Source organism: Tiliqua scincoides, chromosome 4 (assembly GCF_035046505.1).
Source record: "Tiliqua scincoides isolate rTilSci1 chromosome 4, rTilSci1.hap2, whole genome shotgun sequence".
NCBI classification, from domain to species: Eukaryota; Metazoa; Chordata; class Lepidosauria; order Squamata; family Scincidae; genus Tiliqua; species Tiliqua scincoides.
In genome coordinates this window covers 95,570,273-96,665,755 of record NC_089824.1, presented here as the reverse complement: position 1 = coordinate 96,665,755, position 1,095,483 = coordinate 95,570,273, and the positions used below count along the sequence as shown (strand labels likewise).

The 1,095,483-nt window shown below is 42.4% G+C and overlaps 11 protein-coding genes and 2 pseudogenes across 12 annotated transcripts; 5 read left to right on the top strand and 8 right to left on the bottom strand.

Annotated features, from left to right (window-relative positions):
* Positions 1-25,702: 25,702 nt before the first annotated feature.
* On the bottom strand, positions 25,703-71,627 carry GALNT12 (polypeptide N-acetylgalactosaminyltransferase 12). The gene is made up of 10 exons (XM_066623565.1): positions 71,239-71,627; positions 60,341-60,510; positions 58,939-59,128; positions 53,612-53,797; positions 42,869-42,986; positions 40,531-40,707; positions 35,718-35,849; positions 29,299-29,412; positions 28,802-28,957; positions 25,703-27,736 (listed from the first exon to the last, which is right to left on the bottom strand). The coding sequence occupies exons 1-10, from the start codon at positions 71,625-71,627 to the stop codon at positions 27,599-27,601; spliced, it is 1,770 nt and encodes a 589-aa protein (XP_066479662.1). The 3' UTR covers positions 25,703-27,598.
* Positions 71,628-77,878: 6,251 nt separating this feature from the next.
* ANKS6 (ankyrin repeat and sterile alpha motif domain containing 6) lies at positions 77,879-110,934 on the top strand. Its single transcript, XM_066625420.1, has 16 exons — positions 77,879-78,198; positions 80,428-80,924; positions 85,338-85,382; positions 86,214-86,418; positions 87,585-87,691; positions 90,466-90,614; positions 91,463-91,667; positions 93,197-93,240; positions 94,307-94,510; positions 95,225-95,390; positions 100,377-100,546; positions 101,782-101,971; positions 103,521-103,588; positions 108,500-108,616; positions 109,567-109,660; positions 110,193-110,934. Exons 1-16 carry the CDS (start codon positions 77,879-77,881, stop codon positions 110,240-110,242), a joined length of 2,631 nt encoding a protein of 876 aa, XP_066481517.1. The 3' UTR covers positions 110,243-110,934.
* Positions 110,935-114,493: 3,559 nt separating this feature from the next.
* Positions 114,494-163,620, top strand: NFX1 (nuclear transcription factor, X-box binding 1). 2 transcript variants are annotated; one of them, XM_066625231.1, is made up of 24 exons: positions 114,496-114,671; positions 116,905-117,897; positions 121,877-122,038; positions 122,386-122,463; positions 123,490-123,595; positions 126,610-126,681; positions 129,776-129,915; positions 131,719-131,800; positions 131,897-132,114; positions 133,099-133,196; positions 134,589-134,619; positions 137,943-138,025; positions 139,131-139,239; positions 139,727-139,846; positions 140,012-140,091; positions 141,797-142,027; positions 144,711-144,784; positions 151,718-151,819; positions 153,596-153,637; positions 154,057-154,155; positions 156,799-156,865; positions 157,199-157,344; positions 157,965-158,066; positions 160,834-163,620. In XM_066625231.1, the coding sequence occupies exons 1-24, from the start codon at positions 114,644-114,646 to the stop codon at positions 160,904-160,906; spliced, it is 3,336 nt and encodes a 1,111-aa protein (XP_066481328.1). In that variant the 5' UTR covers positions 114,496-114,643; the 3' UTR covers positions 160,907-163,620. The 2 variants fall into 2 exon arrangements, with proteins under 2 accessions (XP_066481329.1, XP_066481328.1); XM_066625232.1 differs by lacking the exons at positions 156,799-156,865; positions 157,199-157,344; positions 157,965-158,066; positions 160,834-163,620 and having other exon boundaries at positions 114,494-114,671; positions 151,723-151,819; positions 154,057-154,105.
* Positions 163,621-170,534: 6,914 nt separating this feature from the next.
* On the bottom strand, positions 170,535-186,219 carry LOC136649015 (carboxymethylenebutenolidase homolog). The gene is made up of 6 exons (XM_066625389.1): positions 186,064-186,219; positions 179,377-179,591; positions 176,639-176,746; positions 175,629-175,771; positions 173,109-173,200; positions 170,535-171,777 (listed from the first exon to the last, which is right to left on the bottom strand). The coding sequence occupies exons 2-6, from the start codon at positions 179,589-179,591 to the stop codon at positions 171,592-171,594; spliced, it is 744 nt and encodes a 247-aa protein (XP_066481486.1). The 5' UTR covers positions 186,064-186,219; the 3' UTR covers positions 170,535-171,591.
* Positions 186,220-190,607: 4,388 nt separating this feature from the next.
* On the bottom strand, positions 190,608-200,965 carry LOC136649619 (carboxymethylenebutenolidase homolog). The gene is made up of 5 exons (XM_066626396.1): positions 200,748-200,965; positions 198,161-198,268; positions 195,573-195,715; positions 193,703-193,794; positions 190,608-190,793 (listed from the first exon to the last, which is right to left on the bottom strand). Exons 1-5 carry the CDS (start codon positions 200,963-200,965, stop codon positions 190,608-190,610), a joined length of 747 nt encoding a protein of 248 aa, XP_066482493.1.
* A 28,720-nt stretch (positions 200,966-229,685) lies between these two features.
* On the top strand, positions 229,686-272,679 carry MARCHF6 (membrane associated ring-CH-type finger 6). Its single transcript, XM_066625660.1, has 26 exons — positions 229,686-229,739; positions 239,736-239,832; positions 240,971-241,044; positions 242,581-242,724; positions 243,874-243,946; positions 246,516-246,684; positions 249,082-249,274; positions 250,688-250,749; positions 251,461-251,493; positions 251,921-251,972; positions 253,275-253,333; positions 254,297-254,377; positions 255,485-255,553; positions 255,647-255,721; positions 256,115-256,249; positions 257,081-257,200; positions 259,203-259,303; positions 259,750-259,887; positions 262,337-262,538; positions 263,638-263,707; positions 264,053-264,234; positions 265,947-266,081; positions 267,898-267,987; positions 268,192-268,324; positions 269,361-269,496; positions 270,357-272,679. Exons 1-26 carry the CDS (start codon positions 229,721-229,723, stop codon positions 270,445-270,447), a joined length of 2,733 nt encoding a protein of 910 aa, XP_066481757.1. The 5' UTR covers positions 229,686-229,720; the 3' UTR covers positions 270,448-272,679.
* On the bottom strand, positions 266,666-266,785 carry LOC136650052 (5S ribosomal RNA; annotated as a pseudogene).
* Positions 272,680-281,474: 8,795 nt separating the features above from the next.
* ROPN1L (rhophilin associated tail protein 1 like) lies at positions 281,475-288,062 on the top strand. The gene is made up of 5 exons (XM_066626150.1): positions 281,475-281,605; positions 285,754-285,877; positions 286,508-286,669; positions 286,956-287,131; positions 287,977-288,062. The coding sequence occupies exons 1-5, from the start codon at positions 281,475-281,477 to the stop codon at positions 288,032-288,034; spliced, it is 651 nt and encodes a 216-aa protein (XP_066482247.1). The 3' UTR covers positions 288,035-288,062.
* Positions 288,063-291,157: 3,095 nt separating this feature from the next.
* Positions 291,158-307,722, bottom strand: SNRNP48 (small nuclear ribonucleoprotein U11/U12 subunit 48). Its single transcript, XM_066624471.1, has 9 exons — positions 307,651-307,722; positions 305,841-305,954; positions 303,938-303,998; positions 298,807-298,872; positions 296,519-296,707; positions 295,765-295,886; positions 294,664-294,785; positions 293,911-294,069; positions 291,158-291,694 (listed from the first exon to the last, which is right to left on the bottom strand). Exons 1-9 carry the CDS (start codon positions 307,720-307,722, stop codon positions 291,655-291,657), a joined length of 945 nt encoding a protein of 314 aa, XP_066480568.1. The 3' UTR covers positions 291,158-291,654.
* Positions 307,723-331,349: 23,627 nt separating this feature from the next.
* On the top strand, positions 331,350-370,945 carry ANKRD33B (ankyrin repeat domain 33B). The gene is made up of 4 exons (XM_066626220.1): positions 331,350-331,781; positions 352,875-353,004; positions 365,100-365,240; positions 370,092-370,945. The coding sequence occupies exons 1-4, from the start codon at positions 331,350-331,352 to the stop codon at positions 370,943-370,945; spliced, it is 1,557 nt and encodes a 518-aa protein (XP_066482317.1).
* A 15,147-nt stretch (positions 370,946-386,092) lies between these two features.
* DAP (death associated protein) lies at positions 386,093-430,487 on the bottom strand. Its single transcript, XM_066626369.1, has 4 exons — positions 430,299-430,487; positions 423,305-423,404; positions 393,473-393,515; positions 386,093-390,845 (listed from the first exon to the last, which is right to left on the bottom strand). Exons 1-4 carry the CDS (start codon positions 430,351-430,353, stop codon positions 390,726-390,728), a joined length of 318 nt encoding a protein of 105 aa, XP_066482466.1. The 5' UTR covers positions 430,354-430,487; the 3' UTR covers positions 386,093-390,725.
* A 64,177-nt stretch (positions 430,488-494,664) lies between these two features.
* CTNND2 (catenin delta 2) lies at positions 494,665-1,070,440 on the bottom strand. Its single transcript, XM_066622958.1, has 19 exons — positions 1,070,315-1,070,440; positions 979,733-979,845; positions 868,242-868,276; positions 865,131-865,247; positions 799,249-799,443; positions 770,646-770,898; positions 675,555-675,687; positions 653,924-654,137; positions 638,420-638,603; positions 623,481-623,598; positions 613,307-613,492; positions 601,708-601,881; positions 583,629-583,779; positions 554,032-554,242; positions 550,651-550,735; positions 517,733-517,859; positions 508,330-508,461; positions 500,876-500,949; positions 494,665-494,925 (listed from the first exon to the last, which is right to left on the bottom strand). Exons 2-19 carry the CDS (start codon positions 979,744-979,746, stop codon positions 494,665-494,667), a joined length of 2,664 nt encoding a protein of 887 aa, XP_066479055.1. The 5' UTR covers positions 979,747-979,845; positions 1,070,315-1,070,440.
* LOC136649846 (5S ribosomal RNA) lies at positions 828,548-828,666 on the bottom strand (annotated as a pseudogene).
* Positions 1,070,441-1,095,483: the final 25,043 nt, after the last annotated feature.

Below are 1,095,483 nucleotides of genomic sequence, written 5' to 3'. Positions count from 1 at the left end.
TTCAGCCCACCTGTTTTGAAAAGGTACTACAACTCACTCCATACAAACACTATGTGCTGCTTCAGCAGTCCTTGATACGAATAAATATATGGCAGGCAGCCACGAAGTGCTCTGCGCCTACTCTTGCATGCCAAGCTCATCATCACAGACCCTTCAGAGGTGAAGTTCGTGGTGACTGCAGATAGGATCTTTTGCTTATGGTGCCCAGAAAGCCTTACGTGCCACTTCTTCTGATGCCCTTTTAGCACCAGGTAAAGATCTGTTTATTTTTCAAAGCTTTTAATTTGTGACTGAAGACTTTTTTGTCGTTATTTGTTCTTTTATGCTGTTGTAGTTGTATCTTTTGTATTGCTTGCTATTTTTACTGTGATTGTTTTGATTTTTATTCATTTTCAATGATTCCATGTAAGATGCCTTGTGTATCAGAGAATGAAAAGGTGGGGTATAAATGCCTAAATGAAAATTAAATAATGTTGGTCCATCGTGTCAAATTAGGAACCTTTTGTCTCCACAGAAGCATCCTTCAGGAGGAAAGTGCTTCAAGTGCTCAAATCTTCTTAGTTTAGACACGGCAAGATGTTTCCCACCCTCAGAAGGAGCAGCACTTTTTAACCCCACATAAGGATATCGCCCACTTCCCCAGGAGAGGAGAATCTTGGACTTGCCATGATACAAAATTATCTGCTGTAGATGGAAGGAATCCACCCATGTGTTGGTATGATTAGGCCTCCTACTCTCAGACTGTTCAGTCAGAATAATTTCAGTTTTGGGATTGACCTTTCCTAACATCATCTCTGTGACTTTAGTAGGGCAACATTGCCAGTCACAATGGGTTAGAGCTGAAAGCTGTAATGTTCTCTGAGTTTAATCTCCACTATGAGATGTCCTCAGAACTGAGAGAAACTCCTTCTTGAGAGGACTAAGGAAAGCTAATTAATTTAGCCTTGCCTACTGGAATGAATCAAAGGAGTATCTTACATGAGGGAGTCCTCTGCTGAAAAGAACAAATTTATGGTAAATCCAACATTCTTATGTGCTGCTATTGGACCAATTTGTAATATATGAAGAGCTCTTGGTCTACTTGAATCATAGAGTTGGAAGGGACTTTGAAGGTCATCTAGTCTTCCTTGATTATTGGTGAAGGTAAAAATGACCCCAAGTCATTTCAGGGGGAGATGTTTTCCTTGTCCCCAAAGAATCTGAACATTTGTACATAACCAGAAAATCTACACTGCATTCCCTATGATAACCAGGAGATGGCACCTTTCTGTGATGTATTCTTACCTTGGGGGTGGAACAAAAGCTCAATAAAATGAATTTCGTGCCAATGCCTCTTATTAAAATATAGGAGAATTCCCCTAATAAAGGATTTTTTTACTGTTAAAGGTTTGATGGAAAAGGATAATTCCTTATGGTTGTTGGCATCCTTCAGTCTCGGAAGACTATGGTAACGCGCTCTGAATAGTGCTCTGGAACAGAGTGTCCTCTCCAGTGCGCGAAGCATGGGTAAAGTAGGTATGGAGGATAGGCTGTTACCCATGCAGCAAATCCCCCCTCTCCACGTTGCTGAAATGGTCCAATGGAAAGGCAGAGGCCAATACAGTTGGTTCCAGCGGCGCCGCAGGAGTTGCCAGAACGTGACTGTGTTCAGCCATGAACTGCCTCAGGGACTCCGGCTCCAGATTTTGCCTCGAGGTTGACTCCTGAAGCCTTTTCCATAACTGGATGTAGCCACAAGGCAGTGGAGGTTTGGGATCAGAGTTTTCCTTCTCTCAGATGAGCTGCCTTCCCAGGTTAACGAGTCCCATCTACCCGGTGGCTGTTTAGTCGCCTCTTACGACAAGTACAGCCAAACTGAGGGCCTATTCTTATCCCCAGTCCCCAGGGGAATCCTTATGGTTATTACTATTAATAAGAACATTTATATGTGGCTTTTCAACAAGAGTAGTTCACAAAGTGATTTATGTAGCTACCCTCTTTGAAATGGCATGAAATCTAGGGGGGAGTGTGAAGATGCACCCAATCTAGAGAACGCAAATAGGATTTCTGGGATATGTCAACTTACGGTTTTCCATGGGTTGACTGCTTTCTCTGAAGTTACCTTATGCCCTCGCTCTGCTTCTACTACCTTTCCGTCTAAACCTACCTTCTGTACTGCTCAGCAAGAAGGTTTCTACTATTTATTTGAATGACTTGTATCCTACATTTCCCTCCAAAAGAAACAGCGCTCAAGGTGGTGTAAAACAAAGAAAAAAACAGTTAAATGCAAAGATTGCACCCTGCCCTTTTGTCTGTGAGCAAGCCTGAGGGAGCTTCTTGAGGCTGCCAGTGCACATAAACTAGAGCAAGTCTCTGTGCTTGTGTTGGATGAAGGAGTGTTTTGGAGGTGAGAACTTCAACTTTTCCATTCCATTTCCTGCTAATAATTTAGCCATGGCAGTAATTAAGAATTCTGAGTGGGACTGTAACAGGTCCCAGAAGGTGACTTGATGAAAATTATTTTCCCATCCTTCCTCTCTTTGGGAAACAACATGTTCATGTGCATAGTGACAGATGCTGGATTTGGGATTTCCATGGTTTCCGTTACTCATAGGAATGAAGGGCTGGTACTATTTCTCTGGTTTCCCTTGCAGGGCTCTACAACTGGACCTTGCTTTCCTTTTTTATTTTCTAAAATAAAAACAAAACAAATATAAACAAACACAAACTCAATATACAACGCAAAAACATACCGTTGGAGGCTGCAGGCAGTCATATATCAATATATCTAATCAATCAGTACGTATCTTCTAATCTTGTTCCTCTTCTAGTTTAGTCTCTTAATATCATTTGTCATATCATATCATATCATATATAATATATCATGTATACAATATATTCATCTAAACCCCCTATCTTATACATCGACAACTTTATTTTCAACCAAGCATAGAATGGTCTCCATTGCTCTTATCTGTGTTGGTTTGTGCTTTTGATCCAAAATCTCTGTAAGCCTATCCATTTCCTCCACATTCGTTATTTTCTCTATTAATTCATCTTTCATTGGAATTTTAATATCTTTCCAGTATCTAGCATATAAAATCCTCGCAGCAGTTAATATAATAGCTCAATGCACATTTTCTTTATCTATAATATCTAAGGTAATATTAAGCAGTGGGCCTTGCTTTTCCAGTGGCTCCCCACTACCAGAGCTAGTTCAACTGCAAAGTGGCTTCTTCAGGGGACAAATTCTGATAGCTATTAAGAGCAGCAGAGTTAAAGTCTCACTGGAATAAATGGGAGCTCCTGGGTATTGTGGTAAGCCTCGGGCAGGAGAATTTTCCGGCATTTGCACCCTTTGTTCATGTATCGGACAGGGTTGTACAAGGTCTCAGTGGTGTTGAGAGGGGCAAAGTCCCTGGAGTCCCCAGTGTATTTTATTCAGCCCCTCCTATCTCAGGGAACCTAAACTGCCAAGATCTATTGAGGTGCTTACTCTCTCTTCGTTTTGCGCTTCTCAATTGCTGCTTTTCCTTCCTCTCCCCCCAGTCGGCAGAGTTGAGTGGGTGAGGGGAACGTCGGCCGCACCACTTGTAATTGCTATGTCGGGAGTTCTCAGCATAATAATAATAATAATAATAATAATACAGGTATTTATATACTGCCTTTCTTGGTCGTCAGATTTCTCCTCAGACTTTAATTCAAGGCGGTTTACATAGGCAGGCTGATTCTAAATCCCTGTAGGGATTTTTACAATTGAAGAAGGTTCTGTCTTTCAAGAACCACAACATTTCAGGTGGCTCTTTTATGATCTGGTATCACATTCTGGCCTCCATTTTCCTCCCACACAGGCTGACAGTGGCCAAAGAGCAGGTGGAATAACTCAGCATAACTCGGCTAGGCTTGTCAGCTGCTTCAAGGTCTTGCCGTTCATGGTGCTGGTGGCCTCGAACTGGCGACCTTCAGGTGTTACCTTTAGGCAAACGGAGGCTCTACCCTCTAGACCAGACCTCCTGCCCATTTTGGGCGTTTTGCCCAGTAACATCTCTGGAGTACAGCAACAAATGCAAAGGAGCCCTTGCAGCCCTGTCTCTCCTTCACTGCCTCCTAGCCTGTAAGAACAACTTCTTTGTAAATGGGACTGTGAAGGGGCTGTGAAGAGTGGAATTCTATGTTTTCCGTCCTTTTTCCCCGCTCTCTCGTTTTGATGGTATTATTCACGTTACTTTGCATTGAAAAGGATGGCCATGAGGAGAACCCCCAATCACAGATGACTTCTATTTTTTCCTTCTCATGCTCCACTCCAATTTTATAAAAATCAATGTGATGTCAGTTTAAGATGGCCGACTGGATGAACTGATTGCATTCCCTTTTCTGTCAAGTCAGGTCATTTTTCTCAGCTTTCCAGCTTTAAAGAGATTAGAATACAACCATGGTGTGATGAACAAAAACCACCATCTTGAATTTGTGTGGGACAAGGTATTGTAGAATAAAATATAGCAGCAGGTGGAGTAGAACACAGAGGCATAAACAAGGGCACAAGACATGACAGTGCTTCTTTATTATATATACGTATTTTTTCTTTTTCTTTACTGTTATGAGCAATGCCTTTAAGACACAGACCAAAAGTTGACTGCAAGGCCTAAGAGTTCAGTCTTACTGCAGAGGCCTTGGTGAATGACTGAGCCAGGAGAGACCAGGGTCTCCAAACATTTTGGCCAGAGGGCAGCATCAAATATCTGGCACAGTGTTGCAGGCTGGAAAAAAAATTTAAATATAAAATGTATATAAATAAATTAGAGATGGAACTTAGATAGGTGAATGAGTGAATGGGCTCATTCATTCAAACTCTGGCCCTTAGAACACCCTCCCGATGCAACCAGAGCACAACTCCAGTTATGTTCAGCCTAGTGGGCCAGAGGCTTTCAGGGGACAAGAGGCTGGTCTCAGGCACCAGGTGAAGGGGGCTTGCCTCTCCACTGCTATTCTCCACACTTTCCTTTCCACTCTTCCCCTTTTCTAATCCAGCAGGTGGGAAGAACAGAGGCTGAAACACCACCAGGTAAGCAGGTGTGTATTTAGCAAATGCTAAAATGCTGCAAAGAGATCATCGTCACTGAGCTGCATGTAATCCTCTGTCTCTGCTGGAGAGAAGGTGGAGTACCTCAAGACATGAGGGATGCAAACATCATCACGCTGTACAAGAACAAAGGTGACAGGGGTGACTGCAACAACTACCGCGGCATCTCTCTCCTTAGCGTTGTAGGAAAGCTGTTTGCCCGAGTTGTACTAAAGAGGCTCCAGGTACTTGCAGAGAGCGTCTATCCAGAATCGCAGTGTGGATTCCGAGCCAACAGGTCCACCACTGATATGGTATTCTCCCTTAGACAACTGCAGGAGAAATGCAGGGAACAACAACACTGATATGGTATTCTCCCTTAGACAACTGCAGAAGAAATGCAGGGAACAACGACAGCCACTCTTTATAGCCTTCATAGATCTCACAAAGGCTTTCGACCTGGTCAGCAGAGACAGCCTCTTCAAGATTCTCCCCAAGATTGGATGTCCACCCAGGCTCCTCAGCATCATCAGATCTTTCCACAAGGACATGAAGGGCACTGTTGTCTTGGATGGCTCCACATCAGACCCTTTTGACATCCGAAGCGGAGTGAAGCAGGGCTGTGTTCTTGCACCAACCTTGTTTGGGATTTTCTTCGCTGTCCTGCTGAAGCAGGCCTTTAGAACTGCAACAGAAGGCATCTATCTCCGGACCAGATCAGACGGAAAGCTCTTCAACCTCACCAGACTGAGAGCAAAATCCAAAGTCCAGCTGAAATGTCTGCGTGACTTCCTCTTTGCCGACGATGCAGCTGTCACTACCCACTCTGCCAAAGATCTCCAGCAGCTCATGGATCGCTTTAGCAAGGCCTGCCAAGATTTTGGACTGACAATCAGCCTGAAGAAAACACAGGTCATGGTTCAGGATGTGGACTCACCTCCCTGCATTACAATCTCTGAGCATGAACTGGAGGTTGTCCATGACTTTGTGTACCTTGGCTCAACAATCTCCGACACTCATTCTCTCGATACCGAGCTAAACAAGCGCATCGGTAAAGCAGCTACCACGTTTTCCAGACTCACAAAGAGAGTCTGGTCCAACAAGAAGCTGACGGAACATACCAAGATCCAGGTCTACAGAGCTTGCGTCCTGAGTACACTTCTGTACTGCAGCGAGTCATGGACTCTTTGCTCACAACAGGAGAGGAAACTGAACGCTTTCCACATGCGCTGCCTCCGACGCATCCTCGGCATCACCTGGCAGGACAAAGTTCCAAACAACACAGTCCTGGAACGTGCTGGAATCCCTAGCATGTATTCACTGCTGAAACAGAGACGCCTGCGTTGGCTTGGTCATGTCGTGAGAATGGATGATGGCCGGATCCCAAAGGATCTCCTCTATGGAGAACTTGTGCAAGGAAAGCGCCCTACAGGTAGACCACAGCTGCGATACAAGGACATCTGCAAGAGGGATCTGAAGGCCTTAGGAGTGGACCTCAACAAGTGGGAAACCCTGGCCTCTGAGCGGCCCGCTTGGAGGCAGGCTGTGCAGCATGGCCTTTCCCAGTTTGAAGAGACACTTTGCCAACAGTCTGAGGCTAAGAGGCAAAGAAGGAAGGCCCATAGCCAGGGAGACAGACCAGGGACAGACTGCACTTGCTCCCAGTGTGGAAGGGATTGTCACTCCCGGATTGGCCTTTTCAGCCACACTAGACGCTGTGCCAGAACCACCTTTCAGAGCGCGATACCATAGTCTTTCGAGACTGAAGGTTGCCAATACAAATTTAGCACATGGCTTCATGTTCTAGGAAGTCTTGGCCTAGCCCTGGAGATGAACATAGTATGATGATTCCAAAAAAAAGTCCTGATATTGTGTTCCCAGAATTTATTGCTGTCTTTTCAACTCCTTATAGGAGAAGAAAACTCCTGCTATAGCCATTACTAAAGACACCTGAGGTGAAATATTACCACCTTACCTCAGTTCCATCCCTCCCTCTACTTCACTCCTACAGCTTGATTTGTGTATGAGATCCTGATTTATGTACTAATTATGATTATAAATTTTGTCATCTTTGTTTCTGTAAAACACTAGATCAGTGGTTCCCAAAATTCTCCTTGGAAATTTGGGAACCACTAAGTCCTTGCAGGGGTAGGCAGAAGGCATCAACGTGATCCCCAGGATTGTGCTGCTTCTGGAGACATGGGGGGGGGGGTGTTTTCAACTTACCTCCCCCTGTGCTTCAACTTACCACCCCCCTCCCTCCAGGAGGTGCAGGAAGCCCTACAAACGTCTCTGCAGGGCTCCCCAAGCCTTAGAAATGTTAAAAATACTGATCAGACATCACTTCCAATTTCACAATCAAAAACCAGAAGTGATTTCTGACAAGTATTTTTAACATTTCTAAGGCTTGGGGAGCTCTGCAGAGACATCAGTGGGGCTCCCCACACCTCCTGGAGGCAGACACAGGGGGAGGGAGGTTGAAACCCCCCTGTGTCTTAAGGGGTCAGTAACAAGTGCTTTCCAAGGGTGGTGGTTGTGACCCACCAGTTTGGGAACCTCTGCACTAGATGAATCATTGATCCCAGTCTAATGGAAATATCCCAATCTAATGGGGAAAAAAACACTTTGGCAACAGATGCCAAAGAGAAAACAATAGAAGTCTGTGTTGCCAACTATTTACTTGCCTTGGGTTTTGGAAAACTTGCACAACTAGTATGGTTCTACATTTCCAGGAGCAATTTCTCTCTCCCAATGCCAAAACAAAAGGGTAAAGAAGGAAGGATCTGTCTGCTGCATCTGCCATGTTCTGCATGTGACTGTGAGTGGAAAAGCAATGGCTGGCTGACACTGCAAAGACTCAGTGTTGCAGTGCCATGGTCACACAGGTGACAAAGCAAATAGCTTAGGAGATATTTTTAAGGTAAACCCAGCCTGATAGCTTGAGGTGAGAGGATTGCTGTTATTTAAACCATGCAACTTTTTATGCTCCTCATTGTAACACATTTAGCTCTGGTCTCACAGGAAACTTAATTTCTGCTAGATCAAAGATTTAATTAAACATGCAGATAGGTACAATAATGAGTATCAGACAATATGCATTTACCTTCTCCAGAGATTGTCTTCATGAATTAACAGATCAAAAGGCAATACCTGATGGGCTGTTAACATCATAGAAGAAAGCACTTAAGATTGTAACAAGCATCCTGTCAAGAGTGAGACACCTATTAGGCACCAATTTCACACAGATTGCCTTAAGAACTTGGATTTCTGTTTAGATTCATCTGGTAATAGCATGATTCAAAAGACATGGAAATTATCCCAGACACCTCTGTTGCATATGGCACACTAAATATGATCAAATAAGTCAGGTGTGAGGAGAATACTTTTCTAGGAGCCCTTGCTCCTTGTCTGTTTTTAGTGGGGTCTTAATTCTTTCTCAGCTTCAACTGTCAGACTGGGAGGAGATTCATGTAACAATTGCACTTCAGGGACACAGAGGCAATTTTGCATTAATAACAGGCTTGACCTTGATGTGCTTAGTTTTTCTTTATTCAGTTCTTTTTTTGGGCGGGAGAGAACCAGATCAGCACTATGGAGTGTTGGGAGGGAAGCTTTAATTCTTTGCACCATCCTAGCCCTGATTTCAATTGAGGTCTCATGCAGCTATTTGCATTCTATGCAGGATGGAAACTTCTATAGAAACTCTACGTTGATGGTTTTTCTGTCTTAATTAGCTCAGTAAGGCTGGAAACATAAGAGCCCTGCTGGATCAGGCCAAAGGCTGATCTCCTGCAGCTTCCTGTATCTCACAGTGGCCCACCACATGCCTTTTAAATATGTGCTCCTCAGGGAGCACATAAGACAGCAAGGTACCTACATCCTGTTGCCACTCCCTTCCGCTCAGCATTCTGCGGAAGATTTTCATCGACAGAGATTCAAACACACCTGCCAACTGAGGATGCTACCATGATCTAATGAGGTGGAATATATCCTGCAGAGGTTATATGCTTTAGTCCAGCATTTCTCAAACTGAGGGTTGGGACCCAGTAGGTGGGTCACAAGCCAATTTCAGACAATTGAAATAGCACCTAGCTCAGCCACCTTTGAAAATACAGCAGTGCAGAGCTGCTGAGGAGAGTGGGTTCTTGGTTTGAGGGAGGCAAGGTGCTTTGCCCTAAATAGGTGGGATGCTGGAAAGATGGGAGGGCTGTGGGATTGGAGAAAGATCCAAGTCTGTGTTCTGCTGTGAGCTGAAATGTTTTAATTCCGAGCTATGCAAAGTAACAGCACAAGCATGCTGTGTAATGGGATTTTCGGCTGATCATTGCTTAGGTTTGAAGCCTAAATTGATGGTGTCTCTTCTGGCCATGACATCACCTCCAGATTAATTATATCATTTCCAGTGGGTCCTGTATGATTGGTATTCTAAAAAGTGCTAAAAGGTTTAGGAACCACTAGTTCAGTTCTTTTGTGGCCAAAGATACTCTGTTGCTTTTGCTGCCACACACCATTACACAGCTGCCCCTCTAGAACAGCTTAATTCTCCTTTTCAGTCCTCCCCCACAGAAACCTCAGAATCTTTGTTCCATCTTTTGGAATGTGGGCTCTTTTCAAACCCTTATTCAAATTCTAGCTCCTTCCTTGATGCTAGTTTTTTTTTTTTTTTTGAATGGGTTTATGAGTATGACCAATTACTACAGTCAGATTATATTCAAAGGCAGACATTATGGTGAACAAGTAGTTTTTCTGTTTCAATTACTGTTATGTTTGGCTTTTGTCTTCACTAAGGGAAGTGATATTTCAATGAAGAATTCTGTTAAGTAGCCTAGAAGATACTTAAAATCTTTGCAGCTTTGGGGGGATGCTGTGGTTCTTGTCAAAATGGCTGCACTGTAGCCTAACAAATACAAATACTCAGTATCAAAAACATAATAAACCTTTTTGTCATATTAAGATACAAAGCCATGGGATTTAATAAAGACCATATAATATCCTTTTTCCAAGTGTTCAGGATATAAAGAAGCAAATAATCTTCATTTGGCTTTGTCGGAAAATCTAGTGGCTGTGCACAGTTTTGCTTTACTGTCAGGCCTATACAATATTTATGTAGTGTATTTGTACACATTTTTATCTCCTTCATGTTGGGGTCCTTTTACAAGACTTCTGACTAATGCATATGTTCTTCGATTAGACTGAAGCTATGGAGGATCTGATGATTTACACAGACATTAATATAAAACTACTAAAATGGTTGTGTTATACAAATAAGAACAGTGGCAGTTTCTTAAAAATTCAATGATGAAAGCTCAACAATTTTTATCAAAATATGGAGAAAGCCTAGGAGAACAAAACAGGGAACTCTCAGAGAGACTACATCCTCTCAAGAAGAAGAATCTTCGGATCAAACTCTAAAAGAACAGAATGGAGAAAAGAAAAAAAAAGAAAGAGATGGATCAAGATATAGAAGACAGCCAAGAAGGAGCCGTGGGAGGAAGAAGGAAAATACAAACAAGACAGAGAACAAGGAAAATATCAAGAAAGGCAAAAAAAAATTCTAAGTGAAAATGGCTGAACAACAAGTGACATTTTTTTCTGTAAATATTAATGGACTGAATTCTCCTCAGAAGCGCAGAAGAATATTCCATCAATTATACCAAACCAAAGCAGATGTAATCAATTATACCAAACCAAAGATGTAATCTGTATTCGTGAAACACATATTAGAAAAAATGATTTTAGATTTCTCAATAATAGAAAAATTGGAACTTTATTTTTTGCCTCAGACCCACACCAAAAGAAAAGGGGGGTAGCTACATATGTTAACCCCAAATTGGAACCTGAATTGAAGTGGCAATCAGAAGATTGGAGAATTTTGATTGTAGAGATTCAAGCTGAAACAAGGAAAGCATTAATTGTCAATATTTATGCACCAAACACACATCAAGATAAGTTTTACAGAAGATTATATGAGAAATTAATAATGGGAGAAGACAGGGATCTTTTTTTATTTGGAGATTTTAATGCAGTTTTTCAAGCTAAATGGGACAGAAAATTTAACAAAAGATCTGTAAAAAGAGGAGGAACCCTACCCAGACCTTTTTTGGAAATGGCAGAAGAATGACAGTTGTTTGACACATGGAGAACACAATACCCAGAGAAAAAATAGTTCACATATTATTCAAATTCACATAATTCTTGGTCTAGAATTGATATGTGCTGGGCCTCAATATCTGGTTTAGATGTAACGTTTCAGACTGAAATTTTACCTAATACATTTGCAGATCACTTGCGCTGGCCCAAGTCAAGGGCTGGATTGCACCCTTGGAGCTGGGTTAGCTTATAGTCGGATGGGCCCAGATCTGTGATGGTCTCAGTCTGCCACTGGCAAATCCAAGAAGAAGCCATAGTGAAAACATAGTGAACAGTCATGAGGAACAGCTGAAACATACTCGCTCAAGATATTCTTGGTCATTGGGATACTAGAGATGTGAAGTATGATATCCTTTTCTCTAAAAACAGAAACAACTTGTGTCAGCTTGAAGACTTACAGGATTTTTTTGGTAGCAAAAGCTTTCTTTAACCATGGCCTGCTTCTTGTGGACCCAGTGGCATCACTAGTGTTTGCATCATCCCGTGCAGGAGGCCTGCACGTCATCCCTATGATGGACCTTCTCCCATGTAGTTTGCAGGGCAATGACTCAGGCAGAGGGCATAATGATGGCCCATTGCCCTGCCTCCCACTGGTTTTTTGGCTGTAACTTTTGATAGAATAGAGATATTTCAACACTGGTAGTTGCATTGCATTCTGCATGAAATTATGCATTGATTGATATATAACATGATTGTATTATTCAAAAATACCAAGATTTTAATAGTTCAGTTCAGTTCAGTTTTATTACGGTCACCGACCAGCATAAAAATAACAATACATTCATATTATACAACCGAACATACATACAACCCATCATAGCATCCTAACATAGGCTCTTGGCAACATAAAATACTAACAATTAATAGATCTAAGTCTAGATAAGACTAAGTTTGGTCTAGGTATTGTGAATTGAATTGAGTACTGTAACTGAGGAAGGTACTTCTGAAAGTGTTCTAATCCATATAGAATTAAAAACTTATTCAGAATATAAATACTCCTCTATGAGCAACCTGGAAGGCTATAATCCACTTTCTTCCTCCTGATGCTAACTGCAGTGGCTACAAATTTAGCCACCCTCCGCGTTACCTCTGGATTTGCATCTGATAGAAGAGAATGACTATAATCCTGACCTGGGCATTTGGTGAGCTCTTCTAACAGTGGGGAGATAACCATATATCCTTATAAAAAATGCAATCCAGCAAAACATGACTGGTAGTTTCTGGTTGGTTGGTTTGCCCCACAAGGACACAGTCGCTCCAAAAATGGGACCTTCTGAAAGCATCTTTCCACTACAGCTGAGGGCAAACTATCACACCGCCCCAATGTAAACGCCCTTCTGTGGCTTGGAATTTCCAACTGGAAAAGGTAGGGAGCTAGGGCAGCTATATATCTGAGCTCCTCCTTGATACAAAACTTTCTGACATTATTAAGGTCCTCCTGGTGCTCTATGTCAAAGATCCGCTGCTTAATCCTAACTCCCGCCTGAGCCAGTCCCCTGTCAAACAAAAATGGCATGGAAGATCCCAGAGAGGACAGTTTTCGTTCCAGCCCTTTAATCCACCTGGATTTGTACTCATCTTGGAGGATTAGGGGAGCAATCCCTAATGGGTATAGGTGCAGTCTTAATCAGTAAGAGCAAATGGTTATCCAGACATGGGCCACTATCCTAATCAGGCCTGATTCCAGATGTTAAAAGGTGTTCAAGACAGTACTAGATACACTAAAGGCAGCCCTAATAAACTTAGATTGAACATGCTCCATTATTATTATGTTGGGAAAAGGTCCCAGCTGTGCTCCATACAATAATTGGGCCATCACCTTTGCCTCAAACAATTTAAGGGCTGCTGGCAGATACTGGGCTCCCTTGCTTTGCATAAATTGAAGAATAGCAGAAGAGGTTTGCTGACCACTTAACGCTACATACTCCAAGCGCTTTCCTAGAACCATTTGTGTGGAATACCACCCCCAAATATTTAAAGTGGGACACCTGCTCTATTTTATGGCCATTGATCTTCCAGCACCGAATTTTTGGTTTCCTGGAGAAGGCCAAGATCTTAGTTTTACTATGATTTATCACCAGTTGATTTTCTTTGCAATACATATTCAGAGAGTTTGGAGCTCTTTTAAGGCCAATAGGTGTTCTAGAAAGAATAACTGCATCATCTGCATAAAGTAAGATGGCAATAGGCCTCCCAGCTAATTGAGGGGAATGGAAGTTGGGATTTTGTAGATGGTCAACCATCAAATTGATATAGAAATTAAAAAGAAGTTGGGCCAGAATACAGCCCTGCTTTCACCCCCTTTTGAGTTGGTACCACTTTAGTGAGGTGACCTTGCAGACTGCATGTCACTTTTAGTGCAGTATCTCTATGCCAGGTTGAGCTGGTGCCAGTGCTTTGATCTTGGGTGTCTCCAGGAGACTCTATGTTGGGGCTTCGTGTTGAAGAATGTGTTGCTGACACAGAGACCGTGAAGACAGCAAAACTCTACCACGTTTTCCAGACTCACAAAGAGAGTCTGGTCCAACAAGAAGCTGACGGAACATACCAAGATCCAGGTCTACAGAGCTTGCGTCCTGAGTACACTTCTGTACTGCAGCGAGTCATGGACTCTTCGCTCACAACAGGAGAGAAAACTGAACGCTTTCCACATGCGCTGCCTCCGACGCATTCTCGGCATCACCTGGCAGGACAAAGTTCCAAACAACACAGTCCTGGAACATGCTGGAATCCCTAGCATGTATGCACTGCTGAAACAGAGACGCCTGCCTTGGCTCGGTCATGTCGTGAGAATGGATGATGGCCGGATCCCAAAGGATCTCCTCTATGGAGAACTCGTGCAAGGAAAGCGCCCTACGGGTAGACCACAGCTGCGATACAAGGACATCTGCAAGAGGGATCTGAAGGCCTTAGGAGTGGACCTCAACAGGTGGGAAACCCTGGCCTCTGAGCGGCCCGCTTGGAGGCAGGCTGTGCAGCATGGCCTTTCCCAGTTTGAAGAGACACTTGGCCAATAGTCTGAGGCTAAGAGGCAAAGAAGGAAGGCCCATAGCCAGGGAGACAGACCAGGGACAGACTGCACTTGCTCCCGTTGTGGAAGGGATTGTCACTCCCGAATTGGCCTTTTCAGCCACACTAGACAATGTTCCAAAACCACCTTTCAGAGTGCGATACCATAGTCTATCGAGACTGAAGGTTGCCAACAACTCTATGCCAGGACTGTATAAGAAAAAGCAGGTGCCGATCAATGTTAGTGGCCTTCAACTTCTTCCATAGTTTAGTTCTTGAGATGGAGTTGAAAGCAGTCTTTAAAGCTATAAAGGCCGCATAGAGGGAGATCGTTCTAGAGGACATATATTTCTATACTAAATGTTGAAGTACCATGCACTGGTTGATTGTGAATTGACCCTCCCTGAAACCTGCCTGCTCCTCTGCTATTATGTTCTCTTGATTTAACCAATCCTTGAACTTATTTATTTATTTATTTATTTATACAGTTATTTATATACTGCCTTTCTTTGGTCGTCAGATTTATCCTCAGACTTTAATTCAAGGCTTTACATAGGCAGGCTGTTCTAAACCCCCGTAGGGATTTTTACAATTGAATAGTTCTATCCTTGTTCCAGCTGGATTCCTTCCCAGTCTGGCCTCTCTCTGGCCCTTTGCCTCCCACGTTCCACTTGACGGCAACTCCTCTCTGCCACCGAGGGTCAGCTCATCAGTATATCAGTGTGTCGTTAGTTCTTGGGTACTTCCAGTACCCTTCTGCAAATGCAACTTCTCCTGCAAATGCTTCACATACAATTTGCTGATAATAGTGAGTAAACTGATAGGCCTAAAATTGGAGGGGTCATTTTTCTTCCCCTTTTTGAAAATAGGGACAATAATTGCCTTCCCCCAGTCTGTTGGTATGTGACCAGTTTTATCAATATAAGAAAGTAGCGAAGCCAGTACTGGTGCCCACCAATCTAGATTGTTTTAAATTAACTCCAGGGGAATAAGGACTTCTCTGGGAGCCTTTCTACCCTTCAACTGAGCAACCAAACTATGTATATCTGATATGGTGACTGGAGGTCAAGGAGCAGTCTCCTCCAGATCACTTGGAGTATCACTAGGGACAGTCTGGGTCATTATATAATTCATGGAGGTGCTTCTCCCAGATACCTGGCTATATATAGCAATCGGATAAAGCTGGCCCATAATTAGGTGCGTTCTTTATCAGTCTCCAAAACCGACCCAAATCCTTGGCTCTGGTGGCTTGTATCAATCCTGCCCACTCATTTCTCACAGCCACTTTCTTTTTGTAGGTCACCAGCCTTTTATATTGCTTTTTAAGCCGCAGAAGCTTCTGAGCAGCACCCAATATCCCCTCAGATTTGAAAGTTTGGTATGTGTTGTGTAACACATTTTTAGCAGTTATACTTTCCTTATCAAACCACTGTTTAGAGAGGGGACAGTCCCTCTGATAGCAATGAGGCAAGTCAGATGTTCTACCAGAGAGCACCTGCTTCAACTTATGCACTAGTTCATGATATGTGCCCACAACCTTAGTAGTGCTATCACTATTACATAACAACACCTGGATGTGTTTCAGGGGCTCAGAAGCAAGCAATACTTTTATCTCCTGATCAATACATAGGCTCCATCTTCGGCGGCGATATATTCCTCCTTCCGCAGATGGCATAAATTTGTAATGGCTCACACTTCTCAATTGTTGGCTACGGAATGTTAGGGTCAAAGCCACTGGGAAATGATCACTATCAAACTTAGGTATTACCTCCAATTCATCTAAAACAGGAAACAAGTTAGAAGAGATAATTAAATAATCAATCTGACTCATTTTAGGCCCTGCAAAATAGGTATAGTCACCTGGATGGTTATTTCCAAAGGCCCCATTCAAGATATGCAAATTGAGTCTTAAAGTAAGACTCAGAAGGAGACCTGCATAGTTTGACTTTTGATCCTTGGAACAGCATTTGTATAGCGGACCAGGACCTTCAGGTGAGGGCAGGTAGAATCCTTGTTGCACACAAAGAGTCTCATCATCTCGAGCCAGCCTCGCATTAAGGTCTTCAGCAAGCACCACATGGGCCCTAGGATGGTGACTGAGCAGTGTTCCTACATACTCCTCAAAGGCCACCCATAACTCCTTAGTTTGTGACTTCCTTGATAGGGGGGTAAGTAAGCATTGATTAATAATAACTCAAACTGGGGAAGCTGAACCAAGACTGACATTGCATGTTGTTTAAATGATGTAAGCGGACATGCATCAACGCACATTGAGGTGGCAATCAATACACCCAAACCACCTTTTCGACGACCCCTTCCTCTCTCCAAGCTTGCTTCCATAGAGTATTCTTGATATCCATTTAACCGTAAATTTCCAGATGTCCAAGTCTCTTGTACCATTATTATGTCCTTGCTATTTAGGAATTCGCTTAAAGTGGGGTCCCAGTGAAGGCCACACCAGCCATGCACATTCCATATTATAAGTTCAATCTTATTTTTATGCTGGTTGCCTACATGTCATTGGGAAACCACTGAGATTCTGCTTGTGTCCTGATCGCTTCCCTCCCTCTCCTCTCCTTGTACCATCAGTTTGCCTTTCAGCACAATCCTGGAAGTTGTGAGATCTATAACATCACTGCTGTTTGTTGGACTGTAGTCACATCCGAGCAGTGCACAAGTGCTTCTACACAAACAGTGTTAGGCAAACCACACTGGGAAGCAGGACAAACCTGTATGAAGATTTTAATACTTTTGGCTAGTAGTGGTGTCACATACACACCCCCGTGTGTGTCACCCAGTGTGGCCCACACACCCCAGACCTTCCTAGCGATGCCACTGTGTGGACTTGCCAGGATTTTGACAAGAGATGTCCTTGGAGCAGAATTCTGTGCCAGCCAGCAGCATAAAAGCAGACCCTGGAAACTCCATACTATACGGGAAACAGTCAGAGACTGCCTCAAGACACTCCACTTGAGAGCTCTACAGTAATAGGAAAGCAAATGCCCCTTGTTGGAACTGACATGCCAGCTCTTTACAAATCCTTGTCACCCTGGGATGCAAGAAGCAGGAGCAATTGTAGACCCAGGCTGAAGCTTATCTCCTGCTAAAGAGGGCCTATCTTAAGATCTGCCTTCATTTCTAGCCTATTCAAGAGAAAGCTGCAGTTTCCATTCATTCTCTGGAACTGGGCCTTGAGCTGTTGAAGGAAGTAGCAGGGCCATCAGTTTTTGCTGGTACTGGCGCACCATCTCCGCAAGGAATGTTTTGCAGTCACACTTCAGAGTCATGTTCTTACAGAAAATGCAAAGAAACATTCCTTGAGGGTTTTTTCTTTTTCTTTTTTGCAGTTTTTAAATATACAAATTTAAACTTTGGTCAGTTCTTCATGGATGGCTTTTAAAAAATTATTACCTTATTTAACTATAAAATCAACAGTAATGGAAGCTAATATGGTACAGTTTTGATGTCAATTTTCCATTGTTTCTGATAAACACACAAGCAGACACACACTGTGTCCTCAAGCATTGCTCTGAAGTGAGTTATTCATGCCAAATCAAATGGGCAGAGATTTTATTTCAGATAACGTTACAGAATGTTACCTCTCTTATATTCTGCTAGAATGTTTTGTCAAATTATAGAGAAGTCTGCTCAAGGGAATTGTTTGAAACCTCATCACATTTATTTTAAATCAGACAAAGAAGAAGAGGACATGAATTTTGAATTGTGGTATTTCCATTTGTCACATTTACAGTTCACACAGAAATAAAATTCTTGTCACTTCATCATTCACTCAATAAATCTGTAAGGCTATAAAATACCGTCTATGGTTAAAGGCTATTAGAGGCACCAAACACCTATAATATTAGTGGAACCATTCAATTAAACTGACAGGAGCTTACTTCTGAGTAAATGTACTTAGGATTAGAGTAACCGTGATTTTAGATTTTTTTAAAATGTCATTTCCTACAAAATCCAAAGTACACTGTGTACAATTTAAATATGTAGATAAATTTAAATGGTTCCTGGTGTAATTAATATCTTTCTCAGAGACGGGGCTGGTTTATATAATCACATGCATAACTTGGTGATGATTACCCCACAGCACATGCTCTTGGATGGGCTAGCAAGGATTAATGCCATGACCCTGATCCAGAACTTTAGTCATGCTTAAATCTAATTGAAATTAATGGAATTTACGATAACCTTGTCTTGACTAATTTATCCTACTGATTTCTGAGGAACTTGAAATCTGGACTGGGACACACAAATAGAATTTCTGTTTCATTTTGCATTACCTGCAATACTTCTAACTTCAGGGTAAACTATGCTTTTTGTTATTTTGATCCAATCCACCCATTAGGAGTAATGAGGTGGTAAAGTGGTAGAATTCTAGACTTTGGAATACAGACTTTTTTTCTTTTTTAATATACTATCATGCAAAAAAAAAATCCTGCATGTCATAAAGGAAGATTTTGTGTCACCCTCGTGATGAGCCTCTTCCCGTACCAGACAATACAGAATAAATTACAATATCATATGCACAACCTAGATGCAGTGGCATCACTAGGTTTGGTGTAACCCCCATTGACTTTATTTTAATAAATAACAGTACAGGCCCCTAACAAAAAACCAGAGGCCAACTTGATGGCACTCACACAACTGAATCAGAGTTCTAGTATTAGCTCTGATACATAGAAACGAGAGCTGACTCATACTAACATCTTATTGGTTCCCTGCTGTGTCATAATAACACCTCAGTGGCTCTCATAAGAACATAAGAAGAGCCCTGCTGGATCAGGCCAAAGGCCCATCTAGTCCCGCTTCCTATACCTCACAGTGGTCCACCAAATGCCCCAGGGAGCACACAAGACAACAGACACAACCTGTGTCCCAGTGCCCTAGCCTGCATCTGGCAATCAGAGGCAGCCTACCTCTAAAACGAAGAGCCTGCACATACCTACTATGCCTTGTAACCCGTAAGGAACTTTTCCTCCAGAAATTTGTCCATTCCCCTCTTAAAGGCATCCAGGCAAGATGCCATCACTACTTCCTGAGGCAAAGAGTTCCACAAACTAATTACATGTTGGACAAAGAAATATTTTCCTCTAACTCTCCCAACACTCAACTTTCGTGGATGTCCCCTGGTTCTGGTGTTGTGCAAGAGGGAAAAGAACATCTCTCTATCTACTCTGTCCATCCCCTGCCTGATTTTGTATGTCTCAATCATGTACCCCCTCAGGCGCCTCTTTTCTAGACTGAAGAGGCCCAAATGCTGTAGCCTTTCCTCATAGGGAAGGTGCCGCAGCCCAGTAATCATTTTGGTTGCTCTCTTTTGCACCTTTTCCATCTCCACTATATCCTTTTTGAGATGTGGCAATCAGAACTGGATGCAATACTCCATGTGTGACCTTACCTGCTCTCTGATTCCTGGAGCTCAACCTAATCCAGGAGAAGACCTGCTCTCTAATTCCCTGACTGTGGAGTTTTCTCAGAACAATCAGTTTCATTGGTCAGTTTTGAGTTATGGAAAGACATTTTTTGCTATATAAGACAATTGTGTTTTCCTTTTCTGGTTATTTGGCCATAACATTTGATGCAATACAGATATTTCAACATGGTTTGTTTCACTGCATTCTGCATTACATTAAGCATTGAATGATATACAACATGATGGTATTCAGAAACACCAAGGTTTCACAATTTTGGCCAGTAGTGGTATCACGCACCCCCTGAATGTGTCACCTAGTGTGGTCCACACACCCCACAACCCCTAGCGATGCTACTACCACTTGAAGCATGGGATAGGAGAGAATACTGTTCTTAGATCACTGTACCATTTATAGATATTGTATACTGCTTTGAACATTGGAAAAATAGTCAATTAATACTTTAAATGTATTGCTTTTTAAAAATTTAAAATGCCTTAAAAAAATATAAGAGGCTCATAGTATCTGTAGCAGGGCAAAAACAATAGTTTAAAAAAAAAATACATCAAACTGGATAGCAACAGTCTAGGTAAGATGCCAGAAAATAAAAGACCATTTTGTACAGCAGTTAAAATGCCTTTTAGACTAGGAAGATCTTTACCATACCTCTGAAGGTGGAATTAGAAGGAGCCTGTTTAATTTTTCTATGGAAACCAAAGAGGCTCTGCCAAGTGGCTCTCTTTTAGGGAATAGGACCCCTCTATTCAGGAGTGGCCAAACTGCAGCTTGTGAGCCATGTGAGGCTCTTTGACATGTTACATGCAGCTTGTGGAAATATGTTGGCTAAGCTGCTTTTTGCATCACAATTAGTATAAAAGATAAATAAAAAATGATTTACCAGGTACAAAATGAGTCTGCTGGATTAAAATGGAAGTTTAATGTTCATGGTGAGTAAATATGTTTAAGAATTTGAATGCCTCTTAAATATTGTGACTCTCAAACATCCAAAGTACGTGGCTCTTATGTTAAGCTAGAGCAGGGGTAGCCAAACTTGTTTATCTCCAAGCTTGGGCAGGCTTGTGTTAGCAGTTCTTAATGTAACTTGGTCATTTAGGGCTCTAAAGGCCAAGAAATGCACCTAAACTGAGCCTGTGAGTGAACTGATAGCCAGTGAACAAAATAGACACCATGTGGTCTGATTTTCTTTGCCCTGCCAGTGATTTGATGGCTGTGTTTTGCACTAGTGACTAGCTGATACTTCCAAACTATCTTGGAAGGTAGTCCCATGTAGAGAATAAATGAATTAGTAATTCAATCAGTGTTAAATTTGCCATCCTGTATGTCTCTCAAAGACATTGCCAAGGCAGGTGGAAGCAAGAGAGAAGAGCTGCAAGCCCTAATTTCAAGTTACTGATAGGTCTTAATGCCGCCCAAGTGCATGGATATGTGACTCAAACCTTCACGTTGAATTTTTTATGCAAAGAAAATTCATATTAGACATTTTTGTATGGAACTGGCTTGCAGTCATTCCCATGGCTGCAAGTAGTAATGCAAGAAGAGACTGTGACTTCTCCATTACAACTACATTCCATTTATTTCTATTATTTATACTAATAATAATAATTGCTCCCAAAGTGTTTGCTTCGTCTCCCTATCCCAAGGCCCAAGCCTATACAACTTTCCAGCGCCAATAAGGCCACAATGCAGCCCTGAAGTAACCAACGAATTGAGTGTTGGGCGGGTTAGGACAGACAAAAGAAAATATTTCTTTACTCAGCGTGTGGTTGGTCTGTGGAACTCCTTGCCACAGGATGTGGTGCTGGCATCTAGCCTAGACGCCTTTAAAAGGGGATTGGACAAGTTTCTGGAGGAAAAATCCATTATGGGGTACAAGCCATGATGTGTATGCGCAACCTCCTGATTTTAGAAATGGGTTATGTCAGAATGCAAGATGCAAGGGAGGGCACCAGGATGCAGGTCTCTTGTTATCTGGTGTGCTCCCTGGGGCATTTGGTGGGCCGCTGTGAGATACAGGAAGCTGGACTAGATGGGCCTATGGCCTGATCCAGTGGGGCTGTTCTTATGTTCCCTCACCTCAAGGAGGCCTCTGTCCCCCACACTGCAGAATGCAGTGCACCCAGTTGGTAGGGCTGCATTAGCTCTGGAAAGTTGGATAGGATTGGGCTCTCACTCACACACATCTTCCTGCCCTTGCCAAATCAGGTTTATCATCTGTTGTTCAGATACTGGGAACTATCTGCTTGTCAATGTATTGAAACATTATCACACATTTTGAACTTGGTTGGAGGAATATAATTGCGTGAGAATAGCCTGCAATTATAAAATCTAATGTGTACCAAAGACAGCACTATTGACCCATTTGTTCTAGTCTGGTATTTACAATTTAAAATTTAAATTTACAATTTAAAACTGTGGCCTTTACCAATTCAGCTGCAGGTTTAGTAATATGGAACTGAACTGCTGTTTTCCAGCAGGTTGTCTTTGCCTGTTTCCCTCTATCAGAAGTCCTGGCACTGAGAAACTGGGCTTCACTGTTAGGGAGCAGGTGTCTTGGTAAATACCAGACACTTTTTGCTCCCAGTGGATGTACAGATGCACCTGCCTCTTACAACGCCACCTATCACACTAATCAGGCACTTGTAATATATGATAGGGTGAATGCCAGTATATGGTAGCAATATGTTGATTGAGATGCTGAAGAAGGAGATGGGTTGCAGTGCCCTCTGCCACAGAACAGGTGGGGGGAAGTTTGAGAACCCCTGCTATAAGCTGTTAAAGGCTCAAGCCCACCAACCCCTTCTTGTAGTGCTGCTACTGTTGCTATTGTTTTTCAAACTGACAACTTTTATGTTATTTGGCTCTTGGAGGGCCACCAAGCATGCTCATTCCTCAGCAGGCTAGTTGTTGAGGTGTTTTTAATTCTTAATTGACATGCTAACTTCAGTGTAACTACAAAATCTGTGAAAAACCACTACTTTATTTGGGGTGTCCCAATTTTGTTTCCAATTTGATAGGGACTCTGCCCACAGTTCACTATTAGTAGATACAAGAGTGATCCTGCAAAGGCTCAAGCCACCAATTCATTCCTCCCACCTCCTGTGTTCTGATATTTTTCCTTTTCTTCTCCAGTTTGCTCTCTCAATGTTTTGTGGCTCCTGGGGGCCACTGAGCATGCCTGGTCTGGTAACAGCTTTGGGAGATACAAAAACCTCAAGGTAACATACACTTCCCCATGACAGGCATGATGGCAGTCTAGCAATAGGTTTAATAACTTTGAAACAGTAGTAGTAGTATCTTATTTGTAGGCCATCTGTCCATGGAATTGTGCCTAAAAAGGCTCACAGTAAATCAAGAGAGAATGTCAGAAATAAAAACTATTAATACACATCAAAAATGGTTTCAGTGTGGTCCTGTATTCTCTCACATTCTAGCTTTGTATCAAGAAACCGACGTGGGGGGGGGGTTAACAGATGAATTGGTTTAATTATCAGCGTGTCCCTTTGAATTGCATAGGACCAAAGCAATAAACTGACAAAAGAATATGACTTGAGCTTAAGGGTCCAAAATTTATCACCTGCCCTTGATCATGGGGTCATTTGGAACCAGATTTAACTCTCATTCATATTGTACCTGAGTACGCACCCCTTTACTTAATGCCATTTTGTCATATGACAAAAGGTGGTGGCCTTCTTGTGAAATAAGGCAGTTGACAAAACATCAAAACATTATAAAACAGCAGAAAAAGGTCAAAATCACATGCAATATTCAAATTAACTACACAACAGTAAAAAGTGTCAAATATGCAAGATTTGAAAGTAGTACTAAAAACGATTATACAGCAAAACAAATAAAAAAATTAACTATCCTAAAAAGCCTGAATACACAGGATAAACTTTGCCTAGCATTTAAAAGTTTTTAGTAAAGATTTTATGAGGAAGGACTGTTCTTTGGAGAAAGTTCCACACCTGGAATGCAGCCCCAGAAGTAGCCTTCACTGGAAGTTACCCACCTTTACCTCTGCAGGTTTGGCTGTCCAGAGAAGGGGGTAACTAAAGCATCTGTGGGTAAACCACAATTAGGAAGAAAATACTCCTTTGTTTATGGTCTTTCATTGACATCCAAAATTTGGCTTCTACTGCGAGTGGGTATAAGATGTAACAAAGCTGTTACCCTGTGAACAGCGTATGAAAGGTTCCATGAATGTTTATTGACCTTTTTCTACATTCACAATTGACCTAATGTCTGTCTCATAAGGTTATTTAGAATGCATAGGTCAACATTCAGCAGTTAAATAAATGGAAATGTAATGGAATCAAAAAAAGCAGGTATTTTTAAATGGTAAGGTATTGTAATTTACTGCCTTATGAGATTCTGTAGGAATGTGAATCTTGTCTGCAGACAGGGAGATGACTCACATTATCAGAAAAAGAAAGGCAAGACAAGCTTCTGTAATTTTGGTTCCAACTTGGGCAAATGAAGTCCTTAAAAGATATAAAAAATATATAAAAAGAAAATATATACACTTGAACTATAAATCAAAAAAATATTTTATTTGCTTTTGTATCTGTCAGATGAATCTGACATAGTGATTAAGGATACTTACATACCATTAAGCTTCCCACCTACACGATTGTCAACAATCCTGGAAGAATATGCATATCTAACTATTACAAGGTATGATCTACCCCAAATCACACTAATATTTACAAAATCTTATTAATTATATATTTAAAATGGTTTTAGCATTTGCAGATGTATAATGAATTGCAAAATACGATGGTTAAAAAGAACAACAAACAAGCCCTCCTAAGAATGCAAACAAAAATGAGGTGTACATGTTAAGACACTTGGGAAGAAACAACTCGAAGTACTTCAGTAATTCCATAGTGCAAGTTATCTTGCTGATACATCCATCAGCAGAACATTATAAAGGACAGAATTAAATCACCATTTGCCTGATCTGAAAAGGAACACTGGCAGAAATTCTTGGTACTGCAAAAATATTGCCACCAGTGAACCAGGCAGCCCAATCCAAAAGGTGGTGCTGCTGCCAGGCACAGTGGCACCAAAACAGCTATTGCTGCACCCTGCAGTGCCGCCGCCGGAGGTCTCCTTGGGGGAAGGGGGCTTTCGTTCTCTTCCCTTGGGGAAAATTCAGGTCCCTCAATGGGGCTTCTCAAGTCTGCACCAGCTATTTTGTTGGTGCAAATTGAGAGACTCCATGTTGGGCTGGAAGGCCTGACATGGAGTTCAGGATCTGACTGAGAGAGTTCCCCCTCTTGCCCCAGTTCCTCCCTCACCCCGAAACACCTCCCCTCACCCCTGAAACCCTCACTGCTGCCCATAGCTCTTACCTAGCTCTGGCCGGCACTGGGCAGGTGCTGACACTGACTCAGTGCAGGATGTTGTGGGCATGCCTTGCGGCACATTTGCAACACCCAGTGCCAAAGGTCAGTGTCAGCACTGGCCCAGCTCAGGATTGGGCCCTCAGTTCTGCTATCTCCCCCTTTCCAACACTGCTTCTGATGTCATCCATATATAACTTGCATCCTCTATCTGTTTCTGATCTTCCCAATGAGGACTAAGCACTACTGGCTTTTACCTAATTGGAAGTCAGCCTTGAAAGCACAAGCTACCTCCCCAGAGCAGCACAGTTAAGCAGTTTGCTGGTGCTAAAACTAAAGCTAACAATGATGTCCCTAAATGCAGAATCTGAGACCCACTTCAGAGTTCCGATCCTGGTTTAAGGGAACTTTGGCTACTCTTGACTGCAGTTAACAGTGTTGAAAAACTGCTTTACCATAATTCAGGCAGAGAGGAAAGTAAGAGCTGAGGAAGAGAGAACATGAATTCTTGAAGGTGTTCCCAATTTACCAGTCATGTTTTGCAGGGACGGCAGAATTGTGCCGCCCCAAATGTTGCAAGAGGAACACTAACATAACAGAACATCATGGTTCTGTTTATGATGAGAACAGTGACAACCTACTGCTGACATTGCTCAAGGCTAATATCTGCACTGCCATTGATCTGTTTCCCACAGATCAAGCCCTGTCACCCCACATCTGTTGTATGGTGTATTCATGTCACAAGGGATTGTGATATGGATACATTCTCTATACAACAGATGTGGGGTGACAGGGCTTGTTCTGTGGGAAACAGGTCAATGTCAGTGCAGATATTATCATTGTTTGAGACTTTATGATGGAATATTTCATCAGCAGTATTCCTTACACAGGCATCACACCTTCCTCTTTTGTCATGCAGGTGAGCAGGGTTATGAGGTCAAGGGGTGCATTGGCACCAAGTGGAGTGGAGGTCTCCTATGCGCTCAGTGAAAGGCTCAAGAACACAAATGTAGAAAATGAATGGCTCAAGCCATGGGAAAAAGCAATCTGCACAGAAGGGCCAAGCACTGCACAGTGTGTCTATCTTCCCCGTTGTAGAAAATTTTGTTCTCCAAACAGCTATCTTACCTGCTGTACTAAACCACAACTGGGTATACTGGCAACATCTGCTATACTTTATTACTGTAGTGCTTGCTTTATTGATATTCTGGCAGGGCACATGGGCACTGCCCATCTGATTCTAGAAAATTTCATATTAAAAAGCCATGTTATAGATACCAGGAGATTGGTCTCCAATATAAAATGTTTTGTTTGAGGTAGTTTTGCTTGAATCATTCTTAAATACCCTATAACTAGATCTTAAGGTTTTTTAAAATGCATTGTTTAAAAAAAATCCTTTTCCCCCCTAACCCCCCTTAGAGGCAGGCTACTAGTTACACTGTAGTTGATGTAATAAAGCTCTAACAGCTCCTTCTTCTTTGCAAAGAGTCTTGGAAGGGGATAATTGACATTTCAGAAAAAGTGGAGGGAAGGAGTGTTGAACACTTCCTCCCACCAACTGCTTGTCCCCTGAAACTTCTATTCCATTGTCACAGCTGCTATTGCACCAGTGGGGTTGCAGACCCATGTTTGCTAGGTAAATGAGGGCTAGAAGATAGGTAGGGGTAAATATAGCTTGGGAAGGGGAGTTTCAGGAAAAATGTGGCCAGTTGGAGACAGATTAAATATTCCCTTCCCTAATGATAATCTGCACACTCCAAATGTGTTTTGTCACAGAGAAGGGACTGTCAGAATTTATTATACATGACTGCAGAAGTGAATACGCATTTTTCTCCTTAGTAAGTCTTTCTTTGCTCATTTTTCCTTTTTCCAACTATAAGATTTCTGCATGTTCTTTCAGAAGTGGGGCCTCAGTAAATCTAGTTCAATATTTTCATTAAATAAAGCTTATAATTATTGCTTCATCTTTAAAGGCTAATTAAAAATCACTAAACAATTAGAATAAAATGGTTAATATGCCATGACACAGCATGATCATTTGATACTTTATTGTATTATGGTGACCTACATTCACAGTAGTTCCCCACATGAACTATCTATATGGTTCTCCAGTGTCTGTGCAAATGTACTGTTGTCTAAGCTGTCAAACAAAAATAGGTCTACATGGATTCTGTGTTGAAGTCACACATTTCATAGCAAAATCTGGCCTAATCTTATATCTTTATTTTAATCTCTCTCAGAAGGCACTGCTGTAGAATGTTTTGGATTTTAAAAATACAGTATATTTAAGTAATTGTCATATATTAATTAGCACAACAACTTGCATGTCATTACTATACTGAATAGGTTTATAAAAACACATTACCTCTTGGGGAAAAAATGGGGATACATTTGTTTTAAAGTAGTTTAGCTGCCAAATATGGAGAACGCCAAGGCACAGACTTCTGCAGAAGGGAAATCTGTACCCATGAAAATCAGGCTTCAGTGTCTGCTAGTATTCCCAGGAAAAGAAAAAAGAAAAAGTCTTCTTCATATAAACTTCATTATGGATTTTCTTGTTTTGATTCCAAAGGTTATTTTGATTGGCTACAAAACCAGGGTCTTCTAAGTCAGCTCCTTTCTTTGAAAAACCATTTCTGGAATTCTGAATTGGTGCATGGTCGTAATAAAGGTGCTGGATTACCATTGTAGGCATTTGATTCCGCTTGTACACACTTCTGGGTATGGATATGCAGTAAAGTTCCATCCTACAAAAGCACAAAATGGCACAGAATACTTATAATGTAGGTTCAGACCTGATCTTTCAATCAGAATGAAATTTGAGAATTCAGTTGGAAATGTGAGTGAAATTCACATTGTATAAATTTTTAATTAGTCTACTGCAGAGGAGAGATACTAGCAGAATGACTAAGAGGAGTGCAATTTTATCTGAATAATATTTGTACAGATTCAGAATTTGAATATCTGGCAATTGCAGTCATGCTTAATATGTTTCTCAATTTCTACAAAGTGAGCAACAATAAAGGCATTAACAGAATAGGAGTTGCTTAAAGTGCTTCATTGGTATCCCATGGAATCCTAGGAGTTGGCTGATGATGATCAGAGGTGAAAATGGAAAAACCATTTCAGCCACAATGTACGAAACAGTTGCTGAATAAGAAATCTAAAAAAAATTAATCTGAGATTAAAGTTTAACATTTGAGAGTGTGTTCATTTCTTCCCCTGCTTATTACTAAAGATAATTAGGGTATTTTAGATTGATCTTCACCAAGGGATTCAAGATGCTGATATTAGCCTAGACCCGCATGTAAAGATAGCAGGTAATGATGTGCATACTACCTGCATCACAAAACAAGAGCACATCACCATTTACATTGCAGAGTATCAATCTGAATTGTAATGACCAGGTCTTTCAGTGCTACACTATAATCTACAGTCAGGGAAAATGTGTGCTTGGCACCCTGTTATATAGATGCACCCCAATCCTTGGTGTGTACATGGCATAGCTGGTTTTAAGAGTGCAGGAACACAGTAGCTTGCAGTGTCCCGCTTCCATGACCTAATCAGCCTACGTATATATGTGTTCCTCTGCAGTAGTTTCAATAATGGAGGGGAAAACAAGATGGGAAAGGAGGGTACTGGGCACTGAGTGATTCACCCTTAGAAGCAGCAAGTCATGCAAAACCGTCACCCTAGATGGAAACTCAACCTGAAGCGTCTCTCAGAGTTAGAGCCCTACCCCTATTCAGACTGCTAATAGTTGCTGGTTGTACAATAAGAACAGAAATAACTGTACAAAGCTGCCTTCTTACCTCTCTGAGAGCAAATTTCTGGTTTTCAGGAATGTTCTGACTATTGCTTTGGCACAAATACATTTTCAAGTAATCAGTTCCCGGATCGACAGCTGCGCAGATTTCAGGTTGCCGTGTATTGTATCGTATTTCATTATGGGATGAGTATTCAAAAAACTGTAAATTCCCCAAAAGAAAGCAAACAAATTAGGGGGAAAAAACCCAACTTTTTTCAACAACTTAAAAGAAAAATTTCAACAACTACATGCAACATTCAAATCAAGTTTACAGAATAACTGCATTTAGACACGAAGGCCACAATCTAACCCACTTTCCAGCACTGACATAAGGGCAATGCAACTCCAAGATAAGGGAACAAACATTCGCTTACTTTGAGGAGGCCTCCATGAGTGTCACCCAACTGCAGGATGCAGCACATGCCCCACTGGCACAGCTATGCCAGTGCTGGAAAGTTGGTTAGGACTGCGTCCTAAGTGGCAGTGAAAATAAAATCTTACCTGATTTTGTCCCATGCCATGACAAGGATATAATATGACTGTGTGTCCTGTTACTTCATGTTCATTAGGAGGATTGTAATCAAAGCAATAATTTGTCATCCCTCTACTCTTCAGCTAAAAGGCAACAGAGGGTCATAAAAGGATATCAGTAATTGCACTTAAAAAACTATAAATTTAACTCTTATAAGGCGTAATCCTGAGAATGAATTGGGCTGGTGAGTTGGGCCAGTCCAGGAGAGTTGCAAATGTGCCGTAAAGCCCGTTTGTGCCTCCTTGGGAGTAAGCCGCGTCAGTGCACAGAGGTCCGCCAACACATGGAGGCTGAATCCAGCATTCGTGGTGGCTTACTCCATGAGCCTTGCATTGGCCTGGCTTGGGTGAAACAAGGCTCTGGGGTGGGCGGGAGGGAGGCAGGAGGGAGGTGTTCCTGGGCAGGGGAGGGTGGGGGGAGGGCAGGCAGTGGGCAGGCAGGGCTGGAATCCAGCAGTTATGCTGGATCCCAACCCCCATTACCAGGGAGGTAGGAGCAGCTTCAAGCCACTCTGCTCTCCTTGGACATGTGCCACTTCAGGAGGTGGCACAAGTCCGAGGAGACCCATAGGGGCCAGAGCACTTTACCCAGGGATGAGGGGAAAGTTTCCCCCTGCCTCTGGCTGAGCTGCCTTGGGCTCCTATCCTGCGTTGCATACAGAACAAGCTTCTTGTCTTGCCTGTTCCATTGCAGGGTAGGATTGCACCCATAGTTGAGTATTAAAACAGATGCATTAAACATTGAAACACTGAAAACAACAGTGAGACACAATCATTTTGATACAACACAACTGAGCATATAGAAAACAATTATATTTTTCCTTGGTGTTTAAGGTTGAGTTGGCAAATGCCTAGGAGACGTATGTGGTTATATTGTGACCCACTGGAAGCCAGCATGAGGCTATCTTAAGACACTTGAAGTTTTTGAAAACTTGATTTCTCCTTGTGCTAGGAAGGATTCCCAAATGTGCCCATAATTGGACATAAATAGATATAACTAGCTACTTAGGAAGACCAATTATCAACATGCATTCAGCTCAAGTGTGGACTGATTATTATCATCTAAATTTTCTATTAGCTATTTCATGATAGCATATGTCTTCTTACTCTTCATAAAGCCCCACACTCATAGATGGAGCAGCATTACTGTTGTCATTGATATTATTAACAGTATTGGTGTGGTACAATTTTTATTTGCTTTTGAAAAGCACTGAATAAATTATTGTATTTATATACTATACTATTCATCTAGTTCTGAATTTCTTTGAGCAAGGATATGACACTGTGTCCTGATATTTCAGGCTCATTCAAAGGACATTCATGACTTCTGTGTACTATGTTGCTCGGAAGTGGTCTGTGTTGTAAACATACTACTTCCCAGCGAAAACAATTGTACTATGATCTGATCCTTTCTTTATTTGTACTGAACTCAAAATGTCAGGCTCAAGAGAGCTGCACAAAAGAAAGAATAATTTTCTCTTCAAGGAAATTCACAGCAGCATCACAAACACAGGATTTCACAAAGGAGAGATCTGCCAAGAAGTAATAAAATCAGTAGAGGAGAGGAAAAATAACAAAGCAAGTGTGACTGGGCAGAATGCTTTCAACCAGAAGAAAGACAGCCCTGACAAAACTGGACAGGGAAGCAAGCAGGCAGCCACAGAAAGGATTTGTTAGCCTTTTATTTGGGATACTGTACTACTAAATCAGATTTAGTATATTTGGAATACTGTACTACTACCAAGGGCTTTGGGTAAATGTGCAAGTGTGGTCCACAATTCATGTGTTGTGGTACACAGTTTTTCCCATGCATCCACCACACATATGACATGTGTGTCATCCGCATACTGATGGCACCCAACTCATGTGAAGGGGCAATTTCCAGGAAAAAGCATGCCTAACTTTCGTGGCATAATATCTTCATGACCAGAGATTATCTGAAATGGCCCCTATATGCAGATGTGCACCTATATTTATGGAGGAAGGAAGATTACTGTGCATAGACTTCAGCATACTGCAACCATACCAGCTGCTGGGAAGCATACAGGAGGGTTCTACCTGGGAGGAAAATCACCTGGCTGATCACTGTTGGATACTTGGTTTGATTCAGTAGAGCTTTGCTCATGATCATCATGTAAAAATTAAACATGAACCTACCAACAATTTGATTTAAGAACAATATTTACTTTTCATTTATCTAATGCTTTTTGAATATTCAAAATGCTCAATTTACTTTGTCAAGAATTCCTTCAACAGTTTTATAAATAGGTAGTATTATCCCTATGTTACAAATGGGACTGAGTGCAAAAGAATGGTGGCTTGCTAAGGCTATCTAGCAAGTTCATGACTGAGAAGAGATTTGAACAGGGGACGGCACAGCCCATACACTTATAGCACAATCCTATCCCCTCCCCTAAGCTGGCACAAGTTTCTTGTAACGTTCCGGGAGGGGTGAGGGCAGTTCTGGGAGGGGTGAGGGCAGTCTCAGGGCCTAGAAGGGGGGTGGGACTGGCCACTGTGGTGCAGGCCAGATACCAATCCTTGTCCCTGGCCCAAGCAACATTATTCAGGACGCTCAGATTTGCACTCGCGAAATTGCAGGCACAGATTTGAGTAGCCCCATAGAGCAGCCCAAGACATTTCTCAGAGTAAGGGAATCCCTTTATTCTGAGTTCTGCCCCAGTCTACACTAACCTGCGCTGGATACAGTGCAGGCCAGTTGGCCTACCTGTTCCAGCGCAGGTTAGGATTGTGCCCTTAGCCACTGTGTCACACCAGCTCCCAGGGAAATTTAATCAACCAATTGTATGTTGGTTTTTGACCTATGTGGACATGAATGAGAAGGGTAAATAACGCACAAGAAACCAAACTGTGCTCCTAAAGAACTTGCAATAAAGGCTTTCCCAGACAAACAATATAGTGGAATGATAGAAACCCTTAAAATGTGCCATCCCAGGATTTCTGACTAGTCTACCTAGACTAGTCAGGGGAATAATAAAAGCTTCTTCAAATACATTAGAAGCAGGAAACCTGCCAGAGAAGTGGTTGGCCCTCTGGATGGTGAGGGAGGGAAAGGGGAGATAAAAGGAGACTTAGAGATGGCAGAAAAATTAAATGAGTTCTTTGCATCTGTCTTCATGGCAGAAGACCTCGGTCAAATACCGCCGCCGTCTGAACAGCCTCTCCTGACCAAGCAATTAAGTCAGATAGAGGTTAAAAGAGAGGATGCTTCAGACCTAATTGACACATTAAAGATCAATAAGCCACCGAGCCTTGATGGCATCCACTCAAGAGTTATTAAGGAACTAAAGAATGCTGATCTCTTGACTAAAATATGCAACTTGTCCCTTAAAACGGCCACAGTGCCAGAAGATTGGAGGATAGCAAATGTCACACCAATCTCTAAAAAGGGAAGGAGAGGGGACCCAGAAAATTATAGACTGGTCAGCCTAACATCTATTCTGGGTAAGATGGTGGAATGCCTAATCAAAGATAGAATCTCAAAATGCATAGACGAACAAGCCTTGCTGAGGGAGAATCAGCATGGCTTCTGTAAGGATAAGTTTTGCCTCACAAACCTTTTAGAATTATTTGAAAAGGTCATGTGGATGCGGGAGAATCTGTGCATATTATATATCTGAACTTTCAGAAGGCGTTTGACACGGTTCCTCACCAAAGGCTACTGAGAAAACTCCATAGACAGGGAATTAGAGGGCAGGTCCTCTCCTAGACTGACCTGGTTGAAGACCAGGAAACAGAGAGTGGGTGTCAATGGGCAATTTTCACAATGGAGAGAGGTGAAAAGCGGTGTGCCCCAAGGATCTGTCCTGGGACTGGTGCTTTTCAACCTGTTCATAAATGACCTGGAGATAGGGTTGAACAGCGAGGTGGCTACATTTGCAGATGACACCAAACTTTTCCGAGTGGTGAAGACCAGAAGCGATTGTGAGGAGCTCCAGAAGGATCTCTCCAAACTGGGAGACTGGGCAGCAAAATGGCAGATGCGCTTCAATGTAAGTAAGTGTAAAGTCATGCACATTGGGGCAAAAAAAATCAAAACTTCACATATAGGCTAATGGGTTCTGTGCTGTCTATGACAGATCAGGAGAGAGATCTTGGGGTAGTTGTGGACAGGTCGATGAAAATGTCGACCCAATGTGTGGCGGCAGTGAAGAAGGCTAATTCCGTGCTTGGGATAATTAGAAAAGGTATTGAGAACAAAACAGCTAATATTATAATGCCATTGCACACATTTAATGGTAAGGCCACACCTGGAGCACTGTGTCCAATTCTGGTCGGCACATCTCAAAAAGGACATAGTGGAAATGGAACAGGTGCACAAGAGAGTGACTAAAATGATTACTGGGCTGGGGCACCTTCCTTATGAGGAAAGGCTACAGCGTTTGGGCCTCTTCAGCCTAGAAAAGAGGTGCCTGAGGGGGGACATAATTGAAACATACAAAATTATGCACGGGAAGGATAGAGTGGATAGAGAGATGCTCCTTTCCCTCTCACACAATACCAGAACCAGGGGACATCCACTAAAATTGAGTGTTGGGAGAGTTAGGACAGACAAAAGAAAATATTTCTTTACTCAGCTTGTAGTTGATCTGTGGAACTCCTTGCCACAGCATGTGGTAATGGCATCGGGCCTACATGCCTTTAAAAAGGGATTGGACCAATTTCTGGAGGAAAAATCCATTATGGGTTACAAGCCGTGATGTGTACGTGCAGCCTCCTGATTTTAGAAATGGGCCATGTCAGAATACCAGATGCAAGGGAGGGCACCAGGATGCAGGTCTCTTGCTGTCTTGTGTGCTCCCTGGGGCATTTGGTGGGCCACTGTGAGATACAGGAAGCTGGACTAGATGGGCCTATAGCCTGATCCAATAGGGCTGTTCTTATGTACTTGTGTGTCTGAGCCATCTGTGGGAATATCCAAAGGCTGTGAAGTTTAATATTTACAAGAGGTCAACTTGCATAAAAATGGGGCTCTTATGCTGACATAACTAAACATAATCATGATTTCTGTCTTAACTAGTTTGATGTGGGAGCAGGGAGGATGTGTGAAGGGGAATATAGGGGATGAGTTATACAACCAGGGCAGGCAGAACCCACCACCTCCCCAATAAGTTAACACCCTTGCACTGTTCTTTAAACAACACCATGAGAGAATTCTAAAATCCTACCTGCTTGAATCATATGCAAGAAAATTACAGTACTTTTTAATGGGGGAGTAACATACAAAATCTTCACTCCTTTCCTTCTCACTATGGACACCATTACTAACTAACCATTGTTATCAAATACTAAAAACCTTTTCCTTGGTGTAAATGTGGAATAGATCAGACAACCTGCTATTAAATTGAATCAACAAAATTAATTTATATAAGTAATAAGCAGATTGCTTTTGTTGCTTAAATGTTTTGCTGGCTTACTTTAACTTTAATCCTAGCTCTCAAGAATGACTAGACCTTATGACTACAGATTTGTTTCTGGAGAGTAAGAGAGGTCTAAGTCTAAGGTTTCAGTCTAAGTCTTACTGAAAACAGTGGGCTTTCTTCTGAGTAAAATAAATAACACCATTTTCAAACACCTCTACCTGTGACTAGTTCAACACCTCAAGTAATTGAAAAGTCAATTACCCCTCCCAATCTGCACTCCAGTCACACACATTGAAGGCTTTGTCTGGAAACCCATTTTGCAAAGGCATTATCTAGAAGGCCTTGTCTGAAACCATTTGATACTCCAGTCAAATTCAGGATCCTGGACATTCCCAAAGTCTTCCCTCAGGTCCTCTCATCAAAGGCCTCAGAATATTCATTCTTCTGCTGAACCACCTGAAGATGCCAGCTGACTAGTCAGCTCCTGGTTCTTAGTTCAGAAGCAGCTTCTGGAAATGCTTCCTTAGTTCCCCCCCACCCCCACGCCCAGTTTCTTCAGTGATTATCAGTCACAAGTTCCAGTCTTTGTGCCTACTGGTCCACAGTTAAAAATCAATGAGAACTCTTGGAGAAAGTTTTGAAAACCAATTGGAAAGAGTCACCTGCTGACAAATCAAAACTGAAGGTTATGATGCCTTCTGGACCACTGAGATAGTTCTGGTACACTCAAACCTCCACAGTTCTGCCATCCTCAAGTAGCTGGTGTACATTATTGTGACAGATAACACTCCACTTTTTCTCCCTCAGCACAGCCTTTCTCAGTAAGGCTGATACAACATATCCATTCTTTCACAGAATCCACCAGCTATGCTTTAGGCTTTAACATGAGATTCTGCTTACAAACAAATTACCTCTGAAACCTGATTCTTTACATCCAGCTATCTGAAAGAGACAGAATGTCAGATTTGTTAAAAATTACATTTTAACAGGAAGCATTTTGCTTACCATCCCAAAGAAGCCAGGTCTATCCTCTGGCACATGGAGTTCTGGGAAAATGTTCTCCAAGTACCACTTGAAATCCTTGCATTTCAGCTTCTTTTGAAGCAGTCTTCTTTCCGTCACATCTCCATATGGCTCCTAAAAAAAAAAAAAAAAAAAGCCAGGACAAAACTTTAAACACAAGGAAAGCTGCAACAAACTTAAAAATGCCAAAGGGAAAAAGGGCCCTCTAATAATCTGAAATGTGCATGAAGTACTTAGAACATCTAAATCAGGCTTGTACAACTTGTGACCACTAGCAATGTATTATGGCTCAACAGATGCTTGATAAATCGCCTGCTTCTGCTGCCTAATTGGGATTACATAAAGAAAGAGTGTGAGTTAAAAAAATTCTCGCCTTCCTCTACTATTTTAAAGTGTGTCCAAAATAGGACATTATCATTATTACTGCTATTATATGCTATTTCTAATTCAGAGGCTGTTTTCACATTCAAAGACTGAATTAAGAACAGGTTGCTTACCTGTAACAATAGTTCTTTGAGAGGTCATCTGTGTGGAATGCAGTGAACTTCTGCATATACACAGAATCAACCTCAGAAACTTCTAGAGGTTCTAGAGAATGCTTTATCCAGCATTCTGTCCCTGCACTTGAGTGGAGAAATTCCATACACTGTGCTGTGCCTCAAGCATGGGTAGAATGCTCAGTTCCTCAGTTACCGAACTGCCCCATTGTTCAAATTAAGAGGGGTACAGAAATTTGAGTCAGATTTGCAGTATAGATGGTCATGTGCCCACACAGATAACCACTTGAAGAACTATAGTAACAGATTAGCAACTTGTCCTCCCCCTTTGCGGTCTCTGTATAGTCAACACATAGTGGGCCCAAGATAGTTTACCCCTTTACCTGGAGGAAAATGCAGGTCAGTCATGGGAATATTCTCAGTATGCCTAAACAAAGTATCAATTCAGGGCATAGTGTCCGAAGAAAATTAATGGCATAGACCACATTACTCCTCTGCAGAGCTCCAGGAGCGAGACAGTTCACAAGCTGGTGGCAGAGGATGAAATCTCTCTGGTGGAGTGACCTTCAAGGAGGCCAGAGGCCTCCTCTTAAATAAGCAGTGTTAATTCCCAATTGATGCAGAATGTTGAGACCACTCAAGGCAAAAAAGGCAGTATCTGGTCTCAACATCACTTTGTCCAGGTGGAACCTGATGAATGGCAGGTTAGAACATGCGCAGTTCACTAGACACAGGTAGCAAGGTGACAGTTGTTAAGAACACCATCTTAAAAGCTAGCAGGCAAAGGCGCACCATAGGTTCAAAAAGCTTTCCCATAAATTAGGACAAGACCAATGACAAAGTGGAAGTTTGATCAGTGGAAAAAAAGTTGGTTAGACTCTAAAAGAATCTTCTGATTAGGGGGTTAGAGTAGGAGATATTGTATACCACCACATGGTAGGCTAAGGGAGAAATCCTAACCCCTTATGTCAGTGCTTTCCAGCCAATGGGATATGTGCTGCATCCTGCTGTTAGGTGTCACTCACGGAGGCCTCCACAAAGTAAGGGAATGTTTGTTCCCTTACCTTAATAATAATAATAATAATAATAATAATAATAATAATAATAATAATAATAATAATAATAATAATAATACAGGTATTTCTATACCACCTTTCTTGGTCCTCAGATTTCTCCTCAGACTTTATTCAAGGCGGTTTACATAGGCAGGCAAATTTAAATCCCCGAAGGGATTTTTACAATTTGAAAGGTTCTATCTTTCAAGAAACCACAACATTCAGATGTTTCTTTCTTGATCTGGTCGCACATTCTGGCCTCCATCCTCCCACTCTCAGAGCAGATGGAATAGCTCGGCTCAGCCTGTCAGCTGCTTCAAGGTCGCACGGTGCAGGTGGCCTCGAACTGGCGACCTTTGGATGTTATCTTCAGGCAAATGGAGGCTCAACCCTCTAGACCAGACCTCCTTAGAGCTGCATTGCCTTTATGTTGGTGCTGGAAAGCACCGACATAAGGGGTTAGGATTGCGCCCAAAGATGGCTTGCCAAGCCAGTCAATTTGAGTTCATTGCAGTATTGCATTATGTCCTGGACAGAAGTATCTGCTGGATGCTGCATAAACCCAAAAGTATTTTCACTTTCTCAAGTAGGTTTTGTATGTCAAGGATTTTCTGGAGTGAGCTAGGATATTATTTGAGCTCATCCTTGATGTGGACTAAGGTTGGATCCTCCATTCTATCAGTTTCAGTGTCTTGATGCTGTGGTGAAGTATTCAACATCAATTCTGGGACAGGAAGTTTGGGTGATAGGGTAGACTATCGCTTAATGGAACTAGAAAGATATTCTGTATGGAACGGGGACTGCATTCAGCCTGGCCACAATGGATGGAAAGACATAACCTTAGTTGATAAGAAGAGTCCACAGTCGCAGGGAAAGTAACACTTGGTCCAGAATGATCAGCCATTTGCACTGTGAATACACCTGAGGCCTGAACACTGATAGGAACCATCTCTATAAGGGCCTCACGTACAGATGTGCCAATGAAATAACTGCTGTGCTAGATGCCACATGGCCTAGGAGCTGTTGGATATGATGTTCAGGTTGGGACAGTGATTTTTGGAATGCTGTGATGAAGGGATATTATCTTCCAATCTCTTGATTCTGGGAGGTAGGTAGTGTATAGAATTCAACAGAACTTCTATAAACTAGATCCATTGTCGCTGATGTACAGTAGGATCAGGGATGTTAGCAGGATCAGATGCTTTAAGTGTTGCTGATTGGATTCTGCCACCATGAGCCAATCATCCGGATAAAGGTGGTCCCTCAGCATGTTTATCCCTCAGCATCAAAGGCATGAGGCAACCACAGCCATACATTTTGTGAAGATCCTTGTTGCTGTGGAAACACTAAAGAGAACATTTGACATTGGAAGTGTTCAGTGCCAAATGCAAAGCACAGATACTTCTGTATCATGCTCACAATACTGGTCCAGCACTTTTTGATATGGAAAAGTGATAATCCCCTATCACTGGGCCCCCATTGTTGAACCTTTCCCAGTACTGCCTACAGTGATAACAGTTACTCAATGAATCTAGACAAGTCAGGTGGCTGACAAAAAAAATAATTGGCACAGAAAATATAAGCAGAAAGATAAGCAGAAAATAAAGTTCCCAGATGCAAACTGCTGAATACTTTTCTCTAACCTTAACTAGTTACACTGTCCAGGAAAAGGGGGTCTGATTCTTATGTTCCTTTAAAGTTTAGGTGATCCACAAAGGGGGCAATGGCCTCCAAAATATCCTGGACGCAGCAGCTTGACTTGGATTTTGGAGTCCCAATCTACATATCTCTAAATGCAGAAACAGGCTCTTCATTAGCCCTGCAAGGGTGACGGCGCATACATCCCATTCCCCATACCATCTGCCAAATATCTATTTGATCCTCTGGTGGGGGTGAAGAGATCCATTTCTAAATGTCCACATCTATGCCCTTGCCTTAGCAGAATTAAAAATACATGAAGCTTGATTGTATCTAGCTCATCAATAGATTATTTTGCATCTACTAATTTGTATGTATTTCTCAACATAGTCACTGTTAGTACCATTGTAAACTTTATCACCTGTGATTTTACTGTTCAATAATTTCACTGATAAAGATATTAAGTTGTAAACAAAAACAATGTCCTATCAAAATCTTATGGGAAGCACTCTCATGATTTAATAAAATCCCATCAGGATCTTTCTGGTGTCATTGTAATCCTTGTTCCTACAATCCTTACTAAGTTTTAGCTTTTCTAATATGAAAAGAGATTACCAGATCAAACAAGCTGCAGTTATCGAACTAAACATTTTTACAAGATTATAAACTGGGCTAAAAAAGGCTATTACCAAATTTGTTTTGTAAAATGAACCCTGAAACCAAACAGATTGGCAATTTAATTTTGCCATCAAATTCTTTACTGATAGAGTTGAGATATATATTGTAACTGTTTCATTAACCTAGTCAGAATATGTAGTTTATAATTACTAGGATTATGGCACACATTCTTTTTTTTCAAATTGGCACAACACTAGTGTTTCGGATTCTCTGGAATTTTATCAATTTTGAGGAATGGATTAAGAACCCTGTAATCAGTGCTCAATGTACTCTGTGTAGAAAAAAAATTAAGATTCTGCGCCATGACAATCCAAATTCTGTGCCAAGAAAAGCTGAATACCATGCCCTGCATAAATTATGTGAAGTAAGCAAACTTGCATACATTTTCTTTATTTTTGCAAAACGTATTCTTCCCCTTGTGCAATTTTGCATGATTTATTTTGATTTTATAGTTTACAGGCAGAACCAAATTATTTTGGGCACTGGCGCTTCTCCCCAATGCAAAGCTTTTCAATCATCACCCTGGCTTTTAAGGTTTCAGCAGGTATTACTCTGACATATACATTCACAAACTTGAGACCTAGAAATGTACTCTTTATTAAAATGAAAACTGAAGTTCTCAGGAAAATAGTGAGGTTTTCTGCGTTTCATCAGAACTGCAGCATATGAACAATTCTGTCTTCATTAGCCTTGTTTCTCCCTTCCCTCCTTTATTTCATCCAGGTTAAAAACTGAGAGCCAAAGCTTCTCAGAGCAGGGACCTGTCTTTTCTGCTATTCTGTGCTATATAAATAACCATGTTCATTTTTATGCCAGTAGAAAAAGGTATAAATTTGCACGATGGTGAATTCAGGTACTACACATGGAAAGCAACAAAACATTCTTATGGTCCATCTCACCTCCAAGTGTGACACACACAAAGCTTACCATGCGTGCATGTGGATTTCTGTGGTAATAAATCTCTTTGTAGTCATCCAGCCACACTTCTGCAGCACGGACAGAGTTAGCCAGAGCCTTTGCCCGTGAATAGGGAGCTTGCTTTGGGAAAACATGGCCTACATGAGAACAAGGATGGATCTCAAGTGTTCCTCCACACTGCCAGATCTAAATAAAGCAACAAAACACACGTATGCAAACTTGTACTCTTCTCCTATCAATTGGCTGAAATTACAACTGTCCCAGAAGCTACTCACATCACTGAAGCTCAATCCTATGTTTGGAAAGTACAGCAGAGGCACTAGCCCTGCCTGACATAAAAAAATATCTTCCCCTTTCTGGTAGCTAATTTTGGATGACACTACTTGTCCTAGCTTCTACAGATGCTTTAATCAATTATAGATGAACTGTGATTTTTTTGAAAAATCAGCAGCTTAATATACAATTAAATACAAAATTCAAATACTTACAGTGGTATCCAGCCTGATAGCATACCATACTATTTCCTTACACCTTGATTTCTTCCCCAAGAATGATAAACTTCTCAACTTTTAAGTGAGATCCAGAAATCTGCAGAATGTGTGTTCTACCTAACACTAAGTTTATGAAATATGAGCTGGTACTAACTTTCAACAGAAAGAGCATATGGGCAGAATCATTTATCTTTATATAGAATGCAATTAGCTTGCTTAGAGGAATATATCATACGAGTATATACGAGTCAGCAGGTGGCTGCAGAAGGATAAGAGCATAGAAGAAGCTGACAGGGTGTTCTTACCATTAAATAATTATTGCCTCATTTGTGCATTAGATGCATCCACTTGGATACTATCTAAAGATCAAAATGGGCAATTCAAGTTGTGCCATCTGACTGAAGAATTACAGTATGCACTACATTTCTTTGGAACAGGAAGCAAGATCTGTAGATTCAGCTTTCAAAGTGCTCCCTATTGCAAGTTCCATAAGGCCAGAATGATGAACTCCTATATTCTCAGGGACAATTCTATTCTCCTTGATCTGGGAAGCCGGAAGTATATTTTGCAATGAAACCCAATCCATTAAATCTGCACATCTGCTGCCTTTGGCTCCTTCCTCTGCCTGTGAACAGTACAACGACTTGCAGAGTAGGCAGCCAAGCACTGAGGCAACAGAATGTCCAACTGCCATCTCTCAGCAGCTTACCAGGCAAAGCTGCAGCAGTTGCTCTTGGAGAGTGAAAAGACCTGCAGTTCTTAGGGAACAGAATAAGGAGCATACAGCCAGACAACACACCACCCAATTTTTATCAGCAGCTGGGAGGTGCCATGGTATTGGAATTCCACAATGACCTGTTGAGAACTGCATTTTTGGTTGGTAGGACAACCTGATCCAAAATGATGCCATGTGTCAGAAAGAGTAGAAGCATCCCCCATGAAATTCTACTTCTACCCTTTTGTAGAAGCATTCCCAGTATATTATGGTTGATAGTATTTTACGTAAGCAACCTTGGGGGCCCTTCTGGATCAAAAAGTTAGGCAGAAAACAAACATTCTTGATAATAAAGCTGGTGCCACCTAGTAGAAAGAAAAATACAGTAACAGAAAACAGTTTTATTGGCTACATAACGCCTGCAGGCCACTAAATAGGCATGCATTTATTACCTCCAGAAACTTGTCCAATCCCCTTTTAAAGGCATCCAGGCCAGATGCTATCACTGCATTCTGCGGCAAGGAGTTCCACAGACCAACCACATGCTGAGTAAAGAAATATTTTCTTTTGTCTGTCCTAACCCTCCCAACTCTCAATTTTAGTGGATGTCCCCTGGTTCTGGTGTTATGTGAGAGTGTAAAGAGCATCTCTCTATCCACTTTATCCTTCCCATGCATAATTTTGTATGTCTCAGTCATGTCCCCCCTCAGGTGTCTCTTTTCTAGGCTGAAGAGAACAGTTCTAGCAGAACTGTTTCGATTTACCCCAGCAGAGACTCTCTCCCAGTGGCTATTTGCTAGTGCACCCCTTGTGTTTCTTTCTAGATAGTGATCCTGTTGGGACATGGCAACACTCTTGTTTGCTATGCAAATGCTCCAAAAACTTTTTTTTTTGTTGAAAGGCAGTATAGGAATATTATGAAAAGGAAAAAAAAATTTATGGCAAAAACAACTGAAGCGCTTGAAACAAAACTTTGTCCTCAATGTTAGCATAACAGCTAGGAACAGACTTATTAACATCTTAGGCAACATTAGCTCTTGTACATTTCCTTACCGAGACAATTTCTCATGCAAGAGACACAGAGACAAATGAAGCAGGAGTAGGGATGTTTTAGGGGAAAATTTCCAGTAACATCACTTACCCGGAATGAAAACTCAAGATTTTCCCCTCCCCAGACTTCCATTCCCGTGTCATAAGAGCCAAGATAGCCAAAGTAATTCTTGTTGACTGCAAACAGTCCACCAGCCATAGTTGGAGACCTATCCAAAGGAAAGTAACTCTTGCATTAGCTAGTATACAATTTCTCTGCATCAATTAGGCACCACCCTCTAGTTTTACAACTCAATGCCATACCATTAAGGATGCAAGCCTACGCACACTTCCCTGGGAGCACACTCCACAGAATTCAATGGGACTTACTCCCAAGTAGACATGAGGGTACACTAATTTTATTCTCTCCATCGCCCAGACTAAGACAACTTAGGGCGCAATCCTAACCCACTTTCCAGCACCGACATAAGGATTGGCAGCTCCTAGGTAGGGAAACAAACATTCTCTTAATTTGAGGAGGCCTCCATGAGTGCCCGCCAACTGCAGGATGCAGCACACGTCCCACTGGCACAGTTATGCCAGTGCTGGAAAGTGGGTTAGGATTTGGGCCTTTGTGATTAGTCATAGCTTACCTGAAATCAGGAAGCAGGATATTAAAATGCTACAGGCAAGACAAACGTTGGCCAAAAATGGTTTGGGCATATTATAATCCTGCCTCCATGCATGTAGAGTAACCTGTGATTAGACTGTTTCAACTGTAGTTTTCACTAGGCTTTCATATTTTTTAAAACTTTAAAAGGATAAGAGTTTAAGGAACGGTATAGAGCAGAAGTATATACAAAGAGTTGATCCTCGTATATAAATTAATATACTTAAAATCTACCCTCCAGATAATTGAGGAGGACTGAACTGGACACATTTCTAGTTCATCTACAGGTAGTACTGTGGTCTTAAAGGCTGGCAATTTTCCATGGCAGCCAAACCCGTGGAAAGAAAAGATCTAAGGGAAAAGTACAGAAATGTAAGAAAGGAAAGATCATACTGATATAGCACACATAAATCAGACATTTTTATTTACGGTTAGATTTTTTTTAAGGAACCCAGGGAGGTATGCACAGTTCCTTCCAATTTTATCCTGAGGTAGGTGAGGCTGAGAGAGCATGAACAGCCCAAGGACTGAGTAGGAGACTGAACACCTGATTTCCCCAGGTTTAGTCTAGCTAGCATTCTAAATTCCTGGCTCCTTGAAAAAAGGACAAAATTATAAGGGAAGGCACAGAATGAACTGTGGCTAGTCAAAGATGCAACAACCAACACAAAGAGATTTATATTAAATATGTTAGAAGGAACTGAAAAACAAAGAATTCACTGGATCTATTGCTCAAGCCTAAAGATGACACAGGGAAGATAAAGAAACAGCTGAACTAATCAAAGCCTATTTGTTTTGGTCTCCAAAAATGAAAGCAATTCTGGGAACATCGGTTCAAGAGGGATCTTGAAAAGCTTTCAAGTTTCAGATAGTTACAATCATGCGAGGAAAGCTGAAGGAATGGTATGTTCAGCCTTCTGTTCATTATGTTGGATTTGGCTTGTTTGTTCAGCTCATGGCGGTTTTTTTGTCTGTTAAATTGTTTTTATTTAAATTGTAAGCCACCTAGGTCAGTGTTTCTCAATCAGTGGTATGGATACCACCAGTGGTACTTGAGGTGATGTCTGGTTGTACTTGCAGGACCCCTGGACACCTGTCGCCTGACAGCAAGACTAGGAACATAGCACAACAAACAGCGGTTAGAGGCTCGGCTTGGCAGGCAGAGCTCTGAAGTATGCTTTTCAGTGCTCGAAAAAGCCCTCCCATCCACCCTGATACTCTTAGGCCCAAATCCTAACCCACTTTCCAGCACTGGCATAGCTATGTCAATAGGACATGTCCTATTTATCCTGCAGCTGGGGGGCACTCACAGAGGCCTCTTCAAAGTAAGGGAATGTTTGCTTCCATACCTAGGAGCTGCATTGCCCTTATGGCATTAAAGTAATCTGGCCTCTGGCAATAAAGTAAGCAGTGGTTCACCCCTTCCTGAAAAAGCCCTCTCTGGACCCCTCTATTTTGGATAATTATCAGACAGTTTCGAACCTCCCATTTCTGGGCAAAGTGATCGAGCAGGTGGTGGCATCTCAGCTCCAGAGGATCCTGGAAGAAGCAGATTATCTGGATCCCTTTCAATCTGGCTTCAGCCCTGGTGTTGGGACGGATACAGCCTTGGTCGATGACCTATGCCAAGGGCTGGGCGGAGGGAGTGCATCCTTGCTAGTCCTTTTGGACCTATCAGCGGCTTTCGACACCATCGACCATGGTGTCCTTCTGGGACGGTTGGCTGAGGCGGGGATCAGGGGCACTCTTTTGCAGTGGTTCCGGTCCTTCTTGGTCGAAAGATCCCAGATGGTGGTACTGGGGGACTCCTGCTCGGCACCCTGGCCCTTGAGGTGTGAGGTGCCACAGGGTTCTGTATTGTCCCCAGTGCTGTTTAATATCTACATGAAACAGCTGGGAGAGACCATCTGGGGATTTGGAGTTGGGTGCCATCAGTATGCGGATGACACCCAGCTCTATCTCTCCTTTCCACTGGACTCCAGGGTGGCTGTCTCTGTCCTGGAGCGTTGCCTGGAGGCAGTTGGGATCTGGATGAGGGTGAACAAGCTGAAATTAAATCTGGACAAGACAAAGGTCCTCTTGGTTCAGAAATCCATGATACAGGTACTGGACTATCGCCCTGCTCTGAATGGGGTTGCACTCCCCCTGAAAGAGCAGGTTCGCAGCTTGGGGGTTCTTCTGAACTCGCAGCTACTCCTGGATTTCCAGGTGCCAGCTGTGGCCAGAGGTGCCTTTGCTCAGCTTCAGCTGGTGTGCCAGCTGTGGCTGTACCTGTCTCAGGCGGATCTGGCCACGGTGGTCCATGCCATGGTGACATCAAGATTAGATTATAGTAACGGACTCTACATGGGGCTGCCCCTGAAGACAGTCCGGAAGCTACAGCTAGTGCAGAATGCGGAGGCTCGTGTAGTTGCTGGAGGTCGGTGGTTTGACTTTGTCACACCGCTACTCCGGCAGCTACACTGGCTGCCGGTTCCTTTCCAGGCTGAATTCAAGGTGCTGGTTTTGACCTTTAAAGCCCTAAACGGCTTGGGACCAGCGTATTTGAGAGATTGCCTTCCTCCGTATAGTCCGGTCCATTCTCTGAGGTCATCAGAGCGGGTCCTGTTGGTTGTGCCGCCATTAAGAGAGGTGAAGGGGATGGCGACCAGAAACAGGGCCTTCTCGGTGGTGGCACCTGCTTTATGGAATTCCCTCCCCTTTGAATTGAGGACAGCTTCCTCATTATTAGCTTTCCGGTGGGGCCTAAAGACATTTTTATTTAGAAAAGCCTTCAAGGCCTTATAAGGGTTGTTTTTATAAATTAATGTTTTCACTGTGCGTTTTTGTAATTGCTGATTGCTCTGTATTTTTTATCTTGTTTTTAATTGTTTTTCTTTTAATGTTTATTGGTTTTTTATTCTGTATTTTAATATATTGTAATGCTTTTATTGCTAGCCGCCTTGGGTGCCCTTCGGGGAGAAAGGCGGAATACAAATCAAATCGATCAATCAATAAAGTCATTGCTGGAAAGTGGGTTAAGATTGTGCCCTTAGTGCTGTTTGTCACATCGCATCTGGCCTCCCAACCCAGAAGTAACTTGTGATGATGTCATTGCCAGTTATTTCCAGTGGTGCTTTGAACAGATGGATTATGTGAAGTGGTACAGCAGAACACATTGATGTAGGTGACTTCTTTACAGGAGTAGAAAGGAAGCCAATAAACTTTTGAAGTAAAAAGAAAAATTAATTTGTGGAATTTGTTTCCTTAAGGCTGCGGTTTTCAAACTCTCAGGGAGTTTGAAACCCACAGTAAGTCTTTGCGGGAGCAGGGGGGAGGCAGCAGGATCCCCAGGATTGCGTTGCTCAGGGGGCTGCAGGGACTGGGGTGCACCCTCCACTCCCTGCAGCAGCCATCCCTGGGTGCGGGGAGCAGTGCACGAGCACCTGCAGGGCTCCCCAGGTCAGGAAAGTGAGAGTGGAGAGATTGTGCTCTGCCTCTGCTAAACCGGAAGCGGAGCGCGATCTCTCCACTCTCACTTTCCCTGACCTGGGAAGCCCTGCAGGTGCTCGTGCACTTCTCCCCGCACCCAGGGATGGCTGCTGCAGGGACTGGAGAGTGCACCCCAGTCCCTGCAGCCCCATCAGGAGGGAAAGTGGAGCAATCATGCTCTACTTTCGGTTTAGCGGAGGTGAGGCACAGTCGCCCCACTCTCACTTTCCCTGACCTGGGGAGCCCTGCCGAAGGTCGCGCAGGGCTCCCCGCACCCGCGGGAGGCTGCAGGAGGATTGGGCAAGTGTACCCAAGCCCCTGCAGCCCCCCTGAGCCTGTACCCTGAGCCCCTTAAGGGGAAAGAGACCAGGACCCTCAGGCTGGGGCATTGTGATGCCCCAGTTTGAATGTTGTGGCATTAAGGTGTGGCAATGGCCACTAGTTTGGATAGCTTTAAAAGGGGTTTAGACTTGTTTTCTATGAATTTTTTCATCCATGGGTACAAATATTTCCTTTAGAGCTTTCGAGGTCAAAACCAGCAATTTGAATTGTTCCCAGAAACAAACTGGTATCCAGCAAAGATTGTGAAGCACAGATGAGATATGATTGGGTCCCAGCCGTTCATTTCCTAGCTGCTGTGTTCTGGGTCACTAACGGTTCCAAATAGCAGCCCCACAAGCACTGCAGAACTCTACTCTGGGTATTACCACAGAATGGATGAATATGACAAGGCCATGAAGTGCTGTGTCTAGTTAAAGACACTCTGAGCCTGGAGACCCATCTTCAAGGATGAAGAACACCCTGATAAAGTGGCTGGACAGGGAGGGTAGTTGTATTTATAGGTAGTGCAAGGGGCTGCAAAACATGGCAAAACTGTGATGGAAAAGTAGAGTTCAGTACAGGGGTGGCCAAACCGCCACAATTCACATATTGCTCTTTGACATATAATGTGCGGCTCTCAGAAATACGTTGGCTGAGCTCCTTTTGCATCACTATTAATATAAAAAGGTAAATAAGTAATTTTCAAGTGTTATAATTACCAGGTATAAACTGCATTAAAACATAAGCCTAATGGTCATGGTGAGTCAATATATTTAAGAAATTAAATATTGTGGCTCTCAAGCATCTCTCTTATGGCTCTCAAACATGTGAAATTTGTCATATGCGGCCCTTACATTAAGCAAGTTTGGCCATCCCTGCTTTTGTACTTTGCTCCCACTGTGCTTTTGATACTAGATATTCCTCTGGCATGTGCTATTCTTAGTGTAAAAAAAAAATCTTCCATTGGATTTCATCTGGTTTTTAAAACATTAAAAATAAAGAAAAATTTCTAAACTAAAAAAGCAGCTCAGCAATGGATTAAGCTAAGGAGTCTGTGGGATATCCTTTCTTGGATGACTTCAGCAATGAACCAGGCATGGACAAGAATCTATTAGGAATGTTTTAAGTCATCCTATCTTGAGGAATGGGCTTATAGCCCAACCCTGAGCTTTCTCATGCCTGCTGAGAAAGGCATTGCTTTTATTGCTCATCGCTGGAGCAGCAATCCCAAAGCAGCTACTGCTGTATCCAGTGGGTGCTGGGAAGCAGTAGGAGATCTCCTCAGGGGAATCCTCAAGCCCTGCAATGGGGCTTCTCAAGTCTGCACCGGCTATTTTGCTGGGGCAGACTTGAGAGACTCCGTGTTGGGCCTTCTGGCCAGACATGGAATTCAGGATATGGCAGAACAGAGCTCCGTCAATCCCACCCCCACCTGTGCCAGTTCTACCCCAACTGTCCTCCTCCACCTCCCAGAGGCCACACCACCGCCCAGCAGTTGCACTTACGCCCAGCGGCAGCACATCCTCTTCCTGCTGGCACTGGGCCTAGTAACTGACTGGCGCGGGTCCAGCGCCAGTGCTCCTTACTTGCCAAGTGCTGTAAATGGGCTTTATGGCACCCAATGATAGCACTAGGGCCCAGTGCTGGTGCTGGGCAAGTTTAGGATTGGGCTCTTAGACCTTTATCTACTGCATCTACTCCAACTTCAGTGCTGTGCTGGAATTCTGGATTTTGTTCATCACTGTGACCCCATGTCACCGCTTCTCGTCTGTAAGACAATATAGCTACTCGCGCTTCTCTGCATCAAGGACACATTGGTGGCCAGTTCCTATTGTGGTAACAAGCAGTGCTATATAAACCACAACCAGCAAAAGTGAAATTAAAACTCATGGTTTCTTGTTTCCTAGCTCAAGGCATTTCCTTCAAGTCACAGAAGTATTTGCTGAGTGCATGTCTCTTGAGCAAGTATTGCTCAGAGCACTGTGTTTCAAAAGAGCACATAAAAGTTATTTAACATCTCTACTGCATCAAGCAAATCCTGTTTCAACAGCATCAGCCCTTCCCTGTTTTGTGAATAAATGATACTGTCAAACCACGAAGAATAAAAGTAATTTCCCATCAACCTTACTGATGTTGCACAGGAAACAAGGACTGTAGATTCATATAGACACAAGGCATACAGAAGCAAGGCAAAGAAACCAGAGTCCATCACCTGTAAGGAACAAGCTCTGAAGCAGCATTCCAATAGCAGCTATTGTATATAGCATCTATCCTAATAAGAAAGTACCACCATTAAAGGCAGAAATTGGCTAGACAAATGCTAGAAAGAGATCTAAACTTCAATTAATATTATAAAGCTATATGGATATTTCCTAGTCTGATACCTTATTGAGCTTCACTAATTTTTTCATTTATAGTAATTACGTGGAACATTATCCCCTTCTGTAAATCTATATCTATAAACTTAACTAAAGTGTTAATATGTCAATTAGTGCAACCTGCTGGGCAAAGTCACTGATTGTGGCTCTGCTTTGGATTTTGTGAGACAGTCACTCCTCAAGACGTTTGCATAAACATGGCAAGACACGTCATCTCCAAACAAGCTGCCGTCTGGATTGGTAGGCTAGGATGCTTACTCACAAGTAGATCTGGTCATGGATAACTGCCCCAGTGTACTCTTACAAGAGACTGATTGAAGTCTTTCAAGGCTGCCGTTTCAAGGTCGGAACTCTTCCTCCAAGCACTTTCTATCTTCTCCATTTCACTCTCAGAGAAACATACAACATTTCCTACTCTTGGGCGTGAAACTTGTTAGACAAAATGCCATCTCCAAGGACTGGCTTGCAAGGAAGGGATTCAGGTGTCACACCAAGCAGCATGCAAATTACCTTTCTGAGAGCAACCTATCCATATGCTCCCACCACCTTTGTGCTGTCTGAAGGAGCAGACTGGGGTACATGCTCAAAAGGAGCGAGGGCCATACTCCCCCAAAAATGCTGCCAGGGACAGACACCAAAAGTGAAGGAACTACTTTATTGTCCAATTAATTCCTGATTATTCTTTTTTTAATGCAGCAGATTTTCCTCAGGGGAAAGATAAAAATGTGCAAAGAATCTTTTGGTCTAATTTACTTCTTAGAATTCCAAAGTACATGTGTACAAGAATGCCATCCTGATCTATATGGCTGTTTACAGAGAAGCTGCTAGGGCACTCACTTGGATACAATTCCTATGGCCATCTGTGTGTGTGTGTGTGTGTGTGTGTGTGTGTGTGTGTGTGTGTACGTGCTCCTCCTTTTCCCAGAAAACATTTCTAGAGACAGAGGTGGTACAGACACAGTCTCATATTTAGACCCATCACCCATTGCTTATCGGTGTACAATCTTAAGTACTACAGCTAACACAAACTGTCACTTGCTGGAGATAGTGCTCTGCAGTAAAGGTACTGCTAGGCCTAAACTAAAGTCAGAAGAATGACAGCCAGTACTTCCAGCTTTTCCCTCAGAACCCTGATAGCGGTCTTCATTGCAATCCTTACAACTGATACTTGGGGAAGAAATTAACAGGAATGCTTGAAACCAGACACAGATCAAATTACCCCAAAACAAAATACCGCACCACAAATAAGAAATGTATTATTTCTCTGATTTCAATGAAGCTTCATATAAAAAATGAAAGACTGCCACACAGACATAGGGTTTGATGTTTGAAATATTTTATATGAAAGAAACTGGAAGATCTAACACATTTCAATCTATTTAACTTGGAGTATTCTACTTCTTGAAAAAACTGAGAAATGTTAGGTGCACTTCTAAGTTCAAATGAAACAGACTGAAGTTAAACACATATTTAAAGAGCTTAAACAGTAATCCAGTGAATATTTACTTGGAAGGGTCATTAACTCAATGAAGCTTATTTCCAAGTAAATATACAACTGTATGTCTTATTAACTTCAATGGACTGTTTCATTGCTCACATTGATATTTAACCAGTAGTTTTAACTTCATTCTTTTACTGGATGTTTTTAATAGTTTTAAAATTGATTTGTTTGTATTTTGCAATTTTACATAAGTCATTTTGGAAACCCACTTGGATTGAAAGATGAGGTACATTATTAGGTAAATAGACAAAGTGGCCTTACCAAACTGCAATCCACATAAGTCTTTGCAGAGAAACCATGACTGTTGTATTTTCAAAAAATCAAATCAGCATATAGCTAGGCCCTATGAAGCATCATCTCAGTTTCTCAGAGATAATATTTTCATGTGTTCAAACTGATTTTGAAATTTATCTGTAAAGCCAACCTACAAGAATATTACAAATACTAAATACTGATAGCACTTTAAATGAATCAGTTCCCTCACTTATGTGTGGATCATGTCCCTGCACCCATCTTGAAAAAGACTACGAAGAAGAATTGAAAACAGATGGAGCATGAGAAATCCTTTTTCCCCTGATTAGTCTCAGAATCTAATACTAATCAGTAATAGATAAAAGGTGACATAGTAAAATCAGATGTCACTATTGAGCCTGCAGCCACTATTTTAGTTATTTATGCTGATCAAACAAACCTAATATAACAGGAGTGATACTACAAGGGATCAGCTCAGCTGCATGAACCAAACAACATTCAAAAAGCAGAGTCAGGTTGGCTGTATACAAACTATTCTTAAGAAGGAGAGAACTCAAGGTTGATCAAGGACAGATGACACAATTCAGAGCATCTGATAATGGTGTATAAGTTAGAGGGACATTACAGCAGCTATGGTCATATGCAGCAGTTCCCAAACTCTCTGGAAGTTTGGGAGCTGCTGTAAATTTTTTGGGGGGAAGAGGAAACACAGCGATGTGATCAGAATGATTGTGCCACTGCCAGGGCTTTCAGGGACATTTTTACACTTACCTGAGCTTGCTCTGGCCTCTGGGGGAGTGCAGAGAGCCCTGCGGACACATCCACAGGGCTCCCCAAGCATTGAAAAACCTAAAGATAAAAATTGTGACCCACTTCCAGTTTTCAATCACAAAACTGGAAATGGGTCATGATCTTTATTTTTAGATCTTACGAGGCTTGGGGAGACCTGTGAGGGTGTCTGCAGGGCTCCCTGAACCTCCAGAGGGCAGCATGAGCTTAGGTAAGTGTGAAAATGCCCCTGAAAGCCCTAGCAGCTGTGTTATCGTCTTGACAATGTTACTTTATCCCTCCTCCCCACCCCTTAAAGAGGCACAGACAGAGCTTCCCTGGCTGGGGCTTTGTGACATCCTAGTTTGAGAACCTCTGGTCATATGAATTTCTAAGGAGTAACAAACAGAAATGGTCTGCTTTCTTTCAACAGAAAACTGCTCTATATAGAAGGAAGATCAGCTACGACATCCACAAAAAGTTCAGTTTCTCTGACAGAATGATACCAGAGGAAACAGCACTAAAGGAAAGAGCTACTACTGTGAAGTATCATCAGCTCTTTGTGGCAAAAATTTACACATGAAACTGCCTTACACTGAGTCAGACCATCTAGGTCTATACCATCTACACTGACTGGCAATGGCTTTTTATGGGTGCTCCAATTTAACCTTGGTGATAATTTAACCTGCTCCAATTTAACCTGATGGCCTCCATCTAGTCCTCAAAATGGCAGCTGGAGAGCCTAACAACAGCTTCCATTTGTAGTCTATTGGCTGCAATCCTAACCTCACTTTCCAGAGAGTAAGCTCCATTGAACAAAACAGGATTTACTTCTGAGCAGACCTGGTTAGGATTATGCCTTCTGTTCCTTACAGAAACAATAGCATTGCCTATCACCCAAGGCACACATCATTTTGTTAAAAGTCTGGCATCATGAATAGTTTGTCTTTTGTAACTACTATCACCACTTGAAATTAAAATGGGGAGAAAGCATAAATTACTGGCTTTTAGAGGAAAAAAAAAATAATGAGTTGCTATTGCTGAATGAGTTTGTTCAGCCTTATTAAAGGGCAATTTGGAGGGAACATTTGGTATTTAGTGAAGATGAATGTGAAAAACCCATTCCAGATATGCCATGACTCATTTGTAACCATTATGCCATTTGCCATGGTCCTATGAACTAGACATCAGTTGATCTTTTATCCATGCCCTATCAATATATTCTCACTTTCTTCCATCTCCAGAACCACAGGCACATCTCTCTGTGTAATGAGAAGGGTACTACACAAGAATATATTCACCACAGGAAAAAGGAAGGGTTACAGATATCATATTTGAAAGGGGAATTTGTATCAGTGATATGACAACTTAGAGATTGATATTTTATAGTGCAGCTATAACAGTCAGGGATGAGAGGTAATTTTCAGTTATTAGCCATCCAATAGGTGTATCCTATTAAAATACATTTCAAACAAAGAAAAAAAGAATCCTGACCTGATGACATCAGTCTTGGACTTTCTCCGGTTTTGCTCCCTCTGTGGGATGACATGCCAATCGAAGACTAATCTCCAGTCAAACCCACCAATCTGCGGCTCCCCAGCATTTCCCAAATATTCAAATGTGTTCCAGTCAATTACATCAATCACAGGACAGACAACTGCTGTGGGCTCTTCTTTAATTCTAAGTAAATTTATAAAGAAATACTGCATTAATTGCATGAGTAGTACATGGCAGAAATGACAAACATCAAAGAGCATTATGGAAGTAAAATAAAGCACTTACCTATTTATAGATTAAGTAATTTACTGGTGAATGTTTTCATAATGCATTTTTAAAAATAAGCAAACATAAGATGACACCTTGCCTCTAGCCCACCTTCTCTTAAACTTTCGAAGCTCACCACTCCTCAAAACCTACCGTACTATCTGCTTGCTCCCTATGATCCAGCACCAAGTTCTGTTTGGTGGGAGTGTGTATAACAAATGGCTGAGCATTTCTCCACTCATAGAACATCTGCATATGGAAGTGAAGATATATGAAAGAGTCTTATAGCAGAAGTGTTCACATTTCACCTTTGTCCCTATAAATCATATTCTCTTGTTCAGTTTCTCTAAGCCAGGGCTTCTCAAACTCTGGGTTGTGACCCACTTGGTGAGTTGCAACCGGACTGCTGGTGGGTTGCAAAGATGAAACTGACAAGCTGATAATGTGAAGGAAAATTCATGGAGCCCTATAGAAAGTTAAACAGCCACACTGCATGTTTACTCGTGACTGGACAGCCATGCCTTGGTCCATTGCAGAGTACAGGCTGAGAAGAACCCAATGCCACCAGAATGGTCCTGATCTGATTAACGTAGGCCCCCAAAAACATCCAAGAAGGAAGTCCCTCCCTCTAAGCTGACAAATGTATTGAGCACTATGGAAAGCGAAAAAAGTCAAATGTTTGCATTTACTCATGAGTAAGCAAATGTCCCTTGGCTCCTGTTGACGGTCAGGCAAAAGAGAATGCAAGGCCATCAGAATAATCCTGATTTGATGAATATATGTATTATGTATGTATTGGCAACCTTCAGTCTCGAAAGACTATGGTATCGCGCTCTGAAAGGTGGTTCTGGCACAGCGTCTAGTGTGGCTGAAAAGGCCGATTCGGGAGTGACAATCCCTTCCACACCGGGAGCAAGTGCAGTCTGTCCCTGGTCTGTCTCCCTGGCTATGGGCCTTCCTTCTTTGCCTCTTTGCCTCAGACTGTTGGCAAAGTGTCTCTTCAAACTGATGAATATGGAGCTCAACAAATGAGCCAGAAGGAAGCCTCACTAATATAAAAAGGATAAAAACAGAGGCTTCAACTGGTAAGATGAAACTTTTTACTTTTTTAGTTTCTCAAAGCTAGGTAGGTGCTAATAGTTTGCCATTTTAAAAAGTGGGTTCCCGTGGTTTAGGAACCACTGCTTTATTGGAAAGGGTTGTTGTCTTCTCCAGACTCTGCCTCCCCTCCGTGGAGCCTCATTTCCTCTCCTCATCACTCTGAAGTTTTAATGCTCTTTAGAGATAAGCTTTGAATCTCAGTCTAGCCCATACAAAAACCATGTTGGATTTAAAACTGATTTTGTCCCAAATCACACTGAACTGATTTATATATAGGAACTTAAATTGAACTTCACACTTGATAAGGCTGAAAATCTTACTGCTTGTGGGGTGAGGCAGCAGGCTACAGAGAGAATTCACATGGTGAAACAGGGCTGGCTGCACCATGTCATCTCCCCTTATTTAATTGTTTAATTTAATATTTTTAATTATTCATTTTAATTTATTTATTTATTTATAGCCAGCCTATCTAGGAAAAATGGTGCCATTTCAGTACTTTTCATGGGCAATTTCAGTGCTTGCTGCATTCTCAGGAAAACACTTCCTGCTTGATTATGTCTCTTCAGGCCATGACACCACTTCCAGGTTAATGACATCACTTCTGGTGGGTTCTGGACAGATTGTCATTCTGAAAAGTGGGTCCTGGTTCAAAAAGTTTGAGAACCACTCCTCTAAGCATTAACCTCAAAGGGCAACTGAGCAGCTACTTCCTCTAGCCACTGCTTGCAGTTTTCACAAAAACACTCAAAAAGTGAGCAAACGAGATATTTCAGCAAAAGGGAATGAGTCCCATTTGCTATTGTCTTTCAGCAGCACATCACTGTCAAAGTTCCAAGATTAACTGCCCAAATTCCGGATGTATTGCAATCCACCTGAGGAATCTCATTCCATGATCTGTGGACTAGTTCTCACCTAATGAAATGCAACTGCCCACATATCATCAGTACCACAAGCCTAATAAACTTAGCAGTCAGTCTGAACAACCAACGAACCAGCTTTGTGCACAATAATGTCTGTCAAGTGCAGATGAGGCACAAGAGCTGAGTTTAGCAATTGTGTTCAGCAGAAGTTAAGCAAACACTCCAACTGCTGGAGATTTTCAGACTGTTTAGCCAACTGGAGAGTTCTCTCCAGTTCTCCTGATTCCCATTTACAACACTCAGTGTGAAATGAGGAAATAATCTGTGGAGACTGTAGAGACAAAAATAATGGGAAATGTTATTTCTCATTGCCTTTTCCCCTTTCTCAGAGACACCATCGAGTTGGACTAAAGAGAATGAAACTTTTACTTGCAACATAATGCTGACAGGTATTGGTTAGAAATGTAAGCCATTAAATGAAGTTGCACAGTAATCTCTTCAGTAATAGGGGCAACATTTTGCATAAATGTTAAAAAGGTAAGACATTTCTATTGTTGCTATCACACCCTTCTCTTTTTGCAAAATCATTTCCAAGAACAAAAAGGAGAAGCAGTTGCAAAGGCAGAGCAGAAGGACAACAGAACATTCCCCCCTCCAACAGTCCAAAGCACAAGGAGACCCGTCTTACTCACTCTCCAGTGCAAGCAGCTTCAAGTGGCCAAGCCTTCCTGACTGAGTCGGTCAGTGAGATGGCCACACTCCAAGCAGACAGGCAAGCTACAGGCTGGTTGCGAACCAGCCAAGGAGAAGAGGAGGAAGAAAGAGAAGGAGAGAGAAGATGCTGTCAGAGAAGGTTGAAGTCCTATACACTCACTGAATTCCATTGGACTTACTCCTGAGTAGGCAATCATGGGATTAGTCTGTAAAAGAACTAGTATAGCAAGGGTGGGTTATTCACAGGCATTAAAGCAAAGCAGCCCAAGACAAAAATCTGCAACAATCCCTACAAGGGCCTGCCTTAGGAGCTGCGGGGCCCAGTTGGGAAAATTTTTTTTGCGGAGCCCCAGATTCACAGCCAAAATCTGCAAAATCTTAGTGATATAAATATAATTTAGACTTTATATCTCTATGGTAGAATGGAAAACAATATAAATGTGCACTTAAAAAGTGCATGCGAGTTAATGGATGAAATGGATCTAAGCACATTTTAATATAAAATTGCATACATGGAAGCCTACAAGTAAACAAAATGTACAGATTACCTAGGAAAAGAAAATAGTTACAAAACCACTTGTTTTAGTGACTGTGAAATGATTTACTAAAAATGTTGATTTTATTTTTTGTTTAGGAAAAAAAATATCAAAATATCCACTGCAATGTGTTGTCGTATGTATTTATCAAGGCTGGGTTACCCTAGCACAGATCCCAATTGGGAGCCATGAGTCCAATTGGCTTAAAGCCATCCCTGAGCCCTCCTCAAGAATATGTCTCCTGTTTCCCTCCCTGGCTAGCAAGACGCAGCAGAAACCACATTGAGTCCCTGCAGTGCCATATATTGGGGGGACCAGTATAGACTCAACTGCTTCATCTTATACTGCTCTAGTGCCACCACACTCCCCAGTTTCTAAATACAAGTTGCTACCTTAGTCATATCAGATGATTCTTTCAAACTTATGCAGTAACTTTTGTTTGAGATAATGGCTGTTGCTGTGACTGAAATTCAACTCACATAAGGACTTGAAAGGAAAAAAAAGCCAACTAGGGAATTCGTGAATCAGCTCCACCCAGGAAGAGGTTAGTTGAGTACAGCATGAAGAAAATAATTCATTTTTGGCCTAAATCTTACCCCACACTGCCATCTTGTGGACTGTCAACATGTTGAAAACAACAAGCACTTCTCAGATTCAAAAATGGACTACACCAGCACCTAATCCAGTTTAGGCTGTGCCGTTTATTGTCCTGACCATGTACAACAGCCTTCCCTCACCATTCTCACTCCTCCCCATTGCTATCCTCCCATGAGGGTATCTCGGTTCTACAACAATCTGAAACGAGCTCACAATGTTAACAGTCACAGCCCCAATTACCTAATTTCAGCATAACATAGGAAAGGGTATTTTGAAAAAGAGGGGATGAATATCATATCAACAAGCGAGATTTTAATGACAAAAGAATACTGTCAATTTAAATTTGGTACCATGAACATTTGGAAAATACAGAGGCCAGAATCTGAAGACCAGTGCCCCTAGGTCCATGCATTCAAGGGGCCTGGAACTTGAACAGCCCTCTCTCAACACATGGCAGCCACTTCTTGAACTGTGAGAATTTTAAAACTTTGTAATATAGCATGGCAATCTACTGTTGAAAGAAAATTTAAAAATTTCAGTGGGCAGACCTAAGCAGTTTTTTTGATACCAGCGTCTTTCCTCAATCTACTTTTTTTTACCACTCATTGTTTCAACACCCCCTTGTTTCATATGTTGATTCTAACTGAAAACATGCTTGTTTGTTGCTGCCTTTACAGGAGAATGAAAATATTATGAACTTTTTAAAATTTTGTTTTAAAAACAGTACCATGCATGATAAAACCTAGGGACATGAAGCATCACAGTTCTTGCTCTCTATCATTTTCTGCTTAGATCAGGGGTCTCCAAACTTTTTGTCCAGAGGTCCACATCAAATATCTGGCGTGGTGTGGAGAGCTGGAAAAAAAATTTAAATATAAAATTTAAATAAATAAATTAGAGATGGAACTTAGATGAGTAATAAATGAATGAATGGGCTCATTCATTCAACCTCTCTGGCCCTCAGAACACCCTCCAGACACAATCAGAGCACGGTTCTGGTTATGTTCAGTTGAGTGGGCCAGAGGCTTTCAGGGGACAAGAGGTTGGACATGGGCCAGAAAGAGGCTTGCTGCATCTGGCCCCCGGGCTGGGGTTTGGAGACCCCTGGCTTAGATGATTTTAAAAAAGTACTAGAAAAACAAAATTTTTGGAATGCAAGACAAATACTTGTCACTGCCTACAAATTACGCATAGTATCAAATAACTCTTACTTTCAAATGTATATGAAAGAGGTTTGGTTGAACATTACCTTTGCAATAATGGCTCAAGCCAACCTTCATGGCATTCACAGTGGCAATCCAGAAATGTTAAAACTTCCCCTTTTGCTATAGTAGCTCCCAGAAGCCTTGCTCGAACCAGGCCTTCTCTCTTATTTGCTCGGATAAGCCGTACCTTGCGCAAGTCAGCCACATAGTTTTCCAAGGGCTCCTTTAAGTGTTCTGTTACAAAAAGATAATTGCTGGTTTACTGTTGCACACAGCAGTTGACTAGCTTTGCATCAAAATGCTTCCAATCACGTTAAATATAATTTTCATCACCTGCCAAATACCAAGCAGCAACTGAGCCAGGCAGACATTCCTAAGGAAGGCATTCCAGATTTTGGTGACACAACCAAAAACACCTTGTTTCATGTGCTAATCTGTCCCACTGATGACAGCAAAAGAACATGGAGCAGAGGCTCAGATATTCATCTGAGGATGAAGACAGGCACACATTTCAACTTGTCTATCAGTAGTTTCTGTGTACTTTAGTCATTTTTTCAAGGTATGTTGCTAATTTCATAGCAAGGTGTAGGATCAGGAAATTTGAAGACCACCTACTTCTAAATAAACCTGTTTGGTCAACAAGATTGTTCTTAAGAGACCAAACTGCATGCCTCCATCTTCCAAGGTGAGGTGGGTAGCTACTTAAGATGGGGCCTTCTCAGTACTGATGCTGCAACTATAGGACTCCCTGACCTTGTCCACTTGCCTGGCACCAAAAGTTATGTCTTCTAAATGCTAGATAAAGACTATTCAAACTTTTAATTGGCTTTTCACTTTTTTAACGCAATTCAGCAATTGTAAACTGCTCTTGAGGACTCTACTGCTGTTGAAAAACTATTTTTTTCTCATTTTAATTGTTTTGGTTTTTAAAATATTACATAAGCCAGTGGTTCCTAAACTGTATGCTGTGGCACCTTAGGACACCTAGGTGCACTCACAGGAGCACTGCAAGATGTCCCTGGTTGACTCTCCTACCGACTCAGCCAGGTGCCACCATCTTGGATCTCACTAAATATCTCAAGATCCAAGATGGTGGCACCCAAATATCACAAGATTTTGGTGTCATCACCTTGGAACTCACAAGATTTGGGTGCCACCACCTTGGATCTTTCAGATTTTATGAGATCCAAGGTGACGTAATTTTATATTAAAATTCAAAATATTTGTCTTATGTAACAAAAAGGTACATTTCCTTAATTCAAAATGGACCAATGAGACTGATTGTTCGAACAGTCAATGAGATGTTGTTATGACACAGCATGGAACATCTCATTGACTGTTCGAACTGTTGCCCCCAGGAGCACAGTAGCTACCATAAGCTGCATGCCTCTCAGAGGAAATCTTGTACCAACAAAGTTCTCTATGGAGAAATCCCAAATGTCTTACCTTTGTCACTGTAATCATCAACAAGGATGACTTCTTCCAGGAGGATGTCAGGAGAAGTCTCAAGAACACTATGAACTGTTCTCAGAAGAGTTGACCAAGCCTCATTATAAAAAGCAATGATAACTGAAGTCTTTGGCAGATTATGATAATCAAATTTCTCTTCTCTGCATCTGTAAGGAAGGCACACATGAATAATTGTGAAATTATATACAACTAAGAACAACTTAAACACTACCATTCCAGGCAACTTATGCAGAACTAAGGCAAATGAGCAAAGACAAATGACAGCGAAGTTTAGGTCCTGTGGAAAGAAAAAAGTTTCCCCTTGGACTTCATATGTATTTACAAACTAAGCAACACCTCAGTATCTTTCAGTTTGTGAGATATGTCCAGCAATTCACATATTAGAAAGTATAAGCTCACAGGTTTCACTGTGTTGTCTGGGTTTGTCCTGTAGTATTTGTTTGGCTTTATCACATTATTTTTTGCTTTAAATTTTGTAAATTGCACTGGCATGGTTCTTATTTTACAAAATGGTATATAAAAATAAATATTTTTAAAACCTAGAAATTTGTATGCCAGATCAAGATTTTAAAACTGCCTGAATGAAAGCTAGTAACATACACAAAAAATAGATGCTCATTAGAATAGAAAGTTAAGCAGTCAACCAGTTAAAGATTTTATAGCCAATTAACTGTATAGCTTTGGCCACATAATCAGTTAAGTAAATTTTTAGATGTCAGATAAAACTAACCTTAGAGTCACTATTAAAATACTAGTTTCTGTTAAGTAACAAGGTAAGTTAAAAACTAAATGCCTATCATTCATTATTGAAAAAATGTACTATTGGCATCAAATCTATGTAGCCACAGATGTTCTCCTAGGTCTGAACAAGGCTGTTTTCCACTTACTGTTTCCACTTACTGTTTTCTGAGATAATAATCTTCAGCCAATGTTGTTTGACTACAATCTTAAACACAGCTGCCCTAATCCAGCTAAGGAGTTTCATGTACATAAGCAGGCTTCTGCATGTGTATCGCTTGTTGGATCAGGAACCACAGATTATAAATCTGATGAGCATGGCAATGTGCATTTGTATGCCCAATGGCATCTATCCATACCCCATTGCTTTTAAACGTGCACCCCATACGCATTCTGGTGCAACTAGTCATGCATAAATAGATTTCTAAAGCATGACTAGAATCTGATCAGGGTGAATACACTGTTGACACTGACAGAGTTTAGATATATAGTTTACTCATAATCATAATATGAAACATTTGCATAGAGTACTCCTAAGGGCTGGAATACACACTGCCAGTACTTCTTAAGCATGTTTACTCATAAGTAAATTCCACTGTATTAAAGGGGCTTACTCCCAGACAAACATGTTTAGAATTGCAACCTTATTTTTCATTTGAACTTCATGCTTCTTTATTCAAAGGGGTATTGTTGGAACACATCATTTTTCAATATCTGCCCAACAGCTATTTTTAATAACTACTTTCTAAAATCTGTGCTAAATTTAACTGACTTCACTAATGAATAGATCAAAACCTTACAATCAATAACTGAGGCAATAGCCACTCACCTCTCTCTCCCTCTCCTTTGGCTCTCCAGCAAAATGCCAAGCATGGGGACCCACTGAACGTAAGAACTCAAGGGCATGAGCAAGGAACCAACTGGCAAACAGGCATCCCTACATTGTCAATATGCCAAGCTATGATCTATGCTCTGTCTTCATTCTGCTCTAAAGATCCAACCTGGTCCACATTTTATGGGAGAAGAGATCCTGGAAGCTCCTGAAGCTTTCCTTCCCACTTCCCTAAAGGTCAGTGTAGAATCTCAGTGTAGAATCAGGTGCTCAATACGTCGATCGTAATCGACTGGTCGATCGTGAGGCAAAATGAGTAGATCACAGGCTTCTCTCCCGTCCACGCATCCCTAGGAGTGAGCCCCTGGCAGGCTTGTGAGCCCAGAGAGTGAGCCCAGGGAGTGAGACCCTGGCACGCTCCTCCCTGGGAGAGGAGCCGCTGGCAGGCTTCTCTCCTGTCCACGCATCCCTGGGAGTGAGCCCCGTTGACTCTACTGGGGCTGACTTACCTTTCCCCTGTTTTTGCACTGGTATGTATGGAGATCTGCCCCCAACTTCCATCTGTTGGTTCTGTGTGCAAGGGGTTTTGCACTGGTCTTGCTGTGATGTCTATATAGAGATCTTCCCTCCCCCACACCTTTCCCCTGTTTTTGCACTGGTATGTATGGAGATCTGCCCCCCCAACTTCCATCTGTTGGTTCTGTGTGCAAGGGGTTTTGCACTGGTCTTGCTGTAATGTCTATATAGAGATCTTCCCTCCCCTACACCTTTCCCCTGTTTTTGCACTGGTATGTATGGAGATCTGACCCCCCCCCCCAACTTCCATCTGTTGGTTCTGTGTGCAAGGGGTTTTGCACTGGTCTTGCTGTGATGTCTATATAGAGATCTTCCCTCCCCCACAACTTTCCCCTGTTTTTGCACTGGTATGTATGGAGATCTGCCCCACCCCAACTTCCATCCGTTGGTTCTGTGTGCAAGGGGTTTTGCACTGGTCTTGTGTGATGTCTATATAGAGATCTTTCCTCCCCCACACCTTTCCCCTGTTTTTGCACTGGTATGTATGGAGATCTGCCCCCCCAACTTCCATCTGTTGGTTCTGTGTGCAAGGGGTTTTGCACTGGTCTTGCTGTGATGTGTGATGTCTATATAGAGATCTTCCCTCCCCCACACCTTTCCCCTGTTTTTGCACTGGTATGTATGGAGATCTGCCCCCCCCCCACTTCCATCTGTTGGTTCTGTGTGCAAGGGGTTTTGCACTGGTCTTGCTGTGATGTCTATATAGAGATCTTCCCTCCCCCACACCTTTCCCCTGTTTTTGCACTGGTCTGTATAGAGATCTGCTCCCCCCCCCCACTTGTATTGGAATCCAGGAAGATCTGGTGAGGAGGTAGATGTGGTGTCAGCAGTGGCCCCTTTAAGGGTAAGGCCTGGGCATCCAGCAGAGTGTGCTGCACAGCTGCAGCCACTTGAAGGCAATAGGGCCCTCAGGGATATAAGAGCACCTGAGGCAGGAAGGGCTCCACTTATTTATGTGAGTCAGCCTTTTCCTACATGAAGATCATTAAGTCCAAGTACCGTTCCACCATGACTGATGAACATTTGGAAGTGTGCTTGAGGCTGGCTGTCAGCAGCTACTGTCCGGACTATGCATCCTTGGCTGATTCACTTCAGTGCAAGTCATCAAAGTAAACTCAAGTAATTACAAAAAATGTTTATAGTTAATTATGTTGTGTTGTGCAATATTGGCTCATGCGGTTATGCAAGGTATACCAACATACATTGTACACATAAATGTTATATGTTATGATGGTGTGAACATTGTAAAAAAACTCTGGTAGATCTCTGGGCCTTGCTGGGTTTCAAAGTAGCTCTCGAGCCAAAAAAGTGTGAGCATCCCTGGTGTAGATGAAATAGCTGCTTCTCCAGTTTTTGGGGTTCGCTAGCAGATAAAGTTCATCAGATCATCCATGGATTACCACCTCTCCCATGATTTTTCCCCATTTTACTTAGTTATGGATCTACTGTTCTCTACTAGGGCAAAATAACAACAACCAATTTTTAAGGAATAAATTTCATCATGGTAAATTCTTCTCAATTTTCGCTAGATGGTCTTGTGAAAATGTCCTGAAAATAGTAGAATTGCAAAGTCCTGCATCTAATGCCTGAAAAATTACTAATAAGGACTTATAGTTCATTTATAAATAAATCAAAGGCTGATTTCTGCCTGTGTGGTGGAAAAACTCACTACTCAGCTATATTGCACTTCCTGTATTGCATACACATTCTCCTCTCATCAAAACTTGTAAACTGATAGCCAGTTCCTTCTCCATGATCAATTGTGGATCATGTAGTCAGAAACTTTGAAATCAAGGACTGTTTCAGTTAACAAACAGAGCTGAACAGGACAAAGGAACTGCTGGCAAGCCCATGTGTACGGTGCAGGGTACTTTCTGGCACAGGTTGGGACTGTGGTAACAGAGTAACAAAAGGGTAACAAACAGCTAGCACAGCAAGTGGTAGCAGCTACATCCGGTTTCATCCATTAAAGACAGCATGCTTGGAAAATGTCCAGCTAGAAAATATTGTCAAAAGCCACTACTGTGACAGTGGCTGATTAAGAGTAGGCAAAATTGAGAAGGAAACAAGTAACAATGTCATCCAAAGAACTTTCCTCAGAAACAAGTCCTAATAAATTTACTGGGACTTATAGAGCAAGCTTAGGCATGTCTACTCAGAAGTAAGTCCTACTGTGGTCAACGGGGCCTATTCCCAGGTAAATACGGTAAATCACAACTTCCCAAGCGAAGGACTGCAGCTCAGTGACAACTTTGAGGAATAGTTTTTAGAGGACTGCATTTCCCTGCCCCCAGGGCCATCTGAAACACACATACATGGATGTCCATGGCTGCCCCAAGTGGCTTACTGGCTCATTATGACAGCAGAGCTGTGGAGGTTGTGCTGTTAATGGTGGAGGTTTCCGGCCCTCTATCTTGATTCCCCAGCTGGTTTATTGGTTATAAAGGGCCTACATATTTTACATACACAAACTCTGAAATACAAGGAAAAAATCATTTGCCTGAGGAATAATCACAGGAAAAAAATGTCTTGAAATGAGCGACATCAAACTTTCTACAAAGAATGAAAAATGGCCAAGTGGACTCATCATGGACAATTGTGTTGAGCCAATTTTGTGTATGTGAGGGAAGGTGCTCCCTTAGAAATATGGTAAGGGAGGAATTAAAAAAAACTGAAACATTATTATAAGCTGCCATTTCACCTTGTTAAACAGAAAAGGCAGCTAAGAAAATTCTGTTAGGCTGGTGGCCTTCTCACTCACATGTACACTTTGTTACTTCATACAATGTTCATGTGGGAGTGCTTTCGAACAGTTAATCCCCATGTGAAAACCAACATTAACACAGGATCCACCGCCACTTCTGCTATAGGCAACTGGTCAATGACAAACACATAATAATACAACAATGACTGTGTGGAAGCAGATGCTATGCATAGATTTCTGTATGAATCAGCTTTTCACATATTGCTCCAAGAGTTCAAAAAGCCAGTCTTGCAGCAGTACAGATTGACCCATCTTATCTGTGGATTTGGGGACCCACAGAGTAGACTTACCGCAGACATGTATGGAGGGCCTCACCAAACCTCCCAGACATAACCAGAAGTGCCTTGTGGTCGCGCCTGGGAGGTGTTCTGAGGTGCAGGGAGGCCATGCGCCCTCCCTGCACCTCAGAGCACCTCCCAGAGGCTTCTGAGACGCACTTCCAGTTTGACCCCAAAAAAACCCCAGAAGTGCCTCTTAGAAGGCTCTTGGAGGTCTTCTGAGCTAGAGAGAGACCGTGTGCGGCATCACCAGGACTCAGAACACTTCCAATCGTGATCAGAAGATACTTATGGTTGCATCCAGAGGTCCTCTGAGAGCCTCCTGTGGCTCTCAATATCTGCAGGTTCAGTATCTGTGGGGGATCTGGGAACACAACACCTGTGGATACTAAGGGCCAACCTGTATATGAAAGTCAATCCATGCAGACTTCTGTATGTGCCATCAAACTTCATGTAATCATCTCAGCATACAAAACCAGTACAGATGTGCGTTGCTTGACAGGGATGCATTCCTGCACTTCCATTGTCATGTGATGCTAGAAGCTAAATGAAGCCTCCAAAGCCAAGGGGAGCTATGCTAACCTTGCCTTTGGGAGCTTTTCTGAACCCCACTGAGGCAGCGCACATCCGTACATTGCCTCTGCAAGGTACAGAATGGCAAAAAGAATGAAAAATCACAACTTCTGGTTTCTGGAGGGAAACCGGAAGTGACTGTTTTTGCCTTATTGGAGGTCCGGGGAAGCCCTCATCGGCTTTGGAGGCTTGGGGGGGCATGCCTAGGTTGGGCTGTAAATTTTATAGGATACTAAAAACAAAACTGGATCCAAACATGCCCCAAAAGGGTTCACAATCTAAAAAGATGCAGAAAAACAATAGCCTCTCAAAAAACAACCACTAGAAAAAGACCTTGTGCCAGGGTGAAAAGGGACAATTACTCTCCCCCTGCTAAATATAAGGAGAGTACCACTTGAAAAAGTGACTCTTGTCCAGTTAGTGGGGGATTATATGCTCACAACAATCTTGTAATGTAAATTGGGCTGAAACCAATCCAAGTCACACCCAGTAAACTTCATGGCTGAGCAGAAATTTGAACCCGTGTCTCCCTGGTTCAAGTTCAACCACTATACGATCTCATACTAGCTGACAGAAAAGGTGACAAGGAGTGTCTTTTTCTCCTCCGAGGTTGGCTCTGACTAACCTGACAAGATTGTAATTTCAGAGATGTGGGTAGAAAAGAAAACAGCGAGTGGTAGCAGCAGATGAAAGACAAGATAGTGCATAGAGCGGGGTTCACTGAAATGCCCCATGTATATCAAGTATCTGGTGAATAAGCACTAGCAGAAGGGATTGCTCCTGACCCATTTCACTACTGTACATATGTAAAATGAAAAACTTTTCATCTATATGAATAAATAAAACCACCCCACTTCAATATTCCTAATCATCAATATAGACTAGTGAAAATTGAGATTGGAGAGCTAGTGCTTAACCACTTTGGTTACAAGTACTAATGAGTACGGTAAGTGAATTGTGTTACAGAGTAGTTGATCTACCAAACAAACCTGTATATGAAGTATGTTTACTGTAACAAGCCGTGAAAAGCTACACTGTACCTGTAGCAAGCTAACAGCTGTACCTATACCTTGTGCGAATACAGCCTATTATTGGGTCCAATTCTATCCAACTTTCCAGCAGTGATGCAGCCATGCCAACAGGGCATGCATTGCATCCTGTGGTGGTGGGACAGTCCAGAAGGCCTCCTCATGGTAAGGGAACATTTGTTCTCTTACCTTGGGGCTACATCGGTGCTAGAAAGTTGGATAGGATTGGGCCCATTGCTGGCCAACTGGTGACCTTCTTGATCCCAGAGCAAAGACACCCAAGTTCCTGTCAAGTCATAAAGAGGAAAAATCAACAGTAGCAGATGAGCAACACAGTGAAAGAGAGAGTAGGCGTGTGAGTTTGCCACTGTTTCTACATGTGACATCAGCTCTACCGATATATATTCTGAAGAACTTTCCCTTTTCTAAAATTGCATGGTTTTATAAAATTAGTAATATTGAGAAAATACCAGTCAAACTGGGCAGGCTCAAATTTGCAATAATGTTCTTTGGTGATGATCCCTCACTAGAGTGTGTATATGCAATTATTTCAGCATATTGAGATTAGTATGTTAACAGCTTTCAGTGTTTTCAGTTTCTCTTCTTGACATTTAATCAATGCAAAGAAAAGTATTCTACTGAGCTGTCATTTCTTAAAATATTTACAAGTATTCCAATATAAAAATTACCAAATAAAGCTTTGAATATAACCACATTAGGCTCTTTATTTAATCCCCCACCCCTAAAATATTTCACTTCAACTACTTTGACTGCTGGGAAAACTTATGAGCTATTTATACAGCACATAAAAATCCACATGGTGTACTTTTTAAGCTTTGTTTACTAAATATAAATCGCACATTAAATCAAATCCCAACTGACTGATAGAATCAAAAAAATTTTGCGTACCAGGAAACCTGCATCACAGAGAGGCACTTTAAGGGCAGAACTAGAGAGAAACCAAGAGCTGCTACTAAAAACAACAGTTATGTGTCAGAGTCCTTCACCAAAGTGGATAATGAAGTAACAGCCCAATCCTATGCGTGTCTACTCAGAAGTAAGTTCCACTGTGTTCAATGAGACTTACTCCCAAGAAAGTATGGATAGGATTACAGCCTGAGATGAACTACAATGGTTGAGAATAAAGGGCAAACTCAATATATGCCTGCTCTGCTGTTCTGGTGGTCTCCCCATGCTTTGTGTGACATCAGCCCCACTCTAAAAAGTTGAGCCATTTGTGCCATATGCGACTGTTGTTGCTATTGTGTTTTACACACAAGAAAGTTTTCTTATAGGAGACTTAAGTTCGCAATTTATATGAACTCATTGTTGTGAGTTTGGAAGAGGTACTTGTAATACAAATGAGCATTTCAATCAGCACTGTATAAATTTTGGATTTACAAAATGATCCACAATCAAGACTATGGTGTGTGTGTGGGGGGGGGGGAATTTAACTCTTTCCTGGGGTGCTGATCCACAAGGCAGCTTCCCATGTGGATCCAGACTGGTGACTGCAGAGGGGACTAAAAATTTAAGAACATAAGAACAGTCCCACTGGATCAGGCCATAGGCCCATCTACTCCAGCTTCCTGTATCTCACAGCGGCCCACCAAAAGACCCAGGAAGCACACCAGATAACAAGAGACCTCATCCTGGTGCCCTCCCATGCATCTGGCATTCTGACATAGCCCATTTCTAAAATCAGGAGGTTGCACATGGGACTCATGCATGATTCACAATGCATCTGGCCTTCTGACATAACCCATTTCTAAAATCAGGAGGTTGCACATACACATCATGACTTGTAACCCATAATGGATTTTTCCTCCAGAAACTTGTCCAATCCCCTTTTAAAGGCATCCAGGCCAGATGCCTTCACCACATCCTGCAGCAAGGAGTTCCACAGACCAACCACACGCTGAGTAAAGAAATATTTTCTTTTGTCTGTTCTAACCCTCCTAACACTCAATTTTAGTGGATGTCCCCTGGTTCTGGTGTTATGTGAGAGTGTAAAGAGCATCTCTCTATCCACTCTGTCCATCCCCTGCATAATTTTGTATGTCTCAATCATGTCCCTCCTCAGACGCCTCTTTTCTAGGCTGAAGAGGCCCAAATGCCGTAGCCTTTCCTCATAAGGAAGGTGCCCCAGCCAAGTAATCATCTTAGTCGCTCTCTTTTGCACCTTTTCCATTTCCACTATGTCCTTTTTGAAATGTGGCGACCAGAACTGGACATAATACTCCAGGTGCGGCCTTACCATAGATTTGTACAATGGCATTATAATATTAGCCGTTGTGGTCTCAATAACTTTTCTAATTATCCCAAGCATAGAATTGGCCTTCTTTACTGCCGCTGCACATTGAGTCGACACTTTCATCAACCTGTCCACCACCACCACCCCAAGATCTTTCGTGATCTGTCACAGACAGCTCAGAACCCATTAGCCTATACGTGAAGTTTTGATTTTTTGCCCCAATCTGCATGACTTTACACTTACTTACATTGAAACATTTAATCCTTCACCCCAGAAATTGTAGTTCCTATATGTATCAGGGCTCCTGCAACTACAATATTTACTCCTCTCAAAAAACAAACCCAGGCAGGATCAAAGTCACATCTAGTTTTCCCTTAAGTTCCTACTCCTGCCCTTTTCCAAATACATACTGTCGGAAGATCATTATACTCACAGAGATAAGAATTTCCTTTCTGAAACAAACTTCCTCAGAGTTTTATGTGAAGATAATAAGAGTGGGCACTAAACTAGACCAGTTGCTTCAGGTCAACCATACTATGACTGCAATCCTATGTGCATTTCCCTGGAAGTGAGGCTACAATCCTATCCACACTTTCCTGGGAGTAAGCCCCATTGACTAGAATGGGATTTACTTCTGAGTAGACACACCTAGGCTTGGACTTGAAGTTCCACTCCACTGAATTTAATGGGGCCTTACTTCCAAGTAGACATTCATTGGATTGCGTTGTAAGAGCACATCTCCTCATCCTTCCAGGAGGAAACCTCTCTGTATGTGAACTGAGCAGCCTCAAGGCAAGACAGGTGTGCAAGGTGCGAATGAGAGAGATGAGAAGCCTAGGCTCTGAAAGCAGCCAGTGCAATGTTCCAGGAAGGAAGCAGGTGGGTTGGCAATGACATGACAGCCCACTGGCAGAGAACTTTCACTGATGCACGTTGTACTGGGGGTGTTTTGTGTGCCAGTTCTCCCATTGCCCAGTCATCCCATTCTGACTTCAAAAGCTCAGGAAAGCCTGCACTTTCATGTTCCCCTGTCTCCAGAAGATCAGATGTTCTGTGTCTCTTCTACTGGAGGGGAGGGGTTCAGATTAGCACCCCAATCTTTGTAGCACAGCCTTTGTAGCACTGGATATACAGTACTCCAGAAAGTAAGTGTACCTCTTTAGGCATTCATGTGTACACAATAAACGTCCTTTGCCAACTCATCGCCACTGCGGAGTGGGTCCCACCCACTTCAAGAAGGGCGGCTACTCCTTTGCCTGGATCAGTTTCCCACCATGGGCGGATCCAAGGGGGGGCCATGGTGTGTTCCCCCCCCCCAATTGTTGCACCTCGAAGGAGCCAGAGGAACGTCCACTGGGCAGGGTACTGGTGGCCAACGGAGCTTGGAATGGGTCTACTTGGCAGGTAGATCTGGGCTCTATGTCCAGGAGGAAGCCCAGGTCTACCCCCCCCCCCAGCAAACAGCCACAGAGTACATAAGCAGGAGCCCAGGTCTACCTGGAAGGTAGATTCAGGCTCCACGTCCAGGCAGAGCCCAGGTCTACCTGCCCAGCAAACAGCCACGGAGGCTACAAGCTCAGTGGGGAGCCCAGGTGTACCCAGAAGGTAGAGCCAGGCTCCGAGCCCAGGCTGAATGGAGCCCAGGTCTACCCACCCGGGCTCTGGGGCGGAGGCTCATGGCCCCCCAGCACAAACCTGGCTCCGCCCCTGCACCCGAGCAGGCGTGCCTCCCTGAGCCGCGAAGCGCCCAGGCACAGCCAGCCTTTCCAGGCGGCGCCCCGAAGCCTCCCCAGCCCGCCAGGCGCAGCGTCGCCGCTGCCTGCTCACTCACTGCGGGTGGCGGCGCTCGGGCAGGCGGCGGTGCAGGGAGATGCGGTCGCTGAGGTAGATGTTGATCTGGTGCCGCTGGACGCTCTCCTCCTGGCGGCGCCGCTCGGCCTCGCTCAGCTCCAGCCGCGCGGGCCGGCCCAGCTCGCCCAGCTCCGTCTCCCGGCCCAGGGGCGGCTTGTCGTAGACGGGTCTGCGGAGCCGCCGCAGGGCCAGCTCGGGGGGCAGCGAGGGCTCCTCCGCGGCTCCCCCCGCCTGGCCGGGCTCCGGAGGGCCCGGCGGCCACAGCAGCAGCAAGCCCAGCGCCCCCGCCCCGGCCGCCAGCGCCGCCGCCGCCGCCACCAGCAGCCGCCCTCCTCCGCGGGGGACGCGCGCTCGCCGGCCCCGCCGCATCGCCGCCGAGGCCCCTCCGAGAGACCTGCGCTGCCCGGGCAGGACCTGAGGCGGGGCCGCGGGGAGAACCGCCCCGCCTAGCCGGGAGGTCTGTTGCGGAAGTCGCTCTCCGGCCGGCCGGCCGGCGGGCTGGGCCCTTCGGAGCTGGGGCTGGGCCCTGAGGCACGGCGGGGCAGGGCAGGAACTGCTGCACTGCACCCTGCTTGCCTTACCTGCCCTGCTCGGGAGTTAGGGCCCAATCCTGTGCACGTCTACTCAGAAGTAAGTCCCATTAGAGTCAATGGGGCTTACTCCTGGGAAATGTGGATAGCCTTAGAGCCCAGTCCTATGCATGTCTACTCTGAAGTAAGTCCCATTAGTCAGTGGGGCTTACTCCCTGGAAAGTGCCTATAGGATTGTAGCCTATGGGCCCGATCCTATCCAATTTTCCAGGGTCGGTGCAGCTGTGCCAATGGGGCCTGCGCTGCATCCTGTGGTGGGGAGGCAGTCACAGAAGCCTCCTCAAGGTATGGGAACATTTGTTCCCTTTCCTCGGGGCTGCACCAGTGCTGGAAATTTGGATAGGATTGGGCCCTAAGTTTTCCCTCCTAGAAGGGAAGATTTCAAAGAAGGGATGATGATGACAGGTTGTAGGTCAATGCTTTTGTCCACTCAAGCCATGATACTAACACTTTATCTGCAAGTAACTCCAACCGAACACAGCCAGGCTGCCTTCTGAGTAACAAGTAAACATCAGATTGTGCTGTATCCATCACTGCAAGCTTTGGGTCCAATCTTGTTCAAATTTCCAGTACTAATGTAGCTGCAATGCAGCCCCAAGATAAAGGAACAAACCTTCCTTTTCTTGTGGAGGCCTTCATGACTGCCCCTCCCACTCATCTGCATACCTGAGGGTCAGTGGCTGCAAGTGCTCCCAGGCAGCATGGCTCCCCCCCCCCTACACAACCCCTACAAGTTGTGTCCACAAGCAGCCTCTCTGGTTCTCAGAAGGCCTTAGAAAGGTACCTTCTGGAGATCTTCTGACGGCTGGAGAGGCTACAGACGGCTTCTCCAGCCCTCGGAACACTCTGGACATTACCAGAGGGCATCTTTGGTCATGTCCAGAGGTGTGGCAGGCCCCTGACTTGCAGATTTGTTTATCCATGAGTTTTAGCATTATTGGGGGACACAGCAATTACTTCTGGGTTGGGAGGCAGCATTTACTGGGATGGCCACAAGGCAGCAGAAGCCCCAGAACTTCCACTGCAGGATACAGTGCACACCCTGTTGGCACAGCTGCATCAGAGCTGGGAAGTTGGATAGAATTAAGTTGTTGAGTCTTCAGTCTCGAAAGACTATGGTATCGCGCTCTGAATGGTGGTTCTGGAACAGCATCTAGTGTGGCTGAAAGGGCCAATTCGGGAGTGACAATCCCTTCCACACTGGGAGCAAGTGCAGTCTGTCCCTGGTCTTTCTCCCTGGCTATGGGCCTTCCTTCTTTGCCTCTTTGCCTCAGCCTGTTGGCCAAGTGTCTCTTCAAACTGGGAGAGGCCATGCTGCACAGCCTGCCTCCAAGTGGGCCACTCAGAGGCCAGGGTTTCCCACTTGTTGAGTTCCACTCCTAATGCCTTCAGATCCCTCTTGCAGATGTCCTTGTATCGCAGCTGTGGTCTACCTGTAGGGCGCTTTCCTTGCACGAGTTCTCCATAAAGGAGATCCTTTGGGATCCGGCCATCATCCATTCTCACGACATGACCGAGCCAACGCAGGCGTCTCTGTTTCAGCAGTGCATACATGCTAGGGATAGCATATAATTGGATAGAATTGGGCCCTTAGATACTGTCCTACCTCAGAGGGAATTGTCCCTCACCTTTGATACACTGGGTATTAGTGACTTTTCCATCACCTTAAGAAATTAAAGTGATGTAACTAAATGCTAATGGTTCTACTGTGGTCCCAATACTCTCTTGAAGTTGTCATCCTTTGCACACTTTCCTGGGAGTAAGCTCCATTGGATACAGTGGAACCTACAGCTGAATAAGCATAGGCTTCTGCTGCAGGCATCCTCATTTTGTCCTACTGATGAGGTGGAAGGAATTATTTATATTTCTATAGGCTGCTTTAATTTTAATTTTATTAGTATTTTGCTATTTAAATAAACAAAACTACAAGAGAAGGGAGAACACTTAGGAAAAAGGATACAAAAAGGGAGGCAGGGAATACAGGTAAAAATTCTAGGGGAAAGAATTAAAATAAGTAGAGATAAATACTCCACAAATTATATTTTTGGGTTGTCTGTGTGATCTGCAATTGTTAGCTTTATGTTTTTAAACTTGTTCATGATTGTTTCACACCTGCTTTTCATTGAATTATGGCCCAGTCCTATCGGGCGTCTGCACCACCAGAACTCGTGTTAGCCACCTAGGGTTGAGAAGTAAACATGGTTTGCAAGAACTAGAACAGGGCTGGCCCAGCTATAAGGCTGATTGAAGCAGCCACTTTAAGAGGCAGGCTAAGGGGAGGAGTGGTGACTGCTGTGCACTGCACCCTACATCTGCCTGCTGTCTGTCCAAACACTTCAATCACCTCTTCCCACTTTCTTAAAATGAGTGGGAAGAGGATCATGGCAGAGACAGCCCCTCTCTCCTCCAGCACCACTGCTGCAAGTGATCATGGTGCAGGGAAGCAGCAGCAAGGTTCTGGTTGTTCCTGTGTACAAGAATTCAGAACAGAATAGCTTGGCTCCACCTTCTTCTCCCTCTTGTCTGCCCAGCAAGAAGGCAAGAAGGAGCCCCTCTCATGCTTTCTTACCTTGAAGTCTTCCATCTGTCACTGCCTTCTCCCACTTGCTCTCCAGCTGGCCTTGTTGAAATTTGAAGGAAATGGCAACAGATGGAGGATTTCAAGGTAAAATTAGGTGTAAGGGGAATCTGGATAGCTGCACTACACTTTGCCCCCCTCTCCTGGGTCATTCAGCTGCTTTCCTTGGTGAGAAGACAGCATTAGCAGTGGCAGTAGGGTGCCTGTGCTAACATGCATACAAGGGTTTTTGTTTTTTTAAGAAGGGGGGTCAAGCTGGCAGGAGATTTGCCCCAGTATAGGCAACAGATAAATAAAAAGATGACTGCACTAATGAAGTAGGTATATGCCATGTAAGCATTATTGTTTGGAGCAACCCCCTGTGTGTGCATCACCTGGTGAGGCATGCACTCCCCTGCACCCCCTAGCAGCACGACTGCCTAAGATGCACTGTACATTGCTTTGAGGTAGGAGATGCTTGAGCATTATTGTTTGAGAGACATTTTGGGCCACTGGCTCACAGGCTCCCGCTCCTCACCTTCAACAGGCAGTTACTGACCAAGTTCCCACTATAGAAATGGTGCCTCCTAGGGCTTGTCAGTCTAGAAGAGTGCAATGACCTGCTCCTACTGAAAATGTTCTCTGCTCGAGGGACAAGAAACTATAACCTCTTTCGTTGCAAAATCAGGGCAGTGATCCATGCAGTTTAAATTCCAGAAGAGCAGCCATGTAGCAAAGACTACAAAGAGCCCATGATACCCCAAAGGCTTAATACACTGAGGAAACTGAAATCAAAATTAAGAGTGGTTTCATATGGGGCTTTACATAGCAGTACATTATCCACCAATGCCTTTCTCCTTGGGGCAAGATTCGACAATGTTTACTCAGAAGTAAATCCTATTCAGTATTTTAGTTGTACATTTAAGAGAAGTGCCCGCTTTGTGGCTTCTTCCCAGTAATTGGGTCCTTCCTGTCCATTTCCTAGCCCTTTTTGAACCTGATACACAATGGAGGGGGTAGACAGAGTCCCTTCTTTTGCCGGAGCAGCAGCAAAGGCAGGGGGAGTTGGAGGTGGGTGGAAGGCACCCAGGAAGATAGAAGGTCTTCTAGATTTCAGATTAAAATCTAAACCAGAAAATATTTGTATCTTTAATCTAGCCTTGTATTCAGGCAGACACTATAAACATCCCAAACTCAAGCCTGGAAATATTAATTTGGCACAGTTACTTGTGAAACAATTTTATGTATCATTTGAAGGAATCCTTTTAGAACTGCCAACAGATTCAGATGTTGGGAGAGTACATATGCAATTTGAAGGTTCCAGTTTTGTGCCACCACACTGATACAATTGGAGTCTCCTGTCTGCTTTCAGAATTATTGCCTCTCTTTGCTTTTCAGCTCCTTTCTTCTTGCACATATTCTAAAGGTTTTCAGCTTGCTAATGTTTATGCCATAATAGAAACTCATTATTGGTAGATGGCTCTTACATCTCTATTTTGCACCTGGTATAATTTTGCTCTCCTACTCTTATACCTTTATCAGGTCAGAGGGTACTTTGTCAGTAATGGTTGATTATTATTATCTTGATTATTTTCACTGTGAAGATACTATCATGTGTCCATGCAAAGGGGATGACCCAGCTTTGAACCTGATTCACAACTGATGATATTGCATTCTCATCTTTTTCTAGCTCTTGGATTGTGAAGTTCTGTATTATTACGATCTACACAGTAATATGGTCTCTTACACCATTTCTCTTATCTGATCAAGGAAGGCACTTCTTCACAGCACCTGATTTCAGGTTCAGGCTTGATATATCATACTATACATCACTATAGTGTCCAGAGACTGTGTGTCTGTGTTTACTATGTCCAGGTTTGGTTAAGTCGATTGCATCTAACAGAATTGCAGCTTACTAGCTGAAATGAAAGAATCCCTCCATGAAACTCAAATACTCCTCTACGATTTTCCACTGCAAGCATTGTCACCTGGGCACTGTAAGCTGGCAAGTGCCTAGCATAATTCACTTTGTCGTAAGTAATAAACCAGGGGATTGTGGTTCATATGGCAAAAGAGGTGTAGCCGCTGGTTGGCTGCCTCTTGGGCAGCACACAGCAAAACGTGTTCAACCACATCTACATATAACATTCAAAATGATGGCAGTTCTCCGTTATCAGGGCAAAGATGCTCCAAAAATCTGCTACAAAGGCCCTATATACATCTACTGAAGTTGGGTTCTGCAACAGGTTTTCAAGGCCTTGAGATCTAGTCTTTTATAACTTATGCCCCAATCCTATCCCCCACCAGTTTACATGATGCAGCTGTGCTGCTATAGCACACACTATACCACAACTGTCCAGAAAATGGAATTAAGATAAGGTAAAATGGAGAGGCTGTCAAATTATGTTAAATTGGTGAACATAACTGAATGACCGTTTGTTACAGTAACAAGTGCAGCTTTTTGATTATTTTTGTTCTTAAGATGAATGTTCTGATTAAATGATTAAAGATTTTGTAGGAAACTGATATTGAACGCCCCACCTTGGCATCATTGTATCGGCAAATTCAGGAAGGTGGTCATGGACCCAATCCCATCCAACTTTCCAGCACTGATGCAGCTGTGTCAATGGGGCATGTGCTGCATCTTTCAGTGGGGAGGCAGTCACTGAGGCCTTCTCAAGGTAAAGGAACATTTGTTCACTTACCTCAGGGATGCATTGCGGCTGGACCGGTGCTGGAAAGTTGGCTAGGATTGGGCTACAAGTCACGCAAGGTTATCATCTTTATCACTGGAGGCCACTGAATTTGTAAAAGACTCAGCTTTCCCTCCCATGGGAGCTAGGGAGGAGCTCAGTGGCAGGTCCAGAAAAAAATACTTGAGAGCACCGAACCCAGAAAGGGCTGTTTTGCTGAGTGGACTTTTCTCCCCATGGAAGATTTCTGAAAGAAAAATAAAAGTATATTTTTCATATTAATGTTCCCATTCCAAACTTAGAGAGAAGTTGGCCCATGGGGAATTTTACTTGATGTGTACGAATGCATTTTATGCTATGGATTGACGGCCCAATCCTATTCAATTTTCCAGTTGTGCGAGTGAGCTGAGCTCTGCATCCTTCGGTGGGGAGGCAGTCCAGAGGGAATGTTTGTTCCCTTGCACTGTGGCTGCACCGGTGCTGGAGAACTGGACAGGCCTGGGCCCTGAGAAAAGCATTCTGAGCATGCACAAAGTCCTTTCTCTCCCTGAGGTTCCCGCTGGAGCCTAGCAAGGGGGCGGCCGGGGGACGAGCTCCGCCGCCAGAAGAGGGAGCGAGCCTTCGAGGCGGCTCCCCTTCCCCGCTCCTCCTCCCCTGCTGGCGAGGCCTCAGCAGCGCGGCCGTCCCTCTCTCCTCCCTCTCTCCCAGTGCCCGGAGAACTGGAGCTCCGGCCGGACCCTCCCTCCTCCTGCAGGCGGAGCGGAGGACGGCCGGCGGAGCATGGGGGAATGCGGGGTGCCCGCGGGAGCCCAGCTGCTCCTCCGCGCCTGCGACCAGGGCGACTGCGAGAGCGCGCGGCGCCTGCTGCTGGGGCCGCCGACCTCCGGAGCGGCGGAGCAGGCGGCGGCAGAGCCCGGCGGCGGGGCCGGCGTCCCTCCCGGCTCCGTGCCCGTGGACTGCTCAGACGAGGCGGGCAACACGGGACTGCAGTTCGCGGCCGCCGGCGGCCACGAAGAGCTGGTGGGCTTCCTGCTGCGAAGGGGCGCCTCGGTGCAGAGCCGGAACCACTGCGGCTGGACCCCGCTCATGCAGGCTGCCAGGTGAGCAGCGCGGCGGGCGGGCAGGCGGAGACAGCCGGGCGGGGCGAGGGAGGAGCAGAGCTGAGACGGGCGGCTCGGAGAGGAACGTCTCTAGCGCGCCACCTGCGGGCCAAGGTCGGGATGCTCCGGCTAGCAGGACGGCTGGGACGTCCCGAACGTCGACCGCCTCCCTTCCCACCCCCTCACCAGCCGCGAAGGGCACGTGGCACGTTGAGAGCAGTTGCATTGGGCCCTCTGGAGTATTGGAAACAGTACTGGAAACTAGGGGCTCCTCATGGACCGGATTGGAGGTCCTCAAGGGCCACAAGTGGCTGCAGGGTCGGGGTTTGGGCACCCCTGATCTAGGGGTACTTTTAGGAGACCATATAACATCACACTTTAGGTGTTCAGATGGTCTTTTCTTTTTCTTTTTTTAAGTGTGGAGATAAATAGGAAATTGTATGAATGAAATAAGTACATGTTTATGTACATCAGTGTTTCTCAACCAGTGGTATGGGTACCACCAGTGGTACTTGAGGTGGTGTCTGGTGGTACTTGCAGGACCCTGGAACACCTGGTGCCCAACAGTGAGATCAAGAATGTGACACAAGAAACAGCAGTATGGGGCTCAGCTTGGCTGGCAGAGCTCCAAAGCATGCTTTTCTATGCTTGAAAAAATCCTCCTGTTCACCCTGAGCCTTTTATTGGTGTTTGTCGTGTTATATCTGGCCTCCCAACCCAGTAGTAACTGGCAATGTCAGAACTGGGGTGGGAGGGGTGGGCAGAGTCCTGCTCCGCTGGATCCTATGCTCTATGTTAGGCTGAAAAGCCCAACATAGAGCTTCTCCAGTCTGTGCTGGCAAAATAGCTGGAGGGGACCCATCACAGCCCCTGCATGCTTACTCAGGGGCCTCCTTTTCCCGTGGAGACCTCTGGCAGTCCCAGCAAGACCACTTGATACAGCGGTTGCTATTTTGGTGCCACTACACCCAGTGCTGCTGCCACCATTAGGATTGGGCTGTTGGACAGCAATCTCCCTTTTAATGGAGAGTTAATGAATACAGTCTTCTCCTTGGATCATCCTTCTACAGACTCATGCGATTTCTCAGTTTGTCTTCCAGAGTCTTTTTGGATGTCCTCAAGATCTTTCTGTTTTTCCTCATCCTCTTTCTTTTAAGAACATAAGAAGAGCCCTGCTGAATCAGGCCCAGGGCCCATCTAGTCTAGCTTCCTGTATTTCACAGTGGCCCACCAGATACCTCAGGGAACACACAAGACCACAAGATACTTGCATCTCCCTGCCACTCCCCTGCATCTGGCATTCTGTGTACCCTCACAACCTCAGTGAAGACACCAGACTTCACTTGGGTTTAACTTGGGCCACTTTTAACATAAGTGGCCAATTTTAACACATGAAACCTACTGAACACACCTCCACTCCCTTGCCAGTCTGGAGTAGGTGAAAAAACCGCCATCTAAGGCCAATTTGGGTGACAAAAAAAAAAAAAAATTCCCACCCAGACCTCATGATGAGCAACCAGATTATCTCAGACTGTACATACTCATTATGGCTTGTGACCTGTGATGGGGTTTTCCTCCAGAGATCTGTCCAACCTCCTTTTAAAGGCATCTAGGCCAGATGCCATCATCACATCCTGCAGCAAGGAGTTCCACAGACAGATTACATGCTGGGTAAAGAAATATTTTCTTTTGTCTGTTCTAACTCTTCCAACACTCAATTTTAGTGGCTGTTCTCTAGTTCTGGTGTTGTGTGAGAGGGAAAAGAGCATCCCTGTATCCACTCTATCCATCCCTTGCATAATTTCATCTCTCAGTCCAACCCCATCTGCCATTCTCTGCCTTTCATCACCATGTAAAACGGCAGTTATTACTAGATCCACCTCCCAACTTGTCAAAAGATACTAGATACATTACAAGGTGCTACTTTCACCAGCCCATGTAGTGCTTTGTATGCCATTGAGAAAGACCTGTAATTAAAGAAAAACATTTTTCTGAGTGAGGGGGAAAGCTAAAACCAAGAGGCAGTGGCTTGCTTCACTCAGATAATTTATCGGTAGACATATAAACTGGGAGATTTTTGCTCACAGCCCGTTCTCCTAACCCCTATACTACACTATGTCTTTACACTGCTAGGGCAAGACTGTATTAAACCCAGAGAATGCACTTTCAATGTGCTAGGAGACTATTACATGTGATAACCTTTTTCTCTCTCATTTTTCCTAATCAAAGGTTTGGACATCTAACTGTGGCTCATATCTTGCTGGAGAATGGTGCAGATCTTAATGCACAGAATAAACTGGGAGCCAGTGTACTTACCATGGCCTGTAGGGGAGGCCATATCAGTGTGGTCAAGTTGTTGCTGGAATCTGGAGCTTACGTTGACAATTATGATCATCTGAGTTCCAGTTTGGACTATAGTAAAGAGGAACTGCCAGCTATCACCCCTCTCATGGCAGCTGTCCAGCATGGGCATGATGCAGTGGTTCATCTTCTGTTGGACTGGGGAGCTGATTGTAATTACACTGTGAAGACCATGGGTTGGACTCCCTTGATGTTAGCAGCTGTTAGTGGAAGAGTGAGTTTGGCCCAACAGCTTATGAACAAAGGAGCCTATCCTGATCAACTGAATGTATTGCACAAAACACCATATGAAATATCGGTAGACTTCAAACATGAAGATATGAAGAATTATCTGGAGCCTTTAACAACTGTAAGACCCCAGGCAGGTATGAGCTCCTTGTTCTCTTTCTGTCTCTTTGAAAGCAGGGCTTCTCAAAGTAAATAATTATCTGGATAACCCTAATAATCCATTATCTGGATATCCAAAGAAACCCGGATTTTGACAACACCAGAATGTGGATCTTCTGGTCCCTGCCTCAGAGTGGCAGAGGAGATGAATGTTCAGCCCTAGAAACAAAAACTTTCTGGGTTAAAGAAGTATCCACTGCAAGGCAAGGTGCAGGCAAGAACTAAAAGGATGAGAGGAACTAAAAGGTAGAGCCCTGCTGCATCAGACCAAAGACTCACATCCTCTAGTATCCTATTTCCCACAGAGTCCAATCAGATGCCTCTGGGAAGCTCACAAGCAGGAAATGAAGGCAACAGCCCTCTCCCACACTTGCTCCCCTGCACCTGGTATTCTGAGGACACATGCACATATGTGTGAGTGAGTGTAAAAACTCAAAATCCATTATTACTAGTTCTGACTGGTAAAAACTGGATGGCATCAGAGGTTTCTGGTTTTGCCTAGGAAGAACTAGAAAATACTGCCCCAATTCCCTTTTAAAGCCATCTAAGTTTGTGGCCATCTCCACATCTTGTAGCAAATTCCACAGATTAATTATGTGCTATGTGAGGAGGTACTTCCCTGTGTCTGCTATAAATCTCCTGCCAATCAGTTTCATTGGATGTTCTAGTATGTGTAAGAGAGCAATATCTCTCTTTCTCCACTTTCTCTGCACCTGAATTCATAGTTTTATAAGCCTCAATCATGTCTCCTTTTCATTGTCTTTTTCCTGAAATTATAAAGCCCCAGTCATTGTAGCCTTTTCCTAAAGAAAGTGCTTCAGCCTTCTGATAATTTTAGCCGTCCTATTCTGCACTTGTCTAGCTCTCCAGGACTGTATCTTTTCTGAGATGTGACAACCAGAATTGTACACAGTATTCCTACACTGAAGAGCCACAAATCATCCTTTGCCTCAGGCTCACAAAAACCTTGAATGTACTTTAGCAGGACTGGTACACAATGCAGCAGTTATTGTTGCCATATTGTTCTAAGGAAAATATTTTTAGCAACATTTTCTCCAAATAACATACACAAGTCTAGTGACAGACCTAATAGTACTGTTGCCTTAGGAGGGCAATTAACAGTTAATTATAATTTAATTATGGCACAGTTAATTTTAGCATACAATAAATTTAACGAAACTATAGTTAACTAGAGACTGCAGCCTCAAATCAGTGTTGACATCTGTAGCTCCTGACCATGTGAAACTCTCCTCCTTGCCCATTCTCTTTCCTCTCTGAGGGGCTGCCCTCTGGCCTCTTTTTTTCCTTATCCCTTAAACCACTGCCTCTCTCAAGTCTTGGCTCCTACATTTGAAACCTCCTAGCTTCCCTTGGCACTCTTGAACCCATCATTTCTTAGGTTCATGCATCTTTTTACCACCTTCCTTTCCTAGACCCTTCAATCTGCCCTGCTTCATTCTAAGATCTGAACTACTCAGCCACAGCTTCAGGCACTTGCTGCAATAGTAGCAGCTAACTCATGGCTGCTGTATAAAATAGATTTATAAAGAGACTGTGGCTGCAATCCTAACCACACATTCCTGAGAGTAAGCCGCATTGAACAAAATGGGACTTACTTCTGAGTAGACCTGGTTAGGATTGTGCCCAGTGCATCCTTAGAGAAGATAATCAAACGGCATCTGGCAAGTTGAATAAGCAACGCCCTCTGGTTTTTCTCTTTCTAACTTAGCAAGGATGTTGATAGCTGATAAGTATTCTAACCTTTATTTCTTTTTCTCTTTCAGCTATACTCTTTTTTCCTTTTCATCTCTACAGTCAGAATTTCTGCATTCCTCCAAATTGGTTCTTCCTCTCCTTTCTTCTACCTTTTCCCTGATCCAGCAAGGCTGACATGTCATTGGCTTCATTAGTACAAAGATGGTTCTCAGGAGCGTAGGGCCAAAATTCTACATGGGCTGCAACAATATGCTGGATTCTGGTAAGGCTTGCTAATGCCTTGGGAAATGCATGTCCCAGATAAACCCAGGTGTCTCTACATAGTCTGCATCCTGCAGCCTGGCATCCAAGGCATCCATGACTAGTGCTTTTGGGTGGAAGAAGGAACTGGCTGAAGTCATGTTCTGAGCACCTGGGGTCCTACAGTTGCTGACTCGGGTAACCAGAGCATGCCAGTCTGGCTAGCTTTTCCTTCCCAGCTGCATAAATACAAGACACTCAGTACATCCCATGATCTGGTATGGCATGGAGTCTGGAACACAGGAACATGCCTGTACTGTGTGACTCCAGCTTGTAAGGGATGGATCATGCCCTAACATTCAAGTCCTCATGGCTGGCTGCAGAGATGTTTGAAAATGTGATAAGTAGAGGTGTTTGAAAATGGTGTAATTTATTTTACTAGAAGTAAGCCCGTTGTGTTCAGTAGGCTGAAATTCTATCTTACTCACGGAAACAAACACTTCTAATAATAAGAGTGCATTCCTTATCTCTTCCTTTTTCTTCTTTGATTTACTCCTTTTTCTCATTTAATTCTGGGCCCCCTCATACATTACTGCAGTGTCATAAGAGCTGTTTTCTTTGTGGCTTCAACCCTAATCTGTCTGGTAATGTTTGAACCCTGGCATGACATAACACCTGCTGTGTAAGTATTTCTACTCAGTTATTGCCCAGCTGGATAAAGTCATAAGTGGCTCCCACATTCATGTATTTTGCTGTGCAAATTGTTTTGTGAACTTATGTTGAAAAGCTACACACACACACAGTTGTGTGTCGCTTAGTGACAGGGATGCAGACCAGCACCCCTGTTGCCAAGCTAGGCTTGATACTAGTTGTATCAAGAGCTGTAATGGAAATGCACAAACCAGGGCCTTAGATTACAGTTAGTGTGCTTCACAGCTGCAGCCACTTGTAGGCAACAAGGCCTTCAGGGTTAAAAGCAGCACCTGGAGGAAGGAAAAGTGGGTGGGTGTAGAAGGAAAGAGGTTGGAGAGACTGAACTTGGAGGAAAGAGAATGGATGGGTTAACTGACTGACTGGAACATAGACTGCTAGAGGTGTGTGTTTGTGGTTGCCAAGAGCTGCTGAGGATCAAGGTGTTGCTGTGGTGGCGAGAGAGGGAAGGAAGGAGGACCTCTGCAGGTTGAATAGGCGAGCCACCCTGGTGGTGGGGCAATACTCAGCAGTGCTTTCTGCAGAATTAGGGCTATTTTGAGTGAAGAGGGGAACTAATTAGCTTAAAGTGGGCATAAAATCTCTAGGCCAAGTTTGGAAAGGGAATTTGGCAAAACAGAAGCCTCTGAAATGTGAGGGGAGCCGTGCCCCCCCTTGTCTCCAGAGTCTTTTCTGAGCCTTGGAGAGGCAGTGTGCCTCCATGTGCTGCCTCTACAAGACTCAGAATGACCATTTTGGGTGAAAAGACACTACTTTCAGTTTCCCGGGAAACTGGAAGTCTTGTGTTTTTTGGCCAAAATGGCCAGTCTGAGCCTTTTTGAGGCAATGTGTGGTTGTGCACTATCTCGGGGAGCTTGGAAAAGCCTCCAGAGGCAAGGTGAGCACGTTTCTCCTTGGCTTCGGCGGCTGGGGTGAACAGGGACCAGTGGTGGCCATTGCATATGTGGACCATTGCTGGCTGGAGTGTTGCTAAGTGGTGCTCACCTGTGTGAGTGTGTGTGCATGCAGTAGCATAGCTAGGGGGTGCAGGGGGTAGCAGGTTGTACAGATTGTGCTGTAAAAGTGCAATAAGTACTTTCCACAAGTGTTTGCTATTTCAAAATATTAGCTAACATTTCTCACTCACTTTAACAAATAAAAAGACCCAATGTAATTAAATTTGATGTCATTGTCAGGAGGGGGGGCTACAGAAATTTTTTTGCATTAGGCAGCAACTTGATTAGCTACACCTGTGTGTATGTGTAAACAAATGTCCTACAAGTTTATCCACATTTAGCATAAATTATTCCAGAATGAATATATTGTAAAATAATCACAACAAATCCACCTGTTCTGTCTTAAACACGTTCTTTACAATAATGCCTGAATGGAACTAGTTCAGCCTTGTAAATAAATTCTGAATATACACCTAACTTTATGTCTTGGAAAGATGGTGCTTGAATATTCCTTCTTGCCAGAGAAAAAACACTACAGCCTTTTCATATCCATCTCCCCCAGTTCTTAAAGCCAGGAGAGGGAAAGGGCAGTGTCCCAAAGTGGTCATTCTGTGAAATGAGCATCATAACAGAAGAGCATCCAGTCTTTTATTTTTTTTAATTCTGTCTTTGGTGGCCAAGCACAAATATTTAAGTGAAATGGACAACTTAAAGTATTTCACATGAAATAGTTGCTGTTGTGCATATTATAGAGATATTATAAATTATGTATTTTTTCTCCTCCCCCAGATAAACAGAAGAGGCAACCTGATGTATTCCATGCTTTGAAAATGGGTAAGACCCTTTTCCCCCTAATTATTCAGCTGATGCATTCCAGAAATGATTAGTAGAGTTATACTAAAGGCCCTCAGCCAAAGATTTGGCTGATTATTTCAAATCAGCATTGGTCATCTAAATTTATGCAGTTTTTCAAGTCATATGCAGCTCTAATCTCTGCCCATGCCTTCCCCTCTCAGACTTCTCCTTCTGTTCCTCTCCTTTTCATTCATATGCACCATTCCTCTTCCAACTAATTTCATAGCCCCACCTAATGACTCCTGCCTTCTCTTTTCTTAGGTCCCTGCAACCTCTACCCCTTTTTCCTGGGCTCCTCTGTCTGCCTGTAGAATTTGAACAGGTCAACCAATGACATCAATACTGCAATTCTAGGCATGTCTACTCAGAAGTAAGCCCCATTGAGTTCAATTGGACTTACCTCCAGTTAAGTCTGTATAGGATTGTAGCCCAAGAGAGCTTTAAATTTGAGGATCTCACAGGAGTAATGCTTGCAATACTTACTGGGATACATTACTGACCCCTTCAGAACCCCTATTCTATGTAACTATAAATTTCAAGAAGTAATTAGCTTCCTACTCAGTAGTAAAGATTAGTAACCACAGAAAATCAGCATTTAAAATTGTCTGGCCAAAATAATTATAGGATTCTTGTGCTTAAAGAACACTTGCAAAGCAAATCTGTCTTTTCTGTACCCTTTTCTTGCGTACTTGTGTTTTTCCCTCTCTTAAATAATTATTTTTAACAGCTCACCACTAGAACTAAAAATAGATCTTCTTTCCACTGCCTGAACTCTTTATTTGTCACTGAAGGATGTTACTGTTTCCATAGGCAACTTTCAGCTGGTGAAAGAGATTACTGATGAAGATGCAGCACAAGTCAATGTCTTTAATGATGATGGTGCTTCCCCACTGATGATTGCAGCTGTAACTGGGCAGTTGTCACTTGTACAGCTGCTTGTTTCAAGAAATGCTGCTATTGACAAACAGGATAATGTCCATGGCTGGACAGCACTAATGCAGGCCACATATCATGGGTTGGTATCTTTATTTTCCTGGTTTGGGGAAAGAAAATGTTTATTCTTATCATTGTCACCTTCATCATCATCCCTTTAAAAATCTGTGAGAATTCTTCCCCCCTCCTCACCCCCTGCATTTGAAGCTCCATTCTTTTTCATTCATGCATACTCTGGAGAAGATCTTCAAACCCTTCTGTGCTCTGTATTTTTTTCCTATCTGGAGAGGCTTTTAATTTTATTTATTAAAAAAATTAATTCCTCCTTTCCCCTTGTAGGGACTCAAGATGTGTTATGATAGATCTGCAACTATAATACATCATAACAAACCAGCAGCAATAATAAAAACAAATAAAACAGGAAGAATTCAAGACACAATAAATAATTTAGAAAATGCCTGCAATAAGAGCCAGATCTTCAACCTCTTACAAATCACTGGCATGGAAAAAGAAAGATGCACAATACAGGGCAGGGAATTCCACATAGTAGAAGACTCCCTTGTGGCTGCCACTCATCAAACTTCAGAAGGCAATTGAACACATAAGAGAGTCTTCCAGATCTTAAGAGACAGGTAGAGAAGCAGGCAGTCCTTCAGATTGGCCCTCAGTTGTTTAGCTCTTTAAAGGGCATGACCAGCACCTTGAATCATCCCCAGAAATTCACTAGTAGCCAGTGCAGCTGAAACAACAAAGGCAAGACATCATAACACTGTCTCATGCCAATCAGTTCCTAGGTACTTACATTTGCACCAGCTGGAAGTTTCCATGGTCTTCAGGGGTAGCCCTGCACAAAGCATGTTGCAGTAATCCAATCAAAGGAATGGACAAAGGAATGGATCACCCTAGCCAGGTTCACCTAAGACAGAAATGGGTGCTGTTGGTGTACCAGCTGAAGCTAGGCCACAGCTGCCACCTGGACATCCAGGAGCAAGCCCAAACTGCTCCTTCAAATTGTATACTGACTGGTATTTGGCCAACATGGTGGGATCAAGGGAGGGCTTCTTCAGTAAAGGAAGTGTGACTACCATTTTTAGGCAGGATGGTACACTGCCCTCCACCAACAAAGCTTTGATTACCCTCCCAGCTCATTTGGCCAATCTACCTCTGGCCTTCCATTAGCTAGGCACTACTAGTATAATGCTGATATTATGGCCTTTAATATGTGTGACCCACATTTTGTTTTTGTAGAAATAAAGAAGTTGTTAAGTATTTATTACATCAAGGAGCTGATGTGAATCTGCGTGCTAAAAATGGGTACACAGCCTTTGACCTGATAATGCTGTTGAACGATCCAGGTATTTTTGTGTGTTTCTTTTGTGTGCAATATTTCTCATACATTAACAGCCCAATCCTATTCAGATGCTGCTCTGATGACACAGTGACACTGGCACGACATCCATCATATCTTAAGCTCATCTAGGCAATGCTACGCCAGTGCGGTCTTCCCAGTAATACTGACAGCAACCATGGAAACCCTGACACTGCCCATCATCCATGTAGCAGCATACAAACATTGGTGCACCATCAGTGTCATTTCTGAAGAGTCAATCCCTACATCCACCCAGCCCTGATGCTAACACCCAGAGAAGTGCCACCAGGGTGTAAGCAGGGGGTGAGGGCTGGCACAGGGCCAAAGAGCAGCCAGTGCTGGAGGGACTCCCTCCCCGACAGCCATTAGGCATGAGCAACACAGTAACAGGCACCCCCACTGACTATGGGGAGATAGGGAAATAGATACCCCAAAGACAGCAAACACAAACAATGTGATGCAAGGATGCCACAGTATCCTACCTCCTTTGGGAGTTATTGTGGTGTCAGCAGCAAAGGGGCAAAAGTAAAGAACAGCTAGGAATCCTTGCACTCAGGTTTCAAATCCCTGATCTCCAAAACACACATCTAAGAACTATCTTTCAGACAACAGCAGAGCAAGGGTAGAAAGACAGCACTCTCAGAAAAAGGCAGCTATGTGAAAGAAAGTGGGGGGGAGGCAGATGGACTGAGATGAATCTCAAGGGGTTCATCTCAAGATGAATCTTAACAGCACTTGGGCAAAACAAGATGCTGGTAGCTCACGGCATAAAGATGCAGATTAGAAACCAGATAAGGGTTTGAGCCCAGACTTGTCCTAAGCAGCAAGGCACTAACTTTTTGTATGACTGGCTAGAAACACCCAGGAGAGGGACAAAAGAGGAGGCAGGCCTACTGTACAACCCACACCAGGTTCACCATAAAGCTGCTCTTTAACCACTTAGCCACAGAGGAGATCCACAAAGAGCACCTCATCTGGCATTTAACATCTTGAATTGCCACAAATAGGTATACCTGACTGGGAGGCTGTGGCACATGGGCCTATCAGAGAGATACTGCATGGGCCAATCACTGGGCTGGTATGTAACACAAAGCACCTACTGCCCATCCACTTAGCCACACCTTCACGCACACCATACCATTTGCTTCATCGCTGATACCTACCAGAATGGCTGTCTTTCCTGTCCCCTTGCAATTGCCTGCTACACACCACTGCAGCAGGAAACAGTGGGCTGATGATCACTGAGGAGCATCCCCCCTCAACAAGAAATCATGAAGTAATGCTGCAGGCCCTGGAACCAGAGTTCCTGAGACCAGTTGAGCTAAGAAATAACTAGGGTGGGAAGAGGGGAACTCTGTCTGCTAACAAAGAAACAACGTGGTCCAGTAAATGTTTTATTAACTGTATCAGTGATAAAGTAGCATCTGAAAGTGAAACATACCAGGGGGTTGCCAACCATCTTCTAGCAGAGCTATTATGCCATTGCAGGTTATCCAACAGATAGCCAAGTAAGAGGTTCCAGTGAGGTCTGGCTGCATCATTTGATTCACTGTCTACCATGGAGTTTGTCTACCATGGAGCAGACACTCCCTGCTTTTGCAAAAGGAAGGAATGGTTAGGCAACACAATCAATCACAGAGACACGTGATAATGCTGAAGTATGGGGGTGGGTTTATAGAGGCATGAAACAAAGATCCAGTATCATTGTGGGACAGCATGAAATTCCTCCTTCCCCCCCCCCCCGGTTACCTATAAGTGGTGCACTGTACTCGCTTCTCCTGTGGAGGCTGTGAGGTAGAGGTATGTGTGTGCATGATATCTTCTGGGGTAGAATACCTGCAATAAGAATTCTGGGAATTCAAGAGTATACGTGGGAAGGACAAGTTGGTGCAAGTGCTCCGTTTGTGTACCAAGTGCTCTTTCACCCTGACTCCCATCACCAAAGTTCCCTTTGAGAGACCAGAGGGAAATAGCCCAATGCCATGTACCTTCTCATCTAAGCTGTAGTCTCTCTGGTAGGGGCAAAGCAAGTATACTGGGTCGATATACTATGATTGGCTGCCAGATATAGTCTGCAGTGGATGCTCCATTGTAGAAAAATTGGTGGGGTGGAAGGTAACAGGAGATGAGAGAGATCTTCTGGTGTTTTCCCCTTTTCCATTGTTCTTTATAACATTACTTCTACCAGCACCAGCTCTGTCATTGGCATACCGTTTTTGTGAATATCGGGGGCACATCCATCATCTGAATGGGCATTGGGATACAATACAGCATACATTGACCCCCTCCTTGTCTCATCCATTACTGTCTGATATCCTATCCATTTTGGCCTCCTCTGGTGGACTTATGCCAGCGTCCCAGTTATATTGGTGTGCTAATGTTATACCAGTGTCCATGATGCACCCATCAGTGGGCAGACATACATTAGCAGGGCTGTCATTGGGCTGGTATACAAGGAGATTTGCCAACATGTCTTCACATATGCCAGAATATCTCAAGGATATGACTGGCTGTAAGAGTCTTAGGGCGCAATCCTAACCAACTTTCCAGCACTAACATTGCTGTGCCAATGTGGCTTGCACTGCATCCTGCAGCGGGGAGGCAGTCAAGGAGGCCTCCTCAAGGTAAGGGCATGTTTACCTTGGGTCTGCATTGAGGCTAAGTCAGTGCTGGAAAGTTGGTCAGGATTGTGCCCTTATTGTTACTGGAAAGTTGAGGTGGGCAATTCTTTCCAACATAAATTGTTTGTGAATTTTTCAGATGCAGAACTTGTACGGCTGCTTGCATCAGCTTGCATGCAAATAGACAAAGAAAAGAGTAAGCAGAACAGCAAAACAACGGCACCTTTTTCCAGAAATAAGCAATCTTTTGATGTCCCAGTGCTGCCAGATGACAAGGGAGGACTAAAGGTATGCATATTTCATATTCTTTATTTGAATAAGACATCAGTGCATGGTGAATGTATGAGTTTCTGCTGCACACTTGTTAAAGCTAGAAACCTCATGTCTGCACCCGCTCAAAAGAGGGCAGAGATCAGAGGAGACCCATTGACGCCGTGGCTGCATTACCTGGGGTAAGAAGCAAATGCTCCTTTACTCTAAGGAGACCTCTGGCACCCACTGGATGCAATGGTTGCCATTTTGGTGCTTTTGAAGCCAGGGGCCCCAGGATGCTTGACATTGGGCTGCTCAGTTGTACTCTCTCCCCTTTTGTCAGTTATTGCAACACCTGTGTAAAGAATTAGAACTTTTGAACAGGGGAATTTAGCAGCAGGACCAGAAAACTTACATCTACTCCACTGTGGCAGTTTGTTGGATAAGAGAGTTCCTGACTGTATCACTAAAGCTATGAACTCTGCAGATGTTAGTTAACACAATGGGCCAGTATGGTTCTACTTGGACCTTGAGCACTTGGTCCACTTAAGTGACTTCTTCAGGCACAAACTAAGCTGCTCTTGGATTTTCGTTAACACCCCCTCCTTAATAACATTCTGCTTCTATGTTGTTGTGATGGTTCATCCTTTCTGCTTCCTGGCTCTTTCTCCATTTGATTATTGGTCCTAGGAAGAGACTGGCCTTATTAACTCTGACGTTAGATTTACAAAACAGGAAAAAGTGATGTCCAGAGGTTCTTGGAAGGTGATGGTTTTTAAAATTATATTATTTGTATAAATTATGTTCAAGTCATTCTGCCAGTTATTTATCATTGTGCATAATTATCTGTCATTAAAAAACCATAATTATGCATTCTTTTCTAGTCATGGTGGAGCAGGATGTCCAACAGATTTCGAAAGCTGAAGCTGACCCAAACTTTAAATCATGGATTTTCCATTAACCCATCTGTGTCTTTTCCGGAAGAGTCAACATCACTATTTGACTGTACAATGAAGGCCACTTTACAAAGTGAAAACTCTGGAAATCATGACGCCACAACAGCGTGGGCAACAAAGAACAAGGCTAATGGTAAAAACGATCAAATGTACACACATATGCAGTCACACCTACCATGCAGAGGGTATTCAGTACATGGAGGTACAGATGTACGAACATATAAACATTTAGGAAGATTCCACAATCTTTTTAAAACTGTCCATATTGATATTTACGTGAAAAGCTAATAAAAGGATGAGATTGAATGATAACCAAAGAAAAAAACCCCATCAGTTTTGGGGTGGCTAAATGTAATGATGTTACCTAGTCTGATAGCATCCTGGTTTCTACAGACAGATAATTATATGGAAATATGGAAAACCTTAGCATTTATCATTTTAAAACCATAGATTTCTAGCTATAAGTGAGAGCAATGAAAAATGGGAAACTGTAAATGAGGGAAGGCTGCTTCAGACAATGCACGTTTCCAATGTGGAATACACGTCTGTCTAAATAAAAGCATGAAACTGTGTGTAGTGATTTGGTGATTTTAGATACCCTGTCACAGAGGTAAGAAGGGCAGCAGCTCAAAACAGGGCCTTCTTGGTAGTGGCACCTTCTCTATGAAATTCCTTCCCCTTTGGTTTGAGTATAGCTCCTTCTTTAGCAGCCGTCTGGCAAGATCTGAAAGCATTCCTTTTTCAGCAAGCCTTCTGATTTTAGCCTTTAGTGCCTGGCACCTGTGGGTTTTACTGGTGCTTTTATTAGGTGATTGATTATGATATTTTATTTGTCTTCTGCTGGCTGTTTTTATTATTTAAATGTTTGAATAGCGTATTTATTTTGTATTGTATAGTTTGATTTTTAGTTGTTTGTATTTTTAAAATATTTTTTGTGAGCTGCTTTGGATGCTTTTGGGAGAAAAGTGGGATAAACACTGAATAAATAAATAAATAAAATATAGCCCAAATAGAGTTTTGCTCAGGGTGACCAGATGTCCTCTTTTTTCCACATGTCCTCTTTTTTAGCATCATGTCCTGGAAAAAAACTTAAATGTCCTACTTTTCCTTGTGAGTTGCCCTGTAGGTAGCACATAACCCTCTTGTAATTAATAAATTATATGTAATACAGTATATATAATATTATTAAATTTAAAGCTATAAGTAATGCAGTGTTTAACCACATGAAATCAAAATATACGAATGTTTTTAGCTTTTATCTTGTCATGTCCTACATTTTTCTTGGATGTCCTACATTTTGGGGTGCCTTGTTCTCTTCTGCAGTTATGACATCTGGTCACCTTGGTTTTGCTGCCTCAGGGAGACCTGAGAGAGGGAGATAAATCTATCATGACTTTAGAAGTTATATTAGCAGGAACTGATTTTGGATGAGCAGTAGAATCTAGATTTCTGATGTTGGCCTACTTTTATAACTTTTTCCCCCACACAATAATGCTAATGAATTCTCAAGAAGCAATAGATGTATGGGAGGGGCAAATCTGGGAAACTGGGGAGTTGCATATTGTATCCTGGGAAAAATTATGGCACCATATAATCAGGATAAATTTTGCATGGATTATTTGATAGGTTTAAAATAACGTAGTTGCTTTTTTCCAGTTGTAGGCAGCACAAAGGCAAGAAAGGATAACGAATTATTGACAACAGTGGTAAGTTAAAACTACCAAGTGGGAAGCTGGTGTACCAAGTGATTTGTAGATCGTACTGTAACTTTTGCCCAAAAAACTTTTATCTAAAAGAAATTGGAGTATTATTCAGCCCTGTTATTATTACAATAACTTCACCATGCATACAATGCAGTGAATGTCCTGAATTGATAAGTATTTGTTGATCAATATTTGTTAAGCAGCCTTATAAGATGTAGTATTTTTCCTATAATGAACAAAATTTGCATGGTCAAGATAGTTTGGAATGGAAGGTAGTGGCAAAGCCAGCCAAGGAAAAGTTCCATTTTGACAGGATAATATGCTCCTCTGATCAGTGCAGAGCAGGTCAAAAACAGAGTGCCAGAGAGTCAAATGTCCCTTTCAGCCTGATACGTGTCCTTCCCACTGGGAACTGAGCAGTTGCAGGAGGCATTCTAATGAGGATGCTCACCAGATGTTTCACCTAAGGAGGCTGGACTTTCACCAGTCAAGCTATTGGGAGTGGATAGCATCATGGCAGGAGAGCTTCTCTGTGACTTGGAAGGATCCTATTCCTTGGTACACAGTGGCGTAGAGAATACCCTGCAACTGGTGAGTTTGTGGAACAGAATGAATGTAGATGGGATAACTGAATGCTGGCCGTGTGAGAGTCAGTAGGACAATCTTGAGACTGATAAAATTGATGGGATGGTGGAGCTTGGTGGAAATGTACTTGGGTTGGGAGAAGTGCCAGAAACCACCTTCATCCCTGAGGCATTTATAGGCAAGTTCTGCTTTACTGGATAAAAGGTGCAGTGTATCTCCACCCAGCCTTGATTAAATTTTATTTTTGCATGTTTCAAAGCTCTCTTTCTGTGCTTCTGTCATAAATAACCACATACATAATTTTCATTTTGTAATTAATTGCCTTATTTTCCAGATGATCTGTGCAAGAATATCTATTAACAGCCCAGTCTTATCCACACTTGCCTGAGAGTAAGCCCCATTGACTCTAATAGGACTTACTTCTGAGTAGACATGCAAAAGATTGGGCTATAAGTCTTCCTTCCTTTTTTTTTTTCCTGGTCAGCTGCGAAGTGGAGCTCCATTCACAAGGCTGCCTAGTGACAAACTGAAAGCTGTGATTCCACCTTTCTTGCCTCCTTCAAGTTTTGAGCTGTGGAATTCTGACAGGACACAAACAAGCAAAGATGGCAGTGGAGAGCAAACTAGGCTTGGCCTTCCACATAGAGCTACCAGTCATGATTGCAATGGCAGTGGTAATTCTGACAAAGTAAGAGACTAATAATAAAATTGTACTATGTGGGGTTCAATTTAATCTTTACTAGTTTATAAATCTGGGTTGTTGACATTGGGTTGTACCCTAACGTTTCCTCTCCAGAAGAAAGAAACCTTAAAGTGCAACCCATAATGTTTAGGTGATGCTATGCTGTAGAAAGTGATGCTGCTGTTGATGTCCCTTTCTAATGCCTATTGCTGCTTCGTCCCTTAACTATAATTTCCAAGGGATGGTGTGAAAAAGTGTACAAAATTGCATGTGTACAAAATTGTAAGCTGATTGAGAACTCTCGGGGGAGGGGAACACTTTTGTTAAACACTCACAGATTATGCTTGCAGTTGGCAATCCAAGTACAATTAAGATGGGGGGAGGGATTCATTCAGTGATTGACCAGGGATCTGAACCCAAATCTCTAAGGTCTCAGTTCAAAACTCAGTCCACTGGCTCTCAACTGTTCTCCAAGATAAGGAAATTGAAGTACTGGATTTAAATGTTACATGCATGAACTTTGACTCATTTATTTGCACATCACAACTCTTGATAAAGACATGCATACTGGGTGTACATGGAAGTGCATTTTGAGCCAAGAGCATCATTTTGACAATATAGGCAACAAGTGTGTTTTTTTAAAGTAGTACAGAAAGTAAAAACATTCTGAGAAACTAACAAATGTCTCTCTCTCTCTCTCTCTCTCTCTCTCTCTCTCAGTCATCCTTAAGTAGAGGAACTAGACCCATTAAATTGTCAGCCTTTGGAAGAAGACCTCCAACTCCTTCCAACTCAAGCAATTTCAACCATTCTCCACACTCTTCTGGTGGATCAAATAGTATAGCAGGAGTTAACAGGCATGGTGGAGAAATTCATAATAAATCAGGTACTTATATATTTTTTTGCTTTTGAATGCTTTCCACATGCGCTGCCTCCGACGTATTCTCGGCATCACCTGGCAGGACAAAGTTCCAAACAACACAGTCCTGGAACGTGCTGGAATCCCTAGCATGTATGCACTACTGAAACAGAGACACCTGCGTTGGCTCGGTCATGTCGTGAGAATGGATGATGGCCGGATACCAAAGGATCTCCTCTATGGAGAACTCGTGCAAGGAAAGCGCCCTACAGGTAGACCACAGCTGCGATACAAGGACATCTGCAAGAGGGATCTGAAGGCCTTAGGAGTGGACCTCAACAAGTGGGAAACCCTGGCCTCTGAGCGGCCCGCTTGGAGGCAGGCTGTGCAACATGGCCTTTCCCAGTTTGAAGAGACACTTGGCCAACAGTCTGAGGCTAAGAGGCAAAGAAGGAAGGCCCATAGCCAGGGAGACAGGCCAGGGACAGACTGCACTTGCTCCCAGTGTGGAAGGGATTGTCACTCCTGAATCGGCCTTTTCAGCCACACTAGACACTGTTCCAGAACCACCTTTCAGAGCGCGATACCATAGTCTTTCGAGACTGAAGGTTGCCAACTACTATATATTTTTAATTTAAATGTTTAAAATGTTGTCATTAGACAGCTACTCAAGAACAGTCTATATTAAAGGTCCAACCAGTAAGTTGTTTTTAAAATACTAAGACCATTCCTCAAGTATAGGTCACCTGCTTTGGCTCCCCTTATTTAGAAGAAGGGCCACTAGTCCCTTTACTGTACTAGTTGTTTTAACAGATTTGAAGTTGGGGGCTGAACATATGTTTATGTCTTATTTATTTCAAGTGGATCTGTGGCTGACTGATGGACTGTACTCAGAGAGTACTAGTCAACAGCTCTTTTTCAACCTGGAGCGAAGTGGTGAGGTGGGACTCTGTCTTGGACCCAGTGTTGTTAAAAAAATCTTTATAAATTACTTGGATGAAGGTGTAGAGGAAATGCTTATCAAACGTGAAGATGACACCAAACTGAGGGGAGTAGCTAGTACCCTAGATCAGTGGTTCTCACACATTTAGCACTGAGACCCACTTTTTAGAATGAGAATCTTGTCAGGACCTGCCGGAAGCGATGTCATGGCCGGAAGTGGCATCATCAAGCAGGAACATTTTTAACAATCCTAGGCTGCAATCCTACCCACACTTACCCAGGAGTAAGTTCTATTTACTAGCATTGTTAAAAGAATATACATAGTAGCTTGTTAAAAGTACAGGTCTGTAACATTTCCCCAAATACAGTCACACAGCATGGTAGCATCAAGTCTAATATATTAAAAATAAAATATTGAAATGAATGGATAAAATTCAACCTGAAATTGGCCCAACCCACAGTTTGAGAAACACTGCCCTAGATAGGAACAGGACCCAAAGCTATGTTGACAGGTTGGAAAACAGTGGAAATGCAAACAAAATGAACTTCAGCGGGATCAATGCAAAGTTCTGCATTTGGTTAGGAAAAATCAGAAGCATATATAGAAGATAGAAGATATTTGCCTGTGTAGCATTGTTCTCTGTATGAATGAATGTTGTCATCCTTCAGTCTTGGAAGACTATGGTGTCACGCTCTGAATGGTGGTTCTGGAACAGAGTGTCCTCTCCAGTGTGCGAAGCCTGGGTAAAGTAGGTATGGAGGATAGGCTGTTACCCATGCAGCAAATCCCCCCTCTCCACATCGCTGAGATGGTCCAATGGAAAGGCAGAGGCCAATACGGTTGGTTCCAGCGGCGTCGCAGGAGTTGCCAGAACGTGACTGTGTTCAACCATGAACTGCCTCAGGGACTCCAGCTCCGGATTTTGCCTCGAGGTTGACTCCTGAAGCCTTTTCCATAACTGGATGTAGCCACAAGGCAGTGGAGGTTTGGGAATGAATGAATGAATGAATAAACCTTTGGGTATGAATGAATGAATAAACCTTTATTAGGCATAGATAGGGAAATCATAAAAGCAAACATAATTAGTCCTAATCCCGTTTATCAAAAACGGAGTTAAGATACTAAATTACTAATAAAACATTTACAGTTCAACATAAAATATCAACATTTTTGACAAATTACATTAAGAAGGCTTAGAAATCACCAAAAGTAAAAATTTAGAAATTCCCTCTAGCACATCTGGTGAGCAGTCATTTAGGAGACACTTCAGTTTTGCCTCATCCAAAAGCTCATTCATTTTGCCGAGAAGTGGAGTCATTTAAGTGTGGCGGGATCTAGTGTGCCGAGGACAATAAAAAAGAATGTGTATAATTGATTCAACATTTCCCAAATTACAAGGGCAGAGGCGGTCTTTATATGGTATTTGCCTATATCTGCATTCTGTGACCTTGGATGGAAACACATTGAATCTTGCCAAGGAGATTGCACGACGTTCAGAAGGGTTGATCAGAATACTCAGATAAGGAACCATTTGCCCATAGTTTAGCAGGATAGAGAAATTCTCTGTAATTTTCAAAGGGAATGCACAGAGACCTACCAGAGCTGCAGAGGGGCACCTCTGGAACACTTGTCAATGACACCATTGTCATCGCTGAGCTCCATAGCACACTATTGGGGCTCTAGTTTCAGCTGCACAACCACACAGCTTAAAGGGAACACTGCTGAGCTGTACTGTGTGTGAAAATGTGATCTGGACATTTTAGTAGATGACAATGTAAACATCAGCTGGCAGCATGACATGGTGGCAAAGAAGGCAAATGCAATTCTAGGCTGCATCAACTGAGATTGTGAGATGCAATAGTAATGCTGTATTCTGCTTTAGTTCTACCCTATGTGGAAAACTATATCCAGTTTTGGGTGGTACGGTTTAAGAGGGTTAAAGGCGTGCCCCCAGTATCCATGGATTCGGTAACCGCTGTTTAAGTTACCTGCGGATACCATGGATACTGGGGATGTCTTTTTGAAAGACAGGGGAGTCTTGCTTAACCTTACTGCAGTGAAACAGCTGTGTTTCCAGGGCTGCAGACTGCCTTCCAAGCCACCTGTAGACTCTTCCTGGTCGCTCTGAGGCTCCTCTATTTCTCCAATGTAGTTCCAGAATGCAGCATGACCAGGAAGAGAAGGCATTGCATTCCATTTTGGGACTCATAGGAGAAATGGAGGAGCCTTGGGGTGACCAGAAAGAGGCTGCAGATGGCTTGAAGGCTGCCTGCAGGCTTGGAAACTCAGCAATTTCGGTGTGATAAAGGAACATTTTAAAAATCTTTTTTTAATCTTATCACAGCAATAAGGTTTTGCTTATAAGCAAATAAAGCAATAAAGTTTTGCTGCAATAAGGTAAAGCAAGATTCCCCAATCTTTCAAAAAGGCACCCCCTGTATATGCGGGGGCGCGGGGTGTGTCCAGAATGGAACCCTTGCAGATACTGGGGCATGCCAGTATTGATTAACTGAACTCTGTCCAGAGGAGGGTGAGTTGGGATGGTGAGGGGGTTGGAGACCATGTCTTGTGAGGACAGATTGAAGGAGTTGGGCATGTTTAGTTTGGAGAAGAGACAGTTAAGAGATGACATCGCTATCACAGCTATCTATAAATATCTGAGGGGCTATCATATGGAAGACTGAGCAGATTTGTTCTCGGTTACTCAGGAGGGTAGAACCAGGATGTATTGGTTTTGTCAGGAAAGGCAGCCAGAGAGCCAAGAGAAGTAGCACCTAGGGGTTTGCACTTACACCCCCCGCCCCCCACTCTCCCATTTCCTGTTTTACTGAGTCAGCAACTGAATGGGAGAAACCTTTGAAGATGTTTTCAAAAATCAAGCTGAGATGACTTTGAAAGGCAATTGTTGAAAAGAAATGTAGAGTGAAAGTGAATTGATACATGGTATGTTATTCAATTTATATGGTGATATATAGCCCCTGCTAACTGGTTAAGAGGTACTGCTTCAAGTGGGTGCGCCTCTTTTATTTAGCAGGGGGAGAGTAACTGGCCCCCCTCATCCCAGCAGTGTCTTTTCTAGTGGCTGTCTGCTGGTGTTGCATCTTTTTAGATTGTGAGCTCTTTTGGGACAGGGAGCCATTAGTTATTTGTTTTTCTCTGTAAACCACTTTGTGAACTTTTTGTTGAAAAGCGGTATGTAAATACTGTTGATGTTGTTGTTGTTAATTATATTAATAATATATTAATAATAATAATAATGTCATTAAAATACTTGATTAATACTTGATTAATATTTGGATATATATTCAAATATTGAATATTTGAATTGAATATTCAATATTGAATATATATATATGAATATATTAAATATATATATGTATATGAATGTTGAATATATATATTTATATATATATATTTCATATATATTTCATAACACAGAGTAAAAACTTTTGTTTCAATAACTGTCAGGTTTGTGTAATCAATACTGAGCTGAATGCAGCCGAAGTTTTCCAGCACCTCTGTAGGAGGAAGCAAGTGGTCAACCATTTTCTTTAGATCAACTTTCCTCAGAGCAACCAGCATGAATCTGATTTCTCTGCTCCTTTTTGGAGTTCTTTCTGTTCTGGTATCTTCTGTAAACTTTTCCTTGACACTGGCTTCTTGTCCTTGATTTTTCCCCACTTTTACCTCTTGTGAGTCTTATATCAACCAACCTTGATATTCTTAGTCCTTTTCCTTTTACACCTCTGTCCTGGATCTGATTCGACCTTATGCTGGATACTGCAAACATTGCTTAAGACAGACATGCATAACACAATTATAGACCCCCCCACGCACACCTGAGTTCATGATTTATTTCCTCTCCCCTTATCAGCCAAACGTACAAAATTCTATTATATAAGAAAAGTTTCTGCCTTAAATTTAAAATATCTAGACTTCTAGATATCTAGTGCAGGTTTTAATATTGCTTGAAAACATTGAAATGTGGTTGGATTCTTTTTTAATTTAGAAAAATAGCATTGTTTCATTTTTAAAATTTTGTATCTTAATTTTTATGTATTTCTTTTAAGGTGGCAGTGCAGATAGTGTTTTGTCACAAATGGCAGCGCAAAGGAAAAAAGCAGCGGGCCTACCTGAACAGAAACCCAGCCAACAGCAAATTCCAGTAGGCTCAGCTCCTTCTTCCTCTCTTCCTGATGGAGAAAGTGCATCACCTATTGGCAATGGACACATCCTAAAGGTTTTTGAGTTTGTTAATCTTGTTAGCTAGAAGCTGACAAAGGAATTCATGAAGTATGCGGCTTCATTGGTACTATTCTCAGTTGTACAACATGGAAATATATTGCTGAGACACTTAAGTAGTTATTAAGCTCAAAACTAATATCTGTTTTTCATGATTTCCTCAGAAAGGTTCTAGGAAATGGGTGGGATTGGACTAAAATTATGGAATCCCAACTCCTCAAGCGGTGATGCGGTCATGCTAACATAGTGTCCACTGCATCTTGCAGGGTAGTTTTGGCCTCTGGTCTCCCACTCCTCAGGGTAGGGAACATATGTCTGCTTTCCCTGGGGTAAGCCCCTGCTGGCCTGTGGGTCAACTTGGACCTGTCACAGCAATGTCATTGGCACAAGTCCACCTGGACCCTTGAAGGTGGATTGGGCCCAAGAAGGGGTTAGAATTTGATGGACACTGCTGCTGCTGATCCTGCACTCTTCCCAGGCCTAATCCACTCTTCTTTCTGCTTGTCACCTTCTCATTTTGCCACCCCCTGCCCCATTCCAACCCCTGTGCTGACTTACCTTGGCCAGCAGGTGTCTGGTGCCTGCTGCTGTACAGACCTTGCCCACTCACCACTTAATTAGCAACTAATTCACCATGTTATTTCAGAAATTGCCAGCGTAAGTTAGACTTTTGGTATTTATTTGCAAATTGCATTATTTTGAAAACAGGCAAATTGTGAAACTATGTTACTTGAGAGCTGCTTGTACACATTTTCCTGGGAGTAAACTATATTAAAACACAGTGGGATTTACTTCTGAGTAAGCATGACAAAATCCTTGGGCTCTTAAGAGCAATTGATAAGGGAGGTCTAACATTTGTTCATAATGGAAGTTGGGCTGTTAGCTGAAAGAAAACATCAGATCCCTCCACAACAAAGTGTTTGTTGTAGAACATAGTCCCAGCCCTTTAGCCCACGTAGCTTTCCTTTCAAATGTTGTAGCCAGAAGCTTTTGTATTCCAGCCATGTGAATCACCCCAATAATCCTGCAGTATAGCTAGCTGACAAATATATTTTCATCAGTAAGAACATTTTAATTACTATTGAGCCTACTTATACAGGGAGATAAAAATATCAAAGATACAGATGTGCTAAAGTTCTCCAATTCACAAATGTTAAAAACAACAGAGTTAAGAGCCATATGTCAGGTTTTAATAACAGAAACATTTTTTATGTTTGTTGTTTACAAAAACAGAAGTTGGATGTAAACAAAAAGCCTCCATCAGAGAATTCGTCTACTTCTAAAAGCACATCGCCAACGCTCACACCCTCGCCATCCCCCTCACCATCCCCCAAAGTTCAAAGTTCAGAGCCCTCTCTCTCCTCTTCTCACAGGCAAGGGAAAAGTAGTGGTGACTCCAGCAGTGGAACTCTGACTGATGAAGGTGAGTAGTGCTGGTCTACATAACTAGCAGGATCACATAGCTCTTGCTGGACTGTACCACTTCAGATTACTGACTGCTTTTGGATTATCTCCCATATTTAAAGAAATAAAATCCCTCTCTGTACTTACAAATTAGCTATTGTTGTTTATGAAAGAATCTTGACAGAATCAAGACTTGAATATGCAAGTTTTCTATTCACAAGGACATGCTTTATATTGGGCTGCACCAAAATGTGCAATCTAAAATGGCACAGCACAGCTGCAGTACATAATTTTACCAAAAGTTCAGTTCTTGGCTGCCATAAAATGTCAAGATTTTTCAAGCAGTCCAGGACATAATAATATACTACTCCAACAATTTAGTTCTCCTTTCTGGAGTGGAAAGGCAGGATATAAATTCTACTAATAAATAAATAACAATTAGGGTATGTCATTTCCTTGGATTGTCAAAAAGAGGAGCAATTACTGATTAGTGTCTTGGTATATTCTGATTTCCTGCACTGTCCATGGTTTGCTCATGCAACTAGGGATTCTGAACCAGACTGACAGGACCTCTCCATCCAGCTAAAGGAAGGCAAAAGGGACAACTTTACACCAAGTACTACATATTCCATCCTTTTTCTCTCAAAAAGACCTGTAGTGGTTCAGAAGCAACTGAAGTTGCGCTACTAAGGGTTTGGGGGAATCTCTGTCACTAGCCACTAGAAATTGAACCCAAACATGTGCATATAGTATTCTGAAGAGCTGGGGGTGGGTGGGATGTTTTGGTGCTGAAACTGTAGTAATTCCTGGGCTTCCCTAAAACCTCATCTGAATGGCTGTACTGTAGATACTATTGGTTGCAAATGCATGCAAGATAAAGAACCAGCTCAAGACCCCATTTTACTCTGCATTGCACAGTTAGTTTTGCTTGTGTATGGTTGAATATTCCCACAGTTAATGTGGTGTGGTCAATTCACTTATCCATATCAATAAAAGTGTTATCTATGTCCCCACACACAAGCTCATGCCCATTCGTGGCTAAAAAATTCTGAGAGGGACTTTATGCTTATCTTGTAATTGTGGCTTAACAAGTCTCCACATGTGCTTAGTCATTTTCAACAGCTTAACAAGTCTTCATGTGCTCTTGCAGTTAAGTGCATGATATGATGCCTGAGCTCAGCAAGTTTATGTGCAAAATTTAAATTAATGAAATAGAGGTGAAATCAGAACTAGGTTTTTTATTACTATATTTGAAAGTTTTTTTTACAAAAAGTGTATAGTTAAGAAGTCTGCAAGAACCTAACCCCATTTTTACCATAGGATCCGTGATTTAGTAACCACGGTTTCTGTAACAGCAGGGTTGTCTAGGAACATAATCCCAGCAGTTAACGAAAATTGACTGGGATGCCTTGAGATATAGACTTGGGCATCATGAGTTGAGCTTCTTTTCTGTGTGTTCTTGTCTCTTTGCAAGATTAGCTCAAAATTGTTCTTGTCAATACAGTATGTAAGTTTTCCAGTCATTCATAAAAACAAAATGTTTCACTTTTTTTCTTTTTTCTTTAAAGATGAACTCACAGGCATCCTTAAAAAACTCTCCCTTGAGAAGTATCAACCTATTTTTGAAGAACAGGAGGTACAGTTTTATTTTAACATTTGCTTTGCTATCTGTTCTCTCTGTGAGTCTGGATGAAACTTGGATTGTGTACAGTCACTGAGGGCCAAACTACATCTTATGATAAATGCATCATTTGGCCTGGTGTGTTTGTGTTTTTTAGAAGCACACCAGTATTGGGGGGAGTGAAATGGGGCAAAATTACAGCCAGGAAAGAGGTTTTAGCACTTTGGTCCCACCATGGCTCCAATCACACTCCCCATATGCTATTTTTTGTTGCAAAAAAAAAGCTACCATCAAAAGCTGGTGTGTCCAGTGAAGCACCTACCTGGGCGGCTGGTGCAGGCCAGTCATGAGCCCTCCAGAGCTTCAAGACCTGCCTGCTTGGGATAGGGGCCAGCTTGCTGGAGTGTGGGAAGGGTGGCATGTAACAATGGCTGCAGCACCCAGCCGGCAGCACCCAAGATGGGCGCAACACAGGCCATGGCTGGGAAGGCTGTGGAGTGCCCTAAACTGGTACTGATGCTGCTGCCATAGCAAGGCATTAGCAGGACATGCCACTGTCAGTGGACACTGCCCTCTGGCCATCTTGAGCTACAATTGGGTCAAGGAGCAGAGGGATGGGGAGAACCTGCCCCAGCCGCCTTAAGGTCAACCACTGGGCTAGAAGTGGCAGGCCCAGACACAGTCCTAGGGGATATAGCCAGGCCAAGGAAAGACAGTGAGGAGTTGAGTGGCCTGGAGAGCTGGCTCCTTTAGCTAGAGACCAACACAACACCCTCTGAAAGACCAGGAGGGGCGGGTGGCCCCAAACCTTGTCTGAGGCCTCCTTGCTGCCAGGCCCAAGGTTCCTCCCTCTTCCTACCTCCTCCTTCCTACCATGATGACCTAGGAACAGCTACAAGCCCCACAACCAACCTGCAAACCTGGGGGAGCCAGCCACTGCATTCCCGGGAGGGACTGGCCAGGGACGTGATGCTGCTCCTGCTAGAAAGAGCAGACACAGTGACAGCAAGGCATCTGTCCAATGACTATGAAGTCACTTCTTTTTTTTTAAACCATTGCTTTGGAAGAATTATGATCTCAAATTTTAATATCTGACTTTTCAAAAATGTTTTCACATGTGAACGCAGAATAACGTTAGATAGAAGGATGGTTGCCCATGTATGCAGACAATTTTTCTGAATAGCAATCATCTTCCTATTCACAACACTTGGGATTCTTAATTTTTATTCTTCAACTGTGGGAGTTGTCTAGTCAGATGATAAAAATCCATGATTTTTTGTGCTATTTGGCCTTTCCAGATTTTTCCTCAAAAGAAATAAAATCAGGGATAGCCAACTTTATTGTTCTTCTTTGTAGTCTTTGTGCAATTCCAAATATGGGACCTTTGCCAATGCAGAGCTAGATTCCAAACATTGTACAGCTGCAGCTAAGCTGGCACTCTCACTATTCCTTTCAAAGAGGACATTCTAGCACGCGCCAGACTCTAGGTCATTGAGACAGCATATATACCTTCCTACTCAATTCTCTCTTTTTAAAATTATAAATTGCTTACTTACAGTACATCTATTATATGCAATCGTTATACATAATATAAATCAAGTCTCATAGAAAACATGTTTGACTGTCCACCACTGATTTAATAAAGTGGTTTTAATAAAGTGGTTTTAATAAAGTGCAGTACAGTATATTGAATATTATAGTGGCACTTCTTACCCAAAAGATGATGAAAAGACTCCATTTCTGAATGGAAGCAAGTCCCTTGCTTTACTTTCTCATGCTCCAACAAATTTTGTTAATTATATTATGGAATCCCAGGTCCTTAAAGGCCATTCATGATTTTTATTTTTCCATCTGGCTTGTATCACCTTCAGTATGTACAGAGGAAGATCTTATGAAGGCAAGGGGGAATGCTGTTGGTGGCCTGGTATTGGACGAATGATATCTACTTTAAACCTTTTTATGTATATTGTTATTTTATATGTATAAAATATACTTTGTAGTGCTTCTGACACAAATAAAGAAATAATCTGGCATGTATCACCATTCTAGCCATTGTTAGTAATTATATTACCATTTGTGCATACTTGGCAAACACAAGGGATTTTAAACAATAACAAAAAGAGTACCACAAATGGATCCCTTTCTATATATTACAAAAGTACCAGACCAGGCAGTACTCTTCTAATTGCTGTGTTGACTTCAGTTACTAACATTCTTCGTGATAGCTTTTTTTCTTCCATAGCTTTAGTATACATCTAGTTATTTTGGGATACGTCTATACGTCTAGTTATTTTGGGAAATGCCATGATTTTAACTCATAGCAAGAAAGGAACTTTTCCCAAGACCAGCCTCTTAAGAATGTAATTGATATCACATTCCATGAAGAGGAATATACTGAGGTTTTTATTTTCCAGGTCATTGCACCTAAAGTACAAGTATAAAAGCTTTGGGCATGTTGCTTTGTGCTTTTCAGCCCAAATAGAAATAATGGTTTTGTGTACAATGAGTTTTATTCTCCTGTAACATAAACCTTTTAAAGTACATAAGAAAATATTTGTGTTCTATTACTTTGTCAGTGGGCAGCTCAATCCTATCCCCCACCAGCCCTTAGCATGCAGCACCACTGACAGAGCACATACTGTGGGGGGGGAGGGGGGAACCAGATAGCCTGGAAGAGTACCACCCCACAAGCAGCCTGGCTGCCAATGGGTCTCCTCAGGCCTATGCCAGCTATTTACCGAGAGTTAGTTCAAGGAGCCTTGGGGCATGTCAGGCCAGGAAGAGGGGGATAGGATCTTAGCATGCATGGCTGCCGCCAAGATCCACCCCCTTCCACCCCAGTTTGGCCCACTTCCTGCCCTAATCCACCGCACCCCACTGCCACCTTACCTGCTCTGGCATGGGCTAGGTGAGCTGCTGGAACATGGGTAGGGCCTCAAGCCATTTGTGCTGGCGGTCCTACAGCATGTGACAGCAGCACAGCTTTTACAATAGCACAGGGTATACAGCCATGGATAGAGAGATCTGCTACCATAGACTTAAAGAAGATTGGCCCGTAAGTGTGTGAAAATTGTGATCTTTTTCTGTACAAATCTTGAAAATTATTCAAAAATAGAAACAGTTGTCTAATGCTGCAATCCTATAGGCACTTTCCAAGGAGTAGTTTCTATTGCCTTAATGGGGCTTCCTTCTCAGTAGAAATGCATAGGATTGGGTTGTAACTGCTGTAAAGGCCCACAAGGACATCTAAACAGTCTTTAAATGTAATTTTTAAAAATGTATTTATCTAATTTTGAAGCATTTGTTTTACAACAAATTAAAGATAACAACATATTGATCTACATAAGAACATAAGAACAGCCCCACTGGATCAGGCCATAGGCCCATCTAGTCCAGCTTCCTGTATCTCACAGCGGCCCACCAAATGCCCCAGGGAGCACACCAGATAACAAGAGACCTCATCCTGGTGCCCTCCCCTGCATCTGGCATTCTGACATAACCCATTTCTAAAATCAGGAGGTTGCGCATACACATCATGGCTTGTACCCCATAATGGATTTTTCCTCCAGAAACTTGTCCAATCCCCTTTTAAAGGCGTCTAGGCTAGACGCCAGCACCACATCCTGTGGCAAGGAGTTCCACAGACTGACCACACGTTGAGTAAAGAAATATTTTCTTTTGTCTGTCCTAACCCGCCCAACACTCAATTTTAGTGGATGTCCCCTGGTTCTCGTATTATGTGAGAGTGTAAAGAGCATCTCCCTATCCACTCTGTCCATTCCCTGCATAATTTTGTATGTCTCAATCATGTCCCCCCTCAAGCGTCTCTTTTCTAGGCTGAAGAGGCCCAAACGCCGTAGCCTTTCCTCATAAGGAAGGTGCCCCAGCCCCGTAATCATCTTAGTCGCTCTCTTTTGCACCTTTTCCATTTCCACTATGTCTTTTTTGAGATGCGGCGACCAGAACTGGACACAATACTCCAGGTGTGGCCTTACCATAGATTTGTACAACGGCATTATAATATTAGCCGTTTTGTTCTCAATACCCTTCCTAATGATCCCACGCATAGAATTGGCCTTCTTCACTGCCGCCGCACATTGGGTCGACACTTTCATCAACCTGTCCACCACCACCCCAAGATCTCTCTCCTGATCTGTCACAGATCTGCGTATGTGTGACCAAATTTGGAACTCTTAGAAGCTGAGGCATGGATAATAATACTTCGCATTTATATCTGAGGTTTGGTTGGTGTCAACAAATAGGGGCCTCTCTCCTTAGTAATTCCTGTTTAGTGGAACTCCATCCCATGTGAGATATCACCAGCTCCCTCCCTGACAGTTTTTCTAATTAAAACACTCTTGTTTCAGCTGACATCCTCCAATTTTAGTTTATTTGTTGTGATCTCCTGCTGTTAGTTTTGATGATTGTCTCACTTGTTTTATGCTGCTTTTATTTTATTGTATTTATTTTTAATGCTACTGTATTATATTATTGTAAGCCAGGATACACATTTTCAAAAATATTTATATATAGTACTTTAAATTGTTCAGAGCACATATAGTACCTCTCTTATTAGATAACAGAATTGTTAGCAACTCTCTTATAAGTTAAGTATTATCTTAATATTGCATTATTACATTATCTTAATATTGCAAAGAGAGAATTGCTTGCCTGAATCCACATACCAAATTAATGGCAGAGACAAGTTTAGAATGAGAAATGTTTTACACTTGGATTTCAGCCTTTCAGACAGTGGGGAAACTGGCAGCAGTGATAGACCCTAAAAGAGAATGAACAATACAACAATTATAGGCATCTGAGACTTGTTACAGCCAAACTGGGGGGCAAACAGTCCTTTCTCATTTTCCACACTCTCTCGCATAATTTAGAAGAGAAACAATATATTCCTGGATTTCTATTTCACAGGTGGATATGGAAGCTTTTCTCACCCTTACTGATGGTGATTTGAAGGAACTGGGAATTAAAACGGATGGATCTAGACAACAAATTCTGGCAGCCATTTCTGAGCTGAATGCAGGAAAGGTATTTCTGAATATTTTACACTTTAGAAACAAACACCAAGTGCTATTTTTTCTCTGTGCTTCAAAAGAGAGAACATCTTTTTCAACATATGATGGAGAGAATACTATAATAAGATAATGAGGTTCAGAAATTGCATAGCTCTGTTGTTCCCATAAATGGGGTTTGTCAGAAATTTGCAGGCTTCAGTAGGCTAGCCAACTATTTCTGATGCTAGCTAGTCTGATGCTGGGAATGCCAGTTTACAGTCATGGGTACCCAGTTTAGACATCACAGCTGTGACCTGGAAGCCCCTTTTCCATGGGTTCAAGTTCCAGTTTCAACTGGGCAACAGTTGTGTGCAAGCACAGATCTCTTCAAAAGCTTGCTACCCTACTTTGCTAAGCTAGCTGGTTCAGTAAGTATCATCTGAGCCATTTGAGATTCAGTCTTCAGCTATTTGTGAAAATAATGTTATTTTGTAAGTATTTGCCTTTTATGTTGTCAGAGCTAAGTTGTACCAATATTCTGTATTGTCAAACAGCCAACACATAATAATCTTGTCAAAACAGTTGTATTATCAAAATAGTAGTATTAGATACAGTACTTTGGACATAGAAGCTGAACCCAGGATAAGCCACACCATGGTGGTTCATCCATATGAGTCTGGGAATTGTACCACCATCTCAACACCATTTTAAGAGTGACCTGTGTTTGGTTTGGTGGGTCACAATGTTGTTCTGCCTAGATCTGGAGTAGAACATACAACTAACATACCTGAGTAGAACATATAACAATATGCTTACTCTATTGGCACCAATATCAGTCACATTGACCCTTCTTTCTTTGTATCATAGCACATCAGGGTACATTCTTAAAATGCAAGCTGAAGTGTGTTTCTCATTAATTACTGTATTAATAGATTTAAATGCTGACTATGCATTTGCTTCTTGTTTAACTATGTTTTTCAACAGGGACGAGAGAGGAAAATTTTACAGGAGACAATACACAACTTCCACTCTTCCTTTGAAAGCAGCGTGAGCAATACCAGCCCTGGAAAACCTCAGTGTAAGGCCTTCTGAGATGCAGGAAGACTGCATGCTACCTCCCCATGCCTCAGAACACCTCCGGATGCGACTGGAAGGTGCTGAGGGCCTTCCCATGGGTCTCAGCGTCCACAGGGATGCTGGTAATAGGTCTAGGAAGTCTTTTTGCCCACCACCACCACTGTCTGCTATAGAGAGCAGAACTCCAGGTATTCAATACAGCAGGCAGTAAATGAAAGAAAACGTTGGGATCAGTGAGATAAGATGTGACTACTGCATCTCCATCCTCTGGGAGGCACTTCTAGTACTGATACACAAACAGTTTAAAAGTACAAAGGAAATCTCTGGTGACCCTACTCTACAGTGTGAGGAGCAAAGAACAATCAGCCAGGTTTCTCCTCTCTTTTATTTGGTGGAACAACAGGTTGTATGATTAGATTGGTTTCTTATTGGCTACATTTGTTAGCCACGTAAAAGAATAGTTTTGAATTGCCCTAACACTTTATGCTTTGTACAGCAAAATAAATAATAACAAATGCTTTTTCTGTTTGTAGCACTTGGATGCTGGGTGAGGCCACAAGAACCTTCTTCCACCAAGAGGTAGTTTTTGAACCAAGATGTCTGACTATTCTGAAGTCTGGGGCATAGATGATTGAATCCAGATGTCCTGAAGAAAAGACATGAAGCAAGCATTTGCACAGTGGACTCTTACAGCTTTGTTTGCAGGAAAAATGCAGGAAAAATGCTACATTCCTTCTGTGTAGCTGTTCACAGAGCTGAAGTCACCTACACATTTAGGCTGCAATCCTATGCATACTTTCCTGGGAGTAAGCCCCACTGAACCCAATGCATAGAATTGTACTGTTAGATAGTTTGATGGTTTGAAGGCTTGGATACAGACAAGAGCACTGTTCCCTGTAAATTTACAGGGAGCATATGGAGATGTATGGAGGCTGTGCAGAAGACCTGGCAATGATGTCCTTCTCAAGCTTTAAAGCACCCTGACAAGCCATGTGGGGTCCAATTTCAGCTGCATGGTTGCATATCTTAGAGAATTGTGGTCAAGAGTGAAGTTGAATACTAGGTGTCAGTCATTTAATAAAAGTGTAGGAATAAAGATCTCAGAGTACCTGCACTAGCACAGCCCAGAAACATTATTTTGAAGAAAAAGGTACAAAGCTTCTACAAATTATTGGAGCCTGTGTATAGTTAATTTGTGGACCAATTGTGCATGCTGTGATAATAGAACAAATGAACAATTCTAAATTAAAAAAAACAAAACTGTTCTGGTTTTGTGAGGAGTCAAGTGCATCATCATATTATCATGCTACTAAACTGTACCTAAGACATGTTGTATATTAAGTAGCAAATACAATTTGTACCGATGAAAATATTCATATAAGATATTTCTGACTTGAAGAAACCTAGTAATTTGTAACACATATTTGTGTTAATATTTGGAAAGCTAATGTTTGAGTATGCAAAGCTCACATGGACTTTCATTAGCCAGTCTCTGGTACCTTACCTCCTGTATCAGTTATGCTCTGTCCTTCATTAAGCCAGGGAGATGGAGTCATAGGAGTTAACTAGTCTGCCAATGCTGGTCTGAACTCTGTCAGGTGGTCAGCTGACTCTACAAGCCAATGAGGATACACCATCTTTGCCTTCAGGCTAGCTTCCCAGTCTGAGCAACACCTTGCTTTCTCTTCTCTCATGGTACCCAACTTCAATTGCATCTGTTTCTTGTCTGCCTAGTGTGGTTCCCAGTCTTGGTCCATCCTGAAAACCCAGATTTTCATCCTTCTTATCTGCTACCTGGCCCCACTCTATGACTTTGCAAGCCGCAGTAGAACTGGATTCCCCAGCTGCAGTATGTCTCAAAGCTTTGCCAAGAATGGCAGAATCTGATCATTCACGAAGAGCACAATCCCAACCAGAAGAGACAAAATTCCAATTTCTGAACAGCTGTGTTCTCTTCTGGGAGGAAGGCAGGAAAAAAATACTGGACTGTAACTCTAGCCCAGTGGTTTTCAATCTTTTTTGTTTCATGGCACACTGACAAGGTACTAAAATTGTCAAGGCACACCATCAATCTTTTGACAATTGACAGGGCACACTGTACTGCCAGCAGGGGTTTCACATCCCCCAATGGCCCTACTAATAATAAATGACCCTCTCCCAAACTCCCACAGCACACCTGTAGACCATTTGCAGTGCACTAGTGTGCCAGGGCACAGTGGTTGAAAATGGCTGCTCTAGCCTGTTGTAATTCCAACATCCTATCTACTCACATTTGACCTCGGCCCTCACTTTCAACTTGCTTTTTAATCATCCTTTCATTCTGTAGATACAGTAAGTTCTGGGCCTTTTTTAAGCTATTACAGGTAATAAGAACCACAATGTGATGGTTATGTTGTACCTAGCATAGGAGAGGAGGGTGCCAAAAGGCATGCAGAGTGGACATTCATTGGTGTGCCTTGCTCCTAAATGTGCCCCAGATGACACTGACATGGTTTCTATGGCACTCTTCCTGAGGAGCTTGAGATGGTACCTGAAGAGAAACTGCATCCCTCCAGTTTGATCCCAATGCATCAAAAGGAAGAGGAGCCCAAAGCCCATTATTGCACAAGGTTCTTTGAGTTATGTTTGAAAACTGTACAACTGTGTCCTGCCATTTTCTCCCAGACTCCACTTATCATCTCCCAGGTAGTGACCCAACCTGGGGAGGGACCTGTCTTTTTGCTCTGTGTGTAGAGCACCATGCACCTGGATGGCTCTGCCTCTCTCTATCTCACTCTAGGCATATTCCTGCCAAAGTCCATCTTGAGTCTGCCCCAAACCTGTCAAAGTCCAGCCTATACTGCAAGGCATTGCCTGGAGAAGGGGTTATATGTTGGCAACTCAAGTAATAGGAGTCCAGAGGTTGCCAGAACATGAATGACAATAGGAAGTTACCAGTCAGGACATGAATGCCAGGAGCTAGATCCCTGCTTTCAAGGAAGGTGCTCCTAAAAGGCCTAGGCTGCTGCTCAAGCTTCAAGAAACAATTGCAACTCCAGGAATGCTCCCAAAAAGTGGATTTGCTCCTTCAGTGTGAGTGAGATCCTGTCAAGAAGTAACACACCAAGCTACTGAAACCATATGGACGTCTTCACATCACAAATTCCATTATGCTTGGATTTAGTTTTAAACTTGTACATATCCATGGTTCCTGCCTCTTTTTTTCTGTGATGAAAATGTACTGACATCCTGATACAATTAGGGAAGAAGAAAATCTGTGAAAAGGAGGCTGCTATTGCTGTTAGTGCCATCTTGGAGACAATCTGCTTCTAATTCTGTAGACAGAATACAGAATCTGTCTTGGCTGGATGCAGCCCCAGCTCCTGTCCTGATATGCCTTTATTAAAACACAAACCTTTCTATTTGGAAGGCCAGAAATTTTTCACTCAAAACAAGTCATTTTGTGTGGGTGAGTGCAGCATTTAGGATATATTACCATGGTAGTTTTTAGGAAGCCAGCTATTTGGACTTTTGATTACTGTGTCTTAAGGCTGCAGTCCTACACATGCTTACCTGATAGTTGATTCCATCCGTGGCACCCCTGAGCAGACACTGACAGGATTGCGCTGATAGGTTATTAGTGTGATATGAGAACTGAAGAGTCAGCTATTGTGTGCAATAGGGAAAATCCAGCTTTGCTAATTTGTGAGGTTGATTTATTTGTCCTGACATTATTTTGAATAGGCGTATTTGTTTCTACTGGAACTTTACAAGTTGGAGTGAACTGACATTAGGGTTGTTTGGGGTTAACATTAGGTTGTGGTGGATAATGCATACATCCAAAAATACTAAGAGAAAATGGCTGCATGTGGTGCTCAAAATGGTTAGCTTCCAAAAAGAAAAGCGCTGGGGCTTGAGTTTGTCTGGATGTCAACTCTGTAGCCCATTTGTCTGGATTGACAACTCTGTAGTCAACCTCCTAATTCTAGCTGTGGGAGTATTTTGAACTGGACTTCTGAGATCTACTTGTTCAGAATGATCAGGTTGTAAAAATCTTGCGTTACAATTTATTTATATAATTTATTTATATAATTTACACAGTGCTTTTCTTGCACTCAAGGCAGCACATAACACTTTAAAGCACAACGATTTAAAAAAATCACTCAAAACAAATACATATGAACCACTGTGACAGCTACAGCAAAGGAAAAAAAATACCACTGCACCAAATGCCAAGTGGAAGAGGTGAGTTTTCCACCCCTTTGGAATAACCACCAAAGATCACCAAAGGTTATTCCATTGGAAGTCATTCCACATTCCTGGGGCTACACACAGAGGATTACTTGCTGCTACTCAATTATGTATCAGTAGTAATGCATGCAAGGGCAAAAGGTGAGGGGAGGGCTGGGCTGAACCAGCCTTCTCTACTTTCATGGCATGAGGCTTCAGTCCTCCCCACACTTTCCTGGGAGTAAGGCCATTGACTAGAATGGGGCTTACTTCTGAGTAGACAGGCAGAGGCTTGGGATCTGAGTCTGCGATCCTCCCCACACTTTCCTGGGAGTAAGGCCATTGACTAGAATGGGGCTTACTTCTGAGTAGACAGGCAGAGGCTTGGGATCTGAGGCTGCACTCCTCCCCACACTTTCCTGGGAGTAAGGCCATTGACTAGAATGGGGCTTACTTCTGAGTAGACAGGCAGAGGCTTGGGATCTGAGTCTGCGATTCTCCCCACACTTTCCTGGGAGTAAGGCCATTGACTAGAATGGGGCTTACTTTTGAGTAGACCTGCCCAGGCTTGGGCGCTGTTCCTCCCCCCCCCCCAGCCTGTCGGGCAGGAGCGCGGCCAGACCCAGCCTGAGGGGGCGCTCCGGCTGGCAGGGCGGGCGGCGCCTGCGCGTCTCCGCGGGGAGGCAGGAGCTCTTCGGGCTGCCTGGCGGAAGGACGGGAGCCCCGTGGCCGAGGTGGCCGGTCGGTGGGCTGCCTGCGTGGCCCGGCGCGGGGCATGGCGGAGGCGGCGCTGCCAAGCTCAGGTAGGCGCTGTTTGGGCGCGAGAGCCGGGCGCGGGGCCTGGCGAGGCGGACGGGACGGGACAGGGAGGTCGGTGCGGGAGGAAGGTGCGATCCCGCCTCGCCTCGCCTCGGCCCCCAACTGGACTAGGCAGCCGGCTGGCGGATTCCGCCCCTCCAGCCTTTTCCCGCCAGGCGCTGCCTCCCGCTCCACCCCGGGCACCCTTCCCGGCAGGCTGGGGCCGTCCCAGGCCTTGAGGCCGACGGGCTGTCGGCGGCAGACGCGGGAGCCAAGCCCTGCCTCGCTCTCGGGGCTGTGAGCCCAGCCTCTGCGTGTCTACTCAGGAGTAGGTCCATTGTAGTCAGTGGGGCTTCTCCCAGGTCAGTGTGGATAGGGCTGTGCCGTAACAGCACAATCCTCAGCATGTCTACTCAGGAGTAAGCCCCATTAGAGCCAGTGGGGCTTACTCCCTGGTAAGTGAGGATAGGATTGCAGCCTGTAACCAGCAGCAGGAGCAGCATCAGCATCATTTGCTTCAACATTACGAGTAGGTCTTCCAGGGTTTGTATGCTGTATTTTAGCAACCACAAAACCCTCAGGTGATTGGAAGACATGCAGTGGTAGGTGAGAGACATTGAGAATCTGCAACTGAAAATAACCCACTGGGGGAATAAAACCATTCCACAGCATGTGGTGGTGCTGCTGCTGCTGCTGCAGTGCCTCTTGCATCAACAGATGTGACGCTCATGCAAAAGGGGGAAAGGTGTATCTTGAACCACCAGGGCAAGCTGCAGCCTTCGCCTCAGATGCAAACTGGGATGGAAAGCAAGAGAGATGTCACATGATAAAAAAAAATCTATCAAATCTCAGATTATCCCAGAGTGCCCGACATCAGTTAGCTGATCCTTGGATCCATAGTTGCAATGCAGCATTAAGGCAATGCTTTATCTTGTCTTTTAGCACCAGAGATTGCAGTTGGAATAGGTGCCAACTATAGATCCTGTTAAATGTATTGTTTTGTGAAGAGGTGCTTTGAGAATCATTAAAACATAATCTTTCTTGACTCAATTGTGAGGTGACTTGATATGGGTTGTTTTTTTTTAATAAATAGAATTGTTTTATAGTTCTGCACCATCTTTTGCAACTTAATCCTATGCATGTTTACTTGGGTAATTCCCACTTTTTAATGGAGCTTACTCCTGGGAATGTGTGCATAGGATTGTAGCTCTTGTGGTGTAATTTGGCAACTGGTTCTTTTTACAAAGAAAAGTGCCCCCCCTATCTCTTAGGCAATTTACTTTTAATCATTGGTTATTTTCTGAGAAATTCCAGGTAGGGGCTGCTGATTTGGGCAGTCCTCCCCCAGGAGTTGCCTATTTAAAATAGCAGCCGGATGTATTTTTGACAGTTTGAAGCTACACAATAAGTAAACTAAACAATATACATTCAATGAAGGTTATTTGTTTATATAATGTATCTGATACACTTTGAAATATACTAAATTACAGTATACTGTATAGAAAAAAATGTTCCCGCTGCTTGGGGTTATTAAATGTAAGGTTGCATCTTAACTGTATCTGCTGATTGTGATAATGGTATGCTGTTGATCTTTTTACCAAGGGGATCCATCAGCATAACTGTTTTTGGAGCTAGAAACCATGCCAGCATGTTGTTTTGCATTGTCTCTCAACATTTTTCCCCACAAAGCTAGAATCCTACCCAGAAGAGCCTGGGCAGCCCATCAATTAGGCGAGGTGATGCAGGTTGCATCAGCAGAAGATTGCAGGGAGGTGAGAGGGTGACAGACTGGGAGTGCTCTTTCCTTTGCTTTTTGCGAGCTATATCCATGGCAGGTTGGAGGGAGGCTATGGTGATAGCACATAAGCTCTTTCCAGCTTGCCATGGATATAGCTCACTAAAAGCAAATGAAAAGTGGATTACCTGCTTCATTACCTTGCTCTTCACACAGTTTCTTCAAACATGGAAGTACACAAATTCTGGTTTGATTTACAGGGACTGTGTGAACGAAGGTGCTCCTTCATTCCTGTGGTCGTTTTCGATCAAACCAGAAGTTGTGCACTTCTGCAGATGAGGAACATGGTAAGCAGCTGCTTTTTTTACTGTGCAAAAGCCTCAGACCCAAGGTGGTATTGGGCAGAATTCTGGGTTAAGCTGACATCAGTGCTCCAGTTAGTGTGTTCTGGGTTCTGCTAAATCATAAAAGGCTTATTTGGTGTATGTTCTCCTTTTTTCTAGGGGTGTTAAATCCAAATGCAATTGATTTCATTCCAAGGCAAAGGCAAACATGCAGTCTAAACTGGAGCAGTCAGTCCAGAGTTGAATTGGATCAAGATTCAAGCAGAAACTTTATACCACCTCCTGTTCAACCTAGGCATAGTAAACATGAAGACCCTTCTGTGGGTCAGCATAATTTTCATAGCCCAGAGAACCAGCGTAGGTGTCAGCCAGATTCTTCGCCATTCAGTAGCATGGGTAAAACTAAGGGCCGTAACTTTCACAGTCAGCGATGGCAGAGATCAAGGAATGATAGATCACATGGCAAAAATCAAGTAAAACAAACACCTGCTGGAAGTTCAGAAGATCCATTGTGTTTAGAGACCAGATTAGTTCCAGGACGGAGGATGAATCCACGAGAGTACAGTGATTTCTCTTCAGACAGTGAAAAGGAGGCTGCTCTTGCTGATAACAGAGGTGCAAAACCAAAGAAAACATATTTGATGCATTCACGTGGAAGAGGGTTAAAAGAAAGAGAGAAACATCCTCCTGAACGGGATAAAAGAATATTCTCCAAATGGAAGGATGATTCCTTTGAATACATACCAGCAGTAGATCTAACTCAGTCAGACTCATCTGAAGCATCTCTTGGAAAAGCAGTGTCTGATGGCTTTTCTGACAATAGTATTGCACAGAAAAGGAACCCTTTTGCAAACAGATATTTTAGGGAGCCTATGCGGAATAAAGAGGCCAGCAAAAGGCAAGATGTGTCCCGGAGCAAGAATGTGAAATACAGTAAGAATGCATCACTTCCACACCCTCCCAAAGAGCGAATCAGTGAGAAAAGAAAAGAATCTGTGCTGCATGAAAGAGGTTCAAACTGTGTGAGTGTGGCACAGTCACTACCACCAGGTAAAGCAGCTACGCTTGGTGGAAGAAAGCCCCTCCTTCAAGATGGATATAAAAGTAGGCGCTGGAAAAAGGATGCAGCAAAGCATAAGGAAAGTCATACAGGTGAACTTTTGAGTTCTTGATCTACCTTGAAAGCCTGGAAGTCTATTAATACGCTCAGCCTTTGCTTTTGTAAAATGCTTTTTCCTAGTCCTTTGTTGCTTTCCTAGTCCTGTAGTGTACAAAATGTCCAAAACCAGTTGTACTGATAAGTAGCTTTGGATGGATTGATTTATGGTAAAGGTACAATTAAGCAGAAAAGGTGTATTATCGTTCATGACTTATAGTAACAAGGATGGTAGAACAATCACCCTAGGGTGAAGGAGCATAAGAACATAAGAACAGCCCCACTGGATCAGGCCATAGGCCCATCTAGTCCAGCTTCCTGTATCTCACAATGGCCCACCAAATGCCCCAGGGAGCACACAAGACAGCAAGAGACCTCATTCTGTTGCCCTCCCTTGCATCTGGCATTCTGACATAGCCCATTTCTAAAATCAGGAGGTTGTACATGCACATCATGGCTTGTAACCCATAATGGATTTTTCCTCCAGAAACTTTTCCAATCAATAGGTTGTTAGGTAGCTAAGCTTTCGATTTCCTGGTTTTTGAATGGGTTTAATAGTGGCCTTAATTGTTTTCTAAGTAGCATATTGGTGGTTTTCAAAGTAAGTTCTGGGAAACCCTGTGGTTCCTTGGAAGATTATTGACTGTTCATCAATGAAAAGGTCAATAATGACTAAGAAGTTTCTTTGAAAGGCAACTTACCCCAGGGCACAACAAATTTTCTTTGAATCAAGGAACTAACCCAAGAATTTAGAGCCAGATGAATTTTTCAGTTTTCAGGGTGTTATGATTTCATGCCTGTCAACAAAACCAGCAACAACAATAAAATTTCATGTGCCACAAGTGAACGGTATAAATTTTATTTTATATATAAACAAGTATTTAAAAGAGCATTTCTACCCCTTGCTCTAACAAGCAACACCTGCCTCCTGGCTATAACCTTGCACCCATTCCCTGAGCACCACAATGAAATTTCTAGACACTATGGCATCCTGACTCCTGGGATTCTCAAGCACTTACCTTCAACAACCAATCTTTCCTTTGCAATGTCCCGCTGCAGGGAAGTTTGGAGTTCATTCTAGGTTGCAGTTTCAGTTTATATGGGACAATGGTGAGGGCTAGTAGAATAAAACATACTCCAAATACTCTACAGTGTTCACAAGTTTTCTGAGAGGCATACAATGGTTTCTTGGCAGATGAGTCAGCATGCAATGGTTCCTGCTGGGTGGAGTGTTTTAAAACCAATGTAAAATGAAAAAAATTATGGTTTGTTTATATAAACAGTCTCCTAAAATGCAATGTGATGTTGCTTCAGAAGATACTGCACTAAGACTATAATGTCAACAGTGCTGCTGTACAAAGTCTGGTTTCTTTGTAGTACTGCTGAGCAGACTGGTGTATTGGTGCTGCCTGCTGTTTGATGGTAGTTACAGTCACACTGTGTATCTGAAATAGTAATTACAGTAAGCAAGTACACCTGCAGTGATGATATTAAGGAAAAAGGTGCCATTGTATCCATGAAAGATCAGTGTCCTTATTTGTGATTGCAGTACTTTTGGCTACTTGTGATGTAGCCCGATGCCCTGTTTTGAAAAACATCAGGAGGATTTAGGCTAAACCTAGGCCAGATCCACTGTCTGAGGCAGTACCTAGCTGAGATCTACCACCATTCACTTCGTTGCCTGTGTTCTGCTGTATGATGAACCAATTCCTTAGGGCCCTAGTTGTCAATCTTTTGCTCTCCAGCAAAACTGGTTGCCAAATATGGGGGTTGGGTCAAGCCTTTATCTCTCCTTTTCCAGTGGTCTACCACTGAGTCTCACCACAGAGGTTCTTGAACAGGAGATGACCTCAGGAGTCCAGGTTTGGTTTGTCAATTGCTGACCCTTTCCATAAGGATTCCTATGGTGTACTGTTTTCTGAATAAATTCCCTTGATAGGAGTGTGTTTGTATGTTGAAGATATTTACATGTCTTGGTGGAGCATAATACATTTTTTCTTTTAGTATTAAAATAGAAGTGGAAGTACAGACTTCTTGTAGAGGGGAGGGGGTTATACTATTTTTGTTGCTTGGAGCTAAAAGTTGATCTTATTTATATATCTTATCAACTTATCACTGCTAAGGAAACCAGAGGAGACCACTTAGTAATGTTTTTAATGTTGTCTTTTATAAGATGGCAGTCCAATCCTAACCCACACTGGGATGGGGCTAAGCAAGAGAGATGTCATGATAAAAAAAAAAAATCTATCAAATCTCAGATTATCCCAGAGTGCCCGACATCACACCGGCTAGCCTGCCCCATATCCAGAGCGGGGTTGGGGCCGCCTGCGGCTCAGCCCGGGGAAAGGGGAATGCATTCCTCTTACCCTTGTAATGCTGCAGCAGCCCCAATGGAACTACTTGGATCTGTGCCACCTAAAGAGGTGGCACAGATCCAAGCATCCTGGAGTTGCCCTGGATCACCCAGGAGTAGAGCTGGGTACCACTAAAATGTGAATGACAACCAATTGTATATATTTCCATTCCAGTCTGGGCTAGGGGTGTTGTGGATGTTCTGAACTGGTGCTTAGAAATGGTCGGGGGTGGTTGGTAGATGTTGATGAATAAGCTGCAGTTTAAATTTGAATAAAACAGAGGTGCTCCTGATCAGAAGGCCTGTTGACTCTGAGATGGTGTGTCAGTCTGTTCTGAGTGGGATTACACTCCCCTTGACAGCACAGATATGCATTTTGTGTTGACTCCTAGATCTGCTTTGCTGATGAATGTGCATATGGCAGAAGTGGTCAGTGTCTGTGATCGGAGACATCAGACCTTGGTTACTTCTAAGGTGGATTACTGCTAAGTCCTCTTATGTGGGGCTATGTCTCAAAACTACCTGGAATCTTCAACTAATGCAAACTGCTACTATTGGGATGCTGACCAGTGCCAGGTATCGGGACCATGTCAACCTGTTGCTGGATCAACTACACTGGTCGCCAGTTCATTTTTGGGCATAATTCAAAGGGTTGGTTATTACCCTTAAAGCCCTTAATAGCTTAGAACCAGAGTTACTTAAGAACAGTCTCCTATCATATGCACCCAATTCCTAAGGTCATCTGCTGAGGCTCTTTTGCATGTCATGCCATTTTCAGCAGCACATTTGGTAATGACATGGGAAGGTCTCATAGTGGTGTATAGCCTGTGGAAATCACTGTTTTGTGAGATCAGACAAGCTTTGTCCAACACACTGGACTTGCTGAAGACTTTACTCTTTCAGCAGGCTTTAATTTTTTGTGGAATTAAGCTATATTTGTGTTTTCTGTATTGGCTGTATAGTTCGTTGTATTTTAATGTTTCATTTGATTGTAACTTCTTTGTATGATAGCTGTATTAACAGAAAAACATGGAATACAGGCAGAAAAAATGAATATAATTTTTTTTTAAATAATGTAATTCAATCCTAAATACATAACTACTTTGAAGGATTTAGAATTCTTTCTTATTAAAACCAAAAGTACCTGTACAGAAAATGTTTGGAGGAGAGAGGGAGAAGGTTTTGTAATGTGAAATGTACATAATCATACCTGTCCTAGTAATAAATACAGTAACAGTTCAATTCTATGCAGAGTTAGAAACAACTAGCTCTCTCCTTTTCAGTGGGTTCTGATGTATCAAGCTCTAGAATGAAGCTGTGAGAATAACAACAGTAAGTCCTGTTTCTCAGATGAATGGGCACTGAAGGTGTTTGTTCAATACCTGTGGGGGTGGTAGTTACACAGGATAAGAGTAATAGATTAAGGAACATACCCTGAGAGTAGAGACACCATAAATTAATGGGTATCTGAAGTCAGCAGCCTTGTTATACAACAATGAATTTGTTAGTCTTTAATGTGCCACACAACTTGTTTTTAACAAAGATGTCTTTAACAAAAATGTCTTCTGACTTTAATCTTAAGAGTAATGTTTGTGTATGTGTACTGAAATATCTTTTTTTAGGGTCTCTGATAGAGCAACTTACGTCAGAAAAATATGAATGTATGGTGTGTTGTGAGGTGATCCGTATGGTGGCCCCAGTATGGAGCTGTCAGAATTGCTATCATGTATTCCACTTGAGCTGCATTAAGAAATGGGCAAGATCACCAGCAGCACAGGCTGAAGGTCAGTATTTCCTTTTAGCTGCTAAATTAGCTCCTGTAAACAGAAGGTCATAATGGTAGAATATCTGGAAGAAGGCAGAATATTTGGTTCTATTTGGTTACCTTGTGTAAATGCCTTTAGAGTTATGTACAGCTAATCTGTTGGTGTGGTACATGAGACTTTTGTTTTTTAAAGTCAGGTGTATTATTTCCTAGCTTCACATGGAACACAGCTCCTGCTTGCAGAAGGAGTGTTGCACTTGTTACACAAGATTTAGTTCTGCTCATTGCATGAGTGCACTGTTCCTGCTACTTGTGCTGTCTTGAAACAAGTCTAAAACGGTGGTGGTTTTTTTTGTGTGTGTGTAGATGGCAACCGTGGTTGGCGATGCCCAGCTTGTCAAAATGTTTCATCACAAGTTCCGAATATTTACACCTGTTTCTGTGGTGAGTGACTTTCACATTTAGAATAGAAGTGTTGAAAATTTAGAATTTCATCATTTTAGCAAGTCCTATAGTCAGGGAAATCACATTTTCCCTGCTTAGCAGTGTGAGCCTTCTCTTGTACTACTTATTCTATATTCTATCTGTGTTTGTGTTCACTTACACATAATATAAAAAATATATATTCCAGGTCCATGCCTTTGTATTTATCATTAGTGAAATTTACCTACTATATTCATTGACTTTGAACATCATTTCACTTTAGTGCCTTTTAATTTTATGTTCTGAACAAATGTGAGCTTCATGGTTTCCTCAGCAAAGATCACAGGTCATTTCAAACACCCATTGAAGCTCTTCTGAACATTTTTGGGGAAATGTTTATTTACTACTTTTAATTTCAACTAGAAAACCAAATGGATGAAATTTGCACAAGGACATCTGCCTCACATAGAATATATATGATGATTTTTCTCTTAGTAAAGATCTTTATGAAATATGCTTGCATCATGTGGCATGAATGCTGCCATCTTGCCTACTGCTTTTCATATTGCTGTCACTATGGAAACATTCTGTTTTTAAAGTATACTCTGCTTGAATGACATATGTTTAGAGCTATAAGAAGTAAGGTAGCAATTTACATAGCTGGCTGTTTCCAGTTCTTTAATTGTTGTAATGTGTTGCAGTAGTCTGTAGTGGAGGGGTAAAGGAGAGTAGTAGGCTAGCTAGATAAGCATAGAAATCTGAATTTTTTGTAAGTAGGTGAAAGTGTTTTGTATCCTCTTTGAATTAGGGATATATATAAACGCATGCAATAAATGGGCAGGGAAGAGAAGAACAGGGATATAAACTATGAATAGTGCAAGTACATTGACTAGGATATTGTTCAGAGTGTATGCCAATAAAGGTACTGAAACTGATATTGTTCAGGGTGATTAAACTTCACAGTATCATTGAGGGAAAAACATCTGGCACCTATGAGTTTTAATGGTGCTGTATGTTAAATATTGTCTGTATTTGATTCCTTGGCAGGTAGGGTTAAAAACCCGGAATGGAATAGAAACGAAATTCCACATAGCTGTGGCGAGCTCTGTAGAAAGAAAAGATCTGCTCAAGACTGCCCTCATTTATGTAACATGTAAGGATGTGTAATAAAGTAGATGACATGCTGAACTATTGAAAAATAAGGAACTTGAGGGCATAATCCTATCCAATTTTTCAGCACTGATGCAGGTGTGCCAACGGGGCACATACTGCATCCTGCAGTGAGCGGCCAGTCACAGACACCTCCTCAAGGTAAAGGAACATTTGTTCCCTTACCTTGGGGCTGAATTGTGGCTGTATTGGCTCTGGAAAGTTGGATTGGAATTGGCCCTAAGTGTTATAACATTGATTGTTGGTCTATTTATCTCTAGGCATCTCTTTACAATTTTGACAGAAAACAGCAGAACTCTCTTTGACCTGGTGCAGACAGCGAAGGTGGGGGGACCTTAATTTTGTTGTAGAGTTGAGCACCAGGTACAAGGTCACAGCGCCTTCCTATTGGAATATGAATTTCTTCTGAGAGCTTTAGCATGGCTAAGGCTACTCTCCTAAAGAGCTTGCTAGGAAGTAAGTCTCACTGGATATGGGGACGACGACTTCTGAGTAAACATGTTGGAGGATTTCTCTGCTAATGTTATGGAAACACCAACATTAACCGTGGTTAAGGCTGGCTATGAAATACCAGATAATTACAAAATAAGGAACCGTGAAGGAGTATGTAGTTCTGCTTCCAAACTATTAACCATAGTTAAAGTGTTTATGTGTGCTTCACCACTTCTCTGGTTTTGTTCAGCATGGCAGAATGGAAGGGGGGATGCAAGTAGTCATATTGCATATGGCATCTTAGGAATCTGTGCTTTCATTTGGAAGGAAAAAGTCCCTGCCATTATGAAAAGGTCCCTGCAGTGAAAATGCATATATTGTGTGGAAAAAGCTGTAGACTGAAAGGTAAACTGTCCAGTGATTAGGCAAAGCAATTTTAGTGCCCTGTGAAATTTTTGGTTTCTCCCTAACTACTGTTATGGTCTTGTCTTGTTGGCCTTTCCATGCACTTTAACACTCTGCAACTGGAGTTGTACCAGAAAATAATAATAATAAAAATAATAATAATAATAATAATTCATTGAACACCTGAATCTTAGCAGCAGAATTTATTCCAAAAAAATTTACATACATGCATATTCAGCTGATAGCTTTTTCATATTTGTATGAAATATGGCAAGTTCAGACCCTGGCCTGATTCACATGTCGCATAGAACCATAGTTTAATCCTGGTTGCAGCTTGCAGCATAAAAATGTTAAACTGGTTAACAATTTTAAAAAATGAGCCAGTGCACTAGCTATAACCAGGAAAGCCACATTTCAGAAGATACATACCCTCTGAAACTGCAGGAAAGTGAGAGCCAGGTGCACTTCTCATGGAAGGGACTATTGTGGAGAAGGTTCTTCTGTCCCCACAAGTCACTCCTAAGAGGGCAGAGAAACGTGCAGGAAAGCCTCCAAAGGTTTTTGGAGCACTGGCAGCTTCATATGGGAGGAGGCTGTGCATCTGTTTTACCAGCAATAACTTTTTCACAAAACAAAAAGGGGGATAGAACTGAATTAGCTTACACGCACTTAGTCTAGATCAGTGTTTCTTAAATTTCAAGTGGGTCCCCATTCACTTCAATATTTTATTTTTAATATATTAGACTTGATGCTACCATGGGATGTAATTGCATTTGGGAAAATGTTACACATCTGTACTTTCAACAGGCTACTAGGTATATGCTTTTAACAATGATAGTCAATGGGACTGACTCCTGAGTGAGGATAGGATTGCAACTCAGGATTCTTAAAAATTTTCCTGCTTGTGATGTCACTTCTGGTCACAACATCACTTCTGTTGCATCCTGACAGATTCTCTTTCTAAAAAGTGGGTCCTGGTGCTAAACGTTTGAGAACCACTGGTCTAGATGGAAAATTCTACAGCTAACAGTTGCATGCAGTCGAGTTGTGAGGAAAGTGATCAGAAGGAAATGGAAGAGAGAAATTCCTTAGAAGGGGCAGAGCAAAGAGTGGGAAAACATGGGGGGAGGGGAGAAGGGACTTCTTAGGGACTGCCCAGCCCACAGGTGTACACGGTTGATCCCTGTTGCATATATGCAACGCTGGATCAAACGTGTACACTTGTGGGCTTGGCAGATATGGGTTAAGGAGAGTAGATGGGTTTCCCATAGGATCCCGGCAGATGGAAGGGTGGGTTTTTGTGGTGTAAAGAAAAAGAGGTGAGAAGGAAAATTGGGGAAGCTAATAGAAGAGAAAGACTTTGGTGGTTCAGGCTGCTGGGAATTCCTACACGCAAGGGCCATGCTTCCTAGAAGCAGGCCATGAATGCACTTCAAGTTACAGTGGCAAAGGGCTCACCAAGAAATTAAATATAACACTGTATTAGAATTTTAAAAGACAGTGTTCCAAATAGGAAGTACATAATATTCCAAAAGAATACATACGTGTTCACAAAATGTGTAATTAATCCCTCTCAGAAAATTCACTAAATATTATTCTCCAGTTACAGACTCCAGTCTAATACTAGAATATGTCAATAAACTAAAAAACACATTGACACTAATAATAGAGGTCCAATAAAATCTGATTTCAGATTAACATCTCCAATGTTTATATATTCTAATCTTATTCAGGTTTTTATTTCTAATCATGGCAACTTCTGACTTGTTTGAAACCATGAAGTTCAAACACAACAGATCCTGACAGGATATGAAACAGGGTTTAATCACTTGTTCACATTCATGATCAGAAATAGAAATGTCTCCCCTTGCATGTCAGCACAAGTCTTGGGAGATTTGTAAGGAATGAGGATTAAACTATGATTCTGATTGATGTCTGAACTGGGTTGCTGTTGGATATCAGATGTATTTGAAGGTGAGACTTTTGTTTCACGTCAAGAACACTGTATCGTTTAATATCTAAATCTTGTTGCATATATTAAAATTCTAATGTACATTAATTTTAGTGCGTAAGCTATCTGGGTCAGGTCCATTGCTACTAGCTTTTGTGAATAAGATTGAAATGGAAATATTGTAAAACTTAAATGCTTTTATCTTTAAGTCTCTGTCATCCAGGACCTTGCCCATCATGCCCTGCTTTTATGACCAGGAAATGTGAATGTGGAAGGACAAGGTGAGCTCATTTTTAGATACTTGAATTTAACCAGAGAAAGGCTTAAATTATTCAGAAGCAATTTCTATAATATCCTTGCAGAATTCAAAAAACTTACTGATTTTTCAAATGGATCATGGTCTGTATTTTTAGAAAACAGACGCTTTCTAATGATAAGGGTTCATTAGATGGCACTATACCAGGGGTGCCCAAACCCTGGCCCTAGGGCCACTCGTGGCCCTCAAGGACTCCCAGTCTGGCCCACGGGGAGCCCCCAGTCTCCAATGAACCTCTGGCCCTCCAGAGACTTGCTGGAGCCCGCGCCCAATGCAACTGCTCTCAGCGTGATGGCCAACCTCTTGAGTGAGCTGTGGGACGAGGGCTCCCTCCACTGCTTGCTGTTTCACGTTTGTGATGCAGCAGTGGCAGCAAAGGAAAGGCTGGCCTTGCTTTGTGCAAGGCCTTTTATAGGACTTGAGCTATTGCAAGACCTTCATACATTCATATAAGTTCCTTCTCTAATATATTCATTTATGTAAATTTATTCAAATTTGAAATGTAAATTCTTTTTTCCCGGCCCCCGACACAGTGTCAGAGGGATGATATGGCCCTCCTGCCAAAAAGTTTGGACACCCCTGCTCTATACCATCCTCATGCAGATGTGCAATACATACCATAGATTCTCACCTATAGATTGAGAAATTTCTGCCAATAAATCAAGCTTAAATAATCACTTAGCCTTATCTCTGAGGTTGTTCAGGGGTCAGGGCTTTTCAAGCAACTTGCATGGCAGCAGAGAAGCAATGCAGAGATAATTAGAGGGCTGTTAATCTCCATGGTAACTTTCCTGGCAAGCTTCAATGAAAGTTAACCTTTTATTCTCCTTCTGAGGAAAGGACTCATGGCTTCCATTGAAATCAAGCAGGCCTCATTTTCTTTAGCAGACCCTGCTGCAGCCTCCTTCCATTTTGCAAATGATTGGCAGAGGTCTGTTTCCTCATTTCCATTTGAAACAGTGCCAGACTACAATTCAGTGCGTCATTACTTAAGTACACCAGTAACACTCATGGAAAGCAGTGGGTCTATTTCTGAGTAAGTAGGGTTGCCACTGTGTGCAGCTGCAGTTGCTCATAGTCATTCCTTGTCGTTTGTGCTGTGAATTGAATTGCACACTCCCAGTTATGTGTTATAAGTTGTATGTTATATGTAGAGCCTCTGGCTTAAAACACCAGGCACCTTAAATAAGGTTTTGATTAATGGTTCTCTTGCAGTGGTTCCCAACCTTTTTTCACTTGCATACCCCTTGGCAGCCCATTTCCATAAATTGTACTCATATTAGCTAAATGTTTGTAATTAATAATATAAGCCCTCATCTTCTCTATATGAAAACCCATACTTCATGTATTCATCACAGTATTTTCTCTTTTTATCTGTTTGAAAAACTGAAAACTATGCCTTTTCATTGTTTTGCGCCAGAAGTGTCTTGAGAAATTCTGAATTATTGATCACTTTCCATATTAAGTTTCAGCTTTTTATTTTCAATCACTGATTCATAGATAACCAAAACCTAGCCATTGGTGGGGCTTTCACAGCCAGTGAGCTACCTCCCTTTCTGCCTTGCTGGCACTGCAAAGCATTCTGGAGCACTACCTGCTTTTTTCTGCCATTATTCAATTCTTTTTCAAGTACCCATAAAGGTCGTGTTGAGTGCCCCTGGGGGTACATGTACCCCAAGTTGGGAACTACTATTCTACTGGTATGCTGTTTACGGTGCACTTACTCTTATAGTGTTTACAAAAAGGTTATGAAGATCAGAATTAGAAAGTTAGAGAATAAAAATGTATCTTATGATCTTTTACTATATTTTACTAAATTAGAGACTGTACAGGTCTTAGATAACAATTACTGGTAGGTTGTTTTTCAGATTCTGGTCTTGGGTAAAATCAGACAAAACTATAGGCAGACACCCCCCTAAGTTTACCCCCCCCCCCACTTATCCGAGGGTCATAGAGAATTCCATGATTTTTTGCTCGAAACCTGCCCTCGACTTATCTGTGAGACTGACTTATAGGCGAGTGTCTGTTATGTGTGTTCTGAGCAGGCGAATGCTATTTGTAGTGGAGAGCAGCAGATTGTAGATAAGAGCTGAGAATTGCTGTTGGGATAAAGGAATGACGCACAATAACTGCCTATGCCAGGGGTTCTTAGGGTGTCATGGCATGCTCACAGGGGTGTGTGGGATGTCCCTGGTTGCATCTCCTACCTGTCCCAGGAGTCACCATCTTGGATCTCATGAAATCTTGCCAAGTTAAGGTTTGCTCCCAGTTTTCTTCAAATCATGATTTCACGTCCTGGTTGGTGACCAATCTTTAGATAGCCTGATGTAACTGGTTCCATGATATCAGGCTTATAACCTCCTTTTGGAGACTGTCATGAATCTCTTTGTTGTAGGCACAGAAATACTGCTTTCAAAAACGCCGCATTAACTCTTGTTATTTGCTTAAATGCCATTTGGTGTACTTCACAAGATGACAAATGGAAACCAAATAGAAAATGATTTTATTCCAAGTGTTTTCTCTTGGGTAGCATATGTCCAGTTGTGTTAGCAGATGAAGGCTTATTTCCAGACATAAAAAACTCAGACTAATTGTAACTCATTTGTATTTGAGAAGAGGTGGATGGGTTTTTTCCCCAAACAAATTAACTGCTATTTTTGAAGTTACATTATTGTATCACCTGCTGTGGAATACTACAACTGTGTAATTGTAAAGAATGGCTTTTAAATTTTCAAATGGTGGAAAAGTATGTGTTTTGAACACACATTAATGCTATGGTGCTAGAAGCATTTTTCCTGTTTAAGTAAAGATCCCTGTAGTTTGCACTATTATGAAATTATACTCCCTTTAATTTAGCAGCACCCTCTAAGGAGGATATATAAAAATCCTTAAGAGAGAATGTCTTGCCTGCTAATGTTAAACAGCCCTTTGCTAAATATATGCAAAACACTTGAGGGGAGTGTGGGTGATGGGCTAAATGATGAATGGAATTTCTAATCTGGTCAAGGGTCGCTAATTCTCTCTCTTTCTCTGTGGTTGTATGTTTTTTATTGTTATAGTCATTCAGTTCGCTGTGGACATTCTGCTGCAATTCAGTGTACTAATATATGTGGGAATATTTTGAATTGTGGTAAGCATAACTGTACCCAAATATGCCATTCTGGAAAATGTCAGCCATGTGAATTGACTATAAAACAAGGTGAGTAAGAGTTATATGGAGGCTCTTTTTAAAAGTCTTTTGTCAAAAATTAAATACCAAATACAATAATAATTTACAGCAGGGGTGTCCAAACGTTTTGGCAGGAGGGCCACATCATCTCTCTGACACTGTGTTGGGGGCCGGAAAAAAAAGAAGAATTAATTTACATTTCAAATTTGAATAAATTTACATAAATGAATGTATTAGAGGTGGAATTTGTGTGAATAAATAAAGGTCTTGCAATAACTCAAGGTCTTGTAAAAGGCCTTGCACAAAGCAAGGTTAGCCTTTCCTTTGCTGCTGCTGCTGCATCACAGATGTGAAACAGCAAGCAGTGGAGGGAGCCCTCATCCCGTAGCTCACACAAGAGGTTGAACAGTTGACCGTTACGGTGAGAGCAATTGTGTCTGGCCGGCGCAGGCTCCAGCAAGTCTCTGGAGGGCCAAAGACTCATTGGAGACTGGGGGCTCCTGCAGGTTGGATTGGGAGTCCTCGAGGGCTGCAGGTGGCCCCAGGGCCAGGGTTTGGGCACCCCTGGTTTACAGGAACCGCTGATTAGTTAAAGTCTTTTTAGAATTATGTTCTTACAGCAGGACTTTGAGCCCTGATTTGCAGGAATTTGAGGTTTAGAGACTCTCCTGCATCCTTGTTGCCCATTGACTATTGTAAGTAAGGTGGAATGGAACAAATGTAGCAGCATCCAATCTCAAGATTCCATTCCTGCATTGTAAGAGTAGAAAATATCTGGTGGGTAGGGGAGAGCAAATGTCAGCTGATGATGGACTAACCATCAGCTTTTCTCTGATCTCATTTTTGGCAGTGACAAAATTCTAGCCACTATTAAGGCTGCCCAGAAAGAAGTGTCACCTGACCACTTAATTTGGAATCTTGTTTCTCATACACTTGCCCCTTAGTGCATATTGGTTCTGTATTGAAGTTGAAACATGTGTAGGTCAAAACAACCAACTCTTGCAGACTCTTTCTATCTGTGACATCTGTAACTTGGGGAGCCAGTAGCTGCTTTCTGCAATAACTACATACAGCTAAATTCCAAGCTTTTTGTACAGCCCTACAGTGTAATTCTGTCTATTCACAAGCAAATTCCACTGTGTTTGGTGGGGCTTACTTCCAGAAAAGTGTGTTATAGTAAGGCAGTTCTACTATAATGCAGTTCTTTATGGTTGAAGCCAGGGATGGAGTTGCATTAATCTGTTCCTTAATCTATTCTCAAAAATTCCAGGATCTTTTTGGTGGTGTAGTCCAAAGACCACATTTTAGCAGCAACATGCATTACTGAAACAAATGTTTAAACCATTTCTGTCCAATATTGCATATATGCACCAGGGACCAAATGTGTATACCTGTGGGCTGGGCAAAAATGGATTAAGCACCATTTTGGCAACTTTTTAGTAACTTTCTGTGATGGCACTTTGTCTAACTTTATATAAATCCTTGTCATGTTTCACTGCTAAAGTAGAAAGAATTAACTGATTTAAATCTTACCTATTTGTGTGATGATCTTGGCAGGAACAGGACTTGAAGGTTCTTAAAAACCTAGATTCAGTGAAAGCCAATCTACAATCTATACAAAGAATATGTATGGCCAGGTCAATTCTTTGTAATTTACTGTACAAATGCAGATTGGTTAACTACTTTTGAAATGTAAAGCTATGATATGGTTAATCTTAATTTCTGTTCATATAACTATTGCCTTTCAAGAAGATATTCCTTCACTTATGCCTTCTTCCTCTTCTTTACAATAATCTTTTCTGTTTCTTCTTCTGCATGCTATTTTGTACATAGTGTGTTACTGTGGGAGAACCACTCGAGAAGCATTCTGTGGAGCATGTGAAGAACACTTCTCATGCCTTAGGACTTGTGACAAGTAAGGTCTAATTTCTTTTAGAATGTGATCTTGATCCTGTCAACACTCATGGACTAATATAGCCTTACATGGGAAAAACCATGTTTCTCATTTCAGAAAATTATCCTGCGGAATGCACAACTGTGCACAAGTGTGTCACCCCCAGTCATGCCAACCCTGTCCTCGTCTTCCACAAATAGTGCACTGCTGTCCCTGTGGTCAGACGCCGCTTAGTAAATTATTGGAACTGGGCTGTCCAGAACGTAAACTCTGCATGGATCCCATCCCGTCATGTGGAAGAACGTGTGGCAAACCTCTACCTTGCAGTAGCTATGGTAATTAAAGATGGTAATTGCTTGCTTACATATTTAACATGCCTTTAGGTTACATTTTGCAATTTTCAAAAATAAATGTATTTTAAAAGAAAAATTACTTTGAATGAAAATGCATTTACTTCCATGGTAGCAAGTCGAATTTAGACATAAGAACTTTCATAGTTGGAGAGGAAAATGGAAAAGAGGTGGACCTCCCCAGGCCCCTACTAGATATTTGTACATCCTTCTTTCTTCTGGTCACCAGAAAGGAATATTGTAAGCAGTGGGTCAAGCATAATTTTTTCAAGCTGGTTAATTCAGATCAAGAACTCATTAAACAGAGCATTGTCCTGTTGCAATGCAGAAAGCAAGTGTGAAGTGCTAGTTAGAGTATTGGATCTAGGCTAGATAGAACTGAATTTAAATCTTTGTTCCATGATGAAGCTTGTTGGGTGACTAGACTAGTCACTTTCACTCAGGATTATTGTGGGAAGTAAAACAAATAATCCTATTGAACACTTCTTTGAGGAAGCTATAAATGTGATAAAGAAATGAACTACTTGTTTTTGAAAAGCACTTATAAATCCTCAACTGGAATTACTTGGAGACCACACTAACTCCTGTGAGTTATATGCTACCCAATACTATACATGAGAAATAGTGAAAGGGTGTATTTGAAAGTAATGTCCTGTACAGGGTGCTAGCACCAGGTTGCTGGGTGTCCTGGGTCAAAGCTTGCACTGGGCTTCAACTGCAACAACCACTTGCCCCTTTATGGTGCAGTGAATGGTCCTGCTGCAGCTGAAGGTTTAAGGGTAGACCTGGCCAGCAGGGTTCTCTGATGGGCATAGGCCTTTGGCTAGCACGAAGCCTGGCCAACCTGCCTGTATATTTAGGAGCATCCTTATCTCTAAAACCTGAAATCCATGATTTATGTTTGTCAGTAAATGTATAGTTGCAGTATATTAAAGCATCAGTTAAAAACACTCTTCTAATTATGCATAGATGCTGTTCATGTATGTGAAAACCTCTGCCATGAAGGAGAATGTGGGCAATGTTCTCGCACATCAAAGGTTTACTGCAGATGTGCCTTAAAAACAAAGGTAATTCGTGGAAATATAAGGAGCAGAATACATTGTAAAAAACATTATCTGCTGCTTGGTAGGAGCTTCCGTGATAAATTCTTATCATCTCCTCTGCTCTTCATCTGTATCTGCACCATGGCTGAAAGTAAATGGTTGGATGTTGAGTCCTGTGGCACATTTAAAGACTAACCAATATATATATTAACTCTGCTTTTTATGTATGTGGTCATCTTTTGATTTCACTTTGCAGAACGGTCTCTTTTCTTCTTTCCTGTATGGCATGCGTTCTCCAGTGTAAAAACATGTGTGCTGCTTTCATTGAATTTCCAATTACTTATTGTAGTCCTGCATACTATTTTCACAAGAGGGATGTATTTTGAGAAAAGGTCTGTTGTAATACTTAGCCACAGCCCATTTGGCATTTTCTTCCTTCAGATTTACAAATGCTTTTAGTAAAAATACTAAGGAGTTTTGTCATTCAAATTGGGCTTAAACAAATGAATTAATAATATGCCTTTAAGAGCTTCGCTCACTCTAAAACTAGGTGATCTTTCAATGTGAGCTCCCAGTTTTGTTTTTAAAGTTAAATATCTTGAAGCCTGGTACCTTTTGGGCATCTAATCAGTGATTGATTTTGCTTACTAGGATGACTCCAGTTCTTGCTCATAAACTAATTTTCATATTAATATATAGGAATTATCAACTTGTGTTGGAGAATCCTGCAGGAATACTTCCTGTATTTTTTCAAACAGAGATTTTGCAGCTGCTAATGAACCTGCATAGAGGACACTTAAAGCAATAAAAACAACAACAACCAAGACCTCCTGACCCCTGGGGCTGAGAAGCCTATGGTGCGGCTTGTTTCTGATATATTTGATGCTTTACCTGGAAAAAGTTGCTGTCTCTATGAACTCCTTTGAGGTCTTGTGTATTGGAATTCTCAGCTGGTATTTGCTGTAGGCTGGTATTTGCAGGTTGCTTGTCGACAGTGAAATGCATATTGTTATCTTGAACTGCTCTCCCCTTATGTTGTAACCTGACTCGTTTTATGCATTTCTGGTGTCATTCTCGCTCTCCTCGCAACCCACTGAACCTATTGATCAAATTGTTCAATTTTTAAACAAGAACTGTTGCAAAGCTGAAAATCTTGGCACAGTAAGAATTTGTAATGTACAGGACTCTTGTAGTGATTAAAATATAATATTTCAGCTACCATGCCATACCATGAAATATGGTACATTTCAGGTACCATACCATACCAATGGTATGGTAATGGTACCATACCATTACCATATGGTAATATTTCAGGTACCATACCATGTACCATACCATACCATACATTAAGCTTCCATTAATGTCTATCTAATTATACATACTTTAGCAACAACCCAGTTTTATTTTGTTTTTTAGGAAGTTCCCTGTGCCTCTCTGAAAAATCAAGGTAAATAATTTTAACCTAATCTTTCATTGTATGCTAGTATCCTTATGAGGCAGAAGCATGTATGATATCTAAATTTACTATCTTGGATACAAAGGTGCACTGTGTGAATGGAAGGATATTTCTCATAAAAGAGTGGACCCTCCCAATTCCCCCCCCCCCCCGCTACATGCTATACTCTTCTAGCACAGTGATTTTCAATCATTTTCATTCCATGAGTCACTGAGAAAGTGCTAAAATTGTTCAGACACACCATTGGATCTTTCACAGTTGACAAGGCACACCACACTGCCAGCTGGGGGCTCCCACCTCCTAATATATGTCCCTCTCCTAAACTCCTGCAGCACACTTGCAGATTTGCTACACAACAATGTGCCATGGCACAGTGGTTGAAAATCTCTGTTCTAGAGGGTATCTTAAGCATTAAGAGCAGCTTTTCAGGTGGTACAGGGGGCTGTAGTGAGAGGAGGAGGCCTGGGGGCATTTCTGCTCACAGTGCTTTGAATCCCAGGCATTGGTTGCAATCCACAGTGTCCATTCTCTACACTCTGCCAGGGCTTTCAGTTGCTGGCTGTTAAAAGGGAAGGCATCACCTTTACTTGCAAAATTTTGTGTATCATAGCCAGCACTGGGATCCCTATGTGTATAAAGAACTCTGGATCAAGGCCTCTGTGCTTGTTCTTCTTGGTTGCGAAAAAGTGTTGCAGAGGGGGGGAAATAGGTGCTACTGTGTTATGTCCAAAAGATACTGATAACATTAAGTCAGTTTCCCTTTGGTTATTTGAAAGCATAGAGTCATGATATTTTTCAAGGATTGCCCATATCTGTCTTATAATAATTTTATATCCTAGTGAGTTTCATTTATTTATTTGAAGTATTTTATATTCTACTTTTCTTATCCCTGATAGGTAACCCAAGACAGCTTACAGAATAGAAGTTAAAAAATTAATATGTATTACAATATACAGTTGGTCCACATTTTATGAGAGGGATACATTCCAAAGTTGGCATGTGAAACCAAAATAACATATAGTTGAAACTCCATCAAATGTCCTGTCTCTTTAAGAACTAAAAACACAGTTCAAGAGACACATGGGAACTGAAATGACTGAGGGAAGCAACTTCATTTTCTCATTTTAGGTTCACCTTAGAGCAGGGGTTCTCAAACTTGGAATTTGAGAACCCTGTTAAGACTTGCATGGGGAGGGGCAGCAACTCAATTGCATTAAGTAAGTTAAACTTTCTTACTTAAGTTTTCTAACTTACCTGGGGGTTACTGTGGTTCTCTGGAAGCCTGTGGACCTCCTCTGCAACTTTCTCTGCACCTCCAGATTCCTATTAAAAAGGGGAAAAACTGCTTCCTGTTTGTATTGCAAAACCGGAAGTGGGTTTTTTTTCCTTTTTACAGGATTTTGGAGATATGAGGAGTGCTGCAGAGGGGGTCACAAGCTCCCCAGACCTTCTGGAGAGCCATAGCGACCCCCAAGTAAGTTAGAAGAACACTTGTTTTCCCAGCAGTATGATTGCATTGCTGCCAATTTCTTGTCCACTCCCATTAAGGGTGAATGGTCTTTTTCCGGTTCCCTTGGTGGATTGTAATCCACCAGTTTGGGAACCACTGCCTTAGAACATAAATGGATCAAATGACAAGCAGAATCACTTGCGCTATTTAAACTGTTGTTTTTCTCTGCCTTTTGTTTTGGGAGGGGTTGTATACTTGAATTCATGCAAGTCAATTGTGTGTAAGATGCAGGCCAGCTGTAACTTTAGAACAGTAATGTTTCTATTCCATGACTGATAGCACTTTAAAAGCAAGGGTAAAAACAACCAATAGAGGAGGCAGCCAGTTATAGCTTAAAACAACCTGGGGGAAGGCTATAAAATCTAAAACACAGAGATGTAATTCAAAGCTAATGGGAATAAATACAGTGGGTCCTTCTTATCCACGGAATCAACTACTGTGGGGTAACAGGTAGGAGACGTGACCAGGGACATCCCTGGGAGTGTGCTGCAAAGCCTTAAGGCATCCTGAGACACACTTTGGGAATCCCTGGGTTATCTTCTCCAGGTGTATGATTTGAAATGCAAAACCTATGTAAACTGCTTTGTGAACTATTGCTGTTGAAAAGTGGTTTATATATATTCTTAATAATAAGGATGGGATTTGGGGCTTAACTTGAGTTTCAAGAAAAGTGGCGTCCAGAGTTTATATTATTCATTTGGGGATATATATCTAGCCCATCCCCTTAGGTCAGTGGTGTCTAAACTGCAGACTGCTATGTAATGAAAAGCCTTCACTGTCATGTATGGCGCTTACCATTCTGTGCTGCTGCCTGTTGTCTTTTGCTACCCATTGATTTTGGGGCAGAAGTGGCTGCCTCGTGCGACTTTCTGATGAGATCAGCTAGAGTAGCACAGAATGGTACGCATTGCGCACAATGGTGAAGGCTTTCTCCAGGCGCTGGATCTGGCCCATAGGCCTGGGTTTGGCACCTGCTATTTTAGGTTATCTGGCAGGTTATCCTGCTGCCTTAGGTTATCTGGCAGGACCCTACTAAGAGTTCTGCTGCCATCTGAAGTAAAAGGGATGGTATCGGGAAACAGGGCCTTCTCTGTTGTTGCACTGTACCTTTGGAACATGCTTCCAGAGGATCTTCAATCCTCTTCTGTGAAGTAGTTCCCGTGAAAGTTTTTTCAAAATTTACAGTGGTTTTGTATGAATTTGGGATGCTGATTCCAAATATGGCATCGGTTTTGCCCTATCTTGTCTAATTTTGGAGATATGGCATAGCCTCATTAGTGAATGGTTCAAGCAACTTCCTTGTGTGGTAGTCTACACCATGGCTTCTTCACAAGGAAGCTGCTTGAACCATTCATTAATGAAGCTAGGCCATATCTCCATAACTAGATAAGATAGGGCAAACTGATGCCAATTTTGGAATGAGTGCCCCAGATATACCCAGGAATGGGTCTTAAGACAGCAAAATGTGTGTTTCATATGTATTTTGGTATTGCTGTGAGCTGCCTTGGGTGCTCTTTGGGGGAAAGGTGGGATATAAATCAGCATAAATATATCAATTTATAAATATGGATCTATAGTACAAGAGTCCTTGAAGCGCTGACAGGTTGGCAGTATTGCTTATGGGCACACAAGATTGACTTGAGTGGTGCTTCCTGACATCATTTATATTGTCCATGATTACGATACAAGGGCATAATACAAGAGAAAATGAAATTGAAATAATGAAAAAAACTGTTGCCATACTTGCCACAAAATGTGCATAGGATTGTATCCAAGGTCATTTAACTACTTCTTTTTTTTGTAGCTAAAGCTGCGTTTTTGTGTGACAAACGATGCAACAAGAAACTGTCATGTGGACGACACAAGTGTAACGAAGTTTGTTGTGTGGTAAGTTTATGTATGTGGTATGAGGAATTTATTGGTGCGTAATGAATTTATTTCTTTCAATTGTTTGGATTTTTTATTAGCATTAGAAAATCTGGCCAATAGCTTCTGTGAATTGTTTGCTTCTATTCTTCCCCTGAGGTTTACCTACCATTCAACTTTTTTGTTTGAAAAATGAAATAGAGTGGACCTGCATTTTACGTGACTGACTCACAGTAATTCAATTATATGAACTTGACCTCCTGAAAAAAAGATAGAGAAAAACAATAGTTTAAATCTGCTAAAGATTGAACCTGAAATTAGAGAATGAAGCTGCTGTGTCGTTGGTCTCTGTGTTTCTTGCACTGTACATTTAGTTCTTAAAGAGACTGTATGTATTTGTCTTTAACCCATTTTTGCCCGACCCACAGGTGTACACATTGTCTCTGTTGCGGAAACGGCGATTTTGGTGTAACACCCCATCGTAGCTCTTGCGTAAGATGCAGGCTGACTGTATTATGTGGTTTATACTATTGGTTTTGATTTGTTAACCACCTTGAAGTGCCTGTTTTGCAACACAAATTGCAGGATATAAATGTATTAATTAAAATAGTACTAAGAAGATCACCCTAGTTTTAGACAAGAGGTCTGTCAGGGAGACATTTTAGTGACTCTGTTCCTTAGCAGTTAAGAGTGGGTTGGCATAAGACTTTGCTAAATATCAAATTTCACGGATTACCAAATGTGCAAGTAAACATTGTTTGTCACTCTAATCATAAAACAGATGTCCTTATTGAGCCTTTGGAGGTCTAGAATACACGTACGAAAACCTGTTGTGTGCTTGGCATTAGTGCTATAATTTTGGAACACTCATATTGGCAGGAAGACTTTGTAGTTGATATAAAAGGGGTTGTTGAGACTTTTTATTATATTTAAGGTTATCTTGTGTGATTTAGGTACCATCTGTCAACCCAGTCTTGACTAGTGATTTCCTACTGCATTAATGTTGATAGAACGTTCCTTTCACTGTTAGTATTGTAGAAAACCAAATCTTTCTATATATCTTTGATCAGGAGTGATTTGATATTTTTGTCATTTGTAGTTGCTCATCACTTGACTTTTTTGGCAGGATAAGGAACACAAATGCTCTCTTATCTGTGGACGCAAACTCAATTGTGATATCCACAGATGTGAAGAACCTTGTCACCGTGGCAACTGTCAGAAGTGTTGGCAGACAAGTGAGTACCTATCAGGATTGTATGTCCTCCAAGTGTCAATGTTAACATTGCAGGGCATAATTCAGCAAAGGTTAGCTGCAGCAAAGTCCTATGGCATTTGCTTTCCTTTCACCTAGTTGGGACTAGCTTATGTTAAATAAGTGCTTGTTGTCTATAGACATAGTTATCTGTAGACCGGTCTGTTGGGTTTTTCAGATAATAGGTCTACAAGTTTTTTCCTACCTTACATAAAATTTATTTTATTTCAATTTAGAGTCTTCTGACCTCCCCCATTATACATGCACTTATTTTTAAAATCCTGCACACAATTATGCATATGCACTGAAGATTGTGTGTGTACAGAACCTTAAACTCCAACGTATTGATGTCACTCCTGATGTGTGTGGATTTCCTTACTCATAGCTATGATGAGAGCAACTCCATACATATGATGTATGCAGAGCTGATCCTGATCATGCAGTGACTAGTCTGATTTTATTCATTTCAGGTTTTGAGGAATTGACTTGTTATTGTGGTGAATCAGTGATTTACCCTCCAATACCTTGTGGTACTCGACCACCAGAATGTAAAAAATCATGTACCAGACCTCATGAATGTGATCATCCAGGTAAGACCTAGATAAAAACTGTGTTGTATGTTTTGCTTTTTTAAATTGTCAAACAATTTCTGCTAAAATCTGAGGATATATTTGAATTTGTTTTAATGAAGATATGCCATCTTGAAGCCTTTCTTTATATTACTAAAAGACATTTTTAAATGTTCTCTTGTGTAGTGTATCATTCCTGTCACAGTGAAGAGAAGTGTCCACCATGTACATACCTCGTTCAGAAATGGTGTATGGGAAGGCATGAAGTAAGTGTGTGGGTTCAACCATTGTTCCATAAAGCTATCTTGTTTCTAAGGTTCACACTATTTTTTAAAAAACTGAAAATGTATTTCTGCAATGAACTGCTGAACTGGGGTGGTTTATCACCTTGTAGGAGATACATTTTATAACTGAGAATGAAGGGAATTAGGAGGAAGGATACATTTCAGTTCAAAGTTAAGGGTCATAAACTTGTTGTGATTAGTTTCACTCATGTAAATCTATGGCGGGGGTATCCCAACTTTTTGGCACAAGAGCCACATCTTCTCTCTGACACTGTGTTGGGGACCAGGAAAAAAATTTACATTTCAAATTTGAATAAATTTACATAAATGACTATATTTGAGATGGAACTTATATGAGTGAATGAAGGTCTTACAATAGCTAAGGCCTATAAAAGGTGAAGGAAAGGCCAACCTTGCAGTGAAAGAAAGGCTGGCCTTGCTTTTCCTTCACTGCCACTGCTGCATCACTGATGTGAAACAGCAAGCAGAGGAGGGAGCCCTTGACCCACAGCTCACATGAGAGGTGGAACATTCGCCCTCACATTGAGAGCAATGGCGTCAGGCCAGCATGGACTCCAGCAAGTCTCCGGAGGACCAGAGGCTCATTGGAGACTGGGGGCTCCCTGCGGGCCTGATTAGGAGCCCCTAAGGGCTGTAAATGGCCCCTAGGCTGGGGTTTGGGCACCCCAATCTATGGTATTGTGAAGGGAGATAATAATCAGACTTAGTGAAGATAGTTTCATTTTTGACTGCAGTCCAGTAGGTGACCAGTAGGCGATTACTTTTATTAGTTTAGATCAAGGTCTCCAAACCCCAGCCCGGGGGCTAGATGCAACCTGTAGAGTGCCTCTGTCCGGCCCGCGGCCAGCCTCTGGTCCCCTGAGAGCCTCTGGCCCAGTTGACCAAACACAATCAGAGTTGTGCTTGTTGGGTGGGGCAATGGGGGTCCATTTAAGTGTTTGTGCTTTATTTCTTGGGCTGTGTTGGTGTTTGGAGAAATCCTGGACATCTGAGCCCATTTATTCATTCATTTCAGTCATTCATCTAAGTTTCATCTCTAATATATTTATTTAAATTTTACATTTAATTTTTTTCCCCGGCCCTCAACACCGTGCCAGATATTTGATGCAGCCCTTCGGCCGAAAAGTTTAGGGACCCCTGGTTTAGATACAGCCATCCATGTTCATGACTCTTTATTATAGAGTTTAAAAAAAAACAGGTCCCTGTCTTGAAGGCTTACAATCCAAAAGAGTCACAAGAAAGTGTTGGGGCACTAGGGAAGAATGTGCTGCTATTTTATTATGTGCACTTATTAAGGGGAGAGTTCCTGTGGTTCCTGAGGGCAGAACTAGAACCAGTGAGCTGAAACTATAGGGAGACATGAGAAAAAAATTTAATAACTCTGTCCAGCACTGGAACAGCCTGCCTCATGCAGTTGTGGGCATCTCCTCCTTGGAGGTTTTCTTACAGATCGACACCTGTCAGGGATATGGGTCCCAGGGATATGTAGTCACCTGTGCTGAGAAGGGGGTTGGACTAAGTGATTTCCACAGTAAGAAACAGGCCTTTTGATTTCATGTTATAAATGTCATATATGTCGTTTTAAATATTCCAGTAATGATATTCTTAAATAACCTCTTCCAGTATTGTTCAGTATCAATTTCTTTGTGTTTTCTTCCTGACTCAGTTGCGGAACAATATTCCCTGTTACCTCACTGACATCTCCTGTGGTCTTCCCTGCGATCGAATGTTAAAATGTGGAATGCACAAATGTAAGAGGATCTGCCACAAAGGGGAATGCCTCATAGACGAAGAGTGCAGACAACCATGTACTATTCTTAGACTTCACTGTAATCATCCATGTACGTCTCCCTGTCATCCATCTTTACCTTGTCCGACAACATCTTGCAGCGCAAAGGTAGGTGGTGTAGAAATTATTTTGAAACTCTCACATGGGCGAGAAACTAAATTTGATTAGTAGCAAAATATTTATTAAAATACGGTTTTAAATTCCATAATGATGGCTTGGGATATTTTGCTGAAATGGTATGCTTCCCTTATGACCTAGTCTACAAACTATAAAAGCTGAAATATTTGTATTTTGTCGCAGGGATATATGGAGGTTCTGTGTACCTGAACTGTTCTGCTTGCTAGTGATTTGTACTGATCGCTTCTTTATTTTCTAAGGGAGGCATTAAAATATCAGCCTAAATCTTGTTTGTGTGATTGTTCTACTTGCTCCCAATATTCTTGTGGTATCGTTTTCCAGTTGACGGATTGAGAGGTGTCATACTGAAAAGCATTTATCTTTGCTTTGAGTGACTTAGGGCCCAATGCTAATCAAATTTCCAGCACTGGTGCAGCTGCAATGCAACCCTAAGGTAACAAATGTTCCCTTACCTTGAGAAGTCCTCTGTGACTGCCTCCCCACCACAGGATGCAGCGCATGCCTCAGTGGCATGGTTGCACTGGCATGGGAAAATTTGATAGGATTGGGCCCTTAGAGCCGAATCCTGAGCTCTTACCACTGACCCTCTGCCGGCGCTGAGTGTTGCAAACATGCCGTAAGTCACGTTTGCAGCTCTCAGCACCAGTACTAGCTCAGTGTTGGCCAGTACTGGGCTAACTCTGGTGGATCTCTGCCATTCCATAGCCGCCCAAACCAGTGGGTGGTATAGGTGGGGGTGTAGGGGGGAGGCGGAGAGGAGGCATTCTGGGATGGGGGAGGTGGACGGAGGGTGAGGGAGGGTCGGGATGAGCTGTGTTGGGGAGGGAGGAGCTCCCCAAGGAGCTCTGCTCCTCTGCATCCAGAGTCTCGGCCCAACACGGAGGCTCTTGATTCTACAGCAGCCTAAGAGTTGCCGCAGACTCAAGGAGCCCCATTATGGGGCTACTTGCCTTACCCGGCGGAGGGGGACAAAAGTCCCCTTCCCCCGAGGAACTGCCGGCAGGTGCCTTGTTGCATGTAGGATGCCACGGCAGCTGTTTCGATGCTGCAGCAGTCCCGAAACAATGGGCAGCTCAGGATTGCACTGTTAGACATTAATCCATATAAACCTATTTGAGAATATGTCCCATTGAGCTCACCATGGTGTACTTCTGAGTAGATATGCATAGGACTTACTCTTCTAGGAGCTTTAAATTGGGCATGATAATACAGTGCAAAATTTGGGTTTTTTGACTGTCTCTTTTATAGATATGCTCCATTTTGTCATTCCCTAGACAAGAATGGTAAACTATATATTTTATCATAGTGGATCCTAATATTTTGGGTTGCTTCTTATTATATTAGTGGTTTCCAACCAGTGGTCTATGGACCACAAATGGTTCACAAGAATTTGAAAAGTGGTCCCAGAGATCTCACCCCCCCCAAAATCTTAATTTTAATAACTGCCTCTAGAGGCATCCTCAGGAGCCATGGCAGCTGGTGCAGCCGTCACCCCTATGGCATAGTGTCACGCCAATCTTACCCTCTCTGGGTTGCGCCTGCACACCAATCACTTCCAGGGCTGCCCCACTCTTGTGTGAGCTCCAGTATGATCTTGGGTGGCCTGGAGGTGGATGGGGACTCAGTTGGTGTGCTGCAGAAGAGCCAGCTGTCAGCTGTAGGAGCTAAGAACTTTGCTGACACATTCCCTCACCAAGAGAGGCATGCTCCTGCAGCAACTGGCCAGCTCTTCTGGGCTCATTTAGCCACGTAGCCAGCCGCTGCACTGGACCTTGCAGCACTGCTTGGGGTCCACGCATGACCATCAAGGGGGGACGAGGGACCTCCCTGGGCAGTCATGGGCAGACCCCGAGCAGCATGGAAGCTGGACAAGCCCAGAAGAGCTGGCTGGCAACTGCAGGAATATGCACTCCCTCACTAGCGGCCTCTGTCCAGCGCTCAGTCTGCTCAGCCTGTGGTACATGAATATTCCAAATTTTTTTGCCTCCAAGGTCTACAGTCTCCTAAAAGTTGGAAAAGATATACAGGTTGAGACTAATTATTCACAGTGGGTTCCATTCTAAGCACTCATGTGGATAACAAAAAACGTACTATAGCAAATCAATTTAAAAAACAAAGTTCCTTTGCTCCAGTGATTGGAAAAACAGCTTTGCTGACCTTTTGACTCTAAGATAAGAGTCATTAAGAAGACAATCCATCAGCACTTCACTCAGCCCCTCCCTTCACCAATGCAAAATGATCACCTTTCTTTCACTCGGGAAGGAAGGGGTCTGCAGGCAAGAGAAGGATTGATGGATTGTCAGCCATCTGCCCTCTCTCTCTCATTAAGGAGGACTGTTCAGTTTTTAAAACTGATTTTAAAGGGATGCATTTTTCCCCTTCTCCAGGGGTCAGCACATTCCTTATCATTTGCAGGGGCCATTCGTGTTGAGTCAAATCCATGTATAAAAAATCTCTGTATAAATAGGCTGGACCTGTAGTATGATGGTTAAATTTTTTATACATTTCTATCTTTAAAAGGGCAAATTAATTAATTGCATTTTTGGCATTCCAGGCATACTTAGTTGTGGATTTCAGTCAGCATGTATTTTGGAATTTTAAATTCCTGGCATTAAGGGAAATGTTTAATTACTGTTTTTTTGTAATATAATAGGTGGAACTTCAGTGCGAATGTGGAAGACGAAAGGAGACTATGATATGTTCAGAAGCATCCAGTACTTATCAAAGGTACATTTATACTATATTTTTTTCTTGACAATCTTCCTGCAATAATTCTTTTTCTAAAGAAAAACACATGAAAGTATCTCATCCAGCTGTCAGGAGTGTACACTGCATTTTATTGTTTTACTTTAGCAGGCTGGAGATTTTTAATGGTGGTGATAGTTTTGACTTGGTTTCTTGTTAATATGGTGTTTGTTTCATAAACAAGTGCAAAAGGTAGCAATATATAAATGTTAAATAAGTTAAAAAATGTATGGCTAACAAATGTGAAATACAGTGTCTCCCAAACTGTGGGTCACCTTTAGCTTGTGACCTGACTGTTGGTGGGTTGCGAAACTGAAACTGACAAGGAAAATGTATTGAGCCCTGTGGAAAGTGACTGAACCGCTTGTGCATGTTAATTTGAGAGTAGGCAAACTTGCCTCAGTCCACTTTGAAAGGCAGGCCAAGAGGAATGCAGTAACACCAGAATGGTCCCAATCTGATTAGTGCCAAAAACATTTGAGAAGGAAGCCTCCCTTCTCCAAGCTGACAAGGAAAATGTATTGGGCCCTATGGAAACAGAAACAAAGCAGCATGAGTAGGCAAGTATGCCTCTGCTCTTATCGAAGGCCAGGGGAAAGGGGAACGTAAGACCACCAGTGTGGTCCTGATCCCCCTACCATAATAAAAAGGATAAAAACAGTGGCTTGAGTGACTGATGAAGTAAAACTTTTTTAGTCTCATAAAGCTAGTTGGGTACTATTAGAGTGTCATTTTAAAAAATGGGTCCCAATGCTAAAAAGTTTGGGAATCACTGGTTTAATATTAAGAATATATTAGTATGGTTTTGTTGGTGTGCAGTTATATTTTTCACAACTATATAGTGTATCATTTTATTTATCCCCAAACTCATCTATTCAGTACAGTGGGCCCCCCTTATCTGTGGGCTCGGCATCCGCAGATTTGAATATGCGTGTATGCTGAGGCCATTGCTGAAGAGACTCAAAGACCTCCCAGATGCAACCAGAAGTCCCAGTTGCGTCTGGGAACAGATCCCCCTCAGGTACAGAGGGACCACTGTCCAGATCTTTTTGTCCAGATCTTGTCCATTGGCAGGAGGTCTGGCTCAGTTGATAGAGCTGCCGCCTTGTATGCCTGAAGATCTGAGGCTGCCAGTTCGAAACAACTGGAAGCACCCGCCAACTGACGACACGCTGATATACTGATCAGCTGACCCTCAGTGGCAGAGAGGAGTTGCCGTCAAGTGGAGCGTGGGAGGCGAAGGGCCAGAGAGAGGCCAGACCGGAAAGGAATCCAGCTGGAAGGAGGAGTTCTATGAAAGACTAGAACTATTCAATTGTAAAAATCCCTACGGGGGTTTAGAACAGCCTGCCTATGTAAACCGCCTTGGATTAAAGTCTGAGGAGAAATCTGACCACCAAAGAAAGGCAGTATATAAATACCTGTATAAATATAAATAAATCTTTCTTTACTAACTGTGAGCAGTTAATAGCAAGAGAATGAATAAATTGAACATAAATCCAAACCCTGGTTTAGAATTTCTTTTTGTCAACTGTATGTTCTGCAAGAGAATATATTTTATGTTCTGCAAGAATTAGAAAAATTATTTTAAATTTGTAGTAATTTTAAAAACCTAATTACTTTTGCCAAATCTGGTCAGGAAAACTAGGATGTCCTTTTACTTATGTTACAGTTTGGTGTCCCAGGGTCCAATCGTATCCAACTTCCTGGCACTGATGCATCTGCACTGCAGATCCAAATAAGAGAGCAAATTTTCCTTACCTTGAGGAGGCCTCAGTGACCCCCCCCCCCCAGGATGCAGCACACACCCTGCTGGCACTGCTGCATCAATACTGGAAAGTTGGATAGTATTGGACCCTCAGACCATTAATGTCTGAACTATGGATGGTACTTTAAGTTCTTTGGATAGCTGAATTCATACCAAAGGTTGATTTAGGGCAATTATGGAAGAAATCTCTTATGGAAATCTTAGTTTATTTTCTAACGTCTTTGATGGTGGAAAATATTTCATTCAGGAAAGGCGGTGTTTTCAGAGGGTAATGTTCCCCTCATTCAGGTTGTACATACATAGTCACTGTTTTATTTGTTTGTTTGTTTGTTTGTTTGTTTGTTTGTTTGTTTGTTTGTTTGTTTGTTTGTTTGTTTATACAGGTATTTATATACCGCCTTTCTTTGGTCGTCAGATTTCTCCTCGGACTTTAATCCAAGGCGGTTACATAAGAACAGCCCCACTGGATCAGGCCATAGGCCCATCTAGTCCAGCTTCCTGTATCTCACAGTGGCCCACCAAATGCCCCATGGAGCACACGATATAACGAGACCTCATTCTGGCGCCCTCCCTTGCCTCTGGCATTCTGACATAGCCCATTTCTAAAATCAGGAGGTTGCACATGCACATCATGGCTTGTAACCCGTAATGGATTTTTCCTCCAGAAACTTGTCCAATCCCCTTTTAAAGGCGTCCAGGCCAGACGCCATCACCACATCTTGTGGCAAGGAGTTCCTCAGACCAACCACACGCTGAGTAAAGAAATATTTTCTTTTGTCTGTTCTAACTCTCCCAACACTCAATTTTAGTGGATGTCCCCTGGTTCTGGTGTTATGTGAGATTGTAAAGAGCATCTCTCTATCCACTCTGTCCATCCCCTGCATAATTTTGTATGTCTCAATCATGTCCCCCCTGTGGCGCCTTTTTTTCTAGGCTGAAGAGGCCCAAACGCCGTAGCCTTTCCTCGTAAGGAAGGTGCCCCAGCCCAGTAATCATCTTATTCGCTCTCTTTTGCACCTTTTCCATTTCCACTATGTCTTTTTTGAGATGCGGCAACCAGAACTGGACACAATACTCCAGGTGTGGCCTTACCATAGATTTGTACAACGTCATTATAATATTAGCTGTTTTGTTCTCAATACCTTTTCTAATGATCCCAAGCATAGAATTGGCCTTCTTTATTGCCGCCGCACATTGGGTCGAAACTTTCATCAACCTGTTCATCACCACCCCAAGATCTCTCTCCTGATCTGTCACAGACAGCTCAGAACCTATCACCCTATATGTGAAGTTTTGATTTTTTGCCCCAATGTGCATGACCTTAAACTTACTGACATTGAAGCGCATCTGCCATTTTGCTGCCCATTCTGGCAGTCTGGAGCTCCGCACAATCACTTCTGGTCTTCATCACTCGGAAAAGTTTGATGTCATCTGCAAACTTTGCCACCTCACTGCTCACCCCTGTCTCCAGGTCATTTATGAAGAGGTTGAGAAGCACTGGTCCCAGGACAGATCCTTGGGGCACACCGCTTTTCACTTCTCTCCATTGTGAAAATTGCCCATTGACACCCACTCTGTGATTCCTGGTCTTCAACCAGTTCTCAATCCATGAGAGGACCTGTCCTCTAATTCCCTGACTGGAGTTTTTTTAGTAGCCTTTGGTGAGGGTCTGTGTCGAACGCCTTCTGAAAGTCCAGATATATAATGTCTGTGGGTTCTCCCGCATCTACATGCCTGTTGACCTTTTCAAAGAATTCTATAAGGTTTGTGAGGCAAGACTTACCCTTACAGAAGCCATGCTGATTCTCCCTCAGCAAGGCCTGTTCGTCTATGTGTTTTGAGATCCTGTCTTTGATGAGGCATTCCACCATCTTACCCGGTATAGATGTTAGGCTGACCGGCCTATAGTTTCCCGGGTCCCCCCTCTTTCCCTTTTTAAAGATCAGCATGACATTTGCTATCCTCCAGTCTTCTGGCACCGTGGCCGTTTTGAGGGACAAGTTGCATATCTTAGTCACGAGATCAGCAACTTCATTCTTCAATTCCTTAATAACTCTTGGGTGGATGCCATCAGCGCCCGGTCACTTATTGATCTTTAATTTATCAATGAGGTCTGAAACATCTTCTCTTTTAACTTCTATCTGACTTAATTCCTCGGTCAGGAGGGGCCGTTCGGGCAGCGCTATCTGCCTGAGGTCTTCTGCCGTGAAGACAGATGCAAAGAACTCATTTAATTTCTCTGCCATCTCTAAGTCTCCTTTTATCTCCCCTTTCCCTCCCTCACCATCCAGAGGGCCAACCGCTTCTCTGGCGGGTTTCCTGCTTCTAACATATTTGAAGAAGCTTTTATTATTCCCCTTAATGTTGCTGGCCATGCGTTCCTCATAGTCTCGCTTGGCCTCCTATATCACCTTCTTACATTTCTTTTGCCACAGTTTATGTTCCTTTTTATTCTCCTCATTAGGGCAAGACTTCCATTTACGGAAGGAAGCTTCCTTGCCCTTCACAGCCTCTCTAACTTGCCTCGTTAGCGGGCACCCTTCTGGATTTAGTGGAACCCTTCTTTCTTTGTGGTATACACCTCTTGGGCCTCTATTACTGTTGTTTTAAGCAGCCTCCATGCACTCTGGACTCTTTTTACCTTCCCTTTCAACCTCCTTCTAACCAGCCTCCTCATTTGAGGGAAGTCCGCCCGTCGGAAGTCAGGGGTTTTTGTGAGAGATTTGCCTGGTATTCTTCCCCCGACGTGCACGTCGAAACGGATCGCAGCATGATCACAGTTCCCCAACGGCTCCATAACATTGACATGTGTACCGCACAATATTAAATCCAGAGTCACCTGTCCTCTGGTGGGCTCCATGACTAGCTGCTCTAAGGCACAGTCATTTAGCATGTCAAGGAATCCGGTCTCCTTTTCGTGACCAGAACACAAATTGACCCAGTCAGTATGAGGATAATTGAAGTCCCCCATGATTACAACCCTGTCCCTCCTTGTTACCTCCCTGATCTGTTTCCTCATTTCAAGGTCCCCTTCCGATTTCTGGTCTGGAGGACGATAGTACGCCCCCAGTATTACATTGCTCCACAGGCCTGGTAATTTAACCCACACAGATTCTACGGTGGAGTCGGACCCACCTTCAAGCTCTACTTTGCTGGATTCTATGCCTTCCTTAACATAAACGGCCACCCCATCTCCAACACGCCCCTGCCTGTCCCTCCTGTAGAGTTTGTTAGCCCAGGATTGCGGTATCCCACTGATTCTCCGCATTCCACCAGGTTTCCGTTATGCCCACTATGTCAGTGTTTTCCTTTGTCACCAGACATTCCAGTTCTCCCATCTTTGCTCGTAGACCTCAGGCATTCGCAAAAAAGCATTTGTACATGGAATGCCCCAGGACTAGCTGCTTATTCGCTCCTTTGTCCCCGCATCCTCTCACTGTGCCAAACCGTCTATCACATCCCATCACGCTACCATTCCCAATTTCTTCTCCTACTCTGCCTTTGTCTTGTTGTTCTCTAACCTCCCCATCCTCATCCCATAGGGATGAGGAGTCCGGAACCGGATGCCCCTTGGCTCCTGTCGGCCTTCCCCCAGGGATCAGTTTAAAAGCTGCTCTGCCACCTTTTTAATGTTATGCGCCAGCAGTCTGGTTCCATTTTGGTTCAAGTAAAGCCCATCCCTCTTGTACAGGCCCCGCTTGTCTCAAAATGTTCCCCAGTGCCTAACGAATCTAAACCCCTCCTCCCTGCACCACCGTCTCATCCACGCATTGAGACCCCTGATCTCCACCTGCCTAGCTGGCCCTGCGCGTGGAACAGGTAGCACTTCAGAGAACACTACCTTTGAGGTCCTGGCTTTCAGCTTCCTTCCTAATAGCCTAAATTTGGCCTCCAGGACCTCCTGGCTATACTTGCCCATGTCGTTGGTGCTGACATGCACCACAACCACTACCTCCTCCCCAGCACTGTCTACCAGCCTGTCTAGACGAGAAGTGATGTCTGCAACCTTCGCACTAGACAGGCAAGTCGCCATGCGGTGCTCACATCCGTCGCAAACCCCCCTCTCTGTGTTTCTAATAATCGAATCCCCCACTACAAGAAGCCCCCAACCCCCCTCCCTCCGAGGAGTATTCTGAGTGTGTTCAGATACGGGCCCATCCCCTGGAGAAGGGGTCCCCCCTAGGGGATTGTTTCCCTCCTCTCCAGGATGACGTCCTCCAGCCCCGAGACTTCCCACCCAGGCAGGCAACCCACCTGGTTTACATAGGCAGGCTGTTCTAAACCCCCGTAGGGATTTTTACAATTGAATAGTCCTAGCCTTTCATAGAACTCCTCTTTCCAGTTGGATTCCTTCCTGGTCTGGTCTCTCTCTGGCCCTTTACCTCCCACACTCCACTTGACGGCAACTCCTCTCTGCCACTGAGGGTCAGCTCATCAGTATATCAGCATGTCGTCAGTTGGCGGGTACTTCCAGTTGTTTCGAACTGGCAGCCTCAGATCTTCAAGCATACAAGGCGGCAGCTCTACCAACTGAGCCAGACCTCCTGCCCATTTTCATCTGATGTACCCCGTAATGTTCTTGTAGCGTTCTCAGCAGGGCCTCTGTACCCAAGGTGCTCTAGATGTGACCCAAGGTGACCCCTTGTCTGGACACCTCCTGATATGAGCCCTCAAGGGTGCAGCCCACTGCCCATCCCAAAAGGAGTCCTTGTTGTGTGGGTGGCTTCCCCTTCCCCCGCTCCCTGGTCTTTACCTAGTCTGGCTGGGGTTCCTCATGCTGTTTGCCTTCCTTGTCACTCAGCCTTTTCTGGGACTTCCTGGTAGGTCAGATGGGGCCTCCATCCTTGTCCTGCAGCACACGACATCAACGCTACTCACTGGCACCCAGTCCCTGGTCATTCAGGGCCTTGGTGCATTAGGGCATGTCTGGCAGCCGAGCACTGTTGTTGGCGGCTCCCACTCTTGGCCGCAGGCCTCTCCAACAGCCAGTGCAATTCTGGGTGCTACTGCAATGCTGGCAGCCATGTTGCCAGCTCCATGGGGGTATTGTGGCCCACCAGTCACACCAGGTGAGTCAGGCCCTGGACAGTTCTATAATTGCATTTAAAAGACCTTTTGATGTTTCATGTTGTATCATTCTCTTCCAGAATAGCTGCTATTTCCATAGCTTCCAAGTTAGCAGATCCACAGCTTGGAGATTCAGTGGAGATAAGCAGATTGATTACCAAAAAGGAAATGAAGCAAACCAGGTAATTGAATTATGAAACAAATTCTTAAATAGAATCTGATCACTGGTTAAAAAATTTAACTCTGGATTGAACAGCAACTTTACTGTATCAGGTTAAACATCCTCCAAGACAGTCATAAAAATGAAGCACTTGAAGAATTGTTTCATTTTTATGATTTTCTTGAAGTATGAAAAACCCCAGCTTTTACTTCTTGCAGTTCATAATTCATTTTTGACACAGTTAATCACATAGTTCATTGGTCTTCAAAAAGGAGAACTAATGTGTTAGTCTACTCATCAATTGTTTTCTTTGATAACAAAACACTGGATGCACTGTTAAGTACTTGACTGCTTTTTATAATTTCAGGGTTAAGCTAACATTCCAAATATCTATTACTAAAGTGAGTCCCGTCAGCAGTGTTAAATTATGAATATCCAGCTCCCTTGCAGACAAGGTTAATAAGAGATTCTCCTCTTTCTTGTCTGATAATAATGAGGCCTTTTCAGCCCTTGTTCCTTACTGGAGCAACACAACAGAACAGCAAGCTCTTCTAGCTGTACCGTTTTGGGAGACAGCACTTTGTAGCTACTCAGATCTTATAGGGGCTTGCCAGGAAAAATATGTCCCAGCCTGGGGAAAACCAGGCTACCACAGCTCTTATTCCAGGAAGGTAGAGCCTGCCTTATTATGTCAACTTTGGAGGGAAGCAAAGTGTCTGCTAGGGAGAAGGCTCAATATTGCTTAGTTCTCTCCTCTGTTGTTGGCTTGCCTTCTCTAGCAGTGGCAGCACAATCCAGAACACTGCCCAATGCTGCCTCAAGTTCACTGCTGCTGCCTCTGCACTATTTATTAAAAAATAGGCCTCTTACCATGCTACTCATGTGTTTTTTTACAGTTGCGGAAGTGCAGGACTACTGGTTCAAGGGACTGTGTGGGTGAAGGAGCTCCTTTGTTTGTATGGTCCTTGTAAATCAAACCAGAAGTTACAAACTTCTGCATTTGAAGAAACCACACAAAGTGTGTGATAAGAAGCCAGTCGATCAGCTTACTTTTAGTGAGGCAGCTCACATCCATAGTAAACTAGAGGGAGGCAGCATCAGCAGATTCGGGGTGAAGGCCTTCCCGAATCTGCTGCTGTCTCGCTTTTACTGCAATCCACTGATGATGCAGTCTACATCACCTCACCTCATGATGTTTCAGTAGGGGCAGAAAAAATAAACACATCAGTTGTTTCAGTAGATTAAGGGAGAGAGGCCTGGAATACCTCGCAGCCATTCAGATTACATCATAATTGAGAGTAGAATTGCAGAAGACTTACAAAACAGTTTTATGATTTCCACACACGCACCCTGCAGCTTTATCAGAATATATTTGACCCCAATTACTGACTCGGGTTTAGAGAGTTATTAAGAGTTACCCATTAAAAACTGTTTTGCATTGCCTATGGAATTCATGATGCAGAAGCTGTTCATTTTAATTCATCACCGTTGTGATAATTCTAGTGGCTGTGTTCTGAAAACTTTTCAGTAGTCTATAAGTGGTGAGAGGGGAAGTTCCTCCACCAGAATGAGGGCACAATCCTAACCAGGTCTACTCAGAAGTAAGCCCGATTGTGTTCAGTGGGACTTACTCCCAGAAAAGTGAGGTTAGGATTGCAGCCTTAATCTTGTCCAGCAACAAGTCTGGGACATGCCAAGTTACTGATAAGACACTGTTTGCTTAAAAAAAATTAACTATGGGAATGATGAAACAATTTTTGAAGCAACACCATTACTAGCTGCATTATTTCTCATCTAGACTGCAGTGTGATGAAGAATGTTTGGCTCTTGAAAGGAACAGGTAGGCAATGATTTTAAATTTTAATAGAGCTGCTGATCAACTCAGTTATTTTTATCTAAGTAAGATATATCAGAAATACAATGTTCTATGAAAACTAACAAGAGGATGCAACTGGAATATCCTGGAATTGCCTGCTTGTGTAAATGACCAATTGTTTGTTTGGCATATAATGGCTAAAATAACCTTAAGCATCCAAATCATGCGAAACAATAGGAAAAAGGCCCACAACTCAATCGGGGCTTAATGTCATGGATATGTAAGATAGTATGGGAAAACGGACTATGATTATTGGGCAGAGAATTGATTGCTCTCATAGGTTATATAAAATACCAGAAATTATTTGAATCATTCAGGGTGATGTGCCATGTCAAGTGTTTGAATAAAATATAATTTTTAAATATTCGATAATTTTTAATTAGGCGGTTTGCTGAGGCTCTTCATATCGATGACAGTTCTGACCCCTTTAATGTTCGTGCTTCTGCACCCAAATACAGTGATACCTTGAAAGAAGATGGAAGGTATGCATTCTTACTTTTAGGGGTATGTATGTCCCAGTGATTACGAGTTATTCCCACCCAAGCAGGTTGTCCCACTGACTTCAGTGCCAAGCAGTTATAGTTGGAAATTTATTTGGATTTTTGCTTTCTAGTCATTAAGCAATTCTTTTTAAAGTTTTTCCTCTCCATCATCATTGAGGTGGCTGGGCCCAAAGCAAGCCCAGATTGGTGGACTGATCAAACTCCTCTTTAAGGGGAGATGATAAAGTGGAATCTTTTCCATTGTGTGGGAGAAAAAGCCAACTCCAAAGAGAGCAGTATCAATTAAATTAACTTTATTGATTACAATAAGATATGCAAATACTATGAAATTGTCAAGCTTCTTGACACACACCAGTCAATTCCCATGCATTCACACCCAGCCATTTCCTTTCTTACCAGATACACAATAGTTGAGGATTACATTCTCTCATACAGACTGGGGCAGAAAATATGTCACACCTGGGCTGGAAAAACACATGGTGACAGTTCTTGCTTCTCTCTTTCAGCTGGCCAAAATTGATAGATATTACCCAGTCCATACTGAGGAGCAATGTTACCTGTATATTTTTCAGGGAGTGTGTGGAGCCCTACAGTGGCTGCTCAGAGGCGACTCTGGAGCACTCAGCAGTGACTTCATCCATCACTGAGCTCTGGAGTGCTGAAGCATGAGGCTTCAATTCCAGCTGCGTGGCCTTGCAACATACGGGGAGGCTTCTGGGGAGAAGTTTAGTGGTGCAAACTTTTGCCTTCTGCCCATTTTGGCTTCATCTCTATCCTCTTGGGGCAGTTACTCCTGAAGGGGTCATATATGACACTCATTCTTTGTCCCTAAGGCTGGAAATTGCCACTCCTGAGTAGGCACACTCTTAGGAAAGATACACAGACTGTTTACATACCTGCAACTTTCCCTGTCTCAGTGTTCTTGGGCCTTGAAGAAAGTCCATCTGGTTTGAGAGGCTTCCCTGCTAATAGGTCAGAATGTTGTACCATTATCTTCTGCTGGACACTGTCTGTGCTCACATTCAAGGAGTGCTTTTCTTCTTAAAGTACCTGACCTAACAGATTTACAACTTGTATACCTAAACTCTGTTGATTCCTTCTTTGTTATCTCTCTCCATGCCACTCCTTTATTTAACTTGGCATTTTAGTATGGCCAGCTCCTAATTCACACCGTTCTATAGCCTTAGCATTCAAAGGGAAGGGAGAGGTAAGAACGTGAAAGGAATAATAGTACAGAATTCTTTTCTAACAATTACCAATATTCACTAATTACAGCACAATAAAAATATGTGCATCACAACAACCCCAGATTTCATCTTGACATCATAACAGGTTGGGGGAAAGCGTCTTAACAAGCTGCCAGGCTTTAAAGGAAGAGTTTTAAGACTGAATGATGCTTTTCAAGGCTTTGTTCTGGCTCTGTCCAAGTAAACTGCCAGTGCACAAAAAACCACTGAAACTTTTGAGCACTCGCTTTTCTTCCCTTATCCTTTCCTTTATATTGCTGAGGTATTAGAAGATGGCATCTGCAGTCTCAAAGAGGCATATTTTAAAATAAGGAACATCAGTACAGAGAGAAAGCAAAAGATGTCATCTTCATAAGGCAGTGTACTAGCTTATGTACCTACTATTAGCTATTTCACCCAAATGTCAGTTTTTACTAAGCTTAATGCTTAAAGCCATGCCGTAGAAGGAGGGCATCCTTTCCTTTGTGCCTGTTTCTCTAACAGTTTTTCCTCCTTGTAGAAACAGCTCTGGAATAATATGCTTGAAACAATTACATCAGAATAGAAAAACTGTTTGAACTTTGCATTCCAGAACAATACGCGACTAAGATGATTACGGGGCTGGGGCACCTTCCTTATGAGGAAAGGCTACGGCGTTTGGGCCTCTTCAGCCTAGAAAAGAGACGCTTGAGGGGGGACATGATTGAGACATACAAAATTATGCAGGGGATGGACAGAGTGGATAGGGAGATGCTCTTTACACTCTCACATAATACCAGAACCAGGGGACATCCACTAAAATTGAGTGTTGGGCGGGTTAGGACAGACAAAAGAAAATATTTCTTTACTCAGCGCGTGGTCGGTCTGTGGAACTCCTTGCCACAGGATGTGGTGCTGGCGTCTAGCCTAGACGCCTTTAAAAGGGGATTGGACGAGTTTCTGGAGGAAAAATCCATTATGGGGTACAAGCCATGATGTGTATGCGCAACCTCCTGATTTTAGGAATGGGTTAAGTCAGAATGCCAGATGTAGGGGAGAGCACCAGGATGAGGTCTCTTGTTATCTGGTGTGCTCCCTGGGTCATTTGGTGGGCCGCTGTGAGATACAGGAAGCTGGACTAGATGGGCCTATGGCCTGATCCAGTGGGGCTGTTCTTATGTTCTTATGTTCTTAATACGTTTGTTGCACAGAGGAAAGTAGCTTTCAGCTTTGAAATAAAGCTCAATTAAGATGAAGAAAACTTTTTCTCAAAAGTGTACCATAGTGAAATGAGATTTACTGTCAAAGTCTTGACATTGTTCCCTGATTGAGTCATGCTGGAAAATTGTGTATCAGTATGTTTTAAATGTTGTAGATAACTGTATTTCTAGTCAATGATAATTTTCTACTATTACAGAAAAGATTTGAAGTTTGTCAGTGAAATTGAGAAAGAAATGAAAACTCTTGTAGAAGCAGTAAATAAGGTTAGTAATGGGGTGTGTGTTATTTTTCAGTATATCCATTTTAAACATTGCCCACACATGTTGGTTGTGCTCCAGAATAGTACTGGGTTTTGTATGATTGTAATTAAGGGGAAAGAGTGACATAAATGTGGCTATTTTAAATAAAGCCTTGCATGAACTTTAGGATCATAAATAATTTTAACGTCGCTTTTGTTAGAAAAACGACATTTGCTCATAGATTAACTGCCTCTCTATTGCTAAGTAGACTTTTGTGTAAAGGAAGCTGATGCTAGAGACTACATATTTCAGTCTTCCCCACCTTTCATAGCAATAACTCATCTTTCTCTTATTCAGAGCAAGCATTCAAAGAAAAGTCACTGCTTTCCACCTATGAACAGAGAACACCGCAGAATAATCCATGAGCTTGCTCAGGCTTACGGTATAGAGAGTGTGAGCTATGATAACGAACCAAAGCGCAATGTTGTTATCAGTGCGGTGAAGTATGTTGTTCCATTTTCTTGTTATAAGTGGAAAAATAATCATAATAAATGCTGCAATATTTGTCTTTGCCATATATAAACGAATTTGATTTTTACGTGTGCACTGTACAAATGTCCTATGCATTTGTTCTCTGTGTTAGGTATCTTATAAAGAAATATGTTTTCATAAGCACGTCCATTTGAACATGTTGCCCATTTGATTTGGTTCATAAATTAATGTTAACTGAACGTTATAATTGGTGGCATCAATTTACACTTTCATGATCAGCAAGGAAGGTCACCCCCTCACCATTTCCTGTTTATGGGCTCTGTATAATTGTCTCTCATTTTATCAGGAAGAAAACCTCTGTTTATGTGAACTTTACAAAGTTTTTCACTATCAAATTCTCTCTCTGACCAGTGCCCCTTTGTATTTCCAAAAATGTGTCGTATTAAATTAAAACATTATCTTGAATAGTGAAGAGAGAATCATGATAAGAAAACACCTTTTTCTCGTACCTTTTAAAAAAGTTTTATTTCAAAATCAGAATACCAATGAGAATGTGAGATGAAATGTTATCTTCCTCAGTCATTAGAAACATTCTGTGAAGAAGCTCATTGATATGATTTGCTTTCTACAGAGGGAAATCAGTTTGTCCGACAGTAACTCTGACATCGCTTCTTACCAAGGAGAGGCAGACAAGGCCTCCCCCACCTATTCCACATCACAAACAATCAGAGAAGTGAGTATTACTTTATTCAAATCTATTTGTTTACTTAGACTCCAATCCTGTGCAGTGTGTGCTGGCTCATTGCTGATGAGCTGTCATAAATGTGCCATAAGGCGTATTTGTGACCTTCAGCGCCATTAGAGCACCGAAGTGCCGCTGCTCAGCCGTCACACAACTGTGGTGGGGGCATGGGGAGAGGTGGGGAGGAGGCATTCCAGGGCCGATGGAGCGTTGTTAGACACAGAGGCTCTAAATTGTACACCAACGCTTGGGTCACTGTAGAATCTAGTTGCCCCATTACGGGGCTACTTGCCTTACCTGGGGGAAGGGGAAAAAAGTCCCCTTCTTCCGAGGAGGTAGCAGTGGCTGCTTGGGGTGTGCTGGATGCAGCGGCAGCCATTTTTTGTGCCGCTGCAGCCCTGTGCACTGGGCAACTCAGGATTGGGTTGCTAGTAGCTTACCCTGACAGCTTGCTTTGTATTTTTATTAATGGCTTTTAACAATGCATTCATGTGCAAGTTGCTTAGGCGGTAACATGACACAGGCTGTCTCTATTGCGTGTCTGACCACTGCTCCCTAATATGGTACCTTATTCAACAGAACAGCCGCCATGTGACCCAGTTTAATACCAGGTTTCTTAGTAACAGCAATAGTCAATAGAAGGCAATGTTATACAGGTTTTAATGCAAGTTGTAGAATTTGTACATAATTTTATCTTCAGTTTTGTTAGTTTTAGTTATGCATATTTTCTCCGTTTACCAAATGGTTGTATAATATATAGTGCTTCATTTTAAATGCATGCGCAGACTTTTACTACATAGTGGCAAGCTGCCGTACAAACTTTGGTTTGCTTTTTTCGCACTGGGGTAGAGACTAAAAGTTAGAAACTTTTCTGCTGTTTGCTGAAGACTACTGATTCACAGCCCAATCCTGAGCTGCCTGGGCGCCCAGGCTCGGCATCGCCAAGAAGGACTGCCACCGGATCCTGCACCTCCCGGATTACCACAGGAGGTGCCTTGGGAGAAGGGGACTTTCGTCCTGTTCTCCCGGGTAAGGTAAGCAGCCCCGCAATGGGGCTACTCACTTTACCCTTTTGGTCGGCAGTAAGGTAATGGCGCTCATGTAGGGCTCCACGCCCTACATGAGTGCCTTGGATCCTGTGGAGCGGAGCACCGCGGACCCACCTCCTATCCCTCCCCTGGCACACCGCCAACCCGCCCCCCTCCCCAAGTCACACCTCCCTGTTATGCCTCCTCCCCACCCTCCCTTTGCCCCTGCCGGTCTCCACCCTCCCTGCCCCCGCACCTGCTTGCCGGGAGACTGCCAAGCCACAGAAGCTGGGCAACTGCCCCATGCTAGCCCAGACCGGCCCGGCGCCGGGCTAGCACCAGTGGGAGCCCAGCGGTGAGGCTGGCAAACGTGCCTTACGGCACGTTTGTGACAGTGCTCAGCAGCACGGAGCCATGCCGCAGAGCACAGGATTGGGCTCTCATTTGTTTACATCAGGGGCGGGCAAGCATATTGGCAGGAAGGGCACATCATCTCTCTGACTATCGGGGGCCAGGAAAAAAATGTATATTTCAAATTTGCATAAATTTACATAAATGAATACATTACAGACGAAACTTATATGAATGAATGAATTTTTACTGATCTTATTTATAATACACATGAGAACTCTAATACAGACATGTTGAACCATATGAGAACTGTGAACTGTTTGCACAATGAAAACATCCAATCCAAGCCAGAAACACCTGGCAACACAAGTTGCTCAGATGCAGTTTGGGGGGGGGGGGAGGCTAAAATAATGCCCAGGAAAAAGCAGAAAACACATGGAGACTATAAAAGGCCTTGCTCTAACTGCGAGCCAGCGCAGGCCCCAACAGTCTCCAGTGGACCAGAGGCTTATTGAAGACTGGGGGCTCCCTGCAGGCTGGATTGGGGGGTTCCTGAGGGCTGCAAATAGCCCGCAGGCCAGGGTTTGGCCACCTCTGACTTACATCATTTTATGTCAACATCCATTTTCTCCCGTTACCGGAAGTGTGATATAATCTGTTTTATACTTTTACGTGCTTAGACAGAACTTTTTTGTGCATGAAGTATGCTTAATTATGAGAGCAACAACTGGATATATGGAATAGCAGCAAATAGCTGTGAAACTATGCAGATGTACAAGTTTTCCAGCATGCTTTGAACTCAGGAGAGCTGCTGATCTTCAGGAGGAAAGCTCTTGTAAAAACGAGCATGTCTGTGAGTACGCTGCCTACCTGACAGACTATGCTATGGTAGCACCTCAAGGTCATGTTGCAAATTACGCCAAGAGGAGGGGCTTTCTGTCAGCTTGTTTAGCAGGGCACAGGCAAAGTTAGCTGCTAACATCAACAGCACCAGTTCCTTAAGTCAGCTCCTTCACCCCTTTCATAACCAGGCATTTGGGTGCATAGGAGACATTTCAGCCCAGAAGTCTGAACTTCAGATGTGTCTGTGTCCTCTTCCCATGTCTTGTCACCTTCGCAGTCTGTCCCCCATGGTTGGGGAAGGCCTCTCATTATGCACTTCTTGCTGAGAGAGAGAGAGAGAGAGAATGAACTGATGCAGCGCCTTTGCCTCATGTCTGGCTAGAAAGAGGTCAGCAAACTCTCTAACAGAATATCCTGACCTCTGCACTGTAGCAAATTCATAAGCAAGACCACATTTCCCTCTTTAGACAAAATGATGGCTGCTTTATTTTTCTATGTTTTTATTTTTCTCAATTATTTCACTGTTTTAATTTCAGACATGGGAATAGCAGCACGGAGAAAGGGTTCAAAGAGGAGCCAGCAATTGATTACTTTGATGTACAGGACTGAAGAGATGAATGTGTGCTTATGCTGATGAAAAGGAGAAGTGAAGCTTCCTGTGTGTCCAGGGCCATTTTTGTCACAACTCAATCTGTTTAAGATATTCAAAGTTCATCATGCAAACAGTAGAGTTAAAGCGTTCATCAAACTTTGACTCTTCATCAAATTGTGTAACCAGTTTTTGGTGAATGAGCCTATTTAATGGACTGTGGGGAAAATTGTATATGTACATTCATGATCGGCATCTAAAACTTTGAGTAGTTCAAAACTACAAGAAATAACAAATGGTATGTAAGGCATTCTGCTGCACAACAGAATTGGTTCTTGGTTTGGTTCTTACTCATCTGGTTCCCATACTTTTTCTCTCATTGCAAAACTGAATGAAATGTCATTAATTCTTTCAACAGAAAATTATTTCTAGTAAGGTGGGAATGAAAAGTTAAGATTATACAATTAGATTCATATGAATTGATCAAAATCTACTTTTAACTCATAACATGTTGTAAAAATTATCCCATGGAAGTTTCAACTTCATGCAGCTTGTCAACGAAAGAATTGGTGCAACTGCTTGTACTTGCAATTAGTTTCTAATGTTTAGTTGTCTCTGCCATAGGTCCCTCTTCCCAATGTTACGTATGTTCAGGTAGTGAATATATAAGTTGTATATTCATAAATGTATGTTTGGATGTATATTCAGTTTGTTTACCTGCAAACTTTTTTTAAATGGCAAATGGTTTTCTTTGGTTATGCTAATATGTAGCATTAAGGATGTGCTTGGTTTGTGATAGTGAAATCGCTTTTCAATTGCATTTGTAGCAGTTCTTTCTACTGCCGGAAGAAATTGTGGTCAGGCAGCCTTTGAATAGATCTGTTTCGCTTGAAAAGGAATATAACTTTTGGGGAGGGGGAAACATGATATCCTGTTCTTCAGACCTGTCCATTTTTTAATCTCCTTTCCTAATGTAAAAATCAAATCATACCCTTCCTTAATCACCTTTTTCATTGCAAGCTGATCTCGATATTCCAATTTACAGTTACAGGAGTTGTTTGCACAGTTGCTCATTGCTGAAAATGTAGTGTGATAAGGGTGTTACACAAGTGTAGTGTTGAGTCAATCATGTTTGGTTTGTTATATCTGTATCTTGCCTTTCTAAGGCAGCATTTTATCAATATACAGGAAATTCAAGAGTCTTGGCCTATTTGTATCTGACTTATACAAGGACACGGTCAGCACATAGCACCCTCAAGCAGTTGCCAGTGCCCAAGAAGCTCAGTTTCTCAAATCTGGTGCCACACTTGAACTTTTGAGTGCATGCAGGTATAAATTCTTGGTGCGTCATGACTTGGATAAGAAGAGTGACTTTACAGGCTTTCTTATGCAAGGAAAGTGGGCAGATCTTAGACCTAGTTGAATTATTAAGGCTCTCCATGCAGGCACTCAAGGTTAGATAATGTATTCTGAAATATATTTAAACCTTAATAGTTCGTACTCTTCCAAAATTGATTTGTTTATACACAGATTTTTTTTAACTATCCCGTGATTGTATCACATACACTTATTCATGAAGAAATTTTTTTTCCATTTAAAACAATGCTGGTAATTTGTCTAATCAAAGGGATGAGAGAATTTTTACTATATACATGTTTATCAAGGTACCTAAGAATATAGCACACTCGTACCTTTTCCAAATTAATTTCAAAGGACAAATGCATGCAGTGAAGTTACACTCTAGTCATATCTAAAGGTTGACTGCCTGCATAGTACAGATTCTATGTATGCAAAGGACTCTGTGTACATATGTTCCTACTCACACACACAAAGGTTTCTATCCACAAGAAAGCCAACAGATACACATGAAAGCATAGTGGATCAGTTAGAGCCCATCTGTATTCGGAGTCCTGTGCTTGTGCAAACCTGCAACAGCTAAACATGGTAAACACAGGAAGGCTGAGGGTGCACATTTCCATTCATCCCTTGATTTGGACTGGGTTTCCACATCTGCTTACTGGTGCTGCCGCAAGTGGTACTAGTTCATATACAAGGTATTATTTATGGTATCATTAAAAGGGCTCATTAAAAGCACAAAAACAGTTATTCATCTTTGGTGCATAGCAGTTTTCATTTTTGTGGATAGGGGTTTTTAAGTGATTTATCTTACTGTTTCTTGGTGAAAAGTGCCACATCAACATTAAGGGGCTAAATTGGTTTTCCTTTGCTATTTTTGCAACTCCTTGATATGTCTTATTTAGAGCTGAACTCTCAGCTGTTGTTTTGAAATTATCCTTTCCTTTGTTTCTGATTATTTTTGGTAACCTAATGGAGAGAAAGAGGTTGTCTAGACCTTAGAGCAAGCTTTGTAAAGTTTCACAGTTAAGAATAAAGCAACGGAGCACATGGAATTTCAGGTCTGGGGCTTAGTAATGCAGTAGTTCTATATTCAAAACTGCTCTGGTTACTCAGTGCTGTGTATGCATTGATTCATGTGTATTCTAAAGTTTAAGTTGTGAAAATTGCTGTGGCGACCATTCCTTATGCCATTTCTCATGATGTAATTCATGATGAAGTGAAAGAATACTGGTTTAAGATTCGTTTGTCATGTTTATTTGCAGAGCCTTATATAAGCACACACAACCTGCTTGCTTTCAAGTTCAATGGTATAATAAATGATGTACTTTATAAATCTGTAATATAAATATGTAATAAAATTCAGAGTTCAAGTGGATGTCCTTTTGATTTACTTGACAAATGTTTGTGAGACATAAACTGACAGGCTACTGACAGGAAGTCAATCGTGCAATAAATGGAGAAAAGCCACTTTTGAAGGTAACGCCAGAAGAGGACCAAAGGCACTGTTGCTTGTTTGTAGTACTAGCAAAATGTGTGTCATGATAAGCTTAGTGCATGTGTACAGGGAAGATGTGTTGATAGGATCCTGTAGTGGGATGTAGGAGTGGAGGGCTCCTTTCACTACTCCAGTGCTAATGAGAAGGAAAATTAAGGAGAATTAAATTGGAGGTAAAGCAGCAGAGGGTTTTCAATGCCAACTCTTTCAAGATTATTATTAATAAAGCTTACATATAAAATGGAAAAGAGGATATGTTTTCTAGTTATATAGGAGGTATCCAACCTTTATTTTGACCACTCCCAAGAACGTATAAATAGCCAGTAAGCAAGCTTATTCACTAGATTGACTTAAAACTGCTTATTTTTCACATTATTTGAGGAATTTATACCGTGCCTTTCCACCCTGCTTAAGGGCCCTCAATGCAGCTTACAACATATTTCAATACAATAAAAGCAATGCTAAAAACATTAATATAAAACAAAATGATAAAAACAATGAGACAGTTGGATCACGGTTAAAAGGTGTTTCATGAAACTCCCCCATGTCAACATTTGAAAGCTTTCCTGAGTAAAAAGGTCTTGAGACCCTCCCGAAAGACTCCAAAGAGGGAGCTGTTCTCAATTCCAGAGGGAGGGAATTTCACAGATGGGGTGCCACCACGGAGAAGGGCCTATTTCTTGCCACCATCCCCCTCATTTCTACTGGTGGTGTCACAGTTAGAAGGGCCCCCTCTGATGACCTGAGAGGACAGGCAGGATTATATGAAAGGAAGCAGTCCCTCAAATACCCAGGACCTGAGTCATAAAGGGCTTTAAAAGTCAAAACTAGCACTTTGAATTGAGCCCAGAAACAAACTGACAGTGTAGTTGCTGAAGCTACTACCTGACAGAGTGGAACCAGCGAGTCCCAGCAACCACATGGGTAGCCGCATTCTGCACTTACTGTTTTCAAACCATTTTCAGAGGCAGTCCCGTGTAGGGTGCATTGCAGTAATCTAATCTAGATCTAGTAATCTAATCTAGGTGAGCTAGAATATGGGTCGCTAGGATATGGGTCACCATGGCCCAGGTCTGAGCGACCCAGATATGGTCACAGCTGGCGAATCAGCCGAGGCTGAGTAAAGGCTCACCTGGTGACATCTGCCACCTGGGAATCCAGGAGCAGCTGCAGATCCAGGAGCAGTCCTAAGCTGCAGACCTGCTCCTTCAGAAGGAGTGCAACTCCATTCAGAGCAGGCTGATAGTCCAATACCCAAGTCGTGGACTTCCAGATCAGGGGAACCTCTGACTTATCAGGATTTAATTTCAGCTTGTACACCCACATCCAGCTCCCAACTGCCTCCAGACAGCGATCCAGAACTTTGACTCCCTCTCAGAATCAGGATGAGAGAAAGAACCCTACCCCAAACCTCTGGATGACCTCTCCCAGTGGTTTCATGTAGATGTTGAACAGCATGGGAGAATAGAATGGAACTTTGCGGCACCCCACATCTAAGAGGCCAGAGTGCCAAACAAGCATCTCCTAGCGCCACCTTCTGGGACCTTCCAGCCAGGAAGAAATGGAACCACTGCAAAACAGGGCCTCCAAGCCCCAACTCAACCAACTGACCAGAAGGACACCATGGTCGATGGTGTTGAAGGCTGCTGAAAGGTCCAGCAGAACGAACAGGGACGCACTCCCACTGTCCATTCCCTGGCACAGGTCATCCACCAAGGTGACCAATGCAGTCTCTGTCCCAAAACCCGGCCTGAAGCCAGACTGGAACAGATCCAGGTAATCAGCGTCCTCCAGGACCCTCTGGAACTGGGACACCACCACCCGCTTGATCACCTTGCCCAAAAAAGGAATATTTGAGACTGGCTGAAAGTTGTTCAAATTAGTGGGATCCAAAAATAAAAAATAATCCAGGGAGGGTTCCTTCAGGCGAACTACTGCCTACTTCAAGGTTGACAGCAACACCCCCTCCCTCAGAGATGAACTCACTACCCTCTCTGTCCACTCGGCCAGCTCTTCCTGGGTGGTTACAATTAGCCATACTGGACAAGAGTCAAGTGTGCAAGATGATGGCTTCACGCTCCAGAGAATCCTGTACAAAGCATCAGGTTCTACAAGCTGAAAAATATAAACAACTATTCTTTCTTCAAGGAACTTCGGATGGCCTACATTATTCTTCCTTTTATGCTCACAGCAACCTTGGAGGTAGGTTAGGCTAAGACAGTTGTTCCCAACCTGGAGGTCATGAAGCAATTTTCACAGGGTCACAGAGAGCTGGATGCCACCATCTCGGAACAAGGCTGGAAGTTCCTGCCTCAGCCCCTCACTCTGCAGCAGCAAAACACAGAACTGGCCACAGTGACAGGCCCAGGAAAAGACAAATTGGACTGCATCACTTGCTGCGGCTCCTGCATTTCCCAATGGTCAAGGGTTGCCTTGCCCAAGTGCTAGGCCAGGGTTTCTCTCCCAGCAGCTGATGCCAGGGCTCCACCAAGCAGGCACATTGCATAAGAACATAAGAACAGCCCCACTGGATCAGGCCATAGGCCCATCTAGTCCAGCTTCCTGTATCTCACAGCGGCCCACCAAATGCCCCAGGGAGCACACCAGATAACAAGAGACCTCATCCTGGTGCCCTCCCCTACATCTGGCATTCTGACTTAACCCATTGCACTTTAACATGGCCTGGCATGTGAAGATGTCAGCAGGCTGTGCATACCTGTTTTGCCAGATTCCAAGGCCAAGCTCTGCCAGGAGAATTATGCCCACTTTAAGCAAATTAGCTCCCTTTCTTTCCCCCCAAAAATGACCCTGGTTCTGCCCTGCTAGACTCCACCACCAGGGTAGCTTGCCTGTTTAAACTGCAGGGACCCAGTTCCTAAGGCAGCAGTCCTTCCCAGTATAGCAGCACACCTCAGCTCTCCAGCTCTCCTGTTTGAGTTAGTCACAAAGTCAGTCAGTTTCCAGGGCAAAGTCCATAAGCCAAGTCACAGTCGGAGGTCAGATTCCAAAGTCAATAAGCCAAGTCAGTCAGTCTCCTTCTACAACCCACACCCCCCTTCCTGCCTCAGGTGCTCCTTATATCCCTGAGGGCCCTATTGCCTTCAAGTGGCTGCAGCTGTGCAGCACACTCTGCTGGATGCCCAGACCTTACCCTTAAAGGGGCCACTGCTGACACCACATCTACTTCCTCGACAAATCTTCGGCGATTCCAATACAATACCCACGTCTCAGCACATAGGGAAGAGAATGGGATTGGGCATGCATCCTCATCAAAGTTGGGGAGAAAGACATTGTCCTCACTGCACCTGCTTGGGACCCCTTTGCTCCTGGGGATAGGTGAAGGAAAACTGCCCCTTTGCCCCCATCCCCATCCAAAAAAATAGGGCAAAGGAAAGAAAATGTTCTAGATCGCACCATGCAGGACACACAGAAATGGAACACTAGCTTCATGCCATCTAATCTTGTCTTGAATTGTCTAGGTCAGTGGTTCTCACACATTTAGCACTGGGACCCACCTGGACAGAATGAGAATCTGTTGGGACCCACCGGAAGTGATGTCATGACCAGAAGTGACATCATCAAGCAGGAAAATTTTTAACTATCCTAGGCTGCAATCCTACCTGCACTTACCCGGGAGTAAGTTTCCTTTACTATCCTTGTTAAAAGAATATACATAGCAGTTTGTTAAAAGTACAGGTCTATAACATATCCCCAAATGCAGTCACATATCATGGTAGCATCAAGTCTAATATATTAAAAATAAAATATTGACATGAATGGGGACCCACCTGAAATTGTCTCATGACCCACCCAACCCACAGTTTGAGAAACACTGGTCTAGGTGTATGTATGTACGTGAAGTGGAGTGATTCACAGTCTCTCCTCTTCCTCAGGCTGTGAGGCTGTGGCAAAGCTGCTCCCTCTGAACCTCCACTCTGCAATATGGGGACATAATAATACTGACCTACACAGCTTTTCAGTCTCCCTTCTTCCTCTACTCCCTCCTTTGTGGGACCACATAAATAACAAAAGTACAAGAACAAAAATTTTTTCTCAAAGGTTTAATTTTTATTTCTCTTCAGAAATCTGAACCCATAAATAATGTAATTATTCAGAAAACTTTCTTAAATTTCGCTTCACCACCTTGATCCGAAATGCCACAGAAAAGCCACACTGCATTTTGTGAAATGTTGTTCCCAGCCTGTGGGTTGGTCGCATGAAGCTAGGCGCCATCCATCTATTTCTTGAAATGGGGATATTCATGAGTAGAACTTTTAAATGTGATTTATTTAAAAAATGTGATTTATTAAAAACAATGACTTCCTCCTTAACCCAGTTTCGCCCAGCCCATAGGTGTACAGATTTGATCCCAGTTGCATATATGCAATGCTGGGCAGAAATGGCTTTTAATGTCTTCACTTCTGGCCCTGCCAGCACAATTATGTCACTTCCTGTTTCATGACATCACTTCCAGCCCTAGATCTTTGGGGGATCCTGTCAGGTTGGTCTCAGTTCTTAAAAGGTTGGGAACCACTGGGCTAAGAGATAGTGATTGGCTCAAGGTTACCCAGGAAACTGCTATAATGTCTATCAGATTCAGGCTTTTTTTACCACTACATTTGGTACCCAACACTGGTGTCGCTAAGGGGGTGCAGGGGTGTGTGGGCCGCACCAGGTGACATGCTGGGGGGGTGACACGCCCTGAGGGGAGGACGCGCTAACATTGCAGGGTTAGGAGCTACCCCATCATGCCATACACCGTTGGATGGGAAATGGCCAGCGGAGTGCAGTGCAGAATTGAAACAGCTCCTTTCGTTCAATTGTTATGGCCAAAAGACCAGGAAGAAAAAATGCATGGAGCCCAATGGAAAATGAAAGTGAGCTGTATCACACATTTACTCATGAGTAGGCATACTCGTCATAGTCCGTCAGAAAGGGCAGGCCGAGAGGAATCCAACAACACCAGAATGGTCCCAATCCAATGAATGCAGCCCCCCCAAAAACCTGAGAGGCTCCCCCCTCCCAACTGTGAGTCTAAGCCCGAAACAAAGACACGTGGCCATGTTTACTCACAAGTAGGCAGACTTGCCTTAGTCGAGGCAGGCTGAGAGGCTCCAAGGATGTCAGAATGGTCCTCATCCAATGAGTGCAGCCCCCAAAAACACCGGAGAAGGAGGTTCCTCCCTCCCAGCTGCCTCCCTCCCAGTCTATGGAGCCCTATGGAAAGCAAAGCATCCTCACAGTCACATTTACTTGCGAGTAGGCATACGTGCCTTGGCTGGTGCTCAGGCCAGGCAAAGGGGAATGTGAGGACATCAGAAGGGTCCTGATCCGATGGAGCTGCTCCAGAAGGCAGCCTCCCCCCCCCTTAAAAAGAACAAAAAGGAGGTTTGAATGGTAAGGAGAAAGTTTTCTATTTTGCACTTGTGAAGCCAGGTGGGTCTTTATTCTGATGTGCCTGAAATAGAAGAACTTTAAACTGGGCACTGTGGAGGGCTGAAGAGCTCACTGATTTTTTTTTTTTTGGGGGGGGGGTTGTTATTGCAAGAAGACTACAGAGTAAGCTCCATTGACCACTATGGGACTTACTTCAGAGTAGACATGCATAGGATTGGGCTCACAGGTTGCAATCCTACCCACACTTTCCTGAGAGTAAGCCCATTGACCACAATAGGACTTACTTCAGAGTAGATTGACTTGGTGGAACAGGACTGGCTCCCCCTTATTTAACTATTTTATTTTAATTTAATTATTTATAATTCTTTATTTTAATTTGCTTGATGATGTAACTTCTGGCCATGACATCACTTCCAATGGGTCCTGGACAGATTGTCGTTCTAATCTAAAAAGTGGGTCCCAGTGCTAAAAGTTTGAGAACTGCTACAATAAGGTGTTAGTAAGTTGACATGGGTGTGTGTGTGTGTGAGTGAGTGAGTGACACTACAAGTTTTCAAAATCACTAAAATCAGAATTTGGGGGAATAAGACCATCATGTTATATATCAATCAATGTGTGTCAAGGTTATGCCTTCTGTTGCGTGGGAAAGAGGTGTTGGAATATTGGTGTGAGCAGGAACACAAAACAGCATACACAGCAGAGCACTTTAAATGCAGCAGTTGTATTTTAGAGCAAGGGTTATCACAAGTAGAGTAGTCAGTAAACAGTCCAAGTCAGCACGATGAGCAGTCAGTCCAGTAATAACAAATCCAAGTCAGCTTTCCACAATACACAGTCAAAGTTCAGTCCACGGTCAGTAACAACATATACATACATAAATCCAGCCTCCAAAGTCTCTGGCAGCAGTTCAACAGTTATCTCCTACTACACTCCTACTACTGCACTGGAGGTTTGTCAGACTAGCCCTTAAGTAGTCCGATTGGCCTATCTGGGTAGACTTGGTTACACCCAGGGTGTGGCTGTCGCAGGTGCTTGCTGATTCTGCTGACTCCAGCAATCTGCACCTGTCCCTGAACCAATTAGTTAGCTGTGTTTCTGGCTTCCCCTGAACACAGACTTAACAATGTGTAATTTCATGCAGAATGCAATGAAACAAACCACATTGAAATATTTGTGTTATAACACAAGTTGTCCCGCCCACTACATGGGGTGATGCACAGGCCTCCCACACCGGGTGACGCGAATCCTACTGACACCACTGGTGCCCAATAAACTTACGTAGCTCAAAAACAACATTTCTAACAATTTACTAAAATAATCAGAGAAAAAAACAGATAGTAGAAGATAATGATTAAATACTATGGCATACAAGAAATACATTTTAAGAAATAACTTGCTTCTAGCAACCTCATGGAAAGTTTATTCATTCAAGTCCTATAGTACAGAAGATAACTCCACAGCCTTCCCAGGAGGCAGCTACAATTGGGAAACTGCTCTTATGGCAAAAAGTTAATAATATCCTCCCTTTTTCTTCTTAGTTACAGGAAAAAAAGTTCACTTGGAAGATATTTGGCATGTGGAAAGGTCTTAGAAGAACCTGGTGAAGATAAATGCTACATTGATATGTATTGCTTAGTCCAGGTGTAGAAGGGCTTACACAAATGATATACAAATGAGAGATTGGAAAATATGTCTAAAAAGTACTGAATAATATAAAACCACTATTATGCTTGATCATAAATGGGAAATAAGGAGAAAGCAGATCTGGACATGTACCCCTTGTAGTATGTCCACAATTGGTGAGTTACGATGAAAAGCCATAATAAAATGGATATATGTCAGTTTCTGGATTCCTGGTGATGACACTGAGAACCTCTTGGCTTCAATATCATTTGGTAGCAAGGTCTGCTCTTCCTAAAACATGAGTAACTGATGTTCACAGAAAGGGTAGTTTTTTCAATTTATAAATAAAATTATCAGGATCTGTAGAAAAATTCGGTGACCCTTGCACTAAACTTGTCTGGACAGGTATGTATGTATTTCTTCTGTGTAGAAAATACTTTTCTCAGACAAAAATCTCTTGTAGTTTATCACACAGTATGTAGAGAGAACTGAGAGTTGCTTTTAGATAACTCCAAAATAATCAAGTTAGAAGTTATTGATAACTATTATACAAAAATCTGACTGTTTTTAATAACAATGTGTCTATGACTAGTGAATGGAGAAATAAATGTTTTATATCATTTTAATAGTCCTGATTTCCCCCAAAGAATCCTGGGAACTATAGTTAAGAGAGGGTGCTGCTAATTTTTCTTATCTTTACAACCACTACATTTCTCAGGGTTTTAAAAAAGTTTAAATTGTGATATTGATATGCTTAATCTTTCCTTAATGCAAATTTTTAAAAACTGCACTTAGTATGAGGTTCTCCCTTAGGTACTATGGAGATGGATTCTACAGACAAACATATTTATTCAACCAATTCAGCATGTCCTTCCGTGCTTCTTGAATGTAAGGTTGATCTTGAGGGTTACACTCTTCTCTTTTGCGATGCACAAAACCATGGGTTTGTCCAGGATAAATTTTAACTTCAAAATCAACTTTGCACTCCTCTTTCAGTTTCTTTTCCAATGTAGAAACCTATAACAGAAAAATATCTCTCATTACTGGTGCTGAATTAATTTCATTTTTTAAAAATTTTCTGCTGTTACCAGATCTCATTTGTCCTGTATTCAGCCTGAAGGAGATATCTACAGTATAACTCAATCAGCCTCTTGGTTTTCATGCATTCATGAAGGAAACATTTCTTCCTAAAACTTCCTATATTCCCCATTGCCAGTGACCCCCCCAACAATCAATTACAGGCAGCTCAGAGTCTCACAAAGATGCCATAAGGCATGTCTGAGCCAACTCAAAAGCCAGCAGTGCTGACACAGACATGCACTGGCCTGCCAGCGCCAGATCCAGTCCCCACACAAGCCTGCACAGGTATGTACTGGGTGGCACAGGGGTGGAAGAGGGTGGCAGGAGGGTGGTATAGAGGTGGGGAGCAGTATTTCTGGGTGGGAGGAGGGTGGAATGAGGAGAGGATCAGGCCTGGGAGGGATGGGATCAGCGGCAGCTACACACACTGTATTCTGACCCCCGCTTCTGGAGTAGGAAGCCCTCTATGCGCTTCTTGGATGTGCACCAGCTGAGAAATTGCTCATGGTAAGGGGAAAAGAAGGAGCAACCTTCTGACATAGCCGCAGGCCATTTTCTGTCACTTATACACTAGAAACTTAAGCTGCAATCCTATATACATTTGGGGTAAGTCCAATTGAGTTCATTAGACCTTCCTTCTGATTAGACAAGCATAGGATTTTGCTGTTAGGCTGTTTTTACATGTTTAGCTGAAGGGGCTATAGTTTAGGGAACAAGCCTCTAGGCCAGACCAGATCCCAGAAGATCCCAGGTTCATACCCACCCTGCAAGTGTATGGCAAAACAACTGCAAGATCACTTCCAGATGTGCCACACATCTGCTCACCTACATGCACAAGTCAGTGGTCATGTGAACTGGCCCATCATTTTTGTGATTCATGATACTATTTACATGTATGCAATAGACTTACAAGAACCAGTTTACTGTATCGCCCACAAACATTGTTTATAAATCTCTTCATACACACAAACACAGGCATTAGTTCTCTCATTATAAAGATGATTCTTATAGCATTACAGTGGAGCTTAATTACTAAACTGATGAGGAGAAGGAAACTGCAACACTGCTTGAAAAGAGAAAATGAGATAAATACACCACAAGGAGCAATGCATTTTTCACATGACCTTCAAATCTCTGAAAGTTGCATTCAGGTACAAGCTACTTTGAAATTTCAAGAAAAGGGTGAATCATGGGCAATTTCCCACCCACACAATCTATTTTCCACAGGAAATTTTCTGTGTCTGGAACACTGATCATTCCTTACTTACTTGGTCAAGAGGAATGATATCATCTTTCTCTCCAAAAATGAAAAATGTGGGGTTCAACAAGTTGCAACTTTTCTCGAAAAACTTGATAACACCTAGAATACATTTTACAAAAGAGTTAGATTAACTGCAGCAATTTCCAAAATGAATTTTAAAAATCAAACACAACGCTACTACTGAGTGAGCAATATCATATATTTATCATCACACCTCTTTGTTGTGCCAGAGCTTCAGAACCAGTGAATGCTCTGAAAAGTGACCCGCTTTTATTCTTCAAGTAACTCTGATAGTTAAGTAGGACTTGAAGAGTAACAGAATAAGGAAAAATATCTCGATGCTGACGAACTTGACTTACAGGTAAATTCTTGGTCAAAAGTCTCAAGGAATATTGTGACCTGGTTATTAGCAACACATCCTAGCACCCATCCTAGCACTTAAGTGGTTCATAAGTGTCAGGTTCTTAAGTGAAACCAGACATTTGTGACTGATTTATATATGATGTACCACCCAATGCCCTTCATGATGCCCTTAATGATATACACAAAACACAGGAGTTGTTCATTAGGAATTACTATTGTACAACATAGTCCAAAGACAGTCAATGTAACATGGTTAAATATAATAACATTTGACCATTGATCATAGAAAGTCTCTAGTTTTACAGATGGAAACCAGGTCCACAGAGGTATTGAACTAGTATACTTTCCCCTTCTCCTTTGTTAGTGAATTTTTTAAAAAGAAAAAAGGGAGAAATACATCAAATATATAGCAGTTACAGAGATTGTAAGTACTCTATACATAAATCTCTTAAAAAGGTTTCTAAATATCCAAATAATTATCTATACATAGTTGCTATGGTTGCTATGCATAGATAAGCCATAAGTTGAAATGTGGATAAAGTCCAGAGGTCTTCAGTCCATTGAGTAATGGTAGAGAGGCACTTATCCTTCCAGTGTTTTAGCATAAAAATAGCAGTCCCCTATGCTTGATGGCCAACTGCTTTTGAAACAAAGCGTATTCATAAGCAATTTCAAAAAGCTTCTGCTCCAAGAAAAACGTTCTTAAAATTCCACTGACCATGACTGAGCCCCTCGGTGCACCTCAAGTAGCAATTTGGATCCTGACTGTGATTTTTTAAAAATAAAAAATAAATTGAAATAAATAATAAATTAAAGTTTAAAGAAAAATGCACAAAATTCTATAGCAATAGTAATTCAGGCATGTAGATTACTTATACAAAGTGTTAAAAGCCTAATAGGTTTTCTATATCAGCTAGCTTACTTAAATATGTCATTACTTATTCCACATTGCATTCCCTTCTTATGGCTCCCTTGTGATAAGATAGTGGCAACATTTTAAACACTGTATCATTACACACCACCTGTCTGAAGTGGTTTTCAGAATAATTGTAAACAGCAAAACAAATGCAAACATAAAGCAATTTATAAAGCATGACTTTCTAGAACAGGGGTCTCCAAACCCTGGCCCAGGGGCCAGATGCGGCCCATGGTGAGCTTCTATCTGGCGCGCAGCCAGCCTCTTGTCCCCTGAAAGCCTCTGGCCCACTTGGCCAAACATGACTGAAACTGTGCTCTGGTTGCATCTGGAGGGTGTTCTAAGGGCCAGAGAGGTTGAATGAATGAGCCCATTCATTCATTTATTCACTCATCTAAGTTCTGTCTCTAATTTATTTAAATAAATTTTATATTTAAATTTTTTTTCCAGCCCCCAACACTGTGCCAGATATTTGATGCGGCCCTCTGGCCAAAAAGTTTGGAGACCCCTGTTCTAGAAGATAGATGGGCAGATGGATTTTTAACCATTCTCTTTGTTGAGCTAGTTTTTGCCTTCCGGTGTCTAGTGAAAACTATCTATTACGAACACGTGCAAATAACCTGGGGTGACTTTCACATGCTGAATCTTTAATATCATTTAAGAGAAAGATTATATGGTAAACCAAAGACCTGTGATTTCATCAATTGTCTCAATAACCACATTAAAACTTTTCTAGAGCATTTGCTCTGGAGATGTAATGTAATCTCTGTACAATCTAATACTTAATTTATATCTAAGACAAAAAAACCCCATCTATATTATGAAATACAAGCTAGGTGATAAGGATTGCATAAGAACTGCTTATGTATAAAGAGAAAACACAAGTAAGAAAATATGTCTTCGGACATGTAATATTGAACATGGGGAGCCCTGGCACATTTGGAGGGGGCCACAGACTAAAAAAAACTGTGAGAAGGGGAGCCTTAGAGGAAATATCGGTTAAAATATTGTTTGACGGGGGGGTACCCTGGAAGCTTAGAAGAGCTTTTAAGGGGCTAAAGGGAAAAAGGTTGACAATGGCTACACAACTGAGAATGAGGGAGTCATGAGGGTGTCACAAACCTCAATAGCTGCATCCTGTCACAGGCCAAAGTAGGCCTAGAAGATATGACCTTCCTCCCTCAGTTTCTTTAAGTAACACACACAGAGGTACACATTAGCATGTCCTCTGTGGTAACCAACACATACCATAAATTGACACGCCTGCCTTAAATTCAGAGTTTGTCAACATGAGGTGATGCACAGCAGCTCCACCCCAACAAAATCCAATGGCACCTATCTTCTTGACATTGCAGTTTTTCTTCAGGTACTTCAAAACAACTTCTGTTTCCCTACAATAGAAAATATGTCAGTCAAGAAAATATGAATAAGAAAGCTATTAAGGAAGGGGGGACCCACAAATATATAAAACATTTCCTCTTCTCTTTTCTGTGCACCATTACATTTTGTGAAGTTAGTGCCTTTCAGGCGTACAGTGAGAGAAGGAGTTTGTGTAAGGCATAGCATCCAAAAACAAATGAGAAGAAACTGCAGGCCAAGGGAATGCCCAGTTTACTTGCACTTATAAAGTTCTTCACCTACAAATCTCCCTTGATGCTTACACCTTAAACCTGTGGTTTTCAAACTCTCAGGGAGTTTGAGGACCACAGTAAGCAGGGGAGGGGAGGGGAGGGAGGCAGTGGGGGCGGGGGAAGGAAGTGACACGATCCCCAGGATCCGTTGCTAAGGGGGGCTGCAGGGACTGGGATGCACTTACCAGTCCCTGCAGCAGCCTCCCAGGGGTGCGGGGAGCCCTGTGCAAGCATCTGCAGGGCTCCCCCACCTAACAGTGAAAATGGAGCAATCGTGCTCCACTTCCAATTTTGCGGAAGTGGAGCGCGATCGCTCAACTTTCACTTTTGGAACGTCGGGGAGCCCTGCAGACACTTGCGCAGGACTCCTCGCACCCCCAGGAGGCTGCTACAGGGACTGGTGAGTTCATCCCAGTCCCTGCAGCCCCCTTACCAACACGATCCTGGGGATCGCGTCACTGTCTCCTACCTGCCCCTGCCCCTTAAGGGGGCAGAGGCCAGGGCTGTCAGGCTGGGGCATCGCGACACCCCATTTTGAATAGCTCTGCCTTAAATGAATCAATCAATCAGTTCTAGCTGGAATAGCCACGTTTGGAAGAGTAAGTGCTTTTTATGCTGAACTCTTACTTATTAATATTCTTGGCATCTCGCGTTTTTAGCCATTCATCAAATGTAGACCAGTCATCGGATGGTTTCCAGGGTGCTTGCCCCTTATAAAAGTCTGGGCAGACAGCTCTGTACGGGGGAAAAAAAGTAAGTTCAGTTATCAAATATCAAGATTACTTTGAAATCACTGCATATTTACCTCTCATACCTAACACTCCCCCCCCCCCATTCTTACAAAACTCATTAAAATAAGTTAAGAGAAATAGCAGAGTTTGCATGTAACAAACAGCCCAGTCCTACCCACCTCCCCATGGGGTGATGCAAGGGCACCAATGCAACATCTGCCAAATCGTGCAGAAGAGCTTCAACCTTGGGAGGCCTCTTTAGTATAAGGGAACATTAATTCCCTTCCCTGGGAAAAGCCCCTGCCAGCTTGGTGGGTCAACTCAGACCTGTGCCAATGATATCCAAGTCCATGCTGGACCACAAAAATGGATCAGGCCTGGGAAAGGTGTTAGGATTCAGCAGGCACTGCTATTGCCAAACCTCGCCCTTTCTGGACCTGATCCCCATTCCACCTGCTCCCATTCCACCTGCTCCCCATCTCCCTCCAACTCCTTACACAGTCTAACAGTAACAGTGTAACAGTGGGTTTCCCTGGTCCATATTGCACAGATCTGGTTGCTCACCACTTCTGCTGGTGACCAGGTCATGCTCTCTGGTGTTGTTATGTTTGTTTCATACTATTTGTTTGTTACTACTATTTCAGGTAGTACATACTGGGAAAACACTATTTACAATATGCTAGAGGCAGGAGCAGTTTTTTTCTAGAACAGGTTTAAGACGTTTGCCTTCATGAAATAACTGGATTCTATGAATGCACAGGTATTTTTTGCTTACCTGCTTGATGTGCTTAAGTCCACCCTTGAAGCCACTACATGTGGCCACTGCATGCATTGTCACAAGATTTCTCCTGTGTAAAGCAATGCAGGTTGCTGGAAAGATCCCCTACTAAACAGGGTAATCCATAAAGAGACAGACCAGGTCAGCTGTAAATAGCTATCACTCCTGAGTGTTTATGTGAATTCGCATCCCCATAAAATTACTATGCATGGTATCTAATACACTTTTCCATTTAAGTTTTTTGGGGGATGGAGAGAGAGAAAACAGGGTAGGTGAAAAATTGGTCTGCCCAGGTTATAGTACTCTGGAGGGTAGAGATTGGGAGTGTAGGGTGTACACCATGAGAGGAATAGCCTCCAACCCGAATCTCTCCCAAACCAATATTCAGGGCTCTAACCTCTTCACAGCCAGAAGACAACAATATATTCATCACCTCCCCTCAAACTGTTTCTGCTACAAAGGGAACAGAATCCCAAGGGGTGCTTTCAAGTGTCCTAGAATGGGGGGGAATGAATAGACTTGGAAAGGAGTGCTGCAAAGCAGCCACCCCCAATTTCAGTTCTGCTCCATTTCTCTTCCACACAGCACAGGGAGGAAGAGATGAAATGCCCTTCTCCCATTCTGCTCCACTCAAGCTTGTAGCTAAGTGAGTAGCTTCCTGCTCACTGGTCCCAAATGCAGCAGTCAGAGCCATAGGACCACTGTACTTTAGTGCTAGACCAGGGGTGTCCAAAGTTTTTGGCAGGAGGGCCATATCATCTCTCTGACACTGTCGGGGGCCAGGGGAAAAATAATTAATTTACATTTAATATTTGAATAAATTTACATAAGTTTACATAAGTTAATATACTAGAGGTGGAACTTATATGAATGAATGAAGGTCTTGCAATAGCTCAAGGCCTATAAAAGGCCTTGCACAAAGCAAGGCTGGTCTTTTCTTTGCTGCCGGTACTGCATCACAGATGTGAAACAGCAAGCAGTGGAGGGAGCCCTCATCCCACAGCTAATGTGAGAGGTCAAACAGTCACCCTCACGCTGAGAGCAGTTGCGTCAGGCCAGTGCCGGCTCCAGCAAGTTTCTGAAGGGCCAGAGGCTCATTGGAGGCTGGGGTCTCCTTGAGGGCCGCATTGGGAGTCTTCAAGGGCCGCAAGTGGCCCCAGGGCCAGGGTTTGGGCACCCCTGTGCTAGACTACTGAGGCTCAGGGCAAGGTAAGTAGGAAGCCACCCACCTAGTAACACCCATGTGTTCCTGTGTTGGGGGAGGTTGGATTTCCCAACTGTTTATCTTCTCTGTAATTCCTTGTGGGCCTCAGTTTATATGCACTACTCAGAATGTATGGTTTTGCATATTTCACTGTTCAGCTAAGTGTATAACCACAGTCTCAAATATAGAGCATGGTTAAACAAATACACTAGTGGGTTAGGTTGGATGACATTCCTGATCCCATAGTATCTCATGAAATTATGGTTCTGTGCGATCACACTACAAGCATTTCTCCTCCCCAGTTACAGCACAAGCCTAAGCATCTACTCAGAAGTAAGTTAAATGGGGCTTACACCAAGGAAAGTGTTATAGGATTACTGCCTTACAGCCCAATCCTATGCATGTCTACTCAGAAGTAAGTCCCATTAGAGTCAATGGGGCTTACTCCCAGGAAAGTTTGGATAGGATTGGGCTGTTAGTTCTCTAAATCAAGGGAAGGCGAAGTTCATCTGTCCATACTAGCATGGGGTCATTTCAGGATTGGGAGAATCATTTAAACTGGCCCAAAGCTGCACTTTGTGGTCAAAACATGAAGTATAAAACAGACTACTTGGACAAGAAGAGACGGAGAAAAATAAGGAAAATGTCTTACATGTATCCCTTGTCTGCAAGCATATCAGCTATATATCTGGTATTTGGTAGCTCCCACCCAAATATGTCATGAATTACAATCACAGCTTTGTCAGTGCTGAGGGAAGGTTTGGCGATGTAGGCCTTGATGTGCTCAATAGTAACTTCATGTCCAAGATCTTCATGTTCAAACTTGTCTCCAATGTTGCAGGGGCACGGGTTAGCTTCATTAGCCATCTGCAATATTTAAAATAAGATGCACACAGTTGGTTTGTTGAAATAATCCCAACACTGAGTTATTGTTCCAGGGAAAAGGAAAAGAGGTTGTTGTTGCCCAGCAACCATCATGTGCTCAAATCCTCTCTCCACCTAGCAAAAGGGTCAGCCTGGTTGGCAATACATCCAAAATAGAAATTTCCACGTACAGCAGTTTCCATGGAAAGCAGACCTGGCCCAAGATTACCTCCATATGAAGTGGTACTATATGGTGAGCTCTCTCCTCCCAGCATACAAAGTCAACAATGATTCAATGCCGCCCCCATGACTTTGCCTCCACCTCTCATTCTGTTTAACTTGTGTGACTCAACAAATGCCAATTTCCCCTCCCCCCTCCAGCAACTGGGCCAAAAGAGTTCTCTCAGGGCCCAATCCTAACCAACTTTTCAGCACTATGCCAATGGGCAGTGCACTGCATCCTGTGATGGAGGGTCAGTCACAGAGGCGTCCTCAAGGTAAGAGAAATGTTTGTTCCTTTACCTTGGGACAGCATTGCAGCTGCATCAGCACTTGAAAGTTGGATAGGATTGAGTGCAAAGCCTCTATCTCACTCCATGACTTGCCATGGTTGGCCAAAAGGCCCAGCAAGCAGCTGGGTGGAAGTGGTCAACTGGAGGGGTAGGGTGGAGCAGAGGAGTCACCTTCACCAGTCTGCTGGCCACACTGCCTAAGGAAGCTTTTTCACTCCATAAAGAAGCCAGCCTGAAGGGAGAGGGAGGCAGTACTGTATAGTCCAGCAGTTCTCACACTTTTAGCACCAGGACCCACTTTTTAGAATGTCAGGACTCACCGGAAGTGATGTGATGACTGGAAGTGACATCATCAAGCAGGAAAATTTTTAACAATCTCAGGCTGCAATCCTACCCACACTTACCCAGGAGTAAGAACCATTGACTGTCATTGTTAAAAGCATATACTGAGTAGCCTATTAACAGCACAGATCTGTAACATTTCCCCAATGCAGTCACATGCCATGGTAGCATCAAGTCTAATATATTAAAAATAAAATATTGAAATGATGGGGACCCACCTGAAATCAGCTCGCAACCCACCTAGTGGCTCCCAACCCATGGTTTGAGCAGCACTGGTATATTCTGTTTCCAGAGGGAGAGCACTAAAGGACAGAGTCGGGAGAGGGAGAAAGCATGCCCAGGTTGGAGGGAATGGCAAAGGAACAGAATGGAACAGGGGCCTGGATGAACACATGAGGGGAGAGTACAAGGCCCAATCCCCTAATTGTTCACATGATAAGGTGAACCATGTCAGTGGGCACTGATGGCATTAATTGGTCTGAAGAAACAACAGCAGTGGCACATGATTTGTTATTTTGAGACCCTAGCAATTTTTAAAATTTTACCACAGTACTTTGACAAAATGAAGAATATCAATAAAAGAAAGTTTTAACTCAGCAGGCCTTGCATAAAATGTGCAGAATCTTATCTTTGCAATCTGTTAGCACAACTCAGGGAAGCTTTAGTTAATCAGTAACATAAAAGGTAAACGTTTCTCCTGCACAGTTGTGTCTGACTCTAGGGAGCGGTGCTCATCTCTGTTTCCAAGTCGAGAGAGCCAGTGTTGTCCAAAGGCATCATCCGTGGCCATGTGGCCAGCATGACTAAATGCCGAAGTGCACAGAATGCCATTACCGTCCTACCAAAGTGGTACCCATTTACCTACTTGCATTTACATGCTTTCAAACTGCTAGGTTGGCAGGAGCTGAGGCAAATAGCAGGAGCTCACCCTGTTCCGAAACACTGGGGTCTCGAACTTCCTAGGCTGCCAACCGTCTGGTGTCTTTAATCGCACCTCAATCAGTAACATAGGCCTCAAATATTGTCAGACAAGATCAAGGCCATTGTGAGATACAGGAAGTTGGACTTGAAGGGCCTTTGGCCTGATCTAGCAGGGCTCTTCTTATGTAGGTTCCCATACAGGTGCTATTGACCCCAGGAAGAAGCTTCTACTGTGAGGCAGTGTCTCAAATGCTGCTCCTCCCTTACATGATGCCATGCCCGTCTCTACTCCTCCCAAGCTTCTCTTCTCCACATTGCCTCTTCTGTTCCATTCCTTTTGCAATCCAGCAACTGGGAGGAGCAGGAGAAGCTGAGGTGAGTGGACAGATGAAGGTCGGCACTCCCTGCTAATCAGCTGCCTGAGACAATCACCACAATCAGTCTCATGGATGGGCTGACCCTCATAGCATGTGTGGGAATTCCCAATCCAGCCCAAGAACATGGCAGAAGGAAAAACTTGTAACCCTTTTCCCCGCGCTGCAGTCTTGATCCAGGCTGAGAGTACCAATTTTTATAACAAAAAAAAAAAAAACAAGCACCAAAGTCTCAAACTACATGTTTAATCTTGAGCTAATAACAAAGCAATATCATTTTTCATCCAATAGCAGCTATGGACCTCTCATACACTTTACATTTACAAACAATACAACAACAGAAGCAGCGATAGGTTTCAGAGATTCTCTGTAGTGTTAATCAATCCTGGAGCTGGCACTGCCACTCTACCACACACTTTGAGATACAATGAACCTATGAAAAAACTCTTATTGTTAACTGAAGAGAAATATATTCTCACATTGCTAGTTCAGTCAACAGTCGACAAAACCTTTATTAGGCATAAACATTTGATAGGTGAAGACTCTGTACAGAGACCATAGAGAGAATATAAACCTAAGCAGTACACAAATATATGTATATGTGCGCACCTACGTGTACACACAGATACGAATGTACATTACATTTTACATACAAACATGAATTATTTAAAAGACAGAAAACAATCAGTTTGCAGATATTGCCAAGATGTAATCTACTCAGTGATTACTTGGTACAGAAAGCTTGGCTTGATTCAGATTACTCAAATTTAGGAACTGTGCGACTGAGAGGGTTGTATGCTCTACATCACCTGCTAGAAGGAATTGAATTATAGCTTTCTCAGAATGCCCTGTTTTAGCATGGAGCAAGGGAGAGAGAAATTGCTGTCTTAGCGCTTGATATCTGGGACAGTGCAACATAACGTGTGTGGTTGATTCTATTTCGCCTAAATTGCAGCTACACAAACGATCTTCCCAGGAGGCGCTGCTAGTTCACAGCTGCTGGGTTAAAAATATCCTGAGCCCGGCTCAGGTATCTTATTGGCACTGACCCACATGAGTGAGGTGCTAGATACTTATCATTTTCCCTTTGTCTAGTGTTTCTCAAACTGTGGGTTGGGTCCCACTAGGTGGGTCGCATGCTAATTTCAGGTGGGTCCCCATTCATTTCAATACATATTTTATTTTTAATATATTAGACTTGATGCTACCCTGGTATGTGACAGCATTTGAGGAAATGTTACAGATCTGCACTTTTAACAGGCTGCTATGTACAGTATATGCTTTTAACAGTTATAATCAATGGAACTTACTCCTGGGTAAGTGTGGGTAGGATTCAGCCTGGGATTGTTAAAAATTTTCCTGCTTGATGATATCACTTCTGGTCATGACATCACTTCCGGTGGGTCCTGACAGATTCTCATTCTAAAAAGTGGGTCCCTGTGCTAAAAGTTTGAGAACCACTCGTCTAGGGATTCCCCCAACAGCAGCGATCAATTCAATTCCATTGGGATACACAGTGAAATGCACTCACTATGTGCCATGCAGCTCACTTGACTATTGGATTGGGTTTATGTGGCATCCAGCACTCCACAATAGCTAATGAGATGTGACTGTCAACTGCTCTGGAATTCCAGTAGCAGGCCTGTGATTGCTGTGTTTGCCTGATTTAGCTGATAACCATATCAATTGTTTGTCCTGCAGTGTTTCGCATATGCCTACTCAGACACCTGCGTTCTACATTCCTTCAAGTATCATATCTTAGAAACAGCTCACAGTAACAAGACTTTGGTTCTTCCCTTTGCAAAACAGCTTTGGCTGCAGTTTGGGAGAGGGTCAGATATAAGGCCAATTATTTATCAAGGCACAGAGGGCAAGATGGGCATAGAGCCTACTGGTTAGTGACTTGTACTCACGTCCAAGCTCTCTGCTTCACCATTTTTACTGGAAAGCCTGGGAATGCAATGGGGAAAGGTAGTTTTCACTTATTATTGTTGGCAACCTTCAGTCTCGAAAGACTATGGTATCGTGCTCTGAATGGTGGTTCTGGAACAGCGTCTAGTGTGGCTGAAAAGGCTGATTCAGGAGTGACAATCCCTTCCACACTGGGAGCAAGTGCAGTCTGTCCCTGGTCTGTCTCCCTGGCTATGGGCCTTCCTTCTTTGCCTCTTTGCCTCAGTCTGTTGGCCAAGTGTCTCTTCAAACTGGGAGAGGCCATGCTGCACAGCCTGCCTCCAATCGGGCCGCTCAGAGGCCAGGGTTTCCCACCTGTTGCCCACCTGTTGAGGTTTCCCACCTGTTTCCCACCAACAGGTTTCCCACCTGTTGAGATCCATTCCTAAGGCCTTCAGATCCCTCTTGCAGATGTTCTTGTATCGCAGCTGTGGTCTACCTGTAGGGCACTTTCCTTGCACGAGTTCTCCATAGAGGAGATCCTTTGGGATCTGGCCATCACCCATTCTCACGACATGACCGAGCCAACACAGGCGTCTGTTTCAGCAGTGCATACATGCTAGGGATTCCAGCTTGTTCCAGGACTGTGTTGTATGGAACTTTGTCCTGCCAGGTGATGCCGAGGATGTGTCGAAGGCAGCGCATGTGGAAAGCGTTCAGTTTTCTCTCCTGTTGTGAGCAAAGAGTCCATGACTCGCTGTGGTACAGAAGTGTACTCAGGACGCAAGCTCTGTAGACCTGGATCTTGGTATGTTCTGTCAGCTTCTTGTTGGACCAGACTCTCTTTGTGAGCCTGGAAAACGTGGTAGCTGCTTTACCGATGTGTTTGCTTAGCTCGATATCGAGAGAAAGAGTGTCAGAGATAGTTGAGCCAAGGCACACAAAGTCATGGACAACCTCCAGTTCATGCGCAGAGACTGTAATGCAGGGAGGTGAGTCCACATCCTGAACCATGACCTGTGTTTTCTTATCTGATCGTCAGTCCAAAATCTTGGCAGGCCTTGCTAAAATTATCCATGAGCTGCTGGAGATCTTTGGCAGAGTGGGTAGTGCCAGCTACATCGTCGGCAAAGTCACGCAGACATTTCAGCTGGACTTTGGACTTTGCTCTCAGTCTGGAGAGGTTGAAGAGCTTTCCGTCTGATCTGGTCTGGAGATGGATGCCTTCTGTTGCAGTTCCAAAGGCATGCTTCAGCAGGACAGCTAAGAAAATCCCAAACAAGGTTGGCGCAAGAACACAGCCCTGCTTCACTCTGCTTCAGATGTCAAAGGGTTTCTGGTACTTGGATAGATCTTCATCATCATGTCTGATCTTAGAAGCTAAGCAGCATCAGGCCTGGTTATTACTTGGATGGGAGACCACCTGAGAATACCGGGTGCTATAGGCTTATACCATAGTCTTTCGAGACTGAAGGTCGCTAACCAACCATTATTAGTTTTCACTACTGCCTCCCACAGCTAGAAAGCCTTGAGAAAGGAGATCACATTGAGGAAATCTCCCTCCTTGGTTATCAGGGAGCCCCAAGGTCTGGAGAGTCCCCTAAAAATCAAAAGTAGTGGAACATGGGCAGTCTGGAAGACAGGGCAACCCACTCCCTCATGAGTAAACTGAGACCAGGATGTACAAACACAGTATACATAACTGTACATACATAAATGACAAATATAAAATAACTGCACAAATATAAGAAGTGTATTAAAGGCTGGAAAAGATATCAAAATAATTGAAAGAAATTGCAAAGATAAAAAAGACAGTTAAATAAAAGGAGAAAATGGGGGGAGGTTGCAAAAGTTGGCAAGGATGCTGAAGCAAGTGGAAAATTAACAAATTCTGAAGGAATGAACTGGATATGATTCCTAACCTACTTACTTACACTGTTCCAAGGTTCTGGTCCTGGCATCCCCACCTGCAGCCAGGTGAATGCTTTTAACATCAGACATTGGCAAATGCAAAAAGGATGTGTGTGACCCCACTTTTTCAATAGCCTGTGGGTATTAACCCAGCTTTACCTGGAAGATTGGGTGTGTCACCCGAGTTCCTGACTGTCCTGCTCCTGGAAATCAGGTGTGTTTCATAGTACAACAAGCTGTCTCAAAGCCAGGTTTGTTTATAGGTTGTTGGGGAAGAAGAAGATGCCCAAACAATAAATAGCACAACAGGGTAAATGTAGCTATTATTTTCAAATGACTGCAGCCCCTTCCAGATACTGAGGCTTCATAGATATCTCCAAGCTACCAGAAAGGCCAAAAAAAAAAAATGGGCCAAAAAGAAGAGAAAATCAGGAATTTTCACCACACAAACTCATTTGGCCTTTGTGTTTCCCAAGCACTTTCCTAAAGAGAACCGTTCTGCAATCATGCTGTATCCCTACATACCTGGAAAGAAGAGTCTTAAGGATTTAGTTTTCTTTCCCTCTCAGGGTTGGAAAGGCTGGTTTTTCTGCACTTAGGAAGATAGAAAAGGAGGAAAAATCAGTGTGGTTTCCAAAGCAGTATTTTAGCTTCTCACAGAGTGGCCTTGACAATGCTCTTTGCTCTTGCTGCAGTTTGCAAACTGAGTTTGCACAAGAGGCTGACACAGAATAACCCCACTAAGAGGTAGGAGGAGACTTCTCCCTGGTTTAATAACCAAGCTACTTCCGCATACAGTATCTCTCTCAGTATTTTATTTAACTGTTTCATCAATTTCTCTTTTACAAGGAGTGGCACAGTTTTGGCACATACCAAGCTCTGTGCACTAAACACATGATCTGACTTCTCATAACTGAGCATAGTGCTTGGCTGCGCTGTATTTTGCATTTGCCAAATGCTTAAGTAAAACACCATTCTATTTTTTTTATGTTGTACTTTATTATATAGTAATTAGCATAAATGCACAGTATAGTCACTTCAAGTCAGCCTTCATTACATAAGATCTACAATTTTTGACCCAATTTTAATGAATTTTGGCCCACACTGGCAGACATCAGCAGGCCTACCAGAGCAGGTGAGCCCAGCACAAGGGGTGGAATGGGCTGGGGAGGGACAGGGAGGAGATGGGGTGGGAATGGGTTGACTGGCCCTGGGAGGGGGGCAGCTTTGGCAGCAGTAGTGTGTGCCAAATCCAAACCCCCTTTCCTAGCCTGATCCACCTGCACAGAACAACGTGAATTTGTGCTGGCGATATTTCTGGCACAGGTCTGAGTTGCCCCATAGTAGCTGCAAAGGAACAAATGCCCGTTACCCCAAGTAGAGCTCCAGTAGCCAAAAATTCCCCATGGGATGCAGCAAAAACCACAGCAGCACTGCTGCTTCGCTGCACAGGGATTTATGTAGGATTGGGCTGTTAATCTCTGCTAACTAGATGGGAATCCCAATCCTATTTAACTCCCCATGTGGTGATGCAACGATGCCAACATGGCATTTGTTCTCTTGCCACAGGGTACACCCCAGTAGCTGCCATGTGTCAGCTTGGACCTGTACCAGCTCTATAGCTGGCACAAACCTGCACTGAACTGTGAAGCCAGATCAGGCTTGAGAATGGAGTTAGAATTTGGTGGGCACTGCTGCAGTCAAAACCGCCCCCTCCCAGGCCTGATCCACCCTCCTCCCTGCCCCATCTCCTCCCCTTTCCATCCACCCCCCCACCCGCCCAATAGGATTGGGCTGCCCATTTGCTTTAAGTTAGAAAGTTCTGAGAATGTGGCTTTTTAAAAAAAGTTTACATTTGTTATGCAAAGTGTGGCCAGTCATGGGATTTTTTCAAAGAAGTATAAGAAAGGCAAGTCTTCCTGCCCAGGGTCCCCTGGCTTACCTGGGTTAGAGGAGGAGGAGGCAGGTGGCAGAAGGTCCCCCGTGTCGGGTGGCCACAGCAGCTGTAAGGGAGTGGGGGCAGAGCAGGCTGAAGCTTTGCCCCTCCTGGTGTTGGGATGGGCAGGGTTGGCACTGCACTCACCTGGGCCACAGGTCTGCTGCCGGGCCTGCTGCCATAGCAGACCACACCTTGGTGCCATCACCCTGGTGGCCTGCCTGCAAGTGGCCAGGCCAGAGTCCCCTGAGGATCTGACAATGGGCGGGTGCTCATGCCAGGGAGAGCTAGGAGGGCCTCTGGCAGCCATCCAAATCCCCCAGGTGACTGGCCTGGGGAGGCAGCACCCACCAGGGGCTTGGTTCGAGGGCGGCACTTCTCTTAAGCCAGCAAGCTAGTGTGGGAGAGAGGGTGATTGGTCTGAAGAACCAAAGTTATGGCCTTCCTTGAGCATCTTGAGTCCAGTTCTAGTGTCAGACAACTGAACTAGGTCACACCTGTTAAGGTTCTTTGTAGTCAGGTCCCTGTGTTCTGCCCAAGTTGAGCAGGTTGCAAGAAACAGCATACACAGCAGAGTACTTTCAAGCAGCAGTTGTATTTTGAGCATGGGATAGCACAAGCAGAGTAGTCAATAAACAGTCCAAGTCAGCATGAAGAGCAGTCAGTCCAATGTTAACACATCCAAATCAGTTTCCCACAATACACAGTCAAGGTTCAGTCCAAGGTCAGTAATAACATATACATACATATTTATCCAGCCTCCACAGTCACTGGCAGCAGTCCCTCAGTTGTCTCCAACCACTCCCCTACTGCTGCACTGGAGGTTCAGCATACTAGCCCTTAAGTGGTGTGGTCAGCCAATCTGGGTAGGCTTGGTTACACCCAGGGTGTGGCTGTTACAGGTGTGTGCTGATTTTACTGACGCCTGCACCTGCTCCTGGACCAATTCGTTAGCTGTGTTTCTGTCTTACTCAGAACTCAGAGCTAACAACACCCTCCTAGCATGCACCCAGCACCATGTACACACCCAAACAAACATGTCATGCATCAGTAAAAAGGGCATGTCAGACAACACAGTACTTGTGTATTTATGGTACCCCTGTAGATTTATGCCACAAGTGGATCTGTATCATCCTTAGAAGCAGTAGTAGTAAGGAAAATATTGCTGCACATCAGGTGCCAATGTTAAAATGATCCAATGACAGCACAACTTCCACTAGCCCCATTCTCCAACAGTTAATGACATAGGTCTATGGCTGAACAGTGATGCAAACCCAGGTCTCCGCAATCCAGGCCCAACACTCCAGAAACCACACTAGGCTGCTCCCAAAATGATCTCTAACCTGGTATTTTATGCTATAGCTTAGATGAATGATGAAGCTTTCAGCAGGACATTCACTTGGAGCTTTTTGGAAACAACTGCATATATGTCATTCTTTAATAGGTTTTCATGAACATCCTCAAGTATGATTTACTAATCAACTTGCAGTCCAAGCCTGGGCTCCCAGGTCCTGATGTAGACCCAGAGGCACAACGAAAAGCCCTGGTGCCTGTCACTTCTGGGCTCGCCCAGAGGAGAAGGCACTGGCAGCACCCATGATCCGGCTGCTGCTCCCATCTCTTCTCTTGTGAGGTCTCTCACTTGAAGGGGAAACCCCTTCAAGGGGATTTTCCACAGGAAAAGGAACAGGGTTGCAGCCAGATCGTGAAGCGGTCACCACCTCTTCTTTCTCCAGGCAAACCCAAAAGTCACAGGAGGCACTGGGGAAGAAAAAAATTATGCCTTGGTGTAGTGCCCAGGACAGGGGCCCCTCGGACTCTGTTATGCCTCTGTGTACACCCATTCCCCTCCCTCCCTCCCCCCAATCTTGGGGCACGTTTGAGGGAACAGTTCACTTAAACCATACAAAGAACTGAAGAAGGAAAGTACAGTTTCTGCTCAGGTACCATTCTGCCATCTTCACTGTATGCAAAGCTAAAGTGAAAACAACCAGGTTAGAGATAATTGCCCAAGCAGTTCCTCAGTGCTTTTGCATATTCCCAGGGAAAACTGTTCAAGAAAGCATGTTAGGGTCAGGTACTGTCCACAAGTATTAGTTCACCTTTAATTTGACATATTTTAAATGGATCAAGCCAGCAGGGGTCATGTTATGTGCATTTTTCGAAGATTAAGGCTGCAATCCTATCCAATGTTCCAGTGCCAGTGCAGTCATGCCAATGGGGCATGCCCTGCTTCCTGTGGTGGGGAGGCAGTCACAGAGGTCTGCCAGAGTCACATGTGTTCCCTTACCTAGAGGCGCACTGTGGCTGCACTAGTGTTGGGAAGTTGGATAGGATTGGGCCCTAAGGCTGCAATCCTTACCACACTTTCCTGAAAGTAAGCCCCATTGAACAAAATAGGACTTACTTCTGAGTAGATCTGGTAAGGCTTGTGCCCTAAGTCACTAAAAGTAAAAATAAAATAGAACATCCCAAAATGGCGGCCTTCCTTACTTTGATTTTGGTAAATTTTTGGATATGTTGATCAAGATAGCCTTCTGTATATAAAAACCTACATTTTTTTTGTTGCTGTTAGTTTGGGTTTGCCATTTTTCCATACAGCGTGACCAAATGAAGTAAATAGATGGACAGTGTGCTAAAACAGTAATTTGTACCCACCCAATCTAATGATAGCATAATTGTTTCTATGTTTCTAAAGTATGACTCTAAGGCACATTTGAGCCCTGGCATCTTTATTTCAAGAAATTAACAGTTGGAACTGATATCTACAACTCTGATAGCGTGCAATAAATTTTGAGATTCTGAACATTTTAATATACTGAGGGCAAGCTAATGTTTCATGTAAATGAGGGGAACCAAGAATTGAGAAACCCTCAGAAGATCAAATATGTTTTATGGCACACTGTCAAAACATATTTTCAATACATAGTGAATGTTTGACCATTCTAAGATAGTTTCCAAGAGTATTTGAGAACAACGAATTATCAATAATCCAGCATTTATTACTGCAAGTTCTCTAAAACATTAATTTTATTCAGAATCTGCGAGATAACACAACAATTTACAGAAATTTGTGTTTGAGAAAAAAAGTGCATTTTGGGAGGGGAAAAAGTGCTATATGAGGTTTCAACTATCAATATATAATGTATTTATTCAGCCAATCAAGCATATCCATTCTTGCTTCCTCCATGTAAGGCACATCTTTAGGCCATGAGTCCTCAGGCTTACCCTGAGCAAAACCATGATGTTGTCCAGGATACACTTTGATTTTGTAGGGCACTGTACAGTATTCTTTCAGCTTCTGCTCCAGTAAAGTGACCTGCAACACAAGATGAATTAATCATTTACTATAAGTTAAAAATTAAACATTGTTACTTGAATTCCTTGGCAATTTTCCAGAGGATTCCTCTACTTCAGAATGTACATTAAAAAAAATGTTTTTTACAGATACTCTAAGACTTGTAGCCCCAGAACCAGACTTGGACTTTTAGTCAGTCCCCTTAGACACATTTCAGCAATACACTTTCCCAGTTATGGCCGTGTCCCTTCTTCATAGAAACAGATGCAAAATAATATTATATATGAAAAATGTCTCTAAGCATTCACAGAGTACCTCTTCCTCACCATGGAGCAGCTGGAGTCTGTACTCAAAACACTTCAGATGGGAACGTCAAGGCAGATACCATGCCATGGCTGCCATGCAAATCTGAGTCACAATCATCATTGCCATCATCTAATGTTTTGGAGTCACACCTATTGCTCCTATGGGAATTTCCCACTAGAATGCCTTTCAGGTAATTTTCCATGTCTGTCACCAGAGGGCCACGTAGAACGTCTGCAGATAGGACTAGTCTGACCCAGAATTTAAGCAAAACCCATTGGACAACATTCTTGCTGGACAAAATTCCTGCTGGGGTTTCACCCTTAGTCTGTGTTCCCTTAAGTGTGAACTTGAATCTATGTGTTTCTCTAACCATCAGAAGCTGTACCAGTACCTTTGAAATGCAACGTGTTAAATTCCTGTTTAGTACTGTATGATCCGGTTTTAAACTCCATGTGCCTTTTATGGGTAGAACTTTTGCTTCCTTTCTTGATTTCTCTCAGGATCATATGCCTGAATTGTTCAAGGCTGTAAACCTGCAACTCCTGAATAAATTTATGGTTTTGTCTAATGCCTTTTGAATCTGTTTTGAATTGCATTTGCCCACGGAACTCCTTGCTACATGCCTGTTATTTTGCAATGTGTCTTTTTTCTGTATGGTCTCTGTATTGCCTTTGAACTTATGTAAGCATATTGCTTGCTTGAACAGCTTGCTTGAACAAAGGACCCATTGTTTTGGGTTTTTTTTTGTTGGCATCCTTCAGTCTCAGAAGACTATGGTGTTACGCTCTGAATGGTGGTTCTGGAACAGAGTGTCCTCTCCAGTGCGCGAAGCCTGGGTAAAGTAGGTATGGAGGATAGGCTGTTACCCATGCAGCAAATCCCCCCTCTCCACGTCGCTGAAATGGTCCAATGGAAAGGCAGAGGCCAATACTAAAGACTTGCTTTGGTAAAGCAGTCTTTAGTAGTCTAAGGGGCCAATCCTATCCAACTTTCCAGCTCCGATGTAGCCACAATGCACCTGTGTGTTAAGGGAACATGTTTCCATACCTTGAGAAGGCCCCAGTGACTGCCCCCACCACAGGATAAAGCGCACCCCTCACTGGCACAACTGTACCAGCACTGGAAAATTGGATAGAATTGGGCCCTAAAGCAGTTGGGTAAAGTAGTCCCCTTGCTTTAGGTAAAGCAGTTGGGTGGGATGACTGCTCATGCAATCAGATGACTCTATGACATCAGCAGATAGATTTAACACACAGGAATGCTCTTGGTTGTTGCCGCTGGTCTGATGCGCCATGTTGGTGTGTTAACAAAAGCTCAGCCACCTCTGGCTGGGATGCAGAAACTAGAACACCACCTCTTGAACAGTATGAGTAGCAAAGGATAGGGTAAAATCTAGCAAGCCACATATGGAGATTTATTTTCTTTTTTCACTTGTCTTTTAAGCTCTGTGCTTATTTACAGGCAACCTCCTAGGTTTCGAACAGCCACAGACTGCGGCCTCCAGAAGCACTTTGCTGGTCACTGCCAAATCACTTCTGGGTGCCACACATCGCTTCCGGTGAGTAAGGGGTGTTGTGTGGCATGGGGGGATTATGCACACCCTGGATGGTGCCCACACTGGCAACGCTACTGCCTTGTGAACATTGTGGGTCCTCTTCCCTCAATAAGTCACTTCGCAACATATAGATTTTGAATGCACAGTTGGTTGTACTGATAGTCTCCAGGTTTGACCTGCACTTGATTCTCAAATAAGAATTCTTAATCTTAGCCACCTGATCCAGCTTACCATGTGAATTATATACACTAACAGCACCGCAATGAATCTCAAGTCAAGTCCTGAGTATCTGCCCCCACAACTCAACTCATGCATGTCCAAACTTGAGTTAGTGCCCAAGTCAGTGACATGCCTGATTCCAGTGTATGCAAGTCAGCAAAACACACATATTTTTGTGATCTGGATTCAAGTCATGTGACTTGAGTTCCCATCCCTGCTAATGGCCCAATCCTATGCATGTCTACTCAGAAATAAGTCTCATTGCATTAAATGAAGCTTACTCCCATGAAAGTGTGTATAAGATTGCAGCCTAAAGTGCCAATCCTATCCAACTTTCCAGTGCTGATGCAGCCATGCTAACAAGGTGCATGCTGCATTCTGTGGTGGTGGGGCAGTCACAGAGACCTTCTCAAGGTAATGGAACATTTGTTCCCTGACCTTTGGGCTGGATTGTGACTGCATCAATGTTGGAAAGTTGGACAGGACTGAGCCCAAGTCTCTGACACTTGTACTGGTTCCATTCCTGAGGTCTGTTCCAAAGTCAGAAAGTACGTACTTCCCCTGACTGTTCCTGATTCGCAGTTGGTGGTTCCAGCTAGTAAACTATTTCACCAGGTGCTGCTGGCTGGCTTACTCCTCCCACCTGCATCACGTGGGTAAAATCATTCACGTGATTTTTCAAAATACATAGGGACATGGTTTGATTCTTTTACTCCATTCTCTGTCTTTTCTATTTTAATTTTTAAAATGCCACACTTATGTACATCAGGTATTTCAAGCTTCAAGGAAACTAGAATTTTTCTTTTGAAAAAAATATATGCAGGATGCCAGTTTACAAATGACAGCTCACCTGATCAAGAGAAATGGTGTGATCTTTTTCTGCAAAAGCGAAAAATGTAGGATTCAGCAAATTGTACCTGTCCTCAGAGTTCCTGATGATTCCTGAAACATATTTAAGGGCAGTGCTTTAATCAAGCAGTATGCTCTACAAGCTGAATTGCAAATTCAAAGAACAATGGCTTCTGTTTATTTCAGCAGTATGTCTCTGGGTTCACAAGGGTATTTTAACACTATACAAATGCAAACATAAAAGTCATTTGAGATTTAGGCCATTTGATTTGTGCTGTTGTGGGTGAAATGCACTCCAATACCAGGGAAATCCTACATTCCTTCATCATACTGGACAATGCACAATTTGCCTCTGAAATGAAAATAGCTAATCTTTAAGAATATTGAGGTTCTAAGCATATAAATGACAATGAAATCTGTTGATTGACTTTAGTTTAAGAGAAACTAAATGCATTATGTACATAGTGGGGGGGAAGAGGAATGGACATTTACCAGTACATGTCTATGGAACTGTGGATAAATATTTTTTATGAACCACTTGCTGATTTATGCATTGTCTGCCTGCCCACAATGAATGAGCACTGGTTCTATCAAGGTCAACTAGGAATGTGGATCACAGAATCCTTGGAAGGTGAACAATAATGGGTTAAATAGTGTTTCTCAAACTGTGGGTCGTGAGCCAATTTCAGGTGGGTCTCCATTCATTTCAATATTTATTTTTAATATATTAAGACTTGATGCTACCATGATATGTGACTGCATTTGGGGAAATGTTACAGACCTGTCCTTTTAACAGGCTACTATGCTTTTAACAATGACAGTCAATGGGGCTTACTCCTGGGTAAATGTGGGTAGGATTGCAGCCTAGGATTGTTAAAAATGTTCCTGCTTGATGATGTCACTTCTAGTCATGACATCACTTCCGGTGGGTCCTGACATTCTCATTCTAAAAAGTGGGTCCCAGTGCTAAATGTGTGAGCACCACTGGGTTTAAAAAAAAAGTACAGTAGTAGTATTTTTTTGGTCAGAGAAAGAATAACTATCTTGAGTATTGGGAGCTGATTGTCAAAATGCAAACTAAGGGGAAGAGCTGGGGTTTTTTTGGTTTTTTTTTTTGTAGGACAGGTGCTACTTTAAGACTGCCATTCCCAGGGTATGTGCCTGCCTGCTGTATCCCCATATGCTCTGTCCATATTTAAACAGTCAATGCAGAAACAGTAACACCATACACTTCCAGTCCAGACTCCCTGTTTAAAAACCAACCCTGTAAAGTTTTCCACAGACCTTTTGGAAAACTGGAGAGGGCAAAATAATATCATGATATATCAGCCTTGCAGATAAACACACAGAAGTTACCAGTTCCAAGGTCTTTTTATTAGCCAACTCATCCACAGATACTTGTTAGTCATACGTGACCTAATGAGGAAAATAACCAACTTGAGCAAAGTTTTCCTGTCTAGTCATTTGGAGATAATTCTTACAACAGATGACCAGTAATGGCTGATTACGAATCTGAGACACATAGTTTGTATAGCAATTGGGTGGAACACACTGCTAGTCAAAAAGCTATTCAGATGGCATCAATCTTGATTAAACTAATAGGTTATTTCATTCCTAAGATGAGAGGGGAAATGACCAAGGCCTCATGCCTTTCCATTATTTTCATTTTATTCCTGCAATGTTTAGGAAATTTTAGCAGCTGGGAAAATATCTATTTTTATTTTCATATTACCTAGATACTCATTTCCCTTGTCATCTGGTCAGTTGATGAACTGACCATATATTGCTGAAATAAATAGTCATATTGAAAGAAGGGTTTAAATATACAAAAGCATATGAGCTTGCTGGACTTAACAAGCATTTTTCACTACCGTAGAAAGACACTCCAGCCTTTAATTCAGGGTTTTTCAGCATCAAGTGATGTACGGCCATTCCACCCCAGGAAAAGCCGACAATACCAATCTTCGTTGCTTTGTACTTCTCCTTTAGACACTTGATGATAATGTCAGTTGTCCTAAGACACAGAAACAAGAACTGAGACATCTGTGGAAAAAGCTAAAAAAAGCTGCAGTATTAGAAAAAGTTTATTCCCCACCTTCCCTTGTTGCTAAAAAAGCATTTTAAAATGCTCTTTAAAAAAAAACACTGGCCAGTTAAATGCTGCATTTTGTAAGTGTGGCATCTCTAGCTGTCTTAGGGCCCAATCCTTTGCTCAGCGGCACGGGTCCATGCCAGCCTCACTGCCGGGCTCCCGCCAGTGCTAGCCCAGCGCCGGCCAGCACGGGGCAGTCGCCCAGCTTCTGCAGCCCGGTGGTCTCCTGGACTGCGGAGCTGCAGAACGGTAGGCAGGGGTGGAGACAGGGGTGGGGAGGAGGCGTTCCAGGGAGGGGGGGAGGCTGGCAGGAGCAGAGAGAGGGGGGAAGAGGCATCACGTGGAGGTGTGATGTGGGGAGAGGGGCAGACTGGAGGCGTGCCTTGGGGGAGGGATGGGAGGTGGGTCTGTGGAGCTCTGCTCCGCAGGATCCAGGGCACTCGCGCAGGGATGCACGCCCTACACGAGTGCCTTTACCTTACCGCTGACATTTTGGTGCCAACCAATGGGACTACTTGGTGGTAAAGTGAGTAGCCCCCTTGCGGGGCTGCTTACCTTACTTGGAGGAAGGGGACAAAAGTCCCCTTCTCCCGAGGCACCTCCCACGGTAGCTCAGGAGGTGCAGGATCCGATGGCAGCCCTTCTTGGTGCCGCTGAGCCTGGGTGCCCCAGGCAGCTCAGGATTGGGCTGTCCAAGTGCAATCCAAATCAGGTGCTCAGCCTGGGAGGGTCGCAAACGTGCTGTAAATGCATGCCTCTTCGGGTGTCAGCTGGGCCGGCACAAGTATGTGCACTGGCCTGTGGAGGTTGGCTTTTGGTTGGCAACCTTCAGTCTCGAAAGACTATGGTATAAGCCTACAGCACCCGGTATTCCCAAGCGGTCTCCCATCCAAGTACTAACCAGGCCTGACCCTGCTTAGCTTCCGAGATCAGACCAGATCAGGCATGTGCTGAGCTTGGCTGACATGAGGGTCTGTGGAGGGCGTGGGGGGGGGGAGTGAGGGAGGATGGGGAGCAGGCAGGAAGGAGGCATTTTGGCCTTCCCATTCCAGTGCAAGTTAAGATTGTTCTGCCCAACTTCACTCTAGTAGTCTTGAACTTTGGAATTCAGGAACTGATTTTAAATGGCAAAATGCACATGCAGTATCTCCTGTGGTTTCCCCCACAAAAAACATGGATGTGACAATCAAGACATCATCAAGGCCCCATTTCTGTACTTATTTCTGTAATTATATACTGTATGTACAAACATAGAGAAAGGGACACTTATTTTTTCAAGAGGGAAATCTAGTTATATTTTTCCATTTGAATATTTGAAAGAACAAGTGAAGGAAGAAGAATGACAAGGATTGACCATGTTGTAATGAAGCAATGCATAAAGCTAACTTTAAAGAGCAGCTAAGAGATAATTAATCCATATTAAGCAATTTTGTGCATGCATCTTAACCTGCATCATATTTTAAGACAGACCTGTACAGTTTGTGATCCACCAAATCAAATTCTACTCTCATTCACCATGTAATGAGAGCACCATGACTCATTCTTTTTATAATCCTAGGCCAGAAAATTCATCCAGTGCTCAGTGGATCAATGTACATAGCTGATATGGTGCATCAAAAGTTGTGTAGGCCTCTTTTAGAACATCTTAGCCCATGTAGATAGAACATTCCCAAACTGAAAACGTAATGATGAGAATACAGATATGTTCTTGGCATAGCACATTGAAGATGCCACCCTATGCAAAGTCCTATTCATGCTTTGAGCCCTTTGAACAAAATGCAGCTTGCTTCTGCAGGCTTCTGAGATATGCATTAGATTGCATGGTAAGCAATCTAACACTGCATGATATGTACATGGAAGGGCCTTGTTTTAAAATTCCAGTAATACCCCTCCTCCTTGGTAAAATCCTTGATTTTCCCTATCTGTTGCCTATTTTTCCTTATCTGTGGACCCTCCCAATCCCTCAGATATTTCTGTTAAGTGTCAGCCTCCTAAAAAACCAGTGCAGTAGCTAAGATCCTGAAACTCTCTGAATCCAATGCTATTGCAGGGAGGCCACTTCTTCGCTCCTTCACCTCACTGAATTAACTGCATGTTTCTTTATTAAACAGAAATAAATGTAATAAATAAAAACAATAATTTAATTAATAATTTAATAAATCAATCATTGAACAAATAAATAATAATGTAATAATAATTAAACTAATAAACCAATTATTTAATATCTAATAAACAAATTATTAATTAATTATTATTAATTGTCAATAATCATAATGATAATAATTAATTTAATTAATTCAAGGTTAGTAATTTAATTAATATTTAATAATAATTAAATAAATCAGCTGAAGTAAATATTCATCTTACTTGTCCACTTTCGTGGGTTCGTGGTGTTTTAACCAATCTGCAAAATGCTCCCAATGATCACTCGTTGTCCAAGGTGGTTTTCCAAGAAAAAAGTCTGGGCAGATAGTTCTGTGTGGAATAGCAGTAAAATGTTTCTTGGAGAGTCTGTTGAACCCAGTTTAATTTCCCATCCTCTTACAAACATTTTAATAAAAAGAATAAGTCATTATACTGTACTAACGTTACACAATCAGAAACTTAGGCAAGAGTAAAACACTGTTCCTCTCATTTTTCAGACTCAATGGACATATTTGTAACTATGTATTGTCAGAAACAAAAAGGTAGAGCTAGACCAAAGTGGCCTACCTCACAGGGAGGCAGGACCAGGAAAGTGTTCTGGCTTTCCCAATCTAACTACTACAGCAAAAACATTTTTTTTAAAGAGACAGTCAGTAAAATAATCTAACAAAAGAGAGCTGTGTTGATTATAATATGTTAGAACAGGGGTGTCTAAACTTTGCAGTAGGAAGGCCACATAATCTCTCTGACACTGTGTTGGGGCCAGGAAAAAAAGAATTAATTTCCATTTTAAATTTGAATAAATTTTCTGTTATCCCGGGTTTTCTGCTTCCTCCCTCTAATTGCCCAAGCCCTGTTCAATAACTCATTCGTGTCTTTTTTCATTATTCATGCCCAATTGCTATCTCTGCAAAGTTTAGCCAAAACCTTAAAAAGAAGGAAGCTTAAGAACAGTAATCTGAAATGGCGGCTGTTTCTGAAAATATGGCTAGCCTACACTAAATAACAGAACGCCAGAGATGGGGTGACCAAATGTCATAACCGCAAAAAGAGGACAAGGCATCCCAAAATGTAGGACAGCCAAGAAAAATGTAGGCCATGACAAATAAAAGGCAAAAACACTCATGCAGTTAATTTAAACACTATATAACCTATTATTTCATGCAGTTAATTTAAACACTATATAACCTATTATTAAACTTAAAACTATATTACATATAATTTATTACATTTAATTTATTAATTACAAGAAGGTTATGCGCCGCGTCCGCACAGGGAAAAGGAGGATATTTAAGTTCTTTTCCAAGACACAAGGCTAAAAAAGAGGACATGTCCTGGAAAAAGAGGACATCTGGTCACCTTGACCAGAGATATATGTTGGCCTACCAAAGGAATTGAATAACCTCCTGTTCTGCTGCCTGCCTGGGATTGCAAAAAATAACAAGAGGAGAAAGTTACTTGGGGTCTTCTCAATGGTCAGGCTCAGCTTGACACTCCCTGCCAAGAGAGGCCCACCATGGCTCCTCTCCAGATTTTACTCTTCTTTTTAAAGAGGACTTTGCCACACAGGGTCTTTCTTGGTGAAGTCCATGGGATTTAAAAGTGCTTAACTCTGGCTGAATTCTGTTCTTGTACAGTATACAAATTGCAAGTCAAATATTTATGTTAGTCAAAGATTTTAGTGCTTTTTTCTTTAAAAAAATTTGAACACCTCTCTACCTTAAAAAAGAGGGGCAAACTAAATGCAATGCTAAACAAATTAAAAATCACTCTCATGCCCCCCCCCTTAAAATAGCAGCTATGCAGCAGGGATCTGTACTGGGACATAGCAGGTGAGCAGGGGATCAAACCCCCCATGTGTCAAAAATTTCTGCCAGAAAATTTCAGGGGAGTGATTAAAAATGGTGCAGGAAAGAGGGTTCGCATTGTTTCCAGACTGTGATTCCAACTAGCTTTGTGACCTCCCATGGCTGCTATTTTAAAGGGAAAATAATGCAACAGTGATGATAACATAACATCTTGCCTAGTTTGGTTCTAAATGAAACAACAATTGTACAACCACATATAATTTTATATATGAAAAACTATGTACTTATAGTTATGTACGTAACTAAACAGGCATTTTTAAACAAAAAAGATTGCATACAGATGCCATTCTCTTTAGAAATGAGCTATATAACATTATATGCTGTTCCAGTCAGGAGTTCCTTTATTGTACCTTGAAAACTTTCCAAGGCCCCTCTGGATGCATAATGTATTCCAATGTGCTGCCTGATCATTTCCAGTGGGCTGGATTATAGTGAATCAGGGAGGCAACTTAAAAGTAGTGCACATATCACAGTTACCATAAGAATGCTGCCAATCTCATCTTGGCTGCAATGTTTTCAAGCATTCACCATCAACATGCTCACCATAGTTGTGTAATGAGTCTCTGTGGCTCCTTTGCAGATTCTTGGTGGCTGTTGGGATTGTGGGCTGAGTGACATGCAGACTGTTTGCAAGTCAGCCCAGCCCAGATGAGGCTGTAGCTGACCATGGAGAGGTTGTTTTTACCAACATGGTACCAGTAGCATGTGCTTTGGCCCCCAAGAACAATCCATGTGTGCTCATTAAGGCATATTGTGACTTTGATATGTGCATTACCTTTAAGTGGCCTCCTTGATTCACTAAAGTTTGGTTCATTGGAAATGAACAAAGTTCACAAATGATCCTTCTGTATGAAAACTACCATAATAATGAAGCATTGTCAAATTCTGGCCTAACAACTTTAAAAGAATGTGAAGAAAATAGGAAAGAACAGATTGCTTACAGGAATCCATTAGCTGCAACTATATCAGCAACGAATCTGGTATCTGGAAATTGCCATCCATATATGTCATGCACCATGATCACAGCTTTGTCCGTGTTGTAAGGGGCTTGGCAAACATATGCATTGACATTCTCAACTTTTATTTCATTACCACGCGCCACATAATTGCTTCTTCTTCCGACTTCATACTGAAAAGGTAAAGCTTCTTTACTAGCCATGAAAAAACTGAAATGGAAACAAACAAGAATTAAATATGATTAATTGTAAACATTTCTAAACAATAAACATTGGAAAAAATACCATACAAATCAACAGAAAAATAAGATAAATATTAAACCTGGATGATCAGAATTGCTAGATTCTTGTCCTTGTCTAGACCTTGTCTAGAATTGACTAGACCTTGTTCTTCTCCCTATAAAGTTGCACAAAAAGGAACACGTTTCCACGTGCATCTTATATATATTTGTTGATGGATCTACTGTATATATTAAAATGGAGACTATGAGTAATTACAGTGATGGTTATAATAATAGTAGTGATTATGGAATGCCCTTCAAGATCCTTGAAGAAGCAGTAAGCACTGTAAACCAGGAACAGAAAAAATGAATTGCAACAAGCTATAATTACTGATCCACATGCAAATCATAACCCTGTTGCCTTATCTTGAAAGGCTGGCTAGAGGGCAGGGAGCATCAAAGCGACAATGGCTGAAAAGCCTTACATTTTGAGTCAGGAAGGTGAAGCCCTGTTCAAAGGCAAAGGAGAAATATTGAGCAAATGATGACTAACATAAGGACTATTCACTTGCCTCCAGGCAAACGGTTTGTCTAATGAAAGCGGTTTCAATGAACATTTTGATGTAATCAACTCTAACAATATATTGGACAAGAAATACCATGGAGTTCATCCAAACTGCTGGTGAGGAATAAGGGGCAAAGCATGTATTTGCAACTGGCTGAGGTTGGCCTATTCAGACATTATTTAGGGTTAGTTACTGCCTTGTTTCATGGAGGTTAGCACTCTTATAATGCATTTCATCTTGCTTGTCATTCTGAACTGCCTCAGGCATTGTGGAGCAGTGGAGAAGGGCATAAGTGTTTTAAACAAATCACATGTAAAATGAATGAATGAATGAATGAATGAATGAATAAATAAAGGACAAACCCTTTATCAGTGCATTCAGTATATAATCCGTATAATCAGGGCATTCAAAATAACACTTCCATGAACGGATCTGTACATTGTGAATGCACACTCCCTCTGAAAACAGCCCTTGCATATGGCCCTTTGTGTGAGTAGAATGCCCCTTCTGTTCTTGCAAGAAGCTTGCTATCACCAAGTGCATTTTCATTCACTGACGCATACTGGCATTCCTGGAGGGAGGGCAAAACGCACCTGAATGCTGGTGTAAAGTGCCTCCCCTCCTGCAGAGCAGGGAGAGTGAAGTGGAGGAGACCCCTCCACTTTGCTCTTGCTGCTCTGAATGGCTTTGCAAGTGAGGGGGAGGGACTACTTTACACTGGTGTTCCGGTGCCTGAAAAACTTAGCATTTTGCCCCCCCCCCCCCGCCCACTCCAGGAACAACAGTGTGGACACATGGAAACCAGCACACAGTGGAGCTGCAGAATCATGTCCCATCACCTCTGAATATATTACGTGCATATATAATATGCATAAGATAAGATATGATAGAATGTCTTAAAGCCTGATCCATGCTGACTCAGCGCTGGTGTGGGTGTCACAAATCTGCCAAAAGGCATGTTTGTGCCACCCAGGGAGTTAACAGTGCCAGCAAGGAGGTCTGCACTGCCCCCCAAAGAGCCCTGTCTGCCAGCAGAGAGCAGGTAAGTGCTGAGTGGCATGGGGGTAATGTTCCTGGGAAGAGGAAGAGTGGAGAGAGGGCAGAATGGGGGAAGGACAGGCCAGAGAGAGGATGGGACTGCCAGAAGCCTCCTCTGCCAAATCCTATCCCTCATGTCAGGCTCAACCAACATGGGGACTCTCAAGTCTGTGCCAGCAAAATAGCTGACGCAAACTCAAAAAGCCCCATTGAGCAGGCTAAGGCTTTACTCAGGGGAAGGGGACAAAAATCCCCTTACCCCAAGAAGACCTCCAGTCTGCTCAATCCCAGCACAAGATGCAGTGGTAGCCATTTGGAATTGCTGCTCCAGTGCTGGATAGGATTGGGCTGTTAATATGCATAGATTATGTGCATATATAATGTGCATTATGTAATATCTTATAAAATGATGTTATGATCATGTATGTATGCACAGTAATATGTGGTGTTTTTAAGTGCTTAAGCAGAAGCACACAGAAAGCCTTGGTGCGATGGCAATTGCGGGCAAACCCTCCCTTGTTGGCAAACCGACAGGGATGCTAGTTCCCAGGCTGAAGTGTGACAATAGCTGATACAGCACTCTGTGAAGAAGCACCCATTGTTCTCACCCCTGTATGAGATTCTAATGTGGCTTTATCTGAGAACTGAATGTAGCTGTTAATGTTGCAAGTACAATAAAAATGCAGGAGGAGGCTAGTAGAATCAGCTTTTCTCTCTCTCTGCTTTGAATCTAAAAGTCTGTCTCTTGTCTCTTCCTTGGCTCCTTGATTCTTTCCTGCACTTATCCAGCAGCCTAGCCCGGGGGCTTGGTTGCTCCCCCAAGGGTCACTGCAACAGTAATATGCATTAATGTGCACATATATGTGATGTAAAGTCTTGATGTGTGTAGATTATGTGCACATATAATATGCATAAATGTGCGTTATACATGTGATTATAATGTACATAGATTCTGAAGAGCAGATTTGCTCATGGTAGCAATAGTTATGGTATCCAGGGGAGGGAAGAAAAGTCCCATTGTCCTAAGTACAACATTTCTGCATGTCAATGCTTTGCAAATGTGATGTCCCCACAATACAGACACAACTCCCAGAAAAGACAACTGGCCTGTGTAGAACAAATGAATACCAACAACTGAGTGAGTATTCTGTTTAAAACAGATTGTCTAGAAAGGCCTTTATAGAAATGGCAAATTCCTGACTTATCAAGATAAGGCTGATAGCACAATCATCCTCTATTTCCCCTACTAATATGTATTTTTTCATAGACTGAGCTGCAAAGCAGGACTTCCTCAGGTGAAATCTAATCTCTACCATAATTACTCACTAGGTAGCAGGGATGGGCAAATTCAGCACAGTTTGACTCAAGTCGAGTCACGAGTCTCCACTCCCCCTGCGACTCAACTTGAAAACAAGTCATAACGGGGGCACTTTTCGAGTCGCCCAGTTGCCCTTTCATGCCCAGCATGGAAAAAAACAGGGCTGCCTCAGTTGCAAGGTGCAAAAACCAAGATGTTACAAGGGATCCTAGATGTTACAAGAGATCTCAGACGTTGCATTGTAATCCCAGGTACCAAAGCAAACTCAGTAGATGGTGGTGATCAAATCCAGGCCTTTATTGTAAATCCATCAGCAAAAGGTGGTAAATCCATCCACATCTCCAAAGGAGACTACGTGCATCAGAAACGGAGAGAAGAGAAGCCCAGAACACCCCCTTCAGCTGACTTTACAATCTGGGGTTCCCTCCTTGAGACACATACATAGAGACAATTCATTGGTTCGTTCAAAACATCTGTTGTTCCATCTTATACATACATCATACAGATTTGTGCAGGCCATCAATGGGTACTGCACTTGCAATCCTGCTCAAAATGACCTCACCCCTAACCATTGCATGACTTTACTTCTGGCCTTCGTTTGTAGCCCGTGAAATGCAACATAATTGCCTTTGGAAACAAAAACTGCTGTCTTTTGCTTTTCTGTGGGAACTTGACCTATGAACCTGGAAATAGTTTGATCTTATATCTCTTTAAACCCTAGACTGCTGTTAGACTACTAAAACTCACTTAAAACACTGTTATGTGTTAGGTACATGTGTTTATGTACCAAACTGGTTCTAAAATGAAAAACAAAAATATAAAAACTAGGCTTAAAGCTTTGATCCTCTATAATATGTCTGGGGGATCTGGTGTCTTCCAGCGTGTGTGTGTGCAGCCTGTTGCTCTAATAATATTATATAGTTACCCTTATAAACCTACATATGCGATCTCTGAGCTTAAAGCCCTCAAACCGAATTTTAAAATGCAACCCATTTTTTTTCCTTCCTTCGGAGAACAAAGACCTATTGAGTCTTATCAGAATGTTCTGTTATGGAAAGAACATTGACAAGCCAATGTCCCCGCCAAACAAGTCCCAGCCAAACGTTTGAGTTAAAAAAATGAAAACTATACTCTGACTTACCATTCAAAGAGAGATAGACCAAAAGATACTGCAAAAGCATCAGGTGAGCATTCCTGTTAAACTATACATATAGCATACCTTCTAACACCTCCAGGGTCGGTGTGTGTGTGTGTGTGTGAGTCAGAGTTCTCTTTAACCACTTCCCTCATGTTCCTGCCCATCTATAAACAAGGTAGGGGGTGGGATGGACTGCAAGAGAGTGGAGAAGAAAGTAGCAAGAGGGAGGAGGGTCACACAAAGCAGCTGTGAGGCTTACCAGGACAACCCAATCCTTGGCTGCCCTGCTCAGAAGTAGTTCCACTGTAGCCGGTCATTCAATGAGGGTTCCTCCCTACAAGTAACAATGGAACTCATAGCAGCCATGGGGAAGGAAGCGTGCTTGCTATGAACTGCTCCCCTCCCCCCTTTTTCCCTGCCTGCTCCCCCACCCTGGGCTTCTCCAGCCAATCGTAAGGCAAGAACCCCGTGGGGCTCCTCCTTCTGCCCTACCTCAGCCAAAGAAAATATCAAACCTCCCATCCTTCATCCAATGATCATTGGTTCTTTCAGAGATGGGCAACAGCCTGCTTCCACCTCCTTCCCCCTCCCTGGGCTTCTCCAGCCAATCATAAGGCAAGAACCTCCTTGGCTCCTCCTTCTGCCTTATGTCAGCCAAAGAAAATATCAGAACACCCATCCTTTGTCCAGTGACGATTGGTTCCTTCCTTCCTATCAGAGATGGGCAAAAGAACCTGCTCCCACTTCAACCCCTTCCCTGCCTCCTGGCTGGAACTTCCCTGCTGCTTGCCCCGTCTGAATGATGGCCCCATGAGGTTTTTCATGTTGTGAAAACAGTAAGCAAGCACACTCAGGCACAGGCAGACTTGAGTCTGCATGCGTGGGGACAAGTACCAAGTCAAGGGGCCCTTGACTAGAGTGTTTTCCCGAGTCTTCCATGTGCGCGACTCAAGTGTAAACGAGCCAGCAAAAAACATGCATTTTCACAACTTGGACTCGAATCACCTGATTTCAAATTCCTGTTAGCTAGCCTTTGGCAAACCACTTCCTCTCAGCTGCAATATGGGGATGATAATACTTACAGCCCAATCTTGAGCTTCCCAGCGCCCAAATGTTCAATATGTTGGCACACCAGTCTTTACTATTTGCTGCAGTGTATTTATCTGAAAATCTCACATGACATCAATGTTCTAACTATCTTGCTGAGCTGGTGCATTCCTTTATAGGCACTCATTTGCTGATTCAGTGTACTTTAATTGGTAATAATTTCTACAAAAGGTTTCAGTATACAAAATCCTTAACAACATGTATCCTCACTACAGTCAGAAGTAGGAATGGTAAAAAACAAAAAACAAAACCATCCCTCACAGAGAGACCATGAGCCACTCGTTCTCTCCTAGCCTCATGTATCTCAAAGGCTTATTTTGAGGATAAAACTGGAGAACGGGGCATCATGTATGCCACCCTGAGTTCCCTGAAGAATGGGGAGGGTAAAAAAGTCAATAAAAACAAAAGCCACCCAATGAACTTAGTAAGACTTCAGCCACTCATATGCAACAGTACCACACAGTGTCTCTGTGTTCCTCTCAGGGATGTCCTTCTTATATCAACATTACATTTGCTGTGGTTCCAAAGATAAGATATATTACCAGCAAGTAATTTTGAAAGCATTTTGTAGTGCTTTCAAACACATAAAACAAACATAAAATTGGTTATACCTGATGAGGCACCTTGCATAATATAACACTATGCATATAACACTGTGCATATTTATCATCATCATTAATAACAATAACCATAACAATAGTTTCTTTATTTCTATTGACTGACAGCCCAATCCTATGCATGTCAATCAATCAAACCTTTATTAGGCATAAATCCTATGCATGTCTACTCAGAAATCAGTCCCATTTGAGTGGATGGGGCTTACTCCCAGGAAAGTGTGGATAGGATTGGGCTGTCTATCTACATATTTTGGGGATGAGATAAACCAATGAAAACAAAGATTTATTTATCTGATCTTACTGTCTATTTCTATAACTTTCTATTTTTATTACTAATTTTTTTCTATTACCTACTAGAAATACTATTTGAAACTAGTAGCTTCATCCTATGCATTATTATTATTATTATTAATAAGAGTATTTATATACTACTTTTCAGTAAAACAAACTCCCAAAGCAGTTCACATAGCAAAATATATGAAAGGAAGATTCTCTGAGTCAAAGGGATCACAACCTAGAAAAACACACACACAGGGTCACCAGCAAAGAGCCACCAGAAAAATTCGATGCTGGAATGAATAGGGACATTTGCTCTCCCCCTGCTAAATCCAAGAAGTGCACCATTAAAAAAAAATGTTCTCAGAAGTAACTCCAACCAGTTTTAATAATAATTATAATAGCTAGCATTTATATGGCATTTATACATCCAAAGTGCTTCATATACATTATCTGGTAAACCTTACAAAAACCTTGAAGACTGTATTTTTTAATCCCAGTATTGCAGATGGGGGTTGAGACTTTGAAAGAGTGACCTACCTAAGTCACCACCTAGTAAGCTTGTTGCAGAGGTAAGACTATATGCAGAGACTTCCTGTTGGGCAGCTTCCCTCATGGACACCACACTACATCAGCCTTGACTACCACATATGTCACTGCTTCAAGCTGCCTCCTTCCAATGCACACAGTTTTATAGAACTTCCACTTCTCTGCCCTTAGGAAAGAAGAGATGTCGAGGAGTTTGCCTTCCTTGTACATACCTGAACTGACCCCAAACAGATTCCTTTTGTGAAGTATCAGTGGATGTCAAAAGCAGTGATCCCAGCTCTACAGTTGCTTAGTGCTCAGCTCCAACTTCACTACTGTTTGTTTCAGATGTTCTTGGAGATACCTGGCTGTGAGGAGGAGTACGCTTTAAAGCCAGATGCCTGATCCAGAAAGACAGGAAAGGGGAGGAGACATGAGCGTATGAGAAAGGCAAGCTTCTCAGGCTCCCTGCGTTGTGCTAGGATTCTTTTTTCTTTTTGTGGCAAAGTCAGGGAATGATCTACAGACCTAAAGTTGCAGAGAGGAACACAGCCCTGAGCAGGTTTTTTTCCTCCTTTCCTACAGTCGCCTTTCCTTTGTTCCTGATTAAGTAAAGAAGACAGCCTCGTGACAGGATCTCTGGAACCATGCACATAGTAATTAAGATTTACACATACAGCTTCAGTGTGTTGTTGCTGTGACAGCAATTTAAAGAGACTTGAAACTGGACCTAGAAACAGCTTAAGTTTTGGGGGACTCTGGGCAAGAGACCTGCAGAGGGGGCCCAACCTTGCCTTACACCTGGACCTCCCCCCTCCCCTGTGGAAGCATCTTTCACCTCCCAGCTGGTAGCACCATGGCCTGAAAGCAAATGATTGGGGCTTAGTAAACAGCAGCAACTGGTAGATGACTTTCTACATTTTACATACAACACGCTCCCTGCACTGTAATACTCACTGGAGCCTCACAGTTGCAAGGACCTCTTCTTGCCTAATATGTGTTGGCATCCTTCAGTCTCGGAAGACTATGGTGTCACGCTCTGAATGGTGGTTCTGGAACAGAGTGTCCTCTCCAGTGCGCGAAGCCTGGGTAAAGTAGGTATGGAGGATAGGCTGTTTCCCATGCAGCAAATCCCCCCTCTCCATGTCGCTGAAATGGTCCAATGGAAAGGCAGATGCCAATACGGTTGGTTCCAGCGGCGTCGCAGGAGTTGCCAGAACATGACTGTGTTCAGCCATGAACTGCCTCAGGGACTCCAGCTCCGGATTTTGCCTCGAGGTTGACTCCTGAAGCCTTTTCCATAACTGGATGTAGCCACAAGGCAGTGGAGGTTTGGGATCAGAGTTTTCCTTCTCTCAGATGAGCTGCCTTCCCAGGCTGACGGGTCCCATGTACTCGGTGGCTGTTTAGTCGCCTCTTACGACAAGTACAGCCAAACAGAGGGCCTATTCTTATCCCCAGCCCCCAGGGGAATTGCCTAATGTGCATGTCCAATTGTATGTGCAGGCAGAACAGATATGGCAGTATGTGGCAATCCAGTGTCTTCAATCACACATACCAGACCGAACCCTGGCAGCTTCCTGATTCTGCCAACAGCTGCCAGCTGTTGACACATCAGGATGACTTTCATCACAGTTTTTGAAAACCACCAAGATGTGAATAAACCCAGAACAAATCCCTAATGGCTCTCCTACTCATAGGGAAAAAAAAATCTGCTCAACTGCTAAGGAGCAGCACAAACAAAAAAAAATTGATTAACCAAGTTCACAGGGCTTCAGGTAAGTTTCACGCCCTCAAGAATTTGAACAGAGTAGAATTTTAATCATGATGTGTTTGGCTCCAAAGGCAAACAATTAAAACCCTACATTTATTGTGTCTCTGGGCTTAACTTCTGATAACATTAAGGGCACAATCCTAACCCACTTTCCAGCACCAACATAAGGGTAATGCAGTTCCAAGGTAAGGAACAAACATTCCCTTACCTTGAGGAGGCCTCCATGAGTGCCACCCAACTGCAGGATGCAGCACACACCCCATTGGCACCACTATGCCAGTGCGGAAAGTTGGTTAGGATTGGGCCTCAGCCTGTTATTTACAAATGGATTTAAAGCAGGAAGTACCCTGGAGGTGTCCGTTTTATGTTTTAAAAAACCCCAAAAACCAACAGTCTTATGGGGGCTGATCAAGATTGAGACTGTGGCATGTGAGGGAACTTTTCCCTCATGCCATTTTCTCACTAAATACCCCTCCAAAGCAGCTATTTTCCCCCAAAGTGACTAGTGGTTGAAGATGCTCTGTTTGCAAAATGTGAGTGACCTATTAGGCCTAGTAGGCCTATTGCAATCAGCAGAAATACCAGACTACTCAGCATCTGCAATATTTGCTGTTGCTCTTTGCCATATTCTCTATGTTGACATCAAAGTAACTGCAAAGAACTAGCAGTCAACATGGAAATGTTTTTCTGTTTATTTGTAGAGAAACAACAATTACAAGTTGTTTGTCCTGTTTAGCTATTATGAATGCCAATTATTCATTTCTCATTACTTTAATGACACTGATGGAGGCAGTGGGGCTCTGGGACTTCTCCTATAGCAGAAGTTGTGACATCATCATCAGGGGTGCTCAGGTGCTCCCTCTGAAACGTTTTTCAAAGAATCTGAGTTGAAAGGAGCATCAGGCTCAGCAGGAGGTAAACTGAGAAATTTGCCTAGGGGCACATGTTAAATGCCTAGGCCAGCCATTCTTGAACTTTCTGATCTCCAGAGCCTTTCTGCTCCAAACAATGGGGAACTCCAGGGATCTCAGGAGCACACACTGACATACTGGTCTAGACTATCACCTGCCTGGCAGACAGTATGCCCGGCAGGCTGCCTGGCAGTCAGTATGTAACACATTATGTTATATTGCTACACTCCTATGCAAATTTGCCTGGGAGTTCTATCTAAAACAGTGATATTTTCTTCTGTGCTTGGGCTAGTATGCCAACAGTGCAATCCTATGCCTGTGTACTCAAAAGTAAGTCCCATTGCCTTCAGTGGGGCTTTACTCCTAGGAAAGTGTGTATAGGATTGCAGCTTTATATACAATTGTATTTATTTGGGATTTTTTTTTAATTCCATGTTTCAATTTTCATGTTTGTTGTAAAACTATTGCAACATACTTCAAGACTTTGAGATGAAAGGAGTTAGAGCTTTAAATGAAGTATAAGTTTCAAAACAGAAATAAGGAGCAAGAGAAGAAAGCATTGTAGTAAGAAAGTTAGAATGTGTGTGAGTGTGTGTGAGAGAGAGTCTTAATGCAGCATGACCATGCTGTGACTGTAGCATGAAGAGGTGTCATGATTAGCTCCTCCACTGTAAATATAACACTACAACATTGGCTGCAGAACAGACAAGAAGTGCAACAGTAGTCGGACCTGTATGTGTGTTCAACTTCTGTTGGATGGGAGAGAGCACCAAAACATATGTAATGTTAAATACTGTACATGTTTGTTCCCTTCCTTCATTTGCTTTTTTCAACCTCACAAGCCCCTTTTCCCTCTTTACATAATGTCTGTTTTGACCCAGAGAATAGTGGCAGTGGAATTTTTTTCATCAGTGGCAACTGCATTCTGAAGAAGGCAATATCCAAAGGTAGTTTCTTCCTGGGTGCCCCTTACCCCTTAGTTGCTTCTGTCCAGGGGCAAACTGAGGCAGTGATCTGCCTGCTACCCTGCCTTTTGAATGGTGCATTCAATGAATTCTACCCTCTTACCACTGGCTTTTAAGAAATGCAAGAAGAATGGGGGTGGGTGGGTCACAAAATAGCTTGCTGACAGCAGTACATGGCTGGTGGACAGCATTTAGCTCCATGGGTCACAAGTTGTACAGACCCGTAATAGGAGGTCACATTTTAATTAACTAACTGCCCAATCCTATCTCCCGCCACTCTGTAACATGCAGCTGTGCCAACAGAGCATGTGCTGCATGTGCTGTGGTAGGGGAAGAATCAAAGAGCCAGCAAGAGGAAAATAAAATCATTTTTACGTACCTCCCAGAAAGCCACCTAAACACCTATGGCTCTCTTTGGACTTGTATATACTTGTATATCCATATATACTTGTATTTACAAGCAACCTGAGCTGGAATCTGTTCTGCAGCATCTTTCTCTGACGTATATATTCACAGGGCAATGCCCATGTCTGAAGTATTTGGTATTGGACAACTTGCAACTCAAGCATTACCAAATGCAACTCAAGCATTTGATAACATAATTCTTAGCAAACTTGATTTTTCAAATGGCACTGCTTTTTTCCCATCCACAACCTTGTGATGTTTTTCTTTTTTCTGAAGGCACACCTCAGTAGGTTTAGTATATATTGTACTTTCCCAGAACAAAGTATCCTTGGGTGTGGTTTGCCCAAATTTACTCTTGGATGTAATTCTCAGATGCACTGACTCATTTGAGTGTCCATTCCATACTTAATTGAATCACCGATTTAACTTACCCGACATCCAGGAGTCTTTCTACCTCCCTTGAGTTGTCATCAAGTTGAAATCTGATGCCATTACAGCCACTATAAATAACCCACCATCAACTGCCTACCTCTGCTTCCTTCCCCCACCTGAGGATACTCCCATTCATCTGCCCAGTTGCCTCATTGTGGAAATATACTTACAGATCTGAATTTGATCCCAAATAAAATACATCCCTTCTGATGGTCTTATAAAATTACCCTTAATTTTTTTTGTATCTTTCTCATTCGGGGCTTCCTGCAGTCATCCCTGTTGCTGATCAAATCTGCACAAACTTCAACACGCAATTGCACAGAATTCAACAATCCTGCAGTTTTGGATGCTCCCAAACCACTCACTGAAACTGTGTTAAGTGACTTGGTTAGCATGCTTCTATGGTTCTTATTTTATTCATAGCATCTGCTGTGTTTCTGATACGTCCCCAGTTCATAAGGAATGGTAGACTGATAGTGTCAACATCTAGACTCCACGCTAAAATACCTAAAATTGCACAATAATGCTCTTCAGAAACAGTAGCTTCTAGTTTGGTCTGTGAGAGGTGCCCAATATGGCACCCCCAGCCAAACAATTTAGCCCACTTTCCCCCAGAAATCCATATTAATACCTTTACAAAGCAAATTGATATGGAACATCCTTTAACAAGGTGTCAAAGAAGGGAATATAGATATGTTTATGGATTTAGGCTCCAGTCCGATAACACTTTCCTGGGCGTAAGCCTCTTTGAACAAATTGGGTGGTGGATTGTGCTCCATTGACTGGTTGCACAGTCCTAAGCAGCATGGGCTGCACCGGTGCTAGCCATTGTGAAACTGCCATAAAGCATGTCATGACAGCATAGTAGTTGCCTGTGCTGGGACAAAAGCCCTCTCATGCCCATGTTTGTTGGCGGAAGTCCCCGTGCATGCCAGATATGGTAAGTGCCATGTGGTGTGGGGACGGAGGAAATGTGGGAGAACATAAGAACAGCCCCACTGGATCAGGCCACAGGCCCATCTAGTCCAGCTTCCTGTATCTCACAGCGGCCCACCAAATGGCCCAGGAAGCACACCAGATAACAAGAGACCTCATCCTGGTGCCCTCCCTTGCATTGGCATTCTGACATAGCCCATTTCTAAAATCAGGAGGTTGCACATACACATCATGGCTTGTAACCCATAATGGATTTTTCCTCAAGAAACTTGTCCAATCCCCTTTTAAAGGCGTCCAGGCTAGACGCCATCACCACATCCTGTGGTAAAGAGTTCCACAGACCAACCACACGCTGAGTAAAGAAATAGTTTCTTTTGTCTGTTCTAACTCTCCCAACACTCAATTTTAGTGGATGTCCCCTGGTTCTGGTGTTATGTGAGAGTGTAAATAGCATCTCTCTATCCACTCTGTCCATCCCCTGCATAATTTTGTATGTCTCAATCATTTCCCCCCTGAGGCGCCTTTTTTCTAGGCTGAAGAGGCCCAAACGCCATAGCCTTTCCTCATAAGGAAGGTGCCCCAGCCCCATAATCATCTTAGTCGCTCTCTTTTGCACCTTTTCCATTTCCACTATGTCTTTTTTGAGATGCGGTGACCAGAACTGGACACAATACTCCAAGTGTGGCATTACTATCAATTTGTACAATGGCATTATAATATTAGCCGTTTTGCTCTCAATACCTTTTCTAATGATCCCAAGCATAGAATTGGCCTTCTTCACTGCCACCACACATTGGGTCGACACTTTCATCGACCTGTCCTCCACCACCCCAAGAGGGGTGTAAAGGGTGGAGGGGTGCAATAGGGAGGGTGAGGGTGATGGGGCAGGGGGGTGGCAGAGCCTAGGAGGGAGGGCAGGATCAGCGGCAGCTGTGCATGCTGTATCGTATCCCCCTTCCTGGGCCTGATTCTCCATCATGGATCGACTTGGACTTGTACCAGATATTTAGCTCACACAGATCCAAGTAGACCCATTGTGGCTGCTGGGGCTTACTCTGGGGCAAGGGAACAAATGTCTCCTTACCTCCAAGAGCCTGCCAGGCTTCCAACTTTCCCCATAGGATACAGCAGAATCTGTGGTGGCTCCTGCACATGGGGGGGGGGTTTGAATAGGCTTGGGCTATGGGTCTGTAGATTTAAACTCTGATGGCCTCGGGATGCAATCTTATGTAAACGTTCCTGGAAGTAAGGCTACTGAACACAGTGAGACTTACTTCTAAGTAGTCATGTATATAGGTTTGTTCCGTCCTTGATACCACACTCTGCCATTTAAGGCAGCTACTACATTTTGTCTTGTGGAAAGTCCAGTGAGAGATTCATCCCACCACTGCTCAACTGTGGGCACAGGTCCTTCAGGGGTCACTTAGGTCAGCCTTTTGATGGCCCTGAGCTCCCAGGTCAGTGCCAGAGCTGCTGTCGGAAAAGTTGGGGATTAAAAGGTACATATTATTTATACATGTGGTTGGGTTATCTGCAAATCATATATTTTTGGTACAGTATATATGATATATCAAATGTTATTTTTACTAGAATGCCTAATTATTTGCTAACACTGAAGGCTGAAGTAATTTTGATAGGGAATATAAAATGTTCAGTTCAATAAAAGTATTGTAAATTACCTTTATATCCATGAGTGTTTGGTCTAATATGTATTGCAAGGGTCTAGCTCTGGAAACAATCAGCATTTCCCAATGTTTCAGGGTGCTTTTTTTATTTATACGATACTATATAAGCTACCTAAAGAGCCCTCAAAGTGGCTTTACTGTTCCCTATGTCCCAGAATTTCTGCTCAATGTAGCATATACGCAACAGGGACCAAATGTGTACACCTGTGGACTGGGGAAAAATGGGTTAAAATGGAACTTTGCATTAGAGACACCTGCTCAGTTTTTTCCTCTACATATAACATTGAAGAATTCTGCCCATGTCCCTCACTACAAAATAGAACAGTGTTTTTTGCTGCCATGCTCAACTACATTCATAGCATTGAAAGGGGGACAGTACTGGAAGTAAAATTGCATCAGACCTTGATTTACATTAATTGGCACGCTAGTTTTATTCCTCCTCCTAGTATAATAATGAAACACGCTTTAGATATTAGCACATTTATCTATGACTTTGTAGAATGGAATTGAATGCAATAGCCTAATCACTAGCAGGAAGCTAATGGAAATAAATGAGGACACAATGTTTATCCCATTTGTCTGGAAGATATATTTGTGGTATATGATGATGGAAAAAAATTGTTGGCTAGGTGGAACAGACACTCCCAACCCCTGCCAATTCAATTATAACAGGTCTGTACAAACAGCTCTCCAGATCTGGTCTTATCACGCATCAATCTAAGACAGGGGTGTCTAAAGTTTTTGGCAGGAGGGCCACATCATCTCTCTGACACTGTGCCAGGGGCCGGGGGAAAAAAAAGAATTAATTTACATTTCAAATTTGAGAAAAATTTACATACATTTACATAAATGATATATTAAAGATGAACTTAAATGAATGAATGAAGGTCTTGCAATAGCTCAAGGCCTATATAAAAGGCCTTGCACAAAGCAAGACTGGCCTTTCCTTTTCTGCTGCTACTGCATCACGGATGTGAAACAGCAAGCAGTGGAGGGAGCCCTCATCCCACAGCTCACGTGAGAGGTCAAACAGTTGCCCTCATGCTGAGAGCAGTTGCGTTGGGCCAGTGTGGGCTCCAACAAATCACTGAAGGGCCAGAAACTCATTGGAGACTGGGAGCTCCCTGAGGGCCGCATTGAGAGGCCTTGAGGGCCGCAAGTGGCCCCAGGGCCGGGGTCTGGGCACCCCTGATCTAAGATCATCTTCATATTGAAACACTTAAATCAATTTTGCATTTCTTTAGTTTGTAATTAGGAGCTGCTCCCCCCTTTTGATTTTTACTCTTTGTATTTAAAATGCAAATCCAAAGCATAAAGCATATTCTAAAACCATGCTCAAATTTGGTTTCAGATTCTGGTTTGTGAAGTAACTGTGTTTAGAATAATATCTTCAGTTCAGATGTACAAGAAACTGTAGTGTCTTCTAAATGAGAAGTGAAAGCTTTATTCCCGCCCTCCTGTGCTAGTACAAAACATGGCATTCCTCATGCATATAATACTTTTTTAATCCAGTTCAATTTCTTTTGCGAAACTATTTTTTGAATTTTTTAAAGTGATATATAAATATTCCTAATAATAATAATAGCAACCATGGATAGTATTATTGTCTGCATGTAGAAGATATTGGAAAAGGATATATGTTCCACTCTTTTAAAACATGAACTTTATTGGAAAAAAATTTTTTTCTGAGATCGGGATACAAAAGTTTGAGGAGGAAACACACACACACACACAACACGTAATAAATACTGTACAAAGATAATGGCTACATAATGAGAATTGTATTTTTTGCATTGCAATATTATCAGGCAAATGCTACTGCTAATGATCTTATTGATAAATGGGAACTATCCTCACTGATCTTTAGTGTTTTTGTATTTGTATATATTTTTTAAAATACTAAATTATAAATGAAGGACTGACATCTGATGTCTTTCAGTGGAAAGAGTTTACCAATGAGGTCACCATTATAACAAATGGAAAGATTCTGGAAGTGATTTCCCTACTCAGGGTAAGCCCAAGACCTCCTAATACCTGAGGCAATGTGCCAGGTTCTACCTCTCATAACTCAGGATGTGGCAGCCTTTGCCCCTTTGCTTCCTGGACTGGAAAAAGTATAAGGGAATTGAGTGAAAGAGGATGTATGGAGGAGAGTGGGTAGTGTTGGAGACACTCTAGCCCACTACTGTCTTCTCTCTATTCACTCTCTTTTGCTCAATCCCTCTCTGCCTTTTCTAGTCCATGGACTAGGAGGAGGAGACAACAGGCAAGTGAGTGGAGCTGGGTGCTTCCTACCACTCTGCTGCCTGAGGCAACCATCTCAGTCAGCCTCATGTACGTGCCGGCCCTGTCTCAATGGGGTTGGAGATGGTATTCCTTGCATTCCATTTAATTAAAAAAAAATTGCTTTATCAGCTAAAATGTGATATAAAAATGAACAACTTACAGCCCAATCCTGGGCTGCCCGGGACACCCAGGCTCAGTGACACCAAGAAGGGCTGCCGCCGGATCCTGCACCTCCTGAGCTACTGCAGGAGGCACCTCGGGAGAAGGAGACTTTCGTCCCCTTCCCCCGAGTAAGGTAAGCAGCCCTGCAATGGGGCTACTCACTTTACCACCGACCAAAAGGTTGGCGGTAAGGTAAAGCCACTCGTGTAGGGTGCACAGCCCAACACGAGCGCCTCGGATCCTGCGGAGCAGAGCTCCACGGAGCCACCTCCCTCCCTCCCCCTGGCACGCCTCCAGCCTGCCCCCAGCACACCTCCCCCTGCCCTCTCTCCACCCCCTGCCAGCCTCCCCCCTCCCCGAAATGCCTCCTCCCTGCCCTTGTCCCTGCCCCTGCTTGCTGTGCCACAGTCCGGGAGACTGCCGAGCTGTGGAAGCTGGGCAACCACCCCTTGCTAGTCCAGCACTGGCTGGTGTTGGGCTAGCACAGGTGGAAGCCTGGCAGTGAGGCTGGCAAACATGCCTTACGGCATGTTTGTGACAGTGCTCAGCGGCACGGAGCCGTGCCACCAAGCACAGGATTGGGCTCCCAGTTGAAAGGTCATTGATTGATCCACAGCTCTGAATGAAGTTTTTGCACTTTTGATTATGAAGGTATCTGCTGTAATGTTACTACTGGATGCTGAAGAAAATCTTACAGTCAAAATGCATTTTGCATTTCTCTTTAGCCGTTTCCAAGATCAGCTATTCTAGGGCACAGTCATTTAGGCGTCTGCATTCTCATTTGCAACCAAGCTCTCCAGCTCCCCCATCTAGGCAGAGTCTTCTGGCATTTGCCTATACACACCTATACATTGTGTCCTCTTTTTCCTGGAAGCCTTTTGATTTCTCTGGTGTATGTACAACATGCTTATTTTCAAGTTGTACACTCCCTTCGTCTCAATGATCTGTAAGTTACACCTATTCCCTTCAGGATGCCTTGGTCCAAACTGGTTGCTGCCCTGCTCTTGTCAGCTTTCTCCTGGAGGTTAGTTTAAAGCTACTCTGCCACCTCATTTATATTAAGCACCAGTAATCTGTTTACATTTCAGTGGAAGTGAAAGCTATCCTGTTGTATAGGCTTGGCTTAGAACATTCCCCGGGCAAACATATGTTGCATCCCTAACAAATGCAAACTGCTCTTTTCAACATCACCTTCTCATCACTGTATTAAGACCACTCAACTTTGCCCCTGGTGAGACCCTCCTGGTGACTGACCTGGTGGTCAGCTGGTGAGGCCCTCCTGCGGATGCCACCATTATCAGTTGGTTATCAACTGTTATCAAGCTCAGTTGGTGGCAATACAAAGAAGGGCCTTCTTCGTGGTGGTGCTGCATATATGGAATTTCCTCCCAGTTCTGAGCTGCCTGGGGCACACCAAAAATGGCTGCTGCCGCATCCTGTGTGCCCAAGGCAGCTGTGGGCGGCACCTCGGGAGAAGGGGACTTTCATCCCTTTCCCCCAGGTAAAGGGAGTAGCCCAGCAATGGGGCTATTCAATTCACCAACTATAAAAAGGTTGGTGGTGAGGTAAAAGCCTCCATGTCAGGCACCTCCCTCCCTCCCACTCCCTCCCCCAGCACACCTCCCCCTGCCTTTCACCTGCCTCCCCCCTCCCCGGAACGCCTCCTCCCCACCTCCCCCCACGCCCCTGCTTTCCTCTCCACTGCTCGGTGGTCCGTGCAACCGCTGAGTGGTGGAGGCTGGGCGCCTACCCAGTGCTAGCCCAGCACCAGCCAACGCTGGGCTAGCATGGGTGCTCATTCAGTGTTAGGGCTTGCAAACGTGGCTTATGGCACATTTGTGACTGTGTGTGCTGGTGGTAAACCAGCACACAGAGCTCAGGATTGGGCTCTCAGATGGCTCCTTCTCTGCTAGCTCTGTGGCTGGATGGCCTTCTTACTGCTTTATGTGGATATGTTTGAATTAATCAGTTATTACTAAGGATTATTTATTTATTTAGTACAGTCTTCATATACTGCCTTTCTCGAAGACTCAAGTCTTGTAAAATCAAGGCAATTTACATAGGTAGTCCATACCCCTCTTTTTAAAAATGAGGTTTTTACAAGTGTTATTCTGTGAAAGAAACTCATAGAATCCTTCATTTCTCCAGATGTTTCCCTTAATGGTTCAATTGTCATCCTGGCTGCACAGCTCTTGTGCTTCCCAAGCTTCCACAGGCCTTAGTCTGGTTATCTATTTCTTGCCAGTTGACTCCTCTGCACTCCATACTTCTCCACATTCCTTCGTCTCTAGCCAGCAGCTTCTGGTCACCATCCAAGGTAAGGCACAAGCTCATCCTGCTTAGCTTTTTCATCCTCCAGCTTTTTATTATTAATTTAGACTGTAAGTAAACCACCTGGAATATCTCAATTCAGGCGGGGAAAAGTGGGGTATAAATGCAGTATGTCAAATAAATAAATAAATAAATAAATAAATAAATAATCCCTACTCTGGTATTTCCAAGACATCTGGATTTTCCCTCCAGAAATTTGTCCAATCCCCTTTTAAAGGCATCTAGGCCAGATGCCATTGCCAATTGGCACACTTGTTTGTAAAGTATGAATCAGCTGCTAGTCCTTGTCAAGACCTATGTATATTTAGCATAAGTTTTAATAAACCACCCTCAATCCACTTCACCTGCATCACGGCCACTAGATTCTTTCCTAACTTCTCTTTGCACTTGTCAGTCAGTTGGGATCAGCATATGGGAACTGCTGGATCCCAGCCCCACTGGATCCCAGCCCCACCTCCACTCCGCACCCACCCACCCACCGTCCGCACTCCCCCCACCCCAGAATGCCTCCCTTGTGTCTCCTCCCTGCCACCCCTGAGTCTTGTGTTGGCTGACATCGGCGGACGCAAGACTTGATGCCTCCGTCAGCATGGAGGCTTGTGGCAGCCTCTGCAGGCTGGTGCTCCTCCACTCACCAGCCTTGCTGACTCACAAGGAGGTGCAAACGTGCCTCATGGCACATTTGCAACCCTCCTGGGCCTGTACAAGAGACTTGCGCCAGCCCAAGTACTTTTCTGGATTGCGACCTTAGTGTTCTGTGCATGACCTAACCCATGGTGCTAAATAAATGTGAAATCAATATTGTAGCTGGAGAGCTGAGGCTGAGGAGTGGCTTGCCCAAGGCCATCTAGTAAGTTCATGGCAGAGGAGATGCTGAAGCTGGGGAAGACCATTCATAGCTCAGTTGCTTAACCTTTAAACTACGTACACCAGCTTGATATATTAGAAAATGAGTCACCCATTATAACTTTACAGAGTTACAGTGTGACTATAATTATTACCAGAGTGATGACATAAGGATGTCTATTTGTTACTCAAAGTTTTGAAAGAGCTTTCCATGTTTTTAAAATCTGTATTGTCCTGCAGTCATGGCAGCAGTGCATCTGGCACCAATTGGTTGACCTAGTGTGATGCAAAGGACTATCTGCAAACATTCCAACTACTCAATGACTAAGGTGACAATCCTGAGCACACTCACTAGAGAGTAAGCCCATTTAACATAATGAGCAAATGCTGAGTAAACATGTTTAGGATTATGCTATAAAGCTGAAAATGGAAATGTTCACAGTCCAGCTTCTACAATAAGAGGTAGTTGACACTTTGGATATGATAAATATCTCAGGATCAAAATACTTGCGATATTAAATTTGTGCTTCTGGTGTCTTACATTAAGGGCACAATCCTAACCAGGTCTACTCAGAAGTCAGTTCTATTTTGTTCAATGGAAACAGGAAAGTGTGGTTAGAATTGCAGCCTAAAACAGCAGCCTTGGGGGGATCAGAATCAGGACTGCACAAGGAGAAAGTGTAATATTTTCAATGGAAATTGCCTCCCCCTCCCCAGCTCGAGGAAAGAAGTTTCTATTGGTGTTCTCTGTGGACCACAGTCTCAATCCTGATCGGCCCACCTCCCCACCTTAGTGGCTATTGTTTTAATTTTTAAAAATGAAAGCACAAAAGATGTGTTTAGCTCAAATTTGGTTTGACGATTACACAAGGAGTTGTGTAAGGAGGAGTTGCTCCTCCTTGAAGGAGTTGCTATGTGAGATTGACTAAGGCCTGGAAAACAGAATGGGAATTGGGGGAGGTTCTAGAAGATGTGGGGCTTGAGGGGAACTGAGTCCAGCAATAGGTACCCTGAAGGAAAGGGGCAGAGTGATACATTCAGTAAAAGGAAGCTGAGGGAAAGGCCCGTGGAAAAGACAAAGAACCAAGGAAAGGGCTTAAGAGTCAAGGGGGCATATGGTTGTCAAGTCCAGGGCTGGCTCAGTCTATGAGGCCATCACCTCAGGCAACAGATTGGTATGGGGGCACAAACCTCCATCCACTTACTTTCCTCCATTAGACCTCCTCCTCCAACCAACTTGCTGGATTGGAAAAGAAAGTGGGGGATGGAACAGAAGAGGAAGCATGGAGGCATGCCTCAAGGTTAAGGAGGCACATTTGGTGTGCCATCTCAAACACTGAGAGGTCTTGGGCCAACCCTGATCAGGTCTAGACATTCTGCACCTCTGCAAGTTCCAAAGAAGGGAGAACCCTGTCAGTTGGATCTTCTGTCATCACTACAACATTGTGACCTGGAACGACTCAGAGGGCAACAAAGAAATTGTGGTGGGCGAGGTGCTGAATTTAATTGTAACCTTCTATAATGGGTATAGCTTCCTGTTGTTCAACTGAATTGGGGCAATCTTTTTTTGATCCTGATTGGTTGCCATAAGGGAGCTGCTTCCCTGAATTCTCAGACAACTGAAGAAAGTTTGGAGAGGACTGAGGGAAGGAGCAGACAGAAAGAGAGAGAGAGAGAGAGAGAGAAAGCTGGCAGATTGAAAGACCAAACTATTCTGGAGCAGCAGCCTTCATCTGTGATATACCACTCAATAAGCAACAGTGTCAGCCCCAGTACTAGCAAGAGAGACTTAAAGCCTAGGAATGAATCACTGTAGCAAAGCATAACAAACCTGGACAATCATTGGGTCCAGCATGAGAATAAACACAGTTGCATAAAGTTGTTCGGTATTGGAGTCTTTGTTTCCCTCCCTGTGAAATAAATTCCCTTTGTTGTTTCCATTCTTTGTGTTGACTTGCCTACAAATGAACTAATTGCCCACTATGTTCCCCAATATCCTTGCAGGAAGCGTGGGGGGTTGTGGGCTGGAGACGTTGCCACTAATTTGGGCCCTAGTACCATTCGATCCATCGCAATCTAAGGAATTCAGGTTCCACAGTTTCTACCTCCTACAACCAGAGGTGGAGGAGTGGGGTTGTGTAATAAGTTGTTTAGAGTGAACCAGCTTTTGCTTGCAGGATTCTAATTGCTGATGGTACTGCCCATAAAAGGTTACATTAAATGGGTGAAATGGGCTACGAATCTAAATATAGCCTCTTTTTCAGACACCAAAAGCATAAAAATGAGTATGGCTGGGTTTAAATGTAACTAGTGGAGGAAAATACAGTAGTTCTGTTAAGTGAGTTCATATCTGGCACCACTTTTTCAACAGTTTTACAAGCCGGAATAACAATCTGACTTGATTTCATAAAAATATTGCCTTGCAGCCAAATTCCAAGTGTTGTTGCACCAGCAGACAAGAATTTAGCAGCTTGCAGTTATTTGTCAGCTGTGGAGGGGAAATATCACACGGTCTGTTTCCTACAAACTTGTGATACCTGTGGGTCAAACTAGTAAGGCCATCTCAGCCTGTTTGCCTGAACTTTGCAATGTAAAGGTACTTTTTAGTTTAGTTTAGACCTCTGCCAAAGCGGGCAGGGAGAAAATGGGTGGATTTTATGTTCTTCAAATGTTTCAAACAAAAATGTGGTGTGTGTGCATGCATGCTTTGTAGCATAGAATTGTTAAAATTTCATTTTTGACTTTCTTTTTGTATTATCAGTGGGACATGGCTGTGGGATGAGGATTTATGTCTTCACCCCAGCTGCTAGGAGAAAGGCAACTAGGTGAGAGCAATTTTGAGTAGAAAATGTCAGAAGGCAAAGGTTACTATGATGTTTTTTAAAAAATATAATATTAAAAATTTTTTCCTCGTTTACGTATGTGTACAGCATAAATGGAGGCCAATTGTCTGCACACTCTTCTCAGGCAGCAGATTCAGTATCCCATATCAAATCTCCCCAGAGAGACTTGTCCACCCAAAATGCTTCAGCCAACTTTCTCTGTACTAAAATCTGCGTTGGTGTTTCTTCAGCAGACACCTTACATGAACATATGAAGTTGCCTTATCAGACCATCTAGGTCAGTTTTGGCTATGTGAAATTTCCAGTTTCAAACCAGGGTCTTTTCTATCTGGATATTCCAAGGATCTAGCCACCTTGTGCCAGCAAGCTATGGGCTCTATCACTGAGCTACAATCCCATGGCCTTATTTGCGGCAAAACGTGTCTCATCTTTCTAAATTTGGATGACTGGCAGCCCAATCCTATCGCCCGCTACCAGCACAAATGCAGCTGTGCCAAAAAGGCATGTGCTGCATCCTGTGATGGTGGGTTTGGATACCCTGCAGAAGGTACGCGAAAACATTTTGCACTTACCTCATGGTAGACTACCCAACTGCCAATAAGTCTCCTCAGACATGCCACCTATTTCAGTATGTCCAAGAAGAGAACAAGGGCAAGGAAATTTTAAAAAGAGGGGATAAGATCTGGCATGCACCAGTGCTACTGGATCCACCTCCTCCTGCTTCCTTCCCATCCCTGGTTCCTCCCACTCCCCACCCAGAAATGCTCCTAGTCCTCCCACTCCCTCTCCCTCCCCACCCGCAGCCCACCCCTACGTACCAGCACCGGAAAGCTCCAGGGAGGCTGCTGTTGGCTGGCTGATGCTGCTCACTGTTACGTGAACTTATGTATTGGCAACCTTCAGTCTCGAAAGACTATGGTATCGCGCTCTGAAAGGTGGTTCTGGCACAGCGTCTAGTGTGGCTGAAAAGGCCAATCCGGGAGTGACAATCCCTTCCACACCGGGAGCAAGTGCAGTCTGTCCCTGGTCTGTCTCCCTGGCTATGGGCCTTCCTTCTTTGCCTCTTAGCCTCAGACTGTTGGCAAAGTGTCTCTTCAAACTGGGAAAGGCCATGCTGCACAGCTACACATAATGTTAAGCATGTAATTTGACCCTGCACATTTGTTTTTTGCTTATATAGCAGCCTGAAGGGGAGCATCATGACTGGAATTCCTGCTCATGGGGTACAGTTATTTAGCCTTTTCCTGCCACACCTGTCCCAATGACAATCACACACCTGAAGCTACCATTAGCCCCAGAAGGGAAACTTTCATTAATACCAATAGAAGACTTCCTCCCTGGGCTAACATTACATTTAGGGCACTGGTTCCCAACCTGTGGTCCATGAGATCACAGGTGGTTCAAAGGACCCTGAGAAGTGGTTCACGAAGTCACGGGGAATAAAAGATTGCCTTTGATCACTTCCAGCATGCTTCCCTACAGACCACCAGAGAGGGTGGAGAATGAACTGCCCACTGCCAGCAACAAACGCAGCAACCCGCAAATCTTCACTATAAATAATACATCTAATAAATCTCTAATTATTACAAATTTAATTGTATGTTTTGTGTATGTTTTGTGTGAACGGGTGAGGGTTGCATGCAGGGTCCATGACAGGGGGTACAGGGGGTAATTTGTACCTGCGTCCAAGGTCAAAAAGGGGGCCCAGGAGCCAAAGGAAGGCCCCCAGAAATGTCCTGGGATCTTATATTTTCCAATCTCACCTGGACTTGCTGCCTGCATGGGATGTTGGGTGCACAGCGACTGTGGCTGCCACAGGCCATATGTGCTGGGCCAAGGAATGCATACATGGCACTCCTGAACACTGTCAAATTTGGGAGGAAACTGGTCTGCTACACTAGTTCTTTGGCTTGTGGATCTACTTACCAAGAAGGAGTGTATCAAGGACACAGCTGTAGAACTACAGCTGCTGCAGAAATACATTTTGGTACACACAGGACACTTTCCATTCTAGTGTGATCTAATTTTCTGCAATGATTTTCTATATTTAAAAAATTTTAGAGATTAAGGGCACAATCCTAACACCTAAGCACTGACATAAGGGCAATGAAGCTCTGAAGTAAGGGAACAAACATTCCCTTCCTTTGAGGAGGCCTCCATGAGTGCCACCCAACTGCAGGATGCAGCACATATCCCATTGGTACCGCTTGTCAATGCTGGAAAGCACTGACATTAGGGGTTAGGATTGCGCCCCAAGGCTCCAAAGATTCTTCCTGCTGTTGTAATCCTCCTCCTACCCTGTTTCATCCCATCCCCATCCCGGTTCTGTCCACCCCTGTTACCACCCTCCCCAACTCTGTTTCACTGCTTCCTGTCCCCCTTTGGGGAAGGGACCAAAAAGAAGTATCCCCTGTTAAAATTCCACTTGGAGTCTCTGGTTGCATGTGGCCCCTGCCAATTCCAATTTTGTCTCAGTGGTCCACAGGCTCCTAAAGGTTGGGAACCACTGTTGAGGGGTACAATTTTCACTGGGATTGTTGCACAGTGGGAAGTTAAACATCTACTCTTCATGCACTGCAACTCCAAACCTCCCTTTACCCCCCTGCCAAATATTTAAGCAAAAACAAAAATGCAGGGTCAATCTATGCATTTAACATAATGTATACTTTGGCTTTAGGTGACTGATATTTTGCAATCTTCCACTTTAGACTGCTGATGGCATATTTTTGAGGGCTGGCCCATACGAAAAAACATCTCTGCATGTAGCAAAGTTGCACGTAGGAAAGAAAGGAGGACTGCCATCTGTATTTCTCAATTTGTTTTTGTTGGGATATATGTCACATCCCTTATCATTGGGTAGGGACAATCTCATATCCAGCAAAGCCTGCCACCAGAGCTGGAAAGGTGCAGATGAGAGCTGAGTCATCTCTAGGATGTGCTCATGTCATCTACTCTAGCAACTAACTGTTAGCTTCCCACTAGTCTGTCAATCCCTTATAGATGCTGCAGTATTTGGCAAAGTTACTGTCATCTTGATGAAATACTAAAGTTGTGTGACCTTCTGCAGTCATCAGAATACTGACTGAGGCTTGTCTGAAGAGTCAGCAATTGACTGGAAAAAAAAATGCACAGAAGGAATGGACTAGCCAAGAAGGCTATGGCAAGAGCAGCTCAAAATGCAAGAAAAGAATGTGAAACTGGAATTCTGGTATGCAAATATTACACCTCCTGCTCCTCTTTTCACCAAATTCGCAGCAATTTACTTCTACTGCATTTTTTATGGACTTTCATTGTAAATCATTTTGGGTGCCAATTTTGGCTGCAAAGTGGGGTAAAAATATGATAAATACATTTTGCTTCTTTTGTTGTTAACTGATTAACATGTAATTACATGCATTGAACTTTTTGTGTGGGGAAGCATTCAGAAATATTATCCACCCATCTACCTGCAATGTGAAGTGGCACAATCTTAAATTCTGCTACTTTTCCTGCTACTGTATTCAAAGTACTGTACAGTAATATGTAGAATCACTGTCATTCCTGTAAGTCAGGGGTGCTCAATAGGTGGATCGCGATCTACCGGTAGATCGCGAGGCAAAATGAGTAGATCGCGGAGTGCCGACCCCCCCCTTCAGGTGCCTCTGGGAGGAAACGCCGGGAGTAAGGCCCATTGTACTCAATGGGGCTTACTCCCAGGTACGTGTGGCTAGGATTGCAGCCTCACAGCCTAATCCTAGGCATGTCTACTCAGGAGTAAGTCCTGTTATACTCAGTGAGGCTCAAGGTACACCAACATACATTGTACACATAAATGTTATATGTTATGATGGCGCGAAAATTGTAAAAAAAACTCTGGTAGATCTCCGGGCCTTGCTGGGTTTCAAAGTAGCTCTCGAGCCAAAAAAGTGTGAGCACCCCTGCTGTAAGTCTTCCCTGGATCTCTGAGCTCTCTGACATATGTCTCTTGATATCGTTGGCTAGTCTGTTCTACTGTCACATCATGGATCATGGTCCCCTCAATTGCTATTAGTTTAACAGCCCAAATGCTATGGAGAGCTTTGACTTCCTGGAGCCAGACAGTTGAATGCTGAGAGAGGGTCCAATCCTATCCAAATTTCCAGCATTGATGCAGCCGCAATGCAGCCCCAAAGGAACAAATGTTCACTTACTTTGTGGAGGCCTCCACAACTGTTCCCCTACCACAGGATGTAGTGCATGCCCCATGGCATGGTTGCATCAGTGCTGGAAAATTGGATAGGACTGGGCCCAGAGTCTTTGGAGATGTGAGGAACTAAATTCCAAGGTCTGCAAGTAGGCTACTCAATGGAACCATCACCTCATGGGTTTTTGAATGATGCTTTATGGGTGCAGATTTCCTGATTGGCTCCTTCACTGGAAAGTGATATGCAGCACTTTAAGCACTTGCTGCTTTTGAATGGTCCCAGTGTTTGCAGAATGTTTGTGCATTTCAGTTTTCTTTTCTCTGTTCTTATCCAGAGTGATCTTCCAGTTGTTGAGAGGATAGAACAAAATATTATATGAAGGTATACCTAAAAGAGACTTGTGTCTAATGTATATGCCTGTATTATTTGTGTAATGCCTAAATGTATGCAGTATGTTTCATTGTGTATGAACTGAATGTGTATACCGCTTGTGTGCATGGTGTGTGGGAATTTTATATATTTAAAATATTTCTATGCAGTAAATGTACAGGAGTGCGGCATACAACATGTTGTGCCATATGAATTAAGGTGGGTATTTTGGCTTTTAGATGTGTAGGCATTGTATGAATGTGTGATTGTGTGAGCTGACTTTTCTTGTGTATGTGGTTAATATATGTCTAGCATTATGTGTATATGTCATGGTAAACTACATGTTTCATGGAGTTCCATGAGGTTTTTTTGTTTTTGTTTTTAAATCCAAAGCAGCATGTTCAGGTTGCATGTCTGAATGGAAGAAGACTGCACAGGTTAACTTCTAAACCACCTCTCCTGACTGCTCTTAGGCTCAAAATTGCCTTCCCCCAAGTTGCTTTTTCACCCATGGTGGGAGGGGGAGATAATTTTCCTTCAGTGGGTGAAAAAGCATCTTGGAAAGGGCAATTCTGAACAAACAAACAAGCAGAAGGGAAAGTTAAGCAGCATCACTTCTACTTACCTACTGAGGTTTTAAAATAAACTGTGTGAAGGATAGACTTATTAAATTCAGTGCCAAGTGCAGTGGATGAACGTAGCTGTCCCAGGGCCCAATCCTATGCTTGTCTACTCAGTAGTAAATCCCAATATAATCAACGCAGCTTACTTCCAGTTAAGTGTGGATAGGATTCCAGCCCCAGATATGCTTGCCACCATTTAAACTTGCAAACTATGCCCAGTCTAGCCAGTAGTGTACCTGAGGGGGGGAAAGGGGGACAGATACCCTGGGTGCTAGGCTGGTGGGATGGTGCCACAATGACATCCACCCTCCCCTGTGGCACCCCCCATCCAGTCATTCACTGTGTCAATGAGATAGGGCAAATAGGACATCAAACATACAATCCTATGCATGTCTTCTCAGAAGTAAGTCCAAATTTGTTCAATGAGGCTGAGGTGCAATCCTAACCAACTTCCCAACACCAAGGTAAGGGCAATGCAGCTCTGAGAGGTAAGGGAACAAACATTCCCTTACCTTGAGGAGTCCTCTGTGACTGCCACCCAACTGCAGGGTGCAGCACATGCCCCATTGGCACAGCTATGCCAGTGCTGGAAAGTTGGTTGGGATTTGGGCCTTCATCACACAGGAAAGTGCACATAGGATTGCAGCCCAATAGGCTTACAGCTGCTAGAGCATCTATTTTCAACCACTGTGCTGTGCTGTGGCGCATCAGTGTGCCACGAATGGTCCAAGTGTGTGTTGCAGGCGTTCGGGGGAAGGTCGTTTATCAGTAGGGTTGTTGGGGGCCGTGAGCCCCCCCCAACAGCATGGTGTGCCTTGCCAAAAAAAAGTCAGGTGAGGTGCCTTGAGAGCCTGAGCACCTGGTCAGTGTGCCCTGAGGTGGAGAAGGTGGGAGAGCATAGTCCATGGACAGCAACACACAGCCCAGTCTTATCCACATTTTCCTGGGAGTAAGCCCCATTGGCTCTAATGGGGCTCACTTCCGAGTAGACATGCATGGGATTGGGCTTCAACCCTGTCCACACTTTCCTGGGAGTAAGCCCCACTGACTCTAATGGGGCTTACTTCTGAGTAGACATGCATAGGACATGGCTGCCAGACTCCTGTTTGCACTAACGAGGCTCTCGGCGCCTGCCCGCACTGCCACTGCACCAGCCCCTCTGGCCGCGTCATCCTTACAACGTCTCAGAAGTCTCTTGTGACGTCTCACCGCTCGGCGGCGGGCAGAGGCAGTGACGCGCCACACCTCCAGGGGGAGCCCGCGGCGAGGCCGCCAAGGGCCTGGCTACCCGAGCCGGCCGGCCCGCTCCGTGCCGCTCCCTCCTTCTCCTCTCTATGGTCTGCTCTCCGCGCCTTCGGCACTTCCCACTCGCTCTCGCTCGTTCGCAGCTCACCTCCGGCCTGCGTCATCCGGACAAGATGGAGACCGCCGAGGAAGGTAACGGCCTGAGCCGCGCGCCGGGGGAGGGGGCTCTCGCCTCCTCTGCCCCTCACGAGGCAGCCTCGAGCGCCTCCTGGTGTCCTGGGTCGCCGCAGCCCCCAGTGTGTGTGGGGGGGAGAGGCTGCCTGTGGGGCTCGGGGTCTCCCCCTGTCTGTGTGCCCCTGTGTTGTGGTGCCTCCTCAAGGGTGCTGCTCCCAACCTGGAGCTGTGTGTGTGTGTGTGCTTGTGTTGATGTGCGTGTGGGTTGTGGTTGTGGTTGTGGTTGACCCTGACCCAGCAACCCCACGACCCACACAAGTAGTGGTGTGAAAGAGTTGCCTTGTTTTAAAGAACAACAGCCCCAGGTGTGTATAATCAGGTGCTCCTTGTTGGGGTGCCCTGCTAGGTCACAGCTTCAACGGGGAGGGGTGTGTCGCCCTAGATCAAAATGTGGCAGTACTATAGGGATATGTGTTTACTCTTAAACTAACACAAACCCCTGTAGTAGTGCCACATTTTGAGTAAAGTAAGAGGAAACCCACACCCCTATAGTAGAGCCATATTTTGATCTACTATAGCACTCCCCTCCCCCCCTTTTTTTTTTACCCCATTTAAGTTTTAAAGTTTGACTGTATGGGGATTGCTAATTCAAAATTTAAAAACAATATGGGGGTTGTGTGGTTCCCCCCCAGATGTTGTGTAATGTTTCCAAGAAAGACCATGTTTTGGGGTAGGCTCAAATGGTGTGCCCCATGCAGTGCGCCAGTGGGCTTGGCCTTAGTGGCAGGAGTGAGCTTGTTACCAGGCTGGTGTTTTCTGCACTGAAATCCAACATCCTGTCCACTACACATTCAGTAGTTATGCATCCTTTCAGAGTAATGAGGCTATAGGAAGAAGCAGCTGCACCTTGGGGGAGTGTATGGGATGGCCTCTTGATTTTGGTTCCTTTCTGCTGAAATTATAGGGAGCCTGTGAGAATACATTTTTCAAAAGCTGTTGGGGCAGATTCTAAACAGCAGGTGGATTAGGGCCTTGTAGTAAAAGCAACAGAGTCTTGTGATAGCTTAAAGATGAATGTGTTGCGATATGAATGTTAATAGATAAAAGCCTATTTCATCACACAGCTTATGGTGTAATAAAGAAAGTGATCTTTAAGGTGCCAACTGGAGACTCTAAAACTTGAAGCTGCTTAAGGAGATGCATGTCTAGGAGAGGCTTCAGAACAATTTGAATTTTTTTTTTCCTGAAGAGTTCCTTTTGTTACAGAATCTGAAAACCCAAAGAGCAGTGGCATTCAGAGCACATTGACTCGACATCCTGAAGGAGGATATTGTCTTAAAAAAAAAAAAAAAAGAAAGCTGCAGTGATGTAACTACTGAATGCATATTGGACAGAATGTTGGATTTGGGTGCGGAAAACTCTGATTTAAATTTCTGTTCAAGCTTGCTGGTCTTAGGCAAGTCATAATTCTCAACAGGTTTTTGCTAAAAATGCTGGTGTGTTATTCTGAGCTCCATGGGGGGAGATCTGAATATTTGTATAAAAAACAAATGTATACATTTTATTAATTTATCAAAATGATCAATAGTAATATCTTAATTCAGGGCTTGGCAAATTTGCTTTGGATCTAGTAGCCTTTCCCAAAACTTGCGAGCCAAACATTCTCACCCACCTCTGCCTGTTGCTTTCTATGATATGCAGTCAACCCACAATCCCCCTCCCAAGAGTGGCATAGGACCAAAATGAAAAGGCAAAGAGAAATGAAAGTGTTTGTCTCTGGAAAATAAAAGGGAATATTTAGAGAGGAGAACAGGGTAGCTTAGAGACCTAGGTAGGAGTTATGAAATATGAAGAGGAATAAGAGATTGATGAGAAGGGGTGGAAACACTGAACAATACAAAGAAAATGATCTTGAAGAATTAAAAAGGGGTAGAGGGGCAGAAAGGTAGAAAAGGGTTTTGAGGAGATAAAAGAAAAAGAAAGGGGGGGAGGCAATCAAGTGGATTTTCTGACAAGTGTCTGTGTACACCCACCACCACCTCTTCTCTCTGATGTTAGAAAGGATTTCCTGGAAATAATCACTTCATGTCCTCTCCAGCCACTTACCAGTTAGCCACCACCTAGTTCCTTTCCCAGTGGATAACCATACTCATGGAATGGGGTGAGGGAGGTAAGCACCCTGTTCCTTTGGCTCTGTGTCTGCTACTCACTGTGCTGGTGAGCTGAAGTCTAGTTCAGAAAGTGTGGACAGTGTGCACAGTGGGCAAAGAGAGGAAGGAGAGAAGAATTCAATATGCAATTGTATACTGTACTTAGCTGGGAGTAAGCCCCACTGGACATAGATCTGACTAGATATGCACAAGGGTGTGTTGTAGCTGGAGGGGTAAAGAGAGAGTTTAAGAAATCTGCTTACAGGAGCAGACAGATGAGGTGAGAGCACAGAGAGAGATTCAGTGAGATGCAAGTGAAGTGACCAGACCTCTGGGGAGAAGAAAGGAAGGAGAAATTGGAGAGAGAGACTGAAGGAGCTGGCAACAGAATGGACAGATGTTGGGACTGGGGAAGAGAGAGATGAATGAAGTCATGAGTCTGTGAATGGAATGGATAGATGTTGTCCGGAGAGAGGAAGACTGCAGGAGATAATTTAAGAACACACATGAATAGAGTTGGAAAGGGAGACACAGAAACACTGAGGGAGACATAAGAATATACCCTTAAATTAATTTTCCCCTCTCCCAAAGAAGAAAGACTGTATGAGCAGTGAGTAGGGAGAGTCTACAGAGCAAGAGTAGCAGAACACATCATTATTGACAGGCTGCAGTAGCAGCCACCTTCACATATTCCCTCTCATCATACTGCTGCTGTTGTGACCTCCACAAGAGACGAGTGTGTAGTCTGCTGCTGGACTTGGGGCAGCAATTCTAAGTTTGCAACAGACCTCTGAGAGTCAGAGTAAATACTAGGCATAATAGATGCATTTTCTAGTCTCCATGGTGGCATGGCACGCACGGTCTGTTGAGCCCAGTCTTAATTTACAATCATGATAATCTTTGGTCATCTCTGAGAAAAGGCACTGGTGTAGTTATATATAGGAGTAACTCTCAAGGCCACGGACAGCCCAATCCTGAACTGGTTAGTGCTGCCCGCTCCTGTATTATGCCCAGGTAACTACTGTTGCGAAAGTACCATTGCAAAAGTGAGCCCGCAGTGTGGCCAGTGTGACTTTCTGTATAAGCATGTTTGTAAGGATGAAGTTCAACAACTTTCATACCACTATAACATTTTGATTTTTGTACGTGGTGCTGACTGGAACTGTACAACATTGCAAAGCAGAACACTGCAAAGTACAGTGAAGACATTATCTAAAAGGTAGTGGGAGTTATGGGACTAGAACAGTGACCTTGAATACCAGGGCTACTGGCTTAGTTTGTACTTTGACTTTTCCTGGTCAACAGGAGGGGCATAGTCCTGAGATGTATTTGCAAAATGCATGCCTGGAGACATCCCTGACCCAGGTACCAAGCTTAACAGTCCAGTCCTAAGCTACCCTGGTGCCTAGTGGAGCAGTTGTATCAAAATGGCCACCACTGCATCCCATGGGGCTGAAGCAGCTGCTGGAGTCTCCTCAGGGTAAGGGAACATTTGTTCCCTTCCCGCAGGTAAAGCCCTGGCAGCTCTTCTGGGTCTCATTGGAGCTGTGCCAGCTATTTTGCAGGTGCAGAACCAAGGAGGTCTCTGTCAGGCTTTCCAGCTTGGGAGGGGGCTCAGGATACAGTGGCAGAGTCTGCTGTCCCCTGCCCCTCCAGGCCTGATCCTTCACCTGGCCAACCCTCCCCCTGCCCAGTTCTGCCCCACCCCTGCCTCCCCCACCCCAAAAACCTCACCACCAGCCAGCGGGAGGACATTGCTGGAGCTGCTCCAGTGTTGTCTTCTTGGTGTTGGGGCCAGTGCTGACTAGTGCTGGCCTTGGGGCTGGCTCAGACGGCTTACCACCGCTGTGGAAGTGCCTTACAGCACTTTTGTGACGGCGATTGCTGGGACAGCATGGCAGCTGCCGCTGCTGGCCTAGCATAGAATTGAGCCCATAATACTCTGAGCAATTTGTTGCTTCTGGAAAGTGTGGTGGGTTGTAGCAGTTATGTTTGCAGTCTCTTAGATTTCACCTCCAAATACAGGCTATTTTATCTTCCTTAAGAATTTGTGACTTTAAAATAGAAATTACCACACAAGGCATGGTAATTTTTTCAACAAATATTTCTGAAATTGGAGACCTTCTGGAAATGTGGTAAAACTCTTGCTGGAATTGTAATACTGTTTTAGATCCTTCCAAAGACAGAATTCATGCAGGCATGCAGACCTGGTAGCCTCTTGGCATGCCACATATTCAGAGGCAGCAGAATTAACATTTTGTTTTTGCATCCAGAAATCTTGAGTATGATCCTTTTTTACCTTACTTCTTACCTTAACACTGGTCTCCTGAGAGAACCTCCTGAGAGACCAGTGTTACTGGGACCAGATAAATAAACTGCACATGTGTGAACAAGCTTCTTTTGTAGAACAAAGTTGTAGTAGTAGTAGTAGTAGTAGTAGTAGTAGTAGTAACTTTATTGTCATTGTGCTACAGCACAATGAAATTTATGCACCTTAGAGATACAAGCATAAATATATACTACAATTCCAACAATCACACTCTACACACTCACCCACACATTCTATACAACATGCATCATAATATAAAAACAGATTATATATTATGTTATAAATGTTATAAAAACATTATATAAAAATATTTTTATATAAAAATATAAAATTACATAAACACATGCATTTTAGAAGCATTTAAATGCCCAGACTGATATGTCCTTGTGGCAGTTTGGGATGCTTTTAAACCTGTGCCTGTAGAGTGGTTCTTACAGCTCCATTCATAGTGAAAAAGATGCAAGTGCACACTGAGTTTTCCAGGATGCTGTAGTGGCTGGAACAGAATCACCAAAGAAACTGTCCAAATAGGATTGATGCCAACTTAATAACAATTTGACATAATGTTGAGCAAGTTCACCATATTTGGAAGGGCCTCCAAATCTAGAGTAAAAATATTTTTAATGGAACAATAAACTAGGTAGAATGCTATCATGGAACCTAAGTGGTATGTAAACATAGAGACAGGTGATGCATATTAGGACTTCAGCAAATACTCTTACTGCTTAAGCTCAATGTAATCTCCTCTTTATTTGTTGCATACTCTGAAGTCACATAAACTTCTTTAATCAAATATCAGCCAAGACAGAATAGTGGTGAGGTGTGAAAATCATTCTTGGTCTTTTTCTGGTTTTCAAACTAGTATGTTCTTTCTCAAATCTCTAATCGATAAAGATGTAAAACATTCCACAAATACCTTCACTGACTGAACACTGTTACTGCTCATTACGTCCATATGATCAAATGGGATTTTGAATGCAGAGATATTTAGTTGAAAATGTATGCTGCACATGGAGTCTCATATACAAGGCGAAATTCTCCTTCACTGTTCTGACATCTTATGCTGCAAAAGCCTACAGACACATTGAGTGGCTGTATTGTAAATATCTACTCCTTAAGATAAACTTGGAATCCAATTTCTTTAGAACTGTTAAAACCTATTGCAATCCCTGTGCAGTCACTTCAGTACTTAACTTTGACTTGAAACTTTTTCACTGACAGAAGCACTGGATAGGGATGCCCGCTCTTCCCATTTCCCTGTGCCCTATGGTGAGATCTCTGTATCCCAGGTGACCTCTGGAGCTGACAGAACTTGCTAGAGCTGAAGTATTTATACTAGAGGGTCTTGGCTCACATTTGTGTTCTGTTCTCCACTTCATAACAAAACCAGTCCTTAGCTTAAATATCCACTGGTACAGCTACTCAAGCAAAATGTTCATTTCTGGAGGGAGAGAACGGCAACTCCATCTCTTATTTTATTCATTATTATGTGGCCCCATGTGGCTATAGCACCTCCTGTGTTTTTCTTAACATCCATTAACACTAATGAAACATCTTCACATAGCAAAAGGGGGCTTGATAAGCCATTTTAATAACATAAATTTCTGAATCACCTTTTTAAGACTGTTGCTTATATAGATGGGGTTTCCACTATGCCCTTTTCCTGCAACTTCTTTTACTCCCTCTGCTAATGTTTCTGTTTAACATCCAGCCTGGGAAAGAGTTCTGTAAAACTAGAGAGCTCGTTTGCCACTTCGTTTAACGTCCAGCCTGGGAAAGAATTATGTTAAATTAATGAGTTAATTTGCTACTTTGTAATTTTCTCTTGGCCCTAATAAAACTTACAAAGGAGGCCCGGAAAAATGCACAACATAGTGGGTTGAGTGGATGCCTTGCATGGGGAGATGGGATCTGGGTTCAAGTGTGTGTCCCATAAGTCAAGTCAACCTTTATTAGGCATAAACATTAGGTAGGTGAAGACTCTGTACGGAAACCGTAGAGATGTGTCCCATAATGAAAGTCGCTTAGACTGCAAACATATACACACTTACTAGGAATAAGTTCCATTTAACCTTGCTGCTTGCCCCCTAGCCCTTACTTGCCCCCAATTACTTACTTGCCCCCAGCCCTTACTTGCCCCCAGCCCTTACTTGCCCCCAACCTTACTTGCTGCTTGCCCCCTAGCCTGAAAATAATAGCAACACAAGATTATCGTGGTCCAGGCAAAGAAGTAACTGCAGATAGTGTTCTCTGTGTGCAGTGGTAAATAAATGATTTGAAGAGTATTATGTGTAACACATTATTTTGCTTGTGTCTTCACTCTGGGATAATCTGGATTCCTTTCCTATTGTAGAGGTTGAACATGCTGCTCCTTCCTGGAGAGGACACTCTGTCATGTCCAGAGTTCAGGCAATAAATTGAGATGGACTTGAATCACTTCTGTACAGGAATGTACATGTGCTGGGGTCCTAGTCCTCAGTAACCCCGTCTGTGTGTCCTGACCCTTTTTTTTTTTAATGTTGAGTCAGGCAGTGCTTTATTTCTTGAAACAGAGATTCTGCAGAAAGTCCTCTGAAAGGTCAGACTACCTAGATGAAGTAGTAATTTGCATTTAATTCAGGGAGTTGTAATAGCATTGTTTGAGTTCAGAATAGTTCCATCTCTGTTGGTTGAATAGTTGAATCTCTGTTGGTTTTTTGCATTTGACACAAAGATTCTAGCTCCTGCTTTCTTCTAACTTGCATCTCAAAATTACAGGTGTGCCCCCTTGTCCATTGGAAAAAAATAGTTTAAACAGATACCAAAATGTTATCCTTTGAAGTTGATGTTAGCATCATGTCTTTTCCCTCTCTGTTTTACATCATTGAATTGCTCATGCTTTGAAACTTCATGCCTTTTCAGTCTCCAGATGAATCATACATACAAACATGTGCTATTTGATCAGCTTAAAATAACTGTCTTCAGTGTCTAACTCTAGTATCTTGTGTATTAAAATGTCAAAATCTTTCAATTTTCAGTTTTTTATAGATGGAATTTTCCATCAGTTTTAGGTTGTGTAGTGTAACAGCATAATTGCTGTGCACCTTTGTTTCTGTAAATACCTTTCCTTCCCATCATAGAATACTGAAGATTTGCAAATAGTGTAAATACTTAACAGAGATTTTTTACAATGCAGTAGGCTAGTTCATTAATTAAATTCTACCCTTCTTTCTTAGTCAGAGGAATTGCTATACTCTATTCACTCTGTGTATTGTATCCAGTACAGTATCAAGTTCATATACTTTATTTTTTTGCAAAGCACAAAAGTTGCCTGGGCAGGCTGCTGGCTGTTGAAACTATGTATGCTTGCATCTTGAAATGTGGAAGGATGGAGGAGCATCTTTGTCCACTGTGGCAGTTTTAATGATCGAGAGTACTTTGTTATGTATTTGTTTATTTCCTTTAGCATTAATGTGGTCATTTAAAAAGAATCAACCTGGCAATCAAAATGTATCATTTTTATATGAATCGTATGGAAACTTCTTGATATTTGGGGTGTCTGTTGACCATGTTAATAGATTAAAAAACTCACAAAATATTTATACATTACCCTGTACATTTTAAATTACTTTCTTCCCTGTGGTGTTGTCTTGAACATTCTATCCTTGAACATGTTATGTGAGCAAAAATTATGCTAGTTTAGTCAAGGAGAAAGCTACATTTAAAATACAGGCAGTAGTCTTACTCTAAAGATAGGAGTATATTGATTACGTTCAAGAAGCAGAATTGGTTGGACACACTGTCATTGTTGCAGGTCAGTTTTAAGTTTCCTAACATCTAATGTTTTGAAGATATATAATGTAGCAGATATGCTGAAGCTAAGCAGGTCTGGCCTGGCCAGTGCTTAGATATGAGACCCCTATGCATGTGATCTTGTATTCCATTATGGAAGAATACAAAATCAGTGTATAGAATTTTTGTTTCGGTACAATAATCTTTGAAAGGAAGGGACAATAGTTCAACAATAGAATACATATGTTGCATACAGAAGGTCGATCTCCATCATTTTTAGGTAGGAGAAATTCCTCTGCAAAGCCCTAGGGAGCTGCTGCGAGTCAATGTCGACAGTACTGAGGAAGGTGGACTGAAGGTCTGATTGACAACAAGACAACTTGCTGTGTTCCTAAGGAACCTCCCAGCGTCATTTAAAAACTGTTTTGCCAAAATAGATTTGCAAATTTAGCCAGCTAGCGAAAGTCTTAAGTGGCAGCTGTTCCTTTTAGAGGACTCAGCCCACACAGTCGTGTGTAAATAGCGGATAAATGCAACTGAGATCTTATTTCCAACGCTGCATTTTGAGGAAGTCTCTTGATCTGAGCTTGCAACTTTTAAAAAAATCTATCTTCATTACTAAAGCAAACAAAGATACAGTATACTTTACACAAAATGGGTATCTTGGTTGTTTAGCATGGTGTACATACAGGGATCTTGCCAAACAGAGTTAAAGCATTGTTCTTCATCAGCTATTCCTAAAGCTTTGTAAAGTATGGTTTTCCTCTAACATGTTGACGTACCCATATCTATCCACATCAAAGAAGTAGTGTATCTGGGGAGTTTCAGCTGTTACAAGCACCATGGGACTCTAGTCCATCTACATGGCACTGCAATGCCACTATTTCATACAGAATGATGGGGCTTGCTGCAGTATGAGGTGGGATGTTATGGTGCAGTGTGAGTGAGGTTACAGGGTGGTTGCTGTGGTGCAGCCTTGCTTTGGTCTCTCCTACAGTCCCTCTGCCCCTTTCTCAAACCTCAGTCCATGCGCCACTATTTAGAAATTAATTTTTGAAGTCACCATGATTGGTACTGTAAAGTGGGTACAATGCACTTCAAAATGCGGAAGGAGGTGGAAAGTACAAGTGGTTTGGGTTTTCTCTGAACACTCTTTCCTCTGGATCTGGCAGATCTTGCCATGAAGTTTCTTGGTTATCCACATTTGATACTAAAAACATGAGGCAATGGAATGTGAGGTGCTCACACTTCTGTCGTCCCCATTTTGTAAGGCACAAAACTGCTCAAATGGAGCTGGATGTACTTTGTATTTGGACAGTATGAACCTCTGTGCATTGTGAATTGAATAGCTGCAATAGTTTCGGATTACAGGAAAAATATGGAATGAAGTTTCTTATTTTAACTTGGATCAATAGAAGAGCCAGGAGTGGAACTCACTATTGTTCTTTCTTTTAGGACTCATTATTACTTCTTCCATGTAACAGATACTCTTGCAAATATCCTGTTCAAGGCGGCCATCTAGCAAAAAGCATTTCTGAATGCTGCTGCTATAAATATAGTCTTTCAGGAATCTTGGAGATTTAAAATAAAACAATACAAAGTAGACTCTGTAAGGGATAAAAGCTAATATTGATTTTGTTCTCTCTTTTGCTTCTAGTGTGCAGCAAAACTTGATACCTCTAATAGTCTCCTGTTATATCTCATTGTAATTAAAATGTTTGTTGTTTTATTCAGCATTGTTTGAACTCTGTTTGTGTTCCACAGACATATGCAGGGTATGTCGATCAGAAGGAACTCCTGAGAAACCTCTCTATCATCCGTGTGTGTGCACTGGCAGTATTAAATTCATTCATCAAGAATGGTAAATGTATTTTCCTCCCAAATATGTTGAAGCTTGTTCTGAAAGTAGTACGTCACAATTACTAGTGGTGTCACTACAAGCTTTAAAGCGTTTTTGTAGAGAGAAACAGTACTTCATACAATCTCACAAATCTTTTTTTTAAATTTGGGAATACATGTCAAATGAGCATAGAGCCCATATGCTCCCGTCTCCTTTTTAATTTGGTTCAGATGCAGAGTCTTGATGGAGAAATCCTGCTTTGTGAAACCCCAGCTCTATGTGTCATCCTAAACTGGGAGCTGTGATTTAACTATAGCTTACAAACCAAGATTTGTTTCAGGAGAACAGGAAAGTCAGTGTTAATCTTCCAATCCAAAAAGTCACAGTATGCTAGATGGTCTGAATTAGGCTGTTGATTTTTAGACAACTTTGCATGTTAGTTTCATGTTCTGAGAATCACTCTATACTCTGGTAGACTAGAAGGTAAACTAGAAAAAACAATACTTGAGAGTTCACATTTTAATAAGCTTTCCTGTGAATATATGCTTAAGTATCAAGGAAGTCCCCAAATGTGAAGTGAAAACTGCTGATACTAGCCAAATCCCAGCCTAGTAAATGAGATTACACAAGCATTCTGTGAGAATTCTTAAGCCTCTGTAATTGCTAGATATGAGTGAGTTTAATGTGTATTCTTCCAAGGTTATGTTTGTGTATTAATGTTGGGTTTTTAATGCTAATTTTATTAGGACCACTGCATGTTTACCTTGACTGAGATCCAAAGATGTTTTTGTGCATGCTAATTTTCCTCAGGTAGCATCAGCCCCTTGTGATTTATGAAATGCTGCCCAGAAAGTACTTATACCTTTGGGGCAACTTTTCAGGAAGTGTGGGCCTGGAGTCTGCTATTGAGAGAGAGAGAGAGAGAGAGACTGAACAAGCCGCTGCATATTTGGTGTATATTGCTTAGCCCTTTGAATCCTGGTTTTTCCATTTGCTCTTATTTGAAAAATTACTTGAAAATTGTATGCTATTTTCTGTTGGAGTTGGCATTTTAAGAAAACATTTTAAAATATATTTTAATGTTTTAATTTGACAAACTTTGTCTTTGAGTTAAACTCTATGAGCATTACAATCATATGTTGTTTGGTTTTTACTGCAGCTTAGTTCAGTGGCTCAAGCACAGCAGAAAAGAATACTGTGAATTATGTAAACACAGATTTGCTTTTACACCAAGTAAGTATATAGCTTATGTATTGTATCTAAGTGAAAGTATTTTCCTTTTTTATTTTATTTTGTAGTATACAGATGAATTTGTATGTTCATTGGTGTCCTGCTTGCCTCCAGAAAACATAGATACTACACTATGTAGCAAGCCATTTATCTGAAGTGGGTTTCCATGCTATATTTTCATCGCGCTCCACTTCTGGTTTAGCGGAGGCAGGGTGCGATTGCTCTGCTTTCGCTTTCAAAGCAAAAGGTTGCACAGGGCTCCCTGCATACCCTGGAGGCCACAGGAGGCTCTGGTAAGTGCAGCCAAACCCCTGCAGCCCCCTGAGCGGCACAGTCCTGGGGATCATGTCGCTGCCTTTCCCCTGCCCCCGCTGCCTCGCCCCTGCGATGACTTAGAGAGGCTCGTACTCTCCAAGAGAGTTTGAAAACTGCTAACTTGGGCTGTCATCCTGTCTCACTCACTGGAAACAAACACACCTATCTACTTTCTTATTCCATGTAAAGAGTGATTTTTTGCAACAATTCTTGTAGTTTCCTTAAAAATCTAAGAAGAGCTTTGCTGGATCAGACAGTTCAGCATCCTGATCCACAGCAACCTTCTGAGAACTGGTTGTTAAGGATCTTTGTAGTCAGGTCCCTGTGTTCTGCCCAAGTTGAGCAGGTTGCAAGAAACAGCATACACAGTAGAGTACTTTCAAGCAGCAGTTGTATTTTGAGCATGGGATAGCACAAGCAGAGTAGTCAATAAACAGTCCAAGTCAGCATGAAGAGCAGTCAGTCCAATGTTAACACATCCAAATCAGTTTCCCACAATACACAGTCAAGGTTCAGTCCAAGGTCAGTAATAACATAGACATACATATTTATCCAGCCTCCACAGTCACTGGCAGCAGTCCCTCAGTTGTCTCCAACCACTCCCCTACTGCTGCACTGGAGGTTCAGCATACTAGCCCTTAAGTGGTGTGGTCAGCCAATCTGGGTAGGCTTGGTTACACCCAGGGTGTGGCTGTTACAGGTGTGTGCTGATTTTTCTGACTCAGCAGCCTGCACCTGCTCCTGGACCAATTTGTTAGCTGTGTTTCTGTCTTACTCAGAGCTAACACTGGTCCCCTCTCTTAACTTTGAGGACTCACAAGAGGAGCTGAAACAATGAGACTGCATTCAGATGTGATACAGACCCATGGTTTGGGCCTGGACGCTGCCTTGTCCCCTTTGTTTGCATGCAAGGGACTAGGAGAGGACATCAGATGTTTTTGCTTGTGAATTGTGGCAATCCAAAGACAGAAATTCTAAACTACTTCCCATTCATGCAGGGGAAGAGAAAATGTACAGACTTAAGACTGCTTGTCCCCATACTGTTATGTCTGGGCAGGGATCCATCTCTGCCTTTTCTTCAATTTTTGACTGAGATGGTTGAGGGGCTGTAGCATTAAATTCAAGCAGAAAAGAGCAAACAAACAAAAATCCGCTTAGTGACTTCTCATATGTTTTTAGAATTGTTAAATTTATTATCTTTTGGAATGTTCTTCCTTTTCTTAGTTTATTCCCCAGATATGCCTTCTCGGCTTCCAATCCAAGATATATTTGCTGGACTGGTTACAAGTATTGGCACAGCAATACGATACTGGTTTCACTATACGCTTGTGGCCTTTGCGTGGTTGGGAGTTGTACCTCTTACAGCATGTAAGTATATAACTTTATGTACATATGACTGGGAAATAAAAGGGGACAGGGAGAGCAATAATTGTCAGTGGGCTCTGAGACGGGTTATTAGGAAGACAGGACTGCTCATTGCAGAATAAATATTTGTATAAATCTATGGACACAGGTGATGTGGTCTCATACAAGCTTACAGTTGGCAAGAGTGGAATTTTTTAACCCAACAGAAATTTTGACAAAGGTATAAGTCTAACATTAGATTTTAAATGCTAAAAAATGATGAGTGTTGTGTTCTGGCTTATGTGTTGATTCTCATATCTCTACTACTTTCCTATTCTATAGAATGTTTACTGCCATCTTGTATTTTATTGCATTTTGTATTGTATAATGCCCTTGTATGTGTTGCACAAGAAACATCTGCCATTGGATGGAGCTTCTCCACCTTGGCCAGTGTAGCTTTGGGGTGCCCCAGTTTGACAACCTGGTTTGGGCTGTATCTTTTTTTGCTCTTCTCACCCCTGGATGTTTTCCTTCGCCTACTTCACATCCTCTTCCATCTCTTTCACTCTACCTTCTCCTCTTGCCCTCTGTCTCTCTCTCCTCCATCTCACCCCTTTCTCTCTTTTCACCTTCTGCCTTGCTCTCCTCTCTCTCTTTCTCTTCCACCTCTTGATCCTCTTTCCACTTGGTCCTTGCATTCTCAACCCATCCCCTGTGGAGGCCTACAAACTTCTCTGGCCCAGCCTTTGTTTGGTGGCAGACAGGTTTGACACTCGTTGTGATCCTTGCTCCATGAAATCACACACAGATATAATTTTTAACAGGTTAAAAGATAAAAGGGATCTTCAGTTTGATACAATGAGGGTCAGAGCATTTAATACCCTAAAAACGTGTTCTAAAAGTGTCATTTGGAACAGAGGCTTGTTGCAGATGTAGCATTACCAGATTTAGGGGAATGAAGATTGGGCCACAAGAGTGCACACTCCCTTCACTCCTTTTCACCTGCCTCCCTTTCTTTTTGTCTGAATTCCCTTTCCTCTTCCCAGGGTTATTTATTACATTGTTCTGTTAGACCTGGATAAAAGTGAGTTTGGAGGGTTTTAAATATTTTTTTAAACTTAGGCTTAATTGGCAGAAATTGTAGATTTTACTGTCTCTGACTTTACTCTTTAGGCCGTATCTACAAGTGCTTGTTTACAGGCTCTGTGAGCTCACTACTGACACTGCCATTAGATATGCTGTCAACGTAAGTATTAGCCAGCTGATAACATTTTATGCCATGCTTCTTAAATATGTTCATTTTTCTTTTACATTGACAGTGATGACACATTTCCTCATAATGAGAGTGAATATCATTTGTGTTGATTTCATTTATTTTAATAGTTTACTTAGTAGTGTGTATGCTTTTATGTACAGGTGCATGCCCCTTAACGAGCTTCTGGCCAGTGACAGGGTGCATATGCGGACAGCCACTGCTGGTCACGTGGTTGGACCTGGGTGTACCTCCCAAGCTTCCAAAAGTGAGAGGAGCTCTGCTCCCTTGCCTCCGAAGGCCTTACTGAGCCTCCTAGAGGCAGCATGCATCTGTGTACTGCCTCTGTGAGGCTCAGAATGCCCGAATTGCATGAGAGGTGCAATTTCTGGTTTCCTCTGGGAAACTGTAAGTCGCATCTCTCACGTGATTCTGGCATTCTGAGCCTCGCAAAGATGGCATTCTGAGCCTCACAAAGATGTGAGTACGTGGATGTATGCTGCCTCTTGAAGGCTCAGAAAAGCCTCCGGAGGCAAGGGGAACAGAATCCTCCGCAGGCTTCACATTACAGGTGCAGCCTATTTATCCACGGATTTTTTATCTGTTAATTTGTCTCAGTGCAAATGGGGTGGGGGAACCAAAAGTCACACACACCTTTGCCCTGCGCTGGCGTCTCGATCCATTTCCAGGCAGCCCAAAACACCGCAAAAAGGCTCTGCCTCACCCAGGAAGGGAAATAGCCCTGGAAGAGGTTCCCCTTGCGAAGGAACAGTAACAGTCCTGGAGACTCTGAGCCAGCAAAGAGGCTGAAGAGGGGAAGGGGGGTCCAAAAATCTCTGTAACCAGAACACGTGCAGCAAGGTGGAGCTCGCTTGCTCGCTCGCTCGTACGCGCGCGCGCACGGGCAGGTGTGGTAGCAACAGAGGGGATTGCTTTAAAAAACCCAGGGAGTGTTTGCCGAATTCCCCCCCAGTGGTGCAGGCAATCACCGACACAAGCAAGCCTTCCCATCAAGCAAAGCATGAGATTTAGCCTGCAATCCTCTCCACACTTCCTTGGGAGTAAGCCCCATTGACTGGAATGGGGCTTACTTCTGAGTAGAAACGCATAGGGCTGGACTCTTAAAAGATCAGCATCCCAACTGTGAAAGAAGCCCGGCAGCTGGCAATGGGAGGACTGAGTACGGAGGGGAGGGAATTGATAACAGCTGCCTTAGTTTCCTTCCATCTGGAAGTGTCAGGCTGCAGCATATTTGCGTAACTCTATGGAATTTAGCACAACACGTTTTTTGTTAATCGCGCCAAGTCACGGAATGGAACTAACACAGATAAATAGGCTCCACCTGTACATCAACCCACTTGACGACAGAGATGCTTATCTGCATCCCTGTCGTTAAGCGGCACATAATTGTATTTCTGTGCAGCGATATATCTATTGCATTGTTTAACTGTTAATAGAGAAGCATATGTACATAGAATTTCAGTCCAACTTGCTTAAAGATAAGGCAGTAGGCTTCAGTCTCGCAAGGGGGATGCAGTTTTCTAACCATATCAGACTTGGCTTTTAACCATTTACCTAATCGCCATTGGCAACCTTGAATTCGTCTCTGGGCAAGTCTATTTTGACAGTATTCTTTTTTTAAAACATTTTTGCTATACCTGTGCAAGAAGCAGCAACTTTAGAAAAGCACTACTAGTATCCTCATTAGCTGGCTCCAGCTGGTCACCAATATTTTTCCTTAGAAAGTAAAAAAAATGGCCACTGGCAGGATGCACCTGCCAAGAATGTTGTCAGTGCTGTTAAAATGTGGCAAAAAAGCTTTTTTATGATACTCTGCCATCCCTCCAATAGGCAACTGTTTTTGTGGGCAAATACTTTTCCAATGGTTGTATATTTTAATTATACTGTTTAATTATATTTGCTTTAATTATGTAAGCTATTTTGAGAGCCTGTGGCAGAAAAGACTTGATAATTTTTTAAAAATTATTAAATTATTATCAATTATTAAAATTGATAATTTTTAATAATAAATAAATAGGTATATTGGGGTCATAATGAACCCTGTTTAACCCTAAGTTGAATTAACAATTAACTTAACGTAAAACATAAAAATGTTGTTAGCAGTTATTGTTTCAAAGTACAGGGGTACAACTATCTAGAGAAGCTATATGGGTCTGTAATTATCCTTGGTGTTAATTCCTGTGGTGTTCTGCACTTTTTCCTTCAACTCAAAACCTCCAGGTGTCAATTAAAACTTTAGTAAATGGATAAAATGTCCTTATTTGTAACCACTACATCAATATAATAAAACTAACAAATGAAGACATTGAACAGAAACTTGAAAGCAGTTGTTTTTGTGCAGTTTGCAAGCAGTTCAAGATACCCTGCAGATCAAATAGCCTTTACAAATTTAAATCTTCCACAGTATCAGTTCTACTGGTGAACTTGCCTTCTTCCTTTTGTGGGTTGTACCCAAGTGAGGTGGCTGCCTGATTTAAGAGTGATGCTGAAGTGGGACGGGAACAAATTAACACACTACTTACAATGATTTTCTCTTTAATAGAGAGAATTTACTGGCAGATTGTTTGCAAGGTTGTTTCGTGGTGACATGCACACTCTGTGCATTTATCAGCCTGGTATGGTTACGTGAACAAATAGTCCATGGAGGAGCACCGCAGTGGCTGGAACAAAATCAGCAGCAAGCCATCAATGGAGTTGGGCAACAAAATGAGGTAATATGTCCTTCAGTTTATCAGCTTTAACTTTCAGCAAGAATTCTTCTTTGTTGCACGTTAGCTAACCATTCTCGCGGCCCCTTCTAAAATTTATAACTGTCTGTAAAACAGTTAATTGGATTAATTAATATACCCAGTTATACCACACATCTTTCTGGTGAAAGGTCCATACGGATGACTTGGGTTTGGCCCAAGAGATTGCTACCCCACCAGCTGCTTTTCTTCATGTTTTGCTCTGTACCATTACCAAGTATCTTTTTAGGTGTCTTACATTGTGTTAGTGCTTGTGAAATTGACATAGTGGTTTTGGTACCATAGCTCTCAGTGGAATGTTCTCAAGGTAAGCTTTAAGATAGAATATTCTTTTTAATTTCACGTGAAAAGCCATGATTACACTAGATAGGCACCTCAGAGTTGATCTGTGGGTAGCTGTCTCCATGGTTTTCATTATTAAACATGATGCCTTCATGTGTCGGTATCTTCAGATTTTCTGTTAAATACTCATTCTTAACACTTGAGGCCACTGTGGATAGTAATATGTTAAAACTAATCTAAATTATATTAGAAGTGTTTCCTTCCATATCTGTGGCCACAGTGCAGTTGACTGACTGTCTTTCTCCCCTGCCCAGCTAAGTCTGCATTTCCCCACTTGAACATCAGCGAACAGTTCCCCTGTCCGAGCTGTAATATGCCCACACTTGGTCAATTTGAAGAGACTGATGTCTTGCTCTTTCTGGGTTTATTCCGGCTTCCTTCAGTTCTCACTTTAGGATATTATTCCTCAGGGAAGTCTACAATTCATTACTTGAGAGTTGGGTTCTGATATGTTCGGTAGCTAGAAAAATAGAGCATAAAGTGCAGGTGGAACTGTTGAGTATCTGGTATCGGAGAGTTTCCTGAAGAATAAAAGACATCAGAATGTATTGAACTTTTTAAGAATTTTCTTCTGTGCCAATGTGCACTGGTCTCCGTTTTTCATCAGATAAATTCTTCTGTGGGATTTTTTTTCTTTTCTGATTTTCCTGCTAGATTCTTGTTTCCTTATGTTTCTAAATTTCTAGAAATAGGAAGGAAGTTGCATACAAAAGAAGTCATGATTCATATTGAGATTTGATTTCATTCTGTGGCAGGGGTGTCCAAAGTTTTTGGCAGGAGGGCCACATCATCTCTCTGACACTGTGTTGGGGGCCGGGGGAAAAAAGAATGACTTTACATTTAAAATTTGAATAAATTTACATAAGTTTACATAAATGAATATATTAAAGATGAACTTATATGAATGAATGAAGGTCTTGCAATAGCTCAAGGCCTATAAAAGGCCTTTCACAAAGAAAGACTGGCCTTTCCTTCGCTGCCGCTACTGCATCACAGGTGTGAAACAGAAAGCAGTGGAGGGAGCCCTCATCCCACAGCTCATGTGACAGGTCAAACAGTTGCCCTCACGCTGAGAGCAGTTGCATCAGGCCAGTGTGGGCTGCAGCAAGTCTCCGGAGGGCCAAAGGCTCATTGGGGACTGGGGACTCCCTGAGGGCCACATTGGGAGTCCTCAAGGGCTGCAAGTGGCCCCAGGGCCGGGGTTTGGGCACCCCTGTTCTGTGGCAACAGAGCCTTGCAACATTCTTAAAACCACCTTGGGAGAAAGGTTCAATAAAAATGCAGTAAATAAATAAAATAAAGCAATCTTTCTTTTACAAAATGCTTGTGAATTTGAAGTTAACAGTTTGGAGAGTTGTTGCACTTGTATGCAATAAACTATGTCTTTTGACTTCCAGAGACTTGGATATTCAAAAATATTTAATGGTAAAAAGATCTAGACCAGTGCTTCCCAAACTCCTAAAAGGGAGGTGGAGGCACTGGAAGTATGTGTATGGGAGGGGAAAAGCAGTAATGCAGTCCCCAGGATTGCGCTGCTGCTGGGGATGGGAGGGGACTTTTTACTTACCTGCAGCCAGAGCTGAAGCCCTGGGGGGTCTTGGGGGGGGGTCTGGGGAGCAGCTCCCAGTGCCTGCAAAAGTCTTTTTAAAAGGCAAAAAAGGGCACTTCCTCTTTCATAGTGAAAACTGGATGTTCCCTTTTTAATTTTTTTAAACATTTGTAGGCAAGGGGAGCCCTGTGGAGGGCTCCCGAGACCCCCCCCCCAAGACCACCAGGACTGTACCATCAGGACTGTAGCACTGGCTGCAGATAAGTGTTTAAAAAAAAAAAACCCATCCCCAGCAGCAGCACAATCCTGGGTATCACGTTGCTGCTTTCCCCCTCCCCTTAAATGGGCATGGACAAATGCTTCCCTGGCTGGTGGCTCACAATCCACCAGTTTGGGAACCACGGATCTAGACAGAATTCCAAATGGTTACCTGAATGTTTAGATTAAAAATTGCTGATTTTTCTCTGTAGGTTCAGGGCGTAGGAAATGGTGGAGCTGAAAATGTTGCGCTTGATCAACCTGCAGACCAGCCTGCTGAGAATGCAGTTGTAGGTGAAAATCCAGAAATCCAAGAAGAACAACCAGATGAAGAAGAGGAAGACAATGAAGATGAAGAAGATGTTGTAGTAGAAGATGCAGCAGATGCAAACAATGGAGCACAAGGTATATTAGTTGCTTTTAAACATGACTCCATGTTCTAAAATAGTAGATTTGTAATTTGGCCTGCTTAATTTTAGGTCTTCTGTCCAGTCAGCAGAAATAAGTTTCCTTAATATTCTTAAATACTGATTGTCACCTAAGGGGAAGCAAAAGCTTTAGTGGCCATACGTTTTTAAGATGCTTATAAGAAGCCCAAAACAATTGTAATGGGGGGAGGGATTTTGTAAGAACAAGACACTTCAGGTTTCCTGGTTGGTTAAATGTTTAACATTTGTTCTTGTGGAAGCATCAGATCATGTAGCCATCTGTCTGAACAAGCAGAACTTATTTAAATTGTTGTGGTTTTTTTTAACCCAGCTGCTGAAAATGGCCATTCCTGGAATCCACGCAAATACCGAATTTTGCAAGAAACAAAGTCATACAAAGTTCGGGGTCCACCCAGCTCCAAAAGTGACCAGAGTTGTTCTGAGCCCTGTGGATACCATGCGCAACCTCCACAGACTTCAAAATGGCCTCCAGAGGTCCTAGAAGGACACTTGCAGTTTTTGCCCAAAAACTAGAAATGCCTCTCTGGGACCTCTGGAGGCCTTTCTGAGGCCCATGGAGGCTACGCGTAGCCTCCAAAGGCCTCAGATAAACCTCTGGAGAAATGGCCTCTCTCTGCAGCCTCCACGAGCCTCAGAAAGGCCTCTGGAGGTCCTAGAGAGGCACTTGTGGTTTTTGTGCAAAAACTGGAAGTGCCTTTCCTGGAATTCCGGAGGCCATTTCTACGACCTGTGTGTGGCCTCCATTGGCCTCAGAAGAGCCTCCAGAGGGCTCAGGTGGGGCCATGTCTGGCCATGCAGGTCCTGGAGACTCATGTTGAGCCAGATTCACGAATAGAAATTTTGTGAATAAAGAGAACATAAGAACAGCCCTGCTGGATTAGGCCATAGGCCCATCTAGTCCAACTTCCTGTATCTCACAGCGGCCCACCAAATGCCCCAGGGAGCACACCAGATAACAAGAAACCTGCATCCTGGTGCTCTCCCTTGCATCTGACATAGCCAATTTCTAAAATCACATCATGGCTTGTAACCCGTAATGAATTTTTCCTCCAGAAATTTGTCCAATCCCATTTTAAAGGCATCTAGGCCAGATGCCATCACCACATCCTGTGGCAAGGAGTTCCACAGACCAACCACACACTGAGTAAAGAAATATTTTCTTTTGTCTGTCCTAATCCTCCCAACACTCAATTTTAGTGGATGTCCCCTAGTTCTGGTGTTATGTGAGAGTCTAAAGAGCATCTCTCTATCCAGTTTATCCTTCCTGTGCATAATTTTGTATGGCTCCACCTATATTTTCTTTTGCACTGTTAATCTCCTGATAAAGCCTTGCCTCTAGCATTCATAAAATTTTTAATATTCTATTTAGATGATATGAACTGGAATGCTTTGGAATGGGATCGAGCAGCAGAAGAGCTTACTTGGGAGAGGGTGAGTAAGACTTGCATATTTCAGAAATCCTGTTTGCTTTTAGGCATGCTATTGTATCCGCATTCTTCAAGGGGCAGCTCCACTTGGGAGAGTTCTGGAAAGGCCAGGTGGGTTCCTGGGTCTGACTGGTCTAGGGTTTTTAGTCTAACAACAGAGTAACAAATGAAACAAAAGAATCAAGGTCCCTTTATGCTTCTTGGCTGGGTTACTACTCTCATTCTTCTGGCTAATATTGCAGTGCCCTGATGTTAGGTGGACACTCTTCAGCCAAGATACTGTCCTGGGAAAGGCCTGCTGGGCTATCACAGTGCCAAGGATACATGTTGACTTATTGTTTTTGTGAGGTCAAGTGTTAAGCGGTTTGAAAATCCCTTTGAGGCTGCCCTCTGGCCTTGCCTTGACTGGGGAGCAGTCCAGGTTGGCAACTTCCTGTGACCCTGCTGGCAACGAATTTCCAGGGAGTTAAGAGGTCTTGGGATTGGACTACTGGTTCAGTGCTACCTTCTCTTGGAAGGTGGTTTTCCTTCTTCCTTGAATTGGTTCTTCCTGCACCTTTCTCTGGCCTCTTCATGCTCCTCCATTATGGTTGCTTATTGTACCAGGGAGGCTTGATGCCTTAACTTTTTCTTCTGTCCCTTGTCTTGACTGTGAAACCTACTCTGAATACAGATAATGTTGGCTACTGACAGTGAAATTATCTCTTGTTTCTAGATGCTTGGGCTGGATGGATCCCTGGTTTTTTTAGTAAGTTAAATCTTACTGTATTGAGTGTTCTTTGAGACTAGATTATGTTTTGTTTTGCCTTTAGGTCTAAGAAGTAGAACCAAATATATGTTGCCCCTGGAAAAGTTTAACACATTTTCTAATTAAATCATTTGAATACATTACACACTTCGGTGTAGCTATGTTAGCTAATTTGAGGTTTTTTTAATATGACAGCTTAAACTCACACTAGTCTTTGCCCTACTGTGAGCAATGATGATGTAAATATGCAGGTCCTTTCAGCAAAAGCTTTTCACTAATTTTTGTTCCAGCAAAGTCAAGATTTCATTGCAAACTGGCTAGGAGAGGAGGAAAGAAATGTAGAGATATTGATGAGGACACTATAGAAGATATTCAGGTTGCTTGTCAAGCACTTCTGATTTTCTTTTTCCCTATCGCTCTCTTTTAGGAGCATGTATTCTGGGTGGTGTCACTAAACACACTATTCATACTTGTCTTTGGTAAGTGACTATATTTTCAACTCTTTTAAATGTTTGATTGCAGACAAAAAATCTTGTTTAAAAAAAAAGCACAGAAATACTTCAGATGTACAAACTTTTAATGTGTGTAAGTCTTAAATATATTGCCATACTTAATTGTATTATTTGACACCCTAGCTCAAAGCTCTTATTTTCCAATTGTCTTCTTCCATTATCATCATCCCAGACCCACAGCAGTGAAGCATGTGAATGCCTCTGTAGTCTTTTACAAAGAGAGATAATGGCCAAACACCCACAAGACTACCTTTCTTCTACCGTTTTTTTTAAACTTTCCTCAAATGGCATACAATCCCCCCTTCCTGCACATTCCTACCTCTAGATCAGCAGTCTCTAAACGGGAGACCACTTGTGCTGCAAACAGCCTCCCTGGTGCGACTGAGGCTTGGCATTCTGCCAGGGAGGCTTCCATTGTTGCCGCTAATTACCCCCCATGTTCACTGTGTCCCACTGCGTCTACCAGGAAATCCTAGCACAGAACCTTCTGGGGAAGTAGAAAGCAGAAGTGGCGGGGTGGAGCGAACATGGGAGGTGATCAGCGGCGACAATGGAAGCCTCCCTGGCAGAATGCCAAGCCTCAGTCGTTTAAACATTAAACTTCACTATTTGATTTTTAAATCATATTTGCTAAATGAAAGAGAAGAAATTAAAGGAATTAGTGTTAATTGTCCATTAGAATGCTTTGGTGGGGAGGGGCAGTACAATAACCACAGTGTATATCGCACTTACTATGTCAAATGATTTTAAACAATTAATTTACTCTAGAAGTGGGCTTCTGATGTTGTCTGAACTTCCATTTTCATACCAATACATGAATGTATAGGAATGCACTTGGAGCAAAGTCAGTTCAAATTTAAAGGTACAAAAACAATTTTTATTGGATTCTAGGCTTTGTGGGGTCCTTATACTATGTCAAGTGCAGTAAAATCCACACAACAGTACTTATTGTGTGAATGTTGCAGTATTTCTTGTTCATGTACTGACCAAGCAGAATGAATACACAAATATTTGTATCTTTCGCTAGCTGATGAAAAATTTCAGCTGGCCTGCCCATGATGCAATCAATGACATTCACATTGAATGGTGGATTGGGGGAACAGCAAACAGCCACCTCCTCCTAGTAAACCACCAATGGAGCCAGCTTCCTTACCCTACTCCATTCAGGCCCTTTAAACAAAAGCACAAAATGTGGAGCATGCTGGGAGCATATTAGAGACTTGTCAAAATGAGTCATTTCCATTCATATTTTGTCTTTTTTCCCCCTAGCATTTTGTCCTTATCACATTGGTCACTTCTCTATCGTTGGGCTGGGGTTTGAAGAATATGTAAGTATTTTCATTTGTTTCTAGTGAAAATGTGAATTTTTTAGTGAAACCATAGAATAGGGTTCCATAAACCTGCTTGTCAGTGAGTACCCCCTCCTCAGTTGGCATGTGCCCCTGTACTTTCTACAAAAGTATTGTTCATTGGAGAGAAATTACCCCTCATTTTCTCCAGTGAGAACTTAAGGGGAGGAGAGGAGAGGTTATTTCTTTTCCTTCTTGCAAAGGAAGAGGTGTTTTCCCTTCTTAAAAGCAGGTGAGATAGTTGTCACAGGATTTGAGAAAGAAATGGGTCAGTGGCTAGTAAGACAAGCCAAAATTTGTGTATCCTTCTTTTTAAAAGTCAAATGAATAATATCTTTTGTACCTAATAACTGTATTACTGTAATTTGACTTTTGGTATTAAGATTACCTGTATATGTAATTTTTAGATGTATGCTACCTAGCCCAGGAGCGTCAAACATAAGTCCTGTGGGCTTCATGCAGCCCCTGGAAGCAATTTCTTCTGCCCCTATTATAAATAGAATCTCCCAGCTTAATAATTGGGATCTCTTGTATCTTGAAAATATGAGCAACATTTACACATCTTCTCTTCTGTCATTTGCAACTAATGAGTTTCTATGTGAAAACAGAGTGCTTATTTCTGGCCATCATCTGCTTAATGATATCACTTCCTGCTTAACGATGTCACTTCTGGCCTTCAGAAGGCAGCATGAATGCTAACTTCAGCCCTCTGTACAAAAGGAGTTTGACACCCCTGATCTAGTCATTTTTGTAGCTGTATTCTGTGCCTATGGCAATTGTAAATGGTATCGAAATGTTTAAGAATAACATAAAAATTTAATAGAAATATTTAGTATTCTTGATTGATTCTACTCCATTGATTTGTGGGATGCTTTAAAAGCCTTCATTCTCTAAAAATACAGGTTTTTTATCTCAAGGAATCTGTGTTTTTGTTTCCTTCAGGTTCAAGCATCTCATTTTGAAGGCCTAATCACAACAATCGTTGGCTATGTGCTGCTGGCAATCTCATTAATTGTTTGTCATGTATCCTTCCAAAAGTGTCATTGTGCCCATCTATGCAATATTTGATCTATGGATGATTACTATAAATAAATTACTCTAAGAACTGAAAGGAATTTTCTTTTTCTGCCTCTGTTAAGGTACTAGCCTAGGATAGATGCATAGCTGAGATCTCCTAATTGCATTTAAAAGATTAGGATTAGGTCACAGGATTGTCCTAATCCTGTTGTAGCATGAAATCCTACTGCCTTTCCCCATGTGCCTTAATTGCAGTTAAACATTGCATCAGCACCAGTGTTACACGCTGTTAAGCAAACTAGGCTTGCTTCTTAGCAAGGGTTTGATACTGGCTTCAAAATCTGGTTTCAAGTCCAATGTGTGCATATTACTTTTTTTAAGGAACCAACCTCAAGAGGTATCTGATATGAATATTGATGCTGATGTACCAATTAAAGGTATGAATTTGCGGTAGGGGTTGACAGAGAGTCTGCAATTCTGTGACCCATTTCTAATCTTTTCCTTGTAGCTAAGAAATATCTAATGTTAGGTCTACGCTGGCTTTATGTCGTCTTTGTAAATATCTGCATTTGTTAAACTCTGCTTAAATCTGTATCCCTGGTTGTATAATGAAAAATTAGCTGCTTGTGGAGAAGGATATTTGTACCAATACTATAGTTCTGTGTGCGTGCTCTTGAACTCCATGGGACTTGTCTCTAAGTTAACACACACTCAATCGAGTATGTGTTCTCACACCAATCATTTTTTATTTAACAAACCAGTTTCTAGGCAAGAGATTGGAGGATTCCCTGCCCACGTTTTACCCCATCTCTCTATTTTGGGGTTTCGTGTCTAACTTGCAGCTAAAGTTCCTGTATAGATTTCTGTTTCTTACTTCTGATGCAGATTTTGAAATTAAATGTGGCTTAGTTAGGAAAAGTCATGACATCATTGCCAATTTGTGAAGCATCACACAAGAAAGCATCACATTATCCCACTGTTGTTGAATACTTCAGCTTGTTTCCGACTTCAGCACATTTTGTTGCCCAACAGTCTTTCACTTGAACTTCTTCCCTCTCCCCCATAAACAGCATATACCTGAGAGCTTTATGTTTCTTAACTGTTGTTATATAGGGCTTGGCTGCACTTGTAAAATTCCAGAGATCACGTCGTTTGCTTGGGGTATGCTATATAGTTGTCAAGGTAAGTTTTTAATGGAAGATGCTTTTGTTTGATGAAATAAATTGATACACAGTAATTGAACTAATTTTTTAGCTTTGCCTTTTTTCTCTGAAGGTGTCCTTATTAGTGGTAGTCGAAATTGGAGTTTTCCCCCTCATCTGTGGCTGGTGGCTAGACATCTGTTCTCTGGTAAGACTAGTGGGGGGCTGCTATTTTGCACTATATTTTAAAGGGGAAGTCATACTCAAAGAATAGGATTATGCAGATATTGTGGCTGCAATCCTATACATACTTTCTTGGGAATAAACTCCGCAGAACATAGTGAGACTTATTTCTGAGTAATAATGCATAAGGCCTTAGCGACTATTAAACCCTTTTAAACCACTTGTAAACCTTTTAAGTAAATATTAGTTGAATTTGCTGAAAAAATGGTTGCATATCTTGCCTGAAATTTAGCAGTTGTAATTCTTTCTTTTATATAAAGCAATGCATTTTGAAGTTCATGTTTTATGATAAAACATAGTTCAATTCTGTTAGATTGAAAAATTGTACCCAAGTTTTACTTTGTTACCTTTTTCATAGGAAATGTTTGATGCTACTTTGAAGGATAGAGAGTTAAGCTTTCAGTCTGCTCCTGGCACTACAATGTTCCTACACTGGTTAGTAGGAATGGTTTATGTCTTCTACTTTGCATCATTCATCCTTTTACTGAGAGAGGTAAGTTCTAATTTGCATGTTCAGGGTCAGATTTCCTGAACACACACTCAGGAAAAGTTAAAAAGTTGATGATTTTTTCATTTGTATATTTTCATAAAGCCTTTTGATATTTAACTTAATTTGAAAATAACGTTTTAGAAGAAACATTTTAGAAATAACTGAAGAAAAAAAGATGTCTGATGGCACTGCCACTTGGTTTAATGGTTGGTCATGTAGAATGACTGTGTTGAACTCAGTAAAGTAATTCTGATTTTTACTTATGAAACACAGTAATTCCTGGTTCCATATTGCTCTGGTTTCTTATTGTACTTTGAAGCAATAATACCTTTTATTTGATACTACACAACCCATATTTGGTGTGACTTTAGCAAAATAAAACATGTCATTAACTTAATCACTGAGCATCATTTTGCTTTTTAATTAATCAGTCTGTGAGGATGAGTCTGCCACTGTAAAAATTTGTAGACTGCACAACCTGATTAATAGATTGATACTACTGAGGTGTTTGTTTCAGTAATAGTCCCATGAAGGTATGTTTGCTGGCAAGGTAATACTCTTGTCTACTCGTCTTTCACACCCCTGTCATGCATGTGTGGTGTCTCTAGTTCCATCACTTGAGCTGTTAATAAGTAATTTCCCTCCCTACTCTAACAGTGTATATTTAGTTGGGGTCTATAATGGCTTGTTTTAAAAATGGTTGAATGGAGGTAATGAGTCCTGTGGTTTGCCTCAGGCCATATTAAAAATTAACCTTTTAATGTGGGGAGTTCTTCAGCTTCTAAATATCAGCCTGCCTGCACTTTCCTTTCAAATTTTAATTTTTCTTCTCAGGTTTTGAGACCAGGAGTCCTTTGGTTTCTGAGGAATTTAAATGATCCAGACTTTAACCCAGTGCAAGAAATGATTCACTTGCCTATTTATAGACATCTCAGGAGGTTTATTTTATCAGTGGTAAGGTCATCTTCCTAGTATGTCTCTTTAATATATTAATATTGCAATTGATTTTATAGTCAAATACTGTGGTGTGTAGGTGAGGAAATGTAGGTTGCATCAGCAGCAGATTAAAGGGGAGCAAGAGGGTGAAGGATTTGAGGTGCACTTCACCCAAGTCTGCTACTGCCTCCCTCCAGCCTGCCAAGGAAGCACCCTACTGATCCAATTTCAGCCTCTAAAAACAAGTGGAAGGTGGATCACTTGCCTCCTTACTTTGCTCCTGGCATGGTTTCTTCAGGTGGAAGCACAGGACTTCCAATTTGATTTACAGGGACCATATGAACAAAGAAGCTCCTTCACACTTCTGCAGTTGATGAAACTGCTCCTCGAGCTTGGTAAGTGGCTGCTTTAAAATAAAAAAAATTGAGCACAGCCAGCAAACCAGAGATGGCATTGGTTATTGTTCTGGGTTGCACCACTGCTGAGATTCTGCCTAGGAAGTACCCCCGTGTCTGCGTATCTCGCATCCATAGGTTCACTTATCTGCGGATCAGGTCCTGGTGCCCCCCCACGCGCGTACCTTCTCCAGAGGTGAGGAGAGCTTTGCTTCTCTTGCCTCTGGAGGGGCTTCTGAGCTCAGCAGAGGCCGAGGACATCACTCTGCTGAGCTCAGGCTGAAATGGAACCACCACAGATAAAGGGGCATGCCTGTAAATGCTTTCTTTGTTTTACAAGATGAGTTTGCATACTGTACCTGCTTCAGTGTTTTGGATGCCACTGACACTAATGGTATCCAAGCTTGGTTCCAGAAGCACATCATTATTCATAAGTGGAGAGTGGATAGTCCTGGTGGGCTTGTAAAATAATGCTTTTTGCTGTAAACAGAAGTGGTGTTACTGAAGCAAGAAAGGTACGAACAAATTATGCTCCCCCTGTATTACACGCAATAGAAATCAGTTGTAATGGTTATGAATGAAGATGTGAAGTGCGTCTGGCAATTGTTACTGTTTGGTTTTTTTATAATGTGCAGTATTTTGTGAACCATCTTTTAATATACAGATCTCAGATGTAACTGTCAATTTTGTCACCTGTTTTAAGTTTAGAGCTTTTGGTATCCAAGAAAACGTTATCCTGCTTCAATAATATATTTTCTCTTTTCATTTTTAAACGTTATGTAAACAGATTTTAAAACACTCTTGGTGCATCTTATACCTGATTTTTCTCTATGTGGGTCATGACTGCAGATAATTTATCCAAGTGCCAATTCACTCTATGACACTTGTCTGTTTGTATTTCTCTTTGCATCTCATGCTACTGGCCTGTTTTCAGTGGGACTTGTGAACTATCAAATTGGGATTACACTGCAGCAATCTCTTTGATCAAGGAAGTTCCAAAGTGTGCCTTGAGGTTGTTGCTGCTGAACTCTGATTTGCTGATTCACAAGTGGTTGTGTTTATGTGAGTAGATGACTTGGCATGCTGAAAAGGTAAATAAATATTCAAAATAATATTGCCTTTCAGACAGTTCTCAAAATTGTGGTTTGAAGGACTAAAAACAAGCTCTGGGCTCCTATTCTCCTCTCATTCGCTGCACTGGTTCCTGTTTAGTGCTATCCATGGTGACAGCTGACAGTCCAATCCTATGCATGTCTACTCAGAAGCAAGTCCCATTAGAATCAGTGAAGCTTACTCCCGGGAAAGTGTGAATAGGATTGTAGCCTGAGTTGGCAAACTATAGCTAGCATTTGCTCTGCAACACAGAAGCAGAAACTGTTATTCAAAGTGGATTACTGATTCCGTTTGGGAGCCAATCTCTCACTTGTGCAGCTTGATTGAAATGTCATAGTGAGCTGTGGTTAGCACGAAACAGGAACCACAGCAGGACATGTAGGAGAACCAAGTGTCCAAGCCTGTGACTTGCTTCTTCAAACTGGTTTATACGAGTTTTACTAGGTTTTGAACAGACCTTAAAATAAGACTTTGTGTACAACACAAACTACACTGTGTGTTTCTTGTTGCAGATTGTCTTCGGATCAATTGTCTTGCTCATGCTCTGGCTTCCTATACGAATTATTAAATATCTGCTACCCAATTTTCTTCCATATAATGTAATGCTCTACAGGTAAGATGACTTAGATTCTGAAATAGCTTTTAGTCTTCTGCTAACTCTGACTCTATGATTATAAATACATTTTTATATGCCAAATGAACTGCTGGTTGTGTAGTTGTTACTTATGGGCCAGATAAACAGTATGTTCTGATAAAAAAGCTTATTTTTTTCAACCAAAGGCTTTTCTCAGGTTTTTTCCTCCTGTGAAGATCGAACATCATTTATGTGACTACTACATGTGCTATCTATGTCTAGTTTGAGTCATTCTGACAATGGGAAACTTAATTTTCAAATTTTATTTTTGAAGGAATTCCCCTTTGCATTCACAAGCCACAAAATGATTTAGCAGTGTATTTAAAAAATCTTAATTTATTAATATATAATTGCCAAATATAATTCATGTGACAGAGTTAGTTGTTGCTTATATTGGTTCTACTACTTTTCTTTTATTCACACAGTGATGCTCCTGTGAGTGAACTTTCCCTTGAACTACTTTTGCTTCAAGTAGTACTTCCAGCTTTGCTGGAACAAGGACATACAAGGCAGTGGTTAAAGGGTCTTGTACGAGCATGGACTGTTACTGCTGGGTACTTACTGTAAGTGTAATAATAATGTAATAATACCAGTATTATTTACCAGTGTAAATAACTCCACCCAAATTAGCTTTCTAAATGGAGTGTTAGGTAGTAAGCATTTATAGTAGAATGCAGATGTTTGTAGTGATTATTCATGGTATAAAAGTCAGTCTGTAAATATCACAATGGCAAGCATAGAAAGTAGCCTTATACCAAGTGAAGCCATTGGTCCATCTAGCTCAGTTTTGTTGATACTGACTGGCAGCCACTGTCCAGGTTTCAGACAGGAATTATTCTCTTCCATACCTGGAAGTGCCAGGGATTGAACTGGGGACATTCAAGCAAAGCAGTTGTTCTGTCACTGAATTAGCTAATAGGTGTGCAGCAATACTAATATGTTATCTGTGGTGTGGTTGGGCAGGAGGGAAAATCATGTTAATTAAAAAAAATAAACAGCATTCTTTGTTTCTTTTGTAGTCTTACTATAAAACCTTGAGCTTGTTGGGGTTAATATATCCTCCTGGGTGATCTTCCATGACTATTATATATTAGTAAGGCAAAAAATCTTACTCCAGGTATTTTGTTCTCTGAAGGCCTGTTTGATGGATACTCAGAACAGGGCCATCTCAGTAGTGACTCCTGTGGAACTTGCTCTCCTGGAAGGGTTGCCAAGGACCTTCACATTCTTTCAAGGCCATAGTATATAAGATATTTAAAATATGAAAATTGTATTTTGAGCATTTGAAAGCTTGATATACAGCCTTTGAGGGTTGGCATGACAATTTCTTTATTAATTAATTAGTGCTTCCTAAACTTAATGGGCTTGTGATGCCCTTCGCTTGGAACCTGGAAGTAAGTAATGATATGAAACATGATGATACTGCCACCTCTGGGTTCAGAGACCAACTATGACCTTATAAACAGTGGTAGAAGGCTCAAGGTGGGCAGGCGGGCCTTTTCAAGCGTGAAAACTGCCCACTGTGCCACTACTCTGCTACTGCTTGTAGGGTTGCAGTGTAGTCTTGCTGCTGGGCAGCAGGCATCCTACAATGCTGCTGTGATTGCCTCGTGATGCCCCAGGGCATCGCAGTATACACTTTGGAAAGCTCTGGTATAGGACATTGGAGTTCAGTGGCCTAGGATGTGCTAACCAATTTGAATATAATGCATATATTGTTCTGGTCAAATATATTTAATGTATCATTTGCTCGTTCTGTGTGTATTCTTTCTGTGCTTTAGTTTGTAAATCTTTCTTTTACTTCTCAAAAATACCACAGTAATGATGATTTTGCCTTCCCTTGTAGCCGGTTTGAATTATAGTCCTTGAGGCTTGTGAACTTCATCTCTGTTTTGAATCTGTTATTCTGTTTGTTTTGGAGGGAAGTTTCATTTAGTTGATGTGAGGTCTTTGATGCCAGGCTTTATATGTATGTCAAACTGAGAAAGCAAAACAACAAGTTCATCACTGTATATACTCATGTATAAATTGAAAAATTTATGCCTTAAAATTAACCCTAAAAACATGGGTTGATTTATACACTGATCAATACGGCAAATAAAGCATCTAAGTGCAGGTGCCTGTTGATGGGACTGGGCTGCGAAGCAGGATTCGGGGCGGTGGTGAAAAAAGGAACAATTTTTCTTATCAGTATTTGCTCTGAGGTAGCAACAGAATGCAAACAAAAAAAAAGTAGCTATTTTAGCTTCTTCACCAAACAGGAAAAAAAGTGAAGGCGTTTATGGAAATTGTAGTATGTATGAGGCCTGCTACTATGGAAGCACAGCACTGTACTCCTCAAGAAGCCTAGAACATCCATAAGCACCTTCATCTCCCTTCCTGTTAGGAGAAGAATGTAAAATGGCTCCTTTTTTTCTTTTTGCTGCTGCCTCAGAACAGTTCCTGGCAAGTCATTTTCAAAGCATTTTCATGCACCCCTCAGTTTTACCCCTGGCATCTGGGGGTCATAGAAAATTCAACTATTTTTGACTCAAAACCTGCCCTTGACTTATCTGTGAGATGGACTTATACTCGAGAGTCTGCGGTATATTATATACACAGTCTATTCTTGGTGTCCATGCACTCCATTCCTGCGTCTTTATCTGCAGGAACAAAGAGTGACTTACCTTGCACCATTTGTGGTCTTTTCTCACCAATCCATGGCCATTCTGAAGCGATCCCAGCATCCGCGGCAGCCATTCTGAAGCCATCTGCACTGGCTGCTGTGAAGGCATTTGTGCCAATTTGGTTTTCCCAATCCCATTGATCCCATAGGATCAGTGATTCCATAACTGTGGATTCAGTATCTGCTGGGTTTTCCATGGAACCTTGCTTCCACAGATACCAAAAAATGACTGTAGTTTTATGTTTATGGTGATAATTTGTTTACATGCATTGAACATTATTTATGTGATGATGATTCCCAACTCTAGATTATAATGTCTAACCCAATTTTCTTACGTCTTTTTCCAGGGATCTACATTCTTACTTACTTGGGGATCAGGAGGAGAATGAAAACAATGCAAACCAACAGCCTAATAACCAACCGGCTCGCAATAATAATGCCATTCCAGTTGTGGGAGAAGGTCTTCATGCAGCCCACCAAGCCATACTACAACAAGGAGGACCTGTTGGTTTCCAGCCTTACCGTAGGCCTTTAAAATTTCCACTCAGGGTAGGTTGTATTAAAATATCTCTGTAAAGCATAGCACAATTCATTAGGATCCTTTTGTTTCTAGTATCCGTAAGAGATAGTTACTAACTCTGTGTTTTTTTGTGAAAGTTTAGTAATTTATTCTTTCTACTTTCCCATATCCACATCCATGTTTGCCGAGCCCTAAAAGGACATTCTTACCAGTTTGGGATATATTGGCATAAAGCTTGTTTGTGTGCGCTCGCACTGGGGTAAACAGCGAAAGGCATGTGCATTTAAGGATGCTAGAGTTAGGAATATTTACTAACTATGAAGACTGTTATCTCAGGAAATACATTGTAGGAAATAGGCTTTACGTGATTTAAAAAGGAAAATGTGTAAATGTAGGTGTTGGGTAAGAACCTTTAGTGCATGGTACTGCATCCTGGTGCAAAACTTGAGCCTTGTTTGCAGATCTTTTCCTCCTGCTGCAACTTAGTGCATGCTCATAAGCATAGGTACGGGTTTTTGTGGCACAGTGGGCCACTACTGGAAGTGAGAGGTTCTCCCCTTTCACTCAATCAAATTATGCTTGCACAAGGAAAAATCATACTTGTTCATGAATAAAGATTCAAGCCTGAACATACTGTGTTAGAAACTGTGCAACATATTCGCATTCTATATTAATCCTGCAACTACAGACAGTATTTTGGTAGTTTTTGGTCTGTACTTCAAGGTGTGTCGGACTATCTGAGTGGATGCTTGAAAATTGATATTAACTTTGGGTATGAAGCTAGCTCAATTCTCAGAAGGTGACAGCATTTGTTCCTTAGAAACTGAGTGCTCTGATAACAGTATCCATGTTTCAGAACTGATATTAAATCAATTCTGCCTTCAGATAACCAGAAATTTTGACACTTGTTCAGATACAGAGTTTGCTACTTAGTCATAAGACATTCGTTTTAAATTATTTTTAAACATGTTAGTTGTATTCCATGAGCGCTGCTACTTTGGACTGGTCAGGCTCCCAAGTAACTAAAATATAATAGGGCTTTTCTAGATGTTATCTTACTGCATTTTTCTTTGTAAATAGGTTAAATTCCTCTGTTCGCAAATCCCCACTTTTTTGCCTTTATTTCAGATATTTCTGTTGGTCGTTTTCATGTGTATAACACTACTCATTGCAAGTCTTATCTGCCTTACATTACCAGGTATGTATTTCACCACATACTTTTAATTTGTCCTAAAGTATCGTCTTGCTTTGAACTGTGAATATTTCTTCTTATGGACGAACACAGTAGCCTACAAATTTATGTTGTTGGTTTTGTGCCATGAAGAGAGGAGTCACCACCTCATCCTTCACTTCAGGCAGCAGAATATCTTGGGTCCATCATGGTGGTGCACCATGGAAAACTGCTGTTGAAGGAAAAGAAGTTTGAAATCCCCTTTGAATTATGGATTAAGTTTCACAGTTGTTTGAATTGTGGTTCTTGTCCTTCTGTGATGATATAGTAGAGTATGTTTCATTCAGTATTTGCTTATTTTGTTGTTGTTAGTGTTTGCTGGTCGCTGGTTGATGTCCTTCTGGACAGGGACTGCCAAAATCCATGAACTGTACACAGCTGCTTGTGGGCTCTATGTCTGCTGGCTAACCATTCGAGCAGTGACTGTGCTTGTTGCGTGGATGCCACAAGGCCGCCAAGTGATTTTTCAGAAAGTGAAGGAATGGTCCCTCATGGTAAGTTGTTGGACAAATTATATTTCTTTAAAATTTGGGTAAGCACTGAGGGAAACAATGCTTGTCAGGTACCACATGCTGTAACTGAGACCAGTATGTCTTAGGTTTGAGAGGGTCTTCAACACAGTGCTCTCTTGTGGGTCTTCCGTAATGTTTGTGGAAGGCCTGCCTTTGTAGTAGCAGCAGCACAAGCTCTATTTACTTTTTCTCTAGAGCTGCTCTTGGTGGTCTGTCTCCATTTCCTTTCCACACACACAATGCCTCTGGTGTAGTGTTATTCTAGGGCAGTGGTGGCGAACCTATGGCACGCATGCCAGAGGGGGCACTCCGCGCCGTCTTGGTGGGCACCTGGAGGCAGGCAGTCTGGAGAGGGGCACTGAAGCTGCATGTCACTTTAAAGAAAACAGAGACTTTTTCTGAGCCTCCATAGGTAGGAAAGGGCGGGCTGCTTCCCTCCCCCCTGAGCTCACTGCCTTCCTCTCCCATTGCCCCACCTGTCTCAAGTTTGTTTCCCTTTTCAGTTTCGACCACTCTGCAGGCTTAGTCCCTGTTCTCCAGCAGGCTTAGCCAATCAGCATCCAGCAGGCTCCTGGCTTTTTCTGTTAGAATGGCTCAGGGCCCTTCACTTGCTGACCGCCAGCCAATCCTGAGCCGCCCTCCTCAGCCATTGCAAGCCTTTGCAGCCCGCCTTTCCGTGAGCAGCTCCCCATTCAGCGCCAGGAGAGGCTTTTCCTCCACAGGAAAGGCGCAGCTGGGGGTGAACAGCGCAGGCAGAGACAAGTCCTGCGTGTCTACTCATAAGTAAGCCCCATTACAGTGGATGAGGCTTACTCCCAGGAAAGAGTGGCTGGGATTGGAGCCTTGGAGCCCACTCTTGTGCATGTCTACTCAGAAGTAAACCCCATTAGAATCAATGAGGCTTACTCCTAGGAAAAAGTGGCTGGGATTGCAGCCTTAGAGCCCACTTCTGTGGGTGGGGCTTTTTTTAAAAAAAAAAATTTCTTGTTTGTTTGTGAAAATGAGCAGTGGCAAGGTCTTGCAGCCACCCTCTCCCTGCCAATATTTGTTTACCCAGCATGTAATTAGTCTGTGGAACTCTTTGCCACAGGAAACAGTGGTGACAACTCGCCTAGAAGCCTTTAAGAAGGGATTGGACAATTCTAGAGGAAAAGTTCATTAAGGGTTACAAGTAATAGTGGGTAAAAGATGTTAAAGTATGAGTTGTTTTTTCTAAACTAAAACCTCAGTATTCAGGTTAAATTGCTGTGTTGGCACTTCATGATAAATAAGTGGGTTTTGGGTTGCAGTTTGGGCACTCGGTCGCTAAAAGGTTCACCATCACTGTTCTAGGGCATTGGGGGGGCGACAGTGGGAGCTATTTTGTTTTTTCTCCACAATGCAAAATTACATGGGGGGGGGGGGATGGCAGCTACCAGCTGAATTGTGGCTGGGCTTAATCCTCACAATGCATTGGCAGTGGTACAGAGGCTCCAGCAACAGTGGCTGTTGTTACAAGGTCTGTACTGTACTGCTCCCTCAAAAAGATGAAAGCAGTAAAAGAAAAAATAGTGCAGTCGTTTTAAAAAAAAAAAAAAAAAGATAAACACTTTCCCCAAGACTTGGTGCTTCTCTTACAACATTTAAAAGTACAAATTAAAAATGGTTTAATACGACATTGTCAATAAATGCAACTCTCTTTACTCCCTTTTCAGATAATGAAGACTTTGATAGTTGCTATATTGCTGGCTGGCGTAGTTCCACTTTTGCTCGGACTTTTATTTGAGCTGGTTATTGTTGCCCCTTTGAGAGTTCCCTTGGATCAGACACCTTTATTCTATCCATGGCAGGTCAGCTCTGTACTATTATTATTACTGTTATTAATAAAAATACCTTTAAGGGTACTTATACTGTTAATATGGTTCACCATGGTTGGCTTTTAAGCTCTAGAGCAGTGGTTCCCAATCTGTGGTTGTGACACTACCCCCCTTAAGGAAGGTAGTGACCCAACTGTGGACCTGTAGGGACAGTTAGTATGGCACTTCTGGGTTCTGCTGCTGCCAAAAGCACATGAGGTAAAAAAAAACAAAAAACACCTTTTTACTCAAAATGCATCTGGCAGTGGCAGCAGCGAAACTCAGAAGTGCTGTACTAATGGTGCCTGGGATCCCTGGTCAGGTTGCTACTCCTTAAGGGGGTAGGTATCCCCCCCCAAAAAAGCGCGTGCCTGCTGAGGGGGGTCAAACCCCAGGTTGGGAAACACTAGAGCATTGCCCTTTGCAATGTATTAAACCACTGGTTCTCATACTGTGGGTTGGACCCAGTGGGACATAAGCTGAATTTTGGTGGGTTGCAAACCTGACAAGCTGATAGCTGACAAGAAAATGTGTTTAGTCCTGGTTGGCAACCTTCAGTCTCGAAAGACTATGGTATAAGCCTACAGCACCCGGTATTCCCAGGTGGTCTCCCATCCAAGTACTAACCAGGCCTGACCCTGCTTAGCTTCTGAGATCAGATGAGAACGGGCAGGTGCAGGGTAACAGTTGCTGCACCCTATGGTAATCAAAACAGAGCAGCACATGTGCATTTACCCGTGAGTAGGTAAATGTGCCCTGGTCCACTTTGAAGGGCAGGTCAAGGGAATGCAGCACCTCCAGAATGTGGTGTTCCAATCCAATTAATGCAGGCCCAACAAACTCTTGAGAAGGAAGTCCCCCTCCCCCACTCCAAGCTGACAAAATGTATTGAGCCCTATAGAAAGATACAGAGCCACACTGGTGCATTTACTTGCAAGTGGGTGATTATGCGTTGACTCTTATTGAAGGCCAAGTGAAGGGGAACACAAGTTCATCAGAATGGTCCTAATCGGATGAATGTGGAGCTCAGCAAATGCTCCAGAAGGCAGCACCCCATGGTCAAAAGGATTAAAAACAGAAGCTTGAGCTGCTGTTAAAGTGAAACTTTCTTAGTCTCATAAAGCTAGGTGGGTTCTGATAGAATATCATTTTAAAAAATGGGTCCCGGTGCTAAAACGTTAGGGAACTACTGCATTAAACTGAACAATGTGGCCTTATTGCTGTGGACATATTTTAAATAAAACCAATGTAATGTAAAATTGTACACATGTGCCTATAAACTGAGAATATAAACAGCAGTTTATTATTGTGTGGTGTTCTAAATCGGCATTCACCAAACCACAGCCTTCGGGCTGCATCCGGCACAATGCTGAATCCCTCCCCACTGTGAGCAGCGCTTATTGTTCCACTGCAGTGCTCACTTAGAAGCCCCTCTGACTGCCATTGCACAACCCTCTCTGCAGACACATCTGCCCGGAAATCCAGGTGCAAAGCCTGCTGGGACAGTGGGCTACAGATGCGACTTCCAAGAGTGCAATGGCAGTCAGAGGGACTTCTAGTCAGCTGCGCAGCAGAATGTTAAGTGCTGGTCCAGCTGACAACCATTTTTGCACTATGCAGTGGGCGCGAGTTTGAACAACTGCTGTTCTAAATGATGGTAATTGGCATAACCCTATCTGAAGTGACAGATTTTTGAATTATGCAAATACTTTGTTTTATAGATGAAAATAAATGTTTTTCTAGTTTATGATAAAGTTTTCATATGTAGACACTTTTAATGTTTGGGATTCGTTCTTTTGTTTTGAACTAGGACTGGGCACTTGGTGTTCTGCATGCCAAAATAATTGCTGCCATAACTTTAATGGGTCCGCAGTGGTGGCTGAAAACAGTCATTGAACAGGTAAGGAAATATTTTCTTTGCTGGTGTAGGGTTCTCCAACCAGGGCATCATGACACCCCAGCCTGAGAAGCCCTGACTCTGACCCCTTAGGGGGTGGGGGAAGACAGCAACGCAATCCCCAGCATATGCTTATATGCTCATTCCCTTATAAGTACTTTTAGAATATATTATTCTTCATACATTCTGGGTTTTGTTTTATTTCAGGTTTACGCAAATGGAATTCGGAATATTGACTTATACTTTATAATACAGAAACTTGCAGCACCTGTTATCTCGGTCTTGTTACTTTCTCTTTGTGTACCTTACATCATAGCTTCTGGTGCTGTTCCTTTACTAGGTGAGTGCAGATAAGCATTTAGATTTTATCACCTGTTATCTGAACTTGCTTATGGTGAAAAAGTAGCAATAACAAAATTGTCAATATATTGTTAAGAACGCCAAGTGTTGCCCTTGCAATTCAAACTAGTATTCCATCAAATATGTCTTCAGGTATCTACCTATGCATGGATAGCTTCACTTTGTGTATTATGTTTTATGTGTAAACATCTTTGTAAAGGTGTATACAGCAGAGTATTTCATCTGTTGACTTATAGTATATTTTCACTTATCACAGGCAGTACATTCCTTGGCATGCATGTAGTCCTTGAAGTTCTGTTCAGCTGCTGGTGGGCTTTTGGTGAAATTTAGAGAGTCCTAGACTTCCTTTTCAAATAATATACTTCTAATTCTCATAGCTGCAGACAGAAGTTTGTCAGATGCAATGGGAATATGTGCTACATTTGATGACCACAGATAAAAGATGATTCTGAAAAGAGTGCTTCTGGGTTAGCAAAAACAGCTTGTTAAACATGCAAATGGTCATGTGTCAAAAGCTGTGTAAACAAGACATTGGAGAACATTATATTGGGGGAAACTATCTTAAAGAAAATTATCAAGTTACGTTGCAGTAAAAGTTTCTAAAATAGCTACTGTTGAAAATGTCAGGAATCCAATAACACTTTTAGTGCACAATTATTCTAAGGAAAGCATGGCTGCAAACATAAAACATTGAAGATGAACTGATTAACCTGAGATACTTTGCATTTGGGTTTAACTATTACAGCTCAGGAGAATATGGAAGTCATATATCACGTGATTATGGGCAGCTTTAAAATACGCAGCCTGCCAACACACACTGTAGGCTTGTATGCTGTAAAAGCAAGAATATTTTCGCAGTGTAAAGTTCTAAACAATGTTAATGGGTATCTGGGGCCCCCCAATCAGCGGATAACAGAATTCACAGATACCAGATCCATGGATATGGAGACCTGTCTGTATTTGAAATACAAATTCTTAATTCTAACAAATACATCATTTCCTCTTCTGATTAACAGGTGTCACTCCTGAAATGCAAAACCTAGTGCAGCGTCGGATTTATCCTTTTCTGCTCATGGTAGTTGTTTTGATGGGAATTCTATCCTTCCAGATTCGTCAGTTCAAGCGCCTTTATGAACATATTAAAAATGACAAGTGAGTAGTATCGCACCTACATTTAGTAAGATTCATCTGTGTTCGGATGTCTCAGTACGCATTCTTCCTTCTAGTCTTCTAAAGTCTTGTGAAACGATGCACTGAAAATGATGGCCGGGATTCAGAGCACTCTGGAAGTGATTGGTGGCTTTTTCTAAAGCATTGAACTAGTCACTGGGTGACAGGCTGCAGGGTTAAAAGTCAGATTCGGTAAAGATAACTGTTTTCTTGCTTCTCCTAAATCACTGAGAGTGCATTCCTAAGATTGTGCTGGGCCTGTGACAACTCAGGAGCAGGCCATGTTGGCGGAAGGACGCGCTGGCCTGCTCCTGCCAGATTCAGCAGCGGAGGTTGTAAGGAAGTGCCACCTTGGGGATGCCAGTGAGGGGGGATGGAGAGGGCTGGGGAAGGGTATTTACATGGTGGGTGGTGAGCGGGGCAGATCCGGGATACAGCACAGGCTAGGATAGGACTGTGAATACTGTTATTGAAAATGTTAGTAAAATTATAATTTTTATGAACAGATGCATGCAGAAATTATGATGGACAGTGTGCTATGTTGATATACCTATGTCTAGGCACCCTACATTTAAAATTTGGAAAGAGGACTAAGATGTTATAAATATTTGCTACTAACCAAACTTTCAACATGAAATTTTTCTATAGAAGAATTTTTAAAATGTTAACTATATAGTTGCTATTAGGATCTTAACTACTATAAATATGCTTAGCACCAATGAAGTTGTTTTAAAACTGACTAAAGAGAAAACTTTTCAATTTGATCTAGCCATTGTATTAAAAGAATGAAGTTCGTACTATGGAAGTGATGATGGGTATTTTTTTTAACTGTTAAATCCTAGGTACCTTGTTGGTCAACGACTTGTGAATTATGAACGAAAAACTGGTAAACAAGGGACATCGTCACCGCCACCTCAGTCTTCACAAGAATAGAAATGGTCATATGGAATTACTTGATCTTCCCTTGCCTTTGTGTCCTTTTTCATAGACTGGTCTTCATTCTTTGGGTGTCTTTCCCAACAAGCCTTTCAGCAGGGTTTTTATCTTTTAATTTTTGGCTTATTTTCTCATCACATTCAGATAGCAGTCAGAGCTGTGCACCTTTTTATCTGAATTTTCTGAAGTTATCATTGCTGAGATTTGTAAATGTGTAAATAGCAATACCCCAATACCCGAAAAACTTGGATTAAAAATGAATGTTCATTGTACATCTTTAAAAAGAATATTAATTTATTAAATCTAGTTGTCACTTTATTTTGGACTGCTGTTCTATTGACAGATGTGCCACAAAGCAATATTGCAAAAAGGCAAGATGCTTACAAAAAAGAAAAGTTTGATTGCATTTTTATGGTGGCCATGGCCACTGCTAAAATGTAATTTTTGCAATGCGGGGTGGGGGGGCTCCTCAAGCATATAAAATTGAAATGACCATTTCAGTCAGCAGTGAAGTGGCTGTGGCAAGAATACATAAGCTCCATCTTGATTTTTTTTATCATTTTATATAACATAAAATTAGTTGTATATTTTCTATTGCCTGATTATTTTTCTGTGTGTATAAGTTTATAATATTGTACAGTCACTGGTTAATCAAGACAAATGTTTCTCCTGCAGACAACTTTGGCATTGCTTGTACAGCTCTAAGGCATTAATTCCTTGGTACTGGAAGACAGGATTTTGGTGAATTTCTAAGCACTATGGCAGGAATACTTAACACGTACAGTATTTAAAAAGTTTGTGAGAGGAATGTGTTTCCAATGCATAAGATGATATTTCCTTTATATCTTTTGAAGTTATACAGTTTAAATGCTTTCAAGGATTTATTTACTCTGAACAGCAACAGAGAAAGGTAACTGACATATCTGTTCAAGAGCACAGAAAACATAAAGAAAGGAACATGCCACAAAAGACCCTTTTTTCTGAATGATCTGAAACTTTCTTACAACCAAAGCTGCAGATTGTACTATAGACTTTATACCATATTGCATTAAAAATGAACTCCTGTAATTCTGAAAATAGTCAGCATTAATTCTGCATGGCAGTAATGCTAGAGGTTTGTAATGAATTAGTAAATTGTCTGTGGGGAAAGAACCTATATAGTATTAACAGCAGGAAGAGAGAACCAAAAAAAAGAAAAATCAATTTTACAGTGATAGCACCAAACAGAAACCCCTGAATAAAGTTCACTGATTTGATATTTTTGTATATAGAATTATTCCCTGTAAGTAGTAATGCATTTTTAATGTAAGTAATTCTAAGATACAGATATGGAACACTGCTAAAGCTTTAAGTACAGTTCAGTTGTGTGCTTAAAACATGTGATATCCTTTCAAAACCGTGAGAGATTTTTTTCAGGTTTATTGTGAAGAAACACTAATGCTATGCAGTTGTGCGGCCACTCAGGACCGTGTCCCTGAACATAATGTGTAGTTAATTATATATGTGTATTGAATAGAATACCATGGAGTTGTCTGGTGTTTTCAGGGTATGTCTTTGTGCGTTTAAAAAAAAAAAAAAGCAGAGGATTATTGAGAGGAATTTTGTTTCTGCATTTTGTTTTATAATTGTATGTTTTGGAAAGGCAATTGAAGTCTAGATTCCTGACAATCTACACTCATGCCCAATGCTTGGTGTATAATAGAGATGGGACCGGGCTGTCTTGCAAGAGGTCCATCACTGGTATTTTGCAGCATTACCTCATTTTTGGCATTCTGGGCTATAAATGTGTTGATACACTTAAGGTTTTATTTTTGACGTAGTTTTCATTTTTTAAAAGCATAGAAATAAGAAGGTGGCCAAAAACTCTGATTTCTAACTTGCTGTATGCAGGTTTTAATTTTTAGTCTTTCATGCCTCTGATTTTTGGGACATGCAAATGTTAACACATTTCAATATTTATGATGGTGTACTTTTCTGTATGAGAGCATTTTCCTCCCCAATACTGTATTTTCCAGTACCAAATGTGTTCAGTTGCACAAAAATGCGTCCTTGACATTCTTTGGTTTTAAAACAAAAAATTTCAAGCAGTCTTACCACTGGGATATTGCCACCACTGCTGCGCTTCTTCCTGTAGCATTTTGCAGTAATGCAGTATCTTGTAATGTTATGTTTTTATCCCAGACAACCTGGTCTTCAAAGAATATTAAAGTTTATTAAGAAAAAGCCTTAGCACATTCTTTCTTATTGCTGCTGTTTTAAGGTAACTGTGATGAGGAATGCTTAATTGTATTTTATTCTTAAGGGAACTGCAAAACTGTTGAACTCATTCATCATAGTTTAAATGTGGTAGCCCAAGGGTAGGGCTATATGTATTCTCTGTTTATGGATAGAGGTGTTTGTTTCCAGTGAGTAAGATAGGATTGCAGCCTAAGTTTTACTGAACACAAGGAGATTAGTTCTGAGTAAAATAACAGTTTTCGAACACTTCTGCCTATGGAAAAAAATCCAAATTCTTTGCAAAACAACTCTGAATTCTATGATCTGAATTACCAGTTACACAAACTAAACTATTCTGAGCCAGTTTGTTGTGCTTCTGGGGAAGCCCCATCCTATCTTATGCGGGTGCAGCCCACCCTATATCCAGTGTTGGATTTGAGCAGGTGGAGTTTCCCTTACTCCATGTAGTGGCCCAGTCTGCTCAATGGAGCTACTTGGGACTGTGTCGGCTATTCAGCTGGTGCAAAACTGAGTAGCCCTGTGTAGGGCTTTTAGGCCTGGAACAGGTATGCGGTGGAGGCCTCTTTTGCTCTCCCTGCCCACTCCTGGGCCTGAACTGCCACCTCCCTGCCCTCCCCACCCCAAAACATGCTCTCCCCACCTCCAGAACGCCATCCCACCTCCCTTCCCCCTGTCCCTATGCTGCATGGCACAACACCTGCCCCTGTAGCCATTGTGCAGGTACATTGCCCGTGAGGTGGCACTGACCTTCCTGCAAAGCACTTTACAGCACTTTTTTGACAATCGGTGTTGGTGCTGTCTGATCATAGGATTGGTCATTTAAAAGGAGGGAAAAAACCATGCTGTATAACTGATATCTGGCACAAAACCTGAGTACTATTACAGAACAGAGTGTGTGCACAGAACATTCCAGGTCTTAGTTGTAGGATTAGTTTGGGAACATGGTTAGATATTTATGTTTTGTGCAAGAAAGCATCCCCATTCTGTTGAGGTACCTCCATCCTGTTGGGGGGGGGGGATGGCATCCATGTATGCACACATCCCTTTCTACGCATCTCAATTTCCCATCCATGAAAGCCAGTGTTCCTTCTGGCCAGGTGAGTATTGTGACCATATCAGAGACTTCTATACTTTGAAGTAGTTGCTATATGGGAAAGTGACTTTTGTAAAAGGTTTCAATACTTTATATTTGTCTCCAGAACAACTGTGACTAGGTCCAAAGCTCCCAAGTGACCTTTAGACTGATTCTTCTCGAACAGTAGCCTCATGGCAACTGCTTTTGAAACACTGGAGTCATTCGTACAATGGAGGAAAAAATTTGTAAATGATACAGGGGTTCTGTGAGCCTAAACAGATTTTAAGTCACAGAATTGAAGCGGAGAAAGTGTTGCATGAAGTGACTTGAACCCAAGTTTCCTAGACCCAGTTGCACAACACCCTGTACAACCTGCCTTGGGTTTACCTTGGCCAGTTGATGCCTACTGCTGTACCTGCTTGTGGGGCAGACTACAGTGTGTAGGACTGCTGCTGAAGTGTTACCATGTTTGCTCAGGAGCAGCGATTTTCAACCTTTTTAATCTCACAGCACACCAATAAGGAGCTAAAATTGTCAAGGCACACCATCAGTTTTTTGACAATTGACAAGGCACACTGCACTGCTGGTGGGGTGCTCACACACCCCCAACTGACCTATTAATAAATGACCTTCCCGAAACTCCTACGGCACACCTGTGGACCATTCACCGGCACATCAGTGTGCCATGGCACAGTGTTTGAAAAATAGCTGGTTTAGGGATTGCTTACCATTTACAGGAGGGGGATCAAAATAAATGCAGTACAAGAGGCAAAGCGGTAATGAAATGAGGCAAAATGACAATACACAAACATCCCACTTAGAACTAGCTGTGTGTGTTTGCATTTCAGTGCAGATAATTGTCTAAAGGCTGTTTAATGCTTAGAGTGGAAGAGAGAGACACACAAAGGAGAAGACAGGTATGTACTTGGTTTCTATAGAATCCAGAGGTGGGAGATGTCAGATCACATTGAGAGCGAGAGATGCTAGTGTGTAGGGTTATTAGGTGGTTTACATGAGATTTTTGGGGGGAAATGAGGCACAATGGAATGCAGAGCTTGGATAAGGAGCAAAGGCAGACTGATGAATCACTGCCTGCAATGAATTGGAGAGACAAACAGGGAAGATATTAGATTGTAATGGCCTTGCTTATTCCCTCAGAGTGAGGAAGCTTTCTCTCACTACAAGGACTTCTATATGTCTCCCTCTGAGATTATTTTTGCTCCTTGGCAGACAAACCTTTTATGTTCAGGGGTCTTTCTAGTTGGGTTTAGGAGTCCCTGTTGCTAGATCCCTCCAGACCAGTGGTATCCAAAGTTTTCAGCAGGAGGGCCACATCATCTCTCTGACACTGTGTCGGGGGCGGAGGAAAAAAAGAATTTACACTTGAAATTTGAATTTACATAAATTAATATACTAGAGGTGGAACTTATATGAATGAATGAAGGTCTTGCAATAGCTCAAGGCCTATAAAAGGCCTTGCACAAAGCAAGGCTGGTCTTTCCTTTGCTGCCGTTACTGCATCACAGAAGTGAAACAGCAAGCAGTGGAGAGAGCCCTCATCCCACAGCTAACGCGAGAAGTCAAACAGTCGCCCTCACGCTGAGAGCAGCTGTTTCGGGCCATTGTGGGCTCCAGCAAGTACCTGGAGGGCTAGAGGTTCATTGGAGACTGGGGTCTCCCTGAGGGCCGCATTGGGAGTCCTTGAGGGCCGCAAGTGGCCCCAGGGCCGGGGTTTGGGCACTCCTGCTCCAGACTCTAACCCCAGGGTGTCCAAACTTTTTGGCAGGAGGGCCACATCATCTCTCTGACACTGTGTCAGGGCTGAGGAAAATTTACATTACAAATTTGAATAAATTTACATAAATGTATATTTTAGAGATGGCACTTATATGAATGAATGAATTTTACTGAGCTTTTTTGTAATACACATGAGATCCAGAAAAGGGGTGTTGTTAAAATAATTCCTGACACATATAACACACCTCTTCCCTGGGAAAAGTACAGAACAAACTTAAGAGGAGTCAGAGTGGGCTTCTCTCCCCCTCCCCATGCAGGAGCATGTTTTTACTCTCACTCTCGCGCCCCCCCCCCAATCCTGGCAACAAGCAGCAGCAAAGGAACACAATCAGTCAGGGAGCTGGTGGGCACCTACCCCCTCAGGACAGGAGTTTGTTTCTCCTCATTCCCACAGAGAAGGGAGCTGCTTGTCTCCCTCTCCCAGTCCCTGCCCCAGCCTGCACCCAGCACCAAACAAACTTAGAAGCAGGCAGAGAGCTGTGTGCATTTCCCCATTCACAAATGGACCTCTACCTTCCTCCCTCTCTCCCAGCAACCCCAACAAGCAAAAGCAGTAGGTTTCCTCCCCATTCAAACATCCCATGAGTTCTTCCCTGCAGCGTCCATCTCCACCAAGCACACACAGCTCACTTGGATCCACACTTTCTTGGGAGTAAGCCCCACTGACTATGGGACTTACTGCTGAGTAGACATGCTCTCCAGCTGCATTCAAACATCCCCACAAATTCTTCCCTGCAGCGTCCAACACCAAACACACACAGCTCATTTGGATCCACGCTTTTTTGGGAGTAAGCCCCACTATGGGACTTACTGCTGAGTAGACATGCTCTCTAGTTGCATTCAAACATCCCTGGGACTTCTCCCCTGCAGTGCCAGCCCCCCAGCACACTCACAGCCCAATCAGATCCACACTTTCCTGGGAGTGAACCCCACTGAGTCTGATGGGATTTACTGCTGAGTAGACATGCTCTCCAGCAGCATTCAAACATCCCTCGATTTCTCCCTTGCAAGCAGCACAAATAGACTCACAGTTTCCTCTCCCTCCTCAGTGCCTGCCCCCCCAAGCCAAACTCAAGCAGCACAAACAGACCCAAGACTTCTCACCCCCATCCGAAGCCTGCACTCAGCTGCAGCCTCCCCAACCTAATGGGAGGGATGCGGATGGGCGGGGCTCCTGCTCTTAGCCTTTTCCTTGCTATTGCTGCAAAGAGCAGTTGCGTTAGGCAACGAGGGCTCTGGCGGATTTCCAGCGGGCCGAGTGCCCATTGGAGATGGGGGCTCCCTGGGGGGCCAGATTGGGGCCCTCTGCGGGCTGCAAGTGGCCCGGGGGCCGGGGTTTGGGCAGCCCTGCTCTAACCTAAGAGGCTTGAAAAATATTTTTAAAAGGCACATTGAATGAGGTGTGGGAGAGAGAAAGAAAAAACCACTCGGTCAACATGGGCTGCATACAGGAAAGAGGAAAATAGTGGGGGGGGGGGAGTTGCTCCACTGGCCAAGATTACGCATTGTAATCCGCTGAGACAAATTTGGTATCTGGATGCCAAGTTGTTTTATTCAGGCTTTTTCATCCAAGTTATACTCTGGGTTAATGACCAGAAATACACTGCTCAAAACAATAAAGGGAACACTTAAACAACACAATGTCACTTCAAGTCAATCACACTTCTGTGAAATCAAACTGTCCACCTAGGAAGCCATACAGATTGACAATCAAGTTCACATGCTGTTGCACAAATGCAGTAGACAACAGGTGGAAATCATAGGCAAGTAACAAGACACCCCCAGTAAAGGAGTGGTTCTGCAGGTGGTGACCACAGACCACTTCGCAGTCCCTATGCTTTCTGGCTGATGTTTGGGTGACCTTTGAATGCTGGCGGTGCTGTCACTCTAGTGGTAGCATGAGGCGGAGTCTGCAACCCACACAAGTGGCTCAGGTAGTGCAGCTCATCCAGGATGGCACATCAATGCGAGCTGTGGCAAGAAAGTTTGCTGTGTCTGTCAGTGTAGTGTCCAGAGCATGAAGGCGCTACCAGGAGACAGGACAGTACACCAGGAGACGTGGAGGAGGCCGTAGGAGGGCAACAACCCAGCATCAGGACTGCTACCTCTGCCTTCCTGCCAGGAGGAACAGGAGGAGCACTGCCAGAGCCCTGCAAAATGATCTCCATCAGGCCACAAATGTGCATGTGTCTGCTCAAACGGTCAGAAACAGACTCCACGAGGGTGGTATGAGGGCCCGACGTCCACAGGTGGGGGTTGTGCTGACAGCCCGACACTGTGCAGGACGTTTGGCATTTGCCAGAGAACACCAAGATTGGCAACCTCGCCACTGGCGCCCTGTGTTCTTCACAGATGAAAGCAGGTTCACACTGAGCACATGTGACAGACATGACAAAGTCTGGAGACGGCAGGGAGAATGTTCTGCTGCCTGCAACATCCTCCAGCATGACCAGTTTGGCAGTGGGTCAGTAATGGTGTGGGGTGGCATTTCTTTGGGGGGCCGCACAGCCCTCCATGTGCTCGCCAGAGGTAGCCTGACTGCCATTAGGTACCGACATGAGATCCTCAGACCCCTTGTGAGACCATATGCTGGCGCGGTTGGCCCTGGGTTCCTCCTAATGCAGGACAATGCTAGACCTCATGTGCCTGGAGTGTGTCAGCAGTTCCTGCAAGATGAAGGCATTGATGCTATGGACTGGCCCGCCCGTTCCCCAGACCTGAATCCAATTGAGCACATCTGGGACATCATGTCTCGCTCCATCCACCAGTGCCACGTTGCACCACATACTGTCCAGGAGTTGGCTGATGCTTTAGTCCAGGTCTGGGAGGCGATCTCTCAGGAGACTATCTGCCACCTCATCAGGAGCATGCCCAGGCATTGTAGGAAGGTCATACAGGCACGTGGAGGCCACACACACTACTGAGCCTCATTTTGACTTGCTTTATGGATATTACATCGAAGTTGGATCAGCCTGTAGTGTGTTTTTCCACTTCAATTTTGAGTATGACACCAAAACCCAGACCTCCATGGGTTGATAAATGTGATTTCCATTGATGATTGTTGTGTGATTTTGTTGTCAGCACATTCAACTATGTCAGGAACAAAGTATTTAATAGGCATATTTCGTTCATTCAGATCTTGGATGTGTTGTTTAAGTGTTCCCTTTATTATTTTGAGCAGTGTATTTAAAGGAAGCAGGAGACAGTGTAGACAAGAAGCGGTCCAGCCAAGCATGTGCGAGTTACAACTTTTGTGTGATCTCAGTTTTGGTAACTTTTTGGGGAAATGGGGGTACTCTGCGGGCTTCACAAGTGAATTACCCTTTGTCAGAGGGGGAAGAGAGCAAGAGTTGTAGGGGGTTTTGTTATGAGGCAGTAAGGTTTGACTCTTCAAGGGAGAGGACAACAGATTGGGAGGTGGAAGAAAGGAAAAAGAATAAGAGGGGAAGTCAAACAGGTGAAGAGGCAGTAGTTACCTTTTTAAGTTTTTGGGAACATACCATGTTATAGACGAGGTGGGGTGCTGTAACATAGCATGGTAGGGCAGTCCTATTACAGGTTTCAATTCCAAATTGTGGCTCTCTGACCAGATTTTTTACCCAACAGGTAGGCCTTTGTTTTCCTGAGGCACTTTCTGACTTCTGTTTTTTGAGGTGTGATCTCAGTCTGTGTCTCTTGTTTACTCCGAGTTCTTGAGGTTTAGGCATGCTGGGAATTCTGGAGATAATTGGGTTAAGGCAGGAACAGCAGTCATTTCTGCCTTGTAGCACAAGGCTTTGGGCCATGACCTTGTTCAAGGAGAGGGCAAAATAGCATTTCAGGGGTTTGGTCAAGATATCATTGTTCTGAGCCCATTGTTCTACTGTGGTATCAAAATGCTTTATTTTTCACTTCCCATACTGTTTTTCCAATATCTGAAAAAACAACCAGGCACTCTGGATGCAGTTTGAAAGAAGAGTTGCTTTGGGGATACAGGTATTCAGGATTTACTCTCATGGGGTGGGGGGATATTGAAGGCCACAGGAAAAGAACATTTTTAGTTTGGCCCACAGGCTCTAGGTTGTCCCTGGTTTTGACGAAAAGTTATGAACAAAGGCCATCTCACCACTGTGGGTGCTGGATGCCAATTCATAACAGAAGAGACCCATGCTGTCTACAGATGTTAAAACAACTTTAAGAGTCTTAGGACCTGATCCTGTCCAATTTTCCAGTGCTGGTGCTGCTGTGTCCATGAGGTGTGCACTGCTTCCTGTGTTGGGGAGGCAGTCCCAGAGGCCTCCTCAAGGTATGGAAACATTTGTTCCCTTACCTCGGGGCTGCATTGTGGTTGTGCAGGTGCTGGAAATTTGGATAGGACTGGGCCCTAAAGCTGCAATCCTCTGCATGCTTACCTAGGAGCCCCATTTGCTATAATGGGTCTGACTTCTGAGTAGACATGGATAGGATTGGACTGTTAAAATCTAAAAGTTTCACCCAAGTCTTTCTGACTGCTCCTCAAAGCCTGTTTCTGCATAGTCCACCTTTATTTTCCACTGGCAAGACCCAGTTCCTACTAGTTCTTGTCCTTGGTTTCATACACTTGTATATTAAAATGTTTGCATCTTGAGGCCTAATTCCTTGGTGGGTGTTTTGAACTATATACGTAGTTGCTTTTTCTTCTGTGTCCAGAGAGGCTCTGCCCATGGGGGTTGTGGGTGCCTCACACGACTGCGGCGTTTTTGAAGGACTCCAGTGGGGAGGCTCTGCCTCACCTGCCCCCCCACCACGCATCCCTGGTCAGGACCACTCCTCCTCTCCAGCTCTGCAGGTGTTGAAAAACCCCATCACATTTTCGTACACCCCAAGGCTCAAGGGGGGAAGGAGGCAGCAGCTCTTGTGCTTGTGGGGACACACACAGCCTGGCTGTCCACCGGGGGGGGGGGGAGGCTGGAGGAACGGCAAGGGGACCGCCTTTGCGTCACGCTCGGCTTTGCCTGGCTGGAGCCCTGCCCGAGGGAGGCGGTCTATTTATAGCAACGGCTCAGCGCTCGCGTCACTAGTCCTTTTCTCTGTGTGAGAGATGTTACGGTTGCTAGGAGACGGCGAGGCAGGCAGGCCGGCCGGCCGGCCCGCGCGCGTTGCCATAGAAACGCAACGGTCAAGGCTGCCACAACGGTGGCGAGGTAACCGGTACGCCCGCCCGCAGCCCCCCCCCTCCGCTGCCTGTTGCTCCTTTGGCTGTGGTTGTGGGCGGAAGAGCCGGCGCTTGAGGACGCGGGGCGGGCTCTGACTTCATCCGCTCCCCACAGCTCTCTCTGCTGGGCTCGGGGAAGCTTCTTTGCCCCCCACTGCAGCCACCCCCAACACGTGCGCGCCTTGTCTGGGCTGGGACGTTGGCTGCCCGGCACTGAAGTGCAGCCCTGAGGCAGGACCCTTCTGCTGGCTGCAGGCTTTTCCAGGTGGCTCCTGGCACTGATCAATGCCTGCCTTCCTTTCAGGCCATTGATCAATACCTGTGGATCAATGCTATTGGTTAACCATTGATTATACTACTGATCTATACTATTGATCCATTGTTCAATACCGTTGATCAATACCTGTCTTTTATGCCCAGCCAAGGATGGAGTGCTCTGCAGAGACCCACATTTAGCCACACTGAGCAGTTTTGGGTGGCCTACGGAAAATTGCGCTCTCTCTCAGCCCAGCCCACTGGTGTAGGGTGATTGAAGGGGATAAAGGGGTTATGTATCATCTGTAGTTTGTCCTGAGCTCCTGGGAGGAAACGTGGGAGACCTCCTGTTGCTGATATTCAGAGTGCCTGCCTGCTGCTTTTTCTCATTTTTAGTTCTTTGTATGCAGAGAGATGATAAAATGAAGATTTTTTGTTTGTTTTTTTAAGTTTTCTTAGGTTCAGGCTTTTGGTCCTTGAAGAATCATGCCTGTTCCAGATGTTATGTTCTGCGCGCAGCAGATTCATGTTCCCCCTGAATTGCCAGATATCATGAAGCAATTCACAAAGGCTGCCATCAGGACCCAACCACGTGATGTACTCCAGTGGTCCTATGGGTGAGTAGAAAACAAAAGCCAATGGCCAGGGCCATGGAAGAGTGCTGGGGGGGGCCATATATGAGTGAGTGAGTGAGTGAGTGTGTGTGTAAAATAAGGCATAAAAAACTAGCTGAAATTAATATGCTGTACTGTATACTCCAAAATTCAAAGTAACTTGAGCTCATTAATTCCCTAATAATAAAAACACTCTTTTATTTAAATTTTAAAAATATTCATAACTAACCAAGCTAATAAAAACATACAAAATGACTACCAAAAATTGAAATATAAAATATCAGATAAAGCACTCTAAATTTAACTCAACTTACTCCCAAAAGGTGGGAATCTCTCCCCCCCTCTCTCTAATATCAAATATACAGCTTTGCCTTTATTGCCAGTCAAATATGAGGCAGATAGCAAGCACCAAGGAGAGAAAGAAGGAAGAAAAAAGTGGGAACAAATTACAAACTAGGAAGCAAAGTAGAAAAAAATAGAGGAGAACCAGAGATGGCTTGTAATATGGGTAGTTTCTGAGGCATCCACATGATGTATAAAAATACTATTTTAAAGCAATAATTTTAATAAATCTCTGTGACAGCCAGGATATTGAAATATTCTGCACCCCTTTCCCCATGCACAACCTTGTGTTTAGCCTCTTAGGAGAGATTTATCTCTCATTTGATAAATAAGTGATTAGAGGAGGCTGCATGTAACAAGATTTCAGTCTGTGGGAGCCTTTGATGTGTACTGTAAGAGGTGGCAGATTACAAGATCATTAATTTTTAACATAGGGCAAAACTCTGTTGCCTTTCTTGCCTAAAGGCTTAATCCTATAAGCACCTACCCAGGAGTAAGTCCCACTGAAATAAGTGGGACTTACTTCTGAGTAGGCATGTGTAGGATTGTTCCTCCTCCTCTCTTTCTCCAATTTGCTTCTGATGTGGGTGCAGACCAGTCTCAGCCTTCCCTTGTGCATCTAACTATTGCTGCTTTTGAAGTTGTTTCTCATCACAGTGCTTGCTTGCAGCAGTGACATGGAGAGACAAGAAATTAGGTACAGCACTTCGGGGGGGGGGGGCCCAAGTGCGGGACCCAGAGTGGCTGCTCCAGTTGCCCTCCCTAAGGTATGGGCCTGCCAATGGCCCTGATCCAGAATTATTTGCCTAACATAAAATCTGTATTGTTTGCACTGAGAACTCTGAGATTATAATATACTGTATTTGTGGGGATAGATGTAGCTGGATTTAGTTCCTCAAACCTGTGATCAGTGCTGGCCCAACCATGAGGTGAGGTGAATTGCATCAGCAACAGTTTGTAAGAAGTCAAAAGTTTGACAGAATCATGTTTGACAAAAGTCTGTGGTTTGACAAAACCATGCAAGAAATATGGTAAAGAACTTTTTAAAATTTTCTATAGCTCTGCTGCTGAGATTTGGAGCAAGCCTCCAGATCAGTGTTTCTCAAGCTCTGGGTCCAGACCCACTAGGTGGGTCGTGAGCCAATTTCAGGTGGGTCCCCATTTACTTCAATATTTTATTTTTAATATATTAGACTTGATGCTCCCATGGGATGTGACTGTGTATGGGGAAATGTTACAGACTTGTACTTTTAACAACATACTATATATATTCTTTTAACCATGACAGTAAATGGGACTTAATCCTGGATAGGATTGCAGCCTAGGATTGTTAAGAATTTTCCTGCTTGATTATGTCACTTCCAGTCATGACATCACTTCCGGTGGGTCCTGATAGTTTCTAATTCTAAAAAGTGGGTCCCAGTGCTAAATGTGTGAGAACCACTGCTCCAGATCATGCTGCCCCTGCCTATGATCAATACTTTTGTAAAGGACTGCAGTGGTAGCTGGACACAGGTTTATTCTGATGAGGAAGAGAATATTTATATACTGAGTTTCAGTAAAAAAAGTTCACAAAATTGCTTACATGGCAAAAGGAATAAAAATATTATTCCCTGTCCCTAAAGGGCTTACCACCTTAAAGTTCCCCATCCCAACAATATTTAATACAGATTCAGAAAAGTGATTCTTCACATGTTGCTTCTCTGCATGTATAGCCTTTACTGGGTCAAGCAAAGTCAGTACATTACAAAATATTTTACCTCATTTGTGTACAATTTTTAGGCTGGAATCCTGTGCACAGTTACCTGGGACTAGACCCATCAGCATAATGGGACTTATTTCCCAATGAACATGCATATGATAACTTTGGTTCAGTATATAAATATTGCCCTAGGAACTGTAGACCAGAAGTGAAGCAAATTTTGGCCTCTGCCATCAGTGATAAGATCCCTGGGAGGTTGCAGCCCTTTCTCCCAGGAAGAACATCAGGGCAAGGGGATAAACCCATTTGGCTCTCATTGTTGGCTAGAGAAGTTGCTGTTGCAGGGAATTTGTTTCCCCCTCCCTGCTTAGAAAGTGCTCTACTAATTGCCTGGTGCTTTTTCACCAGAAGAAAAGCATATTCTGGCCTCTACAATCAGCCAGACATCTATGGAATGCTGGCTTCTGGGTCTATGTGAAGTTTTTATGGTATTATTGCAATTTATTGTAAGCTGCCTTGATAATTTTTTTAATAGAAAGACATGGTACACATCTTTAGAATAAATAATAGATTTAATCTTTGTGTACACAAGTACAGGTGCAGCCTATTTATCCACGGATTTTTTATCTGCGGATTTGTCTGAATGCGAATGGGGTGGGAGAGCCGAAAGTCACACACACCTTTGCCTCCTTTGCCCTGCACTGGCGTCTCCATCCATTTCCAGGTAGCCCAAAACACTGCAAAAGGCTCTGCCTTGCCCAGGCAGGGAAATAGTCCTGGAGCTCTGGAAGAGGTTCCCCTTGCAAAGGAACAGTAACAGTCCTGGAGCCCCTGAGCCAGCAAAGAGGCTGAAGGGGGGGCGGCAAAAATCTCTGTAGCCAGAACACATGCAGCAAGGTGGAGCTCTCTCACTCTCTCTCTCTCTCTCTCTCACTCACTCACTCACACACACACACACACACACAGGGACAGGTGTGGTAGCAACAGAGGGGATTGCTTTAAAAAACCCAGGGAGTGTTTGCCAAATCCCCCCCCCATTGAGATGGTGCAGGCAATCACTGACACAAGCAACCCCCATGGTGCAGGCAATCACGACACAAGCAAGCCTTCCCACCAAGCAAAGCAAGAGACATAGCCTACAATCCTCTCCACACTTTCCTGGGAGTAAGCCCCATGGACTGGAATGAGTAGAAACGCATAGGACTGGACTCTTAAAAGATCAGCATCCCAACTGTGAAAGAAGCCGGGCAGCTGGCAACAGGGAGGGCTGAGTACAGAGCAGAGGGGAGGGGATTGATAACAGCTGCCTTAGTTTCCTTCCATCCGGAAGTGTCAGGCTGCAGCATATTTGCGTAACTCTATGGAATTTAGCACAACATGTTTTTTGTTAATTGCGCCGAGTCATGGAACGGAACTAACGCAGATAAATAGGCTCCACCTGTAACATCAGTTAATACAAACATCTTTAACTAAGATGTGCAGCCTTCTGCCTTGATCTGCTAAGGAGACTGAGCATTTGTACATACTGTATATTTTTAATTGTCATGAAAGGTATTGTTGTTACTTTAAGATAAAATAATGAAAAAATAAGAAAACACTAGTTTGAACTGAAGTGATGATGGCTAGAGAGGTGGAAGAGTCAACCAGAATGGAATAAATATTTAGGCCCAAGCAACAAATCACACTCATTTGTGTGTAATGGTAGCCCTTGAGGTAAAGAAAAGATATTTCTCATAGGGACAATTGGAGAGAAGGGTCGCAGGGGGAGGGGATGCATAACTCTTAAACCATAGTTTTCCCTTGTCCAAATTGCCCCCCAACGTTCCCCTCCCATGGGTTTAAAATGTGAGTTTTCATGTGCTAAAAACAATGGGAAGAGAAGGCTGCTTGGTGGGGAAAGGTGTGAGTGTCCCCTGCTCTGTTGCCTCTGCTCCCAGTCACCTCTGTAGGAAATAGCTCTCCCTCGTGGAAAGGGACTGTTGGACTACCTTTATGCACATTTGTGTGCTACATGTAGTTTGGATCTTTTCAGGTACTGATTTGGAAAAGCTTTCATTTTCTATATCTCTTACTAGTAATTGTAATCATATTTTTGTATTTGCCATAGGTATTTCTATGCTTTGTCAAGAGGGGAGCCTCTTCCTGTGAAGGAACGTGTTGAAATACCAGTAGCCACACAAAAAAATGACACTGGTCTGACACCAGGTCTTCTTAAAATTTTGCATAAACAGGTAAATGATATAGAAAGTGCCTTTCCTGTGGAGCGTTTTAAATTTTTTAGAACAGTTGGAACCTGAAAGAGCAATCTGTTTAAATGCCATCTGTCTTCACTGTGGATGTCTTCACTGTCTTCACAGTGCAGATACCCATGCGTGATCTGACCTTCTCAGGGAGGGAATCTGAAGAACTGATAGAAATGGCTAGGGATGGAGTTCTTGAGTATATTGACAAATTAACATTTAATCACTGGGTCTAGATGGCATCTAGAAGAGCAAGAAAATTGAGTTCATTTATGAATGTTAAAAAGTACAGTCCCAAGACCAATCCTTAACAAATGATCTGAAGTTAAAGGTAAACAGAAAGGTGGTCAAGTTTGCAGGTGACACCAAATTATTCTTGATTGTAAAAACCAAGTCCATTGTTAAGTGCTCCAAAGTGGATAATTGAGCAATGAGTTGGCAATTGTGGATTACTATGGGAGCACTATGGTCTGACTCACCAGGGCTTTTCTTGTATTTTGTTAAATGACTCAAGCTATCTAAAATGAATGAATGTTCCTTTTCATTTTGGGGGGGGGGGACAAGCTAACTTTTCATGCTTTTCTCTTGTGTTTCATTGATGATGGACATGGGTTTTTAAAGCTAAGTGAAAAGGAAACTGTGGATATGCCTGACCTCCAGAGAAAATGGAAAAACTTGTGCTTGCCACTGGAACAACTGCACAACATTTTGCGACTGGATAACTTTGTAGAAGGCGTGGATTGGATGAAATTTTTTGCACTTGCATGTAGTGCTCTTGGTGGGGTATGTAGACTAGTTAAAGCCTCTCATACGCAACGTTAAATTCATTAAACTGAAACTGAATCGCAGATGAGCGTTAAAACTAGGCATTCCTGATAGTAATATGTTTGTGCTTATTTTGATTTTTACTAAGTAGGGAATGAAGAATAAAATAGTTACAACAGTGTAAAGTTCATAAGATAGGATCCAGAATGCCATGTTGTTTATGCGCTTAATATACAGGTGTGTATTGCTTAACAATGGACTGGTATTAATGTTTAATTTTTTCCATTGTTTCCAATCTTCTTAGTCCCTACTCAGTTCTATGAGGCATGCCTGTCAAATTCTTACAGAAGATCCGGAAGGTGGAGCAGCTCGCATTCCATATGACATATTTGCATTTCTCTACTCCTACCTGGCCAGCTTGGATGAGGAAATAACGGAGGAAGCAACGGAGTCTTTTCTCAATGCTCTAAAAGAACAAGTGTAAGTATAATTGGATGTGTGTGTTTAATATAGTCCAGCTCTGCCCCAGGATCATGCTTGCTTTGTAAAACTTACATTTTTGTAGGGCAGTCTCTCTTTCCTATTTTACTTGTTCTTTTGAAATTGTCATTTCACAAGCAGATGAAGCAAGTCTGGGTTTTTCATCTGAAGAAGAATTGCTCCTGCAGTTCTTGGGAGCAGCCAATGCACCCATGGCAGTATTCCTCCATAGCTTTTGTATTTGACTTTATGTATTGCTTTGCTTCATGCATTAGGCTGAGCATGATCAAAAGGAAATATAAGCAGCCTAGATAAGTCAGAGTATTAGTAAATACTTTAGCCTCTCATAATTTTAACAGTAGTTGAACTAGAGAACTGAACTCTGCTTGTGCTCTGCAAGTAAGCCTTGCTGCTTTTCTTCTCCACTTATGTACATAGCATTCAAGGCTGGTGATATATTCTTCTGAATAGCTCTAGTCATTATAATCTAAATTAGCTATCTTATTAATAATCAGGCCACATGATACAAACATTAACATACTGCCAATTTTGCCTGTTGTTTTAAGGCGACATCCTTTGCCTCTGGTATCTCAGCCCACTTCAGTATTTGCATTAAATAGATCATTTCAGTCACAAACACCATCCATTTTTTTTTACGATCTCTCTTGTAATACAGAAAAAAATTCTGCAAATATAGTTCAAAATATTTGTGGAAATATTCCTTTGTGCAGGTTCTTTTGCACCAGAATGGCAACCACATGGGATAGGAGAAGGTGCAATGGAATTAGTATAGAGTAAACTGAAATTATGTTACTTGATAACTAATATACGTTCTTGTAATTTAGGGCAAGAAAGGAATATATGGTCGGAGTTGCAGATTTCGGCGTTGTAAAAAAGTCTTAAAAGAAAAGGATGACAATTTCGTGCAGCAGAATTTAATAGTGAAACAGCACATAACATTATATAACATTAAAAAAAAACAATTTCAGTGTAGTAATATACAAAGTGCAATGTGTGTTTTTTTGTTCACGAATTGCTTATAAGAAATTAGAAAGTAAAGCCCTAACATTTGATTCACTACAGTCTGAACATGATCCTTTATGGGGTATTGGTAGCTAGTTTCTCAAAAAGAAATGTCCACAATAGATGGATCTCATAAGTAAACAATTATCTGTTGATGGAGACCTTTGAATGACAGCCAAATTTAACAATTCCATTTGACCATATTTCCTCCATATCTTGCAATATAAATATTTCAGCACTCTCAGCTAGAAAGTTGCTGGATCCCCGTGCTAGTTTGAGGAGGACAGTTGCAACAGGGTTCTGCTCTTTTCATAAAATGTTATTTTGTCTGGATGCTACCACCAGCACCCTGGATTATTATATTAGATATTGACATTCACTTTAAAACTGTGGTTCCAAACCTTTAGGAGCCCATGGACCACTGAGGCAAAAATTGGAAATAGTCCTGGGCCACATGCAATGCCAGGCATAGGCTTCTTGATTTGGAGGTGGGCTTCCTGCTTTGCTTTTGTTTGTGCCTGTAAAGACAGGCACTTTGTTTTCTTTGCTTCCCCCCCCCCCCTTAATTATTCAGGGCAGCTGAGCTGGACCTTCCCTGGTTCCTTTCAACTCCCTTCCAAGTCAGTGCAGGGAGGCAGTCAGATCCTGCTTCTGTTATTACTTGCAGCAGTCCTTGGGAGTCCTTGGGAGTGGCAATTCTCTTTTTGAATGGCTAATCCCCCCTCCTTAATTATTCAAGATGGCTGAGGGACCTGCCCTTGCTCCTTTCACCCCTCTGCTTCCTTCCAAAGCAGTGCAGAGAAGCAGCTGAATCCCACTGCCAGGCAGCACTGCCTGCCTTCGTCATTACTTGTAGCAATTACTTGCTTCCAAGTGTTCTCCTTGGTCATTGCAGGAGTGGGGTGGAGGCCTCTTTCAGTACCAGAGCCATTTCTCTGCAGGTTTCCCTGCTCGTTGGAATAACAAAGGGAGGCCCCTGCCACCACCCCTCCAGCCACAAAGAGCTTCCTGATTAACTTCCAATTGAGCCACTACAAATCCTATGCAGATCTACTCAGAAGTAAGTCCTACTCTGAGTTCAGTGGGACTTACTCCCAAGTAAGGAGGATCACACAGATACAAAATACTGGTGAAGAAAATGTTCAGTGTGGGTATGCATAGAGGTGGATTCTGCAAGTGATATGATGGCCGGAGGATATTGTAATATCATGATGCACATGGAGAACCTCCCAGCAGGTCCCTGCCCCAAGGAGCTTATAAATAATTGTCATAGCAGAGACAACAGAGGAAGGCAGGGGACTTCCTGAGTCTATAATCTTATGCACACTTGCTTTTGTATAAACCCCATTTATCTTTGTGAGACTTACAAGTGAATTTGCACACAACTGGGCTGCATTAACACCCATGGCAAAACTCCAGCTTTTTTTTTTAATACCTGAGAGTTAAATTTAGGAATTTAACTATTAGTATAGTTTCATCTAATCTTTCCTCCACTTAGGTGAAGTGTAAATAGCCTACTGTGGATTCAAATGTTGCTTGACTGCTTTTTCATTTGGCTTCTGGAATAGGAACAATAGACTGATTCACTTCAAATGGGGCAGTCAGACTGCAGGTTGATCTTTTTTCTTAAGCAAATTAATGGGGGGAGGAGAATATCCACTCACACAAGTTGGAGCTGCAGTGTGATGCTGAGTGGTCCATGTTGTGACACTACCCCCTTTATCTGCCCACCCCTTTGCCTCCTCTCTCTCTCTCTCTTTCTGGTTCTTTCAAACCCCCCCCCCAACCTCTGCAATGACTGAACCCTGTCCTCCAGCCCTTCTCATCCCTCTGTCCCCATACCCTTACACTGCAATCCTATACACACTTTCCTGGGGGTAAGGAGTAAGCCCAACTTAGCACAATGGAGCTTACTTTTGAGTAGACATGCCTAGGATTGTCCTGTTAATACAACATGTGCATAGTATGCAATTCAACCCTAAGAGACTGCTTGATGACATTGTTAAGAGATATAAGTGGAAAGATGCATCTGTTGCAAAGAATGGTCTCTGAAATGCAAGGCAGGCAACAGTCCTTCCTTGGGCTCTCTTTGCAGCCTGCTGTTTGTTTGGCTTTTTTAGTTGTACTAAGCAAGACAGTTTTCTGAGCCTGACCTTCAATTTGTGGCTTACTGTGCTCTGAGAAGCCACTAGTAGTGGGGGGGGGGGGGAGAATTGGACATAGCTTCTGAGCTGCAATATTTTATTTTATCATTTGCAATTTGAGTTCCTAGGTGAGAACAGTGGTGTCACTTCCTGCTTGAGGACCTCATTTCAGGCTCTGGCACAACAATGATGGCACTTCCTGTTTGATGATTTCACTTCCGGTCATGACATCACTTCCAGTGGGTCCCGGCCAGGTTGTCATTCTCAGAAGTGGGTCCCGGCCTAAAACATGTGAGAACCACTGCTCTAGGCTACTAAGTCTTGAGTAAAGTAGAAGGTTTCATTATTGAAACTGCTTTACTGTTTCTACTTCTCCCTCAACAGATTTGAACACATTTTGCTCACAATAGGTTCTAATAATGGGTTCTTATTTGTTTCAAACAACAAAACTGCACAGTATAGAGGTACATCAAACAAAATGGTGTCAGAAGTTGAATAATTTGTGCACATTATGCAAAGCCAGTCAGTACAAAATAATAATTACAGCCTTGCTCATTATGAGTACCTGCCAACTTTATCCATTTGATGTATTTGGTTACCATCTTTGATACATTTGATATATATACAGCAAGTAGTCGGCTGGAAAAAAGATATTTCATTTACCTGCTTTTTATCAGTCATCACCACCCCTTGCACTTTGCTTTCAATTTTTGCATACTGCTCTCATCATCCCCACACCCCTAAGGCAGTCCACTTGCTGGACTACAACCAGCAGCTGGAGATACAGATTAAGTGGCAGTAATCCTAAGGAGACTTAAGTGTATGGGGGACAGGGATGACAGCAACACAGAAGAGGATGTTTTACTGTAGGCAGATTTTCCACTTTAATAATCCCTATTCTTTTACATTACTTTTCTACCATGTTGAAACAAGCAGCTGCAGCAGCAGGCAAATGTGAACACCAAAGTCACTTTGAAGCAAGATTAGCTAGTTTGATGCTCTGGCTGGTGGTAGCTCATGCAGAAATGCAGACTCAGGGTTGATCTCAGACCATCCAACTTGCATAGATTGGTGCATAATGTAGAGAGCTGTCTCCTCGGGTCTTTAACTACTACATTTTATGTGTGGGGCACTGATAAAAAGAACTGCAAACAGTAGCAAGGAGGTTGGAATGCCTGCCCAACTTGAGAACCTCACTCCTACTGCTCCACACAGCATCAAACTTCTTTGGGGTAGATATTGTAGGACATTAAATGATGAAACCATTGCTGCAGTCTACCTTGGTTGTTGATGCTGTTGGGAGAATGCAAATACACCTCGGCTCCTGTTCCCAACACTGTCCATATAATTGTATTCTTATTTTCTCCTTTTGTGACTATGATGCCTGTCTTCATCTCTGAAATAAGTCAGAAACACCATTATTAAAGATATTGAGATCTGAAGGAAAAACAAGACAGTCTTTCAAAAGCCATTTTTGCTACTATGCTTTTGGCTTAACCCTTTAATCCTCATTGCTAAGATGAGGTCTGAGCATGCATAGCAGCATTTACTCACAATAACCACCTTAAAATATACAGGTATTCCCCACTTTCTGATGGTTTGTTTTTCAACTATCCGCTATTTCAACACCTTTCAGTTATACTTTAGTTATATGAAGTCATATGAAGTCATTCATTCAATGCATGCTCTGCTCTTTGAACCTCTCTGCTGTTCTAAAGGCTAAAATCACCCTCCCTGTGTTGATTTGCATATGATAAGGTGATTCAAACTGTTTTGGGGTGTGAGAGAGAGAGACAGACAGACAAAGCACCATCTTTAGCTCTGGGTCTATTTCCATTCCCAAAGGTGTTAATGAGAGTCCATTTGCAGAAATCTTCATGTGACAGCAGAAGATAAAATAAAAAGCATTTGCAAAATAAAAGCATTTGCAATTTGCTAGCTAGAAAAAGCATTGGAAGCAAGGATTGTAAACTAAAAAAAAGACTGGGTTCCACTTTTCACCACTGCTCTGGTCCCTAACCTGTCAAATGGGCAGGGAAGGCCTGTACTGTTTTAACAAAGAGTGCAAAGTGGTTTACATAACAATGCTACCATTGCATTTCCTTCTCTTCAATTGCCAGGTTGGGTTAGATTCCAATATCTTTCAGGAAAGCCCTTGCCTCATCTTCTAATCTTAGGAGCAGTCCATACATTTAACTGGATTGCAGCCATGTGACTAATTTGCTTGGGACACAGAAGGGGATTCAAAACCTTCCCCACATTTTCCCATATTCCTCCATATACCACACAAACTGGTGGAGGGAAGATATAGTATTCTTTCCACAGAAACTGGAGTGCATGGTTGGGTTTTGTTTTTGTATTTAAAAAAGTCATCAGGAGATTCCATTCCAGATCTCCTGTAAAACATTTAGTTTGGACTTCATTAGCAATGTTGTTATTCTGTAAGAGCAAGCTCTTCATTCCATATTCCCTATCCTTCTCCTTTCCGAATAGAGATTTTAAAATAAGAGACTGGCTATTAAAAGCTGGTAAAACTAATTCTAAACCTTGCCTTGACATTTGCACAACTGTTTTGTGCATATAATTTATGAATGTTTTATTCTTTATAAGGCCTAGTATATACCCAAGCACAGGAAATTACATGGATAGCTCACAAAAGGGGTGGGGGGATTCTGAAAGCTAGTGAATAACTTCTAGTTCTCCAAATGCTAATCTGCAATAAATTGCCTCCTGGCAAAAATTGTAAGCAAGCTTTGCCTACACTAAGAGGAAGCACTCTGAATGCCTCTGCTGAGCACAGTCAGTCAGGTCTGCAAAGCAGGAGAGAGAGCCTGGGGAAGGAGGTTGCATTTTTTAAAAGTTTCATACCTCCAGAAAGTGTTTAGATTTTAAAAAATGCACAAACAAAGTTATTAGGCGGCAACATCTCACAGGAATTAACTGAGGAGTCATTCCAAATTCTATCCCTATATGCACCCTTACATGATAAAACAGGAATTTGAGATTCTATTAACCTGCGGCTAAAAACATTGATTTTCTCAACAGTATGACTTCAGGCCTCATTTGACTCCAGGATCAGATCAGTAAGTGTAGAAGTAATACTCGAGTAACTAAATGAAAAATGCATGTTCTGTTTTTTGGAACAGAACCGAACCAACTATGGAGTACAGACTAAGCAGCATGTCGCATTATTTCTAGCCCCATTGCTCCCTTGCTATTTTCACTGAAAACTTTATAAAGTTGCAACTGTGCCTATTCCACAGTGGGCGCAATCCTACCCTGAGCTGGAACAGGCAAGCCAAGAGGCTTGCACTGTATCCAGCACAGGATAGGGGCCCAAGGTGGCGCAACCAGAGGCAAAGGGAAATAAGTTGACACAAGCCTTGCGGAGGAAGTTGGCATGAAGGCTTGTGTCAGCCTATGCAGACCAGCGCTCCTCTGAGTACTGGCCCCGCTTCCTCCTGAGGAAGCGCAAACGTGCCTTACAGCATGTTTGCGACCCTCCTGGGGCGGCACAAGGGACTTGCGTCAGCCCATGGACACCTCAGGATTGCATCCAGTGGGCATAACAACCATAGTGCTTCATTAAGAGTCAAGAAAAGACCAAATAACCTCTCTTTTTTCCTTCGGCAATCCCTGTCTCTTCCCCGACTTCTTTTTTGTTTGCCTGGACTTCTGCTGGAATTCCTCCTGTGTCTAGTATGATCAGCATCCTTTGAACTTCCAAAAGAATGCCTTGAGTCAGCTGATGCAGATCTTTGTTCTTCCTTTCTAAAGAAACAGAGTAACTGCCTTTAATCTAGGAACAATTGCTTTTTAAAATTACAGAACACATATTTCATATAAGACACAAGCAGGTGAGCAAGGCCACACACTGCTGGGATTTAACCATCACAGCCTGAAGCAATTTATCCCTGATTTGAGTTGCATACCATTCAGCGTTTTGTTGAATATCCACTTCTGTTCCAGATTCTTTGTATGTTAAGAAACCAAACCAATTGTTTTCTGTTCTACTTTTTTATCCACCCAAAGAAACTGAATAAACTTCTTCCTTCCCACACACAGCCTAGTTTTGTTTTTGTCCAACAGTATGTACAGTACAAGAGCCGTCTTGTCAAGTTTACAAAGCAAGCAGTTCCTTAAATTTATTTTTATTCTGCAGATAAATGCATACAAAATTGCGTGCAAAGATATTTAAGCTAACCAAGCAGCAAAAAAACAAGGTCACAAGTCAAATACCTATCTGAATGGGAAAAAGTTTTCACAGGCCATTTGAAAAGCAGAAAGAGAGCCTGTTCCAACACTGATTTGCAAGGTGCTGGTATACTAGCAGGAGGGGGAGCATTTGGGGTTGTTAATGTATACCTTCCTGAAGACGTTGCAGAAAAAGAGGATTTCTCATCTTCATATGCCTCTCCAGTCCTACTGTCCTCCTGCCAATGAGTGGCAAGTTCTTCCATGTGCACCCCAATAACATCCCGGATCACCTGGGCAGAAATTGCAGATATTACAGTTAAACAATATAAGAAAGCTATAAAAGGACAGGCAAGGCTACTAGACCAGTGGCTCTCAATTTGGGGTATGTGTACCTCTGGGGTACTTGCCAGGATATTTTGGGGGACTTGAAAAAGAATTGAATAATGATGGGAAAAGGTAAGTCTGTATTCAAATGCCATGCATGGCTGGCAAGGCAGGAAGGAAGACAGCTAGTTGGCTGCAAAATCCCCAGCAACTGCTAGTTTCTGGTCATCAATTAATGTATTATCAGACATGGATCAGTAGTTGAAAACATAAATTTTCAGTGCAGCTTAGGAACAGGCTGGAGGTCTCCTCAGGGTAACAGGATATTTTTTTATCTTATCCCAAGTAACGCCCCAGCCTGCCCTCACATCTCTGCCAGCTATTTAGATGGCAGAAGTCTGAGCAGCCCGATACGGCTACCATGCCCGGGAGGGAAGATATGGCCTCCACCGATCCCACCCCACATCCTCGGCCTGATTCACCCCTGTTCTGCCCTCCATGAAATGCTCCCCCACTTTCAAACCACCCTCCCACCACCTGGCATGATCTTACCTGTGCCATTCAGCAGAATGCCTAGATGCAGTGTTGGTGGGGAGGCACAAGCCTCCCTGCTGGTGCTGCTTATGTACCAGGTGCGCAAACATGCATTATGGCACATTTGCAACCCACTCCGCTGGCATAGGGACCACTGTGCCAGCAGACCATGCAGTTTCGATTGCACTCTCAGTTGTTTGTTTTGAAGACAACTGATGCTTGCTCCAGATGAGCAGGCAAGTGACAAAAAGTGACAAACATTTTTCCAACTAGATTATATTAAAATTTAAAATCCATGGAGGAAGTTCAAGTATTCTGACTAATCTGAACGGACTAACATGTTACACTAGCAAAAAAGTGCTTTGAGCCATGCAAGAATTCGCAGAATCTTCCAGACTAACCAATACTCACTTCTGTATAGGATTTCTTCGTTATGTGAACATTCTTAGCTCTGTAGGACTGTCGCCGCCTTTTATAGTCCCGCATCTCCGCAAGAATTTCAAGATGGGATTTCGGACCTTTCTGACCATCATCTAATGGATATTAGTGAAGCAAAACAAAACAAATTACTTTGTTAAACACATTAGCTTTACTTCATGTGTTAATCATTACTCAAGATCAGTGCATGGTTGCAGTTTCAACTGCAGAAGTAGAACAGTTTTGCAGATAGTGGAACATTCCCTGCTCCATTTCCCAGGAACACACACATCACAACATTGTGGCTGCAGCATCTGCCATCTCTGTCCTTCACCAAAGCCAACCCTAGGTCACAACACCTTCTACTTGCAGCTTCATTGTAACTACTGTTGGCCACAATCTAGCCCAGAAAAGCACCTGTTCAAGTTTCAGTTTTAACAGGTCTTGAAACGTGTGCAAATGTGGACTGCAGCCTTTTTGATGATTATATTATTATTATTAACAATATTTATATATCGCTTTTCAACAAAAAATTCACAAAGCGGTTTACAAAGAAAATGAAATGACTAATGGCATAAGCCAAGAGTGCAAACTTGCACGGGAAATGCAGAAGAGAAGAAACCCAAACAACCCAAGAGTAAAGAATAAGAACATCCAGCAAGGGAACATTAAATCCCACTCTTCATGTTTTACCATTTTCATTTACAGCATATTTCAAGAGTACAACAGTAACATTTTCCCCACAGACCTTGGTTAACTTTTGCTGCCAAATCAACAAAGAGATCGCTGTCATTTTCTGTCAGCTGGGATCTTGACCTCTGGTTCTTTGTTTCTGCAAGGACATAGTCATAGATAGCAAGACGGTCTGCTTGGGTCAGATCACAGATGTAACGCTTGTGGTTTTGTGGAACTTCAACAGGCAGAGAAGAAAAAGCACCTAGAGTATAAAAAACAAGTCTATTATTGCAAACAAACAAGTGCTCCAAGCCAGAAGGGCACAAAGATCACAAGTAATTTACATTGTTCAACCTACTAATGTAGTACTGAAAACTTAAATCTTTCTAGAAATCTAGATCTCAAGGAAAGGAGATGTGGTGCAATGGTTTTCCCACAGGGCAAACAAAATTTTGTACAAGTCAAACTTTGTATCAGTCACTCAATGCAGACCAATGCTTGGGTTGCTTCAGATATCTTCAACAAATGATGGGTTTTGTCCAGGATTTGACTAATTACCCTCTGGGATGGGCTTACAACACATTCTGGATGGGGCTGCACTTCCTTTGGAGAATTGGGTTTGCAGTGGGGAGTGCTTCGGATCCAGACTTGCCCCTGGCTGTGCAGAGGTGCTTTTGCCCAGATGCACTGGTACACCAACTGCAGCCCTTTGTGAAGAAGGAAGCTCTAGCTACAGATGCCTTCATCCCATCAGCGAAAAGGACAATTAACAGCCCTAAATTTCCTGGCGCTCACTGAACAGCAGTGCCAAAGCAGCTACTGCTATAGCTGGTGCTAGGGCTCAGTGCTGGGGCTGGGTGACTTTAGGATTGGGTCCTAAGTCCTCTCACGCTCACCAATTTTCCTGTATGTGCAAAAAGTCACATGCACAGGTCACATCTCCTTTTGGAGAACAGCTGGGAAAAAACAGCAGCACAACTTACAGTTGACTGAGCAAGGAGTAGGTGAGGGACTTGAGGTAGAATTGATGGGCAAGAAAAAAGTTAAGGCAGCACCCCATTTATTAAGCATCTTGTGAGAATCAGGAGGCTGGGAACCCTACACTCCCCTTATTTCATCAAGTTCTACCCACTGCTTCTTGCACACTATGGTCTGAACTGCATAGGTTAATCTGAGGGATTGGTTTGGTAGTTTGTAGCAGAGACTGTACTAACTGGCCTTCAGATCTCACAAATATTCTAGACTAGAGGATCACAGTTTCTATGTGGCAAGTAGTGCCTGACTGAAGCACCTCAGTATATTTTACTGATTCATCTGCCAGTCACTCACAGTACTGGGTTTATTGCTCATTCTGCTTTGACCACTACCACCCAAGTGAAAGTTTGTTTGCCAAGGATAGAGAGCATGGAGGACCCACAATGTGTGCCTAACAGGACATCATGGAAAGCAAGCATGAAAAGTCAGTTAAGGTGTAAGTGCTGTGGGATTACAATTTACCGTTCTCTAGTTTTGCTTAAAAAAACCCAAGGAAGTCTTGCAATGTTACACTACTGTCTCACTGGGAAAAAGCTACTGATTTTTTATTATGCTTGAGCCCTGCCTTTTCTTCAAAGAAGCTCAGAATGATGATATTTGAGCTTTAGAACCACTCTGGTATGAAAGTTAGAGAGATAATTCTCATAAACACCCAATTATTACCCAGTCATGGCGCAGGGATTTTACATTGGATTCCCATAACTGAAACCAAACACTGGCTGGTGATATCCTTGTTCCAGCCTTCTTTTTTCCCTAACCAATAAAATAACAAGGCTTATACTTGGTGACAGCAGCATACAGTGAGAACGCTAGCAGCTGGGTTTGATTCCCACCTCAATCATGATTCCACTGGTTGGCTTTGAGCCATCCCAGTTCATCTATAAAACAGAGACTACTTGCCTCACATGTTTGTGATGAAAATGATCACAAAAGCACTTTTAAACATGCTGCATGAACACTTAGCAAAAATAATGGTTCAGAGTCTGGCTCTTCTGCCATGGGGTAGGCTGCTTTGGAAGTAAAACAGAAAAATTAAATGGAAACCTCAAAGATTCAAGTATTTTTAGGAAACTTGAGAGGAAACAGGGCTCCTCTCAAGGGCCCTCCCCTTTGTTTCCTCTCAAGCTTCCTAAAAAATACTTGAATTTCAACAAAAAGAAATCTGTATCAAAACATTTTCCAGCACAAAAAACACTAGATGGGCACCATGGATAGGGCTCCACAATTGTCTTCAACACAGCACAGATGCCATGTTTGGAGAACGTTGACTGTCACAGGTTGCTTTGTTCTCTGGACAAGCTGGTCAAGCCTCTGAGCTCTGCTCACCTGGACAATAACTTCCACTTTCTCTTGCAGCAGCTTGTTTAATAATGTGAAACTGTAAGTTCTTGTCTACAGTAAAACAAAAGAACACAACAGTATTAACCTTTGATGTTAATTATTGAAAACAGATTATTGAACTTTCAATGGCCAACTTATGCAAACACTTTTGTTACAGAAGAAGAGTTATCTGTCATGGTTAACAGCAATCCACATTATGAAGATCCAAATTCTTACATGCTGAGTAATACTAAAAGAGAATAACAGGTTCTCAGAATTCATGTGGCCTACATTCCTTATGGACAGTCTCGTAGTATATGCCCATGTCCCACACAGTCATCATTTCAGCTACTCCTGCTATGGGCAGGAGGTCTGGTCTAGAGGGTAGAGCCTCCGTTAGCCCAAAGATAACATCTGAATATCACCAGTTTGAGGCCACTGGCAGCTCTGTGAATGGTGAGACTTTGAAGCAGCTGACAAGCTGAGCTGAGTTATTCCACCTGCTCTTTGGTGTGAGTGAAGATCTTGGCTGCCCTTCAAGTGAGAGATGAAGGAGCTGCTTGTCAGCCAGCATGGGAGGCAACTGGGGACAAGAAGTGATACCAGACTGTGAAAGGTCCATCTGCAATGTGTGGTTCTTGAAAGATAGAACCTCTCTGTTATTGTAAAAAACCCCTCGGGGGTTTAGAGATAGCCTGCCTATGCGAACCGCCTTGAATAAAGTCAAAGGAGTAATCCAATGACCAGAAAGGTGGTATATAAATACCAGTATTATTATTATTATTACTACTACTACTCCTGGATTATCTCAACAAGGAATGATGAGAGAGATGCAGACCCAGCCCAATCAGGCATTCTCAGGTCCCACAGCAGGCTGGAGCACTAGGCCTGAGAGCTGTGCACATTACCATGGTGATGTCATCTTCCTTGCTCACTGAGGGAGGAATCCCATGAGAAGCTGGAAGTGTTTTAGGGACATGCAGTGCGGGTGTGGCAGGTGAGGCAGAACCACCCCACTGTAGTCCATGGAAAAACACTGCACCTACCCTGCCTGCTTACTCCTGAGGAGGCTTTCCTTACACCACAGACTACAATGGGGTGGTTCTGCCTCACCTGCCACACCACATGTAGGCCTTAAAGGTAGGAGTGATGCAACCAAGGAGGAAAAAAGTCAGAGGGGCTTACAGCTCAGATCCCCTAGTGAGGAATAAGCTGCAGAATGCACCTGGCCAGGAGAAGGAAAAGGGTGACATATAATCTCTTTCCAATTTTGAGGCCCAAGAAGGGATGGCTTATAAATCCCTTAGATAGCACCATCCCAGCCCCCATAATATTGGAGGAGGATTTTGCATAATTATTCTTCAAAACATCAAGGGGATGTATGATGGTATCAAGCAGGCCCTAGGTCCAACACAGAGGAAAATTGCCCCTCTGAAGTCTGCCACAGGCGAGGTCATCCAGGATCGGGCGCAGCAGATGGAACGCTGGGTGCAGCACTACTCTGAGCTATATTCCAGAGAAAATGTAGTCACCGAAGAAACACTGAACAACATTGAGTGCCTGCATGTGCTGGAAGAGCTTGACAGTGAACCAACCCTAGAAGAACTTCACGTGGCCCTGGACTCCCTTGCCTTTGGCAAGGCACCTGGAAAAGACAGCATCCCTGCTGAAGTCCTAAAATGCTGCAAAGAGATCATCGTCACTGAGCTGCATGAAATCCTCTGTCTCTGCTGGAGAGAAGGTGGAGTACCTCAAGACATGAGGGATGCAAACATCATCATGCTGTACAAGAACAAAGGTGACAAGGGTGACTGCAACAACTACCGCGGCATCTCTCTCCTTAGCGTTGTAGGAAAGCTGTTTGCCCGAGTTGTACTAAAGAGGCTCCAGGTACTTGCAGAGAGCGTCTATCCAGAATCGCAGTGTGGATTCCGAGCCAACAGGTCCACCACTGATATGGTATTCTCCGTTAGACAACTGCAGGAGAAATGCAGGGAACAACGACAGCCACTCTTTATAGCCTTCATAGATCTCACAAAGGCTTTCGACCTGTCAGCAGAGACGGCCTCTTCAAGATTCTCCCCAAGATTGGATGTCCACCCAGGCTCCTCAGCATCATCAGATCTTTCCACAAGGACATGAAAGGCACTGTTGTCTTCGATGGCTCCACATCAGACCCTTTTGACATCCGAAGCGGAGTGAAGCAGGGCTGTGTTCTTGCACCAACCTGTTTGGGATTTTCTTCGCTGTCCTGCTGAAGCAGGCCTTTGGAACTGCAACAGAAGGCATCTATCTCCGGACCAGATCAGACGGAAAGCTCTTCAACCTCTCCAGACTGAGAGCAAAGTCCAAAGTCCAGCTGAAATGTCTGCGTGACTTCCTCTTTGCCGACGATGCAGCTGTCACTACCCACTCTGCCAAAGATCTCCAGCAGCTCATGGATCATTTTAGCAAGGCCTGCCAAGATTTTGGACTGACAATCAGCCTGAAGAAAACACAGGTCATGGTTCAGGATGTGGACTCACCTCCCTGCATTACAATCTCTGCACTTGAACTGGAGGTTGTCCATGACTTTGTGTACCTTGGCTCAACGATCTCCGACACTCTTTCTCTCGATACCGAGCTAAACAAGCGCATCGGTAAAGCAGCTACCACGTTTTCCAGACTCACAAAGAGAGTCTGGTCCAACAAGAAGCTGACGGAACAAACCAAGATCCAGGTCTACAGAGCTTGCGTCCTGAGTACACTTCTGTACTGCAGCGAGTCGTGGACTCTTCGCTCACAACAGGAGAGGAAACTGAGCGCTTTCCACATGCGCTGCCTCCGACGCATCCTCGACATCACCTGGCAGGACAAAGTTCCAAACAACACAGTCCTGGAACGTGCTGGAATCCCTAGCATGTATTCACTACTGAAACAGAGACGCCTGCGTTGGCTTGGTCATGTCGTGAGAATGGATGATGGCCAGATCCCAAAGGATCTCCTCTATGGAGAACTCGTGCAAGGAAAGCGCCCTACAGGTAGACCACAGCTGCGATACAAGGACATCTGCAAGAGGGATCTGAAGGCCTTAGCGATGGACCTCAACAAGTGGGAAACCCTGGCCTCTGAGCGGCCCGCTTGGAGGCAGGCTGTGCAGCATGGCCTTTCCCAGTTTGAAGAGACACTTTGCCAACAGTCTGAGGCTAAGAGGCAAAGAAGGAAGGCCCATAGCCAGGGAGACAGACCAGGGACAGTCTGCACTTGCTCCCGGTGTGGAAGGGATTGTCACTCCCGGATTGGCCTTTTCAGCCACACTAGACGCTGTGCCAGAACCACCTTTCAGAGCGCGTTACCATAGTCTTTCGAGACTGAAGGTTGCCAATACGGATTCTTCAAAAATAACAGACTCCTTGGATTGAATCAGCACAGACTTTGAATGTTCCTGAAGATGCAATCTATAACACTTTCATGAGAGTAGGCCAGATTGAACACAATGAGATTTACTTCTGACTAGACATGTATAGGATTGTGCTGCAAGTGAATATTTGTTAGGTTTCACTTAGTAATGGGTCATGTCAAATACACTTGATTCTGTTGTATATTAGTTTCACTTACTATATTTGTTACTCAATAGTATAACCAAGTTATGAATGCAGCCTTGTGTGTGTCCTTGAGTTGCTGAGGGGATTCAGGAAATGTTTGAGTGGTACAGAACAGTAGGTCCCTGGAAGCTGTGTGAGATGGCAGGCTATAGTGGACAAAAAGAAGCCTTAGGCAATGCTGTGGAAGATTAGACTATTTATGTAGTAAGGTGGAGCAGTATCTTGAAGTCAGTGAGATTTCCACTAGAAAAATATGTGGCAGCATTGTTGCATATCATGGAAGGAAACATCTGTAATCTTATAGACAACTTGATTGCTCCAGAGAAGCCTGCAAGCCCATCTTTAAAGAAAGACATTGGGTGCAATCCTAACCAATTTCCAGCACTGGCACAGCTGTGCCAGTGCGGCATGTGCTGCATCCTGCAGTTGGAGGGCAATAAAGGAGGCTTCCTCAAGGTAAGGCAATGTTTGTTCCCTTACCTCTGAGTTGCATTGCCCTTATTTCAGCACTGGAGAGTTGGTTAGGATTGTGGCCATTGATGGATAATTGCACTCTACAACCAAAATTCCTGGTCGTAGCAATAAGGTGCAGATTTTACAAAGGCACTAGTGTGAAGGCACGCATGTTCCTTTATTTGCAGCAGAATTAAAATAGCTTCCAGAACACTGACTTAATGGTTGCCTTAATGATGCTCTATGAATAAGTCTGTATGTGGATTGCACGGCAAATAGTATCCAAAAGAGGTACATAATAATGGCAGATGTCTTCTGGAATTGAATGTGGCTGTGTAAGGGTTGGTTTGTTTGCAAGATATCTGTTGGAATTTGATACTCTGCTTGGTACATGTGTATTGAGTGGAAAGCCTTTTGTTCATTATGAATACGTGCCTGGGTGACATACGTGCCAACATATTTTACTTCAGGTTTCCGAATTCATGGATATAGAGAAAACTGTCTCTTTTGTAAAAAGCTCATTGTGCATCTGAGCAATCCCAGCTGTTCAAAGTTGAGGAGCAGGAGCTGCTGAAACTAACCTTCCTCCAGCACTATGAACACATGAATGAGTGAAGAAATTGCCCCTTTGCGCACTTTGGGGGGCATTTTAGGTGGGAAGACAATTAAGACAAGCTTGGGCACTTCTGGGACAAGTTGTGAATTGTGTTTCTCTTGCAGGACTACCAGTCCTTATTTTCAGAATTTACATCCATTAATTTCCACAATTTCAGAGTGACAAATTGAAGATCTGGATATTGAAAATGAAATTAGAACTTAAGAGCACACACCATGTTCCGTTCACAAATGGAAACTACCTCCTAACTGCCATTAAGGCAGGCAGTTGGAACAAAGCCAACATCTGCTCCTGAAAAGTTTTGCAGAATTAAGGTAGAAATCTATATGATCAAAGCTTTGTTCCAAAATATCTTTATGATGAAAGTACTACATTTTCTCTTTTGTTCTCTCTCTTTTGCATTAACAATCAAGATAGTAAGAATATGTGATTCCTCAGCATACAATATATTACTATATTTTCCCATCACCACATTCATACTCACCCATAAGAACAGTAGGTATCTTTGCTTGCTCATAGAAAAAAGTAGAATCATACATTTCAGTCTATAAGAAAAAATACATCAAATCAAGCCATAGAATCAAATGAATATGCTCTCTCTACCTCAAATACACAAGCTGCCCTGCAGATTCTCAGTCAGCTATAAAAGACTTCTGAGAACATAATACCATATGGCTAATCCAGTTTCTACAACTCTGTGATTATATGAACCAGGGTGATCATTTAGAAGCAGGACAGATCTATTTAAATCATGACTTAAAACCATGAGAAAATAAGACCAATTTAAACTTTGATTTAAGTAATCTTCCAGTTTTTAAATGTATATATTTCCTGATCATCAAGCATGCATGTTACTGGTTTGTCAAAACTGGGTAACAACTAAACTGAACCTTTGTAAACCAAGAAGCATAATCCAAATCTTAGGCACAGTTATTTGTAAGTAAGCCCACACAGGGCCGATCCTGAATATGGCACACTGGCTCAGCGCTGGCACACAGTGTTGCAAATGTTCCATAAGGTATGCCTATGACACATACTGCCTGGCCAGTGTGGGCTCAGTGTGGGCTCAGTTGCTCTGCAAGCAACAGGCAGAGGACAGGCAACTGATGCTCGGAGCTCCAGGCAAGTGCCTGATGACGGAGAGGTAAGTGGGAGTGTGGGGGGAGGTGGGGGAAGGCATTCTGGGGTGAGAGGAGGGTGGGGAGAAGGTGTGGCGGGGAGGGAGTGTAGCAGGACCGATCCGAAACCCTGCATTGGGCCTCCTGGTCCAACACAGGGGTCCCTTAGTCTGAGCTGGCTAAATAGCTGGTGCAGAGTTGAGTAGCCCCACTGTGGGGATAATTTTCCTTACCCAGGGGAAGGGGACAGATGTCCCCCCCAAGGAGTCACTGGTGGCTGCCCGGTGCACTCGGGATTCCATAGCAGCCATTTTGGCACCGCAGCAGCCCTGTGCACCAGGCAGCTGAGGATTGGGCTATCAATCACATGACTTGCTTTCAAAATAAATATGAATACCTATTTAAAATATCTATACCCCACTTTCCCCCTTCCTATTTTCAAGTGTTCAAGGAAGCTTACAGTATTTGTTTCCTATACATTCAGTAGAATATAAAAGTTACAGGAGGGGGGAATAGCAGTCTGCCTCTTTATCTTCTTCTTCTCTGCCTCACAGGGCAGTTGGTATTTCTCTGTGAGGGGATAGTCACAGTTCAGCCTTAAATATGATCAGGCTACACACGTCAAGAAAATCTGAAAAGTGAAACCTGTTAGTTATTGAGAAAAAATAGTCTCCCTTAATGAGATGGAAAGTAAATCCATGTTGTTTGGTTGGTAGAGTCATAAATATTCAGAAACCAAAAACAGTGCAGTGCTCAGGTAGCTTGAGGGCATAAAATAAGGAATACAACATCTCTCAGATGGGCTTAGCAAATGATCCTGGCAAGAAACAGGATGGCATCTCCTGGATCATAGTGCCTGTATAGATATTTGAGTCTAGTAAGTCAGTCTAGAAGACAGATAAATCCAGCACATATAATGCTGACCTTAATGCCTAACCTCAGAAGCTTGGGTATTCTTCCCCCATAGTCCTTTCTGATGTAGCAAAATAGCTGTTAATTCAATATGTCTGATGGATGGTCACAATTCCGTTTTAAAAGATCATAGGCCATTATAAAGATTTAATGTTAGTCTTAAACCACATTAAGAAACACCAAAGTGGATCCAATTTGATATTTTTAAATCTGAACATTTTCACCCATATGTTAACATAACATATTTTAGAAGAACATAATCTTGAGGTACATTTCAAAAGTATAAAGCAGAATAAGTGAAAACATTTCACTGTTCACAATATGAATAACCAAAGAGGGAATAAGCAAAAACATTACCTCCTCATCTCTGGAATACTCTAGTTTCCTCAGCCTACATGACATTAAGTGTTTCTCCAGGGAAGATTTAGGCATTTGATGGTTAGCATCATATGGACATGACACTTTATCACACTGCAGATAAAGCACAAGAAACTTTCAGTGCAAAAACACAGCAGCAACACTCCTTCAGAATAGAGGATAAGTTTGGTAATACAAAGAGATCCCAAAGGTAGCTCTTTTTTCTCACCCATCACAACCATATTAAAACTAGTAGACCAGTGGTTCCCAAACTGTAGGTTGCGACACAATTCTTGGTGGGTCATGAAACTGGCAAGGCAGATTAGGCTAGGTGCATCATTAAACAAGTTGCTACTTGGGGGGCAGCACTGCTGCCCAATCACCATTATAACCACACCCCTTGGCATTCATAAATGCAGTCCTTTAGAGCTGCAGCTGATCTGATGAATGTGGAGCTCAACAAACACTCCACAATAAAAAGGATAAAAACAGAGGCTTGTGTGCCCAATCCTAACCAATTTTCCAGCACTAGTGCAGCCATGAGATAAACGAACAAATGTTCCCATACTTGAGGAGGCCTCTATGACTGTCTCCCCAACACAGGATGCAGTGCATGCCCCAGTGGCACTGTTGCACCAGCACTGAAAAACTGGATAGGATTTGGGTCTGAGTCTCTGGTAAAGTGAAACTTTTTGGAGGCTCCTAAAGCTAGGTGGGTTCTGACAGAGTGTCATTTTAAAAAGTGGGTCCTGGTGCTAGAAAGTTTGGGAACCACTGTAGTAGATAAATGGAGTCGCCCATTGGCTAAAAGGTAGTCTCCCAGATCCAGAAAAATTTAGGGGGAAATGACTATTTAGAGAGAAAAAGGATTATGTAGATTCCTTTTGATTTATAAACTGCTGCCTCCTTGGAGACTTTCAAGTGAGGCCTGAAGATGTGTCTTTTCAGACAAGCCTTCTGCAAGGCTTCTTGGCCTTTTAAATGACTTCTGACTTTTACAGGCTTGGTGTAAGTTGACTGCTGCTGCTGCTTTTGTTGTTTTATTGTTTATGATATTCTTAATTATGGGTTTTAATGTACGTTTGTGTTTTAATTGTGATTGTATGCTCTCTGATTATTACATTGGTTTGGGGGGAAAGGCAGGGTTAAAATACAATCGATGCTCTACCGCAGCATTTTTCAATGCTTGTCCTCTGCTGTACCACATCACATGGTCCACCTATTCAAAGTGCCACTGGAAGTAAATGGTGATGACATCACCACCAGCTGCTTCTGGGTTGGGAGGCCAGATGTGGCAAGCACCAGTTTGAGGCTCAGGGTGGCCTGGAGGCGCAGAAAAATCATGCTTTGGAGCGCTGCCCACCACGCTGAGCCTCCACTGCAGTTTGTTGTGTCGGGTCCTGGTCTCACTGCCGGGCGGCAGGTGTCTGGGGGTCCTGCGTGTACCACCAGCCACCACCTCAAGTACCACTGGCGGTATCTGTGCCACTGGTGGAGAAGCACTGCTCTACCCAGCCCTAAGAGGGACCTTGTTTTCAGGGAGGGAGCCAAGCAAAGCTGTCACAGGTGGGCTTGAGCATCACCTACAGCGCCAGCCCAGCCAGGTGTGCTGCCTGACCCTGACCCTGCCTCACACCTGACCCACAGGCTGCTTCTCAGAGGGCTCCTGTCCCGCTAGCAGAGCTGCAGGGAAGAGCGGACGATGGGGCTGCTGACCACGCAGGGCTGAGACAAGCAAGCACCGCGGCCAGGACCACTGCAGCCTCCTTCTCCCGCTCCCGCTCCTCCTCCTCCTCCCCGGGGGACTCACCGGGGGACTCCCAAACCACACAGCCGAGGGCAGCCGCCTCTTCCCTAATGGAGCCTCTCCACCGGCAGCCATCTTCAGAAAGGGCAACCTCACTTCCACTCGCGGGCTTTAAAGCGAAACGACGCCATCTTTGCTCCTGGCAAAACTACAGCGGTGGGCTACGAAGATGGAAACGCTCTTTCCTCCTTCAGCACCATAGAGAGAGGGGGAGAGAGCGGCCGTGCGCGCAGACTGGAGATTGAGTCGCGTCTAAAGAGCAGCCCCTGTTGGCGAAAGGGGGGTACTGCGCGTATGCAAGCGCTGCACATTCTAAAGCGGTGCTTGGCAGCTGTGGTGCTGGGCTTAGAGAGTGGCGTCTTCTTTGGGGCTCCTGGGATTAGAAACCAGCCTCCACAGCAGGAAGAAGCTTTGTTTCCTGAAGCGCAGAAGCAGAGCAGACACACCTCTGTGTGTGGATGGAAAGAGAGGTGTAGATATCTGCTTGCAGATAATTTCCCTTCATGCATCTGATGAAGTGCCCCGCAAGCCATGCAAGAGCGCATGCCAAAACAGATTTTCTAGTCTTTAAGATGCAACAGCACGCTTGGTTACTTTTTGCTGCAAGAGGATAAGACAGCTTCCCATCTGGAACTTAATACACACCCCTCACACCCAGTTTTGCCTGAGGGCCCAATCCAGTTTTCCTATGCCAATGGAAATAGGCATAAGCCAATTGGATTTACTCCTGGGTAAGTGTGAGTAGGATTGCAGCCTAGGATTGTTCAAAATGTTCTTACTTGATGATGTCACTTCCAGTCACAATATATCACATCCAATGGGTCCTGACAGATTCTCATTCTAAAAAGTGGGTCCCAGTGCTAAATGTGTGAGAACCACTCAGCTAGACCACACAGAGACAGCCACTACTTGGCAGACTATATGCTGCAAGTCTTGAGTCTTAACCTATCACTCGCTTTGTCACTTTGTTCACCATGTACTTTAGTTTACATTGCACATTTCCCTCAGTTGTGGAGCTCTTGAACCATGAATACCAGCAACAGGCACCTTACTAATATTGCAGCTCCCAGGGAGTTGTTAGCCTAATCTCTGCTGCACAGTCATGTAATGGCAGAGAAGGTACTGCTGTCCTTCAGTTCAGGTGACCTGTCTGGCCCTCCACAAGTTACTCCAGTCTTGGTTCCTCAGCTGAACATCTTACCTCACCTTACCAATCTAGTACTGGGTCATCAGTCTAAGGATGTTCTCTAGAAAGGAGAAAGTAAGCCCCACTGAAAGCAGTGGGACTTGCCTGTGTGTAATCCAACCAAAATTAAACACTTAAAATTTCAATTGATTTCAGTGTTAGAGATAAGCATGAACTTAAATCTCTCGAGCTGAAATCAATGAGATTTAAACTTTGGCTGGATCATGCCCATAATCAGGATCAACCTGTGGGTCTTCAGGCTTAGGAGTAGTTGTAGATTCATACTTCTATTGTACAAGTTATAAAGTGAGTAAACACTGAGGGATATGTGCAAACATGTTGAGGTCAGGAGAGCTGAAAGTGAGAAAAATAAAATATGCCTACAGCACAACTGATATAGATTTTATATGTTTTTACTTTCTATTTAATGTTCAGATGAGTAGCAAAAACAGTCCTGAAGGTGATTTCAGGAATGGTAGGTGTAGCTTACAAAAGGAATCTCACACACTGTACTTGCTTTGGTTAATAAATAAGAGCAACAATTCTTCTTACACAGTGAATATGAACCCAGCTGGGATTTCTGACCATTGACTGGAGAGTATAATCTACCAGTTTGCCCATAGTCTTCAGCTTATTTTATATTATTAAAAAGTTCAATCTTGCTGTTTCCTTTTAAGACAAAAGGCCCAAGGTATTAGTGATTCTGTTGCTTAAAGTAGAAACAGATGAAAAAGAAACCGTTTGCAGGCTGTTTATTTTCTTGCCCTGTAAAGACAAAGAAGCTGCACAACTAGCAAGAATGTATTCAAAGAATCCCAGAGTTTTTGTTTGCTACTGCTTGCTTCTTCATTATCCTTTAGGGCTATAATGCCAAAAAGGAAACATAATAAAATAAAACATGTATCCTTGTTTGTCTGTGTGATACATGTACCACTGCTTTCTTCTCTGGTGAGAAGAGTTGTGCCATGAGGACATTGTGTATTTAGCATGTTTTCAAGCACATACCAGATGCTGGGAGTCTATGGTGCCTGGAAGAGAAGTCCTTACTCTGTGAATATTCTTAGACTGCAAACAGTTTATAGGAGCAAGAAATGCATATTTCTCACACTCCTTATTTTTGGCTATTATAAAAGAGGAGTAAAAGTGTCCATAAGAACATAGTCTCAGAAACAGTTATTGGTTCTTGTGTGAAATGTTTCTCACCCATATTTATGTTTCATCTAGCAGTCAATGAGAGAAAACCACAAAAATGAATGTGCAATACAATCTTATTTGTTTACTCAGAAGTTCCACTATGTTTAGCATGACTTACAGCCCAATCCTTTTTTAATTTTATTTTAAACCAATAAAATTAACAAATACAAACTCAGAAAATTAGAAATAGAAATAAAATTAAAGCAGATATTAAAAGTTGTGTAGCAAGTGCAGAGTTCTAAATCTACATATCTTTGTTCTACTACAAAATCATATTAGAAATCATACATTTTCAACAAAAACAAAAAAATTACATATCAATTATCTACTCATCAAATCCATAATTCATTAGCTTAGACCATTTCCCCCTTTGCACGTAGGAAGGCCATGAATGGTTTCCAATTGTCCATAAAATTCTTTATTGACTTCTCTTTATAAGAAAAATCCTAAGTTTGTCCATTTGAGCTGAGTTCAATATCTTTACCCACCATTCTTCAACTGAAGGTATCTCTGGAACCTTCTAATACTTAGCATACAATATTCTTGCTACAGTTGTCATATGTAAAAATACAGTTTCAAAATTTTTCTGAATCCAATCATTGAATATTCCCAACAGAAAAGCTTCTGGTTTCATTTGCAGATTTACTTTAAGTATCAATTACATTTGCTGGTGTAAAAGTCTGATATTTCTTCACTTTGGTACATGTTCACCACATATGATAAAACTATCTTTTTTGTTTACATTTCTTGCATCTATTAGGTACATTTTCATTCATTTTTGCTAATTTAACTAGTGTCATATACCATCTATACATCATTTTGTAAAAATTCTTTTTAAGATTCACATTTAATGTAAATTTTAATCTTTTGGTCCACAAGTTCTCCCAATGCTCCATTGATATCTCATGGGCAACATTTCTCACCCATTATATCATTTCCTTAACCTGTTCCTCTTCTGTCTCATATTTTAACAATAACTAATACATTTTAGTAATAGCTTGTTCTTCTTCTAAACAGAGTTGACTCTCTAATAGAGACATATGGTCTTCAAAGCCATATATTTTCTTATACATTTTGAATCTCTCCAAAAGTTGTATGTACTGAAACCACTGGCAACTAAATCCTTCCTCTAATAGCTCCTCTCTTGTCTTCATCCTGTATTCCACTTGTGTAAAAATTATTAAATTTCTGTATAATAACCAAGTTTCTGTCGATTCTCTACAATGACTTAAAAAAGTTTCTTGTTTTTTATGAGACCCACAACAGTATTTTTGTATAAAACCTATTTTTATATTACTTACAGCCCAGTCTTATCCAATGCTGGCGCAGCGGGGCTGCCAGGCCCATACTGTATCCAGCATTGGCTTATAGCAGGCAGGAGTCTTACCCTGTGTAGCACTCCAACCTGCTCAATGGGGCTATTTGGATCTGCTCCAGCTATTTAGCTGCTGCAGAACCAAGTAGCCCTGTGTAATGCTGGTAGCCCCCAGACAGTGGTTAGGATGCAGTGGAGGCTGTCCCCACTCCCTCCTAGGCCCAATCCGCCCCATTCCACCCTCCTCCACCCAAAAACACTCCTCCCTGCCTCCTCCATCACCCTCTCTCACCCCTTTGGCATCAGGGATAAGACCTATCTACCCTAGCAGCCATCAGGTAGCATGCAATGGTGGAATGGTGCAGGTCTTCCCACCAGCACTGCTTACTCACTGGGTGCCAAAAAGCACTTTATGGCACTTTTCTGACACCCAGTGCTGGTGCTGTGGCTCCAGCACTGGCAGAAACTGATTGAGCTCTTATTTTCAAAAACTAAGTTTCCAATCATATTCAATTTTCCAGTGTCAGTTCAGCCGCAATGAAGCTCCAAGATAAGGGAACAAATGTTCTCTTACCTTGAAGAGGCCTTCATAACTGCCCAACCACCACAGGATGCAGCACATGCCCCATTGGTACAGCTGTATTAGTACTGTAAAGTTGGATATGATTGGTCCCTCAAACACAATTTTGCTGAATTTTGTCCTTTTTAGAGCCTGAAGATAGATGAGGGTAAAAGCTCTGGTTCAATTTAGATGTACATAGGACATAAGTGCTCTCTGCTCTTCTCTTACGCAATGGTCCTTCCTCTGGTTTTTGGTTTTCACTAACCATAGTTTACTATGACATCCAAATTAGCAATTGTCAGCACGTTTCCTTTAAACCATAACTGAAACCACAATCTGAAGTGGGTTTGCAAAACATGGTTTGCAGGCAAGGATTTGGAGACATAGCTCACCATGGAGACTTGCACATGAGGAGGAAGGAGCACATGAACCTGCAGTGGCCCTTTTGATTGCCAAACCATTGTTTGGTGTTATTTCTGAAGTAAGCCTCTGTGTTGATACTTATACAGCAACCCTTTATTAAACCATAACTCTGATTTGGCACCAGATGGAGCTACGTATTTCAGTTTACATTTCTTTTGCATGCGCATGCTAGTTGTCTAGGGATGATATTAAAAAAGAAGAAGAAGATTGTCCTACTTACATAATTGTCCAAGTGTAAATGGTGTCATTTAGGTATCCTTATAAAACATTTTAAATTGCCATAAATGGGGTATCTTTGTGAATTTGGAGTTTAATTTTTAAGGTTAAAAAAATAATACTACAACATTTGACCGAAGAAAAATCTGCTATTTTTCTCTTGAAAGTAAAATCAGTATGGAAGTATTAGTAGTAAGATATATACGTTACAGGGAACTGCCATGCATAATAAAAACAATGCATCAGGTGCCATTCTTGGGTAGGTCTTAATAAGGTCATGAACTACTGCTGAAAGGTAGTAGCATCTGGTACTGATCCTCTTGCTTTCTTCATGTACTTCCATGCATGCCAAAGGGCATCTGTTTAACCCCTAACTTAAGCCAAGAGACTGCACTCAGCTAAGGTATAGCCTACAAAAACATTTGGATTTGACAGATTAATCTATTGAGAGCCATTTATTCAAGCATGTTGAAAGTCCAAAATTTAAGTATTTTAAATATATTTGGACCAATCTATACAATTCATTTTGTACTTTATAAAACTACTTTTGTATGGAAAACTACTTTAGTATACTACTTTAGTATGTATGTTGTTTAAGCATAATGTTAACCCTTCTGCTTGAAAAATTATATTTTTAGGTATTATATACTTGTTGTTTCAGGAGTAATTACTCTTGAGGCTGTTCTGCTTTTATTTAATTTTATTACGGTAGCCAATATGAAATATATTAAGGATGTCTCACTATTTCAGCATAATGTTTTCAGTCTTGTAATTTCCCAGATGGGGCTGTAGCAGATGTAGGCAAAGACGGTTGGTGGATGAACGGATTCAACCATGTCTGGAAATGTTACATCCACACCTGACAGGGGATTTATTTCCTCAAAGCAAAGCAGTGATCTGCATAAGGGCTCTTGCTGGCACCAATCCAGACCCAGGTAAGGTTCCAAATGCTGAAGGAATTGAGTAGAAAAAGAGCTGAAGAACTCATTGTCAATTTGTTGTTGTTTTTTTAATAAAACACTTCTGCCTCACTTTTCCTCCCTAAAGAAAAGGAGCTCAATGTGGCTGACAATTCAAAAATTATTTTTCTGCAGGAAGTTCTGCACCATCCCAGTTAATATATGGGATTGTGGTCAGTATACTGTATGATGAAACAGCAAATTGTTAAATAAAAAAACTACCTTTCTGCTAACAAACTTTATTGAGCAATCCGTTTAAAGAGAAGAAAACCAGAAGACAAAAAGGAAGCAATAATAGTCCTTCAAGTTCAAATTTTATTCTTAAAAACAGTATATAGTTATTAGACAAATGCATACACATTAAATCACAGCTGTCAGCTGAATCCTAAATTCTGTGAGCAAAACTCTATGCATGAAATGGGGCTTTCCTGCCTCTCCCCACCTGCAAAATCCCTCTTTGTTTCTCAAGCTATTTGAGGCTTGAGCAGTCCTCCGCAGCATATATGTACAAAAGGAGGCAACAATAGGAAGAGTAAATTAGGGCGCAATCCTAACCAACTTTCCAGCACTGACATAGCTATGCCAATGTGGCGTGCATTGCATCCTGCAGTGAGGAGGCACTCAAGGGGGCCTCCTCAAGGTAAGGGTATGTCTGTCACCTTACCTTACGGCTGCATTGCAGTGCTGGAAAGTTGGTTAGGATTGCGTCCTTAATGAAGATCAGGGATCTTCCTTACACAGTGGATATACTGTCCACTTGCACAACAGTAACTTTGGATCCAAGCTCTCAATAGTGAAATTGAGTCTCTGTGTGTGGGAAAATATCTGAGTACCAAATACTAGGTGCAAACATGTTGCATCGTGCTCTACTTGTAAGATTAGACACCTTCTTGGTTGCTGTTGGAAACAGTGAAGGACTACATGGACGTTTGTTCTGGTCCAGCGAGACTGTACTTACATTTATTTTTCCTAGCATGCAGCACAACAGCATAGACATAAAAGGCTGCAGGGATGTGAATTCAGGTAGAAATACAGTTTGTTGAGGCAAAAGAAATTAGAAGACCATAGTTTAGGTCTTCTAGTGAGTTCTTTTTGTATACTTTGAAGATTTCAGCCATAGATGAACCTCGAAGGATAAATCTACTTTCCCTCCCTCCCACCAAAATACTGCAAGACCCTTCTAGGAGAATTCTGCTGGCCAGTGGTGTCACTAGGGTTTATGTCACCTGGTACAGGAGGCCATCATGTCACCCATATGATGGACCTCCTCCCATGCAGTGGGTGAGGCAACGCCCTGGGCAGTGGATGTGGTGATGAACCATTGCCCCCGCCCCCACTGATTTTTTGGCTATAACTTTTGATAAAGATATTTCAACACAGTTAGTTTCATGCATTCTGCTGTAAATTATACATCAATTGATATATAACATGATGGTATTATTCAAAAATACCAAGATTTTGATCAGTAGTGGTATCACACACACACACCCCCGTGAGCATCAGCCGGTGCAACCCACACCCCTCACACCCTCCTAGCAACACCACTGCTCCTGGCTGCACTTTCTGAACCAAACAACGAGAGCCTGATTGTGAAACAAGGCAATACCTCCATGTAAAAGTTCTACAATCCGATTTGGCCTTAGAGTCATGGCCTTAGCAGCTATGGGGCCCAATTGGAAACATTTGAGGGCTGATTCACAGCCAAAGTCTGAGAATGTTGAGATATAAATAAAATTTATTATAGACTTTATATGTCTGTGATAGAACGGAAAGCAATCAAAATGTGTGCTTAAAAAGTGCAGGTGAGTTAATGGACCAAGGCTCAAATCCTAACCAACTTTCCCACACTGAGATAGCTGCACCAATGGGGCATGTGCTGCATCCTGCAGTTGGATGGCAGTCACGGGTGCTGAAAAGTGGGTTAGGACTGCACCCCAAATGGATCAACACATTTTGACATAAAATTGCATACAAGACTAGAGGAGGTTACCCTTGCATGGGGCCCCCTTGGGAGCAATTGGTCCAACTGGCTTAAAGCAGCCCTGCTTACAGTTTCACAGTTGCCATCCTGATTGAGCTGATATTACTCTGCTCTCATTCTGAATGTTGATTGGACATTTTAAAATTCGGTGTGCCCAGCAATGAGAACTACCTGTCCTCTCACAGCCACTCTCCACTGTCATCATTTTCACAGGGAATGTGTCTGCCCCCCTCCTTTCCTGTTGAGTTAGAGGTGGCAAGCAAGTTGACACACACAATCTTTAAATTCTTTAGAAGTGCATGCTTATCATATCCACTCAGTGCTTAAAGCTGTTGTCGAGAGAATGGATTTTGGGGTGGAAAAATTGGGTTTGTTCCACACTGTCCACTATGGTGCCAGGGGACAGTGGGGAACAGCACTGATGTTGGAAGCAAGAAAAAGATGAGAGGAACAGGAAGAACTTTGTGTAGTGGAAAGTGGCAGTGGGGGAAAAACAGTTGAAATGGTAGTTAGAATACCAGAAAATAACAGTTAAAAGAGGTAGTTGGAAAAGTATGTGGGGGAGAGGGACTGTGGCTCTGAGGAAAAAGCTACTGAGCATTTGGTTGAGAAGGGCTGAAGTATATGAGAAGCATTCCCTGAAGACTGTCTGGAAAATCCCACTGAGGAACAAACGTCGACTTTCTGGTAGAGAAAGTGTTAATACTTACCTCACTGTTTTAAAGTTATAGTAACTTTTTTTTAAAGAATTCCTGCTGTGTCAGTGTTGTTTGATGGGGACCAAGTGCTAACCCAGGGTGATCACCAAGGTGATGTCATTAGGCAGGAAGTGATGTCATTAAACAGGTTATAACCAAAAAGAAGCACTTTTTCTCACTTAGGAACTCATTAGCTGCAAATGACAGAAGAGAACATATGCAAATCTTGATCATATTTCAAGATACAGGAGAGCCCAATTTTCATGTGGGCTGCCCTTTCAGCAGTAACACCTCAGCACTGCTTAGCAGCTGAGGGCCTGAGGGCCAGACAAAAAGATTCTGTGGGCTGTATCGAGCCCCTAGGCCTTATGTTTGACACCCCTGTGTAACCTAACAAATCCAGTGTTATAGAAAGTGGCCATGGTAATGTTACCAAGCAACAAAAAGGTTTCAGGATCCTTTCACATGACATTTTGGTGATGGAAGGTGGTAGGCAGGATAACCAGGGTGACATAGCATTTGGGTAAAAGCAAAAGCCACACTGCAAAAGTATAGAAACACACAGAATAGTAAAAGCTGTTTGACTTCATTTAAAGGCAAAATTGTATTCTCACAGAGCTGCTTAGGCGTAAACACCTTGGAATGCAAATAGATAAAATTGCTAGGTAACGAGCAGATAGGCCCCATTTTGGCAGAAGTATACACCTCTTAGCAAGGACAGTCTGCCTGTGTTTATTTATAGTTTTAAATTGTTATTCTTTCATGCTTTCAGAGGAAAAGGCACATACAGGCAAAATAGTCTTTGCCCTAAAGTGTAACCAACATATATGGGGACATAGTAGTCATTAGAAGTAAGTCTTAAGGAACCAAAAGGTTGCTTGATTTTAGAAAAGTCTTAAGAACAGACAAAGCTTTAACACTGCAGGAAGGCTTCACAGGTGTTCTCTATGTTGACATTAGCATAAGAGAAAGGCATGCAGATAAGGGGTACCAGTCAAAGTACATTGTGTCATCTCTTTTAATGAGGATGGTAAGGAGACCTGTCAAGGAAGTCCTAATTGGATTGATGGATGTAAGTAAGGGTCAGCACTGGGTCAATACTGGATAAAAGATATTATAAGCACCCCCTGCTGGTTGGTGAAAACTTTGTAATTCAATATGTTTAATTTCACCTTTTTTGGAAACCTGTAACTTGAAACTCATCTATGAGGTGTCTCTAAGGTTATTTTTAGCCTATTAAGAGTTAGCCCCATCTATGATGTCAAATCTTCAGTGAATGAGAAGTCTAGATTGAGGACAAAGAGCTGTGAGAGGTATAAAGGTTAAGGACCAGCATTCAGATGGGGCTCCATGCTTTGTGACATGAATCCCTTGGGCCAACTGCATGCAATTCAATAAAAGCTTGTAAGCCTTCACTCCTGAGTACTGAGTTGTTCTTCTGCTGTTGCATCCCTCAACCTTGCAACAGTGGCAGTGTTAGAATTGTGTGGGGGTGCTTTTTCCCATCAATTTCATGGGCATCCTTGGTGTTGAAGTCTAGTGCACAGTAAAATTAGTGAGGGCTACAGTATTGGATATGGAGGCTCCTGGATCATTGAATTTGATTGCTGAGGCTGCAGTAGCAACATCTGAAGATGTAAGAGATGGAGTAGAGAATGCTGTGGGGGCCACGGACTGTGTCACCACATTATCTTTTTATGAGGAAATGAAGCATTGGTATTGGGAGACTATGGAAAAATGGTGGAAGGAGGTTGTAGCGAAGAAAAAGAAGCAGATGTTATTAGAGATGGAGGCTCTGATGAATTTTCCAAGTGCAAAAGAGGACAGGAAATAAGGAATAAAGCAACAGCTAGTGGTGCAATGGAAGCAGCCATTCAGGTCCATGGGAAGAAGTTGTGATGGAGGACAGGACAGACAAAAGGCAGGGATGAGTCCCTTCGGGGAGAAAGGCGGGGTAGAAATAAAGTTATTATTTATTATTATTATGAGAAGGAAGTGGAGACACTGAACAATTTTATTCAAGGGAGAGAGCAGACCTGTTGTGACCAGAGTTGCAGGAACTTTGTAGACAGCTGGAATCTCTGAGGAAAGAGTGGGAATCTGAGCAACAAGAAGACAATTGAAATGATGATAGAAATTGGGAGAGAGGTGAGAGAGTGAAGTACTTTCTACAGCGAATACAAGTAATGTAGCAATGAATTGATGAGTCAGGGAGAGAGAGTTGAAATGGATGCAGGTAGAGAAACGAGAGAAAACCCCAAAGTTCCAAGAGGAAGAGTGGAAATAAGATTACTTAGAACTCAAGGAGAGAAAGAGTTGTATTGGTTTACAAAGAAACCCAGGTGAAGAATATGGATTTAGAAATGTGATTACAAAGGGGGCAGAGTGGACTGGAGATATTTACCAAAGATGGCAGCCCCAACATCTTCAGGAAAGGTGTATCCAATGAAATGGAAGAGAGAATTTGAGTAGTCAATGATTGATAATTTTGGAAGGCTGCCTAGGACAACTGTAAGCCTATCCCATGTGTAAGGATGGGCTATAGTAGAGCAGAAGGAAATATGGGAAGATGGTGAATGAGAATTCTATGTCCCAAGTTGGAGTAAAATGTCTCGGAAAGGAAAATGGGGCTGGATTAATTCTCCCAAAGAGGGTGACATATGCTAGTAAGAGAAACAGAATTAATTTTTCCAGAACAATCTCGCTGGAAACAAAGGCAGCAAGTGTCAGACACAGCAGGTCTGTTGCAGGTGAAACAAATTCAGCCAGAATTGGAGACAATGAATAAGTTTCATGCCAGGGAATTGGTAAACAAGATGATGTGTAAGCCTGGTGGAGAATACACCAAATGGAGGAAGTGGGTAGAGTGCCTATGGAAGAGAAGGCAGGTATAGCTGAGATGCAATCAGAATTTTATTATGAGAACATTTCCAGGAATAGAACTGTTGCTGCTAAGACATAAGTTGTGGCCCAGGAAAATGTGAGTAAAGCTGGAAAAGAATGTGGGGGAAGAGAGACTGTGGGCACAATCCTAACCAGGTCTACTCAGAAGTAAGTTCTATTTTGTTCAATGGAGCTTACTCTCAGGAAAGTGTGGTTAGGATTGCAGCCTGTGGCTCTGAGGAAAAAGCAGCTGAGCAGTTGGTTGGAAAGGGCTGAGGTATAGGAGAAGCATTCCCTGGAGACCAGCTGAAAAGTCCCACTGAGGAGCAAATCTCCTATAGAGAAAGTATTAGTACTTACCTCACTGTTCTGAAGTTTTTAGTAAAATTTGTTTAAGAAATCCTGCAGTGTCAGTGTTTGATGGGCCAAGTGCAAACCTGACAAATTCAGTATTATAGAAAGTCACCACAGTAATGTCACCTAGTGATAAAAAAGGGGGTTTCAGGATCCCTTTTGCTTAACATCTGTGTATATGCAGTTTGTATAAAGCTGTTGTATAAAGATTGTTGAAGGGAGTCATGTTTTCTTATGGAATTTTCACTCTTAAAGCTTTGAAACAGAAGCAGCTTCTCAAGTGTTGCAGTGGCTGTTTTTGTTGTGTTGTCAAAGGTAGAATGTTAGCACTTTAATGGTATAGACCTTCACGTCTGTTGTAAACACGGGGAACTAATTTAAATACTGTATATGATCCTGCACCTACAACATGGTTTTCTGATACCCCTGAAATAGAATGCCTTGTCTCCTCATGGAATACTATAGTATTTGGTAGCAGTGGTTAATTTGTTTTTCTTTTGGTTCTGATCCTAAGCATGTTTACTTGGAAGTAAACTCCACCAAAATTAATGTGACTTGGGATACAATCCTATACCCACTTACCTGGGAGCAAGTCCCATTTATATAAAGCAGACTTATTTCTGAGTAGATATGCATAGGATTGCACTATTACTGCTGAGTAAATGTGTTTATGATTTCTTTTTTTCTTAGATCTCTGATTTATCCTGTTCACAGACTCAAGAAATAGTACTTTAAAACAAGAAGAAATACTGAAACTATAGAAAGCAAGCTATACGTATTTTGTGTACTGTACCCCCAATTCAAAATGCTTGTTTATAGCTGGAATATTTTAGAAGTTAATCACAATATTGTGAATGATAAGAATCAGCATAGCATTTATTTCCAAAGACAAAACAACCTCAGTGGTAGTTTAACAACTTATGTGACATGCAATATTTCACACCCATGTTTAGCTGGGATCAGTTGCCTCTGCTATTACAGGATTAACAGCCATGGGGCATGTGGCTGTGGTGGCACCGAAAATGGCTGCCGTCGCATCCTGTGCCCTTGGGTAGCCGCCGCTGCCTCCACAGGAGAAGAGGACTTTTGTCCCCTTGCCCCAGGTAAAGAGAGTCACCCTGCAGTGGGGCTACTCAATTCACCGCCAACCTAAAGGTCGGTGGTGAATCAAGAGCCTCCATGTAAGGTGGCGAACCCAACATAGAGGCTCTGGATCCGGTGGAGCGTCACTCCACCGGTCCCGCCTCCCTCCCTCCCCATGTCTCCCCCTGCCCTCTCCCTGCCTTCCACCTCCCTATAATACCTCCTCCCCGCCCGCCTCCCCGGAATGCCTCCTCACTGCCTCCCCCATGCCCCCGCTTACCTCTCCACTGCTTGGCGGTCTGCACGACTCCTGAGCGGCGGATGTTGGGGGCCCACCCAGTGCCGGTCAGCGCTGGGCTACCACTGGCGCTCACCTGGCAGTAGGGCATGCGACAGTGTGCGCTGGCGATGAGCCAGTGCGCTAAGTCCAGGATTGGGCTCATAGGGGACTACACCAGTGCAGCAGAATGCTTTCATAGATTGTGTCTCTCCAATTCATTTATTAAATATGTGCAAAGCACATTTTACTTTTACTTTTTATATTTTTACAATAATATTTTCAATATGTATATAGTTATGAAATTAATTGAAGCAAAGTATAATTTGTATTACAGTATCACTTTCATGAATGATAAACACTTAAAAAGCCCCATGTTTCACTGGTTGTTGACGAGATGAATTTTTTGTCATTGATTGTTCAGATCAATTTTACAGGAAAATAAAAAAAAAGTTTTCAGAAGCAGTTGAAGGTTCATTAAAAAAACATATTCCACAGTAATTTTTAAAACTAATGTTAGACTTTGCCTTAGTGCTTAATCTCTTTGATGTTATTCAATACCCCTTGAAGTTCCATGGTGGAGTACATCCAAGATTACTTCTCTGGGGCACATGCTTGCCACATTGTCTTGGACTTAAAGAACAATGCTTTGTTTACTTTAGGGATGATTTTGTGCAGATAATGAACTCTGTCGGCTCCAACTGCATTGGATATATTCTCTATAAAATTGTCTGATAACAAAACTGGGCAAGGGAGTAACAGGTACCTCATGAATGAGAGATGGGATTTATGCTTCCAAGAGCTCTCACATTGAATCAATTTCAGGTCTGATCCTTTGCAGGACTGAGGAGGAAAGTAGAATATTCCTATCAATTTCATTCCACTTACTGCTGTTACTGCTTTGCCACCTTCATGAACTTTCCCTAAAGTAGTTCAGGGACATACCTCAGATGGTATGCCCATGTGATGCTGGTTATGGTACACCATTTAAGATGCCCTCAAAACAACAAATAAACCAACTATATAAGATAATCACACTACTGACATTACCCAATGTTAGATGTATCTAAAGGGAAAGAAGAAAGCTTTTCCCAACTCAGATTTCAGCTGCTTACATAGATGCATTTATCTGTGACTAAGGCACTGTGACCATTCAACTTGTTACTCAAATTTTCTTCCTCCAAACATCTCATATTTTTCCTATGTGACACAAATTATCTAAACTCTCGACTAGACTCCCTTGTGGCTTCATTAGAATTCATCATGCCTATGTCTACTTATCATGGTAGTTCTTAATTATTCTCCATATGTGCTTTTGCGGCTAAGGAGCTCAGAGGTTCATGGTAGGTGACTTTCCCTACTTTGGCTCTTCTGTCTACCAATCAGGTTGTCAACATTTTTTTAAATTGGTCCATCTCCTCTGCTTTTAATAGTAATGTGAAACATAGAAATTAATAGCCTAATCCTATTCTGTCGAAACACCACTCTGAGCAGTATAGGATATGGCAGTGTTTCTTCAAACGGTGGGTTGGGACACATTGGGTGGGCCGTGAGCCAATTTCAGGTGGGTTCCTATCTTTTCAATATATATTTTATTTTTTGATATATGACACTTGATGCTATCATGGTATGTGACTGTATTTGGGAAAATGTTACAGATCTGTGCTTTGAACAGGTTACAATGTATATTTTTTTTAACAATGAGAGTCAATGGGGCTTACTCCTGGGTCAGTGTGGATAGGATTGCAGTCTATGGGATATTTGGGGAATTTTTTTAAACGGATCAGCAACTGCTTGGGAGGGTTAAAAGGGTTCTTCTGTATTTTAAATAAATGTTTAAACGTACTTATTGTAGACTTTTAATTTGCTTACTTAATTAGATTTGATTTTGTCATATGGGAGTGTTAAAAATTTTCCTGCTTGATGATGTCACTTACGTCCATGACATTACTTCTGGTGGGTCCTGACAGATTGTCATTCTAAAAAGTGTGTCCCAGTGCAAAAAAAGTGAGAACCACTGGGATATGGCATATGTCTTTGGATGTCAAGGCAACTAGAGCTGTGCTGGAGGTAATGTAACTGGGCTGATGCTATGCCAACATACCTTCACTGCTCCTGCAACTGTAGCCAGTATAAATCTCCAGATGGGATGGGGATATAAGTGGGACACCGGTGGGATAGGGAGGAATAACTCCCCAGACCCAAGACATGCCCAAATATCAATGGAATGCTATACCAGTCTTGAACCTGAATGTAGGAACCAAAAACCCATAGAAATCAAAAACCCATTAAAAAAAACAAACAATGAGGCGGGGGAAAACAAGACCAGGGTGCATGACATAGGGCTAAATATCTCTGGCCTCATGCCATGTACATTTAGAGCACACACTCACTGAAACTGTGATGATGGCCACCACAGAGAAAGTGCACTTTGTAGACAAAGGAAGTGAATATATTGCACAGTCTATTGTCATCATAACAGGACTGGTAAGGTATTTTGTTAAAACTTCACTGCTAACTGGGCAAAGAGGCACTTTTACAAGTGGTGCTCCTCTTATATTTAGCAGGGGGGGAGTAACTGTTTCTTTTCACCTTAGCACAATGTCTTTTCTAGTGGCTGTTTGCAGGCTGTTTGCTTCTTCTAAATCTTTCAAGTCTGTGAGTCCTTTTGGGAGGACTTTAATGATTTGATTTTGTCTGTAAACCACTTTGTGAACTTTTTTTGTTGAAAAGTGGTAGTGCATATGAATATTCCTAATAATAATAATAATAATAATAATACTTTCTCTGAATTTTTATTGCATGAATTGTGCCCTTGAAAGACTCTACATACACACATCTAAGTAGAACCTCCACTCTACCACCTCAGCAGCAAGAGCAAGGACAATGCACCCACACAGGAAAGCAAGGGAGGAGACACCAGGAGCAAGGGAACATACTGATGCTGCATCTGTGTCATGTGCAGTGTGGGAGCAGCAGGTGAAGCAGAATCGCCCCATTGTTGTCCCTGGAAAAGTACTGCAGCTGCCCCGCCTGCTTACACCTGAGGAGGCTTTCCTTATATACCCTCTTTTCCAGGTGCTTATCTGGCAGAAATTACCTGTGTCTCCCAGCTGTTCCTCTGTTGGGCTGTTAACCTACCTGGTCTAGGCAGTCCCTGTTGGTTTGCAAACTTCATGCCAGTGATGTGACTGGTGCAGGGCCTCTGAGAGGAATTTTATTAGGGGGTACAAAGTTTCTTTTGGGTCTCTTGCTGAAAGGGGCGGGGGCAATAGAGACAGGCAGAACAGGAGGCAATATAGGGCAGAGGGCAGGTGCTGACAGTCTTCTGTCTTTGGAGCCCAGGTCTACCAGGCTTCTTGATGTGGAGCACAGGTCTACCCAATCATGTGGCATGGGTAGCTAGCTACAGTAATATGGAAAACCAAACACACACTAAGTCTCTCTAAAACATTTCAAATATAGAAAATCATTGCTGGAGAATAGTATCATTGTATTTAGGGTCATACCAGAATGGAAAGTGTCCTGTATACACCAAAACTGACCTCTGTAGCAGCTGCAGTGCCACAGCTGTGTCCCCGAGCAACTCTACACTCCTTCGTGGTTAGGGATCCACAAGCCAAAGAGCTACTGTAGCAGGCCAGCTTCCTCCCAGATTTGACACTGTGTTCAGGAAGGTCATGGATGCATTCCTGGGCCTTGTGTGTATGGCTTGTAGCAGCAGTTGCCACTGAATGCATGTGGTTGTGCCCCCAGCATCATGCACAGGCAGCAAGTTCAGGTGATATATGAAAATGTCAGATTCCAGGAACTTTCTGGGCCCCCTCCTTTGACTCCTGGGCCCCCTTTCTGACTCTGGGCCTGGGTACAAATTACCCCCTTAACCCCCATCTCTTAGGCCCTGGACTGGTGCAGTCAGACTTTATTGACACTTTGCCTGTCTCTCAGATAATTCCTAGAATTATAGGAGCTCTGGTAGAATGAAATATTTGGCAACCCAATTTGTCTATTTCTCTTTCAGAGACTATGCCATCTTTGTCAATGACAACTTTAACCTTGAGGCTGCATTGTAGCTGCATCAGCGCTACAAAGTTGAATAGGATTGGGCCCTCAGTGTTCCCTTTAAGATGTGTGGCAGGGCATCTGCACAGCTCAAAGTCTTGGGAAGCTGAGCTCCATGCAACTTGGAATTTTCCATGCAGTTTTGCCTTTTTAGCTGTATCCTAACCCCCACTGGTAGGCTGGACAGCCCTACATAGGTTTCCCAGATTTGCGCCAGCTATATAGCTAGTGCTGATCTGAGAAGCCCAATAGGTGTGGCTGGGGCTTTACTTGAGTTAAGAGGAAATATATCCCTTCCAGCCAGCTCTTACGTTGCCTGTTTGTTTGTTTTGTGATATCAGTATATAATTTGTATTAAATCATATTGACATAAATAATATTCAGTAGTGGATCAGTGTTTGTATCTTCATCAAATGATCATTTTTAAGGGTCCAGGCATTCTCACATCCAATTACTGGTCACTAAGAGATGCATCTAGATTCAGCAAGGAAACTACAGCAGGTGTCTTCAGTCTAGTAGTATCAGACTAGCTAGAAGCTGCAGTAATAGTCACCCTACCTTCTTATCTTGAGCTTCAAATAAAGTGGGAATTTCACTATGCTGGACTAGACACATTGAAAATGGAAGATCCTGACTAGAGTAATTATGTAGCTTGACAAGTCAGATAAGATAGTGCTGTTGGCTCAGTCAATATTAATGCTATTTTACAGCAGGTAGAGTTAAGAAAGGTAACTTATCCAGGGCCAAACTAGAAGTGAATGACAAAAGTAGTGAATTACAACTGTTCTCTGTGCACCCAATATTTTAGCTGCAAATGAACTAAGATTATTGCTATTATTTCTCCTGACATTAAAAACCTACCTGTTAAGTAGATAAGTCATTTACAAATACTGTTGACTTTCAAAAGTACTGCTGTGTTTGTGGTTTCTAACTCAAAAAGAGTGTGCCATAATTTATAGCACATGATGCAGTTAAATAACCTGGGCACTTGGCTGTGTCAGAGGAAAGGCAAAATTGAGTAACTTCAAAGGGTCTTTTAGGAGGACAGTAATTAGCTGCACTTGGAGCTCCATGCAGGTAGTTGCCATGACACATCCAAACTCATAACAGGGCTGAAGAGTAAGACCCCCTTGTTAGCAAATATACTGCACAATGCCTAGGAATTCTGCATATTCTGTTGGTTTTTCAAACCTCATTGAAAATGAATGCAGTGTACTCCAGAAGTATGACAAGCGGCCCAATCCTAATGGGCAGCCCTCTCCTGAGCTGCCCAGAGCGTGGGGCTGCAGCAGCAGCAAAAAGCAGCTGTTGCGGCATCCAGCACCCCCCAGGCAGCTGCTGCCACCTCCTTGGGAGAAGGTGATGTTCATCCCCTTCCCCCAAGTAAAGGACGTAGCCCCACAATGGGGTTACTCGATTCTATGGTAGTTCTGGAGCTGCTGCATAATTGGAGAACTCCGTGTTGGGCCAGGGGGCTCAGGATGTGGTAGAGCTGAGCTCCGCCAGTCCCGCCTTCCTTCCACCCTCCCCCTGGCATGCCTCCTCCCCACCATCTTCCTACCCTCCCCCCATTCCAGAACATCTCCTCCTTGCCTCTCCCCACCTACCTCTCTGCCACCTGGTGGTTTGGGTGACAGCCGAATGGTGTAGCACTGGCTTTCCACCCTGTAACTCTTGGGAACCTGGGATAAAATTCTTGTGTATTGTGTATAAATCATTAAAGATTATGGAAGAAACTATCTAGGCCTCACTGAAAATCTAGGCTTCACTTAAAATTCCAGAAATATTTAATGATGCTTGGCATTACATTGTTGGAAGCACATGTGAGTTTTGGAATGGAAAAATCCCTTCAGGGCCCAAACATTCCCTTACCTTAAAGAGACTCCCGCCCCCCCCCCCCCAAACTGCAGTATGCAGCATGTGCCATTGGCACAGCTGGATCATATCTGAAATGTTGGATAGGGTTACACCCTCAGTTAAACACCTGATGTTGTCTCAGACTTTATTGTCTCTTCATCATCCTGTTTCATATTTAGCAGTTCGGATAAAACACCATGAGATTTGTTTCAATAATGCATTACAATAATATGTCCTTGAAATGTCAGCAGACTTCTAAAACATAACCTGTTATTTTTTTTAAAGTATCAATTATGATCCTAAAACAAGCTGATCATTTGGAATCAGGCCATAGTAAGAGCTGGAGCTCACAAGGGCTTAGCTTCAGAACTTGCATTCAGTTTCAGGGCTTGGAACATATGAATTATAATGAAGACAATGCCATTCAGCATGTTCAAAATGATTCACCCCAAGCAAGCACAGTGACTGCATCTACATCATGGCAAAGAAGAAAGGACTTTCATGCCAAAGATCTTGAACTCAATGTCAGGACTGAGCTCAAGTGGATCTCATATTAGAAACTAAACATTAACTGGAACTGTTGAACAGAAACAGAGGATGGTGAGATAACTCCTTCCCTCTATTACTGTATGTTGCTGCTGCCACTGCAAAATGCTTGTAATTTGCTGAACCTTTTTCTCTGGTCTTGGAGAAGGAGGAGAAACACAGACATACCTTTCTTCTGAGTTCCAGCAAAGCGGCTAAAGCAGAGCTGATGGTATTTATAAGAGCAGCAGTGACAATTGCAGAAAGGTAATATGCAAAACAAAGAACAAAGCATGTATGTGTGGAGAGCTGTCCAAATCCCTCCCCACACTTCCAAAAGCCTAGGATGCACTGAGTGCTTAGCTATTGAGAATACCGGTTTTTATTTATTTATATAGTTTTTTCTTTTTTTATGCAGTTTTATGCAGTTTTAGTATAAATATTGTTTGTTTTCTTTTTAATATTATAAATAAAACAAATATAACACAAAAAAGAGAATACCAGTTTTTATTTAGACACGCTGTTTAAAAAAAATTGCTATTTACTCACAAGTAAATCACACTGAGTTCAGTGGGACTTGGAACCCAAAGCTACTCAACTTTCCAGCCATAATGCAGCCCTGAGGCAACAAATGTCCCCATACTTTGAGGAGGCCTCTGTGACTGCCCCACCACCACAGGATGCAGCACACGCCCCATTGGCATGGCTGCATTGGCACAAAAAAGTGGAAAGGACTGGGCCCTTATTCCCTAATCAATCTAACAAAGAATCTTGTAGCACCATTGTTGTTGCTATTCAGTCGTTAAGTTGTGTCTGACTCTTCGTGACTCCATGGACCATAGCACACCAAGCCTCCCTGTCTACCACTAATTACTGGAGTTTATCCAAATTCATGTTCATTGCCTCGGTGACACTATCTAACCATCTCTGCCTCCCCCTTCTCCTTTTGCCTTCAATTTTTCCAAGCATCAGGGTCTTTTCTAAAGAGTCCTCCCATCTCATGAGATGACCAAAATATTTAAGCTTCGGCTTCAGTCCCAATGAATAGTAAGGGTTGATTTCTTGTAGGATTGACTGATTTGATCTCCTTGCAGTCCAGGGGACTGCACCATACTAACAAATTTATTTCAGCATAATCTTTCATGGTTTTATCTTTAGTTGTGCGGGTGTGCGCGCGCGCATGCGCGCACGCGCACACACACACACACACACACACACACAGAGGAACATACAAAGAAACAAATTGTAAAGGGCTTGGCCTATGGGCTAGTAGAGGTACAAACAGTGATAATTATGTGAATTTAAAATGTATCATAGTTATCGCTTAAATTTTAACTTCACATAATGATTGCTGACCTCTTTCATCCTTGGATTATACCTTTTACAATGTTTTTTGTTCTGTCTCTCACTCACTCACTCACACTTACACACACACACACAACATCCCATGCATCTGATGAAGTACGCTGTAGTCCACAAAGCTTATGATGAAATGAATTTGTTAATCTTTAAGGTGCTATAGAATCTTTGTTGTTTTTGCAGGCAAGTTATTTGTCAATAAGAAATTATTACTTGTCCTGAACAAGCAGACAATCAATTAAGGATGATTTAAAGTTTTCCTAGAAATCCATCCATAGCATTCTGATATGCTACAAATTTAGTATCTGTTTTCCCACCCCACATGTTTAGACAACACGCTGACAAAGGCAGGCAACTGGGTTAGCAAAGCACACAGACCTCTAACTAGATCTCACTCAAAGGCAAGATGAATAGAATTGATCATAGGAATTTAAAACTATAACCTATTAAATAGATTTTTAAAAAACTGATAGATACCTTGCAACCAAACAAAACCAGTCTTAATTGCTTTTTACACTGATATATTTCTTTTACACTGGTCCATTTGAGGAAGATTCCATATACCTATAGCTCCCTCACTTCTGTATTGCTTTAACCGTACAGAAGAGAGACGGAATCAATGCCAACTTCTAATGACAGAGTAGTGACCAATTATTTCAGCACTATGTTCTGATTTAAATCAATGTATTAATTTAAAGTTGAACACTTATTTTAATTCCAATGTGCAGATCTGCAATAATTTTGAACACATTTTTCATTCTTACAGTATGTAAATCCTGTTTTTAATAAATCAATGAAAATGTATATAATGTGTATACATATTCATATATTAAACACATTTGTATGTATTTGCAAAGATGTTAACTAGCATTTATTAAAGGTTCTTCTGTGCAGGACTTATGAGTTCCTGGGGAAAAAAAGTTTAGTTTAGTAGCTCAATTTGTGTTTAATTTAATCCTTCCTGGATTTTTTTCACACTCTTGCGCCCAGAAGATAAATGTTCATGATGAATTGGAGGAACACTGGAGAGAGAGAGAGAGAGTGCAAAATATAACCAAAGCCATAAATGTCAGCAAATTACTGTACTTAGCTGAGAAGAACAGAAGAAAGCCTAAGAGGAGGTAAAGAAGTTGGAGGTGCTCAAATTACTCACCTGTCAATGGTAATTTCTTCTCTGATGCATAAAAACCAACATGGACAGCTGCATGTAAATCGCTTTGCAAATGTGTCCCTGATGTCAACACGCTAAGCTGGAGCCTCAATCTTCTGGTGATCGGCTTAGGACTCACTGCCAGGAGTTTTCTAAACGTGTCAGTTGCTCTGTTCCTCCTCCTCCTCCTCCTCGCAGCCTTTTGCAGACCATTAATATGGAAAAGGATTGATCGCTGGCAGTCTTCGTATTCTGGAGCGCTCTTTTTCCTTCCAGAGCGACAAGGGACTGCAAAGCAAAGGGTGACCTTCCAAATGGAAGCAACACTGTAGAGAATGTTTTCACTTTGCTCCTCTGATCACTTCCATAAGGCTGCAAGCTGTTTGGACTCCTTCAGCGAGATCGGATTTCACCTGCTCCCAGTCTGGTGTGTCAGTGTGGTGGGGGAAAACCCTAACAAGCTGGTTTCTCTGTCTTGGCGGGAAAAGCATGTGATCCAGCCTCCTGACTGCAAAGTCATATAGTTCTAGGAAGAAGAAAGCGAGGAGATTTGAGAAACTTTTCAAAGTACCATGCCCAAGACCTGGATCAATACTGGAAATTGGATAGCTTGAGACGCTGGTTTTTCTCTCAGGAAGAGGGAGCGTCCCAAAAACCAGAGGAAGAGGTTGCTGCTGCTTATGCCTGCCACCAGATCGCTTGCTTGGGCGTTTTTCGACTGGGAAGAAGCTGGTTTGGATTTCCCCCTCCTGTTCCTGGATTGCAAAAGCACGCTGGCAGGGAGTTCTCTCTCGGGTTTCCCTAAACTCCCCAGCTCCATGCACCCTGCAGACATGACCGGGAACGAAGAGGTGGGGTGACACTGAATGCTGGAGCAATGCCGCATGCAGGCCGCTTGCAAACACTTGATTTCTCTACGCCTGGCTTCCAGTAAATGCGGGAAAGAAACTCCCCCCTCCTAAATTTACCGGAATAGAAGTTGGAGGGGACAGTTGACAGTTGCACTGGGAAGGATGAGTGATGCTTCTGCTATTCATGCCCATTGGGGTGGGTAGGAAGGGTGCCTTCCTTGCAAGCTGGAGCAGTTGATGTGTTGGGAGTACTGAACGCGACTCTTGACAGACGAGGATAACTTCTTTGTCCTGCCCATGTAGCTGGAACTGAGGGGGAAACTTCTGAGTACCTTTGGGATAGGGAGCCATTTTTCCCCTCCCGTACTTCTGAAGTGGCTGCTGTTGGGTGCCAGTGCATTGGAAGCCCCCTTTCCACCTCAGATCAGTGCCTGTGCTTTGTGGGTGGGTGTGTGTCTCCAGCTCTGAGCTTTGTGTGTGTGTGTCTCCAGGTCTGGACTTTGTGTGTGTGTGTGCGCGCGCGCCTCCCGCTGAACTTTGCGCGTGTGAGGGAGGCAAGGCTGCCCTGAATGCTGCAGGACCCTCGCCCCCTTCAGCCCTGAGCTCCGCAGTGTGGGTCTGTGCCTGTGCTGTGGCGAACAGGCTGAGGCGGGGGCCGCTGGGAGTTCAGCGGGGCTTGCAGGCGTCCCGCCGCCTGAGCTGGGCTCCCCGAGGGAAAGCGCGCCACAGCCTGGGCAGGGCAAAGCAAAGCGCGCAGGGAGGCGACGATGGTGCTCCTGACCGGGGACGCGAAGGGGAGCGGGGAGTGCCGGGGCCCCGCGGCGGGCAGGCTGCTGCTGCTGCTGCCGCCGGGGGCGCTGCCCGGGGGTCCGGGCGCGGAGGCGAAGGGCGGCGACTGCAGCAGCCCCTCGGCGGAGGGAGCGGGCGCGGCCGGCGACGACGACGACTACGAGGAGTACGAGGACTTCTCGGAGCTGCCGGACACGCGCAGCATCGCCTCGGACGACTCCTTCTACCCGCCGCTGAGCGACGACGACGAGGGCGACGACTGGTCGCTGGGGGAGTCGGACCCCGCCGACAGCCCGCAGCCGCTCACGCTCTTCCGCGCCTGCTGCACCAACAACGTCCTCGTCGTGCGGGCGCTCATCCGCCAGGGGCTGGAGGAGGACGCCGTCCGGGAGACCGACCGCAACAAGCGGGTGAGGGAGAGAGGCCCGCGCGGCGGGCAGGTGGGGGGAAGGCGGGAAGGCGAGCCGGGCAGGCGGGCTGCTTGCACGCGCGCCTTGTAGTGGCTGAGCCCGGTCCTAGGTATGTCTACTCAGAAGTAGGTCCCATTGTAGTCTATGGGGCTTACTCCCAGGGAAGTGGGGATAGGATCGCAGCCTGAAAGCCCAATCCTATGCCTGTCTACTCAGAAGTAAGTCCTATTATAGTCTATGGAGCTTACTTCCAGGAAAGTGTGGATAGGATCGCAGTCTGAGAGTCCACGCCTAGGCATGTCTACTCAGAAGTAGGTCCCACTGTACTCAATGGGGCTTACTCCCAGGAAAGTGTGGATGGATTGCAGCCTGTCAGCCCAATCTTATGATGTCTACTCAGAAGTAAGTTCCATTGTAGTCTATGGGGCTTATTCTGGTAAGTGTGGATAGGATTGCAGCCTGAGGCAGCAGTGCTATGCATACTTTCCTGGAACTAAGCCCCTTTGAACTCAGTGGGGCTTACTTACAGCCAGTCACCACACTTGCAATCCCACTTGTCCACTTGCACTCACAGATGGAATTGCAAAAGTTCCTTCCATACTGCAGTGGTTTTGGGGCGCTTGCATTGCAGTGCACTGTTAAGTTCACACTAGCAGACGATGAAAGGTGCTAAGGGCCCAGTCCTGTCCAGTTTTCCGGTGCTGGTGTAGCTGCACCAATGGGGAGTGCGCGGCACACTGCAGTGGAGAGGCAGTCACAGAGTCCTCAAGGTATGGGAACACCCCTTACCTTTGGGGCTGCATTGTGGCTTCGTTGGTGCTGGAAAGTCCAATAGGGTTGGGCCATAACTGGTCTCTCCCTCAAAAAGAAAGATGAAACAGTAGCTTCGACAGCCGATCACACTGTGGTCACTGTGCTGCTCTTTCTGTACCCGTTCTCAAAAAAAGTTGGATTTTCTGCAATAATAAATGTAGTAATTTAAGTGTAGGGGAAATGTCGGTTAACCCCCTGTAAACAGTGAATGGAGGAGGTGAAACAATCCCAGACTAAGCACTACATCTGGAAATGCCCTGTTCGCTGTTCCTGGAGGACAGAACCTTTCCTTGCTGTTGTTAGGCAAGCCCTACTGCCCCATTTCAGAGTTTATTGCACATACACAGGGCCAGGCACCACATAGGCCAGTAGTCTGCCTTCATCAGTCCAGAATCACAGTCATTCTTAGGTTGTGACAGAATAGGGACTGGGTATTGGAGCTGGAACAAAACATGCAACTATAGTGTGAAAATGTACCCACTTGGGAGTTGTTCTCTCCATTTTTCACTTGAAAATGCAGTCAAACAGAGAATGTTCTCCTGTGGGAAATCCCAGTTGGGCTTCCGTCCCCTCATCTGTGTCAGTTGTCTTGTGATGGTATTCAGGTTTACTTCTGAGCAGACACGCAAAACACTTTACCATGTAAATTTCTAGTTGAATCTTACTTGAACCAAGTGGAAAAGGCAGCAGTCTCTGTGTAAAATGAACCCTGTCAACCGCATGGAAAAACAAACCAAGTGTGAAAATATCCACAATCAGACAACTGTACAAACTGTAACTGGAATTGCAATCAGACAACTGTAAAACTCACATGAAGATATCAACATCAGAAAGTAGCATTTGTTCTACTTCTTAGTCAAAATGTTAATTGGGAAAAGATTTTTTCAAGTGTGCTGTACACTACAAATAATTCCAGTGAGCAGTGTAAACACAGTCTGTGTATGCTTCTCTATTCGCTATCATACACGTGCAATCCATGCATCTTTTTTTTACTAGAAACCTGTAGCCAAGGAACTGGCTGATTAGTTCAATGTATTATTTTTGTTATTGCTATACTTTGCAGTCATGTTTTTGATTGGATTTTGTTTATATCCACCTATCGAGTCCTTCCCAAGGACCTAGGATAGGTAGCTGATTTCCTTGGGAAGGACTACCTTCTATAATAATAATAATAATAATAATAATAATAATAATAGACCAGCCAAGCACCCACTTTTTGGCCCTTGTTGCCCTTTAGGATTGTCAGAGTATAGTGCTGTAGTGACCATAGAAATCACAACTGGCAGAATTTCCTTGGCAGAGTCTAGACCAGAGGCATCAAACATACAGCCCTGTGGAAGCCATTTATCTGTCCCCTATGGTGATTTGATGATCCTCTGATTGATTATGATTTCCAGTTTGGCTGCTGCATGCTCATGCTGAGTCCCCTCCTTCCGTTTCTTGCCTCACCTCCCCAGCCAGCAGCAGTAGCAGCAGCAATCTTCTCTGCTTGTATGCAATGACAACAGTACAGAGCAGCCTCTGCCTTGTTCACTCTGCCTGCCTGTGTGTCTGTATGCACCTTCCCTTGTGCTTGGCAGCTGCTGGCAGCTTCACCTTCTTGCCTTCTCCCTGGCTGTTTCTGCCACATGGTCAATGGGAAGCAACCACATTCAGCTCAGACCTTGCCCAGACCAACCAGCTGCCTACAGCAAAGAATTGGTGTTTTGCTACTGTACCTGCAGCCAGACAGATGCTGTGGGGCACCTCAGTCCTCAGGACAAACCAGAGATGGGCAGGTGAAAGGAACACAACCACACAACATGCATCTGAGAGGACTGAGGGTGGGTGAAAAAGAGAGGGATAATCAACAATATGAGAAAGCTTTTGCTATTTTTATGGGGTGAGAATCTCTTGCAGATCTGAGAAATTCTTATGTAAGAAGGGAGCCTGCAAAGACCAGTGACACTTGGGAAAGCTGTTCTAGCCCCTGTTGTCTGAGGCACTGTGCAATGAGCCACTGCCAGGAAAAGAAGCTTAAGTTGTTCAGGTGGCTGATCTGGGTTTTGTTTTTACTTTTTCCCCACCCTCAGTGAATATCCTTGAATTTGACAAGCCAAGAAGTTTCAAGTTCCTGCAGTTATTGGATTCACAGTCCCAGTGGCGTAGCTATGGGGGTGTGGGGGTAGCTGTCACATTGGGCAACAAGCTTTAGGGGGCAACAAGCTGAGCTTGACACTAGTGGCCAAAATTGTGAAAAAATTTGGTCTCTACAAATAATACCATCATGTTATATATCATTGGAAAGGTAATTTAATGCAGAATGCAATGAAACAAACCCCATTGGAATATTCTATCAAAAGTCATGGCCAATTAACCAGAAAATGAAAACGCAACTGCCTTATGGAACAAAAAGTGGATTTTTTAAACTCAAAACTGACCCATGAGACTGATTATTCTGAGAGCCAATGAGATGTTGTTATGCTACAACATGGAACCAATAAGGTGTTAATATGAGTCAGCTCTCATTTCCATATATTATAACACAGCTACTCCTGCTAACTGGTAAACAGGCACTTTTTCAAATGGTGCTCCTCTTATATTTAGCAGGGAAAGAATAACCATCCCTCTTCACCCCAGCGCAGTGTCTCTAACCACTAAGGGGCACATTTTTTATTTATTTAATTAAATTTGATTTTGTCATGGAGGGGGGCTACAAAATCTTCTTTGATCCCAGGTAGCATATAGATGCCTTAGCTATGCCACTGGCTGGGGGAGAGGTCACAGATCAAGTGGATGGTGAACTGCTGGGGGGAGGAAGCAGGTGTCCCCCAATTTGCACTTTTTAAAAAGCCCGGCTGTGATGTCACTTCCGGTCGTGACATCACTTCAGGGGCATCATTTTGAGCTCTGCACCAGGCTACACGTTCATTAGCTACGCCATTGCACAGGCCTGTTGTCTTCTGCCTCTCCCTCTATCTCATGATTGGTGTTTTGTGGACACAGACCAAAGCAGGGTTATGAATGCTTAATCCCATTTATTTCAGTGGCTTAACTCTGTGTAGACTGTGACCATAGTTGCACACACACACTGTCTCCTATTCCTATTCTGTATCAGTATTCCTATTTCTAATATTCCTATTCTTTATCAGTGAGACTGCTGTAGAGCAAGTCAGTCAAACTAAAAAATGTTTCCAACATAAATTGTTCTTTTAAAAATGTAATATCATTGGTTTAGCTCAGTGGTTCTCAAACGGGTGGGTCATGACCCACCAGCTCGAGGAGCACTGTCCAGGAGTGGGGAAATGTTGGCAACAAGATCCCCAGGATCGCATTGCTGCTGGGGACTTAAGGGCTTACCTGTGTCCTTACCTGACATCTTACCTGTGTCCCTGCCATCCTCCTTGGGGTACGAGGAACCCTGCAGAGCCCCCTGCAGGGCTCCCCATGGCTTGTAAAAAGTAAAAAAAGGTATTGCGACCCACTTCTGGGTTGTGATTGCGGAACCGGAAGTGGATCACAATCACTTTAAAAAAAACACTTTTTACAAGCCATGGAGAGGCAGGGCTCCCCACACCCCCCCCCCCCCGATGCCAGCAGGGACTAGGCTGAGTTACAAAAAGCCCCCATGTCCCTCACAGCTGTCTGTCTGCTTTTCACCCCGTCCCTGCAAAGGTTTATTCTGGTCCTTGAACTCTCAGAGAATTTAGTAACCAGTGATTTAGTTTATTCTTGTGCTTATAGTGAGTAAGAACAGTGCTGAGTAAATCCACTATAACCACTACTTCAGCTATGCATGACATTCTCTCTCTCTCTCTATGTGCCACATGCTATAGAGCAGGAATTTCAAACATACAGTCTAACAAATGAACAATATTGAATCAATATATAATACGTTCGGATCATAGGTAGATATAACCTTAATAACTCACAGTGCCTATGAATAGTACTTACCCACCCTGCTAGACATCGTCTCTGTTGTACAAATATAACGTATAAAATTGGCCCACAGGAGATGCCATGAATCCTTTCCAGGGGCCTTCCTGGATGGCTGCGTGTGAATCCTGAGTGGCGCTGCATGGTCTGATGCAGCAAGGCATCTGGTTGAACCCAGAAGAGCTGCCCACAGCTGCAGGAGCTCAAAGCCTGCTTTGAGGACTGGTGGGCCTGGGTGGTGGTGTGGGATCCAGACTGGTGGGTCTGTGGGAGCTTGCCAAGTGAGATGCGCATTGCAGTGCTCCTGTTCAGGTGGAGGTGGGAAGCAGGCAGGAGGTGGGAAGCAGCCAGAAGGAGTGGGCTGACCCCAATAGTGCTTTTTTAAACTTCAAACATTACAGCAGAAGTGGACTTGAACTGTAATATTAATACATAGACTAGTAGCCCACCAAATGGTGTGTGTGGAGGGAGGAGGTGAAGATAATGGGGGACCTCAGCATGTGCCGCTTTTTAAAGGGGACTCGGCACCCTTGGTAACTGGAGAAGCCTGGTTGCACGTGGGCCATGTGTGTATATAGAGATAGCATTATTGTGCATATATAGTGTTTCTAGAGTTAGCAGAAGCTTCTGTGGCAGAAAGCTCAGCAACCTGGAAGTTTGGCAGTGACATCATTGTGTCACTGCCAAACTTCTGGATTGCCAAACTCTGCACCACATGACATCAACTCTAATAACGCTTCTGATTCTGTAATGTTTGCTGTGCAGTTCTGTACCTGCAAAAGTTATCCTCAATTAGTAAAAGCTATTTTAAAGCTTTTATGGTTTTATTGCTGATAAAATGATTGTAGCACTCGTGGTTAAGAAACAAAAATACAGCGTGAACTGAGTGGATGAGGGTGTGAGCTTGCAACTGAAGTCAAAACCAAGCAAAACAGTGGAGCTATCAGTTTGAAAATTGTAATCCAGTATGTGGATTGTCAACCTGCTCAGGAAGGGATTGCCTTCCCCTTGAAAGAGAAGGTTTGCTTCTGTATCCAACCTTGTACCTGAATGTCCAGGTGTTAGCTGTGGCCAAGTGCTTTGGCCCAGCTTAGTTTGGTGTACCAGCTGCATTCTTTCCTGGGCTAATCAAACCTAACCATTGTTGTCCTTGTATTTGTTACATATTGTTTGGACTAATACAGTGTTCTTCAGCCTTGGGATTGGTACCCAATGGGGTCATGAAGGCTCGGTTGTGGGGTCGTGGCAACTCACAGGAATGAAAAAGGTTGAAGACCACTGGATTAGAGCACCACCAGGTAAAGGGGTAGACATCTGGTGTGCCCCTTCATGTACCAGGAGATTGTATCCTAGTCCTGGTCAGATTCTTAGCAGTGGTGCTGAAACAGTTTTCACTAGCACTAGTAGTGAAGCGGTAACTTCATGGTTACTTTTTCTGCTCTATCTAATAAGAATATTTGGTTACAATAAACAGTGCTGGGAAGGCATTACGGAGACAGGTAGTGAGTGGCAACAGGGGCAGGGTTGGGTGGATAGAGTCCCTGGAGGGTGGCAGGATCAACAATGGGTCGTCTGTCTGTCTGTCTGGGTCGTGGCATGAAAAAGGTTGAAGACCACTGGACTATTGTAATGCACTTGACATAAGGCTGCCCTAGAAGACCATTTGGAAATTTCAGCTCATGCAGAATGCTGCTGCTTGATGGTTGACTGGCAGGAAGCATGAAGAGCATATCTCACATGTGCTATGCTATCTGCACTGATTGCCTGTTTATTTCTGTGTGCAAATTAAGGTAATGATCTTCACCTTTTAAGGCACTCGACCAGAGTGTCTGAAGGACCATCCCACCGCATGAAACTTACCATCCCAATTACCTGGCAGCAATAAGGAGATCTCTCTGACAGTCTCTTTAAAAGGTTCCCTTTGTCCCTCCTTGAATGCTGTAACAGTAGTGTCCTAGCTTTACTTGAGACCCTTGAGGACCCTTGAGCATGGGACCCTTGAGCATGTAGTTTTCTGGGCATCTACGCTCATACTGAGGAGGCCTCCATCTAGGCCTACCTACTGCTACTGTTGGGTAAATGAAAAGGAAAAAAAAACAGTGGGCCAGGATTCAATGGATTGTGGGGAAGGGGGGCTCATAGAAGGAGACTTTAGACCTTATTTATGTAATCAAGAACTCAGTAGGATCCAAATTTTAGAACTGGGCTGGGGGGAAATATGAGCTATATTCAGGTTTTTCAGGAACAGCTCTGCTTGCTAAGCCCAATTCTCAGCTGAACCAAGTGGAAAGATTTGTATGGGCAGAGTTCTACAAAACGTTGCACCACTTGCCTTATTGACTTTTATGTTGTCCTTTATGAATGCTTATGTTTGTCTGAGGAAACAACTAATTTCCTATTCATATAATCAAAGCTCCACCTAGAAATCTAGTTGCCCTACTAGCAGAGAAAACTGGCTTCAGCCTTTCTTATAATGCTTACTCTTTTTGTTGCATGATTGAATTTGTAAGCATCTTAATTCTTCTATTAAACATGTTTTATTTTTTTTATTATAGTACTATATGTCCTTGTTTTTGAAAAGGAAATTAACTTAATTACATGAACTCTCTTGAAAACGGGGCACAAATTAATTTTGCAGTGGCTCTCTAATACTTAGCATTCATATTGAGCTTTCAGGAATTGAAAGCACTTCACATATATTATTTTAGTAATCTTTACATTAATCCTGTAAGGTAGGCCATTTTATTATTATTAATCTTTGCCTAATGTGAATGCTCTGAAGTTTGCATATGTTGATCACATTTATGGGAATGTAACTGTCTGTAATACCAGGGTGATGTCACTGTTCTGGTGTAACATGGTTTGTGATATTGTGCAGCTACAATCCTAAACAGTTTGTTAAGGGTCCAGATTTACAGTTGAATACTGGCAGCACATCCAGAGTACTGCATCCAATGTGATGTTTGCCAGAAGGACCTCTACCCAAAACATTACTATCAGGAAAACTGGGTGTGGTGTTATGCCAATATTATTTATCCTAGTAGCTGCTTCATCTACCTAGCATATCATATTGTGCAGTGCAGCATTACTAGTCCCACTCCTTGTAATACTTGCTGAAGCAGTGTCCAGCATTGTTGTACAGTGAAAGAGAAAAACTGCTTTCACAGTGTGATTTGGATTAACATTGGGATCTTAGAGTCTGATCCTATGCACAGTAACTGAAAGTAAGTAGCATGTCAAATTTAGTACAAATAAAAGCATTTTTGCATCATATCCATAAAGACAGACCTTTACTAGTGTATTGGTGTGAATTGCTTCTGAATGACATGTGGCCTGTAGAGTAATGGCGACTGTGCCATCCTGGGAGTAAAGATGTGCAAGAAAATTCTCAGGCTTCGACAGGAACTCCAACTATATATAGTACAGTATATCCAGAGAGAATGGCAGCATCACATTGTACTCACTTCTATGACTGGATCACCTGAGCTCTTAATAGTTTTATTCAGAGGTTCTACCCACATCACGGGCAGCCCAATCCTAAGCTTCACTAGCACTCAAGGATCCAGTGGCACCGAAATGGCCTGCTATTGAGCAGGTGCAGATTTGAGGAGACCTTTGTTGGGTTTTGCAGCCCGGGAGGGGGGTTAAGATATGGCGGCAGAGCCCATACTGACTGCTGGGAGCCCTTGCCGCATGTCCTTCGGCGCTATGGCCCTGCAACTACTGTCTCTGGGCCAGACCAGAGTGCTGGTGCCAGACCCAATAGGATCGGGCCCTTAGACTCTTGAGTGGCATTATCTTAGAGAAGTGCTGCTGATGTTGTCTGATACATCATTCTTTTTGGTGGTTGATTTGTATTTGCACCAACATAATGTATTATTTAAAATAGCTAGCATCAATTTTTATTTTTTTGTGTTTGTGGAAAAGCTGACCTATTTTTGTAGAATAGTCTAGAGATGATTACATGTTCTTCATTCTGGAAGTTTTCTTTCTCAAAAAAAACCCTCCATGTATTATGCGCTGTGAATCCAGACTTTTGCATTTAAATTGATATTGTCTTTAAAAAGCAAACTGTTCTCTACAAGTTACAATAGGAAATAATTGAGAACTGTGTAACCATGTGAAAATTAAAGCTATGCAGTCCACACTGGCACATCTGGGTAAATTACACCAATTGTTAAAATACAATGTGGAAAATACCAAATTTTTCAAGTTTTTTGGTTTTGTTTTATTTCTCGGGGGAACAGTTCAGAACTATTTTATGAAAATAAGACATTCAATTTTCTGTATATATTCCCATTCTTTCCCCTATTTTTTGGGAGTTTATGTAATTTTTAATAGGGAATCAAAAAGTGTATCATGTTCATACAAAATTTGCACCTTCATTGTGACATTCTTTGTTGTCTGCTTTGTTTACATAGCATACAATACCTTTTGTCTAATTATACCCAGGAGTCAAGTCTCTGAGGTTTCCATGTGTTTGGAAAGCTGAAACCAGTTCAGAATGACAGAGCTAAGCCTCTTGAGGGATTTAAGATATACAGTATATGAGTAAACTTGTGTTGAAATCAATAGCAGTTATGTGTGTTCAGAATTTGGCCTTTAAAGTTTAGTCTGAAGTAGAATTGTAGTAAGTACTTCAGTATGAGTCAATTAGATTGCACATCATGTTTTGATGAGATAGTTGGTAGATGACACAGAAATTTGTGTTAAAACAATGAACTGTGTTTTGTATTAAAATAAACTGACAAAAACCTCAGCAATATAAAATTGACAATTAAGTACTTAATAACCTGATCCTATAAATCTGCATTAACAGTTTGGTGCTACAGGAGTGCAAGCAGCATCCTATACTTAGTGAATGACATAGTTCAGTGTTTCTCAAACTGTGGATTGGGACCCACTAGGTAGATCGTAGGGCAATTTCAGGTGGGTCCCCATTCATATCAGTGTATACTTTATTTTTCAGTGTATACTATGTATTAGACTTGATACTCCCATGGGATATGACTGCATTTGGGGAAATGTGACAGATCTGTACTTTTAACAGGCTGCAATGTATATGCTTTTAACAATGATAGTCAATGGGGCTTACTCCTGGGTAAGTGTGGATAGGATTGCAGCCTTTGCAATGTTTGGGGAATTTTTTTAAAACAGGTCAGCAACTTCTTGGAAGGGTTAGAAGGGCTCTTCTTTATTTAAATTAAATTTGTAAACTTTTAACTTCCTTAATTTGACTTTATCATAAGTGGTGGTGTCAAAAGTTTTCTTGCTTGATGTAATTTCTGGCTATGACATTGCTTCTAGGTTAATGACATCACTCCTGGTAGGTTCCAACAGATTGTCATTCTAAAAAGTGGGTCCCGCTGCTAAAAAGTTTGAACCACTGACATAGTTGATAGAAAAATATCACTATATTTGAAAGAATTATCTCCATTTTAAATGCATGTTTGAAGAGACACTTGCCCAACAGACAGGCAAAGAAGGAAGGCCCATAGCCAGGGAGACAGACCAGGGACAGACTACATTTGCTGTCAGTGTGAAAGGGATTGTCACTCCTGAATTGGCCTTCTCAGCTACACTAGATGCTTTTCCAGAACCACCATTCAGAGTGCAATACCACAGTCTTCTGAGACTGGAGGATGCCAACTAAACTAGTGGTATTGTGTTCCCCTGATATAACAAAAGAAATATTTGAGGAATAACAGTCCAGTATGGACATACAAGATTTTAAAATGTCTTTCTGTGTAAAATTGCAGAAAACAGTTTGTTGTTTTGGTTCAGGAACAGTCAAAGTGTGCTTAAGGTCCTATACATTTACCTGGGAGTAAACCTCACTGAAATAAGAAGAAACCACACATAGAAAATTATATAACAAAATTCATCGCTGCTCTTTCCCCAGCTATATGCTGGGACCAAGAAAACTTGACAGCAAGAAATAGTGGGGGAAGAAAAAATGTCTGAGAATTGAAGAGCTGGTAGCAAAGAGCAGCAGCAGCAGCATGCTAAGTAGTGGTAGGGAGAAAAGGTAGCTGTGGGACTGGGGACACTGTGAGTACCAACAAATTCAGAAGTGGAAAAACAGGTAGCTGCTATAGTGGCAACTGAGGAGATGTGGCAACAGAGGATATGGGGTAGAAGTTAGTTGGGTGGAGGCAGATGCAATGGCAGCAGGGTCTGTAGTTCTTGACTTTAAGATAATTTTTGTATGGGTAGGTTCCATTAATTTCATTAAGTTTGGAAATATATCCCTATAGTTGAACATTTCAAGGTGCAATCCTAACCCCTTATGTCCATGCTTTCCAGCACAGACATAAGGGCAATGCAGCTCCTAGGTAAGGGATCAAACATTCCCTTACTTTGAGGAGGCCTCCATGAGTGAAACCCAACTGCAGGATGCAGCATACGTCCCATTGGCTGGAAAGCACTAACATAAGGGGTTAGGACTGCACCCTAAATCAATAATCTAAATCAGGGGTGCCCAAACCCCGGCCCGGGGGCCACTTGCCCTCAGGGACCCACAATCTGGCCCGCAGGGAGCCCCCAATCTCCAATGAGCATCTGGCGCTCCATGCTGGCCTGACACAATTGCTCTCAATGTGAAGATGACTGACCTCTCGCATGAGCTGTGGGACAAGGGTTTCCTCCACTGCTTGCTGTTTCACATCTGTGATGTAGCAATGGCAGTGAAGGAAAGGCTAGCCTTGCTTTGTGCAAGGATTTTTATAGGCCTTGAGCTATTGCAAGACCTTCATTCATTTATACAAGTTCCATCTCTAATATATTCATTTATGTAAATTTATTCAAATTTGAAATGTAAATTAATTCGGCCCCCGACACAGTGTCAGAGAGATGATGTGGCCCTCCTGCCAATAAGTTTGGACACCCCTGATCTAAATCATTTGAATGTTTAAATCACATTATTTATTGCTTAGGAAACATATTTTGCATTACATCAGCAAGTTATATATCATGAAAGTGCCCTGAGTTTACTGGACTATATTTCCTCCAGCAGCCATTTTAACTAATATATATTTTTGATTCAGATGATCCGGCAGATAATGAACATAGTAGAGATGAACATCAAGTTCATGCATGCACTTCCCTTTCCTCCTTACCTTTCATGTAAAGAAATCTTGATTAGATAACAATCCTGGTTTCATATTCTAGTTCAGGGGTGCCCAAACAGCCTGGCATTGGCCTCTCAAGTCTGTGCCTGCTCAGAAGAGGGCGCAGATCCAAGGAGACTGTTATATAGTGGGTCCATGCAAATAAAGGAAGGCATAGTGATAACGGGTCAATATGTTTACTCCATCTTCAGAACAGAACCTAGCAAAAAACAAGGCAAACTCCTGGCTTTTTATAGCCTTTAACTCCGCCCAGAATTCCCATGATTGGTGCAATTGAAACCTTAACTAGAGGGCCAATTGGATGGTAGGATTTCGATCCATCACATGATTGGCCAGAGCTTTCATTAATAGAGGGCCAATCGGATGGTAGGATTTCGATCCATCACCCGATTGGCCAGCCATAAATCTGGGTCAATCAGACCCAGACTGGGTTACATACATAACAGAGACCCATTGGTGTTGCGGCTGCATTTGCTCCCTTACCCCAAGAAGACTTCTGATGTTAGCCCAGCATCCATTGGATCCATCGGCAGCCATGTTAGTGCTGCTGGAGCCTTGGGCGCCACTGGGTTTAGGATTGGGCTGCCCGTTGACAGTTCCTGGTTTGAATAACACATGGTGAAGTGGTTTAGCTAACCAGTTTCGTTTAATTAGCTGTCGTAATTACAACTTCAGTCTGGAGGGGAAGAAGGAGCCTGTAGGCTCAGAGTCCATTCATGCCACATTTGCAATCCATAAATCACGGATTATCTGATTGTCCATTTGGATTATCTGAATTGCCCCTTGTGGATCTAACATAGATGCTCATTGTTGGATCTCAATCATATTTGGAAAAGTCCTTGAAAAAAATACTGATATGAGAAATAAAAATCATGAGTTGAAAAGTGGTCTTCCTTTTACCAAAAAGAAGATGAATTATTTTTTAAGAAGTGAATTTTAAAAATTATTTTTATCTCTAATATAATAAATACTTCTGTTAATCTTAAAATTGCATTTTTTGCAGTCTCACTGGAGTATTTGAAGTGTTTTATGCTTTAATACATTTTATTTTAATTTTTTTTAATATAAAATACAGAAAAGTGTTTTGTGTAATAATATGTCGTATTTTTCCTTTCTCCAGTTACACTGATGTCTATGGCTACCATACGTGTTATTAACAAAGTTGAATATTATGTATTGAGGGAAGAGGTTCAGATGAATAATTTTAATAAGATTGACATATATTATGTTCAAAAAATTAAGTTTGCAGTAATAGAAGCAGTATGCCTTCCAAGAAATACTGAATATTAATTAATATTAGCATTTTCTCTTCGAATATGTCTTCCTACATCATCACTTTCTTTTCAAAATGGGGAATTTCCTGACATTTCAGGATTTCTTAAAGGTCTGACAGTAGAGTTTTGCCATTTGTGTCACTGCAATAGAAATTGCAAGCTGCTAATTAATATGATGTCAAAAATAACTGTGCTGTATTAAAGAGCAGCTACATTTTGAGTTGCTCCCATGTAGCATTTAGTGTACATGGGTTAATTAAAAAATGCTCTGAGGAAACACAGAGGGGAAGGCACATATATTTCAGAGGAAATGTTCTAACTCTTTATAACAGTGGTTCTCTAACTTTCAGGGAGTCTGAGAACCTGGAGAAAGTGCTTGTGGGGGCACGGACTGGGGTGGGGGATGTCCCAATGGTGCCACAGCAGTCACAGTGCTGTGGGCACCCAGGCGCATTTACACATACCCAGGGGGGCTGTGGAGCCCCCTGGAGTATCCTGGAAGCTCACAGCCCTCTTTGTGAACCTCTCCTCTGCTACAATGGGCTCCAATCTGCACTCAGAGCCCACTTCTGGTTTGCGGTTGGAGCTGCAGGGCGTGGAACTTCCAAAACTGGAAGTGGGCTCCAACTGCAAATCGGAGTCCACTGCAGCAGAGGGGAGGCTTGCGAAGAAGGCTGCAAGCCTTCAGGACCCCCAGGAGGCTGCACTGTGCCCCCAGGTATGTGCAAATGCACCTGGGTGCCTGTGGCGCCACAATCACTTTAGCGCCATTCGGGCACCCATTTACAGGTCACTCCCCTTAAGAATGACCCATTTTGGTTCCAATGGTGGGTCGCATCCCACCACTTTGTAAACCACTTCTTTATAATCTTCTGTTTAAAGTTGTTGATTAAAGCCTAACTAATCAAAACATAATTTTAGAGTAGTTCACAAAAAGTCAGTGGAGGAATTACGGAAGTAGTACAAAATGTTAATGTGCATTAGTATCTGATTTGTGGAGACCCAAATTTCGTTGTATAAATAGACAACAGCAATATGTGATGATGGCTTGTAATCCTATTTGTATGATCCATTTTGCTGATTAGATCGGAAGTAGATGAGATAAAGTAGTTATTTAGACAGCCCATTCCATGCCAGTGACTATTTGGTTAACATGCATAGAGCATTGATTTCATTTATAAAAGTGAAACAAGAATGAGAGAAAGTATGTTCAGAAAAAGACCTGAAACAAAATTTGTGTGTTCACATGTACACTATAAACTAATTTTAAAAGAATGAACAACTAATGAAGAAAATTAGTGAACTTAAATGAAAAAATATGGGTGCCTAAATGAAGATGTTTATACCTCCGTGAGACAAATGCAAGAAAGGATATTTCACTGTGGTGTTAAATGGGTGTGTACAACTTGGTGATTCTACATCATGCAAAACAGAATTTTCAACAGGAAAACATCATATACACACTAATCTTTGAGTAAGAAAGTCAAATATTTTTCTAGTCTTTAAGCATAATATTTAATTCTCACTGTTTTTAATGAATGAATGACCTGCATTCGATCTTTAAGTTTTCTGTTACACTGCCTTCCTTCTAGGTTAGTGGGCCTGCACAGGTGTAACTAAAGCTAGATTTGGCCTGTGTGCTGTCTCTGCTAAAATCTCTTACTTAATCCACTGTAATCTAAATCTACCATGATCTTTGCTAAAAATAGACTATAGAAGACCATTTTTTTTCTCAGCTTAGTAAAGCTTATAATTCACAGTGAATAGAGCAGTGGTTGCTTGTGAAAATGACAGAGAATGTTATCTGCAAAAAAAGCTAATATAGTACAGGTGGAGCCTTTTTACCCATGGATTTTTCATCCATGGATCTGGCTCAACGCAAGTCCCTTGGACTTGCGTTGAGCCAGACTCAGCTCCACCTGAGCTCTCCAAAGGGGACCGGAGCTGAGCCAGCATACGTGAACATGCACTGGTTTATCTTAAGGATAGGTTTAGGCCTTAAGTCACCTGACTATAACTGATGAAAAGTTTTCCGCTTCATCTTGAGCAGCTTTTTTAATGCTAACTGTTTTGAGTAAATGTCTATGAGAGTCAAAAATGAACTTGTCCTTCTACATAATTTTTGTAATATATATTCTCAGGAATAGGCTGATTGATCTTGTAGACCAAAAGTTTCTACCAAACTTCTTTTCATTCCTCTATGTTTTTGAATAGACTTCTGCAGGAATAATGTAAACATATGTGAATACCAAAGCTAATTACAGGTGAGACTGGGCAGCAAAATGGCACATGCGTTTCAATGTAAGTAAGTGTAAAGTCATGCACATTGGGCAAAGAATCAAAACTTTACATATAGCCTAATGGGTTCTGAGCTGTCTGAGACAGATCAGGAGAGAGCTCTTGAGGTGCTGGTGGACAGCCCAATGAAAGTGTCAATCCAATGTGCAAGCGCAGTGAAGAGAGCTAATTCCATGCTTGGGATCATTAGGAAAGGCACTGAGAATAAAAGAGCTAATATTATAATGCTGTTGTACAAATCAATGGTAAGGCCACACCTGGAGTATTGTGTCCAGTTCTGGTCGCCACATCTCAAAAAGGATATGGTAGAGATGGAAAAGGTGCAAAAGAGAGCAACCAAAATGGTTACTGGGCTGGGGCACCTTCCCTATGAGGAACAGCTACAACGTTTGGGCCTCTTCAGTCTAGAAAAGGGGTGCCTGAGGGGGGACATGATTGAGACATACAAAATCATGCAGGGGATGGACAGAGTGGATAGAGAGATGCTCTTTTCCCTCTCGCATATCACCAGAACCAAGGGACATCCATGAAAGTTGAGTGTTGGGATGTTGCACGGTGTCTTTAGGGTTCAAAACAAACTCAGCAGACTGAAATTGTGGTGATTTCCAAGTCTTTATTCATTGCCAGCAATGGGCTTCTCTCGGTGGTTCAAAATGGGGAACACAGAGAGCTGTGGTCTCTCAGTGTCCCAGAGAAAAGGCAACATTCCCTTCTGGGTGTGACCATTTATACCTGTAGGTTCTTTGTCTCGAGAAAACTCCAATCATATTTGTTAGAGCCTGTGATGTCGGATATGGGGATTTTTCCATTGGCTATTGCCATATCTGGAGCATACATTAAACATCTCAGGTTACTGTATTCGCCATTTTGGAGAACTCCTCCCCTTTCTGTAATGTCAATACTATTTCAAAAGGGGGCAGTGTGCCTCTATCTTAATTTTCCCAATTACACTAATCTTGTAATAATCCATTTATTTTAATCCGTGTTTATACTTATTTTAATCACCTTTTTATCCTCTCTTCTAATCTAATTTTAATTATTTTGTAACTTTTTCCTACAAGAAGTTATATAGAAATCTCTGATTTCTATAAAATCTCTCTTCTCTGATATAAACTGCATTTTCAAGAGAAATCTCTTGCTGGAGGCCTCTCTCTCCCACATTCCTGAGGCTTCTTCCTTATTGGATTCTGCCAACTTTGATATGTAGTTCATATCTGTTCTGTCAACTTTGAGTTTGAACAGACTCCCTGTTAATGAGTCTGTGCCTACCAAGATTAATTATTCTCATTACTAGTAATATTCTTAAATTCACTATCTATTCTGGCGCCTAGGAAAGTCTGGGCATTTTAGTTAGTTGTCAGGTTTGAAATATTCCTGCTTAGATAAGAATTTCACATTCCACATTAGCTGTACAGCATCTAATTTTGCAAGCCTCACTCTAAGGCAGACTCAAATCTTTTTAACTTAGGTTTTCCATTATTAATTTAACTAATATTCAGCAAAGAATATACTTGCTAACTTCTGAGTTTACAAACAATAAATTTTGTAACATTATATGTGCTACCTTCCCTTTAAATGACTTTAGAACAGCTTTTAAAGTCCCTATTTGGTGCTTGAGCTACAGAATCAAACTGTTCAGAAGCTGCATTTTCACTTGTGGACTTCATGTGGCTTCTGTTGACCTCTAATCTCTCCCTACTAATTATTTTACAACTTTTACCCAAACAAAACACTTCTGCTGGCAGTTTGCTTCTGTTTACGACTTCATCAGTTAACCCTCATTACCCCCATTAGGGTTCATAATCTTGCTACTGTCTTAGAGATCATAGAAGGCTCCCTCTTGTCTAAATGTAAGCTTTTCTTCTGCAGCCTAACTCTTAGATGTTACACTGTTTCTCTGTAAATACATTATTTTAAACTTTATTTTGGTTTAACAATGTCTTTTGGCTTTTAAAATAATCCAATGTGCTCTTCTGTGTGTTTTTCCCTTCTCTGCTCAATTCTGTCTTGGAATTGCAAATGAAGAAGGGGGGATTCCAGCAGCAAGCAGTTAGTCAAGGGAATTCTTTGAAGCTTCAGCTTGAATCTATAAATCTTACCTAGTTAGCTTGACAACTAATTGCTGTTATCTTGATTGTGTCAAATTGGTTTATTGCTTAAGCAATTAACTACCTCTGTTTATCTATCTGGGACCTCTCTGTGTTAGGCTAGCTCTGACTCTGAAGGGTGACACAGAGTTCATTTGATTTTCCCTATTCTCTATTTCCAAACTTATTTACTAACTTATTTACCCATTTCCTCTACTTATACTTTTCTTTTAATTTTTGTTCTTATAAAAGACCAATTAGGATGTATCCTTGGTTCCTTCCCAACAGACTTTTCCTTGAGGACTCCCAGCTTGTAGTCCTTCCTCTAAGGCTTCTGGGTAAAATGGATCTAAACTCTTCTTGGCAACTGTGCTTGTGAACATGCTAACATACATATTTCTCTCTAACATAACATAACATTTGGCTCATACATACATTTGAACAACATTAGCACATGAACATGTATACAGTTTGGATTACCTCTGCCAGCTTGCCTCAGGGAGAGTTAGGACAGACAAGAAAATATTTCTTTACCCAGCGCATAATTAGTTTGTGGAACTCCTTGCCACAGGATGTAGTGATGGCATCATGCCTCGATGCCTTTAAGAGGGGATTGGACAAATTTCTGGAGGAGAAGTTCATTATGGTTTACAAGTCATAGTAGGTATGTGTAAGTTCTTAGTTTTAGAGGCAAGCTGCCTCTGATTGCCAGATGCAGGGGAGGGCACCAGGATGCAGATTGTGTCTGTTGTCTTGTGTGCTCCCTCAGGCATTTGGTGGGCCACTGTGAGATGCAGGATGCTGGACTAGGTGGGCCTTTGGCCTTTGGGACTCTTATGTTCTTAAATATTATTATTATTATTATTATTATTATTATTATTAATAATAATAATAATAATAATAATAATAATAATATTATTATTATCATCCACGAGGGATCCATTCTTGAACCCCCTCGCTGATACAGAAAATTGCGAATGATCAAATCTACGATTTTCCACCCTTCTGGAGGGCTTTCTGAAGCCCACAGAGGCAGTGTGTGTCCTCCTTCTGCCTTTCCTCTTGCTGCCTCCCCTCTGCTGGCTTCTGAATGGCCCGGAGAGGTGAAAAAAGCCACTTCTGGTTTCCCCAGGAAACCAGAAGTGACATTTCTTCACCATATAAGGCATTCCGAAGCCTGGGGAAGCCATCCAGCCGCTTCCCTGGGCCTCAGAATGCCTTATATGTTTATTTACTGCTTGGATAAAAATCATTTTTATACAGCATATTTAATACATTGTGCTGTGTAGCAACTTTGCATTTCCTGCTACTGTGTGATGTAGTGCTTCATTCTATCAATAAAAGCATTTCATTTGTCTTATTTCTGAAATATTTGGATTTAAGTCATAAACAGATTGCTTTATTCACAATAATAATAATAATATACAGTATTTATATACCGCCTTTCTTGGTCTTTATTCAAGACTTTATTCAAGGTGGTTTACATAGGCAGGCTTATTAAATCTACGCAGGGATTTTTACAAATTGAAAGAAGGTTCTTTCTTTCAAGAACCACTACATTCAAGGTGTTACACTCCGATCTGGTTTAACATTCTGGCCTCCATCCTCCCACACTCCGAGCAGATGGAACAGCTCAGCTGCAGCTTGCCAGCTGCTTCAAGGTCGCACGGTGCCGGTGGCCTTGAACTGGCGACCTTGTGGATGTTAATCTTCAGGCAAATGGAGGCACTACCCTCTAGACCAGACCTCCTGCCCATAATCCTACAAGTTTGCTATAATCCTAAAACTGACCATTCTGGTCTTATGCAAACATTTTTTATTATGCAGACATTAATTTTTGGTAGACTATTGTTTAATGAATACTTTTAATCCCACATTGCTGTACAGAATGAGGGCACCACTTCTTTTGGACCGCTATTGTTTCATTTCTGAGTGAGCAGCAATCTGCTGGGAAGGATTAGAATTCCATGTCTTAAAAAAGATTAAGTTCTCAGTAATGAGAAACTATAGTGCTTAGCTAAACTACCATAAATTACTAACTGTGCTAACTCATAAATGGTGTCTAATGGGCACTGTGGATTAAATGTCCCATATCAATTAAAACTGTATGGCCACATATTTAAGCATTTTTGAGAGATTTATAACAAGTTAGCATATTTAGAGTTTCGTGCATATGCAAATAATCAGGTGGAACAGAACTGAAATGCCACATAACTAGAATAGTTTACATTTGTTGCAGTCTCCTTTTCTTGGTTCTGGATGATGGGTCAAGCAGGGCAGAGCAGTGAATTCTGCTTCCTTTATGTGAGGGAAGGATAAATTCAGCGGATCATGCTTTGTTTGGGACAGGACTAAAGTGAGCTACTGCTGTTGCACCTTTCATCCAGTATCCAGGAGGAATATGGGGAATAGTACTACTGTATTATGTTCTGTTCATTTCAGTAGGGATCATGTAGGATACTTTCCCCTTGGTTTTGCCCTCCATCTTATCTGGTGGCTTGCCTAAGGCTATGAACTCATTAGGATTGTGATAATAGACACAATACAAGCCTATGCATGTCTACTCGGAAGTAAGTCCCATTGATTTCAGTGGGAATTACTCCCAGGTAAATGTGTACAGTATAGGACTGCAGCCTTACTTAAGAGTGAGTCTCATTGAACTCATTAGGATTTAATTCTTATACATGTATATAGTTATGCTGCAAGTGGTCTTAGGCAAGCCACTATTCTCTCAGCATTAACTCCAATCTACAATACAAGTGGCAGTGCCGCTGGATGTAGCAGTAGCTATTTTGGCGCTGCTGCACCCAGGATTGGGTGCACCTAGGATTGGGCTGTAAAGCATTGTGTAAGCCTCCTGATATTGCTTTCTGATGCTCTTAGTTCAGTGGTTCTCACACATTTAGCACCAGGACCCATTTTTTAGAATGAGAATCTGTCAGGACCCACCAAAATGATGTCATGACCAGAAGTGATATAATCAAACAGGAAAAATTTTTAACCATCCTAGGCTGCAATCCTACCCACACTTATCCTGGAGTAAGTCCCATTTACTTTCATTGTTAAAAGAATATAAATAGTAGCTTGTTAAAAGTACAGATCTGTAACATTTCCCCAAATGCAGTCACATACCATGGTAGCATCAATATATTAAAAATAAAATATTGAAATGAGTGGGGACCCACCTGAAATTGGCTTGCAACTCACCTAGTGGGTCCTGACCCACAGTTTGAGAAACACTGCCTCAGTTGAGTCAGAATTTTGTTTTCATTCTATTATATTTTATTGTTTGCTTAATTGATTCCCTACAGTTCTTTTATTAAATTGATTTTATATACTGTATTTGTATTCTTGTTAGCTATTTTGGGCTTCTGTAAAAATGGAAAGTCAGGTAATACATTTTAGAAATTAGAAGTAATAAAAAATGCATTCTGATTTGGCACTTCCACTTGGGTCCATGCCTAGCTGTCACATATTAATTCCCTCTGAAAAAATAATGCAAACTGAAAAATGATATGAGGTTCAGTGTGCCTGAATTTGCTTCCCTGTAACCACCGTCTTATTTTTTATTTATAGACTGGCCTTATTGTTGCATGTTACCAGGGTTTTGTGGATATTGTAATAGCCTTAGCACAATGCCCTCATATTGATGTTAACTGGCAGGACAACGAAGGAAACACAGCTCTAATTACAGCTGCCCAGGCAGGTAAGGAGGTTTGATCCTCATTACATTTCAGCATCCAACCATGTATATGTTTGCAGTGATCAATATATTGTTGTCATTGTGATGAACCAGTGAATGTCAGGGGCTTTCCTTAATGATTGACTCTAGTCTATCAAATAGTCTTTGCTGTATACCCTTCCATTCATTTCAGAGCAGCTTGTCCTTGTAGTGCAGCCCAGCATTATGTAAGCAAGGTTAACATGAATGTAACGCACACTACGCTCCATCTTCTGAAATAGATCTACTGAAAATGACTAACTGCACAGTCTTATGCATACTCCAAATATTAGGCTGCAATATTTAGGCTGCAAACCTAAACACGCTTACCTGGAAATAAGGCCCCTTAGACTCAGTGAAACTTACTTTTGAGCGGACATGCATATGATTGCACCAAAATGTTTTCTAAGTTAGGAGAAGAAGATGCACTCTATTTTGTTTTAATAGTAAAATAGCATTTTTTAAAAAGTGACATCTTTTTCTTTTTACTCAAGTAACTATAATATGGCTTGTGATGTGGCATGAGCGCCCTGCCCTCCATTGTAAAAAATGGAGCAACAATCTCCTGAACCGTTTACTAGTTTATGTGGAACAGACAAAAAAAACCTCCACAAAACAATTTTAAAAAATCCAGAAGTAACAATTATTCATATTTCCTCTCCACAGTATTAAATAAAAATAAATAAAAAACCCATTCTCATAAAAAGAATTGAAGAGGGGGGAAGTGTATAGAAGGGACTAAGTTTCAATGAATGGGCATGCACTATATTTTTAATATGATAGTTGTGAAGTTGTGTAGCCACTCTGTTGTGTCTGTCATTATCACAGTTATCCTTCTAAAAACTGAAGTTTTGCCCAGATTGAAACAAGCTTCTCTACCCTTTCACATGTCAGTTTATTTCTTGATTTAGTGTGAGTGTTTCCAAACATAGACCAGATTCTTTCACATGCTGCAGAAGATGGAGGAATCTGAAGAAGGCGAGAAGCAAGAGGAGTCAGAGGCTGTGTTGTGCATAGACCTTGCCACCATGTTACAGGATACTTTATAATTATTAAGGTATCACCAAGCCAGCCAGTTTAGGCTCACATGGCTTGTGCTTTCCCAAGGGGGATTTTTGGACTTCTCCCCACTTGGAACAGCAGGCCCTCATGCCACACCTCTGCGCTGTGGAGGCTTACTCAGAGGAGACTTCAGTCATATGTTTGTTAAGGTAAACTGCAAATGGAAAAAGTAACTTCTCTCTCAAAAACACTGTATTTTGTTATAGAAAATACAAATGCTGATGCACTCAATAATTTTCTCCCATCCCAATCACCTCAGTGTTTGTGTTGTGTCTAAGTGGGAATCAGAAATATTTTCAACACAAAAGCATTAGTACTCTATGATCTTTTACCTTGTCCAATTGGCTGTTTACACCAGCAGAACACATGTTCTGCTGGTATAAATAGCGTTATGGCAAGCATGACGTGCCAGAGTGTGCAACTTGGCCACCACTGCAAGCAGTAAACACCCAAGTCCATGAGAAGACAGGTGCTGGACACCTGCCAGAGCAAGTAAGACAGTACAGGGCTCATGAAGGAGATGAGGAAGGGGTGAACCAGGGCGGGTGGGATGGGGAGGAGATGGGGTGTGGAGGAGGTAGGATTGGGCCTGGGTTGGGGATGAGTTCAGCAGCAGCAGCACCTTTCGAATCCTACCCTCTTCCTGGGACAGATCTGCTTTCATGGGTGAATGTGGACTTGCACCAGTTACAAAGCTGGCAAAGGTTGACCCATGGCACCTGCTGGACCTTACCCTGGGCAAAGGAACAAATGTTCCCTTACCCCAAGGAGGCCTCAGCATGCCATAATTCCCCCACAGGTTACAGCAGAAGCTGCATTGTTGCCTCTGCATCACCCTGCAGGGAAGTAGGTAGGACTGAGCTGCCTGTCTAACAATTTTATCTTATATCATTTTGAAGAACAATTCTCTGTAACTCATTTCTGTAAAAATATTTGTGTATTTTCCTGGTTACTTTCATTAAAAATAACCTTTTAACTAGAATTAAGTACTCTTGGGTACTCAGTAACCTGCTTTGATTGTGTCCAGTCAGGATATATAACTGGACAGTAAAAGGATTACAATTAAGTCTGCCTCTTTCTGACCTTTATACTTAATTTTAATGAGCTCAGCATTAATCCACAGTGCTGACATTGACTTGGTATCACCTGTCAGTACTCGTTACCGATCTCCAAAGAAACCAAGGCTTACTTCTACAGGATACATAGAAATTTTCTTCATTGTAATGGGATGTTATTTTTTTTTTGTTTTGTAGACCTGAATATTAGTGCTGACAACCTTTATTTCATTCAATATCTTATTAAATTATTTTAGTATTACTACATGTAGATTATGGTGTAGGGGTGGAATTATGGTTTCAAAGCTGTGAAAGACTTACTTTAAAATTAGTAGGAATACACTAGAAACAGCTTTACAAGGAATTTGTATGCCTTTTTAATTAAAAGTATATTTCTTGATAGATTTTTATGGTCCTGATTCCTTTTCAGTGCATTCTTTTTAACTTTTCAAAACTGCCATGTATTTACTTCACTTATTTTTTTTCAAATGGATTGTTTCCCTCTCCATCAGACTCTGCAATTGATATTTTCTGAAAACTTTGTTCCAATAACTTTCTCATAATACATTTGGATGTTGTTAAGCTATCTTAAGGGCAGGAGGTCTGGTCTAGAGGGTAGAGCCTCCGTCTGCCTGAAGATAACATCCACAAGGTCGCCAGTTCGAGACCACTGGCACCGTGCGACCTTGGAGCAGCTGACAAGCTGAAGCCGAGCCATCTGCTCGGAGCGTGGGAGGATGGAGGCCAGAATGTGAAGCCAGATCAGAATGAAACACCTTGAATGTAATAGTTCTTGAAAGAAAGAACCTTCTTTGAAATTGTAAAAATCCCTATTTAAATAGGGATTTAGATAAAGCCTGCCTATGTAAACCGCCTTGAATAAAGTCTTGAATAAAGACTAAGAAAGGCGGTATATAAATACCTGTTGTTGTTGTTGTTGTTGTTAAGAATTGAAGTTTGTTGATTTCGTGGCAGTTCAGAAGAATGTAATTGCACACAGTGTTGGAGCAGGCAACCTTTCAATTAGGTCCAATCCCAGATCTATCCTTCTACATCATATCTCTTGATGAGTTACGAATGCATAAAGGGACTCATTACTTTATACGAGGGGTCCCCAAACCATGGCCTGTGGGTCAAATTTGGCCCACAGTGAGCGCCACCCAACCCGTGAGAAGCTTCTGTTCCCTTGCAAGTCTCTGGTCCCACACACCTCAGGCAGCCACAGGCAGCATCTCAGGAGAAGGGGACTTTTGTCCCCTTCCCCCAGGTAAGGGAAGTAGCCCTGCAATGGGAAGAGCATTCATGTCGGGCGGCGAGCCCCACACGAACGCTCAGGATCCCGCCTCCCTCCCCCCAACACTGCCAGCACACATTGTCACAAATGTGCCATAAGCTACCTGGGCTACTGCCAGGCAAGCACCAGATTATATTTCTCTCCCCTCTCTTATATTCATATAAGTTCCATCTCTAGTGTATTCATTTATGTAAGAAGTTTATTCATATTTTAAATGTAAATTAATTCTTTTTTTCCCCTGGCACCTGACACAGTGTCAGAGAGATGATGTGGCCCTCCTGCCAAAAAGTTTGGACACCCCGTTTTATATCATTGTTGCTGTGCTCAAGACTCTCTTGCTTTTGGCAGTTTTCAAGCATCTATAACTGCTCCCAAACCGAGGAAGCAGCTTAATTTAAGTTTTTTTATGGGGTATTAGCATTATGAATTAATTGTGCATTCTACTGGCAATAATTTTTCGTAGCCTTGTTAGTTTATGTTACAAGAGCTCATAAAACCAGAGGTTCTGATTAGCATCCTCCCTTTCTCCTGCTACTTCAACTGTGAGCAGATATTAAGACTATGTTTTAATATTAGAGCTTTTAAATGGGTTAATTAACTGATTGCCATTAATTGAATTAGCAACTACAGCTAGGTATCACCAGTATTTTTATCTGAATTTAAATTGAAGCATAGATGTTCATATACTACTATGTTCACAGTATACAAATATGCTCACTAATTTAAATGATGCGAAAAAGAATCTTGTGACACCTTGTTTACTTACTATTATGGATCTTTCTTGTCTTTTCCATGTTAATCTCTCTCTCTCTCTCTCTCTCTGTTCAGGTTCTGTCCCTCCTTTTTTCTTTATAAATATGTCAGTGTTTCTTCTATTCTTAAAGAAATGTCATTCTGTTCCCCACATAGCCAAGCTGATGACTCTGGGAAGCCTACAAGCAGGACTGGAATGCAATAGCCCAGCGTTTCCCAAACTGTGGGTCTATGACCAACCAGTCATGACTCAGTTTTTGGTGGGTTGTGAAACTTACAGGGCAGATTAGGATATGTGCATCAAGGGTTAAACAACCTCCTACTGGGGTAGCACTGCTGCCTAATCAATGTTAGGCCACAGAGGCTTGAGTGGCTGGTAAAGTGAAACTTTTTTTAAAAATCTGGATCCCGATGCTAAATAGTTTGAGAACCACTGCAATAACCACTTCCTGCTATGACCCCCCAATAATGGTTGTATAGTGCCATGTGACCTTTTGAATCTGGAGGTTCCATATAGCCATCATGGCTAGTAGCCACTGATAACCTTTTTCTTCAAAAATTTATTTCATCCACTAAATAAAACTGCATAAACTAGTGGCTGTTTCCATGCCTTGTGGCAGTGAATTCCATTAATTGTCTGTAGAGTGAACAACTAGTTTCTCTGGTTTGTCTCTGTTGTCCTGCCAATCAATTTCGTTGAATGTCCCCAAGTTCCAGAATTGAGAGTGAGAAAAATGGCATTTTCTTCACATCATACATGATTTTATGAAGGCGCAATCCTAACCCACTGACATAAGGGCACTGCAGCTCTGAGGTAAGGGAACAAACATTCCCTTACCGTGAGAAGGTCTCCATCAGTGCCACTCAACTGCAGGATGCAGCACACTTCCCAATGGCACAGCTATGCCAGTGCAGGAAAGTTGGTTAGGACCTAAATCTCTATTATGTCCCCCCGCCCTTTGTTGCCTTTCTGCCAAACTAAGAGCTGTTCTTTCTCCTGCCGATGCAGTGGCACCAAAATGGCTACCACTGCATTCTGCAGGAGGGGCAGTTGCAGAAATCTCCTCTGGGTAAGAGAACAATCATTCCTTTACCCAGGGGAAAGTGTCTGTGGCACAGGGAGGTCTTGGATCTGTGCTAGCTAAATAGCTGATTCAGGTCTGTGTGGAGCTGTGCTGCAGGATCAGACCCAGGAAGGTGGTTAGGATTTGGCAGCAGCTGCCGCTGCCAAACCCATCCCTTCCAGACCCGATCCACCCAACCCCTGTCCCATTGCTGCCCTTTTCTGCCCTCCCCGCCCCCTTGCTGCATTGTTTTGTACTCCCCATCCCGTCCTGTCCTCTCACCCCCCCACCTCCCATGCCATCTTACCTGGATCGGCAGGCAGTGTCTGCATGCAACTAATGTCACATGTGCCATGGGTTGGTACCCCTGTTTTACATCATCTTTTAGAGGCAGAAATAGCTTAGTTCTGTGGTAGAAACTTCCAAGGTCTTGAAATGAATTACCAAAAAATAATGTGTTATTGGTTCATAGTACAATTTTTTTTCACAATATAGTGGTGTCTCTAGCACAGGTAATAAACCTGTATGTGGATCATTGGGGGAGTTGAGAGTATGGAGGAGACAGGCTGCCCTCAACAAATATGGCTGCTACTTTCTTTATTGAGAGCAGCCCAAGTTAAAACTTCTTTTGTTTGTAAAATTAGTGGTTTTTCTAATCTTCCAGAAATTTGTACCAGACAGGCAGCCCAATCCTAAAGGTGACTTAAGCCAGCGCAGGTCCCCTGTGCCAGCTTCTGAGTGTTGCAAGCATGCTGTCAAGCATGTTTGTACCGGGAGTTGGCTGGCCCAGCATGGAGGCATGTTCTGCTTCAGCAAAGCCGCATCCAGACCCTGTGCTGGCTAGAGAAGGTGAGTTTGTGCCAGGCGGTACAGGGGGTGGAAGATGGTGGCGGGAGGGTGTTCCGGGGGTGGTTGGAGGGTGGAATGAGCCTGGGAAGGGGTGGAATCAGTGGTGGTAGTGTACGCCAAATCCTAACCCCCACTCTCATCCCAGGCAGCCTTATACAGGCTGCTCAGATTCACACCAGCTTCATAGCTGGCACAGATCCAAATAGCCCTATAGGGCAGGCTGGGGCTTGACCCGGGGTATGGGGAAAAATATCCCCTTACCCTGAGGTGACCTCCAGCAGCCTCTCAGCCTGCACTGGATACAGCACAGGCCACTGCGGCACAGGTTAGGAGTGCATCCTAAGTAGAATTCAAGCTCCCCCATCTCCCCAACTTTGGTTCAGATCCATTGCAAAGTAAATGAAATACAGCAACGAATACCCAAAAAGGCACTTTTAGTGGAGACTGTGACCTGATTGTTCTGTGCCAAATTTCAAGAGAATTGAATGGAGGGGTCAGATTTTATGACTAATACAATGTTCACAGTTCATACTGGCAGAATGTTGTTGTTCGGCCTGCCATAGTTTATAAAAGAGGCTTCAGAAAATTGATCCTTGAAAAGTGAGTGATAACGGCATGTGTGGTGGCTTTCTGATTTGTTGCCTTGGTTTCACTCATTGTGTTGTGGCTGGGCTCAGCTGTTACAGTAATTTGCTTGGCATAGACTTTGAATTCTACTAATTGTTCCCTTTATGTGAAAAAATGAGTTAGCTCACTTTTTTCCTCAGGTTTCCTAAATTTGAAAAATGTGAACTCGTGAGACTTGATACATACCATAAACTTCAAAGTATATCAGTTAATTAAGTGATCATCCTGGTGGACATTATGACCCATAATTTGGAATAGTTTTAATTAGAATACTAGACCAACACCCCAATTCTACCCTTTCTCCTGCCCCAATTAGGCTGCACTGCATTCTGTGGTAGCGGTGGTGGTGGGGGGTCAGTCAGGGGGCTTGGGAGAAATAAGGAAAAATATTTTCCCTTACCCCTCCATAAGCATTTTGATTGCCAATGTGTCTCCTCAGACCTGTGCCAGTTATATAGGTGATCCAAATCCAAGGAGACAAAAGGGTTATGTTGGGAGGCTTTGGACAAGATGGCAAATCACTTGTGCTAGGATACAGTCCCTTCTGCCCCCAGCATTCCCCGATCCACCCCATTCTGCACAACCCCCACTCCATGCCACCCACCCTGCCAACTTACTACAACAGTAGGCCTCTCCTTGTTGTCATGCGCATGGGGTGCTCCTTGGCACGTGCAGCAGTGGCAGTCTAAAAGCACGTGGTTACGTGCGCTTCTGTCACATCACTTATGATGCCATAAAGCATGTCATAAAGCATGCTCCAGCCGCAGAGCCCAAGCATAGGATTGGACTATATGATCATTAAGATCTGAGTACAAAACTGCATTCAGCATGAAGCTCACTGAGTAATTAGGTCCGTCACTGCCCTATTTAACATACCTCACATGGCTGTTATGATGATAAATGGAAAGGGTAAAGAGCTACGTATGCCTTTCTGTCGACTTTTGAAGCCTCTGGACACTTACGGTATTTTGGAAAGAGGTTTGACAGGTCCTATTACAAAATGGCTACTGAGTGGGTGTGACCAGTCACAAATATATTTAGAGCACAATCTCAAGCACTCTCTTGGCCGTTGCAGATCCCTTCTGCAGGCCAAGTAGTGTCACAAATGTGCCATAAGGCACATCTGTGATGACTAAGAGTTGGGGAGGCCGGCACAAGGACACATGCCAGCCTCCCTGCACCAGAGCAAGCCCCAGGACAGGTGCGTTTGCTCCTGTGATGGGCTGCCAGTATGGGGGTCTGGGGAGGGCAGGGTGGGTGGAAATTGGGTGTTCCAGGGAGGAGGACACATGAGCCCATGAGCGGGCCGGCTGGGCCCAGGAGAGGATGGAGCCAAGATCCAGCACTTAGGCTGGATCCTAACACCCTTCCCTAGAGGCCTGGCCTAGTACCAGGTTGCTTGGATCTGCGCCACCTCTTTAGGTGGTGCAGATCCAAGTAGTCCCATTTGGGCCATTGCTGTTTTATGTGGGGAAAGGGGAATCAATTTCCCTAGCTCCGGGTTGTGCCACACCCTGCCCCAACCCTGCACTAAATACAGTGCAGGCCAGCTGGCCTGCCTGCTCCAGCACGGGTTAGGATTGAGCAGCCTATCAAATAATAATAATTAAAATCCTTGCAGGATGGCATTAAATAACTTAATTTTAACCTACCCTCATTAATTTTAATTTTTAAAATTAAAAATGGTGTTGTTTTTTGGGGGGGCATGAGGCATTCTGGGCCAGGGGACTGGCCCGGGTGGGACTCCGCTGTATCCTATCTCCAGTCTGTGTCTCCAGTCTGTGTCAGCAAAATAGCCAGCACAGACTCGAGTAGTCCCATTGTAGAGTCTGCACCCTTACTCGGTAGCAATAGCCCTTTTGGCACTGCTGCACCTGGTAGCACAGTGGCAGTCAGGATTGGGCTGTTAGTAAGGTTCAGTCAGGGTTGTCCCTTAAAATGAAGCATCCATAGACACTTGGTCTGCATGCCTGACATTTATACTGCCTTTCATGTTTTTGAAACCTTATTAATGCCCTGCAGAAATTAGGTTACTCTGCTAGTTCTTAAGGATACTGACTGCAGGAAGCGGCTGCAAAAAAGCACAGCTGCCCATAAAGTACCTGAGCATAATCAAAGCTGCTTAATAGATAAATGAGTAGGCGTCCTCCTCCTAGAAGTGTGGGTTTGTTTGGGTGCTATGAAGCCACTGATCATTAAAGCTGCACCAGATGTTCTACTATAGATTTTGTTTAATAGCTCATATGAAACTTTTTCATAAACATTCTTGGATAAATTTAACTGGCTGACATGTATTGCAGAATATTTATCTGGACTGCAAAGTAAGATGAGAGAGCATTTTTTACAGCTTACAGTAATTAAGTTGTTGTTGTTGCAGCTGCCTGACAGACTGCATTATTACACAAACTATCAACCCATCATACAACAAATGACAAGTGGGAGAAAACTGTTTTGAACAAGTAATAATGGCACTAGATATTTGTCTTGTTCTGTCAGTCCAATTACAAGAGTTTGATGGTTTAATTGGTCTTCAGACTGTTAGCTTCCTAACATCTATAATTTTACCCTGTGATAGATTTTCTCTTTCTGCATTTTTCAGTGATGCTAGTATATAGAGGAGAACAAACAAGAGGCAAGTTAACCTATTGGAGACTATGCCTGATATGGTCTGCTGAAAGTATTTCTAAGAATAAATATATTGAGTGTCTTTGTTTACTTATTCAGTCATTAAAATTTCTGCTCTGTCTTCTATCTTAAATTCAGGACAGTAGATGCTTGTTAAGCTGTTTTATTAGCAGTTACTAGAAAGTGTGCTCAGTGTGGTCAGCAAAGCTATGGAAGAAAGGGCTTATTGAGAGCATTTAAAATATTTGTTTGGTTTATTATGTAACACACCAAATTACTGTTCATATAATCACTTTTGAGGTCAATCCTAAGGCACTCTATGTAGCCTTGCCATTGAGACAATGGCAAGACAATTGGTGGTTCATAAACAAAAGCCAAAGTAACTTCCTCTGCCAACTACCAAATTTCCATTGTGATACCACAAATGGGTTTGCCCAATTTAACTTGTAAGAAAAAAGCAACCAATCTGTGTTTGTACAGGTATAACCTAATTATCCATGGATTTTTATCTCAATGCTATGAGAAGGGCCCTTTAAATTAAAGGAAACAAGTCGTTTAACAGTAGCCTTGTTAATGTGAGAGAGGGCAGTCAACTGATAATCCATCAATCATTCTCTCTCCAGGCACTTAGAACAGCTCCACTCCAAGGCAAGCGACCCCTCCCTTCCCCCTGAACTTGTGAAAGAAAGATAATCACTTTGCATTTTTCCCCAGCACTGGCTCTGGGTGAAGGGAGGGGGTCGCTGGCTCGGCGTTAAGCCTTTTTAAGCGCCTGGAGAGAGACTGATTGATAGATAGTCTGCCTAATGAATGTCTTACATCAGAAAGGTCAGCAAGGCTGTTTTTAAGGGACATAGGGCGCAATCCTAACTGCGCCTTATGCCGGCCCAAGTCCCTTGGGCCGACATAGGAGGGTCGCAAACATGCCGTAAAGCACGTTTGCGCCTCCGTGGGAGGAAGCTGCGTCAGCCGCTTGTGTTGGTGTGCCCTGGGCGGGGGAGGACGGGTGAAGGGCAGCCCCGGGGGTGGGGCTGGGACCCAGCAGTTATGCTGGATCCCAACCCCTGTCCCTGCGGAGAACGGAGCGGCTTGAAGCTGCTCCGCTCTCCTCAGACTTGCGCTACCTCCAGAGGTGGCGCAGGTCCAAGGAGACCCATTGGGGCCAGCAGCCCTTACTCAGGGGTAAGGGGGAGAGCTTCCCCTTGCCCCTGGCTGAGCCGCTGCAGCCAACGAACCTGCATTGGATGCAGTGCAAGCCTCTGGCTTGCCTGCTCCAGCGCAGGTTTGGATTGCACCCATTGTTTTTTTAAATGGATTTGCTTTAATGCGATTTTTACCATCCACGTAAGTTCTGGGAATGGAACCCTCGCAAATAAGGGGATTCAGCCTATATTTCTCTAAATTTGCCTCCTGAAGGATCTTTCAGGAAACTCCTTGCTTCTCAGCCCCCAATTCAATGACACTATACCAGTGGTTCTCACACTGTTAGCACCAGGACCCACTTTTTAGAATGAGAATCTGTCAGGACCCACCGGAAGTGATGTCATGACCAGAAGTGACATCATCAAGCAGTGAAATTTTTAACAATCCTAGGCTGTAATCTTACCTACACTTACCCAGGAGTAAAAAGCATAAACATAGTAGCCTGTTCAAAGTACAGATCAGTCACATACCATGGCAGCATCAAGTCTAATGTATTAAAAATAAATTATTGAAATGAATGGGGACCCACCTGAAATTGGCTTGCGACCCACCTAGTGGGTCCTTACCCACAGTTTGAGAAACACTGTACTATACTATCCATTCAGTAGTTGTCTATTTCAGTAGCATCTTCTAGAGAGAAAATCGCAGTGGCTGCACTGTAGCTGACTTCAATGTTGGCTTGACAGCACAGATGGTTTGTTGTGTTCATCAGTGGGCTGCAGGGTGCGACAAACAGGTGCAGAGTGCCTTTCATCCTGAGTATGTTTTTGCCTCTCCCCGCCCTTCACTGATGAAGTCACTCCAGTTTCTTCCCTACTCACTCACCTTGCTCCTTTCTTTCACAATCACTTTCAACAAAACATAAATTGTGAGAAATGATGGAAACTTATTTGTTTAAAGGGATGACATGAAGTGGATCACCACAGCAGCCCCCTTCCCCCAAAAAATCCACATGAAAGGTAGTAGATCCACTCATTCATCTTACTCCTTCTTCATCTTACTTCTTCTTCTATGGTCTATTTAAATAAAGCAGGAAGTATTGAATGTACTGGTAGCACTCCCAGAGTGTCTGACACTTCCTGTTTTGTTTCAGGGGACCAAGTGAGGAAAAAGTGATATGAGGAGGTAGCTACCTGATTGCTACCTTCCATGTAGTTTTTTTAAGGGGGAGTGTGCACAAGGGTGGCATTTGCACCTGCTTCCAGTGATGCATTGGCTCAGACCAGTCCTGATTGGCAGAATGTGATTGTAAACTTTTTGCTAAAACTAGGAGAATTTTTTGTTTGCTTCTGATTTTAGTGGCCATGGTTATGCTTATATGCAGTCATAATAACTGGAGTATATAATATACCATTTTGTACTGAGTGGGCATTTTATGCTGAAGACTCTTTTCGCTTGTTTGTTTTCTGCTATCTGTCCTGAAGTCTTAGGATTGCTTAAAAACTCACTAAATTACTAAAAGAAAGAACCAACAAAAACAGTATACAAAGGTCATATTGATTTGCAACTAAAATTATTTTGTATTGATAACTTTCACTTTTTTTGTAGGTCATATTACTATTACTCAGTATTTACTCAACTATTATCCTGGCCTTGATATTGAGAAAAGGAATGTCTTTGGATTTACTGCACTCATGAAGTCTGCAATTCAAGGCCGAACGGAATGTGTCAGAGCCTTAATGCTGGCAGGTATATAGAGTTCTCTATTCTATTATCCACAATTACTGAATCATTGTAAAAACTAATCTTCAGTAAAGAGCTACCCTTCTTAGTGCTTGTTCTGTTGGTATATTCTGTTTGCTGTTTGCTAATATGATGTTTTCTATTACTGAATTATTATAGGTGGGTTTCCTTCAGAAAACTCAAAGCCCAATCCTGAGCCACCCAGTGCCAAAATGGCTAATGTTGCATCCTGTGGGCTTTGGGCAGCTGCTGGAGGCTTCTTGGGGGAAGGGGACTACTCAAGTCTGGGGCTACTCAAGTCTGCACTGGCTATTTAGCTGGTGCAGAGTTGAGAGGCCTCGTTCTGGATCTGGTGGAGCAGGGCTCCACTGGTCCTGCTCCCCTCCTGCCCTGCTTCCTCCCCTGCCCCGCCCCCTGTCATAGAAAGCCTCCCTCCTGCCCCGTCTAACTTCTCTGTTGTCAGGAGTTCATCCCTTGCTCTGGGTGACATGTGGCAGGCTTCCGGCTGGTGCTGGCTTAGTGCAGACTTGTGCTGATCCAGCATTGGTGCTGAGTGTCATGGGCTTGCCATACGACACGTTTGTGATACTCAGCGCTGGCAGAAGGCTGGCACTAAGGGTTCAGGATCAGGCCCTAAATCTACTAATTCTAGGTGTAACACTCATAAGCATTTTGCTAAAGAATTTAAATACCCATTTCAGGTGAGAGTTAAAGGCATGATCCACTAAACCTATACTTACCACTGCATAAAAATATACTGGGGGCATGTATATGCTTGTGTGTGCATACAATGGTAGAAATTACTCTTATGTTGCCATAGAAAATAGTGGTGCAGTAATGATGCTGGGACTGGAGCAAACACTGTGTACTGGATGAACACTTATTATTGAACCCAATTACCACTGCTAAAAATAATGGGAATTCCCTGGAATAAAAAGTTTCAGGATTCTTTCTCAAGAAATCAAATCCATAACCATTTCTAATTTAACTTCCAGCCTAATCCTCAGAAATAGCGGTTGAATTAATGGGGTATCTTATTGCTGTGTCTGGGAGTTGAGGGGTGTGTCAGGAGGTGGAATATACCCTTAGTTTGGTCAAAACTCTCTGTTTGAGAAACATGACCTCACAGAGAATATTGTCATGGTCACTGCAAGACAGGGCATGTTTGTAAAGCTTCCTAAAGTGCAACTAAGGCCCCTAAGGGCCTACTTTTGATAAAGCCCTTGTGGTGATGGGAACATGGATTTTGTTCAGTTTTATTGCAATACTCTTATAGGCTAGAGCCTATTTTCAGTGTATTTCAGGTCACCACAGAACCCAGGTTAATGGCAGAGTGATGTGGAGATGGATCATTAGCACTGCTCTTTTTAGGGAAGCTGTAGGATGAGAGTTGCTGGCCAGATATTATATTTAGAAATAATTCATGGATTAAGGGATGTTCAGCAAGTGCTAGAAATAATGGAGTTTCTAGTGTACTAAAGAGGATGAAGCAGGGATTTATTACTGAAAGGTTCAGAAGAAAAAGAACTAAGCCCTTGTGGCCTTATTTTGAGAGAGGTGAGAATAAACCTTACCCAGCTCAAATATTATCAATTACTTGTTGTTTTAGCACATATGAGGTCTACAGATACATGAGCATATACAATAAGATATAGGTATCTTCTTTCATTCAGATACCCAGAAGCTCCTGCTCATAAAAAATGTTTAAAACATGAACAAAATGTAAAATTTGCAATTTCAAAGATCTAAAGACAACCATAAATATTCCTGGACACAAACATTTACAAAACTTTTAAAAAATTTATTAACATATATCACTAATGTCCATAACTCATTGGTGAAATCTTTTTAAAACTCTCATGACACATTCCAAATAAACATACTTTGGCAAAGACAAAAACTCTAAATATAATAAAAATATGAAAACACATAGACATAGTACAGTTTGAGACTCGTTATTCTCAAGGGTTCCATTTCAAGAACTCATGTGGGTGGCAAAGGCACTATAGCAAATCAATTTAAAAAACAAAGTTTCTTTGTTCTGGTGATTTAAAAACAGCCTTGATGACCTTTGTAATGCATACAGAGTCAATCAGTCTCTCTAGGAGCTTAGGCTTCAATCCCTCCCTTCACCAGGAGCCCGAGCAAGGGGGAAAGAATGGAGAAGGTGATAATAGCTGCCATTTAGCCTTCTTTCAGGTACTCAGGGAGAAGCCTGCAGAGTGAATGATTGATGGATTGTCAGCTGCCCTCAGATTGCAGCTGCCCTCTCTGGCATTATTAAACGACTGTTTTCCTTCAATTTAAAGGGCCCTTCCCATCAGCTTTGAGATAGAAAAATATGTGGATACTTAGGTTATACCTGTAATCACTTGCATGACTGTCTCTTTGCAACAGTAAAAAGCAGTGTTTTAAACTGTGATTTTAAAGTGGTGCCGTTTTTCCCTTTTCCAGGGATCAGCACATTCCTTTTCATTTGCAGTGCCCATTCGTGTCGAGTCAAATCCATGTATAAAAAATCCATGTATAACAAGGCTGGACCTGTACTTACAAACAACCTTTGTTGTTTTCGCCTCTAGTCATCTTCTGTGTCTTGTTTATAAAGACATTCTTCCTAATTCAGAGGTGTGTTTGGGGCTCATATGGGCAAAAAGTCCATTGGGACTTGAAATCCATGCCCATGCCTCCTGCCTTGCAAGATCAGACTAGTAGCCCAGAGGAAGAACTTTCTGCAAGAGTGCTGACTCCCAAACTGGTGCTAGAGTAGAGTTGGCTTTGAGAGCCAATGTGACAGGAAAGACTGGAAGATATTTAGAAGTCTGGAACAAGTCTAATTGTCTAATTTCCAACAGTACATTTTATCCAAGCTGGTGGGATCTAACAAAACAGTGATTTATTTATTTTTGTTTTGTTAAGAAGTGTGAAGTTCTGATTTTCATAGGCATCTTTTGATGCTTTTTCTGGAAGCCCAGCTCACATTTCAAACATGGAACATTTGCAAATAAACTTGCAGGATATGTAGTTTAATTAATCTTAATATTCTGAACTGACTAGCCTGCTCACTTCAGTTATTCTGGGAAAATAATTTTGTAACATTATATTTATCTTAGGAAAATCATTTTGAAGTGCAGGGAGACATTTTATAAGAAATGACTCATTTTATGAGTCATAGACCTACAGCTCAATCCTATGGTTTGAGGATTGACACCATAGTATGCAACCATGAACAAACAGACTGCACTGCATGGTGCAGTGCATGGTGGTGGTGGTGGTGGTGGTGGGTGATTGGAAGAAGGGGAAAGGGAAAATATTTTCCCTTACACCTCCATAAGCCTCTCAACTGCCAGTGAACAGAAGCAGTCTAAAACGGTTCTATTTTTTTCATGGATGGCAGTGTTATCCTAAAAAAAAGGGCTGAAAATGGTGTTATGTGTTTTTATTCCAAATTAATATTTTAATCAAATTTAAAGCATTTTTCTCAAGTGTAATCACTGTTATGTAGGTAGTATATATGTGTTTTATGTTTGTGGCTGTCAGCAGACATTGCCACAGGAATAAAACCGGAGGACAGGAGGTCCTCCAGGGCAGGGGGTCTGGTCTAGAGGGTAGAGCCTCCGTTAGCCCAAAGATAACATCTGAAGGTTGCCAGTTCGAGGCCACTGGCAGCTCCATGAATGGCGAGACCTTGAAGCAGCTGACAAGCTGTGCTGAGCTATACCACTTGCTCGTTGGTGTGAGCGAAGAAGTGTTTTGGCTGCCCTTCAATTGAGAGATGAAGGAGCTGTTTGTCAGCCAGCATGGGAGGCAACTGGGGGCCAGAAGTGATACCAGACTGTGAAAAATCCATCTGAAATGTTTTGTGGTTCTTGAAAGTTAGAACATTTCTCTTATTGTAAAAATCCCATCGGGGGTTTAAAGATAGCCTGCCTACGTGAACCGCCTTGAATAAAGTCAGAGGAGTAATCCGATGACCAGAAAGGCGGTACATAAATACCAGTATTATTATTATTAAAACATACACACACACACTGCTTTCAGCCAACACACACTCACATCCAGAGAGCACAACTACAAAGTCAACTACTAGAATTAAACTTACAGGAGCTATTTAAAATTTGCATTAAATGCAAGTAATTTCTGTAAATTGACTCAACATAAATCAGCACAATATAACTTGAGAATAAAGAAATATAGGATAATAAATGCCCTAGGTTTAGAACACAGCTCAGCTAAGCCAACATATTGAATTTAGCATAGGATAAAGCAGTGTTCCTTTCTGCAGAGTTTTGCCACTATGCACAAGGCACAAAGATGAGGAGAGAAAAGTGAGCCATTGTATCTGCCAATCACCCTTCTTCCTGTTTGGTATGAGCTTGTTTCAAATATGAGGTGGTTGCACTCTCACTCACCTTTATAATAGTCAGATGTAGCCTCATATTAACCCCTTAAGACTCCTTCTGACTGTACCATCTGCTGTACTGGTGTTGCCAGAAAATACATTCAGAACACTGAAAGACCTACTGCAGGCAGAACATTCCCATGTTGGGGGGGGAGGGGCAGATTTACCCCTTTTCTGGAGCTAAGCATGATGAAGTGTTGATGATGAAGCTAACCATGACGAAGCCCATCTGCTGGCTCTTTTGTGCTGACCATCAAATCTTTAAATATTTGGAGTTGCTCAAAATTGGTGTAATACAGGGCTATCTTATCAAAATATTAATTAAAACAGAGCTCACATTGAGGGGTTTGGCAACTCAGCATCTTTGTAAGCATCTTACAAAATTTAGGATGTTGCTAGGCTTAACAAATACAGAATGGTCCTATGTACTGCTTTCAAAACTAACTTTCTCTTTTCAGGTGCTGATGTTCATGCAACAGACCCAGGCCGAGGTTTTACTTCTTGGGAATGGGCATGTTTTACAGGAAGAATAGAATCTGCCTATTTTATGCAGAGACTTATGGACAAGCCTTGCGCTGAGCAATTTTGTGACCACTATAACCTAGAATGGCCAAAGATGAATGAACTTCTTGCCAAGGCCTCAGAACCAAAAACCTGTTTGCAGAGGATCTCAGAAAGTGTGAGATCAGCAGTGACTTTCAAAAGCTCCGATGGCCCAGAAGAAGATGGTGTTCTTGATCACATGGTTAAAGTAACAACAAGTCTAAGGAGCAATTTTGTTGGCATAGCTTGTAGGACTGTGTGCCCCGGAAGTCCCCCTGGCATAGGAAAACGCAGGCCTGCTGTTCAGGAAATCCTTAGGAAACAAAGGGCCCAGGAAATTCGATCTTTAGAGGACAAAGATCATTTTAATAGCTATGAGAAGCTGTTTAAGAACTCCAGAGTTACATTAGTCTCCAAAAAGAAGGAGCGGCGAGCCAGCCTACAACCTTTTAGCCTAAATGTACCTCAGGTGAACATCGTGGTTCAAAGGAAAACCAGCCTATTGCCTCTGCACTTGCTGAGAAGGAGTAGTGTACGCCCAGGGTTTGTCATTCCCAAAGTCCGTGTCAACAAGGCACCTCCACCTACCTTCCAGCCAGAGAAAGTGAGGCGGAAAAGTAGTGCCGTTGATGGGAACTATCTGCAGGTTCCCAAGTGGCGGTATAAAGAGCTGAAGGAGGAAAGGAAGAAGGCAGAGGAAGAAGAAAAGAAAAAAGCAGAAGAAGCTCAGAAACAGAAGCTGGGATCTCCCCAGAGGAGCAGGACTTGAACAGAATGGGAATCATGGCACTGGTGTCACTACTGAAATCAACCTGCTGACATAATTGAAGAAAGAGATAACAGAACTGAAGACAATTTTCAAGAAAACAACTGATGTAGCAAACAAGCATACACTATAAGGGAAGACTTGGATTTCAAAATACAGAAAAGTTTGTTTCTTAGAGCAAAAACTGTCTTTATGAAGGTGGGAGAAGAGCTGATAGAATTAAGCTACAAGAATTGAGAGGTCTAAATATCAGGGACATTTTTCTAATCATAAAAGAGTAATTAGGTGATGGAATACGTTTGCAATTGAATATATACTGTCACCATAACAGGAAGAATTTTTAAAAATGGATACATAAACACTTATTTCAGGACTTGTGAAAAGGATCCTACATATTTTGTATACGCTGTGCTTTTTTTCCTACTGAGTTAAGATAAAGGGCTTCAACTTGCTGCCTGCACATAAGAAAATATGAACATAATAATAATGAATGTTACAAAAAAAAACAAATTTCAGAAACAGCAAATTTATGAATAAGAACTTTATGAATAATAGTTTAATTCTGAGAAATTGAGTTAATGGAAAGAAAAGAGAACTGATCTGTCTCATGGAGGAATGAGATATTACTGTTAACTGAAAAACAAAATGCAAAGGTGCAGATTGAGCTGATTTCTCAACAAGCTGCAACATTTCAATACATCCTATCCATTTTTCCCCCAGAGCTGTGCTATACTCAGCTTTTGGCATTGGTATCCAATCCATCTCCAAGAAACTCAGGGCAGTGTACATGAGGTTCTCATTTTATCCTTATAACCTACAGCCCAATCCTATGCACATCTACTCAGAGGTAAGTCCCATTAGATTCAATGGGGCTTACTCCCAGGAAAGTGTGGATAGGATTGGGCTGCTAGTGAGGTAAGCAATTGAACTGTGAATTGTCTAAGTCTTCTTGGTTATTGCCATGGTTAAGTGGGAATTTGACCTGAACTCTTCTACATCCCCAGTTCACCTTTGTATCCACTACACCAGTGGTTCTCAAACTGGTGGGTTGTGACCCACCAGTTTGTGTAAAGCTTCTCCCGTCCCTTTAAGGGGTGGGGGAGGGGCAAGGGCAACAACGTGATCCCCAGGATGGCAAGTGGGGCAGGGGGTACTTTTACTTATTGTGGGCTTGGGCAAGCAGCAGGATGTGTGGGGAGCCCCGTTAAGTCCTCTGCAGGGCTCCCTGAGGCTTGGAATGTTGAGAAACTGTGCACAAACCACTTCCAGTTTTGCGTCACAACCAGGAGGTGGTTTATGTGTTTCCCAGCATTCCAAGTCTGGGAGAGCCCTGTGGAGGGCTGCGTGGGGCTCTCCATACCTCCTGCTGCTGGCCCAAGCCCACTGTAAAAGCACCCCCCTTAGCGATGAGTTGCTACCCTCACCCCTCCCCTGCAAAGACTTACTTAGGAAATAAATCTTCTAAAAGTTTGAGAAACACTGCAGTACACCATCTGTAGATGGCTTTAGGCTTCCAGAAGCTTTTTTCATTTTTGATCAGAGTCTTGGTCAAATGTCTACCAATGCAAAATGGTAGCTTGGGAAGGTGGAACCAGTTGCAAAATATCTTGAGCAATAATTCACATTTAGGGTTGTTTACAGTACACACACGTAACTCATTAGAGCAGTGTTTCTCAAACTGTGGGTCAGGATCCACTAGGTGGGTTGCGAACCAATTTCAGGTGGGTCCCCATTCACTTCAATATTTTATTTTTAATATATTAGACTTGATACTCCCATTGTATGTGGCTGCATTTGGGAAAATATTACAGACCTGTACTTCTAATAAGCTACTATGTATATTCTTTTAACAATGATAGTCAATGGGACTTACACCTGGGCAAGTGTGGGTAGGATTCAGCCTAAGATTGTTAAAAATGTTCCTGCTTTATGATATCACTTCCAGTGATGTCACTTCCGGTGGGTCCTGACAGATTCTCATTCTAAAACGTGGGTCCCAGTGCTAAATATGTGAGAACCACTGCCTTAGAGCATTCTGCTCAATATTTCTGCCCAAGCTCCAAAAAAGGCTAGACTGAGATTTGTATCTGGGTAGCTAGGAGCCAGGGAGAAAAACATTCCAACCAGCAAGGCCAGAGGTGGAGGGAGGAAAAGAGGGTTCAGGAATGACTTTAGATCCCTGTTGGAGTTACCAGTAGCTTCAGAGTGACCTTTTGCTGGGACCTTGCACTATACTATACCTGCTCTCTCTATTTACCTTCTTACACTTTGGGGCTGTTTTTTGCTGATTTATCTCAGGGAAAAGAATACTCTTCAGTATATTTACTTAACAAATAAGCATACAATTCAATTGTTTAAAAGTATTTCTCTTACTTTCAAAGTCCCTTTGTTTTCAGTTGGAGAGAAAAAGTTAAGCATGGCCAAATCATGCCCTATATTAAAAATGCAATCAATTTATACCACTGTATGGTCTGATGATGCTTTACAAAAATCTCAAAAATACTGCAGTAGAATAGAAGATGGGTAACCCAACCCTGAGCTGACCATTGGGCTGGGACTGCTGTGGTGCTGAAATGGCTGCTGCGGTATCCTATGTGAAGCAGGGCAGCCACCACCGGTTCCTTGGGGGAAGGGAACTTTTATCCCCTTCCCCTGGGTAAGGCAAGTAGCCCCACAATGGGGCTACTCAATTCTACAGCAACCCTGGGGTCGTCATTGAATCAAGACCCTCCGTGTCAGGCTAGCAGCCCGACACAGATACTCTGGATGCAGAGGAGCGGAACTCCTCCAGTGTCACCTCCCTCCTGCCCCACTTCCTCCCCCCAGCATGCCTCTTCCCTGCCTTCTCCCCACCTCCACCCACATCCCCTGCCCCGGAATGCTTCCTCCCTGCCTCCCCCTCAGCTCCGCCCACCTCCCATGCCCCAGAACACCTCCTCCCTGCCTCCCCCCAAGCCCCCTCCTACCTCTCCACCACCCAGCGGTTTGGGCAACCATGGAGCTGTGGACCAGTGGTGGTCCATCAGCGCTAGCCCAGCACTGGCCGGCACTGAGCTAGCACTGGCACTGGACCAGTGCTGACAGCAGCAGACATGCCTTTCAGCATGTTTGCAACACTCAGTGCCAGCAGTGAACCAGTGCTAAGAGCTCAGGATTGGGCTCATCCAGTTTCTCAAGGTTTTAGACAACATAATGTCTGCTTCACATTTCTTATCTTTGTTTAAGCCAGGGGTCTCCAAACGTTGTGGCCAGAGGGCCACATCAAATATCTGGCATGGTGTTGAGGGCCAGAAAAAAAATTTAAATGTAAAATTTAAATAAATAAATTAGAGATGGAACTTAGGTGAGTGAATAAATGGGCTCATTCATTCAACCTCTCTGGCCCTCAGAACACTCACCAGACACAAACAGAGCATAGCTCTGGTCATGTTCAGTTGAGTGGGCCAGAGGCTTTCAGGAGAAAAGAGCCTGGCTATGGACCGGATAGAGGCTTGCTGCGGGCCACAACTGGCCCCCAGGCCGGGTTTGGAGACCCCTGGTTTAAGCTATAACATATTTAACAGTGAAAATGGGGGGAAGGCCAAGTACATATATTGCACTAAGCCCAGAAAATCATGTTGGCAGCTATGCTTACCTTATAAAAGAAGAGAATAAATTTTATTTATTTTGTTCAATCTTACACCCAATTTTTCTCCAATGTGGGTAGACTGAAGGCAAGCTATAAATAGAGGTAAAAATAACAAAATTACAGTAAATCTATGGAAAGCTGTATTTGCATTGCACCTATATTTTCTTGCATGTTGGGTAACACAATGGAAAAGATATGATTGAATATGACATCTCGCACAGCAGAATGGCAAAGATGACATCACTTAGTTTGGCTGGCAAGGGGATACATAAGCATAAACAAGCAAACAAAAGGTTTGTCCTGTCAGCAGTTAAAGTGCCACTTCACTTTCACAAGCCAAAGACAGAGTGCAGGACTGTCAAGATGGAGGTTCAATCGCACAATCCACTGCACTACTAGTCCCTTAGCTAATATATACACGTTGCAGAAATGCAAGACTATCATCAATGTAAGTACTTGCACTATTGCCCCTTCCATAACAATATCTACAAAACAACAAAGATCTTAAGCAATATTCAGTTCTAGTCTTAGTAAAGTACCTTAAGAAAAATAATCGCAGCCTCAAATGGAATAGGCAATATTTTCAAACGGCCCTGTTTTTGTGATTGGAGAACAAGCTTTTAGCTGCCCATGGCAAAACTGTCTACCTGTATATATCAGAAAAGCTCTGACACAGATGGTATATTTTTGTTCACAGCCAGCACAGTGGATTTACATATCAAATCATAGAGTCAGTTTCTAAAAAGCAATCAGTTCTGACAAGCAAGTACATGGATTTGCACTCAGATTGTCATCCATAGGACAGATTCTGTTGAAATGCACTATTGAACTCTCTCAGGGATTAATTTAAATAGCAATGTTCCAAGGATGTAACCAGTTTGTATGTGTACATGTATGTCATATTTTCAATTAAGAGACAATAAATGCTGTTTAAATTATGGCTTGCCTTATTCTTCAGTTTGGTTTGTGTTCCCCTGTGGCTTATCAATTTCAGTTTAGTCTGAATTTAAGTAGTTATTTCCACCTAAAACTATTCACATTCTGAGAATGTGCACTTCAGGATTATTTGGAAGACAGGAAACATACACCACAGTTTTAAAACAACCACAGAACCTCAGTGATATTAGAGGATAGTGCAATGGAAATGGACTCACACATACCATTTTCTGCAGCGCAATTTTGGCAAAAGTGGAAAGCATTATGTTTCAAAATCATAAATATAATTATGAAGGCAGCCCTTGTTTGCGGCAGTAAAAATGTCAGGCAGGTGCAGTAAATGTTAAGTACTTAACAAGGCCCAATCCTATTCATGAGATACACCACTGTAACAGCAGCCCTGCTGGCGCAGAAGTCTCCCCACCAATCGGTGCACCACAGATGCTGGTGCAACACCAGAAAAACACCACACCATTGTAATGGACTCAGCTCAGACACCAGCACAATCTTGCCCACAGAGGGGCCCACAGAGGGGCCAAAATGGGAATGGGACAGGATGTGGAGGGGACAAGGAAAACTCAACAGATGCCAGCTCATATCCATCCTTGAGGCAATGGATGTGCCCCTCAACACCAGAAAAACACTATGCTTACTGACCTGGTGTAGGTAGGAGGAACTCCATAAGGAATAATGGGGAGGCAAAAAGCAGAGGAAAAGTGCAATTCCTGTCACCCCCAACCCACCCACATCTCCAAGATGGAGCATACAATACAGACAATATTTTGAAACCAATCACAATGCACCCACACCAGGATATAAGTCCCTGTTGGGTAGATCCTAGTTCAGATCACAAGGTGCACAGCATAGGTACAGGTGGGAGAAAACTTTTTTTTTTTTTTGCAGATGTCAATGTTTTACAGTGTTAGAAGTGCAGAACATGGTATTATGTGTTTTTATTCAAAATTTACATTATTATTGTAAATTATAATCACTTTAAAAGTGTAGTAGGTAGATGATATAGGTGGTACAGTTTCAGCAGATGCAGCCACAGTCATTACCCATACACCCCTTAAACTATAAATAAAAACCAAATAAAATAGTTTTAATTTTTTGCAGATTTGGGGTTTTTTTGTTTTACAAAAATGAGAAGTGCAGAAAGCAGTGTTAGGTGTTTTCATTTCATTATCACCATTTTCTCCCACATCTAGGCATGGGGCTATACTGCTTTGACCTCCCAAAGGAGAACTCTGGTGACCGGAACTATGGTGAAAAGGCATGAGGTGCACAAAAGGAGTACTTTGCACAAAAATATCCTCTTGGCCCTCACAGATATTTGTTGACTGCTGTCTCCTTAGAATTCTTACTGAAGGTGTTCTGCCCCAGGAAGACTCCACACACAAACATCCAACTAGACCCTCTACTTCAGTGGGGGGTCCCCAGTAGGGGTAGGTCAATGCACCCCATTCAGATAAGCAAGGGGGGAAGGGAGTCCAAGTTGCCATCCAACCAGGTTGGATCCTCATCCTACAGCCCCTTGGCCTAGACCATTCAGCATTGCCCAATGGTCCCCACCACAAGCACAGCAGTCCAGTCACCTTTCCATGCCCCAACAGCCAAGAACAGGAAATAGCCTGGGGCACCAATCATTGCTCATACTGGCCAGATGCTCACCTGGCTCGAACATAAGAACAGCCCCACTGGGTCAGGCCATAGGCCCATCTAGTCCAGCTTCCTGTATCTCACAGCGGCCCACCAGATGCCCCAGGGAGCACACCAGATAACAAGAGACCTCATCCTGGTGCCTTCCCTTGCATCTGGCATTCTGACATAGCCAATTTCTAAAATCAGGAGGTTGCACATACACATACACATCATGGCTTGTAACACATCATGGCTTGTAGAGACATGGCTCTCTCTTGCTTTGCAGGACAGCAGCTTTGCTATAGGAGGCCTGAACAGTGATCCTCTTCAGAGGACCACTGCAGCCCCCAGAAAACAAGAGGAAGTGTTCCAAGCCACTATATCCTGCCATCCATAAGACCCCACTGCATGTACACTTGAGTGATACTACTTTCATGAATACAAAGTATACATCTCAAGGTTTCTCAAGGGGTAACTGATGCTGTTGGGGCATACAAGTTCACTTGTGGGTCACCAGGGTGGCCTTCAGCACCATATAGCTCTGCTTATATGCTAATAAAGGTTACATCATCATATAACTCTGGATGGTCACCTTCGCAAGCCACTAGGTTCGGGAATGTGCATAGCCCTTGGATGCCTACTGGGGGTCCCCCAGGAGTTGAAGCAAGACTGTTAGGGTGTGTTCTTGGTTAGCCAGTGCTCCTCCACCATTGATAGCTGGCATTGGATGCTGTCCTGCTGGGTTGCAGGGCGCTAGTCCTGGTCACAGATGTAGGCCAGCAGAGCACATGTTCATAGCACAGATTCTGGATGGGAGGTGGCTCAAATGTCAGGTCAGGTAGTGCAGGGCAGCTGTGGCACATTAGCCATAGGTGTGGCACTTGGCCATAGGTGTAGCACATGCCACTACCCCAGGAACCCATGTGGCATGGTTGTACTAATGGCAGTATTGTGCCCTGGGCCTCCTCCTCCACCATGGTGCCTTGTGGGCTGCTGCTATTCTCGTGGCACTGGTTGCTGTCCTTACCTGGGTCCTGAAGTAAAGGATAGGGAAACATGGTCAGTTCTTGCAGCAGTGCAGCCCCTGGACTGGCACCCTAGCATTGACCCAGTGGCCCTGGGCCTGCTCCACACTCACTGTCAGAGGCTGAAGCCCTGTGCTGTGCCCATCACGGTCCTTCGCTGGTTGCTGCGCTGGCTCCTCATCAGCAAATAGGATCTCTAGAATGCTCCCTCCTCCCCTGCCCTTGCTCTTGTGTCCATGCAACATCAGTGCAATGTCCAAATAAAGTTGGCCCTTAGGATTCCTTTGCTTGTAATGAGAGACTGTGCAGTGCTCTCCTACTGAAAATAGTAATTCATCAAATAAACTTTGGCTAGATTGTGTCATTTTTCTGAGAATGAGAGGCATGGAGTCGATATTCATTTAGGTATGAAATGATAGGAAAGACAAACTTTACTTTTCTGATATTGCTCCTTGAGTATCAGGCTCATCTGCTTTATTGTTGACGCTACGCTACTACATATAACATCAATATTTGGACTCCTTTTTATGAAAAGAAAACTAATATTAAACAGAATATTGCAAACACAAGTCTGCTTTATCAGACAGCTGTATGACTGACCACTACTGAAAGGTTTTGACCTTTTTATTTGTCATACGGCTTTGTAAAATGCTAGAGTGATCTTTGCACAAAGCACTATGTAGACATTTTGTACTGTCTAGGTCAGGGGTCGGCAACCTTAAACACTCAAAGAGCCATTTGGACCCATTTTCGGGAGGAAAAAAAACCTCAGGAGCCACAAAACCCTTTTGATATCTAAAATGAAGATAACACTGCATATATAGTGTGTTTTTTTTTTACTTTTATGCTCTTATAGGTCCCGTTTTTATAATGTAGCCCCCTCTTGTAGCTTTTAGTTAGTTTTGTCATACATTCTTGTCCTGTGTTTTCAGACGCCTGGTCCTCTATGGTGTTTTGCCCGATTCCAAGGCCATTCTCTGCCTGGAGAATTATGCCCACTTTAAGCAAATTAGCTCCCCTTCTTTCCCCCAACAAATGACCCTGGTTCTGCCCTGCACTCCTGCTGGACCCCACCTCCAGGGTAGCTCGCCTGTTCAACCTGCAGAAGTCCTCTCTCCTGCCAGCAGCCTCTTGCCACTACAGCAGACCCTTGGTCCTCAGCAGGTCTTGGGCATAGCAGCCACACTTCAAACTCCAGTGTCTCCAGCAGTCCATTAGTCAGAAATGGAGTCAGAGTATCCAGGGCAGAGTCCAAAGTCAATAAGCCAAGTCAGATTCCAAAGTAAGTCAGTCAGAGTATTCAAGTCAAAGTCAATAAGCCCAGTCAGTCTCCCCCTCCAACCTGCACTCCTTTTCCAACCCACACCCCCTTCCTGCCTCAGGTGCTCCTTATATCCCTGAGGGCCCTATTGCCTTCAAGTGGCTTCAGCTGTGCAGCACACTCTGCTGGATGCCCAGGCCTTACCCTTAAAGGGGCCACTGCTGACACCACATCTACCTCCTCACCAGATCTTCCAGGATTCCAATACATATGTCAGTTATGACATCTGCTTATCTTACATGGATACTAAACAACTCCCCCCACCTTCCAGAGGCACCCTGCTGGAAGGAAAAAAAGGACACAGGCTCCAGATGTGGGGAAGAGAAGAAGCCAGAGCTGGGGGGGGGAAAGGTGGGGGGGCAGCCACAGGCCAGCTTCTGCCCTGCCTGCCTGCCCTCCCTCACTCAGGCTGCAACCCTCTCCACACTTTCCTGGGAGTAAGCCCCATTGACTACAATGGGACTTCTGAGCAGACAAGTTGGTTGGAGCTCTCAGGTTGCAGTCCTCTCCACACTTTCCTGGGAGGAAGCCTCACTGACTACTTGTGAGTAGACCTGCATAGGAGGGGGCTGAGGCTGCAGCCCTCCACACCTTCCTGGGAGGAAGCCCCACTGACTACAGCGGGGCTTACTTGTGAGTAGACTTGCCCAGGAGGAGGCTGAGGCTACAGCACTCCACACCTTCCTGGGAGGAAGCCCCACTGACTACAGCTTACTTGTGAGTAGACCTGCACAGGAGGGGGCTGAGGCTACAGCCCTCCACACCTTCGTGGGAGTAGCCCAGGGACTACATTGGGCCTTGCTCTCCAACAGACCTGCACAGGCTCCCACTCACCCATCCTTGTGCTTGGCTTTGAGCAGGCTCCAAGGCTGCCATCCCAGGCATCCTTTCCTGGGAGTAAGCTTCATCTGCTGTAGTGGGGCTTACTACTGAGTAGACACACAGGATGTCTCCTCTGCTGTGGAGGAAAAGCCTCTCCTTGCACTGAGTGGGGACCTGCAAGGGCTCTCAAGGGCTGAGGAGGAGGGCGTCGTGCTGGAGAGCTGGGGAAGGGAAAAACGGAGCTTAAGCCTGCAGAGCGGCAAAATTGAAAAGGGAAACCAATGCAGGGCAGGTGGGGGTGAAGGGAGAGGAGGGCAGTGAGCTCAGGGGTGGAGGGAAGCAGCCTGCCCTCCCAACACAGGTGCCTCCTGTTACCCCCTTTGCCACTTTCACCTGGAGGAGCCGCAGCAGACAGCTGAAAGAGCCCCTGGTCTAGGTGTACACACACACACTCTTTTCCTGAAATTACTCTATTATTTGAGAACCCTTTACAATTGGCTACACAACTTCTTAATCTAAACTTTCCTAAAATGAAAGTCATTAAAAACCCAATTCATTCATTTTTGTCACTGTGGCTTTTGCTAGGTAGCATTTGCAGTGGTGTCTTATTTTTTTAAAGCAGCAATTTCACTGTTTGCCAAAACTCAAATGGTTTGAGAAAAACATAAAACCAATTTCACTGGAGTCTAGCTTTATATTTTGTGTTCTTCTATTGCCTACAAAATATCTCTCCATTTTTGTCCTCCCCAATTTATATTTGGTTTTCAACTTTAAAGCTTGAAAGCAACCGGGGTAATAAACTGAGCACCCAGTTAATCACAGATTAAAAATAGAACCAGCCATTAATTGCATCCAGTCAGCTAGGTTGTCCCACTACTAAGAATAATTGGAATACCTTTCTCTGTTCCTTGCAGTTCTCTTGATCCTTTTTTTTGCATAAATCTCAATCCCCCTCTGCTCTTGTAAGAGCAGTGCATACCCAAGTCTGTACGTATCCAAGGCTGTATGTGGTCTGCCCTTAATAGAATAAAAGAATTCTACATTTAAACAACCCAGAAAAATGTAGAATTCTGCAGCTGGTATAAATTATTTATATTGAGCAAGTTGGAGTTCAATCTTTGCTGTCTTAACTTATCCTGGAGTGATTACTGTTTTGCACAAGTGATTCTGGTTTTGTCTTTCATGGTGATGGGCAAAAGTCTACAGAGCACTGAAACTGTATACACAAATGTTCCCTTAGCTTGAGAAGGGTCCCTGTGACTGCCTCCCCCCACAGCATGCAGCGCATGCCCTTTGGCATGACTGCATCAAGCTCATAAAGTTAGATAGGATTAGGCTGTGAGGGTATAATCCTATACATGCTTACCTGGGAGCAAGTCCCATTGAATTCAGTGAGACTTACCTCTGAGTAGACATCCATAGGATTGGGCTGCAAGAATTGCAAAAGATTTGTGGGCCATCATACTAACATGAAAGACCAGCTGATTCAGTATTGATAATCATAATTCCATATCCATAACAGTATCATTCATTCACTAGAGGAACACAATGAATTAAGATATTTATATTTGTAATTTTGCTAGTTTCTGGACTGTCCAGTTGACCTCAAATCCAGCATCACTATAGACCATTCACCACACACTTCCACTTTCACAAGGATGTTCTATTATGACTTTGTGATTAATGCCTTTGGAGAATTAGCCTCAACTCAAAAACAATATTCCACAATGAAATATTGATGTAATATTGATGTACATTTCTGCACTGTACTGAATGGATTACACCAATTTAATGTGTAATGCTCTTTTTACAGAATGCAATTTATATGGAATTAAATAGAGTTTAAACATGCAGCAAACAGCATTTACACTTGGTCAGAACAACAGCTTTTCAATTGAAAATTAATTGTAACTTACTCATGAGGTTAATTCGAAGTTAGCATTTATCATTTATTATTACTATCCTAATTATCTGTAGATAATGTAGAGACCTATGAGCATATGGCTATGTAAAGCTATGTCATACCTTGCCTAGATGCCTTTAAGAGGGGATTGGACAAATTTCTGGAGGAAAAGTTCATCACGGGTTACAAGTCATGGCAGGTATGTACAAACTCCTGGTTTTAGAGGTAGGTTACCTCTGATTTCCAGATGCAAGGGAGAGCACCAGAATGCAGATTGTGTCTGTTGTCTGCTCCCTGAAGCATTTGGTGGACCACTGTGAGATACAGGAAGCTGGACTAGATGGGCCTTTGGCCTGATCCAGTGGGCTCTTCTTATGTTCTTATTGGTACTCTGTACTGTGTCCTTGTCACTATGAGGCTTCTCTAATGCTTTCAACTGATCGGTGACCCCAGATTTAAAAATGCCCTGGTTCAAAAAGTACTAGTTTTGCCTATGAAAAGCAACAAACACATGCATGAATAGAAAATCCACATATTAATTTTGAAGCTAGTCATGTTCATGGTTTCCTGCAACCAGTCTCCCCGTCATGGTCTCCATTACCCAGTTTGGGATTTTTTCCTTTGTCCTTTTAAAAGCAAGCAAAAGATGGCTTGCTTTTGTTTTTGAAGTGTCTGTGAATTTAGTGGCAGAAATACATAAACAATATGCTATTTTTTTTTAAGTTCAGGCACTTTTGTCTGCTCACAGTGAATATTTTCTCATAATACATTTTCTTTAATGTCAAGCTGAGGACCACACTAAGTCAAATTTTCATAGTAGTGGTATCCTCTTTATAGATCGCTTGCCAGGAAAACTCTCTTCTCTTTCTTCTTTTTGATAGGTAAGTTGCAAAAGAAAAAAAAAATCTTGTTTTTAATCCAGTGTTGCATATCAGGTTTTTACACATAGTTTTTATAATGTATATAGTTTGTTTGAATGCAGTTCATTGTTGTAAGCTGCCGAGGTTTGATTTGGGCAAAAATAAATAAATATACAACTCACCATATGCATGATATGAAACATGATATGATCATTATGTTCCATCTTCCCATTCAATATTTGGTGCATTAATGCTGTGCAATGCAGCAACTTTTTTCTGCAGTGCAGCCAAGGCCTTTATCACTTGATCAGGTTTAGCTTCCACCCAGTGAGAAGATGACAAAGCCATTGTCATAGTGGGATTCCTCCCTCAACAAGACTCATGCTATTAATTAACTATCATCCAAACATTTGTAGCACAATCCCGCAACAAATTATTACTTTGGCAAAATCTGGAGCCATTGCTAGAACCTGGCGTCCTGCTCAAGGTCCTATAGTTCCCATCACAATTCCTTTTATATCTGGATATCGTCGTTTTGCTTATTTGTATCAAAGATTTGAGTGTTCAGAGTACTTCACATATATTATCTTCATGTAATTCAGGGATTCTTAAACAGGGGTATCCATACCCCTTAGGGCAGGGCTTTTCAAACTGGGGCATTGTGACACCCCAGCCTGAGGGCCCTGGCCTCTTTCCCCTTAAGAGGCAGGCACAGGGGAAGGCAGCGAAGTGATCCCCAGGTTCGTGTCGCTCAGGGGGCTGCAGGGACTGTCATGTACTCACCACTCCCTGCAGCAGCCTTCCTGGGGTGTGGGGAGCCCTGTGCGAGCGTCTGCAAGGTTCCCTGGGCTTCCAAAAATGAAAGTGGAGCGGTCGTGCTCCGCAAAGTGGAGCATGATCACTCCACTTTCACTTTCAGAAGGCTGGGGATCCCTGAAGACGCTTGCACAGGGCTTTCCGCACCTTGGGAAGGCTGCTGCAGAGTGATCACACTCCACTTTGCAGAGCACGATCGCTCGCAGTATCTGTCATGAGGAATGGTAACCAGAACTGTACCCAGTATTCCACATGTGGCTGCATCACTGACTTGTACAGAGGCAATATAATGTTAATAGTCTTGAATGTGTTTGAAATTGCAAAAGGAGACAAGTGCATTTAACAAATGTTCCCCTAATGAGTTCAACTGAAGAGTTTACATAAGGTTGGTGTGTGTGAGTTCCAGTCGCCTCCAGGGGTCACATTTGTCACGTAAGATCTGTGCTTATGTTCCCTCTGCTTGATAAACCATCACTCGCAGGTGTTGGTTGTGACAACTGGTCTTACTATCGCAATCTCATGGTAGGCAGCTCAGGCTCATTTTTCCTCCACTGAGAAAGCAACTGAGGTTTAAAATGCAGTTTTTCATCATGGCAAATTTTTTACAGACAGGGATGCCAGAAGCTGTTCAATGAATATGGTTTCACTGAAAACTGATCTCGCATTAACTCTTATCTGCAAGATAAATAAAAATACAAGATCTTACATTGAAAAGCTGACAGCTTCCTGGCTCAAAAGCAAGCAAGATGTGGTGGGCTTCATGGTTCCTTAATTCTGCCGAAATGGACAATTTCTCAAGGTGTCAAAACAGATTTCTACTGTTAACACCTATTTCCCTGAGTTTAACACTAATGACACCTGTGGTAGCAAACCGCCAATGGTGATAAGTTTAAACATTTCCATCATGAACAAGCATGACTGCCCTCCCCTCAAATACATTAGACAATTTTATTTGTAATGTGCTAATGCACAAAGATAATGTTTAGGATAAACTTTACATTAGGTCCTTTTAATTTATTATATATGGACCCTTCTCAGTATCAGTATGGACCCTGTGGTATCAGTAGTGTCTCCAGCATCCCATACGTGCAACAAATCTGAGTAGATAGGAAAATGTTAGATCCCAGGAAATTCCTGGCCCCCTCCTTTGGCTCCTGGGCCCCCCTTTTGCCCTGGGCCTGGGTATAAATTACCCCTTTATCCCCCTCTCCTAGGCCCTGCTTGTAGGAATGAGAGGTTGTCTAGTCACATTACGGTTTCTTATTTTTTCCCTTATAAGAGTCTGAAAATCTTTATATTCTGTAGAGAAATGTCTGACACAAATGTCCAACCAGCATTCATTTTCATATTTTTTGTTGTTTTCTAAAGTACAACCCAAACCCTGATAGTAAAATTCATAATGTGATGTCTTATCATCAGGATTTTCATACAGATCAAAGTAATGCTTAACATTATCCAAGGTATTCACCAGATACACAAATGGTAGGGACACAAACGAATAAAATCAAACTGATGATGATGAGCTATAACTCTTCAGATCTTTGCATCCAGACACGGCATGAAGAAGTTGCAAAACACAGTAGGGTGACTAAACAGTTAACATAAGGGAGACTTGTAACAATGGGAAAAGTGCTTTATGCATAATGTATCCATTAGTTAACAATGATTTACATATGTAAATGAACAGTCACAGATACCACCACCAGAGACTGAACTTCACCTCACCTCACCAGCACAATGCTTTTCAATGTGGCAGCTCACGGCATATAGTAATTAAAGTGTAGAGAAAATCAGGGTTGTCATATGCACATGTGATTCAGGCCTTACTGAATTTGATTTCAGATAAATAGAAGCTTCCTGCTTTATCCTGAACTATTCTACCCTTGTTCCATACTTCCTGAAGAATTGCAAGTGTTCTTTTACTGATGTACTTAACAACCTCTTTGATCGACCTCCAAAAAAGACATCACATGTAGAGTTATTCAGAGGAACAAACCTTCAGAGGTGGTTGTAATGCACCACATGCCCAGAAAGGCATCAAAATATAGGAAATATACTATATCTATTAAAATGGGTTTTTTTTAGCACTATGACATTTTCATTCACCATATGACAGATTGTAACTGGACTTTAGGACAGAATAATCTCTCTCTCTGTCTCTCTCTCTCTCTCTCACACACAGAGAGAGAGAGAGAGAGAGAGAGAGAGAGAGAGAGAGAGAGCTAAAGAACTCCTGTGAAATTTGTAAAAACATTAAAATTGTGCAGAAATTTTTCCAGAATGAGGCAGTTATAAATGATCCAGGTTTCTTCCTTGCATTTCATTCTACATTCAGCTGTAATCAGACAGAAGTCTTTGACTTGCTCCAGCCAAGTGCCTCTAGATTTGCAGCTATTTTATTCACTACTTGATATTATACTATTTTCTATCTGGTCTGCAAATACGTGTATGAAAACACAGAGGAGGAACTAAGAGAGAGGGGTGGATGTTTGGTGGGATAGAGTAAGGATCAGGAGAAAAGTGTGGGGACTGGGGGTTCTGTGTGTTGAAGGGTGTGTGTTGAAGATTGGTGTGGTAGTGTTATTGTATTGGTCAGGCCCCTGCTGAGATAGGCTGCAGAGGGTGTGTGGGGAAGATATGGTGTCACCATCAAGATGGTTATGGGCCAAAGGTGATATGATGGTGGAGATTGGGCTAGCCGTTACAAGGGAAAAAAGGTGGGTCACAGAAAAACTATTCCTTTTTCCTGGTCCTTCCTCCATGCCAGATCAGGGGTGTCCAAACTTTTTGGAAGGAGGGCCACTTCATCTCTCTGATGCTGTGTTGGGGGCTGAGGAAAAAAAGAATTAATTTACATTTCAAATTTGAATAAATTTCCATAAATGAATATATTAGAGATGGAACTTACATGAATGTATGAAGGTCTTGCAATAGCTCAAGGCCTATAAGAGGCCTTGCACAAAGCAAGGCCAGCCTTTCCTTTGCTGCCACTGCTGCATTACAGATGTGAAACAGCAAGCAGTGGAGGGAGCCTTGATATTATGCTCACACAGCTCACATAATATCAGATATTATGCTTCCACAGCTCATGTGAGAGGTCAAACAGTTGGCTGTCATGCCGAGAGCACTTGCATCAGGCCAGCGCAGGCTCCAGCAAGTCTCTGGAGGGCCAGAGTCTCATTGGAGACTAGGGGCTCCCTGAGGTCCGGATTGGGAGACCTTGTGGGCCACGTGGTCCCAGGGCTGGGGTTTGGGCACCCCAAGTTGGGCTTTAGATCATCAGTGGCTTGGGCACCGACCCCTTGGTGCTGCTGCAAAATGCCAGGTCAGTACATAATAAAAGCAGCCAGGTACAGGATTCGATCCTGTAGGTGAGTACCTGGCATGTATTACAGCGACCTGGCTGAATGAGGCAGGTGGTATTGGTCTTTTTCAGCTTTGTCCACCAGGTTTCTGGGTGCTGCAGCAGCTACAGAGGTGGGAAGGTGACATAACAATGGCCTATTGTGAGAACATCGCCTTTACCAGGTACCCTGGTGAGCATATGCTGGGTTCGTGTGCCTTTGTGCCATGCTGAATGGGCGAGTCAAGATAGGGATTCTGTTGCCTACTTTGCTGCCCCCTTGCTTGAGCTGGCTAGGGTGATCTTGGAAGTGGCATTGGAATGGCCCTGGCCAGTGCTGCTGGGGGGGGGGGTTCACTTCCATGCTGCAGTCCCCAGGGTAGGAGCGGTTTTGGATTTCATGGTTGCCATGGCAACCACGGGCCTGTCTCAGTTGATTTCTGCCCTGACTCATGTTGCTGGGCATACATGGGACCTCATATTTACTGGGACAAGTGGATGGTGATCTGAGAGTGTAGGAGATTAACACTACTTCTTTGTCATGGACAGATCATTTCCTGGTGCAGTTCAGACTTATCAGGACTCCCCACCTCTGCAGAGGTGGGATCACCCCAGAGGCTGTTAGATCCAGATGGATTCCTGAGTGCTCTGGAGGACTTTCCTGTTGCCAGAGTAGGTAGTGCTGCCACGAAAGCTGCACCTGGGGCTGAGGAATTAAAAAGGATATGCTAGGAGAAATAAAGAGCCCAGACTAAGGCAACATCAAAAGCAAACCAAACTTTCCTATGACAAAAAGGCACAGAAACGGAAACAGCATCTAAGAACATAAGCCACATATCTGACATAACAAAACCCTCTGGGTTTCCATTTGGGACCAACACCTAAACTGGCCTCCTTAGATGAATACTCCTGAGATTTCCTCAGATCAGACTCTACCTGTGGACCTTCTGTCAGTTGGGTAAATTGTTGATGGAATGCTCAGGCCAAACAACTAACTACTAAGTAGCTGCCACCTGATCAGTTCTCATTCTGGTCATTATAACAGTTAACCTTTTAATCTCTGAACTTTATAACAGTTGTAGGTGGATGTGTAGGTAGGCAAACTAGGGCTTTTATCACAGAGCAGCTGCCATGTTACACAAGAAAGCAATGGAACATGTTTCAGGCAGTCGTCTCTCATTTTCCTTTTTGCTCTGGAATCCTTTCCTTATGTGAGCTGGCAATCAGGTTTCATTAATTCCAAGTCCTTAAAACATGAAGAACTAGCCAATCATTAAAAAAAAAATTGTGAGCAGATTAAATGTCTTCAAAAAGAAACAAAGGGATCCACATGCTGCAGATCAGGTGGCTGAAACATCTGAAATGCTGCACTTATATAGAAGGTGACACTTGAGCAACTTAGGGCACAAGCCTAACCAGGTCTACTCAGAAGTAAGTCCTATTTAGTTCAATGGGGTTACTCTCAGGAAAGTGTGGTTAGGACTGCAGCCTTAACAGGTTTAATAGAGAGAACAATCCAGCACAAGTGGGTATTGGTGCCTGTGGATCCCAACTGTTGGTCAAGGACAATTTTCTACCTGCAGTGCTTGAGAGATACATCTGACCATGATGGAAAATTTGAACTCAAATAAGGGGTTGCTGATCTGGTTTCCCAACAGCTGTTCTATTAATCTGAAGAGGAGGGTAAAATCACTAAATAGGATTCCTGTTTCCGCTAATGACAAGGTGGAAAGATGTGGAAAAGTGCAGTCAGTGCATGTGTACACACACACACACACACACATACACACACACAGACAGAACCTGAGGAAGCTAACAGTGTGATTCAAGCCTGTGTGAAGCTTCTGGGCAAAGCAATTTGTGTTTTACACACAACCAACTAGGCTGAAAAAATGACGGTTTTGTTTCAAAATAATCAGTCAGTGATAAAATAATTACACATTTATTTAGCAATATTTCAAGATTTTTTTATTATTAAAACTCTCTCCTTTTGCCTCTCTCTCATGTTGTCATTAAAAATAAGTGATACTCCAAAGCCCAAAGGGGGTGGAAATTCTCCATGGTTTGTCAGAAGAGCAGCTGCAACAATGATTTGTTAGCTGCCAACTTTTCTGAAGTTATGAAATGCTCTGTGGTTTATAGGTTGAAAAAAGCCAGGAGTGTACCTTAATTGTTGAAAAATTAAAGTACCTATAAAAATGCAAGTTAAACTCCAGTATACAGAACAGAGCAATTCTAAATGATGCAGCTGTGTAATAAAAGTTTTGTATGCATGACCAGACCTACTTTACTAAATAGACTGCCTTTGTTAAATAGCATCTTCGATCCAATCCATCAAGTGAGATCCTCATATGTAGCTGATACAGATATGCATCCTGATGTGCCTGGTCCCCACTGAATTTACTAGATACATCTGATGCATACAGGAATGTCTATCTCCATCTTGGGTTACCAGTCACACATAACAAAGCATGACTAAGAGCTGGCCCTTCCCTGAAATTGACTCTACTTGTGAGTAAAAGGGTAAGAACAAATTATTGGCAATGGGTACACATTACCCAATACTATGCTGCATGAACATAATACAGAACTTGTGTTAATAATCCAGCTTATCTGCCAATGTTAATTCAAACTCACTGTAACCATTTATTTAAATTGTGACTTATTACTTAGTTCCTCAAAACAAGATGCGGTCAATCTTATGCACAACTCTGTTTAAACCTTGAGCCAAATGGCTGGGAAAATCTTTGGGTAGGATGAAAAAACTACAAAAAATCCACATGCTTGCAAGAGAGCTCGACCCATCTGAGAAATATTTATAGTCTTTTAATATTCTTGACTGAAGAAAAAACTTAAGGTGGCCCTTCTTCAGGGCCCAATCCTATCCAACTTTCCAGTGCCGATGCAGCCACCTTTCAGATTCAAGGTAAGGGGACAAATGTTCTCTGTCCTTAAGGAGGCCTCCATGTCTGCACCCTCCCCACCAGAGGACACAGTGCATGCCCTGTTGTCATGGCTGCATCAGTGCTAGAAAGCTGGACAGGGTTGGACCCTTAGACATATTTAAGAAGAACACAGCAATAACAAAATTGTAAAAGCCAGAAAAATCTGACTCATGAATATTAAAAAACCTCTCATGAGAAAAGGTCTGGAGAAAACCCCCCCCCCATCGAATTTAATGCATTCTTATAGCCCAACATCCAAGAACAAAATTCACAATAATTATCAAAGAAATTGTTTGATCTAGACTATTCTCCACCCAGTTACATTTCTATGACCATAACAATTTTGATTGGCAGTAGAGAGAGGCATGTTTTTGAGCTGGGGTCATGAAATATTACATTCTCTCCCCCTTTTTTTACCCTCCCCCCATTAAACCATAGGCAATTAAGGCAAAAGCATGAGATACCACTGTTAAAGGATCGGGTAACACAAATCTCTTTGTCTTTCCATCTTCCAACACTCTAGCTGGGTCTCGAAATGATGATTCATTTGCGAGGCTGGTGGATGTACTGGTTGACATGTTGTGGTGGAGGAAGCTTTTCCACAGAGGGATGTGGTTTTTGGTGAGCTACCTGGGCTGCAGCTGGAGGGAAGTCTTTATCACCCTGATTAAAGAATTTAACACCAAAAGAATTACAACACCAAAAAACAGAATTACCATCTCACCTGCAAGTTGTACAAATCAAACAGGTACAATGTGGTTGCACTAGTTCAGGGTTTCCCAACATGGGGGTTGAAACCCCCCCCCCCAGAACAGCAGTGCACGTTTTCGGTTGGGACATTTACCCCCTTAAGGAGGGTAGTGACTGACCAGGGACCCAAAGGCACCATTATTATGGCACTTCCAGGCACCACTGCTCATGTGTGTGAGTAGAAAAGGGTTTTTTTTACTCACGTTTGCAGTGGCAAAACCTGGAAGTGCCATACAAATGACGCCTACAGGGTCCAGTTGGGTTGCTACCCTCCTTAAGGGGGTAGTATCTCAAGCAAAGGTTGAGAACTACTGCTCTAGCTTGACATACCAGAATGCTGAAAAATCAGATCCCTACCTAGTACTGTAACAGCCGAGATGTGTCATCCTGTCATTTCACAATACGAAGTTGACCTGCTGCTGACATGACTTTATATACATTACAGCTGACTTTGGATGAGTGAAAATTAGCCGCCTGATAGGAAATCGAGACACCCAGAATCTAGGTGCCTATAGTGTCTGTTGTAACTATATCTCAAATAAAAAAGTGGTGTTATACATTTTTAATCTTTTGGATCAAAAGATGGTTGCTACACATTTTATTACCTGTGAAACAAACCAAGGCATACTCAGGTATACATGTCTAATCAGATGTGATTCTAAATATACAACATGGTCCAGTGGGTTGTTAATATTTAAAATGGTGGCGCACAGGGGCCATGAAAAAGCAGAATCATGATGGGGGACTGGGAGGGCTTTAGGAGTTTGCCTCCCCCAATTTTGCTCCCAATTGTGGCCCACTGTGTGTTATTTTAACAGACAAAAAACCCATTGAGAAAGGTATTTTTCAGTTTAAAATACCATGGGGGTGCTTGTGGAGGCAAAACTATGATGGGGACAATTCCCCTACCATAGATCTGCTCTGTTTTGTGGCTCTCCCTGCATTGCTATTCAAAAAATTCCCACTCACCAGGCCATGTTGCATGCTGAGAGACACATCTAAATTGTGCCCTTAGAAAGCTGATGTATGATTTTGTGATAACCTGGGATATGTATGTCTGTAAGAAATGGCTAATATTAATTTCATCTTCATTTTCTGTAAGAGATTGTTCTGGCAATGGACTTGATTCAGGCAACAGTGATTATAAAACAGATACTGACAGACACCGAACAACGTCAGCAGATCTCCAGATTTTCTTGCTTCTGACGACACAAGATATATCGCTGCCCCGGCCACTTATCTTTACAGATTCCTAGGTAGAGGAGAGCTTTCTTCCTAGCTAGATGGAGAGCACTTCCTTTGGCATTTGTTGAGGGTTGTTTTAGAAAGATCCCTATCTCCGAAAGACTGTGTCCCTGTGGTTCAGGGGAGGTTGAGACAATCGAGCATGTCATGTTCTGTTGCCCATTTTATCAGGGGATGCGAGATAAGTTTATTATTCCCTTGAGCAGAAAATTCTTGGGTTTGTCACAAACAGAAATGGCCAAGACACTTCTTTCAGGTGCTAATTCTCAGCTTATAAGACCAACTGCAAGTTTTTGGGCTGCTGCTTACAAAACCGTATGGGCATTATTAATAAAGAGAGGAAATTTTAATTGCTACTCCTTCTTATTTGTTTGTAGTACTATGATGGCTATTTTATTGGATTATAATGTTGCATTTTAATGTTGAATGTATTTTAATGTTGAAATTTTAAATTCTGCATGCTGTAGGGCGGTATTGTGTGTTTGTTTTTGCTGGTCTTTGACTGTAACAATAAATACATATATACCTCAGGAGGTGGCGCATGACCAAAGAGACCCATAGGGGCGAGGAAACCTTACCCAGAGGTAAGGGGAAAAGTTTCCCCTTGCCTCTAGCTGAGCTGATTCTTGCCCGTATCCTGTGCTGGATACAGCACTAGCCTCTTGGCTTGCCTGTTCCAGCGAAGGACAGGATTGCGCCCTTATACCCTGAAGCTGCTTTAGGGGATCTACCACTGGTTGCTTGCTCTTTTCCTTCCCTATCCTGGATTTTAGTTCATGTTACTGCATTTTAATGGTACAATTTGCCATCTTGAGAGGCAGCAGTGTGGCGAATGTGTGTAAATATACACTCCACCTAATCATTCCTACTGCAGTTACAAAAAACACAATTTTTCTCAGAATAGTAATTTAAATAGTGGGAATTCTACAGTATACCTATTAGTCTTTCTCTACTTGTGAGTGTTTGAGCAGATTGGGGTGACCTGGTTACTCCTGGAGTGCCTTGCTGGGGCTATCCAGAAGCCGCCCGTTCACACACTAGCAAGCTAGTGCGCTACTGAACTGCGTGGCCATTTGTGTCATTAGCCACTTCAAGGGATGAGTCCCTGTCCACATTGCCACCCCTTCTCCACATTAATCAGACACCTTAGTAAGGCCCTGAGTATAGGGTCCATTCAGATTATTGAAAGTGAGCAAAAGAGAGATGTCAAATCACAACTAACAATTGTTACAATTAATATCAGATAGGGCATTCTATTATTTTAAAAGGCATGAAAGAATCAAGATGAAACTCACCCTTGCAACGACTCCAGAAATGAACACAGTTGGTTTAGGTGGACTGGAAAATAAAAAAGTATCTCATTATATAGTTGACAAGTTCCATTTTGTACAGCCAAAAAGGCAAAATAAATAAAACAATTCCCCAGGAAGAGTTCATCATCAATTCAAAATAACATTGACATTTTTGGACACAGATTCTCAAGAACAGCCATAACGAAGTCTCTATTCACAGCCTCACTTGGCTGTACCAATTAGTGCACTAGAGATGAAAATACTTGAGCAAGTTTGAATGGTTTCTTCTTAGTTGTCCCAGATTCAAAAATCAAACAATGGAGGAAGACTAAACACGAGAGTTCACTCACAACAAAGCCTCAAACTTGTACTTCGAAGTAGCAAATTATTATTGTTGCTTTGTACAGGTATATATGCTCTTGATTTGCTGTGTCCCTGAGGAAGACACTTATTGAAATACATGAGACAACTTTCATGCAATAGTGAATTACTATTTTTGAGCCCCAGTTGGAGGTTTTGCTTCTCTTTTTGCCTTTTTCCTCCTGTGAATATATTTTGAACTAATTTCTCATATTGATTCCCTGTCACATTACTTAATAAAAATATTCTAAGCTTTAATGGAATACTGCAACCTGCTTTGTCACTGATTAATAAAGGAACTGTTATCCAACATTTTGTCATAGCGTGACATGCTCATCAACCTTTAGTAGAATTTCCATTGTTCTCTGAAGTGTGCCTTACAAGCCTGGTGAACTTTTTAAGGACACAATGCTGTTCAAGTATAATCTTTCCAAAACTCTATACAGTATCTTTTTTTTAATAATGCTTTATGAGATAAGAACATGGTAAAAAGAAACACCCAAAAACCCATTCTAAATTCCACAAGAGAGAAAAGAAACATACATAGCAGAAAAAAATAAAAAATCCAGTTGGGTCCTCTGCTGAAAGTAGAGTCCCAGTGGCTGAAAAGGCTAAAGACTGGGAAAAGGATGTGAAAATTTAGATTCATTGGATTTAAATTTAATAAATAAGGGTATGCTGCAGACCCATTCTTACACAGATACACCACCACATTGAGGTCCAGCCAAGGTGATCTGCTGCCTGACTTGAAACTCCTGCTGACATTGCCTCTGACCCACCGTGCCCATGTGCCACCAAACCATGCGGAAGGCAGTGATCCAGCCCCCCTACCTCCTCACATTGTTCCTCCCTTACACCTTTTAAAGGGACTGTGAGAATGAGAGGAGGTAGGGGGCTGGACTGCTTCCCTGCACTTTTGGTGAGCAGGAAGCCAGTCAGAGTGGCTTTGTCCATGGTGTGGGTGGCGGTGGCAGACTCCATGTTAAAGGCACCCCAAGACTTTTCCAGTTCCCACAACTGCTGCTTGATGTGAGCCATATCAGTCGCATCATGGACGGGTCAATCATGACCACGTTAGCAACTTGCACTCTGGAACCTTGTACCCTGGAACAACAGAACCAGCTAGAGTGTCATCCACATCTTTCTTTTGCCTGCTGCATATATACCTGAAGTCCTGATTGCCTTAACAAGTATTGGAGGGGAGCAGGTGAGATGAATAAGAAGGACTGAAGAGAGAGAAGGTCTGGCTGCCTTGTCACCCACTTTAGTGAAAGATCTGTGTCCAGTGCCAAGGTTGCCAAGTGGTAACTGAACCTCCCAGGGAACAAAGTTTGAGGAGTAAACAGGCAATCAACAGTAAAATAGCTTTTAAAAATAACCCTACAATAGAATATCAAGGAAAATGAAAGGAGCACATTTGATTGACAAATAGTTTGAATTTGTGTTAAGCACTTAACACATATGAAAAGGAGGAAAAAATGAATAGCAAAACAACCTGTTAATAAAACATGAAATCTCATTTTCACTACAGTGTTTGCTTGCCACAACATTTTCTGAAAGGCTTCATAATGGCAAATCTGAATGTAAATGATTTCCTCACATATTTTCACTGATCTTTCTTTCACTGGTCTATGTAATCAGAACACTGCACTTTCCAAAAATTACACCACTTCGTTCACCTGCACCACCCAGGACAATGTTTGCAATCATGCTTCTGAACAGAAAAAACAAACAAACACTGGTTTAGTTTCTTCCTGCTGAGGTTCCAGAAGCCAGAACCATTTCAGTCAAACGGATGCCCACCTGAAAATGAGAGACTGTGGGGAAGCCTCAAAACGCTCCTCCAGTCAGACTAGAGGTCATGTGAGGCTCCCTCACGCTTAAAAGGTAGGGGGGCGGTTTCGCGTGCGGGGGGTGGCATCGCAGACCTTTGCTGGGAGCAGGGGGAGGTAAGCCCGCCACTGAACCATAGGCATGTGAAGGCAGGCAGGCAGGCAGGCAGGCAGGCAAAGTGTGTGTAGACAATATTTGTAAGCTGGGAAAAAAAGGGAACAAAGAACCAAGATCCTGCCTGCAAAGGGTAATTTTCTCAAAACTTTTACTTTCTAAATGTTATGGCATCTGGCCTAGATGCCTTTAAAAAGGGATTGGACATATTTCAGGAAGAAAAGTCCATCACAGGTTACAAACTGTGATGGGTATGTGCAACCTCCTAGTTTTAGAAGTAGGCTACCTCAGAATGCCAAGTGCAAGGGAGTGGCAACAGGAAACAGATGTCTTGTTGTCTTGAGTGCTCCCTGAGGCATCTGGTGAGCCACTGTTAGGTACAGGAAGCTGGACTAGATGGGCCTTTGGCCTCATCCAGTGGGACTCTTGTATGTTCTTATGGTTAGGCTGGGACTACAAGAGGTTTTATCTGAACACATATCTGGCATGCATCCCCTACAGTCCACAGACCCTGACATGAATTCCAGGAGCTGGAACCTGCTCAAAGTCTTGCTACAAAACCAGACCTTGTATTTATACCAGGCATAGCCAATCAAGAAAGCTTCATACTGCCTTCCAATTACAAGGACCAATGTTACTCATCTCTTCCCTGCTGTTCCTAGAGGGATCTCTGAGATTTGTTATGCCACACTTTTAGATCAGGAGGTTCTTGGTGCAAGAACATGAGTGTCTTTACCGAGTGAGTAAACACAACTCAGCTGCTCACAAATAGTAGCTAAAAATAGAAAAGGACAGAAAAATCCTGTCTGCAGTCACACACAGAAGCAGGAGAGGGGAGGAAGCCGGTGTACACTTTTGCAAGTGCTTTACATTCTGCTGGTGTTTTCATGGAAAGTATAACTTACATTACTACTGTTCTTATAATGGCTGCTTTGAGGACATATTTAATCTGATGAAAATCTGTTTGACAGATGTTGTTTTGAAGATAGAACATACCTTTTTCTCTAGGCTTTAGTAAATAAAAGTTAAAAAAAACAATCTCCCTTATTATCATGGAATGTTTTCTTTTAGCAACCGCATTAACCAAATATAAGTAGGTTTAGTTAAAAAGAAAAAAGGCAAAAATGCCATCACAGAACTTAAATTTTTGAGAAAATATTCTCATCTATTTTAAAACCATGAATTTTCAATTCTCTACACTGCACAGTTTCTCAAACTATGGGTCGGGACCCCCTAGGGGGGTCGCAAGCCAATTTCAGGTGGGTCCCCATTCATTTTATTTTTAATATATGAGACGATGCTCATATGAGACTTGATGCCCATGGTATGTAGCATTTCAAAAGTTTGAAAACCACTGATCTACAGCAGTGGCTCTCACACATTTAGTCCCGACCCACCATTTGAGAAACACTGATCTACAGCAAATGAAGAAAAAACTCAAAACCTGCTTTTGTTTAAATGTCCAAAGCACTTATTCTCATGTCACACAGGTTGCTATTAAGAAATGTACCTGCTGAAAGTCACTATTTATAAGTCTTATGCTTATGAATCCTAGAAAATGGAACCTTGATACTTCATAATGCTGAAATTTAAATAAAGAAATCATACAGGAGACTGAAGGCCCAATCCTGACCTGGGCCTGCATCAGCAGTAACCACCAGCGCTGGTGCTGGGTGTTGCAAGCATGCTGTAAGAGGCACGCTTGTAACACCCTGCGCTAGGTCAGCACCGGCCCAGCGCCACTTGGCGCTGAGCCTAGCACTGGCTGGACGCCACCCAGAGCTAGGTAAGAGCTCCTGGTGGTGGTGAGAGCCTTGGGGGCGGGAGGAGGAACTGGCGGAGCAGAGTTCAGAAACTGAACTCTGTGTTGGGCCAGAAGCAGACTTGAGAAGCCTCACTGCAGGACTTGGTGCTTCCCCCGAAAAGACCTCTGGCAGCTGCCATGGGGCTGCAGGATGCAATAGTAGCCGCTTTGGTGCTGCTGCATTCGGCAGCGGCGCCACCTTTAAGATTGGGCTGCCCGTCATTGAAAAGACCATTATGCTAATGTAATGAGATCTGATGAATGCCAAACATGTTTTTGCCTTCATCCTGTAGAAGATTCAGGTCTTTTGTTTTTTATGTAATCATTGTTTTTACTCTTTTATATATGAACACAAAATTCTGTACTAATACATAATATATTGTAAATTGAATACACATAGACACAAACAAATGTTGCATTATATATGTATATCTTGTACTATGATGTGTACAAGATGTTTGTATAGCATTTAATTTGTATATGCGTTCAAAGCATACATCCTTACAACAATCTTTTAAGATGGTGCTTTTGAAAAATATTAGAGGGAAGGGTGGGTAAATAAATAAATGGCCTCCTGTTCCTCCCCCAACGGGGTAGCTCAACATCAATAGTGTTGGGTTACAACATACTTGCCCCTAGAGACCACCTATCAGGCTGCTGTTGCTTTGAAGGGGTTTAACTGGCAGATATCATCTGCCAATATCAGTAGAAGGGGGGGGGGGAATCCAACAGAAACACTCAACCAATGTTCTTTTATAAGGAAATTTGGAGCTTTCAAAGAGTTCACCACATACATCCTGGGTGCATTTTATGTATCATGATATTGTATACTTTGCTTTTTACTTTTTTATTGCATTTTTATAAATACTGTAAGCCACATTGGATGTCCTGTTCTTGTAGGGAGGGTATAAATTTTTTAAAATGAACAAATACAAGCAAGTGACCAATTTCAAATAATAATGCAACATTATTACAATACCCAAAAGAACAATTTTAAGGTCATTCAGAATCCCAAACTCCATTATTACTTCAATCTTCAACAGGATCTACTGACAGAATCTGACAATTTGAGGAAAGACATAACCCAAATTTATGAAGAATATTTACCAACTCCATGACTGTTGCATACACAGATTATAGAGATGTATTATGTGCTTCAACATTCTCTTTGTATGCACCATTATTCTTACCTGGAAATATAGTGACAGGGAACACAAGAGGGGGAGGGGAGGCATTATCTCATCATCATCACCATCAACGAAGATATTTATATAATGCTTTTCAACCAAAAAAATTAATAGTGGTTTACAAAGCAAAATAAATAAATGAGTTCCAAGTCATTAAGAACTTTAGAGGCAAAACCAATATTTTGGATCATACTAAGCATAAAAAGGTATATAGGAAGCCATTGCAGATGCTGAAGACTTGGTACCAATGTGCTCCCAACATCACCACATGTGCCCATCCCATTCTACACTAATTTAAGTCATCAATAATCACAAATGAAAGGGATGGATGGACGTCTTATTAACATACTAACAGTAACTCAATCTTCACATTATTTTAAAAAAATTCAGCCTATTTGCTGTGAAAAATGAACACCTGTGTTGTATACACCTGGTACATCTAGGCAGAAAAATACTCTCTTGGGTACTTAATAACTTCTGATTTCTGCCTCTCTGAATTCTATGCATCTGGAATGTGATGTTCCAAAAGGCTGTGAAATATAGGTTCCCAGATCTCCATGGAATACAGAGTTAATTTTGTGCTAATTGCTTGGGGAAATAACCCACAGTTGCAATTTTTACTTGATGGCAGTTGCAAACTTGATGGCAGAGAAACTTTGGGTTAAGCCACAAGTGTACAAATATCCCAAGACAAAATAAATGAATATCATGTCCTCTGTTATGTTCAAAGCACAGCAGTACTGTGAACAGAAGTTTAAAAATAGGTTTTCCCTGAGTGAATACCTGGTGTTGAACTGGTGTTTTGATACAGCTGTAGGGGGGGGGGGTCTCAATCCTGAGGGGTTCTAGTATGTTTGACAGGGGTTTCCTATGCTTCTACCACCTCCTGGACCTTCCCACAATTGTTTTCAGCATTTTGCTTGATCAATGCAATTCTTTTAATGGATATTCCAGCATCTAAAGTCGTTTTGAAATGTTTTACCATTATTTGCTGATAGTTTCTGTCTCAGAGTTAATGTTTTTCTAGCTCTTTGTCACAGGATCAGGCATTCTACAATACTTCAGGCAAGGGAGAGTTTTGCCAGTCAACCCACGACCTGCTGAGAATATTCCACAGGATGGCACTGCTGAGCCTCCAAGTTTTGTGAAACTATAAACAACAAGGCAACTTCAGACAGACTGACAATTCTTCAAATACTACAAAGCAGTACACAAAATTGCAAATAGTATTTTCCTATGAAGAATTATAATACATTTGCATTCATATACATACAGGCACAGAGACACACAAACGAAATGCTGGACCGGTGGTTCTCAAACTTTTTAGCAACAGGACCCACTTTTAAAAATGACACTCTATCTGGATCTACCCAGCTTTACAAGAGATTTATTGGATTGGGACCATTCTGGTGGTCTTGCACTCCCCTTCACCTGTCCTTCGCTAAGATCCAAGCCACCTACTCACGAGTCACTGCACATGTATGCCGTTTCACTTTCCATAGGGCTCAATACATTTTTCTTGTGAAAAGAAGATACATTTTCTTCAGGTGGGGGGGGGGGGGAGACACCCTTCAAGAGTCTTTTGGGGCCTGCATTCATCACACTTGAACCATTCTGGTGGCGTTGCATTCCCCTAGATCTGCCTTTCAAAGTGAACTAAGGCACAGTGACATACTCATAAGAAAACAAGCACATGCTATTCTGTTTCAATTTCCATAGGGCTTAATACATTTTCCTTGTCAGCTATCAGTGTATCAGTTTCATGACCCACCAAAAATCAAGTAGGGACCCACTGGTGGGTCCCAACCTACAGTTTGGGAATGTCTGTGCTGGACTGTTTAGCATGTTGTTTCCCACTGCCGTCCCTACCATACCAGATTCCCATTAAATACCTGCCACACCAGATTCCCATCACAGGGAGGAGGAATGACTCAAGAATAACTTCTCATCTGAAGTTAAAACTATCTCAAACAACCCTTTCAGCATAACACATCACAATTCTATCTTGCACTTCCTCCAAGGAGAACAGGAACACATTCATTTTCTATTTTAAAAAGTCATATATAATGGACCATTGCTTTATGATGGTAATCTGGAGATGCTCTCATACTGAGAAAATATTACCATTTGAACTTGGAAGTTAATACTGCCACAGAACTAAGCTATTTCCTTCTCTAAAAGATGATTTAAAAGATGACTACTGTGCTGCTTAGGGGCCACAATTATCAGTTTGCACAATGTTGCAGTTATAAAACAAATTACAAGGTTGTATCCTTTCCTCAATACACACAGCCATGATGTTAAAAATGGTGCTACCAGCTGAAATGCTAACAAAAAGGCTTGAGTTTGCACCTGCATTTGCATATCCTTCTCTCTAGACCAGGGATGTCAAACATAAGGCCCATGGGTCGAATGTGGCCCTCTGAAGCAATTTATCCAGCCCCTGTTATAATTGGCTTCTCCCAGCTTGATAATTGGGCTCTTTCATATCTTGAAAATATGAACAAGATTTACACAGTTTCTCTTCTATCATTTGCAGCTAATATGTTTCTGTGTGTGTTATTTCTGGCCATCATCTGCTTAATGATGTCACTTTCTAGCATACTGGCCCCGAGGTTTATAAAAACTACCAATGAAGAAGATACATTCTGGTAGGCAAAATTAAACTACATGTATCTTTATATGCACTAGCCTATTCATCCTCAAGTAGCTAAGATCTTAACCTTCTATTTCACTGAATCAGCCTTACCATAAGTGTTAGACCTCACACTGTGCTATTTTCTATTCTGCACCTGTTCAGGTTCTGCCCAGAGCTTCCATAGAAGCAGTGAACGGACACCAAGTCTGCAGGGGCACCAGTGCTTGCTGAAAACTGAACTTGATGCATCTGCTTTTGCATCATCAATACATCCCACAATCTGCTGTAATGTTGGTTTCACTGCTGATTGTTGTGGCTTTGTATTATGCGCAATACTACTGCTATTATTAGATGACTGATTCACAAATGAACACAGAGTACATCACTTATTGCACTTGATGACTTGGATGTCCCTGAAAAACACATTGGAGGTGGCATGGGATGCCCATGATGCCAACTGAAAGGTTCATGTTAAGTTGGGAGCTAGGAGGAATGGTGAACTGAGGAGAGGTTCACCATGGTGCCTCCTGCCTACCCATTGACCCACTGCCAACAAAGCTTCATTTGTCACTCCAAACCCCTTCCTACTTGCTGAGTGAGTGGGGATTAGGGCTGCAGCAGCCCACCTCTTCCTTCAGAACAGTTGAAGGGAAAAGGGGACAAAAAAGAGAGAGAAAGAAAAAGCTACTGTTGCTTTCTCACTTTCCCCTACCATTCAGCTGTTTAGGAGACTAGCCAAGTGGCAGGGTGGGTTCCAGAATGCTGTGGCCCACCTCTCCTTGTCTATCAGGCAATGGCAGCAGTAGCAGATGATTTGGGTGGTGGTGGAAAAATGAGCCTATCCCTCATTCTCACTGACTTCATCCAGGCTCCTTTACAGAAGTGGGAACATACCAGTCCTAGACTTCCCCTGTGCTTCTAACTATTGCAGCTTCTGAAGCGGTTTCTTACTGCAGTGCTTGCCTGCAGCAGCAACATTCGGAGACAAGTGAGGTGGTGCACTTCACAGGTCCTTCCCCAAGTGCAGGGCCCAGGGTGACCAAACTAGTTGCTTTTCTTAAGGGATGGGTCTGTAAGTGTTTGAGGGGTAGAAGTTCTGTGCTTAAAAGTGTTGGAAGTAGCCTTAGAAGAAGCAACTACTCATATGGCTTAAGTACAGAAGACGTAAGAAAGAAAACTCAAGTATCATCAGATAGAATTTCCACAAAACCTATACTTGTATTTTGCCTGGAATCCTGTTTTTCAAAAGGTAATTTGTCACCATTCCACAGAAGCAACAGACTAAGTTGAGAAAAATTTCCATAACTGTTCTGAAAACTGAAGAAGGTTCCACATGTTTCTGACTTGTAATGATACACACACACCCCCACACCCCCCCCCCCCAAGAGAATACACAAAAACAATGCAACAGTCCCTCAGGGGGCTTTCCCACTTATTTACAATTTTCCCCTACACATGCCAGAATGTAGAGCTATTTGATGTGCAATGACTGAACAAACAGAGCAGGAATAAGAAAAATGTTTAAAAATTTTATGTGCAAAAGAGCCACTGGCTTGGTTTGCTGAATCCAAGTTAACCACCCGCCTCTAATCCATACCTGGGACAGTGGTTCTAAGTAGACAGGCCCAGGCACTAGCTTTTAAAAACAGCATGTCATTTCTGTTGGATCAAAAGATTTGTGTTTACAAGGCATTTGTGAAGCACTATCTGAAGCCATGGGTTATCTCCTTTTAGCAAGAGATGGTATTTATGAGGCATGTTGAGTTTCTTCATCGCAAGTATATACCTACTGGTAATACAGGTAATATCCTCTTTTTATATTATGTTAGCCTTATGGGTATCTGTCAGAGGTAAGAATTTTTTCCTCCACATACAGTTTTGCCAGGGTACAACTCCTCTCCGCCTATTAATGATTATTTATAAGCCCCTCTATAGCCAGCTTTCTGCTCACAAACCCATTTCCTCTGAAGAAGGGAAGACTTCTAATCTTTTTCTAATCTCTAATCCAAGCTTCTCATCTTTTTCAGGATGACAACTTGTGAAAGGTAGAAAGGTAATGTTTCTTTGGAAAGCCACCAATCATCTAATGGGGGAATAAAAGGGGTGCCACTAAAGTTTTCAACTCAGATACTACAATCAGATCAAGGGCATGATAAGGGTCAGGGCCATGAGTGGCAGTATCCACATGTAGATCTAGAAGATGCATTCTCCAGATTTTCCAGATCTCTTGCATGAAAGCTGGAGAAAGTAGAAAAGCTGCTGCCTGAAATACAGTAAGCTGCAGCCATTGCTGTTCTATGGGCTGGACAAAGGCATAAGGCTGGGTTGCTAGTACTTATACCTGGATAGCGAATCCAGAGGCTTCTTGATGCCTGTCAGTTGCAGGGCCTATGCCCAGGTTCAGACTTTGAGGTCCTCATTAAAGCCCTTTTGTCCCTAGTTGGCACTATACTTCTGTGCTTAAAAGTGAGTAGTTCACTAATTTGAGCAAGGAGCTCAAATTAGACCTCACATTTCAATGTTCACAAAAAGTCTCAAAAATATTTACCCCCCCCCCCCAAATTGTAGAAAACACATACCAAACTCCGTAAAATCTACTCATAAAACTATATGTTGAAAACAAACAAGAGGGTCATAATTTCAGTTTGTCAGAAGCCACTGGAGTATGATTTTATTGGTTCATAAAGATTTGAATATTCCTTGGATAAAGCTTTATATAAACACACACTAGGAATACCAGCCCTAGCATCTTGTCTATGCATCTGGATATATGTCCCATCTCTCCTGTATGATCAGGGAAACATAAGCAGATTGCACATATAACGTTACAGCATCCTTCCATAAGGTTGCAAGGATTTACGTAAGGCAGTTTCATAGGATGAAAGCACTAGAAGGGACCCAAATAATCCAGCTCAATTTATGTTACCCTAAAGCAAATTACAACAATGGAAATGAACGGAACATGATTGCATGACAGTGTGGCAATGACCCACCAACATGCAAACAATTGGTGATCATGCTTTTTACAGAGTCTGCACAGGAACAGTTTGTATGAGAGTAGGACCTATACAGATGGTTAAGTGAACGCACACAGGTGTGGGGGAAGTTGCCCACCAAGTTTCAGCTCCTCCCTATAGGTATTCATTGTGAAAATACAGGTGTGCACCACTTAACGATGGGGATACTGTTCTCCAATCCCCACTGTTATGCGATTACATTGTTAAGCGAACATTCACCCCAGTCTAGTGCCTTTGTTGTGTAAACAGACACTCCCTGCCAGACACTAGCTGGCTGCACAGGGTACTAGAGACAGATTGCCTTTTCTCTGCATTAAGAGCCTCTTTGTTGTGTAAACAGACAATCTGCTGCAAGCTATGGGAGACCTGATTGCCTCATTAAGAGCCTCTTTGTTGCGCTTTGGCCACCACTGTATAAGCGGTTTGTTGTTAAGTGGAAGGTTGTTAAGCGGCGTACACCTGTATACCACTATCCTTGTTCTCTAACCAAGATGTGGACCACATATTACATGACTTACAGATTCTCTCACACATATACACTGTCCAGCACCCATTGCATAGTGCCTCATCACCATGCGTGAACAAGTTGTCACGCCTTGTTTCTAAGTGCTTGTTGTACATCTCGCCCTCATCCATAATATCCTGTTGGAACAAGTGGAATGGAAAATGACTGAATAGAACAACCATCACTAAAATGCCCCCTCAACATGCCAGCATACTACTGAGTCATTCGGAAGAGTATCTGGAAAACAAGTCACACAATCTTAATTAAGCCATGAAGAACACTGGTGATATAGTCAGCAGCTGCAAGTTACCTCCTTGCACATTCCTGTAACCTGTGATTCATTCAGTTACCACCAGAAATATTTAAAAGGAAACTTCTTTTTTTGAATTAAAAGAATGGGGGGGGGGGTTTTTTAGAAAGAATCAAACTATACACTGAGAACAGGAAAGGATGCAGTCGTTTCAATGTTCTCCCACCATGTAAATTCCCTGTGTATTTCCCATTCATCTTTTGAATACATAGATTGGTTGCTTCTTTATTTTTCTAGCATATCTAGCACTTACATTTTCTATGCACAGAGATCTTTGCTTCATCCATGAAGGCACATTACAACTAATGAACCCCAACGACACAACCTGATGTGGTAGTCCCAGGAGTTGTAGTTCTCACTGTGGTTTTACACTATCCAAGTTTTCTATCCGTTAATTAGGCCAGTAAAAAAATAAGACAGCTAAGGAACAAAGATGTGCTTTCTCTTTCCAGGCTTAACTATCCTTTTGGTGGAGAGTTATCCAATTTTTCTTACAAATCCTAAATACTCTGTCCTCACAACAGCTCCTTCAACACAGTATTGCCTCTCTAATAAACAATAAGCCTGTTTCTCAGTGATCTTATTTTTTTTCTAATATTATAGAACTACCTAGTTAAACCATGAAGCATGGGATGTGGATTTCCAATCCCAGATAGAAAATAGTACTCTTAGGAAAAGAGGCATGCTTGTCTTAATTTATATTAACTGGGGGGAAAAATCAGGAGAATTATCTGTCACGTTATACAGATTACAAGAAGATTACAGTATTGCTCAAAAACACATACATTTGGCTCCTGTTTCCAAAGCAGAACATCATTTGGCATTACATAAATGGCTGACAACAGCAATAATCTGCAGAGAGTCATCCAAGGGCTGAATGTCATCCCTTGCTAAAATGTCTCGCTCCCACAAAGTTATGTAAATTTGGCCACTATTTAAACTCTAAAATGCACGATCAAAGCAAATATACAACTCTGCCACTCTTTCTATTCATTGCAGTGGACTTTATTTGCCTGGAAGATTAGAGAAAGAAAGAATAATGACATGAACCATTTTCTTTAGCCTGCGGAATAATTCCAAAACCAATTTTTTTCCTTTGAATTGATTAATCTCCAATATCTGTTTCCCCTGGTTCCATACATACCATTGATAATCCTTCTTAGAATCCCATACAAACTATAAGCATGCGCTGAAACAGTAGGTAAAACCCATTAATTAGCCACCCCAGTTGTCAGTATTAAAAGTGGTTAATGGCACAATCCTATGCTGGCCTCCGCTGGGCATGCATGATATCACAAATGTGCTGTAAGGACCACAACTGGCCCACGGTGCAGGTGCAAAAGGCTTCACCAGATTGCCAGTGCCAGTCGAAGCCCTGCACCCACTGGAGAAGGTAAGGTCTCTGCAGGCCGGCGGGGGGGAGGGGAGGGTTGAATGGAGGAGGGGAGGGGGGTGGGAATGGCAGCAGAGGCCTCTGCTGAATCCTACCCCCTTCTCTGGCCTGATTTCCTGACATGGGGGTGCTCGGATTTGCGCCAGCTATTTTGCTGGAACAAGCCTGAGTAACCCCATTGTGGGTTTTGGGGCTTACCCAGGGCAAAGGAATAAATATTCCCTTACCCCTGCCAGCGGTGCCCTTGCCAGCAGTGCCAGGTGCCTGCTAGTAGCTTCTTTCTCGTATAGGATGCAGTGGTTGCCATTTGAGGCAGAGGATAGAATTGAGCTGTAAGTAGTATTAAGGGGTAATAATCCCAGGTTAAGTCTGCTTCAGTATGGAACATAAGAAGAGCCCCGCTGGATCAGGCCAAAGGCCCATCTAGTCCAGTTTCCTGTATCTCACAGTGGCCCACCAGATGCCTCAGGGAGCACACAAGACAACAAGGGACTTGCATCCTGGTGCCATGTCCTTGCATCTGGCAAATAGGAAATGCCTTGAGGCAACCAATAACCAGAGAAGTCTAAGACCGTTCTTCTACAGCGCTCCAGCAAACCAAAACAAACCAATTCTGTAAATATAGCGGAAAATTTGCACAGGTTGTAGGCCAGGTTCTACTATCTTTGGAAAAGACTTTAGAGGGTCAATAAAACTATTTCTTCAGTGTGAGGTTTTGAAAACAAATCCATCCTTTCCTCAACTGAAACATCACCCTAACAACTGTGGACTTATCATAATCCTTCATTATGCCTAACCTTATTTTGAACTCTGCTAAGCCTTTAACCTCATTGACATCTTGTGGAAAAAATAAAAATAAAAAACCCACTTGCTTGGACACTGCATGCCCAAATTAAACTGCTTTATCAGTATTTCTTCAGCTTAATAGGACGACTCTGCCGGTGTAGAATGAAGTGTATTGTAGAGCCTGGTCTTCAGATTTAAAAAAAACAACAACTGCTTTGCATGTTACATTAGGGTTGCCAGGTCACAACCCAGAGAACCTGCCTGTCTCATTAAACAACCTCATAGTGTGATAGAGGGTGAACCTCACCCTCTTTCTCTCCTAGACTCATCACACACATTCTCCCAGCTGCCAGCTGAAACAAGCAGTTGTTTTGATTTGTCCCATAGTAGGAGGGGCATAGTGTGGGTGGTAAGATCAGTGGAAGTAGAGGACAGGCAGAACAACAACAACAACAACAACTTTATTTTTACCCCGCCTTTCTCCCTGAAGGGACTCAAGGCGGCTTACAACATATTAAAAACATAATTTAAAAACAAATAAAAACATATTAACACATCATAAAAAACAGCAGTCAGAGTAAAAAAAAATAGGTAAAAAGAGCATAGAGCAGCAGCAAGTCATAAAAGAATCAGGCCTGTAAAAAATATTAAAAGATGTTAAAAAGATGTTAAAAGGCCAAGAACTCAGAAGGCCTGTTTAAACAGAAAGGTCTTCAGGCCTCGCCGAAAGGTCTCAAGAGAGGGAGCCATCCTTAAGTCAAGGGGAAGGGAGTTCCATAGCGTTGGTGCCACTACTGAGAAGGCCCTATTTCTTGCAGCCGCCCCATGTACCTCCCTAGGCGGTGGCACTTGTAGAAAGGCCTTCTCTGATGACCTAAGAGGACGAGCCGGATTGTACCAAATCTGCTTCCTCTCTTGAGGCTGCAGCTGGTTAGTTATGAAGTCCCAGGTGAATTCTTGAGATTCACATTTGAGCTGGAGCAATATGAAAATGTAAATGTGCTGATAAACATATGCCTCATGAGCTCCAGGAGAGGACAGTAGTGAAAACTCTGGAAGCAACACATAAATGTGCAGATCTTTCTCCAAAGTAGCTATGTATAGAGATATTTTGCAAGGTTTGATCATTGGATAATGGTGAGTCTCACAAATATAATTCCTTTATGATCAGATACTTCATTTTTAAAACTATACAGGTGCATTTATGCCAGCAAATTTTTCACTGACTAGCTATGTTGTCAGTCTAAAAATCCCCCCCCATTCTATGTACAAATGCATTTCTTAAAATGATTCTGGCATAGAGAAGAATGTAGAGGGTGGCCATCTGTAAACTCATCCACACTACACTTCAAGGGAATTCTTGTCGTTAAAATGTGAATGAAAATCACCTAAATTCTCTGCTTCTATGACTAAAACATTCATTTTCCAGCCACCTCATATACTGGTGGTATATATCTACTAGCTATTTTATAACACTATGTGTGCTCTTGCTGCCATTTATCTTAGGAGAGAAATGAATAAATAAAATCATACCAGTGCACATATTGGCTTTTTAAAGTAGCAGGACTAAATATTAGCCTTGACTGAAAAGGAGTGGAAGGAATATATGCTTTACTTTGGGGCAATGGTTTCAGACTGGGGTGTCATGATGCCCCAGCCTGAGAGCCCTGGCCTCTGCTCACTTAAGGATCCTCAGGATCACCCCACTGCGGGGGGCAGGGAGGCTTTTTAAAAACACATCTTCCAGAGTTCAGGGGGTACAGGGAGCCCCAAGGAGTGCCCTGCAGGGCTCCCCACAGCTGGTAAAAAGTGAGAGTTGCAATCGCAACCCACTTCTGGTTTAGCAATCACAACCTTGAAGAGGGTCACGATCACTACTTTCACTTTTTACAAGCTGCGGGGGAGTGCTCTGCCAAGACTCCCTGCACTCCCAGGCAGAAGGTAAGTATTTGAAAAGCCTCACACTGGTGTGATCCTGGGGGTTGTGTCACTGCCTTTTTCCCTGCCCCCGCAAAGATTTATCTCAGGAAGTTTACTCCCAAGAAGTTTGAGAACCCCTGCATTGAGGGAACATAAATTATTTTTAAAAAGTTTTTCCAAGTATTGCACAGATGTTAAGACCTCTACATTCTCCCTTGATGATTTGCAGTTGAATGTATAAAGTTGTTCCTTAGAAAAGGACCATGTTAAATAATGATACTGGAAGATATAAATGTTATAGCCATAATAATTAAGATGCAATACAATATAACACATAGTTATGAATCTTTTATTTCACATTAGGAAAAATTAGCCAATTAGGAAAAAAACATTTTCTTGGAGACTGTTATCACAAGCTCTTGTCACCAAACACGAATGTTTTTAACCCACATTAGAGACTGATATTCTACACTGAACAGTTTGAAAAAAGTATTTGGAAGACCATTCATACAACTCTTTTGGTTAATAACTGAAGTTATTTCTTGAGTGCTTAGCCACAAGCCTGCCATACTAGATTCTACCTGCTTATTTTAGCCATGAGGTGTTCTGCCCAGTTTCTCCTTTGTCTAATCGATTCTGAACATTTTCATTTCTTTCCATGAGAAAACAGTGGCAAAATATACACATACTGTTCCACTTGGTACTATCTGCAAAATGTAAAGTATACTTGGAACAGAAGGAAATGAGTAACTTCCAAATCTTGCCTCTTGGGCATAAATAGCCAAGTTTGGTTTGGCAACACTCATCTGCAGACATGCTGCTATGTCAAGATGGGTGGATCAAGGAGGAAAGGAAATTATAGAGAAGTGCTGTGGTTATTGTGAGCAAAGACTGCTCTCAGTGCTTCATAAGTTTAGAACACATCTGGGAAGTCAAATTTAGTTTTAGGTTTATAAACTATAAAAGAGCACCTGTGTATTTGTTTAGATAGTGATATTATAATTTGTGTCTATGCATTTTTATTTGGCAGTAAATCCCATAAGCTTAATGGCACTTCTTCTCAAGCAAGTGTACATAGGATTGCAGCTTTCAGTTCAACATTTCATTGAGAAGACATTAACTGGATAGCTTTCTTGACTGACAGTTGCTAAAAGTATTCAAATATTTCCAAAGCCCTGATAGTTTATAAATTAAGTTAAACTGTAAGTTATCAGTACAGTATTGCAAAGCTTTTAGTAGAAAGGAAGCTGATAGTCAGATTGTCAGTTGCACCAATCTTCTGAAATGCACCACTATGAAAACAAAGTGACTCCAAATTTACTCTGTAAAACACACACACAGGTAAAAGGCTACCTTAATTGTATTGTTTTCCTAGCACTATGGAGTTGCTGTAGAATACATGGAGCTACCACAATGAACACACCCAGATGCGGTAACTTATGCAAGTACAGTCAATTCTCATTAGCTGCTGGGGTGAGATTCCTGGAAAACACAGCAGATGGGAATATGGGGTTGGGGGGAAATCAAATTGGCACCCTTTTTGTCATGAAAACCCAAGCCTTAAGAAACAATCAAGACTCTGATACTTAAGCTAATTTAATTTGGCTAATTTCTAAGTTCTAAACTAATTCGGCCAGACTCTGATACTTAAGCTAACTTGGTCAGATAGCTTAAGATGGCTTCAGACTCCGAATGGCCGCCATGGATAGCTTCAGAACCAATAGCTGAGAACAGCCAGTGAATGATCAAATGTAAGTTACAGTTGTGTCACGACGAATCAATGAATCTGCAGGAACAGACTGTGCCTGATTTTACTGGCACAGAAGGATTTACTGTATTGAGGATTAATCTCTTACAACGACTGAATGGTGGGGTTATGAAAATGTATTGAAATAGGAGGATAGAAGTGGATCACTTGGATAGAAGTGATACTATCCCAATTATTGCTGATGTAGATGATCAACATTCTGTAGGATGCACAGTTTGTAAGTAACTTCTACAATATCATCCAATGTCCCATGAAATCCAGCCCCTGTTACTCAGTCTTGCTATGTGCTGGGTGGGAGAGATCTCGCCCCTACAGGCACATATAGGACTTTGGGTATAGGTCTACTCACTATGGGTAGAACACTGGGGGTTATCAGGAGAAGTAAAAAGGTTCTCACCTCTTCTGAGCATCTCTCAGCCTGGATCAAAGTAAAGATTAACCCTCTTGTCCCCACAGGATTCAGAGACAGAAAGAAGGGAGATGATGACAATGAATGGCTACCAAGATCCAGCAAAAACACCTGCACCTCTGGGCAAACATAAATATACACATATAGCAACTGATTGAAATGTCAAATTCTGCCCAAATCACAAAATTATGTAGCTAAAATCTTAACTGATTCACATTCAGGCACTTTGAGTATACGGCAGCAGGACACATGCCTTCTACAAGGCAGATTTTTCACCTTTGTGCCAATTTCTGCGACCCCTGATAGTGGATAAGAGCAAACCCAGTAGGATGAGAGATTGTAAATTGGCAGTGGCAGCCAGGCAATTGTCTACCTAGCCAACACTTAATCCAGGTTGATGCCTGAAATCCTATTCTTATTAGCAGCAATTATATTTTTTCATTTCAAAGCCAATATCACTGTGGTACCCTGTCAGTTTTCATCTTATCCTGGACAGGGCCTCAGAGCATTCTCCAACTGTTGAAGAGACGATTTTAATTACCTTGGTTTGGAAACTAACAATACCTTACAGAGCTGACCCCTATTTATACAGGTTTCAACCAATTCTTTTGAACCTCTGCTTTGATCAAAGCAAGCAAGCTCAATGCCCTTTTAAGACTCAATGGAGGCGTATCATAAGGCCAGAAATTTAGACGAAATTGTAACACAACTGCTGTTTTTTTAAAAAAAGTGTCAGAAGTGGAGCAGTGCAAACCTGACATGCTTTTGTGACATCGCCTACTTCAGAGGAACATGCCCTGGAAAAGCGTTTTATAATCAGTCTTCAAAATTTGTAACTTTCTGGCTTACAACTTTAACATTCCCCCCTCAGTCATAAGGTTCTGCCCCCATGAGCTATCTGCAACAGGATCTGTCCAGTTAAGAATCAAAACTCCCTGCCTGTGGAAGCTACAAAGACCAAAACTGCACATTACACTGACCATGTGATGCTATAGTTAAAGGCTTCCCTTTACTCATGCGTAGAAGCCACTTGGGGCTGATTTGGGCCACAGCACAGAGGTAGAGGGTATTTAACCCTTTTCCTACTCCCAAAGCAACAACATAACCTTTAAAGTACCATTGAAAAAGATGGCACTTTCAGAGGTAAGTAGTCACTACAGGGGCTCATTCTGATAGGAAAGCTGTGCAGAGAAAAAGGTTAAATGTAAAATACTCTCTGCCTCCACACCATGGCTTTAATCTAAACCAGCCATTCTTGACCTTTTTTTGGTTGTAGCCCCTTAGAAGTTCTTTTCAGGTTCAAGGCCCCCCTGTCAAACAAGGATACAATGCAAACAGGTAAACAAAATCCCCTTCGCTGTTTTCAGTCTATGGCCCCTTTCAAATATGCCAGAGCTCCCCAGGAGGTCATATGGCTCCTGTTAAAAATGGTTGACTCTAAACCACAGCCCCCTGCTACTCCTATGCATTAGTAAAGGTAAGCCTTTTACCACATAATCACATGGTCAAAATAACATGTGGACTTGTTCTACATCTTGGAGAACAGTAACCTCCCTGATGTGCTATTTTCATCGACAGCCTTAGTTTTTCATATGCATGATCATTCAAACCTGCAATCTCCACCTGCATTAAGGGCCTAATTGTGGTTACCATTATGTTGGCACTGGCCTTAACTGTTTAGCAGTGTCTGATTTCATCAAGGATCTGAACCAACAGGGACGGAAGTTGGCAACAGATGTAATGGTAGGAATTCATGCCCCATCACAAACGGTGAGACAGTACCATGGTTAAGCGATCACCACTATTACATCTGAACCAACTGTCAGAGATACTTGATGACTTGCCGATACAAAGTGCAAGTGAATTTGCTTCAACCAACACATTCAAAAACAGTTATACAAAACTAATGCTCTCCCTTCCAGCTGAGTACCCACAATCTTTATTTTTTCTTCACACTTTATTGCTCGAAGCACAATACTTGAATTTAATTTAAATATTTAATCACAATTAAATATTTAAAGATAGATTAATAGAGGACTAAATTTGTTCATTATCTTTAACTCAGTACTAAAAGAACTGAAGTGGTAATTCATATACTAATACTTGTTCCAAAGTGAGGAAAGACTATAAACATAAAAATTTAATAGGATATACTGATTTCAATAATAGGAAAATTCATATACTTTTTAAATTCTCTTTCATTAAGTAACTTAACATCAGGAAATTAAATAGTTTTAGCTTGGAGATTCATTATCCATTTGTTCAATGACTGTTGGAAGTGCACAAAGCACCTCTGCAGTTTAGCTGTCTTTTGTTTTAGAAAAGTGGTTCTCAGCCTGGGGGTTGCAAACTGTTTTCTGTGGGGTTGTGTCAAGTTCTTTTGCCACTCTTTCTCCTCCATACCCAAGGCTTCCCTCACCTCTTCTCTTTCCTTCTGTGACATTCTCTTCCAGCTTCCAGTATCTTTCCTTTCTCTTGTCCTGTTTCTTTCTCTTTAGGCTCTTTCCCTGTCTGGTCTTTCCTCCTCTGTCATCTCCATCTCCTCCTCACTTTCCTCTTCTTCCTCCAGCCTTCTCTTCCCTTTCTCCCATCTGCATCTCCCATTTCAAGGGTTGAAGCAGCCTCAGATCTCCCTGGCCAGATGCTCCTTGTCCAGAGCAGGCGACAGCCAATGAGATCACTGTCACTCCGCTGCACAGCTGATCAGTGGGGCCTCATTTCCAACCAACCAGCTAGCTGTGCCTATCCAGGGCTTACAGGTGCATACAGTACATGTGCATATATTGCAAATTGCAAGAGGCTGGTTCAGGCGCTAAAGTGTTATCTGAACCAACCCAATGTTGGTTGGTTCTCTACATGCCTCCCTTGTGTTCTTCTTAAACAGACTTTAAGCCTTTTAAGTAGAGATCATCATTTCTAAACAGTATACCATTAACAGAAAATCAGTATCATTCAATAGTAGACTCCCATGTTTTCAATTTTAAGAAGCTGAACTTTCATTTCAATCCAGTGATTCATACACTGTGGTCCAGGAGAGAGTGGATGAAACAATGTTGAAAGCATTTTCTAGAGCAAACAGTGATGAACATGGAACTTCTTCTATATTCACCCATGTCTGTTCCCCCAGCCACTGCAGTGCTTAGTGTCTTGGTGACAGAAGGAGTACATGCTTTCCCACCTGAAATGGAGCACTTCCTCTCACTATGTGTGCTCAATACAGTTTCACTGGAGCACAGAAGCAATGGAGTTTTCAGTTAGAAGCCTTTCAACTAGCCACCAACATGGCAGTCATCAGAAAACTCATTCTACACAAAAAGCATACGATCCAGAGCAATGGAGCCAAAACAGCCAAATTTAAAAACTGCTGGTTTGACTGAACTGCCACTATAACCTAAATACAGAGAAGGCAGTAAAGTGATTGTGCTGAGCCAACAGCATCCCAAAGTCAGGGTAGTTTGTTTATTTATTTAAGGGAACATGAGGCAAGAGGTCATAAGATTGAGCATATAAGGGATTTGTCTTATTAAACGGATGTTTCACAGGCTGCACAGTCTGTTTTTCTGGCTGTGAAATACAGAGATAAGAAAGAGACACCACCTTGGTTATAAATCATATGCTTGGGTAGCTGAAAAGCTTTGAAAAGCTTGCAGAAAACTTTACGTGAAAGCTGTACATTCACAAAAATTTACTTCTAAGCACTACCGTTTCTGAACTGCTACTGGAATCATTTAGTACTGTATGTCAAAATTGTCATAAATAGTGACACCCTTCATCCTTTTCAATGAATGAAATTGATATACAATTAGGATGTCATACTTTGCCCAGTTGTACTCTGTTAAAGCACCCTGGATAAAAACCATTAAGAAGCTCCTCTCTGTAACTCCCACTGAAATGAACAAAAGATGCTCAGGAGCACGGCAGTGCTCTTCTAAAACTCCCATTCATTTCAATGCAGCATACACAGAGAATTTTCCCAGTGGATTGTGCCCACTGAATCATGTAGAAATAACTGCAAAACAAGAACTTACTATGATTTTTTAAATACAACAATACCATAAATACAATCAAAGCTGGATTTCTTTCAGTCTGGGTTTGTTAAATATTGAAACAAACATTCCAGACTTTCACTAATGCTGTTTGATCTCCTGAAGATAATAGTGACCTGTTACATACAAAACATATGTGAATCTCAGGGCAAATAGTAGCTAAGAAAAAAATCTGGATGCAGGATATTTACTCTCACCTCTCAAATGGTATTTTCATTTTCATCTTCTCAGCTGGCAAAATGTGGAACTAGGAGCAATGACGCTCTTTAAAATGAAGACAATATGAAATGCTTTCACCTTAAAATATAGATCTCCTGTTTGTGCTGCAGTACGAAACTGTACAAGGAAACCTAGGCCAATGTTTATTACTGGTAACTTGCAGTTCACAAACCAAAGAGGGAATACTTAGGAAGGGGACCCTCAATCCAAATGCCTTCTGAACTAAAGTTTTTTTCTAGGTTGAGTAAAAGTCACAAAGAGCTGCAAGTGGAAAGTGCAAGTGAGCTACAGGAGAACTTAAACAACAGAAAGCAGAAAGAAAACTGATCTGTTTATTAAGAGAGCTCTTGGACAGAGTTCCCCTGTGAGTGGAAAGTCTGACAACTACATGTACAAAAGACCCCTTTTATAGCATTTAGGGATGGGATCATATGGTCTCTTATTATATACAAAATCAACATATAGAAATGTTACTCCCACACAAATCTAATTGGCATCTCTGCAATACAAGAAACACACAAGAAATAGCAAAGGTGAACATAATTTAGCTATAATGATAACAGGAAGATAATCAAAGTTATTGGTAATGGCAACAATATAGGGAAGAAACATCTGGATAGATAGCTAAAGAGCATAAAAAGAAGAGCAGGATGTATCAATTAATACTAAAATGTAGTCCCTTGTCCAAGGCCTAACCCCAACAGTAGACTTTTATGAGGTCATTTGCTGACACTCATTGTTCCTAACTCTCAACATAGCAGTCTGAGCTTGCAACACACAGTGAAATAAGAAATCAAGATTTTTCTCCCACAAAACTGACCTACTGTATGCAGAGACAGGTGCAGTCCAACTTTCTGGATAACCAACAGAGAAAGCTGCCTAGGAATAGAAGGGCTCCTGTTATTTACTTGGCCAGCAACTGCTGAATCCCAAAGCACTTCAGCGCTGCATCTCACAGCAGCCAAACAGGTGGGTATGCAAAAAGAGGAAGCAGTGGGTTAAGTGAATGTCAGGGTTCTCTGCTCCTTCCAGACAGTTTCTTTTATGTTTGATCTGGGGAGCTGGAACAGAAGTGCTCATGTCAAGATGGGTGTACAAAATGTCCCCAGGTACAGTTAACTGTGCTAATGCCCCTGTCATCCTTGCTGATTTCAACATCACTATACACTAGAAAGGGTTGGAATCTGACCTAGGAGAAATTCCTAAACAATTAAACATTTTCCTACCTCCATCAACCAAAAGCAATAATCAAATGTCCCCTTTTCTGAGATACAGATAGAATACAACACAGTGATGGAGAGCTATACTTTGGAAAGTAGAGTAAGTACAGACAGCTCATGCCCTTGAATAAAGCAGCATTACAGAAAACTGAGCCAAAGTTTTAAGCCTGCAAAATGCAGTGACCTTCACAGGTAAGATAACAGAAAGGTCATTCTGAAACGCACCAACCCAGAACCAAGACAGAAACTGGAACAATCTGTACTACAGTACCTTCAGAAGCTGGGAGTACACAGTACACCTTGACTATTTGTACTGCTTATCAACATGCCTAGAGGCTGAGAACAGGTGTCTGTAAAACACAGTTAGCATTAAGGAGGATAATTCATCTGAATAATTTGGCATAATTTCTCCTTATATTCCAACAGTGTAAACCAGAGTGTGAACTTCTTCAGGTTTGGACTCTGATCTGCAACAAGGCAATGGGTCAAAGGCCTTGACATGAGAGATTTTAAAAACACTTCAGAGTACCTAAAATAAGACTGGTGGAAAAAACAACAGGAAGACAAGAAATGTACAATTTCTTGTACTAGACAATTCTAGTACAAACTAGAAATGCCAACAGCAAACCATTTGTTTAAAACTGGGCCAGCCCTAATCACATATGAAATAGGACGTGCAGGTCTAATTTATAGAGCAAAAGGATTGTGTGGGGGATTCCACACACTTACCCTACCCAAGGCATATCTTCCCACAGACTGTTGTCCCACCTTCCCCACAGGTTCTTTTCTCCTCTGCCTAATACCAGTTCTAATACCAAAGTGAGACTGAAGTGGCTTATGCTGGGTAGCTATGAGTTGTGGAAACTTCTGGCATATCTTTTCAATGGAATCTAGGTAATTAGAAGCTTGAAGATGGGTAGTCCAATCCCAACCTGCATAGCCCGGAGGGATAAGGGGATATATCTACTTACCCCTTCCAGGTCAAATATGCCCCCATGCCGCTCCCCCCTGCCCAGAAATGTCACCTCCCCGTCACCATCCTCATGCGCCTGTGCTGGTCAACGTGAGCCTATCTGTGTCTAGCCGGCACTGCTCCTGGATGCAGTGCTGGGGTGCAGGCCTCTGAGCCAGCTATGCTGGCTCACGAGTAGTCACAAATGTGCTTTACAGCACCTTTGCGGCACTCTGAGCCGGTGCAGGAATGGCTGTGCCGGTTCAGCAAGACATTTCAATTGCGCAGCCAGTTATGAATTGGGAATTCCCTAGTTCAAAACTTGCCTTTGCCAGGAAGTCCCCACAATACAACAATGACCTATTAGGTTAGGATGAAGAATAAAAGCAGCTACCAGGGGGTTTTGGAGATCTGGGAACATGAGTAAATAACCTCACCTGTCAACTTCTTAAATTTGGTGAAGGACATACCCTCCATCTTCCATTCATTCATACCCATGCTTTGACAGATGACAGAATAGCTTGAGTTTAAGTCCCTTTAAGGGGCGGGGGAAAGGGCGAAGGCAGCGACACAATCCTCAGGATCGCATTGCTAAGGGGGGGTGAAGGGGGGGTGCTTGTACTTACTCTTCTGCAAACAGCAGGAGGTGCGGGAAGCCCCGCCCTCTGCAGGGTTCCCAATGCTTAGAATGTTCAGTAACAGTGAGTGCAAACCACCTCCTGGTTGTGCTTGCAAACCAGAAGTGGTTTGCACTAGCTGTTTCTGAACATTCCAAGCACTGGGAGGCCCTGTAGAGGGCTGCATGGGGCTCCCCACACCTCCTGCTGCTTGCAGAAGCCTTGAGTAAGTACAAACAACCCCCTTTACCCCCTTACCCTTGCTCCCTTCCCCGCAAAGACTTACCTCGGGAGTAAATTTCCTGAAAAGTTTGAGAAACACTGCTCTTTATCACATATTTTAGTTTTTTAAAAAAGAGCCCTGAATAAGGGTATTTTCATGCATGGCTATCTACATGTTTCAAAGTTATTTGGTTATAATGCATTTCATGAACATTCAGTGCTTGATACATTCTGTGGAGTAACTTTGCAAGGTGGAAAGAACTGATCAAAGAATTTAACTTGGACTAAAATAAATTCTATGCAATGTATATGGTCAGGGACAACTCTTACCTGGCACTGGTTTCAAATGTACTCCTGAAAGTAAACTGTTCATTCACAACCCGCTCTATATACAGTATTATGGATAGTTGTGAAATGCCTGCATCTGATTTTTGGCAATCCCCCCACCCTCCACCCACCATGCTCTATCCTACCCTATTTTTGAGAGTACTCAACCCTCAAGAACATCTTTTAGAGGTTAATGCCGATGCTCTTGGTAGAAGGGGGAGGAAAGTATCCTTGTGCAAGCTTCCTTTCTCTCCTGCAAGGACTGCATGCAACCTCACAGAACATAGTTATAAACACCAATTGCAATTGCAATGATTGCTGCAAAAATCACATCTGCCTCATCTTGGAAATTAATGAATAATCAGACTGTATAGGAATAGCTGTTTAAAGTTCTTGAAGTTGCGCAGATGGTTGTTATATCTATTAGTTTATCAGATAATCTGACAATCAGGTTCTGTCAAATCTTGCTCAGAAATGGTTCTCTTTGGTCATTTTTTGGAATCCAAATTACCATTAAGAAAGCTAAGTTTTTTCTGAATTTTAAAATGTATTTTTTCATAGCTGCATTTTTGTTCTTTTTTTAAAATGTGCTGTATCCAAATCTTCTAGTTGACAAAAAAGCAAACAATTCTGGAATATTGAGAGACACAAAATAATCTTCACTGGTCAAAGAATGAAATTACCCATCAGTTCCCCAATATTACTTTGCTGAACTAATTGATGCCTACATTTCTTAGAAACCATAAACAGATGCTAATGAACTCTTCAATAATTATACTGAACTGTTGCCTATTTGTCCTTCACGTGTCTCTCCTGCATTAAAATTCTAGACGCTCACTGACACGTTCATATTAAACTCTTTGTCTCACTCATGCATATAACTTTGGAGGCCCAATCCAACAGCTATGCTCGTTTCAATCTAAATAGCTTGAAATATTCCACCCTCCTGTCACAGTCTGTGACAACAAATGATCTTGCAAAATGATGTATTGTCCTCTCAGGAATTCCTAATCTAAGGTTTAATTAAAGTTCTTCATCTTAATAAATATGACATGGCCAAGCAACAGCAGAGTACATATGACTGCCAATCAAAACCACAGCCAGGCATTTATGGAATGTATAAACTACGCTAAGTACTGGATGTTGTTATTTTTGTGAGAAATGTGACAACTGGAAACCTATACTGAGCCATTAGGGATCTTAAAAAAAAAATTAAGCTTTTGGCTTTGCCCCCTAGGGTTAAAAATTAAGCATGCTCAAGGCAAAGTTCACAGATGACTCCATTGGGGTTTCATTATAAACATCAATTTACGATGCTAGGTTAGAACATTTGCAGATTCTTTGTATGGAGTCCAAAGCACATACAGTAGTCTAATTCTTCCCTTCTCAAATCTGCCTTTCTACATAACTCATTGTTCCGAATCTACCCACCTCTTCCCAATGAGTTGTTCCTTTTTTAACGTGAGGGTTTTTACAAAAAGTGAAGTTGTACAATAAAGTGTACATGGGGGAAATGAAACTGTATCCCCAAAGAACTGGGGTTCTAAATGACCCCAACATGGCATAAACCCTCATGTAATACTATGCTGTTTTTAGGGTGGTGCAGCAATTAAAACAAGGACGTACTGATCGTTTTTTGAAATATTAATTCACTCCAAGAGTTTGTTGTGAGTTGAAGGAAATGAGTACAATACTAAGGTACTGATTGATTTGCAAGATCCCATGGGAATTAACATTAAACACTGCTACTGGCTCAAAATTATGAGTGGCTTAAAAAATGAAATTTTATTTAAGGATTATACGTGCACATTTGGCCACTCAAATTTCAGGCACACTTGGACACTACTGGCTTCCTGTCAGTCTGGCTTTCAAGTATGGAACTGAGACTGTGCTTGTGGCTTTGTCTAATGATCTTTACTTAGAAACTGAAAGGAGTAACTGTACCCTAATGGCTATTACATCTTCTTGCAGCATTTCATGCCGTTATCCATTATGGATTGGCAATTCAAGGGCAAAACACAGAAAGCACTCGGAAGACTATAATTCCACTTGAAACAGCCTGACCAGTGGACAGAACACGGGCATCCCATCTTAAATAATTATACTTGGTAAACTGTTGGTATAGCACATATTTTTTCGAAATGCTTAAAGTCCTTCATGTACATTATCCCAGTAATGTTTCCAACAGCTGTGTAAGGCAGTCCAGCATTATTACCTCCATATTGTACATGGGAAACTTGAGGCTGAGAGAAGCTGGTTTGCCTGAGCCATCCACTGAGGTTTTTGATATAGCAAAATTTGAACTGAGAACTCAGTTTGTAAATTATATTCTTAACCACTATAATATTACTGATAGAGTAATGCTATTACAGGGTTAGTATAACATTGTGCTGTTGACATTACAAATGGCATAAGTATGCACTGGCACAAAACGTCATGGGTTGTAAACCCTTTCTTCCCAATGCCAAAAGCTTCCCAATAATTACTCCTCCTTTTTCTAGAAAGTGAATACAGCTAAATGACCAGGATCCCATGAATAGTTAGACATGAATTCTGTAGACACAGAGATAGTATAAACTCTGACGATCTAAGGCCTAGAGACAGTGTTGGCTACCTTCTTCGCATTTTGTTTGTAAGCTCCCTTGAATGCTGCATCATAAAAAAACAGCAGTTCAGAGTAAGTTGACCACTGGATAAAGGGGTGAAATAGGAAAAGAGCTACAGGTTGAGTCCTGTTATTCACGAGGGTTCCATTCCCAGAACTCAGATGGATAGCAAAAATCACATTAAAGCAAATCCATTTAAAAAACAATGTCCTTTTGTTAGGTGATTTAAAAACAGCCTTGGTGATTTTTGTGATATAAGACAGAGTCATTAGGCAGACAATCCATCAATCAGTCTCTCTCCATGTGCTTAGAAAGGCTTTACTCCAAGCCAGCACCCTTCCCTTCACCCAGAGTTCAGTGCTAGGAAAGAATGCAAAGTGATTATCTTTCTTTCAGGTACTCAGAGGGAAGGGAGGGGTTGCTAGCCTTGGAGTGAAGCTGTTCTAAGTGCTTGGAGAGAGAATGATTGATGGATTGTCAGCCGGTTGCCCTCTCTCACATTAATGAGGCTATTGTTAAATGACTTTTTTTCTTAAAGGGCCCTTCTCATCGTGTTGTGGTAAAACTGCAAGTGAAAAATCTGTGGATAATTAGGTTATACCTGTACTGCCTTCATCTCCCAAGTACCTTCCAGAGGTACTTGGCTGGTCTCTGTAGGACAAATAATGCTGGTTAGATGAACCTTTGGCTCAACCCAGCAGAATCTCTACATCTTTAAGAAAAGACTAAAAGTCTAAATGGGAAGGAATGTTAAGCCTGCCTATTTAGCAAAATGTTTAATAACCTCTTCCTGTGATTATGTTCAAGTTCCATCAGTTTACTTTGTAAAATATACAATTTCAGATTTTAAGAAATATAAAGGCCCTAAAACGCAAAACACTTTTGCTACAATACTCTGAAGTTTAATTTGCTTTGCAGACATCTTTGCTCCCCCCCCAATACCTACCTGACCTTTGAATATGATTCTAGGGCAGTGAAAAGTGAGTAAATCGAGCCAAATGTAATTCCTACCGAATTAATAGCAGAGGATCTCTCCGAAAATGTTTCAGAACCAGGGAAAATTCCAGAGTTTTCTGAGTAGGTACTGGCCTCAATTCTTCCTTTCTTACATATTCTCCCCTAAAGCCTACTTTGGGATGCTTCAGAAAATAGTTCTATGCTCATAATCGACCTATCTAATATTTTCACACACCTGTCTTACATCTCTTAAAGGAAACAAAAATTGGGTTCCAGGCACTGTGGAATAACAACAACAGTAATATCAATAACAATATCAAAACAATGTTTAGACACTCAGCTCTCTGATTAACACATTTCTCAAAAGATCTCACTATTTCAGACAACCCTACCTCATCGTTCTTTTCAGGCTTTGTCCAATTCTCTATCCCATCACTTCCCAATTCAGCCCCAAACAGTTAATTGTAACACAAACATGTCAAGGGCCAGCAAAATCAATGTGATTTATCGAAACTGTCACTCTAATCACCCTGGCAACTGGACAGTGGCAACTGTTGATTTTCACATGCGCATGCTTAGCTGCAACTTTATCTCTTAGGTGAATACATTACAGAAGTTCCTTTACCTGCTGCCGCTTTCCCATTCCTCATCATCCTTATCTTTGTCCTCTTTGGTATCTACAGCATGTGGATGTTTCTGCACAATTCTCATTCCACCAGCTTTGACTGCAATGAAAGAAGATTGGCAATCAGATATACTGGGTGATAAACAGATTTAAGATTAAAAACACATGAAACATTAAACAAAAGCATTGGGTCATCTGATAAATGAGTCTAAGGAAATCTACACAGGAATACTCACAGCTTGGCATACTTTCATTTTGAATGGGTCACTAAGGCTATGAGTTCAAATCCCACAGGCTAGTACTAAGGGGGAACCTGGGTGATATATCTTTAAAATGTGGAGGAAGATTCAGTGATAGCAAAGGATTCAAATTCAGTCTTCAGCTGAAAATATCTTGGGGGTATTGCCGAAAAAGAATTCCTATTGAAATCTTAAATAAACATTGCCAGTTGGCAGCAACTACCATGGTACAACCATTTTACGAGTCATGTGACAGCTTCAAATGTGACAGCTTGTTCACAGAACTTGGAAAATTCATTTGTACTCTTCTTCCAATTTCTGACCCCATTAAAATCCTCCACCCACCCACCCCCAAAAATCCACACCCAGGCTTCTTTATAGGATACTGTATTTGGAAAGCTCCCCTAAATATGGGAACAGTTAGTGTTGTGAATGATTGCCCGAATCCATCCTTGCTTATCCAAACTTCCAATCATCTAAATGTTCTGAATACCACATTAACGATTATATAAATGTGATTTTTTTTTGCTTATTTTAAGAAAATATACATTTTTTATGAATGGTAGAACTGCAGGCAAAAGTGAAATAGAAACCATGTTCATCAAGCTCCTGAAAAGAATACTAACTAAAGACAAGATAAGAGCTGCAACAATAGCTTTCATTTCTTAAAAGTTGCATTTCAGAAGCATACAGTAACCAAACCGTACCTAGACAGACCAATGGTAGGAGTAACGTGACAGCTTTAAGTAGTCACAGAACAACATTACAGTCTACATTATACATCCCCAAACCTTTTCATCTGCTATCAGGGCTGAGCCCAGTACCAAGCCTCCTAGGAAGAGCACCAAAATGAAAAACTTTACTTTAAAGCCGCGCTACTATCTCACTTTATTTCTTCACAGTTTCCAATAACAGAATTTGGGCTTTCAGTTCTACTCAGTTTCACTCCTACTAAGTCAAATTGCTACAATGAGTTTAACAGATAAGGACAGTGGCAACCTAGTTTAGCAAAAATCAAATTCTTAAAGCTATCACAGAGAAAGTTCTTCCTTGTGAAACAAATCAAGACACTTAAAAATTCATGTCAGAAACATTTTCCCACTGAGCCTTGTGAACTATATTTTAGGTGGCAATAATATTGTCTGGATTTAGAACGAAAAACTCCCAATCCACAGATTCATCTCCCAGGGAGCAGGGGTGGGTGGGAGGGCAATCAAATGACATGGAAGCCAACATTAATCTGCAATGCACGCACAGACCTGAAATGCACTTGTGAAGTAGCAAACAATTCCCCTGTGGGGGTCTGTGAAACATCCCTCAATACAGATTCCTGAACTCATAAGTTCATAAAATGCTCATCATCCCGAATAACAATAGCTTCATAGAACAAGCTCCCTCTTTTCTCAAAGATTGAGACGCATCAAAAACTCTTCAACAATAACTCCCTTCAGAGTTACTATGAAAAAATAAAGGGAAGGGGGAGATTCTGCAGATCTGCCAGAGAAATGCACGTCTTGTCTGAGCACCTGCGGGTTGACTTCGAACAGGAACAAACATGCTTGCAATAGCTTAGAGCCAACATGGGGCAGATTTGGCCTACCCATAGCCTGGGTCATACATCACAGCAAACAAGATTTCTTGTGATGATACTGAGTTGCAACAAGCCCGGGTTGTGTTATTCATAAGGCTGACTAGGCTGAAGCCTAGGGGCCCTGCAGGGACTAGGGGTCTGTCATTTTTTTTTTTGCTGAGGCAATAAAATAAAATAAATAAATATTTAAAAATTGTGAATAGAATTCATCGAGAGACCCTCAAAATGGATACAGGGCTATGTACTGCAGTCTAGTACCTACCGAACCAGGGTCAGGCTGCCAGTGGTAGTGGGGTGGAAGACTGAAGTGCTGGAGGGGACCCAGAATACCTGAAAGCCTAGGGGCCTGGCCATGGGTTAATACAGCCCAGTCCCCCATTTGTTTATTTTGGAAGTTTCCATTAGTGGAAAGGATTTTGGAAGTTTCCATTAGTGGTTCGTAACAAGCCATGATTTTCCCATTACGTCCAAACTAAGGAACTGTGATTTGTATAAACTCTTGTTAATTAACAACCAACCATCCAGTTTCAATTCCAAATCACATTAAATAGGAACAATAACAGTCTACTTCATACACAGAATGAACAAGACAATGTAAAGCTCTCTAGACATGAGACAGGCTTGTCTTCAGGACTTAGTGTGAGAAACCTTCACATTGCTTTTTGAAAGTGCCTATCTGGTGCTCAAGAACTTGTTTACCAGGCTTACACAATCAACATGCTCCACTGAACTGTCTGGAAACACATTAGCTATCTTCTTCAGGCTGCCTGGATATGCACTTGTTTATTTCTATATATTTTTCTAGAGGGACTTGTGATTGTTCATCTATGAGGACTTATGATTGCAACAGGCGACTATTACCATTAGTATGTTAACAAAAACCCATTACTCCCTTGAATTGATTGGAAATTCTATTCAGGCTGTGGTCTTTTGTTATTTTCAAACTGCACATGAACATCACAATCCTGTACAAAATTATGTGCACTTAAATACCACTAAGATTAATGGAGCTGAAGCCTACTTAACAGTGTGCTAGACTGTGACCTGCAAGTGCTGCATACAATTGCTGGGATTATAGACAGTCACAGCAGCCACTTGAAAAGGGCAAGTGAACAGAAAAAGGATGGTAGGGGTGTTTGTTTCTGGTAAAATAGGATTACAGCTGGGTAGCCCAATCCTATTTTCGCCAGTGCCCAGGCCTGCAGTGGCACCAAAATGGTGACTGATGTATCCTATCTGCACTGGGCTAGCACTGGGAGTCTCCACTGGGTAAGGGAGCATTTACTGCCTTACCTCAAGTAAGTGCAAATGGATCTCCTTTTGTATCCCTTTACAGACACTTGCAAATCCTTTTTAAAATTGTTTTTTTTTAAAAACCTGTTTAGAACTAGTGCATTACTGAAGTCTGCCATAGCTTCTCCCTGCAGAAATTTATAAAAACTTTTAACTAAAAAGTTTTAAAAAGACCTTTTTGAAAAATATTTTCATAGAGAGATATTTTTAGCTGAGAATTTATAATCTCTTATAAATCACTTATAATTGTTATTCTTCCTATGTTGTTTTATGTTTTTTTTTTTTTACTAAAAGCTGTCTATAATTATCTGAAGGACTTTAAATTTCTTGCTTTTAAATTGTACCTAAAAAACTAAAGCGAACATTTGCAGAGAAAATGTGCCAAGGGAATGATTCACATGAGTTATGTAGTTAGGTACAAAAGGGTATGAGGTGTTGGCGTATAAGTCCTGTAAATGCAATTTCACAATAATTTTACATACTCAAGGAAATATCTAAAGTATTGCTTAAAAAAAAACACATTTGCTGCCACCCCTTCATTTATGATTCTCATTAAAGATAGAAGAGCACTACAACAAGGCAAAATGCCAAGAGTTCATTCCCTCTTCTCATTCTCACAGAGTTTGGAAGATTTTTTTTTCCAAATATCTAAAGCAGATATTTTTTCAGTCAATCTACCCACTGGGCATAGGAGATGCCATTTTGTGTCCAACTGCTAAACACTAATCCAAGACATCAGACATTGTGGGCCAATTTACATCTGAAAGGAGGTAAAACCAGACAAAAGTATATTGGCAAATATTCAACAACTACAGTGTGCTTCCCCTCTCCTCCCCGGCAGCCAAAAGTTGAAAGCCAACTCAAACGTTTCTCGGTTTTTTGAATTTGTCCCCCCTCTAAGTTTATCCTACCATGCAGCTTGCCCATTTGCCCCTCACTGCCAATCAACAGCCCAATATGGGGCATGCAGGTGTGGGCAGGACAAAAGATGATTAAAAATATTATTTAAGCAAGAGAGCTTTAGTCCTATTGGCTCAGTGGTTGATAGAGAGCCCAGGGTCCACAAATTCTGGTAACCAGAATCCACCTTAGGAAGGGGGGGGCAGTTCAGAAGCTCCCTCTTGTACAAATACTCAGGAAGGAGGAAAGAGCTTGATTACCCTTGTGGTTTGTGTTGGATATTAATTGAGCATCTCTACTTTCCACTTGCTGTTGGGGGGGGAGTGTGTATGTATACCATGCTCCCTGGGAGCAGTGATTTTCAGTCGCTGCTTGACTTCCGCAGCAGGTGCAGATTCTTGTTTGTTGCTGATGATTTCTTAAGTCGAAAGGTTAACAAGTTTGACAGCTTGAACAGAGCTCTATATTCACTGACAGCACACACTGTTGTGGAAATTACCTAGTTTTTGCTTTGAACGACTGTTGAAGGATGAATCAATATGTGAATATAAAACCATTACAGTCTTGTAGCTCTGATTGTTGCCCAACTTTCGGAAACAGAATTTCCAACAGTAAAATGTGAAAGAAAAAAACAACACTAACTTGCCATGTTCCAATACAGCAACAAAATAAGAAAAAACTGCTGAAATTCTGCTTTTACTTTAATCTTTACCATTAAGACATGGTAAATTCTTTTTGAGGAATATTATTTAATGTTTTACTAATGTCACTTCACATACTGCTACTGCAGAGAATGCAACTGACAGCCTAATCCTATTCCAATTTCTAGCACTGATGCAACTGTGCCAACAGAGTGTGTACTGCATTTTGTGGGGAGGGGGGCAGTCACAGAGGCCTCTTCAAGGCAAGGGAACATTTGTCCACTTACCTTAGGGCTGGATTGCAGCTGCATCAGAGCTGGAAAGTTGGTTAGAACTGGGCTGTAAAAAGGGCACAGAATTGCATTCTACTAGAGAAAGTTTCCCCCTGAAACTGATGCAACTTATTTCTGAGTAAAAATGCATGACTGCAGTCTTATGCACACTAATTTGGAAGTAAACCATATTGAACCCATTGGGATTTTCTTACAAGTCAAACAGGGATAGGATTGGGATCTAAGTTTTAGAAATAAAGCACATATGATCATAGCCAATGCTATATTAAACAACACACTTGGGGAAGATCTGAAGTACGTACTATACAATGACATCTGGGGAGCTTCTAAACTGAATGACAGAATGCCTACTGAAATGCATTTGCTGCAACCCGATTTAGGATGTCCCAGCATCTGGTTATTCTGCAGTGTTTCTGAGATTAGAAAAACTGGGCTGGACCTCCTCACACAGGAACAAACCCAACACCAGGATCTGTTATCACTTTGCTGGCCCTTTTCCAGACAAGGAGAGATCTGTTTTCTTGGTTGGCGTGCCCAACTTTGTTCTAACACCAAACCAATCACAACGTGGCACGGGAGGGGCAGAGTCCCATTTTTCCAAGGACGTCTCAACATGTCCATGCACCGTCTACAGAAAGTCACTTTTAGCTCAGAAGAAAAGTTTGTTCTTTTAAAGCGAGGAGGTAGGCTGCTATTACCACCAACACAAAGAAGTCAGATGAGGTTTTGCCTATTGGGGAATAAATGACAGCTGAATTATGCGGCCTGACCAGAAGCATGTTTGCTTGATAGTAAAGCCACCCTGTGTTCAATTAGACTTACTCCCAAGTAAACACACACAAGATTACAGCCGAATCTTATGCATTTTTCCTCAAAAGGAAGCCCCATTCTGTTCAAAGAAAGAAGGAAGTGTACACAGGATTACAGCCTTAAAATACAGCCTTTAAAAGACTTGAGCTGCAATCTTATCCACACTTTCCTGAGAGCAAGCCCCACTGAACTCAATGGGATTCACTTCCAAGTAGACATGTATAGGATTGAGCAGTTGGGCTGCAATCCTATGCACACTTTCCTGGAACTAAGCCCCATTCAACACAATGCAACTTACTTCTGGGTAGACACGCACAGGACTGTGCTGTTGGGCTGCACTCAGATGCACATCTTCCTGGGAGCAAGCCCCACTGAACACAGTGGGATTTACTTCTAAGTAGACATGCACAGGACTTTGCTGTTGGGCTGCAAGCCTATTGCACATCTTGCTGGGAGCAAGCCCCACTGAACTCAATGAGATTTACTTCTAAGTAGACATGTATAGGATTGACCTGTTGGGCTGCAATCCTATGCACACTTTCGTGGGAGCAAGTCCCACTGAATTCAATAGGATTTACTTCTAAGTAGACATGCATAGGATTAACCTGTTGGGCTGCAATCCTATGCACACTTTCCTGGGAGCAAGTCCCACTGAACTCAACAGGATTTACTTCTAAGTAGACATGCATAGGATTGACCTGTTGGGCTGCAATTCTATGCACACTTTCCTGGGAGCAAGTCCCACTGAACTCAACAGGATTTACTTCTAAGTAGACATGCATAGGATTGACCTGTTGGGCTGCAATCCTATGCACACTTTCCTGAGAGCAAGTCCCACTGAACTCAACAGGATTTACTTCTAAGTAGACATGCATAGGATTGACCTGTTGTGCTGCAATTCTATGCACACTTTCCTGGGAGCAAGTCCCACTGAACTCAACAGGATTTACTTCTAAGTAGACATGCATAGGATTGATCTGTTGGGCTGCAATTCTATGCACACTTTCCTAGGAGTAAGCCCCCTTCAACACAGTGGGACTTACTCCTGAGTAGACACGCACAGGACTGTGCTGTTGGCCGGCTGACAAACACATTCCTGGCTCCCAAAGGGTCCACTCTGAAAGTGGCACTCCCCCCTTCCTGCCCCCCATTCATCCTCCCCCCACGACAAAGAGCAGCTTGGCAGAAAAGAAGCGGCGAGGTGTGGAGAGGAAAGATCGGCGGTACCAGCGGGAGGGTGTCCGGCCCGAGTCTCTGCTTTCACTTTAGGCGGCGAAGACATTTTGCGCGCGCGCCGGAACGCCTGTCCGCAGAGCCCTCCGTCCTGGAACGCAGAGCCCTGCACGATTCGCGGCGCTCCTCCCGCTCCGGGCTTGTCAACGTGGCTTCTCGCTGCGGCGCAGCGCAGCGCACGGCTCTGTCGTCAGCCCGAACGGGGCGGGGAGAGGCAGTCGCTTCCTCCTTCCTCTTCCTGGAGTAGCAGCCAGAGCGAGCGAGCGGGCGGCAGGCAGGCTTGCTTGCTTGCGTGGCCGCCTGCTCTTCCCACTGCTGGGCGGCTTGCAAAGGAGTGACAGCCCAATCCCAGCCACACTTTCCTGGGAGTAAGCCCCACTGACTCTAATGGGACTTACTTCTGAGTAGACACGCATAGGAAAGGGCTGAGGACAAGTCAGGGAGGACTGGCCTCTCAGCGGTGCTTACTGGCAGAGCCTCCAGCTTCAGGGGTAGTCTACCACTCAACCCCAGATGGTGGACTGCTGCAGCGTCTGTAAACATTCCAGAGGCATCTGGCTTGGCTTGCCAGAGTTGGAAATAGGATGCTGCCTTGGGTCTGATCCTACAGGGCTCTCAGACCATCGAAGGCACTGTAGGGTGCTGATAGAGGACCTGAAGTGGGCCTTGAGGAGCACATCTGCCTTTCTTTGCCTGCTGCTTCATTGATCCTCCACGCTCTGCTGATATGTGGGAGTGAGCAGATGCAGTGGGCTTGAATGATGGACTATCCCTGAGTTTGAGTGTAATTAATTGGGCTCAAGGACAGGGTGACCAGATATCCCCTTTTCTAGGACATCTCCTGTTTGTTAGCCTCATTTAAATTAAAAAGAATTTAAATGACCTCCTTTTCCCTGTGAGTAGGCAGCACAGAGCCTTCTTGTAACACAGGCCAACACACATTTTGCTCCCTTAAACATTACACCAATTCCTGGGTATATTTGGGGTGCTGATTCCAAAAATGGCATCCGTTTTGCCCTATCACGTCTAGTTTTGGAGACACGGCATAGCCTCTTTAGTGAATGGTTCAAGCAGCTTGAGGAAGCCTACACCATGGCTACCTCATGAGGAAGCTGCTTGAACCATTCACTAATGAGGCTATACTATATCTCCAAAACTAGACATGATAGGGCAAAATGGATGCCATTTTTGGAATCAGCACCCCAAATTCATATCAAACCACCATAAAGTTTGGGAAAAACTTTTCTGACCCTCAGTTTTGTAGGCCTGTGTAATTAATAAATTGTATGTAATAAATCATAAGTAATAAAGTTTTTGATTTAATACATAATAGTGTTTAACCACATGAAATCAATATACAAGGGTTTTTAGCTTTTATTTTGTCATGGCCTACAATTTTTGTTTGGCTGTCCTACATTTTGGGGTGCCTTATCCTCTTTTGCATTTATGACACCTGATCACCCTGGCTCAAGGAGGGTATTTGTCCATTGCTGTGGGAGATGCTAAGAAAAGATGCATGGTATTATTTCTTGAGTACCCTTGTTGTTTATCTCCAGTTTTGATCCAGCAAAATAGTGTGCCTAGGTAACACTGGGCTGTAGCTCAGTGGCAGAGCCCATGCTTTGCACGCAGGAGATCCAGGGTTCCATCTCTGGCATCTGGCATTTAATCATCATCATCTTAAGATGCAGCTGGAAAAGACCCCTGGTTGAAATCTTGCAGAGCTGCTGCCACTCACTACTGACAATACTGGGCCAAAGTTCTGACTCTGCAGAAGGTAACTTCATTTAGGCCCAAATCCTAACCAACTTTCCAGCACTGGCATAGCTGTGCCAATGGGGCATGTGCTGCATCCTGCTGTTGGGTCACAGAGGCCTCCTCAAGATAAGGGAATGTTTGTTCCCTTACCTCAGAGCTGCATTGCCCTTACTTCAGTGCTGGAAAGTTGGTTAGGATTATTCAAACAAAGTTTACAAAACAGTGGCTCTATGATGTATCTGAAAGGAAGGTTCATTTCTAGTCACAATATTTTACTTTTTCTTTCACAGACACTGGATGGATATGTTCACCTCAGACTGAAATTCAGTTCTGCTAGAACTGCAAGCAAATGGGCTTAGCTGTTGATCTATGGTGAAACTGAACTGATCATAACAACACAGGAGCCATGTTGAATCAATTCAGAAGTCCTGCAAATGCAGCATTCTGCTTCTCACAGTGGAAAACAAAATATCCACAAGCAGGGCATAAGGGCAAAGCTATTCGGCTGCAGTTATTTTACCCAGCAGCTGTTATTCAGTGGTACACTGTCTCTGACCACAACTTCTGCATAGCCATCCTTAATAAAGGCAGTGATTTCTAAACCCCAGAAACAGTGTGCATTGAAAACGTAAAATGAAATTTTAGAAAAATTAGTTTTACCTGGCATTTGAAAGGGGCACAAACAAATATAAAAATGATAAATTAGTGAAATATAAGATTTCTTAGGTAAAAAGTCTGTTTATACAGCATAATCTTATGAAGCAAGAGCCAGGATGGTGTGGTGGCTTGGGAGTTGGACTTAGACCTGGAAGATCCAGGTTCTGATCCCAGTTTAGGCACAAAACTTCCTGGGTGACTTTGAGCCAGTCACTATTTCTCAGTCTCACCTACCTATTGTGAGGATAAAAGGAAGGAAGGAACCATGTACACCACACCCTAAACTCCTTGGAGGAAGAGTAGTATAAAAATGTAAAAAATAATAATGTTTTGCCTAGCAGTCACCACCCTAAAATTATAGGATTCCTCGGGTGTCCTTATGTTCAAACTTTTTAAAAATGGAGCCACTTATTGTTCCCTACAGTGCAATCCTATCTTGCGCTGGAACAAGCAGGACAGGAGGCTTGCACTGTATCCAATGCAAGATAGGGCCCTGAAATACCTCAGCCAGAGGTAAGGGGAAACTCTTCCCCTTACCCCAGGTAAGCCCCAATGGGTCTCCTCAGGCTTGTGACACCTGCTGAGGCTTGGAGCTGCTCCATGCTGCTCAGGAACGGAGGTTGGGATCCAGCATAAGAGCTGGGTCCCAGTCCCACCTCCTTCTCCCCTCCTGTCTGACCCTGGGACCACCCCCCACCGCCCGCCCCAGAATGCCTCACCTCCCACCTCCTCCCCGTCCACCCCAGAGCCTTGTGTCGGCCAAGCTCGGCCAACGCAAGGCTTCCTCCCCTGAGTTGGCACGGAGGCTGGATTCAGTCTCCACAGGCTGGTGCACGTTCATGTGCTGACCCAGCCGACTCACTAGGAGGCGCAAACGTGCTTTATGGCATGCTTGCGCCTCCTGGGCCAGCACAGCTAGCCCAACCCTAGAGATTGCGCCCCTAGACAGATAAGGAGAACAAGAAGACTACTCCATGGTCGAACAAACATTGGGAATCACTCTGGCCAAAGGAGAATATCTGTGAATCTTTTGGTAGACAGAAGTGATCTGATGGAGACTGATCAATCTGAGGGTATTGCCAAACCCACTTTTGGAATTTGGCTATTTTGTGTTAGACACAGCTATGTGGAGCCAGGCTTATAAAAGTCAGGCAGAGAAGATTATTTAATTGTAAGGTATCTGCACTTTATAGAAGTCAGAAGGGAATTAGAACTACAGCATTGTGCCATTAGAAAGACAGAGGAAATGTATGGAAACACTTCAGACACCTCAGAGTCTGGCAGGAAATAAGAAATCCCTCTAAAGCAGTCACCAGAGACTCAGAACTAAGTTAGCATCACTGACTAATATCACAAGGACAACGAGGGAAATTCTCTCTCTCTCTCTCTCTCTCTCTCTCTCTCTCTCTCTCTCTCTCTCTCTCTCATATGGAGCTTATCTGGTTAGGCTTGCAATCCTACACACTTACCTGGGAGTAAACCTCATTGGCTATAATAGTACTGACTTCTGAGCAGACTTGCATAGGATTGGGCTCTAAATTACTAAATTATAAAATGCAACTAATGTAGGTTATTTCCATCACAATTGCCATGAAAAATAGGTACCAAACCTACTAAATAGGTTCAGTCAGAAGTAATGTGGGTAATGTAATCAGACCCTCATGAGCATGCACAATAATCCCTTGTACAAGGGAACTACTCCTGCTAAGGTGGCATTGGTCATTTTGGCTGTCTCACAGCCCAATCCTCTCCACACTTTCCTGGGAGTTAGCCCCATTGACTCTAATGGGACTTACTTCTGAGTAGATATGCCTAGGATTGGGTTGTCAGTAGCCCAGTCTGCTGACATGATGGAAGTAATTGGGCTAAAGATGTCACAGTGACTTTGGACGTTTATATCAGTTGTGCAAGCTGGCTGCGGATTGGAGCTTTTCTTGTTTGTGGAGACACTTTGTAAAGTCTATTGGTCAATAAAATAAATAAATGTGGAAACTCTTGGAACTCATTCCTCATTCCACCCAAACTCCAACTACAAGAAACTCCAAGTTACAAGAAACTAGTAGGAAGATATTTATTATGGGCTTGTTCCATAGCAGCCCAAAACAGCACATTGCCTCCAAAACAGAAGTACAGACCAAGGTCCAACCAGTGAAGCTGGCTCTATATTAAGCTTTCTGCATTCACAGTCTCTGTCAGCAGCTTTGATTCCCTGTTTATATATTTTCAGTGTAGTCTGCTGGGTACATGCTGCAATATGAGCTTTACCTTCAGGTCTTTGGTAGATGATTGAAGATTTCTGTTAACTTTGTTCCATACTTTATCAATCACAAGGTTCAGGGCTCTGCTCTGTACATTTTTCTCCCAAAGAATATGAACTGGTAGTCAGCTATAAATTATGCATTGCGAAGGCCTTACATTCTGTCTCAGCTATGGCTGGATATAATATAACCTCATCTTTTTCATATAGAGAACTTGGTGAAGTATATATGTCTAGACTTTTGGCATTACTAAAAATAGGGTATGGTTCTTTTAAGAGAGAAATAGTTGATTTTGAGAGGACAATGTATTTACATCTCATCTTTAAGTACCAGATAATTCTCTAATTAGGACTGTTGTATTCTTAATGAAACAAGTCTGGTGCTTCAGAATTGATAACCATTTTTTTCCTGGACACTTCATGCCTAGAAACTGAAGACAATTAATACTACTGGATTGGCAATCCATCATAGTTAAGCACCTTGTGGGGAGCCCATCCTTCTTCCAAACTGATGCATTCTAGGCTTCCTCTGTTCCTGCAGAGTTAGAATGCTTTTAGCATGAGGTGGCATTGATAATGTAAGATTTGGAAACATGTTTATGACCTACCGCAAAAAAATTTCCCATACAGTAGGCATTCAGGTATCCTGATAATAGCAACCATAATAAGAGTCCAGTCCTATCCTCTGGGAGTGCCAGCATCATGGCTGCTGTGCCAGCACAGGGTGTCATAAATGTGTCATAAAGCGTCTATTGACACCCCACAAATAAGCAGCACTAGTGAGAAGGTCTTGCTGTACTGCCAGCACCAAATCCTGAGGAACAGTGAGTATGGCAACGAGTAGCACAGGGGCAGGAGGAGGGTGAAGGGAGGGCAGAACGGAGATGGGAAGGATACAGGGGGCTGTTCAGGCTGAGGAGGGGGCAGGGACAATGGAGTAGGCCTCCACTGTCTCCTAATCCCTGCCCTGGGCCTGAAAGCCCTACACGGGGCTTGTGCCAACAATTTTTCTGGCGCAGATCCAAGTAGCCCAATTGGACAGACTGGGGCTCAACATGGGGTAAAGGAACAAATATTTCCTTGCTCCTCCAGCCCGCTCACTTTCAACCCTGCAGCCCTGCTGTGCCAGCACTGAATAGGATTGGGCTGCCCAAGTCCTTTTTCCAGGGCACTTGATAACAATGCATAAGAACCTAAGGCAGCAGTTCTCAAACTCTCTAGGATCAAACTCTGTCTAGCAATTGCGCCCCGCCTCCATAAAACCGGAAGTGGAGCGCAATCGCTCTGCTTTCACTTTTTAAACCCCGGGGAGCTTTGCAGAAAGTCGTGCAGGGCTTCCTGCACCCCCAGGAGGCTGCTGTAGGGACTGGTAAGTGAATACCAGTCTCCCCCTCCCCCCCCACCCCTTAGTGGCCAGGGCTCTCTTGCTGGGGCGTCATGACGCCCCAGTCTGAAAACCACTGATCTAACGGTATGCTGCATTTTACTAAGATCAGTGGGAAGTGTGTGCAAAAGATGCTTTCAAGAAGCATATGGGGTCAGGATTACTATATATCCTGTTTAAGAAAGGAAATAAAAACACCAGAGGCCCATGTAAGAGTTAGATATTCTTCTGCCAACTTTGGCTGCAATTGTGATTTCTGTATTTACTAATAGAAACATGTCCTTTGTCACATTCTTACACCTCATGTTTTAGATAAAAATAGACTCTAGCAATCTGATCTTATGCATGTTTTCTCAAAAGTCAGTCCCATCTGACTCAGTAGGCATAGACTGAGCTGCTTTGGTCAGTTTTAGCATTACACTCTGCCTCTTCAGCATACCTGAAGAGTTATACCAGCATAGATTTTAAAAATCAGCTATGAAAAACACTTTGTGAACTTTTTTCCTGAAAAAATGGCACAGAAATATTCTGAGTAATAATGGGAAAAGATCCTGGAGGGGCTATTCTGGGAGTGCCTTCCTTGTTGTGATTGTGACAGAGTGTGGAAATACTCTCCAATCCATGTGGAGGCAGCCATATGGTATAATTTAAAGTAGCATCTGCAATGCATGGTACCTTTTATGTGTAACCAGCTCTAAGGAACATTTTAACAAAACTCTTAAGATTAGTTGGGAATAAAGTACTGTATTTTGTTTCTTGAAGCATCTTTTGAAAGGATAGGACAGCTGTTGTATAAGAGTGATTTTGTAGTAAAAAATATGAATAGGTTATTTCAAACCAGTGTGTGAACTTCAGCTGAACCATCAAACAGCTCAGCAACTTCTGGTCATGTGCAACTCTCCCTGCTTTCCTTCTCCTTCTTAACTTCCCCTTAATGTTATCATTTTTTCTCCCTCTTTCAACCCTCCTTTGCTAGCCCTGCTGCCTGCCAGTGGCATAGCTAGCTCATTTGACATCCAGGGCCCATAAATTTTTGTAAACCCCATATGACTTAATTAATTAATTAATTATAACCATTTTTATAGCACCTTTCCTCTAAGGAGCTCAGGGTGCTATAGCTCTAAGGAACTAAGGAGCTCTAAGGAGCTCAGGATTCTTCCCCTTATTTTTTCCTCACAACAACCCTGAGATAGTAATAGTCATGACATGAAATGAATAATAATAATGGCTAGAAAATAAATACAGTGAATATTTCCCCACAAATTTGATGAAATTCTGCATCAAATGGTATATAGGGCTACATGCATTTTTTTGTTTTCTGGTTTTTCAGCCTTGATAGAAAGGAGATATTTTACTCCAGTTTTTTTCATTGCATTCTGCTGTAAATTCCACATCCAACGGTATATAGCATGATGGTGTTATTCCTAACCACCGTGATGTTAGTGATTTTGGTCTCTTGTGGTGTCACACCCCCTAAGGCAGACCACCCCGGCCCCTTGCTAGCTACGCCACTGCTGCCTTCTTAAGCTCCTCTTGACACTTCTGCCACAATACCTTCCCTAAGCTCATCTGCTTTCCCTGCTACTCTGCGGGATCATTGTAGTTCAGTCAATGGGCGGCTCAGATAATACCTTCGTTATCCAGTTGGCCTCACACTTCAAATGTTCTTGTGTCCTGACCCCTCCCCTCACATCCAGTGGAGAAGCAAACCGTCCCTTCCATGCAATTGTTAAATAACTGGGAAACAAGCAGAGGGGCCAGGACATGTATGTGGTGCAAGCATTCATATCAGTAATCGTGTGGGGCTTATTTAGTGTTGAAGGTATCTCCTGAACCAGCTTAATAACGAGACAGACTTCTGCCTGCCTTCACCTTTGTGATTTTAGGGAAGTACAACCAGTCATTGCCTGAGGCTTCATCACCACCATATAATCTCTTCTATGCAGAACCCTATGCATATCTACTCTCAAATAAGCCCCACTGTGTTCAGTGGGGCTTTCTCCCAGGAAAGTGTGCAGAGGGTTGCAGCATTAGCAGAATTTACAATTTATCTGGCTCTGGGGGACTAAGTCAATAACAGTCTGGTTTTTTAGCTGTTCAGTTGAGAAGTCATACTCAAATTTTGTATTTGTTTTCCATCTATTGTTACCAACTGTGAATCTACAGGAAGGGATGGCTTGTGCATTTGTAAACAGCCAACAGATTTTCGTCAATCATCCTTTCCATGTTATATAGCCTCCAACAGAGGCTCATGGGATTCTTAGGTGTGTGGTAAGGTGTGAGGGTTATTTTTATTGAACGTCATACAGCGTCGCGTAGCAAGACATGAAATATTTTGACAGTGCTGGGCCAGCCAACGCTCTAAAATGGGATAACATATGCTCACTGACTAAAGAGACCTATAAAAAGAAACACTTTTGTTTCATTGCTGGTTTTTGCAGACAAAGCGGCCAAGCATGGCATGTTGCAGAACACATGGGGCACATTCTCATGTAGCTTGCTTCCATTGTGCAGTGATGTTTGAACACTGGTCTGCCCTTATCTAGAATTTCTTTTTCCTCAGTGGGGCCAGTTGAGATTAGTGCTAAATGCGTTTCAGAATTGATTAGCTAAAATCAACCAGGATTTGGCCTTCTTTCCAACTCAGGCAGGGTTCACATGGCACAAAGCAATGGCAGGCAATGAAAGCAATCTCAGTTTCACATTCTAAACTGCAGAGGTTCAAAAAAAGATTAAAGGAATGCAATAAAGCTTTTGGCAATCTTATTGTGCCTATCATTTATACCCATATTTGGTTAAAATTAACCCACAATTGATGTGCACTTTTGCAGATGCAGTGTAAGACACATGTGCCTGTCCTGGCACGCATGGGTAGCTATTTTATATTTCTCTATTTTACTCCTTTTATTCTTCTTTTAAATATGTTATTGATCCTCAAGACAGAATGGGGCACAAATGTGGATGAATATATTTTTCACAGCTTTTAATAAGCAATGCAATGCTGAGAATGGTTTGACTGGGATTCCCAGTCCATTATAGTTCATGGTGAAGAGCTGAGTCATACATCCATGGGCATCACTTGAATTCACTGAACTATTTTTACTACATGATAGCTAGGGATGTTTGAAATTTTTTTTTCCAGATTTCATGATTTGAAAGGCAGGAAGTGATGTTCTGTGATTTTATTTCAAGTTCTCATTTTTATTAATTTTAAACATTTTAAAAATGTTCTAGGTAGGTGATATAGTATCAGCAGATGCAACCACAGTATTATTTCTAACTGGAAAAGTAATCTATTTTAATTTCTGGAAAATATCTGAAACCAGTGGTTCTCAAAGTTTTTGAAAGATTTACTCCCAAAGTAAGTCTTTGTGGGGGAGGGACAAGGGCAGCAGTGTGATTCTCAGGATTGAGTTGCTAAGGGGCGTGAGGTGGGGTGCTTGTATTTACCAAGTGCATCTCTGCCCTTGCCCCTTAAAGGGACAGGGGAATCTTTACACGAACTGGTGGGTCGCGACTCACCAGTTTGAGTACCACTGTCTTAAACACCCAAATGTGGTGTTTTGTGTTTTTATTTGAATATTTAAAACACAAAATGCAGTGTTTTAATGTGTTTTTAACAAAAAACAAAGCAAACAAACAAAAACCTCTATCAATGTCTGAATGTGTTAACAATCCATTTAAAACCATTGAGTTTAAGGTGATGTGGTGTGAAAATTCTGTCTAGTTGTATCTGTAACAGCCCATTCACACCTGCAGGTCATCTTTATCTCGCAGTCAGTGATCAAGTGGTGAACATACATGTATGAACCAACTCAGAGCATTCAGTGTCTCTAACACTGCAATCCTAATGTTAGTGAATCCCTCTGAAATTGGAGTTATTTCTAAGTAGATGTTGGGATTAGAATGAAAATGACTTAAACACAAGAACTTCTGCTGACCTGGATCATGAAGCATGCTGAAAAATCAAGAAAAGAAGCTCCCCTATTCTAAAAATTATGAAGTCAGAATCCACGGGCAAAGAACTCTTTAGTGGCACTTGTAGGAGATTATTATGCGGCTGACTGCAGGCTAATTGCATTTGTTCAGTGACTGAGAAAATGGGATACAGATGGGAAGTAAGTGGCAGGAAATACCCTGCTGAGGGAGACCAAAACAAAGCAACTGTTATGTAGTATAGCAATACCTAGCTAAGGTTGTAAGCAAAAGAGGGTGAGATGACCTATCTAGAGTAGGGGTTTTTCCTCTGCGTAAATAGCTCTTTTAATTTTTAGCCAAGTATTGTAGCAAAACAAATGTGGTGATGGCTAGGGATGGCTAGTCATCTGAAGGTGTTCAGTATCTAGTCAATTACATCTCCTGCAAAGCAGTGGAATAAGTATTAGTCTCTGCTTCACATTCACAAACAGAGGTGTAACTAGGGCAGAACCTGAGGGGCACCTGCTCCAGATGCTATGCCAATGGGGGGCACATTACTGGAGGAGGTGGTAGTGGCTTCGCGCCCCCATTCCTTCTCCTTTGATGGCTCTCCTTCAAGGGGAACCGGCACGAGAAAGAACGGAGAGCAGAAAGCTGCTGCAGCGAGTGCTCCTCCTCCAGGGAGAACTTGGAAGTGATGTCACATGACACAATGTCATGTGAAATTGTGATGTCACTGCCCTGGGTGCCGGGGCAGCGCATTACACCTCTGTTCACAAATGTTGATCAAATGGTCCTGATGGCATTTCTTATTCATTCTTAGGACGCAATCCTAACAGTTATTTAGGCTGGCACAAGTCCCTTGCGCCAGCCCAGGAGGGTCGCAAACGTGCCGTAAAGCACGTTTGTGCCTCCTTGGGAGTCGGCTGGGCCAGTGCAGGGATACACACGAACCACAGAGGCTGGATCCAGGCTCCATGCCAACTTAGGCAGGGTTGCGTTGGCTAAGTTTGACTGACACAGGGATCTGAGGAGGGTGGGAAGGAGGCAGGGAGGAGTCAGGAGGGAGGCGTTCTAGGGTGGGGGGAGGGCAGGTGGAGGGTGGTCTTGGTGGTGGGCGGGCAGGGAGCAGGAGGCAGGGCTGGGACCCAGCTGTTATGCTGGATCCCAACCCTGTTCCTTGAGAAGCAAGGAGCAGCTCAAAGCCGCTCCATTCTCTTTGGACTTGTGCCACCTCTGGGGATAAGGGGGAAAGAGGAAGAGTTTTTCCTTGCCTCCAGCTGAGCCACTTCTGGCCCCACTCTTGTGCTGGATAAAGCGCAGGCCTCCTAGCCTTGGCTGTTTCAGCACAAGATAGGATTGCTCTGTTAGTGTCATTAACTCACAGTGGGGTGCCTCATCCTACAAAATCGATTGTTGTTGACAGTAGAAGTTAAGAATGAGAGATAGAGGAGATATGGAACAGTTTGGCAATGTGAAAAGCTTTCTAGAGGAGATTGGTTTTCTCACTGGTTCTTCAGATGTCCATTCTTTGCATTTTTGCATTCATACCCTTTTGTGCCAATAACTCTTGCTGACATCTGAAAGATTAGCAAATCAAATGGGTTGGGATTGCCGATTTACTGATTGCTTCTAGGATGGCACCAAATATTCTCTAATTTGGATATTCACTTCAAAAGTGACACATTTGATGAAGTGGAACAAATTACTGAAGAAAATATCTCAAACATTTATGTTGATTCAGTGCGTCTGGCACTGCATACGGACAACTCTCGCCTAGTCAAGCAAGTGTATAATGTCAAAGTACTGGAAAAAGACCAAGAGGACGACCAAAGAAAGGATGGTTTAATAACATCCTAGAGCAGCGGTCTTCAAACTGGAAACTGCTGTGTCCCGAAAATGCCCTCCCTGACCTGAGTGGCACTCTCCATTTTGCTGTGGTGCTGCATTTTTTTCAAGCTGATCTGGACACAGGGATGCAGAACGGTAAGCACTGCTCATGGGGGGGGGGGCTTTTTCTAAACCCCGGATCTGGCCTGTGGGCCAGGTTTTAAAGAACCTTGTCCTAGAGGATTTGAAATTTGCAAAATGTGGTTTACCAACTATCACGTGACTTTGTCAAGATCACACAGGATGGCTTAATATCATTGAGGATGCTGCTATGTTGTCTCAATGCGAGAGAGAGAGAGAGAGAGAGAGAGAGAGAGAGAGAGAGCGCAAGTGGCTGGCATCTATTTGTTCTCCTGGCTGTTGCTCCTCAGAACTGTTTTTCTTCTTTCTTTACTTTCATTGTCTTTGGGTTCATTTGCCAACACTGCTATGTAAAATTGGGGGAGGGGGAGATTACCATTCCTATTGTGCTGGACAGGTTTTGATTACAAAGTCTATCTAAGCAGCAAGGGCAAGGCTGCACAATTTCAGGCTCCAGGGAAAAAAATAAAAGAAAAAGGACCTTTGAGCTAGGAAGGTAGCTCCTCTGAGGACAATGACAGCTACCAGAGCAAGAGGGCTCAGCAAGAAGCTTCCTGACCACAGGACAGTGTCGCCAAACGAAACTGCAGAGGCTTTGAGTAGGGGAAATAGTGCCACCAAATGGAGCAGGGTATCTAGGGGGAAGAGACTCTCAAAACACACAGAGAAATGACACCTTGGCAAATGGCAAGATGAAGAAAAACATTCAGCAGCATGTTAACTTTCCTAAGAAAAGTGACCTAAAATGGAGGAGTTTTTTGTTGGTAAAGAAACCTCAAAGAGCACAGTGTGGACAATTCTGGAGGGTTTTGAAGTGACAAAAAAGCTCAGTGTGGACACCTCCAAGGAATGGAGAAGTGATAAAGTTCTGCTTCCAGAGCAGGGGCAGTTATAGGACTTTGAGTGATATGACCCTTCACTATTTATCCCTTATAATAATATAAATAAATAAATAAATAAATAAATAAATAAATAAATATAATATAATATAATATAATATAATATAATATAATATAATATAATAGTGTGTGTCTTGAAAACCTATGATCTAAATTTCAGAGTTGTGGTATTATGTCTTAAGGGAGAAGAACACTTAGGCATGACATTTTTCCACAAATTGGCAAGAGTGTAAGAGAGAAAGGGAAGTGCCTCCAAAGTGTTGAGAAATGTGTGACAGAGTGAACTGTAAACTTGTCACATTTATTTTTTAAAAGTGTTTGCCTCCTCCATGTGCGTGGGTTTGTATGTGCGTATCACATCCCTTCATATGTTGCCATTTTAATTCTTCTGTTTGCAGTAATTCTACTATAACGTTGCTGAGACAGTGCCACAGGTCATTTCCCATCTTGACAGCAGCATTAAAGATGGCAAAACTTGCCAGCCTGCAAGGAGTGAAGGACTGTGGGCATAGTTTCAAACTGAGGCCGCCAGATAGGAAGTCAGTTAATATATTACTAACTATGACAAGAAATCCACAGCCAAAGATCCTGCAGCTGCCCCCACCTCAGACCCCTACCGCTGCCACATTTTCCTTAGCTTCCTTTGCTCCCTCCATTCCCACCCATTGATCCTTGTTTTCTTGTAGAAGCGCTTGCAGCACAGGTGCTTATTGTTTAACCGTCTTGTTTAACTGGAGAGCCAAACATGCAGTCAATCAGCCTGCACACTACAATACACGGCAACTAACAGGAAACAGGAACTCTGCAGATAGGGGGGGCCTGCCCGTGTTCTTTAGTAAACTCTATCTTCTTTTGAAAAGCTCAGTTTCATGGCTACTGGTAGCCGAATCAGAGGCACTTTGAGGTTGTTTGCACCGCTCATCCATGTCAATGATCACAAAACTGTCAGACACTGCTAAATTGCACCTCTAGCTCTACAAGTATTGCTAATTCCCCCCATTTGAGTCAACAAGAGTTTGTGTGTGTGTGTGTGAACTGAGAGAGAGAGAACGTAGGAAGGCACATATGCATGTGAATGAGCAGTGTTAGCAATGCCAGGAATCAGTGCCATAATATTGTTTCCTAGAAATTCACCATGGACTGGCAGCCAATGGTTTCTGAAACTGCTTTAGTGGTTCATTTGCAAAAGGTTTGAACTCTTAGGAGCCCCTACAGACCACTTCATCTTGGGACTTTGGCATAGTTTATATAAGACACCATAAAGATGGCACCTTGTCACCATCCCTTTGAAAGACAATTGTAATCTTTTAATTGGTTGAAGCAAAGTGTCCAAAGCCGCTTCTGTACCAGCAAATAGTGGAGATTTCAATGTCAGCAGTTAGCTGCCCTCTGACATTTGAATTGTCTGCACTCTACTGGGAAGAAAAACAGAAGTTGTTCTTGGTTGTGCTTATTTCGCACCTATAGTCCTAATCCTCTGTTTGGGGGGGAAAAAAAGATTTACTTGGTTGCTGAGGCAGTGAATAGTGTCACAAACAAAAGATTAGGATGTCCACAGAGGGACTGAGCAGCAGGTGCAAATACGAAATAAAGATCCCCTTTTCATCAGAATGCTGTTAAAAATGGAAAATAGATAGAAAGTTTAATGTAAAGACACAAGGTTGTTCATTTTAAAACTTAACAACAATGCTTTTCTGAAGATTTGTTCATAGCTGTACAACAGGCTATCATGATATCCCTGTTAACTGTGAACACCTAGGAATGCATGAACCTTTATAAATGTTACCCATTATCAGAGTTCCTGTGTTGAGGTAAGAAATGATGTGGAAAATTACCATCCATGTTCACCACGAACCTTTCACTAGTGTAATGCGTAACATTCATAAGGACCATACATGCCTGATAACCAAGATGTGATGATAATGAATCCTGAAGGGCACCATGCAGTCTGACAACCTTTTAGTGGTATTCATACTTAACCCTAAACTCACTTGCTTAACAACATCATATTGAGGAACAAGGTAATCTTGAAATGGGGTTTAACTCTTAGTAGGCATTTTTTCAAAATGCTGTAGTAATTTAGAAACAATGCAGTTGGGAAAAACTAGCCCTTCTAAATACCTTGTACACTGCAGACCTCTTCACCTTTTTATTCCAATTGATGACAACACAAAGCACTGTGGACATTACTAAATGGCTAGGAGGAGAGGGTGTTTTCATGTTAACACATCCGACTAATTTATAGTTTTCAGTTTTCTCTAAGTGCAAGTCAGTCAAATTCTTTGTCATGCTAAGATCTTGGTACAGAGTGCAAAATGCTTGAGTAGGACTTAAATCACTAATGATGTATGATCAATTTGGGTTGGGTTTCCTGGTAATAAACATGGATTTGGGAGCCTGATTCTTTCCCTGCTGCAAAATCATAAAGAGTTAATTGGACTTGGGATAGCATTTGCACGAGAGTTTCTCCTGCTTGCAGTCAGACACTCCTAAAAGACACAAAGAACAACCCCATGCCGATAATATATCATAGATTGGGGCAGGCTGGAAACCCCAGAGAGAGAGAGAGAGAGAGAGAGAGAGAGAGAGAGAGAGAGAGAGAGAGAGAGAGAGAGTATAAAGAAAGGCGAGGAGATTTGAGCAGTGGCACTGCCTGGAACCGTCTGGAAGCTCCCTGCTGCTCTCCCGGTTGGAAGACTGGTCCCACGAGGTTTTCTGTGCTGCAGAAATAGTTAGGAAGCACACCCAGACACAGGCAGACTTGAGTTTGCACATGTAGGGACAAGTGCAGAGTCAGGGGAGCCCTGACTCAAGTGTTTTTCAGAGACTTCCACATGTGACTCACAAGTCAATGAGTCACCCAAAATCACGCATTTTCACAGCTTGAGTCCAAGTTACTGACTCAAGTTCCCAGGAAAGGTACAGCTGCACTCAAGGAGTCCAAGGGAAATTCTCAGTAATGAGGTGGGGGACCCCAATAGACAGAGGAGAGGAAGTGGCCAGGGCTGCACCCAAGTACGACCTCGGGCTACTGCCACATTGAAATTGTGTTGCCCACCAGATGGTCCCAGCTGGGTCTAGGTAATTGTCCCTGGTGGCATCAGGACCAAGAATTGTAGAGTCTTGGCTTGATATCTGAAGAAACTCTCCCCCAGTGAAGTTAACTGGGGGAAGTGGTCAGCAGAAAGAGGAACTGCTTTGCTGTCTTCGTTGTTCTCTCTTCCCCATCATTATAAAATCATCATCATACATTACATTTTGCGCATCTTGTTGTTCCAGCCACTTCCTGCCCAACTGCCTTTGATGCCTTGACACCATGGGATAAAGTGGAAGGGGTTGGGTGACTACATGCCCACACAGATATGTGCTGTTATGGTTACAATCAAAAGAGCAAACAACTAACATAATTAAACATCAAATGCTCACCAGGGCTTTGGACACTCTACCCCATTGACCCCAAACCAATGCTCCCCCACACTACCAGGCAAATCTGATGCTTGAAAGTTTCAAAACAGCTTGTTGTGGTACAAAGGATTCCTGATGAAAGATACAGACAGCATTCTCATAGGACCTGCGCGATCCCATTGGTGTGCCAGAACAAGCTCCCTGGATTGCAGCTGGGATGGGAGGTCTCTGCTGTTAGAATTTAGAGCTAATTTTTCAAGAATACCAACTCCAAAAGCCATGCGAATAATATTCAAACAGATAATTATAATTCTCTATGATTATCCTGATACACTGCCAAGATACTCGTACTTTTGATAACTTGTCCAAGAGCATACTGTGCATAGGAAAAAATCCAGAGAAAATATAAACAACAGATGAACTTCTTTGTCTCAATCTACTGTTGTTGGTGGATGACAAAGTACAGGGCAAAAGAAATTATCACAAGTCTGTATGTTATCATCTCCCCATTTTCTTGGTACTTGGAACAGCCAGTCTTAAATAACGTGTATGTAATGCTCTTATTTAGGCTTATTAAATGTGTGTGTGGGGGGGGGGGGGGGAGGAAAGTACAGATCAACACTGTTTGCAGAATCAAAAAATTTTTGCATTGCTGGGAGTTTATAATTCAGAACTTCTCAGTTTTAGAGCAGTAATAATGCCACAGAGGGGCTCATTTCATGGCATGCAATGACAGCAGATTGAACCTAGACCATGAGAGAAACCTGAAAAAGTACTGAGTAGCCCAAATATTGAAACTCTCTAGAAAATGTACTATGTCTGACATGTTTCAAGTATAATATATGACTCTTCATCACAAGCAATGGTCATTGCACATCTTGAAAGAGTGCTTATTTCAAAAACTTGAAATGCATCAGGCATAGCACATAAAGTAATAATAGTAAAGGTTTCTTGATTGCTTTTTGGGTTTGCCTCATTTTATTCTGGTGGATTTGGAATAGAGCTCTTTCATCTTCCTTTTTTATACCATGACCTTATATGCCAGTTGCCACGATTCCATGAACAAGTGTCACTAAGAGTCTAAATTTGTGAGTCTACGAATTTAGTCTATGAATTACATGAGTCTACGTGAGTCTACAAATTACGAGAGTCTAAATCAGGGGTCAGCAACCTTAAACATTCAAAGAGCCATTTAGACCCGTTTTCCAGGGAAAAGAAAACCTTGGGAGCCACAAAAGCCTCTTGACATCTAAAATGAAGATAACACTGCATATATAGTTTTTTTACCTTTATGCTACGTATAAAAAAACTATAGTGTGTTAAAGTCAATGGGATTTCATTTGACTCCAAAGTGGAGTCAGGGGAGGGAAAAAAAACTGACAGATGCTGCTTTGCACTGAATCGAAGCAATGGGAAGACTTATGCAGGCTTACTCAGAAGTAAGCGCCTCTCTGATTTCCATGAGGCTTCCTCCTTAGTCAGTGTGTGTAGTATTAGGATCGCATCCTCCACCCTCAGACTTCTTTTGGGAAGTCTGCCTTGTCGGTTTCAGAGGGACTGACATCCATGCTCAGGCGCACTGACCAGGAGAGAAATCGCACAAAGGCCAGAGGGGCTGATTCCAGAGTCGGCTCCCAAGCCTAAGCATGCCTACTCAGAAGTAAGTCCCATTCAGTTCAATGGGGTTTACTCCCAGGAAAGTGTGCACTCCCTGCAGGCACACTCCAGGGAGCTCCAGGGTCGGTCACCCCATCTCTTCTGCAGTGGGGGGGGGCAACATTAAGGCAAAGGGTGTCACGAAGCCTGCCAGACTCAGAGGGATGGAGCCGAAGGTTCCCCCTGCCTGCTCTGTGCCGGGGGGCGGAATGGTGCCAGGGTGAGAAGAGCCCAGCCTGGGCGCAGGGGAGGCACACGTGCACCTCGGGCTGAGCACTCCAAGTTGCAGGGAGGGGTCGGAGGAGGCTTCGGAGCACACTTATCTGCCTCGGAAATGCCTTTGTATTTTTACATAGTAATTAGTTTAGCAAAGGGGGTGACAGAGAGGCACTCTGTCACCCCCTTTGCCACTTTCACCCACTTTCACCCACCCTTCCCCGCTGAGCCAATTGCGCCACCAGCTCTCCCTGCCCGGCCACAGGGGTCCCTGCAAAGCGCCCCCCGCACCTGCCACCAGCGGCCCTGTCCCGTGGTTCAGCCCCCTGCCCACTGCAGGGAGAAGGAAGGAAGGGTGCAGGGAAGAGGTGCCCGGCTGCCCCCCGCACCTGCTCGCAGAGCCTATGCGCGGCCGCGCCAGCGCTGCCAGCTCTCCCTGCCCAGCCACAGGGGTCCCTGCAAAGCGCCCCCCGCGCCCGCCACCAGCGGCCCTGTCCAGCACCGTTGCCCCTGCCTGCCGAAGGAGCTGCTGTGGGCGAGGGAAGCGCCCCGACCCCGCACTCACCAGCAGCCAGCGCCCGCAACACATCGCGCCAGAGAGAGGTGCCCTCGGGGCTGGGCTGGCTGGGCGGCGGCCGCGGGGAAGGCACCCCACTTCCAGCACCCACTTGGGAGCCGCAGTAGACTGCTGAAAGAGCCGCATGCGGCTCTAAAAACACAGGTTGCAGACCCCAGGTCTAAATTCATCAGGTCTGGTTGTATGGAAGTAAGTATATGCAGTCCAAGACAGTGCTAACAAATGGACAGTTTCCATCTAAACTACATTGGGGGTCATGGTGCTTTCCCTGGTCTTTTTATCCCTTTTATTTTCTTTTGATACTTGTAGGAACACATGCAACTAAACTGGTGCTGGGTGTCTGCTAGAGGAGTGCCATGCAGACTATTAATGTTACTATGTTCTGGACTGATTGTAAGATCAACAGGACAAGAAGAAAGCCATGCTTCTGATTAACAGAGCAATAACACTCTCTCCCATTCAATTAGGCTTTCAAGGAGTTTGCCTGCTCCAGAATTTAAATGGAGCAATTGCATGCTGCTGGAGCAGCAAATTTTACCTTGTGACCAGAACCACCTCCAAAGGACTTTGGGAAAGGCAAGTTTTAACATATTTTTTTAACAAGTTTAAAAAAACAAACCCAGAAGTCTAACAGAGGTCTAAATATGTTACTGTAGATACTTGTCTATAAATTTCCGCCAATAAATCAAGTATAAATAATCTCTTCGATTTATCTGCTGGTCACAAAGGTCCAGGCTATTCAGGCAGCCCAGAGAAGCCCAGAGGAAAGCAAGAGGACAATGCAAAGATAATTAAGAGCTATTAGTCTCCAAGGCAACCAGGACACAAGCTGTAGCAAAGTTAACCCTTTCACTCCTTCCTCCTGAAAAAAAGTAAGCCAGGACTCAATACTTCCATTTAAATCAAGCAAGCCTTGTTCTCTTTAGTAGGATCACACCCAACCCTTCAGCACCCTCCTTCCATTTTGCAAACGTTTAGTAGAGGTCTGGTTTTTAAAAAATCAGAATGTAATCTTCATTTCCATCTGAAACAAAGTCCCAGGCTTCAGTCCCAATTCAGTGCACTATTACTCAAGAATAACACCCATGGAAAGCAATGGATCTACTTCTGAGTAAATAGGGTTGCAACTATGTGTAGCTATGCTTGCTCATGCTCAGCCCTTGTTGCTTGTCTCTGTACTGTGAATTAAATTGCACACTCTCAGTTATGTGTTATCTGTTGTATGTTATATGTAGAGCCTTTAGCTTAACACAGCAAACAGCTTAAAGAAGGATTTGATTAATGGTTCTACCAGCATGTTGTTTGCAGTGCACTTACTCCAATAGTATTTACAAAAAGGCTGTGAAGATCAGAATTTAAAAAAATTAATGAATAAAAATGCATCTTATGATCTTTTATTAAATTTTTAATAAATTAGAGAATGTACAGTTCTTAGGTTAAGTACTGGCAGATTATTTTTCAGTATCTGACCTTGGGTAAAATCAGACAAAATTATAGTCAGACACTCCTCTAAGTTTGAATACACCCCCCCCCCCGACTTATCTGAGGGTCACAGAAAATGCCATGATTTTTGGCTCAAGGCTTGCCCTTGACTTATCTGTGAGATTGACTTATTCACAAGTATCTACAGTAGGCAGTTCTCAGTGGTTCAAGTGGATGCCAAAGAATGAAACTGGGTACGGTTCGTTTTGCAGAACTTTTGTTCTTGCAGTTCTGATATACTCAAGTTGATTTCCTCAACAAATACCACAAAGCAAAATTCAATAATTGGATAGGTTTTATTCAGCTTCTGTGTTTGTATATTGATACCATATTAAAGAGAGTGTTTTGAATAAAAATTTCTTTTCAGATCAACCCTTAGTGAGCCAAGTACTGAGTTGAGGGATTAGATTTTTAGTTTGCAGTGGAGCTAATTTTTAGACTAACAGCAGCACTTGAGCTTTAGCTTATTTGTATGAGACTTTGGTTTAAACAGGGATAAGAACTTGAGTCAGGTGACTTGAGTATGAGTTGCAAAAATGCATGTTTTTCTCTGACTCGTGTACTCAGGTCATGCATGTGACTTGGCAAAACACTCAAGTCAAGGGGCCCTTGACTCGGCATTCATCACCCCACATGCATATTCAAGTCTGTCTGAGCCTGGGTGTCCTTGCTTACTGTTTTTGCACCGTGAAAAACCTTGTGGGGCCGTCATTTGGACTGGGCGAGTAGCAGGGAAGTTCCAGTCAGGAGGCAGGGAAAGGCTGATGTTTGCTTTTGCAACAAATAGTATGCGGGAGGCAGGAGTGGGCTCTCTTGCCCATCTCTGAAAGAACCAATGATCATTGAATGAAGGATGGGAGGTTTGATATTTTCTTTGGCTGAGGAAGGGCAGGAGGAGGAGCCCAAGGGGGTTCTTGCCTTACAATTGGCTGGAGAAGCCAAGGGAGGAGGAGGAGGCAGGGAAGCCAGGGGAGAGGTGGTTCGTAGTAATCATGCCAGTCGCATGGCTCCATTGTTACTTAGGAGGAGGGAGCCTCATTGAACAACTGGCGTAATTGGAATTACTTCTGAGTAGAGCTGCTAAGGATTGGGTCGCCCTGGTAAGCCTTGCACCTGCTGCGCATGACCCTCCTGCCTCTTGCCACTACTGTCCCTGCTCTCTTCCTAGTCCACCCCCCTGCCTTGTTTACAGATGAGCAGAGAGAGCCGGGGAGTGATTAAAGAGGACTCCGACACAGACACAGCCCGGCAGCCCTGTTTTATTCCTGCACTTGATGTGTGTACTAAAAAGACTTGTGACTCGAGTCTTTTTGAATTGCAAAAAGATGACTTGGCAACTCAGAAAGTGCCCTGTTATGACTCGTTTTTGAGTCGAGTCCCAGGGGGCAGAGACTCGTGATTCGACTCAAGTCAATCTGTGCTGGATTTGCCTGGTGTTTTTAATATTATTTCTGAACTGAATGTGGACATCTGTTTCATCTCTAGGTGGTAAAGAGAGCTGAAGTGGCAGCAGCGACTTGCTGAAAAACCAGACTCTTTTGTTTAAAGCAGGGGCGTCCAAACATTTTGGCAGGAGGGCCACATCATCTCTCTGACACTGTGTCGGGGGGGGGCCGGGGGGGAAAAAGAATTAATTTACATTTCAAATTTGAATAAATTTATATAAATGAATATATTAGAGATGGAACTTATATGAATGAATGAAGGTCTTGCAGAGCTCAAGGCCTATAAAAGGCCTTGCACAAAGCAAGGCTAGCCTTTCCTTCACTGCCACTGCTGCATCACAGACATGAAACAGCAAATAGTGGAGGGAGCCCTCGTCCCACAGCTCAGGTGAGAGGTCAAACAGTCGTCCTCATGCTGAGAACAGTTGCGTCAGGCCAGCATGGGCTCCAGCAAGTCTCCAGAGGGCTAGAGACTCACTGGAGACTGGGGGCTCCCCGAGGGCCTGATTGGGAGCCCCTGAGGGCCGCAAGTGGCCCCTGGGCTGGGGTTTGGGCACCCCTGGTTTAAAGTGAACAGATATGAAGTATAGCAAGTGTCTTGTATTTTGAATGGCGTGAGGAAAATCCTGCTGGCTGTAGAAGCAAAACCCATTAGCTGATATCACACAACACAGCAGAGCTTATTGTTCTTTTTAGTTTATGCCTCCAGCGCTCAGATGGAGTCTGCTCATCACCATTCTCAGGTTCTCTGCACCTTTGTGCTTTCCTATGACTGGAGGCCAATGACTTGCAATGACTTTCCTATCTTTTCATCAATCTTTTATTGACATATCACAAGAAAACCTGTTGCTCTGAAAAGCAAGTTCTATACCAAATGCAAATGCCGGGAACCTAGCCTGAGTGCTTTCCCCTTCTCATCCTATGTGTCCCAAACAAAGCAAAGCTATATAAAATTGATGTTTTGAATACATAGAGGAGGTTGTGCTAATATGCCTTTGTTTCCTTGTATGAAAGAGTCCTGCATTTCCCCTCTGCTCCCTATTTTTATTTCTGTAAGAAATGCAAGTTTCCTGTGAACGAGGTATCACAACTATAATACTGGTAGCAAACAGCAGTGCACTTTGGAAAGAAAACAGCAGATGCAATGTAAAAGAAAGTAGCTTGTCATTTATGGTGCAGAAAAGGATCTGCAAGTTATCGCTGTGGATGAAACATTTACAGCACAAGCCTAGCTCCCATCCTGAGCTGGCACAAGCCATGTCCTGAGTATTGCAAATGTGCCATAAAACACATTCATGGCTACTCAGGAGCAGGTGGGGCCAGCGCATGCAACAGAAATATTGCAGAAGTCTGAGGGCCCAATCCTATCCAACTTTCCAGCCCTGGTGTAGCCGTGCCAGTGGGTTGTGCCCTGTATCTTGTGGTGGGAAGGTAGTTATGGAGGACTCCACAAGGTAAGGAAACATTTGTGCCCTTGCCTCAGGGGTGCATTGCAGCTGCACCAGGGCTAGAAAGTTGGATAGGATTGTGCCCTTAGAAGGTAATTAAGCCAGAGTTCTGCAGTGGTTATAGTGCTGGGCATAGATCAGAGAATGCCAGGTTGACTCCCATTCAATCATAAAACTCATTGAGTGACCAGGGGTTGGTTATTCTTTCTTAGCTTTACATATCACAGAGATGCTGCAAAGATGAAACTGGATGGGTGGCTATGTACAATCACCCTGAGCTTCTTGGAGGAATTATTTTTTTTAATGTTGCTTTTGATCCCATAACAACAACAACAACAACAACAACAATATCCTAGGTCCTGGGGAAGGACTTGATATTCAACAATCGAAAACCAGACACCAGCATCCAGAGATTGTGCACAAGAACCAGAATACAGCAAGAATCCGACAGCAAGAATCTCTGTGATTTCCAAGATCTTTTCTAGATCTTCAGGCATTCCTGGCTGCCCCTCCACATCACCCAGAAGTAGTTAAAGTGATGTGATGACGTCACTGCAAATACTTCCAGATGCCTGTTCCAGTGCAAGATAGGATTGTGCTGTTATTCTGCATTGGAACCATTATTAAAGGATGATGGGTTATTTCTGTTTTAAACCCCACACCAATTTTTCATTAGAGATTCTAGGAATTTCATCAAGAAACAAAAGGATTAGCAGATTTTATGGATTATGACTTTTTGGTGTCTCCTCATGGAAACTCTGTTCCGGAATCCCACAACGCAAAGCTTTACAGATTATAAAAAATGTCTTATGAGAGGATCAATGGAGTCAGCCTATGCATTTAATTTTGTCTTTAGCTAATGCTGCATAATGCAAAAATAGTTTCTCATTTAATTTTTTTACTAGCAAGGGAAAAGTATGGCGATGGGATCATCCAAGCATAGGAATATGGTATGTTTGCTCAGACCTAAAAATTCGTAGAAATCCACAGAAACCCAGTACAGGCTGCAACCTCTTTACCAATTAGGAAAAAAAGTGGAGATCAGATTGGAGATCATGTTTGAGAATATTTATGGAAACATATTTACCTATATTTATTGTCTAGGGCAGTGGTTCTCAAACTTTTAGGGAGGTTTACTCCCTAAGTAAGTCTTTGCAATCACATACCAAGGTAGCATCAAGTCTAATATATTAAAAATAAAATATTGAAATGAATGGGGGCCTACCTGAAATTGGCTTGTGACCCAAGGCTAAGGCATTAAAAATGTCACTTCTGGTTTTTCAAAACTGGAAGTAACTTTTTTTTTACTCCAAGGCTCAGTTTGAGCATGGCAGAGCATGGCAGAGGCCACAGACAGACGTGCACAGCTTCTGTTGAGCTCTCCTCACCTCCAGAGGGTCGGGGGGTGGTGGTATTTTTTGATATCTGCAGTTTCACTTAACCACAGCATGTGTGTGTATGTATGTGTCCCAGAACAGAACCCCCACAGATACTGTAGTGGTGGTAGCAGTTGCATCTAATGAGACATCAGGGGATGCATGGGGGTACCATGATGGGTCCTGTACAGAGCTTTGCCCCAGGATCCATTGTGCTATTTTACCTTATTGCTGAATCAGTCATTATCCAGAACTGTAAACTATTTTTTTCTTTGATATTTAGCTTTCTTGTTGATAACTTCTTGTTTTTCAGTCCCTTTTTTGTGAACAATCCAGTCACAGATGGTTCTTAGAATATTTTAAGCCAAATGTCTTCTTGACTCACAAGGATAAATTTTCTTCCAAGATGCTTTACATACCAATTTCAGCTAGACTGCAGCAGAGACTGGCAAAGCACTGTAATGGTTAGATCTGACTGGTAGATTTTTCTTTTGACTCCTTGTGTTTGGAACCTCAGTGAAAACGTGTTCATGAATACCAGAGCCAGAGGCAAGGCAGTAAAATGCATAATACGTGAAAGAATAAAGCCAAGGCCGTTTGATTAGATGTGCGATTTGAAGGATAGCTTTGGCAATAGCATTGAAGTAACAAAAATAAGAACTCTGCCCTTCAAATTTGTACAATACAGGGTTGCAGTTCCCTTTCATACTCTCCAAACAGTATTTCATGTTTATGTTGTTGTTGACTTCTCAGATGTGCCCCAACTTGCTAATCTGCTCCACAGCTGTGTAGTTAAAAGAGACATCAGATGGGCTCATAACTGTATAACTGGAAACCTAAATCATATTAGTAGGTGTCATAAAGGGCTGACAAACACAACAGTTGATTGGCTCTGCTATGATTTCAGTACAAAGAGGGACTAATGAACGCCTCATTTGCGATCCAAAGCTGTGTGAGGTTCTAATGTTTCAAACAATGATCCATGTCAGTGGGGTACTAACTAAAGCCCGTAGGTGGAGCACATGCCTTGCATGCAGGAGGCCTCAGGTTCAATCTTTGGTATTACCAATCAAAGATTGGTAGAGGAGGAGGAGGAGGTGTCTTTGACTTACCACTGGTCCTGCCTATTGGAGTGGGAGGGCATACCCATGTGTCTCAAATGCCCCCTTCTTCTTCCCAGAATGGGAATTCACAGGTAAGACATTCCTGTTTTTATTTTGTTATAATCTTGCCTTTGGCAAGGCACCTGGAAAAGACAGCATCCCTGCTGAAGTCCTAAAGTGCTGCAAAGAGATCATCGTCACTGAGCTGCATGAAATCCTCTGTCTCTGCTGGAGAGAAGGTAGAGTACCTCAAGACATGAGGGATGCAAACATCATCACACTGTACAAGAACAAAGGCGATAGGGGTGACTGCAATAACTACCGTGGCATCTCTCTCCTTAGCATTGTAGGAAAGTTGTTTGCCCGAGTTGCACTAAAGAGGCTCCAGGTACTTGCAGAGAGCATTTATCCAGAATCACAGTGCGGATTCCAAGCCAACAGGTCCACCACTGATATGGTATTCTCCCTTAGACAACTGCAGGAGAAATGCAGGGAACAGCGACAGCCACTCTTTATAGCCTTCATAGATCTCACGAAGGCCTTCGACTTGGTCAGCAGGGATGGCCTCTTCAAGATTCTCCCCAAGATTGGATGTCCACCCAGGCTCCTCAGCATCATCAGATCCTTCCACAAGGACATGAAGGGCACTGTTGTCTTCGATGGCTCCACATCAGACCCCTTTGACATCCGAAGCGGCGTGAAGCAGGGCTGTGTTCTTGCACCAACCTTGTTTGGGATTTTCTTCGCTGTTCTGCTGAAGCAGGCCTTTGGAACCGCAACAGAAGGCATCTATCTCTGGACCAGATCAAACGGAAAGCTCTTCAACCTCTCCAGACTGAGAGCAAAGTCCAAAGTCCAGCTGAAATGTCTGCGTGACTTCCTCTTTGCCGACGATGCAGCTGTCACTACCCACTCTGCCAAAGATCTCCAGCAGCTCATGGATTGTTTTAGCAAGGCCTGCCAAGATTTTGGACTGACGATCAGCCTGAAGAAAACACAGGTCATGGTTCAAGATGTGGACTCACCTCCCTGCATTACAATCTCTGTGCATGAACTGGAGGTTGTCCATGACTTTGTGTACCTTGGCTCAACGATCTCTGACACTCTTTCTCTCGATACCGAACTAAACAAACGCATCGGTAAAGCAGCTACCACGTTTTCCAGACTCACAAAGAGAGTCTGGTCCAACAAGAAGCTGACGGAACATACCAAGATCCAGGTCTACAGAGCTTGCGTCCTGAGTACACTTCTGTACTGCAGCGAGTCATGGACTCTTCGCTCACAACAGGAGAGGAAACTGAACGCTTTCCACATGCGCTGCCTCCGACGCATTCTCGGCATCACCTGGCAGGACAAAGTTCCAAACAACACAGTCCTGGAACGTGCTGGAATCCCTAGCATGTATGCACTGCTGAAACAGAGACGCCTGCGTTGGCTCGGTCATGTTGTGAGAATGGATGATGGCCGGATCCCAAAGGATCTCCTCTATGGAGAATTCGTGCAAGGAAAGCGCCCTACAGGTAGACCACAGCTGCGACACAAGGACATCTGCAAGAGGGATCTGAAGGCCTTAGGAGTGGACCTCATCAAGTGGGAAACCCTGGCCTCTGAGCGGCCCGCTTTGAGGCAGGCTGTGCAGCATGGCCTTTCCCAGTTTGAAGAGACACTTGGCCAACAGTCTGAGGCTAAGAGGCAAAGAAGGAAGGCCCATCGCCAGGGAGACAGACCAGGGTCAGACTGCACTTGCTCCCAGTGTGGAAGGGATTGTCACTCCCAAATTGGCCTTTTCAGCCACACTAGAAAATGTTCCAAAACCACCTTTCAGAGCGCGATACCATAGTCTCTTGAGACTGAAGGTTGCCAACATAATCTTGAGGCTTGGCTATGGGGATGTGGTTATGGGAGGTGTCATAGCAAGACCCCACATGTCAGAATTTACCAGGACACTTAAGTTAGCCCCTGCAGGTTACCTGGTGTTTTACTTTTCTAAGCAAAAAGAACATCTTGTAGCATCTTCAAGATTGACAGCCCAATCCTGAGCTGCCTGGGGTGAGGGGTTGCAGCAATGCTGAAAATGGCTGCCACCGCATCCTGCACACTTCGGGAAGCTGCTGGCAGCTCCTCGGGAGAAGCAAGCAGGCCTGCAATGGGGTTACTTGATTCACCACCAAATGTCAGCGGTGAATCAAGAACTTCCATGTAGGGCGGCAAGCCCAACATGGAAGCTCTGGATTTGGTGGAACAAAGCTCCACCAGTCCTGCCTCCCTCCCTCTCTGCTCCCTCCCATTGGCATGCCTCCTCCCTCCCTTCTCCCCAACTCCTGCCTCCCTGGAAAGCCTCCTCCCCCGCCCTCCTCCTGCCTTCTTGGAACACCTCCTCCCCGCCTTCCCCTATGCCCCCACTTACCTCTCTGCTGCTTGGTGATCTGCGTGAGAGCTCCTGTGGTCCCCCGGCGCTAGCCCAGCACCAGTCAGCACTGGACTACTACTGGCACTTGCCCAGCGGTAGGGCCCGCAAACATGCCTTACAGCACAATTGCAACAGCATGCACTGGCAGTAAGCCGGCGTGTGTTGTTCAGGATTGGGTCCTCACTCATTTATTGCAGCATAAACTTTGTGAGACTACAGTCCATCAGATGTCACAAGGCTCTTTGTTCTTTTCATTGACTATAGACCAGGGGTGCCCAAACCCTGGCCCGGGGGCTGTTTGCGGCCCTCGGGGACTCCCAATCTGGCCTGCGGGGAACCCCCAGCCTCCAATGAGCTTCTGGTCCTCTAAGGACTTGCTGGAGCTTGTGCTGGCCCAACGCAACTGCTCTCATGAGGGCGACTATTTGACCTCTCTTATGAGCTGTGGGATGAAGGCTCCCTCCATTGCTTGCTGTTTCATGTCTGTGATGCAGCACTGGCAGTGAAGGAAAGGTCAGCCTTGCTTTGTGAAAGGCCTTTTATAGCCATTCATTCATATGTTCCATCTCTAATATATTCGTTTATGTAAATTTATTCAAATTTGAGATGTAAATTAATTCTCCCCCCCCCCCCGGCCCCTGACACAATGTCAGAGAGATGATGTCGCCCCCCTGCCAAAAAGTTTGGACACCCCTGCTATAGACCAACACGGCTACTCCTCTGGATTTTTCACATCAGGTAACTGAGACACAGGTGACAAACTGAGGCAAGATATACAAATAATTTTGTGTAGTTCTGAATTCTTTTCTAGTCCAAATCAGTTATCCTTCTTCCTGCCCTTCTGTGTATCCTCTCAAATGACTGCTTCTACTCCAACAGTTCATTCATTCATTGAAATGAATGAATGAATGAACTGTAAAACTTTTGGCATCTAGGCAGGGAATGGTGAGATGTGCAACCCAGTTATAAATGAGATTTGTGAATATAAATTGCACTGACTCTCTCCAGGTAGCCAGAAAGAGAGATGTTCCTGAGGAATAATTATGTGTGTCTAATTGCAATTGAATAATTTGTGACTTGTAACATGAGGGATTTTGTGTAGTGGAGCCTGAAGTGGAGTGTAGTTTTCTGTTGGTTTTCTCCCGTGTGAAATGTTTCTCCTCCTCTAACTGCTACAGCTGGTGTTGGCCATAGTAAGAAGTCAGAATGTTGCTATGTTTACCACAGGTGAAGAAATTTGCTCCATTGAAAAAGGTACTAGCAGTGGTTCCCAAACTGGTGGGTTTCCAAACTTTAAGGGGTGGAGGAGGCAAGGCAGTATCCACAGGTCTGCTCTTAACAGTACAACCAGCAGCCATAGGTCTCTGGTCCAAAAGTACATATAGGGAAGATACAGTTAGTGAGGAAGAAGTTGGAGTGGAAAGCAATATTGAATTGCCAGAAAGGATGAAGCAAGGATCATGATGAATGGCATGATTTCTGGAGCCCTGTGATAGGGGAAGAAGGAGTTGTGGTGGTAGCAAGAGCTGGTTTTGGCACAGGGATTAAATGTGACTATAATTTAAATATTAATATATTACTTTATAAGTATATAGCTACAAAAATATAATGTATAATATTATATTCACAATAATGGTTTCTGTTGTTTTGGTGGATTACAGCCTTACAGTGTAGTTCCTATGAATCTACCTGAAAGTACGTCCAACAGAGTTTAATGAAACTTCCAAGGAAGCGTGTGTGCGATTGCAGCTTCACTTTCCAATGTAAGTCTTTTCTGCCACTCAAGTATAAATAGTGATCTGTTCAATGCTTGCGTTTGCTGTTTAAACCTCTTCCTCAAGTTGTAAAACCTGCCAGCTTTGTTTCCTGAGCAATCTTCAGATGTAATTTTTCATGTCTACTGAACTGTCTTATAAAAAAAAATAGGTTGACTTATAATTTTAAAGAATTCAGCATTGACTTGTGTTGCTTTCTGAAACTGTTACCATTGACTTCATTTTGTACATTCTTTGCAAATCCTTATGTTGTTTCCCCCTTAAGATTATTTGTAAGCTTCCTGGTGCAATTCACATTCCCATCTCGGCTTGCTACTGTTCATGGAATAGTGTTGGCTGAAATGAAAATTTTGTAATAGATCATACCACAAGACTGCTGCTGTTTAAAGTTGGATGTGGAGTAATTAAAAAAAGGCACCACATTATCTATCTTCAGCTGAGTGATTGTGACCGTTCCCTTACTTAGTCATGCTTTTACAAAGTACTTCTCAGTGGACTGAATGCTGAACCCTAACCTTGATCATGGTTTTGCAGGGCCTAAACTACACTTTGTTCACTAGATCTATGGTGAACAGTTACAAGGTGATGGAGGGTGGGTGCTATTTGAGGGCATAAACAACAGGTGGGGGAAGAGAGGCTTAACATTTCTCTTTCCCCTCTCCCAAGCAAACTGCTGTTCCTCCACAACTGCTTGTGGTACAGCAATTTTACTTCTGGAACTCCAGCTGGAGAAAAAGCTGGTGAGAGAGGATTGTAGGGTGTTTTCCCCCATCGGCTGCTTCTCAGCTTCAAATTGCACCTTTCCTGGGCTGCTTCATAATGATGTAGTCCTCAGAAGTAAGTCCTGCTAAGATTCAATAAATGTATTTAGAATACATTTAGGATTTAGAAACGTATTTAGGATTTGTTGCCTTAGAAAGACAAGCAAGCTTCTTGCCACAATTCCAGTTTCTCAAACTTCTGATGGGTTCATGCTGATGCTTTACTAGCCCAGTTGTTCCATTTGGAGGATGGTGTGCTGGCATGACTTGGGATTACTAATAACACCGTCAAAATTCTAGTAAATGTTAATAATGCACCCCAGACCTTAATGCAGCGGTTCTCAAACTCTCTAGGAGAGTTTGAGCCCCAGTAAGTCCTTGCAGGGGTGGGGGAGGCAGCTATGCGATCCCCAGGATCGTGTTGCTAAGGGGGCTGCAGGGACTGGCATTTACTTACCATGACCATCCGCAGGGCCCCCCAGGTCCACTGGAAGTGGAGTGTGATTGCTCTGCTTTCACTTTTTAAGCCCCAGGGAGCCCTGTAGAAGGTCGCGCAGGGCTCCCCGCACCCCCAGGAGGCTGCTACAGGGACTGGTAAGTAAATGCCAGTCCCCCTTAGCAATGCGATCCTGGGGATCGTATCGCTGCCTCCCCCTGCCCCTTAAGGGGAAAGTGGCCAGGGCTCTCTGACTGGGGTGTCACGATGCTCCAGTTTGAAATCCACTGCCTTAATGGATGGCATATGGAAACAATCTGATACATGCAGTACAATAAAGGGAGCTAAGACCAACACAAGCATTAAGAGATGATAATACTCTCAAGTACTGATCACCTTTGCTACCCTCCTTTTGGTCTTAGGAAAGAAGTAAAAAAAAACTCCTCTAGTGGGGATTGCCTCTTGTGCTGTAATTGCAGGTAGATACATGTAGGGCAAGGAAGAATAAATGACAGACAACCTGGAAAAGGGAAGAAGGTGAAGATATGACTTCACTGGGATGCAGTATGTTTAGATATCTTTTTTTCTTTTTGTCAGCCTGGCAAGTGACTAGCCTCTAGCTAGTATGTTTTTGAAATGAAGTTCTCCGCTTTTGGAATACATCACCCATTAGGAGCTCTAGCGGCAGATCTATCATTCATTTCAGTGAGAGGCCCTCCAAGTGCAGTGTCCTGGAAACATTTAGTTTGAAATACATCTTTTTCTTCCCCTCTCAGTGAGGCTGTTTAATCTGGTGAACAAAGCTGCCACAGAGTGAGATCCAGCATCTCTTTCCCCTTGGCAATTACTCCCTGTGCAGCTAGTTTGCTTAATAAATAAATAGAGGTAGGCAAATGTGGTGGTGTTGGAAGGAATTCCACAGGAAGCCCATTCTTAGCAGATAAATGTTGTGCCATATTATTGCTCATGCGGGGACAAAAATGGCACCTTGGGACCTGATGTGTTTGAGGGGGAAATGGTAATAAAAGCCCTGGAAATTATCATAAATTATAAAAATGTATTTTAATCCTCTGTTTTCTAAGATGACACTTTCCATAAGGGATAACACCTCCTTTGATTTACTGTGTGCCTTCGGTCTGCTTGCCTGGAATGTTAATAAGGTGTGTGTATGCTGGCCAATTTTGACAAATTTTCCTCTCGCTTGGGAGGTATTGCTCGTAGCTTATGCCTGTCCCATTGTGCTGTTTTTCCAGATTTTATTTTAGTGTTAGCATTACTGTTCATTAAAATTAGTCATTTCCTTTTGTTAGATATTCAAGGCAGTTTTTAATTGTAAGAAACAGTATAAGGCTAAATGACACACATAAATGCAACAGCAAGGAGGGCAGCAGCAGCATCCAATCAGTCAAAACCCAGTTTTGGCCATACACTAAAAGGCAGGCAGTGAATGACCCAGGCTTCCCAGAGTGCAGCTGGGCTGCAATGACCAAAAAGTCACTTTTAATGAGCAGGACCTCTGATGTTGATCTCAATATGCAGGCTGATCTTAGGAAGTTTAGTGCTATAAAGGTAAGGTGCAACATTCTGAATTTGGCTTGGAATAGATTGGCAAACAGTGTGCATGGAACAATACTGGAGTTAAATGCTCCACCTGTCTGACTCCAGTCAGCATTCTGATAGCTGCAATTTGGATCATTGTCTACAAGCACTCTTAAGGGCAGCCCCATACTGAGTGCATCACAGTGGTCTAATCTGGATGTTGCTTATGAATGACTCTGACCTATCCAGGAAGGGGCACCGCTAAACTCCCTTGTTTTCTGCTAGCTGAGCCTGTATGCAAGCTCAGAAGTACAGGTATGGCTCCTAAGAGAGCTGGCCTAGAGTAAGCTAGAGTGAACTCCTCCCATGTTAGGAATATGACTCCTCCCCTAAGATCAGTGACTTCATGGACTTGTTTTAGCAGCAAGTGTCAACCACTCTGCATCATGTGATTAGCAAAACGATGTGGGAAAAATAGGGGCGGGGAATGGCCACTGTCTCAGTCAAAAGCCATCTACAGCCCCCCAAACATGCAACTGATAGACCCACAGCCCCCCACAAACCAAGCACCAGGCTTTCCCATATTCACCTCCTTTCCCCTCCCCAATATGTACCTACCTGTTCACTAGTATTTACAAAGAGTGATTATTTTTGAACTCTTTGCCCCCTTCTTTTGTGTGCGCGCGTACATACACATATCTACAGATGGGCTTTTAAAAGTTCTGCCTCTACTCTTCTTTTCAGTTTTTCACATCCTGTAAAATTGGCAGCGTAGAAAAAATGTTTAAAATTCTGTTAGAAAATTTTGCATGGAAAAAATGGGTAAACCAGAAATGGAAAAATCCAGCTATTACAGGAAGAAGAAATGATTATTGTTAAGCATGTGCAAAGCTCTCAAAGTACTGTGTTTCACAAAACAGCAATATGTAAGAAAAAGGTTAATGATTTTAATAGAGGTGATCTGTTAGGCTGTCTTCTAAGAACTTTTCCTCATTTTATATAGGACAAATGCAAGTTTGCCACATGATGCACATTTGACAAAGATTTGCAGCCAGTCCTGCTTGTCTGTTAATCATGTTTGTCACATTCACACTTGTGTTTTAAGTGCACTACAGAATGTGTGAAGAGGCCTAAGGTCAGGAAGTAGTGATGGCATCTTGCCTAGATGCCTTTAAGAGGGGATTGGACAAATTTCTGGAGGAAAAGTTCATTATGGTGTTGCAAGGTGTAAAAACCAAGATGTTACAAGAGATCCTAGATGTTGCATGGTAATCCCAGGTTCCAAAGCAAAGTCAATAGACAGTGGTGATCAAATCCAGGCCTTTATTGTAATCCATCAGCAAAAGATTGTAAATCCATCCACGTCTCCAGAAGGAGACTACGTGCATCAGAAATGGGAAGGAAAAAGCCTCAAAGGAGACTGCCTGCACCAGAAGTGGGGAGAAGAGAAGCTTGTAACTGACTCTTATTACAATCTGGGGTTCCCTCCTTGAGACACAAACATGGAGACAATTTATTGGTTCGTTACCCATCACCAGTTGTTCACTTCATACATCTCATTTATACATTATACAGATTTGAGCAGGCCGTAGGTGGTACTGCAACCCCTTAGTTCAAAAGCTGACCTCATCTCATCATCATATGATTTTCTGGCCTTCGAAATGCAACTTACTTTGCCATTGACGTCACGGTGTGTGTGCTCATCTAAAAACTGCTGCGAAATGGTTTTCTGTGGGAATCTGACCTCTTGATGTTAACCTGGAAATGATTTTGGTGTGTTCTCTTTTAAACCTTAGAATGTAGTTAGACCTTTAAATCTTACTTAAAAGACTGTTATGTGTTAGTTACATGTGTTAATGCACCAAAACTGGTTTCAAAATGAAGAGCAAAAACAATAAAAAACCAAGCTGACTAGTGTTCTTTTATAATATAACTTATACTATAAATATTAGCCCCCTATGCATATAAGGCTTTCCAGCATATATATTAAAAAGCCTATTGCTCCTTCAAACCGCATTTTAAAAAACACTAAGGAAGATTTTTCCTTCCTTCGGAGACGACATCCTTATCTGTTGCACACAAAGGCCTGTTCATTCAAATGCCTTTGTTCAAATGTATCAACATTGTTCTGCAGAGAACTTGGCAGGTCTTTCAGCTCTTGCCTTCGGCCTGACTTTCAAAAGGAAACCATTTGAACCATTTTTTTTTACTCAGGTTGAACATTCAAAGATGGACCATGCTGTTTACATTTCAGGTAAGCATTCTATACCATAACTACCAGGTTCGCATCAATGTGTTACAAGTCATAGTAGGTATGTGCAAGCTCTTGGTTTTAGAGGCAGGCTGCCTCTGATTGCCAGATGCCGGGGAGGGAACCTGAACGCAGGTTGTGTCTGTTGTCTTGTGTGCTCCCTGGGGCATTTGGTGGGCCACTCTGAGATACAGGACACTGGACTAGATGGGCCTTTGGCCTGATCCAGCAGAGCTCTTCTTATGTTCTTATTTATACATGCAATCCCTCACCTCCAGTCTGAAGTAGAACGCTGGAAGCTGCCTCCTACCAAGTCAGACCATTGGTCTGTTTAGCTTAGTATTTTCAACAGTGACTGGCAGTGGCTCTCAGCTGTTTCCCATGGGAATCTTTTTCTTGGGGCCATCTCCATGCAAAGCTTCTACTGTCCCGCTGAGCTAAGGTGGTACAGTATTCCAAAAGGTTCATTAATGCAATTCAGCTGCAGATTTTTCTTCATATTCAATAGGCAGGTTTGATGCTTGGGAGTGAGAGTGCTCCCCTGTTTGTGCATGTGTGTCATGTTGGCCTCAGCGTTTTGTGGGTTTTGATTGCTGAAAGTGTCTAATAGTGTATTCTTCCTGCTGTGATGGAACAAGAGGAGTGGTACAGGCACAGCTTAATGAAAATTCTACTCTCAAAATAAACAGTCCTGGCTTGTTGTTCAGGTTGCTGAATGGCTGTATATATATTGTACCTTGTTGTCATTTATGCTGCTTGAGTTGATGAGCAGCCTTGAAATTTAGTAGTTCATCAGCTGCTTGAAATAATTGTTGAGGCCTTTGGCAAGGACAGCAGTTTAGCTACATGCTCTGCCTATTGATTCATGAATTGCTATATTGCTTTGGCTTTCTGGGGACTTTCTGTTTGTATTCTGGTCTGTTGTAGCTCTATATTCCTAATGGTAGGAACTGTGTTTACATTGGTTCAGGTTCATGTTTTCAGTGTCGGTTGTTCCCTCTGGTTCTCATTCTTGTATGTTGCTGTTGCCATTATGCTGCTGTGATATTATATGGTCAATATAGAGTGATGGTTGGTGGGTTAGGGTGACAAGCATAAAGCATCCCGCAGGGAGATGGTTGTGCTTAGTCTTGTGTTCTCATTTATCCTTCAGGAGCAGGGATAGGCTGGATCTGTAGGCCTGCCATGATGTCCAGCAAGAATTCAGAGTGAATACCAGATATACCTAGAGCAGGGGTGTCAAACTTGTTTCATACCAAGGGTTGAAGTTCGCATTCATGGTGCCTGCTGAGGGCTGGAAGTGACATCATTAAGCAGATGATGGCAAGAAAAAAAGCATTTCATTCTTTCTATGTAAGAACAAAGTGCTTATTTCTGACCATCTACTTAATGATGCTACTTTCTGCTTAATGATGTCACTTCTGGCCTTCAGCAGGCACCATAAATGCTAACTTCAGCCCTCAGTTAATTTATTAACTACAAATGACACAAGGGAAAATGTGCAAATCTTGTTCATATTTCCAAGATATGTGAGAGCCCAGTTATAACAGTGGCCAGATAAACTGCTTCTGGGGGCTGCATTTGGCACAAGGGCCTAATGTTTCACACCCCTGACCTAGAGGGTCTTGGATCATATTCCAACAAACATGATAACCTCTAATCAGCTTGGCCAGTTACTGATAATCTTTCATAACATTATAAAGAGCACATGAAGCTGCTTTATATTGACTCTGACCATTGAGCCATCATCTTGGCCAGCATTGTGATGGCAATGGCGCTTTAGAGCCTTGGGCAAGAGTCTTTTTTTCAAATCTCCTACCTGAGATCCTTTAACCGCAAATGCAATTGATTGAACAGAAGACTTCCTGCATGCACAGCATGTGCTCTGTTATGGTAGCTGTGGTCCCTCTGGGATGATCTTAACCTACCATCTTATGCGGGGTCTGAGGCTTGTTTGAAATTGATTGGACTATGGCAGCAGTGATTTGCGAGATGGGAAGTGGGGGAATTTATTCTCTCCCCCCCCATTTCCTTGTTTTATAACCTTCATTAGAAATATTCAAAGAGAACATTTTCTTTATTCAAAGCGTGTAAGGCCTCTGCTGACGTAAGCTGGATGTCATGGAAACCAGGTACACATTCATCTTATTTGAGAGGTGCATCTGCCGTAGATGTCAAAAGGGGAAGGAGAGAGGATTGGTTTGCAGACCTATGAGAAACTTTTGCATAGTAGCAGCCATGGTAGTAGAAGACTTTAACAAAGCAGAACAACATACCAAGACATTTGCAGTAAGAGTCTCTTCCTCTCGTGTGGTGCAGATGACCACCAAGTTCCTAGAAGATGACCTTGAGAAGAATGAACTGAAGACATCTAGATGTTCAAAAACAAACTAAATTATTTGGAGGGAGAAGGAGAGTTCTGTCATCCTTGCTTCTATGGGCCATCAATAACTGCGCTTGCTTAACAATAAATATTATAATTACTTGTATAGTGAGCTCATCTACTGGGCAGACTTCACAGGTTTTTATCATACATCATAAAAAAACCCCCCACAAATCTTTGAATAAAACTGTTAATTTTAATTTTTCTTTTTCTTTCAGGGTATACAAGTTGACTTTGTGCATGAAATATTGGAACAATAATCTTCCCCAATATGTCTTGGTCAACCAAGGAAAAGACATTTTGAAATTTACTGGACCTTTGTAGGATTTAATAAAATTTTTATGGGTTCTGGTTTTTTTGGGTCACCCTGTATTATCACCCCAGCATTTGTTAAATAAACAAATCCTTATAAGATCGGGTCCCTATTGTTCCTCTGCAGATGCAGAGCAGCTAAGAGATAGTGATAGCTAAGGCTACTTGCTGAGCTTGCATCCCAGGTGTGGTTTCTGGACCCAAGCTTATTACTGTGCCCAGTGGATCATAGTGATCCCAATTCTTTATCTTGCTGGCACCCCAGCCCTAAAGGCAAAATCTGCTGGCTTTCTGAGCTGTTTCCGAAAGCTTTTGTATGCCCAGTCAAGGATGGGCAAACCCCAGCCTGCAGACCGTTTGCAGCCCTCAGGGGCCCCCAGCATCCAATGAGCCTCTGGTCTATCGGAGCCTGTGCTGGCCCATGACTGCTGGTCGTGACTGCCAGACATGAGCTGTGGGCCGAGTTAGAGCAAGGCCTTTTATAGTCTCCATATGTTTTCTGCTTTTTCCCTGGGCATTATTTCAACAACAACCCCCCCCCCCACTGCCTCTGGATAACTTATGTCTCCATGAGTTTCTGGCTCTGTCTGTATATTTTTACTGTGCAAGAGGTTCTACATGCCTGTATTAAAGTTCTCATGTGTATTCTAAAAAACCCAGTAAAATCCAGTCATTCATATAAGTTCCGACTCTAATGTATTCATTTATGTAAGCTTCTGTAAATTTATTCAAATTTGAAATAACACAGTGTTATTTGACACAGTGTCAGAGGGATGATGTGGCCCTCCTGCCAAAATGTTTGCCCACTCCTGACCCAGTCCAACCCCCTGGCCCAGGCACAACCACTCAGTTCTTACTCTCGATCTGCAGCAGCCTTCTTGTATTCCTAGGCAGCAGAAACCTTTTGAGCAAGTGTATCCCATTATGGGCACAATCCTAACTAGGTCTACTCAGAAGTAAGTCCTATTTTGTTCAATGGAGCTTACACTCAGGAAAGTGTGGTTAGCTAGCATTGCAGCTGACATATAAGATATGAGAGAGCACTTCAGTGTATGTTGCATAACAAGCATTCTTATTTTATCTTACACTCATGGAAGAGGCAGAGACACTGGATAAGAAATAGTTCTATTAAACAGTTTCCTTAGTTAAAACTGTTTTGAAAATTATTGCTTCCTCCCTAGAAATCTGGAGGCTATATACAATAGGAAATTGGGATCCCTAATGATCTATATTGGGGCTGATGCCTCTTGGTTTACTCCTAGTTCAAGATTATTCATAAACAGTGAGGTGGCCAAGTTTGCAGATGACACCAAATTGTCCATGTACAGTAGATACAAACCATAGCAGATTTTGTAGTGCTCCAAAAGGACCTCTTCAAATGGCAAATTTGGTTCAATATAAACCAAATTTGGTTCAGTGTAAAGTGATGCACATTGGGGCACCAAAAAAAATAAATAAATTCCCACTTCATATATACACTTAATGGGATCTAAGCTGTTGGTCATGAATCACGAAAGCGAACTTGGGGTCATGGTTGATAATTCAGTGAAAGCAGAGACTTGGTGTGCAGTAGCTGTGAAGTAGAAAAATTATGTGCTAAGAGTCATTAGGAAATAGATCTGTATAGGAGTATTATAATCAGAATAAGGCTACTAATATTATAATGCTCCTATATGAATCCATTGGACCATTTCAGCGACGTGGAGAGGGGGGATTTGCTGCATGGGTAACAGCCTATCCTCCATACCTACTCTACCCAGGCTTCACGCACTGGAGAGGACACTCTGTTCCAGAACCACCATTCAGAGCGTGACACCATAGTCTTCCGAGACTGAAGGATGCCAACAACAACAATATGAATCTATGGTGTGGTCACATTTGGGATACTGTGTACTGTTCCAGTTGCCACAGCTCGAGAAGGATATTGTAGAACTGGAAAAGATGTAAAAGAGGGCAACAAGGATAATCAGAGAGCTGGCACACCTTCCTTATTGAGGAAAGGTTGCATCATTTGATGCTTTTTATTTTAGAAAAAAGCAATTAAAATGACTGAAGCATAAAATTATCTATGCTGAAGAGAGAGATTTTCCCCGCTTTCATACAACACTAGAAACAAGGATCCTTCAATGATTAGAGGGAGATTAGTGGATAAAAGGAGATACCTCTTTACAGAGTGCATACTTAGTCTGTGGAATTTGTTGATGCAAAATGTTATGATGGCCACTAGCTTGGATGGTTCTAAAAAGAGGGTTGTACAAATTCATCAATGGTTTCTAGTTACAATGACTATATGTTTCCTCCAGGGTGGGTGGCAGTATGCTACCCCAAAACAAGTTGTTGGGGAGCAGTCATGGGACAGAGATATACTTTCTCGTCTGCTCATGGGCTTCACAGAGGCAGTAATGGGCCTCAAGATGAAGAGAAACAAGATGCTGGACCAGATGAGCCTTTGCCCTGATTCAGCAGGAATTTTCCTCTAAGAACATAAGAACAGCCCCACTGGATCAGGCCATAGGCCCATCTAGTCCAGCTTCCTGTATCTCACAGCGGCCCACCAAATGCCCCAGGGAGCACACCAGATAAGGAGACCTCATCCTGGTGCCCTCCCTTGCTTCTGGCCTTCTGACATAGCCCATTTCTAAAATCAGGAGGTTGCACATACACATCATGGCTTGTACCCCGTAATGGATTTTTCCTCCAGAAACCTGTCCAATCCCCTTGTAAAGGCATCCAGGCCAGATGCCGTCACCACATCCTGCGGCAAGGAGTTCCACAGACCGACCACACGCTGAGTAAAGAAATATTTTCTTTTGTCTGTCCTAACCCCCCCAACACTCAATTTTAGTGGATGACCCCTGGTTCTGGTGTTATGTGAGAGTGTAAAGAGCATCTCCCTATCCACTCTGTCCATCCCCTGCATAATTTTGTATGTCTCAATCATGTCCCCCCTCAGGCACCTCCTTTCTAGGATGAAGAGGCCCAAATGCCGTAGCCTTTCCTCATAAGGAAGGTGCCCCAGCCCCGTAATCATCTTAGTCGCTCTCTTTTGCACCTTTTCCATTTCCACTATGTCCTTGTCGAGATGTGGTGACCAGAACTGGACACAATACTCCAGGTGTGGCCTTACCATTGATTTGTACAACGGCATTATAATATTAGCAGTTTTGTTCTCAATACCTTTTCTAATGATCCCAAGCATAGAATTGGCCTTCTTTACTGCTGCCGCACATTGGGTTGACACTTTCATTGACCTGTCCACCACCACCCCAAGATCTCTCTCCTGACCTGTCACAGACAGTTCAGAACCCATCAGCCTATATGTGAAGTTTTGATTTTTTGCCCCAATGTGCATGACTTTACACTTACTGACATTGAAGCGCATCTGCCATTTTGCTGCCCATTCTGCCAGTTTGGAGAGGTCCTTCTGGAGCTCCTCACAATCACGTCTGGTCTTCACCACTCCGAAAAGTTTGGTGTCTGCAAACTTTGCCAACTCACTGCTCACCCCTGTCTCCAGGTCATTTATGAAGAGGTTGAAAAGCACTGGTCCCAGGACAGATCCTTGGGGCACACTGCTTTTCACCTCTCTTCATTGTGAAAATTGCCCATTGACACCCACTCTCTGATTCCTGGTCTTCAACCAGGCCTCATTCCAAGCGAGGACCTGCTCTCTAATTCCCTGACTGTGGAGTTTTTTCAGTAGCCTTTGGTGAGGGACCATGTCGAATGCCTTCTGAAAGTCCAGATATATAATGTCCACGGGTTCTCCCGCATCTACATGCCTGTTGACCTTTTCAAAGATTTCTAAAAGGTTTGTGAGGCAAGACTTACCCTTACAGAAGCCATGCTGATTCTCCCTCAGCAAGGCCTGTTCGTCTATGTGTTTTGAGATTCTATCTTTGATGAGGCATTCCACCATCTTGCCTGGTATAGATCTTAGGCTGACCAGCCTATAGTTTTCTGGGTCCCCCCTCTTTAATAATAATAATAATATAATAATAATAATAATAACTTTATTTTTACCCCGCCTTTCTCCCCGAAGGGACTCAAGGCGGCTTACAACATATTAAAAACATAATTTAAAAAACAAATAAAAACATATTAACACATCATAAAAAAAACAGCAGTCAGAGTAAAAATAGGTAAAAAGAGCATAGAGCAGCAGCAAGTCATAAAAGAATCAGGCCTGTAAAAAATATTAAAAGATGTTAAAAAGATGTTAAAAGGCCGAGAACTCAGAAGGCTTGTTTAAACAGAAGGGTCTTCAGGCCTCGCCGAAAGGTCTCAAGAGAGGGAGCCATTCTTAAGTCAAGGGGAAGGGAGTTCCATAGCGTTGGTGCCACTACTGAGAAGGCCCTATTTCTTGCAGCCGCCCCACGTACCTCCTTAGGCGGCAGCACTTGTAAAAAGGCCTTCTCTGATGACCTAAGAGGACGAGCCGGATTGTACGGGAGTAGGCGATCTCTAAGATGCCCTGGCCCTGAGCAGTATAGGGCTTTAAAGGTCAATACCAGCACCTTGAATTGGGCCCGGAAACGAATGGGCAGCCAATGCAGCCGCTGGAGAAGCGGACTGACAGAGTCGAACCGCCTACCTCCAGTAACCACATGGGCCGCCGCATTCTGCACTAGTTGCAGTTTCCGAACCGTCTTCAAGGGCAGCCCCACATACAGCGCATTACAGTAATCTAATCTCGATGTCACTGAGGCATGGATCACCGTGGCCAGGTCAGCACGATCCAAGTACGGCCGCAGCTGGCGCACCAGCCGAAGCTGAGCGAAGGCCCCCCTAGCCACAGCCGCCACCTGGGAATCCAGGAGCAGCTGCGAGTCCAGGTGGACCCCCAAGCTGCGGACCTGCTCCTTCAGAGGGAGTGCAACCCCATTCAGCGCAAGCCGATAGTCCAGCACCTGCATCGAGGATTTCCCTTTTTAAAGATTGGTATGACATTTGCTATCCTCCAATCCTCTGGTATTGTGGCTGTTTTGAGAGACAAGTTGCATATTTTAGTCAAGAGATCAGCAGCTTCATTCTTTAATTCCTTAATAACCCTTGGGTGGATGCCATCAGGGCCCGGTGACTTATTGATCTTTAATTTATCAATGAGGTCTGAAACATCTTCTCTTTCAACCTCTATCTGACTTAATTCCTTGGTCAGGAGGGGCCATTCGGGCAGCGGTATCTGCCCGAGGTCTTCTGCCGTGAAGACAGATGCAAAGAACTCATTTAATTTTTCTGCCATCTCTAAGTCTCCTTTTATTTCCCCTTTCCCTCCCTCACCATCCAGAGGGCCAACTGCTTCTCTGGCGGGTTTCCTGCTTCTAACATATTTGAAGAAGCTCTGATCTTTCTCCTCTTTTGCCTTACCCTGACCATTTTTTTCTTTTTCATTCACACATTTCTAATGGATACTAACAACCCTGGGATGTTCCGGTCAATCACATGCAGCTTCTCACACTATCATTCCCAAAGGGCATTACACATGCATGTCAAAATTTTTGATGCCAGTGCTCCAATTTGGCCACCCATGTGCTATCTACCCCCTCCCTCCCCTGCAGAAAGAAACACTGACCTTAATTTTTTTTCCTTTTTGCACCTGTAAGGTACCACACCTTTTACAGGAAGTGTGTCTGTTATCATTTGAATACTTGCAGACAAAGAAGAAAAATTGTCCTTATAGGAATCTGGAGTTTACAGAGTAATGATCCCAAACCGTTAAGCAGATTGGAAACTGTTCTTCTATTTAAACTGCAAATATGTTGATTGCTGTGTTGAAAGACTGCTTAATAATGTCAATTTCCAAGTCGATTACATTAAATTTCCTTCTCCAGCAATCTGTCATGCCTTATGTCCTAGAAACACAGCAGCTACAAGCCTAAAGGGGAAGCGATAGCCTTTGTACTATCACCATCTTTCCACAGCTGGAGCTACCACCCTGTGCTCACCAGGGTTCTCAAGCAGATGCTCTCACTAATGTCAACACTCCACACACTACATCCAAATAAACAGAAGGGTTATTAAGCTGCAATGCTGGAATGTGAAATACTGTATACTGTTGTAATAACTATCTGGATTTACTTCATGTTAGTGCCCCACAGTCAATCCTAAACTAGAGACTTGCAACCTACTAGGATGGGACTCAATCATCTTTATCCAGCATCTTTGCCTGGATAACTGGAAACTGATCAGGCTCAGCAAGGTACTGTGAAACCATCCTGAATGGCAGAGATCACTGCAGCTTGTTGAGCTTATTGGCTTCTGTTCTTCAGTTAGTGCTACCAAAGTCTACCACTGCTTATGGTGTGCCTTGTTGGATTTAGTGCCCAGAAGAAGGGTGCCACAATGTGAACTGGGAATCTTTGTTTCAGCCATGAACTCATTATGAGAGCCAGGACGGTGTCGTGGTTTGGGCGGTGGACTTAGACCTGGAAGATCCAGGTTTGAATCCCCCCTCAGCCACAAAGCTTCCTGGGTGACCTTGGGCCAGACACTTTCTCTCAGCCTCACCTTCCTCACAGGGTTGTTGTGAGGACAAAAAGAGGGGAACAGCTGTGCACACCGCTCTGAGCTCTTTGGAGGAAGGACAGTATAAAAATGTGAAATAAAAGGTTGAAAATCACTGCCTTAGGGTGAGACAGCATTAGAGACTTATAGTGTCTTATAATATTAGTCTTATTTACAAATATACAAGCAAAACAATTTGGATTGGAAATGAGCATGTTCTTTTCAGCAGTCTTCCTCCCTTCCCCAAGACTACACTTCCAGTTCCAGCAGACTTTGAGCTAATGTGCACTCTCTCTCTCTCTCTCTCTCTCTCTCTCTCTCGCTCTCTCTCTCTCTCTGTCAGTTCAATTTGCAGGCTGCATTTTGTCATCTGACTGCCCCCTCCTGTAAGCTAGATCACTTCCAAGCTCTGTTAGGTATTGCAAGCCAAAACCTGGAAAGAGATTCCTGAATATCCGGAGACCATCTTTCTGTCATTGGCTCCCACTGATGAAGCATTTTTACTGATCATCCTGGGCTGTTAGCCAGCAACATCTAACAAATAAATAGTTAACCAGCAATTATAACAATGGCATAAACCATTAGTAGTTTCAATACATATAACTCATTTCTGCCTAGCCCACAGGTATACATATTTGATCCCTGTTGTGTCTATGCAACGTTGGGCAGAAATGGCTTAAATTAATACTACGTAGCTGAAGCTGGAAACCTGCTACAAATACGTATTTGTGTAACCACAAACATAAATTCATTTTTGGTGCTACAGAGTTTATATTGGTACTTATGCTTTCTTTCTTTTGAGAGAGCAATCTAATTCTTTCTTTGTACCTGTATAGAATTTTAGTAAAATGTATGGTTCACTACACTTTTCCTCCACAATGCTCATTAATAAAGTATGGCAATGATGCTCTTATTTGAATCTCTGACCTTATTATAAATCTGTGAGAACATTAGAATTTGAAGGGAAAAGTAATGACCTTCAACTTAGTATCTTAAGGGAAAATCAAAATTGACTGCTCATAAATTCAGACCAAACATGCTATCAGTGTGTACGATTATAGACGACTGTTGAATGGTCTAATGCCTCTAGGCGAGACCAGGGTAATCTGCTTTAAGAACGATTTAAAGATGTAAGTTTAGATTCAGCTTAATTGTTTTGACTCTTATAAAAGCTAAAGACCTATAGTTTTTACTTTCATTTTTGATTAAAATGTTTGCTGAGAGATATTTACTAGGTGCTCATAGAGCCTCTGCTGGCAGAGGCCCTGATTGAAATATCCTTGAACCATTGCAAAACCTTTGCTAACTGGGCAAAGAAGCTTCTTTTAAAGTGGTACTCCTCTTATATTTTGCCAGGGGAATACAACTGACCCTTTTCACTGAAGCATGGTGTCTTCTCAGTGGCTGTCGCTGGTGTCTCTTCCTCATCCTTTTTTTTTTTTCTTTTTTTTTTACTGTTAGCCCTTTAGGGTCTAGAACCATTTATTTGTTTAGCAATGTAAACCACTTTGCAAGCTCCTTTTTGTTGAAAAGCTGTCAATATTCATAATAATGAAGGATGTGTGCATGGATGGTGGGTTCCATCAGTTTTGATAGCCCTGATCACCTGCTGAGAAGGCAGCCTGGGTTCTGTTTTCCTCTGAAGTTGGTGAGTACTGTCAGAGCTGATAGTGCTGTTCAGTGCAGCACGAGCAGTTCTGATTTAGCAAGGGGTCTAGATGCAGGGTTTCAGTTACGGGAACTGTTTTATGTAAGAAAATGTGCAAAAGTCTCCTTGAAAAAAGTGTTTCCTGTCACTGGAGTGGGCTTAATGCCCTTCCAAGCTCCAGTGCTTGGTATTTTTGCAGTGAGACAGTCGCACAGTTATTTCTGTATGCACCAAACCTGAATCTCAACATATTTTTGGACTTATGGCTGCATTTTCATCAAGGGCTCAATCCTACCTAACTTTCCAGTGCCGATGGAGTATGCACTGCATCCTGCAGTGGGGAGGCAGTTGAAGAGGCTTCCTCAAGGTAAGGGAATGCTTGTTGGGCTTCATTGTTGAAGAGGCTTTTTCAAGGTAAGGGAAACCTTGGGGCTTCATTGTGGTTGCTTTGGCTCCAGAAAGTTGGATAGGACTGGGCCCTTCATGTAGTGGTCACATAGATGTGGTCTTTTGCTTTTGTGTGCAACTCTCACAACAGCTTCAGCAGTATACCACCAGTTGACTATGTGTGAATTACCCCTCAGAAAGTGGACACAAAAGCAAGACTCGCAGTCAAATATGATAGTCTCTCTTTGCTCCAAATGATGATTGCGCACTATGATATAGTGAGGGCGATCTCTTTGTGCTTTCTTTTCATCTGCACAGATGGCTGCTGAAGGGGGATCCCTATATTCAGTACTTAGGGTAGGCTATGCAATGCTCTTGCATTGCATGTGAACATAAGGAGCTGCCTTACAGCGAGTCAGATCTCGGGGCCACCTTGCTCAGTAGTTCTGGCACCAGCTATCCAGAGTTTTTTCAGGAATCTTGCCTTGCCTAGCTTGGAGATGTCAGGGATGGAAACTGAAACCTTCGCCAGCTGAAGCAGGTGCTCTATGGCAAGTGACAGCCCTCCTTTCAGCATGCATACTGCTGAATCAGTTATTTGGGCTGTCAGACCTGACATCATTCATCACCTGTGAGGCAGTGGTGGAGCTAAGTCCAGGTTGTCTTTTAGGCTTTCCCTCTTAAGATATATGATTTGTACTGACCATTTGCTTGCTTGGGGGAATTTTAAAAACTCCATACAAGGAAAGGCTCCAACATGTGGAACTTTTTTAGCTTGGAGGAAAAGGTGATTAAGGAATGAAACGATAGCGATTTTAAAAATTATGTGCCGAGAGACAGGTTTTTCTTGATCTCTCTTTTACAACACTGCTGTCACAGGTCATTCTGGTAGGAGATTCAGGACAGACAAAAGGAAGTAGTTCTTCACACAGTGCATCATTAGCCGATGGGATTCATTGCCACAAGATCTAGTGATACCCCCTAGCTTTAGATGGGATTGGGAACAGTCATGGAAGACAGGTCTGTCAGTGGCTATTAGTCATGACTGCTCTGTGATGCCTCAGGTTCAACAACAGTATACCTCTGCATATCAGTTGCAGGGAAACAAAAGTAGAAGTATGCCTTTCTTTCTTGCTTGTGGGGTTTCTGGAGGCAACTGGTGGGCCACTCTGGACTAAATGGACCTTGGGCCTGATCTAGCAAGGCTTTTTTTTTATATGCAATATTCTGGATGATAATCCTTCTGGATTGGTCCAGGCTGGGAAGGATAAGATCCAGCTTGTGCAGCTGCTCCTAAGATTCACCCCCTTGCACCCCAACCCTTACCCTTATCAATTCTGGATCCATCTGCACTGTCACCTTATCTGCTCTGACAGAGGTTCTGTAGCCCCTGCTGCCAGCTCAGAGCTTACCAGCTCCTGCACTTTCACTCGCAGATTGCAGAATGACAGTGCAACTGCAGTGCCAGCAGCGCTGGCTTTCCACTGCTTGATCATGAGATTGGCCTGGGTAGGATTGGGCCATTAATTGTCTTACTCCCACTATGGTAGAAATTTCAGTAACTATGAAAGGGTTCAATCCTATCCAACTTTCCAGAGCTGATGCAGGTACAATGCAACCCCAGTGCAAGGGAACAAATAGTCGCCCGAGTGAGGCCTCTGTGACTGCCCCCACCACCACAGGATGCAGCGTGTGCCCCATTGGCACGACTGCATCAGCACTGGGAAGTTGGATAGGACTGGGCCCTAAATATGATTATAATCGTACGTATAAGAGGACTTGCGATGACTATGTGCCTAATGCAGAACTACCCCAGATAGTTTAATGTGGCTTTAAGTGTGTGGTGAGAAGAATTTAGTTGCCCATGGAAGTTGTTTAAATCTGGTTCCTGTGTGTAAAGCATTGTGCTTGGATTTAGCCCGAGTGCGACAATTGTGTTGGCTCAGGAGCAGCCACCCTTTGGCCTACCACAGTAATGAAGAGCTTGTAGCATCTGAGTATGTTAAACAAGTTCAGCTAAAGCATGTTATTGAACACTCATAAGCATTAACATCTTACCTCTTAATTAATCCTTCTGAAATGGACATGAGTAGTGCTGACTGACTCACAAAGAATGTAGTGGATCAATCTCATACCACGTAATCCTTCATGAGGTCAAATGCCTTTTGGCACTTATCAGACAGGATTGACATTTGAGGGTTGAGTTATAAAGCCCTGATAATAGAAGCATATAATGGGAAAACTGGCAGACTCTTAGCTAGAGCTGAATGAATAGCACTGTAGTCATATGTATAGAGAAAGGAAGGATTCCCACAGGGCCAAAGTAGATAATATGGTAGCATATAAAGTAATAAATGGTGAGTTATTGAAGCAAAAGTCCATTTTTTTCCTAAAATGGAGGGTAACAAATCCTCAGCCTGTGGTCGAAAGACTAAGATTTTCTAAAATTGCTGGTGAAAATTGATTGCAGCAGAAGTATGTTTCTGAGTGTCAGTACAATACACTTGGGTTGTCACAGAAAAGTATTACTTGGTTAGCTTGGAAGCTCTGGATGTCTTGGAGAAATGATAAGCTGCTTTCATGGCCTGGGTTTCTAATAGAGTTAAGGTAGCTTAAAAAAAAAAGTTCTCAAGTTGAAAAGGTAGAGGATATTGCTTGCTTCTGATTGGATTTTGTGAGTACTGTCAACCTGTACAGAATCCTTTGTAACTTATGACTGTTTCAACCCACACAGAGAGGAGGGTTTAAATGAGGAAGTGTCATGCAGCAGTTTTGATAGTCTGAAGGATAAAATAAAACAAATAGTTGGGTTGGGGGAGGTAATGAAGGATTCCAGAATAGGGTAGGCAGTAAACACGTATGCAAAGGCCCAAGGCATCTGTCTAATAATCCATAATGAAGGGCAGCCCAATCCTGAGCTGCCCGTTGCGCCAGGACTGCCGTGGCACCGAATTGGCTGCCACGGAATCATGTGCGCAACTGGGCAGCCACTGGTGGCTCCTCAGGGGAAGAGGACCCTTGGGTTGCTGTAGAATTAAGAGCCTCCATGTTGGGCCAGTGGCCTGATACAGCAGCTCTGGATGTGGAGAAGTGGAGCTTCTCTAGTCCAGCCTCCCTCCAGCCCCGCTCCCTCCCACTGGCATGCCTCCTCCCTGCCCATCCCCCAACCCAGAATTCCTCCTCCCCACCTCCTCCTACGCCCCCACCTACCTCTCTGCTGCCCGCGTTTGGGTGACCGCAGAGTACTGGAGCAGCAGCAGTCCGCCAGTGCTGAGAAAGCAGTGGTGCTGAGGGCTGCAGACATGCCTTACGGCACATATGCAACACTCAGCACCAGCGGTGGACTGGCGTTAAGAGCTCAGGATTGGGCTCTAAGTCTCCCATAGGTAGAAAAACTTCTGCAAATGTTCTTGTTGTCATCCATGTGCCACAAATGACCCAAATGTATTGGCTAGTGCAGATTCTTTTGCATCTTTTGAGACTGTGAGCCTTTTTGGGACAGGGAGCCATTAGTTATTTGATTTTTCTCTGTAAACCACTTGTGAACTTTCTGTTGAAAAGCGGTATATAAATACTAATAATACTAATACTAATACTAATAATAATAATATGTCAAATTTGTTTCATACAGCATTCATGATGTCTGCTGAGGGCTGGGAGTGATGTCATTAAACAGGTCAAGACACAAAATAAGCACTTTTTCTTACTTGGGAGCTCATTAGCTGCAAGTGACAGAAGAGAAAATATGCAAATCTTGATCATATTTTAAAGATGATGATGATGATAATAATAATAATACAGGTATTTATATACTGCCTTTCTTGGTCAGATTTCTCCTCAGACTTTAATCCAAGGCGGTTTACATAGGCAGGCTGTTCTAAACCCCTGTAGGGATTTTTACAATTGAATAGTTCTAGTCTTTCATAGAACTCCTCCTTCCAGCTGGATTCCTTCCCGGTCTGGCCTCTCTCTGGCCCTTTGCCTCCCACGCTCCACTTGATGGGAACTCCTCTCTGCCCCCGAGGGTCAGCTCATCAGTATATCAGCGTGTTGTCAGTTCTCGGGTACTTCCAGTTGTTTCGAACTGGCTGCCTCAGATCTTCAGGCATACAAGGCGGCAGCTCTAGCAACTGAGCCAGACCTCCTGCCCATTTCTCCTGCCCATATATGGGAGAGCCCATTTATCACACAGGCTGCCCTTTCAGCAGTGACAGCTCAGCAGCTGAGAGCAGCTGATGGTGGTGCTAGAATTGCTCAAAGGCCAGATAAAAAGCTTCTGTGGACCGCATTCAGCCCATGGGCCTTATGTTTGACACCCCTGGGCTAGTGAGTGGTGCATGTGTGCTTGTATGCACTGATTTCAAAGGCTGATGTATGCAACACTTCATTGATAACAGACTCACCACCTTTAGCATATATTGGCCATGGGCTGGCACCTCCCACTATCAGTCACTTCATGATTAGGTGCTAGCATTCCAGTAGTACAGTTGGTAATAAATGTTATGCCTGGGAAAAGGGTTCCGTGGCCAAGGATGCTGAAAGATCAGCTCTAGTGATTTCCTTCCCGCTTTTATGAGCCCACTTTTATGTGCCTAACAAGACTTAATTATGACCAGTATTTCTTCAATGACAGCTGTAATTCCTATAATTCTGAAGTAGTTATCATCATGGTTGAAAGAAGATAATAAATACTCTGTGAGGATTATGTGACCAGCACAAAACCATTTTGCTGCTGTAATATTTGGGGGGGCCTTTGACAAAATGTAGTTGTTATGCTGTTGTAAGAACTTCATTATCACAATCATTTTTTTAAATTGTTGCTTATTTATTGCTGCTGCTGCTATGACTACTTGAGAAATGTATTTTGGGTTAACCAACCACACTGCCACATACTGCTTGTTTCCTAAAACAGGAAATATGTCACCAACCTTGACCACAGTTTTCCATATAGAAGGAGGAGGTTTTTTCCCTCTAAATCTCTAGAATATGCAGGAGATTCTTCCTCCAGGATCTTAACGGGACATTCACATGGAGGCAAATGCCCCTTTAGGTATTCTGGCCCTACATCACCAAAGGATTTAAGACTAATGACCAAATGTAACATCTGGCAACCATCTTCCCTGCCTGGCAGCCATCTTCTGTGTGTCTCCCATCCCCTGAGAACTGTCTGTTTTTCCAATGAACTGTTCACCTAAGAAGCTGAGAATATGGACTCAAAACAATTGGCAGCTGCACCTGCTTGGTGTTAAACCTGGGGTTATATCAATGCATTTCTGTGTTTACCCCAGAGGCTCAAGGCTGTGTTTATGAGCTTACCTGCACTTGCTTGATCGCCCTTCCCCCAAGTGATAGAGATGTGCCTTGTTGTACCGCTTTAGCAGTAAACATGCAAGACTCTATCATTGTTTTTGTTGGCAACCTTCAGTCTCGAAAGACTCTGGTATCGCGCTCTGAATGGTGGTTCTGGAACAGCGTCTAGTGTGGCTGAAAAGGCCGATTCGGGAGTGACAATCCCTTCCGCACTGGGAGCAAGTGTAGTGTGTCCCTGGTCTGTCCCCCTGGCTATGGGCCTTCCTTCTTTGCCTCTTAGCCTCAGACTGTTGGCCAAGTGTCTCTTCAAACTGGGAGAGGCCATGCTGCACAGCCTGCCTCCAAGCGGGCCGCTCAGAGGCCAGGGTTTCCCACCTGTTGAGGTCCACTCCTAAGGCCTTCAGATCCCTCTTGCAGATGTCCTTGTATCGCAGCTGTGGTCTACCTGTAGGGTGCTTTCCTTGCACGAGTTCTCCATAGAGGAGATCCTTTGGGATCCGGCCATCATCCATTCTCACAACATGACCGAGCCAATGCAGGTGTCTCTGTTTCAGCAGTGCATACATGCTAGGGATTCCAGCACGTTCCAGGGCTGTGTTGTTAGGAACTTTGTCCTGCCAGGTGATGCCGAGGATGCATCAGAGGCAGCGCATGTGGAAAGCGTTCAGTTTCCTCTCCTGTTGTGAGCGAAGAGTCCATGACTCGCTGCAGTACAGAAGTGTACTCAGGACGCAAGCTCTGTAGACCTGGATCTTGGTATGTTCCATCAGCTTCTTTCTGTCAGAAGCTGAAAGAAGCAAGACTAAATAAGCCCCTGTGTTCAGCCATTGCTTTGCTCTCGGACCCTGCTGGATGCAGACAGGCTGCATCGCCCATTGAGTCACCTTGAAATGTTTCTGTCAGCCTTAAACCTGGAGGGCTCAGTAAATCTTATGCCTGGAGATTCTGTATTATGCCTGGAGGTACTCCTGTAAGCTTGATGCTCCTAAATTTTACACAAATAAAGCCCTTTTATGACTACCTTGGACTAGACTTGGTTCTTCCTCAGAACCCAAAGAATCTCTAGCCTGCAGCCAGAGCTAGGGCCCAGAACAAAAACATCTTGAATCATGCCCACAAACACACTGGTAGCTCGCGCAGCTGAAACAGCAAGGTGATACATGATTGCGTATGTTGGTCAAAACCTGGGCAGCTGCATTTTTGCACCAGCTGACAAGGGCAGCCCCACATAAAGCATATTGCACTAATCCAGTCATGAGGCCACTAGGGCATGGTTCACTATAGGGTCTACTAGAGACAGGAATGGACACAATTGGTACACCAGCTGAAGCTGAACCAAAGCATTTTGGGCTATAGCTACTGCTTGGACATTCAAGAGCAAAACTGGATGCAGGAGTACTCCTAAACTACACACCTGCACCTACAAAAGTAGTGCAACCCTGTCCAGAACAGTCTTACAACTGTTGTTGTATCAGTGGACTTCCTGTCTAGGAGAAATTCTGCCTTGGTTGCATTTAATTTCAGTTTGTAATCTCTTTTTGTAGTTAACATTTAATATAGCAACCTTCTGTGCTGACTTTTAGTTCCCTGGACGTTCGTGCTATAGTATCTGTATACTGTACTATACTATAGTATAGTACTATACTGTACTATAGTATAGTATCCAAAGAGACGTTTGGAGTTCTGCCCACTCAGCCAAGCCTCTTCTGCTGTTTGTTGCATCATGTTCCTGGTCTTGTTGCTGAGCGGCAGGTGTCCAAGGGTTCCATGAGTACCACCAGACACCACCTTATGTACCACTGGTGGTGAAACCACTGATTGAGAAACACTGCCTTAAAGTTATCCCTTATTCCCCCTCCCCCACATTGCTACCTTTGTCTCCAGATCACTTCCTGTTTTGTTTTCTAGTTGAAATTTTGTCCATTTAATTTATTCATTTCAGTGCCCCATCACTGAATTCCCAAAGGATGGGAGCTTCTGCATACTGACTGCTTCTTGCACTGTGCAAGTGAGTTTGGAAGCTCTGGGTCACCTGAATGGAAACTGGGGTAATGCAAACATAAGGATAAGGAATTGTGACCTTGGACTTCTGACATGACCTTTGCAGTGTGGGAAAGAACTATATTCCAACAGCCCGCATGCCAAAAAAGCACTGTGAGAGAGCCCCTAAGTAAGAAAGCTGAATGCCACTGTTGAATCATGGAAAACTTTGCTTGCTCCGTTCCTTCATATACTCTGGTCTCTGAATTATGTCTTCATGTGGGTTTGTTGAGGCCTGTGACACGACTTCTGTTATGTTGTGACATAAAAGTGTATCATGCTGTGGAAGTGCTTTTGGTCTGTTTCCTCTTTATTATTTCTGACTGACAGGAATGTGGTTAGCAACAGAGGAGGATTGCCTGGAATTTTTATTGTTTCTGGGTTACATTTGAACAGAACAGTGGTAGATGATATGGACAGTTTTGTCTAGCAAATGTTTTAAAACTAGATGTGAACCTCATTTGGGGGACTTTCAGTTTTCATACTGAAATTGGCACTTTAGAGGGGTTAGGAAATGTGTATGGAATTGGTAGCAGTTCTGTTTTCCCCAAAATGGTTTGAAATCACTGGGTGCCACTTTCTTCACAGCAGTTCCCATCACTCTCTGTTCTGTTTCTTGCACAATGATATTTTATCTTGTGACAGTCCAGGTTTGTTGAGGGCTGCAAGACAGTCAGTTTTCATGTGGAAATGGGATGATGTTACCGGTTGATGTGTGATAATGGCTGAGCTGGAGTAAAGAATGCTGCAGTCTGATACCACATTACAAACAGGATGATACTGAGGACCAAATGACACAAGCACGTAAACACATGGTCTGGGATGACATTCCAATAATAACTCCACCCTCTGTCTTTAAAAGAGAGGGGTGTTGATCTTAGTTGGAATTAGGACACTTGGAGTGGAGGGGGAAGTTCATTCTCCCCCTTTGCACTGTGTTGATCCTGAAAATTGCTTGGCTGAAGATTTGCCCCTGGAGTGGTCATTTTATGTTGAAAACAGCACAGTGTGAACTTGCCCCTCCCTGCACGCTCTGGTTGCAGTCCGAATGTTTAAAAGAAAAAAGAGAGGTGCTCCTGGTGCAGAATGTAATGAAGTCACTCAGCCTGAGTGCAAAGCTCTGCAATCCAAATTTTGCTTTGAAAAGCACAAATATTTTATGGGAGTCTTCAGAAAAGCTGCCAAGTGGAGATGCTTGGTAGGTGGATATTTTGAAGGTGGGAAAGGGCAAAAAAAAACATGCCCAGAAAACAGGAGAAATTCCAGCTCATTCCTACTTAAAACCTTGGAAAGACATTATCAGCTATGCATGTATCCTGTGTGCTAGGCTCTCTTTGGGACTAGAATGCACAATAAAGTGAAATACAGGGTGAACCAAAAGTAGGTGGAATAGGGTTTGTGTTAGGGTTATGCTATAATGATGGTGCTCATTCTAACTATGGCGTTTGTGTTATATTATATTTAATTATATTTAATTGTATTAGTAAATATAACTGTATACGTAATCTCAAAATAAATGTTATCATTTACTGTCCACCTACTTTTGGTTCACCCTGTATGCAATGCCATCATTTAAAGAGGGACAGAATGCCATCTCACTCCTTTTCAAGAGAACAAAAATCACCCCACTTCTTTTTAACAATCATAATAGAGTCCTGGACTAGTATGAAACAAAAAGCAGCCTGAAGCACAGGTGCCATTATATAAATCCATGGTATGACCATGCTTAGAATATTACGTGCAGTTGTGATCATTCTGTTTCAAGAAGGATGTAACAAAGCTGGAAAAGCTACCAAAAAGGGCAGTGAAGATTGCCCAAGACAGAGGGTGGAGTTGGAGCTTCTTCTGTATGAGGAAAGTCATAAATATTTGTAACTTTTTACTTTAGAAAAATGACTGACCGGGGGGGGGGGGGGGGATGAACAGCGATGGAAGGAGAACATGATGGCAGCTTATCAAGTTATAAACAGTGTAGAAATAGTTAATATATTGTGTAAAAGGGAAAACAATGTCCAATGAAATTGATTGGCATTTTTTTAAGCATTAACGGTAAATAATACTTCACCCAATGCACACCGTTTGAAATCCATTGTCATAAGATGTGGTGATGGCCATTATTTTGATTGATGTTAAGAAAAAAAATTGTTATTTTCCCCCCTAACCCCCAATCATTAATTATGATAAACCAAAGCAGTTGTTAGAGGTACTGAGCCAATGATTGCTGGATGCCAGGGGCTAACAAACCTTGGTAGATGTGCCATGCTCCTGAGCTTTCCTGTGGCATCTGGCTAGAATAAGGCAATACTTATGGCAGGTGCTCATACTTAGTGGTGATGATACGTCGTACCTTGGGAGTGTGTGGGTGCAGTTAGGTGAAATCTCGGATTAGGACTTCAGTTCTTCATGTTCTTGTTTATATCCCACAGCTATCAACTGTAGAATTATGTGTATTTGTACTAAATTTTTCTAAGCTAGTGATTCTCACGTTTGCCCTCTGCTATACCATATCACATGCTCTACCTATTCAAAATACTCGTACATTGCCAGTTACTTCTGTGTTGGGAGGTGAGATGTGACATGACAAACACTGGTAAGAGGCTTAGGGTAGACAGGAGGACTTTTTTGAGCATGAAAAAGTATGCTTTGGAGCTCTGCCCACCAAACTTATCAAGCTCCTACTGCTGTTTGTTGCATCACAACAAACAAATCTTGGTCTTGGTGCTAGGTGGCAAGGGCCCAGGGGTCCTGTAAGTACCATCAGATACTATCTCAAGTACAGGTACTGGTGGTAGGTGTACCACAGGTTGAGAAACACTGTTGTAAGCCATTCAAGCTTGACACTATATTTGGTTTTTAGTGGCCAACTGTACGTACATTTCTGCTTATAGTGCCATATTAGCTGGATCTGGAGAAACCAGTATTTTTGTAACGCTTCAGCAAGCCTGTGCTTTGGCTGACTACCACATGTGGTTTCGTGAGTGGCTGTGATGAATTCCAAGACCTCTGAATATATTTGCATATTTTCAACTCAAAACAGGAGACTTTTAGCGCACTGTTTATTTTAGAAAAACAAAAGGAGGCTCTCAGCTCATGACGTTTTCTACACAGAGACAATTATGTTACTGCTTCCCTTACACAAAATGTATCTGAGGTGGTTTAAATGATTTTTTCCTGACTTTCTTTTATGATTTAGTATCAAGTATATTCCTTTGTTTCGGTCACCACATATTTCAACATAAAGAACCTATCTTTTAATATGCAAATCCAGGTGACAATTTGTATTTTTCCTGCCTAACATGTCCTTAGAAACCAAAGGCATTAATAAAAACATTCAAGATCTTATAGCTTAGTTTCCAAATATAATCATTAAAATTCTGACTAGTTTGTTAACTGAGAGATAGCTGGGAGTATTATGTTTTCACACTGGACATTTAAGCTTTCATGTAATCTAATAGATGTCACCAAAAACTGACTATTATGGGAACATTATACAGAGAGCTGCAGTAAAATTGCAGGATATGATGACATTGTATCAGCTCCTTATGTTCCCCTGAAGGTGGTATTAGCAGAACATGTCAAATACTGGATCCTTGGGCAGCCAGCAGTGTCCTGTATATTCATTTCTTAGTGTAAGCAAAAAAGTGCCTTGTCACATCGTAAAGGCTATCCAATTTCATTTAACATAAACTTTTGTAAGCACAAAAATTTGTGCTGAAATAAATTGGTGGGTGTTTCAAGACATTTTGTGTTTGCTGCAACAGACACACACTGCTACCCCTCTGGAAGTTTTTAGCTTGTATCTTGTTAAAAAAAAAAGTGACTATAACAACTTCATGTCAGTGACGTCATTAGGGTTTGTGTCACCGGTGCAGGAGGCCTGCATGTCACCCCCATGAAGTGGGCGGGGCAACACCCCAGATGGTGGGCGTGGTGATGTATCATCGCCCTGCCCCCACTGGTTTTTTGGATGTGCCTTTTGATAGAACACAGATACCCAAAAAACCCCCACCCAAAAAACTCCGAAGCAGAGAACCACAGTACATTAGTCCAAAGCTGGAGGCAGGCCCTGTGACTCAAACCTGAAAAGGGGCCTCTGACCATCAGCTTAGGACAGCATGTTTGTTATACAAAGATAAGCAATACTGACCCCAAGGAAGTCCAAGAGATGAACAAAATAATGCCACTATCTACAGAGCTAGCAGAAGAAACTTTGCATAACCGCCTCTATAGAACAAGTTGCTCTAACCTTGCACATAAAGAATTGAAACATTTGACCATAGAATGTACTTTAGAAAACACCAAGTTCATTATGTAAGCATGATGCAAGTTCCTATAGATAATTTACTAAGTTCCCCTCTCCCCTCCCCTGTTGAAACAATGCTATAAAGATGTAGCCAATTCTGGTCTTAGTTGTCCATCATGCCTTTCTGATGAACCTGTTTGCAAACTAGTAAAAGCTTTTTCCAAAGCCCTTTGAATTCTCCTGTCCTGTTTGTTTGCCTTTCCGCTATCCAATGTATACTGCGCCCATTCGGGAACAGTACACAGGTACATGGGTTCATCTTGTATTTCTGCTTGCCTTTTAATCTCTGGGTCTTCCACTTTGTTGCCAAATATAGCTGCTGTCTCCTTGCACCTTGTTTCTTTTCTTTTGTTCCCCTTCTATTTTGGTATATTTTCAACCCCCTGAAAGCACAGTTACTTTTTGTACTGTTTTTACTTGCCTGGCTTTGGTTCCCTGAGGAGGGAGCTGGTTGCTCTGACTTCCCAGACCAGCTGCTTTTAGCTACTGCCTGGTTTTAAGGGAGCCCCTCAATTTTGGGGCTCTCAGCTAACCTGGGTGGGAGATTTTGAACACCATGGCTTTGGGTGATGACAGCAACAACTGACCCAGTTTATCTTCATTTCCCCAAGTGAGACAGAGGTTGCAGGGTGGGCTACTTGCTACACCATTGTTTCTCAAACTGTGGGCTGGGAACCACTAGGTGGGTTGCGAGCCAATTTCAGTTGGGTCCCCATTCATTTAAATATATTTTATATGTAATATATTAGACTTGATGCTACCATGGTATGTGACTGCATTTCAGGAAATGTTACAGATATGTACTTTTAATAGGCTACTATATATATGTTTTTAACAATGATAGTCAATGGGACTTACTCCTGGGTAAGTGTGGGTAAGCTCACAGCCTAGGATTGTTAATAATGTTCTTGCTTGATGATGTCACTTCTGGTCATGACATCACTTCCAGTGAGTCCTGACAGATTCACTTTCTAAGAAGTGGGTCCTGGTGCTAAAAGTTTGAGAACCACTGTGCTAGACTATAAGCTCTGTGCTTTTGTTTTCCACTGCAAGCTTTCAACATCAACTATTTGAAAAATCAATCAATTGAAAATAGTAATTTACCTAATCACTAATGGTGGAATTGCCTACACGTGACCAGCTAGGGAAATGTTTGTATTGGCAGAGAGTTTACTTTCTTTTCATTTCATGTTTTTGGTTTGCGAAAGTTCTCAAGCTGTTACTAAAGTCTGAAATTCAGAATACACACCTTGGTTTATTATTATGTTTGCCTTCAATATGAAGCAAACATTAAGACCCTCCAGAGGTCTTCCCTGGCTTGGATTGTAATCTGAGTTGGAGCAATACTCCTCTTCCATCCCCAGCTCACTTACCTCCCTCTCCCTCCCATTACTTCACCACTGATGTTCTGGCAGTAGCAGAGAAAGACAGTAGGCTTTGTCCTTCCTCCTTTGATGTATGTGATGCTGTTACAGCAGCAAACCGTATGTCAGAGATTGTGGAAGATAACATAAGACAACCCCTGCTGGTTCAGGCTGAGGACCCTCTAGTCCAGCTTCCTCTATTTCACAGTGGCCCACCAGATGCCTCAGGGCACACACAAGAAGATACCTGTATCCTGTTGCCAACCCCTTGCAGCTGGCATTCAGAGCTAGGCTGCTTCTAAAACCCAGATGTTGCAGACTTGTAATCTGTGTATCATGACTTGTAACATGTGATGGACTGTTCCCCATAAATCTGTCCAATCCCAATTTAAAGGCATCTCGTGCTACAGATTAATTATGCACTAGGTAAATAAACATTTTTCTTGGTCCGTTCTGACTGTCCTGCCAGTCAATGTGGATGTCCCCTGATTTTGGAGTTGCGCAAGAGAGAAGAGGATTTCATTCCATCCCCATGCATAATTTTACGTGTGTCAATCATGCCCCCACTCGGGCACCTTCTTTCCAGATTGAAGAACCCCAAATGTTGTAGCCTTTCCTCATAAGGGAGGTGCCCCAGCCCATTAATCACTTCGGTCGCTCTCTTCTGTACCTTTTCCAGTTCCACTATCCCCTTTTAGAGATCTGGTGACCAGAACTAGACTCAGTACTCCAGATGTGACCTTACCATTGATTTGTACAATGGCATTATAATATTGGCCATTTTATTCTGTCCCTTTTCTAATGATCCCAAGCATGTGAATTGGCTTTCACAGCTGCTGCACACTGGGCAGCACACTTTAATGGAGCTGTCCACCAGCAGCCCAAAATCTCCTGATGTGTCACATCTCGGAACCCATCAGTGTGTGTGTGTGGGCTCTAGGAAAATAGGGAAGGACAGCCCTTTTGCTTCTGACACTGCCAGGTAAGGAAAGGCCTCTTGCTGCAGCCCCTTCTGCCGAATGAAGCAAGGTGTAAAGGGGGAACATTAGGATTCTTTTGCATTGCCAGTCATAACTGTACTGCAAACTGATAAGGGGTGTGATACAAACAAGCTTTTTTTTTGTTTTTCGGAAAAGTCCTGGGCACTTGGCTGTCACTACTGCAAATGACTAATAAGTATGTATATACAAGTGGATCAGTGACTTTTAGGAACTTATTTGCGAAGTTCAGTTAATTAACAGGTGCTTTCACAAGTGACTATTCATTTGCTTTGCAGGATGAAAGTCCTGGGCACTTGGCTGTCACTACTGCAAATGACTAATAAGTATGTATATACAAGTGGATCAGTGACTTTTAGGAACTTATTTGCGAAGTTCAGTTAATTAACAGGTGCTTTCACAAGTGACTATTCATTTGCTTTGTCCTACCAGTAGAGGTACTTGAAAACAGTGTTATTTATTTTACTCAGAAGTTAGCCCATTGCTGTATTCCCATCTTACTCAACAGGAACAAACACCTCTACCTATCAGGTCACCCCACCCCCTTAGCGGAGGTGGTCTTTTTTTTTCAAATTTCCCATGCTTAGGAAAGCTTTTTGTAATTGATTTGATTGGAGAGAATCTTTGAGCATTGTCTGTAGAATTGCAGAAGTTCTGGGAAACATTCATGGGCGTGTGCTCGATTTCACCTGAGGTGCTAGTCCAATGTGTTGAATCTAGCTGTCGTCCCTGTTACACTAAGAGTGTACCCTTGATTGTGTGCAGTGCTCTCCTACAGCTGGCAATAGCAGACATGCTACTTACAAGCAGTTTGTCTGCTGAGTTGATTACGAACTACATGGGAAGGCTCTCTCAGGGCCATAATGCCTGTAGAGATATTGAAACAGAGACAATAAAACTCAATTTGAAGTGTGTGTTTTGGGCCATAAATCCAATCAAAATGTGCTTCTTGGGCCAGCGTGTGGAAACACTACCAGACAGTAGTATGCCAAGGATCCATTTTAATTGACTTAAAGTGACATTTTGTTTAATTTTTAAAAATTCTTGATAATCCTCATAATACATGTACTCTTTTGTTTAAATAAGTGCACATTTAGTTTCAGTTCAGTTAATAAAGAAAATATGAACAACCTGTGTCTAAAACCATGATGTGTATATATATATATATATTGGCCTCCATATACACATGTCCATCTGTGCCCTTCTCTTCAATTTGATTTTTAATGTGTTTGCTTTGTTTGCTACAGGAAGAGAGAAGGGTACATATACATTTGGAACAGTGTGCCTGAAAGAGTTAACTACAGCGTTAGATCACTATGTCTACGTTACAATATATACCTCTGTGTCCATTTATTTCTGTTCTAATACAGATAATAGCTCTGAAATATTTTCTTATTCCTGTGATAAAGATCAGGTAAAGCTGACACTATCATCAATGATTAAAAAATACATTTGTTTCTCAAAACAACATTTAGCCTCAAGCCTAGGTATTTGACAAACTTGGGAGAATCCTCTCTTGCAAATCCCTTTATCTGACCATCAGTTACTAGAAATCCAGACTATCTATCATCCATGTAGCTGCATGTCTCCATAACCTGTAGTAATTAGTTGCATAACCTATACATTTTCTGTCTGTCTCAAGCTATTCAGCTAAATAACTGTATTTCAGTTCTCTGGGCAAAGATCATGTTCCGTCTACATTATGTGCAACATCCAGGACACTGCTGGTGTTATATGTTAAATTGCAGTTGTTGTGGTCTGATTGTTTGAAGGCTGTGCACTGCATCATTAGAGAGTGATAATGAATATAATACAATGTGAAACCATAATAGTGATATTTTTATACTTACCAATAATCAAAGGAAAAGAGTCTTCTCCTTCTGTTGTACATTTACAAAGTTTTATTTTTCATTAGTTATATTATACTCAGTTTTTAAAATGTATCAAAGGGATTGATGTTTACTACAGTTTGGGATGGAGGTGGGGAATAGAATACCAGTTAAAAGCCAATTTACTGTTGATCATTCAGTAAAATTTTATGTACTGTGTTTCCTCTCTAGCCAAAAGAGTCTAGTGAATAGATTGGCTTGCTGTGATATTACATTCTGCCATCCTCTAGGGAGGAGGCATGAACACAGGACCATGGCTAGCAGATGACTTAAGAATGTTAACTTGCATTTATGGCAGTTGCCTTAATAATGCAAAACTTTATATATTTAAATATCTGCACAAGTATATTTTGGAAAATGTTAAGACTTTCCGGCCATTGACATAAATGGGGAAGCAGTTCCTCACCCCAGAGCTCCTTGCGTGGAGACTGCTTATAGATTGGAACTAGGCTTCCTTGTCTTTCATTGACAAATTAGTGGAAGTAAAGAGAATGTCAAGTCAAGAATGAAAAATGAAGGTTACTATATTTTAATCCTGTTTAGGACTGGATAATCATGTGAGTCACTAATGGTCAGCTCTCAGTAAGGGAAGGCAAGTACATAATGGAGTTTCCACTGTAGAAAAAATTTAAAAAAATCAAGTTTGAACAAAGGTGATTGTGAATGAAACAGTGTTGCCAGATTATCAGTTTGGAATCCTCATATCAGAGCCTCAGCATTGGGTTTTTAAACAGAAATTTCCTATGGAGTGGGAGATAAAAGGAGGGGGAAGAATTCCTGTCTTTGGGTACTCTTTACTTCACAGGAACACAATAAATGACTTTGGAGGAACAGAACTGCCACACTGATCAAAGTTTTCTCACTTTAGGCAGCAGTGACCCAAGGAATATCTGTTGGACTTTCACATCAAATCTGATCTAAGGCATTGGAGGGTCTCCTCTTTTCTGGTCCCTTGAAGTCTTTTCAGTCCCTCGACCTCAGGAGTGCTACCAGAGGGAAGCAGCACCCAATTTGCATAGCGAGTGGGAGAGAAGCCTTCTTCCCCATGTTTTCCTGCTGTTGCTATAGCAGGAGGGAAATGCATACCACTCCACACACAACAACTTTACTAGAGGAGAAATTACCACCACAGCTCTCCAGCCATCCAGCACACTCTCCCACCCATACTTTTGTTTGAGGCATTAGGAACTGCCACTGTGTTCCTTTCCAGCCCCAACATGGTAGTACCAAAATAGTGCTGCATTGAGAAGTTTGAGTTCTTGTGCACTTAGTGCAAAAGTACACATGGCTGCAAAAGGCCTTGTACAGAGCCCACCCGATTCTCATAAATATGAGAATTCTCACATGTCTGGCAACACTGAGATGAAACACTGTATGTTGTACAAACACACACACAGAATATTATGCATACATGGGGACATACACACACACACATACACACACAAGCAAGAATGTGTATTTTGATGGGAGGATTCTTGGATATAGACATTCTTAGCAAATATGGATGACAGATCAATTGTAATTTATTTTCTTTTAACACTGTTTCATCATAAAGAAAACTGGTATAAATGAAAAAATCTATTTCAAATATCTACATCTAAAATTTTAGGCAGTGAAAAAGCACTTCGTTGACAAGGAGTGTGGAATGATGAATGTTAATTGTCAGAAACTGCTGAATGCCTTTTTTTTAGTTGCCACAAACAAATTCACATATCAGAACGAACAATACTGCTAAATATTCCGTTTTTTGTTTTCTCTTGTTAGAATGCACTGGGGAAAAGAAAAAGAAAAAGAAAAGAGAAAAAACAACCCATCTCCCCCCCTGGAAATTCATACATATTTCAAAGTTTTGAAATTGAAGCAATATTTAGAACCATAGATGAAGAAACACTGTGGCATTGGTGTAATATACACAATGCACTTCTCTCTCTCTCTCTCTTTAAATCTGTAATGTACATCAAATACTTTACAACAATGCATTAACAAAAGGCAAGAAACATCTTGCTGTACAGAGGAAACCCCAAATGCAACTTGAAGCCTAGATTCACAATGGATGAGGAGAGTAAACAAAGTGTGAGAAGCTGTCCCCCCCTAAGGTATGTAAACTGTTCATTTTCTTGTGCTTAACTCTGGACCCACATCAGCTGTTGCACCTCCCCATATTTCCTTCAGCCACATTCAGTGTACAGTACTATTTGTTTTAAACTCTACAAACAAGGTCAACGGTAAAGCTGCCCCCACACCATATATTTCTATATCTATATATAGAGAGACAGGATCATATAGATACAGAAATAGATATACATTTTTCCCTTTCTAATGACTCCCGTGTTTAACTCCCAATTCTTTTAGCCGTCTAAAAGTATCTTAAATTTTCCATACTGGTTAACAGGGCCTTCCTACGGAACAGGCTTTAACAAACTAAATTTGCAGGAAAGAATGTCTCGTGGTATGCATGCACATGCACAGTTCCTGGAGCTTTTTTTCTTGCCCAAATCTCAAACCCAGGAATCTGGAGATGCTGGATAGTGGCTTGTTTCATAATTGAGTTCACTGTAGGGCCGAGCAGCTGAATAGAAGTCGACGTAATTGCCGGTGGACTTGAGTCCCAGATGCATATTGTACTCGCTTGCAGGTGGGCGATGATGCACTTGGTCCTCAAAGAAGGACTCGTCATAGTTTCTTGTTGAATTCTGAAATGGCTGATATGGTTCGTAATCTTTTCTATTGGGCTCCTGTGGAACTGGCTGTGTTGAAACCTGTCAACAGAACAATACCCTCAGCTTGTTAGGTAAGGCTGTTATGACTGCTGTTTAAAGTGTCAATATTACAGTTCCACTTCAGTGCTGCGTATTAGACTGGCAATATAAATGCTTCCAGAAACTTAGCAGCTGCAAAAAACATCACATAATCCTTCTGAACTTTGCTGCTTTGCCTGATCTGTCCAAAATGATTGCTTTGCACTTATTATTGCTCCTAAGAGATGTGTTTTGCTTAAAGAGATGGTTAAGAGAGAAAAAGTGAAGACAACATATGGCTATGATCGTCAAAATACTAGTAGTGAGAGCCTCAGATACCAAAATCTGATATAACAGGTCTGAGAAATGCCTTGTACCATTTGTATAAATAGCCTGTATTCAAACTGCAGTTAAAGCAGCATGCCGTATAACCTACTTTTCAAAATATTAAATGGGCTGAAATACCAAAAGCCCAAGGACACTCAGAGTGTAATACTTACTTATACTTCAGCTGGTGGCAAGTTCCCTACACCAGACCAGGAGTGTTGCATAATGTGCCATAAAGCACGTTTGTGCCTCCTTAAGAGCAAGCTAGGCTGGTGCAAGGATGTGTGCTGGCCCCTCCCCCCCAATCTGGACTGGGTATGGATAAGTTTGCGTTAGCCTGGGCGGGCCGGTGCAGGAGGTTGGAGAGGGTGGCGGGAGAGTGTTCTGGGATGGGAAGTGGGCATTTTTGGGCAGGGAGTGGGCAGACCGGGAGGTGGAGTAGGCCCAGGAGTGAGGTGGAATTTGCTATTGCAGTGCAGGCCACTCCCTTTGGATTTGCACCAGTGAATTCACTGGCGCAGATCCAAGTAGCCCCAGAGTGGTGGCTGGCACATGACATGGGGTAAGGGAAAAAAATATCCCTTTGCCCAAGTTGCGTTTCAACCAGCACCTACCTTGTGCTGAATACAACGCAGGCTACTTGGCCTGCCTGTTTCAGCACAAGTTAGGATTGGGTTGCCCACCACCTAATGCCTTTTGATATACATGTGGGGACTCCATATTCACAGATCTGGGGGGTCCCCTGGACCCGCCTTGAGCCAGACTTGACCCCTCCTGAGGTAACCAAAGCTGTGCTCTGTGGGCTTTCTGAAGCTCACAGAGGCTGTGCTGTGCACATCTGCTTGTGGCCTCTGCGGACTTCAGGACTGCCTTTTCAGTCGAAAAACACTACTTCTGGTTTCCCTCTGGCCTCTGCAGCCTTCAGAGGCTGAATGCGTGGCCTCTGCGGAGCCTGTACAGCCTCTGTGGGCTTCAGAAAGCCCTCAGGAGCACTCCGGTCCCCTTCAGAGGACTTAAAGGGCCAAAGATCATGGATTTGATTATCCACGATTTTTGGTGTCCGCAGGGATACAGATCCCCTGCAGATATCAAGGTCCCACCTCATATTGTTTGCATTGAATTAAGGGGTTGTAATCTTTAAGGAACTGGCTTTGGAAATTCCTCCAACCTTGCTCATTCAGGCAGCAAACTAAAAACAATGATTGGATTTGAAGTTTCTGAATAGTTACTAAAGATGTCCAGAAACCATGCATAACATAGCCATGATTTGGCTCAGGGTTCTTAACAGTTGGAAGCCTAGCATCAGACATGCACAGTTTTGGCCTAAGAACCCGATTTGTTATAAACCAGAGGTGAGAAGACCTTGAGGTATACATTCCCAATTCTACACCATCTGGTATAGCGGTTCCCAACCCATGGTCTCTGAGCAGGTGGGACCCAGCAGTTAGCAGGTGAGTGGAGCATGTGCACTTGTTGCATTGCTGGGGCTTATGTGGCACTCCTGTGCAGGGCCTCTGAGAGGAATTTTATCAGGGGGTACAAAGTTTCCTTTGGGCCCCTTCCCAAAGGGGGAGGGGGTGAAACAGAGTGGGGGCAGAATGGGGTGGGCAGAATCGGGGAAGAACAGGCAGGGGGAATGTGGCAATGACTAGAATAGTCTTTGGAGCCCAGGTCTACCAGCCTTTCCAATGCAGAGCTCAGGTCTATCTGCCTATTTGGCATTGGCAGCTAGATACAGTAATATGGAAAACCAACCACACTCCTAAGCCCCCCTAAAATCTTTCAAATATAGAAAATCATTGCATGAGATTAGCATCATTGTATTTAGGCTCACTCTAGAATGGAAAGTGTCATGTGTACACCAAAATGGATTTCTGCAGCAGCTGCAGTTCCGCAGGTGTGTCACTGATCTCCTCTGCACTCCTTTATGGTAAGCAGATCCACAAGCCAAAGAGCTACTATAGCAGGTCAGTTTCCTCCCAGATGTGACACTGTTAAGGAATGTATGCATTCCTGAGTCTGGTGTGTACGGCTTATGGCAGTAGTCACTGCCATGTGCCCACGGTAATGCCCCCAGCATCCTATGTGGGCAGTGAGTCTGGGTGCGACTGGAAAATGGAAGATTCCAGAAAATTTCTGGGCCCCCTCCTTTAGCTCCTGGGCCCCCTTTTTGACCCTGGGCCTGGGTACAAATTACCCCCTTTACCCCCCTCTCCTAGGCCCTGCTCCTGCGGCTTGGACTGGCCAGAAATTGGGGCAGTCCAGCAGCCATTGGTGGTGGCACAATTACGCCATCACCATGTACTCCCATGGCTGCGTACCCAGTGGTCCACAACAGACCTGAGTGCGTGTGCGGTGATCTGTGGTCCCTGAGAGATGGGGAATCGCTGGCCTAGTAGATTGCATTAAAAAACAAAACTGCAACCACAAAACATGAATGCTGTCTCACGAAGACAAGGACACATACAGAATTAGTGTATACATATTTTCATCCTCTCGCACAATCTTCTCTCTTTTTTCATATACTTAAGTTACAGAATATCAGAAATTCATTAGCCACAAATTGTTAATAGCATGGCAGTAAATGTCAAATTCTGTCATTTTCAGATAGCTTTCCAAACCAAGTATCTTTTGGCATATGGCTAAATTTCATTCTCCTTTTCATCCTTTAGCAGTATAAGCTATCATTTATTAATCTACCATTTACCATGACAGCTCGGTAGACTTTTAAAATGAGCATCATTTCACATGTATTTTGTACACCTACTGATGCAACTCAAGAACAATAAATGGCTGAATTTTACCCTCATTTCCAAAATTTTGTGATAACTATTGCTACAGTTGGCCCACATCTTTGATGCACTTTACTTGCACAATTTGGCCCCCAGGCCAGTGCCCCTGCCCCATCGTACGTATAGCACTAATTTTTAGATCTGTATAGCACTAATAGTTAGAGGTGGGAGAAAACAGTGATAACAAAATAAAAATACATAAAAGTGCTTTCTGCACTTTTCATTTTTGTAACCCTCCCCCACCGAAATCTGTGAAAAATAAAACCATTTTTTTCTTTATTTAATGGGGTGGTGCATGGATTATGACTATGGCTGCGTCTGGTGACACTATACCACCTATATCACCTATCTACTACACTTTTAACGCAATTATAATTACCGTAGATACTCGCCTATAAGGCAAAAAATTTCTTCCCAGAAAAGCAGCCTGAATCATTGCCCCACCTTATCTCTGGGGCAGGCAAGCAGCGAGGGTGGGGGACGGCAGCGAGTGAACCAGCCAATCACTATTGTGAGAGGGAGGGAGGGAGAGAGCGAGGGAGCAAGTGATCTTCTGCTGAGAGGAGGCTGTGCAGGCTGGGGTTGCTGCTGAGCATTCGAAGCTGCCTGTGGGTGTGGTTCAGGTGTGCTACACATGCTCCTTCAGGCTGTTGCCCAGCTGCAGAAGCTCCAAGCGCAGGGCAGGGCAATTGCCACCGCATCAGCAGCCCCCCTCACTCAGCACCATCACCCACTGAGGCATCTCTGGAGCAGCACCCAAGACAGAGCAGGAGACAATGAGCTGTGTGTGGGAGGGGGCGTCAGAGTGAGGGAGAAGCAGTCATTTGAAACAGCTGAGCCCATCTCCTCTTTCCTTCTTGTTCCCCCTTCCTACTGTATTTAAACTTCAAGCACTCCATTGGAAAGCCCAACTTGCTAACCCCCTTTGCATCTCCCCACAGATGAAGTTGGACAGGGTGGGGAAGGGGGGAGAGTGATCTTTTTAAAGAGAGAGAGAGAGAGAGAGGCAGTCTGCAGAAGGCTGTACCTTTGTTTCTCAAGCCATTGAAAGGGTTAAGTCCCTCTCCTCTTTCCTTCTTGTTTTTGCCCCCTCCCCCTTATTGAATCCAAACTTTAAACTCTCTGTTGCGAAGCTGAGGCTTGCTAGCCCCTCTCCCCATAATCATTCACCACTGATGAAGTTGTACTGGGAGGAAAAGGAAGAGTTAACTTTTATAAAAGGAAAAGTTTGTGTGTGTGTGAGAGGGAGCACTTAAAACAGTTAAGGCTACAATCCTAGCCTCACTTTCATGGGAGTAAGCCCCACTAACTACTAAGGGACTTGCTTCTGAGTAGGCATGCCTAGGATTGGGCTCCCAGTCTATTCCCTCCTCTTGCTTTCCTCTCCACCTCTCCCCTTACTGTATACAGTCACACTTCAGTCTCTCCTTTGCAAAACTTTTTGCAAACCTCCTTACTAATCTCATTTCCCCCATCCTCACCAATGAAGTTGGACTGGAGGGGAAAAGTCCCTGCATTTGTGTATGGGGGGGGAGCATCTGTGAGAGAAGCAATCTCCCTATGTGTGTGTCCTTTTCACTGGAAGAGTCCTGGAGACCTTGCAAAGATGCAAAACACAGGAAAAGCAGAGAGTAGAATTTAAAGTAGAATTATTCTGCAGCAACAGGTATTTTAGCCAGAGATCTTAGCTGCATGCTGGCAGGAGCTAGGAAGCACATGCAACAGCTGCTTATGTAGTAAGCTTTTAGGAGAGCATGCTTGCTTCTGCAGTATCCCCCTGCCAGGACCTCCACAAGAGGCCCGGAGGCGCCACTGCCCTTCCTCCACAGAGGATCTACTTCCAAGTAAATCAGGTGCAACTATGTGCAGCTGCACTTGCTCAGTTACTCCTTGTTGCCTGTCTCTCTACTGTGAACTGAATTGCACACTCCCAGTTGTGTGTTCTATTGAGAGCCTTTGGCTTAAGGCACTAGGCACTTTAAAGGAGGATTTCATTAATGGTTCTACTGGTATGCTGTTTCCAGTGAGAGCCCAATCCTAGGCTTGTCTACTCAGAAGTAAGTCCCATTAAAGTCAATGAGGCTTACTCCCAGGAAAGTGTGGATGGGATTGTGGCCTTACTCTGATAGTGTTTACAAATGGTTGTTGAGAGAACAATTAAAAAAATTAGTGAATAAAAATGTATCTTATGATCTATGAGATAGATCATAGTTTTTAATAAATTAGAGACTATTTTTAATACTGTTTTTGCTATACTATGTATACATACTATGTATACATAGTATAGCAAAAACAGTATTAAAAATTGTGTACGTATGTATGTATAGATGTATACATACTATGTACAGACACTGTGTTTTTAATAAATTAGTGACTGTACAGTTCTTAGGTAACAATTACTGGGAGGTTTTTTTTCAGGATCTGGCCTGAAAAAAATCAGACAAAATTATAGTCAGGCACCTCCCTAAGTTAAATCCCCGACTTATCCGAGGGTCATAGCAAATTCCATGATCTTGCACTCAAAACCTGCCCTTATCTTATCTGTGAGATTGACTTATAGACGAGTACCTGCGGTATAATATAAATTTGGAATAAAGACACATAACACTGCTTTCTGCACTTCTAACTTTGGAAAGCACCAAAATCTGTGAAAAAATAAAACTGTTTTCTCCAAACCTCTATCCATAGTATTTTCATGATGGTAAATGTGAAGACCATGGGCATTTTGCATCTGCAGAAAAGTGCTGTACACATAATTCACACAGGAGTAAATACTCCTATATGTATTACATTACTCCTAGGAGTAAGTGTTTAGTTCTAGTTGAAGTAATGAAGTTGCTATGGTCACATACCTGGTTGTGTTTAATATCCTCAGCCGGCGCACCATAAGAATTTCTGTACAAAGTAGAGATTCCAGTGTTCTGAGCTGAAAGTGGGAGAAAAACAGAAATTGTGTTACCAAACAGAATTATGGAGTACTGCAACAGTGAGGGGGAAAAAAGTAAATTTGGTGTTAAGAACATAAGAACATAAGAACAGCCGCACTGGATCAGGCCATAGGCCCATCTAGTCCAGCTTCCTGTATCTCACAGCGGCCCACCAAATGCCCCAGGGAGCACACCAGATAACAAGAGACCTCATCCTGGTGCCCTCCCTTGCATCTGGCATTCTGACATAACCCATTTCTAAAATCAGGAGGTTGCGCATACACATCATGGCTTGTACCCCATAATGGATTTTTCCTCCAGAAACTTGTCCAATTCCCTTTTAAAGGCGTCCAGGCCAGACGCCAGCACCACATCCTGTGGCAAGGAGTTCCACAGCACCACAGCACCACATCCTGTGGCAAGGAGTTCCACAGTGTTAAATCAGCAAGTGCCTTTGTTAATAATCTGCGATGCACCCACAGTTTGAATGTGGTGAACTGTTCTGGTAGCTCCACCTTAAAAAGGATATTGCAGAATTGGAAAAAGACACCTGAAATAAAGAGTTGAATCTATGAGGAATGGTTAAGTGGTTTGTAGTGGTGGAGCATAGGGTAGAAAGTGCAAGGTCTTGTTCACTGACGTTGGAAAAAAAAACAAACTCTGATTTACAGAGTTCTGGTCACATGCTTAACATATTCTATTATAAAACCACAACATTTGAACCATATTGAACTAATATTAAATTGTACATGCAAATATACTGTGTCCCACAGATGTGTAGCTAGACCACAAGGCATTCTATTGATTGCTTTCTGGATTTGATGGAAAACAGGTGCTAGGTCTTCCTTTCGTAGACAGGCCTTAAAGTGCTACATTCCACTGAAGTTTTTCATTATTAGTCTCTTGGCCAAACCCTGAAAAAACCATTAAAACAAGCACCATAATTACAATGACTTTTACACTTCCATGTGAAAATCGCATCAAATAAGCACTAGCTGTGTCTGAAAAATATTACACTGAGTTATGGTTCACACCACCACTGAAGAGGATCAAGCAAACATCACCATCAGACTTTACTATCTGCCAACTAGTTGTTTGATACACAAGTTCATACTTTTTGTATTGTTAGGAATGCGGTGAAATAAATAAATGATTTGATTATTGTAGATACAAATAAAGACTGTCCAGAACAATCGCGACCAGTGAAGAACTGTATCAACTGTTAGTGAAAGAAAGGCTGGTGGACTGTATCATACAATTGTTGGCTCCCAACTCCCAACTTGCTTGCCCTGGGAATGATTATGCCCTATTTTCTCAGCAGCATCACAGGTCAGGAAACTTGGATAACCTTTTTTTTGCATATAAAATCCAGTGATTCCACCATCCGTTGCAGACAACAGAAAAATCTGATTTGAAACAATGCACATGCCTGATCTCATCTGATCTCAGAAGCTAAGCAGGGTCAGGCCTGGTTAGTACTTGGATGGGAGACCGCCTGGCAATACTGGGTGCTGTAGGCTTATACCATAGTCTTTCGAGACTGAAGGTTGCCAACCATTTATCTCCTTGGCTGCATCAAAAGTGCCTCTATGATGGATCATGGTGGTTCCAGTTTTGAAATGTGGAATACATCCAACAGTATGGTCAAAATAGTTTTGTACCATATGTTGAAAGACAACTTGAAATGGTTAGATGAATGTAACATGGGACCATTCCAATCTAGACACATTAAACAAGAGGAAAGTTGTCAGGTGCCAGGTTCTTTCATCCAGTGCTGTCCTACACAACTGGCAGGATTTTCTCCAAGTGGATAAAAACAAGGAGGAGTGTTATCACTGTATGTCAAGGAAATTAGTATGATAGGTGGCTCTAGTCATAATGAACAAGGAGGTTGTTGCTACCTCAGCAACAGCAGTGTGCTGACAGCCAACTGAATTAATACAGCACTGTTTGACATTTGTCCTCATGAGGAGACTTATACAAGGTTGTTTTCTGCATCTGTTGATGCTAGTTGTCTAGGAATGAGCCACCTGCTCATATGGAAAGCTGATACTGATGCTTTGGTTATAGCATCCACCGCATGCCATTCATTGTGAGTCATGATGGCGGTGGGAAAAAATACTGAAAGAATTCCTGTTCATGAATTGGCAGACACTCCTTGCATTGAGAAGCCAGAGGTGCTTAGATTCTTCCAGGTGGCACAGATTACCATCATTTCTTGGTCTCTGAAAGACATCTATGGAATGCCTGGAAGGTTTTCTCAAGTGTAAGAGCTGTATTTTCTGAGAACTTGAGACATTCTTACTAACGTGGGCAGCAACCAAATGAAAATGACACAATGCTTTGTGACACTGTGAAATGTCTTATGACACTGCTTTATGCTCAAACAAACAGGCACACCACTGTCAAGGAAACAAGCCAACACCTGTTTACTAAGAAGGGACAAATGATGGAGAGGATTCCTCCTACTGTGTTTTGCTTCAATGCCAAGAACAAAGCATTGGCTGCTGGTCATAGGCGGGGACAAGCATTGGACACACACCATCAACTGTCTTCCCCTAGGGATTGCGTTCTTTCAATTGATAAGCAGTGGTAGCCATTCTGGATTATGTAGTCAGAAATCATGTTGCGAGCATACCCATTGCATTTGCAAGGGATGTAGGAAACCAAAACACACAGCACAAGTGGATTTGCTTTGAATAGCCTTGTACAGGATTGTGTGTACATTACAGGAAATGGTAATCTGCACTCTTTCAATGTTACTTAATTATTTTTCTCCACTTTCTAAATCATTTAATGTAGCATATATTCAGTATGGTAATATGCTTCTGTTATGTAGAGATGGATATGAGGATAAACTATAGTGGTATCTCTTTCATAGCTGTTTAGGTATTCATATATTAACATTTTCATAGTAAATTGGTTTTTATGCATTGAACAGACCCTCCTTTACTGCAAGGAATAGGTATTTTGTACTTCTCGGACACAAATATGCAACAGACATGAGCACTTATGACACTGTCATACTAATTAGAGAACACTGCATTATTGAGCAAACACTTGTACAAACCCTACTGTTTGACTATTTTTCACTGCTTGAATGATCTTTGGTGTATAGTTTCCTTTTTGGGCTATTGTTAGTTTAGAAAAATGACAACTAAACAGAGACACGAAAGAGCTTTACCAAATTGTATTCTGATAGATCATCTTTTTCTCCCTGTTCCCAGCCAGCACTTGATGTCACCCAATGAAATGGACTGGCAGAAATTACCGAATGGAAAAACAGGAAATACTTCTTCACACTACACATAATTTGATGCATGGAATTCATTACCACAAAATACATTAACATCTCCTGTGGAGTCAGGAGCATTAGAGTCATGTTAAAGTCTAAATTATAAATTCAGCACTGTAATTTGTAAAGCAAAGCATTGTAATTCAAATGTCAAGGTTATCGTCCTTCCTTGCATGGGCACAGCATCCAGATGGGGAAGAATCAGGGCCAGTAATAAAGGTGGGAGAATGTGTCTTTGAAAGTCAGGCTACTCTTTTTTTCCCATCATGGGAGCTCATGTGAAAAATAAGTATGCTGGATCAAGAAAGCAAACTAAAATAAATTGGGAAGGACCTGGTCTCTCTTTTCTCACAATACCTTTTTTCCCCTAAAACCAGGTAGTAAGTTTTTCAGTTCCTTTCCCCAAAGAGGGAAGTTCTGTGTTAACTTTTAGTTTAAAAATGTTCCCAGCAAGGCAGTGTCATTCTGTACTCCCTGACCCTACATCTGGTTTTGTTGAGTGGAGATGAGCTGTGTGGCCTTGACTGTAGCACATTGCTATAATTGTGTAGTACATTTCCCCCGCCAATATTAGGCTCTATGAGTTTTACTGAAGCCTGGAAAAGCTGTGCCAAACTGCTTTACTCAGCTCTACATTCTACACTCTTGTTTACAGTATTTTTTTTAATGGCTGCATACAAGCTCATGTTTCTGACACAAACGTGGATTCAGAGAACGAGTGGTGTTCCACTCATGGAACAGTTCTTTTCATCCATGCTGTAGCCCCCAGTACTCCCTAAACAACCAGTTCTGAGGGTTGAGGGACCCTCAGGAATAGCATGAGGTATGACACAGGGAGCTAATGGTAGAAGGGGGGAGCCAGCAGAAATTCTCTTTTATGCACACCCTGTGGATGGAAGTGTCTTTCTAGAACCTTCCTCTGGATCCTAGACACAGCTCTAGAAACATCAAATGCATCTCACCTGAGTGCAAGTGATCTATCTCAGAGGGGTAAAAAAAAATTCACAAAAGTGAGATTTGATATTAAGCTTTATTGAACCATTTCTGTTTGTCTAATTGTATTTCCTCTTCATGCTTGTTGTGGCTCTTTTTTCAAGGTGATGTATACATTTCAAACTCAAACATCATAATTTCTTTTTCATTTTTTCTTGCCCTTCAGTTGATGCTGCATTCCATACGGTAACAACTTGCCCTGAGCTCAGCTGAGGTAACCTGAAAAAGCAAATAAGAGTTGTGAACTCTTGTCCTCAATCAGACAGTACAAACTATTGCAAATCACGTTACTTTTGGCTTGGTTGCTTAGCTCAACACTCATAGAGAGCTGAACATCTGGTAGGGTGACAATGAGGCTAATGCTTGCCTATCAATGATCGTGCCCAGCTAAAAAACTAAATATGGAGGAGGTACAGAGAAAAAAAGAAACTTGGGCAAAATAATGAAAAAGAGAGGGAGTGCAGGGAATAAGATTTGGGCAAATAAGTGCTGGAATAACAACGAAGAGTCCATTGTGATGTGAGACAATGTTTAAAGTGAAAATAAACTTGTAAAAATCTGGTTTTTAAAAAAAGAAAAGAAAGTACCTCTGCCAGTCATTACGTAATAAATTTCTTTATTTTGCAACTCCTACAAAATATCTGTATGGCCTTCTATGTCTTCCATCATCCCAGCATAATTTCAGAGGCACTGAGTGACACAAAAGCATGAATGTCATCAGAGTGCAACTTGAGCAGAATTAACTTTAAAGGCTGCTCCATGCTCCATAGTTTTCTGAGAATTCTTAAATTTGTTCTATGCATGCCAAAAAAATGTTAGGTGAGAATGTGACAAGTATAGGAAGTGCCTTATACTGAGTCAGACCATTGGTTCACTTTGGTCAGTCTTGTCTATTGTCTACTATGGCATCAGCTATCTAGAGTTTCAAGATGTAGGTCTTTCTGAGTCCTACCTGAAGATGACAGGACTGAACCTGGGGCTTTTTGCATGCATGACATGTCCTCTACTACAGTGCTAAGCCTTTCCCATGCATCATGTGAGTGTGGTCTAGTCAAAGAACTGAAATTAGCTATGCTTCCAGTTGAGTATATGCTTTGAAATGAACCTGGGTTTCCCTCTATGTAATGTGTGAACCGATTCTCAAAAAATGAAACTCAAGTACAATACCTTCTCAGAATGTAAAGGCTGTCTTTTATGGTGGGTTCTTCAAATTCTTCCATTTCTGCTTAATTAAAATCTAACAAGGAGTGAAGGAAAGATGTGTTCCACAGTGGCTTATGATCTAATTCACTGTTCTTCTATAAATTGTTTCATCTTTAGTTCCAAATAGATGAAACCTGGGGAAAATCTGAAGGGTTTAGTTAGGCGTAATCCAGAGAAGATTGTTATTAATCTGTAGGTTATTGTGCTACAGCCTAAATATAACAGCTACTGAATGGGAAACTTCCGAAGACAGCTCTTGAGAGAATGGACACCTGGGACTATGCAGAGCAGGTGTTGCACTGTGAAAAAAACAACAGTTAGGCAATTCACAACTCTTCAGATTCATATGGATTAGACAGACTTAGATGTTACAAACAGTTATTACTTCTTCTGTTATGCTTCTGTCCTTGGATCTATTTTTATATGTACCCATATTCAGGTGGAAGAGAAGTTCTCATTATTTCTTAAATGAACAAAATGTTGCCACTTTCACAGTAATTCCTCCATCTAGCACAGGGGTGTCAAACCATTTCAAATAGAGGGCCAAATAGCATTCACGATGCCTGCTGAGGGCAGGAAGTTATGTCATTAGGCAGGAAGTGATGTCGTTAAATAGGTCATAATCAAAAATAAACACTTTTTCTCACTTAGGAACTCATTAGCTGCAAATGACAGAAGAGAAAATACGCAAATCTTGATTATATTTCAAGTTATGGGAGAGTCCAATTTCACATGGGCTGCCCTTACAGCTGTAACACCTCAGCACTGTTCAGCAGCTGAGAGCCTGAGGGCCGGATAAAAAGCTTCCATGGGCCGCATTCGGCCCCTGGGCCTTATGTTTGACACCCCTGATCTTGCATTTTTGGTTGGCTCCTTGACAAATCTGTTTGTATGAAGGGGGAGAGCACATACTTCAAAAGTATTTCAATGAACTCACAAATGAATTGCTATTATACACAACCAAAAAGTCTAAACAAATTTGAGCAATATGGTCTAGCTCTCTGCTGTTTTCTTCCACTTGACACATTACAGTGGGCTAAATTACACGTTACACTGAGCATGTAAACGTGGCCATGTGTTTTTTTTAATGGATTAAGTGGTTTCAGGGAGTGTGTGGGATGCAGACAAGATGTGGACTAATCCTGAAATATTTTGTAAGGCAGACTGCTTTCAGTTAAGGTGTGCTAGTTGAGAGAAGTTAAAAATTATACTGTCTGAGGATGAAGTACACTAGTATTATTAGTTAGTATGATAGTTACAAAAATACATTGTCGATGTGGACACACCGTGCTTGGAGGACCTACTTTTCCAATTCCTGCCCAACCATATGATATATATGCAAAAGCACTAGACAGAGATCACTGTACATGCTCACATCCAAGATGGTACTTATTAAAGTATGCCCAGAATAAGCCTTGCTCACACGCTTCTGTTTGGAAAAAAAGGATGACATAAAAACTTATGTTTTAAAAACATAAAAACTCTCCATAGAGGAAAAATATCATTAGGATGCAAACCTACATGAAACTTTATCACTCACTTAAACATGCTGTAGGAATTGAATTCAAAATTTTCTCTCTCTTCCAGGAATGCTTTATAGCATGCAGCTCCAATACAGACCTGTTTAAATTTATGATACATATAAAACATACAGGCTGAATTTATGGCTAGTTGTAATATTGCAAATATAAGGAATGCCTGTAGTAACATCAGATGCAGCTCAAATAGCACTACTGTGATAAACAACACCTCTGTGTGTGAGAGACAGGCTTGCAAGATCTTTTACAAATTGAGCACTTATCCACATGCTTCACAATGTGTCCTACTGCCAGGTATTGTCAAAATGTTATCATTTTAAAAAATGTATGATGTGCAGCAACTGCCTCACCTGTCATTGCGTCTTTCCTAGAAGTGTGTTCTCCTTTATTTCCATGGTAAGTAGCATTTGTTCCAGTTGATTCGTAGTCTGTTTTTCTTTCTTTTAAGCTGATCATTTCCCGAGGTGAGGCTGGGGCACTTGCTAGAAAACAAAAAGAAATTCACTTAAAAAAAAAAATTTTCCCCATCACATTAACAGGAAGTTGCCTTATCTGGTCCACCTAGGTTAGTACTGTCAGCAGGGTTTCAGACAGGAATCACTCTCTCTTACCTGGCAATGCCAGAGATGGCACAGGGGATCTTCTGCAAGCAAAGTGTATGCTCTGCCAGAGCCACAGCTCTGCCCTTAGCACACACAAAGCTTGCCTCTGATGAAGGGGGGACTTGTGTGTGTGCGTACAAGTACACACAAATTCTAAGAAAAGCTGTTATGTTGAATAGTTAATGTTCATCATTTGCAGCAGCATCAATTTTCAGAGACGGAAACCGCTCAGCTGATTTGCAGCAACCAGATGTCATTCAAACACCCCTTATGAGATAGAAATTAGTTGCAAGATAGCAGAGGGGTGCTCTACTATAAGGAAAGATTCCAAAGGTGCTCCAATGTGAGTCCACTATGATCTGTCAGTATGAACGACTGTACACATTGCTCATGTGTTTGCATGGAATGAGTTTTATGACTCACAGCCTGTGGCATGTGACCATTCTAGCGCTCCAATAATTTCTTACCTTACGGTATGTAACATGTGCATGAAGCTACAGAAATAGTCTAGGAAGTGGTTATTTAATGTCATTCCAGCAAATGGCATTTTAAAGGTTAAATAGCCCCATTGCAGGCAGTTTTCGGTGAGAAAACAATACATGGGAAAAAACATTATCTCAAGTCAAATTACAGCCCTGTGGCCCCTACACCAGCTCATAACTACACACTGATGGGCTTAGCATCATGCCCATTTTGGCTCTTAGGTTCTCTGGGCCAGAGGGTTAAAACTATCATAATAAATATATGTTTTTGTGGAAATAACCATCTAATCAGATGTCAGAAAAAAGAAACACAAACTCACTCTTAGGTGGCCTGTCACTTTAGGATATGGCAATTAGTCAGGAGGCAAGTGGCTAACAGCCCAATCCTGAGCTGTCTAGTGTGCGGGGCTGCAGCGGCACAGAAAATGGCTGCTGCCACATCCAGCACACTCCAGGCAGCTGCTGCCTTCTCCTTGTCCCCTTCCCCTGGGTAAACAGAGTAGTCCCACAATGGGGGTTACTCGATTCTATGGTGACCCAAAGGTAGGTGTAGAATCAAGAGCCTTTGTGTTGGGCGGCCACTAGTCCTGTCTCCCTCCCGCCCTGCTCCCTCCCCTGGATCAAGAATCAAGAGCCTTTGTGTCGGGCAGCCACCAGTCCTATTTCCCTGCCACCCCGCTCCCTCCCCTGGAACACCTCCTCCCTACTCTTTCCCAGTCCTCCTTCACCTTCCTGCTCCCCGAATCGCCACTTTCCCCCACCTATCTTTCTACTGTTTGGTGGTTCGCACGATTGCCAAGTAGCGGAGCTCCAGTGCTCTACCGGCGCTAGCCCAGTGCTGGGCTAGCACCGGCAGAGCAGTGGTGCTAGGGCCTGCAAATATGCCTTATGGCACGCTTGCAACAGTGTGTACCAGTGGTTTGCCAGCATGCGAAGTTTAGGATTGGGCCCTAACTCACCAATGGATTTTCCCCCATCACTTCCTGTGATTTCTCTTTCCAGGGTCTGCCATCCACACCACAATCAATGCATTTTCACTTATCTCTCTGGGTTAGGAAACATGGGGAACTGCAACTAGCCAAGCATTTGGGATTTATCCCTTTCTCTCAAATAGGGAGGTGAAACTGTGCAAATCTCAGATTCTTAGTAAGCCTTTAGCAACATTCATTTTCTTTCCTTGGCCATGGTGGAGGTCAGTGCTCTGATATTGCAACATCTGCACACAAGCCAAAACGACGTTCTGAGTTTTAATCAAAAACACTAACTCTTCCAAGAGAAAAGAACACAAATATAAATTTATGTTTATAATAATAATAATAATAATAATAATAATAATAATAATAATAATAATAATAATAATAATAATAATAATAATAATAAAAGAAATCTTTCTGTTATGGTACAGCAGAGATTATTTCAAAAATTGGTATGATGGTATGATTGGTATAATAATACCAAAAATTGGTATTATTTATAGTATTTGTAATCCTCCAGGTTAAAAACCTCTCGTGGCAGCTAAGAATTGACTTGCTGCAGTTTGGTTCTCCCTGTTCCAGGAGTTGTCCTTAAGAACAATCAAAACATTTCCCCCCTTTGCTCTGCCAGAAGACCTGGAAGAAATTCTTAAGAACAACAAATAAAACTGCCTGGAACTGGGAAATACTGTCACAAATGTGCATCACATTTTATGTGGCATCAAATTTGACCAAAATACGGCAGACAGCTGGTCAGTAAGGGAAGGACCCTCAAGGTCAGGACTTTATTCAAGATGCCAATAGCATTTTTTCTTCACTGATCCTGCTAACAAGGTAGAGCTGCTCAATTATCATGGTGGCCTTGCTAATGTCTCCACTGATAAAGGCTTTTGTGACTGTGAATGAATTCATGGCAAAGTTGTCAGGACAGTAGTCTGTATGACTCCAGCTAGAAGTGAATTATTACTGAGCAAAAGACCTTCTGCTGTAACAAGGAATGTGAATATCTATGGGCTCTGCAAGACAAATTTTCCAACCTGCTGCATGCGAACAGAGAGACAGATGGACAGGCACATGTCCCTCTTTCTCATCCTGGCAGATCCAAGTAGGCAAGAGGCCTGCAAGAATGGAGCCTCCCTCCTGTGATCAAAGGAGGCCACACACTCACCTCCTGTGCTCCTGGAGGCCAGGGACCCATGCAAAGCATCTCACAGCTGCCACCATGCACATCTGGAGCAAAGTTGCAAGTCTCCAAATGGAGCCTCCCTCACTGTGATATCAGCACAGACCTGCCTACATACTGGTGCCCAGGTAGGATGCCTTGCACTTGTTCCTGGGTATGGGAGCTCAAGAGGGGATGATTGTGTGCTGGGATCACAGGAGGGAGGCTCTGCTCTTGCAAGGTGCCAGGAGGAAGAGAGGAACGTGTGCACCCCTCTCTCTGCTGTTTTTTGTTCATATATGGCCAGCTGGAAAATTTATATCCCATGGTGACTGCCAGTAATGTCTGGAGCGAAGTTGCAAGCCCGCAAGTGAAGCCTCCCTCCTGGGATCCCGCCCCCCCCCACACACAAATACACACCACATGCTCCTGCGCCCAGGAAACATGTCCTGTCCAGCCCCCAGTGTAGGTCATCCACCAAGGCAATCAAGGTTATTTCTGATAATTAGTTTCCTCCAAGAAACCCTGGAGTAGATCACCACTATATGCCTGATCACCTGACCTGAATGAAAAACTGGAGACTGACTAGTGGTCTGAAGGCAAGGGAGGGATCCCCTCCCCCATCAACAGAGGTGAACTGTGAAATTAAGGCAGGCTGGTAAAGTCTCCTCACTCAGCGATGGATTGATTACTTCCCCTCTCTTGACTCTCAGCTTAATGCTTTGAGCTGTTGTGGCTGTTTGTAATGGGACAACTGCATAGAGAAGCTGCTGAGGATAATGTGTCAATGATATTATTGAAGAAATTGGTTGGATTCATCTTTTGTCTTTTTTACTTTTTTTCCTTCCAAATTGGTTCTCTTCCTGTTAATATAACAAAGGGCAGAATCCTAACCCCTTATGTCAGGGCTTTCCAACACTGGCATATCGGTGCCAATGGGACGTGTGCTGCATCCTGCAGTTGGGCATCACTCACGGAGGCCTCCTCAAAGTAAGGGAATGTTTGTTCCCTTACCTCGGAGCTGCACTGCATTGCTGGGAAGCACCAACATAAGGGGTTAGGATTGCACCCAAAGTCGATGACCACTTGCTAGAAAAAGAAGTTCAGATGTCCCTTGTATCCTAGCGGGATTAAACAGGAGGAACAATGTTTGAAAATAGATGGGGTCAGGAAGAGACGTCATGTAGTGATTATTTTGTTGGGGGAAAAAACAAGTCTTGTTTGAATATAATGGATATGAGAGAAATTATAAACCTGATTCAAGGTCTTTATAGATTAAAAGCTAGGACAAAGCTATTACATTTGGCCTTGAACAGTTAATGAAATAACTAATCTATTGTTAAAAATAAATGTGTATATTTTTTCAATGTAATAACAAGAAATAGAGTATAAACCAATTGCTTGCCTTCAGTTGGACAATGGCTACAGCAAGGAAAATCTCACCCTGCATTTAACGTCAAAGCTGGCTCTGGGCAGCTTGTACCAGCTGTGGCAAAGATCAGGATTAAGGTCCTTTAGCATTCTAGCATTTTTGTGATTGTTGTTTTTTTTTTTGGTATTCTGTTTTATTTATACTTGCTTTTATGCCTGAAAGTAATGTTTAGAATCTCTGTCAAGTCATGGTAGCAAGCTTATTTTCCTCATAGCGACATTTTCTTGAGCAACCCAAGGTCAATCTAAATACTGGAGGTATGAAAAACTTATCTATAGGAAGCAATAAGAGAGTTGGAATAGTTATGAGCACCATTAGGCAGTGGCTGAAGGGATTGGGATGGATGCAAGAAACTTTCACTGAAACAGTTTTATCAGGTTATTGGTATTGGTGAATTCAATCCAGGACATAAGAACATACTATAACAAGAGCCCTGCTGGGTCCATCTAGACCAACTTCCTGTATCTCACAGTGGTCCACCAGATGCCTCAAGGAGCACACAAGACAAGATACCTGTATCCTGTTGCCACTCTCTTGCAACTGGCATTCAGAGATAGCCTACTTCTCATGGCTTTTAACCTGTGATGGACTTTTCATCCATAAATCTGTCCAATCCTCTTTTAAAAGCATCTAGGCCAAATGCAATCACCATATCCTATGGGAAGGAGTTCCACAGATTACTTACATGCTGGGTGAAGAGATATTTGTTTCATTTCCTTTTGTCCTAATTCAGGAATTCAATCAGAACCTGAGAGTATAAGGCAAGAGTACTGAAACTATCTTACAACATTACTAGGGCAATATGAAACAAATCCCATAATGCCTTGGAGACCACTCCATGCTTTTAGAGAAAGAAGGACTCTATGTTCTTGAATAGAAGCAAACAGGAAGCAAGCAGGAATAGAAGCAAACAGCTTCTTTGTATATGCTGTTGCAGCCAGAACGCTGTTGCAGTCAACAGAAAGATCTCACTGCTGTTCCCTTCCTTCCTGCTGGCTGCAAACGCTTCCTGTTTAAGCAAGAACGCACGCCCAATAAGTTTAAAAAATAGTCTAATGGGCGTGGGGATACGCGGGGAGTAGGGGGTTGCCCCCACCCCATTACATCATTTTTAAAAGTTATAGGGGCAAAAATTGGCTTGTTTAAGCAAGCTGATTTTTGCCCCAATAAGTTTTAAAAATGATTTAATGGGCACGTGGGGGGTGGTGGTGCATGTAGGGTCCCCACATCCGTGGATACCTGAAACAGCAATTACAGGATTCGTGGATATGGGGGCCCCTATACATCAACTTAGCAAAGTGAAATCCTCATGAGGCAGGTGTACAGCAATACCTTGCACTTTCATCTGGTTAGGGACCACCAGAGCATGGATGAATGTCAAAGCATAGTTTTATTTAGCTTGCAAATGTATTTTGGCCAGTGAAAAACACAAATAACTATATATACACATGCAAATGTGTACAAATCCCAACAGAAATAAAATATAAATAAACATAAGAATACCGATGAACACCCTGGGAGGTTGGATAAAATCATACAAAAGACAAAATTTGACAATGAGATTATAACTGAAAGTGTTTGAAAGAGCAAAATGATGAAAGTCAAATGGATGAAAATCAAGCTATACTGTACGTAGAATAAATGGGGTGGGGAGAAACTGTAGGCAGCAGAGTGAATTAGGAAGAGAAAATAAAATAAGGCTGATCTGCAGGGATGGGGAGTCGGGTGAGTCAGAGTTGCAGAAACACGTGTTTTTTGTTGACTTGTGTACCCTTGAGTCACTTGCATCAATGACTTCAGCACTGACTCGAGTCTGAGGCCACTGACTCGGCACTCGGTCTACATGCATGTAGTCATGCACCTGTCTGTGTCTGGGTGTGCTTACTTACTTTCTTTGCAGTGTGAAAGACCTTGAGGAGCCATCATTCAGACTAGGTGAGCAGGAGGGAAGTTTCAGCCAGGAGGCAGGGAAGAGTTAATGTTTTGCTTTTGCATCAAGTGGGGGGGGGGGGAGGTGGGAGCAGATTTTTAAAGCAGAGGTATCAAAAATAAGGCCCAGGGGCTGGATGCAGCCTGTGGAAGCTTTTTATCTGGCCCTCAGGCTCTCAGCTTCTGAGCAGTGCTGAGGTGTTACAGCTGTAAGGGCAGCCCACATGAAAATTGGACTCTCCCATAACTTGAAATATGATCAAGGTTTGCATATTTGGTTTTCAGTCATTTGCAGCTAATGAGTTCCCAAGTGAGAAAAAGCGCTTATTTTTGGTTGGCTTGGCCTATTTAATGACATCACTTCTGGCCCTCAGCAGGCATCATGAATGATATTCGGCCCACTGTATGAAATGAGTTTGACACCCCTGTTTTAATGGAAAGACTTGTGACTCTAGACTTTTTAAGTCTCGAAAATGCTCTGGGCTACTCAGAAAGTCCGCCTGTTAGGACTTGTTTTTGAGTCATGGGGGGTGGAGACTTGTGACTCAACTTGAGTCAAGCCATGCTGGATTTACTTATTCCGGCAAATCTGTAACAGGCTTAAAATTATGCAAGGTAAACACAGTGACAATCACAGTTAGCAATAACAGCCTCATGACAATTCTTGGCTGATTTAGAAAGATACTCCCTCAAGATACTGTCTTGTATCTTGATACAAGAAAGATACTGTCCCACAGAACCTCTCTTCCTCTTGAAGTATACTTTTGCATCTGGGCACATAGGTGAGATGCCCTTGAGAAATTCTACAAGGACATTAACAGCTTTCACCATACCATCAACTTGTGCCTGAACCAGTCCATGGAGCAGGCGAGGCAATAAAATCAGTTAAATCCTAAAAATGCCCCTTCCATCCTGAGCTGCACTTACCATTCTGCTGCGTTGCTGCTTTCTTTCAAGTTGTTCTGTGCACAGGGACACTCTGGGTAGTCACGCCTATTGCCCAGAAACCCAGCAGGTTGTGCAGCAGGATGTCCGGGCAGATGCAACTGTCCACAGCGTTACTGTGGTACAGATCAGCTTGAACGTAAAGCGATGATGCAGCAGAATGATAAGTGCCACTCACGGAGGGGTGGGCTTTTTCTAAAAGTAGTCCGGATCTTGGGGTTTGGAGAGCCCTGAATTAAATTACAGGTTGAGCCTCATTATTCACGTGGGTTCCGTTCCAAGCACTCACGTGGATGGCAAAAAATGCACTATAGCAAATCAATTTAAAAAACAAAGTTTCTTTGCTCTGGTGATTTAAAAATAGCCTTGCTGACCTTTGTGATTTTAGATAAGAGTCATTAAGAAGACAATCCATCAATCAGTCCTCCTCCAAGTGCTTACAAAGGCGCTTCACTCAGTCCCTCCCTTCACCATTGCAAAGCGATCACCTTTGTTTCACGTGCTCAGGGGGAAGGGAGGGGTCCGCTGGAGAGAGAAGGATTGATGGATTGTCAGCCAGCTGCGCGCTCTCTCTCTCTTTCATTAAGGAGGCTATTGTTAAATGACTGCTCAGTTTTTTTAAACTGATTTTAAAGGGATGCACTTTTCCCCTTCTTCAGGGATCAGCACATTCCTTCTCATTTGCAGAGGCCATTCGTGTTGAGTCAAATCCGTGTATAAAAAATCTGTGTATAACAAGGCTGGACCTGTATAGACTTATAAGCTTCATACTATAACAGAAACTCACTGAACACTATACACAGGCTTCCAGCTTTCACCCACCATACACCTCACAATTGATGGTCCATAGCAAAACGCTATGACACAAGCACATTTATTCTAGTTGATCTGTCAGGAACTCAGGTCTGAAGAATTTATGACAAACATTCCTAAAAAATTAGAATAGTCACCCAGTGAGGAACAGGCTGACAGGGGCAGACACAATTTACTATAAGACAGACCCAGAGGGGAAAACAACAGAACACCAGCAGTTGTCACAATGACTGGTTATCTCAGCTGAAACTACTCCAGTGTATCACCAATGACCTACAGTCCATTCTGGACAATGACGCTTCTCTCTCTCTCTCTCTCTCTCTCTCTCTCTCTCTCTCTGTCCTTGCTTACAGGCAGCTCTCCTAATGGAGGGCTCACCAGCAACAACCAACTATGTAATGAAGACAAAAATAGCAATCTCTTCTATAGAGCTGCTTCTCCCAATAGTGTTTCCTTATAGCACTCTTCGTCATGAGTGTAATTTTTACAGTATCACAAAAGTTAAAAACCTATAAAACTATTCAAAAGTTTGGTGTAGAAAAGTAGAAAGTCTGGACTGTGGTTTCAGCCAATAGAAGCTGCATGCTCTGACTAGAATGCTTCTGCACCAATGAGACCAACATATTCTGGCCAGCATGCAGCCAATCATTTGCTTCCAGGACATGGTTAGGAAGAGGAAAGAGCAGACAATTAAATCCTCTATCGGCCTCAGAAAGCCCCTCCAAAGGGTATGTCTGGTTTTTGTTTTTTTTAAACACCTCCACAGCTTCCGTGGGTCTCAGAAAGGTTCCTAAATACGACCAGAGAGTACCTCTGGTTGTGTGTGGGAACTCAGGTCTGGTCTTCCACTGTGGGTTCTGAACCTGCAGTGAGTTAAATCCACAGGTTCCGAATCTGCGGGTTGCGAGGTCAGACTTATAATAAAAACACTGTAGCAATTATTGGTAATTATATATAAGTGCTTTGCACACCTTCCCTGCAAAATAGTCCACCATCACTTACATTTTAAAATACAAATCAATTACATGGCTCAAGTAGGGGGGTTTGACTCCATGTCAAATTTCCCAAGAGTGTAAACGTATATAGTTGTAGATTTGTTTGTTTTATATGCCAATAAAGGATTCAGTTCTATACCAAAACTGTGTGTGTGCTGGATACCAAAAAACCCACTCTCATTTCCAGTCTTAAAAATTGATATCTGGTCTGTAGTTTACCTTGAATATTTAACTTAGTAAAAAGTAGCAATAAAGGGTATCAGATGAGACATTCCTATAGTGAACAGATAAACACTGAACAGAATGAAATGTATTTTTCTCATGCGACACTATGGTTAAAAATGATGCTAAGATCATTTCACTCGCATAACACTGGCAGATTACTTTCCTATTTTTTAAGTCTGAAATCCTGCTCTTACCTGAACGATTGTTGGGAGACATACGCACGGGAGAGATGGAAGGCGTGCGTGATGAAGAATACGGTCTTTGCCGATCCCTCTCTATTGTTGAAGATGAGGCTACAAAGTGATACTGTGACCATCCATCCTGCATGTGTAAAACAAAGAACAGTGAGAAAGAAAATTCAGTGAATCAGAAAGATACAGGTGTAGAAATACATGTTATTTCAAGAACATTCTTATGCAATTCAAATTCATTGTTATATAAGCCATTTAATACACTTTTTTGCAGATTAACAACCCAATCCCGAGCTGCCTGGCATGTGGGGCTGCAAAAGAGCTGAAAATGGCTGCTGCTGCAACCAGTGCACTCTAGGCAGCCGCTGCCTCCTCCTTGAGAGAAGGGGACTTTTGTCTTCTTCCCCTAGGCAAACTGAATAGCCCTGCAATGTGGCTACTCAATTCTACAATGACCTGAAGGTCAGCATAGAATGAAGAGCCTCTATTTCTGGTGGCCAACCCAACATGGAAGCTCTGGATCCGGTGACGTTCCACAGGTCCCACCTCCCTCTCACACCGCTCACTCCCCTGGCACGCCTCCTCCCCACATTTCCTCCGCCTTTCCTGCCCTGGAACTCCTCCTCTACACCCCCACCTACATCTCCACTGCCTGGTGGTCCATGTGACCACTGAGCGACGGCGCTCCGGTGCTCCACCAGTGCTAGTGCAGCAGTAACCAGCACTGGGGCCAGCAAACGTGCCTTCCGGCATGTTTGTGACAGTGTGTGCCAGTGGTGAGCCAGTGCGCACTGCATAAGATTAGGCTCTAATTCACTTTTCATTTATTTTTCGCATTTTTATACCACCCTTTCTTCAAGGAGCTCAGGGTGGTGTACATGGTTCCTTCCCTCCTTTTGTCCTCACAACAACCCTGTAAGGTAGGTTAGGCTGAGAGATAGTGACTGGCCCAAGGTCACCCAAGAAGCTTTGTGGCTGAGCGGGGATTTGAACCTGGCTCTTCCAGGTCTAACACCAACATCACTACACCATCCTGGCTGCATAAATCTCCTACATTATCTCACTATCCCTTGTATACACTGTCTCTTATCTTTAAAAAAGTTCAATTTCTTGTATTTATGACTGCATTCTTACAAATTAAGTGACTGCTGTGAATATAGGCATCTGATGTTGCATCTCCAAATTCAAAGTATACACACACAAATGAACATGCACAATCAGGTTTGTTTGGGAGGCCTGTCTCTCTAAGAATCCAAGAGCCCACACTGATTTAAAAAAATATTTGAATAACCAGACTGTTTCTCATATATCATCACTGAACATGAACATAAGATTCCAGTATCTCTTCATTGCTATATGCAATAAATACTTTTATTGGGGGGGGGGGGGTTGGGTTCAGACCAGCTTGAGTTCTTGATAATAAAACAAAAATAGAAAATAGAATAACAAATGAATATAGATTCATTATTAATTTTAACAATCTTTTAGGCATAAATGCAGTATTTAGTTTGTTTTAGAGATATGTATGTAACACTGAATCAAAGGCAGCTCTTAGATTGATGAAGGCTCCATATAAAGTGTCAGGCATGTCTAATACATATTTGCTTATCAGCAATGCCAAGGTGAAACAATGGTCTATATAGGAGTGACCCTTTCTTAAACCCTGCTTGTTCATCTCCTAATATCTTTTCCTGTTCTATCCAATGGAGCAGTTTTTCCTGCAGCTGAGATGCATGAAGCTTGTCGGTCACTACTAGAAAACATTGGTCAGTAATTGCTTGGATCAGCCTTATCCCCTTTTTTGTAGATGGGGATGGAGGCAATCAATGATTTCTTAGTCTAAAATGATGGTTTTCACAAGGTCAACAAGGAAGACAAATAAAATAAGGAGAATCAGCATGTACAAGCTACAGCAGGTCAATGAATTTAGCTACCTGGGAACTGTATTTCAGCCAAATCTAGCATGATCAAAACATATTCAACATCTCAAGAATAAAACTGAACTAGCCTTATTAGCAGCGAATAAATTTTTCTATATTAAAAGGAGGACAATATGTACCGGCACTTATAAAAACATATACAGCTACAGTATTACTATGCTTATTATATGGCTCTCAAATCTGGTTCCTGGGCCTGACAGAGCAACTCAAGAGACTCCAACAAGCTTTCTTTTAGAAAATGCTAGCCTTACCTCCATATATAGCCTCCAAGGTAATACAGCTTGAATTAGGACTCCCAAAGATCCTAATTCTGATACGGAAAGTGATTACAGGTTAACAGCCCAATCCTATCCACACTTTCCTGGGAGTAAGTCCCATTGACTGTAATGGAACTTACTTCTGAGTAGACATGCCTAGAATTGGGCTGTGAGTCTCATTATTTGTGAGGGTTCTGTTCCCAGAACTCACATGGATGGCAATAACTGCACTAAAGCAAATCCATTTAAAAAACAAAGTCCTTTTGCTCAGTGATTTAAAAACAGCCTTGCTGACTTTTGTGAAGTAAGATGGAGTATTAAGAAGTCAATCCATCAATCGGTCTCTCTCCAGAGCTTAGAAAAGCTTCACTCCAAGTGCTCCCTTCAACCAAGCTCCAAGAGCTTATTTTTCTTTCACATGTTCAGGGGGAAGGGAGGGGTTGCTTGCCTAAGTGCCCGGTGAGAGAATGATTGATGGATTGTCAGTTGACTGCCCTTTGGCTGCCCAGGCAAAGCTCTAACAAAAACCCTTGACTTCCGACGGGCGGACTTCCCTCAAATGAGGAGGCTGGTTAGAAGGAGGTTGAAAGGGAGGGTAAAAAGAGTCCAATCTCTCCAGAGTGCATGGAGGCTGCTTAAAACAACAGTAATAGAGGCCCAGCAGAGGTGTATACCGCAAAGAAAGAAGGGTTCCACTAAATCCAGGAGGGTGCCTGCATGGCTAACCAGCCAAGTTAGAGAGGCTGTGAAGGGCAAGGAAGCTTCCTTCCGTAAATGGAAGTCTTGCCCCAATGAGGAGAATAAAAAGGAACATAAACTGTGGCAAAAGAAATGTAAGAAGGTGATACAGGAGGCCAAGCGAGCCTATGAGGAACGCATGGCCAGCAACATTAAGGGGAATAATAAAAGCTTCTTCAAATATGTTAGAAACAGGAAACCCGCCAGAGAAGCGGTTGGCCCTCTGGATGGTGAGGGAGGGAAAGGGGAGATAAAAGGAGACTTAGAGATGGCAGAGAAATTAAATGAGTTCTTTGCATCTGTCTTCACGGCAGAAGATCTCGGGCAGATACCGCTGCCCGAACGGCCCCTCCTAACCGAGGAGTTGTCAGATAGAGGTTAAAAGAGAAGATGTTTCAGACCTCATTGATAAATTAAAGATCAATAAGTCACCGGGCCCTGATGGCATCCACCCAAGGGTTATTAAGGAATTGAAGAATGAAGTTGCAGATCTCTTGACTAAGGTATGCAACTTGCCCCTCAAAACGGCCACGGTGCCAGAAGATTGGAGGATAGCAAATGTCACGCCTATTTTTAAAAAGGGAAAGAGGGGGGACCCGGGAAATTATAGGCCGGTCAGCCTAACATCCATACCGGGTAAGATGGTGGAATGCCTCATCAAAGATAGGATCTCAAAACACATAGATGAACAGGCCTTGCTGAGGGAGAGTCAGCATGGCTTCTGTAAGGGTAAGTCTTGCCTCATGAACCTTATAGAATTCTTTGAAAAGGTCAACAGGCATGTGGGTGCGGGAGAACCCGTGGACATTATATATCTGGACTTTCAGAAGGCGTTTGACACGGTCCCTCACCAAAGGCTACTGAAAAAACTCCACAGTCAGGGAATTAGAGGACAGGTCCTCTCGTGGATTGAGAACTGGTTGGAGGCCAGGAAGCAGAGAGTGGGTGTCAATGGGCAATTCTCACAATGCAGAGAGGTGAAAAGCGGTGTGCCCCAAGGATCTGTCCTGGGACCGGTGCTTTTCAACCTCTTCATAAATGACCTGGAGACAGGGTTGAGCAGTGAAGTGGCTAAGTTTGCAGATGACACCAAACTTTTCCGAGTGGTGAAGACCAGAAGTGCTTGTGAGAAGCTCCAGAAGGATCTCTCCAGACTGGCAGAATGGGCAGCAAAATGGAAGATGCGCTTCAATGTCAGTAAGTGTAAAGTCATGCACATTGGGGCAAAAAATCAAAACTTTAGATATAGACTGATGGGTTCTGAGCTGTCTGTGACAGATCAGGAGAGAGATCTTGGGGTGGTGGTGGACAGGTCGATGAAAGTGTCGACCCAATGTGCAGCAGCAGTGAAGAAGGCCAATTTTATGCTTGGGATCATTAGGAAGGGTATTGAGAACAAAACGGCTAGTATTATAATGCCGTTGTACAAATCGATGGTAAGGCCACACCTGGAGTATTGTGTCCAGTTCTGGTCGCCGCATCTCAAAAAAGACATAGTGGAAATGGAAAAGGTGCAAAAGAGAGTGACTAAGATGATTTCGGGGCTGGGGCACCTTCCTTATGAGGAAAGGCTAAGGCGTTTGGGCCTCTTCAGCCTAGAAAAGAGACGCTTGAGGGGGGACATGATTGAGACATACAAAATTATGCAGGGGATGGACAGAGTGGATAGGGAGATGCTCTTTACACTCTCACATAACACCAGAACCAGGGGACATCCACTAAAATTGAGTGTTGGGCGGGTTAGGACAGACAAAAGAAAATATTTCTTTACTCAGCGTGTGGTCGGTCTGTGGAACTCCTTGCCACAGGATGTGGTGCTGGCATCTAGCCTAGACGCCTTTAAAAGGGGATTGGACAAGTTTCTGGAGGAAAAATCCATTATGGGGTACAAGCCATGATGTGTATGCGCAACCTCCTGATTTTAGAAATGGGTTATGTCAGAATGCCAGATGCAGGGGAGGGCACCAGGATGAGGTCTCTTGTTATCTGGTGTGCTCCCTGGGGCATTTGGTGGGCCGCTGTGAGATACAGGAAGCTGGACTAGATGGGCCTATGGCCTGATCCAGTGGGGCTGTTCTTATGTTCTTATGTTCTTTCTCACATTAACTATTGTTAAACAACTGTTTTCCATTAATTTAAAGGACCCTTCTCATCGTCAAAACAAAACAGTTGGGCCGACACAAAGTTCTAGGGTGAGTGGAGAAGAGGTGGGAGGTGGGAGGGAGGCGTTCCTGGGCAGGGGAGGGCGGGTGTTGGGTGGCCCTGGGGGTGGGCGGGGGGAGCAGGAGGTGGGGCTGGGATCCAGCACTTATTCAGGATCCCAGCCCCATTCATTCACTCATTCACATTCATTCATTCATGTCACTGTCCCAGGACCCAACCCACCATGGTGCCAGCCCTGCTTGACATCCAGCTTGACCTAAGAGTTCTGGAGAATTCAAAAGCTACCAGCACAAAACCATGCACTGTTTATGTTAGTTCTCATAAAAGCATTGCTCTATTGTAGTGTTTGGATTTTGTTCCAATTCAAGGAATCCAGTTCTCCAGCAAGCTAGACAAAATTTCCCCAGCCTCAATCTGTTTTTTGGCTACAATGTTTGCACATCTATTCTAGACAAAGCCTATTAATAGATTGAAGGAGAAGTTTCTTGAATATTGAAGTGGAAAACAGCAAGATTTGTGTGAGATTAACATATGAAGACTTAGGGCCCAATCCTATCCAACTTTCCAGCCCTGGTGCAGCTGCAGTGCAGTCCCTAGTTGTGGAGGATTCCATAACTACCCGCCCACCAATGGATGCAGCACAAACCCCATTGGCACGGCTACACCAGGGCTAGAAAGTTGGATAGGATCTGGCCCTTAGGCATCTCAAATGACTGCCATTGAATGAAATGGAGATTTTGCACAGCCTATGTCTAAATATAATAGCATCAGCCATCTTTCAGTCACACAAATCAACTATTTTCCAGAACTTCAGAGATCAACCAGTGCTACTCAGATGACAGTGGGGCATAAGCACAAAGCTTTCTCTATGCTGGAACATGAAATAATTCTAAGATTTTAGCTTTCCCTGCCTCAGAAGTCAGTAGGTACACAAGGCAGAATTAGGGAGCTCTTTCTTGAGAGATATATTGAAAGTGATCTAATATTTCTCTTCTGTGCATGTGTGCTCTTGTGCAACTTCCAATAATTTCATGAGCTTGTGTAGGAGAGATGCTGGATTGAATAAACCCTAAAATTTGGATGAAATTAAGCTGAGAAATACACCTATAACAGCTGGCATTTATAAATGTGTTTTGATAAACAGCAATTTTACTGGGCCAGATATAAAACACGAAGTATAAAACAGTACGAAGCTGTTTCAGTGACAGAAGTAATTAATATTTTAAAAATTAAAAAGGTGTGCATTTTTAATTGCACATAGTAATATGTATCATTTAGTTGAAATTAGTACTGCTGCAGTCCTCCAACTGCCAAAACAGTACAACTGAACTCAGTGGGGACTGTTCCTGAGTTAATGGTTGGAGAAGTGAAGCTTTAATAGCACTAGAACTTTATGCTGCTAAAGTCATCACTTTGAAGCCAATGGAATTTTTTCTATGAATCTAGGATTGCCCCAAAGGACTCTTAAAAGCCTAGAGTCAGTTGAAAGCAGCTTGCTTTGTTTAATGCTTATCTCAAAACAGCTTTCCACAAGGCATGATGGAGGTAGTTGCCACATGATCAGAAAAAGGTATTATTTTCCCACTCTGCTAAGTAGGTCACTCACTTTGATCTTCTTTCATGAATTATCGGAAAGGAATCCTACCTCTGACTATCACTAGATTGGTCAAGATTTCAGAAAACAGCAAATATATATTATTATTATTATTATTATTATTATTATTATTATTATTATTATTATTATTTTATTCATTTATATCCCGCCTTTTTGCCCCATGGGCACACAAGGCGACCCACAACAATTAAAATACAAAAATAGCAATTAAAAACAATAATTAAAACAGTTGCACATAATTAAAAAATCATAATATAATCATGTTCTATAAGGAGATAGCTTAACTTTAAACTGATTTGCTTTACAAATCCGTTTAGCTGTGCTGAGAGCAACTGAAACACCAAGGGCTTACAGCTGATATGGAAGGAGAAATATTCATGTGGGACTTCACTGAGCAGTAAAAACTTCAGAAAAAACAGAGTGGCAAAACACTGATAGGACGGTAAGATCTCAACAGCAAGCAACCCAATACAATTGAACAAGGAAAGGTAAGATATCTGTGAGCATTGTCAAATTATTATGTTGTTCTGCATTAATTAATTCTGAAAAATATCATCTTCTGTTGCAGTTCTCAGAAAGTTACTTAATTGTGGTAACCTTACCACAAAAGCTTCTAATTACACACAAGGGAAAGTGCAGGCAGTTGGGGATCATTATTTACTGCTGTTTCCACTTATGTGAGAGTAGAGACTAGGGAATGATGATCTGTATTTCTGTCCAGTGCAGAGAGCTTTTAATGTTTCAACACATGTTGAAATCTTCAGATAAAAGATATTGAAATCACAGCTCTCAGCAAGGAACTCTGTCCACAGAGGTAGTGGCTGGCTTGGATCACAATGGCTAGAGATGCTAGAACCATAGTTAGCCTCTTATCTATTTATTTTCTCCCATGGGAATGAATAGCTGCAATTAACTCCAATGGGGAAAAATAAACTAGTGACTTTGGGGACACTGTTGAAAAAACCTGCAACCTCACTAAGACATGGGACCTTGCATGGGATCACAATATCACACAGCACACCACAGGGGCAGCCTTGCAATATACAGTACAAGGCTACTCTCCACATACACATGCAGCAACCACCAAAACAACAGGGGGGTTGAAGAACTGTAAAAACTGTGCAAGGCAGAACCTCTGCTGAAGTAAATTTGTTTTGTTTTGTTGGAAATACCAAAGAAGATTTATTTGGAGGAAAACTGAGGCATCACTAACTTCTCTATAGTTGTACAGGTGAAGCAGGTGGTATGGATATCAACAAGTAGTGCAGTCAGTGTTAACCCTAAAGCAAAATCAATTCTGACTACCCCCCAAACTCAACAAAACTTCTGCACAGAAAAACAAACTGCCACATAAATTTCTGACCATTTAGCAGACTCCAAATTAATACTATCTTGATATTTCAAGCAAACTGTCTTGACATACATGATCAGAGCTGATTGAGATAAACAGAACACCACAAAACAATACCCCAAGTGTTATGTAAAACCCTTCAAAAGCCTGTTGGGCAAAAGAATGTTGCCTAGTTGGTCGATGACACGTTAATTTGTGTGAAGTTTCTTTTCCTTTCCTGGACGGCCAGCAAATGAAAATTAAACTTTCAATCAAGAAAATATTAATGTTAAATAGCCATCCTCAGAAAAAAAAGGAGGGCATAATTACAATTCTTGTGTTCTGCCTGGATCGTGGGAAGCAACTACTATTGACTGGCTGGTTGCTAGTCTATGTTTTCAGCCTCAGAGTATTGGACATTTTTATTATTGAAATTTGGTTCTAAGAGACTGGAGAAGGCTATCTGTTATAACTCGTCTTATTAACTGTCACAATAAAATATCAGAGAAATGCTGGCAGCAGGCAGACAGTGAGCCTGGCAGTCCTATGCCCTAAATGCTGGCTACATAATTGTACATGGTATGATACAGACTTTTCAAACTCTGCAGGGTAATTTAATAGGCTACAAACTCAGTTAAATAGTACAGGAGTCTAGCACAGGAAACTGCAGGTCTCTCTTACTTTGGTTTCTCTTTATTATATTTTCTTCTGATCTTCATAATAAACTTGTGTTTTAATTACTATTTGATTTTGCTCCACCTTCTAGCTATCTTGTCCCATGCTGAGTAGTCACAGTATGAACCTTGAAAAGTTCCCTTGGGGTCAGTCTGCAGTTCTATTTTGTAATGGATGAAGTGCAACTTGAATGAAATAGCGTTTTGTCAGTTCAAAGCAGATGTCACTGCCAATGTGTAATTAATTTCAAATAGTGTTTTCTGATTTTTTGTGTGTGTCAGACAGACCCTCACAATATTTTTAATGCTATTAATAACAAACCTAACAATAGCCTTCCTCCACTTCAGGAAAACAAGTGCTGTTTCATTTTAAAGGTAAACTGCTAGCAACAAATTCATTAGACCTACTTCATCAACAATTCTAAAAGCTATTAGTGTTAAATATTTAAACTAATTTTTAGAAGCCAAAAGGGAGTATTTCTAATTTAATGCAGAAATAAATACCACCTGATGTGCTGGCTGCCTTCATTAGTTTGTTTCAGCTCTAGTGCTTCTAATGAAATTTAATTAAAATGATTTGGATACTTAAAAAGGTACAATATATACGAGTTTCCTGCAGAGAACCAGTAATCTCTCCAGAAGCAAAAGCTATGCAAGTACATTTGTGAAGCCAGTTTCTTACTCCATCCTACTCAAGGCAGGGCTGGCCCTACCATGAAGTAGTGGAAAGCCCCAAATAACAGATTATGGGTCAGTTCTCAGGGGTAGTTCAGTTATCTCACTCAGCATCATTCTCATGACTGGCCAGAAGAGAAAGGAAGGGAATGTTTTTCTTCCCTTCCCAACAGGAAAGGCAGAAAGAGAGTTTTGGAAGGAAGAAAGGAAGGAATTGAGGGTGTAATATTAGTTAAAAGTGACTGTGTGAAAAGCAGCGTATAAATATTTGTTGTTATAATATCATCATCATCAACCCAAAACTAAAATACAGATCCTCAAAACAATTGGAAAAGCATTCATATTAAGGGGAAAGGATGGCAATATTGCTGAACAGTTCCTGTTAACAGGTAATAACTGTGTACTACAAGCGGGGGAGAATAAGCTCGTTTCATTTTAGTGCCAGTTTTTATACTGATTATTTAAAGAAATTATATTATTGACTATATCAGAAATAGGCTTTGATTACTTAGATTACGGGGGGGGGGGGGGTTGTGGCATAAACAATTCTGTGTTATAAAGGAACAAAGAGGTGCATATATAGACTGTTACAGGCACATCCTTCCTAACAGATAGGAAGTGGCGAACAGTTCTGAGATGCAGAGATATACAAATGATATTGGAGGAAAAAAATTAGCCTTTCAGTGTTGTACATTTCAGTCACAACTTCACTCCCCTCTTTAGCCCGGAGTTAAGCTAACATTCTAGCGCTATCTGAATTGTGGCTAGAGATTTCAGATTTCAGGTAGATCTGTAAACTCTTAAGAAAGGTTCAGTCCCACTGAGTCAAATACTGGTTGCAACTCTTACCATTCTTATTTACAGATTGTTCACAGCTGCTCTTTTAAAATACTGAAAGAGATTGAACTATTTGTAAACTACTGTGGTGTGTCCTGACATTCCAGCAGCCCTATCCTGCTTTTTAGGAGTAGTTTTGGGAAATTACACCTCAAGGCCACTGCAAACGCTATTGTTATGAACAGGCTAGTTAATTTACAGTTGTGCCTGCAAGTACTAACCCAGACAAGAATCCCTCTGAAGCATACACTGAGTAACCATGGTAAAAGGCAGGCCCCTTTTCAACATATTGCAAAACCATAAATCACACTAACAGTAGGAAGTTGTTGGTGCAGCCTGCAATCCATGAACAAGAGACACACAAGACCAACAAAAGGGAGAGAGAGAAAGAGAATATGAGTCCTTTACAATCAAGGTCACATAGTAGGCATAAGCAGGATGCAGAATCCCTGAATAGTTTTATACACATTCTGTGCATGTGCTGTGCACATGCACATGCACATGCTGTGCACATGCACAGGATGAGAGGCTGTGCCAGGCACAGGATGCTAAATGGCTCGCTTCTTTAATCTTTCTGGACACGACTGAACTAAGTTAATAAGATTTCCAAGGTGCTGGTGATTCCTGATGGTTAAATTGTCTTGTTTCCCCTGTTATGTTACACCACACCTTTGGTTTTCTTAACATGTTTGCTCACCTCTGCTAACTAACAAGTACCGAATGATTAACTGTGCTGTCACATAATTAGAAACCTATGGTTTTGACTGACAGAGTGAATGGTGAACATTTTAAATATTATGGACACTTAAGATTTAAGACATTTAAAATATTATGGACACTTAAAGGACACTTAAGAATATTAGGCCTCAAGGAGTTAGCGCAAGAGCAAAGACATTTACATTAGAATTAGATTAGAGATGCTTGGTGTAATTACTCAACAGCTAAACTATCTTCCAGCTAATTTTGTCTTCAACAAAAAGCTAGAGCAAAGTATGCATCAAACAAAATGACTCCTGGAACATTATACTCAAAAGTAGGTTCCTATGATCAACTGCTGGCAAACAATTGACAATGTAAGCGGTTGACTCATATAAGCAGTGTACCACCAGAACTTATATATTTGGCCTACTCACAGGAGCAGTGTAATGTCAGAGCCTCAAACAAGATTGTGACCTTAAACCTTAAACAAAATTGTGAACTAAAAAATCACAAGTTGTGTTTTTAGGAACTGAGATCTTATGTGAGCTTGAGACTGACATTATACTGCTCACATGAATTGCCTACTTGCATAAGCAGTTTTGAGAAAGGCATGAGCCAGTGTGGGATCATTGCAATCAACTCTAATAGTCTGGAGAAGGTAGTATGAAATAAAAAGGAAAAGGGTATTAATAGAATACAGTGTAGATTTAAGGAATTAAGATACATTTTTTTTTAAATCAAGCTTTGTAAAGTTAACTGAACTTTTAGTGGTTCATGTGAGAGAGTAAGAAGTGCCAGGAAAGAAGCTTGAAATGAATGATGTCAAGTCACATTAAAGTCACACAGTACTAGGCACTTCTTCATTTGGAATTTGTTGTCCTAGTGAAATTAGCAAGACTCAAAAGAAATTAGAGGTATACTAAATTATCTGAAGAGCAGCAAATTGTAGCAAAGCATATGAACTGATTCTAGTGAACAGCATGACCTTGCTATGAAGGAATTCATGACCAAGTTCTTCAAAATGTACAGGTGGAACCTTTTTATCCACGCATTTTTCATCCACGGATCTGGCTCAATGTGGGTGCCCTGGACCCGCATTGAGCCAGGCTGGGCTCCACCTGAGCCCTCTGAAGAGGACCGGAGCTGTGGTCCAGTCCCCTTCAGAGGGCTTCCTGAAGCCCACAGAGGCAGTGCGCATCCGTCCACTGTGGACTTCAGAATGGCCCAGAAAAGTTTTAAAACGTCACTTCCCGTTTCCCTAGGGAAACGGGAAGTGTCTTTTTTCACTGTATTAGGCATTCTGAAGCCCAGAAAAGCCCTCTAGGGGTGCGCTGCGTCTGTGGGCTTCAGAAAGCCCTCTGGAGGGGACTGGACCACAGCTCCGGTCCCCTTTGGAGGGGGAATGGGGAGGGGGAAACTTTGATTTGATTATTCGCAATTTTCTGTATCAGCGAGGGGTCTGAGAATGGATCCCTCGCAGATACAGAGGCCCACCTCTGTAGGGCAAAATCAGCAATGCTTTCCATAAAACTTCAGGTTCTCAGACAAACTTTGTTTTTGTGGCGACTATACTGCAAGATACATTGCACAAAAGTAAAGGCTCTTCTTACTGCCTCTCAGTCATAGAATACTGTGAAGAGTTAGGGTGCACTGTGACTTTTGTTCCCAAAATAGTTCAATGGCTCTTACATATTTCTGACCAGATGCAAGGGAGGGCACCAGGATGAGGTCTCTTGTTATCTGGTGTGCTCCCTGGGGCATTTGATGGGCTGCTGTGAGATACAGGAAGCTGGACTAGATGGGCCTATGGCCTGATCCAGTGGGGCTGTTCTTATGTTCTTATGAACCAGTTCCTGAGCATTGCTAATTATTAAATCCAAGTTGCCATCCCCTCTTCTCAGCAGAAAACATTTCTCATATCTCGAAGTGCCGTGTCTTTGTCGTGATATGAATGTACAATGCGAGGAAAATTGAAATTACCTATTGTAACAACATTTTCTCTTTTGGCTGTCTCTCCAATTACTTTCTCCATCTCAAAATCACCATCAGAGCTTTCTATTTTATCAGATACAGCTTCTCACTAGCTTGTTTATTTTTAAAAAGTGTTCTTTCTACATCCTCATACAAAAATTGACTTAGTGTTAAAACAGACATCATAACATCATCCAGGCCTTTTGGAATTTAAACAAAAAGTGTTCACTAATTTAAAACATATAACCTATAGTAAAGCAAAATGCATTTTTTTAAACCACCACTGAATTTGTGGAAGAGTGCATAGGTCACTCCATCATGGATTGTGGTAGAAGCATCTGGCACTGAGTTAAGATTGATCAATATTGTAAAGCCCATTTTTTGATAAAATGACATTTTCAAAATCAGTTTGATTCTTTAACCTCTATAGAAAATTTAGAGACTCTCTAAAATACTCTGAAAACCAAAGACCTATTAATTCTCAGGCAACATGCTAGACTCAAAGAATTATTTAAGCATTATCTCTCTCTCTGCTTAAAGTTATTATTGCAAACCTATTTATTATTAAGAAAGATTTCCATACTGGAAAAGATGCAATTTCTTCATTTCAAAACCTGCTTTTTCAAAAGTATCACTGATGCAAGTCATAAGGAAGTGGCAACCTTTTCTGATGATGAATGAACTTTTGGTTTCAGGCAGACACATTCATGGCCATCCTGAGGCATATGTTGAGCTGCTTTGTCTTGACAAGGTCTGTAGACTGGTTCTTCAGCAAAGCAATTGTATGACCACAAGGAGCAATTCAGTGTGTTACTGGAAACAGCCCCAAAGCCATAGTTTAAAAATAAAAACAAGTCATAAGTGATTTGCCATAGACACACAAGTCCCAACTTTGTATGCATTTAAACTACACACACAGCTGTGTGTAGTATAGTGGCTGAGAGACTGAGCTGCGAATCAAGACTTCCCCAGTGCAGACCTCATCTCTACCATGACCTGCAAGGTGGCGTCAGACAAGCCACTCTTAGCCTCAGTTCCCCACTGCAATATGGGGATAAAAATACTCACAGGTATAAGGACTATATCAAAATCATACAAGTGAATTGCATTGCACATTCGGACAGTACAATACTAACGTTAAGTACAGTGGTGTAGCTAGCGGGGGCAGTTCACCCTGGGTGCCACCCTGGGGGGGGGTGACACCATTAGTGACCAAAACCACTAAAATCGTGGTTGTTAGGAATAATACCATCATGTTATATACCATTTGATGCATGCTTTACATCAGAATGCAATGAAACAAACCAGAGTGAAGTATCTCCATTCTATCAAAAGTTATGGCCAAAAAACCAGAAAACTAAAATACAACTGTCTTATGTAACAAAAAAGTATAATTTCCTTAACTCAAAATGGAGACTGATTGTTGAAAGAGCCAATGAGATGTTATTATGAGACAGCATGTAACCAATAAGTTATTAGCAAGGTGACACGCTAGGAAGTGACACCAGGGGTGGATCTAGTGTTTGCGCTGGGAAGGCATGAGCACTACCTTAACCGCAGAGTCCAGGTCAACCAGGCAGGTAGACCTGGGCTCCTGGTTGAACTGTGCCCAAGGTTTGCTGGGTGGGTAGACCTGGTCTCCCATCTGGACTTGGAGCCCAGATCTACTTGCCAGGTAGACCTGGGCTTCCATTTCAACTGCCCTCAGGAGCCACCTTCCAAGTGGGTAGACCTGGGCTCCTGCCCAGATTTGGAGCCCAGATCTACCTGCTGGGTACACCTGGGCTTCAATCCTGACTGCCCTCTGGAGCTACCTCTTCTAGGCAGGTAGACCTTGGCTCCTGTATGAACTTGGAGCCTAGATCTACCTGCTTGGTAGACTTGGGCTCCCATTCCAACTAGCACCTAATTTCACTCCCCATCTTGGCAGGCACCCTTACCTACTGACAAATTAATGTCATATGGAGAGTGACAAAAATGTATGGGCCCAGGGTGTCAAATATCTAGCTATGCCACTGGTTAAGTATTAAGGTTTATGTGAAATTGGCTCTTGGCCACCAGCAGGGCAGAATTTCTTAGGATTTGCAGTACCCAGTGTAAAGTGAAAGAAAGATTTCCTGGTCATGTGTGTCTGTATACCTCTCATTGAGGTATCGGAATTCAAGGTTAAGCATGGCTATTATGGCCACATAATTAGAGAATGCCTTAAATGCTATGGAAAAATCAGCAGTAAGTTGATGGAATTCTTTTTATTCAGGCTTGGTTGACAGCTGGGATGGATTACAGGATATACACAGCACTCAGGACAATAGCAGACTAACCTTTGATCATGAGCTGTTCAGAAATCTAATGGAAGGTCAAGAGAAAAACAGGATTTGGTATTGGGAGACACCTATGTTGAGTGTTCTTGCTGTATGAACTATGGCCACTGGTGGACTTCCATAATTCAATTAAGTGGAAACTCCTAAAAAGCCAATAAAGTCTTTCTAATGCATAGCTGGGGGTGGGGGTGGGGTTCAAAAACAAGCCAGGCATTGCGGTACCTATTCATAATTAATTATCGATTTCCTGTGCTGTAAATACAAGGATGACAAGATCGAATATAATGAATAACATAGCTGTAAGAAAAGGAAGAGCATGTAAGGCAAAGCATGAAGGACAGAGCCTCAGACATAACAGGGCTCATTATTCACATTGTTGATGTTATATAGGGAACTAAATAATAAGCTCTTTAAAAGCACTGCCATCAAATTATGTAGGCATTTTTCAAAATATTTCACTTCCTGCAGGTTGATTGTAAACCCACTGAGGAAATTTGCAGCCTTTTTCATGCCATTTTGAAAAACTAAAGAAAAATGTGGATGAAGCAACAGGTGGAAGGCTTGCGGTTTTATTGTAATTGTCGAATTATTATATGTAATATAACTGTATAGTGCAAAATATGCTGTTGCACATTATTTACAAGCCTGACATCCCATCTGCAAGCAGGAACACCACTGATGTCTAGCAGCTGACTATGCACAGTGACTCCATTAAAAGGCCTTGTGTTTCAGGCGATAGGGAAGCTCTATTGGAGCTGTGATCTCTCAGTTCTGTATTCAAGCCATCTATCAATACTGCAGTCATCAAGTGCTGGACAAGTTGGCCTTTTCACATCAAAACATAACTTTTTTTTTGCATCCACTATGTTTTAACATTTGCATTTTGAAGGTGGGACTGGTGAAAATAAAACATTTTAATTCAAACACAATTCAATTAGAACAATAAGAATGTACAATTTGGAGTAATGTCAACATGATAAAAATTGAAGCTTGTTTATCAAAATTGAGAATATTACTAGTTTGGCTTAAGCTAGGATTATTATGTGTTTTGCTTTTAAAGAAAAAGGATTCTGGTTCAATTTAAAAGAGACTCTGGGCATATAAAAGAAATTTACTCATGTTATTTGAGTCAGTGTCAATTTGTATCAAGTTGCAGTTCCAAGACCTACATTGCTTGCATGCCAGGAATCAGTGGCCCATGGTTTTAAAATGAGACACCAAACTACAGGATGCATTAAATGTTTCAAACTAGGGATGGTAAATTTTGGTACTAACAGAATCACTAAAAGGGTGACTTTTTACATTTTTGTTGGCCTATAAACACAGATCAAAACTTCTATAACATGTTAATTAGTACTTTAAATTAGATTTTTGAATTATATTTGAATCCAGAGCCAAAATTTTGTTTGCTGAATTAAGTAAAGGACATGTCAAATAAATGTTCTAAACCAATACTTATTAAGAGCTCCAAGATTAGTTGTCCCAGAACATTGGAAAACTCAGCAATAAAACTGACTGAGTTGGAATGGCTAAAATAGATACAGGATATGGCCAAACTAGCTAAATTAACAAAGTATTTAAAATCTAACAAGGAGTTTGAATGTATGTATAATGTGGAAATGAGTAGTTAATTACATCTAGTAATACCTGTACCGTTGATTGTCATGAACATGCATATTTTAACTTACAACTTGTACCATAAGAAAGTTGGTCATGATTATCCATTGTTTACACACGACTAACTTAAACACTATTAACTGCAATAAGAATTCATTCTGACTTCATTCCATCATACTGAATCCATTAAAACCATTACATTTGAACTTTAATGTATATCACAGGGCTGTCAACTAGTTAACAGCTTTTAGATGGTCAACACTCAATTATCACTATCAATTTAACTGATTAATTTAAATCTAACACATTGGAATATTCTTAAACCATAGATGAAGGTGCCTCTTTTCAGGATCTAAAAGGAAGTCATTTTCTTCTAAATGTGAGATGGCTCACATTTATTAAGTAGGTTACTGCTTATTGTTAAAATGCAAGGCCAAATTTCTTTTTTATTAACTTTGATAGAGAGAACAAGCAAATATACACAACCTGTTTAGCAGTATACAAATCCGGTTTCCCACCACTTAATTTGAAGGGGAAAATTTTAAACTGTGATTAACATTTTAGTTGATTCATCTACTGATTAAGTCAATTAAAGCCTGCAGTCATATACAGTAAATAGGCCCACAAAAAGCCTTGATATCTGTATGCAGATAACAGCAGCCAGCTCTTTCCTCCTCCCAACATTTTGAGCAAGAAAACCAATAAGCCATTATTCCCACAGCTCTTTCTGAACAAGTGTGCAACTAGATTACACTGAATATAAAAGAGCTGAAACCACTAGCTTATCATTGGCTCAGATGTTTCTGGCAGAATTTATGTTCTCTAGCTGTATGCACTGGTCACTTTGTTTAATTTCCCTTAAGAACAGAGAATAACTAGGCATTATGCCTGGCTTTATTGTAGCACAGTAGGAGGAATATTAGCAAAGGGAGCTAGCTGGAAATGATATCATAACAGCAATACTGTTTCATTTCTCTGAATAAAGAGTATGACTAGAATGTGGAAATGATATCCTTTTCCCCTACTACAAGACAGCCTTGCACCAGATATGGATGTAGCAGTGTTTTTCGTGTATACTTTGGCCTGGTGCAAACACAGTCAACATAAGCAAAATCTTCAATGAAAACTGGGAACTGAGTGCTTAAGTAGGCCCGATTTGGGTGATCCAATCTTTGTGAAAAAGTGGAAGGCAGACTGCTTGGACTGCCCTTTGCTAGTCAGCTGTGCACCTCCAGAGTGAAGCACTGCATTGCAAGACTCCAAAATCTATTTCTGTAGAATGGATTGGGCTGGCTGGAGAAAGCCTAATACTGTGAAGCTCATGCCTGATGCATACTAGCAACCTTTACAGAGGCGTATCTGATGCTGTACTATGAGTAGGCTAAAATGTTACGGCAGCCTTGACATACACAAGCCCTTCAGACACCTCTGACTCTCTCTCTAGCCTTGAGCAAGTTTTGAGACCTCCTTAAATAACTAACTTCAAAAGGAAGGGTGTCAGTCAATTTCTCAGACCGTGGTGCCATACTCCACAGAGAATCTTTCTGCTTTTCTTTACTGAAAGATCAAAAGAAAGTACTCTACTGTATATTGGTATAGGACCCTTTAATAACCAAAGCTGGGAAAAGCTCCCTAGAATTTGTTGTGCCACTAAATCCACCTGTAAGCAGGCAGAATAAATGCTGTGACTTTCAGAAATATGCATTCTGTATTGGAAGGGATTATTCCATTTTCACTTGCACCAAGATTGGTGTATGAAAGCAAGACACAGGGCTAATTCTCCCTAGCACCTGCATAATTTTCTCATCATTTGATTACCTAATGCAGTGATTTTCAACCTTTTCCATCTCATGGCACACTAACAAGGTACTAAAATGGTCAAGGCACACCATCAGTTTTTTAACCATTGTCAAGGCACCCCATGCTGCTGGTAGGGGACTCACACACCCCAATTGCCCTACTAATAAATGACCCTCCCCAAACTCCTATGGCACACCTGCAGACCATCCACGGCACACCAGTGTGCCAGGCACAGTGGTTGAAAATCACTAACCTTATGCCTGATGACTGACAGCTGAAACCGTGGAACCAGTTTTGGCATCTTTTTAGATTGTGAGCCCTTTTGGGACAGGGAGCCATTTAGTTATTTGATTTTTCTCTGTAAACCGCTTTGTGAACGTTCAGTTGAAAAGCGGTATATAAATACTGTTAATTAATTAAATTAAATTAAACCAACTCCTATGAAAAGCACTGTGTTTGCGGTAGAATGAAAGTTTATTTGATGGTGTTTCTTCTGTGATGGCTCATTCACACATGCAGATTTTTACCTGATAGTGCAGTAATTAAGTGATAAAGCTGCCCATAAAGAATGAGGGTCAGATGTTAGTGACTCCATATATCAGGCTCCACATGTAGGCAGGTGTGCCATAAATCAGAACAAATGAGGATGCAGCTGTGATGCATTCTATCATATGTATACAGCTCTCTCCCCTCTGCTTGCTATAACTCTAGCCTACCTAGTAATGCAGTACTCAATATAGGAGGGCCCTTGTATCCAGAGATCCCCTATCTGCAGATTCACTTATCTTCACTGAAAGATCAAAAGAAAGTACTCTACTGTATGTTAGTATAGGACCCTTTAATAACCGAAGTTGGGAAAAGCTCCCTGGTCCACGCTGCCCCCTGTGTGTGCCTCCAGTGGAGGGTTCAGAGGGTTGTCTGAGTCCAGCAGAGGATGTGGATATCTGTGCAGTCTCCACTGGCTCAGACGGAGCCTTAGAGGCAAAAACACGTGACTTCCGATTTTCCCCAAAAACCGGAAATGACTTTTTAATGCCTTATAAGGCAATTGAAAGCTAGGGCATGTTTCTTCTGAGGGCTTCCCTGGCCCTCCTAATGCCTCATAAAGTATTAAAAATGTCACTTCTGCTTTTTCAGAAAAACAGGAAGTCATGTGTTTTTGCCTCTAAGGTTCAGTCTGAACCCGGAGGAGGCTGCACATGGACGTCTGCGCCTCTGCTGGACTCAGATGACCCTCTGAGGCAAGCGGAGCTCCTCTCGCCTCTGGTGGGGGAGGGGTGTTTGCCCATATCCACAGCTTCACTTAACTGCAGGGGGTTCCCAGAATCCCAGAATGTGGATATGGGGGCACACCTGTACTGGAAAGGTAGGTAGACGTGTAGGATTGGCTCACTAACATAACTAGCGCCATGATCTCTTCTACTCTAGTCCAGGTATGTACCAAAACACTACTGCCTGGGCCTGCAGCAGTCAAACTACAGGCTGGCCACCCATAGCATGATATCTCTTTGTAATTCACCCACAGAAGTTGAATCATGCTTCAGAAAACCTATCAGAAGAAACAGAGCAATACAAAGGAAACCCACAGCAACATACTGATTAGTTTATGCTTGTAATCCTTAAGCCTGGCTAAACATCAAAAAGTGATAACATGGTAATATTTTTTATTCCTTTGTAGGAGCATTATTCGAAATAATAAAGATTCAGGAGGACTGGCAGGAATATTGTTTGAAATGATTTCTCATTTCACATTTTAACATTCCTGTGCAAGGTTTAGAGAAATTATCAGCCCAAATCATAACCTAATTAAACTGAAATCTGAATTTAAATGGATTCAGGCCCAATGAAGTTCAAGGCAATGAATTGGGGCTATTTTTAAAAGAAAGGAAACCTCCGGAATATTTCCTTGGGCATTCACTGTCAGACCATTTGTCTAGGAGCTTCCTAGAAAACCCTCTCTGCCAATGCCAAAACCAAGTTGCTGCAGACCCTGGGGCAGAGCTCTGCACCATGCCCCACCCACCCTCTGAAGACACACTAGGTACTACCACCAATACTGAGGGTTCAAGGAGCAGCCTCTCCAGGCAGGCCCTCTGAAGGGCATGAGTTTTCTGTCAGTGCCCACCCTCAGATGCCACCTTTGCTCTCTACAGCAGAGATTTTCAACCTTTTTCATCTCATGGCACACTGACAAGGCGCTAAAATTATTAAGGCACACTATCGGTTTTTTGACAATTGACAAGGTACATTATACTGCTGGTGGGCGGCTCACATCCCTCAATGGTCCTACTAATAAATGACCCTCCCCCAAACTCCCATGGCACACTTGCAGACCACTGCTTACAGAAAATGAGGTACCAATTACCATATAATACTTCTCATATTCATAGTCATGCAGAATTGACATCTCAACAGTCATCTACATTCAATGTTTGGAATATGTTTGCATTAATCAGCTATTTATGTTGCAAGCTTTATGATTTTCTGCATCCTGATGCATATGTATAGACAACTCATGTTTAACCCTGTACCATACTAGAGTCACAACTGTAAATTATGTTATACAAGAAAGAGAAACTAAGATGACCATATTTTCCACTGCTGTACTATAATATAGTACACTTAATAGTGCTCTAGTAGAATGTAGCCCCAGCAAACAAAAGAAATAATTAAACAGAGGAAAATGACAATATAAGCATAGGTTTTGTATCTCTACACTTAAAAGGCAGATCAATACACAGTTAATACTCTTTGTACTTCGATATCTTTTTGTTGAAATGCAGAAATTCACAGTGTACTTATGGCATTGTTCCATTCTGAATACATTACGTGCACTATAATGTAGATTGTATATCTGATAATTTAAAACAAAATCACTGAGAGCTGTTCTCATTACAACCAAATCAATGGAAACATTCTTTGGTGAGGGCTAAATGCAACTCACAATGAAGAAAATATATCAGACTTACAACTTATTTTGAGAACTAAAGTACTAATTAGAAAGACTCAATAGGAGATTTAAGTTTCTTAAAAAGTAAAAAAACGGCAAAAACCTATAGTTTTTTAAAAAATGGGCAAACATGTCAATGTGATATTATTTAATATGGTTTAGGTAGGAGATGGGTAGCTTAATCCTATACTTTGGAAACGCATAGGCCTTTGGCATCCCAGGCCCTGAATTGTTGTAAGCCAGGATATGGCAGGAGGGGCCCTGATGTCCAGGCCTGGTATGAAATGTAATTAAAGGAACAGCTGCACTGTACATGTATGCTGATGCAATCAGCTGCACCTGTTGCAGGTGGGAGTCATGTGACTTGGAGAGAGATGTGTGGAGTGGTGCAATGCACCACTGGACAGCCAATCAGAAAGGGCCACAAGACTGTCTTGTGACTATGAGGTTGCTCTATTCTGATTGGATGGCCGCGGTATATATGGGGGCAAGAGCAGACTCCAAATGTGGGTTGCTGTGGTGGAGTTTCTGCGTATCGTGCTGCTGGTTTGTGTACTGACTTGGACTGTGCTTATTGTGACTGTGCCTCTCTTCTGGACCGTTTGACTGACTACTCTTCTGCCTGCTTCTTTTACCAATACATGCTTCTGCAACAAACAAGCCTGTGTCTGCTCCTTTGGCTCTGTTTGGGATCGCCTGCTTCTTGTGCTGTCTCCCTATGCTCCCGTGCCACCCTGCTATCGGAAAAGAAAGGGCTATCCTCCCCTGCTGCCCTGACAGAAACGCTGTTCTAAGCGGTATAAGATATTGCATACACCTGCGCAAGTACAGCTGTGCTGGTGGTGAGTAGCCCCTGCTATCTCCTGGCAATACAGCATGGACACCTGTGCTATCTTATGCAGACATATGTTCACTGCCCCTGCTAGAGGTGGCATAAACCCCCAAATGAGGTGGAGACACAGGCAAGATTAGGAGGAGCTGATTTATGCCATATCCTAAACCTCCTCTAGGTGATAGATTACCCCAAACATCAGTGGAATCCTACTCCAATATTGGAATTGGGGTAGAAATGTTCAGTCATGGAGCCCAGGGTACAGACAACACTCTGCAGCCAATCACAGCCCACCAAACCCAGCAGTAAAACCTCTGTCAGGGAGACCAGCACTCAGATGATGTGCCTGGTGCTGCCCTCACTGATACCTGTTATTTTGCTCTCAGTCAGACAGCTTGCAAAAGAAAAACAGCACTGCTTGGACAAGATGATTGGCAACCTGGTGCTGCTCCACCCTTGGGACTGTGCAATAAAAACTTTGACTTGATCACATCTTTTGCCACCTTGTTAACAGATAGGATTCCCTCTCCCCACCCTAGTTATTTCTTACCTCAACTGGTCTCAGGGTGGGACTCTTCAGGGGAGAGAAAAGGAGCCTCTCTACTACCAGGACTGAGGGTCTACATCATCGTCATTCTCAGTCATGTTGTCTAATGGAAGTAGAAAAAGCCCCTTGTTGGTCATGATCCACCTATTCTCTGCTGCCATGGTACACAAGGCAGATAGTTGGGGGAAAAGGAGAGCAGCATAACAGATGCACTGGGAATACTGTATAGCAGGTGCCAGCAAAAATGCAAATGGCATGGGGTGTGTGCTACACTGGTGAGCTTCTGTAATAGGGAACCACATGCAAACCCAATGATTGGCCCATGTAATGCTCATCTAACAGGTGCTATAGTCACTAATCCAGCACCACTTGTGGTGCTGTGGGTTCTAAATGCCCCAGGAAGTGCTCTTTGTATGTTTCCTGCTGTGGTTGAGTGGTGTTAGACAGTATCCTTGTGGACTGCCCAGTGTGAGTTCCAGTCCCACATTCACCTTCTCTGTTGTTCCTGTCATAGGAATTTCTGAACAGTCAAACAAAAGGTGCACACCCCTGGCTGAGTGCAAGTCTTTCATGTCTGGCTCCTTGTCTGAGCCCCTATACAGTGGATAGCAGTATCTTGGCTTGTCTGAGTGCTGGTGGAACTCCCCTTGTGAGTCAACCCCCTTCCTCCTCTAGCAAAAGGGTTCCTTCCAGCAGCTGCTATCTTCCACAGGGACGTGACTTTTTGCCCTGAAGAGGCTTGTGCATTTATTTTACATGCTCATCCTCTCTCACCTTCCTTCCCTTGCTCAGCTGCACTCTGCTTTTGCCTTCGTTCCATCTGTGTCACAGTTGGTCCTGCAGTGGGACATACTGTGGCATGCGTGTGTGTCGTGTCATGGGGCAACTGCCATGGTGTTACTAATTCCTGGCGCCACTGGGAGGCAGCTGGCCCAATGGTGTCACTCATGGGTGATGTAGACCTGGGCTCCAAGACTTTTCCAGCTGTCTCTACCTTCTCCCTATCTTTCGCCCCTCCCTGCCCCTATTCTGCTCATCCGTCACTACCCACCCCCGCTCTTTCACCCCTTCCCCTTTGCAAAGGCCCCCCCAAAACTTTATACCTTGCTCTTGCATTTTCTCCTGCTAGATATTTTTATAATATTGTTATTCCTAAATTTAGGATTGCTTTTACTAAAGCTAGGTGTAATGCACTTTTATCAGCAGTTCTTTTGGGGCGTTATGCAAGGTGTCCCTATTCAGAGAGACTGTGCCCCTGCCCTCAAAATGTGGTGGAGACAACTGCCCACATTGTTTTGTCATGTCCATACTATGACAATCTGAGATCTAAATTTATCTCCCCGATCTTTGGTATTGAAACGGGGATGCCGATGGAGGAGCAGCTTGCTTTTCTGCTTTCTGATGTATACTCGAATATATCACTCAGGGTTGCCCGCTTCTGTTATGCTGCACAGTTGGTAAGGAAGAAAATTGAGAGTGTAAATCTCTGATTTTATGATTTTACATATGTGTAACGGGGTGTTGGTTTTAATTCTGTGTATTTTGTTTTGTTGTTTGTGACTAGCTGGTCGGATGACCGTAAATAAAGTATCTTATCTATCTTATCTAATTATGATGAACATCCGGTTTGTGATCATGAAACAGGAAGTGGGTCATGATTGTTATTTTCAGACTTGCAGTGGAATGGGAAGCCCAGCAGAGGGAAGCCCTGCATCAGGTAAATTCAAAACTCCCTGGCCCCAGCAGTGGTGTGATCCTGGTGATTGTGTTGTTGCCTTCCCCCTCCCCTGAAAGCACTTATGTCTGTTCCCAAACTCCTTGAGAGTTATTTGTCACCCTATGATGAGAGTTTGGGAACGGCTGGGTTAACTGCTCCCCGTGTGAAACAGTCAGTTGGTTTTGGGTGCTTTATTTTAGAAAGGTGCTTGCATGCCTCTTTAAAACGCATTCCTGCCAATGTTTAGTTTGACCCTTGGATCACCAAGTTTGTTTGTGACTAAGATGAGATTCACTTTCTGGCTCACAGCTAGCTCTGTTAGCCACTATATTACAGTACACCACATACTGTCTTTGCTATAGAATGTGAACCTAGTCAATATTTGTTTTCATTTTTCATAAAAGGGATAGTTTACCAAGCAGGTATAAATGCACAGCATTTCATCAAGTGAAAAAGAAGAAACTGATCCACAAAACCAACCACTTGACTAAAATAATGTATTTGCCAGCATAAAGTGTATAATAATGAGAATACTCCTGAAGACAGCAATCTACACAGAAATAATGTGGGAAAATGTAAGACAGAGCTACATAAACAAAGTGTATCCCACCCCCTTTTGCATTCCCTGCAAAGTGCTCACATGAACATTGAGAGAAAGATTTGGCTGCTGATGAAACAAATATTAAGATATCCTCTAAGCATTACACTTTGTACTTTGATTAATATGTACATTTAAACAAAAATGCTTAAATGCTTTTGCAGATGGAAAAACTGGATGCATTCAACACCATATTTTAAATGTGCTCATGTTTTGTTTGTCAGTCGCTACTGTGAGGCACTGTTGACTAGTTGGCGGCACATAAATTTCAGAATAAGTATGTATGCAAATAAATAAAAGGAAAATTACAAATCAAAACTGGTCAGCTGACAGCCAGAATACCTGGGTTTGGGAATAGATTCTGGTTTCTTGGTTCTGGGAGAGGGTATGCTGAGCGTGCCATGACTCAGAATGATGGGTAGGTGAAATTCCTCTGTCCTCAGCCACTCTGAAGTCTGGGGCCACCCGCTGCCATAAATCAATCAGTCAGTCAATCAATCATTTATTTCAATGAGTCTTTTTCACAGTTACAGAAAGATGGGAACTAAGCCACATATTCTTTGTACAACTATAACAGCTTTAAATTACAAACAAAAATAGATCACATTGCTACAGATTCACCCCTATTCTAAAGCAGAAAAAAATAATTATTTCAGCTTGCTTTCAGCCCTATGAATCCCAAAATGCAAAATAAAAATAATATATGCCTGAGCAATATTTAAAATTAGTATGTGCAGACTGACTGGAATAAAATTGTTCTCAGCTGGATTTAGGCTCCCTTTACATCTAAGCAGCAGATTTGCTGGTAGATCTGTGGTCCCCCCCATGCTATTAGAGATTCTATATTTATTTATAACATTCCTATCCTAGTCTTTCTCAAGGCAGCTTTCAAAATTAAAAACCAAACATAATAAATAAAGCAATTATAAAAACAGAGTCATCAGTCTAAGAACACAGTAGGCTCATCCAGACCTTGGTGGGATCCAAAGATGTGCTTGGGCATATCCAGTGGAAACTTTTACTTTTTGAGTGACAGATTCCCCATGCCATATCAGAAACTGCTTTTGAAACTTTCAGTTTATGAGATGGCATATGGATCAAATCAGATTTCACTGGTCATATCCAAGCACATCTTTGAAGCCAAGCCATCAAACCAGTGAAACCACATACACCAAAAGCCTGAACAAATAAAAATGATTTTACTGTATGAACAAAGAATTGGCAACAGGCATACAACCAGAAGAAGGGTGTTCTGCAAGCAGAGTACCACCACAGGGAAAGCTGTCTCATGAATTATGCAATGTTTCTTCCCATGTGACTCTTCAGTGGACCTAGTTACTATATCATACAAGTTATATGCCAGCCAGGTATCTATTGAGTGACATGGTAAGCATATCCAATAAGAAATCATGTGCACTGAAGATTTTACGCAAGGCTCTAGAAGTGGGGGACAACCACAGAGGCAATCACATCACTAACAGTAAAGGAGTCTCAGTATTACACATCTGAATCATTGCTTCACCATACCCCAAAATTCTTAGTATAAAACTTAAAGGATACAAATAGATCGGCACCAAAGACAATTTTGCCTACAAAAAGAAGTGCTTCTCAAAGAAGTAAGATTAATTGCAGCCATGCTGGAAAGAAAGAATCAAATTTCAACTATGCCATTTGTGAGCAAGGTGACCGTGGGCTGCCATTCCAACTAAAGACCTTTAAACTTCTGTGTTATCAGAAACTGATTATACTATGCATTTGGCATCAGGACCTATTTTGGAACTGAAACTGTCTTGGCTGCCCCAGTGGACAGCCTATTCTGAAAGGTAGGAGAATGCCCTACTAATACTCTCCATTACTTTCCTTTAAAGCAGAGATTCTCAAACTTTGTGAGAGCTTTATTCCCTCAGTAAGTTCTTGCGGGGCAGGGGCTAGGGCAACGATGCAATCCCCAGGATCATGAGGGGGTGATGCTTTGGGAGGCAAGGGGGGGTGCTTTGCACTCACATTATGTAGGCAGGGCTGCAGCAGGTGCAGGAGGTGCGGGGAGCCCTGCACAGCGCTCCCTGAGGCTTGGAATATTTGCTAAAAGCAGGCGCAAAGCACCTCCTGCAAAATGGGAGTGCTTTGCGCCCACTTTTAGTGAACATTCCAAGCCTCGGGGAGCGCTGTGCAGGGCTGTACAGGGCTCCCCATACCTCCTACAGGCTGCTGCAGCCGTCTTCTTGAAGTAAGTGCAAAGCACCCCCACTAGCCCCCCTTTGCGATGTGATCCTGGGGATTGTGTCACTGCCTCCCTCCCCTTCCACTGCCCCTTAAAGGGACGGGGGAAGGGTTACACAACTGGTGGGTCATGACCCACCAGTTTGAGAACCACTGCTTTATAGTAATTAACAATATCAGAGTTTCCCAAGGTGTGGGCCAGGAGCCCAAGCGTAGTGGGATGTTATCTGGGTCCTCCCAACCATTCAGGAGCTTGTTTGGCTCCCAATAGGAGCCATTACAGTAGTCTCATTACTTACTGAGGCCTCTCCTGGCCCGCTGATCCACCCTACATGCCTTTGCAGGCCTCAGAATGGCTCTCAGCAGCCTCAATAAGCCACTTACAGTTTTCAGAAGCCACTTTCTGTTTGCTTCCAAAAACCAAAGTGGCTTATGGAAGCTTTAAGGACCATTCTGAGTTGGTCACTGGGCTGGGAGAGGCTTCCAGCACCACCAGAAGCATTGTGACCCACCACAGAGGATGTGGTGGGTCACAGTGCTGCAAAGTTTGGGAACCCCTGAACTATATTTTTAAAAGTGGTAAATTAGAGAAGTTCAACTTTACTAATGTTATATATAGAAATCAGTGTCTTTTTTGCTTTGTTACTACAGCCTGACATTCCAAACATTTGTGTATGTCTTATAGACAGCCAAAACCTGTGATTGCCACAAGCCTGCCTCTCCCAACCTGGCTGAAAAGAAGGAATCTAGTTTCTGATCCTACCTCTCAAGAGTACTTCTGAAGCACAGGGTGAGGTAAGAGATGATCCTCTGTCCCATCATTCCAGATGAGAGGTGCATGCATTTCCGCCACATGGAGCTTCAAAGGAGCTTCATGGAGGATCATCATGTTTGCCCAAAACAGAAGGGATGGTGTGCCATAGTGAGAAATTGTGGATGTCTGGCAAGCACACAACCAGGGTCCAAAAGAATCAGTTTAATACTGATGTCCATCCCACAAATTTTAAATAGCTGCATTTTGTTTTTTTATTATACAGGGTGAAGAGCAAATCTGCCTGTTAGACAATTCAGAAGATAAGCAGTGACTATAAACAGCAGCAATTTCTTCTTTTCACCATTTCCCCTCTGCATATAGCTGAGAGAATCAAAATAAAATTGAAGGGGATAAACTGAGAATTAAAAAAAAAGTTTTTTTTAAGTTGAATCTACTTTCTGTTACGCAAAATTGCATAAGGGCAAAAAATTACTTCAAAGTATGACCCTCCCCCCAATGCAATAATATTAAAAAAACGCAAGCTATCACCTACAACAGGGTGTTTTGGGCTGTACTGACAATATTTGCTCAGTTTCTCTTACCCACAGTTACAGTACACAGAGTAAGTGTTTTCACATCGTTTTTTACAATGATCTCCTTCCTGAGCAACAAAAGCTAATTTAGATCTCAAATTTGTCCACGTGAAGTTTGGATTCTTTTTAACCCTGACTGCACTATTTTGCATTTATAACCTCATCCAGACTATATCCAATCTGTTGCTCAGTAATTCACTTGGACAAGATTTTTTTCCCCGAATTAGAATCCTTGAAAATTGTTTTAGCTGACCAGTGGGATACATTTTTTAAATAAATAAGTAGAATAATCATGCCACCACTTGTCCCTCCCTCCCCATTTCTCAGCTTTCCTAATCTCAAGTAGTATTTAGTTTCTGTCTCTTCCTGCCTCTTCCTGATGCAATCCAATCCCACTTTGGAGGATGTACAGTATGAGTGAGTACAGAGAGCTTCCCCTCTGGTACCAGTGTTTAGGTGGTGAAAAATATGCTCTTGCTTAACTAAATCCAAGATAATATTTATGTAAGAAATAGAGTCTGGATTACAGTTCAGCATTTTAGCAATGTCCTAATGTAAACAGTAGCAAAATCTCTCTTTAAGTGAAAAAGTAATATTTCAAACTGTGGATCTTTATTCCTTAAACGTTAAAAAATCCCTGCTTATTTACAGACACTATTGCTACACATATTTTACTAACGATCAACAATACTTCCTTATGAATATTATTATACAATTACTTCTGAGTAGACACACCTAGGATTGCACTATTAGTTAAATCCCCACAAACAGATATGCTTGCTTAATCTTACAGTTGTCAATGTAGGTGACGCTTTAATGTTTAATAGGTCATCAACTAAAGCAGGGGTGCCCCAACCCTGGCCCGGGGGCCACTTGCAGCTCTCAGGGGCTCCCAATCTGGCCCACGGGGAGTCCCCAGTCTCCAATGAGCCTCTGGCCCTCCAGAGACTTGCTGGAGCCCGTGCTGGCCCGACGCAACTGCTCTCAGCATGTGGATGACTCTTTGACCTCTCACCTGAGCTGTGGGATGAGGGCTCCCTCCACTGCTTGCTGTTTCACATATGTGATGCAGCAGTGGCAGTGAAGGAAAGGTTGGCCTTGCTTTGTGCAAGACCTTTTATTGGCTTTGAGCTACTGCAAGACCTTCATTCATTCATATAAGTTCCATCTCTAATAAATTCATTTATGTAAATTTATTCAAATTTTAAATGTAAATTAATACTTTCTTTTTCCCAGCCCCCGACACAGTGTCAAAGAGATGATGTGGCCCTCCTACCAAAATGTTTGGACACCCCTGAACTAAAGGCTTTAAGTTTATTGGTGAAGCTGAAGCGAAGACCACAGTTGTTCCCTTCTTGCCAGTTGCGGACCTCCCATTATGTCCGATGTGGCAAATGCCCCAGCGTGAGCCTCTCTGAGGCTCCCAATAGTGTTGGGGAAGCTTCAGGGAGTTTCCCCGACACAGGCATGGGTTGTGCAAGGCTCCGTGAGTATCAGGTGAGGGGGGGCGGATTTCAGCATGGGGGGCAGTGACAGCCCGTGGGTAGCACCATCGTGGACCTTTGCCCCGGGGTGCGGGGTGGGGAGTTTCGCCACTGCTTCTTACAGTTATTCTAATTCTGGTATGTATCAAATAGGAAATGAAAAAGAAGGATTTTCTTCCAATGATGAGTGTTTGTGTGTACTGGATCTGTTCCAAGACATAGGAAGGGCTATGGATTGGGATCATCGAGTGGGGAGACTTTAAAACTACTCCCCCCATTTTAGTCCCACAGATAAGCCCCCCAACTTGATTGCTATTCACCCTTGAAAAAATAGCTGAATATTGTTAATGAGAGTTTTTAAGGTTAAATAGCAACCAGATCCCCTCTCCACAGACACTGAACATGAAGGTGGGGGAGAAGGGTTAAAAACCTGTTCCCTTCACCATGATCATGATTCTTAGGAAACCTCAATGCAGCTGCTACTGACTAAAGAAAAGGCAAGCCTGTCAAGGTTAGTAGCAGAGCCCAATCCTGGGCTTGGCGTGTGGGCTCACTGTCGCAAACGTGCCTTAAGGCATGCTTGCAGACCCTACCGCTGGGCAAGCGTCAGTGGTAGCCCAGCACTGGCCAGTGCTGGGCTATTGCCGGGCAGGCACCCAACCTCCGCTGCTCGGTGATCGTATGGACTGTTGAGCAGCAGAGCGGTAAGTGGGGGCATGGGGGGAGGCGGGAGCAAGCTTTCTGGGGAGGGGGAGGCAGGCGGAGGGTGGGCAGAGGGCATGGAGGAGGCATTACGGAGAGGTGGGGAGTCACTCTAAAAGTAAGGAAGCTGAAACAAATGCCTGTCAAAAGTTGCAGAGTAGGTTCTACAGATTCATGTGAGCAAATAAGGGTGCACAATTCTTTCACTCTATTCCTAGATACATGTCTTTCCAGATACGGTGGTGCCTCGCATAACGAAATTAATCCGTTCCGCGAGTCCTTTCGTTATGCGAGTTTTTTGTTTTGTGAAGCGCGTTTTCCCATAGGAATGCATTGAAATTTAATTAATGTGTTCCTATGGGCAAGAAAAGTCAGAACAAAGTCAAATTTGGTTTACAAAGTGTTTATTAAGTGCTCTTTAAAGGCATACATACTGTACAGAGGATTTCAAAAACGGGGGGAGGATGCTGAGTGGGGAGCTTGAAGGCTGTAATACTGTGCACACTTTCCTGGGAGCAAGCACAATGGGACTTACTTCTGAGGAGACACGCACAGGATTGTGCTCTAAGCTGGGGAGGACACAGCAGCTGCACTCAATTGCTTGCTTTTGCCGTGATCATGGGGAGGGAAACAAGGAAGCACAATGGGACTTACTTCTGAGGAGATACGCACAGGATTGTGCTCTAAGCTGGGGAGGACAGAGCAGCTGCACTCAATTGCTTGCTTTTGCCGTGATCATGGGGGAAACGTGAAGGAAATGGGGCAGTGAGAGGGTGAATGAGCGATGGGGGGGATGCTGAGTGGGGAGTTTGAAAGCTGTAATCCTGTGCACACTTTCCTGGGAGCAAGCACAATGGGACTTACTTACATAAACTGACATGAAGATCCTCCCCTTACTAGGGTGGACGGGATCATAAACTGACATGAAGATCCCCCCCTTAAGACAAACCAAAGCAAAACAAAAAAAAAATTCATCTTGCGAAGCACGGGTCATAAAAATTCGTTCTGCAAGTTACCAAACTTCGCAAAACGCTTTCGTTCTGTGAGTTTTTTGGTGCGCGAGGCATTCGTTATGCGAGGTACCACTGTAATGATTTTATCATGTGTGCCTTCGTGCGTACTTCTGCCTATTAATCAGAAGAAGAGGCCCTGATGATGTTTTGAACGAAAACTAAAATTATTCTTATTTTATGTGGTTTATTTTTAACCTTTAAATGCCTTTCAAATCCCTAAACTCATGACAACACTTTGGATGATGTAAATTCTTTCATCAGTAAATACTAAAAAGTATATATATACTATCACCCCTTTGTATTCCTTTTTACAGATATTCTGCAAAGCAGTGTTACAGTTCAGCCAGGAGCTAAAAGGGAGGATTTCTGGTGGGCTAAAGTCACTATCCATTATGTACCTGGTTTCCTAAACTATCTCATTCCATATTTATCACTACATTTCATGAAGTACATGCTGAGAACTACAAAATAATGACATTTTAACCCTACTTCATTTCATCAATACAGATACTGCCTCACTTCCAGCAGAGAAGGAATACTGATATCGCAGAAGAAATCTTACTTCATTTTCTGGGTAAGCATAAGGGTAAGAAAATATTCTTTAATTGTACAGTATTAACATGTACAGCATTATTTCTATATTTTACTTTGACAACATTAGACAACATCCAGGAATAGAAGTGGGTTACACTGACATTCATTACCACTTCTGAATTCATATCATGTTTCTAATTCCCAAAAGCTAATAGTCACATCTATGTAAAAAGAAAAGATTTAATTCCATTTCTGAATATCTATTTTAAAGAGTCTGTATCCCCAACACATGAAAAAATTAAGATATCCATTTCTTAGGATTCTCTAATTTAAATCTTACCTTTTTGTAGAGACTTCTCAGATCTCTGTACTGCCACATGCTATTTAAGACCTGAGATGCTGCTTTCACTACTTTGGGTGAGTGCCTATTTATGAAAAAACAAACAAACAAACAAAAAGAGACACTAATTAGTATTTATTTAAATGATTTCTATCCTCCCTTTCCCCCTGAATAAATGGAGCGTTCAGGGAGCAACAGAATGCTCAAAACTTTGAATAAGGAAACTGAAGGAAGCTTTTGAAGAGCAGAATCTAGAATCATAGAAGAAATAATCTCTGAAAGCCCCAATTTTATGAATATCTTCAGAAAGAATAGAAATAAAAAATCATTTTTACAGTTTAAAGCACTATATCATTTTAAGTAACATGAATGATTGATATGATTCTGTTCCTTACTGTTTCAAAACATTATAAACATAGTCCATTTCTGAATAGTCTGCTCCTTTAACTCAATATTACTCAATTCAGGGCACAATCCTAACCAGGTCTACTTAGGTCCTATTTTGTTCAATGGGGCTTACTCTCAGGAAAGTGCAGTTAGGATTGCCACCTCAGTCACACTGTTTCTTAAACTCTCACTAACTGTTTTTCCCCCCATTTAGAGTTTCTAGCTATTCTGGCTGCCATTAAGAGATATATTATAATCACTAAAGCATTCCAAATGACTATGTGTTTTAAGTAGAATATAGCCTGTATTGGATCTAGTGTGAGCTTATAATCCATAATTTTTGTTTTTTATGTGACTCAAAACTAGATGTGTGATTTTATACATGAGTTAGATTTAATAACATCTTTCATGTTGAAGATCTGTCATATTGCAGGACCAAAGAACTATATATTCTTCAGAAGAATATAAACTCCTTTGAGTTCTAGTGTCAACAACTTTTGTTGGTAATACCATATCTTCAGATGCACTTGCTGCTCTCTCTTTTACAAAAAGGAGGACAATTCCTCTAATACTGTTACTTTGTATAAAAGTGGCAGTTAATGCAGGGTACTTCCCATCCAAACAAATATTAACTTTCTGCCATCTTGCTAGTCATTAAATCCCATTCCATTGAGATATTCAATAATAATGAAATAATAAAATTATAAGTATTGTATTCATTTTTATAGCAAAAGCACTGAGAAAAACTCAGGGGAGGAGCTACAGCCCTCCTGTAATATGTAGCTGTAATATGTAGCTAATATTTGTTAAGTATGGAAATGGAAGATGAATCGTTAAAAGAGGTGATGATTATATGGGCAAAGAATATTGGACACAACATAATAATGAATAATTGGGATCAGCTATGGAAAAGAAATATGAGGATAATTAAAGCAGCAACAATGAAAGAAAACATATATAAAAATTTTTATAGATGGTACCTATCTCCAGATAGGTTGGCAAAAATGTATCCCGGCACAAGTAACAAATGTTGGAAATGTAAAGAGGTGAAAGGATCTTTTTACCACATGTGGTGGCTTTGCCCTAAGGCAAAAGAGTTTTGGAAAAAAATTCATATATTTTTTCAAGTTATTTTCAATTGTGTAATACCCTTACAACCAGAATTGTTTCTATTGAATATCTTCCCTGAAGGATATAACAATGATTTCAAACACACTTTGTTATATGTGATCACTGCAGCAAGATTGGTCTATGCCAGGTTATGGAAGAATCCAGAAATTCCTGGTGTAGGGATGTGGATTGAGAAACTATACAAGATTGTCAAAATGGAAGTGTTGACGGAAAGATTGAGGGATGGCGAGATGGAGAGAATACAGAGATTGTGGAACCCATTATATGAATGGTTAGATAAACGATTATGAAATATTGATTGAAGAGATGATAATTATAGAAATAAGACAGTATTGGCTGCTGTTCTGTGATTCCCTAGTGTTTTTCCCTTTGTATTATCCTGAATATATATGTGATTTTCCCTGTACCCATGCCTTAAATCAAATAAAATATTTTAAAAAAACAAAACAAAACTGTATGGGTCATGCTTAATTTGTCTCATTAATTTCAGTGGTTCTTTGTAATTACTAAGGGCCTAATCCTATCCAACTTTCCAGCTCCAGTATAGCTGCAATGCAGCCCTGTAGTATGGGAATACATGTTCCCATACCTTGAGAAGCCCCCAGCAACCGTCCCTCCACCACAGCATGCAGTGCACACCCCACTGACACATCAGCATTAGCACTGGAAAACTGAATAGGACTGGGCCCCAACAGCACAATCCTGTGCATAGTTCAATGGGGTTTACTCCTAGGAAAGTACTATATGATTATAGCTTAACTTTCTTTAGCAATAATAATTTATGAAATTATTTGTGAAGGTTTACTTTTGGGAGACTGGGGCACAGTGCATATTATTTCTTGAGCATTTCATTTATATCTTGCCCTCACAAAAGTCAAAGCAGCTCACAATGACTTAAATAAGTCAATAATTTAAAAATGCATCCAAAATACAGATCAGAATCCTAAAAATCTAAAATCTAGTACTCCATAGGAAGTAGTATCCAACAATTTTACCAAACAAATATTTCATTAGAAATCTTGATTGTTTTAAGCACATTCTTGCTAAAAATATCTTAGATTGCCAGAAAAATCTGTTTCAAGTTCTGGTTGTTGTTACATGGGCAGGAGATTTATAACCAAAGGGCCAGAAGATGCCTCATTGCCTAACTCCATGAATATGCCTAACACAGTAGCAGCAATGTTGCTGAGACATGCCTAGATGATCTTAAGAATCAGATAGAAAGAGTATGCAAAACCAAAGCCATCTAAGATCTTACCTATAAATAGCACAGCCCAAATTGTGCCCAGAAGCATGCTAATAGTCAGTGCAACTGCAGAAGAAGAGGCCCCCCTCTACTCTCTACAACCCATCCCCATCACAAAAAGCAGACCAAGCGTTCTGTACCAGCTGAGGCCCCCAGACCAACAGTCAGTCCTTAAGACTACTGGAGCATGGATGGTGACAGCTAGGACCTATCCAGACAGAACGGACCATCAGAATATATAAATTTGTAGAATCTCTGGCTAATATACCACCTGCAAATGGAAAGACATATTTGTAAATAAGCATTATAAACATTTTCTTGAAGCACTGTGCTGGATAATTCTACTAGGAATAATCATTATCAGCTCCAGCAACATTGGCCACTGTCATTGAAGAAAGCATAGCCACTCCCAATTAATAAATATCATGGGTTCAATGTCAACGGTGACTGTAAATGTCAGACACTTTTGGCATGAGATTATCCACCTCCCACCCTTTCCCCATCGTCTGCCAAGCTTACTAATACATGATAAATGACAGTATTCCAGGAAACCATTAGAGCTGACAAGCGCTAATTAAATTATAGCTAATAAGCATGAGATGACTTGCAAAACATACTTGTCTCCTTTACTCTTGGAAATGCCAACAAGCTTCTCAATTCCTCCTGCATCCCGTAAGGCCTTGGCATTCTCCATGTTTTTTGTGATGACTTCATGCAAGGTGCAACAAATGGCAGTAACGGTATCGTCAGACATGGCCTTGCTTGCCGAACTGTTACTGTTGTTTCCTCCAGGAAGCCGGTGAACCAGGTCCCGCATCGCATATTTGCCTTTTGGAAAGAAAAAAGAGGTAGTCACATTATACAGCCAAAGAGCAGGAGCAGAAGACGGATACAGAGCTATATAAGCCACCACCCTATGCTAGCATTGACAGTTCTATGGTAGCATGGAATACTTGTCTAGCAAGTTAGGTCCTATTTTGTTCAATGGGGCTTACTCTCAGGAAAGTGCGGTTAGGATTGCCACCTCAGTCACACTGTTTCTTAAACTCTCACTAACTGTTTTCCCCCCCATTTAGAGTTTCTAGCTATTCTGGCTGCCATTAAGAGATATATAACTAACTGTACCGAATAACTACATAACTGCCGAATTCCAGCCCAGCCTCCCTTTCCCTGCCTGCCCGCCACTGGGGCCGCCCACTGCCCACCCTCTCCTCGCCCAGGAACGCCCTCCTCCCCGCCTCCTCCAAGCCTACCTTTGTTCCTTGCATCGGTTCATCCGAGCTGACGCAAGGAGTTGGGAGAAAGCCAGTGCCATGGCTTCCGTCAAGCCTCCGTAGGCCGGCGCTTCTGGGAACACCAGCCTGGCTTCCTCCCGAGGAGGCGCAGATGTGCCTTATGGCACGTTTTCGACCCTCCCTGGCCAGCCAAGACTCCCAGGCCAGCCAAGCCAAGGCCAGCCAGGACCCTCCCAAGTCCCTTGGGCTGGCATAAGGCGCAGTTAGGATTGCTCCCTATCTGAAATATTTTCTGTGGTAAGAATGTGCAGTTGCTTGCCCCCTCCCCCACTCCTCACTGTTTTATGACTTTAATCTTATATACCTGGTTTTTATGCTTTACTGGCACTCCTTTATGTCTCTCCAGCATAGAAGCACCCATTTAGTTTCTTCTACAAACAACAATATGGCTAATCATCCTCTTCCCTATGCGTTATATATGGACATAGTATTAACCATCTTCAGATACTGATAACTATGGACACCATCCACAATTAGCAGGGCATCTGTTAATGCCTGGGAGCATATCATCATGTCCTACTTTTTCTAAGAACAGTGTTGTTCTGAAGAGGTACACATTTGCACTGAGGATAAATCTGTCCCTGTGATTTAGAACACTGAAACCTCAGTTTTTGAAATAAAGGGGGCAACTTCTCCTTGGGAACAGTGTTTGCTTTTTCAGAAAACACTGTCCATGGGAAGAATAGGGGTCATAGCTAGGGAGGGCTGTGCTGTGGGGTGGAATATGCCAGCTCCTAGCATGTTCCTGTAATCACATTGGAACACTCTGTAACCACATTTGAGGAGGCCGTTAACATATGAGTAGGATTTTTAGGATTAATGAACAAATATTAAATTGCGGTTGGTTGTCACTGCTAATGTGGACAAACCTTGACAAAAATCACTGTACAGGAAAAATGGTCACCTAAGCTGCTTGTGGCCACAATCCTGCGCTGGATACAACGCAAGCCTCCTGGCTTGCCTGTTCCAGCGCAGGATAGGATTGCATCCTCAGTCACTGTGATAGCAATGAATGTTCTATCTAGAAAAGGGGTGTCCAAAGTTTTTGGCAGGAGGGCCACATCATCTCTCTGACACTGTGTCGGGGGCCAGGGGAAAAAAGAATTAATTTACATTTAAAATTTGAATAAATTTACATAAGTTTAATATAAATTACTATACTAGAGGTGGAACTTATATGATTGAATGAAGGTCTTGCAATAGCTCAAGGCCTACAAAAGGCCATACACAAAGCAAGTCTGGCCTTTCCTTTACTGCCACTACTGCATCACAGATGTGAAACAGCAAGCAGTGGAGGGAGCCCTTATCCCACAGCTCATGTGAGAGGTCAAACAGTCACCCTCACACTGAAAGCAGTTGTGTCGGGCCAGTGCAGGCTCCAGCAAATCACCAGAGAAGTCCTCAAGGGCCGCAAGTGGCCCCAGGGCCGGGGTTTGGGCACCCCTGATCTAGACAAAGAATAGTAATTTTCTTGCAATGAAATAGAAAATACAGGCTGTTGGGAAAACATATCCATTATGATTCTCTTTTGCAAGCATTCAGTGTTGTACAAAACTATCCCTGCAGCAGAAGGAAATACCTCTGCAGTGTATGCAACAGATAAGTGAATCAATGTGCAATTTTCTCAAAATAAGTAATATGTTAAACCCTGAAAATCTGTTCAAAGTCATTGTTGAGACAAATAAGATTTATTAATGTGCTTACTAAATTTAAATACTGCCTTCCTGCCAATACATTCAAGATGGTTTGAATGCCATTAAACGTTATGACATTAAAACAAAAGTATTAAAAGAACACTTTAAGAAGTAAAATTTTCTCCAGCCACTCAGCATTCTTCTCTCTTGTTTTCCTTTTAAGGCATACAGATCTTAAAACAGGTCCTGGAAAGGTAAAACGAACTGCCTCAAGTTGGATTTTCACGATACCAATATCCCTAGTCCTTTTTTTAGTAATAAAGTAATCATTTTTTATTTTTTAAATATTATGGCCTTGATACAATCAATCATATGCAACAACCAGAAGTTCCAAGTGGAGATGTGCATCCCTACAGCAATGCCTTCGAAAACTGCAAACAGCAGCCATCTAATAGAAACCAATATTGCACAAAGGAAGCCAAGATATCTTGCTCATAAGGGATCTTATCCACATATAATAATAACTAGGTATTTATATACCGCCTTTCTGGTCATTAGATTACTCCTCTGACTTTATTCAAGGCGGTTTACATAGGCAGGAGTTTCTAAATCCCTCAAGTGGATTTTTACAATCACAGAGGTTCTCTCTTTCAAGAACCAACAACATTTCAGAATGGATCTTCCTGGTTTGGTCTCACTTCTGGCCTCCAGTTCTCCCACGCAGGCTGGCAAGCAGCTCCATCTCTCACATGGAGGGCAGCCAAGCTGCTTCTTGCTCACACCAAGAGCAGGTGGAATCACTCAGCTCAGCTTGTCAGCTGCTTCAAGGTCTCACCATTCTCAGCCGTTCAGGGAGCTGCCCTGAACAGTGTCCTCAAACTGGCGACCTTCTGATGTTATCTTTGGGCTAACGGAGGCTCTACCCACTAGACCAGACCTCCTTCCCATCTGCATATGGTAGCAGTTCTCAAACTTTATATGTATTTCCAAAGCACCCCTAGGCTAGTTTTTTTCCACAGCACTCCTCACAGTGTTTCCCTTTAAATATCCCATGGCGCCTTTGAGCTATCTTATGGCACCCCTTTGAGTTCGCAGCAGCACACCTGCAAAGAGACCATCTTTATTGTTGAATCTGATCCTCTGTGAATAAATGGGGTGAGACAGTGAATACCATGGCATCTCCTTCACTCATTCTTCCCCAAATGGGACATTTTTGATGTCAGAACTAAGAGCACTGATCATCTGTTTGGTCAGGGATGGATGGGCATTGTGCTTTGCATGAATCAGAGCCACAGTGAATTTTCAAGGAAGCATTTGAACTGAAACCCTTTGATCTGCAAACAAATGTATAGATTTCAAGAACGCAACTCCTGCTGACTCAACACATTTTAAAAGAATTTCCATAACTTGATTACATTTAAGTCTGTATGACATAACAGAAAGCAACTGTATATGCTTAGTTCTACAGGCAAAGCAAGAATAAAGGAAATTAGAGATCCAACTTCAGGATAGCATTCACAGGAAAGAATGTGGTTGTAGAGATGGAATTTTCAAATGATGAAAAATTGAGGAAGTTATCAGATAACACAACAATTTCAATGTATTTGTAAAGTGTTGGGATCAGTCTTGTACTATCTCTCTATTCTTGTTTCATAAATGATTAAAATCTATTGCACCTTCAATGAAGTTAACAAAAAGAAATGTGTTTCTGGATTAGAATTTACAATATATTTTCCAACACATGTCTCTCCAACGATTGTCTAGTTTTTCCAGATAGAAAAGCAATAACTGGAGGTGACACTATTCAAGTGAAGGGCAACTGTAAATTAAAAAGTTTAGAGGAAAAAATACTTGCTAGCAGAATCTATCTTAAACATGAAATTTTTCACAAATTAGGGTCAAACTTTAAAATAAATTGCCTTACCGTTGCTTAGGGATAAACTAGATGTGGTAAACTGCATGTCTAACAATAGACCTGGTCCAGTTATATAGACTGAGTGGTCTGATGTTAGCATCAGAAAAGATGTACAGGTGAAGAGATGCTGCATCTTCCTCACAGCCCCTCTCTCCCCAAGGATCTTTTCTCCCATCTAAGGTCACTTCTGGTATTGGTTGAGTAGAAAAACACTCTGGGAAAGATGCTCCAGGGAGCTAAGTTATGAGCAAGGAAAGGTTCTGGTTGCCTCACCTCTGAGTCCTTTTTGCTGTTAAAATCACCCTCACCTCCCCCAGTGATGGGTGGGACTGTGGAAAGGGAGCGCATCTCCTTGTGGCTGGCTCTGAATTTGTTTTTCATGGCATCAGGTGCCTGTACTAGTTATTTCAGTGTGTGCATTCACATGAGAAAGAAAAAGAATCGAAAAGCCTGCCTTTCTTGCTAGTCATCTGATAATTTAAATCAAAACCTTATTTAAACTTGAGAAACCTCAAGTTTTACTAACCTCATACATGTTCTTTCTATTAAAGGAAATGTTCCATTTCAAATGTGCAAAGTCATCTCAGCTCTATGTAATTTTTAAAGGCATTTAACATGGATGTAGGGAGACAATGGAAGCACCAAAATGAAGCATATAACATATAAATTTGTAGAACAGCAGCAATTCCAGCAGTGAGAGACATGCACCAAATGGGAAAACCTCCCCCTCCAAGTAAGCTGAGACAGCATTTCCATAACTTTTTGAAATCTCCATAACTACCGGCTGTATAAACATTGGATTCAGTTGGTTGAAATGATCCCTCCATTGCTTCAGCTGTTGAAGCAATATAGAATATTTATGAACATTTCAGTGTTTAAGAAACTGTTATCACACAAGACCTAGCAACAGATGGGTCTGTGTGCTGTTGGTGGGAAAGAGTCCAACAGAGAAGGGAGTAGGTAGTGCTATAACAATGTTGGTCAATTGTTAAATTGTGTGGGTGAATGTTATACACATGTGAGAGCAATACAGTGTATGTGAGCGAGAGAAAAAACAGAGATTGTGTGAAGGGGCAATGAACACAGAGAATACAGAAGTTATTACATACAAAGACTCCCATGCCTGTGAATTTACAGGAGTTGCCATTTGCATCAGTAGGATGTCTAGCAATGTTCTCCTAGGTAAGTTGGCCATATTGCTAATGCTATGAAATCTATGCACAACTGTTCTAAAATCTAGCATTATCTTGCAGAATGATTCGAGCTCATTTTTTCAGAATGCTTCTTTACATTTCAATTTGATTGGAAAATGCTTAAATGAGGCCTTCATTTTTAAATATTGGGTAACTATAATGTAGGAACACAAGTTTTAAAAAGTCACTTAATTGGAAGACATTTAATTTCATTGAAATGTCAGTGTATCAACAATTGTTTGAATGTATTATAGTTTTCAACTAGTTTCTTCCCTGTTCTATGTTGGCTGTTAAGAACTCACAAAAAAGTACAACAGAGAAGGCCATTATTATCTCTCCTGACGTTTCACTTTTTCTTTTTCGATATTATCTTTACTAAAAAATGGAGGCTGCGAACAGCGATCAAAGACCCATTGTGGCTCTTCAGACATGTACTATAAAGATAGCTCACACGTCTGAAAAGCTTAATACTGTGACAGTCAATAGTTGGGAAGAAAAAGGTATCAAAAAATGATTGTGTTCCATATCATGGAGATATTTAATCAACCTGCTAGTGCTGAATGGTTTCATGGGCTAATTATTATAGGTCATTATACTTCGAAGAACAACAAGATTTGCAGTATAGAATTCAGAACTCCTCTAATAATGGACAGGACTGGCCTCCAGTCTCTCCTAATGAAATTCTAGAGTTAATAGCCCAACTTAAATCTGGGAAGGCGGCCGGCCTTTATTCCATTTTTCCTGAATTTCTTAAGGCGCACCCAGATTGGTGGGCCCCTGCTCTTGCCAACCTTTTTACTGCGGTTGACACTACTGGCAAAATACCTGATGCCTGGAAGAAATCTATAAGAATCCCTATCTTTAAAAAAAGGTAATACAAATACCCCAAATTGTTATCGGCCAATCAGCCTACTTTTGATCCCGGGGAAAATGTATGCCATGCATCTCCACCAGAAATTGCTTTCTTGGCTAACTTACAATGATATATTGGGTCTTGAACAAACTGGCTTTAGGACCAGGCGATCCAGTGTTGATAAATGCACTGTCCCTTCACACTTAATAGCAAAGTACACAACTCAACACAATTCTGCCTATATGCTGCTTTCTTGGACTTAAAGGGAGCATTTGATTGAATTAATAGAGATATTCTTTGGTCCAAATTGGGAGCCTTGGGAATAGACACAAGACTGCTCTTCTTAATCAGGAGCCTCTACTCAGACACCTCCTGCCAAATCAGGCTTCACCCAGTGGCAATTTGACAGACATAGTATTGGTAAACAAAGGTGTCAAGCAAGGCTGTTTGTTGGCCCCGACCCTTTTTAATCTGTTTTTAAATGACTTGGCCCCTTTATTACGCTCAGTAGACGCCCACCATCTTAAAATTGGTCAATTAGTTCTACCACTAGTTCTATATGCAGATGACATGCTTCTGATAGCACGCACAAAAATTGGTCTAAAGCGGCTAATCTTGGAATGCCTAAAATATTTTGAATAAAATAAACTGATCCTTAACTTTGATAAATCAAAAATAATGGTATTCAGTCATTCCTGGAAACCAACAACATGGATCTTTGATGGGCATTCCATTTGACAAGTGAAAATGTTCAAATACCTAGGAGTCCTATTCTATTTTAGGCATTCGTGGACTGTGCATCACCCATCAGCAATCCATTAAAGCAGTATAGCAGCTCAAGCAATCAGTTGTTTTTTATGCTTGGGGGAATTCCTTCATACCTGCAGCACTCCAGACCTTTAATACTAAGGTAATAGCACAGCTCTTATATGGCATCCCCATCTGGATCTCTGCTTTTTGTATCATGGTTTAGAGGATTCAGTCTCTCTTCCTATACAAGATCTTTGCAGTACCTCGATGTGTACCTTATGCTGTTTTAAGTCTGGAAGTCGGCCAAAATAATGTGGAGTCTTTAGCTTGGCTTCTCTTTTTCAAACACTGGTTTAGAATTGGCTCTGCTGCAACCAAGGACCTCCTACTGAAAAGTATTTTAGAAGACTCTTTCTGTTCCCCAGGACTTGCTTTACTTAGTAAAAAAGTCCAATCTTTAGGGCTTTCCCTGGATTTGCTGGCCATGATGCCATGGGCAATTGCATCTAATACCTTATGTAACCGGCTAAGGGACATTGAAAAACAAGAGCTTTTAGCCGAGGCCAAAAAAACCTGCTCCCCACTTCACTTCGGCTTATCCTGGGCAGTTGATTTGGGCAGCAATTAAATTTTCTAACAAAACTGCAGGAGCAAAGAGTGTTTTCCCTAGCCAGATACAATGCTTTCTCCTAGAATGAGATGAAAGCCAGGTTCAATGCTCAACAGTCCAAAGTATGTCGTTGTGGTTCAGGTTCTATTGAGACACTCCCTCATATTTTATTAAACTGTGATTACTATTCTGATCTACGGAGCCAGTATTTATAGCCTTTTTAAAAGTCTTTTAGTGGATCTGAAAATGACGTGGTTAGACATTTACTAACTGGCAGAAACAAGAGTTTAACGACTATCATGGCAAAGTACTTTTATTGTACGCGTATATACTCAAGAATTGTCTCAAGAAGTTGAGTCGAATGTACATGGTAAATTCTCTGTTTAACATCCTGGTTTTATTGTTAATGCCAATAAAGGTTTTGATTTGAATTTGATTTTGCTGAATGGTTTGTAGGAATCAGGGCAGAGGAGGTTCCTGCTGTGTGGTTGGAAAAAGAATAATGTATTTCTACAGAACTGCAAAGATCTCTTTAGCTATATATGAGGGAACCTGGGAGAATTCACAGAGATTTGAGGTGTGAGCTATAGGGAGAGAACTGTGGATAATTATCAACAGTAGCAGCAATAGCAGTATTTATATACTGCTTTTCAACAAAAAAGTTCACAAAGCGGTATACAGAAAAAGTTTATACAAAAAATCATAGTAACCAAATAATTAATGGCTTCCTGTCACAAAAGGTCTCACAACTGAAAAAGATGCAGACAAACACCAGCAAACAGCCACTAGAAAAGACCTAGTGCTGGGGTGAAAAAGGACTCTCCCTCTGCTAAATATAAGAGTGAAAAATGAGTGAAATAAGTGAAACGAGTGAAAAATAAGAGTGAAAAATAACCATGTGAAAAAATGATTCTTGCCCAGTTAGCTAGGTATTAAGAATGCATTCAAAATATGATTGGTTGATCATCACATGCGTTCATTAGAAGTCTTTCTTTCACTTGTTTAGAAGTCTAAAAATGTTTCAAAGTTTAAGGATTAGACATGCAAAGTTAGTTGAATAACTGCATTGAAAGGATTTCAGGGTTGGCAATTAGTAATTATTCTGACACTACTGTAAATCAAGGGGAGCTCCAGGTCTGAGGAGTCTCTTAGCAAAATAATCTCAGTTGGCCTTCACCTATGCTGGAACCCCCCTCTATTACAGAAGGTCTTACCTTGGTAGCCTCTGGCAGGGGCAACCTCCCATTTGTGGGTGAGGAGATGATGATGTCATTTGCCTCCTCCTCTTCCAGATTTACAATCCTGCCTTCAATAAGGAATCTCTAAGGGACACATCCCAGCTGCAGATGGGATAGCTTAGAGGAAGTTGCCCTGGTTTTGTTATCACAGGACACCTCAGGAATTCGAGATGGGTTCTCTGAGATCCCTTCCTTGGTAACTGCCTAAGGGTGATGATACTGGACACTAAACCTGACTCTAACAAAAGGTCTGGATAAAGAATATTGTTGCAAGGTCATACTCATATAGACACACACAAGTCTCAGGTACCACCCCCATTTTTGGAAATAAGATCCAAGTATGTTTCATTTTCACCCTAGGGCTGCATCGGTAAGCAAGCATACTTGGAAACAAATTCTATTGAAATAAATGTGACATTTCCAAGCTAATCTACTTAGGATCATGAAGTTTCAAAACACCAGGTCACTGCATATCTTTCTGGTGCCTCAATCTGGCACAAATCCAAAGGTGTTTCAAAACAGGCCTGTGAACTGTAGCATGCTTGCAGAAGTACTCTCAAACATTATATTTCATTACCTGATTGTTTCTTTTTAAAATAAAAAATAAATGCATTCCCTGAAGCATACGAAAGGTACAGTTGCATAGGAAAGCTTCACTCTAGGCTAGTTTCTGTAGAAATATCTCTGAGGGCCAGTTATCTCATGACCCTTTTGGCATCAGGCAGCTGCAGATTTAGTCAATGCATGCCGATTTTCAGCTAATTTCACATTTGTGATGTGTTGAGTTGGTCGTGTGCATGCTGATACCAAAGACAACTCTCTAGGCATGATTTTTTTGCATGACACTATTCCAAAAACTACTTTTTCAGCAACATGAAAAAAGCCAATTGGCATGAGTTTGTCACATGGTACTGGTGTGTGCAAGGTGCCACATTAGCCTTATGGCAGCTGCAGTTTCAAGCTCATACAAAGGAACTCAAATGTACATGTATTTATTTAATTAATTAAAAGATTGCCATTCTATGAAAAGGTTATGAGAAGATGATCCCGTGTCTGGCTCTGGAACATTCACAGAAGAATGAAAGGCACCCAAACAGTAAAACTATATTTGTAGTATTATTTAGGTATGTCAAAAAACTCAGGGACCTAAAGTTGCTTACTAATCCACAAACTAGCAGAGAGAAAGGAGTTTATTTTATATCAGTTTCAGAAAAATGACACAATAGTTGTGACATGGCTAACAAGAATGATGAATTTGCTGATCAATGATCTGTTGTTTCTTTGATTAACTGTTACTTTATTACATTTTGTTATTGATTTTATTGTACTTTTTAACTTGCAGTGAGTCTACTTATACCCTTTCTTTTGGCCCATGAAGGTATCAGACAAATCAACAAACAAAATAAATGTTGAAGCTTACTGGGATGCTACACAGAGTAGGCAGAAACCCTATGTATTCAATTTAATGACTCATGTGGAAATCAGGTATGCTTAAATTTTATACAGGGTAAGTTTTTGAAATATCCTCAACTGAAGACAGGTGGCATGCTTGTCCCTACATGTCCCAACAACTGCAGCAATGTTTGTCCTTGCACTGTTGGCACAATGGTATGTTTTAGAACACTGCAACCAGTGTAGGATTTGTTATGTTTCATTCCAGGGATATGTTCACACCATATGTCTTAATATTGTATTACAAATTCAGTCTTGATTGTTCTGGAATGAATTAAGCCACCACCCAAATGCTACCTTGCCTGCATTCACTAATTTTACACCTTAAAAGAAAACCAGCATAGGTTTTCCTATGTTCAGTCAATTTGTAAGACACCTCTGTGATGTGCTTAAGAATCTAATGGCCCTTCACTATCAATTCTGTGTCTTATCTCCTCTTAACAATGTAATCCACAGTATGCAATTTTCACACTAAGGAAGCACTTGTTTAGCTTAGCTAATAATACGAACTTTTCTGAAACAGTTTTATCTTGGAAACCAAATTCAAGTAGCTGAGGAACCCAAACTTTAATATCAATGGATGGGGCAATTTGTTATTCCTTAATTTTAGCCTTATCTTTGTTTATTTTTTCATGAAATGCCAACAGTAATCATTTGATTACCTCACTAGTATATGCTGAGTGGAATCTTACTCAGAATAAGGCATTTTACTCTTAAAGGCAGCCTTGATGTTATAACAGGAGAAACAAGCCTCCTGAAGTTTAAAACACACCTAGAGGTGTACAGATTTCCAATTCACAAAGGAACATACATTTTTAAAAAGGCTTGTAATAGACTGGTGTAATAAAAATTGATTTTAAATTCACTATGAATTGATGAAAATGTTAGCTGATAAAAAGCAAATCTCAGCACAGTAATATTTTTTTTAAACCAAGCCTCTTAAGACTGGAGAGAAAAGATAAGGCCATGGTATGTGAGCACACCTTTCCTAATTAGCTTCAATGGAAGTTCTGTATGGAGCCATTAGCATGATTAATCTGCTTTTAGTGGAAAAACAACTCTGCACAGAGACCATGTTGCAGTTTTATGTTGCTTGGCTACCTTACATAAATTAAAATCATTTAGATATCAAGTCAGTCCTACTGCAGGTACAGCGTCCATGAAGTTTTACACGGTATCAGCAGAGCCCAGCTTTATTTATTCTCTTTGCCAATATCCAAAATTGTGCATGGATCGATCTTACCCAGCCTCGCCAAGCTGCAAGACACAAGCCTACGTAGGAAGTAGCTGAGCATTTGGGTAGGGGGTGCAGCCTGAACAGCTGAGAGCAGGTGCTTTGGGAACTGCAAAGCAGTCCTGTTCTGTCTCATGACCCGTCTTCTTTATTTTTCTCCCCAATATGCACGGATGAAGACACAAATAGTGGAAGGGGGCACTGCTAGAAATAAGATGTCTGTGCACACCTCCCACATTCTCATCAAGTCTTGCTTCCCTGCACATGCAACAAACTACCAGCTGAACCAGTTAAAACAGGCAACCCTAGAAATAAAGGTGTATCCTGAAAACGTAAAAGGTCTTGGCAGACCAATGTAGCAATATCTGAGGCTAGTATTTTTCTGTTGACAGTTTGCTAAAGGGAGAAAATCTCAAAATGATAGTGTCTCTCTCTCTCTCTTTCTCTCGGGACTGGATCTGTTGGAAGAAGATTTCAGGAATCAGAATCTGAAAATCTCAAAATGATAGAGCTCCCTTTTTGAGATTTGTTGTTTGAAAGGCAGTTTGAGGAATCAGATGCTGAGCCACAAACTCCATTTGATCCAAGATCTCTGCTTGTACTGTATAACAGCTTGATGCAGTCCAACATGACTGCAGTGTACCTACATAGAAGAGTCCACATGAAGGTGTGTTAAAGTTTTCTGACGACAACTTCTAGCTTGAATATGGGGAAAGGTAAAAGGGGGAATTAAACTTTTTTCAGTTTTAAAAAAAATCATTGCCAGTTTTTAACATATCCCTGGTGGTCTAGTGGTGGTCCTCAGAAGTCCCTGTTATTATAGGACATGATAAGAACAGGAGGTGTGGTCTGGAGGTTTAGCATTGCCTGACTGAAAAACCTATGTTAGAGGACCACTGGCTAGAGGACAAAGGAATGTGAGCTTGCAAGAAATGGATAACATCCTAAGAACCAGCCTGAGGCATGTTTTGTAGCTGCCTGTGGGAGATTGGAAAGTACAAGAGCTATGCAGCCAGGAAGATGATTGCACCATGAAGGGAAACATCTGGAGAAATGGAGGATCATATGAGTTTCTCTCAGAATAAAAGTTGTAAAATTCCATTTGACAAAAATTGGGGGAAAATGGGTTTTATGGTCAGCCAGCCTGTGTAAACTGCTTTGATTCAAGTCTATGAGTCTTCAAGAAAGGCAGTATATAAACACTGTAATAAATAATGTAGCAGCATTCCCAGGGAACTTCTGAAAAATAAGCCCCAGAAAAGAGGCAAAAAGTTTTTCCATTTTAACTGCCTATAAATAGCTTGGTAGATTAGGGAATGGAGGTTGAATGAGCCATAGTCCCACAGGGTTCAATAAAGCCAATAAAATAAGTAAGTAAGTAAGTAAATAATAATAATAATGATAAAGCCCTGCTTTTCTTATTCCCCTGCCAATATGAGCACATGAGCATATGCAAAGACAGTGAAAGAGAATGGGAGATAAACTAGCTTCAGTTCAAAGTAAATAAATGGAAAGCACTACAGACGTGTGCCGCTTAACAACATTCCACTTAATGGATCTAATATATGATGGTGGTCAAACACAATAAAGGTGCTCTTAATGAGGCAATCACATCTCCCATAGCCTGAAGCAGAGTGTCTGTTTACACAACAAAGAGATCTTAATGCAAAGAAGAGGCAATCTGTCTCCAGCAGCTTGTATAGCCAGCTAGTGTCTGGCAGAGAGTGTTTGTTACATATCAAAGGCACTAGATTGGGCTGAATGTTCACTTAACAACCTAAAAGCATAACAACAGCAATTGGAGAACGTATCCCCGTTGTTAAGTGGCACACACCTGTATTAAAACTACAATTATAAAACCTGTAAAAGAACAAGCCATAGCTATTAAATGTTTCAATAAAATAGCACTTCCTTATGGAGTTTAGGAACTCCTGTAATTATTTAGGATTCAGCCCTGTGCATTTAAGATTGCGCTATTTTAAGGAATTGTCTGGTTTCATGTTTTCCACATTACTGAAGCTAAAGGAAGGGTCTGCTTGACTCCTGCTTCACTGACCTTTTAGAATTCTTTGAGAGTACTGTATCGACAGCAGAGAAACAGGAGCAATCCTGTAGACATGGTATACAAGGTCTTTCATAAGTCTATGGACAAAATCCTCACCCCTAAGATAAATTTAGCACTTAGAAGACAGTTCATTTTATGAGTCACATCTTGTTAAAGAACAGAAAGCAGAGGGAAGAAATAAATTGATGGTTTTCACCATGAAAAGAAGGAAACAGTAGGGTACCTCAAGGATTTATTTGGACCGTTGCAATTTAACTTATTCACAAACAGGGATGGAAACTTGACACGTATTGACTCAACTCAAGTTGTGGATGTCACTGAACCCAACTTGACTCACAACCTGGGGCCAATGACTTGAAAAAAGAGTTGGGACTTGAAATGACTTGAGTCCTGACTCTCTTTAGTGTGTGTCCTTGCTTTTTCTCAATCTAAAATTGGGAAAGGTCCCTGGTCTAGATGGAATACCTCCAGAGCCTCTCAAAAGTGATTCTGACTGGTGGGCTCAGCTTCTTGTGTCTCTTTTCTCAAAGACTGATAGGATACATACCCAAAGACTGTCTTACAGTGGTGATTGAACCAATTTGTAAAAAGGGTGACCCTGAGTCCCTAGTCAGTTATTGGCTTATTAGCTTATTGTCAGTAGTTGGTAAGGTAATCCAAGGCACCTACACAATAAGCCCCTGGCTTGGATAACATCTTGCAATATACTTGGGCCTGAGCAGATGGGTTTCTGCCAAGGCAGGTCTATAATTGAAAATTGTCCGATTCTCTCTCACATCATTCACAAGCAAGTTAAAGTATCCAGATCAATATATGGTTTTTTTAACCTCAAGGGGGTGTTTGATTCAGTCAGTCGTTTTCTTTCTATCCCAACACGTCATGTAAGGTGCGGTGTTCCAGGTCAGGGAATTTGCCCCATCTGATAGCCACCAACAAATCAGTCTAACAGGGCTGTATTTTGGCACCTCTACTGTTCAACCTGTTTGTGAACAATTTAGCTTATCCTTGAAGAGTGTGAACAGTCACTGTCCCAAGCTTGGCAACCACTGGGTCCTAATGCTATTATAAGCGGACGATATGGTTCTCCTTTCGTGCTCCCATGTGGGCCTTCTGAGATTGCTTAATAAAAGTCAAGATTGCTGAACAAAACTGAGATTGCTTGACTGAGATCATCTGTGGGCAAATAAGCTTGAGATCAATTATGCTAAATTCAAAATCATGATTTTTGCCAACTGGTAGAAAATACATGGTCTTGTAAGGGTAATAGGATTCAGCAATTCTGGCAGTTTAGATACTTAGGCAGACTAGTTCACATAGTGCATGATGGAATTCAGTCCCAGAAATCATGATGACATCTAGCATAGATAGCTTTTTAAAGGCCATCTAAATGAACTGTTGATCAGAAGCAGCAGAAGAAGCAGTTTATGCAAGAACTTCTAGTAACTTCTGGTAGATACCCACTTGGATACTAGTGACTTATGACTGGACATTAAAATATATTTTATAATATAAGAAAGACAGAATTGTAAAGTAGAACAGGCCCAAACCCAAGGTACTCTTCAGTTCTCAATCAGTTTTTCTTCTCATTTGAAGTGTGAACTCAAGGTACTGGTTCCCCCCTTTTCTCTAATTTTTTTTCTTGGCTTTGAAGTTTCTGTAAGCCGAGGATAGCTTATCAGAGAAGTCCTGGAAAATAAAATATGCTTAAACAGAAGGAAGAGTGAATAAGAGGAATTTCAATATCCCAAGGAAGAAGTTGAGCCGTTTTGGTATAAGGTTAATAGATATTCAGTCCCATAGCAGCAGAAAGCATTTTACTACACTGGATAAAATACCAAAATCCATCCTTAGAATCATCATCTCAAAAGGCTTTGCTCAAGATGTACTTTGTACTTTGGATTGCTAGTGACTCACAAGAGAGACTGAGAGAGTCCCCCCTCCCCCTTTGGAGCTAACAGAGGATAATAGCCTTAACTTTGAGAGACTTAATACCTATAGAGGGTTTATACACGCTGGCTCAACAACCCATTTGATCTTATTATAGAACAAGATGGTGTGCTTTGAATCACAGGACACTTCAAACAGCTGTTCTAACCTACAGTTTGTATTGGTATGGAATGCCATTTAATGTAAAGGGCTGGCAGTCTAGTGGCTTCAATAATGCACAAGCATTAAACTAGAAAATTTCTCAAAGCCATACAACCTTAAATGTACTCAAGGCTTTACTCAAAGTAATTACAGTAGCTACAAAACTTTGTAAAGAAGAGTAGTCTCAATGGAACAGTAAATAGCTAAGGCAGTTGCAAAATTACAGAGTTGCTTATTTATCTTCACTTCTTTGTACTTTTAGAACATCTTTTTGAGAGGTTTGGCTAAGCCTGAGACAGTGTTTCTCAAACTGTGGGTCGGGACCCACTAGCTGGGTTGTCAGTCAATTTCAGGTGGGTCCCCATTCATTTCAATATTTTATTTTTAATATAGTAGACTTGATGCCATCATATGTGACTGCATTTGGACAAATGTTACAGATCTATACTTCTGACAGGCTATTGTGTATATGCTTTTAACAATGATAGTAAATGGGGCTTATTCCTGGGTAAGTGTGGGTAGGATTGCAGCCTAGGATTGTTAAAAATTTTTCTTGCTTGATGATGTCAATTCCAGTCATGACATTACTTCTGGTGGGTCCTGACAGATTCTTGGTGCTAAATAATAATAATAATAATACAGGTATTTGTTTGAGAACCATTGGTCTAAGGTGTTCCAGCTGGCTGTACACCTAAGCAGGAACCTGAAACTGGTGCTCAAACTCAACACTAGTACACACATAAAAAACAGAGGATATGTCACATAACGGGGCATACAGATGTATATTAAGATATTAAGAAGAGGCTCATGGTAATGTAATTTTGAGCTTTCTTTTCAATTTACATGTCACTGCAGTAGATCAGTGAATTGAATGCTACAGCTAGGGACAGCTTGAGACCTCTTGTTACCTGCCAAATGCTGCCCTTAGCAGCAAATGTGCCAGCCTCTGCCCCTTCCAGCAGAGGCAAGTAGGGGGGGGCAGAGGTGGGTACCGCTGCCAATCTTCTGCCTGAGGTGACTCCTTCATCTGACCTCATAGGTGGGCCGGCCACAGCTATCAGCTGGTTGCTCCATTTATTTTATTTTTTGAGAAATTTATATCCCGTCTTTCCCATGCCAAAGTAAATGCCCAAGATGGCTTACAAAGTTCCATAGTAATGTACAAATGAGTTTTTAAAATAATTGTTCTATGGGCAGCTCGTAGAGCCATTCTCTTCCAGATGGAATCCTTCACAGTGTGGTCATTACATCTGGCATCTGAGTATGCCTTCCAGCAGGAGCAGTTTCAGGTTGGCCAAGCTGTAAACAGAGACTCCTCCTGTCTCTGTCATCTCATGACAGCTTTCAGTCTGCCATCCAAAATTCAACCAGGACCACTCCTGCTTAGCATTCTTCCAACAGTCTTCTGCTTAACCACCAGACCACACCTGCTTCCTTTATTTATTTACTTATTTTAATTATTATATTTATACTCTATTTTTCTTCCATCATGGACCTCAAAAGTGGGACACATGAGATTTCCAGTCACCCAATCAAGCCATGATGAATGCTCTGTGACCCCCCTTCCCCATTTCCCTTATTTTTGTACACTTCTAGCCCCTTAAAGGACTTCAGGATGCTGTAACACCCTAAAAAGATTGCCTGGCATGCTAGATGCAGGATACATTACCTAGGGGTGCTCCTCTGAAGTTCTTTGTTTGAAAAACCATTACCAAAGAAGCCACATGTGGATTGCTATGTCTTCATGTTTGGGACAAGCTGAAGACAATACAGGTGGAGCCTGTTTATCCACGGATTTTATATCTGGCTCAACGCGGGTTCCCAAGACCTGTGTTGAGCCAGACTTGGCCCAACCTGAACTCTCCAAAGGTGGCTGGAGCTGTGCTCTTTTTGCCTCAGGTGGGCTTTCTGGAGCCCACAGAGGCCGCATGCATCTGCCTGCAGCTTCTGTGGGCTTCAGAATGGCCATTACAACTGAAAAACGCTACTTCCGGTTTCTGGAGAAAAACTAAAAGCAACATTTTCAAGCCTTATAAGGCATTGTGAGGCAAGGAAAAGTTCATAGAGGGCTTCCAGAAACTGGAAGCAGCACTTTTTTGACCATTAAAGGCCATTCTGAAGCCCACAGAGGCCACGGGTGGATGCATGCAGCCTCTGTGGGCTCCAGAAAGCCCACCTGAGGCAAAAAGAGCACAGCTCCAGCCACCTTTGGAGAGTTCAGGTTGGGCCAAGTCTGGCTCTGCGGGCTTCAAAAAGCCCTGTGGAGGTGACAATATCCCCCAAACATAACAGTATCCCCCAAACTAAAATTCATTAGCTTAGCCCTGCTGACTTTCATTTCTCTACCCCACCAGGTTTCTTCAGCACAGCCACACCTTTATGTTCAAATAGTACTCCAAATGGCTCCTGAGTGAACTTTTTTTCCAAATACAAATAATGAGAAAGGATGACTTAAAGTGCTTTGTGTAAAGAGAGTGAGTAGCTTTACGAGTAGTTTTCAGACCACGTAGTTTTCAGACCTCACTGAACTTACCTTAACCAATTCTACATACACTTACTTGCCTGAGTATAATTGTGTTTGTAACTGGATCCAGAAACTATTTCATTACTGTCTTATCTTTGAGTGCAAAATTCTGGACAAAAGTGGGTAACATTAGAATATCCACAGAAATTAAAGGATCTCAAGAAGAAACACAGCTTTAATATCCCATCCTTGAAAATCCCTTGTTCTGTGATCACTGTCTCTCCCTTGACCTACAACCTCATCTTGTTCCTGCCATGCATCAACTTTCCTTCTCACCCTCCAAATTTCTTTTCAATAGAGTCCAAGATATTTTTACACCTTCTGTTCTACTGACAGCTGACACTACCATTCCCAGCACCAAAAAATAATCCACCAAGGTTATTGATGGGCTCCCATTGGCTCTAAGTGTTAGAAGAGCAAATAATCTAGACTGTTATTATTTAAGCAGATTTCACAACTAATTCATGTAGCTCCTTCTCAATTTCATATATTTCAAAGATTTCCAACTATTCACAATAAAATTTGTGCTTTTATAACATACTCTATTCTGCCATTTGACAAATTATTTCAGGAAAATATTCTATGCCTGAGATGAATTAAATCCTTCTTATCTCCCTGATGTGGAACTAATAAAGAACTGCTATGAATCTTCAGTCTCCTAATGTTTATTCCTTAATATCATGATGCTGTTCAAACTGATTTTTTCAAGGGTGATTTACGTGGATTTAACAGTTTAAGACAATTGTAGTACTGTTTAATCTGCACATGAAAAACTGCTTTGACACTTAACACATAAACACTCTTTTGAGACTTCAGTTGTATTCAATTTTTGGTTGAACAGGACCCTGCCTTTTATTTTTTTAATTTTAAAGATAAGTAATAAGAAGCTCAATCATTTGATCTAGAAACAGAAAATTTCCTAAGGACTACTCAGTGCCATCAAGTTTGAATACTGAGAACCTCCCTGGTCAGTACTGACTATACGTGCAAACCATATTTTTTAAGGTTGTTCACAAATATTTAAGAAGGTGGAACCTCTTTATGTGCAGGGGTTTCATTCCCTGAACTTCTGCCATTGGGAAAAAACACGTTGTACCAAATCAACCAGAAACACGTGATTTTACACAAATTGCATACAGTTAGGCAAACAGCACTACAGTCTGACACTTGGGGCTGGAAGAAAAGTAAGGCAGCTGTTCTCAAATGCCTCCCCCCTCACTACAGCCTGTTCCCGTACTCAGCCTTCCCCTGTTGCCAGCTGTCTCCGCTTGTTTCAAAGTCAGGATGCTGAGCTTTTAAGAGTCCAGTCCTATGCATTCTACTTAGAAGTAAGTCCCATTCTAGTCAATGGGGCTTATTCCCAGCAAAGTGTGGGGAGGATTGCAGCCTGAGAGACCAGTTCTATGCCTACCTACTCAGAAGTAAGCCCCATTCTAGTCAATGGGGCTTACTCCCAGGAAAGTGTGGATAGGGTTGTAGCCTAAATCTCATGCTTGAGATTGCTGGGAAGACTTGCTTGCTGGGCTGTTTTGCTTGTGTAGGCTGGAGCAGGGAGAGCCTGCAGCATCTCAGTCTGAATTCGGGGGGAATTTCTTCTCATTTTCTGCTTTGAGAAAGAGAAACCAAACAAGCTGGAGGAAAACGCTCCATGGGATTTTTAAAGCAATCCCCCTCTGTTACAACCATCTGTGTGTGTGTGAAAGAGAGAGAGAGAATGAGTGAGTGAGTGCAGCGCTTCTCTTTAGTGCACCCGTTCTGGCTACAGAGGTTTTTCCCCTGGCTTCCCCTCTCCCCACAAGATTCTCATGGATTCTTGCAGATTCTTGTTTTGGGCTGCATTGAAACAGAGCAAGACACCAGTGTGGGGCAAAGGAGTGTTCGACTTTGAATTCCTCCCCCCATTTGAGACAAATCCTCAGATAAAACTCCGTGGATAAATAGCTTGTGCAACCTATCTGGCAGTCCAATAAGTCCGACCTCAAATTCTGATAATGACAACTCAATCTCAACACAATAGAAAAAACAGCCAGCATTTTGTAGCTTATTACCATGATCCTAAACACATTTATTATGAGGTAAGTACCACTGAAATTCAATAGAAATATATGTTCCAAGGTGAGGCCTAAACTGATGAATGAGAACCTGTTTGCTTAGTTTACCTAAGGTCTAGTAAACGGGACCTTAGTCTTACTAAGACCTTACTAGAGTTTACTAGAGTCTTACTTACTTACTTACTAAGTACTCACTAAGTACTAAGTACAAGTACTTACTAAGTACTAAGTACTAGTAAGACTTACTTACTAAGTCTTACTAGACCCAGTCTAGTAAACTGGACCTTAAACAAAGTCCAGCTGAAATGTCTTCGTGACTTCCTCTTTGCCGATGATGCAGCTGTCACTACCCACTCTGCCAAAGATCTCCAGCAGCTCATGGATTGTTTTAGCAAGGTCTGCCAAGATTTTGGACTGACGATCAGCCTGAAGAAAACACAGGTCTTGGTTCAGGATGCGGACTCACCTCCCTGCATTACAATCTCTGAGCATGAACTGGAGGTTGTCCATGACTTTGTGTACCTTGGCTCAACGATCTCTGACACTCTTTCTCTCGATACCGAACTAAACAAACGCATCGGTAAAGCAGCTACTGCGTTTTCCAGACTCACAAAGAGAGTCTGGTCCAACAAGAAGCTGACGGAACATACCAAGATCCAGGTCTACAGAGCTTGCGTCCTGAGTACACTCCTGTACTGCAGCGAGTCATGGACTCTTCGCTCACAACAGGAGAGGAAACTGAACACTTTCCACATGCGCTGCCTCCGACGCATTCTCGGCATCACCTGGCAGGACAAAGTTCCAAACAACACAGTCCTGGAACGTGCTGGAATCCCTAGCATGTATTCACTGCTGAAACAGAGACGCCTGCGTTGGCTTGGTCATGTCGTGAGAATGGATGATGGCCGGATCCCAAAGGATCTCTTCTGTGGAGAACTCGTGCAAGGAAAGCGCCCTACAGGTAGACCACAGCTGCGATACAAGGACGTCTGCAAGAGGGATCTGAAGGCCTTAGGAGTGGACCTCAACAAGTGGGAAACCCTGGCCTCTGAGCGGCCCGCTTGGAGGCAGGCTGTGCAGCATGGCCTTTCCCAGTTTGAAGAGACACTTGGCCAACAGTCTGAGGCTAAGAGGCAAAGAAGGAAGGCCCATAGCCAGGGAGACAGACCAGGGACAAACTGCACTTGCTCCCGTTGTGGAAGGGATTGTCACTCCCGAATTGGCCTTTTCAGCCACACTAGACGCTGTTCCAAAACCACCTTTCAGAGCGCGATACCATAGTCTCTCGAGACTGAAGGTTGCCAACAACAAGTAAACTGGATTTTCTTTTCAAAACTTAACCCAGGTTTTCTCAGTCCCATGGTGGCATCGCTTGACTATTTACTCATGAAGAGCCAGTTTTATTTGAGGGGTGAGTGGGTTGCTTTTCCAAAGGGAAGTCTTGGTAAGTTCTATAAAGGCCACAGGTTTCCATGTTACCTATGATTTATTATACCTATTTAATAGACATCTTTCCTTCATATGCTCAAGGCAATGTTGCTACAACAACTGAGTAATCCTCATTTTGTCTTCCACCTGAAGTAGGTAGCTATGAAACCTCATTTTGTACCTTGTTCTGGGTTAACTGATCTGAGTTCTTGTAATGTGCTACAAGTGAGCAGATGGCCACAAACAATTAGGTGAAAGTTCATGTTGTTATGGATCATCTCTGAACTTTATAAGAAATGTTCTGAAGGGTCAGTTCGCTCCTGCATTCATCACTTGATGATGACTGATGCATCAAGCAGTGACTTGCACATACATAAGGATGAACAGTCACAGAGTGCAACTGAAAAGAAGCTGAATAAGTTATCACAGATCAAATCCCAAATCTTTCTTACCACCTCAAACCCAATGCTTTTCAATGGAGTCATTTCAAACATTCAGTAGTGAGTCATCAAGAGGTGAGTAGTCAAGAAAATGTATGAGTGAACCAATCTTTTATTTTTTTTACACCACTTCTCTGTTTCTGCTTCCATCACCTTTAGTGACCTGGGAACATGGTCTTTTTCATGCACATGGTATAGGGTAGGAGAAAGAATAGGAACATTCTCTCTGTTTTTAAAAGCCCTCCCAGAATAATTTTAACTAGTACCATCTAATTGGCAGCAACCTTTAAAGAAGATTAGCACTACTTTTATCTGTTTATTTGTAGGTTAGCTGCATTAATTTCAATGGAACTTCCTTATGACATGATTCTTACCTTTGGAAGGTAAGAATGTGACGAATTTCCTTCCCCATTGGAGCATGTGGGAGGGCAGGGGTGGCATCAGAATAGCTTGCACTGTCCCTGATGGGGATGGCTTTCAAACCCAATTTTAACACTTTCAAGTAGGCACTTTTATTTTGTAATCCTGAATATCTTTTTGAAGAAGCATCCCTCCCGTTCAATAATTCTCAGCACTGCACCATGTTATGTGGAGCCTGACAGTGAACGCAGTAGCAGAAAAGCAATAGATACTGACTTAAATTAAACCCAAGACTGCATTGACTAATATAATCTGAACTTCCTTCTCACAAACATCTACAAATCATATGTTTCAATGCTAATAGTTTTGGGCATCCCTGCACACTGTAAATTTGTATCAATTTAACAATCCAAAGATTAAGCTACTTTGCCAGTCTGTTATATCCCAATAAAAATACGCTGTTGTCTTCAAATTAATGCAGTATGCACAGAAAATATTATGAACTGATTGATGCAAAACAAACAGGGACTTCATGTAACACAAGCTTTGACTTCCAAACTTATGAGTCTGTAATTGTTGAAGATGCTGTATTGTTTGTTGAATGAAAGTGCCCATTACTTTCCATATGCTCCTCACATCAGTCAGAATGGTTTTGAATTAAACATAAACAGTTTTCAGCAGCTTTCTAGACCTGCACTGAATAGCAGAATACGCTGTATTCTAGGCACATTAAAAAAAATGTAATTTCTTCCCCACAATTATTGTGATTCTTATGAGCATTCTATTTTAAACAGAGGGCAGTGGGAAGGAAGCCTAAACATTGAGAGAGAGAGAGAGAGAGAGAGAGAGAGAGAGAGAGAGAGAGAGAGCTACGCTGGGCTTCCTCTATCTGTCAGAGTGCAAAACCTAGACTTTTAGTGTACTTCTAGGCATGTTTACTCAGAAGTAAGTTCCATTATGCTCAGTGGCAGGGCCTAGGAGAGGGGGGTAAAGGGGATAATTTGTACCCAGGCCCAGGGTCAAAAAGCGAGCCCAGGAGCCAAAGGAGGGGGCCCAGAAATTTCCTGGGATCTTCCATTTTCTGATCTCACCCAGATCCACTGCCCACATGGGATGTTGGGGGCATTATCATGGGTATATTTATTTATTTAAGAGATTTATACCTTTCTGTCCAATGAAGGACACTCAAGGCGGCTTACAATTAAGAACACATAAAACATAAAATATACATATATAGAAAGACATTAAAAACAATAAAACACAATAAAAAATCTGGACTCCAAATTAAAATACATTAAAAAATGCCATGCCCCCTGGTGTCAGCCTAAAAGGTGGCAACTACTGCCACAAGTCAAACACACCAGGCCCAGGAATGCATACATTCTTTAACTGTGTCACATCTGGAAAGAAACTGACCTGCTACAGTAGCTCTTTCGCTAGTGGATCTGCTTACCATGAAGGAGTGTAGAGGAGCTCAGCGACACAGCTGCGGGACTGCAGCTGCTGCAGAAGTCAGTTTTGGTGTACACAGGACACTTTCTATTCTAGTGTGAGCCTAAATACAATGACACTAATCTCCTGCAATGATTTTCTATATTTGAAAATTTTTTGAGAGACTTAGGAATGTGTTTGGTTTTCCGTATTACTGTATCTAGCTACCAAAGCCAAGCAAGCAGGTAGACTTGAGCTCTGCATTGGGAAGACTGGTAGACCTGGGCTCCAAAGACTGTTACCACTTTCCCTCTGCTTGTTTTACCCCCTTCTGCCCACCCCGATTGCCACCCCCCCCCACTCTGTTTCACCCCCTCCTACTTTGCGAAGGGGCCCAAAAGAAACTTTGTACCCCCTGATAAAATTCCTCTCAGAGGCCCTGCTCAGTGGGGCTTACTCCCAGGAAAGTGTGCATAGAATTGAAGCCTCAGTAAATTCTAATCTCAAGAGTTGTCATAGGATACAGAAACATCTTCAGCAGAGATCTTTATAGATTAGAAGAAAGAACCATTAGGAGGAAGGGACCATTCTTATTCTTTTAACTCTTGAGAATGTCCTCTGCAGGGCCTCTGAGAGGAATTTTATCAGGGGGTACAAAGTTTTTTGGGGGCCCCTTCCCAAAGAGGGAGGGGATGAAACAGAGTGGGGAGGGGTGGCAACGGGGGCAAAACAGGCAGGGGGAAAGTGGCAACAGCTGGAATAGTCTTTGGAGACCAGTTCTACCAGTCTCCCAATGTAGAGCTCAGGTCTACGCACCTGCCTGTTGCTGGAAGCTAGGCACAGTAATACAGAAAACCAAATCTAAGTCTCTCTAAAATCTTTCAAATATACAAATCATTGCAGGAGATTAGTATCATTGTAGTTAGGCTCACACTAGAATGGAGAGTGTTATATGTACACCAAAACTGACTTCTGCAGCAGCTGCAGTCCCACAGCTGTGTCACTGAGCTCCTCTACACTTCTTCATGGTAAGTGGATCAACAAGCCAAAGAGCTACTGTAGCAGGTCAGTTTCCTCCCAGTTGTGACACTGTTAAGGAATGCATGCATTTCTGGGTCTTGTGGCAGTAGTTGCTGCCATGTCCAGCATTCCGCATGAGCAGTGAGTCTGGGTGCTATAGGAAAATGTAAGATCCCAGGAAATTTCTGGGCCCCCTCCTTTGGCTCCTGGGCCCCCTTCCTGACCCTGAGCCCGGGTACAAATTACCCCCTTTACCCCCCTCTCCTAGGCCCTGGTCCTCTGATATCAAGGGTTCCTTTGCCCAAACTCCTCACTACTAAACCCTCAGTAAGCAGCACAGATGTAATGTGACTTGTCTATCTTGCCAAAATGCATGCCTCAGAAAAAAAGTGCTAGCCCTTTGACTGGATGCCAATCTTTTCCAAGATACTTAGGGCAAAAAGTTTGAGGTACACTAGAGGCAGTGGCTGCTGTGCAGGCTCTGGCCTCGAACAGCTGAGTATCATAAGTTTTATTTTTGTGCTGGATCTGAATAAAGACAAGAAGAATTTCTTTAAACTGTTCCTTTGCACTCTTTGGCCAGGACTGTAAGTACTGTGCAACTACTTTTGCATGCCCCAGGTGGACTTTAAACTTGTTTGTCACAAACACCAGGCCCTTTTGAAACTTAGGGGAGTTTTGAAAGTAGTGTTCGATTTGACATGGAAGTCTGTTGTTCAAAGGGAAAATGTTGAAATTCCATCAGGTGTATCCAAGGCTTGGAGCATACATGAAGTAGTGTTCTGGATCCCAGCATCAGCTTTTAGCACCAAAGTCTAAGTGTGAGTGAGGATTTGGGGGGGGGGGGGCTGATTACACTGAAGTACTACATGTTTATTCCTGATTGCCTTCTTACAATTTATAGAGATGCAGTGCTGGGACTGGAGAGAGAAAAGAAAAAATACTTCTCAGTACATGTCTTCACAACAACCAAAAGATCTTATGGATGTTGCTCAAGAAATCTACAGGCTGTAAGTGCCTCATGGCACTGGCCCCTTGAATTAGTGGGTTTCTCCACTTCCTTATTGCCTTTTCAGACTCATTTACACAGGTATGATCACCACTTAATAACTAAATCATATGACAACTTTTTACTGAGAGATGGTTTAGAGCAGTGGCACTCAAAGTTGCACTCACTGCACACCAGGAATGAGGTCCCCTGTGCGACCAGTATCTTTAGCTCTGGAGTGCTGCAGGATTTCCTGTCCCCAGATCAGGACGACACGAAGCTCCAGCCAGTCTTGTTTGTGGTGCAGCGCCCCAGTGGGCATTGCACCCGAATTTGTGTGAAGATGCAACTGCCTGGAGCATCACGTTTCCCGATTGGGGACAGGAAGTCCTGTGGTGCTCTGGAACTAAAGGTACTAGTCATGGGAGGGAAGGATTCAGCCGAACCCCAGACCTAGCCCCTGGGCCAGGTTCGGCCAGCCCTGGTTTAGAGAAAAAGCTTATCAAAAAAGCATGTCACAGAGGAGACTAGACTCTATCACTCTGACATCTAGTTGTGCAGGTATGCAGAGTTTAAAAAACTAGGAAACAGTATTCAAACATGCAATTCTCCACATGTAGCCTGTATGACACAGGAATATTTTGTAACAAAATGAGCTGTTTGTGTAGATCAAATCTCAACCTGTCAACTACGTCCATTGCAAAGCATTGCATATGGTGTGATGTGAGGTTACAAAGAAGTACTATAAGTGATCTATGGCAGACTTTTCTACAAATGAAAGTCCTAGCTGATGTCACAGTCGTTAATGTGCATGTGTGAATCCTTTTAAGTTGCAGATCTTTCAGATATGAGAAGGGTAAAGAAGCATCCAAAGCAAACCTAAAAACATCCTACGTAGAAACCAATTGCTTTTGGTGAACTTCTTCACTTTTTGTTTAATATTTTTTTCCTTTTCAAAATATATGTGTATTTGAAGACAACAGAATGACAGCTTTCTGAATTTCTATACTTAACCACAGGGAACTAAAACCAGGCACCCAGCAGTTAGAGAAAAGCTTTCATGCATTAAATGTGATGTCAAAAGATCTACCAACGAAGAATTCACTCACAGAAAGCATTCTACCTTTTGTTGTGACTACCAAGGAAAAGTGCTTTTAAACAACAAACTCTGACAAAGACTTAGAAAGCAGACATGGATCTAAAGCAGGGGTGCCCAAACCCCGGCCCTGGGGCCACTTGCGGCCCTCGAGGACTCCCAATCTGGCCCTCAGGGAGCCCCCAGTCTCCTATGAGTCTCTGGCCCTCCGGACACTTGCTGGAGCCCATGCTGGCCTGATGCAACTGCTCTCAACGTGATGACCAACTGTGCAACCTCTCACATGAGCTGTGAGATGAGGGCTTCCTCCACTGCTTGCTGTTTCACATCTGTGATGTAGCAGCAGCAGCAAAGGAAAGGTTGGCCTTGCTTTGTGCAAGGCCTTTTATAGGCCTTAAGCTATTGCAAGACCTTCATTCATTCATATAAGTTCCATCTCTAATATAGTCATTTATGTAAATTTATTCAAATTTGAAATGTAAATTTATTCTTTTTTCCCCCGGCCCCCAACACAGTGTCAGAGAGATGATGTGGCCCTCCTGCCAAAATGTTTGGACACCCCTGATCTAAAGGAAGACGACTGAAACTAGACTTTTGTGTTACTCTGAAACTTTAGTCTCATGTTGAAGCAGGTCACTACTGGCTAGATGATGAGGCACTTACATGTGAATCAAAAGATGCCTATTGGGCAGGAATGTCACCTTGCACACCAGAAGGCTTTAATAAACTTCTAACAAAGAATTTATTGCTGTTAATTGAATTTAGTCAGTTATCACTGCATTGGCTTTATAATTCTTACTGACATTAAGCACAAAAGACAGAATGTAGATAGTTTCTTTGGGCTGGGCACGTATCTACCTATTTTGTCACTTATTTCCATCCCACTGATTTCAATAAAATACAATGGGCCTGCCGTATCTGTGGGGTTCAGTTCTAGGACACCAAGCGGACAGTAAAATCTGTAGATGCTCAAGTCTGCTTATAAAATAGCACAAAATTGAAAAAAATTGCATAAATTTGCGAGAATTGTGTAAATTGCCTAAACTTAAGTAAATAGTGCAGGCAAATAAGGTGAGCACTGCAGAGAGAGCTGTGAAATGGTGGAAGGTTACAGCAGGGTATGAGGAATTTTTTTAAAAATACATTTTTCGATCCATGGTTAGTCAAATTTGTGGGTGCAGAGCCCACAGATATGGCAGACCCACTGTTCACACTAATGTGCATGGGTCTTCCACACAGAATAAACGTGTAATAAGGTCACTGCACACAATTTTCGGGCCCCAGATTCTCCTTGAATTTTCTTTAGTCTCTTCTCAGCTGTTGTGAACAGCAGGTGAGCCAAAAACGCATGTATGTGTGCTCACAGTACCAAACCATGTCCAAATTATATTTGTCAGGATGTAATATATACAAAAAAGCAACAATAGGCATTTTATTAGGTTAGTACTTAACCCGTGTGTTAAGAAGCAACTCCACAGTATTATGTGCACGACCGTCCACAGGGCTATCCAAAGCTTAGAAAGTGAAAGTGGAGCGATCAAGCCCTGCCTCTGCAAAACTGGAAGCGGAGGAAAATCACTCTGCTTTCACTTTCTAAGCTTCAGGAAGCCCTGCGGAGGGTCGCACAGGGCTCCCCACACCCCCAAGAGGCTGCTGCAGGGACTGGTAAGTAAATGTCAGTCCTTGCAGCCCCCTCAGCAATAGGTTCCTGGGGATCACGTTGCTGTCTCCCTCCCTGCCCCTTAAGGGGGCAGAGGCCAGGGCCCTCAGGCTGGGGCATCGTGACACCCTAATTTGAGAAGCCCTGCCTTATGCTTTTTTAATGAACTGACCCAAAAACACTCACTGAAGAGCAGCATACAGTTTTTGCAAAATAATAAATAGCTTAGAAGCTATTTATTATCTTTAGCATTTGGAGATATACTTTCCTTGCTGGTTTTTGGTTCTGTTTGTTTCTCTTCTGCCTTATTATGCTGTGTTTATTAGTAAAAAAAAAACTATATGCGGTTATGTAACAAACAAGTCCATAAAGCAGTTTACATAGCAAAATAAATGAATAAATGACTCCCTGTCTCAAAAGACTCTCAAATAAAAAAAACAAAAACACACACACCAGCAAACAACCTTGGGAAAAGATGCTATGCTGGGTTAAACACAGACAGCTGCTTTCTCCCTACTGAACAGAACAGAAACACCACTTAAACAGTACTTCAACTCAGTTAGTGGTTTATTGCTCTTGTCTAGTTTTATTATATTGTTTTTAAAACTTTTTTTGCTGTTTTATATTCTGCAAGCTACCTTAAATAACTCTCTTAAGAGAAGGGAAAGGTGGGGTATACGGTGATTCTTTGAACAAACTGACTAAAAAGTATTTAAAGCACAACTGGATAAAGAAGCTAACAATTTACAGAATATCCTAATTCTAATGAATAACAGCTATTTCTCATGGAGTAGCATTTAAAAACCACATACCTAGGGGTTCAATTGTAGCATGCTGTGATGGAGACAAAATAGCATTTTCAGATAAGATAGGGCATATAAGCACTTACCTATTAGCTCTTTATTTCGGACGTCTAAGGCCATGTTCCGTAAAGCTGTTGCAACCGCACATACTACCCGGTCATTGTCTATTCGAAGTAGCTCTACCAGTATTGGCAGACCTTTCTCTTTCCGGACTGCAGCACGAATATATACTGACCACTGCAAAGAATGAAAAAGACCGAAAATGTTTTATTGAGTCTTGGATTGTGAGCTCCTCTGGGCATGGCACCTTCTTTTTACTTAATATAAAGAGCCATACAAACAGATAGTGCTATGCAAATAAATGAACAGTAGTATAAATCAAAACACTTGGGTGTTATTATTAAGTTTGTAATTCAGAAGAAGAAGACAACTGCACTTCCTTGATTTCAAGACATGCAAAAAAGATTAATAATTCTCAAGAGTAATTTTCAATAACCCCCTTGACCTTTGAGCCTTCTGTCTATTAGATAACATGGAGGGTTTTGAAATGGTTGAGGAAAGGTGGTACCAGTGAAAATACTTACTTTGCGATATCTGATTTGCCTCAATATTTTCTTGCCTTCTGAGAACTGGTGCAGGCAGAATATTTACTGTATCTTATTATTAAAAATACTGATATACTTCTTTTCAGCAAAGAAGTTCACAAAGCAGCCTACATAGCTAAATAATTGTTTAATTATTAATTAAATAATTAATTAATTAACAATAACAATTATTTAATAATTGTTCCCTTCTCCCAAGAGTGCTCACAATTTAAAACAAAGAGAAAGATCAGCAGCCAGCCACTGAAAAAGACATGGTGATGCGGTAAGTAGGGGCAGTTTCATTCCCCCTGCTAAATAAGTAAAAACATTTTTTAAGTAAAAATATTTAAATGCTGCCCCTCTCTGTCAAGGGGACTCACAAAATTCAATAAAATGATTAAACAGTGACATCAAACACAACATATAAAGTATCTAATAATCAGAAACAGAAACACAGCACCAACCAAAGCAAACAGCAAAGCAACTAAATTTAATTCAAATGCTTCACAAAACCTGGTAGCCACCTGGCAGGGAGTTCCACAAGCTTAGTGACATAACAGGGAAAAACCCCCTCCTGTGCATCATCACTAGTCACGTATCCACAAATGATGGTGTACACAGGAGCACCTCCCCAAATGATCCCAAAGGGTAAGCAGCTTCATGCAGTGAGAGAAAGTTCTTCAAAAGTCAGGATCTCAAGCTGTATAGGGCTTTAAATGCAATCATCACCACCTTAAATTGTGCCTAGAAACAAACTGGTAGCTAGTGCAGATGAAACTACAGGAGTGTGACATGATAGCTCCCATGGACAACCTGGCTGATGCATTCTGAACCAACTTTTGTAGCAGTCAGAGAAGCCCAAGGTGACCATCACCTGAACTCACTCTCCAATTCTGCTGCACACTCCCAAACTGCACTACCAATCCCCCTACCTTTGCCGGTGCACAACATATTGTATACCCATGCACACTCAGCATGCACCCTCAAAGCATGCAGCATCAATGATGCACACTGGAGCGTGTACATCCAACTGCTGCTTGCCTGGTGCCCCCATCTTCTTTTCACATGTTTGGAAAATACAGGACAGGAGGATGGAGAGGGTTTATCTCTCCCAACAGCTCCACCGCCACTTCTTATAAAGTGACCAATGGGCAGAACGCAGGGAGTGGTGAATGCTTCCACTCCCAAATTCTCTCTGCCAAACAATGTATGATAAACAGTAGAGGAGCTGCATAAAGTAAGGCCTCCCTAACTTTTGAGTGCATGAAAGGAGGACGGAGCTGACCCCTAGGTAAGTAGTGGGCTGAGGGACGTGACAGGCAGGCGTAGGGTCAGGGCACATCCCCTGACAGCTTTCTGCCCCGCTCAGTCCAACATCTAAGGTGAAGTTTTCAACCAGCCTTGTGGTCTTGCTAGCAGCCTTCACGGGCAGTCCTCATATGACATGCATTACAGTAATTCAATCTATACACTACCAATTCATGACTCCCTACAGCCAGTTCTGACTGATCCAGGACTGGATGCAATAAGCATACCAGTCTCTGTTTAGATAAAGGCTCCTCTGCCTTCTACTGACACCTGGACATCAACATGCAACATTGTCAAAACAAAAAACCCCAAGCTGCAGATCTGGTCTTTCAAGGGGAGTGCATCAAGAACACCCCTAACACTCCACCTCAGCTCCCCTCACCAACATCACTTCCAACTTGCTTGGATTTAATTTCAGCTTGTTCACTCTCACCCAGTCCATTAAGGACTCTAGACATGGATCCAGAACATCCAATTCTTGCCCAGCTGAAGGTTGAAAAGGAGAGGTACAACTGGGTATCATTTGCATATTGTTACCACTCAACTCCAAACCCGCATATGTCCTCCCCTAGCATTTTAAAGTGGGTGTTTAAAAACAGGGGGAGGGGGAACTGAACCTTGAAGGACTATATAGGGCAAGGGTGCTCACACTTTTTTGGCTCGAGAGCTACTTTGAAACCCAGCAAGGCCCGGAGATCTACCAGAGTTTTTTTTACAATGTTCGCGCCATCATAACATATAACATTTATGTGTACAATGTATGTTGTTGTACCTTGAGCCCCACTGAGTATAACAGGACTTACTCCTGAGTAGACATGCCTAGGATTAGGCTGTGGGGCTGCAATCCTAGCCACACTTACCTGGGAGTAAGCCCCATTGAGTACAATGGGCCTTACTCCCGGCGTTTCCTCCCAGAGGCACCTGAAGGGGGGGGTCGGCACTCCGCGATCTACTCATTTTGCCTCGCGATCTACCGGTAGATCGCGATCCACCTATTGAGCACCCCTGATATAGGGCAATGATCAAGGGCCTGAACAAGAGTCCCTCAAAACCAGCTTCTGGAATCTACTTTGCAGGAAGGAGTGAAGCCAGCTGAAAGTCATTCCCCTTAGTATCATCCCTGCAAGTTGTTTCAGAAGGATAGTAGGGAGTTGAAGGTATCAAAAGCCACTGAAATGCTGAGTAGTACCAACAGTAATGAATGCATCCTTGTTGGTACTATTGGACATTTCAGTGGCATCTAATTCCCAGCACAGATCACCAACAAGAGAACTTTCAGTCCTGAATTCATGTCAGAAGTCAGGCTAAAATTGGTTGAGGTAACAGAATTCAGCCAGGAATTCCTGTAGCTGAGTTGTTACTCTATGCTTGAGCATCTTGCCCAAAAATATAAGAGAATCATTATATTAAAAGATGCCTCTATGCCCAGTTACTAGGTTATTCCTAACTGTGGCTGAGAGTTTGGAATTGTACAGCGGCTTGAATACAGCCCCTTAATACAATCTCCCCCACTTATTCCAGTGGTTAAAGATTTTGATGCCACTGATGTTATTAACCAGTGTTAATGCTAACCTACCTTAACTAGGATTTGAAATATCACAATACCACAGGTCTACCTTTTACAGTCTCCTTGTAAGGAGCAATGAAGTTCTTTCAACAAGTGCTATTACAGTGAACCCTCAATTTAAGGGACTAACAGGGGGTAGAGTTTCTGTTAATGGTACAAGTCTGTTAAAACCAAATGCACTGACGTCCACTTGGACATGCAAAATGTATATGATTAGTTTTTAATGACATAGAATATATTCACTGTTTCCAAAGTCCATTAAATCAAGTGTTATATTAAATATGCCCAATATTCTTAAAGGCTTTTTCAATTGTTCCTTATTTTCAGTGGCAGCTTAAAGTGAAATAGATATTAGTCTTTTTTTTCTCCTGAAAAGCAAATATAAAATTAACATTACACAAAATCAATTAAATTGTGATGCCACAGAGATTTTCTTCAGCAACCTCACAAGGCAACTACTGCTCTTTTCTAACCAACAGTCATTAGGAATAAGCTCACAAGTCCTTTAAATATACTGAACAATAGTGATTCAGAAAGAGTATGAAAACATTTTTCTAAAATGTGCATATCCCAGAGCCATTAGCAAAAAGACAACCTACAAAGCATTATGGGAACAACATGAAATGTGATGACAGCCTTTGTGAAAGTGAATGACTACAGCATGAGACAATTTGGAAGAAAAATTTTTTGGCCTCACCAGAGCATGGAACCAGTGGTGTAGCTAAGGAGGTGCAGGGGGTAGCAGTTGCACCGGGCATCAAGCTTTAGCGGGGCAACAAGCTCAGCTTGACACTAGTGACCAAAATTATGAAAAACTTGGTATGTATGAATAATACCATCATGTTATATATCATTGGAAAGGTAATTTAATTCGGAATATAATGAAACAAACTGTATTGGAATATCTGTATTCTATCAAAAATTATAACCAATTAACCAGAAAATAAAAATGCCACTGCCTTAAGGAACAAAAAGTGGATTTTCTTAACTCAAAATTGACCTATGAGACTGATTATTCTGAGAGCCAACGACATATTATTATGTTATTAACATGTTGCAATGACATGTTATCATGATACAGCATGAAACCAATAAGGTATTAATATGAGTCAGTTCTAATTTCCATGCATCAGAATACAGTTGCCCCTGCTAACTAGGTAAAAAGGCACTTTTTCAAGTGGTGCCTCTCTTATATTTAGCAGGGGGAGAATAACCATCCCTCTTCACCCCAGCACAGTGTCTTGAACCAATCAGAGGCACACTTTTTATTTATTTACTTAAATTTGATTTTGTCGGGGGGGGGGGCTACAATTCTTCTTTGACCCCAGGTAGCAGATAGATGCCTTAGCTATGTTACTGACTATGGGGAGATAATGGAGTAAGTGGGTGGCAAGCAAGTGGGTGGGGAGGAGGTGGTTCCTCCCAACTGTCACTTTTTTAAAAGCCTGGGCATGACGTTACTTCCAGTTGTGACATCACTTCTGGGGCAACATTTTGAGCTTGTCACTGGGCTACATGATCATTAGCTACGCCACTGCATGGAACGATAGGGCACAATACTTGGAGATCTAAATCTGTTGCCCATGAGAGTCACAGTTCAGTTATCACTGACCTGCCAAGTGTAATCACCACCAAAATATGAGAGCTTGTTCCATAAAGTGCATTCAACAACTGACACTTTGCATTTTACCCAAACCTAGAATGGTATTTTTCACTAATGGGTTTATATGAGTCCACTATGAAGAGGACTATAGTAAATAGTACTTCCATCCACAGCAATCATTTACGTCATTACTCTATTGATATTTTTGTGAAATCAGTGAAGAGAAGCAATATTCCTTTAATGAATGCAAACCAAACAAAGATAAGTTAAACCTCTTTTGGTTGGAATATGGTTCCAACCAATTTTGGTTCACTACTTATTGTGAAGGGTTTTTAATGTTTCTATTTGTCTTAATTGTGTTTTTAATTGTGATTTTATGTTTTTGTATTTTTTTAATTTATTGTTGTAAGCCGCCTTGGGTCTCTTTAGGGAGAAAGGCAGGATAGAAATGCAGTAAATAAATAAATGGAAAGAAATTTGTTCAATATGCTACTGCTAGTATACGGTAGTTCAGGAACAAAAATTTATGGCTTTTGGTCCCCCTGGAGTATCAGCAGAGTTATGCTTTCTTCTTTCACAAGATTCTGCAACAAAGCCATAAACTCAAACCACAGAAGTACCAAAAGATGCAAAAAAGTAGCAGTGATTGTTAACAACCAACACTGGGCGTGAAGAGGCTCTTAGCACTGTAGCTCTAAGAAATTTGGGACGCAAAGCTCCAGATCTAAAAAAACTACACAAACAGTTGTGTAGAGCAAGGGTCTCCAAATATTTTGGCACAAGGGCCACATTGTCCATTTGACACTGTATCAAGGGCTGGAAAACAAACAAACAAATAAATGACAGAAGGGGGAATGGATTTTGAAAAAGGATTTGGGACAGCAGAGGGCAAAATTGACTTGCACAGGAAGAGGGGAATGGATTTTGAAAAAAAAATTAATTTTGGAGAATGAATTTTTGAAAGGAGGAATATGGTAGAAAATCAAAATTTTGGGGGAAAAAAACATTTTTTTGAAGGGAAATTATTTGGAGGGATTGGGGAGAGAATTAATGTATTGGAGTTCCCTCCTGCTCCTGGGTTGCTTGGGGTCCAGGTTTGTCAAGCTGAAATTTTTCTTTGCTGTCCCATGGTGCCTGCAGAGCACTGAATATGTTCAGTCTGTGCTGGACTACAGTTAGAACTGTTCCTTCTGTGTTACTTTTCCTTTGGGTTTCTAAGCTGTGCTCTTCTGTAAACCTAGGAAATTCTCCAAAAATCCAGTAGCTAAGATGCTACTTTGTTTCCCAACTGACACTCTTTGCCACTGTGGAACCTGCTGCCACCAAATGTGTCCCACCTGATGGGTGCACCTCTAGTGCTCCAGCCAGCCTGGAAGAAAAGCGCTGTAGTGCAATTCAGACCTTACAGGGAGGGGGGAAGGACATTTTGTTTTCTTACCTAGTGCCTTGCAGCTTTTCCCTACTACGATTGTCTTGTGTCAATACATACTTGGTCAACAGTGGTCAATACATACTTGGTCAATAGTGGTCAATACATACTTGGTCAATAGTGGTCAACACATACTTGGTCAATACATACTTGGGGGACTCTCAGGATGCACAGAAGGAAATGAGATTGTTAAGTGAAAGAAAAGTGTTTAAAATGTCCAAAATGGCGGTGTTGGGAAAACCCAGTGGGGCTTGACTCATTAGGTCACAGAGTCACCACCCCCCATGACTTGAACTCAAAAAAGAGTCCTAACAGGGGCACTTTCCGAGTCTCTGAATCACTCTTTAGTGACTCTAATGGACTTTAGTTGAGTTGTCATCCCCCCATTAAAAAGCCAGTCGTGGAAAAAATGGGGCTGCGGCCAGAGAGTGTGTGCATTGGAGCTCTCTTTGAACATGCCCCTGCAGTACCCGACCATCTGTAAAGAGGGCGGGAGGGGTGGAAGGTGTGAGAGGTTAAACCTAATCTAAGTTAGAACATAACCTAAACAGGTCAGTAAATTGGGACACAGGATCTAGAGAGCAATAAATAATTAAACAAACCCAAATAAAAACTAGCTTGAGGTTACAAAAACAGTCCAGCCTAAGAGAACAGAACTAGGAGGGAAAGGACCTAGGAAGGGCCAATTCCCAACCCATTAAGAGTCCCATTAGGCTAATCCAAGCAGTCCATTCAGGAGCCTGCAGAGTAGGTCACGCCCATCAGCAGCCATTTGCCTTCCTGAGCTTTTGTAAACTCACCTGGGAAGGCCAGCCCCCTTTCAATCAGGAAAGAAGGAGGGGGGAGGAGCCAGCCAGGAGTATAAAGCTAGGCAGGCCATCGCGTGAGGCTCTCTGCAGACGCGTGTGGCCTCTGGGAACCCAGTGCCTCTGGGAACTAAGTGCCAGGTAAGGCACAAGAGTTTAGCATCTGGGCGAGTTCAGCAGCAGGGCGAGGAGGCCAGGGCCCCATACGCTGCCCTTCCTCTTCCCTTGAGAAGAGGGCTGCTATCCAGTGTACGGTTTTTAAAAGGACCCCTAAATAAAACAACAACAACAACAACAAAAAAGCTATGCAGTCAGACAGCCAGCAGCAGGGTGGGGGCTATCCAGTGTTCTGCATCGAGTGCCACATGTATGATTATATGCCTCTGGGGCATAAGTCATGGGTGTGTCCTCGGTGCAAGGAGCTCCAGGCTCTCAGGGAACGCGTCCGCTCCCTTGAAGCCTTGGTGGCCGACCTGGAGAAGCGCAGGCAGCCAGAGGAGGACCGTGGGGAGACTTCTGGGGACGATCAGGCTTCGTCCCAACCTCAGGCGTGCAGCTCCTCGGCTGCCCGGGTGGGAAGTCTCGGGACTGGAGGACGTCATCCTGGAGAGGAGGGAAACAATCCCCTAGGGGGGATCCCTTCTCCAGGGGATGGGCCCGTATCCGAGCGCACTCGGGTTACTCCTCGGCGGGAGGGGGGTCGGGGGCTTCTTGTAGTGGGGGATTCGATTATTAGAAACATAGAGAGGGGGGTTTGCGACGGATGTGAGGACCGCATGGTGACTTGCCTGCCTGGTGCGAAGGTTGCGGACATCACTTCTCGTCTAGACAGGCTGGTAGACAGTGCTGGGGGAGAGGTAGCGGCTGTGGTGCATGTCGGCACCAACGACGTGGGCAAGTGTAGCTGGGAGGTCCTGGAGGCCAAATTTAGGCTTTTAGGCAGGAAGCTGAAAGCCAGGACCTCAAAGGTAGCGTTCTCTGAAGTGCTACCTGTTCCACGCGCAGGGCCAGCTAGGCAGGCGGAGATCAGGGGTCTCAATGCGTGGATGAGACGGTGGTGTAGGGAGGAGGGGTTTAGATTCGTTAGGCACTGGGGAACGTTTTGGGACAAGCGGGGCCTGTACAAGAGGGACGGGCTCCATTTGAACCAGAATGGAACCAGACTGCTGGCGCATAACATTAAAAAGGTGGCAGAGCAGCTTTTAAACTGATCCCTGGGGGAAGGCCGACAGGAGCCGAGGGGCATCCGGTTCGGGACTCCTCATCCCTATGGGATGAGGATGGGGAGGTTAGAGAACAACAAGACAAAGGCAGGGTAGGAGAAGAAATTGGGAAAGGTAGGGAGATGGGATGTGATAGACAGTTTGGCACAATGAGAGGATGCGGGGACAAAGGAGCGAATAAGCAGCCCATCCTGGGGCATTCCGTGTATAAATGCTTTTATGTGAATGCCCGAAGTCTACGAGCAAAGGTGGGAGAACTGGAATGTCTGGTGACAAGGGAAAATATTGACATAGTGGGCATAACGGAAACCTGGTGGAATGCGGAGAATCAGTGGGATACCGCAATCCCGGGCTATAAACTCTACAGGAGGGACAGGCAGGGGCGTGTTGGAGGTGGGGTGGCCCTTTATGTTAAGGAAGGGATAGAATCCAGCAAAGTAGAGATTGAAGGTGGGTCCGACTCCACCGTAGAATCTCTGTGGGTTAAATTACCAGGCTTGAGCAGCGATGTAATACTGGGGGTGTGCTATCGTCCTCCAGACCAGAAATCTGATGGGGACCTTGAAATGAGGAAACAGATCAGGGAGGTGACAAGGAAGGACAGGGTTGTAATCATGGGGGACTTCAATTATCCTCATATTGACTGGGTCAATTTGTGTTCTGGTCACGATAAGGAAACCGGATTTCTTGACGTGCTAAATGACTGTGGCTTAGATCAGCTAGTCACGGAGCCCACCAGAGGACAGGTGACTCTGGATTTAATTTTGTGCGGTACGCAGGACCTGGTTAGAGATGTAAACGTTACTGAGCCATTGGGGAACAGTGATCATGCTGCGATCCGTTTTGACGTGCACGTTGGGGGAAGAATACCAGGCAAATCTCTAACAAAAACCCTTGACTTCCGACGGGCCGACTTCCCTCAAATGAGGAGGCTGGTTAGGAGGTTGAAAGGGAGGGTAAAAAGAGTCCAGTCTCTCCAGAGTGCATGGAGGCTGCTTAAAACAACAGTAATAGAGGCCCAGCAGAGGTGTATACCGCAAAGAAAGAAGGGTTCCACTAAATCCAGGAGAGTGCCCGCATGGCTAACCAGCCAAGTTAGAGAGGCTGTGAAGGGCAAGGAAGCTTCCTTCCGTAAATGGAAGTCTTGCCCTAATGAAGAGAATAAAAAGGAACATAAACTGTGGCAAAAGAAATGTAAGAAGGTGATAGGGGAGGCCAAGCGAGACTATGAGGAACGCATGGCCAGCAACATTAAGGGGAATAATAAAAGCTTCTTCAAATATGTTAGAAGCAGGAAACCCGCCAGAGAAGCGGTTGGCCCTCTGGATGGTGAAGGAGGGAAAGGGGAGATAAAAGGAGACTTAGAGATGGCAGAGAAATTAAATGAGTTCTTTGCATCTGTCTTCACGGCAGAAGACCTCGGGCAGATACCGCTGCCCGAACGGCCCCTCCTAACCGAGGAGTTAAGTCAGATAGAGGTTAAAAGAGAAGATGTTTCAGACCTCATTGATAAATTAAAGATCAATAAGTCACCGGGCCCTGATGGCATCCACCCAAGGGTTATTAAGGAATTGAAGAATGAAGTTGCAGATCTCTTGACTAAGGTATGCAACTTGTCCCTCAAAACGGCCACGGTACCAGAAGATTGGAGGATAGCAAATGTCACGCCTATTTTTAAAAAGGGAAAGAGGGGGGACCCGGGAAACTATAGGCCGGTCAGCCTAACATCTATACCGGGTAAGATGGTGGAATGCCTCATCAAAGATAGGATCTCAAAACACATAGACGAACAGGCCTTGCTGAGGGAGAGTCAGCATGGCTTCTGTAAGGGTAAGTCTTGCCTCACAAACCTTATAGAATTCTTTGAAAAGGTCAACAGGCATGTGGATGCGGGAGAACCCGTGGACATTATATATCTGGACTTTCAGAAGGCGTTTGACACGGTCCCTCACCAAAGGCTACTGAAAAAACTCCACAGTCAGGGAATTAGAGGACAGGTCCTCTCCTGGATTGAGAACTGGTTGGAGGCCAGGAAGCAGAGAGTGGGTGTCAATGGGCAATTTTCACAATGGAGAGAGGTGAAAAGCGGTGTGCCCCAAGGATCTGTCCTGGGACCGGTGCTTTTCAACCTCTTCATAAATGACCTGGAGACAGGGTTGAGCAGTGAAGTGGCTAAGTTTGCAGATGACACCAAACTTTTCCGAGTGGTAAAGACCAGAAGTGATTGTGAGGAGCTCCAGAAGGATCTCTCCAGACTGGCAGAATGGGCAGCAAAATGGCAGATGCGCTTCAATGTCAGTAAGTGTAAAGTCATGCACATTGGGGCAAAAAATCAAAACTTTAGATATAGGCTGATGGGTTCTGAGCTGTCTGTGACAGATCAGGAGAGAGATCTTGGGGTGGTGGTGGACAGGTCGATGAAAGTGTCGACCCAATGTGCGGCAGCAGTGAAGAAGGCCAATTCTATGCTTGGGATCATTAGGAAGGGTATTGAGAACAAAACGGTTAGTATTATAATGCCGTTGTACAAATCTATGGTAAGGCCACACCTGGAGTATTGTGTCCAGTTCTGGTCGCCGCATCTCAAAAAAGACATAGTGGAAATGGAAAAGGTGCAAAAGAGAGCGACTAAGATGATTACGGGGCTGGGGCACCTTCCTTATGAGGAAAGGCTACGGCGTTTGGGCCTCTTCAGCCTAGAAAAGAGACGCTTGAGGGGGGACATGATTGAGACATACAAAATTATGCAGGGGATGGACAGAGTGGATAGGGAGATGCTCTTTACACTCTCACATAATACCAGAACCAGGGGACATCCACTAAAATTGAGTGTTGGGCGGGTTAGGACAGACAAAAGAAAATATTTCTTTACTCAGCGCGTGGTCGGTCTGTGGAACTCCTTGCCACAGGATGTGGTGCTGGCGTCTAGCCTAGACGCCTTTAAAAGGGGATTGGACGAGTTTCTGGAGGAAAAATCCATTATGGGGTACTAGCCATGATGTGTATGCGCAACCTCCTGATTTTAGGAATGGGTTAAGTCAGAATGCCAGATGTAGGGGAGAGCACCAGGATGAGGTCTCTTGTTATCTGGTGTGCTCCCTGGGGCATTTGGTGGGCCGCTGTGAGATACAGGAAGCTGGACTAGATGGGCCTATGGCCTGATCCAGTGGGGCTGTTCTTATGTTCTTATGTTCTTATGAGAGCCAGAACAGAATCACCAAGAGGAGGAGGGTCACAAGCAGCAGCTGGGAGGCTTACCAGGATGACCTAAACCTTGGGAGCTCTACTCAGAAGCAGCCCCACTGAGCTTGTCATTCAGTGAGGCTCCCTGCCCCAAGTAACAATGGAGTCAAAAAGTCGCCACAAGGTTGGAAAGCAGAATTGTGCAAAATAGTTTTCTCACATCTTCCTGGGATTCTGTCAAGAAATCCCTTGGACTCCTCCTCCTGCTCTCCCTCAGCCAAAAAGAAAAAATATCCAAATGCCCATCCTTTGTCCAATGATCATCCGTTCCTTCCTTCCTATCAGAGATAAGGAAAAAGAGCTCATTCCCCCCTCCCACCTGATTCATCAACCCTTCACTACCTCATGGGTGAAACTCCCTGCTGCTTGCTGTTGGAATGCTCACCCCACAAGATTTTCCATACTGCAAAAACAGTAAGCAAGCAACCCCAGACACAGGCAGACTCGAGTCAGCACACAAGGGGATGAGTGCCAAATCAGGGAGTCCTGACCTGAGTCTTTTTCAGAGTCTTCCACAGGTGCAACTCATGAGTTGCCAAGTCACCAAAAAAACACACATTTTCATGACTCGAGTCCAAGTCACCTGACTTGAGTTCCCAACCCTGCAAAATGGTACTGTGATCATCCAGAAAATGAGGAATGTGGAGAGTTGGGTTGATGAAGAAAGGGAAAAAGAGAAAACAGAAAAGGGGAGGGGGAGAGTGATCTGATATTTGCCTGCTGAAGCCTCTATGGGGGGGATGCTTGCTGTGAAGATAAAATGGCACTAGAGAGGTACATTCTCAGAGGAAAAGAGGGTAGGTTTTTGTTTTGCTGCTTTCTGGGCTCTTCTGCCCTGTCCCAGCTATACAGCAACCCCTCCTCCTCCTCACTCTACTCCTGAGCTTAATCTGAACCCCATTTAGATTCTCTCTCTCTCTCACACACACACACCTGCCCGCACACACTTCTTTCACTCCCATCCCACCATGGTAAGTCAGCAAAGGAATGGCAGCTGCTGCTACTCTCCCCTCCCCCCCCACTTGAAGTTGTTGAGCAGTCCAGGAGCCAGCAAGCCTTCCCTCCTGCTGGTCTCTCCTCCTGACTCCACACCTGATCAAGGTCTGAACCCCACTTGGCTTTCCCTCTACTCACCCTCCATGTTCGTTCGTTCGTTCGTTCGTTCGCTCGCTCGCTCACTCACTCACTCACTCACTCCACCAAAAGAACAAAGCGAGCAGCAATTGCTGCTATTGTTTTTTTCTTCTTATCTGCAGTATGAAGTTGCCTAGGAGGCCTCCTCTCCAGCTGGCTGACCACATTTCAGGCCCATGCCAGCTGCCGAAGCCCTGCCCCTCCTGGGTCCTGCAAGAGAGATGGCCAATGCAAGCCTGGCAGTCACTCTCAGCCATGCCTTGCACTGCAGCACAGCTCCAGCTGCCAAGCATTCCTGGTCTGGCTGCAGAGATCCTCTGGGAGCCACTGTGGGTCGCCCCATTGTTCTGGTGGCAGGGAACACATGGGCCAGATAAAATCATTCAATGGGCTGGATGTGGCCTGAGGGCCAGGGTTTCAAGGTCCCTGGTGTTGAGGGGTGGAGCTCCATAGAGGAGTAGAGCTTGTGCTTCCTCAACAGCAGCTCTCCATTCTGCATGGCAAACTACCTGAAACTGAGCAAGTTCCACTGGTCTTATTCAAAACCTTGGACACATCTAAAGTAGTTCTTCTGAGTCCTAGCTACTATGTTTAATGCAATCATTTTGTCTATGTGAATTTATTTTCCTTAACAACAAGGAGCAACAACAAGGAAGTCAGACAGCACAACCTAATTAATATTTTCATGCTTGTTGGTAACAAAATCTGGGCACCCTTATTAATCATGGGAAAAATCTCTGGGCACATAAACTGTCAATTAGACTACTTAAGTCAATTATCCTGTTACAATACAGGAACAGTCAGCCCAAGATGCCACAAGACAGTTTCTTCATTCTTTCCCAAGAATAGAGAAATGGATTCACTCTTGTGTGTCCTAATTATTCTTTCACAGTTTGCCTAAAGCCATTGAGAAACATGCTTGCGTTTCTAGATTGCAGGTCAATAAGCTTGCAGAAGTCTACTGAAGGATAAGAAAATATAAAAATGGACGGAAAAGACAAAGGAGTGTTTGGCTTATTTCTTTTTTTGCTTCTTTTAAAATGAGATAGTTTGCCAATATACTTAATCATCCAGTTACTCCATAAATCAGTCTGACATAAGCGTTCAAATAATTGCTCAGCATGAAAAGGGGAGAGATTCTTTTGGGAATATACTGGTCCAATTCTGAATGAGACAAAGCAGGAAACAAAATCTATTTCTTTTGCATTCAATTGCTGTTAAATTGGCAAAGACATGCATGGAAGCTGCATTAAATTCTCTAAGACTCTTAACAGATAATAGAATTTGTGGGGCATAACTACCAGGCATCGCTCTGAAGATTCAGAGCTCATCACAGCATCCCTTCTCAAAGTAGTCATGGTAATTAAGGAAGAAAACATGGGAATATAATGTTATCCTTACTTTGCCAGTGTTGTTGTTATAAAACATCCTTTCCAAGGCACTATTTTTCAGTGGAGGTAGTCTAATGAGCCCTATGTGGTCAACTACAAATTACACACAGCACAAATAACAAAACCCTATGGCTATTCTCTTAAAAGGCAAAAGCAGCTATGGGGATTGGATAGGAGGAGGTAAAACAGGTGGCAGGAAAAGCATGCCCTCCCCTGGCTATCTTTTTTTTTACAAAGTCCCAGTTCTTTATTGGGACTTTGGCATATGTCTTAGTTTGTCCTAAAAAACCAATTAAATTGAATCTATTCAGGTGCAGAAGTTATAACTGTACAACTCTTCTGTCCTTCAGAAAATTTTCTAAAATTTACAGTTGATCACAATTTAAAAAGAATTGTTTTCCTTTCAACACACCTATACCGTGATAAAAATAAAGAAACCATCAATTGCTTCCTCTCCTGTATTTATTCTGGGAACAAAGATAATATAATAGATCTTCAGATATCAGCATGTGGGGCAGACAACAAATAGGTGCTCCGAGTACGAAATTCCAAAATTCCATTGTTATATTCCCATATATATTATACTCCCATATATATATGGGAATAGGGGTGGACAATGCTCCCTATTATCTTGCATCAGCAAGGGGGATTTAAGTAGGATTGGGCTGTGTTTCTTTTAAGCACAAAATCACAAATTTTAATGCTCTGACTCTTTTCAAATTATACATAAAGCAACTGTGGCTGATTTTCTGATATGGAATGCTGCTTTTTTCAGTAATTTGAAATTTGTTTTCTTTGTTGCTGTTACAGGCAGCCCTCGGTATCTGTACATTTGGTAACCTTGGATTTGAATAACCATGAGTTCCAAATCCACAGGGTTGGCCACATGTTGCCCTCCAAACCTGACTGGAGCTGTGCTCCAGTCAGGTCTGGAGGGCCTTTAGAGGCCTGGGGGAGGTTGTGTACATGGCCTCCCTTACCCTCACAAGGCTTTCGGTGAGCTGAAAAGCACAATTTCCGGTTTTCGGTCAAAAACCTGAAGTTGGGCTTTTTGACGCTCCAAAGGCTTCCAAGTATTGAAGAGGCTGCATACAAACTCCCTGACCCTCTGGACCCAGCTGTGGAGCTCCAATTGGTTTTTTAAACTTTAGTCAGGTTCAGAGGGCCCCCCAAATCTGCGGATTCAATCATCTGTGGATTTTGGTAGCTATGGGAATTCCCGGAATGGAAACTTCGTGGGTACAGAAAGCCACCCTGTATTGTTAAGTCTATTTGACCTCCTTGTGGCTCCCATACAGGCAGTAAAATGGACTTCAAGTACATAGGTTACATATTGCTACAGTATCTGGTTCATCCAGTGTGTTGTATTGTCAGACATGCGCCAGTTTATCTAAATACAGGGCAGTGGGCAATGCAGGTCTGCCTAGTGAGATTTCAATGGATAAACAGTTCTAGTAGGTATTCCATATATATGGATTTCCCTCTTTTCAAGAACAGTCACCAAAATCTAAATGTGAACATCTTTAAAAGCACTGTAAGACTCAATCTGGTAGAGCAAGATTGTCTTAGCCTATAGTTTTTCATATTTCTGTAGACTTAAACACTTCCTTAAGTAAACTCTACAGCAAACTAACAGATATTGTGGGTTTCACTTTTGCAATTATGACCCCTTGTGGGTAACCTCTCATTATACTAAATTAATTTTTTTTTTTGCCAGAAATACATATGGTATATTGCTCTAGAAACATCTCAAATTTTCTTCAATTCAGAGAGGCAACACATTATGCACGGAAGCTGAGGCAGTCTCTTCCCAACCTTTGACACCACTTCACATGACAGTGTTTATGCTGCTTTGGCTTCATTCATAATTATGCCACCCAAGTGTAAGGAGCAGTCAAAAGTGATCATAGTGCTAAAAGGCATGGAAAGGTCATGACCTTGAATTACATACTTAATACAAATCAATTGTCTAGGAAAGATTTTTGAATAGGTTTCTTATATGTGTGTTTCAATTATTTTGTTTTCTCTATTGTTAATTTATTTCAATTCTGAATGCATCTATTTTGGGTTACCATCTAGCTTTACATTTTTTCTAAACTTGGGAAATCTAACCTTATTAATTTATTTTTATTATAACGCAAAGCCTCAATATTCAAGGGTCTCCAGTATATTGCAAACTTTTGCTGGCTGCCATCAAAACATATTATCTAGAAGATATTTGCTGATTAGTGTGAAGAAAGCTCTGTTTGCAGTGAGATTCTTGCGAATACTTTCCACATTATAAAAAGGAATCACAATTTGCAAGTAGCAGACTAAGAGCCCAATCCTGAGTTTGGCGCTCTGGCTTTTTGGTGGAGCACACTGTCGCAAACATGCTGTAAGGCATGTCTGCGAGGCTTACCGCCAGGCTAGTGCCTGTGCTAGCCCAGCGCTGGCTGGCGCTGGGTTAGTGTCGGGCGGGCACCAGTCCTCCACTGATCGGCAGTCTCATGGACCACCGAGCCGTGGCACAGTAAGTGGGGGTGGGGAGGGGGTGTTCCAGGGAGGGGGGAGACATAGGGAGGGCGGAGAGAGGGAGAGGGGGAAGCGGGGAGCGGGAAGAGGGCAGGTGGGAGGCGTGACAGGGGAGGGAGCGGGAGGCAGAAGGTGGGTCCAGTGGAGCTCAGCTCCTGTCCTGCAGGCTTGGCGCCCTACACGAATGCCTTTACTTTAAAGTGAGTAGCCCCATTGTGAGTGGGGGCTACTTTACTTTAAAGTGAGTAGTAGCCCATTGTGGGGCTGCTTCCCTTACCCGGGAGAAGGGTAAGAAGAAGTCCCCTTCTCCTGAGGTGCTGCCCACAGCAGGCTGAGGCACGCAGGATGTGGCAGCAGCCGTTCTTGGCGTCGCTGCAGCCGCGTGCCCTGGGTAGCTCAGGATTGGGCTGTAAATGACACTGCTTAACCAAAGGATATATAAGGAGGATTAGTCATTTTCTTTTTTCTTGGAAATTGTCTCCTCCAGGGTCAAACACATTTGAGGCAAATTGACAGGGCAGAATGAAGAAGCTTAAAGACACGCTGCTATTCTATACATGTTTCCTAGGTAAGCAGATTATTTCATTCACTGCTCAGCTGTACCAATTTTGTTTGCTGACCTCCCATTTCAAAGAGTGATTGTTTGGTCAAACATGCTTACCTTGGACATGACAAACCATGCATCTTATTGATATATGGGCTATTTTTAGCAAGCTCTGGCAAGATAAATCATGTGTTCTACTGTCTGGTCTATACAGATTACTATGCTGAATTAACTGCTTCATAGCATAAATAAAACATGTTGGTATAATACGGAAACAAATGTATTAAATCACGTCAGTGCTACACTATCTGAGCCCATGAATCTTGGAGTGTGACTAATTAAGTTCTAAGGAAGGATTTTCTGCAGAATCAATCTTTGTCTCATAGCAAGTCAATGGCTCTGCTTCAGGTTGTTCCCCAACCCCACAAAAGGAGCCCATATTCTGTGTCTTCTCATTTATCCTTGCCTATTCTATTGAAGCTGTCAGCAAGCATGGTAATTAGTGCCAAGCACTGCATGTCTCCGAAATGGGATCTCTTTCATTTAACTCAAGCCAGTGAGCAGAGTCAACTAAAGGACTTTGGCCAGCACTTTGCTAATGTGAAGCTTTAACACAGAAATCTAAAGGGTCAGTTGCTAGACTCTTCAACTGAGCAGAGAGCCAACTGTTCTCTATCATGTCCATCTTGGGACAAGGAGAGCCCTTTCTTTACCTTATATTATAAAAAGCATATCATAGACATTGTATTTGGGGCCTGTTTTCAACACAGTGTGATAAGTTTCAAAGAGTTGGACCAAGTGGATATGTACGTTTCATACCTTCCAGCTACCTGCAGCTAGATTCTGTAGAGCACCTGCTGCCCCTTCCAACGTATCTGGATTTGAGCACTCGGAGAGAAGTGTGAGGTAGGGTTTGACTATGGATGGGTGCCACAGCATCTGGATTCCTTTTGGTGGTTCTGCACAATCAGGAAGAGGTCCCACTCCATCCCACTGGAAAAAGGGAGGGGAAAAAGGTGAATTATGGCAATATACAAGAAAAAAAATTAAACCTACAGACATATGTGCTAAAGAACCTGCACTTTTAACAAATAATACATGAGATTTAGATAATAGGAAATGCTTGTTTCCCGCTTTAAAAAGTGTTTGTCATTTTACTTTACAGTATCCTATTTTACCCAGATGATGTTTAAGAGGTGAACACTAGCTAGGGCTGATGCTACAAAACACCACATTAAATGATCTTCTAGTTTTTTCAAATGATGATCAATATATTTATTGTGAAATTGGATACGACGGTATACATTCACTCCCTCTGAATAATAAAACATTCAACTCTCAAACCATCTTTCATGAGGACTTGCAGTAACCACAGTAGCACAACTTCACATTCAATGGCTTGAAAAATGGAACTCTGAAAAACAGAGTGGCTTCAGTAGATTGATTTGCAATGTTTTTTTCTGTTGCAGAGAACCACCAATATCCATTGGGGGTTTGTTCTGGAACCCCCCTGTGGTTAAATGACACCACGGATATGGGCAAACGCCTCTCCCCACCCTCCGAAGGACTTCCCCGGTCCTCCCCATCCCTTAAAAGGAATTAAAAATGTCACTTATGGTTTCATGAAGAAACCACAATTTTTTCACTGTCAAGTTCAGTCTGAGTCCCTTAACTTAGGGATGCATTGCAGTTGCACTGATGCTGCAAAATTGGATAGGAGTGGGTCCTGTGCCATTTAGTATATTCTTTTTTTTTAAGAAATGCATCCGAGGTTGTGCTTTAGTTCATTAGTGTGACAAGAAAAGGGGTAGCTTCATATTTTAGCATTTTAAAGAGGTAACTTACTAAAATATGCAATTAATACAAAATCCTCAGTTGTTCAAAATGAAAAAAATGCATATTCACACTAGATGCAAGGTCCTAGATGCAAGGTTTGCACTGCTTCCTAGACTGAGCTAAAGAGGTATGGCTGTGAGCTAAAAGTGTAGGGGCAAAGAATTATTGAATGTTACTCAATAGCCATTATTCTCAGGAATCATCAACTCAGTCTGCTTTAACTGGCTTAAGGACAGTGACAGAACAAATGTTGGCTTTATTGCATTGTTTAGCTAATGTTAAAGTGATAGAACTACAAGGTTCCTTTAATGCTCAGGTCTGACTAAGTTGTAATTTTCAATTCCCCAGCACAGTTGAGAAACAAAGGAAAATAAAGGAGGAACAGACAATAGCAAGAGACAAATACATTTAAGAACAGTGTGTTGCAGATAAGAAATCTGCATTTCTAAAGGCAAATTTATGTATGAATGCACATCAGAATGATTGCACTAGCTGTCAGTTCTGCTCTGATTCTTTGCCCAGAATATCTTAAAATATCTTTTAACAGTTTTAATATACAAAAATGAGAAAAACATCTATACAATAACTATGAATTATGTCAGTGAACTGATTCTTCTGTGCAAAACTTCTCATGTTTCTTACAGGGGTAAGATGAGTAATAGAAAGGGCTTGAACTATAGGTGAGAAAAGAGGCAAAGAGACAGAAAGGTGAAAAAGAACATGATGGAGGCTGAATATTACATACTGATTTAAAACAGTTTGCTGAGTCTTTGGCTAAGGCTCACGAAGGAGAACACAAATTGGAAAGCCTGCCATATAAACATTCTTCCATAAATACAAGGAGGTTCTATGCTTATTGTCATCCAATTATAAGCATCACAACACAACTAACTTGCTTTTGGTGAAACATGTTTATGAAATAATATCCTGTATTATTTTATCAGCAAAAATAAAAACTCCCATTTTTTGGCTCTCCCCATTTTTTGGCTCTCCCCATTGTTTTCTTCAGTGTCCTATTCAGTTATTTGTTATAGCCCTGCATCTGTTCAAAAAAACTTTATTGTAATAACCATGTCTGGGGCTAGAGGTGTTTGAAAACAGTGTTATTTTACTCAGAAGTTAGCCCATTGTGTACATTAAGACTTGGGGCACAATCCTAACTTGCACCAGGGACATTATGCAAGGGGGGGGGCAAGGAGCTAGATAAGTCTGTTTGGACAACACTTAAAACCCAAAGTAATCTCTGGAAGTCCTATTGGTATGACCGAATACTTTCTGAACTAGATTAGAGTACAAACTTTAAGTCTCTTTCACTGGATAGATGACAGCATGACAGAAGCCCAAACAATTAATGTTGTTTTGTTTAACAATGATTTAAAAACCAATCCTACATGGATAATGGTTTGTGTGCTGTTATATTAAAGTTATGATGAGTGAAGTGGAACAGAGGGGGTTAAAGACACTAAATTTTTTTTGTCTCTTCAATGCTGTCGCTCTGTAAATGTCAGAGAAAGTTCGGCTTCAAGACATCATTAACAGCCTGGAAATGTTCAAACTAGTATAGGCACGCAGTAAAAGAGAAAAACAACAACACAAGCCTGATGCCTATGTAGTGTTTTATGGTTCAGTTTGTTGTTCTCTGACATACAAAAAAGCCAAGTCTCTCAAGAAGGGTCACACAGTAGGTATTCTTCCTGAAACTCTCATCTCAAGATGTTACTTGGAAAAACGAGTGTTCTTTTAAAAAAGTCACACACACACCCGCTCTCTCTTCTGTTCTTTTGCTCATTTCTTCCCTTTAGATGCATTTTGAAGAAAACTGCTCTGAAGAGCAAGCTATCCACTACATCCACTACTATGTAAAGGTTTGCTCAAGTATTTTAGAGCAAAACCTCATCTAGGTTTCTCATGTTGTCCACCCTGATTAGCGAAGAGAATGAATCACTTGGAACCTGGGAGGAAAAACACATTACAGAAGGGGAGGGGCTGATTTGCTTGGTCTCCTTATTAGCAATCAAAGAAAGAAGTGAATCCTCCTACGTTTCTGCTATCTTAAGCAGAAGCAGGTATGCCCAGTGGAAAACATCAGGCTTTTTCCCCCCCTACTGAAGAAAAGACTCTCATGTCCTATTAAAAACTGCTTTTGAAACTCCTCTCATTTTCAAAAGTGGCTTGAAATGCAGAACGGGGCCACTGACTTTAGGGCATGAACTACTTGTGCAATGCATTAGAACCTTTGGACAGTGCCTTTTCTATACTCTGTAACATGTGAGAAGCAACTATGCATCTTAAAACAATTTTTTTTTTAAATCTTACAATTTGATACTGAAAAAAGCATGGGAAAGTTAAATGGGTTGTTTTTCTATAAATACCATACACACATACATACAGGTGGTTATAAAAAAAAGTCAAGCTCACAACAGGCAAGTATAATGCTACCCTTTTAGTATGAACTCACTAATAGAGTCAGATTAGTATGGAACCTGGGGAACCAAGAGAGAATGTGAACCCCCTGAGGGGCCAAGGCTGTTCCTTCCCACACTGGCAATCTTGTGCTCCCTTGTGCCTACATGCCAGCAAGGAGTGTGAGGCACCAGGACAGAGGGATGCTGCTTCAAGATACTCTACTCTCCAAACAGAGGGAAGAGTCAGGAGGTGTGCTCTGGGTCTGCTGGCATTTAAGTCAAGCTCTGGAGCTTGTTAAAGTGAGGGTGGAATCCTAACCCCTTATGTCAGTGCTTTCCAGCACTGGCATAGCAGTGCCATTGGGACATGTGCTGCATCCTGCAGTTGGGTGTCACTCATGGAGGCCTCCTCAAAGTAAGGGAATGTTTGTTTCCTTACCTCAGAGCTGCATTGCCCTTTATGTCAATGCTGGAAAGCACTGACATAAGGGGTTAGGATTGCGCCCTAAGTTGTTCTCTTGGAACTATCCAAGATCCCTCTAAGATCGATTTGCTTGCTGTCTTGCTTCTATCCTGGATATGCCTTCATGCCTCATTAGTTTCTGCCTGTTGCCAAGACAGGACAATATGTAGAGTACAAAGCCAGTTGCAGTTGAACATGCAAAGAATATACTCAGACAGGCTTTTTTTACATTGTAAACTGCTTTGACTAGTGACCTCATCCTTTTCCAATGAAGAAATTCTTCTCTTAAGCAACTTGAACCTTGCCCCCTAGTGTGCTGGGATTTAAATCCTGTCTACCAAGCATGCTCAAGCATGATTTGTCTATCAGCAATGGTACACAAAGTGAAAAGTTGCTATTATAGGTCACGATTCATTGCAGATGAGAAAACAGAGGGTCAAAATTTCAGGAGGGGCACGGAATCAAAAAACTATTTTGGATTTCCTTCAATTCACACATATATTCAGGAACAACAATAAATTTGGAGAGAGCCAATAAATCTTGAAACAGGCATTTACTGGTTACGCCTATCTTTAAAAAGATACGCCTATCTTATTGGTTACGCCTATCTTTAAAAAGGGAAAGAGGGGGAACCCGGGAAACTATAGGCCGGTCAGCCTAACATCTATACTGGGTAAGATGGTGGAATGCCTCATCAAAGATAGGATCTCAAAACACACAGACGAACAGGCCTTGCTGAGGGAAAGTCAGCATGGCTTCTGTAAGGGTAAGTCTTGCCTCACGAACCTTATAGAATTCTTTGAAAAGGTCAACAGGCATGTGGAAGCGGGAGAACCCGTGGACATTATATATCTGGACTTTCAGAAGGCGTTCGACACAGTCCCTCACCAAAGGCTACTGAAAAAACTCCACAGTCAGGGAATTAGAGGACAGGTCCTCTCGTGGATTGAGAACTGGTTGGAGGCCAGGAAACAGAGAGTGGGTGTCAATGGGCAATTTTCACAATGGAGAGAAGTGAAAAGTGGTGTGCCCCAAGGATCTGTCCTGGGACCGGTGCTTTTCAACCTCTTCATAAATGACCTGGAGACAGGGTTGAGCAGTGAGGTTGCAAAGTTTGCAGATGACACCAAACTTTTCCGAGTGGTGAAGACCAGAAGTGATTGTGAGGAGCTCCAGAAGGATCTCTCCAGACTGGCAGAATGGGCAGCAAAATGGCAGATGCGCTTCAATGTCAGTAAGTGTAAAGTCATGCACATTGGGGCAAAAAATCAAAACTTTAGATATAGGCTGATGGGTTCTGAGCGGTCTGTGACAGATCAGGAGAGAGATCTTGGGGTGGTGGTGGACAGGTCGATGAAAGTGTCGACCCAATGTGCGGCGGCAGTGAAGAAGGCCAATTCTATGCTTGGGATCATTAGGAAGGGTATTGAGAACAAAACGCCTAAAATTATAATGCCGTTGTACAAATCTATGGTAAGCCCACACCTGGAGTATTGTGTCCAGTTCTGGTCGCCGCATCTCAAAAAAGACATAGTGGAAATGGAAAAGGTGCAAAAGAGAGCGACTAAGATGATTACAGGGCTGGGGCACCTTTCTTATGAGGAAAGGCTACAGCGTTTGGGCCTCTTCAGCCTAGAAAAGAGATGCCTGAGGGGGGACATGATTGAGACATACAAAATTATGCAGGGGATGGACAGAGTGGATAGGGAGATGCTCTTTACACTCTCACATAATACCAGAACCAGGGGACATCCACTAAAATTGAGTGTTGGGAAAGTTAGAATAGACAAAAGAAAATATTTCTTTACTCAGCATGTGGCTGGTCTGTGGAACTCCTTGCCACAGGATGTGGTGATGGCGTCTAGCCTGGATGCCTTTAAAAGGGGATTGGACAAGTTTCTGGAGGAAAAATCCATTACGGGGTACAAGCCATGATGTGTATGCGCAACCTCCTGATTTTAGAAATGGGTTATGTCAGAATGCCAGATGCAAGGGAGGGCACCAGGATGCAGGTCTCTTGTTATCTGGTGTGCTCCCTGGGGCATTTGGTGGGCAGCTGTGAGATACAGGAAGTTGGACTAGATGGGTCTATGGCCTGATCCAGTGGGGCTGTTCTTATGTTCTTATGGTTTTATTAGACAGAAAAAGGGTGACTGAATTGTAAATATGCGTGTAGCATCTGAAGTAACAAATATATATGAAAGAACAATTAAGACATAACTGAAGATCCTTGCAATTTATTAAAATGCACATTGAACTCTGGCATGAATAAGAAATCCTTTGTATTGCAATTTTTCATGGAGATGTTTGGTGAATTCAACACTGAGGAGTTTTCCATGGGATTTCCAGTTATTGATGCTGCATCACCTGTCAGTATCATGACCCAAAACCTAGTTCCTGAAGGTACTTGGAATACTCAACAGAAGAAAAGTTCATCATGTCTACATTCGCTAAATACCAAATCCACAGTGACTACACCATATAAACCACTACACCAGTTATCTTCACTAGCTCCCAACTAACCAACGTGTTTCTGAAAGCTTCCTAATTAAGGAATTTTGCCTGAATCATACGGTTTTGACCCAGTTTCCAATGATGAGGTGGGAAACTTATGTCTGTACCACTAGACTGCATGGGGGAAGGGTGGATTCACAAGCAGAATTAGATTTTTAAAGAAACAAAAAAACAAAAACAAAAAAGGTTAAGTGCATATATAACTCATACACATGTATACATGTGTGCGGCACAAATAGAAGAAATCACATGAATGCATAATTGCTGGATTGTGCATCTTTTACCACACACAATATGCCAATTTATGAGATAGTAGAGAATATCAGTGATTTTACAACACTGTGAACAAGCTGACAAGCCCTGCCCCAGACTTTTCCCTGCCCAGGGCCAGCTCTGTCTTTGCTGCCCCCCACCCTGATCCAGAAATAATTGCTGTGACATCATCATCATCACATTTACTACCATGTGGCTGCCTTCTCCGTTCCCCCTTAGAGAAAAAGGGGGAAGGAAGGAGGCAGCCCAAGCTCTAATAGAGCCTTTTGCACCACTTCCAAGCGGTGCAAAAGGCTCCATTGAAGCTTTTGGGGCTGCGGGAAGCAGCACCCAGGACAGAGGCGAGTGCCACTCCCAGAAGGCAGATGGTACATGCCTCCTGGGCACCGTTTCCAGTGGTTCCAAAGCACTCTGATGGAGCCTTTCGCACTGCTTAGAAGCAGTGTGAAAGGCTCCATTGGAGCCAGAGAGGAGGTGTGCATCTCCTCTGAATTCAGAAGAGGCTACTTCTTACTCCTCTGAGGGCCGCTCCTCTTCTCTCCACTTTCTTTAAAGGGGCTGCAGGAGTGTAGCCACTCTTGGTGCGGTTCTCAGCTGATCAGAGGGCTGCTCCCCCTTCCTCCCTTTCAAAGAAAGGGGAGAGAGGGAGCCCTCAGGTTGGTAAGGAACCACACTGACAGTGGCTGCACTCCTGCAGCCATTCTCAGTACGGTTCTCAGTGTACCTGGGGAGGTGAGAGGGTTGCAGCGCTGCCCCCCAAGTGCAGCACCCAGGGTTTTGCCCTTTTGCACCCCTCTGGGAACACCACTGCCCTGCCCCCATGGAGCAGTGCTTTTGTTTGCAGCAGTGCTTGCCAACAAGCTCATAGTGTGAAACTGTGAAGGCTCTCCACAATTTGCATAGGGTACACAGCACAGATGAGTAGTTTTGAAATGTTCTGTTTTGAGGAAATCCTTTCCCATTAATTTCTCTGCCAAATAACTCCTGAATGTTACCAAAGAACAGGTAGAAACATTCTAGAGTGAATGCTCATGAGGAGAAAAAAGAATGGATGCCTAAATATTGCTATGTAAAAGGGGTTTACATGGGAATTTTTGGTACTCTACAGCATCTTTGATAGAAGCTTTGTGAGATGTTATGTTCTGATTCTGGTCGCCACATCTCAAAAAGGACATAGTGGAAATGGAAAAGGAGCAAAAGAGAGCGACTAAGATGATTACGGGGCTGGGGCACCTTCCTTAGGAGGAAAGGCTAAGGCATTTGGGTCTCTTCAGCCTAGAAAAGAGATGCCTGAGGGGGGACATGATTGAGACATACAAAATTATGCAGGGGATGGACAGAGTGGATAGGGAGATGCTCTTTACACTATCACATAACACCAGAACCAGGGGACATCCACTAAAATTGAGTGTTGGGAGAGTTAGAATAGACAAAAGAAAATATTTCTTTACTCAGGGTGTTGTCGGTCTGTGGAACTCCTTGCCGCAGGATGTGCTGACGGCATCTGGCCTGGATGCTTTTAAAAAGGGAATTGGACAAGTTTCTGGAGGAAAATCCATTATGGGTTACAAGCCATGATGTGTATGTGCAACCTCCTGATTTTAGAAATGGGTTATGTGAGAATGCCAGTGCAAGGGAAGGCACCAGGATGCAGGTCTCTTATTATCTGGTGTGCTCCCTGGGGCATTTGGTGGGCCGCTGTGAAATACAGGAAGCTGGACTAGATGGGCCTATGGCCTGATCCAGTGGGGCTGTTCTTATGGTTAAACCAAAAACACATTAAATATATGCCTGCTGCAGTCAACAAGAATCAAAGGGATTATTGGAGTCTGTTTCTGTACAACATACTTTGGGACCCTACAGTGCCTTGTGGATTACTGTCAAACATCAGGCTGTGCCCATAGAAATGAATACAAAAATATTACCACGGTTAAGATTCCCCGAGAAAATCTGTCACATTAGAAATACTGAATTCTTAGGGATTTGGGTTTTTTTTTAACACTACAGTAATCTATGCTCTGAGGATAGTAGAATTTATTTTCACGCTAAACAACAGCCCAGTGAGCATGAATTTGAAATAACATGCACAGTTCCATGCACACCTTATTTTAAGAGAAAGATAATAATGCTTTATATTGCCAGACATGAACAGCTCTGCAAATGCCTCCACTCTGTAGTGTTCTGATAGGTAACTAGATTGGTACAATTGAGCTCCTCCATAGGGGCAAATGGGGCTTGGCAGAAGAAAGAAAGGAAAAACATGCATTTAAAGACTTAGGGCACAATCCTAACCCCTAATGTCAGTGCTTTCCAGCACTGACATAAGGGCAATGCAACTCTGAGTTAAGGGAACAAACATTCCCTTACTTTGAGGAGGCCTCTAAGAACATAAGAACAGCCCCACTGGATCAGGCCATAGGCCCATTTAGTCCAGCTTCCTGTATCTCACAGCGGCCCACCAAATGCCCCAGGGAGCACAGCAGGTAACAAGAGACCTGCATTCTGGTGCCCTCCCTTGCATTGGCGTTCTGACATAGTCCATTTCTAAAATCAGGAGGTTGTACAAACACATCATGGCTTGTAACCCATAATGGATTTTTCCTCCAGAAACTTGTCCAATCCCCTTTTAAAGGGGTTCAGGCCAGATGCCGTCACCACATCCTGCGGCAAGGAGTTCCACAGACCAACCACACACTGAGTAAAGAAATATTTTCTTTTGTCTGTCCTAACCCTCCCAACACTCAATTTTAGTGGATGTCCCCTGGTTCTGGTGTTATGTGAGAGTGTAAAGAGCATCTCTCTATCCACTTTATCCTTCCCATGCATAATTTTGTATGTCTCAATCATGTCCCCTCAATCATGTCTGTGGGTGACACCCAACGGAAGGATGCAGCACATTGGCACCGCTATCCCAGTGCTGGAAAGCACTGACATAAGGGGTTAGGATTGTGCCCTTAGGCTGCAATCCTAACCTCACTTTCCGGGGAGTAAGTTTCATTGAACACAGTAGGACTTACTTCTGAGTAGACCATTAGGATTGTGCCCTTCATCGCATTAAACTAAATATTTCTGTGTGACCTGGGCTGATGATAATCCTGATTTTCTTCTTGTTGTGCAATCCCATTGCTTCTTTCTCTTGTCTGACAACCCAGTCCTAAATGCCGGTGCAGGGTTTCACAAACATGCTGTAAATGTGCAAACATGCTGTGCTGTGTATTGGGCACTACAGCTACCACCAGGATTGAGCGTTCAGAAGCCAGATGAACTGTGTGGGTCCTCTGATGGGCATGGACCCTCAGTCGATGTGCAATCTGGCCGATCCCTAATGCAAACCTTATTTACATCTTATACATGCACAGGAAATGTTCATTACTGAAGGTCAGAGGATGTAAGCAATCTCCCGTGTGTAGAACATGATATAGAACTACAACAGATGCATCATGTGGTTGCTTCTATTTGCTTGATCTCTGAGTTACACTACACTTCAGGATAGGGAAACCTTTACTTTCAAACAGAGGAGCAACGCGATAAGAGCAAGGAATTGACAGCTCAATTCCAGTTTGCCTGTTACTTAGCTGACAAGAAGAAAGGAAATAGATGGGCTTTCCAATTCAAACTGGCCATTGTTCAAACTTTCATTCAATTCATTCATTCAAGAACCTTTATTAGGTGTTGGAATTGTTCAAACTCAACAAGTCCTGGGGCACCAATATTTGACAAAGTGTTAGGCCTTGTGAAAAGTTACAGCAATCTCCAAACTGATTTCATTAATACACAGGTATTAAGTGTCTTTATGGAGAATAGATGATGGCTAAAACTTCACTTGGTAATACCTGTATTTTTCCCCAAATACAATTTCAAAAGAATGTGCACAAAATCTTACAGAAACATTTGTTCTGAATAATTTTCTCAACAGGAATCAACCCAGCATGCCATAATGTTCCTTTGTAAGCTATTACAGGCAGATGTGTCAGTGACTCACAAATTATGGGTGAAGCAAAGTTTTCTGAACCATTTGATTCACACAGCCCATGCAATGTGCTTGGCCCCTGAACATCCTTTAAAAAGTATTCTTAAAGGACCTTGGAATCTTGTGAGTTTATAGCAAGATGTCTGAAGAGTCAGTGTGTCAGAGCCTTGCAGAAACAGGGTACAAAGGGTACACAAGGGGAAAGTGGGGAAATGGAAGCATCACTTTCATCATCCACAGTGCATAAACTAAAAACTTGCAGCCGTCATGCTATGCAACAAATATATTTTAAAGTATAAGGAAGGAAACTTCAGAAACAAATTGCAAGAAATAATTTAATTGTGGGTAGATTAATTTTGTAATTTTAATCACATAAAAGATCAATCTGCAAAATAGAAAAATAATTCAATCATGACAACATTAATTCCACTAGCAAAAGAGATCGTAGAAACTAGTGTCAGATATTGGTAAAAAGTAACTCTGTTAAAATGCCCCTATTTCTAAGGCTATTCAGACATGCTTTGATCAAGATAATTTCAACTGTCCAGGTGGATTTACGAGTACTTCATAAGGAAACTACATTGTACTGGAAGCAATGCATTGCACTGGAAAGCTGCAAATTGTTTCTGACTTGGCTGTTAAAAGTAGATTGCCCATACACACAAATTATGTATCTGTAGGTGCTGTGAATGACTCCTGAAAGTCTTCCTGAGTGACAGTGCCCAAATCTAACATGTTCCAAATAACGTACTTAAGCAACATTTTCCCTACATCGAAAGAAAAAATTATATTCCATGATGACAATGTTTGATAAAAATCTCGTTTCCGCACTTTTCTTGACCATATTTCTTAAAAAGTTTCATTTTCTATTGAAGTGCATTAATGCATCAAGTGCATTAATGTTATTAGTGCGTAAACCAATGCTAAACATTTGATGCAGCAAGTAACCTTCAGTACCTGATCTTGAGATTTCTTTTTCTTCTTCTTCTTGCCCCAGCATCCTGAACTTTCTGCATCTTTTCCATTGGCATCACCACAAAGTAAACCATCAAGCTCATCAGTCCCCATTTGCTGACCCTGAGATGTTTCTGCAGCAAGTCTATATGAGAGGTTCCTTAAAATGCACACACAGTTTTCAACGGTCTAAAAGGAAAGACAAATCAAAAGAAGAAAAATATTAAAGGAAAACTCTTTTGAGATTTCATATTGTAATTAGGAGTTATCATGCTTGATGTACAATCATTTTATGACATCATTTTTGTTCCAAAATGCTCCCTAAAGTAGGCAACTGTAGTTTACGGAACCCAGATAAATCTGTCAGCCAGATTGTTAAAATAGATACAGTATTTAGGATGTCTATTATGAATTTAGTACTCATATGAGAGAAGACTTGATCACCTGCCTACTTTCAACATGCTATATTTTTCATGTGGGAAGTAGTAAGGGAAACTGGAAGGCAGACCAAGGCTCAGGGTCTAATGCTTAGTGTCTAGTCTGTAGTTCCTTGCCCTCCATTTCTCTCCCTTTATTAGAATATCCCACCTGTGTGCAGTGGTCTAACATTGGATGCTCCATGTGGGTTCTGCCCATCACTGGTAGTTCTGGGGGTGGCAAGACTGGAAGCCTGGGACGGTAAACTGAAATAGAGACCATATCTAGCTTAGCTATAGTAGGAGGGAGCAGGATTGCTGCACTGTAACTTTTTGCTACAATTTGCATTTTGGAATTTTAAGAGGAATCGCCAGGATTATTTGGGGGAGAGGGTGGTCTCTCATCACTTGGGAGAAGAGCTTTTCCAAGGTGCCATCTTTCTGTTTGGGCACCCTAACTTTGGATTGTAGCGGTGACTGAGGTACTAGTTTATTATTGCTCTTCTATGCGGAATCATATTAACATCTAGAAGTATATTTAAAGGGCAAAGAGGAATCAATAGTATTAATGAAAAATTTAACACAACTTCTTTAAAATACATTTGATTTTCAGTTTAAAATAAAACCTGATTTGGTCTGAAATGGTGAGGCTTTCTAAACACAATAATGAGTTTGTGCAGCTGAAACTTTCCCCTCAGGGTTACTGCTAGGGGACAGAGAGCTTTGTGCTCACCTACTCCTAATTCACTCCCTAAACTATAGAAAGAACTAAATAAATGTATCAGGAGACTCATGTTTATTTGAATGGGAACTCCTCAGTCTTGAGAGATAAAACCCACCAGGGGCTCATTCCCCACAGATACTATCCAGAGAGAAAGTATATCTGAACAAAACTATAATCTGAACAAGTTTATAGTGATCTTGACCTTTCACCTAGTTGATATGTAAAATATTAACTTTGCTCAGAAAACAAAAAGGTTCTATCTTTTTCAATAAACACATGGTTAACAGGATGGTAACTATATCCCCAGGTTTGTCAAATTTTTGGAATTACTCACTGGTGGCAATTTACCTTAGATCAGGGGTGCTCAATAGGTGGATCGCAATCTACCAGAAGATCGCGAGGCAAAATGAGTAGATCGCGGAGTGCCGACCCCCTCCCCTTTCAGGTGCCTCTGGGAGGAAACGCCGGGAGTAAGGCCCATTGTACTCAATGGGGCTTACTCCCAGGTAAGTGTGGCTAGGATTGCAGCCTCACAGCCTAATCCTAGGCATGTCTACTCAGGAGTAAGTCCTGTTATACTCAGTGGGGCTCAAGGTACACCAACATACATTGTACACATAAAAATGTTATATGTTATGATGGCGCGAACATTGTAAAAAAAATTCTGGTAGATCTCCGGGCCTTGCTGGGTTTCAAAGTAGCTCTCGAGCCAAAAAAGTGTGAGCACCCCTGCCTTAGATCATCACCACTTCAGGCAAAACACTTTCAACTCAAAGTCAAGCAGGAAGGCTAAGCTATGATCTCTGTTGAATCAATATATGCTGGTGAATACTACCAGCATATAATAGTATACTTCGTCTCAGGTAGTAGTTCAAAATGGAACTTGCCATTATTTTGGCACTATTTCAGGATACCAGGTAACTGAAGCAATGCATATCCTTGAATTCTTAAAAGAAGGTTGGAGAATTCACTCCAGTGAAGTGCAAAATTGCACTTTAGGCTCAGTAAGGTAGAAACATTAATGAATCTTCAGCATGTACTCTAATCCAGAGATACTGATATACAAGACAGGAGTTCCAATGTGCACAAAGGAAACACTCTGGGAACTCATATGGAGCATTCTCTGCTGTTGAGGAATACCCCATGCTCGTACTGAGCATTCTCCAAGGCTCTAGGACTTGCATAAGCTCTGTATCAGCATTGGAATCATACAGAGCTTTGGACTATAACCAAAGACTATACATAAATGTAAAATAATATAGTCTATGTCTTTAAGAGTCTACAGCCTACATTCCAATTAGCACATGAGGCCATCAAATAAATATGATGAGCAAAAAGAAAGAGAAGCTAAACCAGACTACCAAAAAGTGCTGAAATTGTCACAATTGCCCAGTATCCACTGCAAGTACTGTATATGGGATGTTCAGGCTGAGCCATTCTGAATGCTGATGACACAAATAATTAAAATGTTGTTGGCATCCTTCAGTCTCAGAAGACTATGGTATTGCACTCTGAATGGTGGTTCTGGAACAGTGTCCTTTCCAATGCACGAAGCCTGGGTAAAGTAAGTATGGAGGATAGGCTGTTACCCATGCAGCAAATCCCCCCTCTCCATGTCGCTGAAATGGTCCAATGGAAAGGCAGAGGCCAATACAGTTGGTTCCAGCGGCATCGCAGGAGTTGCCAGAACGTGACTGTGTTCAGCCACGAACTGCCTCAGGGACCCCGGTTCCGGATTTTGCCTCGAGGTTGACTCCTGAAGTCTTTTCCAAAACTTGATGTAGCCACAAGGCAGTGGAGGTTTGGAATCAGAGTTTTCCTTCTCTCAGATGAGCTGCCTTCCCAGGCTAACGAGTCCCATCTACCCGGTAGATGGTAGATGGTAATTAAAATACGTATGAGAATAGTCTCTTTAACCGTCAGTGATCAGAGTTCAGGTGGTATATTGCTCCTGAAATAGTATGCCACAATCACCAACAAACAAAAGTGCAAAAGCACATGTGCCAAGCTTCACATCTGACACAAGTAGGCCAGTGCATACTTCGTCTCAGCAAAATTGCAACTGTTCACATTGGGGATAATAATAATAACTAGGTATTTATCTAGGATGAATCTATTCCTACATGCCTGAGATAACATCAGCTTACAGGAAGAAAAAAGGCACCTTTTCTTGACTTTATAAAAAAAAAGAAACCCTCTTACTATAGACTTGTATAAAAAAACCTCACTGAAATATACTTGATCCTTTATAGAAATTATGATTTTTTTTTATATAGTAGTTGAAAAAGTCAATACCATATTTCAGTATGCCAGGCTGTAGTTACTCTTTCTGAGGTTGCATGAGGCATTTAAAAGTTGACATTAAAGAAAATTTAAGTTTAAAAGTCACAGAAAATGTATGTAGTTAACCAAAACGAATTCAGAGATGCAACTCCCTTCCAGTTATTCCAAACACTGTAAATTAATGTGCCAGGTATTCTCTTCTTTCATGAGAACAGTTAAAATTTGGAATCTGTTTACCTTTTTAGAGTATTAAGCAGTTAAAGAAAGTTTAGTTGGACAGGTATCTTTCAAGGAACCTGTAAAAGCAGAAGCCTCTGCTAAAGAAATTGTCTAGAAATGGTTGAATTTTCCCAGCCTTGGTGAGAAGGAAATGGTATGGATTGTTCAGAAGACTCAGTTCCCAAATAGTCCAGTGTCTTAGCTGCTGTTCTATTATTATTATTATTATTATTATTCAAAAAGCTCTGAAAGACGACTACTGATTCAGCTTTTCTGCAGCAAATGAAGTTAAAAATGCCCCCACTGTCTTTCTGAAGGTGTGTATGTGTGTGTGTGTGTGTGTGTGCGCGCGCGCGCGCGCGCGCTCAGTGCAAGCAGAATTATTGCAATCTGTATGCAGAATTATTCCTGATTACAATAATAACCTGGCATATCAGACTATTTTTCTACCCACTAATTGATTCAACACTCTATGAGCTATTGTAATTTGCAAACAAATCAATTACCAGGCACATGTATGACATGTTGCCAAACAATGTATCTTCTATAATGATGTTCTGCTTCTTTCCATCAAATGTATGCAACACAAGTCAGTTCTGCTTTTCTCACAAATCTGAAAAGTTACGTGCAGAGAAGTAAAGGATTCACAATAGCCAAAAGGGGGTTAGAAGAGAATTAGGGCAAAAGAGCACTTCCTTTCCTCACTAACCATTGTCGGTCCCTCAAGTGAACACCCCATGTTTCCACCCCACAACCACTATTGTCCACTTAGCTGCATGCGCTTCCGAACAGCTCCTGTAACCCAGCTAAGCGCACCACTCCTTTCAACCACTGTGCCTCCAGGAAACTGAAGTGATCCTGGCTGCACTTGCTTGGGAACACTCCACCCAACTGAACAATGGCAGCCCTGCACAGTGGGACCGTAGAACAGACTAAGGGTGCAATCCCAACTTGAGCTGAAGCTGGCAGGCTGGTGGGCCCACGCTGTATCCAGTGCATGTTTGAGGCCAGAATTGGCACAATCTGAGGCAAGGAGAAAACTCCCCCCTTACCCTGTGTTGCGCAGCACTGGCCCCAATGGGTCTACTTGGATCTGAGCCACCAGGTATAACTGCTGGATCCTGGCCCTGCCTCCTGCTCTCCCCACCTGCCTCCTGCCAGCCGAGCTAGGCCAATGCAAATGTACCCTGCCAGGTCTGAATCCCGACTATAAAGTCAGTGCAAACACCCCTGGGTCGGCACAAGTGACTTGTGCCGGCCTAATCCGGGGGTTAGGATTGCACTGTAAAGCACTTAGCCTATATAAACCCATGTATGTACCCACTGCATTGCTCTCAGACCTTGCTGTGGACACTAACAGTCTGCATCAGTCCATTGAGTCGCCTAGAAATATTTTAAGTCTTATGCCTGGGGACTTCACCTCCCAAGCTAGATTCAGCATAGGTTGCTTCCAGGTATCAGCAACCTGGAAGTTTGGCAATGACATGATGATATCACCACCTAATGTCTGGTCCTTTTAAAGAAAAAGGCTGCTGATCCCTGTCCTAGAGGCAACAGTTTGTTCTCCTAGAGCAGGGGTCGCCAAACATTTTGGCTAGAGGGACGCATGAAAAATCTGGCGCAGTGCTGAGGGCCAGAAAAAAATTTAAATATAAAATTTAAATAAATAAATTAGAGATTGAACTTAGATGAATGAATAAATGAATGAGTGGGTTCATTCACTCAGCCTCTCTGGCCCTCAGAACACCCTCCAGATGCAATCAGAGCACAACGCTGGTCATGTTCAGTTGAGTGGGCCAGAGGCTTTCAGGGGACAAGAGGCTGGCTGCGGGCCATATAGAGGCTTGCTGCGGGCTGCATCTGGTCCCCGGGCTGGGGTTTGGAGACCCTTGTCCTAGAGAAGCGATTTTCAACCACAGTGCCATGGCACAATGGTGTGCCATGAATGTTCTGCATGTGTGTGCAGGAATTTGGGGGAAGGTCATTCATTAGTAGGGCCACTGGGGTATGGGAGCCACCTGCTGGCAGTGTGGTGTGTCTTATCAATTGCCAAAAACTGATGGTGTGCCTTGACAACTGTAGTGCTCTGTCAGGGTACTGTGAGGGGAAAAGGTTGAATATAGCTATCCTAGAGAGGCTTGTGAGTTTGTTTGTAATTATACCGTAGTGCCAGTAGGGGTCATTATTTTTAAGCTTTTGTGGGTGACTGCACTGAACATGCCAAAAGACTGCTTAGCACCTTAGAGACAGTTCCACTTTGCCTCATTTGGTGCTGTGAAAGCAGGGCTGTTGTATGCAACTTTCTCCCCAGGAATAGCAATGTCCTGCCCCACCGTTATCCTCTGATGTTGTTGTTGTTGTTGTTGTTGTTTAATAAAATCAGCTTACTTTACACAAGATGAGCCTGCCCAACTCAGAGATGATCACATAGCAAAAGAGCAAGTCACTGCAATCAGAGATGGTTAGTAGCCTCCCTCAACCTGTGTTCCCCCTTTCCCCTCTACAACCATTCCAGGCCTTTTGGGTGAACTCTGGCACTCCAGAACAGCAATTTTCCACTGGGGATTTGAGCTTCCTACAAGCAGCATAGTGTGCCTTGTCAATGGTCAAAAAACTAATGGTGTGCCTTGATAATTTTAGCACTTTGTCAGTGTGCTGAGAGATGAAAAAGGTTGAAAATCACCGCTCTAGAGGTAAGCAGCAGATACAAGACAACCTCTAGTGCTTATTAAAGAATGCAGTAAGTCTGTGAGTGGCCTTGGCTGTTATAAGAAATTTTATCAGGTGAACACAGAACAAATTTATTTCTTGAAGTTCATAGTGAACTTATCAGAGAACATCCACATTCTAAAAGTGGGAAATGCTAACATGGATATATTCAAAATATTCAGAACAGAGAACTTCATCAGAACATTTGCTGAAAGTATAAAATAAGGAGAATTTTATCAATTCATCAATGGCAATGCCCTCATCCCGCTCTGCCTTGGGAGACCAAAAACAAATAAACAAAAAAACTTTCCCAACCTCCACCTGAGACATTCTCCAGAACCTAAGCTGATCGAGGTATTCATTTTTCATTTCCACATTTTCCATAGTAGGTAGTGGTTCAGTTTTGTATAGGTCTTGCTGTCATATTGCCTACTCTCTCATGGCAGAACAGTATCTAGTGACTATAACCGGATGGTTAAATTATTCATTTGCATCACTCTCATTCAGTCTCTTCCTATTCAAACTCCATGTGCAGCTGCTATTTATGGGAAATGCCTGTCAGGACTAAATTCACTGCCCCTCCCTTGCTGCCTTCCCAGCTTCTTCTGTAATTAAATTCCACAGTGCACATAACAGATATGCCAGGCATCCATCACATATTTATTTATTCATTCAGAGCCCAATCCTGTGGTCAGTGGCACAGAGCCATGCCGCCGACCATAGTTGCAAACATGCCGTAAGGCTCACCGCCAGGCTCCCACCACTGCTAGCCCAGTGAGGTGTTCCAGGGAGGAGGCATTCTGGGGAGGGGGGAGGCCGGTGTGGGGTGGAGATAGGGTGCAGGGAGGTGTGCCAGGGGGCAGGCGGGACGCATGTCAGGGGGAGGGAGAGAGGAGGATCCGCGGAGCTCTGCTCCACGGGATCCAAGGTGCTCGTGTAGGGCTGCGCGCCCTACACAACACCTTTTCCTTACTGCCAACCTTTTGGTCAGCAGAAAAAAATAGAGTAGCCCCACTGCGGGGCTACATGCCTTACATGGGGGAAGGGGATGAACATACCCTTCTCCTGAGGCATCTCCCGCGGTAGCGCGGGAGGTGCAGGATTCAGCGGCAGCCCTTCTTGGTGCCGCCGAGCCTGGGTGCTCCGGGCAGCTCAGGATTGGGCTGCCCGTCATCTAAGGATTTATATACCACCTTTTCCCTCAAGTATTCAAGGCAGCTAACAACCACTTAAAACGGAAACAATTTATATCACTGATAAAAAATTTAAATGTATAAATTAAAACAAAAATAAATCTGAATCACACAAGAGTGTGCAGAACTGTCAGAAAGTATGATGGTATGCATATAGCTGTACAAAATTTCTTGCCCAGAAGTGATATATTTGTAGAAAATGTATCATTTGTGAAATGGTCCTGAAGCTGAACTACTTTAAAAAAAGGCATTTTGAAAAAGGGGAGAACAGTGTTTGTATACCAAAAAACAATTTCAACTGAGAACAATTTAAAAAAATCTTCTAGGTCAATATTATTTTCTGTTAAGGTTGCAAAATTTGTTTTAAAACTTTTAGGTATGTGGACATTTTGGAGTTCATTACAAAAACTCTAGCTTTAACTAAAGAATGGCTACTACCACTAAACAGTAAAAATAAGTCAAGAGGTTGGTAGATATGTAACAGCACATGAACACACAGTATGAGGTTTTGAGTAAAGACCCTAAGGTTTATTTAAAACATTTACATTCTGCATTTCAGTTTCAAACCAAAGCAGGTGGCTAACATCAACAATTAATAAACTCACAACCCAATCATATCACCTGCCATGTTATAGAATGCAGCTGCATCAATGGAGAGCATGCAGCATATGGCAGTGGAGAGGGGTGACTGGACAGCCTGCAGGAAGTATTTTTTTTACTTACCTCCTGATAGGTTCCCTAATTGTCTATGAGTCTCCTCAGACCTACAACAGCCATTTTACTGACATAAGGAGAGCCAGGGACAAGTTGGAAGATGTGGGTTAGGGTTTGGTGAAAGTTCCTGCTGCTGGACCCATTCCCTCCCACCCTTGACATGGCCCCCAGTTCCTCTCCCTCTCCACTCATTACTCCCCCTGTCCCCACTAATGAACCAACCCCTATTCCAGTCTATATGCCCTGGTGTCATCTGGGGTTTGCAGCATCATGGAACATGCAGCATCATGGAATCTTCGCGCCCTTGCAGAGCCTTTTACACCAGTGGGACACTAGTCTTCTGGAATAAAAGGCCCATAGGTTTGGGCCGACCATCATACAGTGGCGTAGCTAGTGGGGGGTGGCGGGGGTGGTCCGCCCCAGGTACCACCCTTGGGGGGGTGTAACACCACAAATGCCCCAACATTGCTAACATCACGAAGGACAGGAGTAACCCCATCATGCTATATGCCGTTGGATGTGGAATTTCCAGCAGAATGCAATGCAAAAAACCAGATTGAAATATCTCCTTTCCATCAAAAGTTATAGCCAAAAAACCAGAAACCAAAAAATGCATGGAACCCTATGGAAAATGAAACTGAGCCATATTGCATGTTTACTCGTGAGTAGGCAAACGTGCCATAGTTCGTTGGAAAAGGCAGGCTGAGAGGAATCCAATGACACTGGAATGGTTCCTATCCAATAAAAGCAGCCCCCAAAAAACACCCAAGAAGGAAGTCCCTCCCTCCAAGCAGATGAATGTATTGAGCCCTATGGAAAGTGAAACTAAGCCACACTGTCACGTTTACTTGCGAGTAAGCAAATGTGCCTTGGCTCCTGGCCAAGTCAGGCAAAGGGGAATGCAAGGATAGCTGCATGGTCCCAATCTGATGAAAGCAGAGCTCAACAAATGCTCCAGAAGGCAGCCCCCCGGCAAAGAATAAACCAGAGGCTTGAGTTGGTAAGGTGGGCACTGGGGAGGGCTGAAAATCTCACTGCTTTATTCGTGGAGGGAGGTATTATTGCAGGCAGCAACCCCCCACAAAAGAATAAAACAGTTGCTTGAGCTGGTAAGATGGGCACTGGGGAGGACCGAAAATCTCACTGCTTTATCTGTGTGTGGGTGGGGGGGTGTTATTGCAGGCAGGCTACAGAGAAAATTCACTTGGTGAAACAGGGCTGGCTTCCCCTTATTTATCTGTTTTTCTTTAATTTAATTATTTATAATTATTTTATTTTGCTTGATGATGTCACTTCTAGCCATGACATCACTTCCGGTGGGTCCTGGACAGATTATCATTCTAAAAAGTGGGTCCCAGTGTTAAAAGTTTGAGAACCACTGCCTTAACTCAAAACAGTCCAATGAGACATCTGGGGGGGGGACACCCTAGTGACCAAAATTCTGGAAATCGTGGCTTTAGGAATAATACCATCATGTTATATACCATTTGATGCAGAATTTCATCCATTGCTTGTGGGGAAATACTCACTGCATTTATTTTTCTGGCCATTATTATTATTCATTCCATGTCATGACTATTACTATCTTTGTCTCACCTACCTCACAGGGTTGTTGTGAGAACAAAATAAGGGGAGGAACCATGTATACCACCCTGAGCTGCTTAGAGGAAGGGTGGTATAAAAAGTGAATTAATTAATTAAACAATATAATTAATAATTAAGTAATAATTATTAATAATTACTTAATTAAGTCATATGGGATGACAAAAATTTATGGGCCCTGGGTGTCACATGATCTAGCTACGCCTCTGTCATCATATTTTAACAAAGCACTAACACACGCATGGAGGAGTCAATGTGACCACTATACAATGTTCCCCCATTAATGTATTGTTTCTATAAAGACAAAGGTAACAAACCTTGCTATCAATTTCACTGCTTCCTAGAGCAGACTGAATCACATACAGCAATGCATCAGTAAGTCCATCACACTCTCTCATTCTTCTGCGGGCTTCTTCTCCAGCAGAGCTGACATTCCTAGAAGAAAACAACAGGGGTCAATTTTTTCTCAGCTATACTTTTCATTTCTGATAACAGACCTTCTGTAGGTTATTTTAAACTGTTTCCCCTCCACTCCAGTGTGTGATTGGCTTATCTGTGTATGAAAAAGTACCACAAGCTTTTTTCCAAAAGATTAAGATGAGAATTAGAAAATCGTGATCCTAAAATATTTAAAAATCAACAAGGTAGCGTGGGGAAGGCAAAACAAGCATTTCTGCAGTTCTTTGGTCAAAGTCATGCATTTCCCCATGCAAACAACACATTACGGAAAACACTATTCAAGGACTGTGATAATTGCTCAGCATCTCCTCAATTTTTCCTCATTTTACAAGAAGTTTGGACATCTCAATGCAATGACTGACCTAAACTTGTTTTGCATTAAAATGCTAAGGATACCATTTACTCCAAAAGAATTATCAGGTTTTATGCTTAAAAATTAGTGCAGATTGATGTCATTTCAAAATCTCTTAAAACCAAGCAGACCCAAATTGGCATTAAATGACAACAGCAATAGTGATCCCAAATAAGTCTAATAATGCCATTATTTGAGTATATAAAAGCATTCACTGTTTAAGTAGTCTGTGGCATGCTAGTCTCAAAATAAATTATCAGAGGGATTTAGCAGGCTTCTGAACAAAAAGCAGTACACTGAAGTCTAGCTATAAAAACAGTAATACAAAAATAATAGAATCACTGGTCTCAAAACTACAGATGAACAACAAAAGAGATCCAAGTCACTCATTCAAATTAGTAAGAATAAAGTTGGTGGCAGGTTATGAGGTGGTGTGGAGCAAAGCCTTGCACTGGGTCCCCTGTGCACCCCATTCAGCCCAATGACACACTGTGCACTACTGCACCTTTAGGGGTCTGTCCATGCAAGTGGTCTCTCTGAAAGGTGTGGGCACTCAGCCAATGGTAAACCCCTATGCCACCTGAATAGAAACCCATGAATTTACTAAATCATATAAAATTAAAGCAACTATGCACATACACCAAATCTATATTACCAAACTTATCAAGAATTAACTCTGGAATAAAAGTGAAGAATCTTCATATGGACATCTTCTCAATACATTTCGACCAGGTCTTAGTCAGTGGTTTAAATGATATAACAATCTAACTGCTCCAGAACCCAGGGAAGTTTGGCAGGTTTGCATTCTTTTACAGATAACATTATAAATTTGGGTTGGAACTTGGTTGTGTGCAATGTTATTTTACTTGCACATGGTTTTAATAAATTTGGGCTGCCTGCAAGAGGATGCTGCATGAGGTGGGGGGCAAGTTAAATGCTCCCATGCCCTTCCCATCTTGCAGTGTCCAACAATCTATGAAGTAGGGGTCCCATATGCACGAGTGGACTGGGCAACTTACGATCCCAGTGTGATTGCATGGGATCAGTATTTTGCTAAAGCCAAGATCTTTATGATGCACTCATATGCATACTTACTTGGAATTAAGCCCCACTGAACACAGAACGACATCATATAAAGTAGTGTGCTTATAGTTACATTTTAAGTCCCAGTGTTGCTGTGGAAAGTGAATGTTCAATTCTCACACAAAATTACATGTTATACCAAACCATGACTGGATCAGGTCCTGTGTATATATTTTTACTTAATGGCCAACATACTTTGAATAGGTCTTTGTAGATTGACTAGACTGATCTGTCTCTCAGCATTTTTCAACTTCAGGTCGACAGGACAAAATGCAACCTAAACTTCCACTTTGTTAAAATATATTATGGGCACAACTGATCAAAATTAAATACTTAGCTGCAACTAATTGGTAAGAGATTGTGCTTAATTAAAAAAGAGTTTACAACAATTCACATTTCCCAATGACATTCCAAATTCGCTCTCTCTCTCTCATACTGCAGGAATGGAATTAACATAATCTAAGGTATGGCTGACTTATCAAGCATACATTCCTCTGGGCCTGCGTGTTCTCCTGGGATGCAAAATGTAAGCCTAAACATTATGATTGATTTTTTCCCCCAGTAAATTGGTGTGACTTTTCTTGATACCTGCACCAGGTGAAGACAACACATCTCTAAAACTATCAGCTGCTGTGCTCTGTGAAAAGGCAGACTAACATTATAAACCACTATGAATGTGCATGTTTGGGTTCTTTCAGTCAAACTGGCTGAAAAATTACTTAGTTTCCATTTATTCAGCAACCCTATTCATTCTGTAAGCATCAGGGCAATTAGCTACCTAGTCAAGGACCCAGCAGGTAGCTTTTATCCTTGTGCTCCTGTGTGTCCAGCCTTCCAGCTAAACGTGGTGCCTTTAATGACTGTGCTATGCGATTTGCAAGCTTATCAAATATCAACATCTGAGGTTTTTTTTTTTCCTATCCCAATTAAAACAGACCTTTAGGAGTGACACACATAGCTAGATCATAAAGGAATCTAAATCTGCCATAATGCCAAGCCCTGAGGCAGGGGTTAATTGTATCAATGTAGCAATATATTATAATATTAATGCAGGCTAATTGGAAAGACCCCTTAGATTATCTTAATGATGTCTGGACTCCATCTATAACATAAGATATAGCAGCTCCCATTAATGGCATGCAAACTTCCTTGTAATGCCCCATTTTCCTCCCTGCAGCTTCTACCAATGAAAGGCAGAGATGTGCTGGAGTCACTGTGCCTGAATTGCTGACCCCCTGGCTCAACTGTACTTGCGGGTCATACGTGGCTGTTGCAACTTGGCATGAGTCTTTTAAAATCATTTTGACATTCGAGTCTTTACAAGAAACAAGTTGCGGTGCAAGTCAGGTGCGACTGCAGAAAACACAGAGGTGCTGGGGTGTGTGTGTGTGAGTTCTCATTTAACACTGCCCTGATGTTCCCATTCCATCTGTAGTCAATGATGTATTGAAATCCTTCACTTCAACCAACATTTTCATTTCATTTATGTAAACAAAGGACGTGCTGTTATTCGAAAGAGTGTAGCAGTGCAGAAAAGTGATCGGTTCCTTACGAACCCCAGCAATGTCCTGTTCCCCCCCATTCACATCATGACTCCCGATTCCGTCTTCAGGAGGAGTGCCAAGCAGCAGGCCACAGACTAACAAGAAGGTGGTCAAGCTCGGCAAGGCGAGAGGGGATGACATTATGAGGGGACAGAAGCAGCAGGCGGGATGGCGGGTCACCCACAGCAGCCAGAAGGCTTACAACCCAATCTTTTGCAGCAGCTCTACTTAAGTCCCACTGCAGTCAATCAATAAGGATTCCTTCCAAGTAAGTGTGGAAGAGGAGGTATGTTGCTCCTGCTGCGCCAGAATGGAAAATGAGCAATGAGGTTTGGAGATGTTCCTCTTCTATTGCAAGACAACACCTCTCCCTAGCTTTGCCCGTATACTTTGCCTCCTCCCTGGGCTTGTATCCAGACACTAGGTTCCCTATCACAAATGGTTGGTTGGCAACCTTCAGTCTCGAAAGACTATGGTATAAGCCTACAGCACCCGGTATTCCCAAGAGGTCTCCCATCCAAGTACTAACCAGGCCTGATCCTGCTTAGCTTCCAAGATCAGACAAGATCAGGGATGTGCAGGGTAAGAGTCCCTATCACAACTCCCCTCCATTGGGCTCCTCCTTCTCCTCTCCCTTGTCCAGAAAAAAAAAAAAATCAGGCCACCCATAATTTGTCCAAACATCTGTTCTGAGATGGCCAAGAACCCCCACCCCCCAGGCTGTCCTGCCTTCTTTCCCCCAGTCTTATTCAGCCTTCTTTCCCACTTCATCTGCTGCTGCCGTGCTTCTGAATACAGACTTCTGGATCGGTGATGAGGGCTTTCAGGACAACACAGAAGCAGTGAAAAAAAGGAAGCAAGTACACACAGGCGCAAAACTGAGTGGCAGGCACAAAAATCATGAGGCTTCATAATTCTAATATATATGAGTCATGACTCATTTCCAAGTCATTGTCACAAGTCACGTTCATGACTTGCTCCGGTGATTGAAAAACAGCCTTGCTGACCTTTGTGATGTGAGATAAGAGTCCTTAAGAAGACAATCCATCAATCAGTCGTCCTCCAAGCTTAGAAAGGTGCTTCACTCAGCCCCTCCCTTCACCAATGCAAAGGGATCACCTTTCTTTCTCCTGCTCAGGGGGAAGGGAGGGGTCCACTGGAGAGAGAAGGATTGATGGATTGTTAGCCAGCTGCCTGCTCTCTCTCATTAACGAGGTTATTGTTAAAGGACTGTTCAGTATGTATATATATACATACAGGTCCAGCCTATTTATACATGGATTTTTTATACACAGATTTGTGTGTGTGTGTGTGTGTGTGTGTGTGTAAGCCTACACCTCACCTTATATATGTATAAGCTTACACCTTTCTTTTCTTAACCTCTGCTAACTGGGCAAGAGGCACTTTTTCAAGTGGGTGCTCCTCTTTTTAGCAGGGGGAGAGTAACTGGCCCTCCTCACCCCAGCAGTGTCTTTTCTAGTGGCTGCCTACTGGTGTTCTTTTGCATCTTTTTAGATTGTGAGCCCTTTTGGGACAGGGAGCCATTAGTCCTTTGATTTTTCTCTGTAAACCGCTTTGTGAACTTTTTGTTGAAAAGCGGAATATAAATACTGTTAATAATAACAGTTAATAATAATAATAACAACAACAGTTGCTTCATAAAGCAACATTTTCAAATCAGTTTTTTTTTGTTTTAAAGATCCATCTTGAAGAGATCCAAAAACAGAAAAACAAAGGATAAGAGGTAAAGCATGCAGAGAAGACTAACAGACTAGTATCAGGAGATAATTTAAAGCAGCGGTAGGCAACCTACAGCCCGTGGGCCAGATTTCGCCCACCACCGGAAAATATCCAGCTCGTAGTCCCCCAAAAATATATCTACCTGGCTCATGCTGCTCCTAAAAAAAAAATTCAGGCTTGTAATTCTATCTTTGTAAGGCTTACAGTGTAAGCTGACCAAGGGCAGAAGCTTCTTTTGAGTCTGATTCTGTCTCGGCATGTGTCTCTCTGCACTGAGCCCACTTCTTTTTTATTGCTGTATGGCCTAACTGGGAGTTTTGCACATGCATATGAAATGTTCTTAAGTATAGATGGTCTAGATGCCTGACCGCTTTGTGGAAGAAGGTTGCTGACTCCTGATTTAAAGCCTAAGGAAAAGTGGTAATAGTAAGGGTGGATGTGTGGTGAATTAAATATGTGCCAAATACCACAAATATGCATACATATAGATAATGAAATTCATGGACCAACACCTATAGGACCTCCAAACGCTACCAGAGGTGCCCTTCCATCAAGTCCAGAAGTGTTCTGAGATGTGGGAAGGCCATGTGCAGCCTCCCTGCATCTTAGAAGACTTGTCTAAGGCCTCTGAGATGCACTTCCAGTTTTTCTGAAAACCAGAAGTGCAACTCAGACGGGCCTTCTGAGATGCAGGTGGCCTCCCTGTGAAGCTCCCTGGATGAGCTTGGAGGAAACCTCTGGTCAGGTCTGGAAAGTACAGGTTGGTCTGACACAGCAGGTTCAGAACCTGCGGAAACCGTATCTGTGGATAAAGAGGACTGACCTATACTTGTGAGTATGCATACATACTTGAGAGCCAAGATGTTGTAGTGGTTTGGGACTTAGACTTAGAAGACCCAGGTTCAAATCCCTGCCTAGCCAAGAAGCTTCCTGAGTGACCTTGGGCCAGTCACTGTCTCTTAGTCTCACCTACCTCACAGGATTGTTGTGAGGACAGAAAGAGGGGAGGAATTATGAACACCACCTTGAGCTCCTCGGAGGAAGGGCAGTATAAAAATGTGCAGCTAACACATGCTTCAACTGGAAACACCTTTTTTTCCTTAAAAACAGAAAGGATGGCAATCCATCCTGGCTGATGTCAAGGCACATGAGGAGGGGAAAGTTCCCTCTTTCTCCATACATTGTTTTTATCCTGAAAAAGTATCCATCTGAAGCAGAAATTTGCTCCAGAAGTGAAATTGCTGCTTCAGGGGCAAGTTCCTACTTTAGTAAATAAATATATAAACAAATGTGTCATCCTGTTTCCCAACATCAGCCCATTATGTGGTGTCTTCACTAGCTAATAAAATAGACTGATGAGGCCCACACATTCACATGGTTTTAAAGAAACTGCTTTCTGGTCAAATCCTCAGGCTTTGTGTCTTATTCAATGTCAGCTGGCATCAAAGATGATGGAAATCTGGTGCTGCATTTCAGCACTAGACTGGAATACGTTATATTCCTGAATACATACAAATGTGGCAAATTAGCAGATCTGCATACACCATTCAATTAATAGCAGGAGTCAGAAATCACGCATTATAATGAGCCAGAAATGTCTGAGGATCGGTTTCAGTGGAATACAGAAGCCCCTTAAGGAAATGGTTTGGGAAAATAATTCTTGTGAGCCACACCAGTTGTGAACCTGGCTCCTGTGCCACCCAGGGCAAAGGACTGCAACATGCTGCCCCCCCCCCAAACACGCTGTACCCTCCCAGGGAATACTTAACCAGTCTAGCCTATGGAGCCTTGTATGATGTTCCTGGGCGCTCCAAAAGCCTTCCAAGGCCTCCGGAGCACTGTAAGACAATACTTCTGGTTTCCCAATGAAAACCGGACGTATGGTTTAAGGGTCTTCTGGAGGCCTCAGAAGGCTGTCAGAGTGTCCGTGGACACAGCGCAGGGGTTTGCCTGCCCCTGGAACAGCTCCAGAGGGCAGGAAGAGGTGGCAGCAGTGGGCAAAGAGGCGGCGCTGCAGTGGGTGCAGCGGTGCCACCCCCACAGGGCCCAGAGGCATGGAGTCTGGGGCTTTTACCCCCCCCCAGGACTGCCACTGAGACACACTAGCAAGATTAATAGATTTCCAACAAATATCAGTGGTTTTCTGGGGAACATCCCCCCTTGCAACTTCAAATATTCACACCCTCAAAGTATCAGATTTCCTAACAATCACTGCATATCTGAGGGGAAAAAAACTACAGGATAAATTTGACAGGATACTATAGGATAAGCCAGTCACGCTTATGAAATCCTTCCCACCTAGATTTTGGGGTTCTGAATTACCTGCTGCTCTTTGAAAAGGAGCACCAATGCTTCAGGAATCTTTGATTTTTGGACTTATAGAAACCATTGCACAAATGCGGTCTGCCACAGATTTAATGTCTTTACATTCTCATTCCCTCCTTCTACCTTACTGATCTGAACAAATACTTGTATGGATTGATTAAAAAAATGAAAAAGAACTCCTTATGAAACAAGTTCATGAGTACATAAGGAGTTCTTTTTCATTTTTTAAAATCTTTTTCATTTCATTTTTTCCATTAAGCTGCACTTCAGCAATGATTGCTTATGCAAGTCAGTAAGTAGAGCAGGGAAAAGGGAAAAATGGAAGGAAACAAAAGCTGCAGCAAACTGTGCATGCACCAGTTCCAGAAATAATTTTGTACATGCTCTCTGCTAAATCAGGAGGAAGGTGGAGCAGGATCTAGGCAGAGAGATTTCACTGAACAGTGTAGAAGAACCAGAGAGGTCTGCTTATTTCTAGTAATAATAATAACTTTATTTTTACCCCGCCTTTCTCCCTGAAGGGATTCTAGCAGGGGTAGCAGGGGTATTTGTCCAAAATATTCCATAATTAAGCTATTTACACGGACCAGGTAAGTAAGTGATGCAGCTCTGCCTACTGAATAGGTCAATAGCCATGGAAGGAGGCTATGGGGGCTCATCCTCCTCCTCAGGGATATTCAAAAGCCTGGGGTTAGCATCCTGACTAGTGTTTCTGTCATTGGAAAATCCCTCTGTGAACACAAGGAGTAATTGTTTGCACAAGGGCTACTTGCACAGGTACAACATTCCTTTTATTTACAGAGGAAGCTTCTGATAATGGAAGCATTGCCACAATGCTATCAAGTATTTTCAACTTACACTTTACAAAATATGGCTTCTATTTTTGAAGATATAAGAAGTATTCCATCCAGAGTATGTGTCTGCCTTCCAGTGTACAAGGACAGTGAGATAACTGATGGGCCCTAAGCACATATTCAAAAATAACTCCTAAAATTTATTTTATTAATATTTAATACAATTAAATAACGTATTTAGAGCCCAATCCTGTGGTTGGCGGCACGGCTCCATGCTGCTGAGAACAGTCAGCTCCCGCTGGGGCTGGGCTAGCATGTGGAGGTCGCCCGGGTTCGCCTTTCGGTTGGCGCTAAAGAGAGTAGTCCCATTGCGGGGCTGCTTACCTTACTCAGGGGAAGGGGATGAGCGTCCCCTTCTCCCGAGGTGCCTGCCGTGGTAGTGCGGAAGGCACAGGAATCGGCAGCAGCCCTCCTCGGAGCCGCTGAGCCTGGGCACTGCGGGCAGCTCAGGATTGGGCTGTTAATTTCTGTACCATCTTGCCTGGTATGTTTTTCAGCCCACTTAAGTCGGAAACGTTTCTGAACATGGAACAATACATGCTCATGCAAGGCAGTGAAGTAACAATTAGAAAAATTCTGCACTCCCAAAAAGCTTGCATCTGCTTTTTTGGATGTGTATTCTGAACATGCAGTTTCACATTTATTAGATTTTTTTTTCTATTGCCATAGCTTTTGCTAAAGCCCACGAGCAAATAGTTAAAAATGAATTTAAAATACAATACAGTAAAATGAAATCCATTTCCTGTTTTGGAAAGCTATGGTCCTCAGGCAGATTCTTGACACAGTTCATGTAAATTTCAGGAATTTACTTAGCTTCTGTCCCTGCATTGTCAGAAATATTCAGCATGCTATATTTGATTAAATTAAAAGTATGCCACCAAAACTTCAAATGGGATAAAAAATCATGCCCACCCTGGGCCCAAGTCTTACTGCAGAGTATGTAATGCTAGCAGACATGCCCTAGTTACAGAAGAAAATATCCATCTTGCAACTAATGCAAAATGACCAGAGCATCATCTAAAATTATCAGTTAAACAAAATATCTGACAAAGTGCAGTTTCAAGTACTTTTCATTTATCAGAAAATAAAAAGAGCCAAATAAGCCATTTTCAGTTTCTCAATTGCTTGGATGTAGTTTTGTTTGGCAATAACTAGTATCATGTTAGAGATATAAAAGACTTTCACTTAAAATGTCATTCTGTATTTGCTCAGCACTAACAGTGCAATCCTATGTCTGTATACTCAGAAGCAAGCTCCACTGGGTTTAATGGAACTTACCCAGGTGAGTGTGTGTAGGATTGCTCCCTTTCAATTTTAACTGATTGTTTATGTTTTGATCTTGTGTTATATATTGTACTTCAACCTACTGCATCTTAAGGGCTTAGCATAAGAACATGAATTCATTGTTCAATTTATTTTATCCTCAATAGTTTAAAATGGTTTTCTTTTTGCAAAATTAAATCTTTGCACCATGGCAGTTTTCTCTCCCCCCACCCCGTATTTTCTCCCCAAGAAATTTTTCATCCCACGAGATTGTCTGAGAGAAACAAAATTATAGAATATAGTAAGACATGTGAAGCTTTGAGTTGGACTTTTCCTTTTTAGCCACATGATGTCAAATGTCAGAGTGACATTTCTAGGAAAGCAACATGCTACAAGCACAGAGGAAAATCATTTTGATATGAAACCGAAATCACTCATCCAAAAATTGTCTTTACTTCTTTAAGTTAAGCAGATGATGATGGCAGAATGGAAATCAAGTGCATGATCATTTGTCTTACTCTTATAAACTAAGAAAATGATTATTTTGAAGAGTAAAGTTTAAGGAAAGCACACTGGGTGAAGCGTTGAGTTTTTATAAAAGAATATGTACGCTGCTGAATCCAGATAAATTCATTCAGACACATCACTGTGATAGAATACATTAGTTTGGATTCAAAGACCTGTGCCCACAGTTTGCATGCACAATGGTATTTCCTATACTCTTCCCAGCCCCTTGTGTATCCCAAAACTTACAGGTTTAAGAAGAGCGTTATTACTCTATGATGAGTAACAGTTTGAGGGTTTAGAAGAAGAACAAGAATAGATGGAGTCCAGCAAGATCTTCAATTGAAGCAATAATAAAGGATGCAGATTTTTATCCACAGTGGGTTATGCAGATATCAATTTTTAATTGACAATGGGAAAGTTTTAGCACTTGATGAAGTCACTCTTTTAAATTATCATAATAAACCAGAGAGGTATGAGTACCTTCAATTAAACAGTTATTCAGTGAGACTGAACTGGTGTAGTTTAATAGAATAATACAGTGGTTCTCAACCTTTGAAGGAGCTTTACTCCCACAGTAAGTTCTTGCGGGGGAGGGGCAAGGGTAGGGACACAATCCCCAGGATCACTTGTGACTTTCGTTAGGTTGGCAGGGCTGCAGCAGGCTGCAGGAGGTGTGGGGAGCCCTCCGCAGCGCTTCCCGAGGCTTGGAATGTTCAGAAAAAGCAGGTGCAAAGCACTTCCGTTTTGCAGGAATTGACTCAAAAGAGAGTCATAATGGGGACACTTTCAAAGTTGCTGAGTCACCCCTTTGCAGCTCTTAAGGACTCGAGTTGCCCCTCCACCTTAAAAATCTGGCTGCAGAAAAAATGTGACTGATGCCGGGCTCTGTGTGTGTGTGTGAGAGAGTTCACTTTAAAGACTCTTTTGCTGCCCCATCCCATCTGTAAAGAGTGCAGGAGGGGGTGGGAGGGAGTGTGAGAGAGCAGGCAAGAAGCGGCAAGAGGGAGGAGGGTCACAAGCAGCAGCTGCAAGGCTCACCAGGATGACCCAATCCTTGGCAGTTGTACTCAGAAGTAGTCCAACTTCAGCTGGTCATTCAATGAGGCTTCCTCTGCCCAAGTAACAACAGAGTGTCTCACAGCAGCCATGCGGTGAAAAGCGTGATCACTGCCTCCCCCCCCCCTTCCCTGGGCTTCTACAGCCAGTTGTAAGGCACGAATGCCCTTGGCTCCTCCTGCCCTACCTCAGACAAAAGAAAATGCCCTTCTGCCCATCCTTTGACCAATGACCATCAAAGAAAAAGAGAGTTCCCAACGCTGCTATCTCAACATGTATGTGCTTCCCCACAAAAATCTCCTTAAAACACAGGAAAAATAAGACAAGAGTAAAGTTATGTTGAACCTCTCTCTCTCTGCCATGCTGGTTTTTCACATTAAGTTCTTTTCACGGGATGCATTCAGTTGGAAAAACCATCCCATAAGCAGTCTAAAGGGGTAGAGGTACCTGATTTTACAAAATGGTCCTCAGATAGGATTGGGAAGACAAAAACTACATGGAAGAATATAGGTAATCATTAATCACTACTAATGAGCAATAAGCTTGTCTACCTGTTCTCCACCAATTTGATTTTGGACCAACTATACAATACCACACAGTTCAAACTTCAATCCGTCTAGTTCTGTTGGGCAAATTCTGTGGAATAATAAGAATATTATTGATGCAGTCATTTGATGAGGAGCGTGCCTCTTAAGCCATAAATTAGAGTGTTCTGTGAGGTGCAGCTAAGGGCAAGAGCATTCCTAGCAGGACGTCCCCCATTTTATTCTTTGAACACCACCAGCCCTGGGCACAACAAACTGCTGGTGAATTTTCTGCAGCTGTTTTGGAATTTCAAAAGGTTTTTGCTACAAACAACTGGGGAGGTGCTGCTCTTAAAACAAACAAAAACTTTAAAAAAAACAGTGGGAGTTAGTCCCACTGTTTTTGGATTATCGCCCAACGCTTGAAATGTATTCAAATGAAGTGACATAACTCCATGGAGAAAAATGCTCTGTACTGTTTGGAAAGCACACACAATCTGAGGTTATGAAATGCATCTACAGCAGTGCTTCCCAAAGGTTTTAGCACCTGGACCCACTTTTAAAAATGACCATCTATTGTGACTCACTAGACCAAAAAAAAAGAGATCTACAAAGTAATAATATTCTATTTATTATTAATAAATCATTAATAATGGGGTCCTGTGCTCTTGAGGCTGCTAGAGATCTTACATATGGTTTGTTTGTGTGGAGATTTGCTAGACTCTTCCTAAAAATGGAATTCAAGTACTGTTCCCCCAAACCTTTCCAGCAATTTCAGGGTATCCAGAAGGCTGAACTGCAAGCAAGATGTGAAGTTAGGGACTTCCAGGTCAGACAAAAGTCTGAAACTGGGTTCACACATGACCTAAAGCATGACAGTTACTGGCGAAAATAGCAAAATGTGAACATTTGAATGGGGGGGGGGTATGAAGATGACCTCATACCACAGGTTAGAATTCCAGCTAATGATTTTTGTCTGCAAACTGGCCAAGGGTACTCGGCAAAGGTTTTGTTTGTTTGACAACTTTTCACAACCCACCAAAAATAGGCTCACGACCCACTGGTGGGTCCCAACCAAGTCTACAAAGTTAACATTTTTTAATACAGTAAGAATCCAGTCCTCCAGATATTGCTGCAAACACTTAAAACAGGAAAACAAAAATGACCACTAATTGTTTTTGATGAGGACAGAAATCTTTTATGCATGCTCTCCATTATGGTCTTTTATTTCCATATTACTAAGAAAATATACACAACTTCAAGAAAATAAAAAATTTGATTTGATAGTTTTATCTGTTTAAATAAATATTTACGAATATAAAATAAGTATCCCTGTACTGCTAATTGATATAGGTACACTCTTCCCTCTCTATCCAGATGTTTACTATATGGATTTTTATTTATCAGTACTGTGCATATTAAGACCTTCATCCATACCAAGTTTTTCAATATAAGGTCAGGGAATGGGGTGGGGGACATCAACAAGGTCTATCTCCCATGTTACCCAAAGGACAGACCTCTCTGCTTTGAGCTCTGGAAATAGTGACAGGGATGAATTGGCCTCATATTCCCAGGAAGAAGGGTCAGGAGACTGGATCAAATTTTAGATTCTTGCCTCTGGTAGGACAGAAGTCCAGAAAGGACTCCTTTCTTGGGTGTGGTCCTGCAGGCTTTAGGAGAAGTGCTCTTCAGGACTCTCGGAAGATGGAATGCAGCTGGGAAAGGGGTGCACTGCTTTGTGTGACGCACTGCTCAATGATCAGAACATCCCCACGTTTTAAAGGCATGTGCTTCATGCACTACCTTTTAGAGTGTATCTGTTTTTATGCTGTGGTTCTACAAACTACTGTGAATATTATTCCTAAAGAATAGAAGAAGAAGAAAAAAACACATGATAAACTTTTCCGATGAAAAACCCATGGGAAAAGTGGGGAAAAAAACAGGTGAAATGGAAGAGAGTTGCTCACAATTTGCAACTAAAACTTGAGGTGCTAAACCTCATAATGTGATGCTCAAACTTCTGAAGCATTTTAATTTGTTGACTTTAGCACTTTATTGATTCTGCATAATGTTATTAATTGTAATTTATTCTATTTTATCATGCCACAAAACCTTTTCCTTATGGTATTAGACATTTAGAGTGGTTTGGGGGGTGAACTTGGTATGGATTTGGAATGAGTTAGGATTTTTCCCATTGAAATTGTGTTTAGGCTACCTGAAAACCACCTCCTACCATACATTCGAGCCCACCCTCTCAGGTTAGCTGAAGGGGATCTCTTACATGTGCAGCCTTTGTCCCAAGTGAGGTGGTGGCAGCTTGGGGGAAAGCTTTCTCTGTAGTGGTGCCACTAGCATTTGGCTGCTGAGTGGATATTTGCCCTCTGTGTTTCTGATATACTGTTGTGACTTGACTGCGTCCCTGGACTTATCTGTTCCCCATTGGCTCAATGAATTTTTTTCTTTTTCCCTGAAATTTTGCTCTGTTTTGATATTCATTTTTCCAACATGTCATGTTAAAATTAATGTTTTAACATCTTGTTTGATGTTTTTACTTGTTGTGATACTTTGTACTTGACTATAAAGCTTTGTTAGCCACCTTGGGCATTTGCTTCAACACGGGAAAGGCGGGGTATACATTTCTAGAAATAAATTAATAAAATAAAATTGATGCAATAATTATATTCTTTATCTGGATTTTCACTATAAGGGCAATTTTCAGGAACAAATTAAGTCTGAACAACAACGGAAGAGTGCAGTTTGCCATGAAGAATGGAGAGTTGTAACTGGAGCAACATAAGTTCCACCCCTCTATACACAGAACTAGTTGGTTTTGTTTTTTCCCCCCCAGATCTTGGGCTTTGCATTGGATAATGAAGAAAAAGTATATCTTGTTGATTTTAAGAACAATATACAAGAAATCACATTTCTTGTATATTTCTCCTGCATTGATTCACATCTGTACCACTTGTTTCCTCTTTTTCTCTTGCTCACTCGCTCGGAGATTATTGATATTTGTTATTTGCAAGGGTGGAGGGACAACAACAACACAACTGTGTTTAAATCTCCCAACAGCCATGAAACTCAAAGAGTTGGGAGCACACTGATATCTGTCATCTTTGTGTCACTGTTGCCCTCCACTCACCTGGTATGGAGAGAGGGAAGAACTGAGGCAGGAGACAAGGTAGGCTGCCAGGGAGTGCCTGTGCTGCCGCCACAGGCAACTTGCGTCTGCTCCTCACCCCCAACTTGGGCACCTTTTGCTCTTGGATGCCCCCTTGTGGTTGCTACCTGGGGCAGGCTGCCCCTCCACACCTCTGACCACTGGCCCAACAGAGAAAGATACAAGTAACATATTTTGTAGGTACTGGTGAAGAATACTGCTAAAAACTCCTGGAGGGCTTTTGCAATTACAGTGTTAATATATGAAAACTTCTCACACTTTTGTGAGTAAGCAAGAAAAAAGTTTCAGTTCAATATCTCTTAGAGGTTGGGTTTGAAAGGAGAATTTAGCATGGGAAGATAGTATAAGCATTAGGTATAAGAACTCACCTTAGGCACCCAGTGGCATTGCGCAGCACCTGTGATGAATGAAGCTGTATTTTATGGTCATCCTGAAGTGGGGAGTTTTCCCATCCTGAATGAGGAATGATCACTGCATTGGTCAACACTGCAAGGGCATCCTGGATAATTGGCATTTTTAGTGCATCGCAAGAGGACAGATTCCAGAGAACTCCTAAAAGTAAGCAAGCAAGCAATAGTTGGCATTACACAGAGAAAGAGAAAGGAATGCTGGTGCACAAGAAAAACAGCAGCAACAAAATTAGCATAAAGGTTTAAGAGGAGCCTTGCTTAATCAGATGAAGGGTTCATCTAGTCCAGGGGTGTCCAAACTTTTTGCCAGGTGGGCCACATCAGCTCTCTGACACTGTGTCAGGGGCCAGGAAAAAAATAATTGATTTACATTTAAAATTTGAATAAATTTACATAAATGAAAGAGATGGAACTTATATGAATGAATGAAGGTCTCGCAATAGCTCAAGGCCGATAAAAGACCTTGTATAAAGTAAGGCTGGCCTTTCCTTCACTGCTGCTGCTGCTTCACAGATGTGAAACAGTAAGCAGCAGAGGGAGCCCGCAGCTCACACAAGAGGTCAGTCACCCTCATGCTGAGAGCAGTTGCATTGGGCCAGCATGGGCTCTAGCAAGTCTCCAGAAGGCCAGAGGCTCATTGGAGACTGGAGGCTCCCTGTGGGCTGGATTGGGGGTCCCCGTGGGCCGCAAATGGCCTGCGGGCTGGGGTTTGGGCAACAATCTAGTCCAACAATCTGTTTCCAAAAGGTGTGAACCAGGTGCCTCTGGGAAACATACAAATAGCGCACCAGGCCCTCTAGGGCCAGTCCAAGATCTCCCAATCCAAGCATGCAAAATGCTGTCTCATCCTTATTTGGCGATGTGCCAGCCTCCTTTATTTTGCAACAAAAGAAAAGAACATACATAAATGTGATAACTATAAAGTTACCAGTTACCCCTCCCCCCAAAAGGGATATATCAACAGTCTGCAATATTAAATAAATGTCTCTATATGCAGTTTTAAGTGCTTTGTCAAGGCATGGCTTCCAGGTAGTTTCAAATTTATCCATACACAACTGCCTTCTATAAGACAATTGCTCAAAAACTGATAGGCAGGAATGATCATCCATCCATTGAGCACAAGGCGGTGGGCTACATTCCTTCCAATTAAGTACTATGAGTCTTTTTGCCATTGTAAGGGCACAGAGAGTCCACTTTCATTGACCCGTTGTTAATCTCCAAATCTCAGGTAAGTAATTTAGAATTACATACATATCTGTAAATATCACTGATTGTTTTAACACTATTTGAATAATATAAAGAATTTCTCCCCAGAAGTTTACAATAACTGGACATGACTATATTTGAAAGAAAAGCATTCATACTCCAACATCTGGATTCATTGCTAAGTCCTTTTGTATATAGTCTCTGTGGTGTCCAGTATACCCTAAAAATAATATTTTGCTGTATTAAACGTAATTGAAGATCCATAGATATTGCAGGCACACTTTTGAGTAGCACATCCCATTGATAACTCAGGATAGGGCAATCCAATTCCAAATTTCATTTATCTTGAAGTCCATGTGTATCATACTTATTACATGACAGTCAGTGTTTATAAAGAAAAATTACTGGCTTTGTCCTTTCAGAGGACTGCATAAGTATATCTAAGAGTGCATGGACCTGTGAGGCAGAAAATGCTGAACGACCAAACTTAGAAACTAATAGGTACCACAATTGTAAATATTGCCAGGATGCAGTCACTGGGAGACCATATACCTCTTGTAGTTTCTCAAAAGGAAAAAACTCCTGGTCTTGATCAGTAAGTTGACCCAATGTAAAAATTGCTCTATCAGACCAGGTTCATCACAGAAAAGGTTGCCTAGAGATCTTTAAGACTGGATTAACCCAGGGGTGTTCAAACTTTTTGGCAGGAGGGCCACATCATCTGACACTGTATTGGGGGCCAAGAAGAAAGAATTAATTTACATTTAAAATTTGCCTAAATTTACATAAATGAATATATTAGAGTCCAGCTGAAGTCCAGCTGAAATGTCTGCGTGACTTCCTCTTTGCCGACGATGCAGCTGTCACTACCCACTCTGCCAAAGATCTCCAGCAGCTCATGGATCGTTTTAGCAAGGCCTGCCAAGATTTTGGACTGACAATCAGCCTGAAGAAAACACAGGTCATGGTTCAGGATGTGGACTCACCTCCCTGCATTACAATCTCTGAGCATGAACTGGAGGTTGTCCATGACTTTGTGTACCTTGGCTCAACGATCTCCGACACTCATTCTCTCGATACCGAGCTAAACAAGCGCATCGGTAAAGCAGCTACCACGTTTTCCAGACTCACAAAGAGAGTCTGGTCCAACAAGAAGCTGACGGAACATTCCAAGATCCAGGTCTACAGAGCTTGCGTCCTGAGTACACTTCTGTACTGCAGCGAGTCATGGACTCTTCGCTCACAACAGGAGAGGAAACTGAGCGCGTTCCACATGCGCTGCCTCCGATGCATCCTCGGCATCACCTGGCAGGACAAAGTTCCAAACAACACAGTCCTGGAACGTGCTGGAATCCCTAGCATGTATTCACTGCTGAAACAGAGACGCCTGCGTTGGCTTGGTCATGTCGTGAGAATGGATGATGGCCGGATCCCAAAGGATCTCCTCTATGGAGAACTCGTGCAAGGAAAGCGCCCTACAGGTAGACCACAGCTGCGATACAAGGACATCTGCAAGAGGGATCTGAAGGCCTTAGGGATGGACCTCAACAAGTGGGAAACCCTGGCCTCTGAGCGGCCCGCTTGGAGGCAGGCTGTGCAGCATGGCCTTTCCCAGTTTGAAGAGACACTTTGCCAACAGTCTGAGGCTAAGAGGCAAAGAAGGAAGGCCCATAGCCAGGGAGACAGACCAGGGACAGACTGCACTTGCTCCCGGTGTGGAAGGGATTGTCACTCCCGGATTGGCCTTTTCAGCCACACTAGACGCTGTGCCAGAACCACCTTTCAGAGCGCGATACCATAGTCTTTCGAGACTGAAGGTTGCCAATACTGTCTCTGAATGTACAGATCTGTATAGCTATTCCAGCCAATAACAGTGGCTAATCATCATAATCAGAATTGCTCTATATAACAGGCACAAGTGTCTGGGAAGATATAGCCTCCATGCTCATAAGAACCAGATGTGCAGGTACTATGAGAATTTGAGTTAAGTAGGGTACACACCATCTTTTATAGTATTTTTGGCCCTCTTGACAAAAACATTGATACAGATATTTTTGCAACAGTGAACTCTGTAAGTGTAGCACTGAAACTGTCAAATTTCAGCCCAACTTTGGCAACTATTTTACTCCCCATTTGCCATTCATTTTTTAATACTTAAGAACATAAGAACAGCCCCACTGGATCAGGCCATAGGCCCATCTAGTCCAGCTTCCTGTATCTCACAGAGGCCCACCAAATGCCCCAGGGAGCACACCAGATAACAAGAGACCTTATCCTGGTGCCCTCCCTTGCATTGGCATTCTGACATAGCCCATTTCTAAAATCAGGAGGTTGCACATACACATCATGGCTTGTAACCCATAATGGATTTTTCCTCCAGAAACTTGTCCAATCCCCTTTTAAAGGCACCCAGGCCAGATGCCATCACCACATCCTGCAGCAAGGAGTTCCACAGACCAACCACACGCTGAGTAAAAAAATATTTTCTTTTGTCTGTTCTAACTCTCCTAACACTCAATTTTAGTGGATGTCCCCTGGTTCTGGTGTTATGTGATAGTGTAAAGAGCATCTCTCTATCCACTCTGTCCATCTCCTGCATAATTTTGTATGTCTCAATCATGTCCCCCCTCAGGCATCTCTTTTCTAGGCTGAAGAGGCCCAAACGCCGTAGCCTTTCCTCATAAGGAAGGTGCCCCAGCCCCGTAATCATCTTAGTCGCTCTCTTTTGCACCTTTTCCATTTCCACTATGCCTTTTTTGAGATGTGGTGACCAGAACTGGACACAGTACTCCAGGTGTGGTCTCACCATTGATTTGTACAACAGCATTATAATATTAGCCGTTTTGTTCTCAATACCTTTTCTAATGATCCCAAGCATAGAATTATGCTTATGTCTATATTATTTAAATATTTTAATGCCAATGCTAGACCCAGTAAGTGCCTAAGGAATCTTAAAATAATAGAATCCATGATTCAATGCCATCATATCATATAATTTTATAAAATTAAAATACCCAAAATAATTTGAATAAATACTGTATACAAAGAATCAGAAAATGCTACAGAACAGGTTTTCTAAAGGTGACTACCAAACAGCTGGGTTTAATATCACGAGCTGAGGGAGACTACTTAAGTAGGAAAGAGCCTGCAGCCACACACTCCTCAAGAGTGCTTTAGCTCAGGGGTGTCAAACTCGTTTCATACAACGGGCACCTGTCATTTCATCCATGGCACCTGCCAAGGGTCAGAAATAACACCATTAAGCAAGAAGAGATGTCATTAAGCTGATGATGGCCAGAAATAAGTGCTTTGTCTCACACAGAAATTCATTAGCTGCAAATGACAGAAGAGAAATCTTGATCATATTTTCAGGATACGGGAGAGCCCACTATTCACACTAAACAAGCCCAACTATCACATGGGCCGCCCTTCAGCAGCACTGCTTCTGCTGGGACCTCACATAGCAGCTCAGCAAAGTGATGTCCTTGGGTGGATTGTGAAATGAAGCCTCCGCAGAGCCATACTACTGAAAGGGCAGACTGTATGACAATTGGGCTCTCCCAGTGCCTCGGCATTGTCTCCCTCTGTCACTGGTCTTAGTATCACCTTTCCCCCATAGCATTACTTGCCTTCTGAGGCCTCCTTCCAGCTCTCCCTCTCAGAACCTTGGCAGAACTGGTGCTGCTGAAAGGGTGATACTAATTATCAGGGGGCTGGATAAAGAGCTACTGAGGGCCACATCTGGCCCATGGGCCTTATGTTTGACATCTGTGCTTTAGCTGTTGTCCTCTTTTCACAGCAGTGACAAAATCAACTCTTTCCCCAAGAATCATCATCACACAACAAACTGATTTACAAGAGGACATGTAAGATTTGGGCCCTTGTTGGAACGGCAACTTCAATCATCTGGCAGCTCTGAAAGTTGAAATGACTTTTAAATCATAATTTTATGATGCAGCTCTGAAGAATAAGATTAAATAGATGCAGAGATGCAACCAACTATTCATTTTGCCTAAATAAATTATATTCGAAGTGTGGTCATACAGGTGTTGCCTCAGTATCTGTGGGGGATCAATTCCCAGACCCCCCCCTTGCGGGTACAGAAATCTGCAAATCTCCCAACCCACTGCCCTCCGAATGCGACTGGAGCTGTGCGTGTTCAGAGGCCCTTCTGAGGGTTGGGGAGGCTGTGCACAGCTCCAGTTGTGTTTGGAGGACAGCAGGTGGAATGATCTGTGGGTTCAGGACTCACGGTGAGGTAAAACCAATAGTCCTGAATCTGTAGATAAAGAGGCCTGACCTATACATATGTATCAAAGAAAAGTTCTATGTCTTAAATTACAATACAGCCATTTGCTACAGGCAAATTACATTCACCTTCTACTTCCTTGTCTCCTCTGCCCTAAACCTTTGTGCTCATCTCTCTGAGATGATGCAACAGCAGCTCTCAATACCATGATAAAATAAAGTTTACTGACTTTATGCAGGCATAATGTTTGGAACTGTAGGTGCTTACATGTTGGTGATGTTTACGACCGAGTCATAAGTCAACCAATAAAACTATTACATTTTTAGAAGATGTTTTGTTATATATTGCTCTCCCTTCCAATCAAAGTTTTAAGGCTACTATTAATAGCTGTGCCATCTCTACTTGAACAGTTGATGTCACAATAAATATTACACATCTGTGTTTATTCACTTTAGTAACTCTGTTAATGTCAAGGGTACTTCGCAGAAAATTATTAACTGATTAAAAAATCCTACATATGAGTCATTCTCCATCCACCCATAATTCTATTCAATATATCTGAATACACATCTTGCAACTAAATGTCAAAATACTTTACAAAAGAGTGCTTAGCACAGATGAAAACATTACATCATTTTAATTGCACAAATACCCTACTTAACAACCACTGGATTTAATTATTTTTTCCTGCACTTTTCTATATCCTGAAAGCTTTAATTGAATGAACAGTACAGTTTTTGTAAGGAAATGCAGTTGTAACATTGTGCAGAATTTCAGTCATATTTGCAGTAACTATTGCTGATGGGTGTGAATTTAGAACTAGAGTTTAGAAATCTACACCCCAAGCTGTATTGGGCTCCAACCCCTATTAATTCAGATCCTAATGGACACTGCCCACATTGCCAGTTAAGCCAGTCCAGTTTGACAGTTTAACAGTTTCCCCACTCTTTCAAGCAAACACTATTATGAAGGGGTGGGGTGGGGAAGAAAGTCTGTCTGCACATGGCTATATCAATCAGTTGAAGCAGTTTAAGAGGACAAACTTTTCCAATAACTAAATTTTCTAAACCCGTAGTCTCCTTGCAAATCTTCACCTGAATATATGGAGTTAAGGAACAATAGACACAATCTTGTTTCCCCTTTCTTTGTGTTCAATAAATGCATCAAGGGAATGTGTGAACAGACTTTAAGATGGCAGGATGTAGATTTTTAGTCTAGCTGCCTCTCTAGTATGATAGATTTCTACTTTTAGAAAACATACGGAATATTATACTGAGTCAGATCATTGAACTGAATACCAATAGATGGCATAGCCTGGAGCAGTGGCTCTCAAACTTCTTAGCACTGGGACCCACTTTTTCAAATGACAATCTGTCAGAACCCACTGGAAGTGATGTCATGGCCAGAAGTGACATTATCAAGCAGGAAAATTTTTAACAATCCCAGCCTGCAATCCTAAGCATACTTAACCAAGAGAAAGCCCAATTGATTATCATTGTTAAAAACATACACATAGTAGCCTGTTAAATGTACAGATCTGTAACATTTCCCCAAATGCAGTCTCATTCCACAGCAGCATCAAGTCTAACATATTGAAAATAAAATATTGTTATGAATGGGGACCCACCTGAAATTGGCTCGCGGCCCACCTAGTGGGTCCTGACCCACAGTTTGAGAAACACTGGCCTAGAGTAAACTTTTTGAAAGCAGCTCTCTAGGGTTTCAGGCTGAGTCTCACCCAGACCTACTGGGAATCTCCAGGGATTGAACCTGGAACCTTGTGCAGGAAAGCATGTGGTCTACCCCTGAGCTATGTCCTCTCATGCGAGTCTCCGACAGTGGAACAGCCCAGGCACAGACTTTGTTGCTGGTGGGAACTAGACCTGTGTTACTCCTGATTTCAAATATGAGTATAGAAAATAAATGTTTCTAGGTCCATCAGTCTTTGAGAATGTGGGCATTATATGTTTTGTCATTTAGTGAGATACTGGACACAACAAATGTTCTATTTAGAATACTATCTAACCCAGTGTGTAGCTAGGCAAGCACTGAAGCAGAAACTGAGACTGGAACTGATAAGGAAACTACTTGATTCCAAATCAATACTGTCACATAGTTCAATCACTTTAATTTCTCAACACGTTCTCCACACTTCTTTCCTTCTTCCTTTTATGCCATTCTCTGGTTAGCAATCAGTATGCCTTGTTTGAAGATGAAACACATGATGCTGCTGTAATTCTTTCCCTCTTTCAAAACCGACACACTAACCACAGTCTTATAAACAATGACCATTTGAATTTCAGCTGTAGGGAGGATTTCCTTATACTAAAATATATGTAAACAGAAACTTCATTCTCAAGTCCACTAATTTGTGAGCTGCTGTTCTAATCTACATTTATCAGCAACAGAAGCCAACTCTACCTCTATTGTACAACCACTAAAGGTTGACCTACTCTCAAGGTCTTGGGGTCATCTCATGATGCTTTAGCAGGGTTTCTCAAACTGTGGGTTGGGACCCACTAGGTGGGTTGCAAGCTAATTTCAGGTGGCTCCCCATTCATTTCAATATTTTATTTTTAATATATCAGACTTGACACTACCATCGTATGTGATTACATCTGGGAAAATTACAGACCTTTATTTTTAACAAGCTACTACATATATTCTTTTAATGATGATAGTAAATGCGACTTAATCCTAGGTAGGATTGCAGTCTAGAATTGTTAAAAAAATTTCCCTGCTTGATGATGTCACTTCCGGTCATGACATCACTTCTGGTGGGTCCCGATAGATTCTCATTCTAAAAAGTGGGTCCTGGTGCAAAATGTGTGAGAACCACTGTGCTATAGTTTACTTGCGGCCTCTGTGGCTCAGGATTGCACTCTAAGTATTCCACTCACTTGGGGCAGCTAGCCAATGTATGGTATTGTTAAGTTAATTATACAATTGCCTTTGATAAGAAACATGAGATTCTAGCCAGATTTAGTTTTGTGAGAAGGGACGTAAAATTTAAACCCACTGTGTAGTGGATAAATGATAAAATGGAAAAAAAACATCTGCTGAGGATAAGTTTTCCTTTTCATTCAAATCCAAAAGCCTTCTTGCAATGGAGGGTATTTCAGGTTATTTTGCTATTTTAGATTAATTTTTTGCACCCCCTAACAATTAAAAAAAACCCTAAAATCTAAAAAGAATGTGAAAGAGGCACTTGGAATGGATGAACTGGTATCTCCGTATTCTTAAATACATACTGTAGTTTATTCTGCTGTCTACAAATGTGTACAATTTTAAGCATAGCAGCACAATTTTGATTTCAGCAAAGGGAAGGTTTTTATGGAAAGGGGTTAGATTCATTTAAGGTCAAAAACCTGCTTTTGGATATATTAAAGGAATAATTATAAAGACAGTGTATGAATTATAAAGACAACCTATATAATTTTTATGCTCATAATTTCTATGCTATTTACCCATATTAACAGTCATACTATTTTTTTTTTAATGAAAAGGATGATGCCCTTTTGGCATGTGTGCCTAGTTTACAGGTCCATTTAATTTTCTAACCACGGTAATAGGAGGCAGGGGGATCATGTCAACCTAAAGACTGTTGGCTTGAGGATTTTTCTCCCTCCAGTCTGGGGAATAATGCTGTCACTGCTGCTGATAAAAGACTTCAAAGCATAATCCTAAAATGTTTCAACTCCAGGGATGCCTTTTAATAAGGGGAAAAAAACCCTAAAAGGGTTTTTTCCTGTACTGAATGTGGAAAACAGCCAGCAGCATACAACACCAATATATGGCCAAAATCACATCAATCTTGTAGTAATGAGATGCTGTTTAAAAAATGAGCAGACTCACAATACAAGGGCTCTCAAATGTCCTCCTTCTACGCATGAATAGCAATAAAGTCTCTGTCAGGGTTTGTACACCTTAGTTGCATGTTAGCCAAGACCTAGGCAAAACGGACTGAGCAACAGCATCAACGGAAGACTACCAAAGTCTCTATATTTATACAGGTATTTATATACCGCCTTTCTTTGGTCCTCAGATTTCTCCTCAGACTTTAATCCAAGGCGGTTTACATAGACAGGCTGTTCTAAACCCCCGTAGGAATTTTTACAATTGAATAGTTCTAGTCTTTCATAGATTCCTTGCCGGTCTGGTCTTGCTCTGGCCCTTCACCTCCCACACTCCACTTGACGGCAACTCCTCTCTGCCACCGAGGGTCAGCTCATCAGTATATCAGCGTGTCGTCAGTTCTCGGGTACTTCCGGTTGTTTCGAACTGGCAGCCTCAGATCTTCAGGCATACAAGGCGGCAGCTCTACCAACTGAGCCAGACCTCCTGCTCTATCTATTGCTCTTAACACTGGGGTCATTTATGATACAATAGGTGAAATCAAATGATGTTGTCCCTTCAGGTCTTGCTCTGTCCAAAATACAGACCCTATTAATAATTAGGTGCTGACTATAAAAACAGAATGCCAATAGACTACTAATCTATCACAGTCCCCAAAGAAGGTCTGTTTGGATCCCAGTTGCATAGTACATATTCCTCCATATATATAGCTCAAGGTAGCTGAAAGCCCACAGGAACCACTAACTTGAACTGGTTTTCAGACTTTGTTCGAAGAATCAGAAAGGTAGCAAATCAGATCATTCAGGCAGTGGCAACAAGAGAAAGTGGCAAAAGCAGCTCTGTAAGACATAAACTAACCACTCACCACAATATTACACTATCAAGGTGAGTGATCAGCTTATGGCTTCCACTGCTGTTTTTGCCCCCTTTCCCTGTGGCATCTGCCTGGAGTATATGAATTGCCACTCCTCTCACTCTGTGATCTAAGCAATCAGAAAATCTGAACAAAGGCCACCTGGCTACAGGTTTGTCGGTGGAGCTCTTATGCACAAATCTCAGATGCATTTCTGTCAACACTAATTATTCTGAGCAAAATAGTCTTCATGCCCATTAATGTTAATATGAAATATTTTAATGATAGTATAATTGCCGTAACCTGGTTAGGCATTTGCTCAGAATTTACATGTGAGTTCTGGGGACCAGAGGGAAAGTCAATCACCTGAGTGCTAAACTGCTCACTGCATTCTTATGTGATATTCACAAATAGCAGCAAACATATACAAAATTAATGCTAACTTTTATAAAAAAATTTTAATTGCCTAAATAGCAAGGAACCCGTACAAATATTTAATATTAACATCTTCAAAAATCACCTGCCACATAGAGATCCAGAGAATAGCCTGAGCTCATCTAACACTGTAAAATTGTTGAAGCCAAGAGAAAATGAACCTATTCAGTGCCTGGATGGAAGATGGCTAGGAGCCTCATGTAAGCTGCCCTGAGCTTTTCCAAGGAAGAATGGGATTTCAATGTAATAAATAAAGTTTTGCTACAGGACAATATCACCTTTTTTTTTTTTTTTAAGCTAACAAAAATCTTAAGAATAGAATTCGCTATTCTAGGGAAAGAAAAATGAAGACTGCAACTGCACACCTATTATGCTGTCAGAAATTATTTTTGAGGATCTGGGAGACTGACACCTGAACCTTTGTATTAAAGGATTCAGCAACATCCTCTGTTTTCACCCGAGGTCTGGTTTTCTGAGGGACTTTCTGAGGAAGGAAGCTATCAATGAGGCCTTTCCTGAAAATGCAATTATACCCTGGGAGCTTAGCATAAAATCAGATAAACAGGGTGTTCCTATGTAAATTGCCACCCAGCTGAAAAAAAAGAAGAAAAAAAAGTGTTTTATGAAAATTCAAATAAATCTGGGATTGAGAGAGAGAGAGAGAGAGAGAGAGAGAGAGAGAGAGAGAGAGAGAGAGAGAGAGAGAGAGAGAGAGAGAGAGAGGTGAAAAGTATCATGGTGCTTCTGAAATACTTTTAAGGAGACCATACAAAAGCAGGACAACACTTTCCCTTATGCTTTCTCCACGCAAACCTTCAGATGTCACTGTATTCTTTTTGCAGATCCAGCTTTGGTTTCACATAACTCTGCTGGAATCCTTCAGATACCTAAACTCATTGCTCTTGTTTCTTTTTTAAACAGGCCTCATTATTTCTTTCCATACATCATTTATGCACTGTTTCTTTAAACGTCGTCTACTGGTGAATACTACCTCATAGGGATAACCCAGTGCCCCAAGTTCACATATTAGAGACATCAGATTTGGAATTTACTTTGCAAATCTTTGCAAGCATCTCCCTTTTAGCATAACTATAGGCTTGCACTTAATATCCAGGGCTAGAACTCCTTCCTGACCCCACTGACCCCAACCTTTGGGGTTCAATACAGCACTACCAAAATAATTTGATAGCATTCCCTCTTAGAAAGCAGTATACAATTTATCCCATGTCCATTTTATACTCACCAGAGTCAGCTGACTACAGGGAAGTGACATGCGGTGAGGTGAATGGCTGGAGAGGCACTTGCTGTGGTGCTTCAAGGCATTCTGGAGGCTACCCAGAAGCCACAGAGCTTGTACAATTACAACGGAGGCAGAGCTCTCACTGCCGCAGCTCTAGTCTCTCCCCATATAGTTACAAGCACATGCCTGTTCCTATATAGGGAGAGACTAGAGTTGTGGCAGATGGTTCAGACTCCCCTGTGATCGCATAACAACCTAGAAACTGGGAATCACATTGCGCACATGCTCCACCCAGCTTCTGAGTGGTTGCATGATCACAGTGGAGGGCAGAGCTCTCTCCCTATATAGAGACTAGAGCTGTGCAGATGCAAGTTCAGCTTCCCCTAGGATTGTGCAACCCCTCAGAAAGTGAGTGGAGCATGCATACAGTCACATGGGAGGCTGAGGCTACTTTCCATGGAGTATGAAAGGTGAGGCTCTGCCTCCCTTGATTGCACATCCCTTCTACAAGGCCATGTCATTTCCAATTGGGCAGACTGTTAATCCAGACAGGCATGAAGTGCTTCTTCAAACTCCTTTAAGCCTTTCCAGTTTGGGCACCTGGCCACATCTGGTAAGGTCCACAAGCATAGCACCAGTCAGTGGCGTCACTAGGGGGGTGCGGGGTCGCACTGGGTGATGCGCTAAACTCATGGTGGTTAGGAATAATACAATCATGTTATATACCGGTGGATGCGGAATTTACAGCAGAATGCAATGAAGAAAACCGGAGTTAAATATCTCCTTTCTATCAAAAGTTATTGACAAAAAAAATCAGAGCCGTATTGCGTGTTTACTCACAAGTAGGCAAACTTGCCTTAGTCCGTTGGAAAGGGCAGACTGAGAGGAATTTAAAGACACCAGAATGGTCTTGATCCAATGAACACAGCCCCCCAAAAACACCAGAAAGGAGGTCCCTCCCTCTAAGCTGCCGACTGAGCCTTATGGAAAGTGAAACTAAGCCACATGGTCGCGTTTACTTGCGAGTAAGCAAATGTGACCTGGCTCGTGGTCAGACCAGGCAAGGGGGAATGTGATGCTACCAGACTGATCCTGATCTGATGGAATTGGAGCTCAACAAATGCTCCAGAATGCAGGCTCCCCCCCCCCCCCATAAAAGGAATAAAAACAGAGGCTTCAACTCATAAGGTGAACTTTTTTCTTTTTCAGATTTGCAAACCCAGGTGGATCCTAACAGTGATACAATTTAAACAGAAATGAAACTGAACTGGGCACTGGGTAGGGCTGAAAACTTTACTGATTTGGGGGGGGGGGTGGTATTGCAGGTAGGCTACAGAGAAAATTCACTTTGCTGAAACAGGGCTGGCTTCCCCTTATATTTGTTTTACTTTAATTTAATTATTTATAATTATTTATTTTTAATTTGTTTGATGATGTCATGTCTGGCCATGACATCACTTCCAGTGGGTCCTGAACAGACTGTCATTGTAAAAAGTGGGTCCCTGTCCTAAAAGACTGAGAACTGCTGCAATAAGGTGTTAGTAAGCTGACACCCTGGGGGTGTGTGACACCACTAGTGACCAAAATCACTCTTTAAGAATAATACCATCATGATATATATCAATCAATGTGTAATTTCATGCAGAATGAAATGAAACAAACCACATTGAAATATCTTTGTTCTACCAAAAGGTACAGCCAAAAAACTACTGGGGGCAGGGTGATGGTACATCACCATGCCTACCACCTAGGGTGTTGCCCCATTCACTGCATGGGGTGACGCGCTGGCCTCCTGCACTGAGTGATGTGAACCCTAGTGATGTCACTGGCACCAGTCTAACTAGGAAGCAGCATCAGCACCCAAACAAAAGATGGCATCCACACAATAATATTTCTTTGTTCATTGAAAAAATACATTATACAACATAAAGGTGGTGCTTCCTTATTCGCAGGAGTTCTGTTCCCAGAACTGAGCTCCAAATACGATCAGAGCCTTGCTCTGGTCGTGTCCAGAGCCATTCTGAGCATCAGAGTGGCTGTGTGCAGCCTCTCCAAGGCTCAGAAAGCTGCCCGGAGCCTTTTCCAGGTTTTTGTGAAAACTGGAAGTTGCTGCAAAAAAGACTCCAGGTGGCATTCTGAGCCTCAGAGAGGCAGCGCGCAATAGTGCACGGCTTCTCCAAGGCTCAGAAACCTCTCAGATGCAACCAGAACTTGTGTCTGGGAGATGTTCAATGGGGCAATCTGAGGGTTCAGCATCTGCAGTGAGGCAAATCTGTGGATGCAGAATCCACGGATAAAGAGGCCCACCTGTATTCAAAACTGAAATGCCAAGGCATTGAGGTATGTTTTATTTATCTTTGGTGAACCAACAGTGAATATGCTTAACAGACCTGTTTGTTATGTTTCAACAGCTAAATATTGTATATTGTACTTTGTTCTGTGAACAAAAGTCTATTACAGCTATAAAAACAATAGCAATATTATTTAAAGGCAGTCAGTCAGTCAAAAACCCTATTGGCTCCTGCTTTTCATGTTAATAAGAATATAACCTATTGAGTTATAGGTTAGGGAGGAAATCAAGTACAAGTTACTTTGAAAAAAGTAAAAGATCCTAGCTAATTTATGTCTACTTGTTTTATACGCATAAATCTCTCCCTTGGATAATTCACAGCAGCATATGACTTAGAGACACTCATTGTGAATGCTGACTAGAATGGATTAAGATGATTAGCAGCTTGCTTCTCATTTGTTCAAAGTGAACTTGTAGACTGCTTCCTGGAGGCAGAACAGGCAACACAGCCAAGAGCTGGAGTAGTGTACTTCAACTAAAGTAGCAGCTATCACTTTATTGGGTCTGTCAGTAATCCTGTCACTCAGTATGATGCAGATCCAGAACACCATGCAGCACAGCAGCCTTGGAACAAAAAGAACCTAATTAATCCTGCCTAATAGTAAGAGATGAAAGGTGGGATGATTAAGACATGGAATTAATTTTTATATATGAGAACAAGCTACACTTAGAATCCATCACTGGAACCGAGTCCCACATCCTAAAGTGAGGAAAACGTAAGCAACATCTGATTATTTTCTTAGGAAGTAGGTCTAGGGATGAGGCACTGTGTCTGAGACATTTTTATAAAAGCAAGTATTTACAAAATATCTTAAAATAAGTTTTTAATATCATCAATCTCATTAACAATGATGGGAAAATTAATCTCCTCACCCTAGTATCTCAGTTTTAGAATGAATTTGAAATAGCAACAGCAGCCTGAAAAACACCTGCAATCAAATTGCACGTTAGTGCAATGAAGGTTGCCTTTCTATGTGTCACTCAGTACCCATCCTGCAACTCCTTCTGAAAATACTCAGTAGGAAGCCCCAGTAAAATCTGACCTCCTAATGAACTAATACATACAATATACAGTACATGTTCGCAAACACAGGCCTGTCTCCACTCACTTTTCAAGTGTATACTTAAAATATCATGGCCATCAATTCAGCACAGCAATGCTTAAAAGTATAATTGAACCCACTGAAATGTCTTGTTCACCTATCCAAAGTGCACTGAACGCCCAGTTTATTCTTAGCTAATCTTAGGCAGACAACAACAAAATATATTCAAACCTGTGACCAGCTCCCTGATTTCCAAATCTGTAGTCTTGCGGAGTAATCGTACTAATGCTGGAATGCCCCCACAGTTTTTCAAAGCAATTTTGTTGTCATCATTGGCCTTCCCATACACCAAGTTCCTTAGAGCTCCACAGGCACTGCGGTGGACTTCAGTCATTCGATGGTCCAGTAAGTCCACCAGTAACTGTATGCCTCCTTGTCTTCTTATCTGAGAGAAAAAAATTAACACAAAACCAATGGCTTATGCCATATTCCCAATGTAATGTAACATATTAATGCTTTTCATACAACAATATAAAAACAGTGCAGACATGCATACTGACAAAGCGCTATATCAACTTTCTTTGCTTTTGATGGTACCACAGAAACAAAGCTCTTTACCTGGAAAGAGACACCCATGAAAACGGCTGAACAGGTGATGAAAGAGCTGCTTTGAAATAATTATTTTCTCACTTGGATAAGAAAAAACAAGCCGCATTCCAGGACAGGAGATGCCAGGAGGGCTTAGGATTTGATATTAAGGTGCCTGGTGACAGCTATCATCAAAATTATTGTAAGAAACAATGAAAGGGACACAAGTTGCTAACCACATAAAATAATTGTTTTCCTATGCTGTAGCTGCTGCAAGTTTTAAAAACAGTACAGGGGACCCCCATATCAGCAGATTCACTTATCCGCAGACCATGTCCGGCACCCTCCAGAGGCCATGCGCATCCATTTGCTGCCTCTGCCAGGCTCAGACTGAACCTTAGAATGAAAAAAGTCACTTCTGGATTTTTTGTAAAACCAAAAGGGATGTTTTTAATGCCTTATAAGGCATTAGGAGGCCTGGGGAAGCTCCCCTTGCCTTTGGAGGGTGGGGGAGGGCATCCCTAGTATCCACCATTTCTGATAACCATGGGGATTTCCAGAACAGAACCCCCTTGGACACCGGCGCATGTCTGTACTGTGTGTAAAGTTGTAAGCAAACCTCTAGTTTTTAAAAAGCACAACTCAGCTGTAGCACAGAACAGAGACTTTTTGATGCATTTCTAGATTTTCTTAACAGAAAGGTATAGATGTCAATTCAAGATATTTACAGTTACAGGGAGATCCATGAGCAACTGTATAAGACTTATGGAACCTCTGTCTGACAATATTCTACTATACTGTGTACACACAAATGTAAATAAATATACATTCATTTATGCATTACAAATACAGATGTATCCCTATTATAAATACAGGTGTAACCCTGTGTACAGAGGGAACCCTATCTCTGTGGTCCCCATGCACCCATTAACACTATTTAAACACTTATTAATATGCTTAAACATTATCTAAATGCTTATTTAAATGCATACAAGGTCATCGAAATGCTCAGGCTGCCTGCCGTCAGCCTAAATACTTGAAAAGACTAGATCGAGGTGAAGCAGAAATTAACTGCTTCCTATTAACCTCAATCTAGAACCTTTAAGTACAGTTATCACTCATTTAAAGAAATCCTAGCTGGCTTAACTGTATGACTTTCAGGGTGCAATCCTGCCCTTCACTTGGGTTGATGCAAGTCCCTTGTGCCTGTGGAGGCTGACACAAGCCTCTGTGCTGGCTTCCTCGGCGAGCCTTGCATCGGCCCGGCTGGGCTAACACAAGGCTCTGGGGTGGGCAGGAAGTAGGTGGGAGGGAGGTGTCCCTGGGCAGAGGGAGGGCAGGTGGTTGGTGGCCCTGGGAGCGGACAGGCGGGTGGGTGGGCGTGCGGGGAGTGGGAGGCAGGCTGGGATCCAGCACTTATGCTGGATTCCAACCCCTGATCTAGGGAGCTCGGAATGGCTTCAAGCCGCTCCACTCTCCTGACTTGTGCCACTTCAGGAGGTGGCAGAGGTCCAAGGAGACCCCTGGGGCCAGTGTTGTTTACCCAGAGGTAAGGGGAAAAGTTTCCCCTTACCTCTGGCTGAGCCACTTTGGGTTCCTATCCTGCGCTGGATACAACGCAAGCCTCTTGGCTTGCCTGTTCCAAGGCAGGGTAGGATTGCGCCCTTAGACAATTAATCACCTATTAACAGCAGTGCTCAAACTTTTTAGCACCAGGACCCACTTTTTAGAATGACAATCTGTCGGGATCCACCGAATGTGATGTTATTAACCTGGAAGTGATGACATCACCGGAAGTGACATCATCAAGCAGGAAAAATTTTAACACTTCCATACGACAAAATCAAATCAAAAAATTAAGTAAGTAAATTAGAAGTTTACAATAAGTTTAAAAATTTATTTAAAGAAGAATCATCCTAATGCTTCCAAGCATAGTTGCTGATTTGTTTAAAAAAAAGACAAATTAAGCACTGATGCAGTTCTGTAAACATTAAAGATCACAGAAACAACACACTTGATGCCTTTTCATTTGATACATAGATTTTCTAATAAAGATTTTCCCATATATTGCTTTTCTAGCAAATACTCTACGGATGTTAATTAGCATTTTGCATCAGGGATACGCTTCAGTAAGTAGTAAATGAAATTAGTAATGAAGATGAACAGTATAGTGTTCTACTTGTTAAGCAGAGATGTGTGAAGACACTGTAGTACAATCTGAAGAACAGGCAACAAGGTCCAAATCTGAACAGCTACATTAGAAATTGGGGTTCCAGTTGGATCTGCAGTGCAGCTTACTGAATGTAGTTGCTAGTACAGCTCACTGTCTTATTTAAGGGACTGAGGCCCAAATCCTAACCAACTTTCTAGCACTTCCACAGCGGTGCCAATTGTGCTGCATTCTGCAGTTGGGAGGCACTCAAGAGAGGCCTCCTTAAAGTAAGGGAATGCTTGTTCCCTTACTTCGGAGCTGCTTGCTCTTATGTTGGTGCTGAAAAGTGGGTTAGAATTGTGCCTTTTCAAGCTAAAAGGTGGCAAACAATACTAAATGATTCTTAGTGCTAAAATAGACAAGCAGAAGTTTCACACTATCTCTCTCTTGCTGAGCAGGACCATCTTACATTGCAGGTGGATCAAATATCTGAAAGTCTTCTCCATATACAATATTTTCTACAAATGCAAACATATCAGGGACAAGGTCTAGACCAGCATTTTCACTGATATGTTGAAACTGCTTCTGAAACTGTTTTTCTGGGGCTCAGATTATGAGAATGCATATTTCATTATTTCCTTTCTAACCAAGACTCATTTACGGCCAGCAGGCGAGTGCAGCTTTACTTCTACATTGAAAAAAGAACCAGGTGCAAGGCCTACACACTGATCATCCACAGCTGCTGGCTGATGAGTGGGAATGTGAGACAAGCCTAAGCCAAGTGGGGGTAGATGGCGAATGCTCAAGTCCTGCTCCTCTTGGCTTCTCCTTACTGCTACTCATAAGTGGTGTGCTAACAACAAGGCATGTAACTTCATACAGACCACAAGAATAAAACACTAAAAGGATATCTAAAGATTAAATAAATGTAGGTAAAATAAAGTCACTGGAATTCTAACTTTTCCACTAGCTGAGAAGTTTAGAAATATTACAATATTTCACAAGTGACAGCAACATGACTATGGGGGTAGAGCATCCTTGCATTTTCTTAGACAGCATAAGAAAGATTTAGGCAGAAAGCTACTATCTGTGATATCTGGAAAAATGATCTGGTGAAATTATGACTTTTCCCCTCACTGTTCTCAGAAATTAGAAGAGGAATCTACCACAAATTACAGCACATCATAGAGAATGTGTTGTCTATTAACAGAAGATTTGGACTGCATAATACATAGAGGTACACCACATTTGGAGTCTTGGGCAGGTCAACAGTCTTTTGAAGTGTATCCCTCCCAGTTTTTGTTTGGGTCTCCTTTCTATAAGAGCAAGTGGGGACCAAGGAGAAATATACAGGTGGGACCCCGGTATTCACTGATTTGGTATTCACTGACTTGGACTTACCACAGAAACCAAAGCCTGTCTTTAAATGCCTTGTAACAAGGGAAAAAAAGCAACAAAATCCAATTTTACTAGCTTCACGCTGCTAAATAATTATAATTAGATTCCATTATTCACCCCATCTAGTGGCTGAATGCAGTATATTGTCTATACTAATGCATTCTGGGGCAAAAAGAGAGGAATAAGAAACCTGGAAGTGGGTCTTTTAAGTTGCTTTTCCACTGGTTTGGTATCTGCTGATTTTTTTATCCACTGAGGGTTCCAGAACAAAACCCCAGTGGATAACGAGGCACGACCTGTATTGTCCACTGTTGCAAAAGTACTGGTCAGGTGAGAGTTATATTTAGTTCCTAGAAACTGTAAGTGCAAATATTGTCCAGCTAAATCAAATTCTTATTGAAATGTTCTGGGATTGGTGAACTACAACTAAAAGGTTTTGTCTTGAATCAGACTGTTGATTCATCAGACTTGATACTGTCTACACTGCAGCAGCTATTCAAGGTTTCAAAATGAGGCCCCACCAAGTGAAGTCATAGACTGAAGCTGAGACCTTCTGTATGCAAAGAATATTCTAACACTGAAGCATCATTGAGGAAAAAATCTTTCTAAGATCACTCACCATGTTTTATTTTCCAGACAGACAAAACTTGATACTGAAACCAAATCTAGGCTTGATACCAATTCTTGAGTATACCTTTCTGTGCCTAAAGAAAAAAGTGACTCATAACAGCCTGCAAAGAAACACTAGCAAACACTCTAAAGGAAAGGATATACTGAGAAGCACATTGATAACATTGTGAAAGATGACTGAGGCAAAAAAGTCAAAACGCTACTAAGGTTACAGCACTATGAATACTTAACTGGAAGTAAGCCCTGCTGAAAAGGACTTACTGCTGAGTAAACATGTTAGGAATATTGGCTTGCTTTCATGACAAATGTTTCATTGCTTTCCAACAACACTTCAAAGTGGTGGAAGTCTATGCATGTAAAGGACTAATTTTACACTGCAAGTGGTAAACAAATTGCATTCACCTTCCTCAGCCTTCTCACTTTCACCTTTTACTGCCTGTGATAAGTACCAGCCAAGGCATTTACTCATCCTAACTGCCTAAGAATGAATTACAGCCAAGCATGTTAGTGGTTGAGCAGACTGCAAACCTCTAGCTTCCATTACTGCCCAGTTTCCTGTCTCTGAGTGAACATCAAGGTCATTCGCTCCTGCATTCTTCTCATTTAGAAACATAAGAGGGCTTGAAGAAATGTCTATTAGTTCATGCTTCCCGTCTGCCAAAGTCAGGTACCAAGAATATATGACACCAACTGTTGCAGGTCATAGCATTTGTGCTTCTGAAAAATATTCAAATGTGAGCCAAGTATAAACTAAACAATGGCCAATTTTGGATCCACAGTAAATGAATTCTAAGCAAATAGTTGCTTTTTCATATGATTTAATCACCCATTCATATACTTATTTAATCATTCACCCACTTACCAGGTTACCCTGAGTGTACAAAGGATGGATTTTTTTTTTTCATTCTGTCATTGCAAGTTAATGAGCAGACTGGCAGTTCTAATCTACAGCAATTCTGTGTATAAGATCAGAGCATGGCAATTCTTCCATAAATATTAATTTGGAATATAATAGTACAGACTGACTTTCTTGGAAATTATTGAAATGTTGTATTCATATACTGTTTTTTGTTTCTGTCTGTCAACTTGAATTAAATAAAGTGGTCAGAACAGTGAAAGCTTATCAGAGCATTTGAAATATTTTTCACTATGCGTCCATTAGTACACTAATGCTTAGGAAAAAGACACAATAATAATTGGTTTTGGTGCTAGCAGAATCAAGAAAATCTTCCTTAATTGCTCTGATCTTTGCAATCCTGCTTCTACAGAAGTTTCAAGATATAAAAGCAAACACGTCTCTATGAGATACTGATTATGCTCATATAAACAGGTTACACTTGTTCAGATGTATGTTTGTCGGGTGGGTCTCTGTAAACATGGACAATTGCTCATCTTTTCCTGCACAATCTAATTAGAGGTTGAAGGGAAAATGCTGTCTTCAACCCAAAGTATCAGTAAGTAGGCTGTACCTTCTTCCAGTGATGTTAAAGGACAATGCAAGAGAAGTAGTGGGTGACTTTGATCTGTTTTGTGGGCTTTTTCCTTCCTGAAAGCCACTTTCTTTGAAACCTTAATTACACCACAGGCCTTCATGACTTCCTGCCTTTTCCTTTCCTTTAAACTTAAGCTGTTTATTTTAAAAAAATACCCTTGGGAAAGGTCTCATATCTTTTATCCTGCTAGGGAGAAAGAGCTTGGAAAGGAGGGTCAATTTGAGTAACCTGCTAGGAAGGGATAACAACACTCCCCCAGCCTTCCATTGAACTCAAAACTAACACCATCCTGCAAAAAACCAAACAACTCCACTCTAATCTCAGAACTAATCTAAACTATAGTTTTCCTCCTGGGTTAATTGGTGAACACCCTAATTTGGATAGCTAAACCCAGAGGAAAAACTGATAATATGAGTGTTTTCCCTTAAAATAAAAATGTTAGGCCTGACAGAGAATACCAACAAGAGAGCTCCTCCTAATTTCCTTTAAAAAATTTCTGTAGATATCTTGAAATGAGTAGACAGAAAATAATGGCACATAATGTAAAGTCTTTGAGAGGAAAATGTTAGGTGAGATTTATTGGAAACCAATTTATCCGCAACATCATGGCTTAATTTAGCCTCATTACTGCAGTAATTTGTTGCAGGTTACAAAAAGTGCTGGATCAATTTCAGCTCAAAATAGACTGCTATGGTATGCAAATTACTGCATTAGTTCAAAATGTCTAATTTGTTTAGGAAATCTAAATTAGGATTTGAAACCTAGGTCCCATTTAAGAACAGATGCACAAAACTGTAATTAAGAAAGAAGATCAGGTAACCACTATATCATTTAAAACAATTAATACACTTTATTTAAATAGTCTCAGCTACTACTTATCAATGTAAATTAAGAACAACTGAACTGTGTCAACTTTTCCAGGATTACACAGTGAACAATTTGTTCTTTAATGTGTATATTATTCAAATGTTTATTACACTTTGTTGTAATCTCCACACCTAATACAGATGAGTGAACTGGACCAATGACCACGTGTGAGCTATAATTTTTGCCAAGGCTCTTGTTTTCTGTGGATACCAGACAGTCACAGCACTCCAGTTTACATTTGAAGGAGGAAGGCTGTGCATATGTGTCCAGAGTGTTGATCAATACAAAGGATGTGACAGGCTGCTTTCTAGGTCAGCCTCGGTATACACAGAGATTTGTCTTGGGGGGGAGGGGGATTGACTCAGGGGAAGGGTGCTTGCTTATGACAGTCTGCATTCCACCTCTCCTCCAGGGGCTTCAGATAACTATAGATACTGTCCCCCAGGAAAGTAGCCTCCTATTAGGGACTGATGAGACTCAAAGCTTCAGCAACATACGAGCATCATGTGCTTTCAGACCAGGCCCTAGACCACAGTGACTGAATTCGTCTTTTAGTTCAAAGTCAGCATATGTTTTATAAATAATTTGCATGCATAAAAATACATCTTAGAAATGACTGAGATGGATTCAAATTGAGATGGATTCAAATTTATCAGATCTGTTATTGTGGAACTCTCCCTCCCTCTGCCCTCCCAGATTGTGTTGAGGGAATCTGTCTCCAAACAATTGTTAGTAGTTCTGACAGACCATGAATTACAGGTATCACTTCATAATACTTTATCTATGTATCTGCTTGATTGCAGATCAGAGTGCTAAATGTGAAGTTAAGCTTCCATGGCATAGAAAAAGAATCCCTGGCACTGAGAACAATCAAAACAACTTGAAGAAAAATGGAATAGAACAAAAATTACAATAACCGGTAAAGCACAACAGAAAATTGAGCTGCTGATCTGAAAAAAATGGCATGCACCTGCTATTACTATATCATCATGAGAGACATCGGCATTAACAAGAGACTGGTACCAAATGTTATTCTACTTAATGTTTATTTTCATCTTGTCTATATTACAGAAGCAGCAACTCTATTAATGCTAAATTGGTTTAAGGATTTTTAAATTGTTTTTAATTAGGTAAGCCATTTTGATTATTTCTTTAATGAGATAAAAAGATGGAAATAAATACTTTAATAAATAAAATTAAAGTTGGAATAAGAAGCAGTTTTGGACAGATACCTGAAAAAACCTTAATTTAAAACATCTTCCCCTTTGTCTTAAGACTACGAGACTGCAATCCTATGCACACTTTCCTAAGAGTAAGACCCACTGGATACAATGGGATTTACTTCTGAGTAGACAGGCATAGGACTGTGCTCTGAGTCTTGTGGAGTGTGTTTTTGGAACCTAGTATACTAATTAATATGCCCCCACCCTCTAATCCACATACCCAAATCACACCTCAACACCAGAACTTGAAAGTCAAATTAAAATTCTACAGCTCCCTTGCTGCTATCTATTGAAAGTCAGCCCTCGACACAAGCAAATCATTCCTAGAAGACCTGATTCTGGGTCAGGGTTTCGTACATAGCAGAGCAGCTCCCTCGCTGCAATCTATTGAAAGTCAGCCCTCGACACAAGCAATTAAAATTCTACGTTTGATGGTGTTTTATTTGTAGTATTATATGATTTTTTGAGTTAAGTCTTGAATTAAAACTGTTACAAGAATTAATAGTATAAAAAGAAAAAATCATTTGGTTGAGGTTGGAGTTCTGAGCATATTTACTTAAGGGCAAGTCCATTAAATACAATAGGATCTCTGAGAAAATCTGTATAGGATTTTACTGTAAGTACCTATACAGGTCCAACCTTGTTATACACGGATTTTTTATATACAGATTTGACTCAACACAAATGGCCACTGCAAATGAGAAGGGATGTGCTAATCCCTGGAGAAGGGGAAAAATGCATCCCTTTAAAATCACAGTTTAAAAAACTGCTTTTCTTACTACTGTAGAGAGAGACAGTCATGGAAGGGATTACTGGTATAACCTAATTATTCACAGATTTTTCATTGGGGGGGGGGGGAATCCACAGATTTTTTCTATCTCAAGGCTGATGAGAAGTACTCTTTAAATTAAAGGAAAACAGTCCTTTAACAATAGCCTCCTTAATGGGAGAGAGGGCAGCTGACAATCCATCAATCATTCTCTTTGCAGGCTTCACTCCTCCCTTCCCCCTGAGCACGTGAAAGAAGGCTAAATGGCAGTGATTATCACCCATTCTTTCCCCCTTGCTGGGGTTCCTGGTAAAGGGAGGGATTGCTGTCTCCTAGTGAAGCCTAAGCTCTAGGAGAGAGACTGATTGTATCTGTGAGCATTTCAAAAGGTCAGTAAGGCTGTTTTTAAATCACTGGAGGGAAGGAACTTTGTTTTTTAAATTGATTTGCTTTTTTTTTTGCCATTCACGTGAATTCTGGGATCGGAACACTTGTAAATAATGAGACTCAACCTGTACAGTGTAACACCGGTATCCACAGATCTGGCATTCATGGATTTGACTCACTGCAGATGCCATGGATATAAGGGGAAAACCACTTTCAGTTTGCTTTTCAAACCAGAAGTAGTTGCGGATTCATATATCCATGGGGGACCTAGAATGGATCTCCGCAGATAAAAAGGGCAAACTGTAACTGCTAAGAAAATGTAAAGCATGCTTCCTCTTTTCTTTCTTGTGGATACTTTACAACAGTTATATGTCAACCATACAAAGCATTAGTTACATGGATACTATTGTCAATGAATCTGTTTCCTATTTGAGTTTTCCTGTTTCTTTTTATTATAAAATAGCTTAGTATAAACAGCCTAACATCTATTAGCTAGGTTATATATCTGTAACCTTACTATCACCACATAATTCCTCAAGGATGCTTCTCAATTTAAATAATTCACAATTCTAGACCTAGAGTATAAATGGTTATAATTCTGATGGTTTTATACATTCTTAATTGACAAAATGCTGATCACTGATGTGGCACAGAGAATAAAATATCCCTTCCCTTGAGACACAAAATGTTTAGATTTAGTCTACACTACATTGCACTTGATGACATTTATTAGTTCTCAAAGTTGAAAAATGTAAAGGTCGCACATGAAATGAAGTATGCACTTTATCATCATCTAAGGAACCAAATGTCACATAATCATGCTGCATGAACTAATTCACTAAGATTAATGGGGAATTATATAAATTATTTTCAAGCTTCCTGGAAGTGCTGATAAATGGCATGCTTCAAGGTGCCCTGTTTCAAAGTGAATTCCACAACAATTGCTTTGTCTTGGAACAATATTGGCCAGTGGTACAAGCGAATATTTGCTAATCTGATAAATATAGCCAATAACTATGGTGAAAATGAAGGTGCATTTTAAATTTGAAAAGATACTAGAAAGTGAAGTTAGAATTCTTAATAAAGTGAATTTTTAATAGCATGTTTTCTAATGCAGAAAAAAAAATACTTAGGTGGAAACTGAATGAGGCTGCAATCCTAACCACACTTTCCTGAGAGTAAGTTCCATTGAACAAAATAGGACTTACTTCTGAGTAGATCTGGTTAGGATTGTACCCTGAGTGTTGTAAAATGTGTGGTTCAATTCATTTCCTGCTCGAGATAGTTCAAAATTTCAACTTTTTTTTTTAAATATGAGCTGCATTGTCTTTGCTTTTAAAATTCAATTCATATCAGTTAACTTCTTTTGAAATATATTCTGCAGTTTCTTTTGTACTGTATTTTAGCAAATTCCCAATACCATAGAAATAAACAGACAAAACTGGAAATGCAAGTCAATTAAGAATGATACAAAGTGATACCTATACATTCTCAGCAACAACCCCCTGAAGTGAATGAGTAATATACTATACTGTACTATACTGTAAACCACTATATAGTACTATACTGTACTATATATAGTACTATATAACCAATATACTGTACTATAGTATACTGTAAACCACGTTTGGTAATGTTTTCCTGACAGCTGGTATAAGAATTGTGTGACACATGAATTAATTCTACTCTCTCTCTCAAACACAGAGACACTGTGCCTAGTGAGCTAAGAGAATAATTGCTTACCTAAAACCAGTTGTTCAATTAACAGTGGGATTTTTGCTGAAAAGTGGTATACAGATATTCTTAACAACAACAACAACAACTATTTGAAACAGGGACTTCTGAGTCACCTTTATAGCTGGGTCTTATGTATGTTAACTCAGAAGCAAGTTGCACAGAATTCTTAACCATATGCATAGGCCTCATCCTCCGTCATTCACTATCTTGCATCAACTAACATGCATCCTCTGCCCATCCCTTTCATTATATGTCTGATGGCTTTGCCGGGCTGTCACTACAGTTTCCCCACAGGAGTTAATGCCTGCTCAGGAGTAAAAAGAAAATGTACTGCAAAAAAGATTTGCAAATTCATGCACAAATTCATGCAAACAGGACGTATCGGGTCTATACTTCAGGACCCACACAGTAAGGAATGCTTGCCTGTGTTTCTTAATGCCATTTCAAATTTCCTAATATTCACTCATATGATTCACAGTCAGTCTTTTACCCTAAATGCAAAAGGCAAAGGAAGGGATGACAACACTGTTAACTTCCTTTCAGGATTCAGGAAGACCGAACTGGCAAACACGAGAAGGAAAAGGTTTCAATACCTATTATTCTGACCACATAGATGCAGCTTTACTTTTCACGAGGCAGTCAGTTTTGCCTTCCATTTCAACTTAACTATCATGGGTCATTTCTTGTTGTGTATCTTCAACACAGAACCAAAAGAACTATCCCAATACCTTAATACTTCCATAGAACTGAAAAACAGGGCCACAGTTTAACAAAAAATCTCCAGAAAGAACTTCAGCACACAGATGAAAAACCAATTAAAAGCTAAAGTTCGGGGAAGGAAAACAAAAGGTTATAAAAATCCAGTACGGACACATGGAAAATCTCTGCAGCATAAGTCAGTCAACTGGAAGCCAGAAGTTTGTACGAAAGGGAGAGCCCAAGGGTGGAATAAAAAGGTGGCTCATCAGAAAATTTAATTAAAAAAAGTGTTGTACTGAAATTAGATGCAGTGTAGTTAAGAAACGTGAAAAATCAAATATGGTGTAGATGTAACCAGTTATTAGTTATACCATCATTAATACTGACAATGAAAGGGGTTCAACATTTAAGGGAATGTACAAGCCTGTAAGGTGATGCAGAATGGGAAACATTTGCAACAAGTATACATAAAGATTGTTTCAGTCAGAAGGCCAAGACCAAGGCTGAATAGTCTGCTTTTATTAAAATAAGCAGTTAATTTATCTAAAAGAAATACATAAAAACAATTGTAGAAAGGGAGAAAAGATTACTCCAGCTTCAAGAGACTCTGCAAACGGACAACAAAATACATATATTAAAACATTTTCTCAATTAAGAGGAAATAAAAACCTCAGTAGAAATGCTAATGATATAATTAAAAATGAGCCTGCTCCATGGCCAACTTTTTCAGAGAGTGACTCTGGGAGAATATTATAGACAAACTGGAGAATGAAAACCCTGCAAATTCAGCAAATTTTGTAATGAGATTGTTTAATATTGCAATTTTATCACAGTTTTCTGGGGAACAGATAAGTCTCACTCAGTGAAGAAAATAAAAAACAAAAACAAAAGCTCCTCAGTCATGCTTCTGAGAAACCAATGGTAGGAGGCAGGAAAAAATAAGCACAGGATGGATGTGTATTTTGCTTATACAGACAGGCCACTGTATCTGCAGACACAGCCCCCACCCCATTAGTGTTATTTAAAAGCTTTCTGCGGCTTCCCTGAAGTCTTAAAATGTGCTTCCGGAAAACTAGAAGCAGTTTTCAACAGCGTCGGGAGCCTCAGAGAGACTTCCATGAGGTCCAAGAGGCATGTGAGGCTCTGCACCCGGGGCATTCGCCCCTTAATTAATGGCAGGTCTGCTACTGGTTTCAAAGTTTACTGGCAAAGTGTTTCTTGCTTTAACAAGTCGCCAGAAGCATTCAAGCTTATGGTGTAATGTGAGCAGGCAGCCTGAATGCCTAAAAATCCTTAACTGATACTAAAAATGCTTAACTGATACTAACAGGAAGCAGTTAACTTCCTACTTCCTGCAAGTGTTGATCTAGTTTTTTCAAGCATTCAGCCTGCCAGTACCCTGCTCACCTTACACTATAAGCTTGAATGCTTGTAGCCACCTGCTAAAGCAAGAAACACTTTGCCAGTAAGCTTTTTAACAATGCTAATGAGCACAGGATCCAGATATTAATACAGATGTCCTCCTTACCTGCAGCTTCTATATCTGCGGGGGATCCCTGGAACAGATCCCCTGTGGATACAGGGGTATGCCTGTATTCCTGGCAAAAGTCACTTATAAAAGCAATTATGAAAGAGCAAGCAAGTTAGCTGTCCAAGGTTTAGAAAGAGTTCCAGGATGGTGAAGTGGAAAGCTGTATAACTTAACAGTGGGTTGGGTAAAGAAGGGGAAGTCTCTTGCTGTGTAAAACTGTTATGCGGAAAACAAAGAAGGCAGCTATGCAACTGACAGGAGGAGGGCAGGATGGGTTACTTGCCCTGCAAGGTCTCTTGCAGTTGTGATGATGCCTCCAACAAGGATAGAAGATAAAATATCTCCTTGGGAGCTACAGGAGCTTAAGATCAGGCAACAGATGCATGGCCTTTCCCACCCATTCCTCAAACAGGGCTTCTAAAGTGCACGCACCTGCTAAAAAAAGGAACACAGAGGGAACACAAGCACAAACAAGGATATGCAATATAATAATGAAGCAATTAACTGAATTAGGGTGCAATCCTAACTTGTGCTGGAACACAAGCCAGGAGGCTTGCACTGTATTCAGCTCAGGATTGTGGCCAGCAGCTGCTTAGCTAGAGGCAAGGGGAAACTTTTCCCCTTACCCTGGGGTAAGGGCTGCTGGTGCTTATGGGTCTCCTCGGACTCCTGAGATGGCGCAAGTCCGAGGAGAGCGGAGCAGCTTGAAGTCGCTCTGTTCTTCCCGGAAACGGGAGTTGGGATCTGGCACAGCTGCCAGATCCCAGCCCTGCCTCCTGCTCTCCGCCTGCCCACCCATGGGGCCGCCCATCGCCCTCCCTGGAATGCCTCCCTCCCTCCTCCTTTCCACCCCCACATGCCTGCCTTTTGTCCTTGTGTCAGCTTGGAGCTGGGGGGAAGCTGGCGCAGAGGCTTCTGTCAGCCTCCGCAGGCTGGCACTTCCCAGAGCGCTGACCTGGCTTCCTCCCAAGGAGACGCAAACATGCTTTACAGCACGTTTGCGACCCTCCCAGGCCGGCCTAACGGACTTGGGCAGGCATGGGGCGCAGTTAGGATTGTGCCCTTAGTTCCATTGATTTCACTGGGACTAAATTAGTTGGGTGATTGTTTTGTTCAGAGTATTATTTATTTTATACAAACAAACCCGCCCCACCTTAACTCCCTTATGGCATTCAAAGCGGCTTCCAAACATGATAAAAACATATGCATTGTACATTTTTTTAAAAAATGTAAATATTTAAAAACTCCTAAACCCTATGAGCAACTTAAAAGTCTCATTAAAAGCCAAGAGTGATAAAAAGCAGATAAAGCCAGCAGAAGACAATTAAAAATTGCAGCATAAAAATCAGCATAAAAACCCTCAAATGTCAATATAGTGCCAGCTCAGAGGTTTCTAGGAGCAATTAAGCCTGTTTTAATCTTGTCAGGTTTCCCAGAGCACTGAGTCCTTCAAGGACAGGCTGAAGGCAACTTGTGCCACTTCAAGTTGATTGGGAACCACACATGAGTAGTTTAGAAGTTTGCCACATGGCTGCTGGAACTGCACAGAAAGAGACATTTCAAACCTATGGCCACAGTGTAAGTCCAGTGTAACTGTCTCCTTGCAGCTGTTTGGAAATCTAGGGAAGAAATGGCCATGGTAATTCTGTTCTTACAATGTGGGGTCATTGGTTGTCTATTCCAGCCTAGGTGATCCCAGACATGCCTTCCAACTCCTGAATTCAAAACATATCTCTATATAACAAGAAAAAAGCAGCTTGTGCAAATGCCCTTTTGCATCTGTATTATGTCATATTAATAGTGAAAATGGAACTCATGCATGTTGCTGGCCATCAGTCTGTGTTTCCCAAATGTTGGTATCCTTCAGTCTCGGAAGACTATGGTGTCACACTCTGAATGGTGGTTCTGGAACAGAGTGTCCTCTCCAGTGCGTGAAGCCTGGGTAAAGTAGGTATGGAGGATAGGCTGTTACCCATGCAGCAAATCCCCCCTCTCCACGTCGCTGAAATGGTCCAATGGAAAGGCAGAGGCCAATACGGTTGGTTCCAGCAGCGTCGCAGGAGTTGCCAGAACGTGACTGTGTTCAGCCATGAACTGCCTCAGGGACTCCGGCTCCGGATTTTGCCTCGAGGTTGACTCCTGAAGCCTTTTCCATAACTGGATGTAGCCACAAGGCAGTGGAGGTTTGGGATCAGAGTTTTCCTTCTCTCAGATGAGCTGCCTTCCCAGGCTAGCGAGTCCCATCTACCCGGTGGCTGTTTAGTCGCCTCTTATGACAAGTACAGCCAAACTGAGGGCCTATTCTTATCACCAGCCCCCAGGGGACGTTTCCCAAATAAACCTCTGCATAAGATGAGAAATGATGATGAGTTTGGGTACAGACACAAACTACTCAAGTGCTGCTGGGGTCACAGACCAGATAAGTCTTCTCTCTTTCATATGGAATCTAGCTTGGGAAATCAGTAATTCTGCAGAAAACTGCAATCAAAAGAACTACACTGGGCTGCATTCTTCTTCAAAACTATTTCATGAGAAAACACAGAAAACTCCCTGGTGTTACCTACCAACTCCACAGAATGCCTGAACCACCTGCAAGCCCCCAAGTCAAACACAGTCCATCAGGAATTTGAGAAATTTATTTTATTTGGCTGTCTGCCTGTGAGTACAAAACATGTGGGTTGCTAAACACTCAGCAAGGGGCATTTGGCTTGCTGAACCACAAGTTGTGTCAGTAACAATTGTTTTAGACAGAAAAGGGATAGTAGAAACAGTGTTTCCATCATACATTCAGTCTGAATTTTGTACATTCAGTATATATTCTGTTGCTTATGATTGCTAGAATAATATCATGAATAATATCATGTGCATGATATTGAGATTTCACATAAAGAAGTGCTTGTTAAGGATGCAAGGCAGAGGGACAGCCCACTTGCCAATGCTCCTTTATTTCACATCCTTACAAAATCTGCTGGTACTATGGGTTTCATGGATGAAATTAATTTCCCACATACAGGAATAAATCATTGGTACTAGACCCCTTTGTGACCTGTTATATCATTGCTCCTGATGGCTGGCTGCCACTTTCCATCAGAACAAAATGATGGTGGCATGTAGAACTGCACAATTCAATCCTTTTGTAGGCTGACCTTATACAAAAGAGTTAGATGGCTTTAAAATCACAAGGAATTGCTTCAGAAGAATGAACACCTGTGTTTAACAGAATTCACTTTAAAAAAGGTCTCTGGATTCTCTAAAATACTTTTTTCTCCCCTTGTCTCCCCTTGCAGGGTAGGACAAGAACCATTCCTCAAATAACCTCAACTTTTGTTAGTTTAAGAGACTTCTCCTATGTACCATCCATCTTCTTGAAGAGTCTATTGTTCCACCACACCAAATTCTGCTAGTTTTCAAATCCTTAGCTGAAAGATCTCTTGCCTTACCCATGCTGTGTGTGTATGTGTGTGGGCTTCTTGCCTCAATGTTAGTGCTTCAGTTTGCAACTTCCTTCTCCAAACCATGACACTTTTGAGGGGCCAGACAGCTGCACTGCCTCAATGGTACATGACCATCCAAGCTATTGCCATTTGCAGTGACATCAAGCCAGCTTGGGCAGTTCCATGTGATGCAGATTTGGCTGACAGGTGGTGACTGGTTCAAGGTCAGTAAGCTTCACAGGTGAGTGAGAATTTGAACTCTAATACTCTGTCTATTATATCACACTAGTTGCCTTATATAAGGAAAGATTAATTATACAATACTGATGTTGAGATCTAACTAAGCTGCTTCAGGTGAGATATGAAATCAAAAGTTGGTGAAATCATGAAAGTTTAAACAACAAAGAGTTAAAGCTCATTGAACTCTTTTCTTTTTACTGGGATAATAAGGTTGAGGAAAACACCCTTTATGAACAGATGAAAAACATCCAATACTTGGGTCATTTTGGCAGCCTTCACCTCTACTTATCCAGCCAGATAAGCCACTGCAATGCAAGCTGGGTTGCAATCCTATCCACCCTTTCCTGAGAGTAAACCCCACTGAACACAATAGACTTACTTCTGAGTAGCCATGCATAGGATTATGCCTTTGACTCACCATCAGTTCTTTAGGATTTCATGAACTTCAATATTCAGGGAACAAATCACTGCATGTATGACAGTTTTAGGTTCTTCATGAGCCACAAATAATAGGTAAATGGCACTCATATGGCCATCATAAACTTCCATCTGGAATTTGGGCTGCTAAATAGTTTCAGCTGGTAGGTAATTTGCTTTTTTGTTTTGTTTTAAATTTTTTAAGACTGGAAGTTTGCTTTGGGTCACAAAGCAGGAAAAGAAGAATTAAAATAGAAAAATGAATGACTAAGTAAATATGATGCTTATTATCCACTATTTAAAATATCATACAAATGTGGCTTGTCTTTGTCCATATGATTTTAGGGTCAGAGTACTACATGTACTAGTAACTAAAATTATATGTCATTAGTTGGGTGGGCTGTGTGTGTATGTCCAGTTTCCTATGGTCCCCAGTCAATCTGGACCTTGAAAAATTAGGCACATGTGGGGAAATGAGACTGTCTAAGCACAATTCATGCTTAGTTTTGAATCTTTCAGAACTGTAAGCTGTATACCTTCAGCTCCTATGCATCATGAATGAAAGTGGGCAGATCTGCAAATGCATCTGAAGTAGGGTGTGGGACCAAGTCTTTCCAGATATTAGGAAAAAGCATGCAACCCAGTCTGTACATATTCTTTTTTTTTTTTTTAAAGCTACTGAAAATGTTTAAACATAGCAAAGAAAATAAAAAAAATTGTCTGGATTTTCCTAACAAAGCCTACCAAAATTGTAATCATTTAGTTCACTTAAATTATTCATGCATCATTACATGAGCTGGAAAGGAAAAAGTAAAATTCTTCCAGATAAAATCAACAAAAGCAAACACAAGGCATGTTTTGTGAATATGTAAATGGTTTTTGACACCTAAGCAAGCAGCTTGAGGCTCCTGCCCAGGAAACAATCATCATCTCTGCCAAATGTCCTTTTAATATATTAGTATCCAGGAATCTAACCAGACAGCAAAGAAGCCACTAAAATAGGGACAATGTATTTAAAACTATAAACTTCCTCTTGTTCTTGGGAGGGGAGGGACTAGGAATGTGGTGTTACTATGTTAAAGAGAAACCAGCAATTTAAAAATCGTACTAAAGTGCAAAAGAGCTTCTATTACTTATTACAGTTGCACATAACACCTTGAATCATTGTTTCTGATTACCGAGAAAGAAATTGATTTTGTTCTTATTTTTTCCTCTAAATGGTGATTCTAGTGTAGCAATTTACTGCAAATTGCACATATCAACTGAGCAGAGAAAAACATTTAAAAAATTAGGAAATATAGGTTCAGACAAAAGTCTGCAAACCACATACGAATTGAACTGAGCATTAGGATTACAGTCAATTTAGTGCCATTGATTTCAAATGGAACTAAAGTGGTACTAAACTAAAGCAGCCCAGGTTATCTGGGTTGTGGATGGGAAGGCACGCAATGGTGTCAAAGAATGACAGAGGGCTCAAGTTCACACTTAACTGCTGAAAAGAGTGCACAGCTGCTATTTGTGATTAGTGGAAAATATATTGTATTGGCAGATTAAACATGCTCTCCAATATTTTGCTCAGTCTCAAAAGTACCGACAAAAAAAGGCTTCAAAAATTTTTTGGTTTATTGTAGCACTACAAAATTCAAACAGTTAATTTTTTGACAGTACCTTACTAACAATGCACATTGTGTCATTGTCTCTGCACACAAGTCTAATTGTTCTGAAGAATCTGTAATAAAAAAACTGATACGCAGCCTGCACATGTTAATTCATCAAGTCCTATGGGACTTTTTGCAGTTAATTTGCAAAAGAATAACTTGCCTGATACCCAAACACTTTACTCCTACTCTAATGGGAAGGAACTACAAACGTATAGTGAATAAGTGGCAGTAATTGTTTTAACTATTTTTCCTGAAAAAATCAACAGATGAATCAATGATTTTAATGAAAGCCCAAGTAGAAATTGATAGGATTAAGTGTGGGATGAAGTGAGAGAATAGAAATAAGAAGTACTTTAACAGAGCACCAAAAAGTCCTTCAGGCAAAAGTTAGAATTTGATATTCTACTTTTTCAGCTTTCAATACACTGGCTCAATTTTCCTGGGATAGCTCACAGCAATAAATGCCTTTAACCAAATGATTTAGAATTATCGGTGGGTACAGGGATCACATGAAGAAGTACAAGTACATGAATTATGTGATCATAGAGGCTCTTTTAGGAGCTCGTCCTTAGTGGAAAGATACTGCGAAGTTTGGTTAGGGACTGAAATTTCTCCAAGCACTTCAATGGAGTAAGCATTTTGAATGAGGCCTTAATCATGTTGCATACTGAGACACCTGACTTTAAGTTGATTCTTTGTTAATTGGGCATGCTAAAGATTGGTTAAATAATGTAGAAATATAATTGATTCTGGTGCTTAGAAATAAATTTGAATCTGGTGCTAAACAGCTTTCAAAAGATCCCTTTCACATATTATTGTTAATGAGCTGATATCTCAGTGAGTGTGTGGGAGGGTGTGTGAAGGCCAGCCAGTAAGAACAAAAACAACCTTGAGGACTGTCCAGGCTTCTGATTTCTATTTCTGCTGAAGCACAATGCCATGCAGCCAGAAAAGATAACCACACTGTGAAGGCAACATCTGGTGACTGAGGGGTCTGTGAATCTTCACAGAATTGAAGAATGGTGGTTTACACTAGCCTGCCCATGTGAATCGCCTTGAAAACAGAGAAAGGTGGTATGCATGTATCACTTATAATAGTATTATCCTGAAAGGAATACTTAAAGCCTATGGCCCAAGGTCTCCTTCTAATTTCACTGTTGAAAGTAATGGGTACATTTCCAGGAGGCACATTTATGCCTGACAATCTCAGAAAATATATTGAAATTACAATACAAACATCTATTGTAGGGAGAAAACAAACACAATTCAGAAGCATTATTTGCTCCACTCAACTTTTTTCTGAAACAGATGGACAGGTCAGACTTTGCTATCTGTGGATTTTGCATCTGCACATTTGACTCAATGTGGATCCCCTGACCCACACGGAGTCCTAGCCTCTACCATGTTTCTGGAGGCCTCAAAAGGTCTTCTAATGCCTCCGGAAGACCTCAGAAGATCACTACTGGTTTTTTGGGAAAGACCGGAAGTGACGTTCTAAGGCTTTCCAGAGGCCTTATAAGGCCCTCTTAGGCCCAGGGAGGCCACACGTGGTTGCATGTAAACTGACATGCCCTGGCCCACTGATTTGTTTATTCAGATTTTGGCATCTATGGAAGTTCTGGAAACAGAACTCCACAGATGCCGAGGCATGACTGTATACATTATAGCAGGGGTATCAAACATAAGGCCTGGGGGCCGGATGTGGCCCATGGAAGCTTTTTATCTGGCCCTCAGGCTCTCAGCTGCTGAGCAGTGCTGAGATGTTACTGCAGTAAGGGTAGCCCACATGAAAATTGGGCCCTCCCATATCTTGAAATATGATCAATATTTGTGTATTTTCTCTTCTGTCATTTGCAACTACTGAGTTCCTAAGTGAGAAAAAGTGCTTATTTTTGGTTATGATCTGTTTAATGACATCACTTCCTGCCTAATGACATCACTTTGGGCCCTCAGCAAGCATCATGAATGCTGTTTGGCCCTTAGTATGAAACGGGTTTGAAACCCCTGCATTATAGCGGTGATATTACATTTTCATTTATCTTCACAGTCAAGCTAAACTAGTTTTATTTTTAAAAGATACTTCTCTCTCTCTCTCTCTCTCTCTCTCTCTCTCTCTCTCTCACGCACGCACGCACACACACACACACACACACACACACACACACACACACACAGTTTTTATAAAAATGTTTTGGCATTACTTACAAGTGAAGGACATATCCAAATGGTTCAGGTACTTCCATAACACATGGGTAGATGTGTTTGTTTCTGGTGAGTAAGATAGGATTACAACCTAAGTCTTACCTAAACCTATGGGCTTATGTCTGAGTAAAATAAACACCATTTTCAAACACCTCTACACATAGAGTTGTATCATAAATTCCTCTTTCACAAATTGAAGCCATTTTTGTTAAGGAAGAAAGAATGCCGAATTTTGTTCACATTCAGCAAACAGCAAGTCAAAGCATGGTTAGGAAGGAATGTTCAAGCTATGTTCTTCATAAACCCGAGGCAATCTCAGACAGGACAGGAGAATTTTGGTAGAAGCATGGCAAGCATATATGCTTGCAACACATATACATGCACACGCATGCATGCAGCTATTTTTTGGTTTGTTTTTAAGAAAATGTTCTTACCTCAGCTTTTATTTTATTGTCTCCAAAACAGAGATGTTGTAAATAGGCAGCAGCATTGGACTGTACGGAGGGGAATTGATGCTGTAACATTTGTATAACCTCTGGTAGCTCAGGATCTCTCCATCCAAACTCTCTATACACAAAGAAACAAGAAAAGATTCAATAAAAGTCATAAGAATCAGAGAAGCATCTATTATTGATGTGCCAACTAGGATTTTGCACCAACAAGAGGGGGCATTTTATTGGTGTCACTGCCAGAATGAACTTAAGCTGACCACTACCATTACTACCTATAGTTTTAAAAATACTTAATCATTATAGAAAGGTAGCTTTCATTGGATTAGTTTTCTCAAAGTTCTATTATTCTAGAATAATAGAAATCAAATGCACTATAGGAAGCCCTGATAAAGATGAAGAAAACAAAATATACAAACACAGCCAAAATGTACAGACATGCTTTCTCATTGAGGCTGAACAGAGACAGTCCCAAATACCAGATTAAGGGAGCAAGAGGGAAGGAAGCAATCTGACCAAAGCAGCCTCAAAGGAGAAGAAACACAACCTGATGTGCTCCACCAAGCTGCAGCAAAGGGAACCTATTTCTTTTTTAAGACCAGTACAGTCTACAAGTATGCAAAATTCTTATCCTTGTTATCTCAACTGAATTGGATCAAGGCAATTCAATGGCACTGAAATCTCCTATAGTTGACCTGAGTTGAGCAATTAATCCCTGTACAATTGTTTCGCATCACATTATTTGGGTCTGAACATACCATGAACATTTTGTATAATTTAGACTTGTCTTATGTCCATTCCTGATAGATGCTACACTTCAGAGTTTTCATTGTGAACACTAGTAAGATGAAGAGCCCTGCAGGATCATGCAGCTTCCTGTAACCAGTGGCCCACCAGATGTCTCAGGGAGCACATAAGCCAACAAGATACCCATATCCTGTTATCACTCCCTTGCATCAGGCATTCAGACATAGGCTACCTTTAAAACCTGGTGGTTCCTATAGTATTCATCTCTTGTAACCTGTGATGGACTTTTCATCCATAAATCTGTCCAATTCCTTTTTAAAAGGCTTTTAGGCCAGGTGCCATCACAACCTCCTGTGGCAAGGAGTTCCACAATTTAATTACTCACTGGGTGAAGAAATATATCCTTTCGTCTGTTCTAACTCTCCTACCATTCAATTTTAGCGGTTCCGGTGTTGTGCAAGACAGAAAAGAACTATCCTATCTTCCATTCCATTTTATAGTCTCCCCTCCCCAAAGGACTCTTCTCTCTAGATGGAAGAGTCCCAAATACCCTTCCCTAGCTCACTAATCATTTTGGTCACTCTCTTCTGCATCTTTTCCAGCTCCATTACAGGTTGAGTATTTATCTGCAGATTTTCTATCTGCAGATCTGGCTCAACGTGGGTTCCCTAAACCAGTGGCGTAGCTAAGGGAGTGCAGGGGGTAGCAGTTGTACCGGGCATCAGGCTTTAGGGGGGGGCAACAAGCTGAGCTCGACACTAGTGACCAAAATTGTGAAAATCTTGGTATTTATGAATAATACCATGAAGTTATATAACATTGGAAAGATAATTTAATGCAGAATGCATTAAACATGCATTAAACAGAAACAAACTGCATTGGAATATCTGTATTCTATCAAAAGTTATGGCCAATTAAGCAGAAAATGAAAACACAATTGCTTTATGGAACAAAAAAGTGGGTTTTCTTAACTCAAAACAGACCTATGAGACTGCTTGTTTTGAGAGCCAGTGACATATTATCATGTTATTGACAAGTTGCAATAACATGTTATCATGATACAGCATGAAACCAATAAAGTGTTAATATGAATCAGTTCTCATTTCCATGTATCATAATACAGTTACCCTACTAACTGGGTTAAAGGCACTTTTTCAAGTGGTTCCCCTCTTATATTTAGCAATGGGAGAATAACCATCCCTCTTCACCCCAGCACAGTGTCTCAAACCTATCAGGGGCACACTTTATTTATTTACTTAATTAATTTGATTTTGTCTGGGTGGGGTTACAAATCTTCTTTGATCCCAGGTAGCAGATAGATGCCTTAGCTATGCCACTGCCCTGAACCCTCTGAAAGTGACCAGAGCTGAGCTCCAATCACCTCTGGACAATTTTCTGAAGCCCACAGAGGCTGTGCACATCCACCCATGGTCTGCGGGCTTTGGAATGCATCCGGGGACGACGACACTACTTTGGAGGAAAGTCCGATGTGTGTAAGTCTGTTGTCTTGTTTCCCTGTTCCCTTTTTCTTATAGCATTAAACTTCTATTTGTTTTACTCTGCCTCATTTTGAGAATCAGTGAGGGTGACAACACCCTTTTGTAAGCACAATTATAAGGGTAACCTTATAAAAGTTCTTAAAGGACTTCATGATTCTCTAAGAAGAGAGGCCTACTAAGCGAGCCTCTCTGGAAATTCTAAAAGACATGGGCTGGTGGTAGCAGAGTACTACCAAGTTTTTTATACTTGGCTATGAAGTTACTAAGAAAAAAAAACAAAATTGAGATAATGTACAGCCTATAATGAGAGGAGAAAGTTCATGTGGACAGGAATTTATCTGTAAAGAGCAGAAGAGGGCCAGTAAGCTTAACAGACACTGGGGGACAATACAAAAACAAAGGAAAACTAAAACCACAACAGACGGTATGGAGCAATCATACCCTTATACTGTATATACAGCAGTGTTTTTCCAATGGAAATAAACGGTTCCCTGAAATGAAGTCATCCATATGTTTACTACCTAATAAGATTGATCATATAAAAATGAGTAGTCTTGAGGTATTAGAGAAGATAAAATGGTAATCCAAAACAGGCCAGTCAGGCTGATAGGTGTTGTTCTATTTTTATACATATATCAGAGAAGAAATTTAAGCAAGGTTTCAGATTCTGACTAAACTGCTTTGATGTAGTTGCTAACTTGGATTTTATTGTCTCACTATTAAACATCAGGAATGTGCTGGAGCCATACTCCGGAGTCCCAAGTTGAATCTCGAGTCTCTACCCCCCTTGACTTGAATCACCCATGAGTAGTAATAGTGGCTGTGGTGACTCATCCAGAGTCATTTTCTTGAGACATTTTGACTCAAGTTTTTGCTGCTTCCATGACTCAACTTGTTTCTTTAAAAGACTTGTTTTATAGAAACAAGTTGAGTCATGGAAGCAGCAAAAAAAAAAAAAAAAAAAAGACAAGCACACACATACAAAAGCAAGTCTTGACTTGAGTGTTTTCATTTTTAGGGTAAAACCCCAGAAACCAGAGTTAGTGCCCAAGTTTTTGACACATGTGACTTGAGTCAGTACGAGTTGTGAAAAGCGTGTGCTTTTGCGACTCGAGTCAGAGTAATCTGAGTTGTGGCTCATCTGGATTCCACCTACAAGCCAACATTATCAAAGATTCACAAGGGCAATAAGTGCCACAGCAAATAGAAACATCCCCTGAGGATTTAGACAAGAATACATCCCAGGATGGACTGAAGAGACCAAAGAACTTTACCAGACCTTCCTACACAGCGGTGACCCAGAGATTGCTGATGACCTTCTACATAGTCTGGATGCAGCCATACGCAAGAAATGGGAACAACTTACTTCATCATTAAATTTCAGCAAATCAAGCAGGAAAGCTTGGAGCCTTTTAAGGAAACATGGTGGTGCCAGTCAATCTGCATGACAAATACCCAGTGTAACCCCTGATCAAGTAGCCTCTTGAGCTGTATCCCTTTCCAAAGCCCCAAGGGGGAAAGAGCACTCTACAACCATCAAGATAGCCCTTACAGTTTTTTGGTGGTCATCCCAAACGCATCCCAAATTTTCCCACCCATTTTCAATGGACAAAATCAATGCAGCTATCAGCAGTCTGAAGTGTGGCAAAGCCCATGGCTTTGACTGCATCCATCCTGTTTTTCATAAATTCTGGGAGACACACAAGGAAGTGGCTTGGCAAATTTTTCTTGGACATACTTTCTAGTGGACATTTTCCACCGGAATTTAAAAAAACTAATGTAATATCAGTTCTGGTAAACCGCAAGACAGAGTAGACAGTTATCGCCCAATTACACTTCTGAGCTCATGTTACAAACTTTTGGAGAAACTAATCATAAACAGAATTGGCCCTATAATAGAAGAATATCTGCCTGTAGAACTTAGAAAGCGAGCTTTCAACAAAATCATAGCTGAGCTGATCAGGTGTTGAGCTTGACAAGCTATATCGAGGCTGGCTTTCAACGACGTTTTAAAACTACAGTTGTATTTATCAACCTAACTGCGGCATATGACACTATGTGGAGGGAAATTGTGTCACATCATCCCATGTAAAAAACTGTATCGATTAGTCAACAATATGCTAAGTGACAGATCTTTCCAGATCATAATGGGGGACAATGCAACGAAGGTAAGAAGGCTAAACAATGGCCTCCCACAAGGTTCTGTAATGGCACCCACACTGTTTAACCTGTACATCTCAGACTTGCCAGTAACAAGGGGACGTAAATTTGGATATGCCAATGACTTGGCTCTAGCAGTGTAACCCCTGATCAAGTGTTACTCTAGCAGTGCAGGGAAAAAACATGAAGGTGCTGGATGGCCTCCTCTCAGAAGACCTCAAGATCCTGGGAAAATATTTTGCTGACTGGAGGTTAATACCCAGTATCAGCAGAACGGTGACTACATGCTTCCACCTTAATAATAAATTAGCTAATGCAGCCCCGAAGTTCTGTCTAAATAATAATCTACTCCCTTACAACCCTCATCCAAAAAATCTTGGGAGTAACTTTGGACTGGACTCTCTCTTATAAGTCACACCTCGAGAACACGTCCACAAAAATCAATACCAGGAACAACATACTCCAGAAATTAATAGGAACAAGATGGGGAGCTTCAGTCACTACTCTCAGAACATCAGCATTAGGATTGATCTACTCTGCAGCAGAATACTGTGCTCCAGTATGGCTTAACAGCTGTCATACCAGCATGATCGATGCCAGATTAAATGAAACCATGAGGATCATAAGCGGCTGTACAAGACCCACTCCTGTCTGTTGGCTCCCCCGTTTTGAGCCACATAGCACCACCAGCCCTACAGAGACAAGAGGTTTTAGTGAAAGAATATAGAAAAATCACCAACAACCCACTTTTACCAGTGCATGCCAATCTTCCTCATCTATCAATTGGTAGGCTTAAATCCAGGAAGCCTTCTTTGGCATTCGCACAACATCTGCACAACAATTTTAACATCAATGCCCAATGGAAAGCTAAATGGGCAATCAAATGCCCAGAAACGGGTACTTATGTAGACGATTCTACACTTAAGTTGCCAGGTTTTGACTTACCTCACCAGCACTGGAAAACTTTGAACAGGATCCGTACCCTACATGGTGTTAGTCAGGTCTCAATGTTTAAATGGGGACTAGTATCTACCTCACATTGTGATTGCGGGTTCTCCTGCCAAACCATATACCACATTGTGTCTGGCTGCAAACTGAGGGCATATACTGGCCCATGGTCTGACTTTTCAATGAAGGTAACTCTGTCCTTAAATGGCTGGACGAACTGGACATTGACATTTGATCTAATCTAATTGATATATGTCCATGTATTATATGCCATATGCCAAATAAATAAATGAAATGGCAGTAACAGCTGACATACTGAGTGTTTCAATACAAGCTTAGTCTAAATTTATTACTAATTTAGTAATAAATAATTTATTTATTTAAATTTATTTAAATAATAAATGGATAATTTATTACTTCACTGCATGAGTGACTTACTTATGTGTACTCCTCTCAATCAAAGAAAATAAAGTGGTAATTTGAGCTAGGAACATTGATGGCATTATAACTGGGGAGTGAAACCAATGCTACACATACATGGTGCTAGTGTTTTACATTCCATTTTATTTTGAAGCAAACTGTGCATTTCAATTTATCACATTTGTATCCCACCCTTCCTCTAAGCCAGTGCTTTTCAACTGGTGTGCCATGAATGGTCCACATGTGTCCTGTGGGAGTTTGGGGGAGAGTAATTTATCAGAGGGCTTTTGTGGATATGAGCCCCCACCATAACCACTGGCACCACTGTGCCTTGTCAACTGCCAAAAAACCGATCACGTGTCCTGAATATTCTAGCACCTTGTCAGAGTGCCATGAGATGAAAAATGTTGAAAATAGCTGTCCTAAGCAGTACAGTACTACATTTTAACCTCAGTACAACTCTGCAAGAAAGCAGAGTGAATGCACTTCAAGGAGATAAGTGGCATATGAATAAATGAATGAATAAATAAATAAATAGTTGCTCTAGTTCATATACCAACTGAAAAAAGCCATGAATGCAAGATCACGGCAAGCTGGAAAACTCCAAGATTTCCTATATCGATTCATCATGCTAGCTAGGTCTGATTATAATTATATTGCTATAAGGCTCCCCAGGAATGTTGGGAGTTGGTTCAGTTGCAGTTTAAAAAGTCATTTCATAGGTTCAATGTTTTCAGTGGAAATAAGTAGAATCAAGCAGCTTAAGTTTTAAAAAAGAATTTTGATTGCACACATTTACAAGCCTATAACTTACACAAACTACATATAAACTGCACTCTAACTTTGTTTAGATAACTAGAAGACAACCTATACTGTAGTCAAGCACGATGATGAGTTGCTTGAGTCAAGCACGATGCATGCAAGCATGATGAGTCAAGCATGATGAGATGATGATTAGTTGAAAAGCGGTATATAAATACTGTTAATAATAATAATGAGGACATAAGATAGGCATTTCCATTTATTTTTTCTAGGTTGCAATAAATAACATCATTAAATGAACAAAAATCAAGATACTATCATTTTTATCAGGTTATTTATACAGTTCAATTCAAAAAGAGGAAAGCAAATCTTTTCACAGAACAGTTGTTTCTAGACAGTAAAAGGAGGTCAATGACAGGCATGGTTAGACAAAAGGCCAATTTGATATTGTTTTATATGAAATAATGAATGCTGGCAAACTTTTGCAAAATAGATAGCACAGTGGTTCTCACACATTTAGCACTAGTACCCACTTTTTAGAATGAGAATCTGTCAGGACCCACCAGAAGTGATGTCATGACCGGAAGTGACATCATTAAGCAGGAAAATTTTTGACAATCCTAGGCTACAATCCTACCCACACTCAGGAGTAAGTTCCTTTGACTATCATTGTTAAAAGCATATACAGAGTAGCCTGTTAAAAGTACAGGTCTGTAACATTCCCCAAATGAAGTCACATACCATGGTAGCATCAAATTTAATATATTAAAAATAAAATATTGAAATGAATGGGGACCCACCTGAAATTGGCTTGTGACCCACCTAGTGGGTCACGACCTACAGTCTGAGAAACACTGAATAGCAGCCACTTACATTTTACCTTCGCTCTGTTATTATGAGATGAATTTAATAAAAAATGTTTATACTTGCAGTAATGAATTTGTTTCATAATAAAACCATAAAAGCAGAAGAGAATTCTAATTTAATCTCCATATGTGATGGCCATTTCAAAGGCAGATGGTCTCTAAAACTGTTAAGTTATTTTTAGCCTGTTCTACATATGCATCTAAACAAATATGTTGAATTTGTGAATTCCTTCCTTCACCAGGAACACAAGATCCTTACTAGTTTTAACTACCATAATTATATATGCACAAACATAGGCGGTAAAGTTGGTGTGCAAGAGAACTGCATTTAAGAATTTTTTTCTCTATCAAGGATATAGCACCAATTACTAGTTCAAGCACTGAATATTGATACCGATTAGTTTCTGTTTTACACAAAAAATGCTTTATGAGAACATGCTTTTGCAGACAAAGATTTGTCTCAGATGAGAACCATTTGAACTTTACACAGGAGGCTGTTAATGAGTCAAATATGTTTTCACATTTCAGCAACCAACAGTTGCAGATACCTTAGTTACTGAATGTAGATTTAGGGCCCAATCCTATCCAATTTTCCAGTGCCGGTGCTGCCATGCCAATGGAGTATGCACTGCTTCCTGTGTTGGGGAGGTAGTCGTAGAGGACTCCTCAAGGTATGGGAACATTTGTTCCCTTACCTTGGAGCTGCATTGCAGTTGCACCGGTGCTGGAAGGTTGGATAGGATTGGGCCCTTAGTTGACTACAGATGTCTCCACTTAGTATAACTTCAGAGTGCTTTAATCTGCATTACTCCCTTGAGCTCAAAATGATGGCAGATTGTCACAACTGCAGTTCTTTCTTCCACGCTGCATAGCAGCTCTTTCTGTTCCATACTGCCAATGGGCAGGCCCAACCCACCGCATTTTGACACTCATTGAGAAAATCCAGTTTGGACTCTGCCCCACGAACCGGTAGTTTGCTGCTCAAAAAGTACAAATGAACAAACCACCACTCCATCTCCTAGTTCAGCCAGCCCAAGCTTCTCCAAGTGGCTGTGCTCAATTCTGTTATGGTTCCCCATGTGCAAAATACCCACAGAAGCATTATACTGTATTAACCACTAACCACTTTACTGCCCACATCTTATGCACACTTTAATTCAACTACACGTGCTTTGCAAACAAACACCAGATAAAAACAACCATTTAAATTGTGAAGACAATTCTACTTGCTATTCCACTTACTTGAATACATGCCTGAGAGAAAGTGGGAAATGAAGACATGAGGGAACTGCTGTTCCTTCAGCCATTCCTGCCTGCCTCTCATAATTTGTAAATTATGTAAAGACAGTAAAGTTTTTTTTATGTAAGGGATTTTCAAGGTAATTTTGAGTATATGTGATTGCAGCTTTATGCACTGATTCTGGAACAAGCCCTCGCATAAAATGCAGGTCAAATGTACTCCTATAATTTTTTAAAAATGTGTCTTAATATTAACAGAACTTCTCTCTTCTCTTCTTCATTTACTACATAAAAGAATTATATAAAATGAACTGTAAATAGAAATAAATAGTACAGAAAATAGCTGTACACTTAGCTTGCAACACTGATTGGAAGACTGCTGCCTCCTCCCTGCTTCAGTAGGTTAGAGATGAAAGGACAGAAAATGACGGGAAAGTTGCATATGATCTGTAGTGTGTATTAGTTTGGCCCTGATACTGTAGACTTGCCAGAAAAGCTCACCACTGCTGGCATAAGCTAAGGCAGTGATTTTCAACCAGTGTGCTGTGGCACATTGGTGTGCCATGAATGGTCTGCAGGTGTGCCATGGGAGTTTGGGGAGGGTCATTTATTAGTAGAGTCATTGGAGGAATGTGAGCCTCCCACTGGCAATGTGGTGTGCCTTGACCATTTTAGTGCTTTGTCAGTGTGCCATGAGATGAATAAGGTTGAAAATCAGTGAACTATCGACTAAGATTACAATACTATAGTACTGCAAAAATTAAAGTAAATAATGTATTCACAACCTAACTTGAATGCAGCATGTCTTTTACATTTTTGGTAGGAGGGTGGATAATACAAAAAATTACAAAACATAAAAGCTCCTTTTATGGATAATACAAAAAAAGAATATGTACAGACTGGGTTGTACAGTTAAGCTTTTCATAACAAAACATAAAAGCTCCTTGTTCCCTAGTCAAATCACCAATAATCTTTTTGTTGCCTGCTATGCTGTGGAACAGCATTTGTCTTCATTTGCACAGGTCTGTACAGTCATCTGCTTGAAAAACAAACAAACAATTACCAACAAACATGTGCATGCTGACTATGGCAATACTAAAAATACAGCTAGTTTTAAGAGCATATGTTTCACCATTTGACTTCCTGGGGACACATTCCCAATACCAGTTTTGCACCAAAACGGTGGCACAGGTATTAACAAACACCCCATATTTGCAGCAAATTTTCAGGGGTATATGTGCTAATGTTTAGGTCTAATTTATGTTATTAGAGCAGAACATTCACATCTGATCAAGCAGTTGGCACATAGAAACACAGACACTAATATCCATTTCTTTCCAGGGAATATATGCTGCAGGCAGAATTGTAGAGATTTCTTCAGGAACCATATGCTGAAAAATGACACCAAACACTCATCATAAAATGAATAACGAAGGGGAAAAAACAAGCAAAACTGTAGTTCTCATAGCCATGTGATTATCATGAGGATACAGAAAGCTCTTGAAACATGTTTAAAAACTGACATTGTCTTTGCACACTGGTGCTTCCCTTCAGACCAAAACAGAAAAGTGTCCTGCAAGATTACATGGCATAGGAAGAGGGAAAGAACCACATATCAACATGAACCTTTATCCCACATATCCAGAGGATTTTAGTCTCATCCAGTGACCTCAGATGCACAAAAATGGAAGGAAAACAAGATGGAAGCTCTGCATCAAAACCTAAGAAAAGGTTGCCAAAGGATGACTATACGACGATTGCTGCTGAATCAGACCAGAGGCCCATCAAGTCCAGCATCCTGTTTCCCACAGTGGTCTACCAGATCTTCCAGGAAGTGAACAAGCAGGACATATGGGTAAACAGTCTTCTCCCACGTTCCCCAGCAACTAAAATTCAAATAATATTGCATCTGTAAATCCTACCCTGGGAAATGTACGCAGCCAAAGACCCCTTGATTACATACCTAAGTCCCCATGGGAGAAAGCAGCATGTCATAACTTCCATGGACAAAAGCAGAAAGGTGACTTATTTTTAACTTTTTAGGGTCCTTTTTGTCTATGGAACCCCCAGAGTGGTTTACAATCTAAAATATAAATAACATTTAGAAGTCAATAAGAAACTAAGACAGAATAAAAAAACCAAACCAAAACAAACAAAAACGTCCAAACACAACCTCTAACCAGCAAGGCGAGGACCAGCATTATACCCCTTATCTTCCAAAAGGTCTGCACAAAAAGAATAACTTTCAATAGCATTCAAAAAGCCAGTAGGGTGGGGATGATACATACCTCCCTAAGTGAGTCTGGGAGTAACCATCAGAAGGTTCCATTCCACATATATGACAACCAAGTTTTTATTGGCAGTGGCATTGACAGGAATATCTTGTCAGGTGGGTAAACTCACATGGAAGCAGACAGTCCTACAGATACCTCTGTTTGTGGGGGTAGGGGAATGGTGGTGATGAGATCAGAATGCAATCAGAACAACTGTGCCACTGATGGGGACACAGGGACTTGGTTTTTATTTACCCGTCTGCTGCAGCAACCAGGGAGTATAGGGAGCCCTGCGGATGCTCACTGCACTTCAAAATGCTGAAGAAATACAAACATGACCCACTTCCAAGCTGCAATCGCAAAACTGGAAGTGGGTCCCGACTGCATTTCTTCAATGTTTTGAGGTGCGGGGAGCCTTGTAGAAGACTCTGTAAGGCTCCCCACACCCCCTGGACACTGCAGTAGACAGGGTTCAGTTATAAACCAAGCCCCTGGGTCCCTGTTGGCAGCGCAGTTGTTCCGATCGCATTGCCGCCATCCCCCAGCCCCTTAAATGGGCAAAGGCAGGGCTTCTCAGGCTGGGGAGTCGCAATGCCCAGTTTAAGAGCCTCTAAGACCCAAGCTATTCAGAGTTTGGAACATAATGACCACTGCCCTGAATCGCATCCAGAAGCTCTTTCAAGATCAAAGTGATATGATGGCTCTGAGTAACTCCCAATACCAGCATTCTGCAGCATTGAAGTTTCCTAATGCATTTCAACAGCAGCCCCCACGTTACAGTACCCAAATGCAACATAACCAAGGTCTGGTGAATAGATTTGTCTTCTCAAGGAAAATTTACAGCTGATACACCAGCCGAAGCTTGCAATTGCACTCCAGGCCATGGTAATCGCTTCACTATACAAGAGTAAGACTAGTTCTAAGAGTACCCCAAATGCTACATCCTTCCTTCTTCAAAGGGAAAACAACCACATCCAAAACAGGTTGAACCCGGTCTTTGTTGATCAGCTCTCATACTCACTCACAATATGTCTATCTTGTCTAGATTATTCTCCACTTGTTTGTCCCATGTCTAGTCCATTTACACCTCCAAACACTGGTTCAGAACATCTACACATTCTCTGAGATTAAATGTCATAGTGAGATAGAACTGGATGTCATCTAGACAATGATGACATCTCCACCCAAATCTCCAGACAAACTCATATGTCTGTTTCATGTAGATAATGAACATAGGAGACAAGACTAAATGACAAGGTACCCCAAAGACCATAGCGTTAAGCAGTAGTCGTCATCCCCATCCCTCCCTTACCACCTTCTGGACACCTCTCAAGTAGGACAGTAATCAGTTCAAAACCAAACGGCCCTATTCAAAGAGGAAACTCATGTACTCTCCCATATACTTCCCAGGATGAGTTATTTACCAGGGAAAACAAGGTGCTTTTAGTTCCAAAACCAGGCCTGAACTCAGATTTAAACAGGTCAAGATAATCAGGTTCACACAAGACCTTCTGAAGCTGAGATAGCACTGCATATTCAATTATCTAGCTCAGAAGTGGGAGTTTCGGAACCATCCTAAAGTTGCTACGGACAATCGGAAGGGATCCAGAGAGACCCTCTTCAACTTGCTGACACCTTCCCCTCTCTCTATGAAGTATAACACTTTCTTGGCTCTCCCTTCCTTTGGCAGGTTTTACAAGATAAGACAGGCAAGAGTCAAAAGCACAGGTGGACTATTGCACACTATGAGGATTCTGTTCACATCCTCAAGCTGCACAAGCAAAAAAATATTCAAAACAATTGAATAAGTCAGCATTTGAGATACATCAACAATCTAAGGGCGCAATCCAAACAGTGCTGGAACAGGCAAGCCAGGAGGCTTGTGCTGCATCCAACGCAGGTTCATTGGCTGCAGCGGCTCAGCCAGAGGCAAGGGGAAGCTCTTCCCCTTACCCCTGGGTAAGGGCTGCTCGCCCCAATGGGCCTCCAAGTGAGAGGAGAGCGGAGCGGCTTGAAGTTCTCCCTGGGGATGGGGGTTGGAATCTGGTACAACCGCCAGGTCCCAGACCCACCCCTGGCTCCCCGTGCGCGCCCACCCCTAGGGCCGTCCATCGCCCAGAAACGCCTCCCCCCGCCTCCTCCATGCCTACCTTCACCACTTGCGTCAGTGTGGGTGTGCTGACAAAAGTGATGGCGCAGAAGCTGCCGTGGAGGCTTCTGCTGGCCTCCGTGTGTCAGCGCATCTAGATGCGCCAACGCAGCTTCCTCCCACGGAGGCACAAACGTGCTTTACAGCATGTTTGCAACCCTCCTGGGGCACCTATGCCAGCCTAAGTGCCAGTTAGGATTGTGCCCTTAGTTGGAACAGATATCAGTCATTCTAAGAAGTAAAGTGACATACAAACATGTTGTGAGGCTGGTGGCTGTCCAGCCTGCACTTATGCTTCAAGAAAGAAGCAGGGGAAACTTATGTTGTGCTCCAGGAAAGAAGCAGGAGAAAAGCTTAGAAACAAGAAGGGAGTGGGGGTTACTGATATGAGGTGCAAGATTGGAAGGATGGCCCTTGGATTGTGGCTGGAATGGGATGCAGAAAAAGTGGGTCAATGAACAACAAAACAGATTGTAAGCCAGCAACAAGAGGAATGAAGGACGAAGACAAGTGGATACCTGTGACCAAGCTTTATAATATACCGTATTTTTCGCTCTATAAGACGCACTTTTTCCCCCCCAAAAAGTGGGGGGAAAAGTGTGTGCGTCTTATGGAGCGAATACTGAAAAAAAAAAAAACCTCCGCCCCTGGCCCCGCCCCCTGCCGGCTCTGCTCGGCTCCGCTTCCCAGGAAAGCGTGGGTGGGGTGGCAGTCTTGCTGAGCAAGCCCGCGTGTCTACTCAGAAGTAAGTCTTAGAGTCACTGGGGCTCACTCCCAGGAAAGCGTGGGTGGGATGGCAGGCAGGGGTGCTCATTATGTCGATCCTCGAGCTACCAGTCCATCTCCAGGCGAAATGAGTCAATCGCCGGCTTCTCTCCTGTCCATGTCTCTTTCGCATCCCTAGGAGTGAGCCCCTGGCAGGCTTGTGAGCCCAGGGAGCGAGCCTAGGGCGTGAGTCCAGGGAGCCCAGGGATTGAGACAGGCTCCTCCCTGGGAGAGGAGGCGCTGGCAGGCTTTTCTCCCGTCCACTCATCCCTGGGAGTGAGCCCCATTGGCTCTACTGGGGCTGACTTACCTTTCCCCTGCTTTTGCACTGGTATGTATGGAGATCTGCACCCCCCCCCACTTCCATCTGTTGGTTCTGTGTGCAAAGGGTTTTGCAATGGTCTTGCTGTGATGCCTATACAGAGATCTTACCTGCCCCACACTTTTCCCCTGCTTTTGCACTGCTATGTATGGAGATCTGCGCCCCCCCCCCCACTTCCATCTGTTGGTTCTGTGTGCAAAGGGTTTTGCAATGGTCTTGCTGTGATGCCTATACAGAGATCTTACCTGCCCCACACTTTTCCCCTGCTTTTGCACTGCCATGTATGGAGATCTGCGCCCCCCCCCCACTTCCATGTGTTGGTTCTGTGTGCAAAGGGTTTTGCAATGGTCTTGCTGTGATGCCTATACAGAGATCTTACCTGCCCCACACTTTTCCCCTGCTTTTGCACTGCCATGTATGGAGATCTGCGCCCCCCCCCCCCACTTCCATGTGTTGGTTCTGTGTGCAAAGGGTTTTGCAATGGTCTTGCTGTGATGCCTATACAGAGATCTTACCTGCCCCACACTTTTCCCCTGCTTTTGCACTGGTATGTATGGAGATCTGCACCCCCCCAACTTCCATCTGTTGGTTCTGTGTGCAAGGGGTTTTGCAATGGTCTTGCTGTGATGCCTATACAGAGATCTTACCTGCCCCACACTTTTCCCCTGCTTTTGCACTGCCATGTATGGAGATCTGCGCCCCCCCCCACTTCCATGTGTTGGTTCTGTGTGCAAAGGGTTTTGCAATGGTCTTGCTGTGATGCCTGTACAGAGATCTTACCTGCCCCACACTTTTCCCCTGCTTTTGCACTGCCATGTATGGAGATCTGCGCCCCCCCCCCACTTCCATGTGTTGGTTCTGTGTGCAAAGGGTTTTGCAATGGTCTTGCTGTGATGCCTATACAGAGATCTTACCTGCCCCACACTTTTCCCCTGCTTTTGCACTGGTATGTATGGAGATCTGCACCCCCCCAACTTCCATCTGTTGGTTCTGTGTGCAAGGGGTTTTGCAATGGTCTTGCTGTGATGCCTATACAGAGATCTTACCTGCCCCACACTTTTCCCCTGCTTTTGCACTGCCATGTATGGAGATCTGCGCCCCCCCCCCACTTCCATGTGTTGGTTCTGTGTGCAAAGGGTTTTGCAATGGTCTTGCTGTGATGCCTATACAGAGATCTTACCTGCCCCACACTTTTCCCCTGCTTTTGCACTGCCATGTATGGAGATCTGCGCCCCCCCCCCACTTCCATGTGTTGGTTCTGTGTGCAAAGGGTTCTGCACTGGTCTTGCTGTGATGCCTATACAGAGATCTTACGTCCTCCACGCTTTTCCCCTGCTTTTGCACTGGCATGTATGGAGATCTGCACCCCCCCCTTCCATCTGTTGGTTCTGTGTGCAAGGGGTTTTGCACTGGTCTTGCTGTGATGCCTATACAAAGATCTTACCTCCCCCACACCTTTCCCCTGTTTTTGCACTGGTCTGTATAGAGATCTGCTCCCCCCCCCCTTATATTGGAATCCAGGAAGATCTGGTGAGGATGTAGATGTGGTGTCAGCAGTGGCCCCTTTAAGGGTAAGGCCTGGGCATCCAGCAGAGAGTGCTGCACAGCTGCAGCCACTGGAAGGCAATAGGGCCCTCAGGGATATAAGGAGTACCAGAGGCAGAAAGGGTTTGTGGGTTTTGAAGAAGTGCAGGTTGGAGGTAGGGGAGGAGACTGACTGGGTTTATTGAATTTGGAATCTGACTGTTGATTGTGACTGGACTTGGATACCCTGATGGATTTAACTGACCTACCTGGAACCTGACCTTGGACTGTAATTTGGCTTATTGGCTCTGGACTCTGATTTGGTAACTCTGAATGATGGGACTGATTTACTTGGCATCTGTGGACTGGAACTGGACTCATTTTTGCTTGCTGCACTGGTGAATTGCACAAGGGGGACTGATCAGCCTTAAGCGGGCACGAGGCCTAGTGGATTGGAATTTGGCAGAACATCATTGTAGTAGAAAGATAATGTGATCCCCTATTTGTGTGCACCTACTTTTGTGAGCTTCATAAATTCTGACTCTAGCGATGATGAGTTCTTGGTGTTTCCAGAAAACTAGAGTGCTCAAACCTTTAAGTCTCTCCATTTGTTAATGACAGTGATAATGGCTCTTAATGCCACTGTTGACTGCTGTTCACTTTACATGGTTCAAATGTTATTCTGTTATAGTTTATTAAATATTTTATTACACTATTTGGTTCAGAATATTTTTTTCCTTGTTTTTCTCCTCTAAAAACTAGGTGCGTCTTATGGTCAGGTGCGTCTTATGGAGCGAAAAATACGGTATTTTTCTCCCATAGAATTCTACAGGATGTTTTGTGGGGTGAGCTCATCAAGGAACCTTCCTTTCTTAGTGAATTGATGTCCCTTGATGGCTTATCCCTGGTCCTAAATGGCTTCATGAGGCTCAGGCGCAATCCTAACCCCTTATGTCAATACTTCCCAGCACTGGCATAGCTGTGCCAATGGGACGTGTTCTGCATCCTGCAGCTGGGTGTCACTCACAGAGACCTCCTCAAAGTAAGGGAATGTTTGTTCCCTTACCTCAGAGCTGCATTGCCCTTAAGTCAGTGCTGGAAAGCACTGACATAAGGGGTTAGGATTGTGCCCTAATACAGCTAACTCAGGAAGTCAGTTGTTCCAATAGTTTGGCTGCCTTGATTGAATTTGGCCATGGGGTTAGTTGAGGGAACTTCATTTGTTTTGTTAACAACTTGTTTGCTCCAAGTCAGGAAGATCCAAGGAGGTGGTGCTAGTGGAAATCTGTTCCTGTATATCTTCTCTCTCTTAATACATTGATACATGATAAGTTGGTTTGCATGTGTATGTGGCACTAGGTGCATGATAGAAGTGCAGGACTCAGGCCAGTCTCATAGGACTGTTTATGGCAAGATGCCCCCAGTCCCACAGGCCTCAAGGAAGGCTACAGCTTTGGTTTGTCAGAGCAATCAATGCCCTCGCCCCCTCCCGGCTGGCTGGCTTGAGAGAGGCCTTGCTTTTCCTTCATTTTGGGGGGAAAATTCCATGAACAATTGCACCTTGCTTGCACAGCACATTACCCTATGAACAAAAGTCACATTCTGGGAGCTTGCTGACTTGGAATTAACAAAGTTGTTAGCAATATAAAACAGGGTCCACAACTCTAGCTTCCGTCGCCAACTCCAAGGCCAAACCTAATCCAACACTGTATATTAATTGTAGCCCTGGCAGCTAGTGCAAGTCAAGTGTTGCTGCACCTTTGGCAGGGAGTAAACCAACAGAAGCATCAATTCTGAGATAGGGATGGATGATCAAGGACCATCAAGACCCTTTATGGCTTTGGAGAAGGGTATCTGAAGGACTGTCTTCTCCTGTATGAGGTGCCCCACACTGTAAGATCATCTGGGAGACACTCCTACATGTATTGCCACCAGATGAAGCTAGATTGGTAGTGACATAGCACAGAGACATTTCCATGACAGTGCCACTGTTGCAGAATTCCCTGCCTTTATTGCTGAGAAATGTGCCCTTCTGTTAACTTTCCTGGCAGGAGTTAAAAAACTTTTTGTTTCAAATCGCCTTTTTGATTCAGGTTCCTCTGTTATTGTTGGTTTAACTGATTATTATTGCATGCTGCTCCTGTTGTAATGTTGCTATTTTGCTGTGGCTCATTGCTTACTAGGCTTTAATTGCACTTTATGTTTTTAAATCTGTTGTAAGCCACTTTGGTTACAAGACAAAAGGTGGGGTAAAAATATTTTAAATAATGGAGGAGAGCAGGAAGGGGCTGTGGGCAGCCTGACCCTGGTGGGGCAGTGCCCTACTTTCCCAAATAGGGCAGCCTCCCTGATCAAAGTGTGGCTATTCCTTTTGCCTACAGCCTGCAATGTAATACAGAGAAGTAGTGGTCTATGTGTCTCCCTCCACCAAACAGCTGTTTTTATCTAGCTCAAGTCTCCTCTCTCCCATGCTCCTTTTTGCAAGGCACAGCTCTAGATTAAAATGATGTAGGGCAACCCTCTCTTTACCAAATTGTATAAAGTCTGTCATATAGAGCAGGGGTGTGCAAAGTTTTTGGCAGGAGGGCCACATCGTCTCTCTGACACTGTGTCGGGGGGCCGGGGGGGGGAAAAAAAGAATTAATTTACATTTAAATTTGAATAAATTTACATAAATTTACATAAATGAATATATTAAAGATGAACTTATATGAATGAATGAAGGTCTTGAAATAGCTCAAGGCCTATAAAAGGCCTTGCACAAAGCATGGCTGGCCTTTCCTTTGCTGCTGCTACTGCATCACAGACAGGAAACAACAAGCAGTGGAGGGAGCCCTCATCCCACAGCCCACGTGAGAGGTCGAACAGTCGCCCTCACGCTGAGAGCAGTTGCGTTGGGCCAGTGTGGGCTCCAACAAATCTCCGGAGGGCCAGAGGTCACTGGAGACTGGGGGCTTCCTGAGGGCCGCATTGAGAGGCCTCGAGGGCCGCAAGTGGCCCCAGGGCCGGGGTTTGGGCACCCGATATAGTGTTAAGATACTTTTAGATGCAGCAACAGTAATCTAAATATTATTTTAAAGTACTGCATCTAGAGCATGGCTACTTAGCCCATATACTGCTGGGAAGCTCATATACAAAGACTGTCTAACTTTCCAACACTTGATTTTCTTTTTTAAAAAATGTATTTATGCAATCTTCACTTTCAGTTTATTGCACTCTTTTCCCTTCCTGAAAGCAAGTGCAATGGTCTTGGGCAGCATAGCCTTGTCATGTGCAGCATTATAGTGCTCTCCTTCTGATCATTTGTCTTCCCAAAAGGAAATTAAATTGCTGTGAAATGTGGCCTTTCAGTAATTGCTATCCCATTAGTTTGAATTTAGTAGAGAACAGTGATTGCTCTCACCTTCTTGCTTACTGCATTATAGCTTTGTGAGAAAAGGAACAGTTCTGAAGTGCAAAAGGGAGCTGGACAGAGGTCAAACATGTGGTGAACAGACTGGAAAGTTGGCGAAGAAGTGACCTTCATAGAAGGTTAAGATCCTCAAGCTGAGAGGTGCAATATTTAGACATGTTTTGAATCCAGCATTTTCTTGCCCAGACTAAGTGTACTCAGATCCATCAAAGTTTCTTTTTAGATCCTGTATTGCAAATTCTTGTTCAGTTTCAGCTTCTCCTATAATAAGCTGCCCTATGGCTTATTTCTGTTATCAATGCAGCAAAAATTGCTCTCCGCTTTCATAGTTTCTTATATGAATTTCACATGTTCTGAAAACATACATGTATCCCTCTACTTCTGCACACCACTATATAGATGGTGTAGATAGGTGAATGGTATGAAGAGAATGATATTGGTTTCCCTCTCTCCCTCCTATATCCACTCCCCCCAACACATCCATACCCACCCCAACCAAAACATCTGTCTTGTAGCACAGATACCTTTCAGAAACATACTTATAAACAAGTCAAGGAGCACAGGTATATAGTTGGCCATGGTGGCTGAAGATGGTACTTTTACATTCAGAGGTATTACAGACAAGATTATCAGAAGCCTTGGAGAAACAACAAGGGGGCTCATGTCTTGTCTATAAGCTTTCTAGGTACATCTCAAAAGCTGGTACTGGAAACAATGTGAAGGACTAAACAGATCTGTGGTCATGTCAGACACTTCTTTAAAATCAAAAGGTTTCTTTCTTGATCCAACTGAATAAACTTACTCAGAAGTCCTTACCAAAGAATAGGCTCAGGAGAACTCACAGCACATGTCAAATTACACTGAAAACCAAACTTGGACACGTTCCCACTAAATCGCCTTTCCAAGATTAGGCATGAGAACTGAAAGACAAGGCATAGACGATAGCTTCTGATCAGCTGTTCAAATTAATTTTTGGATCTCTGAGCAAGCAAAATTAATCTTTGGACATTTTTGAAAAACAGTCTGGCGATAAATTGCTGTGTTTGCTGCAGTAGGAACAAAGGATTTCTAAAAGCTAGCTAATAAAATCTTGGCATTTGTAACACTAGACAACTTTGTTTGCTGTAGATCTGAGCCTAAAAGGAGAATTGTAGAGAATTATATTTGCCCAAGACAAGATGATCACACCAATGCAATCCTACACAACATATATTCTGGTATTAATAATTTTACGATTTATATAATAGAAACTTGACTGTGTTAACGAGTACATGTGGATAGTTCATAGAGACATACATAAAGAATAAATCTGCCTACACACACACAGAAAAAATACACTGTTTCTCACTGTAGTAGAAGCAACAGTGTGCAGTGATTTCTTAAATTAAAACAGATTTATTGTAGTAAGAGCTTCAGTAAGTAAGGGTCTGTTTTGTCAGATACATGGGCAGCAAAGACACTTGCTAAATATATTCATGAGTCCAATTTTACAGTGCAGGGGAGGAATCTGATCTACAAGGTTGCATTTAAAAAAATGCAACACTTGCACACCTTGCCTGTACACAGGGATGTGATACATTAAGCAACTATTTAAAATTAAAAAATCATTAGGAGACAACAAGTTCATGGTTGCTGGAGGACCCAAGCACATCAAGACCAAACTGATTAATCACTTTGGGAAGTGCTCTGCCTTGTTCCAAATCACATGGTTGCAAATGAAATTATTTGACCATTAAACTTCAGGAGTTAGCAATTCCCTTTACATTTAGGAATCAAATGGAAATATATCATCTTTCTTCAAAATTCCAAAACTGCAGTTCATGCAGCAAGCAACTGAATTAAAGAAGCTTTGTAACTAGCAGTACATGAATATATTTGCCGGGGGTGGGGGGGAGTGCACAGAGTAAAATGCCAACAATGTCTGATCAGTTTGTAGAAGTTACCATACCCAATCCTATACAGTGCACACTGGCTTAACCGCTAGCGCGCACAGTTGCAAACATGCCATAAGGCACATCTGCTGACCTCAGCATCAGTCCAATGCCAGTGCTTGCCAGCACTGGGCTAGTGCTAGTGGACCACTGCTGCTCTGCTGTCGTGTGGACCACTGGGTGGCAGAGAGGTTGGTGGGGGTGTGGGGGAAGGCAGGGAGGAGGTGTTCCGGGGCAGGGGGAGGTGCAGGAAGGGTGGAGAGGAGGCATGTCGGGGGAGGGAGTGGGGTGGGAAGGAGGTGGGACCGGTAAAGCAGAGCTCCATCGGATTCTGAGCCTCTGTGCTGGGTCACTGGCCCAACATGGAAGCTCTTGATTTTACGATGACCCTTTGTTCATTGCAGAATTGAGTAGCCCCATTGCGGGGCTATTTACCTTATCCAGGAGAAGGGGAAGAAAGTCCCCTTCTCCAGAGGAGCCACCGGTGCTGTCCAGGTTATGCTTAGGATGCAGCAGCAGCCATGTTTAGCGCTGCTGCAGCCCCACACACTGGACAGCTCAGGATTGAGCTGTAAAACTCTAAGCACGTTTTCTGAGAGGTCCCACTGGATTTCAGTGCTACTCTCCAATAAGAATGTTTAGGAGTGCAGCCTAAAAGTGCATTTTAGTATACTATAAGGCAGAATTGAGGCATTACTGTGAACTACAGAAGTCTGATTACTAAGGCTTGGCATGAGCAGGCAACCATACCTTTAAGGGAGGGGCCAAAGCTCAGTGGAAGAGCATCTGCTTTGCACGAAGATGGTCCCAGGCTCAGTCCCTGGCATCTCCAGGTAGGACAGAGAATAATCCTTGTTTGAAACTTTGGAGAGCCACTGCCAGTCAGTGTAGAAAATACTGAGACAGAGGATGCAGTGTTCCTATTCCATTCAAAAGCAAACTAAAAATATGAGCACCATGTGCATAGCTGGCATACCAGATGATTTTATGTGCACAAATGATTCTATCAAGCTGTATGTTGTGCACATTTTTACTTAAAACCAAGCAGTGCTCCAATGCACACTTGAAGCATGAATGGATAGCAACCAATCATGAAATACCAAACAAAAAACACATAGCACGCATGATTTCATAGGCTTTCCACTGAACTTGCACCTGGATTCAGGGACAACTCTGAAACATCAGTTTCTCAAGCCTGAACCAGAATTGCACTGGGTAAGCAAGATAATCAGGTGTATGATACGGAAAACATAAATATCAAGGAACAACCTAAAGACAAATATCCATGGACACTGTATTCCACCCCCCTCTTGAAAATACATTAAGCTTACACCATATTTCAGTACAACAGGATTTCATGAAGTATAAGATACAAGACAAGGCAAGATCTTCAGCATTAAGTCATGTTTTCTGGACAATGAACTCTGAAATATTTCATATTAAAGTCACTTCCCCCTCAGTAGGAAACAAAACAAAAAGGCAGACAGACATCTGGTGATACTGTAAATTTCAGCTATTTACCTAAAAGTGCATCTATTTATATCAAATTAGGGATATAATTGCAAATGCTTCTTCTGAGCCACATTTAACTCTCCTGTACAAAAATGTCATAAATGGAAATAAAGTTAAATAGGTTAATTAGTCACTATTGACCATTTTAATTACAGGATAGAAAAAAAAACTGTAGACAGATGTCAGGAAAATACTCATTACTGAATTCTGATAGAATACACTTTCAGTTGGCTGAGCAAGCTTTGTGTAACTGATTACATCTTTTTTTCTACCTTCCCTGAGTAAATAAAAAAACTAATTATCTGCACACTATTAAGTTAATGCACATTTATCTACAACAATTCAATTCTGACTGCGAAATAATCTTTCTAGTCTATAATTACACTCCAGCTTAATTAGCATAATTTCCACAGCACACACTTTAATAAAGAAGCTGATACTAGGGTTGCTTTTAAATGCCAAGGATATTTTAGGCAAAGAGAACAATGTAGAAAGGGGTGGGGGGGGGGAGAATAAGATTGTATCAAACTCCACTTGTACTACATGGATACATTCTTAAGACCCAAGTAGAAAACGTTGTGCAAACCTGAGATGAAACATACATATACATGAGGATGGACTTAAAGATTATACACAAAGCAGCAAAATCTCCAGATTTTAAGGGAGTTGGAGGAAATACAAGCTCTGAGGATTCCTCAGATTCCTGCACTCTTAAGAAACTTTTACACCACTTTCTTTTTGTTATCAATACGAGAGGGTCAAGCTCACATCACAACTATCCCAATGCTTGCTTATTCTAAATTAGATAGCATTTGAAAAAGAACCAAAAACCCACAACTATTAAAATTCAATTGAGGTTTTACTACTGACCTCATTGGAATATGGACTACACTTGGGAGAAAACTACAAGTAAACTGGACCAAGTATGACTATTTCTAGTATGTTTGAAACCATGTATATTCCAGGTCACTTGGTTCAAGTTCAGATTGGTTGACCCACCTGCCTTGCTGTATTGCTTCTGAAGAGAGAAATCTCTGTTGAAACAGCAGGCTGCAGATTAGGCTTTTAGCTATTGTTGCAGAAACACAGCCTTCTCCAACGCCTTTGTCTCAGTGAGAATTAAGTGTGAATTTGCAATGGCTGCACCAAATAATGTTCCTGCTTGTAAGTAAAAGATACAGATTTGCTGCAGTTGCAAGGAACTTGCACCATTATGAAACATATTAGTATATACGATATAAAGTCCCGTAACTGGTGATGGCAAGGTAAATTCAGTGACAATTCAAGGATGTAAAGCTGGAGCCCTGCAACTTCCATTTGTGACACAACATTATCCTTTTTGGATATAAGCAAAGAATAACATTCAATCACAAGTGAACTAATACCAAAGCATTCCATTATTGCACCTCGACTCATCCATTTCTTCCCATGCTTTATTCTTCTGAAGTTATGTGATGTAACTCCTTTCAACATAAGAAAATCAGTCTCCCAAAGGTTTCATGCAGCTAAACTGAAAATGTTTGCTTATTGCATGGCTAAATGTTCTTAAGTATTGAACACTTTAAGCAGTGTTTCTCAAACTGTGGGTTAAGACCCACTAGGTGGGTCGCGAGTCAATTTCAGGTGGGTCCCCATTCATTTCAAGGCGTATTTTATTTTTGATATATTAGACTTGATGCTACTATGGTATGTGACTGCATGTGGGGAAATATTTCAGATCAGTACTTTTAACAGGCTACTATGTATATGCTTTTAACAATGATAGTCAATGGGGCTTACTCCTATAGTGTGAATAGGATTGCAGTCTTTGGGATGTTGGGGAATTTTTTAAAAACAGATCAGCAAATGCTTGGGAAGGTTAGGAGGAATTATCTTTATTTTGAATTAATTTTTAAATGGATACTTTACTTACAATTCGATTTAATTTTGTCGTGCGGAGGTGTTAACAATTTTCCTGCTTAATGATGTCACTTCTGCCCGACAGATTGTCATTCTAAGAAGTGGATTCCAGTGCTAAAACGTTTGAGAACAACTGCTTTAAAGGAAGTTGTCCTTGGAATACAGTCAAAGGTTGTAATGAAAGCACATTTAGAGAGCATGTGTGTGGAACGTGTATGTTGAGAATGGAAGGGTAAATTCTTGCAGCATGGGGAATATAAACAGACATATGCCTCAACTCAGCTAAAATCAGCTGTGGGACATAATCAAAATTTAAAGGTTAGTTCATGTATGCATGTACCTCACTAGATGACTCAATGAATGTGTGCAGTCAGCTGACTGCATTCAAATGCATTGTTGGAAATGATGTGAGGTGATTAAAAACTATTAAATTTTGTTTGTGAAAAATTGTTTGGTTGATCAAACACATTCATTCATCATACTTCACAAGAAGATACAATTTACATCAGAATCTGAACATATTTTGATCCACATATACACCTTAAATATTCTGATCTAATATAGGCATTTGTTTTAGAGTCTGTGGATTTAGTTATAGGGATGAGATATATTCCTCATTTAAGTTATTTAAGAGCTATCAGGTCCAATTTAATAGAGGTGTGGCCTCTTTATTCCCAGATTCAGGACCCACAGTTCCAGTTTTCAGTCCCAAACCAGAAGTGCCGATTTTTGGCCTTACAGACACCTCGAAAGGCCTCCTGGGGCCTTCTATACACGCCTCCCCAGCCCTCAGAAGGGCCTCTGAACTCTGGTCGTGATAGCATAGGTGCCCAATCTGCAAATTTGATTATCCACAGATTAGGTAACTGTGGGGGGCAGATCCCCCGTGGATACCAAGGCATCATCTGTAGTGTGTCTAGTAATAAGTCTTTATAAGCTTGATTTGAAATTATTTTAGGAGGACAAGACCATCATCATGTACATCATCTTGAGTCTACAGCCCCACAGGTTGGCCAGCACTATTAAGAAAAATCTGATTTAAACTTGTTCAAGGAGGCAGGGGCTTTATACCATCTTGTGTGAATTTAACTTTGTTGATGCAGAAGGGCATAAAAAGATATTTGAGTTCTAAATGTCAGATCTTTAGTGGTTCATTTACACATGCAAGCTGTCACTTGATGCTTCAACAATTGAGCAATTAACATGCATGAGTGAATCAGCTCTGACAGTAAAGCAAAAGGAAACCTCAGGTTGGGGTAGCAAGCCAAGGTTCATAGAGTAAAATTTCTAGGAGAGGCATATTCTACCTCATGTTAAGTCAGAAAATGAGTTCATGTAAAGCACTACATCCGAGATTTCTTGGTAGCAGAGCTGCCCAATTCAAAACAGAATGCTTAACAGCTGGAGCAGAAAATTCAGCTTCTTATACTTCTGCAGCACAGTGATAGTCACTTTTGCCAAAATCTCTTTATTTTCTAGGCAATAACTAAAGCTCTGATTGGTATTGAGACTAGTGATTGCAGATGATGGAGGTGGGATGTACAAATTTGCAGGACTGAACTAAAACCACTCATAGACAATTGTTACATTTGACAAACATATTAAAGATGCAAGCTGTTCCACCAACCAGTTTTCACATCAAGACAGATAATTTCGTCAGTATATATTACCATCTGCATTACAGGTAATGAAAGCAGGTAGAACTGGCATCAACTTGCTATGTGAAAGCTTATACACAGCTGTATGGGAGTAAATAGCTAAAAGAAACTCTTCTAAATACCTGCAGGACACAGAACTTGTGAGGCTCTAGTTAATTCTATTAAGTGTTGCAAAAGATTAATAGAAATCCAGGTCAAAGAAAATTAAACTGTCAGCCAGGTTCAAGTTGGATTCTGACTGCTTTATAAATACACATAAGTTGACACATTCAAACTGCATTTTTTCAATCTGGTTGGCAAATGACAATTTTTATTTAGGTATATAAAATACTATAGCCTGTGGATGCATGCACATCTATTTTAAAACATCACAAAAGAAAAAGTTAACTAATTGGACAGAAAGTCAACACAAAGACAGCTCCCTATGGATATTTTTAACCCTTAACTGGTTATTAAGAGTCAGATGCTTAAGTAACTATGGGCAGAAGTCTAACCAGGTCTACTCAGAAATAAGTCCCATTTTGTTCAATGGGGCTTACTCTCAGGAAAGTGTGGTCCTGAGAGCCCAAGCTTATGCATATCTACTCAGAAGTAAGTCCCATTGTAGTCAATGAGGTTTATTCCTGGGAAAGTTTGGAAAGAATTGCAGCCTAAAAAGGTTAATCATATAGCTATGTCCAGCAAAATGTAAGTATCTTCCCTTTGGGATATTCCAAATGAGTTCCATGCAAGTACTGAATTCCATTTTAAATATGGAGCTTTTAAAATAAATCTGGGAAGGGGATCCTGACAATTTCAGGAAATTGCTGGGCCAAGATACCCTCTCCTATGTCATGCCCTGGCCACACCTACAAATATTCCAACATTTAGCAAGTTCAGAAATCCAACCACAACTGAAAGGAAGTTTCAGGCTGATCCAACAGGCCTGCCTTTGCTGTCGGTCAAACCAGGAGCCTAGTGAGTCAGGCATCAATTCCATTCTCCCTTTGCCAATGGGCCAATAATTTAAAGTTCCCTACTTAGACACATGACTCCATTCATGCTTTACCCTTTCCAAACTGGTTTTTCACAAGCAATATTTTTTGTAGTTCTCTTTGTAAGATAGTTTTGAGGTGTGTACGGTTGTGGTGGCCAGTCACAACCTACTACAGATTTTATGAAGTTCTGGATCCTTTAGGGAAAACCAGCTGAGTGAAAGGCAAGGAGGGTGAAATAAAACTGCTTGAATAAATAAATCTGCACAATGATGGGGTAGCTTTCCACACATTTTTGTGCCTTCTTTATTCAAAAGAAAGAAAATTGACTCAATTTATGAATTGTCAGAAACCATATCACATGTAGTTAAAGCTTCCCTGCCCTACCTCTTCCAATGGTGTCATGGTCTGTCACTCTAGACAAAATTTAAAACTCGAATGTGTAATTTTTGCATTTATACTACAGTCCGTGCCATTTCTATATTTCAGTTAGTAATTTGACATGTAGTACAAGAAGACAGAGAGAGGACCTCTGTCATCCTAAGATATTAGTTAATGGCTATCAAGATTAGTTTTCATCCAATTGAGATATCAAAGGTTAGCCCATAGTCTGAAATTCCTGAACTGCAGGCTCTACCAGGGCGACCAACAAAAATCAGCAAGACAGAGGAAATAAAACATTCAGCCCCAATGTTTGGTAACACAACACTAATAGTGTCTCTTGAATGTATCAGTTTTTAGAACAAGTCCAAAAGGATTAAGGAGCGAAATCCCAAAAATTTTTAGTTGCATGCTAGCTAAGTCAGAAAGTATTTTGGCACACATTCTTTGGGATCTACACATGAACTTCTATCCTTTCAGCACCAGAGAAGCAAAGGCATACAAATTGTTCCAATCCTCCCATTTAATATTTCCAACAGCTGCTACAATTAGCCTGTGGCTGATAAAAAATGAATCTCTCTGAATTTAAATTCCACCTATATTTTACACCCAGCCCTGCAACAATTCCAACAAATCTTTGACAATGGGAACAAGTATAAACATACCAACTATTATAGACTAAAAACAAGAAGTTTCCTTCTCTCACAAGCAGAGATTTGGAGCCCAATCATATCCAACTTTCTAGCACCAATGCAGCTGCAATGCAGCCCCTAGGGAAGGGAACACTCCCTTCCCTTAGGGGAGGCCTCCATGACTGCCTCCCCCAACACAGGATGCAGCACATGCCCCATTTGTAGAGCTGCATTGGGGCTGGAAAGCTGGATAGGATTGGGCCCTTAGTCACCTCAGTGCCACTGCTAGAGCTTCCCAGCTTTAGATCCCTGTCATCTTACAATCACAAAAGAAAATACAGTGTCTGGCTTCAGACTTGCCTTACTCTGGGCCAGTTCACAGCAGTGCTGGCACCATATACAGATAACAGTCAAATAGAATGACAGATGCATGCTCTCTCGCTCTCTCTCTCTCAGGGCCAGACCACACATTTCAGCAAACAAACATGTTACTGGCCCTGGACAGCATGGTTTCTCCCCCCCCCCCGCTTTGGTTTTCTCCCCCCCCCCCCAGTTTTGGATTGGTACCATGGTGGGATGATTTTAATCATTTCCCCTGCTGCGGTGCAGATCCATACTGGCCTTCCCGGAGCTGCTATCTGCTCTAGGATGGGAGCTGCCATTGCAGCCAATGGAAGCTTAACTCTCAGGCTTAAAAGCGTCTTCAAGAACATGATTTTCATTTAAAACATAGTGTAGTAGGAAATGCCTATTATGCGCAAGACATGGGAGACTACAGGCATACAGAATATCAGCAATTCAGATAATCAAGATTGATGTGTCCATATGTTTACAACAGCACGAGCTACTCACAGCCCAATCTTGCCTAACACCCCGTGTGGTGATGCTGCAGCACCTGGATGGCATCTGCTGCATCCTGGGGGGAGGGGAGAGGTTTTGGCCTCAGGAGGCCTCTTTGGGGTAAAGCAACATTTGTTCCCTTGCTCCAGGATAAGCCCATGCCCAGCTGCCCAGTCTATTAGGACCAGCACCAATGATACAGCAAGTGTAAGTTCATGTGGACTGGAAAAGGTGAATCAGGCTCAGGAAGGGGGTCAGAATTTGGCGGGCACTGCTGCCGCCAAACACTTCCGCTTCCCAGAGGTGATCTGCCCCCCTCTCTACGCCATCACCTCCCCATTCCACTCTACCCTGCCTCCCTCCTGCACCCTGCACAGCCTTATCTCAGGCTACAAGTGTCCTTGATTCATCCTTGAGTGGACTGAACTGCTCACCACTTGCAGTGGCAGCCAGGCCATGCTCTCCAGCACTGTTGCCTTTGCAACAACTGGAAAGTGTGTTCCGGCGGCATAATGGCCCAATAGGATTGGGCCATCAAGATTCTAGTATCAGTAAATAAACTCACACTGCCTATTAATTGTAAGGATTGCATATTCTGGATCAAAGTAAAGAAGCTCTGAATTGCACTCAGCTCTGTCTCTAACTCTAGCTAAAGTTCCTGGTGCTTAATCAGGTGTAATCTTCTTTGACATACAACGAATAAACAAACATCGATTCTAGAAGCAACAACCAGAAAGAAGGGATGGCTAGTGCCACAGAGAAGGGGAAAATACATACTGATGAAAATAAACCAAGTCACTGAATAGCAATATATACTATCATGTAATTTCAAAAGTGTCAATTTGTTTGTATCGTAACAGAATTTCAACTGGCCCCTGAAGGGCTAAAATTTGATATTGATACTCTTAATTCACCATCTGCGCTTTCAAGAGAAAAGGTTTATTATGTCTATAAAAGGTTTATTATACCCAGAAGTTATGCATTTACTTTATTAAACTACTTAGAAGTAACACGGTGCGTCAAAAATAACCTATTTGGGTGGAAGGATCAAGTAAGGCTTCTATCCCCAGGGTTGACACCCTCTTGTCCAATTACTTTTCAAATTTCTTCAGAGAGCTTAAGAGCTCTAAATGAGATATGAAGGCCATAAAGTAATGTGCAGACAGACATTACTGTTTATAGTTTTCAAACAGATAATGGATTCAGACACACTTTGCATTGAAAAACATTTTAGTAATAAATTGTAATGGACAAGCATACTATATTTTCAGCAAATGTAGACTATAGGTGTTACTTCTGGGACTGTTGCCTAAGTACTCTGTGTCCAGGATCAGGAACCAATTTTGGAAATTCTAATTTTCCCCACAAAAGAGACAAATTCCCAAAACTCAGCTTCCAAAACCAGAGCTTGAAGAATCTCAATCCTACCTCATTAGACCTCCCCAACAGACTTCAACCCTCCTCCCAATACATCTTTTAATAATAATAATAATAATAATAGTACAGGTATTTATATACCGCCTTTCTTGGTTGTCAGATTTCTCCTCAGACTTTAATTCAAGGCGGTTTACATAGGCAGGCTATACTAAATCCCAATAGGGATTTTTATAAGTGAAGAAGGTTCTGTCTTTCAAGAACCACAACATTTCAGATGGATCCTTTTATGATCTGGTATCACATTCTGGCCTCCATTTTCCTCCCACACAGGCTGACAGCGGCCAAAGAGCAGGTGGAATAACTTGGCTAGGCTTGTCAGCTGCTTCAAGGTCTCGCCGTTCACGGTGCTGGTGGCCTCAAACTGGCGACCTTTGGATGTTATCTTCAGGCAAACAGAGGCTCTACCATCTAGACCAGACCTCCTACCCAATCCTTTTACTTGTCCAATCAGTAGAGGGGACTTATGCAAGGATCATTTCAGTTTGTAGCTGCTACTCCTGCCACCCCTACCCCCCCATAAGCTTTCTTAAGGTAATGAAAGTTTACCTTGATGATGGATCTGGGTCAGAGTATGTCATGTCAGGTGCACTAGTGTCCACCATCTTTTTTTTCAACAACAATACCAAGTACCCTTTATCACAGTCTCAGTGTGATGTGATGGGTGCACTGTACTATTGTTGATAATCAACATGGCAGCCATTGTTGCAGCTGCTGTTTCACCACCACCCTGTCACAAAACTAGCCCCTACTAGGAAGTGGGGAGGCACCAAGGCATAGTCTAACAGCTCCTAGAACCTTGAGCTAGCCCTGTTTAACTGTAGAAAAAAAATATGTACATGTACTCAATTTCCAGGTAACATTAGACACCGTTACCTGAAATCTTTACATATGCAAATACACACTTGCCTGTGCCTTGTTCAAAGCCAAGACAATTTTGTAGTTAGACTATTCTTAGATTGTCATCATTCTGCTTAGAAGCATCATAAGTTTCAATTTCAGTTTGAGGTGGGCTGTTTTTGAAATAGAATACAGCTTTTTCACTTCTCCACTGCTACCAGCAAAGTCTGCAATCGGCAGCAATTCAGGGTGGGGTTTGACTCTTTGGCTAACAAAAAGGATTTGTTAAACCAACAGAATTCAGAACACACACTGTTTGTGTGCAGGGACATGATGTTAACCAACTGCACTCTGAGCAATCCTGTCTTTATTAGATTTTTGAAAATCCTAATTTACTTTAGGTTAACATGACATAGGATGCTTCACCCTTGCTGTGAGCAATAATATCTTCCACAAAAAAAACCCTGCTCAAATGCAATCCTTGCACATAGTAGAGCAAGTAAGGCTTATTTCTAATAATGGATTTTGGCGCTCACAGTGTGAAGACATTAGTGTTTATCTCTGACTCAAAACACAGCTTGACTAAGTGTTTGCATTTGCCATCAGATTACTACAGCTTTTTAATGCAACAAACAGAATTGTATTTATAGCTTTTCAACCCACCCCACCCCACCCCCATGTGCCAACTCTTAGTGAGTAATCCAAAGATGAACAGGCTACAGGGGAGCTTACATTATAGCACAAGGAATGTTTGCAGCAGAGTGAACTTTATTGTACTGATTTTATTTATTAAATATGAACAATAATATTTTATGAAGGAAAAATCCTATATACAATTCTACGTCTCAAATAGGTAGACGGGCAGCCCAGTCCTGAGCTGCCTGGGGCGTCCAGGCTCGGCGACACCAAGAAGGGCTGCCGCCAGATCCTGTGCCTCCTGAGCTACTGTGGGAGGTGCCTCAGGAGAAGGAGACTTTCGTCCCCTTCCCCCGAGTAAGGTAAGCAGCCCTGCAATGGGGCAACTCAATTTACCGCCGACCAAATTGGTTGGCAACCTTCAGTCTCAAAAGACTATGGTATAAGCCTACAGCACCCTGGCGGTAAGGTAAAGGCACTCGTGTGGGGCGCACAGCCCTAGACAAGTGCCCTGGATCCTGCGGAGCAGAGCTCTGAGGACCCGCCTCCTATCCCTCCCCCAGGCATGCCTCCAGCCCGCCTCCTCCCCGCATCACACCTCCCCATCACGCCTCCTCCCCGCTTTCTCTCCGCCCCCGCTGGCCTCCCCCCTCCCTGCCCCTGTCCCTGTCCCCTGGGCTAGCACTGCGACAGCCCGGCAGTGAGGCTGGCAAACGTGCCTTACGGCACGGAGCCATGCCGCCGAGCACAGGATTGGGCCCACAGGCTGCAAACCTATACACACTTACGTGGGAGTAAACTCCACTAAACACAATTGAGTTCATTTCTGAGTAGACATGTATAGGAATACACTGAAAATAAGGTAGACATTATTTGTGCCCCGCTTTGTCATTCAGCACCAGGCCCTGAAAGATGGACGGTACAGTTTATTATAAAAGATCTTGGAACTCATTCTTACTGAGATACATGGAACACTATGCAAGTACATTTAAACTCACCTGAATGCACAATAAGGGCATGTTTATGAGAGATGCAAAAATTATATTTCAGTTTTTCAAATATGCAAATTGGTTGAAAAACCATGCTGATCACACTAAAGTTTTCTGCTTCTCAGATTATACTAATAAAAGATGAATAAAACAATAAATAAAACATATTAATAAATACTCATAAAAGATCCATGACAGCTGTTCCCTACATCTGTACCCCAACAGAGTGTTCTTTAGTAGTGGAAGTTGGGCCACCATAACATCAAGTACTGTTGGCTAGTTTTGCTCTGAACTCCTAATTTTGCTAGCTGCACTTAACGTTATTACTTGAAGGTATAAAACTGCTATCATCTTAAGCAATTGCCCAACAATATAAGGCAAGCTGTGATAAGCATATCATGTAACACTGGACAGTGTTACACTTACACTGAAGAGGTGACTGTGCCGAAGAGTTGAAACTAGAGGCCTATCAGAGTCACATCTTTGCACTAATGTGTTATGTTCCACGTATAAGATAAGACTAAATTAAGGGGGGGGGGGGGAGGAGAAGTGCAAGTGACACTATTCCCTTTCCAGAGGACAATTTCACTGGTTCACGGTATAATCCTAAGTATCCTTGAGGCTGGGCTACCCAGCTGGTACAAATGATCCAGGGAGTATTGCATTTGACTGTGGGAGACCAAGTATTATGAAATACAGGCGTGCGCCACTTAAAAACTGTTCACTTAACGACATACCGCATATATGACGGTGGTCAAAGCACAATAAAGATGCTCTTAATGGGGCAATTGCGTCTCCCATAGCCTGCAGCAGAGTGTTCACACAGCAGAGAGGCTCTTAATGCAAAGAAGAGGCAATTTATCTCCAGTAGCTTGTGCAGCCAGCAAGTGACTAGCAGGGAATGTCTGTTTACACAACAAAGGGAATAGATTGGACTGAATGCTCACTTAGGGCACAAGCCTAACCAGGTCTACTCAGAAGTAAGTTCTATTTTGTTCACTGGGGCTTACTCTCAGGAAAGAGTGGTTAGGATTGCAGCCTTAGGTCGAAATCCTATCCAATTTTCCAGTGCTGGTGCAGTTGTGCCAGTGAGATGTGCACTGCTTCCTGTGGTGGAGAAGCAGTCACTGGGGCCTTCTCAAGATATAGGAACATGTGTTCCCTTACCACAGGGCTGCATTGTGGCTACACCGGAGCTCAAAAGTTGGATAGGATTGGGCCCTTAATGACCTAATTGCATAACAACAGGGATTGGAGAACATATCCCCATTATTAAGCAGTGCACATTTATATGTGGTGCATGCTATATCAGTGTTTCTCCCATTGTATCACTTTGCATGGTCCACCTACTGGAAGTACAGCTGGGGCCTCAATATCCGTGAGGGATCCATTCTCAGACCCCTCCACGGATACCAAGAATCACCAGTAAGCAAATTCATGACTTTCAGCCCCTTAAGTCATCTGAAGGGGACTGAAGCTGTGCACACACATCTGCCAGTGGCCTCAGGAAACCAGAAGGCACTTTTTTCGTCCCTACGGGCCATTCTGAAGCCTGCAGAGGCTGGGGCAGACATGCGCGGCCTCTGCAAGTTTCAGCAGCCACAGACCTCCGCAGCCCAGCACCCGGGGCAACACTCCGCGATGGCGCCCCCGTGGGCTATCGCTGCCCCTCCGCACAGATATCTGCCCCCCCCTCACCAGAGGCTCAAGGAGCCTAGTGCAACTACAGCCCACACCAGAGAAACCTCTGTGAGGTTCCCCGGTGCTATAAACTGTGCTTCAGGCAAACCAGAAGCACAGTTTCTGCCCCCATTGGGAGCCTCAGAGAGGCTTCTCCGGGGTCCTAGTGGCCGGCTCCTGGGGCATTTGCCACAGAGAAGTCTATGGTAGGCACACAACTGAGTTTCAGAAAGCCCTCTAGAGAGGACCAGAGCACAGCATCCAGCCAGATCCATGGATGTAAAATCTGCGGCTACATATGCCCCACTTGTACCACTGGAAATAATTGGTGATGATGTCATCGCCAGTTACTTCCACATTGTTGTGTCCCATTTGGCCTCCTGAACACTGGCAAGAGGTTCAGAGAGGATGGGAGCTCTTTTTTGAGCGTACAAAACCTGTATGCTGGAGCTCTGCCCACCAAGCCTAGCCTCCTACTACTGCTTGTTTAGTTGCATTGCTGATCTCATTGCCAGGTGCTGGCGGTCTGGGGGTTCTAAGCATACCACTGGTTAAGAGACGCTGTGCTATATAAACCAGATTTGGGGATCATCATATATCCAAGTTAACATTATAGATAATTTTTTTAAAAGATCCTTTAACAAACACCACTGCCTGATAAAATAAACTATTTTAAGAAAGTCCAACTCTGTGCTAAATATATGTGCTAAAGATCCTCCCATTGGATCTTTTATCTGAGCATTCCTACAACAGCTGTCAGGTTCAGCCATTTGAAGCAGAACATGTCCCTTGATGTTACAGTAAGACAACAGACAAAACTACTATCACGACTATTGTTCAGGTTGGCTATATTTATTTCTGTTTGAAGAAGGGATCAGAGCAGTAAGCTCTTCTTACTTGTAGAAGAGCTTGTAGGAAATAACTCAGAAAAGCAATTTATGCTGTATTACAACAAAAGGTTGGGTTAGTTTTCTAGAAGATTAAATACCTTGGAAAACAGATATAACTTTGTTGGCAGTATAATTATTTTTGTAATTTCCCTATCAATTAAAAGCAGTCAAAGCAGGCTGAAATACTATGATGAAAGGCATTTTTCTTCTCTTACTAAACTTCCTTGAGAATTGTGATGCTAAAGGTGACTTTGTTGATTGAAAACTAAGGTTTTTAACCTGCCTGACCATGAAAGCTCAAGGCTAAAGTGTTCCATATTAGCAACAAAGAAAAACAAAGCAGCTTTTGCCTCAATAGCCCGTACAATTGCCTTCATACTTCACTACAATATGAAATAAAACTTTACACATGTTTGTGGTAACATCCTTAAGTCGAAGGAGCTAATTATTTTATATGATTATAACAGCTAGAATAATTTTATAAGTACTGGAAAGCAGTTACTATCCATAATCCAGAGAATGGCTGCTGGATATTTTCGGCTAAGATGCATAAATTAGCCTGTTGTTTAAAAACTAAATATAATCCAATGATAAGCAATAAACTTTTTTTAATCTAGTAAGATTTCAGGAAGTATTGCAATGCAAAATAACAATTAATCACAGGGAAAAATTTTATTATGATGATTGAAGATTTACAATATGAATAGTGTGAATTTTAGAGGACTACAGGAGTTTTATCAAAGCTACATGAACACATTAAACTATTTTTATAATAGCTTTAAAATCACACATGGTTCTGCTCAGCTATTTATATGTTTATGTTAGTAAAAATGATGGTGAATGTTTACAGTGGCAATGATTATGACTGTTCAGCACCGAAAACAGTAACTTTCCTTCAATTGTACTTAGATGAGTGTGAAACGCTATTTTAATGAATAAAGTTAGGATGTACAATTGAGAATGCTGGATTATAGTCTGAAATCAGATTTTGTTAAATTTGAACTTTAATGGAAGCAATTCGTGTCTGTTTTAGGTCATCAAGATATCTTGGTATTAATATGGAGTTTGAAATTGGAGTGCAATTTTCAGTAAATTTTCTGGATTTCCATACTTTGTGGAAAGGATATACATATTCTGTGGAAAGGTTGTGCTTCATTATTCACTGGGGTTCCATTCTGGAACCCCCAGTGGATTAAAAAAAAAATAAATGGATACCAAATCAGTGGAAAAATAGTTTTAAAGACCAACTTCCGGGTTTCTTGCTCCTTCATTGACTACAATGGGGCTTACTTCTAAGTAGAAATGCATAGGGCTGGACTCTGAAAAGCTCAGCATCCCACCTGTGAAAGAAGCAGGACAGCTGGCAATGGGAAGGACTCAGGAGGAGGAAGCAGGAGGGGGAGGAGAGGGGATTTTTTAAAAAAACCCAGGGAGTGTTTGCCGAATTCCACCCCCCCCCAATGATGCAGGCTCTCCTGCTCCAGCAAGCCTTCCCAAGCAAACCTTGGGAAGCCTTGGAGAGACAGGTGAGGGTGAGCAGAGAGCCGAACTACCTCCGGGGCAGAGGAGCTTCCATGATGGTGGCCAGGGAGGGCTGCAGGAGCGGCAGCAGCAAAGAGGAGGAGGAGAACCTGCAGCACTGTTGGGAGGCCACCTGGGACACAGAGGACAAGGCTTCCCAAGCAAGCCCAGCATCCCACCTGTGAAAGAAGCAGGACAGCTGGCAACAGGAGGGCTGAGTAGGAGGGGAGGAGAGGGGAGGGGATTGAGAACAGCTGCCTTAGTTTCCTTCCATCCGGAAGTGTCAGGCTGCAGCGAATTTGCATAACTCTATGGCATTTAGCACAACGTGTTTTTTGTTAATCGTGCCGAGTCACAGAATGTAACTAACGTGGATAAATATGCTCCACCTGTACTTCACTTTGTTTTGCCATTTTCTTGCTTTCTAAAACCATGGGTAACAGTGGAATGAGAGAAAAACAAAAGTTCTTTATCATTTGTGAATCCTCCAGTCCAGTGGTTCTCAAACTTGTTAGAGGTTCTAGAACAGGGGTGTCAAACTCATTTCATACAGGGAGCCAAATAACATTCATGAGGCTGCTGAGGGCCAGAAGTGATGTCATGAAAGAGGAAGTAACATCTTTATGCAGACGAAGACCTGAAATAAGCACTTTTTCTCAGGAACTCACTGACTGCAAGTGACAGAAGGGAAAATATGCAAATCTTGATCATATTGTCAAGATATGGGAGAGCCTAAATATCTTGTTGGCTTCCTTTTTAGCAGTGACACCTTGGCATAGCTCAGCTGTTGAGAGTAGCTGGGAGAGCCGGAACGCCAGATAAAGAGCTTCCAGGGGCTGCAACCGGCCCATGGGCTTTATGTTTGACACCCCTGCTCTAGAGATTGCTGTCTGATTTTTAAATGCCAAGGGGTGTGGCTATAATGGTGATTGGGCAGAAGTGCTCCTCCAATAGCAGATTGTTTAACTCTTGATGAGAAAAGCCTAATCTACACTGTCAGTTTTGCAAACCACCAAAAATTGGGACACAAATCATTGGTGGGTCCCTGAACCACAATTTGAGAACTGCAGCGCAAGTCTCTTGAGAAGGGCATTTAAGCAGGCTAGTTAGTGACATCTGAACATTGCTGCAGTAAATGGACATTAATAATTTTCATTACTGACATTACCAACTATAACCTTTAGATAACTATAAATCACTATTAACAGTGGCTTTCAATTTGAATGCTATGCAACTAATGATATCTACCAAGAAGTGAGACAAATAACCACAAAGAAGAACCATACCACCATATGACCAGCTGATGTGTTTTCTTAATGTCTCGCTTTCAACTGTTTGCAGAGGGGGAGGGGGAGAGGGAGGGATTGCAGAGGCTGAGCAGGAAGGAGGCAAACGGAAGTTTGCAGAGGGACAGGGGAGAGGGAGGGATCGCAGAGGCAGAGCAGGAAGGAGGCAAACGGAAGTTTGCAGAGGGGGAGGGGGAGAGGGAGGGATCGCAGAGGCTGAGCAGGGAGGAGGCAAACGGAAGTTTGCAGAGGGACAGGGGAGAGGGAGGGATCGCAGAGGCAGAGCAGGGAGGAGGCAAACGGAAGTTTGCAGAGGGGGAGGGGGAGAGGGAGGGATCGCAGAGGCAGAGCAGGAAGGAGGCAAACGGAAGTTTGCAGAGGGGGAGGGGGAGAGGGAGGGATCGCAGAGGCAGAGCAGGAAGGAGGCAATCGGAAGTTTGCAGAGGGGGAGGGGGAGAGGGAGGGATCGCAGAGGAAGAGCAGGAAGGAGGCAATCGGAAGTTTGCAGAGGGGGAGGGGGAGAGGGAGGGATCGCAGAGGCTGAGCAGGGAGGAGGCAAACGGAAGTTTGCAGAGGGACAGGGGAGAGGGAGGGATCGCAGAGGCAGAGCAGGAAGGAGGCAAACGGAAGTTTGCAGAGGGGGAGGGGGAGAGGGAGGGATCGCAGAGGCAGAGCAGGAAGGAGGCAATCGGAAGTTTGCAGAGGGGGAGGGGGAGAGGGAGGGATCGCAGAGGCAGAGCAGGAAGGAGGCAATCGGAAGTTTGCAGAGGGACAGGGGAGAGGGAGGGATCGCAGAGGCAGAGCAGGAAGGAGGCAATCGGAAGTTTGCAGAGGGGGAGGGGGAGAGGGAGGGATCGCAGAGGAAGAGCAGGGAGGAGGCAAAGGGAAGTTTGCAGAGGGGGAGGGGGAGAGGGAGGGATCGCAGAGGCTGAGCAGGGAGGAGGCAAAGGGAAGTTTGCAGAGGGGGAGGGGGAGAGGGAGGGATCGCAGAGGCTGAGCAGGAAGGAGGCAATCGGAAGTTTGCAGAGGGGGAGGGGGAGGGATCGCAGAGGCTGAGCAGGGAGGAGGCAAAGGGAAGTTTGCAGAGGGGGAGGGGAGAGGGAGGGATCGCAGAGGCTGAACAGGAAGGAGGCAATCGGAAGTTTGCAGAGGGGGAGGGGGAGAGGGAGGGATCGCAGAGGATGAGCAGGAAGGAGGGAATCGGAAGTTTGCAGAGGGGGAGGGGGAGGGATCGCAGAGGCTGAACAGGAAGGAGGCAATCGGAAGTTTGCAGAGGGGGAGGAGGAGAGGGAGGGATCGCAGAGGATGAGCAGGAAGGAGGGAATCGGAAGTTTGCAGAGGGGGAGGGGGAGGGGGAGGGATCGCAGAGGCTGAACAGGAAGGAGGCAATCGGAAGTTTGCAGAGGGGGAGGGGGAGGGATCGCAGAGGCTGAGCAGGGAGGAGGCAAAGGGAAGTTTGCAGAGGGGGAGGGGAGAGGGAGGGATCGCAGAGGCTGAACAGGAAGGAGGCAATCGGAAGTTTGCAGAGGGGGAGGAGGAGAGGGAGGGATCGCAGAGGATGAGCAGGAAGGAGGCAATCGGAAGTTTGCAGAGGAGGAGGGGGAGAGGGAGGGATCGCAGAGGCTGAACAGGAAGGAGGCAATCGGAAGTTTGCAGAGGGGGAGGAGGAGAGGGAGGGATCGCAGAGGATGAGCAGGAAGGAGGCAATCGGAAGTCTGCAGAGGAGGAGGGGGAGAGGGAGGGATTGCAGAGGCTGAACAGGAAGGAGGCAATCGGAAGTTTGCAGAGGGGGAGGGGGAGAGGGAGGGATTGCAGAGGCTGAACAGGAAGGAGGCAATCGGAAGTTTGCAGAGGGGGAGGGGGAGGGGGAGGGATGGCAGAGTCTGAGCAGGGAGGAGGCAAAGGGAAGTTTGCAGAGGGGGAGGGGGAGAGGGAGGGATCGCAGAGGCTGAACAGGAAGGAGGCAATCGGAAGTGTGCAGAGGGGGAGGGGGAGGGATCGCAGAGGCTGAGCAGGAAGGAGGCAATCGGAAGTGTGCAGAGGGGGAGGGGGAGAGGGAGGGATCGCAGAGGCTGAGCAAGAAGGAGGAAAACGGAAGTTTGCAGAGGAGGAGGGGGAGAGGGAGGGATCGCAGAGGCTGAGCAGGAAGGAGGCAATCGGAAGTGTGCAGAGGGGGAGGAGGAGAGGGAGGGATCGCAGAGTCTGAGCAAGGAGGAGGAAAAGGGAAGTTTGCAGAGGGGGAGGAGGAGAGGGAGGGATCGCAGAGGCTGAGCAGGGAGGAGGCAAAGGGAAGTTTGCAGAGGGGGAGGGGAGAGGGAGGGATCGCAGAGGCTGAACAGGAAGGAGGCAATCGGAAGTGTGCAGAGGGAGAGAGGGAGAGGGAGGGATCGCAGAGGCTGAGCAGGAAGGAGGCAATCGGAAGTGTGCAGAGGGGGAGGGGGAGAGGGAGGGATCGCAGAGGCTGAGCAAGGAGGAGGAAAAGGGAAGTTTGCAGAGGGGGAGGGGGAGAGGGAGGGATCGCAGAGGCTGAACAGGAAGGAGGCAATCGGAAGTTTGCAGAGGGGGAGGGGGAGGGGGAGGGATCGCAGAGGCTGAGCAGGGAGGAGGCAAAGGGAAGTTTGCAGAGGGGGAGGGGGAGAGGGAGGGATCGCAGAGGCTGAGCAAGAAGGAGGAAAACGGAAGTTTGCAGAGGGGGAGGGGGAGGGGGAGGGATCGCAGAGTCTGAGCAGGGAGGAGGCAAAGGGAAGTTTGCAGAGGGGGAGGGGAGAGGGAGGGATCGCAGAGGCTGAGCAGGAAGGAGGAAAACGGAAGTTTGCAGAGAGGGAGGGGGAGAGGGAGGGATTGCAGAGGCCGAGCAGGGAGGAGGCAAATGGAAGTTTGCAGAGGGGGAGGGGGAGAGGGAGGGATTGCAGAGGCCGAGCAGGGAGGAGGCAAAAGGAAGTTTGCAGAGGGGGAGGGGGAGAGGGAGGGATTGCAGAGGCCGAGCAGGGAGGAGGCAAATGGAAGTTTGCAGAGGGGGAGGGGGAGAGGGAGGGATTGCAGAGATCGAGCAGGGAGGAGGCAAATGGAAGTTTGCAGAGGGGGAGGGGGAGAGGGAGGGATTGCAGAGGCCGAGCAGGGAGGAGGCAAAGGGAAGTTTTCAGAGGGGGAGGAGGAGAGGGAGGGATCGCAGAGGATGAGCAGGAAGGAGGCAATCGGAAGTTTGCAGAGGGGGAGGAGGAGAGGGAGGGATCGCAGAGGATGAGCAGGAAGGAGGCAATCGGAAGTTTGCAGAGGGGGAGGAGGAGAGGGAGGGATCGCAGAGGCCGAACAGGAAGGAGGCAATCGGAAGTTTGCAGAGGGGGAGGGGGAGAGGGAGGGATTGCAGAGGCTGAGCAGGAAGGAGGAAAATGGAAGTTTGCAGAGGGGGAGGAGGAGAGGGAGGGATCGCAGAGGCTGAGCCTGGAGGAGGCAAAGGGAAGTCTGCAGAGGGGGAGGAGGAGAGGGAGGGATCGCAGAGGCTGAGCAAGGAGGAGGCAAAGGGAAGTCTGCAGAGGGGAAGGAGGAGAGAGAGGGATTGCAGAGGCCGAGCAGGGAGGAGGCAAAGGGAAGTTTGCAGAGGGGGAGGGGGAGAGGGAGGGATTGCAGAGGCTGAGCAAGGAGGAGGCAAAGGGAAGTTTGCAGAGGGTGAGGAGGAGAGGGAGGGATCGCAGAGGCTGAGCAGGGAGGAGGCAAAGGGAAGTTTGCAGAGGGTGAGGAGGAGAGGGAGGGATCGCAGAGGCTGAGCAAGGAGGAGGCAAAGGGAAGTTTGCAGATGGTGAGGAGGAGAGGGAGGGATCGCAGAGGCTGAGCAGGGAGGAGGCAAAGGGAAGTTTGCAGAGAGGGAGGGGGAAAGGGAGGGATTGCAGAGGCTGAGCAGGGAGGAGGCAAAGGAAAGTTTGCAGAGGGGGAGGGGGAGAGGGAGGGATCGCAGAGGCTGAGCAAGGAGGAGGCAAAGGGAAGTTTGCAGAGGGTGAGGAGGAGAGGGAGGGATCGCAGAGGCTGAGCAGGGAGGAGGCAAAGGGAAGTTTGCAGAGAGGGAGGGGGAAAGGGAGTGATTGCAGAGGCTGAGCAGGGAGGAGGCAAAGGGAAGTTTGCAGAGGGGGAGGGGGAGAGGGAGGGATTGCAGAGGCCGAGTAGGGAGGAGGCAAAGGGAAGTTTGCAGAGGGGGAGGGGGAGAGGGAGGGATCGCAGAGGATGAGCAGGAAGGAGGCAATCGGAAGTTTGCAGAGGGGGAGGAGGAGAGGGAGGGATCGCAGAGGCTGAGCAGGGAGGAGGCAATCAGAAGTTTGCAGAGGGGGAGGGGAGAGGGAGGGATCGCAGAGGCCAAGCAGGGAGGAGGCAAAGGGAAGTTTGCAGAGGGGGAGGGGGAGAGGGAGGGATTGCAGAGGCCGAGCAGGGAGGAGGCAAATGGAAGTTTGCAGAGGCGGAGGGGGAGAGGGAGGGATCGCAGAGGATGAGCAGGAAGGAGGCAATCGGAAGTTTGCAGAGGGGGAGGGGGAGAGGGAGGGATTGCAGAGGCTGAGCAGGAAGGAGGAAAATGGAAGTTTGCAGAGGAGGAGGGGGAGAGGGAGGGATCGCAGAGGCTGAGCAGGAAGGAGGCAATCGGAAGTGTGCAGAGGGGGAGGAGGAGAGGGAGGGATCGCAGAGTCTGAGCAAGGAGGAGGAAAAGGGAAGTTTGCAGAGGGGGAGGAGGAGAGGGAGGGATCGCAGAGGCTGAGCAGGGAGGAGGCAAAGGGAAGTTTGCAGAGGGGTAGGGGAGAGGGAGGGATCGCAGAGGCTGAACAGGAAGGAGGCAATCGGAAGTGTGCAGAGGGGGAGGGGGAGAGGGAGGGATCGCAGAGGCTGAGCAAGGAGGAGGAAAAGGGAAGTTTGCAGAGGGGGAGGGGGAGAGGGAGGGATCGCAGAGGCTGAACAGGAAGGAGGCAATCGGAAGTTTGCAGAGGGGGAGGGGGAGGGGGAGGGATCGCAGAGGCTGAGCAGGGAGGAGGCAAAGGGAAGTTTGCAGAGGGGGAGGGGGAGAGGGAGGGATTGCAGAGGCTGAGCAAGAAGGAGGAAAACGGAAGTTTGCAGAGGGGGAGGGGGAGGGGGAGGGATCGCAGAGTCTGAGCAGGGAGGAGGCAAAGGGAAGTTTGCAGAGGGGAAGGGGAGAGGGAGGGATCGCAGAGGCTGAGCAGGAAGGAGGAAAACGGAAGTTTGCAGAGAGGGAGGGGGAGAGGGAGGGATTGCAGAGGCCGAGCAGGGAGGAGGCAAATGGAAGTTTGCAGAGGGGGAGGGGGAGAGGGAGGGATTGCAGAGGCCGAGCAGGGAGGAGGCAAATGGAAGTTTGCAGAGGGGGAGGGGGAGAGGGAGGGATTGCAGAGGTCGAGCAGGGAGGAGGCAAAGGGAAGTTTTCAGAGGGGGAGGAGGAGAGGGAGGGATCGCAGAGGATGAGCAGGAAGGAGGCAATCGGAAGTTTGCAGAGGGGGAGGAGGAGAGGGAGGGATCGCAGAGGCCGAACAGGAAGGAGGCAATCGGAAGTTTGCAGAGGGGGAGGGGGAGAGGGAGGGATTGCAGAGGCTGAGCAGGAAGGAGGAAAATGGAAGTTTGCAGAGGGGGAGGAGGAGAGGGAGGGATCGCAGAGGCTGAGCAAGGAGGAGGCAAAGGGAAGTCTGCAGAGGGGGAGGAGGAGAGGGAGGGATTGCAGAGGCCGAGCAGGGAGGAGGCAATGGGAAGTTTGCAGAGGGGGAGGGGGAGAGGGAGGGATTGCAGAGGCTGAGCAAGGAGGAGGCAAAGGGAAGTTTGCAGAGGGTGAGGAGGAGAGGGAGGGATCGCAGAGGCTGAGCAGGGAGGAGGCAAAGGGAAGTTTGCAGAGGGTGAGGAGGAGAGGGAGGGATCGCAGAGGCTGAGCAGGGAGGAGGCAAAGGGAAGTTTGCAGAGGGTGAGGAGGAGAGGGAGGGATCGCAGAGGCTGAGCAAGGAGGAGGCAAAGGGAAGTTTGCAGAGGGTGAGGAGGAGAGGGAGGGATCGCAGAGGCTGAGCAAGGAGGAGGCAAAGGGAAGTTTGCAGATGGTGAGGAGGAGAGGGAGGGATCGCAGAGGCTGAGCAGGGAGGAGGCAAAGGGAAGTTTGCAGAGAGGGAGGGGGAAAGGGAGGGATTGCAGAGGCTGAGCAGGGAGGAGGCAAAGGGAAGTTTGCAGAGGGGGAGGGGGAGAGGGAGGGATTGCAGAGGTCGAGCAGGGAGGAGGCAAAGGGAAGTTTTCAGAGGGGGAGGAGGAGAGGGAGGGATCGCAGAGGATGAGCAGGAAGGAGGCAATCGGAAGTTTGCAGAGGGGGAGGAGGAGAGGGAGGGATCGCAGAGGCCGAACAGGAAGGAGGCAATCGGAAGTTTGCAGAGGGGGAGGGGGAGAGGGAGGGATTGCAGAGGCTGAGCAGGAAGGAGGAAAATGGAAGTTTGCAGAGGGGGAGGAGGAGAGGGAGGGATCGCAGAGGCTGAGCAAGGAGGAGGCAAAGGGAAGTTTGCAGAGGGTGAGGAGGAGAGGGAGGGATCGCAGAGGCTGAGCAGGGAGGAGGCAAAGGGAAGTTTGCAGAGAGGGAGGGGGAAAGGGAGGGATTGCAGAGGCTGAGCAGGGAGGAGGCAAAGGGAAGTTTGCAGAGGGGGAGGGGGAGAGGGAGGGATCGCAGAGGCTGAGCAGGGAGGAGGCAAAGGGAAGTTTGCAGAGGGGGAGGGGGAGAGGGAGGGATCGCAGAGGCTGAGCAGGGAGGAGGCAAAGGGAAGTTTGCAGAGAGGGAGGGGGAGAGGGAGGGATTGCAGAGGCTGAGCAGGGAGGAGGCAAAGGGAAGTTTGCAGAGGGGGAGGGGGAGAGGGAGGGATCGCAGAAGCTGAGCAGGGAGGAGGCAAAGGGAAGTTTGCAGAGGGGGAGGGGGAGAGGGAGGGATCGCAGAGGCTGAGCAGGGAGGAGGCAAAGGGAAGTTTGCAGAGAGGGAGGGGGAGAGGGAGGGATTGCAGAGGCCGAGCAGGGAGGAGGCAAATGGAAGTTTGCAGAGGGGGAGGGGGAGAGGGAGGGATTGCAGAGGTCGAGCAGGGAGGAGGCAAAGGGAAGTTTTCAGAGGGGGAGGAGGAGAGGGAGGGATCGCAGAGGCTGAGCAGGAAGGAGGCAAAGGGAAGTTTGCAGAGGGGGAGGGGAGAGGGAGGGATCGCAGAGGCTGAGCAGGGAGGAGGCAAAGGGAAGTTTGCAGAGAGGGAGGGGGAGAGGGAGGGATCGCAGAGGCTGAGCAGGGAGGAGGCAAAGGGAAGTTTGCAGAGAGGGAGGGGAGAGGGAGGGATCGCAGAGGCTGAGCAGGGAGGAGGCAAAGGGAAGTTTGCAGAGGGGGAGGGGAGAGGGAGGGATCGCAGAGGCTGAGCAGGGAGGAGGCAAAGGGAAGTTTGCAGAGGGGGAGGGGGAGAGGGAGGGATTGCAGAGGCCGAGCAGGGAGGAGGCAAAGGGAAGTTTGCAGAGAGGGAGGGGGAGAGGGAGGGATCGCAGAGGCTGAGCAGGGAGGAGGCAAAGGGAAGTTTGCAGAGAGGGAGGGGGAGAGGGAGGGATCGCAGAGGCTGAGCAGGGAGGAGGCAAAGGGAAGTTTGCAGAGAGGGAGGGGGAGAGGGAGGGATCGCAGAGGCTGAGCAGGGAGGAGGCAAAGGGAAGTTTGCAGAGGGGGAGGGGGAGAGGGAGGGATTGCAGAGGCTGAGCAGGGAGGAGGCAAAGGGAAGTTTGCAGAGAGGGAGGGGGAGAGGGAGGGATCGCAGAGGCTGAGCAGGGAGGAGGCAAAGGGAAGTTTTCAGAGGGGGAGGGTTTGCAGAGGGCGAGCGGGGAGGAGGCAAACGGAAGTATTGCTCTCCCTTGCAATACCGGGTAGATGGGACTAGTCAGCCTAGGAAGGCAGCTCATCTAAGAGAAGGAAACTCTGACTTCAAACCTCCACTGCCTTGTGGCTACATCCAGTTGTGGAAAAGGCTTCAGGAGTCAACCTTGAGGCAAAATCCGGAGCCAGAATCCCTGAGGCAGTTCATGGCTGAACACAGTCACATTCTGGCAACTCCTGCGACGCCGCTGGAACCAAATGTATTGGCTTCTGCCTTTCCATTGGACCATTCCAGTGACGTGGAGAGGGGGGATTTGCTGCATTGGTAACAACCTATCCTCCATACCATCTTTACCCAGGCTTTGCGCACTGGAGAGGACACTCCAACTTCGCCATACGGCGTTGGCACATCAAGGGAAGCAGCAGTTTACCGGTTATAAGTCTTTGCTCGATTGGTGTAGAGCATGACACCAGGGGCTGCTTCCGACGGTGGGAGAGATCATTGCATCTCATTGGGCAGCTACCGCCCGCCTTAAGCTGGGCAGTCCCCAGCCAGTAAGGTGTTGCCTCGCCACGGTCCGTTAACCTCATGGGGTGCGTGGGGTTTAGGGTGAAAACCGACAAGCGGATTGACAACTCTGCACCATGCAACAGAAAACAGAACTACTGCCCTAAAGCTGGGCACCTGGAACATTAGGACAATGACACCTGGCTTCTCTGATGACCTGCAAGAAATAAACGACGCACGCAAAACAGCTGTCATCGACATGGAGCTGAGCATACTGCAGATGGACATCGTCGCCCTTCAAGAGACTAGGCTGCCAGATTCCGGATCTGTCAAGGAGAGAAATTTCTCATTTTTCTGGCAGGGAAAACCACCAAACGAAACCAGGGAACATGGCGTTGGCTTTGCGGTCAGAAATACCCTGCTGAAATCCATCATCCCACCTACTGTGGGAAGTGAAAGAATTTTGTCCCTGCAGCTCCAGTCATCAGCAGGACCTGTCACTCTCATCAGTGCTTATGCACCGACTCTGTCGTCTCCAGCAGAAGCCAAAGACAAATTCTATGATGACCTGGCCACCACTGTCAAGAAAATCCCTGTAAAAGAGCCATTGTTCATCCTCGGCGATTTCAATGCTAGAGTTGGTGCTGATAACAGTTCATGGCCCACTTGCTTAGGTCAGTTTGGCACTGGGAGGATGAACGAAAATGGCCAACGCCTGCTAGAGTTTTGCTGTCATCACGGTCTCTGTGTCAGCAATACGTTCTTCAACACAAAGCCCCAACATAGAGTCTCTTGGAGACATCCAAGATCAAAGCACTGGCACCAGCTCGACCTGATCCTCACCAGACGCTCCAGCCTTCCCAGCATCAAGATCACACGCAGTTATCATGGTGCTGCCTGCGACACTGACCACTCCCTGGTGTGCAGCAGAGTGAAACTGCGAACAAAGCGACTGTATCACACGAAAAAGGAAGGAAGACCTTGCATTGATACCAGCAAGACCCGGGATCAGAGAAAAGTGGAGGAATTTGCACAAGCGCTTGAGGAATCTCTTCCAGGACTGGCCGACGCAAACGCAACCAACAGATGGGAACATTTCAAGAATACCGTTTACAACACCGCCTTGTCCATATTCGGCAAGAAGACCAACAAGGCGGCAGACTGGTTTGAAGCCCACTCTGAGGAGTTGACACCAGTCATTGAGGAAAAGAGGAGAGCTCAAGCAGCATACAAGGCCTGTCCCAGTGAGTGCAACCTGCAGGTCCTCCGAACTGCTCGCAGCAAAGTCCAACAGACTGCCAGGAGATGTGCTAATGACTACTGGCTCCAGCTCTGTTCCGAGATACAGATAGCAGCTGACACGGGCAACATCAAGGGGATGTATGATGGTATCAAGCAGGCCCTAGGTCCAACACAGAGGAAAATTGCCCCTCTGAAGTCTGCCACAGGCGAGGTCATCCAGGATCGGGCGCAGCAGATGGAACGCTGGGTGCAGCACTACTCTGAGCTATATTCCAGAGAAAATGTAGTCACCGAAGAAGCACTGAACAACATTGAGTGCCTGCCTGTGCTGGAAGAGCTTGACAGTGAACCAACCCTAGAAGAACTTCAGGTGGCCCTGGACTCCCTTGCCTTTGGCAAGGCACCTGGAAAAGATAGCATCCCTGCTGAAGTCCTAAAATGCTGCAAAGAGATCATCGTCACTGAGCTGCATGAAATCCTCTGTCTCTGCCGGAGAGAAGGTGGAGTACCTCAAGACATGAGGGATGCAAACATCATCACGCTGTACAAGAACAAAGGTGATAGGGGTGACTGCAACAACTACCGCAGCATCTCTCTCCTTAGCGTTGTAGGAAAGCTGTTTGCCCGAGTTGCACTAAAGAGGCTCCAGGTACTTGCAGAGAGCGTCCATCCAGAATCGCAGTGTGGATTCCGAGCCAACAGGTCCACCACTGATATGGTATTCTCCCTTAGACAACTGCAGGAGAAATGCAGGGAACAACGACAGCCACTCTTTATAGCCTTCATAGAAAGGCTTTCGACCTGGCCAGCAGAAACGGCCTCTTCAAGATTCTCCCCAAGATCGGATGTCCACCCAGGTTCCTCAGCATCATCAGATCTTTCCACAAGGACATGAAGGGCACTGTTGTCTTCGATGGCTCCACATCAGACCCTTTTGACATCTGAAGTGGAGTGAAGCAGGGCTGTGTTCTTGCGCCAACCTTGTTTGGGATTTTCTTCGCTGTCCTGCTGAAGCAGGCCTTTGGAACTGCAACAGAAGGCATCTATCTCCGGACCAGATCAGAAGGGAAGCTCTTCAACCTCTCCAGACTGAGAGCAAAATCCAAAGTCCAGCTGAAATGTCTGCGTGACTTCCTCTTTGCCGACGATGCAGCTGTCACTACCCACTCTGCCAAAGATCTCCAGCAGCTCATGGATCGTTTTAGCAAGGCCTGCCAAAATTTTGGACTGACAATCGGCCTGAAGAAAACACAGGTCATGGTTCAGGATGTGGACTCACCTCCCTGCATTACAATCTCTGCGCATGAACTGGAGGTTGTCCATGACTTTGTGTACCTTGGCTCAATGATCTCCGACACTCTCTCGATACCGAGCTAAACAAGCGCATCGGTAAAGCAGGTACCACGTTTTCCAGACTCACAAAGAGAGTCTGGTCCAACAAGAAGCTGACGGAACATACCAAGATCCAGGTCTACGGAGCTTGCGTCCTGAGTACACTTCTGTACTGCAGCGAGTCATGGACTCTTCGCTCACAACAGGAGAGGAAACTGAGCGCTTTCCACATGCGCTGCCTCCGACGCATCCTCGGCATCACCTGGCAGGACAAAGTTCCAAACAACACAGTCCTGGAACGTGCTGGAATCCCTAGCATGTATTCACTGCTGAAACAGAGACGCCTGCGTTGGCTCGGTCATGTTGTGAGAATGGATGATGGCCGGATCCCAAAGGATCTCCTCTATGGAGAACTCGTGCAAGGAAAGCGCCCTACAGGTAGACCACAGCTGCGATACAAGGACATCTGCAAGAGGGATCTGAAGGCCTTAGGGATGGACCTCAACAAGTGGGAAACCCTGGCCTCTGAGCGGCCCGCTTGGAGGCAGGCTGTGCAGCATGGCCTTTCCCAGTTTGAAGAGACACTTGGCCAACAGTCTGAGGCTAAGAGGCAAAGAAGGAAGGCCCATAGCCAGGGAGACAGACCAGGGACAGACTGCACTTGCTCCCGGTGTGGAAGGGATTGTTACTCCCGGATTGGCCTTTTCAGCCACACTAGACGCTGTGCCAGAACCACCTTTCAGAGCGTGATACCATAGTCTTTCGAGACTGAAGGTTGCCAATACAAAGCTTTCAACTACTGTTAACACACACATACACACACACACTAACCAGTTGTAAAATTAGCATTTTTTATTCACGCTGACAAGTGATACGTACAGTGAAATATCACAAGAGAGAGACAGAAGTTGAATACTCTTTAGCTAAATAATAGGCTACATTGGGTTGCACTCAATGTTTAATTTCCTATGCAGGAAGGAGTCCCTTCATTGGTGGAAGTGAACCTTTGATCATAATCCCTTATGCTTTAACAAAGTAGTTCAGAACAGAATTTGAATGGTCCTTTGTAAAATATTTTCCCCACTTATAGTATTCATAAATGTTTTCGCCTATACCTAACAATAAGGGGAATGATTTTTTTTTTAAATCAGCATATCTAGGGTTTGAGATCATGTAGTTCTCACAGAAACAATGTAGGTTGCATTCAAAAGTGTTCTTCAGGGCAAATGCAACAGTCTTGCTTCTTACTATGAAAATCAGTAAGGGCGCAATCCTAACCCCTTATGTCAGTACTTTCCAGCACTAGCATAGTGGTGCCAATGGGACATGTGCTGCATCCTGCAGTTGGGTGTCACTCACAACGGCCTCCTCAAAGTAAGAGAATGTTGGTCCCTTACCTCAGAGCTGCATTGCCCTTAAGTCAGTGCTGGAAAGCACTGACATAAAGGGTTAGGATTGCGCCCTAAATAGTATACATAGAATGTTGTATTATAACTTGAAAAAGAAACAAATAGTGCACTGTGCCAGTTCATTCCACCTCAGATTAGCCTTCATCAAGGAAAACATAGTTAATTTTGCTTTACAGATGGGGAAACTGGAATTACATATACACAACTTTATTACTTGACTAAAATTAGCAGCAGAAACCAGAATCACTCTGGTTTATCAAACATGGCATTGGACGACAGATATAAATGACTCATACTCATATTTATACCCCACCCATCCTCCTCACAATTTAGTTTGGTGTACAAGGGTTGTCCCATTTCATCCTAACTACCATCCTGTGTGTTCGGTTACGTTCAAAGATAGCAACTGGAACTCAATTACTCAATAAGTTTTATAGATGAGTGGGGACTGAAATCCAGGTCTCTACAGTCCAAGTTCAACACTCTAACCACTACAGATGCCACTGAAAGGACAAGTATTGCTGATGCAGAAGTTTTTGACTCCAAGGTCAATAGGAATGACCTTGCTGTAGAAAGTATTAATCAAAGGCCCTGTGCTGACATACAATTAACTAGGGTGTAAAGTCCAGTATTGGACTATAGAATTTTGCCCAAGTTCCCCACTTGTGCACTATTTTCCATTTTCATGGGAAGGGGTTACAGCTCAGTAGCAGAGCATATGCTTCATATGCAGAAGGTTCCAGATTCAGTCCCTCACATCTCCAGGTAGGATTGAGAAAGATGCCTGCCTGAAATCCTGGAGAGCTGCAGTCACACCATATAGACAATACTGAACAGAAGATCCAATGATCCAACCCAGTGTAAGGTAGTGTAACACATATGTAGGTGTTAAACCTGTGTCTCAATTATACCACTTCAGCCTGCAGGTGGGAACTCTCTGGATGAAATGAGATCTCATGAAAAAAAAATTCCTTATACAAAAGAACACTAATATTGCTGGAAGAGCTAGGCTAGAATACTTCTCCTTGACATCTAATTTTTTTTATATGCAGGAAAGTGGTGTGTGCACTTGTTTTAAAGAAATGGTCAATGATTACACAGTTCCCCATCCCCTCCCCCCAAGCAGCAGTCTGAATTGGTACAATCTGGGCAGGTTTATGGCATCAGTGAGGACTAGGACTTAATCTCTCTGGACAACATAGGATGACACAAGATTATCACCTATCCAGGTTAAAATGAGAATATGAGCTTTAATTCAACTGGTTAAAATCAAGGTTAGCAACATACTTCAGTCCATTTACACCTGGGTGGCAACAACTGCATTTAACAACAAACCCAGCTAAAATAGAGCAGTAAAATCTGCATGCAGATGGGAAGGTGGGGGAAGATGTATGTAATTCTCGGACTTGCTACCAATCCTTAAATCTTGGTTATGCTTGTTAAACATCAGGCCAACATTTTGGGTTTAAGAAGGAACACAAAAATATCACAGTTTTTAGTTGGTGCCCTGGAAATTTATCAGTGGTTTTATATCCTAGCCAGATGTCACACTCAAAACTGAATTATAGTAGAATAAGGTTCCTGTCTCTATCATCTGTCTCTCTCTGCAGTAGCATGCAATATTAATCTGTTTCGCAATCTGACAGGACTAAGGAATCACTGAATTTTTCTCTTTGAATAAAAGCCAATGTTATTATATTACTGTCTCACAGAATATTTTGAGCATTACTCAGTCATGACAACTAATTCTGTATATTTTAATACACTGTGCTAGGCAATTTACAAGCAAGATAGTAACTTTTTCTGGTGAAATATTACCAAGTTTCTTTTGTTTAAAAACTGGGTAAGATTATGCAAAGAAGGATTATGTTTTTAGAACTCCTGATTAAAGTCATAAGCAACTAGATTTGTAAATGGTTGAAAAAACCTGCAGTATTCTGTGCTAAATTAATGAAGTCATCTGTTCTTTCATGGTCAAACTACTTCCTAGACAACCTTATACAAAGCTTCTTTGCTTTAGCTCAGGGGTCTCCAAACCCCAGCCCACAGGCCACATCCAGCCCAAATCCAGAAAGATTTTATCCAGCCTGTGAGGTTCTCCAGATTCTGAGAGCTAAAAATAGCTCAAAAGACACATTTCTGTGTTTCCCAGCCTGGGTATATACCACATTCAGCCACAAGAGGTGCTCAATGTAATGCAATGGAAAGAAATTATTTTATTACATTGCATTACATTCAGCACCTCTAGTGGCTGAATGAGATATATACCAATGCTGGGAGACCTGGAATATAAACATAAATATAAAGTTAATGTCTATGTTGCTTATGCTTTTTCAAAATTCATCCCCCTTTTCCTGTGCAAGTCCATTTTTCCCTCTGCTCCCCTCCTCCTTCCACCCCCATCCACTTATTGTACTCAGTCAAACTCTCAGCACATTGGCTCTCCAAATATTTATTTATTTTCCAGTCCTCAACATTGTGTCAGGTATAAAATGTGGCCCTCGTGCCAAAAAGTTTGGAGACCCCCACTCTAGCTCATTATATAGGCATGCTCATTAATAGTGCCAAGTAAAAAGATATTGCCAACAATATAACTCAAGTGCGCCTTCAAAAAAAAAAAAAATGCTTCATATCACATCCTTAAATTTAACACGAAGAACTGAACACCACTGATTCCTGGAATACAACATACACAGTTGTGAAAAGCACAAAAATAGTTGTAAAAGTTTACAAGCATAGACACAAATAAATTAAAAAAAAATCAGTGCTCCATATAGTGCCAAATGATGATTCGAGTTAAAGAGGAAAGTACCTTAATTACCAAATGCCAAATTACCAAATGCTTTATATACCAATAGACTAGCTTTTAAATCCCAAAGGTTTGCAAACCACAAAGTCAGAGTGTCTATTAAAATAGCAGCTGTCGCAAGAGACAGAGCTACTCCTGTTTCTGGAGGCAAGCAAAAACTCCACAAATTACAAGGGTGTTTGGCTAGGGACAGATGAGACTGGCTGAGTGGAGACACTTTTTTTGTATTTGTTTTTTGACTCTATTGTTTTTAAAAAGCTGAAACTTGTTTTAATAAGCTGCAACCCTTCTGGTTGCAGTATCCTGTCAAATACTACCCCAGAGTATCCATGAACTTCAGAGGCACGTTTCAGAGAGCAAGAGAAAGAAATAGGCTGCCATAAGAAGGAAGGTGGGGGATGGGTGGAAAGTGCTCAAAAGCTTTTGTTGTATTCACAATTATCCCTAAATCCCACTAAAATTAATTAAATTTCAGATTAATTTGTCTTCACTGATTTTTGATGGTGCTCAGTTATAGTTAAATTTATTGACTACAATCCACTGAGTACACAGACCACAACCTGGAGCTCAGAAATTCTGGAGGGCTTTAGGTATTTTTATTCTATACCACCTCGAGCTTTTTGAAAAAGAAGCATATCAATATCGTACATCAATAGATGGCAGGAAGTAAATAAAATAGGAAGAAAGTGTGCCTACATGTGTACATCAGCTATGATATGATGCACTGTACAAATGGGATTCTATTACACCTTCTCTCTTAAAATGTGCTAGAAATGAATCATTCAAGTACATACACATTTGAATGGATATTTGAAATCTTATTGGAGGCAACCTTCATCCAGGAAAAAGGGTTCATGAAAGATCTGGAGAGGAACAGAATTGTGGACGTTAGCAGAAAAAACACATACACATCAGTCAGTCAGAAAAGTAAGAACGTGCACTTCTAAGATAGGAGTTGCAATTAAAATTAACTGTAACAAGATCAAAATACAACAAAGTACTTTTTAACCCATCTGAGCACATGTCTGATAATCCAAATATGGTGTTCCTATCTTCCTATTAAGAGGCACTATCAGAAAAAGTCTTAATTACAAATTAAGATAAAATCTATAATTTCATCAATGCTGTGTGTTCAGTATCAGAGAATTATCTGGATTGTAACGTTGATAGAATGAAGAAAAAAGTACAACATATATTCGAGGCTCCTTTTATCCAGTTCAAACAAGAGCAGCAGAACTAGACACTTACTGTAAGGGAAGAATTTGAATATACCTAACAGAATGCAATAAAAATGAATTGGTATGTACTGCATTGTAACAAGTGCTCATTTTATGCATACTTCTGAACTTTCTAACCAACTGAACCACAACAAAGCTCCAGACTCACAATCCAAATTCTAAAAGCATTCTAATGTGTACAAGACATTTTCAACAAGCACAAAGCAATTCTGTGCAACACTGAAGAAAACCCCACAAGCCCAGTGAAATCATGCAAAGCTGTCTCAGCATACATGCTGGAGTTTTATTGTTTATGTATACCTACAGAGCCTATAGATTTGTACAGATAGCATTCTGGTATTCTCACATACAGGTGGAGCCTCTTTATCCGTGGATCTGGCTCAACGCGGGTCTACTGGACCCACACTGAGCCAGACTCAGCTCCACCTGGTCCCTCCAAACGGAACTGAAGCTGTGCTCCAGTCCTGCCTGGAGGGCTTTCTAATGCCCAGAGAGGCAGCACACATCTGGCCGCTGCCTCTGCAGGCTTCAGAATGGCTCTTAGAAGCTTCCTGGAATGGCTTCCTGGAGAGCTTCCCCAGGCCTCAGAATGCCTTAAAAGGCATAAAAAGTCACTTCCAGTTTCCTGAAGTAGAATTTTTTTCAGCTCAAAGAGCCATTCTGAAGCCTGCAGAGGCAGTGGCCAGATGTGTGCTGTCTCTCAGGGCTTCAGAAAACCCTCTGGTCCCCTACGGAGGGCTTAAGGAGTGAAGATTATGGATTTAATTATCCACAATTTTCTGTTTCAGCAAGGGGTCAGAGAACAGATCCCTTGCAGCTACCAAGGCCCCACCATCAAAACATCTCAATTCGATGTCAATACAAGAGGTGATGTTAAGAAGGTAAGTTGGATAACCAACAAGTAAGTTACAAAATCATTCTGTATACAGAGGCCTCCACATCTGTGAATCCTGTATCCATGGTTTCACTTATCTGTAGTTCCATGAATGTGACCCCTGCATCCCCTTCAGAGCTGTGCTCCCCTTGCCTCCAGAGGCTCTTCTAAGCCCCACAGAGTCTGTGCGTATCTGCCCAAGAATGGTTGTTTAGGCCAAAAAACCCTGCAACTTCTGGTTTTACAATAGAACTGAAACTGATATTTTTATACTTTTAAAAAGGCATTATGAGGGCCTTTTAATGCTTCATAATGCCTTTTAAAAGTATAAAAAGTCACTTCCAGTTTTACCAGAAGTGTTTTTTTCTGCCTAAATGGCCATTCCAAGGCCCGCAGAGGCCGTGGGCATCCCTCGTATCTGCGGTTTCTGGTATCTGCGGGGGGTTCTGGAATGGAACCCTTGCAGATAACAGGTCCCCCTGAATATATATATTTTTTTGGTTTAAAAATTCAGGAACCAATCCCACCAGCAACTTTCATACTATGCCAATATGAGATGTCCACATCCACAAGGTGCCCTGCACCATGCCAGAATTCATATATGTGATATAGCACCTAATGAAATTTCAATTCTTCATTCCAGGCCCAGCTCACCTGCAAACATTGAGAAATCATTTTTCTTGGAGATTCTGTGTTTAAATATTTAAGTGGAATATTAACTGAATTGAATTATTACATTAGAATATTATATACTACTTATTCACAGTTGATAGTCTTCTTGGTTTATTTTTTTAAAGACATCAATACAGCAAAGCACAGCACAATTCAGTAAATTCAGAAATTAAGGAAGATTTTTATGCTGGTACTTGTCCTCTCTGTGATCGACACCCAGTCTTATCCCCCCCACCCCATCACAGCGATGCCAAACAGGCGAATTCTGCATCCTAGGCCAGGGATGCCCAAACCCCGGCCTGGGGGCCACTTGCGGCCCTCAGGGACTCCCAATCCGGCCCACAGACTCCAGACTCCAATGCGCCTCTGGCCCTCCGGAGACTTGCTGGAGCCCTTGCTGGCCCAATGCTACTGCTCTCAGTGTGAGGGCGACTGTTTAACCTCTCGCATGAGCTGTGAATGAGGGCTCCCTCCACCGCTTGCTGTTTCACATCTATGATGCAGCAGCAAAGGAAATCTAGTCTTGCTTTGTGTAAGGCCTTTTATAGGCCTTGAGCTATTGCAAGACCTTTGTTCATTCATATATCTCTAATATATTCATTTTTGTAAATATATGTAAATGTATTCAAATTTGAAATGCAAATTAATTCTTTTTTTTTTCCTGGCCCCTGACACTGTCAGAGAAATGATGTGGCCCTCCTGCCAAAAATTTTGGACATCCCTGACCTAGGGAGGGGGTGGGCCAGGAGGCTTCAGCAGAGAAAGAGGATTTTATATCCTCTTATCCATGCATAAGCCACCTGACCTGCAATGGGTCTCCCTGGACGTAACCTGGTGATATGCTGGCACATCTTAGGAGAGAAAGAGAGAAAGGGATGCTGCCTCCAAAGGAGATAGGATCCCACATTGGCCTTCTGCAATGGATGCTTCCCCTTCCCACAGCCTCCCTACCTGCCTCCATTTCACTCACCAACCACAGAAATTAATATTTTGTATAGTTTCATCAGATGTTAAAGTTTTTTTAACAGAAAGTTTTTTTTAACAGAACTTTAACAGATGTCAAAGTTTTTTTTAAGCTGAAGTTACAGTTTTAAAAGGAAGACTTGCATTGGGGAAGGTTTCTTTCCCCTTTTTCCTTGTGCTGTTTTGATTTTGAAAATCATACTCCCAAAGCCACTCTTTAAGTACATAAACAAAATCAAAGTGACATTAGTAATTCAGTACATCAGTTTTTCTCAAACTATGGGTTGGGACCCACTAGGAGGGTTGTGAGCCAATTTCAGGTGGGTCCCCATTCATTTCAATGTGTATTTTATTTTTAATATACTAGACCTGATGCTACCATGGAATGTGATTACATTTGGGAAAATGTTACACATATCTACTTTTAACAGGCTACTATGTATATGCTTTTAACGATGATAGTCAATGGGGCTTACTTCACAATAGTGATGTGACTGCAGCCTTTGAGCTGTTTTGGGAATTAAAAAAAAAAAAAGATCAGCAACTTGTAAACTTTTATTTTACTTATTTAATTAAATTTGCTTTTGTCTTGTGGGGGGGGGATATTAAAATTTTTACTACTTCTGGCCATGATATCACTTTCAGGTTAATGATATCACTTCCAGTGGGTCCCAACAGATTGTCATTCTAAAAAGTGGGTCCTGGTGCTAAAAAGTTTGAGAAGCACTGGATTACATAGTTTAGCATATATTAACTTTATATTACCAAACAAACAAACAAACAAACAAAACAACACAACACCAGTGGGTCATGACCCAATTTTTGGTGGTTCGCAAAACTGACAGGGCAGGTTAAACTATGTGCATCAAGGGTTAAACAAGCTGCTACAGAGGAAGCACTGCTGCCTAATTACCATTATAGTCTGGACATTTATAAATCAGGCAGCAGCCTCTAGGGACTCTAAAACGGTGTGTCCCAAACTGTTGGTTGTGAGCTTATTTTTGGTGGGTGGCAAAAAGTGTTTGAAACATAAAAAAAAGAAAAACCTTTTTAAGCATCCTTGCCCAGTTTACAGAAAAACATTATTAGCTGAAATGCTAACCTGTGGTATGAAGCAATCTCCATAACCCCAAATCCAAATAACATTTTCTGATTTTCTCTAGTAATTGGCATGCTGCACATCACAAAATAAATGGGCAGTTTCAATCCTCTGTCTGGCCTGGAAGTCCATAATTGCACATCTTGCTCTCCAATGCAGCTTTTTGGGTACCCTGGAATTACTGCAATGGTCTGGAATAGGGGTACCCAAACCCCGGCCCTGGGGCCACTTGCAGCTCTCGAGGCCTCTCAATGCGGCCCTCAGGGAGCCCCCAGTCTCCAATGAGACTCTGGCCCTCCAGAGATTTGTTGGAGCCCACACTGGCCCGACACAGCTGCTCTCAGCATGAGGGCAACTGTTTGACCTCTCACATGAGCTGTGGGATGAGGGCTCTTTCCACTGCTTCTTCTTTCACGTCTGTGATGCAGTAGCAGCAGCAAAGGAAAGGCCAACCTTGCTTTGTGCAAGGCCTTTTATAGGCCTTGAGCTATAGCAAGACCATCATTCATTCATATAAGTTCATCTTTAATATATTCATTTATGTAAACTTATGTAAATTTATTCAAATTTTAAATGTAAATTAATTCTTTTTTTCCCCCCCGGCCCCCAACACAGTGTCAGAGAGATGATGTGGCCCTCCTGCCAAAAACTTTGGACACCTCTGGTCTGGAAGAAACAGTTCTTGAACTCCATTTCTAGGGAGAGTTTAGCAAATGTCTACACATTCATGCTATATGTAAGGTCTCCAAAAACCTCAGGAGAACATGACCCACATTATTATTAAATTAATATTATTATGAAATAAATAAAAATATTATTTCTTTCTAAATCTCTTTCTTTTTGGGGGAGGGGGTCTGGTGTGTTGCAAAAGATGGTAATGCCTGCTAACTGGGTAAGAGGCACTTTTTCAAGTGGGAGCTCCTCTTTTTAGCAGGGGGAGAGTAACTGGGCCACCTCACCCCAGCAGTGTCTTTTCTCATGGCTGTCGGTGTTTTTTGGCATCTTTTTAGATTGTGAGCCCTTTTGGGACAGGGAGCCATTAGTTATTTGATTTTTCTCTGTAAACCGCGTTGTGAACTTTAGTTGAAAAGCGGTATATAAATACTGTTAATAATAATAATAATAATAATAATAATAATAATAGATGGTTGGTTTAAAAGTGGATCCTGGTGCTCAAAAGTTGGGAAACCACTGCATTAGATCTATCACTTGGATGATTGCAAGATCAGACATTTGGTTGTGGGTGGGGACACAAAAGGGGATACAAAAGTGTAGTTAGCACTTCAGAATTATTGCATTTGATCTGCATTTTTGTTTGTAGAATAAAGTTAATATGTGCCAGAAATATTCATACAATCAGTTACTAATTTCTCAAAAATCTTAACAAAAAGAAAAACGTGCCACTTTATTTTATTTTACATTTAAAATAATTACTCATCAGTCATTGTTCTCTACTCAAAAAGACAAACTTCCAAGTTCATCAGCCTACTGTGATAAAAATATTTTATATCTTCAGGAATATGGATTTTTTAATGGCTCCACTGGATTCCAGCTGAACCTTGCTAGCTCCTCCCTGCCTCTCACATGTCCTGTCCTTGAGTTGCCTCCTTTATCGCCCCTAAGAAATGACTAGTACTATCTAAGAAACAAGCACCTAGAGTGAGTCTCACAAATAGCAACTCCAAATTTTGTATTCACAGTGAATTTGCACTCATCAACCTACTAAAAATTTAAATCCTTGGATAGGTAACTGAAAAAGCACTTGGCTGCAGAATTGAGAGTTGCCTATCTCAGAATATTTACCTTTGTGCTCAGTGTTTATTTCATATTGCTCAAAGGTAATGTGACCTTTCCAACAAAAGAGTTCTTTTTTCTATTGACATTTACGCTTGAGCACCTTAAGCTTCCTATGTCAATTTATGTTTGGAAGACCACACACAGAGTGCTGATCAGCTCCTCCTAATCTCTAGTAATGGACTTAGAAAAGGGGCAATATATCAACAACCTCTTTAATATATCTTCTGTAGAGAGGATTTTCTTTTTTAAAAGGAAAACTACTGGGAAGATGAGAGCACCCAAGATGCTGTAAGGAAGAATGCAGAGATTCAGAGACTCTGTTAGCTTTCTCTGGTGCACGTATCCTAGAATGATGTCATTGAAATGTAGGAAGCATCTTTCTTATTTGATCAATGGCTGGAAGCAGGTTTTGTTACAGAATCTTGACTACTGGGTTGAAAAGCAAGAAATGGAGTTATTTCATCTACTAATTCCTGTAAGATAATGCTTCCTTAGAAAGTTGTGGTAGTGGGCAAAAAAGAGGAATTAGATTACAGAGACTTCCTTTCTACTCTTTTGCCCATCATCAGGGTGTGCAATGAAGTACTTCAGCTTGTCAACATTATCTGCAATTGCATTATTGATCTCATCCTCAGGCAGATCTCTCAAGAGAATTTAATGGATTTCTGACTCAGTCCTTCTTCACAACATAACTAGAGTTGGGTTTTGGCTATCTGCAGTTGCTTTGACTGCCAGAATCATAGACTTAATGGAGCTGATGATTTGCTTTGCTTGACAAGGGGAACAATAAGAAAGGCTTTCTGGTGGCTTACTAGTGCAAAAATCTATTAAAAGAGTTGTGGTAGTTACCCAGGAAAGTTTAACGTATTTTGCAAGGATTCCACTGTTTTCCTGCAGCAGGAAACCTTTGAAAAATCATTTTTCATGGTGGAAATCAACACATTCTCTTCTAGCGTTCTTCATCACTGTAACTAATTCATGGTTTCAGACAAGCGATGTGAGCCACTAGGCTCACATTAAAAATTTGCATAGGTAAAAATACAAACATTTGAGGAAAACATAACTACATGAATATTTTATACTGAAAAGAATAGCTAAAATTTATTTGGCTGGTGCTCATGTTTTCATTAATGCTGCCCTTTTTATACTCAAGACAGATTCTCAAAACTAACCCACCCAACTTTTGAACTCTATTCTACATAAATATATTATTAAAAGTTGAACCACAGCACAAAATGTCAAGGCCAAAAAATATGCAAGTATTTGCTACCTTTAGCAAAAAAAGCACAGGAGCCCTGCATCCAAAACACATAATTTAGGGCCCAATCCTATCCAAATTTCCAGTTCCGGTGCAGCTGTGCCAATGGGGCATGCACTGCATCCTGTGGTGGGGAGGCAGTCGCAGACACCTCCTCAAGGTATGGGAACATTTGTTCCCTTACCTGAGGGCTGCATTGCAGCTGCACTGGTGGTGGAAAGTTGGATTGACTTGGGCCCTTAGTTCTCTTCTATTGCTGCAACTTGGTTAGAGTTTCAGACAAGAAAAATGAGCAGCCAGAAAATACAGTGAAGGTTTGCATAGCAAACACACACGCGTTTAGGGAAAACTATATGTTGCAAAAGTAATGCAAAAGGTTTTAAAAACTGGAAGTTGCCGCTATCAGAGTAGTGCCACCAAGAAATACAACACAAGACAAAACAATGAACCCCCATGATCAGACACCAGCATAGCAGAAACTTCTTGTGCAAGTCAAACACTGGCACTCTTCCATGTCATGGACCATTTTTAACGAATTCTACCAAATTTTAATTAAGATACTGTAAAACTTTTTCCTATTTTCACTAATAAAGAAAATGAGCTGTTTTCAAAAGTTGTACATTTGTAAGATACTACGCTTTACATCTCCGATTGAGGTTACATCTCTGGTTTTTGTATGCAATGCCCTGGTAAGTATAGAGAACATACTTTTGTGTACTGAAGCTAATCACCTCTGCAGTCATCTGAAAGGTTGGCAAAATTTTCTTCTGTGCATCAGAATGTCACATCTTCTCCTCCCATGTTGTGGTCTTAATCGTGATATCACACAAAAACCCTGGCTGCTATTTTAAAAAGGAAAAACAAACGAAAATGTGCTTAAAATCATAACTAGTCTGGTTCACAACTTACAACTACTGGTATTCCAGAGTTGTTAATGGCAGCACTATGGCTATAATTAAGGTGGTTACAAACTGTAAGAAAATCTTTAAAAGAATGATGAGAGCAACTGTGCACACATTGCTACTCAGTAGTAAGTCCTACTATATTCAATGGGGCTTATTCTCAGGCACATGGGCATAGGATTGCAGCCCTGCCTAATTTGGGACATGAATTGGATACCTTAGCGGCAACAAATCAGAGAGAATACTGAGCAGTTGAGCAAACTGGAAAAGTAAAGCACCAGAAGCATTGTTTTTACAAAATTGTTCTTCAAATTGTTCATTCACAAAATGTTCTGACAATCTTGCCACAAGAAATATTGCTACCAGCCAGTCATCTTCTCAGCAAAGTAATGCCATTAAGGGAGTTTATGAGCTCATTAAATATTTATTTGCTCATAAGAGGTCTTTCCTAGAAGTACAATACTGGCAGTGCCCACTAACAGCTGACTGAACATTCACAATCTGAGAGTAGAGACAGCTTACTAGAGGATGAAGTGCACCTGCTCTTGTAGTGCGAGCCATTTCCTGTGGGGAAAAACAGATTCATGCAGAGCACTGGTAAATTCCATTTATACAGACTTTTGCAGCTCAAATAAAAAACAAAAGGTACATAGATATTCCAGGAACTAGTGGTGCAATTGTAATGCATTAGGGCCAAACTTACCATTACCACAAACTAGTGTAACAACATTCTAACAATCCTTTTTAAAGTGGCAATCTGGAATGGAGAAGTGGTAGGCAGGAGATTTGGTTCTTAACACTTTCTCCACCTCCTGTTTTCCCCATACGTGGCTTCCCCCCACACATGTGTTTGGATTTGAGATTTGGGACAAAGAATGGCAGACAAGGAAAAGATTAAGAACACTTTACCCTGCCTGCCACTTCTTTGACCCTGATGATTTTTCTGCAAGTGGCTTTTCCAGTTTACATATGCATGCATGTAATTTCCTAGTTTGAGCCTCCATGGCCAGGCAGCCAGGAAATTTTAAATTTTCTATTACAATACGAAGCACTTCTAATGGAAAAAGGGATAAAAAAAAACAACACTTCATGGTTTTGTTTTATGCTTTGAAGTGATTTCATTTTGCTTTTTCTAGTACTTTGGAGGCACGGGGAGGGCTGAAGAGAGGATCACAAGCTCCCTGGACCCTCTGGAGAGCCATAGAGACCCCCAGATAAGTTGAAAAACCCCTTTCCTATCCAGCAGCCCTGTGATTGTAGTGATCGCATTGCTGCCTTGCCTCCCTGCCCCTGCAAACACCAGTTCTCAAACTCCCTGAGAGGCATGCACATTAACAAAGTAGCAGAAAGCCTGCTAGATTTTCCTAGGATGACCCAGACAGTAGCAGCAAAGTAGTATTTAAAGGTTCTCATGTAGGGATAAGTGTTACATGGAAATCTGCCCCAAGAGACTCCAGTACCAAAGACAACTTATTCCAAATAGAATGTCACTTACACAGCCTGGGGCCAATGATAATATGCAAACTAAACAACATTCAAGAGACTACTTGTATGTGTTTAAGTAACAGACCACTACTCGAATTTCATTAGGAATGGTGTCTCATCAAATAAGGAACTTCCCCTCTACACTGTTCTTTCATTCCCTGTACATGCATACAACCCCAACCGGGATTACAAGATATATCTAGTGATGTCTAACAGCACAAAAAAATTTTCTAAACTATATTGGAAGGTGTGTAATTTAGCTTGGAATCTCCTTTTTTCTGAAAACACATTTCTATGGACGAGCATCAGGCCAGCAATAAAAGTGTTGCATTAAGACTGGCTTATATAAGAACAATAAATCAACTAAGTAGAAAAATCATAAAAGTTTCTTCAAATTCAGCTCCCCAGCTGTTACATGGATATTTCAACAATATTATCAACTAAGATTTTGTTACTACATCTAAAGAAATTGGAGAGGGACTCTCTAATCTACAGTTAATAGAAATGTTATGGGTAAATGACAGCACACTGTCTGCCAAGAACTCAGATAAATGAGCAACAATAATGTTTTGGGGAGTTATTATTGCAAGAATATCAAACAATATTTAGGAATATATACATTTAAGATTTGGAAGGTAACCAATAATGCATTATATTGGGTATATTGAAGGGGTTCATCACCACTATCACCAGCCTTCTCAAAATAGTAGTACAAACCATGGACATTTGGTATTAGACCAGGGTGGTCCAACACATGGCCCATGATGCCCTGCAGCCCCGGTTGTAGCCCCCTCTCACCTCTTCCAGAAGCTTTTCGGCCACACTGCCACACTGTTCCAGCTTCTCTTTTGGAAAAAGAGAATCCGGAGTGGTGTGGCAGGAAGATAAAAAAAACCCTGCTGCATCTGGCTCTGGCTCTGCTGCCTCCATTCTGTGCTTGTTGAATGACTTCAGCAGACTCAGAACACAGAAGCAATTGGCAGTGACATCATCACAGCACTTCCAATTACTTTGGGGTTGGCCCAGCCAGGGGCCACACAAGGGTCATGCAGCCCCCCCCCCTCGCTGCTAAAAGTTAGACCAAGAACCCTACATCTCTCCTACAAGGTTTCAAAATCATCATGAGGAAAGGAAAAAGAAAAGAACAAAAACCATAGGCCTCAAATAAGCAAAAAGCAGCTTTTGCTTCTTCAACAATCCACCTTATGTTTGAACACTGCACTGACTGCCATGCATTTCTTTTTATCCTTCTCTGTTTCCTCTCTGCTGTTAGACATTACATTATAAACTCCTTGGGGGAGGTACTTCTTTACTTTTTATTTTTGGCTTAAACTACAAGCATCATATTCATTGACGACAGCGTAAACCACCAATCAACCAATCTTGTACCTCAGGAAAAGTAAATTGTGGGATAACTGGTAAGATATATGGATGAAATCCAAAAGAAGAGGAGACGTTTTGGAAGGAAAAAGAATGGAGATCACACTATGGCATCATATCCACAATAAAAAGGTAAGTAATAGAGTTCAGACTTAACTGATCACTTTTTCATTTCACAGACAAATTGCACATAAAATTCTAGTGGTGTATCTATGATGTACGTATGAATTAACTATGACAGACTAGAATATCTTTTCTGCACATGTGTATTAAAAGAGTGAGTTGTAGAAACAGCTGCCAGCCAGGGTATTATAACAAATTGTGTTACACAGATTAGTTATCTTCTAAGCCAGAGGTCTTCACCAGGCAAATAAGACCTCAAAGTGAATCACAACCCAACTTCAGGTGGGTAGCAACAATTCTTCTGTCACCATATTCTGTTTTGAGGCTTAGGCCTGCACAATTTTAACAGTAGCCAGGACTAGGGGACCTAGCTGAAAGAAATCCTGCCTGATACTGGCTTTGTGGGACTGTTTTGGTCAAGTCATACTGGGACCCCTCAGTTCCCCATATCACATCCTCTATTCTGCCTTGTTTCTCTGGGCTTCCTCTTGCTCTCCCTTTGCCTTCCAAAACTGAGTGTACACTATTACTATGCCATTTTTTACTCTTCCTCTCCTTTCAACTGGCTTGGAGGAAAGAATGAGCAAAATTACCCAGTAGCAGTGCATAATGATTGATCACCACTGGGTGGGAAAAGATGTGATGAATCTCAAGATACAAATAAGCATCTTGCAATGTACCTGCCAGGATTGGAGCCTACATGCATACTTGGTAACACCTCAAATGGTCAATCAGGATGGCTCACATGATGCAATAGACAGGAGGCAGATGGAAAACAGGCATCCAAGAGGCAGGGAATCAGGTCCATAGACAGTAGGAAGGGCTGCAGTATCTGAACAGCTTCCTGTCTGGCACTAATATTGTTTCAACAAGGCTGGGTCTTAAGTAAGCTCTTAAATATCTTCAATAAGCCCAATGACTGCTAAAGGGCAAACCTCCAAGATAAATGTGTCAAAAATTTAAGGATGTAGAGTCTGCAATTGGACCTGCCTGTCTTGGCACAATTGGAGGGCCTCAGTTTGTGCCTCTTCAACTAGAGACCTCTAGGGAAATTTATAGATTTAGAACACAATCCTAAGGTTGAGGCTGATGCAGGCCCCCAGTGCTAGCTCCCAAGCATCGCAAATGTGCCATAAAGCACATTTGTGGCAACTTGGTAGAAGGCTGTGCTGGCGCAAGAATCTGCACTGACCTGTTCCTGCCAGGTCCTATCCCTTCATCAGCCTGAAGCGGTATGTTTGTGCTGACGCAGGCAGAGAGGATGGCGGGGAGGGGTCATTTGGGATGGAGAGGGCAGACTGGGAGGTGGATTGAGTTCAGAAAGGGGGTAGGACTGGTTATGGCAGCCTGTGCTGAATCCTAACCCCTGTTCCTGGCCCAAGCAGCCTTATATGGGTTGCTTGGATTTGCACCAGCAGAATCACTGGTGCAGATCCTACCATACAGGTAGGCTGGGGTTTGACACAGAGTACGGGGGAAAAATGTCCCCTTACCCAGAGTTGCCCTCCAGCTACCTCCTAACATGTTCTGGATACAGTGCAGGCCAGTTGACTTGCTGTAATGGAAATGCGCAAGATACCTCAAGGAGATAGGATGTGCTGTCAGCAGTGGCCCCTTTAACGGTTCAGGCCTGGGCATTAAGCAGCTAGTGTGCAGCACAGCTGCAGCCACTTGAGGGCAATAGGGTCCTCAGGCATAAAAGCACCTGATGAAGGAGAGTTGGGTGTGGGTAGCAGAAGGAGGAAAGCTTGAGGAAGGACAGACTGGGCTACTGTGTTACATGAAAATCCCCTTTTCCCTTCCAAGTTGTGATTTTGTATATATACTATGGACTAAGATATCATACAGGCCAAGAAAATAAGCCCAATTTCCAAAAACCTGGTGAAGGTCGCAAGTTGTGATTACATCCCCTCCTCCAGTCTAGGAATGTCTCCTGATTATGCAAAACAAGCATGCACCTCCGGAGGAAGTCTATTGTTCTTTTGTTGTAGCTTTAACACTCTTAAGCACCTTATGCAAATTGCCTCCCTCCCCCAGAAGGTCAGCCTGGCTGGTAAGCTGACTTCCTTCTGGTTCATCACATACTCCACGTGTACCATTGTGAGTATACTGAGCATGTGCACAGCTCTGGGATACTTCCGGTCATTCTAGGTCAGCTTCCAGGTCACACACAATCCCTTAAGAGGAAGCTCCGAGCACATGTCTCTCTCTCTCTCTCTGATTGCCCTCCTGCGGGAGTGGTCCTACACGGGACTCTTCCTCCAACTGCCCCCCCCCCACAGGTAAATATATCTTGCATCTAAGCTCCCTCCCTTCTTCCCTATCTATTCCTCCCTTCTCCCCCATCTTTAGTCAGCAACTGGGTTTAGCAGATTAAGGAACCCCTAAAATACTTCCCTACACCCTATCTGTTTCTGATTCCTTTTCGGATGCACCCAAATACATAACACATGCAGCCACCACTAGCTAGGTACACTATACACAAGTACTAGAAATCTATACTTATCAATTCTCCATGTGTATTATGTTTACCTTTGTGTGTTTTTGCAATTAAAATATAATCCTTTGATTGAAAGTTACCTTTCTCCCAGTCTCCTCATTAAGCTAGGCAAGGGCTCTCTTTGCTTTACGCTGTCTTGTTATCCAGCCTATGGTCCCAAAAGTTTCCAAAAGGCTAATATATTAATTCCCCTAAACAAAGTAGCCTTTTTGGTAACAACTGGAACTGCAGCTGGACTGATTGGTGAATGAACTTTGGAGACTGCTGGAGACACTGAGATTGGTGTTTGGCTGCCACACCCAAGACCTGCAGAGGACCAACTGTGCTGCTGTAGTGGTGGGAGGAGCTGCTTGCAGGAGAGGGGAGGAATGAGGACCTCTGAAGGTGGAACAGGCGAGCTACCCTGGTTGTGGGGTCCAGCAGTGCTGCAGGACAGAACTAGGGTCATTCTTGGGGAAAGAAGGGGAGCTCATTAGCTCAAAATGGGCATAATTTTCCAGGTGGACCTTGGACTAGGAATCTGGCAAAACACTTGCCTGTTCCAGCAAAGGCTAGGAGTTGACTGGATGGGCCAATGGAGAAAGGCTGTAGACTCCTTGCTTGAATAATGTGCATCACAAATGTCTGGTTCAGATTTTTCAAATGAAAGGAATCTAAAATCCTTTAACTATGTAAAAATAAAAATGTACAGGAATGTCTGTCACATTCCCTAGTACCCTTTGGATGTTAATTTTCACTTTCACTCATTTCACTTTGAGGTGTGAGTAGAGAACATTGGAAAAACATGTTGACATATGCATCTTCTCATGAAAACGGTTCATTATATGTCTGATATGACAACTTGTGGAACTTTGAGATATATATGGAAAAGTACTAGCCTATAGTAGTATAAAAACACGCACAGGCAATCATGCATGTTTGCACACAAGAGCAAGCTATGAACAATCTTTTAATGGCTGAATATTTTTCCAAAATGTTCTGTGTCGGGGATTAGCATGCACATCTCAATATTGCTGTTGAGAACAAAAATATTCTGTCAAGAAAATTAATTGCCCAATACCTGAAAATAACCATTACACTGCAGATGTACAATAAAAATTTTGATAGAAGATTTCTATACAGGCATCCCCTGACAAGTTAAAGACTGGAGCAATGGTGAAAAATGGGAAAAACTGTTGAAAAGTGGAACCCAGTTTTTTTAGTTTACAAATATTGCTCCCAATGTTTTTTAGCTAGCAAATTGCAAATGTCTTTTTTTATCTTGCAAATTCCTGCTGTCACACAAATGAACTCTCATTAAAGCCTTCAGGAATGGGAATAGACCCAGAGATAAAGTTGGTGCAGTCTCTCTCTCTCACATCCACACACCCTGAAAACAGTTTGAATCACAATGTCATATGCAAATTAACATAGGGGAGGGAAATTTTAGCCTTTAGAACAGCAGAGAGAGGTTGAAAGAGTAGAGTATGCATATAATTGGAAATGTACTGGAATAGCTGATTGTCGAAAAAGGAACCTTCAGAAAGCAGGAGATATCTGTATTTGACATGGCCTGCAGTTTTCCCAATTTGTTCAAAACATGCAAAGTGTGTACAGGAAAAGCAGTTTCTGTATTCTCCTGTTTGTTTCCGACAGGTTCTTATTACTCTTTCATGTACAAGTTTTTCAAAAGACTTTCAAAATTAACGAGACATGAGATTTCATATAACCTGAAGCAAACACCTTGAGTATCAAGTCAATCGGAATTCTGAAAACATCTATTAACCTTCTATGCTGGCAGAAATTTCAGAAGCATGTTTTTTCTGATGCTATTCTATAGAAAGCAAAAGTAGAAGATGACTGAAATAAAAGGATATCGACCCATGCTGTACTCTCCTAAATTTAATCTTTTTTTTTTTTTAACCCACGGTTACACTGTTAGAAAGTTCACAAGGACATTTTCTCACAAGTGTTGTATGATTTCATGACTGTTAGGCAAAATGTATCTCTTTCTTTCTTTGCTCTTCTTCTAAGATACTATCCATAACGTTTGTCACCTACCAAGGTGGATGGAGGTTGAGCAACAAAATTGTGGCAAAAGAGGAATAGGGTACCCATTCAAACAGGGAAATTAGTAACAAATACAATGGTGGTAAAACAAAAACCCGAAACAAAATAACAGGACTTTATTGCAATTCCAAAATCAGTCTAATAGTTATAATGAAGAAAGAGATACATTCAATCTTTTATGTTACCAATAAAAACTGTAGAAGAACAAATGAAACAGAACCACCTCTATCAATCAGAAGATACACTTTCTAGAATCTAGAGCATTGGAGTAGGTTCTAACATAGCCTGATGACTGCTTGATATTTTACCACTTTATATACAGAGATTTATTTTATTGTCATATATCATTGCATGTCAACTGTTGTGTGAACCTTTTTGTTGCTGTTGAAAAGCAGTATATAAATATTCCAAATAATAACACCGCCACATTTTATATGTATATTATTCATAATAAATTGACAAGGAGCCCTCACATGTAATAGTATGCATACACAAAGAGCAGAAACAAAGTCTTCCTCCCCATCACCTGAGTATGGATTCAGCCTTCATAATGTTTAATGTCCTAAGATAAATGCAGCCCACTAGCTGTGACAAATCTCCGGCTTTTGCTGCCTACTTGGGACTGCACACATGTCAGAATACAAGGCTGGTGGGCATGGTATTGCTAATATAGCTGATGGTCATGTAAGCAGCCACGTCTGTGGACCTGGCTCTGGGGAAACCTTAGATCACAGCCCATACTTCACAGTACTTTGGAAAACAGGTTCATAAAAATACTAAACTAAAAATATTTGTACTGGCCATCTCATCACACATATTCACGCTAATAATATGTGGCATAAAAAGTGGTGGAGAAAGCATCAACAAATCTTTACTGCTCATTTGTTAAGAGGTGACTTTTACTGTCAGAGACTATTATCAAACCTGCATTACAGTATAAAGATATGGGCAGCCCAATCCTATCCATTACTGGAGCAACAGGGCCAAATGGCTTGTGCAGTGTCTAGCATTGGAACTGAGCAGTCTGGAGGCCTCCTTGGGGTAAGGCAACATTTGTTAGCTGCAGGAAACCCCATGCAGGGCTTCCAGGCCTGGGCAGGGGGTTAGAATATGGCGGGGGCCTCCTCCATTGAGCCCACCCCTTCCCAGGCCTGATCCATCCCCGTTCCACCCTCCCCCACCTTGTGACACCCCTCTCCGCTTTCATTTCACTCCCACCCTCCCCCTGCCCCTGAGCCATTCAGCACCAAACTCATCAGCACCTTTGGTGTAGATTCAGAGCTGGTGGGAAGGCACAAGCTTTCTTGCTGGTGCTGCCTACTCATTAGTCACTAGCTGTCCATAGGACTGGGTCCTAACTTACATGTCACACAATGTAACATATGAAGAAACTGTAACAAAAGCCAATTAGAGAAAGGACACGTTTTTAAAGTGTTTAAACTAACTGTTCTACAAAAAGTAGAATTATTTCAACATTCTAAACCATGTTCTAAATGCTGAAATAATGAAAGAACTGCAAACTGGTAGGTGATAATTCCCATGAAATGAGGAATAGGTATAAATTTTAACCACCATGAAATGTGCCCAGAAACTTAAAGGAAGTCAAATATCTTCCTCTTTTTCTTTAGAAATATACGTATTTCACATCACTCTCTCAACTAGTTTAATTCATCTTAGATTGAACATAACTGCCATTCTTGCTATACTTTTTTTTTTACTTAATGCAACTGTGGAATGCTAAAGTAAAAAAAAATGAAATGACAAGTGCAGCCTCTATGATAAGGGATTAATCAAAGTGAAAGCTCAGTTCTATGGAGGTGTCATACAAATGAATAAAATACAATCTTGCATCTATGGAATCTCATGGTGATCCATGATTTTCAATATTTTGCAGCAATGTTTTATGTGGAAAAAGTATTATGTATAGTTTAGAAACTTCTACTAAGAAAATGAGATATCATGTGACAAAATTATCATAATTGCAAATGTGCTTCCTGAGTATGCAAAGTAGTTCACATGTATTATGCTGATGTACTCCTTAAAACAACCACGTAAGAAAAGCCAGTATCTTTATCCCCATTTAGCAGCTGGGAAGCAGAGCCTGAGAGGGAGTGGCTTGCTTAGGGTCACACAGTGAGTTCATGGCAGAGGACAGATTCAAACTGGAAAAGTCGTGATTCACAGTTCAGTCTCTCTGCTAACTGCACTCAGGACTGGGCACCAATCAGGCTGTGTGAAGTGCCTGCTTTGAATTGTGCTGAAGATATCCTCACACTGTCTTCTTGTTCCCTCTCTTGGATGCTCCACCCTTTTGTTCCCTCTGAGGATGCACCATGGATGGATGCTCCATCCTCAGAGAATGGCCAGGCAGACTTCCATTCCACCTGCTTCCACTAGCAGTCCTGCCAAAACTTCAGGAGTGACTTAAAGGCTCCCCGATGTCTCTGCCTATCTCTACTTCCTCTATTATTCACCACCTCCCACTCTCAACATCCTCCCTATCTAAGTCAGTTTTGAAGTGATGGTTAGCAGAGGTGGTGCAGGAGATAACTATGGAGATGGGAAAGTTGTGCGTGTGAATTAAAAGGAGGTATGGAATTTAGGTACAGGCTCAGGTTGGGATGGGCCCCATTATACTACATAAGCTTTAAAGTCAACTCAAAATGTGAACCCCATGAAACATTTTCTAAGTGCCCCAGTATGAAGGGTTAAACCAATAATTAAAATTAAAATAAATTAACAGTGTAATTCCTGAAAAGGCCTTGCACTGCCTCTTTAAAAAGTTTGGAAGGGGATGAACTTAATCTTCCTGGAAAAAGCAACTACTATGCCCCCTTCTTTCAATTCCCTTTCTGGATGAAACAGACTTCTACCAGACTTCATTTTTCAAAATAGAGGAAGGCTTGGAATTTCACCTATATGATTTTATCCTCTCATCTCCCGTACACGGCCACAGCCATTATTCAATACATTTAAGGCTCTATTTCAGAAAACCATGATCTGTGAATAAGTGTAATAAAGAAGTCAGTGGTCACATTGCTTCACACTTCTACATTTCAAAGACTGATTATTTTCTACAGTCTGCTCAAAACTAGATTACAGTCAGTTCTTGTTATCTGCTAGGGTTCGGTTCCTGGAAAACCTGGTGGATACCGAATTAGCAGGTACTGAATCTTTGCCCCTATGAAAAATGGGGTTAGGTTCCAGGGGAACCTCTTCATTATATACCCTATGAACTTTATAAACTTTGAATCTTAACTTGAAATCTGTGGGGCTGGGTGATCAACATCTCTAACATCTGATGCTTCCTCCTCCATGCTGGATATCCCTTGACTCACTGAAGGTTGAGCCCAACAATGAGGCTCAGAATTCAACAATGGGGAGGGGGTTGCTTCACCCATCCTTCACCTGGCTCCTTCCCAGCCCCAGATCAGCAGTCAAGTAGCCTTCCACTCATCATTGGCCCCTCATCATCGCCAGGGTAGTGAAGGTTTAGCTGGAGTCCCTGAGAAGGTGCCCATGATGGTGGAGCAAGTCTGGATACGGACACAAATGTGTCTGACAATTCTCCACAGGCCAATACCAATGCCCATTTGATGTGAAAAATTGACCTAATCTAGATAACTTTTTTAAAAATCAGGAGTACAATTGACTAGAACTCCAACACCACCACCACCATCACCCCCCCCCGTGCACCAGCACAGTACTTGTGGATAATGAGAACATAGAAAATGAGAGGTAGGTGGCAATTCTGACCCTCATGGATAAGCAAATTTGCATATAAAGAGAACTATTATTCTGAAATGTGCCCCCCCTGCAGTGCCTCAACTAGGCACCATTCCCTAAATCAGCAGCACTCAAACTCGCAACCACTGTGCACTGGGAATGCGGTTTCTATTTGGACTGCATCCAAGTATTTAGCCCAGGCACCGCACGAAATCCTCCTTGTTCGGAGGACAGGGATGCTCTGGGTAGTCGTGTCTACTGCCTGGTGTCCCAGAAGGCCATGCAACAGGACGTCCGGGCAGATGCAACCGCCCAGAGTGGTCCCTGTCCTCCAAATGAGGAGGACTTTTCATGTATCCCAGGTGGAACTGAAAGGTCTGCTCAATGGACGAATGGATCTGCCTGAACCCCGGATCCAGCCCACAGGATGGATTTTGAGCAGCCCTGCCCTAAATAATCTCCAGGGATGTTATCTTCTGGCCAGGTAATTAACAGCAGTCTCAGAACTTCAGTCATTCAGAAACTGATCTAACAGCCAGATACTGAGAAAATAGGAATATTCATTTAACAAAGCTTATAAATAAATAATAATAATAATGATAATAATAAACTTTATTTATACCCTGCCCTTCTCCCCAAAGGGACCCAGAGCTTACAGCTCTGAGGTTCCTTTGTTTTAATTTACATTATTTGTGTATGGCAAAGAACTGTTAGAGTAGTAATCACAAGAAAAGGAGACAGTGGATTGAGAAATTCCAATTAATTTAGCTGAAACAAATTACTGTTTGATGGGAGAAACATTTGTCAGTAAACTGGAGTTAGTGTGCGGACCAATGGATAGACAGCTGTTGGACATGAGAACAATGGGTACAATCAGTCTTACTGTGTGGCCTGTGGCTCTTATCATTTGTCACATACAGTTTGTTAACAATTACTTAAGCATTGTTGTGAGGACAACTCAATAAAGACTGTAAAACACTTTAATCAGAATGTTAATATATGAGAAATAGTGGAAGAATTTTTGAATTCGTGGTTTCACTGACATGCAGTCAACACACCATGATAATGTATGGTTTTTATACATGCTGTTTTGTTAGCAAAGTGCTGTAATGTATTGGGGTTGTGTTACATATGAGAAACACGGTGAATAAGAATATGAACTACTGTGGACCATAAAAAGTTCTTGAAAAGAACATCTACAAAGGTCTGCACTGTAGCATTCTTTAGACTGAAGCCTCAAAGTTCAAAATAATCTTTAATAGTAAAGTATAAGTTGAGTCTCAGTATCCATGAGGGTTCCATTCCCAGAACCCATGTGGATGTCAAAAATCGTGTTAAAGGAAATTCATTTAAAAAACAATGTCCCTTTGCTCAGTGATTTAAGAACAGCCTTGCTGACCTTTGTAATGCAGGACAGAGGCATCAGGCAGGCAATCATTCTCCCTCCAGATGCTTAGAAAGGGATCACTCTGAGGCAGCGACCCCTCCCCTCACCCAGTGCACAGTGCCATAGAAAGAATGCAAGAGGAAATGATAATCACTAAGATTCTTTCAAGTGCTGGGGGGGAGGGACGGGTCACTTTCCTAGGAGTGAAGCTGTTCTAAGCACCTGGAGAGAGAATGATTGATGGATTGTCTGCTGGTTGCCCTCTTCTGCATTAACAAGGCTATTGTTAAATGACTTTTTTCCTTTAATTTAAAGGGCCCTTCACATCCTGTTGAGATAAAACCGCAGGTGAAAAATCCATGGATAAATAGGTTATATGTTATCTATTTGCAATGTATGGATTTTTGGAGTGAACTCATTCAGCCAAAAGAATTTTTGGAGCGAACTCATGCAGCCAAAAGAAAACTGAAAGCATCTATGAATATTTTACTCACAGCTTATAAAGATTTCCCATTTCTTTTAAAAACCTGATGACAGACAAACTTGGCACAACACAAGAGGTTGTCATGCTGTGATATAAGACAACATATGATGCGCAAAAGATCATTCCAACACATGCACACAAAAATCAGTGACGCAACTACAGCAATTCCTTGTACTTTCAAGTGGTATGGATGAAAGTAAAAATGGACAAATGCCAAAGTATAGCCTTATTTAGCTTACAAATTTTATTTTGCCAGTGAGAAACGTAAAAAAACGTAACTATATAACACATGCAAATATGTGTAAAACCTAAACAAACAGAAATAAAATGAAAATATAAGAACATCGATGAACGTCATGGAAGGTTGGATGAGACTGAATGAAAGAGGAAAGCATGTGGACAAGATTTGAAATACAGGTTGAGTCTCGTTATTCAAGAGGGTTCCCAGAACTCATGTGGATGGCACTAAAGTAAATCCATTTAAAAAACAATATCCTTTTGCTCGCAATTTAAAATCAGCCTTGCTGACCTTTTGTAATGCACACAGAGGCAATCAGTCTCTCTCCAGGAGCTTAAAAAAACTTTACTCCAAGGTACTGAACCCTCCCTTCCCTAGGAGCCCAGTGCAGGGAAAGCATGGAGGAGGTGATAATGACTTGTATTCTTTCACGTGCTAGGGGGAAGGGAGGGGTCGCTTGCCTAGGAGCCAGGCTGTTCTAAGTGCCTGGAGAGAGAAGGATTGATGGATTGTCTGCTGGTTGCCCTTTCCCTCATTAACGAGGCTATTGTTAGAAACATCTTTTTTCCTTTGATTTAAAGGGCCCTTGTCATCACCTTGAGATAAAACCCCGGGTGAAAAACCCATGGATAATTAGGTTACACCAGTATAGTTATAATTGAAAGTGGTTGAAAGAGCCAAGTGATGAAAGTCAAGTGGATGAAAGTCAAGGTATGCCTGTACATTTCACTGCCATCCCAGCACAAACTTGCATCATAACTTAAGTTATGATAACATGTTAGAGGTATCAGCTTTAAAATGGTGTGATAATAAAAGTGGTAATGCCTCTCCTTATGGAAAACAGAAACTAGCTGCACACACTCAGAGGTAAATTTGCAGTTTACAGCAATCTCCAGAGACACAAGCAAATCGACTGATAAAGATATTTATGTCAAGTTCAGTGAAAGGGAAAGAAATTAATTCCATTTAGGAAATTGCTTAGAGCCTCCGTTTTAGATCTTTTAAAACTAATGCCAGCTTGGCAATTACACAAAGAACTGAAAAGTAGAATTGCAAGTGGCTTCGAATCACCATTTTGCCCATTCATTCGCAGAGGTGCATCTTCAGCGTTTCTTTGTGAGGAAATGCACGAATGCCAAATGGTTTGCACATCTCCCCATGCGGAAAGATGCACCCGTTCCCTGTTAACACATGACCCCAGAAGCACAGAAAGTAGACTGATTTATTGCATTTGTAGCTTGCCCTTTCTCCAAAGAGCTCAAGTAGGTGCACATAATTCTCTCCCCATTTTTATCCTATCTAGTCAGACATTCGAACTACTACACCACAGCGATTCTCTGTGGATCTGTGATTAGCATATCTGCAGTTCAGAGCTTCCGATAAATGAGTGAAACTACCCTAAAAATAACTAGGAATTGAGAAATTTTTTCCTATCATTAAAACCCTTCTGAGATGGTTTTCCAACACATCTGAAGGGAAGAGAAGCAGGATCACATGTACAGTCCCAGCTCCCAAACTGAACACATAAGGCTTTGTTCATGCACTTGTCTCTACAGTTCAGATCTTTCTTTTTCACACATGCTCACTCCGCTTGAATCAGATGTCTGAACAAGTTTCTGGTGCTTCTTGTTTCTCTAATTACAGATCCACCTCACTAGTTCTGCAGGAGTTCATTCTTGTTATACAGAATCAAGCTACTGCTTTCTGAATATATTTTTGCAAAGTCTGGTCCTATTTGGGGAAATCTCCCTTTATCCACTTTCCAGACCCAATCTATAAACTGGGTTACTTTGGCTCATTTCCTCAGATGTAAGCAGAACTCCTCCTCTGTTGGCTTGCCTATTGCCATCTTCAGAACCTTCACCAAAATTTTGGGGAAAGCTGATAGTTAAATTGATATAACACCAATATAAGTGTTTTGTGTAGTATATTCAAAAAATGTGTAGCATGGATTGGTTCCAAGACTCAGGCCCAAACCAAACATGCGAAAATCCACAGGAAATAACTGTTCCCCAAGGAATAAGTGCATATTTGGATGCATAGCTTACATGGATTTCATTGTCTAAGGTTGCAATCCTATCCACGCTTACATGGGAGTAAGCACAGTTGACTATAATGGGACTTACTTCTGAGTAGACATACATAAGATTGGGCTTTTTTTTTTTTTTACATAAGAGACCTTTTTTTTGCCACATAACATCCAAGTATCTCTTTCCAATTTGTTCATCTCTTAATCCTGAGTTTGGAGTCTCATGCATATGTGTTTGAATATAAGGCTGCAACACCCAGGTGATTATCAATATCTGTTTGATAGGTCCTAGATTATATAACTTAGTAAAACCAACATTGGAGTATCATCTCTCATGCTTCCATCCGATTCTATTTCAGCTTCTCCCTAATACTTTATATATTAGTTTAGCTTTCAAGGCCCTTCAGTTTTGTCCTTCTACATAAGAACATAAGAACAGCCCCACTGGATCAGGCCATAGGCCCATCTAGTCCAGCTTCCTATATCTCACAGCTGCCCACCAAATGCCGCAGGGAGCACACCAGATAACAAGAGACCTCATCCTGGTGCCCTCCCTTGCATCTGGCATTCTGACATAACCCATTTCTAAAATCAGGAGGTTGCGCATACACATTATGGCTTGTACCCCATAATGGATTTTTCCTCCAGAAACTTGTCCAATCCCCTTTTAAAGGCGTCTAGGCTAGATGCCAGCACCACATCCTGTGGCAAGGAGTTCCACAGACCAACCACACGCTGAGTAAAGAAATATTTTCTTTTGTCTGTCCTAACCCGCCCAACACTCAATTTTAGTGGATGTCCCCTGGTTCTGGTATTATGTGAGAGTGTAAAGAGCATCTCCCTATCCACTCTGTTCATCCCCTGCATAATTTTGTATGTCTCAATCATGTCCCCCCTCAGGCATCTCTTTTCTAGGCTGAAGAGGCCCAAATGCCATAGCCTTTCCTCATAAGGAAGGTGCCCCAGCCCCGAAATCATCTTAGTCGCTCTCTTTTGCACCTTTTCCATTTCCACTATGTCTTTTTTGAGATGCGGCGACCAGAACTGGACACAATACTCCAGGTGTGGCCTTACCATCGATTTGTACAACGGCATTATAATACTAGCCGTTTTGTTCTCAATACCCTTCCTAATGATCCCAAGCATAGAATTGGCCTTCTTCACTGCCGCCGCACATCGGGTCGACACTTTCATCGACCTGTCCACCACCACCCCAAGATCTCTCTCCTGATCTGTCACAGACAGCTCAGAACCCATCAGCCTATATCTAAAGTTTTGATTTTTTGCCCCAATGTGCATGACTTTACACTTACTGACATTGAAGCGCATTTGCCATTTTGCTGCCCATTCTGCCAGTCTGGAGAGATCCTTCTGGAACTCCTCACAATCACTTCTGGTCTTCAACACTCGGAAAAGTTTGGTGTCGTCTGCAAACTTAGCCACTTCACTGCTCAACCCTGTCTCCAGGTCATTTATGAAGAGGTTAAAAAGCACCGGTCCCAGGACAGATCCTTGGGGCACACCGCTTTTCACCTCTCTCCATTGTGAAAATTGCCCATTGACACCCACTCTCTGCTTCCTGGCCTCCTACCAGTTCTCAATCCATGAGAGGACCTGTCCTCTAATTCCCTGACTGTGGAGTTTTTTCAGTAGCCTTTGGTGAGGGACCGTGTCAAACGCCTTCTACTCGCATCTGTCCACTGCTAACAACTAGGTTGTTCAACACTCATATGTTGAGTTATTTTCTGAACACATCTTTCTACTATTGTACAGTAAAATGCTCACAGAACCATCTCCTCTGTTAGATAGCAGCAGTGATTAAATTTTAAATACCAACATTAAATCTGTCCTCCTCCCCCCCCCCCAACTGACTGTTAAACGATTGCTGGAGATTCTTACATATAACTTTAAGATCTTGGCCTTCTCCAGGAAACCAAAAATTTGGTGCTGGAAGATCGATGGCCATAAAATAGAGCAGGTGTCCCACTTTAAATATTTGGTGGTGGTATTCCATACAAATGGTTCTAGGAAAGCACATGGAGAATATGTAGCGTTAAGCGGTCAGCAAACCTCTTCTGCTATTCTCCAATTTATGCGAAGTAAAGGAGCCCAGTATCTGCCAGCAGCTCTTAAATTGTTTGAGGCAAAGGTGATGGCCCAATTATTATAAGGAGCGCAGTTGGGGCCTTTTCCCAACATCATGATAATGGAGCATGTCCAGTCTAAGTTTATTAGGGCCGCCTTTAGTGTATCCAGTACTGTCTCGAACACTTTTTTACGTCTGGAATCAGGCCTGATTAGGATAGAGGCCCATGTCTGGATAGCCATTTGCTCTTACTGGTTAAGATTGCACCTATACCCATTAGGGATTGCTCCCCTAATCCTCCAAGATGAGTATAAATTCAGGTGGATTAAAGGGCTGGAACGAAAACTGTCCTCTCTGGGATCTTCCATGCCATTTTTGTTTGACATGGGACTGGCTCAGGTGGGAGTTAGGATCAAGCAGTGGATCTTTGACATAGAGCACCAGGAAGACCTTAATAATGTCAGAAAGTTGAAAGTTTACCTGGAGCCCCTGAGGCTGAAGAGGGGAAGGGGGGGGCAGAAAACCTCTGTAGCCAGAGCACGTGCAGCAAGGCGGAGTGCACTCACTCACTCACTCACTCACTCTCTCTCTCTCTCTCTCTCTCTCTCTCTCTCTCACACACACACACACACACACACACACACACACACACAGGGGCAACTGCAGTAGCAACGGAGGGGATTGCTTTAAAAAAACCAGGGAGTGTTTGCCGAATTCCCCCCCCCCCAGATGGTGCAGCAATCACTGACACAAGCATGCCTTACCAGGGAGCAAAGTATGAGATTTAGGCTACAATCCTCTCCACATTTTCCTGGGAGTAAGACCCAATGACTACAATGGGACTTGCTTCTGAGTAGAAATGCACAGGACTGGACTCTTAAAAGCTCAGCATCCCACCTGTGAAAGGGGAAGGAGGGGGAGGCAAAGGAGCGGAGCAGAGGGGATTGATAACAGCTGCCTTAGTTTCCTTCCAGCCCCAAGTGTCAGGCTGCAGCATATTTGCGTAACTCTATGGAATTTAGCACAAGGATTTTTGTTAATCCTGCTGGGTCAGGACTAACTAGAACAGAACTAACATGGATAAATAGTCATCACAATACAGGTGGAGCCTATCAGGTAAACAGATGATGCATCCAAGAACCCAGTGGCCACACATGCAGGCAGATCTCTCTTGCTAGTTCAGGCTATTGGAACACTCTATTGTACAAACAGAGCAGCAGACTACTCCAAACAATCCTGATTCAATTCAGAAGACTAGGGAGGGGCATACAAGGATAGCGGACGTGTGACACTTTAGTCACACCACTAATGTTTGAAAAATATATCCTACAATTATTTGGTCCACAAAATGTTTCAATCTCAACTAAAGCAAACCTATTGCTCATCCCTAAGAATTCCTGAAGATTAAAAGAGGTTTTAAATTTCCAGAAAAAAAATAGAGACCATGTTTGAAAAATCAGGCCTGAAATCTGAAAAGAACAAACAGGCATAAAGATTGCTGTGAAAAAAGCAAGTTTCTAACCAAATATCAAAGGAATGAGCAAAGAACTAACACTACATATAAATGGACTTGAAGAAATAATCAATCCACTCTAGTACCTCTGAGAAATGAGCTCAAAGTTCAAGCTTAAAGGGAAGGAGAAGCCTTCAGAAGTTAAGGATTACATTCTCTGTATTGGCTTAATTAAAAAATATTTTTATAAAAAGCCTAATGAAGACTTCCTACCAGGAAAAGCAACATATTTTGCTTTTCAATGCCAAATAAATCAATGTCAAATATGTTTTGACGTTGCTACAAAAAGCATTTTTATCCAAGCTGAAAGAGAATTACTTATGCTTAGCCATTGCTAAAGGTCAGTCCAAAAACAAAACATGGCTTCATTTTGTAGATCAACAGAGAGGCTGCTTCTGTGGGTTGGGATCTTTAACACTAGCCCACCCCTTAGTCCACGTGTAGTTACTTCTGCCCCTTCCCTCTGGAGGACAAAGCCTGTAATATGACATCAAAGTTCCAGGGATCAGAAGATATTAGAAGTTAACAGAGGGGCAGCTTCGGAGGGCTGGATTTTACCATCAGCCAGTTCCTGAGTTCATCTGCACCTTCTTCTGCCTCTTACATCTGAAAAGAATTGCCTGGAATGCTCTTTGGCTGTTTTGACCTTCAAAAGGTTTTGACCTTTAAAAGATAAAGTTTTTTATCTTTTGTTTTTATTCTGTCAATTCTGTTCTATTGTGGCATTTCTATTATGAACCACCTGAAAAAATTCCTTGATGAGGCAGAGCAAATATCTACAATAAAAATAAACAAAACTGCAGGAGTTCAAAATGAATTTATTCTCAGGTACAATCAGCAAATTTGAAATGTAAGCTTTCCCACCAACAAGATGGTTGATGCCAAAATTTACTCTAAAATAGAAAGAATGCTCGTAACTGTTATCTAGCCACTCTCCCATTTCAAAGTCCTTACAGTTGTTCATGACTCCAGATACAGAACCCCTTCAATTCAAGGATGAGGTGGAAGACCCAGAGAAGGAGACAGACTGGGGGAGAGAAATTACTTTGGCATGACTCATCAAGCCCGCCAGATTCTTCTGCATTAGAGCAGCCCCAGGACTTGAACTCCTCCCCATCAAAGGGTGGTATTCTGCCTCTCTCTTCAGATTTAAAGGACTGTCCTGAAGGCTAGCTAAGGAGTAAAAAACCCCTTCCAATGCTGATGCCTACTAAATCAGGCAAGGATCCTCTAAGACAAGTGTAGTTCTCTGAAAGAAGTAGAAACTCTAAATAGATGGAATACACAGTATTTATAACTCCTCAGCGAATTCTGAATTCTGCGTTTACTCGCAAGTAAGCAAATATGCCTTGGTCGGTGGTCAGGGCAGGCAAAGGGGAATGTGAAGCCACCAGAATGGTCCTGATCTGATGGAACTGGAGCTCAACAAATGCTCCAGAAGGCAGCCTCCCCCCCCCCCACCACTAAAAATGATCAAAACAAAGGCTTCAGCTGATAAGGTGAACTTTTTTTGAGACTTGCAAAGCCAGGTGGATCCTGACAGTGGGCACTGGGTAGGGCTGAAAACCTTACTGTTTTTGGAGGGGGGTGTTATTGCAGGCAGGCTACAGAGGAAATTCACGTGGTGGACCAGGGCTGGCTTCTGCTTATTTATTTGTTTTACTGTAATTATTTATACTTATTAATTTTAATTTGCCTGATGATGTCACTTCCACCATGACATCACTTCTGGTAGGTCTCGGACAGATTGTCATTCTAAACAGTGGGTCCCAGTGCTAAAAGTCTGAGAACTGCTGCAACAAGGTGTTAGTAAGTTGACACCCTGGGGGTGTGTGTGTGTGACACCACTAGTGACCAAAATCACTAAAATCACAGTTTGGAAGAATGATACCAGCATGTTATATATCAATGTGTAATTTCATGCAGAATGTGTTCTATCTTTGTTCTATCAAAAAGTACAGCCAAGAAACCGGTGGGGGCGGAGTGATGGTACATCACCACACCTACCACCTGGGGTGTTGCCCCGCCCACAGCATGGGGGGGGTGATGCTCTGGCATCCCACACTGGGTGATGCAAACCCTAGTGACACCACTATCAACAATTTTGTCTCCCCTCAAAGCTATCTGAAGTACAAAGCCTCTGTCAAGATCCTTGTCCCCTCCCCTCTGAGTTGTTCAGAACATGGCAGATAGTTTATTACATAAGAACATAAGAACAGCCCCAATGGATCAGGCCATAGGCCCATCTAGTCCAGCTTCCTGGATCTCACAGTGGCCCACCAAATGCCGCAGGGAGCACACCAGATAACAAGAGACCTCATCCTGGTGCCCTCCCTTGCATCTGGCATTCTGACATAACCCATTTCTAAAATCAGGAGGTTGCGCATACGCATCATGGCTTGTACCCCATAATGGATTTTTCCTCCAGAAACTTGTCCAATCCCCTTTTAAAGGCGTCTAGGCTAGATGCCAGCACCACATCCTGTGGCAAGGAGTTCCACAGACCAACCACACGCTGAGTAAAGAAATATTTTCTTTTGTCTGTCCTAACCCGCCCAACACTCAATTTTAGTGGATGTCCCCTGGTCCTGGTATTATGTGAGAGTGTAAAGAGCATCTCCCTATCCACTCTGTCCATCCCCTGCATAATTTTGTATGTCTCAATCATGTTCCCCCTCAGGCGTCTCTTTTCTAGGCTGAAGAGGCCCAAACGCTGTAGCCTTTCCTCATAAGGAAGGTGCCCCAGCCCCGAAATCATCTTAGCCGCTCTCTTTTGCACCTTTTCCATTTCCACTATGTCTTTTTTGAGATGCGGCGACCAGAACTGGACACAATACTCCAGGTGTGGCCTTACCATCGATTTGTACAACGGCATTATAATACTAGCCGTTTTGTTCTCAATACCCTTCCTAATGATCCCAAGCATAGAATTGGCCTTCTTCACTGCCGCCGCAAATTGGGTCGACACTTTCATCGACCTGTCCACCACCACCCCAAGATCTCTCTCCTGATCTGTCACAGACAGCTCAGAACCCATCAGCCTATATCTAAAGTTTTGATTTTTTGCCCCAATGTGCATGACTTTACACTTACTGACATTGAAGCGCATTTGCCATTTTGCTGCCCATTCTGCCAGTCTGGAGAGATCCTTCTGGAGCTCCTCACAATCACTTCTGGTCTTCACCACTCGGAAAAGTTTGGTGTCGTCTGCAAACTTAGCCACTTCACTGCTCAACCCTGTCTCCAGGTCATTTATGAAGAGGTTGAAAAGCACCGGTCCCAGGACAGATCCTTGGGGCACACCGCTTTTCACCTCTCTCCGTTGTGAAAATTGCCCATTGACACCCACTCTCTGCTTCCTGGCCTCCAACCAGTTCTCAATCCATGAGAGGACCTGTCCTCTAATTCCCTGACTGTGGAGTTTTTTCAGTAGCCTTTGGTGAGGGACCGTGTCAAACGCCTTCTGAAAGTCCAGATATATAATGTCCACGGGTTCTCCCGCTTCCACATGCCTGTTGACCTTTTCAAAGAATTCTATAAGGTTCGTGAGGCAAGACTTACCCTTACAGAAGCCATGCTGACTCTCCCTCAGCAAGGCCTGTTCGTCTATGTGTTTTGAGTTCCTATCTTTGATGAGGTATTCCACCATCTTACCCGGTATGGATGTTAGGCTGACCGGCCTATAGTTTCCCGGGTCCCCCCTCTTTCCCTTTTTAAAAATAGGCGTGGCATTTGCTATCCTCCAATCTTCTGGCACCGTGGCCATTTTGAGGGACAAGTTGCATACCTTATTCAAGAGATCTGCAACTTCATTCTTCAATTCCTTAATAACTCTTGGGTGGATGCCATCAGGGCCCGGTGACTTATTGATCTTTAATCTATCAATGAGGTCTGAAACATCTTCTCTTTTAACCTCTATCTGATTTAACTCCTCGGTCAGGAGGGGCCGTTCGGGCAGCGGTATCTGCCCGAGGTCTTCTGCCGTGAAGACAGATGCAAAGAACTCATTTAATTTCTCTGTCATCTCTAAGTCTCCTTTTATCTCCCCTTTCCCTCCCTCACCATCCAGAGGGCCAACCGCTTCTCTGGCGGGTTTCCTGCTTCTAACATATTTGAAGAAGCTTTTATTATTCCCCTTAATGTTGCTGGCCATGCGTTCCTCATAGTCTCGCTTGGCCTCCCATATCACCTTCTTACATTTCTTTTGCCACAGTTTATGTTCCTTTTTATTCTCCTCATTAGGGCAAGACTTCCATTTATGGAAGGAAGCTTCCTTGCCCTTCACAGCCTCTCTAACTTGGCTGGTTAGCCATGCAGGCACCCTCCTGGATTTAGTGGAACCCTTCTTTCTTTGCGGTATACACCTCTGCTGGGCCTCTATTACTGTTGTTTTAAGCAGCCTCCATGCACTCTGGAGAGACTGGACTCTTTTTACCCTCCCTTTCAACCTCCTTCTAACCAGCCTCCTCATTTGAGGGAAGTCCGCCCGTCGGAAGTAAAGGGTTTTTGTTAGAGATTTGCCTGGTATTCTTCCCCCAACGTGCACGTCAAAACGGATCGCAGCATGATCACTGTTCCCCAATGGCTCAGTAACGTTTACATCTCTAACCAGGTCCTGCGTACCGCACAATATTAAATCCAGAGTCACCTGTCCTCTGGTGGGCTCCGTGACTAGCTGCTCTAAGTCACAGTCATTTAGCACGTCAAGAAATCTGGTTTCCTTATCGTGACCAGAACACAAATTGACCCAGTCAATATGAGGATAATTGAAGTCCCCCATGATTACAACCCTGTCCCTCCTTGTCACCTCCCTGATCTGTTTCCTCATTTCAAGGTCCCCATCCGATTTCTGGTCTGGAGGACGATAGCACACCCCCAGTATTACATCGCTGCACAAGCCTGGTAATTTAACCCACAGAGATTCTACGGTGGAGTCGGACCCACCTTCAATCTCTACTTTGCTGGATTCTATCCCTTCCTTAACATAAATGGCCACCCCACCTCCAACATGCCCCTGCCTGTCCCTCCTGTAGAGTTTATAGCCCGGGATTGCGGTATCCCACTGATTCTCCGCATTCCACCAGGTTTCCGTTATGCCCACTATGTCAATATTTTCCCTTGTCACCAGACATTCCAGTTCTCCCACCTTTGCTCGTAGACTTCGGGCATTCGCATAAAAGCATTTGTACATGGAATGCCCCAGGATGCGCTGCTTATTCGCTCCTTTGTCCCCACATCCTCTCATTGTGCCAAACTGTCTATCACATCCCATCACGCTACCTTTCCCAATTTCTTCTCCTACTCTGCCTTTGTCTTGTTGTTCTCTAACCTCCCCATCCGCATCCCATAGGGATGAGGAGTCCCGAACCGGATGCCCCTCAGCTCCTGTCGGCCTTCCCCCAGGGATCAGTTTAAAAGGGATCAGTCTTCCCAGGGATCAGTTTATTCTCTTCTGATCAGACAGCAGTCCCCAGCTGCAGAATCCTTTAAAACTGCAGTCACCTGCATACAAAAGCTCCCCTTCTTATGAACATTCAACTTATAAAGGAACACTTTCAAGCCCCAACTTCTGGTTTTCAGCCAACACCTGCTGATTGCGAAAGCCATTCGTGACCATTCCAAGTAGCTCTGCAGGGAAACTGACAACATTCACACAGCACTGTCTTATGTTCTTAGAAATATTTCTTTACTTTGCCAGTAATTTAATCTGTGAAAATCCTTGACACAGGATATTGTGATGGTGTCTGGCCTAGATATCTTTAAAAGGGGATTAGATAGATTTATGGAGGAAAAGTCCATCACAGATTACAAGCTCTGAGGACTGTATGCAACATCCATGTTTTAGACACATCCTAACTCGGAATGCCAGAAGTAAGGGAGTGGCAACAAGATACAGGTATCTTGTTGTATTGAGTGCTCCCTGAGGCATCAGGTGAGACACGATGAGATACAGGAAGCTGGACTAGACGGTCACTTGACCTAATCTAGCAGAACTCTTTTTATGCTGCTAGCAAAACCAACAACTACAGAAACTACAGTTACTGTACTTACTGTACCTACATACAAACTTTGTATGTAGGAACAAAGCAAGGCCAGCCTTTCCTTTGCTGCTGCATCACAGATGTGAAACAGCAAGCAGTGGAGGGAACCCTCATCCCACAGCTCATGCAAGAGGTCGAACAGTTGGCCGTCACGCTGAGAGCAGTTACAGTGGCCCAGTGTGGGCTCCAGCAAGTCTCCAGAGGGCCAGAGGCTCATTGGAAACTGGAGGCTCTTTGCGGGCCAGACTGGGAGTTCTTGAGGGCCGCGAGTGGCCCCAGGGCCGGGGTTTGGGCACCCTGTTCTATAACAAAATAAACATCAGCTGTGGAATATAGCAATGAGGGCCTTCACCTCTGTACAATTGTTTCTATGTGAATGCTGGTAAAAAGAGAGAATAAAAGACATCTGAGGTCCCAGATTTCTGGCCTTCTAGAGGCCTCAGAAGGCTGAGGGTCAGGGAGGCCAAACACAGCCTCTTCAGCTCTCAGAAGGGTCTCAGAATGCAACCGGAGCACAGCTCTAATTGCGATTGGAGGATCTAGGTGCCACAGTCCACGGATTTGATTATCTGCAGATTTTGGTATGGGGGGGGGCTGGGGATCCCCTGGGGGCTGGGGATAAGAATAGGCCCTCAGTTTGGTGGTACGTGTCCTAAGAGGCGACTAAACAGCCACCGGGTAGATGGGACTCATCAGCCTGGGAAGGCAGCTCATCTGAGAGAAGGAAAACTCTGACCCCAAACCTCCACTGCCTTGTGGCTACATCCAGTTATGGAAAAGGCTTCAGGAGTCAACCTCGAGGCAAAATCCAGAGCCAGAGTCCCTGAGGCAGTTCGTGGCTGAACACAGACACGTCCTGGCAACTCCTGCGACGCCGCTGGAACCAACCGTATTGGCCTCTGTCCTTCCATTGGACCATTTCAGCGACATGGAGAGGGGGGATTTGCTGCATGGGAAACAGTCTATCCTCCATATCTACTTTACCCAGGCTTCGCGCACTGGAGAGGACACTCTGTTCCAGAACCACCATTCAGAGCACTATACCATAGTCTTCCGAGACTGAAGGATGCCAACAAGGGGGGGGGGTGTTCAGGAACTGATTCCCCCTTGAATATCAAGGCGCCACCTATATGATTGGTTATGTATCACCATGTATGTTTAACAATTATATGGTCAGTAATGAACATGTTGTTTTGTAGTGACTACTTAAAAACCTATAGCATTCATCACAAGTATATCTGTGAATTATTTTCTCTTATTGGGTGGTACATTTTAAGTATTCAATGTGATGCTGCCGTTTCACTGTATCCCTTATTAGCAGGTATTGGTAGGTCCTGTGATCTTTCTTTGTAACCAAGGACAGGTGCTAAACCTACATATTCAAGGACCCAGAAAATAGAAGATAGGTTAGAACATAATGACTTTTTAAAGAAATTCTTTGAGGAAGATGGGTTCCACACTGTTTTTTTGCCATGGAAACTGGAGTGATTGCAATATACAATACTTCTACCCAAGGATAGGAAGGTCCAGTACAGTTTTATTCACACCGAGTTTAGAATCACTGCCCCCCTGCAACTCGACTTGAAAACGAGTCATAAAGGGGGCACTTTCCGAGTTGCTAAGTCACCCTTTTGCAACTTGATAGGACTCAAGTCACCCCGTCCCCTTTAAAAAGCCCGTCATGGAAAAAAAACGAGGCTGCTGCCAGGGTGTGTATATACTGCAGTTCTCCTTTAATACTTCCCTGCTGTCCCCGCCCATCTGTAAACAGGGTGGGACAGACTGTGGGAGAATGGGGACAGAAGCGGCAAGAGGGAGGAGGGTCATGCGCAGCAGCTGCAAAGCTTACCAGGACAACCCTATCTATTGCAGCTCTACTCAAAAGTAGTTCCACTGCAGCCGGGCATTCAATGAGACTTCTCCCTTGCAAGTAACAACGGAGCCCACAGAACCCATGAGGTTGGAAAGCGTGATTGCTACGAACCGCCTCCCCTCTACTTCACCACATCATTTTTCCCCTCCAGCCAATCCTAAGACAAGCACCCCCTTGGGCTCATCCTCCCGCCTTCTCTCAGCCAAAGAAAATATCAAACCTCTGTATCCAATGATCATGGGTTCCTTCCTTCCTTTCAGAGATGGGCAAAACAGCTCACTCTCACCTCTCTCCTGCTGCTCGGATGCATTACCCTTCCCTACCTCCCAGCTGGAACTTCCCTGCTGCTCACTCAGTTTGAATGATAGCCCCATGAGGCTTTTCATGCTGCAAAAATAGTAAGCAAGCACACCAGACACAGACTTGAGTCTGCACGCATGGGAAAAAGTGCCAAATCAGGGGGCCCCTGATTTCAGTATTTTTCGGAGTCTTCCATGTGTGTGACTCACAAGTCCACGAGTCAGCTGAAAATGTGCATTTTCACGATTCAAGTCCAAGTCATCCAACTCAAGTTCCCAAGCCTGCTTCTACACAAACGCATTGTTTATATGAAATTATTTTAACACAATAACAATAAAACACTAAGTGGTAATGCCACATACATTATGTTTCATAGAAAGATTGATTCATTTCTTTTGCATTCATCTAAAAAGATACATTCTCTACAAGGTCATGGCTAGTGACATTCCTGTTTTGTTGACAATATGACCACCCAAGAGCAAGGTTGAACTTTTGCAAGATGGTCATGTTGTCATCAAAACAAGAGGGCCACTGGCTGTGGACTCACATAGTACAGCATTTGTTTGCTAGAACTTCCAGTAGGGTAACTACTGCTATAAAGCTGTGGCACAAAACAAGATATTACATGTTGCAAAGATGTTGCCCTGGCACAAGTGTTAGGATTAATGTGCCAAATTACTTTTAGTATTCAGTGCCTGGAAAATTACTAGTAGATGCCTGTGAGCCTGAATAGTCTCTACAGCAGCGATTTTCAACCACTGTGATGCAGCACACCTGCCTCAGGTGTGCCGCAGGCTCAGAGGAGGCAGGCAGCAGCTGTGTGCCCGCGTGCAGGAGAAGCAGCTGCTTTGAGCCTCCTGTGGCAGGCAACACAAGCAATCGAGCAGCCAGGGAAGGGGCTGGTCGAGGCTGCTTTGCATCCCACGCAGCAGCTGAAGAGTCACTTGGAGCTTGCTCCTGCTACTGAGCAAGACTCAGCCTGCAACCTGATCCTCACTTTCCTGGGAGTAAGCCCTGTTGGCTACTATGGGGCTTACTTCTGAGTAGACATGCATAGGGTTGGGCACAAAGGAGGTTGTTGCCTGCCTGCATGCTGATTGGCCAACAAGAGAAGCCTGGAGGAGCCAGGAGGTGGGAGCTGCGGAGTGAGTGAGAAGAGGGAGCCAGAAGCAGGCAAGCAGGTACATAGCAAGCGAGTCTGCTGAGGCCCCCAACCTAAGGTTTCAGGATCCCTGGAAGTCCCTTTTCCTTGCCAGTTTGCCTGCAACTCCCCAAAGCGACCCTCCCTGCACTTTGGGGCTTTTAGAGGAAGGGCGCTGGGCCACAATCCTATCTACACTTTCCTGGGAGTAGACTATAATGACTATAATGGGGCTTACTTCTGAGCAGGCATGCACAGGATTGGGCTTTTGGTTGCACTCTTTTTTCTCAAATACACAAGCAGGTAACTGGCACTTCTCTCTCCTCTTCTCCCCCACCCCCTTCCCCAGGAATATTCCCCCCCCCAAATCTCGCAATCACAGTTAGCAGCTCTCTTACTGTCCCACCCCTCACTTGTCAGCACCTTCCAAAGATACAGAATCACTGCCTCTCATTCTCTCTCTCTCTCCTCACTGCCCCTCACCCACATTCTCCACTATGTGATCCACCTGCCCTGTATTTGCCAACACTTTCTGGCACTTTTGATAAGAATTTGAACATAGAATTTTTCCTTCTTTTCAGAAACTGCATATACTTCCCTCTCCATGCTTCTTGTCAATTTTTTTTTGTCATGTAATGATTTAATTGTATTAATTTTATTAATTCAAGATTAACTGTAATGTAGTAATTTAACGTAAGTAAAAAACTGGTAGTGTGCCTTGACAATTTTAGTGCCTTGTCAGTGTGCCTCAAGCTGAAAAAGGTTGCAAATGGCTGCTCTACAGCATAAGAACAAGAGGCAGCATAAGAACTATAAAGGATATTTAGCTTTTTTCTTTTCCTTCAAACTCAAACAACATAGAAACAACAAAAAGTTAAGACTGAGAAGTTTTGGCAGTATTAGGGCTGCAATCCTTTACACACTTACTTGGGAATAAGTCCCACTGAATTCAATGAGATTTACTTCTGAGTAGGTATGCATAGGATTGCACTGTAAATCAGTGATTTCATTCTCTTATGATGGGAGATTAATCCAAGTAGAGAGAGTAAAACAGAACTTTACTTCCAAAGCAAGAGCTAATAGAGGATTAGCTCACAAAATATTAACATTAAAGTTCCCATTAGGTCGGAACTCTTTCTGCACAATTCCTAACAGCTCAAACACTGCATTAGTTTTCAGCCAGTGGTACTTCACAATAAGGCAGGTGGCTCTTGGCCTAACTGCAATGGTGACCATGTGACATCATCCTGGCTGGCCCAATCCTGCTTAAATTGGATACAGCTGCAGCAATGGTGGCGCACCAGGGGGCAAGATGTGACTGCAGCTGCTTGGACTTTCAAAAGAGGCACATTTCAGCAAAAAGAGGGTGTGGAACAAAGCTCCACTCCTGTGCACAGCAGCCATCCATGGTGGTGGTGGTGGTGGGACTTGCAAAAGTGGTACCTGCAAGACATGTTTGGAAAAGTGTAACCTAAAAAAGTCCTGCTATATTATCATGACCAATATTCTTTCATTGTACTTTACATTTAACTTTCTAAGGCCCAAATCCTAACCAACTTTCCAGCACTGGCATAGCTGTGCCAATGGGACGTGTGTTGCATCCTGCCGTGGGGTGGCACTAATGGAGGCCTCCTCAAAGTAAGATAATGCTTATTCCCTTACCTCGGAGCTGTAATGTCCTTACCTCGGTGCTGGAAAGTGGGTTGGGATTGTGCCCTTAGTTTATTTTAGTACAACAAAGTCAGCCCAAAAGAAAGTCTTGCCCATTGTTTTTCAGATATTCTGCACTGAGGTACTGAACCTTTCAATTTCACAAATGAGATATGTAACTGGTTCTCATGTTCTAGAAACAAGAAAAGCAGAATGGAAGGCAACAGCTTTTCCTGCTTCTTCTGAATTAGCTCACTGAATTTTCCAAACTGGTCCAACACATAAGCCACAGTTCAGGGAGCAAGTATTATAAGAGCAGCTGGATCTTCTCTGAAATGGTTCTTTGCCGTACATGGCCAACATCTGGATCCATCTCTGTGCAGGGTTCTGATGACCACAACCATAATTTTTCTCAATAAATGGATTTGCTCATTACAAATGTTATTTACTGGGTTATTTTATCCTGCTTTTCCTTTAATTCTGCAATTTGCTTTTTAAAAAAGATCTGCCCACCAATGTGTTGACTTGTTTCATACGGTTTATACGGTTGGTCAGAATAAAAGAGATGCTCAGGTCCAGTCAGGCAAATGTTCTTCTACTCTCTAAATCCATAAGAATGTAGTTTTACTTCTCATATCCTCTTGCTAGGAAATAAATTTTCAGAATTTGATTTCCACATTTGTGGTGGCCATTTTACATAATTGATGTTAGAACTCAATGGTGTACTCATAAGCAAGTCTCATAAGCAAATATTCATAAGTAAGTCTCAATGTGTTCCAAGACCATTTGAGTCTTTGTTGCACTTTCTGCAACAAATGATTTCTTTCTGCAACCAATGATTCTAAGCATGTCCAGACTCTCATTGCTGGTAGGAATTTGAGCCGGAGTCCCTGAAGCAGTTCATGGCTGAACACAGTCACGTTCTGGCAACTCCTGCGACACTGCTGGAACCAACCGTATTGGCCTCTGCCTTTCCATTGGACCATTTCAGCGACGTGGAGAGGGGGGATTTGCTGCATGGGTAACAGCCTATCCTCCATACCTACTTTACCCAGGCTTCGCGCACTGGAGAGGACACTCTGTTCCAGAACCACCATTCAGAGCGTAACACCATAGTCTTCCGAGACTGAAGGATGCCAACTCAAAATTGGTAGGAGCAGATCTGCCACTTAAATTGAGGCAAATTTGCTGAGCCTGCTAGTATGTACCCTGTATTTTTTAAAAAAATCCTCCTGCATATGCCTCACTATCACTGTCACCTCTCACCGCTGCTTCCAGCAGCAGTTTCCTCCCCCTTCCTTCTGGAGAACGAAGTGGGCTACTGCTACCCCAATCCTCTTCCCATTTGCCCTCAGTAAGCAAGTGAGTTGACTTTAGTGGCATGGTACAAGGCACCCCTCATCAGTTCACCACTCCTCCCTAACTCTCCACTTGAAACTATTGCTTCAGTTGGCCTTATTGACAGGCCAGCTGTATTTGTTATAACAAATGTTTCTATAAGTGCCATAGAATTTTGCCCATTCTATTATTAATGACAGAAACTCCAGTTTATTGAAATATTTTAAGCACAATATTCAAAGCTGTGCTATCTTCTGATGTAAAACGCCCAACATCACATGAAATTCAAAGAGGAAAAAGTATATTGTAAAAACTTTTTTATATTCACATTTCTCTTATATATTCCTGTTATACTGATAGCATACAATATATGGATAGTGACCACAGAAACCTTGCTTTAAAAGAAAACTTGTAACTTTTGATGAAGGGAGACTTCTCTCCTGTATTGAAGATATTACTCTCTTGCAATGCAGCCAAGTTGTTACTGATGAACAGAATTTTACTGCATGCAAACATGGCTTACATAAAATTACGTCGAGAATTATGCACCCTAGAACCATTAACTCTGAATGGACAACCATGTGAATATTATTTTATATTTTATCCTTGCTAACAGTGGAGGGAGACAAATAAACCAGAGTGCCTTTATCTCTCATGCTAAAACAAGAGACACCAGAAGCCTATAAGAAATGTTTGCTTCTGGATAAGAAGTGGAATTCTATCACAGGCCAAAACTAACTTTAAAAAAAAACTTCAAAGTATGAACACAAGCGTCTATCCCTATGTTCCCAAACTTTTTTGACTGCAACCCTAAACACAATTTTTCTCTCACTCCAATGACCCACAGAGTTAGTACATGTTAATGATAACAAGGAATGCTTCCTTCCTGCAACCCTCAGGAACATCCACTTGACCCTCATTTGGTCACAACCCCTGGTTTGGGAACCACTGGTTTACCCTATTGAATGAGTTATATATGTTTAAGGTTTGGGGTTTATAGGACCTGTTGTGGATGAACTTTTTCTACTTTTAGTGTCAAACCTTTGAAGGCTTACCAGGTTGAAACAACATGCAATCACCTGCCACTGAAAGTCATCTTTTGAATAAAGCTTATTTGCATATTTTTTCTGTAATCCCAACTCAACTTCAACCCAACCCTGTCAACATACCTGGATACATTTTCTTTTTTAATTCCAGCCCTCTTTCCTATCAGAACTGGAAGTATTTTACAATCTATTAATCTGAACAAACAATAAACATCACATTCTTCATTGATAAGAAACCCACAGAACAATTTTAAAATACCAATACTGTACAATCTCCTTCACTTATTAGATTGATACTTGCAATTCTTCACAGAAGAATTTTCATAGAATATTTAACCATAGAACACAATAGGCATTCATGTGACTTTCTCATTTTTGTTGTTAAAAGTGTCTGGAAAGAGAGCTAATAAAACAGTGGACAAATTAAACCATTAATCTCACTGGCCAGTTAGCTTGGCCTGTTAAATAACACACCATATTTGTAAAAAAGGAAGTTGACTGCAACTGTAAACTTTGTTATGAGTTCATAACTGTAGATAGAAGTAAGGTTTCACCCACCTGGGATCTTTCTGAATGCTATCAATGGAAGGTGACCTAGCCAAGGTTCCCTCAGGTGGGATGGCTGGTCCAGATTTGCTGTATGGTGATTCAACAGAAGGACAATACTGCAGCTGTCGGTAGGGGTCTGCGTAATTGGAGACTGGGCCTGCTGCATAGCTGGCCCTCTGGAAGGTCGCTGTTGAGTTCTGTGTGCCGTGTTGACTGCCTGTGCGCTGTAAGGGTACGGAGTCGACACCAGGGGAAGATGGGGCTACGACAGGAAAGTAGGGACAAAGTAAAAAATTGAGGACCTGTTCACAGAAATGGTTAACCAGGTCTAGGCAGAGGAAAAAATACACACATATAAACAGGGGTTCGAAAAGAATGAGGGGGGAAAAAAAGAACATTGTCATACCCAAAACCATAATGAAATACACTTCAAATGAAATTCTTAAACAAAAGTATCCTGTTTAACTTGAGGAATATTCTCCTAATTGCTAATTCCATATTCAGAAAGACAAACAACAGAAAAGCATACAAACATACAAAATCCCCAGGCAGATTTCATGGCTTCACATCAGAGCATTGCTTCACACCCTATCATGTACTCAATTCTGGGGTCTTTAAAAGAGCAAAGGTGCTGCCTTGTCATGCAGTCCTGCTCTAGGAGGAGAGACTGTGAACAAATCTTTTTCCATACTAAACCTTTAAGTATCCAACAACATACTGAGAATAACTGCCCGTAGAAGTGAAAAGCAGTTCATGGTGCAGCAATAATAGCAGTAGTGTAAAGATTTTTACATTTTTCACTTTAAAAAAAAATACTTGGCATTTTTTTTAATTGCAGGTACTTACAAGCAGATGCTCAACTTGAAGTGCAATCTTATTTCAAATAGTAGCTAGTTCACACAACTTAGCCATGTATTCCTTCTTAGACTGTGGTGACAGACGTTGCTATCACCAAAGATGGATAACATTTGTGGTGACATAATCAGCATGGATCTAATTCCTGATTTAGTATTCCATTCCTGATCTTTACAAAAAAACATTTGATAGTATACTAAATCAGAAACATTTTCATTGCATATAATTTGCAATCTATAGTGGGGGAAAAAGTCATCATTGATTGAAGAAAAAGTTGAAGAGTTCATTGTTCTTAGTGGGTTAAGATTCTATTCTCAAATGGATTCTACAATCCATTCCACTGGTTTTAATTTAAATTTTTCCTGGGTTTTAACTGTTTTGAAATGGTAATAACTTAGATTGCAGTCCACTGCAGGCATATGGGGAGTAAATACCATATAATCTACTTCTGAGTAAACAAGCCTGGAATTGGGTTGCAATATAATGAGATTAAGTAAATATAAATGAGATATAAAATATATCTAGTAAATATAATGAGATTCCCACAATCCTCTTGATTTTGAATGAATCAATGAACGAATCAATCTGCCTATCCTCCATAAGGTATCGTAGTGAGCCCCTCTTGTGGGTCTCACTGCCTTCTGAGGATTTTGGGGTGGTGACTTGCAAGAGGGCTCTCTCAGTGGAGGCCCTCAAAAATGTGGAACTTCCTCTTTCACAACAAGTGACTGGTGCCTGATCTGTTAGAATGTCTATGCCAGCTGAAGGCCTACATTTTTTAGCATCAGTTTTTTCTGGTACTCTTCATTAGTATTGATGGGTTATTGCTCACTCTCTGTTTTTTTCAGTTGGTTTGCTTTTTTATTATTTTATTTTCTGCCTTCAGTTTTGATGGTTGTGAACCACCTTGGATCATATGAGAAAGTGGGGAGGGGTCTACATCTTCAGAGTAAATAAGTAACTAAGTAAATACTGACATTTTTATCACTTCATAGCAAGGTTATTTGAGTGGCGGAATCAAAAGCGAAAGGAGGTCCATGGAATAGCATGCACGCTATCTCTCCTATAACTGAATTTTGATCAAATCTCAACAGGTTTTTCCAATGTTTCTCTTCTGTACACATTACAATTTTTCCTTCCTGGTCAAACCTTTTTGAAAAGAAGTCGGGAGCCCAGGTCTCTGATGAACACTGCACATGTGATGAGGAAGGACATGGTATGGAGGAAAGGGGTGGTGGACAGGAAGGGATGTTTTAAAACTTTCTTTGTCTAACATTTTCCCCATATTATCCTGTCCCTCAGATATTTTTCCCCAGTAAATCAAGATATATATGTGCCACAGCTAAAAGAAGATCAACTGAAGGACAGGAGTGCAGTGTTAAGAAGCGCGGGGGGGGGGGAACCCTACTTTCCAACAAATAATGACCATCTATCACTGCTATATAGATATTCAGTAGTGTCCAAGGTCTCAGCGGGCTTCTAGTTTTTCCCTTAATGAACAGTCATCCCAAATTAAGTAATCAAGATAACACCATCAATAATCCTTCCTTTAAATTAAAATTACAGGAACAGATGACTTGAAGACATAGGAATTGTAAGAAATTATGAAGCTATTTACAAGAAAAATTTGATAATTATGAGATAATTAAGAATGAAAGTACATGCCCTGTCTTGTTACTGTCAGTGAAACAGTGGGAGATTAAAGTCCTCTTTCTTCAGTGGTTTTCATATCGTCCTTTTTATAACGTGTCTGTCAATCGTCTCCAAACAATAGATACACAAGATCTAGCTTTTATCTGTCCATGAGCGTTGGAACTTCATTTTACAGTTTTAATGACCTGAAGAATCTTCAGCAAGCACTGCAGTAAGCTGAAGTGTACTTTTGTCTCTTTCCTAAATCCCCTCTGTGACCTTTAAAAACATTGCACGCTAATTAGAATATAAGCACATATGCAAAGTTCTTGACTGTTAAGATTTCATTCATTCCAGTTTGAGTTGATGCCTTTTTGATGCCTTTTGAGTTGATGCCATTCATTCATGCCTTTTCTTCATGTAATTTTCACTTTGATGTATATGGAACAGCAAGCTGAACTACAGAATGTACTTGTTAATTATGGCAATGATTATGAAGGTGCAATACTGAAAATCTGTTGGTTAGTAGACATTCAAGAAGAATGCAATGATATAAAGCTATATTGGTCTACATGCGTGAAAATGGATTTTTAGTCTCAATTTAACCATCATATATACCAGTGGTCTCCAAACATTTTGGCCAGAGGGTCACCTCAAATGGCGAGGTGTTGAGGGTTGGAAAAATAATTTAAATATAACATTTAAATAAATAAATTTGAGATGGAACTTAGATGAGTGAATAAGTGAATGAATGGGCTCATTCATTCAACCTCTCTGGCCCTCAGAACACCCTCCAGACACAATCAGAGCACAGTTCTGGTCATGTTCAGTTGAGTGGGCCAGAGGCCTTCAGGGGACAAGAGGTTGGCCACGGGCCAGATAGAGGCTTGCCACGGGCCACATCTGGCCCCCGGGCCGGGGTTTGGAGACCCCTGATATATACTAACAGCAAACTTGGTGGTGTTGTGCCTATCAGTAGGACAATGAAATTGGATCACCCACAGGTATACTGCAAATATTTGTTTGCAAATTCAAGAAAAAGAAATCCAAAGTGGCTCACAAAAGACTGAGTGTATACTTTACTCAGCTGGAGAACACAATGTTCAGAGTGGTTGGGAGCTAGCAAAGAAAAGAAGAAGAAAAAAACACTGCAAGGGAGGAGCGATCTTAACTACTTGAACCTCTAATATTTTATAGTGTCCTGGAGGTTGCATGCTTTAAACCATTTACACACCTATGCTGACATTCCCCCAGGGACAGAATGACGTCCATTTTTGGAGACCCATATCCTGATGACAGAAGTCCTTTGCTGGAGGGGGGGCTTTTTTAAAAAAAAAAGAGAGAGAAAAAGGTTTTGTCCTATCATAAGCCAATTTTCCTACAAGGATTCTTGCAGTTTGAAAGGAACAGAGCCCTTAAATCCTAATGTATCCTATAATGTGAAAAGGGGGTGGGAGCAGGATAAAGCATCGTTATGTGCATCTCTTCATCACAATTTTCCCCTTGCAAATGCCCAAACACAGAACTAAGACTTTAGGAACCATATATAGTAGCTGCATTTGGTGTACACTTGAGTACATTTAAGCCCAACATTTAAATAAGGCATAAAGCACACACATCTGCATTCTAAATAAACAGAACTAGTCAGAAACACACCTGGGCATCACCAACTGAGGAGGTTTCAAGGGTCAACCAGATCAGGCACAGGTGGAGGACCAGCTGTGGAAGGTCCACACCCATCCAAGGGCCTACCTGGCTACAATGAACTCTGAATGATCAGTACCAGTGACAATTCACCATCAGAGAGCTGATGTCAGTACCTTGGGGCCCCCACAGCACAGCTTTGTCCTAGGACCCCCCCCCCCCAAAAAAAATCTGGAATCAGCTATGATCACAGAAGAAAGCATACCCCAAGGTGGAATAGGTTCATTAAAGTGTTAAAAACTTGCAAAAGTTGCTATCAAAATTCACATCATCAGGAGACAGTTTGTGGACTTGGGGGACTAAGGGCCCAGTCCTATCCAACTTTCTAGCACTGGTGCAGCTGCAATGCAGTCCTGAGATAAGGGTACAAATATTCCCAGACCTTGAGGAGGTCTCTGTGACTGCCTCCCCACCACAGGAGGGCACACCCCATTGGCACAGTACAGTTGCACTGGCACTGGAAAATTGGATAGGACTGGGCCCTTAGTTACCCTAAGTAATAATACAATGATTGCAATGTACTTGAGAGTTTAGAAATAGAGTATTAACAAATGCGCACTCATAGAATTTCACAGAAATTCTGTGCTGCTTATACATCTACTTATTTTCATTAATTTAACATTTCATTAGGATGAAAACATTAGCTTAGAGACACTGCATTTGGAAAATTGGTGCACTGTGATTCTATTCAGACAGCTTGCATGAGATGTTAAGATGGTAATGGTTCCTGAAACTGTGAAGGATTCAGCAATTTCTGAACCATTTACTGTTCTTCCCAACACTAATCTTCAACAATGGGAAGGAAAACACAATCCTGTGGATACAGCCACAGTATTTGTGGCTTCACAAATCCTGTGAAGGATTCAGCAATTTCTGAACCATTTACTGTTCTTCCCAACACTGATCTTCAACCATGGGAAGGAAAACACAATCCCATTTCTGGCACGTTTTCCAGTCTGCTTAAAAACATAATTTGACTAATGTACACTTTTGCAGTTTTCTTTCCTGAACACTATTCAAAAACAAAATCACCAGGCAACATTACTAGTGATCCCAACTCAGGTGCTCAATTAGCACTAGATTTGGGGTGATTTGGTTATTTCTTACACTTACTGGATTATTGCCTTCAGATTCCAAAGTATGGAAAGCATGTATCTGGTCATGGGAACAAGAGTTCAAACTGTACTCAATATATGGCTCCACTGGACAGAAAGAATGTGTAGACCAGTGGTTCTCAAACCTTTAGCACTGGGACCCAATTTTTAGAATGAGAATCAGTCAGGGCCCAGCAGAAGTGATATCATCAAGCAGGAAAATTTTTAACATTCTAGGCTGCGATCCTACCCACACTTACCAGGGAGTAAGCCTCATTGTCTATCATTGTTCAAAGCATATACATACTAGCCTATACAAATGCAGTCATATACCATGGTGGCATCAAGTCTATTAAAAATAAAATATTGAAATGAATGGTAACCCACCTGAAATTGGCTCACAACTCACCTAGTGAGTCCCGACCCACAGGCTGAGAAACACTGGTATAGATAATGTATTAGGAATTGCAACTGTATTTCTATTTGTTATCAACCATTGTTCATATTTCCATCTCTCTCCCCCAATGAAAATTACATGAACCTAGGGTGTGTTTTTTTTGCTGCCACCTCAGCAAATTTTTGGACAGTGGCAATTACATATCCAGTCATAATTTCTTCCACTATAGCTTGCCTTAAAAATTTACTTATACTATGCACAATTTCTTTTCTGTGGCTAATGGCAAATAAAAAATGCCAAGATACTGTCAGTCCATAGTCCTATGAATGCAGGACTGATGAAAAAAATCCCACTGTTTAAACTGGGGTGCTGCTCCATTGCTGAAAACTATCACCACCTCAAGGTTTAGATTGCTGCGCCTCAGTTCAAGAAAAAGAACTTGCTGTTCTTCAACTTGTCTCTTATGGCTGCATATCCATATTCAGTTTGTCCCATCCCACAAACAGTCTGACAGACTGTATACTGTGGCTGTATTTGGGGTACACTGGCGCACATTTAAGTCCTACTGATTTAAAGGAGGCAAAAAACACACACCCCTGTATACTAGATAGTCACTAGTCATAAGCTTTCTGAAAGCAATCATCCGCTGATCTGAACAGTCTGTACACTAAACCTCACACTGGTTATTTTAGAAAAATAGTTGGAAAGGCAGACAAACAAAAAACTAATATTTTCATGATAAATAAGCACACAGACACTGTCTGGTGAAGTTGACTTGTTAACCACACAGATACAGATCTAAATTCACAAAGCTAATAAAAGATAACTTTCAAGCCAGGGCTTTCCTCAGGGGTCAACAGGACAGAAAGACAGAAAGAAAGACAGGACAGAACAAAACAATAACATGGTCTTCTTTCCTCTGAAGTGTCCCATTCAGTCTTTGGAAAATTTATCTCTCTCTTTTTTTAAATCTATGCTTTTATTTTACTATATTAAAAACAAATACAAACAGAAAAAATTAAAAAATAAAGATATTACAGGTTGTGTGCCAAATGCGGAAATCTCAACTTCATTTCTTTGTTCTACTATAAAATCATAAAAAGTTATTAATTCTTAAACAATCTACACTTATTAAAAAATACATTTTCAACACATAAAAAAGAAAAAAATAAGTTAAATCTCCTATCTATTCATCAAATCCATAGATTATTTGACCCATTATATCAGACTACATTTCTTTATTCTACTATAAAATCATATGAAAAAATTAATTATCAGATCTTAAAACAGTCTAAACTAACTAAAAATTACATTATCCACACAAAAAGAAAAATGAGAAACATGAAAATTAACTCCCCTATCTACTCATCAAATTCATAGGTTATTTAGCCCATTTTCCCCTCGGTGCACAGTTAGTCCATGAATGGTTTCCAATAATCCATAAAAATTTTTACTGGCTAAATAATTGCAAGTTTATCCATTATCCATCAAAATGTCTTCCTCCTGACATTGATCCTGTTGTATATCTTCTAATCTTCCCTCTTGTCCTCCTAAATCCTCCTGTTCTTTAAATTTCTGCATAAAGTCTCTTGCCTTTTGCACCATATTTAGTCAGTAGTTTTGTCTATAAACCTGACCAACTTCTGAGCAGTCTTTGGAATATTTCTCAATTGTTGTTACAATTATTTGTGGAACCTGGTCAGGGTTAATGTCTTGTTTTCATGCACTGCAATATCAGATGGCAAATTATCTTAGCCAGAATTCTTAACAATTTTCTTTCATCAGGCAGCTGGACATGAATGCTGCTGCATGGTTCACTGCTTTGTTAAGCAAATGATGTGACTTAAATGGGCTTTCCAATTGACCAATGATGGTCATTCTCTGAAGAGGGACTTTTGTTTTATGTTTGATCATGCATCTTCTCTAAGAGAGTGATTCTATCCAAGTTTTCAGCACTGATGCAACAGTGGCAAAAGGACTTGGGCTGAATCCTGTGGTAAAGGAGCCAGTCACAGAGGCCTCTTCAACGTTAAGGAATTTTGTTCTCTTACCTTAGGGCTGCTTTGTAGTCCTATTAGTGCTGGCAAGTTGGATAGGATTGGGTTCCGAGTCTGTCTATGCAACTAAGGGCACAATCCTAACCAGGTCTACTCAGAGATAAGACCTATTTTGTTCAATGGGGCTTACTCTCAGGAAAGTGTGGTTAGGACTGCAGCCTAAGAAGGCCTTGCTGGGTTTCAAAGTAGCTCTCGAGCCAAAAAAGTGTGAGCACCCCTGGGTTAGGGGGTATTGTGTCAGCATTAGGGTTTGTGTGAGACTGAACGCAGGATTGTTAGTGGGTGGTTGAGGAGGTGTCATGTGAGTGAGTTTTGGTTGTGATTCAGGAGTGTTAACCTTTAGTCTTGGATTAAGGTACTCAAGGAGAAGCTGGTGTCCTCTGTCTTGGTGAGAGAGGAACAGGGGAGAAGGTGGGGACCTCTGGCTCCATGAGAGGGGGATAGGGGGCGAGAGAGTTCAGTGAGAGGGGGTGTTGTATGTAGTAATAATTTCATAGTGAAGTGAGAGTGACTGAATGCTGAGTGTGTGGTTGAGGCTGTGTGGTTTATGGGTCAATGGTAACGTGTTTGACATCTCAAGGGAGTTGGGGGGTGGGAGTGCAGTCACCATTAATAGAGTGAGTGGATTTTTTTAAATCTTTATTTATTTATTTATTTATTTATTTTAATTTTGGTTTTCAAGTTTTATTGTGTTTTAATGTTTTTTAAATGTTTTATTTTTATGCATGTTTTTATATTTTATGTTTTTATATGATTTCTTTTGTAAGCCACCTTGTGTGCCCTTTACTGGGACAGAAAGGTGGAATATAAATTCTATAAATAAAAATAAATAAATAAATAAATAAATAAAATCACAACCTGGGGTAATAACTTCCACAAGAATACCTGTATTGCTTTTGCTACAATAGATTACACCCTGCACATTTCCGATTCCCCATTACAGCAACCAAGACTGATTTCTGTTGTTAAGTGTCATGATCTTTTTCAGCTGCCTAACTAATCACCTGAGCTCTGTTTGATCCAAGTTCTGGAAACAGCAATTAGGCCAATCAACAGTTTTCATGCCAAAATGTTGCAATCACTTGTGATTCTTCTAAAATGGTTACATTCCTCCTGCTAGGGTAAAGGTTGGCAAATACAGCCCTCAGGCCAGATCTAGCTTACCACCCACCCAATCTGCAATGTCACAGGGACTCTACAAGCCTAAGTAGGTAGCTCTGCCTTTCCCTATCCAGTGTGTGGCAAATTGGGCAGGAGGCTTTGCCTCCCAAGGCAAGTTCCAGACACTTCCAGGAGTTCAGTAAAGACGTTATCGCTGAACGTCTGGTCCCTTTGCCCAAAAAGGTTGCCAACCCCTGCTAGGGCCTCTTAATATTTCAATTATCCCTATTCACAACTATATCATGAAATGTGCATCACGTTTATTCATTCCTACCCATACAGAATAATGGTTTTTACATATACATAAATTACATTCATCACACACCAAAACTTCTAAGAAACACAAGATTATTATTCCACAAAAAAACTATAATGCATACTTAAATAGGACTACTACAGCTCAATGAAGAATAGCAGCTATGGTCTTCTAACAGGCAGTCAAATAGGAGAAAGTGACCACTTTCTGTTGGACTCTGCATGAAGAAATCTCAAGCCAAACAAAACGTGGATTTCGTTACTGTGGCTGTGGTGTTTCTGTTGGGCTATATGTTGGAGACACATTTTAAAAATAATAAATGCAAATATTGTGGCAATTTGAATAATAAACATTGCTTACAATGATTTCTCCTTACACTGGTCATCCTATTAAAAAAAACTTTAGACTTGCTTTATGGTAACACAATCACCATTAATTTCTTGTGCTGTACTTCATGCACAATCCTCCTTGACCATTTTTTAAAAAATTAAATAGAGAAAATAACACAGTAACCAGCCTATGATATGTTGTGCAAAATTAGTGTAACTTGTTTCTCTCTGCTATCTATACAGGTTGAACCTATTTATCCACAGATTTGGCTCCTTGGGACATCCTTGGAACATCCGTTGAGCCAGATTCAGCTGAAGTTGAAGCCTCCGGATGTGACAGAAGCTGTGCTCCAGTTGCCTCTGGAGGCTCTTCTGAGGTCTGTGGAAGCTGAGTGCAGCCTCCACGGGCCTTAGAATGGTCTCCAGAGGTCCTAGAAGGGCACAAAAACCGGAAATACCATTTTTTGGCTTCTAGGACCTCTGGAGGCCATTCTGAGGAGCCTCAGACCAGCTCCAAACACAACCAGAGCAAGGCTAAATAGAAGGTATTATTCACCAGTTCATGTCAAAAGGTATTAAGTGGTTGTCCTCCGCTCCATGGTGATATCATGGGAAACTCAAGCCTTACAGACCCACATCCATCAGCATACCAAAATATACATGTTTCCTTTGAAACTACTAAACTGCAAGGTTTCTCAATTCTGCCAATGATTTACAATTATTACAATGTGTTACAATTAGGTCCTTTGACCTTAGTATCTCCAAGCTCGCTTCCTTCCTCTCCAAATCCTACTGAACCACAAGGCTATTTCATCATAAGTTAGATGTGAAGATACACACAGTTTTGATTGATTCACTTCTTATAATTGTAGCTCTATCTAATTCCCTCTTCAAAGCAACTAAAATGAAATGCTACCAGTCCTTTGGGACATCAATCCTGTATTAAGTTCCTTCTCCCTCAACTTATCACTTGTATTGTTCCCTCTGAGTGGTAGGGCATTCTAAGCTTCTTTTTATTTTTCCCAAGCATAAACAGCATTTACTGTCCACATATCCCTTAACTGATAACCGAGGCTGCAATCCTAACCACACTTTCCTGAGAATAATCCCGATTGAACAAAATAGGACTTACTTCTGAGTAGACCTGGTTAGGATTGTGCCCTAGGATAGTTTGTCCAGTCATAGGAGGAAGCACCATGACAGATAGAAGAATGGAGGTGCAAAACATCACTCATACAGTTGTGTGTTGCTTAACTACAGGGATGTGTTCCCGCACCCTCATCATCAAGTGAGACTTGAGGTTAATTGAAGTCTCCAAAGCTGAGGGGAGCTGTGCTCCCCTTGCTTCTAGAGCAGCTATTTTCAACCACAAAACCACAAGTGGGTGATCAGAAATTTGAACATTTCCCCTTGCCAAAGCCTACCAATAACTTGTTTATGCATAGAGTACTAGAGGTCTCCTTCAAATGTGAAACCTCCCACCTGACATCTGAATGGTATAGTTCAGTGGTCTATGTTCTGGATAAGACAGAAACACAGCCAACTAGGTGGTTCAGGAACAGGTGCAGATTGCTGGAGTCAGCAGGATCAGCAAACACCTGTGACTGCCTCACCCTGGGTGTGGCTTAGCCTACACTGATTGGCCACTCCAACTACTTAATGTTTGGTCTGTTGAGCTTCCAGTGCAGCAGTAGGAGACTACTGAACTGCTGCCAGTAACTTGGGAGGCTGGATGTGAGTATATACATGTTGTTACTGACCATGGAATGAACTTTGACTGTGTATCTTGGAAAACTGATTTGGATTTGTTGTTTATGGACTGGCTGCTCATTGTGCTGACTAGGACTGTTTACTGGTTACTCTACCTGTGATAACCCTTGCTCTGAAATATAACCACTGCATTCAAAGAACTCTGCTGGTGTATGCTGTTTTGTGTGCCTGCTCATCCAAGGTTCCATACAACTCTTTACCAGACAAAGGGTTGCAACTCTAACACAGGTTATGGGCCCAGCAAGTGCTGAATTGGTGGGCTGGTGAGCTACAAGAGCTACTGTTGCTGTTAAAGCTACAGGAGGCTACAACTCAAGAGAGCATGGAGATGAGTGCAGTCACAGCCTCTGGGTTCCTGATGACCCGGTTAAATGGACATAACTATCCCACTTGGTCTCGCAAGGTTACATTGCTACTGAAGTGTGAGGCCCTGTGGAATGTGGTAGTTGCTCCACCAGATTTGGGAGCCCTTGATGAGGAAGATGATGCAGAACTTATAGAGGCCTACCACAGGGACAATGAAAAGGCTCTGTGTATTATTGGCCTGACTTTGGAGGATCAGCAGCTGGTCCATATAGATGGACTAACCTCAGCAAAAGACTGCTGGGATGCCCTTCAAGCTATTTATGTAAGGGACAGTGTCTGTGCACAGATACACCTAATGCAAAAACTGCTCAGGGCTCGCCTCCAAACAGGAGGAAACATGCTTAATCACCTGGAGTTTATGAAATGGACTCTAAGGGAACTCCAAGAACACGAGCTAATATTTACTGACCTTCAGCAAGTGTACATCATTCTGTGCTCACTAGATGAAAGCTATGACCAATTTGTAGCAAACTTGGAAGTGATACCACGAGCAGAATTGACAATACCCAGCCTCACCAGTCGACTCCTTGATGAGGAAAGGAGGAGACAAGACAACAGAGTGCTTCCAGATAACAAGCAGCATTCCTCAGCTCAGCACAAAGTGAAAGCAGCTGTGGAATGTGACCTTGACCCTGTTGAGTCTGCAAAGGCTTATGCTGTGAAAAGATGTTTTCGATGCCAAAGCACGTCTCACTTAATTAAGGAATGTCTTTCCAAGAAAAGCAAGAAACCCCTGTGTTCAGGCAAGGGAGGAGGGGTAAATTTGACAGTCACCAAAGAAACAAAGGACTGTATTGATTGCTTTGTAATTGATAGTGGGGCCACAGCAAACATTTGCAACAGCAAGGGACTGTTTAAAACGTTTGAGGCAGTGAACAACCAGTGTGTCACGCTTGCTGATGGAGTCACTGCTATTGTATGTGGGAAAGGAAAGGTCTTTCTACCTATACTGAACCCTTGAAATGGTTTATGTGCCTAACCTCACTTATAAACTCCTGTCTGTTGCTGCATTGACAAGGCAAGGATACACTCTGACATTCACTGAGAAGGAGTGTGTGATAAAGGAGGATGCTAGGCATGTGGCCACTGCTGAACTGCGTGATGAGTTGTATCTGTTAAGCACCACTTCAAAGGCAACTGTGGGGTCTGTGTTTACTCATGAGCCAGCGCATAAAGACTGTATTCATAAGTTACATCGTCAACTTGGTCATGCATGTTTCCCAGCCCTCAGAAAGACTGTTGAACATTCTGAAGGGATAAAATTAAAACCCTGTGGCCTATACCTGGACTGTGAGGTGTGCAAAGCTGTGAAGTCCAAGGCTGCACACACCAGGAAGCCTGGTAATTATGAAACTAAAGAGGTCCTGGACCTAATCTTCATGGACTTAATTGGGCCATTCTCTCCCAGCATGGGGGGAGCAAGATTTGTATTGTCCATTGAGGATCATTTTTCTTGTTATGCTTTCTGTTATCTGATGCAAACAAAGGCAGAGACAAGCCAGACTGTAGAGTACTGGCTTAAGTTTGTGAAAAGAAAGACAGGCAAGCTGCCAAAAACAATCATTACTGATTGGGAGGAGAATTTGTTAATCTGAAGTTTGAAAGGTTACTAAAAGACAATGGCATTGAACATCGCTTGACAGCCCCGTACCGACCGCAGCACAATGCATATTGTGAAAGGCGGGGCCAGACATTACAAAATATGGCTTTCCGTATGATAAAGGACAGTGGGTTACCCTTTAAGTATTGGGGCGAAGCAATGATGTGTGCTTCACATACTTTAAACGCAATCTGGCATTCTGGTACTGGACAGATACCGTACAAGCTCTGGCATGGGAGGACACCCTCTCTGGACTATTTACATGTCGCATATGTCCATATCCCTAAAGCACTGAGACGCAAAGGGCAACAAAAGAGCAGGAAAATGTATTTCCTTGGTTATGATGCAAACCATAAGGCTTACAGGTTTGGGTATTTGCACTCTAAGGCCATTGTGATCAGTGCGAGTGCAAAGTTCTTGGAAGATACTACGGGGTGGGAATGTTTAGGCCCCTGTGTCACCACTTCCTACCCGATAGGGGACCATAATGGAGCGCTACAACAGAAAACTGCTCCTGTTAAAGGAAAATCACCTAAAAGGCAACTTCCAACACTGAAGGAGGAGCCTATGGAAAGCAAGACATCCCTTGATATGGATGTAAGTAGACCCCAACCTGAGCTTGAGCCTGAAACACCAGCTACACAACCTGAGGAGGAGGAAATCACTATACCCCCTAGATCAACTAGGGAAAGGAAGGAACCTGACCGGTTTAAACCAGGGACTGTTTGTCAGGCATTCATTGAACCTTCCTCCTATGACTCCATAAAGGACATGCCCGTAGAAGAAAAAGCAACCTGGAAAGATGCCATGAACTCTGAATTAAAATCCATGTCTGAATTGGATGTATATGAAGAGACTGATCTCCCACTTGGGGAAAAGGCAATTGGGTGTAAATGGGTTTTCAAAGTAAAAAGGGATGCAAATGGTCAAACCAAGTGCAAGGCTAGGTTAGTTGCGCAAGGGTTTGGGCAAGATGCAACTGACTATGACGAACTGTTTGCACCTACCCTTTGAAACAGTTCACTGTATAGTGCTCTGGTGATAGCGGCAAAAGAGGATTATGTGATCAGACATCTTGATATAAAAACCGCTTATTTGCATGCACCTCTAAGACATACCATTTACATGCGAAAACCTACAGGAACTCCTGAAAATAAGAAATTCTGGTTACTTAAGAAGAGTCTATATGGGCTCAAGCAATCAGGGTTTGAATGGAACCAATGCCTTTCTAAGACACTGAAAGACGAAGGTTTCCACCAAGGTATAGCTGACCCATGTGTGTTTACCAGGGGTAAAGGCCAGCGAAAATGCATAGTGCTATGTTTCGTGGATGATTTAGCTATACTGTGCAAAACAACAGAACAAGCAAATGAACTAGTTGAGGTATTGAAAAAAAGGTTTACATTACGGGACATGGGTAAGATACGCAAATATGTTGGGGTGGAAATTACAGAGGTGTCTAATGGCTATAAGATCTCGCAAAGAGAAAAAATAGCCCTATTGCTAAAGAAATTCAACATGGAGCAATGTAATGGGGTGAAGACTCCTATGGTGACTGGTTTTGATAAAGATAATACACCCAGTCCCATGTTCGATACCACAATGTACAAGTCATTACTGGGAAGTCTGATGTACCTTAGCCAATGGACGAGGCCCGACATCGCTATGGCGTGCAATTTGTTAGCCAGAGCATCGAACCAACCCACGCAGAGACATTGGCTAGCAGCAAAGCATATATTAAGGTACCTGAAACAGACAGTAGGCATGTCCTTGTACCTAGAACCTAAGGGTGATCTGAGACTCACCGCATATGTAGATGCAAGCTTTGCCACAGACACTGAAACTAGGCAATCTACCTCGGGAATGGCACTGTTTCTAGCTGGAGCCTTAATCGGGTGGAAAACTATGAAACAAAGACATGTGTCTTTGTCAACATGTGAGTCTGAATTTGCTGCACTGAGTCTAATGTGCACCGAGCTTATTTGGCACAACCAACTGCTAATGGATCTTGGCATACAAGTGCCAAAACCCATTAATGTGATGGAAGACAATCAGGCAGCCATACAGATGGCTACGACACCTGGCGTAAGGGGGAGATCAAAACACACTGATGTGCGCTTCCATAACGTAAAGCAATGTGTTTCCGATGGTCTTATCTCCCTGACCTACTGCGAGTCCAGCCAAAACGTGGCGGATGCACTAACGAAAGTGCAATCCACAATTAAGCATCAAGAAAACTGTGTGATGCTGGGGCTAAGGGTCTGAGCAGGATAAACTGTCCTGAACCAAGGAGGAGGATGTCAGGTCTATGTTCTGGATAAGACAGAAACAGCCAACTAGGTGGTTCAGGAACAGGTGCAGATTGCTGGAGTCAGCAGGATCAGCAAACACCTGTGACTGCCTCACCCTGGGTGTGGCTTAGCCTACACTGATTGGCCACTCCAACTACTTAATGTTTGGTCTGTTGAGCTTCCAGTGCAGCAGTAGGAGACTACTGAACTGCTGCCAGTAACTTGGGAGGCTGGATGTGAGTATATACATGTTGTTACTGACCATGGAATGAACTTTGACTGTGTATCTTGGAAAACTGATTTGGATTTGTTGTTTATGGACTGACTGCTCATCGTGCTGACTAGGACTGTTTACTGTTTACTCTACCTGTGATAACCCTTGCTCTGAAATATAACCACTGCATTCAAAGAACTCTGCTGGTGTATGCTGTTTTGTGTGCCTGCTCATCCAAGGTTCCATACAACTCTTTACCAGACAAAGGGTTGCAACTCTAACATGAATGGTATAGTCCAGTGGTTCCCAAACTTACTGTGATCATGGAGTCTTTCTTCTGCAGTGTACTCTTCTTCCCAACTCTCCTGGGCACTACCATCTTGTCTTGAAACACACTAGATCTCACACAACTCAAGATGGCAGCGCCCGGGACAGCTGGGAAGAACAGGATGCCAGGGGCATCCTGTGGTAATCTTGTCTGCTCTTCACGGTGCCTGAGAGCACAGCTTGAGAACCAGTTCAACATAAAACTGCACCAAGTGATTCTCCTGAATGTGTGTTACAGCTTTCAGTCTTCAGAGAAGTGCTAATCTGAGTAACTTGAGTGTGGAAGTGGTATTGAGAGTTGAAACCTGTTAATATTCCTGGTTACTTCTTCCTTTAGCATTAAAGCCCAATATCTTACCATTATCTGCAGCATCAGTGGGATTAATCTATGATTAAACCTCTTTCTGCTGCAAATCAGCAGTAAAGCTCCATTCAATTACAGTGGAATTACAATGGCGTAAAATCACTTGTTGAATCATAATCACCATCACTTGAACTGAATTACAAAAGAAATAGAATACCCCCCTCCCAAAAGCCTACATACAATTATCGGGGGGGGGGGGGAGCACAAGAACACAAAAGCCTTGGGAGCTGTCAGTTTCAATAAGAATAAGAATTCCTATTGCTTTAATGAGAGTCATTATTCATAATTCTTAGTTTGCAAAAGTATTCCATGCTTAATTTATTTACTAGGAAAGATACTGATGCCTCACTTGTTCCTTTTAAAATTATCTTGCTATGTTAAAATGATAAAATCAGGTGTCTTTGCCAGCTCCAGCTTAGTAGGCTTTCAGAGATGTGGAGAAAGAGCTCATTCTCCCGCTACATGTAGTCCCAGAGTAAGAAAGCAATGCTGGGTTTACCCAGCATATTCTTATGTGCTCCAACATCACAATATGACACTGCAGAATAATACAATTCATAATAAAAGGGGGACAGAGAGAGAGAGAGATTTATATATACAACTCATACAGTTGTATATATAAGTCCCTGCTCCACTGTTAGAGCAACAGAGAACAGTTGTGTATGTATAAAGGTACCCCAAATATAGCACAGATTAGAGGAAACATTAAAGGCACAACACAAAGAAATGCTTGCATACTTAAGCCAATAAAATGAGATTGTATTTGTAGACTTTTCCCCCTTTAATTTCAGTGGGTTTTAGTTCTCTGGAAGATGTTGTAAGGCTGGAGTTCAAACTACACCTTTACGTATACCCAAGGGTTTACTTGCACACGTCTAAGTGTCTTGTTTCCCACAGGCCCTCCTATCAGAAACTGCTCTTGAAACTCCCTCAAGCTTCAAAGGCCACTTGTCAAGAAAAATTAAGCAGCCCCACTGGATGCATGATAACTCAAGACTCAATGAAAGGGCACTCCTCAATTTTGAAGTGATTCAGATACAGCTCTGATTCCTTCTGAAATATGGTTAAGCAAAGATATACTTTTTCCTATCTGGGAAGTAAACCAACAGTAAATTTTAATGAAAACATTGACAGTTACCTTCATGTTAACCACGTTTCTCATTTAACCAACTACAGTTAAATGAAACTACAGTTTAAATGTTGATTTGAGATTTTGGATAAACAGAAAACAGATGTCCTTCTGTATCCTTAGGGGTTTCTTTCCAGGGGTCCCTGTGGATACAAAAACCACGGATATGGGGGAACCCTATTCAAATGGCAGCCCTGAGCGCATTACCTTAGTTTTCGTTTAGAAGCATTAGAAGCACCAGTGTTTCTGCTTTAACAAAGCATCAGTCTTGCTTCACTGAAGAGCGACTACAGCCACAAGACTAACTGAATATTAACAGGAAGCACTTCAGCAAGTATGTTGCTGTATTAGAGCAAGAAACACCAGTATTTCCAGTGCTACTAAACAAAAAAAAGGTATTATAATGGGCACTGGGGGGGCAGATCTGCATATAACTGAATCCGCTGATATGGGATCTGTGGATATGGGGAGGGGCACACGCTTGTACTTTAGTTAGCATTAACCATTATTAAGGGCACTGCCTGAGAACGGTGAGATGGAAGAAGCAGGCATAAATTCCATAGCTGGCCCATGACCTCCTAAGTAGGATTAAACATTAATTGTTTCATCTTATTTTCATTAAAAAAAGGACCGTGGGCTATAGCTGCATTCCTAAATACAGGACAGCTGTGTGAAACCAATTCTCAAATGTCATACATACATAAGAAGAAGCAAGTCCATCCTATTGACCTCTATAGGACTTACTTCTGATTAGAATTGGGTTGTGAATTCCTTAGAAATCTAAAGGAACAAGAGCCATATCTCACAAGGTTTTTCATAAATATGACAAGCAGAGATGGATTCATTTATCATACCAAAATATGCAAAGAGATAGCACTTTCTTGAAGAAGATCAGTGTACTTACTGAGGAGCAAGAACAATCCCATCCATAAATTAAAAATACATAATAATTTAGTGCAACAAAAGTATAGGACCTGTCCTGAGAATGGAATTTTTTACTTTCAAAAGTAGAAAGTTGTACAAAGTTGTACTTTCATAAAGAAAAATAAATCCTTGTAGAAGAAATAGTTATATGTATGAGACATCTCATTTTAACAAAAAAAAAAATGCTTTTTTCTTCTACTTGTGCATTTTGAACAATACTGCTACCAAAACTGTATGACTATTAGATATATCTATAGCCTTAAAGACAACATTGCAATATGTGAGCACACACATTATTAGTTTTGTACATAGGAAATGATACGGTAGTTAACAGTCACATTTTATGACTCATGATATGAGTTCACTCATAATTTAAATGGAATCCAAAGTGCAATTTTAATTGCAAACTGGCCATATACGATGTGTAAATTGTTGACACTCCGAAAAAGCACTTGTTAATGTTAGTTTTCAGAGCTGATTCACAATCAGAATTACGTATTAAAATTTCATCAGCAAGTGGAAATTTAAATAAGATTGGGTGCTTGAAATTGTTATCTTGTTAAACACATAAAATGACATAAGACGAACTGAACAAAGGGAGAGTAAAAACAAGGCTATAAGTGACACTTAAATGCGTGAGTGAATGTAAAATACAAATCTTTCATAGTACAGCATAGATAATCTTATTTTGTTTTAAGTTTTGAATTAATTTTCTTTCATATCAAATTTTAGTCTAAAACTATCCTTTCCTACATTTTAGCATTTTAAATTGGGCTGCAGTAGGGCTGCCATAGAATGAAGAGCCTCCATGTCGATCTGCGCAGCTGGTCCCTCCTCTCACCTGCCCTGCTCCCTCCCTCAGCAGTCTCTTCCCCACCTTCTCCTCGCCCCAGAACACCTCCTCCCTGCCTCCCCCACGCCCCCACCTACCTCTCCGCTGCCCAGCGGTTCAGGCAACTGCAGAGTGGTGGAGCACTGGTGTTCCACCTGGCCAGCACTGGCACTCAGCCAGTGCTAAGGGCTTGCAAACATACTTTACAGCTCATTTGTGACAGTGCGCGCCAGCAGTAAGCCAACATGCACTGTTTAGGATTGGGCCCTAATACAGTACTGCAATCCTTCATACCTGCAGTTTTCAAACTCTCAGGAAGTTTGAAGACCTCAGTTAGTCCTTGCAGAGGAGGGGAGGGAAGCAGCGGGGGCTGGGGGAAGGCAGCGGTGTGATCCCCAGGATCGCGTCACTAAAGGAGGCTGCAGGGACTGGGATGTACTCACCAGTCCCTGCAGCAGCCACCCTGGGGTGTGGGGAGCCCTGTGTGAGCATCTGCAGGGCTCCCCAGCCTTCCAAAAGTGAAAGTGGAGTGATTGCGCTCCACCTCCACAAAACCGGAAGTGGAGTATGATCACTCCACTTTCACTTTTACTTTCGCTTTCGCTCCGCTTTCACTTTTCACTGGGCAGGGGGTCTGGTCTAGAGGGTAGAGCCTCCGTTTGCCTGAAGATAACATCCAAAGGTCGCCAGTTCGAGGCCACTGGCACCGTGCGACCTTGAAGCAGCTGACAAGCTGAGCCGAGTTATTCCATCTGCTCTGAGCATGGGAGGATGGAGGCCAGAATGTGAAACCAGATCAGAAAGAAACATCTGAAATGTTGTGGTTCTTGAAAGATAGAAACTTCTTTCAATTGTAAAAATCCCTACGGGGATTTAAATAGCCTGCCTATGTAAACCGCCTTGAATAAAGTCTGAGGAGAAATCTGTCAACCAAGAAAGGCGGTATATAAATACCTGTATTATTATTTATTATTATTATTGATGGGCCCTGAATCCCCTGAGATGCCCAGTGGGTTACCAAGGTAAGAAATTCCCAGGCTGGGAACTAGGAACCAATCAGACAAGGATCAAGGAGGGTTTCTTTCTGAAGGTCAGCAAGGACAAGGACTGCAAAATGTGCATGCTTGGTACTTGCCAGATGGCAATTGGAGTCGAAGAGCTTTGGAAACAACATGCAGCGAACACAGAAGGCGGCAGCCTCGGAGTGGAGGGAGAAGAGGGTAGGGCAGCAGTAGCCACTCTCGCAGTCACTCTCGAAGAGAGCAGCTGAGCAACTCCTGTTTCTTCTGCTTTAAAAAAAAGCGCAGAAGAGGGCAGAAGATGGGCTTGTATCCTGCCCAGGGGTGTGACTGTATTGCTGTGAGAGGGCATCTCGCGCCTCCCCTTTGAATTCCTAAGGCACATTCTCAGCTCCCCAAGGAGCCGCCCCTCACAGTTTGAATAACACTGCACTACACCTATGTATGAAGGTAAGCTGGGCCTGTGGTGAATGGTTACAATCCCACTGCTATGGTACAAGTTAATTTTAGACAGTTTGTCAAAAATGTGAATCAGGCCAAATTTTTTACTGGTTGGAAAACATTTGAGCCCTGCAACCCTGAAACATTTTGGCTGTTGATAGTTTTTTTCTTTTTAAAAGATTTTTTCCCCTAAAATGTGAGCAGGTTTTTAATATCCACACTCAATTTTTTTAAAGAAAATTTAATGGAGACTGTGAAAATGTGCAAAGTGTAGTATTGTTTTCACACAAAAGAAATGAAGTAGGTGTCCATTATACATAGAAAACTACTGCACATAATTTATATTGTTTCTAGACTGAATTTTGCTTGTTTTCCCATCTCAATGTGCTTCTCAGTTTGCTTGATTACAACAAATCTTTTACAATTTCTGCTACAGATACGTCAAAAATCTGTTTAACCTACATCAACTATCCACTATTGAGCACTTTGCTAAACCACAAAGTGTTCCCGAACAAATTACGTATGAAATATTTGCTATAAACATTCTAGGTCAGGGATGTCAAACGCACTTCATACATTGGCCGGAATAACATTCATAGTGACTTCTGAGGGCAGGAAGTGATGTTACTAAGCAGGTGATGATCAGTAATAAGAAAGTTTTTCGCACTTAAGTACTCATTGGCTGCCAATGACAGAAAATATGAGAATGATTGTATTTTCAAGATATAGGAGAATCCAATTATCACGCAAACGGACCTTTCAGCAGCATCACTTTGCAGCTCAGCTGAGAGGTGCTCTGCAAAGTGACACTTTGGCAGAAGCGACACTGCTGAAAGGGTGTCCTGCCTGATAATTAGACTCTTCCCAGTACCTTGGCAACTTCTCCCTTTCTCACCCCTCTTGCTCAGCTTCTTCCCCCATACTATTCCTCACATTCTGAAGCCTTCTACCATTCCTCCCTCCCAGTGCCTCAGCAGAAGTAGTGCTGTTGAAAGAGTGGTCTTGTTAGAACCCAATTATCACGCAGGCTGCACTTTCAACACTGACAGCTCAGCAGAAGCAGTGCTGCTGCATGATAATTGGGCTCTCCCAGTTTTGCCCTTTCACAGCAGTGCCACATCTACCAATGTGTCACTTCACAGCTCAGCAGCTGAGAGAAACCAATGGTGGTGCTGGAAGAGCCCAATTATCATGTGAGCTGGATAAAAAGCTTCTAAGGGCCATATCTGGCTCATATGCCTTATGTATCACACTCCTGCAGTTCTTAAATCGAGTTCCCAATGAAAGAGTAAAAAGTGTGTTTTCAATGGTTTATGACAACACTTTTAAAAAATAGTTAAAAAGGCCACTGACACAGTGAAATGTTAATTTGAATTGGCCTGATAGTGCTGCAACAATTCTGGTGATTTGAAAAAGTGGGTCAAATCCTTTGGGTCAAATCCTACCAACTTTCCAGCTCTGGTGTAGCAGTGCCAATGGGATGTGTGCTGCATCCTGTGGTGGGAGGGTAGTTATGAAGGCCTCTTCAAAGTAAGGAAACATTTGTTCCCTTATTTTCAGGCTGCACTGCAGCTGCAGTGGCACTAGAAGGTTCAATAGGATTGGGCCCTTAGGTGTAGTTTACAGTCCCTTTCTTGCTTATGTTTCCTGCATGTGATAACAGGTACCCACAGGGTCAAGGTCAGTTTGGCTCTGTTCATGTCTGATGGAAAGTAATACACTCCTTGGTTTTATGCCACATTTTCTGGTGCCATAGGTTACATAAAGGCAGTAAATCAAATTATTTCAAATCCATGCTAAATTATTGTAAACTGATTATTGTAAATTCCAAAATTGTTTAGAAGTAGCAGCTGTTAGCTTTTTAATCCAAAGTACTATGCTTGGTAGTCCCATCATCTCCTCTAATATCAGCACTAAGGAGAACATGGCGGAGAGAGCAAATAAAATAAATTGTCATTTGAAGATTCACATGGGAGAAGAAACTTAGCATTTAGTATCTATAGCAAGGTTATCAGTAACTGAACACAAGTAGCATGGCATATGAATGATCAAGACTAGGTTGTCTACCTATGCCTTTCTCAGAAAACAACCTTTTTCCTATCTTCCATCCCTCCCCGCACCCTCCAGAAGCTACTGCCCTATCTAATAACAAGAATACTATGTGCACACCACTCCCAAGGATTCTTTATGTTGCCAGGGAATGTGTCTTCCTGGAAATCACAGCTTTGGGCAGGGCTTTTCAAACTGGGGCTGAGAGCCCTGGCCTCTGCCCCCTTAAGGGGTGGGGGCAGCGAGGAGGCAGGGAGGAGGCAGCGATGCAATCTGCAGAATTGCATTGCTCAGGGGGCTGCAGGGGCTTGGCTGTACTTACCAGAGCCTCCTGCAGCCTCCCAGGAGCACGGGGAGCCCTGCACAACCAACTGCAGGGCTCCCTGAAGCTCAAGAAGTGGAAGTGGAGCAATCGCGCCCTCCCTCCGCAAAACTGGCACCCTGAGCAACAGATGCTTGCTGCTCCACCAGAGAGCCGTCCTTCCTTGCTGCAGATCTCCAGCCTGCAACGCCGCCCAGAAATCCGGGTGCAGTAGCTGTTGGGGTGATGGAACCCAGAAGCGGCAGGTGAGAGAGTATGCAAGACTACAGCCACAGAAATTTTTTTCACTACTGCAAAGAAATGGCAGTATTCAACTTGAAACCAAGAGCATAAGGTTTTAGGTGTCTTGAACCTGGAAATGGGGCAGTGGAACCCTCAGACCTTACTCTTAGAATCATCATGGAAACTTGCCAGAGGACAGTGTAGCTCACCTGACTTCTGCTCTGTCTGCTTCAGCACTACCACCATAGCCAACTAAGGAACAGAAAATACTGTAGCTACTACTTCAGTAACAATCAGATGACACTAACTAATAGGCTTCCAGCTGGTTCTATTTAAAAAAAAGATTTTGGCATGGATTTCCAGTTTGAGCAACATTGCTCAGCTCAGACTGAGCTCTCTTGAAAAATCATTTTCTTCCTGCCTTCGACCCACGAGAACAGCAGTCACCAAACTCGCAACTGCTGCATTACAAAAATGCGGTCTCTGTTCAGACAGCATCTTACTGTTCTGCTGGGTTGCCACATGTCTGCCTCCTTGTTAGGGGGACATGAACACTCTGGGCTGTCGTGTCTGCTGCCTGGTGTCCTAGAAGCCTGCAAGATAGGACGTCCAGGCAGATGCAACTGCCCAGAGCATCCCTGTCATCCAAATGAGGAGGCAGACATGAAATGACCCTGTGGAATGGTAAAGTTCATTCATGGTGCAGACGGGTTTGTCCAAACTCTGGATCCAGCCCCTGGGCCAAGGTTTGGAAAGCCCTGCACTAGAATTATCACTGTCAGCACAACCCAAACTGTGCCGTGCACCTCTTCGCAAGTCGGCTAAGCCAATGTGTGAAGGCGCACTAGCCTGCGGAAGCTGACATAAGCCTCCGCACCGATGGAGGAACCAAGCCTTGTGTCGGCCGAGCTCGGGGTGGGTGGGATGGGTGGGGAGGATGTGTTCTGGGGCGGGGAGAGGGTGGGCGGTGGGCAGCTTTGGGGGTGGGTGGGTGGGGACCGGGAAGTGGGGCTGGGATACAGTAATTATGCCAGATCCCAACCCAAGGAGCATGCTCCCGAGGACCGTGCTCTCCTCGGACTTGTGCCACTCAGGAGGTGGCACAAGTCCAACGAGACCCAGTGGGGTCTGGGTGGCTTACCCTGAGGTAAGGGGAACAGTTTCCACTTACCTCTGACTGAGCCACTTTGGGCACCTATCTTGTGCTGGATATAGCACAAGCCTCTTGGCTTGCCTGTTTCAGTGCAAGATAGGATTGCGCCCTAAATCACACACAACTGGCCTTTTTCATGGAATTGGTCTCAAGATCACCACATACTTTCCTCAAACCTAAAAACAGCTCATTGTGTTTAACTCATTTACAAGACCAGTTTTCACGTAAACCTTACACGGTACCAAGACTGAAAATTGTTACCCTGTAGCAAAAGTCACTTGGATTCATCCTGAAGGCTTCTCTCCGTAGTTATCTACTGGAAACATTTTGCCTTCATGAATTTCCACCCATGTCAGCCTATGTTGAACCAATCTGTATCATCTAAAGCCACATGCAGAAACCAGTTTTTTGCATGCCACTGGATGTTATATTACAAAATATTAAGAAAAATGATGTATCCAAGAATTTAAAAATTGTATAGAAGCTTGAGAATGAGGTTGTCTTTGTCCAAATTGAAATGAAGGTTCATCTTTACAATCCTTTTGCTATTTCTATAGAATATTGCATATTTTCTGGAATCGCTGTGTGGGAGTAGTAAAGGAGCATATATCGTATTTATATCGGAAAGTATGATTAATCAGGTCTGAGAAAGGTAGCTAATACAGCAGATTTGCCTACAATCATCATCAATCTGCTCAAATGGATTCCAAAACTTTAGTATGTGACATTTTGCAGTTTTTTTACCCATAGTATTACAGTTAACTATTTAAAGATAGAGTGTAGCCACATAAAAATCACAATAGTTTGACATTATAACTTAAAGCCCATTTTCTCTCTGCAAATAAAATCATTTGCTGCAGCAGAAAATAATTTTAAAAAGGTTTTGAACTATTCAGTATCACAAAATTCATTTTGAACCCATGGGACAGATTAATTTTGTTATAGACTAAAAGCAGCCTCTCATCTACCTAAGCATCATAATCAGACCCCGGGTTCAAATAAGGCTGGGAAGGACCGTTCTCAGAATCTGCTGCTGCCCATCAACAAAGACAATACTAAGCAACATGAACCTATAGTCTGACTTCTTCCTATGTTCAGCTTATGAGTCAAGAGGAAAATTTGGATGGGAAGGTGGAAGAGGAGACCAAAACCAGGAAGCCAATCCCTTTCAAGGATTCCATTTGAATTTGCCTTAATGATAAAGACTGCAACAGTGAAATTCTGCCTCAACACCTCCAAAATTCATCCACCAAATTATACCGTTTCATCCATAATATTTATTTATTTATTTATACCCCGACCATGTTGTTGCTTTTTAATGGTTTCAAAACTGGTTAAATTTAGAGAAGATAACTGTTCTTTTAAGCGTAAAGGTAAAATTAAAGAGATTTCAGTACATAGTGCAAACTTCTAAATTCTACACATGAGAATTGCCACATATTCATTCATAATAGTGACCTAGAACAGAGTGCTGCATCTAGCATCCTGATATCGTACAAATTACTTCTGAGGTACATATAAACAGTAGGCTTATGTAATAAGAAGAGCAAAATGTGAGAAGTAGACAATAATGAGAACAGGTGACCCTCAACTCCAACAGTGGTTTGCATTTGAAAATCACATTAGGACAATTCCATCCCACACACTTACAATGAATGCTTTTATGTGAAGCGGCAATTCTAATCAGTTAATGATGGGGAATATAGGATAAGAACATTATATTGCAAACTAACCTGGATAATTATAATTTTTTTTTAAGGAGCATTGAGTATCTTGACTTAGTTTTGGGTAATACTTGAGTAGTTGTTACTCTGCTAATAATCCACTTGTATAAGTTTTCAGTTGGTTTTAAAGTACCTATTATTGTATTTTGATTGTTTTAAATCACTGCTGTCTTGGTGGCAGAAATTTAGGGACAATATTCCAAGGCTGACTACGATGCAAGTTTCATTCATTGCATCAGAATTTTGAAGGTGACTATGGCCAGGATCAATGCTAAGACCATCGAAGCAGGAAGGCAGGTATCAGGCAGGCAGGACAGGGAGGAAATTCAGATAGATACCAAAAATGTGTGTTGGGGGGAGGGGTGGTGTTTCACAAAAGAACGGACAAAGCACTAACAATCCAGGAGAAACATAATAGGTTATAACCAAATTTGCCAGCAGTGTTTTCCTACTTCCTATTATAGGTCTTCATGATGGGTTCAATGAAGGCATGCTGTGTATAATTTACTAGTCAACAGGGCAGGACAATTTTTGACAAGGCATGATCACAGCATACGTTTGACAAAGGACATACAGTAAGACAGAGTTTCACAGAACTGGTATTTTTGCCCCCAAATCTGTATTCTTGTAGAGCATTTATTTGCTTTTTTTCTTTCTCTTGTGGAGATTATGCTAAAGTATCAATGGCAGGAGATGTAGCTTGTTGATCAAATGTTGACTGCAATAATTTGAAGTAAAATATGTATGTGGTAACAGTTTGCTTATGATCTATTAGTCTACAGAAGTGCTTTGTTCTCCAAATTCAGCATATTTACAGCAAGGTAGGGATGCTGCTTAGCTTGTTTATAGCGCTACAATGCTACAATGTAGAGAATGTAGTGTCTAGTAAATTAGATATGCTGATTTTTCAACTCACAGTTGTGAAACACCATACAACGTTACTATCCCATAGAAATACCCTCTTTCAAAATCCTACATTGCTGTTACTTAATTTTTCAGTGTTAACATTTTCCAATGTTGCATAACAGCTTTTTTCCCCCTTAGCTGTTTTAACTAAACATTTTAGATGTTTCTACACATATTTTAAATCACCACATACAAGAAATCTCTAGACTGAAACTTAAATCTCCAGTTTCACTCAGTCAAGCTTAATACAGCAATCATGAGGGCATCCTTACTGATCATGCTATCTCCTTATTCATTTTACAATTTTAATTATTGCCATAACATATTTGCTCATAATGCATGTAAGCATGACTTCTTTCCAAACACTGGGTTCCTATTATATGTTTCATTGATGGTCATTACTACCAGGTCCTTAGTGGTTTTTTTAATTATCTTGTTTTGTATCAGGTAATGAAGAGCATGGTATTTATAAATCAAATCAAACAGCTTGATCTTTCACACCTTAGGATAGTTCTAACAGCTCTGGATGCACAAAGAATACAAAATTAGTCACCACAATGCTTAAAAAATACTTCGGCAATCTCATGATTTAAAATATGACTCTAAACAACTGAAATCAGAATGAATCATTTTCTGATAATGCATGTGGCCTTTCTTGATGGGGGGATGGGACCAAACTCCTCCTCTATATGAGATCAACCAAGGGGAAAAAATATTTTGTAAACATAACAATGCCACGATAATGCCTAATGTTAGTTCTCTATTTGTCTGTTCACAAGTTATTTTAGCTCCAAGTACACTGGGTGTAGAGTCCTTCGTTTGGGTGTTGTTTGCAGGTTTCCAAATACAGAGCTATGTTGCAGAGCTGAGAGAATACTCCACAACTAGGACTTGTACATCAACACATGTGATGTATGTTTATGCATTGTTACATGATGGTTGAATCAATGGAACTGAGAACTTGACTGAATCGCAGCCACTTACATGATTGTTTTACAAGGGATGACTGAAAGAATTAATGAATGAGCGAGCATGTATGCACAAATATGAGGGGGAGGGAAAAAAATGTTCTTTGTCCAACTCCCTTTTCCTCCTGAATTAACAATCATTCAGTTGGAAATGTCCCACTGATCATATGAGAAAGTCACCCTGCCCCTTGCAAATGAGCAATGTAATTTAGTCAGATGTGTTTTCTGACATCTATTATATATTTGTTTAAATCAAAAGATATATTTAAGTATGTAAAAAGTAACTACACAAATAATAATAATAAGAAAAACTTGCCTCTCTTTCTGAATTTCTTCTCTAGTCGTAACTTCCAGTAGTAGCTACTGAAAGCTTCCAGGAATAGCTTTCCCAATTATGAATTCAGTTATGGTTCCAACAAAGAAAAATTCAGAAATTTGTAACTGAAGAAAAACGTACCTACCCAAGCAGGAAAAAAAAGACAGTGTGCAGATTTATTTCCACCTACCTGTGCTAGTGCGATATGTGCCTGTATGTGCTGGTTGAAGAGGGTCTCCCTGACTCTGGCTAAGACTCCTCATAGGGGGCTTCTGATATACTCTGTCTTCGTAAATAGGATCTATGTGGTGCTCTGGAGATTGCAGTGCCCTTAGCTCAGAGCCCAGGTGGCTATGCTGGCTGGTATAAGAAGCCCGGGATCCAGCTGAAAAACAGATTTATACCAAAAGTTTAGGAAAAAGAACAAATCTTAAAAAAAAAACACGTAAGGAAATAAAGTATTTTCCCCCCAACTGTTGTTTTAAATACAAGAAAAATAATGTTAAGGCAACAGTGGCTCAAGTTAATCATTTCCAGCATCATCACTTCCACCCCCAAGTATTGCTGTAGCACAATCTGATTTTCTCAAAAGTGAGGAAGGGTTTTCAGCAACATCAGCCACACAAATATATTTATTTTGCTCTAACTAAGTCTGCTTACAGTCAAGGAAGCAAAAACCAAATGAGTACAATATTTTGTACCCTTACCTGAAATCTAATACTGACAAAAATTTGTTAAAAATTGTGGTGTTATCAGAGTTGTCCTAGCATACCCTTGCCTTCAAGCATGACAAGGCCTGTTAGCCATTTTGTCATGGGTTGAGTAGGTAACAGCTTGCTAGGAAACAGCTTGTAAGGAAACAAACATTTCCTTGCCTTGCAGAGGTCTCCATGAGCATCCCCACCAACACAGTACATGTCTCGTTGGCATAGCTGCACTGGAAAGTTGGATAGGATTGGGCCCTAAAGTATGGATTAAAGTTGAGCACTTCTTTCACTAACATAGCAATAACAAGGTAATAATGAGTACTTAACCTTTAGCTCACCAAACTATTTCATAGCTGTATTTTCTTAATGTCATTATTGAAGCAAATGATACAATAAGGTCTGCAACAAGATGACATCCTGTGGAGTCAAAACATGGGGAAGAGTCTATACTAAACCAAACATTAAAAAATGTATTCTGATTGTAAACATTTATTTAGCACCGCGGCCTCTAGACCCCGGCCCGGGGGCAAGATGCAGCCCGCAGCAGTCCTCTATCCAGCCTGCAGCAAGCCTCTGGTCCCCAGCAAGCCTCTAGCCCACTCAACCGAATGTGACCAGAGCTGTGCTACACTTGTGTCCAGAGGGTGTTCTGAGGGATGGGGAGGAAAAGTGCAGCCTCCCTGGTCCCCAGAACACCTTCTAAAAGCCTCAAAACATCATTTCCCATTTTTATCAAAAAAAACTGGAAGTGACGTTTGGGCCCTCCGAAGGCCTTAGGCTTTTTGAGAGTCGGGGAGGCCTCCACGGCCCTCAGAACATGCTCCGGGTATTTCCTGTGATGTGCTAGTTCTGAGTTATTTACTCCTGTACATGTAAGTAAGCTGCTTGTGGGGTGGGGGAAAGGGAGTCCATTTGAGTGTGTGCTTTATTTTGTGCTGTGTGTTACTGCTTGGCGAAATCCTGGAACTCTGAAGAAATGAGTGAATGGGCTCATTCATCCAGGTTGCCTCTAGTGTATACATTATACATTTAAATTTTATATTTAAGCCATTTCTGCCCAACGTTGCATATATGCAACAGGGGCAAAACGTGTACACCTGTGGGCCGGGTAGAAATTGGTTAAAATTTATTTATTTTGCTGGCCCTCAACACTGTGTCTGATATTTGATGTGGCCCTCTGGCCAAAAAGTTTAGAGATCCCCGATTTAACAGATGGCCAATTTACTCATAAAGGAAGCTAAAAGATGTGGCAGACCATATGGCAGAACCAGTACACACCTTTAGTGTTGACACCTCTTACTCTCAAACCCCACCATCTGAGTTAATCAAATGTTAATCATACAGTCTGAAGCATCTTGTTAAAATATCACATTATGCATTTCAAAAGTAAAAGAGAGACACACTTCTAAAAATGACATCCAAAATATTTGACTGTATTTCATACTTTATAGACCATTATTTCCATAAATTAGGGCAAACTCTGGAAAAAGCACTTCTGATTTGGAAAATGAGTTTCTGTAACACAGCTTGCACAGGGAATATTCCATTGGCTTAGGAACTTTACCAGCTCCTTAGGAACTTCACCAGAAGCAGTGGAGCCATGAATCCAGCTCTCCTACATGACAGTTCCACGATTTCTTCTTCTGTAGCTGTAGATATGTCAAGAACTGGAAAAGGCCTATCCAACTTGCAAGGGGGTCCCTTCTACTTACAGTTTCTGACCAGGCAAAGGGTAGACCAACATTAGAAAATGTACTGGCATGCTTTCGCATAGAGATACTATGAGAACCTCCCTCTGCAATGTCTTTCCATCTTAAAAAAAATTTAAAAAGTAGAAAAGATTTCTGCACTCCTTGGGAAATACCTCCAAAGCTATTGTTCCAAAGAATGGAGTCAGCAACACCTTCTGAAGTAAAATGCTGCAGATGTCTCCTGGGAACATACCACTGCATCTCATGTTTTGTTGTCTGATTTACAGAATGCTAGGCCTTATCCACAAATGCACACACTGTGGGGGCTAACTGAGACCATGCTGCCCTTACTGATCATTCAACTATGATATCCATATCCAGTCAACTATCTCCTTAATCCTGCTAACAGCAAGTCCTTACAAAATCTCAGATAAAACCCAACTACAAATAGAGCAAAGTATGATTTTATTTATTGTACACATTGTATTGTATTTAGTGTACACATTGCACACTTTGGTCTGCAGTGACAACTACCAGTGTCCTGGTTAAAAGTTGTCAAGAATCTTCCCAGCTCGTGCCAGTACCTTTGAAGAACAGAGAAGAATTCTTCAGTGCTTTTTGTCCTCTGTTGGATGGACTTCTGCTTAATAATACTTGACATCTGCACTGCAATATGAGGGTGCAAAACACCTCACAGGTATTATCAAAATGTAATCTGTAGAACAACCCAGCAAGGCAGGGCTTCTCAAACTAGGGTGTCATGACCCCTAGTCATGAGCTGGAGGGCCCTGGCCTCTGCCCCCTTAAAGGGCGGTGGCAGGGTGGAAGCAGTGACGCAATCCCCAGGATCGCGTCGCTAAGGGGGACACAGGGGCTGGCATGTACTTACCAGTCCCTGCAGCAGCCTCCCGGAGGTGCGGGAAGCCCTACGCGACTCTCCACTGGACCCCATAACCTTCAGAAAGTGAAAGTGCAGCAATAGCACTACACTTCCAGTTTTGTGGAGGCGGGGTGCAATCACTCTGCTTTCACTTTTTAAGCTTTGGGGAGCCCTGCGGAGGGCGGCGCAGGGCTCCCCGCACCCCCACAAGGCTGCTGCAGGGACTGGTAGGTGCATGCTAGTCCCTGCAGTCCCCTTAGTGACGTGATCCCGGGGATCACACTGCTGCTTTCCCTCTGCCCCCACTGCCTGCTTCACTCCCCTGCAAGGACTTATTGCAGTCTTCAAACTCCTTGAGAGTCTGAGAACCACAGCAGTAAGGTGAGCAAATACTACTATCTCTATATTGCAACTGGGGCTGAAAGGGAGCAGCTCACCCAAGGCCAGTAACTGAGTTCACAACAAAGGCGAGAATGAAACCAGGAGAGTCCTGATTCACAGTTTGGTCTCTTAGGGCGCAATCATATCTTGCGCTAGAACAGGCGCCCAAAGTGGCTCAGCCCAAAGTGGAACAGGCGCTCAAAGTGGTAAGGGGGAAACTTAAGCTACCCTGGCCCTAATGGGTCCCTTCGGACTTGCGCCACCTCCTGAGGTGGTGCAATTCCAGGGAGAGCAGAGCGGCTTGAAGCCACTCCTCCGGAATAGGGGTTGGGATCTGGCATAACTGCTTCCACTCTCCACTCACCTGCCCCCCACCCTAGAATGCCTCCCTTCTGTCTCCTCCCCACCCATCCCAGAGTCTTGCATCACCCAAGCTCAGCCAATGCAAGGCTCGGTGCCTCCGTCGGCGTGGAGGTTAAAATCAGGAAAAAAAGAAACAGGGATACAAGTAAGACATAAACAAGACTTACAGCGCAATCCTGACTTTCATTTAAGCTGGCGCAATTCTCTTGTGCTGGCCTAGGAGGGTCGTAAATGTGTCTTATAGCATGTTTGTGCCTCCTCGTGAGTCGGCTAAGCGCGTCAGCCTAGCCAGCTCATGAGGATGTGCAAGCGTGCCTTATGTCCTATGCCAGTGTTTCTCGAACTGTGGGTCGGGACCCATTAGGTGGGTCACAAGCCAATTTCAGGTGGGTCCCCATTCATTTCAATATTTTTTTAATATATTAGACTTGATGCTACCATGTTATGACTGCGTTTGGGGAAATGTTACACATCTGTACTTTTAACAGGCTACTATGTATATTCTTTTAACAATGACAGTAAACGGGACTTACTCCTGGGTAAGTGTGGGTAGGATTGCAGCCTAGGATTGCTCAAAATTTTCCTGCTTAATGATGTCCCTTCCAGTCATAACATCACTTCTGGTGGGTCCTGACAGATTCTCATTCTAATAAGTGGGTCCTGATGCTAAAAGTGTGAGAACCACTGGCCTAAACGAAAGTCAGGATTGCGCTGTAAGTCTTGTTTATGTCTTACTGGTATCCCTGTTTCTTTTTTAAAAAAATTGCTGTTACCTGTGGTTTGATACCAGGCCTGATGATAGATCATATAGAGTGTTTTTTGACCTAACTCAATTAGCAAGGGGCTTTGAAGTGCAATTCTCCCCTTCTTCCTTCCTCTCAAATTTGAGTCTCTCAAATTTGTTAAAGCTTTATCTGTATTAACACTGTATATTGATAACAATCCTCTGTCAATAATCCTTGACTAATTACAGGTATGCACCATTTGCCAACACAAATCTGTTTTGCAAACCCTGTCATTAAGTGTGCCAGTAGTTGTCTGGACAGCTGCTAATGGCTGCCGGCTCGTATCCCAGAATACTTTGCAGTAGCCCTTTAATACCCCAGAATGCTTTATGGAGCCAGAAGCCCAATGCTGGTCTGGGCTAGGCAAAAAAAACTGCAAGCCCAAGGCTAATCCAACTAACAGCAAAAAAATCCTACCCGATTCCCAAAAGGGCAACCAGCTAAACTCAGACTGCACAAATGGAAAGGGAGGGGGTTGCCAAAATAAGTGGAACCAAGGTTAGATTGAAGGAACACTGCAAATCACGAAGAACTCACTCTGGGTCCAATCCTATGCAGTGTGTGCCGGCTCACTGCTGGCACACACTGTCGCAAATGTGCCATAAGGCATGTTTGCAGTCCTCAGCACTGGTGGAGTGACAGTGCTAACTTAGCGGCGGGCTAGTGCTGGTGGAGCACTGGAGCTCCACCACTCAGCAGTTGCGCGAACTACCGGGCAGTGGAGAGGTAGGTGGGGGCATCGGAGAGGTGGGGAGGAGGCGTCCCAGAGTGGGGGGAGGCAGAGTTTGGGTGGGGAGAAGATGGGAAGGAGGCATGCCAGGCGTAGGGAGCAGGGCGGGAAGAAGGCGAGCTTTGCTTCACCTGAACCTCTGTATCAGGCTACCCGCCTGACACAGAGACTTTTAATTCAACGCCAACCCTTGGGTCACTGTAGAATCGAGTAGCCCCATTGTGGGATTACTTACCCGGGGAAAGGGGACAAAAGTTCCCTTTTTCTGAGGAGGCAGCAGCAGCTACCTGGGGAGTGCTGGATGCAACAGTAGCCATTTTCGGTGCCGCTGCAGCCCCACACACCAGGCTGCTCAGGATTGGGGAATAGCCTGAGTGTGCAATGGGACTGCATGTATGGAGTATCCTCCAGCACTGCAGAAAGTTGAGCAGTAACAGCTCAAAATTCCAAAGGATTGGGTCAAAAGTTACTTCACAGGAGCCAGGCTGTTTTCACAGCTTCATTTAGAAAAAAAACAACTCCTCTAAATAATTTGAATTGATTATAAAAACACAGTTCTGAAGCATTTTTACATCTCCAGAGTGCAAGTTAAACTTTAGAACCTTCTATTCCCTCTGGGATTTTCTGCCAGGAGGAGGTGGTGGTACAACTTCTTTCTGAAACATCTTTACTATGCAAGCTGCATCTTATTAGATGTTACAAATTCAAAGTGTTTTAGAGGGGGGGGGGAGAAAGCCTAATCTACTTGAATTTACATGTTATCAAGAGTGTGAATGCAAAATCAGATAAGCGTAACTTACATTAAAGTAATTTTTCAGGCAATGTAAAATTCCAACTCTATTTTGTACTATATAAAGGCTTCCAGCCACCAAACACTCAGATGACATTTCCGATTTCTGTTTCACTAAAACTGTAGCTTATGCCTTTCCTACTTTCTAGGGAAAGAGAGGTTTCATTAATTTTCAAGACCATGTTTAGTGCACAGAAAGCAACATTTTCTTTAGAGATCCACTAATTATGTCAATCATGCTAATACTGGTTAATAAATTGAGCAGAGGCTTGTTTGGTTCATTTAAAATATAATGGTCATGATCAGCACATTGTTAGAAGCATTGTTGTATTTCAGTGCACAGAACTGCATCCAGCTAAGATAGGGAAAACCTAATTTTATAGGTCTTCTAAAATATTACCCATGAGACATTATTTTGCTAGCCTTTTAAGAATGAGAAGAAGAGATTTAGGCACACATTTAGTTCTCTCGCAGATCTATGGGACTTACCATATGTACACGTGTGCAAGCTGATCTCATGGATAAGTCAAGGGCAAGTTTTAAGCAAAAGTAATGGAATTTGCTATGATTTGTGATTAATTCAAGAGGCATATGAAAGTCTTTGAATTAGATAATTTTGTCTGATTTTACCCAAGGCCAGATCCTGAAAAGCAACTTACCAGTAATTGTTCTGAAGCAGCTCTTCTCCAAACTGGGAGAAAGGTGAAGGAGTTGTAGGCTTTGTGAGGACTACAGTACTTCCATACCAGCAGCTCTCACAAAAACTAAAACCCCCACAAGCTCCTTCACCTTCCTTCCATTTGAATAGCTCCATTTTTGTGCAGAACAAGGTAAAATAGCTCCATTTTTTTCCTTTTTCCCTAAGTCTTGCTTCTCAGTTTGGTCTCCCACCATGCCCATCTCACCAAGCAGCTGTTCTTAGAAGTTGAGGAGGCCTAACCATGTTGACCCATGTATAAATTGACCCAGGTTTTCAATTTTTAAGGCATAATTTTATTGACTTATACAGAAGTATGTACAGACATTCTCTTAAGGCTGTCATCTAACTGAAAAAAATCTTAGGGCCCAACTATAATTGTCCATTCCACCAGCATAAGTGCCAGTCTGCTGGGATAAATGATGTGCTGCCAGTCACCAGTTCATATGGCTGGTAGCTGTGTATATAGGCCAGTAAAGAGGCCTCCCACCTCCAGCGCTGGTAAGCTGCCAGCAGGGGTGGAAAGAATGTGGCAGGGAGGTGGGGGAATGGGTGAGTGTTTGGGCAAGGAAGGGATGGGCAGGAGGCGGTGGATTCCAGTGACACCAGTATGTGCCAGGATCCTATCCCTGTCCCCTCTACTTTAATTTTCGTGGTTCTTCAAAATGGCTTGTGCAGATCAGAGGAGGTCCACTGTGGCAACAGAGGCTTGCCCCAGGATAAATACACTTTTGTTCCCTTACCTTGAAGAGGCCTCTGGGAGTGCCCCTTGCAGGATGCAGGGTATATTCCATTGGTGTGGCTGAATCAGTTGGGGTGGGGTCATTGATAAGGATTGGATGTTAATTACTAATTTGAGTTTTAGTAAACCATATAGCCACATGAGCAAAAGAAATACTTTGAAGCAAAAAGTATACTTATTCTGTTTTCAGATGCTACATCCCTTATGTGACAGAGGAGGAGGGAACGCCTCTTAAGGGTGGCACTTTCTTGTATTCATAACACCACTCTGCTGTCTGATTAATCAGGGCACCTTTTCAGTCAATTAGAAGTTTTAAATTGATTTGTTGAACAGATCAATTAGGTGTTGCAGCTCTGTTTAAAAGTGATCAGCTTTAGCCAGACTTTACCATGATGTTTGAGTGTCACAATTGAGTCCTTTCCATACATGGCTTTGGTGACCAAATAGTATGCGGTACACCTTGTGATCAGTGGATTTGCCCTCATGGGAATTACCTGTATTAAAAATGTGTTGGGAATCTGGAAATCTTCTATTCAAGGTATCATTAGGAAGTTGATAGCTGAGGTTATGCTGGCAGTTGGAATTATGTGGACAACATGATGCAAAGCTGCTGTGTTTGCACTGGGACCTTTGCAGTCAACAGCCCATTCCCACTGGGCTAAGCCACTAGTGGAACGTGTGTTCCACAGGTGGCAGCTGCTTAAAACAGCCAGAAAGAATGCTCTAGCAGCACACTAAGTATTGCACTGCCCGAGTGCCAGTGGGAAGGCCAGAGCATTCCCGTCTGCGTCAGTGGACCCAGAAGGAACAGCTGAGGCAGGTAAGATGGTGGGAGAGGACGAGGGCACATGCCAGATTCTATCGCATCCAGTGGCAGCCTCCCTGTGCTCTTTACTTGTGAAATTGCTGGTGCAGGTCCAAGGAAACCCATTGTGGAGCAGAGGCTTATGGAGGCGCAAGGGGATTTAAATCACTTTCCCCTCCAAAGCCTCTCACTCTGAGCACCACCATCCCCTGGATACAGCATGCACCTTTTCAGCACAGCTGCACTACTGGGGGGCGGAAGTATAGGATTGGACTGTAAAATCACACTAATCTCCTTCATTAAGCATGTGTAAGACTGCAGCCTCTAAGGCACTTTGCCAATATAGAGGCTCAAGAAACGGACTAGCAAGTAACTTGCCCCAGTATGCAAGGAGTCAGCAGTTCATAAATAACTGAAGCCCTACAGACTGAACTGCATGTAGTGCAGCCTGTGTCTCAAAGTGCTTCCCAGTAATACTTGTAAGACAGTAAATTCCAGTTTAATGCTATTCTTTTCTGGGATTTGTTGTTCTGGTTAACTGTCAGATAATGCTCTCTTGACACAAATTATTAGCCTCCATACTATAGGTTGCCATGCCTTTTGCTCCTCTCTTGTAGCTGAAGCTGTATAGATCTTACTAAACAAGTTCAGCAGCATCTAACTCAGTTTTCCAGGTACTTGGTCATTTTTTATAAATGAGGTCCACATTGGTTACAATTTCCCACTGGCTTTTTGACAACTGACATGTGTGACTCAGCTGCTGACACAATGAAGAGTACAACAAGACTCATATGTTCCTTTATAAGACATGCGTAAATCCTGCAATGTGAGCTGGTTGCAAAACCCAATAGTTACCAAATGTTCTCTGCAACACTTTTGTTGAATCAACTGCCACTGTCATCTTCATTCATTTCTACAATATTCTCCTTAAACATAGGATTATGAGGTTGCTAAATGCTGAAGGAGTTAACCAGTCAAATCCTCCATGTGCTCTGAAGAGATATTCACCCAACATTAAAAACAAAATCAATATTCAAACATACCTCTACTACAGAGGATCCCAAGCTGGGGCATTGAGATGCCACAGCCAGGGAAGCTAATAATTTAATTTATAATTGCATAATAGTCTAATAATTTCTTTCTAGGATTTCCCTACAAATACTTTCAGTTGCCATACATGACTTATAGCAGGCTCTTATAAAGTTGAATAGTGCTTTCATGGTGTCTAGAAATCATTCTCTCATCTACAAAGCAAATATGGCTGATGCCTTTTAGGGAGCATCAAACCCCTTAAATTCCCATAGTGGGATATATGGGTCCCTAACCTCTTGATCCAAGCAATGGCTGATAATACCCTTTGAGACTGATCCCGTAAGCACAGTGCTTGAATGCAGAAGGATCTTCATAGAACTTGCATTCTTTGAGTGAATAGAGGGGTAGCTGAAAAAGGGAACTGTGCACAGCGCCCCCCCCCATTTCTTGTAAAAGTCTGGAATGCTGGATCTCTGTTTAAATATACACCATGTAAAGGAGGGGGCGACAACATAGATGCTAAATCAGCAGTGAATCGAATAGAGTTCATCATATGTATGCACATATATCACACATATCCAAGAAGCCCTCCACTTCCTGCTTCCTCCCAAGATTAGAAAGAGGAGATGATGGGTACTCTATTTGGCTGCTGCTATACTTAGGAGCTCAGGAACACCACAGCCAAGTGTACCTCTTGTTTCCTGCTCAAGAGAAAAAGGGGATATATCGGTGAAGGGCATTCTGCCTGGTGCTTGACCAAGACACTCTAGAGCACCATGACTAGACAGTGGCCAAGCACCTTCAGCCTCCCACTGCTGATCAGGAGCAGGAAGCGAAGACACAGTCCTTCCTTGTTTGGCCCTGGGTAATCAAGCAATGCAGCAATGCATTCTAGCAATGCAGCAGATAAGCAGAAAATTATTTTTTAGTTTTTTGTTATAAATATGTATGGTCTACTCTAAATTAACTGTTTATACAGTGAAAAATCCTTATTTGATAAGGATCGAATAAAAATGTTTTAGCTTCCCCCTAAAAACTGCAAGGGTAGGAACTGTTTGGGTTGTCACCAAAAAGGCCATCTTTTGTGCCCCCTAACTGGAAATCTATCATGCTGTAAATCTTTTAATAATTAGATTGACTCATATAAAGAATATCCACAGTACTGAAATAAGACACCCCATAACCACATTTATCATCATATAGGCAAGCATAAAAGTGAGGATGCAATACATATTTCATGTCATTTATATGAGGTGTGTCCAGAAAGTAATGAGAATGAAGTTCATATGCTCAATCAAGAAGGGCTCTGTGAAGGGAGAAGCTGGCCAAGGTCACTTGGGGTGGAGTGCCAGGTATATGTTAGAGCGCTGATCAGTTGCATTCCAGCCCTGTCAGTCGAGACATTCTTTTTTGTGACACCCTGTTCAAGTGCCTCGTATTAAGAAAAATGCAAGTGAGTTTGTAACAGTGGTATGCAATAAAATTTTGTGTGGCATTGGGAAAAACTGCATCAGAAACTTTGGAAATGGTGAGGAAAGCTTATGGAGAAGCTGCGTTGCCATTTGCACAAGCATACTGATGGCACAAGGCCTTCAAGGAAGGATGAGAAGGTGTTGAAGATGAACAACCATCAGGACGCTTCTCTTCATCAAAAAAGGAACAGAATGTGGATGCAGTGAGGTCTGTTCTCAGTCGTTCATTATCAGAATGATTGCAGAAGAAATAGGAATTCCCAAGTCAATTGCTTATGAAATCACGACTCATGATTTGTCAGTGCTTTGGCTGAAAAGCACATCAAGGTGCTTTCCCATCCACCCTACAGCCCGACTTAGCTCCTTGCAACTTTTTTATATTCCCAAAGATGAAGAATAGTTTGAAGGACACCATTCTGGTAGTGTGGATCACATCCAAAGAGCTACTACGCAGGTTCTGAAAGCCATCCCACTTGAAGACTTCCAGGGATGCTATGAAGAATGGAAAAATCGCTCGGAGCGATTTTGTATACACTCACAAGGTGCATACTTTGAAGGAGACAATGTTCAATTGTAAAATTTTTCAATAAAAGAATTCTTAAACATCATTCTCATTGCTTTCTGGACACACCTCGTATACTTCAGATTATTTATACAACAAAACCCTGCCACAACGTAGTAAGCGGGATCCAAAAAATTCAATAGCATAAAATGCACGGTCGTGTTATTGTGAGATTTTTAAATTATATATATATATATATATATATATATATATATATATATATATATATATATTAGTAGATGAGTGGAGAGGTACAGTCTGCTCTTCCTCCCCATTCTGATATGATCAGAGTGGGGGTATCAAAGCCCCTCATTTCCCCAATACTGTGACTCTTTCACTCAACCCTCTTTTCCTATCCTAGCCCCTGCAGTTGGATTATCCTCTGTCATGCTGGCTTCTTTAGCCATTCCCCTTGTACTACAGTGCAAACCCGGTTCCTCCTCTTCCCCATCACCAAAGTGCAATGGTTCCGAACTTACTACTACTACTACTACTTCTGCTGCTACACCCTGAAAAACTGGGAGTGACAGTGATGCAAAACGTGTCACATGGTGTTGTCACCGCCATTCACATCCAGGTTTGGAGGCCTAATGCAAGCCTCCAAAAGGCAGTAAGAAGGTCAAGGCATGCAGGAAAGTTTTTCACTGTGCCTGCTGTGCTGAGCCTCCTGCTGCTACCTGGAGGTTTTCACCACAGTATCACTGTCCAGGCAATGGGCAGCTCACAGTGCCACAGGGCATTGTGATGGACAGCCTGGGAAGCAAAGTGGCTGGGATGGCTGCATATAACCAATGGCTGAGAGTTGCTGGGGCTGTTACTGCCCTCATGTTAGGCAAGTCAGAAGCTCCTTTGAATCCTGATAGCTCTTTCTTTTAATTGGCCATGAGTTTTGCATTCCCTTTCTCATATTAGTCTGCTTGGGTGTGAGGGGGATACCACATGGCTGGGTTCTCCTCCTGCACAGGTGAACATCAAAGTCCTGAGGGATGTGCATTTGGGGGGACAGAGGAGAGGTTGGAGTAACTATGTTAGGGGTCAGGAATGGCAGTGCGGTGCAGGACGGGAGCCACTTTGCCAATTGTGTTTTATGTGAATTCACGTCCTCACATTATGGAGGAGTTTTATTTTATGTTTAACTTTGGAAGTGAGGCATAAATTTATTCTTAGTCCTTAAATATCATCAACCTTTATCTTTAGATAAACTTTTTGCAATAACAGACTCCAAGATATCAACATATCAGGCCCCAATCCTAACCAACTTTCCAGCACTGACATAAGGGCAATGCAACTCTCAGATAAGGGAACAAACATTGCCTTACCTTGAGGAGGCCTCCATGACTGTTCCCCAACTGCAGGATGCAGCATATGTCCCACTGCACAGTTATGCCAGTGCTGGAAAGTTGGTTAAGATTGCGCCCTTAGTCAATCAAAGGATCAAAGAGGAGAAAATTCTCATTTCAGTATTTTCACATTAGCAATTGATTCAGAAACGGGACCTCATACGTTTCTTTGACAACTTAGAAAGAAAACAAAGAGACAAACATATTGTGTAGTAAATACTTTTATTATTATTCCAGTTTTATTGAAGATGTTGGCAAAGTAGTGAAATGTTAGCATCTGACATTTCCCCACTTGCATCTGTATTAAGAGATGGAGATTTTAACCTGGCTCAGCATTTAGGTAACCTTGATTTATAAGGGAAAATAAACTGTACTGATATAAATATCTTTTTAATGATTTCATGGTATAGTTTTGACTACGAAAGGAAGGGAACATATACCGTTATTAGTGCTTTCTAGTTAGCTCTTTCCTGTAGATGCAGAAAGACAAAAATACAAAATCAGAAGAGAACCAACAGCTAAAGAGATTTTTCAGTATCACAATCTCTCACTGAAAATTGGATTCTGAATACTATGCACTACTTAGGTTTGCTCAAGGCCTTGGTCATGCCCAGTGAACATTTTTAAAATACAGGTGAGCCTGTTTATCTGCAGATTTTTCATCCACGGATCTGACAATGCAGATCCCCTGGACCCACATTGAGCCAGGCTTGGTTTCACCTGAGCTCTCCAAAGGGGACAGCTCTGGTCTCCTCTGGAGGGCTTTCTGAAGCCCAGAGAAGCAGTGCGCATCTGCCCACTGGTCCCCTCTGGAGGGCTTTCTGAAGCCCAGAGAAGCAGTGCGCATCTGCCCACTGTCTCAGCAGGCTTCAGAATGGCCTGGAGAGGCGAAAAAATGCCACTTTTGGTTTCCTGACATTTTTTCTCCATATAAGGCATTCTGAGACCTGGGGAAGTCCTCTAGGTGCTCTCGGGAAACTGGAAGTGGCTTATTTTTACCTCTCCTGGCCATTATGAAGCCCTCAGAGGCAGTGGGTGGATGCGTGCTGCCTCTCTGGGCTTCAGAAAGCCCTCCGGAGGGAACTGGAATGTAGCTCCAGGTCCCTTCAGGAGATAGGGGCAGAAAATCATGGATTTGATTATCAGCTATTTTTTATATCAGTGAGGGGTCCGAAAACGAATCCCTCATGGATACTGAGGCCCCACCTGTACTTCTTTTTTGATTAGCAGTATCCAGTGCCACATCACAACTGGCTTTTTCAGCATCTTCATGTTCAGTAGTGGTCTGACCTGTGGAATAGTGGGCTACTGCTTAATAAACGTTAGTCCAAAGTTCCATTGAACATATAGTACTAGTTGTGCAGTCATTTGGACACCAGCCTATGAATAGGTTCTAAATATTATATTAAGAAATGGGGGAAAATATGGAGCATGATATTTCCAATTCATTTTGGTCCTTTATTCCTTTTATCAAAAAAGATTTCGGTTTACAATTAGTCTAAAGAGAAAGTTAGTTAAAAATGATCATGCAGTGGTATTTTACAGTTGGTAAAATAACTTGGTATAAGAAACTTGTAATGGAAAGGCCAACCTTTCACATATATACGTTTAATACAAAAGCTAGTAACTTATGGAAAATAGCAAACTGAATTTCTGCTAGGAATGTTAGGTATACAACTGCCATTTGTTTGTTAAAATTCACACAAATCACCTCAAATTCAGAACTAAATCTTGCAAACTGGTAGCAGCTACAAGGATAACTTTAACAAAACACTGAAAAGCTCAAACACCTCTCTCCAATTCAGGTTATGAAAAATAGGGAAGTTAATGCATCTTGTCAAGTTAACGGCTTATCAAAGGCCTCTGACCAAATTTTGAACATTAAGAGAACTCTGGAGTCCACTTGCATTGTATATAATGAATCAGCTCTCAATCACTGACCTACTTTTGAATGGCACAATTTGATTTAACAATATATTATGCTTTGTACTGACATTTTTTATGTATCTCTCTGTATGTTGTATGATTTACTCTGTTATAACCACAATATTTTGAACATATTTTAAACTATACAATGTGCACGTGACTAAAGAAATTGCATGGAAATAGTTCTAATGTCACCCCACATCCCGTCTCTTATACTAGTATGTTTCATCCTACATGATTGTGTCCTTCACAAAGTATGGGAGAATAAGGAGGGGCCCTTCTTTAAACACAACCTCCGCCCTCAGATTCCCCTGTATGAACCATATCCTGCCATCCCATAGTCTTCTAAAAACAGTAGTTTGGACAAAAGGGAAGAGGGAGGGCACAGAAACACCCATAATTCAAGGATTTCCCCAAGTCAGCCTCTGTCTCAGAGGGGCCACTTTTCCAAAGTGACTAACAACCCAATCCTAATGGGACTGCCTGTGCCACTCTGCAGCAATGCTAAAATAGCCGCCAGTATATCCAGCATGGGCAAAGAGGCAGCTGGAAGTCACCTCGAGGTTAGGAAACACTTGTTCCTTTATCAAATGTCAAGCCCCAGCAGCCACAATGGGTCTACCAGAATCCGCACTAGCTAAATCCTTGGCACAGAACCGGATAGCTCCATGTAGGGCTTTCAGGTCTGGGGGCGGGGGGGGGGTAGGATCAGCAGCAGCCTTCTGGACGCAGTCTGCTCACCTCTCTCCCCTGCCCAGTTTCACCCCCTCCCACCTTTCCCTTGCCCCGGAACATCTCCATGCCACTCAGCAGCTGAGTTACTGCTTATGGTTCCCAGGGACTATTTGACTGGCATCCAGCTCAGTTCCCACCTGCAGTGGCCTCCTCTAACTTCCTGGCTGCTGCAAAGTGCTTTACGGCACTTTCGTGATGACCGTTTCGTAGTGTGTGCAAGACTGGAGCCGTAGAGCGGGCCCTTAACACTACATTCATAGAACTTTATTTTGGCTACCTGTGCAGCAACACAGAAACAACTGAACTAAATGCATCAGGATTAATTAATTAGGGTGAAAGCTGAAACAATGGCTCACTCAGGGCTGAGGTAAGTCTATCACTTAGATATCACTTAAGAAATAAAAAAGCACAATTACTGGTCTTAGCTGTTGTCTTCCAGTCTTCTTAACCAATCTGCAACACTGTCATTTCCTTACACAGGAATTTAAATACATGGATCCAAAGAACCATGAGCAGAAAAAAAAAGCTATTTATTTTGATTTGATTTTAAATTATAAAATGCACATGTGACTAAAGAGATTGTGTGGAAAGAACTAGTTCTAATGTCATCCCCTATTCAGCCTCTAACACTAGTATATGTAAAGAAAAGATGCTGTTCTACAATCACTGGTACAAGTACTCAAGGAAGATCTATCTTGCAGATATACCTGTCTGGACTGCACCTTTTTAGTGCAATGTAAAAGCAGATATCCTATTTGTGTACTTACTTGGGAGTAGGCCCTATTGAATTCAATGGGATTTACTTCTAAGTAGAAATTACTAGGATTGCAACTGTAAGACACTTTCTGCCGGTGGAAGAGCACCTTTGGAATCAACCCCATTAGTCCGGCACCTGAAAACTAGGAGATTTACAAAACGCTGCTCAACTGAGTTATTTTTGTCTTTCATTTCCAAGTCCATTTCCCCCATCTCGGTATCACCCACAAATCTGATTATATTCTACTCCTTGGCTAAAAGCAAAACTTTATTCTCAGCAGTGTAAAGTCACTGTCTATTTGCTTTTCAAATCTTCATTTTCTACTGAGAAAACCAAGTCTAACTTTAATTAAAGCAATCCATCAGCAGTATAGAGTAAACTGGGATTTAAATGACTTGGTGACAGTTTGTAGGAGCTCAGCAACAATTGAGATGAAATGAGCCCCAGGAGAGGTAGAGTCCACAAAACGCAGTCTTCATAAAGGCTATATAAACAATCTAGCACAGATGTCTTGGATTGGAAAGAGAGACCATATCACTTCCTTCCAAGTTTTGCCCCATGATGATATGAATAAATAATTTCAAGGCTATTGACTGAGTTGGCAAATAGACAAATTGCATTTTACATGCCATTCACCACTTCCATTGATACAGAGACCATACTGGCAGTAATGGTTGCTTCCCTGTTTTCTGGCAGAGATCCTTTTCATCCTCAACTGTATGACAGGCAGAGAAATTCAACAGCTGTTCTTTTCCCCCAGTAAGATGGAAGGCACAAAGTGGGGGGGAGAGAATTTCACCTGCTGAAATGTCACAATTTGGCAGGTGCTAAAGGAGTTTGTCAGGGAGAAAAAAAGGTGACAACTCATTTGGGAGTTCATTCCATACTTGTATAAAAAGAAATTAAGGAGAATGGATGAACACATATAAAGAAGCAACACCACAATGCAGACCTGCTTAAAATTTCAGCAGAAAGGTCTAACATTAATTTTTTCCCCTTCACAAATTACATTTTAGTTTCAAAGATAACAGTATACACATTAACACACAAAAGATTGCTTGTTGCCATTTACAGTTGCTTCTCTAATTTATGACCACCCAATGTTCTAAACTCTCTTTGGGAGGACAGCACCCAACTACAATAAATCACAGGGGACAGAGGAGCGGATTTGTCAGATAAGGAGAAATCAGATCCCTAGGCCTGAAGACATTTGCTAAAATGCTCAGCTTAATACTTGGGACGTTCCATTAATAAATTCATGCCATTACAGTTATATACAAATGTGGATAGCAGCCAGTAACAAACTGCTCTTGCATAATGAATCACGTGAACAGTAAATGCCAGAAAAAAATAGACTAATATATTACACATAAAATACCATGTATGTACGAAGGTCTCTTGGTGCCCTTATTTTCACTTTGATGCAGACAGCAATACCTGTCAATTGGAAATTTATTATTATAAGAATAAGCTCAGCCCAGAATTTTGTAACAGAACGCATATCTCAAATACCATGGAAACCAAGATGCTGGCATGTCACAACAATAAAGTCATCATATCAACAGAAATTCGATGACTTTTTGGATAATCATAATTAGAGATATTGGCAAAGTTGGCAATTTTCTGATTCGAATAACATTTGTGCAGCTCATAATGCCAGGCTGTTTTACAAACTGCGTGTTATTTCCCACATAAGTTCTTACTAGGTTTGAAATGTAAAACAAGACTTTGCACGTATGCAGTCAGAATTCAGGCTACATAGGCTGTTTTGTAAGTTATGCAAAACTTGTTTATTCTTATTGCCATAGTCCTAATGAAACTCTTGTTGATTACTGTGACTCTTGTGATCAGACAACCTAACTAAGCAATTTTTTGATCAATGAGTATTTTTTCATTACTTGGGTCAATTAGCTTGACTGTTTACAGCAAACATTTTATGTGGCTGCTCTCCCCCTACAGATAAAGTCCTGTCTTGCTCCTGAATGTGTTTCAGGGGAGGGGGCAACTGTGCTTCTCAGCACCAGCCATGGTTAAGAGCTGCTTGTAACTACAGTCCCCAGGGGCAAATACTATAAGGTATTTACATGCATATGGAACTATCAGAACTTATAAGGAAGTGACTGAAAAAGGTATTATTTATTTTACTCATTGTATGCAGTAAGACTTAGGCCAGAGGTTCTCAAACAGAGGCATTGCAATGTCCCAGCCAGGGAATCTCCATCTCTGTCTTCTTAAGGGGTGGGGCACCACTGACATGATCACACTGCTGCTAGGGACAAACAGTTTTTTTTCTACTTACTTGGGGGTCGCTATGGTTCCCTGGACCCTCCAGAGCCACAGTGGTCCCCAGGTATGTAAAAAAAAAAAATCATGCCAGAGAGAGTTTGGGAACCGCTGACTTAGGCTGTAATCCTAGCTTACTCACCAGAAACAAACACCTCTACAAGTTATGCATAAACATTTCATTTTAAGAACATAAGAACAGCCCCACTGGATCAGGCCATAGGCCCATCTAGTCCAGCTTCCTGTATCTCACAGCGGCCCATCAAATGCCCCAAGAGACCTGCATCCTGGCGCCCTCCCTTGCATTGGCATTCTGACATAGCCCATTTCTAAAATCAGGAGGTTGCACATATACATCATGGCTTTTAACCCATAATGGATTTTTCCTCCAGAAACTTGTCCAATCCCCTTTTAAAGGCATCCAGGCCAGATGCTGTCACCACATCCTGCGGCAAGGAGTTCCACAGACTGACCACATGCTGAGTAAAGAAATATTTTCTTTTGTCTGTCCTAACCCTCCCAGCACTCAATTTTAGTGGATGTCCCCTGGTTCTGGTGTTATGTGAGAGTGTAAAGAGCATCTCTCTATCCACTCTATCCTTCTCATACATAATTTTGTATGCCTCACTCATGTCCCCCCTCAGGCACCTCTTTTCTAGGCTGAAGAGGCCCAAACGCTGTGGCCTTTCCTCATAAGACAGGTACCCCAGCCCCGTAATCATCTTAGTCGCTCTCTTTTGCACCTTTTCCATTTCCACTATGTCCTTTTCGAGATGTGGCGGCCAGAACTGGACACAATACTCCAGGTGTGGCCTTACCATTGATTTGTACAACGGCATTATAATATTTGCTGTTTTGTTCTCAACACCTTTTCTAACGATCCCAAGCATAGAATTGGCCTTCTTTACTACCGCCGCACATTGGGTTGACACTTTCATCGACCTGTCCACCACCACCCCAAGATCTCTCTCCTGATCTGTCACAGACAGTTCAGAACCCATTAGCCTATATGTGAAGTTTTGAATTTTTGCCCCAATGTGCATGACTTTACACTTACTTACACTGAAATGCATCTGCCATTTTGCTGCCCATTCTGCCACTGTGGAGAGATCCTTCTGGAGCTCCGCACAATTACTTCTGGTCTTCACCACTCGGAAAAGTTTGGTGTCATCTGCAAACTTTGCCACCTCACTGCTCAACCCTGTCTCCAGGTCATTTATGAAGAGGTTGAAAAGCACCGGTCCCAGGACAGATACTTGGGGCACACCACTTTTCACCTCTCCACACTGTGAAAATTGCCCATTGACACCCACTCTCTGATTCCTGGTCTTCAACCAGGTCTCAATCCATGAGAGGACCTGTCCTCTAATTTCCTGACTGTGGAGTTTTTTCAAGTAGTCTTTGGTTGAGGGACCATGTTGAACGCCTTCTGAAAGTCCAGATATATAATGTCCACGGGTTCTCCCGCATCCACATGCCTGTTGACCTTTTCAAAAGATTCTAAAAGGTTTGTGAGGCAAGACTTACCTTTACAGAAGCCATGCTGATTCTCTCTCAGCAAGGCCTGTTCGTCTATGTGTTTTGAGATTCTATCTTTGATGAGGTATTCCACCATCTTACCTTATATATAACTATATAGTTAACTATATAGTAACTATAGTTACTATGTTATTATAGTTACATTAGTAAAAGACAATGTTTTCTTGAATTCTTGTCAAGAATGCGCATAAATACCTAGCTCATTTTGAAGTGAGACAAGGAGGGTTTGTCATTAAATGTATCTGAAGGACATATAAAAAGCATATTCCTTGTTATTGTCTGGGTATCCTAAACATATCTGCTCCAGATATGTTTGGATATATATGAGTGATATGGTTAAGCTTACAGAAAATACCACCAAAAATGGTCATTACCTCAATTAATAATTTTAAAAAACCAGATCACCCAAGTATAACATATCATAGGATCTTATACTAGTTCTGTACTTGTGTTTCTTGAACAGTATTGGACAAGATGAATGGCAAACTATTTCTGAAATAGAAGATCATTGCAAAAAAAATTTGTGCTTTGAAATGGGGTGGGAGTGTGCACATGAGAGAGACAGTTCAAGGGGGGAGGGGAGCTCCCACCACAGAAGCAATGGGCTTGTTAAAGTAATTATTTGGCCAAGAAGCACAAGTTAGCTATTTGATGCTTGCAAAGTGTGGAGCATACCATCTGTATTGGAATCGCGGAAGATCTGGTGAGGAGGTAGATGTGGTATCAACAGTGGCCCCTTTAAGGGTAAGGCCTGGGCATCCAGCAGAGTGTGCTGCACAGCTGCAGCCACTTGAAGGCAATAGGGCCCTCTGGCATAAAAGCACCTGCTGAAGGGAGAGTTTGGTGGGGGGGGGGTAGCAGAAGGAGGAAAGCTTGAGGACAGGCTGGATTAGGGGACTGCTTATGGATTGATGGGTGAATGGACTTGAGACTGCTGGAGACACTGGAGTTTGGTGTGTGGCTGCTGTGCCCAAGACCTCCTGAGGACTAAGGGGCTGCTGTAGTGGTGGGAGGCTGCTGGTAAGAGAGAGGACCTCTGCAGGCTGAACAGGTGAGCTACTCTGTAGGTGAGGTCCAGCAGGACTGCAGGGCAGAACCAGGGTCATTTCTGAGGAAAGAAGGGGAGCTAATTAGCTAAATGTGGGCATAATTCTCCAGGCAGTGCTTGGATTGGGATTTGGCAGAACACCATCCATTTCACCTGAAATGATATCCTTTAAAATACACAATATTCCCAAACTTAAGGAAAGTGTGTACTAAAATGGGAACAAAGATTAATAATTTCTTCCCAGCCCAGGGGTGTACACAATTGATCCCTGTTGCATATATGCAACATTGGGCAGAAATGGCTATAGAAAGGTTGTTCACAGTGGAAGAATATTACGATAATGTATATCTGAAAGCCAAATTATACACTAACATTGTCAAGTCTAGAGCAGTTTCAATACTAAAGTATAACCTAGCAGTATCAAATATCTTAAAAGCCATCCCAGATTATAAAAAAATTATTGTAATAAATACTATGACACAAATGTCAAATTTTAAAAAGGATTTCCTAGCCTCATAATGATAGAAATAACTTTTTGAAGATATACTTTCAAATCTCTTCTTGACAGATATTTGAAATCACTAATAATAATAATGATAATAACTGTAAATAGAACAGGGAAAAGTGGGAATGAACTTCTTGCATTCATTTTGGGAAATGGAATATAATGGAGAGAGGGTTGTACCGTGTAAACGAAAGAAAAAAGTTATTCTTACAGATTGTGGGAGAGCAGAAGCAACACTAGCGTGATGAAAAGCTATTTTGGGGAGCCGGTGTGATACAAGGAATAGAGTGGACCTGGTAGACTCAGGGTTCATATCCTTGCACAGCCTTGAAACTCTCAGAATATCTAATCTACCTTACTGGGTTATTATGAGGACAAGGCAAGAATCCCATGCATCCAGTCTTGAGTTACCTGAATTCCATTTTTCATCAAGTGTTACTTTCTCATCAAGTGATGGATGTCACAGTAAGCACAGAACAAATATAACTTTCACTACTACATAATAGATGTATCTTTTCTTGATACTACTAAACTCCACTCCATAGATAAGTATTCATGAATTTAATTTCCAACGCTGACAGAATTTGTTCACCAGGTACAAATTCAGACAAATGCTTCAGCGTTAAAGTACCAACAAAGGGCCTTACTCCCTCCAAATACAACAAGCAAATGCCTAACCAGGCAGAGTATCCAAAGAGTGACACACACCTCCTATTAAACACACACACTCCACTCAGCAAGGAAACCTGACTATGTTACAAGCCAAAAGGATGTGTCCAAAGTAACTGGCAAGAACTCTCTCATTAATGTCAAAAATCCTCAGAAGAAGCTACAACGCCAAGATCTGTCACTGAAATCAGGGTACAAGAAACAGAGACTTAATTCTTCAAATTAAAAGCAACACCACCAGCTTTAAAGGTGTGCTGTAAAAAACCTGTTCCTATTTGTTAAAGGCAGCGTAACATTTTCATCAATACTCCCCTTAAAAGAGACATCCCCTCCATGGTTTGGGTACCATGATTCCAAAGAGTTTAACTGAAGAGATCTGGCAGTGTTTTATATTTAACAAAGACATCCTTTGATTCAAGAGTTCATTAGTCAGTGGAGTTAAACAAGTGCTAAGAAACAAAAAACAAAGACTTGTTCAGTTTCCCTCTCTTGAGATGTCATAATCTATCATGAGCCGACAAGACCTGCATTTTTAACTTGTATACATAAAGCAGAAAACCACCTTTGACAAAAACAAAGAAGCCAAACAAACAAACAACAAAAAAAAAGCCTATTTATTTTCTCCTTTCAAAAAGTTACTTTCTTGTAAAAGGTTGCTGTCACCTCTTCCTCCCCCTCCCAGCTGCAGGCCCAGGATTTCAATGCTGATCACGATTTTGGAAACAAGCAACTTCAAAATAGCTTATAACATATACCCATTTTTTAGCTCAGACACTGAGTGTAGGGCATTTCAATGCCACAAGGCAGCACAACAAAACAAAATTAAGTTGATGCACCGAAGTACCTCAGGATCAGGGTTCGAAACATATGATGGAATCATGACTACAGTTAAGTTGATGGCAACTAGGACAATAGGGCTGTTCTACACATTATAAAGCAGCAACAAACCTCAGTTTGTACATCCAGGACTTAAAGTAGGTGCAAACAATCCTTGCTCTCTGATGAGAGTGCCTATATGTATAAAGAATGCCCATAGGATGAGTATGCCTGCATACATATTTTGAAACACTATTTGTCACATTCATTTTTTAGGTGTAAACCTAAAAAGAAGTGATGTGTGAAGAATCCCTAGTCACTGATTTCAGAAGGTTCAGGGCTGCATTTTGTTAAGAATGAGAAATGTCTGCTGTTGCAAGCCTCTGATAGACCTCAGGGAACTCTGGAGCAATCCAGCAAGCCATCTCTGTGAAAGAGATGATATGGGGAAATAGGCAAGCTGTCTCTTCAGTCTTCCTAAACTGGTATCTTGGGCCAAGACGTTTAGAAATATACTGCTTTGCAAAGATTTGCTTGAGATAATAAATTATAATAAACAAATTCTCAACTATCAGACAACTAGATTAAATATTTTTGATTTAAAGTTTTGTATTTCCTATTGGGTTCACAATTATTCTGTACTTCATTGAGCCCAGGGAACCCTATTTTGCAACAGAAATTAAAAAAAATGTGGTGGTAGGATTTGGAAGGTTTTATATTATTTGTAATCAATGAAGTCCATTAGTCTGCTTAGATCATCTTCAATTCGGCTCTCTCAATGAACAGATTCCATCAGCAACCAGCCACTCTGCAACTGACAGCAGCAGGAAAAGACAGTGGGCCTAATCCTATCCAATATTCCAATGTCAGTGCAGCCATGCCAATGGGGCATGTGCTACATCCTGTGGTGGGGAGGCAGTCGCAGAGGCCTCCTCAAGGTATGGGAACATTTGTTCCCTTACCTTGGGGCTGCATTGTAGCTACACCAGTGTGGTAAAGTTGGATAGGATTGGGCCCAGTGAGACTCCATTAACCGGCCAAACGCCATGCAGTTCCTTCATTTCCAAGCACACTCTATCTTTCCTGTTGGACCACCACCCAAAAGGTGATTGTAGCATCACTTGCTTACAAGATCATTTAAAGAAAATGCTCATCTATATTTCTTTCATATATTTCAACTGAACTGGCAAACAACCCCCTTCCAAGAAAAATTTTAAATTGTGTTATATTGGCACAAGATTCAATTATGAAATCATTTTCCATCTACTGGATCTAAGTAGATTTAACTTATTATTATTATTAAAGTTGGGGATCTCTATGGAAATAATTTCCTTTAAAGGTTATAGCATTCAATTAAATTGCTCAGTTGTATATATTATACAGTTATTTTTCTAAGGGCACAGTCCTAACTAGCTCTACTCAGAAGTAAGTTCTATTTTGTTCAATGGGGCTTACTCTCAGGAAAGTGTGGTTAGGATTGCAGCCTGAACCACTTAACTTGAACATATTTTCACAATGTACACTTCTAAGTATGTGTGGTATCCTGACTCCTGTGGCTAAGGCATAATAAAAATCCAAATAACATTTTTCGCTCATTTTTTTCCTAATTCAGCAGTGCAGTAACTTTTTCCAGAGTTGTACAAATGCTGAAATACACAAGTGTATGCAAATTGGGTCATGTATATAGCTGAATATTCACACTGATCTGAATAACCCAAGTTAAGGAAGAAAGTGATTTCACATTTGTAGGTCTATGGATATTGGCTCAAAATGTCTGTACAAAATAACCAAACTACAACTAATGTACGACATAGTCTGCAATCCTAACTACACTTTCCTGAGAGTAAGCCCCATTGAACAAAATAGGACTTACTTCTGAGTAGACCTGGTTAGGATTGTGCCCATAATCCTACAACCATAGTGCTAAGATAGCACCTTACTGGACCTGGAACATCACAGTTTCTCTACACATCTGCAATATAATGCATTACAGGATTTTGTCACAGCAGTGAAGCCTCTGGTACCAACTGACTGAGCAACAATATCACATCTAGACAGATTAAATAGTAAAGGGAACCCAATCAGGGATTGTTGAAGTAAGGAACTAATAACACTGTCAATTAAGAAATAAAAACCTGAGGAAAGGTTGTAGAGTGATGGAGACTTTAAAAGAAAGGCATGCATCAAAGAAAAGCCAAAAGAGAGAAGGAATATTGGGGGGGGGAAAGGATAAGCCTTGAGAAGATAATGAGAAAGAAAGTGTAGAGATGATGACAGAAGGAATCTTACAGGAAGTGTGACTTGTTGGATTTACAGCATTAGGTCTCTCATTTAATTAGTCAACCTTATCATGTGATCAAGTCACATGCTGCCAAGTCCTACCAATCAGAAAGCAAACCAAGAACAAACAAAAACCACAAATGAATTCTTCAGGAGATGGTGCATAAGACCAAAAATTCAGATTAAATAAAAATAAGGATTAAAATGCGACTAATATAAAGGGAGCTGGGGGAGAAAACTGAATTTGTCAAAGGAAGTATGGGTATGTGAGAACAGTGGCAAAGGAAATGGCTTGCAATTTTCCCCAAATAATCCACAGGAAATGCCAATTCTAAAATGTTGAGAATCCTCTGCCATGGCACCCTCTGAGTACACTGGTGTAGGAGCAGATTCAGTGTTTGTGTTAGGGGGGCCATGAGCACTGCCAATTCCAGAGCTCAGGTCAACCAGGCAGGTAGACCTGGCCTCTGGGATGAACTTGATGGCCTCTGTGGCCAAGGTTTGATGGGTGGGTAGACTTGGGCTCCCACCTGGCCTTGGAGCCCAGGTCTACTGGCTGGGTAGACCTGGGCTCCCATTCCAGTCAATCTCTCCATGCCCATCCAGTGGGTATTCGCCTGGCACCCGATTTTGCTCCCCAGCCCAGTGGGCACCCTTGCCTGCTGGCAGACAGTTGGGGGGGAGCATGCACCCACGGCCCCCCCTTGGATCTGCCCCTGCACTGATGGCCTCAAGTGCCCTATGGAAAGTGAAAATGGTACCAGTGTTGGACAGTAGGCCCTCTGATCATCTTGGGGCCTCAGCAAATGCTAGTTTTCACAACACTCATAGCCACACTTTTAGCCATCAGCAAATCAATTTTATATCAACCAAATGAGGTCACATCTAAATAAGTGTACATAAGTTTGTGGCCTACTAAATCTAGAGAATTCATAAATTCTTATTCTGCAAATATATCTTTGCCAACTTTTTTGAAAGATTATAAAAAAATATGCTTAAAGAACAAGAACACTTGCTGCTGAAATTAATCTACTACTGAACTGACTCTAATGTGCATGTGTGTGGGGGGGGGCTACCAGTTCAGCTCTTTAGTCAGTCATAAACAACAATGTTCAAAGAGGGTCAACTACCAATTCAATATTTTTTTAAAGGAGAAGTACTTGGATACTTGTCAGATATTAACAAAAAATGCCTCATATGAATTCTCTTTATTGTCATATCTAGCCATGTAAATCAGACAACTGAACATATGAGCATGATAACTGTTGCTATAGCAATATATCTCAAATGACTTTTTATAAAGAAAGACAAAAATTCTCCATTGAAAAGTATATAGCTTAATTGTCAAATTATCAGGAGGATCAATACTGCATTTTCAGATACAGAATATAATTTTAAAAAATATAGATGGTTTTGAGCTATGGTGGGAAATAACACATACCAAGCTCATACACAGAATTGGCCAAAATAAGAAAATTCTGACATTTCTGTTACTAACACACCTAAATATGGTAAACTTATCTTTACTAAAGGAAGAGACAACTGCATCCATTTGAGGGTTCTAAGCAGTCTTTACTTAAGGTTGGATGATTTTTCTTTTAAAAAAAATTCATGTTCTATGTTAGAAAAATGCTTGAGAATAAGTAAAAAAACATAACTGGATCAATGTTAGAACTGAAGTAAGATTTCTTTAGATAAGAGACCAAGCTATATTAGGTTAACTTTTTATCAGATGGGGGAAGGCAGTGCAAGATCCTTTTAGAGACCAATCTTATGCCTGTCTACTCAGAAGTCAATTCCATTATAGTCAAAGGGGATTCCTCTCAGGAAAGTGTCCATAGGACTGCAGCCTTAATTATCAACATCAAAATGTGTTTACAATATACTTGTGAGCAAATTCCACTGGACTGAGTAGTGACTTACTCCTAAGTAAACACAGCTGGGGCTGGGCTATTCCTTATACAGGGATTATGGCTGCAAAGACACACCTGAGGCTTCCCGACATAACACAACAGGCGAGCAGGGGGCCCTTTCCTGTCCCAGGAATCCCTTGCAGGCGGACTCACCTGCGAGGCTGCCGGGTCTCTGCAGCGTGGCGGTGGCATACAGCTCCTGGGAGTGCTTGCCGTACTGCTCGGAAGGGTGCACCAGCCTCTTGGTGGGCGAGAGCGTCGCGTAGGTGCCGATGGTGGAGCTGAGCTGGTGGATGGGCGAGGAGGAGATGGTGGGCGGGGAGGTGACGCGGATCGGGGACGGAGAGAGCCCCGCTGAGGAGACGACGATGTTGATGGGCGAGCTGGTGCTGTAGGACTTGGCGAGGCGGCTGGGCGACTGCTTGGGAGAGGAGACGCGCTGCGTGGTGCTGTAGCCGGCGGCGCTCTCCGAGACGGAGCCCGCCCGCTGGAACTTGGTCGGTGAGCCCACCTGCTGCATGGACAGAGGCGAGCTCACTCTCTGCGCCGGCAGCGTGGAGCTGGAGTAGTAGAGGGCTGGCGAGTGCTGCTGCTGCTGCGAGGAAGAGGAGGAGTCCGGCAAGTGGAAGGCGCTCCCATGGCTCGGCGCGAAGGTCTCTCTGGGCAGTGGCTGCGACTGGGACGGCAGCTCCGAAGCGGCGAGCTGGGCTGCCCGGCCGGTGGTGCCCTGAGGAGGAGGAGGCGGCGAGGGGAGGGGCGGGGAGAGAAAGCAGGCAAGAGGCGGTCAAGAGAAGAAAGCGGCAGCCCGTCTACAGCACAGCCCTTCACTCTCTCCTCCTCCGCCCGCAGGAGCACTGGGGAGGGGGAAATGAAACGCATCCCACAGCGCGACTGGGACCTTTAGGGCAAAGCCACCAACGTCCACTGACCTGCAGCTCAAATATTCTTGGGCAGCAAACTGATTTCCAATCCTGTGCTTGCTTACTCAGAAGCAAATCCTACCGGATTCAGTGGGGCTTACTCCCAGCCAGGTAAGTGCAGAAGGAGCCACCAACACCCTTGGCTGAATGCGGTTTAAACAGCAACCCCCCAGTTCCTCACTTGAAATCAAAGGAGCAGGTAAAAACGATTTGTGGAAAACAGTCAACTTCTTTGGAGTAAGAGACATTTACACAAGGGAATATCAATGCCATAGCCAGTGTTTCTCAAACTGTGGGTCAGGACCCACTAGGTGGGTTGTGAACCAATTTCAGGTGGGTCCCCATTCATTTCAATATTTTGTTTTTAGTATATTAGACTTGATGCTAACATGGGATGTGACTGCATTTGGGAAAATGTTACAGACCTGTACTTTTAACAGGTTACTATGTATATTCTTTTAACAATGATAGTCAATGTGGATAGGATTGCAGTCTAGGATTGTTAAAAAATTTACTGCTTGATGATGTCACTACCTGTCATGACATCACTCATGGTGGGTCCTGACAGATTCTCATTCTAAAAAGTGGGTCCGGGCACTAAAAGTTTGAGAACCACTGCATACAATAAAATAATTCTGTCTTCCAAAGAATCTTGGGAACTGTAGTTCTCTGAGAGGAGACTAAGAACTGGGGGGAGGGACTGAGTACAGCACAGTATCTTCAAGAAACTACATTTATTCCCAGGATATCCTTGGGATACTCCCAGTGATCTCCAGATTAAGAAAATGGAAGAACTGTAGTCATTTAAGCATCTCTTTTGAAAAGCACCATCTTTTTGTGTTTCATAAGTGGATAGTGCAGTTTGCATTTCATTATAACTGTTATTTTGTTACAGATAGTTTAGTACCTTTAAAAATATAAGAAGTGTTCCTGCAGTGTATGTTGTGGTATCCAGAAAAGAATCAGTGGACAGTGTCTGCACAAGCCTGCTGCTAGAAGCTGCAGGCTTGGATGCTTAGTCATTTGTAGATCAGCTCATGAAATGGCAGACTGAAGTGTCTACCTATGAAAGGTCTGTGCATAGGTTGGCAACCTTCAGTCTCAAAAGACTATATGGTATAAGCCTACAGCACCCGGTATTCCCAAGCGGTCTCCCATCCAAGTACTAACCAGGCCTGACCCTGCTTAGCTTCTGAGATCAGACGAGATCGGGCATGTGCAGGGTAACAGTTCTGTGCATAGGAACTCAGACCTACTTCTTAAAATGGTCAGCCTACTGAACTGGCCAGTAAACTTATGAAACAAGCCTGTCTTTCAGTCTAACCTACCTCACAGGGTTGTTGTGAGGATAAAATGAGGAAAGGAACCCCACCCTGAGCTAAAAAATGTCAAAAATATTTTCTTCTTGCACCAGTGCACGGGAAAGCCTGCGCAATCTTGCCTGTGCCAGTGGAAGCCTCAACGCAGCCTGGAGCAGGTTAAGTTCCATGCAGGGCAGTGGAGGGTGGAGACAAGGTGGGTGGGTGTATCGGACCTGGGAGGGGACAGGATCAGTGGTGTTGGCATGCATCATATTCTATCCCCCTTCACATGTCAGATCTGGCAACATGGCTCTACTTTCACTGGGGAATTAGCAGGCACAGTTCCGAGTAGACCAGCTGCTGTGGCTGGGTCTTTTCTCCAGAGATGCCCTCTTATCAAATGTCCCCTTACCGCAAGGAAACCTCCGGTCTGATCAGTTCTTGCACAGGATGAAGCGTGGCTGTAAGTGCTGCATTGGTGCTGGATAGGATTGGGCTGCCTAGCTGCAATTCTATACACATTTTCTTGGAAGTAACAGTCATTGAACACAGCTGAGTAGATATGTATAGGATTGCTTTGGTAATCACTAAAGAAAACTGTTGCTGTCTTAGATGTGAAATTTACTAGACTCTGTGAGTGTTCTACCACCCCTTTTAAGGTCAAAGTGTCTTGGGCCTAGGGGGAGAAGTAAGAAGCATATCCCTAAGTATTTGTGTGTTAATACTGTGTTGATGTATGTCAGTACATAACCAACATGAATAATTCACACTGTCACAGAATGTTATGATGGCCACTGTATTGGAAAGCATTAGTAAACCTTAGATAAATTAATGCAAGGTTGGTTTGTTGATGGTTATTAGCCATGATAGTTATAATGGAACTTCCATTGTCAGAGGCAGTATCTCTGAGTACAGGATAGGTTGTAGAGTGACTCTATCACTGCCCATTACATGGCAGGCTGCAATTTGAAATAGACCACAGAATGAGAAAAACCTTAGTTTGATCCTGCAGTGGATTTATTGTTTTCATTGCTCTTACCAATGTACACCCTTCTTTGGCAGAAAATGTGACTCAGGGCACAATCCTAACCAAGTCTACTCAGAAGTAAGTCCTATTTTGTTCAATAGGGCTTACTCTCAGGAAAGTGTGGTTAGGATTGCTCATACATTCAAAAAACAAATAAGGTGAAAGTTATGGACTGTAACTATCCAAAGAACATCACAGGAATATGCCAGAGAAACCAAAAATAAATGAGGTGGAGAGAGCTGATATAGATGTAAATCTAACCATTCCTCATTTCCTGGAACTATGGTTATCACCACTTTTAAAAAGAGGACTGGTCAGTGGGTTTAAATGCAATTGTAAAGTATTTTGTTTCTGCTTCAAAGAAATAATATAGGAAAAATGGTCAGGTATGAGAAGGGGGGGAAATCCTTCAAATAGTAAATTTTCTTTGACCATCCAGTTTGCATCTCTTTTTGTTGTATGTATGTACCAGACTCCTGCCCTTTGCTTGCTCTGTGGCACTTTCCCATTTCTGAGAACACTTACAGCTGTCTTTTCTGGAATAAAAATAAATTTCTGCTTATTTATTTGCAAGGCTTACAAAAAATGAGGGCAGGGTTGGGGAGCAAGGAGGTAGGGGACCTTTTTAGTCCAGACAGAAATTTGCATTTCATTGAAAACAGTACATTGCTGGGCATATTTGCACAGGAGGGCCTCAGATCTTCCTGCCAGTCATGCAGTGCTGGTGCAAAGTTTTCCCTAAATCTTGTAATTTAAAATAAAAAAGAGGGGAGAGAGAGAGAGAAAATCCTCAGCAGATGCTCCCTATTAAAATTTTCAATTATGTGCCTGAGCCCCTTCTGGAACAGCAAAGAATAGAATGTACCTCTTATCTCCAAACATAGACTGCATTCCAGTTTTTATCAGGGATCTTAGGCTCAAGAGATCATCTGTGGCTGTTAATCTGGTAACATTAAAATCCTCTAATAACAGCATGCTAGAGTGAGAGATAGCTAAGCATTCTGTTGAAAGGCACACTCTGATTTCAGATACATTTCTCCCTTCCTGGCCCCTTGCTGTTTTCCTTCATGATCATGCAGAGGATTTATTTGAAACATTAAAGAATGCCCCAAATGTTGGAAGTTGACAATGCTTTGTCAGCACTAGCCACAACTGAAGAAGTAGCACCATGAGACACAATGAAGACAGACAAAAAGTTATGTCTAGTAACATAAACTAGTTTATGCAGATAAGCACACGTATTAACATATTTAGAGCTCTAATAGCACTTCATAGGGAGCATTCATTCACTGCATCAGTTTTTGCTTTCTTATCCACCCATCCATATGGAATTGTTGACAATCTGTCTTCTGCAAGAGGTTGCAAGGATCTTAAAACAAACTTATTCAGAAGAAAATCTCATGTATCAGTGCAATTTACTTCTGAGTAAAGACACTTAGGATTGGGGATTTTTTTAAACATACATGTGTATTTGAACACATCCAAGTTTAAAGTTTGATTATTATGCACATATCACATAAGATACTTTGTTTCCATGTTCTTGACTATATTGTTTTATAATTATGGTCAGATGTCTTTATGTACTGTCTCTTTAAAAATTAAAGCTAGACAAGTGGGAACTGAGGCAACAGCAGCTTCATGTTTCCTCACTCTCACTCCTGGGCACATACTAGATGAGTGGAAGGTGGGGCACCACTGAAACTGTTGTTCTTCCTCTCTTTTTTTTTTGCTGTTATTGCCAAGTACATATACTTGAATTCACACAAGTATATTGACCTGACTATTTATCGTGAGGAGGGATTGCTATTTGATTTTGGAAAACATTAGCAGAGCTGAGGGAATCAATCAGCTGAGTTTTGTTAAGAACTTTGTTGCAACAAGGAAAAGACTGCAGCCATTGTTATACAGGCAAAATAAGACAGGTAAAAGAAATGAATAAACAGTCTCATAATTGTACAGGGGTGTCAAATACAAGGTCCAGGGGCTGGATGAAGCCCATGGAAGCTCTTCATATGGCCCAGCACCACCACCACCTGCTCTCAGCTGTGCTAAGGTGTCACTGCTGAAAGGGTAGTCAGCATGATAATTGAGTTTCTGATATTTTGAAAATACAACCAAGATTTGCATATTTTTCTCTTCTTTCATTTACAGCTGATGAGTTCCTATGAGGAAAAAAGTGCTTATTTCTGGTCATGACCTGCTTAAGCCATTTCTGTCTATGTTGCATATACACAACAGGGATCAAATGTGTACACCTGTGGGCTGGGCAGAAAGGGGATTAATGAAATCACTTCTGGCCTTCAGCAGGTGCCATGAATGCTGTTTGGCCCTCTCTTTGACACCCCTGTCATAGTAGGAAAGTGCAACCCACAATCCTTTAGACCAGGGGTCCCTAAACTTTTCAGCTGAAGGCCGCATCAAGCATCTGGCACAGTGTCAAGGGTCGGGGAAAAAAATTAAATATAAAATTAAATAAATACATTAGAGATGGAACTTAGATGAATGAATAAATGGGCACAAATGTCCAGGACTTTTCCAAACACCAACACAGCCCAAAGCACACACTTAAACGAACCCCCATTCTCCCACCTCACAAGCACAACTCCAGTTGTGTTTGGTCAACTGGGCCAGAGGCTCTCAGGGGATCAGAGGCTGGCCATGGGCCGGACAGAGGCTCGCTGTGGGCCGCATCTGGCCCCCGGGCCAGGGTTTGGAGACCCCTGCTTTAGACTAGCAACAAAATAGGTTGCAGCACCCCCCCCCTATTGGTGAGGATTAATATATACACCACTGACTATATACTTGGTGACTCTACTCATATACAGTCACTCTTCCAACAGGAAGAATTTGGAATTTAATTTGGTGGTGGATTTTGGGCTCTGGTTGAATGCAGAATTTGGAGAACTCATTACATTTGGTAATGGATATCATCTTGGATCCAAAGTGGAACTACTTGTTCTGCCCAGGGGCAGTAAAACCTGGTGTGAATCAATGATGTCATCAAACCTATTAATCTCTGCTAGGAGAGTTCTGTTCACACCATGTTGTCTACAGCAGTGGTTCCCAAACTTTTTAGCATCAGGACCCACTTTTTTAAATGACAATATCTATCTAATCTATCCAGACTTTTTCAAAAAGGAAATCTAGAAAGAAATATTTTATAAGTAATAATAATCAGAAAAAGACCCTCAAACATTTATCTCCCTATATGTACAAATGCTTGCGAACTGCAGAAGCTGAGCTCTTTGCAGGGTAATTAGCAGCTACAGTTTTTGATTTTTGAATAGGCTCATGGCTTCAGGCAATCTGATCTCCGTCATCCTTTGGTGGCCCACCAAAAATCAGGTCGCAACCCACCAGTGGGTCCCAACCCACAGTTTGGGAACCACTGGTTTGCAGCATATATGGGAACACTAGGTCCTGCTGTTCACTAATATCATTAGCACATACCAGGGTTTAGAGACTTCCCTCCAAATAATCCCATTTATTAAATCACCTTAAAATACAGATGGAATTCTCTTAGTTCACTTATCCCTAATGTAATTATTGAGAAGCATATATGCACATGGCTTTGTATGAAATGAAAGGAAAAGGAAATAAGATGGTTGTATCTATATAGCATTAAATCCCATGCACAATGCTTTCATGTTAATATGCCACATAACTTATTTTAAAAATGTCTGTTTCAATTAAACATGGTACCTTTATTTAAAATTGTGACGTGAAGGAGCCGGGAAAGAAGGAAGCTCAGTGGACCACCCTGACTGCCAGTTGAGAATAGGCAACCAAAGATTTTATATAGTGAGTTACCTAGTAGATAAGAGGTTCTCACAGCTTCCTCCTGAGTGAATAAGATTTCTTTCTTCGTTATAAGCTAGCCGCAAAATATGAAGGAGAAAAATAGCCTACTCACCTTAGTCAGGACAATAAAGTTAGAACATTACAGAGATATGTCTTATGAGTCTCCCACAAATCCACCCAATCCCAGGGCCCAATCCTATCCAACTTTCCAGAGCTGATGCAACCATGCCAACGGGGTGTGCACTGTATCCTGCAGTGAGGTGGCAGTCATGGAGGTCTCCTCAAGGTAGGGGAACAGAGCTGCATTTTGGCTGCATCAGCACTGGAAATCTGAATAGAATTGGGCCCTTAGATCTTTTGCATTTTTTCCTACCTGGGAGATGCGTACGCTTCCTCTCCAGAACGGGAAATGCAAGATTTCTATGTTGGCACTGACACTTTTTGGTCCTCTGCAACACTATGAGTTCCAGAGCTGCCCTTAAGATTGTATAGGGCATATATTCTAGGTGTTATAGCTCTTTTAACTGCTCCTAGTGGTCTTATCAGCTACCTTCATTGCAGCAAGGTAGGGGGTGTGTGTTCCCTTGTATCCACGGATTCAGCTAATGCAGGGTTTTGGAACCCCTGCAGATACGGGCCATGCCTGTACGTATTTATTCAACAGTAAGGCCCAATGTGTCCAATTGTGCTTATTCTCAGAAAAGCTGGTGAATCTACCCCTATTCCAGAGCTGACTTTTGATTTCTTGTAAAGCTCATTCAAGGCATATTCAGATTAATTTCTGAAAAGCAGGAGGCTGATTTGTAGATGCAAGATCAAGACAAAAACCAGGGACAAGCTGGGGAATGCAGCTTCCTCTGAATTGGTTGCATTTGTATCATTCATGCCAACACATATCCCAATCTGATTGGCTCTACAGTGTTGGGAGATTCTTCCATAAATTACAGGTGGAATCTTTTTAAGTGCGGGGGTTTCGTTCCCTGAACTTCTGCGTTTGGAAAAATCCGCATTGTGCCAAATCAACCAGAAACACACAAATTTTACACAATTTGTGATTTTACACAAATTGCATGGCGTTACGCAAACTGTGTACAGTTAAGCAAACAGTGTTACAGCTGGACACTGGGGGATGGAAGAAAAGTAAGGCAGTGGTTCTCAATCGCCTCCCCCCTCACTACATCCCCACTCCCGTACTCAGCCCTCCCGTTGCTAGCTTTCCCCACTTGTTTTGCAGGCGAGATGCTGAGCTTTTAAGAGTCCAATCCTATGAATTCTACTTAGAAGTCCCATTGTAGTCAATGGAGCTTACTCCCAGGAAAGTGTGGAGAGGATTGTAGCTGAAATCTAATGCTTGGGATTGTTCAGAAGACTTGCTTGTTGCTGGAATACAGAGAGCCTGCAGCATCTCAGTCTGAAGGAGGGGGGAGTTTGGCAGAGAGTGCCTGGCTTTCCTTATCATTTTCAACTCTGAGAAAGGCAAACCAAACAAGCTGGAAGAAAATGCTCTGTGAGTTTTTTTAAAGCAATCCCCCTCTGTTACTACTTTGTGTGTGTGTGCGTGTGTGTGAGTGAGAGAGAGAGAGAGAGAGAGAGAGCGCTCCTCTTTGCTGCACTGGTTCTGGCTACAGAGGTTTTTCCGTTGGCTTCCCCTCTCCCCACAAGATTCTCATGGATTCTTGCAGTGTTCCTCTGCACTTGCCTCTTTGATGGCTCAGGGGCTCCAAGGAGTCTTACTGTCCATTATATATCTGGACTTTCAGAAGGCGTTTGACACGGTCCCTCACCAAAGGCTACTGAAAAAACTCCACAGTCAGGGAATTAGAGGACAGGTCCTCTCATGGATTGAGAATTGGTTGGAGGCCAGGAAGCAGAGAGTGGGTGTCAAAGGGCAATTTTCACAATGGAGAGAGGTGAAAAGCGGTGTGCCCCAAGGATCTGTCCTAGGACCGGTGCTTTTCAACCTCTTCATAAATGACCTGGAGACAGGGTTGAGCAGTGAAGTGGCTAAGTTTGCAGACGACACCAAACTTTTCTGAGTGGTGAAGACCAGACATGATTGTGCGGAGCTCCAGAAGGATCTCTCCAGACTGGCAGAATGGGCAGCAAAATGCGCTTCAATGTCAGTAAGTGTAAAGTCATGCACATTGGGGCAAAAAATAAAAACTTTAGATATAGGCTGATGGGTTCTGAGCTGTCTGTGACAGATCAGGAGAGAGATCTTGAGGTGGTGGTGGACAGGTCGATGAAAGTGTCGACCCAATGTGCGGCGGCAGTGAAGAAGGCCAATTCTATGCTTGGGATCATTAGGAAGGGTATTGAGAACAAAACGGCTAGTATTATAATGCCGTTGTACAAATCTATGGTAAGGCCACACCTGGAGTATTATGTCCAGTTCTGGTCGCCACATCTCAAAAAAGACATAGTGGAAATGGAAAAGGTGCAAAAGAGAGGGACTAAGATGATTACAGGGCTGGGGCACCTTCCTTATGAGGAAAGGCTACGGCGTTTGGGCCTCTTCAGCCTAGAAAAGAGATGCCTGAGGGGGGACATGATTGAGACATACAAAATTATGCAGGGGATGGACAGAGTGGATAGGGAGATGCTCTTTACACTCTCACATAATACCAGAACCAGGGGACATCCACTAAAATTGAGTGTTGGGCGGGTTAAGACAGACAAAAGAAAATATTTCTTTACTCAGCGTGTGGTCGGTCTGTGGAACTCCTTGCCACAGGATGTGGTGCTGGCGTCTAGCCTAGATGCCTTTAAAAGGGGATTGGACAAGTTTCTGGAGGAAAAATCCATTATGGGGTACAAGCCATGATGTGTATGCGCAACCTCCTGATTTTAGAAATGGGTTATGTCAGAATGCCAGATGCAAGGGAGGGCACCAGGATGAGGTCTCTTGTTATCTGGTGTGCTCCCTGGGGCATTTGGTGGGCCGCTGTGAGATACAGGAAGCTGGACTAGATGGGCCTATGGCCTGATCCAGTGGGGCTGTTCTTATGTTCTTATGTCCCTGTACAAGGTGCACAATCTTCCAGAGCCTCTTCCATGGCTCCAGGGCTACTTCTGTGCCTTTGCAAGGTAGAGCTTCTTTGTAATGTTTTGGGCTGCCTTGAAAGGGAGCAAGACGCCAGTGCGAGGCTAAGGTGTGTGCGACTTTGAAATCCCCCCTATTTGCGTTGAGATAAATCCGCAGATAAAAAATCTGTGTATTAAAAGGTTGCACCTGTGGCTTTAAAAGTATGTATTTCCCTGTACTCTGAAACAACTACTTTTGACCTGATAATTCAAAATGAGTGATATCTATGCAGAACATGCTGGATATTAACCTATGTGAAACTACCAAATTCAGTTTCCTCTAATTCCTTTTCTAAAAAGCTGAGTCACTTTGGCAAGAGTTGACTTGAGGCCATTCACTGATGTTAAATTGCAGTTGATTCAGGATAGAACAAAGTATTTCTTCCCTCAGCACAAAATTACCTTATGGAACTCTCTACCACAGGATGTGCAAATAGCTATGACCTTCAATGGGCTTTAAAATGATTAGAAAAATTCATATAAGATATATCTGTCAGCAATGGTTAGGCATTATAATGGTTAGGCAAAGTAAGAGAACCTCCATGAACAGAGGTAGCACACCTCAGATATGCTGTAAGAGTGAAAGACTGAGTGGAGCCACCCAAGCCACAGTGTGGAAATGTTGGCCTCCACCAGTGGGGGTGGGGGTTATTGCTCATTAAAAGTGTGTGGATTTGCTCTTTCCTACTTGTACTAGACCTCTCATTTAATTTCTTGTCTTGTTCTTTTCTACCTTTTTGCAAGGATGGCTGCAGTGCTCTCTCTTTGTTTCAGTGAAGCTCTTAACTAAAGTCAATTTTGCTTAATTCCTTCAGCTATACTAAAAAGATAACCAGTTAAGGGACAAACACTGGGGAATGACTATTACCTCCATACCCTTGCTTGTGAGCTTCCAGAGGCATCTGCTGTTGACAACAACTGCTAGACTAGATGGATGTTGGTCTGATTTAGCAAAATAATTCTTCTCTCTGTATTTGTATAACTTAAAAAATGTGCCTCAGGTAAATAGAAAATGTTTCTCCAAGTAGTTAAAAGTTCATTTAAAAAAAAACACATTATAATATTGCAACTGAAAATAGCTTTGTATAATGGAAAGTGTTAAGCAGCCTTAACTGGAGATTTCAGTCTTCTCTGCCTGTAATAAAATCACTTGGCAACACAGCGTGAGCCTTGATGTAGATAACTGGATCAGTCTACCAGTGATAAAATGTGTCAGTCATTTAATTCCTCAGGAGCAAAATAAATGAGCGATTTCAGATGTGCTGTGGACATACAAATACTACTCAGGTTGCCAGCCTTTCTATAATAAACTGCATTATGCCCTATGAATTGATATGGTCCCTCACAGTATCTGTTAACAGTGTGAAGGAGATAAGCTGCAGGCATGTTTAAAACATTTGTGTGTGTTCTACTTCACACATATTGTACTTTTCCCCATGCCATTCTATAGGATACAACTGTGCTTTAAGAAAGATGACAAAACCACTGTGTAAATCAAGTTATATATGTATACACACACACACACTTTACGAAAGGGCTAATCCTATTTCTATTTAGGTCAAAAGTAAAATTCCTATGATCTTTAGCAGAAGCAGAAAAGGACACAGGGACTCCTTATCAGAAGCAGTTTGTATGTTTGAAGCATCTCTGATTTGCTGGGGCACAGGAGAAGCCTGGCAATGAGAAGATACAGTTTTGTACACTTGTGCCAAGCAAGAGATACTGTCATAACTTGATGCAATTTTCAAAAATGCAAGCAATTTATACTTCAAAGTATAAATCAATTGTACAAATTAAATGTCTTCAAAGATACTTGGCAATTTATACAATGATATTCCATATCCTCCATATTCCTAGCTAGCACAGTTTTATTATAGTTCATGGCTTGGCTTCTGTAGTGAGATGGTTAAGTAGAAATCTGAAGTTATCTTTCAAAAATTCTATTCTACTCACAGCTACAAGGAACACTTCAGAAAAAAAAAAACTGAAACAAATAGTTTTTATTTTACAAAATGAGAAGGCACATAAGAAGCAAGTTCTTCAAACCTGTTTATTTTTAAGACTAATATTTGGCCTAGGTAAATCTCATTCAAAAGGAGCTAAATCAAAAGAAAATAATTTTCTATAATTTGATTTTATCATCTGCTGGATGCTGGACTTGAATCAAGATTCAAGTTGAAGTGTATATATAATATATACTTCAGGATCAGGATAATCAGGAATAGGTAAGACCACATTGGCCAAGTAGATAGCCAAGTACCTGCACAAAGATGTTAAGAATGCTTCTTTTTGTTTTCTGGGTGGCACAGCCTGGTTCCCTACACCATCAGTATTTGTAAGACCAAGGGGTCTAGGAAGCATAGGATGGATTCCCAGGTAACATTTCAGTCCTTGGAACTGCTTTTGGGATGATCTCCTGACAAGATCATAGAGAGAACTAGAGTGTTGGATATGGTTTGCCTGAGAATGTATCCCTTTTTGTTCCTGAGCAAAATCAAACCCTCAGAATAGGGCTTACAGTGTCAGGGCAGGAGGTCTTGCTGAGTGGTAGAGCTGCCACCTATAAAGCCCGAAGAACAGCTGGGAATGCAGTTGGAAACAAGTGAAGTATCTGAGAGCTGCAGAAAACGCTGACGAGATGAGTCATCCCAGCTGGTGAGAGATGCAAAAGATGACCCACCTTCAGTGAGAGCAAAGGAATACTGTCAGCTATGTAGGGGAAGCAAATGCAGCCAGAAAGAGACCAGATGTGAAGGACTCCACCTAGAGGTGTACTTGAAAGATTGAACTTGGAACTGTAAAAAACCTTACGGGGATTTAGTAAAGCCTGCCTATGTAAACCACCTTGAATAAAGTCGTGGGAGCAATTCAGTGACAAGCAAGGCAATGTATAATTTATGTATGTATTGTTACAATGTAGTAACAAGTTATACTGTTGTTGTTGTTGTTAATAACAATATACTATAATATAGTATATAATAATATACTATATTATTAATAATAATAATAATATACAACAATAATATACTGAGGCGGCCAAAAATGCTGCTCCTCTCTTCGGGACCACCCTTAGGAGTGGCACCCCCCGTCACCAGACAGCCACAGTGGCTGCAGCCACAGCGAGCCAAGTGATAGTTTGTGCTGTACAGGAACCCAGAAATAGTTTGTGGTGTTGTGCTGATGTCACTGCCAACTGCTTCTGGGAAGCCCAGTACAAGCCGCTCGGAAGTGAGGGCAGTGGGGCCCACATTAGTCATTCCGCTCACCACACTGCCTTCTAAAACAACCCAGTTCTGCGCACTGGCCTCACACGCCCAAAGTGCAGGGCCCAATTTCATCCAATTGGACAAATCACTTAAAGGTCAGTCCTGCCTCCCTTACTCAATGATGTGCCAGCCTCTGCGCCTCCTATTCTTGGTTTTAGCCTACCACTCTCCTTCCCTCCACATTTCCTCTTCCTCTCTGTCTCTCTTTGTTCTCATCCTCTCTGTCTCAAGAAGGATGAGGAGGAGCAGAGAAGGCAAGTAGGTAGACAGAGATGGGTGCCCACTCCACCAATCTGCTACCTGAGGCCAGTGGTGTTCCTGGGGGTGCCCACACCTGGGGCAACCCCCGGTATTGCACCCCCAAGCCCCATTTCGCCCCTCCTTCTTTGTCTCCCCACGCATCTGACCCGGAAGTAATTGTGGTTATGTCATCACCGCAATTACTTCCACGCAGCTGTCTCCTCCGTTCCCCCTTTGAAAACAAGGGGGAATGGAGGAGGCAGCTAAGGCCCACATGGAGCCTTTCGCGCCATGGGGGTCTCCATGGCAGCGGTCTGGAGACCGCTGCAGTGGAGACGTCCACGCAGCTTGTAAGCTGTGTGGAAGGTTCCGTGGGGGCTGGGAAGTGGCACGCGTCTCCTCCGAAGTCGGAGGAGGTGCGTGCCGCTTCTGCTCCACCTCTGAGGGACACCTCAGGACACCAGAAGTGCTCCTGGGAGGCAGTGGGAAGCTGCCTCCCAGGCAACATCTTGGCACTGAATGGGCCGCCCCCCTCCATTGTAGGAGGAGACGAGATGAGCGCCCTAGAGCGTCAGTGCCTCTCTAGGGTGGCTGTCTCCTATCCTCCTATATAGGAGGAGGTGGCTCAATCGGCGCCAAGGTGCTGACGGAGAGGCAGCAAGTTGCCTCTCCACATTGCTCTTGGGCGCTGGGAGAGGGGGCGAGACTCCAAGAGGCGCCCCTGGATGGTCGGTGCTTGGGGCTTTTGCCCCGCCTGCCCCCCCTTAGGTACACCAGTGCCTGAGGCATCTGTTTCAGTTGGCTTCATTCATGGGGTAGCCCTCACTGTAGTAAGTATAAATGCATGTGATGCTGCATTTGAAATACTGTATACAGTTCTGGTCACCCCATATCAAAAAAAAGATATTATAGAATGGGGAAAGGTGCGGAAAAGGGAAACCAACATTGTTTGAGGGTTGGAGCATATTTTCTGTGAGGGAAGACTAAACATTTGGGACATTTTAGTTTAGAAAAGACACTTAGTGGTAGAAAAAGAACAGCAATTTCTAAAATTATGTATTTTGCAGGGACCATATATATAGATAAATTTCTATTCCTCTCATAATACTCAAACGTAGAGGTGTTTTAAAATGGTGTTATTTACAGCATTTTACTCAGAAGTAAGCCCATTGTGTTCAGTAAGATTTAGGCTGTAATCCTTTTGTACTCACTGGAAAGAAACACCTCTACTCCAGTTTGCCTTTGGATCCCACCACCAGCACAGAATGCAGCGGGAACCCTTTTGACACAGCTACATCAGAACTGGTGGCAGGGGATAGGATTGGGGTTCTCCGCCAGTGCTAGCATAGCAGTGGCCCGTGCTGGGCTAGCGCTGGTGGCACACCAGAGCTCTGCCACTCAGTGGTTGCATGGACCACCGAATAGCAGAGAGGTAGGTGGGGACATGGGGGGAGGTGGGGAGGAGGCGTTCTGGGGTCGGGGAGGGAGAGCGGGGAGGAGGTGTGCCAGGGGGAGGGAGCAGGAAAGGAGAGGTGGAACCAGAAGAGCTTTGCTCCTCTGGATCCAAGCCTCTCTGTTGGACAGGCTGCAGAACACGGAGACTCTGAATTCTACGTTGACCTTCAGGTCAACATAGAATCAAGTAGCCCCACTGTGGGGCTACTCAGTTTACCTGGGGGAAGGGGATGAAAATCCTCTTCTCCCAAGGAGGAGGTGGCAGCTGCCTGGAAAGCGCTGGATGGAGTGGCAGCCATTTTCATTGCTGCTGCAGCCCCATGCACTGGGCAGCTCAGGATTGGGCTACCAGGCTGCAATCCTATACACACTTTCCTGAGAGTACACAATGGGACTTAATTCTGAGTAGATATGCAAAGGATTGTGTGCAAAATTCTTTCAATAAAATAATGGAAGATAGGTCTATCATTGGCTAGTACCTATGATGGCTATGGACCCCTCATGTTTACAGACAATATGCTACTTGAAAATCAGTTGCAGGGGGAGTGTGACAGTACAGGAGGGCTATTACCTTCATCTTCTGGGCTGTGGGCTTTCTAGAGGCAACTAGAAGGCTGCTGTGGGAAGCAGTATGATGGTCTGATCCATCAGAGGTCTGCTTATGTTCCTATCACTTTTTGTTCCCATAAGAACATAGTCTTTGTTCACTAGGTCTATGGTTTTCACTACCTTCCTGGAACAGTCTCTGTTCATCTTATTTCATTTCAATAACAGAAATTATGCTCCCTATGGAACAAAAGAGACCATGCAGCACTGATACATCCATAACGAACCTTGTTGAACTGAAACCCAAGAAAAAAGAAGAGACACAAGTATAATTCTGCTTTATGTTGTGTTTTACTCATGAATGGTGGAACTTTTCTATTTAAATCTCTGAATGAACTGAATATTGTATGTCTCATTACACCACACACAGCTGTTCATACCATTTGATTAACTGTGCCTTGTGTGTTCTCATTGTAAGCTTCAGTATAATTTGTTCCATCTGTAGGGGGGCCCATAAATGTATCCCTGCCCTCTCTCTCTCTCTCTCTCTCTCTCTTATTTAAAAGCAAAATTAAGGGCACAATCCTATACATGTTTACATGGAAGTAAATCCTACTATATTCATTGATGTTTACTCCCACTTAGGGCGCAATTCTATACTGCGCTATAACAGGCAAGCCAAGAGGCTCGAGCTGTATCCAGAGCAGGATAGGTGCCAGAATCGGTTCAGCCAGAGTCAAGGGAAACCTTTCCCGCTTACCCCGGGTAAGGCACCCTGGCCCCAATGGGTCTCCTCGGACCTGCGCCACCTCCTGAGATAGCACAAGTCCTAGGATAACGGAGCGGCTTCAAAGCACTCCACCTCCCCAGGAATAGGAGCTGGGATCCAGCATAACTGCTGGGTCTCAGTCCCATCTCCCGCTCCCCACCCATGAGCCCTTGGGGCCGCCCACCACCCTCCCCCCCCGCCCAGGAACGCCTCCCTCCCGCCTCCTCCCCGCCCACCCCAGAGCCTTGTATCAGCCCAGCTGGGAAAGCACTGACATAAGGAGTTAAGATTGCGCTCTATGTTATTCATTTTAAAAATAAACCTAACCTTAAAGGAAAACCTAAAATTATACCAAACCAAATGAATTTTTTTCTCAAATTTCAACACAAAGTATTCTGCATTCTGGTTTGACTGAAGAACAAAAGAGATAAGAAACTTTGCACCAACACCATGCCATGACAAAATGTAGGGTGATGGGTATGAATGAGAAAACTAATGGTTCACAAACCATCTCTACTTTTGTAAGCATTCTTTACAAATATTCAAAAACCTTTGAATGACTTTTGTGAGTACTGGTAAGAAATGCTTGTAAAATTAAGGTAGTTTTTACATACAATACAAGCAAGCCAGCGGTGGACTTTCCCCGCCCCACTCCTGGGGCAAAGGTCCACGAAGTCACCACTCTGCAAAAGATGCCACCCTCCCCGAACACAAAGCCACCCCTACCTCTGAAGCGCAACCAAACTTTGTGTGACCTCAGAACTGGGTGGGGAAGCCTTGTGAGGCTTCTCTGCAGTCTTAAACTGCATTTCCGGAAAAGTGAGTAAAATGCAAGGATTGACTATGCATGGATCACATTTGAAGCCCCTACAATTTGTGCATTCACCCAATCTTTGGTAATGGGGGGGGGGGAGTTCACAGAAGTTTCAGTCAAATGTATTCCATGTGAACAAGGGTTGCTCAATTCACTCTAAGGTTGGAGAAAGTTCCCTATGAGCAAACCCACTGAGAGGTTTCCTCAAAACTGAAGACGGACAGGGCAATCCCTGCTTATGAAGAGCTGCATATTTATGCAAAAAACTCTTGGGATATTATAGTATTTAGGAAAATACAAACACTTTAATTCACATTTGTTATTTGAATTGGATTCCAGCACAAAACTGTGTGAAGGCTCTATTTTTAGTTTAGATTATTAGCATAAAACATTAACACGTCTGCAAGATGTGAACAGCTTTGAATGCTCTGAGCTGGGGGAAGGGGCAGATCAGGTTTCTTGGTTTCTAGGTAATCTGAGAGCTCCCAGTTAAAGGATCATGGAATGAGAAAAAAGTGTCTTTCTTTCCTGTGTGCTTTCAACCAGGATGGCAGGGAGAGCCCACTCACTTGGGATCAGAGAGGAAGACTGTTGGGGAAGTCCAGCAGTTCAGGTTCATAGTTAGAAACAATTTTACTACCTCGAACTGACAGATAACCTTTTCTTTTGTCTGGTTATTCTCCTATCATATGATATTGCAGGCCTCATGTTAGAACGGATTTCTAATCTTCCCAGCTTTAATGCGTGGGACTAGCACAACCTGCACAGTGCCAGCTCCATCCATTGGTCAATTATATGTGTAAATCCTTTTGAATTAACCAAGCCTTTTAAGATTGCTTGCCTTTGCTCAATTGGATTGTGTTATTCCCTTTCCCACTCTATCAATTCTTTAATAAAACCTTTTTGTATATAAATCAACCTGCCTTGTTCTGGGATAACAGTGGATTGTCACTCCCTTCGCTCTGCAAGTGTTACTGTAAGAGTGGTTGCTGGTCAGGGCCTCTGAGAGGAATTTTATCAGGGGGTACAAAGTTTCTTTTGGGTCCCTTTCCAAAGGGGGAGGGGTGAAACAGCGGGGCAGGGTGTGACAAATGAGCAGAATGAGGGCAGGGAGGGTGGAGACAGCTGAAGCCCAGGTCCATCCACCTGTGTGAACATCAGCAGCTAGGTATGGTAATGATACCAATATGCCCAGCTCACAATATGGAAATATCCCAAGATGCCCAGTTCACCCTTAAGGCTCTTCTCTGACCAAAAGCCAGCATCTAAAATTCCTCTTAGAGAACAGGCTAACTGTGGTATAGGTTCACAAGGGTAAACAGAAAGTCATAAACAAGAGCCATAAACAAATAAAAGGGATGCATAGAGTACCAGATCCTTTGTAATGGATATCTCTGTAAACAAATTGCCCTCCTGAACATCCTGAATTGCCCTCCTGAATTGCCCTGAATTGCCCTCCTGAATCCTGAATTGCCCTCCTGAACATCCTGAATTGCCCTCCTGAACATCCTGAGGATCAAGATGTTGATCTGATAACAATGCCAAATGTCTGTGATGTGTTTTGCTCTCTTTGTGTGCTCTTGTCCCCACTCCCCTACTTAGACTACCCTATAAAACCTGGATCATTGGAATCCTTCGGGGTCCCTCCACGTGTGTTTGTGGGGGGTCCCGTTTGCAAACGAGTAAACGTAAGAAGTCCTTTGAATTCTCCTGTCGCCTGTTTGATTGCCTCTCCAATATCCAAAGAATCGTGTGTGTGTGTGTTCATTCAGGAACAGTTTATGGTGCCTTGTGACTCGGATTGGAAGGCAAGGCTCTGCGAGGATCGAGACGAAGTCACTCCAGGGGACAGCGCACCGCCAGAAGGTAAAGTGAGTCGGCTCCCGCACCCCTTGTGTGTGTCCTGGCGCTGGGTTGTCTCTGAATCTGACCGTCTCCTTCTGCGCAAGAAAGAGCCCAGGAGAACGGAACTTCGCCCGCGGGAAGGTACAGCGCCCTTAGGTGAGAATTCTCTGTGGGAACCGGGGGGGGGGGGGACGACGACCCTGAAGTTTGAAGGGAAGTTCTAGTGTGGAGCTTCAGTGGGGAGGGTGATTATGTTTGTATTACTGTACATACATATTGCTGATTGTGTTTGAATTACTGTACATATTGTTTGTATATTATTGTACATTTTGCTGTGTTGTGTGTGCACGCCCATCTCCGTGGCTTCAGAGCAAGGCCATGTGGTTCTCTGCCTGACTGAGTGTTGTGTGACTGAGATACGAATGGGAATATGAATGTGTGTGTGTGTCAAGGCAGCAAACCCCGAGGTTTTGAAGGACTGGCTATGAGTGAGTCACTGTTTTGGGCAGCCGGTCCAGCTGAGACCCGCTCCCAGCTCCCAGCCGGACCCAGCTGAGGCAGGAGGCCAGCCTGTGTGACAATTAAGATGAGACACTCAGAGCCTGAGCCTGAAGGAAAAAACCCTTTGAAATGCATATTGGATAACTTTGAGTCTCTGGGAAGGGGAAACCCCACCCTTCTGAATGGGCGCATTACTGGCCAGCTCAGAATTTCAATAGCCAGCAGAAGGTACTCTTAATTTCCATATGTTGTTAACCAGGTCTCAGTAGTTTCAGGAAGGCATTAGACATTGGATCTTTCCTGAGTTTCAACAAGGCCCCCTTCCCTTCTCTCCTCCAAAGTACTCAGTATTCTGCTTGCCTGCCCCTTCCCCTCAGTGTTCCTGACCTCCCTCTCTTCTATCTGCTTGGCAATTTCATATGATGTGTTCTGTCTTCCCTTGTCTGAGAGACAAGATACAATTCGCTGTCTTGTTCATGGGTGCTCAGGATCAGGCTCATTTGAACTTAGTGTTTTTTTAATGCACTTACTACTAAGTGCATTGAAAAAGCAAACTTCTAAGCAAACTACACTGCGTGTTTGCTTAGAAACACAGCCTGCAAAACAATACATGTGCCCATTACATAGATCAGCAAAACTGAGTCAGTGAGATCCTAGGGGCCAGAATACAAGCTAAAAATGCTCAGAGTGATTTAGAGAAACCCCAAAGTAAAGTTTCCAGCTACAATAATAACCATGATTTGCTTCCTGCCTATTTAGGTAACTAAAAAAGACTAATTGCAGCTGCAACCAACCTAGACAGTTGTCAAAAGTGTGTTTCTCTTTAAATACAACCTTTAATCATTCTTAATAACTTTTGGATTTCACAGATATGCAATGCAGGAAGTCTGTGTGTTCCCGAAAGCCGGAGAACCCCTCCTAGCCTTTGTGCCTCAAGGCATGCACAGAGTGCAAAATAGTAGCCAACAAAGAAAAGCCTCTAATGCCTATCTTTTTTTTTTAACCCTTTTTGTTTCAGCAACAAGTAAAGACAAAGAAAACAGCATTTGCCCTCCAGAGGACAAATTTACTTAATCTCATTTCCTTTACAGGATCTAAGCCCTGACACCTATATCTGTATATATTTTAGTTTGGTTTAATACTAATGAAGTATTTCTTTTTCTAATGGAAAGATTGTCATGACAAATTCTTTTAATTCTACTTATGTTCTCTGCTTATATACATATAAATACTAAAATGTTCTATGTTGGATGTGTGTGTGTGGAATGAAAGAAGCGCTTTGTCTGTCTTTGTTCTTGTTTGTTTTTAACTTACAGTGAAGTCTATCTGAAGCCCATATGGCTGTCAACTTCCTTTCTGTAATAGGCCTGATATTCGTTGCAACAATTTTTATTATTTTTGTATATTGAGCTCATTACCATTTTTGGTACCATGGTTCCTTTTTTCTGTTTTTAAACATGTAAGCATATCAAATGTGCTTTCTTTTCACACAACCCCCCATCCAAGAGGGAGGGAACATGAAGAATAACCCTAAGGTAATTGGACAAAACGTTTTGTTCCATCAATGATGAATATTTTCAAGGGTTACAGTCCCTCAGCAAATAATCTCTTAATATTAAGATTTCACCCCATTGTAAAAACTATTGTGGTGCAATTAATATTTTGCATTCTCTTAATTCTACTTATATTTTAAGAAAAAAGAAAAAAAAAGGAAGGAGTGAAGAGGAATGAGCTGCGCAGGTATTTGCAGGACCAACTTGAGTCCTCCTTGAAGGAAAAACCCAGGTTCTCTCCAGCTCCCAGGGAATCAAAAGAGTTGTGAATAAGAAAAGAAACAAAAGCAAAAGTTGAAAAAAAAAATCAGATTTGGCTGACTGTAGTGTGTAAAGCTCATGATGTATTCCAGTTTTCCTCTGTCTTAATGGTAAGAAATTGCACTCAATCAGAGGTAGCCCTGGACAACTGGTTTACTTTCTCTGTGGAGAATGTGTTAAAACACCTAACCTTTTGTGCTCAACAAGAATGTAAGCAAAGTCAGCACAGTGTCTTTCTGCTACTATATTTGTATTGTATTTGTATTTCTGTACTGTTATTACCTCTTCTCTAGTTCCTACAGCAAACCAACCAACAAGCAGGCCATGTACAGAGTTCTGTAACAACACCAGCCCTTTAAGGTTGAACAGTCCAAGGAAAAAGAGAGAGAGAGAGAAAATGGAATCAAGAGCCACATGGCCTGACCAAAGGAACTTTGAGCTAAGAGAAACTGACTAAAGGAAAAGTACCAGACATAGCCAATAGTGGGAGGGGCCAAATCATGCAATTGTATTTCGAGGAGGTTAGATAAAAATACAGGAAGCCCCCTTCCCCAAAAATATGTATTGTTGTTTATTGTCTGTTGTAAATCAATGTCTGTGTGCAGGTTTAAAGCTAGCAAATTGCCTCTATTCGAATATTGCACTCCCTGAACTGCTATTCTCACAATGTTTTAAGTTTCTTATGTTTAGTAAATTGTTGCAACTTATCTTTGTTTGAGACTAAAGCAGCTAAAAGAGTTTGAAGTATGTGCAGTATCTGAACGTTTGATATCAACAGGAGTGTTTAGATAAACGAGAGTGAGAAAACAAAGAAAGGACCTGAACATCTAAGATCAAGTTAACTAAAAAGTTGTGGTAACAAGTATTGAAAATAACTTTAACCTTTAATTTATTCCAAGTGCTAATAGCTATGCTGGTTATGTTTAACTGTTTGAATGTAGGGACACAACTAAATAAGCCTCTGTCACTAATCTGTATTATGTTCCAACAAAATGTCCAGCATTGTGTCTGTGACCACATGAGAAACAGCCCCCCTGGATCAGGCCGTGGGCCCATCTGGTCCAGCTTCTTGTATCTCACAGCGGCTCCGCTGGATGCCCCAAGGAGCACACCTAGTGGCAGGAGACTTGCATTCTGGTGCCCTCCCTTGCATCTGACATCGCCCATTTCTAAAATCAGGAGGGTGCACATACACATGATGGCTTGTGGCCCGTGATGGATTTTTCCTCCAGAAACTTGTCCAGTCCCCTTTTGAAGGCATCCAGGCCGGATGCCGTCACCACATCCCGTGGCGGGGAGTTCCACAGACCTACCACACACAGAGTGAAGAAATATTTTCTTTTGTCTGTCCTAACTCATTTCTCCCCACACTCAATTTTGAATGGATGTCCCCTGGTTCTGGTGTTATGTGAGAGTGCACGGAGAGCATCTCTCTGTCCACTTTGTCCTCCCCATGCATGATTTTGTATGTCTCAATCATGTTCCACCTCAGGTATCTCTTTTCTGGGCTAAGGGAGCTCAGGCGCTGTGGCCTTTCCTCATAGGGGAGGTGCCCCAGCCCAGCAATCACCTTAGTCGCTCTCTTTTGTACCTTTTCCATTTCCAATATCTCCTTCTGAGATGTCTCAAATGTGTTCCAATGCAGAGAAAGTGTACCCTGAAATGCACTGCTTAAGAAACCACACCGACCCCTTGAGTATGTGTTTTGCTTTGCTAACTTTTCTTTTCTGCTTTATACTCAGAAATCATGAGTGCTTTAGCATTATCATCTGCAGTGAGCTCCAAAGCAGGGTCAGTGCAGCTAACTCCAACCAACACATCCACTGGACAAGCTCACGCAAGTCCAGCGCTACATGGACCTAACTTCCAACCAATGCTGGTTCAGACCTGAAGATGGTTCCTGCCTGTGCTCCTCTGAACTGAGACAAATGGTGGAGGCAACTTGGCTGCGAAGGAGACCAGACCTCTTTTCCTCAACCTGTGTACACTCACTGAAGAAAGAAGCGAGGGCAAGATCGAAGATACACCGGTCCCTCGCCATACACCCCCAGAACGAGATTCAACACGGGAGGTACAAACTTGTCAGGTCCCTGACTACACACAACGTCACCTAGAAGACAGCTGCTGGAAGATGAAGAACACCTTGCTCACCTGATGCTGAAAGATATGTTGGAGTTGGACCTGCTGAAGGGACTCACGGCAGATAAATAATGAGCTGTTATAAGCATGTATGATTTCTTTGGATGAAGCTGTTTTAATATAGTATTTTTATTTTCTATTCATTCTATTATTTTCCATTGTATCTTCAGTTTGTGTTTGCTGTCCTGAATGCAATTTCAGTAATTTCTGTATTTTGTACCAAAACATTGGATTATACCTGTATTTCACATTAACTTAAGTAGACCTCACTTGCTACACAGGCTCTGGCACCAAAGAGCTAATATGCATTTTAGCTGACACTACTGGCCCTGTTTACCTACATCCTAAGTGATGAAGAGAATTCCCTCTATTCATACCCTGACTTATCTCAAGAACCTTGCTCGCTCATGTCACCCATGGTGTTACTCCCAACTAGTTAGATTGGCTTGTAAATTTGCTAAAATTCCATCTACTTTCTGTTTACCTTGTTGTCTATCAGGAGGGAAAACTGTTACCAGTATGCCCAGCTCACAATATGGAAATATCCCAAGATGCCCAGTTCACCCTTAAGGCTCTTCTCTGACCAAAAGCCAGCATCTAAAATTCCTCTTAGAAAACAGGCTAACTGTGGTATAGGTTCACAAGGGTAAACAGAAAGTCATAAACAAGAGCCATAAACAAATAAAAGGGATGCATAGAGTACCAGATCCTTTGTAATGGATATCTCTGTAAACAAATTGCCGATGCGTATCGAATTGCCCTCCTGAACATCCTGAGGATCAAGATGTTGATCTGATAACAATGCCAAATGTCTGTGATGTGTTTTGCTCTCTTTGTGTGCTCTTGTCCCCCCTCCCCTACTTAGACTACCCTATAAAACCTGGATCATTGGAATCCTTCGGGGTCCCTCCACGTGTGTGTGTTTGTGGGGGGTCCCGTTTGCAAACGAATAAACATAAGAAGTCCTTTGAATTCTCCTGTCGCCTGTTTGATTGCCTCTCCAAAATCCAAAGAATCGTGTGTGTGTTCATTCAGGAACAGTAATATGGAAAACACTCCCAAGTTTTTCTAAAAATTTTAAAATATAGAACATCATGCAGAAAATTAGCATAATCACATTTTCCAGTACTGACTTAAGGGCAATGCAGTTCTGAGGTAAGGGAACAAACATTCCCTTACTTTGAGGAGGCCCCGTGAGTACCACCCAACTGCAGGAAGCTGCACATGTCCCATCAGAACCGCTATGCCAGTGCTGGAAAGCACTGACATAAGGGGTTAGGATTGCACCCTGTGTTAAGGAGTGTCATGTATGCATTCCCCTGCCCAGCATATATGGCTTGCCATAACTGCAGCCGCATGCTCGTGGTAGTGTCACCAGTATCCTGTGTGGGCAACAAGTCTGAGTAGATAGAAAAATATAAGATCCCAGGACATTTCTGGGCCCCCTTTTTGGCAATGGGCCCGGGTACAAATTACCTCCTTTCCCCCCCTCTCCTAGGCCCTGTTGCTGGTAGTCCCCCTCTTTCATAGCAACTGGTTTGTGAGTTGATGGGATAGCCATAAAAATAAAAGTGACAGACTTACTACATCCCTAAAGTCAAAGTGTTTGGCTATTACTCTGCAACATACTGAAAAACATACAGAAAATCAACCCTAACCTGCGCTGGAGCAGGCAAGCCAGGAGGCTTGCGCTGCATCCAATGCGGGATTGCAGCGAGCAGCGGCTCAGCCACGGGCAAGGGGAAGCTCTTCCCCTTACCCATGGGTAAGGGCTACGCGCCCCTATGGGTCACCTCGGACCTGCGCCATCTCCGGAGGTGGCACAATTCTGAGGAGAGCGGAGCGGCATGTGGCTGCTCCGCTTGCCCGGGGACAGGGGTTGGGATCTGGCATAACGGCCGGGTCCCAGCCCCACCCCCGGCTCCCCGCACGCCCACCCCTGGGCCCGCCCTCCCCCGCCCAGTAACACCTCTTCCCCACGCCTACCGTTGCCGCTTATGTTGGCACGCTCGTGCCAACACAAGCAGCAGCGCGGGAGCCGCAGTGGAGGCTTCTGCCTCTGTCTGCGTGTCGGCGCATCTGAATGCACCAGCGCAGTTCCCACCTAAGGGGGCGCAAATGTGCTTTACAGCACGTTTGCAACCCTCCAGGGCCACCTATACTGGCATAACTGCGCCCTAAGTGGATTAAAACAACTTGTGAAAGTTAAATATAAATCATAACATTAAACATTAACAAACTAATGCATTATTCCTTTAATTCTTGAATTATTTCTTTAATATTGCCTTGCCTTTATTAATTGTATTTTGCACAGGCACATACTCCTCCCCCTCATGCTCTTATGTCAACAATCAAGAAGAAGAACATGTCCACAAAGATTTGTTAAATCTATAAGAAAAGCTTCTTATGTGTGTGCACTCACAAATGTGTACTTTTATTCTCAAACGGAATATCCCTCAAAATGGTATTTGCTATATATGAATGAGGCTTCTTCTGAAAACATACCTGGTTATAGTTCTGTATAGCAGTTCTGACTTGGTTGCTGCGGGCTGGGAGCTGTGATGTTGATGTTTCACCAAGGGTAAGGGTCTGGTTGCTATGGTAGCTAGATGAATACTGGAAAGACCCTTCAGGTTTGGAATTAAGCTGAAGTGCACTCTGGGATAGAAGGTTGGGCCCTGTGTTGGAAGTAATATAGAGCAGTCAGTGAGTGCCACATCACAGGAGGAAATACATGTATTCTCATGAGTTATCAACTACATATAATTCCCACTTTTTATGGAACATTCTATTCCTAAAATCAGTAATTTTGTGGAATTTTATTGTTTAACCAGCAATAGTTCAACATTCTTGAGAAGAGATCTCTTGAGAAGAGATTAGACCTGGTTAGGATTGTGCCCTAAAGAAATCTTATTTCTTTCTAGATCACCTTTTTAAAGTTTTGTAAAGCTAAGTGTGTCCCAACAGAGTGTCATTTTAAAAAGTGGGTCCTGGTGCTAAAAAGTTTGAGAACCACTGTTTTAACAAGGATATGAGGTATGTATGGAAGGCAGAGAAAGTTAGACATGGAGTAGCACAGTGTTTTCTTCAGTTCCACCATGTTGAGTTGGTCAAAGAAGAGATTAAAAATTCCTTTATAAAAATTACCTTTAAGAAAAAAAAAAACTCATCCTTTTAGTGATACATTGATTCATAAAACCAACAGTTGGGTAAAATGCTGAAAGTTCTTTTCAAGTTCAACACATTAGGGATGGAATGCAAAGAACCCGACTGTTTATTCAAGCCATTTGTGCATACACTGAGATTTCTGTGCCATTTCCTTTTCCAGTTATAATTGCTCACACTGCATCTGATGCAGCCTGAAACGGTTTTCTTTAACTTAGTGGCTGTAGTAGAAAGAAGGACTCAGACGTTTCCTGCACAGACCCTGGAACCACAAAAGTTCTTAAACCTATTGATCACTAACCATTTATGTAGATGGTGATTTAATAACTTTGATACATGTAGTGCAGTGTTTCTTAAACTATGGGTCGGGACCCACTAGGTGGGTTGCAAACCAATTTTAGGTGGGTCCCCATTCATTTCAATATTTAATTTTTAATATATAAGACTTGATCCTACCATGGCATGTGACTGCATTTGGGGAAATGTCACAGATCTATACTTCTAACAGGCATCTATGTACAGTATATGCTTTTAACAAAGATAGTAAATGGGACTTACTCCTGGGTAAGTGTTAGTAGAATTGCAGCCTAGGATTGTTAAAAAATTTTCTGCTTGAGGATGTCACTTCCAATCATGACATCACTTGCGGTGGGTCCGGATAGATTCTCATTCTAAAAAGTGGATCCGGGTGCTAAAAGTTTGAGAACCACTGATTGTAAAGGCTAAAAAGGAAGGCCTTCAAACATAATCGCAACTTGGAAAGATTTCAGCTTGATCTCAGTAAACCTCCAATAACTAGCTTGTCAGCTTATTTTTTCCATCTCAACAGAATTCAGCAATCAAGCAACATGGAAATACAGTAGTTTCTTGAAAATGGCAGTACAAAAATGGGCAAATGAGCACTGAACTCTTTTTGCAACTGCAATGTTTTGTGCAAAACTAAAACAGTTAAAATCCACTATGTCTATGCATAAGCGTTCTAAGTATAAGGGTGGAATCACAGGATATGCTGTCACCAAAAATGGCACCCTGTGTCAAGTTCCCCCATCATAATGTATAGGTGTATGTGTCACAATAACAGAATAACAGTGTGCATTTCTCAGTCCTATCATTGACTGCTGCTAGCAAGTATGGGGAAGTGCGCAACTCAGTGACTTCACAATTAGGGGTAGGGAATTCTGCATGTGTGAGAGAGGTCAATTTAAACAAGCCATTTTAGGCAGCAGTCCTGTGTCAAGTGAGATGTGGAGTTCTGAGCAATACAAACACCACAGTTCAGAGAGTTATATGTATTTGAATGCTCAAGAAGATTATCTGTATGCATAGTTTTCTCCATTCACATCAAAGGATAGGCTAAATCTGTATGCATAAAAGTGCACACAAATGTAGCTTGGTTCCTCAGAGAAAGCCTTGTGGGCAGGGCCAGCCTAGACATGAGGCTGACTGAAGTGACTGCTTTGAGTGGTGAATTGTGGGGGAACAGCAAATTGTTGAGTGGGGCCTTGCATCCCACATCTTCCAGCCACCTCCCTCTCCTAAGCCTGCCACCTGTCAAGCCATTTCAAATGGGCTCTCTGATCCTCTTCTCAAATTGCTCAGAGTAAGTGGGAAGAAGATCAGGGCAATGGCAGCCCAGCTCTTCTTCTAGTGCTGCCACCGCAAGCAACCTCAGCAGCAGAGCTTCAAGAAGCAGCAGAACAGCTATCCTGTTTTGATTGCTTACTTTCATGGATTATCAGAATAGGAATGTTTGGTTCCACCTTCTTCTCAAGTGTTTGGCAAGAAGTCCAGGCAATTGAGGAGGAGGTAGAGCCCTTGAATGCCTCCTCTTTCTTACCCTCAGGTCTGTCACTGCTTCCTTCCTCCTTGCTCTATCTGGTCATGTTGAAACAAATAGGATAAACAGAACTTGTTGGGAGCACTTTAGATAGGGAAAGGGGACTCTGAATCATCCTGTCTTGATGCATTCTACCTTCCTGTCTTCCCTTCTCTTTGCCCACGTGGCTGCTTCCCTGAACAGCTGGGCAACTGATGAGGGCAAGGAGTGGGAGGACAGAGCAACAGAGCATGCAGAGAGATTTTTTTTTTAAAAGAGAGATTTATAGGGGTGGTCGATCTGCCCTAATTCGAGTGGCAGAGCCACTCAGGTCACTCCTGCTTGTGTGTACGGAGCTCTGTGAGTGCTCCTGAGCCATTCAGAGTCCACAAATTTGGCAACCTTCTGAAATGTCAAGGCTTTTGAAATGTGGTTTATCTACAGCACTGGCAGAAGTCTTTTTTCATTTTGATCTTAAATTGTCATTTATTCAACTTTATTTGTAAGGTTAGGGGAAATAAAACATTTTTCTCCCATGCAATGAGAGTATTATGCAGTAATATGAAAGAACAAACTTGTGTAAACAGCGTATTACCAATTATTATGACATATTTATACATTTGACAATAAAGTGAATGTAGCTATCCAGAGTTAGCAAGAAAGTCAGTCCTAGGTAAAAAAAACAATAACAAAAAACCTGAATAGCAACCTGAAGAAAATTTAAATACAGTTTGAACACGAATAAGCAGTTATGAAAACATTAGTCTACTTTTATTCCCTAGCAAATGTTTGTTGGCATAAAAGCATGATGTTTGAGAATGCCACTGAATCTTTCACCCCAAATAAAAATTTTATAAAGTTCACCCTTCTTGCTGAACCCTCATACAATGTCCTTGGTCCGATTCTCCGGACATCAAGCAGAGAAGTTTGGCAGCAGAAACTTCATATTAAGAAAGATACTTGAAACTGAAGTAAACAGTAAGATACTCCCTTTCTTAGTAGGCAGATGGAGATCAGATCCTTTGTAAATTATCCTGATTTTAGAAAGGAATCACTGCACTCCCATTCTATATATCAGTGCAAATGGAAATCAATACAATATAAAGAATTTGTGATGTCACAAATAATAGATAATAGTCATGATATTAGATAAAAATGATACTAGTATGAGATCATATATACTTCAATTATACTTATTTTGGAAAAGAAATACGGGAGATTTCAGATGCTTGCTTTGACTACCAATACAGGGATGTTAAAACCCACATCTTAAACTGTTTTTAAGACAAGATTTATGACAAATCCATATTATTTTCATTCCCATGAGAAGTCTTTCACTTTCAGGTTTTTTCTGAATGAGTCTCTCAGGAGAGAAATTGATGTGAAATCTATGCTTAATAATCATGCAAAAATGACAGTGATGCAGTTCTCTAAACACAGGGAGTAAGGTCCCTTATGATAAAAAAAAATGGCAGAGATTGAAAGATGACTGAGAGCCCAATCCTGAGCTCAGCGCTGCAGCTTTGTGCTGCAATGCACTGTTGCAAACGTGCCGTAAGGCACATTTGCGACACCGCCGGGCTACGTGGACTGCTGAGCCGCGGCACGGTAACTGGGGGTGTGGAGGAGGGCGGGAAGGAGGCGTTCCGGGAAGGAGGGAGGCTGGCGGAGGGTGGGGAGAGGGCGAGGGGATGCATGACGGAGGCGGGGATGGGGAGAGGATGGGCGGGAAGTGTGCCGGGGAGGGAGCGGGGAGGCGAGTCCAGTGGAGCAGAGCTGATACTGTCCGTTCGTGGAGGGCTCGGTGCCCTACACAAACTTTACCTTACCGACAACCTTTTGGTCGGCAGTAAAGTGAGTAGCCCCATTGCAGGGCTGCTTCCCTTACCCAGGAGAAGAGGACGAAAGTCCCCTTCTCCCGAGGCATCACCTGCGGTAGCCCAAGGCATGGGCGCCCTGGGCAGCTCAGGATTGGGCTGTGAGGCTGCAATCCTAACCACACTTTCCTGAGAGTAGGCCCCACTGAACAAAATAGGACTAACTTCTGAATAGACCTGGTTAGGATTGTGCCCTAGGCCTACACAAGCATTGCTTTTTAATTTCAACAGCTGATTCTCCACACACTGCTTTTTGAAAACTCCTTTTAACAAAAAAAATTGCAACTAGACTGCTAGGAATGATATTTGAGCTAGTGTCGCGCCCAATGGAGTAAGACACAGGTGCCCATACTCCGGCCTGCGGGCCACTTGCGGCCCGCTGCAGGTCCCCATCCAGCTCCCAGGGGGTCCCCCCACCTCCAATGGGCACTCAGCCCTCACCTCAGCCCGCGCTGGCCCACCACGCAAGCTCCGCGCCTTGCTTTCCCTCGCTGCCGCTGAGCTCAGTGGCAGCGAAAGAAAGACAAGCCCAGCTGGCTTGCAGGGCCTTTTATAGTGGGAAGGTAACATGAGACTTGCAGGTCTCGCATTACTTCCCACTATAAAAGACCCTGCACCTTTTAGAGAACTAGAGAACTTTGCTTCTAAATGTCCTTAAGCAAGTCACTGACAGCTCAATCTTATCCAGGGCTTATAGTAGCAGCTCTTGCAATCTTACACTTAAGCCTGGACCAGTGGCATGAAAGCCATGCCACTGCCATGCACTTTGGGGCCACTAGTGCAAACTGCTAGATGCCCCATATGTACAACAGCAGCTCCCTAATGCTATGCCAGAGTAGATAGGCTGGGGGGTTGAGCAGTTCAAGAGGGGATCATGGGTTTGGGAGAGGCAGAATCTCAGCAACAGCAGTGCATGCCAATATTCTATCCTCCTTTCCCCATCTTGAAATACCTCCTGAGTCTTCTTGGACTTATGCCAACAAAAATACCTAGTGTAGACCCAAGGAGACCCATCAGAGGCTAGGTGGCCTACAGTGAGATAATAAAAAGTTGCACTTACCTCTCCTGGGCCATCTGGCTGTCCCCCCATAGTTTGGTGCATATGTTCTGTCGGAAGTGCTGCATGCTATCAGCTGGCAAGGGATAGAATTAGGCCCTAAGACTCCCATCTGCACAGGAGGCTCCATAGTTGGAACTTGGCAGAACCCATGCCAGAGCTCATGCCTGGCCACCTCAACCAAGGGAGCAAGTCTACTGCTGCCACTGTTCTCCACCGTTGCCAAAAAAGCCAGCCAGCCAATGGAGAGGTTTACAAGGAGGCAGTGGGGAGTGGGAGATAGCATCCTCATTTGTACAGCCACCCCTAACTATAGCAGTCTTGTGAAGTTGAACTGTTGCTCATTCACTGCCTGGTTAGCTTTCCCAGTTGATTAATAATGCCCAGTTGACAAAGTCAACTGGGAACCTAGAAGTGAAAAGGCAAGAGTCTTCCTTCAATTGCTGCTGCTGTGGTCATAGGTGGTGGCAGGAATGAGGACTTGTGTCAGCCTAGCACCTGGTTCTCAGGCAACAGGGATGCACATGTAATTTGTAAAGCATGAGCACTGGGGGTCCCTCACAGGTCTTTGCCCCAAAGTCTCCCAAAACCTGAAACACTGCTCATATGAGGTCATGTGAAAACAAAAGTATTTTATTTATTAGTACTTTTAAAATATTTAAAAGAGAAATTTTTGTTGCAAGGCCTACTAAGATAATGTGTGTGCAATGCTTTGAACATTCCAGAGTGGTACATAAATGGAAATTATTATCATCATCCTCTCTTGATTCTCCTTCAGAAACTGGGTTTGACTATTCACTTCATCTCAGGAATGAGATCATGTTTGCCACATCAGAATTAATTGGCCCTGTTCTCTTCCTTTCTTCAGTGCAGGCATTTTTCTTTTAGCTAAGCTTTGTCCTTTCTTCCTTTTCTATTCCTTTTTTTAAACCAGGCTATTTACTTAGATGGTAATTACAATGTAATGTCAGGTTATTTACATGGTACTATATCATTACCAGATAAATGCATGATTAATTCGGTCTTCTAAATTGCACTGACTCTTATGCAGTAATTACTTTTAGATCTACTAAGCCTAATTACACAATAATCTACTGAAGCTTGTAGCACATCCCAGCACTCTATGCTACTGGATAGTTACAGGGCACCTGTCATGAAGAGCAAGGAGGGTTTCCAGCGACCACCCGCTGATGTAGGGCAGCAGCGCATAATGCCAGGCACTTACTCCCTTCCCATTCCCCATTCTTCCACTAGGTTTGGACATGCAGATTAGTAGGACAAGACTTGGTAGATTTAGGGCCCAATCCTATCCAATTTTCCAATGCCGGTGCAGATGGGTCTATGGGGAATACACTGCATCCTATGGTGGGGAGGGCAGTCATAGAGGCCTCCTCAAGGTATGGGAACATTTGTTCCCTTATCTTGGAGCTGTACTGTGGCTGCACCAGAGCTGGTATGTTGGATAGGGTTGGACCCTTAGTCCACCGCCACTAGCCCAAGTGATCAGATTCCCAGAGGGGTTCCTTGGACAAAACCTTCCCCAATAATTGTTTTCAGGGTTTTTAATTGCACAGTAGTGCCTGCAGAGCACGGAGGCTGACAATTCCACTGAGCCTAGAACACGACAGAAGTTTTAAGCAAAGAGATTTTATGAGGGTCGCCCAGAAAGTAATGCACCACATTTTTTTTCTCAGCCTACAGTAATGGTACGAATGCAAAACTTTAGATATACATTATTTGAATATTCAGGAGTGCGCAAACAAATTTTTGGTTTCTTCAGACAGATAGCGTAGCTGCAGCAGTGTTTCGAAATGGCGTCTGTAAGTGATGTACGTTACAAGCAGCGTGTCGTCACTGAATTTCTCACTGCGGAGAAAGAAACTGTTGGGAACATTCACAAACGTTTGTGTACAGTTTATGGAGAATCTGCAGTCGACAGAAGTACGGTTAGTCGCTGGGCACAGAGGGTGAGCCCATTAGAATGCGGTTCGGCAGAGCTGCAAGATTTGCAGCGTTCGGGGCGGCCATCCACGGCTGTCACACCTGACAAGACGCAGCTTGCTGATGTGCTCATTCGCGAGGACCGATGCATAACGACTAGGCAGTTGGCGCTGAAGCTGTCAATCAGCAAAGGAAGTGTGGATGCAATCATCCATGCTCTTGATTGCTCAAAAGTGTGTGCACGATGGGTTCCGCGCTGTCTTACAGTGGACCACAAATCTCTCAGAAAAAAACATTTCTTCTGAGTTGCTGAAACGTTTTGAAGATGAGGGGGAAGCGTTCTTGCCCAGGATTGTGACAGGTGATGAAACCTGGCTTCACCATTTTGAGCCCGAAACAAAACGACAGTGGATGGAATGGCGTCATCCTCAATCTCCACAGAAGAAAAAATTCAAAGCAACTGCTTCCGCCGGTAAGGTCATGATCATGTGTTTTGGGACTGTGAGGGCGTCATACTCATTGATGTGATGCCAAGAGGCAGCACCATTAATTCTGAAGCTTATGTGAAGACATTAACCAAACTCAAGAAGCGCTTCCAGCGACTTCGGCGCCATAACAACCCAGGTGAATGTTTGATTCAACATGATAACGCTCGGCCTCACACAAGTTTGAGGACTTTGGAACACATCACTAAACAGGGTTGGGCTGTGTTACCCCATCCACCCTACAGCCCTGACCTAGCTCCCTCAGACTTCCACTTGTTTGGGCCATTAAAGGATGCTATTCGCGGAAGACATTTTGAGGATGACGAAGAGGTGATTTGCACAGTGCAGAAATGGCTTCGTGACCAGAACAAGGAGTGGTACCGACAGGGCATACATGCCCTTGTGTCTTGCTGGAGGAAGGCCATAGAACTGGATGGAGATTACGTGGAAAAATAGGGAGTGTAGAAGAAACATCATTCTTTCCTGTGTGTAAGTTTCATTGTGTTCAATAAATAATTGTTGAAGAAAAAAAATGTGGTGCATTACTTTCTGGGCAACCCTCGTATTAATGGATGGGGTACCAGTAGGCTTACCAGATGTCCGGGTTTGACAGAAATTGTCTTGGTTTGGTAATGGTGCCCCAACATCCTGGCTGGTTGGAAATTCTATCCCTTTTTCAGCTGAAACCATTCTCCTAGCTCAGTGTTCCCAACCTGGATCCTCAGGGGGTCGCAGAGAGTTGGGCACTGCCATCTTGAATAACTGGGCACCTGAATCCGCCATCTTGAAGGCAGAGAGTGTGAGAAAGTGAGGTGGGAGAGAACTTGTGGTTTTTGTAGTGATTGTGTGGCACTGTGTGTGTTCTCCCATATTGGGGGCGGGGTGCAGAGCGATCCTCATTGTTGTGTGTGAGTGCATTGGACTCCTGTTTCCCAGAGCGTCATTTAAACCCCATTTTTCTGGAACCTGCTTCCATGCCCAGAAGCAAGTGGCAGGAAAAAAGGGGTTTTAAACCAGCGCTCCATTCCCCAGAGCAATAATCTTTGCTGTGCACAGTATTGGGAGGGGGGAGAGAAAGGCATAATCACATAACAACGGGGATTGGAAAACATACCTTCGTCGTTAAGTGATGCACACCAGTACTTGGTCTCTTTCTACGTACCTGTGGGACTCTCCCCAGCAGCCTTCCACTCTGATCCCGAGAGTGGGCTCTCCCCGTCTTGCTCAGTCAGAAGTGCACAGCAAAGAGAAAGAGAGTCTCTTCAGGCCTGTTGATCTTTTTCTGGTCCCACTGCCCTGGCTCTCTAATTGGATAGCTCCCTTGTAACATGAAGCATCCCTATGTTGCTCTCTAGCCAGAGACAGAAAATCCCCCATAATAAAATACAACTGTACAACTGTTTCATCACAGCATCTATTACCAAGACAGAGGAGAGGGCAAAAGTGGTCCTGCTACCTTCCAGATAACATCTTGTTCTTCTGAGTTACCTCAGCCAGTGGAAATCTGTATAAACAGTTAAAGCCTTTTTGTGCCCCTGAAGAAAATATTGTCAAAATGTGTTTGGCATTTAGACTTTTCTTGCTATATTCCAGCATTTATACACCTGTTAAGAAATTTTGCTTCTCTTTCTTGTCCCCTCTGTTAGGAACAGGATTGGGGGATCAGAATGTTTTGGAAGATAGTATCTGTACAGTTACAAGATGGTAAGCACCAAACAGCTGGTTGGTAGGACACTGGTTCACCATTTTTGATTTTGAAGATAATTTGTCAGGAAGGATTCATTATTCAAATAAACATGGGGCCCTTTCTCCTGTTGGGAAGAGGCAGAGAGGAATTGGAAAGGAATTCTGCAACCTAAAATCTGCTCCTGAGCCCCCTGAAATGGATACAACTTATATGAGAAAACTTCATCTGAAGAGCTCTTTAGTCAGACTGATATTTGAATTTTCCAGGTTTGGTTTTATGAAGGCTCTAGAAATTGAGGTTTACATTAATATTCCATTTACAAGGCTGACTCTGATTTCGACGCTGTAAAATTGCTATTTATTCTGGTTCTCTATGTAGAGAATGTTTATTTGCATTTTTTTCATGTGAAAAAGTGTAACTTTTCATAAGGCAAATTGGCAAATATCACAGAATAACTTGAGATCTCATAAACAGCATTCCCACAGACCCAACAAGAGTACTTTTACAAAAGTGATGGAATTATCATAACATACTGTATCTAAACAGAGAAAAAAGAAAAGAAAAAAAAAACATTTCTTCTCACTTTTGGCTTGCAGAAATTCATCACGAATGCTTCTAAGAATGAAAATACTACTTGTGAATAAATCAAATTTAAAACATTCATTATACCACAGGAGAGTAGATGCTGTGGACACAAGACAATAATGAAATGATCATAATGAAAAGAGGGTCTTTGAACTTGTGCAGAATTCTTTTCTGTCATCATGGAAACCATAACCAGGATCTCCAGGCAAAACTGGCTGCTAAACCATAACTGGCAGGATTAGACCACTCCTCTTTTTTCTAATATGTATTAAAACCAAGTTTTAGAAAACATAAGAAGAGATTGACTACATGAAGGCAGACAAACAAACATACTACGTATATTCTATGTGACTTTAATGAGAACACTGTGGGTGCAATCCTAACCCCTTACGCCAGTGCTTTCCAACACTGACATAAGGGCAATGCTGCTCTGAGGTAACAAACATTCCCTTACTTTGAGGAGGCCTCTGTGAGTGACACCCAACTGCGGAATGCAACACACGTCCCATTGGCACCACTACGCCAATGCTGGAAAGCACTGACATTAGGGGTTAGGATTGCGCCCTGTGTGTTGTACGAATAGCATACAGCATTCTTAAGAACACCTCTTTCATATCTGTCAAAATCAACAGTACTAGATTACCCTGAAACCTTTGCTAGATATTGAGAATTAAATAACTCTAACTGATTAACAGATTGCTTGCTCAAAAGATGGCAGATTTAATCTTCTTCTACCCTTTCAACCATCTGACAGGTGGTTATTTAAAAAATTGGAGTACCTGGACTGAAATGGCTTTTTACACATTTAACAATACAGATGTAGGCCTTTTGTTGTACTCCCTTTTTAATTCTTTCAGAGGAAGTGACAGGTAGATGAAAAACATAGTAAAAATCAAGGACCAAATGCTTTTCAGAACCAAACATCTGCTTTGTTAGGGATTTTACAATAAGGATGATTTTTGCACTGTATTCATTGGGGAAGATCTGAAAGCAGACTATTAACAAAGAGTCAAGTCAAAACGGCTTACTAAAGTTTTGTATTGTATGTATGCAGATTCCCCTCATTAAAATCAAATATGCCAGACATCTGTTATAACATTGATAGCTTTAGAGCAGGGGTGCTCACACTTTTTTTGGCTCAAGAGCTACTTTGAGCCCCACTGAGTATAACAGGACTTACTCCTGAGTAGACATGCCTAGGATTAGGCTGTGAGGCTGCAATCCTAGCCACACTTACCTGGGAGTAAGCCCCATTGAGTACAATGGGCCTTACTCCTGGCATTTCCTCCCAGAGGCACCTGAAGGGGGGGGGTCGGCACTCCGCGATCTACTCATTTTGCCTCGCGATCTACCGGTAGATCGCGATCCACCTATTGAGCACCCCTGCTTTAGAGAATCACTTATTCCCATATAATGGCTCCAGTGCAGGAACTGGACCCTGAAGCTTTTTTTCCTATATCATGCATTTACTTAGACAGTTCTTCTCCATGTTATTACAACTAACAAAAGCTCCCAAGACTACACCCTATCTAAAAGATCCTTTACAGTCTTTGAAGGAAAATAAGGGTACAATCCAGAGTGGCAGGTGGGCTGGCGCAAGTCCCTTGCTCCGGACCATTATCATCGTGAAAGTGCTGTAAAGTACTTTCACACTGACATAAGGGGAGATAGGCTAGCGCATGGACATGCACCAGCCTCCTTGCACTGACGCAAGTCCCTGGCAGGGCTAGTTTGCACCAGCCGGGCTTGGTTGGCATGGAGGTTTGGGGGGGCTTGGGGAGGGCAGGAGAGAGGCATTTCAGGGTGGGGGAGGGCAGGCAGCGGGCATTCCTAGGGGCAGGCGAGAAGTGCGGGGGGGCAGGGAGTGAGAGATTGGGTCAGAATCTGACACTTATGCCAGATGCTAACCCCATTTCTGGGCAGCGCAGGGCAGTCCCAGGCTGCTCAGATTGTGTTGCTGATTTAGGTGGTGGAGATCTGAACAGATCCATTGGGGCTGCTGTGGCTCTCTCCCCAGAGTAAGGGGAAAAGGTTCCCCTTGCCTCAGGCTGAGCCTCAGACACCCCCAAACTTGTGCTGTATACAACGCTGGCCTGTCAGCCTACCTGTTCCAGTTCAGGATAGGACTGGGCTGTCCACTTCATATTATCCTGCTGTTATCCTGCTCTAGCACGGCTGTGAGCTAGGTTGCTGATCTATCCAGAGCAGCGGCTCACTCTGAGGTGGGAATCCTGGTAGCTGAATGTTGTTTTCTGATTCAGATGTTGCTCTAGCAAGGATGTGGTACTCACTGAGGTTCCACATATGTGTGTGCATTTCCACTGTTTCTGCTCCAAAAAAACTTTTTGGCTTAAGTGACTCTTGACTGATTTTGAAAGTGTCAGTTCTGATGGTGCTGGGGGTGTGTGTGTGTGTTTTTGCATAGAAATGGGCTATAAGTCTTCTTCATACACTGGATACAAAGAAAGACAAATTCTTCAGAAACTTACTTTCACTCGTTGAATAGTCCTGTGGATCAAGAATTCCTGACTCCTGCAGCGATCTAATACAAGAGTCCACCAGTTCAAGACCAGTTGTGAGTTCATCTTCTATATCCTTCTGACCATCTATCAGAAAAGATAATTTTAAATGTTTAGAACAATCCAAAATAAAAAGAGAAGATTTCAAAATTTAAGGTGGGACATTTACAAAACAAATAAGCAAACAAAAAGAACTAGTGAACAGATTATGAAATGATTGGCTATGAAATGATTGGCTATGGATAAAATATGCAGAATAATATCAAAGCAATCCTATATATAAAATACACTTCAAAGTAATAATTCAAAAAATATGTCAAATGAAACAAGAAATTTAACCATGAAGGTTATTTAGCTTACACAACAATTATATTTGGTGGTACTTACTCCCAGGAAAATATATATAGGATTGCAGCCTTAGCTTAACAATGACTGACCAAATGTTTAGCTAGATTAGACTATGAATTCTTATCAACCCACATCTACCTGTCCAATGTTGTTTATAGTTACTAATGCATAAGTGGTGGTGGTGAATGGTCACCTTTTAGTTGCTTCAGAATTGACTGCTTAACCATTCCCTAGTCCATTCTTTTACTTGATAAGCTGGATTCAAAAATTTGCATAGATGTCATTTGATTTAGAAAGTGTAACCTTCCTAACTGGCCCAAATTAGTTTTATAGGTTTGGTGGCACCTTCAGCTTAACCCATGAATCATACGCCCCCCCCCCCAAAAAAAGCTTGGAGTTGTATCCTGCTTCCCTTCAGTCTCCTTACGGTTTCGGTTCTCAAACTCTCAGGGAGTCTGAGGACCACAATAAGTGCCTGCATGGGAGCAGGAAAAGTAGCAGGAGCAGTGACGCAATCTCCAGGATTGCGTCGATAAGGGGGCTGCAGGGACGCATGCACTTACCAGTCCCTGCTGCAGCCTCCTGGGGGTGTGGGGAGCCGTGTTTGACCCTCTGCACAACTCCCCAAAGCTTAAAAAGTAAAAGCACAGCGATCACGCTCCTCCTCCACAAAACCAGAAGAGGAGCTTGATAACTCTGCTTTCACTTTTTTGAAGGCTGGAGAGCCCCGTGGAGTGTCACACAGGACTCCCGGGAGGCTGCAGCAGGGACTGGTAAGTGCATGCCAGTCCCTGCAGCCCCCTTAGCAATGCAATCTTGGGGATCACGTCACTGCCTCCCCCCCTGCTCCTTAAGGGAAAAGAGTTCAGGGCCCTCAGGCTGGGGCATTGCGACACTAGTTTGAGAAGCCCTGCCTTATGGCAAACCTTGGTCACTGATGCCTACGATATGATTCATCCTTTTGTCTTGTACCTGGTGCTTCATACATCAAAATGCTGTACTGTTTTGGGTAATATGTAAAGATGAATGGTGTGGTTTAGCTTCACTTTGGAAAAAAAAAATTCCTTTTTCTCACCCCATTAGCAAAAGAATTATTTACTGAGCATTTAAAGGTGTTGTGAATGTCCACTTAAGTACCTTCCTGCTAACTGCTACCCTCAAGTGGCACTTTCCCCTTCTCTGTACTTACCCCAGAGCAGCAGTGGGATAGATGGCAGCAGAAGCCACATAGATGAGAGGGGGGAAAGTCTTCTTCTCTCCCCTCTTCATATGAAGAGGGGAGAGAAGTCCCTGGGGCACTGTAAAACTGCAGTAGTTACTTAAGGGCCAAGAGGGTTTCCGCTTCCTCTCTCTACCTCTTAGTTGTCCTGGTATGCTGCTCTTTAGCATATCTAAAGGAAATCTACAATGTTCTTTGAAAGTGAAGGGGGTGAGAAAAGGGGGGACACACTCCTGACCACAACTTCACTGCCACAAGTTTTTCTAGTGTGCTACTTGCAGAACATCAAAGAAATAAGGGGGAGAGAAGAAAAACTGCCCCTTCCCCACTGGTGCTGCTGTCCTCTATTTCACAGCTGCCTCAGGCTGCAATCCTATCCACACTTACCTGGGAGTAAGCCCCACTGAATATAATGGACCTTACTTCTAAGTAAAAATGCATAGGATTGAGTTCTCAGTCCAGTAAGGAAGAGATCCAGCAAACTTCTTCAAGCAGTGCAAAATTTCAGAGGGTTAAAGAGCTCACCTTCCATTTGCAATGGATTTTCTGAATCTCTGAAATTCTTCCCTAAATCTGCATTTAGCAAAGTTTGCCAGCAACCCTAAACCAGCTGCACTCAGTGATGTTTCTAGCAAGCCTCAAGCATGCTTCTAGTACAGTTCATTTAAAAAACGACAAAATGGCATCCAGTCATATAGGAGTCATTGAAATCAAATGCATGGAGGTCACCATGTTGTAACCATAATGTGTGGAGGCCACCAGGTTCCTGCCAGTAGAAATAAATGCATGGAGGCGGTAATCTTTTCTAGCTCTGAGCTTGCATTTCAAATTGCTAGCGTGGCTAGCATGCTAGAATGTGAAGAACAAATACATTCTGAGTGTGCTGGAATGGGGGGGGGGCTCTCTAGCATTTCTAGAACTAGAAGCTGAAAAATGAATGCAGCCTAAGGATACGCCTTCCAGCACCTGATATGTCCATCCACTTCCATATTAGGCCACCTTCTTTTCACAAAACAAATGTAACATACAGAATAACAGCAGTCTTTGGAATGGCTGAAATATGTGCCAAAGGCAACAAATTTCTGATAAGCAACACATCTCCCTCCATCCTTCTCAATTACATGCCAGTTGCTTAAACACCATTTTGCAAACCATTCATTCATAATGGTTATTACAGTTATAAGTGTATTTTTCAGGGGGCTTTATTTAGGGGTTTGGACATTGCACACACTTTTACTGCTCAACATGTGTGGAGAAGTAACATCTAGCTTTAGGCAATGAGAAGGATAAGGGAACAGTCCATTAACTGCCCTTACAGCTAATAAATGTGAATGACTGTCATGCTATAATGCAGTTGGGAACATCCTGGAGCAATCATGCAGGAAGGGCATTGGTGTTTTACTAGAAGGTAGAGTATAAATTAATACTCCCACTCTCTAAACCCTCCTTAGAGATGACAGAATATATTTAGTGAAAAAAATTTCAGTATAGAATTCCACAAAATTCTATTTTACCTTGTGTTTGCCAGTGAAACTGTTCTTCAGTTGAACTGTAAAAAAAAATTCCATACAAAAAATGCATTAGAACAGAGACCAGCTTTGGAGAAATTATTAGAAATAAACGAATTTGGAACAACTAATAATAATAATAATAATAATAATAATAATAATAATAATAATAATAATAATAATAACTTTATTTCTACCCCGCCTTTCTCCCCGAAGGGACTCAAGGCGGCTTACAACATATTAAAAACAATTTAAAAAACAAATAAAAACATATTAACACATACTAAAAACAGCAGTCAGAGTAAAAAAAAATAGGTAAAAAGAGCATAGAGCAGCAGCAAGTCATAAAAGAATCAGGCCTGTAAAAAAATATTAAAAGATGTTAAAAAGATGTTAAAAGGCCAAGAACTCAGAAGGCCTGTTTAAACAGAAGGGTCTTCAGGCCTTGCCGAAAGGTCTCAAGAGAGGGAGCCATTCTTAAGTCAAGGGGAAGGGAGTTCCATAGCGTTGGTGCCACTACTGAGAAGGCCCTACATCTTTTATAACATTTGATGCTACTTCAATGGAAACCAATTCAAAAGCACACAATATAGATAATGAATTAATGAAAAGCTTGGCTAGAACTAAATTTAAGAAAAATTGCACTTTAACTCCTATTATTGTGTTGTTGATAGCCCCAAAATATACCTGGAATATCTAAATGCTCTATTTTGTTAATGAAAAACATAGTGTGCTTTTCTTTTTACATTGAACAACAGCATAACATTATCTTTAAAATGCATGGAATCGATGTATTTCTGAACACGTAGGTTTGGAAACTCTTTCCCTCACTTTTCATGTTACGTTCAAATTATAATAGCTATCAAAACTCTGTGAAAGAAGGTCTGTGCATGATATTCAAACTAGTTCCAGCAAAAATGGTACTCTATGTACACTAGTAGCAGGATATAAAAAATACAAATCACTATCCAGCAAGGTTTGGTTTGGTTTTGTAGTGTGGGAGTGTCAGTGCAAGGCTGGCTTCATAATGAGACAAACTGAGGTGGGTTGCCCCACGTGATGAATTATCATGGTGTAGTGGAGAAATAAGTAACCATCTGCCTGCCACCTGGTAGCATGAAAGTGTCTGCCCATTGCCACTTCGCTCAAAGATTTGAAAAGTAGGATGGCACTTGTGGACAAGAAAAGTGGGCAACATTCTGGCCAACAGAGAGGTAGGTATTTTTCTTTACTCCTTACTCCACTTCTTCGTTTGCTGTGCTCCTCTTCTTTTTCAAATCAGGTGTACTCTTGGTCAGTAAGGAGACCAAACGCCTGAGCAGCATTTGGCAGATCAGGCACTGATGAAATTTGGCTGCCCCATGCAGAAAGATCTCAGAATTTTTCCACTCACTACTAGTACTGGAGCTCTATATACTCATCAGAAGTTCTGGATTCTAAACTGCAAATGTTAAAAATTAAAACAAATATCTATATTTGTGTGCCATGAAAAGCCTGCAGATATGCCACAGGAGTTTGGTATATAGCAGCTGAAAATTGCTGGTCTACAGAGAAAGGAAATAAAGGCTAGAGAGACTGGAGGTCAGAACTCCCTGTCTAAAAGGGCCACCCTATGAAGATTCTGAAAGGAAGGGGGGAAGCAAATGCTCCCCTTACTCAAGGTGACCTCCAGCCTGCACCTAACCTGCACTGGATACAGTGCAGGTTAGGAATGGGCTGCCCGAGGCATAACAGTACAGAAATGAATGAAGCCTTCTTTAAGCAAGGAAAGAAACTATTAATGCTTGATCTCGTTCAAGTGCATTACTTATCCATGGCATATATGGCACACCATGCCACATATATGGCAAATATGGCACATTTTAAAAAAATTCTCACTCAATCCACTAATCAGTTTTTTTGTAATTCATGTAATCTACAACAGTTGAAAAGAGAAGCTGAGTACTGGGATGGGTCTGGTACTTTGAGGTAGAAAACCATGAACTACACCAAAGTGAAATCAGGACATAGATGTTGCCCTTTCAGGAAATGAAAACAGAAACAAACAAGATACAGGGCCCCCCCTGTATCCATGGATCCCATATCCACAGATTCACATCTGCGGATTGGTTCCGTGCCCCTTCATATGTGCCTCTTCCACTCCCCTTGCCTCTACAGGGTCCTCTGAGTTCAGCTGAGGCTGTGGACATGTGTCTGTGGCCTCTGCTAGGTTTAGACTGAGCCTTGGAACAAAAAAAATTCACTTCCGTTTTCTTTCGAAAAACTGAAAAACAGAAGCAATATTTTTAATGCCTTATAACTATCAGAAGTAGTTTTTTTTTTCTTTTTTACTGTTGGGTTTAGTCTGAGCCTGACAGAGGGTAAAGATGGACATCTGTGGCCTCTGCTGGACTCAGAGGACCCTCCAGAGGCAAGGGGAGCAGAGCTCTCCTTGGCTCCAGAGGTTGGGGGGAAGCCATTCATCCATATCCGCGGTTTTACATAACTGTGGGGGGTTCTGGAATGGAACCCCTGTGGATACTGGGGCACACCTGTAATTGACACATGTTCGTATTAGATAGTAAAAAGAAACCTGAAAACATGTCTAAAAAACAATTACAGTGAATTCCACAAGTATAATAACTTTCTAATAACAACTTTCTAATAACTTTCTCTATAGGACACTGTGGGAGTGGTTGTCACTGTGATGTTAACTTGTTTAAACAAATTACAGTATTTTTAACTTGCTGCTGGATATTGTCAACTTAGCTGTTTCATCTTTTTCTGCTTAAAAAAGAAAATGACTTGGTTTCAACACGTATAAATACAGGGGGCCCCGTATCTGCGGATCCCGTATCTGCGGATCCCGTATCTGCAGATTCAGCTATCCACAGATCAGGTTCACTGGCCCCTCCCACACATGCCCCCATTAGGGCCTCCTAATGCCTTAAAAGACATTAAAAATGTCACTTCCAGTTTCTCCACGAAACAGGAGGTCGTAAGTTTTGAACTGCCAAGCTCAGTCCGAGCCTGGCAGAAGCTATGAATGGACAGACATGGCCTCTGCTGAAGTCACAAGCCTCTCTGGAGGTGAGGGGAGCTGAGCTCCTCTCACCTCCAGAGGGCCCATACTATGGGGATGGGCATTTGCCCGTATCCGCAGTTTCATCTATCCATAGGGGATTCCGGAACAGAACCCCCATAAATAAGGGGGCACACCTGTACGCACCTTTTAAACAAGAGCAAAAAGAATTTACAAGTAATTTTAATCTTATCAATAGTGTGATATAATTCACTATTAAGAGAACCACTCTTAACCACTATTTCAATTCAAACAGGTTTACTTTCTATTTTAAAAATTTATGTTTTGCTACCTCTTTCAATTAACTAATGTTACATAACAAATTATGTATTATATTTTTTTCCTAAACATCTTCTGCCTTGTTTTTCTCTTATAAATTTCACACAGTTTGTCCATTCACAGAAAGGGATAAAGTACATACACTTATTCAAGATATTCACACCATTTTATAAACCCACTTGTTCAGAGACAATTCTGTACCTAGCTTGCACATCCAGTTATAAATTTTTACAGTTTTAGTAATAACTTCACTGTAATAACAAAATACATGAGGGCTGAAGTCAATAGAGCTACTTTAACTATAGCCATGGGCTCAATGTTCTCCACAGAATTTTTTTTTATTGATTTCTTTCAGCAACAGACTCCCATGTCATGCCATAATATGATTTTGAAACTCAGCTCAGTTTCAAAAGGGGGTTGCCTTACAGTGTTGCAGTTACCCTTTGGGGAGCAACCAAAGCCCAGGGGTCAGGTTGCTGGATATAGGTGCGAGAGCAGAAGCAATGAATGGTCAGACAGAAAATCAAGAGACAGCAGACATATTGAGGGTTGAGAGTGCAGAGAGAGAGAGAGAAGCTGATTCTACTAGCCTCCTCCTGCGTTTTTATTGTACTTGCAACATTAACAGCTACATTCAGTTCTCAGATAAAGCCACATTAGAATCTCATACAGGGGTGAGAACAATGGGTGCTTCTTCACAGAGTGCTGTATCAGCTATTGTCACACTTCAGCCTGGGAACTAGCATTCCTGTCGGTTTGCCAACAAGGGAGGGTTTGCCCGCAATTGCCATCGCACCAAGGCTTTCTGTGTGCTTCTGCTTAAGCACTTAAAAACACCACATTACAGTTCAGGAGAGATCTGCTATTTTGAGAGATATTATACTGAAGTCCTCTTCACATGGGATTCTCTCCAACTTGCCGTAACAACAGGTAACTTTTTTATGAAGCGGTTTTACTCATTATCTTACAGATACTGTTGCTATCAAAGATGCCATCCAGAAGTATTAAAAGTCATCCAAATGATCAGTATCCCCATTTTGGCTTTCCTTTCTGATACTATGACTTTTATTTAATTACAGTATTTATATACCACGTTTCTCATATACTCAAGGCCGTTTACATAGGCAGACGGAACATAAACTCCATGTTTTCAAATGGGATTTTTACAAGTATTATCTATCACACACACACTCGCAGAGAGAGAGAGACTCATAAAACTCTCCAGTTCTCCTGATGTTTCCCTTCATAGTGCAATTCTCATCCTGGATGCACAGTTCTTGCCTCCCATGTTAGCCAAATTTATCATGCCCACCCCCCCTCAGTCACTGGCCACTGCACTCAGCCCCACCAGCAAGAGCGACCTTCAAATGAGCATTAGCGATGGAAAGGCACAGACTATATACGGACACTAGGGTGAAGTTGAACAAGATTTTTGTTGAGAAAGAGATACAAGGTAAAGTTTTATTATACAGAACAAAGATCCCTAGAGCTTATACCTAGCTATTCCCTTTCCTAAACCTTCTGCTGGGCAGGTTACTGGAAGGGAAGGATAAGCATGGTTTTCCCCTTTGGCTGGTAGTCAGCTACTGGAATGCGGGATCTTTGGGTAGAACAGTCTCTGGTAGGTAGCTTGGACCACAGGTGGACGTTTGGGTCTTGGCTGGAGCTCAAGCAGATCCTCAAAACAGGTAAGAGTCTCCCTGCGAGCCCTTCTCCTGAAGACTCTTTGTCAGCCACCCTCCTCGCCCACAGAGAACTGTGTGCCCCAAGCTGTAGTTTGTTCTTCTTTTTATAAGCTGGTCTCATGGAACCTTCCAGCCATGCAGCCAATCAGAACCCTCCTCTGCCTGCTTATTTGCATAACTGTCACTAACTGTCTACAGCTGTCAACTGGGTGGGGCTGAGGAGGAGAGTTTAACTCTGTATTGACCAATTACCCCCCTTACATTGGTTTTCTGACTTTAGTCTTCCAAGAGAAAGACTTTTTCTACTTTGTAATCCCTTCCTTTAACCAGTGGCCTACACAAACGCTCTTCCCTCATGGCTGATCTTTTGGTCGGTGGTGAATCGAGTAGCCCCATTGCGGGGCTACTTCCCTTACCTGAGAGAAGGGGACTAAAGTGCAGTAGTGCACTAAAGTGCACTCCGAAGGTGCCGCCTGCCGCTGCTGTGGGCGAGCTGGATGAGGCGGCAGCTGTTTTTGTTGCCACCACAGCTGTGTGCCACAGAAGCACAGGATTGGGCTGCCTGTCACCAGCATCTTGCTTTGCCTGGGTGCTGTTGAGGCTCCTCAGACTCATCCCAGTGCCTCCCCTTGCAAAAGGGTTCCTTCCTGCTGGCGGATGCGCCCACATGGACAAAAGCCCTTGCCAGGGACAGACTTGTCTGCATGTTCCACCTGTTCCCTTTTCCAAAGGAGCTCTCCTCCTACCCTTTCTCTGCTCTGCTCTGCTCAAAAAGGTATTTCTTGGAAATATGTCTTTATATGGGTAAGATATGAGGATTTAAAAAAAAATTATTTTTAATTTTGAACAATACATAATATACACTAACAGTATGTTGCATAAACCAATGGTCAAATACAAAAAAAATTACACATACCCATCAAGAAAAGACTTTAAAATCTCAACAAATTTATCCATATACAACTGACTTCAAGGGGACTTGAACCCAGCATTCAGGGATTCCTAGCAGGTGTTTCTATTTGCCCCTTTATTCTGGCACTGTTGCAGCTCCTGTAGGGAGTGAGGGTGTTGTGGCATCTTTGTGTATGTGTGTGTGTGTGGGGGTGTCCTTGGGGCAGCTGCGGGATTGTCTGTTGCTCATTCCTAGTGACTAGCAGGGGGCAGTCCCTCCAGTGCTGGCTGCTCACTGGCCCTGGGTCTGCCCACACCCACTGCCCAGTTCATCCTAGTGGCACTTCTCTGGCCACCAGGAATTGGGGAGGGGGATGCAGTGATTGGCTCCTTGAACCCCATACCAACAACTCACCGATGTTAGGATGCCAGGGTGACAGGCTGTGTTGGGGTTTCCATGGATGCTAGAGGAATTACTAAGAGGACTGCACTAGTGTGGCATTGCTTGGACAGACTTAGGATATGACATCATGCTGGTATCCTTGTGCTGTTGGTACACTGTCTGAATAGAACTGGGCTGTAATTTTTGTTATTAACCGACCAAGTTTTTTTCTTTTTATTTGGTATCTGTTTCTACTCTCTCAAGGTCATAATGGACAGAAAGTCAAATTGCTATATCTGCCATCATTTGCCTGACAGTTCTAACCTTTCAAGCATCTTTCTAAAAAAAGTTAATCCTCTTATTTTTAATGGTCCCTAACACTGTTTCTTGCAGGAATATAATCTGACAATCTTGAATAAAAATGCCACCTTGAGGGATTTAGCACTTTATTCTTTAAACTCTCAACATTCTAGCTTAATAGACTTTTTCGTCTGATTGCAAACTTGTTGCCCAGTAACTAATAGCCAAACATTTATTTGTTTCAGTCATGCTTGCAGAGGGCTTAAAAGTAATATTTCTAATGATTTGTTAGCATAAATATATTTTCACTGACCTGTAAGGATAAGTAGTCCTTTTTGATTTCAACATAGCTTTTTCTAAGCCTCTACCAACAGCGGTTTTCAACCGCTGTGACACAGTACACTGGTGTGCCGTGAGGCTGCGTCAGGTGTGCCGCAGGCTCAGAGGAGGCAGGCAGCAGCTGCGTGCCCGCGTGCAGGAGAAGCGGCTGCTTTGAGCCTCCTGTGGCAGGCAAGGGAGCAGCCAGGGAAGGGGCTGGTCGGGCTGCTTTGCATCCCACGAAGCAGCTTGCTCCTGCTACTGAGCAAGACTCAGCCTGCAACCTGATCCTCACTTTTCTGGGAGTAAGCCCCGTTGGCTACTATGGGGCTTACTTCTGAGTAGACATGCATAGGGTTGGGTTCAAAGAAGGTTGTTGCCTGCCTGCATGCTGATTGGCCAACAAGAGAAGCCTGGAGGAGCCAGGAGGTGGGAGCTGCGGAGTGAGTGAGAAGAGGGAGCCAGAAGCAGGCAAGCAGGTACAAAGCAAGCGAGTCTGCTGAGGCCCCCAACCTAAGGTTTCAGGGTCCCTGAAAGTCTCTTTTCCTTGCCAGTTTGCCTGCAACTCCCCAAAGCGACCCTCCCTGCACTTTGTGGCTTTTAGAGGATGGGCACTGGGCCACAATCCTATCTACACTTTCCTGGGAGTCAGCTCCATTGACTATAATGGGGCTTATTTCTGAGCAGGCATGCATAGGATTGGGCTCTGGGGGTGCTATCCCATTCACACTTTCCTGGCAGTAAGCTCCACTGATTATAATGGGGCTTACTTCTGAGCAAGCATGCATAGGATTAGGCTTTTGGTTGCACTCTTTTATTAATTTTATTAATTCAAGATTAACTGTAATGTAGTAATTTAATGTAAGTAAAAAACTGGTAGTGTGCCCTGACAATTTTAGTGCCTTGTCAGTGTGCAGCGAGTTGAAAAAGGTTGAAAATGGCTGCTCTACGAACTGGACAAAAGTCACTTTTGATAGTGGCTCTCATATTTAGCAGGAGGAGAGCAATGGTTTCTATTCACCTGAAAATAGTGTCTTTTCTAGAGGCTGGTAGGTGTTTCTACTGTATCATTTGCAATTGTAAGCCCTTTTGGGATAGGGAAATTATTATTATATAATATAGAATATAATATGATGATATTATATTAATAATAATTTTATAATAAAAATTATTACTTTACTCTGTAAAGTGCTTTGTAAATTCTTCTGTGGAAAAGCACTATATAAATATTCTTAATAACAATTTTAAAATAACCAAGAAGTTTCTAAAGTCTCATAAAACAACCCATGAAGCTAGATTCAAGTTGCTGCCATTATATCAATTATCAGTTGAAAGATTTATATTTTTTAAACTTCTCTTAGCAATCAGATAATTACACAGACCTACACACATTTTGCTGTCTTAAAAATTAGATTTATTCGGGGATATTTGGGGTGCTGAACCTAGAAGTGGCATGCTGTATCCCAAAACTAGAGACAATCAGGCAAAATTGATGCCATTTTTTGATTCAACACCTCCAAAATATCCTAAATTTGTTCAAACATCCTTGGCAATTAAAAAAAAAAGTTTTTTTAGGTCTGTGATATTTTTAGTTGTGCAATAACATTCATATAAATTTTAATAATTCTGTAGCTTCTAGATGTTAGGCACTTTAGAAATAATAATATTTAGTATTATGTTTCAGTTTATAATGCATTTTATGATTTATATTACCTACCTCAAAATAATCCCCCAAACACACTACAGGTTGAGTCTCATTATTTGTGAGGGTTCTGTTCCCAGAAATTGCATTAAAGCAAATCCATTTAAAAAACAATGTTCCTTTGCTAGGATGTTTAAAAACAACCTTTGTGATGCAACACAGAGTCATTAGGCAGACAATCCATCAATTGGTCTCTCTCCAGGTACTTAGAAACACTTTACTCTGAGCCAGCGACCCCTCCCTTCACACTGAGCTGGGAAAGAATGCACAGTGTTGAAATCCTATCCAAGTTTCTAGCACTGATGCAACAGTGCCATTGGGGTGTGTGCTGAATCCTGTGGTATTGGGGGCAGTCATAGAGGCCTCTTCAAGGTAAGGAAACATTTGTTCTCTTACCTTGGGGTTGCATAGCAGCCGCATTGGCGCTGGAAAGTTGGATAGAATTGGGCCCATAGTTAAAATAAGATTTATTAGAAATACTAAACCAACCAGGGAATGGTCAAATAGATGCCTGTCAATTTAACAAAAGCACAAAGTTAAAACAAAAATCTGTATCTATACAGTAGTTTTCTGAAGAGGTGTATGGTAAAGGTGGTGCAAAAGTACCAAAGAGATAGTTACATTATTGGGGAATCACAAGTGATTGGCTCATCAATGGCCAACTACAGCTTAAAGAACAAACAAAACAGCTGAGACTTCTCTACCATCTCCCCAACCTGCACTGAATTATCTGGCTTTCGTTCAAAACAGTTGATGGAGTAAGCTTACTCCAGTGAACACCAGTGAGACTGGGCTTATTCCAACCCTAGTGAGATTATCTCCCCCCCCCCCCCCCCGGTTAACAGCAGAGATCCAACCCCAGAAAAATGGTTGTATCTTCTGGCCAAAAGGAAATCAGGAAGAGCCTCTGTTGGCTCAGAGGATCAGCCCTTTCTGTGCAGCATAGAACTCCTATAAAGAGTCAGGCTAGAAAAGTCCAAATGGTTCCTTCCTTTTACTCCAATTGTTAGGTCCCTGCTGTGCTGTGTTATCGCATTTCCACCTGACTTAGTTCCAAGAAGATTGTTGTGCCATTCAGCGAGGCATTAAGGAGATAAATTGCCATTCATCCATCTTATTTCCCACTATCTCCTAATCTTACTTTCCTACTATCTTTCCTAGTCTTCTCTGCCAGCAATTGTGCTGGCAGTCTGGTTCTTCAGGCAGCCTTCTATTTCCACCAGTATCGGGGTGGGGGATTGGGCTGTTAGTCACCCCACTTCACACAAGGATCATTATGTGCATTTGACTGGCTAGCACTCTGGTTGGTTGGTAACAATTCTGGACAATTCTTGAGTACTTGGTCTCCTGATCTCAAGACATCCTTCCCTGCCTTTATCCCATCCAGCTTCTTAAGAAGCCAACTCAACAGATTGCTCGGCCGCTGGCCCCTTCTCTCTACCTTTGTTATTTCTTGCATAATGCCTATGTGTGCTGTGATTTGCTGTTCTCTTCCTGCCTTCCTAGTCCTACATAAATAGTTGACTCTATCTTTTATTAAATTCATTATTGTAGGTCAAGTCACAACTGGTCTTACACCCTGATTAGCTTCCCCATTATCTCTTTGCACACATCTGCATGACCTCTTGTCACTCAACTGCCCTACAGACTGTATTCTTGCTAAACCCCATGCACCTCATGGGTAAACAAGCTCATTTCCATAGCATTTTAGTGTTTCTCTTGTCTAGTTTTCAATCTCTTCTCTATCCTTTGCCTTCATAGAGTAAAGCAATCTTCCAGTTTTTCTACCTCAAATGTCAAATTTCAGGGAAACTCTCTCTTGCTTCTTCCTCAGTCTTCCTCCCTCTGTTACCCGTGACCCTGTATCTCTCTCTCTCTCTCATCAGCTCCCCCCCCCTTTCTCTTCTTCTGCCTCTCTCGTCCCACTGGAACTAAAGGCTAGTTTAGTAAAGGCACAGTGCTGCCTCAGAAGCAATTCTTCTACAGAAAATAATCTGTTTCACTTACCATTGCTCGCATATTGATTTGGTTGCATTTTCCACTCCTATTATTGTAATTTATCCCTTTGATAAATAGTATTGTACTTTGTGATTACAGGGAGGCCCCTATATCCACAGATCCTGTACCTGCTGTTTCAGGTATCCATGGGTGTGGGGACCCCCCTTCCTCCCTACACTCCTTCCACACACCCATTAAATCATTTTTAAACATTATTGGGGCAAAAATCGACTTGCTTAAACAAGCCAATTCCCCCCCCCCCGTAACTTTATAAAATGATTTAAGGGGCTCGTGCGGTGGCATGCGGGGTGGAGTGCTTTATTCTCCTTAAGCAGCCAGAACAGTTGTAGAGAACACTAGTGAGGTCAACAGGAATACCTCACTGCTGTTCCTTCCTTCCTCCCTGCTGCAAAGGCAACCTGTTTAAACAAGAATGCGTGCCCAGTAAGTTTTTTTAAATATCTTAATAGGTGTGCAGGGGTGGGCTTCACAGGGAGTGGGGGGTTGCCCCCACTCCCGGTGCACCTCCCCACGAGCCCATTATATAATTTTAAACACTTAACGGGTGAAAATTGGTTTCATTTTTGCCCTGATAAGTGTTTAAAATGCTGCAATGAATGTGTGTGTGTGTGGGGGGGGGGGTGAAACAGAGGTGTCCATGGTATTCGCCGACTCCTGGTATCCATGGATGGGTCCAGAATGGGGGGGAGGCAGGGAGGAGGCGTGCTGGGCCTCTGTATCAAGTTTGGCGCCTGACACAAAGGCTCTTACCTTTGCGGGGCTTACCCATTTCTTACCCATTGAGGGGCTACTCCCTTTATCTGGGGGAAGGGGACAAAGAGGACCAAGGTGTGCCAAGAAGACCAAGAGGACCAAGGCCTTGGATGTGCAGTGTGTGGTGGCAGCTGTTTTCGGTGCCGCCATAGCCGCGTGCCCCGGGAGCTCAGGATTGGGCTCTTAATCTCTTGAATACCAACCTTCCTTTGGGGTGAGCCACAAGCCAATGGTCAATATTTTTTTGCACATGTGTGAGACCACTTACACATGCTGAGCCAGAGTGGCAACAAGGACTTTTTACAACTCAGGAGCCACTAGCTGAACATTGTTTGCTATTTAAGTTTGTCAGGCCCTTAACAACTGTCTCTGGTTTTGATTTTTCCCCCCCAATAATAGGCAAATAACAAAACAAGAAGCTTTTGGAATGCCATACATGACTAGTGAGATGCATTATTTATGGGTCATAAGTTGTGCCAGCTGCACAAAAGTCTGAATATGCCACATGGGAAAATTCCAAAGAAGCCAAAGCCTATAGATCAACACTTTCGAATTCCAAGAACCTGTTGGGAGGACTAGCCTTGCAACAAGGCCAACAAAACTGCTAGTTTCATGTGGTTTGGTTGGGAGATAGCAGCAAACTGATATGGTGTATTCTGCACTCTGCATCTGTCCACCACCAACCCTCTGGCCCACCACCTGCCCATCTGCTTCAATTGGCTGTCCAATCCTCCTCCTGCTCACTGAACAAGCAAGGAGAGGTAGCCACACTCTTTGTCTTGTTCCAGTGCTGCTGAAAGGCAAGAAGTTGCCACTGTCATCACCAGCACATCCTCATTTTCCTTACTGAAACCAGCTGCTTAGGAGAGCGGGGGGGGGGGGGAATGAGGTGGCATGCTCTGTTCATCTTGATTCAAACAAACAGGCCCATGTGGAGTCAGAGTGAGAAGGCAGCACCAGAGCAAAAGATAAGGGGGCTGGCTTCGCCTCCCCTCCCTTTTCAAACCTGGCTGCTTTCCTAAGCAGCTGATTAGGACGAGGAGGAGGAGGAAGCAGGCCATGTGCACTCAAGGTGTTTAAATTGGGGATAGCAGGGGTGATACCTCCCCTCAGATCACGTGTAGTGTGCTTAATTTGTACATTTTTAGGTGTATTATATTAATTGCTTTTACACAGCCCAATGCATTAGATAGAGCTATCACAAAGCTTCACCATCAATGGTTAATGTGGGTACTGAAATATGTTTTTCTGTCTCATCTATTCTGATGGTATTATACTTAATCCTAGCCTATGTGTTGGCATTGCATTCTGTCTTGTAAATTATAAACAAACTGACAAGAGGGAGTACACTCAAGTGACTTTCTGACATAGTTATAGAAGTGCAGTTTTTAATTATGGTGATGTTAATGTCTTGTAGCTATGTACAATGATTCATCATAAAAATCAACATAATTAAACTGTAAGGACAACATGGGGGTTGCACAGGAGTGCTGAATAAATGAGCCTTCCATTGTCTCATTGCTTAATTCATCTTTCTTTGTCACTAACTTATCAACAAACATCTATCCCTGCATATTTTTCTTAGCGTTAACATATCATGTCAGTTGAAACGAAGTTTCTGACATTACAGACCTTTTCCTCTATGTATGGTTCCATCTCATATACACAAAATGTTATCAAATACACCCCTGGTCTTCAGCTCATGACTCAAAGATTTGTCATGCCCTGACCTGCATCATACCTGGGTTGCAGAGTACTATCACTACCATTTTTAAATTTTATTTTATTTTTTTAAGAAAGAAAAAGATGGAGAAAGAAGAAAATAAACAAGTTGAAAAGGAAACACACACATGCGCACAGAGAGAGAGAGAGAGAGAGAGAGAGAGAGAGAGAGAGAGAGAGAGAGAGATGTAAAATGTGGGTTCCATGTAACCAATTTTCAGTTAAATGTGTTCTAGGTTTCAAAAGATGGAAGACACAAAATATAAAACAATTCATCATTTTGTTAAACATGTAGGACAAAAATATGCAAATGAAGATGGCATCACTTCTATACCTTCAGTATTATAATCAGGATCCCTGTCTTCCTTTGCATCTGGACATTCTTGGTTGAAGAATAGGGTAAATAAAACTCATTTCATGACTCAAAGCAATATTAAAGGAGAATGTAGGAGGCAATGACATTATGATGATAATCCATGTATGTCATAGGAGAAAAGACAATGGAGTAGACATTATTCAGGATTGGTCGGGAAAAGATCCCTTTTGTGCACATAACATGGTGGTCATAAAATGGCATTTCAAAATTACCAAGAAGCATGCAGGAGAGAGTAAAAGGAAAGGCAGAAATTGATGTGTCCAGAAGTAGTGCTGCCTCCCCCAGACCTGAACTCATCAAGGCTCCTGGAGAGTTGGCCATCCCCTGTGCCTGGCTACTAAGCTTACAACGAGGGTCACCCGGACAACCAAGTATGTAGCACACTGCTAACAAGCTGGCTGCCAACTCCACAGCTAACACTGAAGCTAGTGAACTAGCTACAGGGCCCAATCCTATCTGATTTTTCAGCACAAATGCAGTCGCAATGCAGCCTCGAGGTAAGGGAATAAATGTTCCTTTACCTCAAGGAGACCTCTGTGACTGTTCCTTCACCACAGAAATTTTCTTTCTTCACCTCTTTAAGCCAAAAAAAGTCATTTCCGGGGTGTGTGTGTGTGTGTGTGTTTTGTAAAACGGAAGTGACATTTTTATTCCTTTATAAGGCATGAGGAGGGGCGGGGAAGGCTTGGATAAATGAATCCATGAATATAGGATCCACAGATACTGGGGCCCCTCTTTAGTCACTGGGCATGACCCTGATTCTTTTGGCAGCCTTTTCACATGCTCTGGATGGGGGCAGCAGAGGTCATTCATCCTCTCTGCTGAGGATAGTTCCTGCTCCAGCAGAACTTTGCCTTGAGAAAGTCAGAAATTGTGCAAGAAACAGCAAGTCATCTCCATCACTGGGACCAGCTGCTTGTTGCACTCTAGTCTTTTAAGCAGAATCCTCCACCATCCCTTCAACTGCCCAAAGGAACTCTCCACCAACATTCTGCAGTAGCTGAGGATCTCATTAAAAGTGCTCCCCCTCCAAGAGGGAGGAGGAAGGGTAGGGCTTCATCCCGCCTTAGGTGCAGTGGATATTAATTTATTTTATTTAATACCTTTTTACTCTATCTTTCCCCCCACTGCCATGGATGCCCAAGGCAACTTATATAAAAACAATGCAGCAATAAAACATCAAAAAGACCAGAGGCAGCAGTACAAAAGTTGTAAAAGCATCAGCTGTATATGAAATATAGGGACATAAAAATGTAAAAATTTTATATCAGGTAGATAGCATTCCTGAGCCCTTGGTGTAACGAAAAAGACCTACAGCACAATCCTAACTAGGGCTAGGCCAGCTTTAATGATAGTGGAACATGGTTCCGCTGTTGAAAAATGGCCTCTGGAGGTGAATGTTGCTGGTGGCCATTTTAGAAGTAACAGCGCAAACATCAGTAGTGCCAGAGGCTCACTGCCAGACACAACTACCCCTGCCACCAATGCTAAGCCAGTGAAGTGGGCGGAATAGGGTAGGGATCAGGGCCTAAGGGGGTATGATGGGGTGGAAAGAGTTTGGATAATGGTGGCAATGGTTCCATTGTTATCCCTTGCTCTGCTTTGGCCCCAACATGCCCCCTTGCCTCTACTTGGACTTGCACCAGCTAAAGAGCTGACACAGGTCTGAGTAGACCCATGAGGTCCATGAAGGAACAAAGTAAGGTAGGTAAAAGAGGCATTTATTTACCACTCCACCTTCCACTTGGACTCTGGCTACCTGCAGGACCCTTTAGTTAGGACTGGGTCTCTAGTCAACTACAGCATCAATTCATTATCCAAGGGATAGATGAGCATTGGTTGTTCTGAACAAGGTAAAGGATGTGCATGAGGTCTAATTTATCATGTTCAAATGCTAGAGGGAGTGGTTTGTTAGTGATTTACATGAATACTGGCGAACTTCTTGCACACACTATTGCCTTCCTTTTTCCACTACTCCAAGACTCCCCAAAAACATACTTTGGGGTAGGAGGTATACAAAGATAGTGGTGACAGCCATGAGCATTCCAGGCCCTGGCAGGAAACCAGACTGGGGTTATAAGTCCCAGCATCCTTCACAGGGAATATGATACTCTGTTGATCAGTCCTACACCCAGGTGAACATAACCCTGATTGTCCAGATTATGTGTGCAAGCATTCATGGATGTCTGAATACTCATAAACAAGGGCATTCACTTTTTTCAGCAACCCTCCTCAACAGTTCACAGTATGCCTAACTCAAATGTTGAAATAATGTCAAATAATGGTCTGGTGATAAAAATAGCATGGATATGGCCCACTGCAAATTATTAGTTATCATTATTTATAACTAAAAAGTTATGCAGATAATACAAATATGAATTGGTAACATTCAGGAAACAAATTAAGAGATCTTGGCTTCTTATTTAAAATCAAAACATTTCTTCAACATAAAAGTTAGCACTCCTAGTTTTGTGTGGAAACCACATCCTGGGAGTTTCTTAACTTGGAGTAAACAAAGTTTTTAGTGGCATAAAAGAAAGCATCCCAAGCTTAGCTGTCCTCACAAACTCCATGGCTAAATTCAACTAAAGAGTCCATGCTAATTCTGACACTGGCTTCTAGAACTAGTCAAACGTCTATTGCTGCACCCTTGACCGGTTTCAAAACAATAAAAGCAACCAATCAGAGCCATGGATGAACAATTAAGAGCCATCGAGCCACAAAGAAGGGCGTTTGATAAGCTCATCCCACAAAAGATCCCATAGGATTCTGTGGGAAGTATAAAAAACAGGGTCACCAGACTCTGGTGTCCTTTGCCCCCTTCTTATCTATCTACCGAACACTGTACCAGATCCAGGACTGGTAAGCACTCACTCCCCTTTTCCTTTCAAGCTTCTTCTCTGCTTTCCTTCTCAAGTGCAACCTAAAGCCACTGTTCCAGGCTAGACAGCCATACTTTGTGGGCCACCTTGAAATGTACCCCCTTCCCCTGCTTCCTTCCTCCAATCATCTACAGCTACTGCCTAGTCCAGGGGTGTCAAAGATAAGGCCTGCGGGCCGCATTCGGCCCGCAGAGCCATTCTGGATGGGCCCCCGGGCTTTGGGGGAGTTTGGGGCTGCCCCACCCCTGCTCGCTCCAAATGTGAGCACAGGGCTGGAGCAGCCATGTCTCTGGCCCTCCCTCCGGGTGTGAGCGGGCCTCGCCCTCGGCTGGAAGGGGCAACTGAGGGCTGGAGCAGCCACATGCGGCGTCCCCAGCCCTCGGTCCTCCCTCCAGGCGCAAGCAGGGCTTGCTCGCAGCCGGAGAGAGTTCAAGGGCTGGAGCAGCCTCCAGCCACGGACAGAGCTCTCCCAGGCTTCGGTCGTGGCCAGAAGGGGCCTGGGAGCCGGAGCCGCTGTGCATGGCTTCCCTGGCCCTGACGAAGTGGCAGGTAGGTGGGGGTGGGGCAACTGGGAGTCTGGGCTGGCGAGCAGGCAGGGGATGCTTTGTGGTAGAATGGGGGGTGAGGGGCTGGGGTGACTGGTTGGCTGGCAGCCAGGGGATGCTTTGTGGTAGAATGGGGTTTGGGGTGGACTGAGGCAGAGGATGCTTGGTGGCAGAATGGGGTCTGGGGTGGAGTGAGGTAGCAGAGCGAGGGAGAAGCTTCAACTTTTTAAAAGTGACATCACTTTTAAGTGACATCACATCACTTCCTGTGTTCAGGTCACTTCCAGGTGCCACATTTGGAGTTCGGCCCTCAGTAGGTGCCCTGAATCCAATGTGGCCCCCAGGATGAAATGAGTTTGACACCCCTGGCCTAGTCCCCTGCACTTACTTCAAATCTCTTTCAACGCTTTATTTTCTGCTCTTCAACAGGAGAACTAGTTGGTCTCAGTATTCTAGCCCCACAACTCCTGCAACACAGAACATGCCAAATAGCAAAAAAACAGACTGGTAAACCTTGGTTGCTGACACATTCTCACCATCAAACCCCCCTATCTTTCCTTGTCTCATGTGCAGTTAAATTGATGATACACTTAGTACCTCTATCTTTTCTCCCTTTGCCTGTGTGATTGTAAGAGCTATACTTCACTGTTTCAGGAGAAGCCTGAAAACAGCTTCAGGCCTCCTTTCTAGATGGATTCCCTTAACCATGATGGCAACCACTCAAACCCAGTCCCCTAAGTCCCCTCTTTGAGCAACAGCTGTGCCACTTAAGAGAGATTATTCAGAGACTAAGGGCACAATCCTAACCAGTTCTACTGGTAAATCCTATTTTGTTCAATGAGGCTTACTCTCAGGAAAGTGTGGTTAGGACTGCAGCCTAAGTCGCCCACTTCAAGGAAGTGAATTGACTTCATGCTCCACCACTCATTGCCTGTAGTCTGGTTCATGCTACAGAGAAGCATAATTCTCTGTTTAAAAAAAAAGTCATAGTCTTTTGCCATGGGGGAATTTTCAGCTGTTGGAGATCTCCTTGGGTTAAGGGGACATTTGCCCTCTTGTCCCAAGATAAGCTTCAACAGCTTCTAAGGGGCAGCTCAATTGCTGGCACAAGTTTACATTGCTCCATGCAGAAGGATCAGGACAAAGGATCTTGGGATTCGCAGTGCACTGCCACCAGTAATCGCACTCTCTTGTAGGTCCAATCTGCCCACCCCCACCCATCTCTCCCCATTTGGTCCCTCCCCACCCTCCCCCCACACCAGCTGTGCCACTTGCTGCAGCCTCCTGACATCTGCTGGTACACAGGGAAAGGCTCCAGCCTTCCCACTGGTGAGCCAGCAACTTGCACTGCCACAAAGCATTTTACGGCTGCTTGCTGGTGGCTTTAAAATTACAGAATTAAAAGTATAGATTCGTAACATCTCCCCAAATGCAGTTCCATACCATGGCAGCATCAAGTCTAACATATTAAAAATAAAATATTGAAATGAATGGGAACCCACCTGAAATTGGCTCGCGACCCACCTAGTGGGTCCAGATTCACAGTTTGAGAAACACTGCTCTAGGCAATTAGATGTGTAAAAAGGTTTAAAAATAATTGAAAAAAACAGGGCATTTATAAACATCTTTTGAAGGTTCCATGATTCAAGATTTTTAAAAATATTTTTCCTGTAGCTCTAGTTACTGTCAATACATTGGAGACAACAATCCATAAAATGCCATAGTTCTTTCTACCTAAAGGGATATAGTAGGTATCTGCACAGAAACAACCAGCTGTTAGCACCATAACAGATAATTGAGTCATTTGCTTTTGCACAGCTACAAAATAATATTCCAAGTTTTTTAATTTATATCTCTGTCAAGGGACAGAAGCTAGTTGCTAGAAGAGCTTTAAGCGTATGTGTCTCCATAAAGTTGTACTCTCAAATGGTACCTACAACAAAGCTAGCCTTATGGAAGAAGTGCCAAGTCCCATTGGGACACTTCTGCTCAGGAAATCTGATTAAAAATGAGACAAGTCTTAGTGAATGGCAGATTCACAATTTACACATAGCCTGTGATGCGCATAATGAGCAACCTCATTTTTAGTACTTGAACTAAAGCAGAGAAATAAGTCTCTTAACTTGACCTATGGCTCAAGTCTGAATATCCAGGCTGTAAGACATTCATACCTATATATTGTGAGATGAGCACTGTTACTGGGCATGCTCAAAGACACATATAACATGCACATCTTCTGACCAAGCGTGGTGTGGCTAGTCATGAGATTTTCCAAAAAAATAAGGCTTAGTCTAAGCCAGTCAATGAGAGAGGGGGGAGGGATTACTCTTCCCCCCTGATGAACCAAAGTTTGGTCTTCTCTCTAAAGGCCCTTAGGACCTCATGCTTCCATCAGACCAAGCAAAATTCCTCAATCTTGATCTGGGCCTTGCTTGCTGGGCATATACTCAGCCTCATGAACATGTGTATAACACGATGGGCAACAAAGAAGACTACATAAATTCCACTTTCCCAGCGGGTTACACAAAGCATCCAAGGACACATGAAGTTCATTTGTTTCTGAGTATAAATAATGCAAACCTTTAAAGTTACTGTTGTTGCACAATTGAGTGATGCTGCATTACAACACAAAAACTGTACAATTCTATATGCACAGCAATACCTTGCACTTTTGTCTGGGTAGGGACCAGAGCGTGGATGAAAGTAAAAAATGAATGATTGTCAAAGCATAGCTTTATTTAGCTTGCAAATTTATTTTGGCTGGTGAAAAACATAAATAACTATATAAACATGCAAATGTGTGCAAAACCTAAATAAACAGAAACAAAAGAAAAATAAACCTAATGACATTGACAAATGTCATGGAAGGTAGGATGAAATCAGATGAAAGAGGAAAACGCATGGATGAAATTTGAAACGTACCGCAGACACTCGCCCATAAGTTGACGCACAGATAAGTCGAGGGCAGGTCTTAAGCCAACAACCATGGAATTTTCTATGACCCTTGGATAAGTCGGGGGTTAAACTTAGAGGGGTGTCTGATTATAGTTTTGTCTGATTTTACCCCAGGCCAGATTCTGAAAAAAACCTACCACTTATTATTACCTAAGAACTGTAGCCTCTAATTTATTAAAAACATAGTAAAAGATCATAAGATACATTTTTATTCTTTTTAAATTCTGGTCTTCACCACCTTTTTGTAAACACTATCAGAGTAAGTGCACTGTAAACAACATACCAGTAAATCGGTGGTTCCCAACCTGGTATTCATGTACTCCCAGGGACACTCAACAGGACCTTTAGGGGTACTTGAAAAAGAATGGAATAACGGTAAAAAAAGGCAGGTCATGCTCCAGAATACCTTGCAAGGACCAGCAAGGCAGGAAGGGAGGTAGCTAGCTGGCTTCGAAAGCCCTACCAACAGCTAGTTTTGGGTCATCAATTCATGTATGAACCAGTGATTGAAAACCAGCACAGTAAAAAAGCTGAAACATAATATGGAAAGTGATCAATCACCCAGAATTTCTCAGCACATTTCTGGTGCAAAACAGTGCAAAGGCAGAGTCTTCTGTTCCTCAAACAGATAAAAAGAGAAAACACTGTGATGATTACATGAAGTCTGGGTTTTCATAGAGAGGGGATGAGGGCTTGTATTATTACAAACATTTTGCTAATATGAAGGGTACAATTTATTATTGCCAAGGGATATGCAAATGAAAAAGGTTGGGAACCACTGCAGGAGAACCATGAATCAAATCCACCTTTAAGGTGACTGGTGTGTTAAGCCAGAAGCTCTACATACAACATACAACCCATAACACATAACTGAGAGTGTGCAATTCAATTCACAGCAGACAGATGCAGCTGCATATATTTGCAATCCTTTCTACTCAGAAGTAGACCCACTGCTTTCCATGGGTGTTATTCTTAAGTAATGCTGCATTGAATGCTGCCTGGGAATTGTTGCTTCAAATGGAAAGGGGATCCCATCCTGGTGTTGAAAAAAAAAAAAGACCTCTGCCAAATGCAAAGCCTTTGCAAAAGGGAATCAGGTTGCAGCAGCAGAAGGGAACAGAGGGGAATAAAAGGTTAACTTTGGCTGGAACGTCCCTGGAAAGTAACTATAGCAACTAACCAGTTGCCTGCCTAAGCTTAGCTGAGAAACAAAACTGTTCAGAGTTGAAAGACTCTGCCCTCTGATTGAGATAAGGTGAAGTGAGAATTGGAGCTTGATTTACTTGGCAAAAATTTCACGTACTATACCTGAGTATCTACAGTAGTTATAATTGGAAATGGTTGAAAGAGCAAAGTGATGAAAGTCCAGGTATTGCTGTATATAATTCTTCCCTTTCACTTTATATTATTATTATTATTTATTATTATTATTTACAGTATTTATGTACCGCTTTTCAACAAAAAGTTCACAAAGCGGTTTACAGAGAAAAATCAAATAACTAATGGCTTCCTGTACCAAAAGGGCTCACAATCTAAAAAGATGCAAAAGAACACCAGCAGACAGCCACTAGAAAAGACACTGCTGGGGTGAGGAGGGCCAGTTACTCTCCTCCTGCTCAATAAAAGAGGAGCACCCACTTGAAAAAAGTGCCTTTTACTCAGTTAGCAGAGGTTTATATTCTCTGAAATGCTGAATATTTCTAAAATCTAGAAGTATACATTAACTATATTTATTGATAATCATGTCAACAAAGAATTTCAGGGTTGAACAAAATACACATACGTATGTCCAGGGTTGAAGCAGTCAGTCCTGGATGACAAGGGCAATTGCACTCCAATTACCTTGCAGGAGCATCAGGAAACTACAACCCTATGAAGTGGCTCACAGATACCTCTATGCTAGAAAGGAGGAAGAGATAGACAGTGCTGGGAACTGGGTGCCTGTCTGGAAGATGATGTCAACGCCACCAAGACCCAATGGCCAGATGTCTTGCAAGACTAGGGGAGGGGGAAAGGAAATTTGTGCACCACGCTACCATACTTAGTCAGTATCAGGAGAGGGTTGGTGATGGTATCAGCATTGCTCCCAGGACAGGAGGTGGCTGAAGGTGGAGCCATGTACAAGAGAGAAGGAACTAGGTAAAAAACAACAACAAAGCCCTTCCTCCCCAGAGCAGGGATCAGAAACAGAGGTCACCCTAAAGGACTTGACCAGTGGTTCCTAAACTGTGAGCCATGGCTCCCCAGGAAGCCGTGGATACCAAACAGGGGAGCAGCAGACTCCACACAAAAGACCTGCTGCCCTGTACAATGTATAGGAGTATAGCCTTAATGGGAGCCATGGTCAATGACCCAGTAGGTCAAGTCACCAGTTGAAAATGCTTGGGAACCACTAGCCTTGACTCTTTCTTGATGTGGAAATTACTCAGCTATAATGAAAATACTGACCTGTGTAAGCATTAAAAATGGGCAGCATTTCATTGTGACACAGATACAAATAATAGATAAAAGGTAGTAAATATATCAATTTTCACAGAATGAGGATGAATTCAGTTATTCTGCTTCAGTTACTCAACCCTACGAAAGTCAAAGCAACTTCAATACTGGTGAACATAGAATTTTCACAGTACTTGATTATGCCACAGCATTCAGGCGGCAATCATATGCATACTTACCTAGGAATAAGTCCCATTGAAAACAGTAACTTTACTTCCAAATAAACATGAATAGGATTATCTGTTAATCTCCTCTTATAATGGGTTGAAATTTATTGAGGAGATAGAGATACAGGATGGACTAAATGAAAATGTGTCATTGATGGTTTCAGTGTGGACATGTAATTGCCTTGGTATGAGGCAATGGGATAACCCATTTGATATAAGACTTTCAGTTCCTCACTGGGGAGGGGCACCCCGAACATGGACGTAACAGGTCCACACCCCTGTACTACCCTAGTGAAGCCACTGACTGCTCCAGCACAGATGTGCGTAAGAAAGCTACTGCTATCTCCCCAAATAACTATTCAGCCTAGAATAACTTGCACTAGTTGGTTTGAGCTACTTAGGCCACATTCACAACTGAGATTATGGCACAGTTAAAACAAAGGAACAAAAAACCCTCTACCACATTTACGCATACAACTGTTTGTGGATTAGTATTATAAAAATGGACTGACAAGAAGGTGAAGGCTAAGTGACCCAGTTCTATCCTTAGTTTCATCACAATATCCAGAGAAGCACTGCTGGGATTACAATGTGGCCCCCCTAAACTGAAAGTTGTGATAGATTCCTTTACCACTTATACCTGAACCATGCCAGAGGCATGTTTTCTAAAGAGAGTTAACAGCAGTGCTTGCAGTTTCTCTAGGATTTCACCTCAGCATCTCTCAAAGCTTCCTACTTTTTTAGTTGCTGCCCATCTTCCTAGCAGCTTCTATGTGTGCTGCGTTCTGATCTTTATAAAACTGGATTGATGGATCCACATCTGTCACTGCAATTACAGTCTAATCCTTTTTAGGTTTAGTACAGTCTACTTAAATGAATAACCACTTAATGAAAAGACTTGTTCAAAACATGATGACAGATCCAAGCAAACATTTATCAGGTTTCTGCTGCAAAGAGAAACTGCATTCTGCACACTTTGAAATCTGTGATGTTTTGCAGAAACCACTAAAGTGGAAATTAATATTTTCCCATATTTCTTCTGTAAAAAACATGGAATGATGGAGGTACATGTGTGTTCATTGTGAACAACTGCTTAAGGGCAGACAAAACCTTTGTCACATTCAACAAAGTGTTTGTTTTTTTTGTGTGTGTATATATATATATATATATATATATATATATATATATATATATATATATATATGGTGTGTTGGCAACCTTCAGTCTCAAAAGACTATGGTATCGCGCTCTGAAAGGTGGTTCTGGAACAGCATCTAGTGTGGCTGAAAAGGCCAATTCGGGAGTGACAATCCCTTCCACACTGGGAGCAAGTGCAGTCTGTCCCTGGTCTGTCTCCCTGGCTATGGGCCTTCCTTCTTTGCCTCTCTGCCTCAGACTATTGGCCAAGTGTCTCTTCAAACTGGGAAAGGCCATGCTGCACAGCCTGCCTCCAAGCGGGCCGCTCAGAGGCCAGGGTTTCCCACTTGTTGAGGTCCACTCCTAAGGCCTTCAGATCCCTCTTGCAGATGTCCTTGTATCGTAGCTGCGGTCTACCTGTAGGGCGCTTTCCTTGCAAGAGTTCTCCATAGAGGAGATCCTTTGGGATCCGGCCATCATCCATTCTCACGACATGACCGAGCCAAGGCAGATACAGGATATATATAAAATTTGATATCAAACACATTTTCATCAACCCTATTGCTCAACAATACAATACTGAAGGGTTTCCCAACTAGGGGTCACAACCCAATGGGCCCTCGCACCCACCCTTTCCTATATCTGGCTCCAAATTAGAGCCATTCCAGAAGCGTGGGGAGGCCCCAGAGGCCGACAACTCACTCTACAGGCCTCTGCAGGCCTCAGAAAGCTACCTCCAGCTTTCAGAAGGCAACTTCCAGTTTGCCTCTGGAAACTGGAAGTAGCTTTCAGAGGCTTCTGCAGGCCATTTTGAGGCCTGCAGAGTGGGTAGCTGGCCTGACACAACCCAGAAGAGGCTCTGGAGCCTCCCCCAGCAGCATCAGGATAATCAATCAGATGAGGTTTGTCACAGGGTGGGAAAGATTGGGAACTGCTGAACGACTGTATTTCTGCTGCAGTTTACACAGGGGGCCCAGGAAATCTCATATGCATTAAATATATAAGAATAATATACTTTGTGGGCTCCAGTTATACAATTTGGAAAGAGGATTAAGTGTGGCAGCTCCTCAACCTGATTCCTCCTCCTCCTGCCTCACTTCTGCTGCTACGGAAGTGCCTACCCTGTCACCCACACTGGTGAGAACCACACCACCCCTGAGCCAGGAGATGGTGATGATGATGATTTATATACCACTTTTCATTTTTAAAAAATTCACAAAGCTATTTACAGAGAAAATCTAACAACTAAATGGATTTGTGTTCCCACCAGCACTGGAAAAGACACTGTGCTTTGGTGAAACAGGACAGTTACTTTCCCCCCTGCTAAATACAGGTGTGTGCCAAGTTGCGACGTTCCGGCTTACACCAGGATCGTATAATCGAAAATGCCCCAATGTTAGCCTGTGAATTGGCAGATGGATCTGCAGAGGGAGATGGGATAATATTTCAACAATCAACTCCATTCATGTGAGTTTACAAAAAAATTTCTTGAGACATTTAAGAATTATTATTAGTGATAGTGGTATTCTGGATAGTATATATTTATTCTGAACACAAGAACAGACTTGGGGGGAGAGAGAGAGACAGCGCACACGTATGCATGTGTGGGTATGATGATGACTCAGTTAAGTCAATCATTTAGAATTTGGGTTCATTATTGGTCACAATTCAAGTTGTGTATTGGGTTGATACCTGACTGCATACAAAGTACGAATTTCAAATGCATTTATTTCTGGCAGATGAAATGTCTATGAAAGGATGTGTTGAAGCTACAAATAATTACAGTAGCTACTTTACAAAAAACATTATACAACAGATGGTCGCCTATTCTTCTCCACACTGAAAAAGTTTAAAAATGGTGAAGAATCCATTATTTGAGCAGAAACCTCTTTTGTTAATTCCTAAGGGAACTTCACAGAGCTGAAAATTTAATCATTTCCCAGCTGCTTGGCAAAATCACATACAATACATATGTACACTATATGCAAAAATGCTTCAAGGAATGAATACCCTGGAAGTATTTCTCCAAATCAAAGCCGCTCTTCACTGATTCTCCTGTATTCAAGACTCCTTTGAGTGAGAATGCCACTTGTGATATAGCTTCTTCCTCAAGTAGACTATAAACACTTCTCCAGAAAAGTGTGACTACACGTGTGAGTAGCTGCAAAAGGATACTATAACCTTGGTACCTTTACTGTTACAAACAATTCAACAACTTATTCCTGCTTAGCATCCTGAGGCCTTATAGCACTTTTGGGAAAAACTCATGCTCAGACTTGGATTACTCTATCACCACTAAGAGGTCTCAAAATGGCATCCTTAACACCCAACAGCTGGCTGTTTACTCCTGAGCCACCTGGCCAAGGGGTTTTTAAAAACAAGCGTGCCATGCAAAAACAAGTTCCGCCTTCCCCTGAGCTAGAATACTTTGGGTAGAGGCTATATGCTGCATTTGCTATTTGGTTCAGAATCTGACATGGATATTGCCTTCTACAATAATCTGGTTGACAGAGAGAAAGAGAGCTAGAAAAAACAGGCACACACATAGGCATCATGCATAGATGCTTGCAGGGCTGGCTGAAAACTTCTTGACACTGGAGGCGGCATGTCAAATTCTGCTCCCCCTTAGCCAATGATGTGGCAATCTCTGCTTCTTGCAATCTCCTCCCCTCCACATTTACCCTTTCTCTTAGTCCCCCCATTCCTCTTCCAACCCAGGAGTGGAAGGAGAAGGAAGAGTAGAGGCAAATTGGCATGGAGACATGGGCACTTTAGAGCCCAATCCTATGCGTGTCTACTCAGAAGTCAGTCCCATTGTAGTCAATGGGGCTCACACCCAGGAAAATGTGGACAGGATTGCAGCCTAAGTTGACCTCATGGACGGGCCAATCCTGGGTATTTGGCTACTAATTGTTCAAGTTACTTCCTGAACAATTAAGTTAATATATATGTTAATATATATGAACATTAAATATGCAGTTCCAGCCTTGTTATACACGGATTTTTTTATACATGGATTTGGGTCCAGCCTTGTAATACACGGACTTTTTATACACGGATTTGACTCAACACGAATGGCCATTGCAAATGAGAAGAAATGTGCTGATCCCTGGAGAAGGGGAAAAATGCATCTCTTTAAAAGCAGTGTAAAAAACTGAACAGTCCTTTAACAATAGCCTCCTTAATGAGAGGGGTGGGCAGCTGGCTGACAATCCATCAATCCTTCTCTCTCCAGGTGACCCCTCCCTTCCCCCTGAGCATGTGAAAGAAAAGTGATCACTTTGCATTGGTGAAAGGAGGGGCTGAGTGAAGCACCTTTCTAAGCTCTTGGAGGACGACTGATTGATGGATTGTCTTCTTAATGACTCTTATCTTACATCACAAAGGTGAGCAAGGCTGCTTTTAAATCACCGAGCAAAGAAACTTTGTTTTTTAAATTGATTTGCTATAGTGCGTTTTTTGCCATCCAGTGAGTGCTTGAAACGGAACCCACGTGAATAATGAGGCTCAACCTGTATATGAATAAAGTAGTTTGATACTTTCTGGTAGATAATATGTCAGCTACAAAGCAAACACACTATCCAACACATCGTTAAAAAAAATAAACAATGTTCCATCTATTAGGGTAGCTGAAGTAAGTAAAGCATTAGTTTTAGCCTTGGTTCTAAAAACTTCTTGTGGCGATGGCAGTTTTAATTAATCACCATTATCTGAATGTATTCTTTGAAAAGCTCTCAAGGCTAAACTGCTACATTATTTGATGTACAAAAGGAAGAATGAATCGACATAAGCTAAAAAAAATCTATTTTGTGTATTCATTGTTTCTTTCTGTAAGCTCTGCATTCTCAGTAATACAACTTGATGTGGGAATAACATGAATTACATACCCCATGATCTTATCTCCAAAATATTATGCATTGGAACAGCAACCATTATGTACACTTTGCATTTTGTAATTATGGGCATTAATGCAACCTATAGGCTGTCATGAGTCTGCTGAAGCCAATGATGGAGCAGACTGACTTGGGTCTTGGCTTCCAGCATGTGCCACTGTAGAACTGCCTCTAAAGCCAACCACAGCAGACAAAACTACAAAATAAAACTGCAGTGACTTGAGGAATAAGCAGCTGGTGATTTGGGTACCCAAGTCAATCTGCTCCTCCAGAGGTTTCCCACTTCCATTTCCAAGAACCTAACTCCATACTCAGCACCTCTGTTACCTTCTCTCTCAAGAGACAAAATGCAGGCAAAGGAAGACTGCTAAACCCACCATATTCCTGTTATACACCTCATCCAGTCAGTACTGTTTGCTTGTGCCTTGGCCTAGTGATCTAGTCACAGTCCAACCGAAAGTGGGTCATGAGACTGCTGCAACCGCCATTTTGTCCTGGGAGACCGTAATTCAGACATCTAGCAGTGCCTTCTCACTACAAGTGTTCTGCCCCACTACTGTTAGTAGTTGCAACTTCCATTGCCTCTCTTCCTCTCGACTGCCTCCACTCTTGCTCTCAAAGTAAATTGCTCAGAAAGAAACCCCACTGATGCTGCCTGGTCTTTCTGCACATGACACACATAGCACGTGTGATATGTAGCACATGCCAGCAGCATCAGCAGTGTACTATGCTCACTTGACAGACAGGGATGACAAAAAACACATGTGTTGCATTTAAGATGTCTAGCCAATAAGGCCACTGATGATCAGTTGATTCATCAGAGTTAGAATTACAGGTCACACTTCTCTGTCAAGTTGAAAGTAACAGTTTTATAGTTTGGAATGAAGCTAGTTAGCAAGAAACAGCCTTGGGGAGCTGCAAGTGCATGCTGATGCTTGGGGCAGGGGTGTGTCTGTATTAATGATGTTGAGTGCATGATATACAAATAGTCAGCCGATTCAATCCTGATGGGAAACAAAAAGGAAATTAACTACTGTAACCTGAAGTTACCACTATGTAGAAACAATATACTTTAAAAAAATTCATTTTCCATAGTTCGGTTTATAAAATTGGCCTGATGATTATAAAAAAGATGAATTCTGTATACCAAAGACAGATTATTTTGACACTGGATTGGTTTCAGCGGCAAGGTTTTAGCTACTGGAGTTTGACAGATGTGTTTCCTTATCTAACACCATTTCCCTGCAAGAAATCTATTTCTGGACACAGTGATTTTTCATATAGAATATATGATTGCCCTCTGTAGCTAAGAAGCATAAATGGGGAGAAGACTCTTGTAAGCGTTACACAGAAGAGAGAGTTTTGACAGGTGAAACTTGTCCTGCAAGGGCATGATAAAAGCTGCATGTTCGTGGAATTCCCTCTTCAGTCCAATTGCTAAAGGTACAGGAGCCCCATTTTCCTTTGTATCTGGATGTATCACCCCCATCTGATCTTCCATTACTATTTTGTGGCCTTGTAATTTCATGGTTCCAAGGACAGCTACTTCAGAGTGGTTCTGAAACTGAAAAACATGAGGGACTTCGAAACAAAGTTTTCTTCCAGATGGTTTTTGCGATACCCTGCAGTGCAACATCTGAATGAATGAATTCAAATATAAATATGATTTGTCACATTTGTTATAACTGACTCATTAGCTAAGATTATGTCTGGATTCTGAAGATCAAAGACAGAACAGGCAATTATTGAAGTTCCAACTAATTCCATAAACTTTTGAGCTTATTACTGTGAGAATATGTCTAAAGAAAATAATCCTTCTTGAATCAACTCCAGCTAGAATTTATAGGATGTTAACCAGAACCACAGAGCAGTTTTCTATTATATTAAGTTCTTTTTGATATGGAAAAGAGACCCACCAAGAATTTTATATAATAATAAAAACAATCTTTAAGGTGACCAGATGTAACAAAGGTCAAAGTGTATCAAAAGATACAGTATGTTCTTTCTACCATCTTTTTTTCTATTTACCTTGAATTAATTCCTTTTAAGTAGCTATGAGGTAGAAGACAACAAAAACAGGTTAATAATTTTTATGGTATGCTGATGGATTCATTTGCATTTCTGCTGAGGAAATAATGTTGGCAGATTAGCACAAACCTGTTCTAGTTCTCTGAATTTAAAAAAAAGTTTGAAAAGATAAAAGGCAAGCTGTGACACACAAGAAACTAAGATGAGTCCATCATCTCCTCCTTTTACTTCCCCCCTCTACATTTTCTTAGACTAGTGTTTCCCAAACTGTAGGTCCTGACCCACCAGTAGGTTGTGGCCTGATCCTTCATGGGTTGTGAAACTGACAAGGTGATAGCTGACAAGGAAAATATATTAAGCCCCATGGAAAGTGAAACTGAACTGCAAGCTCATGTTGCCTCAGGAATAGGCAAATGTACCTCAGTTCATTTTGAAGGGCAGACTAAACACCACCAGAATGGCCCTGGTCTGATGAACACAGGCCCCCCAAAAACACTTGAGAAGAAAGTCCCCCTCCTCCCTTCTGGCAAGGAAAATCTATTGAGCTCTATGGAAAGCAAAACTGAGGGCCCAATGTTATCCGACTTTCCGGCACTGATGCAGCCATGCCAATGAGAACTTCATCCTGTCATGGGAGGGCAGTCACAGAAGCCTCCTCAAATTAAAGGGAACATTTGTTCCCTTACCTCAGGGTTGCATCGGTGTTGTAAAGCTGGATAGGATGGGGCCCTGAGCTGCACTTTTATTTGCAAGTTGGCAAACCTGCCTTAGCTCTTATTATAGGCCAGGCAAAGAAGAATGCAAGACCACTAGCATGGTTCCAATTCCATGAATGAGGAGCTCAACAAACGTGCCAGAAGGCAGCCCCACCCCAACATAGTAAAAAGGATAGAACAGAAGCTTGAGCTTTAGGTGAAACTTTTTTTAAAAGTCTGGTAAACCTAAGTGGATCCTGATAGAGTGTCATTTTCAAAAGTGGGTCCTGGTGCTAAAATGTTCTGGAACCATGGTCTTATAGACTGTCTTCATTTTCCCTCCCATTCATCATTCTCTCCTAATTTATTCACATATATATTTGGTCTCCAGATTTCTTGATCTACACCTGCTCTTACAATCACACAGAGACTCTCACACTTCATCTCTCATGTAGCCAAACACAGAATCACATATGAGCACACATACCCATGCTCACAAGCATAGACAAATTTTCCCAGCTTACACACAGCATAGTGAAGGGGTCTGTCAAAGAATGCTCAACATTTTTGTCTTAGGAAGTTGGCATGAGAATCAGAAAAGGAGAAAAAAAAGAGACTGTTTGCTCATCACTCCTGGCTTGACTCTTGCCAACTGCTCAGGGACAAAGAAAAAATACCCTGTACTTTCTCAGGAGCAGTCTTTATATCACCTCAAATGTTCTGGATCTAAGCTCTGGCTGCAGATAAGTCCTGCATACTAGAAAGGAAAGCTGCAAGAAATACAAAAGATACCCATAAAGATCAGTGAGCTTTGATGCAGCTCCTCAGTTTTTGCTTCTTACTGTAGACTGCTACATCACTGCATCTAATGATGGTCATAAACAGCCTGGTATAAAAGTGTACGCTATTGCTAACTGAAGCTGCTCATCTCAACAGTTTCTACACTAGCTTAATGGAGACTATTAATGAACTCCCTTCCACTACCTTTTTTCATCAGGCTCAAAGCAATTAAGACATCACACAGTATTTCAGAATAATATATTTTTTTTAACCACAGGAGCTTGAGAGTGAACATCAATGTGTTACTAGAGCTCACAGAAAAGGCTCTTTTGTCAATTGTTTTTAAGTGTTAATACCATAGGACTGTGTGCGTGTGTGTTAGGTCCACAATAGTTAGCCAATGGAAAGAGAACGTGGGATTTGCTGGTTCTTGCTCTGACACAAGATGCCTTTTTTAAGATTGTGAACCCTCTGGGAACAGGAGACTGTTTATTTAGTTATGTAAACCACTTTGTAAACTGTTTTATTTAGAAGTGGTTTATAAATACTCTTAATAATAATAAATTGGAAGTGAAAGAAATGAGAGCACACAAGGGGAGTGGGAGGAGGGAGCATATGAGCAATGGCTCATTCATCCAGAGCCAAGAGTGATCATCAATGGGCCTGTATAAATATCTGAATAATTAGTTCTTGAGTTGCTCAGAGTCAGCCCACTGACCATACGCATTCACAATAATTCAGACCAATAACATTCATATCTGTAGTAGTTTATCATAATATCTAGTGATTGCTTATAAAGTGACCAATATAAAAGTGCTCATTAACAGTCAAAGGGTGAGAAAGAAAAACTAATATATTTCAAGTCACAAATGGCAACCAGGCTTTCAAAATCACACTTAAGTAATAAGAGCCAAGAAATGACATTTGATGCTGGAGTGCAAATTTTCAGGAAACACAATGAAAGGGACCTGCAACAAGGCAAAAAATGAACCATCTGCAAACCTGTCTTTTTTTTTTAATTTGCCACCTGAACTTTCCATGGTATTTGCATACATCACCCATCTTGCATGCTTCTCTGCATTGAGTATTAAAAAGAAGAAGCGTCATCAATCTTAGCCTCACATTTAGAACTCATTAATCCCCTTGCCATCTTTATTGAAGATTAATAACATGAGACCAATGTAACAGTTTTGCCAATTTAAATGTTTCCATTTTAACACTCTATTTCAAGAATGCACTAATTACATTATCTTGCTTCTGGGCCAGCTTTAAAATGTACTCTGATAACTATCCTCTCTACGGCATATGGCATGATACTGGGGTAATCCCTCACTATAATTATCTGCAGCAAATGAGAAGTGCCTATTTTGAAACAAACAACCTAGAAGTTTTTAATGATAATTTAAAATCCTGAAATTACACACATTACACTATGTTTTAATAATTCACTTCTGTATGGAGAACACCATGGGTTCAGGTTGGAACAAGACTTCAGTTTTTGCTACCATCACCATTATAAAGCAGCATAATTCAAATTTTAAATATGCATTGATTTAAGTGGGAGAGATCTAAGCATTAAAATGGCACTATGACATATCACAACACTCAGCTTGCAATTACAGCCTCAGAAGCTTATCAAAGGCAGTAAAGATATCTAACTGTTGCATGCATTATTTTATATGGAAATACACACTCACCCTCCATATGCCTATCTGTAAATACCAATTTTGAATAGTTTGTAGGAAACTTATTATCATCATAGAGAGATGAATGAGGTATCAGAGAAAGGCATATGGGACAGTTCAAAGACGTGTCCACTGATCACATCATGCTGGGAAGGGTTATGCGTGTGCAAGACTTTGCCCCACCCTTCTGCTACCTAACCTCATGTAGGGAGGGTTCACCTGAACTGCCCTTCAGTGTGTAAATTAAACACTACTTTAATGTAGTATTTTATTTGTGCATTGAGGGGTGGTTTGGATGCCCCCTCTGTTCAATTATATGGCAGTAGGACAGCACGCCAGGTGGGGGGGGAATACAGGTGTTCACATTTGAACACCTCCTCCCTATGATTATGATGGACTCATGAACATATATTCAGAACCAGCTCACAGTGTTGCAGAAAAAGTGCTTTTGCCAATATATTCCTAGATCAAATAAATTTGACAAGATTTTTTAGAAAGTTAAACGCAAGTTGCGGTCTTTGAAATTTCTGTGGCTACTGGGTATAAAGTCTCAGGATGCAGTCTGTGAAATATTTTGCAGCTATTGGCTTTACACTTAAATTAGACTTCCACAGTCACCAGCTGGATGTCATGTGGATGCCTAGGTACATGTCCATTGGACTGTGGTCATAAAGTATTTTCCTCAAAAATGTAGCAGAATAGCTCTACATTTTGGTAATTTTGATGACAAAATTCCTGACAAACATCTAAAAAGGCTCTCAATTCCTCCTCACCCCACAAAGGATTTCTCAGATGGCAAGGAAACCCCTCACTGTTGCCAGGATTCACTTTGAGCATTTGGAATACTGCTTTCCTGCATCATTAGTTAATCCACATTTCGAACACATGCTGCTTTTGTACCTCTCTCTCCTACTTGCCACACAAGCAGAGAAGACTGCTGCCTTTGAAAGTCGAAATGAAGGAGAGGACAAGCTGTGGTGAAGGAGGGCCCTACCAGGAGCCAATCTAGGGCACAGTCTCACCTCCTCCAAGGTCTCAGGACTCACAGATATTTAAAAAAACCATGTGAATGTTCAAAATCCACATGGAAAATTCAGAACTCACAGAATAAACTGACCTCAAAATATTGTCCGGATTAGCTTGGAAAGCATAAGCGTATCAAAGCTCATTTGAAAGTTCAATCAGAGCCTGTGCACGTACAAATGCATGCAGGTAGTGAAACCAATGAAATCAGGAAACTTGCTTTTCCAGGGTTCTCAGTCATACAGAGAAAGCCATGTGCATGTACAGTGGCAAAGTGTAGACTCTATTCCAATCTTCAAATGAATATGTAGAATTCGTGTTTGGAGACACAGCACATGATTTCCACTCCACCTCCCATCAAAATAACACATAAAAAGGGCTTTAGACTGGTCCCAACAATTCTCATTCTATTGCTTTCAATAAGACTTATGGTCCAATCCTACTGAAGAGCAGCGCAGTGGAATGTGTGTTCCGCTGGCACTGGTTGCTGCAAAAGCTCCATAAAGTGCTTTGCAGCAATGCAGTGAGCCGACACACCAGCAGGAAGGCTAGAGCCTTCCCCTGCATGCTGACTGAACAACAGAGGCCTACCAGAGCAAGTAAGCCCTCTGCAGGGGGAGGATAGAACAGGGAGAAGCAGGGGTTGGGCGGATAGAACAGGGGGAGGATAGAACAGGGAGAAGCAGGGGTCTGGTTTAGCAGCAGTAGTATGCACTGAATCCAAACCCCCTTCTCAGGCCTGATTTACCTGCACGGATCAATCTGGACTAATGCACAATATTACTAGTGCAGGTCCTCACTGTAGCTGCTAGGGCTTACTTCTGACTTGTTGTGGCTGCTGCGGCTTACCCCGGGGCAAGGGGACAAATGTACCTTTACCCCAAGGAGACCTCCAGCAACCAAAAATCCCCCATGGGATGTAGTGTAGCCTGTGCCAGTATTGCTGCATCACTACCTGGGGATTTAGTAAGGATTTGGCTGCTCCTCATGACCATATTTTGCTGAATTATGCAAAATAAAATTTAGGAGGGTTATTTTGCGTTCTGAAATGGGAAAAGACACCATTACAATACAGTTTATATTTTCTCTAGGGTCCAGATTTTTGTTTTTAATCTATTATTCTTATAGTACAATTTAAAATGCCATTTGGTAGTCCTTTCTGTTATTACAATCCCCATTTTAAAAAATTTAATTAGCTTTTGGAAGCACTTATTAAATATTACTTTGGATTTGTATGTTTTTGCTGCCAGTAAACAGGAACTATTCTGTGGTAGCATTTGGGAATCGCTGCTTTGTCTACTTTATGCCTAGTTTCCAGTCATTTGCCGATTTAGCTACTTAAAGACATCTTCAATTATTTAAAATGATTACATTTTCTGCTTTGTTAGCAATCAAGGGTGGCCCTGATAGGATATATAATGTATAATAAATAATGACTACAGTCTTAACTATCATCATTGTTTTCTTTCTGCAATTCAGCTCTAGGACCCATTTCCTCACAGAGACTGTGGAATCTGAAGATTGTGAAGAAGCCAGCAGACTGGGTGGTTAAAACTAGGGAGAACATAAGAACATAAGAACAGCCCCACTGGATCAGGCCATAGGCCCATCTAGTCCAGCTTCCTGTATCTCACAGTGGCCCACCAGATGCCCCAGGGAGCACACCAGATAACAAGAGACCTCATCCTGGTGCCCTCCCTTACATCTGGCATTCTGACATAACCCATTTCTAAAATCAGGAGGTTGTGCATACACATCATGGCTTGTACCCCATAATGGATTTTTCCTCCAGAAACTTGTCCAATCCCCTTTTAAAGGCATCTAGGCTAGACGCCAGCACCACATCCTGTGGCAAGGAGTTCTACAGACCGACCACATGCTGAGTAAAGAAATATTTTCTTTTGTCTGTCCTAACCCGCCCAACACTCAATTTTAGTGGATGTCCCCTGGTTCTGGTATTATGTGAGAGTGTAAAGAGCATCTCCCTATCCACTCTGTCCATCCCCTGCATAATTTTGTATGTCTCAATCATGTCCCCCCTCAGGCGTCTCTTTTCTAGGCTGAAGAGGCCCAAACGCCGTAGCCTTTCCTCATAAGGAAGGTGCCCCAGCCCCGTAATCATCTTAGTCGCTCTCTTTTGCACCTTTTCCATTTCCACTATGTCTTTTTTAAGATGCGACGACCAGAACTGGACACAATACTCCAGGTGTGGCCTTACCATCGATTTGTACAACGGCATTATAATACTAGCCGTTTTGTTCTCAATACCCTTCCTATTGATCCCAAGCATAGAATTGGCCTTCTTCACTGCCGCCGCACATTGGGTCGACACTTTCATCAACCTGTCCACCACCACCCCAAGATCTCTCTCCTGATCTGTCACAGACAGCTCAGAACCCATCAGCCTATATCTAAAGTTTTGATTTTTTGCCCCAATGTGCATGACTTTACACTTACTGACATTGAAGCGCATCTGCCATTTTGCTGCCCATTCTGCCAACCTGGAGAGATCCTTCTGGAGCTCCTCACAATCACTTCTGGTCTTCACCACTTGGAAAAGTTTGGTGTCGTCTGCAAACTTAGCCACTTCACTGCTCAACCCTGTCTCCAGGTCATTTATGAAGAGGTTGAAAAGCACCGGTCCCAGGACAGATCCTTGGGGCACACCGCTTTTCACCTCTCTCCATTGTGAAAATTGCCCATTGACACCCACTCTCTGCTTCCTGGCCTCCAACCAGGAAGGAGGACTGAGAGATTTTCAGTTTCATGGCAAATTTTAAATCCAATATTGCTTACTGTCACAAAGTTCTTGTTATTGTAAGAGCTGATTATTTTTCGAAAGCAGCTGCTAATGAGATTAACCTCTTGGACTCTTGTCTGAACTGTGTATATGTCAGTAAACCTCAGGTAAACCTCTTTGTGGCTGGCAACTTATTCTCCAAGTTGATGGTTTCCTAGAAGTCATTTATATGAGGCCAATTCACCGTGATTCATTCCAACTTTTAAAATACAAATAGTTATTCAAAACTGCAAGTTGTAACCTTAGTTTTCCTAAGAGTTGCATCACATATTATGTCTTAATATGTACATGGAAAACATTTTAGGTATCTTTTCCACTGTATGGATGTTGCAGTTTCACACTCCTGGAAGCTTTTGCAGGGGGAAAAGAGTGCTCTGAATGGGATTTAACATTGCAAAGGAAATGAGAACCAGTAGTTCAACAAGACCATCAGCATTGGTCAGTGGAACTCCTGCACCCTTGAGGCCTATCTGGTCCCCTACTTAAGAGTCTACTACCTTGTTTTAAAAAAAATTGTTTCAGAAGGCCATTTAGGTTATTCTTTGCTGTTTTTCTTCTAATTCCAATCTCAGTTGTTGATTAGTTTGGTTTTGACTGTTGTGTTTTAGAGACATTATACATTCAATATTTTATCACATTGTTTTTGTTGAATGTGTTGTGAGCACTGATGGGGTCTATATGGAGGATGAAATTCTGAGATGGATAGATGGATACACCAGGACTGAGTCCCAGAAGTTACTCTGAGCGTGTGTAAAGCTCCTCCACCTCATCACTCCATAATTCATACCCCAATGGTACTCAAACTCTCAGGGAGCCTTCCAGAAGGCGATCGCAACCACTTCCTGTTTCTTGATTGCAAAACTAGAAGTGCTAGCGATCACCTTCTGGAGGGCTCTGCGCTGTGTGGGGAGCCCTGCTAGGCTGGCACTGGACTCCCCCGACCTCCAGGAGGCTCCTGCAGGTGGCGGTGTGTGGCAGCGTGTCCCTGCACCCTGATCAGAGGCGCGATGCTGGGCATCACGTCTCTGCCTTCCCCCCTCCCCACCCCTTAAAGGAAAACAGCACAGGGCTCTCAGGCTGGGGCATCGCGACACCCCAGTTTGAAAACCACTGCCATAACCTGTTCCTTTACACTAAAGATTGAATAAGATGACATCCAGGATAGGCAGCATGGATTCCAGGTACATTTTTGAAAAACAGATCAAGACATGCTTTCTTTGATTGCCTGGCTCATATCTTACAGGCATATGTTTTTGAAATAGTGGGTTTAGATATAGATGAGTGGGTTTAGATATAGAAATAGTGGGTTTAGAAATAGATTCTTTAAGCCAGGCCTTATTATTTAAGCCAGTATCCCAGAGTTTCTTAAGCCCAAATTAGATGTGATAGCAGGACATCCATGATTAGTTGTCTATTGTGTGTATGTGTGTGTGTGTGTGTTTCTTTTAAAGTTTAACAGTAGTAGCTGATGGGACAAAGCTATTGAGAACCACAGCACTAAGGTGGGGTATTAACCCTTCCTCCCTGCATCATTTTTGTTCTGTCTGGAGCTTCTACAGTTTTCCCACAGGGGAAAACATATAGATAGTATTGTAGCAAACAGGAACTTGGATTCCAGGATAAGCTCAGCAAGTGCTAAGCAACATTCCACTGCATGGTAGCAGCATGGGGCTATGCCTTAAGTCAGCCATTCTCAACAGAGATACATCCAGTCAACTACCATTTTTTCTCCTTGCAATGAATGGCTTATGAGTGAGCCACCACACAGTGACAGCTTGGGGCTATGCTGTAAGTCAGCCATTTCAACAGGAGCCATATGGTCCCTTTGGGAGCCCTGGCACATTTGAATGAGACCACAACTTTAGTTTATTTGTTTGTGTTGTATCCTTGTTTCAGGAGGGCCCTACTACCTAGGAAGAGATCCTTTGTGGCTACAGCCAAAAAAAAGTTGATAATGGCTGCCATAGTAATGCAATTGTCTTCACTAGGGGAAAATCATTACTTCTTCATTATTACAATGTTGGCGACCATCCATCTTCACAGAATGGCAGTGTCTCACCTGGCTTTTTCATGGTCTGCTAAAAAAACTGAAAGGTGTTGTGAAAGATTCAACCTTCCTTAGCAGCTGAGGCCTCCTCTTGACCTCATACATTGAATGTGAAGAAACGGCAGCTGCCAGTATTTTGGGAGCCAGCTTGACTGCAAAGAGTTGTCAGAAAATGTGTGGGTTGCCTATATGAAACTTATTGTTTCATGGGTTCCCACTGCAGGCTTTTTTTAGGGCATGGCAGACTGCTTCTTAAGCCATAACCTTCCTGAGAACAATCCACAGGGCACACACAGCCAACACTACCCTGCTTTTGTCCCACAATGTAAACTTATTCTGTGTGATAAATACTGCTAATACCTGTTACCTAAGAAAGGTTTGATTATCAGTGCATAGGATCTTCAACTGCAAAAGTATGGGAACATCTGAGACAAGCAGCAGTTATTGTCTAAACCATAGACCCCTTTCCTTGTTCCCCATAGGAGGATGTAATTTCATTACATTGCATTACATTCAGCCCCATCTAGTGGCTGAATGCAATACAGACCCAGAAATAGGTCTTTAGAGATGAGGTAGCCCTGAGAGCCTTGGAAATGGTGTTGCAGTGCCAAGGTAGGAAACCAAATTTTTGTGTGGTTTTTTGGTTTTTTACTGTGGACCTGTATCTTTTTGTACAGGTAGGAACTACTGAGAAGGCTCTGGGTACACCCAAAGAGCTACTGCCAAAAATTTGTCAAGCATAAGGAGCCAGTAAACATTTCAACCTCTACGCTGGTCTTTCTTTTGCCCCACTACTGACATGTTTGCTTATCCTTTTCTTTCTCTTATCATACACAGAAAGAGAATCCTCAGAGAGAAATCTAAGTCCAATCTATTGCCTTTGTTGTGTAAACAGACACTCCCTGCCAGACACTAGCTGGCTGCACAGGCAACTGGAGATAGATTGCCTCTTCTTTGTATTAAGAGCCTCTTTGTTGTGTAAACAGACACTCTGCTGCAGGCTATGGGAGACATGATTGCCTCATTAAGAGCATATTTATTGTGCTTTGACTACTGACATAAGCACAATAACAATCCATCGTTAAGCGAACAGTTGTTAAGCAGCGCACCCTTGTAATTGGATTCATAAAAAGTGGCTACTTTAGAGAAATATTGATCAAGTACAGAATTGAAATTCTTCAAAACAAACATTTTTCATGGAAATAAATAGGATTATACTAACTACCTGGATTTAGCCTTAATAAGGGGAAACAAAGAAAATCTATGTATTTATGTGATCCTCTTTGTATTTCTTCTGACACCTACTTTGCTGACAATTGTGATGTTACGGGTGAGATTTCTAATTAAGACAGCAGCTCCACATCCAGCTGTTTTTAGATCACAGATATTAAATTCAGAGGTGTTATAGGGAAGAAATAAGAGAGTGTAGGTATACAAGTTAAGAACATAAGAACATAAGAACAGCCCCACTGGATCAGGCCATAGGCCCATCTAGTCCAGCTTCCTGTATCTCACAGCGGCCCACCAAATGCCCCAGGGAGCACACCAGATAACAAGAGACCTCATCCTGGTGCTCTCCCCTACATCTGGCATTCTGACTTAACCCATTCCTAAAATCAGGAGGTTGCGCATACACATCATGGCTTGTACCCCATAATGGATTTTTCCTCCAGAAACTCGTCCAATCCCCTTTTAAAGGCGTCTAGGCTAGACGCCAGCACCACATCCTGTGGCAAGGAGTTCCACAGACCGACCACTCACTGAGTAAAGAAATATTTTCTTTTGTCTGTCCTAACCCGCCCAACACTCAATTTTAGTGGATGTCCCCTGGTTCTGGTATTATGTGAGAGTGTAAAGAGCATCTCCCTATCCACTCTGTCCATCCCCTGCATAATTTTGTATGTCTCAATCATGTCCCCCCTCAGGCGTCTCTTTTCTAGGCTGAAGAGGCCCAAACGCCGTAGCCTTTCCTCATAAGGAAGGTGCCCCAGCCCCGTAATCATCTTAGTCGCTCTCTAAGTTATAGCAGGAAGATATAACTTATATCTAAGATATAAGAAGTCGCTCTCTAAGTTATAGCAGGAAGATAAATCTTGTGAATAATTATCATCCAGACCCTTGCCACCTGATGGGTAGGGGTAAATAGATTTAGACTGGCCTTCATACCCACTTGAAAAATTTGTAGATATCTGGCCACTGTCCCTTACACAGAGTAGACCCATTTTATCCTGTTTATATTCTACTATTGGAGGTGGGAGAAAACAGTTTTATTTTTTCATGGATTTTGGTGTTTTCCAAAAGTTAAAAATTCAGAAAGTGGTGTTAGGTGTTTTTATTCAAAATGTACATTATAATTACAATCAATTTAAACATGTACTGGGTATGTACATGTGGAATGTACAGGTGGAATAGTGTCAGCAAATACAGCCAGTCATTATCCATACATCTCCCCCCATTAAATAGTAACTGTTACCCTGCACATGCCCAATCTTGTCTGATCTCAGAAGCTAAGCAGGGTCAGGCCTGGTTAGTACTTGGATGGGAGACCTCCTGGGATACCAGGTGCTGTAGGCTTATACCATAGTCTTTCAAGACTGAAGGTTGCCAACCAAAATCGGGGGGGGGACGACACGATTCCGGGGTTTGTTTTACAAAAATGAGAAGTGCAGAAAGTAGTGTCACATGTTTTTATGTTGTTATCAGTGTCTTCTCTCACTATCTATCTATTGTGGAGTCACTATAAAAATATTTTGATTCTTTTTTTCAACCTTTTTATTTCTTTGTATCTCAATCCTGCTCCAACAACAGAAACAATTTTATTCCTAAGACTGAAGGGTCATATAACAGATTCAAATATGGAATTGACTGTAACATGTGTTTATATTTCTCCTTATGAGACTCACAGCCCCATTGTATCAGGGTCGGCCAGCAGAATAAAGCATGTTCTGCTGCCAGTTACACCTAAAAAGCAACGTAAAGCGCTTTCCAGCAACACGCTAAGTAGTATGCTGCTGGGATGCTGGCAGGAAGGTGAGCACGCCCTGCCAATCTGCTCCCTGAGCAGACTACCTCAGTTGGCATTAGGGATAGGATGGCCCTGAATATCCTGATCTAGTAAAGGACAGCTTCAAATGTGCTGCCTGTGTCCCAGTAGCTGCTGCGGCACTGTTGTGTCAAGCAGGCTGTATGTGTAAGTCATGGGGTGCTTCTTCATTTCCATGGGTGAACTGATTCCTTCCATGCCTGGCCCAGATGGGGGCATTGTCAGCATGTTCCCTCAAGGCTGGTGTATCTTGGCAGTATGGCCATGGACACTGGGGGCATAATGAGAGGGCTTGCTATAATTTTTTTCTTCCTAAATGTTCTACTGGGCAAGTTTAGGATCCAGTTTAGTTATGCTAGCAACCACACAACTGACTGATAAACCACTTATTTAAACCACCTTGATTTAAACAACTAAGCAACTTCCAGTTTTGCAAAAATTGCACATATGATATTCACATGACTACATAGTATCAGAATTGCTATTAACCCCTGTATTGATCCATATTGATCCATCTACCCCTGTACTCTCTACTCTGGCTTATACTGCAATTCTATATACACTTTCCTGGGAGTAAGCCCCATTGAACACAATAGGAATTACTTCTGAGTAAACATGCAAGATTGCACTGTTAAAGCAGCCAGTTACTCAAATCCAGGCAGCCCCAAATAAGGGAAATTGCTTGCTAATTATTTAAATCAACCACATTAACTTGGACACAGTCTACTAATTGCTTTGTTTGTTCCCAGCATGTACCAGAACAGTTGAGAAAGGAGCAGAAGAAAAGTATACAAGTATATGCTCATTATATGAAAACATGGTACCTCTCATGAATTCTGCCTGCCTTTCTTTTCAGTCAGGCAGACCAATCCTAACTTGTGCTGGAACAGGCTGGCCAGTGGACCTGCGCTGTATCCAGCGCAAGTTTCAGGCCATCTGAGGTTTGGCCTGAGGCAAGGGGAAACTTTTTCCATTACCCCAGGGAGAGTTACAGCAGCCTCAATGGGCCTACTCTGATCTGTGGCACCTCAAGAGGTGGCACAAATCCAAGCAGTCCAGAACTACCCTGGGCCACTTGGGAATGGGGCTAAGATCTGGTATACGTTCTGGATCCTGACCCCATCTCCCATTCCCTGCCTGCCTCTGGGAATACCTGCTGCCCGCCCCGAAATGGCTCCCTCCTGCCTCCTCCCCACCCGCCCCAACCCCCAGGCCCCTGTGCCAGCCATGCTCTGCTGAGGCAAACTCACTAGGCCCAGGGTTCACATAGACACAGGGAGGCCAGTGCACATCTGTGTGCCAGCCTATCACCCCGAAAAGTGGTGCAAAAGTGCTTTATGGTGACACTCTTCAGTCGGGGCAAGGTACTTATGCTGGCCGAAGAGGTACTGAGGATTGCGCCCAAAGAGAACAGCAAAGCACATTTGGCAAAGAAGTTACAAGTAGCAGTGTTTTACTGTCCTGGCTTCTGCTACTCCAACCAGACATGACTCTGCACCTGTTCCTCAATTATGTGAAAGCCGAAATTCCAGTGATGAGAGGGGAGCTCCATATTTTACTCACAAATCAAATATTTGGCAATTTTGTTCTGAAAACAACACACCCTCCTTTAGCATGTAAAGCTTAGTTTTAGCTGTCAGAGAACAGAATGGCCTCAACAATCAGCACAATTTAAACCACAATCTTACGCACACCTACTTGGAAGTAAGTTATTCTGATTAAATATGGTTTTAATAGTTATAAACCACTCGATACAGATTTTTAAATAAGCCAAGTCTCTCATTGTCCAAGTTCAACTCAGATTGAAGCAGTTCCAGACTAAGCTGGCAAACAAAAATGCATATTGTCTTAATTACCCATATAACAGGTGACTACCCTAAACACAGTACAGCTGCAAAACAAACATAACGACGGACAAGCTCCACTGACCATCTATATCCTAATAATTCTTCCACTCATACACACTTTTGACTCAATATACATCATATTTTTCTTTCATTTTACTCTTTAAGATTGTGGTTTGGATTCTTTAAACTTTAATGCTCTTGCACCAATATGCTGGCACAAGAGCACAAAAGCTGACTGGCATGAGCAACATCTAATTGCAACTTGGCTGTCCCATCTAGACAGCACAACATTTTAAATCTTGTGCACTCTAGATCCTGGCTCTGTCAGCTGGTGGCAGGGGAATGGGCTTCTATTAATATTAGGCTGCACTGAAGAACAAGTATGAGCAGGCATGAGAGACACAAAAAATGGTACCTTTCTATGGTGGTATAGGCAAAAGGGAAAATAACAGAAAAGGCTAAATTAACTGAAAGGTAATAGTTTGGGAGGTTTGAATAGAAAATGAGCATTTTAAGGACAACATGCTGATATGAGGCAGGTTTGTATTTGGGACTCATACCCAACTGCTGATACATACTGAGTTCAATTTGTGTTCCTCTAGTTCAGCACTCTGTTTCCAATGGGGGCTAGCCAAATGCCTCTGAAAAGCTTAGAAGCAGGGCACGAACATAACAGTGGTACTCTGCCAGAGTCACCAGCTGCCCTTTCTCCAATGCTGTGTTGTTCCTGGGGGTGAGATGAAGTTCTAGAGGAGCAGACCTAACCAATAAGAGGGGGAAAAGGGTATTAGAGTTCAGGCAGTCAAAGGAGATGGGAGAAGCTGGCTGGACATAAGCGTCAGGATCTTGCAGTGCCAAGACGGACAATATCCTCCAACAATGGTTACAAAGAAGGAGCTCTCATATATTCATGCAGATCCTGAAGACTTAAAGCCAGGATCTGCTTTCCCACGACTGGGTGTGTTTCCCCAAAGGGTCCATGCTTTTAACTTGAAGTCATGTACTGTTGCAATCCTTGGAGGTCTCTTGGGAGACCTTCTTGCAGGATGGAACTAGATGATTGTGACTTCCAAGGCAATATTCCTGCTAAGGGGTCTGTGCCACTAAGCGGACCCCCTTGGTTGCTGTGCAGCAGCTCAGTTGTGTTTCCACTAGTTGCTGTTTAATCTCTGTGAAGCAGCAGCAAAGGAAAGACCGAACTTGCTTTTATAGGCCTTTTGTCTTTTATCGGCCTTGAGCTATCGTGAGACTTTCATTCATTCATATAGATTCCCTCTCTAATATATTTATGTATATAAACTTATGTAAATTTATTCAAATTTTAAATGTAAATTAATTATTTTTTCCTGGCCCCAACACAGAGAGATGATGTGGCCCTCTTGCCAAAAAGTTTGAATACCCCCGGTCTAGACTGTTCCTCCCTAAATTTGGCTACTGGTTCAGTTCAGCTACATTGGTCCTCCATGGCTGTCGTATCATAATCAAAATCAGGTTCCGTATTAAGGTTTAAGACATAGCCTCAGTCTGTGTCTAGATCACCAAGTAGTTTTTGGATAGCTGACAACTCATTTCACAAATAACTGATTAGTAATTCGCAGAGAAACACACATCGTACATAGAAGAAAAGGGAACTTAAAGACTTTAAATCCTCCTAACCACAGTAATCTGTACATGAACCTCAATTTAAAAGATCTGCAGATGTCAATGGGGATTACATGGTAGATTTTTATACGCATGTGAAACACTGGAAATGCTACACTTACATCTGCAAAGGGCATGAATTATTTATTATTATTATTATTATTATTATTAACAGTATTTATATACCGCTTTTCAACTAAAAGTTCACAAAGCGGTTTACAGAGAAAAATCAAATAACTAAATGGCTCCCTGTCCCAAAAGGGCTCACAATCTAAAAAGATGCAAAAGAATACCAGCAGACAGCCACTAGAACAAACACTACTGGGGTGAGAAGGGCCAGTTACTCTCCCCCTGCTAAAAAAAGGCGCACCCACTTGAAAAAGTGCCTCTTACACAATTAGCAGGGGTTAAGAAGCTTCATCCATTGGTCTAATTACCTGCCAGAAATACTGAACCACAATAAATAAGTTAAGATCAAGTCCGCAGAGTTGTCTCATTATATTTCTTTAGTCATGGACCATATATTTAGAGAGTATCATCTTTAGACAGAAAGTCAACCTTGTACAGACCTGGGAATCCGGGGTTGCAAACTTTTTTTTCACGGAGCTCCTGTGCCTTCTAGAAGTTGCCTGACTTTATAGAAATTGAGTAAGGCATGGAGATGCTGTGGAAAGCCTCAGCAACTATTTTTTGCACATCAGTCAATTGCTAAATGGAGAACAAGTATGAAGAGCAACAGCTGGGCTGCAAATAAGAGTGCTAAAAACACACGACTATAAATGTCAAAAAACCAGAACACTTTAGGGCATAATCCTAACCCCTTATGTCAGGGCTTTGCAATGAAGCTCCGAGGTAAGGGAACAAACATTTCCTTACTTTGAGGAAGCCTCTGTGAGTGACACCCAACTGCAGGATGCAATGTCCCATTGGCACTGCTATGCCAGTGCTAGGAAGCACTGACATAAGGGATTAGGATTGTGCCCTTAATCATAATTAATATTTATATATGTCTTTCCAAGTGTGCAAAGCATTTCACAACATGCGCTATTCTTGATGTTGTCCTTATAACAAAACTGTAAGAAAAGTATTGACCCTATGTTGCAGTTGGGAAGCTGCTAAGAGAAAGTGGCTTGCTTAAGACCACCCAGTGAGAATTCATGACAGAGGTGAGATTCAAATGGGGGAAGTCCTGATTATCAGCTCGTTCTCTTGGCCAGCGCACCAATAGAGTATAAAACACATTTAATATAAAATCTGAATTTCTGAAGTATTCAAGATATGTACAGGTTAAGTCTCATTATTCGAGAGGGTTCCCTTCCAAGAACTCACGTGGATGGCAAAAAATGCACTATTGCAAAACAATTTAAAAAACAAAGTCCCTCTGCTCTCTTTTGTGATTTAAAAACAGCCTTGCTGACCTTTGTGATGTTAAGACAGAGTAATTAAGCAGACAATCCTTCAATCAATCTCTCCCCAGGCACTTAGAAAGGCCATCTGAGTTAGCCCCTCCCTTCACCCAGAGCAGGGGTGCTCAAAGTTTTTGGCAGGAGGGCCACAACATCTCTCTGACACTGTGTCGGGGGGCCAGAAGAAAAAAAAGAACTAATTTACATTTCAAAATTGAATAAATTTACATAAATGAATACATTAGAGACGGAAAATGAATAAATGAATTCAATCCAGTTTATGATTACATTCACCCTAAGAAGGGGGGGATCTTCATGCCAGTTTATGATCACATTCAGCCTAAGACGGGGGGGGGGGAATCTTCATGCCAGTTTATGATCCCATTCACCCTAAGAAGGGGGGGATCTTCATGCCAGATTATGATCCCATTCACTCACACACACACACACACACACACACACACAAATGGAGGGGGGATCTTCCACACTTTCACAGGCCTGCTCACCTGCCCCCTTGCCCTCCCTCCTTCATTTGCCTGGGCTGCCTGCCTGCTTGCCCAGCTGCATGACTACCTGCCTGCCCATGTGCTGCTGCTGCTGCCTGCCTGCCTGGCCTGGCCCGCTGGCCAGCCAACCAGCCCTCAGGAGGGAGATGCACTGCAAGCTGGGCTGGGCTCCCCTCCCTGGTGATCTCTCTCTCTCTCTCTCTCCCCCTCCCGCAACCTGAGCCAGGGGGAGTGGAGGGGAGCCAAACGGAGCGGAGCCCAGCCCAGCCCATGGGCAAGGATGAACAGACTAGCAGGCAAGCGTGCAGGGTCTTTTATAGTGGGAAGTAACGCGAGTTCTGCAAGTCTCACGTTACTTTCCCACTATAAAAGGCCCTGTACGCCGGCTGTTTTTTCCCCATCATCCAAACAAGTGGGTGGGGAGACTTTGCACCTGGCCCTGGATATGAGGTGAGCACACACACAAACCAGTAAAATGGCCTGCAGCAGACTGGCCAACGGAAGGTGAGCTGCCAGATGGATATGTAAGGCCAGTTTTTTGGCACCTACTTCTTGGTACAGTTCAGCACCTGCCTGTCTCCCGTTTGGAGCAGTGTGACCTTAGTTGGCTGACAGTAGTAGAGTTGAGTAAGATGTTCTCTATCTCTTTAATGGACCCGACCTGACTGCATTTTGTCTTTGCCAATTTTCACTGCTCTCTGGAGTAATGAAATAGAAAGGAGGTTGATCTAGCACTTAAAAGTGACATTAATGCTTAAGTAGGCCACACTGTTTTTTTTTTAAATTTTTTTATTATTTTCCAAAATAAAAACAAACAACAAATATAAACAAACATATAACAAACACGAACTCAATACACAACACACACACACAAAAACACTGTTGGAGGGTGCAAGCAATCATATATCAATATATCTAATCAATCAATACATATCTTCTAATCTTGTTCCTCTTCTAATTTAGCCTCTTAATATCATTTATCTACCATATCATATCCTGTATAATATATCATGTATACAATATATTCATCTAAATGCCTTATCTTATACATCTACAACTTCATTTTCAACCAAGCATAAAATTATCTCCATTGCTCTATCTGTGTCAGTTTGCTCTATTGATCCAAAATCTCTGTAAGCCTATCCATTTCCGCCATATTCATTATTTTCTCTATTAATTCATCTTTCATTGGAATTTTAATATCTTTCCAGTATCTAACATATAAAATCCTTGCAGCAGTTAATATCATAATAACTAAATACACATCATTTTCTTTATCTATAATATCTAAGGTAATATTAAGCAAAAATAACTCTGGTTTCAGCGATATCGTAAATCCAACGATCTCTTGTATTGGATTCCTTACCATTTTCCAGTATACTTGCATTTTTTTTACATGTCCACCACATATGATAAAACATCCCTTCTTCACATTTACACTTCCAACAATTTTTTGATATGTTCTGATTCATTTTTACCAGTTTTACTGGTGTCATGTACCATCTATAAAACATTTTATATACATTTTCTTTAAAATTTGTTGCTCTAGTAAATTTTATAATATATTTCCAAATCTATTCCCATTGTTCTAATGTAATATTATGACCTATCCATATTTAACTTTTAGAATTGAAGTTAGACTTTCTTTCGTTTTTGAGGTGAATTTAAGCCATTTATGTTGACAGAGTAAATACTCCATCCTGCCTTAACCATAATGTTTCTTTTTACTATTCACCTTTTCTTTTTGTCTTCCTCTTGTTGCTATCAGTGAATGCCTCCTTGCCCCTCTAGTTTCTTCCTTTTTCGATTCCTCAGTTATCTCTGAATCATCTGATTTCTTCCAGCTCCATTTCTACACTTTCTAGTTCTTTTCTTCTCAATTCCTCTTCCTCGTTTTCTTCATTTCTCGTCTCACCTTTCATCACTTAACTCAAAAAGTTTTCTGCTTTCATTGTTGAATTTATATTATATCTCTGTGACTGGAATTGACAAAACATACCTTCTGGGAGAAGCCATCTATATGGTATTTGCTTTCCTCTTAAAAATTTTACTAGCTCTTCATATTCTTTTCTCTTCTTTCTCATTCTCCATGGGACATGTCTCAGAATTTTCACTTTATTACCCTCCACCATCCATTCCTTTTCCTGTGAGATCTTCAATATTTTATCTCTGTAAAAAGTTCTGATGAATTTCACATGGATTTCTCTTGGTAGTTCATGTTTTCTTAGATAAAAAGTGCTCACTCTTCTAGCTGAATCCCGATCCATGAGTATCTCCTCTGTTGGCGTGTCGATCCACTCTGATATTAAATCACCAATCAGACGTTGTGTATCTTCCCCTTTCTGTTCTGGTATGTTTTGTATTCTCACCACTTGAGCTGCACTCTCCATCTGAATTTCCATTAAAGTTGCCTCTCCATCATATTGGTTTTGTTCTATCTCCAGTTTTCTAGATTGATCTTTTGTTATCTTTTCTTCTAATTTTCTAATCTTTTATGTATTCTCATCTGCTTGGTCTTTAACAGCTTTCAGTTGCACACTGAGATCATTTAGCTGTGTAGTTAAAACATCCAGACTAACTTGAACCTGCAGAAATTGATTTGTGTGCTGCTGTCCCATCATCACTAATTTTTCTATATTGTCTTGTAATGTCTGCTTCCAATCTTTCCCTTTGTTCCAATCTTTCCTCTTGTGTTAGTTTTCCCAAGCTTGACTCCAGGGCGGGAGAGCCCCTAACTTTCGCTCCTTTTCCTATCATCCTTTTTCTTCCTTCTTATGTCTTCTTTCCTGTAAAACTCAAATATCTATTATTACATATATCACTATCAGTTACCCATATAAGGAGAGAGATGCCACGGTAGTTGTTGCAGTCACCCCTGTCGCCTTTGTTCTTGTACAGCGTGATGATGTTTGCATCCCTCATGTCTTGAGGTACTCCACCTTCTCTCCCGCAGAGACAAAGGATTTCATGCAGCTCAGTGATGATGATCTCTTTGCAGCACTTTAGGACTTCAGCAGGGATGCTGTCTTTTCCAGGTGCCTTGCCAAAGGCAAGAGAGTCCAGGGCAACGTGAAGTTCTTCTAGGGTTGGTTCACTGTCAAGCTAAAGAGGCTCCAGGTACTTGCAGAGAGCGTTTATCCAGAATCACAGTGTGGATTCCGAGCCAACAGGTCCACCACTGATATGGTATTCTCCCTTAGACAACTGCAGGAGAAATGCAGGGAACAACGACAGCCACTCTTTATAGCCTTCATAGATCTCACGAAGGCTTTCGACCTGGTCAGCAGGGATGGCCTCTTCAAGATTCTCCCCAAGATTGGATGTCCACCCAGGCTCCTCAGCATCATCAGATCCTTCCACAAGGACATGAAGGGCACTGTTGTCTTTGATGGCTCCACATCAGACCCCTTTGACATCCGAAGCGGCATGAAGCAGGGCTGTGTTCTTGCACCAACCTTGTTTGGGATCTTCTTCGCTGTCCTGCTGAAGCAGGCCTTTGGAACTACAACAGAAAGCATCTATCTCCGGACCAGATCAGATGGAAAGCTCTTCAACCTCTCCAGACTGAGAGCAAAGTTCAAAGTCCAGCTGAAATGTCTGCGTGACTTCCTCTTTGCCGACGATGCAGCTATCACTACCCACTCTGCCAAAGATCTCCAGCAGCTCATGGATCGTTTTAGCAAGGCCTGCCAAGATTTTGGACTGACGATCAGCCTGAAGAAAACACAGGTCATGGTTCAGGATGTGGACTCACCTCCCTGCATTACAATCTCTGCGCATGAACTGGAGGTTGTCCATGACTTTGTGTACCTTGGCTCAACGATCTCCGACACTCTTTCTCTCGATACCGAGCTAAACAAACGCATCGGTAAAGCAGCTACCACGTTTTCCAGACTCACAAAGAGAGTCTGGTCCAACAAGAAGCTGACGGAACATACCAAGATCCAGGTCTACAGAGCTTGCGTCCTGAGTACACTTCTGTACTGCAGCGAGTCATGGACTCTTCACTCACAACAGGAGAGGAAACTGAATGCTTTCCACATGCGCTGCCTCCAACGTATTCTCGGCATCACCTGGCAGGACAAAGTTCCAAACAACACAGTCCTGGAACGTGCTGGAATCCCTAGCATATATGCACTACTGAAACAGAGACGCCTGCGTTGGCTTGGTCATGTTGTGAGAATGGATGATGGCCGGATCCCAAAGGATCTCCTCTATGGAGAACTCGTGCAAGGAAAGCGCCCTACAGGTAGACCACAGCTGCGATACAAGGACATCTGCAAGAGGGATCTGAAGGCCTTAGGAGTGGACCTCAACAAGTGGGAAACCCTGGCCTCTGAGCGGCCCGCTTGGAGGCAGGCTGTGCAGCATGGCCTTTCCCAGTTTGAAGAGACACTTGGCCAACAGTCTGAGGCTAAGAGGCAAAGAAGGAAGGCCCATAGCCAGGGAGACAGGCCAGGGACAGACTGCACTTGCTCCCGGTGTGGAAGGGATTGTCACTCCCGGATTGGCCTTTTCAGCCACACTAGACGCTGTTCCAGAATCACCTTTCAGAGCGCGATACCAGAGTCTTTCGAGACTGAAGGTTGCCAACTAGCTACCCATATATCACATGACATGATAGGAACTGAGGGCTGTAAAACTTTATCCCTGCCACAGTTTCACTCCCACTTGTACCCCATGTGCATTTTTCCATTTGATGTCAATCAAATCTTTTTTTCCTCTCGGCAATAGTGTGGTGGGCATGATGGGGAGCACAATTCTGGTAGGAGAAAGTGATTCACTCCTTTTAGCGCTCACTCCTAGTCACTACTTTTTTATAAAACAAAACCAAACCAACAGAACAATAATTTAACATCTGATTTGCCCTTATGAGAGTAATAGGAGAATTTGCCCTTATGAGAGTAATAAGGGAATTTACTACACTTGACTCAGAGCCCAATCCTGAGATCCGTGGCACGGCTCTGCGCTGCAGACCTCAGTCGCAAATGTGCCATAAGGCACATTTGTCGGGCTCACCGCCGGACTCCCACCGGAGCTAGCCCAGTACCGGCTGGCGCTGGGCTAGCGCCTGGTGGTCGCCCGGGTTCCACAGCTCTGCGGTCTTCCGGACTGCTGGGCTGTGGAACGGGAGGTGGGGGCGTGGCCGGGGGTGTGGGGGAGGCGTTTCGGGGAGGGGGGAGGCGTGGTGGGGGGCGTGGGGGGGACACATGTCGGGGGGAGGGAAAGAGGCAGATTCACAGAGCCAAGCTCCGCAGCATCCAAGGCGCTTGTGCAGGTCTGCTTGCCCTACACAAGCGCCTTTACTTTAGCACCAACCTTTTGGTTGCCGCTAAAGTGAGTAGCCTCATTGTGGAGCTGCTTACCTCACTGTGCAGGAGGCGCAGGATCCGACGGCAGTCCTCTGTGGAGCCGTCGGGTCTGGGATCTCCAAGCAGCTCAGGATTGGGCTGCCCCAAGGCTACTCAGGTCAGGGAAAACTGGGCCTAGAATCCTCCTTGGTGCATCATTAATATGCTGACTGTGAAAAGGTACAACAGCTGAGTGGCCCATGTAGGGCTCACCCAAACACAGGAAGAGATGGGTTTCACCACGACAAGCCTGAGTGTTCATACCTGCATTTTGAGGAAGAATTAGTTAAAAAGAATAATAGCATGTCTACTTGTAGATCCCTATTAATAAGTGTGCAAAGACTGATATTGCCATGCATCATTGACATGACAACTGCAATTCCCAGTTTGATTACCTGAAGTATCAAATATGTAAACCAACATATTTTAAGGCAGCAAACCTATGCCCAATTACATGGAACACAGTGAGAATTAATTCTGAGTAAGCATGCCTAGGATTACACTGTAAGTTCTTTTACTTTCTCTGTGGATACTTATGTTTTGTTTGGACAGTTCAACTAGCAACATATGCACAGTACCTCGCTAGTGATGGGATGCAGGAAGTCACAGATTCAAAAAAATGGCCTAGAATTATACAGATGTGATAGAATCAGAAGCATGAGTCATTCATGCTTCTTCCCACCTCATTTCTGCATTTTGTTTGGCGCTTGGAGATGTATATTCTCCAGATGCATCCCAAGACAACCACTCAGGGTAGCATAGGGATCATACTCTCATCAGAAAATATATCTGTGAATGTTTGCTAGTGTTGAAGATGCCCAAATCAACCCTGCAATCTTTACAACTTAATAGAGGTCAGAGTTGGGAATCATATTTCTGCTTGCATCAGCCTACAGACAAGCAGTACTGCACAATAAGCTCTCCTACACTGCTACAGTTTGCAGATTTATGCAGCATGAGCAGTTATCGCAACTCATCCTCGTTCAAGTGTTTGGACAAGATAAGAACACATTTGCATTTTTAATCAGTGTTTGAGTGTCTTGACTCCTTTTGCAGATGCTACACTGACAAATACAAATTAGTGCTACAAATTTTCACTTCCTCAAGGCTTAAAGCAAATAACTGCTTGAAGAAGATATTCTCAGGGTAGAGATCAAGTACCTACATGACCCAGCTACATAGGTGACTAATTACAGATTATTAAAGAAATTAAATTGCACTGCTGACATGGGTATTTTGAAATGATTTGCAAACTCCTGTGACATCAGAGCCATGTAAGCATGCAAATGCCATTTCCATTAGAGGCAACCTTCAGCATTTCTTAACTGATCTGGACATTCACTATAAACACTGATAAAAGTTCCCAATTTCCTTCCACCATCTGGTAAAGCCATTTTGATTCCAGACAGTGAGCTGGGGGAGGAGGGAAGCAGGGAATGTTAAAGTGCCTGTTTCAGTGTGATCCAAGTGTTAGACCAGTAGTCTTCAACCTTTTTCATGCCATGACCCAAATAAATAAAGTATGAGATTGAGGACCCACTGCTGATCCTGTCCCCCCGGGACCCAATCTAACTGCCTCTGTCCCCATTGCCGCCCAGCCCCCTCCCTGTCTCCCCCATTTCCCCCCACCTTTTGTGACTTCGCAACAATCCTGTAAGATAGCAGCCTGAGAAGGGCCAGTCTTAGGAGCTGTGGAGCAAGATAGTGAGAAGAGGCTGTCAAGAACTCAGTTTTGATAGGACTGGATCCAAGCCCTCTCTTGCACAGGTTTTGAAAGGTTGCCATGACCCCCCAATTGAGACCCCATTAGGGTCGCAATCCACAGGTTGAAGAATACTGGTCTAGACAGTTAACACATCACAGCAGCATTTATAAACAACTAGCTCAGCCTGGAATAAAAGGCTGTGGCACTTATAAGAAATAATCAATTTTTTTTGACCATGTCCATTTTCATGAGGGTTCTAAATGCTGTCTACTGTAACACACAGCTCTATGTAAATTAAGGGCGCAATCCAGACCTGGGAATAGGCTGGCACAAGTCCCTTGCGCCAGACCAGGAGGATCGCAAATGAGCCATAAGGAAGCCTTCTTGAGAGGAAGCCGAGCCGGCACTCCAAGAAGTGCTGGCCTGCAGGGGTTGACAGAGGCTGACTTGACTGGGCCAATGCAAGCAGAAAAGGTAGGTGGGGGGGAGGCGGGGAGGGAGGTGTTCCTGGGTGGGTGGAGGGCGGGTGGTGGGCAACCCCTGGGGCTGGTGAGCAGGGAGTGGGAGGCGGGGCTGGGATCCAGCAGTTATGCTGGATCCCAACCCCTATTGCCAGGGAGAACTGAGTGGCTTCAAGCTGCTTCAAGCTTCAAGAGGTGGTGCAAGTCCAAGGAGATCTATAGGGGCCAGCAGCCTTCTCCCAGAGGTAAGGAGAAATGTTTCCCTTTACCTCTGGTTGAGCTGCTTATGGCCACTATCCTGTGCTGGATACAGCGCAAGCCTCCTGGCTTGCTTGTTCCAGCACAGGATAGGATTGCGCCCTAATAATGATAATATAGGGATTGCAATCATTAGGAGCTAGTGGTTTTGTGTTAAAAGGGAATAGAGTAGCATGTTCTTGGAAGTAGTTCTCTATCCAAAATCCACTGATGTCTGTTTATTATTGTTGAAGTTTTGTCTTTAGTATAGTGGTTCTCAAACATTTCAGCATCAGGACCCACCTAAAAAAAGTTATATTTTACCAGTCATTCAAGCTTCTGTGGCTATAATGGTGATTGAGCATCAAGATATTCCAATTACTGGAAAAATCTAAAAACAATACATTTACACACACTTTCTCTTTCCCTCTCTCTCTCTCTCACTCCACAAAATGGACTAGCTGCCCAAACCTGAACATTGCACGCTGGCTTACCGCTGGCATGCACTGTTGCAAACATGCCATAAAATACGTTTGCAGGCCCTAGCACTTAGTGAGTGCTGGTTGGCGCTGGGCTAGTGCCAGGCGGCAGTCGCATGGACCTCCAAGCAGTGAAGAGGTAGGTGGGGGCATGGGGGGAGGCAGGGACGAGGTGTTCCGGAGAGGGGGGGAGGAGGCGTTCCAGGTGGGAGTGGGGAGGAAGAGCAGCAGGACCAGTGGAGCAAAGCACCAGATCCAGAGCTTCCATGTAGGGCAGTGAGCCTGACACAGAGGCTCTTGATTCTCTGCTGACCTTTTGGTTGGTGGTGAATTGAGTAACCCCCATTGTGGGGCTACTCTCTTCACCCGGGGGAAGGGGATGAAAGTCCCCTTCTCCTGAGGAGCCACTGGTGGCTGCCTGGAGTGCGTAGGATGCAGTGGCAGCCAAGTCTTTTATGACTTGCTGCTGCTCTATGCTCTTTTTACCTATTTTTTTATTCTGACTGCTGTTTTTATGATATGTGTTAATATGTTTTTATTTGTTTTAAATTATGTTTTTTAATCTGTTGTAAGCCACCTTGAGTCCCTTCGGGGAGAAAGGCGGGGTAAAAATAAAGTTGCTGTTGTTATTATTACTATTATTTTCGGCGCCGCTACAGCCCCGCACCCCAGGCAGCTCAGGATTGGGATGTAGGGCAATACCACTCAAAGTAGTTAAAGTATTTCCATATCATCCAAAAAAAAAGAGAAATTTGGTATATCTGATATTCAAGATAGCCTGTTTATTGAAGAAGTTTGAAAGGGGGAGATCTCACTCAAGAAGCTGAGTGAAGAGTCACCTGCCCCCTTGCTCACTTCCCAGGTGGGAGCTCAGCATCATACAGTGAGAGGAAAAACATGGAGTCTACTCACATGTGTCCTGCATATGGTCAGAGAGGTGGGAAATGGTGATGCAATTGTCAGTTATTGTTTTTTTGAATGCTTACACCAGGAACTTGGGAGTAGGACCCCAGGCACTTGGGAGTAGGACTTTATTTATTTAGCATATGGCATAAAATACATGGACTTATATAACAAACTAGATCAAATTTCAATGTCCAGTTCGTCCAGCCATTCAAGAACACAGTTACCTTCATTGAAAAAGTCAGACCATGGACCAGTATATGCCCTCAGTTTGCAGCCAGACAGAATGTGGTATATGGTTGGGCAGGAAGACCCGCAATCACACTGAGGGGTAGATACTAGCCCCCATTTAAACACTGAGTCCTGGCAAACACCATGTAGGCTACAGATCCTGTTTAAAGTTTTCCAGTGCTGGTGAGGCAAGTCGAAACCTGGCACCTTAAATGTAGGATTGTCTATAAATCTACCTGTTTTTGGGTGTTCGACTGCCTATTTAACCTTCCATTCGGCATTGATGTTGAAATTATTGTGCAGATGTTGTGCGAGTGCCAGAGAAGGTTTCCTGGATTTAAGCCTACCAATTGATAGATGAGGAAGATCGGCATGCACTGGTAAAAGGGGGTTGTTGGGGATTTTTCTATATTCTTTCACTAAAGCCTCTTGTCTCCCTAGGGCTGGTAGTGCTATGTGGCTCAAAACAGGGAGCCAACAGACAGGAATGAGTCTTATACAGCCGCTTATGATCCTTATGGTTTCATTTAATCTGGCATCAGTTTTACTAGTATGACAACTGTTAAGCCATACTGGAGCACAGCATTCTGCTACAGAGTAGATCAATCCTAATGCTGATGTTCTGAGAGTAGTGGCTGAAGTTCCCCATCTTGTTCCTCATCTTGTTCCTATTAATTTCTGGAGTATGTTGTGAGCCTTGTCTCTCATCCCCATTGGCCTGGCTCAGGGAATTTCTCCTCTTTCCTCACTGTACCTCTAATCATTCCTCCTTTTATTTTCTCTTCACCTCCCTTTTCAATGAGCCCCTTATTGTTTTGACCTTTTGACTGTCTTCCTCTTTCCTTGCTTCTTATCTTCTTCACAACCTCTTCACTTCGTCTGCCTCCTCCCTTCTTTGGCTCTCCTTCCTGTGTCATTGCTTCCCATTTCACTCTCTTTTGCTCCCCTCTCACTCACTCGATCTTCCCCTTTCTCCTCTTCTCCTTAAGTCCCCTGCTCCCTCAAGCCTCCACCCCCCTCCAACTAAAGAGACCAATAAGCACCCCTCCTTCTGTGGTGCCCAGCAGTGAAGTGATATCACTACCAGATGCCTCAGACTGTGGGGGCTCATGAGAGAGTATACCCTGGATTCTGTGGGTACGCCACAGGATATTACAGTAGGATATGAAATGTACTGCTAAATGGTTACGGTATTTTCATAATACAACACAGAAAATTAACATTTTAAAATTGGGTAAACATATGTATAGACCAGGCAACTTACTATTACAAGTCATCTAGCTGTCATACTACTATCAGAAAAGAAGTCTGAAACAGGAGAATCTTACATCTGCAACTTTGGAAGGAACACCCTGAAATGCATCTCAAATAGTTAACACACTATTACAATAAAGTTAAAAGCCAAAAATTTATACAGGTGTAGCCGGACACCCCAATGATAACTAAAACCTGAAAATAGGACATGTTTACACAGAGATCAGAAATCAAGGTGGGGCTTAGCTCACAAGAGACACTAGCATTCTGAAACAGAACAAGCTAAGCCACACATAGGATAGAATTCTGTGCTGCAAGTGTTTATTTCCAGAATTTTTAACTCAACTTGACACAGTTCATATTCTGCTATTGAAGGGTCTGCATTGTCAACACTCTGCATTTATTTCTAAGTTAATTACAAGTGCAGACAACCCTGTCTGTCGGCAAACAACATTAGCTAAGATTGCAAGGCTTGTAAGAGTAATGTCAATCTTAAACATGTTTGGTCAAAAGTAAACACCATTGATTTCAACACAAATTACTTCTAAGTAGAGGTGTTTGTTTCCCATGAGTAAAACAGGATTACAGACTAAGGGCACAATCCTAACCCCTTATGCCAGTGCCTTCCAGCACTGACTTAAAGGCAATACAGCTCTTAGTTAAGGGAACCAACATTCTCTTACTTTGAGGAGGCCGCTGTGAGTGACACCCAACTGCAGGATGCAGCTCAGGTCCCATTGGCACCGCTATGCCAGGGCTGGAAAGCACTGACCTAAGGGGTTAGGATTGCGCCCTAAGTTTTACAATAGGCTTACTTCTGTGTAAAAAAACCCCTTTTCATACTCAAAGAAGTGCAAGGTTGGTGTTTCACTGTATTATTTGTTATTTATTTAACAGTATTTTTATCCTGTCTTTCTCACCGAAGGGACCCACTGTACTGAGCGCTCTGTATGCAATATACAGTACAGACAAATTACACTTTAGCCTTCTAGACTTTTGCCATGACTTTTCTCTCATGGAGTTGTTATCCACTACACATTAACTCACCTACAAGTTGCACTAATCATTTGCCTTAAAATCCCATATTCTGCTATTAGACCCTACAATGTAAACTAGTGGCCTAGTCATCATAAACTATCAAAACAGCTAACAAATCAAGCAGAGGTAGGATTTTAAAAAAACAACATATGGCTAGAGATGGGTGAAAACAGTTTTATTTTTTCACTGATTTTGGTGTTTTCCAAAGTCAGAAGTGCAGAAACTGGTGTTATTTTTTTTACTCCAAGGGCACATTTTTATAAATTATAATAACTTCAAAAGTGTACTAGTTAGGTGATATAGGTGGTATAGGGTCAGCAGATGTGGTTACATGCATGTAGAGGCATTAGAGAATGGTTTCATTTTTCACATATTTTTTTTCCCAAAAATGAGAAGCGCAGAAAGTAGTGTTATGTGCTTTTATTACATTATCACTGAAAAACCCACCTCTACATACGGCTATTGTAAAACAATGTTTAAATAATTTTAAAAGGTTTAAGATGCTTCTCATCATAGATTACGAGATTACAGGCAAACACCAGAATAAAACATTTGCAAAAGTCATAACTTTATTATTATGGGCATAGGCACTGCAATGGAAATCAAAAGCTCCACCGCTCTTCATAAGAACATGAGAACAGCCCCGATCAGGTCATAGGCCCATCTAGTCCAGCTTCCTGTATCTCACAGCGGCCCCACCAAATGCACCAAAAGACAACAGGAGACCTGCATCTTGGTGCCCTCCCTTGCATCTGGCATTCTGATGTAGCCCATTTCTAAAATCAGGAGGTGGCACATACCTATTATGGCTTGTAACCTGTAATGGATTTTTCCTCCAGAAACTTGTCCAATCCCCTTTAAAGGCATCAAGGCCAGAAGCCATCACCACATGCTGTGGCAAGGAGTTCCACCATGGAGCTTCCTCCATGGAGCTCAGGGTAGTGCGCATTGTTCCTCCCTTCAAGGCCGGCCTTATGGTGATTTGGTCAATTGGACTGAATCAGGTCCTGTGGTTGCCCCACCCCTTGTGCTGGGGTAGCAAGTGGCGTGCCTGCAGTCACCACCTCACTCTGTGGCTGATGGTCTAGCATGGAATCTTTCATGCCAAGGCATCACAAGGAGAGCATGATGAGCAGAGCACTGCTGCTAGGTAGTCCTCCTGTCCACCCCTGGATCTGATTGGCCCACAATCAGGCACCCAGAAGCAATTGGCAGTGATGTCATCATGTCACCGCTGTCTACTTCTGAGTGCCGTGCATAGCTCATGGCACCATCATTCCTGGGCTCACTGCTGCTGCTTATCCTGATGAAAAGGTTCATGGGGGTGGGGGCCCCACAAGAATGTTTTGCATTGGGTCCCACAGCTCCCAAGGCCAACCCTGCCTCCCCTCCTTTTGTCCTCACAACAACCTTGTTAGGTAGGTGAGACTGAGATACAGTGATCGGTCCAAAGTCACCCAGGAAGCTTCATGGCTGAGCAGGGATTTGAACCTAGATTGATAAATAGCTGCTACTTTGGCTTTTCCAGGCTCTAGATCTCAAAACTGTGTCATGTTCCTTTTTAGAACTACCTAAAGCATGACAGTTCGGCATTTGCTATTTCCAACCTTGTCAGAAAATAAAAACCTCAACAAAACACCTTGTCTTCAGTTATGCTCAGTGAACACCCTCTGTGGTTCTGGAATGAGTATTCTCTCACCTGACATGTGTAACTTGGGGAATGATGCTGCAGAGCCTTTACCGCCTCTTTTGTCTGCAGACTGTGGTTTTATAGATGGCTCTTCCAGAAGATAAACCAGCCTCACTGAAAACAGCGTAGGAGGTGAACTGCAATTACTCAGCTGTTAAAGAATGTGTCTTTTCCATCAACTTCTTGTAGGACACACTTTCTCTTCGGCATACCAGCATGTCAGCCTCACTGTGCTGTTTACTGTCACCTCATTAATTTGAAAAGAACCAGCAAAGTGAATGATCTCTCTTTGGCATGCTGAATTACCTGCCCTCAGAGTTCAGCCTTTTCTTACCATAATATTGCTTGCCATGTGCCTACATTATGTATAATTTTGCTCCACCAACAGTACACAGCAGCACACCAATGTTTAGTTCTACAAACAAACAAATAAAATTTACTTGGAAGGAGAAATTATCTGGAGCATTTAATACCAGTGAGGAAAGTTTAGAAATGACTCATTTGAAAAGTGCTTTCAAAGGAAGACCTGCCTCTAGCTTTTCATTTCCATATCAAGAAAGAGCCAGATCAGCTACACACTCTGCATTTCAAAGCAGGATCCCCTACAATTTGAACACTATGATAAAATATGGCTATGGACTTTGATTGCCCACTGGCATAGAAGAAGAAAAAATACTCACTAAAGCTGTTCAAATTGGAGGTTCTCTATCATTTCTAGAACATTATTATTTCCATCACTTGTTATAGAATTCCCTGTGTCAAACAAATAATTCTCCCTCGTGTTTCTTGGAAAATTAAATGCACAGCGTTCTGATTTGTTTACAACTTTGCATTGTCATTATTGAGGTTGAAAAAATATGCACTATTCTAATTCTGGCACTTTCTAGGTAGCTGCAGCCTAATCTGAGGGTGTATCTATCAGCCTATTACATGAATTTAGCAGCTGTGGCTTCCCCCAAAGGGCCCTAGAAACTGTATTTTGATGAAGGTGCTGAGAATTCTCAGGTACAGACCCCAACTCCTTCATAGAACTACAGCTCCCAGGGAATGAAGTTCAGGTGAGCTTGCTCAGCTGCACTACATTGGTAAGCAGGTTGGCTTCCCCATGGGAGGCCTAATGACTGGTGGGCAGCTGACTGCTGCCCTCTATTGTTTCTAGCTCCCAAATGCTTTGTAAATATGTGGACAAAGAGCTAGCACTCCCTCTTATGGTTGGTACCTGGGATAGGCCACTCCTTCCACCACCACCAGGTTCATACACTACTACCATTCAGTGGTCACAGCACCCTTTAGCTGAGATTCAGAAAAAAGTTCCTCAAGACAGCCTGAAACTGAAGGATTCTTCTCCACTCTCCAAATGGATAACCAGCATATTCCCACCTTTCCAGTAACCGAAGCAGCATTTTGGAGTTTTTTCTTTAACTTTAAAAAGGAATGAGCAACCACTGAGGGGTTCATATGAGATGGTAGACTCTTTCCCTGCCCCACTCCAAATCCAGTAGGAAATCAGAGAGGACAGAGAGCTGTTTCCAAATGGAATGCCATCACAGAAAAGAAGACAAAGCCCAGTCTTCCTAATTGTTAAAATATGTATGACATAATACAGTAAAACCCCCAACATAATGTGCCTCGCAATGACATGAATTGGGATAAAATGCAATTGACTGCAGTCCTCTGCCTCATCCCCATTCCTAATTAGTTTGTAAGAATTGACCTAGTTTCATGTCTAATAAAAGAAAATATTTTCTCGAGTCACCTACTAAATCAGGGGTGTCAAACACGTTTCATACCGAGGGCCTAACAGCATTCATGATACCTGCTGAGGACCAGAAGTGATGTCATTAGGCAGGAAGTGATGTCATTAAACTGTTCATAACCAAAAATAAGCACTTTTTCTCACTTAGGAACTCATTAGCTGCAAATGAAAGAAGAGAAAATACACAAATCTTGATCATATTTCAAGATATAAGACAGCCCAATTTTCAAGTGGGCTGCCCTTACAGCAGTAACACCTCAGCATTGCTCAGCAGCTGAGAGCATGAGGGCCAGATAAAAAGCTTCCGCGGGACACATCCAGCCTCCAGGCCTTATGTTTGACACCCCTGTACTAAATATTGTTTTGAATAACATGACCCTGCAATAATGAAACCCCATCTTTTATGTGATTGAATTTTTTTGACCCCACATTGTGTTATGCCAGGGTTCTACTATACCTGCAAATAAAGTGAAATATTTTGGACTCAACCATTCACTTTCAAAAGTCCCTATCAATGTTTCAAACTCTTGCTTTGCCTCATTCAACACAGAGAGTTCATTATTTTACATTTATCCTTGAGCCATTGTGCATCCTTGAGGAATGAAGCAAAGCATTGCACTGAAGAAGCCATTTCTGTTTTTTTGTGATACATATTCTTAGCACAAGAAACAATATAATCCCCCCTCAAATTCTAGAACATTCATTTCCCTCATGTAATAAAAGTGACACTGCAAGGTTAACGATATGAAACCCTGCACACAAAATGAAGCTGCTACAATCTCTCCTGACAAGCCCATTGCAAAACAGTATGAAAAATGGAAAAAGACCTATAGTGAGGTTTAGAAGGAAGTGCAGTTCACAAAGAATTTCTACCAGACAAGTAGAAGCTCTGAAAAAATGCATTGTTTACTAAATAACAGGGAGGAGCAATTGGTCTTACTCAACTTATACAGAAGCATGACAGTTTCAGAATAAAAGAGTAGCTCTATAAGAGCTGAAGCAAGCAGAGCATAAAATGTACTTCACGACTTCATCTGCGGCAAGGTGACACCTGTAGAAAAGGTCTAATGCAAACCATTTTACAGCACACCAGAGAGTTCTCTTGTATTGGCAACCTTCAGTCTCGAAAGACTATGGTATCGCGCTCTGAAAGGTGGTTCTGGCACAGCGTCTAGTGTGGCTGAAAAGGCCAATCCGGGAGTGACAATCCCTTCCGCACCGGGAGCAAGTGCAGTCTGTCCCTGGTCTGTCTCCCTGGCTATGGGCCTTCCTTCTTTGCCTCTTAGCCTCAGACTGTTGGCAAAGAGTTCTCTAATGTTGAGCTATACTGACTGTGTAGTTCTCGAGCCTGTCACAATCACTGCCACAATCACAATCACTGCAATTCCCAAACTGTGGGTTCGTGGCCCACCAGTGGGTCACAATCCAATTTTTGGTGGTTCATGAAACTGAGAAGGCAGATTGGACTATGTGCATCAAGAGTTAAACAATATGCTACTTGGGGGGGAGCACAGGTGCCCAATCACCATCACAGAAGCTTGAGCAGCTGGTTAAGTGAAACTTTTTTTTAGGTGAATCCTGATGCTAAACAACCACTGCAACAAGCAGAACTTTATATCCAGTCACAGCTGGATATTTCTATAAAATTGGAGTATAAGTCAGAAGTGGTGTAATTTCCAATGTATTAATTTCATTTTGCTCCTATCATTGCTCTTATCAGCATTTTGAATTTTTACCTCTCCCTCTCTCTCTCTCTCTCTTATTTTAATTAGGTAATGATGAGGGTCCTATTGTATCCTGGGAAAGGAAATGTGGAATATTTTTAAAGTCATTTACTTGTTCAGTTCACCAGGGTCAGCATCAGGTTGCTGAGTACTCTGGGACAAACTCCTACACTGCATTCCCTACGGCCTGCTGTGCTGTTGATGGCACACAGGGCACTATGACTGCCACTAGTTCACCCAGCCACACCCACCTCTTCTAGATGTGGTCCCTCAGCCAGGGTCCAAAACAGGTCAGCCCTAACACCACCCTTGTGGCCCACAAGGAGACCTCATGAAAGCACAAGTCTCTACTTTATAACGTAACACTTTCCTGTACAGACTGAGACTTGGAGACTGGGTTTAGGATGGTGCCAGGAAGTTAGCCTTGAGTTTTGGGGACTGAGAGTTAGATATGATAGGCTTTCTAAAAAATAAAAATAAAAACTCCCACCTAAGATGGCTTATAACTGTTTGATTTTTAAATTGTAGTGACTTTATCAAGACCTTTATAGAATGGATCCAAACAAACATTTAAACATATTTATTTTAAGCAAATGGACTGCATGGGGGGAACCAAGGGATACCACGTATTGTAAAGACATTGTAAGTAAAGCAACAGATATCAATCACATTATGTATCGTACATAATTCTACGATACAAACTTTAGAATACTGTAGATTTCTTGTGGCTCCGCTATAAAAATGATAAGAGATCTGGAAAAAGTATACAAAAAAGTTGTTTAAATGATCAAAGGGTTTGTGTACCTACCTTTCCTAAAGAAAGGCCAAGACATTTGTGCATTTTCAGTTTAGAAAAACATAAAGTAGGGAATATAAGTCTATAAAATTATTAATCTGATGGATCTCTTCCTCCCCTTCCCCTATAATATTACTAGAATTCAGTCCTCAGTCAAATTGAATAGCAGCAAATACTTTTTCATCCAAGAGATAACTGACTTGGGGCACAATCCTAACCGGGTCTACTCAGAAGTAACTCCTATTTTGTTTCATGGGGCTTACACTCAGGAAAGTGTGGTTAGGACTGCAGCCTTGGAGAATTCCCCACTGTAAGATATGGTGATTGGCACTAGTTAGATGACTTTCAGCACAATTCTATGCTAGTCTACTCAGAAAAAAAGCTGCAGTGTATTCAGTGGGATTTGCTCCCAGGAAAGTATGCATAGGATTTTTATAAGATCCGAACTTTTAAAAGAATGTATAGGATCAAGACTTTTAAAAGAACTGGACAAATTCATACAGAAAAGGCATATCAGCTGCTTTCATCTCAGAGTACATGTGTGATGAATGCCCTGTTTCTTTCTCTCTTCCTTTATTTTTTTTTTTAATTTTTAATCCCCTTTCCTGAAGACACTTCTGTGCTGGTTAGGCAGCCTGAACTTGCTGGGACATGTTCCTGCAGCAGTCTTAGCTTTTGTTCATGCCTGGACTAGCCAAGTTTTCCATCAAGATTGGTAGACACCTACTGATTGGGTAGCCAAACCTGTTTGTCTCAGTAAACTGGGGATGGGATGGAGTGGGTATGTTCTATTCCTCCAATCAGGTAACTTTATGACATAGTCAAACCTAGGTTAAAGGTTCTAGACAGGGACATTCAAGTGTGTTTTCTGCCAGGTTTGCCATGAAACATAGCGCTATTGCACAGAAGGGACACCCCCTTATTCTCCTGTAAGTGCAGAAACTGAGATTCTTGGGACAACATAGGTAGCTAGTGACAGGGTCTGTAATTCTAGCTATAAGCATTCAGGGAATTGATTTTGTTGTTACATTTTGTTGTTACATACATTTAGGGCACAATCCTAATCAGGTCTACTCAGAAGTAAGTCCTATTTTGTTCAATGGGGCTTACTCTCAGGAAAGTGTGGTTAATAATAATAATAATAATAATAATAATAATAATAATAATAATAATAATAATAATAAAGGTATTTCTATACCGCCTTTCTTGGTCCTCAGATTTCTCCTCAGACTTTATTCAAGGCAGTTTACATAGGCAGGCTAATCAAATCCCCGTAGGGATTTTTACAATTTGAAAGAAGGTTCTATCTTTCAAGAAACCACAACATTCAGATGTTTCTTTCTTGATCTGGTTGCACATTCTGGCCTCCATCCTCCCACGCTCAGAGCAGATGGAATAACTCAGCTCAGCTTGTCAGCTGCTTCAAGGTTGCACGGTGCCAGTGGCCTCGAACTGGCAACCTGAAGATGTTATCTTCAGGCAAATGGAGGCTCTACCCTCTAGACCAGACCTCCTGCCCTGGTTAGGATTGCAGCCTTACTCTGTTCCCAACTTAGGGACAGGTTGTGTGCCTGGTCTTGCTATGAGGGTCGCCCAGAAAGTAATGCACCACATTTTTTTTCTTCAACAATTATTTATTGAACACAATGAAACTTACACACAAGAAAGAATGATGTTTCTTCTACACTCCCTATTTTTCCACGTAATCTCCGTCCAGTTCTATGGCCCTCCTCCAGCGAGACACAAGGGCATGTATGCCCTGTCGGTACCACTCCTTGTTCTGGTCACGAAGCCATTTCTGCACTGTGCGAATCACCTCTTTGTCATCCTCAAAATGTCTTCTACGAATGGCATCCTTTAATGGCCCAAACAAGTGGAAGTCTGAGGGAGCTAGGTCAGGGCTGTAGGGTGGATGGGGTAACACAGTCCAACCCTGTTTAGTGATGTGTTCCAAAGTCCTCAAACTTGTGTGAGGCCAAGCGTTATCATGTTGAATCAAACAATCACCTGGGTTGTTATGGCGCCGAAGTCGCTGGAAGCGCTTCTTGAGTTTGGTTAATGTCTTCACATAAGCTTCAGAATTAATGGTGCTGCCTCTTGGCATCACATCAATGAGTATGACACCCTCACACTCCCAAAACACAGTGATCATGACCTTACCGGCGGAAGCAGTTGCTTTGAATTTTTTCTTCTGTGGAGATTGAGGATGACGCCATTCCATCGACTGTCGTTTTGTTTCGGGCTCAAAATGGTGAACCCAGGTTTCATCACCTGTCACAATCCTGGACCAGAATGCTTCCCCCTCATCTTCAAAACGTTTCAGCAACTCAGAAGAAATGTTTTTTCTGAGAGATTTGTGGTCCACCGTAAGACAGCGTGGAACCCATCGTGCACACACTTTTGAGTAATCAAGAGCACGGATGATTGCATCCACACTTCCTTTGCTGATTGACAGCTTCAGCGCCAACTGCCTAGTCGTTATGCGTCGGTCCTCGCGAATGAGCACATCAGCAAGCTGCATCTTGTCAGGTGTGACAGCCGTGGATGGCCGCCCCGAACGCTGCAAATCTTGCAGCTCTGCCGAACCGCCTTCTAATGGCCTCACCCTCTGTGCCCAGCGACTAACCGTACTGCTGTCGACTGCAGATTCTCCATAAACTGTACAAAAACGTTTGTGAATGTTCCCAACAGTTTCTTTCTCCGCAGTGAGAAATTCAATGACGACACGCTGCTTGTAACGTACATCACTTACAGACGCCATTTCGAAACACTGCTGCAGCTACGCTACCTGTCTGAAGAAACCAAAAATTTGTGTGTGCACTCCTGAAAATTCAAATAATGTATATCTAAAGTTTCGCATTCGTACCATTACTGTAGGCTGAGAAAAAAAGTGGTGCATTACTTTCTGGGCGACCCTCGTAACTTCCTAGCTGTTGGGCATTTACAGCCATTGTATGTGACCCCATGTATACTTTGATATGCTGCCTTTCATGATGGAAGAAAGTCACCATATCAATGAAAGAAATACGATATATTTTGTATATAAGCCACTATATTCTCGTATATAAACAACTATTAGGCATGATAGCTGAATTAAACCACCATGATCAAAGACAAAATACCTGTACAGCACGGGTTCTCAAACTTCTTGGGAGAAAAACTCCTGAGATAAGTCTTAGCAGGGGAGGGATGAAGGCAGCAATGTGATTCCCAGGATTGTGCCACTGCTGGCAGCCAAGTGGTTTATATATTTCTTATAGGGGGACGCAGCAGGCTCCAGAACATGCAGGGAGCCCTGCACAGCCCTCTGCAAGGCTCCCCAAGTCTTAGAATACTAAAAATAAGCAACGGAAACCACTTCCAATGTGGAATTTCATGCAGAATGCAATGAAACGAGCCACGCTGAAATATCTATATTCCATCAAAAGTTATAGCAAAAAATACTATAAAAGGTAAACACAACTGCCTTATGTAACAAAAAGTAGAATTTCATAACTCAAAACTGACCTATGAGACTGATTGTTCAAAGAGCCAATGAGGTATTTCTATGACACAGCAGGGAACCAATAAGGTGTTAGCATTAGTCAGCCCTCATTTCAGCTCTTATCACCAATCCGAGTGATGCGACTGCATTTAGGCTGTGCAGATTTATTTATTTAAAAGATTTTTATATCACTTTGCTAAAAGCCCAAAGTGGTGCAATACAGTAATTTATTCTGTATGGTCTGGTACAGGAGAAGGTCCATCATGGGAGTGATGCAATCAACTCTCACACTGGGTGACCAAACCCTAGTGATGCCTCTGGAGCTGTTCAACAAGCCCATGGAGCTGTTACACTGTTTATGTATTTTATTTGCTCCTCCTCATTTTTAAAGAAATAAGATGTTCATTAAGTGTTACACTATTTCTGTATTTGTTTGTATTGTTTAGCCGCCCTGGGTCCCTTTTTGGGAGAAGGGCGGGATAAAAATAAAGTTTTATTATTTATTATTATTATTATTATTCCTGTTCCGTTTTACAGAAATAAATACATAAGCACATACATTTAGGTTGTGTGTATGATATTGTAATGTTAAGGTGCAATTTTAATGATTCGAGGGTGAGGTGATGATCCATCACAATGCCCACCACCAGGGGGTGTGCCCTCCCAAGTGCATGGGAGGAGGTCCATTATGGGGGTGATGGGCTGGCCTCACATACCACATGATGCGAATGCCAGTGACACCAGGGGCACCCTTTAAAAAGATAGGGAATGTGAGGGAAAAGACCAAAATAGCTGTGCCTACCACAGCAAAGTGAAACAGCTGTGTTTTCAGAGCTGCAGGCAGTTTTCTGAGCTGCCTGCAGCCTCTTCCTGGTTGCATTAAGGCTCCTTCACTCAGTGTCGCACCAGAATACATTACGATGCTGTTTCACTGTGCTACAGTAGGCACAGCTATTTCTGGCTTTTTCCTTCACTTTCCCTACCTTTTAAAAGGACGTCCCTGTTATCCTCCAGATCTGTGGATAACTGAAACCGCAGATACCAGATCCGCAGATACCGGGACCCACATGTATACATATTTTTGCAAAAACAAGAAATGTTCTCTCATAAAACCCAACCAGACTAATTCTAATTTTGGTACTGAAGGCACTGGAATGACTTGTTACGTATCAACTATTACTTTGGCAGAGAAAGAAGATATAATAGTAAGCTATTCGTATACACAGAATAAGATTCCTCTACTTTCATTAAACTGGTAATACACAGAAGAAGATGCACAAAGTGAATGAATGTAGACTTGGCACCTCCTTAAAACCCCTGTTGGGCTGGAAGGCAGTCCTAAAGGCAACTCCTAAGAAACGCTGTTCTTTAGCTAAACAGCAGTGTCTTTGTGAAGGATGCTGGCAAAGTGAATGTGGCTGGATAATGACCCCAAAAACAGGATTTACACCTCTCCTGCTTTATGCTAAGTCAAAATAGAAGACTACACTTAGCCCAGGAACCAAATGGGAAGTGTTTGGGAAAGAAAGAAAGAAAGAAAGAAAGAAAGAAAGAAAGAAAGAAAGAAAGAAAGAAAGAAAGAAAGAAAGAAAGAAAGAAAGAAAGAAAGAAAGAAAGAAAGAAAGAAAGAAAGAAAGAAAGAAAGAAAGAAAGAAAATTCCCAAAGCATGTAGCTAATAGTATCAATCCAAGTCTAGAGCTCTTTTTGATGTAAGTGCTTTGAAGATGAAAGGCGTAACTTGGGAGGTCAGACAGTCAGTATGCAGAGACTCATACTCTAGAAAGAGTCAACAATTTTTAAATAGCAAAGGAATTAGGGTTTTAGCAGGATTTAAAGATATTATACGAGAAAAGGAGATTGACAGTGCAGTCCTATGCACTTTTACTTGGGATTAGACCCTAATACACACAGCGGGATTTACAGGTCCAGCCTATTTATACACTGATTTTTTATACACGGATTTGACTCAACACGAATGGCCCCTGCATATGAGAAAGAATGTGCTGATCCCTGGAGAAGGGGAAAAATGCATCCTTTTAAAATCAGTTTTAAAAACTGAACAGTCCTTTAACAACAGCCTCCTTAATGAGAGAGAGGGCAGCAAGCTAACAATCCATCAAACCTTATCTCTCCTTTGGACCCCTCCCTTCATGAAAGAAATGTGATCATTTTGCATTGGTGAAGGGAGGGGCTGAGTGAAGTGCTGATGGATTGTCTTCTTAATAACTCTTATCTTAGAGTCAAAAGGTCAGCAAGGCTGTTTTCAATCACTGGAGCAAAGAAACTTTGTTTTTTAAATTGATTTGCTATAGTGCATTTTTTTTTAATCCATGTGAGTGCTTGGAACAGAACCCACACAAATAATTAGTCTCAACCTGTACTTTCGAATAAACCTATATTGGATTGTGCTGTTAGGCCACAATCCTATACTGTACACACTTATCTGAGAGGAAGCATGAATGAGATTGAGCTGTAAATATACAATTACATGGAAAGCATTATCTTACTCATGGCCAATATGAAATCACATTGAAGAAGACAATGTTGTTTGGATGAATGTGAACAAATATTCGAATAGTGTCATTTCTCATGGTGCATTGGGCATCATTTCTAAAAATAATCCTGCATTTTTGCACTAGATCAAAAGCAGATAGTAAAACGTTTTTCCACCAATTTTAAAAAGACTTTGGGATTCCCTTGAACATCCATCTACAGGTAGAGCCTCTTTATTCGTGGAATTCCTATCCGCGAATCTGGCTCAATGCGAGTCCCCAAACTTGGTCCCACCTGAGTCCACTGTCACCTCCAGAGGCTCTTCTGAGGCCTGTGGAGGCTGCGCACAGCCTCCACGAGCCTCACAATGGCCTCTGGAGGTCCTAGAGAGGGGCCGAAAACTGGACGTGCCTCTGTAGAACTTCCAGAGGCCATACTGAGGCCTGTTGAGACTGTATGCAGGCTCCACAGGGTTCAAAAGAGCCTCTCAAGGCTTTCAGGGGCCTTTCCGAGGCCCATGGAAGCTGCATGCAGCCTCAATGGGCCTCAAAAAGGCCTCCAGAGCTCCTTAAAGGGCAGTCAAAAACTGGAAGTGCCCTTCTAGGACCTCCAGAGGCCAATTTGAGGCCTGTTGAGGCTGCATGCGGTCTCCATGGGTCTCAGAACAGGACACGAACGGTCACGTTCGAAGCTCGGGGGATTCCAAATTTCATGTGACGGTTTCATGCGAAATTTGGTATTCGAGTGGGTTCCAGGAATGGAACCCTCACAAATAACGAGGCTCCACCTCTATATCCAGCCCACAGGTTTAACTAAGGATCAACCTTTATACTTCAGGCCAACCAGCAATACACTTGCCAAGGTAAAGCTGGCAGGTTCCTATCTGTCAGTTTTGTCTAGTTCCTGAGCATTACAATCAAAGCACCAATACACCTGTTTTTAAAAAGTTCTGTCCAGTGCAAATTTACTTATTTATTTGATTTATACCATGCCTTTCTCCTCAAAGGGACCCAAGGTGACTTACAACAATAATAAAACACAATTAAAAACATGGTTTAAAAGCAAGATAAAAACACAATTCATAATAAGACATCTTAAAAATAGTGATCCGACAAAAAGGTATAAAAAGAACAAACAGCAGCAGTTTATAGAAAGGTCCCAAGCCTTTAACGGATGTTAAAAGGTGTAAAATGTTAAAAGATTCCATTCCATTCAAGTATCCATCTTCCTGAGATACTTGTATCTCTTGCTGAAAAATCTAAAGAACTCATCATGATGGTAGTTAAACACAGTACTTTTAATAGCTGAATACCAAAATGAGCCTGTCAAAAGAAAAGCAGCAGGGGATGGTCAATCTTACTTCAGTTCTGTACTTTTATAATGGAGCCAAAATTACCTGCATCAGGTTACTTAATGACTAAATCCAATTCGTTTTTCAAAAAGTCAATCAAAAATGGGTTCGTTCATGAAAATATAAAATGTTTTTAAAGGATTTTGCAAGTCTTCAGATCCATTTTCTGAGACCTGAAAGTCTATCCTTTAAGCAAATAAATACCACAAACTCTTAATTTACTGCACCAACAATGTCTATCAAGAAGATTATTAAATCTATATCAGTCACTTAATATAATAGAAATAAAACCACTGTCACAGAAACTTGTCTTGGGATCAATTCCTCCTGCTGGGAAAATATACTTACAGCTTCACTTCAATCAGTATTTTCCCCTCATTTATTATAAATACTGTGGATTGGCAATGTGACATTTATGTAACAGTAGGATACTATTGTCATAAGATAAATGGTGCATTTCACTGACTTCTCTTACACATTTCTAAAGCATGTACGAAACATACTAGTCAAATAAAGCTTTTTACTGTTTTCATCTTAAACACCCTGGTATAGGGGAGAAAAGGACAATTTTCAGAATCAGCATGCGTGGCACAATGCCACAGTTTGATACTGGATCTAGTTACCCTTGCTGTACCGGGGTACATACTTGCCCTCTCAAAGATAAAAGGATTTCCATATATTATAAAGGTGTGCCCCACTTTGTGATCTTCTGGCTTATGCTGGGATCACATAACTGACGACCACATGTTTTCACGTGGTCGTCAATGGTGCACATCCCAACCCTCTGTAAGAGAGGGGAGCTCTGCTCTCCTCCCCTCCGGAGGGTTGTCTGAACCCCCCAGAGGCAGCGCACATTCATGTGCTGCCTCTGCAAGACTCAAACTGAGGGAAAATGGTCTCTCATGCAATTTCCAGGTTCCTCCATGAAACTGGAAGTCACACATAGACACAATTTCCCTCAGTCTGAGCTCTGCTGAGGCATGCTGCCTCTGGGAAGCTCAGACAACCCTCTGGAGGAGAGGGGAATGAAACATCCCCTTCCCTGTGGAGGGACTGGATTTCGTCAAGCCCTGCTTGACAACGGGGATCGCGGTCCTGATCAACTTAAACTGTGAAGGGCTTTAAAGGTTAATACCAGCATCTTGAATTGGGCCTGGGAATGAATGGGCAAACAGAGTCAAACTGCTTAGCTCCAGTAACCACCCTGGCTGCCGCATTCTGTCCTATTTGCAGTTTCTGAACTGTCTTCAAGGGCAACCCCACGTAGAGCATTTTACAGTACTTTATATTATACTTATACTTTAGCTAATATAAGTTTTACATTTGGTTGTAGTCAGTGTCACAAATAAAAATACTGTTTTACTCTAAAATGGTGCTTTATACAGAGCTGTTGGTCTCTGAGATGGAGGTCTTTGGGAAATCTAGGAATTTGCAAAGGTTCATGTCTGATTCATAAAAAATGATGATGCGAATAATGTCTGTTTTAAAAGCAAGTGGGTTTTTGTTTATGTTAAGCCATTTCTGCCCAACATTGCATTTACACAACAGGGATCAAATGTGTACACCTGTAGGCTGGGCAGAAATGATAATAAGGGACACTTCACAACAGTTGTGACATCCCTGAAAAATACTGGTACGACACTGGTAGGCAGATTTCTAATTGCTCAAGGGAAAGGGGGTGGCGGGGTGGCAAGGACGTCTTTTGAATTGTGAGAACGGTAATACTGGAAGAAAAGGTGGCTGCTTGGAAATAAGTGAATTATTATTTCAAACAAACCTCCAAACAAAACTACTGCTTCTTCTCACTGCATTTATCCAACTGGATCTTCTGAACAGAGGCAGCTCCGTGTAGAGAAGACTGCAGAAGTAAAAGCCAATAGTGTGCAGATAAATACTGTAACACACTTAAAACAGAGGGCAAAGAAGGCCCCATGTAATAGCTAGGTCAAGGAAGATAAGCAAAATGCTTCCCTATAACTCAGAAAAGCAAGTCATGCCACATTCTCTTCCCTCTTCAGAATCTAGGATTGTTTTGCAAAATTCCAGAGCCCTCAGTTAATGGTGGTGTCATGGTAACCATCTAACACTACAAGTAAGAAGCTTTATAGAGTGGAACAAAAGATGGGAGCAACATCCTCCTGTGAATTTCTGGGGAGAGTTTCACAGTCATTATATAGCGCCAGAAATTAAACAAGTGCAACTGTGTACCGAATAAACCACAAATATGCAATACATGCAGAAGACGCAAGTATCTTACTCATATTCATACATGTTAAGACTTACTTCTTAAAATTTAAAGTAACTTTGGGAGAAGTGAAGGCAGTGAAGTAAGTAATCAAACTGTAGTGTTTGAATCAATTTGGAAGCACATACAAGAGACCATTTGAGATTAGAAAAAGCCTGCGGAAAGAGATGTCTATATCTTCATTCATTTCAGTTGCAAGGCAAGTCATGTGAAGTGTAAATCCCTTTTGTAGCAGTTAACTGGTCACAGCTAGAAGAAGAAAAGATACTTGAATTGGCCCATCATCCATAGGAAGGGGGGGATACAACTAATAGAGACAGATAAAAGAGAACATAGTGAACCATACCTGTAACTATTCTATATTTCAGGTTGCTTTGTGCCTTCAGAAGTTTAAACATGAAAAATGGTATCCTAGAAATACTAAGGTACTGTTTTTAATTATTTTTCACTTATATAATTTAAACGGGACATAGTTTTTCAAAATATTAAATGATTCTCATTTTATCACTTATTTTAGCATCTCTCCTGCTCTGAAGAATCCTGCGTTAGATTTTCCTGTGCAATGTTGCTGCTGTCATTTTGGTTCCATTTTTTACTGGCTCATATAAAATCAACATTGATGCTTTCCCTTTCCCCTTTATTACTATTATAACTACTATGTTACTGTTTTAGAAGAACTTGGAGCAAGTTGTGATACACTGTTCTTTTATTATGCAGCTTTGTAAGCTGCCTTGAACATTTGCCTGGCATGGGAAAGGAGGGATATAAATTTTTCAAAAAAATAAATAAAGTTACAAATAAAATAAAGGTGGAAAAGGAAATTATCCTAGCAATTCCTCACAATGATATTTTGTTGTAAGTTGTTTTGTTCTAAAGTTGTTGAGGGGAAAAAAATCAACTTCTGGCCAGGGCCACGGTCTGTTTGGAGTTTGCACATTCTTCCCATGTCTGTGTGGGTTCTCTCAGGCCGGGAAAGCTCACAATTATTTCAGTGTTTAATGCGAGATGTGTTTTGGGTCTTTATTAAGAAGTTTGGTGATTTTTTTGTGACCAGAAATAATCTGTAGGAACTTAACTCTTGTTTACATATACCAGCCTATGGTAAAATTGGTTTCATTATGTAATATTCCTTAAAGCTGCAGTTTCCGAGAATCTAATGACAACTTTAAGTGTGGACTTGCAGTAGTTTCCTTGTGCAAAGAAAGAGGGAGTCAGATTTTGGTAAGGAATTATTCAAGTATTTTGAAGCTTGAAGATTTTGTTCACTCTTATCTCCTTAGATTAGATTGCTATCAGTGATGTAGCTAAGAGGGTGCAGGGGGTAGCAGTTGCACCAGGCAACAAGCTTTAGGGGGGCAACAAACTGATCTTGATACTAGTGACCAAAATTGTGAAAAAATTGTTATGTGTGAATAATACCACCATGTTATATATCATTGGAAAGGTAATTTAATGCAGAATGCAATGAAACAAATCTCATTGGAATATCTGTATTCTATCAAAGGTTATGGCCAATTAATCAGAAAATGAAAACAACTGTTTTATGGAACAAAAAGTGGATTTCTTTAACTCAAAACTGACCTATGAGACTGATTGTTCTGAGAGTCAATGAGATGTTATTGTGATACAGCATGGAACCAATAAGGTGTTAATAAGATTCAGCTCTCATTTCCATGTATCATAATACAGTTACCCCTGCTAACTGGGTAAAGAGGTACTTTCAAGTGGTGCTCTTTCTTATAGTTAGCAGGGGAGAATAACTGTCCTCTTCACCCCAGCATAGTGTCTCTAACCAATAAGGGGCACACTTGTTATTTATTTACTTAATTAAATAATTTTGATTTTGTTGTGAGGGGGTTACAAAATCTTCTTTGACCTCAGGTACAGATAGATGACTTAACTATGCCACTGGCTGGGGGGAGGCAGCAGAGCAAGTGGGTGGTGAGCTCCTGGGGGAGGAGGCAGGTTTTTTCCAGTTTTCACTTTTTTAAAGCCTGGGCATGACATCACTTCCGGTTGTGACATCATATCCAGGGTATCATTTTGAGCTTAGCACTGGGCTACACAATCATTAGCTACGCGACTGATTGCTATAAATTGTGTCTCTCCATATTGGGATAGATCAGCGGTTCTCAAACTTGCAGGGAGTTTGAGGACTGCAATAAGTCTTTGTGGGGAAGCAGGAAAGACAGCAGGGGTGTGGGGAAGGCACCTACATGATCCCCAGGATCGCATCACTAGGGGGGTGCAGGGACAGGCATGCACTTACCAATCCCTGCTGCAGTTTCCCGGGGGTGCGGGGAGCCCTACGCGACCCTCCACAGGCCTCCCCAGCCTTCAGAAAGTGAAAGGGGTGTGGAGATGGATTGGTGGACTCGCTTGCAACTTGATTCAAAATTTGGGAAAGATAAACAAGAAGGATTCTATTCAGAACAGACACCATTTGATAGAATACTCTTAGAAACAAAAGAAAAATATATCAAAAGAATGTATACATTCCTATTAGATTTTGAGATGAAAGAAGAAACAATAAAAGAATGTATGATAAAATGGGTGCAAAATATAGGCCATAATATTACAATAGAACAATGGGAACAGATTTGGTAAATTAATATAAAATTTACTAGAGCAACAAATTTTAAAGAAAATATATAAAAATGTTTTATAGATGCTACATGGCACCAGTAAAACTGGTAAAAATGAATCAGAATATATCAAAAAATTGTTGGAAGTATAAATGTGAAGAAGGGACGTTTTATCGTATGTGGTGGACATGTAAAAAAATGCAAGTATATTGGAAAATGGTAAGGGATTGTTATACAAGAGATCGTTGGATTTACGATACCGCTGAAACCAGAGTTATTTTTGCTTAATATTACCTTAGATATTATAGATAAAGAAAATGATGTGTATTTAGTTATTATGATATTAACTGCTGCGAGGATTTTATATGCTAGATACTGGAAAGATATTAAAATTCCAACGAAAGATGAATTAATAGAGGAAATAATGAATGTGGCGGAAATGGATAGACTTACAGAGATTTTGGATCAACAGCGCAAACCGACACAGACAGAGCAATGGAAACCATTTTATGCTTGGTTGAAAATGAAGTTATAGATGTATAAGACAGGGCATTTAGATGAATATATTGTATACATGATATATTATATATGATATGATAGACAAATGATATTAAGAGGTTAAACTAGAAGAGGAACAAGATTAGAAGATATGCATTGATTGATTAGATGAATTGATATATGACTGCCTGCACCCTCCAACAGTGTGTTTTTGTGTTGTATACTGAGTTTGTGTTTGTTATGTGTTTGTTTTATATTTGTTGTTTTGTTTTTATTTTGGAAAATAATTAAATAAAAAAAAGGGAAAGCAGAGCGATCACGCTCCGCTTCTGGTTTGCAATTGTAAACCATAAGTGGAGCACGATCGCTTTGCTTTCACTTTCTATAGTATGGGGAGCCCTGTGGAGGATCGTGCAGGGCTCCCTCCCTGCACCCCTGGGAGGCTGCAGCAAGGACAGGTAAGTCCTTGCTCCGGATGCCTTAGTGATGTGATTCTAGGGATCATGTTGCTGCCTTCCCCCCGCTTCTGTCTCTTAAGAAGGCAGAGTCCAGGGCCCACAGGCTGGGGTGTCACAATGCCCCAGTTTGAGAAATGCTGGGATAGATTATTAAAATATGCTGGTCCTCATTCCTGAGTTGTGGAGAGAGACAAAGAAATCTAGTCTTTGCAATAATATACCCCACTAACAGTAGACAACAAGTGAAGCTTGCAACATGTTAATTTTTCACAACTCTAACACATATCCAATTGGCTAAACAGACCAATTCCTGCTTTCTGGCCCCACCACTGATAATCAGTTGCTCCTGTTTTTCCAAACTGTGTCTGTCAGAAACACATATAAAATGCATGGTCAATGGATGCACTTTTTCTGAGAAACAAATCGAAGTCATGCTTAGAGAAAAATGTTGGTTTGAAAGTCTGTGATCAAAGGGCCAGCCTGAAACAGTAACAGAGTGTAAGCAACTAGACAACCGGAGTCATCTCAAGAACTAAACCAAATGAGACACAAACAGAACACGTGTGGGAGCAGAAACCTGGACAAAAAGAGGTTTTGGAAGCAGGTTAGAGGAAAGAGGGTCATTTCACACGCAAAGCAGTTGTGTGCTACCATCAAGTAAAGACTCACCAGGGAGCTACAGTCAATCCCAGCTGCTTAGTGTTGCCAAAGTGTACCGTCAGCTCCCTCTATAACACATCAGTTACAAACTAGCTACTATGCTGTCAGCATTCAATATTAAAAATTAAAGAGGCGTGTTTTCAACTGATGTGGGAAAATGCTATTTACTGATTTTTTACACAAATTCATCTTTAAAGTAAAACCTGATATCAAATTCATAAAAATGAGTACTAAAAACTAGTAGTGCCAAGATCTCATAATGATTCCTCTATGGCAGTGGTTTAGCACCGAGACCCATTTTTTAGAGTGAGAATGTGTCAGGACCCACCAGAAGTGATGTAATGACTGGAAGTGACACCATCAAGCAGGAAAATTTTTAACAATCCTAGGCTGCAATCCTACCCACACTTACCCAGGAGTAAGTTCCATTGACTATCATTGTTATAAGCATATACAGAGTAGACTGTTAAAAGTACAGGTCTGTAACATTTCCCCAAATGCAATCACATACCATGGGAGCACCAAGTCTAATATATTAAAAATAAAATATTGAAATGAATGGGGACCCATCTGAAATTGGTTTGCGACCCACCTAGTGGGTCCCGACCCACAGTTTGAGAAACACTGCTCTATGGTGCTACTTACCTATTAGATCTGCAAGGCAATAGGCTGCTTGCCTATTAGATCTGGGCAATTTAAAAATTGCTAGTTTTAAATGTTCACAATTTGTGTATGTTTCTAATCTAATTGTTTGCAGCAGCATTTGGAAACTTTGCCTTTCATGAGTCAACAATACTAATAATAGGTTTGAAAGCTTCCCTGAAGTTTCTTTTCCTTTCATACCTACCTACCTTTCCAAAAGAACATACAGAGGAGAAATGCCAAAGAAAGGTTGAAAAAAAAAATGAGCTGAGGCTACTAATTAATACTGAATTTAATAAGAATTATCTGCTTCATTTTCCCATTGAAAGAATCTGCTAAAAACCTTGGAACTGATTTTTCCTATATCGCAAAGAACTCCCTCACCCATCCTTTGCCTCCTCTTTGTTCGTCCCTCTCTGCAGCAAAAAAAAAAAATATTTAGCTGTTAATTTTTTATATATTGCAGAGGTGAAACCCCTTCTGCCCCCACCTTCTGGTCCCTCCCACAGCCTTGTAGAATAAAAAACCAAAACAAAACCCTGCAGCCTTCCCAGTGGTGGCCCTGGAGGGGTAGGAAGCAACAGGCGCCATGTCCATGGGCCCTATGGGGGCAGCAAACTCATGCCTACTGCACCGCCTCCACCTACGTGCTGCCGCCGCCACTTCTGCCTGCCCTCCAGAGCCATTCTGAGGGGCAGGCAAAGCCCAGCACGACCTTCCCCTCAGTGCTCCAAAAGCCGTCTGAGGCTTCTGGAGCATCTTTAACAGTACTTTTATTTTTTCACTGGAAGAGCTTTTAACGGCGCTCCAGAAGCCTCAGACAGCTTTTGAAGCACTGAGGGGAAGGTTGCACGAGGCTCCTTGTGGCTGGGTAAGCATGGGAGTGGGTCACGATCTCTGAGAGGAACTTTAACAGGGTGTACAAAGTTTCTTATCAGTCCCTTCCCAAAGGGAGAGGGGAGGGGTGAAACACAGCAAGGGGAGAGTGGTGATGGGTAGATGGAATTGGGGTGGGGGAGGTGGCAAAATAGGATTGGAAGTGGCAACAACTGGTCTACTGGGCTTCCCAATGCGGAGCCCAGGTCGACCTGCCCATGCAGTATTACAGTTAGATACTGTAATATGGAAAACCAAACACACTCCTAAGTCTCTCTAAAATCTTTGAAATACAGAAAATCATTGCATAAAATTAGCATCATTGTATTTAGGCTCATGCTAGAATGAAAAGTGATCTGTGGGCATCAAACTTACTTTTGCAGCAGCATTAGAGGCCAATCCTGAGCTTGGCACGCTGGCTTTGTGCCGGAGCACACTGTTGCAAACGTGCCATAAAGCATGTCTGCGAGGTTTACCACCGAGCCAGCGCCTGTGCTAGCCCAGCGCTGGCCGGTGCTAGGCTAGCACTGGGCGGGTGCACGTTTCCTGCTGCTCGTCGGTCTCACAGACTGCAGAGCCGTGGCATGGTAAGTGGGAGCAGAGAAGGGGGCAGGGAGGAGGCATTCCGGGGAGGGGGAGGCAGGGGCGGAGAGAGGGCAGACGGGAGGTGTGCTGGGGGAGGGAGCGGGGAGAAAGGAGGCGGATCTGGTGGAGCTCAACTCCACCGTATCCTGTCCGTTCTTGTAGGGCTCGGCACCCTACACAAATGCTTTTACCTTACCACTGATAAAAGGTTGGCAGTAAAGTGAGTAGCCCCACTGTGGAGCTGCTTCCCTTACCTGGGGGAAGGGGACAAAAGTCCCCTTCTCCTGAGGTGCCGCCCGCGGCAGGCTGAGGCATGTAAGATGTGGAGGCAACCTTTGTTGGCGCCGCTGCAGCCGCGCGCCCCAGGCAGCTCGGGATTGTGCTGTTAGTTCTGCAGTTGAGCTCCGATACACTTCTTCATGGTAAGTGGATCCACAAGCCAAAGAGCTACTGTGGCAGGCCAGTTTCTTCCTAGATTTGACACCATGTTATGGAGTGTCAGGTATGCAGTCCTCAACCCTGTGCATATGTCTTGCAGAAGCAGCCACCAAAGCATGCCCTCAGTAGTGCCCCCAGCATCCCATGCAAGCAGTAAGTGTGGGTGAGATAAGAAAAAGTAAGATCCCAGGAAATGTCTGGGCCCCCTCCTTTGGCTCCTGGGCCCTCTTTTTGACTCTAGGCCTGGATCAAATCACCCTCGTTACCTCCCTCTTGTGGACCTGGGGGACAGTATGTTGCGGGGTGGTGGTGGCGTGTTGCAGACCTGGTCCCAGGCCAGGCCAGGTCCGTAACTGAACCTTCCTCCTCCAGTCATTGCACAACCTGCACTGTCTGCTCCCACTTCCAGGAACCCACCCTTCCACCACCTCTGCTGCAGTCCTGATTGCCTGCTTCCAGATCACCCATGAGATCTTGCAGTGTGATGCAGAAGCAGCAAATTAAAAAATAAAAAAGCAAGCAGAAGACACACACTATAAAGCAGTATTTCTCAAACTGTGGGTCGGGACCCACTAGGTGGGTCATGAGCCAATTTGAGGTGGGTCCCCATTCGTTTCAATATTTTATTTTTTAACAGATTAGACTTGAAATTACCATGCTATGTGACTGCATTTGGGAAAATGTTACAGACCTGTACTTTTAACATGTTACTATGTATATTCTTTTAACAAGAGTAGTCAATGGGACTTACTCCTGGGTAAGTGTGGGTAGATTGCAGCCTAAGATAATTAAACATTTTCCTGCTTGATGATGTCACTTCCGGTCATGACATCATTTCCGGTGGGTTCTGATAGATTCTCATTCTAAAAATTGGGTCCCGGAGCTAAATGTGTGAGAAACACTTCTATAAAGATAGGGATTCAATAGGGACTCAGAGTGAAAATGCCCCCAGTCACAAGTCAAGTCCCGTTTTACCTTCTCTACTGACAGTAGAGAAGGGAGAAACTCTTATCAACATCTCTTGTTTTGTCGCCACAGTCATAAGTACGCGGGAAATGAGACTGGAAGCTTAGCCCTGTATGAGATCAGCTGATGGGGACACTATTGACTATTGGATTTTTCCTGTGTGTGACATGCATTTATGGATTATGGAGCCATCTTCTGATCTTATATAAATTTTGAATTTTATTCGTATATTGTTTTAATGTATATGTACATGCCAATAAAGGTTAAAAAAAAAAAAGTCAAGTCCCGAGTCACAAGTGTGAGTTGAATATGAGTTGAATGTGACATAAGGGCACAATTCTAACCCCTTATGTCAGTGCTTTCCAGCACTGGCATAGCGGTGCCAATGGAACATGTGCTGCATTCTGCAGTTGGGTGTCACTCACGGAGGCCTCCTCAAAGTAAGGGAATGTTTGTTCCCTTACCTCAGAGCTGCGCTGCCTTTATGTCAGTGCTAGAAAGCACTGACATAAGGGGTTAGGATTGCACCCAAATTGACTTAAGTACAACTTACAGATGAGTCACTCAAGTGCCCATCCCAGATAGGGCACTGAAAATTCTCTGAAGGGATGAGCCCATTCTGAATTGACTGAAGTTATCAGACAGGCAGCCTGATCCAAACCTTGACTTGTGCTAGCACAACCCCCTTGTGCTGGCTCCTGAGTCGTAAAGCATGTTAGCACTGACTTGTGAGAAGGCCATGCAGCAGAAAGATATGCAAAGTCCTGCCACTGTCAGATCCTGTGCCAGCCAAGCACAGGTTTGCTCCGGGCAGCAGAGGGGGTGGGAGAGAGTGGCAGGAGGGCATTCTGTGGGTGGGGAAGGGATGTTTCTTGGTGGGGGGAGGGCGGAACGGAAAGTAGACTGTACCCAGGAAGGGGGTGAGTCAGTGGCAGTAGTGCAGGCTGTATCATAACCCCTGGCCCCAGCCTGGGCAGCTTTAAACAGGCTGTTCAGATTTGTGCCAGTTAGTTATATGGCACAGATCTGAGTAGCCTAATAGGGCAGGCTGGGGTTCAGCAAAGGGTAAGAGGGAAAACATACTCTGAGATGACCTCCAGCAGCCTCCCAACCTGTGCTGGATACAGTGCAAGCCATGCAGCCTGGCTGTGCCAGCAGAGGTTATGATTGCACCCTAAGGCGCATTAGACAAAGGTTGAATATGGAATGAAGCTCTAGTTGTAATGCTCCATTTAATAACAGCAACATTGTATAGAAGGAAAAGAACACAAACTCCACCTTAGTTGCCCACTTATAAATGCTGAATACCACAAATGCACCATGCTAGCAGCTGAAAAAATGCCGTAACAAGTGACCTAAATTGCTTTGAATGAAACGAAAATGACATTAAAAGTTACCGACACAGCCCAGTGCAATGTTAACACACTCATTCTAAACACAGCCTTGCACATTTGCAAAGTAACAAGAGAAAGCTCAAATGCAGGTTTTCAATCACTGTCACTTTTAACAATTGCTCTTCAAACATAGTCTCCACTAAGCAAGAATCTCAGGGAATGAATATCATGTTGCTCTGGCTACAGCACTTGTTATCAGATGATAATGTCATTCATCAGGTAGGCAATACATGCTTTCTTCAGGTAAAACCCTGGATTACATCTAATGAAGTTTGTTTAACTTATTTCAGAAGACACATAAAACCAGAGCCTTGAACCAATTGCACTGATGGCCCATTTGTTTGATGCACTTTTCTTAATGCAATTCTGCCAGGGTCACACTGATATAACTGATGGTTTTATTAATATTTTAGTTTTATTTTTTCACATGTTTATACCACCCTTCCTCCAAAGAGCTCAGGGTGGTGCTATACATGGCTCTTTCTCTCCTTTCGTCCTCAACACAATCCTCTGAGTTTGGTTATGCTAAGAGATAGTGACTTGCCCAAGGTCACCCAGGAAGCTTCATGGTTGAGCAAGGATTTGAACCTGGATCTTCCAGGTCTAAGTCCAACTCCTGAACCATTACACCATCCTGGCTCTTAAAATCTCAAACTAGGGGTGCAATATTGACATTTGAACACAAACCCATTGTCTCTTCTCACTCACTGGGTCTTCTAGAAGTTCTTACGAATTTTCTTACAGTGAAATCCTAGGCATGTCTACTCAGCCTTACTGAGTTTAATGGGACTTACTCCTGGGTAAGCATTTACAGCAGCAATTTTCAATCTTTTTCATCTCAAGGCACACTGACAAGGCACTAAAATTAAGAAGGCACACCATCAGTTTTCTGACAATTGACAAGGCACACCATGCTGCTGGTGGGGGGCTCACATTCCCAAATGCCCCTACTAATAAATGACACTGCCCCAAATCCCCACGGCATACGTATGGATCATGTGTGGCTCACTGGTTGAAAATGTACAGAATTTCAAACTTATTATCCTTTGGAAGATAATGGTTCTCCACTTCTATGGAAAACATTTATGAGTAGAGGTGTGTGAAAATGGCGTTTTTTCACAAATTTCAATAAATAAAAAAACTGAAAAGACAAAAAGCAGTGTTATGTGTTTTTATTCCAAGTTATCATTTTTAAAATTTTTTTTACTTGATGTTAAAATATTCAGATATGTGTGTGCACTAGGAAAGTGATATAGATGATACAGTAAAAGTAGGTGCAGTCTGCAGGCATTCCAGAGTTCCAGGTAGGGTGATGGAGGAAGCAAGGGGGCATGGAAAACAGCACAGAAAAAATGCAAACTGCATTTTTCAATACGGGGTGGGGATCGAAAATAACAAAACAAAAATTTTATACGTATAATAATATACAGTATTTATATACCGCCTTTCTTGGTCTTTATTCAAGACTTTATTCAAGGCGGTTTACACAGGCAGGCTTATTAAATCCACGCAGGGATTTTTACAAATTGAAAGAAGGTTCTCTCTTTCAAGAACCACCACATTCAAGGTGTTACACTCCGATCTGGTTTTAACATTCTGGCCTCCATCCTCCCACGCTCTGAGCAGATGGAACAACTCAGCTGCAGCTTGTCAGCTGCTTCAAGGTCGCACGGTGCCGGTGGCCTCGAACTGGCGACCTTGTGGATGTTAATCTTCAGGCAAATGGAGGCTCTACCCTCTAGACCAGACCTCCTGCCCATACGTATCTGGAATATCTAGACAGGAATATCCAGGCAGGGTATAGCATGGTCCAATATTCCAATATTTACAGAGGGAAAATCCACAGCATGCAAATATAGGCAATTTTACCTGGCCAGCCCAAAATTCTTTCAGCACAAAGTGGTAGGATCAACCTTTCATCACATAACCACAACTTGTGTGCCTGCTTGCAATGTCTAGCACCTCAAAATCTTGCAGTTCGATAATGGGATTATGAGAAGGGCAGCCCAATCCTGAGCTGCCTGGGGTGCCCAGCTTCGGCGGCAACGAAAAAGGCTGCCGCCGGATCCTGTGCACCTCGGGCTACCGTGGGCGGCACCTCGGGAGAAAGGGACTTTTGTTTCCTTCTCCTGGGTAAGAGAAGCAGCCCCGCAATGGGGCTACTCAGTTTACTGCTAACCAAAAGGTCGACGGTAAAGTAAAAGCGTTCGTGTAGAGTGCCGAGCCCTACACGAATGGACAGGATCCGGTGGAGTGGAACTCCAACGGACCCGCCTCTCTGCCTCCTCGCCCCTCCCTGGCATGCCTCCCGCCCGCCCTTTCCCTGCCTCCCCATCACGCCTCCTTCCCGCCCTTTCTCCGCCCTCTGCCTGCCTCCCCCCTCCCCAGAACACCCCCTCCCCATCTCTACTTACTGTGCCGTGGCTTGGCGGTCTGTAAGACCGCTGAGCAGTGGAGGAAGGGCACCTGCCCGGCGCTAGCCCTGCAACAGGCTAGCACAGGTGCTGGCCCTGTGGTAAGCCTCGCAGATGTGCCTTACGGCACGTTTGCAACAGTACACACCAGTGGGAAGCTGGTGGGCCAAGCTCAGGATTGAGCTCTCAGGACCACATCTCACATTTAAGATATGAGACAGAGTGCTGAGAGGGGTAAAATTGGAGTTATTTTGTTTTATTAGTAAAAATCATGATATCATGTTATTTCGCATTTATAAAAACAAAAAAACCTCTACTTATTTATGACATTTACCTCCCCCCCCCCCACATAGAAGATCAGGTTGTAAATGGTTCTTATTCCCCCCACTGATTTGTCATCACAAGATATAGTGGCAACCTGTACATCTCCCTATGGCAGTGTTTCTCAAACTGTGGGTCGGGACCCACTAGGTGGGTCGCGAGCCAATTTCAGGTGGGTCCCCATTCATTTCAGTATTTTATTTTTAATATATTAGACTTGCTGCTCTCATGGTATGTGACTGCATTTGGGAAAATGTTACAGACCTGTACGTTTAACAAGCCACTATGTATATTATTTTAACAATGATAGTAAATGGGACTTACTCCTGGGTAAGTGTGGGTTGCAGCCTAGGTTTGTTAAAAACTTTCCTGCTTGATGATGTCACTTCCGGTCATGACATCACTTCTGGTGGGTCCTGACAGATTCTCATTCTTAAAAGTGGGTCCCAGTGCTAAATGTGTGCAAACCACTGCCCTATGGGACGCCTGTGAGACAGTTCCACTTCAGGAGTAATTGAGACACTTGTGCTTCCTTCTCTCACCCTCCTATACCCCCATCCCATCTTTGTCATGAAGCAACCCTTATTCTATTTAGTTATTTTATTCTCACAACCCTGACCAAGACAGGCTACACATGCTGAACATCTAGGTGGAAGGGGAAGATACAAATGTGGTTAATAAAGAAATTATAATCTGTTTAAAGCAATTAGAAGTTGTATGCAGTTTGAATTTGGATGCAATGGCCATTTCGGTCACTAAACAGTACTCATCAGGAGGATGGCTGCTTTGAGAAAGGAGGCTTGGCAATGTCTGCTACATTATTAATAATGTAATATTTCAAGTGGGGCTCACAGTTCAGACTTTAGTATAAGAGTTCATTAATGGAACCTGAGGGGAAAAGCTGTCAGTTAAATTTGTCTGTGGCAATCAGCAAGTGCACCTGTTTAATGCAAAAGGTGCTGTAGAAAGCATCTGCTAGGAGTAGCACATTTTAAGGTGTGAGACAGAGAGCTCATTTCAGCATTAGGCTCTCAAGTGACTGCTCTTGAAAAATGATTCTGAATGGTCGAACTCCATATGGAAGCTATAAGTTCTGTAAATTTTTTGGCTGGTGCTAATCAAACAAATGGCTCCAAAAGAGTCCCAATCTTCATGGATGGCCGCTGATGCTGGCTTGGGATGCTTCAGAGGATCAGCCCAAATCATGCAGCAACTTGGTTAGAAGTGTTAAAGCATCAAACCCTTTAAATACAAAGGGCTGAATAGCATTCATGATGCCTGCTGAGGGCCAGAAGTGTCAGCATTAAGGAGACAGTAGCCAGAAACAAACACCTTGTTATCATGTAGGAACTCGTTAATTGCAAATGGTAGAAGAGAAAATCGGCAAATCTTGTATTTTCAAGATATAGGACACCCCAATTATAATGTGGGCCACTTTTTCACCTGTGCCTCTTCTGCCAAGGTATCACTTCACAGCTCAGTCTGCTCTGCAAAGTGACTCCCCGGCAAAAGCAGCATTGATGAAAGGGCAGCCTGCCTGATAATTGGGCTCTCTCAATGCTTTGGTAGCATCTTGCATCCCTCTTGGTCTGCCCCTTCCCTCTCTTATTCCATGCCTTCTGAGGCCTCCTGGCATCTCTCTCTCCCAAAGTTTCAACAGAAGCAACACTGCTGAAAGGGTAGCGCTGGGAGAGCCCAATAAGGAGCTTCTGCGGGCCATATCCAGGCTATGGGCCATATGTTTAATACCCCTGTGATAAAACTTCTGCCAGAATGCCACCACATGGAAGTGTTTTTGTTAGCACTCATGGAGTGAAGTCTGAATATCAAAATAGAAATAAGTTGGCTCATAAAACCCCATACATGAGCAGCATAAAATTTGTGCCTGGTGCCCAGAAGTTTCAAGGATAATTATGCTGTCAAGGTAATTCAAAGGGGAGTTCCAACATGGTCTCTCCATACCACAAGATCCTCTTTTAAACTGACATCCTGACATTAAGCTGGCTTCCCTTTTGCCACTTTCCATGCCCCAGTGCTCTGTACAGGTGGAAAGAAAATTAGTTAAGAAGATGTTACTTGTTTGCATACATCCATTCACTGCTGTGTACTCCACCACCTCACCATACCATAATATTTTGTATTAATAGGGTCCAGTCTATTTATACACCGATTTGACTCAACACGAATGGCCACTGCAAATGAGAAAGAATGTGCTGATCCCTGAAGAAGGGGGAAAATGCACCCCTTTAAAATCACAGTTTAAAACACTGAACAGTCCTTTAGCAATAGCCTCCTTAATAAGAGAGAGGGCAGCTGGCCGACAATCCATCAATCCCTCTCTCTCCCTTCCTCCTGAGCAGGAAAGAAAAGTGATCCCTTTGCATTGGTGAAGGGAGGGGCTGAGTGAAGCTGATTGATGGATTGTCTTCTTAACGACTCTTATCATAGAGTCAAAAGGTCAGCAAGGGTGTTTTTAAATCAAAGAAACTTTGTTTTTTAAATTGATTTGCTATGGTGCATTTTTTGCCATCCAGGCCAGTGCTTGGAAGGAACCCACTCGAATAATTAGTCTCAACCTGTATAGTCTCAACCTGTGCTGCTTAACTACTGTTCACTTAACTACAGACAGCATTTATGACAGTGGTCAAAGCACAATAAAGTTGGTCTTAATGAAGCAATTGCATCTCCCATAGTCAACAGCAGAGGGTCTGTTAACACAACAGAGAGGCTCTTAATGCAAAGAAGAGGCAATCTATCTCTAGTGTCTGGCAGGGAGTATCTATTACACAACAAAGGCACTGAATGCTCCCTTAATGACCTAATCACATAAAGAAGAGGATTGCAGAACATATCTCCCTCATTAAATGGTGCACAACCCCCAATCCAGCCTGTGGGGAGCCCCCAGTCTCCAAGGAGCCTCTGGCCCACCAGAGACTTACTGGAGCTGGAAGAAAAGAAATCAGATGATTCAGAGATAACTGAGGAATCAGAAAAGGAAGAAACTAGAGGGGCAAGGAGGCATTCACTGATAGCAACAAGAGGAAGACAAAAAGAGAAGGTGAATAGTAAAAAGAAACATGATGGTTAAAGCAGGATGGAGTATTTACTCTGTCAACATAAATGGCTTAAATTCACCTCAAAAACAAAAGAAAGTCAATTCTAAAAGTTAAATATTCTATTAACTCTTCAATTCTAAAAGTTGAATTGAATTGAAATTTAACTTTTCAATTCTATTTCAATTGAATTGTAAATTAACTTTTCAATTCTAAAAGTTAAATATGGATAGGTCATAATATTACTTTAGAACAATGGGAACAGATTTGGAAATATATTATAAAATTTACTAGAGCAACAAATTTTAAAGAAAATGTATATAAAATGTTTTATAGATGGTATATGACACCAGTAAAACTGGTAAAAATGAATCAGAACATATAAAAAAATTGTTGGAAGTGTAAATGTGAAGAAGGGATGTTTTATCATATGTGGTGGACATGTAAAAAATGCAAGTACAGTGGTGCCTCGCATAACGAAATTAATTCGTTCCGCGAGTCCTTTCGTTATGCGAGTTTTTCGTTTTGCGAAGCGCGTTTTCCCATAGGAATGCACTGAAATTTAATTAATGCGTTCCTATGGGCAAAAAAAGTCAGAACAAAGTCAAATTTGGTTTACAAAGTGTTTATTAAGTGCTCTTTAAAGACATACCGTATTTTTTGCTCCATGTAAAGTGAACAGCAGTCAACAGTGGCATTAAGAACCATTATCACTGTCTTTAACAAATGGAGAGACTTAAAGGTTTGAGTACTCTAGTTTTCTGGAAACCCCAAGAACTCATCATCACTAGAGTCAGAATTTATGAAGCTCATTTGCTCACAATCACTGACATCACTTTCTTTGCTGTCTTCCTCCCGCTTCCTTAGGGTGAATGTGAGCATAAACCGGCATGAAGATCCCCCGCTCCCAGGGTGAATGTGATCATAAACTGGCATGAAGATCCCCCCCCTTCCTAAGGGTGAATGTGAGCATAAACTGGCATGAAGATCCCCCCCTTAAAACAAAAAAAAAAAAAATTCGTCTTGCGAAGCACGGGTCATAAAAATTCGTTGTGCGAGTCACCAAAAATCGCAAAACGCTTTCGTTCTGCAAGTTTTTCGGTGCGCGAGGCATCCGTTATGCGAGGCACCACTGTATATTGGAAAATGGTAAGAAATCTAATACAAGAGATCATTGGATTTATGATATTGCTGAAAAGAAAAGAAGAAAAGCACTAGAAAGTGTAGAAATGGAGCTCGAAGAAAAGAAATCAGATGATTCAGAGACAATTGAGGAATTAGAGAAAGAAGAAACTAGAGGGGCAAGGAGGCACTCACTGATAGCAACAAGAAGAAGACAAAAAGAGAAGGTGAATAGTAAAAAGAAACATGATGGTTAAGGCAGGATGGAGTATTTACTCTGTCAACATAAATGGCTTAAATTTAACTCAAAAACAAAATAAAGTTTTCCTTCAATTGCAAAAGTTATTTGCTTAATATTATCTTAAATATTATAGATAAAGAAAATGATGTGTATTTAATTATGATATTAACTGCTGTAAGAATTTTATATGCTAGATACTGGAAAGTTATTAAAATTCCAACGAAAGATGAATTAAAGAGAAAATAATGAATGTGGCGGAGATGGATAGGCTTACAGAGACTTCGAATCAACAGCATAAACCAACACAGATAGAGCAATGGAGATCGTTTTATGCCTGGTTGAAAATGGAGTTGTAGATGTATAAGATACGGCATTTAGATGAATATATTGTATACATGATATATTATATAAGATATATGATAGATAAATGGTATTAAGAAGCTAAGCTAGAAGAACAAGATTAGAAGATATGTACTGATTGATTAGATATATTGATATATGATTGCCTGCACCCTCCAAAGGTGTGTTTTTGTGTGTTTTTTGTATATGTGTTGTGTATTGAGTTTGTGTTTGTTATGTGTTTGTTTATATTTGTTTTTATTTTGGAAAATAATAAAAAAATAAAAAATAAAAAGCAATGAGTGTACAAACCTTATCACGGTTGTTAAATTAGTAGTTTGCAGGCTTTTCAAAAGATTACTAAGAAAAGGTACCCTAGAATTTGATGCAGCTTTATTAGAGGTTATCCCAAAATTATCATATATTTGAAGAAAATAATTTCTGCTTTTACAATCTTTCTGACTGTTTATCATCATAGGTCTGACCAGGGCTTTTTTTGTAATGGAACGCACCGGAACGGTGTTCCGGCACCTTTTTTCCCCCCTCCTCTCTGCCCCCCCTCCCCCCTGCCTGCACCACCCTGCCCCCTTTTTTTTTCCTCCTCCTTGCCCCCACTTTTTTTCCCCTGCCTGCACCACCCCTCTCTTCACTGCTGGCTAGGGAGGGATTCGAACCTCCAACCTTGTGCTCCACAGCCCAGCACTCTCTCCATTGGGCTATAGGAAAGCCTATTGTCAAAGTGTTCAGAACTAATATATAAGGTCTTCAGCCCAGCTGGTGGCTATCAGTGCCTCAAGTGTTAGTTCCAAACACTTTGAGCCTAAGAGCTCTGGTGGCTCAGTGGTTAAACTGTAGGTCTGTGGAGCCAGAGGCTAGGGGTTCAAATCCCACTGAGGAGAATATATATATATATATATTTTTTTTTTAGGTGGGAAGGTGCTCCATGGCTGCAAAATATAAAGGTTGGTTGCTAGTTGCCAAAAGGGGGGCCAGTTGAGGCTGCAAAACTCCTCAAAGTTCAGTCCCAGGCAGGCTCTTTTTTGACCTTTTTTTTTTTAAAGTTCCAGTTAGGACTTAACCCACAGTTAAGCTCCTGGAGTGAGCCCCCTGCTGGAGGCTGTGGGTTAAGTCCTACCTGGGACTTAAAAAAAAAAAGGTTCAAAAAAGAGCCTGCCTGGGACTGAACTTTGAGGAGTTTTGAACTACTGTATAGACTTTCCTATAGCCCAATGGAGAGAGTTTCCTATAGCCCAATGGAGCACCTCCCCACCTAAAAAAAATGGAGTGTTTCACTCCAGCTGTGGCAGGAGTGCTTTTGCTAACAGGGAGCTCACACGGGATGGACGTGTGTGTGTGTGTGTGTGTGTGTGTGTGTGTGTGTGTGTGTGCGCGCGCACATGTATAAAAAATGGTTTAAAAATAAATAAATAAATAAATAAATATATAAAAGTTGTGAGTTCCTGCACCTATTTTTTTTACAAAAAAAGCACTGGGTGTGAGCATTCTATTATGAGATATCCTTGCAATGGACGTTGCAAGAAGTTCACTATGTCTTGCTTGTTCTTTTACAGTTACTATTTTCCAGTGCCACAATGCAATTCCCGTGCAAATGCTTACATAATTGCCTCACCCTCCTCATTATTTATCATGCTCTCCATCTTTGTCTGCAATCTTATCTGCAATGATTGTTATATCTTTCTGTAGATCACTATGTTGGTGTATAACCTTCCTTGCCATAGGCGCACATTCAAACAGGCTGAGTGAAAGTAAAACAAGATGATATATCTCTCAACCTTCACTGGAGAACATCCTATTAGTAACAACCCAGAGAAGGTGCCACCTTTCATCTGAAATCATCAAATGCCAGAGCAAGAATGGTAGACGCTAACATTAGCACAACATCTTTCAGAGGAATTACTGTATGCACTTAAAACTGTTGACATTTACAGCTGTCCAAATTGTATATTGTTCTTCACTACAGTTAACCAAATGTCAGCTGTGATGCCCCAGCTAAAGTTAAGAGCTGAAAAACCTGGATAGCAGTGGCACAGAAACTGACACTGAGTAATAGCTGATTAAAAAAAACAAAACCTTCATTTATTAGGCCATAGCTCCACACCAAGTTCATATGAACACCACAGTTGATAAAGTATTGTCAACAAATCTAAAGGCGGGTTTTAAAAGAAAGTTTTCTCTTCAAAAAGAAACTGAACAAAGAAGAATGGAAACGGCGGAAAGCAAGATAATGGGCGTGTGTCATACACATGTACATGCAGTCTATTACCTTGATTTAGAATGAAGGAGGGGTTGCCAATAAGCAGACACAGTATGGATTTTGGTTTAGGCAGGGAATCAATTTGCAGTGATTACACACCAATTAGCTAGCCAGATTTTTTCTTCAGAATCAGACTCAGTGGTCAAACTTCAGAAACATACCATATAATCAGATTTCAGTCTTGAAAGAGCAGAGTATACTTTCAAATAAAGTCCAAGAATAAATCTAAGGAGTAATCTCTTATTCATCATAATGAAGAGATTATATATAGCAGGGGAATGGTATCACAATACAATTCCACAAATATTTATAATGCCTTTTGTTAAGACAAATGAGAGATTATTCCTTAGATTTATTCATCCATCCCCACCAGCAGATCTAAAAAGACATGAAGCAAAAGAAAGGTTTCACCATTGTCATAGAATGCTCTACGTGAGTAGTTTTGGCATCCTTCAGTCTCAGAAGATTATGGTATCCCGCTCTGAATAGTGGTTCTGGAACAGAGTGTCTCCAGTGTGCGAAGCCTGGGTAAGGTAGATATGGAGGACAGACTGTTACCCATGCAGCAAATCTCCCCTCTCCACGTCGCTGAAATGGTCCAATGGAAAGGCAGAAGCCAATACGGTTGGTTCCAGCTGTGTCATAGAAGTTGCCAGAACGTGACTGTGTTCAGCCATGAACTGCCTCAGGGACTCCGGCTCCGGATTTTGCCTTGAGGTTGACTCCTGAAGCCTTTTCCATAACTGGATGTAGCCACAAGGCAGTGGAGGTTTGGGATCAGAGTTTTCCTTCTCTCAGATAAGCTGCCTTCCCAGGCTGATGAGTCCCATCTACCCGGTGGCTGTTTAGTCGCCTCTTACAACAAGTACAGCCAAACTGAGGGCTTCTTCTTATCCCCAGCCCCCAGGGGAACGTGAGTAGAATCAACTGACATTTTCTGCACTCTGTTCTTGACATGCAGATAAATTCCTTGTGCCAGACAACCAAAGCTTGGCCTATATATATACATCTTGGTTCACTTGAGATGGCTGATTAAGAAAAAGATTTATAATGCTGTTTTGTAATGTAGCTTGGTAAACAAGAATATCCAGAGTTATTATAAACATTCTGAAGTAGACATTTCCCCCCAAACCCACAGGACCCTCTCTCAGAGTCAAACCTATCCCTTCCAACTGTGCTAATGCAGCTGTGCCAAGAAGGTGCACACTGCATCTGGCGGGCGGGGGGGGGGGGGAGACACACACACACGACCCAAAGGCAAACAAGCAAAAACATTTTTACTTATCTCCATGTAAACCCTGGGGCCACCTATGGGCCTCCTTGGACATACGTGACCTCTTTCAACAGTGTATATCTGAGGAAGAGATACTAAAGATTGGGGTAGGGAGGTTTGTAACAAAGGGGATAGGATCAAGTGCATGCCTTTGCCTCTTCTCCAACACGGATTCCCTCTTCCTTCCCCTTCTCACCAAGTTAAGCCCCCAGTCCTCCCACTCCTTTCTTCTCCCTGCCCCACTGCTGATTTACTGCATCTGGTGGCGAAGCTGCAGCACTGGTGGCAGCACTCACAGAATGAACGCCAATGGAGCACTGTCATTTTACAGCAGCAAAAGACTCTTCCATTTCCCACATTTTTTGAAAGCACTTTGGAGACTGGCTAAAGATCTTCAAAGGGGTACCAGTTACTCCAGACTTTCCCAAAACTTGTGTCCAAATGGCTCCAAAAAGGAGTCATTCTGGAGGCACTGGATGGCCCTGGACGTTTCTTCCAGATTGCACTGAACCGGCAACCCACTCTGCAGGTCTCAGAATGACCTGCAGAATCCTTCAAAAGCCACTTCCAGTTTTTGGAGACAACTTCCGGGCACGACTCAGAAGAAGCCTCTCCAGTACCACCAGGAGTATTGTGACCCAGCATGGAAGATGAGGTGAATTACGACATTGGTAACATAGGGAACAGCTGAGTTACTCACCAGCTCTTGCCCCAACCTCCAAGTGTTACTTTAACGCAGTGATATTCAAACTTTTTTGACTGGTTGCTCCCTTGACCTGCAGGACCATTGGCCGTGGCCATTAGGACTACAATCCTATACACTGTATAGGTAGGTGGGTTTTTTGTGAGGATTCTGTGGCTCCACTGTCTGCTTGCCACGGCTCACAGTTTGGGAACCACTGGTTTAATGGAAGAAGTTACTAATCAGGAAACAAAGAAAAACCACAACATTTGTGCAGGAAGTACAACATTTGAACTAGAGATTACGTGCTGCTGAAATGTCAAATATGCTGTACAGGAAATCATGCTGACTAACAAGAGTAAAATGTTTTTATTTTCAGAATGAACTCTTTGGTGACCAATTTTATTAAATTTATCAAAGAAAGCAATAAAGATGTTTTTGTAGTTTGGTCTTTCTTTGCAAAGTTTAAGTAAACATAGGGAACAGAACTAAGGAAATTAATGTAACCAGAATTCTGATTAATCTTTTCTGTTACAAATGAAAATGAAGCCTCAGTTACAGATGACATTACTGCAGGCAATGACTTATTTAGAAGTATCTTTTTAAAAAATGCATTCAGCTGCTGATCTTAACTGAGGGCCTGTTGGAAAACCTAGAGAAAAGGACAAATGTACAGTTTAAAGTGAATATTTACAGGATACAGTTCAAATGTTGCAGATAACTGATTACTACATTTGTTAATACAAATCTTTTGACAGGCAGAACCTTTAAGAAAATTGCCAAAAAAGTGTCAGTGTTTTAAAACTAAAGAAATACATAAGCCAAACATAAAGAAGTGAAACAAAAATAATGAATGCTAAAGTTCCACTTGAAGCACTAAATGGAGACTAAATACATCTACAGCAATGGCTTCCAAATGTACCAGGTTCACAGCACCTCCTGCATTTTCCTGGCTCAGCAGGGTGCCACCATCTTGGATTGCATGAGCTCTCACATGATCCAAGATACCCAAATTTCACGAGATTTTGTGTGATCCTAGATGGCAGTGTCCAGGAGAGCTGGGAGGCACTGGGGATATCCTGTGGGGCCTCTGTGAGTTCACCACAGCACCCAAAGGTGCGGTAGTGCACAGTTTGGGAACCCCTGATCTACAGTATTAAAGTGAGGGGAAAGGCATTCTGCCACTAGCTGGATGGAGAAGGATGTCTCTCTTCTAGGAATGACAGTACAGCAAAGGGAGAACCTTGGTCCCAGTTATTGACCAGAGAAAAATAAGTTGCAGGGTGCTTACTTCCTCCCTCTTTGCCGGAATGCACTCTCCTACATTCCAGTTACCCTAAAACTGTGGGGAACAGCCATCTCTGTTACAGGCTAGGGTAACAAAGGAGCACTGAGCAGTTCTTTAAACAAAATTAACTGTAATCCACAAAACACTTAAAATAATATAGTGGCATTTAAGCTTGTTTGGTCCCATTAATTTCTATGGGACCAAAATGATTTAAATCCACACACATCCCAATGCACAAGTCAATTAACTCAAAGTAAATGCTGCACTGCTTATTTTTGTTTAAAGTTCTCATATGTATTTAAAGAAAAAAGACTACAGCATCTAAATCTTGCAGCAAAAGTCTAATTATAGACTCTAGGTTCTATCTCCTGCCTCAAAATAGCAAAGTAACACATGCAATGAATTAGGAGTCACATATAATCATACAGACTATAGCAAATATTTTCCCACTTCTAACACATTTCAAATATATATTTTTAAAAGTACTAACATGCTGATAATAATTCATGAAGGAGGAGGAGGTGTACTTGCACATGGCAAGCTATAAATCTAACCACGTCATGATCAGTATATGTTTTGCAACTTCTTCAGATTAAAAAAGTTCATGTAACCAGCAGTTTGTAATAAAGATCATTCCCTAAGCATTTCATGTATTGATTTGCACACACTACTACTTGTTGATGAATTATATAGCAATGAATTTCCAGGTGCTATTTTCTACTTTTTCCTAGTAATCAAGTAGAGGGAAAAAAACTGGATGAGTAAATGATAATGTACTAAGCCTAAGAACACAACCTGCATCCTGGTGCCCTCCCCTGCATCTGGCAATCAGAGGCAGCCTACCTCTAAAACCAGGAGTTTGCACATACCTACCATGTCTTGTCACCCATGATGAACTTTTTCTCCAGAAATTTGTCCCATTTCCTCTTAAAGGCATCTAGGCAAGATGCCATTACTATTTCCTGTGGCAAGGAGTTCCACATGCTAATTACACGCTGGGTAAAGAAATATTTTATTTTGTCTGTCCTAACTCTCCCAACACTCAACTTAGTGGATGTCCGCTGGTTCTGGTGTTATCTGAGAGGGAAAAGAGCATCTCTCTATCCATCCCCTGGATAATTTTGTATGTCTCAATCATGTCCCCCCCTCAGGCACCTCTTTTCTAGGCTGAAGAGGCCCAAACACTGTAGACTTTCCTCATAACGAAGGTGCCCCAGCCCAGTAATCATTTTGGTTGCTTTCTTTTACACCTTTTCCATTTCCACTATATCCTTTTTGGGATGTGGTGACCAGGACACAATACTCCAGGTGTGGCCTTACCATTGATTTGTACAACGGCATTATAATATCAGCCGTCTTAATACCTTTTCTAATGATCCCAAGCATGATCCCCTCTAATGATCCCCTCCTCCTACATTTAATGCAATTGTCCTGGGAGGTACCCTAGGCTACAGGTTCCTGAACTGGGGCGTCATGACGCCCCAACCCAGGGAATCTCTGTTGCTGCCACCTTAAGAGATGGGTCAACCGCGGCAACACAATTACTATGATCATGCTGCCACCGGGGACAAAAGGGTTTTTTTTAACTTACCTGGAGTCACTATGGCTCTACAAAGGGTCAGGGGAGCCCACAACTCCCTCTGTAGGCCTCCCTGCACCTCCAATCTGCTGTAAACAGTGAATAAAGACAATTTGCAGTTTTGTGATAAAAACCTGAAGTGGCCTTTTTCACTGCTTACAGCAGTTTGTTGTCACGGGGAGGCCTGCAGATGGGGTCTCGAGCTCCCTGGACCTTCCAGAGAGCCACAGCAACCCCCCAGGTAAGTAAAAACAAACCCTTTTGTCCCTGGTGAAAGTGCCATCATGGTAATATCACTGTCCCTCCCCTCCACAAGCTTACAACATCTCAAACTCTCCCAAAGTCTCTCAAGGAGAGTTTGGGAACCACTGCCCTAGGCTACCATTTGCCTCTGCTTTCTCTTCTTTAATCTTTCCCTCTTCCTTTACAAATCCAGGGAGCATGGTAGGAGTGCAAACAATGGCAGTGAAGGAAGAGGTGTGCCTTCACTAATCAGCCACCTGATGCAACTTCCTCAGTCTGCTTTCTGCATAGGGTGCACCTGTTGAAAGATATAGGTACATATCCCACTTGATAGGGGGTATTTCAGCTAACTGAGACAACAAATGATAATATGAATTTTCTTAGTATGGCAGATCTTATTTTTATTTTGCATAGGGAATGAAAAATAAACATTCCCTTTTCACAATAAAAGATTTAGAAAGCATCAGATGCAATTAGAACACATATGGGGTGGCCTTTAGTGGAGGGTGTGCAGTCATTTTTCTCATTCTTTCAGAACAAATTTGATTATTCCTCATGATCACCTGTATCCTAGTGAACTCGCTGTTGTACATAGTGACTGCTGTTCTGAACAAATAAATGGACCTATGCACTCAGTGTGCATGAGAAAAATCCCTTGCTTAAAAGACAAAGGAAGAATTTCATATTTGCATAGAGAGCGATACATCACAGAGCAAAACACTCTTTTATTAACAAAGGCTTTAAGACGTAAGGTCAGATGGGACTATAATTATACCATTACACGTGTAGACTCACCAGTAATAATTATACATCAAAGGTTTTACACTGAATCTTTAGCCTAAAAATCTCTGACTATAAATATTATCAGAACATAATTCTATATTGCACAAAAATAGATTTTAAAAAATTATATTCAGGGCAACTTTTTAAGCGATTTGAACTGCTTAAAACACGACGCATATGTGTTTACTGCATTAGAAAAAAGATCACAGAACAGAATAGGCACCACACTTGAACACCTGAGGACATCGCATTTCTGAAAAGAAAATTAAGATTTTAAAATGATATTGGATAAACAGGTCATTTCTGTAATGCTTTAAGTGACTTCCTCTGCCATTTACTTACATTATAGATCTGAGCCTCCTGCTCATTTCAAAATGCTTTGGCATAATTTTGAGGAGTATAAGATTCTAGGTCTCATAAGAAGCTGCCTTATATTGTTAGACTGCTGACCTATTTAGTCCAATATTGTCTGTTTTGGCAGGAAATGGTTCTCCAACATAATTGCCTGACTGAAGTTTTTCCTGGAGATGAGTCAATACAATCACCAAGAACTCAATATAATGTAGGGTCATTAACTCAGGAAAATCCTGTTAAGCTCTCCAGCATTGCTTTCAGTAGTCACCAGGAGATCAGTGTTGAATTCTGTAGGCTCCAGATCAATTCTGTAGGGTTGGAGACCCTGTTCAACATAATCTGAAGCAGGAACCTTTCCCTCAGCTATATGTAGTTGTTTTACCTGGAATGGTACCTGGGACTTTCTGCATTCAAAGTATATGCTTCATTGCTGACCTCTTAAATAGTACTTCCTCTTAAATAGTGAGTTCCAGAAGTTCAAGAACAGTTTTTGGATCTGTTAGATGAGTGTGTCTGAATTCCTGTATTTGAGGTTTTGGCATCTGTAGCCATCCAGCCCATAACAGAATTCACAACCTCACTTATTTTTACTTTTTAAAATGTTGTGGGGTAACTTTTTTGAATCCTGCCCTATCAGTTTTAGAATCACCTTGAGTGGGGGACAAAAATGTCCAGAAAACTCTTCTGTGTTCCCAAATTGCTACAGTAGTCCATAAGCAGAGCAATGACCTTGTGATGGTCCCTCCTTTACCCTCCTGTTCCTTCTCAGTAAGGAACTCACTGTTCATCATATTTCTTGAGGCCTGATCTAGTTCCCCAATATATTCCTACCATGAGCACTGCTTTGCATGCAGGAGCTTCCTAAAACCACCCCCCTTCCCCAGTGGAAGTCTTGTTATGAGGGGACATGCTATGAGAAACAGTCAGTGGCAAAGCTAGTGAGGGGTTGGGGGCGGTCTGCCCTAGGTACCAGCCTGGGGGAGGTGACACCACAAGGGACAAAAATCACGAACATCGTGGTGGTTAGGAATAACCCAATCATGATATATACCGTTGGATGTGGAATTTACAGCAGAATGCAATGAAAAACACCGGAGTGAAATATCTCCATTCTATCAAAAGTTATGGCCAAACAACCAGAAAACCAAAAAATGCATGGAACCCTATAGAAAGTGAAACAGCCATATTGCACGTTTACTCATTAGTAGGTGAACTTGCCTTAGTCTATAAGAAAGGGCAGGCAGAGAGGAATCCAACAACACCAGAATGGTCATGATCCAATGAACGCAGCCCCCCCAAAACACCTGAAAAGGAGGTCTCTCCCTCCCAGCTGATGACTATGTTGAGCCCTATGGAAAGCAAAACTAAGCGTTTACTCACAAGTAAGCATACATGTCTTGGCTCATGGGCAAGTAAGGTAAAGGGGAATGTGAGGCCACCAGAATGGTCCCGATGGAACTGGAGCTCAACAGATGCTCCAGAAGGCAGCTTCCCCCAATAAAAGAGTAATACATAGGCTTCTGCTGGTATGGTGAGTTTTTTTCTATTTTAGACATGTAAAGTTAGGTGGGTCCTGATAGTACTATGCTTGAAATATAAGAACTTAAATTGAATTGGCACTGGGTAGGGCTGAAAATCTCACTTTTTTGTGGGGGGCAGGTGTTATTGCAGGCAGGCTACGCAGAAAATTCACTTGGTGGAACAGGGCTGGCTTCCCCTTATTTATTTGTTCTTCTTTAATTTAATTATTTACAATTATTTCTTTTAATGTGCTTGATGATGTCACTTCTGGCCATGACATCACTTGAAAAATTAATTAATTATGTCGTATGTGTGACAAAAAAGTATGGGCCTTGGGTGTCAAAAGACCTAGCTACACCTAGGCTACAGTAACAGAATAGCTGCTTGCATTTAATGGTATGTGTAACATTGAACTAGACCAGGTCCTTGATATTTATAAATTTATTAAATATTTGGAAAACAAATACCATTCCCTACATATAAATGTGAAAAGATTTGCCTTCATATAGAGAACTGTATTTTTGATTGCCCTTGTCCGTTAATATAGATTTTATTCACCTAGTCATATTATTGCTTTATTAGATTTACATTTCACTTTTTATTATCAAATCATTAAAATTGCTTGAAACATTTTAAAATAGCATTTTAGTTATTTTTTACATCTCTCCCCCTGCCTTTCCAGGATTTGTCCTCAGTGTGGGGAATAGTTCTGCTGTAGCTTATCCTTCCCAAACATCTGATAATAATCCACCTCCCACTGTGTAATTGTCTGAAGGAAAAACACATACTATTATCCTCTCAGCCTCAAAGTTCTCAGTCACAATTCCCAAGCATAGCTGCCTGTTCCCCATGGGTTCACACCTCTAGGCATCACGTGTAGCAGCTGCCTGAAGATTATTGTTCCCCAGAGATCCTTTAATGTCCCAAGAGCCAAAGCAGGGAGGAACCAGATGCTGTTCTGTTTCAGGTGTCTTCTGTGAGTACCTATGAAGTGGCAGATAATTTGATGGTGCACTCCCTCTTGGGACTAGAGGTTATTTAATATCCCAGGAGCCAAAGCAGAGAGGAGTCAGGTGCTATCCTGCTTGAATCATCTTCCACTGGTAGGTGCACCCAAACCCAAATTCTCAAGCTTGTTAATTTGTTCATAGTTTTAATTTCATTCATACAATAATATTTCCCTTTTTATGTCCTCACTTTTAAATAAATGCATTCAGTGTTTTAACTGCAACTTATCCTTCACTTTTATGATAGAATAATCAGCCTCACAGTTTCCAATCCACCCTTGTCTAGAAAAATAACCAGATCTCTTTTTAAATTTCAGTAGAGCTCTTCATAATAGCTTTTTTTTATGCCTTTGTTCCAATTCACAAAGAGTCTCTGAATCCCATGGTAACTGATTTTCCTCATGAGTAGGGTTGTAGCAGAATACAAATGGATAAGCCTTATTATGACACTCGGTCCATCTCCTTTCTAGTGCCAGATCTAGTCCCACTGTGCATTTCACATCTTGCCAAAGTCAAGAAGGCAGGAAAAGTACTTGCCAAAAGTAAAGAGATGTGAAAAAGTTCAGTTCCAGGTTACAAAGCAAACACTCATCTCCACATTCATGTGTTCCATTCCAAAACTGCTAAGAAAGTAGGTCAGGTTGCTTCACTTTGATACTATATAATCAATTGAGTGTGGAGAGTTAACTGCTGTGAACAGAACTGCAAAATAATGAAATGAACATATAATGCAGTGAGAAATGAAACTCAGGAATTTTAATCTTTATTCCAGTTTGATTTATACTGCATCAAAATTTATAAAACATTTCTCAGGTGTATCAAAGCTTAGTATCTCCATTCTTCCAATGGTTACACACACTGCATAAATATCCAAACTGAAATGAATGTGTCACCTGCAAACTGCCTTGAAATCCCTCTGGGTCAAAAAATGGGTTATATACATTTTTTCAAATGAATAAAATGGGAGTGGTCGAATTACAGTATAGCTTTCTATTTTATTAGCTGTGTTTATTCTGCATATTCTCCTATTATGTATCCCACCCAGTAGGATTTCATAATTATAAAATCTTTACACAGTTGGAGCTGCATGAGGAAAGCCATGTATTAAAAATAAATAAATGCAAGTTCCTTGACTTGAATTAGGTGTGACTAATTCCGCAGTAGGTTCATTTATTGCTTTATAGTGCCCAGTGCTGGTACCAGATTGCCCAGGGGCCTCTGTGGAAATGCTGCTGTCACAAGAAGGGACAGCAGTGACATAAATATAAGAAAAATGTATCATTTGAGCTACCCTATGGTGTTTTTAAATGCAAATATTTTTCTTCAGGATATTCATGAATTAAAATTCATATTTTGCATTGTGTTGATTGCAGGGCAATATTCTGTCTGCCCTGCTTAGCACAATGTATAGTCAATTCTCATTAACTGCAGAGGTTATACTCCTGGAAAACCCCATGGTAACACGCAGGGATGGGTCCGCTTTGTGGTCTCCAGAGTATATGGCGTTGCGGCTTAAGAAAGGGTGAGAACCGGTAGAGACAAGTGGAAAAAATGGTGGGAGTGGTTAGATGGGGTGAATCCACCTATAACATGATGTATCTGTGTTCTAGTTAAACAGTTGATGTAATGTGACTGTAGTTGAAAATGTAAAATGTGATTTCTTTGTATTATTTATTGTAGTATGAAACTGTTTAAATAAAAATCTATGTTTCCCATGGTAACGGAAACTGTGGTTACTGAAGCATTGATCCTGTGGGAACAATAGCGTTAGATTCCTGCAACCCTCTTCACTATACACTTTTACTACCCATTATCATAAACACATCATTTTGTGTACCATTTTTGTATAGGACACTTTCCATACTACAGTACATATAGCACTTTCAGGAGCAGAGTCATTAATATTGTAAGTTCTCTTAGTGGAGCTCATGCAATGCTCTGTGATAGGTCTCTCAGAATTGTTTCAACACTATGCATGGTCATGAATAAGTGCAAAGAGAATATGTGTGCAGCAAAATGGGTTATACTTTTATGGAAGCTGATAAGGGAATCCATGGGATCAGTATCAGTGGATAATAAGGATTTACAGGTTCCTTGGTAGGAATAATGTTACTTTACCAAAACGAAAGATCTACACTGTATAGGTTATTTTCGATTGTTGCGATTTTTCTTTTATGATTTTGTGAACTTCTACAGAATAAAACAGAATTCAATCAAACCTCTTCCACAGAACAAAATAGAATTTAACTTGTATAAAATTCTATTCTGTTCTGTGGAAGAGGCTTGATTGAATTCTGTTTTATTCTGTAGAAGTTCACAAAATCATAAAAGAACAATCACAACAATCAAAATTAACCTACACAATCATGATGAAAATCCTACTAATCATTTTCTTGTAATCCAAAGTATACATACAACATTTCTTAACCAATCAGCTTCCAATACAGCTTAACCTGTTCAATTCTAAACTTTCAAAATAACAGATGCTCTCTCTTTTCAGAAAAGTAACCCTCCTCTTTCCCTTCCTAAAAGCTTTCCAACATTTTGGCCAATATAAGTCCGGTGTTGTAAGAGTTATTAACATAGGCAATATTAATTCATGATAATGTCTCTGTCAAACATAAAAATTCTATTTTTTGACCTTTTGACCTCCAATCAATCTTATAATGGGCGTAATGCTTATGTAACATTTTTGTACTATTTATTGCTACTTTTTTTTGTTTGTTTGTATGTCTCATATGCCAATAAAGGTGAATGAATGAATTTTGGCCAATAAAACAGGAAACTACAGAAGTGCATGCATTTCTTAGGACCGAGCCATTATGTGTGAATGTGTGTGGTGAGAGCATGAGCACACTTTTGCTACTGCGGCAAGTGCAGAGCAAGCAAGTTTTGACTCCACTCCTAAATAATTTTGATGCTGGACTACTGGGAGTGCCCGACAATTGGATCACAGATTACTAAAGAGTTTACTTTAGTTGCAACTGGATACATGCATCTTGGAAGCAACACTGTGTGGCAAAAACAGTGTTTGTCAGCCTCAGTGTATGCTGTAAGCAATGGGAGTAAACAAAGATTTGAATGAATGGTCTATATACCACTGCTCAATAAATTTCATTGTTCTCAGCCATTCCATTTAGCACCTTTTTCTATTAAACGGGAAGAAGCACAGCCTTCACATGATTCAACAATATAACATCTTAAGTACTGAGTTTCCTTCAGACACTCATTCTATAAAATGTCAAAATGAATGAAGTACTATTCAGGATTTTTACAAAGTTTGAGAAGCAACACAACAACATGAGTTTTGGCAGCAACATACAAACTAATGTCAATGACCAGAAGGAATAAATGTCATAAATCTTTTACCAGTATAAGCAAGTTCTGATTACTGAAGATCAAGTTATAGAATTTCAACTGAAATATGCTTAAATTTGGGTACTGAATCTAGGCAGCAACCAATAATACATACAGATGCTAAATCTCCAGATGTAAATCTTCCTTACAACCTTATTACAAATAATTGCACAGAAACTACAAGCCCAGCAAGATCACCAGCTCATCTCCCCGCACACATCTGTGTCAGACATTTGTGGCACACTGATCACCGAACACAACCCATACTGTAAACTCTCAACTCTCCTGTTTACAAAACCTTTCCAATCAGTTCATCCCTGTAACTGCAGGAATCGCTCCAACATGGTTGCCTCTCAACCTACTGCACTAATTTTAAGAAGCCCAAGGTTAGGGGTGGGGAGAGTCAACAATCAAATATTTCCAGAGTCAGCACCCCCAAGCATATGGGAGGGCAATGCTGGTGTGGAGAGTTGCTGCCTTTGCTATGACCTTGGGATTCCAGAATATCTTATATAGAAATGGTGGGGGAAGAAGATGCACTGCAAAGGCTGAGGTAACACAAGAACAGACATTTTACTATCACAACTGACCAAGTTTGAGACTATTCACAAGTCTAGACAGTTGGCTATAATGTGCTCAGTAAATTCAGGTCTTTAAATCTATGATCTGTGAAAAAATACTGGGTTGGGCAGCACTCATATCCTCAGAGTAAAAAAAATTAAAGACTGAAAACCTTATTTTTTATCTGAAGGATGTTGGCGATCACTTCCGGTGTTCAGGTAAAATCACCTAAGGTGCAGACAGTAAACAGCCCAAAACACTTCTCTGAACATCTGAATCAGAAATAAAAGACCATCATGCCAAGCTTCTGGGACCTTAGTCACAGTTTATGTATCTCATACTTGGATCTGACAAAGAGAGTCTGGTCCAACAAGAAGCTGACGGAACATACCAAGATCCAGGTCTACAGAGCTTGCGTCCTGAGTACACTTCTCTACTGCAGCGAGTCATGGACTCTTCGCTCACAACAGGAGAGGAAACTGAACGCTTTCCACATGCGCTGCCTCCAACGCATTCTCGGCATCACCTGGCAGGACAAAGTTCCAAACAACACAGTCCTGGAACGTGCTGGAATCCCTAGCATGTATGCACTGCTGAAACAGAGACGCCTGCGTTGGCTCGGTCATGTCGTGAGAATGGATGATGGCTGGATCCCAAAGGATCTCCTCTATGGAGAACTCGTGCAAGGAAAGCGCCCTACAGGTAGACCACAGCTGCGATACAAGGACATCTGCAAGAGGGATCTGAAGGCCTTAGGAGTGGACCTCAACAAGTAGGAAACCTTGGCCTCTAAGTGGCCTGCTTGGAGGCAGGCTGTGCAGCATGGCCTTTCCCAGTTTGAAGAGACACTTGGCCAACAGTCTGAGGCTAAGAGGCAAAGAAGGAAGGCCCATAGCCAGGGAGACAGACCAGGGTCAGACTGCACTTGCTCCCGTTGTGGAAGGGAGTCACTCCCGAATTGGCCTTTTCAGCCACACTAGACGATGTTCCAAAATCACCTTTCAGAGCGCGATACCATAGTCTCTTGAGACTGAAGGTTGCCAACAACTTGGATCTGACTGTTCTGACTCTAAAAAATACTTGCTTCATTTGCTATCTATAGTCTGTTCTCTACACAGTTCTTAAAACTGTAAGTAGAAAAAAAATGCAATACTAGTCAAAAAATTGACACAGCTTTCTGCATTCATTCCCAGTTGCTAGAACATGCATGACACAGGGAATGGGCTTGAAAGGGAGAGCTCATATTTTTTCATCATTATCTCCAGCTGTTTGATATATTTGGTTCTCTACGCAGATAGCACTTCTGCCCTATTCAACACTGTTCCATCCTTTCTGGTAATTCTTTCTAGCAATATGTGAAAATATCCAAATCCACAAATATGCTTACTGATAGGAGCCTTGCAAATATAGATTTCATGTAACATTCTCACTATGCTGCTTGAATTAAGTAAAACATATCATCATAAGTAGCATCCTGTTGACAGTTGCAGTAGGTTAATATTGAACTGATTGGACTTCTATTCCCTCTTGCAGTACATCAGTAAACTCTAGCAGCTTCTCTAATTTCAATTGGTAAAGGAAACCAATGTAGACACTTGACGTTTGGGATAAATTATTCACGCAAATGGCAGATCTAGATCTAGTTATCTAGATCTCTTTCAATTTACCTTCTGGCCTGGGCTTGGACAGAAAACTGCCTTGATTGCCCAGATGGATGGCATATGCTGGAAGGAGAACTGGGGTAGTGTGGCTTGCTAATTGTCTGTGACCTCTTGGCAGCTTTCAGCAGCACTGTATTGGCGATGGAACTCTTTTGGATTGACTGTCTGAAATGGGCATCACTAAGGGTCTTCTGCTTTGCCACATAGCTTTTATTTTGCGGTGTTTTAGAGGACACTGTTTTGTCCTTCATGCTATTGCTATTTGACACCCAACTGCAGAACATACTTGAATGTTATTCAGCAGTTACACAATTGCTTAAAATAATTACTTTTAAAGCATTTCCACTGTTTAGGAATGATTATGAAATTTCATTTTTGATCCCCAGGTCTCAAATATCTAGCATTTCATTCCATCTACCAGGACCATGAATTGCCATATTAGTCTGCTGCAGTAGAAACAAAGTCTAGCACCCTAAGGATTAACCAGTTTATTTCAGCATAAGCTTTCATGCACAACAGTCTACTTCTTCAGATGCAAGAAGTGAAACCCTCCTGCCCTTGAGACTAAACCACAAATTATAATAAAAGCATAATATAGCCTAGTACTTTTTTCTTTCTTTTTCTAAATAGTATGGGAGGGGGGGCTTCATGGAGGACCCATAATAAGTTGGAGTGCTTGCCTTCACCCAATTCCAGTTCTGAGCAAACTCACTCCACCAGTAAAAGAAGAACACACGTGTTACGTGAAAATCCCCTTTTGCCTTTTTAGTTGTGATTTTATATCTGGTTATGTTATTATGGACTAAAATAACATGCAGGCCAAAAACCTCTCACACAGGCCAAATTTCCAAAAAAAACACTGGTCAAACCACAAGCTCATGGTTACAACATCCATCTCTCCAGGAACAAGTCTGGAAGAGTAAATCATTGTCTAAGTGTCTCCTATTGTTTTAAGAACTGTATGCAAAAGTGTCTCCTAATCCCAACACTGTTTATGCAAACACACTTAAACTTCTCACACAGGCCAAATTCAGGTAAAGTCACAAGCTCATGGTGACAACATTCTCCTCCCTAGGGTCAAGGAGTCTGGCATAGCTAATTAAATGTCTCTATTGTTTTACTCAATCACTGCTTAAGTACTGTATGCAGATTTGAACGGCCTTCCTGGTTTACTGCATGTTGTAAGTTCCCCCCCCACCCCCAGGAAGCCAGCCATTGCTGATAACTGACTTCCTGGTCATTCATTGTTTTACCTACTCCAGGTACCCCACTGTGTGTAGTAAGCAAGTACATCCAGGTCAGCTCCAGGTCAGTTCCAGGTCAGCAAAAACCCTTTTAAGAGAGAGGGCTGGCACATGCTCTCTCTCTCTGGCTCTCCCTCCAAGGCAGAGGGTCCTGCACACAGGACTCTCCCCCCCCCCCATCCAGCTGCTCCACAAGACAGGTAAATATATCACGTCTGGAACTCTTTCCCTTCTCTCGCCCCCTCTTTTCCTCCCCTTCTCTCCCCATCTTTAGTTAGCAACTGGGATTGGCAGATCAGGGACCCCTAAAATCCTTCCCGACAACCTATCCTTTTCTAATTTTCTCGGATGCACCAAATACTTTTCACATGCAACCACCATAAGCTAGGTACACTAGATGCAAGTACTAGAAATATATACTTATCATTTTTCCATGTGTATTATGTTTACCTGTGTGCTTTTGTAATAAAAATATAATCTTTTATTGAAAGTTATCTTTCTCTCAGTCTCCTCATAACCTAAAGGGAATTTCTCTGCATTACGCCATCTTGTTATCCAGCCTGTGATCCTGAAGTTCCAAAAAGGGTAGTATACTAATTCCCCTAAACAAAACAGCCCTTTTGGTAACACACGGGCAAAGTAGTAAAGCCCAGAACTCCTCACTATGAGCCCAATCCTGAGCTCCCAGGGCGTGTGGCTTCAGAGGCACCGAAAATGGCTGCTGCTGCATCCTACGCCCCCGTGGAAGCCGCAGGCAGCACCTTGGGCGAAAGGGACATGCGTCCCCTTCCCTTGGGTAAGGGAAGTAGCTCTGCAATGGGTAAGGTAAAAGCATTTGTGTTGGGTGGTGAGCCCCACACAAACACTCAGAATCTGGTGGAGCGGAGCTCCACTGATCCTGCCTCCCTCCCGCTCCCTCTCCCGGCATGCCTCCCCCTGCCCTCTCCCCGCCTCCCTGACACGCCTCCTCCCCACCCTCTCCCTGCCCTTCCCCCTCCCCAGAACACCTCTACTTACCTTACCGCAGCTCGGAGGTCTGTGCGACCACCGAGCGGCGGAGCTCGGGTGCCCACGCAGCGCTAGCCCCGCGTCGGGAGGCACTGGGCTACCACTGGTGCTCGCCCAGCGGTAAGCCTTGCAAACGTTTGCAACAATGCATGCTGCCATTGAGCCAGCACACCGAGCCCAGGATTGGGCTCTGAGATTTCAGCACATTTCATGCTCCCTTCAGTTACTATTGATAAAATAAAAATAAAAAACCATCAGGTTATAATATAAATAGTATGCATTTAACATAATATGCAGTTTCACCCTGAAGATTTTCCTTCCTGAAACAAATAGTCTACAGTTTGTGCTGCTGAAATAGAATGGTTAGTGTTCGCTGTTTTCTTTAAAATATTCTCTGTTCTTGCAAAGAACTTGGATAGCTTTCTTGAATATTTACAGCTGGGTTTCTCAAAATGTAGGGCCTGTTACTATATTACCCAACAAATGAACGATTCTCCTTTGTCACCTTTCTTATTAACATTACATAATTCTTCAGTCCTGAAGAAATGTTTACAGGATCATCTAGTGCAGCCATTCAGCTCTTCTGTACGAGAATGTTCTTTTATTACAAATTCACTTTTCAAGCCTAATGAAGCTTTCAGCCAAGCAACCAAAGAAACTAACTTAAATTTAGTATTCCATGCAGGGCTCTACTTCGACTGCAACTTTTAAAAGTGAGATCTAATAGCAGCATTATAATTCTGAATATGGAATCAGGCTACTCATTTGAAAAAAAAAAAGTTTTTTTCCCCTATTGTGAAGCACAGATGCTAAAAGCACCAAATTTCAGAATATTGCCGTTAAAACCACACACATTTTAAAGGGACATAAATAACTTCTCTACTCAAATGAGCCAACTGGAAAAATGACCAAAAGGTTATCCAATAAATATGCTTCCACATAATTATGTTTGTGTGACAGTAAATGACCTGAAGCAGTCTCTGCATTTCTGTACTCCACAGAGTACAGTGCTGAAACAGAGACGCCTGCGTTGGCTTGGTCATGTCGTGAGAATGGATGATGGCCGGATCCCAAAGGATCTCCTCTATGGAGAACTCGTGCAAGGAAAGCGCCCTACAGGTAGACCACAGCTGCGATACAAGGACATCTGCAAGAGGGATCTGAAGGCCTTAGGGATAGACCTCAACAAGTGGGAAACCCTGGCCTCTGAGCGGCCCGCTTGGAGGCAGGCTGTGCAGCATGGCCTTTCCCAGTTTGAAGAGACACTTTGCCAACAGTCTGAGGCAAAGAGGCAAAGAAGGAAGGCCCATAGCCAGGGAGACATACCAGGGACAGACTGCACTTGCTCCCGGTGTGGAAGGGATTGTCACTCCCGGATTGGCCTTTTCAGCCACACTAGACGCTGTGCCAGAACCACCTTTCAGAGCGCGATACCATAGTCTTTCGAGACTGAAGATTGCCAATATAAATGACCTGAAGCAGTCTCTGCATTTCTGTACTCCACAGAACTGAATTCATGTTTCCTTCAGAAAAAAGGAGCTAACTCTAGCAGATTCGTAAGTCATGTTATTTTATCACCTCCACAGTTTTTACAGTTAGTATTTTTGCTATTAGGTTTTGCCAAAGATTCATTATCAGGTAACACATACCAGGCAATATCAAGGTCACTTAAAAATAATATTGTCTCTCTACTAAAAATATCAGATCCCCTTGTATGCAATATGCCACAGAAAGATGATCAATAAAGTCCATTACCAATGCCAATCAATTACATAGAGAAACAACAAAGCAACTTTAATGTAGTACCTAATGCTGTTCATGCTTCCAGTCTCAGATCCAAGTTTACATCTCTCCAGCTGGCTGGCTACAATTTGGCGTTCAGCCTCAAGTTCCCGTGTAAGCCTTTCAAACTGCAACTCCTGAAACACAAAATGCATACATACATGTTTAGAGTCCTGGAGACAAACCAATGATAAACTGATTTACTTGTTGCAAATATTAGGATGCCCCAGACTCTTTCCTTCCACTGGCAAGGTTGCCAACTTTTACTGATAGTAAATACAAGAAAATAGAGTGCAGTTGCGTAGGTAAAGAGGGCCACACCATTGCAGACTAGGTGGTAAACACAGGTGGTTAATAGGTGAATCCTGTGGAATCTCACAACCTTAAGAGAGAGTCTTTGATAGTGGGTGGTTGCAGAGTGGAATGTGGCAGATACCGGGGGGGGGGATCGAACAACAACAGAAAAAAACCCTTCTCTTGAGTCAGAAACCACTAACCTAACAGATCTAGAAAGCTGTTTCCTTCTACAATGTAGCTGCCTTGACTCCCTAATGTGAGGGGAAAGTGCAGAATACAATTTTTAAATAAATAAAATAAATACAGTGTGATTTATTAGTCAGAATAATCAGACCACTGATTCTCAAACTCTCTGAGAGTTCAAGAACTAGGATAAGTCTCTGCGAGGGCGGGGTGGAACAGTGATGTGATCCCCGGAAAGTGCCACTGCGGGAGAAGGGGAGTTTTTAAATTAACTTACGTGCTGCCAGGGTCTGGAGGTGCAGGGAGCCCTGTGGAGAGCTTTGCAGGACGCCCGTGGTTTGTAGAATGAAAAAAAAAAATTGTGACCCACTTCTGGGTTTTGCGATTACAACCCGGAAGTGGGTCATGATCAGGTTTTTTTTTTACATTCTACGAGCTGTGGGGAGCCCTGCAGAGGGCTCCACAGGGCTTCCTGCACCCTTCTCAGACCCTGGCAGCAGGTAAGTTAAAAACAGCCCCCCATCCCCTGCAGAAGCACAATCCTGGGGATTGCATCGCTGCTTCCCCCCTGCCCTTGCCCCATAAAGGGAAAGGGGCAGTGGTTCTCAGACTGGTGGGTTGCAACACACCAGTTTGGGAAACACTGAAATAGACAATTAGCAAAGGTTCCCACAAGGGAGGCTAAAGGGGGGGAAGACTATGGTAGTAATTTCAACTTCAACAAAGCAGCAAGAGAAAATCTCACAAAATATACCAACATTTTGTGAGTGCAAAAAAAGGGTACTGTATCTTATGTAGGTTGCACTGGATTCCAAAAGATAGTCAATATGCATCTAATTATTCCATCTTTTAGAGGACCATCATAGGCAAATGGTTGCTATTTTAGGAGGTGATTAAAGAGAATTTTTTTCAACATTGCTGATACTGGATGGATTTCCTTTCATGTAGGGTCTTTTGTCTTTCCTTAGCTCCATAACTTCTGGTGCATGGACTTCTTAGTTGGGTATCATTTAATCAGTTGCTGTATCACTTAATTTTAAAAAGGTCCCTCGCTCAACAGCCAGTCCTGGCATTCCAACTACATGCAATAATTAGAGAAATTTCAATTACTATGACTTCAGCCAATGTCTGGGTTTTATATCTTGTTACTTAGTAGATATGTCATTCTACACATTAACTTACCAACTCATAGCAATGAATTTTGCATAACACTGTCTTATCTTTTCCAGTCAACTATAACATCTGAGCTGTGTATTTTTACAAAGCAATCATGAGTATAAACAGTATCAAAAAGCACCTGTTCATAAACTTAAGGGGGTTTGAAGAAGATGATCCAAGGGAATAAGTATTCCCACAGTCAGATATTCATGAAAGTAGCAAAAATAATGCAGAGCCAACATATCAATGAACTGTGCAAAAAAAAAAAAAAAAAATGCCCTTATTGACTATGTACAGTTTATACCCAACAATTCAATGATCTGTAATAATCTTCTACTGCTTGACTTGGGATAATCATGAAAATAAAAACGTGTTGACACTGCCACTCCTTAATGCCCAGAAACTGCAAGGGTAACAATCATGTATGAAAGGCAAGCTTGGGAAAATAGGACTTCTAAAAAATAATCCTCCCAATAATTTCCTAGCAATTGACCTGACTGAAATAAGTGTCAGGCTTTCAAACACAATTGCAAGGGAAATTTAACATAGTCACAAGTATAAAATCTTCACAATCAACCTGTGTTCTCTATATATTTTTCTATGTACACGTTTCAGTAAAAGACATATTCTGAATGTGCCAAGTTGTGGAGGATCCATGTCCAGTTCAAATGAGAGACGCAAGGAAACGCTTGGTCCAGAATACAAAACAAACCATACTCCAGCTCCACAATCTTCTGAGGCTTTGAGGGTTATGACATCTGCAAATAAGCACCCACTCATTGCATTCTCTTTCATATGTTGTCAGGGTGTCTCTTCTCCTTATGACCTAATTGTTGAGACTAGATTCGTGGATGGAGGTGTTAACGGGTTTAATTCCAGTAAATTGTGGAGACGACCCATTCCAATGACGTATTTCTGTGTATAAACATCTATATTCCCAAGAACCCCAAAAGAAAGATTAAAGTGAAGTGGCTTTGGCACATCCCTGGAAGCAACCCACATATATTAACAATTTGCTGCGTACTGTGTTATCTGCTAGTTACCTTTGGCACAATCTCCCTCAACTAGTTTCGCTCTACAAAACAAAATGTACTGCACTGGTTAAATTTAAAATAGGCAACTCTACTTTCCATTCACCACTAAACTCTTCACCTGAGCCAATCCAGAATTAAAATGGTGGCCAATGTGTGAGCAAATCCTGTATCCCTTCTCACAACTGCTGGTGTGGAGATTCAACTCGAAGAAGTGGCTCTGGCACATCTCTGGAAGCAACCCACATATATTAACAATTTGCTGCATGCTGTGAAACTGCTGGAAGAAGTCAAGTATCAGAGCCCACGGCAGAACAAAATACTTTTAAAAGCAATGTTTCTTGGGCCTTCACAGTTACTATTATTGTATCTTTTTCATCCCTTTTTCCTACTTCTTACTTTCCATTTCTCTATAAAATTTTGGTACAGTAATGCCTCCTACAATGCTGTGGATATGTTCTTGAGAAAGAGTGCTGTGTGAATGCTAAAAGAGGTAACACTGTTCTAATGTAGATGCGTTCACAGTTCTATACTCACCAATGCAGTGGGTCAGAGACTGCTGCATGCTATGGTTGCTGTTACTCCTCCTACATGGCAATAGTGGAAGGTGAGGATAGGATGAGCCAGGATATGAGTCATCCTTGGGAACAACAGACTTCTTGTTGTAAAAAAACCATCTAGGGTAGGTTGCCTTACTTGTTGTTTCCTCTCCTGAAGCATTTCTTGGTAGCAACCAATTAGCACCGTGCTAGCCAGAATACACTGATCTCATTGGCACAGAATTAGCCAGAATATGCAGCTTCTGCTGGGTGAAAGTATTTTCTGCCAGTATTTTTCTGTACTAAACTTTTGAATGATTTTAAGGATGTTAACCTTTTTCTTTTCATAATATCATAAAAATTACACTTGGGACAAAGTGCTATAATGAAACAGTGTTATAGGAGGTATTACTGTACTTCTCATTTAAGGACAGCAACTATGACCACTTGCATTTGAGAAAATTGGACTGTAGCCCATTGGCTTATGTCTGAAACCCTCAAATTATTAATTGCTCTACCACACTGCCATTGATATTAGTTTTCAATGTAAGCTCTCTCTCTCTCTCTCTCTCTCTCTCTCTCTCTGTAGCATTTTACCTGCTCCCCCAAGCAATATACCTTTTTGTTACTTATTTATTTATTTAAGACAAAATAGGGTAGAGATTTTCCCCTGCTGGCTGGGCAAAGAGACACTTTTCCTAATGGTTCTCCTCTTATATTGAGCAGGGGGAGAGTACCTGTCCCTATTAATCCCAGTGCAGCATAACTTCTAGTGGCTGTTTGATGGTTTTTCTTCTTAATCTTTTTAGACTGTCAGCCCCTTTGGGACAAGGAACCATTTAGTGATTTTTACTATAACAGGGTTTCTCAAACTGTGGGTCACAACCCACTTGGTGGATCACAACCTGATTGTTGGTGGGTCACAAAAGCTGACAATCTGACAAGCAGATAGCTGAGAAGGAAAATGCATGGAGCTCTATGAAAAGTGAAACTAAGCCCCATCATGCATTTACTCATGAGCAGGAAAACTGGCCTTAGTCCATTTCAAAGGGAAGGCAGAGGGGAATCAAATCTTATGAGAATGGTTCCGATGTGATGCATGCAGGCCCCCCAAAACACCCAAGAAGGAAGTCCGCTCCTCCAAGCTGACAAATGTATTAAGTCCTATGGAAAGCAAAACTAAGCTACACATTCACATTTACTCATGAGTAAGCAAATGTGCCTTGGCTCATGTTGAAGGTCAGGCAAAAGGTCAGGCTAAGCTACCAGAGTGGTCCCAATCTCATGAAAGTGGAGCTGAACAAGTGCCCCTCCACCATAAAGGGAGGAGTCTGAGGAGAAATCTGACGACCAAAGAAAGGCGGTATATAAATACCTGTATAAATAAATAAATAAATAAATAAATAAATAAGGGATAAAAACAGAGGCTTGAGCTGGTAAGGTGCTTCCCCCCCCCCTTCACACTTCTAAACTAGGTTGGTCCTGATAGTGGGTCATTTTAAACATGGGTTTTGGTGCTAATAGGTTTGGGAACATTGCTTTATTGGAAAGCGTTGTTGTCTTTTCCAGACTCCTTCCTCCCCTCCCAGTGGAGCCTCATTACCTCTCCTCATCACTCTGGGGTTTTAATGCTGTTTAGTGGGAAGCTTTGAATCTCCGCCCAAACAAAAAACATGTTGGATTCAAAAATGATTTCATCCCAAACACTGAACTGGCTTTAAATATAAGAAAAATTGAACCGGGCACTCGGTAGGGCTGAAAACCTTACTGATTTTTTTTTGGGGGGGGGGGGATTACAGTTATTTCAGGCAGGCTAAGGTTATTTCCACCATTCACTGTGGAAAAAGGATGGTTTTCCCATCTCATCTAGTCCTATTTAATTATTTGTTTTACTTTATTTTAATTTGCTAGATGATGTCACTTCTGGCCATGGCATCAATTCTGGTGAGTCTGGACAGACTGTCATTCTAAAAAGTGGGTCCTGGTGCTAAAAACTTTGAGAACTACTGCTCTATAAACTAATGTGACCTTTTTGTTGTATTTGAAACCTTGACACTTAATCCAATTAGGTCCATTGTCCAGCAAATTATTGGGAGGATTAGTTTTTAGGAGTTCCATTTTCCCAGGGTTGCCTTTCGCATGGCAGTGTCACTCTTGAAGTATTCTGGGCATTTTCTGGCCAATTACTAAACTTCTGTGATCTTCATAAATGTGTAGTTTGCCCCTTAGATAATTATCTGTAGCGACACTGTACCTTGTCAGTTTTGTATTAGATTGGTGTATGCTTTTACAAACGTTTGCATAGTTTTTACTGATTTTCTATAAACTGTCTTGGACATTAATTTAGTTGGAAAGGTGAGATGTACATTCTAAAGAAATAAATGTGGAGAGATAAAGGATGACAAAACTCCTTTCCCCTGAATATTCATTCTGCACTTCTGTTTTGTTCAAAGGAACCACAGAGAAGAAGGGTAAAGGGGTAGGAAGCAGGTTCACTGTCTTCTGTGAGGCAGAAGGTTCACTGTTTTCACAGAGCAGAGGTGGTGTTGGATCACCTTTCACTGCTTCTGATCAAATGTACCTGTATTTCACAAACAAGCCCATTCAAAACACTGCTTTCTCCCCCTTTTCTGTTCCTACCCTAATGTGAAATCTCTAGCAGGGTTGGATTGTTCAAACTATCTACAAGGAAGAATGAACAATGCAACAGCATGCCCTCAGCAGCGGACTTTCTATACACAAGTGAATGATCAGTAAGTACAGTAGCAATGCTTTCCGTTCCTGATCAAACACAAGTCTGTTTTTTTTTGTTCGTGCAAAAGCCTCCATTTGTTTTGACCATCAGCTGGCAATGAAGCACTCTAGCACCAAAACTGCTGTCTGCACTGCACCTCCCAGTACCTGGATTCAAAGTACAAGGCCTTATAAGAAATTTTTATTTCAGACGACCTTTGGTGGCGAATGCTGACTCTTGCACATGACCCTCTGACATGATCTGATTGGGGTTTTAACTGCTTAACCAGCAGATCCATTGGGGTATTTTACAATTTTTATTGTATTACTGTTTTATTATTATTATTACTGCTTTGAAATGATTGTAAGCTGCCTTGAATGTCCTACTGGGAGAAACGCAGGGTAAAAATCTATTAAATAAGTATTCAAATTATCTTTTTGATCAAAAGCACCCCCCCTTTCAAGCTTAATCACTATGTATAAGGGAAACCCTATTGCTTAAATTAAAGAAGGCCTACCTCATGTTTAGGTCACAGAAACCACATTTTATAAACAGCACAATTCTTGCAATAATCTATTCTGAGGTTGCCATATATTTTTCATTCTTCTGGAACAGCACTACCTCATTAAAGTCACAATTTGATCTTACAGTCCCTAAGCAATAGTGAACAAACAGCAAGCTCCTCAAATGAACAGAAAGTCATCTGTAATTAAAAATCATAACAGTACCACTATACAAATTAGGAGAATGAAGAGATGGGGAAAAAATCAGTCTCAGAACTTGAGATAAGCAGTTTGAAGTAATTTCCCAAATGTAAAATTGAGGATGGTCATTGCAATTGTGCAATCTCTGCCTCGGGACAATGACATAGCTGTAAAGTTAATACAAAACCAAAGGTGTTCCTGTGAACAAAGGAGTGTTCTGACTACAATATGCAACAAAGCATTGTTTGGAAATACAGATGGAGTATACACTGGTCTCTGAATTTAAACATACTCTGGTCCTCACTTCCTGGTTTTCATTTCCTTACAGCTCCGATCCATCTTCTCTTGTTGAGCAAAACAGCATTGGAGATATTTTCTAAGAAGCTGCATGCTTCATCTGACAGATATTAAAGGGTCTGGCAACCTCTCTATCACTACCTCATAAATGTCAGAAAAATTACAACCAATGAGAACCAATCCAAAAAAGCATCTCACAGTAGCAAAGGAGATACACTTAAACCTCTAGAAAGACAAAACACAGTTGTGTCAAAAGCAGTCCAAAAAGTAGACACTGGAAAGACCTGTGCGTCCAGCTCTCTTCTAAGTAGAGGATGACAGAAGACACTCACACCAATAAATATTAAGCTTAGATTTATATTTTCCTAGCCCAGAAGTCGCATCATTGTCAAATATACAGTGGAAACTGCATTACAAACACACAAAATGATACATATTGATAATGGAACAAAGGATCATTATATGTTAGCTTCACATACTTTAGTTCTTCAATCCTACATAACTTCCCATGTGGCAATGCAGCTGTGCCATCCGGATGCATGCTGCATCCTGGCGGAGGGGAGGCGTTTCCGGCCCTGAAGGCCCCCTTGAGGCAGGGGAACTTTTGTTCCCTTGCCCTGGGGTAAGCTCCCACTACCCCACAGGGTCTACTTGGTCCTGTTCCAGCTATATAGCTGGCATAAGTTCGAGTCAACTTGGAAAGGCAGATTTGAGGACAGGAATGGGGATAGGATATCTACAGTGCTGCTGCTTCCAATACAGCCTCCTTCATGGCCTCAATCTGTCCTTGTCCCTGCCCTGTTTCTTCCCTTCCACCTCCCACTGCACTGACTTACTGGCACTGGCTCCTTCCTTATTCATTAGCACATGGACCCTGCCTGCTCAGTGCTTGTGATAGAGCCAGACTGTGCTGTTGTGCTTTATGACAGCCATAAAGTTCCAGCAGCCTAAGGCCCTAGCAGGATTGGACCATAGGGAGTATTTTTTATAATACGTTTATCTAAAAATATCTTAAAATATGCTTATCTGCGTCCTGGGCACCAGGGCGCAAGTTGTGTCTGTTGTCTTGTATGCTCCCTTGGGCATTTGGTGGGCCACTGAGAGATACAGGAAGCTGGACTAGATAGCCCTTGGCCTGAACCAGTGGGGCTCTTCTTATGTTCTCAAAAGAATCTAAGCTGTGAGTGTTTGATTTCACATGCCATTTTGATTTCCACAACTACCTGATGAACAGACAACATAGTTCTTGTAGGGTGAAACAGCTGAGCAAGAACTGTATTTACTGGCCATCCCCTTGGCAATTGGTGAACCACAGGTGGTTACAAAGTATTTTATCTTTTCTGCTGCATTAGGTCTTAGAGAGCAGTTCTATAATAATCTTAGAGCCATTGGACAAGTAGCCTAGTTAGTAGTTCCCAAGCTTAATTTGTTCATGGCACCCTTCACGTTGGAGTAATTGCTTCAAGGCACCTCTACAGTTCTGTTGCTTGAGACATGCAGCTGAAGTTCCAAGAAAATATTTTATGGGGTGTGTAGTGCCTGTGTAAGTTCACTGTGGTGTACCGGGGCATCAGGATGCATAGTTTGGGAACTGCTTGCTTAGCTGCTAGCTTCACTACCAAAACTCTGCATTTATCATATTAAGAGATTAATGAGCTTTCATGTAATCATAGGCAATGGATGACTTTGTGCTAAAATCATGCAACAGACTGGTACCCAATTCTAACTAGAAACCAGGTAGATCTAGAGACAGTGTAGTAGTCCTTCAAAAAATATCTAGAAAATAAAACAGTGAAGGCATTGAGTGGCTCCAGCTATATGACAATTTTTAGATTATGAAAAAGCTTCCATAATTTTTACACTTTTTGTGAATTATAAATACAAATGTGGATATTTTTCTTTATAAAGATTTTGCTCTAATAAATAGTCACCCAGACCCAAACTAAAATATCTGTTTATTAGGTAGAATTATTTGTGACTGTACATAACAGCAGCAGACCTTTACCATAATAAAGGTAACTGCCAGATACTGTAAAGCAAGGGAATGCACTTTCAAGTAGAAAAGAAGCAGGTAAGAAGGATGTGATGTACTATTTCTCCATCTGATTCTTTTTTCGTGCAGCCACTCTCCCATAATGCTTTTTGTCATATTTCTTTCTGGTAGGACAGCTAGAAGAAAAGCAGCTGTAGTAAGGGGTTCACAGAGAAAAGGAGAAAGGTGTATTCAGCATGCCCATTCCATTTTTTCATGGAAAATTGTTCCCTTCCCTGTTCCACACAGACAGGTATTGGAAGATGTGTAGTTCTGTCCTTAGGTATCAATGCAGAAGAATCTTCATGCTCTAAAATCTTGTTTATCTTCATTTTGTTAACTGAGAGCCCAATCCTATCCAATTTTCCAGAGCCGGTGCTGCTGTGCCTATGGGGTATGCACTGCTTCTTGTGTTGGGGAGGCAGTCTTGGAGGCCTCCTCAAGGTAAGGGAACATTTATTCTCTTACCTTTGGGCTGCATTGCAGCCGTCCCGGTGCTGGAAAGTTGGATAGGATTGGGCCTTGAATTTCCTACAATCTGCTTTACTGTTGTATTAACCATACCCACTTGATCACTTGTGCTGAGCAAGAATCGCCTTCAACCAACTAGCCAGGAAAACTTTTGTAAACTGAAAGACACTTGGTTCTCTTTTTCTTTCAAGCTTTTGCTGCATCCCAATCACTATGTTAGGCAAGCAAACCAATTTTGTAAACTGACTTGCAAGGCTGTTCTGTGTCAATTCTATCCCATTATATTAAGGTAACATCATAGATAGCCTTGAAGTACATCTTCTAAATCTTTCCATTTCCAAATCCTACCCACTTACACTGCTTCTCTACTTTTGAAGTTTGTCCTTTGAGACTACTTTCTTTTGTGCACTTCCATGTTGCTCTTATATAATACCTTCAGAATTTCTCTCAAATTTCACTACTTGCCAAACTAACTAATCTTTTCTCCCAAGCCCTCCTTTCCTTAGAATTTCATGTACTGTCAACAAAGTCTAGCACTCTGGACAAAACCACAAAGTTTGGAAAAAATGAGAATTTAAAGTCATACCATGCAATTAACATAACAGGACTCAAAATACTAAAATTTCTAGACAGCTGTTTTCTCTAGCTCAGCAGTTCCCAAACTGTAGATCCATGGCCCACTAGTGCATCATGACCCAATTTTTGGTGGGTCATGAAACTGACAGAGTAGGCTATGTATATCAAGGGTTAAACAATCTGCTACTTGAGGGGAGCACTGCTACCCAATCACCATTATAATCAGGGATGTGCTGAAGTTACTGAGCCCAAGTCGTGAGTCAAGTGAGTCATAGTAAGCAGCCATCGCAACTTGACTTGAGAAAAATTTAGAGTCCTGAGTCAGAGTCAGTTCAAGAAATGAGCCGAGTCACAAGTTTCCTTAGCAAAACTTCACAGCCTAAAAAAGACTCTTAAGCCTTCCTCTTCCTCTCAACCCCCCAGTTCCCACCTCCTAGAACCAATCTACCCTCTCACCATGTCTGCTGTTGCTGTTCTTCTGAATGCCGGATTCCGGATTGCCCACAAGGTCTTTTGGCGCAACACAGAAGCCGTGAAAGCAAGCAAGAACACACAAACACTAAAGAGATAGGGATGAGTTATTTCAAGTCCAGACCACTTTTTTTAAATCATTGGCCCTGAACTGTGAGTCGGGTCGAGGTCAGTGAGTGACATCCACTACTCAAGTCAACTCCAGTCATCAAAAACAGAAGCTTAGCATGACTTGAGTCGAATCAACCTGAGTTGAGTGCCCATCCCTGATTATAGCCACAGAAGCTTGAGCAGCCGGTTAAAGTAAAACTTTTTTTAGGTACGTTCCAATGCTAGAGTTTGGGAACCACTGCTCTAGCTAACCATGGCAAAAACAATAATGTATGGCTAGATAAGGGCCCTGCCGGCAAACTGGAAGCGCCTTCCTGTCACATCTGGGAGGCACAGGGAGGCCTTCCAGAAGTGCCCAGGAAGTCTTTTGAGGCATGGGGAAACCACACATGATCTTGCTGCACTCAGAAGGTCGTCCAGAAGGTCGTCTGGTTTTTCAACAAACCAGAAGTGTTTCTCAGTAGCATCAGATACCTCCCAAAAAGAGGACCACTTCCAGTCACATCTGGGAAGTCTTGTGAGACCCTCCTGCTGCAGGGTCAAATCTGCATTGAGTCAAATCTGTGGATCCTGAGCCAGCAGATAAGGAGGGCCCAACATATACAGATTTAAACAATGGTCCTCTTTTTCTGCAAGAAAAATGCAATTTCACTTCATTCATTTTGGGATCATAAGTGATGTAATTTGTTACAGGATGGTAAAACTTATTTTCAGACCTAAAAGAGCAAAAACATGATTATGGCAATATCTGCAAACCTGAATGAAATTTTCTGGCACTAGATCCACACAGACTATTCATGACAGCACCTTATTTCCTTGCTCTGTTTTTCTCTCTCTGTAGCAGGGAGCAAGATAATGGTATGACTATAGGGCTAGTGACTGAAGCAGCTCAGATTTTATAGCCTTAACCCCATTTAGTTCATAGCATTTGTACAGCATTTTGAGTATACATAGCATTTTACATATACTATTTTGATGTAATTGTTCATGCACTCCCCTGCTGCAACTGTTACCCTGCAGATGCCCAATCTCGTCTGATCTCAGAAGCTAAGCAGGGTCAGGCCTGGTTAGTACTTGGATGGGAGGCCGCCTGGGAATACCGGGTGCTGTAGGCTTATACCATAGTCTTTCGAGACTGAAGGTTGCCAACCAACCATGCACTCCCCCAATAAACAAGTGAGTCAGAGGCCTGGGTTAAACTGGTTCACTTCATTAAAATAACCAAATAGGGAACCTGCAGCAAGGAAATATTCAACTCCACTGCATGCAGGCTACTAATGGTAGAGACCATATATTCCTCCAAACAATCATGGGCAAGACTATCCTGATTCCAAGCTGCAGTCTGTCAAGAATCGAAGCAAACTTATGATAGCCAACCCCCAAGAGTTGAGGAAACTGTACTGCACAGATTCCCACAGGTAAGAAAGCACTTGAGGTTGCCTTTGCAAATTCAAGTCGGAGAGCTTGCCAGCCAGCTTCGTTGCATCATCTGAGCAGTACTGGATCACTCTCTGACCTTGTTTACCTCAGGATGCACGTCAGATTGCCAACTCCTGCCTTCCTGGCCTGCACAAGACTGAAGTAAAAAATTTAAAAAAAACAACAACACTGAAATTAGTGTGCACTCACTCCACCCCCATTCAGTCACCGATAAGGTGCTAGAATTTTCCGGCATCTGCTCAATGTGAAGGAGGGGACTGGGCAAGAGTGGCTGACGCACAAGAGACAGGGGCCACCACAATTTTTACAACCCTATAAGATGATTATTATTCTCATATTGCAGCAGGGGAGTTGAGGCTGAGAAGGGGCGGCTTCCCCAAAGTCACCTGGTGAGAATTCATGGCAGAGAGAGTTCTGAACTGGAGAAGCCTTGATTTGCAACTCTTTATCTTAGCCACTGAGGGACACTAGGAGGCTCATCATTCTAACAATAGGGAGAGAACAATCAATTCTAAATGGACAAAAGATGAGCTTCAGACCCCAAAACAATGGATCAATTACTTTAATTACCCTCAGGAAAAGTGTACCAGTATTTAGAAGGCAGGCTTGCTATAGAAAAACTATAACTTGATTATCATTAATGAAAGGTTCATATTAACAAGTCTTTTATACAGTCAACCATCATCCATATCTCGATATTCACAACAAAGAGACAATCAAAGAATTATGAAAGCCCCAATGAGAGAGCAAAAAAAGATTTAAAAAGGAGAGGGGGAGAGAGAGAGATGTAACACACAAAGAACAAAGGATTCCTAACAGTCTTTCAGGTGGGGGGGGCAGCAAAATCCCCAGGGCCCAGGCTTCCCCAGGGGAACCTAGTCATGACAAAACAAAACTATTTAGTATAAAACAAGTTTATTACAAAATAAATTTAGGTACTTCCGTCTCCATGATTATGTTTCCACTACAGCTTTAATTCACTTTTCAATACACCTCTATTACCCAATGTATTCTGGAGGCAGTAGTTTTTTAAGAATAGCTCCAATAGCTCTCAGTTTCTTTAACAAACTACAGTCCATCCAGAACACATTGAGGGAATAGAAATGTATTGAAAATGGATTAAAGATGCAGTAGAAATGCAGCCCAGATTTTCTCCATAAGCACCAATAGGTACTAGTATAAGTCAAACATAGGAAAGTAAAACACCTTCATACCAGAACTATTAGGCCCCAGCCAGTAGGTCACTCAGTTCAGTTCACAGAATTCCTAGCCTGCCCACCCCCAGATGCCAATGGTACTCAGGGTACAGGGGCTAATCTGGCTAGGTGGGACCTCTGATGGGCATGAGTCCTCAATCGGTGCACAACCTGGTCAAATTCTGCCACCACTCCTGACCAGGAGCATGGCCTTTTTGGTGGTGGTGCTAATGTTGTGGAATGCCCTGCCATGAAGGTTCAGTTGGTCCCTCTCCTACACTTCTTCAAAAGATCTGAAAAGAAACTTGACTTTGTCATTTGGTTTTTGGACAGGGTGGTGGTGGTGGCTACAATGGTGGTAAGACTATTTAGTCTGGCCTCTCAGTTGCAGATTTTGGTTCCATTAAAGATGCTTTTAATTCCTGCTTTTGTTTTATCTGATACTTTACTTCCATTTATGTTGTAAGCTATCTTGGGTTGCCTCAGTGACAAGAAGGAAGGAGTATTTAAATAAATAATTGATGAGAAATTTGATAAATATTGTATGTAAATCTCTGTGACTTCAAAATCTGGCAGAATTATACATCTTTACTAATTACTTGATTCAATTATCTAATACAGATTGGGGTTAATAGATCAAACACCACATTAAGATCAAAAGCACCATGAAATGCTGAAGTGCCTCTAAAATTTAGGGTATTACATATGTTGTTACTTGCAAAGAGTCCTCTGGGCAGTGGAAGGGGTGCAGAGGAGAACTCGGGAGAGTGGACTGCGGGGAGCCAAGGTAGTAAGAGACAGAAAGGAAGGATGAAGGGACTGCCAGGAGACAAAGCCTGTAAAAAGCAAGGCAATAGAATGGGAGAAGGGCCACTGAAATTGTTGATTTAATTTTAATGTAATTGGAAACACGTCCAAATGGTAGTTTACCCCTTATCCATCTGAAATCCATTCCTGACTATTCCGAAATCCAGACATTTTTGTCGAAGACTTAAATGTGAACAGTAGAAGGTCATGTGCTCGTTCCCAGGAACAGTGCAGGTAAGGCTGTAAATTCTAATCTCTGCTCTGTGGTGTGTACCTCTACAGCAATGATTTTCAAACTTTTTCATCTCATGGCACACTGACAAGGCACTAAAATTCTCAATTCTCATCAGATTTTTGACAATTGACAAGGCACACCATGCTGCCAGTGGGGGGCTCACATTCCCATTAGGCCCTACTAATAAATGACCTTCCCCCAAATTCCTGTGGCACAACTGTGGACCACTCAAAGCACACCAGTGTGCCATGGCACAGTGGTTGAAAATGGCTGCTCTACAGGAATTGTTGACAAATGTCAGAAGTCAGCAGATACCCTTAGGATAACGTGGAAAAGAGCAAGAGCAAGCGTTTCTCATTATATTTATGCACTTATGCCAAAATCGAGACTAATCTGAAATCCAGACTCCTTCCCATCCCAAGCAGTTCGGATAAGGGATAATCAATCTGTATAAGCCTGAGTTTCTGAAGTAATGGTTCACTGAACTCACTCACAAAATGAAGCAGTATCATGGTAGCAGCTGAAAGAGCTTGGTAATTTTACTTAATGAGTTACCTGAATTAATTTTTTTTTAATTATTAATATGTACCAACTCTGTGGGTCACTGAACTTGGAGAAAAACTGTCTTTAGGATTACAGTCAAAAAAGTGTGGAAACACTGACCTACACTTACTTTTCAGTTTCATGAAAAAAAGAAATCTCTTTAAGTGGAAAAAAAGAAAAAAGAAAAGGGCCACACACCTCCACACACTGGAGCTCCAGTTGCCTCCGGAGGCTCTTTTGAGATTCATGGAGACCGTGCACAGCCTCCACAGGCCTTAGTATGGTCTCCAGAAACTTCTGGGTTTCGGCCGAAAACCGGCCGCCACGGGCCTCAGAAGAGCCTTTGAACATGAGCTTGGTGAAGCCCAAATTTCTCTTGACAGTTTCACTTGCAATTTGGTATTCACATGGGTTCCAGGTACAGAACTCTCATAAATAATGAGGCTCCACCTGTAGTTCAGTAACGCAATTCAGCAGTGATACAGTTCAGTGAATTTAGCTCAGTGCTTCAGCTCCAGCTACACCTTCCCACACTGAGGAGGTGTTTCTGGGCAGTGGCGTTCCTGGGGGTCCCTGCACCCGGGGCAACCTCCAGGATTCAGCCACGCCACACCCCATTTCGCCCCCCTTCTCCACCCCCCATTCACCTGACCCGGAAGTAATTGCGTGACACCACCGTAACCGCAATTAATTCCGTGCAGCTGCCTCATCCTTTCTCATGACCATAGAGGATTGTCTCTCCCCCCATAAGAGCCCAAGGAGTCACAAAATGAGATTGCTGCAGGCAGCATAGTGGGGAGGGGATATTTTGAGGCGGCGCATGGTAGAAGGGGGGCAGATCAGGCCTGGGATTGGATGAGGAAGCCTCCGCTGTATCCTATCCTCACTCAAGGGCCTAAACACCCTACAAAGTACTGCTCAGACTTACACCAGCAATTTAGCTGGGGCAGATCCAAGTAGTCTCATTGGGCAGGCTGTCACTTTATTCGGGTTAAAGGAAAAAATATCCCCTTACCCCAAAAATAGGCAGCGCAGGTTAGGATTGGGCTGTCCACGTTCTTTGCAACATTGCTAGTGATAGAAATTTTAAATTCAGGGCCTTTCAACCCATTATCTCAGAATCCACACCAACCAACCCATCGTCATTTAAAACTAAATGTGAATGAAGTTTTACATTAGGACATCGATGCTTATAAACAGTCAACTGTTGCATGCCAAGAAACAGTAAGTATACCACATGAGCAACACAATCCATTTTCTATTTTCATTAACATCAGTCAAATGTGTTCATAGGAAGCCAAAACTAGCACATTGGCCCTAAAGCAGATTTAGCAGTACCTAAAGCTTGGGACTAAAGACACAATTCTAAAATATGAGGCACTTAATGATTTCAATTATATTCTCCACAGATAAAGAGATTTTCCTATAGTAATATGATTAATGCTACTTCATTGTAGTTGTAAGAACTAGAAAAGCTAACATTATTTTTTAAATGTAGATTGTCCAAATGCAAATAAAATTTAGCATAGGATTAAGGAGCTAAGCTTCACTGGTGTAAGAGCAAAAAAAATTATCTCTGAATTCAGGCATAAGGAAAGAAGAATGAATGTATCATATGTATCAGTCATAGGCACATTAAAAATACTATTTCCTTACATTTCCTGACTGCCTGCTTGACCACAGCAGCTGATGCTCAAGTTCCATTGATTTTTTTTTAATGAGTATCATCCAAGCAATAGCATGTATAGGATTACAGGCCAGATGCTTTATTCAGCATGAACAATGTTGTGAAGCAATCTATTATTAGCCTAATCAAAGACTTTCTTCTTGAATGCATTGTTAACAACACGTTATGGATGTCCAAAATAATGCAAGAGATCACCATGTTTTGTCAGAAAATATTTTGTGGAGGGCACTACCAGGCTTTGCTGTTAAGTCCTTTGCTATATAATCAAGAATGTCGAAAGGTCTGACGGAGCTTTGTTTGCTCACTTGGCACTGAAATCCAGACATCAGTAAGAGGCCACTGAATTAAATCCCTCCTTTAAAAAGGGTATATAGATCAGAATTCTGAGTAAAACTTGAAAAGAAAGGAAGCTATGAGAGTTTCAGACACATACAGCTACTGACATCAGTTCATTTATTTGATTAGTTGAGCAGTCACTCACAGTTTTGATTGGCTCTGGCACTACATAGCAGTTAATCCATGAGGTTATAATCATATGCTGTTGTCAGTAATGGTCTATAATGCATTTTACATTAGCTGAGTTCAAACTGCCAACAAAGTCAATAATTTCAGGGCTTTCTTTTATTATGTAAAGTGTATATTTCACTTCTACTATATAATGCCTACCACAAAAATTAGGAAAACATTTGTTACTACAAAACCTTAATTGAAAATCAAGATTTCCTTCAGTGAAACACAAAGCAACAGGTTTGTAACTCAAAATATTAATAGGATCAATTATTTTCAGAGAGCAACTGTGGAAATATTTTGAACATGTAAGGTAGGTCATCTGAATTAAGACATATACAAGACCTTTCTCTAGGGTTATTACAGGTATTTGGAATATCTAAAACAAATAAAACAGCCACCAAATAAAACAAATAAAATAGCAGAACATTATTGCTGAAATGGATATGGTGATCTTTTGAAAGAAGAGATTTCAGTTCCTAGCAAAAAACCAAAACTTGGCAAAGATTTATTTCAAGTCTCTTTAAGCAACTATTAATTTTTCCTCCTTCAGTTAACTTACACTATGAACAATGGAATCTTATACACATTTATTTACCTGAGACTAAACCCCACTAGACAAAGTAGTACTTACTTCCAAGTAAACATGCATAGGATTGCACTAAAAATGTAACAAATTACAGATGTTAAATGTTTTTATTTCAGCTTTTCTAATCTAAAACTCTACTAAATTTTCAGTTATCCAACAGAGCTGGTTGATTTGTTCTTAACACATTGAAGCTACATAACTTTCAGAAAGCTAGGTTATTAAACTTTAATTAAAATCATAAAAAGAAGATAATGCTGCTAAAAATAAGAAGAGGCTTAGCTTTAATTTCTTTACCTTTGTTGCACACCTTGGAAACTAGTGTTTCCTGGTAACTTCCAAAAAAAAACACCACACTGCAGTTTACATACACAAGCCCAGTCAACAAAGCTGAAGAGTGAGTTTTCCCTCCTTCTGAGGCTACAGTACTTCAAGTAGGTCTAGTTATTGCCTTGCCTTTCTTTCATCACATATATAAAAGTAAAGGTATAGGATTTTAAATCACAAATGCCAGCAACCATCTTGACTATCCAAGTAAAACAAGTGAGCAACCTTCGCTTTTGCTTTTTAAACATGCAAGCATTTGCAGAAAAACATTAAACAAAAATTATGTAAAATACAAAGATACTCCAAGCCTCAGTGGCTGCAGCCTTAAAGCAGAAAAGAATAGAATTCAGTCAGGCACAAAGGTCTCCATGGCAACCGTGAATGGAGCCCTCCCCTCTGTTATTTATTTATGCAACATTTCATCACAAAAGGACACTCCCATTAACCTAACTAGAACTTCCAAGTTTTCCCCCCAACACTTCGTAATCATGCCTCTCAACTTATTTAGCAATCCCAAATAAAAATTAGATGACATTTCTTTAGAGCAATATACACTGTTAATGCTCACTTCATACTCTATCTCGCAGAACAGCAAGTACACTTTGGACACTGCAGACAGTTTATGTTTAATGCCATTTCTGGCATTTAATCTAAACAAAGCTTAGATTTTAAAGTAGTTCTTTCTATTGCATTGCAACTGCATGTGGTTAGAAAGCAAACCCTGCAGAAAAATGCAGAAGTAATTTTACTAAAGAAAGCCAAGATTATAGAAGAGACTGCCAGATACTTTGCCTACATATCAAGTACTGATCAGATAAGAATAGATGGTTATGAAATATGTTTAACATATAAAACAAAGGGTTTAATAATAATAAGCTTAGGCATATAAAACAAAGGGTAGTTAATTATGTTAATACTACTAACAACAAGTGGGAACTACACAAAATCTTGCATTATCTCAACCCTGAAGGCCAAGTCCTTGCACTGCTCCACCCCTCTGGTATTCTGCCATTATTTTCCTATTCTCCAGGACAGAGCAGCCAGTCAATGTAGACACATGATTTTAACAACACCTGAACAAGCAGAACAGGTACAAATTCACTGTAAATAGCACAAGCCTGTAACACCAAATACTGGCAAGATATCTTTCAAAGTAAGAAAAATGGAGGCATGATAAAGCACAAGGAAGTAAAAACAGCACTGCGGATGGGACCATATCTTATGGTTTTCAACCACATAACAATGTGAATTTGTATGTATCCTATGCTCCAGTGACCACAGTAGCACTACTGCTGAGTCAACCTGCAGAGGATTGCATTATGAACTTTGAGCTTAAACTACCTTTGTTATTTTTATTGGTTTTATTTAGCCCAACGCTGGCTGGCACTGGGGTAGTGCCAGGCGGGCGCCCAGCCTATGCCACTCGGCGGTCTCACAGACCGCTGAGCTGCAGCACGGTAAGGAGGGGTGGGGAGGGGGGTGGGAAGGAGGCATTCCAGGGAGGAGGGAGGCCGGTGGAGGGCGGAGAGAGGGCAGGGGGAGACGTGATGGAGAGGGCGGGCGGGAGGTGTGCTGTGGGAGGAAGGAGGTGGGTCCAGTTGCGCTCCGCTCCACCAGATCCTGTCTGTTCGTGGAGGGCTCGGTGCCCTACATGAATGGCTTTACCTTACCGCTGACCTTTTGGTGGTAGTAAAGTGAGTAGCCCCATTGTGGGGCTGCTTCCCTTACCCAGGAGAAGGGGACGAAAGTCCCCTTCTCCCAAGGCACCACCTGCGGTAGCCCGAGGCAAGCAGGGTCCGGTGGCAGCCATTCTTGGTGCCACTGAGGTTGGGTGCCCCAGGCAGCTCAGAATTGGGCTGTTAACATAATACAAATTCTTCTTTAAAAATATATATATTATAATATTACGGTATCATACTTGCACTTTGGCATAAAAATATTTGCATTGTTTGTATGAAGGGCAAGGTATTTTTTACAGGCGCACCCTGATTTACATAAGCCTCAACTAGTGTAATTGTGACTATACATAAATGTTTTGCCACCTCTGCTGGGAGAAGCAAGAAGACCCACTTGCACTTGCTGCTTTGTAAACAAAGATCACATGGGTTCCCAGTGCACTCAGTATTTCTTCTTTCATTTAAAAAGTTCACATGGATGAAGGGAGCCTATGTGATTCTCAGAACACAGCTGTTTGGCCACTTGCCAGCAGAGGAGAGAGTAAGGTGAGAAGCCAAGGAGCCAGATCACTGTGCTCCCAGGACTGTACCACAGCATTTTGTCCTTTTTGAAAGGCAAGAAGACAATATTTCTTCTATGAAAGGAAGAAAGCAAAAGCAATCACCTGAGCAATGGAATTTGCCTTTGCATTCAGTGATTCTCCCCCATTCCCACCTTGTAGTACCTTTAAAGCTGGTTCACTGTTGTTCAGGGAGGGAGGTGCATTACGCCCTCCAGCAGCACCTTGTGTGTGTGCATGGGGGGGGGGGTGGAGTCAGCTGTCCTTTTACCTATACTTTCTTGCCCTGCTTAGTTTTATAGAATGGCAAGCACAGCCTCGTGTCAATATTCTGACTTTGCCCACCTGTCTTCTCTTTGTGCAGCTCTTTCCCCCACTCATCCCAACCCTTCCATGGAGCTGCACATGAACAGAAAAAGATCAAATTTAGTAAAAATTGATGTGAAGATGTCTGGAATAGAACTCTTGTGCAAATTGGGGGTGCTTGTATTAGGGTAACACCTAATCCATCTGTACCTAGGACTATCTTATTTCATTTATTTATCTATTTATTTCTTATTTATCCTATCTTATTTCATGCAACTTCATGTGAACTTCATGGGATGCAAAATGTGTATTTGAAGAATCAGGCCTCAACAATATTTTGGTGTCTTGATGAGGTTCTGGACAGTGCACTGCTGCTGAATAGTACATTTGTACCAAACAGCTCATGACACAGAGAGTATTTAATAATCTCCATGTATTTGAGGTAATGTTTTCAGCAGCCTGTTTGAAATTACATGAAGTTTCATGCATCCTGATATCCTATTAAAGATACCTTGTACAAGTAAGGATTTTTCTTGAGTCTCGATCAGTAATTCCCAAACTGGTGGGTCACACTCCACCAGGGGAACTGGAAGCAGGCATTCCCCTTTAAGGGGAGTGCCATGCAGCAATGGCAGCAACTCATTCCCCAGGATCATAGCACTACCAGGGACAAAGTTGGGTTTTCCTACTCAGCCGCTGCAGCACCACCTCCGGGGGGGGGGGTGTAGGGAGCCTGCAAATGCCTCCTCAGGGCTCCCCAAACAGTGGAATGCTTAAAAATCATGTTTGGAACCCTGCTATTGAAAACCGCAAGTGGGTTCCGATCAAGCGTTTTAAGCATTCTGGGGATTGCATCGCTGCCTTTGCTCCACCCCTGCAAAGGCTTAGGTGGTTCCCAACTTCCCTGTAGAAGTTTAGGAACCACAGGTCTAGATCCAAGTAATTGTTAACATTCACTAAAATGTGGACAACAGTATCATTCACTAATAATACTTGCCTTAGATTGAAAACCTGACGGCAGGGTCTCTTTTATTTTTAATGCTTGTACAATGCATGATGATTTTAGGTGTTTTATAAATAAATGCACTGTATAGCCTGAATTCTATGTAAGATATTACAGGCCTCAAAGTGTTCAGTGGAGTCAGGTCCTAGATGAGAGTACAGTGGTGCCTCGCAAGACGAATGCCTCGCACAACGAAAAACTCACAAGACAAAAGCGTTTTTGCGATTTTTTGGCGACTCGCAAGACAAATTTTTCTATGGCCGTGCTTCGCAAGACAAATTTTGTTTTGTTTTTGTTTTGGTTTGTTTTAAATCGTCATGTCATGTTGGTCATGTTTAAAAAGTTGAAGTTTTGTGCTTGAAATTTTTGAAACAGTACAGTAACAGTGAATTTTTGTACAGTATGTATGCCTTTAAAGAGCACTTAATAAACACTTTGTAAACCAAATTGGACTTTGTTCTGATTGTTTTTGCCCATAGGAACGCATTAATTAAATTTCAGTGCATTCCTATGGGAAACCGCGCTTCGCAAGACGAAATTTTTGTAATACGAAACGACTCGCGGAACGAATTAATTTTGTCTTGTGAGGCGCCACTGTACTTAGGATTGTTGTCTTAGGCTACAATCCAGTGTACAGTTTTACACATTTAAAACCCATTGAAATCACCAAATGTTTGTATTATATACAAGTTAACTGACTGCTTTCGTCAATGAGAAACTGAGCTGATACCATGTTGCTGTTAAAATTATGACCTATAAGCTGAATTGTGACCTATGAACTGAAATTCCCTAGGTCAAAATTCAGTAATGACCATACAAGATAATTTTAGTAAAGTAACTGTTTCCCTCTCCCCCATTCTCATACCTCATATCAGCATAAACAATTCTTGCATAACTTACTGAGGTGTTAATGTTATAGCAATACTACATGTAAAGTATCAAGTCTACAGGGAAAAGCTCCACACTGGTTCTCCTACATGGTTATGGTAACAATTCAAACTGTTTAACCCAGTGATTTTCAACCTTTTTCATCTCACGGCACACTGACAAGGCACTAAAATGGTCAAGGCACTCCACCAGGTTTTTGACATCTGAAAAGGCACACCATGCTGCCAGTGGGGGCTCACATCTCCCATTGGCCCTATTAATAAATGACCTTCTCCCAAATTCCTGTGGCACACCTGTGGATCACTTGCGGCACACCAGTGTGCCACAGCACAATAGTTGAAAATGGCTGGTCTAACCTGATGAATTAATTACACTTACACCCCACTTTTCTTCTAGGAGGAAACTCAGTGTGGCATTCATAAGGGTTGGTCACATTTGTTCTTCCATTGTGCCATTGACCAGATCAAGACCAGCTTAGCTTCAAGCAAGGTTGCTTTGTTCTGTGCATTCAGAAAATGCATTAGGATCCAAATTAAGCCCATCCTCCTATAGCAAGCCTCTGTACCCTACTATTTCTGTTAATGTCTGGAAGCTATTAAATTGAAGAAAAAGGCAACTGATATTTGTTTCTAAATTCTAACAATATTAATACAATGATTTTGCAGCACCTGGCACACATGAAAACTGCAAGAGAAAATGCAACAAAAATGCTGACTCGGTCTTTAGCGGCCAGTTCATTCACACACTTTGTGGGAGACAAAGGGCAGTCATAACAGTTGCCTCCTAGAAAGAGGAAATACACATGCATAGTTTATAAATACTTAAGTGCAAGATACAGATATGTACCTTCATGTCTCTTAGTACAGTATAAATCATAAAAAGATTGACATCTGTTATTGCCATATTTTCAAAGAAAAAATAAACAACTTAATTTTCATTACAATCTTACCTTATAGAAAGGAGAAAGGTTGTGTTTCCTGACATTAAATGATATACATAGTTTTCTATGTGACCACAGCTAAGCTAATGACTTGCTGCAAAGATTGACAGTTTCACCTTTAATACACTGGCGATATACTGCTACTGTATTTAATCTGAAAAACAAACAAACTGTGACGAAGTTTGAAAAATGTACTTCAGATGAATTGTTATCTATGTGCACCAGTTTCCTGAACATATCTTTGCCCTCAAAATTCATGACACCCTGAGCTGGCCTGCAGGTATTCTTCAAGATTCCCCTATCAGCCACAACCAGCATTCATCAAAACTTTCTCTGAATTCCTCTATAAACCCCCATCATGGTGCTCGGCTACAGAAGGTTAAGCCAGTGGTTCCCAAACTTACTGCAGTCACAGCACCCTTCTTTTGTGGTGGCCTCTTCTTTCCAGCTCTCCTGGGCACCGCTAACTAATCAATAGATTAGTTAACAGGATATTTATGCCTGTAGACCCCAATTTATATCCAGGAAATTATGCTGGCTGAACTATGGTTTCTGTCTTAAAATGTGAGGGAGATGAGGTATGGATTATTAGCCAAAGATGTTACAGCTTAAGAATTTCAAACGTAACAACAGTGCCTTGAAATTGATGACCCAATCCTAACTCACTCCCTATGTAGAGATGCAGCAGTGGTGGAGGTACTTCCCCATTCAATCCTCCCTCGCCTTCTACACCATCCTACCCACCTCAGCAGGTCCTCTGGAATTCATTAGTGCATGTGGGAAGGCTCCAGCCTTCCTACCGGCACTCTGGTAGTGCTGCCAGAGCACATTTTATGGCTGCTTTGCAGCAATCAGCATCAGTGGAACATACAGATTATGTATGTCATAATCAGTGGAGCATACAGATTATGAGTATGCTCATAAGCATGTTCTGCTCATAAGCATGTTCTGGAGCATACAGAACATCAGTGGAGCATATGGGATTATGGGATAATGGGGTTGAATTTCTTATTAGTGTTTACGTTTACTTATCTATTTGCTCTTTTAAGCTATTTTTGTTATGTACGAAAATGTTCAATGTTTTTTGTAATTGTATGCCAATAAAAGTACTGAAACTGAAACTACTTATCTTCAGAATAATTTTTTTAAATGAATCACCACCATCTGGATTCTGAGATATAAGGCTGCTCAGACTGTACATTGCATGTACAGCAATCACAGGAATTAGCAAACATCAATGCTATAATGTGGAGATGTATTTTGGTGGCATCAATGGCATGTTGTCACTCACTGCAGGACTATCAAAATTGTTAAGTAATTCCACATCACTTACAAAGCTGATACTAGGCATACATGTAGTTTTACACACCCTGATTACTTGAGAATATTAGATATATTTGTCCTCTTCCACTCAAAACTCAGGACATAATTTCTGCATCGTAACAGTGAGCAGCACATCAACACAAAGCAAACCAGAGCATAGATAGAACAAAATGTCCTCTGGGGGAGTTTCTCCCTCACGCAAAGCACTTCAAATGGGAAGAAAGAAGATTTGTAGTGAAATCTTGGAATGCAAGTCTGAAAATGAGAAATGCCACACAAGCCTTGAGACATAACTTCTCATACTTGTACAAATTACTGATTGGAGAAGGATTTCCAGGGCTTCCAGGAAATCTATGGTTTCAAAATGCAAACTGTACTCACTCGTGTCAATTGACACTATATGCCTCAACACATGCTTCTACGAAACACCATGTGTAAGGTTTTCAGGTGTACACTTAAAATGTTTTAAATATGTCTAAAATGTAAGGATGCAACCACCATGAGCATCATAGGTACAATCACCAGTAAACCTTCACTGACAGCAGCTCCTCATTGAATATACTGTGCATTCTGTGGCAAACCCAGTTTGCCTTTAGGTAAGCAGCATCGTCCTGGATAAACGTGTAAATTATGCACATTTTAAAATGTGGTTATTTGTTTCAGCAGCACTAAATAGCTGGTTTTGGGACCACCTGAAATTGCAAAACAAAATATTTCAATGACTGTTTTGTAACTGATATACATGTCTTAACTCTTAATTATGAATAATTAAAATGAAAATAGACAAGAATTTTTTTAAAAAAATCAGAATTATCTGAAATTGTTGCTTGAAAAATTAAGGAAACACTGCTGCTGGCTGCCTAGTGGGGGTGTTGGAGGAAAGATACACTTACAATAAAACCCACTGTCCTCAATAAACCTCAGTGAATTTTTCAACTGCAAGTGAATCTAGCAGGAAGACAGACACTAATGAGGTTATAGGGCCTAAATAAGTGAACTCACTGGTTTTCATACTGTGGATTCCATGAACTGCATGGGGTCAGTACTGGGGAAGTTGTGCTTGATCCCATTCCTTGTCACTAAGCTTTCAGGATTTTGAAGATATTTTACGGCAGCTGCCCTTAATATTTGGCACCAAAACAGCTAGTGAAGAATACAGTACAGTAAGGATAATTAAAAAAAAAATTCTAACTAATGGAAATTGACTAACTCATTTATCATTTGCTGTGACAAGGCCTTACGCATGGTTATAAAAATCTCACCTGAGTGAGGTATCCATAGAGAAAAAACTTTATGGAAAATTCTGTGGATCAGATTTTCACAATATTCTTAGCTTTAAAAAAAAAAATTATTTGGTGCCACATATATGATGTCAAATGATAACATTATAGAGCAGTGGTTCTCACACATTTAGCACCAGGACCCACTTTTTAGAATGAGAATCTGTCAGGACCCACTGGAAGTGATGTCATAACTGGAAGCGACATCATTAAAAAGGAAAATGTTTAACAATCCTACCCACGCTTAGCTAGGAGTAAGTCCCATTGACTATCATGGTTAAAAGGATATACATACTAGCCTATTAAAAGTACAGATGTGTAACATTTCTCCAAATGCAGTCATATCCCAGGGTAGCACCAAGTCTAATACATTAAAAATATTGAAATGAATGGGGACCCACCTGAAATTGGTTCGCTAGTGGGTCCCGACCCACAGTTTGAGAAACACTGTTATAGAGCATATGTTTATATAGGAACATGATACTGTCAGCCTGATCCTAAAGGCTGGTATTACATGCCCAGAGCATCACAACCAAATTAGATAAGTTACTATGCCTCTTGTGTTTAAAATCTACCCAATTATTAAGTAACTGTGTAATGTTAGGGTCTTTGTGATATGAGCTATGGGTGTGGGGATGGGACTGGCCATGTCGCTCTCCAAGCTCTTTCTCTGCAATTCATCAAAGCTTAGAGCCAAGTCAGGAACCATCACATGGAGTATGTTAAACTATCTTTATGCATACCATTTAATAGTGCTCCAAGAACATTTCAATCAACTCAAAACCTGACATCTAAATAAATTATGACACTGACTTCAGTTGGTTAATAAAAAACAAGAAAGGGATATAATGAAGAACATAATTCAGAAACTACTTATTCAGGAACAGTCAAACTGATATCTTATTCTACATTTTAATATAGTATGATATTCTGTAGCTGATGGATTTCCCCCAGTGAAAACAGTGTAAATTTAGTCATAGTGCCATCTATAGGTGATAAAAGATATGCTAGCATCAGTCATAGACTAGGACAATTTTCAGAAAATTTGAATGTATGAGGAAAAATGGGCAAACCACTTTCTCCAAGGGACACTGATACGATAAAACCTCATCTGTTCCTTACCAAGTTCAGAAGTTAAACCTCTCAAAGCACAAAATAGGTTAAAAAAAGCTGATGACCATAACATAAAGGGTTTTTTTTTTGCCTCTATTACTGTGTTTTTGATACCCACTAACACAATTAAAGTGCCAGAAAAAGGATTTATTTTGTGAGCACAAACCTTTTGAACAAAATTTTACTTTGCAAGTGTTGGAAAAATTATGGGTTTTATTAAAATCTATTTTAAAAGGATGTTAAGAAATTTAATATTTAAAATTATTAATATTTAAAAATATTAGGTTTCAGCATATCAGAATTCTATAGAAAATGTGATTTCCAAGAACTATACAATGTTTTAAAATGTGAAGAACAAACATTTTGTGGAAGACAACTATAAACCAAAACTCAGAGAATTGAAAACAGAATCAAAAATTTTCAATTTTCAGTACTTGGTTACATTTAGAGATAATGTTGCTACTGCTGCAATCTCAATAATTTATGCTTTATTAAATTTCTAGTTAATAATGTTCCTTTCACTTCATCTATTATAAAGGTAGCATTTAGTTATATTAATTCTGATAAGTGGTTTCAGAAACAATTGATACATAATGCATTTAAAATTAGTGTGTACAGAAAGTCAAAATGAAAACATTGAGATTAAAAGATTGTATTTTTTTAGCACGAAAAAGACCAGATTCAGACACTTTGAACTTGAAGTATTGCATGCAACAAAGGGAAAGCCATGATTAAGCATAGTGTAAATCAACGAGTTGTCATGCTTAATTCCAATAATTTCTTTGGGAATTAGACATATCTAACTCTTTGGAGACAACTCAATAGTGCTATTAGTTTGATCACTAAAGAGTAATGTTGGGGGAATGAAAAGCAAAGGAAGAATGTGAACATGAATATCAAGATGAAGAAAGGAATGGTCACATATCTTTTCAAATAGAAGTTGGACATCTGTATCCACTGATTCAACATCTACTGATTTGACTCACCACTGATGCCAGGTTCTACCTTGTTATGACTTGTAACAAGGGAAAAAAGTGCCAAAATTCCATTTCCTACTTTCACACTGTTAAACCACACCAGATGCAAGCTTTTCAGGGTTGGCTTTAAAGACTCACTTCCAGGTTTCTTGCTTCTCCATTAACACCAAAGAATACATTCGTATAGATGCTATACTGCATTCAGCCACGAATAATGGCTGAATAATTCAGCCACGAATAATATTCATGCATTCAGCCATGAATAATAATCTAACGGAATTATTCACCCGCATCTAGTGGTTGAATGAGGTATAGGGTCTGTACCTTGTTACAAGGCATTTAAAGATGGACCTTGGTATCCACTGATTTTGGTATCCCCTGAGGGTTCTGGAAAGGGGGTCCCATCTATATCTCAATTCTGTGTACTTATCTTTCTGGAAGTACATTAACCATTTCTAGTTAAGGTGTTCAAAGATGTGGTGGTGTACTAGGTTTTTCAGAATATTATCCTTCCTATTCTGGCTTTTGAACAGGTTTTGGAACTGAGACTGCCTTTATCTCCCGAATGCAGCAGTTCCCAAACTCCTTGGGAGGAGAGCTCCACAGGGCTCCCCAAGCCTCTGTAACATTTAAAAAAAAAAACATACAATTAGACACTGCTGCCTTCCCCCAGCCCTTAAGGAACCAGAGGCAAGGCTTCTCAGATTGGGATATTGTGATGCCCCATTTTGAGAATCTCAGCCCTAATTGATGATTTACACTGGGAGATGAACTGGGGAAGAGTGACCCTGTTAATTCTCATAGACATTTCAGTGGTCATCAATACCATTGACCACAGTGTCCTTCTAGAAGTCCCAAAGGAAAAGGTATGGGGGGCACCATGTATAAGTGACTGCGTTCCTGGAGGACAGGTTGCAGAAGGTGGTGCTGAGGGACTTCTGCATTGTCCCTTGGCCATGGAGTGCTGCAAAGACACATTATTTCCCTGCATAAACACATAAATATGTGCATGAAACCACTAAACAAAGTCATTTGTGGGGTTCAGCCAAAGTAGCACCAGAATGACACACAGCTCTCTCTCATTTTCTGCAGCTCCAACAGGACCAGGAGGATACCTTGTTTGCAACTGTGAAGTACTATGTATCTGTAAATAAACTGAAGCCTAATCCAGACAAGACAAAGATGCTGTGGATTGTGGGTTCAACCAACTGAGCATTAGGTTTACAATCTGTCTTTGAGAGGTTTAAACTTCCCCTGAAAGGGCAGATTGGGGGTGGTGCTCCTTAATTCAGCCCTCCTTATGGAGGGCCAAGCAGCCAGCACCAAGGAGTTGATTTTATTAACAGTGATATCAGGCTTATAGTATCTATTTTTGTTGCATCCTACCCTGGGTCCTACCAGAGACAGGTAGTATAAAAGCTTTAAGTTTTTAATAAAAAAAATAGATAAAATGACAACCAAGGTACAAAGCCATGTATGAGACAGAAGCAGTATAATCAGAATCAGTTCTGCATGAAGATTCTTTAGGGACACAGCAAAAATTTTGGAACTTTCCTTTCTTCCTTATTTTAGAATTGATCTTTTATAACACAGGCCTATACACATTTTGTTGTCTTAAAAGTTAGACAACATATTCTTGAGTATATTTGGGGTGCTGAATCAAAAAACGGAATTGGTTTTGCTCGATTGGCTCTAGTTTGCGGAGTACGGCATAACTACTTTATTTGCCGATTCAAGCAGTTTCCTCATGAGGAAGCCATGGCATATTGAGGATGCCATTTTTTGATTCAGCACCCCAAAAATATCCTAAATTTGTCCAAACACCCTTGGAAACTAAAACAAACAAACAAACAAATTTGTAGGCCTGCGTAATGCATCTTCTAGGAATTTTCTGTATTCCTTGTCATGACCAGCAGTACTAGTGCCCTCTCCAGTACAGGCCCAGCCTATACACGGATTTTTTATACACGGATTTGACTCAACACGAATGGCCCCTGCAAATGAGGAGGAATGTGCTGATCCCTGAAGAAGGGGGAAAATGCACCCCTTTAAAATGTGTTTAAAAAACTGAACAATCCTTTAACAATAGCCTCCTTAATGAGAGAGGGCAGCTGGCTGACAATCCATCAATCCTTCTCTCTCCAGGCGATCCCTCCCTTCCCACGTGAAAGAAAGATACTTTGCATTGGTGAAGGGAGCATGCATCTTACATCACAAAGGTCAGCATGGCTGTTTTAAAACACCTTAGCAAAGAAACTTTGTTTTTTAAATTGATTTGCTATAATTTGTTTTTTGCCATCCATGTGAGTGCTTGGAACAGAACCCACATGAATAATGAGGCTCAACCTGTACCTGTATTCTAAACAGATCTAAATTATAAACTCAAGCTGACCATCTACACAGATATTTATAGTAACTTAACCTTTTAAAATTGCTAGCAGGCTTAGTAGCAGTTGAAAGAGTCATATCCCCCCCCCCACAGGCATATCAAAGCAGAAGAGCTACATGCAAAAAGAAATTAAACATGTACATATAGGCATGAATAAATGTAAATATAAATAATTGCTGGTAGTTGCTACATTGTGTTGCAAAAGTAAAGAGAAGGGCATTTTTATCTAATAAGAGAGGGGAAAGATAAGCACAGGGAAAGGGAGCATAGGAGAAGAGACAGTGACACAAAATAGGATAGTACAGGTTGTTATCCACTGGGGTTAATTCAGGAATCCCTAGTGGATTTTTAAAATCTGTGGATAAAAAATCCATGGAAAAATAGATTTAAAGATCCACTACCAGGTTTCTTGGCCATCCATTGCTCCTAATGGAATAAGGTTGTGCCTTGACATCCACAGGGGTTTGATTCTGGGATTCCCTGCTGATACCATAAAATGTGTTAAATAAAAGCAGTTTAAAAAAATTAAGAAGTGCGTCCCTTTACAATTGTGTTTTAAAAACAGATTTGACTACTGTTGCAGAGAGGCAGGCAGCAATTAGAAATGCAAAGGAGCCCCTGCCTTTGCCTGACTCAGCTGAAGAAAGGAATGATTGCTTGCATGACTGTATCCGTACAACTGTAAGAAAAGCAGTTTTTAAAAACTGATTTTAAAGGGGTGCATTTTTCCCCTTCTCCAGGGATCAACACATTCCTTCTCATTTGCAAGGGCCATTTGGGTTGAGTCAAATCCACGTATAAAAAATCCGTGTATAACAAGGCTGGACCGTATATAGCAGCAGACACCAAACCCTGGTCCGCAGGATAGATACAGTGCCTGCAAAAACTCATTCCCCCTGTGAGTGGCGCTCACCATTCCACCATGCTGCATCTTATCTTGCCAGCCAATCAGTACAGAAAGTCACACTGGGCTGCCACTTCCACTGGCCATCGTCCCAGCTGGTTCTGCACCAGGATTTCCAGGCAAATGTGGCTGCCCAGAGCAACTTTCTGTAGTGATCAGCTGGCAAGATAAGACACAGAGAGGCAGAAGGGTAAGCGTCACTCACAACAATAACAGATTTTTCCCTTCGTAGCAGTCTTGTGATTTGGAGACTGCTGGTATATAGATAGCAGCACTTGCCATAGTATAAAGCTAGTGAAGAATTATGTTGCTGCAAAGCATATTGGATGCTCCCTTCCTTGCCATGGTTTCCACAATATTGTTTTTTTACTGGTCAATTTACTTGTCAACATGGTACTAAAAAGTTGTCCACAGCAACAGAAGTAAAGGAAGATAGGAGGTGAGGGAGCACCCAAAACGCTTCCTTAACACACTTCTTTCTCTTTCCTCATTTTCTGCTACCACAGGCATAGTCTGGCTTTTCTGCAAAAAAATCAACAGCCCTTTCTCTTCTTCCTCTCCCCATGAGTTCTGTTTCAAAGACTGCATTGCTCCTGCTGTAGTAGAGAGCCTAGAGGTCTACTCCCCCTTGATCACCCCTGCTTACAAGCCTTGGAACAGAAGGAACCACAGGGGATCCCACCTAAATTGGGACCATCATGTATAGGGAGAAGCAGGGCTTTCACCTCCTGCCTCTTTCACAATCCCAATCTGGATCATACCCACATCTGCTGATTTCCCATCAGAAGTAAGCTCTTATTAGCACCAATGTGAGTTTTCCTCCTGGGAAAATACAGTAGTAGCCATGGGGGAAGTAATCTGGATGGGACAATGAAAGTGACAGTGTTAAAAACCCACAATCTCCCCACACCAAAGTTCCAGTTTAGAACTCCAATTAAAGGAGGGATAAAATAAACATGTGACATACTAAGGACACAATCCTAACTCCTTATGTCAGTGCTTTCTAGCACTGACTTAAGGGCAATACAGCTCTGAGGTAAGGGAACAAACATTCCCTTACTTTTAGGAGGTCCCCATGAGTGACATCCAACTGCAAGATGCAGCAGATGGCACCGCTATGCCACTGCTGGAAAGCACTGACATAAGGGGTTAGGATTGCACCCTTCATGTAATATGTAGTTCAGTCATTATTACAGGATCATGGAAAGCTGAAATCAAACCAAAATATTACTGAAATCAGACCGTTGGTCCATCTAGGTCTGTATTGTCAGTGGCTCTCCAGGATTTTAGGAGATATCAGGAGTTGAACCTATCCGAAGATATCAGGGATATGAACCTTTTTTCTTGCATGCATATTGGAGAAGAGGCTTAGAGAGAAGATAAATACACTTGGATGTTTGAGACCAGTAAAAACTCTATGATTTTCTCAAAGTTTTTTACATTCATAATTTGGTACAAGAGATTATTCAACTAGGTAATGCTTTATTTATACACAAAAAAGCCACCAAAAAAATGCAACCAGCAATTCAGACAAGAAGAACAAAGACAATGTAGAAATGAAAAATCATCCAGGCTAAGCATATCATATGTAGGCTGCAAAGGATGCCAACAACAAGTAACTAGTGTTGAATAAAGCAACTTGTTTCAAGGTACATCACTCAAATGTTGTAATCTTGCATATATTTTCAGTAAAAGGGCAATTTAAAGGAGTTCCTCTATTGCTTTATACAGGAGCACGCACAGAGACAGAGAGGTTTTTCAGCCTCTGAAAAGAAACTCAGAAAAAAATCTGTAAATAAAGTGGTGGTTTAGAAAGGAATCAGTAAACTACAAGGTGGTTTAGAAAGGATGTGTATTCTTTGAGCCAAATCCCTACCTCTTTTTTCCTAGCAAAAGTTTTTTCCCTGGTCCTCGCTTGTTATTTAAATATTACTTAATAGCTTTCTTTTTAGAAATAGGTGAGACTCCTCAGGTTTCATTTGAATTGAGTAGGTTCCATTTGAGTTAGCCTAGGTCATTTAGGGCGCAATCCTGCTCTTCACTTGGGCTGACGCAAGTCCCTTGCACCAGCCCAGGAGGGTCACAAACGTGCCGTAAAGCACATTTGTGCCTCCTTGGGAGTAAGCTGCAACGGCGCACGGAGGCTGAATCCATCCTTCGTGGCAGCTTCTGTGGCAAGCCTTGCGTCAGCCCAGGGTGGGCGGGGAGCAGGGGGCAAGCAGGCATTCCTGGGCAGGGGGAGGACGGGTGGTGGGCTGCCCTGGGGGCGAGCAGGTGGGGAACAGGAGGCAGAGATGGGATCCAGCATTTAGCCTGGATCCCAACCCCCGTTCCTGGGGAGGTTAGAGCGGATTGAAGCTGCTCCGCTCTCCTCAGACTTGTGCCACCTCAGGTGGTGCAAGTCCGAGGAGACCCATAGGGGCAAGGGCGCCTTATCCAGAGGTAAGGGGGAAAGTTTCCCCTTGCCTCTGGCTGAGCTGCTTTGGGCCCCTATCCTGCGCTGCATACAGCACAAGCCATTTGGCTTGTCTGTTCCAATGCAGAGTAGGATTGTGCCCTTAGGCTGCAATCCTATTCACACATTCCTGGAAATAAGCCCCATCAGCCATAATGGGACTTACTTCTGAGTAGGCATGCATAGGATTGTGCCCTTAGAGTGCAATCCTAACCTACTTTCCAGCGCTGACTTAGCTGCAATGCAACCCCAAGTAAAGGTAACAAGCATGCCCTTACCTTGAGGAGGCCTACTTGATTGCCTCCCCTCTGCAGGATGCAGTACACACCACATTGGCACAGTTATGTCAGTGCTGGAAAGTTGGCTTAGGATTGCGCCCTTAGTCGTGCAAGTAACTCTAAAATGAAGCATTTACTTAAATTCCTCTGCAGCTGTACAAAGAAAGTACACCTGGTTTTGCCAGTAAAACCTTTTGATGTCTAAATATTAACAGATTCTTAAAAATAATTCTAGAGCTCGGCACTTTATATCTTTCAAAGAAACTTATTTAAATGCAAACTTAGAAGCTGCCCTCTTTCAAATTAAGCCCTATTGTCTGATGAAGATAAACTACTATGACTTAGCAAAGCTAATGCTAGCGAAACTTTTTTATCTATCTACAGAAGTCTGAGAGGTGGAGCCAGATAAACACACTGGGCACATAACAGGGTAGATATTTGTGAAGATACTTTCCAACATCAGGTGACCTAACTCAGTACCATAAAAAGGAAACTGAAAGGGTATAATGCAACCAATTAGCTATGACTAATAGCCTGGTCCTAGCCGTGGTTATTGAGTTGCACTGCAATCAGAAGTACTTACTCTCAAGCAAGTCAGAATAGGACTGCAGTCTTAGTTCAACCGAAAGCAGTGGAATAGGACTTAGTCATAACTAACTCAAGGCTCATTAATTTCCCCATGTTTTTGGTGCAGTTGCACCAGTGAGGGGAAAAGATAGGGTTGGATCAGCAAGAGTTACACCAACCCTAGTGATACTAATACATTTAGGTTGTGTGTATGATATTGTAATTTATTCTGTATGGTCTTGTATGGGAGGAGGTCCATCATAGGACACAAGGAGCTCTCGCACCAGGTGACCCAAACCCTGGTGATGTCTCTGGTTGGAAGCAACACAAGGAGGTTTTCTACAAGTACGGAGGTTGTATGAATGAGCCCTTAGAGATACTTTAAAAAAACAAAACCAAAACCTTCTAGGTTAGCTTGTTTCTCTGTAAATTAATGAACTTATAGTTCAGAGAATGACTTTTTGTTCATTCTGGATGTTCTGCTCCAAAGTAGGAAAGTTTCATTAATAGCTGGATCAATAGATAGATCAATAAAAGAAAGTGAAAACAACCTTGCTAATAGGATTTGAAAGGTTGATAGGATCATGTCAAGCTAGAAGGAACAGGACATGAATACAAAACCACTTTACTAGAATGCAACCTTTTTCAGAATTACTTAGTTCATTTATTGTCTTAAAAATCCATAGAATGAACTGCAGCAACAAATTTTTGGCAATTGTAGTTAATGACTCTGAACAATACAGAAGACTATCCACAAAATTCTGCTGATTTCATGGAAGTTTAATTGCAAAAGTAATTGAAAGTGCACTTCTAACTTGGAGGGGTGACTATACTGATTCCTTCAGGCATAAAATTAAAAAAGTTAATCCAGACTTGCTGTAATACTTATTAGTTACCTGTAAATTAAATTCAGAAAACAGAAATAAGGATTGCAAAAAATAATTAGATATAATCAGATATAATTAATGAATGAATATTCACTTAGTAAGAGCTGCTGGGGGTACAGGTTGGCGAAGCAACTTATCTACCTTGTTCTCAGATGGCACTAGATGATTTAAATTTCTATACAACCATCTCTTGCTATGTATGTTTCATGCACTGAGTTTTACTTGTACAGCATACTATCTAATCTTGGATAAATACATGTTAATTTTACCCCAACTTTCTCCATTCAAAAGGGATGCCCAAGGCAGCTTACAGGCATAATAAAATACAACAAAATGCAATAAAAACAGCACAAGAAAATGCAATATCATTAAAAGATCAAGACATGGCATAAACTATAGCTTAAAAATGTAGCATGAAAGAAGAATGCAGTAGAAGAACAAATAAAACAGCAATCAAAACAGTAGTATAAAAACAATGCACTGCAATGCACCATAAATAAGTAATATAAAACTGAAAGTACTCCAGATAAAAATCAAAGATAGCAGCACCCACCAACTCAACACACTATCATTGACCACCCATACTACATTAAAATGCCATCAGGAAAAGAAGCCTTCAGACCCAGCCAGAAGACTTCCATGGTGAGAGGTGATTTCAAATTAAAAGGGAATTCCATAATTGGGTTTAGAGATGCAGGGAAAATCACAGTGCTCCCATATTCATTTGTACAGTACTGTAAAACTGAGTGACACACTCCAAAGATGGGTATTCAAGGATATTTAATAAAAAGATGTTATGTTCTTGACTACAGGAGACTTTAAATGATTGTGGAATGCCTCATTGCTCTCTATCCAAATCAACTGAAAGAAGTGGCTCCTTCCTCATTTGTTCCACAGCTTATCAGATTGAGAAATCTGGGGCCTTGCAAGACTTTTGGCAGGACAGAACTAAACGTTCATCATCCATTCTGACCCCCAACTATATCCTGGAATTTGCATAACAGATCCCAGTGCTCTTCTTTGGCCCCATCTTTCTTTCTTTCTCCTTCTCAACCTGTATCCTGTATGACTGGAAGCATACCAAGTTATTTTGTGCTCATCTTCCTTCATTCAAATGTCCTTCATTCACAATAACATTATTCCCTACACCTCCTGCCACATCAAAGAACAGATACATCTAGCCCTTCTTCCTCTCTCTCCGTTTTGTAAGTATATCTGGAAAAATACTAGAATTACTCAGCCTTCAGGCTCAACTGCTCTTTTGCCTTCCATCTCCATTTTTTTATGGTTAAGCCACATGACACAGGAAAATAACTTCAGTTCTTCCACATTCCTTCTACACAGGGGAACATTTGCACCATGAGAAAGGGATGAAGTATGATTGATTTTAATGGAAGGCAAACTGCTTATTTATTCCTTAATACACTAACGTTCTTAAATAGGGTTATGATAGATGAGCAATCTCATTTTGTTTCATTCTGCTTGTGCATTCTCAATACACTTACTGAGGCAAATTCAACATCAAGTGTTCTTTTAAAAGCAGAAATAGTTCACAATTAGCATTTCATGTTCTTTTACTTCAAGTAAGCATTTATTTCATGCTAAATTATTCAGCCCCCAAATTCAATGTGCTTTTCTGCACATCTTTGCTTACAGGAATAGAACGTTTTTAAAAAGTTGAGTTAGGAAGACATGAGATTGGATTCATCTAATCCAAAATGGAAATGGAAAGCCATTTCCACCTCTGCAAGGTGGTCTGGAATTCCTACAGTTCTGCCTTCCCACTGTAGCTTACCTTGCCCCATTCCATGCTGTTCCATGATTTCTAAACTCTAAAGTGACTTTTTATGGGGCACATGGTACTGCAGTGGCCATATTGCACAGTGTTATGTTTAGGCCACCCAAGCCATGTGACGTGATCCCCAGGATTGTGTTGTTAATGGGGGGCAAAGGGGTTGTTTTTAACCACAGGGGCTGCTGCAAAGTCCAGGAGTTGCAGGGAGACGCAACCATCTCCATCTGCGGGGTTCCCCAAGTCTTAGAATACTGAGAAAAAGCTATAGTAAACCACTTTCGGTTTCACAATTGCAAACCAGAAGTCGTTTGCAATCACTTTTTCTCAGTATTCTAAGACTTGGAGAGCCCTATGGTGGGCTGCACAGGGCTCTCAGCAACTCATGGATGTTGCAGCAGCCCCCTGTGAGTAAACTTACCTGAGGCAGCACCAGACTTGGGGGGAGGGGTCTGGGAAACCTGCAGAACCATCTGCAGGACTCCCTGCACCTCCAACAGCTAAAAATAGTTTTAAAAAGCCACTTCCAGTTTTTGTTGTGAAACTGGAAGTGGCTGTTTTTTTTTTTTACTAAAGACAGAGAGGTCTGTAGGCTCCCTGGACCCCCCTCCTCCAGGTGCTGGCACTGCCTCAGGTAAGAAAAAAACCTCTTTCACCCCAGGCAGCAGCACAATTATGTCACTGCCTTCTCCCATAAGGGGGCAGAAACAGGACTTCCCTTGTGTTGCAATGCCCCAGTTTGAGAACCTCTGCCCTAAACCCTCTCTGCCCAGGAAAAAGAAACAAATGCCATAATTAGGTCTTTTTTACCATCATCACACTATCAAGGAAACACCAAGTTCACATCAAAATAACATGCACAAGGCGTTGAGATAAGCCAATTGTCTCATATCCCCTGAATCCTGGGCTACAAGAACTATCCAATCAGCTGTAGAATAAGCCATCTCAAGATTATGCTTAAATCTGAATCCTGTTTGCTGGGGAAATCTCTATGAGCATGAGGGAGCCCCAGTGACAAAGCACTAAGATAAATGGAAGCAAACTGACAAGTTCAGTTTGCAAGGAAACTATAGTTTAGCATTAATTATTTAATTAAACTGAGGTATTAAGGAGGGTATAGAAAGGAAGGGCATTGACAGTCAGGAAGCTGAATTCTAGGGAGTTAAGTCTTTCAGTAGTTAAGATTTGATCAGCTGCAGTAAAACAGGTCAGTAGAAACCACAGATTTGGAAAGGTACTTCAAGGCCATCTAGTTCAACCATTGCTTGAAGCACGAAAATCCTCTTTAGAGCATTTGTAGAAGGTGCCTGTCAATTCTCTGCTTGAAGGCCTCCAGCAAGGGAGAACACACTACTTCCCACAGGAATTGGTTCCTTTTGGACAGCATTCCAGGGATAGGGGGTTTCTAGTTATGGGTAATCTAGATCATTAGAAGGGGGGGTTGTGACATGCATTGGACCACATGGTGACCAGCCTGCTCCTAGCCAACTGGGATGGAGCCAGTCTCCTCCATGTCTTCCCTGCTTATTCCTGAATAGGTATTCATATGCTCCCAAAATCACTGAACTGGATGGATGTTCTCACTTCTGCTCAGGGCTGTCTGGTAAGTTTTCCAACTTGGTTTGAGGATTTCTGGAAAGAGCAAGGTGGGTAGAGAAATTGTATGTCTGGAACAGGTATCATCCACAGTGGTTCTATATCTAGTGGTTCCAAAATGATATCTATATTAAATTTGTTTTATAGTAAATGTATATAGCTTTTCAGGCCAGGCTTCTCAAGTGATTATATAATGTTCTAAAAATAATCAATCAAGACAAAGCACAGAACAATAAGAAGCAGGTTGGTAAAGCAGCAGGAAAACAAATACCCAGATACAAATGGAATGAAAATGGCAGCAAAAAAAGTGGGAGAGAGAACTTCCTCTCAGTCACAGGCAATCCAGTGGCGATTGGTGGTGAGAAGTACAGCATTGCAAGAAATCATTGTTCTTGATATTATCACATGAAGACATGTCCTTAGTCATTTACTCTCTCAGGTGCTTTCTTTCAGTTCTCCTCTCCAAGTTCAACATGACTGATCTGTTTATTTCAGTGATGTCAATCATCCCTCACTTATCCAAGGAATATACTGTCTCTGTCTATACTAAGCACAGAATGCATTCCTTGCATCAGGTAACAAATGCAACATAATCTCTCTATTCCAAATGCAAGGTATGTGCTTTTTTAGTTCACCCATAATGGCAATGATTTAGTCTGGTTCTTTATTATGATTCTTGATTGTGCTAGCCTTGGCGCGACCCAGAAATAGCTGGAGACTGACTGACTGCCACTCTGCTGCACTACAATGTTTAATAAAAGGGATTTTAAGACAGCAGTTTAATGGGACACTTTTTTTTTCCTTCAGTAAATCATTAGGGTTCTTCTTGTCTGTGGTGGCCATCTGTGTTGAGTCAAATCCACAGATGGTCAAACTGCAGATGAGAAATGCAGACCTAGAATGTAAACACTTTTCTAAATATGTACATTCAGCTGACAATCCAGGTTACATATATGCAAGACTTTCTATTGCAATTGCGTCAAATGTAAAGGAAAGGTTACCTGAACAGTTGTAGTGGATGGAACAAGCAGGCGTGAAAGGTACATGTTTTTCCTACTGAATGTGGAAAGATCCTTGACTGGTATCTGCACTGTTGCATTCCTGCCATGCTTGCAGACGGTTCTGCATAGTGGCGTCGCTATGGGGGTGTGGGTGGTGTGGGCTGCACCGGGTGACAAACAAGGGGGGGTGACGTGCACTGGGGGGGTGACGCACTAAAATTGTGGTGTTTAGGAGTAACCCCATCATGTTATATACTGTTGGATGCAGAATTTCCAGCAGAATGCAATGAAAAAAACTGGAGTGAAAAATCTCCTTTCTATTGGCAATTAGCAGGTATAAATAATTATTTATAATTATTTATTTTAATTTGCTTTATGATGGGTCCTGGACAGATTGTCATTCTAAAAAGTGGGTCCCAGTGCTAAAAATTTGAGAACCGCTCCAATAAGGTGTAAGTAAGTTGACACCCTGGGGGGAGGTGACATCACTAGTGACCAAAATCACTAAAATCACAATTTGTAAAAATAATACCATATCAATCAATGTGTAATTTCATGCAGGACACAATGAAACAAACTGCGTTGAAATATCTTTCATCGTGGTACTGTGTTGAAATATCTTTATTCTATCAAAAGGTACAGCCAAAAAACCATAGGGGGCAGGGTGATGGTAGATCACCACGTCCACCACCTGGAACGTTGCCCCGCCCACTTCATGGGGGTGATGCGCTGGCCTCCTGCACCAGGTGACGCAAACCCTAGTGACACCACTGGTTCTGCAGATCTGTGCATAGCAAAACAGCCCATTAAGACTTCACACACAAAGCATGCCTTCAGAGTATTATCATACACTGTTTCCTAGCTAAAATACACAGTTAAATAACAGCAAAAGTATGCTTTAACTCTGTCACTCTTTGGACACATTTTGTACATTTTAATGAAAAGGTACCATGGGAGGAGTTTTACAACTATTTACAACTATTTACAACTACAAAAGTTTTAGTCTATACCTGCATTGTTTCCTCCTCCTTATACCATCTTTCTACCCAGCATTTTCATTTCCCTCTAATGATAGAATCCTTTACCTAAGGCATTTGTCTCTGATGTCAAATCCTTTTTCAAAACTTAACAGTACTACATCTGCTAAATTTTCCTTATCTTTCCTTGAAGTATTATCTTCAAAGAACTCCAGCAGATTGGTTCAGCATGACCTTCTCTGCCCGAATCCATGCTGGCTATCCAACAGACAGTCTGCTCTTCCAGGTGTTCTTCAAACATGCTTTTAGGCAAGTTTATACTATACTTTCTATCACAATCAATACAAAATCATCTGCCCTATTTAGTAGCCTCATACTAGCCAACAATACATATTATTAGGAGCGAATTTTTAACTTGCTATTAGGCACCCCCTACAACATCTTACAGCAGTTTACTACTATGGTCTCTAACATTATTTAGCTTTTCAGACAATTAGCTTTAAAATAGAAACTTACCACAGAAACTCGCCTATAGTACAGTAATATAATATAGTAATATAGTATAGTATATTTTATATACTATATATAGAATATAACTATACTATACTATATAACTATATATATAACTATATAACTATATATAATATAGTATACTATAGTATACTATACTATATATAACTATACTATATAACTACTATATATAGTATATTTTATATACTATACTAATATAGTATAGTATATTTTATAGTGTAAAATTTTTGCCAACTAATCAAGCTCAAATTATCACTTCGCCTTATCTCCGGGTCAATCAGAGGGCAGAGCCTTTCAACTCTGAACAGTTTAGTTTCTTGCTAAAGCAGGCTCATTAGAAGCAATGCAGAGATCATTTTTTATAGTAACTTTCCTGGGAAATTCCAGCCAAAGTTAACCTTTTATTCTACTCCTTCCTTTTTGCAAATGCTGCTGCAATCTGGTTCCTTTTTGCAAATGCATGCATTTGGCAGGTCTTTTTTTTTCAACACTAGGATGAGATCCTCCTTTCCATTTGAAGCAAAGTTCCAGGTTACAATTCAGTACACCATTATTTAAGAATAACACCCATGGAAAGCCGTGGGTCTACTTCTGCTTTAAAGTAAAGGGTTCTGAGTAAAAAGGGTTGCAAATATATGCAGCTGCATCTCTCTGCTGTGAATTGAATTGCACACTCCCAGTTATGTGTTATAAGTTGTATGTTATATGTAGAGCTTCTGGCTTAACACACCAGATGCCTTAAAGGTGGATTTGATTCATGGTTCTCCTGCAGTGGTTCCCAACCTTTTTCACTTGCATATTCCCTGACAGCCCATTTCCATAAATTGTACCCTTCATATTAGCAAAATGTTTGTAATAATACATGCCCTCATCTCCTCTCTATGAAAACCCAGACTTCATGTATTCATCACATATTTTCTCTTTTCATCTGTTTGAAGAATAGAAGACTCTGCCTTTGCACTGTTTTGCACCAGAAATATCCTGAGAAATTCTGGGTTATTGATCACTTTCCATATTATGTTTCAGCTTCTTTACGGTGCTGGTTTTCAATCACTGGTTCATACATGAATTGATGACCAAAAACTAGCTGTTGGTGGGGCTTTCACAGCCAGCTAGCTACCTCCCTTCCTGCCTTGCTGGTCCTTGCAAGCCATTCCTGCCTTGCAAGGCATTCTGGAGCACGAGCTGCCCTTTTCTGCCATTATTTCATTCTTTTTCAAGTACCCCTAAAGGTCCTGTTGAGTGCCCTGGGAGTACATGAATACCAGGTTGGGAACCACTGTTTTACTGATATGTTGTTTACAGTGCAATTACTCTGATAGTGTTTACAAAAAGGTGGTGAAGACCAGAATTTTAAAAAGAATAAAAATGTATCTTATGATCTTTTACTATGTTTTTAATAAATTAGAGACTACAGTTGTTAGGTAACAATTAGTGGTAGGTTATTTTTCAGGATCTGGCCTCAGGTAAAATCAGACAAAACTATTGTCAGACACCCCCCTAAGTTTAACCCCCGACTTATCCGAGGGTCATACAAAATTTCATGATTTTTTTTTTTTGGTTCAAAACCTGTCCTTGACTTATTTGTGGGATCGACTTATAGGCGAGTATCTGTGGAACTTTCTGGTGCTCATTTCAAAAACTGATATCCGAGACAAAGGAATGGCAGCTCACTGAAAGTCAGCCTCTGAGCAGTATGAAGTTGAGGTGAAACTCGACCTTAGGAGCCAGGTCCAAAACTTTACTGACATAAGTGGTCAGTTAACATTCAGATATTTGTTAGCAGACCAGGCACTTTAGATTCAATGAATTTCCTTTGTTCTTACAACACATCCCTAATAGGTAGACTGGGATTAGTTTACTACTATGTCATACCTACAAGTAGGGCTGGATAGTGTCTACACCGATAAGAATTCCTAGCAATTTCACATTGCCTTTGATATACGATTGCTAACCAGATGCACAAGCAAAGGCAGTATATATATAAAAACCACACAATGCTGGATAAAAACCACTCCTTCCCAATAAGCTGCATGAAAATATGCAAGTCATTCACAAGTGTTACGACTTGTCATAGTTATGGAAATTGGCAGCAAGTCATTCACAAGTGTTATGAGAAGAACCTGGGAACATGGAGAATTCCAAGATAAATTTTGGGGAAATGTAAGATGTTGCTGTATCCAAGACATGCAGCTTCCAATTAAAAACATTTTCTCTAGCAATTTCATTCTTAGCCCATAGTTCAGCTCTTTGCATAAAAGAATTTCCTCTTAAAAACCACTTATCACTTCTTTTAGTCTACTTTCAGTGCTCATTTTATTCTCTAACTTCGCACCAAATTCACCAGATTTCTGTCATTTGCATTGCCACATAAAATGCGACCACTTCAGCATTCTCACTGGTGTTGTACTTTGACTAATTGGCAGCTCTTCTATATATTTCTTGCTATTTTTCTCTTCTTATTCATTTGACGTATTTTTGTATAATCAACAACTGTAGCAGTGCACAGTTAACATGATCATCTTTTTTCAAATTGTTAAATGCTCTCATGCTTTTCCAATGCTAAATATAATTGCTTTTACTTTTTATAGGGAAAGGGTGTCAACATTGCACTACAGATGTCGCACGTGTTTCCATTCAGTTTACTTCATATACTATATTCTTTAAAAGCCTGCCTTTATATCACATCCATTTTTCTCGTAATATTAGAAACCAGTGAACTCCCCAGGGGGTGGGGGTGGGGGTGGGGTCTGTTCAGTACATTCCAAATGCACTACCATTTCAACCCTGTTTATCAGGTGCAAGTCATCTGTAGCCACTAGGTCCAAAACAGCCTTTGACCTTGCTGTCTTCTCAGTATTCTGCTCTCCAGATTGAAATTGTCTCTGCTTTTCAATCAGTGATTTCACTTGATTCTGAAGAGAAATTTCTCCCCAGAAGCACTCCTGTAAAGTGCTCCTGCTGCCCCTGCCCCATCATTAGTCTCCCAATCCTTTTCTCCTCCAAACAGCAGCAAACTCAACAATGACAGTTTCTATTATTATGCTCAGTATCCTCACCAATGTCCTAATGCAGTGAATGAGTTCTTTCCCCCTGGCTGAGTGGCACAAGTGCACAAAGAAGTTGAATGGCCTTGGGGGGGGGGGGAAGGAATGTGGAGCAACTGTCCTTAGAAAAGCAGTCTGGATGTGCTTGCTTACTCACCAACACAACGTCTGCATAGTAACGACCTTATCAATCCACATCACAGCAGTTTCAAAGAGTGACTAGACATAAGGATTTATTTATTTATTTATTCCTAATAGAAAAAAAAGACGACTGGTTGTCTAAAGTTAAACCTTGGTTAGATAAATTACTAGTCCAGTGCTTCCCAAACTTTTTAGCACTGGGACCCAGTTTTAAAAGTGACAATCCATCATGACCCACTAGACAAAAAATATATAAAGAAATAAAATTTTATTTCTTAATTAATTAATTGGGGTCCTGTGCACCTGAGGCCGCTGCAGATCTTACATATGGTATGTGTGTGTGTAGGCATTTGCTTGACCCTCCCTAGAAATGGAGTTAAAGGACTGTTCCCCCAAACATTTAGAGTCATTCCAGGGTACCCAGAAGGCTGAACTGGAGAGCAAGGTGTGCAATTAGGAACTTCCAAGCCAAAAACAGACAAAAGGTTGAAAATAGAATCACGTGATCTACAGCATGCCAATTACTAGAGAAAATAGAAAAATGTGACATTTTAATTTGGGGACTATGAAGATTACTTCATTCCAGTCAATGATTTTCCAGGCAAGGGTGCTTGCATAGTGGTATTTTGGGTTTTTTTGTTTGTTTCAAAAACTTTCTGCAGCCCTTCAAAAATCAGCTTGCAACCCATTGCTAGGTTCCAACCCATAGTTTGGGAAACACTGTACTAGACCCTATTTGGCTGTCTCATTTTCTCATTCGTCTTACTTTCAGGGTTGTTGACACTCCTACTTCTTTATGCTGACCCAGCAGTCTCCTTTGCTTCTTGAGTGCAGTGGTGTAAAACACAAATGTGTTGGAAGGTGAAATTTTTCCTCAGTAGATGTCTGGGGGATAAAACCCCAATTTTTAATGAATAAGCAAATTAAGAATCTTAATTTGATGACCATTAATTCCTCAGTATCTATCATTCACGTTAGTACGCGATTCACTGTTGAGAGTATCTTCTAAGGGGGAAATATTGGAAGGACAAGGGTAAAAGAGCCCCTCTAAGATGGTCCATTGACAAGAGTCCACTTCCTGGTGTGTGCGTTTCTGAACAACTCCAGTGTGAGGGAACACTGAATTGCTGCAAGCCTGGTTCAAACACACAAGGGGCGCAATCCTATGAGCAATGAAGCTCCGAGGTAAGGGAACAAACATTCCCTTACTTTGAGGAGGCCTCCGTGAGTGACACCCAACTGCAGGATGCAGCACATGTTCCATTGGTACCACTATGCTAGTGCTGGAAAACACTGACATAAGGGGTTAGGATTGCACCCAAGGTGATTTAATGTCAACCTGGGCCCATTTCAACAGTTGCTCTACTAGTGAGTAAATACTCCACCCTGCCATTTGTCAAATCTTGTCTCTGCAAATGATTGAATTATGTGGCTGCTGTGGAACATACTGGACAACGTGAAGACTTTAGAAAGCTCCAGGCCTTATGTCAGGCATCCCTGACTTAGCATATGCTAAGCTCAGATTTTGTATTTTTTCCTCACATTTGGGAGGGATAAACACATGATTCTTTTAACAAGGACATTCAGGTATTCCCTTCCCCGGCTTTACATATTCATGCTATTGTTCTTTCCCATTTAATTTTCCATTGAAGGGAAAATTATAGTAGTTCAAGCTAGTGTAATAGGGATGCTAGACAAGAAGGTGGAAAAGATGAAACTCTGTTTGCTGTCATGACTCCTACTCAATTGACTCCAAGTCTGATCCTGAGGAGATGAGACCAGTACTGGGTCCAGTGTCAGATCCAAACAATGGGTCAGAGCCAGAACATGAGGCCCCAGAAAGCACCCTCAGTGCTCAAGTTCCCTGGAAGGACTGGCCCATCTGTTGTTAGGATCTCCACACTCCCCCCAGTTCCTGAACACCAGCACTGCCAACAGGCCAGACAGGACCTGATAGAACAAAGGAGGAGGGGTGCACAGCTCCAGGATGCCTCTTTAAGATCTCCACTCTTTAAGAAAAGAGGCTGAAGCCAGGAGAGATAGACTAACCACGGAAATCACTAAGGCCTTATTATACTCTGACCCTTTCCTCAGAGCTATAACTGTGCTGCAACTCTGAGTGGCTTTACTAGTTTACACCCTCATACTCACTCCTTGGAGTGGACACTGTTCCAGAACCACCATTCAGAGTGCAATACCATAGTCTTCGGAGACTGAAGGATGCCAACACTCATTCCTTCCTGGTTTCCCATTCCTGCTCTAGGCACTTCAAAAAGTACAAGTCTAGGCATCTTCTGGAAGCACCTCAAGACCTTTTATTAAAATTGGATTTTGGTTACCAGGGATACAGCAAAGGAAGTTTTAACCAATGTAACTGGCAGTTTTTGATCAAAATATTGATTTTACCCAAGTCCTTTGTAGAGGAGTGGGATAATTAAAAAATGTTACAGCCTTTTCCTGGTAGTTAACAAGCAATGCTGGTAGGGTTATAATTTCTACAAGAGGGCATCCTTTCCCTCAACTACTGCTCCTTTACACAAACAAATTATTTAAGTGTATGCATTTTGGAAATAAGTTCACAATCTGAATGAAGAACAGATTAAAGGCCTATTTTATCTCCCCAGCAGATACTGTCCAAGGATAATTGTTTTTAAAACTGCAGTCATGTTGCTCCACTTCCTAAAGCAACTTTTTTTAGAGTAGACCTCTCAGTTCACTTGAGATAGTTCATTGTTTCTGGCACTTTTCATCTCATAGACATTTTATTTTGTTTGCACAGATGTAATGTTTGCATAATTCTCCATCCTTATAAATGAACTATCTGCTATGCCTTTTTACCCTTATATTGTTTCTATAAAACTGATGCATTTGAATATATATTAGAAATGAGCTCTTCACGGTCTTATTTCAGGAATGAAATAAAAATATTCAAGATCTCAAAAATCATTGGAATCAGTATTGTTCACATTTCCAGTAGCAATTAAGTTATACTGCAAACAGGACTGTTTTATATGGTAACACCAGACAACCCTATAAAATAGTATTTGTCACCAAATACATGGGGCTACACTTCTACATGGGGTTACAAGTTCTTAAACTGTAAATAGGAATTATTCCCCTTCAACAAAACACTTTACTATATTTTAGTAGTACACATACATAAGTAATCCAGGTCAGTGTGGGGTGGGATGAACTTATGATAGAATTATAGTACTGTGGGAATTATTACAGTACCAACAGTATTATAATCTAAAGTTTTAAAAGCCCGTTTTCATGGCTCTGTTGATGGTAGTAAAGACTGTCGGTGCATATTCAATAAGGGAGTTATTGAAAACCTACCTCACATTCTTCTATATTGTCCTTTATATGAAGACCTCTGGCAGTTCAATGTGTATCCTTACTTACCACTGTACTTATGGAATTCAGATGATGCCACTATCAGTTTATTATTAGCCTCAGACTGTCAGGACTTTGTCAGACAGATTGCCACTTATCTCTTGCTAGTTATTCATTGACACCAAACAGTAACTACCCTCTCACCAAAACTGTAAGGGCATACTGACTCACTAGCAGTTATTCAGAAACCAAGAAACATCAGTCATAATTAACTCTATTGCCATTTATTATGTTTTGTGTTTGTATGTTTTGTGTGTACCGTTATAGACAGATAGACAGACAGAATTCCTTTGAGTGAAGTGTCAAAATGAGCCCACTCTCTTTTGAAGGGAACTCAAGAAAGGTACTTCTAAAATTCAGAATAGTAGGAAGGGCAGATGTCCGTGGCCTCTGCAGGGCTCAGAAGCAGGGCTCCCCTTACCTCTGGAGGGGGCCATGGGGGGGCGCCCATACCCACTGATATGTGTAACTGCAGATACAGGATCCACAGATATGGGCGGCCCCTTCTTTCCTAGCTTAGGATAGTAGATAATTGGTAAGTACCATCCAATTTGGGATACAAAAAGACTTCTTTCACAGGCTCTTTCAGGATGTTTTCATCCAAGAAACAAATTTCCTCCAGGTATTGTCACTTGTAGACTAGATGGTTCAGTTTCTAGCCAGTCCACATTTAAAATATAGTTTTCAATTTATAATGCAATATTGTTGATATACATATTTACTTTTAGCTCATTTTTTATGTTTACGTGTTAAAAAAACCTTATGAAGTTCTTTGACTGAGGGACCATATTTGAAACAGTAAAGGTATGAGATGTTATCTCTGCATTCGTTTAATTTCTGCTAAATATTTTCAGATTTTGATAGTTTCCTTTGGAGCCTCCATTCTAAAACATATGTATAATTTTGTGATCATATCATAATGAAATAAATGTATTGAACTGTGATCCATCTAATTACAACCCTGAAACTATGTTCAACTTAGCCAACAATATTACAGAGGACCCCCATTTACAATGGGTTCACTTCACAAATCGTTTTATAATGGCCTTTTCATAGTAAAAAGTTCGCTATACAGTAAGTTATTCACTTTACAATGGGCTCACAACTGCCACCAACAGGACCTTGTGGTTGATAGATAAGCCAATCAGAGATGTGAATGCAAACATTTGGTAGCATCTCAGCCAATAGCAGCATTTTTAACATTGTGGCTGTGTGTATGGAGGGAAGGGTACAGTGATGCAAACACAAGGTTACTAATTGCATCTCAGCTAGTAGTAGTGATCTTAACATCAAGGCTGTGTGTGCTGAGGAAAGGATACAATCTAGTAACTTGAGTTTTATAACATTGTGTAAACAGATAACTATGGCCCCTAAGAGTGCAGTAGGAACTTTCTAAATCACCTTTTAAAGAGGGAAATAGCTTAGCTCTGTGGCAGAAACTTCAACTTCTAAGGAGCAAATCCCCTCCCCCCAACAGTTATTGGGTTCACATTTTCACAATACACAGGCGCCTTTGGAACATTACCATTGCAAAGTAGGGGTCCACTGTACTGTACTGTACTTCATATTGACGACTACTACTTTCCATTGATATTATGATATGATCTTTTATATTACACTGGAGCTCTTAAGCACTTTCTAGCAAAGAACTTGCTCTCATTTATTATGAAACTACATTGGTGCTCTAAATATAGGAATGAATTTTTCTTGTTATAAACGTATGTCCATTATAGTGGCAGTGATATGCATCCCATGATTGCTTATTATGGCATGGAGAAGTTGTACATTGCCTATTTGTCTCTACATTATTTGCAACAACTCCTACCTCTGTTATTTCCCCTGGCCTGCCACCTTCATGTCTTCAAATTAAAATTGACGAGATGTACCCCAGCCTATTTTCTGTTAGTTAACTTTTTCATCCGGCAAAAACCAATTCACTAACCCTGCAGACGCCAGTAGTCTTTTTAAATGAAAGATAATTTCTTGAAACAACCTTATCATGCCATACTTAAAATCACACATAATTCTGTCTTAATATTGTATGTCTAATTGTTTACATTCATATAACTTTTGTTTACCATAAATCAGTAACGTAACAGCTTGCAGAGTGATCCTCAACCTGATTATGAAAATATAATTCCGATTGAATTTTCAAACGTTGTTGTGGTGGATACACTAAAAACAGATTTGCAACTTGTAGTGGGAAGCTGACCCTACACCACACACATGCACACACCAGTCACTTCTTGGTCCATTAGTACAAAATCCAAAAGTCTAAATAGAATAATGTAAGGATAAATTAAATGATCTTCATTAGTTAGTGGTATCAAGGAATTCCATTCATTAACTAGTGTTATCAAACCATCTTAACTAAAACAATATATTACAAGGATACTTTAAAAAATAAATAGAGATCAATCAAGTGAAATAACTCAAAATTACTTCTTTTGGTTAACCAACACATTTCAGCATCAGAACAAAGCAACTGAGTTTCCTTTGTTGATAATTTAGTTATCAACAAAAAAACACCAAAACAGAACTGAAATGTGGTAAACATATTAGACACGGATGATATATAATCTTTTCAGCAGCATGGGAACATATGATATTTGTTCAGCAAACTGTGTAAAATGATTACATTAGTAATAAAGTAATGCAAATCTTTTAAGTACACATATATCATAATGAAGGTGTAAAATAAATAAAAGCTCTCTGGCATTTTATAGTACACTGCAATGAAAATGAGTGTATTCCCATGATGCAAGGAGGGAAGCCACAGGAGTTTTGTATTATTTTATTTATCTCAGGGCACAATCCTAACCAGGTCTAACTCAGAAGTAAGTCCTATTTGGTTCAATGGGGCTTACTCTCAGGAAAGTGTTGTTAGCATTGCAGTCCAAGGGTATAATCCTGTCCAATTTTCCAGTGCAGGTACAGCTGTGCCAGTGGGGCATGCACTTCATCTTGTGGTGGGGCAGCAGTCACAGAGGCCTCCTTCAGGTATGGGAATATTTGTTCCCTTACCTTGGGGCTGTATTGCGGCTGCAACAGTGCTAAAAAATTGGATAGGATTGGGCCCCAAGTCTCTAAAAAGTCAAAGGGGATGCAATTAGTCAGTAATTTACATTTATTTTTTCCATTTAAATCCACCTTTCATCTTGACAGTCTCAAGATCACAAACAAAAAAAACAGATTATAGATGTTACATAACCAGACCAAAGAAAGGACATTAAAAATAAAACCATTGTCACAGAAACAGTCAAATAGCAGCAACTAAAAATTTTAACAGGTCCCTCTACCATCCCTCTCCAAAGTCCTTGTGGAAAGCCCAAGCTTATCTTGTGGGTTGAAGCCAGTTTACAATTATGCATCCCGAAGGATCTCCTCTATGGAGAACTCGTGCAAGGAAAGCGCCCTACAGGTAGACCACAGCTGCGATACAAGGACATCTGCAAGAGGGATCTGAAGGCCTTAGGAGTGGACCTCAACAAGTGGGAAACCCTGGCCTCTGAGCCGCCCGCTTGGAGACAGGCTGTGCAGCATGGCCTTTCCCAGTTTGAAGAGACACTTGGCCAACAGTCTGAGGCAAAGAGGCAAAGAAGGAAGGCCCATAGCCAGGGAGACAGACCAGGGACAGACTGCACTTGTTCCCAGTGTGGAAGGGATTGTCACTCCCGAATTGGCCTTTTCAGTCACACTAGATGCTGTTCCAGAACCACCATTCAAAGCGCAATACCATAGTCTTTCGGGACTGAAGGTTGCCAACACAATTATGCAGTATTTGCAATTCTATTAGCTTGCAACAGTGCATAAAATCTGAAAATGCATTAAAGTACAAGTTTCTTCCTTTCCATCTCTTCTCCTATTCAGACCCATTATGTTTAACGAACACAGCTGATGGTTTTTAATGGTTTGAAAAGTGTTATTTGGGACACAAGCTGTGTAAAACACTCAAGAATTTAATCAGACTGCTTAACCAAATGGAAGAGTTATCATAAACAATGAACAATGATAAAACAGCTAGAAATGTTTTATAAAGGAAGCACAATGAAAAAAACTTCTAAAAGTGTTTTGGGAAAGATATTTTAAATAATGAATGATCAATATTTGCTAATCAGAGTTAAATCAGTATAAATAAGGCAAGAGACAACAAGAGACACTACTATGCAATACTTAATTTTATTTATTCCCTCTGCATTATGCAGGAACAACCTCTTAAAGTCTCCAAGTAATTACAGTTGCCATTGGAAGACACTACTGCTTACCCATTGCACAAGAGTAGGGAAGGGCAACATTAAGAAATAGCTTCCATATCAGGAGTTATTAAACCAGGAGACAGTCTGAAAGAAGTATATCATCATAATAAATAGTGTGGATAACACAAAAGAGGAAAGGCTAATGCATTACACACACACACACACACACACACACACACACACACTCCTATTAAGTTTGATGTGAGCCAAGAGCTCTAGCAAACTGGCCAAAGTAATGCCATTTTAACATCAGCTCACTGACTCTGCCTCTGGTCTTACTATGATTGTTAGTCACAAGCTGTGTGCCACCCTCATCCAGCGCCTTTGTTATAGCAACAATAAAGAACCAGCTTACAAACCTTTTGCCTTCATGCCATCACTCAGTGCTTTTAGTCCCAATTCGCCAGTACCTTGGTCCTTGAAGACCACACATGGCCAGTCTGCTTTATCTTGTAAATGCAGTCGGAGCTCAATGTGGCAAAGGGTGGAGTGAAGGCCAAAGGGTGGAGGGACTGAGCAGAGGAGAGTGGAATGCTCATATGCTTGCTTGTATATGGAATGAGTATAAAAAGCTATTTGCATCTAGCTACACTTGTGCATGATCTGAGGCAATTCACCTCTTTGCTGCCTTGCTTTGTTACCAGCAATAAACAGTTATCTGCTACCCCTTCCCTTGGTGTGTAATTGGATCATGGCACGCCAGGTAACAAACTTTATGCTGCCTTTGTGGGTTCAAGGGCAAGTTCAAGGTTCAAATGTGAACTAGATGGAGTTTCACAATCATCAGATAGTATTCCTTAATTTTTGTAATACTATACTCTTCAATTTGTTGAATAAGAATGAACTCCTTATTAATTTGTGGCAATTCTCCATATAAGGCTCCTTCATTTATCCAGTAAGCTACCAAACTGTGAAATTTAGGTTGTGATCCTGTATGTACTAATCTCAGAATAAGTCCCACTCAATACAGCTTACTTCTGAGTAGACATGCAGAGGATTGCCCTGTTTGTGTCTTTGCTTGTGCCCTGATAAGTACCACAATTTTCTTTGTCACCATATCTATCTCACACCCCTTCAATTTATTTCCACCCCTTACTTGTCCAGTATAAGCAGCACTAGCAATGCTTATTTAAGACTTTCCAAATCCACTTCACAACCTGTTCTCAGATGTTTAGTAAACCTCCAATTCCTTGCAGCCAGGAGTGAGTTACTCCATAACCGACTATTGATTTCTCATACTCTTATCATGTCACATTTAGTGAAATGTATTGTTGGTTAACTGGGCTAGTTAAACCAACTATTTGATCCAGTACAGCAGCAGTCTGATTAAACATTAACAGATAATGCAATTCAATAGATATGTATCTCTATATTTAATTTTCATCTAATTCCAGGTTCCCACAACACTTTCAGAAATATATCTGCTGATATTTTACAATATAAAGAGAGAGAGAGAGAGAGAGAGAGAGAGAGAGAGATATGCATCCTGTGCTCCTAGTTACCAACCAAATTCCCATACACACTAGGGACACTGTACCTCTCTCTTAACCCAACAGTCATAATTGTTAAATGCTGCTTATTATTGCAGATATTTACTAAACTTTTAAAGATGCTGTGATATTACAGTCCATAGGGATGATGGTACCAGAACATCAGTGACAACTGTTGAGTCAACTGCAATGATGAGCGGGAGGAACGTGTACTGTCAAGCTGGCATTCATGGTGTCTGCTGGGGTTTGCAAATGATGTTACTAAGCAGGCGAATGAAGCAGGTGATGACTAGAAATAACCACTTTTTCACTTAGAAATACATTAGCTGCAAATTACATAAGAGAAAATATGCAAATCTTAATCATATTTTCAAGATATGGGTCAGCCCAATTATCGTAGAGGCCGCCCCTTCAGCAGTGCCACTTCTGCCAAGGTGTCACTTCTCAGTTCAGCAGCTGAGAGGCGCTCTGCAAAGTGATACTGTGTCAGAAGCAGAACCGCTGAAAGGTTCGCTCACACGATAACACAGGCCAACAAACATTTTGCTTCCTTAAATGTTACACCAATGCCTGGGTGTATTTGGGGTGCTGATTCCAAAAATGGCATCCGTTTTGCCCTATCACGTCTAGTTTTGGAGACACGGCATAGCCTCTTTAGTGAATGGTTCAAGCAGCTTCCTCATGAGGAAGCCTACAGCATGGCTTCCTCATGAGGAAGCTGCTTGAACCATTCACTAATGAGGCTATACTATATCTCCAAAACTGGACATGATAGGGCAAAACGGATGCCATTTTTGCGATTGGCACCCCAAATTCATATCAAACCACCATAAAGTTTGGGAAAAACTTTTCTGACCCTCAATTTTGTAGGCCTGTGTAACTGGACTTTACAAGCTCTGCCCTCTCAGCAATGCTGCCTCTGCCAATGCGGATCAGGACAAAGGCCCATCTAATCCAGCTTCCTGTATCCCACAGTGGCCCACCAAATGCCCCAGGGAGCACACAAGACAGCAAAAGACCTGCATCCTGGTGCCTTCCCTTGTATCTGGCATTCTGACATAGCCCATTTCTAAAATCAGGAGGTTGCACATACACATCATGGCTTGTAATCTGTAATGGATTTTTCCTCCAGAAATTTGTCCAATCCCTTTTTAAAGGCATCCAGGCCAGATGACATCACCATATCCTGTGGCAAGGGGTTCCACAGACCAACTACACGCTGTTGCAAGGTCAGCAGCAAAGTTCAAAAGCAAACTCAGTAGGCAAGAATGGTGATAATTTGCAAGCTTTATACGCAGCCAGCAACGGGCTTCTCAGGGACTCCTGTCCAAAAGGAGAGCAATGAGAGCCATGTGGGAAATCCCAGTGCCTCCAGAGAAAAGCAATGTTCCAGTGTGAGCCTTTTGCTTATATAGCATTTTGGCTTCTTTGAGTCTCACACTGTCATTGGTTGGGGTTATGACATCAGAGATGGAGGCTTTCTCAGGACTGGCCAGTTTCAAGTTACAAATCAAAATTTACTATTGAGACATATAATTTAACAACCACCAGATGGCACTCTTTACTCATTTATTACTGGCCTTTGGTATGTCTTTATTTTTGCTAACCTCTGTTTAAACTAAGCCCTCTATCTCATGTGTAATTCTTCATATGTGATCTGTTATAGTGGTGTAATTTCATTTATTTAATTCAGGACAAACTAAACTCTTATTGTACAAAAGGATTCACTTTTAGAACTCTTTTCTTATTCATTTTAACTAAATCCAGCCCTTTCTGTTAACTTAGAGGCTCTGACAGAGATTCTCAGGAATGTGTGCTAATTAGGGGCTTTCTCATATTATCTTGTTCCTGTCCAGCTGCCTCCATTTGTCAAACAAGATAAGAAGTTGCATTACTAAGACTTTCTCATTAAAACTGCTTCTGACCTGTGCATAACCCTTAATTATCTATTCTTGGTGCCAAGAGATATAATTTATTATTGTAAGCGCATCCTGCTTCCTGCCTCCCTAGTTCTCTGTATCTTGTCTCTGAGTTGTAATTCTCTGGTTCTCATTAAAAGTGACAGGCGGGCCTTGAATCCTTTGAAGTTGTACAGAGAAGTCTTATCTGTGAGTTGTTTTTCTTCACATTCCAGGTCTATGAGCTGTTGCAATTTGAATTACATGGCTTGAGCATAATCTACACTTTTAAACAATAACTATTAAGTAAACAAGTATTGTGATCCCTTTAACATGAACCTTTAGTGTAAAATAGCCTTTCCCTCTGTTTGCCAAACTGTATTTGGTTCTAAAGAAAGCCTGTCTAAATTATATTTCTAAAATTCAAAATGTTCTCTGTTCAGAAGCAGACATTCAAGCTTGGGAGTGTGTTTTAAAATGAAACTACAGCTTAGCTTCATTTATCATACCATTTTAACTTGACAGCTGGAAATTCCAGCTTCTTAGTGCTTTGAAACCTAAACTCTTATCTCATCTTTGACAGCTTAGCTAAGAAACATTCCTTTCCTAATTTATTGCCTGTCTGCTGTTTCAAGCCTGCTTCAGACAAACACAGTGATTTTTGCAAATTTGTTTGTGGGCATGATAAACATATGAACATAGCATTCTCCTTAAACATATAAACTTAACTAATTCACCCATAACATTGCATTAGCATTATTAACATAAGTAAACATAAATGATTAGTTTCAGCATATTGGTTACATACACTCATAGTATGGCATAACATTTGCTTCATTAAACATTTGGTCTGTTAGCATGAGTGGCTTCATGGCCTTGTCTCAATGCTGAGTAAAGAAATATTTTGTCTGTCCTAATAGGCCCAACTGATAGAAGGTGACAGAATGACTAGGGTAATACAGAATGACCAGGGTAATATGCCATTAGGGCAAATGCTTAATAGGGCAAAAGCTTAAAGCTTAAAAGCCATATTATTGTCTTTTAGGGAAAACGCTTGGAAATTGCAAGTCGACTGTTCTGCTAAGGATCGGCAAAATGTCAAGGTTGTTCTTGGCAGCATAACAAGAGATAAAAACTTAGAGGAACAAAATATTTTGGACAAAGGCACTTGTTTTGAACATAGGGAGGATGGGAGTAGATGGGGGATACAGGGAAACTCCCATTAAGGCTCTCTGTTTCTAAGGCAAACTAAAGACAACAAATGAGGAGAAAAATGTCCATCTTAGCAAAACAGTTTGCAGTTTTAAAATCATTCTTTCAGGAGTTTTAGAGCAAAGGATAGTATTTCATGCATACAAATACTAGAAGAGTTATTTTAGTAGGTATTTACACAAAATCTCATAGAAGTGCCAAAAAGATCACCATGTCTGCTTGCCTGTCAATTATTCTTCAATGCTTTAAATAGTTTTTGTCCTTTAAGCGTAACCAACATATATATGGACATATAGTAGTTATCACAAGTAAGTTTTAAGTCTGATATTATTAAAAAGGTTTAATAAAGCATAGAAACACATAGGATAGTAAAAGCCATTTCAAGTTAAAATCATTGTCAGTCTCACAGAAAAGCATAGAACGTTGTTTTGCTAGCTGAGACCTTGAGGCCTCAAAGTCTTGCGTTGATGGCAAAGAGAGTTGTATCTCAAAGTCTTGCATTGATACATTTTGGAATTTGGAAAAGTTGCTTCTCAAAGATAAAAACTCTTTTTTGGCAGCAGTATGCAGGAAAACCAAGATGGGAAAACACACATATTTGCAACATTGTAAGAAGAAGCCTTAGTATTACAGGGAAAGTTTATTATTTGGCAAGCTGAAATAGAATTTTTAGCTAGCGAGATAGAAATGAATACATTTAATGGAGATAAAGAAAAACATCCATGAGAAAGCCTGTTTGAGCAGCAACTGACATAGAGAGCTGTAATTTGTTTAAAGGTAAATGAGAGAAGGATTTTCTTAAAAGAAATCCTTTATACAGTGAAAGTTTGGTTTGTTTTGTATTAAAATATATGAAAGTACACCACTATAGATTCCTTAAAGGTATTCAAAGTAACAGGTCACAAATAGAATTAAGGCAGAGAATTAAAGCAAGTTCAAAGGACCTTGCTTAACAAAGGTTGGCAGAAAGCCCCACAGAGCTTTGCTGGGAACAGAAGGAATGTGGGAGAAGAGATAACACAGGTGGCTCCTTGCAACACATGTGAGGTCATCTTAACCTTGAGAAAGAGATGTGTGCCAAGAAATAAGGTCTAAAGACTTGCCAAAAGGCCAGTTCTAAATAAAAATAAGGTTACAGTGCACTCTACTGGTTGTTAAAAACTTTGTATTCTATATGTTTAAATGTATAATTTTGCCTTATTTGGAACCTGTAATTTGAAGCTCACCAATCAAATGTCTCTAAGGCTATCTCCAGCCTATGAAGAGTTAGCCCCATCTATGATGTCAAACTTCAGCCAATGGGAAGTTCAAAATCTTCAAACAAAGGACCCAAAATATTATAAAGGGTCTGGCTAAGATTGATACTTGCTCTCAATGCTTTGGACAGGAGTTCCGAGAGACGTCCGTTGCTGCCAATGTAATAAAGGCTTGCAAACGATCACCCTAACTACTGAGTCTTGCTGTTTTGAACCTTGCAACACAACACTCAATTTTAGTGGCTGTCCCCTGGTTCTGGTGTTGTGTGAGAGGGAAAAGAGCATCTCTCTATCCACTCTATCCTTCCCGTGCATAATTTTGTATGTCTCAATCATGTCCCCCCCCCCCCCCGGCACCTCTTTTCTAGACTGAAGAGGCCCAAATGCTGTAGCCTTTCCTCATAAGGAAGGTGCCCCAGCCCAATAATCACTTTAGTTACTCTCTTTTGCACCTTTTCGATTTCCACTATGTTCTTTTTGAGATATGGTGACCAGAACTGGACGCAATACTCCAGGAGTGGCCTTACCATTGATTTGTACAATGGCATTATATTAGCTGCTTTATTCTCAATACCTTTTCTAATGATCCCAGGCATAGAATTGGCCTTTTTCATCACCACTGCACATAGGGTTGACACTTTCATCAATCTGTCCACCACCACCCCAAAATCTCTCTCCTGACCTGCCACATATCCTATATGTAAAGTTTTGATTTTTTGCCCCAATGTGCGTTACCTTACACTTACTTACATTGAAACCCAATTAGCATGGGGGTTTGGATAAAGAGTTTCTGCAGCTGTAGCTGACTCATGGGCCTTATGTTTGACACCTCTATGATAGCTTCCTGCTGAAAGATCAAGGGTTCAAGGAGAATAACCAGAAGCAAATGAGGTCAGATTTTCTGTATCTTGACTGGTGTAGAAGAGGAAAAAGTTGAACTGACCATCTTCTACAAAGGCATTAAAGATACAAGTGCCCTGTATTCCTTTGCACTGGACATGGTTCCTTGAAGTAATAAGAACTGTATGTTTACATGTACACATAAATATAGCAATACCACACTTTTATCTCAATGCAAGAGTGAACCTTCACATCATACACATCTCCTCATTGTTCATTTCATGGTCAGAAAAGGCTTCTTCCCAGGAGAACAGTGTGTTTATAATTTAGAAACCTTGTGTAGAATCATCACAGAGGGGGAGAGGAAGGGACACAGAAGATGTACCCACAAAATAAAAGAAAACAAATAATATTAATCTGTAAAGTATCAGATTAATATAACTATTATTTGTCTTCTTTTATTTTGTTCTATTTATATACCTTTTGTTCAGCTCAATTACTGTATTTTGTTTCTTTTTCTTTTCTATTATTCTTCCCACTTGGGAAATAACAAGACCTACAGTTTCATGTAATGAAATAGTTCAGTCTTCCTGTCAACAGAATTGATTCTACTCATCTCCATATTTTGAAGAGAATAGTCCTCTGTCACCAGGGTAGTTTCAGGAAGTCAAATGGGATAACGTTTAAAACGGAAACTTCAAGGTTTCAGCTACCTAAGGGCAGTAGGCAAACCTAGGGCCCAATCATATCCAATTTTCCAGCACCAATGCAGCCTCAATGCAGTCCTTGTGTAAGAGAACAAATGTTCCTTTACTTTGAAGAAGCCTTTGTGACAGTCTCCCCCCCCCCATTGCAGGATCCACTTGTGCCCGATTGGTACAGCTGCAATGGGGCTGGAAAGTTGGATAGGATTGGACCCTTAGTGTACAATCCTTGAAAGCCACTAGAAAGTGCTGATTTTGAAAAAAGTGCTGATTTTCACTTGTTTATGGAAGTGAATCATCATTTGTAGCATTAGGAAGTTAGCAAATAGCTGAATGAAGAGAAAAAAAATCACTGAAGAGGAAAAAAATTCAGGGGGCATTTATAAGGGCTTACTGACAGATCCCTGAAATATATACCTCAAGTGCAATTTGTTCCCTGCAATTATCTCACAAGACCTTCATATTGGCATATTCAGTTCCAATAAGGCAGTGTTTCCCAGTTCCCTGACACTTGAGGTTTTCTTGTCCAAAATAAAATGGAAGCATGCTTCACTCATTACACCTCCAAAGATTTACTATTGGAGTGTTAAAAGTAAAATATTAAATGGGGATCATCTCCACATGACTGTTCCATGTATACCTCCTGACTAGATGGAGGCAAGGTCAGAAGAGTGACTGATGCAGCAAGCAGACTTATCTGTGTTGGTGCTAGAGAGAACTACACAATAATAAACTTACATAATAACTTACAGCTAGCCAGGATGCCCCTTCTCCACTCCCTGCAGCAGGACTGCGGTGAAAGCGTGTGGCAGGCTCCAACAGGGAACAGGGGATCACCAGGCCAGCAGGTTGCCCCCCATTGCCCTGCCTGCTCCAGAGCTCCCCTAACTCCCAGTGCAATGGGGGAACCAGCCTAGCACTGGTGGGTGGGGAGGCGAGGCTGCCAGGAGCCCCACATGAGGCCCGGAGGTGGTGCTGCTGCCCATCCTCCTGCAGAGGGCCTACTTCTGAGTAAATCAGGTACAATTATGTGCAGCTGCACTTGCTGAGTCACTCCTTGTTGCTTGTCTCTTTGCTGTGAATTGAATTGCACGCTCCCAGTTATGTGTTATAAACTGTGTTTTCTATGTAGAACCTCTTGCTTAACACATCAGGCACCTTAAAGTAGGATTTGATTAATGATTCTACTGGTATGCTGTTTACAGTGCACTTAAAGCCCAATCCTAGGTTTGTCTACTCAGAAGTAAGTCCCATTAAAGTCAATGGTGCTTACTCACAGGAAAGTGTCAATGGGATTGTGGCCTTACTCTCATACAGTTTACAAAAAGGTTGTGAAGAATACAATTTTAAAAGTTAATGAATAAAAATGTATCTTTGATCTATGAGACAGATCATAGTTTTTAATAAATCAGAGACTGTTCTTAACACACACTATGTATACATAGCAAAACCAGTATTAAAATACTGTATTACAGTATTAAAAATACATACGATGTATGTATACTGTGTTTTTAAGAAATTAGACACTGTACAGTTCTTAGGTAACAATTACCTGTAGGTTATTTTTCAGGATCTGGTCTCAACTAAAATCAGACAAAATTAATCAGACTCAGAAACCCCCTAAATTTAACCACCGACATATCTGAGGATCATAGAAAATTCTATGATTTTTGACTCAAAACCTGCCCTTGACTTATCTGTGAGGTCGACATAGGCTGTAGTCTGCGGTGAATAGATGTAATGAATTTATTGCAGTACATTGGCAGTTCTTTTGCAGCACACATTTGAAAATTACTCCGATGGGGGCTATGTCTAGTCAAAAATTTGGTTAGTTTCATCAAACACGACAACTGATGGTTCAACATCCCCAAATCTCTTTTTATCCCACACTGTGCCCAGCATTGTTGGAGAGGGAAAGTAGATCACCCTTCAAAATTAGAGATTAATCGAAAAGGTCTACGGAAGGTAGAAGTTTGGTCAATTTGTTCTGTCTAAAGGATCAATGAGCAGCTTTAAGTGGGTCAGTGCACACTAAGAAGCAGTTCACCTTCAAAGATAAAAATAAAATGCAACTTCTAAAAAGCATACAAAATGGCATATAGAGCGTGGGGGGAATTGTGAAGTAACATGGGCACTATTACAGTATTGCAATACTTGTGTAATCACAACAGTATGGGAAGGACCAGCTTGTGGGACAGAACTGCCTTTTCCAGCACAACCAGGGCTTTTTTCCTAATGGAACCCGGGGGGGGGATGGGACACGGCATTCCGGCACCTTTCTGCAGGGGCCCCTCCCCTTCGGAGGCATTCCAGGGGTGGAGCAAAACAGAGGCATTCGCTGGGTGGGTGCTGAGGGGTGCAGGGTGGGTGGGCGCCTGGCCCCTGCCTGACCGCACAACGACCCCCTCCTGCCCCATCTCCAAGCTCTTGCCTTAGCCTAGCCCGCCTCCCCTCCCCCCCATGCTCTGCTTCCCTGCGCAGCTTCCAAGCCAGTGGAGGGTGTGGGGGGGACACGCCGACGCCGAGGAGGACGGACAGCTAGCCAGCCAGGGAGACAGGCTGCGGCACCCACAGAACGCCCAGGTACTGGCTTGGCGGAGGAGGAGGGGAAGGAAGCTGGCTGGTGCAGCCCCCGTGCCAATCTGCAGCCCAAGCCCTTGCTTGTCTACTCAGAAGTAAGTCTCATTGTGCTCAATGGGGCTTACTGCCGGGAAAGTGTCATAGCCTTGCAGTCTGAGTAGACAGGCAGAGGAAGGGCTCTGAAGCTGCAGTCCTCTCCACACCTTCCTGGGAGGAAGCCCCACTGCCTCTAATGGGACTGACTTCTGAGAAGACAGGCAGAGGAGGGGCTCTGAGGCTGCAGTCCTCTACACACTTTCCTGGGAGGAAGCCCCACTGCCTCTAATGGGACTGACTTCTGAGAAGACAGGCACAGGATTGGGCCCTGAGGCTGCCATCCTATCCACAATAAGCCCCATTCACTATAATGGAACTTACTTCTGAGTAGATAGGCACAAGATTGGACTCTGCCATCCTATCCACAGTAAGCCCCATTCACTAAAGTGGACTTCTGAGTAGACATGCATAGGATTGGGCTCTTAGGCTGCAATCCTAGGCACTTTCCTGGGAGTAAGCTCCATTGACTAGAATGAGACTTACTTCAGAGTAGACATACCTAGGATTGGGGTCTTAATCCTGGTAGAGATATATATCTGCAACCGTTTTCACATGCTAAGGGCAGGTGAAAAGGGATTCTACGTGTGTACAACATGCTGTCCAGCCTTGCCAGAGATCCTCCTCATCCTTCCCCCACAAGCATGCCCTCTGCCAGCCAGCGTTTGCAGCTCCTCTCCAGCAATGCACAGCAGCTGCTCAGGGCAGCAGAGAACATACAATTGCATGCCAAGCGCCTTCCCAAAGACACAGAGTATTCTGATACCTGAATTAAACCATATTTAATCGCTTGTTTGCAAACATAGTTGTTTCTATGTGCACCTAAGGACCCCTCTCATGTAAGAATTCCTTTTTTGTTCTTACTCCCACAGTTGTTTAGAGTAATTTTACTACATGGAACTCATGTAAGCCATTTTTTGGAATCCATTCACTGTTTCCTCTCCTCGAAGTAGTGCCACACTAAATACTACACGCTACAAGTGTACCTGTACAGTATTTTTCCCCATGTGTAGAAAAAGTAGCTAGGGGGAAGGGGATGTGGAGATTGACAGTCCAATCCTATGCATGTCTACTCAGAAGTAAGTTCATCTTTAGGGGGGAAGCACATAAAAAATATTTTATTTCTCCAATAAAAAATGGTTTAAAAATAAATGAATGAATGAATAAATAAAAGATTAACAAGTTGTGAGTTCCTGCACCTTTTTTTTAAACAAAAAAAGCACTGAGCACAACAGCACAGTTTGAATATCAGAAAAACATGGTCATTCCATGGTAGATACACTATGCAACAACACAGTGATAGCTAGCATTTCTGCTAAAGAAAATTATTTTGGAAAACTTCTGAACAGAGTAGTCAATATGTGCTCTGTCCAAGGACAGTCTTCCTTATAATTTTATTTCCTTTTAAAATAATATCCTGCGCTGTTTGTTACCTTATTTCAGTTGATCAAACCTGGGCAGTCCAATTTGTACTAATTATGCAATTTGGGTGGCAAATCGAGCCATTTCTGCCCAACATTGCATATACGCAAAAGGGACCAAATGTGTACGCCTGTGAACTAGGCAAAAATGGGTTAAGCATCTCCACTGTATTTGTCCTCACCCAAAGCTGCTCTGCAGCAGTCATGGTCCATCGGGCTTTTCTTGCACATTGCTGATATAACATATATTACTTATAAAACATATTACATTTTATTTATTTATTTATTTTTAATAAATGATTATTATTGTATTATAATCCTTGTGGCGCTGTCAGGGCACCCATTTCTGGGCCACTCCCTTTACGGGGAACGGTCCATTTCTGGTTCCTGTGGTGGGTCACAACCCACCACTTTGAGAACTGCTGATTTATTCTATTTCCACCTGCCTTTCACCATAAAATGTCTCATGGCATTTTACAACCCAGTGGAGTAGAATGCACAAAAGTTACAGAAAACTTTAACAGTCCAATCCTATGAATTGGTGAGACAGAAGTTCATATTGTTTGGAACAAGTTTCCATATTGTGCAGACATATAATTTTCTGCTCGCTACTTATAAAGTTCAGAGATTTTTTTTGTTAAAGCTATTTGTCATAATTTAAAGCAAGAGATATCTAGGTTGAGGGCCAGAAGCTTGAAATTTCAGATATAAAATGATATAGATATATAAAGATATAAAACCCAACTCTCAATGTAATTCTTATTTTAATCTGGCACAGGAACAGTACTCCCCAAAGACATAATCAGACTTTTAGCTTGACTTGCTATAAAATAAACTCCTTTACTTTTCCTAGCATTCTTCGTGAAAACTGTTAACACATGTCTAGCAAACTTGTATGGCTGTTCTGCACAATCACTCCAGCTGTAACTGAAACCACCTTTTCAATCCAGGACAGGACAAATATAAAGATGTGAGGCCCGATTCATGAATCCTGCAATATCTTCTCCTTTCAATGTTTTATCCAAACATCTTTCCCTGCTTCTACTGGTGGGCCTGCTTGTTTGGGAATGACAATTATGGGATCATGTTGCTAAGAGCATTTTTTTAAAATCTGCATTTTCATCCAATCATTTCAGATGATCCCTGAACAGCTCATTTCAGATCATTATTTCAGATGATCCACTCCCTGAACAACTGAGAATGGCGAGACCTTGAAGAAGCTGACAAGTCCAGCTGAGTGATTCCACCTGCTCTTGGTATGAGTAAGAAGCGTCTTGGCTGCCTCCATGTGAGAGATGGAGCTGCTGTCAGCCTGTGTGGGAGAACTGGAGGCCAGAAGTGAGACTAAACCAGGAAGATCCATTCTGAAATGTTGTTGGTTCTTTAAAGAGAGAACCTCTGTGATTGTAAAAATCCCCTTGAGGGATTTAGAAACGCCTGCCTATGTAAACCGCCTTGAATAAAGTCAGAGGAGTAATCCGATGACCAGAAAGCAGTATATAAATACCGAGTTATTAATTATTATTATTATTATTATTATTTCATGGTATTATAAAAGTATGTCTTCAGTAATTACAAAAAAATGATAGCACACTTTGGGCATCATGATTTTTGCAGTATTACCTAACTTGAAGCAGAAAAAAAAGCTGGTGATGTATGTTTTACACATTAGCTACTAGAACAATGTTCTTATAGTAAACTTATAGTTTACTTATAAGGACTTACAATACACATAAAGAATTTAATTGAGATAATCATCAAGGGGGTTAACAATGTAAAATATATTAAATATAATCTTATTTTCATAATGCCTAGAAGTAAACTTCATATGTTTTTGCAGAACACTGTTAAGTAGCCATACAACAGGACAATTACCCATCTAGAAGAATAAACTTTAAAATAGAATTGAAAAATAATATGGCGTTTTCGGCTTCAGGGATGATGCAAATGAAAAACAGTGTTCTTATCTTTTTTAAGCATAATGTTTCAAACGAAAGGAATAAAAATGTTGTTCTATATGGAGTTTGATATGGAAAAATTGAATTCAGTAAAAAGAAGTTTCAGCTGTCCCTAAAGTTCATTCCTGTTACATTTTCTAACGGTAAACAATTGTAACGAAGCCTTCTACCCAAAATGAAATTTTTCTATCAGGGTTGGCCAACTTCTGTATTTTAGAGGGACACTACGTTCTCCATACAGCAATCTAGGATCTTCTTCAGGGTTGGCCACACAACCGAATAAAGTCAGGGCCCACAGCTGTGAAAATTTTGTTAGGGACTATATACATTCTGGACTGGCCAGAGGATTATAGACCGAACCTAAAGAGCAATGTTTGCCATTAAGAACATGGAATAAATATATAGGTGGTGCCTCTGTATCCTTGGGGAATCTGTTCCCAGACCCCCTGTGGATACAGAAAACCACAGATAATGACATTTGTGGTCTTCCAGCCCTCTGGCTCTCCAAACGTGACCGGAGCTTTGCCTCTGGGGGTCCTAGAAGGGCACTTCTGTTTTTCAGTTGAAAACTGAAAGTGCCCTTGTAGGACATCCGGAGGCCATTCTGAGGCCTGTAAAGGCCATGTGGGGCCTCCTCAGGTCTTAGAAGAACCTCCAGAGACAACTGAAGTACAGCTCCAGGCATCTCCGGAGGCTTCAGGTTGGGCCCAATCTGTCTCAACATGGGTCTGGGGGATCGACATTGAGCCAGATCCGTGGATAAAATTCCTTGGCTCAAACTGTAGAGACGACTTTTGAAGAACTACTTTATTTTCCTTACAAGCAAACAGTGAGGGAAGAAGTTTACAACATCTTGATTAGATCATGATAGGGACAGTGGGGACCAAATAAAAATGCTTCAGAAGTCTGGTCCAACCAACTATGACCAAATGGCCAACTAACTGGCCAACTTTGCCTCAGCAGCATAAGATCATGAAGTTGCTAAAGTAAAAATCAATCTACTTAGACACACACACACACACACACACACACACACACACACACACACACTTTAAGAACATAAGAGCTCTGCTAGATCAGACCAAAGCTGCATCATCCCGTCTCCCATGGATGCCAGTTATGCTCTCCTGGGAAACCCATAAGCAGAAGATGAAGGCAATAGCTATTTCCTTCCAGTTCAACTGTGAACAAATTTGTTCCACTCCATTCAAAGACAACTCAAGAGAATTAAACTTGTATTGATGGAAAACCACCAACACAGTTCTACAGACACAAGCAACCCAATCTCAGTCTCTAATGAAACATTTCCCAAGCATTTTTGATTGTGACCCTAAATACCGTTTTTCTCTGAGTCTGGCAATGCATGAATTTGGAACACATTAATAAAAGGAAACACTGCCCTTCTGCAACCCCCAGGAACATCAACACAACCTTCGTTGGGTCCGCAACCCCTCATTTAGGAACCACTGCTCTAAGAAAATTGCTATTGAGTCTGCTTTTTCCCCAGAGTTCCCGGAATCTCTTACAGAGATAAGCAAAACATTAACAGTCAATGACAACAATGATTAAACTCTAACAAAAGAATTAAATCCTATTATGTGTCACATATTCAGAGAAATACTGCCTCTCAATCTGAGTCAAAGAGGAAGCCAGCGTGGAGGCTTGTGTCAGCCTCTGCAGGTCAGTGCTTCTCAGAGCGCTGGCTTGGCTTCCTCTCATGCCTTATGGCAAACTTTGCAACCCTCCTGGGCTGGCGCAAGGGACTAGCATCGGTGCAAGGGTGCCTCTGGATTGTGCCCTTATTTATATAAAGGCACTACAATATTACCCATTTTATTTTCAGCCCCTTTCTGAGTAATTCTCAGTATGGAGTTCTGTTTCTGAACTATATGTGCAACCCTATGATTTATCTCCTTGTTAATCAGCTTCTGTACAAACACCTGTACTGCATATGTGAAGTTTGGAGGTTCTGCCTCAATGATTATCACTTTACATTCAGTTATGTTGGGGCTCATTTCACGTTTTGTTGTTTGTTCACTCAGTCTGGAGAGATCCTTTTGGCACCCTCTGCAGTCTGCTTGTATTTTCACCATCCTGAATAATTTGGTGTCATCTGCAAACTTGGCTGCTTCATTATTCACCTCTGACTTCCATTCATTTATGAACAAGAAAAATAGCACCTTTCCCACGTCAGATCCTTTGTGAACTGTACTACTTACAGTACTTCCTTTTACTCTGGGAAGTGTTCATTTATTTCTCCCTACCCTCTGCATTTCACTTTTTTAACAAGTTAATGATTCATAAGAGACTGCATTCTCTTATCTCACAAAATGCAGTCACATACCATGGTGGCATCAAGTCTAATATATTAAAAATAAAATACTGAAATGAATGGGGACCCACCTGAAATTGGCTCACAACCCTCCTAGCGGGTCCCGACCCATAGTTTGAGAAACACTGCTCTACATAGGTTAGGGCAAAACGTCAGGAATTATCTAGATTTTATGAATGAGGCCTTGAAACCTGAATATGAGTTTCTCAGTAGGTAAAGTACTATCAGTTTGAGCCCTGATCATTAGTGCATTGAGAGACATAACTCATAATCTCTCTCTTTCTTTCTGGCAATGCACAGCTTAATTATGAATGGAGACAGGGCAGTACCTGAGTGTGCGTAAGCTCCAAGCAGATCAATAGAGAAAAGTGGACCGATGGAACACTCTGATGGGTCTGATGAGTTGTTTTCTATAAGCATTGCCAAGAAGAGTGCTTCTGATAATTCATTTTGAGATGGGTTTGAAATGCAGATTAACATTAACTTGACTTCTAGTCTTCATTCCAGAAATTCTCTTTCCTAAGATTTTGACAAGTGATGCTGAAAACAGCTGTACACTCATGCCCAGTGTTCATAAACTGAATCACATTGATAAGAATGTAACTTTCTGTTTTAAAATCACTCCTTCCCACTTTTTAGACTGCAAGCACCGGAAAAGCAGAAGCACCAGAAAATAAAAGACCTTCTGGAGCACCATTTGTGAAAGGTCTTCAACCCTCAGGGCGGTGGCTGCTGTAATTTGTGGCATTCCAGGAGCCACAGAGTGCTCCAGGTGCTGGGTTCTATTTAAAAGATGCATGGAATAATTTTTTGCATTTGCACAGAGATTTGTTGTTGAATTGTAGCAGCCCAATCTTATGCATGCCTATTCAGAAGGAAGTCCTATTATAGTCCACAGGGCTTACTGCCTGGTAAGTGTGGATAGGATTATCTCACAAATAAGCACAATTTACTCAGGAATTTTAGATGAGAGATTTGAACAAAAGCCTTTTGGAAGTTCAAATGTCTATCATAACTGAATTCACCTGGAGAGTTACTTTAGGCATGCCCAAGAAGTTGTGTTTCACAATGGACATTTTTTATTCTGATTTTAAAACCTTCCTGCATTTCTACAGTAGTCTGAAATACCATGTGAGGGGCCCTGTTCAACCAACATGAGACCAAATATCACCTGGGTGCACAGAACTAGTAGGACACAGTTCTTTGGACTATGGCCAATGATTTAAAATGCAATCAGTCCAGACCTTCACTTTTATTTTACAAGTTCTCAGTATACGATTTATATTTGCATATCAAGCACCAGGGCATTTATACTGCTGTATAAAAATTAGATGCTTTCAATATTTGATTTACAATTTTATTTTTATGAAATTATTATGTAAATAGCCACAATTAAAAGGAGCATGGCAACAGACCTTTTTGGATCAATTGTAGAAGCCGCTGTGAAACTTAATCGAAAATAAAGATTATTAAACTGTGAAATGTAGAGTTCAACCTAGCGAGACCTACCTTAATAGAATAAATTATAGATCTGACTCTCATAGAGGTATATTTAATAGTAAATTACATTCCAAATTATGCAATCAACCTCTACAATGATTACATTTTATTACCTGCTTTTATTTAAAGCATGTTAACATTCACAAGAGTTAATATGTAGGTTAAGTAATCCAGATTGTTGGTACCCCCAATAGAAATACAATCTAAATTTAACTGTCATCAATAATTGTAACAATTATTTTTCCATGTTTCCATCTTGCAGTTCTTCTTGACATGTGTACCAATGACAGAAAAACTTCTAGGACAACAAATCAGCACCCACATTTAAATTTACGACAAACAGGTTGCAACCTGTTGCAACCAAAATATTTTCAAAGCAGCCTGACATATATTTAGGGTTCAATAAACAATAGTCCTGCCCTGCATTAACAAGATGCCCTTTAGTGCCAGCAACGGAACTCCTGCAGCCCTCAACATACCTAGACACCAGGATACTAGATGGATCCAGGAGTCATGCATCAATCATTACTAGAGCTATCAACAAACCTGTGGGTAGGAATGGAATGAGAAAGCTCCTTACTCAGAATGGCAAAACTAGGTAACCAACATCACCTTTGCTAATGATATGCCAATTGCAGATTCAAACTGGAAAGCAAAGAAAGGATCCCTAGTTCCCATGACCAATGCAATTAAAAATGAGGAGACATCTCTCTTGCACTGCTCAAGGAGCATTCACTCTAAAAAATGAAATATGGCTGGGGTAACTAGAGAGAACTCTGCCAAGTAATGTTAAAGATTGTAGGTTTAAAATTAAATGAGAATTTAAATAGTCTACCCAAATTAACTGGGCTTCTGTAGTAAGTATCCCCTGGGGGCTGGGGATAAGAATAGGCCCTCAGTTTGGCTGTACTTGTCGTAAGAGGCGTACGGTTTGGCTGTACTTGTCATAAGAGGCGACTAAACAGCCACCGGGTAGATGGGACTTGTCAGCCTGGGAAGGCAGCTCATCGGAGAGAAGGAAAACTCTGATCCCAAACCTCCACTGCCTTGTGGCTACATCCAGTTATGGAAAAGGCTTCAGGAGTCAACCTCGAGGCAAAATCTGGAGCTGGAGTCCCTGAGGCAGTTCATGGCTGAATACAGTCACGTTCTGGCAACTCCTGCAACGCTGCTGGAACCAACCATATTGGCCTCTGCCTTTCCATTGGACCATTTCAGCGACGTGGAGAGGGGGGATTTGCTGCATGGGTAACAGCCTATCCTCCATACCTACTTTACCCAGGCTTCGCGCACTGGAGAGGACACTCTGTTCCAGAACCACCATTCAGAGCATGACACCATAGTCTTCCAAGACTGAAGGATGCCAACATCATGTAGTAAGTAAAGTCTTACCACTACAGGAATTGACTTGTTCAATAGCCCAAAAGAACAAATTTTGCCCATGTATAGCAAATCTCAAGAGCATCAAAATAACAAGCAACATACTCAGAAATGTAGGCAGTGAAATTTAACAGAGTGTAGCATCTATCATCGGTAGGGCTGACAAAACTTTTATGTCTGTACAGCATCAATTCTTGCAGTGGCTACACAAATTGCGATCATTAAATGTCAGTTTCTTAGATTTAGATGTAATTGTTCTAATGATACAGATTCCTAGATGACACTCTAAAATGACACTATCAGGACCCACCCAGTTTTACGAGACTAAAAACAAAGTTTCATTTTACTAGCTGCTCAATCCTCCGTTTTTATCCTTTTTACTACAGTGGGGGGAGAGGGACCACCTTCTGGATCATTTTTTGAGCTCCACGTTCACGGATCAAGACCATTTTTGTGGACTTGCATTCCCCTTCGCCTGGCCTGCCATAAGAGCCAAGGCACGCTTGCCTACTCGCAAGTAAATGCATGTGGCTCAGTTTCCCTTCCCATAAATCTCAATATATATTTTCTGTCGGCAATGAGCATGTCAGTTTCGCGACCCACCAAAAATGAGGTTGTGACCTAGTGGTTGGTTCCGATCCATAGTTTGGGAAACACTGACTAGAGCAGGGGTGTCTACACCCTGGCCCAGGGGCCTCTTGCAGCTCTCAGGGACTCCCAATCCGGCCCAAGGACGCCCCCAATCTCTAATGAGCCTCTGGCCCCCCAGAGACTTGCTGGAGCCTGTGCTGACCCAATGTAACTGCTCTCAGTGTGAGGTGACTGTTTGACCTCTTGCGCAAGCTGTGGGACAAGGGCTCCCTCCACTGCTTGCAGTTTCACATCTGTGAAGCAGCAATAGCAGCAAACAAAAGGCCGGTCTTGCTTTGTGCAAGGCCTTTAGCTATTGCAAGTCCTTTATTCATTCATGTAAGTTCGGTCACGGGTTGATCCCCAGTCCTGACATGTAATTTACTGGCTGCATAGTGGCAGGCCTGAAGCCTTGGCCAGAGTCAGCCAGCACAGCACCCTGGGAACTTGGAGCTGATGCAACATCGGGTGATGTGCATCAGGTGACAGTATGTGAGTGTGTGTGCGTGTGACAGCACCTGCATAGTCAGCATGACTGTGCAGTACTTCCAGCACTCTGATTGGTTGCAAGAAGTATAAGTTCCAGCAGGGGCAAGCAAAGTTGTGGGAGATGCAGAGTTGTGTTGAGCCAGAGGCTATGTCCGTTTGTATTGAGAATCGTGTACTGTATGTACTATCTGGACTGTAAATATTTGTATATAGTAAAGAAGGAGAGTGGTGGAGAACTTCTGCCTTTGAGTCCTTCTTTCTCGCCGGGAGCAGAGAGCACTCCGACCTTGGGAGATAGGCACAATAACAACTGGGCAGCTATCTGCGTGCCACGCCGTCGGCGGAGCTCCAGCAGCAGATATCGGAGTCCCAGCGGCCTGAGCACAGCAGCTCGCAACAAGTTCCATCTCTAATATATTCATTTATGTAAATTTATTCAAATTTTAAATGTAAATTAATTCTTTTTTTTCATGGCCCCCAACACAGTGTCAGAGAGATGATGTGGTCCTCCTGCCAGAAAGTTTGGACACCCGTGCTGTAGAGTATGGGATAATTGTAACATCATCTAAGTGAGACATGATCCAAAATTAATTGTGGATACTGATTTTATACCATTAGATTTGTTTGAATGACTATTTACTTTAGTATTAAACATTACATGATATTGCAACTGAAGTTTTTAAAAAATTTTTTTAGCCTTTTTATGATTGTTTTTTTAATCAGTATTGTATTGTATTGGCAACCTTCAGTCTCGAAAGACTATGGTATCGCGCTCTGAAAGGTGGTTCTGGCACAGCGTCTAGTGTGGCTGAAAAGGCCAATCCGGGAGTGACAATCCCTTCCACACCGGGAGCAAGTGCAGTCTGTCCCTGGTCTGTCTCCCTGGCTATGGGCCTTCCTTCTTTGCCTCAGACTGTTGGCAAAGTGTCTCTTCAAACTGGGAAAGGCCATGCTGCACAGCCTGCCTCCAAGCAGGCCGCTCAGTTTTTTAATCAAGTATTTTATAAAATGTTCATATTTTATATGCTATTTTAGTTTTTGTTTTTAGTCACCCAATTAAAATTTGCACGCTCAAAACACTGATTAGGCCTTTCCAATAAACTATTTTGGTGCTTTGACAGTCTTTTGTTGTCTGTTTTCTGTAATGGTACTGTTGTCTCATTTCCTGACCTAAAGAATGTGAACTGTACTTGAGGAGAGTAACATCTAGAACAGGGGTGCTCACACTTATTTGGCTCGAGAGCTACTTTGAAACCCAGCAAGGCCCGGAGATCTACCAGAGTTTTTTTACAATGTTCGCGCCATCATAACATATAACATTTATGTGTACAATGTATGTTGGTGTACCTTGCATAACCGCATGAGCCAATATTGCACAACACAACATAATTAACTATAAACATTTTTTGTAATTACTTGAGTTTACTTTGATGACTTGCACTGAAGTGAATCAGCCAAGGATGCATAGCCCGGACAGTAGCTGCTGACAGCCAGCTTCAAGCACACTTCCAAATGTTCATCAGTCATGGTGGAACTGATGAACTTGGACTTAAAGGTCTTCATGTAGAAAAAGGCTGACTCACATAAATAAGTGGAGCCCTTCCTGCCTCAGGTGCTCTTATATCCCTGAGGGCCCTATTGCCTTCAAGTGGTTGCAGCTGTGCAGCATACTCTGCTGGATGCCCAGGCCTTACCCTTAAAGGGGCCACTGCTGACACCACATCTACCTCCCCACCAGATCTTCCTCGATTCCAATACAAGTGGGGGGGGGGAGCAGATCTCTATACAGACCAGTGCAAAAACAGGGGAAAGGTGTGGGGGAGGGAAGATCTCTATACAGACATCACAGCAAGACCAGTGCAAAACCCCTTGCACACAGAACCAACAGATGGAAGTTTGGGAGGGGGCAGATCTCTATACAGACCAGTGCAAAAACAAGGGAAAGGTGTGAGGAAGGGAAGATCTCTATATAGGCATCACAGCAAGACCAGTGCAAAACCCCTTGCACACAGAACCAACAGATGGAAGTTGGGGGGGGGGCATATCTCCATACAGACCAGTGCAAAAACAGGGGAAAGGTGTGGGGGAGGGAAGATCTCTGTATAGACATCACAGCTAGACCAGAGCAAAACCCCTTGCACACAGAACCAACAGATGGAAGTGGGGGGGGGCAGATCTCCATACATACCAGTGCAAAAACAGGGGAAAGGTGTGGGGGAGGGAAGATCTCTGTATAGACATCACAGCAAGACCAGTGCAAAACCCCTTGCACACAGAACCAACAGATGGAAGTGGAGGGGGGCAGATCTCCATACATACCAGTGCAAAAACAGGGGAAAGGTAAGTCATCCCCAGGAGAGTCAACGGGGCTCACTCCCAGGGATGCATGGACGGGAGAGAAGCCTGCCAGCGGCTCCTCTCCAGGACTACTCACGAGTCAGCCCCAGTAGACTACTCACTCCAGGACTACTCACTCCCAGGGCGGGGCTCACTCCCAGGGTGGGGCTCACTCCCAAGAACGCGTTTTGCCTGGCGATCGACTGGTAGATCAGGATCGACTTATTGGGCACCCCTGATCTATAACTATGTAGCATCGAATTGCAGCACAGGACTAAATACAATGGGATGAATCAGGAGATGGAAGCAGGACTTGTGTGGATTCCAGTGAATAGACAATGGTTGAGACAGATTATTTTCTGCAGGGAGGAAAAGGGGGGGGGGATTTTATGCTAACAATACCATGAACCCAAATTTCTAGCCCAGGTCCTCAGGCCAACTTTCATGCAGAGAGAAAGTACAGGCAAGACAGATTATCACTCTGCTGTCATTGGTAAATGCTTACTACTCTTACCCAGAAGCTATTGTTTACTTAATAAAATAACCTTGATTTAAGTTTACCAAATGACAAAGCACTCTCTTGTTTAAATTAAATAAGAGTACTTTAAAAGCAGTCAGGTAATGTTGAAAAATGAAGCATACACAAAAGTCATTCTTCTCACTGAAAATATTTAATATTAAGAGGATCTCTCAAACATAAAGACAGTAGCACTAATGCATGTCAAGCAAAGTTCACATCTGAAACACTGAAAATGTCCCATCTGAATAAAAAGCCGAGAGGCTCTGGGTTGATATGACTTTCTTGGTTCTTTACCCTTACCCTGGAAATAAAGTGAATGTTTTTTTTTTTTTTTCCTACATGACAGTTTTACTTGCAGGCAAGCTACTGGCAATACAACAGGTTTACTGAAGGCTTGTGTTTTATCATTTGTGCATCCCTGCCAGACCCAGGAAATGGACAAATGAGCAACAATGAAACGCATCTATCACAGCTCTTTTTTAAAATCTGAAAAAAATTTCTTTGTTTTATCCAAAGTAGGTGCTTTTTCCAAACAATTAATAATGTTTTCAGCTTCACTTATGAATTATTGTAACACCAGAGACTCATTTAAAATCTGATTTGAGGTCTGACTGAAACATGCATTTTACAATCACATTCAGTGCTTTTGACCTCTCTTGGGTGCATGCAGGTCTGAACCAGTGCATTAGTCCATTTCTGATAATGAACCATCCAGGCTCTCATCTCAGGGACCTGGTCTTTCCCAAATAAGAATAAGGTTATATCATCCCACAGATGTGAAATCTAAATAATGGTGTTTGCATTATCAAGAGGCATTTAGCACAATCAGCAAATCTGGGATGTATCACTTTTGGAACAACTGACAAAATTACTATTGCTATTTTAGGAGGAAATAATTTACTGAGGAAGCTAAGAGTATTAGGTAGGGACTAATTTCATGCTTCCAGCGAAACAAAACAATGGTCAGAAAAAAATTGCATCAACAGGGCTACTTTGTCCAACCAAGGCCAACAGTTGTCCAAAAGGCAACAGTTAAAATTGCTGTCTGATGTACTCCCCCTACAATCTGAGATATTTATGAGGTGTTGCATTTCTAATTAAGAGGTGAAATTAATTATTAGTGGAAAGTCACATCTCAAAAAGTCAATCAATTTCATACATATATATTTCCTGTAAATTCAATGGGATTTTACTGGGGTGCAAGTTCTGCATTGTTACCAAAGTTATCTTAAATTTTAAAAAATAATTTCTTTTGAGAATACCACAGTACTTCCAGTACTTAACTTGCCAAATCAGACGATCCACATGCTGAAATGAATATCTCACTTACATCACAATCTAATCTACCCTGCTTGTCATAATAAAGAAGTGACATTTATTAAATCTTATGGGACAAGTGCATAATTCTGTCAATCATAGATAGCCAGGGAGGAACCAGGGCGGGAGGAGGATGGGACTGGTGGAGCCCTGCTCCACTGTATCCTCTCCTCCGTGTTGGGCTGCAAAGTCCAACACAGAGATCTCAAGTCTGTGCAGGCAAAATAGCCGGTGTAGATTCGAGAAGCCCCACTGCAGGGCTTGGGGCTTTCCCGGGGTGGGGGGAGTCCTCTTCCTCCTAGGAGATCTCCGGCAGCCCCACAGTGCTACTAGATGCATTGGTGCCGCATTTGGGTGCTGTTGCACTTGGTGGCACTGTGCAGTTAGGATTGGGCTGTTAATGTGCATGGAAGGAAATGGTTCCAGATCACAAAAACACAGAGGCAAGCCACTCACTATATGGCAAAGCAAAAAAACCACTCGGAAATCACTTCTGATTTGCTACTTCTGTAAGGGGTTTCTGATCACTTATTTTTAGTATTGTAGGACTTGGGGAGCCCTGTGGAGGGCTCTGCTGGGCTCTTCACACCTGTACAGCCTGCAGTGTCCCCCTGTAAGCAACCCCCTCACTGGCCCATTAGTAGCACGATCCTGGGGATCACATCCTTGCCTTCCCTCTTCTCCTGCTCCTTAAGGGGCCGGAGGCTGAGGATCTCAGGTTGGGGCATTGAGACATTCTAATCTGAGAACCTCAGGTCTACGCCAATGGTTCCTAAACTGTGAGCTGGGGCTCCCTGGGGAGATGCAAAAACCAGCCAGGGGAGCTACAGAACCCTTGTGAAAAACCTGCCGCCCTATACAACGTATATCAGGGCTTCTCAAACTGGGGGCATCATGACACCCCAGCCAGAGGGCCCTAGACTCTGCCTCCTTAAGGGGCAGGGGCAGGGGCAGCAGCAACACGATCCCCAGGATCACGTCGCTCGTGGGGTGCAGGGACTGGCATTTACTTACTAGTCCCTGCAGCAGCCTCCAGGGGTGTGGGGAGCCCTGCCCGACCATCTGCAATGCTCCCCAGCCTTCTAAAAGTGAAAGCGCAGCAATCGCGCTCCACTCCCGGTTCTGTGGAGGTGGAGTGCGATTGCTGTACTTTCAGATGGTCACACAGGGCTCCCCACACCCCTGGGAGGTTGCTGCAGGGACTGGTAAGTAAATGGCAGTTCCTGCGCCCCCCCCTTAGTGACGCGATCCTAGGAAATGAGTTGCTGCCTCCCCCCCCCTCCCCGGCCCCTGCAAGAACTTACTGTGGTTCAAACTTTCCTAGAGAGTTGGAGAATCGCTGACATACAAGATTGTAGCCCTACTGGGGAGCTGCAGCCAATGGCCCAGTAGGTCAAGGGAGCCACCAGCAGAAAAAGTTTAGGAACCTCTGGTCTATGCAGACAAACAGTATAAACACTGCGTAGTTATACTGAGGGGAGGGCGGGCATAGGGCATTGCAGCACACTCACACTGCTACCAATAACAGCTAGTGCCTGAAGAGGTCTTATTACTGTTTATGCCACTGGTTTTCACAAGTGTTATTATTGCTGTATATGTGCTACCTTATTGTATTGTTCTTTTGCCTACTGAATTGTTGTAATTTTATTGTCTTTATATTTTAAGGTTGTAGTAAACTGCCCTGAGCACCCATTGGAGGGTGAAATGCAGAACTCTTTTAAATAAGTAAATAAAGAAAATCCACAAGAAATGAGGGCTCTACAGCATCACCTCCTGAGAGTCTAAGGAGGTTAGAAGAATACAAGTATCATAATTTATCAAAGGCAAGTGCTTGCTTCAGGCAGCTAGTGTACAGTGGCCCTGCAATTAACCTACAGTAGCTATACTGAAACAAGGAAATCAAGTAGATGTAGTACAGCATGGAACTTTATATTGAAAAGCATACCCATTTCAATATTCTGCAAATTGAACTTACACAAAATTTCCATTTCAACCTAATGTAGTTCAAAATGTCTGTCTGGAGCTGGAAGAAACATCTAGCAGCAGTCAACATTAGTATTTGGAAGTACTGTAGCTAATGTAAAGAAATATTTTGCTTCCACCCCCAGCTGCTGTAGCATCCAGGGGTCTGAGTAAGAGGGAGATGGTGACATCAAGGGCAGACACATTCATTTCCTCACACTAAGTATGCAGTCATCTATGGGAAATCTCTGAATGGTCAGCAAGGCCAGATTTATAGTTACTTTGGGCCACTGGATTAACAGAATTAATTGACATTATGTAGTCTGGATAACCCAATAGTAAATTTTAATAATTATATTAAAAAGGAACGCTGTGTAGCATGGTCCTATATATGTTTACTCAGTTCTATATACATTAACGCCATCTTAAGTTAGATCAGCTGAGTTTTATCCTGTTTGACTTTCAACTGATCTTTGCCTTGAACAAGTTTATCCTAGATTTAGATAGTTTTAACTTTCACTGCTGAATTTAAAACTGCTTTAGCTTCGTCTGCTTTTTCTATGGATTTCTGGTTTAATGTTTTATTCTTTATACTGTAGATTGCTTTGGGAAAAATAGACATTTTAAAAACTGGTATAGAAATAAATTATTGGGGTATATGATTTAAGTCTTAATTTACCTTCTGTAACTGCAAACATTTGTCCATTGCTGAGCAATTTAAACTCATGAAGCCATGGCAGCTATACTGTCAACAATAGGTCCACATAACCACCTATTATTTGGATGGATTCAGTGGAATTTTGGGTCATTTAAAAAAAACCAAATTAGTAGAATAGTACATTTCCAGATGTGATAGCAAATACTCTGGAATTACAGAAGTTAATTCTTTATGCAGATAATCAGTAATTAACACTTACTGGCTGGATAATCAATTACTATGACATTTATTTTATTAGTACTTATGGTGCGTGATCATTTCTGACAAGCCAAAGGCTGTCCCAAATGCTAAAGCAATTATTAACACTGTTAAGAACTACGTATTTCTTGGTCATGTAAACTCCCTTGGCATGAATTCAAACAACATTTGTTACACCAATAATCAGGCAAAGCTGTTATTTTCAAGCTTTCCACCACCAAAGTATTCTCTTCACTGATTCATCTGCTGAGAAATCCCTGAACATGTACCCCAGAAACCTGGCTTGCTGCACAAACCAAGCTTCTGCAGAGTAACAGCCCAAACACCCTGAGCTGCCCAGGGTGCACTGCTGCAGCGGCACCAAAAATGACTGTCACCATATCCTGCATGCCCAAGGCAGCCACCACCGGCACCTCAGGAGAAGGGGACTTTCATCTCCTTCCCCCAGGTAAGCACAGTAGCCCCGCAAAGGGGCTACTCAATTCACCGCCAACCCAAAGGTTGGTAGTGAATCAAGAGCCTCCATGTAAGGTGGCAAGCCCTAAACAGAGACTTTGGATCCAGTGGAGCAAAGCCCCACCAGTCCCACCTCCCTCCCTCCCCCAGCACGCCTCCCCTCGCCTCTCCTTCTCTGACACACCTCCTCCCCATCCTCCGCCTGCCTCCCCCCTCCCCGGAACACCTCCTACCCACATGACCCCGCTTACCTCTCCGCTGCTCAGCAGTCCATGAGACTGCTGAGCAGCAGAGGTTGGGCACCCGCCTGGCGATAGCCCAGCGCCAACCAGAACTAGGCCACCACTGGCCTCACCAGGTGGTATGACCCACAAACGTTCCTTGTGACAGGATTGGGCTATAAGGCCACTAGTAAGACCATTTGGACCTCATCAGCCTAGAACACAAGCTCTTCTCAGCTATATGTCTTAGGGGAAGATTAATAATGCTGAACTACCTGCATTTCAGGAGAGCACACTCGCCCCCTCCCATTAGTGATTTTCTTAATCAAAGAACCCCTATGAACTTCTGAAGAAACTAGGGCTTCTGGGAACAATTTTCAACTACTGATATAAAGCATACTAGAAACATTATAGTGTGTACATGAAGACAGATAAGGCATAAAATAAAACAGCAACATGCAAAATAGTACTGATTATTATTTTTAAAAGCCAGCAAGTTTTTAAAGTTTTCTCTAATTCTTCTGTAGGCTGAACAGTAAGATAAACAAAACTCTTTAACTTTGCATTTACTTAGTCCTACTAAAGGCACTATCCTTTTTCGGGTTTTATTTCTAATGGATCAACACAGTTACCTACTAATTTTTTTAAAGAAAATACCACATTTCACTTTCCAAGAGAGGTATCATAAAACTGAAAGAAGGCGATCTTCTGTTAACCAAAGACAGGACTTAACTTTTGGGAGTTAACTCCCAAAAATTAAATTAGTCCTCTAAACATCAGGTATTAATACACAATTTGGCTACTACTGCCTCTTAATACACCATTTAACATTCATCTCCATTAATGGTACCTTTTTTAAAAAAATTACCATGTTTCTCTTTACTTCTCTTTCCTTGCAAGGGATCTTTGTATTCTGATAAGTGCTGAAGACAGGTCACAGCAGACGCAAAATAAATTATACATTAAAAATAGCAAAAAGACATTTGTTTCATTATTAGAGCACCCATTGGCGCAAAAACAATATCTGCATCTCATGGGGTAAAGGATAAGCAAATTAGCATATAACCTCCTGAACTCCATTTTAAGACTGATATAAACTACAGACTTTGCGGCAAGATGGTTTCCTGGTTTTATTTAATACACTGCCTAAAGAAGAGAATGCAAAAGTTTGCCAACAACCCTGGGATATTTTAGTTACTCCTTATAATGCTGTACTTTGGTTTCTGGCTTTTTTCACTCCAACTGATTTTTGTTTTTGTACGCATGTAATAGGTAAATATTGCTCATTCCAATTAAAACCTTACTGAGCCGAAAATGCTATATATAACCAATAACTAAGAGGAAGGAAAAAAATTATATAACAGCATGCCATTTATTTAGTGAGATTAGTAACTAAATTACATTTCTGTCAGAAAGTTAAATATTGGTTTAATAGAAAATTAGATTTTGCATTGAATTTTCTATCACATGGGTAGTATTGAGTGATGGTTTAATTTACTTTTAACAAGAGTTTAAAAGATGTTTCCTCATAGTTATAAATGAAAACTATTACATGAGGCTGATGTAAGAAGTTATATTTCCACTGTAATGGAAGGGAAATGTAGAAATTGTATAACCTACAATTTAGATACCATGCTATCAATTGGTACCATGTTTTTATTACCAACAGTTTCTCCCTAATGTCTACAAGATGTCTGTCATCACTAGAGATGAACGTGGAAGGAAAACATTTTTCTTCAACTAGCCTTCCTCAACTCTGCATGTAGAGCTGCACTATGATTATGACATGAGTGAAGTGCTTATTTTTTAAAATTAATAATTAATCTCTAAACAGAATGTATTGATGAGAAGCAAAATTCATTTCCTGTATAAGGCATTTATGGAAGTCCAATTTATTTTAATGGATCTGGACTGCAAAAAAGCTGCAGTCCAGTAAGCCAATCTTCATTCTGAAGAGGCTATGTGGAATGCTGCTGCTAGGATTTTTTACCTTCAAAGATCTGGTGTGCTCCCCCATTCTAATACACTGCTTTAAAACACACACACACACACACACACACACACACACACACACACACACACACACACACACACTTTGAAAGCTGTCTGTGAAATGATCCTGATGAAAGTGAGTTCCAAAATGGAAAGATAACATACATGCAAGCATATAAATTTGCGAACCCAGAGATAAGCTCTAGAATTCAATCCCTTAAGGATCTGACTACGGTATTGTTGGGTTTTCTTCTTCTTTAAACCACCACAAGCAAACAGGTCATTATGGGTAAAACAAAAGGATTCATATTTGTCAACCACCTCCAGAACACCATTTGAAACAAGATTTTAGAGATAGTTAACTTTTCCATACAAAAATCTAGGCTAAAGCAAATTGAATTTCTTGATTTCACTGTAACCTTACTAACAAGCATAATTTCACTGAATGCTAGAATTGACTTTGACTCCTTTAAAACCAACAGTTTAAATGTAAATATTTCCTTCTACACCTGTGCCTTTCTGAACAAAAACCACAAAATTTAAATTAGCAAAACACTAGCCATTGGTGACCTTGCAGTGTGGTTGGTAAGTGGTTTCTAAGTGCAATTTATTTATTTATTTATTTTATTCATACATACATGCAATTCTTGATCATGGTTCAGTGAGCCACAGCAGATTCAGCAGTGCTTCAAGTATGGTTAACTTTCCCAGCAGCAGTCTCCTATTGCTTGCCATTTTTTTCCTGTTTAGAAAATGCCAGTTAGAATGTGTCATCTCCTGGCACATTCTAAAGAAGAAAAGATGGTGACCAGCAGAGTCAGTAACAGGGAACACTAATGGTGCTTCAGGAACTGCTGCAGTTGCCATTGCTTGCTGAGATGTGGCAAAAAAAATGTTTAAAATAATTTTAAAGTACTACACAGAACACTATCTATACCACAACAGCAACACTGAAACTCCCCACACAGTGATGCAGCAGCACCAATGTGGTGTCTACTGCATCCTGCACAGGAATTCTGGCCTCTGGAAGTCTCCTTGGGGTAAGGGGGTATGGGGTAAGCCTTTGCTGGCCTGGTGGTTCTACTTAGACCTGTGCCAGTGATGACTGGTGCAAGCCTACATGAACCCATAGATCAAGTCTGGGAAGGAATTTGGATTTGGTGGATGCTGCTGCCACCACCAAAACCACCCCCTTTCCACTACAGAACCACTCTCCTCCACACCTCATCCTGCACACCTGCTGCCTCTCTCTTCCCTTGTTCATACTTACCTGGGCAAAGAATGCTTGCTGGTGTGTGGAGCAGGCTGCTCGCCATTTGCGGTAATGGCCAGCCCATGCATTCTGGCATGTCACCTTTTGTGACAACTGGAAAGTGCCTAGCACTGCAGAACTCTTGTTCCAGCAGCACTAGGCTTGGTTTGTGAAACTGCCATGAGTCTCAGAGGTGCAGCAAAAAACCAAAAAGTTTTTTTAAAGAAAAAAATAACTGCTGTTGCCAGCCACCAGGGTAAGCACCCCACTCTAAGCAGGTAACCAAGGAACTCTGCAAGTGAACAGGTCTGGAGAACTTAACAAGGCTGCCCCAAGACTGGTTAGTCCTTTGACAATCAGGACAGCCTTCTTCTGAAAAGGGATTACATTATGAGATCAAATACAACTTGCAAAGTTTTAAAGTTTTTAATCTAAGGCTCGTAGCCAACTTATTTTTTGCTCCAAGTGTGGAGCTGTTTTTTATAAACAGGCATTTGGCAACACCTGGTATTTCTCACAGCCTCATAAAGATATTATCCGTTTTCTCAAGAGTTTCATCCACCTTGATTGACCAACATAAGGCTGCAGCAGATAAGTTATTCAAGCAGTCTCTCTTGAAAGGACACCAAATGACTCAACCTCAGGAAAACACAAAGTAGGTTTTCTAATTCTATAATTTTTAACAAAAAAGGGAAAGTAGGCCATACAATATACACAAACATGTTGAGTAAGAAGAACCAGGTTCAAAGAAATTTTAAAAAAGAGAACATCCTAAGTTTTACTCTCTCTCTTATGGAAAACAGAGAAAAGGTATTAAAATGCTGCTGTAGAACTGGACTTTGCATTATCATAATATATTTGTTTACTGATAGTATAAAGCAAGCAGTATACTTTTAAAAAGACATTATGTCGATACTTTATTTTGCTACTCCTACTAGGAAGCATTTATGATACTACTCAACTACTTTTGAGTTGGTTGAGAAAAACAGGATTTTATTAGTATTTCAAAATTTCATGCAAGGTAGGAGCTTTGATGCAAAAGTTGTTTTGGAGGGAGGAAGGGTCCAAAAATAAACCTTCCACTTGCATGGTTTGTAGCTATTGGTAATTGCTATTTTTCTGATCTGATGTTGATCCCACACCCATATTTTTTCCCAATTTGAAAAGTATCCTTGATTGTATAATCCCAGCCAATCATGGAGCATACAGGCTACAATCCTAACCTCACTTTCCTGGGAGTGAGTCCCATTGAACACAATAGGACTTACTCCTGAGCAGACCCATTTAGGATTGTGCCCATAGTGAATCACCATAAAGCCAGTCAGATTTGGCTATGTTATGTCATCACTGTGAAGTGATGAAGCCTATTGCCCTTACTCTACTTGATGAGGAAGAGAGAATTCATCCTTTATCTTCATGGCCCGGGCTACTTAGTCAACGTTCAGTGTCTTGTCACAGTGGACTAATAGTACTGCACAGCAAGGCTTTCACCTTAATCTGGCTCTAGTTGTGCATAGGACAAAAGGAGGGAAGGAACCATGTATACCACTCTGAGCTCCTTGGAAACTAGCTGTGCATTTTTATATGTGCGATTTAAACAACAGAAGTAATTTATTATGCCAGAATCAATCATAGCAGGAGGCAGAGCACCACTTCAGTTACATCAAAAATATGTTCTAAAGATCATAACACAACAGTTGACGTATGCGTGCATGCAGCAGGAACTATTCAGATATAGTACCTCTTCTCACTCCAAAAGTGCAATGTTTTAAGAATAAGGGGTGTATCCTAGCCTTACACTCCATGAACAAAAGCTCCTTCCACTTACAGGAGGAGAGCTGCACTCACAAAAGGAGTCCTTTCATCCACTGAAAAGTCCTTTCCAAAAGAACAGCAAGTGCTGTTAGAATAGAACCTATTTATTTAACAACATATCACCTTAAACATTTGGAAAAAGATCAGAAAAGGTTTGGAAAAACATTTGGAAAAGGTTAGAATAGAACCTATTTATTTAACAACATATCACCTTAAACATTTGGAAAAAGATCATTATTCCTAAAGTCTTATGAATGCACATACTACCATACTGGAAAAAACCTTCAGTCTACACAGTATCAAAAACAGATCCCTAAAAAACTATTCAAAAATTCTTTGAGCTAATAGAGAGTCCTTCATTCTGTAATGGTTCAATCTTGCCTAAGAGGGAAAAGACAAATATTATGGTTGAATCAGGTAAAATAAATTACATATTAAGCATTACTGACCTTAACAGATTGCAATCACTATAATCACTTTCTATGTAAATCTGATGACCTACTTTTACTTTCATTGTTAGACACTCTGGAAACTGAAAATCTTTTTTTAAAGAAAAGGTCTTACAGATATAATACAAAGCATGGCTACAACTAAGACATTAATACATTTACATTTCACTTTACAGGCTAAAAATATCCTCATTCCAATTTGTCATGGAGATGCCAATAATAACCTGCATCATTATGGAGTTCATTTTTAATTAACCTATCTTTTGTTTCTCAGTCTACAGAGTTGCTCTTTCATTCTTGAGCCAAAATTTAAGCTGCTGCCTTTGTTTTATTCTAACTGTATCTGATGCTACAGGTGCTCTCACAGTTCACTTCTTTTGGATATTCATATGACTAGGATTCTAGCAGCGGTAGCTGCTTCATAGTTCCGCAAACAGCACTCTGGCACTATGAGCTTCTGGAATGTGGTTGAAGAGGTCCCGCATGTGGCAGTGCGGAAAGAGACACCTGATGACACAAGTAGGTAAGCAGGGAGGATGGAACAGGATGGAATGGGAGGAGCTGAGAGTATGACGGATGTGAGAGTGGGTGGCACCCAGCACAGGTGACTTGCTCTGGATGCTGTCTGCTCCAGGAGCAGCCAGCACACAACCTTTGTCTCCTTGGCCTTGCTCCTGCTAAAGAGAAGGTGCATGTCTGAGGAGACCTATTGACAGTTGGGAGGCTTACAGGTGGGTAAAGAAAAATATTTTCCTTTTCTCTTCCTAAGCCTCCTGATCTGCCCTCCCTCCCAGTGCACAGCAGAGCCCATTTTGGCACAGAAAGAGATAGAATTGGGCCCTTAATAACCTTAAGAGCCTCTATTAAGATGGACAACCCCCCTCAATGCTTCCATGACTTCTTAATATACTCCCAAATCCTGCATCACCGTCTCACTATCGGGCATATCATACCTCAGTATAGGTTCAGCCTCATTATTTGCAAGGGTTCTGTTCCCAGAACTTGGGTGAAAGGAAAAAAAAAAATCACACTAAAGCGAATCAATTTAAAAAACAAAGTCTCTTTGTTCCGTGATTTAAAAACAGCCTTGCTGACCTTTGTGATGTTAAGGCAGAGTCATTAGGCAGACAATCCATCAATCAGTCTCTCTCCAGGGGAGCCAGCAACCCCTCCCTTCACCCAGAGCAAAGTGATCTTTCTTTGTGAAGCCTGGAGAGAGAATGGTTGATGGATTGTTTGCCTAATGACTGTCTTAACTCTGTTTCCTTTAATTTAAAGGTGAAAAATCTGGATATTTAGGTTACACGCATAATCACTTGCATGACTGTCTTTCTACAATAGTAAGAAAAGCAGTTTTTAAAACTGTGATTTTAAAGGGATGCATTTTTCCCCCTTCTCCAGGGATCAGTACATTCCCTCTCATTTGCAGTGGCCATTCCTACTGAGTCAAATCCTCAACAGTATAAAAAAAATCCATGTATAACAAGGTTGTGATTGTACTATACTTGAAAATCTGAGTCACCTGTAAGCCTTGTTATCAGGATGCCCCAAAGATCATTCTCTGGATTCAGTTAACTAATTCTGGTCAGTTACCTTGGGGGAAAAGAGATTCTTGGCAGTTAAACTCACTGTATATGTAGCAGGAATCTTCACCTAAGCAATGAACAGTAAGAATGAGGAGATAACCATCAGCAGTATCCAACAAGACATTTTCTGATCTAATCTCAGTACATAGTGTACCATTCCTCCAAGGAAAGAGTTCAAGACATAAATACACTGCAGGATAATATCCTGGAATTGAAATTTGGTTTTATACAGTATTTTAATCAATTTCCCAATAATGATTAGCCTTTCATGTCATTAAGGCTACTAATTGGTACCCACTTACTTGAAAGTAAATCCCATTGAACTGACTGGGTCTTATGTCTGAGTAAATATGCATAGAATGTGACTACATGAGAAAAATAAGGAAAAAAGGAAAGACTCAGTTCATCAGAGACCTTCAAACAAATATTTCAAGACAGAAATGCATTTGTTTGTTTTGATAATAAAACCATTTAAAATATTTTTCACACTTACAAAATGTTTGAATTCACAGTTTGTTCCACAATGAGTGCTCAAAAAGATTAAACATTTCTTTGATCTACAAATAATTACAGAGTGTTTCAACACCTGGGGAAAATCAAGACAAATTTAGACTGCAAAACTGATTTTGCTTGTCTTAAATAATTGAAAACTTGTTTTTAAAAGCTCTAGATTATATATGAACTTCTTTTAGTTCCAAGTATATATGTATACCTTAAAAATTATAATGTAGTAGCTATATTTCACCCATTGTCTGTTGGACAAGTACAGAGTCAGGTGCTTAAGGAGTCCTTTCTGTCTACTGCAAATTCCTACATATCTTGTTTTTATTTTCTAATATTTTGTCAAGATGAGTTCTTATATATATATGACATAATCGCATACACCTTTGTGATAAGTTAAGTACTGTAATTGGTTGAGTAAGAAGTTGAGAATAAAATTGGGGTGTTTTGCCAAATTTCCAGGCCAAGCTCCACCTAGAGAACCTATACCCACTTTAAGCTAATTAGTTCCCCTGTATTCCCCAACAATGGCCCTAGTTCTGCACAGCTGGACCCTACCACCAGGGTAGCTTCAACCTGCAGAGATCCTCCTTCCTCTCCTCTCCTGCTAGCAGCTTCTCCAACTACCACAGCAACAACTTGGTTCTCAGCAGGTTTTGGGAGTGGCAGCCACAAACCAATCTCCACTGTCTCTGTTCCACCAATCCTCAGAAGTCCATTCACTCATCTGTCCATTAGTCAGTTATTCCATTGGTCAATCAGCAGGTCCAATAGTCTGTTAGTTCCTCAGTCCATTAATCCATCAGTTTAATTCTCTCTTCTCCAAGCTCCTTCCTTCTACACCCACCTGTTTAGGTGCTGCTTTTATCCCTTAATGACCTGGTTGCCTCTAGTGGCTGCAGCTATGTAACAGACCCACTGCTAGTTAGAACCCTGAGGTTAACCCTATGCTTGCCTGCCAGAGCAAGGGGCTACTGTTGACACCACACCCTATCTCCTAGAGGGATCTTGCACATTTCAATTACAAGGAGTAAAGAAGAAAGAAAAGTTTCCTGTTTCAAGTTTACACAAACTTGACCCAGTTTTACACACACCTGTATTAGAATTAATACAGCAACCTCTTCCCTAATGATTACAGATCCAGGTACAGTATATGTGTAAAGATATCCACCCATTTTGCTCTCCCTGAAGGCTTATTTATATAACACATAAGCAACACCTGACCCCTTGGGAGGAGTGCTGCTTGCACATTATGTAAACACAGCAGGAGAAAGAGTGTTTAATTTATAAAGGAAGAAAAAAGATGGGGGTTTCCCTAACGCTTATATGCATTGATTACTCCATTAATTATAATAGGGCCAGGCAGAACTACATGCTTTCACTGCTGGAACTTACAGGGAAGCAATTGTAAATAGGGAGCATTTCGTGCATGGGTGGAAACTCCTGCGTATGGTACAGATCACTTGGTGAGGGCCTGTGCTTCTAAGCTCACGTTCACTCATTTAATATTTATGTAACAATGAAAATTTAAGATAATGTTTCCAGTAAATACCTGCCTGATATATAAACAGGATAAAATAAATAAGGTAATAAAAACAATATATTAAAATTAGGTGAAAACTGTAAGCATTTGATATGTTTTTAATTTGTGTGTGTTGTGGCTTTCAAATTTTATACTATGTGAAGAAGCACTTTCTGGATACATTTTATCATTTCTACCCTCAATCCAGCAAAAGAGTTGGAATTCAACTTTGCAGGACTTGTTTTAATTGGAAAGTCACCATTTTCAGTAAGAAAAAATGCTATTTGTGTACATACATTTATATGAATCACAGCTTTTTACTGAAGTCATATTTATGCAAATCTGAATGAGAAACTATAAAAAAAATCAAGGAAAATCCAAGAAGCTGATGTAGAGAAGAGTGCATGGACTTAACATAAATTCTCTGTTTTGAAACTGGACTTACGTAAGCAATGTTTTTCTGGCACAAAAATTTAGGCTTTTAATAATTCTTGGCTCCTATAGAAAGACTCTTGTATCATACTGTGAAAGATGCCAGCAAAAGAATCTGGAGTGATAGATAAAAGTACTTTGCATATGGATTCTCAAAGAACTTTAAACATAGAGGAACCAAGCCAAAAGAGGTTAAGTGGCTTTCAAAAGAACACTGCAGGCTACCAATACATACAAAACATGCATTTGCCACATGGTTACTATAAGAAATATGTATAGAAAGTAAGAATACATGTTCACTTACTTCCAAATTTCTTTACCTCCCCCCCCCCCAAAAATCTGTTTCTTAAAGTATGTTTGGTTGGATCATGCCAAAAAGTGAAAATTACTTCCATTAACAGAGTCAAACATGTGCTTAATTCCCACAGTGAAAAGCAATGGGATGTAAATCTGACCATATTGTACCCTTTAGCTACCAAGCTATAACACCAATGGCCAGGAAATGGATCCAGACTCACTCAAAATCAGACAACCTGTATGCAAACACAAATGCACTGAATAACTTTTCTACTGACTGTAATTACAGGTACTACTTTAGGCATACTTTACTGTGCACTACATTTGGTCCTACATTGGAGCAGATATGACTTTATCCTTGTGTACTAACTAAACCAAGGAACAGACAATCCAAAACACTGAAAGAGAAATTTGAAATGCAGTAAAAAAGAAATGGCGACATCTAGGGAGGTCCTAAGTCTCCTTGGCAAACAATCTACATTCTCTTTCCATCTTAAAATTTCCAAGAACTGTGTCCAAATTCAGTTGCTGTTTTTCAAGGTAGTTCACAATGACACAAATCTATTCCAATTCCCAAAACCAAACACCAGCTATGGTTTTTACTGCATGCTGTCTAACCCTGGCCTACATAATACAGAAAAAAAAAACAAGTTTAGGAATTACAGCCCAACAAACAAAAACAAATTTCAACAAATTCATTTACACTTAAGAGTCCTGACTTGAATCTATAGTATTCTGACTTGAATCTATACAGGGGCAGGGCGGGGAGAACACGAAGCCAATGCTAACAGACTAATATTAAATAATTTAAAGAAAGTAAAAAAAAAATGAAGCACTTAAACTTATGGTCTTAGCCATAAATCAATTCACCAATTATAATGAAGCATACTAAAGCAAAAAATATTTTCAATTATTATTTTACATTTCTTTAATGGCACTAAAGTAAGTAACAACTGGGTTTATGTGCAAAACATACAACATAATGGAAACCATTGCACTGCTGTCAATTTTGAAATTTGTTGGAGTTGCTTACCTGTTCTTTGACTGATGCCAGAATGGCAGATGTGGTCTCTGTTTCAGATCCATCTCCATTGGATGTATTTAGCACAGGGCTAAGAGAACTTGCCTTGTCAGAAGACGATGGCTGATCTGGAACAGGCATAGCTCCTATAATGGAAAAAACAAAAGATACACACCTGGTTTAGTCAAGAATTTAAAGAGCTAATTGACCTAGTGTCACAGAAATGAACATGTTGAGCCTTGCACAATAAAGGTGCTACTTTGAATCTTTGCTTAGATGATGGCCATTTCTTTGTTGTATCTTTCCCAGTGTTTTTCACCCCTTTCCACTATGTTATGGTCTTCACAACAATCCCTATGGAGATTTCAATTTTGCAGTGTCTGCCACATCAATGGTCACACAAACTGGGATCCAGAGTTAATACTTCAGTCATATCCAGGGCTTGTGCATGCTCTTTTATTTCTAACAGGATGCCCAACACCATATAAAAACTTCTTCCAAAAGTCTTCTCAGTTTTAAACATCATTTATTACATTCCAAAATGCTCAGGGAAGCATACATGGGGATTATTCCATTTTATCTTCATCTTGTAAGGCAGGTTAGAGTGAAAGACTGGCCCAAGAGACAGAAAGTAACCCTACAGATTTAACGACTCAGCAATGCTTAGAATTCAGATCTCCGGTGTTGAAGTATCTACTATACCACAAGGTCTGATGTGCTACTATTCAAGAAACACAAGTCTAAAATCTCTAAATATGTGGAACTACATAAATTTGCATGTCTTCAGATCCAGGCCATATAGATAAATGATTTATGGCGCAATCCTAACCTGTGCTGGAGCAGGCAAGACAGGAGGCTTGCGCTGCATCCAACACAGGTTTGTTGGCTGCAGCGGCTCAGCCACGGGCAAGGGGAAGCTCTTCCCCTTACCCATGGGTAAGGGCTGCACGCCCCAATGAGTCTCCTCGGACCTGCGCCACCTCTGCAGGTAGCGCAAGTCCGACGAGAACGGAGAAGCTGGAAGCCGCTCCGTTCACCTTGGGGACAGGGGTTGGGATCTGGCATAACTGCCAGGTCCCAGCCCCGCCCCCAGCTTCCGGCGCGCCCGCCCATGGGCCCACCCTCCCCTTGCCCAGAAACCTCCCCTCCTGCCCCCCACACCTACCTTTGCCGCTTGTGTCGGTGCGCTTGTGCCAACACAAGCGGTGGCGCGGGAGCCGCGGTGGAGGCTTCTGCCTCCGTCCGTGTGTTGGTGCATCTGAATGCGCCGATGCGGCTCCCACCTAAGGAGGCGCAAACGTGCTTTACGGCACATTTGCAATTCCTTCGTGGCACCTATACCGGTATAAGTGCCGGTTAGGATTGCGCCTTCAGTTGCAAAGAAACAGATAAAATAGAGGGAAAGAATATGTCCCTCCCATCAATGTACATTATTTAAGAATTCATAGGAAATCCATATATCTTTCCTTTTAAGATATCTGACGATTATCCAAATAATCAAAATTGTTTGCCCTGTTACTTTGCTACTGCTCATCTCTTTTCTTCTATTCCAATCCACCAACATGAAACTCTTTTTTCAGTCTTCAAATGGCTCCTAGCTCTTTATGGGGACATGCAACTGAGGGCACAACCCTAACTGCACCCTATGCCGGCCCAAGTTCCTTCCTCCTCAGGAGGAAGCCAGGCTGGCACTCAAAGAAGCGGAGGCGGACACAAGCCTCTGCGCTGGCTTCCTCCATGCTTGTTGCGTCAGCCTGGCTGGGCTGACACAACAAAGAAAGGTAGGCATGGGGGAGGCAGGGACAGGGCGCGAGAGAGGCATCCCTGGGCAGGGAAAGGCTGGCAGTGGGCCTAAGGGAACGAAAGTAAACATGTAGCATGCTCTTTTGCTGCTTACATGTAGCAAAGAGACGGTGCTAAACAGACAACATTGATAGTGTTAATATTCCTTTAAAGAATGAGAATCGCACCCATCTTTGTACTCTGATGAATATTGCTAATGACTATTGCATTTGTATTCCAGTTTGTACAATAGGCATAAAATTGATATTTTTCTAATGTTTACAGTGCTTATGTGATATTAAGCAAATTTGCAACTAGGAAAGTATTGTTTCTTGAATTTAGCAGGGGAAAACAGCAGAGCAAGTGGTTAGATGTTAAGCACAGGAAAAAAGAAAACATATCAAGCTGAAAATAGTTCTGCTAAAATAAATGAGGCTTTCTTCTGCATATAATTATTGTGGATATTTATATATGGCTTTTCAACAAAAATGGCTTCCAGAGCTGAACAAATGAGAGAGAGAGAGAGAGAGAGAGAGAGAGAGAGAGAGAGAGAGAGAGAGAAGACTGGTAAGCAAAAAGGGAGAAGTAGGTCTTTACAGGAAGTTCCAAACTTTGTACATCACTATTACACTGCAACAGCAATGTCAACAGTAATAATGATGCAAAGAAAATATAAATAATTCCTACAGGATAGTCAGAGAGATTGAAACGTTACATGCCTTTCAATATAAAACGAAGAACTCATACAGAACCACAGCTGGGGACACAATTTTTCGATGAATTACTTGCTTTCCAGCAATCAAGATAATTCATTCTTCCCAGATGATGGCCTGGCTGCAGCTTTAAACAGGGATACTGATTTTCTAAAGAGACTTCTGAAGGAGTAGGCTCTGTAGGTTTCACCCTAACTGAGGTATTGCTATTTGAAGCTCATTCTCTCTTGTGCTGCATTCCTTAAAATTCTAAAAAGATATTATCACACTAGTACCCTCGTATTTTCATTAGCTGAAGACTTCCAGCCTACTGCAGAGCAGGTGCATGAGGTCTACCTCCAGGCCGCTGAGGAACAATAAAATAGTGGCCAATAGGCAGCAGCACAGAGAACCTCTGCAAGTCATGGTGGCCATAGGCGGTAACATAAAGCATTAAAAGGGAGGGAAAGGCACAAAAATGAATGCGAATTACAAAAATAAACTGAACAAGACATTGTTAATAGTAATGATGAAATTCCTTACATTATCACACTAAAATGCAGGTGGGGCCTCTTTAAACACAGATTTAGGACCCATGTTTTTACCTCACTGCACATCCCAAACTTGTGGATCTGCCCCCGTTAGAAGGAAGTGGAAGGGCAGTGGTGGACTTACCCCTTCTTGCTCCCAGTGCAAAGGTCTGTGATACTGCCCCCTGCAAGATGCCACCCCCACACACATGAAGCTGCCCTCTACCTTTTAAGCATGACAGAGCCTCACATGACCTCTAGACCAACTGGGGAAGTGTTCTGAGACTTCTCCGTGGTCTTACGCTGCACTTCCAGCAAACCCTGCTAATTGGGTAAGAGGCACTTTTTCAAGTGGGTGCTCCTTTTTTTAGCAGGGGGAGAGTAACTGGCCCACCTCACCACAGCACTGTCTGTTTTAGTGGCTGTCTGCTGGTATTCTTTTGCATCTTTTTAGATTGTGAGCCCTTTTGGGACAGGGAGCCATTTAGTTATTTGATTTTTTTCTCTGTAAACCGCTTTGTGAACATTTAGTTGAAAAGCGGTATATAAATACTGTTATTATTATTATTTATTATTAACCAGAAGTGCAGTTTCCAACCACGTTAGGAGCCTCAATAAGGCTTCTCCTGCAGTCCTACTGTCGCATGGACAGGGCACTTGCACCACTTGTCCAGCGCTAGGTCCACTTCTTTGGAAGGGGGCAGTGCCGCCCCCTGCCCCATTTGTGGCTTATTGCTTGGTTGGCCTCTCTAATTAAAGAAGGCTAATAAAGTTGTTTGTTTAAACTTTCTAGCTATGTTTTCTTTTAAATTCAGCATAACTGCAGGCCCTCTACCATAGACCTCTGTAGTGATTTTGATCAGCAGTACAATGCAGAGCTAGAGGGTATTTAACTCTTTATCTTTTCCTGCAGAAAATCACTTCTTTTACTGCAATAGGAATAATTTAACATAAAGGCAACTCTAAAGAGCTAAAGGTCACTTTAAGCTTCTTGGGAAGCCTATGAACACCAATCTTCAGTGAATGTCAGGATTGGCCTAAGGTACTGGGGCACCATATAACAGCACAATTTGCTTTTTGTCCCAAACTTGAAATGCGGTTGCTGTCTCTTCACTTTATTTTCTGCCACCATAAGCTCCTGCTACCAGGCTACAGCTCCTGACTTGGCCAATGTTTGTTATGTCAATAAAACCACACTACAGTTTTTCAATATTTTCTTAAATATTGTATCATCCGTGTGTATGCCAGTCATACATTTCATAACCAAGAGCAGGCCCCTGCCCCAAATAACTCACAATCTAAATTAGGGTGGGAGAGAGAAGCAAAAGCAACAATGTATAAATATGAGCAACTGAACATTTTTAGTTTCATTTGAGGTTAATGACTAAGGCAGTGATCATCAAACTGGGGCGTTGCATCGTCCCAGCCAGAAAGCCCTAGCCTCTGCCCCTTTAAAGGGTGGAAAGGGGGGGGAAGGCAGTGACGTGATGGCCAGGATCGCGTCGCTTTGGAGGGGCGCAGGGGCTTGGCTGCACTCACCACAGCCAATAGCAGCCTTCCAGGGGTGCAAGGAGCCCCGCGCCAGCCACTGCAGGGCTCCTCAACATGTGGAGAATGTAAAACTAACTATTGCAACCCACTTCTGGTTTGCGATTGTGAAACCGAAGTGGGTCACAATTGTTATTTTCACAACCTCCGCATGTTGGGGAGCCCTGCGGAGGCTGGCGTGGGGCTCCCCACAACTCTGGAAGGCTGCTGTCAGCTGTGGTGAGTACAGCCAAGCCCCTGCACCCCTCCAAAGAAATGCAATCCTGGTGATCGCATCACTGCCCCCCCCCCCCCCGCAAAAACTTACTGTATTGCTCAAACTCCCTGCGAGTTTGAGAACCGCTGGACTAAAGTGTTGCATTAAAGCAATGTTTCTCAACCAGTGGTACTTGTACCACTGGTGATACTTGAGGTGGTGTCCGGTGGTACTCGTGGGACCCCCAGACTCCCACTGCCTGGCGGCAAGACCAGCAATGCAAGCAGCAGTAGGAGGCTCGGCTCGGCAGGCAGAGCTGCAGCATGCACTTTTTGCTTGCTTGAAAAGCCCTCCTGTCTGGCCTGAACCTTTTACTCATGTTTGTCTGGCCTCCCAGTCTAGAAATAACAGGCAATTACATCATCACCAGCTACTTCCAGTGGTACTTTCAATGGGTAGACCATGGTTCAGTGGGGGGAAAACATTGAGAAATGCTACATTAAAGGATTAATGGTAAAGGAGGCTTTGAGCTGGGGTTTAAAACAAACAAACAGTATTTTGCTTTTAACTAGTGTCCAGTGAATTATAATGTGCCTTTATAAGCTCTGAATCTGAAGCCCTGATGCTTCAAAAGTGAAAGTGGAGCAATCACGCTCCACTTCCACTTTAACGGAAGCGGAGAACGATCGTTTCACTTTCACTTGTGAAGCTTGGGGAGCTCTGAGGACAGCCGCGCAGGGCTTCCTGCACCCCCGGGAGGCTGCAGGAGGCTCTGGTAAGTGTACCCAAGCCCTTGCAGCCCCCCCTGAGCGGCGCAATCCTGGGGATCACGCCGCTGCCTCCTCCCTGCCTCCTGGCTGCCCCCATCCCTTAAGGGGAAACAGGCCAGGGCCGACAGACTGGGGCGTCATGACGCCCCAGTCTGAAAAGCCCTGGTTTACACAACAAAGAGGTCCTTAATGTAAAGAAGGGGCAATCTAACTACAGTAGCTGGTACAGCCAGCTAGTTTCTGGCAGGGAGCGTCTGTTTACACAGCAAAGGCACTAGATTGGGCTGAAAGTTCACTTAACAACCTAGGGCACAATACTACCCTGCGCTGGAAGGATATCCAGTGTGCGATGGGGCCCTAAGCGGCTCAGCCAGAGGTAAGGGGAAACTTTTCCCCTTACCTCGGCTAAGGCGCCCTTGTCGCTATGGGTCTCCTCAGAATTGCGCCACCTCCTGAGGTGGCACAAGTCCAAGGACAGCGGAGCAGCTTGAGGCGGCTCCAAACTCCCCAGGAACAGGGGTTGGGATCTGGCATAACTGCCGGATCCCAGCCCCGCTTCCTGCCTGCCTGCCCCTGGGGCTGCCCACCCTCCCCCCGCCCAGGAATGCCTCCCTCCCGTCTCCTCGCCGCCCACCCCAGAGCCTTGCATTGGCCCTGCTGGGCTGACATAAGGCTCGCTGCACAAGCCACCACAGAGGCTGGATTCAGCCTCCCTGTGCCAGCGCTCCTCTGTGCACTGGCGCAGCTTACTCCTGAGGAGGTGCAAACGTGCTTTACAGCACGTTTGTGACCCTCCTGGGCCAGTACAAGGGACTTGCACCAGCCCAAGTCCTCCTCTGGATTGCACCCCTAATCACATAACAACAGGGATTGGAGAATGTATCCCCATCGTTAAGTGGTGCACACCTGTACTTGGATCCATTTCTGTATCTTAATATGGTTGAAGAAATACAGCATGTTGATTAATGATCAGCAAATGCATATTGGTTTATTATAGTTCAAGTTTATTTCTGGTTTGTAAACTGCAATTTTGATCCATTTTGTTGTCAGACTAGCCGTTTTTATTTAATGTGTGCAGGGACACAAGCGTATACACTTGACATTGGGTGCCTACCAAGGCTACGTAACACTGGGTGCCTACCAAGAGAACATGACCCAAGCCAGTAACATGATTTAGAAGCAGGACTGATAGCAAAAGGCCTCAGATTCACAGGCCAAAAGGAAAGTCATATTTTTTATTGTCAGTACAATTTCATCTTACCCGCCAACATCAGAATGGCTTGGAATAAGTTTTGCCTACTTCTTCCTGCACCTTGCCTGCATAGTCCATTTGACCTTGTGGACAAAAGCCACCTCACATGAGCTTCCTGACCTAAAGCAAACAAGTTGTTAGCAACAGAAAAGAAGGATCCCCAGCTCTAGCAGTCCTTGCCAACTCTATGGTCAAATTCAGTCAAGGAATCAGCTAATGGAGCAATTGGCCTCTTGAGGTAGCTACCCTAGCCTCAGCAAGGTGTGCAAACAAAGACCCATTTAGGACCAGGAATAAACCATAAAGTCACAAAAGAAGGTTCCTTGATAAGTTTCCAAAGGTTCCTAAGAACTCTATGGGAGAAAAGAATATTAAAGCTGTGTTGTAGGACTTCACATATCTTCGTCCTTCATTCCACCTATTGTTGCCTTGCTGTCAGTTTTGGTGTGCATTGACCCACAGGTTAAGCCACCTCCATTCCAGCTGTACATCACAGACCATGGTGCCGAGCCAGCAACCAAGATAAGTAACCTCCACTCCCTTTTCTTTTCCAAAACTTTTCACTGCTTTTTCGCCCAAGCACAGCCAAAGTTGGGACCAGACAGTCAACCTCATGGGTTGCTTGTAAAATGCCCCTTTCCCCGGGGAAAGCAGCTCCTGCTCTCTTGCCCTACTTCTCTCTCTTGAACCAACAGGGACTACTGCCTAACTACTGCTGCAAGAGTCCTCTTTCCACCTTCCAAATTCTGGTTTCAATCAGGAGAATTGCCTAGTCTTAACATCCTTGCACCTTTTCCCCACAACTCCTGCAATACAGTGCACCTTGTAATTCTGATCATTGGCGCAGTCTTACCATTGACCCACAACTCCCCTCTGTCTTCCCTTGTTTGTTTCAAGTGCAGTTAAGCTGACATCATGTTTAGTGTATCTATCTTTTTTTTCCCTTTGTGTGTGGTGTGAGTGAGTCTAGGGGGTTTTAGGTGGAAGCCTGAGTTCAGCTCTGTATATAGCAATTGCTTACTCTTATGCCCTAGTTGTGTGAATGGCTAAGAAACACTGAATTGCTTTTTAAAATTCCTATTCCCTGTTAACTTCTACCCACAATAAAAGTTTCCTTGTTACACTTTTTACTCTCGTCTCCTGCCTCTTTTCCTGCCAAACCACTGTGGTGTGTCACAGACCACTCATTACACAGGACTCAGCACACAAGACAGTTTCTCCCCATGTATGTATGTTAATACTGTACAGGTTTAAAAGCATATCTGGTAGAAATTGGGAATTTCATCTACATTACCTTACAACTGGAGATTTCATCTATATTATCGTGCAATTGATAAGTGTGTATTAAATTTGTGTGTGTATTAAATGTGTGTATTATTTGGAAAATATAACGTTAACACAGCGGAAGTGGTTTGGATCCTACATTGCTCTTTGCTTGAGCAGAAGGCACTTCCATTCATATAAGAGGAAAATTCCCCCCTTCCAAAAGACAATATTGTGGGGCAAGAAAAGGGCAAAGTGCATTGAGATGTATATGTGAAATTTGTTCCACACGCTAAATTTCAGAGAGATAAAAAACAGTTTTTCCTGAATGTCAGTGGCTTGGAAGGGTGCCTTTCAGTTACTTTTCTGCTCCACTGTTTATTTCCCCAACCCAATCCTATGCATGTTTTCCTCGAAGTAAGTCCAACTGAGCACAATGGAACTTAGTTCTGAGTAAACATACATAGACTTGTGCTGTAAATTTTATCAGTAGTTTTCATAAATATTATGGCATATTAAGGGCCAGGCACAAGTAAAAGATAAGCTTTCTGAAGGATGAATTCTCTTTAGAAATAGAATAAAACTAAGATATACATCATTTTTCCCGAAATGAGTAACTGTGACTGCCTTTACCAGTACAGTCCAACATGTCAACGGATATGTGCTTTTGATTTTTGTATAATTTCTTATTTCTATGCAAATTCCTCAATAATCAGATAACTGGAATATATAATTTGATCCATTGATGTTCAACAACTTCAGTTTCCAACTGCAAGTTTAAAATTCTCAGGATTAAGGTGGCTAAAGTAAATTTAAATTTAGTACTTGTCATCCAGTGATGTATGGATGTAGAATGAATGTAGAATAATAAACTTTCCATAAGTCCTGAAATATATATGGACGTTGCAGGTGCAACACATCTTACATCAGTGTTGCTAGTGGATCATTAACAGAGAGATTATAGTCAAAATTCATAAAGATAAACCTAATCTATAGGACAAGGCATGTAGAGCATGGCTCACTCAGCACAATAAATATTAATATTAGATTAACACTGTGCAGGAATTATGCCTTTCTGTTGTTCTTTTTGCCGCATAGTGTTCTTATGACAACCATGCCATGGGGAAATGCTTGAGGTGCATTTTCCATTTTCTGCTGTCTCCATTGTGTTCTCAGTGCACTTTATCATTTTTCTTATTGGCTTATTTCAAGATTAATATAATATTCAGGGTTTAATCACACACAGCTCTTGATATATATGACTGGTTTTTCCAACTAGTAAGCCCAACCTTTTTTGGACTCCATTAAGTTTGAGTTTTGGACTCCATCAAACACTTTGCGTTTGATGATCACACATTTGGTACCATGCCTAAACAACCCACCTATGCCCAAGGAGCATAGTTATCAGCAGTTTTTCCTGTTGCTTTGTATTTAATTATTTAGGGTTGATGAATGGTGTGACAGTTAGTTCCAGAGATAAGCAAGTTGAAGTAAAATTAGTGATTATTCACTTAACAAAAGAGAGAGAAAAATCCCACCATAGATGTCAGTTCACTGATTGGTGGAGGGCAACAGAAAGGATTGTGCATCTGTAGGCAAGATATGACACAGCTAGTTAAGATGTCAGACTGAGGCTGCAATACTAACCACACCTTCCTGAGAGTAAGCCCCATTGAACAAAACAGGACTTACTTCTGAGTAGAAGTAGGTTCGGACTGTGCCCTGATTCTTGGTCAAAATTCATGTCTCTCCTAAATATGTATCTATTGTAGTCAATATTACAGAAATAAGAAAAAACCAAAGCACTGCTATAAAAATACAAGCTCATGATAGCTGTCTAATTCCATCAGCCATCAACAGAACATCTAGTAAAGTAATCAAACCACACACTGAGATGTTAATTTAGAGCCCAATATTATCCACGTCTTCTCAGAAGTAAGTTCCATTATAGTCAATGAAGCTTTCTTCTGGGAAATGTGGATAAGATTGCAGCCTTAATGAGCAAACTGATCAGTTTGGGTGTTGTTCTTTGCAGTAGCTGACTTCCCATTCACTGAATAGGGGAAATGCCCTGGGCACGGAATTTACGCGCCTCCAGGACCACGCAGGAAGCCTTAATATGGCACCTGACGTGGTTGGCAACTGTGTTTCCGATTTTTCTGGAAGCACAGTTTAAGAACGCAGGGAAGCCTCAGACGGCTTCTCTGGTCGGTCCTGGAGCCGTGTGAGGCTCTGTGACACTCCAGGTGAGTGGGGGGTGGTGGTTTCATGGAGAGGGGGCCACTTCTTGGTCCTTTGCCTCGAGGGGAGGTCCACTACTGGTTTTTTGGCATATAATTCTGAAAGCTTTTGCTCTTCTTAGTGTGACCCTGTTCTGCCAGATATAAAACTATAGCCTCTGTGATTGCACCTTTGGCAGATGGCGGAGGATGAGGGGAGGGAGAGGCCTGCACACAATTATAATTTTTTTCCTTTTAATGAAAGTAATACCATTAGGTTCAGCAAGCTGGTCAAAATGTGTTGGTAAGTCAGATGTAGCCTACAGGCTGTAGTTTGGGGAACCCTGCTTTAGAGGGAGTTTTGAATGTTCCAACATGTTGAACAAGACGGAATCGGGTCCAATTCAGCCATAATAAGACAAGGTTTGTTATGAGGATGAACTTAAGAGAGTTTGGGGCTCTTGTACTCCAGCCTCTCCTTGTGCATAAAGGTGATTGCAAGTTTTCATTTCTAGTTTGCAACAAACTGCAACATGCCATTTTATCCAAATGCAGTCAACAGTGCCTTGTGCAAACCATAATTTGTTCTCAAACCAGGAACTGAAAGTTTGATCCTGAAATTTTCTTCTTCTTCTTTAAAGTTTGTCACATGTGGTGGTAGGGTCTGCTATTTTGGACTGGAGTCACCATTTTTCTCGGTCGTGGGCTTGGTCCAGGTGCTTTTCATGCCGCTGTGCAGTGCATTAAGCCAGCACTGCTTTGCTTGACCCTTTGGTCATTTGCCGTTGACCTCCAACTGAAGGCCCTTCTGCCCCCGGGTATCACTGTTGGCGCACAGAAAGTTTGATCCTGAAATGTTTGTTTGATATTGGCTTAACAAACCATGTTTTGCACATTACCATAGCTGGCCACATTTGGCCACATGACAAAGTGCAGTTTATTGCAAACTAAGAGCATTTGCACACAAGGGAGACTAGGAGCACACAAGCCTGGGGTTTGCTACAGCTCATAGTTTGTTACCATAGTCTTTCGAGACTGAAGGTTGCCGACATAGTTTGTTGTAATATCTGACTACCCAGTCTTATTAGCTAATGCACGTGCACCAAGGAGGTGCATACTGAATTGGGGAGGGGCAGTTGAATTCAAATTGGTGTGTGTGCACTTGTGTGTGTATGCATTTAATTAATTTTTTTTCCTTTAATGAAATGTGTCCCTGATGCTGAAGCAATCCTTCCCTGATTGTCAGGATCCTTCCCTGATTCTAATTCTGTTAAATGACAAGGTGGGGCAGAATGGAGCTGGAGAGATGCATGACATGATAGGGAGTATGGTTTGGGCAACTCAGACATTTTCCCACTTCTCCCTTCTATTCAGTGTGGGTCATTTAGAGGATTTTATTTTCTCTTAATTATACTGTTACAGAGACAAATCTGAACAGACGTGTGGTACCAGTACATCCTCATGCTCAGTATGGGATCACTGATTGGATGGGATCATGTAGTAAATAACAAACAAGTCATTAGAAAAGGTGCTGAGGCATCACATACTATGAAAGACATAAAAAAGTGAAAGACCACTATGGTATAAGATTTCTCAGGGAATGTTTGCACTCCTCAAAAGCCCTTTTGTGTCAAAAGTTGAACTACATATATGACAATGGAACAGAACTAGTCCAAAGGGTACAGTAAGTGAATTTCAGTTGGACTGGAATGGACTACATAGCATTACTGGAGGTTGTCCATGACTTTGTGTACCTTGGCTCAACGATCTCCAACACTCTTTCTCTCGATATCGAGCTAAACAAATGCATCGGTAAAGCAGCTACCACGTTTTCCAGACTCACAAAGAGAGTCTGGTCCAACAAGAAGCTGACGGAACATACCAAGATCCAGGTCTACAGAGCTTGCGTCCTGAGTACACTTCTGTACTGCAGTGAGTCATGGACTCTTCGCTCACAACAGGAGAGGAAACTGAACGCTTTTCACATGCGCTGCCTCCGGTGCATTCTCGGCATCACCTGGCAGGACAAAGTTCCTAACAACACAGTCCTGGAACATGCTGGAATCCCTAGCATGTGTGCACTGCTGAAACAGAGGCGCCTGCGTTGGCTCGGTCATGTTGTGAGAATGGATGATGGCCGGATCCCAAAGGATCTCCTCTATGGAGAACTCGTGCAAGGAAAGCACCCTACAGGTAGACCACAGCTGCGATACAAGGACATCTGCAAGAGGGATCTGAAGGCCTTAGGAGTGGACCTCAACAGGTGGGAAACCCTGGCCTCTGAGCCGCCCGCTTGGAGGCAGGCTGTGCAGCATGGCCTTTCCCAGTTTGAAGAGACACTTGGCCAACAGACTGAGGCAAAGAGGCAAAGAAGGAAGGCCCATAGCCAGGGAGACAGACCAGGGACAGACTGTACTTGCTCCCAGTGTGGAAGGGATTGTCACTCCCGAATCGGCCTTTTCAGTCACACTAGACGCTGTTCCAGAACCACTATTCAGAGCGCGATACCATAGTCTTTCGAGACTGAAGGTTGCCAACATCATTCTATTTCGCATATATGTTTCTTCAGTGTTTTCTGAAAGTAATGTCAGCTTCACTGCTTAGAAAAACACATTTGCAGCTCAATACTATGCATATTGACTTGAAAAAAGGCCTCCTGAGCCCACTAGGATTTACTCCCAAGGAAGAGTGCATAGGATCAGTCTTAAATCTGCAAGAGTGTAGGAAGAACAGTACATTTTTTTTAATAAAGCAGAATTCTCAAGAAATAGTATTCATGAAGGATTAGTTACTATGCCATTTCCATGGAGATGGCAGGCACCCACACTATTCCTAATTAAATGTGAATACAGCAACTACAGAATCATCTCAAGGGATGAACAGATGCAAAATCTGATTATTTCTATCAGGAACATCACTAACACTACAGGAAGTGTTTCTAAATACCTTCTGTTGGTCTTGGACACATGCACAAGGTTGGCAATTCCAATAGATTATTCAAAACAATTTTTTTTTTAAATTCCTTCAGCTTAAAATCAGGAAGCATTAAGATGCTTACAATTTTCCTTCATGGTTCACAGGAAATTTGAAATAAAGGGGATTGCTTTATATTCCCTGTCATGGAAACACTGAAGACTTTGTACAGTCTGTTCTGCTATAACATGATAGTTGTGTTCCCAAGAAACCTCGCCTGATCAAAAATCACTTTATAGACATCATTGTTTCAACAGAAAAGGGGGGATATGGTCTAGAGCAGTATTTCTCAAACTGTGGGTCGGGACCCACTAGGTGAGTCACGAGCCAATTTCAGGTGGGTCCCCATTCATTTCAATATTTTATTTTTAATATATTAGACGTGCTGGTACCATGGTACCACTGCATTTGGGGAAATGTTACATACCTGTACTTTTAACAAGCTACTATGTATATTTTAACAATGATAGTCAATAGGATTTACTCCCTGAAGTATGGGTAGGATTTCAGTCGAGGATTGTTAATAATTTTCCTGCTTGATGATGTCACTCCTGGTCATAACATCACTTCTGGTGCGTCTGACAGAACCTCATTCTAAAAAGTGGGTCCCAGTGCTAAATGTGTGAGAACTACTGGTCTAGAAAGTTTCAGACTTGAGTTATAAAAACAATTGTTCAATGGGCAAAAGGGGGGTAGAGACTATTCAAACTCACAGCTCCTATCATCCCAGCACTATCAATAACACAGCACTTCTTACACACATGCTTACCACCTTTATCGCCCGTTAAGATGGTAGAAAAAGCGCAAAATAAAACTGAATTGCAGTTCATAGCTGCCAAAGGTGAACAAAGGATGTGACTCCAACTTAGCAGCCATTTCTACACAGCAGTTGTGTGTTCCTGTTCATGTGTTGTGCACACAACAGCTCAGCTCGCATTTGCAATCACATTATAACCATTGGCAGTACCATGTCCCCTATTTAACTGATTGTGTTGTTTCCAATTTGCACTATGAAAACTCTGAGAAATGCCTGGACACCTGCTTAATGACGACCTAATACAACTCTACAAGTGACAATGCTTCTATTATAGTCACTCTACAGAAGCAGTTTCTGCTGCTATCACTTTACCAGCAAATATGTCTTCCTGCTCCATTTAGAATAATGACAATGGAGGGACTTTCTTGTTCCTCAGTTTGGAAGAAAGACTGTTGGTTTCCAGCTCTTCTTGTTTTGTGCCCTCTGTTTTATTGTATATCCTTGACTAACAATGCAGAACTAGAATGGAAATGTTGCCTCAGCATTTGGACGGGGGGAGGGGAATACATTCCCTTCCCCAATACCAGAAAAGCAAGGTGCTTTTGTGGTAGACTAGATAATGTTTCTGAAGTATGCTCCATACTTATGTCCTTATTTGGCTTAGGGTGCAAGAGGCTTGCGCTGTATCCAGAGCAGGGTAGGGGCCAAAAGTGGGTCAGCCAGAGGAAAGGGGAAACTTTTCCCCTTACCCCTGGGAAAGGCGCCCTTTCCCCTCTGGGTCTCCTCAGACTTGCGCCACCTCAAGTTCAAGGAGAAAGAATCAGCTTGAAGCTGCTTTGTTTTCCCTGGGAATGGGGGTTGGGATCCAGCATAAGCACTGGATCACAGCCCTGCCTTCCGCCTGCCCCCAGAGCCGCCCACCACCCACCCAGGAATGCCTCCCTCCCACCTCCTCCTTGCCCACCCCAGAGGCTTGTGCTCCCCTGAACGCCAGCCTGGTTTCCTTCCAAGGAGGCACAAACGTCCCTTATGGCATGTTAGCGACCCTCCTGGGCTGGTGCAGGGGACTCACTCCAGCCCGTGGGTGCCTCTGGATTGCGCTCTTAGTAATAATAGGGAAACTGGCTACTGTTGCTTCCCTTGTTGCTTACTGATCAGCTTCTTCTACCCCTCAAATATACTTTCTTCTTGAATGCAATAAAAAGATATGAATGGCTGTATCCAGTGTCACTGAGTTCCACAGATCAACTGACAAAGTAAATGATAATGGCAGACATAAGGTTTCTCTTGAATGCCTTGGAGGAATCATAGAGTTGGCTCTCTGCAATTCTTCTAACTGGATGCTACTTTTGCTTGAGATAGTGTCAACCTGGACAACTTTCCTGGGCTGAAAGTGATTCTAGAATTCAGTGCAAGTTCTTTGAGGACTATAAATAAATGTTGTAGGAAAGCGTGTTGATTGCACATTCTTTTATAAATCCACTTCACTATGGCATCTATTTCCAGGAAGAAGAGATCTATTGCTGTTAATATATTGCATTTTTCTATGCAATTTACTATAACAGACTTTGGTAACCTGTCTTGACTAAAAGAGGGCAGGGGCATCACTAAGTGCTATGAAGGCTAGGCCCCAAATCCTTGGAGCCACAATATTTTAGAAAGAGAAGGGGGCAAATTTTCCCTGTTCACCACTCACCAAAAAGACAGAGCTAACATGATAGGTTAAGATCCAAAATGTTATTTTTAGTGCTACTGATTTTGACATCATGAGGGAGAAAATTTGCAGCTGCTAGAGCAGCTGTGGTTCTGTCTCTCTTGGCTGGGTTGAGAGTTTGGTGTAAGTAACTGACTGTTCTGGTATAGCTCTGGGCTGCTGAAAGTATGGAGGGAAAACTGGTCCCTGAGTCCCTTGAGCAGGGCAACTTCTTTTTAGCTGAGAAACGTGGTGGCTGCTCACAGGGCAAGAGAAGTGGCACAACAAGCAAGATTAAAGCACAGAAGTACTGAGTGCCATCTCCAAAAAAGCAAAATCCCAGCATCAGCTTCAATGAGGCTGGCTTCAACGTAACCAGCTACTGATTCAAACATGGTCATTTGTAAGGTGCAGCTCTACAACTTCCAGACCTACTGTATTTGCTGTTGCTTGCACTCAGGCCTCAGAAATGTCTTCTGAGGTGTTATGTACCCAGGCTTTCGAAGACTAATAAACCACGGTCAAGGACAGTGTCCTCCATCTCAACATGTCACCCATGCAAGACCTCAGAATCATGGTCATAGCTCCACAAATACTGACTAGCTTTGGTAACCAATTAATTTTTTTCTACCAGTTGCTGTATGAAGTCCAATCCCACCATGACGCTGCATCAATATTATTAAAATTTTAAAAGAAATATCTTTTTCTTCAAACTGAATGGAATTATGTGTGACTAATTTATCAATCTGCGTTTTCACTGCTCTTCCTTTCTAATTTTTAAGACTAATTTTTTTCCCTTCAGACTTATATAATTTTATTTAAAGTTCAAATATTGTACACAGATTTCGACATAACCACTTGCCAAGAAAGAGTACTTTTTAAAACTCTGTTGATTGAGAAATCCCCGGGGGAGCAGACTTGGTTTCAATGGATTTCAATTTCCACAGAATTTGCAGTAACAGCAAGTGCAGTAACAGCAAGTGACAGCAGGGGCTGTTTGCAGTTCATTAGATCAGGAAGGAAATACTGTACTGCTAGCTGCTTAACCCCATAATGGCAAAAGGTTATTTACTTCTGATGATTGCGTGCCTGGATTTTGCTGTTTGCTTAACATCACAACAGCAGTAGGAGAAAAAGGAGGCTAATACACCTTGTGTGTATCTGTGAGCATTTATGTTGTGTTGAGTAGGAAGGGAGAGACATTTTATGCCCTTAACTGAGCAACAGCTGGAGGAGCAGGAAACTGTAGGGTGAGAAATTGAGTTTGCTTCAGAGTGACTTATCTAGTTTCTTACATCTTTAGAATGTTTACTAATGATCCAAGGAAATAGTGAATTTTAAAGCCTTCCTGAACCTCAGTATTAACGGCTCATTCGCTCCTCTCTCCAAAAGTAGGAGAGGCAGTAACCATGGAGTTCTGGAGACAAAGCGCATTCCTGGTTAGCAAATTATTGGGGTCGTGTAAGGCATTTGCATGGCTTACAAGGCCAAGATTCCTACCATAGATCTGTAGGGATCTTTGAGTTCACACTTTGAGATTCAACTAGTCCACTAGGGGGCATTGGCCCACCTTCATAGTGGCAAGCAAAGGGTATGAAGGAAAGAAAATGGGTGCTTTAAAGCAATGTTTCCCAAATTGTGGGTCACAACCCCATGCGTGCTGGGCTCAACACAATGCTCCCTGTAGCCCAGCAATGCCTTATTGGGAGGCCCCAGAGGCTGCTTCCAGGTTGCACTGGGCCTGCTACCCACTCTATTGGCTTCTGTGGGCCCCAGAATTCCCCGTGGAAGCAACTGGAAGCAACTTTCAGTTTGTGGACACAACTTCTAGTTTGACAGGGAGCATTGCATTGTGACCCACCATTTAGGACAAAGTGGGTTGAAAAGTTTGGGAACTGCTGCTTTAAAGTCTCGCATAAGCTTAGGAGATGATGGGGTTAGATTCATGCAGACCTTCCTCCTCCTATTGGGACTGCTTCCCTGGGCTCCCCAGCCTCCTCCTCCCCTGCAGAAAGGACCCTGTAAGCCCTCAGCCCTCTAACCTCCCTCCTCATCAGAGGCTGCAGCTGATACTTTTAATTTGTCACTGCTGTGGCAACTGGGGTGCCAAAAGTCCCCAGTTTGCATGTGGCTGCTCAGGGTGTCCCAGAGCAGCTCCTGTTGTTTTCTACCACAAGCATGGAGAAACTGGCACTTGAGCCAGACATTCCTCAGCACCAAGGGGCAGACAAAGGGGTCTTGATGGGCCCAAAGATCAGAGTGTAAACTCTGGCCTCTTACACACCTTCAAAATGGCATCAGCCTGGCCTTCATGGTGATGATCTTCTATGAAACAGAATGCTATTCAAACGATTTTAAGAACTCCCTCATAGGTCTTAAGAATTCAAAAAAGCCACATCATCATATTAATGGCAGAAAAGCAGATTTGTTACAGTCTAACTCAGTGTTTGTTTTCTAAGTCATTCTCTCAAATTCTATTTTTCTCACTGTGTCATAGAGCATATACTCTCTGTGTGAACTCTTCTCTGTGTAAGCCTTGCTCTTTTTCTATTCCACTTCATTTGCCTTGCCCTCCTCTAACACCACACAGCACACACATTCGTCTCTCAACATTTGTTACCCCCCTTTTTCAGTTTTTTCACACAAAAGTCCCTTAGTATTTTTCTCTGCAACATGCAGTGCAGACTTGTGAACTACCAGGTCTGTACATCTCCCATTTCTGCTGTTGCCACCTCATAATTTTAACACACTCCACAGATCATTTGGGCCTCTTAGCAAAGGTTTTGGGCCCTGAATCTTCTTTTTCAAAACGTCCAGAACTTTTTTTTTTTGAGCTAGCAACATCTCTGATGTTGCTTACAATTACAGTAACAGTCCAATCCTATCCAACTTTCTAGTGCCAATGCAGCTGTGCCAATGGGGTGTAAGTGGCATCCTGCAGTAAGGAGGGTGGTCATGGAGGCATCCTCAAGGAAAGGGAATGCCATAGTGCTGGAAAGTTGGATAGGATTGGGCCCTAAGTGAATGAAGTCCCATGAATTTAATGTACAACACTCTCTCTCTCTCTCTCTCTCTCTCTCTCTCTCTCTCTGAGTTGTACAAATGTAAACTAATGCTGCACCTATTTATACATTTAATAGTAACAATATAATGTATAGATTAAGTATATACAGAAATGTAGAAAAATACACCAAAAAGTCAGGAAAAAATATGCATGTTACTCGTATCTTAAATTACTGCAATTTGTAGAAGATTCTAATTAGCTGAATTTACTTTTAGGGCTTGTTTTACCATATGGCATTTTATTTGAACATTTTTAAATGGTTGCATTTTTTTAAAGAAACAAACATGCTGAAGGGGAAACTAGACAACTAGTTCAAAGGGAAAATTGCCACTAGCATTTTAACAAGTGTTTTAAAGATTTCTTGAGAGAAAAAAAGGATAGTGACATTTGGTTGAAGGCTATTTCTGCCTTAGCTTCTAAATGAGCAATAACTAAAAACTGTTCACCTCCATCTCTCACAATGCAATCACAGTCAGAGTAATGACTTCCTTACTCAAGTGAAGAGCCCCTTAAGCATGCCCTATATTTCTACAGCACTGAACCAATGGTTTTTTTCTCCTCAATGCAACTTTTATTGACCTTAATTTAGGTTCCAAACAGCACATTTTAAAAAATCATGTTATATTCTGAAAATGCAGAGGAAATATCTAGAAGGGAAGTAATTTTGGCTGCAATCTTATACATGTATACCTAGAAGTAGATCCCATTGAACTCAATGGAACCTACTTCTGAGTAGACATGATTGGAATTAGTTAAGGATGTAGGATTTTATGGTTTAAATATAGCATTCATTCAGCCCATCAATATGCCATAATTTGAAACAAGTGTTTGGATGCTTGCATATTCTGCATTTCTATATTCAATTTTTTTATGACCTTGCAAGTATTGTATCTCTTTTCCAAACATCATCTTTTAGAATTATCACTTTACTGGTAGTGAGTACTACCAGAGATGGCAGCTATACGCAGGAGTGGTTCACTTGCTCTATAGTTGGTATCCGCTCCGCACTCTCCTTCCGAAATCATGTCCGTTTTGAAGGGTGGGGCAACTCTCCAGCTACATTTTGCCCACTGGTGCAACATCATGTCAGTTATTTCCACTTTAAGAACATAAGAAGAGCCCTGCTGGATCAGGTCAAAGACCCATCAAGTCCAGCTTCCTGTATCTCACAGTAGCCCACCAAATGCTTCAAGGGAGCAGAAAAAAACAACAAACACAACCTGTGTCCTGGTACCCTCCCCTGCTTCTGGCAATCAGAGGCAGCCTGCCTCAAAAACCAAGAGCTTGCACATGCCTACTATTACTTGTAACCCATAATGAACTTTTCCTCCAGAAATTTGTCCAATCCCCTCTGAAAGAAATCTAGGCAAGTTGCTACTTCCTGTGGTAAAGAGTTCCATAGACTAAACATTTTCTTCTGTCTGTCCTAACTCTCCCAACACTCCACTTTAGTGGATGTCCCCTGGTTCTGGTGTTATGTGAGAGGGAAAAGAGCATCTCTCTATCGACTCTGTCCTTAATTGGGTCCAGCGAAGCAGACAGTGTCATGTGGTCACCATGGCAGTGGGACCATGTACCACTTGCCATACTGATTCCTGAAACACCTTTCTTTACAATTGTGACATGGTTGACCTGTGTATGTGTTGCTGGGCACATGCTAGGGGAGCACAACCTTGGCCAGTCTTGTGATATTTTAGTTGGACTCATGACGAGGCCTCAGGTTACACAAGGAAAGCCTGATCAGAGCAATCACCCCCACCCCCAAGGCTTAGAAGAAGCCTTGCCTTTCATTACTTGGAAAATACCATAAACAGCCACACCTGGCTTGCACAGCATATTTGAACCTGTATAGTATTGGCAACCTTCAGTCTCGAAAGACTATGGTATCGCGCTCTGAAAGGTGGTTCTGGCACAGCGTCTAGTGTGGCTGAAAAGGCCAATCCGGGAGTGACAATCCCTTCCACACCGGGAGCAAGTGCAGTCTGTCCCTGGTCTGTCTCCCTGGCTATGGGCCTTCCTTCTTTGCCTCAGACTGCTGGCCAAGTGTCTCTTCAAACTGGGAAAGGCTATGCTGCACAGCCTGCCTCCAAGCGGACCGCTCAGAGGCCAGGGTTTCCCACTTGTTGAGGTCCATCCCCAAGGCCTTCAGATCCCTCTTGCAGATGTCCTTGTATCGCAGCTGTGGTCTACCTGTAGGGTGCTTTCCTTGCACGAGTTCTCCATAGAGTAGATCCTTTGGGATCCAGCCATCATCCATTCTCACAACATGACCGAGCCAACGCAGGCGTCTCTGTTTCAGCAGTGCATACATGCTAGGGATTCCAGCACGTTCCAGGACTGTGTTGTTAGGAACTTTGTCCTGCCAGGTGATGCCAAGAATGCGCCGGAGACAGCGCATGTGGAAAGCGTTCACTTTCCTCTCCTGTCGTGAGCGGAGAGTCCATGACTCGCTGCAGTACAGAAGTGTACTCAGGACGCAAGCTCTGTAGACCTGAATCTTGGTATGTTCTTAGTATGTTTCTGTAAACAAAAATAAAAGCCACATCCAGGGAACTTCCTGGCTGAAATAAACAGATGTTAGCAATGCAGAAGAAGGGTCTCCAACTCTAGCTGTCCTCACCAACTCCATGACTAAAAATAATTTACAGAGGTATATTAATTGAGGCACTGGTTTTCAGAGCCAACCAAGAGTTTATTGCCACATCCTCAAAAGGGTAAAAACAATTGTGGGAACCATCTCCAGCCAGGAACGAGCTATCAAGGACCATCATATCACAAAAGAAATGTCCTCAGTGACCTCATTCCACAAAAGCCCCATGCTTTCCTATGGGTACTTCAGGTGTAAAAAGCTGAATCACACAGGATTACATACACACAACCTTGGATACTGGATCTGGTTAGGGAAATGAATATGTGCTAGTGGGGCATGCATTTTAGTTCATGTGCACACAACGGAAATCTATTTTGTGTGCAGGGACTAAGAACAGGGACCAAGAGCACAACTCAGTGGAACGACATACAAGAAGGAGAGAGACAATATTAAAGGTACAACAGTAGATAATTTTCATTGTGGGGATAATATTGCAATAAAGATGAGGGAGAGCCAAAATAAAAAAAAACCGCAACACTATATATTCAATAGACACTCACACTACTAAGCCTTAAATGCAGGCAGTTTCTAAACAGAAGCAAGAGGAAGAAATATTAACAGGGAAAAGAGGGCATGGGAGCTCCAGCATCCCAATGGAACCCAACAGGGGCTGTGTCAAGCTCCAATGATTGGTGGCTTCTCATAACATTCAGCAATGATGTCATCACCAGGCACCAGGAATTCAAGAGACATGAAAACAAACATGAAAGCTCAAAGAACAAATTAAAAAGCTTTTTAGGTAACTCATGTGATTAGGAGCATGTCTTGAAGCCCTGGCCTCTGATGCAGTGCTGACACAATATCACATGAATCATGACATCACTTCCGAGTTCTCGAGAAGGAGGTGATGGCGGCTTCACGTCCCTCATTTTTTCTCCTCTGAAAGCTCCCCTTTAAAAGGGCACCCCTTCAAGGGGGAGGCCTCCACAGGGGAGGAAATGGGGGTGCAAAGCCATCAGTGCTTCCTCCTCTGGGGAAAACCTGGAAATGACAGCTTTGCCTGCTTATTGTTGTCCTAGAGGAGGGACTCTTGCTGCTGCTGTTTCGTGCCCCATTCCTTCTCCCATGGAAGCTCCAACTTGAAGGGGTGTCACTTGAAGGGGCTGCCGCTGAGCAGAAGGAACAGGGCACAAAGTCACCGCAGCAAGCACCCCCACCTCCAGAAGAACCATAAGTGGGCAAGGCAGTCATGTGCCCTCTTAGCATACCAACTGCGGCAGGTACCCCTCAGACTCTACCCTTGTTACACCTCTGCCTGTGATTGTCCTATTCAACCACAGTCACATGAATGAAATAATACATAATATGAAATCTATTGCCACCTCTACTTTTGGCGAGGGCAAAAAAAATATCAAAGGTTTTGCTGGCTTAGTGTTCCAAAGATTCATAACTTAAATGGCATCCCCTCACAGAAAGGCTATTTCTCAGCATAACGTTGGAAACTAATCAGATTTCATGAAAATGTCAACATACTGCCTCAAGCAGCGCTCTGAAAATTGAACTTTAACAAATTAAAATTGAATATTTAACAAATTCTGGATTTTGCATATGAAATTAGAATATGTTACATATACGGTACAACATATTTATAACTATATCCGTTATTTTCGGTTGCTTACTAAAAACTGTAATGTGCTGAACAGCTTCAGCTCCAAAGACTCTGTGCCATGTCGGCTTACCATCTAGAAGGCAAAACAGTACTAAGCTTTACTTCAAACAGCCTTGAAGAAAATGAACAAACTTAAGTACTGCAATTTAAGTGGAGGGAAATAAACAGAGCACTGAAGTACCCCAGGGACCTCAATTTGTTCATAAATAATCTAGAGTCAGAGACAAAGTTTCTGCATGACACTCAGCTTTGTTAACTGACATGTTTCAATAGCCATATGCCAATAGAGTCAGTATAAAATCTGGAAAATGGTATCTTGGGTAATCAAGTTAGTGGCTGGTTGTTTTTCAGATGCTCTACAAAAGTGGAGAATTTTAAATAATCACAGAGATTTTAATGACATTTGAGCAAATTGAGTGACGGCTGTAGGAACTGAGGTCTTTTGGCAAAGGCCTGTAAGATCCCCATGGCACAAAATCCTTTGGTCATGTTCCGTTAGCAAAGGAGAATAAACCTCTGTTTGCTGTCACAGTACACTGATCTGATGTTTCAGAGAGTTTTTCATTATAACTGTAAGATGACTTTCCACATTTCATGCATCCTCAGCAGTTCTTTAAAAAAAATTATCCTAAACCCACCGTCTAACCCAGGGGTGTCCAAACTTTTTGGCAGGAGGGCCATATCATCTCTCTGACACTGTGTTGGGGGCCGGGGAAAAAAGAATTAATTTACATTTCAAATTTGAATACATTTACATAAATTAATATATTAGAGATGGAACTTCTATGAATGAATGAAGGTCTTGCAGTAGCTCAAGGCCTATAAAAGGCCTTGCACAAAGCAAGGCTGGTCTTTCCTTTGCTGCCACTGCTGCATCACAAATGTGAAACAGCAAGTAGTGGAGGGAGCCCTCATCCCACAGCTCATGTGAGAGGTTGCACAGTCACCCTCATGCTGTAAACACTCACGTTGGGCAAGCATGGGCTCCAGCAAGTCTCTGGAGGACCAGAGTCTCGTTGGAGACTGGGGGCTCCCTGCGGGCCACATTGGGAGACCCTGAGGGCCGCAAGTGGCCCCCGGGCCGGGGTTTGGGCACCCCTGGTCTAACCCATTGTTTAATTAAAAGGGGGGGGAGGTGCATGGCTGTTTCCTGCAAGTTAAATTTCATAAGCATTAATGGGTTTACATTAAATTCAAAATATTTTTAAAATGACATTTTTGTTAAAAAGAGACACTATTAATACAATCCTTTGTATATGTACTTGACGGGCAGCCAAATCCTAACTAGTGCTGGCACAAATTCAGGAAGCCCTGTGTAAGGCCGGCAGACCTGGGAAGGGGGTTAAGATACTGCAGATTCCCCCCCCATTCTGCCCTCCCCCTGCCCCATTACACCCCCTTCCTTTCTCTGGAACACCCTCCTGCCACCTTCTGCTAGACTCTTTGCTGCTCGGTGTTTTCCTTACCTCCACTTAATGACTAGAATCTTGGCTATAGAATCATAGGGACAGCACAGACCTTCCCGCCGGCACTGCTTACTAGTCATCACAAATGTGCTTGATGGCACATTTGCGACACTCTAGGCAGCAGGGACCGCTGCATCGGCGGACTGGGAAGACAGAACTGCACTGGTACATACATTATTTGAAAAAGGCACACTGCAAGACCTTTGAAGAAATATACTTACAAGACATATTCTATATGCTGAAGAATACAGAGCAAGCCCATACTATCCAGGAAATGTCCTTATTTCTAATGGTACGACATGTCTCATAAGTAAAAAGTAATGTTTTAGTGCAGTTTTTAATTTCTTCATTTTTCAAGAGCATTAGTAGGTAGCCAAAAGCAGTTGCCAGGCATTTTATTGGTCTTATTTTCTGCTAAATCACTTGTGTTCTGCTTTGCAATGTTCAAGGAATCCTTTCAGAATTTTTAATTTAAAACATTTTAACGACATCTTTTTCTATGGACACAAAGGCTTATATCCTAACCTGCTTTTGCATGAATAGAAGGCATGCAGCCCAATCCTATCCGCACCTTCCTGGGAGTAAGTCCCATTGACTCTAATGGGACTTACTTCTGAGTAGCCATGCCTAGGATCAGGCTGATAGTCATTTGCACAAGGAAGTGATTTTCAGCAATCTCCCCTAATTTGGTAGTCCCTCCCCCATGCCACATCCCTT

Excerpts from the sequence above, each read along its gene's own strand:
- NFX1 (XM_066625231.1), top strand. The coding sequence starts at position 114,644 with ATGGCGGAGGCGGCGCTGCCAAGCTCAG. Across the intron at positions 122,039-122,385 it reads ACCAGCAGCACAGGCTGAAG|ATGGCAACCGTGGTTGGCGA; the intron begins GTCAGTATTTCC and ends GTGTGTGTGTAG. Across the intron at positions 131,801-131,896 it reads TGCCTTAGGACTTGTGACAA|AAAATTATCCTGCGGAATGC; the intron begins GTAAGGTCTAAT and ends TTCTCATTTCAG.
- GALNT12 (XM_066623565.1), bottom strand. The coding sequence starts at position 71,627 with ATGCGGCGGGGCCGGCGAGCGCGCGTCCCCCGCGGAGGAGGGCGGCTG. Across the intron at positions 42,987-53,611 it reads TCCAAGACTGATGTCATCAG|GTCTCCAACTATGGCTGGTG; the intron begins GTCAGGATTCTT and ends TCCTTTGGATAG. Across the intron at positions 28,958-29,298 it reads ATGGCATGGGACAAAATCAG|TTTTTTGAATACTCATCCCA; the intron begins GTAAGATTTTAT and ends GGGAATTTACAG.
- MARCHF6 (XM_066625660.1), top strand. Across the intron at positions 246,685-249,081 it reads GAGTTGGGCAACAAAATGAG|GTTCAGGGCGTAGGAAATGG; the intron begins GTAATATGTCCT and ends TTTTCTCTGTAG. Across the intron at positions 253,334-254,296 it reads GGCTGGGGTTTGAAGAATAT|GTTCAAGCATCTCATTTTGA; the intron begins GTAAGTATTTTC and ends TGTTTCCTTCAG.
- ROPN1L (XM_066626150.1), top strand. The coding sequence starts at position 281,475 with ATGCCTGTTCCAGATGTTATGTTCTGCGCGCAGCAGATTCATGTTCCC. Across the intron at positions 286,670-286,955 it reads CATGTAGTGCTCTTGGTGGG|TCCCTACTCAGTTCTATGAG; the intron begins GTATGTAGACTA and ends CAATCTTCTTAG. Across the intron at positions 287,132-287,976 it reads AATGCTCTAAAAGAACAAGT|GGCAAGAAAGGAATATATGG; the intron begins GTAAGTATAATT and ends CTTGTAATTTAG.
- CTNND2 (XM_066622958.1), bottom strand. Across the intron at positions 799,444-865,130 it reads GGACTATTCAACGAGTGAAA|CTGGATCCCGGGCTTCTTAT; the intron begins GTAAGTTTCTGA and ends TCTGTTTTTCAG. Across the intron at positions 494,926-500,875 it reads AGGATATTAAACACAACCAG|GTTTCAACACAGCCAGTTCC; the intron begins GTATGTGACCAT and ends TTCTGTTGACAG.
- LOC136649015 (XM_066625389.1), bottom strand. The coding sequence starts at position 179,591 with ATGGCTAATGAAGCTAACCCGTGCCCCTGCAACATTGGAGACAAGTTT. Across the intron at positions 176,747-179,376 it reads CTTGCAGACAAGGGATACAT|AGCTGTCTGCCCAGACTTTT; the intron begins GTAAGACATTTT and ends TCCCCCGTACAG. Across the intron at positions 173,201-175,628 it reads GGCAGGCGTGTCAATTTATG|GTGTTATCAAGTTTTTCGAG; the intron begins GTATGTGTTGGT and ends AATGTATTCTAG.
- LOC136649619 (XM_066626396.1), bottom strand. The coding sequence starts at position 200,965 with ATGGCTAGTAAAGAAGCTTTACCTTTTCAGTATGAAGTCGGAAGAAGA. Across the intron at positions 195,716-198,160 it reads GAACCCACGAAAGTGGACAA|GACAACTGACATTATCATCA; the intron begins GTAAGATGAATA and ends TCTGTGTCTTAG. Across the intron at positions 193,795-195,572 it reads GGCTGGAGTGTCTTTCTACG|GAATCATCAGGAACTCTGAG; the intron begins GTAGTGAAAAAT and ends AATATGTTTCAG.
- ANKS6 (XM_066625420.1), top strand. The coding sequence starts at position 77,879 with ATGGGGGAATGCGGGGTGCCCGCGGGAGCCCAGCTGCTCCTCCGCGCC. Across the intron at positions 108,617-109,566 it reads CTGAGCTGAATGCAGGAAAG|GGACGAGAGAGGAAAATTTT; the intron begins GTATTTCTGAAT and ends GTTTTTCAACAG. Across the intron at positions 109,661-110,192 it reads CAGCCCTGGAAAACCTCAGT|CACTTGGATGCTGGGTGAGG; the intron begins GTAAGGCCTTCT and ends TTCTGTTTGTAG.
- DAP (XM_066626369.1), bottom strand. The coding sequence starts at position 430,353 with ATGTCTTCGCCGCCTAAAGTGAAAGCAGAGACTCGGGCCGGACACCCT. Across the intron at positions 423,405-430,298 it reads GGCCGGACACCCTCCCGCTG|TCAAAGCTGGTGGAATGAGA; the intron begins GTACCGCCGATC and ends CTTTCATTGCAG. Across the intron at positions 393,516-423,304 it reads GAATGGGAAAGCGGCAGCAG|TCCACCTAAACCAACTGTGT; the intron begins GTAAAGGAACTT and ends TTTATTTTCCAG.
- ANKRD33B (XM_066626220.1), top strand. The coding sequence starts at position 331,350 with ATGGTGCTCCTGACCGGGGACGCGAAGGGGAGCGGGGAGTGCCGGGGC. Across the intron at positions 353,005-365,099 it reads AATTACAGCTGCCCAGGCAG|GTCATATTACTATTACTCAG; the intron begins GTAAGGAGGTTT and ends CTTTTTTTGTAG. Across the intron at positions 365,241-370,091 it reads CAGAGCCTTAATGCTGGCAG|GTGCTGATGTTCATGCAACA; the intron begins GTATATAGAGTT and ends TTCTCTTTTCAG.
- SNRNP48 (XM_066624471.1), bottom strand. The coding sequence starts at position 307,722 with ATGGCTGCCGGTGGAGAGGCTCCATTAGGGAAGAGGCGGCTGCCCTCG. Across the intron at positions 303,999-305,840 it reads AGTATTCCAGAGATGAGGAG|ACTGAAATGTATGATTCTAC; the intron begins GTAATGTTTTTG and ends TTTTTCTTATAG. Across the intron at positions 298,873-303,937 it reads GATACCTACTGTTCTTATGG|ACAAGAACTTACAGTTTCAC; the intron begins GTGAGTATGAAT and ends GTTTTACTGTAG.